Here is a 1,125,542-nt window from a genome sequence, read left to right as displayed (position 1 = left end):
AACTCATAGCAGTCTGTGTCAATGAATTTGTTAATTTTGCAAGACATCAGATTTACAAGTGTTTTGTGAGACAGCTGACTTCTGAATTCTGTCTTAATGTGCCATGTTCACAATAGCTGCAGTCTTGGTTGATGAGCAGACATAGTTTTTTGCTATTTCTGAATCAGGAAACATTTTCCTGAATAGCTTGTCTGTGTGCTTACACACCTGGAATGGCAGGTTATGTTCAACAATGAAAGATGTAAAGTACACCTCAGCTCTAGTGACCTTCTCTGTCAGACTTTGGTTTTCTGCTGAAAAGAACTGTGAAATATTTGAGCAGCCTTCCCTATGCTTAGCCTCCCTAATATGTTGTGGTCTCTAAAAAATAAAAGCATAAGGTGTATCCTTATTACAGGTGTGCGCAGCTTAACATCCATTCACTCAATGTCCCATTGCATATACATCAGTAGTCACACACACGCACACATCCTGCAGTAGTCAGGATCAGAATGTACTTTTTTACATCAAAATGGGGGATTTTAAATGAGTGATTTAGAAGTTCTGTATCTTCAAGTTCAAGTTTATTGTCATCTGGCTGATTGTCCACAAACAAAACAACCTCTGTCCGGACCACAGTGTAGCCACAATAGATATATCACGCACACCACATAAAACAATATATTACCATATTATACTTTATATGTTATTGTTGCCAAACAATTGATACTAGAACATACAATCATCACAGCGATATTTGATTCTGCGCCTCCTGTTCCCTGGATTACAAATATTAAATAGTAAAAATTAGTAAATATTAAAAATTTAAAGTATAACTCATAAATAGAAAATAGAAAAATGGAAAGTGAGGTAGTGCAAAAAAACCGAGAGGCGAGTCCGGATATTTGGAGGGTATGGCCCTGATCCGGGTCAGGATCCGTTCAGCAGTCTTACCACAGTTGGAAAGAAGCTGTTCCCAAATCTGGCCGTACGAGTCTTCAAGCTCCTGAGCCTTCTCCCGGAGGGAAGAGGGACGAAAAGTGTGTTGGCTGGGTGGGTCATGTCGTTGATTATCCTGGCAGCACTGCTCCGACAGCGTGTGGTGTAAGGTGAGTCCAAGAATGGAAGATTGGTTTGTGTGATGTGCTGCGCCGTGTTCACGATCTTCTGCAGCTTCTTTCGGTCTTGGACAGGACAACTTCCATATCAGGTTGTGATGCACCCTAGAAGAATGTTTTCTACAGTGCATCTATAAAACTTAGTGAGGGTTTTAGGGGACAGTCCAAATTTTTTTAATTTTCTCAGGAAGTAAAGGCGCTGGTGGGCCTTCTTGGCAGTGAACTCCGCTTGGTTGGACCAAGTCAGGTCACTTGTGATATTGACCCCGAGGAACTTAAAGCTTTTGACCTGTTCCACTTGTGCACCACCGATGTAAATTGGGTCGTGCGGTCCGCTACTCCTTCTGAAGTCAACAACCAATTCCTTCATCTTGCTGACGTTGAGGTTATTGTCTTCGCACCATGCCACCAGGTTCTTAATTTCCTCTCTGTACTCAAACTCATCGTCACCCGAGATACAGCTAAAATTGTTGTGTCATCAGCAAGCTTAAATATTGAGTTTGATGGACACTTGGCTACACAATCATGGGTGTACAGTGAGTACAGCAGGGGGCTGAGTACACAGCCTTGTGGGGCACCGGTGCTCAGAGTGATTGTAGAAATTATTTGATAAAGTGTAATTCAAAATGCATATAAAGTGCACAGCACAGGTAAGCAGTTCACTGTCCTAATGACGAGACCTCGGTGGGGTCCGGATATTTATTAAAATCATTTTCTCTTCAAAAACGGCTGCGCTTAAACCCAGCCCATCGCGGGCTTTTATGTATCTGTAAGTGGAAGTGTTTCAGGGAAGTAACCCCGAAGAATTTGCTTGCTGCGAGTGCGTTTTTAGAGATGTCTTAGGGGACCATTTTGGAATTTTGCTCCAATTTAAACCCTACTCTAATCCCCCTTAAGACGCCAACGCGCCCTGCCTGTATAGGACAGCCTCACGTAGTCAGGTTGTCACCGCCAGCCTTGGGAATTCCTTTGCCAGGCTTTTGAACTTCATCACCGACAGTTGTCCAGTTGATTTCGGCGTCATTACAGACGGCAGTAACTGAATTGATGGACTACGGAAGAGAGAGAGAGGTCGACTGTAAAGCCCACCCACAGAGGAAACTGATAGGTCTACTTAGCACAAAGAAAGATCAAGCAGGATTCATTCATTCTCTTTCTTTTTTTCCCTCTTCCTCTCCCTCTCTAAAAAATTGATTTCCGGGATATCGTATATAATGTGCAGACATCAGGGAGCTGCTACCGATATGCAGAAGACTCCCGGGAGAGATGGGATGTCTGTTAAATGCACCACCTATTTTGGTGGATTAAGGCAAAGGATTGTTGGAAGATCAGGACTGGGATCCAAAGCCCAAGGACTTAAAGGCAACTGTGATCCTTGTTCTCCTGTATGGTTCTGAGACTTGAACAGCAAGCACCGCAAAACAATTGAAAGAAACCCAAATCCTTCCCCAAGGGAGCAAACACCAGATATATTTTGGAAAGTTGTGCTTTGGGCCTGTGAGTTACTAACAAGGTCAGTTTCTGTAATATGCATAGCTGATTACAAAGCTCAGAGGAATACATGGACCCTCCCAGGATCTAGGAATTAAATGCGCCATAACTAAAAATCATCAGGAATCTCACTGCTGTCCAAATCACCATTGTTTTGTTTAACAACAGACACAAAATGCTGGCGAAAATCAGCAAGTCTGACAGCATCCATGGTGGAGAATAAATAGTTGATGTTTCAGACCCAGACCCATCATTAGGACTGGAATGGAAGAGGTAGAAGCAGAGAAAGAAGGTGGTGGAGGGAAAGGATTACAAGACAGCAGGTGATAGGTGCGGCCAGGTGAGGGGGAAATTAGGTGGGTGGAAAAGGGTGAGACGAGGTGAGGGTGGGAAAGGGTGGGATAAAGTAAGAAGCTGGAAGGGATAGGTGGAAGAGGTGAAGGGCTGAAAAAGAAGGACTCTTAATAGGACAGGACAGTGGACCAATGAAGAAAAGGAAGGAAGAGAGGAACCAAAGGGAGGTGATGCACAGGTGAGAAGAAGAAAGGGGTGAGAGGTAACCAGAAAAGAAATGGGGAAAAAGAGAGGGGAAGGGAGAAATTACCAGAAGTTACCGAAATTGATGTTCATGCCATCAGATTGGAGGCTACCCAGATGGAATATGAAGTGTTGCTCCACCAATCTGAGTTTGGCCTCATCATGGCACTAGAGGAGGCCATGAACAGACATGTCAGGATAGAAATGGGAAGTCGAATTGAAATGGGTAGCCACTGGGGGGATCCTGTCTTTTGCTGTGGACAGAGTGAAGGTACTTGACAAAGTGGTCTTCAATCTGCATCAGGTCTCACTAACGGAGGAGGCTGAACCTGGGCAAACTCGCAGGTGAAATGTTGCTTCACTTCACTTAGAAGCAGTGGCATATCTAAGGTATGGCACGTGCCCTGGGCACCACTGAGCAGTTTCTATTAAAGTCAGACAAGCCATCCTCAGATAGTGAAAAAAGAATTTTCTTCAGATGTATGATCTGTCTTTGATTATCATGGGTGAGAAGCACTGGGATGGCCTTATTTCAGAGCATTCTGTAAGAAGACCATGAAACGTTTCTTCACAAAGAAGGAAAGTGGAGCTGAAAGACATCAGAGACGAAAGGAACGAATGGCTGATGAGAACTTGAGAGAGGCTGGGTTAACAGCTGAGGAAGAAATGGAAAGAATCATGAAGGGAACACTCAACCGTCTTCACAGAGAAATGGACGAAAGGTTCGCTCGTTTGCATGACACTGATGCCAAGTTTGGGTTCCTTCTCAATGTCAAGGGACTGTGTTACAGCGCCAACAGTAACAACCTAAAGAAGTGAGAACATTTGGGTGAATTGTACAGCTCTGATGTTGATGGACAGCAGCTATATGAAGAAATTTTGGATTGCAGAATGTTGCTATCAAGGCAGGTCAACATGAAAATATCAAGACCTGAAGAGTTTCTTGAATTTATTGTTCAGTATGGAGATGAGAGTGTCTTCCCCAATCTTCGCATTGCTATTCAGATAATGCTAATCATTGCAGTTTCTATCGCCAGCTGTGAGAGATCATTCAGTAAGTTAAAACTAATAGTTCCATATTTGAGAGCCTCCATGGGTCAAGGCAGACTCTGTGGTCTTGCTCTGCTGAGCGTAGAAAGAGAAGAAACTGAAAAAACTGACTCTGATCACATCATAGACCAATTTGCATCAGTGAAAGCAAGGAAGGTGCAGTTATAATTTTCATGTACTGTAGTGCCATAATTTGTTAATTAAAAGATTAACGAGCTTGACTTGTATTTTTGAGCTGATATTATGGTAAAGTTATCTAAAAGATGGGTGTCAGATGTTTGGACAGAGGCGCAATTTCAGTGCTTGCCATAGGCACTATTTTCCGCAGATACGCCCCTGCTTAGAAGGACTGTTTGGGTCCGTGAATAGTGGTGAGGAAGGAGGTGTTGGGGAAGATATCACTTATAACGCTTGCGGGGATAACTCAGGAGGAAGAGAAGTAGAGAGGGACAAGTCCACAAGGGATTACATGGAGATATCTATGGAAAGCAGGGGTGGGGTGAGGGGATGAGAAAGATGTGCTAAATGGTAGGATCCCATTCGAGATGGTGATAGAAAAATTATGTGCTGAATATGGAGACTCATGGGTGGTAGTAAGGACCAGGGGAATCTTGGGTCTGTTCCTAGAATTTACAGACTCTCTTGTCTTTAAGAATTGCTCTTTTAACCTTGTTTATTTTGCTTGAGAATCATGTGCTCATCTTGAATCCTCCAACATTACTTAAGTCTAGAGCATGTAACAGCAAGTGAAGCAAATAACACTGGCAGTGAGAAAAGAATAACATAAGTCAAAGGACTAATTGTCCTGTTACTGGCAAGGTCAAATAATAATTAGCCCCTCTTTAAAAGGATAGCCTGTAATCTCAGTTTTGCATTATTAAACATGCCTTTATCTGCTTATAATCACAGTTCCTCCAACCTTTGGTTCTACGTTCACTCCTGACCCCTTTGCTCCCAATCAACTTGTTATCAGTTCATAAAATGATGCCAAGTATGAGATAGTCTCTGCCTCGTCATTTAGATGTAGCCATGATAGCTTCTACATCCTAAAATTGGCACCCATGAAACTCCACTTCTATAAGTACTAAATCAATGATATTACATTAAGCCAATTTGTTGGACAAAAAGATATTACAGAAGGAAAACAAAAATAAATGTATTGTGACAATGTTTCAACTCCAGTGCGACATTGACTTTGTATAAAGCCACATATAGCATAGCAGTTACAGTTATAGATCCCTTACAGATCCAAGGATGCAGAATAGACCCAAACCTTGGGCACTGTTTGTGTAGAGTTTTAATATTATCTCGAACTATACAGGTTTCCACTGGTTACTCTGATTTCTTGGTTATGTCCAAAGCCTTGTTGGTAGATTAATTCACTGCTCTGGATTAGCCCTTAGTGTAGCAACGGCAATTGGGGGAGTTGATGGGAAGTGAGAAAGAATATGCTTCAGGGAAAGTAAGGAGGGGAATAGGGTGAATTGTTCTGTTGAGAGCCAGCACAATCTTAATGAGGTAAATGATCTCCTGTGTCATAGTAAGTATATTAGGTAGTTGTACAATGAGCATTCTACACTAGCAATGATTGTTGCAGCTAGTACTTTTGTTAAGTTCATTTTCTTGCCTGCTGAACCGGCTGATATAGAGAACAGTGGGACTAACTGGATTAGGATGTATTTTAAAAAACAATGAATGAAAATGATTTACTGTTTAAAAAGTTTTGGGTGCAGTATTTTTCTGAGCTTAAATATGAAGTTTTTTCAAAAGAATACATCAGGGAAAGGACTTTTTTGTTTTAATTTAAGAATACCAACTTAACAATATAAAATTGCCATATTACAACACTGGAAATTAATATTTTTTTTCTAGAAATAAATGTGATTGTAACAATTTCAAGGTGTGATTTTGCCACTGTTGAAATTTGTGTGCTTCTGTTTGTAATTCACCTTGCACATTTCATGTGATCTATGGAGACACAAGAGATTGCAGCTGCTGGAATGCGAGCAACAAATAGTCTGCTGCAGGAACTCAGTGGGTTGGAGGAAAGGAACATCAATGTTTCATGTCAGAATCCCTCATTAGGACTTATATGATTTATGTTTTACTCTTAACAGGTCATTGGACCCAACTGGTTCATGCCAAACAAGATTCCCAAATACTCCAGGCAACACACATCAAAGTTGCTGGTGAACACAGCAGGCCAGGCAGCATCTCTAGGAAGAGGTACAGTTGACACTTCAGGCTGAGACTCTTCGTCAGGACCTGCTGCGTTGACCAGCAACTTTGATGTGTGTTGCTTGAATTTCCAGCATCCGCAGAATTCCCGTTGTTTGCGTCCCAAATACTCCAGTCCTATTTGTCTGCATTTGGCTCTTAAACCTCTAAACCTTTCCTATCCACATACCTGTCCAAATGCCTTGAAAATGTAGCTAATGTACCTGCCTTAGCCACTTCCTCTGACGGTTCTTTCTAAATATGGACATCACGCTGGGTGAAAAAGTTGCCTTCAGGTCCCTATTAAATCTCCTCCTCTCACCCTGAATCTACTTCTTGATTACCCAACCCTGGGAAAATATTGTGTGCATTCACCCTATCTATGCCCCCCCCCCCATGATTGTATACACCTCTATAAGATCACATCTTAGTGTCCTACTCTCCAAGGATAGAAATAGCAGCCTGTCCACCGTCTTCCTATAACTTAGCCCCTCAAATCCTAGCAACTTATTTGTAAATCTGTTCTGCACTCTTTCCAGCTTAATATCATCTTTCCCATTGCAGGGTGACCAAAACTGAACACAATATTCCAAATGCAATAGCTCAAAGTTCTTATTTTGTGCATCAAACCTTTGTGCAGAATGTGCTATTATTTTCACAAGAGATTGTACAGATGCTAGAAATCCAGAGTAACACAGAAAATGCTGGAGGAACTAATTTCCATGAATGCTGCCTGGCCTGCTGAGTTCATCCAGCATTTTGTGAGTGCTAGCCATTATTTTCCTGGAAAGGTTAATCTCTCATCCCCAAGGGGCCATCATCACATCTCCTCCTGGGTCATTAATCAGGACCTTGTTCAGACAGGATCATCCCACATCACCCTCACTGAAGATTGCTGATAAGTCCTGGATTGCTGACACATCTAATTGTGTCTCCCCAAGTTCTGCTTTCAGTTTTGGATGCAATATTTTCCACTATCCACGAACATACTCATATTTGAATTGCATATCGACTATATAGCAAACCCTGTAGCCAGTACATCAGTTTCTAGGCCAAATACACTTGGAAAGCAAACATAATTCAACAGGGAGTGAAACATACTGGCTGGAGAAAATGTTTTAATCAGTCCTGTATTTGTCTTTAGAACTCTGCTAAATTGCAATGATCTAACATGTTCACAACTTCAAATTAGTTTATTTTAACACAGGTATCTTGCTTACTTTTAGTCTTTTGCATAAAATGAACAACTTAAATGAACCCTTATTAATCATTTTGCAAAAATGCTCTGGTTTATTTCATTTGGTTTAACTCACATTGGTGATGTGTCTGCAATTGATCATTTTTATTTCCATACTGAACCACATCCAACTAACACATCTTTGTGCGTGTTTATTGTTACTGATGGACTGTTTAACTGATCTTTGCTTTGAATGTTCGTCTGGCATGCCTGCATTAATGAATGGAAATTTGCATCACTTTCATTGCAATAAATATTCTAGTGACCAACTGCTGAGAGATGGCATTAATACCGGCTGTACAATTCTATGATCTGTAAATTTTCTCTGACAGATGGTCTGCAGTAAGTCTGTGCACCACAATATTCCTTCTACATTTGTGGTTTCAAATATTGCCGCATAAATAATAAATAACTAAGTTGAAACCCTTATTTGCTAGAAATGAACTGAAAAAAAATGTAACAGAACTTTGCTTCAACAAATATACTTTGTTTCCCTGTTTTCTTGGGGGTATGTACTGCTTACTGTGATGGTGAGCTAAATAAAGGTTGCTGATTAAATCTCTGGTCTGCAAAGTTGATTAAACTAAACCACCTGGGCAATGATAATGCAATATTATATCTGTGGGATATGATTAGCCCTTTTGCATGTGTTTAATATCCTGCTAAGAAATGTAACTGTTCACAATTACCAAGTTGAATTGACCAGTGCAGACAAAATTATGAACTCAAGAAAGATCCCTCTATCTTCCACATGCGAAACAGAAAATCCAAGTTACTGGACTTCTTATGTGGATAATTAAGGAAATTCTGACTCATTTTCCCAAAGACCATATGATTTTTGAGTAGTATTTGGACAGGCAATGGCAGTAACAGGAATGATTATTCAAGTAGTTTAGTGCTCTTTTGAGATTTTGGCTAATTTTATGCCATTTTTTCCAGCTTATCAAAGAATTATCAAGTGAGACACCAATGTGTAACATCATCTTTCACTCCTACCTTAATTCAATTTCAATAATAATAATACCCATATTAAACTGGAATCTAGGAATAGCAGGATGAGGCAAAAAGAAAAAAAAAATGAAGTTAAAATACAGGAATTTCAAAACTTTGCTGAACCATTGATTTTGATACTGATACACATGTTCAAACATGTTAGGGGAGGAGTAATGGATGAACCTGGAACAACTGGACGGCAAAGATGCGTACATCAGGATGCTCATTATCAACTGCAACTCGGCGTTTAATACTATCAGCCCCTCAAAGCTAATAATAAGCTTCAAAACCTTTGTCTCAATACCTCCTTGTGCAATTGGATTCTTGATCTCCTCACTTGTAGGCCCCAGTCAGTTCAGATTAGCATCAACATCTCCTCCACGACTTCTGTTAGCACAGGTGCACCACAGGGCTGTGTGCTTAGCCCCCTGCTCTATTCACTTTACACTCATGACTGTGTGGCTAAGCACAGCTCCAATGTCATACTTAAGTTTACTGACGACATCACTGTCCTAGGCTGAAGCAAAGGTGGCGATGAATTAATACAGAAGAGGGAGATTGAGAATCTGGCTGAATGGTGCCACAACAACAACCTCTTACTCATTGTCAGCAAGAACAAGGAACTGATTATTAATTTCAGGAGGAGGAAACCAGAGGTCCATAAGCCAGTCCTTGTCAGGGGATCAGGGGTGGAGAGGGTCAGCAGCTTTAAATTTCTCGGTGTTATCATTTTCAGAGGACCTGTCCTGGGCCCAGCATGTAAGTGCAATTACGAAGGCACAGCAGTGCCTCTGCTTCATTAGGAGTTTGCAAAGAATTGGCATGGCAGCTAAAGCTTTGACAAACTTCTATAGAGGTATGGTGGAGAGAATTTTGATAGATTATATGTCAGCCTGGTATGGAAACACCAATGCTCTTGAACAGAAAAGCCTACAAAAAGTAGTGGATACGGCCCTGTCCATCACGGCTAAAGCCCTGGTCAACATTGAGCACATTTCTATGAAGCGTTGTCGCAGAAAAACAGCATCCATTGTCAGGGACACCCGCCATCCAGGTCATGCTCTCTTCTGCCTGCTGCCATCAGGAAGAAGGTACAGGAGCCTCAGGAACAGTTATTACCCCTCAATTATCAGTGTTCTGAACCAGAGAGGATAACTTCCCTCACCTTCACCTGCCCCATCACTGAACTGTTCCCACAAGGACTCTTCATCTCATGTTCATGATATTTTTTGCTTATTTATTTTTTATGATGATGATTTCTTTTTTTCTTTCTTTTTGTATTCACACAGTTTGTTATCTTTTGGACACTGGTTGTCTGACCTTTTGGTGTGGTCTTTCATTCATTCCATCATGGTTATTAGATTTGTTGAGTATGCCCTCAAGAAAATGAATCTCAGAGTTGTATATGGTGACAAACATGTATTTTGATATTACATTAATTCTGAACTTTGAACATCTCAACTGTAGGTAATAATTTAATTCCTTTTCCACCTGCCAGATCAGTCTGATTTGAAGGTTGGTGACTGTCAGGCAATACAGAGGATAAGCAGAAAAAAAAATTAAAGATCTTGAGTTGAGCTACTAGGACTTGATGTTTCAAGCCCTATGGTAAGTTGGCACTCTCGATGTTGGCAGTGGGTTTGGAGTGGTGACAAGGAGGGAGGGTAGGTACGTCATCGGGGTCATCAGGTGGGCACCCTCCTTCTTTGACGTTTCGTTGATAAGCCCACAACGACTCCAGAAGGCTCAACGGTGCTACCTGGCAACCCAGATATAGCCCCCTCAGTTCCATACCCTCCTGTCTTCATCTTGCAGCCCAGTTGTTGTCTTTCCTTTTAATCCAAATCTTGCAGCCCAGTTGTTGTCTTTCCTTTTAATCCAAATCCAATTGCTGCATTTGACAAGGACTTGATCGCTTGTTGGAGGGAGTAACCCCTCACCCCCATCTTCTTCAATAGACTGGTCGTAGATGTAGCAACGAATCCCCTGCATCCCACTTCTACAGTGAAAATCTTGGTCTTCCAGCCATTCTGGGCAGCTTCAGTTGCCAGTTCAGAGTACTTGGTGTTTTTCCTCTCATAAGCTTCTTCGACACCATCTTCCCATGGTACTGTCAATTCCACAACATATGCCAGCTTGGCTGTTGTGGACCACAGGACCATGTCTGGCTGGATTGTTGTAGCTGCGATGTCTGGGGGAAACACAAGCTTTTTTTCCAAGTCCACGTCCATTTTCCAACCCCGAGCAACCTGCAGAATGCTTACATCTTTTGATATTATATGGTGCTCTGGAGGTTGGCCTGCTGGTACAAATTATGTAATGTGGACATTTCCTGCCGATGTTTGTGGGAGAGCATTTGTGATGATTCGCCTCTGTTCCAAGACTGATGCCAGCTGTCTGAGAACTTGGTTTTGCCGCGAAGTGTACTGCTTCAGGGTGAGGCTCGTGGTGCATCCTGTTAAAATGTGCCTTAGTGATCCGGGTGCTTGACAAAGAGAGCAAGCGGGGTCTTCTCCCCACCACTGGTTCAGGTTCTGGGGTGTGGGTAGGAGGTCATAAGTGGCTCTGATGACAAAACTTAGCTGAGATCCCTCCATCTCCCAGGTGTCACGCCAGCTAAGTTTCCTCTTTTCCAGGCTCTCCCAGTTAATCCAGTGGCCCTGCTTAGTCATTGAGACGGCCCTGGCGTGTCACTCTGCCTCCTCCTGTCTTCTCAACTCCTCCACCACGAGTCGTCTCTTCTGCACTGATGTTGCCTTGTGCCATTGAGGAGCCTTTGGGACAAGCCCGAGCCCGGCTCTCCCATGTTGGACTTGGCCAACCACATCCCTGAAGCGAAGAGCAGACTTAGCACTCTGAACAGCTTCAGATGGGATCCACTTCCTCCCCATTACCACACAGGGGGCCACTGTTCGAATAACAGTATCTTCAGATTCAGTGAGGGTCATGACCAACCTTGCTTTGGTGCATTTGAATTCTTCCACAAGACTTGCAATTGGTAATTCCAATTTGCCATTCCCGTAAAGTCCAACAGGACTTAAGCATCGTGGAAGTCCCAGCCACTGTTTTACATGTGTGCTGATCATTCTTTCAAGCTTTTCCACCTTGCTGATGGGGATTTCATACACTGTTAAAGGCCACATGAGTCTTGGGAGAATGCTGAACTGGAAGCACCACAGCTTGAGTTTTCCTGGCAGCAAGGTCTTGTTGATGTGAGCTATGTACATGATGGTATCCTTTTTGAGTTGTTCAAACTGCTCAGTGTCCTTGAGCTTAGCATCATACCATCGGCCCAAGCTCTTCACTGGCATTTCTGAAACAGTTGGGACAGGTGTTCTGTCAATCTGAAATCTTTTATCCGTGACTTGACCTTCAGCAATGGAGATGCTTCTGCACTTGCTGGGCTTGATCTTCATCCTCGCCCATGTGATGTTTTGATGAAGCTTTTCCAGAAGTCTCTTGGTGCAGGGGACAGTTGTCGTCAGTATCATTATATCGTCCATATGGGCTCGTATCGGTGGTAACCATTGACCAAACTGTAGCCCTTTTCCTCCCGCAACCCATTTTGAGGCTCTGATAATAAGCTCCATTACCATAGTAAAGGCCAATGGGGAGATTGTGCACCCCGCCATGATGCCTACTTCCAGTGGTTGCCACACTGTGGTGAAGTCTGATGTTGTGAGACAGACTTGCAGATCCTGGAAGTAGTGTTTTACCAGATTTGTTATTGTTGCAGGCACCTGAAAGAATTCAAATGCAGTTCACAGTAGGGAATGAGGAACTGATCCATAGACACTGGCCAGGTCGAGGAACAAGACATTCAGAACCTTTCTTTCTTTCTTGGCCATCTGGATTTGATGCCATATGACACTGGCATGTTCAAGGCATCCCGAGAAGCCTGCTATTCCAGCCTTTTGGATTGACATATCAATTAAATGATTTTGTTTCAGATACTTTGTAAGTCTTTGCACCAACATGCTGAAAAAGATCTTGCCCTCTATGTTCAGAAGGTTTATTTGGCGAAACTGCTCAATGGTGGACGAATTCTTTTCCTTTGGGATCAGAACTCCCCCCACTCTTCTCCAGGCTTTGGGGATAATTTGCTTTTCCCACGCAACCCTCATGTTTTTCCAAAGGAATTTCAGAACATCCGGGGGTGTTCTTGTAGACACAAAACGGAACACCGTTAGGGCCTGGCGCTGATGCCGATCTTGCCTTCTTCACTGCCTCTTTCACCTCGCTCAGCTTGGGAGGGCTGATGCTAAATTGATGTTGTGGGGGTGAGATAGGTGGGATGTCAGCTGGGATAAGTATCGGTTCATCTTTTCGCTTATCAGTGTGGATGATTCTGAGATGTCTTTCAACCTCCTCTTTTGATGCTTTCAAATATCCGCTTTTCTCTTTTGTGAAAATGCTTTTCACATATTTAAAGGGATCTTTGTAGAAGTCTGTTCTTGCTTTTTCCTTCTTTTTGCATCATTTCCTTAAATTCTCTGCTCCACACAGCTTCGAGAGCCTCTGTTTTAGGTTCTCTTGAAGGAGGTTGATGCCCTCCCTTTCTTCCACTGTTGCTTTTTTCCACAACTTCCTCAGGCCTCTTCTCTCTTTAACAAGTCGTTGGATTTCCTGCAGACGACGGGATTTGGGGGGAGGAGGCATATTTTTCCTGCTGACTTGTTCCTTCACTCCAAATTTCTCCTTTCCGTAGCCGTAAATCAGGTCACCCATCCTCTCCAACTTCTTTTCTGCTGATCCCTTGATGCCACTTAAGATCAGGCTCACATCTGCATTGATGGTTTCCCACTCCTTGCTGTTAGATTTTGGCCATTTCACCAAAGGCTTACGTCCTTGCATGTTCTCCACTTTACGATGTGCCTGGCTGTGTCTTGGACTGCTGCTTGTGCCTGAAACTTCTTCCACATCCCGTAGGGTGCTGATACTCTGTGGACTGTGGGTTTCCTCCTGCCACTGAGTTTCATCCGACTGATTTGACCTTCCTCTTAACAGAATCTGGTCAATGCGGGGCCCTGGGTTGGAGATTTTCAAGCATTTCTCCCGTCCTTGATGAATTTTTAGACCATGAGTTGATGTTACTTTAGTCCAGCCACACCTACAGGTCTGAAGAACATGTCCAGCTGCTTGCTTCTCAAGAGTATTGCCACTTTCTTGATTCATTGTTGTGTCCATGCCAAGGTTCGTTACCGGGAGGTCAGTCAGAGAGTCATCTAGTGCCCCCACTCTCGCAAACTCTGGGGGTATACTTCTTTTTAAACTTTCTGTAGCGTAATTTGCTAGGGCATAAAATACAGGAGGTAGAACCGTGCAAGGTGGTTATTCAGAGGAGTAATCTCTGTTGATGAGGATGAAGTAATGCTGGGGTAGCATGGGACTGTTGATGGCTGGAGTGGGCAAGGAGATAGTGTGAAGAGTGAGGTCCTAGTTGCAGGATAGGGCTGAGGTGATGACTGTGTGTTGGTGTATGTCATATATAAGCATCTAGTTAACATAATTGTGGGAAATGAGAACATGGTCACTGAGGAGATTAAATTGTTTTAGAGACAGAGCTCCTAATAACTATTATGTAACTTACTGTTATTTCGTTCTGTTATGTTAAAAGATGCAAGTATCTGAAAAGAAAGTTTTTAAATTCAATAAATTGTTTCTTACCTTACAAACATATAGTTTTGATTTGATTTCTATGATTGCAATGTTTTTCAGCACGACCATAACCTTATTTCTCTATCTTTGCTCATGAACTCTTGTTTTTGGTGAGTTACATGATCAACAGAGACTTACTTTCAACTGCCTTGAGATTGTTGGCTGTCTGTTGCTGGAGACAGCATTGTTCTGGGTGCTGTCTTTTGATGGTATAAATTATATCCAATACAGGGCCTATTAAGGCTATGAGACCATAAGACTTAATAACACAATTAGGCCACTTGGCCCATTGAGTCTGCTCCACTTTTACATCATGGCTAATTTATTATCCCACCCAACTACACTCTCCTGGTAACCTTTGATGCTCTGACTAACCAAGAAGCTTTCAACCTCTGCTTTAAATGTACACAGTGACTTGGCCTCCAGAGCCATCCGTGGCAATGATTTCCACAGGCTCACCAACTGCTGGCTAAAGAAGTTCCTTCTTATCTCTGATCTAAATGTCATCCCTCTATTTGAGGCTGTGCTCTCCGGCCCTAGACTCACCTACTCCAGGAAACATAGTCTCCGCATTCACTCTGTGTCGGCCTTTCAATATTCAAAAGGTTTCATTGAGACTTCTCCCCTTCATTCTTCTAAAGTCCAGTGAGTACAGACATAGTGAAATCAAACGCTCCTCTTATGTTAACCCTCTCATTCCTATGAACCTTCTCTGGATCCTCTCCAATACCAGTGCTTTTTTTCTTAGATAAGGGGCCCAAAACTGCTCACAATATTCCAAGTACAGTCTGACCAATGTCTTATAAAGCCTCAGCATCATATCCTTGCTCTTATATTCTAGTCCTCTTGAAAGGAATGCTAACATTACATTTGCTTTCTTTACCACTGACTTAATCTGCAAGTTAAGCTTTAAGGAATCCTGTGCAAGGACTCCAAGTCCCTTTATATCTCTGATTTTTGAATTTTCTACCTGTTTAGAAAATAGTCTGTCTTTATTCCTTCTACCCAAGTGCATGACCATACATTTCCCTGTATTATATTCCATCTACCCATTCTCCCAATCTGTCCAAGTCCTTCTGCAGACTCCCTGCTCCCTCAACATTGCCTGCCCTCCATCTATCTTTGTATAGTCTGCAAACTTGGCCACAAAACCATCAATTCTGTCATGCAAATCATTGACATATATAGTAACATGAAAAGAAGCAATATTAGTATTGGTGAAAGGCTGCACTGACAGAATTGCTTTGACAGCTGAGGAAGATCCACCCTGAACCTGACTGATTGCCAAAGCTGTCACTGTAACTGATTGTTTTTGAATGCCTTTGATTCAATAATATTCAGTGACAACCAGGACCTATGTTGAAATCAAATGCTGTTAAAATAATTAAAACAACTTATTTTAAAATGGAAGACTCAAAAAGATGCACTTGAAATCATCAAAATCATTTAAACTAATTTAATTAAATAATATGAAATGCTCTGCCTACCTTTCTTCTGACAACTGATTTTTCCCATTCATGTTAATGGGATCTGGCATGGGCTCAGTAGGCAAAATTCCAAGCCAGAATGTTGGGACATCTGTAGAGGTTGGCACCGTGCCATCAGACTCTCTGAAAGTGAATAGCCCAACTTATCTCCCAGCAGATCTGAACAGATCTGGGCAGGAAATCTGCCCTTCTTCTTTGCTTACTCTGCACTCCTGTTGAGACAGCCATTGGTGTATTATTCTTTGCTGAGTATTCTTTAAATCTCAGATTTCTTCTGACCAGTGTCTATACAATTCACAGTTTATAATCTGGAATTTTGATCGTCAAGGATTGAAAGACAGACATTCAAAACATGCTGTTACCTAAGCAAATTATTTACCAGGGTGAACAGCCCAAGCAATTAAAACTAAACTCTATTCTAAAACTAATTTGCTGGAAATAATCAAAAGGAGAAGGATTTAATTTACATACCTCGACAAAAATTCTAACCAGTTTTGGGCCATCCATTGTGATTGCAATGGGGGCAGTCTGGAAAGAGCACAGTTTATCTGATTTCATCTGCATTTTAAATTTAAGCTCGGCCAATTAGCAGTTCATCAATATTTGAATGTAAGTGAATCTGGAATAAATTTAATGTTCTCAGGTTTCCAGACTAGACTTTTCTTGTTTGAAGTACCAGTAAGAAATCAAATCTCACAAACTGTTGGAGGAATTCAGCAGATCAGGCGGCATCCATAGAAATGAATAAACAGTCGGCATTTTGGGCCCAGACCCTTAATTGGGACTCATAAGAATAAAAAATAAAACTATTTTTTGACCTTAATGTTTCTCAGAAGCATCACTAAATTGACTAAATTAAAAAACTTAGAACATTCCAAGGTTGTACTTGCAGTGCACAGGCTAAACAGCAGATGTTCATGATTTCACATTTGCACTGGTGGTAGGATCTACTATCATTAAGTATGGCGATGTTCAAGGAGCCCATTAATTGTTTACTTGTGCATCACTGGATATGGCTGGAGTACATAATTTTGATATGACAGCTATGGGATCTCCTTGTAGAAAAATAGTGTACATATGTGTATCAGAATCACAGAAATTTATAGTACAGGAAAAGATATTCGGTTTTGTTAACAACCTCAAAGTGTATATGTACTGTAGACATATTTTTCTTTTTTAAGTAGTTGTATAAATTCTTTCGGAATTACTTACCAAAATTGGTTTACACTGCCTTTGCAGGTCAAAGATTCCAGACTCTGAGCAATCTCAAATGGAAAATAAACAAAGTTTTTCCATATACCTCTTGCCGAAGAACACATACAAAATGCTGAAGGAACTCAGCCAGTCAGACAGCATCTATGGAAAAGAATATAGTCTTTTCGACAAAGGGTCTTGGTCCGAAACATCAACTATACTCTTTTCCATAGATACTGCCATTGTTCCTCCAGCACTTTACGTGTGTTGCTTGGATTTCCAGCATCTGCAGATTTTCTTTTATTTGCTCTTGCCAAGGGTTCATGATTTCTAGTTATTGACTAAAAGCTAGATGTTCAATAACACAGAATGTTTCTTTTTCTCTCTTCCTACACTGTCAGGCCCTTCATCATCTTCAAATCATCTGTTAAATAGAACACCTCTCCACTTTGCTCTTCCAAGGAAAAGAGTCCTAACATTTCCAGACAAGTGGCAGAATGAGACATTTATAAACTTCAACATGATCTTCGTTCTTGCATCTGCTGTGCTACTATTTATAAAACCAAGTAACTTAGATGCTTTATGTCCACATCATCGACTATATATAGTAAATGCAACAGTTCTTCATGGACAAAGGAAATTATTCTCTGCATCCAGTCTGATAAATCATTTGAAGCTAAAGTTGTACATCATGGAATATATATCTTTGCTGAGAGCTGAACTTACTGAAATTGCTGAATGCTATTAAGGTATCATTGATAAACACATTCAATTTAAAACAGTTTCACATTGAACTATGCATGGGTCATGTCATGACACCACATTTTAAGGGATATCTGGTGCTGCTCCTGTCATTGTAATCTACACTCAGTGGGCACTTTATTAGGTACTTCTAATATCTAATCAGCCAATCACGTGGCAGCAACAATTGATAAAAACATGCAGACACGGTCAAGAGATTCAGTTGTTGTTCAGACCAAACATCAGAATGGGGAAGAAGTGTCTTTGACTGTGCAAGTAATTGATGGTCCAGAGGGGGTGGTTTGAGTATCTCAGAAACTGCTGATCTCCTGGGAGAGTTTACGGAAAATGGTGCGAAAAACAAAAAAAATCCAGTGTGTGGCAGTTCTGTGGGTGAAATCGCCTTGTTAATGAGAGAGGTGAGAAAAGAATGGCCAGATTGGTTCAAGCTGACAGGAAGGTGTCAGTAACTCAAATAATCATGTGTTACAAAACATGTGCAGTACAGCATCTCTGAGTGCACAACACATCAAACATTAAAGTGGATGGGTTACAAAAGCAGAGGACCACGAACATACATTCAGTACCACTTTATTAGGTACCTGCTGAGTCTACATTCAGCAATGAGTCATGGTTGGCAGTCTGTTGTGAAGACCCTGGAGGAGTGAGAAATATGCCAATGCAAGTAACTGCAGATTGTGATGGATACAATAATACATCCAGTGATGGCCCACTCTGACTTGTGGGTTCATAGTTTTATGCCAGATTGTGGGATAAAGAGTGGCAAATTTGGTCAAAAATACAAAGATGACTGCATATTTTTGCAGCTGAAAGCGGTACTTCTGGACGTGGGTGAAATCTTCTTAAATCTTCCAAAGATTTGGCTTCTCTTTGTGCTTGTTTTCTATGTCTATGCAGTTTCAAAGAGTCATGAGTCGAGGAAGGTGTAATAACAGGCCTTTTAAGGCATTATGCTGAAATTCATCACTTAGCAGACATTATGGAGGTGGAAGGAATTGGAAAGGTTAAAGGAGATCTGTCAGATTACATGTTTCCCTTACATCATTTTGTGTGGTTATAGCCCTGAAGCATTGACATTAAATACAATTATTCATAACAATAATTAGCCACTACTGCTTTATCACATATAAGTGCATACTTCTAGTCTGAATGACCTTTGTATCCATAAGAGATGCTGAAAACTGTGAAGCATCTGCAGCACCCACTACTGACATCACATCTTATCCATCCATGCTTCAGCCCAGGCAACACAACTTGAGAATGAGATGAAAACTAAATTGAATATGTTACTGGACAGAGATACAGAATCAGTAGGGAGGATGACCAGGAAGGCATAATAATCAAATGAAAATTGAAACAACTGCTGATGCTGGATATCTGAAATAAAGACAGAAAATGCTTGTAACACTCAACAGTCAGGCAGCAACTGTGGAAAGCAATATCATTTACATTTTAGGTCTGAAATCGATTAGCAGAACAAGGAATGAAATAAGCCATTTTGGGTCCCAGACTTAAAACTTCACAGATTCTTTTCCCTAAATAGTCAAATGACATTCTTCCAAGGGCAGATGGAAGTAACTAGGCTTGGAAGCCAAATAGTTCTCCGGAGTTTGATTCAGGAACATAGATGATTTATGGAGAAAATGAATGCATCCCTTCCCTTTTTGGAGAAAATCATTAAACTGGACTCCAAAATCTGCAACTTGTACAGACCTTGCATCTGTACAATACAGATGGAGTCAAAATGTGCAGAACACCCAGCTCAATTTGGCAATCCAAGAGATTTCTGCAAAATCAACTGTTGGGACATGATTCTGCTTAATAAGCAACATTAATGCTTTATTGATTGCTAATACACAGCCTTAAAACTACCAAAACTCAGAGCTTTGGTTCAATTGATAATATATTCTTCATTAATCTAACTTGGCTGAGTTGCATCAATGTAGTAACTTCAATTGGGAGCACAGAAAGCATCTTCTAGAATGGGCCAAGAAGGTATTGGGTATGGAAGCAATTTAATAGCACAAGCAGATTCTGCAGATCAGTATCCCTGAGCCAAGTGCATTGCAGATTGTCAGGGTTCTGTCAAACTCTCAACCTCCTGAGAAAAAAAAACATCACATGGCAATGAGTTTGTTTTTATTTGTGAAAGGTTTTAGTTACAAGGGTAGCATATGAAGAGGAAAAATAATTTTAAAATGATAATAAAAAGACAAACAGCATTGGAATGGCAAGTTTGTTTATTCATTTAGTGAAAAACCTCATGTTCTGTCAATGGAATGACCTAGATTGTGGAGAGGTGCCATTACACTTGGCTGAAACAGCTACTGAAGTTGTGTCATCTATCTATATGCATTGTTTTAGCTGAGCAATGCAAGTTTCCTGCATTTCCTGAAAACGTCAGACTAATTTCTCCTTCTTGGGTAGAATGTAATGACATTTACAGGCCAGGCATCCTGTGAATGAAACATAAAATTGCATAAAATTACTAAGTGCTGAAAGCACTAAGAGCTCTTGTAACGTCTGTGGAGGGAAAAATAAAGTTAGGTTTAGGTTTTGTATCTCCTTTGGTTTCATGGGAAATGAAAAGAGAAGGAAAATAGGTATGTGTGGAGATGGTAGTATGAACCAGAGAGATGTAAAGGAAAAATTCCTGTTGGAATATTGAAAAGAGGAAGATGCATCTAGTAGTGGAATAGTACTGAAGGTAACAGAAGTTATGATCCATTGAATGTAAGGACTGGTGGTGTGGAAGGGAAACCCTGTCATTGCTCTGGGTAGATGGAGAGAGGGTGAAAGCAAAATTACAGCAAATGAAGTAGATATGGTTGAAAATCCTATCAACTAAAATAGATATAGGAAACTAAAATACAGTTAGGAAAGACTTCTCAGAAGCACTAGTACAAGAAGTCTCAGAGCAGATATGATGAAGCAGAAGAAACTGACGAATGGATTGGATTCTTTACTGGAAGCGGGGGGCAGGGAGCAAATGTAATTGAGGGAGTCTATGAGCTTACAATGATTATTTGTCTTTAACCTAACCTATGAGTTAGAGATAGAGAAATCAAGAAAGGGAAGGGAATAGTAATTGATTGACAATAGCAAAACATGAACAAGGTGGAACCTGTTCATGAAATTCTGAATACTTGAAAAAGGATCTTATTGTAATGTAAGACATCAATCCCAATACTGATCCCTGAAATAAAATAATTCCTATCTATTCCTCAACTGATGGAAAGAAAAATAGTAGTCTAGTTTAGTTTAGTTTCAAGCTAGTTTCTACCCTTCAGGGTACTTTCATTTTGCTGGGTTCCAGTTTCACCCACAGTCATTACGTTTGAGCTTGAGAAAGTATTCTCCTTTTATGAGCCAAAATGACTGTGAACATATTGAAAAATCTTTTTCATTTGATGTTCATGCATGCTTTAACAACACAGATTTGTGCATCTCTGAAAAGGTAAGACATCGATATGCAAGCCATCTTTTCTTTCCACAGGTACAAACAACATGCTGAGGATTTGGTGATTGTGTTTCCTACTTCCACTATTCCTTAATTTGGACTAGAGGAATTGGATCATCCATGGTTGACTCTACTGAGAATAACTAACTCAGTACTGGCCTGTTTGAGAGCCTGCACAACTGTCTACACTCATTCCTAATTCATACATTCGTAGGATGTGGGTATCTCTGGTAAGGCCACCAATTATTGCCCATCACAAACTTGTTTTGAAATGCTGGTTGTAAGGCATTTTTAATTGTTAGACTCTCTCTGGTTACAGTCCCATGGTGTTGATCTGGATATTGCAGGATTCTGGACCAATATATTTGCAAATGAACACACAAGTAGTAGTGTTCCCCTTTACTAGCTACCCTTGACCTTTAAGATGCTAAAATCTGTGGATTTGAAATGTGCCATCCAGGAAACAATGGTAAGTTACAACATTCCTTCCATGTTGACTTGCATCTCTTTTCTGATGCAGTTTGTGGAGTGATGAGACAAGTCATTTGCAACAGGGTACCCACATCTGGCGCATTCATATATCCATTGACTTATGGACTGTTAAGTCTAAGCACACCTCTGAAAGGACAACAGAAACAGAGAGGTCCTCATGTATGTGACCACAGATCATCGAAGGTGGCAGGGTAGATTAAGGTAATTTTCCATAGAACATAGAACAGCTTGAAAGATGATTTGACTGAAGTGCTAATAATCATAGAGATCCAGAAAGCATGGGAGAAGTACCTGAAAACATAGATTTAAAGTGATCGGCAAAAGAGCCAAGTATGATAAAAATTTTCACACAAGTAATTATCTGAACTCACTGCCTGAAAGCAGGATTTTGGGAACAGGTTCAATTGTCAGCATCAAAAAGGAAATTGGTTAGAGAGAGAAAATGTTCTGAAGGGATGAGGGAGAGACAGGGAATCAATGTGAATGTCTAGGTCACTCTTGCAGAGAGGTAGCATTGACTTGGTGGGCTTTTCACACTTTTAACAGTTTGATGATATAATTCTATTCTTTTCTACAAATCTGGTGCCTGGTGGCCTTCCAATTTCATGCTTAATTTAGATTTTCATAATGATTAGGCACAGTTAAGTGGGAAGTGAGGCCAGTTCACAGGGCAGCTGTTACGGATCTGAAGTTAAAAGTAGGTCAAATAGGATAACAATAGCAGGATATTCTTCCTTAATGGGTATTAGAGAATTAGAGAATTGTGTGTGTTCTTTATAATACAGTATTTATGGAGCCATCACTACTGATACTGATTTCTTATTCCAGATTTAATTCAATAACTGAATTAAACTTCCTGATGCTATAAAAGGATTTGAATTTGTAGCTCTGCATTATTAATCTTGCTCTCTATAATTTATCCAGTTAAATTACCATTATGACACCATCTATATATATATATATATATATAAAATGGTTCATAATGGTTATTTATGACACCATATTCAATATACAGTGGATTCTGGTTAATTGGGTCACAATGGGATCAGTACATTTTGGCCCAATTCAGTGGGTGCCCAAGTTTCATGGAAATCAGACAATTACACATGATGTTTCTACAAAATGGCTACAAGATGAAGGAAATGAATCAGACCCTTAAGAGGGCTGACAGAAAAACCAGGAAAACTAAAAACGAGGAGAAATCCATCACTAACACCTGTCTTCCCTATATTTCCACGGTTTCTGGAAGGATCACCAAGATTCTGAAGAAATACTAGATCAATACCATCCAGAAACCTGTAAGGAAGCTTAAGTCGCAGATTATGTGGGTCAAAGATGACCTGGGACTGAGGTTGGCTGATGTTAACAGGATTCCCTGTGCAGGGCACAGTGGAAACCCACATCAAGGAGCACAGGAGGTGTATCGGTTTGGGTTACTGGAGAAATTGGCGGTAGAAAAATGCATTCGCAATGGCCATAAAATTAACTTTGACAGCACAAAACTACTGTGACACACATGGCTTTTGAAATGCCTGGTAAAGGAAGCCATTGAAATAAAACAAGGGGAAAAGAATTTTAATGAAGACAAAGGTATTGCTCTAAGTAAGAACTGGAATTCAATTGTAAACAAGGTGGGAGAGTGGAAACCTATTAGAAAAAGACTAACCAATCAGGAGGGATGTCATAGTCATAGTCATACTTTATTAATCCCAGGGGAAATTTGTTTTCGTTACTGTTGCACCATAAATAATAAATAGTAATAGAACCATAAATAGTTAAATAGTAATGTGTAAATTATGCCAGTAAATTATGAAGTAAGTCCAGGACCAGCCTATTGGCTCAGGGTGTCTGACCCTCCAGAGGAGGAGTTGTAAAGTTTGATGGCCACAGGCAGGAATGACTTCCTATGACGCTCAGTGCTGCATCTCGGTGGAATAAGCCTCTGGCTGAATGTACTCCTGTGCCCACCCAGTACATTATGTAGTGGATGGGAGACATTGACCAAGATGGCATGCAACTTAGACGGCATCCTCTTTTCAGACACCACCGTGACAGAGTCCAGTTCCATCCCCACAACATCACTGGCCTTACGAATGAGTTTGTTGATTCTGTTGGTGTCTGCCACCCTCAGCCTGCTGCCCCAGCACACAACAGCAAACATGATAGCACTGGCCACCACAAACTCGTAGAACATCCTCAGCATCGTCCGGCAGATGTTAAAGGGCCTCAGTCTCCTCAGGAAATAGAGACGGCTCTGACCCTTCTTGTAGACAGCCTCAGTGTTCTTTGGCAAGTCCAGTTTATTGTCAATTCATATCCCCAGGTATTTGTAATCCTCCACCATGTCCACACTGACCCCCTGGATGGAAACAGGGGTCACCGGTACCTTAGCCCAGGCACCACTCCTGAAGAAGATCGCAGAGTTTGTCTTCAAAATTCCAGTTATAATCGATATCTGTACCTGCTTGTCGCCTGAGAAAAATTTATTCGTTATATACACCAGGAAAGAACTACATCCTTTTTTACGGAAATAAAAGGTATAAAAGAGACAAACTGAGTTACAAATTATGTATTTAAATGAAATACAGAACAAATTAGAACATTACCAACAGGATTACAGAACTATAAAACTGTGAATTAGTTCCTAATAGTTATCAATGGAGGAATTCATCCAGTGTACACAATGAACAAAATTAGCCCAGACACCTAGTGCAGATAATGGACTGCCTTTATACAATACTATTGACAATTGCATCCTCCAAATCTTCATTTTTATTGTAACATTCAAGATGAATGCTGATACCTTCAAATTCTTCATAGTTCCTAACTGGAGAAGTAGTGAAGTAGTTTCATTTTCACTCATGATCATTTCTGGCACCTGAATGCTTGAAACCATAGCGAGCAAAAGAATTTTAAATTGTCTTACTGCTTGTTTCTCACCAACTATCAGTGGCAAAAATGAACGTTTTTGAACACAGACATATGCAACGGCCACACAGTGCATGTGACTGATGCTAGATAGCCTGCGCGCATTATGTGGCTGGTAGATGGTTCGGCAACAGTCTCCTGCCCCAATTAAATATCATACTGTCCCAAGTAAACAAAGGGAATCACAGCAATTTTCTTGATTAGTTTCTGTTCTTTAACAGTTATCCCAAATAAGCAGCTGCCCCAATTAATCAATAGCCCAATTAACCAGAATCCACTGTATTGGTAATGGTTTAAGATTAATTGTTTTTGTAAAATTGTACAATCTTTCTGTATATTACATAGTTAATCTCAACATTTGATCTAGAAAAGTAGAAAAAAATGAATTAAACCATAAATACATAAGTGCAAGAAACAAAGGATTCTGTCTCGCTGAATTACTGGTGCTATTTGTTTCTTTTATTCACACCGCTGTCAAGTTTCATAATGATTAGATACCATTTTAATTCAATTAAATAGTTTAAATTGATCCAATTCCTAATCAAGTTGGCATTCTTCCCTCCTCTTAAAAAAATATCTTGACGTAATATCAATCACATTTGAAAGAAGTCTGTGTTATGAAACAAAAATGCCTTTTTCTCCACTTGAGTTCCAATAAGGTGAATACAATCTTATCTGCCCATATAATCCTTCTTTCAGTAATTTGAATTATGCATTCTATCATTCTGTTTCCTGTTATTATACCTTACGCATCATTTATCACTCATAAGATGCTTAACTGCCAAAGAATGTTTATAATTTGGATGGAGTACGGATTTGATGACTCTGCAGGATATAAAATATAACAATATATTTGTTCTTATCACTCTTCTGATATTTTTGCACTCACTACATTATTACTGTCATACTTTCCATCGGTATCAACTCTTAACTCCAATCCTTGCTCTGTCCAATAACTACCTGAACTATGTTCACATATGGCTGGCTGCCACATGTGAACATGAGGTTTTTGGGACTATGGTAACCCTGAATCAGTGTACTGGAGATACAAGAGAATGCAGTGGAATCTGGAGCGACAGTCAGCTGGAGGAAATCTGTGAGTTGAGCATCATCTGTGAGGGGCAAGAAATTCCCACCCATCCCCCAAGATGTTGCTTGATCCACTGAGTTTCTCCAGCATATTGTCTGTCCCTTCTGCAGGCCTAATGCAGGGTTTGAGTCTGAAATATTTCCTCCCATTAATGCTGCTGAACCTGTTAAATTCCTCCAGCAGATTCTTACTCCTTTCTGAGACTTTTAAAATGGATCAATATACTTATGAAAACAGAGCATTTTTATTGATTATTATGCTGAATTATCAATTTCAATCCAGATTTTGTTGTATTCCAACTTTGTGGAATATATTTTAAAGGATCCTGGGAAATGATGACGTCCACTGACAAGTTTCATGTCGAATAAACATTTGCAGCAAATAATTAATTAAACCACATGTTTATATTTGATACTTTTAGTTCTAATTTTGTCATTTCTTGTTAGTCTATGGAATACATGAAGAAATCTTTCCATCCAGCTCTGTTTTGTATGCTGTCCTCCGGCAGGTGGGTTTGCATTGTTGCATGAATGAAGTCACCAGAGAAAGGTACTGGTAGCTATGAAGCAGCCTCTTTATTTGACAAAACAAGATGCGGCAGTCATCACATCATACAGAGACCAGAGACCCTTCCAGTTGGGAAAATGGTCTGCCTGTGCCCAGCACTATACACATTTCATATGCCATAGATTAAAGAAAATACAGGACAATTCAAACAAATGCATATTTACAATACCTTTTTGAACTACACATGTACTAGTCTAAACTGTCTGGATCTTCCCACTATCACACCCAAAATAAGTGTTAATTAATGTTGTATCCATGCAGTGGGATGTTGATTGGATTCATGCATATGTAGGCAATCAGTTACCCTCCTCTGACCCCAGCCCCAACCCTTGTCGTGTCTTCACCATCCCCTCTGACCTTCCCCTCTCTGAGGCAGAACGTTCTGTCCTTAGCAAGGGCCTCACTTTTGTCCCCCTCAGTCCACACCTCAGTGAGTTCCGTGCACGCCATGACTCTGAACTTTTCTTCCAACGCCGATGTCTTTGAGCCTACTTCTTTGACAAGGATTCCCCTCCCCCTACTGATGACCCCCTCTCCCTTCTTCAACCCTCCTCCTCCTCCTGGACACCCCGCCCGGGCCTTCTACCTGCACTCGATCTTTTCATCTCTGACTGTCGCCGAGACATCAACCATCTCAACTTCACCACTCCTCTCTCCTGTTCCAACCTCACTCCCTCTGAACGCACTGCCCTCCACTCTCTCCACACTAATCCCAACCTCACCATCAAACCCACTGACAAAGGTGGTGCCGTAGTAGTCTGGCGGACGGACCTCTACCTCACTGAGGCCAAACGGCAGCTCTCTGATACCTCCTCTTACTTACCCCTGGAACAGGACCACACCAAAAAACATCAAACTGTTGTCTCCCATACCATCACCGCCCTTATCAACTCCGGAGACCTTCCATCCTCAGCCACTAAACTCATAATTCCCACACCCCGCACTGCTCGGTTTTATCTCCTCCCCAAGATCCACAAGCCTGACTGTCCCAGGAGACCCATAGTTTCTGCCTGCTCCTATCCCACCGAACTTGTATCTGCCTACCTGGACTCCATTTTGTCACCCATAGTTCAGTCCCTCCCCACCTACATCCGGGATACATCCCATGCCCTCCACCTCTTCAATAACTTCCAGTTCCCCGGTCGTGACTGCTTCATTTTCACTATGGATGTCCAATCCTTATACACCTCCATTCCCCATCAAGAAGGCCTCAAAGCCCTCCGCTACTTTCTGGACAATAGACCTCACCAGTTCCCCACCACCACTACCCTCCTCCGGTTGGCAGAACTGGTACTCACACTTAATAACTTCTCTTTTGGCTCTTCCCACTTTCTTCAGACCAAGGGTGTAGCTATGGGCACTCGCATGGGCCCCAGCTATGCCTGCCTCTTTGTTGGTTATGTGGAACAGCCTGTGCTCCAAACCTATTCTGGTACTGCTCCCCAACTTTTCCTTCGCTACATTGGTGCTGCTTCCTGCACCCATGTTGAGCTCGTCAATTTCATCGACTTTACTTCAAACTTCCACCCAGCCCTCAAATTCACTTGGTCTATCTCGGACACTTCTCTCCCCTTTCTCGATCTCTCAGTCTCCATCTCTGGAGACAGACTGTCCACTGACATCTTCTACAAGCCCACTGACTCTCATAACTACCTCAACTATACCTCTTCCCACCCTGCCAAATGCAAAAATGCCATTCCCTATTCCCAGTTCCTCCGTCTCCACTGCATCCGCTCCCAGGACGAGGCTTGCCGTTCCAGGACATCTCAAATGTCCTTTTTCTTTAAGGATCATTGTTTCCCTTCTGCCATCATCAATGATGCCCTCACCCGCATCTCCTCCATTTCCCGCACTTCGGCCCTCACCCCATCCTCCCGCCACCACAACAGGAACAGAGTTCCCCTTGTCCTCACCTACCACCCCACCAGCCTTCGGATCCAGCACATTATACTCCGCAACTTCCGCCACCTTCAACAGGACCCCACCACTAAGCACACCTTTCCCCCTCCACCCCTCTCCACTTTCCGTAGGGATCGGTCCCTCTGTGACTCCCTGATCCACACGTCCCTCCCCACAGATCTCCCACCCAGCACTTATCCCTGTAAGCATAAGTGCTACACCTGTCCTTACACCTCCTCTCTTGCCACCATTTAGGGCCCCAAACAGTCCTTCCAGGTGAGGCAACACTTCACTTGTGAGTCTGTTGGGGTCATCTATTGCATCTGGTGCTCCCGGTGCGGCCTCCTCTACATCGGTGAAACCCGACACAGATTGGGGGACTGCTTCATCGAGCACCTCTGCTCCGTCCGCCACAACAGACAGGATCTTCCGGTTGCCACCCACTTCAACTCTGCTTCACATTCCCATTCAGATATGTCTATACATGGCCTCCTCTACTGCCATGATGAAGCTAAACTCAGGTTGGAGGAGCAATACCTCATATACCGTCTAGGTAGTCTCCAGCCCCTTGGTATGAACATAGAATTCTCCAACTTTCGGTAATTCTCTCCCCCTCCTTTCCCCTATCCCTATTTCACTCTGCCCCCTCCCCCAGCTGCCTATCACCTCCCTCATAGTTCCACCTCCTTCTACTTACTACCCATTGTGCTTTCCTCTATTCCTTCTTCACCTTTCCTGCCTATCACCTCCCTGCTTCCCCTCCCCCACCCCTTTATCTTTCCCCTTACTGGTTTTTCACCTGGAACCTACCAGTCTTCTCCCTCCCACCCTCCCCCCACCTTCTTTATAGGGCCCCTGCCTCCTCCCTCTTCAGTCCTGACGAAGGGTGCCGGCCCAAAACGTTGACTGATCGTTTCCACGGATGCTGCCCGACCTGCTGAGTTCCTCCAGCGTGTTGTGTGTGTTGCTTTGACCCCAGCATCTGCAGAGTATTTTGTGTAGACAATCAGTTAAGTGCCTGTTTCCTGCTCTGTCTGGTCTGCATTTTAAATTTAATCTTCAATGCAATTTGAATCTGAAGGCTAGTGGCCGAAGTTGGTTGAGCTAATTGCTACATGTGCTAAACCCCAAAAATTGATCTAACAGTTTATACTTAAAGGTGCACTAGGCATGATTGAGTATTTAGTAGGCAGAGATAGTTTCTCATTGATTTAATTTCTGATTACCTTTCCAGGGCAATGAAAACCAAAGAGTCCTAAGTACCTCCACTGTGTGAAATACTGGTGGAACCATCCACAGCCATCAAATACTAGTAAACCCAATATACATCGATCCAGCAATTCAGTTTAGTGAAAATTTCTGGAGTGGGTCTTACATTTAAAATTCTTCTGGATTGGATGCAGGAATTATATCATTAAGCCAGTGAGTCCTCAATACTAATGCACCTCACAGGATGAAAGAGCAAGACAAAGAGGTGCTACTCTTGACTTCTCTCTTGAAATAGCAAGAGGGCAATTGAAATTTCATGAATTAGAAGCAAAGACAGCAATTGTCCGACTACCAATCCCCATGACAAGAACAGCAACAGACAAGCCGCAACAGCTATAAAGCAGTAAATTGCTTCCTGATTTTTACATCTGACCAATATATTGGTAATTTACCCCTTCATCATCTGCAATCCCTTTTGTGTATTCAAAAGTTTACAAAGCTCCCAGTCAGCTAGGGCTTAGTGGAAGCCCTTTGGCATCTGAGTCAGCAGATGCTGAGTTCACAGCCTGCTTCAGCCCTTCACCACTTAATGCAGGGTGACATTTCAGTGATGTTTCAAGAGATGTCTGTATTGTTGGATTTGTCATATTTTAGATGTGATATTGAACTAAGGCCAATCTGCTTACTCAGATGGATTTAAAAGATCACACACCATTATCCAAAGAAAAGCATAAAAGTTATCCTGGTTTCCAGCCCAGAACGGATCCCTCAGCCAACACCACCAAATGCCGATTAGCTGTTTGCTCATTTCTTTGTTGTTTCTGGGACTGTCACATTGGATAATTTCAGTTTCCTGCCTGGATGAAATTGTTTGCAATGTTAAACAATGAATCTGTCAATTATTTAATGCATCTGAAAATAAATGATAGAAAATTAATGAAAGCTCTAAAAATTGACTCAGCATTCTTTTAGTTCAGGATGAAAAATAGAACTCTGGAAGAACTCAGCGGGTCAAGAAGTACATGAGGAGGTTGTTCTTGTTCCAATTTCCAGCAGGTGCAGTCTCTTTTCTGTAAATTCAGGATGTTTATTCCTGCCAATATCACTGTCGGAATGGTGCATTTTTGACAGCCAGTGACAGGTCTACTGTGAATAACAAAAGACAATTACCTTGTAAATCAAAATTGATGCAAACCTCACTACTGCCACAGCTAGATACATTCCTGGTAATGCAGTTTTTGTTTCCACAGAAAGCAGTGTTCTTGCTGAATGGTTGTACATGGTCTGATGTTAGCTGGCAAACTTATTATCATTTCATTGCTCTTTGTACAGTCTCACCCCCTTATGGTTTCTTCTTGGCAATCATCTGGCCAGCTTACTGAACCAGCAAAAAAGTTACTAGGTGAGAACAATAAATAGACTAATCATAAGAAAATGTTTGTGGGTGGTCTCCCTGTGGAGCATTCTTATCCAGAGAGGGTTGCTCCTGAGTAAACAATACTCCTGAAGAAGTCTCCATATGAGCTTTTTCCAATAAATGCACTCACTGTGGACAGGCTGCCTTAAACCCAGTTAAATTGGCTATAACTTTGGAACACAAACTCCTAAGGATGAAAATTTTAATTGAGAGATTTTTAGGTCTTTGAGCTTTTAAGGCATATCCACCTAAGGGCTTTGAGGCAAATGAGGATATTGAAGATCTGAGTGAATAAAAATAGCTCTGGTTGAGTTCAACTACTTTTTAATTCTGAATTTGATATTTTAACCTTTTTAGATTTAGATTATGAGGACACGCAATCCTCTTCTATTGTCATTTAGTAAAGCATGCATTAAGAAATGACACAATTTGTTCCTCCAGAATTATATCACAGAAACATAAGACAAACCAAGACTAAAAAAACTGACAAAAACCATATAATTATAGCATATAGTTACAACAGTGCAAGCAATATCGTAATTTGATAGAAGACCAGACCATGGGCACGGTATAAAGTCTCAAAGTCTCTCGAAAGTCCCATCATCTCACGCAATCGGTTGAAGGAAGCTTCCAGCGCCGCAAACTTGCCAATGCAGCATCCTGGAAGCACCCCGACCACAGTCCGATTCCGAGTCCCTCCGAAAACTTTGAGCCTCCGACCAGCTCTCTGACACCGAGCACCGAGCACCATCTCTGCCGAGCGCTTCGACCCCAGCCCTGACAACAGGCAATAGGCAAAGCCGAGGAATTGGGGCCTTCCCCTCCGGAGATTCTCGATCGCACAGTAGCAGCAGCAGCGAAGCAGGCATTTCAGAAATTTCTCCAGATGTTCCTCCGTGCTTCTCACGGCTATCTCCATCAAATCAGGGTTGTGTACGGTATCCTAGTTCACAAATATGATATCAATTCAGAGCGGCCGCGTGCGCTGTGTCGCGCCGCCATCTTCTTCCTCTCCCCTAAAAAAAGGGATGGTTGGACTATGGATAATTTTAACATTTTAATTGAGGATCTTCAAATTTTAAACACATCAGCTTGAGATACTAGTCTTAATCAGGCTGATTTACATCTACAGGTCTTTGACCCATTATGCCATATTTTAAATGTCAATTACAGAAACATGGTACAAAGATCATGGGAAAACAACTGAAAGTTATAAGAAAAAAACTGCATCATAAGTCAAAAGAAATCGTTTAATTTAAGGAGTCCTCCCACCTCTTTATAAAGAAACTGGCAGAATTGAATCCTACGCATTGCCCGGCCTTACTTTCCATGGAGAATATGGTAAAATATAAACTGATTAATCTGATCTTCAGCAATTGCTACTGGTCACTTTTCTCTGATTTGTGTTTAGTATGACAGCTCTTTCAAATCAGAGAACAAGACTTTCAAATACTAGGTCCCACCCCACATTATAACTCGTTTTCTCTAAAACAAAATATAAAACCTTCCATCATACAGTACATGCACATCCTCTGCTGCAAACAGCAGGCATTAACTGAAGCCATTACATTGTATACAGTGTAGTTGCATGTCTGGCACTTGTGCACTCCTGGTTGCAAACAATTTTAATTCCCCTCCCCACTCCCAATCTGACCTGTCTGATCTCTGCCTCCCCCACTGCCAGGTTAAGGCCAAATGCAAACTAGAGAAATAGTGCCTCATATACCCCCACCACACCCCGCCCCCCACTGGGCAGTCTAAACTCTGATGGCGTGAACAATTAAATTCTCCAGATTCAGGTAACCTGCTCCCCTCATCCCTTACTCTGTGTTCCTGATCTACCCATGCTTTCCTACTCCCAACCCTCCGCCTCCATCACAGCAACAATCAAGGTGTTAATTTTTCCCTCCTCCACCGACTCTATCTGCCCAGTGTCCATCACCAACACACTTCTCATGCTGGACCAATACGACCATAAGACATAGAAACCATAGAAAAACTACAGCATAGAAACAGGCCTTTTGGCCCTTCTTGGCTGTGCCGAACTATTTTCTGCCTAGTCCCACTGACCTGCACACGGACCATATCCCTCCATACATCTCCCATCCATGTATCTGTCCAATTTATTCTTAAATGTTAAAAAAGAACCCGCATTTACCACTTCGTCTAGCAGCTCATTCCATACTCCCACCACTCTCTGTGTGAGGAAGCCACCCCAATGTTCCCTATAAACTTCCCCCCCCCTCACCCTTAACCCATGTCCTCTGTTTTTTTTCTCCCCTTGCCTCAGTGGAAAAAGCCTGCTTGCATTCACTCTATCTATACCCATCATAATTTTATATACCTCTATCAAATCTCCCCTCATTCTTCTACGCTCCAGGGAATAAAGTCCTAACCTACTCAACCTTTCTCTGTAACTGAGTTTCTCAAGTTCCGGCATCATCCTTGTAAACCTTCTCTGCACTCTTTCAACCTTATTAATATCCTTCCTGTAATTTGGTGACCAAAACTGAACACAATACTCCAGATTCGGCCTCACCAATGCCTTATACAACCTCGTCATAACATTCCAGCTCTTATACTCAATACTTTGATTAATAAAGGCCAATGTACCAAAAGTTCTCCTTACGACCCTATCTACCTGTGACACCACTTTTAGGGAATTTTGTATCTGTATTCCCAGGTCCCTCTGTTCTACTGCACTCCTCAGTGCCTTACCATATGTTCTACCTTGACTTGTTCTTCCAAAGTGCAATACCTCACACTTGTCTGTATTAAACTCCATCTGCCATTTTTCAGCCCATTTTTCCAGCTGGTCCAAGTCCCTCTGCAGGCTCTGAAAACCTTCCTCACTGTCCACTACACCTCCAATCTTTGTATCATCAGCAAATTTGCTGATCCAATTTACCACGTTATCATCCAGATCATTGATATAGATGACAAATAACAATGGACTTAGCACTGATCCCTGTGGCACACCACTAGTCACAGGCCTCCACTCTGAGAAGCAATTCTCTACTACCACTCTTTGGCTTCTTCCATTGAGCCAATGTCTAATCCAATTTACCACCTCTCCATGTACACCTAGCGACTGAAATTTCCTAACTAATCTCCCATGCGGGACCTTGTCAAAGGCCTTACTGAAGTCCATGTAGACAACATCCACTGCCTTCCCTTCATCCACTTTCCTGGTAACCTCCTCGAAAAACTCCAATAGATTGGTCAAACATGACCTACCACGCACAATGCCACAATGACTCTCCCTAATAAGTCCCTGTCTATCCAAATGCTTGTAGATTCTGTCTGTCAGTACAGTACTCCCTCCAATAACTTACCCACTACCGACGTCAAACTTACCGGCCTATAATTTCCCGGATTACTTTTCGATCCTTTTTTAAACAACAGACCAACATAAGCCACTCTCCAATCCTCCAGCACCTCACCCGTAGACACCGACATTTTAAATATATCTGCCAGGGCCCCTGCAATTTCAGCACTAGTCTCCTTCAAGGTCCGAGGGAATACCCTGTCAGGTCCTGGGGATTTATCCACTTTAATTTGCCTCAAGATAGCAAGCACCTCCTCCTTTTCAATCTGTACAGTTTCCATGATCTCACTACTTGTTTCCCTTAATTCCGTAGACTTCATGCCAGCTTCCTTAGTACAAAGTAAATACAGACGCAAAAAACTCATTTAAGATCTCCCCCATTTCTTTTGGTTCCGCACATAGCCGACCGCTCTGATCTTCAAGAGGACCAACTTTATCCCTTACAATCCTTTTACTCTTAATATACCTGTAAAAGCTCCTTGGATTATCCTTCACTTTGACTGCCAAGGCAACCTCATATCTTCTTTTAGCCCTCCTGATTTCTTTCTTAAGTATTTTCTTGCACTTTTTATACTCCTCAAGCACCTTATTTACTCCCTGTTTCCTATACATGTCATACAACTCTCTCTTCTTCTTTATCAGAGTTGCAATATCCCTTGAGAACCAAGGTTCCTTATTCCTATTCACTTTGCCTTTAATTCTGACAGGAACATATAAGCTCTGCACTCTCAAAATTTCTCCTTTGAAGGCTTCCCACTTGCAGATCACATCCTTGCCAGAGAACAAACTGTCCCAATCCACGCTTTTTAGATCCTTTCTCATTTCTTCAAATTTGGCCTTCTTCCAGTTCAGAACCTCAACCCTAGGACCAGATCTGTCCTTGTCCATGATCAAGTTGAAACTAATGGTGTTATGATCACTGGAACAAAGTGCTCCCCTACACACACTTCCGTCACTTGTCCTAACTCGTTTCCTAACAGGAGATCCAATATTGCATCCCCTCTAGTGGGTACCTCTATATATATTGATTTAGAAAACTTTCCTGAACACATTTTATAAACTCTAAACCATCTAGACCCCTAACAGTATGGGAGTCCCCATATATGGAAAATTAAAATGCCCTACCACCACAACTTTATGTTTCCTGCAGTTGCCTGCTATCTCTCTGCAGATTTGCTCCTCCAATTCTCGCTGACTATTGGGTGGTCTATAATACAGCCCCACTAATGTGGCCATACCTTTCCTGTTTCTCAGCTCCACCCATAAGGACTCAGTAGACAAGCCCTTAATCTGTCCTGCCTGAGCACTGCTGTAATATTTTCCCTAACAAGCAATGCTAACCTCCACCTTTCATTCCTCTGCCTCTATCACATCTGAAACATCGGAACCCTGGAATATTAAGCTGCCAGTCCTGCCCCTCCTGTAGCCAAGTTTCACTAATTGCTATAACGTCATAATTCCACATGTCAATCCATGCCCTCAACTCATCCGCCTTTCCCGCGATACTCCTAGCATTGAAATATATACACCTCAGAAGATTTTTACCACCACTCACAACCTTTCTATTTGCGGCTTTGCTTGAACTTTTAACATCATTTATTTTCACCTCAGCCACACTGTCAGCTCTGGCACCCTGGTTCCCATCCCCCTGCAAATCTAGTTTAAAGCTTCCCCAATAGCACTAATAAACATCCCTGAAAGGATATTGGTCCCCTTGTAGTTCAAGTGTAACCTGTCTCTCTTGTACAGGTCCCACCTGCCCCAGAAGAGGTCCCAATGATCCTGAAATCTGAAACCCTGCCCCCTACACCAGTTCCTCAGCCACTTGTTCATCCTCCAGAGCATCCTATTCTTACCCTCACATGGAGGAGAATTTGGCGATTTGGCCCATCGAACCTGCTCAACCATTTGATTATGGCTGATTCTTATCCCCTCTCAGTAGCGTTCTCCTGCTTCTCCCCATAACCTTTGACACCCTTACTAATCAACCTCTGTTTTAAATATACCAAATGACTTGGTCTCCATAGCTATCTGTGGCAATGAATTCTACAGATTTTTTTATGGCTGAAGAAATGCTCCCTCACCTCTGTTCTAAAGCAATGTCTTTTTATTCTGAGTTTGTGCCCTCTGATCCTAGACTCACTCAAGAAAGGAAACATCCTCTCCACCTCCACTCTGTCCAAGTATTTAAATATTTGGCAGGTTTCAATGAGATCCCCTCTTGTCCTTCTAAAACGCCACAGAGTACAGGCCCAGAGCCATTAAACACTCCCTCATACGTTAACACTTCCATTCCCAGAATCATTCTCATTAACTTCCTCTGGACCCTCTTCAATGCCCATCTTTCCTTAGATACGGGGCCAAAAACTGCTCACAGTACTCCAAGTACTCAATGCCTTATAAAGCCTCAGATTTACATCCTTGCTTATATATTCTAGTTCTCTCGAAATGAATGCTAACATTACATTTACCTTCCTCATTACTGACATATTTTTTAGGGAATTCTACACTTGGACTCCCAAGTCACTTTGCACCTCTGATTCCTGAAATCTCTCCCCATTTAGAAAATAGTCTACGCCTTTATTCTTTAAACCAAAGTGCATGACCATATACTTCTGTATGCTGTATTCCACCTGCCACATCTGTGCCCATTCCTCCGAGGTATCCAAATTCTTCTGCAGACTCCCTGCTCCCTTAAAACCACCTGCTCCTCCACCTATCTTTGTATCATCTGTAAACTTGACCACAAAACCATCAATTCCACAATTCAAATCATCGATGCAATCACGTTAGTGATAAGAAGCAGTCCCAACATTGATTCCTGTGGAACACCACTAGTCACCGGCAGCCAACCATAAAAGACCCCCTTTATTCTCAACCTGTCCTGCTATGCCACAGGCTATTACAAGTTGAGCACCCCTTTTATGAAATGCATGTGGCCAAAGGTGTTTTAAATTTCAGAATTTTTCAACTTTTGGAATATTGCATCTATATAATGATATAGCTTCAGAATGGGACCCAAGTCTTAGCACAATTTACATTACATGTACAGCTTATATGTATACCCTGAAGGAAGTTTTATATAATATTTCTAATAATTTTGTGCATGAAAAAATAATGTGCACATTGAACCATTATAAAAGTAAACTATTATTACCTTGGCTACCTAGGTGGACAGTCAGCTGCTGTTTGAGATCGCCATCATTCCCAACTCTGAATTTATGTGCTATAGTTAAGCAGTCTTTGTCTTAAACTTGTTCATCCACACATATGTACATAACAGTACAAATTATTATATACCATTAATAGAATGAAAATAGAATGTGTGCAGGGTAACAAAAGCATCACAGCAGCATCGGGAGATTACCGGAATCAGGTCTCCACCTACAATGCTGTGTTTTGATTAAAAGATTACAGTAGACTATATTTGTATTTTCCTTTTTTAGGTTTTATGTAAGGTATAAAAACAAAAGATTGAATTTATTGCAAGTAAATGTAATAAAAACTGAAAAAGTCAACATTTTATTTTTGACGCAATAATGATGCTGGTCATTTTACACACAAACACAGGATTTTAGGTAGAGATGAAATTCAGATTGCATGCAAAAATAATATGTTTTGTAATTACCAAAGAAAAATGTGATGATCTTCACTGAAAAAGAAGATAGATGCAGCACCAAACACTACATCAGATCTGAGAAACTTGAAGGAGAGGGTACATCATCAATGACATCATTGTGAGGAGAATATCAGAAGCAATTGAGGGACCTGGAAGTGGAAGCTATTGAGATGAGAAGGCACTGTGCTGGATGACTTTTAAAAATGTTTCTTCCAGTGTCGTCTGCCTCATCAACAATGGTTTCTGTCATAGCAGTCTTTCTTTGAATTTATAAACTGACATGATTTCTTGTTCTGTTATGAATGCACGCTGCTCATGCTTTTCAATTTCTCTTGCTGTTTCGTGATCAGCGGATGCTTTATCACCAATCTTTTTAAAAAATAATGCCGTGCCTTTTCTTAAGTTTCTGCAACCAGCCTGCTGAATATTCACAAGTACCTTCAATTTTTAGTTTGTCATGATAGATCTTTGCTTGTTTCATGATCAGCCTACCATTAAGCAGCATATGTTCACTTTGATGCTGACGAATCCACTCTTTCAATACACGACTGAAATAACTATTTTTTGCTTTGTGCAGTGTTTTTTCTATTTTTCATTAACTTCTATTCATTACTTTCAGCATAGAACTTTAACAGTTTGTCCTTTTTTCAAAACTCGTTAGATTCTGGACTAGTTCCTGAGGATTGGAGGGTGGCTAATGTAACCCCACTTTTTAAAAAAGGAGGGAGAGAGAAACCAGGGAACTATAGACCGGTTAGCCTAACGTCGGTGGTGGGGAAACTGCTGGAGTCAGTTATCAAAGATGTGATAACAGCACATTTGGAAAGCGGTGAAATCATCGGACAAAGTCAGTATGGATTTGTGAAAGGAAAATCATGTCTGACAAATCTCATAGAATTTTTTGAGGATGTAACTAGTAGAGTGGATAGGGGAGAACCAGTGGATGTGGTATATTTGGATTTTCAAAAGGCTTTTGACAAGGTCCCACACAGGAGATTAGTGTGCAAACTTAAAGCACACGGTATTGGGGGTAAGGTATTGATGTGGATAGAGAATTGGTTAGCAGACAGGAAGCAAAGAGTGGGAATAAACGAGACCTTTTCAGAATGGCAGGCAGTGACTAGTGGGGTACCGCAAGGCTCAGTGCTGGGACCCCAGTTGTTTACAATATATATTAATGACTTGGATGAGGGAATTAAATGCAGCATCTCCAAGTTTGCGGAGGACACGAAGCTGGGTGGCAGTGTTAGCTGTGAGGAGGATGCTAAGAGGATGCAGAGTGACTTGGATAGGTTGGGTGAGTGGGCAAATTCATGGCAGATGCAATTTAATGTGGATAAATGTGAAGTTATCCACTTTGGTGGCAAAAATAGGAAAACAGATTATTATCTGAATGGTGGCCGATTAGGAAAAGGGGAGGTGCAATGAGACCTGGGTGTCATTATACACCAGTCATTGAAAGTGGGCATGCAGGTACAGCAGGCGGTGAAAAAGGCGAATGGTATGCTGGCATTTATAGAGAGAGGATTCGAGTACAGGAGCAGGGAGGTACTACTGCAGTTGTACAAGGCCTTGGTGAGACCACACCTGGAGTATTGTGTGCAGTTTTGGTCCCCTAATCTGAGGAAAGACATCCTTGCCATAGAGGGAGTACAAAGAAGGTTCACCAGATTGATTCCTGGGATGGCAGGACTTTCATATGAAGAAAGACTGGATGAACTGGGCTTGTACTCATTGGAATTTAGAAGACTGAGGGGGGATCTGATTGAAACGTATAAAATCCTAAAGGGATTGGACAGGCTAGATGCAGGAAGATTGTTCCCGATGTTGGGGAAGTCCAGAACGAGGGGTCACAGTTTGAGGATAAAGGGGAAGCCTTTTAGGACCGAGATTAGGAAAAACTTCTTCACACAGAGAGTGGTGAATCTGTGGAATTCTCTGCCACAGGAAACAGTTGAGGCCAGTTCATTGGCTATATTTAAGAGGGAGTTAGATTGGGCCCTTGTGGCTATGGGGATCAGGGGGTATGGAGGGAAGGCTGGGGCAGGGTTCTGAGTTGGATGATCAGCCATGATCATAATAAATGGTGGTGCAGGCTCAAAGGGCCAAACGGCCTACTCCTGCACCTATTTTCTGTGTTTCTATGTCCTTCTGTTTCTTCAGGTTGTAGATGTTGGCTGTTCCAACTCAATGCTCCTCTGTCAGATACTTCACACTTACATTGCTGTCAAGTTCCAACAACTGCATTTTCTGTGTTATACATAAACAGAAATGCTTCCTCTTTTTCTTTTCACTATTACCCATGGGATAATTGCAGGCCTTTTTGACACTTTCAACAATATATTCATAGCATAAGGCAGAGAATAAGCACAAAACACATGGTAAATACTGTGAGTAATGCACAAAGGTCTAGCTATGACAGCTGAAAACAAATTGGTGCCAACAGGGCCCCACTCAGGGTCTGTGAGGTCACTTCTCAGAACTGTCTGTGGTGCAGAGACCTGTGCATTGCTTGGGAACCTTCCCAGTGCCTTGTGAAATTTACCATTTGTGCCATCATATCAGCACCCAAAAAAATACCAGATTTTGGAGGTTTTCGTATTTTCAGAAAAGGGGTGCTCGACCGGTATTGTGTTTAGCAGCCTCATACATGGCACCTTGTCAAAGGCCTTCTGAACATCCAAGTGAGCAACATCCACTGACTCTCCTTTGTTCATCCGGCCTAATACTTCCTGAAAGAATTCCAACAGATTTGTCAGACAGAATTTCCCCTGAAGGAAACCATGCTGACTTTGGCCTATTTTATCCAAGTACCCCAAAACCTATTCCTCACCACTGAAGTCAAGTTAACTGGGCTATAACTTTCTGTCTTTTGCCTCCCTTCCTTCTTGAAGTGTGAAGCAACACTTGCAGTTTTCCAGTCCTCTGGAACAATTCCTGACTTTATTGATAGTAACACACACAAAATGCTGCAGGAACTCAGCAGGTCAGGCAGCATCTATGGGGAGGAATAAAGAGCTGACGTTTCAGGCCTGAAACATTGGCACTTTGAATTTCCAGCATTTATATTGTGCTTCTGACTGAACTGATTCTTGAAAGATCACTATTAATGTCTCCACAATCTTTTCAGCTACATCTTTCAGATCTGTAGTCAGTTAGGTCCAGGTGAAATGTCTGCTTTCTGACTTTTCAGCTTCCCAACCAGGACATTGAGGAACAGTTATGCAGGCAGATTAGGGAAAGATGTAAAAACAATAAAGTTGTTGTCATGGGGTCTTCAACTTCCCTAATATAAGCTGGGACATTCTTAGTGCAACAGGTTTAGATGGGGTAGAATCTGTTAGATGCAACCTGGAGGGTTTTTTAAATCAACATGTATAGTTCAATAAGATGAGGGGCTGTACTGGACTTGGTGTTGGGTAATGAGCCAGGCTAGGTGACTGATGTTTCACTGGGTGAGCAGTTAGGGAACAGTGACCACAACTTGTTAAGTTTTAAGATAACTATAAGTAAGTATGGATTTTAGAAGAGAGTATTGAACTACAGCGGGGCAAATTATGAGAGCATTAGGCAGGAACTAGGGAGAGTTAATTGGGAACAGCTGTTTTTGGGAAGTCCACATCTGACATGTGGAGTGTGTTTCAAGACCAACTGTACAGAGAACAGTACAGGTATGTTCCAGTCAGAAGGAAGGATAAGGATGGCAATGTAAGAGAACTTTGGATATCAAGAGAGCTGATGAATTCAGTCAAGAAGAAAAAGGAAAAGTATGCAAAGCTTAGGATGCTAGAATCAAACACTGCCCTTGGCGTTTATAAAGAAGACACAAAAGAACTCAAGAAAGGAATTAGGAAAGCCAGGCGCAGTCATGAAAGTCATTGCAAGTAAGATTAAAGAGAATCCCTAGGCATTCTATACATACATCAAGAGCAAAAGGATAACTGGGGAAAGGGTAGGACCACAAGAATAAAAGGTGGGAGGGGGGGCACTTGCTTGGATGCAGAGGATGTGGGTGAGTTCTTTAATGAGTACTTTACATCAGTATTTACCAAGAAGAAGGATGTGGAGGATAGGGAGATCAGTGCTGATCTTTTTGATATGCTAGGACATTGGATCTTTTAAGGTAGATAGGTCCCAGGGCCTAATGGGATATAGCTCTGGTTATTGAGAGAGACAAGAGAAGATGTTGCTGGGGCCTTGACTAGTATTTTTGTGCCTTCTCTAATCACAGGTGAGGTCCCACAGAACTGGCGAGTAGCTAATGTTGTTCCATCACTCAAGAAGGAAGCAAGGGATAATCCTTGAATCTATAGACCTGTGAGTCTCATGTCAGTGGTAGGGAAGTTACTGGGATAGGACTCTGAGCATTTGGAAAATTATGGTCTAATTAAGGAGAGCTTGGCTTTGTGCAGGGCAAATCATTTCTTACTAACTTGATTGAGTTTTTTAATGAGGTGATGAGAGTGATTAATGAATGCAGTGCTGTGGATGTTGTTTACATGGATTATAGTGAGGCATTTGACAAAGTCCCTCATGAGAGGCTCGTCCAGAAAATGAAGACACATGGGATCCATGGTGAATTGGCTGTTTGGATTCAGAACTGGCTAGACCATAGAAGACAAAGGGTAGCTGCCAAAGGAATTTATTCTAGATCAGGGATTCCCAACCATTTTTATTCCATGGAGCCTTACCATTAACCGAGGGGTCCATGGACCCCAGGCTGGGAACCACTGTCCTAGATGGAGGTCTGTGATTACAGGTGTCCCACAGGGACCTGTGCTGGGACCACTGCTGTTAGTGATGTAGATGAAAATGTAGATGAGTGGATTAGTAGGTTTGAAGATGATACGTAGATTGATGTTGCTGTGGATACCATAGAAGACTGGCAAAGAATACAATGGGATGTAGACCATTTGCAGATATGGATGAAGAAATGGCAAATGGAGCTTAACTCAGCCATATATGAAGTGTTGCACCTTGGTAGGCCAAATGTAATGAGACAGTACATCATTCAGGTCAAGACCTAAACAGTGTCGATGAGTAGAGGGATCTTGGGAGTCCAAATTCATAGCTCCCTGAAAGTGGTTGCACAGGTTGATAGGGTGGTTAAGAAGGCATATACCATGCTTGCTTTTATTAGTTGATGCACTGTTCAGAAGTCAGGAGGTAATGCTGTAGCTTTATAAAACTCAAGTTAGACTGCATCTAGACTATTGCATAGTTCTGGTTTCCCCATTATAGGAAGGAAGTCAAGGTCTTGAAAAGGATGCAGAAGAGATGTAACCTGAATTAGAGAGCAGGTGCTGAAATAAAAGTTGGACAAACTTGTATTGTTTTCTGTTGAGCAGCAGAGACTGTGGAGAGAACTGATCATGGATCCGACCCATCCATCCAGCACCTTCTTTGACTTTCTACCATCAGGCAGGGGAATCCGATGCATAAAAACAAGAACACTCAAGATTGGAAACAGTTTATTTCCCCATGCATTAGCCTTCTGAATTCTCTACTGTATTGCAATCAAAGTGTCACTGGTCAATCTATTCTGTATCTTACAATATTTAATTTATGCACTTTACATTGTTTATTTATGTGTAATTCAGCTGTAGATTTATCCTTACTTTCCTAAGTTATTGTGTGTTATATGGGTGTATTGTGTATTACTGTGCTTTACACACTGGTCCAGAAAAAAGTTGTGTCGTTTTATGGTACATGTATATACTCAAATGACAATAAACGTAACCACTTGACTTAAGAGCTGTATAGATTACGAGAGGCATAGATAGAGTGGACATACTGTATCTTTTTTCCCAGGGTTGAAATGACTAATACTAGAGGGCATGTACTAAAGGTGAGAGGGGGTAATTTCAAAGGAGATGTGAGAGGCAATTTTTTTGCACAGAGTGTGGTGGGTGTCTAGAATGCACTGCCTGGGGTGGTGGTAAAGGGAGACACTTTAGAGACTATTAAGAGATTTTTAGGTAGGCATACGGATAAGAGGAAAATGGAAGGATATGGATGTCGTGTAGGCAGAAGAGATTAGTTAGCCATTTTACGACTAATTAAGTCGTTTTGGCACAACATTGTGGATCGAAGAGACTGTTTCTGTGCTTTGCACTTTTATGTCCTGTTTTCTATTTTCATTTGATGGCTGCCTGAATTTTGTTCCTACGTATGGTCTAAAATATAGTATTTTATGCACAGAAGAAAAAATATATTCTTCAGTCATAATGAAAAGCAAGTTCTACATTTAAAAGATATGCTGTTGCAGTTTTAGGAATATTGCATCCCAGACTCCAGGGAAAACTCTAATATTCATTTTCATGCATCAGCTACACTGTGAGTATCATTTTGTTAGGAGTTCATTCCTGGATTTAGTGAAATGTGAAAGTTCATGATTTGTTATTAACTGTAGTTATTATGGAGAAAACAGCATTAAAATAAATTATAGCAGTACTATCCTGTGGCACATATAATATCCATCCTCCTTCAGCAAGCTGTAGTTCTGGTAAATGGGAAATGTTTTATTCAGGAAGGTTTGCCTAGGGCTGGAAGAAGTGTGCAATGTTATCAGATTAATTGTGCAACCAATTACCTAAAAGAACATATTTCTCAGTATGATCTATTACAGAATTGATTTTTCCTCCTTTCTAGCTCAGAGCATTCAGATTAGATGCACTACTTATAATATTTGTCAATGATCTTTAACTTAACCTTGTCTCAATGGTAACATTTTTGACTACCAGTCAAAAGGTAACCAATTTAAGCTTTAGTACATTTACTCCCACTCTGACCTCTCTGTCAGGCCTCTTGCACTGTTATAACGGGGCCTAATGCAAGCTTGAAGAACAGCACCTCATCTTTCATCAGGACACATTGCAGCCTGCAGGACTCATTATAAAATTGTTCAACTTTACATACTGTAACTCATTCTCCTTTCAGTTTAGAAAAGAACTTACCATTTTTGCATATCAACATTCTCTTACTTTCTCTCTCTTTTGTATAATAGTCCAGGAAGTAGAGAGGTTGGAAAAGGGCAAGAAGTAGAACAGAAGGAATTTTTCTGGCAGTCTGAATATATATGGACTTCAAGGGTCAGCGATGTTCCTTTCTCTGTGTAAAATGTTACTAATGCTGCATTTGTTAGAATATAAGAAACATTTAGATGCTTAGGAGGCACTTAGACAGACACTTAAATAGGTAAGGCATAGAACAATACAGTCCAAATGTGAGCAAATAGTGATGGACAACAGGTTGGTACAAACGTGGTGGTACGAGCCCATTTCTGTGCTGTACAGGTCCATGAATCTATATGCACGTGCAATGCCATTATGGACACTTAATTAACCTGTCTCAGTGACCACTGACTGGTTGCACTTATATCCATCATAATGAAGTGCTTCAAGTTGCCTCATATCAATTCCCCTGTCTCTGTAAGGACCTGGACCCACATCACAATAGGTCACCTGGACAACTAGAAAACACATGTCAAGCTGTCCTTCATTGACTAAAGTTCAGCATTCAACATAATCAAAAATTAATGTCAAGGTCCAAGGCCGGGGTTGCTGTTCCTTCTTCTGACCCACAATCAGTATGGATCAGAAACCTGATCTCCCTCTGAATAATCACCAATACTGGAGAACCTCAGCACTGGATGCCTCAAGGCTACAGAGTGGGGATGGACTCAGCCAATTCTACCACCGGTACAGATTTCTATGAGAGACAATGCCCCAAGAAGGTGACATCCATCATTATGTTCCCCCGCCATCCAGGCTATGTACATTTCTCATTGCTGCCATCAAGCAGTAGATATAGGAACCTGAAGACTCACATCACAAACTCCGACAACAGATTTTCCCCCGCAACCAGCAGAATACAATTCAGTCAGAATCATGGTTATTGTCGCCGATAATTATTGAGAGATTTGTTGCTTTGTGGCAGCAGTACAGTGCAAGTCATGAAAATTAGAAATGTAGAAACATAGAAAACCTACAGCACAATACAGGCCTCTCGGCCCACAAAGCTGTGCTGAACATGTCCTTACCCGAGAAATTACCTATGTTTATCCATAGCCCTCTATTTTTCTGAGCTCCATATTCCCGTCCAGGAGACTCTTAAAAGACACTATCATATCCGCCTCCACCACCGTTACCAGCAGCCCATTCCACGCACTCACCACTCTCTGCATAAAAAACTTAACCCTGATATCTCCTCTGTACCTATTCCAAGCACCTTAAAACAGTGCCCTCTCGAGCTCGCCATTTCAGCCCTGGGAAAAAGCCCCTGACTATCCACACGATCAATGCCTCTCATCATCTTATATACCTCTATCAGGTCACCTCTCATCTTCCGTGACTCCAAGGAGAAAAGATCGAGTTCACTCTATCTATTCTCATAAGGCCAGCTCCCCAATCCAGGCAACATCCTTGTAAATCTCCTCTGCACCCTTTCTATGGTTTCCACATCCTTCCTATAGTGAGGCGACTAGAACTGAGCACAGTATTCCAAGTGGGGTCTGACCAGGGTCCTATATAGCTACAACATCACCTCTTGGCTCCTAAATTCAATTCCACGATTGATGAAGGCCAATGCATCGTATGCTTTCTTAACCACAGAGTTAAGTCAACCTGCGCAGCAGCCTTGAGTGTCCTATGGACTCGGACCCCAAGATCCCTCTGATCCTCCACACTGCCAAGAGTCTTACCATTAATACTATATTCTGTCATCATATTTGACCTACCAAAATGAACCACCTCACACTTATCTGGGTTGAACTCCATCTGCCACTTCTCAGCCCAGTTTTGCATCCTATCAATGCCCCGCTATAACCTCTGACAGCCCTCCACACTATCCACAACACCCTCAACCTTTGTGTCATCAGCAAACTTACTAACCCATCCCTCCACTTCCTCATCCAGGTCATTTATAAAAATCACGAAGAGTAAGGGTCCCAGAACAGATCCCTGAGACACACCACTGGTCATCGATCTCCATGCAGAATATGACCCGTCTACAACCACTCTTTGCCTTCTGTGGGCTAGCCAGTTCTGGATCCACAAAACAATGTTCCCTTGGATCCCATGCCTCCTTACTTTCTCAATAAGCCTTGCATGGGGTACCTTGTCAAATGCCTGTTGAAATCCATATACACTACATCTACTGCTCTACCATCATCAATGTGTTTAGTCACATCCTCAAAAAATTCAGTCTGGCTCGTAAGGCATGACTTGCCTTTCACAAAGCCATACTGACTATTCCTAATCATATTATGCCTCTCCAAATGTTCATAAATCCTGCCTCTCAGGATCTTCTCCATCAACTTACCAACAACTATAGTAAGCCTCACTGGTCTATAATTTCCTGGGCTAAGTGTACTCCCTTTCCTGAATAATAGAACAACATTCGCAACCCTCCAATCCTCCGGAACCTCTCCTGTCCCCATTGATGATTCAAAGATCATCGCCAGAGGCTCAGCAATCTCCTCCCTCACCTCCCACAGTAGCCTGGGGTACATCTCATCCGGTTCCAGTGACTTATCCAACTTGATGCTTTCCAAAAGCTCCTGCACATCCTCTTTCTTAATATCTCCATGCTCAAGCTTTTCAGTCCTCTGCAAGTCATCCCTACAATCACCAAGATCCTTTTCCGTAGTGAATACTGAAGCAAAGTACTCATTAAGTACCTCTGCTATCTCCTCCGGTTCTGTACATACTTTTCCACTGTTACACTTGATTGGTCCTCTTCTCTCACATCTTATCCTCTTGCTCTTAACATACTTGTAGAATACCTTGGAGTTTTCCTTAATCCTGTCTGCCAAGACCTTCTCATGGCCCCTTCCAGCTCTCCTAATTTCTTTCTTTCTCTCTTTATAAAATATCTTTTTCATGGTCAGTTACTATGAGATTGGGAGGCTAAACTATATTTGTTACTTGGAATCTGTGCTTGTACATGTTAACTGTTATTATTGTTATCCCAATCTCTATGTATCATTACTATTATTGTTAGGTTTAATTTTGAAACTTAATAAAAAGATTTAAAAAGAAAAGAATTTCTTTCTTGAGCTCTTTCCTGCTAGCCTTATAATCTTCTAGATCTCTATCATTACCTAGTTTTTTGAATCTTTTGTAAGCTCTTCCTTTCTTCTTGACTAGATTTACAACAGCCTTTGTACACCACAGTTCCTGTACCCTACCATCCTTTCCCCGTCTTATTGGAATGTACCTATGCAGAACTCCATGCAAATATCCCCTGAACACTTGCCACATTTCTTCCATACATTTCCCTGTGAACATCTGTTTCCAATTTATGCTTCCAAGTTCCTGCCTGATAGCCTCGTATTTCCCCTTACTTCAATTAAACACTTTCCTAACTTGCCTATTCCTATCCCTCTCCAATGCTATGGTAAAGGAGATCGAGTTGTGATCACTATCTCCAAAATGCTCTCCCACTGAGAGATCTGACACCTGACCAGGTTCATTTCCCAATACCAGATCAAGTACAGCCTCCCTCTTGTAGGTTTATCTACATATTGTGTTAAGAAACCTTCTTGAACACACCTAACAAACTCCACCCCATCTAAACCCCTTGCTCTAGGGACATGCCAGTTGACATTTGGTAAATTAAAATCTCCCATCACGACAACCCTGTTATTGTTACACCTTCGCAGAATCCGTCTCCCTCTCTGCTCCTCGATGTCCCTGTTATTGGTCTATAAAAACACCCAGTAGAGTTATTGACCCCTTCCTATTCCTAACTTCCACCCACAGAGACTCCGTAGACAACCCTTCCATGTCTTCCTCCTTTTCTACGGCCGTAACACTATCTCTGATCAACAGTGCTACACCCCCACCTCTTTTGCCTCCCTCCCTGTCCTTTCTGAAACATCTAAAGCCTGGCACTCGAAGTAACCATTCCTGCCCCTGAGCTATCCTAGTCTCTGTAATGGCCACAACATCATAGCTCCAAGTACTGATCCACGTTCTAAGCTCATCCGCTTTGTTCATAATACTCCTTGCATTAAAATAGACACATCTCAAAGCATCAGTCTGAGCGCATCCCTTCTCGACCACCTGACTATCCTCCCTCTCGCACTGTCTCCAAGCTTTCTTCATTTGTGAGCCAAACACCTCTTCCCCCGGCTCTTCAGTTTGGTTCCCAACCCCCAGCAATCCTAGTTTAAATTCTCCCCAATAGCCTTAGCAAACCTCCTCACCAGGATATCAGTCCCCCTCGCATTCAAGTGCAACCCGTCCTTTTTGTACAGGTCACTCCTGCCCCAAAAGAGGTCCCAATGATCCAGAAATTTGAATCCCTGCCCCCTGCTCCAATCCCTCAGACACGTATTTATCCTCCACTTCACTCTATTCCTATACTCACTGTCGTGTGGCACAGGCAGTAATCTCGAAATGACTACGTTTGTGGTCCTGCTTCTCAACTTCCTTCCTAACTCCCTGTAGTCTGCTTTCAGGACCTCCCATTACTATAAGTTACAAAAAAATGAATTGTGCAAAGGGAAAGGAAAACCCAAGTAGTGTTCAAGCGTTCACAGACCATTCATAAATCTGATGGCAGAGGACAAGAAGCTGTTCCTATGTCATTGAGTATGGGCCTTCAGACTCCTGTAGTTCCTCCCTGATTCAGTTCAGACTTATTTATCATATGTACATTGAAACATACAGAGAAATGTTTTAATTTACCTGAATAATCAACCACCCAAAGAAGTGCTGGGGGCAGCCCGCAACTGTTGCCCTACTTTCCGGCGCCAATATGATATTCCCATAATGTAGTGATGGTAGTCATACAGAGGGCATGTCGTGGATGGTGAGGGTCCTTGGTCATGGATACTGCTGTCTTGAGACATTGCCTCTTGAAGATGTCAATGATGGCGGGGGGCGGGTGGTGGTGGTTGTGCCCTTGAAGGGGCTGACTGAGTCTACAGCCACCTGCATCCTCCTGCAGTCATGTTCATTGGAGCCTCCACGCCAGACTGCAATGCAACCACGTCAGGAAATGTGTGGAAGCTTGACCCAAATGCGGAGCAGCAGAGACGATTTAACGGCAAGAGATCACTTTATTAATAAACAGCAAAATAACAAGCCACGATGCATCACAAAACAAGTGAATGGATACTTAACACAACAAGGCAACAAGGTAATCGAAGGCTAGGAACAACTTGTTGAGACTGGCTGGTTTGTTTGAGCAAGGATTGTGGATGAGAGTTAGTTAGTTAGTTAGTTAGTTAGTTAGTTACTGCCTGTTACACCGCTGGCGCTTAGGCCAGCATTTGCTGTTTCCGTAACAATTTCTTTTTGACCAATCAGGGTTGTTATCCCTGAGTTGAACCCCCAAACTTGGAGGACCAGTGGACTACTCTTAGTCTGGCCTCTACCCTTTGACCTGTTTGGAGTAGGTGACCCTACCAAGAATCAAAGTATAAGGCCAGGACCCTAGCCAACATAGCTCTCCGGGTCATTGAGGCATGCAAGCCTTCAAACCGTACAACAAGGTTGTGGTCTTCTTGGAGTATTGTGGATGACAGTTGATTTAAATAAGCCGCAGGTGATGAGTTGGAAATGAGTGGCATCTGACTCCTGTTAGCTGGGTGGAGATTGGGAAGAGCCTGCATATGCAGGCCTTACAGGACCCCCTGATGACTCACTATTATCCGGATGGATCCAGTGTAACTCCTGGATGAGTGATGGTTCCAAGATGTAACTGGGTGGTGCCCAAGATTTCTCCTCTGGGCCATGCCCTTCCCAGTTGACTAGGCACTGCACATACCATTTACAATGACTTGAATCCATCAACCAGTGAACTGGACCACACTCCACCATCTTTGGTTCCAGAAGTGCAGGCTCAGGAGGGTTGAGTGGTCCATGGACAATGGACTTGAGGTAGAACATCTGGAAAGTAGGTGTGATTCTGAGGGACGGTGACAGCTGGAGATGGTAAGTGACTGGACTGATGCGATAGGTAATCTTGAAGGGATAATGAACTGGGCTGAGAGCTTGTGGGAGATGGTGCGTAGGGGTTTATCTCAGGTGGATAGCCAGACTCGGGCCCCAACCCAGAGTGGTCTGGTTGGGCACCGAAGGCAGTTAGCCTTGCGGCAGTTGGCACAGTTGGCAGCAAGGATGGCCCTCCATGTCTTCTTCCAATCATTCCAACAGCAGTGAACCATCTTTACCTCCACCATTTGCTCCTCCTTGAGGAACAATGGGGGTTGGCAGCGATGAAGCGCTTCAAAGGGCGACATACCCATGAAAGAGTAGGTATGTAGATTGTGGAACAGCTCAGCCTGGACCAGATACTTCTTTCATGTGGAAGGGTTAAAGGTGGTGAAGCATTGCAAAAACTTCTCCACTTGCTGATTGGCTCTTTCTGATTGTCTATTGATCTGAGGAGGACAGCCAGAGGACGGGAGCAGAAGCCTCGACAGAAGTGGGAGATGAATTGTGGGCCCTACTCCAACACAATGCCCTGGGTGAAGCTGTGGAGGCAAGATGCATGTTAGGGAACCAGGTTCGCCATCTCAGCAGCCCACGTTAATAATAAACTATAAAATTGCAAGCAACGATGGGCCACAAAACAGGAGAGAGGAGATACGTACCACAACAGGTAACTGATGGCTAGGAACATCTAGTTAAGGCTGACTGGTACATATGAGGTTTAAATAGGCTACAGGTGATGATTGGAGATGAGTGGCAAGTGACTCCTGTTAACTAGGTGGAGACTGAAAGGAGCCTCCATGTGCAGAGCTGATAGAATCGGAATGCTCTCCACTGGACATCTATAAAAATTTGCAGGTGTTCTCGGTGACATTTCAAATCTCCTCTAACTTCTAATGAAGTACAGCCATTGGTGTGCCTTCTTTGTGACAGGCCCAGGAGAGACCCTCCGAGAGGAACATTAAGCTGCTCAGCCTATCAACCATTGACCACTCAGTGAAGACTGGTGTTCTTCTAAATTCCCCTTCCTGAAGCTTGCAACCAATTCCTTAGTTTTGCTGATGCTGGAATGTGATGTTGCTGGTGTTACACCACTCACATACCCAATCTATCTCCCTCCAATACACCTCCTCGTTATTAGCTGAAATTCTATCACAGTGGTGTCATCAGTGACTTTACAGATGGTGTTTGAGCTGTGTTTAGCCACCCAGTCATGAGTGCAGAGAAAGTAGAACAGCGAGCTAAGTGCACATTCTTGATGTTCTTGAACAAACCTGTAAAACCCTGAATTTACCTTGTACTGTACTCCCTCAACTTGCAGTATTGTTATTATTTTTATTTTATCTAATTTTGTCATGTAAATTATGAATAATTATTTGCTAATTTAAGTCTATGGTAATTTGTACTTGTCCTGTTTGTAATGTTCTATGCTGCTGCTGCACAAAGCTAATTTTCATTCGATATCCTGGGAATGTATGCCTACAACAATAAACTTGAAGTTGATCATTCTCTTTGAAGCACGGCTTCAGTCCAGTAAAAATTGTTACCATGTTTGGTTTTCTTATCCTGAGTCATTTGTCATAACATGACAAGCTTAATCTGTACGCGTGCATGTGCAATATTCAAACTTTGAGGCAAGGATTTCAATCAGAAGTTACCCAATGCATACTCTTGGTAGCTAAAATTGTATACAAAACAAATGCAACTCCAGCTGAAAAATATTCAGGAACTTAAAATAACAGTGATAAACATACTGTACATCCAATGGAATAACTTAGTATTGATTATACAGATTATGAACTTACATTCTTTCCCTAACATAAATGTTGTTACAGCATTGTTCTGTGATTTATATTCTTGCATCAAAGAAACAAGTATTAGAGATCAAGTCTGATCATTAATTTATGTGGGGAATTCCCTTCTGATAAACATGTATTTTCTGGACAGTTTTAGTTACATTCTATTGTAAAGTAAATTGGGTTATGATCTGTTTGGTTGCTAGAATAATGGACAAACAGTTCACTATTTTTGTAGAATAAAAATTATTACAAAAGTTTCCTTGCCAGTCTGAGCCAGCTAGTGAATTATTGCAAATGGTTCTGCCTGAGTTCACTGGTGAAGCAAAACAAAATACAAACAACAGCTTCTATTATGTTAAATTTACAGTGAACAATGTGGAAACGCTTAAGGAAACAATGAAACCAAGGGCGACATCCATCAGGCGGTTCATGAAACTAATTTTTTCACTTCTTGTATGTCTTCTTTGTCTTCCAAATGTGGTTCTGCTACTGTTGGAATCTGTGATCTATGCATTGATGATGTGTTTTTGGGTCGATTGAGCAATCTGCTGCTCTGCTGTCTCCTTGGGTGTTCCATGAGGCTTTCAGTGAAGTGCGTGGCCTCAAGACCAAGAAGCTTGGAGCCTATGATTGACTCCATTTCTTGTAGATTTTGCTGATTAAAGTGCCAAGGAAGACTGAAATCATCAATGTGAGTGTGGATTTTCCTCATATTCATGTGCCCATCTAAAGGGCTCATAAAAGACCCTAACAGAGCTGCGTCTATCACCACCTCAGGCAGTTCATTCCAGGCACCCACAATTCTGTGTGTTTAAAAAAAACTTGCCATTCAATTACCCCTCTCACCTTAAATGAATGTCCTCTAGTATTCAACTCTGGGAAAAAGATAGTCTGTTTACTCTATCTAAGTCTCTCATAATCTTATAAACCTCTATCAGATATCTCTGATAGACCCCTTCAGCCTCTGCGACTCCAGAGAAAACAGCTCAAGTTTGTCCAACCTCTCGTAGAAGCATATGCCCTCTAATTCAGACAGCATCCTGATAAAGCTCTTCTGCAATCCCTCCAAAATCTTGACATCCTTCCTAAAACAGGGTTATTAGAAATGTATGCAATACTCTAGATGCAGCCTAACTAGGGTTTTATAAAACTACAACATAACTTCCTGCCACATGTCTTCTTAACTTCCCTATCAACCTGTGTAACCACTTTTCAGAGAACTATGAACTTGGACCCCAAGATCTCTCTACTTATTAACACTGTTGAGTGTTGTGTGCTTGACAGTGTACTGTCTCTTTACATTTGTCCTACCAAGGTGCAACACTTCCCATTTGGCTGAATCAAATTCCATCTGCTGTTTCTCCAACCATATCTGCAACTGATCTATATCCCACCATATACTTTGTCAGCCTTCTACACTATCCACAACAGAACCAATATACATATCATCTGCAAACTGACTGACCCCTCCATCCACATTTTCATCTACGTCACTTATATATACATCACAAACAGTACAGATCCCTGCAGAACACCACTAACCACAGACATCCAGACCTCTAGAATAAGTACCTTCGACAACTATCCTCTGTCTTCTTTGGGCAAGCCAGTTCTGAATCCAAATGGCCAAATCACCATGGATCCTGTGTATCTTAACCTTCTGGATGAGCCTCCCATGAGGGACCTTGTCAAATGCCTTACTAAAATCCATTTAGACAACATCCACAGCTCTACCTTCATCAATCACTCTCGTCACCTTGTCAAAAAACTCAATCAAGTTAGTAAGATATGAATTGCCCAGCACAAAGCCATGCTGCCTCTTGCTAACTAGGCCAGGGTTTTCTGAATGCTTATAAATTCTATCCTTAAGAATTCTCTCCAGTAACTTCCCTACCACTCACGTCTATAGTTTCCAGGATTATCCCTGGTTCCTTCTTGAATAATGAATCAACATTAACAGAATTAGGTGAATATCACTGACATATGTCGAGAAATTTGCTGTTTAGTGGCAGCACTACATTGCAATACACAATAAAAATGATAAATTACGATAATAAATACAGTGGATTTTGGTTAATTGGCCCATCAGTTAATTGGAGCAGCTGTTTATTTGGGACAACACTTAAAAACCAAAACTATTTGAGAAAATAGATGGGATTTCTTTTGTTTATTTGAGAAACTACGCCGCTCAATAGTGATAGACGACTGTTGCCTAATAGTTTCAAACTAGCGCTGGATGCAGGCACTTGTGTGGCAGCTGGACACTACACCGTCCTTAGAGCAAACAGTTTTTAAATAGCATTAATTGTGTGTGTTTGTGTTCAATAAACAGCGATTTTTGTCACTGATAATTGGCGAGAAATAAACAGTAAGACAATTTGGAACTCTTTTGCTCACTGCAGATTCAAGCATTGAGACTTGGAGATGCCAGAACGGCTGAGAGTGAAAATGAAATGATTTCACCACTTCAACATGTTAGGAACTACAAAGAATTTGAAGGTATTAATCATAAAGTGTATGTTCCACCTCAGGCCAATGACAAACAGGCTCTGGACAAACTGAGCGATGTACTCAATAGACATGAGACAGCACATCCTGATGCCTTCACCATCATTTTGGGGGATTATAATCAGGTCAGCTTGAACAAGTCACTGAATTATTATCAATAAATCACTTGTAGTATCAGAGGAAACAATACACTGGACCACTGTTACACCATAAACAAGAGTGCCTACTATGCTATTCCACACCCACACTTTGGAGAGTCTGATTACCTGGGTGTACTTCTACTCCTTGAGTATAGGCAGAGATTGAAGGCTACAGCACCAGCAATGAGGAGCAAGAAGGTATGGACAAGGGAGGTGCAAGAGCACTTACGGGACTGCTTTGAATCGGTGGACTGGACTGTATTCAGGGATTCATCTTTGAGTCTGAATGAGTTTGCTGCATTGGTCACTGACTTCATTAAAACCTGTGCAGATGAGTGTGAGCCTATGAAAACTTACCGTACATTCCCAAACCAAAAGCCATAGATGAACCAGGAGGTTCATCGTCTGCTGAGGGCTAGATCTGTGGCATTTAAGTCTGGTGAGCCAGGTCTGTACAAGAAAACCATGTATGAATTGCAGAGGGCTATTTCAAGAGTGAAGAAACAATTCTGAGTGAGGTTGGAGGTGACATCGGATATACATCAAATCTACTTCCTTCAAAATGAAACCCAACATCATGAATGGCTGTGATGCTTCACTCCTAGATGAGCTCAATGCCTTTTATGCTCACTTTGAAAGGGAGAATAAAACCACAGCTATGAAGATCCCTGCTGCACACAGTGACTCTGTGATCTCTGTCTCGGAGCCCGACGTCATACTGTCTTTCAGGAGGGTGAATCCTTGCAAGGCAGCAGGCCCCAGGGCAGTACCTGGTAAGATTCTGAAAACTTGTGCCATCCAAATGGCGTGTTCAAAGACAGTTTCAACCTCTTACTGCTATGGTCAGAAGTACCCACTTGCTTCAAAAGGGCAACCACTATACCAGTTCCCAAGAAGAGTAGTGTGAGTTGCCTAAACAACTATTGGCCAGTAGCACTCTCATATCTTCAGTGATTAAATGCCTTGAGAGACTAGTCATGGCTAGAATCAACTCCTGTGTCAGCATGGATCTGGACCCACTGCAATTTGCCTATCGCCACAATAGGTCTAATGCCAATGTGATCTCAATGGCTTTCTATGCAGCCTTGGATCACCTGGACAATACAAATACCTATGCCAGGATGCTGTTCATTGACTATAGCTCAGCATTTAACACCATCATTCCTACAGTCCTGATCAAAAAGCTACAAAACCTGGGTTTCTGTACCTCCCTCTGCAACTGGATCTGATTTCCTAACTGGAAGACCACAGTCTGTGCAGATTGGTAATAACATCTCCACCTCACTGACAATCAACACTGGTGCACCTCAGGGATGTGTGCTTAACCAACTGCCTTACTCTCTCTATACCCTTGGCTGTGCAGCTAGGAATAGCTCAAATGTCACCTATAAATTTGCTGATGATACAACCATTGTTGGCAGAATCTCAGAAGGTGATGAGAGGGCATACAGGAGAGATATACCAACTAGCTGAGTCGTGTCAGCCTTGCACTCAACATCAGTTTGAATCAGAGTCAAAGAGCTGATTGTGGATTTCAGGAAGGGTAAGACAAAGGAACACAAATTAATCCTCATAGAGGGATCAGAAGTGGAGAGAGTGAGAGTGAGCAGAGTCAGTATCTCTGAGGATCTAACCTGGATCCAACATATCAATGCAGTTATAAAGAAAACAAGACAGCAGCTACATTTCATTAGGAGTTTGAGGAGATTTGGTTTGACACCTGAAACACTCAAAAACTTCTACAGATGTACTGTGGAGAGCATTCTGTCTGGCTGCTCTCATTCTGTCACCTTCTGGTATTCGGGCCTGGGGGGGGGGCAGGTGCTACTCCATAGCATTGTGATAAGTTGCAGAGAGTTGTAAAATTAGTCACCTCCATCACGGGTACTAACCTCCATAGTATCCAAGACATCTTCATGGGCCGGTGTCTCAGAAAAGTGGCTTCCACCAGCAAGGACCCCCACCACCCAGAATATGCCCTCTTCTCATTGTTACCATCAGAAAGGAGGTACAGAAGCCTGAAGACACACACTCAAAGTGATTCAGGAACAGCTTCTTCCCCTTTGCCATCTGATTTCTAAATGGACATTAAATACATGAACACTATCTCACTACTTTTTAAAATTACAGTTTTTTGCACTTCTTATCTTAATTTAACCATTATACACTTACTGCAATTCAGTTTTTTAAAATTTGTTTCTATATTTATCATGTATTGCATTATACTGTTGCGGCAAAGTTGCAAATTTCACGACATATGCTGGTGATAATAAATTTGATTTTGATTCTGATTCTTCAATGTTATGAAAATGAAGATTTGGAGGATGCAATTGTCAAAAACATTGCATGAAGGCTGTCTATTAGTTGCACAATGTGTCTATGTTGATTTTGTTCATTCACGGTCAACTAAAAGAACATGGCAGTGTACACGGGATGAATTCCTTCGTCAATAACTATTGAACTAATACACTGTTTTATAGTACCACAGCAGTATTGGTAGCGTTCTAATTTGTTTTGTATTTAATTTAAATGCACAATTTTTTACTCAGTTAAATGGTAGTTTGACTTTTTCTTATAAGATTTTTAACTACTTCCATGAAAGGTTCAAAGATTCAAAGCATTATCAAAGCATGCATCCATATACAACTCTGAAATTTGTCTTCTCCAGATAGCTACAAAACAAAGAAAGAGCATGAAAGTTGTTCAGAGAGAAGCATCAAACCCACCCCCCACACAAAAAAGAATGGCATCCTGATCATCAACCCCCAGTGGTTTCTTCTTCCTGAGATCAATAATCAGCTCCTTGGTCTTGCTGACAGGTTATTGTAACAGGTTATTGCTGTGGCATCACTCAGCCAGATTTTCAATCTCCCTCATGCTGATTCATCACCAGATTAGATTCGGTCTACAACAGTGGTGCCATCGGCAAATTTAAATACAGCATTGGAGCAATGCTTAGCCACACAGTCATAAGAATAAAGTGAGTAGAGCAGGGGGCAAAGTACACAGCCTTATGGTGTCCTGTGCTGATGGAGATTATAGAGGAGATGTTATTGTCAATCCAAACTGACTGGGGTCTGCAAATGAGGAAATCGTGGATCCAATTGCACAAGAAGATATTAAGGCCAAGGTCTTGAAGCTTATTGATTAGTTTTGAGGAGACGATGGTATTGAATGCTGAGCTGTAATTGATAAAGACCATCCTGAGGTATTCATCTCTGCTGTCCAGGTATTCCAGGGTTGTGTGAAGAGTCAATGAGAAGGCATCTTCTCATGATCCAGGGTTGTGTGAAGAGCCAATGAGAAGGCATCTGCTGTGGACCTGTTGCTCCAGTAGGCACATTGGAGCAGATCCAAGTCATTTCTCAGGCAGGATTTGATATGTTTCACCACCATCCTCTCAAAAGCTTCACCACTGTGGATGTAAATGCTACTGGATGATAGTTGTTGAGGCAGGTTACCACGTTCTTCTTCGACACTGGTAAAAGTGAAGTCTGCTTGAAGCAGGTGGGTACCTCAGACTGCCAAACTGAGAGGATAAAGATCTCAGTGAACTCACCAGCCAGTTGATCAGCACAGCTCTTTAGTACTGGGCCAAATGCTTTTTGTGGGTCACCCTATGGAAGGCTGCTCACATCTCAGCCTCAGATATTGAAATCACAGGATCATCAGGGGCTGTGGGAGTTTGTGATGGTTCTTCCATGTTTTGACGGTTAAAGCGAGCATGGAAGGCACTTAGCTCATCTGGAAGTGAAGCCCTGTTGTCACCCAAGTCACTTGATTTTACTTTATAAGAGGTGATAACATCCAAGCTCTGCCACAACTGTTGAGCATCCTTCATTGATTCAAGTTTAGTACAGAATTGCCACTTCGCCCCAGAGATAGCTTGTGGAAAACTCAGAAGGAATTTCTTTACATGACACCACTGATATGCATCTTCATATTCCTGGTTGCATAATTATCGACCAATTTTTCATGGAATGAGAGTCATAGAGTATTGGCAATACAGAAACAAGCCCTTTGCCCACCTAGTCTGTGCTGAACTATTCTGCTTATTCCTATCAGCCTGCACCCGGACCATAGCCCTGCATACCCCTCCCACCCATGTACTTATCGAAACTTCTCTCAAATTTGAAATCAAACACACATCCACCACTTCCACTGGCAGCTTGTTCCACACTCTCACCTCCCTCTGAATGAACAAGTTCTCCCTCATGTTCCATTTAAACATTTTGCCTTTCACTGTTAACCCATGACCTCTAGTTCTAGTCTCACCTAACCTTGGTGGCAAAAGCCTGCTTGCATTTACCCTACCTACATCGCTCATATTTTTGTATAAAATCTCTTCTCATTTTCCTATGCTCCGGGGAATAAAATCCTAACCTATTCAACTTTTCCCTATAACTCAGGTCCACAAGTCCTGGCAAAATCCTTGTAGATTCTTGGTAACATGTCACTGTTGCCCCTTCAACACAGTGTGAAATATAGCCATATTAAGAATGGTGTGACACAACATGACCTTATCAGTATTAACATTTATTTTCTCTTTTTCCTCTTCATGTACATAGCAATAGTAATGGGATGAGCTCTCATGGGAGATGATTCCACTTGAAAGTGCTTTACCACAATGACAATCCACCAACACACTTACTTACACTGAGGTAGGTAAAGTAACACAGATGGTGTTTCATGGGTGATCAAGAACAAACAGTGGTGGCAGATACAATTGAAGAGAATATCTTTTGGTGAGTCTAGATTTTTTTATATACATGTGTGTCTATTCAGCAAAAAAAGGAAAATTATTGAGTAGCAGCAGCAAATCTGTGACATAATACAGCTCTTCAATCCACTTCAGCTCTTCAATCCACTTCAGGAAAAAAATATAAATTCATTAAAGCATGAGTTCCCTGTTGTGAAAGGTAGTTCCTGGTTACCTTGGTCCATGGATAAGGTGGACAGCCATCAAATCTATGTAGACCTTGAACAACTGTGCAGATTCCAGGTGGCAACAGATTCAAAGTTTTAAATAGAAATAGATACCTCATGGAATGCCAAAATCCAAGAGAATGGTAGGAGTGATCTCCAGAATGTAAGAAATAGAAGGAGAAATGGCTCATTAAGCCTTTCAGACCTGCTCAATTTAATAGAAATCGTGGCTATCTATTGCCTCTATACCACTTTCCTGCTCTTGCTCTATATTGCTTGAAACCCTTTTTCTACCAATCTCTGCTTTTAATATATAATGCATAGCCCCCATGGGTAGAGAATTATGAAGTGTCATTACACTCTGGGTGACGAGGTTGCTCTTCATTTTTGTCTTAAGTGGCAGGCATGTTTTTTTTTGAGTCTGTGATGTGTACCTAATTTCAGAAATTCCAATTAAAAGAAAAGTTAGAAACATAGAAACATAGAAAATAGGTGCAGGAGTAGGCCATTCGGCCCTTCGAGCCTGCACCGCCATTTATTATGATCATGGCTGATCATCCAACTCAGAACCCCACCCCAGCCTTCCCTCCATAACCCCTGACCCCCGTAGCCACAAGGGCCATATCTAACTCCCTCTTAAATATAGCCAATGAACTGGCCTCAACTGTTTCCTGTGGCAGAGAATTCCACAGATTCACCACTCTCTGTGTGAAGAAGTTTTTCCTAATCTCGGTCCTAAAAGGCTTCCCCTTTATCCTCAAACTGTGACCCCTCGTTCTGGACTTCCCCAACATCGGGAACAATCTTCCTGCATCTAGCCTGTCCAATCCCTTTAGGATTTTATACGTTTCAATCAGATCCCCCCTCAATCTTCTAAATTCCAACGAGTACAAGCCCAGTTCATCCAGTCTTTCTTCATATGAAAGTCCTGCCATCCCAGGAATCAATCTGGTGAACCTTCTTTGTACTCCCTCTATGGCAAGGATGTCTTTCCTCAGATTAGGGGACCAAAACTGCACACAATACTCCAGGTGTGGTCTCACCAAGGCCTTGTACAACTGCAGTAGTACCTCCCTGCTCCTGTACTCGAATCCTCTTGCTATAAATGCCAGCATACCATTCACCTTTTTCACCGCCTGCTGTACCTGCATGCCCACTTTCAATGACTGGTGTATAATGACACCCAGGTCTCGTTGCACCTCCCCTTTTCCTAATCCGCCACCATTCAGATAATAATCTGTTTTCCTATTTTTGCCACCAAAGTGGATAACTTCACATTTATCCACATTAAATTGCATCTGCCATGAATTTGCCCACTCACCCAACCTATCCAAGTCACTCTGCATCCTCTTAGCATCCTCCTCACAGCTAACACTGCCACCCAGCTTCGTGTCATCTGCAAACTTGGAGATGCTGCATTTAATTCCCTCATCCAAGTCATTAATATATATTGTAAACAACTGGGGTCCCAGCACTGAGCCTTGCGGTACCCCACTAGTCACTGCCTGCCATTCTGAAAAGGTCCCGTTTATTCCCACTCTTTGCTTCCTGTCTGCTAACCAATTCTCCATCCACATCAATACCTTACCCCCAATACCGTGTGCTTTAAGTTTGCACACTAATCTCCTGTGTGGGACCTTGTCAAAAGCCTTTTGAAAATCCAAATATACCACATCCACTGGTTCTCCCCTATCCACTCTACTAGTTACATCCTCAAAAAATTCTATGAGATTCGTCAGACATGATTTTCCTTTCACAAATCCATGCTGACTTTGTCCGATGATTTCACCGCTTTCCAAATGTGCTGTTATCACATCTTTGATAACTGACTCCAGCAGTTTCCCCACCACAGACGTTAGGCTAACCGGTCTATAATTCCCCGGTTTCTCTCTCCCTCCTTTTTTAAAAAGTGGGGTTACATTAGCCACCCTCCAATCCTCAGGAACTAGTCCAGAATCTAACGAGTTTTGAAAAATTATCGCTAATGCATCCACTATTTCTTGGGCTACTTCCTTAAGCACTCTAGGATGCAGACCATCTGGCCCTGGGGATTTATCTGCCTTCAATCCCTTCAATTTACCTAACACCACTTCCCTACTAACATGTATTTCGCTCAGTTCCTCCATCTCACTGGACCCTCTGTCCCCTACTATTTCTGGAAAATTATTTATGTCCTCCTTAGTGAAGACAGAACCAAAGTAATTATTCAATTGGTCTGCCATGTCCTTGCTCCCCATAATCAATTCACCTGTTTCTGTCTGTAGGGGACCTACATTTGTCTTTACCAGTCTTTTCCTTTTTACATATCTATAAAAGCTTTTACAGTCAGTTTTTATGTTCCCTGCCAGTTTTCTCTCATAATCTTTTTTCCCCTTCCTAATTAAGCCCTTTGTCCTCCTCTGCTGAACTCTGAATTTCTCCCAGTCCTCAGGTGAGCCACTTTCTCTGGCTAATTTGTATGCTTCTTCTTTGGAATTGATACTATCCCTAATTTCTCTTGTCAGCCACGGTTATTCATACATCCACCCTATAAGGCTCACAAGAATTTTGTATGTTTCAGTCAGATGGAATGTTACAGCATGGAAACGGACTATTCATCTCACGAAGACCATTCTGACCAATGGACACCCATCCATATTAATCCCATCTTTGAGTATATGTCCTCCTGTGTCTAGATGATTCAAGTATTCACTTAGGGCCTCACCCACATTGTTAACTTCGTAATTTTTGAGAATGATATGGAGAAGGGCAGGGATGCACCAGAAATTATGGTCTTCAATTAGGAAAGGCTAGTTTTGTTGTAAGACAAGATGATTGTAATGAACTGGAAACAATTACTTACAGATAGGTTGACATAGGATCAGTGGGAGTCATTCAAAATGGAGAAAGTGAACATTCAGAACTGAACATGTTCTGGTAAGTGAGAAATTAAGTCCAACAAACCCTGAACAGCAATGAACATTGAAAGCTGGATAAAGAAGAAAAAGTTATGGAAGAAATAAAGGGTAAAATTTTTACTGCTTTTCATTCTCCTTAACTCAGGAAAGTATATGCCTAGTCTATTACATCTGTCCTCATATGACAAGCCCCACTTTTCCAGGAATGAATTTGGTGAACCTTTATTGCATGATCTAAGTTGCAATTGCATCCTTTCTAAGGCAGGGATACCAGGCCTACACATTATTCCATATTCTTTTCTTATCAAGGCCCTGTATATTTGAGTTCAAATCCTCCTGTGATAATGACTAATGTACTCTTTTGTTTCTCTGATTGTTTCCTGTACTTGCATATCAACTTTTAGTGACGTGTACAGAAGAAATCCAAATCCCTGAACTCCTTTCAACTCGCATTATTTTAAAAAATACCTAGCTTTTCCATTCTTTTCAAACCAAAGTGGACAATTTCATATCTTTCCACATTAAATTCCACCTGTGTTCTTGCCTACTGAGCCTATCTGTATTTCCATGAAGCCTCTTTATATACCTCATAATACTTTGTATCATCAACAAAATGGAACATAATCCCCTCATCCAAAATCAGGGATCTGAGGGCAGATGCAATTTTAGCCCCACAAGGCATTCCAGCATCGTGCCACACACCGCAAGCCAGGCTTGAGTCACCGAGGAGGAAACTGACGAAGAGCCTATGAGACAGGTCTGACCAGTGCCACACCAGTCCACTGCATGCCAAGGTGTCAACTCTGCTACCGGCATGGCGAGGCAGGCCATGTGGCCTGGAACTGCCCACATCACAACCCAATGCAGCCATCAGGAAATGCCAAGACCTCCAGCAGAATCCCTCCATTATCGCCTCCCTGGGTGGGCCACATGTGAAGACCAAGGCTTGTACATGAACAACGTGGTGGTGGGCATCAGGTGCTGTGGTAGTGGACCAGACAGGTGCAGCAACAACCACTGCCAGTCTCACAGCGGCCCACCACACAGTGGCCCAACACAATGCCGAAACCTGTGGTGAGACGATGCACACCACCACCAGCCATCCCAGCACAGCTCACTGTGCCCGTCATCAGCAAGCAACCACATCAGCAGCGCTACTGTGGTGTTCTCCAGCGAGACCGTCCAGGGAATGCGGGAGCTGTGGCAGTGGAGGAGCAAGGGCTTGGATCGGGACTAACAGTAACAGCTGAAAGACCTCCGGGACCAGCACCTTGACATCTTCATAGCCAGGGACAAGCAATGGTGGGCCCCTTCCCCTGCACCAGTGCCGGGAACTGCTAAGTTCTCATGGCCATGGACTACTTCACGAAGTGGCCAGAGGCATACACTGTTCCAGACCAGAGCACTACCACCACCACTGAGAGACTCATGCAGGAGTTCTTCTGCAGTTTTGGTACCTCCGAGGAACTTCACAGCGACCAGACGCACAATTTAGAGGCGCAGGTGTTTGGCGAGGTCTGAAGGCGGCAAATAATCGCCAAAATGTGGACCACCCACCTTCACCCACAGAGTGATGGCTGGTGGAGCACTTTAACCACACCCTGGCTACACATCTTGCCATCCTTGTCAGCCAGCACCAGCATGATTGAGATTGCCACCTACCCTTAGTCGTGTGGAGATACCGGACAGCAGTCCAGGAGAGCACCAGGTGTACACTGTCTGCACTCATGTTCAGGTGGATCTGGTGTTTGGCCGTCCTCCCAAGCCAGAGGTTCCTAGGGAGGCCAGGATGGAGTATCTGTAGCACCTCAGGGGTACTTGTGGGTTGATCACGATGCAGCTCGGCAGAACCAAAGCACAGGCAGCGGCTAACAAAATGACACCCGCATCCGGGGTCAGGACTTTACTGTGAGTCTACTGCCCCATCTGGAAGAAAGGACTATCCCCCAAGCTTGGAAGGGGCCAGGAGAGGTGCTCGACTGCATCTTCAATGTTGTGTACTGGGTGCAGCCGCCTGAGTGGCAGAAGGCAGGCATCCTCACCGGGACTTGCTAGCACCATATTGGCCCTTGGCCACATCACCCAGTGAGACTGAGGGAAAGAGGTGATACTCCATGTGCCCTGCCTCTTCCCTCACCAAACCATGCGTCCCTGGGAGGGCTACAGACACCCCCTGCTGTGCCCCAGGCGGCATCAACCACCACCAGGACTTTTGGGTTTTGTTGTGGATTCTAGGGATTGCTTGGGCTAGCTGATCCCTCAGGTGGGGGTAATGTGGTGCTCCGGCATTCCTAGCAACCAGCGCTTCTTATTGTTCTTGTTTTAAGATGCGTTTACGGTTTACGTGTTCAGTTGAATTATGGTGGGATGTTCAAGTTAATTTACTTTTGCTTGAGTTATACAGTTGTTCGCTTGTGTGTTTGTGCCACCCTGACTGTAAACAGAGTGTGTAATAATCACCTCCTCCGTCTGAATGTGACTGAGTTAGTTCTCACTGAGCCATGGCGCTCTGTCTGTTATTGTGTTTGTCTGTCATAATGGACCAAATGCTCACTACGATATTGTTTTTCCTACAATTGAGGAGATTAAGTTTCCCCTGGATTCATCAGCCAAATTTAAAAGAAGCCATCTCTACTTTTGGAACCGAAATAGTAAAGGAGTTTTGACAGCAAAATGATGCAAACATTTTAGTTGCTCCATAAAAATCTATCATACACTTGTTTTCTTGTAGTTTCACACTAGCCACACATTGATGGAAATTAATTCCTCTTGGTTTAAGAATGCTACCCATTGATTTGGAAAGTGGGGGGTGGGGGATTGAAGTTGTGATCACTATGTTTACATAGTCAGCCATTAATGTTCTGCACCAGTTGGAACACAGAGACACAAACATGAATACCAACATCATCATAGCCAAAGATGATGTAATTGCTGGCCTTACCAAGCAACTCATCAATGACTTGTCTTGTAGAATTTATTTGCAACCAATTGGAAAATTTTGGGGTCTTCAAAAAGAGGATAATCTGCTTTTGCTCCAGTTCTATGGGTTTTGAAGTGGTTAATTATACTTCTGTGGGGTGTGCAGATAGTCTTTGATGAGTAAGGTGTGCTGATGTGTAGGTGGGTTCTTTGGCTGCCTCTGCCTTTTGTTAGGTGCTCCTGCTGAAGATACTCAGTGCTCAACCAGTATGAGTGGTCACGAGCCATGGGTTTCAGTGACTTAACGAGTCATAGAATCACAGAACACTACAATCCAGAAACAGGCACCTCAGTATATCTAGTCTGTACCAGTGTGGTTTTCTGCCAAGTCCCAGCTACCTGTATCCATGCCATAGCTCTTACTACCTTTCTCATCCATGTACCTACTTAAACTTCTCTTAAATGTTACAAATGAACCCATCTCTATTACTTCCCCAGCAGTTCATTCCACACTCGCACCAACCTTTAATTTGAAGATGTTCCTCCTCAGATTCCCTTTAAGTATTTCTCCTTTCACCCCAAAACTATGACCTCTAGTTCTAGTCTCACCCAACCTGAGGGAAAAAGCCAGTATACATTTGCCCCATCCATTCTTCTCTTGTATACTTTGAATATGTCTATAAGATCTCCCCTCATTCTCCTATGCTCCGGAGAAAAAAGTCCTAACCTATTCAACCTACTCCTGTAACTGAGGTCCTCAACTCCTGGCAACATCCATGTAAATTTTCTCTGTACTCTTTCAAGCTTATTGATATCTTCCCTATAAGTCAGTGATCAGAACTACACATAATACCCTGAATTTGGCCTCACCAATGCCTTATACAACTTCAACGGAGGAATGAGGATTTTGCAAATTTTCAGGGAAAAGTTGAGAACATCCTTGAAGCATTTTCTCAAACCACCTGAAAATCTCATGCCATGAAGGAGCTCAGTGTCTGCTGTAGGAATCTGGAGTTAGGTATGACAATAACATGGCATGCTTATCAGAGCTGCTTCAGCATCACCAGAACTTAAGTGCTGGAGATACTGTCTTACTAATCTTGCTAACTGGAATTAGCAACGTTGATATCTCTCCAGTACCTTGAATTTCCTGGTGTAGGTAGTCCTGGTAGGCCATTATCTTCATGCTGAGTTTATGTCGTCTGTAGCATTCTGGAATGGTCAAGAAGTAAATGCTTTGAAGACAGTGGTCATCTGCAGTTACAAGTAGCAGTAGTGTGATCACTCGAGTCAAGTATGATATCCTCCAAAGGGGTTATTCCCTTAATAGAGAATGTCTGTGCGTAACCTTTTTATCATGGGGATGCTGGTACACGGACAACCACTTCACAATCCTTGACAGTTTGGGATCAGAGTCCAGTGGCATGACTTGCAAAGCTACTGGGGACCTTTCACTGCTGCAGCCTTCCTCCACCTTCACTGCCAATTGTGATATGTCGTCATCTTCTGCCAGCTCTACCGCTGAGGTCTTGGTTGGGTCACTCCTTGTCTGGAACCTCTCCTTTGACCATGCTCTCATGGGTGATCCCACCAGGAGCTAAGCTTCAGATGACATTGCTCTTGGGATCGGGAACTCACAAGCCTCTCCACCATGACAAGGTGATGATCCTTAGAGAAGACAGTTACAAGTGAAGTATAACTACAAGATCCACCTGGGAGCAGATTTCCTAGGAAGCTTATAGTGTCGGACTCAACCTAATACTACAAGGTCTATCCTGGAAAGTACTTCTCTTCAGAGAAATGAAGCAACTTTATGAATAAAAATCTTGTTTCACGAATACAACCTACTCAGATAAATATCTTCAGAGCATGCTATTACCCATGATGCTCTCCTCTCTGCTGACCTCCCAGAAGCAAGGTATTATTACTGTTGATGATCATATTACTCTGTGTCAGGCTGTTTTGAGGCAGCTGAGGCATTAACTTATACAAACTGGAGTCCCACTGCTTCTGAAGTTCATAAATTAACATCTTTATCACAAGCACTGTATTCAAAGCGTTTCCTAGCAATAGGTAAGAAAGCACTGAAAATGTATGCAACACACATTAAAGTTGCTGGTGAACGCAGCAGGCCAGGCAGCATCTGTAGGAAGAGGTGCAGTCGACGTTTCAGGCCGAGACCCTTCGTCAGGACTTTGATGCGTGTTGCTTGAATTTCCAGCATCTGCAGAATTCCTGTTGTACTGAAAATGTATTATTTTATATGTATAGCTTTAGAAGCCATAGAGTACTACAGCACAGGAACAGGCTGTTTGGCCCATCTAGTCCATCCAGACCTGATCTACTGCCTAGTCCCAATTATTGACACTGGTTCAGGAGCCTAATAGTTGAAGGGTAATAACTGCTCCGGAACATAGTGGTATAGCACCTCTGGCCCCCATACCTCCTTCCAGATGGCAGCAGTGAGAAGACAGCATGGCCTGGATGGTGGGGATCCTTGATGATGGATGCTGCTTTCTTACAGCAGTGCTCCTAGTAGATGTGTTCAATTCACTTTGAATCCAACCTTTATCCTAAACTTATGAGCTCTATGCTTTCACCGTATCTATATACCTCATAATAAGGGAATAATTATAAGCCAATTAAAATCATACTTCAATAGTCTGTTTTGAGAAACCAGGTAAATTGATAAATTGATGGATTTCCGTGTTTGACGTATATACATTGTTAAATGACCAACTGTCTCAGCAGTTGGAATTGTTCCATAATGAAACAATTTTAAGTAAGTTTATTGCCTACCACATTGCACGCACCCCTCTTTATCCCACCCTTGTCATTTACAAATCCTACCCTTGTTCTCATACTATTGAAACACCTTGCAGCAGATTCATTTCATGTTCAATATTTGACTATATCAAGTATTTATTCCCATCGCATTTTATTTTTAATTCCTTTTCCAATCTCATTGAATTAATTTCTTGCAAAAAAAGTGCCAGTTAGAACAATCTCTCCTGTGAGTCAGAATTTTGTATGATTTAGATGTTTCTTTGACCATTTAACTTATAATCTAGTCTAACACTTCAGTTTGCTATTGATTAAGTGTGGCACTTATGCAGATGTTCTTTGAACTATATGTCAAGCTGAATACTGGGCGTCAAAGATGGATTTCACCATTGAAGAGAAGCAAGGTAGGCGCCATATTTCTAGATCAACACTTACTTATTAAAGAGTTCAACGGAAAAAAAATTACCTTCTCATTTTATACTCTTACTGTTTTTAGGATTTGGCTGTGTGTAAAAATTAGCTGCAGTGTTTCCCTAAATTAGGGAAAATAACAATAATAATAATAATAGTAATAAAATAATAAATACTTCATTGATTCCCAGTAAATACTACATAACAAAATACTTTATGATCATATAGTGCATTAGGATAGACTAAGGCCATTAAAGGAACCATCAAATTTAGGTTCCTTCCTTACTACTTCATTTGGATTCAATTCGTGACTAGCCAGTTTCATTTTCTTGGTCACATGTTTGCCAATATTTGTCAGTTTTTCCAATCATTTTGCAGCAACCCCACCTAATTCAAAGCTGTCATCATTCCACCTCCTCCAAAATTCATACATAAATATACCATTATCTTTAATGACTTCCAAAATGCAGCTTTCACTCTATTAATTTCTTGAACTTCAGGATAATTCCATCCAGCATTTAATTGACAAAACTCCTCCATTCTGCTGTACAATACAGAAACAACATTGAGCCAAACTTTAAAGGAATGAACAATGTTATGATATTGTGGCCATTAAAGTAATAGGCCTTTAATGGAGAATCATTCAATCTATTCTTCCCTCTGCAAGATTCATATCATTTGCAGAATCTTTGCAGCATTCCAAATTCAATCTTCAGGTCTTTTCAAACTGCTATTTTTGTGGGCTTGATGTAGATTGATGTTGAGGAATGCATTCTTGGTAACAGCTTTATTTAAAACAAAAACTCAAAATAACAACATTGTTATACTGCACACAGAAGGTACCACCATGGCTATATTTTCCCTCTCTAGGGAAATCTGGACAGATTACTTTAATGGCCACAATATCATAATGTTGTTTGTTCTTTTAAAGGTTGGCTCAATGTTGTATCTGTATTGTATGACAGAATGTTCAATAAATTAATAGATCATAAACTTAGCTGCAGAAGTCAAATGATAGGCTTCAAATTATTTTTCCTGGCATGTCCATACATTGACCAGTCAGCACCAACAATTTACATCCATAGACCTTCCTTATTTATTACTGACAGGTATCAATAGAACTTTCACATTAGTTTATTCCCCACCATGAATTTTATTCCAAGACTCTGCTTGTATTGACCAAATGCAAGTTGAACATCATCATGTTTGAGCTGTCAAAAGGAGTTATCAGGTACTAATTTTCATGGAGAAAGTTAATAGGAAGAAATCAAAATGTTAACACATTTTTATTTTAATCCAATACTGACGATAAAAATGTATTATTGGATGCATTCGAAGAATATATTTCAGTATCCTGTCATATCACTGGTTTTAGCTTGATTCTTAGAGTCTTTTTTGTGATGTTCCTTCATTTTGACAATGCGTCTATATTATTTTCAGTTCTACAAAATATCAGTTTATTTGTTATTATACCAAACTACTTGCTATCCAGCATCACAATGTGGCTGAATCCATATACTTACTTGAGCTTGGTGCTGGAAAACCACTATTTTTTTTTTATCAGTTGTTATTAAAGGCAATGTGTCTCCAGCTTTGGCTCTCAGTCTTCCTAGTGTCTTTCTACTCAAACATAGCCAGCACTTTTCAAAATACTAGGAGGAACTGAAAGCATAAATAGAGGGAAAGCAATTCCACTGGCTGTAGAGCTAAATATGAGGTTACATTGTCTAAAAATGAAGTGCCTTGACCTGAAATGTTAACTCTCAATTTCTCTCCATTTGATGCTGCCTGATTCACTCTTTTATGTTGTTTCAAACTCTGGTACCTACATTCCCTTATGTCCTCCCTGTGTAGCCTGGATTGAAGTTAGAAAAAACTTGTACACCCAAGCAATGGGGAAAAGTTTGGAACCTTTCTCACCCCTGCATTTGATGCTGGATCAATTATTAACTTGAAATCTAAGACTGATAGATTTTTGTTAATCAAATGAAATGAAAAGCAAAAGAAAAAAGACAGATTGATGTTGGTGATGTGCCATATTCTAGTTGAATGGCAGAGGTTAAGATAATCCCATTCCTTGTTCCTCTCAGGGAGTATTCTGGAGTTATATGAATATACTGTAGCAGATATAAATTCAAGCAAGAACCAGTTTTCAGTTATTATTGTAACTTGCAAGCAGTAAATTGACATTAAAAGCATAGGCTGGTGCACAGACTCAGAGATATGATTTGCAAAATGTGACCATGAGATGTTTGCATATGGGTTGTGTTAACTGGCCCACATCAATGGAGGCAACTATGTGTTTAAGTAATTTACACCATTGTAAATAAGTTCAAGGAAGTTTGCAGTTAATTTGCCCAGCAAAGGTATATTTGAACATTCAGAGGTGTCTCCCACTGTAGATATGCAATTCACAGAAAGCATTTTCAATCCAAAGTATTGTAACTATTGAAATTGTATTGAATCACCTTCTATTACCATTGATCTTAAGGGTATAAAAATGTGATGCACTTTTGAGTTTGTGAGACACCATTGTGAGGATCTCCAGAAGTGTGTCTGCTTGTTGCGATGAAGAAAGACCTTTATATCACCAGCCTCAGTGTCTCTCCAGTGACTCACAATCACAACAGTTCCTAAATGATTTGAAAGGGAAAACAGAGCAAGAAATAACTCAGAGATAAAGGCTAAGGCCCTTTATGCCTGCTTTGCTGCTGCTTGTGCATGGGAGAGGGGAGCAGGGGAGACTTTGGGGTTCTAACATTATAATTGTCACACATTCTTTCGGGGCACTCTTCTTTCTTTCCTGGATGTCTGTGAAGAACAAGAATTTCAGGATGTATAATGCTTACATTTCTGATATTAAATGGAACAACTGAACTCTACCCATGATATTGTGATCCATATGTGGATCTCCTTCACAATGAACTTCTTTCTTCTTGTCACCGAGCTTCTTTCCTAATGTCTGGTTAGTCAAGCTCTCAGCAGCTGAGACTTTTCTTATACTATTGCCCCTGCTCTTAACAGGGTTTTTTGTTCCCCTCATTCATCATCATCGTCATCTAATTTTGTTCCTTTTAAGAAAACATTCTGGATACATTTTCCAGTCTTCAGTCTTTATATCTATGATCCTGAATTATTTATTGCTCTGCATTCTAGGGTCAAAGAACCAACAGGTCTCTCAACAGCTTCTGGCCTCTCAAGCCTGTTTCACCAAGCAGTGAGTACATGGATATCTGTTACCTAACTCAATACATCCATTTTGTCCTATAACCTATATCTGAAAAGAAAACCCACTAATCTCAGACATCAGATTTAAAGTTAACAATTGACTTAGAATCCAAACTTTGCAATATTGAAATATTCATAATTTCAAAACTTTGATTTCTAAAGCTGTAAGTTTTAGAAAAAAAAGTATCCTGCCTTTAGACCCTACAATGAATGGAATTGATTTTACATCATATACTCTATCATTTCTCTTTAATATAATGAAAACTTTGATTAAAAGCACCCCCTGGTCTTCTAAAATTGTGTGCATTCACACCTACCTCATATATTTTGTTTCCTGCATTTGCTCTTGATATTTGGATGTTAAGTGCACCTAGCCACTCCCAGTCTCATTGAATTTCCACATCCTCCACTTATTTTCCACTTACAAAAGCACTCGTTCTGTACCTTTAGTTCCAACATAAATGAACGTACATTTATCTTAATGGAAACCAACTTTCCACGGTCTTATAGTTTACTAACATCACTGTTTAATGTAATGGATCCAATTTTTTACTAGCTATGCTATTTCACTGATTGTCAAATTTTGCTATGTAGCATCCCATTTTGTCACATCAATTAGTTACAAATATGGGGAAGAGTTGAAGCTCAAAACAGAACCTTGCGTGCCAGCGCGAGATCCATCATGCCGATTTTCCTACCTCTTTAGATGCTCTTAGACATTGACATAGTAACTTCAATTTCTTTGTTTGCTAAGGTTTATTGTATGTAGTTCTTCTAGCCGTCCACCATGGCGGAGGATCCGTAGAGGAATTGGCGTTAGTGTCCTGTCCCTGTAAAGTTTTCTTTTACGTCTTCTGTCCAAGATTCGCGAGTCAATCGGGAGATTCCCGGAGGAAATAAAATCGGCAGAGATATACGTTGATGTCCCCGTCCCTTCCGTCATAAATTATATTTTGATTTCCCTTTTTAAATTGAAATTTAGTCCCTTCATAAAAATCGGGAGATTCTGGGGTTAAACTCTGCTCCAGACCTTAAAAGTTATTACTCAAAACCGGGCAGTTGTAGCGAGAGCTTCTTCCATTGAATAGAGGACGGAGGGTTTGTCTACATAATTTGCAAAAGTTGTAAAATTCCCCACAATGTTATTTAAAGTTCAGCGGGGAACTTTTGTTGATTCTATTATCTATTCTCTAATATCATAAGCACAGCAAACCCACTGATAATTTATTGTATGCCGATTTGCGGTGCTCATTCTTAACTCGCGTGTTTGTCGCTGGCGACTTAGCATTAACAGGAATATAAAAATGGAAGTTTGCTCCTCCCTTTCCCGACTTGTAATTGTGTCTGACACTTTTCTACTTGAAATACTCAAAGTACAAAATACTACGGTTGATCTTAATCTTGAAACAAAACACTGTACTTAACTGATTGGGTAAGTCTTGAGTTCAGATCATCTCTTCAGCCACTGACGTGAAGTACAGGAAGACCTTTAGTCTGTAGAGGCTCGTCCCATTGATAAGTAATATCAAGCTGTCTCTTCTTGCTCCCTCTCCTCAAAATTAACGTCATATGAGATTTTTTTTGTGATTTCTCGTCTGAATAATTAGGTTCTTACTGAAAGATTATTGCAAAGTAATGTATTACCTGCAGTCACCTGTTTACTAATGACTATTTAAGAGTTAGGTCTCGTCTATTGCTTTCCATTGGGTTCTCGGTGCCTGCTTCGGGGTTTTTATATCTGCATTGTATTTGGTTACAAACAAATTTTAAAAAACGTTTCATAATGAAATTCAAAAAACCTTAAACTACAGATCAGACAAGTTGGCGCTCCAGAATCGCCAAAGATGTCTCCGAAAACCGGCGGTCCTCCGGTATACCGCCATACGCGCGTTCTCTCCTCTCGGGAGGTCACTTGACGGGGTGCGGAGTTCGCGAGGGGAGCAGCGGCGCAGGCGTACTGTCGGATGACCCGGAGGGAGCCGGTACTGCTGGTGCTGTGGTTGCGGCCGCCATCTTGGCGGAGTTTTTTCCCTCCCCCGCCACCCCACCCCCCCCTTCCCTGCGCTTCAGTTTCGTGCGGCAGCAGCAGCGCGAGAGAGAGCACGTGAAGGCGGAGGTCTGCTCGAGTCGGCGTGCGGGACGAAGGCATTGCGGCCTCAGTGACGGCGGGGGGGAGGGAGGGAAGGGGTGGGGAGGCCAGGCAGCGGGAGCGAGCGCCAGAGAGGCGGCCCAGGAGATTTCGGATCGGAGAGGAAAAGCACCGGATAGCGCGTGTCCCAGCTGCCGGCCTCGGAGCTCGCACCCGCGCCAACCATGCCGTCGGTAACGTTACCAGCCAAGGAGAACGCGCTCTTCAAGCGGATCCTGGTGAGTGCGATCAGAGCTGGTGGGGGCGACCTCCCCCCCATAAGTTATTAACAACCAGGGGAGGGGGGGGTTTGCCGGCTCCACTCCCGCTCCCCATGCGGAAACTGCGGCTGCACCATTTTAGTGGCATTAAAACCCCTATCGTGTCGCCGGCCGGTGTCTGTGTGAGTGTGTCTGACCACCCTCGCTTCAGCAACGCCGCAGCCTTCGCCCTGCCGCCCTCGCCGCGACCGGCTGGGCCCTGCGCCAGCGCTGTTCACGTCCACAAGCCACTCTTCCTTGACTCCCGCTCAGCCGGTAGGACGATCTGTTTCTGCCGCTTGGCTTCGGGCCTGTAGACCGGGCAGGCTCCTCAAGAAGAGTTTATCCATTCTTGCCTCGTCCTAGGAAGTAGGCATCCTGTACGGTTTCAAGTAGCCGTCTCTTGCCGGGCCTGGAGATTTCACCTTCCCCTGCCAGGCCAAGCCAAACACGTGAACGGTGCTTGGGCGTTGGATTAGAGGCCGGAACGAGGTTTAGTGTCGCTCTCTGCTTTTTGTTAGCGTGGCCCAGGCCTTGCAACACCCCTTTTGTTAGAAAGGGTTTGACTTAAAAAAAAATAAATCCAATTTTTCTTGTGTTATGTGAATAGGCTGTGAATTAACTGCCTGAAATCGGGTAAAGCACATTTTATGCAGATGCTGATTCCTTAAACATGAAAATAAACTTGCTCTGAGATAGATGGTTCTGCTCATCTAGAGTATACTGGGTTTCGTAATCTCTATATGAAGTTATCCAGTGATTTAGATTTATCGAGTCCCAGATATATTATGGTTACCAGTGAAATTAAGAGGAAAGTGAGTGTGTTCAATCATTTTATATAATATCTTGCATCAACTGTCTCCAGGAAAATAGAATTAATGCTGAAGTTGAGTGTGTAACTCATCTATACTCCAGAAATAGACTGGTTTAATGTGTAATAAAACAAGTTTTTGGTGTAGTTTTCCTGGTATGTAATGTTAATATAAATAATGTAATTGTAAAAATAATAAGGCAAGAAGTTGTTATGGTATGAATATGGACGCAAGTTAGAGCCTTTTTCTATAGAAAATATGTATTTAAATATTAAATGTTTTATTCACAATCCCTGTAAAGTATTGTCTTGATAACGTCTGAGAATTCTGATGATTAGCTTACCCCTGCTTTGCAGTTGTGAGGATGTGGTCACATTATTTGTGGAATTGTTAGGCTGTATGACCTGCATAATTCTAGGTTTATAAATAGTTAAATTAAATCTAATGTAATTGAAATGCAATATAAAAAATACATTTGTGTTAAGTTTCTCACTACCAAACACTGCCAAAAGTGATATCAACTTTACTAGCATTGTTTAATGGAATGGAAGTAACTTGATAATAAAGGATTTTGAGGAGGAAAGAACCAAAATGGATTATTGGATATTAATCATAAATTTCAGTGATATGGAGCATATATTGACCAGGACATTAACATCAACTTCCTACTTAGAATAGTATAATTGTGTCTATTTTGTCGATCGGAGAAAACAAATGTAGTTTCACTTTAATGTTTCAACTAAACTGCATCCCTCTTGCAGTAGAATTTGAACTCCTAACCAAGGCATAAACATTTACTTTTAAATTTAGGGTATCTCTTTTCTCTTGTATTTTACTTACAGTGAACTGAGATAGGGAGAAATGAAATTTCCAAAAACCAGAAGGTATTTAAGTATCCTGTCACAGATAAAGTTTCATATTAATCATAATTAATACTTATCATTCCGAAATGAATAGCTTTACAGCAGAAATTTAGTAACGTTGCAATGGCAAATATTATTATGTTAGGCTTTTAAGTTTAAAAATAGAAACTGGGGGAAAGAAGCAGTTATATAAATAATATTGGATATATTATCACTTCAAAGAAAAATGGGATTAAGCAAAGGCAACAAGGTTTAAAGTAACATGGTTTGATTACTTTGGGGTTCCTTGAGCACGCTACTAGACAAGATAAAAAAGAACCAATGGATGTGGAAGATGTTTGAGAAGTTTCTGAACAGGAGGTAATACTTTGGCTGCAGGGATCAAGTGATATGTTTTGAAGCTTGCTTTTGATACTAATAATCGAAGTTGGATTTTGATTATTAAGAAGAATGAAATCACCTTTCTCACAATGTGCATAAGTTGAATGTGCTGGTATGAAAATGGCAGATGGAATATAATATAACCCATGTATATGCCAGCAAAGCAGACCATTTGCTGCATGAGATTGGATAGTGTTGCTCCTTAAAGGGATTTAGAAGTGTATCATGCAGATGCAGCAAGCACTTGAGGGAAAAGACAATGATAACCTTCATTACAAAAGGGTTGAGTTCATGACTAGGAAGTCTTAAGGCTTTTTGCAATTATTAAAGGCTATGATGAGTCTGCACTTGGAATCTTGTGTACAGTTCAGAAAGGATATTGTTTTAGTAAGTGTTTATTAGGCTGGTTCCAGCAATAGTGAATTTGCCAGATGAGGACAGATTAGATGGACAGTTTCTGTTCTCTGGATGTGCATAAATGCAAATTCTTAAATCCTCAATTGGCTTGCTGCAAGAAAGATTTCTGATTGATTTATCTGGGACCAGCGGGCACAGTTACAAAACAAGGGCCAACTGGTTCAATTTTGATTCAACTCTGTTCAACTGAGATGAAGAGAATTGCTTCACTCCGAGCGAGGGATAAAGCCTTGAAATGTTTCACTCAAAGTCAAAATCAGGTTTGTCATTTGCACCAAGTACATGTGTACTCAGGCAATGAAAAGCATCACAGACACAGGAATCATACAAGCAGCACTCGCAAGTAAAGCAGAAATTAAAGATAAATTGTACACAACCTTTTATAAGAAAAATACGATTTTAATGAAAAAACAAAGCTCCTTCTAGTGTAAAATGATCACAATGTTGCTAACAAGAGAGAATCTGCAGATGCTGGAAATCCAAGCAACACACAAAATACCGGAGGAATTCAGCAGGCCAGGCAGCGTCTATGGAAAAGGTACAGATGACGTTTCGGATCAAAACTTTTCGGCAGGACTAATGTTGCTAAACTGTGTGATTTGGGTTATTACTCTTGGTTCAACAACTGAATGATTGAAGGAGCTGATCTTCAGCCTGGTGGTCTGGGACTTCAGGATTCTGTATCTCTTGCCTGATGATTACCTCAGAAAGATGGCTAGATGGTGGACGTCTACAGATGTCGCTTAAGGCAGTACCTCCTGTAGATACTACCAATGGTGTTGATGTATTGCATGGAGTCAATTACTATGCAGCTTCTGATATTCAGATCACCTTACCAGGCCCTGATACAGCCAGTCAAGGTACTGTCAAGATATTCTGATGTTTTATGGATTATCTATTGTGTACATTCAAAAGCAGGATAGTAGGTTTCTGGTTATTACTTCATTCCTTGATTACTTTAATGCTGGAAAATGGGATTTGATTTGCCATGCTATGCATGATTGGGTAGACTAGGATGGCCCTCGCTTCTGTTCTTAAATAAGTTTGGGGTGGTGGATGAAGCGCTGTGATTTTATCATTTTATCAGGTGTAATGTAACAAATGCTAATTGCGAATAATGAAAATATTCTATTAAATGTACTAGGTTAGTGGCCTGATTGTGAACGTATTCTATTAATTTAGTGTGTATGAGGGCAGGAATAAGATGTTCATCCTTGCAAACCTGTTCTGGCATTTGGCTGAAATCAAAGTCATTATATCTTCTTTGCCTTCCTGTGTTTTACCAAATTAAAATCCATTTCTAACAATACTTAATCTGAATAACCTCAAATCCCTTTGAGAGGATGGAATCCAGTTTTATGATATCCTTTATGTGTAAAATAATTGTTCCTGATCTCAGTCTTAAATAGCCTGAATCAAATTATAAGATTCACACTGTCGATTCTGTTGAATCGCACCGTCACTTAAAGTAGCACACACAAAATACTGGTGGAACGCAGCAGGTCAGGCAGCATCTATAGGAAGAGGTACAGTCGACGTTTCAGGCCAAGACCCTTTGTCAGAACTAACTGAAAGAAGAGATAGTAAGAGATTTTCACCCTGCCCTCAAATTTACCTGGTCCATTTCCGACACTTCCCTCCCCTTTCTTGATCTTTCTGTCTCTATCTCTGGAGACAGCTTATCTACTAATGTCTACTATAAGCCTACGGACTCTCACAGCTACCTGGACTATTCCTCTTCCCACCCTATCTCTTGCAAAAATGCCACCCCCTTCTCACAATTCCTCCATCTCTGCCGCATCTGCTCTCAGGATGAGGCTTTTCATTCCAGGACGAAGGAGATGTATTCTGTTTTTAAAGAAAGAGGCTTCCTTTCCTCCACCATCAACTCTGCTCTCAAACGCATCTCTCCCATTTCATGCACATCTGCTCTCACCCCATCCTCCTGCCAACCCACTAAGGATAGGGTTCCCCTTGCCCTCACCTACCACCCCACCAGCCTCCGGGTCCAACATATAATTCTCCGTAACTTCCGCCACCTCCAACGGGATCCCACCACTAAGCACATCTTTCCCTCCCCCCCTCTCTCTGCATTCCGCAGGGATCGCTCCCTACACAACTCCCTTGTCCATTCGTCCCCCCCATCCCTCCCCACTGATCTCCCTCCTGGTACTTATCCGTGTAAGCGGAACAAGTGCTACACATGCCCTTACACTTCCTCTCTTACCACCATTCAGGGCCCCAAACAGTCCTTCCAGGTGAGGCAACACTTCACCTGTGAGTCGACTGGGGTGATATACTGCGTCCGGTGCTCCCGATGTGGCCTTTTATCTATTGGCGAGACCCAATGCAGACTGGGAGACCGCTTTGCTGAACATCTATGCTCTGTCCGCCAGAGAAAGCAGGATCTCCCAGTGGCCACCCATTTTAATTCCACGTCCCATTCCCATTCTGATATGTCTATCCATGGCCTCCTCTACTGTCAAGATGAAGCCACACTCAGGTTGGAAGAACAACACCTTATATTCCGTTTGGGTAGCCTCCAACCTGATGACATGAACATTGACTTCTCGAATTTCTGTTAATGCCCCTCCTCCCCTTCTTACCCCATCCCTTACTTATTTTTTTTCCCCTTTCTCTCTTTTTTTCCTCCCTCTGTCCCTGTCACTATAACTCCTTGCCTGCTCTCCATTTTCCTCTGGCGCTCCTCTCCTCCTGTCCCATGATCCTCTCCCTTCTCCAGCCTTGTATCCCTTTTGCCAATCAACTTTCCAGCACTTAGCTCCATCCCTCCCCTCCTGTCTTCTCCTATCATTTTGGATCTCCCCCTCCCCCTCCCACTTTCTTGTCTCTTACTATCTCTTCTTTCAGTTAGCCCTGACAAAGGGTCTTGGCCCGAAATGATGACTGTACCTCTTCCTATAGATGCTGCCTGACCTGCTGCATTCCACCAGCATTTTGTGTGTGTTGCTTGAATTTCCAGCACCTGCAGATTTCCTTGTGTTTGCGTCACTTAAAGCGTCCTGTTTATATGTCTTAATGATATAACTCAAGAATACAAGCCAGATTTATGCAGTCTGTTCTCATAATTTAATATTTTAATCTCTGGTACAACTTAAGTAAATCCATTCTATACCAACTTCTTGGTCAGTGGTCATTCAGTATTGAATGTCCAAAACTAAATGTATTTTAGAAGGGGATTAGCTGAGGCATCATAGAACTGAAAAATTACGTTCACAGTTATACATTCAAATAACCCTGAAGAGGCCAATATTTCATTGGTTGCCTTGACTATTTGCACTTGTGCACTAGGTTTTAGTAATTTGCCTAGTTGGGCACCCACTCTCTTTTTGACTGCTGAACTTCAAGCCATTTAGAGAAAATAATATCCAAAATGGGTAACTTTGTAATTTTTGAAAATTTAATTCTATTTGCAAAATAGAATTCTGTGGAGAATCTTCTACTGCAGTGTTCACTGGTTGCAATTTTAGATGTTGACTTTATTCCATCCAAGTTATAGGTTTCATGCTAGGACTACATGGAGGCTACTGTGTAATGCCATTTGACACATGCTAGAAATCAGAACAAGCTCTTTATCCCCTTTGCTTCAAATCTGAACAATTTTTGATCTATATCAGAAGTCTTGCCTCCAGCTCTGCTCTTTTCATAATAGCTTCTCATATAGAACTTAATTGTGTTCTGGAATTCTGTGTACAGACTTTCTCCTATTTATCAAATGGAATATTATCTCAAACTCTAGCAATTATTCAGATGCAACCTATCCATTGCAGCTTTATTTTAGCTGTCATCACCAGGTTCTGTGCTTGTCCATGAAAATGAAATTCCAGTCGCTAATTATTACATGGGTCCAACAGGTTTTAAAGCCAGCATGGCAGAACCTTACTTAGAAGCTTGCATAGATTCAGAGTGTCATCTAAAGCTATGATCAGCTTCATAGATGTGCGGTGAGAGTATATTGACCGGTTGCATCAGGGTCTGGTGTGGAAACTCCAATGTCCAAGAGCTGAAAAGTCTACAGAAAGTAGTGGAAGCAGCCCAGTCCATTACTGGAAAAGTCTTCCACCACTCACATCTACAAAGAGTACTGCTGCAAGAAAGTTGCATCCATCGTTCAGGCCATGCTGTCTTCTCGCTGTTGGAAAGCAGTACAAGAGCCTTAGCTCCCACACACCAGGTTCATGAAGTTATTCTCCTTTGACTTATCAGGCTCCTGAACAAGCATGGATAACTTCAGTCACCACAACACTGAACTGATCATTGAATGCAACCTATGGACTCAATTTCAAGGACTCTGCTGCTCATGTTCTCGCTATTAGTTATTTACTGTTATTATTGCTGCATTTTTGCATATTGGTTGCTTGACAGTTTGTGTAGAATTTTTCATTGATTCTATTGTATACTACTGTGAATGCCTGCAAGAAAGTGCATCTCAGGGTAGGATATGGTGATAATAAACTTTGAACTTTGAAGCAATCTAGTTTGTTTTTTCTTCTTGAAACAATGAAATGATGCTTTGCAGTTCTTTCATCCTGAGGCACAATATTGGAAACAAACAAGCTTCGCACTTCAGACCTAGCTTTTGGGATGGTACTATTAGATCTTGAAGGCTTTTCTATCACATTTCATCATTTAACATTCTGTTTGAGCTACGAAGTTCCTTCCATTGAATTATTTTTAAACTCTTGGATGCCTTTGGTATTTAATCATCTTACATTGATGACCAGAAACAGAAGAATTGATTCCATAATTCTCGTTAATATTCATTAGTTTTAGCTGTGTTTGTTTTTAACAGATGGACATTTCCCTTTACGAATCTTTCAATATATTTGAGAATCTTTCATGCTGGTTTTTATGTTATTACACTTCTCTATAGATCTTTATAGTTTTTGTAGTCCTCCAGTTTTCCATTTTTCTATGAATTCATGTCTGTGGCTTTGTGCTTTCTTGATCTTTTTCTTCAGTTACTAGAGTAGGTCTTGCATGATAATGGTACCTGAAGGTCAAACACACAATTCCTTCCTTTTGGCGTTGTAAAATGTATTGCACAGTAAATAATTGTATGATCCAATTGTCCATGTTGGGGCTTCTTGATGGAAGTTGTTTTTGCCATTTGACTTTGTCTAATAAATTGGTTTATTGTCACATGTACCAAGGTACAGTGGAAAAACTTGCATATTATTCATCCATATCAATGTCATTATAAAAGTGCATTGAGATTGTACAAGGTAAAGTAAGAGTGCAGAATAAAGTACAGAGAAAGTGCAGTTAGAAAATTACAACGTCATAACAAGGTGACTAAGGTCAGGAATCTTATTGAATCGTACTAGGGAACTGTTCAGAAGTCTTATAACAGTGGACTGGTGGTATGTGCTTTCAGGCTTTTGTATCTTTCACCCATTGGGAGTCGGAAGAAGAAAAGAATGTCCAGGGTGGGATAGGGTCTTTGATTATGCTGGCTGTTTTACTGCAGCAGCAAGAAGTGTAGACCAAATCATTGGAGGGGAAGCTGTCATGTAAAGCTGTGATCCATCCAGATAGGATCCTTTCTATATAAATAGAAATAGGTTAGGTTAGAAATTGGTGCATATAAATTGGTTAGGATCAAAGGGAACATGCCAAATTTCTTTAACCTTCGGAGGAAGTAGAGGTGCTGGTGAGCTTCCTTGGCTGTAGCAAAAAAAAAACAGGACGGCTATTTGTGATGTTCAGTCCTAGAAAGTTGAAGTTCTCAACCTTCTTGATCTCAGCTCTATTGATGTAACCAGGAGCATGCGCACCACCCCGCTTCCTGAAGTCAATGACCAGGTCTTTTTCCCCCCCTCCCCCTTTTCCTTCTCCCTGGGCCTCCTGTCCCATGATCCTCGCATATCCCTTTTGCCAATCAACTGTCCAGCTCTTGGCTCCATCCCACCCCCTCCTGTTTTTTCCTATCATTTTGGATCTCCCCCTCCCACTTTCAAATCTCTTACTAGCTCTTCCTTCATTTAGTCTTGACGAAGGGTCTCGGCCCAAAACGTTGACTGTACCTCTATCTAGAGATGCCTGCCTGGCCTGCTGCGTTCACCAGCAACTTTGATGTGTGTTGCTTGAATTTCTAGCATCTGCAGAATTCCTCGTGTGTGGCCAGGTCTTTTGTTTTACTGACATTGACGGGAAAAGTTGTTGTAATGACATCTTGTCGCAAGGCTCTCTATCTCCTTCCTGTACTCCCAACACATTGTTATATGAAATGTACCTCGCTGTGGTGGTATCACATACTTAGTTTTGTTGTATAAATGCAGCATTGTTATTTGTAATCAACTTGGTGATAGCAACTACTGTGGTGTAATCACTCACAGAATAAAAAAAGTTTCTCCTGGATATTTTTATATGAATTTGCATTTATATGAATCCTCAAATTTGATTGCCTGTTGAAATGATATTTTAAAAAGACAAAGTTCAGTGAAGTTACAAATTCAGATTCCACAACCTGTGCAAGATGTAGTTAAAATTGTTCATTTTACCAAGGGTTGAATGCACAAAATTTGTTGGTGGTTCAGACTCTGTTGGTGGTTTCCATTCAGTTCACTATTACCTTGGAGCTTGGGATTTTTCTGTTTACATGTATTCAGTTGTGGAGATGTTGGGCAGTCACATGCATTGGTATGGAGCCCTGTCATGATTTGTTTGCTATGTACACCCCTGAGTTTTCACTCTTGGGGAATTCATCTAAGTTCTTGGATGAAGTAATGTATCTTAACGTGGTTTCAGCCTTTTAAGGAGAAGGTTGGGCTAGAGAATTATTATTAAATCAACAGAAGAATTTTTTATGAAGTCAATGGCATTTGTAGTCTGATCTGAGACAGGTCAGAATCACGTTTAATATCACTGGCATATGTCGTGAAATTTGTTGTTTAGCAGCAGCAGTACATTATGATTTTAAAAAAACCTAAAAATTATATTAAGGAATATATTTAAAATATTAAAGTGCAAAAAGAGAAGGAAAAAAATTGAGTTAGTATACATGGGTTCATTGTCCATTCAGAAATCTGATGGTGGTAGAGAAGGAGCTGAGAAATGTTGCATGTGTGTCTTTAAGTTCCTGTATCACTACCTTGATGGTAGCAATGAGAAGAGGATATATACTAGGTGATAGGAGTCCTTCATGATGGGTGCTGCTTTTCTGAGATGTCACCTTTTGAATATGTCCTCGATGTTCGGGAAACTAGTGCAAATGACGGGTCTGGCTAAGTTTGCAACTTTCTGCAGCTTTTTACCGATCCTGTGCATTGCCCCTCCTATACCAAATGACGATACAACCAGTTAGAATGCTCTCTGTGGTACATCTGTTGAAATTTGAGAGAGTCTTTGGTGTTATACTGTGATGTGGCACTCAGTAAATGTACTCCTTACACACACATTCACTCACACACAAACATTGCCTCGTCATTCTGCTGTTGTGAGTGTGCTTCAGTGTCTTCTCTGGTATATTGTCATAATTAACCCACTGTTTTTCCTCTGCATTGCTACATTCAGAGTCGAAAACACCAGTTTAGTTTAATTTCATTCTTTTTGTACAAACCCCATTTCCAGAAAAGTTGGGATATTTTCCAAAATGCAATAAAAACAAAAATCTGTGATATGTTAATTCATGTGAACCTTTATTTAACTGACAAAAGTACAAAGAAAAGACTTTCAATAGTTTTACTGACCAACTTAATTGTATTTTGTAAATATACACAAATTTAGAATTTGACGGCTGCAACACACTCAACAAAAGTTGGGACAGAGGCATGTTTACCATTGTGTTACATCACCTTTCCTTTTAATAACACTTCTTAATCATTTTGGAACTGAGGGTACTAACTTTAGTAGATTTGCAATTGGAAATTTTGTCCATTCTTGCTTGATATAAGACTTTAGCTGCTCAACAGTCCGTGGTCTCCGTTGTCTGATTCTCCTCTTCATGATGCGCCATACATTTTCAATAGGAGATAGATCTGGACTGACAGCAGGCCAGTCAAGCACACGCACTCTGTGTCTACAAAGCCACGCTGTTGTAGCCCGTGCAGAATGTGGTCTGGCATTGTCCTGCTGAAATAAGCATGGACGTCCCGGGAAGCAACGTCGCCTTGATGGCAACATATGTCTCTCTAAAATCCTAATATACGCCTCAGAGTCAATGGTACCTTCACATACGTGCAACTCACCCATGCCGTGGGCACTGATGCACCCCCATACCATCACAGATGCTGGCTTTTGCACCTTTCGCTGATAACAATCTGGATGGTCGTTTTCATCTTTGGCACGGAGAACTCAATGCCCGTTTTTTCCGAAAACGAGCTGAAATGTAGACTAGTCTGACCACAGCACACGGTTCCACAGTCTTTCGGTCCATCTGAGATGAGCTCGGGCCCAGAGAACTCGCCGGCGTTTCTGCATAGAGTTGATGTATGGCTTCCTCCTTGCGTAATATTGTTTCAAGTTGCATTTCTGGATGCAGCGACAGACTGTGTTGAGTGACAATGGTTTTCCAAAGTACTCCCAAGTCCAGGTAGCTATAATTGTCACAGTAGCATGACGGTTTCTTAGGCAGTGCCGCCTGAGGGCTCAAAGATCACAGGTATTCAACAGCGGTTTCCGACCTTGCCCTTTACACACTGAGATGTCTCTGAATTCTCTGAATCTTTTCACAATATTATGTACTGTAGATGTTGAAAGACCTAAATTCTCTGCAATCTTGCGTTGAGAAATGTTCCTTTTGAACTGACTAACAATTCTCTCATGAATTTTGGCACAAAGGAGTGAGCCACGACCCATCCTTGCTTGCAAAGACTGGGCCTTTGATGGACGCTACTTTTATACCCGGTCATGATACCTCACCTGCTACCAATTAGCCTGCTTAATGTGGAGTCTTCCAAACCGGTGTTACTTGAATATTCTGTGCACTTTTCAATCTTATTTTAACTCTGTCCCAACTTTTGTTGAGTGTGTTGCAGCCATCAAATTCTAAATTTGTGTATATTTACAAAATACAATTAAGTTGGTCAGTAAAACTATTGAAAATCTTTTCTTTGTACTTTTATCAGTTAAATAAAGGTTCACGTGAATTAACATATCACATATTTTTGTTTTTATTGCATTTTGGAAAATATCCCAACTTTTCTGGAAATCGGGTTTGTACTTAAACTGTAATTGTGTACTTGTTGAGCTTTGTGCTATTTCAGGCTGTTGTTTCTTTGCAGCCCCGTGGCGTCTGCTGGGTCCTAAACCAAGCCGGTGTGCTTGGGTTGGTTTATGGTGCCTTTCCTGCCATATACAGTGGAATATTCCATGTCTTTAGTCATGGGGATGTGTATATGTTGCTTTTATACTGCGTTTAATGTAGATACTTCTGTTTATTTTGTATTGTGATTGTAACTAGAGTTTGAGGTGCATCATATTCTAATTCATGTATAGTCTTAAATTAAATTTCTTGGTAATCAGTATGAGAGAGAGATGGGGGCTGCCAGGAGTTCATGCTGGACAAGAATAAGAACAGAGCTATTAATTGTGTTTACATGTAGCTTTTTAATAAAATACTGGCTTTTTTCTTTTCACTAATTTTTGTCAATCTGATTTTTCACACACCTAGCAAATACCCTTGCGTTAAAGTGCTAACGGACTCCAGCCATTTTTCTTTTTTTGGTCATGACCCATGTTTCTATCACATACCAAGTCTCCTTAAACTCTTGATTAAATAGAGCCACTGTTGTGTCTTTATATGGCTTCAATATGTTGGACCCAGGATAAATCTTCAGAGATGTTGACACCCAAGACTTGAAACTGCTCACTGTTTCCACTGCTGATCCCTCAATGAGGACTGGTGTGTGTTCTCTTAATGTCCCTTCCTAAAGTCCATAATCAGTTCCTTAATCTTAGTGACTTTGAAGGCAAGGTTATTGTATGACAACACTCAGCCAGCTGATCCATTTCATTCCAGTATTCCTCCTTGCCACCATCTGAAATTCTGCCAACAGTAGTTGTGTCATCAGCAAATTTATAGGTGGCATTTTAGCTGTCCCTAGCCAGAGTAGTGGGTGTAGAGAGAGTAGACAAATGGGCTAAGAACGCATCCTGCATCTTTGAGGCATGCTGTTGTCTATTGTCAGCGAGGAGGAGATGTTATTTCCGATCTGGACTGGCTGGTCTCCTGGTGATGAAGTCATGGATCCAGTTGCAGAGGGAGATACAGAAGCCCAGGTTTTGGAGCTTGTTGATTAGAACTATGAGTACATTTGTGTTGAACACTGAGCTGTTATCAGTAAGCAGTAGCCTGACATGGGGTATTGCTATTGCCCAGGTGAACCAAGGCTGAGTGGAGAGCCAGTGAGATTGCATCCTCTGTAGACCTATTGTGGTGATGGGCAAATTGCGATGGGTCCAGGTCTTTGCTTAGGCAGAAGTTAATTCTAGCCATGACTAATCTCTTAAAGAACTGTATCACAGTAGGTTTGCGTGCAACTGGTTGAAAGTGATTGAGGCAACTCCCCTGCTCTTCTTAGGCACTGGTATGATTGTCGCCCTTCTGAAGCAGATGAGAACCTCCAGCTGCAGCAGTGAGAGATTGAAGATGTCCGTGAGCACTTCTGCCAGTAGTTTGCCACAAATTTTCACTGCCTTGTCAGGTGCACAATCAGGGCCTGACTCTTTGCGAGGGTTTATTCTCTTGAAATAATGTTCTGATACCGGTTCCAAGACAGAGATCACAGGGTGCCCAAATGCTGCAGGGAGTTGCGGAGATGTTTTATTCTCACTTTCTAAATGTGCATAAAATGTGTTTAGCTCATCTTGGAGTAAAGCATCACAGCCATTCATGATGTTAGGTGTCACCTTGTTGGAAGTATTGGCCTGCAAACCCTGCCAGAGCTGATGTGCATATGATTCCATCGCTAATTTGAATTGGTATTGATTTTCGCTTTTAAAATTGCCTTCCATAAGTCCTACCTAGACTTCTTGTATAGTTCTGGATCACCGATCCTGAATGTCAGGCAAAGGATTACAATTGACGAGGAAGTAGTTTGTGTTAGTTTAATTTTTGCCTATTTGATTTGTAGAAAATTCTCTTTATTCCATTCTGGATGTCTGCAGGATTTTTGGCTGATTTTGGAGAAGCCAAGACCACTGTGGTTATGTGGTACTAGTTATTGCCAGTGTATCTCGGTAATCATTTAATGAGAATAAGCGTAAAGGAACAAAAAATGACACTCTTGGACCAGATCAGTTAGACAAGTGGGTCAGAAATTGGCATGAGGTAGAGGAGGTGGGAGTTGGGGAGATATGTGAGGATTTAAAAAAAAATAAGAGCAATGTGCTGGAGGAAATCAGCAGGTCAAGCAGCACCAAATGAGGGAAATGGGCAATCCATTTGATAGGTCTTGACCTGAAACGCTGACTGTCAATTTGCTTTCATTGATGCTGCTTGACATACTTACAAACGTGTGTAGTTTCTTCAGTGCTGTGTGTGTTGCTCCAGCTTCTAGCATCTCTGGTTTCTTGATTGAGTTGTTGTAGTGTGCTTTATCTTCTGTTCATATAAATTTTCAAAGTAGTTTCTGGGTTGAATTCCATAAACTGGCATAACTCTTTGGGTTCTTATTACAGTAATACATAATGATAAATCATTAAAGAAAAGACATTTATGCTGCAGATTAGGACATGCCTTCTATATATTTCAGTATTTGTATCACAAGATTTCAAAAGGTGTTCCTCAAGAATTCTTCATAAGCATTACTGTAAATGTATGTGCAACAGGAGTGACGGCTCTGAATATGTGCAATACATTTAAAATCTGAGGAGTTTCAGCTACATCATTCCTAGTATGATTGGCAGATTCTGCAGAAAATACAACGCTTTAGTGAAATCTGTAGATCAGAAAGAATTTCCAACTGATTAGAGGAATACCTCACTAAATTCTGGACGTTACCATAAGACCATGAGGTATAGGAGCAGAAGCAGGCTATTTGGCCCATCAAGTTTGCTCCGCCATTCAATCATGGGCTGAATCTGTTCAGGCCTTTTAACATGCAGAATATTTCTATGAGATTCCCCCCCACCCCCACCCCCGCAAATTCTCCTGAACTCCAGGGAATACAGCACAAGAGCTGCCAGACGTTCTTCATACGGTAACCCTTTCATACCTGGAATCATTCTCATGAATCTTCTCTGAAGCCTCTCCAATGTCAGTATAATCTTTCTAAACTAAGAAGCCCAAAACTGCACACAATACTCCAAGTGTGGTCTCACGAGTCCCTTATAGAGCCTTAACACATCCCTGCTCTTATATTCTGTACCTCTAGAAATGAATGCTAATGTTGCATTCGTCTTCTTCACAACCAACTCAACCTGGAGATTAACCTTTAGGGTTTCTTGCACAAGTGCTCCCAAGTCCCTTTGCATCTCTGCATTTTGAATTCTCTCCCCATCTAAATAATAGTCTGCCCATTTATTTCTTCCACCAAAGTGCATGACCATACACTTCCCAACATTGTATTTCATTTGCCACTTCTTTGCCCATTCCCCTAAACTATCTAAGTCTCTCTGCAGGCTCTCTGTTTCCTCAACACTACCCACTCCTCCACCTATCTTTGTATCATCGGCAAATTTAGCCACAAATCCCTTAAATACTGTAACCAAGTCATTGACATACATTGTAAAGAGCAGCGGTCCCAACACTGATCCCTGTGAAACTCCACTGGTAGCCAGCAGCCAGCCAGAATAGGATCCCTTTATTCCCACTCTCCTTCTTTCTGCTGACCAGCCAGTGCTCCACCCATGCTAGTAACTTCCCTGTAATTCCATGGGCTCTTATCTTGCTAAGCAGCCTCATGTTCGGCACCTTGTCAAAAAGCCTTCTGAAAATCCAAGTACACCACGTCTACTACATCTCTTTTGTCTACCCTGCTTGTAATTTCCTCAAAGAATTGCAGTAGGTTAGTCAAGCAGGATTTTCCTTTCAGGAAGTCATGCTGGCTTTGGCCTATCTTGTCATGTGCCTCCAGGAACTCTGTAATCTCATCCCTAACAATCGGTTCCAGCAACTTCCCAACCACTGATGTCAGGCTAACAGGTCTATAGTTTCTTTTCTGTTGCCTCCCACTCTTCTTAAATAGCGGAGTAACATTTGCAATTTTCCAGTCATCCGGTACATTGTGAGAATCTATCGATTCTTGAAAGATCATGATTAATGCCTCTGCAATCTCTCCAGCTACTTCCTTCAGAACCCGATGGTGCATTCCATCAGGTCCAGGAGATTTATCCACCCTCAGACCATTAAGCTTCCTGAGCACCTTCTCAATCGTAATTTTCACTGCACAAACTTCATTTCTCTGACACTCTTGAACGTCTGGTATACTCCACTGTGAAGACTGATGCAAAATACGCATTCAGTTCCTCTGCCACCTCTGCATCTCTCATTACAATATCTCCAGCATCATTTTGTATTGGTCCTATATCTACCTTTGGCTCTCTTTTACCCTTTATATACTTAAAAAAGCTTTTATTATCTTCAGTATATTACGAACTGGTAAAAGAAATTAAACATGTTGGCAATTTGCACATAAATCTTAAACTATTATTAGACTATTGTCAGTTGTAAATGAATTTCACTCTCTGCAGATCTCGGATCCACAATGAACTTGGAGGAAAGATTCTCTGGTAATGCTCCCCAATTCTTTCTCCGCTACATTGACAACTGCATTGGTGCTACTTTGTGCACTGATGCTGAGCTCGACAATTTCATCAACTTGACCCCAGCTTCCACCCTGCTCTTATACTTATTTGGTCCATTTCTGACATCTCTCCTCTTTTTCAGTCTCTTTGTTCTGTCTCTGGAGATGAACTCTCTACCCATATCTTTTATAAACCTACTTATTCCCTGGGCTATCTTGACTGCACCTCTTCCCATCCTGTCTCCTGTAAAAACAAAAAAATATGCTATTCCCTTTTCTCAGTTCCTTCGTCTTCACTGTATTTGTTCCCAGGAATAGGATTTCCCTTCCTGCACTGTTGATGCTGCCCTCACCTGCGTATCCTCCATGTCCTGGACATCCACCATCACCCCATCTTCCTGCTGCTTTAACAGGGATGGAGTTCCTCTTGTCCTCACCTACCACCCAATGAGCCTCTGTATCCAACACATCATTCTCCACAAACTTCTGCCATCTTCAATGGGATCCTACCATCAAACATTCTTTATCTCTTTCCGCTTTTTGCAGGGATCACTCCCTCCGTGATTCTCTTGTCTATTTGTCCTTCCCCACTAATCTTCCTCCTGGCACATATCCCTGTAAGTGACAGAAATGCTACGCTTGCCTATTCACCTCTATTCAGGCCCCAAGTAGTCCTTCCAGGTAAGGCAGCACTTCCTGCAAATCTGTTGGTCATCTACCGTATCCAGTAGCCTTGATGTGTTCTCCTCTACATTGGTGAGAAATAATGTAAATTTGGCGACCACTTTGTCAAACGCCTCTGCTCCTTCCATAAAAAGTGGAATTTCACGGTGGCCAATCATTTTAGTTCCTATCCTATTCCAGTTCTGACATATCAGTCCGTGGTCTCCTCTTCTACCACAATGAGGCCACTCTCAGGATGGAGGAGCAACACCTCATATTCTGTCTAGGTAGCCTCCAACTCAATGGCATAAACATTGATTTCTCCGTCTGGTAATCTTACCCCTTTCCCATCCTCTTCTAATAATTCCCCACTTTGGCCTCTTACCCCTTCACCTGCCTATCATCCTCCCCGGTGCCCCTCCTATCCTTTTTCCCATGGTGACCTCTCCTATAAGATTACTCCTTCAACCCTTTGCCTTTTCCACCTGTCAGCGCTCGCTTCTTAGTTCATCCTGTCCCCCACCACCTGGCTTCATTTATCACCTATGTCCATATGTCCTCCTTCCTTCAACTTTTTATTTTGGCATCTTCCCCCTTTCTTTCCAGTCCTGATGGAAGGGTCTTGGCCCAACACGTCAACTCTTTATTCATTTCCATAGCTGCTGCCTGACCTGAGTTCCTCCAGAATTTTGTGTGTGTGCGCTTCTTCTATTGCATTGTTAAAAGTAGACCCTCAGCATGCAGTTATGATATCATCAAAATGTTTGAGCAGCTAGTGATACGAAAGAATTCTCAGAGACAAGACTCTAGAAAGCAAAAAACACAGTATTTTTAATTACCACACACACACACAATGCTGGAGGAAGTCAGCAAGCCAGGCAGCATCTATGAAAAAAGAGTGCAGTCAACGTTTCAGGCTGAGACTATTCAGCAAAACTATTTTTAATTAGTTTTTAAAACAGTAGTTAATGAAGACTAGACATAACACTTGGTTAATTTATATATTTAAATGTTACAATTATTATTGATATTTTGACAGCCGTATTTTTAAAATAGTGGATTCTGGTTAATTGGGACACATTAGGACCAGTACACTTAGCCTAATTAAGCGGCTGCTCCAATTAGCCAAAGATTCATAGAAATAGTTAAAGGTGTTTAAAAAAAAAGGCAAGCTACAAGTTTAACTGAGTAACAAGTGATGTATTTAAATGAAATACAGAGCAAATTGGAACACTGTTGGTACTATAAAACTATTTTAGTTCCTAATAGTTATTGGAGGAATTTATGCAATATATCCTGCCACGTTCTTTTGATTGTAAGTGAATGAAATTTGTGCGGACTGCTAGTGTAGCTGGTAAACGGTCTTTATACAATGCTTTCGATGATTGCGTCCTCCAAGTCTTCATTTTCATCATAACATTAAAGATGATGGTAGATACCTTCAAACTCTTCATAGTTTATAACTTTTGAAGTAGTGAAACTGTTTCACTCAACCATTTCTGGCATTTCTAAGTCTGAAGACTTAAAACTACAGTGAGCAAAACAGCTCTGAATGGTTTTAGTGCTTGTTTCTCACTGACTGTCCATGACCAAAGTCACTGCTGTTTGAACACAAACACACACAACTGACACTATTTAAAAGCTGTTCACTTTAAGCATGGTGTAATGTCTAACTGCCATACAAGTTCAAACGACTGATGGTAATAGTTGGTCCCAAATAAGCAGCTGCTCCAATTAAATAATGGCCCAATTAACCAGAATGCACTGTATTTATGTGTGGGGAAAATTTGTTTTCTATGGCCAGATAGTATGTTAATAATGAAGGCTTAGCATTCTAAAATTCACTTGTACCTTCCATTTTAAAATATAAGTTTTATTGTGGGTATAGTTTCTAAGCAACTTTTTTGATTTCCTTTGATAGAATCATTGTACAGCATGAAAACAGACCTAAGTAATTCCAGTGTTTTTCTGAACCAGGGGTTCCCAACCTTTTTTATGCCAAGGACTAATACCATTTAAGCAGGGGTCCATGGACCCCAGATTGGGAACTCCAGATCTAGACATTCTTTAGAGGCGTCACTGACCTCGTTTCAACCACTTTCAGGCAGAAGAATGAAAGTGTGACTTGCTGAAGTGTTCTGAATCAGTGTAGCAACATTTATGCACTCTAAAGGTATTTTGTTGTCATAATCACAAAATCTGAGGCAGTGATTTGAAACCAATTTAAATTGTTTTGCATTTGGAGATGAATTTTCAAGTTTTTTTTAAAATTTGCTTGGGCATTTTATGCTATTTTGCCTTTTTTGTGACATTGTATAATTGACAGAAGGAATTGTTAGTGCATACTAGTTGCAAGTTATTGGGATCAAACAGGCTCAATGAATCAGTCTGTCTTTGTCTTATGTTGCATATTTATGAAAAAAAATCCTTTGTCAGGATCATGAGCATGTCTAGAGCAGCAGAGCAAATCAAGGATAAAATTGGATAATGATCCATCATCTCAGAAGAAAGGATTACTGGTGGTGAATATAGGATTATAATGATCTTGAAGCAGAAAGCAATATTATTGCAGCTCAATAGAAAGTTAAGAATCTGGTATAAGCATAGCAGATCAAATATAACCTTTGCTAAATTATCGTATGATCCCATTTGGAATCAGCTGTGTGCATATGTACAGTAGCTTGCATTTTGACTTGGTAGTATAAATTCAAAAGTAGATCTCTGATATCAAACCTACTGAGCAGGGTGGATTATAGGCAGAATGATAGTTTGAAAATAGAATTAAGGGTGGATATTTGTGAGTGAATAAGGTGGATTTGTAATGTTTTGAGAAAAATGTGTACAGGGTAAACATGACTAATAAACTAGATTTAGAGGCTAATATTCTGAATCAGAAAACTTCACATTAGCATGAGAGGTTCTTTTTAAAGGGGATTGAAAATGTATAGTTACAATAAACTTGAAACTTTGTTTTCAATTGAGAAGCAAGGTGTAGCTCTCATGTTGTAATTACTTTACAGTTAATAGTTACATCATGTTTAAAACTTAACTAAATAAAGTTCAAAATGGAACACTTAGTTTGTACATAATCAGCAATATACAGTACTGTATGTTAATTTTCAGGTGTACCTTGTGAGAGAGAGAGAGAGAGAGAGAGAACTGGTTACCAAAATCTCTTTTTAAACCCCTGCATAACTACTATTTCTACTGTTTTGGGTAGGCTGACCTTGTGGCTATGTTTTGTCAAAGATTTGAATCAATTTATCGAACTAGGTTTTGTGTTCTCTAATTAATTCTTCTCCCTTCTTCCATTACTCCTTTACAGAAATGTTATGAACACAAGCAGTATAGACATGGGTTGAAGTTCTGCAAACAAATTCTTAGCAATCCTAAATATGCAGAGCATGGAGGTAAGTTAGCTTTGCCACTGTTCCACAAGTTATTAAACCTAAATTTAAAAAACATCTACTTAAAGTTATATGAAGTTAATTTTATGTAATTTGGTTATTGGTTTGTGATGCAGGATTTTGGCTTTGATACTATCTCAATGCAATTGGGATTAAGTTTCTTCTCGGATTTCCTCCATCTCTAGGTTGATGTATATTTGTACCAAATTTCTATTTGAGATACAAATATAAGATCTCAAAATCTTGTACTTAATGTTTAACTGCATGTTTTGAAATAGAGGTAGATTGATGCAATACATGTTGCTATATTTTATTCTAATATGTTTCTCATTTGCAATTCCTAAAATCATCGAATCATAGCACAGGAGAAGAACACCCACCCAAATGTGTCTTCACTGGTTGTTTACCAGAGGAACTCATTTACAAATGGCCTTTTCTCCATAACTGTCTTCACTCTGTGTTTATCCAATTCTCTCCTTGAAGCAATTCTGTCTAGATCACTCATCTTTTTCTATACCTTCAAATTGCCCCTCAATCTTCTCTTCAAAGAAAATAATCCCAACCTCTTCTACCTATCTGGTAACTCTAGTTCCTCACCCTATGAACTATTCTCATAAATCCTTTCTGGATCACTTGTAATATTTTCATATTCTTCCTATAGAGAGTGACCAGAACTGAACAAAAAGGCCAGACCATGTTTTATAAAGGTTCAACATAACTTCACTGCTTTTGTATTATGACCACTAATAAAGCCCAGAATTATGTTTGATTTATTTACTGTTTTCAGCCTTCCCAGCTATTTTTGGTAATTTATACATGTATACTCCTTGCAGGTTTTACTCCTACACCCCTTTCAGAAAAGATCCTTTATGTATAATGGCTCTTCTCCTTAGTTGTACTACCTGTACTGTGAATCACCTCTTGTTCCTCTGCATTAAACTTGTATTATGCCGTAATTTATTGCTGTTATCTTTATATCTCACAGTACTGCCAAATTTTTGTTATTCACAAATTTAAAAGGTGGGTGGCTCAAATGATTTTTTAAATATACAATTGCTTTAATACAGATCACTTTCCCCTCAGTTTGATAAATAGCCATTCACCATGAATTCCTTGTTACTTAACCAACTTTTCTTGCTTTCTTAGCCTATTCTTAGCTGTTCTCTTTGTAGAAATCTGTGTGGCTATTATTGATTATTCAACAGTTTATCAGTAAGATAACAGCAAATATTTTTATGCATGAGTTTGATAAATGAGATGTCTAAGGGAACATCTTAATTTTGTGAATAGCTGCAGTGGATAGCATGAATGGGAATTAAACTGGGATTTAAGCATGAGAGAATTTGGTGGATTAATTAGTTTGTAAAATTGATTTTAGAATTAAAATTTGCTTAAATTCAAATTCAAAAGTAGAATTAACTTGTCCAATGAAAGGAAGTAAGCATTTTTAGGAAAAAAGGCATTAAAAGAGAAACTATTCCAGATCTTATTTGCTTGTTATGAAGAATAGACAATAGTTCCTTCTCGTGCCTTGTGGTGCATTGGGTGACTTTTTTATTGTGGCTGTTTCCTTAGCATTTGTTTGTTTTATACGAGGCTAAGTTGCTAGCTCGATGCTCAACCCAGCACAGATACAAGGGGCAGGCCAGATTCAAACCTGGGACCATTGGCCCTGAAGTCCACTGCTGTTGCCACTACGCCACCGATCAGCTAATAGAAGGATAGTCCTACAATAATGATAACACCCAGAAGCTAAAGACAGTTCTTGTTGCCAATCTGTTTATATGACATAGAATACAAATTACTCAATAGTACCAGACTATTTAAACCATTTAGTTGATGTTGCGCTTTCTTTCATTTGGGCAGTAGTCTTGTCGCTACATGATGTCCTTACCCCTAGGATTCCTGTTCCTTAAACTATACCTGATTTGGTCTTCAGGTGTTGACATGCATCTATTATTGGAGTAGCGAATTACACAAATATAAATCCATTTGCTATTTTTTTTAAAAAGTGTATTATTTCATCAACTTTTATTTGTTTTCTCTTGCCCTTGGTCCTTTATGCCCTCTTTCATTGAAAGTCCAACACTTTATTTCCTCAACATCCATCTGATAAAGTGGATTTCTGTAACAACCAGACATGTCAAGTGACAAGCATTGTAGAATTCAACAGTTATTCCAATTTGAAAACACTACAGTGAATTTGAGTTTGGTATATTTAACTGCATTAGCAAGATTAATTTTGTGAATCACAGGAGCCAAAATGGTCTCCCTATTTCTCCTAAATGCTCTCACTCCTTACACAGATTGTATGTGCAATGTATGCACCCTGTCCAAATGGATTTTATTCATAGGTGATCTTCAGACGGACTGACACCTATCCAAATATATGTAATTACTTTGGGCATTGTTGCATGAGGTCATGTCCAGTGTAGGTGGTTCAGTCGATGAAGAAATCAGTGCCTCATGCAACACTGAATCAAATGGAGAAGTTTGAAAAATGACATTGTCATTATCAAATTTGTAGTTTTATTTTCCGTGTCCATTTTGAGATCATATACTGACATACCCTTGACATGTAGTTACTCAAACTGCAAAATATTAGGCATTTTATTGGATTTTCATGAATTTGTAGTATGAAATATCGGATTCTGCAGTTCCTATGGATTCATCAGCTGTGTGAAGAGCTGCATGGACAACAGTTTGGTCTCCATATTGTACTGCCCTGGCTTTCATATTAAATGTTACAACTAGGATGCAACTTCAGTGGTTGGCCCCAAGCAACCGAGCATCTATAGTATGGTTTGAAGTGAACAATTTCTTTCTGATGCTGCCTGAATATAAAAAAAAGTCTTGTTAAAATTAATATTCTAATTGTATTTTGAAAGTTTAACTGCTAATAAGGTTTGATCAGGTATTCTGCCTGCATTTTTTTTCCCTTGTTATTTCTGAGATAATAGTGATCATCATGAGGAGGTGGATGATGGGTGAATAATTAATACATATGTTTTTGTTATTTAGCCATTGAGTTCCATGAGCCCAAATAACAAACTTCAGTTGTTGAGTAATTTATTTGTTCTGAGGAAAAATCCCTGAATCACAATTTATTAAACAAATGATAATATGTACTTCAATCTATGGTATAACTGTTTTATAAAGTTGAGAAAACATCGCCATATGTTCTGCATCTTTTCTAATTTTGCAGAGACTCTAGCAATGAAAGGTTTGACTCTAAACTGTTTGGGAAAGAAAGAAGAAGCTTATGAATATGTGCGACGAGGCCTTCGTAATGATCTGAAGAGTCATGTTTGTATCCTTTTTGAAATAAATTTGCTATTGATCAACATTTTTCTGGTGGCGCAGCAATGCTCAATCTGAGCCCCACATAGTGAAAATTTAGTGCTCTAATGCATTTAATTTTTACCACTTCCCAATTTTGACAGCTGTGTTAGAAGGGGCACTTCTACATTGCTTGAAATTTTCCAGTACCAGACACAAGTGGGCTGATATTATTTCAGAGCAGCAGTGACAAAAAGATCTCGTGTCCCTTTTTGTCACAACATGCAAGTTTCTAAGTCAATTCATCTACTCAAAATATTCAGAAGATTAACATTAATATTTCTATACTTACAATAACAACGTTAATTATTTGGAAGAGGCTCGATGGATTGGGTAGCCTATTCCTGTGTTCTGGAGTTTGCATTGGCCGAGTAGAACAATTTACAGAAGCCGTTGAGGTCAGTAATTCTGAGAATTATATAATGGTGTAAATTCTCATAATGTTACTGATGCCCAAGTAACAACAAAACAATCATTCCTTTGTAAGATGTTGAATGTTTTCTATTTGGTAACAAAGGAATTAGAAAAAGAATTGCTATAACCAATTATAAAACAAAGTTTGCACATTTTGTATGCTGTAAACTTTTGATATTCAATATATTCAGAGTTAAACCCAGTAACTTTTCAGTTATATGAAGGGAAAGTGGTACGAGGCAAATGAGCTGGTAGTTAGTTCCAAATTGTTGCTCACTGCATGCTGATATATTTGTAATAACTGTTGATGTATGTAAATCATTGTAACCTGGTTGCTTTTTGACAGTATAAATTGTTGAATTCAATCAAGATGATCAAATCTGTGAGAAGGCTGCTTGTGAGAATATTTGTCTTATTCAGTGTCTCACTTCAGTAATCGGATGCAATTTCATTGGTTCAGGTTGACCCCTTACAGTGCAGTCTACCACCACTCTGCTCCGTCTAGCGGAATTAGTCCTTACTCTTAATAATTTCTCCTTTAGCTCCTCCCACTTCCTCCAAAATAAAGGTGTAGCCATGGGCACCTGTATGGGTCCTAGCTATGCCTGCTTTTCTGTTGGCTTTGTGGAATAATCTATGTTCCAAACCTATTCTGGTATCTGTCCTTCACTTTTCCTTTGCTACATTGACGACTGCATTGGCGCTGCTTCCTGCACGCATGCTGAGCTTGTTGATTTCATTAACTTTGCCTCCAACTTTCACCCTGCCCTCAAGTTTACCTGGTCCATTTCCGACACCTCCCTCCCCTTTCTAGATCTTTCTGTCTCAAGCTGTCTCCAGAGATAATCTACTGATGTCTACTATAAGCCTCCTGACTCTCACAGCTATCTGGACTATTCCTCTTCTCACCCTGTCTCTTGCAAAAATGCCATCCCTTTCTGGCAATTCCTCCATCCCCGCCGCATCTGCTCTCAGGATGAGGCTTTTCATTCCAGGACGAAGAAAATGTCCTCCTTTTTTAAAGAAAGGGGCTTCCCTTCCTCCACCGTCAACTCTGCTCTCAAACACATCTCCCCCATTTCACACACATCTGCTCTCACTCCATCCTCCCGCCACCCTACTAGGAATAGGGTTCCCCTTATCCTCACCTACCACCCCACCAGCCACCGGGTCCAACATATAATTCTCCGTAACTTCCGCCACCTCCAACAGGATCCCACCAGTAAGCACATCTTTCCCTCTCCCCCCCCCCCCCTTCTTTCCGCAGGGATCCCTCCCCACTGATCTCCCTCCTGGGACTTATCCTTGTAAGCAGAGCAAGTGCTACACATGCCCTTACACTTCCTCCCTCACTATCATTCAGGGCCCCAGACAGTCCTTCCAGGTGAGGCGACACTTCACCTGTGAGTCGGCTGGGGTGGTATACTGCGTCCGGTGCTCCCGGTACGGCCTTCTATATATTGGCGAGACCCGAAGCAGATTGGGAGATCGTTTCGCTGAACATCTACGCTCTGTCCACCGGAGAAAGCAGGATCTTCCAGTGGCCACACATTTTAATTCCACATCCCATTCCCATTCTGATATATCTATCCACAGCCCCCTCTACAGTAAAGATGAAGCCACACTCAGGTTGGAGGAACAACACCTAATATTCCGTCTGGGTAGCCTTCAACCTGATGGCATGAACATTGACTTCTCAAACTTCTGCTAATGCCTCACCTCCCCCTCGTTCCCCATCCGTTATTTATTTATATACACACATTCCTTTTCTCTCTCTCCTTTCTCTCCCTCTGTCCCCCTCACTATACCCCTTGTCCATTCTCTTTTTTTTTTATCCCCCCTCCCCCTTTTCTTTCTCTCATGGTCCTCTCATATCCCTTTTGCCAATCAACTGTCCAGCTCTTCGCTCCATCCCTCCCCCTCCTGTCTTCTATCATTTCGGATCTCCCCCTCCCCCTCCCCCTCCCACTTTCAAATCTCTTACTAGCTCTTCTTTCAGTTAGTCCTGACAAAGGGTCTCGGCCCGAAAAGTCGACTGTACCTCTTCCTAGAGATGCTGCTTGGCCTGCTGCATTCACCAGCAACTTTTATGTGTGTTGCTTGAAATTCCAGCATCTGCAGATTTCCTCGTGTTTACAGTGCAGTTTTTTTAATTGGAAACCTATCAGGATTTCTGATACTCGACATCCTTGACTGTTAAATTTTAAAACTTGGTTGCGTTAAATAGCATTTAGAGTTTACTGTTAGTAATTTCCAGAAGTTGCAGGTGCTATTTTTCTTGACATTAAACCAGGTTGGCATGTGTACGGTCTCCTTCAGAGATCAGACAAAAAGTATGATGAAGCAATCAAATGCTATCGAAACGCTCTAAAATGGGATAAAGACAATCTTCAGATTCTGAGAGATCTTTCTCTTCTACAAATTCAAATGCGTGACCTTGAGGGTTACAGGGTGAGTGCTGCCTTGAGCGTGTCTTGTGTAACCATGTGATGAATCATTTTTCAGAGCAGCATACTGTGAATGTGTTTACTTGATCTGAATTAGTGTTCAGATATTCAGCTTGGTAATTTTTATTGTTGAAGAAGCCAAAGGCTAGGAGTTAAGCCAAAGGAAGTTGATATTCTTCGGTGTTCGTTAAAATTTAATGGTTACACCAAGCACTTTTTTGTAATCTGTGGCTGTGTGTGAGATTAACAACATTTCTTTTCTCTATGCATCTTTGCTCATGTTCACTCAACATGAATTCATGCTAGTAATCTTGATTCTTGAGTAAACAACCATAACCTAGTTGAAAGCCATTTTGAGTGCAGGTCTGTGGCCTCTAATGAACTATTCTGAAATTTGCTAGCTGTCTACAAACAGATTCCTAACCTTGCTGACATTGAAGCAAGTATTTGTAGCAAGCTGCAGGTTAAATAATGTTTTTCTTTTTGGAGATGTTCAGTGAGTGTAAACAAAATATGGATTTGTTTATTGATGTTATTTTTCAAAATAAGACTTTAAACCTATGTGCATAACTTAATGACCAATCACTCACTTTGGCTGTGAACTTCTGTATTTCATTGTTACTTTAAATTCGATGTGCTTTCTTTGGAACTTTTTTTGCTCTACATGAACACTCTCAAGGCCAGAATTTTGAATTTTCATGAATGATTGCACGACACTTAACTATTTGCTGCAGCTTTGCAAATTTAATAAATCCATGTCTGCATGCAGCAAGGTCTTGAAAGGATTTTAACTTGATCTTGATCTTGAATGTGGTAAGGAGCAATTACACAGAGCTACCAAACAATGACCATCTCATACAGAAAGAGTCTTAAGTACCCCTCCTTGGTACTTAATGACATTGCTACGACAAGATTCCCAACTATCCACGTCGTGGATCGTCATTATCTAGAAACACAATTTTGCCATAACAGCAGGCAATATACTGACCTTACAACAGCCCTAAGCCACTCCACCTACAAGCCAGAATAACAGTGGAATAATCTCTCCTTGCTTGGATGAGTGCATCAATGCTCAAGAAGCTCAACACTACTTAAGACAAATCCAATCCATTTGATTGACAGCCAATATATTGCACCCACTGAAGATGAAGAAGCCAATAATATAAAGGTTACCGGAAGTGTTATTGGATGCTAGAAAATGAGACTGGAGAGGTAATAATGGGGGAAAAGAAATGACAGATTTCTAAATTTTTCTGTTTTGTCTTCATTGTGGAAGACACCAGCAGCATGTTAGAAATTTGTGTTGGGTAGAAGTGAGTATACTTGCTATTACTAAAGAGAATGTGCTTTGAGAAGCTGAAAGGTCTGAAGGCAGATAAGTAAGATAGACTACACTCCAGGATTCTGAAATAAGTAGCTGAAGAGATTGTGGAGACATTAGTAACATTTTTTCCAAGAACCACTAGATTCTGGAATGGTTCCAGAGAACTGGAAAATCACAATGTCACTCCGCTCTTAAGGGAGAGAGGCAAAGACAGCAAACTATAGGCCAATTAGCCCTTTTTCATTACAGGTATGTGTTGCTTAACGTCCATGATACATTCTATGAAATCGGACGTTATGTGATTTGGACGTCGTGCGAACACCATATTATATACTTAGCAAACCTATGTGGAGTATTGTAGTGTACCTGTATTGACTAAATCCATGTCATTAGCAATTTCTCCATATCTGATCTAGGTCCCTTTTACATTTTCGTGAGCCTTGTGGTTTTCAGTGCAGCCGATCCTTCAAAAATTCAAGAATTTTTTCTTTGTTTTTCATGATTGTCGAGTGCGACATGCCTAAATCCTGAGCAATAGCATTCATTGGTTTTCCATCTTCATATTGTTTAATAACCTTTTGTTTCACTTCAAAATCAATACTTTTCCTTTGCCTCTTGCTGCTGCTATCACTAGGAGTGGTTTTGCTGAGTTTGGAAGCCATGATGCACTTTACAGTAATATTTTCGGAAGAAAATTAAATAGAGAGATAACGCTACTACACTCACGAGACGCGCGATACACAAGATTGGTTACGTCCGCTACATCACGTTCTCTGATCCGGACTACGGACGTATATGCGATCGGACGTTGTCCGAATGGACGTTAAGCAGTGCACACCTGTAGTTAGTAAGGTGTTAAGAGTTTATTACTGAGGAAGAGGTTTCAGGGTACTTGGAGGGACACAATAAAATAGGCCGAACTCAGCATGGTTTCCTTAAGGGGAAATCTTGCCTGACAAATATTTTGGAGGTTTTTTGAGGAAATTGCAGGCAGGATAGAGAGTGGATGTTGTTTACTTGGATTTTCTGAAGGTCTTCAACAAAGTGCCACACAGGCTGCTAAACAAGAAGAGAGCCCAAGGTATCACAGGAAAGATACCTGCATGGACAGAAGATACGCTGACTAACAAAAGACAACGAGTGGGAATAAAGAGTGCCTTTTCCAGTTGGCTGCTGGTGACTAGTGGTATTCTGGAGGGTTGGTCTTGGGTCCATGACTTTTCATGTTATATGTTGATGATCCGTTGATGTGTTGATAGCTTTGTGGCCAAGTTTTCAAATAGTACAAAGATAGTTGAACAGACAGGTGATGTTGCAGAAGCAGGGACTCTGCAGAAGGACCTGACCAAAGTAGTCGCAGGTGGACTATAATATAGGGAAGTTTATGGTAATGCACTTCTGTAGAAGGAATAAAGGAGCAAATTCAGAAATCATAGGTGCAAAGGGATAAGACTTAGTGGAGGATTCCTTAAAGGTTAACTTGAAGGTTGAATCGGTAATAAGGAAGGCAAGTATAATGATGGCATTTATTTTGCGAGGACTAAGATAAAAGCAAGTATATAATCCTGAGACTTTAAAGTGCATTGGTGAGACCACATTTGGGATATTGTGAGCAGTTTTGGGCCCTATAATCTAAGGAGTGATGTTCAGGCATTGGAGAAGGTACTGAGGAGGTTTACAAGAGTTTACATGTGAGGAGTGTTTGTCTGAACTAGCTGAAGGTGGATCTCAATTACACTTAACAAATATTGAAAGGCCTAGGTAGAATGGACACAAAAGAATGTTTCCAATAGTGGGAGAGCTTGGGACCAGAGGGCACAGCCTCAGAATTCAAAGGTGTCCTTTTAGAACAGATCTGAGGATGAAGAGCGGGTTGAATATGTGGAATTCATTACTCACCCGTGGAAACCAAAGCAAAGTTGATTGGTTCTTGATTAGTAGGGGCGCCAAAGGTATAAGGAAAAAAGCAAAAGAATGGGGTTGAGGGGGAAAATAAATGAGCCATGATGGAACTGCAGAGCAGATTCAATGGGCCAAGTTGCCCAATTCTGCTCTTGTGTCCTTTGTTCTTATTTCTCATCTACAAAATGTACTGCAGTTTTACATAGGCTGCTCTGAAGACATTACCCTAATCTTGCTGCCTACTGCAGAAAGGACAGGCACAGGTCATACAGACCACACCCCTATTCAGTGGCATTGTGAGAATATCTTCTTGGGCACTGGAGTAGTTAAAGAAGGTGGCCCATTACTTTCTGAGATATAAATGGAGATGGTGCCCACTTTCATAAGATAACTAAAAAAAATGGCACAGCAGCTGTTGGGCTCTGAGTTCTCAAACTCTTCTTTCTGCCATCGGTATCGGTAGTCTTTTACAATAATTACATTGGGCCTTGCAGGGACCACACCTAGAGAATTACATTATTTTCTAAGGCAAGGAGACCAAAAATTGAGATTTGCAAGTAATAGAGTACAGCAAGAACTGGTTCAGGCATGTCCTATGAAGAGAAGTTGAATAGCTGAGGCCAGAATTGAGATTGCAGGAGTGTGAACTGACCACTTCAAAATGGATTTGAAGGGCTTGACTGGATCTCCGCACTGTCTGGTATAGAGGGGCTACTGCACAGGATTGGAAAAGGCTGCAGAAAGTTGTAAACTCAGGTAGCTCTATCATGGACACTAGCCTCCCCAGCATTCAGGACACCTTCAAAAGGCAATGCCTCAGAAAGCCAGCATCCCTCATTGAATACCCCCATCACCCAGAACATGCCCTCTTAGTGCTACCATCAAGGAGGTGATACAGGTGCCTGAAGATACACATTCAATATTTTAGAAACAGCTTCCCCTCCGCCATCACTTTTCTGAATAGACGATGAACCTATGAAGACTACCTCATTTTTTTCTTTTTTTTTTGCACTACCTATTTAAATTATATATACTTTAATTTATAGTTTTTATGTATTGCTGCTGCCACAAAACAACATATTTCATGATGTCTGCCAGCGATAATAAATTGGATTCTGAGTAGGCATTTGAGAGTGAATGGCTTATCTATTGTTGGAAGTCTTGTCAAATGCTAGCATTCAGGAACAAAATCAAAGGACAAGTTGAACCTTCAGGTATTCATTGCTTTTAGCCTTAAGAATAATTTCATTAAGAACATATACTAAGTGGCCACTTTATTTGGTGTGTGTGTGGTTTTCTGCTGCTGCAGCCCATCCACTTCAAGATTTGACATGTGCATTCAGAGATGTTGTTCTGCATATCAAAGTTGTAACATATGGCTATTTGAGTTAACTGTTGCCTTTCTGTCAGCTTGAACCAGCTTGGCCATTCTCCTCTGACCTCTAATTAACCAGCGGTTGCCCACAGAAGTGCCACTCATTTTCGTTTTCACACCATTCTGTCTAAATTCTAGAAACTGTTGTGTGTGTGTGTGTGTGTGTGTGTGTCCCTGGAGATCAACAGTTTCTGAGATATTCAAACCACCCCATCTGGCACCAACAAACATTGCATAGTCAAAGTTACTGTGCTCACATTTCTTCTTCATTTTGATGTTTGGTCTGAGCAACTGAACCTCTTGACCATGTCTATTGTTTTATGCATTGAGTTGCTGCCACATGGTTGGCTGATTAGATCATTACATTAACGTGCAGGTGTACCTAATAAAGTGGCCGCAGTGTATTTTGAATGCATGGCGTTTATTGCCCAGCAGTTCTATAATTTAGAAGTTTTGGATTTGCTTAGTGCTGACATATATATATATATATATATATATATATAGTAAAACACATCAGCTTCTCTGTAGTCGTAACAATGAAACACTATTCTGTGTACTGTTATTTTTCTCTTGTAATATTTTGATGTACTGATGTGGTAAAAATGACCTGTATAGATAGCTGCATGGAAAAGCAAACTTTTTCACTATTCATGCCAATTGTTCAATTGTAATGTATGGATGAGTACTCAACTATATAGTTGCTTAAGTTTGAATCAGTATAACAAATTTAGACTTGCAGAAAGGTTGGAGGCACATGTGGAAGAGTACCCAATATGAGTCAACAAGAAATTGAAGAAAGGCATAAAGCTCTTGAATTTATAGAATGGGCTCCTTGTCACAAGATGGCACTGTAATATATTTCATTGTACAGTAACTGAGTTATGTGCTTGGTTAAAAATGGCTGTCCCAAGCGCACCACCTGCTGGCAGAAAAGGTACAATGTCAGAAATACTTGATGGTCACTTTACTAGGTACATGAGTATACCTGATAAAGTGGCCACAGAAGTGGAACCCAGTGTGGTCTTCTGCTGCAGTAGCCCATAAACTTTAAGACTCCAGCTGTTGTACATTCAGAGATGCTCTTCTGTACACCACTGTTGTAATGTGCGGTTATTTGATTTACTGTTGCCTTCCTGTCAGCTTGACTCAGTCTGGCCATTCTCTGATCTCTCATTAACAAGCTGTTTTGCCCACAAAACTGCTGCTTGTTTTATGTTTTTGCAACTCTAGAGAATTTATGCAGGCTATCAGCAGTCTCTTAGATACTCAAACCATCTTTTCTGGCAGCTTTCCTTTTATACAGTTGTGTTATAGACTGTATTTTGAGATCGAACTATGTGATTCTATTCTTTTGTCAAGATCTTTTACTTCTTCTGGTTTGTCCCTTTTGGAACACTTACCGAATTGTGGGATGTAGGATTTAATCAAGACTTTCTCTTATAATATGTAGATGTTTGATTTCATTGATCTAAATCTAAATGTGGTTAATTTCTATCTGAACATTCGATTTAAAAAGTTATTTTTATTTGTAGCATTCCTTATTGATTATCTCCATCTACAGCCAGCTATGGTAATGCCAAAATAAGGATCTATGGCTCGCTGGTTTGTTACGTGTCATATAATGTAGACAATCATGGTCTTTCCATGACCATTATTGTTCTAGGCAAATTTTTCTACAGAAGTGTTTTGCCAATGCCTTCTGGCAGTGCATTTACAAGACAGGTGACCCCAGCCATTATCAATACCCTTTAGAGATGGTCTGCCTGGCATTAGTAGTCGCATAACCAGGACTTGTAATATGCACCAGGTGCTCATACACCCATCCACCACCTGTTCTCATGATTTCCTGTGACGCTGCTCGGAGGTCTATGCAGGTGCTACACCCTGCCCGGGGTGACCTGCAGGCTTGAGGAGGGAAGGGACCCCTTACACTTCCATTGGGAGAGACCAGTCTCCAGCCTGCCACACGATTAAGTATGGCAAAAATAAAATTTACAGGCTGGAAGTCTAGAATCAAAACAATGCTTGAGAAGTATGTGTGAGAAACTTTTCAGAGTGATATTTATGAATGGGATGAGTCCTGCTTCAAGCAATATTTCCAAGAAAAGGCACTTGTTTTTGCATCTGTTTCAATCTAGAAAATATTGACTGATAATAAATTTCCCTTTGTTTCTAATCCTGAACATGTTTTTATAAATTTGAAATACTCATCTTAATTTCATAATTTGTCTAGGAAACCAGGTACCAGTTACTTCAACTCCGCCCTGCTCAGCGAGCATCCTGGATTGGTTATGCCATAGCATATCATTTATTAGAAGATTATGATATGGCTTCAAAAATTCTAGAAGAATTCAGGAAGACACAACAGGTATGCTATTTTTAAATAAAGGGGTCCATTTTGTTTTTGAAGTATATTAGGGTGTTGAGGTCTTAATTACCTGGTTTACTGGTTATACTATTAAACTGATTATTATTAAACTTTACAAGGCAACATTAAAGCTGAAATAGTAATTTGTTTCTTCTCTGCGAGGCTTAAAGACCTACCTTATAACTTCTACGATTCTTTTAATTTTTTGAGCTTGCTTTGAAATTTTGTATTATTGAAATGGCTGGAATATGCAGAGGATTTGCTCTGGTGTCAGTTTCTTGATGTTAGTCGTAAACTTTGAAAATTTTAATGTCAGTATTTGCTTTATTCATAGATTTCAGTATTTTCTAAGGCAAACTTAGATATACTTGGTGTTGCTGGCAAGCATGTGCTGTAAACTACATTTATCCAAGTTAAAATGCTGTTTCTTCAGTACATACAAGTTAGTTTGCAGAAATCTTGAGAGTTATATTGCTTGAACGGATTTTTAGACTGCATAAATTTATGGAATGATTGCTCAGGGCTTAAATATACATAGGTTCAAGGCATTTTTGTTTGTAACTTGTAGCTGCACAATATGCCTTCCACTTGATCTATAATAGTTTGGGCACAGATTCCAAAAGATTGTCATATCAGGTGTCTCTGGATGTCTCTTTATCATATCGTATTTGGAAAATTCCAGTGTTCATAAGATGAAACTTTTGAGTCTCTAATGACTTGTTACCATAGCAGTTACTTAATGACTTGTGCCATTTTGCCAGTGACTGATTTTAAGTTAGTGGAACCTTGGTTCTGTACAATTGTCCTGTTTTTTTTTTTTGGAAATATGAATCCTAGTTTGTTCGAGCAATCTCAGTCTGGTGAGCTGTTACAGATAGGGCAAAGGGCTTTAAAAGCATGGTTATTCACTTGCATCACTTTGACAGATGACGTATGGCTGAATGCCTAATCTATTTTAGGGCCCACTTAGCCTGTGTAAAATTACATTCATGAATGTTTTGATACAATTATATCTACAGCAAACTCCCTTAATTGTGCATAATCATCAGTAGTGATGAAATGTGATTATTTGGCACTACTACCAAACTTTGGAGTCCACCTGAATCAGTGTTTGAATATTTCTCAGTGGCACTTTATATTTTATCATGATCTGCTGAGCCTTAGCATATCTTAAGTTTGTTATTGTTACAGGTCTGTTGTCTGCGTCGTTGTGCTCTACAGATATTTTGTTTTTCTTTGGCCCAAGGTTTTTTTATATAAATCCAGCTTGCTAGTTTGGTAGCATTCTTTTCTGTTTTTCATTTATAAACCTTAGACCATAACTCTTATTACCTTTTGGGGTTAATTTTCCTGTCCAGTAGAATTAATCAACTTTTTTCACTCATTCTACTTTTTTCTTTGAAAGAATCTTAAATGTCTGCTGTAAGTGGCTTATAATGGTGACTTGTGGTGTAGCTATCCTTTTTCCAATAGATTTTCTGAATTCCTTTTTTATCATTTTAAGGCTTCTCCTGATAAAATTGATTATGAATATAGTGAACTGCTACTTTATCAGAATCAAGTGTTGCGGGAAGGAGGAATGTATAGAGAAGCTTTGGAACATCTTGACAATCATGAAAAGCAAATTTGTGACAAACTAGCTGTAGAGGAGTGCCAAGGTAAAAGTTTTATCTGTACTTATGACAATTTATGGGAACTAGTGGTACGTGTATAAAGGTTGCTTCAGTAAGCAATTTGCATGTTGTAGTAAAATAACCAGTATTAAATTTAGTGAATTTAGTTAAGTGAAGCACTGAATTGCTACTCTCCACCCTATTTATTGTAGTGTGGATAAAGTTTCTTACACAAAGTAACAACATTTAAGGAAATGCCATTTCAAATTTAGTATTTTTTTTATTTGTGGAGTTTAAAAAGAATTTTAGACGTTTAATTTTTGGTCCAGAAATCAAGGATCTAATTGCAAAGAGGGATGTTGAGTCCTAATGTGGTTCCACTTAGGATCCTCCAAATCATTTAACTGAATTTTTAAAAAAAATATGACTGGAATTGAAGCTCTTGTTCACTTTCTGAATGGTTCCTGTTGGTTGTATGTTGGCTTGTGCGGTTAGTTTTTTAAACCTTAGAATATATAATGAGCATGTGTATATTGTAATAGTACACCTTGTAAATATATCTTTTCATAAATTATGTACATTGGCTCATTTAAGCACATTGTCCTCTCCTAAAATAGATGTAAGTGATTAATTTTTCCAATTCATTAAGTGTTACCTAAATGAAACCAATATTATAACACTAATGATGTAAAATCTGATGTGGTCTAAAAACAGGAGAGCTAATGTTAAAATTGAACAGATTAAAAGAGGCAGCAGAAGTGTACAGGCGATTGCTAGAGAGAAATCCTGAAAACTGGGCTTATTATGAAGGATTAGAAAAAGCATTGAGACCTGGTAAGTAACATTTGAAAGCTTGGACTCATCTTTTCGGACAGCTTTTATCATGGTACAGGGTTTTATCTAGGAGTTTTATTCTAATACACATTTCTTCAAAACTGCACATTGTAGCTTTTAAAGTCTTGACTGGGATGAGGTGCTAGAACAGTAGAAAGAAAGAGAAAGGAAACCTGGTTTTGAATTGAGAGATGATAGAAATCTAACTTCATTCATTAGTCTTTTATTTCATTAAGTTTATACTAGGAAATTTCTGGTATTACCTATTTGAAAATCTGGTCAGTTTGCATACCTTGAAGTACTGAGTTAGCAAAAATATATTAAGTACTATGTAAAAGAAAATCTTATTTTGTACATTATGAAAATAATTTATTATACAAGTATAAATGTATGATTAGAAATGCTGGCGCATTGTGTCATACTCTCATAGAGATGAGGGCAGGCTTTGCAGAATCTATTATGAAGACAGATTGATGTAAAAGCAACACCGACATATAAACCAAGTTTATTTTTCTTGGAGGTGAGAGTTGGAACTACAGTTGACCTTCTATAATCCGACACCATTGGAACCTGAGGAGTTCCTGATTAGTGAAAATGCCGAATTACAGAAGGGTCACATTAAGCAATGGCTATCCGCCTCATCATACCTTTAAAATAGCATGTAAATCAGTACGTTAGATAATAATGAAACAAATATTAAGTAAGTAGCAAGTGAAATTTTAATAAAGTAATATACTGTACAGGCCCAGATAAAATAAAGGGTACAGGTAAACGTACAGGAATTAACTTGTACAGAAAAGTTGAGCACTTCAACTTCTGAAGTAAGAGGTTTAATATACCTTCAGGCAAAGTTACATTCTGCAAGTGTGGGTTTGTCAGGATCATCAACATCTTTATCTTGAAAAATAAATGAAGCATCAGGAACTGGTGCTGAAACTGGCACAACAGTTCTTCAAAAACAGTTTCTTCAACGAACTCTGCTGCTGCTTCCTTGTCTGCTGAATGTTTTTCACCACACTCTGCACGAAACTGTAAGCCATGACGCTGCTTGAACTGATGAAGCCAGCTTTCACTATAGTCACACTCATAATCTAGTCCTAGTTCTTCATGAAATAATTGGGGCTCAAAAAGAGCCAATGATATTAATAAATGCAGGAAAACAAGCAGGAATTGCCTGTCTGCGCTTACAAGAGCGCGCCAACATGTAAACAGATCTAGCGTAACCAAAACAATGCGCAGCAGATTGGTACGGTGGCCCAGAAAATTTGAAATCAGTGCCGGATTATCGAAGGAACCAGATTACAGGTAGTTGGATTAGTGAAGGTTGACTGTAGTTTGAATGTACTTGTAGAATGTTGCTGAATAAGTTTTCGAAAATTTGGTTAAGAAAGGAAGGATGATTAGTTGGATATTAGCCACGAAGATTAGTAATTTGTATTGGTAGTAAGGGAAATGTGTATGGTTGATCATGTAAAATGTTATAGCAAGAAGAGTTTGCTTCTTTCCAATTTTGTATCCTCTTCCTTTTAAGAAATGAATGATTCTTCCTGAAGTGAAGGGTAAAGATATTAGAATCAGGACTGGTGTGGTTTTTGGTTGTTGTTAAAGATATGTATACTTTATATACGCTAGCTAATTAATTGTCAAGGACAAGAACTTTGGCTGTTTTCATTTCTGAGAACAAGTGTAGTCTGAAATAGTAATACAAATGTCTTCTGTTGGCTTTGATCACTGCTGTGTAACCTATTCAGATGCTGAAAGCAAACTTCTTAAAATCCTAAGTATGTTTGACCTGTATATAATTTTTTTAAAAATCTGTCTTTAGTCGGTGTAGAGGAGCGACTCAATATCTATGAAAATGCTTGGACAAAGTATCCTAAAGGGCTTGTGCCTAGGAGGCTACCTCTTAACTTTTTATCTGGTGAGTGCTTTCATCTTTTCAATTTCTCTTCTGTATCTCATTGTAGCCTTTAGAATTGTATGTGATGACAGAAAGTTACCCAACTATATGACTCTGTATCAGCTCAGCTGTACTGAAAAAATTGCTGGAAATAATCAAGCAACATGGTGCAGGACTAAGGTTAACAGCTGAAAATTTATTGTCTGCAGTGCTGACTGGTGGCATGGAGGAAAGCTTCCTACAATGATGAGCATGGTTGTGTGTATATTTTTTTTCACCCATGCCTCTTGCTGGTGGTGATCCCTGGCTATAACTGCCAATCATATTCATGAATTCTCAAGGGAGTAGTAAAGAGAATCTAAATTTAAATGATAAACTATTTGGCAAGAATTCAGTTGCAGCTTCTCTCCACAGATGCTGCTTGACTTCCTAGCATCTTCAGTTTTTACTTGCATAATGTTTCTTGTACTTAGTGTTGCTACACTGTCTCAGACCAGATGTGCAGTGGTGATATCTTTCCATTTTTAGTTTTGTCCCTTGACCTTACCTGCTACCATTATTCTCGATAAAGATTCTGAAACAGCAAATAAAAGTGTTGATTGAACTCCTTTTCTATACATTGGTGCTAATATAAATTAGCATCTTTGTCTAAGACAAGATACAGGAGCAGAAGTAGGCCATTCGGCCCATTGAGTCTGCTCTGCCATTCAGTCATGGGCTGATCCAATTCTTCCAGTCATTCCTCACTCCCCTGCCTTCTCCCCATACCCTTTGATGCCCTGGCTAATCAAGAACCTATCTATCTCTGCCTTAAGTGCACTGAATGACTTGGCCTCCACAGCTGCATGTGGCAACAAATTCCACAGATTTACCACCCTTTGACTAAAGTAATTTTCTCTGTATCTCTGTTCTAAATGGATGTCCTTCAATCCTGAAGTCATGCCCTGTTGTCCTAGATTCCCCTACCATGGGAAATAACTTTGCCATGTCTAATCTGTTCAGGCCTTCTAACATCCAGAATGTTTCTATGAGATCCCCCCTCATTCTCCTGAACTCCAGGAAATACAGCCCAAGAGCTGCCAGACGTTCCTCATATGATAACCTTTTCATCCCTGGAATCATTCTCGTGAATCTTCTCTGAACCCTTTCCAATGTCAGTATATCCTTTCTAAAATAAGGAGCCCAGAACTGCACACAGTACTCTTAAGTGTGGTCTTGCAGGAGCCTTAGAGCCTCAACTTCACACTCCTGCTCTTATATTCTATACCTCTAGAAATGAATGCCAACATTGAATTGGCCTTGTTCACAACCAACTCAACCTGAAGGTTAACCTTTAGGGTATCCTGCACAAGGAATCCCAAGCTCCTTTGCACCTCTGCATTTTAAATTCTCTCCCCATCTAAATAATAGTCTGCCCGTTCATTTCTTCCAAAGTGCATGACCCTGCGCTTTCCAGCATTGTATTTCATTTGCCACTTCTTTGCCCATTTCCCTAAACTATCTAAGTCTCTCTGCAGGCTCTCTGATTCCTCAACACTACCCACTGTTCCACCTATCTTTGTATCAACAGCAAATTTAGGCACAAATCCATTAACCCCATAGTCCAAATCATTGACATGCAACGTAAAAAGCAGCAGTCTCAACACTGACCCCTGTGGAATTCCACTGGTAACCAGCAGCCAGCCAGAATAGGATCCCTTTATTCCCACTCTCCATTTTCTGCTGATTAGCCAATGCTCCACCCATGCTAGTAACTTCCCTGTAATTCCATGGGCTCTTATCTTGCTAAGCAGCCTCATGTGTGGCACCCTGTCAAAGGCCTTTTGAAAATCCAAGCACACCACATCCACTGCATCTCCTTTGTCTACCCTGCCTGTAATTTCCTCAAAAAATTGTAGTAGGTTAGTCAGGCAGGATTTTCCTTTCAGGAAACTATGCTGGCTTTGGCTTATTTTGTCATGTGCCTACAGGTATTCCATAATTTCATCCCTAACAATCGATTCCAACAACTTACCAACTACTGATGTCAGGCTAACAGTCTATAGTTTCCTTTCTGCTGCCTCTCACCCTTCTTAAATAGCAGAGTAACATTTGCAATTTTCCACTCATCCGGTACAATGCCAGAATCTATCGATTCTTGAAAGATCATTGTTAGTGCCTCCTCAATCTCTCCAGCTACTTCCTTCAGAACCCAAGGGTGCATTCCATCAGGTCCAGGAGAATTATCCAGCCTCAGACCATTAAGCTTCCTCAGCATCTTCTCTTAGTCGTAATTTTCACTGCACATACTTCACTTCCTCAACATAAATATAGCATAAAACTTGGAACTTAAGCTGCAAGATTTTGGGGTGTAAGTGTTGTTATGAGTAATAGTATCCTGCGAAGGATACTTACGGTGAAGCAGGGATGGAACAATTTTTTGAAAATGTTTTCCACAACCTAGTGAATACCTTTAGATCTTTTCAGCTTGCACTATTGCCATTGTTTTTGTTTATTTTGTCATGTAAATTTTGTATAATTTTACTCCTAAGTGTATGTAATTTTTGTTTGTTATCTACAATTGCAAGAACCCTTTGCAATTACCTGGTTTTCTGCATTAAATACTCATAAAATATGGTCTGATTTTCATCTAAGTCACAAAAACAGACAAACACAATCTGCCTAAACTAATAACACAAATAATTGTACTTTTCATGTCTTTATAGAACACATTGTTTAATCATTCACAGTCCAGGCTGGAAACTGGTGAACCTTTGTATTTAATAACTGGTAGAACCTCCTTTAGCAGCAATAACCTTCACCAACCGTATCCTGTAGCTGCTAATCAGACTTTCACAACAGTGAGGAGGAACTTTAGACCATTCCTCCATACAGAACTGTTTCAGTCAATCAGTATTTATGGGATACCTTGTATGAACAGCCCTCTTCTGGTCATCCCACAGCATCTCAATTGGTTTAAGTTCTGGACTCTGACTTGGTCATTCCAAAACACAAATTTTCTTCTTTTTAAACCATTCTGTTGATTTACACTTGTGTTTCAGATCATTCTCTTATTGCATCATTCAACTTCTATTAAGCTTCAAGTGACGTAAGACATTTTCATGTATAGTGTCTGGTTACAATTTTGAATTCGTTGCTCCCTCAACAATCGCAAACTGTCCAGGCCCAGAGGCAGCAAAGCAGCCCCAAACCATGATGCTCCTTCCACCATGCTTCACAGTTGGGATGTGGTTTTAAGGTGTTGGTGTGTAATGCCCTTTTCCCTCCAAACATAGTGGTGTGCATTTCTGCCAAAAAGTTCTTTTTCACCTCCTTCAGCATTGCACATTTGTGATCTTTGCAGGACACTTACTCCTAGGGAGAGTAGCAACAGTACCAAATTTCCTCCATTTGTGACAGTTTCTCTTACTGATATGAACACTCAGGGTCTTTAGAAATGCTTTTGTAGCCTTTTCCAGCTTCATGCATCTCTACAGTTTTACTTCTAAGGTCATCTGAAAGTTGTTTTGATTGAGGCATGGTACACATTAATCAGAACTTCCTTTAAAAGAGCAGACTGTGTCAGTGACCTGACTGTGTGTCTTTTTTATAGGGCAGGGCACCTCTACAACCCACACTGCCAATCTCATCTCATTGATTAGAACACCAGACGCCAAGTGGCTTTTGTAGAAGATATTACCCCAGAGGTTCACATACAGTCTAGGTCAGGGGTCCCCGACCTTTCTCGCACTGCGGACCGGTTTAATATTGACAATATTCTTGCGGACCGGCCGACCGGGGGTGGGTGGGGGGGTAGGGTTGCCAACAGACAAGAGTAGCAGTCAAATACGTTCTGTTTACCCAGGGAAAGACTACATTGACCATGAAGCCTTGCGCGTGCACCAGTGCGCATGCATAACCTGCGTACGCGTGCGCCTGCCGATTTTTTTCCCCCTGCAAATCGTTTTTGGGGATTCTGTTCAGGGGTGTTAATCACGACCAGAATATAGGTGGTAAGTGGCTAATACACTCAGTTTTGTTTCTAAAAGGGTTTATCTAACGAATTTAATATTAAACACAGTGCATATTTTCCTCGCATGAATACAGTGATAAGTCAATTATCGGGAGAACAGGGGAGCTTGAAGTAAGTGTTGAACGGACTTCCAGTAGAAGTGGTAGAGGCAGGTTCGATATTATCATGTAAAGAAAAATTGGATAGGTATATGGACAGGAAAGGAATGGAGGGTTATGGGCTGAGCGCAGGTCGGTGGGACTAGGTGAGAGTAGCGTTCGGCACAGACTAGAAGGGCAGAGATCGCCTGTTTCCGTGCTGTATTTGTTATATGGTTATATAAGTAAGGCAATAACATCATAACATTTTAAGTAACGTTTGGATATTAAACACACAGCACATGTTTTCCCCTATGAACATATAAAATCATTGCAACACACCAATATCGCTGAATCAGTGGGAGCCCTGGGCTTGTTTCCCTGCAACAAGACGGTCCTATCGAGGGGTGATGGGAGACAGCGATACTCGAAGGGGGTTCCTTATGTCCAGTCTATTCCGCAATTTAGTTTTCGTTGCATTCATTGCAGAAAACTCCGCTTCGCAGAAATATGTTGGAAGCAATGTTTTCAGTGCTTTCGTGGCTATCTCAGGATATTCAGCCTTGACTTTGATCCAGAATGCCGGCAGAGATGTTAAGTCAAACATACTTTTAAGCCCGCCGTCATTTGCAAGCTGGAGGAGTTGGCCTCCTTCCCATGCTGACATGGGTGACGCGCGGATAATGACCTCGCGTGCGTTCAAGCTCAACAGTGGCTGTGACAGGGAATGAGGAAAGGTGCAGCTGACTCATATCGCCAAATCATATCATTTCCCTGCAGCCCGGTGGTTGGGGACTGCTGGTCCAGGTTCAATAAAGTGATTATTTAAATAGTGTACTCAGTATTGACAAGAAATACAATTGTTTGTATATTATTAGTTTAGGCGGGTTGTGTTTGGTCGATTATTGTGACTTGTATGAAGATCAGACCACATTTTTTATGAGTAATGCAGAAAACCAGATAATTGCAGAGGGTTCACAAACATTTTCTTGCAACTATACAGTGCTGCTGCAAAAAGCTAATTTTTATGGCATTTATGTTCAATATGCCCATGGCAATAAACTTAAACTGTTTCTTTTATTATTAATTGGGAAGCGGCATATGTTTTGATATCATATCAATAGAATGATAACATACCAAACCAGTACTTGCATGTTCTTCACCAACCTGGCCCCATTTGAAAGGCATAATAAAGATCTTGAATAACTTTAGAGACTTCCCAAAATCACTGAGTTCATAGTATACTTGGAATAGTCTGTACCTGGTGGCCTTGCATTTCCAGGATACGTTTAGAATAATTTTACACGTACTACGATTTTTCAACAATCAAGTCTGTTTAATTTCTCTTTCTGCCAGGTGAAAAATTCAGAGAAGTTTTGGACAAGTATTTAAGGATTAATTTCAGCAAAGGTTGTCCTCCTGTGTTTACTACTTTGAAATCATTGTATAATGATAAAGAGAAGGTAAGTGTATTGTTCATATTAATATCAGAGCTGTGTTTTGTTGTAAATTTAAAAAAACTTAAAGTATCTTTTTGTCTGTAGGTATCAATTCTAGAAGAATTAGTAGTTGGGTATGAAACCTCTTTGAAAAGTTGCAACCTGTTCAGCCCCAATGGTAAGTTTAATTTGTAGCATACTCAGTGCATGATTTGAACCTTTCCAAAAACATACCGTCATTTCCGTTCAACAGCTTTTGGCTTTTCCTCACTAACTGATCTCAAATCTCCATGTATGTTGATATCATGTCTTTGGTGAACCATTATTGGTGTTTATTTTAAAAATGAATCCACAGAGTATTGAATTAATGGCATTGGGTTTCTCAAAGTTGTGTACTGCTAAATAGCAATTTGTTTTGGATATTTCCATTCTAAAGCTCATTGTTTCCTTTATCAGATCAATAAGACTTTTCAAAATCTTTTGTGTATAAGCATTGAAATTTGATTTCATTAAGATGAGCTAGTAGGTTCTAAATTTTCTGAAAGTTTTCTAGACTATTAGCCATTTTAATCATCAAACACTCCTGTAACATATAAAAGTTGAAATTTTTGGAATTTTTGTGTCTGAGTTATTTTCTTTAGTTTTGGCAAGATAAGCCATTTTTAGTTGTCTAATATTAGGAAAATATTGTCTTGCTTAAGATTCGGATGCCAAAATACTAAGATATTTGTGTTTACTTAATTAGTAGTGTAATTATTTCACGATCCAGCCTAGTCTCTGGTGTAGGTGCAGTTTGGCAAGAGCCGAGGCTGAAAAGATTTCTCAGTTAAGGTCTTCATGGGCAGCTGCTGGCTTTCATCAATTAAAGGAGTGCATTTGACCAGCAAATTGTTACTAAGTATCCTGCTACTTGACCATTTTCTATCAATTTTTTTCAGAGAACTCAAATTGAAAGAATTATAGTTTTTAAAGAAACGGCTTCATGTGGTTAGCTCTAATGCCAAGTAAACTCAGTTAATCTGATCTAGGGAACTGTTATCTGCAAATTAAAATTGTGCAGTCAGTGAGTGAGTACTGATGTGCCTGTTCTTTCAATATATTTATGCAAGAAAAGCTTAATTACATCTTTCAACCTGAATTTAATTCACATCTATTGATATTCTGGCTGTTACCCACTGTAAATGCTAACCCAGAGTATCTTGCTCTCAGGTTAATCTTTAAACATTTATATTCCTATATAAAATGTGTTCTATATGGTACAAAGCACATTTAAAAAAATTGTGTAAAGCGAAGATGCTTTCAAAAACAATGTTCTAAAGATCAAAAAATTTACTCTTTAAATCATAAAGAGTAAAACAACTATTATCAAATCCATATTTGCTGTGACCATCCTTTGCCTTTAAAACTGCATCAGTTCTTTTAAGTACACTGTTGGGCAGTTTTATAAGAAAATTTGCTCACAGGTTGCTTGAAGCACCTTGGAGAACTCGCCACAGTTCTTCTGCAAACTTTGGCTGACTCGCTTGCTTCTGTCTCCAGGTAATTCCAGACAACCTCGACAACATTGAGATCAGTGCTCTGTGGAGGCCATATCATCTAGTTCAGAACCTCTTGTTCTTACTTTCACTGAAGATAGTTCTTGGCCTTGTATTTGGGGTCATTGTCCTGCTGCAGAATGAAGTTGGAACCAATCAGACACCTACCTGATGGTATTGCATGATGGAGGGAAATCTGCTTGTAGTCCTCAGCATTGCGGAATCTATTAATTCTGACCAGATCACCGACTCCATTTGCAAAAATGCAGTCCCAAACCTGCAGGGAACCTCCGCTGTACTTCACATTTGGCTGTAAACATTCATCAGTGTAGCGCTCTCCAGCTCTTCTACAGACAAGCTACCTTCTGTTTCGAGATAAAATTTTCAAATTTTGACTCACCAGTCCAGAGCACTTGCTCCCAATCTTCAGCACCCCAGTCCATGTATTATTATGCGTAGGGGTGTCTCTCGGTTTTGGAGGAATGCTTTTTTGACAGCATCTCTTCCAAGAAGATCATTTCTGACAAGACTTCTCCGGACTGTAGAGGGGTGTACTTAGGTTCCAGTGATTTCTGTGAGTTCAGGGTTGATAACTGTGCTGGACTTTTTCCAGGTTCAAAGGGACGTCAGTTTGGTGTATCTCATCTGTTTCACTCAATTGTCGTGGCCGACCATTGTGTTTCTTCTCCTCAACTTTATCTGTTTCCTTGTGGTTCTTCAGGAGAGCTTGTACGTCAAATCTTGAAACTCCTGTCTGCCATAATTTTCTGCTTAAGATGGACCTTGTCGATGCAGGATGATCACCTTGTTTCTTGTTGCTATGCTCACTCTTGCCATGGTGTAAGAGTTGATGATTTGAAAGTTAAGCTGTCACATCTGCCAAACCCTCACCTTTTAGTTTAGATATCCTTCCCCCAGGTTGTCCTTCTACTCCCTTTTCTGTTTTAGTTAATTAGTTTATTTCATTCAACTCATTGTCATTGATCATTAGCACCTGTTTGTGTTAGCTTTGTTTTATCAGGCACTGGGCTATATAACTACAAAGTAATCAAGCTTTTATTTGGAAAGTGTTCTATAAATATGTTATTTTCTTTAGCAAAGTACAAAAAATCTCTAACATTTACTTTTTTTGGAAAATGAATGTTTAGAAATCTAAAATTTGCTCGTTTGTACTAACACACTAATGGAGAAGACCAAAAAAAAGCATCTAAAGCAAAATTTATATTTGTAAACTATGGTGCCTAACATTTGCACGTACTGTATATTTTATCTATAAATTCCTATAATATCTTATTGTCACACTGTAGATTATGTAGACAAGTCCTGTAATAGGGACTGAACTCTTAATCCATTTGAGGTAAAAGTGGGGACACCCCTGTACAATTACTGAATTATGAGACAAGGAAAACGCTTATGAATATCTTGGTCAGTCTTTGAAGTAACCCATTTATCTTCTGTGGCAGTTACAGTTTCAGCTACATATCCCTATTAGGGTTTTGTTGCAAACGAAATGCTAATCTAAGTAAATTTTTAAAATAGTAAATATTTCTGATCCGGTCACTGTATAAGTCATGTGTTGCAGACTCTTGGTGGGGGGAAAAATTCTCAGACATCCCCAATACTTCTAATTCATTTAAATCTAGGTATCCGTCCTAAAGAAAATCAATTTTTTTTGTTCATCCTGTCCAGGACTCTAATACATTAAATATTCCCTGTATTTTTCCAAAGAAGATTACCCTGCATAATGTGTTCCTCGAAAGCAGTTCATATTGGGGTTTTCTATGGAGGAATGCTGCATCATTTGTGCATCCTTCAACAAATACACAATGAAAATTTCTAAAAGTGTACTATTTTTTCACAAATTCCATGAGAGCAAATTTTATTCCATATCTCAAACCCTTTGTAATAATTTGTAAAATCTTGTAAGGGTCCGTTTCCATTACCTGATCAGCTGTCATGCAGGGGTCACCTGTTGGCATCATTTTCCACCCATGGCAAGTCTGAACATCTTTTTTGACAGAAAGATGATTTGGCCCATTACTTCCATTGCTGACTTCCTTAACCCCTTGTCTAACACTTGTCCATCAACTCCAGCCTGTTTTTCCTACTACCCATTTCAGTATCCAGTTAACCCTCTTCTCTTTGGGGTGTAGGTGGAATGGGGGGGGCGGGGGTTGAGCAGAAAAGGTCTACATTCGCAGGAAAAAAAAATTGCCAAAACTGAGGTATCAGTGCCAGCAGCTGAACAACTGTTACTCTCATCTCTCCAATGTCGTAACTTCTCTGAATGTTTGTGATTAGGCTGAATTAACACTGTAGCCTAACTCGTGTTTTATGTATTCCTTTGATTATCTCCCTGCTCCCTGGTTGAATGGTGTCACAACACAACCTCTCACAATGTCAGCAAAACCAAAGAGCTAATTATTGATGGAAGGAGGAGGAAACAGGGGCATCCATGAGCCAGTCCTTATGAAGCGATCAGAGGTCGAGAGAGGCAGCAACCTTAAGTTCCTCCTCGTTATCATTTCAGAGGATCTGTCCTGGGCCCAGCATATAAGTGCAATTACAAAGAAAGCTCGGCAGTGCCTCTACTTTTTTTTTACAAGTTTGCAAAGATTTGGCATGATCTTTGATAAACTTCCACAGATGAGTAGTGGGAAGTATATTGACTGGTTGCACCATGGCCAGATAATGGAAATTTCAGTGCCTTTGAACGGAAAAGCCCAGTAAGTAGTGGTACGACCCAGTTCATCACAGGTAAAGTCTTCCTCACCATTGAGCACATCTACAAGGAGTGCTGTCACAGAAAGAGTCTTCATCGAGGACCCCCACCATCCAGGCCATACCCTCTTCTTGCTGCCTCCATCGGGAAAGAGGTATAGGAGCCTCAGGACCCACACCACCAGATTCTTGACCTGTCATTACCTCTCAAATATCAGACTCTTGAACCAGAAGGGTTAACATCAGTCATCCTAACACTAATCTGTTCCTACAACCTAGGCTGCACTTTTAAGAGCTCTTCACCTCATGTTCTGTGTTCATTGTTTATTTATTCATTCTTTTTCTTTCTGTATTTGCATACTTTGTTGTCTTTTGCACACTGGTTGTTGGTCCGTCTCGTGGAGTTTTTCATTTATTCCACTGGGTTTCTTTGTACTTACTGTGAATTGCCCACAAGAAAAAGAATCTCAGGGTAATATATGGTGACCTATATGTGTTGGGTAATAAATGTACTTTGAACTTTGATGAATCTGACTTGAGGTGCAGTCTGTGTTCCTTGCAATCATTTGGAATTCCCCTGAGCACCCTGGTTTCCTCCTACATCCCAAAAACTTACAACCTGGTGTGTTAATTGACCACTTGGATGAGATTGTAGAGATAATAAATTGCATACGAACGTGTAAGTGGGAGTGGGATAGTTGGTGCGGACTCCGGGTTATATTTCCATATAAAATCACTGACTCTGTTATTAAAACACCAAAAACAAATGATCTATTATTGAACCCCACAGAACTCCAGTACACACAATGAAAAAGGCCTGAATAGATTAGATATGGCAAAATTATTTTCCATGATAGGGGAGTCCAGGACAAAAGGGCATGACTTCAGGATTGAAAGATATCCATTTAGAACAGAGATGTGGAGAAATTACTTTAGTCAGAGGGTGATAAATCTGTGGAATTTGTTGCTATGAGTGGTTGTGGAGGCCGTCATTCGATGCATTTAAGGGCAGAGATACAGAGGTTATTGATTAGCCAGGGCATCAGTGGGTATGGAGAGAAGGCAGGGAAGTGGAGATGACTGGAAGAATTGGATCAGCCCTGATTGAATGGTGGTGCAGATTCGATGGGCCGAAAGGCCCACTTCAGCCCCTGTATCTTATGGATTGATCCAGTTCTGTGACTGAGACTCCCACTTTCCATTAGCCACATTGTTTTTAACAAATGTCCCATTTCTCTTGAATTTTACAGACTTAATTTCCTGATCAATCTACCATGTCAGTCTTTATCAAAGTTCGCCATATCAGAGAAGTCGTTTTCTTATTGCATCCTCAAAGTTTTTGCAAGCTGATCTTGTAACTTTTTCAGTGTTTCACATTTTTTTTACTTAAAGGCAATGTCTGTAATGTTCTCCCTTCTGGAAAGGCGGATGGAAAAAAATAGTGCCTCTGGCACTAGCCTTCCAAAAGGCTTCACTTTAATTTCTTACCCAAAACTGCTTGTCCCTAGATGATTAGGTTTGGGAATCATCTCTTTATTTTGTTCTGAGCCCTCTGTATCCATTTGACATCTTGGGACAATTCCCATGGGACCAGGGATGCAAGATAAGAGATTCAAGAGTTTAAGCAAGAGTGATGCATTATATAGTGTTGATGCCAGCAAGTCCAGCACTCTATTCAGTCTTAATCGTTTGTGTTCTGTGGAGTTTGCAGTCTTCCTTCGCTGCATGTTCCCCTAATGCTGCTTTACTTCTTCCCACATTCCGGTGTGTGTAAAGGTACAGGTGAATACTGGGAAAATCAGGCTCGAGTTGATAGGTATGTTAGAGGGTTGCAGGGATTAGAAGCATCACTTTTGAAGGCTGCCAACAATGCTATGAAAAATATGAGAACAATGAATAATGGTGAGATGTTCTCCCTCACCCCCGGGCATCAGTGATGATGGGCAGTCACGTTTAAGTTCATATGGGAGAAATGAAAAAAAAAATTGTAAATCATTTCAGAAATGTGAGTGTACATGATTTTTCTTCAACTTTGAGATAAAGATAATTTTGATTTTTTTTTCTCACAAAAGCCATCTTCGATTTGAAGGATCAAATGGTGGGCTCCTAAGAAAAACGTGCTACTTCAGCTAATTAAATCAGCACCACTTTTTAAAAATTTCCATACGTTAAAAAAATCATTATCAGGGTAGTGTATATTTAAAAGTATTAATAAATTAATATACTGGTCCAATTTTCATTGTGCTTTTTCAATTTCACAAACTGATGATTGTGAACATAAGCCTCAAAAGGGGAAAATATTTAGGTGGTTGGACATGTACTGCACAGACATACATTGATCTTTTTGAATAATTTTGTATGTTTGCCCATTAACGTTGAACTTGGCTTCCCTCCCATTTCAGATGATGGAAACTTAGAACCACCTACTACTAGATTGTGGGTCCAGTACTTTTTAGCCCAACATTATGATAGAATTGGTCAACCATCTTTGGCCTTGGAGTATATCAATGCTGCAATTGAAAGTACCCCAACTCTCATAGAATTGTTCCTTGTCAAGGCCAAAATCTACAAGGTAAAAATGCAAAACATTCTGTCCTTCATAATTAACTCTTTTCAAGCTTTGGGATTTTTAAGCAGTTATGTTTTCAATTTTTTTCTGCTTACAAACTTTTTAAAATTTAAAAATACTGCAAATTTAGAAGAAACGTTAAATATGGTTTTGAAAATTTTGAATTGAAAGTTAGAATCGATAATTTGCTGTAAGTGATTGAGTAAAACTTGACTAAATTGAAGATCTGAGTATATGATAGTTTTAATAATATTAGATTGTTTTGTTTAAAATAGTATTTTCCTTACAGCATGCTGGAAACATAAAGGAAGCTGCCAAATGGATGGATGAGGCTCAAGCTTTAGATACAGCAGACAGGTTTATAAACTCCAAATGTGCTAAATACATGCTAAAAGCCAACCTTGTGAAGGAAGCTGAGGAAATGTGCTCCAAGTTTACAAGAGTTGGTATCTTTGTTGCTTAATCATACTACATAAAATATTAATTTGTTTACATTTTGATATGTGCTTAGCCATATATGATTTGCATTTTGTGGATTCTTGTTGGGACGTGTGTGTTTGCTGCGTAGTTAGATTTTGAAGACCACTGTTGACTGGATTGTTTTTGTGCGACAAAGTCTGCTGTGGGCACATAATAGTTTTAATCGTTTAACTGGTTAGTTAAATACTTGGTTGTTTTAGATACTATCTTCCCAAATGCGTTAAATTATACTTGCTGGCTATATATTTTGTTGTGACATATTTATATGTGATCTTTTTTAGGAAGGGACAGCTGCAGTGGACAATCTGAATGAGATGCAGTGTATGTGGTTCCAGACAGAATGTGCTCTAGCCTATCAGTCTATGAACAAGTATGGAGAATCTCTTAAGAAGTGTCATGAGATAGAAAGAGTAAGTTGAAGAAAAATTATGTACATCCACATTTCTGAAATGAGTAAAGTGATGGGGTTGGGAATAAGAAATGAAGACATGGATAATTGCAAAAATGGTGTGACCTAATTTATCCTCTAATGCATTCCTTCATAATTTTAAAAATGTGATTGTGCAGTCAACAGTTGGAGACTTGCAACATTTCCTTAATTTTTCTTCCCTCCCCTCCCGCATACATAGGTAGTCTCTAACAAGCCAAAGCTTGTGTTTTATGTACAGCTGTAAGAGGAGCTACTAAAACAGGATGTAAGCTTGTGAAATCAGTTAAAATTGTCCACCCAAAGCAATAATATAGTGTTCTCCTGATTCCAGCTTTAAATGTTAGGATTTGTCTTGGATAAAACGGTTTTAGAAACCAGTGTTGGCTTGAAAATGAAAACGTTCTAATATAAAGTATGGTCAGTTTTTGAAATAATTCTGTTTAGTTAGATGTACCTGTGTTTGTGCTGATTGATTTGTGAGATTCTTTGCTGACTTGAGTTTTTCTTATCCAGCATTTTGCAGAAATTACCGATGACCAATTTGATTTTCACACCTATTGCATGAGAAAAATGACATTGAGATCATATGTGGATTTGCTTAAACTTGAGGATGTCCTTCGGTGTCATCCCTTTTATTTTAAAGCTGCAAAGGTAGCTATTGAAATCTACCTTAAACTTCATGATCATCCACTAACTGATGAAAACAAAGAATTGGAGGCTGATACAGGTATTGCGAATTTTTGCTTTAATATCATATTCCTTTTTATTGGTTTAATTTTAACAGAATTTATTGATTCTGAACAACAAACAAGAGAAAGTCTGCAGATGCTGGAAATCCGAGCAACAAACAAAATGCTGGAGAAACTCAGTGAGCCAGGCAGTATCTATGGAAAAAAGTGCATAGATTTTTCCATAGATGCTGCCTGGCCTGCTCAGTTCCTCCAGCATTTTTTGTGTGTATAACTCATTCCACAGCTATTTGTTTAGTTCCAAAATGTGATCAGTGTGTTTTGTCCCTGCAGCAAATCTTTCAGATAAAGAGCTGAAGAAATTACGGAACAAACAACGTAGGGCAAAAAAGAAGGCACAACTTGAAGAAGAGAAGAGGAACGCAGAAAAAGAGAAGCAGCTGAAAAATCAGCGGAAGAAGAAAGAAGAGGATGAGGAGGAGATTGGCACACAGAAGGAAGAGCTTGTACCTGAAAAATTAGCAAAAGTAAATATATAACATTACTGTGTCCATGAATTCTCTGAATTCGCAAAGTCTGTATACTACCACTCTTTCTATCACTTCACTGCTTTCCCCAAAAGACATTAGATGTCTTTTAAGGACTGGAGTTTCAGGGAGCTCTTGGTTTGAACCAAATCCTCTACCCTTTTCTACAGTCTTCTACCCAGTGATTCTTAATTTGAGTACAAGTATGCCAACATAGTTGCTGTCTTAAGTGAATCAGGAAGATATCTACACTGAGCTGTATCATCAAGTCTGACCATTTTTGTATTATGTAGCTTTATTTGGGTGTTAGCAATCCTAACTTAGAGAAATTCAGTCAGTTTTCCATTCTTTATTACACTCTTCCATTCTTGGTGAATGTGTTCTGCAGATGTTAGGGAAGATAAAAATCACTTTTCTTGGTTGATATACTATGGCACAGTTGGCAAGAGCGTGTGCCCAAATTCGCTATAAACTTTTTAAAAAAATCTTTTTTGTAATTCTCCCATGGTAATATTGAGCAAGGATTATCATTGATAATTGAATAACAATAATTATGGACTTTTGAAGTGTTTTAGAAAACCAGTTCCAAAGTTATTAGTATTAATCCTTTAAAAGGACAATAAAAATAATTTCTACATTATATTGTTATTGTGCCTCAAGGAAGATTTGGTGGATATTTATAAAAAATCAAGGAAAGGAAAATAAACACTATGCTGAGTAAGACTTTTAGCACTGTACTAACAATGACAGGTAGTTTATATCTGGCTTGTATTTGCTCATTTTGAGAACAATGTATACAGCACTAGTTTCAAGAGTAGCTCTACTAGAATTGGACTGGACAAAGTTTATCACTGAAAACATATCACATAAATATTCATGGATTTAAGTATCCTGTGTTCACTCACAAATGACAGAAGGAAAAAAACATAAGCAGAGTGAAGCCAATGCCAACTGGCCCAGCCATTTATGATCCAAATAATGATGTGTTTGCCAGGTCTGAGAGGACTTTAAAATGTATCTTCGGACATCATATGTTATTGTATCTGTCCAGCTTGCACTAAGCTAGCCTAAGATGATTCCTGTGAAAACATCTTACTGCTGTCAGATAATAAAAATCATTTACTGCTTCATTGGCAGTAAAGATAAATCATTATATATCTTTTTATTATGGTTAGATTTAAAGAATTGAGATACAGCACTGCATATATGTGCCAACAAATTTTTGCATGTGCCTTTGGATCACCACCCCTGGGCTGTAGCCAACATAAAAATTAAGTTTGTCAGAATGAAACCACTGCATTGGGTTTTGAAGTGTACAAAGCACATTGTTGTAATGCTCATGTACAAGTTAACACAACTGTCAGCTGCCCATAAATTTGTTTGCCTTTAATTTAGACACATATTCAGGATGTTTTTTTTCTGTTAACTAGGTGGACAGTCCTCTTGAAGAAGCCGTTAAATTTTTGACACCACTGAAAACTTTGGTAAAAAACAAAATAGAAACCCATCTTTTTGCTTTTGAGATCTACTATAGAAAAGGTGAGTAATGAAAATGTTGGATTATTTTAGTCATTTATGATGAACATTTTTGCCAGTATTATAACCAGTGATTATCTTGGGTTTGCTCTCATCACCTAGTTGCCTAAATTAGATCATGTGTACAGAAATACTATTTGTTGACATTCTTCTCCACTGAACAAACTACTAATATTCGTTGTGAAGGTGATGTGAAGAATTGCTGTGCAGGGGACATATTAGAAACTGAAGTAGAAACCAAACAAAGTTCATGATTTTGAGGCCGCAAATTGGCGAGGGACAAAAATAAAGTTTTCTGGAAATGCAACAGTTGTTTTGTGCTGCAGTCTTCATGGTTGGGAGAGAAATTTAGCACTGTTCGTGATTCCACGGCCATAAGTGTTTGATCTGGAGCACTTTTCAGAAAAGCAGGGTGGAGGGGAGGGATGTGGGTGACGGAATTCTCCCTACTCATCTATAGCACTTTACAATAGCTTACTCACTTCTATTTTCCTATATTTCTCTTGCATAAAATTGCACTATAAAGGGTTTTAGGTGCCCTTTAGCAAGGCTTTAATCTCATTCTGCATACATTCTTTATTTTGACCATGATTTTAGCTGCCATATTTCCATCTTTAAGGCAGTAATTTAACGAATCTTCTGTTTATGATTAAAGTGGAATATTAAATACTGCATAAAATTATGTTTTAGAGGTTTTCTTTCTAATGTGATTTTTAATATTTTTGTAGAAAAGTTCCTTCTGATGCTGCAGTCAGTCAAAAGAGCTTTTGCCATAGATCCAGATAACCCTTGGCTTCATGAGTGTTTGTTTCGGTTCTTCAAAACTGGTATGGCAGATAATTATTTGTGATTAAATGTTTGCCTAGAAATTATTTGTATGCTTTTGTTTTCCAGTGTGGATGAAAATCTATTTGCCAGAGTCAGATTCTGGAGTGGAATCATGCTACTCCAGAAATTCAGCTGAATAATGGTGTGATGACATTATTCATGGTACAAAACATATTCAGAGTGTTGTCAGAAAAAAATGGAAGTTGTATTGTTTCAAAGTGCATCTGCTACCAGCTAGATTTTAATAATGATGCCTGCTCTACAGGTGTTTAATTTAAAGAGCAACTTCCTGTGTAGGTCCCAGTCTGGTAGTGAAAACCTCAGTTAGATTAGTCTCTTTAGATCACTTACCAGTTGTACTCCCCACCACTTGACCTGCTAGTAGTTAGTAACCAGGCATTGGACTTTTATCAATTGCACTCGGTAGTGGTGGAGTACATAAAGCGAGCATCTTCCCTAATGTAAGGCTAGTTTTAGGAGTTTCAAAGTTTGTGCCCATGGGCAACCGCTGAATTTTCACACTAAAAGGTACAAATGTTAAAGGCCTTGAATTAGTCATAGTCATATTTTATTGATCCTGGGGGAAATTGGTTTTCGTTACAGTTGCACCATAAATAATAAATAGTAATAAAACCATAAATAGTTAAATAGTAATATGTAAATTATGCCAGGAAATAAGTCCAGGACCAGCCTATTGGCTCAGGGTGTCTGACCCTCCAAGGGAGGAGCTGTAAAGTTTGATGGCCACAGGCAGGAATGACTTCCTATGACGCTCTGTGTTGCATCTCGGTGGAATGAGTCTCTGGCTGAATGTACTCCTGTGCCCACCCAGTACATTACGTAGTGGATGGGAGACATTGTCCAAGATGGCATGCAACTTAGACGGCATCCTCTTTTCAGACACCACCGTGAGAGAGTCCAGTTCCATCCCCACAACATCACTGGCCCTACGAATGAGTTTGTTGATTCTGTTGGTGTCTGCTACCCTCAGCCTGCTGCCCCAGCACACAACAGCAAACATGATAGTACTGGCCACCACAGACTCGTAGAACATCCTCAGCATCGTCCGGCAGATGTTAAAGGACCTCAGTCTCCTCAGGAAATAGAGATGGCGAAATAAGCCTACATTCTGTTTAGTTTTCACTTAACTTGGTAATGGTTCCCTTTTGCGATTTGCTTAAATGGACCAGAAAGCTCTTTTTTTTTTGTACTCATATGTAATAATTCAAAGAATTTGTGTTGTTGCTTTTCAAGGAATGCTGACAAAATGCCTGAACAAGTGATGGAACTTTGTATAATGTATGTTCTATTTTGGGCCTTATTGATTAGGTGGAATTTTTCTGATATGATTAATGTTTATCATATCTGTGACATGGCAGCAAAATACTGACAATTGTTTTGAAATTGTTTTATTTGCAGTGATAGTAAAGTAAAACGTCTGTAACTATGTCCTTTTTCTGTTGTATCAGCTGTGGAAGTTAAAGTCAATTAATCTGGTATTTTAAAAAAAACTATTATCAATAAGGGTTACCATGAAACTTACTAGATCGTTTAGCAGAAAGGAGAATACATTGCCTTGCTAAAAAGTGCCTTTTTGATTGTCGACACTTTGCTGCCATCTGAAATAACTTAGTAAAGTAAAATAGGCTGTTCACCTTCTATCAGCATTGAATTAATATTACTAGTCCAAAGGCTTGTTCTTTAACATCATGGGACTAGTATCTAAAATGGAAGAATTGTATTACAACCGGCTTTGTTGTACTCACAAATCAGATCTTGCATCCAAAAAAGAGGTTCCAGTCTAGCAAAGGCGCAGACTTGCAAGCAATTAATGCATAATAAACAGACAGATAAGTACAATAATCAACTGATCAGATCAAAGTTCTGTTGTCCACTTGTGTGCTAGCACAGATTGAAACAGGAGGAGAACGAACTATATATTTCTACATCTCAACAACGCTTGAACTCAAACTTGAGGTCTAGAGTGTTCGCAACTACCTTCAAGCAAAACTCCTAATTATCTGATTAACCTTAAATTCCATCACAGAAGCTCATCTTCAGATAAATTGATTCTCTTCACACAACATCAGAAAATGACTAGAAGCATTGGATACAACAGAGGCTCTGAGATCTGGTAAATTTTCAATTGAACTTAAAGATTTGGGCTTCAAGGCTGGTTATGCATCCAGTCAAGCTCTTAGTACAGTTATTAAGCTGGTTTCCATTCTAGTTATTTAACAATCAATTCTCAATAATGGGAGGTGCCACTGCAGCTGATCAGTCAGTGGTCACCAATAACTTGATCTCTGTTGTTTATTCTATGTTTTGCCATTATACTTAGATCAGAGCTCATTACATCCTTGATACAGAAATGGGCAAAAAGGCTGAATTCAATTGAGGTTAATGTAACTAGCCCTGGTGCAAAAGCTGCATTTGACCAAGTGTGACATTGGGGACGCCATAGAAAATGAACGATGAAGGGAAACATACAAACACGTAACTAATGCACGGGTAGATCATTCAGATCTTTGACCCCGCTACACCATTCAATAAAATTATGGCTGAGCTGATAACAATTCAACTCCATACTTATGCCGGTTCTCAGTGACTTTTCACCCTCTTGTTTAGCAAGAATCTATCTAACTCTGCCTTAAAACTATTCTGATGTCACTTCCCTTTGAGGATGGACTCCAAAAGACTTAACACACTTTGGTAAATAATTTTTGCCTTATCTGGGTGATATCTGAAACAAGAATTTCTAATGTTGGATCTGGAGATAATTTTGTTCCATAGGTGGTTCAGAAGTCAAGAATGAAGTCTAAAACTTGGTAATTACTGACTTTTATTGGATGTTATAAGAGCAAAAATCAAAGAAGAAGGATTAAAGGAAAGCCAAGTCCAAAGAACAAAGAAGCTGTCACCTTAAACAAGCGAGATAGATAAAGAACATTCCGTAGATAGGAGATAACCTTTCTTTTTTAATCTTTTTATTGATTTTCAAGTTCAGAAACATAGTAACAATAGTAATACAAAGAGATTAGAATTACATTATTGATTATAGACATATGCAAGTAAAACTATAGATAATACAAGTATACTTGACCTCCCAAACTCTCGATATAATCATGATAAAAGGAGAAATTTTAAAAAATCACAAGAAAGAAAAAAACCCCAAAGTAACAAAAAAAACTAAGAAAGAAAAAAAAACTGAACTAAACTGAACCAAAATCTGATCGAAACAAAACAAGGCTGGGCTAATATATTACATTGAATACAATCATTGATATCGTCAACTCCGCTCCTCTATCCATATGTTCTAGGTTAATAAGAAGGATTCGGAAAAGGTCAAGCTACATCAAATGAAAGTTTTGAATAAATGGCTTTCAGGTCTCTTCAAATTTAATCGAAGAATCAAAAATGACACTTCTAATTTTTTCTAATTTAAACATGATATAGTTTGGGAAGAGATAACCTATAAAATGGTTAGCTTCAGTGGTATGACACAGGTTGCAGAGAAACTTGTAGAAAATACAGAATTGGCTATACTACAATTCACTGAATGATTACAAGTGATACAAAAATATGAATAAGCATAGATCCAACAGTAAATTTCAGGAAAATGGTTGATGATTGTGCTCTGCAAACCAGCATAGACATCATGGGTTAAATGGCCTCTAATGCTGTAAGCAAAATAAGGAATTCTCACACAAGAGGAAACCTATCCACATCAATCTTGCCAAAGCGCTCCGATGGCCGGGGCCAGCACAATGGATAATAGTCATGGTTGTTGGAAGTCTTCCATTTCGTCTCCAGGACAAAACTGCAGGAGTTCAAGATATTTTTCTGTGCTTGGTCATTGTCAGTTGTTTGATCAAAGATGTTTTACCCACAATTTCAAACAATGTGGAAATTGATTGATTGCAGAATGTTTAATTCCTCTATGTGGAACAAGACCCTGTTCAGCCTTTGCGCATGTTAATTGGCAAAATGCACCTACAACTTAGTGTAAGGCAATGACCAACTCCCATTGAGAGAGTTTACCATCACTTGATGATTTTCACTGGTACTGCATTGCCAAACACCCCAGCACAAAGACTTGCTAGTATGAAGTACAGCAAATAGTGTTGGTTGTCTGTCGTTTCCAATGACAATGTAACCCGTTTGGAAAGAGTTTTATAGTGGAAAAGGCTGTTGTTCTGGGGCATTTCCACTCTCTCAACCTCAAGTCTTGGTCCAATGGTGTGAAAATAGCATGATGCCTTTTGTGACTTGTCATGCCCTTCGCTCTCCACGAAGGGTTGCACCACCGCCTTCTTGGCCATTGGATATTGTAGTTGATCTCATCTGCCCAATCTGCCGGAACTAGCTTCGCATGCTGGGGTAGGCAAATACAGTACAATGGCTGGATGTACTGCAGCGTGTTCTGTTGATTTGAAGCTTTTTCATTTTCTCAATGGCACAAACCAAGAGCGTAATGGAGTACTTTCCACTTATCCTGATGGATGCAGCGCCAATAACATCTTGACTTCATCCAAGTTAAGGCAGTCTATTGGATTGTTACCAGTCCTAAATATTCATTTTTTACAGTTTGGATATTGTGACTTCATTGTGGTTTGCCTACAAAATTCACTTCAACAGTAACTAAACCTACAAGCTTTCCATGTCATCCAGTCCTGAATTGGATGAAATGCTTTCCTTCTGTTTAAACATTGACACTTTAGAACAGTATTATAAATTCATCATACAGACGCAGCAGTTTAAGAAGCTGTGCAATTACTATCTTCTCAAGGATGATTGGAAGTATGCATCTTAAAGATGATTCTTGACAGTGATGCCTATATCCCTTAATTTTATCAAGTATCAGAATGCACATTGAGTAGAGTTTGTACAGCATGTTGATAAACATTGTTTAAATAGACTAAAAACTTGCAGAACATTAAATTCACCAAGTTGATGGCTTGAGTATAAAAACAAATGTAAGTTTATTGAAAATAACTTAAAATTATTTGGTATTGTTGAAAGGATTGCATACAGAGCTAAAAGACCTTTTCTTTTATCATTGCAGTATCTGAAAGTAAAAATGTGCCTGATGCTGTTCAAACAGTGCTGACACAGCAAATGAGCAGGCTGTTTGGAGAAACAAATCCAAAGAGTTTTAATGAGGCTTTTCTAAACAAGCATTTGAACTCAATCCCACACAGGTTAGCTGGTAAGTGAAACTTAGCTTTTGGAATGTATATAGTGAGTAACTAACAGGATAAAATACAATTGCAAACACAGTTTCAACTAGAAAGAAAAGTCCCTATGTAAATAAGTCAAGTTTTTGTGTTGCACGTACTTGGCAATGACATGTAAAGTGAAAGCAGAATCACACCAGCTATAATAAATGTGCAAACCTCTACAATTCACATAATTCTCATGCTTTCTATTCTCCATGTCATTAAAACACTCTTCCTGGTGAGTAATTTCACTGATGCCAACAATTTTATTCTGTTTTTCAAATAGTGGTTCTTGCATGAATGTCAGCTTGATCCAGTTCTTGCTAATGGTCATACTGATGCCCCATCTCCCCTTTCCTTGGTTCACCAGTTGCTCTGCCTTGGAGGTTCATTAACACTACAGGGAAATTTAAAAATCCCAGCAACTCTCATACTGGGATCAGTTAATTCAGCATACATCATAGATCAAACCTGGTTCACCTTACTCTTTCAGCCTTGGAATTTTAATAGAAACATTTTATTGCCACTCATGAAGTCTGCATTCATTTTGGTCTAACATTACTTGTTCCTACCTATTGTCTTAAAAAACAAATCTTTTGCACACCTATAAACTGATTTCTTGTCTATTTGCAGCTTCTTCTAAATGGGCAATATAATCAAAATTAGTCATTCGCTGCAAAAAAAGAGACATGTAGTGGTTTTATTGCAAAAGTGGTTCATCTGAACGCTTCTTTGAGGAAAGCTCCATTAATGGAGTTTAAACCATGTCGTCACTTCACATTTACTGCCAGCTATAAAAGGTAACAAACTGGAAATAATGAAACTGGATATCTTTTAAAATGGTGCTTCCAGTTTGTCCATTGAAGAATTCCAGAATTCCCCATGATCAAAGCATTTCTAATACTAGAAATACATGGATCTCTTATGTAACACACAAAAAGTGATTGAAACTTTGAGCAAAATGACTTTTGGGGAAATTGTGCACAAATTGTCAATTCTGTTTGTTAACTATTTCAATCCTACTGTAGTTTTTGTTTTATTGTACTTCCCATCTATAACAGATGAATGTAGCATGGTTTTTTTTTCAGTTCTGTTAAGTTTCCATTATTACTATATTGTCTATCTGTAGAAAATATCTAACTCTTCCTTGGTGTTTCACAGTGGTGTTATTATGATTTTTCTAAATACTCATGCAATAGAAAGTTGTTGGCATGAGCCCTGATATCCTACAGTATCCTGAAATTGTCGACTATTTATCTGTACATTTATTTGTACTATTGCAAATTACTGCTAATATTAGGATCATTATTTTTAATATATTTTTAAAATAATTATTTTAAAAATTATAGTTGTCATGGTTTTATCTCTTCAATGGTGCCTGCTTTTAAGGTTGTGAGCTATATAAGGTATATAAGCTATTGCTGAAAAAATAGAAACATTTTCCATGAGCAACAGGACAAATTTCTTTAAAGTTAATTGTTAAAAAAGAATTACTTTATGCTACAATATTTAAACCTTAGTCATTAAAGTAGGACCAAGTTTCCACTTTTTTTGCACAGAATATTAATTGCTGAGCCATGTAGATCAGCAAAATGCCAGAATCAATTTAATGTTAATAAGGTTATTTTAACTTGCCTTTGCTTACCTTTATGAAATTCAGAGAGGAGGTGGGGGGTGGATGGTACAGAGATGAAAATTCAATCCTGACTTCCGTGTTGTGCGGCTGGAATTTGCACATTCTCACTGTGATTGCAGGGGTTTCCCCAGTTGCTTACGTTTCCTCAAAAATGTGGGCTGTTAGTTGAATTGTGAATTGCTACTAGAATCTGTTTTTTCTATTGGTGAGAATCTGGGGAGAATAAGTTGCTGAGAATTTAATGGCGAATGGGATTGCTCTAAGACAACAGATAAATGTAATTTCAGTCCTGTTGTTCCTTGCCAAGTTTGTAATCAAAAATAACGCTTAGTTTTCACAAAAAAAGTGCATGTGAACTAATTTTCCAAAGTTTGGGTAAAGATACTATATTTGAGTTAATTATCAAAAAGTGGCATGTTATTTTGTAGGAGGAAGACTAGAAATATAGGGAAAAACAACAGGTTAAGTTTTCCAGATGTTTCCTTTATTATTTAGCTGTTTAAAAAATTTGTGGAATGTGAGTAGAGCAGGAAAACCCAATTTTTATTGCCAGTATATACCTAAATGACCTTGACAACGTTGATAAGGTGTTGGCTTGTTCGGCTTCAATTCATTTGGTGGACATAATCCACCTGTTGTAACACTGCTCTTTGTATCAGATTTCACGATTTTGCTCCAGTGTTAATGAAGGTGATATGTTTGTATGTTACGGTGGGCATCACATGAATTATCTCTTGGCATAGCTATTGACATTATACAATTACTTTATGTATCTCTCACTTTTAGAAAAAGTTGGTAAATGGCAAGGATAACAAGACCAGACCAGTTATGTATTTATTTGTATTGACAGTAAACTTCAGAAGAAACTTAAGTGCTGAGGAATGTTTATTGGTGGAGTGATTTTAGAATGATATTGTTGAATTTATAACGGGGCATTGGCCCTCAAGTCAAGATATTAGAGGGATTGTGATGCAACATTGCTTAAATGTGATTGAATATTCTGTTTTCTTTAATTAGCATTAGCAGTAAAGGATTTTTTAATATGCAGAGTTCACATCTCTGATAATGGGGGAAAATTGTGCGAGGACAAATTTTGACTCCCATTAATAATTGTGATTTAATATTATTGGTAAATGATTTGAAACCTATAGATTGTATTGTGCAAACATGAGGAATTCTGCAGATGCTGGAAATTCAAGCAACCCACATCAAAGTTGCTGGTGAACGCAGCAGGCCAGGCAGCATCTTTGGGAAGAGGTACAGTCGACATTTCAGGCCGAGACCCTCCATGTCGGCCTGAAACATCGACTGTACCTCTTCCCAGAGATGCTGCCTGGCCTGCTGCGTTCACCAGCAACTTTGATGTCTGTAGATTGCATTGTGCTTAATCAATTGAAAAGTTTCCTTTTCATACTAGAAGTTGATTCCAAGCTAAATTGAATGTGTGATAGAAGAATTAACTTTAGATTTCTCATAACTTGAACAGGTTATGGCAGGAATCTTCTCTTCACCTTGTTCCAAATAACACCAATTTCTGTATGTCCTAAAATACATACACTGTTTGTACTTATTTGCAGCTGCCAAAATGATGTACTACAATGACCCTTCCACTCAAAAGAGGGCAGTGGAGTTAGCTACTGGACTTGATGAGTATCTAAACCAGAGAGGGATCCAGGTGAGTTTGACAGTAAGCTTCCATCATTGTAAAGCTATAAAAAACTACCTTTAGTGAACTCTTTAGTTTGATTTCTTTTAGTTTAGTCATTTCAGCAAGGAAATGGGCCCTTTGGCTAACTGAATCTGCATTTTTGTTCCTCCCCAATTAAGTTTAATCCTGATACGAAAAGAAGCATTTTGAGAAGACACACAAGGATAGCACATTTGCTGAAAATGGTAGGGCTATAGGGAACAACACACATCAAAGTTGCTGGTGAACGCAGCAGGCTAGGAAGAGGTGCAGTCGACGTTTCAGCTGAGACCCTTCGTCGGAACTATAGGGAATGTTGTTGAACAGATCTACCTTGGGACCCTTGAAAGTGGCAACATTGATAAGTAAATTGGTAAAGACTTATAGGATGCTTGCCGTTATTGGCTGTAACGTAGAGATGGATTGCCACCTTGCAGCTTTATATGCATTGATTCGATATTGCATGGAATATTGTGTGCACTTTTTGGCCAACATTCTGTAGCAAGGATGTGATTGTGTTGAAGAGAAAGTAAAGGAGATTTACCAGGAGCATTACAGTTATAAGGAAAAGCTTCGTAGGCTTGGTTTGGTTTCCTTTGAGCAAGGAGGCCTAGAAGATATAAAGTTATGAAGGGGGTTGATAGCAAAAGTATCTTTCCTGTGATAATACTACAAACTCCATTTGGAGAAAAGTTGGGACATTTTCCAGAATGCAATAAAAACAAAAATCTGTGATATGTTAATTCACGTGAACCTTTATTTAACTGACAAAAGTACAAAGAAAAGATTTTCAATAGTTTTACTGACCAACTTAATTGTATTTTGTAAATATACACAAATTTAGAATTTGATGGCTGCAACAAAAGTTGGGACAGAGTTAAAATAAGATTGAAAAGTGCACAGAATATTCAAGTAACACCGGTTTGGAAGACTCCACATTACGCAGGCTAATTGGTAGCAGGTGAGGTATCATGACCGGGTATAAAAGTAGCGTCCATCTTAGCAAGTCTTAGTCTTAGCAAGCAAGGATGGGTCGTGGCTCACCCCTTTGTGCCAAAATTCGTGAGAGAATTGTTCAAAAGGAACATTTCTCAACGCAAGATTGCAGAGAATTTAGGTCTTTCAACATCTACAGTACATTATATTGTGAAAAGATTTAGAGAATTCAGAGACATCTCAGTGCGTAAAGGGCAAGGTCGGAAACCACTGTTGAATGCGTGTGATCTTTGAGCCCTCAGGCGGCACTGCCTAGGAAATTGTCATGCTACTGTGACAATTATAGCCACCTGGGCTCGGGAGTACTTCAGAAAACCATTGTCACTCAACACAATCCGTTGCTGTATCCAGAAATGCAACTTGAAACTGTATTATGCAAGGAGGAAGCCATACATCAACTCTATGCAGAAACGCTGGTGAGTTCTCTGGGCCCGAGCTCATCTCAGATGGACCGAAAGACCGTGGAACCATGTGCTGTAGTCAGATGAGTCCACATTTCAGCTAGTTTTTGGAAAAAACAGGCATCGAGTTCTCCGTGCCAAAGATGAAAACGACCATCCAGATTGTTATCAGCGAAAGGTGCAAAAGCCAGCATCTGTGATGGTATGGGGGTGCATCAGTGCCCACGGCATGGGTGAGTTGCATGTATGTGAAGGTACCATTGGACTCTGAGGTGTATATTAGGATTTTAGAGAGACATATGTTGCCATCAAGGCAACGTCTCTTCCCTGGACATCCATGCTTATTTCAGCAGGACACTGGCAGACCACATTCTACAACAGCGTGGCTTTGTAGACACAGAGTGCGTGTGCTTGACTGGCCTGCTGTCAGTCCAAATCTATCTCCTATTGAAAATGTATGGCGCATCATGAAGAGGAGAATCAGACAGTGGAGACCACGGACTGTTGAGCAGTTGGAGTCTTATATCAAGCAAGAATGGACAAAATTTCCAATTGCAAATGTACTACAATTAGAATCCTCAGTTCCAAAATGATTAAAAAGTGTTACTAAAAGGAAAGGTGATGTAACACAATGGTAAACATGCCTCTGTCCCAACTTTTGTTGAGTGTGTTGCAGCCATCAAATTCTAAATTTGTGTATGTTTACAAAATACAATTAAGTTGGTCAGTAAAACTATTGAAAGTCTTTTCTTTGTACTTTTGTCAGTTAAATAAAGGTTCACATGAATTAACATATCACAGATTTTTGTTTTTATTGCATTTTGGAAAATATCCCAACTTTTCTGGAAATGGGGTTTGTAGAAATTGTAGGAGTGTATAATACAAGGGGAGAGGTAGGAGACTGAGAGAAGGTCTAAGAATATTTCCACACAAGATGGTTGGAGTTTGGAATTCACTACCTGGAAAGCTGGCATAAAAAGATACTTTCATGATATTTAACAAGCATCTATTCAAGTATTTATATAATCAAGGCTTAAAGGCTACAGACCTAATGTGGGTAAATAGGATTAATGGAGATTGGCTGGAATAGACATGGTGGGCTGAAGTTGTATCTCAATGTTGACCACCTGCTGAATATTTCTAGTATCTTCTGTTTTAAACCACATTGTAGTTTCTTCAGGCAATATTTGTACTGTTAATATCCTTAAAAGAGAATATACTTCCTGAAGTGGAAAACTACAACTCAGGAGGTAGAGTCAAGTGATGCATGGTTGAGTATATCCTAAAAATAATTGCACTAGTTCACTGGGTGATTTTAAAGTTATTGACCCATTAGCTGGGGTATAGGGCTTGATAATTTAAGTTAATAAAGTTCCAAACATTAAAACTTAGTTAATGGCATTACAAGGCTCAACTTTCTCTGGAGTTCTATCTAATGTCAAAATATTTGCGTCCTATCCAAATCATTTATAAGGATGCCACGGCAAATGATATCTAAATCAGGCAGACCAGGCATTAGATGATATCTTCTATTATACCCTAAGCATCGTGGTGTTCACCAGTAGAGAATAAAATTTATTCCCTTTCATTGGATGGGTCGGCTTGTTGTTTAAGTCCGTCAACTATTAACTGCAGTCTTGGTTAGATAAAGGTAACCATAACCTTCAACCTAACCTCACATGATTAATACCATTGCTATGGATTTAGGGACACTTTTGTATAATATACAAATATAAACACACTTCTTATTTTCACGTACCTGACCTTTCTATTTCTTCCTATTCAGGTTTGTGTGAAAGTGCTAGAAGCTGTGCGTGATGGTAGCCTGGGAGTATGTAAAGAAACAGCTGAAGCCTACAGAGCACAGTGCCACAAGATTTTTCCCTATGCTCTAGCATTCATGCCTCCTGGATATGAAGATGAAGTGAAGATCACAGTAAATGGGGATAGTGCTACCGAACCAGAAGAACTGACCAATGAGATCTGAATGAAGATGGTGACTGAAGTGAAAACATTTTTGTCGCACACCTCTGATGCCAGCTTCCCACTCTTGTCAACAGGATCTGTAAATATGTGTCAGGGTTTCATAAATGCCTACAGATCACAGACTTTCAGAATTGAAGGTCTTTTTTTTTATCCTGCTGACTTCAAACAAAATAATCGAAATTTTGGAGGTGACTTCTGTACAATGTGTTTCTGAAGCCCATTTGAGTGAGAAGGTGACATCAAATAAATGCACTCAACACTCTTCTTGCAATTGGCCTGCCAGGTTTTTAATGTAATTTCTAAAGAATTTTGAGAGCTGTTTTAGAAAGTTGGGTGTGACACAAAAATGTAGTCTAACAAATACAGTCTTGAGATTGCCATGGTCAGAAGCACTGGATCCTCTAAGCACAAACTTTGTCAGAGCAGCAGTGCCTGACACAATATGAATGGAAACTCATGCAGACCACAGGAAATACCTTATGTAAATTGTGATGTACAGATTAATGTACCCAGTTTAAAAAGAAGTGTTAAAGACAGATAGGTATTTGGAATTGAAGACTGAATGGGAAGAAGCAAAATTAGAGTGTGTACTGACCATTTCTAAATTGCTTGGGATTTTCTAAAAAAAACACATAAATTTAGTATGTCTGTAGATCACCTGCATTACAGAACAGTTCTGAGTCCATATTTCCATTTTGCTGCTTACAGCGACCTAAAATGGCAAATTTTGGCAGTCAGCAGTTACTGCTTTTCTTTTAAATCCTAAATCTGGTTGCAGTAGGAAGTGTTTGGTAAATTTAACTTGTTTCACGTTCTAATTTAGTTGGCAAGTCTTGGACTCAGTACTGTTTTAATGCAGATGAAGATCATCATCAGTAACTATCTTGACAGATTATGTAGAAAATTATACATTGATCAGTTGGATACCAGTTTTTCCCTCTTATGTAATGACAATTATAGTTCTTGAAGCCCACTATTTCTAAGGATACTTCTTGCTCTGCAGTTTTACTCTTGCCCCAGACTTTGTATGTTTTTAAAAGGGGCCCACAATTTTTGGAAAAAAATAAATTGCTTTATTTCTGCAGTTACAATTAATTCCCGTGGTTCTGAAATGCAAAAGGTACCAAATATAAAACGCAATAAACTTTCTTTTGGAAAATTGTTCTAACTGGGGTATTTATTAACATGGTTTTATTTTGTAGAATTCACTTTCCAGGAGGTTTATTTTTAAAAAAAAAATGTGCCCCAGCAATTGATTCAAAGCACTGTCTGTTACTTATTAAGAAAATGTGATTTGCTCCCTGTTTATTTTATGATTGTATACAGTTTATTTGTAATTGGTCTGTCCTAATCCTAGCTGGTTATCCAAGAAACATGCATTGAAGTGCAGTTGCATCTTCAGTTGTGAATTCTTATGTTACTGATTTGACATTTGGCAAAAAGACTGCACAATCTTCCATTTTAATGTTGCAGGATTTGTGTTTTTTCCCCCCTAATCACTCTTCTAATGCAGTTAAAGCTGGAAGCTGAGAGTATACTGTACATCTCTCCAAATAATGCAGCTTTGGGTCTGTCAAGAGAAAACTTCCTAGGTCGGTATGAATGATGGACTTGCTTCACAGTTCACGAGCTCGGATTACCAGTGGGCTTATGTCAGAATGATCTCTTTGAACCTGAACTCTTGTTAGTATTTGGTTTGATCAGAGGTTTTTTGTGTTCATGTCTTAAACCATTTCAGCACTGAGCTTTGTGTAGGGTTTTATTTTTCATTGTCCTTGATCCATCCAACACACAGGGTACTGATATGGCATATGAAATGTAAATTTTACATTTGTTTCTGTGGTTAGTTCCATTTTAACCACACTGGTTGTATTCAGCATCTAATAAACTGGTAGTGTGTCATTTTTGTCACAAGTCTTACATTCACTTTGCTGCATATGGGGAGTGATCAGTTTAAACAGTTAGAGATTGTTTGCTTTTTTTTGAAAAATGAAATATTAGTAACCTTTATTTGTATTTTCATTGAACAGCTGAATGAATACAAGCACTTTTCCTTAGTGGGAAGACCCACCATTTGCACAAATTATGAACAGGTCAAGTAATAGGCAGTCGAAAATGTTATTTAATCCAGTAGGTTAGTAATACTGTAATTAGTAACAAGATGGCACAATTTTGTTCTTTTTCCATTGTCCTATCAAATGTCCAGAGTTCACTCACTTGGAGAGGCTGTGACTATCACATGAGGTGGGGAGAAGAAACTATTTTTGCTTGGATTTAAGATACTTCTTTGCAATTTAACAATATCATTGTTGAAAATCTTTATTTATTTTCTAATTAAACCATTTCCCAGTTAATAATTAACGTTCAGCTAAATTTCTTAATTCTACAATGTAAATAACTTGCTGTAAAGTCGTATGCTTTAAAGAAAACACAAAAAGCAATTACCTGCTACTCTAGTAATATGTTCTGGCTTTTTAAAAGCTTAATTTCAACCAACTGCTAAGCATGCAGTCTAAAATTTTCACAGTCTGAGCAAACGTAGCAATGATAAAGTGGAAAGTAGTGTTAGGTGACTGCATCAAGCACATTGTTTCCTAAGCATGTTGGTGAAAACTAGTCCTAAGGATTTCCTGATGCCTTTAGCCTCAAACGAAAATGGCTTGTGTCCTTGTCATGGAGTAGGTGAAAGTACTTTTCAAAGGAATTGTAATAACTAGTAACTTCGAGAATACATGAAACCATTGGGTTATTTTGAGAGAAAAATAATTTGTGGGAGGACAATACTTAAAGACTATGTTTAAGATGATGTGATGTTCTCTAACCTGGTTTTGCAGGCTGTTTATTAAAAGTTCATATGAACTGGAATATGAATTTTCTGCTTACACATAATCTTCAATTTAGTTGTGTAAGATTATACACTGGACAGTCATTTAAGTGATTTTTTTTTTACAAGAAAGTATAAGATGTATACTGTTGGCCTTGACTTGCTTTTCTGGTAAATTATGCTTTTCTTCAGAATCAAATAATTTGATTCCACAGTTCAGCAACGATGGTAAAGGAAACTTGAACAGCTAGTCTGAAATTGTAGTGTTGAAATGGAGTAAAATACAGCCATAATGTATTTACACCAGAAGATTAAGGTCTCTTCAAATACTGTTAAATTTGCTGTGCATTTCAGGTATTTTTGTTTTTATTCCTAATTTATAATTTTGTTAATTATGGTGCAAGTACTGAGGTAATGAATTCTGCAGCAGTGGAAATTGATTAGAACCTCAGTATACGAGTGCCAACTTCAGAGAAAGGCTTGCTTTTATGATGAATATAAAGACAATACTGCCCCTCAAAATGTGGTAATCCTGACATATTTAATTCGTTCTTAAAATTCTGATTGATATAATTACCTGTGGTTTGTGGCCATTGGCTTTTAAATGAAACTTCACTGAAATTAGTTTCTTTGCAATGTTCTATGCAGTTAATGATTGGCACTTAAAAATGTATGTTCCAAGTTCAAATAGGTAGTAAGGAATTCTGGAAAATCTCGCTTCTGGACAATTTCAAGAAATATTTCGGAAGCCACTGCCAGTTGCCATTTCGAGCTGAGGAAAGACAGTAATTAATTACTAAACATAGTGCTTTAATGTATTCTACCAATAATGTAAATTGAATTTTAATAGTATATGTTCCTTACTTAGTGTCAATAAGTGTTTATGTCAACATAACTTTTACAAAATTTAAAGAATGGGTGGTAAAAAGACATCTCCATTTGGCTAATGTCGCAATAATTGAACAAGTCTTATTTGTAGGCCAAATAAGACAAATTTCCTCTAAGACTAAAGCAGCTCATTTGTCGTTTTATGGAAAAGATATGTATGGTTAGTGCAACGTTATTACAGCTTAGTGTCAGTTCAATTCTGACATCCACTAAAAGTAAAGCTGAAAAGTGGAGGTAAAATGGATAGGAAGGGGTAGAAAATGAATAATGCCTGTCTTCTAGTGGGGAAGGAAATGCAAATGCACTCCATGTTACTGCTCACAATAAATGCTATTAACGATTAGACTAACTTTTGGCCCTTACAAAAAGATATTTATTCATGATTTTCTCTTGAACTCTCATCCTCAAAAGGTGATGGAATCCTTAATTTTAAAAACCTGCTTTATCTCTACTATAAATGGGTAACCCCTTTTTTTTAAATAGTAACCCATGGTTCTAGATTCCCCCCGCAAGAGGCAATTGCCTCCACGCCCACTAAATTAATTCATCCCTACTATAAGAAACTGGTGAAAAAATATTATCCTGTTCAACTATCCCTCAATACTATCTCCCTATTCAAATTACTAGTTTTAGTAAGCCATCTCTGAATTGCTTCCTCTAATATCCTTGTATGAGGGGGCCAATTCCACAAAGTATTCTAGATATTTGCTATCTATCCCAAATGATACTTCATCTGTGATTTCAAAGTGGAAAGAAATGCAAATCTGCACTCTTCCATTTGTTGGCAGTCTAGTTTGATGTTTATTCTGCTGTTGGATGTGAACTTGCATGTTTTACCTGTCAGTGCAGTGATGCAAAACATCCTGTAACTCTGTTTCTATTTCCTTTACAAGAGTTTGGACAAGGTTTCTGGTGACAATTCTATCATCATCCTCCAACTTCACTCCATGCCGAATCCACTGCCAAACCTGTAAGACAAAGATTACTAGAAATATTAAAACATTTTATAGTGTAATGTGGTATATAACTTGAAACATTCTGCTTGAAAAAACACTGACTTTCTCTAACCCAGTCATGCCATGTAATTGGAAACAACTGAGGGAGCAGGTTTTTAATCAACTTTAGCTTTTCACAGCAATTCGCATTGTTTTTGTTTCATTAGCAAACACTGAATTAATGTAAACATTGTGTCAGTTGGATACATCTTCGTAACACTTTCATTCCAATTTGGTACTATCTGTCACTCTTTCTGTCTCTGATTTTCAAACACTTACCTTTCACAATATCTACAACAGAGAAAATCCTGCTATCTTCAATCAGCTTGTAAGTCTCTTGTCTCATTTTACATTTATAATATCCATTTAGCTTTGCACTTATCTTTGTTTTCTTGTAACAAGGAAAATGTAAGGTTATGTATTGATTTGGAAGTAAAGTTCGCAAAAGTAGGATGATGAGAGGTGACCTGATAGAGGTGTATAAGATGATGAGAGGCATTGATCATGTGGATAGTCAGAGGCTTTTTCCCAGGGCTGAAATGGCTAGCACGAGAGGGCACAGTTTTAAGGTGCTTGGAAGTAGGCACAGAGGAGATGTCAGGGGCAAGCTTTTTACACTGAGAGTGGTGAGTGCATGGAATGGGCTACCAGCGACGGTGGTGGAGGTGGATACGATAGGGTCTTTTAAGAGACTCCTGGACAGGTACATGGAGCTCAGAAAAAAGAGGACTATGGGTAACCCTAAGTAATTTCTAAGGTAAGGACATGTTCGGTACAGCCTTGTGGGCCGAAGAGCTTGTTATTGTGCTGTAGGTTTTCTGTGTTTCTAATACTGCAATATAAGCAGTTCAAGTCAATTCAGAGTTAATCTGGAAGGAAGCAAAGGGTTTATGATGAAACAAGACCCTATCCCCTCCACCACCTGCCCCTCCCCCCCCACACACACACGCCAACCAATGAGATGGTGGATGGCACAGTGTACAGCTTTCAGATAGGAATGTGAATGCATGATGTGTTCCATGCATTGTGCTTTTTGTTTTGGAAATAATGCATTTCCACGTAACTTGAAATCTAAGTATAATTGGGATATGTTTAAATTATAATTAACATTGTGAATTTGCGTTTTTAAATTTTAAAGAATTCTTGATGGAAAATACATTGACTTCTATATTAATGCTAGCAATCAAAACTGAATTTCTCCTCTTCCCTTGGCTGTAAAGTTACCAGCGCTTGCAAAATTTATAAGACAATGATAAAATCAGTTTTTTTTATATGTATAGAGAAAGATAAAAATCACAGCTGCAATTTACTAGTTCCAAAGCAGGGTTTCTGTTGGGTCCTGGTGGTATGGTCCTGTTCATAATTGGCAAAACTGGGAGATCTGTGCAGGATGTCTAGATCATTAAAGAAGCTATACAAATGCATTTGTGTGTGGTACCTTGACTCTTTTAAAAAAAAAAAAAAAAAAATATACTGGAAATTTGAAATAAAAACAAATTGCTAGAAACACTCAGCCAGTCAGGTTAGCATCTGAACAAAGGAACTCCTGTTCAACATGTGCTATTCTGATCAATTAAGTTGTAATGAACTACTCTAACTGCATTCATTTAAGCAAACAGCCATGCTATAAGAAGTTATGAAACTACATAACAGGCCTTTTACCTTAAGAGTTCAAGAATTCAATCATTGCTGTGGATCTTCATGGGATGGTATGAAGGAGTTTTAGGTGTCATTAGACTCTCCCAATTATTCACTGATGTAGTCCTACTTAGAGTTAGTTATTGGAATTTGGAGAGTGTCACTTGGTTGTGGATGGGAAATGTGATGTACTTGGCTTTCTCTCTAATGAAGGGTTTCCATTATAGGCCATGCAAATGTCTCCCTCCTCTGTTAAACTGCAAGTTGAGGTTGTTGATTTTCAGTTGAGGAATCTACAAACTTCTGCCTCCAGCAACAGGTCTTCAGGGCTTCTTTACATCTTTCAATCTCTGAGTCTGAGTGCAAAAGGTTTCCTCGTATGTCTGGTGCTATTTTTGGTTGTTTACGTTGTACATTATACAACACAATAGTGATGTCTCGGTAGGTAAACAACTGAATTTCATTTTTTCAAAAGATAATGATGTTTACTACTCCACGTCTGATACTTGAGTACTTGCCTGTTTATCAGTGTATCATTGAGTTACTGTAGTTTGGGTCCACATGGTCAGGAAATTAAAAGTCTTGTCTCCTAAGATGCAATCTCTAGTACCAAGGTGGCTGCTGAAAATGTCCAGTAGCGAGACCATTCCACAATGAATATAGATTACAACTGGAAGTTCTCGGTCCAATTTTATTAAGTTAGTTCTGGGACAGATGACCTTCTAGTTTGTTTCTTCAAGGCAGGGCACAAACAACAGCAGCAATAAGTAAAACTCGGAATTCTAAATTTGCTCTCTTATAGAACCATAGAACATTACAGCACAGAAACAGGCCTTTTGGCCCTTCTTGGTTGTGCCGAGCCATTTTTCTCCCTAGTTTCACTGACCTGCACCTGGACTATATCCTTCCATACACCTCTCATCCATGTACCTGTCCAAGTTTTTCTTAAATGTTAAAAGTGAGCCCACATTTACCGCTTCATCTGGCAGCTCATTCCACACTCCAACTACTCTCTGTGTGAAGACCCCCGCCCCCCCCCCCATGTTCCCTTTAAACTTTTCACTCTTAACCTATGTCCTCCGGTTTTTTTCTCCCCTAGCCTCAGTGGGAAAAGCCTGGTTGCATTCACTTCATCTATACCCATCATAATTTTATATACCTCTATCAAATTTCTACTCATTTTTCTACACTCCAGGGAATAAAGGCCTAACCTATTCAACTTTTCTCTGTAACTCAGTTTCTCAAGTCCCGGCAACATCCCTGTAAACATTCTCTGCACTCTTTCAACCTTATTAATATCCTTCCTGTAATTTGGTGACCAAAACTGCACACAATACTCCAAATTCGGCCTCACCAATGCCTTGTACAACCTCCCCATAACATTTCAACTCTTATACTCAATACTTTGATTTATAAAGGCCAATGTACCAAAAGCTCTCTTAACGATCCCATTTACCTGTGACGCCACTTTTAGGGAATTTTGTATCTGTATTCCCAGATCCCTCTGTTCTACTGCACTCTTCAGTGCCCTACCATTTACCTTGTATGTTCTACCTTGGTTTGTCCTTCCAACGTGCAATACCTCACACGTCTGTATTAAACTCCATCTGCCATTTTTCAACCCATTTTTCCAGCTGGTCCAAATCCCTCTACAAGCTTTGAAAACCTTCCTCACTGTCCACTACACCTCCAATCTTTGTATCATCAGCAAATTTCCTGATCCAACTTACCAAATTATCATCCAGATCATTGATATAGATGTCAAATAACAATGGACCCAGCAATGATCCCTGTGGCACATCACTAGTCACAGGCCTCCACTCAGAGAAGCAATCCTCCACTACCACTCTCTGGCTTCTTTCATTGAGCCAATGTCTAATCCAATTTACTACCTCTCCATGTACACCTAATGACTGAATCTTCCTAACTAACCTCCCGTGCGGACCTTGTCAAAAGCCTTACCGAAATCCATGTAGACAACATCCACTGCCTTCCCTTCATCCACTTTCCTGGTAACTTCCTCGAAAAACTCGTAATAGATTTGTTAAACGTGACCTACCACACACAAAGCCATGTTGACTCTTCCCTAATAAGTCCCTGTCTATCCAAATACTTGTAGATTCTATCTCTTAGTACTCCTTCCAATAATTTACCTACTACCGACGTCAAATTTACCGGCCTATAATTTCCTGGATTACTTTTAGAGCCTTTTTTAAACAATGGAACAACATGAGCTATCCTCCAATCCCTCTGGCACCTCACCCGTAGATACCAACATTTTAAATATATGTGCCAGGGCCCCTGCAATTTCAACACTCGTCTCCTTCAAGGTACAAGGGAATACCCTGTCAGGTCCTGGGGACTTATCTACTCTGATTTGCCTCAAGACAGCAAGCACCTCCTCCTCTTCAATCTGTATAGGTTCCATGACCTCATTACTTGTTTGCCTTATTTCCATTGACTCCATGCTGGTTTCCTTAGTAAGCACAGACACAAAAAAACCATTTAAGATCTCCCCCATTTCTTTTGGTTCCATACATAGCCGTCCACTCTGATCTTCAAGAGGACCAATTTTATCCCTTACTATCCTTTTGCTCTTAATATACCTGCAGAAGCTCTTTGGATTATCCTTCACCTTGACTGCCAAAGCAACCTCATGTCTTTTAGCCCTCCTGATTTCTTTAAGTATTTTTTGCACTTTTTATACTCCTCAAGCACCTTATTTGCTCCCTGTTTCCTATACATGGCACACATCTCTCTCTTCTTTACCAGAGTTCCAATAACCCTTGAGAACCAAGGTTCCTTATTCTTACTCACTGTACCTTTGATCCTGACAGGAACATACAAACCCTGCACTCTCAAAATTTCTCCTTTGAAGGCCTCCCACTTACCAATCACATCCTTGCCAGAGAACAACCTGTCCCAATCCACACTTTTTAGATCCTTTCTCATTTCTTCAAATTTGGCCTTTTTCCAGTTTAGAACCTCAACCCTAGGACCAGATCTATCTTTATCCATGACCAAGTTGAAACTAATGGTGTTATGATCACTGGAACCTAAGTGCTCCCCTACACACACTTCCGTCACCTGTCCTAACTCGTTTCCTAATAGGAGATCTAGTATTGCATCCTCTCTAGATGGTACCTCTATATATTGATTTAGAAAGCTTTCCTGAACACATTTTACAAACTCTAACCCATCTAGACCTTTAACAGTAAGGGAGTGCCAATCAATATGTGGAAAATTAAAATCCCCTGCTATCACAACTTTGTTTCCTGCAGTTGTCTGCTATCTCTCTGCAGCTTTACTCTTCCAATTCTCGCTGACTATTGGGTGGTCTATAATACAACCCCATTAATGTGGTCATACCTTTCCTGTTTCTCAGTTCCACCCATATGGCCTCGGTAGAGGAGCCCTCTAATCAGTCCTGCCTGAGCACTACTGTAACATTTTCCCTGACAAGCAATGCTACTCCCCCACCTTTCATTCCTCTGCCTCGATCACATCTGAAACATCGGAACTCTGGAACATTAAGCTGCCAGTCCTGCCCCTCCTGTAGCCAAGTTTCACTATTGGCTATAACGTAATTCCATGTGTCAGTCCATGCCCTCAGCTCATCAGCCTTCCCCACAATACTCTTTGCATTGAAAAAGACACACTTCAAAAGATGATTACCACCACACACAACCCTTCTATTTGTGACTGCATGAACTTTTAACATAATTTATCTTCACCCCTGCTCTGGCACTCTGGTTCCCATCCCCCTGCAAATCTAGTTTAAAGCCTCCCCAATAGCACTAACAAACCTCCCTGCAAGGATATTGGTCCCCTTGTAGTTCAGGTGTAACCCGTGTCTCTTGTAAAGGTCCCACCTGCCCCAGAAGAGGTCCCAATGAACCTGAAATCTGAAACCCTGCCCCCTACACCAGTTCCTCAGCCACGTGTTCATCCACCAGAGCATCCTATTCTTACCCTCACTGGCACGTAGCACAGGTAGCAATCCTGAGATTACCACCCTCGAGGTCCTGCTTTTCAACTTCCTATCAAGTTCTCTATATTCACTCTCCGGGACCTTCTCACTCTTCCTATATCATTGGTACTGATGTGTACCATGACATTTGGCTGATCACCCTCCCACTTCAGAATGCTGTGCACATGATCAGAGACATCCCTGACCCTGGCACCCAGCAGGCAACAAACCATCTGGGAGTCTCTGTCATGACCACAGAATCTCCTTTCTGTACTTACAACTATCAAGTCCGCTATCACTACCGCTCTCCTCTTCTTCGACCCTCCCTTCTCCACTGCAGAACCAGAGATCCGGCTGCCGCAGCTTGTCCCAGGTAAATCATCCCACCCAACAGTATCCAAATTGGTATACTTGTTGAGGGAAATGGCCACAGGGGAGCCCTGCTCTGACTGCCCTTTCCCCTTCCCTCACCTGACAGTAACCCAATTACTGTACCTGTGTGCTGCTCCTTTGGTGTAACTACCTCCCTGAAGCTACTATCTATAAACACCTCATTCTCCCGAATGATCTGGAGGTCATCCAGCTCCTGCTCTGTTTATATCTGTATATTCAGTAGTAGCTGGAGGCACTCCAGTTTCCAGGAAGAGCTAACATTCATCCTCTGATCTCCACAGGCAGCTCTATTCAATACTGCACGCATTGAGGTCAGGAGTTTGCCAGAAAGGTGTTCAAAGTACAAAAAAAGCCATCTAAAATTAATAGGAGAAGCCTTTCTCTGACAGCTCTACAATGAATGCAGAAACTCTGTTGGTAAATTTTCACTGCATTGTAATTGTTCTTGCTGCCCCTTCATTCCCCACCACTGACTCTTTCTGAGACCTGATTACATAAGTTTTGAAAGAACAATATCTTGAATGTATTGATATTTCTGTTCTCTGATGGCAGTAAATGTAGTGGATAAAATAAGATCTGGAGTTTTGAACCAGTTCTTCTTAAATGTGATATCATAATATAAAATCTGCCTTGGATGGGTATTGACAATCAGAGAAAAACCTTAACCTTTACCTGTTATGACAGTGCAGAGGTAACCCCTTTATATTCTGATCCATATAGAACTTAACCAAATACTACAAAAATTGCGAAGTATTTCATGCAATAGAATTGTAATTATTTTGAGAAATCAAACAGCAAGATATCTAATTTTATATTTTAAATATAATAATCTTCTGTAACATTAAAAGGAAAGATTGTGATTGATTCTACCTGTGATCGTGAAATCTCAGCAGTAGCTGAATCTTCCACTTGCCCCCGAAAGTAAAAATGACCTTGACCTACAGATAGCAATGAAGGTCCTGTGACTCACTTCAAATAAAGTGAAAATAATCAATATAAACTTTTCACTATTTATAGTGCGGGTTGAAAATAAGACAGTAACTTCTTGATTTACAAATACACAATTGACACTTTCAAACAAATCTCTTTGACTTAGTTTTTGTTTTGCTATAATGAATATCGTGTTTCTCTCCATACAAAGGAAGAGCCTTATATCAAAATACTCATACATTTTGTCTTGGACTTTTGATTTATTAAATTTTGCCTAACAACACATTTTGCAAGAACACGTGCTTTTTGGAGAAATGGCTTTTATCAGTTTTCCTGTATTCAATTAGTCCAAATATTATTTGTCAGTTTGTGTTGCAATAGTTTTCATGGAACAGCACTAGCAGTCTTTCCAATGTATAACCACAATGACTTGTGTGTAGGCAGCCACCGATCCCAGGGGATCAGGGGCTTGCACCTCTGGTGGACTGTCCTCTCCAGGGTGCAAGCATGGGCGGGAAGATTTGAAGAACTGGCTGTTGCCCATGCAACGGGTTCCCCCTCTCCATGTCACTGATGTAGTCTAAGGGAAGGGTAAGCACTGATACAGCATGGCACCAGTGTTGTTGTAGAGGTTGCAAGAGTGAAGTTGTAAACAACATCAAACTGCCTAAGGGAACCCGGCTCTGGATTTCTTCCTCGGGGTTTACTCCCAAAGCCTTTCCCATGGGTGGATATGGCCACAAGGCAGTGGCAATTTAAAATCAGTTTTCTTTCTCCTCGGTGTGCTGCCGTCCAAGGCCCAAGTTTTGAGGCGCCAGTGGTCCACCTTTGCCCTTTGTCAGTAGAAATAGTTCTGCCATACGTGAAGGCCAAGAGTGGGACTTGGCAGAAGCTGTGACTACAATGACTTAGTCATTGGTTTAGACCAACTTATCTCTTGGTTTACAAATCAAAAATAAGTACACAAGTATCAACAACCAAGATAACCAAGTTGTTCAGTTAATGAGAGGTTTATGTACTTGACTGATATCAGAAAGTGATTTATAAACAAGAGAAAATCTGCAGCTGCTGGAAATCTCACTCACACTTTCACACACCTGGAAGAACTCAGCAGGCCAGGCAGCATCTATGGAAAAAAGCATAGTCGATGTTTCGGGCTGAAACCCTTCAGCAAGACTGGAGAAAAAATGCTGAGGAGTAGATTTGAAAGGTGGGGGCAGGAGAGAGAGAAACGTCAGGTGATAGGTGAAACTTGGAGGGGGAGGGATGAAGCAAAGAGCTAGGAAATTGATTGCTGAAAGAGACAAGGCCATGGAAGAAAGAAAAGGTGGGGGGGAGATGACATGAGAGAAGGAAAAGGAGATGAGAAATGGTGAAAAGGAGGGCGGGGGAGAAGCATTACTGGAAGTTTGAGACATCGATGTTCATGCCATCAGGTTGGAGTAGGTGTAGCACTTGTTTCACTTACAAGGATAAGTGCTAGGAGGGAGATATGTGGGGAGGGATGAATGGACAAGGGAGTCACATAGGGAGCGATCCCTGTAGAAAGTGGGCGGGAGTGAAAGATGTGTTTGGTGGTGGGATCCAGTTGGAGGTAGCAGAAGTTTTGGAGAATTATGTGTGGTACACAGAGGCTGGTGGGGTGGTAGTTGGGGACAGGAGAAACCCTATCCCTGGTAGGATGGCGGGAGGATGGGGTAACAGCAAAAGTGCATGAAATGGAAGAGATGTGGCTGAGGATAGCGTTGATGGTGGAGGAAGGGAAGCCCCTTTCTTTGGAAAAGGAGGACATGAAAAGCCTCATCCTGAGAGCAGATGTGGCAGAGATGGAGGAATTGAGAGAAGGTGATGGCATTTTTACAAGTAGCAGAATGGGATGAGGTATAGTCCAGGTAGCTCTGAGAGTCTGTTGGTTTATAATAGACAGCGGTGGATAAGTTGTCTCCGGAGATAGAGACAGTGAGATCAAGAAAGGGAAGTGTTGGAAATGGACCATGTGAATTTGAGGGCTGGGTGGAAGTTGCAGGCAAAGTGGATGAAATTGACGAGTTCAGCGCAGGTGCAGGAAGCAGCACCAATGCAATCATCGACCGATGTAGCGTAGGAAAAGTGTGGGTCGGTCACCAGTGTAGGCTTGGAACATAGACTGTTCCACATAACCGACAAACAGGCTAGCATAGTTGGCATAGCGAGTGCCCATGGCTACCCCTTTTGTTTGAAGGAAATGGGAGGAGCCAAAGGAGAAATTAATTTAGAATGAGGACAAATTCCACTAGGCAGAGGAGGGTGGTGGAGGGGAACTGGTTGGGTCTGGTGTCCAGAAAGAAATGGAGAGCTTTGAGGCCTTCCTGGTGGGGGATGGAGGCATATAGGGACTGGACATTCAGAGTAAAAATAAAATGATGGGGACCAGGGAATCCTTGAAAAGATCAGAAGCATGTGAGGTGTCACAGATGTATGTAGGAAGGGACTGAACCAGCGGGGATAAAACAAAGTCGAAGTATGTAGGCAAACACGAGGAAATCTGCAGATGCTGGAATTTCAAGCAACACACATAGCATCTATAGGAAGAGGTACAGTTGACGTTTCGGGCTGAGACTCTTCGTCAGGACTAACTGAAAGAAGAGCTAGTAAGAGATTTGAGGGGGGGAGGGAAGGGGAGAGGGAGATCCAAAATGATAGGAGAAGACAGGAGGGGGAGGGATATCCCTTTTGCCAACCACCTCCCCCTCGCACCCCATCCATTATTGCCCACCTTCTGGGCTTCCCCCCTCCACCCTTCTTTCTCCCATGATCCTTTCACATTCCTTTTGACAATCAACTGTCCAGCTCTTGGCTCCATCCCTCCCCCTCCTGTCTTCTCCTATCATTTTGGATCTCCCCCTCCCCCTCCCACTTTCAAATCTCTTACTCACTCTTCCTTCAGTTAGTCCTGACAAAGGGTCTCGGCCCGAAACGTTGACTGTACCTCTTCCTATAGATGCTGCCTGGCCTGCTGCATTCACCAGCAACTTTTATGTGTGTTGCTCGAGGTATGTAGGTATGTTTTCAGTAGGGCAAGAACAAACTGAAATAATGGGTCTACCTGGACAAGTTTATGAATTTTGGGTAGGAGGTAGAAACAGGAGGTGCGGGGTGCATGTTGCGGGAATTATGAGGTTGGTAGCAGTGGATGGGAGATCCCCAGAGTCAATAAGGTTGGTGATGGTGTGAGAGACAATGGCTTGGTGTTCCTTAGTGAGGTCCTGTTCAAGGGACAAGCAAGAGAGGGTGTCTGAGAGTCAGCACTGGGTCTCAACAAGGTAGAGCTCAATATGCCAGACTTATGGTATTATGCTGATTTATGGTAATTTTACTGGTTTGTACCATCAGTGCTTGGGTGAGAGGAAGTTTAAATATGAATCCCTTCAAGGCAAATTGACAATACTTCCTGAGGCTTGCATTGTCCTATAACAAAGACATCAAGATTGGCTAGTATTTGGAGATCCAGTATGAAGAGCTGGGATGGGAAGGAGGGGTAATAAGAAAGATCGGAATAATTTGCAGGTCTTTTTAAAAAAACTCAAATTATTTGAGTCAATAGGAGTATAAGGCATAAGAGCAGAATTAGGCTATCTGTTTTAAATGGATGTCCCTCTATCCCCCATGAAAATGGGGGACACCTCCCTCTCCCTAGCCAGGGAGAGAGAGAACCTGTGGTTTGTCAAATTATGGATGAAATGCGAAGCCTTTGAGGTAACTTTGGTCTGTCTTTGCTATTGCTTTGCACACGCTTGGGCTCAGTGATGGTACCAATGTGCATTCTTTTTTGCTGGTGGGGGAAGGGGGAATTGTTGCTCGCTGCCGCTTATGCACGTGAGGGGGGAGCTGGGGGGGGAACTTTGGAGTTCTCACGTTTAACTGTCATTCATTCTTTGGGGCACTTCTCTGTTTTCATGGATATTTGCGAAGAAAAAGCATTTCAGGATGTATATTGTATACATTTCTCTGACATTAAATTTGATCTTTGAACCTATCCTGAGGCTGCGCTCTCTTGTCCTAGACTCCCCCACCATGAGAGACATCCTTTCCACACCTACTCTGTCTAGGCCTTTCAAAATTCAAAAAGTTTCAATGAGATCCCCTCTCATCCTTCTAAATTCCAGCAAGTACAGACCCAGAGCCATCAAACATTCCTCATATGAGAATCCTTTCATTCCTGGAATCATCCTTGTTAACCTCCTCCCCAATGCCACATCTTTTCCTAGATGAGGAACCCAAAGCTGCTCACAGTAGTCAAGGTGAGGCCTCACCAGTGCCTTATAAAGCCTCAGCATCACATCCCTGCTCTTGTATTCTAGATCTCTAATATTGTATTTGCCTTCCTCACCACTAACTCTACCTGCAAGTTAACCTCTAGGGTGTTCTGCACGAGGACTCCTAAGTTCCTTTGCATCTCAGATTTCTGAATTTTCTCCCCATTTAGAAAATAGTATGCACATTTATTTCTAATACCAAAGTGCATGACCATGCATTTCCCAACATTGTATTTCATTTGCCACTTTCTTGCCCATTCTCCTAATCTGTCTAAGTCCTTCTGCAGCCTACCCTTTCCTCAATACTAACTGCCCCTCCACTAATCTTCATATCATATGCAAACTTGGCAAAAAAGCCATCTAATGCATCACCTAAATCATTGAGATACAACACATAAAGAAGCAGTTCCAACACTGACCCCTGGGGAACACCACTAGTCACTGGCAGCTAACCAGAAAAGGATCCTTTTATTCCCACTCACTGCCTCCTCCCAATCAACCAATGCTCTAACCATGCCAATAACTTTCCTGTAATACCATGGGCTCTTAACTTGGTAAGCAGCCTCATGTGCGGCACCTTGTCAAGGGCCTTCTGAAAGTCCAAATATACAACATCCACTACATCCCCTTTATCTATCCTACTTGTAATCTCCTCAAAGAATTTCAACAGGATTGTCAGACAAGATTTTCCCTCAAGGAAACCATGTTGACTTTGTACTATCTTGTCCTGTGTCACCAAGTACTCCATCACCTCATCCTTAACAATTGACTCCAACATCTTCCCAACCACTGAGGTCTGGCTAACTGGTTTACGACTTCCTTCCTGCTGCCTTCCTCCTTTCTTAAAGAGTGGAGTAACATTTGCAATCTTCCAGTCCTCTGGCACTATGCCAGAGTTCAATGATTTTTGAAAGATCATACTAATCCCTCCACAATCCCTACTGCTACCTCTCAGAACTCTAGGGTGCAGTTCATCCGGTCTGGATGACTTATGTACCCTGGGGTCTTCCCACTTTTTTGAGCACCTTCTCCCTTGAATTGAATTGACTTTATTTCTCAAATCCTCCACGTACATGAGTATAAATTTTTACATTACATCTCCATCTGAATATGCAATATGCAAATTAATGTAATAGTAACTGCACTTCTCTTTCCTCACACCCTTCACATACTGTCACACTGCTAGTGTCTTCCACAGTAAATACTGATGCAAAATACTCACTTAATTCATCTGCCACCTCCTTGTGTTCCATTATTATTTCTCCTGCCTCATTTTCTAGCGTCCTATATCCACTCTCATCTCTCTTATTTTTTACGTACTTGAAAAAGCTTTTACTATCCACTTTAATACTGTTGGTTGGCTTGCTTTCATATTTCATCTTTTCCTTCCTAATGATTCTTTTAGTTGCTCTCTGTAGGTTTTTAAAAGTTTCCCAATCCTCTATCTTCCCACTAATCTTTGCTTTGTTGTATGCTCTCTCTTTTGCTTTGACTTCCCTTGTCAGCCGTGCTTGTACAATTTTGCCATTTGAGTATTTTTTCATTTTTGGAATACATCTATCCTGCTCCTTCCTTATTTTTCCCAGAAACTCTCACCATTGCTGTTCTGCTGTCATCCATGTGAGCATCTCCTTCCAATTTACTTTGCCCAACTCCTCTCTCATACCACTGTAATTTTCTTTACTCCACCGTGTAAGACTTTATTTTCACCCTAACAAATTTCAAATTGAACTCAATCATATTGTGATCACTACCTCCTAAGGGTTCTTTTACTTTAAGCTCCCGAATGATCTTTGGTTCATTACATAACACCCAATCCAGTAAAGCCCACCTAGTAGGCTCAACGACAAACTGCTTGCAAAAGCCATCTTGTAGGCATTCAACAAATTCACTCCCTTGAGATCCATTACCAACCTGATTTTCCCCTGTCAACTTGCATGTTAAAATCTCTCATGACTATCATAATATTGCCCTTTTGACACACCTTTTCCATCTCCTGTTGTAATCTGTGGTCCACATTCCAGCTGCTGTTGGGAGGTCTGTATATAACTACCATCGGGATCTTTTAAACCCTTGCAGGTTGTTAACTCAACCCACAAGGATTCAACATCTTCTAATCCGATGTCACATCTTTCTACTGATTTGATGCCATTCATTACCAGCAGAGCCACGCCACCCCCTCTGCCTACCTTGCTTACCCCTTCGATATAACATGTAACCTTGGACCTTCAGCTCCCAACTACAACTATCCTTCAGCCATGATTCAGTGATGGCCACAACATCATGCCTAACAATCTGTAATAGAGCTGCAACATCATCCACCTTAGTTCTTACACTCTGGGCTTTGATTACTGTATTCACTACCTTTTTTGATTGTGCAATGTTTGAACTTGGCAAGCTTGGCTGCAGGAAACTGACATCTGTGCAAATGTCTGGGTGTCTGTCACTTTAAAACATTGAAACAATGAAGCATCACAGCTGCTGAAGCGTGAATAAAAACAGAAAAATCTGGAAATTCTCTGCAAATCATTCAGCATCTATGCAAAGGGAAATACACTACATATTTCAGAGAGATAACTTTTTAATCAGAGCTCAACTGCACTCTCATCCCAAGTATTTACTGTAGCTGCAGCTAATCCAGTACAGAAGTTATCTGCCAAATAGTCACAGACCCTACTTTTTCCAATTCTACCTTCTCCTACATGCAGTGCAGATTCTAGGGCACACTATCTGATATCATAGTCCAGGGGATAAAATATCACTACTAATCAGAAAATCTGTTCCATACAATATTATAGGACCTGGTCCCTTTAAATGAATCCCATAAAGATCTGTAACAGGTACTCTGTTAACCTAGATGACGATATAATGGGAAAACAAGAAATTGCACGTGCTGGGATCTGGAGAGACAGTTTGCTAGAAAAAGTGAGCTACACCTGTTTGGGGGGGTGGGGAGGTTGCTGGAAATGTCAACATCTCAAGTCAAAACCCTATATCAGGACTCTGATGCAGGATGTCAATCCAAAACAATGACAAATCCTCTCCCCTTTCAGATTCTGCTTGGCCCATAGAAGTCCTCTACCGGACTGTTTGATGCTGAAAATGTAATGATGTGTTTCATGATGTCATATCTCCACATACTGGGTTAATAATACCCTTCCCATTAAAGCTACCAATTCATTTGTGCAGCACAGTTATGCACGTCTGATTGCTGGTCATGCCTTTGTAATATTTGCTAGTTAGGATGTTGACTCATGGTATAGAAGTTACTACATCTCTCCATTGGTCTATAAACATAAAACATCTCATCACATCTCTACTTAGTGGGTTAACAGACCATTTCCAATCAATAGAATGAGAACTGATATATAACACAGACACTCAGAACAATCAATCTATTTAGCAGGGAGATGTCACTGTCTAACCAGACTGTTTCTGGACCTAACCACAGCCACATCTTTTTCTCATTTAAGATTTAAGTGGTGAGCTTGTTTAAAGCCAATGTTGTTCCAAATGTTTAGTTACAAGTAAATAACCATTCAATATATAAATTTCTGTATCAAAACTGATCACTAATGTTCTTTTGAAAATTTATTCATACCTCTTAGCCATACTTCTATGAAGAGAATTCCAACACCAATGTTGTACTTTAATCCATTCAAGGTTACTCCACCCTACGTATTGAAAACATAAGAATAAATTCAGCAAGCAAGCTTACAGTTGAAATTGAAAACTTATTTTGTATTTCAATGACAGTGTCAAATTAGAAAACAACCACATTAAAGCCTACTCTATCACATATAGGTGGGAATCAAATTAAAGAGGCTAGGCGTGAGGAGGTTAGTTCACTACAGGGGGATGGGAACCAGTGCAGAGAGACAGAGGGGTGTAAAGTGAGGGTAGAAACAAAAAGTACTATGGAGAAAAGTAAAAGTGGCAGGCCGACAAATCCAGGGCAAGCATTAAAGAGGGCCACTTTTCAGCATAATTGTAAAAGGACTAAGAGAGTTGTAAAAGAGCGCCTGAAGGCTTTGTGTGTCAATGCAAGGAGCGTTCGTAATTAAGGTGGATGAATTGAAAGTGCAGATTGTTATTAATGATTATGATATAGTTGGGATCACAGAGACATGGCTCCAGGGTGACCAGGGATGGGAGCTCAACGTTCAGGAATATTCAATATTCAGGAGGGATAGACATGAAGGAAGGGGAGGTGGGGTGGTGTTGCTGGTTAAAGAAGAGATTAACGCAATAGAAAGGAAGGACATAAGCCGGGAAGATGTGGAATCGATATGGGTAGAGCTGCGTAACACTAAGGGGCAGAAGACGCTGTTGGGAGTTGTGTACAGGCCACCTAACAGTAGTCGGAGATGGTATTAAACAGGAAATTAGAAATGTGTGCAATAAAGGAACAGCAGTTATAATGGGTGACTTCAATCTACATGTAGATTGGGTGAACCAAATTGGTAAAGGTGCTGAGGAAGAGGATTTCTTGGAATGTATGCGGGATGGTTTTTTGAACCAACATGTCGAGGAACCAACTAGAGAGCAGGCTATTCTGGACTGGGTTTTGAGCAATGAGGAAGGGTTAATTAGTGATCTTGTCGTGAGAGGCCCCTTGGGTAAGAGTGACCATAATATGGTGGAATTCTTCATTAAGATGGAGAGTGACATAGTTAATTCAGAAACAAAGGTTCTGAACTTAAAGAGGGGTAACTTTGAAGGTTTGAGACGTGAATTAGCTAAGATAGACTGGCAAATGACACTTAAAGGATTGACGGTGGATATGCAATGGCAAGCATTTAAAGGTTGCATGGATGAACTACAACAATTGTTCATCCCAGTTTGGCAAAAGAATAAATCAAGGAAGGTAGTGCACCCGTGGCTGACAAGAGAAATTAGGGATAGTATCAATTCCAAAGAAGAAGCATACAAATTAGCCAGAGAAAGTGGATCACCTGAGGACTGGGAGAAATTCAGAGTTCAGCAGAGGAGGACAAAGGGCTTAATTAGGAAGGGGAAAAAAGATTATGAGAGAAAACTGGCAGGAAACATAAAAACGGACTGTAAAAGCTTTTATAGATATGTGAAAAGGAAAAGACTGGTAAAGACAAATGTAGGTCCCCTGCAGACAGAAACAGGTGAATTGATTATGGGGAGCAAGGACATGGCAGACCAATTGAATAATTACTTTGGTTCTGTCTTCACTAAGGAGGACATAAATAATCTTCCAGAAATAGTAGGGGACAGAGGGTCCAGTGAGATGGAGGAACTGAGTGAAATACATGTTAGTAGGGAAGTGGTGTTAGGTAAATTGAAGGGATTGAAGGCAGATAAATCCCCAGGGCCAGATGGTCTGCATCCCAGGGTGCTTAAGGAAGTAGCCCAAGAAATAGTGGATGCATTAGTGATAATTTTTCAAAACTTGTTAGATTCTGGACTAGTTCCTGAGGATTGGAGGGTGGCTAATGTAACTTCACTTTTTAAAAAAGGAGGGAGAGAGAAACCGGGGAATTATAGACCGGTTAGCCTAACGTCGGTGGTGGGGAAACTGCTGGAGTCAGTTATCAAGGATGTGATAACAGCACATTTGGAAAGCGGTGAAATGATTGGACAAAGGCAGCATGGATTTGTGAAAGGAAAATCATGTCTGACGAATCTCATAGAATTTTTTGAGGATGTAACTAGTAGAGTGGATAGGGGAGAACCAGTGGATGTGGTATATTTGGATTTTCAGAAGGCTTTTGACAAGGTCCCACACAGGAGATTAGTGTGCAAACTTAAAGCACACGGTATTGCGGGTAAGGTATTGGTGTGGGTGGAGAGTTGGTTAGCAGACAGGAAGCAAAGAGTGGGAATAAACGGGACCTTTTCAGAATGGCAGGCGGTGACTAGTGGGGTACCGCAAGGCTCAGTGCTGGGACCCCAGTTGTTTACAATATATATTAGTGACTTGGATGAGGGAATTAAATGCAGCATCTCCAAGTTTGCGGATGACACGAAGCTGGGTGGCAGTGTTAACTGTGAGGAGGATGCTAAGAGGACGCAGGGTGACTTGGATAGGTTGGGTGAGTGGGCAAATTCATGGCAGATGCAATTTAATGTGGATAAATGTGAAGTTATCCACTTTGGTGGCAAAAATAGGAAAACAGATTATTATCTGAATGGTGGCCGATTAGGAAAAGGGGAGGTGCAACGTGACCTGGGTGTCATTATACACCAGTCATTGAAAGTGGGCATGCAGGTACAGCAGGCGGTGAAAAAGGCGAATGGTATGCTGGCATTTATAGCGAGAGGATTCGAGTACAGGAGCAGGGAGGTACTACTGCAGTTGTACAAGGCCTTGGTGAGACCGCACCTGGAGTATTGTGTGCAGTTTTGGTCCGCTAATCTGAGGAAAGACATCCTTGCCATAGAGGGAGTACAGAGAAGGTTCACCAGATTGATTCCTGGGATGGCAGGACTTTCATATGAAGAAAGAATGGATGAACTGGGCTTGTACTCGTTGGAATTTAGAAGATTGAGGGGGGATCTGATTGAAACCTATAAGATCCTAAAGGGATTGGACAGGCTAGATGCAGGAAGATTGTTCCCGATGTTGGGGAAGTCCAGAACGAGGGGTCACAGTTTGAGGATAGAGGGGAAGCCTTTTAGGACCGAGATTAGGAAAAACTTCTTCACACAGAGAGTGGTGAATCTGTGGAATTCTCTGCCACAGGAAACAGTTGAGGCCAGTTCATTGGCTATATTTAAGAGGGAGTTAGATATGGCTACGGGGGTCAGGGGGTATGGAGGGAAGGCTGGGGCAGTGTTCTGAGTTGGATGATCAGCCATGATCATAATAAATGGCGGTGCAGGCTCGAAGGGCCGAATGGCCTACTCCTGCACCTATTTTCTATGTTTGTATGTCAAAAGCTAAAAAATTGAAAAAACTTGCACTCACAGATCAGTGAATTTTGTAAGATGTTATGTAAATAGTATAACTACAAGTACATACCGTTTACTCACATAACTTACTTTAATTGCAACAGAAATTATGATTAAATTTTCTCACCTAAAAGTGCCCATAAGCTGCGCTCACTCAGCTTTCAGTGATATACCATTTGTTGGGTGAACAGAGTATTGCAAACACTTACAGAAGGCACAGTCAGCAGATCACTTGCAGTCACATTCACATCTTCTCTCAGGATGTGTAGCTGGTTAGGTCCATTTGTATGCTTTAGGAATAACTGAGATTGAATAGACCAACACAAGCAATGTCAATGGACTGAACCAAGAAGTTCCAATGAAAATGTCTATTTTCTATAAAGAATAAGAGCCAGCAAAGAAAAACTATGAACAGGCAAAGTTTTGAGTTGCCCAATCTTCAAGGGCCAGATCTACTGGGATAACCTGGTCGAACTGCAGCATGGTACCTATTGTTCATTTAACAGCTATCATCATCGTCTTTCACTAAGTGTGGCATTATATCGACAGTTTAATGATTGTTAATAATGCACAGGTTCAATGAGGGGGAAAACATACTCAGCAGAATTTCTGGACTATGTAACCTGGGAACTAATAGTGAAAAAAATTATTGCATTTATACTGTGCAATAATTGGCTCAAGGTTGTATTGAGGCATTTCATGGATAGCCTCAAAGTGTAATGTACAAATAAAATGGTCAGTAACATTTCACCAACAAGATGTTGACCAGAAAACATTTTGTAGAGTTAGATATTCACCAAGAAATCAGTCAGCACTTCCCTGCTCTTTGGATAGAAACATGTGTCTTCTGGCATTTAAAGGGACAGCTGTCCAAGAGTAAAACACATTGGTCTGAACCACTGAGAGCACTTCCCTCACTAAAAGGATCTTTAATGACTTCGTAAGCAGGTAAATTACTGTTGGTAGAATTCTGAAATGGAGTATCTGTTGTGATTCAGTGGGTGGAATTTAACCTACAAAATTCAGAAGTCTAAAGTTTTATTGCTTAACCAAATTGATATTTTAATTCCCTGTAGTAACTCCACAACTCCAACTAAGAATGAAGTTTATTTATTTACTTATTTAGTGAAGCAATGTGGAGTAGACCCTTCCAGCCCTTCGAGCCTAGTCTCTCTGGCGACCCCACAATGCCAATTAACCCTAACCTAATCACGGGACAATTTACAACGACCAGTTAACCTACCTGGTATGACTTTGGACTGTGCGAGGAAACTGAAGGACCAGAGAAAACGCACACAGTCCATGGGGATTTGAACTCTTGAACTCTGGAATGCTCCGAGCTCTAATAACGTTGTGCTACTGTGATGCCCATATGGGTTCGTTATTCACAATGAAGGTTGTGCAACATATCAAAGATACATTTCAGGATACCTTTGTCATTGGTTCAACCAAGTCCAGATCAAACACCATGAATCCATCAACTCCAGCATTGATTTCAAGTAGTTTCAAACTAAAGTATTAATGAAACACTGTCAGATTCTGCGTGCACAATCTAAGTAAAAGTATACTTGTAGACTTTATAAACTTTACAAACTAAGTACACGAATCCATAAAATAGAAGCCGTATGGAATAACCAGGAGAAATATTTAAGCTGACAAAGAATGAATAATGAATGAAGACTTAGTTATTAAAATGAATATTTAGCAGAAGGTGAAAAGATGTAGGATTGACATAAATACTAAGAAATTGGATTTCACTGTGTGTGACGTACTAGAGTAGCAGTTAACATAATGTATTACAGTGCCAACAAACACTGATTAGGTTCAATTCCTGCCAGTGTCTGCAAGGAGTTTGTATGTTCTCCCCACGACGCGAGTTTCCTTTGCATGCTCCAGTTTCCTCCCACATTCCAAGAGACATATGATTAGGGTTAGGTTTAGTGTAGGCATGCTATGTTGGTGGAAACACTTGTGGGCCATCCCCAGCACAATCCTCAGACGTGTTGGTCATTGATGCATGTGACGCATTTCACTCTATGTTTCAATATTTTGATGTTTATGTGACAAATAAAGCTAATTTTTATCTTAATCTGCTACAACTTCATCGTGTCCACTACAAAGATTGCAAAATTCAACAAAAACAACATAGAGGTGGTCTACAACTGGAAAGGTTTCATATAGATGTTGCAGTGCAGCAATCACAGAACAACATCATTCATTGAACGCACACTCCCTCCTGCAGCCAGTCAGCAACCACTCTGCCATGGAGCAGAGGAGCAGCAGGAAAGAAAGAGGGAGATAACTTCAAGATTTACCCAAAGTCCTGGTCACAGATGTCCAGCAATTGGCCAGAGTCAACATTTGAAGAGCCGAAGATAGCTGGGTTAAAAAGCCCAGACTATAGAGCAAGGTCAAATGAAACGGAATGATTTCATAGGAAATATCAAGGTGAGTTGCATATCAGTCTGCACAGCTTAGTACAACTGTTAGGTATTGAATTTTCATCTTATCTACTTGCAGGCAGGCCCCGCCACATCATTGGGTTGTGCTGTGTTGGTTGTTAGCACAAATGACACATTTCACTGTAAGTTTCATTGTGTAAATAATAAATTAATCTCAATCTGAATTTAAAATGGAATTTAATGAGAGCTACTTCAAAAATAAAGTGATTTTGAAGGAAGACATTCTGAAAATATATAGCATTTTGAAAATGAGCATCCCATTACTGTTTATTAATTGTAAATGCAGCTGCACGTACCGAGTAACATTTGCCAAGATTCTCTGATATTCTGGGCTTTCCTTATCCCGGGGCAGTAACTGAGCTGCCATACCTCCGGTGGCCAAAGCACCTCGTTTGTGACAGGTCTTTACTAGAAGATCCATGTAGCTCTTCAAAAACATTTTCTCCATATTCACATATTTACTGCGATCTGGTAACAGGAATTCCTGCCGATGTCCTGAAAAATAGTGTATGAAATAAGCTAACAATGTGCATCTGTTTACTTAAGATTCAAATTGTTTGGATCAAGTCATTTGGCATCATCTCAAAGTTAGGAGCTGGTCATAGGCAGCACCGGTCACAGGGTGGCATGGCAGTCAGCACAACAGATTACAGAGCCGGCTGTCCGTAAGGAGTTTGTACATTCTCCTCATGAATGCATGGGTTTCTTCTGGGTGCTGCCATTTCCTCCCATATTTCAAAGACATACAGTATGGGTTAGGATTTTCATAGTCATAGTCATACTTTATTGATCCCGGGGGAAATTGGTTTTTGTTACAGTTGCACCATAAATGATAAATAGTTTTAGAACCATAAATAGTTAAATAGTAATATGTAAGTTATGGCAGTAAGTTATGAAATAAGTCCAGGACCAGCCTATCGGTTCAGGGTGTCTGACCCTCCAAGGGAGGAGTTGTGAAGTTTGGTGGCCACAGGCAGGAATGACTTCCTATGACGCTCTGTGCTGCATCTCGGAGGAATGAGTCTCTGGCTGAATGTGCTCCTGTGCCCACCCAGTACATTATATAGTGGATGGGAGACATTGACCAAGATGGCATGCAACTTAGACAGCATCCTCTTTTCAGACACCACCGTGAGAGGGTCCAGTTCCATTCCTACAACATCACTGGCCTCATGAATGAGTTTGTTGATTCTGTTGGTGTCTGCTACCCTCAGCCTGCTGCCCCAGCACACAACAGCAAACATGATAGCACTGGCCACCACAAACTCGTAGAACATCCTCAGCATCGTCCGGCAGATGTTAAAGGACCTCAGTCTCCTCAGGAAATAGAGACGGCTCTGACCCTTCTTGTAGACAGCCTCAGTGCTCTTAGACCAGTCCAGTTTATTGTCAATTCGTATCTCCAGGTATTTGTAATCCTCCACCATGTCCACACTGACCCCCTGGAAGGAAACAGGGGTCACCGGTACCTTAGCTCTCCTCAGGTCTACCACCAGCTCCTTAGTCTTTTTCACATTAAGCTGCAGATAATTCTGCTCACACCATGTGACAAAGTTTCCTACCATAGACCTGTACTCAACCTCATCTCCCTTGCTGATGCATCCAACTATGACAGAGTCATCCGAAAACTTCTGAAGATGACAAGACTCTGTGCAGTAGTTGAAGTCCGAGGTGTAAATGGTGAAGAGAAAGGGAGACAAGACAGTCCCCTGCGGAGCCCCAGTGCTGCTGATCACTCTGTCAGACACACAGTGTTGCAAGCACACGTACTGTGGTCTGCCAGTCAGGTCATCAAGAATTGGGCTTGCTATGTTGGCGCTAGAAGCATGGCAATACTTACAGGCTACCTCTGAAACCCACCTCAATTGTGTTGGTCATTGATGCAAATCGATGCATTTCACTGTTTGTTTCGATGTTTCAATGTATATGTGACAAATAAAGCTAATCTTTCGTTAGGCAGCTCAGCTTGATTTATACAATGCTGCACCTACAATGGTACAGCATTGTACCAATGCTGGAGGGCTGTCAGAGGTTACAACTGGACATCGATAGGATGCAAAACTGGGCTGAGAAGTGGCAGATGGAGTTCAAACCAGATAAGTGTGAAGTAGTGCATTTTGGTAGGTCAAATATGATGGCAGAATATAGTATTAATGGTTAAGACTTTTGGCAGTGTGGAGGATCAGAGGGATCTTGGGATCTGAGTCCATAGGACACTCAAAACTGCTGCACAGGTTGTCTCTGTGGTTAAGAAGGCATACGGTGCATTGGCCTTCATCAATTGTGGGATTGAATTTAAGAGCTGAGAGGTGATGTTGCAGCTATATAAGACCCTGGTCAGACCCTACTTGGAGTACTGTGCTCAGTTCTGGTCGCCTCTCTATAGGAAGGATGTGGAAACTATAGAAAGGGTGCAGAGGAGATTTACAAGGATGTTGCCTGGATTGGGGAGCACGCCTTATGAGAATAGGTTGAGTAAACTTGGCCTTTTCTCCTTGGAGCGATGGAGGATGAGAGGTGACTTGATAGAGGTGTATAAGATGATGAGAGACATTGATTGTGTGGATAGTGAGAGGCTTTTCCCCAGGGTTGAAATGGTTAGCACGAGAGGGCATAGTTTTAAGGTGCTTGGAAGTAGGTACACAGGAGATGTCAGGGGTAAGTTTTTTAACGCAGAGAGTGGTGAGTGCATGGAATGGGCTGTGGCAGCGGTGGTGGAGGTGGAAACAATAGGGTCTTTTAAGAGACTCCTGGATGGCTACATGGAGCTTAGAAGAATAGAGGGCTATGGGTAAGCCTAGGTCGTTCTAAGGTAGGGACATGTTTGGCACAGCTTTGTGGGCCGAAGGGCCTGTATTGTGCTGTAGGTTTTCTATGTTTCTATGTACCCTTAGCTTTCATAGGGGTCAGCCAGACATGGTACCAGTTCTAAAAAAAAAAATCTGGTAAGATCATTTTTGGTAAACGCAAAAGTGGGAAACAGTGCATATGTGAATGTAACAAATCATATAACACGACTAGAAATGTATTGTGCTGGTAACTTTGCTGTTTGCTGCAGCATTGTAGACGCCAGCTACAGTAAAAGCCTAGCTGTCCAGCCCTTCATTAACAAGCACTTTCTAATAGCCAGCTCTCAGAATGAGTACACGCTCCACCTGGGCCAAAATCAGGGCACTAAGGAAGAACTTTGGTCAGAGATTGGGACATGCTGCAGGAGCTCTCCAACTTTAACTGGGTTGGTGCTGAGAGAGTGCCCAGCTGCTATCAGGGCAGGAAGCAGGAGCACAATGCCAACACAGGGTAGCACTGATGGGGCACCTAGGCAAGCCTGCAGGTGCACATTGCTTATATACCCTTCCTTCTGCCTGCTGGAAAATGCTGAGTATCGTAGAAAAGTGTAAATGGCTTCCCCTGTTAAATTACTCGTTAAATTCTAGAGGTCATTATATACATGAAAGGGTCAATCATATAGTTAAATAGAAAAATAAATACGGGAAAAATAAGTTTACTGTATACTTACAGTATGAATGACAATAGATATTCTTATTAACTAATTCTTATAAGATGTCCAATGAAAAAAACAACCGATAAAACTATTCCACCAATTTAGTTGATAGAACTAGTTCAGGTGGGTGCTTTAACTCAACTCTTCTGTTGAACGGAAATGTTTTGAATCAGCGAAAATCGGGTGAATTAATCGGGAGAATCCAGGAGGACTCCAACAAACAAATATAACCATAGACTAGAGTGGTCACAGGACTGCAATTTTGATAAGAAACAGGACCAGACTGGTCAATGCTGGTATTTCTGCTCCATACAAGACTCCTATAACCTTCCCCATCCCATTTTCTCCATCTCTGTCCTTCCCTTTACCCCTCATATAGACTTCCTTTTGCCAAAATTGCACCAAAATTGGCTCAAGTTCCATTTTCAAACTGCCCCATGTACAGAATTTTCTGCTGAATTCCATTTTGGATTTATTATGATGGTTTTATAATTACAATGCCTGTTTTAGTCTTTGGAATGTTGCTAAGTTTGTTTTATTAATAATATTCCCAAAATTCTGTCCTTTTTGTTAACCCTCCCCCTTTTCAAATGCATTTGTGAATTCTATTAAAGATAAGAAAGAAAATTAAGAAAGAATTTGCATTTGTGCAACTTCAAAGCAAACGTATAAAACAGGTTAACACTACACTAAATCTCAGTAATGTAATTTAGTACGAGTTGAGTTATACTTGCTTACCCATTTTGTTTACAAAAGAGGCTGAGTAATCCCAGATTCCACAGTTCAGTCCAGCAGAATGGTCTCGCAGCTCATAGAGGATTTCTTCCATCTCAAATGCAGCTAAGATGTTTTCTATTAAGACTGTGGCTTTGATGGAACCAATTGGTAAACCCAACTGAAAAAGGTAATATAAGGAGGCTAATTCTACTGCAGGACAGACACTTCTCAGTTTATTCAGACTTCAAAATATCATTACTATTATTGTTTTTTCTCAGCTCAAGCCAGTAAAACCTGAGGTATGGGCACAGCCAAGAAAACTAATTTCTCAATTGCTGGAAATTTTCAGACTATTCTAGTGGTATTTAGTACTGTGGCTTTCTGAAGATTTACATAAATATTACTGTGTAGCCCTAATTGTTTAACACTATTGTGTTGTGCTTTTGGGATGACGCCAGGTGTAGATATTACTATTGGGAAAATGTATACCCTGTTCATGTTCCAAAGTCTTTCAATTTCCTCTTTTAATTCAACACATTTCTGGTGCTTTCCACTTATTGATTTCTGTAGGTTGTGTGTGTGTTTGAAATAGCCCTATCTATTAAATTAGTTGTTCTTGCTTGATTTTGCTGTATTATCATATCCAGGCAGTTATTATGGATTGTTTTATCTGTAATAATTGATTGGTGATAATATAATTTGTGGTATTCTGCCTCTAAAACTGGATTGGGCTTGTGTTTCTAGTAAGGTGTGATTTCATTAACAAGTTTGTATTTTAAAGCAAGGTTTTGATGAATGAATTTTGTCACTTGATTATGGTTATGTAAGTAATCAGATTGTGTTAAACTGCTCCAGGATTCTGTAGTGTGTTGGATTGTTTCTGTTTATTCTTGGCATTTTCAACATTTATCATTTTGAATTTGTTGGTCTTTTATTATGTATTTTTGATATTTTTTGTTATTATTATTATTATATTTAGGGTGAAAATAGATAATCAGACTTACCCTAATCTTCAATTAATTTCATGCCTGTGTTCTGAAGATCTATTATAGGTAGCTAGTCAAATCAAGTATGGGTATAAAAAGAATAGGATTTTAACCCTCCCAAAATTAAATGGATTGCCTTGGAGTCAGAGGGTGAAGTCCATTAAGTGCATTTAAGAAGGTTTAATAAAACAATATGGAGAAAGTCTTACTTAGGAATGGGCTGTACTCACCCTTATCTTAGAAAACCAGCACGGGCAAGAGGTGGAAGTGTCTGTGGTGGAATACTGGAAAAGGTGACCATAGTTCAGTAACCTTCAAGGTAGTCATGAAAAAACATAAGGTTGGTCCTTGAGTCTTAAGTTAGAGGAGGGCTATATTAATATTCTGTGTTGGGAAGGAAAATGTGCAAGAAATATTGGCAGACATTAAGGTGGATAAATCCCCAGGGCCTGACAGGATCTAGGCCAGGATGCTATGCAAAGCTAGCAAGGAGATAGCTCAGGCTGTCACAAGTTTGTTGTATCTCTATTAGCCACAGGGGGGGTACCAGCAGACTGATAACTTCAAAAAGGGAAAATAGGAAAAAGCCAAGAAACAACAGGTTAATGAGCCTTACATCAATTCTAAGAAACAGCAACAAAAAGTTCACTTCAAAAGGCAGGGACTGAATAACAGATGTCAACATAGCTTTGTGCAAGACAAATGCTATCTCACAAATCTGATTGAGTTACTTTCTGAGGAGGTAACCAAGAAATTTGATGAAGATAGTTTTATAGATGCTGTTTACATGGACTTTCACATGAGATTGGTCCTGGGATTGCTGATGAAATCACAAGTGGTCTGATTAGGAAGTTTGCTGACAATACAAAAATTAGTGTAGATAGCTATCACTGTCAGTTGGCTGAGTTGGAATAAAAGGGCTGTTTCTGTGCTGTACAACTACATGATTTTATCCCCAAACTTCACTTCCTAGAATTTGTGACCCATAATCAAACAGCAGCATTAAAAAGTCTTATCCAATCTCTGATGAGATTCTGGTGTTACAAGCCAGGGTGTGCATAGAGATTCCTTTGTGCATGTGTTGAAATACCAGATACATTTTGAATGGTAGTTTATGAGACTTAGCCAGAAACTTCCACTAACATTGGATTCCTCCAGGTGGTGAGTAGCCAATGTTGGTCACACCTTAAGCTAATGAAACAAATAAAGGGAAGTTTACCATTTGGGGACAGTGAGATCAGATGGTCTGGCCAAAATACCAGAGTATGATAGTAACATGGAAGTTCACCAACTCCTAAGTCAGACACTTCAGAATTCAAAAGGCACACCAGCCAGGAGGGGTAATTAAAGTCCAAAGTTCCAACTATTACTTCTGGTTGACACAATTATTAGGTTTAGATGGCACTCCCTCATGTATTTGGAGAAATTACTTTAGTCAGAGGGTGGTAAATCTGTGGAATTTGTTGCTATGAGTGGCTGTGCAGGCCAAGTCATTGGGTGTATTTAAGGCAGAGGTAGATAGGTTCTTGATTAGCCAGGGCATCAAAGGGTATGGGGTGAAAGCGGGGGAGTAGGGATGACTGGATGAAGTGGATCAGCCCATGGCGGAGCAGACTCAATGGGCCAAATGGCCTACTTCTGCTCCTAAATCTTATGGTCTTATGATCTTATTGGCTGTAACAGTCCACGACACCCTGCACGTAGGACTAATCACCTCATCAGCCAATAATCGAATGGATGGTTTTTTTCATCAATGGAGAGTTTGTTTCATAGAGTGTTTCAGATGCTACAAACCTTATACTATTCAACATGAAAAATTGTGAAGATACAAAAACAGCTGGATTGCAGTGAAGCTTTAACATCTACATGATAAAAAGCAGTCAGTTACAGCTACACACAATACTCTCTGCAGAAGCTTATCAAAACACATACACTAAAAAAGGAAAATAATATACAGTAGCAGTAGATGGCAGTAAGTTAAAATGATTTGAAAATTTAATAAGGATATTGATATATTTTTATTAAATTTTGCCATGCACTGACTCTTAATTCACAACTTGGTTCCACTTCTTTAAAACCATACCTTCTTTTGAGCCCAAACAAAGATCCTATTCCACAATCTGGCCTCCAGATGACTTTCAACCTGCAATTTAATGGAATAGCTGATAAATAATTGAATCTGTAAACTTTGGAATATGTTTCAGGGCATGTATTTGAACAACATATTTATCATAAAGCAAGTTTAAACATTAAAAAGTTAAATGATGTGCTCAATTGAAATTCAGGTTGGACAGTTGAACTTACAAAACGTGTAGACAAAACGCAAGCCCATAAGCTGACCACAAGATTGTAACATTAACCCTCATTTTGAAACCATACCATAGCAGACTTAATATGTCAGTTTTTAAAGAATCCCATTTTTCCTGCTACTGTTAAATTCAGCCGCAGCCTTTATTGCTGTCTATAAAAATAACATGGTTAATCAGATTTTTATGTCCACCCAAGAAACAATAAATTGCTTCTTTATAACATCCCTATATATTTGGAAAATGCCACATGATCCAAGAAAGGCTGGAATGTAACATTGCAAGATTTTTTACTTAAATAGATTCATCTGCAGCATTTATGATGTCACCCACCAAAGTAAATTGTAGCAGTTAACTTCAGTACTGACTCACCAATGGCAAATATCCTCTAGTGATTAATTGAAAGAAACATATAAAATTCCCTGAGTGATCAGAAGTATTTAAGTATTCAGATTAGGAAGGTTCCAGGTTCAGTCTCTCACTGGAGAGAATATCTTTACTCAGCCACATTGACAGTGGTACACTGTAAATATCTGCTCTCTTATTTGCTCTTAAGTAGCTTGTATCAAACAGTATCTAATAATTCAAAGCTGCCTCTTTGTCAATAACTTAACTAAGAATAAGTGCAATATGCTGAAGTGTTTGGTAAACAGCTTACTTATTTTGATGTGGAAAAGCAATGAAATCCCATTCAGTACTATATTGTAACATGGTAAAACATACTATCAATGCCAATCTGGAAACAGGGGATCCCACCTGATTTCAGAACACAACCAGATCGTTTACTAACTGGACAGGCAACTGTCTAAGGACACCAGCTCAGTAGCTTCCAGAGGAGAGGAGATGGCAGTTATAAGCTCACCCTATCCTGGAATCAACTGCAATGCAAAGCATGTTACAGCATCTCAGGTGCCTGATAGCTGCAGACTGACTTTGATGACCGAAACTGAAAAACAACTCATTGTAAAAACAATGATAAAATAATTCAAAAGGAAACTTTCAGCGTACCTTTGACAGATAAAAGAAAGGACCACATTCATTTTCAAACAAGATTCGTCCACAGTGGTACATCAGTAGTCCAAAATCAAACAGAGGCCCGGGGACTTCCCGTCCATTAATCTAATAAGTGCAATCAATATTCATTTCATATGAAATTTTAGAATAGCTAAAATCTACAACATAGATTATTGTAATAGTAAAATAATTTGCAGACTGAAGAACAACATACCATCAAGTTGTGTTCAACCACGTTCCAAGCTCTTGGTCTTAGCATTAGAACGGGAACCCTTGAGATAGGTGGTATATCTAGATATATAATTCAACAGCATTGTAAATATTTAGCTATTGCCATTGTATTTGCCAAGAAATGTTGTCTCTGATTTGTTTTCCTTCGGTGAAAGATGATCGAAAGCAAGTATGGTGATATGATAAAACTCAATTGGCCAGTACATTGGTGAAGTTCACTAGTAATTCTCACCATCTGAATGTTCTGGTGGAAGAGGTTTTAACTTGCCTTATATTGTCATCTACTCCAGATGAGCAAAGTATTAGTCACAAAGTTAAATCCTGAGGGTTTGGCCTCTGCAGTTAAAGGCATAATTTTGCTCACTTAAGCCCTAAATACTGAAGCATACTCCAAATACTTTCCCTCTATTTTACTGGTCTCTGGGGCGAACACACTTCAGGCCTCTTTCTTTGCCACTTCATTGGATGCCAATATTCAATGACCCATGCAGATCCCCTGCATGTTCCTTATTTTCTTGATGACTACTTCCTAGGGATTTGGCATTCCCACTGGTGGGAATCAGTGTTGGGATGGAATAACATCCTGGGTCTCATGCTATAGGAGGAAAAGTAGTTTGCTCATTTACCTCCATGTTAACCACCCTAGTAAAATAAAATCACCCTTAATATTTTGAATGCATCAGTCAGACAGAAATTTTAATAGCTTCGAACTGCTATGGATTTCAGATGTTTTCTTATTATTTTTGCCTGAGTGATCTTAACAAACTCTATAATATATTAATAAATAAATTCCACTGCAGACAATTTATATTCGGTTGCAGGCACTAAATGCACAATATTGTAGCGTGTACACAGTTTCCAAAATTCAATTCCTTTGGCTTTGCTGAAATTTAATTTCAGAAGCAGAGTGTAACGGGGTCCTAAATTACCCCTATGAACTGTGCTTTTGAAAAGAGAGAGAGGGAGTTAGTTAACACCGACATCTTGTTTTTAAGAGAGAGAGAAAAAAAGAGAGAGAGACGAAAACTGCTTTGAGATGGTGCTATGAACGCCTAAGGTTCATATTTCCTGTGGACTGTCACTTTAAGGTTCGAGGAAGATCTGAGATTAACTTTTGGATTTCTGCTGAGTTCGGAGAGAGAGGGCACTGAGCAGCTCGTAAGTCGCTATGGTGACCGAGGGCGGCGTTATTTGATGGACAATCGATGTTATGGTTTCTCTGGAGCGTGTTTATACTTCCCAAGGACATGGCCTGCTGGTGCATTCTTACACAGAAAGAGAAGGGAGGAGTTATTTGAATGACAGTTGAGATAAATAGGAGGTCTGTCATAGTCCGGATCGGGGTCCCTTTAAATTTACCTTGTTTTTGTTACGATCCGGACCATTGATTCCCTGTTTTCCCATGTCCCTTGGCTTTGGTGATTAGAGGCAATTAACGCTCGGCTGAACTGGTAGTTTATAGTCTCCGGCATTCAGCCGTTCGGCGCGGGAATGTCTGCAAAATCATCAAAGGTATGGTGTGCTGATGTCATCTGGCAGGAGCAAGCCTAGTCTCTGCCGAAGCGAGTGCCAGTAATTCACCCTTCCTCACCGGAGTGACCCTGTCCAGTTACCTTGCGGAAGCGAGCCTGCAAAGTTTCCTCATCAAGGTGGGTCTGTAAGTTAACCCACCGGAGAGAATCAGGAGCCGCTGTCTACTGTTCCTGGGCCAAGTCTAGAGCTCACCACTACCCGAAGGTTCCAAGTGCCACGTACTGGCTCCGGCGGCATCCAAGTACCATGTCCAAGTCCTGGCTCCGGCAGCATCCAAGTACCACGTCCAAGTCCTGGCCCTGGCGGCGTCCGAGTATCAAGTCAAGTCCTTTCCCTGGCGGCATCCAAGTACCAAGTCAAGTCCTGGCCCTGGCGGCATCCGAGTACCTAGTCAAGTCCTGGCCCTGGCGGTCTGTGATTCCTGTCCTACCCCTCTGTCTGAATCCCTTCTCTGCCCCTCTCGCCTCTAGCCCTATCTGTAGCCCTTGCCTGCACCTCAGTCTAGTTCTATCGCTGGAACTAGATAGGAACTGTGTTGTTCTTTGGTGTTTGTCTTGTCTTGTCCTCGCCTCCGTGGGGTAAGTCAGGCTGTCTTGCCGTTGCTCCGCGGGGAGTCATGTCTTGTCTTGTCCTCGCATCTGTGGGGTAAGTCTGGCCGTCTTGCCGTTGCCCCGCGAGGAGCCATGTCTTGTCTTGTCTTGTCCTCGCCTCCGTGGGGTAAGTCTGGCCATCTTGCCGTTACCCCGTGGGGGGTCATGAGTCCTGGCCCTATGTCCTGTACCCAAGGAGGGGTCCCGGCTCTCTGTTCTGTGTGTGAGTCCCGGCCCTATGTCCTGTACCCAAGGAGGGGTCCTGGCTCTCTGTTCTGTGTGTGAGTCCCGGCCCTACGTCCTGTATACAAGGAAGGGTCCCGACTCTGTGTTCTGTGTATGTGTCCATGGTTCCATGTACCTATTCTCTCGAGACCGAGGCTCTGTTTTCCATGTTCCTCCTCTCTCTAGCCCATATCATGTCCATGCCTGGTTCTGGGGTCTGAGCCCAAGGCAAGACCCAGGTATTGGGTCCTTGCCCAGTCTCGGGCTCGGAGTCCATACCCTAGCCTCTTCATGTCTCCTCTAGTTCTGGGAGTGGATTCCGAGTCCTAGCCCAGACCCTTGGTCCCAGCCTAGTCGTAGTCCTCAGTCCGCTATTCCTACTCCTGCCTTGCTCTCCTGGTTTCGCGCGATAAACCATTAACCTCACAAGATGTATCTTGCATTTGGGTCCACCCTTGCTCCCAATGCCCCCGCCCTTGTGACAAGGTCAGATGATAGACCTACAACACATGTTTTTGGATACTGAATAAGCTTTGTTGTGCCCACAGAAAAAGTGGGTTTTTTGGAGGATCGATCAGGCGGATCGATCAGTGGCTCTTGCAGTGAGAAAAGGGAGTGACTGGTGGGGAGTTGTCCATGTGTTTCCAACCCTTGCCTGGGTTGATGATTCCACTACAGAAGAACGGTCCCCTTTGTTGAAGTCACAGTCGGTGACTTTTAAAGGATTTCGGAGGACAACGGGAAGATCGACGGCATCAGCTCATCTGAAGACTGAAATCTCTCCCTCTCTCTCTCTCCATCACTACTCAACTCAATACCACGAACTGAACTGAACTTTACTCACTATCGTAAGACTATCTATTTACCCCTAGACTTCAAGCTTGGTTTTCCTATATATTCCACACTTACTTATATATAATCATTGCTAACCTGTTTGATTTATCTGCATTTATATTACTGTATTGTGTAGTTACTAATAAATATTATTAGTTAATAGCAATACCTGACTCCAAAGTGTTTTCCATTTCTGCTGGTTCGTTAACCTGTCACAGAGTACATGACACAGAGTGTAAAGTATTATATGATTATTGCATTACTTTAGGCTAATGGGAAATGGTCTTTTCTGTCATAAAGCTACACGTGTTGGTTCAATAATTTTTTGTTTAGCAAATTTTTCACATTTCTTTGTCAAATATGGTCCTATGCAATGCTGGACTGGATTGCTCCACAAATATTGGATGTACCATATGTGCACAATACAAGAAAACAGGAGCAGGTCAGAGGGTGGAGAGTCTTTGTAATTCTCTTCTCCAAAGAACTATAGCAGCAGAGGAATTAAATATATATTGAAAGTGGAGACTGGCAGATATTTAAACTACAAGGGAGCCAAGAGGGTTAGGCAGAGAACAGGTAAGTTGTGCTTAGACCAAGCTTGCATCAACTATAATCTCATCAAACAGAAAGGAACTAATTGGCCTATTCCTGCTCCTGTTTCTTATGCTTGTATGTGCAGTTCAGACTGTGCTTCAGCACTTCATAGATATAGAATCACAGAACTCTGTGACACAAAAGTCCAATGTGTTTGCAGTTGTGTAAAAAGAACTATCTGACCTAAGTTCACATCACGGCTCTTGACCTGTAGTTTTTATAGCATGAAGCATGAAGTAATCCTCCAAGAATCTTGTAAATGCAGCGAATGTTTCTAGCTCTACATTGCTGATTAGCCAATCAATCCCAGATCTTCAGCGCCATATAATAACAGAGGACCTATCATCAGCTTTATTCCTTCTACCAACTAACCAAATGTGTTCTCCTGGAGTAATTTTAATAGGAGCCTTGAAAAACCTGGGTCACACAACCATGGCAAATAGAAAAAGTAAAAAAAAATGACTATCCTTGGTCCTAAAGTTTATTTGTTCAGTAAAACTGTAGATTGACTGACACTAAACAGAGATTGAATTCTTACCTGGAAACTGGTTATGAACTGCTTTGTAAACATTGAAAAGTCCTTGGAGTTGATTAAAATAGGTGGGACAGTGACCATCATCAAAATCTGTCTGTAAAACACATAAGTAAATTAGTTGTTTAAACCTATATTTGCAGAGGTTCATTTTCATAAGTCATTCTTACGCATCATCCTTCTTGTGTATTAACACAAGAACCGGATGTAACAAACACTTCCCGATTGACCCAGATACTTGTTGGATTCACCCCAGCATGACAATCAAGATAATAATTCCACATTTCCCATAGATGTTGAATTTTCATTTATCCCACGCAAGACTGTTTCTCTGATGTTTTCCTTTGCCAGAGGAAACAGAAGAAGGGGACCTATCCTATGCTTTCCCTAGATACTGAGACAAAATATGTGATATCACAGCAGAGATGGGCTGATACAAAAAGTTGTGTCTAATCGGTTGTTTTAAAGTGTACAACCAGATATGGGAAGGAATCAGAGATATTTGTTTCATCTCCACACTTTCTTTTGATAACATTTAGGATCATGGAATAAATAGTAGATCACATCTTTCAGCTGTCTTTTTGCTACTCTCCAAAAGGCTAGTGAGTATAGGCACCAACTAATGTATCACTCAGTAACACAGAATGTATTTTCTGATCCATACTGATTTAGCCAAAATTAACCCAAATAAATTTGTGCAGTGTGGTACAATCAGTGAGCTGCTGCCACACTACTCCACTCAATCCTGCCTTCTAATAATGTCCGCGTGGAGATTGTGCACTCGACTGTGGGCGTGGGTTTTCTTTGAATGTCTGGTGTCCACCCATATCCCAAAGATAGGCAGGTAGGTAGGTATGCCACTGATGATCACTCAACTGCATAGGTGGCTTGTGCCATCCACGAGGAATTGAAGGGAATGTGGGAAGAAGAAATTATATTTCTGTAGGATCAGTGTAGCTGGGTGGTTGATGGTCAGTGCAGACTTAGTGGGCCAAATGGTAAGAAAATAGCTCATGTTTTGTCATTTGACTGTACAATGGGAAACTGAGAACTCCTCTGGAGAACACACATGCATCATTAACTTCATAAGTCCAGAAACTGATGACATGAACTCCTTGATCCTCAACACTCTCCTGCACCATTATCTTCAAAATCAGTGGTCTGATGAGGATTACCTTGTACACTATTTCCAGTCTATTGTTGCATATTATTGCCTGGAAACATTTAAAAAAAAATTAGGAGAAGGTGTGGACCAGTCATTCCTGGCTGATTTTCTATTTCAATACCAAGTTTCTGCTCTCTCCGCATATCCCTTGATGCTTTTTTTAAATCTAGAAACCTATTCACAGCCATGAAGTATTACTGAAATGGAGATGAGTTTGCAATTGTATATGAGCTGTGCTTACTGCTTAACAACCTCTCATGACCTAAAAATCTAAATGGAAATGCACGCATTGACATTTATCCAGATACAGTAAAGCTCAGATAATTTGCTGTCTGATGATCCAGGAATCCCAGTGGTTCGTCATCTGGATTATCAGGTAATTTTTGCTGCACTCCCTTCCAATTTATTGCAGTCACTTCTCCTACATTCCCTCCTATCAGGGTTCAGTTTCCCGTACCTCCTTTCAGTCACCAAAACCCCTGCTCCTACACTCCATTTCCACTCACTCTGCACTCCCCTCCACCTCACCACGTCCCTGTTTCCCACAATCTCCTTAAAAATTACCAGTGTTTCTTGCACTCTTTTTAAATTTACCAGATTAACTCTGAAACGGGTATGGACTTGGACCATAGGCTTTTTTTCAGTCTTACAGTTTTTTTTAATATTCTATGCTTTTTGCCTGATATTTCTCGTTTTTTATGTGCAGGAGGAGGGATTTGGGGGTTGGGACGTGTCTGTTCTGTTTTTGTGCGGGGAGGGGGAATTAGTGGTCACTGTGCCTGTTCAGTTTTTGTTAATTTTTTTGTGCAGGAGGGGGGACTTTGGTGCCTTTCTTTTCTTTCTTGGTTTCATGGCTACCCAGAGAATTTCAGAGTTGTATACTCTGATAATAAATAAAGCTTTGAACCTTTGCTAATGAGCGTAAGAGCAAAAATATTGATATAACATCCAACTGTCTGGAAGATCTGCTCATCTGGCACCATCAAAGTCCCAATTATGCCAGATTATCAGAGTTTCATTGTTAATATTTCAAAATACAACGAACTTAATAAAAATCCCTTTTTACTGAAGGTTTTTTTGTGATAGTTCAACTACTCCCTTCTTCTCTGAGAAATGCTCTACTCTTTGCTAATTACTTAAAATGTGCATTCTTCTACAGGGTTTGACGTCTTGAATCCTTCAGAGTAATTGATTGTTACACTGCTTATTGACATCACTATTGTTGGATGCCAGAGATCCTCCAGAAATGACAATTCAAACCTTGCCACAGAGGTCATCAGATTTTCATTGATAGTTTTCTAACAGGTCCGCAGCAAGCACCCGCTCTTTACTAAAAATCCAGACTAATAGATGAAAGCTGCTGCTTCTTAAGTTGCAAAGATGATGATTCATCTTATCTGCATCGATTTAGAATGAGCCAATGATAAAGGTGGGTAAATGTCAGGAGTCAGCAGACAGATAAAGTATTTTGAAACTGCAAAACCTGAATAAAGAATTTGATCAAATTAATGTTGATGTTGGGTGTAGGAAACTAGAGCCAGCACAACTGAGAAGAATATGGCACTGCAAGAGAAAAGACATATAATTAAATCTTTTTGGAAAATAAACAAGGAAAATATCTATGAAAGAAGCACTGAAATATAAAAAGATGGTATTGTGATTTCTGAAGCTTTCCTATGCTGTTGGATGACTTGCAATCAGATAAAAGTTCAATATAGAAATGACCCCATTATTTTCCACTTTCATTTTTATCTTGGCTAAAGTACTGTGAAACTGCAAAACCTGAATAGAGAATTTGACCAAATTAATGTGGATATTGGGTATTAGGACTTGAATTCTTTGCTTCCTGATTGAAAAATATTGAAGAACTGGGTCGGCAAAATTACACATTCAAATCAGCCATTATAACCTGCCTGTCACCAGAGTATTGCTTCAAAAGATTTGAGAGAATCCATTTCTGTTGCAAGACTGGTAAATAATTACTCCAGTACAATAAGTATTAATCAAAGTTTGCCTTAATATAAGTTTGCTTTAATATATAATATCTACCTGCCCCGCAACCCACCCATCACCCAGAGGTTCCTTTAGCCATCCAAATTTTTTATATTTTACCATTATAGATATTTATAATCCAAAGCAGACCTGAAATTTGCCTACAATGAATCAATTTGCCAGACTTTTGTCTGGGACACTGTGTGGAGCAATTTTCCATGTCTATTGTTTGGATGTTTTATATTTTAGCCCATGAATATTACAATTGATCCTTTTGTTTACATGAAGCTTTGTACTGTAATACTAACAGCAGCATTTGAAAATAAGTGCAGCAGTAAGCCACAGGCTCCTTGGGCCTGCATCACCATTCAATATGACCATGGCTAACCTAAACTGGCCTCAATTCCTCTACTGAATTAGTTCCCTTTAACCTCAAGTTCCTGCATCTTTCAAGTATTTATATTCCTCCATCTGAACTATATCTAATGGTCTGACTTCTACCACCCTTGGGGGCAGAGAATTCCAGAGATTCACTACCCTCTCAGAAAAGAAATATCTACTAGTTCAGTTTTAAATGACCAGCTGTTGCACTGACAAGCCCTTGTTTATGTCTCTCCCACTAGTGAAAATATTTAAACATCTACCCAGTCAAGGTCCTTTGAAATCTTACATGTTTGAATAAAGTCACTCCTCAATCTTTCAAACTCAAGGAAATACAAGCTCAAACTAGCTAGCCTATCTTGACAGGACAAAGTTTTTCATCTGGTCAAAATACTTCATCTAGGCAAATTCTTGATGATGACTCTCATTTTGAGCAAAATTAAACTTAAAAGAGTAAGGTTTTTGAAGGGAGAAGAGTAGAATTGGTGGAAGAAGCCATTTTCAAATGTTTATTCTTTCTTTTGTAGTGTAACAATGTCAAAGGGCACTGTTTATTCAAAGTGGAAAGGTAGATTTACTCAACTCTACTCATCCAAATTCAGGCTTCTGCAACTTAAGATATCTGACGTGTGTCAATTTATTGTTTAGTTTTCACATCAGTTAAGGCAACACATCTAACAGTAGATCTTACCTGAATGCCCTGTGCAGTGGAACACAAGGCCTTGAGGAAACATTCAGTATTGGCTGGAGACACATCCCCAAGGTCTACGTGCCTGTTCACCAATCTCCGTGGGACAGGCTGAACTTTCCAGGATTGGTCCTCTCGGATGTGTGACGTATGAGGCAAAAATTCAGGAAGTCCACCAAGACGATCCAGGCCCAGCTTTTTAACTATTCTCAGCTGAAATATCTGCAGGAAAGTATGCATTGGAATATGCAAATTATTTCATGCCATTCAATGAACTAACAAACAAATAGCCAAAAGGGAATGGAGGGGTGCTTTAACCACTGGATGTCAATGATTTAACAATGCCATCCATGGTGCCAAGGCTCCTCTGCTCCAATTAACAACCATTCTACATCCATTTCATCCGAATTTTAAACTTGGTCTTATTGATGCACCTGGTGGCTCTGACATGCATCACCAAGAGGCTGGACATAGCGCACATCAACTCCAGCCTCCCAGACAAGTTTTGTCCACTGCAATTTGCCTATCACTGAAACAGATCCACAATGGATGCCATCTCCCTAGACCTACACGCATCCCTGGAGCACTTGGACAGTAAAGATACTTCTGTTACTACTGTCTGCTGACTACAGCTCCATCTTCAATACTATAATTCCAAGCAAGCTCACCTGCAAGCTCATTGACCTGGGACTCAACACCTCCCTTTGCAACCGAATCCTTCTGACCAATAGACTGCAATCAGTAAGGACTGGTAGCAACACCTCCGTCAGGATTATCCTCAACAGTGGTGCTCAGTACTCAACCCCCTACTTCATTCTCGATTTACTCAGGACTGCATGGCCAGACTCTGCTCTAATTCCATCTACAAGTTTGCAGATGACATCATCATAGTGGAATGAATCTCAAATAATGATCAGTCACAGTACAGGAAGGAGACAGAATCTCGTGGCGTAGTGTCATGACAACAATCTTTCCCTCAATGTCAGCAAAACAAAAGATCTCATTAACTTCAGGAAAATGGTGGGGGGGGGGTGTTCACATACTGCTGTTTATATCAATGGTGCTGAGGCTGAGAGCTAAAAGTTCTAGGAATGATCATCACCAATAGTATGTCCTAGCTCAACCACGAAGAAGCCAAGAAAATGCACCAGTACCTCTACTTCCTCAGGAGATCAAAGAAATCCGGCATTTCCCCTATGACCCTCACCAAGTTTTATAGAGGCACTATAGAAAATTACTTATCTTGATGTACTGATGCAATGAAATGATCTGTATCGATGGCATGCTAAACAAAGCTTTTCACAGTACCCCAGTATATGTGACAATAATAAGCTACATTTACTGCTGCAATTTTCCCATCACCACAATAGATCTACAGTGAAGGCAATCTCACTGGCTCTCCACGCGGCCTTAGATCACCGAGTACAGCCTTTCTCAACCTTTCTGCCCTGGAAGAATCCTAGAAATAACTTCCAGGTTTCAGGGAAACTCTGCGTTAAAATTATTATACTTACAGCTCAAGGTACATTAGCGTGATCAGTAAATTGTAGATATAATAATCCAAAAATAATTATCAATGTTCTCTTGAGTAGAGAATGAATTTTTAGGCAACCAAAGAAGCTGCAGAGGGTTGTAAATTTAGTTGGCTCCATCTTGCCTACAAATTACCCAGGACATCTTCAAGGAGCGGTGTCTCAGAAAGGCAGTGTCCATTATTAAGGACCCCTAGCACCCAGGGCATGCCCTGTTCTCACTGTTACCATCAGGTAGGAGTTACAGAAGCCTGAAGGCACACACTCAGCGATTCAGGAACAGCTTCTTTCCCTCTGCCATCCAATTCCTAAATGGACATTGAACCCTTGGACACTACCTAACTTTTTAATATACAAAGTATATTATTTCTGTTCTTTGCACGATTTTTAAGCTATTCAATATATGTATACTGTAATTAATTTACTTATTTATTATTGTTATTTTATTTTTTCTTCTATATTATGTATTGCATGAACTGCTGCTGCTAAGTTAACAGATTTCACGTCACATGCCGGTGATAATAAACCTGATTCTGATTCTGATTCTGACCTGTCTCGAAAACAAAAACAGGTAGTTAAGCTTAGCTTACCTTTCTTGAAATTAATCCCTTTCTTTCCCTTTCATAAATTTTAAAAACTCATAAGGCAAACATAATAGGTTTGTGTTAAATAACTGACTTATGCCAAAATGGGATTTAATTTTTCTAAAAGTAGGCTCAGTAGATTTAAGGTTGTAAATTGATTTTAATTATTGCTATTTCCGACATGAAAATTTATTTAAGTATTGAATAGTAAAGTTACTACAAACCATAAGTCAAAGCAATATGAATAAAAATATAGCCTAAGACATAATTTCATACAAGACTTTGAAAAAACATCTTCTTGCTATGTGACATGATCAGGCTCAAATACAAGTCTAGAATGTGAAAACTCTGCTTGTTTTTTGCTGCACAAATACTCAATTCTAGGTTGAATTTGAGAAAAGCACACACAGATATCACCTTCATTTGAAATGAGATGATATCTATCCTTGCTCTTGATACTTGTTAAACAAGAAAAAGCTTGCTCACATATGTAAAACTGCAGCAAAGTTTTCATTGCTTTCTTATGAATGGCAGGATACTCTTCTTTCACAGAAACCCAGAACTTGTCTGGGGGCAGGTCAGTAAATCTCATCTTGAGTGTATGATCAGAGTGCAGCTCAAAGTTCTTCCTCTTCTCTCATGGTCAAGTTCTCAAGCTGAGCAGAAGATTCAGAGAAAGGGTCCCTCACCCAGTCATACACTTGTGTTGAAAGGGAGGAAAATGCTGTTCAATTTTGTTCTGCAGTTCTTCCAAGTGGTTTTCAATAAGACTTAAGATTTTTTGATATCCTTCCTCATTCTCAAGCCCAAGAAGCAGTGGAAACATTTCAAGATTTCCTTTTGCAACATGATTTTCACAAAGATTCAGTTCTCTTTTAAATCCAAGAATCTTGTCACTTGAAGTCAAAACATTTTCTCCAGGGCCTTGCAGAGACTTGTTCAACTGGTTCATATAATGAAAAATGTCTGCTAAGTGGGCTAATTTCTGCAGCCATTCTTTATCTTCAAAGCACTCAGCAAAATCTGGCCTACTATTTTCTTGAAAGTATTCCTGCAATTCATTTTTCAACTCAGACACCCTGTTGAGAACTCTTCCTCTGCTAAGCCACCGGTTTTCCATATGTAGCAGGAGATGGGTGTGCTCTTTGTCCAGGTTATCACGCAGTTTTTAAAAAATTCTCGAGTGAACTGGTCTTTGCTTAATAAAGTTAACCATTTCTGTAGCATCATCCAGACTTTTTTCATTTCATCTCCAAGAGTTTTTGACATCAGCAACTCTCTGTGAACAAAGCAGTGCATTATGATAACATCAGGATTTTCTTTTTTGACAAGAGAAACGAAACCTCTCATGGAGCCAAACATTGATGGGGCACCATCAGTACAAATGGTGACACAGTTCCTCCAAGACAGACCTTTTGTTTCCCGATATGAAGACAAAACATTACATATATCTTGGCCTTTGCTTGTTTCGGACAGCTCTTTGCAACAGAAAAGTTTTCTTGAATTTCACCATCATTTACAAATCTTACAAATGCTGCAACATGACATTTATTGGCAAAATCTGTTGACTCATCAACCTGGGTAGAGAAGCTGTTGTTTTTCAGTTTATCACAAAAACCTCTTCAGCATCAATACTTATTTAAGAAAAGATGTGCTGACATTGGAGAGGGTTCAGAGAAGATTCACTAGAATGATTCTGGGAATGAGAGGGTTAACATATAAGGAATGTTCGTCCGCTCTTGGACTGTACTCCTTGGAGTTTAGAAGAATGAGGGGGGGCTTCGTTGAAACATTTCGAATGTTGAAAGGCATGGACAGAGTGGATGTGGCAAAGTTGTTTCCCATGGTGGGAGAATCTAGTACAAGAGGACATGACTTAAGGATTGAAGGGCGCCCATTCAGAACCGTGATGCGAAGACAATTTTTGAGCCAGAGGGTGGTGAATCTGTGGAACTTGTTGCCACAGGCGGCAGTGGAGGTCAAGTCATTGGGTGAACTTAAGGCAGAGATTGATAGGTATCTGAGTAGCCAGGGAGCCATTGCTACATTTGTAAGTTGTTTGCCACAGACTAGGCACAATGGAATAGGACACCTTGGATCACCAGTCCATGTAAAGCCCATTGCCAAAAATCACCACATTGGACTGACAGATATGTCTGAAAAACATGGAGATTAATAAAATACAAAACAAAATAGCATAACAAATAACTAAATGAGAAAACCACAAAAATATGAAAACTTCATAATACAATTTGCTTCTAACCTGCATAAATGTTTGCAACATTTCCAACAACAGCAAAGCAGCAGGCCAGCAGCTGAATTGCGGCGTGTAAAAATTCCTTCTTTAGAATGAAAATACAGTGCTCACCAAGTTATCAACAGCCTTCCCCATCTCACATCAAAAACTGAGAGTGGACTCAACCAAATAAACATGGTCCAACTGTGTACTGCCATACTGGGCCGAGAGCTCTCTAGTGAGATTGCTAATGGGGCTGCTTGGCCACTGTCCACTACTGGAAGCTTTAGCATTGTGCATCATGTGAAGTTCAAAAAACAATGCTATTTTTAAAATTACAATCTCTTGCAGAACCATAGGGTTCTGCAGAACCCCAGTTGAGAAACCCTGACCTAAACACTAGCAGTATGTACGTCAGGCTGCTGTTAATTGACTAAGGATTCAACACAATCATACCCTTAGTTCTAACCAACAAGCTCCAAAACCTGGGCTTCTGTACTTCCCTTTGCAACTAGATCATTGACTTTCTCACCAAGGGACCACAGTCTGGGCAGATCAGAAATAAAATCTCCTTCTCGCTGACAATCAACACAGGCACACCTCAAAGATGGGTGCTTAGCCCAGTAATCTATTCTTTCCACACCCATGAATAAGTGGCTAGGCACGGCTCAAACACCATCTATAAATTTGCTGATGACAAAATTATTGTTGGCGGAATTCAGATGATAACGAAGAAGCATACATCAGGCGCGATATATCAGCTGGTTGCGTCACGTTGCAGTAACAACCTTGCACTCCATGTCCGTAAGAGCAAGGAATTGATTGCGAACTTCAGGAAGGGGAAGTCAAGGAGACACTTACTAGTGCTTATTGAGGGACCAGAAGCGGAAAGAGTGAGCGGTTTCAAATTCCTGGCTGTCAACATCTTTAAGGATCTATCCAGGGCCCAACATATTGACATAATTACAAAGAAGGCCTGGCAGTGGCTGTATTTCATTAGGAGTTTGCGGCGAATTGCTATGTCACCAAAGACACTTCCAAATTTCTACCGTTGTACCGTAGAGAGTGTTCTAACTGGTTGCATCACCGTCTGGTACAGAGGAGCGACTAGCATAGGAGCGGTAAAAACTGCAGAAGGTTGTAAACTCAGCCAGCTCCATCATGGGCACTAGCCTCCCTCATACCAAGGACCCTTTCAGATAGTGATGGCTCAAAAAGGTGGCATCCTTCAGTAAGGACCCCTCTCACTCAGGACATGCTTCTTCACATTACCACCATTAAGGAAGGGGTAAAGGAGCCTGAAGACACGAACAGCTTCTTCCTTTCCACCATCAGATTTCTGAATGGACAATGAACTCATGAACACTTCCTCATTATTCTCCTTCTCTCATTGAACTAACTTATTCAATTTAGTTTTTATATATATATATGGATGTCTTATTGTAAACTATGGTTTTTTGTGTATTGCAATGTACTGCTGCTGCAAAACAACAAATTTCACAATATATACCAGTGATATTACACCTGACTCTGATGCTAATCTCTAAAGGATGATTATGATGGAGCTGGAATGTAATAAATCCACAGCATCTTAGATCTTCTAAGACCATCACGAAACAATCTGTTGCGGAAGTATGCCAATATATACAATAAACGGCTGTTGTCACTGGTTTTTCCATCACTCCAACTCTTTGTGCACGGGTATGGATTGCTGCATACCAACTTATAAAGTCATCCTTTCTGCTCCTTTAATATATGCATTTCTTGTTTTTTATGCTCTACAGTTTTTACATTTTCACAAAGTACTGCTGTTAAAGGTTGACACAGGTTGCATTCATGAGAACAATCTAAAGCTGTTAGCATTGCAACAACATTCCAGCTGAGTTAATCTATTACCAATAGTTATGAAAGTCCATCTTATTTACAGGCTGGTTAATATGTAATTTTAAAATCTATTACCCTTCTATGTAGAATTTACATTCTATGGTACACTCATATCAAAAAGCTTCAGATATAATGCATCTGTGCCTCAATTTAATTTACTCGTGCCCAACAATCCTAACAGTAACTGAAGTGACTGGTCAGAAGATTTAGAAGATAGTTACATAGAAATAAACAGTGTTTAGTAGAATAAAAAAGTGACTGGAGGTTTGGGGAGGCAGATATTTACTTCCTGTGTTCTACTACAAAGTTGAGAATATGTTTGGATGTTTACAATAAATTTGTTAGATCTTATTATTGGAGAAATAAAGCTTAATTTGCATCAAACAATCTAACGTGAAGGTGATTATAAAATTTGTGAAGAAAATTATCTGAGTTGACCCATTCTCCAAGATAAACATACCTCCTCGACATCTTCATCAAAAGTAGAAACCAATTCTGCAAGGAACTGGATTGCTTCTGATGTCAAAAGGGTTTGGAATTCTACTTTCAGAGTTTCAGGAGGAGGTTCAATCTCCACACCAGTTACAGGCTGCAAAAGAGAAAATTCAGTGCAAAGAATCCACATGCATAAACTCCATTCGCATTTTGAGCTTTTGTTTTCATGTAGTAATTCTTTTCATTACCGGTCTCCCCAGGTTACAAACTCCCCAAAGCTTGTACAACCCATATAAGTGGGCAGGTGTCTGAGACACCAGCAGCGTGGGGATGCCGGTCATCTTTTACTGCATTGGAGCTTGGTTCATGGCTGCATCTAAGTGGTTGAGTTAAATGATGTGGTTTAGCAACGCAACAATTTTAGGTTGGCCCGCACTTATATTGAAGTACATTGACAGGTGGCTGCATTTCCAATCTGCAAACTGTTCAGATTACAAACAGTTCTCAGGAATGGAACTCTTCTGTCACCTGGGGAGGACTTGTAGATGGCAATTGTTAATTTGTTCTGTTCTTGTTTTGTTTTTTAAAAAAAAGAGTACAACAGCATAAACAGAATATATTTCAAAGCAATGACCTACAATCTTTATCTTTAAATCATCTAGTTTGTTATGACTAACGTACACCACTGACTTAAAAATATATATATTTATGATGATTACATATTAAATATTTTAACTAAATCTAATCTCAAAATAGAATTTTAATTCTAGTTTGAAAGACACTATTCTGCACCTTACTTCCAGTTGAAACAAAACTATTTCAGAGTTAGCAGTATACTTTAGCGACCACATTATAATTTTAAAAAGTTACCATTTACAGCTGATTATATAAAACTAAAGTTCAACAAATACAGCATTCCGATTGCACAGAGTCTCTGAAGTAGTGCCTTACGCTGGTCTTAATTACTACTTGTGACTTCACAAGCGATTAACTTGATTCTATTAAAACACTTACGGTAAATGGTTTCACTGTCGCTGCCATATTCACGGCCGCTTTCTCAGCAGTTTAAATTGACTTTTGCCTTCTTGAGGTTTATATTTGCTCTTTTTATTTAACCTGAGGTCAACAACCTTCAACATTCATTCAGTTTCATCGCCAGATCTTGTTTGCAGCCAATTACAGCACATCTTTAAACAAAAATGAAAGAATGTTACCAATTTAAATTGCATTCACACTTCTTTTAGGACCAAGATGAGGAAAAACTTCTTCACACAGAGAGTGGCGAATTTGTGGAATTCTCTGCCACAGGAAACAGTCGAGGCCAGTTCATTGGCTATATTTAAGAGGGAGTTAGATATGGCCCTTGTGGCTAAAGGGATCAGTGGGTATGGCGGGGGGGAAGGCTGGTACAGGGTTCTGAGTTGGATGATCAGCCATGATCATACTGAATGGCGGCGCAGGCTCGAAGGGCCGAATGGCCTACTCCTGCACCTATTTTCTATGTTTCTATGTTTCTATTCTGTAGACGCAGGACAGAAACTAGTTTGCCTCTCAGGTGCCCGGGTCCAGGATGTTTCAGATCGTGTCCAAGATATCCTGCAGTGGGAGGGAGAACAGCCGGAGGTGATGGTACAAATTGGTACCAATGACATAGGTAGGAAAAGGGAAGAGGTCCTGAAAAAAAGAGTACAGGGAATTAGGAAGGAAGTTGAGAAGCAGGACCGCAAAAGTAGTAATCTCGGGATTACTGCCTGTGCCACGTGACAGTGAGAATAGGAATAGAATGAGGTGGAGGATAAATGTGTGGCTGGGGGATTGGAGCAGGGGGCAGGGATTCAGATTTCTGGATCATTGGGACTGCTTTTGGGCAGGTGTGACCTGTACAAAAAGGATGGGTTGCACTTGGATCCCAGGGGGACCAATATCCTGGCGGGGAGGTTTGCTAAGGTTACTCAGGAGAGTTTAAACTAGAATTGTTGAGGGGTGGGAACCGAACTGAAGAGACTGGGGAAGAGGAGGTTGGCTCACAAATAGAGAAAGCTTGTAGACAGTGCCAGAGGGAGGATAGGCAGGTAATAGAGAAGGGACGCTCTCAGACCGAAGGTTTGAGATGCGTCTATTTTAACGCAAGGGGTATTGTGAACAAAGAGGGTGAGTTTAGAGCTTGGATCAGTACTTGCAAATATGATGTGGTGGCCATTACAGAGACTTGGATGGATCAGGGACAGGAATGGTTACTTCAAGTGCCAGGTTTTAGATGTTTCAAAAAGGACAGGGAGGGAGGCAAAAGAGGTGGGGCACGTAAACTGCTGATTAGAGTTAGTGTCACAGCTGCAGAAAAGGTGGATGTCATGGAGGGATTGCCTACAGAGACTCTGTGGGTGGAGGTTAGGAACAGGAAGGGATCAGTAAATTTACTGGGTGTTTTTTATAGGCCACCCGACAGTAACAGGGATATCGAGGAGCAGATAGGGAAACAGATCCTGGAAAGGTGTAATAATAACAGAGTTGTTGTGATGGGAGATTCTAATTTCCCAAATTGGAAAGGTGTAATAATAACAGAGTTGTCGTGAGGGGAGATTTTAATTTCCCAAATATCAATTGGCATCTTCCTAGAACAAGGGGTTTAGATGGGGTGGAGTTTGTTGGGTGTGTTCAGGAAGGTTTCTTGACACAATATGTAGATAAGCCTACAAGAGGAGAGACTGTACTTGATTTGGTATTGGGAAATCAACCTGGTCAGGTGGCAGACCTCTCAGTGGGAGAGCATTTTGGAGATAGTGATCATAATTCTATCTCCTTTACAATAGCATTGGAGAGAGATAGGAACAGACAAGTTAGAAAAGCGTTTAATTGGAGTAAGAGGAACTATGAGGCTACCAGGCAGGAAATTGGAAGCTTAAATTGGAAACAGATGTTCTCAGGGAAAAGTATGGAAGAAATGTGGCAAATGTTCAGAGGATATTTGTGTGGAGTTCTGCATAGGTACATTCCAATGAGACAGGGAAGTTATGGTAGGGTACAGGAACCATGGTGTACAAAGGCTGTAATAAAACTAGTCAAGAAGAAAAGCTTACAAAATGTTCAGAGAGCTAGGTAATGTTGGAGATCTAGAAGATTATCAGGCTAATAGGAAGGAGCTTAAGAAGGAAATTAGGAGAGCCGGAAGGGGCCATGAGAAGGGCTTGGCGGGCAGGATTAAGGAAGACCACAAGGCATTCTACAAGTATGTGAAGAGCAAGAGGATAAGACGTGAAAGAATAGGCCCTAGCAAGTGTGACAGTGGGCAAGTATGTATGGAACCGGAGGAAATAGCAGAGGTACTTAATGAATACTTTGCTTCAGTATTCACTAAGGAAAAGGATCCTGGTTATTGTAGTGATGACTTGCAGCAGACTGAAAAGCTTGAGCATGTAGATATTAAAAAAGAGGATGTGCTGGAGCTTTTGGAAAGCATCAGGTTGGATAAGTCGCCGGGATCGGATGAGATGTACCCCAGGCTAGTGTGGGAGGCGAAGGAGGAGATTGCTGAGCCTCTGGCAATGATCTTTGCATCATCAATGGGGATGGGAGAGATTCTGGAGGATTGGAGGGTTGCGGATGTTGTTCCTTTATTCAAGAAAGGGAGTGGAGATAGCCCAGGAAATTATAGACCAGTGAGTCTTACCTCAGTAGTTGGTAAGTTGATGGAAAAGATCCTGAGAGGCAGGATTTATGAATATTTGGAGAGGCATAATATGATTAGGAATAGTCAGCATGGCTTTGTCAAGGGCAGTTCGTGTTTTAGGAGCCTGATTGAATTTTTTGAGGATGTGATTAAACACATTGATGAAGGAAGAGCAGTAGATGTAGTGTACATGGATTTCAGCAAGGCATTTGATAAGGTACCCCATGCAGGGCTTATTGAGAAAGTAAGGAGGCATGGGATCCAAGGGGGTATTGCTTTGTGGATCCAGAACTGGCTTACCCACAGAAGGCAAAGAGTGGTTGTAGACGGGTCATATTCTGCATGGAGTTTGGTCACCAGTGGAGTGCCTCAGGGATCTGTTCTGGGACTCTTATTCTTCGTGATCTTTATAAATGACCTGGATGAGGAAGTGGAGGGATGGGTTAGTAAGTTTGCTGATGACACAAAGGTTGGAGGTCTTGTGGATAGTGTGAAGGGCTGTCAGAGATTAACAGCAGGACATTGATAGGATGCAAAACTGGGCTGAGAAGTGGCAGATGGAGTGCAACCAGATAAGTATGAAGTAGTTCATTTTGGTAGGTCAAATATGATGGCAGAATATACTATTAATGGTAAGACTCTTGGCAGTGTGGAGGATCAGAGGGATCTTGGGGTCCGAGTCCATAGGACATTCAAAGCTGCTGCGCAGGTTGACTCTGTGGTTAAGAAGGCGTACGGTGTATTGGCTTTTATCAATCGTGAAATTGAATTTAGGAGCCGAGAGGTAATGTTGCAGCTATATAGAACCCTGGTCAGACCCCACTTGGAGTACTGTGCTCAGTTCTGGTCGCGTCACTACAGGAAGGATGTAGAAGCTATAGAAAGGGTGCAGAGGAGATTTACAAGGATGTTGCCTGGTTTGGGGAGCATGCCCTATGAGAATAGGTTGAGTGAACTCGGCCCTTTCTCCTTGGAGTGACGGAGGATGACAGGTGACCTGATAGAGGTGTATAAGATGATGAGAGGCATTGATCGTGTGGATAGTCAGGGATTTTTTCCCAGGGCTGAAATGGTTGCCACAAGAGGACACAGGTTTAAGGTGCTGGGAAGTAGGTACAGAGGCAATGTCAGGGGCAAGTTTTTTTTTTACACAGAGAGTGGTGAGTGCGTGGAATGGGCTGCCAGCAACAGTGGTGGAGGCGGATACGATAGGGTCTTTTAGGAGACTTTTGGATAGGCACATGCAGCTTAGAAAAATAGAGGGCTATGGGGAAGTCTAGTAATTTCTAAGGTAGGGACATGTTCGGCACAACTTTGTGGGCCGAAGGGCGTGTATTGTGCTGTAGGTTTTCTATGTTTCTTTGTTATTTTGCATAAAGCTACTATATGGATCTGTAATAAAGACCTTTGTACTCTTCTGTTGGTTCATTAAGGTCGTCATAGCCAGGGGGGGCGCATAGTGGAGATAAGCCCCCACTACCTAGTAAATAGTCCCAATGGCTTGCTTCTCAAATAGTCTCAATGCTGACTGTCAACTCCTACCAAAATACATCAGTCTCTTCTGTTCCTTCAGATTCATCAGCTGCCTGGAGAAGGGGAGCACGCTGCATGAGCAACAGGTCGCTCTCCATATGGTACTGTCCTGGCTTGCATATAACAGCTAGGACTCAACATCCATGGTCGACCCCGACCACTGGAGGACCTCAACTCAACGCTATCTGTTGGCAATTTCTACTTCTTGTCTTCTTACTCCCACCAAAAAGCAGCAACTTAGCCACAATATTCAGTGTTATAGATGTGTCCACAGAACAAGCATTGGCTTAATAATGCTTAAGACATGTGCTAGTGTTGGATACTGCTCTATGTTTAGGCTCAGTGATTACCCACTGAAAGTCTGAGTATTAGATTATGAAGACACGCAGTCCTCTTTTATTGTCATTTAGTAATGCATGCATTAAGAAATGATACAATATTTCCTCCAGTGTGATATCACAAAACACAGGACCTAGACTGAATAAACTGACAAAACCACATAATTATACATATAGTTACAAACAGTGCAACAATACCATAACTTGATGAAGAAGTCCATGAGCACAGTAAAGTTCAAGGTCTCTCAAATGTCCCACATCTCACGCAGACGGGAGAAGGAAGAAAAACTCTCCCTGCCATGCCGACCACAGTCCGACTCTGAGTCATCCGAAAACTTCGAGCCCTGATCAGCTCTCCGACACCGAGTACTGAGTGCCATCTCTGTCCGAACGATTCGACCTCAACCTCGGTCGCCAACAGCAGGCAAAGCCGGGGATTTTGAGGCCTACCCTCCGAAAGATTCCCGACCACGCAGTAACGACAGCAGCGAACGAGTGTTTCAGAAATTTCTCCAGATGTTCCTTTGTGCTTTCACGTCCATTCTCCATCAAATCAGAATTGTCCACAGCCCCTATTTAAGATACGATATTATTTTTCACCGGAGGGCTGCGCACGCACAGGCGCGCTGCTCTGCTCTCCTCCCGCCAAGGAGGGAGAAAACGGATAAGAAGATGAAATGGATCAGTGAACTTCTAAAATTACTTGCTGTCTTTAACTAACCTCATATTGATTTAAAAAGCCATTCTTGTATTCCATATGTATCAGCCTGTTTTCATAACTCCTCAGGATACACGAGCATTTGGAAACCCAAGGCTTAATTAGGCTTAAGTAGTGTCTTACCAACTTGATTGAGTTTTTTTGCCAGCTGATGAGAGAGACTGATGACAGAGCAGTGGATGTTGCCTACATGGATTTTAGTAAGGCGTTTGATGAAGTCCCTCGTGTGAAGCTAATCTAGAAGATTAGGATGCATGGGGTCCACAGCGAATTGGCTGTTTGGATTCAGAGCAGGGTTGTATATACGAGACAAAGGGTAGTAGTCGAAAGGACTTACTCGAGCAGATGATACCAAGATTGGTGGAGTCATGGATAGTGTAGAAGACTGGCAAAGAATACAGCGCGATATAGTTCAATTGCAGATATAGACTGAGAAATGGTAGATGGAGTTTAACCCAGATAAATGTGAGGTGTTGCACCTTGGTAAGGCAAATGTAAGGAGACAGAAATGTAAGGCAAGACCCTTAATAGTGTTGCTGAGCAGAGAGATCTTGGGATCCTAGTTCATAGCTCCATGAAAGTGGTTACACAATTCAATAGGTTGGTTAAGGCAGCTTATGAAATGCTTGCTTTTATTGAGGCATTAAGTTAAAAAGTCAAGAGGTTATGTTGCAATTTTATGAAACTGGTTCAGCCACATCTGGAGAATTGCATACAGTTCTGGTCATCCCACTATAAGAAGGATGTTCAGGCTTTGGAGAGGGTGCAGAGGAGGTTTACCAGGATGCTGTCTGGTTTGGAGAACATGTGCTATCATGAGAGGCTGGACAACCTTGAATAAACTCTTCTCGGCTTCAGGTACAGTTATCAATTTCATCTGACATTTCAATGACAAACTCTGCCAACTTCATCAGGAATGATACCTGGGCATGTCTAGTCAAGTGGTATTTATACCCCCGCTGTCCATCCCTCCTGATTGGTTAGTCTTCATCCAACCAGGTTTCCACTGTCTCACTTTGTATACAATTAAATTCTAGATGTTACTTAAAGCAAGGCCTTGGTCTTTGTTAAAATTCTTTTCCTCTAGTTTTATTTCAATGGCTTCCTTCATCATAAGCCATTGCCATGGCACAGTAGTTTTGTGCCATTGAAGTCAATTCTATGGCCTTTGTGAATGCAGTGTGAATACCGCTGATTTCTCCAAGTAACCCAAGTGGATACTCCCCCTGTGCCCCTTGATGCGGGTTTCCACCACGCATCCTGTCTGGCTGATAACATGCTGCTCAGCATTCACAATGAATCCTAAAAATGCCAGCTGTCCTGAGTCCCAGGTCATCTTTGACCCACGAAAGTTGTGCTTTCAGCTTCCTTATGGGTTTGTGGATAGTATTAATCTAGTATTTCTTCAGGATACTGGTTATTCTTCCCTCCTCTTTCTTAGGTTTTCTGTTTTTCCCATAGACCCTCTTAGGGTCCCAATTGTTATCCTTAACCTTGTAGCCATCCTGTAGGAACGTTGGGTGTAATCGTCTTATTTCCTCATGGAGTCTCTCTGGGTCCAAAATAGTTTTTGCATGGTTAATCAAAGTAGAAAGAGCCACTCTACATTGGGAGGAGTGATGGTGGCTGTTATTCTTGAGGTATCAGTTCGTGTGTGTGGGTTTCTGATAGATGCCATGCCCAAGGCTACAATCCAGTTTCCATCATATTAGAATGTCCAGGAACAAGAGGCAACCATTCTTAGTCATAGTCATACCATACTTTATTGATCCCGGGGGAAATTGGTTTTCGTTACAGTTGCACCATAAATAATAAATAGTAATAGAAATAGTAATAGTAATATTACTATTAGTAAATAGTAAGAAATAATAAATAGTAATAGAAAATAGTAATAAATAGTTAAATAGTAATATGTAAATTATGCCAGTAAATTATGAAATAAGTCCACGACCAGCCTATCAGCTCAGGGTGTCTGACCCTCCAAGGGAGGAGTTGTGAAGTTTGATGGCCACAGGCAGGAATGACTTCCTATGATGCTCTGTGCTGCATCTCGGAGGAATGAGTCTCTGGCTGAATGTACTCCTGTGCCCACCCAGTACATTATGTAGTGGATGGGAGACATTGACCAAGATGGCATGCAACTTAGACAGCATCCTCTTTTCAGACACCACCATGAGAGAGTCCAGTTCCATCCCCACAACATCATTGGCCTTACAGATGAGTTTGTTGATTCTGTTGGTGTCTATCTCCAACATAATTTGAATATTTGGATGTATGCTTTTCAGCTGGTTGTAGAACTGTTGGAGTGCCTGGAGTCCATGAGGCCACACTACAAAGGTGGCATTGATGTATCTGAAGCAGCATTTGGGACGATGAACTCAGAGCCCTTTCCTCAAAGTCCTCCATGTAGAAATTAGCAATAGCTGGCAAAAAGGGCGATCCCATGGCCACTCTGTCTGTTTGTGCACAGTTATAGAAGAAGTACGTTGATGTAAAGGTGTGTTCAAAAAGGCCACCGGTACCCTTATCAAACCTTGACGGCAGGAGGACCAAGCTCTCCTGAATGGGAACTCTCATGAACAGGGACACCACATTGAACTGACCATTATGTCCTCTGGGTTCAGCTGGATGTTGGTTATCGCTTTTACAAAGTTGATCGAATTTGTAAGGTGTTACTCACAGCCCCAACAAAGGGGGAGAGCATGGTCGGTAAATACTTAGCAAGGGAGTAAGTTGGAGAATCTATCCTACTGACAGTAGGCCTCATGGGGGAACCCTCCTTGCGTATCTTAGGGAGCTGGCAGTCCGATTTCTTCAAACTTGGGTTGTTTTCTTTGGAGTGGCAGAGGCTGATGGGAGATAGGGGTTTATAAGGTTATGAGAGGCATAGATAGAGTAGACAGGGAGTATCTTTTTCCTAGGGTAGGAATGTCTAATACCAGAGGGCATGCATTGAATGTGAGAGGGGTTAGGTTCAAAGGGGATGTGAGGGGTAAGTGTTTTACTCAGAGAGTTGTGAATCCCTGGAATGTGCTGTCTGGTATGATGGCTGAGGCAAATACATCAGATGCTTTTAAGAGACGTTTAGATGGGCACATGAATATGCGGAAGACGGAGCGATATGGACATTGTGCAGGTAGGAGGGATCAGATTTTGGGTTTTTTTTTAATTTACTTTTTGGGTGATTCAGCACAACATTATGGGACGAAGGGCCTGTTGCTGTGAAGTACTGGCCTATGTTCCTCTGAACTGATCTAATTTAATTTTTCCTCCCTATATCTTCCAATGTTCCACTTTATTTGCTTTGCATATTTTAAAACAGAAAAAAAATCTCAACTCATGTCCATAACTTCAGCTTGTTTGCAGGAAAATGAAATGGAATATTGTTAGTATTGAGAAGAAACTTATATTCATCTTTGCAAATCACCAAACATACAGAAGCAATTAAAAAGGCAAAATATATGTTGCCCTTTAATGCAAGAGAATTTCAGTACAACAATAAAGATATCTTACTGAAATGATTTAGGGCCTATCTGGGATGTTGCAGAAGGATCTGGTCTTCCTGTAGAAGGAAGATATAACTGTGTCAGAGGGCGTACAGCAAAGGTGAACACCCCTGGGATGTTGGATTCGTCCTATGAGGAAAGATTAGGTAGACCAGGATCAACTTCTCTGGAGTTTAAGATAATGAGAACTGATCTTATTGAAAGCATACAATATCTTTTAGCCATTGTCCAAGGAGTTTGAATGCATCTACGATGTTTTCCCTGGCTTGGGAATTTAGAAGCAGAGGCCAGAATGTGAAAATAATGAGGAAAAAGCAAACTGCTGGAGGAACTCAGTGGGTTGAGCAACATCTATGAGAAAGAAGGAATTGTCGACATTTCAGGTTGGAACCCTGTGTTAGGACTCCCGATTCCAGCATTTGCAATCTCTTGTGTCTCTATGAAAGCAAGCAGTTTGGCACTCCAGCTGAGATGAGAATGATGGTTGCGTGGTAATAACTATTACTGAATCTGAGACTCCTGTATTTTCTTCCTGATGGCAGCAGCAAGAAGAGAGTGTGACCTGGCAGGTGGGGGTGCATGATGATGGATGCTGCTTTCCTGTGACACTTCATATAGACGTGCTCAAAGGTGGGGAGGCCTTTAGCTATGATGGACTGGGCGACTGTATCTACCACTTCTTGTAGGATTTTCTGATCAAGGTCCTTGGTTTTTCCATACCTGGCTGTGATGCAACCAGTCAATATATTCTCTACCACAGATCTATCGAAGTTTGACAAAGTTTTAGATGTCATAACAAATCTTCGCAAAATCTTAAGGAAGTAGAGGTGCTACTGTGCTTTCTTTGTAATTGCACTTACATGCTAGGCCCAGGACAGATCCTCCGAAATACTAACATTAGAGAATTTAAAGCTGCTGACCCTCTCCATCTCTGATCCTCTGATGAGAACTGGCTCATAGACCTCCGGTTTCCTTTTCCTTAAGTCAAAATCCGCTCCTTGTTCTTGCTGACATTGAATAAGAGGTTGTTATTATGGCACCACTCAGCCAGATTTTCAATCTCCCTTCTATATGCTGATTCATCACTACCTTTAATTTGGTCTCCGACAGTGGTGTTATCAGCAAACTTGAATATGGCATTGGAGCTGTGCTTAGCCACATAGTCGTAAGTGTGAAGTGAGTAGAGCAGGGGGGTAAGCACACAGCCTTGTGGTGCATCTGGGCTGTTGGAGATCATTGAGATGTTGTTGCCAATCCAAACTGAATGGAAGTGAGGAAACCGAGGATCCAATTGCACAAGGAAATATTGCGGCCAAGGTCTAGGAGCTTATTGATCAGTTTTGAAGGGATGATGGTACTGAATGCTGAGCTGTAGTCGATAAAGAACATCCTGAATTATGCATCTTTGCTGTCCAGATGTTCCAGGGTTGATTAAAGAGCCAATGGGATGGCATCTGCTATGGATCTGTTGCCCCAATAGGCAAATTGGAGCAGATGTAGTTGCTTCTCAGGTAAGGGTTGATATGTTTCACTCGGTCAGGGAGTGATTTCAAGACTCTGAAGAACAAAAGCAAGTTAGAAGCCTGATGTCAAGGGCTGGTGACACAGAGAGAAATGTCAAGTATTTAGGTTGAAGGGGAGAATGTAGCTTGGAGCCTGCCAGGGAAAGGGTCAGAAGTTCAGAGGAAGGAAAAGGTTGCAGGCTGAGGCAGAGGGCAAGATTGAGATGGCAGACTCAGAAGCCTGGGGCTGGAGTCTTGAAACTGATTAAGGAGAAATGAGGCCTGGAGAAACTTTAAGACCTTCGATAAATGAAAGAAAAACCATAAAAATAAGCAGCTTTTACTGCCTACTGTCAATAAATAAGATTCAGAGTGCAGAAACAGATTTGCAGCTAAAGAAAACAGCGTGGTGCATTAGTGGGACTGACTGTCAGCTGTGGACGAAAATCACTGCAAGAGCACACCATTGTGAAAGTACAGAATGCAAGGAGAAATAAAGGGACTCTTTGTTTTGGTCTGACTCATTGAATCCTGGAAGCCTCTGCTGCTGTTGCCAAGAGAAGCAGCTGTGAAGTCAGCTTCAATAACTGACGGAAAGGAAGGAGTCGTCAATTAAAAAGAAACCCGACAATGTGTTATACAAACTATTTCAGAATTTGGATCAATTAAAAAAGTAACTAAGTCATGCAGTGCTAATAGATTGTGGAAGGCTTTGAGAAAACCAGTAAATGTTGCATAACCACCCAGATACTTACCAGAAAATACAAATTTAGGACACATAGTAAAGAGACCACATAATTTTTTTCAGAATCCAGGAAGCAAATTAAATATTAGTTTCACATTGCACAAACATCTGTGCATACCCCCCCCCAAGACTGGAAGCTACAGACGAGGCCGAGGAAAATATTTATACCAACCTTGAAAAAATCTTGATCCAAATCCAAAAGGGGATAAACATAACCTGTTGGGTAAGGGTAACATTAAGGTGGGAAAAGATGTAACCTGCCAAAGCACAACCAGTATGGAAGGAATAGAGAAGGCTTCTCCAACAGGCTTTTTCTCTTGATAAAATGCATGGAGTACAAGCACAAGACCTTCTGGCCATACTCAGGTGTGGACCTCAGCATCTGTTGGTCCATTTCATCACTTGATTAAAGGGTCTCAAAGATGTCCACGTTATCAATGCCTTGACAGGTGTCAATGATTGCTGACCTGATTTCAATCAATACAACCCCAAAGATCAGCATCAACAGACATGCTGTCACAACAAGATCATTGCTGTAAGTCTCAAGGACCCCCATAAAAACCGCTCAGCAGAAAACACATCAGAGAAATTGTATGGCTGCCTACAGGCTCAGTCATAGTTGGCACCTGTGAAGGTCCTCTATCAAGAAGAACCTGTTCAAATTTGATGAGAATGACCAGGAGATTGAGGAGCTAATTTTCTGCTACAACATTTTATTGCTGGATTGAAAACTCCACCATAAAACCACCAGTGCGACTTTTACAGGTATTTGATGGTTGAGGTCCAGCAGAAAATATGACGTAAAGAATAGATAGTACAATACATGGAAAGTATGCAGAAAGCCCACCAACTCACTCACAGGTTCTTCAGCACTGTTAATGATAGTGATAGCACAAACAACCAAGATCTCAACTCACTGAGGGCTTAGAATGGAGATGAACTTATTAAGGACAGAGAGTTAGTCATACTCATTTGAGGGAACACTTCAAAGGTCTCTTCAACTGCAAATCTGTTCTTGATGTGTTCACCCTTGTTACATAAATCCAACAACAGTCCATTTGGTTCAGCCTTGCCCTCTACTGAATAAGATATTCAAAAATCTATATCTGAACTAAAGTAAGGAAGAAAATTTATGAAACTGAGAGTATCCCTTTAAAGTTCTAAAACTGGACAGTGAAGCTTCAGTCACAATCCATTTTGTTCTCCACATCTGGAAAGAGGAGGGCATACTAAGATATCAGAAAGATTTCTTAGTATAATCATGATCACTTTCGAGAAATAGGCAACCAGCTTTGGCAACCTGAGGGACTCTTTCTGCTACCTGCCATATGAAAAGTCATTGCCAGAATCCTGCTCAATCACCTCAAACCTTTAGTCAAACAGTTGCTCCAAAAATTGCAGTGTGAATTCCAACAATTCATAAGACCAGAAGATTATAAGACATAGGAGCAGAATTAGGCCATTTGGCCCATCAAATCTTCTCCTCCAGTCCATCATGGCTGGTTTATTATCTATCTCCCGCCATCTCTCTGTGACCTTTATGGTCTAGTCTAATCAAGACCTATCAAGCTCCACTTCAAATATACACAATGACCTGGCCCCACAATAATTTTCGCATTTTACTGTCTCATTTTCTAAATTCAAAGTATGTTGAAGTGGAACTTCTGAACTAATCTATAAAACATTGTGCAATATGTCAAACCAAAAGAAAAATTATCAAACCTGTGAACAATTTATTTAAAATTGAAATCTAAAATTATGAGGCTGAATAAATGTTCATCCCCTTTTGTAATTACTACGCTAAATTTCCTCAGGTACAATATATGACCTTACCAACTCACCCAATGTGTTGATGTAGAATATTGGAGGATCACCTATTTCAATGAATTCATAAGAATTCATACTCCCTCTATCTGTAAGCTCCAACAGTAGGGTAGATTTTCAACTGACCAAACCAAATGAAAACTGAAGAACATTCAAGACAAGTCAGGGAAATGATAATAGAGAAGCACAAATCTGAGGACTGGTACAAGGCTATCTCAAAGGCACTGAGTATACCTCAGAACTCTGTGCAGTCCATTGTAAAAGTGGGAATATGATACCACAGCCACGATTCCTAGTTGCCCCTCTAAACTTAGTCACCAGAGAAGAATGGCACTTGTATGAAGGCTACTGTGACACCAACAGTCTCTCTGAGTGAGCTGCAGAAGTCAGTGGCTGAAACTGGAGATGAAGTTCATGGCTCCACAATCTCTAAGCCTTGCACAAAAAAGGTACTTATGGAAGAGTGGCAAGGTAGAAGCCCTGGCTAAAAGAAAAAGCATATCCTTACCCATAACAGCTTTGCAAAATGCCACTTAGAAGATACTGCAACAATGTGGAAGGAAATTGTGAGCTCAGATGAGACTGAAATGGAACTTCGTGGCCTCGCCACTAAGCAGTAAATGTGGTGCAAATCTAAAACTGCCAGATAATACCATCCCTACTGTAAAGTATGGTGGAGGTAGCATTATGCGTGGGGACGCTTTTCAGCAGCAGAGACTGGAAATCTGGTCAGGATTGACTGGAAGATGAATGCTGCTAAATACAAAGAGATCCTGGATAAAAACTTGCTGACTTCTGCCAGAAAACTTAAACTGGAGAGGAAGTTCATCTTTAACCAGGACAACAACCCAAAGCACATTGCCAGAGCAACCATGGACTGGCTTCAAGATGTCCTTGAGTGGCCCAGTCAGAGTCCTGACCTTAACCTGATCAAACATCTCTGGCAAGACCTCAAGATTACTGTCTACTGCTACATCCCCAACTAACCTGACGCAGCTTGAGCAATTTTGCAAGGAGGAATGGGAAAATCTTGCTGCATCACATTGTGCAAAGCTAATAGAGACTTATCCAAAAGAGTACTGGCTGTAATATTTGTGAGAGGTGATTCAACTAAGTACTGAACAAAGGGGGTTGAATACTTTTGAACTGCTGACATTTCAGTTTTTCCTGCTTTACAATTGTCCCTACTTTTTAGGGCTCTACTGTGAAAAAATGAATACTGTATATGATTCACAAATAAAAACTCTCAGTTAAATTGATCAAAATCCCTGGTTATAATACTCATTTATGTGGAAAAAAAGGTTGGAGGCTGGATACTTCTTCCAAGGCACTGTACGTATCAAGTTTGTCTGCCATTTCTTTGCCCCCCATTACTCGTTCTCCGGCATCATTTTCCAGTGGTCTGATATCCACTCTATCCTCTCTTTTACTCTCTATATATTTGAAAAAACTTTCAACATCCTCTTTTATATTACTAGCTAGCTTACCTTCATATTTAATCTTTTCTCTCCTTATGATTTTTTTAGTTGTCTTCTATTGATTTTTAAATGTTTCCCAATCCTCTAACTTCCCAATAATTTTTGCTATATTATATGCTGCCTCTTTGGCTTTTATGCTGTCTTTGACTTCTCTTGTCAGCCACTGTTGCCTCATCCTCACTTTAGATTACCTCTTCCTCTTTGCAATGTTTTTGGATGTGACTCAGAAGGGAATGGTGGGCAGAAAAGGCACGTTGAGGTGATAGGGGATTTGGTAGTGAGAGGAACAGACAGGAATTCTGTGGGCCAGAACAAGATTCCATTGCCTTCTAGGTGCCAGGGTCCGGAACATCTCATATTGAGTCCTCTGAGTTCTTAAATGGGAGCGTGAACAGCCAGAGGTCATGGTCCATGTAGGTACCAATGACATGTATGAGACGGGTGATGAGGTTTTGCAAAGGGAGCTCAGGGAGTTAAGTGCTAAGTTAAAGGGCAGGACCTCCAGGGTTGTGATCTCAGGATTGCTACCCATGCCACGTGCTAGTGAGGACAGAACTAGTTAGATTATACAGTTTAATATATGGCTAAGGATTTGGTGTAGGATGGAGGGCATAAGATTTTTGAATCATTGGGTTCTATTCCAGGGAAGGTGGGACCTGTACAGATGGGATAGTTTGCACCTGAACTGGAGGGGGACTAATATCCTAACGGGAAGTTCGTTAATGCTGCACAGTGGGGTTCATATTAGAGTTGCAGGGGGATGTGAACCAGAGTGCCAGAACAGTTAATGGAGAGGTTGTGGAGGCAAGACCTCAGACAAAGTTAGTAATCAAAGGGTTGAGCATGGTGCAACTAGTGTCCTGAGCTGTGTATATTTCAATGCAAGTAGTATTGTGGGAAATGTGGATAATTGTGCTGAAGATGAGGTAGCTGGTTTACAAACGGAGGCAATGTGTAGTGAGGAGAGGCTGCTGATGAGGCAAAATTGCAGTCAACGGGATGAGCTGCAAGATAAAAGGCAGACAAAATCGAAAATGGTGAATACAGGACTGAAGGTGTTATATTTGAATTGCACAGTATACAGAATAAGGTAGAGGAACTTGTAGCACAGTTGCAGATTGGCAGGTAAGATGTTGTAGGCATCACTGAATCATGGCTGAAAGAAGATTATAGCTCAGAGCTTAATGTTCAAAGATACATATTGTATTGAAAGGACAGGCAGGAAGGTAGAGGGGGCGGTGTTGCTCTGTTGGTAATAAAAATAAATCAAATCATTAGAAAGAGGTTACATAGGGTCGGGAGGTGTTGAATCATTGTGGATAGAGCCAAGGAACTGCAAGGCTAAAAATACCCTGATGAGAGTTGTATATGGACCCCCAAACAGTAGTAAGGATGTGGTCTACAAATTACAATAGGAGATAGAAAGTGCATGCCAAAAGGGCAATGTTACAATCGTCATGGGGGATTTCAGTATACAGGTAGATTAAGAAAATCAGATTGGTGCTGGATTCCAAGAGGGGGAATTTCTAGACTGCCTATGAGATGGTCTTTTTAGAGCAGTTCACAGCTCAGCCCACGATGGGATCAGCTTTTCTGGACTGGCTGTTGTGCAATGAACCAGAATTAATTTGAGAGTTTAAGGTAAACGAACACTGAGGGGCAAGTGATCAAAATATGATCAAATTCACCCTGAAATTTGAGAAGGAGAAGCTAAAGTCAGATGTATCAATATTACAGTGGAGTAAAGGGAATTACAAAGGCATGTCAGAGGAACTGGCCAGAACTGATTGGAAAAGGACACTGGCAGGGATGTTGGCAGAGCAGCAATGGCTGGAATTTCTGGAGGCAATACGGAAGGTATATACATCCCAGAGGAATAAGTATTCTAAAGGAAAGATGACGCAATCACTTTTAACAAGAGAAGTAAAGCCAACATAAAAGCCAGAGAGGACATATCATACAACAAAAAGTAGTGGGAAGTTAAAGGATTGGGAAGCTTTTAAAAATGAACAGAAGACAACTAAAAAAATCATTAAGGTAACAATGGAATATGAAAGTAAGATAGCCAATAATATTAAACAGCATACCAAAAGTTTCTTCAGATACATAAAATGTAAATGTGAGCGGATACCAGACTGCTGGAAATCGATGCTGGAGAGGTAGTAATGGGAGATGAGGAAATGGCAGATGAATTGAATAAGTATTTTGCATCAGTCTTCACTGTGGAAGACACCCACAGTACAGTAGAATTTTCAGGTGTCAGGGATCCTGATGACTGTGGAGAGAGTGGAAAGTTAGAGGATTGGGAAGTTTTTAAAATCCAACAGAAGGCAACTAAAAACTCATCAAGAAGATTAAAATGGAATACAAAAGTAAGCTAGCCAATAATTTTAAAGAGGATACCAAAAGTTTCTTCTGATACATAAAGTGTAAAAGAGAGGTAAGAATGGATATCGAGCCACTGGAAAACAACGCTGAAGAGGTAGCAATAGGGAACATCAAAATAGCGGACAAACTGAGTAAGTACTTTGCACCGGTCTTCATTGTGGAAGACAGCAAAAGTATGGTGGACATTCCAGGAGTCAGGGGGCATAAAGTGTGTGAAGTTATCATAACTAGGGAGAAGATTCTTGAGAAACTTAAAGGTGTGAAGGTAGATGAGTCACCTGGACCAGATGGTGAACGCCCCAGGGTTCTGAAAGCGGTGGCTAATGAGATTGTGGAAGCATTAGTAATGAACTTTTAAGAATCAGTAGATTCTGGAATGGTTCCGGAAGACTGGAAAATTGCAAATGTCACTCCATTCTCCAAGAAGGGAGAGGCAAAAGAAAGAAGACTATAGGCCATTTAGTCTGACCTCAGTGGCTGGGAAGATGTTGGAATTGATTATTGAGGATGAGATCTCAGGGTACTTGGAGGCACATGATAAGATAGGCCACAGTCAACACAGTTTCCTCAAAGGGAATCTTTCCTGACATATCTGTTGGAATGGTTTGAAGAAATAACAAGCAGGATAGACAAAAGAGAATCAGATGATGTTGTGTACTTGGATTTTCAGAAGACCTTTGGCAAGGTGCCACACATGAGGCTGCTTAACAAGCTACGAGTCCATGGTATTACAGGAAATATCCTAGGATGGATAAAGTAGTGGCTGAATAGCAGGATGCAAAGAGTGGGAATAAAAAGAACCTTTTCTGGTTTGCTACCTGTAACAAATGGTGTTCCACAGGGGTCTGTGTTGGGGTTGATTCTTTTTGTACTATATGACAATGATTTAGATAATGGAATTGATGGTTTTGCAGATGATAAGAAGGTAGGTGGAGGGGTAGGTGGTTTTGAGGAAGTAGAGAGGCTACAGAAGGACTTCGACAGATTAAGAGAATGGGCTAAGAAGTGGCAGAAGAAAAACTGTGTTGGGAAGTGTATAGTCATGCACTTTGGTAGAAGAAATGGAAGAGTTGGATATTTTCTAAATGGAGAGAAAGTAACAAAAACTGAGGTGCAAAGAGACTTGGGAGTCCTTCTACATGATTCCCTAAAGGTTAACTTGCTGATTGAGTCAGTGGTGAGGAAGGCAAATGCAATGTTAGCATTTATTTCAAGAAGACTAGAATATAAAAGCAAGGATATAATGCTGAGACTTTGTAAAGCATTGGTGAGACCTTACTTGGAGTATTGTGAGCAGTTTTGGGCCCCTTATCTTAGAAAAGATGTGCTGAAATTGGAGAGATGTGCTCAAAGGAGGTTCCCAAAACTGATTCCAAGATTGTCATATGAAGAGCATTTGATGGCTCTGGTCCTATATTTACTGGAATTCAGAAGAATGAGAGGTGACCTCAGTGAAACCTATTGAATAGTGAAAGGCCGTGATAGAATAGACGTGGAGAGGATGTTTCCCACGGTAGGAGAGTCTAAGACCAGAGGACACAGCCTCAGAAGAGAGGGGTGTCCTTCTAGAACAGAGATGAGGAGGTCAGCTAGAGAACGGTGAACCTGTGGAATTCTTTGCCACAGGCAGCTGTGGAGGCCAAGTCTTTACGAATATTCAAGGCAGAGATTGATAAGATTCTTGATTGGTTAGGACATGAAGGGATACAGGGAGAAGACAGGAGATTGGAGCCGAGATCAGCCATGATGAAATGGTGGAGCAGACTTGATGGGCCAAATAGTTTAATTCCGCTGCTATACTCCCCTTCACAACAAAACGGAAAAGGAATAGGCAATAAAAAACACAGAATATAAAAACCATGTCTGAAAACGTCCACAGTCCATGAACACAGTAGTCCAATCCATACATGCAGAGCTACCTTATGATATCACCGACATTCTTCAAAAGAGAGGGACAGCACAGGAGGCAGAAATGTCTACCCGCCTGCCACAGTGAGCCACACAGTGATAGGCCACTCACAGACTGCTTCTCCGGCAGTAAACAAACGGCAGGCAGTCGGCACTGAAACTCTCGCTCTCTCACTCACCTTCTGCATTCACCTTGATGCTTCAGTCTTCCTCGACACTTCAAATGGTGAAATGGAGTCAAACGTCATCTCGCGCCCTGTCTTGAAGTTTCTTTGCATCAACGCTGTCCGAGTATGCGTCGCTTCCTGGAATCTTTTCGAAGCCAGTAAAGTGCTGGATTACTCAAACGATCTCCGAACTGTAAATCCCAGGCCCTTACAGTCCCGGAAACACATTTAAGGAGAAAAACAGACATAGAAGTAGTAAAAAAGCTATTTTCATTTGCTATCTGGAAGATGTCCACCGAGGGAGCGCTGTATATTGGCACCATCTCGACTGGAAAGGATTTAATTTGCTCCCAACTATAATCTTTTAGATACAATTCATTGATGCCCACAACATCATATCTGCCAATCTCTTACTGCACTACAAGATCATCTACCTTGTTCTGTCTACTACATGCATTCAAATATAACACCTTCAGTCCTGTATTTGTTACCCTTTTCAATTTTGCCCCCATTTTACACTTCAACCCATCCCACTGACTGCAATTTTGCCCTTTCAATTCTTCACACTCTCACTACACACCGCTTTTGCTTGTATACCAACTACCCCATCGTCTACCCTAACACTCTGGTTCCCATCCTCCTGCCAAATTAGCTTAAACCTTCCCCAGCAGCTCCAACAAACATACATGCAAGAATATTGGTCTCCCTTGAGTTCAGGTATAACCCGCCCTTTTTGTACATGTCATATCTTCAACAGAAGAGATCCCAAAGACCCGATAATCTGAAACTCTGCCCCCTGCACCAATTTCTCAACCACACATTCATCTGCCTACTTATCCTACTTTAACCCTCACTGGCCCGTGGCACAGGACCTTATCCCTTTTCCTGCCTATGCCAGTAGTACCAATATGTACCATGACTTCCGGCAGTTCACTCTTTAGATTGCTGTGTACCTGACCCAAGACATCTCTGACTGTGATAGTCGGGAGGCAACATACACATCCAGGTGTCTCTTTCACATCCACAGAATCTCCTGTCTCTCCCTTTAACTATCATTACTGCACTCCTCTTCTTCCCCCATTCCCTTCTGAGCTACAAAGCCAGGCTCAGTGCCAGAGACCTGCTTGCTGAAGCTTTCACCGTAGGCCATTCCCCCAATAGTACCCAAAGTGGTATACTTATTATTGAGGGGAATGGCCAAAGGGGTATTCTGTATTGGCTGCCCCTTCACTTTCCCTCTCCTGACAATCACCAGGGTACCTGCCTCCTGAAACTTAGGGGTGACTACTTCCTTGTAGCCCCAGTCTACTACATCTTTGTTCTCCCATACCAGCCGATGGTCATCAAGATGCAGCGCCACAATGGACATGAATTTCACTATGCGACACTTTTAGGAAAATGCAGGGAGCAACATCAGCCATTTTAGATGGTCTTTTTCAAGCTCACATCTCCTCAAATTTAGCCACCTTCTAAACCTGCCTCCATCTTACATAAGCAACATGATAGCACAGAAGAAATGGCCCCTGTGTCTACAGCAGAGCCAACCTCAGCGAAGTCTGTTGTCAAACAAGGCTTCATATTTGCCCCAATACTTCTTCCAGTTTTTCTCACTGGAAAGCTGCACCTCACCTCCAATGACCTTTTTGTTGCATTGAAGCTAATCTTCAGAACTTACATAGAATTATTCAACTTATGGCATCTAACCTCCAGAACCAATCTCTACAGTTGAAGGCGCTTGCATTTACTCACATTCAAAACCCAAGTTCCAGTCCATTGCGTGTCACAGCAACCGCTCTTCCAGGACCAAACAAAATTGCAGAGAGTTCCGAATTCAGCTCAGTCCATCATGCAAACTAGCCTCCCTTCATTGATTCTATAGATACCTCCCGCTGCCTCGGGGAAGCGACCTACAAAGGCCACACTCACAACACACTGGAGGAGCTCAGCAGGTCGGGCAGCATCCGCGGAAAAGATCGGTCAACGTTTCGGGCCGGAACCCTTCGTCAGAGACCTACAAAGGCTTCTGCCATCTCGATCATTCTTTCTTCTTCCCTCTCCCGTCAGGAAGAAGATACAAACGCCTGATTGCACAGAGCACCAGACTCAAGGACAGCTTTCGTCCCACTGTTATCTAACTGTTGAACAGACTTCTTTTATGCTAAAAGATGAACTTGTGAACTCTTGATCTCCCAGTTTATTTCTCTCTCTGTACTGTACTTTCTTTGCAACTACACTATCTTCTGCAATCTGTTTTCTTTTTATTACACCAATGTACTTCTGCTTCTGCTTGGTACTGGGCAAGCACTGCCGGATGGCTGTTATAACGCGCAGTCAGCGTGGAAGGCATGGGAGTTAAATTGTAAAGTAAGCTTTTTTGACTAGATCCCCTAAATCGATTTGATTGAGTCTATCTTTAAAAATATTAATGTCAGAAATACTGTGCAGGTCTGGCGGCAGAAGATTCCACTCTCTTGTTGATCTTGGGTAGAGGGAGTACTGGTAGCAAATCTTATCGAATGAAGGAGTTTCCAATATGTGAGCAACACAACTCAAAGTTGCTGGTGAACACAGCAGGCCAGGCAGCATCTCTAGGAAGAGGTACAGTCGACGTTTCAGGCCGAGAACCTTCGTCGGGACTAACTGAAGGAAGAGTTAGTAAGAGATTTGAAAGTGGGAGGGGGAGGGGGAGATCCAAAATGATAGGAGAAGACAGGAGGGGTCTGACGCAGACTGGGAGACCGCTTTGTTGAACACCTCCGCTCTGTCCACCAGAGAAAGCAGGATCTCCCAGTGGCCACACATTTTAATTCCACATCCCATTCCCATTCTGACATGTCTATCCACGGGCCTCCTGTACTGTAAAGATGAAGCCACACTCAGGTTGGAGGAACAAGACCTTATATCCCGTCTGGGTAGCCTCCAACCTGATGGCATGAACATCGACTTCTCTAACTTCCGCTAATGCCCCACCTCCCCCTCGTACCCCATCCGTTATTTATTTTTATACACATATTCTTTCTCTCACTCTCCTTTTTCTCCCTCTGTCCCTCTGACTATACCCCTTGCCCATCCTCTGGTTCCCCCCCCCTTGTCTTTCTCCCCGGACCTCCTGTCCCATGATCCTCTCATATCCCCTTTGCCAATCACCTGTCCAGCTCTTGGCTCCATCCCCCTCCCCCTCCTGTCTTCTCCTATCATTTTGGATCTCCCCCTCCCCCTTTCAAGTCTCTTACTCACTCTTCCTTCAGTTAGTCCTGATGAAGGGTCTCGGCCTGAAACGTCGACTGTACCTCTTCCTAGAGATGCTGCCTGGCCTGCTGCGTTCACCAGCAACTTTGAGTTGTGTTGCTTGAATTTCCAGCATCTGCAGAATTCCTGTTGTTTCCAATATGTGAGGTCCAGTTTGCTGTCGAGGTGAACTGACCCTGTGACAAATTTGGATGTTTGATGGAGTGATGTTGTGAACTTCTTTGAAAATGAAAATTAACCGTAGTTTAATACATCGGTTTTCAAGTGGTTCCCATTGAAGGTTAGAGAGCATGTTGGTGACACTGGATTTCCTGTCGTAATCGTTTAACACAAAGCGAGCAGCACAGCGTTGGATTTTTTCGATGGACTTCTTTGTGTTAGTTTGATGGGGATCCCGTATGGCCGTGCAATCCTCAAACTTTGGATGGACGAGTGTCTTGTATGCCATGTCCTTGATGGGTTTACTACATGAGCGGAGGCTTCTTCTCAGGATACCCAGCATTTTATTCGCTTTGGCTGAAATCTGATTGATGTGGCATGCCCAGTTAAGATCCTTGCTAATTTCAACAACAAGATATGGGTGGTGGGTGACTGTTTCAAGAATCTGTCCATTCATGTCATATGTCGTGTTGATTGGTTTAACTTTGTGACTGACATGCATAGCATAACATTTAGATGGCACGAACTATCAGGATGGCATACAAAATGAAAGCTTTCCAGCGATCCTCAGTACACATGAAAGCAATAAATGAATATCATTCGCTGATTCATATGAGAGGATGAGCATCTACAAGATAGATGGTCCTTCACCACCCATCCCAATTGGACCAAATCACACCTCACCCCCACCAATGAAGGTTCACACAATGAATGACTCTGGAAAATATGGATGACTTCCCACATCTCATAAACCCTCCCTCAATGACGACAGGCATTGATGATGAAATTGACCATTTCTTGCTATGCACCAATGCTGCTTTTGGTTGACCGAAGAAAAGGGTGTTTGGACATCAGTGATTGAAAACACAATTTACAAGGCAGCAGTTATCTCTTCCCTCCATTAAACTTCTTACACCTGGACTATCTGTAGCCGTTCTTTCAAGACATGAGAAAGACGCCACCAATGTACTGGAAGGACATGCAAACCAATGTCACTATCCTTTTCCAGAATTCAAGAGATCCTAGCTAGTTTTGTCCACTATATTTAAGAAGGGCACATCATTCGAATGCTCCACAACAGACTTGTGAAACAGACACTCTATTTTGAGTGCAGGCATGGGAAGTAATTACTGATGCACAAAGGTATAGATTCAAGGATGTACACAAAGCCTCCTTGAAAAAAATGCAACATCACCGGCCTGTGATTGCCAAATACGGAGAAGGGCATTCAGGATGGTTATACAAAACCTTACATTTATGCATCAACAGGACTCAGAAACCATTTGCATATTGTAAAAGGTACATACCACCTCATAGACTACCCATTCACTGGTTCCACTAGCCAGCTTTTTCCCCTTCTTTAGTAAGTCAATACTTTCCATATTGACCTCAGTCTGTAAAACCAGAGTGGAAGCAGGTCAAACAATATGATCCTCCTGAAGAAAGTGACTCAACACTATGGGATCAAGTGACATTCGGTGAACATCTATCTGGCATGCAGATAAATATTGTTGTAAATCAAAGTTGTCTTCTGAGGGGGCTGTCAGATTTGATGGCATTATTCTGAATAAGTACAAGAATACTCTCTCCAGCATCCTTGCCAATATTCAATACCAAACTAACATCACAAAACAAATGTTCTAGCTATTTTACTTTGCTGTTTGGGATATTTTATTTTGTTCACATTGCTGCTCTTTGCTTCATTGAAATATATGTGATAGTGGAGTATGAAAGGGTGGTAGTGGTAAGACAATAATTGTAACCGTGTCTGCACACAAGCACAGAAGGTATATTGAAAAACACAGAAAGACGAAGGGAACTGCTATTACATATGCATCGTGTTCATTCAAGTCTGACTGCATAGACATCATAATTGATACAGTACATCAAAAATCAAAATCTGAAGATGCTGAATATCCAAAACAAAGGGAGAGAATACTGCAAGTACTTTGCAAGTCAGGCAACGTACGTGGAGAGAGAAAATAAAGTTAATTCTCCATAAAGACCTTATGCCAGAGCTGGGGTAAAAAGAGATAACATTGTTTTTTAACGTTACATAGAGGTTTGAGGATTAATGGCTAGAACAGATGGAATATCTCAGGATAAAGTGACGCATACGTGAGCTTTAGTGTGTCTTTCCAAAACAATTTTAGCAACTGGCTTTTAAATATACAGATATCAACAGTACTTTACTGCTTGGAAGTCGCTTTAGGACTATCAGCCTTAACTATGTGTATTTAGTAATACTATAAACTGATAAGATTTCAAACATGAAATTATTTCAGCAGAATATAAATTACTCTTCCAGAATCGGAATACAAATTATTCACCATCTCTAGCAGAAGGAGTAAGCAATTGTTCCCCTGTTTACCATTAGCTCCCAGGTAACCTGCGGCAACTTTCCCATCCGAACAAAATAAAATTAAGTACTCTGTCCAGATTTATGGAAAACCCCAACCAGTAAAAACTGTTGCAAAATCATCTATTTGAAACAAATAGTGCAGAGAAAGAAAAATCGGTTTTGAGCGTTTAAGAAAAGACTGCTACTTCTCTGGAGAAGAATAGGGTTTGTAGCCTCTCCAGGGGAGCTCTCGCGATACTTTCTCGGTACTTGAGCCGTGTTTTCCCTTCTTCCATTCAGCAGATCGGGGGTGTGGGTGATGTGTGATGGGTAAACGGCGAGACGGCGGCCGGCTGCTGCGACGTGGCTACGGGACGCTGAGGTGCAGCCAGCGCGGCGGGCGGTTGGAATGCTGAGCCGGCCAGCGCGGTGGGATTGAGCTGCTCGAGCTGAAGCGCGGCGGGCGGTTGGAACGCTGAGCCGGCCAGCGCGGCGGGATTGAGCTGCTCGAGCTGAAGCGCGGCGGGCGGTTGGAACGCTGAGCCGGCCAGCGCGGCGGGATTGAGCTGCTCGAGCTGAAGCGCGGCGGGCGGTTGGAACGCTGAGCCGGCCAGCGCGGCGGGATTGAGCTGCTCGAGCTGAAGCGCGGCGGGCGGTTGGAACGCTGAGCCGGCCAGCGCGGCGGGATTGAGCTGCTCGAGCTGAAGCGCGGCGGGCGGTTGGAACGCTGAGCCGGCCAGCGCGGCGGGATTGAGCTGCTCGAGCTGAAGCGCGGCGGGCGGTTGGAACGCTGAGCCGGCCAGCGCGCCACAGAACAGGACGCCGCTCACTTCACAGTTTATTGCTCACCCTCCCTTTTTCTCGGAGTTATGTCCTTTAAGGGAGGAGAGGTGGGGGCGTCAGCCACAGACTCACCGGCGCCCGGCGCTCGCCCAGCCGGCTCGCAGATGTTCACCGCGCCGCCCCGTTCCAGGATCTATAAGATCATCGTCATTGGCGACTCGGGCGTAGGCAAGACCTGCCTGACTTACCGCTTCTGCGCCGGCAGGTTCCCCGACAAGACTGAAGCCACCATCGGGGTGGATTTCCGAGAGAAGACGGTGGAGATAGACGGAGAAAAAATAAAGGTAACGCCAACATCCCGCCTCCACCACCTATTGCCCTCCCCCCATTCGATAGGTAAAGTGCATCCTCCGATGTTTTGCCTGTCGCTGTGTTAATTATATTTATTATTACCGCATACACAGGCGAGGAATTTTACACGATGTTTGTAGAGTTTTTCGAGGAAGTTTCCAACAAAGTGGATGAAGGCAAGTTAGTGAATGTTGTCTGTGTGAACTTTAGCAAGGTATTTCACAAGGTTGGTCCAGAAGCTTCAGTCGCTTGGCATTCAATATGAGGTAGTAAATTGGATTAGATATTAGCTTTGTGGAAGAAGTCAGGGAATTGTAGTAGATAGTTGCCTTACTGACTAGGAGGCCTGTGTCGTGGGGTCCATTGTTGTTTGTCATCCATATCGATGATCTGGATGATAAGAGCAACACACACAATGCTGGAGGAACTCAGCAGGCCAGGCAGCATCTATAGAAAAGCGTAAACAGTTGACGTTTCGGCTGTTTACTCTTTCCCATAGATGCGCTGGGCCTGCTGAGTTCCTCCAGCATTGTGTGTGTTGCTGTGGATTTCCAGCACCTGCAGATGTTCTATTGTGTTTTATCCGGATGATAATGTGGTCAACTGGATCAGCACATTTGTGGATGACACCGAGATTGGGGGTTGTAGAGAGGAAGGCTATCATACATAGTTTGCAGAGGGATCTGCATCAGCTGGAACAATGGGCTGAAAATGGCAGATGGAATTTAATGCACTTCTGTAGGTTCAACCAGGGTAGATCTTGCACAGTGAGGGCATTGAGTGTGTAGGACAAGGGGACCTGGGAATATAGGTCCATAATCCGTTGAATGTGCTGACACAGGTAGATAAGGTTGTAAAGAAAGCTGTGGGCACATTGACTTTCATAAATCAATGTAGAATGTTATGTTGAAGTTGTATCATTGGTGAGGCCTAATTTGGAATATTGTGTGTGTGTTTTTTGGTTACCTACCTACAGGAAAGATGTAAACAAGGTTGAGAGCATACAAAGAAAATTTACAAGAGTTTTGCTGGGTCTGGAGGACCTGAGTTAGAAGGAAAGATTGAATATTTTAGGGCGTTATTCCTTAGAATGTAGAAGATTGAGAGGCGATTTGATAGAGGTATACAATATTGAGGGGCATATGTAGATTGGGTAAATGCAGGGGTTTTCCACTGACTACAGCCAGAGGTAATGGGTTAAGGGTGAAAGGTGAAAAGCTTAAGGGGAACATGAGGATCGTGAGAGTGTGGAATGAGCTGCCAGCACAAGTGGTGCATGCGAGCTCGATTTCCACATTTAAGAGAAGTTTGGATAAGTACATGGATGGCGGGGGTATGGAGAGCTATGATCCCAGTACAGGTCGATGGGAGTAGACAGTTTAAGTGTTTTTGGCGTGGACTGTCGGGCCTTTTTCTGTGCTGTACTTCAGTGATGGTGTATGATAATAACCTAACCTGAATCAATTTCAAATAGTGTGCTGAGCTGACTTTTGGGTGGTCGAGGCAGAACAACCTATCACAGTTAATGGGGTTCTTGGGTATACAGTTCGAGAACTATAATCTAGGGTTTCCCACAAAGTTGTTAAAATGTAGGATTAAGTTACTGTTTTACAGAGACACAATAGGCCAAATGGTCTCATTGTAAATTGTCCATGATTCATTATTTGTAAAATCTCTAATGTCCCCCACCTCAACCTGTTTCCTGAAATTACCTATGAATTTTTTTTATATATAAAAGCCAGGAAAAAAAGCAGTGTTAATGTTTCACGTCAGTGACCTCGGGCTCTTCTGAGAGCATTGTCTGTGTGGGCAGGTAGTATTGATTATCTTCCACCAGTAAAATATAAGTGATGTGAAAGTAAATGGTGGTGGACTGGTTAGGATGGGAGCATCCTTCACTGATATTTTTCCCCTCCTTGTCCAAGTTATGTATAACTCTGTGTCACGCATAAGCTAAGTTTGAGTTTTGAGGTACACAGAGTTCATGTTGGGTTCTCTGATGAGACCACACCAAAAATGTAGTTCTGCTGTGTGACACTGATTGCCACAAGGAAATTAATGTGATGACATTTAGTGGTATTTCTTATGATCAGAAAAACATAGTTTTAGGAGTAAGCTTGTGAGAGAGACCAATATTGAGTAGAAGGAGAAAAGCATTAACATTTCAACATGAACTTTTGTCAGAACTGATGAAAAGGAAAATCAAGTTACTTTAACTTGTAAGGATGGATGAATGAAGAGTATCCCCCATAGCAGTAGACTTCAGAAAAAGCCTGTTGCCTTTCTCTCCAATTGTTTTCTTTTTGGTGGACTCCTCATATTTCATTCACTAAACTGGATTCTGTCTGGCGTTTTGTTATGGGGACCTTTGCAATTGTAGATGTTAATGGTGATGCAATGTCAAGAACTTTTCTGCTCTTGGCTGTGCTTTTCCTTATACGTTGTGTACAGGCAGATATAGTGGTGCAGTAAAACTCTGTTCTGGCATGCTTGGGATTTCAGATGCCGGACTAGCAGATCTTCTATGTTAACTGCTTTAGTTCAGTTTTTTATATGTTGCACAGTAATGAATTTTTCCAGTGAACTAGGTAAGAGGAAAATGAGTATGGTAAACATTACCTAGTAAGCTAGACACAGAATCATAAAGATTTCTAACCAGACAGCAGATTATCAGAACTTTTTGTATTTGGATGGGATCTTTTTGAAACACCATTTAAGAATGATTTTGAAAAGAAGTTTTGCAGTGCTCTGCTAAATGAAAACTTTTAAGCCAAAGAGCATAGTTTCTTTTGTAAAGTAATTATATAGTCATAGGTCAATAATTAAGATTTGCCTACAGATCACCATGATGTACCTAAATTGTGGAGGAAGGTTGGGAGGTGAATGATTAATATTTGCTCCAGAGTTAACAGGATATTTTTCTGAATATAAATTGAGCCATGCCTTAAGTTTCTTTGCTATTTTAATTTTGTTGTCTTTTTGCATTCTCAAATGGCAAATGTGTCCATTCTACTTTGTTTTGTATGCTGGTGATCTGATACTGTCCTTATAATCCCCAAGATATCAGATGGAGGACTTATCTAACGTGGTCAGCTGCAGTGCTGTGATTCAGCAATTTTACTTCGCCCCTTTAAATAGGCTGTTTGGCAAAGATTTTTCTTTGGGAGGCAATGAAAAAAGCCATCTTTTCTCTCCCGCAGTGTAGGCATAATATCTGTATAGTTAACTCAAGCTGTCTTGGCTTCATCTTCACTTTCTGTTTTGAACTGTCACCAAAATAGCAAGTTAATTGTTTATTTTGGGAGCATGGGAAGGACTGGGTCTAAATTATTTAAAGCATGCAAGTTTAAGTAATTGGAAATTTCTTACCTATTTTAATCAAAATCAAGTTTAGTGAAATGTTTTTGTGGCATTGTGCAAGACATTAACAATTACCTTTAGTTACCAAAAAATAGTGATAAAGAGGAATAGTGAGGTAGTGACCATGGACAGGTCAGAAAATTGATGGTGGTGGGGAAGAAGCTGTATCTAAAATGTTGAGTGTGGGTCTTCAGGCTCCTATACTACCTTCCCTGATGGTTAATTTAAAGCTCATTGTGAGTAATTATTAATGTAAATAATTCAATTATACCCAATGTCTTTTCTGTCTGATCGTTATTATCATCATTAGAATCGATGATTATTTTAGATTTGGTATGTTATGGATCAGAAGGAATAAATAGCTAGGGGAAAAGTGGAATTATTATCAAACTTTAGAATTATAGAAATGAGCAGAGAGGTGGTTATTCTGGCTGCTGGAGCTGTTCAGTTATCCCCATTCCATGTCCAAACCTTGTAATTTCCTCATCCTTACTTTCCCAATTTCTATTTAAATTCATTTGGGGAACTGACTTCTTATAGTTGATCAGAGAGGTTATTAATTTCCTGACCACTGTTGTGGGAAAAAATTCTTTTCTTATTTTTTAAATTGTGAGCTTGTGATTATTTTGAATTATTGACCCACTTGCCACAGGAAATAGTTTAGATGGAAAGAACTGCTCTTTTAGAATGCTTCATTTTGGAGATCTGTTGATTGTTATCTTTCTATATTTAAAAAGAAATGCTCATCCGCCCTCATGGAGGATGTAAAAGATTCCTTGGTACTATTTAAAAGAAGCACAAAATAGTTCTCCCATCCCTCAACATTCCAAAACGCATTAGCTAGTCATTAAAAACAGGAAACTCCAGAAAACACTCAGCAAAATAAAACAGGATCTGTGAAAAGAAAAGCAAGGTTAGTGCTTCAGGATGGATGCACTGGTCATAAATGTTATTTCAAAAGATCTCAGCCTGAAATGTTAACTTTCTCTTGTCACATTTGCTGCCTGACGTACTTTAGTTACGTGCTTTAGTAGTTTTGTGTTTGTATTACAGGGTCGCTGTGTATTGCTTTCTAGGAGCATATGATGCATAAACTTGCTTTAACTATCTTTCTTTCCAACCCCCCACCCCCAATCACAACAGTAATTATTTCGAAAGTTTATCATTGTTATGGACACAAAAGATTTTGCAGTTGATGGAGATCCAGAGTACCACACACAAAATGCTAGAGCAATATATTCCTTTGCATAGATGCTGCCTGTCTGAGTTCCAATGGACTTCAGGAAGGAGAATTTGAGAAACACACATCACTCCTTATCGAGGTATCAGCAGTGGAAAGGCTGGAGTAGCTTCAAGTTCCTAGATGTCAACATCTCTGAAGATCTGTCCTGGGCTGAACTTAGTGATGCAATTACAAAATAGGCACAACAGCGACCATATTTCATTAGGACTTTGTATGCCACCAAAGACTCTCACAAATCTCCACAGATGTACTGTGGTGGTTGCATCACTGTCTGGTGTGGAGGGGCCACTGCACAGGATTGGAAAAAGCTGCAGAAAGTTGTAAACTTGGCCAGCTCTGTCACGGGCACTAGCTTCCCCAGCATTGAGGACATCTTCAAAAAGATGGTATCTGTCATTGAGGACCCCCATCAGCCAGGACATGACCTCTTCTCACTGCTTCCATCAACAGGGTGATACAGGAGCCTGAAGACAGACACAATGTTTTAGGAACAGCTTCTTCCCCTCAACCATCATATTTCTGACTGGACAGTGAACACATATACACTATCTCACACTTTTTTTTTCCTTTTTTTGCTTTCTTGACTAATTTTATATCTTACTGTAAATTATAGTTTTTTTGCGTATTGCAATCTACTGCTGCAGCAGAACAACATGTTTCGTGACATATGCCAGTGATATTAAACCTGATTCCGATTATGGAGTGCTTTATAAATCCTGAGGACACAAAGTGAACTTCGTCCCAGTTCCAAGAAGTACAGCTCTTTTCCACCCTTAATTGTTGTTCTCATTCATGGAAAGAGTATGAAATGGAACATCCACACTCGAAAACAATACTTAACTAGAGACTCTTCAGTTAATAAACAAAAGAACAGTGTATAAAATCAAAGTTCATGTCTTTCTCGATGGATTTATTAAACAGCTATGTCACATTTCTAAAAGAATTTTGTATTTGGACCCTGAAATCTAACAGCGGGAGGAGAGAGCAGCGCGCTGCGTGTGCACAGCCCTCTGATGAAAAATGATATCCTATCTGTTAAATAGGGGCTGTGGACAATTCTGATTTGTTGGAGAGGGATGTGAAAGCACAGAGGAACATCTGGTAAAATTTTTGAAACGCTTGTTCGTTGCTGTCGTTACTGCGCGGTCAAGAATCTTTCGGAGGGAAGGCCTCAAAATCCCCGGCCTTTCTTGCTTTTGGCAACCGAGAAGGAGGTCAAATCGTTCAGATAGGGATGGCGCTCAGTATTCGGTGTCGGAGAGCTGATCAGAGCTCGAAGTTTTCGGATGACTCAGAGTCGGACCGTGGTCGGGTATGACAGGGAGAATTTTTCTTCCTTCTCTCTGTCTGCGTGAGATGTGGGACATTTGAGAGACTTTGAACTTTTATTGTACTCATGGACTTCTTCATCAAGTTATGGTATTGTTGCACTGTTGTAACTATATGTTATAATTATGTGGTTTTGTTAGTTTTTTTCAGTCTCGGTCTGTCCTGTGTTTTGTGAAATATTGTATCATTTCTTAATGCATGCATTACTAAATGACAATAAAAGAGGACTGCGTGTCTTCATAATCTTAAAAAAAATCTTTATAACTAAGTTTTACAAATTGCAATGATGTAAATATACATTTATTCCCCTGTAAGTTCCCACTGTGCCTCCCACAAAGACGACAAAGCTCATACTTCCCATTGAATTCCATTGTTTTGTAATATTTATATCCTCTTTGTTGTATTATTTATATTACCCCACAGCCTATGTTAGCCAAAGCACTTCTCGTCTTTTTGTCAAGAGTTGAAGTACAGTGGATTCTGGTTAATTGGCCTGTCGGTTAATTGGGGCAGCTGGTTATTTGGGACAACTCTTAAAGATGTTGGGTCTCACCGAAATACAGGAGGCCACACCAGGACCACTGGATACAGTAGATGACCACAACAGATTCACGTGTGAAGTGGCGCTTCACCTGGAAGGACCGCTTGGGGCCCTGAATGATAGTGAGGGAGGAGGTGTAGGGCCAGGTATAGCACTTGCTCCACTTGGTAACAACAGTTATGATTCTTAATGCCCCCTTCATAACTTTGAAAATTTGCCTACACGTGAATAATTATCTCAACGGCAGTTAAGATATTGTCAGGTGACTGAAATTTTGTTTTTACCTTTTTTTAGATTCAGCTTTGGGACACAGCTGGCCAGGAACGTTTTCGGAAGAGCATGGTGCAGCACTACTACAGGAACGTCCATGCTGTTGTCTTTGTGTACGATGTGACCAACCCTGTTAGCTTCCAGAGCCTTCCAGCCTGGATTGAAGAATGCAAACAGCACTCGCTAGGTGGGGAAATTCCACGCATCCTTGTGGGAAATAAGTGTGACCTGAAAGACTCCACCAAAATTAAAACTGACCTTGCTCAAAAATTTGCTGATACTCAAAACATGCCGCTATTTGAGACATCGGCTAAGAACCCAAACGATAACGATCACGTAGAAGCCATTTTCATGACTTTGGCTCATAAACTAAAGAACCACAAGCCCATGATGCTTAGCCAACTGCAGGTAGATCAGTCCAAAGTTGAGCTGGAATCTGAACCAAAGCCAGGTGTGGAGTGTTACTGTTAAAGAGAAAGGATTTGTTTTCCATTTGAAATAGAATGAAAAGTGCTTTGCTGCTAAATATTGCTTTGAGTGTGGACAAGGCTGCAATAAGTTCTCTGACTGAACCTGGCAGATCTTGTTGCCATCCATCAAAGGAAATGTGGTATGACAAGAATTGGGATTCATCCTGGCGAATACTGACTGAAAATTAAGTCAGTGGACAGTCCAGAATTGAAAAGCGTCCATTTTCTGGTATTGGTTATCAGTCATTAATTTTGTACCTCAACGTACAAGAGAAATACCAATATCTTTTATTCAGTTAATGTCATTTTATACTTCCTTGTCCTTTTCATAGCTTTTCCTTAATCTTTTCTATTCCATCTTGAAATTAATCGTCTTGGTCTTGGAAACCCCTCAGATGTTTAGTCGGTTAACAGCGAATATCTGACTGTCTGGGAGCAGGAGGATCTCCACACTGACCAGATGCTGACCAGAGCAGCAATGGGTTGTTATTATTAATCTTGACTCTTCACTTTCAGTGGGGACCAAATGTGCTTCCTGCATACTTGGAAATGTTATGATGCCTGTGTTAGTTGGGTTAAATTTTTGGGCTTTCATAGGAAAATTGGTGATTTGATTAAAGTAACTTTCATGCAAAATTTATAGAATATTGATGGGAAAAGGAGGGAAGATTGAAGATTTTATTTTTAAAGTATTAGTGCACCAATGTGGTATTTGCATTCGGTTTTGCCAAATGACATACAGATAGGTGTTGCTGAAATGTAACTTGCTCTTTTATGATTTGGCTAATATGAAAATATACATTTTAAGTGATTTAATTAAATTTGACTAGTAAGGTCTAACTTAGACAATTAAAGCCTTACATGTTTTAAGATTTTTGCTCAAAGTAAGAGGACAGGAAGAGGCAGTGTGCATTTATTCCTGGACTGGCTCTGACAAAGGGAATGATTGTGGGTACTTCTGAACAAACGTTTGCCAAATCTTCCGTCTTATTAAAGTGGGGAGAAACATCATGAGAGAAGACATGTGTTGCGAGAATATCAGAATCATTCATTCTGCCTCCTTTTGTTTGTATCAATGCAGCAAAAAGATATTTACTGACTGCACTCTGAACTATCAAGCAATTTATTCATTATTGACTAAAAATGCATGTATTAATAGTAACCACTGATGAAAGATGAAGGGCTGAGTTTTAATGTGTAATCTATCCAGAATTGCCAGATGATGGTTGGATTTCTAATAATTCACCATTGTAATGAGCGAGCTGAAAATAAATCAATAATTGTCATACTTAATCCATTATCAAGAATAGCTTCATTAGTTTATTAAATTCGCACTAAAACAATCAATTTTAAATATTAAAAAAATTACAAACGTCATTCTGTTTGTTCCAATCTTTTAGATTTGCATTATCTGAATATTTTATTTTCAAGTCTTTGTTGATGTCTGTATTGACTTCTAAAGAGCACACGCAGTTAATTTATAAAACCTACTCCCCTTTCCACTTAAACTCTTGGTCTTCTGCCTGTCAGCTAAAGTAGTTATTTTTGTAAATGATTCTGAATCTTTACAATGTTACTGCCTTTCAAAGCGTGTTACTTTAAAAGGATTAAAAGTATTATAATTGAATGCACGGAGTATAAGAAATAAAGTGGATGAGCTTGAGGCTCAGTTGGAAATTGGCAAGTATGATGTTGTGGGAATAACAGAGATATGGCTGCAAGAGGACCAGGGCTGGGAAATGAATATTCAGGGATATACATCCTATTGAAGGGACAGACAGGTTGGCAGAGGCGGTGGGGTGGCTCCGTTGGTGAGGAATGAAATTCAGTCACTTGCGAGGGGGGGCTTAGAATCAGGAGATGTAGAGTCAGTGTGGATAGAACTGTGAAACTGTAAGGGCAAAAAGACCCTGATGGGAGTTATCTACAGGCCCCCAAACAGTAGCCTGGATATAGGGTGCAAGTTAAATCAAGAGTTAAATTTGGCTTGTCGCAAAGGTAATTCTATGGTTGTTCTGGGGGATTTCAACATGCAGGTAGACTGGGAAAATCAGGTTGGTCCTGGACCCCAAGAAAGGGAGTTTGTGGAATGCCTCAGAGATGGATTCTTAGAGCAGCTTGTATTAGAGCCTACAAGGGAGAAGGCAATTCTGGATTTAGTGTTGTGTAATGAGCCAGATTTGATAAGGGAACTCGAGGTAAAGGACCCATTAGGAGGTAGTGACCATAATATGATAAGTTTTAATCTACATTTTGAGAGGGAGAAGGGAAGATCGGAAGTGTCAGTATTACAGTTGAACAAAGCGGACCATGGATCCATGAGGGAGGAGCTGGTCAAATTGACTGGAAAGATACCCTAGCAGGGATGACAGTGGAACCACAATGGCAGGTATTTCTGGGAATAATACGGAAGGTGCAGGATCAGTTCATTCCAAAGAGAAAGAAAGATTCTAAGGGAAGTAAGGGGCGGCCGTGGATGACAAGGGAAGTCAAGGACAGTATAAAAATAGAGGAAGTATAACATAACAAGAATGAGTGGGAAGCCAGAGGATTGGGAGACTTAAGGAGCAACAGAAGATAACTAAAAAGGCAATACGGGGGGAAAAGATGAGCTACGAAGGTAAGCTAACCAAGAATATAAAGGAGGATAGTAAAAGCTTCTTGGGTATGTGAAGAGGAAAAAATTAGTTAAGACCAAAGTTGGGCCCTTGAAGACAGAAACAGGTGAAATTATTATGGGGAACAAGGAAATGGCAGAAGAGCTGAACAGGTACTTTGGATCTTTCTTCACTAGGGAAGATGCAAACAATCTCCCAGATGTAATAGTGGCCAGAGGACCTAGGGTAACAGAGGAACTGAAGGAAATTCGCATCAGGCAGAAAATGGTGTTGGGTAAACTGATGGGACTGAAGGCTAATAAATCCCCAGGGCCTGATGGTCTGCATCCCAGGGTACTTAAGGAGATGGCTCTAGAAATTGTGGACGCATTGGTAATCATTTTCCAATATTCTATAGATTCAGGATCAGTTCCTGCGGATTGGAGGGTGGCTAATGTTATCCCATTTTTAAGAAAGGAGGGGGAGAGCAAACAGGTAATTATAGATCAGTTAGTCTGACATCAGTGGTGGGGAAGATGCTGGAATCAAGTATAAAAGATGAAATAGCGGCATATTTGGATAGCAGTGGCAGGATAGGTTCGAGTCAGCATGGATTTACAAAGGGGAAATCATGCTTGACTAATCTTCTGGAATTTTTTGAGAATGTAACTATGAAAATAGACATGGGTAAGCCAGTGGATGTAGTGTACCTGGACTTTCAGAAAGCCTTTGATAAGGTCCCACATAGGAGGGTAGTGTGCAAAATTAGAGCAAATGGTATTGGGGGTAGGGTACTGACATGGATAGAAAATTGCTTGGCAGACAGGAAACAAAGAGTAGGGATTAATGGGTCCTTTTCAGAATGGCAGGCAGTGTCTAGTGGGGTACTGCAAGGCTCGGTGCTGGGACCGCAGCTATTTACAATATACATTAACGATTTAGATGAAGGGATTAAAAGTAACATTAGCAAATTTGCGGATGACACAAAGCTGGGTGGCAGTGTGAAATGTGAGGAGAATGTTATGAGAATGCAAGGTGACTTGGACAGGTTGGGTGAGTGGGCAGATGCAGTTTAATGTGGATAAATGTGAGATTATTCACTTTGGTGGCAAGAACATGAAGGCAGATTACTATCTGAATGGTGTCAAGTTAGGAAAAGGGGAAGTACAGCGAGATCTAGGTGTCCTTGTTCATCAGTCACTGAAAGTAAGCATGCAGGTACAGCAGGCAGTGAAGAAAGCTAATGGCAGGTTGGCCTTCATAACAAGGGGAGTTGAGTATAGGAGCAAAGAGGTCCTTCTGCGGTTGTACAGGGCCCTGGTGAGACCACACCTGGAGTATTGTGTACAGTTTTGGTCTCCAAATTTGAGGAAGGACATTCTAGCCATTGAGGGAGTGCAGCATAGGTTCATGAGGTTAATTCCCGGGATAGCGGGACTGTCATATGTTGAAAGATTGGTGTGACTGGGGTTGTATACATTGGAATTTGGAAGGATGAGAAGGGATCTGATTGAAACATATAAGATTATTAAAGGATTGGACACGCTAGAGGCAGGAAACATGTTCCCGATGTTGGGGGAGTCCAGAACCAGAGGCTGCAGTTTAAGAATAAGGGGTAGGCAATTTAGAACAGAGTTGAGGAAAAACTTTTTCACACAGAGGGTTGTGGTTCTGTGGAATGCTCTGCCTCAGAAGGCAGTGGAGGCCAATTCTCTGGATTCTTTCAAGAAAGAGTTAGATAGAGCTCTTAAAGATAGCAGAGTGAAGGGGTATGGGGAGAAGGCAGGAAAAGGGTACTGATTGTGGATGATCAGCCATGATCACAGTGAATGGTGGTGCTGGCTCGAAGGGCTGAATAGCCTACTCCTGCACCTATTGTCTATTGTGTCTTTTCCAGTTACTGGTTTCTGGCTCATCATGCTATCCTATCAGAGGCCCATGAATCTGTCTCCAATCTGAAAAGGAAATTAATAAATGCTAACAGGAAGTAATGTATTTGAATACAGGGATAGAGAGGGGTAATAGGACTAATTGGATCATTTTAGTGCTGTAATTGACATGAATAACCTGTTATAATCTCCCTCTCAACTCTATTTACATTAATTAATCTTCTCCCACCTCCGCTTCAGACCGCAGAACACAACCAGAGTCAGAAGTAACACTTTTTGTATCTATCATGTTATTGATGTGTGTCTGCAGGCTTTACGCTGATCATTTTCCAGCAGCACCATGTTCATTGTTCAGCAGGGTGTATTGCCCTTATTTGGTTCACTCTTATTTCATTGTGCACTGCCTATATACTTGGTTGTCAGTGGAAACTTGTTTCAAGCTATTCTTGGTTATATGGCACATCATCCAAGCACTTGGTATCGGCACGGAACCAATCTATTTCAGAGTAAGTATTCTCCTGACCAAAGAACATTTCAGTACGTGTATAATTCTGATAGCTTCCCGTTTCATCGCAAAATTTAGCGCTAAACAAAAATGCTATTCTCGGTAATCCCAGTGCAAATCCTTCCAGGCCCCTCCACTTGGAAACTCTGGATTCATATCCAGAGTGTCTAGTAATTTATATAAAAAAAACACTGCTGAATCCAAGAGGCTTTTGGACTAACCTTTGATCTGAAGTTCTTTGTCAAGGGTGGAAAGGTGACGAAAGCTGTGCGTGGTGGGAGGATGCTGCCACTAGAACAGTGTTGCTCAATGCTGCATCCAGATTTCAAAATGCAACTAAAATTCCAATGAAGGACAGGATGAATCAAGAAAAAAAACTAAAGTCCAGCTGAAAAAGGGAAGCCTGTGTTACGTACCCCGTAACTGGGTTGCCAAACCAGCAGAAATGGAACGCTCATTGGAGTCTGGATTACTAGGAACTAATAAAGTTTTATTAAAGAAATAAGTAATACGGTACACTAATCGTAAGGATATAAATGTAACAGGTTACCAAGATAGTATACACATATACATAGAAATAGGGTAATAGGAATCAACCAAGCTCTATCGCAGTCTAGGGGTAAAATGATAGGTCTGAAGGTGAAGTAGAGTTCAGTTCAGTCTAGTGCAGTTCGAAGTAATCGCTGTTGTTGTACTGTTGGAGAGAGAGTGAGAGATGCATTTGGTTTCAGGCAAACCTTTTGATGCCTTCTGATCCAGCTGTGGTCACCAACTGTGACCCCTCCATTCCAGATGCGATCGTTCTTCCGTAGTGAACCCGGCACCCAGGCAGGGTGGACACACACCAGGTTACCACCAATCATACCTTTACACCCTGTGAGCCTCTGACCAATTCCCACGAACCGGTCCTCCAAACTCCCACCAACTTGTGGGGCACACTGCTCTTTCCAGGGTCTCGTGGTGTGTGTGTGTCGTGCCTTAGCAAACCCGTTATTTTTATCCCCCTGATGGGGTATCACCTGTCCATCAAACTTCAAACAGTTCAGGTTCAAAGCAAACGGTCTCTTTCTCGTTAATCTCTCTCTTATCAGCATTTTGAATGTTTCTCCATTGTCTTTCGTTATCTCTCATTAGCATCATCCGTTCTGCAGCTCTGCTTGGCTTCACACATGACACCTGATCTAGTCTAAAGATACTGCAAATTTATGATTACTGGCAAAATTACCCATTACATTTCAGAGCATTACAAAGTTAAAAATATCTATTCTCAACTTCTGGTGCCCTAAGATGTAAAAAGGATAGTGTTACCTGTGCATATTTTGGAGAAATGGTGCAATAGAGGGGGAAAGAGTGGATTTAGAAATGGACCCCTTGGTCCCCTCCTTCCCTTTTTCCTATGGTTCACTTTCCTATCAGATTCTTTCCTCTCCAGCCCTTTGTCTTTCCTACCTGCCGGGCTTTACCTATCATTTTCTATCTATCCTCTCTCCCCACCTTTTTATTCTGTCTTCCCCTTACTTTTCAGTGCTGAAGAAGGGTCTCAACTAGAAATGTCTACTGTTTATTCATTTCCATAGAGGCTGCCTGGCCTGCTGAGCTCCTCCAGCATTTTGTGTGTTGCTTTGGATTTCCAGCATGTGCATATTTTCTTGAGTTCACAATAACCTCAACTGTAAGTTTTGAAACATTTTGTGGAATAAATTCTTAAAATATATACGCATTTTAAGATCGGAATTTATTTGTTTTAAAAGTGCAAACACTTCAGCACTGCTCTTTGGTCAAAATAGAAGTAACAATTCTTTTACATTGCTCAAGCTAAACAGTAACACGGTAGCCACTGGAAATCACATCACCTATCACAGTTATATTAAAAGATTTAAAGATGGCAAATTACCTGGTTATTCAATTGATTTTTTTTCCCTCACATTTGCCATGAGTAATATACTCAGTGCTAATGTCAACTCTCAGCAATGACTGCCATAAAAGTGATGTGTACAAAAACTATACCAAGCTGAGGAAAATCTTGGTAAACTTCTTAAGTTTTCCTCAGATTCAAATTCTTGTCAATGTAGTCTAATAAAAGGAAATAATCTGCATTTGTCTAGCAGGTAAGGCAACCACAAGTGATTAAAGTTGATTTTAAGTAAGTAGCATGTAGGATGCTGTTGACTTTGACATCAGTTCTGCCTCCTCTTTCTCTCCATCCCCATCATACAGTACCGGATCATTTAGGATTCGCTGAGCACCGCCATCTTGTTTTAAGAGAAATTCATATCAAGTTAGTTGAAATTCTGAATTTATTTCAACTGTAATACAGTAGGTAGAAGCATATTAATAATTTATTTCTCAATTAAATTAGCATGGATAGCTCTGCCAAATACATTGCCTAAAAAGATTCCATTGTGTAACCAAAGGATATCTGATACCAACCAATGATCTCTGGTAACTTGCTCTGTCAAGATCATAGTACAAGTAACTGGACATAGATCCGCCCAATCAATTACATTCTCTCTAGCAGAAAATATGACAAAGTAGGAGATCAGCCACCTTGTACCCGGTTAAGAAATGTTCTTAAGGGTGAGAGCAGAGATTGCACAAAAAGGGATTTTTCTACATAAGGCCATAAAGACACAGGAGCAGAATTAGGCCATTCAGCCCATCGAGTCTACGCCATTTCATCATGGCTGATCCCAGACCCCACTCACTCCCATGCACCTGCCTTCTTGTCATATCCTCTGCAGACAGGTGGCATAAACTTGCTTTCTGTTGCAAGTACAGCACAGTCCAGGCCCTTCGGCCACAATGTTGTGCCGACCTTTTAACCTACTCCAAGATCAATCTAACCCTCCCCTCCCACAAAGCCCTCGATTATTTTTCTCTCTCATCCATGTGCCTATCCAAAACTCTCTTAAATGCCCCTAATGTATCTGCCTCTACCGTCACCCAAGGCACTTGCATATACAAGGCTGACAGAGTGATGCAGTTCAGGTCTTCAAAGTGATAAAGGAGATTCGGGTTGATCAACAAAGGAACTATATCTAACGTTGGAATCCACAACAAGAAAGTGTTATTTTAAAAATAGATCTGGCTATTTAGATACTAAAGTATGCAAAGGTTTATGGGAAACAGAAACACTACTCCAGAATGGCAGAGGTTGATTGATTAGTTCAATCCTTCACAATTGTAGAATTGAACCCAATTAGCTCTTGATCATCTCTGAGCTGGTCTAATTGTGGGGCACAGGAGCCCATATCCAAATGAATCATTGAACAGAGGAGGGACAAAATCCCATCATATGTCTGGATTTCAAACTTTCTGAAAAATCAGTCGGCAAGGGGGAGCCAATTATTTTGAACTACACTGGCGATCTGTTAACCTGAGATGCTTAACAATGGTTCTGCAAGTTTAAGTCAAGAGACCCAGCAACCAATATTGGATTTCAGGGCAAGTAGAACAAGATATAACAGATAAAGACATTTATCCAATCCTGCCACGGGGTTTAGAAAACAAACACAGAGGTAGCACAAGATGCTTCCTATTAAATATTCACTTTAATGGAATTAGATAAATACATGGTAAACTCCACCGGACAGTAATTCCTTAATTCAACTTTAACTGCGGAATCTCACCAGACAAAAGAAGTGTGCCTGTGATGGCTCTTGAATAAAATAAAAATAAAAAAAAAAGTGCTGAAAATATGCATCAGGTCAGGCATCAGGTGAGAAAGGAAATGAAGTTGATGATCCAGGTCGAAGGGCCCTTCATTAAAACCAAGTTCTGAGGAAAGTTCTGTTTCTGTTTCTCTTCCCACAGATATGGGCTGATCTGCCAAGTATTCCCAATATTTTCTAAACACAAAGAGATTCTGTAGATGCTAGGAATTCAGGGTAACACACACAAAATGCTGGAGGAACGCAGCAGGTCAGGCAGCATTTATGGAAAGGAATAAAGAGTTGACACTTCTCCCTTCATTTCCAGTCCTGATTGAAGTGTCTCGGCCCTAAACATCGCCCTTTATCCCTTTTTATAGATGCTGCCTGATCTGCTGCGTTCCCCAATCATTTTCTATTTTTTTTCAAATTTTGAATTCAGTGCATCTTCTATTTTCACTTTTGAATGAGTTGCCCAAGCAGATTCAGTCAGCACCATCCAATAGCACACAATTTTCTTTTGAAAGTATCATCTTTCCCAATACAATCCACATCAAAACTTGCTACTTAAGATTATCTCTGCAAATTAGTTCGTGCAACAGGCTTCAGCACCAACAGATCAGTGATCTTAAGAAAAATTTAAAAAGGGGGAATAAAAAACAAATTGTTACTGGGATTGGGATAGATGCCAGCCTTGAATTCTGGCTCATTTACTAATTCCACTTTGAACATTGTAATGGCTATCATGGGCATTGTGCTTTAGAGCACAAGGACACTGTGAAAGCATAGCAACTTAGGTCTAGATCGGGATGGTAGGCATTATAGAAACATAGAAAATAGGTGCAGGAGTAGGCCATTCAGCCCTTCGAGACTGCACCGCCATTCAGTATGATCATGGCTGATCATCCAACTCAGAACCCTGTACCAGTCTTCCCTCCATACCCCCTGATCCCTTTAGCCACAAGGGCCATATCTAACTCCCTCTTAAATATAGCCAATGAACTGGCCTCAACTGTTTTCTGTGGCAGAGAATTCCACAGATTCACCAGTCTCTGTATGAAGAAGTTTTTCCTAATCTCGGTCCTAAAAGGCTTCCCCTTTATCCTCAAACTGTGACCCCTCGTTCTGGACTTCCCCAACATTGGGAACAATCTTCCTGCATCTAGCCTTTAGAATTTTATACGTTTCAATAAGATCCCCCCTCAATCTTCTAAATTCCAATGAGTATAAGCCCAGTTCATCCAGTCTTTCATCATATGAAAGTCCTGCCATCCCAGGAATCAATCTGGTGAACCTTCTTTGTACTCCCTCTATGGCAAGGATGTCTTTCCTCAGATTAGGGGACCAAAACTGCACACAATACTCCAGGTGTGATCTCACCAAGGCCTTGTACAACTGCAGTAGTACCTCCCTGCTCCTGTACTCAAATCCTCTTGCTATAAATGCCAGCATACCATTCGCCTTTTTCACCACCTGCTGTACCTGCATGCCCACTTTCAATGACTGGTGTATAATGACACCCAGGTCTCGTTGCACCTCCCCTTTTCCTAATCGGCCACCATTCAGACAATAATCTGTTTTCCTGTTTTTGCCACCAAAGTGGATAACCTCACATTTATCCACATTAAATTGCATCTGCCATGAATTTGCCCATTCACCTAACCTATCCAAGTCACCCTGCATCCTCTTAGCATCCTCCTCACAGCTAACACTGCCGCCCAGCTTCGTGTCATCCGCAAACTTAGAGATGCTGCATTTAATTCCCTCATCCAAGTCATTAATATATATTGTAAACAACTGGGGTCCCAGCACTGAGCCTTGCGGTACCCCACTAGTCACTGCCTGCCATTCTGAAAAGGTTCCGTTTATTCCCACTCTTTGCTTCCTGTCTGCCAACCAATTCTCTATCCACATCAATACCTTACCCCCAATACCGCGTGCTTTAAGTTTACACAATAATCTCCTGTGTGGGACCTTGTCAGAAGCCTTTTGAAAATCCAAATATACCACATCCACTGGTTTTCCCCTATCCACTCTACTAGTTACATCCTCAAAAAATTCTATGAGGTTCCTCAGACATGATTTTCCTTTCACAAATCCATGCTGACTTTGTCCGATGATTTCACCGCTTTCCAAATGTGCTGTTATCACATCTTTGATAACTGACTCCAGCAGTTTCCCCACCACCGACGTTAGGCTAACCGGTCTATAATTCCCCGGTTTCTCTCTCCCTCCTTTTTTAAAAAGTGGAGTTACATGGATGGGGAACAAGGGCCTTCCTATACCCATTCTCATGGTCCTCCTGGGCAGTCCGCACAGATTTTGTAACTGCACGGAGAGGTCTCACTGGGTTACCACGATGATTACACGTACATTGCAGCCACAATGAACTTGTGGTTGCTGGAGCGGTAGACTTCTAGGGTGGTGACATGATGGGCAATCAGGCTTTACGTGGAATGGTTGAGATAGGGATTCATCATAGGAATGCAAGTTAAGATAAAAGCATAAATGAGGAAAAATGCATTTCACCTGTGAAAAGACCTATTGTAAGTATCAACACTCGTGTTTGATCAATAAATGGATTTATAAACTTACTTTGCCGGATACTGATTAACTCAATCATCTGAGGTTGATGGTTTTCTGTCATCAATGGCTGCTGCAATGAGAAATGCCATTATTCAGTCTGATTTGTCCCATTACAAAAGAAAGAGAAGTTGCATTTAGATAGTAATCACTCAGCTCATATTCAGTCACTTCATCTGATCAACGCCACAGTCAAAGATTCCAAAGTCAAAATAAATAAATCACCAGAATGCTGCTCTTGACAGTAATAGTTGAGGAGGAGAAACAAAACTCACAGTACCAACAATATTCCCTCTAATTTGTAATGACCAGTGTGTGCATAAATCTTGTACTGTGCAATTTTTTGCCCAGTGACAACAACATATGTGCACTATTACTACACTGTCAATAAGAACTTTGATCTCCCCAGGGTTTGATCTTTTTCTCTCTTGTTCATGTGGACTCTCACAAATCATGTAGCAGGCCCGTAACGGGTAATGAAGGATTTTCCTGCCGGAGGTTTTGCACACTGTCCATATGTGATTTGCTTGCTAAATGACACTTTAAAAAGTTAAGTTTCCAAATATCACTCCACTTCTTCCCACTTGCAAATTCTCCAGCAACTTTTGCATCGTAACAATGCACACAGGGAATACCAGTTTCTGTATTGTACATAAGTTTTTCTCATTGCTGCAGGTTCTTGACCTCATGAGCTTTTAGTATTGCAGTTTCTACTGCTCCATTAAGCCATTTTGCTTTAAATGAACAAGCAGTTCTTTTGCGCTTTGCGCGCGTTACTTCTTTTGAATTTATCATAGTGAATTAATAATTTCTTCAATAAAGACAGTAGACATAAGACAGTTCTAAAATCTGCAGACAAATCATCGCAAACTCCACGTTGTCAACACCGTCTGCATCAGAAACTGGAAAAGGAAATGTGATTGTGTACAATCGTGAAATATACTTAACATGCCATCAAGGTAGAGGGTGACAACCTTTTGTGTGCACTTTAAATTCCTTTGTGCTCTAGTAGCAAAAGACGTGTGGGCACACACACTTTAGAGCGAACATTGAGTACCAGTAGAAGTCCCTCTTTTGCTTTCCTCAGGAACATAGCCAAGTTATTTCACTGCATTCAAGACTTCATACTGATCACTACCTTTGCACCAAAATGCTTTTCTTTTCTATTTTCAGTGGTCATCAACCTGAAAAGGTAATTGTGTGTTCAAGTAGATGTGGCAGAATCTTTCCAGCAGGTTTTGTTTCTATTTAAGACCAAGACAGAACATGGGATTCAGGTGTGAGGCTTGCTTTAAGATTTCAGTGCTGAGGAATTCATGGAATTTTACAGTGGAACCTGTTGTGCCACAACAGGGCTTTCTCAAAATGTCCAAAATCTAGTTGAACATCCAGTTGCCCCATCTCCCCACCGTAGACTCAGCATGCTTGTCCTCTTCATGCATACTTTTAATGACCTTCAGCACTTTGGCTTTCTCCCATCTCTCAGGTGTTTATTACACAAAAAGCATTTTCTCATAAATTTGCTTTAATTATTGTTGCCCAAACGAGTATAGTAATAGATTTTAAATACATCTACATTTGGATAAATTACTCATTTTGAAACTTGATTTGATATGAAAACACCTATAAAGTTAAAATTTATATTTTCTGAAGAAGCTAAGAAACTGCATAACATCAAATCAATATTTTGAAGGTGTTTATAAGGTTGGATGACAATACCCACAGGGTTTTAAAGGGACATGGCACATAAGATTAGAACTATGACCAACTAGAGTAAACTTTATCTATTAAAGTCTGTCAGCATTGCCCATACCAATTATTGCTGGAAATGTATGTGAAGACATTGTTCAAGGACTACAAAGCTGAAACACATTTTGTTGTCTTGCTGTTGAATAACCAAAGAATACTTTTAAATTATTCAGTTTGTAGGTTAGAACATGAAAGAAATGAACGAAGTATGCATTCTTGCATTTATCATTCAGAGCACAACAAGCCATTTTAAATAAGCACACTGTAGCGGTGTGCTACACACAGCGCTAAAATAACCACACGTAGTCGGTGAGTTAGAGTTGCGATAAATGAGATTTATTCAAACTTCGCGGCCTGCTTTAAAGCCTTCCCGTTCCCGCCCTCCCTGGGTGGGACTGCTGTGGGGAATGCATAATCGCAGACCCTTTCCGCGTGCAGGATTTTCCCACTGCTGGTGAAGATAGCCTGGCGCCCTTTTTGGGGCCGGCCTCTCCGACGGCATGCGCCGGTTCGTGTGTGCTAGAAAGTGGGTCGCCACAGAACCCCCACCCCCCCAGAACCGGCGATACATCCCCCAATGTCCACAGTCTGGATCGGCCTCTGTTTGGGAGGTCTGCCTCTGCGCCGCGGTGTCTGAGCCCGGACCGGCTGCGCCAAGTCCACATGGGCTGGTTTGAGTTGGTCCATCGTGAAAACCTCCTCTCTCCCCCCAATGTCCAGCACGAACGTGGACCCGTTGTTCCTGATCACCTTAAACGGCCCCTCGTAGGGCCGCTGTAGCGGTGCCCAGTGTCTGCCCCGTCGTACAAAAAGAAACTTACAGTTCTGCAGGTCTTTGGGTACGCAGGTCGGGCTCTGTCCGTGCTGTGAAGTGGGTATGGGGGCCAGGGTACCGAGCCTCTCCCGTAGGCTGTCCAGGACTGCTGCGGGTTCCTCCTCTTGCCCCCTTGGGGCCAGTATGAACTCTCCTGGGACGACCAGGGGTGCGCTGTACACCAGCCCGGCCGACAAGGTGTGCAGATCCTCCTTGGGCACCATGCGGATTCCGAGCAGGACCCAGGGAAGTTCGTCCACCCAGTTAGACCCTTCCAGGCAGGCCGTGAGAGCCGACTTCAGGTGACGGTGGAAACGCTCCACTAGTCCGTTCGACTGTGAGTGGTAGGCAGTTGTGTGGTGTAGCTGTGATCCTAAAAGGTTGGCCATAGCTGACCACAGGCTGGAGGTGAACTGGGCGCCCCTGTCGGAGGTAATGTGGGCCGGTACCCCGAAGCAGGCTACCCAGGTTGCGATCAGTGCTTGGGCGCAGGATTCGGGGGAGGTGTCGGTGAGTGGGACTGCCTCTGGCCATCTGGTGAACCGGTCTATCATAGTTAGGAGGTACCGCACTCCTCGTGACACTGGCAGGGGCCCCACGATATCCACATGGATGTGGTCAAACCTCCGGCGGGTGGGTTCGAACTGCTGCGTTGGAGCCTTGGTGTGCCGCTGCACCTTGGCCGTTTGGCACTGCATGCACGTTTTGGCCCATTCACTGACCTGCTAACAAAGTCCATGCCACACGAACCTGTTGGAGGCCAGCCGGACAGTTGTCCTGATGGAGGGGTGCGCTAAGTTGTGAATGGAGCCGAAAACTCGTCGCCGCCAGGCTGCCGGGACGACGGGGCGGGGTTGGCTGGTAGCTACGTCACGTAGAGTCCTCTCACCTGGGCCTACAGGGAGGTCTTGGAGCTGCAAACCAGAGACCGCAGTTCTCATCGTCTGCCTGCTGTGCCTCCGCCAGCGCTGCATAGTCCACCCCCTGGGACAGGGCCTGTATGGTCAGTCTGAAAAGTGCATCCGCCACAATGTTGTCCTTTCCAGAGACATGCTGGATGTCCGTCATGTATTCGGAGATGTAGGACAGACGTTGCTGCTGGCGGGACGACCAGGGATCGGACACCTTAGTGAACGCAAAGGTAAGCGGTTTGTGGTCCGTGAACGCAGTGAAGGGCCTACCTTCTAAGAAGTACCTGAAATGCCGGATTGCCAGGTATAGTGTCAATAGCTCCCGGTCGAAAGCACTGTATTTGAGTTCAGGTGGTCGTAGGTGTTTGCTGAAGAACGCCAGGGGTTGCCAGCGGCCCTCGATGAGTTGTTCCAGCACTCCACCGACCGCTGTGTTGGATGCGTCCACCGTGAGGGCAGTAGGAATGTCCGTTCTGGGGTGCACTAGCATCGCGGCATTTGCCAAGGGTTCTTTGGTTTTAACGAAAGCGGCTGCGGCCTCTTCGTCCCAGGTAATGTCCTTGCCCCTACCCGACATTAGAGTGAACAGGGGGCACATGGTTCGGGCTGCTGAGGGGAGGAAACGGTGGTAGAAATTCACCATACCCACGAATTCCTGCAGGCCTTTGATTGTGTTGGGTCGGGGGAAGTGGTGGACTGCGTCTACCTTGGCGGGCAGCGGGGTTGCCCTGTCTTTAGTAATCCTGTGGCCCAGGAAGTCGATGGTGTCGAGTCCGAACTGGCATTTGGCTGGGTTGATTGTAAGGCTGAATTCGCTCAGGCGGGAGTAGAGCTGGCGGAGGTGGGACAGATGCTCCTGATGACTATTGCTGGCTATGAGGATGTCGTCCAAATAGATGAGTGCAAAGTTCAGGTCGTGTCCCACCGCGTCCATTAGCCACTGGAACGTCTGTGCGGCATTCTCTAGACCGAACGGCATTTGGAGGAATTCGAAAAGGCCAAACAGGGTGATGAGTGCTGTTTTGGGGCTGTCGTCCGGATGTACTGGGATTTGATGGTATCCCTGGATGAGGTCTACCTTGGAAAAGATCCTTGAACCATGTAGGTTTGCTGCGAAGTCTTGAATGTGCGGCACAGGGTAGCGGTCTGGCGTTGTAGCCTTGTTCAGTCTGCGGTAGTCACCGCATGGTCTCCAGCCCCCCATTGCCTTAGGCACCATGTGCAGGGGGGAGGCCCATGGGCTGTCAGACCGTCGTACAATCTCCAATTCCTCCATCTTCTTGAACTCCTCCTTCGCCAGTTGGAGCTTGTCCGGGGGGAGCCTTCGAGCACGGGTGTGGAGGGGTGGTCCTTGGGTCGGGATGTGGTGCTGTACTCCGTGTCTGGGCATGGCTGCTGTGAACTGTGGTGTCAGAACTGATGGGAAATCCGCCAGGACCCTGGTGAATTTGTCGTCGGACAGCATGATGGAGTCCAGGTGTGGGGCTGGCAACTTTGCTTCACACAGGGAGAACGTTTGAAAAGTCTTGGCGTGGACTAATCGCTTCCCTTGCAGGTCAACCAGCAGGCTGTGGGCTTGTACAAAATCCGCCCCCAGAGGTGGTTAGGCCACGGCGGCCAGTGTGAAGTCCCACGTGAACCGGCTGGAGCTGAACTGTAGCCGCACCGTGCGGGTGCCGTAGGTCCGTATTGTGCTGCCATTTGCAGCCCTCAGGGTGGGTCCCGGTTCTCTGTTGGGGTGTTGTAACTCTTTGGAGGTAAGACGCTGATCTCCGCTCCAGTGTCGACCAAAAAGCAGTGTCCCGACTGCTTGTCCCAGACATACAGGAGGCTGTCCTGATGGCCAGCCACCGTAGCCATCAGCGGCGGCTGGCCCTGGCGTTTCCCGGGAATTTGCAGGGCGGTCTACAGCGGCAGGCCTCTGTGCCCCACCGCTGGTGGTAGAAGCACCATTGTTTGTTGGGCTCCTTACTCCCGTCGCCGGGTTTTGTAGGCTCTGCTGCCGGGCCTGGTCTGGTCTGCCGTTGGGCACGCGGCTTGGTGATCTGTGCGACGGACGCCCCTCTCTCTTTCCTGGCATTCCACAACACATCTGCCCAGGCCGCCACCTCCTGGGAGTCACCGAAATCTGCATCGGACAGCAGCAGGCATATGTCCTCGGGCAGTTGCTCTAGGAACGCCTGCTCAAACATGAGGCAGGGTTTGTGTCCGTCAGCCAGGGCCAGCATCTCGTTCATCAATGCCGACAGCGGCCTGTCTCCCAGAGCATCCAGGTGCAGTAAGCGGGCAGCTCGTTCGCGCCGTGAGAGTCCGAAAGTCCTTATGAGCAGGGCTTTGAATGCTGTGTATGGGCCGTCCTCCGGGGGCGACTGTATAAACTCCTCAACTTGTGCAGTTGTCTCCTGGTCGAGGGAGCTCAGCACGTAGTAGTAGAGAGTGGACTCTGAGGTTATCTGCCGAATGTGGAATTGTGCTTCTGCCTGTTTGAACCATAAGTGGGGTCTCAGCATCCAGAAGCTTGGCAGTTTTAATGAAACTGTGTGAACAGACGCGGCGTCGGTCATCTCTGGTCCAAATATCGTTTGGGCCGTCGGGGTCATGAATTGTAGCGGTGTGCTACACACAGTGCTAGAATAACCACACGGAGTCGGTGAGTTAGAGTTGCGATAAAAGAGATTTATTCAAACTTCGCGGCCTCCTTTTAAGCCTTCCCGTTCCCGCCCTCCCTGGGCGGGACTGCTGTGGGGAATGCATAATCGCAGACCCTTTCCGCGCGCGGGATTTTCCCCCTGCTGGTGAAGATGGCCTGGCGCCCTTTTTAGGGTCGGCCTCTCTGCCAGCGCACGCCGGTTCGTGTGTGCTAGAAAGTGGGTCACCACAACAAAATTAATTTTGAGAACTAGCTTGTTGGCGGTGTAGTGGTATCCACAACGGGCTTCAAGGTGAGTGGTCCTGAGTTCAAATCTGGCCAGCACCTTGCACGCTTCCCATCCGTGTAGGGTTGAGCGTTGAGCTATTAACTCGGCCTCGTAAAGAAAAACTAACACTAAAGAAACTGCAAGGTTGCCGCCTGATGGGCCACAAGGCACAGAGAGGAACAACAATTCTGAGAATTATGACTGAGCAACAAACTTACCATTCCAGTTATACTGTCAAAGCAGCCACAGATGGGGAGGCTTCTACAACCAAGGTACACTATGATGGTTGTCATCAGAATACCAACCACAGATGCCAGTAGTATGGTCATATTGGCTCCTTGAACAAGTTTACTGAGTATATATTCCTGCAATGAAAGAAATATGCACTTCATCTCCAATTTCGATAAAAGAACAGGATACTGGTAAAATTCCCTGACTGGAGACCCATGTTCTATACCCATTTGGCAAGCAATTGCAGGCTAAGTGACCAACCATGGTCCTATTTAATGTTCAGACAACTACCTTTGGAAATTATTCCACGTGACTTTAGAGGAGAAGGTGTCAGGCTCAATTGCTATCGTCTTCACTGGACATTCTGCCCACTTGGGAAGAGTAATGACAAGAAATCGCAATGACTATCTATAAACAAGTTAACTCACACACAGACGAGAAAATTAATACCCAGCAGACACAACAAGACTGCAGGTGATGGAACCAGCTGCAAAACTAGTGGAGAAACTCAGTAGGGAGGCAATCGATGTTTCAGATTGGGGCCCTTCATCTGGACTGAAATATTAGAGGGGCAGTGGCTGGTATAAAGAAATAAGGTGAAGGGGTGGGGAGAAAGCTGGTAAGTGATAGGTGGATTCAGGTAAGGGGGGGCTATACGCAGATGAATTCAGGTGGTGGAGGGAAGGGTGAAGATAACCACAGAGGCTGGGAAGTAGGTGAAGACAACTCGGGTGCAGGTGATGGAATCTGTTGGGAAAGGACGGTGGAGCACGGAACCAAATAACTAAGGTAGGGTGGGGAGATGGGGATGGTGTGGGGGGGGGGAGGAGGGTGGGAAGAGGGGTTAGGAATGCAGTGGGCAATTGTGTGGATAATGGCCAGGGAGGAGATGAGAAGTAGGTGGAGGAGTGGGAAAGGAACTGTATAAGGGGAGTGCGGTGTGCGTAGGATGACCTGGGTAGATCAGAAGGCGAGAGAAAGAGACAGAGGACCAGTAAGTTACCTGAAATTGTAGAATTCACCGTTCATGCTGTTGGGTTGTATGCTACCCAAAGCGAATACAAAGTGCTGTTCCTTTAGTAATCAACAGCCAGATATAACAAGCAATTAATAAGGAGAAATAACATACAATTTTAGTCTCCCTGACCTAGTAATGATATGGAACCAAAGTAAGAAATATGCAACAAAATTGTCTATTTACTGTAAAATCTGATAATCTTTTATTCAACTAAACAGAAAACCCACTGATTCAGCACACAAGAGATTCTGCAGATGTTGGAAATCTTAAGCAACGTACACAAAATGCTGGAGGATCGCAGCGAGTCAGGCAACATTAATAAAGGGAAATGAACAGTCGACATTCCAGACTGAGACTCTTCATCAGGACTGGAAAGGAAGGGGACAGAAGCCAGAGTAAGGCGGCGGGGGAGAGGGGGAGAAGTACAAGTCGGCATGAACCTTGATTTCTCTAACTTCTGGTAATCACTCCCCTCTGTTTCATCCCCCCTTCCCATTCTTCTCTTTTCCTATTTTCCATTCTGGTTACCAACTCACCACTTCTCATCTCCTCCCTGGCCCATAAACCACCCATTACCCCTCCCCACCTCCTTCCCTCTACTCCATGGTCTACTGTCCTCTCCTATTAGTTTCCTCCTTCTTCAGCCCTTTACCTCTTCCATCGCCTCCCAGCTTCTCACATCATCCCTCGCTCCCTCACCCACCCCTTTCCCCTTCACCTGCCCACTGCAGGTTGTAATCCTCTCCCTCCTCCTTCTCACCTGCTTATTCCGGTCTCCTTCCTTTCAGTACTAGTGCAGGGTCTTGGCCTAAAGGATTGTTCATTCCCCTCCACATGCCACCTGATCTGCTGAGTTCCTCTAGCATTTTGTGAATGTTGCTGCTGTTTCAACATCTGGCTCTTAAACAAGGTTTTCCACACTCTTTTCAAACTCATCAGAACCACAATACCTACACTCCGTTTGAATTTACCCGATTCACTGGAGACATTATAATACTATGTAACATTTTTAAAAAGTGAATTAAAATTGTGTTGGAATAACATCCAATAGTCCAATAACATCAGAGAGTTAGGAAGGAAGTTGAGAAGCAGGACCACAAAGGTAGTAATCTTGGGATTACTGCCTGTGCCACATGACAGTGAATATAGGAATAGAGTGAGGTGGAGGATAAATGCATGGCTGAAGGATTGGAGCAGGGGGCAAGGATTCAGATTTCTGGATCATTGGGACCTCTTTTGGGGCAGTTGTAACCTGCACAAAAGGGACAGGTTGCACTTGAATCCCAGGGGAACCAATATCCTGGAGGGAAGGTTTGCTAAGGCTATTGGGAAGAGTTTAAACTAGGATTGCTGGTGGGGTGGGAACCGAACTGAAGAGACAGAGGAAGAGGAGCTGGCTCACAAATAGAAAAAGGTTGGAGACAGTGCAAGAGGGAGGACAGGCAGGTGATAGAGAAGGGATGCACTCAGACCTGTACTTGATCTGGTATTGGGAAATGAACTTGGTCAGGTGTCAGATCTCTCAGTGGGAGAGCATTTTGGAGATAGTGATCACAATTCTATCTCCTTTACCACAGCATTGCAGAGGGATAGGAACAGACAAGTTAGGAAAGTGTTTATTTGGAGTAAGGGGAAATATGAGGCTCTCGGGCAGGAACTTGGAAGCATAAATTGGGAACAGATGTTCTCAGGGAAAAGTACAGAAGAAATGTGACAAAAGTTCAGGAATATTTGCGTGTAGTTCTGCATAGGTACGTTCCAATGAGACAGGGAAAGGATGGTGGGGTACAGGAACTGTGGTGTACAAAGGCTGTTGTAAATCTAGTCAATAAGAAAATAAGAGCTTACGAAAGGTTCAAAAAACTAGGTAATGATAGAGATCTAGAAGATTATAAGGCTAGCAGGAAGGAGCTTAAGAAAGAAATTAGGAGAGCCAGAAGGGGTCATGAGAAGGCCTTGGCGGGCAGGATTAAGGAAAACCCCCAAGGCATTCTACAAGTATGTGAAGAGCAAGAGGATAAGATGTGACAGAATAGGACCAATCAAGTGTAATAGTGGAAAAGTGTGTATGGAACCGGATGAGATAGCAGAGGTACTTATTCAGTACTTTGCTTCAGTGTTGTCTACGGAAAAGGACCTTGGCGATTGTACTGATGACTTACAGAGGACTGAAAAGCTTGAGCATGTAGATATTAAGAAAGAGGATGTGCTGGAGCCTTTGGAAAGCATCAAGTTGGATAAGTCACCGGGACCGGACGAGATGAACCCCAGGCTACTGTGATTGCTAGGCCTTTGGCGATGATCTTTGCATCATCAATGGGGATGGGAGAGGTTCCGGAGGATTGGAGGGTTGGTGGATGTTGTTCCATTATTCAAGAAAGGGAGTAGAGATAGCCCAGGAAATTATAGACTAGTGGGTCTTACTTTAGTGGTTGGTAAGTTGATGGAAAAGATCCTGAGAGGCAGGATTTATGAACATTTGGAGAGGCATAATATGATTAGGAATAGTCAGCATTGCTTTGTGAAAGGCAGGTCGTGCCTTACGAGCCTGATTGAATTTTTTTGAGGATGTGACTAAACACATTGATGAAGGTAGAGCAGTAAATGTAGTGTATATGGCTTTCAGCAAGGCATTTGACAAGGTACTCCATGCAAGGCTTATTGAGAAAGTAAGGAGGCATGGGATCCAAGGGAACATTGCTTTGTGGATCCAGAACTGGCTTGCCCACTGAGGGCAAAGAGTGGTTGTAGATGAGTCATATTCTGCATAGAGCTCAGTCACCAGTGGTGTGCCTCAGGGATCTGTTCTGGGACCCCTACTCTTTGTGATTTTTATAAATGATCTGGATGAGGAAGTGGAGGGATGGGTTAGTAAATTTGCTGATGACACAGAGGTTGGGGATGTTGTGGATCGTGTGGAGGGCTGTCAGATGTTACAGTGGGACATTGATAGGATGCAAAACTGGGCTGAGAAGTGGCAAATGGAGTTCAACCCAGATAAGTGTGAAGTGGTTCATTTTGGTAGGTCAAATATGATGGCAAAATATAGTATTAATGATAAGACTTTGGACAGTGTGAAGGATCAGAGGGACGTTGGGGTCCGAATCCATAGGACACTCAAAGTTGCTGCGCAGGTTGACTCTGTGGTTAAGAAGGCATATGATGCATTAGCCTTCATCAGTCGTGGGATTGAGTTTAGGAGCCGAGAGGTAATATTGCAGCTACATAGGACCCTGGTCAGACCCCACTTGGTGTACTGTGCTCAGTTCTGGTCGCCTCACTATAGGAGGGATGTGGAAGCCATAGAAAGGGTGCAGAACAGATTTACAAGGATGTTGCCTGGATTGGAGAGCTGGCCTTATGAGAATAGGTTGAGTGAACTCGGCCTTTTTTCCCTGGAGCGACAGGTGTTGAGAGGTGACCCGATAGAGATGTATAAGATGATGAGAAGCATTGTTCGTGTGGGTAGTCAGAGGCTTTTTCCCAGGGCTGGAATGGCTAGCATGAGAGGGCACAGTTTTAAGGTGCTTGGAAGTAGGTACAGAGGAGATGTCAGAGGTAAGTTTGTTTTTTTTTAATGCTATGGGTAACCCTAGGTAATTTCCAAGGTAAGGTCATGTTCAGCACAGCTTTGTGGGCTGAAAGGCCTGTATTGTGCTGTAGGTTTTCTATGTTTCTATGTTTAGTCCAGAAAATCTGTCAACTTGCACTACTGTCCCATGTCTGCTGCATTGTCAGTTTTACTGCACTGCACTGAAGACCGAGGTGGACACTGTCTGATGAGCAAAGACTGAGTAGGCTAGGTTTATAGTCTCTGGGATTGAGAAATTTGAGAGATTATCTCAGACAAGCAATAGATACCGAAGAGATTTGGGAGGCTGGATTCTGAAATGTCATTTCCCCTGGATGGAACATTCAGAATCTAACTGCTGATCCTGAGTTATGGCCTCAGGAGAAGCAGTTAGATGTTTTAGACAGAGGTAAGGACGAATTTCTTCACCAGCAAGGTACAGAACTTGGGAATTCTGTTACACAGAGGCCCATTAATTCTCAGTTGTTGAATATGCACAAGATTGAGACAAAGAGATTTTTTGGATTCTGGTGAAAACATAGGATATGAGGAAAAAAAATAACCATCCCCTCAGTGTTAGTTACCAGGCTCCAAAACAAGGCCTCCATACCTCCCTCTGTAACTGGATCCCCATCAGAAAACCACAGTCAATACACATCAGAGATATCATATCCAGCATGCTGACAATCAACACTGGTGCACCTCAAGGATGCTCAATTAACCCACTGCTCTTCCCTCTCTACACTCACGACCGTGTGGCTAAGCACAGCTTGAATACTATTTATAATTCGCAGATGACATCACTGTTGTTGGTATAATCTCAGATCACAATGAGGCAGCATAAAGAAGTGAGATAGATCGGCTTGTTGAGTGGTGTTGCAACAATGTCAGCAGGACCAAGGAATTGATTCCAGACTCCAGGAAGGGAAGTCAAGAGCACACGTAATGTACCAGTCCTCACTGAGGGATCAACAATGGAAAAGGTGAGCAGCTTCAAGTTCCTAGGATCTGTCCTTGGCCCAACATTTTGATGCATTCACAAAGGCGGCAAAACAGTGCTCTGCTTTTGTTTTAGGAGCTTGAGGAGATTTGTTATGTCATCAAAAACTCTAAGAATTTTTTTAGATGTATTGTGGACAGCACTTTGACATCACGTCCTGGTATGAAGACTCAAGTGCATGATATTGCAAGGAGCTGTAGAGGGTTAAAGACTCAGTGAGCTCAATCACAGGCACCACCCTCCCCACCATTGCGATGTTCTTCAAAAGCTGATGCCTCAAGAAGGTGACATTTATTATAAAAGACCCTCCCCATTTGGAACATTCTTGTTACTACTGTCAGGGAGGAGGTACAAGAGCCGGAAGATCCACACTCAATGATTCAGGAAAAGCTCCTTTCCCTCTGTCATCGGCTTTCTGAAGGGTCAATGATTTTATGAACACAGTTCTACTATTCCTTTTAATATAATTTTATGTATCTGCACTGTACTGCTGCCACAAATTTCATGACAGTTAAAACAGTGATAATAAATCTGATTCTGAAAAATCAGAGATGAAGAAGGTCGCTTATGACCTTATCAAACAAATTGAAAAGCTACTTACCTTCTATTTCTTGTGTTCATGTTATGGTCCCCAAAACCCTTAAGGTAAAACTTACTAAGTAACCTCTAAAAACTACATACAGCATATCATGGAGTCTCTCCAGATTCATTAGAGTTATTTTATCATCCCTAAAACCCAAGTAGTTTATTACATAGGAAGATCGCCAGTGATATCATGGTGAACACAGTTTACTATGCTATTAATGTACAGAAAATCATCAAAGTTACCCCCAACAATTAACTTAATTGCTTGGACAAAACTGAAGCAAGACCCAAGAGACATTGTAAGTGTGCACTGTGACACACAATATCTAGAGTCATATTAATCTGCTTCTAATTTGGTGGTACTTCTTGGAGTTACCAATTTAACTGGCTCCCTCCTTAAGAAGTTGCACATTGCAAATTTTCTGTCTGATTTCTTTCAGGATTCTGGAATACCTTCCATCCATTGAGATTTATTAAGCTTTTAAAGCCTCAAGACTTCCACCTAATTTATAGCAAAGTCATTAATTTTACCTTGGTTAACCACCTGGGAAGGACACATTGCTCATATGTTTGCTCATGAAAACCTGAGTGGGAGTAATCATTTCAGAATGCTTATTAATTAAAAAACTGAACTAAATACATAAATTTACATTTCCCTTCCTCTTTACCCTACATTCCCCAGATTAGCATGCAAGCTGGCAAACTGATAGATGAGATTGATGATTTCATGTGTGGCAAGTCCCTACACTATGCCCCAAAAGAGAAGTCATTTAGATCTAGACCTTTAATGCACTAATCTTTTTTTTCAAAAAATAGTATTGCTTCTTCCTTAGCAATCTTATTTTAAATAATTATCCATGATTCAACAAAATGTCCATTTTTCTGTGAATTTCATTCTTCCATTTCTATATCACACCCCTCTCCGTCTGCAAGTGAACCAATTGAACAACAGCAGTATGTTTCTTCCAAATAAAGCACTAAGATAGGCAATTAGTTCTCTTCAATCTCATTCAAAAAAATCTAAGAAAGTGGCCAAAATCATCAACAGTGTTTCATTTAAACAGAAAACAAAAGACTACATGCATTAAAATGTGCAGTCCGCATGAAGATTGCGCATTCGTCCTGTTTCTAAATGGACTCCCCTGGGGTTTAAAAAGAAGGGGTTGTCAACTTTATAAGAAAATAATGAAAAATATAAAATGGGTAAACTTCTAAATTTTTAATCTTTTTTTTAAACTTCAGGAAGTTTTCTCCTCCAGTTTTTGCATATCATTCTTTTATGCAACTCCACAGCTAGACCGATTATAAGTTTTGCATTGTTGTGCAATATAGAAATTCCCTACCTAACAAAACAGTGTTTTGCATAGGAAAATAATGGCACACAGCCATTTAATACATCATAAAGTATCGAAGCTTGTGATCGGCAGAAGAAAAAACACTTTGCAAACAAAAAAAATCTTCATTTCAAAAATGCTTACCACGTGTATGACATCGCTGGGTTTATGCTGGAATGCTTCATCATCATCTTCACCATAACTCAATGTCAATGCCACATATATTATTAAAATAGTTGTGGTTATCCAAGAAAGTATAGCTGATCCAACCACAGCATGTACCTAAACGTAGAATGTATAATGACCCGATAATGATAATAACAAGTTCGAACACCGTTAAATAGCATTACATTATTGGCAGTTTTAATACAGAGCTGGAATTTGATTTTTTATTTGTTATTTGGAGATACAGCACAGAATAGGCCCGTCCAGGTTGTTTGAGCTGTGCTGCCCAGCAACTCCTGCCAGCCTTGATTTAACCTAGCCTAATTACAGGACAATTTACTATGACCAAGTAACCTACTAACCGCTACGTCTTTGGACTGTGGGAGGAAACTGGAGCACCCTGAGGAAACACACACTTCCCATGGGGAGAGTCCTTACAGAAAACACTGGGATTGAACGCCGAACGTTAACGCCCTGATCTGTAATAACGTTGTGCTAACCGTGACCTACTGTACTGATATTAAAACCAATCTTTGTGAAACTTATTCACTTGGCCTTTCCTGCTATTTTTGCTTTAGTGGGGGGGGGGGGTCATGGAAATATAATGAGACAGGGATTGATTCACAGCATATGAGAATGTCACTTACATTCTGAATTTATCACATTGTTTGTGATTCATAGTCATAGTCATACTTTATTGATCCCGAGGGAAATTGGTTTTCGTTACAGTTGCACCAACCAAGAATATAAATAAAGCAATATAAAACCATAAATCATTAAATAGTAATATGTAAATGCCAGGAAATAAGTCCAGGACCAGCCTATTGGCTCAGGGTGTCTGACCCTCCAAGGGAGGAGTTGTAAAAGTAGAATTACTTCAGGCTCCTACTCAGTATGGAAGTGTGCAGAATATTTAACACACATGTAATGACACTTGAAGGTGCATGGGAAAGCAATTGAAAACTGTTACACCCATATTAGAGGTCACAGAAACATGCCGTTCAGTCCACCTAGTCAATGCCAAACTTTTATTCCACCTAATCCCATACCACAATTCTCCATACCACTCCTATCCAAGTACCTATTAAAATTTCTCTTAAATATTGAAATTGAACCCACGCCTGCTGGCAGCTCGTTCCATACTCTCACAACCTTCTGACAGAAGTTGTTCCCCCTCATGTACCCCTTAAACATTTTACTTTTCACCTTAACCTGTGGCCTCTAGTTTTAGTCTCATCCAACCTCAGTGGGAAAAGGCTGTTTGTATTTACCCTACCTATACCCCTCATAATTTTATGTACCTCTATCATATCTACCCTCATTTTCCTATACGTTAGGGAATGAAGTCCTAACCTACTCAAAATTTCCCTATAACTCAGCTCAAGTTCTGGCAATGTCCTTTTAAACTTGCTCTGCACTCTTTCAATCTTAATGAAATAGGTAGATGACCAGAACTGCAGACAATACTCCAAATTATGTCTCACCAATATCTTATACAACTTCAACATAATATCCCAACTCCTTGTTGCAGTACTTTGATTTCTGAAGGCCAATGTGCCAAAAGCTCTCTTTACAACCTATCTACCTGTGATGCCACTTTCAAAGATTATGGATCTGTATTCCCAGATCCTCCGCAGTGTGCTACTAATCACCATGTAAGTCCTATTCTGGTTTGCCCTCCCAAAGTGGAACATATCACACTTCTCTGCATTAAAGTCAATCTGCCATTTTCAGCCCATTTTTCCAGCTAGTCCAGATCCCACTACAAGTTTTAGTAGCCTTCCTCGCTGTCCACTACACCCCCAAACTTGGTGTCATCTGCAAATGTGCTAATCCAGTTTACTACAATATCATTCAGGTCGTTGATATAGATGGCAAGCAAGCTTCTTCAGTCTTGAATTTTTCCACATTTCTTTTACCAGTCTTGGAAGATCTTGACAATGTCACTGATGCACCATATACAAGATTTGTACAATGCACAAAGCGACAGGACAGGCTCTTCTGGTCAATACTCACACATAATTTTTCTTAATGCTGTTACGTAAACCTTCCATGCTTCAGAACATGGGAAAATATTCTGGAGAGTATTATATATTCAAGACTGACCCTGGAGCTTCAGTAAAGATGCGTAATATGACTTAATCCACAGCAAGACATTATCTTACTTCTCTGAAGGCAACCACAAAATAACTGCATGACACTGTCATTCTAAGTATTGCCTAAGCTTTTGTTTAAGGTTCCAAAACTGAACTTTGCAAAACAGTATTATAGTCTACTTTGAACCTAACTCAAGACAAACCAAGTACTTGACAAACCTGTTACCATATTTGGAAAAATATCAGCTGATCCCTCCTAAATATGCTCAGTTCATGGGGTTTAGAAGTTTTAGATCAGGAGAAAGACAAAACTCTTAACTGGCTATGCACAAAGAACAAATGATCAAGTCACCTGACCCCCTTAGCCAAAATAACTGCTACTTGTTAGACACATTTCAGTTAATAAACCAGTTAGATTATTTTTCCAGATACAAAGGTAGCACTAGATGCAAGTGACTTACAAGAATGGGATTTTTTTTCTGAGCGGAAAATAATGCCAAAACTCCTGGAAGTGCCATCACCTGAAAAAGCAAGCAAATATACCATTAGTTTAAGGAATAAATATAAAGGCACATTAAAGAGATTTAAATCATTTAGGTTTACCATGCCTGTCCAGATGGGTATTCTGGTCTGGCGGAGTATCGAATCCTTCCTCATTGATCCATCTATGAAGCCACACACTACACAGACAGTAGAACAAGCTATCTGCAGAATTCCCAGTGGAATCATACCACACTGGTTAAATATGAAGTATCTATAACGTGACATTGGTGCAGCTCATAAAGGTGGAAGAACCTTCATAAAAAACCTTATTAAAAGTCAATAATATCCGGAGGTTGAAAGCAAAGTTCTCTTCAACTCACTAGGAGGAAAAGGGAAAAAAAAGGTTATAGATCCTTCACATCTGCTTGTATGTTAAATTCTTCTGTCACAAGGAATATAATTATAATCCACTACAATTTAACATGGAAGCATCATACAGTGAAATGCAAGTCCGAAGTGACCTACAGTAAACTATCCTCAATCACATTTCTACAAAACTAAATATCAGATGTGGACTTCAGAGCAAAGAAGAATAACTTTTCATTCCATCCAGTCTATGTTGACTCTTAAACAACAATCTAATTTACCCCGTCTCCTGGCTGTTCTCCAGGTCCTTGCAACCGCTTCTCCAAACGAGTTTGCAATTCTCTTTTGAAGGCCATCACTGATTCCGCTTCTGACATCTGATATGAATTCCACACCCAACCACTCATTATGCAAACAAAATATTTCCTTTCTTCACCTTGGGTTTCTTTGCAAATCAATTCAAATTTATACCCTTTGATTATCAACCATTCTGACACAGAAAACATATTCTTTTTATTTACTCTCAAAATCAAAGCTACCCTGAACACAAGACTTGCTGGGGCCCTTCAGCATTTTGTGTGTGTTGCTCTTACCTTGCTCTTACCTTTTCTGAGTTGGCTAAGCTTCGCTTGGCTATGAGCAATGATCTCTGAAACGATTTGTCAGTACCTAACTTAAATCTGGTGGCCATAGAATGATAGAATACTACAGGAATTTTACTATCTTAAATTAAACTCATGTGTTTAAAAGTAGAGATTAAGCATTTTGCTATTTTCATACCTGAGGACATAAATTAGCTGGAAACAATGCATTTCAAAAGCCTTAATTTCCAATGGGATTTTCAGTCAAGGAACAGAGAGCATTTACGTCCTGCGGGTGTGAGCGAACTGGTGGTGCAAACTGCTCTTGACTCATGAATTACCAAACAATTGGACAATCACTTGAAAGAGAACAATTTGGAAGATACATCCTCACACAGCGTAAAATTTAACTTTTGTCCAAAATCCAATATGACAGGCAATATCATTAATTAAGATTTTTATTTGAACTTTCAAGATTACGGCACATGTCTTTTCCTCTCATTGTCCTGCCAAAGCCATAGCTGATCATTAGAGGTAATTAAAGACTGCTGAAAGAAGCATTAAACAGCCTTTTAACAGCTGACCAGTTTGTACTTGTGCTCTGACCATTTTGCATCCTTTCCTCCTTGGCTCGCTTGCTTGTTTTCAAAAGCTCCCCAGCTTGTGGACTGAAGCTTCATGTTAGAATTGAGCACCTGCAGCATTGTTAGGAATTAGATGGGACATTAAACATCGTCTTCTCTGGAAAGTTGTATTGATAAATCTTCTTGTGTGAAGATGATTGTGTAGTTCTTTGCTATATTATGATTTGCAACCAAATGCACTGTGCAATAGCAATGCCTGCCTTTTTTTTGGTAATGGCAGTTCCAAATGTTTATAACCTGAAACATACTGTACAGATCAATGTTACAGAAGATTTAAAAAGCAATTGCATTATACAGTACATTTATTGTGATGCTGAGACATCCGAAACACTTCACAAACATTGAGTGATGAGCAGACTCCTGCCCTATCAGTTACAAGAAAGGCTAAATATCCCCTTATATAGTTACAAAACAGAAAAGAATCTAAATATTGTATCCTGTGTGTGTGTTTTTATTCCCCAAAGTCCAAAATGTAATATCTTGGAAAACCAGAAACAAAGACATAAATGGGCCTTTTTCTGAATGGAAAGATGTCACAGGGGATGGTGCTTACATTTTTAACAATGTCTATGAATGCCTTTGATGAAGGCACTGAAAGTGTTATTGATAAATTTGCTGAGGATGCAAAGACAGGCAGATAAGTAAGTTAGGAGGACACGAAGAAACTACAAAGGATATAGGTAGGTTAACTGATTGAGCAAATATCTAGCAAACAGTGTGTAATGTGAGAAAATATGAAGTATTCCATTTTAGCAAGAAAATTCAAATAATGTATAAGTGTATTATCTGAATGGTGAGAGATTCAGCCCTCTCAGATGCAGAAGAATATATAGGACTCTGGTCAGACCCCACTTGGAGTACTGTGCTCAGTTCTAGTCGCCTCACTACAGGAAGGATGTGGAAACCATAGAAAGGGTGCAGAGTAGATTTACAAGGATGTTGCCTGGACTGGAGAGCATGCCTTATGAGAATAGGTTGAGTGAACTTGGCCTTTTCTCTTTGGGGCGACGGAGGATGAGAGGTGACCTGATAGAGGTGTATAAAGTGATGAGAGGCATTGATCATGTGGATAGTCAGAGGTTTTTTCCCAGGGCTGAAATAGTTGCCACAAGAGGACAGAGGTTTAAGGTGCTGGGGAGTAGGTACAGAGGTAAGTCAGGGGTAATTTTTTTTACTCAGAGAGTGGTGAATGTGTGGAATGGGCTGCTGGCAATGGTGGTGGAGGCGGATATGATAGGGTCTTTTAAGAGACTTTTGGAAAGGTACATGGAGCTTAGAAAATTAGAGGGCTATGGGTAAGCCTAGTAATTTCTAAGGTAGGGACATATTCGGCACAACTTTGTGGGCTGAAGGGCCTGTATTGTGTTGTAGCTTTTCTATGTTTCTATAAGAATTTGCGCTTTCTATTGTGTGATTTGCAAATGGATAGTACATGGATTCAGCAAGCAAACAGAAAACAGTGTCTCCATGAAGCAAAAACAAAACTAGTTTGATTATTATCATTTACAGGCCATCCCAAGTTATGGACACCCTATGCAAGACCCAGCACCCACATTATTAAGTTCAAAAGTCTAACAAGCATATTGATTTTCAATACTACAGCCAGCCGAAACTACTTTCCTCTCCCCCCCCCCTCCCACTTTTTGAAATAGTTCTTTCTTGGGTATTTTTGATACCATTCATCACAATACCATCTACTGTATGGAATAGTTTTTTGTGTATTTTCCAGATTATGGACAAATTCATCCCAACATCTGTAAAAACAGAATCTGTTCATTCCCCAGGGATGACCTGTATTTCTCAGGAACTGAGTGTCAAAGTAGAGGAGTTATAGTTAAACCATTAAGGGACAGTGTTGTACAGTGGAATACACTGTTCAGCATTGGTCTCCTTAGTTAAGGAAGAATAGTAATGCATTGGAAGCAGTTTCATGAAGGTTTACAACTCTAATGTGCATGTTGTCCTGTGAGGGTAGATTTGAAAGGCTGTCCTTGCATCTACTGATCTCCAGAACAGTGGGGGGGGGGGGGGGGAGGAGGGGACGTGATTGAAAGATACATCATCCTGAGAGGATTTGACAAGAGGTGGGAGAGAATCTTACACAGGTTTTCAATTTGAGATAGATAAAGGGAAAAAAAATTATCAGAGGGCTGTAAACCTTTGGAACTGTCTTCCTCAAAGGACAATGGAAGCAAAGTGATTGTTTTAAAGCAGAGACAGTGGATACTTGACAAAGTTACTGCATCTGGATTTAGGGTTTTTGTCAGATCAGCCATGATGCTATATGGAGTAGGTTTGAAAGGACATTTTATTCTTGCTCGTAACTTGTTTGTTCCGATTAAAATCATCAAGGTATTTTGGCCAATCGAAATTTAAGTCGATGTTAATTACTTACATCTGGTTCCCAATGGATGTTGGGAAATGGAAGGAAGTCTTAACAACTGCAAACCTCCAGTAAACCTAATCGCCTGCTTTCGTACAGAAGACATGATAGACGTTTCCTAACATCGCTCAATAAATACTAAAAAAAATCAAGATGGGCAGGTTTCGTAACACTTACGTTTGGACCGATTGTAAAGCTGCAATAAGAAGCCATCGCCCCGGTTCCTAATGGAAGCCTTAAGTTTATTTTAAAATGTTATTCACCCAATGCCTTTAACGAGGCATCCCCACCTGATATTCCTTAGGGTGACTGAACATCGCGCCCTGCCCCAGCTGGAACGAAATTGCCTCACGTCCAGACTCGCCCGCCGCAACAACGGGCGGGCCGCCTCCAGGAAATTCGGAGGGCACAGGTGCTTCACTTACCTGGCATTTAAACAATGTTTACTTCCTCCTAAACTTCAACCAGTTATATAGTTTTCACATGTTCCTTTTGGAGAAGCTGTAGAACATAGAATGCCTCATTTTTTTCTTCCAGATCCACTTTCTTTCTCTGTCTCTCTGCACTTCCCAATGCACGGTCTCCTGTATCAGCCTCTTCCTGTAACTCCAGGTCCAAGAGCTCAGCAGGAACACCTCATTAACCCTGTCCAACCCGCTCACCAACACGGCCACAAGAAGGAACCGACAAACCTGTTGCTGCTGCTGCTTTTTAACTCTCTGATTTTACTCCCAGTTTATCACAATCTGTTACTAATTGAGGCTTTCAATTGAGCTGTCCTGACGAAGGGTCTCGGCCTGAAACGTCGACTGCACCTCTTCCTAGAGATGCTGCCTGGCCTGCTGCGTTCACCAGTAACTTTTGTGTGTGTTAATTGAGGCTTTGCTTGTTTCCTTTCCTGTTACCGCCACAGTTGCCCTACACCGATTTGCCCCAATGCTGATTACCGGGAGGGTTCTCAATTAGAAAATCCCTCAACACACACACACATTTTGTATATGACGATTTGTCCAGGTTTTATAAGTAAAAGTTTAGACAAATATTTAGTGTTTTCCTTGTAGGTGTCCAGGACAAAACAATACTCCGGATTGTCGTCACGTCCAAGATTCAGCAAATATAGACACAGGAGGTTCTACAGATGCTAGAAATTATCATTTTATTTTGGCTTCTGCCCCTTTCTTTTCCAGCCTTGATGAAGGTCTGTTAGTTCCTGTAGTAGAACCAAATCAGGCCAGAATTGCCAAATGAAGCTCTGTGGACCAGCAGTTCAATGGATAACACAATTAGAGTGAAATGATTTAATTTCACTATCATTTGTAGAGTAATGAATACTGTCATTTCACGTATCTTGAGAGGAAATTGTTTACAATTAAAGCGAGAAGTTGCGAACGCTAAGGTTTTACTAGACCAGATATGAGGGGCCAGGAGATCCAAGAGACAAGATGTATTTACAACTCAATTAAATGCTTACATAAGGAGTGCCTACTAAAAACAAAATCACTTAAGATTAAAGGTATTACAGTACCTGAAATGAGAACTGCATCAGGTAGCTGATAAGGGTTACCTATCCATACTAATCTCATCTTGCAGCACTTTACTTGTTGGGATTTAAGTGCTCAGGCAGACACCTCTTCAACGTTACCAGCGCCTCTGCTTCCAGCACAGTCCACTCTCCAGGTGATAAAGGTACCTCTCAAATCCCCTTTAAATCTCTTACCCTTCACCCTAAATCAGTCTCTAATTTTACTTTTGTCTGATAGGGACAGAAGTTTCCTGCAGTCTACCCCTTCTTTTAGTGCCCACCTTACATCCAATCATATCCTTGATAAACATTACCGCCAAGCTTTACTGCCATACTGCTGAGATCAACTACCACAACACAGACTCTCCACAGATGCTACCTGGCAGGCTGAGTTCCTCAGCTGTTCATTTACTTTTAAACCAAGAACTGGTTCTCTAATGTTTGCAGAGCTCCATTTCACCTGTGCCAAAATGTCCTCCCCAAAAGCCGATAAGCTGCACCATGCAACTTGAAAAGCAAGAACATTGGCTACACAGAGTTTTTAATGGTGAAAATAGTAAATGGTCCAGTCAGTTAGTAGTTTTAAGCTTTTATTGCCATTGACGACCTACTGCTATGATACAAATTTACTCAGTTATGCAGAATTTCTGCATCAAGTTTTATATTCAATAAGTTGACAAGTCCACAAAGGCCATTAGTGATGTATAAAGTACTACAATGCCGTAGAAAGATCAAAATGTACATTTACACTTTTTCCCAAATGCTGTAACCCTTCCCTCATTTTCACTTGCAATCAAATTAAACTGAATCAAAGCAGAAGAATAACAAAGGCAGGGTTCAAAATGAATAGGCATTTCATTTTTGAGAGCACACCATGCACAGAATCATTAAAATATTCATATATTACATATTTAAATCAATTAGATCCATAATTATTCTCAATGTTTGTCATTCTGGTAAAAATCCATTGTATTCATAATTTACCGCATGTTTAAAGGACCATTAGAAAACAGGTTTTCTTCCCCTGTGCTGTTAGTTAACTTCATAAATTAAGTACATCATAATTCAGATGGTCAAAAATTAAAACATCATAAATGTTCTCACCTCCAGTAACCAAAACAATTCGCATGCTTACCCAGACACTCTTATAAAATGCACACATTTTTCATTTACTACACTGAAAGAGCATACACACATCAAAAAAAAACTCAATCTGAAAATCTGTAAAATTTTGGGACAACTCCATTCTCTCAGTCTCATCAGTTCTTCAGTTTTATTAGCAAAAATCATAATTTCTAGAATATCTGCTATGGCAGTGATCAACTAGAGACCCTTTTGGGAAAGCCATTGTATTAAAACAAGAGCAAAGATTGTGCTACCCATCCTTAAAAAAACTACTTACACATGGCCAATATTATAGCTTAACACCTGATGCAAGATTAAATATTATTTGAAGTGATATTGCCACATAGCAGATGAATACTGTATTTGGATAACATTACTTTCCTCAGAGTTTCTAGCATTGATTACTCAGTGTAGAGAACACCAGGAAATGAAAAGATAACTTTCACACCTTAACCAAACCATACTGATCAGGTTCAGATGCCGTATGCAAAATGTTAAGAGAGCAAATGCTACTAATACTTAATACCATGAAAGCAGAGGAGAAATCACAAGCAAGCTAATGCACTTCATTATTCAAAAACTTCTTTAAATATCACTAGTAAAAGATTAATACCTGTACTTCAAGTGTTACTTGATATGCAATTCAAAGTGCTTCCTCCAAACAAAAATTCTTTTCAAATTTCTAACTTATTGTGCTAATTTTTTTTTCACAATTACAGAGGACAGGATACAAAATTTAGACTGGCACATGTTAGACTTCACTCAACCCAGTGGCAACACCAAAAAATGTCAATTAATGTGATCATTAGTCAGATTAGCTAAAAATGTGACACCTTTAATTGATAAGAGCTGATAACTACTAATCAATAAATAGATTGTGAAGTGTTGGAAATAACTTAAAAACCAGAGTAGAGTAATTCGTATCGATTTGAAATAAAATGGCCAAAGAACACAGAATTGTCCATCAACAGACTTAGGAAAGTATTTGTTGCTTATAAGACTGGTACGAAGGCAAGCTTTATAGCATGTTAATTTTGTTAGTCTTTACTTCTAAATGGCAAATTTCATGTGCTTACGGCAAATGTATATCTGCTTGTTCAAAAGCCTTGTATAATGTATTTCACAAGAATTAAATTCGAATAATTTAAATGCATTGAATAATACTTCACAGAACAGAGGATTTAAAAGTTTCTAATCTGGCAGTTCCATGTAGCTCTAGTGCATAGCTGCTTCTGCTTTTGCTTCTTGCTTAATGAGAAAGCTGCATAAATTTCATTTCCGCTGATTATGTTGGAAGGCGTGCAGTTCAATCTTGTACCAGTCAGGAGCTTCTGGACCGCCCTTGCCTGCAGAATAATGATCGTACCCATAATCTACTGTCAGTTCATCATCCCTCTGGACTGCCCGGATAGTACGGATGCATTTAACAGGTCCAAACCGGGGATGAATAAACCTTAATAAAAAAAAAGTTTCAGAAATAATAATTGTTTTTATTTGAATATTTTACTTAAGTATACTACAAAATTATCAGAATCTCTAAACAATTAAACTGAAAATCATTTTGTTTTATGGAAAATTGCTGTATTTACTTTTATTTCAGAATATCTAAATGTAGAAATCACAATGCTGTTCATGAAAATGTGCAATTTCACTCATCAGAATAGATGAATTGGATTCAGAATTCATCTATTCTGAATCCAATTTATAAATAGGTCAAATTCAAAAATGGTATAGCAAATCTGGTTTTTCAATCAATCAAACCCTAACCATGCCCCCCAACCCCACTTTTATACAAGTTATTTCCAACAGACCCTGCCAGCAATCTTGAGCAACATACACAAAATCCTGGAGAAACTCAGCAGGTCAGGTAGTGTGTGTAGAAGAAATAAACAGACAACATTTTGGGTTGAGGTCCTTCCCCAGTCCTGATGAAGAGTTCTGGCTAAAAACGTCGATGTCAACTGTTTACTCCCCTTCATAGACGATGCCCGACTTGCTGGCTTCCAGATTATCACGGGGTTCCACTCCTGTCGAACTGTTCACAACCCAAATAGTTGGCAAGTCATGAAAGGAGTTACCTGGTAGCAGACGTTCCCCAGCCCTGCAGGACCAGCATATCCACACAACAGTCTCCCAAATGCTCGCTTGTATGCATGAGTTGTACATTTGTCAGGTATTGATAAACTGAGGAGGGCCTGTTTTTTCTGGAGTTCCATTTCTCCCCATATTCAGCATCCAGGATTCACCATTTGAGGATAATACGGGAGATTCAAAAAACATCGTGCTTTATGTTCTACAATTCTTCAGAAGCTGAAATTTACGTAGAACATGCACTTAAAGACATCAGGCTTAAATCCTAGTCTTATTTCACAAACCAACTAATGCAACTCAACCAACTGGGGCACAGAAAATTTATATAAAAGATGCATTTAGATAAGAGCTGGGGATTTACAGAGTTTAATGAGTGAAGTAAAGCCAGGAGGCTGCAGTACTACTGCAAAGGCAGGAGGGAGAGGCTATACTCTTTTAGAGCAACCATCAGCAGACCAAAGCATGGACTGACTCGATTGGGGTAGAGTCAGGAAGAGTCAGAGCATTCATTGCTGTAGCTGATTCAATATATAATGAGACATCTGTTTTCAAGTGCAGCATCAGGCATGGAACTGCAAATTGACAACATACTGAACATACTTTGACAAAGTTGTGCACAAATCTATAGGTCATGCCATTCAAACTTTTCTAATGTACAGTATAATTTAATTGCCTTCTCTCCTTGAGATGATAAATTAACAAATGCATATAGTGCATTAGCAACCTTCCCTTCCCACATCCAGTAAAAATCAATCGTAGCTGAGACATGACTACTTACGTGGCATAAATACAATTGGGAGTAAAGGAGTGATTTGCTTTGTGCCCCAACGATGCACAGTACTGCTTTGTACTGGTATAAGGCTCAGGAACGTCAATCACGGTATCGTCATCAAGTGATATGGTATTGCTATTCAGTGACCAGTCTCTAGAATCTACCTGGTAAGAAAACACATTTAGATGAAAAGAGGATTTAGTGATTTCCTGGCTTATATGACAAATAAATTCTTCTCAGGCTTCCAGCCAGGTACAGGTATCAATTATAACCAACGTTTCAATGGCAAACTCTGCCATCTTCTTCTGGAATGATGCTTGAAGATGGCAGAGTTTGTCATTGAAACGTTGGTTATAATCAACACCTGTATCCTGCTGGAAGCCCGAGAAGAGTTTATTCGACATTTAGTTGAATTTACTTTATACGAACTAACTTTATACAAATTAACCTGCTATTTTTTTTAAGCAGACTTCTTATCCCTTCACTAGAAGGCTGCATGACTGCCTCTTACCTCCTCATGTGTTATCCGTATTCCATTATAGAAAGCCATAACTGTGTCAGGTTCTGCTGCTATTTTTGCAAACAAACCTTCCCCAGCATTAGGGATAAGTGATTCAGCAACATATACCCTATTTCAGGAAAAACAAGAAACATTTATACATGCTCCATCAAAAATATAACAATTGCTTCAACATTCAAATTATAATTACAATGGTTTGCAATTATTTGATTACAATCAGCCTACTTGTAAAAAGGAAATACGATGACAGGAACGTAAAAATTCCTGCCTACAATTCATCCTTTACCTGCCCTGCCAAATGTGCAATAGTGCAGCTTTAAATTTCTGGTATTTGGCACTATTGAGGGTAATGTTCCGGCCATGTAACCATTTAGTTACATTCATCTACTTCTTGCAGTTGTAACACACTGGTTAAGATTTTACTGCTAATGTTGCAGGGTATTTCACTTAACGGTATTCTGTACAAGCAGTGTGTTCCGCTGGTAGGTGTTTGGGTTACCACTGAAGATAAGGGGTTGTGATGTTCATGCTTAGGAATATCGTGTCATCCATTCAGGATGGTGAAATTGGGATAAGGTTCTAAAGAATCTGGGTGGAGAGGTTCTTGTGAGAGACAATGAGCAGGTCAAGGTCCTTTTGGCAGGAGATGGAGAGAGAAGCAGCTTGAGAAAATCGGCTGTAGGAGTTGATCCAACGGGAATGCACGATTTGAGCTCCAACCTTGTGCATATTGGACTTTTAATTATGATGGGTCCTTTTGTTTTTTTCCTTTCTTTAATAACAGTTTGATTAAGTTAACATTCATAAATATACTTTCTTTATAATTGTATGCAGAGTGTGGTCTGTTATTTCTTGCCGACAGGCAATTGCACAGGAGTAATAATTACACAGTATTCACACTGATTGACGAGACATTCCAACTCCCCAGGTTTGGTGGGACCCAAGTCATACCGACTCCAGACGTACAGAGACTAGAGGAAGGTGGTTTTCTCACCACTGAGTCTGGTGGCCGTTAGTGAGGGGTTAACAAGCTACAACCTTAGAGACGCCCAGTAAAAGGGGATTTCACAGTTACAACCACAACAGACAAAACTAATCCTCAATAAGATAGCTCATAAAAGTTGGTAGACGGTAACTCTGACAAAGCTTCAGTTCTGTGGCTGACTTTCAGCTTAAATATCCTGTGTACATACTACGTTAAAAGAAATGAAAAGGAAATCCATTACTTCTGAATTCATTGGTCCAAATTCACAAGTGAAGTGAATGATAACCAGTAATTTCTATACCACTTTTCACAATACAGGCTGTCCCTGGGTTACAATGTCTGACAATGCCAGACATTCATATGAACAAATTTCCATAATATTATCAAATTGAAAAATCTGACACACGTTCACATGCTCATTCCTATGAATAGGAGTAGCAACTTCCTCTCCGTTTTTAGTAATTGTCCTTTCTCATCAGTATTGTTTGACACTATTTATTACAATACTGTGAAGATACTTAATACACCAATAAAGTGATTTTTGTGTCTTTTCCAACTCTTTGTCAAGGATTTCAATATATTTAATAAAAACTGAAGTTAGTTGTACATGAAGTACTAAGTGAAGTTGAGAGGATAGTTAAGAGGAATTACAAGAACAGAAAGAAACAGGAATTATGCACACAGAAATTTATAGAAAGAACGTTTTTAAAGTATGCCTCTTCCCAAGAGGAAACGGAAGCAAAGGAATTAATTTTTCCCACAAATGAACAGAAAACAGAAGACCGACCCAAAAGGTAGAAAGAGCCCCAACCCAAAAGAGAATACATTCAGAAACAATAATACGCAACCTATACATTTATATATGAAGATTAAAGCAACGCTAGTTAAACGTATCAGACCAAGAAATGTTTTTTTTTGTCAGATGTTGCTGAACACTGAGTATTTAAAAATCTTGGTGGAAAGATTTGTTTCTCTGTCTCATTAAATTAAAAATCATTCACCAGATGACAAATCAATATTTCCTCAAGAATAAATAATTTCATTAGAAGAATAAAAGTAAAAAGAAATTTGAATAACCTCTCATTTTCATAAGGGTCAGCCAGGAGACATTTAGTGGAAATGCAAAACGGAGTAGACTTGTCCAAGCTGTAAACTGGGCCTGTTGTAAAAAAAAAAGTAACAAGTATGACAGTTGATCAGGTTTGATGGCACTATGTCATATTTTTCATATACAACAATTTGTAATTAATTTTAAAATGCCCATTAAGGCCATTTCATTACCTAATTTTTTTTCTCACTGAATATTTTTATTGTCCATCTATTATCCAATTTCTACCCAATAACCTACACACACTTGATTCACGCAGAACACCACTTTCCGTCTCCTACCTCATACCAGGTCCCATTCTTCCATCATCCTGTGCTTATTGACCTAAACTGGCACCCAGCAAAATCTTAATTGTGAAATTCTCTGCTGCAGATTCCTTCAAAGGCTTCACTCCTTTCTATCTCTATACGCCACACCACAGACCTGAAGATCTCTACATTTTCAGTGAAGCTTTGCCACTTAAATATCCACAATTTGAAACTGTTCCTTCACATTTCTAAGTTGGGATTGCTTCCTTGCCTTCCTGAAGACACTCACTAAGAGCCACCTGTCTTATAGCAACATTTAGAGTGACAACATGAATGTTGACATCAAAATTAGACATTCATTATGCTTCTCACATGAGGTAAACAAGGGAAAAATTAATCATAGGAATGAGTCAGTCATTGTTCTCTGTGTTATTCACTGTGACATTGCTCTCGAGGTAATAAGATCTAAAGATAATCATTTCTAATTTTTTTCTACCATATAAATGTAATATTTTCTTTAGTTTTCTATAAAAATGTGGAACGATTATGTGAATTAATTTTGCTCATTAGTCAATCAAGACATTCTAAACAGGTGAAGTAAGAATTTCAAACACTCCGAAATGTATAAATTGGAATGATTCTACATACCAATGTATGTCATGGAAAATCCTAAAATCTTTCTGCAATCTGAGACTAACCAGACAATACATCACTGTTGGCCGCCTTCTGAATACTGCTACAGTACAAAATGGGACAATTCAGCCCATTGTGTCTACGTTGGTTCTCGAACTGTTCCCTTATCTATTTTCCTGTGTACTGATGTCCACCTGCATGCATGCTTACAGTTTCTTTTTGAAAGCTCCTGTTGATTCAGACTCTTGTATCCCCACAACTAGTAATTTCCAGATGATTGCTTAAAACATTATTTTACTTTGCATCACTTCTGGTCCTTTTGCCAGTAAACCACACTAGAGGCATCTCCTCCCTATGAAATAATTGTCAGAAGTTCCCCCCACCCCACCCCAAACTCACTGCCAAAACAGGACAAGGTTTTGACCATTTTTATCAATTAGATTCTGGATATCAACATTAGCTTTTTCAGATTATCATACTTTGTACCACTTAAGATAATATGCACCTTCAAAGAGTTTCCAAACTGTGGGACTCTGAATTTAAACACAATATCCCAGACAAAGCCTGAATAAATTCCTTGCCTTTATACTTCCAGTTATAAAACCAAGAATCAGAAGTGCTTTTTCTCAACATATTCTTCCAACTTTGATTATTTGTGTTCACACACAGTAAGACTGTGTGTTACTGTGTCCAGGACATCCTACAATTGGTGTAGTTCCATCCATGCTTCTGACACAACCACGTCAGGCTTAGCCAGTTGACATCCACTGGCAACCAAGTTAACAAAGCTGATCACTTTAGCTGCAGGAGTATTTATATCATTACTAGTCCCTTTAGAATTGTCTCCCCATTTTCAAATGTTATTTGGCAAGTGAACAACTGGATTTAAAATTAATAAAGTTTTAAATACCAAATTATTTGAAAGCTGTTTTCTGCAGGCAGAGTTTTGGGAGATATAAATAGTGCAGTTGATAAATCATATCATCGTCAGTAAGAATATCAATGTCCTCACCATTCCCAAGTCAACTGAGGTTCCTTACACATCACAGTGTGGAGGAACATGACATCACACAGTTGAATGAGCTGACCCATTTGAATGTGGCGGTAATGGATCAAACAAATAAACATTGGCTGCTTCTTTAAGGTGACCACCTAGCATACTTTTCAATTAATTCTTACCGTGCAGAGCAATTGTAGTGAGAGTTTCTTGATCCCTGCCTTCCAATATGAGCAGCTGAAGAGCCATAACTAAGTTGATCATGGACTGAGCAACACATAAAATGCTGGAGGAACTCAGCAGACCAGGCAGCATCTATGGAAAAGAGTACTGTCAACATTTCAAGCTGTGACCCTTCATCAGGACTGAAGACATAATGAGGAGAAAGAGTTAGAAGGTTGGGGGAAGGGGGCGGGGAAGGGAGGAAGAAACAAGGTGATAGGTGAAACTGGGAGGGGTGAAGTAAAGAGCTGGGAAGTTGATTTGTGAAAGAGATACAGGGCTGGAGAAGAGGGCATCTGATAGGAGAGGACAGAAGGCCATGGAAAATGGAAAGGAGCACCAGAGGGAGGTGATGGGCAGGTAAGGAGATAAGGTGAGAGACGGAATGGAGAATGGTGAATGGTGAAGAGGATGCAGGGAAAGGAGGCATTACTGGAAGTTCGAGAAATCGATATTCATGCCATCAGGTTGGAGGCTGCCCAGACAGAATACAAGGAACCTGAGTGTGGCCTCACTGCGACTGTTGAACAGACCATAGACTGACATGCCTGAATGTGAATGCGAAGTGGAATTAAAATGGATGGCCACTGGAAGATCCCACTTTTTTTTGGCAGACAGAGTGTAGGTGCTCAGCTAAGCAGTCTCCCAATCTACCTTGGTTCTCACTGATATACAGGATGCCACACCGGAAACAGTAGATGACCCCAACAGACTCACAGATGAAGTGTTGCCTCACTTGGAAGGACTTTTTGGGGCCCTGAATGGTAGTGAGGGAGGTGGTGTGGGGTCAGGTGTAGCTCTTTTTCCACCTGTAAGGATAAGTGCCAGGAAAGAGATCAGTGGGGAGGGACGAATAGACAAATGAGCCGCGTAGGGAGCAATCCCTGTGGAAAGTGGTGTGGGGGGGGGGGGCGGAGAAGAGGAAGATGTGCTTGGTGGTGGAAGCCCATTGGAAATGGCGGAAGTTATGGAGAATTATGTGTTGGATGCGGAGGCTGGTGGGGTTAAGAGGAACCCTATCCTTGATGGGGTGAGGGCAGATGAATGTGAAATGGGAGCAATGCTGTTGAGGGCAGTGTTGACGGTGGAGGAAGCGAAGCCCCTTTCTTTGAAGGAGGAGGAACACTTCGCCAAGCACCTACACTCCATCCGCCCGAAAAAGTGGGATCTCCTAGCGGCCATCCATTTTAATTCCACTTCCCATTCTGACATGTCAGTCCATGGCCTCTTCTACTGTCACAATGAGGCCACACTCAGGTTGGAGGTGCAATACCTAATATTCATCTGGGTAGCCTCCAATCTGATGGCATGAACATCGATTTCTCGAACGTCTGGCAAAAGCCACCCCCCCCCCCCAACTTCACCATTCCTATTTCCCTCTCTCACCTCATCTCCTTACCTGCCCATCACCTCCCTTCACTGCTCTTCCCCCTTTTCTTTCTTTCATGGCCTCCTGTCCTCTCCTACCAGATGCCCCCTTCTCTAGCCCTGTATCTCTTTCACCAATCAACTTCCCAGCTCCCCCCACCCCCGCCGGTTTCACCAATCACCTTGTATTTCTTCCTCCCCTCCCCCCCACCCACCTTCCAACTCTGATTCCTCCTCATTTTTTCTCCAGTCCTGATGAAGGGTCTCAGCCCAAAGCGCCGACTGTACTCTCTTCCATAGATGCTGCCTGGCCTGCTGAGTTCCTCCAGCATTTTGTGCATGTTGCTTGGATTTCCAGCATCTGCAGATTTTCTTTTACTTGTGATCATGGTTTGAGTTTGGAAGTGGAATTACAAAGGTCCATGTTTGACCATCATTAATGGATAGGCCAAATGGCCTCCTCCTTTGCCATTTATTTCCAGGATACCAAACTACATTTATGAATTCCTTTCTAAATGGTGGTATACAAAAAGAAATAGTTATCAACTTTAAGTTAGTTCTACAAAGTTTAGAATTCTATTGCACACAGTGACCACAGCACTTGATTCACTGTTTATTCATTACAGCCCTTTAGGTGTGAACTTAACATCAAATAAAAACATTTTGGAGTCTGGCAGTTCATGAGCAGTACTCTTTAGGACCATATTCCTTGTTTCATTGTCATAGGTGACCTATAGTACTTCTACTCATTCATCCTACTTCGGAGTTAAAGTCACAATGAACAAACCACATAAACATAGCAGCTTGGGATTTGAAAACAGACCAAGACGTACTCAATAAGTAAATATGAAAGCCGAAGTGTGATGATGTGTGTGAGTAAGATAATCATGAAAAACCCAGCACGTGCCAGTCCATAATATCACAAGACATAGAAGCAGCATTAGGTCATTCAATCCATTGAGTTTGCTCGACCATTCAATTAAGACTGACTTATTTTCCCTCTCACCCCATTCTACCACCTTTTTCTCAGTCTGTCATCTTATGGTTTATATGTGGGAAAATATTTCTCATGAAAATCGATTAACCATATTGATTATAGACAGGAGTAGGGATTAAGGTCCTGGAAAGTGAGTTTGGAGAGTTAGGTAGAACATTAAAGACCAGAACTACCAGGGTTGCTATCTCAAGATTCCTACCTGTGCTACATGATAGTGAGGTGAGAAATAGATTCATAGTGCCGTTCAATATATGACTAAGATGCTATTGCAGATTAATGTGTTGAGATCATTGGGCTCTCTTCCAAAGCAATTAATATCTGTACAAACAAGTTTGACAGTTTGCATCTAAACTGGAAGGAAACCAGTATCCTTGCTGGAAGATATGCAAGTGCTACTCAGGAGGGTTTAACTAAATTAGCAAAAAGATCAGCACAACATCAAAGTTCAAAGTAAATTAATCATCAACGTACATATATGATACCATATACTACCCTGAGATTCATTTTCTCGCGGGTATTCACAACGGATGCAAACAAACGCAGCAGAATCAATAGAAAATGCACACAACTAAATATAGACAACCAAAAGGAAAGAAACATTCATGGGTCAGATGGTCTGTCCAATGTTATACTGTTCCATGTGTTTTAGTGTTGTAACTGGAGATAGAAAATTAAAGTCAATTACCATTGACACCATTGGACAAACCAACATCATTGTGCTCCTTCTCTCCCTAATTATCCTCAGCACATCTTCTCCTTTCTTCCCCCCAATGTGTGACGCTTGAATCATCACACAACTCTACATCCGGTAAAGTTGACAAATATGTCATTTTTAAAGAAGTTTTTGATTTTAATGTCATATTCTAGACTTTAATGTCTTTTCATAAAAATGCTTGGAATTTTCACAAAGCATGTAGTCCATTGAAAGCATAGGTGGCATTATTAGGTTACATAATTTAAACATGTCTTACCATCTGGTACCAGTTCAAACTGAGGTTTCCCTTCAGTTACACACTTCAGAGTTGCTAGGTGTCCTTCGATAAACTCCCCATCAACAAATTTTCCAAGCAGTGCCATCCTGCCCTCAGGGTAAACATATGCTATTTTATCACCAGTCATCTCACCATCTTCATTTACCTCACCTACAAGGCAGCCTCCATCCTGTCAAACAAGATCATCAGTCATCAGTATGACAACGCTTTGCTGTTTGCCCAAGCAAAGATATCGGGCTGGTAATATCAGAGCTCCTCGTGCATCTCTATGTAACTTCACCGTAATATCTCCAAAGCTTGTTTCTATATACAACTGCCTCACTTCTGGTGAAGTTCTAAAAGCAGCTGATGAAGTCCTTTGCTAGTATGAGAAACTACATGAAGGAACCATTTATGACCATGCAACCCCGACAGCACACCAACTTTTATACAATTTTTGCCTGAAGGCAGTAATTGCTGGAGGGCTTACCAGTCATCCTAAACTCTACTCAAATAATTACTCAATTCCTAAATAAACGTCAAGCCACTGGCAGAGTATTTTACCATTGGGTATATTCAAATACTGCAGTTGGTTTAATACTTCAGGAAGCCAAAATGAGAATTACTTTTCCTTCTACTTATTGAGACCCCAAAAATAAAAAAAAACTCTATTCCTTTGGCAATCTAACAGGATCAAAGAGAGGATTTGAAGCATACTGGTCACTCAGCTGAAACTTACCAGAAAATACATCCAGCAAACACCCCATCGAACATTGTCCCTGTACTGACCCCTGAAGGTCAAACGTCCTTCCGAGTCATATTCCTGAGCAATGCCATTCAATTCTCCATCAATGTAGGTACCATGAAGGCTGCTTCCATCCTCATAGGTGTATACAGCTTGACCTTGCAAAGCATCATCAATGCAGTTTCCGTCCAGTGTGCTAAATATTAAAGAGAATGCATAATGAGACACACTCCACTTCCCCATCCTCAAGAGACTGGTTCTGACGACACCAACGGCTGATGGAGTGACATTAAATATTCATTTGGATGATGTCGTAATTGTCATCAGCTGTAGACATAGATGTCATTTTTGAAATAACTGATGCATCCTCCCCACTTTTGCTTTTACAAAGTTAGCCACAACCAATTACACACAAAAACAGTTCCAAAACAGTAAGCAAAGACATAAACGGGGACTAAGTGTCAAAATCCACCAGTGCAAAGTGAATATAGCAAGGGCAAATTTCAGTTTCCGATGAGAGCTATGGTGCAGGGAGGAGTATTTTAGTCTCTGCATCTTAACACTACAGTTTCAGTTCAGGCAGGAACCAGCAAAGTAGGTGGCATTCCAGTACAGTGCTAAAGAACGTCTGCTGGTGCCAATTTCAGATGGGAACACAAGCCCATGCTCCATCTATAGCTTTAGATGGATATAAAAACTTCCACCTGGCACACTTTTCAAAAAAGAGACGGATACTCTGGCACCATCTTTTTTGTTTTTTCCCTCAATCACAAACATCTTCAGTCACTCTTCATCCTTTTATCAGATACACTTGCTACATTCTCTTAGCATAATAAAGTTCTTTTTCTAATATAATATATAACACTTTTAAAATCACACAATATATAATGAATATCATATTTACTGCATATAGACAGGCTATTCCATTCTACAGTTCATCACCAGTTCTGAAATGATTTTGAGAAAACTATATGTTGCTTTGACAAATTTCCAACACTTCCACTGATGAATACAGAACCCAACACAGACATTGGCTTTTAAACCCTTGTAAGAATCAACCATAATCTGTCCCAACATAATTAATCCCAAACCCATAAAGGCCACATTATAGAGCGGACAGAGACGAAACAGTCAGGGCTTGTTCCAGCTGACCCCTGTCAGAAGTAGACACTGAAGATGGAGAGGAAAACTCTCCATTGCAACAACTTCCATGGTCAAACAGAACAACTCCCATTGCATTGCTTCATAAAGGATGCTAAACCATTGTTTGAAAATTCTGAGGGTTCAGTATGCAGCTCACTTAGTACCATTTCCAGCTGTTTCCCACTTTCCCTTTAAATACAAGGGTCTCCATTACCCCTGTTCCTTTTACTCTTATCAGAGGCCCTTTATGTTCCTGTAACCTCACCAGGGCTTTATTTCACTTATACACATTGGAGTCCCATTTCCCTTTAAGTCACTGGGGTCACTATAAAATTTATTATACTCTCAGGTAACACCCAAAAAGTGTATTAAAAGTATGTTGGGGGACTAATACAAGTAACATCCAACATTCTGAAAAATCTGCTTGTTCAGCACCAAAGTCCTGAGGATGTGAATTTAGTTACTGCAATAACTAACTTCTAGTTCACCGTTTCATAGAATAGTACAGCACAGTACAGCCCCTTCGGCCCACAATGTTGTGCCGACCCTCAAACCCTGCCTCCCATATAACTCCCCACCTTAAATTCCTCCATATCCCTGTCCAGTAGTCTCTTAAACTTCACTAGTGTATCTGCCTCCACCACTGACTCAGGCAGTGCATTCCACGCACCAACCACACTGAGTAAAAAACCTTCCTCTAATATCCCCCTTGAACTTCCCACCCCTTACCTTAAAGCCATGTCCTCTTGTACTGAGCAGTGGTGCCCTGGGGAAGGGGCGCTGGTAGTGAGGGAGGAAAGAGGCAGCAACAAGTACACTGTACTAGGATGTACTTGCAATGTCGGAAAACCCCTAATTGTATTTGTTTCCACTCCCTAAAAAACGTAAGCAGTATATCACCCCCACTGGTAGCCGAGTTATCCCAGATGGTCATGAGATCAGAATTCAAAGCAATAGCAGCAACGTCCACGGTTATGGCTGTGCAACTGACTGGGTGCGTGGTGCTAAGCTCCAACATCAGGACGGCTCTTGCTGTGGAAAGTAGGCCTCAAGCTATGCCACCTGCTCCACTGAAAGCTTATACTTGCCGACAGCACTACCTGGAACAAATACTGCAGATAGTGAGAATCTAGCAACAAGATTAGGTCATCACACATCTTCTGTTATTCAAACATACCATGCAATCCATATTTTAAATCTATATTTCTGCCTTAGTTCCATAACATTTAACATGATTATTATTAATCTCTAGTGAAACGGCTTCTAGGTTTTAGGGGAGAACTGTTCCAGGTTTCAACTAACCCCTGTGAAGGAGTATTCTTGATACCACCCTTGAATGGCCTGGTTCTAATTTTATGATCACATTTTCATGTTTTTTTTTGACTCTTTTTGTCACACCCCCATGGTAAACAAAATCTCCCATCAACTTTTCTTTAAAAAAACACAACAGACCTCCCACCATCTTTTAGAATCAAAAGGATTACAGATATAGTCTGTGCATAACAGCCCCTTTGGCCTGTGCTCTCACACAGGGCGGGCCGGGGGGTAGTAGCTTCCTCACAAGCATCTGAAACGGCTTTAAGGAATTTACTTTGAATGAGATACTTCCAAGTAGGTGTCAGAAAGATGAGAACAGCAAATGAAAATTCCCATCAGTTTATATTTCTCTCAACTCCACACAAAGAACACAGTGTAGGTGGAAGGTCCATCAGCAAAAAAAAAACAAACTAGAAGCAGTAACAAGGCTGCAGAAGACTAGGAACCATAAATTCTGAGGCATGTGTCATGCAGAAATATTTAAAGATTAGCTTTATTTATCATATGCACAATGAAATGTGTCATTTGCATCAATGAGGATGGTGCTGGGGGGCCACCCACAAGTGTTGCCATGCTTCCAGTGCCAACACAGCATGCCCACAACTGACTAACCCTAACCAGACATCTTTGGGACCTGGCGGCTAAACCACACCACTCAGGTGATCTCCCCGACGCCAACAATTTAACTGCAGCAAGATAACTCCAATTTATAAAGTACCTTTGATGTATAGATCCCAAGGTACTACACTCTATATCCAAACTATGACACCACGTCATATAAAGGAAAATTATAGAGCAGATGGACAGAAAGAGAGTCAAAGGGAGAGGGACACAGGCAGGGAGGTGAAAGGAGAGAATTCCAGAACTGAATACCTTGGCAATTGAATGCACAGACCCCAAGTTAAAATTAAATTTGGGGAAGGCAAAGAGGCATGTTAGAGGAGCTCAGGTGATGGTTTTAATGCCAGAAATAATAAAGGGATAACTAAATGGAAAGATATGAAAATAAATATGCAAATTTTAAAATGTGAAGAATTATTTGATAGGAATTCAATGCAGCTCAACAACTCAGAGGCGATGGGTGGGTAGGACTTAAAATACAGGCAGTATTTTGGATGACATTGCCATCTATTAGGTAACACAAGGGAATGCCTTTGAAGTGTCAAATGTGGGAAGATAACCGCGTGTGGGAAGCGCTTAAGTACAGTTCTAATGCCGTATTTGTTGGCTGATGACACCAATGCTGTTGGCTGAATCAAATGTGGTGATGAATCAGCAAAATCTGGCTGAATGGTGCCACAACAACAACCCCTCACTCAGTGTCAGCAAAAACGAAGAGCTGATTATCGTCTGCAGGACTAAGAAACTGGGGGTCCACAACCTTCATCGGGGATTAGAGGTGGAGAAAGTCAGCAACTTTAACATCCTCAGCACTATCATTTCAAAGGACGGGTCCTGGGTCCAGCATGCAATGTTACAGAGAAAACATGGTAGCACCTCTACTTCTTAGAAGTTTGCGAAGATTCAACCTGTCACTTAAAACTGAAACTTCTAAAGATGTGGTGGAGGGTATACTGACTGATTGCATCACAGCCTGGTATGGAAACACCGATGCCCTTGAATGGAAAAGCCAACAAGAAATAGTTGATACAGCCCAGACGATCACAGGTAAAGCCCTCCCCACTATTGAGCACATCTCCAGGGAACACTGTTGCCGGAAAGCAGCATCCATCAAACACACCCTCCTCCTCCCCCACCATCTACGCCAGGTTCTCTCCTCACCGCTGCTATCAGGAAGAAAGATACAACAGACTTGGGTCCCACATCACAAGCTTCAGGAACAGTTATAAACTTTCAACCATTAGGCTCGTGAACCGGAGATAACTTCACTGAACTGATTCCACAACCTACGGACTCACTTTCAAGGACTCTACAATTCACACCCTTGATATTTGTTACTTATTATTATCAATATTATTATTTTTATTCTTTTTTTGTATTTGCTCAAGATGTCTTTTGCACATTGGCTGTTCATCCATTTTTGTTGAGTGCAGTGTTTCATTGATTCTATCCAGTTTCTTTGTACTTACTGTGAATGCCCACAAGAAAATACATCTCAGGGTTGTATATGGTGCCATATACATACTTTGATAATAAATTTACTTTGAACTTTGAATGGATGTGGAGTTCACTATAAATGAACTGAGACAGGGCAAAGACAAGGTAATTTATGGAGGCAGAAATACACGTTTTTAAACAAAAGCATATATATGCAATCCAAACAAATCCTTGTGACATCAGTGTCGTGAACAGTCCGTCTCTTATTTCGGAGAGGGCCAGAGTTTGTGACGGCAACCCAAGCTTTGGCCTTCCTAGTGTTTAAGGAGGAGACTACAGTCCCATCAGTACTCAGTCCAGAAGGCATTCTGACTGTTGGAGGGCAAAACAAAAAATCAGGTATCAGTGAGACCTTTAAGTGTGCAAGTGGAAAGAGAAACAGTTCACACACAACATTGTCAACACGCAGCATGTAGAGGAGAGAGAATGTTGCCATGAATACTAGACAGACAATGAAGTGTGAAAGCAGTCCACACAAAGCACACAACCCAATGAATAGATATGACTTTTGACAAAAAGATTATTTACTTCTGCATCTATTTAATTGCATAAATTGCAAATAATTTAATATGAAGTTTAAGAGTATGTTGACAAGTCCAGGAAGTTGGTTCAAGATACACATATACTTTGGGATTTTATCTACCTATTGATTAAAATGACAAAAATGCTAATATAATTACCCAAAAGCATCGAACTTTATAAAAATACTACCTCATTGTTTCCCAATATTGTCATACACTTTTTATTTACTATCTTGTGCAGTAAGTACTTTGAATCATTAATATTAGCTCTTGTTCTTTGGGGAAAAATATTTGGATCACTGTCCTCAAAGGAGACTGAAGGTTAAAGGGTAGGAAACGTTTTGCAACTTTCAATGGCACTAAAACAATATGGCAAATGAACTGAAAACAACTCGTGAAAGTTGCATAAGGATCAAGACTGCAAGGTTCATGGAACTGCACTGTCAGATTTCCCCGGCGTAAATCCGCATCACATCAGTTTCAGTGTAGCATTCTCCATTCTCAAGTATTTATGTCTGCTAGGATTCGAATACATCCCTGCAGCTCACCCCTAAAGGGATATACCCTAACACATGTAATGTATGAGGTGTGTTTGATGGCTTTGGGCCTGTACTTGCTAGAGTTCGGAAGAATGAGGGTGAGATCGCATTAAAACCTACGCAATACTGAAATGTCTATCGAGAGGGGGCATGGACAGGATGTTTCAAACAGTGGGAGAATCCAAGACCAGAGTGCACAGTCTGAGAAAAGAAGGAATTCACTTTAGAACAGATGAGGAGGCATTTCATTAGACGAGGGTGGTGAATCTGTGGAATTCATTGCCACAGATGGCTATGGAAGCCAAGTCATTGGGTAGGTTTAAAGCAGAGGTTGGCAAGTTAATGATTAGTAAGGCTGTCAAAGTCTACGGGAAAAAGACTGGAGAATGGGGTGAAGAGGGGAAATAAATCAGCAATGACGGAATGATGGCGTAGAATCAGTGGTCTGAATGGCCTAATTCTGCCCCAAGGTTTGTGGTTTTCTACAACTCTCCCAGCTATGGGGAATGTTACTAATGAATGTGGCAATGATAGAAGACAGCACTTTAAGAATGCACTGCTGAAGACTAGTGTACACAGGAAGTGTATGGACTATCCATACCGCCTGACATTTCAAATCAGGGATGCAGTCTATGAATGCTTGCTTCTCCAAGAAGCCTACTTCTAGTTCCTGCATACTGAAAGGAAAATAGGTGACGTGCTCTCTCCTTCAGTAAGTTCTACAAACTGAAAGATGTGGCAGAGACTAGCGGTAGCAGCCTAGATGACCTACAGAATAAAAAAAGGGGAGCGTAACTGTGGTAACAATATGTGCAAGCAAGCCAAGTGCAGGTGACCGCACTGGAGATCACCGGAGGTTACGGGTCTCAACAAGGACTAAGAATACATTTTGCACATTGCCCTTTCATTAGTACGATTCCACGGATAAAGAGTCATTAAAACCTGGATGTTCCCTGAGTACAAGAGCTGTTGATCTGAAAATGACAAGGTAGAAGATCTTCCAGTAATCATATTTTTCACAGTGCATTACTGTTCATACAAACTGGTTAAGTTTTATATTACAAAATTGCTAGGGAAAATATAATTGCAACTGAACCAGTCATTATACTCTCCACCACACACCTTTAGAAGTTAGTCGGTCCCACCTCCCTATATGTTCTTGCACCCAGGAACAATGGTTCATTCTTGGTTAAGCTAATTTTCACTGTTCAGGATCGTTAATTTTAAGAATTTCTAAGCCTACAGCCCCAGCTTGTAAAACTCCAAAGTAGATTTCAGAAAATATGCACGAGTATCAAGCAAAATAAAGCAGTCAGTATACCACACCACTTACTTCTGTAAATTTGGTAAGAACAGGGGAAGGGATGACAAGCCAATTTCAGTTCTGGATCTATGTCACAAAAAGACCACAATGGCAAGGACAGTACACTTCCTTCCCAAGCAGTGTCAAGTGAGATGTGTTTGTTTAAAAAACAGCAGCACAGTAATTTTGTGGTCACCATCAACATTTCCCATCACTGCCCCCTCCCCCACCAGAATTATTTAAATTCTTGAATTTTTAAATTATCCAGCATTATGGCAAGATGTGAACTCATGTCTCCAGATTAACAGTATGACACTCTGGATCCCAGTGATCCTAACAATACCCCTTTGTATGGTGTGTAGTACTGTACATTTGGCATATCGTTTATACTGTGCCATTCCTAAGGTGTGAAATGCTGCTGTTGATTTCACATATTTACTTTGCAAAACAGAACAATGTAATAGCTATTTATGCAAAAATGATTTCATCCTCAAAATCAAGGATGAACAACTATTTTATTCACTAACGTCAGGGGGCAAATACCACAGTTTCTTTGCTAGAGATCATCAACACTCTTAGAACTCCAGATCTGGCCCCAAGAACCTGAATGTATAAAAATAAAAATTTGCAAACACACAGTGCTGAAAGTGATAATGAGGAGCACCATTAGATGAAAATGAAAATAAAAATTTTTGGATTATCTCAAAATGCTTGAGTCGAGTTCAGCTCAAGTATTTGACCTTCATGATTATACAATTCTCTTGGAAACAAACAAGTACTGCAGGGCTTCACTGTTCCAAACACTAAATGCACAGTAATGTTTATTTGTATAGTGCCAGCTGGGTACAAATATCACATTTCAAATAACTGAACCTGAAGTAACTACAACTGGAGATTATCCATAAAATATTGTAAGTTATGAAATAATAGTTTGGTTTCATTTTTATTTTAGGTAAGGATTCCAGCCTACTATCAAGACCCCATTACTACTATTCCTTAAACTATCATACTCTGTTTATCCAACAGATCAGCACTAGTTTGCCTGTACTCTGCTCTGACTTCTGCTTAAGTGCCTTCCCCCAGCCTCACCCAGGCAGATTCCATGGTGGGCTTGCTACTCGACCAAGTAAAGCATCCAACCTCATAATCACATCGATCATTTAAGGCCTCTGAACATGTGATCCTAGATCTTCAAGGGCTTTATGCCACTATTCAAGCAAACCTACTTAAATTCATATGAAGGTCTCCTTGAAATATGTGCTTAGTGTAAAATGTTAAATACCTTCAACTGCCAATGTTCCTATAATCAAGGTGAATGGGTTGGTGCAAAAGGAAGGTACTCCCCTCAGTGTAGTCAAAACTCTTACATGTCAACTTAATTTCCCCCTGCCAGATTCTCATGTTCCCCCCTTAGCTTATGATTTGGAGTTACACACTCTCCAATCTATTTGTACTCCAGAAACTCTTCCCAATGTGTATTTATAAAAATTCCAAAGTAGCAAAACAGAATAATGCAGTTGATTAATAGTAGTATATACTTATAAATATCTTGAGCACCAACTACATTTAAAAACATTCTCACCATTGCCCAGTTGGGAGCATGTCCATTAATTTCAGTTCAATTCACATCCTACCTCAGAGACCTGAACATCAATTCAGACCAAGTGAATGCTCTGGTGTTAATGGTGCCACTTTTAGAAGCAGCGATAAACTGAAGCCCTGTCTGCCCTCTGAAGTGGATGGGTAAGTTTCCACAGCCAGACTGAATAACCATCCTACACATCATTAATTTGTTCAACTCTCTGCTGTGGGTGGAAGTTTGCAGTTACCCCACAAGTCGCTGAACTTCGGAAGTCAGCCATTGGCTGAAACGCACTTTGGAATGTTCCACCCTGACCAATGGCATGATAGAAATGCAAGATCTCTGTGTGTCTTACACTTACTTTATTTATCACACTATGCTGTTTTAATGCACTGCACAGAAAACTTTAACGTTTACCCGTCTTCTCTTCTCAGGTTTTCATTTCTGAATCATACAGTATAAAGGCACACAAGTTTATTTTAGCTTAAAGGTAAACACACTTTGCCATATTATATCTGTCATGACTTATAAAATAAATCATATTGAGATATCAAATGAATGATTTGAGTCTTCAATTCTACAATTTATATGGCCTGGGTAAAGCATTTCTTTTAAAATAGCACCATCCCATCAACAAGATTAAAAGGGGGGGAAAAATCTAATGTTTTCCTGCTTTTCCATTTGACTCTCAACACATTAAGTAATATTGATAAATATAGGGATAACATGAAATTCACCCTACACTAACACTTGGAATAGAAGTATTAGTGTAAGTGCACCACAAGTCTGTGACACCAGTCATTCTCACCTCTACATGGCTCTTTGCAAGTCAAGAGCAATATACCATAAAACTTCAGCACCCAATTTCAACTGTTTCAAATGGAGCACCTTGAGATAATTTTAGCTTGGCCTGATTGGTGGGAAACTGATAGGATGGTTGCCTATTTGCACACCATTTGATTTTGTTTTCTATTCACTGCACCACCCATTTTGCAGACTAAATGAGCTGGTTTAAATAATATTCAAAACCCGGACTCCATCAATGACCATGGACACCTTCACAGCGATTGTGCAACCACCAACTGCGACACCAGCCTTGAACTCCAGGCTGGGTCTTTATGTGCTGCTGTTGTGACTCCTGTCTCCCCTTCCCCCACCAATACCCTGCAATCCCGTCTCCTTCAGATCCCACCGTCAGCTCCTGGGTACTCAGAGGCTCCATCTTCCTCTCACCCCAACCCTCCCCTCTCCATTGACACCCCCAGCCTCCCCCCTCCCGCCTCTGATCCCAGCCTTGAACTCCAGGCCGGGTCTTTATGTGCTGCTGTTGTGACTCCCGTCTCCCCTTCCCCCACCACCACTCCGCAGCCCCGTCTTCCTCAGATCCCACCGTCAACTCCTGGGCCCTCGGAGGCTCCATCTTCCTCTCACCCCAACCCTCCCCTCTCCACTGACACCCCCAGCCTCCCCCCTCCCCCCTCTGATCCCAGCTCTCATCCGTGCCGGGTCTTTACCATCCCCTCCGACCTTCAACTGTCAGAGGCAGAACGCTCTGTCCTCAGTAAGGGCCTCACGTTTGTCCCCCTTCGCCCACACCTCAGCGAGTTCCGTGTTCGCCATGATGCAGAACTTTTCTTCTGCCATCTCCATCTCCGAGCCTACTTCTTCGGCAAGGACTCTTCCACCCCCACCGATGACTCCTTCTCCTGTCTTCAACCCTCCTCTTCTTCATGGACACCCCGCTCTGGTCTTCTGCCTGCTCTGGATCTCTTTATCGCTAATTGCCGACGGGACATCAACCGTCTTGACTTCACCGCACCTTGTCCCCATTCCAACCTCACTCCTTCCGAACGCTCTGCTCTCCACTCGCTCCGCACTAATCCTAACCTTATTATTATACCCGCCGATAAGGGAGGGGCTGTTGTAGTCTGGCGTACTGACTTCTACCTTGCCGAGGCCCAGCGACAACTCGCGGATACCTCCTCTTATTTACCCCTCGATCGTGACCCCACTAAGGAGCACCAGGCCATTGTCTCCCACACCATCACCAACTTTATCCGCTCAGGGGATCTCCCATCCACTGCTACCAACCTTATAGTTCCCACACCCCGCACTTCCCGTTTCTACCTCCTACCCAAGATCCACAAACCTGCCTGTCCTGGCCGACCTATTGTCTCAGCTTGCTCCTGCTCCACCGAACTCATCTCTGCATACCTCGACACTGTTTTATCACCCCTTGTTCAATCCCTTCCGACCTATGTTCCTGACACTTCTCACGCTCTTAAACTTTTCGATGATTTTAAGTTCCCTGGCTCCCACCGCTTTATTTTCACCATGGATGTCCAGTCCTTATATACTTCCATCCCCCATCAGGAAGGTCTTAAAGCTCTATGCTTCTTTTTGGATTCCAGACCTAACCAGTTCCCCTCTACCACCACTCTGCTCCGTCTAGCGGAATTAGTCCTTACTCTTAATAATTTCTCCTTTGGCTCCTCCCACTTCCTCCAAACTAAAGGTGTAGCTATGGGCACCCGTATGGGTCCTAGCTATGCCTGCCTTTTTGTTGGGTTTGTGGAACAATCTATGTTCCGTGCCTATTCTGGTATCTGTCCCCCACTTTTCCTTCGCTACATCGATGACTGCATTGGCGCTGCTTCCTGCACGCATGCAGAACTCGTTGACTTTATTAACTTTGCCTCCAACTTTCACCCTGCCCTCAAGTTTACCTGGTCCATTTCCGACACCTCCCTCCCCTTTCTAGATCTTTCTGTCTCTGTCTCTGGAGACAGCTTATCCACTGATGTCTACTATAAGCCTACTGACTCTCACAGCTATCTGGACTATTCCTCTTCTCACCCTGTCTCTTGCAAAAACGCCATCCACTTCTCGCAATTCCTCCGTCTCCACCGCATCTGCTCTCAGGATGAGGCTTTTCATTCTAGGACGAGGGAGATGTCTTCATTTTTTAAAGAAAGGGGCTTCCCTTCCTCCACTATCAACTCTGCTCTTAAACGCATCTCCCCCATTTCACGTACATCTGCTCTCACTCCATCCTCTCGCCACCCCACTAGGAATAGGGTTCCCCTGGTCCTCACCTACCACCCCACCAGCCTCCGGGTCCAACATATTATTCTCCGTAACTTCCGCCACCTCCAACGGGATCCCACCACTAAGCACATCTTTCCCTCCCCTCCTCTCTCTGCATTCCGCAGGGATCGCTCCCTACACAACTCTCTCGTCCATTCGTCCGCCCCATCCCTCCCCACTGATCTCCCTCCTGGCACTTATCCGTGTGAGCGGAACAAGTGCTACACATGCCCTTACACTTTCTCCCTTACCACCATTCAGGGCCTCAAACAGTCCTTCCAGGTGAGGCAACACTTCACCTGTGAGTCGACTGGGGTGATATACTGCGTCCGGTGCTCCCGATGTGGCCTTCTATATATTGGCGAGACCCGACGCAGACTGGGAGACCGCTTTGCTGAACATCCACGCTCTGTCCGCCAGAGAAAGCAGGATCTCCCAGTGGCCACACATTTTAATTCCACATCCCATTCCCATTCTGACATGTCTATCCACGGCCTCCTCTACTGTGAAGGTGAAGCCACACACAGGTTGGAGGAACAACACCTTATATTCCATCTGGGTAGCCTCCAACCTGATGGCATGAACATCGACTTTTCTAACTTCCGCTAATGCCCCACCTCCCCCTCGTACCCCATCTGTTACTCATTTTTATGCACACATTCTTTCTCTCACTCTCCTTTTTCTCCCTCTGTCCCTCTGAATATACCTCTTGCCCATCCTCTGGGTCCCCCCCCCCCTTGTCTTTCTTCCCAGACCTCCTGTCCCATGATCCTCTCGTATCCCCTTTTGCCAATCACCTGTCCAGCTCTTGGCTCCATCCCTCCCCCTCCTGTCTTCTCCTATCATTTTGGATCTCCCCCTCCCCCTTTCAAATCCCTTACTCACTCTTCCTTCAGTTTGTCCTGACGAAGGGTCTCGGCCTGAAACGTCGACTGCACCTCTTCCTAGAGATGCTGCCTGGTCTGCTGCGTTCACCAGCAACTTTGATGAGTGTTGCTTGAATTTCCAGCATCTGCAGAATTCCTGTTGTTTGGTTTAAATAATGCCAGTTCATTTGATTATTACTACTTTTGTCACTACTCCTTCACTTCACCAACAAAGCACGGCCGAAAGGCTTCTGCTCCTCACAAACAAGAGGAAATCTGCAGACGCTGGAAATCCAGAGTAACACAGACAAAATGCTGGAGGAACTCAGCAGGTCAGGCAGCATCCAGGAAAAGAGCACAGTCCTCACTACCATTCAGGGCCTTAAACAGTCCTTCCAGGTGAGGCCACACTTCACCTGAGAGCCTGTTGGGGTCATATACTGTGTTTGGTGCTCCTGGTGTAGCCTCCCGTATATTGGTAAGACTTGACGTAGATTGGGAGACTACTTCGCCAAGCACCTATGCTCCATTCGCCAGTAAAAGCGGAATCTCCCAGTGGCCACCCATTTTAATTCCACTTCCCATTCTGATATGTCCATCCATGACTTCATGATGAGGCCACACTTAGATTGGAGGAACATCTTATATTCCATCTGGTTAGCCTCCAACTTGATGGCATGAACATTGATTTCTCAAACTTTCAGTAATGACCCCACCTTCTCTCCTTCACCATTTCTCACCCCCTTTTCCCTCTCACCTTATCTCCTCGCCCACCCATCGCGTCCCTCTGGTGCTCCTGCCCCCTTTTCTTTATTCCACGGCCTTCTGTCTCTTCCACCAATCTACTTCCCAGCTCTTTACTTCATCCTTCCCCCATCCAAGTTACACCTATCACCTTGCGTTTCTCTCTTCCCTCCCCCCCCCACCTTTCAAATCTACTCCTCAGCATTCTCCTCCAGTCCTGCCAAAGGGTTTCGGCCCGAAACGTTCACTGTACTTTTCTTTCTACAGATGCTGCCTGGACTGCTGAGTTCCTCCAGCATTTTGTGTGTGTTGCTCAGATTTCCAGCATCTGCAGATTTTCTCTTGTTTGACAGAGATTTCAGGATCTTCTTTCAGTACAAATTCCAGATTGGGCAATAAATCCATTCCTGACCACTGTAATAAGGAATTAACAGGAAAGGTGGAGGAAGAACTGATCTCAAAACAAAATAATTTTGAGCTGATGCTGAGGTTCAAAATAACCAAGACTTTTGGCTGCAGAAGGAAATCTCTGTACACTATCCTGCACTGTGGAAAAAGGTCAAGATTTTTATTCAATTGATTTCCCAACATCATATTTAGTGGAGCATGGTTTCAGTGCAGTCACCCAACTTCTTTCAAAGCAATGAAACAGACTGCAAATTACTGAACGTGAAGATCTGAGACTCCTGAGTGACATTCAGTCTGATGTTGAGAAGCTGATATCACTGCACCGAGCCCCTCCATCTCATTGAAAGGTGACAAAACAGTGAAGTTGTGAATAGGTCAACTACTAATGAACGCTCTAGAACTATGGATGAAAATTGTTTTTACTCTAATTAAATACTTTTATTTGTAGCTTTAAATAGATTGGAATAATGATTTGCAATTATTTGTCACTGCTTTGAATGACAAGTTCTTATTTCCTTTCACTGAATTGTAAATCAAAATTCTTTAAAGCTTTAATGTAATGCCTGGAAAGGGAGAGTGGGGTGCAGGAGATGTGGTCTGGGAGCTAAGGGGACGGTAACCCCCAAAAAAAGTTTGGGAACCACTGCTAGAAGCAATTAAAAAAAAGACTCCATCCATGCAGTTGGCTGAATGCAGTGACACAGCTTTGAAATTAAGGCACACATGCTTGAAATGCACAGCCAAATTCCATTTGGAAGTACAGCTCTCGGCAAAGGTCCACATTTTGGAAATGCTACAAATTTTAAATATATTAAAACTCTAGGGGATAATGTGATCATATTATGAAGGATTTGTATGCTTCTTAAATTCTTGTTTAATTCCTCACCTTTGAATTTATAAAGTCAATTCATAGTGAAATACTTTAGATGGGAAAACTTGACAAAGTAGTCGGAATGATTTATGGCAACGCAGAGACTAGAGATCAGAATATTTGGTTTGCCTCAGAAACCTATTCCAAATAGATACCTGGAATTCAGATACTGAGAAAGTTGACAAAAAGTATAGCAAAAATCAGGAGCCTAGTTTTGCACAAAAAGATGGAAATTAAAATATATGATTTTAATTGTGCTACCATTTACTTAAGTTTATTTTTTAGCCAAACTTATTCAATATAATTTAACAAATATTGCTTGGTAACTTGTGTCATTCATTTTTCTTCAAAATTTTAAAAGACTTGCCATGCCCCAAATCTCAGCGTTTAATCATGTTTTCCTCTTCAAAATGTTTAAAAAGGAAATTTCACTTTGTTGTACTGACTACAAAAAAAAGAGTACAAAAAAAAAACTTGTATATCCAATAGAGCTTTCATAACACAAAATAAAGGTGTCAAGACAGCATTGATATTTAAACATTCTCATTTTTACATATTAACCCTGTGGAAATGAACCGGGGGAACAGATCATTCTCAACAGTAATATACACGTAATCCAACTATTAAGTTCAAGTTTAATTGTTATTCAACCATACATGAATGCATCCAAACCAAACAGCATTCTTCCAAGGCCAAGGTGCAAAAAAAAAGTACCAACAGTCATACATAGAACATTTTATCGGCAAGAACTAGCCCACAGCTTGATCAACATACATAGCAATATATATTAAAACTAATGAAAAAAATAATGTTATTGCTTATCCAGGCATTGTTCCCAAGGGAGAATCTGGATGGGTATAGCAAGCAAATACCTACAGCCAGACTCAATTGGAGTAAAATATCCAGCTGGAACACGTGCCCCCTGCAATGACAGTCCATTGATCATCAAGGTCTGTTGGCACCACATCTAATGGCAATGGTTGAAAAGGCATGGAACATCCCTCACACCATTGTAAATATTCCCAGTAATAGATGATAAAAGAACTTTCTCACTCAGGTTAAAAACAAACTCTCTCTAATGGAGTAAACATAAATAAACAAAAGTGATAATTTTAAAATTGATGGTCTAGTGTTTTACCTGCCATCAAAAAAATAGAACTTCCCAGGACCATTCTTCTCACCATGTATAAAATGCCCTTCAAATCTGTCACTAGAGGAATAGGTAACTTTACAGAACCCATGTGGCTGGTTATCTTCATCCAGGGGACCTACAATAGGAACATTTTAAACTTACTGATCCTCGGCAAAAGTAACAGACATCGTTTCAAATCCATCATTGCATTCATTATTTGACGAAATAATTGTTACTGACTAAACATCAAGAGAAATATTCACTCTATCAGAAAGCAGGCATTTGCTGAAGATGACCGATTTCTCATCCGTGACAGCCCAGGCTGGAGGAGGGAGTTTTTTTTTCTGATTGGATTATTTATCACGAGTGAACACAACAGATGAGCTTTCAATATGACGGCAGGGGGCAATTTATTTTACCTTTGTTGCGAACCCCACAATAACGTCTTAAGTTGGGAAACGCCAACTAAATGCATCTTCATTTAATCAATTCCTCTGTACATTAGTACAAGCAATGGTATGTTAGATGGACAATCCTGTCCATCACCCCTTTCCTCAAAAGGTGATTTGACAAAGCATTATGAAAGAAAAAAAATACAGCATTGTTAATATAATGAGTTTCCCTGCTCTCGCTTCGCTCTACAGTGAATGAGCAACAAATTAAAACACGTTCCCTACCATTACACCAGCGCTTTCATGTTGCACTGAAAGCATTGACTGCATCACTATAATCCAGGTTACATAACTATTAAAATAGGCTTATTTTTCTTAAATAGAATCATCAACTTTAAAAATAAAATGCATATTAAGCCTCGGGAATTCAGGATAGTTTCTGATTCGTATCTTTTCGGTGTTCTTTTAACTATTTTTAAAACACATTTTTCGAGTGTTGTTATGGTGGCACCAAGTTACAGTAGTTATAGAATTCATCGTCGTGTCTTTCATCGGTTTAAGTAAACTCACAGATTAAACGATAAAACAAACTTTTCAAAATTGTACTGAAAAGTAAAAATAAATTAATTGCGCGGGCATGTGATTTTTAGAAAAAAAATTGATTAGCTGCAATAATTGCATTTTTTCCAAAAAAATTAATGCACAAAATAAAATGTTTATTTTTGTTTGAAACGCACAATTTTGCGGCTCTGCACCGCACTGCCCCTCCCTTCTGCTTGGGTTCTTTCAGCATACTCGGTCATTGGGCCGCTGCCTTGCCTTCACACACAAACAGACACGAGTTCGCCACACTGACACTGCAAGCAACAAGGCACGGCCGGCTGCTCTCACCTTCCACCGTCTCCTCCACATTGTCGTCGTCACTGTCCATTGCACGGAGCGGAGCCGCCGCGGCCGGTCCCCGTGTGCAAGCTCGGCTCTAACTCTGCCCCGTGATTCTGCGAGTTCTCTCGGGAGCGCTACTGCCGAAACAGCAATCAGCATCTGACATCATCTCCCGGCCGCTCCGCTGATTGACAGGCGCAGCCCCTCTTCCCTCTGACATCATTCCCAACTCCTGCTCTGACTGACAGCTGCACCATCCCACCCCCAGCCCAAAAAGAAATGAGCGAAATCCATCACCACCTCATTCACTTCGGCTGGAAAATGGGGGTAGCAGTAAGAAGACTGAGAATTGTCCTCATCTTCTTACCTTTTCCCTAGCATCACACCCTGGTGTGACCACACGATATTTTTGACTGTACTATATTTTAAACTTGGTCCCTATTAACTCCATCGCCACAATTCTGTCTCCTGCCTCCTGCCTCTGGGCCTGGTGACCTTCACTAAACTGCAGATTATTCACTCAAGCTGTTCCCCAATCTGGAACATAGCAGTGCCTAAAGGTGCTTGTTTCTGGTAAAAATACTTTCTATCACACAAAATATTTTGATTTAAAAAATGCATTCATACAGGCACAGGCTTAATAAATCTATCGTCTCAATCCAATCTGTTTCTTCTACGATAATGCCACAAGTCTGCCACGGTAGCGGTCTGCGCAACACTATTACAGTTCAGGGAGTACGAGTTCAGAGTTCAATTCCAGCGTCACCCGTACCTCCTCCCTGTGGAATGCATGGATTTTCCCTGGGCACTAAGGTTTCCTCCAGCTGTCCAAAGACGTACAGGTTAGTAGGTTAATTGGTCATTGTAAATTGTCCTGTGATTAGGCTGGGGTTAAATCGGTGAATTGCTGGGCAGTGCGGCTCAGAGGGCCGGACGTCCTAGTCTACATGGTGTCTTGATAAATAAGTAAATCGTCTTACACATTGACCGCAAACAATTTTGATGGATATGGCATTATTCTTGAGCCTTGCCTGTAGGCCCTTTGCACAGGCCTCAGCCTTCCTGAGTGGGAGCCAATGCGGGAACACACACATCACATTGCAAGCCTTTTGACTAATCGATCCAACAATCGTGCTTCTCTGAGTAAGCCTGCGGCAACTGAACATGCCTCGCAACATTAAAGTTGTACCTAGACAATTACTTGAATTGCTATAGCTTAGAAGACTATGGACCAAGTGCTGGTAAAATGGATTGGTATAGGTGGGTACGGGTGTGCTGAAGGAGCTGTCTTCATCCTGTATGAATTCATAGCTCCATCGCAATTCTCCAAGTAAGCTTCCAACAACTGGACATGCCTTAACAGCAGAACTGGCCCAAAAGTCACCATTAAAGTAGGTCCACCTCAGGGCTGGCAGTGACCACATTTTTTTTCAATCCAAGGGTTTCCCCTCATTCAAAGAGACATATAAAAGGTCAAACTGCAATAGGCCACAAAACTGGGCTGAAGCTGGTCAATCAGAGAAAAAAAATACTTCATGAATTCTGTAGCAATAAAAGCAGACATATCTATTGAGGGAGCATCAATGATAATGGGATCCATTGTGCCACTTCCTTTCAGGCAGTCTACTTAGGATCAAGGATAACCCTATGATCTTGGTCCAGTGCCAAAGAGGTTAATAAGACTGGGCTCTACTGGCAAGGTCACAGATTCAGCAAACAAGTATAGATGGGCGCAAACACATAGTCTTGCTCATATCCTAAAGAGCAAAACTCCAGAGATTAGGACAACAAAGAGGTGGCCTCTGGAAAGCCATCTCATGGATGATGTGGCAATTTCAGATCAAACTTGAATCAACGAAGGATACTCAACAGTTGTGGCAGGACTTGAATAGTATCACCTCTTTAATCAAGTTAAGTCAAGCGACATAGGAGACAGCAGGACTTTGCTTGCAGATGAGCTCAGTGCCTTCTATGCTCACTTTGACCATCAAAGCATGGAGGAACCATCACAAACTCCCACATCCCCCTGATGATTCTATGATTACCATCACTGAAGCCAATAGGGGAGCATCCTTCAGTAGGAAGAACCTATGAAAAACATCTGGCCCAGATGGGGTACCTGGTCAAATACTAAAGACCTGTGCTGATCAACTGACTAGTGTGTTCATTAAGATTTTTAACCTCTCGCTTTGACAGTGTGTGATACCCACCTGCCTAAAGCAGGTTTCAATTATACCGGTGCCAAGAAGAGCATGGTGACCTGCTTCAACGATTATCGTGCAATAGCACTTACATCCACAGTAATGAAGTGTTTTGAGAGGTTGGTGATGAAATACATCAACTCCTGCCTGAGAAGCACCTTAAATCTATTCCAATTTGCCTACCAGAGAAACATTCACAGCAGATGCCACTTTCACTCAACCCTGGATCATCTGGACAGCAAAGATGAATACATCAGGATGCTCTTTATCGACCACTGCTCAACATTTAATACCATCATGCTCTCAAAGCTAATCAATAAGCTCCAAGACCTTGGCCTCAACACCTCTTTGTGCAATTGGATCCTGGGTTTCCTCACTTGCAGACCCCAGTCAGTTCAGATTGTCAACAACATCTCTCCCACAATCTCCATCAGCACAGATGCACCACAAAGCTGTGTGTTTTGTCCCCTGCTCTGCTTGCTTTACACTTATAACTGTGTGACTAAGCAGTTATAAGTGTAAGCCATATTTATAAGTTTGCTGACGACATCAGTGTTGTTGGCAAAATCAAACGTGGTGATGAATCATATAGAAAGGAGACTGTAAATCTAGCTGAGTCGTGTTATAACAATAACCTTTTACTCAATGTCACCAAGACCAAGGACCTAGTTAATAGACTTCAGGAGAAGGAAACCAGAGGCCCGTGGGTCAGTCTTCATTGCAGCATCACTGGTAGAGAGGATTAACAGCTTTAAATTCCCAGGTATTATTGTTTCAGAGGACCTGTCTTGGGCCCAGCATAGAAGTGCAATTATGAAGAAAGCACGGCACTGCCTCTACTTCCTTAGGAGTTTGTGGAGATTCCACATGACATCTAAAACTTTGACTAACTTCTATAGATGTATAGTGGAGAGTATGTTGATTGTCTGCATCACAGCCTGGTACAGAAACATCAAAGCCCTAGTGGATACACCCCAGTCTATCAGAGTAAAGCCCTCCCAACCATTGAGCACATCTACAAAGAACGCTGTCACAGGAAAGCAGCATCCATCATCAGGGATCCCCACTAACAAGGTCAAGCTCTCTTCTCGCTGCTGCCATCAGGAAGAAGCCACAAAAGCATCAGGACTCACACCACCAGGTTCAGGAACAGTTACTACTCCTCAACTATCAGGCACTGAACCAAAGGGGTTAACTTTATTCAACCTCACTTACACCCTCATAGAAATGTTCCCACAACAAATGGACTCACTTTCAAGGACTCTTCATCTTTTGTTCTTAATATTTATTGCTTTTTTATTTATTATTATTATTACTTCTTTTTCTATTTGCTCAGTTCGTTTTCCTCTGCACTTCGCTTGAATGTCATAGTTGGGCAGCATTTCATTAACTCTATTGTAGTACTATTCCATAGATTTGTTGAGTATGCCCACAAGAAAATGAATCTCAGGGTTGTATATGGTGACATATATGTACAGATAATGAAATTTACTTTGAACTTTGATATCCTTTTCCTCATCTCCCTTACATCACATTCTCCACCTGGCCCTTCCCTCTTTCAGTTGCCCTACCTCAATCTCACCCCTCCTTCGGTTTCCCTCTCTCTCTCCTTTCTTCTTAATTCCTTAGCTCTTCCCACTCTTGCCATCCTTTAGCTCAGGGGTCCCTGCGGACTAGTTTAATATTGACAATATTCTTGTGGACTGGCCGACTGGGGGGTGGGGTGTTGAAGTAGGGTTGCCAACTTTCTCACTCCCAAATAAGGGACAAAAGTAGCAGTAACAGGAAACTTGTGTTTACCCCGAGAAAGACTACCATGACCATGAAGCCTTGCACGGGCACCTGTGTGCGCATGCGTGTACGTGCCGATTTTTTTCTACAAATTGGTTTTGGCTTAATCTTCCGGATTCTGTTAAGGACTGAAAAGTGAGGAGAAGATGGCGGCGCAACGCAGCTCGCAGCAGCCACTCTGGTGAATGATAGCTGTTATTTGTCAAGTAGGGTGCCGTGAACAATCCTGATTTGATGGAGACAGACATGAGAGCACAGAGGAACATCTGGTGAAACTTCTGAAATGCCTGCTTTGCTACTGCTGCTACTGTGTGATCCAGAATCCCCGAAGGGGAAGGCCCCAAGTCCTTGGCTTTGCTTGTTGCTCGGCAGCTGGGGCGGGGTCGAAGTGCTCGGCAGAGGATGATGCTCAGAGAGGCTGTGTCAGAGGGGCTGGTCGGAGGCTCTAAGTTTTTGGACGGACTCAGAGTCCGCTGCGGTCGGGTGCTTCCAATGGTGCTGCATCGGCAAGTTGGCAGCACTTGGAGGTTGATGGCAGGGAGAGTTTCTCCCTTCTGCCGCCTGCGTGAGATGATGAGGCTATCGGGACTTTGAGACTTTGTTTACCGTGCCCATGGTCTGCTCTTTATCAAATTATGGTATTGCTTTGCACTGTTGTAACTATATGTTATAATTATGTGGTTTTGTCAGTTTTAGTCTTGGTTTGTCCTGTGTTTTCTTGTGATATCATTCTGGAGGAACATTGTACCATTTTTTAATGCATGCATTTCTAAATGACAATAAATGAGGACTGAGTGTCCTCATAATATAATCTAAAAAAAAAGTGAAACTACACTTTATTTATACATTATTTCTACTTTATATAGGCTGCGTATTTATCATATCATTCCTGCTTTTACTATATGTTAGTGTTATTTTAGGTTTTATGTGTTATTTGGTATGATTTGGTAGGTTATTTCAAGTTCAACAGTGCGTGACAGAGAATAAGGAAAGGTGCAGCTGACTCATATCATTTCCTCACGGCCTAGTAGCACATGCTTTGCGGCCCAGTACCGATCTGTGGCCTGGTGGTTGGGGACCACTGCTTTAGCTCAGCCCCTCCTCTCTGAGAGTGAAGCCATCGACCAATCATTGTATTTTGCCTTCTTCCAGGACTTTCGCCAATCAATCACCCCCTAGCCCCAGCAGCTGTGTTGCCCAAGGCCTGTGACAAGATGGAAGCCCCTGACATCTCCCAGAAAATGCTGCAAGAATCATCAGTGTTGCCTGCACCAATAGACTGTAGTATCCCCATGCTCTACAGGTAGGCTACTGGGGTGCCAACGCCAGTATAAGAGAGATCACCATCATTCAGCATGGACATTGATCTTCTGTTTCACATGTTACTCTCAAACTCAGGCTGTAACTCTGCCTCTCGGAGTCCTCATAAACTGAGGTATATTAATCATCCAATAAGAAATTTGAATTTTTATGAACAATGACACATCTAAATATAGTTCAAATTGTCAATGATGACTTAAACAGCCGCTGTAAAACTGAGGCTACAACACTACCAATGAAGGTGGAAATTGATAAAAACTCGTATGATGGCAAACCAACCAAGGCTTGTCCCTAAGCTCCTGAAGTCCTCAAGGTTCAATATTCAAGATTGTTTAATGCCATTTATATATTTCTGTACATAAAGTGACTGACAGGAAATGATAAAGTATCTGTGGTGTTGGGGGGGGCGGTGGTGGAGGGGTAGGTGTTACAGTCTCGGGTCTCAGGAAGTAACACAAAGGAGTCAGGCCACCACAGGAACTAGAAACAATAGGTTGTTATTAAATCAGAGTTAAGGTAAAGGGTAAAAAGATGACGTGTGGTGTGACGGTGCTGGCTGCAGAATGGGAGAGAGCCAGTGGGAGCGGCCTTGTTTTTAAGTAGCTCCCAACAGGTGCCGGCAATAGAAAGGTAATTGCAGATGTCTCAGGGAACTGCAACACAGATTAAAGAGAAAATACAGGCCTGGAGACATACAGGACATACCACCCTCTCCCTTAAAAAGGTTGCTCTGGGCAACCTAAAACTACCCCAATAATGCATACAGTAAGTTCAATAAAGGATACAGGGCATAAGCAGATGCCAGGTACACTTATGACCTCAGAAGGGCATCTGCTAGCACAATAACCCTTCCACAGATGTGGTGAAGCTTCAGGCCATACCCATGCAGGAAAAAACTCCACCACGTTAAATGCTGGTTAGAATTCCCCATGTTTACGAAAGTCTGTGCAAAAATGTACTGAACAGTCTGATTTAACAACCAAAAGACAAGGGGAACTCCAGGGACTTGAGCTGGGTTCAGCTATGCTATGTTCCAACGTGTAGTTTGCTTCTTTATGCAGAAGCTGGTGCTTAACAGGGTTTACGCTGTACGGACGTTGCTTGATAGGGGTAGCATTACCCACATCAGTGCCATGCTGAAATACATTAGGACAGGATGGAAAATCAGAGAAGAGGGCCAAATTCTGATTGAATACCTGAATTATGTCAGTGTGCTCAGGAGGGTTTAAATAAGACAGGTAAGTATCCAAATCTGCCAGTTTTGGCCAAGTGTTTCCCTCTCGTGAACAACTAGTGCTTGAAATGAAAAGAGATCAGATTATGATGAGGTCAAAGCACTATTACTATGTCAACTCAGGCCTAGGGGGCCGGCGTCGGGCATAGCAGCTATCTTGAAGTCTTACGAGTCAGTTCCTGAGGCTTATCGCCAGCGCTTTAGGAGCTATAGTAAGCTTGACCAGCAAAGTTTGCCAAAGAGAAAAAGAATCTGTCTGACTGGTGGTGTTTAGCTCAGCAAGTAGAAACTAAAGAACAATTTAATCAACTCATCTTGCTTCAGGAATTTGAGAGCTGCCTTTCTGATGTTCTATTGTTTATTTAAATGAGCAAAAGGCATCAACCTTGAGCAAGCTGCCATATTGGAAGATGAGTATCTCTTAACCCACAGAGTTGTTTTGGCAGTAAACAGCTAGCCAAGTAAAACTGTAGCAAATTCCTCGCTGTCTCCAGATAGTGAAATCTCAAGCAAGAAACATGTGTTGGCTGGCTCTTCTTCCTTCTTTATGGATGCTTTCCATTTCTCTTGCCTCTGATCCTGAGTCAAAGCAACCCATTAAGAACTCGAGGGGCACAGGAGCTTTCCAGTCTGCGATCCTCCAGGATGTTTTGCCATTCTCTGCATCTGCTTTAGGTTCAGAGACACTTGTAAGAGTGTTTTGGTGCGTTTTTTTTTTGTCCATGCCTTTGCATAACATTTGTCTGTAATCAGGTTTGTTTTCTGGTGAAGTTGCTGTTGCCCTCTGTTCCCAATCCCGGATGAGCCCCCATTATGTTAACCCTTGGCTCTCAGAAAGTATCACAAAGAAGTCAGTCCACAACAGGGATTACAAACAAAAGATAGTTACTAAATCAGAGTTAAGGTGAAAGGAAGACAAATGATGTGTGGTGTGCTAAGTGCTGGCTGCAGAATGGGAGGGAGCTAGTGGGGGTGGGGGTGGCCTTGGCCTTGATTTTAAGCAGTCCCCAGCAGGTTCCAGCAATTGAAGGGTAATTGCAGGCATACCAGGGAACTGCAACACCGGTTAATGAGAAAACACAGGCCAGGAAACGTACAGGATGTAACAGTGTGTCAGTGGGTGGAGGTGTTGATCAGCATTACTGCTTGGGGAAAGTAACTGTTTTTGAAACAGGGTGAGTGGGATCCTTCATGATACTACTAGCCCTTTTCTGGAACTTTTCTGTATATATGTCCTTGATGGTAAGAAGGCTGGTGCTGGAGGTGCATTGGGCAGTTTTGACTACCCGTTGTTGAGCCTTCCTGTCCACTGTAGTACTGTTTCCATACCATGCAGTGATGCAGCATGTAAGTATCCTCTCTACTGTACATCTGTAGAATGATGTGAGCATATTAGCACAGTCCAGCTCTCTTCAGCCTCCTCAGAAAGTAGGGCCATTGGTGAGCTTTCCCGATTGTGCAGAATGCATTCTGGGACCACGAGAGGTTGTGCAATGTGTGTATTCCCAGAAGTTTGAAACTGCCTGCAGTTTCCACTGCTGTGCCACTGATGTAAAGAGGGGTGTAAGCAGAGTAAGTTCTCCTGAAGTCAGAAACCATCTCCTTTGTCTTGTTGACATTGAGGAAGAGGGTATGTGTCTGGCACCAGGCCTTGATCTCTTCCACCTCCTCTGTGCAGGCCATCTCATTGTGTTGATAAGACCCACCACAGTTGTGTCTTTGGTGAATTTGACAATGTGATCCTTCCTAGTGTGTCGCACCAGACAGTCAGCTATTCTTGTCTGGGGCGTAGTATCAGGATTGGTCTCCTTTCCAATTAACTGGGTCACGATATGAACGTTCCTGACTCGACTCTTGTGTTTTTTTTACAAGGCCGAGTGGCTAGCTCAACACTCAACCGGGCACAGATGGAAAGCGTGCTCAGGGAGCGGCCCTACTTGGATTCGAACTCGGGAGCCTTCGCTCCGAAGTCCAACGCTGATGCCACTGCACCACCAGCCGGCAACAATGTGATTATTTGGGTGTTTGGCCATGCAGTCTTCTGTGAGTAGAGTGTACAGCAATGGACTCAGCACTCAGCCCTGTGGGACACCCATGTTGAGGGTAATGGGGAAGGTGGAGTGGTTGTGCATCATGTCTATATAAGGTCTGTTGGTTAGGAAGTCCAACGCCCAGTTAATCAGTAGTGTATTTAGACCAAGGAGTAGGTGTTTGTTCACCAAAGTCTGTAAGACAGCAACATTGAATGCCAAACTGAAATCCAGAAACAGCATTCTGATATAAGTGCCCTTGTTTTCTAAGTGTGTCAGGGCCAGGTGCATGACAGATGTTATGGCATCTGTCGTAGAGTGGTTCTGTCACTAAGCATGTTGGTGAGTGTTCAATATGGCAGGAATGGAGTATTTGTTATGTGCCATTATCAGACATTCAAAGCATTTCATGATGATTGGTATCAATGCCACTGGGCGGTAGTCATTTAGTTCTGAAGGCGTAGAATTCTTTGGTACAGGGATGATGGTGACTGATTTGCAGCATGTGGAGACAGCGGCCTGGATGAGTGAATTGTTGAAGATGTCCGTGAAGACACTAGTGAGCTGATGTATCTGCTTCCTGAGTATTTGACCAAAATTGTGGGTGTCAGAGATAAGGCAACTATCTTAACTTCACCAGAACCATCACCATAATGAACTGTAAGATAATTATAGATCAAATTTGTACTGAACAGCTTACATTATAATAAGGGACTATTTTATGTTTTAGTAACACGTCGTTGCATGCACTATTAGGCGCGTATTGATCTGTACAGGTGTGCCGAATTTGGATTATGCCAGTAAAGAACCATGAAAATTAGCTCCTGTCTCCAGCGTTTTTATTGATAGCATTGTTGTGTAACCAGGCCACATACACAACAAAATTGAAAACTCTCTACACTGCCCTATCAGTGTGAAAGTCTCTCTGGTTGCTACTGGACTGGCAAGAGAACACAACAGGTTACAGAAGGATCTGAGAAACCACAAGGCATAACTTTTCTTCCCTGTTTTAGACTCAGGGTCAGGGACGACATGCCTCTACTCTGATTTTGGGGGTTCTGAGGTGACCGATAACACCGCTGTGGATACAGACTCTGCCACAGATGGAGAAGGAGCCGGAAGACATGGTTGGTGTGTATTTTATCAGGTGTTGAGCTCAATATTCCATTTACCCTAGGCTTTAGAGCACAATGAAGTCCTGAATAAACTTAGAATCCACTGTTTAGTCCATCAAAATGAATGGATTTTAAGTTCTCAACAACATCTTGAATATTCTTTCTTCACTTTGAGCAGTTATGGACAAGAGATTTTCAAGTGTGGGAACATCACGCACTTCCAAGGAGGTTCTGAAACAATGCTTGTAACTTTTCTGCTGCTTAAGGTTATCTATAAAAACACAAAGAGATGTCATTAAGGACACTCTTTAACAAAATGGCTCCAAATATGACAGAATGCAATACTATGTGAAAACCTGAATGGCAAGTAACATTTGTGTTACATCTGTGCCAGGCAATTCCTAACAGAAAGTGGGATCACTTACTTTTCAGATACAATTGATTGTTAGAATATAAAACAAAGGGAGAACAGACGGAGGCGGAGTGGAGTTAAGATGGCGCTAAACAGTGACTCCTTTTAGATTATGAGAACACTCAGTCCTCTTTTATTGTCATTTAGAAATGCATACATGCATTAAGAAATGATACAACGTTTCTCCGGAGTGATATCACAGAAAACAGGACAAACCAAAGACTAACACTGACAGAACCACATAATTATAACATATAGTTACAGAGGTGCAAAGCAACACCATAATTTGATGAAGAGCAAACTATGGGCACGGTAAATAAAGTCTCAAAAGTCCCTGAGTCGATCAACTCCCGAGTCCCTGCTAGCAGGCAGCAAAAGGGAGAAACTCCCTTCCATAAACCTCCAGGCACCGTCAACTTGCCGAAGCCTTGGAAGCAGCCAACACTGAGTCCATCCGTCCGAAAACTTTGAGCTTCTGACCAGCCTCTCTGATACAGCCTCCCGAGCGCCATCTTCTGCCGAGCGCCTTTGACCTCTCCCTGGCTGCTGAAACACACAAAGTCGAGGACTTCAGGCCCTTCTGCTCTGGAGATTCCGGTTACCACACAGTAGCAGCGGCAGTGAAGCGGGCATTTCAGAAGTTTTCTAGATGTTCCTCTGTACTCTCATGTCCATCTCCATCAAATCAGAATTGTGCACGGTCCCCTACTTGACAGATAACAGACATCACCGCCGAAGTGGCCGCACGCACTGCTGTCGCGCTGCCATCTTCTCCTCCTCCTTTGCTTGCATTTTTGGAATCAGCTCTATTTCCATCTTTAATATCTTTGTTTTTTTTCTTTCAGGGTTCTTTTGAAGACCCTGACCTGGAGTTACACACTGACACTTTGTGGGAATGGGACCCATTCTCGGGGTTTCGGGACTGGCCATTGTTTGGCACACCAAGGGTTTGGCATGAGAGTCTGGTTTGAATTTGGAAGCCTAAGGTCCCGGGGCTCTGGAGACAGACGGATCAAGGGTCGGTGTCATGGCAGGAGACCCCTGTGTCGTCAGGGGAGTCAGGATATCTGCTGTGGGCCCAAAGACCCGGGATCTGGCACAGAGCTTGAAAAAAGACTTTTAACACCGTAAACCAGCGAGCTGTTTGTTATGTCTCCCCACTCACTGGGAAAATGGAGACACCTCTTTCTCCCTTATTAGGGAGAGAGAGAATCTGCGGTATGTCGAATGCCAGATGAAAGGCAAAGTCTTTGGGGTAACTGCAAGTCTGAGTCTTTGCTCACACTGAGTGCTTGGTGATGGTGCCAATGTGTGGTTTTTTTGCCTGTGGGGGGAGGGGGGATTGGTGCTTGATGCCATTTACGCGCGGGAGGAAGGGGAGCTGGTGGGAGGAACTTTGGGGTTCTTATGTTTATCTGTCATTCATTCTTTGGGATATATAGCATCGTTGCAAAAACCTTGTGTGTATGTCAGATTTTGAGTGCAAATTGAGAGCAACAGTTAAAGAAACCATGGATTAAAAGGAGAGGACAAATCTTTGACAGAACAGTAATGTCTGAAAACAACAGAAGCATGAAGACAGCAAATGGTGACTCAGCCAAATTCATCATCGAGTATCTTGTGTGTGCAACAAAGGAGAGCTCTGTCATTAGTGTCTCTGCTTCAAAAACAACATCGGCTTTAATTAAAATGAGCAATTTGTTACTGTCAGGACAAAACAGTAAAAAACTGTTCTGATGGTTGAGATATTCTGCTAACTGTGGTCTAACACCCTTTACAGTTAACAGGTTGGTGACTGAAGAGCTCAAAACTGAAGCATATTGTCGCATGCCTTCTGTCAAGTGCATGATTGGCAATATACCTGTCATGGATTGCATTCATGTTTAAATAGTAAATAAACATCCATTCAGTTCTAACTTTGGAATCCATATTTGAGTTATCATGGTGACACAATGCAGCAAGGAATCTAATATTACCATCGCTGAGTCTCCCACCATCAACATTCTAGAGATCACTGTTAACCAAAAACTGAGCTACAAGATCTGTGTGTTTGTTCTTTTGTGAATGAATCTCCTCCTAACACTCTTTTCAACACCTACAAGGCACAAGTGTGCGAAGGACTGTCCTTCATTTTACTTGGATCAATGCACCTCTGACTCTGAAGGACCATAATGCTGTCCAGGACAGGTTTGATTGATTGGCACCAAATACTACATCCTCAGCATCTATTCTCTCCACTAGAGGTACACAGAGGCTGCAGCATATGCTACATAAGAAGTGTACAGATTGCCACAGCTCCTTCAACAGCACCACCTAAAAACCATAACCTCTACCACAAATGAATAAGGACAACAGGTTCATAGGACCGTCCCCCCCTGCAATTGCACCCTCAGTAACACATACTGTCATTACTTCACTATTGTTGAGTTCAAACAGCGAAACTTCCCACCAATGACACTTCACAATGAGTGGCTCGAGGGAGAAGCTCACCATAACCTTCCCAATAACAGTTACGGATAAGCAACAAATGCCATCCTCTCCAAAACTGCCCATGGCCATTAAATTGTTACATAAACAGGACATCTGATATCTAATGGAGGAAAATCATCTGGGAAATTTAAAGCATGTTTTTTCATATTTCTCAGTCAAATGCAGAGTTGAAGTTAGTCATGAGGTCTACCTGCTGACACTCCAATTACTCTTAGTTGTCTTCCATTTTAAACACATATAATCTAGCACATAATTCTCCAAAACCCCTGCCACCTCCAACGGGATCTCACCACCAAGCACATCTTTCCCTCCCCCTACTTTCTGCTTTCCGCAGCATTCAGTCCCTACGCGACTCCCTTGTCCATTTGTCCCTCCCCACTGATCTCCCTCCTAGCACTTATCCTTGCAATGAGAACAAGTGCTACACCTGCCCCTACACCTCCTCCCTCACTCCCATTCAGGGCCCTAAATAGTCATTCCAGGTGAGGTGACTCTTCACCTGTGAGTCTGTTAGGATCATATACTTTGTCCGGTGCTCCCTGTGTGGCTTCCTGTATATCAGTGAGACCCAACCTAGATGGGGAGACCACTTTGCTGAGCATCTACGCTTCATCCACCAGAAAAAGTTGGATCTACCAGTGGCCACCTATTTTAATTCCACTTCCCATTCCCATTCCGATATGTCCATCCATGGCCTCCTCCACTGTCGGGATAAGGACACACTCAGGTTGGAGGAAAAACACCTTATATTCCGTCTAGGTAGCCTCCAACCTAATGGCACGAACTTTGATTTCTCAAACTTCCAGTAATGCCCCCACTTTCCTTCACCATTTTTCCTCTCTCATCTTATCTCCTTGCCTCCCCATCTCCTCCCTCTGGTGCTCTTCCCCCCTTTTCTTTCTTCCATGGTTTTATATCTCTTTCACCTATACTTCCAAGGTTTTACTTCATCCCTCCTCCTTCAGGTTTCACCTCTCACCTGGTGTTTCTCTCTTCCCTCCTCCCACCATTTAAATCTACTCCTCATCTTTTTTTCTCCAGTCCTGCCGAAGGATTTTGGCCCGAAATGTCGACAATACTCTTTTCCATAGATACCGCCTGGCCTGCTGAGCTCCTCCAGCATTTTGTGTGTGTTGCTTCCATTTTAAGCTGCTTTTTTCAGTAGTTCAAAAGACACTTGCTTTTAAGTAGCTGGTAGAATCATCTATCAGATAGTTGCTTCTGACCAGAAATTCTGTTCTCTACTTTGTACTCTCCACAGATGTTAAACTGATTTCCGAATACTTCCAGCATTTCCTACTTTTGTTTCAGATATCCTGCATTGGCAGTCAGTTTCATAGTTATGGAAACAACTGTTTGTAAATTTAATGTTGGAACTTGATCTTGTGGATTTCAGAAAGGTGACATATTTTGTGCTTTCTAAGTATGCATTTCCACCTCCTCGGTTTTCAGGCACAAGTCCCTCGAGTAGTGCGTGGGAGTTTGTGTCTCACCCAAGAAAAAGATTTCCGCCTTTTTTCCCCGTAAGCACTATTCAAGAATTACAACACTGTGTAAAAGTCTTAGGCACATGTACAGAGCTTGGGTGTCTAAGGCTTTTGTACAGTATTGTATTTGTCAATGTGGAGCAGAAAGCAAGTTTGTAAATCTGGCAGGGACAAAGGATATTATGAATGGCAAAGGTGGAACAACACAGGAAGAGTGTGGGATGGACGGCAGAGAAGATGCGTTGGTGCTGCTGCGAGTGCAGGCACACCCAGCCCTGAGACACCAGGCAAGGTCATTTGATTCCAGACAATTGGTTTATTGATCATTACAGAATGTCTCTCTGGTGCCTCCCGCTCCCTCCTCTTTCCCTTCCCCTTTTCCCAACCACAATTCTCCTCTCCCTCCTTCCCATTCTCTGTCCACAATAGAGATCTATATTAGAATTAGGCTTAGCATCACTCACATATGTCATGATTCTTTTTCGCAGCAGTACAATGCAATACGTACATAAAATTACTACAGTACTGTGCAAAAGTCTTAGGCACCCTAGCTATACACATGTGCCTAAGACTTTTCACCGTGCTGTAGAGTCATAGAGCTACAGAATCACACAACATGGAATTAGGACTCTAGCCCCTCATTTCCACACTGAGAATCAAGCATCCATTTACACCAAACTAAACCCCGTTTATCCTCCCATATTTTAATCAACCCTTTTCACATTCCACTTGCACACTAGGTGAGATTTATCAGAGCCAATAAACCTTCTACTAGCATGTCTGTGAGGTTTCCTGAAGGGAACTCCCATGATCTGAGTGAGAATGTGCAAATTTCACATGGAAGGTCAGTATTGAACCTGGGTCATTGGAGCTGAGAAGCTGCAGCTGTACTATTCACACCACTGTACCATCCCCCAAAGTGCTTTGCTGCAAATATTTCACATTTAAATGTTTGTACTATGGAAATTATAAAGATGGACTGTATCATTGTTGGCCATTTGACAGATTGTGCCGATCTTGACTTCTTGAAAGAGCTTTCCTATTGATCCTATTGATCCCATTTCATTGTTTTGACACATTGTCCTTGCACACTTTTCCTTGTGCCCTACAATCCTGTTTTCATCATCCATTCAGACAATGCCTTCCAGAACATCACCAGCTCATGCCATTGAATACATATTATCCCTTGTGTTACCTATACCAAGGTCTACCCGTTCTGTCTGTGAGGAGCTGTTTATTTAATCAATTAAAACTCTTTGTTGTTTTGAGCACTTCTATTACATCTTCCCTGACACTAAGAAGAACCATGTTAGCTTCCCTGGTCTCTTTGCATAACAGTAATACTGTATAGGTAAAGAGAGCACACAATCTATGGAGAACAAGGGGATACGGTAAGCGATTAAGATGGTCCATTTTACTACCCTTATTTAAAAGGTACATGTTTTACATTACAGCAGGAAAATTCCTATCTATTTCAGAAGTTTCATTTAGGGCAGTTGAGGTCTTGGTTAGATTAGACTGGATTTATTTATACTCACGTGTACTTTGAAACATATAGTATCAGTAACCAACATCAACTGAGGAAATGCTGGTGGCAGCCTGCTAGTGTCAGCCGTCATTCCAGAGCCAACACAGCAAGCACACAATACTCAGCAGAACAACACACAGCCAACATACAACAGACAACAACAACAATAAAATAAACCCCTTTTCCCCCCAACCGCCTCCACACACACAGATGGGCCTCCAACTCAGAGTAGCCATCTACTGTGTTACGTATCATCCATAGTCAAGTTAAGTCAAGTTTATTATCACTTAACTACGTATATGTATATAATGTATATCGAAATGAAGCAACGTTTCTTCGAACCAGGGTGTAAAGCACTGTAGTCCACATAACACACGAGTACTTACGAAGGTAAGGATAAAATTTACAGATGAATCACACATAAACAACAAACTAAAGTGCATTAATGTTAAATATTGTACTGGAACTAATGACACTTTGAATACGATGCAGTAGCTCAGAAGCCTAATGGACTGGGGGAAGAAACTGTTCCCCATCCTGACCGGTCTTGTTTTTATGCATCATAGTCTCCTGCCTGATGGTAGAAAGTCAAAGAGGATGCCAGGTGGATGGGTGGGATTCTTAATAATACTAAGGGCCCTGCATATGCAGTGCTCCTGTTAAATATCCCTGATAGATGGTAGGAGACCACAATGATCCTCTCAGTTGTTCTCACAGTTCTTTGTAGGGAATTTTGGTCCGACGCTCGACTGCTCCCGTACTGGATGGAGATGCACCTTGTCAACGTGCTCTCAATGGGTCTCCTGTAAAATGCAGTTAAGATGGGGGGAGGTGGGGAGGCCTTTTCTGCCTCAATTTTCTTTGAAAGTGGAAATGCTGCTGTGCCATCACATTGAAGTCAAACGTCAGGCTGCCAATCAAAGTCCCATCTTTTTCATTCATTCCCATCCTTCATGCAGCTAAGCTACTAAGTATAGCCACATTTAAAAAATGGGTTATGTTTCTCATCTAAGTATAGCACAACTGATATTTAAAAATAGCAATTAAAAACTTTCTAACGTAAAATATATTGCAGAAACTTAGGAGGCAATAATGAACTTTGAAATCAAGTCCTGATTGACATTGTATTGTGATTTGTGAGAAGAGATAATAAAGAATAAAGACTACAAGGGTGAAATTGTGCTTATTTCCGTGGTGGATAGTTTCCAATTAGTTGGTTCCTTTTTAATTAAGCTTTAAATCAGATAATGGATCCTGTTCACACCTGGTAGCATTTTGCAAAGGTGGCAACACAATTGCTTAAGTGGTCAGATGATGCAGCTGAATCAGGTTATGGGTTCACATCACGTTCAGCAGAGTCCCAGAGCAATTTGCAATCTTCAATGTTTGCAGACCAGGATGGGACTTCAATCCCAGTGTCCCCTGTAAGGAGTTTGTACGTCCTCCCCATGGAATGTGTGGGTTTCCTCTGGGTGCTCCAGTTTCCTCACACAGTCCAAAGATGTACCAGTTAGTAGGTTAATTGGTCATGGTAAATTGTCCCCTGATTGGGCTAGGGTAATCAGGGGCTGCTGATGGAGTGTCTTGATAGGACTATTCTAAATGGATATATAACTAAGTTCTCTTTCGCTGCCACATTTTCATGCCCTTAATTCTGCCTCTTCCGTAATTGTCACTTCAGCTTCTTTTTTGCTGTACCTCAATTTGTATGACTATTTTTTGCAGCATTCCATTCCTTTTGACCTCATTGTTGTATTTATTATTACAGTTTATTCTGTATGCTTTATGTGAGCAAGGAATCTCGTTGCACCCTGGTGTATATGACAAAAACTAATCTGAACCTGAATTTCATTTGATGGAATATTAGATCAAGGTCAGCTGCCCATACACTCAGATGCAAATGTTCCATGAACATTAGGGATTATAATTCTAATATTAAACTTTCAGCTAACATCACTAAAAATATAGACTATCTGGTCTACCAATTTCCTCCACCAAAGCAATGAATACCCTTTAAATATAGTTAATTAGTTTGGGATGTACTGAAACTGCAAGACATCTTATATGAATTTTGACTCCCTTTTATGTCTTCCAGTGATAAACATTGAACGGTGAGTCAGAAATGATGAGGAAGTAAGAAAGAAAGGGCTGGAATACTCGGCAAGACAAGTGGCCTCGGCAGAAGCCTGCATTGGGTCAAAAAAGCCTTCTGACTTCTGTTAGCTCTGTTTCTCCCTCTGCAGTTGATGCCATTTTGACCTTTCCCCCCCAGATTTCAAGCATCTGCAGATTTTGCTTTTGAGTGAGATAGTGAGGTTGATCATGACGTCATCATTGATTGATAGATCTCCTCATTGTCAAGGTGTATGTTCAAACACAATTTCTTGGATAAAGCGCAGAAGAATGTATAGTTGTTTGCATGGATAAAGCAGAAACGTAATGAAACATATGATCTACAGTATATTTTTTAAGAGAAGAACAAATATGTAATTGGGGAAAGCAGCTGTGGTTTGTCATGTGCTGTTTATCGGCAATGAAGGAGAAGAAGAAGAATAATAAGGAAGAAATCTGCCTCCCCTAGTAACATCATACTCCATAATCATGTCCTTCCCACACTGTGATATGCATTGCATTTTCTCTCACGACAAGTGTACTGGAATTAGGCAATGCTACTGAAGGCGTCTGGTTTAGAGAGCATTAGGTATAATGAGAGGTTGAACAAACTTGAATTCTCTGAAATGTTTGAGGTTGAGAGATGAACTGATAGGCATATATATAAAATTCTGAGAGGCTTAGATAGGGCCGATAGATGGAGTCTTTTTCCTAGAATGAAAATGGCAAACACAAGAAGGCATAGCTTTGGGGTGATGGGGGAAAGTTTAAAGGTGATTAGTGAGGCAATGTTTTTACACAGAGAATGATAGGTGCCTGGAATGTGCTGCCAGGGGAAGAGGTGGAAGTAGATACAATAATAACATTTAAGAGGCAGTTAGACAGACACATGGACAATCATGGGATAGAAAATATAGACCATGTGCAGACAGATGTGTTTGGTTTAAATTGCTTTCATGGTAGGTACAGTGGGTCAAAGGACCTTTTCTCATGCCGTACTGTTGTCCTATGTTCTACGTTCTATAGTGATAGCATTTTGTCTTAGGTTATACATACTTTCTTATAAGAAAGCTATGTGAGGAATAATCTTGCAAGTTGTTTCACATAGAGAAGTTAGTCAACAGGCATGAGCTTTAACTCAAATCAACGCATGAGTTTTATTTCCTGTATTCCTTTATGGTATGTTTGTATTCTGGTACAACTACTGAAAATTTAGTCTTAGGAAGGACCAGTAGTTTGTGAGACGTGATGTTAGAGAAGGTGAGGATAACCTTAGCAGTATTTATAGATATGGACTACATTCTGTGGCCATTTTATTAGGTACCTCCTGTACCTAATAAAGTGGCTATTGAGTGCATGTTCATGGTCTGTACCCCATCCACTTCAACATTTGACATGTGTGTGTTCAGAGAAGCTCTTCTGGGCATCAATGTTTTAACGGATGGTTATTTGAGTTTCTGTACCCTTTTGCCAACTTGAACCAGTCTGGCCGTTCTCCTCTGATCTTTCTCATTAATCAGGTATTTTTACCCATAGAACTGATGCTCACTGGATGTTTTTTTTGTTATTTTTCACACCATTCTCTGCAGAACAGTCTCTAATGAAATTTCCAGCAATTTCTGAGATACTCAAACCACCCCATCTGGCACCAACAATCATGCCACATCCAAAGACTCTTAGACCACATTACTTTCCCATTCTGATGTTTGGTCTGAACAACAAATGAACCTCTTGACCATGTCTGCATGCTTTTATGCATTGAGTTGCTGCCACATGATTGGTTGATTAGATATTTGCATGAACAAGCAGGTGTACAGGAGTATCTAATATAGTGAGTCCTGGGTGTATGTTATTTATAGAAATAGACTATGTGCAGGTCCTCCAGTATTAATTTGGATTGGCATCACACAATTGGCTGAAGGACCAGTTACTGTGTTCTGCTTTTTATCTTCCATGCTACCTTTAGCTTATTGGAAACCTGCTTTTGAAGGTACTGTACAGACATTTAAAAAAATAGTGTACATATATCATTCTGAAAATGATAGTAACTATTTTGTTTCATTCTACAACAGCCGAAGAAATTCTGCATTTTGACAGATTGTGAAATTGCTTGACTGTCATTAAGTTGTCACACCAAAACAGTTAGAATGATAAAATAAAACAGATGATGTCCTACTTTAGATGCAGAATAAACAGGAAGATGAGCTTCAGTTTAAAATATATTTATTGTTCACTTTAGGCTTGCTTTATAAATTTTTGTCATTGTTTTTCAATACTTTAAGTGTATCTTTGATTAACATGAAATGTGTTAATGATGAGTTGCTAGTTTCCAAAGCTGTATCTATTCCAGTGTTCTCCAGTGCTTTGGTTACTAATCAATCACTCAAGTTCCATCCTAATTCACTAATTCACCAGTAGTTGTCTTAACAGTTTCAAGTAAGAGACCATATGAATTAATCCATATTTTAAACGCTTAAATAATCAGTATATTAGTCACTAGCTATCAATGGCTCATTAACTACATCACGTTTAATCTGACAAATGCATAAATAGATTAATCTACATATAAATATGCAAAATGTGTTAAGGTTTTTGACCCCTGTTTTTCTGCTCTGTTTTCTGCCAATTGGTTATCTGTTTAAGCAGGTTTAAATGCTTTAATTCAGCATCCTAGAAACACGAGCATCAATGACTGGAACAGACCTGCTGCTGTGATCTGCAGCAGAGGGTAAGCCCGACCAATAACAAGTGGCTCCATCAGGACACATCATAGCAAAGGGCAGGAGACACCCAACTGCGTGGGGTATGGAGGCAGGATCTGATGTGTCTTATACAGATCAACAATCACAGCAATTACACTAATATACTGACTGAAACTGCAGGTCAAAAAACAAATTAGAGACTGCATTAGACATAGTGTGCCTAATAAATTCATGGCAGAATTCCAGATTTTCGTGAAATAGAGTGTTTGCACAGAATGTTTGTGGGTGTTTAAACAAACAAATACATCAAGTGCTTCCACCTATATTGTTTGTCAGGCCTTTACTAATGAAATGGTATCTCAGTAGCATTCAGTGCCTATGGCTGGTCGGTGAATTACATTGAAAAGCTTTTTCAAATTACAATCTTCTATGATATTTTAGTATTTATATTGCTGGCGTTGTGGTTAGTACAACACTTTACAGTACAAGCAACCCAGGTTCAATTCCCATCACTGCCTATCTCGCCATGACTGTGTGGGTTTCCTCTGGGTGCTCTGGTTTCCTCCCACAGTCCAAAGACCTAGCAGTTGGTAAGCTAATTGGTTATTATAAATTGTCTGGTGATTAGAATACATTTAAATTGGGGGTGATGCCGGGCAGCGCACCTCAAAGGGCCGTGATTAGAATAATTTAAATTGGGGTGTTGATGGGCAGCAAACCTCAAAGGGCCATGATCAGAATAATTTTAAATTGGGGGTGATGCTGGGAAGCGCACCTCAAAAGGCTGTGATTAGAATAGATTTAAATTGGGGGTGATGCTGGGCAGCGCACCTTGAAGGGCCGTGATTAGAATAATTTTAAATTGGGGGTGATGCTGGGCAGCGCACCTCAAAGGGCTGTGATTAGAATAATTTTAAATTGGGGGTGATGCTGGGCCGCGCACCTCAAAGGGCTGTGATTAGAATAGATTTAAATTGGGGGTGATGCTGGGCAGCGCACCTCAAAGGGCCGTGATTAGAATAATTTTAAATTGGGGGTGATGCTGGGCAGCGCACCTCAAAGGGCTGTGATTAGAATAGATTTAAATTGGGGGTGATGCTGGGAAGCGCACCTCAAAGGGCTGTGATTAGAATAGATTTAAATTGGGGGTGATGCTGGGCAGCGCACCTTGAAGGGCTGTGATTAGAATAGATTTAAATTGGGGGTGATGCTGGGCAGCGCACCTTGAAGGGCCGTGATTAGAATAGATTTAAATTGGAGTGTTGATGGGCAGCGCACCTCAAGGGGCTGGCGGGCCCACTCCGTGGCGTATGTCAAATAAATCAAAAACATAGAAGGACGCCATATCTTGAAGTCCATACAGACTCGCTGAGTAATTCTATTTCCACACTGGAGACACACGAGACTGCAGTGCTGGAATCTGGAGCAAGAGACAGATAATCTACTGGGAGGACTCAGCAGGTCAAGCAGTATTGCAGGAGGAAAGGAACTGTCGACACCACTGGTTGTAACCTTACACCAAGTTCTATTTCGCCACTAATTTTCCTTTAATCTATTCTTCCCTAAGATTCTACCACTAGCCTTGCGCATTGGGGACTTATAACAGTGGCCAGCTATCCTACTAATCAGCACCTTTGGAGTTGGAGGAAAGCAGAGCATTCAGGGGAAATCCATACAGTCACAGCAATGCAAATTCTAATATCTTAAGTCAGAATTGAACCTCTGCCACTTGAACTGTGAGACAGAAGCTTTACAAGTTACATTATTGTGCCATTCTATATTTGTTGCTTAGCCCTAATATTAAAATCACTTTATGAAAATCACTTAAAAATGGAGAAACAATAAGATGTTGTAGGGGAACAGAGCTCTCGGGGAGATCACAAACGAAATAATTACTGGTCACTGCTTTACAGGAATGATGCACTGATTTTGCAAGGTCTGGACTACAGATTCACCATAATTACATTGGGACAAAAGGCTTAAAGTTTGAAAATTGGTTGCATGTACTAAGCTTGTAATAATTTTAAAGTAGAAGATTAAGGACAAATCTAATTGAGTTTCAGATGTTTAAGAGATTTGATGATATGGAGTAGGGGTCCATGGACCACTCGGTTAATGATCGGGGCCCATGGCAGAAGCAAAGGTTGGGAACCCCTGCTATAGAGAGAGGAACTACTTCCTCTGTCAAAAGACCAAGATGAAGAAAATCTTTAAAATTTCGAAAAAGCTGTTTGATAGGTTTTCGTTCAGCAACGATGTATGTTAAAGGCTACTGGACCAGGGCAGATGTTTCTTTCTCCTAAAATGTGCAAACAATACATTAATTTGCTGCCTGTCACTGTCTGTACAAAGTTTCTACGTTCTCCCTGTGACCGTGGGGGTTCCTTCGGATGATTTGGTTTCCTTCCACATTTAAAGATGTTCGAGTTAATTGGTCATATGAGTGTATTTGGGTGGCGTGGGCTTGTTGGGCGAGAAAGACTTGTTACCATGCTGTATCTCAAATAAAAATAAAGTAACATAACATTCCATTTGCTTACATGATATCTGCACGACTTCAGTTTTTATTCCACGAGTAGTAAGCCCAAGAGAATTTACTACGTTCAAGCCTCTCCTAATGCCAAAGGAGGAGGGCTTTAAGCTGTAGCCCGCCCCCCCCAAGCCCTTGGAATGGCTAAATCGAGCTTCAGTCTATCTCTGCATACAGAGTAAACAGTTCCTTACACTGGAAGACAGTCAAATTTGGGTAGAGCAACATGTAGCTTGCACAGAGTTTATCATTTTCCGGGAAATGTTGATGTTTATCAGTGTGCTTGTGTTTTCTTGGGAACACGCTACAGATCGCAGAGTTCTTTGTAATGCAGCTGTGTTTGAGAAACCTCAACAAAAACACTGATTCCCTTTCTAGTTCTGCTCGGAAAGTGCACACCCCAGAAGGGGATGTACAACAGTCTCGTCCCCTCTGTAGCCTTGGGAGCAGTTGGGACAGGACTTGAAGCACCTTCAATTAATAACTCAAAAAGACTGAAGTTGGGTAAAATACCGAAAGGTTTTTATTCGCTGTACAATATGACCTCCATGGTGAGTGTCTGCCCCCGGACGGAGGGGGAGGGGGCAAGGTGAAATCACCTTTATTTAGGAATCTGTGGAAGGAGCCACAAGGGCAGTCAGCAGAGGGGTGTGTCCAGACAGCTAACCCAGTTACAACGTATATATGGTTTACCACATTCACCCCTCCTTTTTCTAAAAAGAGTCCCGCGGGGTGAAGTGACTGACAATATTTAAAACAAGTATATTTACAGGTCAAGTCTATCAGGTGGTCGAGTCTGTCGCTGTGATCTACGTAGCACCGGTGGTGATTGCACAGGTGACAGTGGTTGTGCTGGCTCCGGCCTGACTTGAGGTGCCAGCACGTTAGGTAGGCGTTGTTAATCCCTCGTGCGTGTGCGTCGCGCCCGGTATGGGAGTGTTGTGTGGTGTCTGTGTAGGGTTTGGAGTGCGCGGTGTCTCGTGGGTACATACATCGGTGGGTACGGGGTCAATAGTCACCACGGAGTGTCCTATGGGCGCCAGATCGCGGATGGAGACCGTGACCTCCCGCCTATCAGGTAAAACCACATAGGCATACTGAGGGTTCGCATGAAGTAAGTGAAACCTCTGGACCATTGGGGAGTATTTATTGCTCCTCGCATGTTTCCGGAGCAGCACTGGCCCCAGGGACATCAGCCAAGTTGGTAGGGTGGTCCCAGTGGTCGACTTTCTGGGAAAAGAAAAGAGCCGCTCATGAGGGGTGGCATTGGTGGCTGTGCATAACAGGGAGCGGATGGAGTGGAGTGCCTCGGGAAGGACCTCCTGCCAGAGAGAGACTGGCAGTCCCTTTGACCTGAGGGCTAAGAGTGTGGCTTTCCACACCGTGCCATTCTCCTTCTCTACCTGTCCATTCCCCTGGGGATTATAGCTCGTGGTCCTACTAGTTGCAATTCCCCTAGCCAGTAGGTATTGGTCCAGCTCGTCATTCATAAACGAGGACCCTCTGTCACTGTGGATATAGCATGGGTATCCGAGCAGAGTGAAGAGCTTGCGCAGGGCTTTTATAACTGACGTGGTAGTGGTGTCGGAGCAGGGGATGGCAAGGGGGAACCGCAAGTACTCATCGATAATGTTAAGAGAGTACACATTGCGGTCGGTGGAGGGAAGGGGACCCTTGAAGTCGACACTCAGTCACTCAAAAGGGCGGGTGGCCTTGATGAGTTGTGCCTTTTCGGGTCGGTAGAAGTGCGGTTTGCACTCTGCGCAGACTTGGCAGTCCCTGGTCATCATCCTGATCTCCTCAAGAGAGTAAGGCAGGTTCCGGGCTTTCACGAAGTGGAAAAGCCAGGTGACCCCCAGGTGGCAAAGGTCTACATGTAGGGCGTATAGCCAGTCGATCTGCGCGCTGGTGCACATTCCTCGGGATAGGGCATCGGAGAGCTCGTTGAGCTTCCCAGGCCTGTACGTGATGTGTTAGTTGTAGGTGGAGAGTTTGATATTCCACCTCAGAATTTTATCATTTTTGATTTTGCCCCGCTGTTGGTTATTAAACATGAATGCGACTGAGCGCTGGTCAGTTAGCAGGGTGAACCTTTTGCCGGCGAGATAGTGCCTCCAGTGCCTAATAGCTTCCACTATGGCCTGGGCTTCTTTCTCCACTGCGGAGTGCCGAATTTCAGGGCCTTGAAGGGTGCGGGTGAAGAACACCACTGGTCTTCCTGCCTGGTTGAGGGTAGCAGCCAGCGCAAAGTCGGAGGCGTCACTCTCTATTTGGAAGGGAATGGCCTCATCCACCGCATGCATTGCTGCTTTGGCAATGTCCCCTTTTATGCGGCTGAAGGTCACGCGGGCCTCGGCTGAGAGGGGGAATGTGGTGGACTTGACCGGGGGCAGGCCTTGTCTGCGTAGTTACAGACCCATTGGGCGTAATATGAAAAGAAGCCCAGGCACCTTTTGAGGGCTCTGAGGGTGTTGGGAAGAGGGAGTTCCAACAGGGGGCACATACGGTCGGGGTCAGGGCCAATGACTCCATTCTCCGCGACACACTCAAGGATAGCAAGTCCGGTGGTCCCGAATACACACTTGTCCTTGTTAAGGTGAGATTGAAGGCTTTGGCTGCTTGGAGAAATTTTTGGAGGTTGTTGTCGTGATCCTGCCGGTCGTGACCGCAGATGGTGATGTTATCCAGATATGGGAATGTGGCCTTCAGTTGGCACTGGTCTACCATCCGGTCCATTTCCCTCTGGAAGACAGATACACCATTCGTGACACCAAAGGGGACGCGCAGGAATTGATAAAGCCTGCCGTCCGCCTCGAAGGCGGTGTAAGGGCGGTCCTCCCGGCGGATGGGGAGCTGATGGTAAGCGGATTTTAGGTCTACGGTCGATTACACCTTGTACTGTGCTATCTGATTGACCATATCTGCCATGCGGGGTAGAGGGTACGCGTCGAGCTGCATGAACCTATTGATGGTATGGCTATAGTCCACGACCATCCTATTCTTCTCCCCGTTCTGAACAACGACCACCTGCACCCTCCAAGGACTTGTGCTTGCCTCAATGACCCCCTCCCTGAGCAGCCGCTGCACCTCCGACTTAATGAAGGCTCTGTCCCCCGCGCTGTACCTCCTGCTTTTAGTTGCCACAGGTTTACAGTCAGGGGTCAGGTTGGCGAACAGCGGTGGGGGAGGGATCCTGAGAGTGGAGAGGCCGCAAGTGGTGTCGGTAGTGCGGCATTTGGCATGGTGTTGGGTGGGATGTGTGGGTCGGTGTGTGGGGGTGGTCAGTAGCGGGGTATGTGACATATCCCTACAAAACTGGGGATTTACGACAGTAATTGGTGGGAGGGGCCCATCATACTTCATTGTCACGCTTTTCAGGTGGCTCTGGAAGTCGAGCCCCAATAGCACAGGGGCACACAGTTGAGGCATGACCAGTAACGTAAAGTCTCAATATTCTGTGCCCTGCACCACTAGCGTCGCTACACAACCCCCCCGGATGTCTGTTGTATGCGACCCGGAGGCCATGGTGACCCTCTGACTTACCGGCCGTATCATGAGTCCGCAATACTGCACCGTGGCCGGGTGGATAAAACTCTCCGTGCTGCCTATGTCAAACAGGCAGCTTGTCCTGTGCCCTTCCACCAGGATGTCCATCATTGACCTTGCAAGCTGGTGGGGAGCACTTTGGTTGAGGGTCACAGAGGCCAGGGTTGAGTCACTGTCTTGGTCCGGCGTGGTGGGGTTCCCTGTGAGCACCTGTTGGTTGTAGGTGGTGGGAGGGGGCGCCGACCAAGATGGCCGCCCCCATGTCTCGCACGTGGTAGCGGCATGCAGGGAAGATGGCAGCAGGCAAGATGGCGACCCCCCATGTCTCACACGTGGTGGCGGCGTGCAGGGACGATGGCAGCAGGCAAGATGGCGATCCCCACGTCTTGCACGCAGCGGTGCTCGATCCCGCTCGCGGTTTGGACTTACAGACCTTGGCGAAGTGGCCCTTCTTTCCGCAGCTGGAGCAGGTAGCTTGTCGGGCTGCGCAGAGTTTCCACGGGTGCTTCTCGAGTCTGCAGAAGTAGCACTTCGCGGACTCGTGACAGGCGGCAGCCGAGGTCGATTCGCCAGCGGGTTGCGGGGTCTGCGGCACCCACGAGGCTGTCGGGGGATCGCGTGCCTGGATAGCCTCAGAGTTATGCAGAGCGGCCTCCAGCGTGTCGGCCAGCTCGATCGCCGAACTTAAGGTAAGATCGGCTTTTTCCAACAGCCACTGGCACACATACACTGACCTGGTCCCCGTGATGAAGGCGTCTCTCACTAGGGGTTCTGCATGTTGCACTGCCGTCAGCTCCTGGCAATTGCAGGCCCGCACAAGCGTCTGTAGGGCCTGGACGAACTCAGCACTCGATTCCCCGGGGCGTTGTTGCCGTGTCGCTAAGCGATGCTGAGCATAGACGCTGTTTATCGGCCACAGATATTGTCCTTTGAGGGCGCTCATCGCGCCGTCATAGCTCGGCTGGTCTCTGATCAGCGAATAGACCCATGGACTGACCCTGGAGAGTAGAACTCTGCGCTTCACTACAGGGTCGGTCACTTTAATCTCCTCTAGGTACGCTTCGAAGCAGGCCAGCCAGAGTTCGAAAGCGTTTCCAGCTTCAGGCGTTTGCGGATCGGATCTAACTTGTCGGGTCTCAGCGTGTGTTCCATTCTTTAAAATATACAGCGAATAAAATTGAAGTACCTTCAATTAATAACTGCAAAAGACTGAAGTTGGATAAAATACTGAAAGGCTTTTATTCACTGTACAGTATGACCTCCATGGTGAGTGTCTGCCCCTGGACTGAGGGGAAGGGGCAAGGCGAAATCATCTTTATTCAGGAATCTGTGGAAGGAGCCACAGGGGCAGTCAGCAGAGGGGCGTGTCCAGACAGTTAACCCAGTTATGACATATATATGGTTTACCACAGGACTGAGACTGCAGTTGTGCATGAAGGATGTTATGGGAAAGGCCCTTTTCACCACTAGTTACACAAGGTGCTGGTGCTTGTTCAGATTTTGAGATGGGGCATTGGCCAAATGACTTTGCTTGTTTGCTCGCCGAATATTTTTGGTCTCCAGATGAGGGGAAATGGATCGGATGCCTGCTACAGAGCAGAAACAGGGAATTGGCCACTTTCAGAACCAGGAGGTGCGATGCACTTGCAAAGTCGGACTTGGGTTTCATCCTGATGATTGGGTGATTCGACAGAGTCTGGTACAACTCCAGAGAATGCTCACTCATTCCATTCCGCCTGCATCCGTGTGTGTGCGCATTGCTGACCAGTCTAGGTCACAGTGAGAAAAAGTCAAGTGTGGAGGGAGTCCACCTCAACAAGCAGAGCCATTGCAGATCCAGCTGGAAGTTTATAAAACACTTCCACATGTTAAGCTGCAGTGTTGTTAATGTTACGACTTCCTTTTCCTAATATTTCTTCATTACTGTACTGGAATGTTGTGCGGACTCATTGTAACTCAAAGGTGGCAACAAGGAATGCTGCCAGTTCCTACAAATTATGTGTGTTTAATTATAAATATGAAGGTTGAATTAGTCAGCACCTATATCAGCAAGCCCTAAAACACCTTGATCTGAAACATTGAGTATCCCTTTGTTTGCTTGGATGCTGTTCAACCAGCTGAGTTAGGCCAGCAGTGTCTTTTGCTCCATTTCCCTCTCTTGTATCTCCCAAGGCACCACATTTGGTCCCACAATACTGCATCCAAGGAGAGTAAAGCCTGCTTTAGCCAAAAACAAAATCACCTCACCCGAGTTGAACATATTATTCTGCTTACTGCTTACTGCCTACCCCAAATGTACACAGTTTTCCACTGAGGAACAGGCACAACATGTGTGTCTGTAGGGAATTGTAATTTCCTGCCAAGAGCTACAAACCATATCAGTATTACTCTGTCAGACTTTGTCCAGCCCGTGAGTTAAACTAACAAAGTTTTATTAAATAATAGAATCTTCATGGAGCAACAGCATTTCTTTTCACTGTGTCCATTCTCAAACCGGTTCTAGCTGATTAAATACCAATAAACCTTAGTTGGTGACATGGTACGGTTCGTAAAGGAATACAGATCGAATATTACATAAACAACATGTGTTATCATGTACCCGAACCAGTAATCCACAGTGTAGAGACTGGAGGTCAGAGGTACACCTCCTAACCAATGACTGTTCCCATCTTTCTTCCAATCGCTTAAACCCCACTGCTCCTTCCATTTTTCCTTCTTTTGGTTGCTTACCCAGTCTCTGCTCTTTATCTTCCTTCCTCCTGTTCTATTAAATATCCCACCACAGGGCACCTGATCTTCAGCCTCCCCTCCTCAGGAACCGCCTGATGCCCACAGTGGGTGATGATAACGGTAAAATAGGTGGTGCAGTGGTTAAGGTACCAGACAATAATCCATAAACCTGGGCTAATAATCTAGAGTTCAAATCCCACTATGGGCTTTGGACTCTTGTGGAATCAGAGCCAGAATCAGAACCAGGTTTATTATCACCAGCATGTGTCGTGAAATTTGTTAACTTAGCAGCAGCAGTTCAATGCAAGACATAATAAAAAACAGAAAAATAAAATAAAATAATAACAAATAAATAAGTAAATCAATTGCAGTCTTCGTATATTGAATAGATTAAAAATTGTGCAAAAAGCAAAAATTATATACATAAAAAAAGTGAGGAAGTGTTCAAGGGTTTAATATCCATTTAGGAATCCGATGGCAGAGGGGAAGAAGCTGTTCCTGAATCGCTGAGTGTGTACCTTCAGGCTTCTGTATCTCCTACCTGATGGTAACAGTGAGAAAAGGACATGTCCTGGGTGCTGGAGGTCCTTAATAATGGACACTGCCTTCTTGAGACACCGCTCCTTGAAGAAGTCCTGGGTACTTTGCAGGCTAGTACCCAAGATGGAGCTGACAAAATTTACAACCCGCTGCAGCTTTTTTCAGTCCTGTGCAGTAGCCCCCCGCCGCCCCCCCCGTACCAGACAGTGATGCAGCCTGTCAGAATACTCTCCATGGTACATCTATTAAAGTTTTTGAGTGTATTTGTTGACATACTAAATCTCTTCAAACTCCTAATGAAGTATAGTCACTGTCTTGCCTTCTTTATAACTGCATCGATATGTTGGGGCTAGGTTAGACCTTCAGAGATCTTGACACCCAGGAAATTGAAGCTGCTCACTCTCTCCACTTCTGATCCCTCTATGAGGATTGGTATGTGTTCCTTTGTCTTACCTTTCCTAAAGTCCACAATCAGCTCTTTTGTCTTACTGACATTGAGTGCCAGGTTGTTGCTGTGGCACCACTCCACTAGTTGGCATATCTCACTCCTGTATGCCCTCTCGTCACCATCTGAGATTCTACCAGCAATAGATGTGTCCTCAGCAAATTTGTAGATGGTATTTGAGCTATGCCTAGCCACATGGTCATGGGTATAGAGAGAGTAGATCAGTGGGCTAAGCACACATCCGAGGTGCACCAGTGTTGATCGTCAGCGAGGAGGATGTGTTATCACCAATCCGCCCAGATTGTGGCCTTCCGGTTAGGAAGTCGAGGAACCAATTGCAGAGGAAGGTACAGAGGCACAGATTCTGTAACTGCTCAAGCAGGATTGTGGGAATGATGTCATTAAATACTGATCTATAGTCAATGAACAGCATCCTGACATAAGTGTTTGTGTTGTCCAGGTGGCCTAAAGCCGTATGAAGAACCATTGAGATTGCGTCTGCCATTGACCTATTGTGACGGTAGGCATATTGCAATGGGTCCAGGTCCTTGCTGAGGCAGGAGTTCAGTCTAGTCATGACCAACCTCTCAAAGCATTTCATCACTGCAGATGTGAGTGCGACTGGGCAACAGTCATTAAGGCAGCTCACATTATTCTTCTTAGGCACTGGTATAATTGTTGCCTTTTTGAAGCAAGAAACTATGGTCCATTATCATAGTAAGGTCACTTGTAATGTGAAGGGTTAACTTACCTGCCGGTTGGAAGCTCTTGTGCCATGTAGTCATTGATTGGTCTGTTTGAAGGATGCGGCTGCTCCCTTCCATGCCACGACAACGCCTTTCAGTACCGGGCACTCCAGGGGTATAAGAATAGCACATGCGAGAACCTCTGGCTCCTTTTCTCGTTAGGGATTCCCCTTCAGGTTGGGTTGTGTTGGCCAGAAAGAACAACAATCAGTGAGTAAACAGGAATGGAGGTGGCCATTTTGTGAGACTGTCCTTGCAGCTGCCATTTTGTGAACTGTTTGTTGACCTGGAATAACTTAATCAGAGTAATTGACTGTGTTCACAAAGAGTTCCAGCTAATGACCTGCTAAACCTGAGATCATTCTCAGACAAGTAGCTACTTATTATGCAAAGTAGTAAGTTTGCAGGAGGAGCAATCTATAATTTCATTAGGCTCACTGTCTGTGTCACCTGGTTTAAATAGTTTAAACCAGTCAGAGTTGAAAAGAACAAAAGGCATGAGGCTGAGGGAAAAGACCATAAGAACAATACTGGTTGTAGCACAGGACCAGAGCCAATAAGAAGGTGACCGTGAGCCAATGAGTTGGAAATGCATCATTTGAATTGCTATGAAGAGTTTAAGGGTAAGGAGCTTCAAATGGAAGGCAGCAGCAACTCTCTAGAGACCAACCATTGTGGATGTGTAGTACCCCATGGATGTGTAGAGTTTGCACTGGGGGCATGACGTACACCTTGCCACTGCGGACTCCTTTCCTGGGTACTGTATCACCTTTTCTATTCTTTGACTGCTCATGAAGGGTCAGGGAAATTAGTAGGTGTGTACACAGGTGTTCAGCTGTGTAAATTCACATGCACTTCAGTTGAGACAATAAAGGTACATGTTGGTAAATATGGATTCTCACGGTGGCAAATTGATTATTATGACTAAGAGGTAAATCCTTGTAACAGTTATGACCAGGACTGAAGGACCACAGAGAAAGTGTGCTGCAGAAAGAAGGACCCACACATACACACTTAGATAAGTACTTGTTCGAGTTAGAAGTGCTATTAAATGTTTAGTGTTGTAGTTTTGTAACTTAGGAGGCTTAGAGAAGTAATTATAAGACCATAAGATCATAAGACAAAGGAGCAGAAGTCGGCCATTCAGTGCATCGAGTCTGCTCTGCCATTTTATCATGAGCTGATCCATTCTCCCATTTAGTCCCACTCCCCCGCCTTCTCACCATAACCTTTGATGTCCTGGCTACTCAGATACCTATCAATATCTGCCTTAAATACACCCAATGACTTGGCCTCCACTGCTGCCTGTGGCAACAAATTCCATAGATTCACCACCCTCTGACTAAAAAAATTTCTTCACATTTCTGTTCTGAGTGGGCGCCCTTCAATCCTTAAGTCATGCCCTCTCGTACTAGACTCCCCCATCATGGGAAACAACTTTGCCACATCCACTCTGTCCATGCCTTTCAACATTCGAAATATTTCTACGAGGTCCCCCATCATTCTTCAAAACTCCAATGAATACAGTCCAAGAGCGGACAAACGTTCTTCATATGTTAACCCTTTCATTCTCGGAATCATTCTAGTGAATCTTCTCTGTACCCTCTCCAACGTCAGCACATCCTTTCTTAAATAAGGAGACCAAAACTGCCCACAGTACTCCAAGTGAGGTCTCACTAGCACCTTATAGAGACTCAAAATCACATCCCTGCTCCTATACTCTATTCCTCTAGAAATGAATGCCAACATTGCATTTGCCTTCTTCACTACCGACTCAACCTGGAGGTTAACCTTAAGGGTATTCTGTACGAGGACTCCCAAGTCCCATTGCATCTCAGAACTTTGAATTCTTTCCCTATTTAAATAATAGTCTGGCCGTTTATTTCTTCTGCCAAAGTGCATAACCATACACTTTCCAACATTGTGTTTCATTTGCCACTTCTTTGCCCATTATTCCAATCTATCCAAGTCTCTCTGCAGACTCTCCATTTCCTCAGCACTATTGGCCTCTCCACCTATCTTTGTATTGTCAGCAAACTTAGCCACAAAACCATCTATTCCATAATCCAAATCGTTGATGTACAATGTAAAAAGAAGCGGCCCCAACACGGACCCCTGTGGAACACCACTGGTAACCAGCAGCCAACCAGAATAGGATCCCTTTATTCCCACTCTCTGTTTCCTGCCAATCGGCCAACGCTCTATCCACGTATGTAGCTTTCCCGTAATTCCATGGGCTCTTATCTTGTTAAATAACCTCATGTGTGGCACCTTGTCAAAGGCCTTCTGAAAATCCAAATATACAACATCCACTACATCTCCCTTGTCTAGCCTACTTGTAATTTCCTCAAAAAATTGTAATAGGATTCCTTTAGGGAATCCATGCTGAGTTCTGCCTATCTTGTCATATGCCTCCAGGTATTCTGTAACCTCATCCTTGACAATCGACTCCAACAACTTCCCAACCACCAATGTCAAGCTAACAGGTCTATAATTTCCATTTTGCTTCCTTGCCCGCTTCTTAAATAGCAGAGTGACATTTGCAATCTTCCAGTCCTCCGGAACCATGCCAGAATCTATCGACTTTTGAAAGATCATCGCTAATGCCTCCGAAATCTCCACAGCTACTTCCTTCAGAACATGAGGGTGCATTCCATCTGGTCCGGGAGATTTATCTACCTTTAGACTATTCAGCTTCCTGAGTACTTTCTCTGTCGTAATTGTGACTGCGCACACTTCTCTTCCCTGCCACCCTTGAGTGTCCGTATACTGCTGATGTCTTCCTCAGTGAAGACTGATGCAAAATACTTGTTCAGTTCCTCTGCCATCTCCTTACCTCCCACTACAATTTTTCCAGCATCATTTTCTATCGGTCCTATATCTACTCTCTCCTGTCTTTTACTCTTTATATACTTGAAAAAGCTTTTAGTATCCTCTTTGATATTATTTGCTAGCTTCCTTTCATAGTTAATCTTTTCCCTCTTAATGACCTTCTTAGTTTCCTTTTGTAAGCTTTTAAAAACTTCCCAATCCACTGTCTTCTCACTAATTTTTGCTTCCTTGTATGCCCTCTCCTTTGCTTTAACTTTGGCTTTGACTTCTCTTGCCAACCACGGTTGCATTCTTTTTCCATTCGAAAATTTCTTCTTTTTTGGAATGTACCTGTCTTGCACCTTCCTCACTTCTCACATAAACTCCAGCCACTGCTGCTCTGCCGTCTTTCCCACAAGTGTCCCTTTCCAGTCAACTTTGGCCAGTTCCTCTCTCATGCCACTGTAATTTCCTTTACTCCACTGAAATACCAACACATCAGATTTCAGCTTCTCTTTTTAAATTTCACAGTGAACTCAATCATGTTATGATCACTGCCTCCTAAGGGTTCCTTCACCTCAATCTCTCTAATCACCTCCGGTTCATTACACCCAATCCAGTACAGCCGATCCCCGAGTGGGCTCAACAACAAGCTGTTCTAAAAAGCCATCTTGCAGACATTCTACAAATTCTCTCTCTTGAGATCTAGTGCCGACCTGATTTTCCCAATCCACTCACATGTTAAAATCCCCCACAATTATCATAACACTGCCCTTCTGACAAGCCTTTTCTATTTCCTGTTGTAATTTGTAGTCCACATCACTGCAGCTGTTTGGAGGCCTGTATATAACTGCCATCAGGGTCCTTTTACCCCTGCGATTTCTTAGCTCAACCCATAAAGATTCTGCACCTTCCAATCCTATTTCACCTCTTTCTAATAATTTAATATAATTTCTTACCAGTAAAGCCACGCCTCCCCCTCTGCCTACCTGCCTATCCTTCCGATACACCGTGTATCCTTGGACGTTCAGCTCCCAGAGACATGCATCCTTTAGCCACGTCTCTGTGATGGCCACAATATCATACCTGCCAATCTGTAGCTGTACGACAAGATCATCCACCTTATTCCTTATGCTGCGTGCATTTAAGTACAACACCTTAAAACCAGTATTTGGTACTTCGGTACTTTTCATTTTGATTCCACTGCAACTTAATTTTTTGACTCAGATGCTTAGTCGAGTGTTGCTATTTTTAGATAAATAGTAACTGTGCTTACTCACAATCAGAATCTTCTGTGCCTCTTACTGAATCTGCAGATTTGCTTTCATGCAACATTTGGCATAGTTGGCAGTACTTGGTGAGTGTAACTGGAGTTTGAAATGTTCAGAGAGAGGAGCAAGTGAGAGAACACCTTGTGTGAGGAGTGCTGAGTCCTGGGGTGGGTCAAAAACAGTGTTGGGTTGGGCAGTCTTGCCAATCTTCTAGCAGGCCACATCATGCTGGTGGATTGGTCAGACAAGTTGGTCTCCCACAGGGAGAAGATTGGATACCACATTATGTCCATATCTGAGGTAGGTTCCCAGATGAGAAGAGGAGCAAAAGGGATGCCTTTTGACCCCTGGCAGCCATCATAAAGCACCAGTAAAATCACACAGAAAGAGCAGGAGATACGAAGTCTAAAGAACAAGGTGGAGGAGCTGCATCAGCACTCTACCACCACTGGGGAAGTCTCCCGACTGATGGATGGGGAGAATGGAGAAGAGAAGGTAGAGCAGAGTCCTTGCAATGGTTGCTCTCCCTCCTACGCACCACAGACAGTACAAGCCAGACTGGTGACCACCTGCTCCCATACCAGGGAGGGGAGACTTTAGGTTGTGGTCCCTCTGAAACTCACAGGACAGGAGGAGGAGGAGGAGGAATGTGGGGCCCCTCTGAGATGACAGAGATCATGGAGTTCTGTCAAGGAACTGGTGGGATTGGGGTTAAGTACAGGCAGAAGCCGGGAGAGGCTCTGGCCATGTGGCTGTTGAGGATATGGGACGAGAGTGATATCAGAATGAGTCTACCTAATGGAGAAATGGGGGCTGTTATCCCAACACACAGTCAATAATGCCCTGACGATTCTGTCCGTTCGTCATGAAGGTAATAAGTCCTTATGGGATCAGGTGGCAGTGGCAGTCAAGGTTACGTACTCCGTTCATCTTGAGTGGGATTTAAAGCCCCAGGTAGAGTGGAGCACAGTAGAGGAAGAGACTGGAGCCTTTTGCCAGTGGCCTCTAATTACAGGTTTATTCAGCGATAGTGATAACCCGCCAGAGGATTCTGAACTAACCTGGCCATGGTAGAGCATTTAGTTAAGACAGTAGCTCCCCATGTAAAGGATGTGGTGCTGCCTTTAATGGAGCTGTTAGTCGGGGGGGGGGGAGTGCGTGGGTTACCATAGATGTAGCCATTTGGCTGCAGGAAGGGTTGGAGCATGTGGGAGGAGATGTGCGTGGCTGGGTCTGGAAGCTCGATAAGTAGATGGGAAATGGGAGGATCCTGTGTGACCTGTAAGAAGATGTTTTTTTAGTGCTGCTTCAGGCAAAGGACCAGGTCAATGGAGCTCCCACTCCTATCCTCTGTGCGATGTGGAGGGAACACTGCGAGGGAAAGTTGGGCAAGTGAACTGTTAAGGGAAGGGGGTTGTCTTCCAAGCCCTTCCCGGATTTCTCCCCTTGCGATCAGGTTCCCTACATCCCAATTTGGAGGCCTTACAGTGGCACTAGCGGAACTCCATTAGCTGTAGGGGTCGGGTGGTGGGGAGCAGTCCCCTGCCCTAGTCACATAGAGATGGGGACAGAGCTCCCGGTAGCCCCTTCCCAGAGGGGAGACCCGAGGCCTAACGCACCCATTGCAGTGGATTGGGGGAAAGGGGACCTGAGGCCTAACGCACCCATTGGAGTGGATTAGGGGAAAGGGGACCCGAGGCCTAACGCACCCATTGCAGTGGATTGGGGGAAAGGGGACCCGAGTCCTAACGCACCCATTGCAGTGGATTGGGGGAAAGGGGACCTGAGGCCTAACACCCATTGCAGTGGATTGGGGGAAAGGGGACCTGAGGCCTAACACCCATTGGAGTGGATTAGGGGAAAGGGGACCCGAGGCCTAACGCACCCATTGGAGTGGATTGGGGGAAAGGGGACCCGAGTCCTAATGCACCCACTGAAGTGGATTGGGGGAAAGGGGACCCGAGTCCTAACGCACCCATTGCAGTGGATTGGGGGAAAGGGGACCTGAGGCCTAACACCCATTGCAGTGGATTGGGGGAAAGGGGACCTGAGGCCTAACACCCATTGCAGTGGATTGGGGGAAAGGGGACTTGAGGCCTAACGCACCCATTGGAGTGGATTGGGGGAAAGAGGACTTGAGGCCTAACACACCCATTGGAGTGGATTGGAGGAAAGGACACCCGAGGCCTAACACACCCATTGCAGTGGATTGGGGGAAAGGGGACCTGAGGCCTAACGCACCCATTGGAGTGCAATGGGGGAAAGGGGACCTGAGGCCTAACGCACCCATTGGAGTGGATTGGGGGAAAGGGGACCCGAGGCCTAAGGCACCCATTGGAGTGGATTGGAGGAAAGGGGACCTGAGGCCTAACGCACCCATTGGAGTGGATTGGGGGAAAGGGGACCCGAGGCCGAACACACCCATTGGAGTGCATTGGGGGAAAGGGGACCTGAGGCCTAACACACCCATTGGAGTGGATTGGGGGGAAAGGGGACCTGAGGCCTAACACATCCATTGGAGTGGATTGGAGGAAAGGACACCCGAGGCCTAACACACCCACTGCAGTGGATTGGGGGAAAGGGGACCTGAGGCCTAACGCACCCATTGGAGTGCATTGGGGAAAAGGGGACCTGAGGCCTAACGCACCCATTGGAGTGCATTGGGGGAAAGGGGACCTGAGGCCTAACGCACCCAGTGGAGTGGATTGGGGGAAAGGGGACCCGAGGCCTAACGCACCCATTGGAGTGGATTGGGGGAAAGGGAATGTGCAGCGACAGACAGCACTAGTGGACACTGATGCTGTGCATTCCACTATTCCAGGAAACTCCAATTGTTGGCAGGTCCCTGTATTACAATAGAGAGCTTAGGGGCTGTTCCCTCGTTCCCACCAGGGAATTTTGCTTGCAGGTGGCCATCAGACCAGGACAGCCAGGACCCATTCCTGTCTTGGTGGCAGTATCTCCTGTGTGCATTTAGGGTATGAATGTGCTGAGGCGTAGATCCCTGCAAACAAGGAAGGGTATTTTACTTTTGGGGTGGTTCCGGTGAAGGTATTGGTGGCATTAGCCAAGTGGGAGCTTTTGGTGATTCCACTCCCCTCGAGGGTGGTCAACACCAGACAATACTGGATTCTGGGAGGCACCAAAGAGATGAGGGAGACTGTAGATGCCCTGTTATGGGAGGGAGTCACTCTCCCTGCCACCTCCCCCTATACCAGCCTGGTATGCCCAGTGCAGAAAGAGGATGGGAGATGGCACATAATGATTGACTATCAACAGTTAAATAAACATGCACCATACCACCCCCACACCCACAGCAACTATCCTGCATGTGGTGACTATTATTGAGAACATAGGGGTTAGGGAGGGGAAGCATTGGTATATGTGCCTTTGGTATTCGGCTTTGGGGGAAACGGGAAGGAGGTATGCCTCTCCAGCAAGCCTGGCCCAAACGTATGGTAACAGCCTTGAAGAACTTGAGCCTTGGTGACTCCTGGTGGAGTGAGTGCTTTGAGGAATGGTATTTCCCTACTTATGACTTGTTTAACCTAAAGGTCCCAACTCTGAAAGTGATTCCCCAGCCAACAAGGAAGGGAAAGGAATGTTGGTATAGGCTGTATGGCAAGCACAGGTCCAACCAGTCAGTGGGACACTGACTGTGAGCACTAGTGGTATCTTTGGATGACTGTATCTATGCCGAGTGGTTCTATGAAGCTGAGCACTTCGAGGACACTGAATGACACTTACTGGGTATGTGGCTCCCCACTGGGTGGTATGGCTGCTACTGTCCAGGGTATGTGGTGCCATACATATTCCACCTCGGGGCCCTGGATGAGTATCCTGCCCATGATGGCCAGTACAGTAAGAGGGCCATCACAGAGACAGAAAGGGTTTGGATAATAGTTTCTCCCCAGTACGATTCAGCCAAACTATCCAGGGAACTGATACGCATGTGATGGAGACACTGGCTAATGAGACGGCCATAGCATTCAAGCACACAGAGGATGCCCTGACCTGAGTTTCTGCCAAAATTATGGTCATTGAATGTTTGCCTTACAGAATTGGATGGCCTTAGACTATCTGCTCACAGAAAGGTGGCACTGGTGCTGTTATTGATCAAGAATGCAGCACCTACATTACTGATGAGTTGGGGAACATCACTCACCTGACTGATCACATCTGAGAGTCAGTGGATAAGATTAAGAAAGTAGGGGACCTGTTCCATAATGCTGTTTCTATGCATATATGAAAAAATAAAAGCACACACACAGGAGATGGCTTTAACTGGTGTATTCACATTGCAGTGAGAGAGAATGCAGACAGCAGATCAATATGTAGTGCTAAGGGGGGGGTCATTGCTCTAAAAGAAATAGATCCATACATTACACTTCCTCCCCCTTTGATTAATGCAACATAAAACTGTATATGTACAAAATATTCAATTTCCTTTTCATAAACTTTATTCTAAATGAACACACTTTCACAATAACAGTCCATAACTAGCTTCACGGCTCTAAAGGTTCAGTCTTTTTGGTGGTGCTCTGTTTCTTTCAGGATAGCGCCTCTGGACTGTGGAGTGGTATCAGGCTTGGTAGGCGTCTTGTCTAAAACAATGTTCTCGGTTTCTGGTGTCATGTTGCTGTCAGTGACATCATCACAGAGTTAAGTTCAGTTACTGTAATGTGTCTGCCTTCTTGGATGCAGTTGACTCAGGTGTGTTCTCCAGCTGAGCATCCAGTAACTTCCAAAAAGGAAGTTGTCCAACTTGTGCTGTAGAGAAATGTCCTCCTTGCTCATCACTTTAATGGACTTCTTGAAGGTTTGGATAAATGTTTCAGCTAACCCATTCGTTGCTGGGTGGTGAGGAGTTGACTTGAAATGTCTGATGTCATTTTTCTTCATGAACAGTCTGAATTCTTCTGACACATATTATCGTCCATTGTCACTCTCTATTTGTTCTGGTAAGCCGTTTCTGGTGAAGATAGTCCTCAGAGTGGAGACAGTCTTTGCTGAAGTGGTTGACTTCATTGGTATAACTGCCAGCCACTTTGAATGAGCATCCACAGCAATCAGAAACATTGAGTCCATGAATGGCCGAGCAAAGTCAATATGTACTCTTTGACATGGTGAAGACAGCTACTCCCATGGGTGTAATGGTGCCTGTGGAGGTATATTTTGAACTTTTTGCCATCCTGAACAGCTTTTGGCCAAGTTTTCAATCTGTTTATCTATTCCTGGCCACCACACGTATCTCTGGGTGAGACTCTTCATCTTGACTGTACCAGGTATCCTTCGTGCAGATTCTCTAACCCTCTGGTGTGCAGTTTAGAGGGAACCACTACGTGACATACACACATCAGAATTCTTTGACATACTGACAGTTGGTCTTGTCTCACTAAGAACTCTGGAAACGTGGGGTTACCATGAGCTGGCATTCTCGCATCATGATTTCATAGGCTTTTGGCAATGTTGGGTCATTCCTTGCTTCCCTTTGTATTTCAGAATTTATTACCAGCAACTGGTCCACCAATGTGGTGTGGAACACTTCTGCTGGGTCACAGTATGAAGACTTCTCCTCTTCAGTTGCCAGTAGTGGAAGACGTGACAAGTCATCAGCTTTGCTGTGTTGTTTGGTACCTTGAATTGTATGTCATAAGGGTGGGCTCCTAAGAACAGTGTCCAATGTTGTAACCGGGTAGCAGCCATCACAGGAATTCCCTTCCTGGGATTGAAAATGGACACAAGGGGCTGGTGTTCTGTCACTAACATAAAGCTCTGTCCGTAGAGGTAGTGGTGGAACTACTTTGTTCTCCGTACTAGACTAAAGGCCTCTTAGTCAATTTGTGTGCAGTTTCATTCTGTGCTCGTCAATGATCTTGAAGCAAATGTTAAGATCCATCTTTCATAATTGTGACAAAATGACTCCAAAGCCATAATGTGATGCATTGCATGCCAATGTGATGGGCAGGGATGGGTCATAATGGGTGAACAGTTCATCGGATGTTATCAGTCTCTTTGTTTCCTTGACTGCTTTACATATCTTTCTGACCCTTCCCTCTTTACTCCTGTCTGCAACAGTGCATTCAATAAATACAGCACTGTAGCAATGTTTGGGAGAAACTGGTAGTAGTAGTTTAAAAGGCCCAAGTATGACCTTGGTTGTGACACATTTTCCAGTTTGGGTGCCTGTAACACTGCTTCAATCTTCTCTTGTGACTTATGTAAGCCATGCGTGTCAATGACATATCCACAGCATGAGATTTCATTCTTGGAAAAATTCACATCTCTCTCTCTTTGTGTGCAGACCACACTCACTCAGATTGGTAAGCACTTTACCTAAGTTCTGGAGGTGCTCTTCATCATTCTTGTCAGTGATAATGATGTCATCAAGGCAATAATGTGTCCCTGGGACACCAAAGATGAGACTATTATACTGGAACAGTCATTTGTGAGTGTTGATTGCGAGGAACTTCCTGCTTGATAACTCAATCTCCATTTTCAGATAGGCTTGTGACAAGTCAATCTTTGAAAACCTTCCCCCACCCACCAAAGATGCAAAAGTATCTTCTATTCATGGCAGGGGATACTGCACAGTACGCAGCACTGGGTTGATGGTTGAAATCCCCACATATGCGAACAACTCCAGCCTTCCCTTTCTTGATAACCAGGACAATGGACATGGCCCAATCATTCCACGCAAACTTGGAGAGAATTCCAGATGCTTCCAAGCTCTGTAGATCAGCGTCCACTTTAGGACGTAGTGTGTTCTGGACGCACCTTATGGAATCTTGGTGTTGCTGTTTCATCCAGTTCAATTCTGGTCTTCATGCCTTTGAGTTTATCAATCCTTTTCTCAAACAACTTCTCATTAGCATTAAGCAGCTGTGCCAGTCTCTGGTTAGTGCTACCATTGCCTTTTGATGTCACACAGAGCTTTGACTGAGTGCCAGTCGAGTTGGACTTTTCTCAACCATTCACATCTGTAAAATGCTGGCCTTCCACTTTTCAATACATAAAGCTCTAACTGTTGTGTTTGGCCTTCGTATGTCACATTTATTTTCAGTTTGCCTTTTGGAGACACTGTTTCCACTTGCATAAGTCTTTAGTATCAATGAGGTCTTCTCTGACGGTATTTTAGAAAACAGTCTGTTGTAGTCAGCCTCTGGAATTATGGACAAAGATGACCGTGTATCCAGCTTCATTTTCAGTTTTACATTGGACACATATATTGTGATCCAAATAATTCTGTGATCTGCTTCAGTAACACGATGCAGTTCTGGGCATGACAGTTCACCTTTGTCAGACTCGATGTTGTCTGATTCTGTTTTATATTCGGTAACTTTATGTATTTGCTTAGTTTTGTGTTTAAGACTTTTCATTTGGTTGTGCTTTTTGTCTGCCTTGCACATTCTCTCTGTGACCTTGACTGTGACACATTCTGCAGACTTTTTCTATGAACCAACAGCCACTTGCATCATGGGAGGATCTGTCATATCAATAACATCTTTGGCTTTTTACACCATTCAGGAACATTTTGTGCATTTCACATTCTAACCTCCTTTTCTGTAGTTCTGCTGCATCCTTTGCTGCAGTCTCCAATGACATTGCAATGGTCAATGCCTGATCTAAGGTTAGGTCTCTTTCAGACAGTAGCCTCGTTTGAGTGCTTTGACTATACATGCTAAATACAAGGCTGTCCCTTAATGCATCAGAAAGTCCATCTCTAAAGTCACAGAACTGGGAAAATTTGTGTAGTTCTGCAATGTATTCAGAAATGCTTTCATCTTGACTGGTTCATTTTGTAAAATCTGAATCTCCCAGTGATTATTAACAATTTAGGGCTCAAGTGATTTTGTAAAATGGTAACAATTTCATCAAACATCTTGCTTGCTGGCTTTTCAGGGGTTACTAGGTTGCGTAAGAGATTGCACGTTCTTGGGGCCATTAAGCCAAGAAGTGTAGGGGCTTTGCTCGTCCACGTTGCTCATCTTACAATCCAGTTCAACCCTCTCAATATATGACCCTCCACAGCCTTCATTAGAGCTATTAAATTTATTAACTTTCCAGACTGAAGCCATCACCACGTTATTTTCACTCTAAATTCAGCGAGCCTTTCACGGTTACTCACAGGTTCTTCGACTTCTTGTGCTGTTTAACTCTCGCTGTTTTGTCCCATACCTGTCGGTGCAGTTCGTGATATTTTCTGACATTCAGGTTTGCACTCGTCACCAATTAGTGTCTGTGCACAACTACATAAATATTAAGTAAAAGCACACACAGGTGAGATGGCTTTAACTGGTGTTAGTTCAGCAAGAAAGGGAGCGAGGGAACAGTGCATATATGTAGATCAGTGGTCCGCAACCCCAGGGTGTAATAGCTATGTGTAATGAATGGATCTATTTCTTTCAGAGCAATGACCACCCCCCCAGCACTACCTATTGATCTGTTGTCTGCACATGCACTGTTGCCTACACCAGTGGTCCCCAACCTCTGGGCTGCGGACCAATACTGGGCCGCGAAGTATGCAGGGGTGCAGTGGTAGCTGGGATGCACTCAGCACATCTTTAAGAAAAAAAGCTGAAATAAACAAGCTAATTAATTAGGTGCCGCCGAGGTACATAGAGCAAGTGAAATTGGGACTCGCCTCTGATCTGGGCTGACATTTACATGCCAGGCGGCACCCAATTAATTACATTGTTTATTTCGGCTTTTTTCTTAAAGATGTGCTGGGTGCGTCCCAGCTACCACTGCGTGCTTCGTGGCCCGGCATCGGTCCGCGACCCAGAAGTTGGGGACCACTGGTGTAGGCAACAGTGCATGTGCAGACAACAGATCAATAGGTAGTGCTGGGGGGGTGGTCATTGCTCTGAAAGAAATAGATCCATTCATTACACATAGCTATTACACCCTGGGGGGAAGAAGGAGGCTCTTTGAGGTTGATAGACTACCATAGTACACTGGGTAGCTTAAAGTACTTGGCTATTGCAGTAATGGGCTGAGCCTCGATCTCCATTTCAGCTGGGTCAAACTGTCGTGACAGGGCATATGACTTGGTGTCCTTGGGAGATGTGGTGCCCGGGAGGAAGTTGACTGTACAGTCGTGTGGTCTGTGAGGTGGTAGGGTGCTGGTTTCTCTCTTAATGAAGCCACTGGCAAGGTCGTTGTATTCTTGTGGGAGTTTGGTCAGGTTGAGTTTCTCCTCCATCTCCACAGATTTATGGGATGAAGTCGGCTGAGGTTGCAGCTAGGTGGGTCCCCAACTCAGCATGAGCTAAACGACCAGGTGAAATGAGAGTCGTGAGTGGGGAGGCAGGGGTACTCAAGATTAGCGCATCGATCAGGAGGAATTGGATGGACTCTAGGTACTTACTTTCTGATGTGTGTGTGTGTGTGTGTTCGTTCTGACCATCCCAGACCCCAAGAGACATTTGTCAACAGCTGTGATACAAAAGGGGTGAGAATGGACTCCATACGGAGTCCAAGTTTCACACACAGGTTCTAGTCCAGTAAGTCGCCTGCTGTGCCAGAATCCACCAGAGGCTCCTGTGTGCATAGAGCTGTTGGCATGTGGAGGAGGACAGTCGGATTATGATGCTGGAACCAGGGGCCAGAAAGATCTTACCAGATAGAAGGTCCCTTGTCTCTACCTCGTGGTGCCATTTCCTAGATGCAATGGGCTTGTGTGATTGGTAGCTCTGCAGTAAGCACACACGTTGTTTCTTCACCAGCGCTCACTCCCTTGGGTATTTAAGGAAGCTCTCTCCAACTACGTGGGTTCCGGAGGTGTTGCTGAGGGTCCTGCAGCCTGAAGTGGTTCTGGGATTCTGGCTGATGATTGAGAGGGTTGTTCCATAAGAGGGCCAGAGTGCTGAGGCTTTCAAGTCCATTGGGCATCTTTGGGTAGTCAGCTCATCTTTCAAATGCTCCGGGAGGCTGTGTTGGTAATGGGTCAGCAGTGTTTCTGCATTCCAGCCACGCTCCTTCATGAGAGTTCTGAATTCCACTGTTATCCAGCACCAAGCATGAACCTTGATACAGGTGAAGTGTGCAATCTGCTGCATCCCTTTCACTTCCTAGATAGTCAAAAACATGGCAAATGCTCAGCAACAAATTTCTTGAAAATAGTGGACTTATTTTCCCAGTTAGGGGCAGCCCAGATCAGAACTCACCTGGTTGAGAGAGATGATGAAGGCAATCTTGGCTCAGTCCATGGAATACAGAAGTGTATGATGCATTGGGACAGGAATTTGCAATGTTGGCTTGGGGATCCATCAGAGCGTTTGGGCACTGGAATCTGGGACTCAGAGGGAGGAGGTTAACTCCTCCGGTATTGTTTTATCAAGACACAGAGTGGCGAGCAGATGGTCAAAGGTTTCCTGCTGCTTCTGGATCATGTGCTCATATTGACGGAAGACTTCCTTTAGGGGATCATACTCTGCTGGAACAATCAATGGTTTACTCATCCTGTCAGGAAATGTAGAGGAGGTTTAACCCAAACACAGAGCAGCAGAGATGATTTAGCAGTGAGCAATCACTTTAATAACCAACTGCAAAATAACAAGCCATGAGGGGCCGCAAAACAAGAGAGAACAGATGCTTAACATGACAAGGCATCAAGGTAACTGAAGGTTATGAGCAACTGGTCAAGGCTGGCTGGTTTGATGAGTGTACAAGGGGGTGGATGTCAGCTGGGCTTAAATAGGTTGCAGGTGATTCCTGTTAGCTGAGTGGAGGCAAGGAGGTGCCTGCCTGTGCAGGCCTGACAAAGTTATGCTCTCCAGCATCAACTGTGCTCCTAACCAAATAGTTTGAGTACAATTACATTGTCAGCTACCTGACAATGTGGAAAATTTGCACAGGTACATAGTGTTCACAAAACACAGAACAAATCCATCTGGTTAATTACTACCCAATCAGTCTGCTTTCAATCACTAGTAAAGTGAAGGAAGCTGTCATTGACAATGCTATTCAGCAGCACTTGATAATATGCCCAGATTGGATCTGCTCAGCTCCAGACCTCTTCATAGCCTTGGACCAAACATGCACCAAAGAACCAAATTTCAGAAGCGAACAAAGTGTGACTACTCCTGACATCAAGGCAGCAGAGATGATGTGTGGCATGAATGGACCCTGGTAAAATGGAAGTCAACAGCGTCAGTAACCTTATTAAAATAAGGTGCTCCAGGCTACCAGCCAGCTGTAGCTATCTGCCATTTCATAACTCTACATTCAGAGAAATGGCTTCCTTATAAACTCACATGAATTCATGAACAAATATTGTTACTCTATTCACAAAGACTGCCACAACAACACAAACCTCCATTCTTTATCTTTGGTTCTTGCTACTTTGTCAATTGAAATAGTGCACTGCTGATGGGAGCTATCCTCCATAGTATCCAGGACATCTTCAGGAAGCAATGCCTCATAAAAGCAGCATCCCTCATTAAGGACCCACATCACCCAGGTCATGCCTTGTTTTATTTGCTACCATCAGGAAGGAGATACAGGAGCCTCAAGTCACACGCTCAAGGATTCAGGAACAGCTTCTTCCCCTCTGCCATCTGATTTCTGAATGGACATTGAACCCATGAGCACTACCTCACTTTCTTTGTTTCTATTTTGCACCACTATTTATTATTTAATATATATTTACAGTAATTCACAGTTTTTCTATTATTTATTGCGTTGTACAGTTGCCTCTAAGACAAATTTCACGATGTATGCCAATGATATTAAACCTGATTCTGAATGAAATTTGCAATAGTCTTTATTGATGTTATTTAGATCAATACCTAATCGTCAATCAAAACCTTTTGCTGTTGGATTTTATACACCATGTGTAGGATTGCCTGAATGGAAACATAGGCAATGAAACTTAAACCAGTTATCACACACGCAACTTCTCTATTGCAGATATTTTTCTCATGGCTACTTGTAAGTTGCTGATCACATGGTCCCTCTTGATAAACGGAAGCTCACTACTATCAGAGCAAGCATCAATAGTGGGCTACCCAACTGATCTTACAATCCACTTGCATTATAGGGAGCTGTCTCAATGCTCAAATAGCACATTCCCTTTCACTGCTGGGCAAGTTATGTTAGACTTTGCCAAGGGCCCTGGGCAGAAGGGTCAGCATGGTCACAGTGGGCAGAAAGGCTTCTTCCTGTGCTGTTTGACTCTGTGACTATGATTCCACCCTCACCATTAGGTGCCTGTCCCTCTGATCCTTAATCACTTCTTTCCTAATACTGACAGTCAGTAGCCAATGCTTTGTGATTCAACCAATGACATTCTTTAAACTGAGCTACACTCAGACTTGTATTTAAAATCAAAGCTATTATCTGCCACACTAGATGAACAGGGATGTCACTTACCCAGTAGCTGAGCTTAAAGGACTGCTCTCATTTCCTTTTTCTGCCTGCGAGGAATCAATAAATAAGGTCTGTGACATATTTAGAATGCCATATAAATGAAGTCCTACAATAGTACCTCAGGCCTTTCTTGACCAGATTTGCTCTCCTCCTAACAACATAGCAACCTGAACATCTGAAGGTCTCGGCCGGAATCACTAACCGTTTACTCTTTTCCATAGATGCTGCCTGGCCAGCTGAGTTCTTGCAGCATTTTGTGTGTGTTCCAGTATCTGCAGATTGTCTCGTGTTTGTGATCCTCCTTCCAGACTTGCTGCCAGCAGTTTTCTTCTGTGCCTCCAGATTTTCATCTTCCCCTGCTAGCCAGCTGTTATTTCTGCATTGTCTGTGGTTGAAGTTTCACTCCCAGTTTTGTAGTTGTTTGTGTCTGCTTTCCCAATCTTTTAATATTGAAACCATGGTAACCAGTTTCAATCTACTAGTACTTCTCAAATAATAAACGACTGCCTCATGATGACTGACAACACCTAATAGGCTTTCATGCTAGTCTCCAGCAACAGTCTGGGATAATGAATGCCATCAATCCCTGAGCCTTGTTTGATTTAAACTTGTCCAGCGCTTCCATTTCATCGATACAAACAGTGTCTAGAGAGAGGCTGTTTCCTCCATGTCTTTACTTCCTCAAAGTATTCACAAGAGATGGTTTAGAATTCCACGGAATTCCCTCTCAGTAGAGAGGCTGATGGAGTTCTCTGTCACCTATGCGGAAAGGACGCAGCAACTTCAGTGAAAAAGTGGGGGCCTGCAGTTTGAAGTTAGACTGGGACGCATATATTGTTAAACTCGCATATCCAAAATTTAGTGTCTAAGTATAGATGTGCTGCCCTGCCATTGGCTTCACTAAGAATCTATAAAATGTGGGAATAAGGCCAGTGCATCACGCGTAAAGCCCTCCCCACCATTGAGCACCGTTTACGAAGAGCGCTGCCACCAGAAAGCAGCGTCCATCACAGGACACCCGGCAACCAGGCCGTGCTCTCTTCACGCAACTGCCATTGGGCAGGAGGTACAGGAGCCTTGGGTCCCTCACCACCAGGCTCAGGAACAGTTATTACTCTTCAGCCATCAGGTTCCTGAACAGCTTGGATAACTTCATCCACCTCAATGCTGATCTGACTTCACAACCTATGGGCTCATTTTCAAGGACTCTACTGCTCATGCTGTCAATATTATTTATTTACCTTTATGTTATTTGCACATTTATTCTTCTTTTGCACATTGGTTGTTTATCAGTCTTTGTTACTTATAGTTTTTTTAATAAATTCTATTATATGTCTTTATTTTCCTGTATATGTCTGCAAGAAAATGAATCTCAAGGTAGTATATCAAAGTTCAATGTTCAAAGTACATTTATTATCAAAGTATGTATTAATTATGCAACCCTGAGATTTGTCCGCTTACAGGCAGCCACAGAAGAAGAAACCCAAAGGAACCCAATTTTTAAAAATGACCAACACCAATGCATAGGGAGAGAAAAGACAACAAATCATGCAAACAGCGGCATTTGGAACAAAACTGAAGACATGAAACACAGAGCACCCGGAACAGGCTCAGGGCTTTAGTCTCAGATCATCACGCAGCAGGGCAAATCGCCACCAAGCTCGCAGACACGAAGCCTGGAACAGCCAGAGCAGTCTCACAGACTCAGCGCCATGGAGAGAGGAGTAAACGTCACAGAAGAGCGGGCGGAATCTTCCCGACCCTCGCCTGCAGTCCCAACACCCTGCCTTTCAGGTCTATCTGGGCCAGTGTTTAAATCGTCCAAACACTGGATCATCCCCCGCACTAGGACCTGGGCCCCGCTGCAGTGATACGCTTTGGGCCTGCACCCTGCTGCCACATTGCAGCCCATAATCGACCTTTCTGAATCAGCCTGGCACTTACCAACCTCACTCCCGGTTTAGGTGGATAGGCTCTGAAACTCCTCCACTCCAACTCCCCTCTGATTTGAACGTTCCAACTCTGTCTCGACCATGTCTCGACCTCGCTCCAACCACTTCTCCTCAAACATGCCATGCTCCAAATTTGCATCGCAACTGTATTCCCCGACCCTCGAGCCAGCCTCGTCTGCACTCATCTCTTCATTGTTTGCCGTGATAATTTACCACAGAAAAAGTGCTATTAATAAAGTATTTAGTTGTATTTTTTGTTTTATGAACCACCAGTAAGTTGTCATCCAACAGTCAACTTACCCTGGATGCCATGTATAGTAACATATACATAATTTTATAATAAATTTAATTTGAACTTTCAATTTTGGACTTTAAAATGTTTTTTGAACTTTGTGTACTGAGTAGCAGTGTGAACTTTGTAAAATAACTGAAAAAAAAGATCAACACAGACATGTAACTATTGTCTATTCTCATCCAAATAACATTTTAACTGTTATTTATTACTTGCAAATAACCTGCTTTGATCATTTAGGTTCCTGGTGGCCTGTGCTCCTTTGTGCAACATTATCAGCTTCCATTTCCACATAAAGACATTAAAAATCTAAATGCACAAGGGCAAAGCTTAGAGCAAACAGTATCAGAGTCCCAGCTGCAGTAAATTTGGACCTGTTTGTGCCATACTCTATTTATCTTCATTTTCAAGATCAATTATACCTCTTTGTCTTTGTGCCTTTTCTCAGACTTCCCTCTTACTGCAACAGTAATGAGAGGATTTTCTAAACAGTTACAGAATCTTTTGTCTTTGCAGCTATATTGGTCCAAAAGAGTTAAGTTTCTGACTTAGTAGCCCAAGAATGTGCTGAAGACTGTTGAAGACATTTATGTCTGAGAACCTGAGAAAAGCCTCGTCTTCCTCAAGAAAGAGACGGAGTATTTCTTTCAGGACAACAAACAATGTGCTGGAGCACTGTGTGCAGGGTTTCTGTCTGAAACGTCAACAATATTTTTCCTTCCACAGATACCGCATAATCTGTTAAGTTCCTCCAGCAGATTATTTGGTGCTCCCATTTCCAGCCTCTCTAGTTTCTTACTGTACGTCTAATCTTTTTGAGGAATCCAGGTAGTTCTAGTAAAAACAACATCTATTGCCTATTCCTGCTTTTCTTTGAGAAAGTAGACATTTTTGACCTCCAACCATCAATGTGAATAAGGCATTCCTATAACAAGAGAAATTAGGGATAGTATCAATTCCAAAGAAAAAGCATACAAATTAGCCAGAGAAAGTGGATCACCTGAGGACTGGGAGAAATTCAGAGTTCAGCAGAGGAGGACAAAGGGCTTAATTAGGAAGGGGAAAAAAGATTATGAGAGAAAACTGGCAGGAAACATAAAAACGGACTGTAAAAGCTTTTATAGATATGTGAAAAGGAAAAGACTGGTAAAGACAAATGTAGGTCCCCTGCAGATAGAAACAGGTGAATTGATTATGGGGAGCAAGGACATGGCAGACCAATTGAATAATTACTTTGGTTCTGTCTTCACTAAGGAGGACATAAATAATCTTCCAGAAATAGTAGGGGACAGAGGGTCCAGTGAGATGGAGGAACTGAGCGAAATACATGTTAGTAGGGAAGTGGTGTTAGGTAAATTGAAGGGATTGAAGGCAGATAAATCCCCAGGGCCAGATGGTCTGCATCCCAGGGTGCTTAAGGAAGTAGCCCAAGAAATAGTGGATGCATTAGTGATAATTTTTCAAAACTCGTTAGATTCTGGACTAGTTCCTGAGGATTGGAGGGTGGCTAATGTAACTCCACTTTTTAAAAAAGGAGGGAGAGAGAAACCAGGGAATTATAGACCGGTTAGCCTAACGTTGGTGGTGGGGAAACTGCTGGAGTCAGTTATCAAGGATGTGATAACAGCACATTTGGAAAGCGGTGAAATGATCGGACAAAGTCAGCATGGATTTGTGAAAGGAAAATCATGTCTGACGAATCTCATAGAATTTTTTGAGGATGTAACTAGTAGAGTGGATAGGGGAGAACCAGTGAATGTGGTATATTTGGATTTTCAGAAGGCTTTTGACAAGGTCCCACACAGGAGATTAGTGTGCAAACTTAAAGCACACGGTATTGCGGGTAAGGTATTGGTGTGGGTGGAGAATTGGTTAGCAGACAGGAAGCAAAGAGTGGGAATAAACGGGACCTTTTCAGAATGGCAGGCGGTGACTAGTGGGGTACCGCAAGGCTCAGTGCTGGGACCTCAGTTGTTTACAATATATATTAGTGACTTGGATGAGGGAATTAAATGCAGCATCTCCAAGTTTGTGGATGACACGAAGCTGGGTGGCAGTGTTAGCTGTGAGGAGGATGCTAAGAGGATGCAGGGTGACTTGGATAGGTTGGGTGAGTGGGCAAATTCATGGCAGATGCAATTTAATGTGAAGTTATCCACTTTGATGGCAAAAATAGGAAAACAGATTATTATCTGAATTAGGAAAAGGGGAGGTGCAACGAGACCTGGGTGTCATTATACACCAGTCATTGAAAGTGGGCATGCAGGTACAGCAGGCGGTGAAAAAGGCGAATGGTATGCTGGCATTTATAGCGAGAGGATTCGAGTACAGGAGCAGGGAGGTACTACTGCAGTTGTACAAGGCCTTGGTGAGACCACACCTGGAGTATTGTGTGCAGTTTTGGTCCCCTAATCTGAGGAAAGACATCCTTGCCATGGAGGGAGTACAAAGAAGGTTCACCAGATTGATTCCTGGGATGGCAGGACTTTCATATGAAGAAAGACTGGATGAACTGGGCTTGTACTCGTTGGAATTTAGAAGATTGAGGGGGGATCTGATTGAAACGTATAAGATCCTAAAGGGATTGGACAGGCTAGATGCAGGAAGATTGTTCCCAATGTTGGGGAAGTCCAGAACGAGGGGCCACAGTTTGAGGATAGAGGGGAAGCCTTTTAGGACCGAGATTAGGAAAAACTTCTTCACACAGAGAGTGGTGAATCTGTGGAATTCTCTGCCACAGGAAACAGTTGAGGCCAGTTCATTGGTTATATTTAAGAGGGAGTTAGATATGGCCCTTGTGGCTACGGGGGTCAGGAGGTATGGAGGGAAGGCTGGGGCGGGGTTCTGAGTTGGATGATCAGCCATGATCATAATAAATGGCGGTGCAGGCTCGAAGGGCCGAATGGCCTACTCCTGCACCTATTTTCTATGTATGTTTCTATGTAATATCCTCATGTGGGAGGTTCCAGGATTGTAGTCCAGTGCAACAACATTTGATAAATTGTGGCTGTCCCTGATATTAGCAAGATATTGAAGAAAAGTCAACCAAACAACAGCTCCAGAGGACCCAACCTTTTTTTAAGTCATGGACCAATGCAATAAGCAAGGAATCCATGGACCCCAGGTTGGGAACCCCTGCTCTGATCCATTATATTATGGCTTATTTATACCTCACTGCTTTCTAACAACCCCCTGTAGCTATGTCTAACAAAAATCTATTAATGAAAGTGTTGGAAAAATTTCATTGAACATCACCACAACAATCTTTTATTTTAGGGGCAGGGAGAATACTCTAGATTTTTACTACTCTTTAACATCAGCCTTGAAAGATCTGACTTCTAAGTTTTTGCTCCCTTATCTGGATTCCACAGCAAAGGAAATGATATCTCCCAATTCCTTAATAAATGGATCATCCCTCTGCACATATTCTACATTTATGGGGATAAAAACCTGGTCCATGAAACATCTCTTTGTAATTTAACCCCTGTATTGCCTTCACTCTGGTGAACTTGAAGTGCTTCTTCTCCAAGGCCAAAATATCACGGTTTCATTATGAAGTGAAACAGAATGAAAAACTCTAGATTGGTTTTAATCAAAGCTTTGTATTGTTGCAGCATAACAGCCAACCAGCTGTGTCACAACACACTTGACGTAATGACCAATGTTGCAAGATTAACACAAGAAATACTGGAGATGCTGGGTTGGAGCAACACACACACACACAAACACACACAGCGAAATTCATCAGGTTCTACGGAGGGAAATGAATATTTGACATTTCAGGCCAAGACCTCTCAACAGGACTGGAAAGAGATATGGCAGAAACCAGAATAAAAAGGAGGGGGAAGGGAAAGCAGTAGTGGGCATGTAATAAGGTGAATCTGGGTGAGGGAGGAAGTTGGGTTGGTGGGGAAGCGAGGGGGAGGGAGTCATGTAAATGATATGGCAGGTGAAAGAGCAAAGGGCTGAAAATGGGCAAGGATAGTTATGGGTTTAATTGTTTTTTTGAAGCTTTTGGTGATTACTGTCCTTAGGCCTTTGTGTCTCCCTACTTCTCCAAAGCTTCTTGCCACTTAGAGAATACTCTGTTCCAATATGTGTTAGATTTTAGACCCAAAGTTAATTAACTCTCTCCTCTCCATGTGGAAATTAATCTTCCACTGTTTTGCTCATTCATTCTATCTATCAAAGCCCCTTTGCAACTTATTTCAGTATTTACTGTGCTTCTTGGTGTAGTCAGTGAATTTAGACATTTATTTCTCTATCACCTTGAACAAGGTGTTGGTGCGTGGCCAGGTGGTTAAGGCATTGGACTAGTGATCTGAAGGTCGCAAGTTCGAGCCTCAGCTGAGGCAGCATGTTGTGTCCTTGAGCAAGGCACTTAACCACACATTGCTCCTGCACGTTTATAGCTTAGCAGTGGCGGTTGCAGTATGGACAAGACAAGACAAGGTCATTTATAGATATAGTGAAAGTTGAGAGACCAGTGTAGATCATTGGGTTACACAACGAATTGTATTCTATCAATTTCAGAATCAGAATCAGGTTTAATATCAAGAAATTTGTTAACTTTACAGCAGCAGTACAATGAAATACATGACAAATAAATGTGGAGGAAGAAAACTGAATTACAGTAAGTATGGATACATCTATTAAATAGCTAAGTTAAAATAGGTAGTGCAAAAAAACCAGAAATAAAAATAGTAATGAGGTAGTGTTCATGGGTTCAATGACCATTTAGAAATCAGATAGCAGAGGGAAAGAAATGTTCCTGAATTGCTAAGTGTGTGCCTTCAGGCTTCTGTACCTCCTTCCCGATGGTAACAATGAGAAGAGGGCAAGTTCTGGGTGGTGGAGGGGGGTGGGTCCTTAACAATGGACACCGCATTCCTAAGGTACTACTCCTTGAAGATATCCTGGGTACTATGGAGTCCAGTGCCCATGGTGGAGCTCACTAATTTTACAAGTTCCTACGACTTACTTTGACCTAGTGCAGTAGCCGCGCCCCCCCCTCCCCATACCAGATGGTGATGCAGCCAGTCAGAATGCTCTCCATGGTACTTTTGTACAAGTTTTTGAGTGTTTAGTTGACAAACCAATCTTTTCAAACTCCTAATGAAATATAGCCAATGTCTTGCTTTCTTTATAGCTGCATCAATATGTTGTGTTGATGTTAGGTCCTCAAAGACATTGACACCCAGAAATTGAAACTGCTGACTCTCTCCACTTCTGATCTCTCTATGAGGATTGGTTTGCGTTCCCTCGTCTTACCCTTCCTGAAGTTGGTCTTACTGATGTTGAGTGCAAAGTCATTGTTGCAACAGCACCCAACTAACTGGTATATCTCGCTCTTGTACGCCCTTTCATCACCATCTGAAATTCTTCCAGCAATGGTTGTATTATCAACAAATTTATAGATGGCATTTGAGCTATGCCTAGCCACACAGTCATGGATATAGAGAGAGTAGAGTAGTGGACTCAGCACACATCTCTGTGGAGTGCCAGTGTTAATTGTCAGCAAGGTGGAGATGTTATTTCTAATCCACACAGACTGTGGCCTGCTGGTTAGGGAGTCAAGGAACCATTTGCAGAGGGAGTTTGAACAGATCTTCAATTTTCACCCATAATTAGTTCCTACTGAAAACAATAGCTTGCTACCACATTGTAGCTCTTCCGATCCCATTTCCACTCCCTCACAAGTCTTAGTAATTTATAGAGCAACGATGCTGCAATGCTGCCAGATTCATCCCCACTCCATCAACTTTAGCAGATCCCAGAAACTAACTTGCTACCAACCCTATTTCAAAAACGGAATCAGAATCAGGTTTATTGTCACTTACATACAGTATGCTGTGAAATTTGTTGTTTTGAAGCAAGAGATCAGTGCAATTGCAACTTATAAAAAAATGTAAGTTGCAATTTTAAAAAGTGCAAAAAATTAAGATGAAGACATGTTCTGTGGTGGGATGGAAAGATGATTGAGGAACCATCCTGAGTCTGAATCATTATGCATATCTAAAGCTGTAGCGAGAACACTTTGTCTAGGTTTAGTCACCGAGAAACAAGAGAAATATTCAAATACTGCATTTCTGGAAAGAAAGAAGCAGCAGGATGTTGACAGTTACTATGTATTTCACCAGCCAGTATCTTGCTTATCTTGCTGTAATAACCACCAAACAAAGGAAAAGACACAGACATTTTAAAAATCATGTGCTTGCAAGTTAAAGTAATACATTGATCATGATAGACAGTCTTGCTGGATACATCATATCATTTACTCTTAAATATAGCTATACACAATTGCTATATGACATTAGTTACACTTCTGCTGAAAATTGTATTCAATTTTAAACCATTTATCTATTGTGTTATTTCATTTATAGTTGCAGCATAATTGCTATATCACTTAGCTATCATGTTGTTTAGCTGACTATAACAAACCAAAGTTTATGTAACAGAGTATTGACGTACTATAACAACTTTCACTTCTATAGAACTTTGAAGTAGGCAAGTCCCGTTGTCCTGATGGAATATATTCCAAGGTACTGAAGAGTTATACAGAGGCATTTGTAATTCAATTCAAGCAATGCGAGATTGTTTAATGCCATTTCCAGTACACAAGTGTAAAGGAGAACAAAATAATTCACCAAAATTCTCTGAACACCTGGCAGATTGCAAGACAGTGAATGTCATGTCACAATTTAAAACAATGTAGACAAAAGGCAGGTAACTATAGGCTAGTTAGCTTAATGTCTGTAGTCAGGGAAAATTCTTGAAGCTGTCACTTAGGAAGAAATAACGAGTATCTGAAATACTGACACATCAGATTTCAGCTTCTCCTTTTCAAATTTCACAGTGAACTCAATCATGTTATGATCACTGTCTCCTAAGGGTTCCTTCACCTCAATCTCTCTGATCACCTCCAGTTCATTACACAATCCCCAATCCAGTACAGCCGATCCCCGAGTGGGCTCAACAACAAGCTGTTCTAAAAAGCCATCTTGCAGACATTCTACAAATTCTCTCTTTTGAGATCCAGTGCCGACCTGATTTTCCCAATCCACTCGCATGTTAAAATCTCCCACAATTATCATAATACTGCCCTTCTGACAAGCCCTTTCTATTTCCTGTTGTAATTTGTAGTCCACATCACTGCAGCTGTTTGGAGGCCTGTATATAACTGCCATCAGGGTCCTTTTACCCCTGCAATTTCTTAGCTCAACCCATAAAGATTCTGCACCTTCCGATCCTATGTCACCTCTTTCGAATGATTTAATATCATTTCTTACCAATAAAGCCATGCCACCGCCTCTGCCTACCTTCCTATCCTTCTGATACACCGTGTATCCTTGGACGTTCAGCTCCCAGAGACATGTATCCTTTAGCCACGTCTCAGTGGTGGCCACAATATCATACCTGCCAATCTGTAGCTGTACGACAAGATCATCCACCTTATTCCTTATGCTGCGTGCATTTAAGTACAACACCTTAAGACCAGTATTTGGTACTTTTCACTTTGATTTCACTGCAACTTTATTGCACTGCAACTCATCCCAATGGCTACAAATTTGTCCCATCACCTGCCTGTCTTTCCTGACATCTTTACTGCTCACTATCTTAGCTTTATTTCTGTTTTCCCCAAGATGTGAGGGTCCTGAATGATAGATGCTGTCTTCCTGAGGCGCCACTTTTGAAGATGTCCTCGATGTGGAAGAGGCTTGTGTTTGTGATGGAACTGACTGAGTCTACAATCCTCAGCAGACCTTTGATCCTGTGCAGTGGCCCCTCCATACCAGGCAGTGATGTAACCAGTCAGAATGCTCTCCACGGTACATCTCTAGAAATTTGCTATAGTCTTTGGTGAAATACCAGATCTCTCAAACTCCTAATGAAGTATAGCCACTGGTGTGTCTTCTCCATTTCTGTGTCAATATGTTGGGCCCAGGATAGAACCTCCAAGATGTTGACAATCAGAAAATTGATGCTGCTCACCTTTTTCACTGCTCACCTCTTGATGAGTATTTGTGTACGTCTTCCTGACTCCCTGCTCCTTAAGTTCACAATCAATTTCCTGGTCTTGCTCATGTTGAGTGCAAGATTGTTTATGCAACACCACTTCCCAGCAGATCTATCTTGCTCCTGTACACCTTCTCATTGCCACCTGAGATTCCACAAACAGTGATGGTAACGGCAAATTCATAGATCGTGTTTGAGCTGTGCCTAGCTACACAATCATGAGTTTAGAGATTAGGACATATATGGATATATTCTCTCTCTCTCTCCATCCATTTGTCTATATAGATAGATAGATAGATATAGCCTATCTGTGTATATCTATCTATCTATCTATCATATCTATACATAGATAGGTTGTGACTGGGCAAGAGTTGGGCATATGCTGTACACAGTTGGTAATGTGAGATCATCTACTTTGGAAGGAGAAATAGAAGATGAGATTATTATTTAAATAATGAAAGATTACAGCAAGCTGTTAAGCAGAGGTACTTGGGATTGCTGGTGCATGAAATACAAAAGGTTGATTTGCAGGTACAATTGGCTACTAAGAAGGCAATGTTGTTCTTCATTGCTAGAGAAATTGAATTTAAGAGCAGGAAGGTAACAGGTAAAGACACATGGAGTATTGTGTGTCGTTCCGATCTCACTTGAGAAAAATTACACTGACTTTGGAGGTAGTGTAGAGGTTTATTAGGTTGATTCTGAAGATGAGGGGGTTTGCTTATGAGGAGAGATTGAGACGCCTGGGACTGTACTCACTAGAATTCAGAAGAATGAGAGGGGATCTTATAGAAACATATAAAGTTATGAAAGGGATAGATAAGATAGAGGCAAGAAAGTTGTTTGCAGTGGTACGTGGAACTAGAACTAGGGGGACAAAACCTCAATTTTTGGTGGAGTAGCTTCAGGATGGGGAAGAGGAGGAACTGCTTTCCCCGAGAGTAATGAATCTGTGAAATTTTTCTGCCCAGGGGAGCAGCAGTGGCTATTTCATTAAATATATTTAAGACCAGTGTCTTTCATAGTAGGGGAATTAATGGCTCTGGGAAAAGGCATGTAGCTGGTGCTGAATCCATGGTCAGATCCACCAGGATCTCACTGATTGGCTGACCAGACTTAATGGACAGATGGCCTACTCCTGCTCCTAGTTCATATGTTTTTATAAAGTAGCAAATGAAAAAAAAAACACTGCACATATGTGAAATCTGAAATAAAACATAAAATCTGGAGTTAACCAGCAGGTTAGGCAGCATCTGTTGAAAGAGAAATACATAAGGTTTCAGAATGCAGTCACTTCATCAGAAAGTAGCAAATCTTGCCAAGGTAATTTAAAACACAAATACACCCATTCAGTCAAAACTAAGTTCTTTACCTATACATTTCAACCCTATCCCTTCACTTCTGGAACCAAAACCCTCATCTGCACTTTCACCACCTCACTGTTCTGATACTTGCAAAACTCTTGCAGGCCTTAACAAGGCAAATGCACAGATAATGTTTGCTCTGGCAGGGGAATCCAGAACCAGAGGGGACTCTCTCAGTGTAAGAGGCTGATCATTCAGGGTTGAGCTCAGAAGGAATTTCTTCACTGAGAAAAGTGAATCTTTGGAATTCTCTCCCTCAGGGGTTATGGAGGCTCTGTCATTGAGTATATTCAAAGCAGAGCTTGAAAGGCTTTTGGATATGAAGGTTATCAAGGGATTTGGGGTCAGTGCATGAATATGGCTTGGAGGTAGAAGATGAACCATGATGCCAACTAATGACACAGCAAGCACAGAAAGCTGAATGGCCTACTCCCACTTCTATTTCTTATGTTCTTATAACGCTGTTCTAGTTAGTCTCCAATCTCAATATACTAAAGTCCTTCACTTCCTTCAGCCCAGCCCCTCCAATACTGAGCTGGAGGCTGTTTGTCATGCTCATTTAAAACAGATGTTGATAGATTTTTGGGTATTAAAGGTTCAAAGGATATCATACAATAAAGGGAATATAGTAAAGTGGAAAGGGGGTAAAAGATAGCCATGATCTTATTGTATGGCCAAGCAGGTGTTAGGAGCTGAATAAGCTTCTATTTCGAATGCTCTTAATAGTATTGCTCACTTTCTACTCCACCACTGGTCATTTATCTGGCCTTGTGCTATTTCTCTCACAGTTTATTTATTCTATGGGGGTTTAAAAGTCTCTTGACGATTGGATTCCTTGACTATACCTTGTGTTGCGCATCTCCATTTCCCCCAGCTTCCCATTCCTTTCTATCTAATTGCAGCAGAGAGCACTCTTGGTAAACGTTCTCCTTACACACTGCACACATACATTGCCTTGCCATTCTGCTGTCATGGCATTGCGTGTACTGCAATGTCTTCCCCGTTTTATTCTCATAATGGGTTTTAAACCAAGGTGACGCGCTTAGGCTGGCTTTGTGCTGCTTTTCCCACAGTAAGCGGCGGAGTATTCAATTTCTTGAGTAAGGGGATGTTGTGTGTACACTGTATTTAAGCTAGATACTTCTGTTTATTTTGTAAGATGTTTGTAACTACATTGTGGAGTACATCATGTTCTGATTCATGTGTAGTCTTAACTTTGTGGGTAATTAAAGATGGTATGTTCTGGTACCTAATAAACGGTAACCACCACTCGCAGTGGGAGAGAGAGATCGAGGCTGTCAGGAGTTCACACTGGACTAAGTATTGTGTTGTTTGGTAAATATCTTTTTGTAAATATTGGCAGTTTTCTTTTCACTACTTCAGACATCCCACCCTGCAAAAACTCATTTCAGGGAGGTAGCACCATCAATTTGCGGGAGACTCCCGGGAGAGGTGGGATGTCTGCAATAGAGTAGCTCCTTAGCAGCCAGCCAGCTAGTTTAAATAATATTAGCTATGCCAATGAACGAATGACACCTGTTAAACTCACCCCAACGTGTCTTTTACAGTCTTAACCCACCATGGACAATAGAAAAGTCACTGTTGCAAACAGTGCAGCGAGCAACACTGTCATTATGTTGACCCCTATTAGGCAGGGGTACACTTTAGTGTAGTCTGGGGTGACGTACGTTTTATTTTTTTTGGAAACACTGCCATGGCGCGCTCTCGCTCACACGCTCTCTCGGTCGCTCGCGCGCTCTCGCTTGCTTTCTCGCTCGCGCGCTCTCGCTTGCCTGCGCTCTCGCTCGCGCGCTCTCGCTTGCTTTCTTTCTCTCGCGCGCGCTCTCTCTTGCTTTTCTCTCGCTCGCTCTCAAAAAAAATGATTTCTGTGATATTGTATATAATTTGCGGGCATCAGGGAGCCACTATTAATATGCGGGAGACTCCCGGAAGTTCCGGGAGAGGTGGGATGTCTGCCACTTACGCTAATTTTTGTAAGTTTGTTTTTTTGACGCGCCTAATAAACACCCTTGCACGAAAGTGCTAAGTAACTCCAGCCATTTTTTTTTCCTTTGGACATAACCCACGTATCTAACACTAATGTAACCTTTGCCTCTATTAAAAGCATTACAGGCATTCTTCTGACCCACATACAGTAGAGCGTAGTGTGAATGTAAGCAGGGGTCACTTCTGCCGCAATTGACAAGCAGTCAGTTGTAATGATCAAATTTAGACCCGCAGAAGTGCACCACCATCAACCAAGTTCACAGTAACAAATCAATGGTATAAATTCTCCCACAGGAGAGGAAATGATCATTTTTCAAAACAGACAGATATGAACTACATTTTACTTCTTTGTCATTTCATCTTCATTTATTGAGTTTTCCCAGAGTGTCTGAGGATATGCTGTTTAGACTGACTGTTGATGTCATAAGTTTTCTTGGCCATTGATTTAAAGTACTGTACTAAAAATCTGTTTTTATTACATCATTCTTTATCAGTTTTATAGAGACTCAATTTTACAACTGTTCATTTTCTATGAAAACTGCATCAATGCCCTTGTTTATTACTGAGATATATATATATATTACCTTACTTATTCATTAAATTTTCATTGCTTGCCTGATGACATGAAAAATACATCAGGTTAGAGTTAAGGACATAGCTGCTATTTAGTGTTATTAAATTGAGAGGTTAGAAGCACCAGATGTTAATTTCCTTGGATTTGTCAATATGGATTGAGCAGTTTGATAATAGTTCCATGCATAAGTGGTACCATGGATAACTAGGTCTTGATCTTTAAGATTTAATGCTTTTCTACTCAATCCATATTTTTTGACTTAAACAGATTCTCACAATCAAGGATCACTTGCTTCCACATCAGTTTTGTGAATTCTGAGGTAGCTAATGAGGTCAATTTAGGATTTGCAGACTCCTTTACAGATGCTCTGGTCACAGTTTAAAGTTCAAAAGTAAATTTTATTATAAAAGTGCATGCAAGTTATCATACACAATCCTGAGATTCATTTTTGTGGGCATACTCAACAAATCTATAGCATAGTAACTGAAGCAGGATCAATGAAAGACCACCAAACTAGGGCGTTCAACCGGAGCACAAAAGGCAACAAACTGTCAAGTGCAAAAAGAAGAAACAATAATAATAAATAAGCAATAAATATCAAGAATATGAGATGAAAAGTCCTTGAAAGTGAGTCCATTGGTTATGGGAACATTTCAATGACGGGGGCAGTGAAATTGAGTGAAGTTATCCCCTTTGGTTCAAGAGTCTGATGGCTGAAGGGTAGTAACTTTTCCTGAACCTGGTGGTGTGAGTTTTGAGGCTCTTGTGCCTTCTTCCTGATGGCAGCAGCAAGAAGAGAGCATGTCCTGGATAGTGGGGTCCCAGATGATGGATGCTGCTTTCCTGTGACAGCATTTCATGTTGACGTGCTCAGTGGTTGATGGGTAGCTGTGTGGTGTGCTCCTTCCACTGCTTGCAGTGTTTCTGTGTACTCCTTATGTGTCAGCCTTGAGGCTCTCAACACTATCCTAAATGACCCCACAACCTTTGCTTGCAACATTTTCCTCTTGATTGATATTCAACCACTTTAGCTCAGAAGTTAGACATTCTTTTAATGGTTGATCCAAGCTCTGCATTGCTTAATATCTGGCACAGTGTATAGAGAGAGAGAAAAAAACAAAATATAATTGTAAATGAAGCTGTGGAAGTAGAACTAGAGGACATAGGTTCCAGCTAAAGAGAATAAGTTATATTAATGACAAACTGAAGTTATTTATGTCAGAGAAAAATTTTGATGTCCAATGAACATGTAGAGTAATCCTCCAGCTGTCACCAAAACAAAAATAAACAGAAATAATTTTGAAGTTACAATAGGTAATTTTGAATCACCTGGGATCGAAAAGTAAAGGATTTATTCATTCTTAATTATCCCATGATCCAAGATATGATTCAGGTAATAAATTACCAATTACAATACGGAGTAAGGGCTTACAAAAATCAATTATCTAATTGTATGTGTGTTGTGGAAGAGTTTGGCTAAAAAGCCTGGATATTTGAATAAAAGGTGTTTGGTCCAGAGAAGAAAGAATTGTTCTTTTTTTCATTATCTATTCTTCCTGCTTTGAAACCTGCACAACGGCCTTCATGATGCTTACCAGTCAAAATCTTCAACCATTCATAGTCCATCTCAACCATTGACTCTATTAGTAGACACTCTGTGTTACTGATGATTGTCTGACAAGTCCTATAAATTACAGAGCCAATTCTTCCTTGATGTCTAAGATATAATTTTAAAAAAACACTTGTAGATATTGTGATTCATATTCTTGACTGTGGCATCACTAAAGGAAATTCTCAGAGACACCTTGTGTGGTACAAACCAGTGCATTTTTGTCACACAGAAGACTATAAGATATAGGAGCAGAATTAGGCCGTTTGGCCCATCAAGTCTACTCCACCATTTTGTCATGGCGGATCCAATTTTCCTCTCAGCCCCAATCTCTTGCCTTCTCCCCATATCCCTTCACGCCCTGACCAATCAAGAATCTAAAGCAGTGTGGTCACGATGGCAAGTTTGAAAATTTATTAACTGGTACATTTTGTCAAAACAAATTTTCTATTTGCCTTTAACATGGGCAGATCAACTTAAAGGGATGAACATACATAAATGTAACATTTCTTTCTGTGACAAGTCAAAGGCTTCAGAAATGATAGACAGGAGTTTAAGTCACTCATTTTACTTTCTACTCTGGTCTGGACACTAATAGTCATCTACAATATGCAGTCATATTGAAATTTTCATTAAATGATGGATTTTAAAGCAAACTTGATTTTACTGAGTTTGTGTACTTTTGAGGTGCAATTGCCCAGAAAAGCCACTAGATGTTGCTGTCGAATGATTCCCCCGCACCCCCCCCCCCCCCGGAAGGGTGCTTCACTTATCAGCTGATTTTATTTTACTTATTGACAGCTAATATAAACTCGCCCTCCAAATAATGAGCATCAGCATGGAGGTCGACTGGGCTTCCCTAGCCATCTCTATCAAAGATCGGTCGGAGGATGAAAAGATCAGCAATGAATTTAACACGACCAGGGAGTAAATCTTCATTTGGCATATTGCAACGAGGATACCACGGTGCTGAAGAATTGGGGTAATCTTTGCTGAACAGATTTGTCCGAGGAGGTTGAAACGTAAATGGAAGAAGGGTAAAGGAAACATTGGCTGTTTGGACTCCAATATTCAAACCTTTCCGAAAATATAAAATAAACGGAAACTTATTTCAAAAGGATAATATTTTTTAAACTCCTTGTGGAGTCCAACCACATATCACAGTGAACTTTATATTTTGAGATGGGGAGGGGACGGCACACGAACAATGGATGAGTTCTGCAGTGCAATAGGCGACAGATCCTCGGGAGTAGGAACAGCTCAACAGGGTGGAGAACATGCGCTCACACAGGAAAGGGCAGGTTCAGAATCAGATTTAATAGCACTGGCATATGTCGTGAAATTTGTTGTTATGCAGCAGCAGTACATAGTACCACATAATAACTATAAATTACTATTATATATAAATAATATAAAAGTAAGGTAAGCAGTGCAAAAACGGAGGAAAATAAGAGTGAGGTAGGCTTCATGTATTGATTGTCCATTCAGAAATCTGATGGTGGAGGGGAAGAAGCTGTCCCTGTAACGTTAAGTGTCTCCTCAGGCTCCTGTCCCCCCTCCTTGATGGTAGCAATGAAAAGAGGACATACTCTGGGTGATGGGGTTCTTTAATGAAGAATGCCGCCTTTTTGAAGATGTCCTCGATGCTGGGGAGGCTAGTGCCCAAAATGGAGCCGGCTGAGTTTGCAACTTTCTGCGGCTTTTCCCGGTGCTGTGCGGTGGCCCGTCCATCCCAGATAGCAACGAAACGAGTTAAAATGCTCTCCAATTTACACCTGTAGAAATTTGTGACTGTAGAAGTATCTTTGGTAACACACCGTCTCCTGAAATTCCTAATGAAATATAGTTGCTGTCCAGCCTTCTTTCTAACTGCATCAATATGTTGGTCCCAGGAAAAGGTCTTCAGAGATGTTGATACCCAGGAACTTGAAACTGCCCGCTCTTTCCACGGCTAATCCCCCGATGAGGACTCGCGTCGTTCCTTCAACTTCCCCTTTCCTAAATCCACAATTCACTGGTCTTACTGACGTGAGTGAAAAGTCGTTTTATTACAACACTAATCAACCACCTGATCTATGAGGTTTACCACTGACCCACGTCAACAGTGTTTAATGTATGATCTAGCTGGGAGGAATACCCCTTTATTGTGTACACTTCAAGGGGCAAACGATTTTCTGCCAATGATATGAAGTTTATTTTGACATTTAAAAACTGATATGAGGACGTAGCCGTTCCCGAAGCCAAATACAAAGACCTCACTCTAGGCTGGCAGTCAATTACCAACCGTGTCACGTCGGCGGGTGGGGCCGCTCATTTCTCCACCTGTTCCGGCTCTCTCCGCTCCACTGTGTCGGCAGCGATGAACAAAGACTGTGCCTTGCTGGCTGCTGTTTCATTGCTGTCTGCCATTCAGCAGGGTAAGAGACTTATTTACTGTATTATCCTCACTGTAGGATACATGGTGCCTTTTGAACTACCTCACAAGGTGCTAAAATTAATCTCGACTGCGAACCAGCCCAGAGTGGGAAGTCCTGCAAAAGTTAACATCACCTGACTTCCATAAGTGCGTCCGCTGCGTTCCTGACAGGGAGGCGCTGCTTTGGTGCGCATTGCTTCCTTTTTACTCGTTGACCAAATTAGCACCGTGATCATTTTGTAAGGCTGCAATTTTAAATCCCTTAATTTAGAGACCCAGGCTTTACTCATACAAATCTTTTGAGGGTTGCAGGAGGGATGGGGAAGGCAAACCGCCCTTCAGTTTGAGGGTAGGAGAAGAGTTTTATGGAGGTCCTTTGGGTGAATCCTACATTTAAACCCCACTTGAAGTTTGGTTTCCAGTTCTAGAAAGAACACTGTAGGATTTGGACTGGGGTCAGTTTACCTGAATGGCCCCACTGGTCAATCAAGTGGCTAGGCTAGGACTGGTAAAGAGGTGGTCATAATCATGCATCGATTAAAAGGTCAGTTAAGACTGACTTTCAAGTTAATTAGATTTGAGGGAGACAAATTTAAAGTGACTGGCAGAACAGATGTCAAATGAAGATTTACTCCCTGGTCTCATTCATTGCTGGTTTTTCCTCCCCTCAAGCAATTGATTCCCCCAGGGCTGAGTATTTGATAGTTGTTTAAAGTTGACAGGTGTGATGTTGTAAGGGAAGAAGGAGTAAATATTTTTGATATTGAACCTCAAATGTTTAAGGTAACTGGCAAAGATAAAACAGGAAATATGTTTTCTATGTAGTAGGCTGTTACGATTAAACATGTATAACGGGGTGATTGAAGGAGATTAAAATATTACTTTAAAATAACTTAAATTTATAGCTGAAAATGCAGACAAAAAGTTTACAGAGCTATGGGTACAAAGCAGGACGTGAGACTAGTTAGCTCCCTCACGGGGACGTGGGGCTTCCTGTGGAAATTTGATGTGCTGAATGGCCTTCTATGTTGATTATTCTATCCTGCTTGAAAATTGGCTACTGTGCTCTTTTCCACAGATGCTGCCTGGTCTACTGAGTTCCTCCAGCATTTTGTGTGTGTTGTCATGGTTCCTTGATCTTGCAATATGAAGATAGTAGAGTTGCCTCCAAGCTTCAAAATTGAGTTTCTAACTTTCTATTTTCCTCAAGTCATTACTTTCTAATGTTGAGTTCCATCCAGCACCAAAAAAACACACAATGATCTGTTAATTGCTTTTTTTAAAAATATGGTAACTTTCAGAGTTGTTTCTGATACATTTCACTTGTCTGCACTTCCACTCTGAGGCATGCAATAAATGAAACAGGAATAAAATAATTTTGGCATGACTTCATTTCCAGATACTGCATACTGCACAACACAGCCTGTTGCATGGCTATCACTCCTATAGCACGTGCACTAGGCAGTCATTCCTGAAGAGACAGAACACCACAGCATTCTTAAGGAAAGCGGAAGGTATTTTGGAGGGGGAAAAGACCCATAGAGCCATACCACATTAAAAAAAGCCATTGGGCCCTTTGTATCCATACTAGCACCCATTTGTGTTTGTCCTCTAGTATCCTCATTAATCACTAGCCACCCTAATGCTATCATATTCTCTTGTCGCACGCTCAGTACATTATGAGCAATTGACAGTGGCCTGCGTTAGCAGGTCTTCAAGGTGTGGGGGGGTGGTATCAGAGCATCCGGAAGAAACTACAGGGTCACAGGGAGAATGTGCAAACTCCACACAGAAACCATCCAGGGCCAGGATCAAACTCAGGCCAACAGTATAAACCAGTGTGGCACCCAAATGAGGGTATATCTTTCTTCAGCCAGAGATTCCCTGCTGTGTTGCTACAAGCGAGCAGTGATTTTTAAGTGGAAACACGATTTTTTTTCTTAAACTAGGAAATTGGGTCAAATGTAATAGAAGGTAGCATTTCTGCTCAATGTGACTAAACTGAGCAAACAAAGGAGAGACTTGGGCTATTTCCATATCCCAAGCCTCAGTTGGGTGTACTCTATATTATGGCACTTCAAATCTTAGTCCAGGTACTGTGCAAGTGTTTTGAGGATATCTGTCTCTTGCACCATTTTGAGGAGTGTCCTCCAGACCTAGTTTCCTTCTAAGCTTTCTACCTTTACTCCTCCAGATTGTGATTTCTTTGCTAAGGTAAATAGGGTCTTTTTGTCTAGCCCTCCCATTATATTACTTTTCTCCCTAGTCTGCTTTATCCTAAAAAAAAATCCATCTTGGTTGATCTCTGTGCATGACTGTAATTCTCCATTTCCATTTCTGAGTTCATTCTCATAAATCGTCTCTGGTGCTTTCAGGCACTTCCTTAGTATGGAGGCAAGAACTGTAGGATTTTAGTGGGGACACACTATAAATTTTATTTTAAATCTAGTTTCTTGGCACCTGTACATTTCACTTAAGGTGATTAATAATAGGATAGGAAATGTTGTAGAGCTGGTTACTTTATCATTCCATGTTATAGTGTCAGAAATTAGCACTTAGTGTAATCAACCTACCTCTTAACCTTTACTAGAGTGTCGTCAACAAGGAGTGCCTCCTTTGGAAAGGAAAAGCACTCTACTGAACTGTCAACTTTAACTTCCTTTAGTTTTGGTGAAGTTTTGCACATTTATGTGCTGATTTTTATTTGTTTCACATGTGACATTAGAGAGAACACCCTTGAAGAAAACTCTGTGATCAAAATTATAATCTCAAGAAGTATCCCTGGTAGAATTTAAAAGGATTAGAAAATTTCTGCATTATTGTTAAACTTTAATTTTGTTCTTTTGGCTCCAAGACAGCTCCTCCAAAGAGATCTATGGCACATAATGTTGAAATAGATGTTAGACTTCCTTGTTACCTGAGCTATTTAGACCAGACAGCCCAGTTTTAATTCTTATCAGCAGTACAGAAGCTAACCTCACCTCAGAGATGATGAATTTGCTTGGTGATGGAGAATGATATGCTGGTGATGATCACAAAAGGATTTGGTTAAAGGAAAACTTCAGTCTACATTAGCTTAATTTTTAAGTCTTAAGAAAATCTATTTTCCCATCACATCGTTTACCCAGGTCTTCAATTGTCTGTAAAACTAACTCTGTTCTTTGTAGAAAATCTTCTTTATATATGCCTTATTTTTTTCTTTCATGAATTTTAGTTTGTATTTCCTTGTTTTATTTCAGGGTGCTGAAATATTTAGAAAGTAATGTTGGGGCTTAACCTTACCTGTATTTTAATGTGATGTTATTTAATTGTGTCCCTCATTTTATCCATTCTTTCCCTGAGTTAGATGTTTAAAGCAAAGCAGCAGCTCCCCCAAAGCTTGAATCCTTCCCCTACTGTGATATAAAATGCAAGAGGTTTTTTATTTGATATTAGAAGGAGAACAATTGAGATATCCATCAGGCAAAAAGTAACGGTGATAATTCCCAGTCTGTCTTTTTACTGTCTGTCAAATGGCCCTGATCTGCAGTGAGGTGCTACATAAAAGGCTGGTGTACAAGAGCTATTGGTATTAGGGGAAGTGTGTTAGCATGGAATGAGGATTTATCATTGCATAGAAGAAAGAAGGTCTGAATACACAGATTTTTTTCAGATGGAATGAAACAACTAGTACAGTGGTCCTACGATTGGTTTTTGGCCTCAATCATTTACAGTTTATATTAATGACATGGAGGAGGGAGCAGAGCACACTGTGTCTGTTGCCAACGACATGAAAATGACAGTCCTAAGAACTTTCTACAGGGGCACGATTGAGAGCATCCTGACTGGCTGCATCACTGCCTGGTATGGGAACTGTACTTCCCTCAATCGAAGGACCCTGCAGAGAGTGGTGCGGACAGCCCAGCGTATCTATAGATGTGAACTTCCCACTACTCAGGACATTTACAAAGACAGGTGTGTAAAAAGGGCCCGAAGGATGATTAGGGACCCGAGTCACCCCAACCACAAACTGTTCCAGCTGCTACCACAGCATAAAAGCCAGGACCAACAGAATTCGGGACAGCTTCTACCAACAGGCCATCAGACTGATTAATTCATGCTAATACAATTGTATTTCTAAGTTATATTGATTGTCCTGTTTTTTTGTACATACTATTTATTATAAATTACTATAAATTGCACATTGCACATTTAGACAGAGACGTAACGTAAAGATTTTTACTCATGAATATGAAGGATGTATGTAATAAAGTCAATTCAATTCAAAAGGTTAAAGAACATGCTGTAATGGGGTTAATTAGGACTCTGCAACAGGATATAGATAGATTAAGAGGGCAAAAATGTAGCAAATATAAACCAGTAAGAGAAATTTATAGGCAGATTATAATCCAAACGGGGAAAGCCAGCGGACAAGTGAAGTACAGAGGCGTTTATTTGTACTTGTGCATGGATTGCAAAATCCTAGTAAGAAGGTTAAATGTTATATTGGTCCTTATTGCAAGAGGGCTAGAGTTCAGAGATAAGGAACTACTGTTCAAATTTCACAGGGTATTGGTGAGGGCACACTAGCACTGTGCAGAGTTTTGATCCCCTTATTTAAGAAAGGATATACTGGCATTCAAGGTAGACTAAAAGAGATTCACTAGGCTAATTTCTGGATTGAGAGGGCTATCCTACACAAACAGCTGAAGAAATTGGTTCCATACTTCTGGAATTTAGAAGATTGAACGAATATTGCAAAGTATGATCCTTAAGTGGACCTGTCAGTGCAGAAGTTGAGGTGTTTCCACTAGGAAAAGATTCTGAAATGACAAGATATTGTTACAAAAATAGACAATGGTCATTTAATTAAAATGGAGGTACATATTGATTTCTTCACATTGACGATGGTCCATCTGAATATGTTTCTCAGTGTTTTGCAGTTTGATACACTGGGGATCATGTGCATTCTGATTGTACTGCTGCTGTCCTGAACTTTCTGTTTTAAATCTCAAAACAGAGGCCTGTTCTTTAACTGTTGTCAGTGATGCTTTCTCACACTGTAGGAGAGCAGCCTTGTGTTACTTTAACTTTGTAGAAATCTAATTTCTACAGATGTACCATGGAGAGCATTCTAACTGGCTGCATCACCGTCTGGTATTTGGTGGGGGGTGGGGTTACCACACAGGATCGAAGAAGCTATAGAAAGTTGTGAACTCAGTCGGCTCCATCATGGGCACTAGCCTCCCCATACCATCCAGGACATCTTCAAGGAGTGATGGCTCAAAAAGGTGGCATCCATCATTAAGGACCCCCATCACACCCAGCACATGCATTGTTCTCACTGTTACCATTAGGAGCCTGAAGCCACACACTCAGCAATTCAGGAACAGCTCCCCCCCCCCCCCCCGAGTGTACTTGAACTCTTGAACATCACCTCACGTTTTTTTTGTACTGCGGACGCAAAAACAACAAATGTCATGATATATGCCAGTGGTATTAAACCTTATTCTGACTGATTTCCCCTCCACTCCTTTTTCTAGAAATGTAAAATCACTCTTTATCCATCACTTCCTTTAAATATCAACAATGAAAGTTCCATCAGAGCAGCCTGCATTGCGCTGAGTGGGTATTCACCCAACAACATCTCCAAAGGATTGTGAATGAACTTAGGTGGCTGACTATTCAACTGTAACAACACTTCCAAACTCTGCAGTCTCTTATAGCAAATCCCTTGCTATTAATGATCATATGATACTCGAGTTTTGAGGACCAGTATTATGGTCCCCTTTTGCTCCTGATCATGCAGTACCCTACCAGTGTTTTGCCTGCAAACAGCAACATATAAAGATCAGACCTTGGATTTCCTTGTCAGTATGGCTTGGGTGTATTTGTTTGGATCAATTATTAAGCTTGCTACCCAGTCCACTACCTTGCTGTATCAATATTGGCATAGATTTGAATAATCAATACAATTAATAGTATTGCTTACTTAGATTTATCCCAAAAATAGGTTGTATACACTACATTGAAATTAGCTATGTTTCTTAACAAGTTAGGCCCTAACAGGGAAAAAAAAATGCCCAGAGAACATGGAGTCAGTAAATATTGTGGGTAAGAAGAGAGTCGGAGAGAAATAACTAGCCACCAAGTATGAAGGTACAATATTAAGTTGTATCATGATTGATATGTGAGCCAGGTATAAATAATTTGTGTTTAACAGGCTGTGGATAACTAAAGGGCATTTAGTTAGCAGTGCAGAACAAATTAGGCATTACACTGTCTATAAATGCTGAAACTTGATCAGATATTCGTCATGTTTTCTTAACATCAGACAAAAGATTTTGCTAATTTTCAAGTGTAGCTTCATCGTTTTTCCTTTTAATGAGGCCTAGCACGTTGCTACATTAAGAATTCTTTTGAATCTGGAGTTGCAGGACATGTCAGGGGAAAGGTTGAAGAGACCCAAAGCAAGAAATTCAGACTTTAACAACATATGTTGTGATACTAATCTTGGACTTGGGGTGTCAGATTATTTTCTCCAAGGTCTGTGCAGTGACATATTGCTGCAGTATTACACTATCACCACTAGATGCCCTAAGTGGACTGTTTGCTGGCAATCTTGGCGCTGATACATTGAGCCTACATTGGAACATCATTGATGGCCTTCTGATGGCTTATCTTTCCTTGGTATTAACGGGCTGGATCAGTAGTTAACTCTCTGTTTGCCACAATGCTGAGTTAGAAATGACCTGGAAAACACAACACCCCATTGCTACTCCGTGCTGAGGCAGCTTGGAGAGGTGTCTGAGCAAGCTGAGTGGTTTCGGAGCTCTTGGAGAAGGAGGGATGCTTTGGCAGGATTCTTGTTTCTGTTTGCTATTTGGTGACATTTACTGAAATGAATACAACTGTGCTTCCTTTTCTGGCAGGTGAAGGGGTGTGGGGAATAGCAAGAACAGGTCCAGATTGTCTCTTGCTCACTTCCATTGGCTACACTACTGAATTTGATGGTATGGGGCTTTGTTCATAGTTTAGGAGGGAGTGCAGGATTCCTGCAGGTTCCTCTGCTTGAGGTGAATTACCCCATCTGGAGGGGAATGCATATGAAGTGATAATCGGCTGGCACTGAACTGCAGACTAGGAAGTGCCATCGTTATAACCTTTGATACTGGGGACATGGCAATTTATCTCAATGCAACTCATCTCTTTGCTATTTAGGCTAATTGAGTTTCTATGGTTAATCATTCAAGTGTCACAGCAAATGTAGCTGACTTGCTTCTTGCTCTCTTTGATCTTAAAAGCATATGGACAGGTTGTTGCATCATCTACGTTGCCGGATATGTGCCCCGAACTGGGACTAAAATGTTTCAATCAAGAGAATAGAAAAGAAAAAGATAAAAGAGAAAAGATTAGTTTTAATACCCAATTTGTCATCAGGTGACAAATTTGATCTGAAAGCTGATAAACTCAGGGCAGATTATCAAATGTTGCTTGTCCTTGTAGATGGCTCGACAATGTCTTTCTCTGCCCGTGATGAGTCCCGTAGCTATCCTAGTCAGCTTCAAAGAAAATCTCTTCTCTTGGGTTCAATGTATAGAAGTTCTGAGCTTGGTGCGGTGTCATTAGCAGAGGTCTGGTTCTGCTGTTGGTCCTTAAAAATTCATGACTGGAGCACTACCTTGAAAACAAACCAGAATGATACTGTTTGAACTGAAGGGTTACAGTATCTGAATATCATCTACATACACCTGCAGTGAAGTTCTTAAACATTGCTCTGTATCCATTGCAATCAATTCATATACTTGCTTTCCCTGCAGTACCAGTATAGATGTGTACAAGTGTTTAAATATTGGACAACTTAAACAAATTGCCTCTGATTACGTACTATTGGTTGGTAAGCTGTGTATCTTCTGTACTTATGGTATTGTGTACAATTTATTTTGAATTTTGTATTATATCAGAAATATAATAATTTTGTTTTTTTTTAAGTTCCATTGTTGAAAAAATCACTTGTTTTCTTTTAGAAAAAAAGAATCTTTAATGCTCTTGAATTGACTTTCCTGTTGTGCATGCAGCATATTTTGCAGTGCGAGTAGGAAATGCCAGGAAGAAGTATAAAGTGTTGCCACCAGCAGTTACAGGATCGCCTGATTTTGAGAGAATTTTCCGCGCACAGTAAGTTTATTCCAGTACACATTAACAGTTTGTATTAGCTCTGAATTGACCAAAGAACTTTTTCCATTTTATTCTCAAATGATTTTATTTTCAGTCTTCTATTGTTGCTCTAATTTTCTTGTCTCTAAATTGTAAAAAAAAGTTGTACAATAATAGAGTTTTATGGGAAGAAACAGGACTTTCAGCCCACCGTGTCCATGCCAATGGTTTTACCCACCCACACTAATTCTATTTGTCCGTATCCTTCTATGTCTTGCCTTGTTAATTGCCTGTCATAATTTTAACTTGCCCCTCAACCTGCCTCACTCCAGGCAAAACCAGCCCAGTCTACACAGCCTTCCCCTATAACTAAAGTTCTCTTGTCTAGGTATCATTCTGGTGACTCAACTCTGCAATTTCTCAATGACTCAAACTCTGTAATGACATCCATTTATAATGTAGCACCCAGAACTACGCACAATACTCAAGTGTATTTAAGTGTTTTAATATTTGCAACATAATGTCACTATTTCTATGTTCTGAAGCCTAAGCTATAAGGGCAAGCATGTCTTCTTTGCCAGCCTAACTATCTGTATTGCCACTTTCTAGACACTGTGGACTTGAACCACAAAGTTTCTCTGTCCATCAACATTCCCTAGCGCCCTACTAATTACAGCATATGTCTTAACCCTATTTGACTTTCCAGAAAAGCATCAGATTGCACTTGTCAGGATTAAATTCCATCTTCTCTTACTCCGCCCAGCTTTCCATCTGATCCATATCCAGCCGTAAGTTCTAAGTGCAGTTTTCTGCAATTAAGTATCAATTTAGTTTTATTAACTGTGAATTAATTTTTAAGGAGTTGAATAATTAACAGGGCTTTTAAAGTGGTGAATACTGTAGGAGAAGAGTCAGATTGACAACTCAAAAAGTGTTCTAATCAGCACCACCACTTCACAACTGTTTGCCCATTCATTAACGCAGCCTTAAAGTTCCCCTTGACTCTGGCCGATATACAGAATAATAGGTTTTGGGATAGGCATTTACAAAACAATCAGAATGCTATACATCCCTGACAAGAATTATACTTCCACTTGTTATCTGCTTTCCCTTTAAGGACAAGCTCTCTGATATATTTTCGATTGTACAAAGTAAATAATCAATTACATTTTCAATGTTTTTGCCTTCCTTCCTTGAAGATATTCAGCACCATGGCAACTTTCTGCTGTCTGTGCACATTCTTGATTAATGAGTCTCAGCAGTAAATTCTATGTAGCTGCTTGGCTGTAGAGTACATTGCAGCCGAGGTTGATGCTGCTCTGACAACATCTTCACACACGTACGTGTCAAGAAACTGGATCAATTTGAGCCTGTTTAAAGGCATTTAACATGCAAATATTGATTTTACCTGAAGCACATCACACGGGGTGTAATCTGCGTGAATCCATGACCATTCTAAAATTGGACTGTGCTCTTCAGGATTGGCTCTAACATGTCTGAACTTTACTATAACATATTTGGCAAAGGATCTTTCATTCACCACCAACTAGAAACAGAACTCCTGTGTTCATAGAATGAATGTCGTATGACATTTTCAAAAATAAGGAGCAAATAAGATTGCCAGTAAGACATAGTCCCAGTTCTGAGATCAATATATTGCACACACCATCTGCCAGCCACATTTTGCAAACTTTGTTTTTTTTTCCCCCATTAATGATTACAGAGCCTTTTTAAGATGTTATGTATGTCAGTGCACTGCGCTGTGATCTCTGCCTCAATGATTATTCAGCATCTCTCAGCGGCATGGAGCTGCTTCTGACTAAATGATCATTTTGAGCCCGATCACTCATGTAGGATTGCTGCAATGTGTTCACCACCATCCCCCTCAACCATTGCCCTTTCCCTCATCTTGAAGGCATCCTTTCACGCAGCTGGTCTATAGCCATCTTGGGAAGAGATGCTTTAACGTTCCCAGTGATCAATTTGGCTTTCGGGAGGTTCTTGTGCAACTACCACTAGTAACACACAGCTCAAGTCTATCAGTTCATTCGATGCAAGGGACATTACTGTCGTACCTTTCAGAGCACTTTTCATTCAATTTATCATTTTGTTTTGGGGTGGGGTGGGGGGAGAATAGCAAGCAACAAAGTTTTAGAGCAGTTAATTGGATCCAATCCAATATCTTGGCAATACTGTTTCCATTTGTGTTGGTTAGCAGTTTGAGGCTGTATCCAGGATTGAATTAATTTCCGAGTATCCATTTTTCCATGTTCCCTTTGATATAGAAAGAAGTCATTTGGCCATTGAGTCTATGCCAGCTCACAGAGAAATCCCATTCCATCATACATGCTTCCTTATAACACATTCTCCCAAAATTGTATCAGTTCCCTCCAGATTCTACCAATCACCTCCACTCTAGTTGGCAATTCACGGAGGCCAGGTGACCAAATCGTATACCTTTGGGACGTGGGAGGAGGCTGAAATAGTTGGAAGAAACCAGGTAGTCACAGGGAAGATGCACAAATTTCACATAGAAATAACTAGAGGTAACAACTGAAGTCAGATATCTGGTGCTGTGAGCAATAGTTCTCCTGGATGTGCCATTGTGCCCTAGCTCAGGACAGTTACAGGAAATTTTTAGAAGGTATTTCATGGCGAAAACTTGCTAGACATTGGTGAACATCTTGTTTCGTGCTGAGCAAACTCAGATTGTAATGTTAAAGTGTCCACCAATAGCTTTCTGAATATTGAGTTTATTGAGGGCAACATATCTTAAGGGTTTTCAAAGAGGTAGTGTACAATGAAAGAAAAGGCATCCTGCCAAAGGGGACCAATATTAGAAAGTTTTCCAGAGATCTCTGATTGGGGATAGGAACAGAGGGATCTTCGGGTCCACATCTATAGATCCCTCAAAGTTGCTGTGTAAGTTGATAGGTTAGTTAAGAAGGCATACTGTATGAAGTAGGCTTTCATTAGTTGGGAGATTCAGTTCAAGAGCGGAAAGGTAATGTCGCAGCTCTATGAAACTCTGGTTACATCACACTTGGAGTATCGTGTTCAGTTCTGGTCCCCTCATTATGGGAAGGATGTGGAGGGTGCAGAGGAGATTACCAGGATTATGTCTGGATTAGACAGCACATTTTACAAGAAGAGGTTGTGCAAGTTAGGGCTTTTCGCTTTAGAGAGAAGGAGGGTGAGAGGTCCTGCTGAAGGGTTTTGGCCCAAAACATCGACTGTACTCTTTTCCATAGATGCTGCCTGGCCTGCTGAGTTCCCCAGCATTTTGTGTGTGTTGCTGGGATTTCCAGCATCTGCAGATTTTCTCTTGTTTGAGGATGAGAGATGAATTTTTAGAGGTGTATAAGATGATAAGGGGCACAGATAGCATGAATAACAGGAGACTTTTCCCAGGGTGAAATGGCTAATATGAGGGGCATAATTTTAAGGTGATTAGAAGAATGTGTGAGGGAATGTCAGAGATGGTGTTTTTTCAACACAGAGAGTGTTAGGTGCATAGAACACACTACTAGAGGTGGTGGTGGAGGCAGGTGCATTAGCACCATTGAAGAGATTCTTAAATGGGCACATGGATGAAAGAAAAATGGAAAGCTATGTTGGAGCAAAGAGTAGATTAAAGGTCAGCACAACATTGTGGACCAAATAGCCTTACTGTGCTGTACCGTTTCAGTTTCTATAATTGAGATGGGACGAGTGGAATTTTGGTTTCAAGATGATCTTGGAGGATGTAGATAGAAGGATTTGGGGAAATTCCAGAGGATGGAGACCAAGGAAAAGAAAGTGTGGCTACCAGCAACAAGGTGAGTGGAGGAAAGAAAGAAGGAAGGAACCAGCTTGATTGGAGGTGTTTGCAGAAATAGAAAGGACCTATTTATTCCATGAAAGAAGTGGAAGCCAACATAAGTCGATAAAGATAATAGCGATAGTGAAATGGGACTTGCTACATAGTAGGATGTGGGCAGCCGACTTGAATACGAAGTGATCAAAGATTTCTCTGAAAGACAGGTAAGGAGTAGAGGTGGAATTAATTGATCATCTGTGATTTAGAAGAACTTGGGAGCTGGAAACTGAGTTAGAATTGAGCAGGAGGCTGAATGTGGATTAAACCTCTTCAACACCATTGCTACTTGTACAAGAGAACTTTTGGTGTCTGTGAAGGAAAACTATTTTACCTACTCAGACTATGGAGAGAATGGTTTGTTTTATTTGCTTACAGCTGCAATCTTTGATTGCCAGCAATTAATGTCTCAGCCCCATTTCTTTTAATTGAGTTATATCCATATAATGATACAGTGCTGGTAAATAATTTTGAAAAACTCTTTAGGCAGCACAAGATTTAATTTCACAGAAATATGAATTGCATGTGTGCAACTTCACTGTGATGGCTACATGCCCAAATAATACAAGCACAATTCAAGATACAAGACTTATCTCTCATAAAGTTCAAGTTCATAGTTATATGTCATTCAACCATACATGAAAACTCATGAATACAGCCAAACGTAGCAGCATTCCTCAAAGGTCAACGTACGAAAGCCATACACAGTACAAAGTGCAAATAGCACATATAAGATAGCAAGTAAACATACAGTCACACAAAATATACAGACTGTATATAGCCCAAGTCCCCGAGTGATATGTCCTGTAAATTGATGGTGCATGGGTGCTATCAGCAAGAACAAGCAGGTCTTAGCAGCCCACAGATAAATATGAACGCTGTGCAGTTTGTCTTCCATCAAGCGAACACTGGGTGGCACCACCTATGGGAGGGGCCAGCCCCCAACCCAGCATGGACGCCTCATACTCCATCTCCAGCGTCTCCTCTCCTGGACTGCTGCAACAGGCAAGCCCGCAGCTTGAGGCCTAATCCTCTCTTCAACTGCAGCCAGGCAGCTCCCCTGCCGTCTGTCTCACCAATAAGCATGGAGATGGATTTGCAGATTTTACATTACTGGTGTTTAACAGGGTCTTGTGATTGTAAAAGAAAGACCCCAGACAATCACTTGCTGTTAGACTGCCCACTGCTTTCGCACACTGCTCCGATGGCTCTCTGTAGCGGACAGTATCAGGTCCAACTCGTCTAACTCCTCCACCAATGAGCAGCTCACTGATGGGGTACACCTGCAGTACTATAAGTTCCTAATATCCAGCATTGTCTTGCGGGCATAAAAAAGATGCTTAAAAAAGACAAAAAGATCTTTGGTTGGCTCCCGAGGGGCCACCATCTTACTGGAAGTCACGGTAAAGTTATAATAAATATATCTTTATTGATTTGTTTAAATCTATTTCATGCAAGTGTTTTCCCAGGCAGAATAAATATGGAAGTCTTGTTCTGATCTGATTGTCTCAAGTGGGAAATGCATTTGATTTGTAATCTTTCACGGCCAATAATTACCCTTTTCATAATTTTTACCAAAGTGTGGCTTCCTGTTCCCATCTCATACTAGTGACTATTTAAAGCCTATTTGCAGTTTTCTTTCCTTTGCCCCATCTTGAAGCTGCCTGTTCCAAGTAGGGTGGTGCTTATGATTAGAGATATCATATAGTTTGGAATTTGCAATCCTATTCAAAGCTTAACGCACTGGGAGATTAATTTGAGTAATGTGAGAAGTGATCTAATTTCCCCATTTCTTTCTTCCTTGGATATGGACATTGTAGTATTGCTTTCAAGACTCTAATTCTGAGGATGAGGACTTCCTTGGATATGGATGATGTTGTGTATTGCTTTCAATACCCTAGTCCTGAGGATGTCAGAATACAAATGTCAAACATAACATTTCCAGTTAAACTTCAGTTGTCACATTAAAAGGGACACTTGCACTTGGGTGGTGCCCAATTCTTTGCAGTCGGTGAACCATGTTTAAAGTGTATTCTGTGTTGCAATACTGCCGCCAATTTGCACACAGTACGTTTCCCCTCAACAACAATGACCAAATAATCTAATTTGGCTAGGTTGAGTGAAGGATAAATATAGACTCTAACTCTCTTTCAAAATGATACCATGGGCTGTTTTATGCTTACAGAGAAGGCCTAGTGGACATTGGTCTAGTATTTTGTCCGACAGGTTGCAACCTTAACAGTACAGCACCGGCCCTTTACTAAAGGCACTAAAGATACAGCTGCTAAGACATCCATTCCTAGATGTTTCACTATGCGTCATATCAGACTTCTGAATAGTTGTTTTGATGCCCCACTTGTGGAAATGTCAACAGAAATTAGCAAGTTTGTATTCATCTCATTGTTGTTGATAACCCAGAACAAATCAGCCATGGTTCCCTGTTTCTGACCACAAATTGCTAAACCTCTCTAAGTAAATATAGTGAAGTCTAAAAGAATCCCAGTTCCATAGTAACCTTCCTGCATCAGCTTCAATTCCACATAACTCCTCATTCTTTAAAGCAGCCTGATCAGGTACTTTCAGATCAGGGTGGGGGTTCCAGCCTGTGCCACCAAAGAAATTCGAAGAATAAGTCAGCACCTTCAGAAGAGTGAAGGTTTGATGAGCTGTTTAAAGGAAATGCCTTTTGTAATTTAATGTTTGTTATATGTTTGAATCTATACAGGCAGAACTCGGTTGAATTCTATCCCATGTTCTTGGTTGTGTTATGGAGTTCTGGACTGTTTTTCAATCAAGGTGAGTAGTAGTTATCTAAAATTAACAACAGAGCTTCTCCATCGCTTAGACTTGTATTTGGCTAGTTTGATTGCAAGACATATTCCACTAATTTCTTGAGCAGTATGCCTAGGCTGAACACATGCTCTATTGTAGGGGAAGGTTAATTTCTCATAATATTATAAGTCTCTATGATACTGGGGGCCATTTGGCCCGTCAAGTTCTTGGCAGCATTTGGAGCAATCCCATCAACGTCATGGGCAAAGAAGTAGCAGGTGGAATATAGTGTTGGGAAGTATATGGTCATGCACTTTGGTAGAATAAATAAAACTGTTTATCTATTTTCTAACTGGAGAGCAAATTCAAAAACCTGAGGTGCACAGGGACCTGGGAGTCCTTGTGCAGGATCCCTTAGAGATGAACTTGCAGGTTGAGTCTGTGGTGAGGAAAGTAATTGCAATATTAGCATTCACTTTGAGAGGTCCAGAATATAAAAGCAAGGCTGTTATAATGTCAAGACTTTATAAAGCACTGGCGAGGCCTCACAGGGAGTATTATGAGCCGTTCTGGGCCCCTTATCGAAGAAAGGATGTGCTAACAATGGGGAGGGTTAAAGGAGTTCACAAAAATGACTCAGGGATTGAAAGGCTTGTCATATGAAGAGCGTTTGATGGCTCTGGGCCTGTGCTCACTGGAATTCAGAAGAATGAATGGGGATTTCATTGAAACCTATCAAATGTTGAAAGGCCTCGATAAAGTGGACATGAAGAGGATATTTCCTATGTTAGTGGAGTCTAAGACCAGAGGACATAGGCTCAGAATAGAGGGATGTCCATTTAGAATGGAGATGAGGAATTTCTTTAGCCAGAGAGTGGCGAATCTGTGGTATTCATTGTCACAGCTGCTGTGGAGGCCAAATCATTGGGTATACTTAAGGCAGAGGTTGTTAGATTCTGGATTAGTCAGGGCATGAAAGGATACGGGGAGATGGCAGGAGAATGGGGGTGAGGGGGAAATGGATCAGCTATGATAAAATGGAGGAGCAGACTCAATGGGCCAAATGACCTAATTCTGCTCCTATATCTTATAGTCTAATGGTCTTATGGAAATACCCATAGTCAGGGAATATACAAACTTCGTACAGACAGCCCCGAAGATTTGGATTAAACCAGGTCGCAAGACTGTGAGCTTTACTTGCAGAGCCATTGTGCTTCTGAAGAACACCACAGTTGAAGACAAAATAACTCTGTATTCCCTTCTACATTTTAACTTAGCTCTGCAGGGGGCTGACAAAACAGCACCAAAGTGGAATAAGGATATTTAACTTTTCCACTGTTCACTGAAAATGCTGTAAAATCTCAGCAGGCTAGGAAATACCATTAACATTTCTGGTTGAAGACCCTTCATCAGAACTCAAATATTAACCGGTTCTCTGAACTGCTAAGTTTTTCCAGTGTTTTCTGTTTTTTATTTCACTTTTCCAACATCTGCAGTTTTTTTTTGATTCTCAGAAAGTGATGTGGTGTGTAAGTGCACTTCCCAGTGTGACACAGAGCAGATAGGTTTGAAAAATCCTGACCTTCTCTAACATTGTAAGCTGCGGTTCACCAACCTTGGCGGAAGTTATCGCCATGTTTTCACCGTGATTTTCGATTGCTGATCCCGGATTAAGAATGATAATGTTCTCTCTTTGTTCTGGATTGAGTAAAATCAGACTTCATTGTCCATCTGGAGAAATCCAGTCCATTCTACTTATGGACTGAACATTAAGAATGAGAAGTCAAACACATTGCTATGGGACTGCTCAGGCAGGCCACATCAGATAAGACCATTTTTCCCTGCAAGTCAATAATGAACCAGGATGGGTTTTCTCACATTGAGATGGTTTCATGCTGGGCTTTTACTTGTAGATACATTAATTGTTAATCAAGTGACTTAACCACTACAGTACTACACCCAATCTTTTGGCACGCGAGGTGAGCAATCGAAAAGGATTTGTACACCGAATATTGTACAATACTCCTTGAGTTGTCATTTCAAACAATTAGAGGGAGAGTTCATTGAAAGAGCAGCTGGACCATGCAGGTGAGAGTCAGTGGCAGGGCTAGAGGCAGTCTATGGCACTCATTCAGGGTGGGGTTTATTTCAAGAAAATGGTTAGGAAAGATAGGTTTGGAAAGAGAAACAAGGTGGTCAGTAAGGTAGGCAATCAGTTCAGGTTAGCCTGAGGGTAAACATATTGAGTGGGTGTGCCTGTTGGACCAAAAAGAAAGTATCTAGATCACAACTTGAATTCACAGAAACGGCCAAGGATATAGTTAGCCTTTAGTGTCCATGAGCTTCTTCTGGCCTACCATGATGAAGATGTACAAACACAAGAGATTCTGCAGATCAACACAAAATGCTGGAGGATCTCAGCAGGTCAGAGAATATCAATGGAGAAGAATAAACGGTTGACATTTCGGGCTGAGACCTTCCAACACTGATATGAAGGTTAGCCAATACGTTACTCACTCATGGCATCAACAAATGTTTGTGCACACAATTATGAGAGTTGTACCATGTGATTAGTTACAGTTCTTAAGACTACAGGATCCTTTTTAATTAATCCTGAAGCAGATATAACTATCTGGTTAAGGATTGTCTTGGAATGCAGTATATTTGTATAATTTCACAAGCATGATTTATCTTTTTAGTTTTTTAGTCTTAGAGCATTCAAATGTCAGGGCAGTGACATACTCCTCCTAAGGATATGGGAGATCAGGGAGACTGCTAGTGTCCCCGAGGACTTCACCTGAGGGGAGTGTGTCCAGCTGCAGCTGCTGACTGACTGTGCAAAGCAGCTGGATGCACTCAGGATCATCCGATATGTCGAGAGTTTCATAGATCTGAGTTTTAGCGAGGTGGTCACACTTAAGGTACAGGCAGAAAGTAGCTGGATAACATTAGGAAAGAAAAAGAGAGTAGGCAACTTGGGCAAGATTCCCCATGGCCATTCTCCTTGAAACTAAGTCTACCATTTTTGGATACTGTTGGTGGGATGGCTGTTCAGGAGAAGGCAGCAGTAGCTGAAAAATTAGCATAGGGGGTAGGGATCCAGATTTTTGGCCCATTAGAATCTCTTTAGTGCAGAGGTAGCTTGTACAAGAAGGATGGGTTACACCTGACCTGGAGGGGTACCAATATCTTAGCAGTGCTGTAAGGGTGGGTTTAAACTAGATTGGCAGGGGACAAGGTCCCAAGCATCAAGGAGGCAAAGAAGAGGCTGGAAAGTGATGCAAAAGTCGTTGATACCTAGTTGAACAGGTATGACAGTCTGGAGAATGGCCAGGAGCAAGGAAAGTCAACTTGGATTAAATTATAATTATTTTGTTGCAGAAGGTCAAAGCAGATGAAATTAGGGCTTAGGTAGTTCTGTGGGACTGGGATATTATAGCCATTACAGAAACGTGGCTACAAGAGAGACTGAGCTGGCAGCTTAATATTCCAAATTTCACAGCACAAGTCAGAGTTACTTTGAAATTACTGAGGAATCATCCAGTGAGGCTTTATGGGTGGAGCTGAGAAATAAGAAGGGAATGGTCCACATCGGTGGGATTGTGCTATTGGCATCCAAGTACTCAATGTGAGCTAAAAGACCAAATTTGCAGGGAGATTGGGTTAGCATAGTAGGGGTTAGACTGCCAGACTGTTAAGGGCTTAGATAGGTGACATTCATTAAGTGTACCTGGGAAAGTTACCTTGGGCAATAGATAGAGGGCCTTTCTACGTAGAGGGCAAAGCTCATCTTACTCTTGTGTATCAGGGTGGGGCAAGTGATTAAGGTGATAGTGGGGGTGAACGTTAAGACAAATGACCATAGTTTTATTAATTTTAAAATAACTATGAAAAAGGACAGAACTGGACCACAAGTTCAAGTTCTAAATTGGAACAAGGTGAGTTTTGACTGTATGAGACAAGAGCTTGCAAATATCTGATTGGAGTAGTTTGTTTGCAGCCAAATGAACCACAAGCAACTGGAAGGCTTTTAAAGGTGAGGCAGTGAAAGCTCAAGGTTTGTATGTTCCCGTTAGAATGAAGGGCAATGCTGAAACCCTGGATGATGAGGGATATTGAGGTCCTTGCTGGGAGAAAAAAGGCGGCATGGGTCAGTTACAAGTAGCTGAGATCAAGTGAATCCCCAGATGAGTACAGGGGATGCAGAAGAATACTCGAGAAGGAAATCAAGCAGGGGAACAGGCATGAGATAACTACTTTGGCAGAGAAGATTAAAGAAAATCCAAAGAGATTATAGGAGTATTTTAAGGGAAAAGGAGTTAGAGTCCTCAAGGACCAAAGGGAACACCTTGACACGGAGCTGCAGAAATGGGTAAGGTCCTCAATGAATATTTCTCTTCATAGAGAAAGAGAAATGAAAACTTTGGAATTAGAAAAGTAAATGGGAAGGTCTTGGAGCTCATTAGCTTTGCAATGGAGGAGGTGCTGAATGTCTTGAAAGGTACGAAACTAGACAGGTATCCAGGACATGACCAGCCTTGTCCAACGACACATGGGAGACTTGAAAAGAAATTGTTTAAACTCTGGCTGAGATTAGCATCTCCATTAACCATGGGTGAGATCCAGTGGAGACTGGAGGAAAGTGAATATTGTGCCTTTAGAAGGGCAGCAAAGAAAACCTGGGAGTATAGGTCAATTAGTCTAGCATTGCTGGTAGGTAAATTACTGGAGAGGATCCTGGTGGGTAAGAAATACATACAGTACATTTGGAAAGATGGATTGGTTAGGGGTAGACAGCATGGGAGATCATGTCTCATGAACTTGATTGAGTTTTTTAATGAGGTGATAAAGAAAGTTAATGAGGGAAGGGTTGTAGATATAGTTTATATGGACTTCAGTAAGGCCTTTGATAAAGTTTCATTTGGTAGACTCTGGAAGGTTAGATTGCATGGAATCCAGGGAACAATGTTAATGGATAGACAATTGGTTTGATGATAGAAAGCAGAGAAGGTTGTTTCTCAGACGAGAAGTCCGTGATTGATTGTGTGTTTTGGGTCAGTTCTGAGCCCATTGTTTGTCATCTATATTAATGATTTGCATAAAATGTATGAAGCCTGTTAACGACATGATTAATAAGTCTGCAGATAGTGCACTGGACAATGAAGAAACATTAAAAATTACAGGCAAATCTTAATCAGCTGAGTAAGTGGGCTGAAGAATGGCAAATAGAACGTGAGATAAGTGTGAGGTGTTGCATTTTGGATAGTCAAATCCAGGTAGGACATTCACAGCAACAGCATAGCCCTGGGGCAGTGTTCCATCTAATTTGTTTTATAGCTGTGCAGATCAACCATTTTTGTATGGCTCGAAAAACGTGCAGCACTTTAATAAAACATTATATAAAAGAATATTCCGGCTGTGCGGCAACAAAGGCTATGTGTATGGGAGCATTTCAGTTATTGCACTGCTGTGCAGCTTAGAGTGAACAGTGCCCTGGGGAGTCTTGTAGAACAGAGGGAGGCAGACAGGATGGCCTTCACTAGTCAGGATGTTGAGAGTTCATGGTGCAGTTGGCAGTGAGGCCACACTTGGAATATTGTGATCAGTTTTAGTCACTCTGCTGTAGGAAAGATGTTGTTAAACTGGAAAGAGTGCACAAAGGATTTACCAGGGTGCTGCCAGGTCTTGAGGGATTGAGTAACAGGGAGAGGTTGAACATGTTAACACTTTATTTCTGAGAAGGTAAGTGACTAAGAGGTGAACTTATAGAGATGTATGAAATCATGAAGGCAGGCAGTCTTTTTCCCAGAATTTGAGTATCAAGGACTAGAGGTTTAAGGTGAGGAGGGAAAGATTTAAGAGGAACTTATGGGGGCAACATTTTTATACAAAGGTTGTCATCTTTGCAGAATGAGCTGCCAGAGGAAGTGGTTAGGGTAGACACTACAGCAAGTTTTAATAGTTGGACAGGTAAACAGATTGGAAGGATTTAGAAGATTATGGGCCAAACAGTGTCAAATTGGACTAACCTGGAAAGGGCATCTCAGTCAGCAAGGACCAGCTGAGCCATAGGACATATTTCCATGCTGTATGACTTTAATACTCTATGACATGACATGAAAGTGGATGATGCATGCTCTTTCAAGTCACAGCCCATGATAAGATGAAGCCATTGTTATCATAGACCTAAGCAAATTTCCTGAGACACATTATTTAAATAGTTTAGTTTGCATTAATGTTCTCCCACGTAATAAGTATCATAGTTGCACTATGGGAGCCCTTCCAGTGAAGCCAGGTGTTTTCCAGCCACAGTATCTCCCTCCTTTCACATCAAGCTCAACATGGATTTCTTCCTATTCTTAGTTCCAGTTTAATATCGCAGAGTAAATTTCCAAATTTCAACCCATGTCATTCCATTAATGCCATCACCAACGCCACTAAATAAGTAAATGAGCTGAAAGTTTTGCCTGTATGGAGGTGAATCTCTAGACTGTTTATAGTGTACATATTTTGATAGTAAGTGTATTTTGAACTTTTTCAAAGACAACATCACATTCTCTAGTGATATTCCTACCTCCCTATTTACTTTTGAATTCAAGAATAATCATTCTAATGATTCATAAATGTGACCAATATCCATAGGATCCCTAAGAAGAAGATGAATCAAACATGGTGCCACTTAGAGCCATTCAGCATAGAAACATGTCATTCAGTCACCTTTCTACATAAATGCTTCTTTCCTGCACTCAGTCCATAGCTTCTGTGCCAAATTATTTCAAATAGCTATTGAAAGTTGTGAAAGTACCTGCTTCCTCCATCTCATCAGACACAGGGTTCCAGACCTCAGCCACTCTCTGATGAATAAAGATTCTTCCTCAAGTCCCTTCAAAAACTTCTACCCCTTACAGCTCCTTCTAGTTACAGACCCCTTTGCTAAGCGGAAGTGTTTCTCACCATCTCTATGCCCCCTCAGTCTGGCATACCATTATTGTGTTTCCCCCCTCAGCTAACCCAAATCTCTCCTCATATCTGAAACACTTGAACCACAAATTTGGCAGTGTGCTAGTGAATCGCTCCTGCATTCTCAATAATATAAGCACTTTTTTCACTTACAGTACGGTGACCAGAAATATGCACAATACTCAGGCTGTGGTCTAACCAATGTTTTACATGGTGGCACTATAACCTTCTTGCTCTTATAATCTATGTTTCAGTGAAAGAAATCATGGAAGTATCTCACATGTCTTCATAACCACCTTATTTGTGTGTTACCGCCTTCAAGAATAAAGAAGCCAGTAAAGAACCAAAGAAGGGAATTAGGAAAGCCAGGAGGGAGTTCATGAAAAGTCCTTGGCAGTAGGATTAAAGAGGATCCTGAGGCATTCTGTACATACTTCGAGTGAATGGATAACGAGAGAGGGTGGGACCACTCAAGGATAAAGGGGGAACATTTGCTTGGATGCTGAGAATGTGAGTGAGGTACTTAATGAGTACTTTGCTTCAGTATTTACCATGGAAAAGGATATCCAGGATCTGTAGATCAGTGCTGGTGGTATAAATATGTTGGGTTTCCAGAGGTCAAAGAAGAAGAAGAGTTGGTCCTCCAAATGAGCATTAACGTGGATGTCCCCAGGGCCTGAAGGAATTTACCCCAGGTTATTGAAGGAGGCAGGAGATGAAATTGCTGGGCCTTTGACCAATATCTTTGTGTCCTCTCTAGCCAGAGGCGAGGTCCCGGAGGACTGGCGAGTTGCTAAAGTTGTAGCTCTATTTAAGAAGGGAACAAGGGAAAATCCTAGGAACTATAGACCAAGGAATAACAAGTCAGTTGTAGGGAAATTGCTGGAGAAAATTCTTAGGGATAGGATATATGAGCATTTGGAAATCCATGGCCTAATTAGGGAGAGTCATTATGGCTTTGTGCAGGGCAGGTCATGCCTTACCAACGTGATTGAGTTTTTTGACAAGGTGATGAGAGCGACTGGGAAGAGTAGGGTAGTGGATGTTGTCTACATGGATTTTAGTAAGGCATTTGACAAAGTCCCTCTTGGGAGGCTAATCCAGAAAATTAAGATGCATGTAATGAGTGGTGAAAAGGAGCTGCTGGCAGGGATGAGAGCAGAGCAGCAATGGCATGAGTTTCTGGGAAAAATGAGGAAGGTGCAGGACAGATGTATTCCAAAAACAAAGAAATACTCAAATGGCAAAATAGTACAACTGTGACTGATGAGGGAAGTCAAAACTAATGTAAAAACAAAAGAGGGGATACAACAAAGCAAAAATTAGCAGGAAGACAGAGGATTGGAAAACTTTTACAAACCTACAGAGAGCAACTAAAATACTCATTAGAAGGGAAAAGATGAAATATGAAAGCAAGCTAGCAAACAGTATCAAAGAGGATAGTAAAAGTGTTTTCAAGTATGTATAAAAAAAAGAGATGAGAGAGTATATAAGTCTGCTAGAAAATGAGACTGGAGAAATAATAATGGGGGACAAGGAGACAGCAGATGAACTCAATGAGTATTTTGCACCAGTCTTCTGTGGAAGACACTTAGCAGTGTGTCAGATGTTGAAGGGTGCGAGGGAAGAGAAGTGAGTGCACTTATTATTACAAGGGAGAAGGTGCTCAAAAAGCTGAAAGACCCAAGGGTACATAAGTCCCGTGGACCAGATGAACTGCACCCTAGGGTTCTGAAAGAGGTAGCGGTAGAGATTGTGGAGGCATTAGAAATGATCTTTCAAAACTCATTGGATTCTGGCATGGTGCCAAAGGACAGGAAAATTGCAAATATCACTCCACCCTTTAAGTTAGGAGGAAGGTAGCAGAAAGGAACTTATAGACCAGTTAGCCTGACCTCAGTGTGTGGGAAGATGTTGGATCAATTGTTAAGGATGAGGTTACAGAGTACTTGGTGACACGAGACAAGATAGGACAAAGTCAGCATGGTTTTCTTGAGGGAAAATCTTGCCTGACAAACCTGTTGGAATTCTTTGAGGAGATTGCAAGTAGGATAGATAAAGCGGACACAGTGGATGCTGTATATTTGGAATTTCAGAAGGCCTTTGACATGGTGCAACACATGAGGCTGCTTCCACCAAGCTAAGATTGGTAGGAGGCAGTGAGTGGGAATAAAAGGATCCTTTGCTGGTTGGCTGCCAGTGACTAGTGGTGTTCTGCAGGGTCGGTGTTGGGACCACTTCTTTTTATGTTGTATATCAATGATTTAGATGATGGAATAAATGGCTTTGTTGCCAGATTTGCAGATGATATGAAGATTGGTGGAGGGGCAGGTAGTGTTGGGGAAACAGGTAGGCTACAGTAGGACTTAGACGGTTTAGGAGGATGGGTAAAAAAGTGGCAAGTGAAATACAATGTTGGAAGAAATAAATGTGCAAACTATTTTCTAAATGGGGAGAAAATCCAGAAATCTGAGACTTAAAGGGACTTGGGAGTCCTTGTGCAGAACACCTTAAAGGTTAACTTGCAGTTTGAGTTGATGGTGAGGAAGACAAATGCAATGTTAGCATTCATTTTAAGAAGTCTAGAATACAAGAGCAGGGATGTGATGCTGAATCTTTATAAGGCGCTGGTGAGGCCTCACCTTGAATATTGTGACCAGTTTTGGGCTCCTCACCAAAGAAAAGATTTGCTGGCATTGGAGAGGTTCAGAGGAGGTTCACAAGGATGATTCCAGTAATGAAAGGGTTATCATAGGAGCAACATTTGATAGCTGGGTCTGTACTCACTGGAATTTAGAAGGATGAGGGGGGAATCCCTTTGAAACCTTCTGAATGTTGGAAGGCCTAGACAGAGTAGATGTGGAAAGGATATTTCCCATGGTGGGGGAGCCTAGGACAAGAGGACACAGCCTCAGAAAAGAGGGGCTTCCATTTTAAAACAGAGATGCTGAGAAATTTCTTTAGTGTGAGGGTGGTGAATTTGTGGAATTTATTACTATAGGCTGCTGTGGAGGCCAGGTCATTGGGTGTACTTAAGGCAGAGCTTGATAGGTTCTTGATTAGACATGGCATCAAAGGGAGAAGGCCGGTGAGTGGGGTTGAGGAGGGGATAAAAGGGGATCAGCCATGACTAAGTGGCAGAGCAGACTTGATGGGCCAAATGGCCTAATTCTGCTTCTTTGTCTTATGGAATTGGCTGTTTGGATTCAGAACTGGCTTGTTCATAGAAGACCGAGGGTAATGATTGAAGGGACTTATTTGAGCTGGAGGGCTGTAATTAGCAGGGATCTGTGCTGGGACTTCTGCTGTGTATATAAACCCCATTTCCAGTAAAGTTGGGATATTTTCCAAAATGCAATAAAAACAAAAATCTGTGATATGTTAATTCACGTGAACCTTTATTTAACTGACAAAAGTACAAAGAAAAGATTTTCAATAGTTTTACTGACCAACTTAATTGTATTTTGTAAACATACACAAATTTAGAATTTGATGGCTGCAACACACTCAACAAAAGTTGGGACAGAGGCATGTTTACCATTGTGTTACATCACCTTTCCTTTTAATAACACTTATTAATCGTTTTGGAACTGAGGATACTAATTGTAGTAGGTTTGCAATTGGAAATTTTGTCCATTCGTGCTTGATATAAGACTTCAACTGCTCAACAGTCTGTGGCCTCCATTGTCTGATTCTCCTCTTCATGATGCGCCATACATTTTCAATAGGAGATAGACCTGGACTGGCAGCAGGCCAGTCAAGCACACGCACTCTGTGTCTACAAAACCACGCTGTTGTAGCCCGTGCAGAATGTGGTCTGGCATTGTCCTGCTGAAATAAGCATGGACGTTCTGGGAAGAGACGTCGCCTTGATGGCAACATATGTCTCTCTAAAATCCTAATATACGCCTCAGAGTCAATGGTACCTTCACATACATGCAACTCACCCATGCCGTGGGCACTGATGCACCCCCATACCATCACAGATGCTGGCTTTTGCACCTTTCGCTGATAACAATCTGGATGGTCGTTTTCATCTTTGGCACGGAGAACTCGACGCCCGTTTTTTTTGAAAACTAGCTGAAATGTGGACTCATCTGACCACAGCACATGGTACCGCAGTCTTTCAGTCCATCTGAGATGAGCTCGGGCCCAGCGAACTCGCCGGCGTTTCTGCATAGAGTTGATGTATGGCTTCTTCCTTGCATAATACAGTTTCAAGTTGCATTTCTGGATGCAGCGACAGACTGTGTTGAGTGACAATGGTTTTCCGAAGTACTCCCGAGTCCAGGTGGCTATAATTGTCACAGTAGCATGACTTTTCTGTGCACTTTTCAATCTTATTTTAACTCTGTCCCAACTTTTGATGAGTGTGTTGCAGCCATCAAATTCTAAATTTGTGTATATTTACAAAATACAATTAAGTTGGCCAGTAAAACTATTGAAAATCTTTTCTTTGTACTTTTGTCAGTTAAATAAAAGTTCATGTGAATTAACATATCACAGATTTTTGTTTTTATTGCATTTTGGAAAATATCCCAACTTTTCTGGAAATGGGGTTTGTATATGTATATAAGTGACCCAGATGAAAATGTAGATGGGTGGGTTAGTAAATTTGCGGATGATACCAAGATTGGTGGTGGTGCAGATAGTGTAGAAGACTGGCAAAGAATACAGTATGATGTTGCAGATATGGGCTAAGAAATGGCAGATGGAGTTTAACCCAGATAAATATCAGGTGTGGTACCTCAGTGGGGCAAAATCAAGGAGACGGTACACTGTTAAGGGCAAGGTCCTGAACAGTGTTGCTGAGTAGAGAGATCTTGGGATCCAAGTTCATATCTCCTTGAAAGTGGCTACACAGGCTGATATGAAGACTGACGGAATGCTTGCTTTTATTAGCAGAGGCAATGAGTTCAAAAGTCAGGAGGTTATGTTACAACTTAATAAAACTCTGATTAGCTATATCTGGAGTATTGTGTACAGTTCTGGTTGCCCAACTATAGGAAGGATGTTGAGGCTTTCGAGAGGGTGCTGAAGAGGTTTACCAGCATGCTGCCTGGTTTAGAGGGCATGTGCTGTCATGAGAGGTTGGATAAACTTGGGTTGTTTTTTCTGGAGTGTTGGAGGGTGAGGGGACATCTGAAGGAAGTTTGTGAGAGGCATAGACAGAGTGGACAGTGAGTATCTGTACCCCAGGGCTGAAATGTCTAATACCAGATGGCATGCATTGAAAGTGAGAGGTGTAGGTTCAAGGTGGGTGTGAGGAGTAAGTTCTTTCTTATTGGAGAATCGCAGATGCCTGGAATGCACTGCCTGGTATGGTGGTAGGGGCAAATAAATTAGAGGTTTTTAAGAGACGTTTGGATGGGCACATGAATGTAAGGAAGATGGAGGGATTTGGACGTGGTGCAGGTAGGAGGGATTCGTGTTTGTTTTTGATTTGCTTTTTAGCTGGTTTGGCACAACACTGTGGGCTGAATGGCATGTTCCGTGCTGTACTGTTCTATGTTTTATGTAAGCAAGACAGCCAAAGTCTGCAGAAGAACTGTGGCAAGTTCTCCAAGATGCTTGAAACAACCCACCAGCCAATTTTCTTGTAAAACTGCACGACACTGTACCTAAGAGAATTGATGCAGTTTTAAAGGGAAAGGGTGGTCACACCAAATATTGATTTGTTTTAGTTTTTTTACTGTTTATTGCTCTTAATAGTAATTTTTTGACATTTAGATACTTCTCATTTCATTATTTTTGAAAGCATCTTTGCTTTACAGAATTTTTTTTGCACAGAACTGTATATAGAACAAACAGCAAGGTTCTCTACAAAACATCACTAGTCACAGGTTTTCAGTCAAAAAAATAAACAACTTCCAAAGATCAACAAACACTTTCAGATCCAATCTGCCTAATTGCCTGGATCCTATGAACTCTTCCTTTTGAACTAGTCTCATATAATAGACCTTTACAGAGGCCTTACTGAAGTTCATGTAGATTACATCGACTGTATAATCCATATTGATGCACTTAATCACACAGTATCCAATCAAATTAGTCAGACAGAACCTTCCCGTGACAAAGACATTGTTGAACCCCACCTTTCCCAGTGTGGATTAATCTCATCTGTCAGAACTTTATTTTCAATTATTTCCTTACCATTGGTACTGTATCAGGGTCAAAAGCCTGCAATTACCTGGCTGCCCTCCTTGAATAAAGGTACCCCATTCAGTATCCTCTAGATCTGGCATTTCTTCTGAAAAGATCTGAAATTTCTATGGGATGTGAATATTGCTGGCAATGCCGGTATAATTGTCTCCCCCATTTGACCCTGAACTTGGTGACTGCTATTCAGAAACCAGATAAGTGTCAACCACTTTGGGAGATTTGGAGACGCACATAGTCCCGGGGAGGAAAGATGGAAGATTTTGTTTCCCCTGAAGTACATAATAAACCACATAAGTTTTAAAACCATAATCTGATTAAAATTTTCATGATTAACATCATGGATGCTGGCTTGTTATTTAATTGCTTGAATTTCATTTCTCCGTTGGCTATGGTGGCATTTGAACTCATGACACTAAATCAGTTATCCAGTAACTTAACCACAATGCTGCAGCACCCCATTAATAGACCATAATTTAAGATTAAAATTTCAGCCCATCCTAATTCATTTCCTCTCAAATGTGTGGTTGCCAACAATATTTAAAGATTTATCTCCATCAATGAAGCTTTTGAAAAAGTTGACAAGGAATTCTGTCTTAGATTTACGACTTAGTTTGTAGCCTTTTCTCCCTCTCGCTGATTATATTCCAAGTGCTGATATCATCTCGGGGAGAGATGACAGAAAGGAGTTGCCATGCCTGACAGACTGTGGAGCTAAATAAATTGCACTGTCGAATGACAACAGTGCTGGCCACCCCATGTTAAAGATGGTACTCACTGATGTTAATTAATTTCTGCCAGGGCTCAGTAATTCCTCCATCACATTAGCCGCAGTTCTTTAAAGTATGTGAGAATCTCTTTTAAGGGATGTTATTATTGGTATAAGTTATTGGTAAGCTTTTACACTGAGACAATATTCTCCCTACAGCTAGAAGCCAATTCTGCACCTTTACTGTGTTTATGAAAGTTATTGCAACAATTCCACAAAGGAATTCTACCCCACCTACACCACAGTACCTGCAGCAGTGGCTATCCTCCAGGTGTGAGCCAAGGCCGGAAATTCTGACAGACTATTTCACTACATCTATTATCCCAAGAAACGTCTTATCCTGTAGTCATATTGCGGCAGCAGATTGATCATGAATCCTTCTGCCACATCCCTATGAAACACCTCAGTACTTCTTTCTCATATATTTTTGAAAGATCTTGAATTGAGGGCTATAGGGAACTGGTAGAGAGAGTGGCTGAGGCCATGGGCATATTAAATGACTGAGCAGGCTTGAGGAGCCGATTCTTGCTCCTGTTTTCATGTGCTCTTTCTCTCTCTCTCGCTCTGTTACTGGTGAATAGCGTTCACTAAACCAACAGTAACAAAAAATGGCTAAAACTGCAAACTATATTGCCATTTTTATTTTCATGGCCAGCAAATGGGAGGAAAATCTATCACTAGGTAACATGGTAACCAGACATGGTAACTTAAGGTATTTTGTGAATGGGTTCAGGAGGCTTCGCTCTTGTCTGCACGGTACCTAGCATGAGAACATGTTATTACCAGCACGTGCTGCAAGAGAAGTACTTCATTGCAAATCTACAGTATCCCTCGCATTAATGCAAAAAGTTCCTCAATGATTGACATGTGCAAAATGTAGAGGCATCAAATTGTTCTTAGTGAAATTAATGATGAACGTATGTTACTGCTTTAATATATTGCCATCATTTTAATAAGGAACTTGCCCAAATGAGATAGATTTCTTCTTTCAAAATTTCTCATGGCACAAATTAGAATGTTCATTAGTAGTATTACACGGCAGAATTTTATCCTAAGGATTTGCTAAGGAAAACAAAATGGATAATCCAGGGAGGTGTAATTCCAAGAAATTATTTTGTAAATGTATGTCATTGTCATTAGGAGTTAACTATTGTTTAAACAAAAATTCTAGTGTCAAATGTATTTGGCTGAATTTTGTTTTGCTTAAAAGCTCAATGGATTTTATTTAATGTACTGTTTTACTTACTATCTCAATAGTGGAAAATGTACATACACCAAACAGCATCTTGCATAACACTTAACATTATAACAATCCATAAGACTTCATGCAAGGTTTATAAAGTCATGTGCGGTGAGCAAAGGTGTAGGGTTTGTGGAACATCTTGAGTAAGAAACATGGCTGCCAATTGTGGAGTGATTTAATTTTTAAGGTAATCAAAAAGTTGAAGGAGCACAGAATTTCACGGAAGTTGCAGACTTGTGACAATGATAGCGATGATGAGACAAACACTAGTGGTTTAGAAGTTGAGGATTTGTTTAACTGAGAATCAATGTAGTTAGAAGGCATGGGTGTGAAAGGGAATTAGTGCAGTTCAGGATCCTAGCAGCAGAGTTTAGAAGACATCAAATGTATAGAGAATGCAATGGGATGGTTACAGATGAGTATTAGAATTGGAGTCTGAGGGTTTCATCAGCAGGGTTAATGGCAGAGATGGGGGAAAGAGTCGTGATGATGCAGAGATGAGATCTAGTCATCTTGGGGTCAATCAAAGTACTGCTGATATGAAATGTTTCAGTCAGTTATTAGGAAGGCAGATGAAATCATTTGTTAGGAAGTGAAGTTGGTTAATGGCCTCAATCTTTCAATACTTAGTTGAAGGAAATTTCTGCTTCATATAGTAATGTTTCATCTTTCACAAGATGGTTTTGTACTGGTGAAATGTTGCATAAAGCCTTGTTGAACTGGTGGGTGGTCATTTTGATATGAAATGTTACAAGTCATAAGCCATTGCAGCGAGTGTTAGAAAATGCATTCATGTCTATTATTTTCAGCCCCCACCGCATTCTAGGTTTTGCAGCCTTCCTCTTGCAATGGTTCAGATATTTTGAGGTAAAATTCTGCCATGTTTCATCAAATGTCCATTTTTCATAATCAAGCTGAGACGCACAGTGTGGGCAGGTTGTGTGACCTTGGGAGGTGATTGCCTAGGTCTTCATTGGCACACGGTTTAATGCACAATGACTTGGCAACTGAGCCTGGAGCTTCTACAATATGTGCAACACAGGACTACACTATGTGGAGCATTGTTCAATCATGCCATCGCAGAATCTTGGATTTGGTGCAGCTCAATATGATGCTGTCAATAATTTTTTTTTAAACTTTTGCTCAGACGATTCTTAATTAAACCCTTTGCATAAAAGCTGTCGGAAACTTCATAGGTTATGTAAGCACATCTAATGTGGCAAGCTGATATCCCCTTACTAATTACATTCTCTTCTGGTACAGCTAGAAAATACTACATTTTGCCCCAATTAATTTGTTTGGTTGCCAAAATTCATTTTCAGGAGGTGAATGCTCAGATCTGAGGTTCCTTATGGCTTGAATGAATCATCACAACTTGCCTAGTTATGGCTGAAAGGGAATGAGAGAACAAATAGAGACATAAGTAGTCACCTTTGCACTAAATGTAACATTGGTACTATCATCAGTAAGTTGCTACATCATTGACTTTTGTATAAGCTACAGTACAACATTTTGTGTTCAGTTCTGACTGCTGATAACTATTAATGTAGCCCTGTTTCGTGACTAAGCCACAGTCTGGCTGACGAACAGGAGGAAGTGTTATTCAAGGCCAGATTGTGACAGGGAGTTGATCAGCAGGACACATGGTACAAAACTGAGAGGATGAAATAGATTTCTGTAGGGTAAATAGAAATCTATCATTAGAATGCCAATTATAACATTCACTTTGCAGCATTAAAATAAATGCCAACACATTTTAAAATCTAGTTTCAAACGAAGGACATATTTCAATTCATTTCAGGGACTAAATGTAATTCTAAAATTGCAGTCATATGGCTAAGCTGGGTTAAAGTAAAGTAGAGTTGTAAAAGTAGATGCTTCCACTGAAGAAGGGAAAAATCCTGGCACCGATCGATAAGTCATGTCGTGTTTATCTTCCCAACCACCAGCAGCACCCCCCTCATTTCTCTCCCTCTCACACATACATTCTGAGGGAATCAAGTGAAATGAAGATGAGTGGCACTGGGGTAGAAGATCAGCCAGGAATTTAATGAATAGTGAAGCAGGCAGGATTGGCCATATGGCCTACTCCTGTGCCCGTGTTTTAAAATTCTTTCCTCTCTCCAGTCTTCAGGTTGCTGTCAGCTCAGAGGGAGTCTAGGCAGAATGGACATAGCAGCATAATTTAACAGGCTATTTTATTTCAGAGACATGATATTGTCTAGACCTGCAGAGATTAAGGTGAATCTGGTCGACCATGAACAGCTTCTGTTGACATAGTGTTTTCACGAAAATTGTTACAAAGATATTCCATAAGGCAAACATTTCACTTTTAACTATTTCATTGCTAGGTTGCATAATTAAAACCACAGGCACTTCATATTTTTATGGATTCTTATTCAAATTTTCCTGGACAATCTTCCCCCTTCCCCCTTTGGTTACATGGATCACCTGCACTTTATCATTTGTGCATCTTGTCATTCCACATGTGAACATATTGAACTATTGACTGTAGACATATAGGATTATTGACAGTGGATTACTGACTGTGGACATATAGGATTATGCTATTTGACTGTGGAAAGCGTTGTGCTCTAGTAGAGTTTAATATTTGTGTGATATTCATTCACAGCTGCGTCACAATGAAGTACTGGCCACTAACTGAACTTTCTCTACATCAGAGGCCAGTTCCAGGTCAAGAGACATTAAAACTAGTTGTTACATCACAAACATTCCTGTAAAAATTCACAGTCATTACGCTGCTTTGTGATTAACGATACCAAACCTGATCAAAGTTTATTAAAGAATTGATTATTAAATGTATCTCAAAAATGCAATGTTAAAGTTTTGCTCTTGAATATAGCAGCATTCATAATTAATAGCGTGCCAAGTTATGTTGACTTTGATTGTTTAAGCATGTTTTGTCTTCTTTCAGAAATTGCCTCAATCATTGGCCTTCTGTACCTGTTCAGCCGGTTCATGTACTTTAATGAATATGCAAAGTCAGCAAAGAGAAGGTATGAGTTTAAGTCGATGGTAGGTTCTCCCTACATGTAGGGATATCCAAATGGGAGTACAGTACAGGTATATTGAATGATTCTTGTTCACTGGTGGAATGGTGCCATCACTACCATGCAAAGTTGGCATTTAATTCCCATCCCAAACTGCTTATGAGAAAATCTGGAAAGTCATTTTTTTGAACTGCTCAAAAAGTATGGAGAAAAATGCTTCCACACAACCTTTGGGTAGAAGTCTCTGGGATTTTAATGCAGTGATAAAGAAGGATTGGCTATATATTTCCAAGTTGAGGTAGGGAATGCCTTGGGGAATTCAGAAATGCTGAAGTTTACATCTTCCTGCTGCCCATGTCTTTCAAGGTAGAAATGGTCATAAATTTGGTAGGTGTTGTTGAAAATAATGCTGGCGACCAATTAGAATATATTTTGTTAATGGTTTTAAAGCCAACGTAAGGTAGTACTGGAGGGAGTGTATGTTTAAAATGGATCAAGCAGACTGCTTTACCCTGTATAACTTTGAATTGTTTGATATGCTACCCCAGGCAAACAGAGAATATTCCATCACATTTTTGTGATCAATGTAATAATTAAGGAATGAATTTGTCCCAATCTAGGCAGTATAAATGGTTAATGAATCAATAACAAACTATTAGTTTTATATTATTACTTGATGAATAAGATGCTGGAATGGTTCAGTAGGATCCTTATACCCAGCTCAAAGGCTGGTTGGGGCCCTAACATTTCATCTGAACAATGCAATGCAGAGCCTATTCCATATTGCACTGGAATGTAGGCCCAGCTTATCACAAAACTCTAGAAGGTCTCAACCTTCGACTGAAAGGTGGTTGCCCATTAATGGAAATTGGGAATTCCCATTTTCGTAAGCTTATATTTTCCAGTAATGGGCACATCTTTGAGACCATATCCATTTTTTTTTTTGTGTGGCCAGAGGCTGCCTGCTGACTTTTCTAATCTGCTATTCCCACCACATATCAATTGGATGACCACTACAGAAGCTAGCAGTTAGGTTAAAGGAAAGCCATAATTTTTTTTCTTCTTTTGCCTTTTCCTTGCTTCAGAACAATAGGGAAGACTTGGTTATCAGTATTCAGTTCACAGCCTAGACCACAGTAGGTGAGACACTTGTGCATCGAGCATCGAGCCAATGTGAGCTGGGAATGGAAACAAACATGGACTACAAAAACATCAAGTGTATTTAAAAATAAGTTGTGATAAGACATTGTGTGATTTTTTTTTTCCTCATACAGTTATTTCTGTTTTCAGGCTCCCTGGGTTCAGAATCGGTATAGCAGTGCTGCTGGTATTAGCCAGTATGAGTATTGGAGGAATCACAAATTCTCTGTTTGACAAATATTTTGATTTTAACATAGCGAAAAAGATCAAAAAAATGATTTTATGATATGCAGGCAGTTGAGCCAAAATACAGATGATTATTGTATATTTTAAGTTTCAAATAATGCATAATTTAAAACACCCTTTTATGAATATCCATTGAATATCTGTAATTCACATACATCATATTAAGATGCCAAATAAAACATTTAATCTGTGCTTTTTGTCTGTAAAACTCATTGTAACACACTGCACAAAAGATAACCTGATCTTATTTTGCTTATTAATTTTGTTCATTGCATACAGGTGGTGAAACAAGTCAAGGTAAATTAACATTAATTTAAATTCACTACATAAAAATAATTGGTCCCTAGATTGTCTCTAACTTTTAATATCGATACACTAACTATCCAAAAAAAAGTCCCTCAATTTAATATGTTTTGTCCTTGCTGCAATTTTCTAGACAAAATATTTTGTGTACTCAGGTACATTGATAAAGGGCCTGGTTGGAGCATCTGCAATCTTCAGCTCTCTATTGTTCTGTCATAGATCATCTCAAATTTCAAAGTAAATTTATTATCAAAGTACATGTATGTTTCCAAAAACAAACCTGAGATTCAGTTTCTTGCACAGTAGGTCAAAGAAACACAATAAAATCAATGAAAGACCTCACTCAACAGGACAGACAAACAACCAAAGTGCAAAACACAACAAACTGTGCAAATACAAAAGATAAATAAGTAAACAATAAACTTTGAGAGTATGAGGTGATGAATCCTTGAAAGTGAGTTTATAGGTTGTGGGAATAGTTCGGTGAAGCGATCCCCTCTGGTTCAAGGGCCTAATGGTTGAGAATTAATAACTGTTCCTGAACCTGGTGGCAGGAATCCTGTGACTCTTTACCATCTTCCTGATGGCAGCGGTCTACCCCTCACACACACTGCTGTACATTTTCCCTGCGACCCACTGGATTTCTCCCGGCTGCTCCACTTTCCTTCTGTGCTAGAAAGACGTAAGGGTTAGGGTTAGTAAGTTGTGGGCAAGCTATATTGTCACCAGAAGCATGGCGACACTTGTGAACTGCCGCAGCACATCCTCAGACTGTATTGGTCGTTAACGCAAAATGACGCATTTCATGGTATGTTTTGATGTACACGTGACAAATAAAGCACATCTTTAAATCTTTATTCTGTGAAAGGGAGCTGTAGCTGACATCTTAGTGCTTGCCTCATGGTCTTCCTACTGATCCTTTCCTTTCTCCAAGAGAGGCAATTTTAATATCCACACAGGATACCAAGCCGTCTGTTCCTGCTTGCTACCAGCTGCCTGGAGTGGAGCTTCTGTTTCTGTAGAACTACCACAGAAGAAGAATTGAGGCTGGCATTGATCAAGCTTGAAGAGCCCAAGGGCCTATGCTATCTCTTTTTTTCTTGTGTCCTTGAAGCTTTCTGTCTTGGAGGCATTCCAGGGAAAGTGGGTATTGTTCTCCCTCAACCAGTGCTGACTTTACCTTATGCAAGTAACTAGCTGGATTTGGCACCATGCTTAAAGACCATCTAGTCTCTACAGGGTAGCCGAGTGAACCAATTCACCTTCTGTCCCAAATGGGAGTGCTACCCTTTTGGTTAAAGATTCAATCAATGAGAAGGAAATCTGGGTAATTAGATACTTTATTGATCCCAAAGGAAACTGCAGTGTCACAGTAACATTGCAAGTGCACAGATATACAAATATACAAATATTAGAAGAGAATTAAGAAAGAATAAAAAAAAGTTAGTTGTCTTAGTCTATTACTAAAAGTACTTCTCTGGTCAGCTAAGGTAAGAAACGTTGTCCAGAATTGCCAGGATTTTCCACAGGGTCCTTTGTTCTATCACAGCCTCCAGTGCGTCCAGTTTGACTCCTTGAACACAGCCAACCTTTCTAATCAGTTAATTGAGCCTGTTGGCATCACCCATGTTGATGCCATTACCCTAGCACACCAACACACAGAAGATTATACTGGCAACTACAGACTGCTAGAACATGTGAAGGGGAGGCCTGTATACTCCAAAGGACCTCAGCCTCCTCAGAAAGTAGAGGCTGCACTGGCCCTCCTTGTACACAGCCTCTGTGTTGATGCTCCACTTCAGTCTGTCATCCAGGTGCACCCCCAGGTACTTGTAGGTCCTCACCACATTCATATCCTCATTATCGATAGTAACAGGGAGAAATGCAGGATTAGTCTTCCTAAAGTCCATCACCATCTCTTTTGTCTGACTGATATTGAGCTGCAAATGATTCAGCTTGCACCATTTGACAAAGTCCTCCACCAGGCCCTGTATTCATCCTCCCATCCATCCTTTATACACCCAACTATTGCTGTGTCATCAGAGAATTTCTGCAGATGACATGACTCAGTGTTGTATCTAAAGTCTGAGGTATACAGGGTAAACAGGAAGGGAGCCAATACAGTCCCCTGTGGCCACCAGTGCTGCTTATAACCATGTCTGTCACACAGCTCTGAAGCTGCACAGACTGTGGTCTGCCAGTCAGGTAGTCCATTATCCAGGATACAATGGAAGTGACAATCTGTATTGAATGGAGATTGTCCCCAGCACTGAGGGCTGTATGGTATTGAAGGAACTGGAGAAATCAAAAAACATGCTCCTCACAGTGCTGCCCTGCCTGTCCAAATGGGAGTAGGTTCTGTTCAGCAGGTAGATGGCAGCATCATCGACTCTAAGGTACTCCTGGTAGGCAGACTGCAGGGGATTGAGGGCTGATCTAACCAGGGGTCAGAGGTGAGCCAGGACCAGCCTCTCTAGGGTCTTCATGATGTGTGAGGTCAGGACCACTGGTCGGTAGACATTCGAGACTTTCAGTTGGCCCTTCTTGGGTACTGGAACCACACGTGATGTTTTCCACAGAGTCGGGACCCTTTCTAGACTGAGACTGAATAAAAATGCACGGGAGGATGCCACACAGCTGCTCAGCACACTCCTACAGGACCTTGCGGGTCACACGCCATCCAGTCCCAATGCTTTGCCATGTCTGAGTTTCCCCAGAGCCCTTCTCACCTGCTCAGTAGTGAAGGTGAGTCCATGATGCCTGGGGGGTTGGTGGAAGCTGGGGGCTAGGGGGTGGTGAAGATTGGGACAGTAGCCATTGGTATGTGGAGGCGTGGATGGTAGGTGCAGGACAAGGAGCTGATGTAGATAGTGGTAGCCTGTGTTGTTCATCCACATGTTGAACTGGAGAAGGGAGAAGGGAGGAGGGGAGGCAATGGTGCTCCTTGGCACCTGGACTGGGATGCTGAGAGGGGGGTGAACAGGAGGGCAAGAGGAGAGAAAGAAAATTGACATGCATCCCCAGAATGTCCTGAAGTGCTCCAAGATGAATTCATTTCTCTTTGAAGCACTCTTTGTTGCTTTATAGAAGTTTTGATCAGCTTGTCACTAGTTGGCATACCTTACACTCTCTCGTCACCACATGAGATTCTACCAGCAATGGTTGTGTCGTCAGCAAATTTGTAAATGGTATTTGATCTATGCTTAGCCACACAGTCATGTGTATATAGAGCAATGGGCTAAGCACACACCCCTGAGGTGCACCAGTGTTGATCATCAGCAAGGAGGAGATGTTATCACCAGTCCGCACAGATTGTGGCCTTCCAGTTAGGAAGTTGAGGATCCAATTGCAGAGGGAGGTACAGAGGCCCAGGTTCTGCAACTCTTCAATTAGGTTTGTGGGAATGATGGTATTAAATGCTGAGCTATAGTCAATGAACAGCATCATGACACAGGTGTTTGTGTTGTCCAGGTGGTCCAAAGCTGCACGGAGAGCCATTGAGATTGCATCTGCCATTGACCTATTGTGGCAATAGGCAAATTGCAGTGGGTCCAGGCTGAGGCAGGGGTTCAGTCTAGTCATGACCAACCTCTTGAAGTATTTCATTGCTGTAGATGTGAATGCTTCTAGGCGATAGTCATTAAAGTAGTTCACATTATTCTTCTTAGGCACTGGTATAATAGTTGCCTTTTGAAGCAAATGGGAACTTCTGCCTGTAGCAGTGAGAGTTTGAAAATGTCCTTGAATGCTCCTGCTAGTTGGTTGGCACAGGTTTTCAGAGCCTCACCAGGTACTCCATCGGGACCTTCTGCCTTGTGAGGGTTCACTCTCTTTAAAGACAACCTAACATTGGCCTCTGAGAAGAGATCACAGGGTCATCAGGTGCAGCAGGGATCTTCACAGCTGTAGTTGTGTTCTCCCTTTCAAAGCAGGCATAGAAGGTGTTGAGTTCATCTGGTAGTGAAGCATTACTGCCATTCATGCTATTGGGTTTCGCTTTGTAGGAAGTAATGTCTTGCAAGCCCTGCCAGAGTTGTTGTGCATCCGATATCATCTCCAACCTCATTTGAAATTGTTTCTTCACCCTTGAAATAGCCCTCCGCAAATCATACCTGGTTTTCTGATACAGGCCTGGATTGCCAGACTTGAATGTCACAGATCTAGCCTGCAGCAGATGATGTACCTCCTGGTTCATCCACGGTTTTTGGTCTGGGAATGTACAGTAAATCTTTGTAGGCACACACTCATCCACACAGGTTTTAATGAAGTCGGTAACAACTGCAGCATACTCATCCAGGTTCGAAGATGAACCCTGAATACAGTCCAGTCCACCGATTCAAAGCAGTCCTGTAGGCGCTCCTGTGTTTCCCTTGTCCATACCTCCTTGGTCCTCACTACCGGTGCTGCAGTCTTCAGTCTCAGCCTATACTCAGGGAGTAGAACTACAGCTGGGTGATCAGACTTACCGAAGTAAGGGCGTGGAATAGCATGGTAGGCTTTCTAGATGGTGGTGTAGCAATGGTCCTGTGTGTTGTTTCCTCTGGTATTGCAAGTGATCTATTGATGGTAATGGCTTAGTAAATTTTTTTCAGACTGGCCTGGTTAAAATCTCCCAAAACGATGGTGAAGGTGTTGGGGTGCACTGTTTCGTGCATGTTAATCCCTTTGCTCTGATCATCTAAAGCCTGATTGACATTGGCCTGAGTTAGAATGTAAGCTGTTACCAAAATGACCTCAGAGAACTCCAAACAACAGAAATTCTGCAGATGCTGGAAATTCAAGCAACACACATCAAAGTTGCTGGTGAACGCAGCAGGCCAGGCAGCATCTGTAGGAAGAGGTGCAGTCGACGTTTCAGGCCGAGACCCTTCGTCAGAGAACTCCCGTGGTAGGTAAGAAGGATGGCACTTTACTGCTAGATATTCCAGGTCTCATGAGCAGAATTGGGACAGCACTGATATATTTGTGCACCAAGAACTACTATGTTATCACAGGGAAGTGACTGAAAATACTGCAGATGCTGAAAATGTGACACAAAACAGGAAAAGCTGCAAAGACTTTTCTGGTTGGGACCATCTGTGGAGAGAGAAAACCCTTAGGCAGTGACTCCCCTACCTTCCTGACCCATGGCAAGTTGTCGTCCATAGTGCCAACTCTGCTCTCCCGCTCCCCCCCAAACTCCGCTGATGCTACTTGATCTATCTGCTTAGTTGAAGTTTCATGTGGGAACGCATCTTTGTGCTCCCCCTGTAATATGAAGGGTTAACTTACTTGACAGTCAAAAGCTGCTTCCTCTGTGCTGGTCATAGTTTGGGAGATGCAGCAGCTCTTTCCCAGTGGTTGCCTTGTGCACAAGGGCACTGGTGTCTGGTTCCAGTAGCTTCAGGAGTATAAGAATAGCGCATATGAGGACTTACCCTTTCCTTTGTCTCCAGGGTCTCCTCTTCACACTGAGGTCGCTACCAGTGCTGAAGAACCACTGGGGAAGTATGCTGCGGATATAGGAGGGCCCACACGCACACTTAGCTAAGTATCTGATGAATGCTTAATTTGACAAACATGAGAAAATCTGCAGATGCTGGAAATCGAAAGCAACACACACACACACACACACACACACACACATCAACAGTTGGAATGTTTATTGTTGTTGTGTAAATTGAGGAAACTTCATGAAGTATTGAGTTTGAAGTGATACTGAATATTTAGGGTTGTGGTTTTGGAACTTAGGGTGGCTTAGATGAGTATTTGTTTGACTTAGATGTTTGTCTGTAATTAAGTGGATAATATGCTTACTCATAATCTGTGTCTTCTGCCTCACTTACCAAGCCAGGGAACCCACGTCCCTGTAACACCCCAAAACCATGAGGTGTTGCTGAGAAGCAGAACCATAGCAGGAGGAAGAGGAGAACCGAGGCTGCAACTGAGTTGCCCACTTTCTGCCCAATTGTCTATGAAGAACTAATCTGAGTTTTATACCATCAGGCACTTATCAGTTTTCCACAATCACAAACAAAATTCCCCACACTACTTGCCTTTTGATAACCACAATGCAGAATTAAAATTCACAACAAAATAGGCATTTTCCAAATGGAATTTTGAAATTAATCAATAACTTATCAAGTGCAAAATGAAACTGATTGCTGTTGTGTATTACCGTAATTTCCGTGCTGTTTTAGCATGTGTTAGACTCTCCCTGCAGAATGGTGGTTGTCCACCATGCCTGATGGTAACAGGAAACCTATGTAGGAGAGTTTTTAAAGTGGAAAAGCCACTGTACTGGGGCAGTTCCTCTCTCTGGACCTCAGAATTTCAAGTGCAATGGTACGAACAAGCGTCACAGACTGGGGTCTTCTGTGGTTGCACTGACATCTTCGGTGCCTTGTCATTCCCTTCGCCCTCCACAGAGCGCCGCAGTACCACCTTCCCAGCCACTGGATCTCTCTGTAGATCTCAGCCGCCCACTCTGCTGGAGCTGGCTTCGCATGCTGGGACAGGCATACCTGACTCACCTGCACTGCTACCCTCACCAGGTTTAGCACACCCGTTGAACCAGAGTGGCTGCTGTTACAGGCAGACAGCTACTTGAAGCCACACTGCAAGTGGGGGGGAGGAGAGAATTAAAGGTGAGTGAGTTATCCCAGAATGGACAAGCCCCTAGACCAGAGCTGCTACCCCATACACTCCCTGCAGTATACTTACTTTTCAAAAAGGCATTTGATAAGGAGCACCCAGATGGTCATTGTAAAGAAAATAACTCAGAGGACTAGGGATTCTACGTTGGCATGAAGAACTGGTGAAAAAGAGAAAGTAGAAATAATTTATTAGTGGAGTGACACAAGGATTTGTGCTGGAGTTTCATCGCCTTTGCAATCTGGACTGAGTTGAAAGGACGGCGTGCTAAATGTCCAAATTTACAGATGATATCTGTAAAGGGAAATAGATTGTGAACAGGAAAGGAGCATTTGAATGAATATAAAGTGAGAAAATATGACATTATTCATCATGCTAGAAACAATTAAGTAAAAGGATATTTTTTGAAATGGTGAGAAACAATAAGTGTTAGTGTAGGAAGCTATCTGGCACTGGTAGCAGAAGAAAATCTAAGAATTACCCTGCAGGTACAACAGGAAAATTAAATGTTATTCTTAAACACAAGAGAATCTGCAGAAGCTGGAAATCCAGAGTAACACACACAAACTGCTGGAGGAACTCAGCTGGTCGGGCAGCATCTATGGAAAGGAATAAAGAGTCAATGTTTCAGGCTGAGACCCTTCATCAGCACTGAAAACACGGGTGGGGGCGGGGGGGGCGCGAAGAAGCCAGAATAAGAGAATGGGGAGAGGGGATGGAATACAAGCTGGAAGGTGACAGGTGAAACCAGGTGAGGGGGAAGGGAAGTGGGTGGGGGAAGGGGTGATGAAGTGAGAAGCTGGGAGGTGAAAGGTGGAAAAGGTAAAGGACTGAAGAAGAATGAATCTGGATAGGAGAGGAGAGTGGACCATGGGAGAAAATGGAGCAGGGACACCACAGAAAGATGAGAAGGGTAAAAGAAAAGCCAAAAGGGAATAGAAAAAGAGAGGAGGGAGACGGGGAACAAAATTACCAGAAGTTAGAGAAATTCATGTTCATGCCATCAGGTCGGAGGCTATCCAGATGGAATATGAGGTGTTGCTCCTCCAATGTGAGAGTGGCTTCATTGTACAGTAGAGAATATCACGGAGTGAATTGTTGGAATAGGAATGGGCAGTGGGATTGAAATGGTTGGCCACCGGGAAATCCTGCTTGTTGTGAATGGAGCAAAGATGTGTTTGATGGTAGAATCCCATTGAAGATGGCAGAGGTTGTGGAGATAAATGTTATTCTATATTGTAAGGGGGTTTGAAGAATATGATTCAAGGAAGTCTTGATGAAATTATACCCTCCCCATGATCCTTTGGTCTCAGTGTCTGAAGATGATGTGCGGGCTGCCTCCAAGAGAGTGAATCCTAGGAAAGTATCCGGTCAGGACGGAGTAGCTGGCCAAGTACTGAAGACCCGTGTTGACCAACTGGCTTTGTGTATTCACAGATATCTTCAACCTCTTGCTCTGCCACCTGCTTCAAGCAGGCTTCAATCGTACTGGTGCCCAAGAAGAGCGTGGTAAACTGACTAAATGACTATCGCTCAGTGGCACTTACATCCACAGTGATGAAGTGTTTTGAGAGGCTGGTGTTGAACCATATCAGTTCCTTTCTGACTGCTGACTTGGATCCTCTCCAACTTGCCTACCGAGGCAATATGTCTACAGCAGATGCTATCTCATTGACTCTTCACACAACCCTGGAACATCTGGATATCAAAGGTACATACATCAGGATGCTCTTTACAGCTCAGCATTTAACACCATCATCCCATCAAAACTAATCACTAAACTCCAAGACTTGGGCTTCAATACCCCATTGTGCAATTGGATCCTGGATTTCCTCACTTGTAGACCCTGGTCAGTTTGGATTGGCAAAAAAAAAAAACGTCGCTACAATCTCCATCAGCACAGGAGCACCACAGGGGTGTGTACTTAGTCCCCACTCTACTTGCTTTACACCTATGACTGTGCGGCTAAGTACAGCTCCAACACCATAAGGGAGTTTGCTGACGATGCCACTGTTGTGGGCTATATCAAGGAGGGGCGGAGTTGAGTTAACAGCATACAGGAGGGAGACTGAAAACTTGGTTGAGTGGTGCAATAACGACAATGTCTCACTCAATGTCAATAAGACCTAGGAACTGATTGTAGACTTCAGGAGAGGGGAACCAGATGTCCATGAGCCAGTCCTTATTGGAGGATCAGAACCTTTAAATTCCTGAGTGTCACTATCTCAGAGGACCTGTCCTGGTGCCGTCATATAAATATTATTGCGAAGAAAACACATGCCTCTACTTCCTCAGGAGTCTGCAGAGGTTCAGCATGTCACTGATAACCTTGGCAAATTTCTTTAGATGTATGGTGGAAAGTGTGTTGATGGTCTACGTCACAGGCTGGTATGGGAGCACCACTGTGTTTGAGTGGAAAATCGTACAAAGTCAGTGGATTTGACCTAGTACATCACAGGTAAAACCCTCCCAATCACTGGGCACATCTACATGAATCGTTGCTGTAGAAAAGCAGCAGCTATTGTCAAAGATTCTCACCACCCAGGCCATGCTCTTTTCTTGCTGTAGCCTTCAGGTAGAAGGTACAGGAGCCTCAGGACTCGCACCACCAGGTTCAAAAATAGTTACTACCCCTCAGCCATCAGGCTCTGAACAAAAGGGGATAGCTAAACACACTTAAGGACTCTGTTATATTGTTATTTCATGCTCGTTATTTATTGCTATTTATTTGTATCTGAATTTGCAGCATTTGTTTGCAGTCACTGTTCTATAGATTTGCTAAGTATGCCCGCAGAAAAAGAATCTCAGGGTTGTATGTGGTGACATATACGTACTCTGATACTACATTTTACTTTGAACTTTGAGCACTGTATTCGCACAGTTGAATATACTTAGAATCAGTGCAGCAAAAATTCACTGGTATTGGACTGATTTCTAGAATGAGAAACATTGAGAAAGACTGACCAATACACATTGGAGATTGGATGAATTATGGAGTAATATCTAGAGAGAAAGTAACAAGGTAGATGCTGTGAGACCAACTACTCTGTGTAGAGAATCTAAAAGTACAGGGAATCTTCTTGGGATCATCCATTTAGGACTGATGGGAAAGAGTATCTTTATTCAGATTAGTGTGAATCCTTGAAATTCTCTGCCCTACTTGTGTGTATATTCAAGGCTGAGATTGATAGATTTTTAGCCACTAAAGGAAGCAAGAGAGGAACATGGGTGTGAAAAAGGAACAATCATGATGTGACTGAATGGGAGTAGATTGGCTCTTAGTTCCCTTCTCATGCACTTAAATAGTTGCTTGTCCTTGTCCTACAATGGAATTTAAGTCACTGTTCATTTGGTGCTGCAGAACGTTTGGGGTTGCATTGTGCAGATGGAGGTGGTTAGCAGTTCCCAGCTGCAAAGGCTGAGTTCCAACTTGCAAAAACATGCCAGTTTGGTGCCAGATTTCCTGAAGTTTCTAGACACTGGTGCAAGCTTAGCATTCATAAAGCATTCAGTATATAAAACCATCAAATTTCTCTCACAGCTGAGATTCTTTATCTGAATGCTCAGAAGCTGCAACTATCTGAGTTTGTCCAACCTTAGAGCTAGAACTCTATAAACCAGGCAACTTCTTTTACTTTTTCTTCTTTCAAATATGATTCTACTACTAAGCTGCGATCGATTGGAACCCCTGATTTACATTTAATTGGTGTGTTTTGGAGCTAAATGAGCGATAATATATATCACTATCAACAAAGGTCTTAAAATTGATCCTTGCAGAAAACCACTGGTTACAGATCAGTGCACATGCTCTTGTTTGCGTCAATGGTGCTGAGGTCAAGAGCAGAGAGAGCTTCAAGTTCCCAGGACTGAACATCAACAATAGCTTGCCTTAGTCAAACCATGTATGCACCATGGCCAAGAAAATGCACCAGTGCCTCTGTTTTCTCACGAGGCTAAAGAAATTTGGCATGTCCCCTTTGCCAGTCAGCAATTATTATCGATGCACTTTAGAAATCATCCTATCAGTCCGGTGTATGGGACTTCAAGCTTCTGCACCTCCTGCCAATGGTAGCTGTGAAAAGATGGCATGGTCAGGTGATGAGAATCTTGGATGATAGTTGGTTTCTTTAGGCAAAGCCTCCTGAAGATATTACTGATGGGCTGGGATGTGTCTGTGATGTATTGGGTAGCGTCAACTACCCTCTGCAGCTTCTGTGCATTTGAATTGTTGTACCAGACAATGATGCAACCATTCAGGCTTCTTTCAATAGTACATCAGTTCCTTAGTGTGATACGATGGACTCCTGTCCTCACAATCTACTTCTTTTTGGCCTTGTACCTCATTGTCTGCCTGCACTGCACTTTCTCTGTAATCGGAGCACTTTATTCTTTTATTGTTTTTCCCTTGTACTAACTTCAATGCACTGATGTGATGAAATTATCTGTATAGATGGCATGCAAAGCCTAGTTTTTCACTGTACCCCGATACATGTCACAAAACTAAACCAACTTACCAGGCTACCTGTCTTACCTTGCGCACAATGCACGCTATATCACCAGAGAGGTAGGAACCCATTGTAGTATATGCTGATTGCTTTATAGAAACAGTCTCTAATTTTGACAAAATACTTGCTCCTGCATTTGACAAAATACTCCGGCAAGAAGTTCCAATGCATTGCATAGCAATTTTAATTGCTTCACATCTGTGTTTGATTGACAACCCAATGACTTATCACATACCGCATGCCCATGAAGCATATCAATCACGGTCCTCTGTGCAGATGGCATGCTTAAGTCTGAAGGCTGAGGAGCATCAGTTGCCATGCAATATATGACTGACAACACCTTCATGATTTTACACTTTAAATACACTGTATGCGGATAGCTTGGGCCTTAACTATAGAACAGGTTGGAGAGCACTACTTCAAACTTTGCTTTGTTGTATTGTTGGACACAGGCTGCCTGGAAAATAAGAAAAGCAAGCATAAATATACATAAGACAGGGTCTCTATGGGTGACCCATTGTAGCCATTGGACTCCGTACCACATATGGCTGATATCACCTTCACAATTTTATACAATGGATGTAGTGTGTTCTGGTCTCCAGCTGATACCTCTCTGGAACACAGCCTCTGACTGCATTGTATAATTGCTTTGATCGGGTAGGATGATCCTGGGTCAGGCCTTGCCCTGCATGCAAAGAGAAACAAAAATAAAAATGCTGGGAACATAGCAGGTCAGAGAAACAGAACGGCTCACATTCCACCTGGGCACAATGTAATCAAAATCAAATGCAGCAATTTCAAGTAACACACTTGTGTCAGTATTAGCCAGTTCTGCTGTAACGTTATCTATTTGTAATATTTTCTTATCTTTTCCCTCTCCACAGACACTGCCTGATCTGCTGAGCATTTCTAATTGGAGAAGCCCTGACTCGTTAGTCCATAGATCTGGCCACTATAACCCCAAATCATTTTTAAAACCATTAATGGCAGCTTAGATTTGTCTGGTAGAACCTTATAGAACACTGAACAGGACAGCACAGTACTGGTCCTTCTGCCCACAAAATCAGTCAAGTGCTTCCCTCCCACATAGACCTCCACTTTTACTTCATCCATGTGCTTATCTAAGAATCTCTTAAATCTCTTTAATAATCCACCTCTACAACCACCCATGGCAGTGAATTCCACTTTCTGTGTAAAAATCCTACCTCTGACATCACCCTATATGTTCTTCCCAGCACCTTTAAAATTAGGCCCTCTCATATCAGCCAAAGAATAAAGGTGCCAGATGTCCACTCTATAGATACCCTTACCTAATCTCCTCTCATCCTCCATCGCTCCGAAGAGAAAAGCCCCAGCTCACTCAAACTTTCCTCATAGGACATGCTCTCAAATCCAGGTAACACCCTGGTAAATCTCCTCTGCACCCTCTCTAAAGTTTCCACATCCTTCCTATAATAAAGTGACCGGAACTGAACCTGAACCTTATTTTCTTTAGTGAACAATTTACTCATTTAATTGTTTCTTTTCTTTTCCTGGACAAGCCTGTGTTCCAAAGGTAATACGTATATTAACAAAAAAAAAAGCTGCTGTTTCTTCATGACCTACCTTATTGTTTCTGCTAGATAAGTTGTGCTAAGCGGTTTGACAAAAATCACTAACATCATTTATTGTAACACAAATACAATCGAACTATTCCAATTTCTAATTTCTCAAAAATTCTCTTCATTTTTTTGTAGCCACCCCTTCTCTGTCAAGAGAAATCAAATTAATTTTATTTAGTTATCTGTGAAATGCAATTCAAATATGGCCAGTGAAATGAATTGTATTTGTACCAACTAATTTCTTTTTTCGTATCGACAAGTACTGAAATACGTAGAACAGGAACACCTAGATAGCTCTGATTGTAACAACAGGAGGTAGCTACTGAAGAATATGCTATACAAAAAAGTGTGCAACAGTGTTCCTCCATTCTCTTGCTACTGAAAATACACCAGCAGTTTTCTAAAATAAATCAATTTTTATATTACAATGTACATTTCAAACATTTTACTTTATGCCAAAAGTGGCCACTTAATACATTTGTAAAGAATCAATTGCATGTTTTTCGGCACGTAGGTAAGATCAAACCTGAACGATCCAAATAAATCAACAAACAAAACGCAATACCTTGGAACCGGCAGCAAAATGCACATACATTCATAATAACAATTTTGCTTCAATGAGTTAAAATATTTCAAGCTTCAGAAAATTTCACTGTGGAGATTATAGTATACACCTAGGCCCAATTAATTGCATATTTGAAGCTGGTCACAAAGAGGTGCAGAAGTAAAAGGTATGAGGGTGGATTTCCATGGAGAGCAGCACTCACAGATGACAGTACTCTACCACTGATAGGGTGATTAAGGCAGTGATGTGCAAGAGGCCAGAATAAGAAATCCCAAAAGTTTCCAGAGCTGCAGGTGACCAGAAATATAAAGGGTGAAGCCACACAAGGATTTGTAAACAAAATGAATTTTAAAATCTAGTTGTAGTCTATTTAATATCTCAGTAATATTTGAATAATATTGTAAATATATTGCTTGATTAAGCATTCTTTGCTTACATAATTCATTCTGGGTGATACGTAAGAAGAATGTGAATGGCATATGCCATTTCGCCACACCAAATGTTCACGCCTCACTAAAGGAAATGAAACTAAGCACACATATTCTGGACTACCTTGTTTTGCTTTTGATTATTGTTTGGAGTTACAAAACATAACTCTAGGCTTTATCAGACCAAAGAACTATGTAGTTCAAGAGAAGAGGGATGAGTGAAAAGGTATGTTATATGCTATAGGCAGTAAATTTTTGGATGTGTTCTGATTTACAGTGTGAAGATGGCCAGCAGGGCACTGGAATAGAGGCAACAAGTTTAGAGACACACAGGCAGAGTCAGGAGTGATGTTCCAGTAGAGAAATTTGGCAGTCCCATTGATGCAGGGTTTATGTAGTCAGATGCTCATTTGAAGATAAAAAAAAGTGATATTAATGTTGCTGGTAGTTCATTTGCTTGTCTTTCCAGAAACATGGATGAATTTGGGGGTTGGAGAACGGAGTACGCAGCATTCTTCAGCACCCAGTGTCATCAACTACCTCCAAGATTTAGTTGGAACATCTTTCTCAAAACTGGGGGTTGAACAAGCAAAGTGACAAGTCACATGGATTTCTCTGATATACATATGGAACCTTATGTTCCATTTATTGATGATATTTCCAAGAAGCAGCATAAAATTAATAAACAGTATAGATCCTGGGTGCAAGGAAAGGATGGAAAGCCTTTGGAAATGATTTTCTGAAAGTGGACTGGTGACAGTAGTTCATCCATCTGTTTACTGGAGATCTGCTGCAGGAATATGGTATTGTTGACCACATCGAAGGTTGAAGGCAAGTTAAGAAGGATGAGGAGGGACAGTTTACTAATGTCACAGTCACATAGAAACCATAACAAGTGATCGTTTTCAAAGTCATTCCATTGCTCTGATGGCAATGAAAATCAAATTGAGGGAATTCAAACACAAAGCTGTGGGAATTCTAGGTGTAGAATTGAGAGAACCAGCTGAGAGACTTCAGAGGATAAAGTAAAGTTGGAGGTGCGATTGAGCATTTGACAAGTCTAAGTATGATTCTGTATATTTACCATTTTGTTAAAAGCTCCATGTTTTTTATCCTCTCAATAAAGGGGAAGGTCCTTGCTTACACAGCAAAGAGCATATACACCTGAATTTCAGAACTATTGTACACTTGAAATCTGTCTGGGTAAACAAAACATCTACTAGCGATGGGTCACATTAAAATTCTTTTTTAATAAGATCTCATGATTCATTGACATAACATTTTCCACCCCCAACCAACCCCCACTCAAAAAAAATTATTCAACATCACACTTTTACACAGTAGAGGATTCTGTACAGGTTTAAAAAGAACGGAGCTCAGGTTCCAAGCACTGCTTAAGATACAGAGTAAAAATGAAATCTAGAAAAAAATTGTATCCAATGAACACATCTGTTTAGAGTTTACTGTACAAATAATTAGTAAGGTATTGTCTGGTGCAATATCATTGCTTTGTTGATGAATTGAAAACTGTAAGATGAAATAAAAATACTTCAATATTTTGTTAAACAAAGAGCCATTCTTTACAGGAAGTAGACCCAATGGTAAGCCTTACATTTGGGCTTATAAAAAACCTATTTACATGAAACCATTACAGTTTGTATCACGTCTACATGTACATCAGCACCGTAATGTAACAGCAGTGCAACTACAAAACTAGGTCTACTTTACTTGGTCCCTAAACACTTTTATTTAGAGGATGCTGTAATTTAACAGCTTTTAAAAACTTGTCTACTGCTGGCTACCAAATATTTCATCAAATTCTTGCATCCACCCTTCTGTTGATCCACTTTTGATTAGAGAGTCCATCAGATCAACACTGTCTGTCAAATTAGAGAAGGAGCCAGCCCCTGATTGGCTGGTATAATTGAAGGTCAAGTCCTGACTTGTGGTTCTTGTGTGATACCCTTGACCCGGGTTACTATGTGCATAGCAGCCTCCTGCCAACTGTTGGCCTGTGGCCTGGTTAAAACCAGTCATGTTGTGGACTGTCTGAGTCATGCCAGACATAACTATTTGTCTAGGTTGGTTGGTCCTTGGCTGTCCTCCAAAATGAGGCATTATTTGTCCTCCAACTGCACCAGCAGACTCAAGAACAGACTGACCCATTGCCTGGGAAAAATGCTGCTTGGCCATCTTCGATTGACCAGGTTGCACCGGATAAGCCGATTTGTTGTTGAATGGATTGAGCTCATTGTTAGCCTGAGTTCTGTTGGGCATGTTTTGTAAACTATGTTGCTGCCAACTCTGAGCCGGAGAACCAGAACTTGCCATTAGTTGTAGTCTTTGAACTTGAGCCTTGGACATCTGCTGCCCTACCGGTCCTTTCACTGGTTGCTGTTGGACCAACACAGGGTTTCCAAGTAAGTTTTGTCCATAACCAGCTACCATCCCAACCCCTTGTCCTGCAACAGGCTGTTTCTGCATCTGGCTAACGTTACGTGCCATGTTCGCATTACTTTGGTTTGAATGCTGAAGAATTTGGTTCATGCCTGGACTCACACTGTACACTCCTTGCTGATTGCTCTGGGCATTATTGTAGGGCACCATGCCAATCTCTGACTGGCCAGTGGTGGCAGGCATTGCACCAGAACTTTGGACGGGTGGCATCTGCATCATGCCCTGATTCTGTGCAATCAATCTGGGACTTCTCACATTCTGGAGAGCTTGACTCCTTGCTGTCGCCAATTCCTGGGCTGTACCTGTAATGTAGAGAGATAAAAGAACATTGTTCTTTACTGCACAGTGTTAAAGATAAAACATGTTTAACATTATATTAATTCAGATCGCAATCAGATTTTTTTGTCTTACGTTAACAATATAGCATTAAGTACTTCCCACATTTCATGGTATCACTTCCATTAAAGTTTAGATGGTAATGATTTATGTCATGGTACCCTGACAGAATTCCTCTAAGAATGTGAGTACTGACATCATGAATGTTTGTCAAGCCTTTTCTTTTGAGCAGACTGGGGAGGTTTTAGATATAACTGACTGAGATTTATGTCCAGCATGACTCTTACAGATCCAAACACCACAACTCTTGGCAGGAGCTGAATAGGGTTGGTGTAGAATGTGCATTTATCTAACACGAGTGAGAAGGAATTTCCATCACACGATTTTCTGCATTACCATTGGGAGAAGGGCCCATTTGTCAGTTCCTCCACCTAAGCTCCCCATTACATCACATTGCTGAGGTCGAATGCTTCATCAATGAATTGGGGTATTTTTCTTCTGTATGGTTTTGTACTGCAGCAATTTGGATTTCATCATCAAGTTGTCAGATAAACCATTGCAAAGATATTTTATATTTTAAAATATATTCAACACCCACCCTTGTGTCACTAAGTTAACTCGTCAGTGTTTGATTTCGAACAGAAAATATCCAGTTTATCTAGAATTTGCCTTCCAAGACTAGCATCCTTTGTCTCTTATTGTTTATTCGAAACCGCATGCCATATGTTTGGCATTCATTATCTTCCGCTGGCACCCTCACCTGTCCAGCTATGAATGGAAAATCGCAATGGTGAACTCCCTGCCTATTCCTGCCTGGCGCATTGTTCAGAACTCCAGAACTTGGTACTACTGTGACAACTATTTCCAGTTATTGACTGCACTGCTCTATCCAGCTGTATTCCAGCTGTAATATTCCAAACAAAAGACTTTGAATACAGGTTCTAAAAAGACTTTTTTTTATATGTTTCATGGCCATCACATTCAGATTGAAGTGAATGTCACTTACATGTTCTTCCCAATCTTGACATTTTATTCAAACGAAATTAAGAAATACTTTAATTATTTCAATTAAAATTACAAAGAAGCTAGAAGTTTGGGTCACAATATTTACACCAAGACTTGAATAGTCAAAAGCACTTCATGAAGGAATATGTACAATTCCTTCGTCTTCAACCAATGATACTACAATGAAAAATTAGTCTATGCAACAAGTTAATCAATGTTAAACATCATCAGATCTTACTCCAAATCCAATGACTACTTGACTCTTCCCTTAACCCCCCCCCAATAGCAATGCTTTTGAATAATCTAAATATGTGTACTCAAGAGATCTCTCCTCATTCTTGGCTACAATTTTCATTTGATGACTTCCTTCAACATTGTTGGGTTCCCTCCTCACCTCCTCAAAACAAATCATAATTTCAAAAAGCATGAATTAAACTTGTTCAAAACATTTTCTGCTCCAAGACTAATTGTACAAATACTTCAACACTCTTTGCTAACTATAGCTCTTCATTCCTGGCACCAATCCACTGAATCGTTGCTGGTAAAGACTGGGAGTGAATGAATTCCTTTTGCCTTCAGATGTCATTGTGGTCTGCCTCATGCTTTGTGACAAACTGCACCACCCAGTGCACTACTCAATCACTGGGGCCAGAATGAATTTGTCATCGGATAACCCTTTGGATCTCTGTATATGTCTGTCTCTTGTTACAACCATCTGATCAAGGCGAACACAGACATTTCTCAACTTATTTCCATTGCTTTTCAAATAGCGTTTTGCACTGGAACCTCTTCACTGGTGTCATATGTGCTCTCTGGTAATGTCATTTTGACTCTTCACTTGCTTTGCTTAGGCTTTTGCTTTATTGCCCCTCTCAGTTAGGCAATACGAAAGTGTATTTAAATTGTTCCTGTTTTGCACTGTCATTGCATAAGTTCTTAAGGACTTACTCCAGTGTGTCTACATGATCGCTGACTAGCTATAGCCATAGGGAGATGGTCCTGGTAGCACAGACCAGCAAAATTTTATCCATGGTGGACCAAAAAATCTTTGGTGAGAATTGACTCAGTACAGCAACTTGTTATGCATCCTGGAGTCAAAAGGCATGGAAAGGCAGCCCTTTGCTTCCGTGGCAACCATCAAGCACCCATCCATATAAATCCCACACGAGTTTCATATCAACTCTTGCACCCCACCAACTCCTCCAACTCTTTCCACCCAACGTAATTTCTCCTGGCACTCCACCTCACGAGGGGCAATTCACATGATCCAGTTAACTTGTTGCCTAACACATCATTAGCATGTGAAGGGAAACTGGAGTACCAGGAGAAAGCTACAGTCAGACAATATCCAAAGTCAGAATTACTATAAATTTGAGCCTCTGAAGTCGTAAGGCAGCAGTGCTAGCTGCTGCGCCACTGTTCCATCTCCTATTGATCATGAAGGATTTCTGACTGTCCTCATCTGGGCTCAGCTAAAAAATGTAGCTCCTGCCATCTTTGAAAAAAGGTCCTGATATGTTGGAAATGGATACTGTTCATTGGTGACAGTCTGATTTTGTTACTTTGTGGATGTCACACAATGTTTATCTGGCTTGGTTATGACTATTTAGTTATGAATTACTTTCACCAAAACTCCACTTTTTTCTGGTTTCAAGTGCTATTCTTCCATCAGGAATTCTTTGTTTGCAGTAAATTGGTTTGAAATCAGGTTTAAGTTAATATTCATGCCTTGTATCTCATGATCCCTTACTTTACAACAGTCTAAAACATGATTTTAGGTGTCTGATTGGAAGCTGAATGCATCTTTCTGAATTTCAGTGCCAATCCTTGCCCAGTTGAACACGATGACCCATATGATCAGCTATAACTATTGGCAAGGTAAAATACTGGCTGTTCTATAACACTGTACTTTCAAAACTTCTCCTAAATAAATTTGCATACCATCTGTGCTTCTTGCAAAAGTCATTCGACTGAAATTTCTCTCATTTGTTTCTTCGCCCGTAATGGAACAACGTACTGTTGTAGCAAGCTGAATTAGTAATGAATTGCTGACCGTCAGGACCATGAACCTAAAATTGTGCTGTCACACTTATGATATCTGTAGCATTGATGCTGTCCAGATTAAATTCTCCATTGCCTGTGCGGGTTATAATCTTGTACTGATTCCTTCTTTGTTGCTTCATAGGGGAGAACTTCTGGACTGATATTACTTTCGAAGTATTGCTATTATCTGCTGCCTTGGGCTTGTAAGGTGCTGCAAGGCACCCTGTCTTCAGGCGTGAGCAGCATTTAGTTCCTAGAAAGGAACAATTAAGTGAAGAATAAATGCCATTACAGCAGTAACTCAGACATGCGACACATGCAGTCTCGGATGCTGTTCATGTTATTTTGATCAGTCTCGGTGGCTGCCTTTTGACAGCAGGCTACCATTACTTTTAGCCTTCTCTGACAATGATCAAGGGCAATGCTTTGGATGTGCAACAATGATATTTTTCCTGACCTTTCCAGCAGGTACTGATCTGCAATAGTACTGACAACAATCTTCGTCACCATCTGTCATGCGTTTGAGGATGAGCAGTAAACGAGACTGGGAGTGTTGTTTAAGTTCTAACTACTATTTTTTCTCTAGAACATTAGGAACTTCAAGACAAGGCTACATATCTTATTCTGCTCTAAAGGCAATAATTTCACTCAAAGGGCTGCAACCTCACGAGGGGCAAAATGCTGGCATTAGCATCCTTCTGCATAAAGGCGCAAATTTGTTTGGTCATTTGTGCTCTGCCAATGCAATCTCCACAGAATTCACTGCCAGGGCACAGACCTGCACTCATGTTGCATTATACATGTGTCAAATCTGAACCAGTTTAGATTTGGCACAGAATCCATGAGCTCATTCATATCAATGGAAATTATTAACACTGTGAAGAAAAATACAAGCATACATTTTTCATATACTTGTGTTTTCCTTTAATGCTTCTAACAGATTAAAAATTTATTTTGAAAGTTTCCTTTTCTATTTTTAATAATTCAATTTCTTAAACTGTTTACTTTGATTTTCACGAGCTTGTGAATACTTAAGATGCCAAGGATATTCTGAAAGATTCAAAGGAGCTTGACAGCTTTTACAGCAGCAGAACTGAAGGTTTGGCTTTGTTGTTTGTTGAATTTTCAGCCACTTTAATGTGAAGCTTGTTACCTCATTTGTCCAGGGTCAACGTGGGTTATAAAACAGTAATTGCGTGATTCTTGCAATGTGTGTGACTGACAGCGTACTTTCAACAAGTTTCGGCCAAGTGTTAGGTGCTAAGAGTGTATGCTGAATGTAAATTATATTGTAACTGGAGGATGGAAAAGTTGTTTGCAAAATTAGAAGTGTTTGATACTGATATGGGGATACTCAGGATCAAAAAGAAACTAACATCAGAGAATAGGTACAGGTGCCTGAAGACCCATATTCAGATTCAGGAACATCTTTCAAAGTTCAAAGTTCAAAATAAACTTATTATCAAACTGCATATATATCACCATATACTACCCTGAGATTTATTTCCTTGCAACACAACAAAGAATTACAATGGAATTAGTGACAAACTACACACAAACATTTCTTTCTCTCCACCGTCAGATTCCTGAACAATTCATGAAACCTTTTATTCCTTTTTTTCCACACTTTTAATTTATTTTTGTAACTGAAGAGTTTTTAAGTGTTTGCTACCGTAAAACAGCAAACTTCATGTCATTAATCGGTGATAATAAACCTGATTCTGATTCTGATTCTGAGGATGCACATGAAATTTACTGTGGAAAAATGTAAACTGTGACACATCGGTGGAGATACAAAAATACGCACACACCATTAATTGTAATGAAATTGCTAAGACTGTGGCTGGCCAGTTTAGCACGCAATTTCTCCAATCAGTGTAGATGGCAAAACCAAGTGAGATTTTTATACAGTAGCTACCCAGGCAAGATGGTGAAAAAAAATTGAAAGAGTAACCATAACCAAACAGTACAGCATCTGCTCTTTGAATAATGCATCCTATTCTGGTTGTTCCGACTCAAGGGACAAAAATGAAGCAGTATGGAGAACAGATACAAAGCTCACTCCACATGTGAAGAGAGTGACTTATGAGGGAACACTCGAGGAACCCGGGCCTTTTAGCCTGGAAATTTTGCTCCTTGTTGTTCAAGCACCAGACAAAACATCTTTGAAATTCACTATCAACTAGTAAATAGTATTGTCTCCATCTCAAACACTGTACGGTATTCTATCCTTGCAGTCATTAACCCTTTCTATACAAAGCATGCAGTCACCAGGTTTGATGATACATATATTGCAGCTGTGGTATGGGTCTGTATTTTCCTAACCATAACCTCACACCCTGTCTCCAATTTTATCATTTTACTGAGGCCAATTAACCTACTACGCTGGGAGGAAACACATATAATCACAGGACAAATGCTCAGACAGAGTAGAGGTTCAAGACTAAACCCGGATCATAGAAGCTGTGAGAAAGCAGCTCTGCTATCTGTGCTATACAGTATCTATCCAATTTTCCGTTCTGGTGCCAGGTCTGCAGCTGATTCCATAATATGTTCATTGTATAGAATCCATTCTATATCATCCATTGTGATCATGTGACTTAAACATTCAGATGTAACGTCCTGGTTAAGATTTCGACTGCTATGCTGTATGTATTTCATTTTAGCAGCTCTGTAAGAGCAGTCTGTTCTGCTGTCAGCCTGTTTGGGTTTGAGCTGAGATAAGAAGCTTTGCTGTTCAATTCAGGAATGTGCTGTCAGCAATCAGGACAGTGGAATTGGTAGAAGATTCTGGAGAACGCTGAGTTGAGCTTTTTTTTTTGGCGGGAGCTGGGAAAAGGCAGGAGGGAGGATGGCTGAGGATGCCATCCCTGTTGCACAAGGTGCTTTGTGCAGATGAATGGCTTCAGGGAGGAAAGACCAATACTCCGGCGGGAGACCCGTTTGTTCGAGATGGATTTCGAGCAACATTTGGAAGGTGGTGTGTACTTTCACCCAGTGCGTGAGTGACAGACAAGTTCAAGATGAGCTCCAACTTGTGCACATTTGGTTGTTTAAGAGTAATTGGCCCTTTTTGTTTTTTATCTTTCATGTAATAACTGTTTGCTTAAATTAACATTTTAAATACACTTTTGTAATTGTATACAGTGTACGATCTGTTATTTCATGCTGACGGGCCATTGCCAGGGGCAGTATATCACCCAGCATTCCCACAAACCGGGGTTTGGGTGGGCAAGACACCCCCACATCGGGGATTTAGTGGGACCAAAGTCGTATACACCCTAGATGTTTGAAGTCTGAGAAAGGTGCGTTTCTTGCTGCAGAGCCCAGTGGCTGTTAGCAAGGGGCTAACGAGCCGCATTTTCAGAGACGCCCAGTAAAAAGGGGTTTCACAGACATTAAAAGTGAACACATTCCCATTTATTGCTAACATTCAGATACATTTTGCAAGCTTACAATAGGGTAAGCAGATATCTAGTAGCTTTTCCTCTTTATGGTACAATGGCAGCATGTACACAGACCACTGACTTGGAGAATTCTGAGAGGGTGAAGGCTGCTCATACATCCCCTGTCTCACTTTTATAGCATACCACGTCATCAAAAGCAAGGATTCTCTCATCTGCTGGACTGCTGAAAGTTTGCTATCGGTACATTCAAGTCACTAAATATAATATATCCAATAAACAGAGGTTTATTTGTTAGATTGAATTTTCACACACATTCAAATGGAGCCAATCATCCTAATGTGATAATTCAGTTCAAAGACAACTGCATCGCAATCAGTACAGCACGATCAAAAGTATGTGAGAAATGCCTCATCAGAAGAAGAAGACATATGACATTTGGAATGAGTGGCCCTCTTCCTGATTCCCGAAGATTCCTGGTCTTTGCTGGGATATAGCTCAACAGGTTCTGCCAGATATCTAGCCCTTCATCCAAGTGACCATTTGCCAAGTGTGAACCAAGTAAGCTCCTGAACAAAATTGTACATTGCATTTTGAACCTGATCCTACTATTTCTGCTCACAAGCATGCCAGCCTGGATTGTTAGAAATTAAATCATTGACTTGAATCTCATCTGATAGTTTTTTCTGGTTCTCCTCCCATTTGACAATCTGGGGAATTTGAAGACAAACTATAACACTCGCAAGAAACGATCCAACTCATCTCTGATGGGAAATACAATATGTTCATCAGCCCCTGTGAAGAAGGCGGCAGATTAATAAAATGTGTTTAGTCAGATACTGATGAATTCTACAGAATTTCAGTGTTCACTGCCTTCTTGAATCTTCTAAACTGCCACGGTTCTAATTTGCGTCTTTCAGTTCCAGACCACCTTATGTGTTCAGTATTTGGGAAAAGATCACAAGGTGGAACTTGAGGACAAATTTGAACTTGCTATGTTGATGCGGAGGAGCTGATGGTTTCTGAGATACTATCCAACTAAAATGTTCTGTTCTGTCAGTGGGCTAGGGTATGATTGATTCTACCCACTGTCAAAGGTCACACCCTTAATCCAAATGGATTGAATTAATAAAAAAGTTATATAAATAATAAAACAGAATTAAGAAATGAAAATAAACAAATATCTTACCTGCACTTATGATTTTAACCTAATACCATGCTTGCCAGCCATTCCAAGCTGAAGAGTTGGTCCTTCAGGTTGGGATAGTTGTACTCTAACTATCAGTGGAGGGAAGGAAAGAATATGACCTTCAGCTCACCCTTTTGACCTCTGTGCTTCAATGCACAGGAACGCGTGTTAGAGATGAGACGACCGGGTACTGCGGTTAGTTGGTGGTTCCCAATCTCTACAGAATGCTCTGTAGGAGGGTTGTAGATACAGCCACCTCCATCACAGACACGACCTTCCCCACCATTGAGGGCATCTTCTAAAAGCAGTGCCTCAAGAAGGTGGAATCCATCATTTAGTATCCTACCATCCAGGGCATGCCCGCTTTTCATTACTACCAGCAGCAGGAGATACCGCAGCCTGAAGGCACACACTTAACGCTTTAGGAACATCTTCCCTCAGCCATCAGACTTCTGAACAGTCCATAGGCCCCTGGACACTGCCTCACTATTCTGCTTCTGCACTACTTATTAATTTTATTTCTATCTAACTTTTTTACGTCTTGCACTGTACTGCTGCCACAAAACAACAAATTTCACGAGATATGTCAGTGACTAGCAAACCTGATTCTGAATAGAAACGTCTGCTAAAAGAAAGACAATTCTACAGAGAGTAAGTGTGTTTGAACTGTATTTGACATACAGAGTAGCAGTACTTTTCAAAAATATAGATGGTTCTGTTGATAATTGATACCATTGTCAAGTCCCCTCATCAACAGTCTCACCAGGAGAAATAGCTTTTTTCTTTATTATTCCTACCCATCAGCTCCTTTAGTCATCCTAAATATTCCCATACTTAGAAGACCCTTTGATATTGGACTAAGCTGGAATCTAACTGGAGCTCTACAGACCTGTGAACTTCACTCACTGAGTATTCCAGCTCACTTGAGATCCAGGTTAAAATTCCATCAGCATTTATAATTAGCTTCTGTACCAGTTTTTTCAGAAATGTAGTGCTTTTTGTACCTGAGCTTCTGAACATCTTTATTCGCCAAAATCCCCATCTTTACAGATCTTTATTTGCTTTTTGACCCAAATAGGTGAGCTTGCACTTTCCTACATTAAATTCTGTATGCCATGGTGCTGCTTACTCACATAAATCTATCAATATCTCCACAAGCTTCCACTCCCATCTACATGGCTCACCTTGGTGTGCCTGAAACTTCAGAATTTTACACAGGTTTGGAAGAAGATAACTATCAAGTTTTTTTTTCCAACTAAATTCCTTGGGTTGGAAACCACTGCATCCTGGTTATTTGTGAACCTTTAATCCTAATTATCATTATTTCTGTACTTAAATTGAATTAATTTAATTCTTCCCTTTGATTTTTATTTTTCTGTATATTGCCTTCCATTTTATTCTCATCCTCTACAATGAAGATCAAATCAAGAGTGCCATTTATTTAGCTTGTTTGCCTTTTCTTCAAATTGGAACAACCCTTACACCGATCAGTATGGTACTGTGGCGACCCACTTTCTGGCACACACGAACCGGCTCACAACAGCGCGTGCAGGCACAGGGCCGGCCCCAAAAAGGGCGCCAGGCCATCTCCACCAGCAGGGGGAAAATCCCGCGCGCAGGAAGGGTCTGGGAATATGCATTCCCCACAGTAGTCCTGCCCCAGGGAGGGCGGGAACGGGAAGGTTTTAAAGCAGGCCGCGAAGTTTGAATAAATCTCTTTCATCGGAACTCTAACTCACCGACTCCGTGTGGTTATTCTAGCGCTGTGTGTAGCACACCGCTACAATTGGTAACCCCGACGGCCCAAACGATATTTGGACCAGAGATGACCGACGCTGCATCTGTTCACGCAGTTTCATTAAAACTGCCAAGCTTCTGGACGCTGCAACCCCAATTATGGTTCGAACAAGCAGAAGCACAATTCCACATTCGGCAGATAACCTCGGAGTCCACTCGCTACTACTACGTGCTGAGCTCACGCGACCAGGAGACAGCTGCACAAGTTGAGGAGTTTATACAGTCGCCCCCGGAGGACGGCAAATACACAGCATTCAAAGCCCTGCTCATAAGGACTTTCAGACTCTCACGGCGCGAATGAGTACGCCGCTTAATGCACCTGGATGGTTTGGGAGACAGGCCGCCGTCAGCATTAATGAACGAGATGCTGGCCCTGGCTGAAGGACACAAACCCTGCCTCATGTTTGAGCAGGTGTTCCTAGAGCAAATGCCCGAGGACATATGCCTGCTGCTGTCCGACGCAGATTTCAGCAACCCCCGGGAGGTGGCGGCCTGAGCAGATGTGCTGTGGAATGCCAGGAAAGAGAGAGGGGCGTCCATCACACAGATCACCAAGCTGCGACCCCAACGAACAATGGTGTTTCTACCACCAGTGGTGGGGCACAGAGGCCCGCCGCTGCAGACCACCCTGCAAATTCCCGGGAAACGCCAGGGCCAGCCGCCGCTGATGGCTACGGCGGCCATCAGGACAGCCTCCTGTACGTCTGGGACAAGCAGACGGGACGCCGCTTTTTGGTCGACACCAGAGCGGAGATCAGCGTCTTACCTCCAACGAGTTACGACACCCGCAACAGAGAACCGGGACTCACCCTGAGGGCCGCAAATGGCAGCACAATACGAACCTACGGCACCCGCACGGTGCAGCTACAGTTCAGCTCCAGCCGGTTCACGTGGGACTTCACACTGGCCGCCGTGGCCCAACCACTGCTGGGGGCAGATTTTGTACGAGCCCACAGCCTGCTGGTCGACCTGCAAGGGAAGCGATTAGTCCACGCCAAGACTTTTCAAACGTTCTCCCTGGGTGAAGCACAGTTGCCAGCCCCACACCTGGACTCCATCACGCTGTCTGACGATGAATTCACCAGGGTCCTGGTGGATTTCCCATCAGTACTGACACCGCAGTTCACGGCAGCCATGCCCAGACACGGAGTACAGTACCACATCCCGACCCAGGGACCACCCCTCCATGCCCGTGCTCGAAGGCTTCCCCCGGACAAGCTCCGACTGACGAAGGAGGAGTTCAGGAAGACGGAGGAACTGGGATCATACGACGGTCCGACAGCCCATGGGCCTCCCCCCTTCACATGGTGCCCAAGGCAACGGGGGTCTGGAGACCATGCGGTGACTACCGCAGACTGAACGAGGCTACAACGCCAGACCGCTACCCTGTGCCGCACATTCAAGACTTCGCAGCAAACCTACACGGCGCAAGGATCTTTTCCAAGGTAGACCTCGTCCGGGGATACCATCAAATCCCTGTACATCCGGACGACATCCCCAAAACAGCACTTATCACCCCATTCGGACTTTTTGAATTCCTCCAAATGTAGTTTGGTCTAAATAATGCCGCACAGACTTTCCAGCAGCTAATGGACGCGGTGGGACGCGACCTGGACTTTGCACTCAGCTATTTGGACGACATCCACATAACCAGCAGTAGTCGGCAGGAGCATCTGTCCCACCTCCGCCAGCTCTACTCCCGCCTGAGCGAATTCGACCTTACAATCAATCCAGCCAAATGCCACTTCGGACTCGACACCATCAACTTCCTGGGCCACAGGATTACTAAAGACGGGGCAACCCCACTGCCCTCCAAGGTAGACGCGGTCCGCCACTTCCCCCGACCCAACACAATCAAAGGCCTGCAGGAATTTGTGGGTATGGTGAATTTTTACCACCGTTTCCTCCTCTCAGCAGCCCGAACCATGCGCCCCCTGTTCACCCTGATGTCGGGTAGGGGCAAGGACATTACCTGGGACGAAGAGGCCGCAACCGCTTTCGTTAAAACCAAAGAAGCCTTAGCAAACGCCGCGATGCTAGTGCACCCCAGAACGGACGTTCCTACTGCCCTCACGGCGGACGCATCCAACACAGCGGTCGGTGGAGTGCTGGAACAACTCATCGAGGGTCGCTAGCAACCCCTGGCGTTCTTCAGCAAACACCTACGACCACCCAAACTCAAATACAGTGCTTTCGACCGGGAGCTATTGGCACTATACCTGGCAATCCGGCATTTCAGGTACTTCTTAGAAGGTAGGCCCTTCACCGCATTCACAGACCACAAACCGCTTACCTTTGCGTTCACTAAGGTGTCCAACCCCTGGTCGTCCCGCCAGCAGCGACATCTGTCCTACATCTCCGAGTACACGACGGACATCCGGCATGTCTCTGGAAAGAACAACGTCGTGGCGGACGCACTTTCCAGACCTACCATACAGGCCCTGTCCCACGGGTGGACTATGCAGCTCTGGCAGAGGCACAGCAGGCAGACGCTGAGATCCCCAGTTACAGGACTGCGGTCTCCGGTTTACAGCTTCAAGACCTCCCCGTAGGTCCAGGTGAGAGGACCCTACTGTGTGATGTAGCTACCGGCCAACCCCGCCCCGTCGTCCCAGCAGCCTGGCGCCAGCGGGTTTTCGAGTCCATTCATAACTTAGCGCACCCCTCCATCAGGACAACCGTCCGGCTGGTCGCCAACAGGTTCGTGTGGCATGGACTTCGTAAGCAGGTCAGTGAATGGGCCAAAACGTGCATGCAGTGCAGACCGGTTCACCAGATGGCCAGAGGCAGTCCCGCTCACCGACACCACCTCCGAATCCTGCACCCGAGCACTGATCGCAACCTGGGTAGCACGCTTTGGGGTACCGGCTCACATTACCTCCGACAGGGGCGCCCAGTTCGCCTCCAGCCTGTGGTCAGCTATGGCCAACCTTTTAGGAACACAGCTACATCCCACAACTGCCTACCACCCACAGTCGAACGGACTAGTGGAGCGTCTCCACCGTCACCTGAAGTCGGCTCTCATGGCCTGCCTGGAGGGGCCTAACTGGGTGGATGAACTTCCCTGGGTCCTGCTCGGAATCCGCACGGCGCCCAAGGAGGATCTACACACCTCGTCGGCCGAGTTGGTGTACGGCGTGCCCCTGGTAGTCCCAGGAGAGTTCATACTGGCCCCAAAGGGGCAAGAGGAAGAACCCACAGCAGTCCTGGACAGACCACGGGAGAGGCTCGGTAACCTGGCCCCCATACCCACTTCACAGCACGGACAGAGCCCGACCTGCGTACCCGAAGACCTGCAGAACTGTAAGTTTCTTTTTGTACGACGGGGTGGACACCGGGCACCGCTACAGCGGCCCTACGAGGGGCCGTTTAAGGTGATCAGGAACAACGGGTCCACGTTCGTGCTGGACATTGGGGGGAGAGAGGAGGTTTTCACAGTGGACCGACTCAAACCGGCCCATATGGACTTGGCGCAGCTGGTCCAGGCTCAGGCACCGCGGCGCAGGGGCAGACCTCCCAAACAGAGGCCGATCCAGACTATGGACATTGGGGGATGTATCGCCGGTTCTGGGGGGGGGGGGGGTTATGTGGCGACCCACTTTCTGGCACACACGAACCGGCTCACAACAGCGCGCGCAGGCAGAGGGCCGGCCTCAAAAAGGGCGCCAGGCTATCTTCACCAGCAGGGGGAAAATCCCGCGCGCAGAAAGGGTCTGGGAATATGTATTCCCCACAGCAATCCTGCCCAGGGAGGGCGGGAACGGGAAGGCTTTAAAGTGGGCCGCGAAGTTTGAATAAATCTCTTTCATCGCAACTCTAACTCACCGACTCTGTGTGGTTATTCTAGCGCTGTGTGTAGCACATCGCTACAGTACCCCATTATGCCCAGCATGCCTTTTTCTTTTAATACATTTCTTAAAATCTGTAGTATTTCCACTCTTCGTGTGTGCTATGTTACCTTGTCAGGGTATACATAATATTGTGCTCACTGACTTGAGCAATGGAAACAAAAATCGGTGCCATTCCACTCAAAAGAGTAATTGATTTGAGTTGTGATGGAGGATTTGGCTGATGTCCTGTCATAATCTAAGTGGAAATGCTGAGGAAAAAGCACAAGAAGCATTTTCTTCTGAGGTTCCCGCTGAAGTTACAGTGGGAGATCGGGAAAAGCCCTGCAAAAATTCTCTGTGCTGCAGTTCCTGTCAGAAAATCGTTGTCGACATTCTAGGGGATATTACAGGGCCCAATTTTACTGCCTCATGTCATCGGGTAGCTTGCTGAGAGTCAATATCACAACCTCACGAATAAGGAATGGCTGGAGTACCAATAGCCACGGTACAATGCATGAGAATGAGCCAATCTTTTGGAAGGAGAAGAGGAGGGGGAGTGAAAATCAATGGGTAAAAAGCAAAACAAAATATAAATTTTCTTATCAAGAGAAGCATTGAAAATGAGGTATGACAGTTGGGCAGAGTAAGGGCTACAACAGTGTAGTATGATTAAACGTTTTTACTGAGTCGTGTTAGTAACGGTACACCGTGGGCAATTTATAGTCCAGGAGCAACAAACCAGGCCCACTGAGATGAAAAGATGTGCACTTGAAAGCCCGTGCCCAAAAGAGAGTGTCACTCACACACTGGAGGCCCAATCGATTGGCTGCATGTGCCTTGCCACATTCTTGCAATTGGTCTAATACGGTACATGAGGTACTTACAAGAATAAATGACTTCATTCTTGTGCAGTCCATTAATTCAATATTTATAATTAAATCAAAATAGTTGTAAGGAGAAACTACTTCACCGTTGTATATGGGAGCACTGTTGAAAGACAGTAGAAAATTACTACAAGCATTAGAAGTATGGTAAGTTCTTGTGGTAAGTAATCTGTTGTCAATGAGTGTTCTGACCAGAATTTCACTGTGAAACAAATCGAAATTGAATCAGAATCAGAATCAGGTTTAATATCACTGGCATATGTTGTGAAATTTTTTGTTTTGTGGCAGCAATACAATGCAATATATAATAATTTTAAAAATTACAATAACAAATATATATTTAAAATAAATTAAAGTAAATGGGAATGGATAAGTTGTTCTTTTGCGTAAATGCAAATATGAAAAACTACACTGGAATGGTCTAAAATTATACCACAAAGAATTGCAAATAACTTGAACTGAGATGTTAGCTGTCCTGTGCTATCACCAGTGGGATCATCAGTTCATCTGCCACCTGTCTTCAGCAGTTTCGGCCCGCTTATGATCAGGACTCCCTCGAGGTGGTGGGCCAGCAGTGCTGAAGCACCACCTCCCACTGGTGAATTTAAAAACTTGGCATCTGCCTCTATCAGAGTTGTTAGCATATAGATCTATGAAAGGTTAAAACTTCTGCCTATAATTCCACTCATGGCTCTTTTGAGCTGAGGTACAAAATAATATCAACAGATATATGCCTTTGGTAAAATAGTTGAGAAAAGACATTCAGACAGATGCCTGAGGCACTTTCAAATACTAGAGGGCATAGCTTTAAGATGAGAGGGGGAAAGTTTAAAGGAGATTTACATGGCAAAGTTTTTACACATTATGGCCTGGAATGCATTGCCCCCGGAGGTAGCAGAAGCAGATACAATGGTAATGCTTGAGGTGTTTAGACAGGCTCATAAACAGCAGAGAATTGAAGGATATGGACTACGTGCAGGCGAATATGCAGTTTAAATTGGCTTCATGGCCATCATGGGCAAAAGACCTGTTCCTCACCTACCCGCTCTATGTTCACTTGATAAGCTGGTATCCTGCATTCGAGCTAAAGACTTTAGAATGAAGACTTTTCAATAGCAGCTATGGTACTAACAAGTTCAAATAATGCAGGGTTACTTTGTCCCTTCTTGCAGGTATTTAAGCAAATGGAAAAGTAAAGCACTCTACTTCCTACTCACTTAGACAGCGGCTGATTCAGTAGTTTCATGTAGTTCTGCAGACACCAACTAAAGCTCAGTTAAATTTTTTTTAAACTGCAGATGCTAGAAATCCAAAATAGTAAAAAAAAACAAATGGTGGAAATATTCAAAAGGTCAGGTGACATATGAGGGCAGAGAGACAGCATTAATGTTTGAGGTCCAATACACTTTGTGAGACCTACTCCACTGTCCTAATTTGCTTAGTGATATCTCTTGTGAAGACTGGGAATGATTAAAAGCGCTATACAAATGCAAGTGGCTTTTCATCTGTGAGAGTCAAAATAATCAGTGATGGCATTATTTTCAGTTGGGCAGAGTGCTGAGGAGAGGAGAGGTATCATAGCACATCTCTGCTCACCACCACGAACATCAAGTCTGAATATAACATTTCCTCCTTAGGGTGATCTAATTGGAACAAATCAAATAGCTGTACGTTGAAACCAAGTGGACTGAACTACTTACATATAGTGAAGTTATTCCTGCACTGACAGTACCTTAATAATTAAAGTCTTGCAGAACAACTTAAGGTTGGATATAATTCCATGTAAAATAGTATTAAATTAAAAAGAAATTCACATAATTTTTAAAGAGGTTATTCTCTTAACAAATGTAAAGCACTCTTAAAAACTGACAAATATGGCATGTGAGGTATCTCTCCAAGAAGACCCTCAGTGGCAATGAAGTTCTAGTTGTTTTGAGTTACTGCGGTTTCACGAATTTCACTGATGAGTGAATCATTGTGTTGGTGTTAACGTTTAGTTTCACAGTTCTCTGCAAATCTATCTGAAGACTCTGGCAAATCCCAAATGTGAAATGATTCATTCAGCAAAGAGGCGATTTCACAAATAACAGAGATCAAAATTTGCACGTGGCCCAATCCCTGACCGTGCCCCAGGTGGGAACCTGTTCTGGTAAAACATGTGTCAGGATGAAGAAGAAAGATAAGGTCAGACTCTGCCACTGCAAGACTCAGCTGAAACATACCCCCAGCCACTAACCATTTTCCTTCAACATTACATTGGCATTCATGTCGTGCAATTTATTGTTGGTGTAGAATTCACAGGGCAATGCCATGATAAGGTAGATCAATTGGCTGTTGGCACAATGGCAATACATGTGTTACAATCAGATGGTGGGTAGAAAAATGGATTGTGCTGGGGAAAAGCGTGCAATTAACTAAACATAAGAGATTCTACAGATGCTGGAAATCTTGGGCAGTACACATACACAAATTCAACAAATCCCTCCCCCCTCTCCCACCCACTCACCTTCTCTCTTACCTGGTTTCACCCATCACCTGCCAGATTGTACTCCTCCCCCTCCCCCTCCCCCACCTTCTTCTTCCTTCTGCACCCTTTCTTTCCTGTCCTGATGAAGGATCTCAGCCTGGAGCGTGACTATTTATTCCCCTTCATAGATGCTGCCTGACTAGCTGAGTTCCTCCAGCATTTTGTGGTGATTAACTAAGCCTGTATGTCACTCTGCCCCCTCCCCAGCTGCCTATCACCTCCCTCATGGTTCCGCCTCCTTCTACTACCCATTGTGCTTTCCCTTATTCCTTCTTCACCTTTCCTGCCTATCTCCTCCCTGCTTCCCCTCCCTCACCCCTTTATCTTTCCCTTTACTGTTTTTTCACCTGGAACCTACCAGCCTTCTCCTTCCCACCCTCCCCCAACCTGCTTTATAGGGCCTCTGCCCCTTCTCCCTACAGTCCTGACAAAGGGTTCTGGCCCAAAACGTCGACCGATCTTTTCCACGGATGCTGCACGACCTGCTGAGTTCCTCCAGCGTGTTGTGAGTGTTACTTTAACCCCAGCATCTGGAGAGTATTTTGTGTTTGCATTGAGAACTTGCGTTCCCGTCTCGTTGCTGTGACCGGCCATGGTGGTACCTATCTTAAAGTAACTTCAGAGGTGCAGTTCCAGCTGAAAAGTAGCTGGTGCCAATTAAAGCCACAGAGACACAAGAGACTGCAGGGGCCAGAATCTGGAGCAACGAACAATCTGTATCGGGGATTTGACCTGAACTGTCAGTTATCCCTCCCTCAGATGCTGCTCAACCTGCATTCCAAGATGGGAAGGAGGAGGAGGAGAAGATGGCGGCACGACGGCAGCGCGCGCGGCCACTTCGGTGGTGATGTCTGTTATCTGTCAAGTAGGGGACCGTGCACAATTCTGATTTGATGGAGACGGATGTGAGAGTATGGAGGAACATCTGGAAAACTTCTGAAATGCCCGCTTCACTGCCACTGCTACTGTGTGGTAACCGGAATCTCCGGAGCAGAAGGCCCCGAGATCCTCGGCTTTGCTTGTTTCAGCAGCCGGGGCAAGGTCGAAGGTGCTCGGCAGAGGATGGCGCTTGGGTGGCTGTATCGGAGAGGCTGGTTGGAAGCTCGAAGTTTTCGGACGGATGGACTCAGTGTTGACTGTGGTCGGCTGCTTCCAAGGCATCGGCAAGTTGACGGTGCCTGGAGGTTTATGGCAGGGAGTTTCTCCCTTTTGCCTCCTGCTATCGGGGACTCAGGAGTCGATGGACTCGGGGACTTTTGAGACTTTTTTACCATGCCCACGGTTTGTTCTTCATCAAATTATGGTATTGCTTTGCACTGCTGTAACTATATGTTATAATTATGGGGTTCTGTCAGTGTTAGTCTTTGGTTTGTCCTGTTTTCTGTGATATCACTCCGGAGAAACATTGTATCATTTCTTAATGCATGTATGCATTTCTAAATGACAATAAAAGAGGACTGAGTGTTCTCATAATCTAATCTAATCCTGATACTTGGGAAACTTGGTGGAAGTCATGTTGAATAAGGGAAGAAAGAAGAACATCCAGCTTTTGTGGTGATTACCTAAATCTGTTTAACTTGATGCGTAATTCTTTTAACTTGTTTAACTTGGTTGAGTTGTTTAACTTGGGTTTATAGTTCTGGGTCCCATTATCAGATATTCCAGGGGTCAAAACTGAAGTTCAAAGTCTGCAGGTAGATCAGAAGTCCAGAAGCCAAAGCCTGGAATTGGAGGACTGTCTGCATGGTTGGGAAGTAGGAAAGGGACTTGGTTTGTTGTTGTTGTGTTCCATAAACAGAGTGACATAGATGCACTTACTGTATCTACTAAATGTCTACCCAGATTAACAAAACCCTGACACTCACGGACATTGCTGTTTCAAGGATGGAGATGGATATGGATATCTTTCCACCGTATGCTTCAAATCAAATCAAAATTAACCCACGCAGGAAATGATGTAAAAAAACAGCTTACAGTATTTAGCAAAAATCTCAGGCACCCTGTCTATATATGTGTATGTGCCGAAGACTTTTACATAGTACTGCACAAGGTGAAAGCATCTCTTTTATAACTTCTTCCCTTACACTTGGGATCCCACCTAGGCTTAGGTCCCAACTGTTACACAATAAGAGAGTGAAGAAGATAGATCCCATTATTTGATCTGGTGCTCACCAAATGTCATCAAAGGGGTAAGGTGGGGGGCGCTCTGCACATGGTGAGTGAATGGTTACAGGTGGTCTGCAGTCAGAAAAGAGTTAAGATTAGCTTGGGTGCAGTTCCACAGATGACAAGATTGCACATGTTCTAGAGGACTAGGTGAAGCCTCTCTCCATCATGTTACTTGGAGCTCACTTACGTTAAATGAGATGATTCAGAATAGACCCAGAACCTCAAATCACTGCATTAATGAAGCATGTTGGGACTTGTTCATCCATCTTCAGTCAGAACCGCCAGTTGAATGATCTATCTCAGTCTCCTACTAAGGCTGCAATGTCACAGAAGCTAGTCTTCAGTCAATCTGATTCACTCCATGTGACATCAAGAAATGGGTGAGGATATTCCATGTAAGAAAGACAATGGGAGTACGCAATCGCCTAGCTGCAGTGACAAAGATCAGTCCTCAACTGTGCTAAAGCAGAGCATTGTACAAATCAGCAAATTTGAGGCATTGTAATAGGAGCAATATAACAATCATCCGGGACTTTAATCTCCAATACATAGACCGAGCAAATCAAAATAGCAGTAACAGTGTGGAGAATGAATTCATGGAGCTACAAGAGCTTAATATATCGAACAACTAACAAGGGAACATGCTATTTTAGATCTAAAATTGTGTAATGCATTAATAATTTTGTAGTTAAGATGCCATTAGGAATGACAGAATTTTGAGTGAAGATTGAAAGTGACTTAGTTCAATGCAAAATCAAGTTCTTAAATCTAAACAAGGCAAACCACTGGGAAACCGGATTGAAAGTAAGCAAGCAACAACAAAACTTGGTGTACAGGAAATAGATATCCCTTCAAGGCACGCACACAAAAACAGGAAATGTGGTCCAGCAATACCGAACAAGAGATGGTAAAGATATTATTGATCAAAGAAACATGAGCAGTAAGCCTGGGGATTCGGAACATATCAGAATTCAGCAAATTCAGAAACCAATGTAAAATATGAAAGTAATCTCACAAGAAACATAAAAACATTTTACAATTTTAAACAAGAGAATATCTGCAGCTGCTGGAAATCTAGAGACACACACACAAAAATGCTGGAAGAACTCAGCAGGCCAGGCAGCATCTATGGAAAAGAGTAAACAGTCAACCTTTCGAGACCCTTCTTTGGGACATGATGTAACCTCAACGTCATCAGGATTTAAAATGCTCCATTAATATAAAAGAAGAAAAAGGTAAGCATAAGTTAATGCAAAAATAAAAAGGCCAAGAGAAGAAAAGATATATAGGTGAACAGGGAAATGACAGAGAAGTTAAACAAATATTTTCCATCTTCATGAAGCAAAACACTGAAGACCTCCAGGAAATATTAGGGAGAATCAGATGTAGCGTGAATGAGGAATGGAAAGAAAATAGCATTAAAGAAATTAATGGGACTGAAAGCCAATAAATCCCTTGGCCTGAAGTCTTCCATCTCAATGTTATGTTAGGTGGCATTGGAGGTAATAGAGATTGCCACCTTCCAGAATTCCCTAGTGTCTAGAATGGTTTCCACAGTTCAAAAGACAGAATGGTTCTCACAAATAAAAAGGTAGCAAGTGTAATGCTATTATTTGAGAAACCCTGAGTGCAGAGTGTAGGCTTCAGATCGTTGATAGGTGACCACCAGATGAAGTAAGAGGAGTAAGCAGTTAGTGCAGAGCTTCCCTGTGGCCATTCCCCTCAGCCTGGAAGGGTAGTGTCAGGCAGAGCAATAGTGACAGTAGTTAGGGTCATGGCCAGGAGATTCTGTGGCCATCATAAGAGATTCCAGGACGGTGTACTGCCCAGGTGCTAGGGTCCAGGATGTCTCAGAGTGGCTGCAGCAGCTTCTCCAGAGGGAGGGTGGCCAGCTAGATGTTGTGGTGGACATCTGTAGAAAGGGGGAAGAGAACCTGAAAGGGGAAAGGGAGTTAGGGAAGAGGCTGAAGAGCAGGACATTGCAAGGTAATAAACTCTGGATTGCACCCAGTACCACCTGCCTGTTAGGGCAGCAATAGTACAGATGAATGAGTGGCTGAGGAGGTGGTGTAGGGGACAGGGTCTCAGATCCAGGGTCTGGATCATCCTGATCTCTTTCGTGGAAGGTGTGACCTGTACAAAAAGGACAGGTTGAACCCGAGGGGGACCAATATCCTTCAGGCAAGTTTGCCGATGGATATATTTAACATCTCTCTGGAATGTTCCAATATTCCTCCAGTGTCCAAGGTGGGAACCATCATTCCAGTGCCAATGAAGGCAACAGTAACCTGCCATAACGACTGTCGTCCAGAGGCATTAACGTTAACCATTACGAAATGGTTTGAGTGGCTGGTCATGAAGCCATATAAAGCCTTTTTCCCAGCGACATTGAACCCTTTCCAGTTGACTTATCGCTCAAGTCAATCCACTGACGATGCCCTCTCCTCTGCCCTGTCCCACATGAAAGACAGGGTCTCATACACCAGAGAGCTGTTTATAGACTTTGGTTCGGCATTCAACATCTTCATACCCCAGAAACTGGTGGGGGAAACTGTCCTCGCTGGGTCCAAACACCTCCCTCTGCAATTGGATACTGGACCTCCCTCTGCAATTGGATACTGGACCTCCCTCTGCAATTGGATACTGGACCTCCCTCTGCAATTGGATACTGGACCTCCCTCTGCAATTGGATACTGGACCTCCCTCTGCAACTGGATACTGGACCTCCCTCTGCAATTGGATACTGGACCTCCCTCTGCAATTGGATACTGGACTTCTTAACAGCAGGACCACAGTCAGTCCCTGTGGGCAGCAACGTCTTTCGTCCCATTGCGCTGAGCACTGGTGCTCCCCAAGGCTGTGTGCTCAGCCCGGGGCTGTTCACACTGCGGATGCATGATTGTGTTCAGGGATCCAGCTCAAACCGTGTCGTCAAGTTTGCGGATGACACAACAGTTGTTGGCCTTATCAAGAACGATGACGAGACAGAGTGTAGAGAGGAAGCGGAGCAGCTGGTGAATTGGGGCGAGAAGAACAACCTAAGCCTGAATGTGGAGAAGACAAAGCGAGTCATTGTAGACTTCAGGAGGGTGCAGACGAACCATCACCCTCTGCGAATACATGGCTCCTCTGTAGAGAGAGTTAAGTGCATCAGGTTTCTGGGAGTTCACATCAAAGATGATCTCACCTGGTCACTTAATATCAAATCCCTGAACAAAAAGGCACAGTAGTGCCTCCACTTCCTAAGAAGATTGAGGCAAGCAAGGCTCCCCCCAGCATCTTAACTGCATTTTACAAGAGTACCATTGACAGCAACCTGACAAGTTGCATCTCCATCTGGTATGACAGCAGCCGAGCACTGGACTGGAAGACATTATAAAGGACTGTGAGAACAGTTGAGAGGATTATAGGGGTCTCCCTACCATCCATCGGGGACATTATCAGGAATGCTGCATATGCAGAACTCTTAGTATTATTAGTGATCCCACCCACCCATCCATCCAACAAGCTCTTTCAGTTCCTACCATCAGGCAGCAGACAACGGCGCATAAAAACAAGACCGGTCCGGATGGGAAACAGTTTCTTCCCCCAGTCCATTAGGCTTCTGAACTCCCTACTGCATCGTATTCAAAGTGTCATTAGTTCCAGTACAATATTTAATATTAATGCACTTTAGTTTGTTATTTATGTGTGATTCATCTGTAGATTTTATCCCTACCTTCATAAGTACTCGTGTGTTATGTGTACTACTGTGCTTTACACCCTGGTCGGAGAAACGTCTCGTTTCTATACATTATATGGTTATATACTTTATATGCATGTATGTAGATAAATGACAATAAACAACTTGACTTTCTAGAGCAGTTGGGGAGGGTTTAAGCTAACTTGGCAGGGGGATGGGAACCGGAGTGATAAGGTTGAGGATAGGACGGTTGGTATACAAGTCCGTGCACTCTGCGGTGAGATGTGAGGAAGGACAGGCAGATGATAGGGCAAAATTACAGTCAGTGGGATACACTGAAGTGTAATATGAAGGCAAGATCAAAAAGGGTGATGAATACAGGACCAAAGATGTTCAATTTGAATGTACTCAGCATACAAAATGAGGTTGATGATCTTGTAGCACTGTTAGAGATTGGCAGGTATGACATAGGTAGGAAAAGGGATGAGGTCCTGAAAGGAAAATATAGGGAGCTAGGAAGGGAGTTGAGAAAAAGGACCGCAAAGGTAGTAATCTCGGGATTACCGCCTGTGCCACGCGACAGTGAGAGTAGGAATGCGATGAGGTGGAGGATAAATGCGTGGCTGAGGGATTGGAGCAGGGGGCAGGGATTCAAGTTTTTGGATCATTGGGACCTCTTTTGGCGCAGGCGTGACCTGTACAAAAAGGATGGGTTACACTTGAATCCTAGGGGGACCAATATCCTGGCAGGGAGATTAGCGGGGCCTACTGAGGTGACTTTAAACTAGAATGGTTGGGGGGTGGGAATCAAATTAAAGAGGCTAGGCGTGCGAAGGTTAGTTCACAACAGGGGGTTGGGAACCAGTGCAGAGAGACAGAGGGGTGTAAAGTGAGGGTAGAAGCAAAAAGTACTAAGGAGGAAAGTAAAAGTGGCAGGCCGACAAATCCAGGGGAAGCATTAAAAAGGGCCACTTTTCAGCATAATTGTATAAGGGCTAAGAGAGTTGTAAAAGAGCGCCTGAAGGCTTTGTGTGTCAATGCAAGGAGCATTCGTAATAAGGTGGATGAATTGGAAGTGCAGATTGTTATTAATGATTATGATATAGTTGGGATCACAGAGACATGGCTCCAGGGTGACCAGGGATGGGAGCTCAACATTCAGGGATATTCAATATTCAGGAGGGATAGACATGAAGGAAGGGGAGGTGGGGTGGCGTTGCTGGTTAAAGAAGAGATTAATGCAATAGAAAGGAAGGATATAAGCCGGGAAGATGTGGAATCGATATGGGTAGAGCTGCGTAACACTAAGGGGCAGAAGACGCTGGTGGGAGTTGTGTACAGGCCACCTAACAGTAGTAGTGAGGTCGGAAATGGTATTAAACAGGAAATTAGAAATGTGTGCAATAAAGGAACAGCAGTTATAATGGGTGACTTCAATCTACATGTAGACTGGGTGAACCAAATTGGTAAAGGTGCTGAGGAAGAGGATTTCATGGAATGTTTGCGGGATGGTTTTTTGAACCAACATGTCGAGGAACCAACTAGAGAGCAGGCTATTCTGGACTGGGTTTTGAGCAATGAGGAAGGGTTAATTAGCAATATTGTCGTGAGAGGCCCCTTGGGTAAGAGTGACCATAATATGGTGGAATTCTTCATTAAGATGGAGAGTGACATAGTTAATTCAGAAACAAAGGTTCTGAACTTAAAGAGGGGTAACTTTGAAGGTATGAGACGTGAATTAGCTAAGATAGACTGGCAAATGACACTTAAAGGATTGACGGTGGATATGCAATGGCAAGCATTTAAAGGTTGCATGGATGAACTACAACAATTGTTCATCCCAGTTTGGCAAAAGAATAAATCAAGGAGGGTAGTGCACCCGTGGCTGACAAGAGAAATTAGGGATAGTATCAATTCCAAAGAAGAAGCATACAAATTAGCCAGAGAAAGTGGCTCACCTGAGGACTGGGAGAAATTCAGAGTTCAGCAGAGGAGGACAAAGGGCTTAATTAGGAAGGGGAAAAAAGATTATGAGAGAAAACTGGCAGGAAACATAAAAACGGACTGTAAAAGCTTTTATAGATATGTGAAAAGGAAAAGACTGGTAAAGACAAATGTAGGTCCCCTGCAGACAGAAACAGGTGAATTGATTATGGGGAGCAAGGACTTGGCAGACCAATTGAATAATTACTTTGGTTCTGTCTTCACTAAGGAGGACATAAATAATCTTCCAGAAATAGTAGGGGACAGAGGGTCCAGTGAGATGGAGGAACTGAGCGAAATACATGTTAGTAGGGAAGTGGTGTTAGGTAAATTGAAGGGATTGAAGGCAGATAAATCCCCAGGGCCAGATGGTCTGCATCCTAGAGTGCTTAAGGAAGTAGCCCAAGAAATAGTGGATGCATTAGTGATAATTTTTCAAAACTTGTTAGATTCTGGACTAGTTCCTGAGGATTGGAGGGTGGCTAATGTAACTCCACTTTTTAAAAAAGGAGGGAGAGAGAAACCGGGGAATTATAGACCGGTTAGCCTAACGTCGGTGGTGGGGAAACTGCTGGAGTCAGTTATCAAGGATGTGATAACAGCACATTTGGAAAGCAGTGAAATGATCAGACAAAGTCAGCATGGATTTGTGAAAGGAAAATCATGTCTGACGAATCTCATAGAATTTTTTGAGGATGTGTCTAGTAGAGTGGATAGGGGAGAACCAGTGGATATGGTATATTTGGATTTTCAAAAGGCTTTTGACAAGGTCCCACACAGGAGATTAGTGTGCAAACTTAAAGCACACGGTATTGGGGGTAAGGTATTGGTGTGGGTGAAGAATTGGTTAGCAGACAGGAAGCAAAGAGTGGGAATAAACGGGACCTTTTCAGAATGGCAGGCGGTGACTAGTGGGGTACCGCAAGGCTCAGTGCTGGGACCCCAGTTGTTTACAATATATATTAATGACTTGGATGAGGGAATTAAATGCAGCATCTCCAAGTTTGCGGATGACACGAAGCTGGGTGGCAGTGTTAGCTGTGAGGAGGATGCTAAGAGGATGCAGGGTGACTTGGATAGGTTGGGTGAGTGGGCAAATTCATGGCAGATGCAATTTAATGTGGATAAATGTGAAGTTGTCCACTTTGGTGGCAAAAATAGGAAAACAGATTATTATCTGAATGGTGGCGGATTAGGAAAAGGGCAGGTGCAACGAGACCTGGGTGTCATTATACACCAGTCATTGAAAGTGGGCATGCAGGTACAGCAGGCGGTGAAAAAGGCGAATGGTATGCTGGCATTTATAGCGAGAGGATTCGAGTACAGGAGCAGGGAGGTACTACTGCAGTTGTACAAGGCCTTGGTGAGACCACATCTGGAGTATTGTGTGCAGTTTTGGTCCCCTAATCTGAGGAAAGACATCCTTGCCATAGAGGGAGTACAAAGAAGGTTCACCAGATTGATTCCTGGGATGGCAGGACTTTCATATGAAGAAAGACTGGATGAACTGGGCTTGTACTCGTTGGAATTTAGAAGATTGAGGGGGGATCTGATTGAAACGTATAAGATCCTAAAGGGATTGGACAGGCTAGATGCAGGAAGATTGTTCCCGATGTTGGGGAAGTCCAGAACGAGGGGCCACAGTTTGAGGATAGAGGGGAAGCCTTTTAGGACCGAGGTTAGGAAAAACTTCTTCACACAGAGAGTGGTGAATCTGTGGAATTCTCTGCCACAGGAAACAGTTGAGGCCAGTTCATTGGCTATATTTAAGAGGGAGTTAGATATGGCCCTTGTGGCTACGGGGGTCAGGGGGTATGGAGGGAAGGCTGGTGCGGGGTTCTGAGTTGGATGATCAACCATGATCCTACTCCTGCACCTATTTTCTATGTTTCTATGTTTCTATAGTGTGGGCATCACGTCATGGCTGAAAGAAGATCATAACTGGGAGTTTAACATCCAAGGATAAACAGTGCATTGAAAGACCAGAAAGGCAGGCAGAAGGGGTGGGGTGGGAAGGCTCTGTTGGTAAAAAATGAAATCAAATCCTTAAAAAAGTGCCATAGCACCAGAGGATATAGAATCCCTGTGGGCAGAGTTAAGAAACTGCAAGGTTAAAAAGATCCTGATGGGAGTTACAGTATATACAGGCCTCTGAATACTAGACAGGATGAAGGATATAAATTACAACAAGAAATAGAAAAGTCATGTAATAAAGGCAATGTTACGATAGTCATAGCGGATTTCTATATGTAGGTAGATTAGGAATTTGTAGAATGCCTATGAGATGACTTTTTAGAATAGACATAGCTGAGCCCACTAGGGCAAAGGCAATTCTGGATTGGAGGTTGTGTAATGACCCAGAATTGATAGGGAGCCTAAGGTGAAGGAATCCTTAGGAGACAGTGATCATTATAGGACAAAATTAACCCTGTAGTGTCAGAGGGAGAAGATAAAGTCTGCTGTATTAGTATTACAGTGGAATAAAGGGAATTACAGAGGCATAAGAAAGAAGCTGGCCACAGTTCCACAGAAGGGGACACTATCAGAGATGATGGCAGAACAGTTTCTGGGGGCAATTAGGAAGGCACAGGATAGATATATCCCAAAGTAGAAGAAGCATTCTAAAGGGAAGATGAGGAAACTCTGGTTGATAAGGGGAGTCAAAGACAGCAAAAAAACAAAAGGGAGGACATAAAATACAGCAAAAATTAGAAGTAGTGGGAGGATTAGGAAGCTTTTAAAAACCAACAGAAGGCAACTGAAAAAGCCAAAAGGAAAGAAAAGAAACATGAAGATACGCTGGGTAAGTGGATACCACAAGTTTTTTTCAGGTATATACAGAGTAAAAGAGAGCTGAGAGTAAATATCAGACTGCTGGAAAATGATGCTGGAGAGGTAGTAACGGGAGAACAAAGAAATGGCAGATGAACATTAGTATTTTGCGTCAGACACTACAAGACACTAGTAGAATGCAAGACACACAAGAGTGTCATGGGGCAGAAGTGCATTCACTGTAGTTGCTCTTACTAAGGAGAAGGTGCTTGGAAAGCTGAAAGATCTGAAGGTAGGTAAGCCACCTGGACCAGGTGGACTACACGCCTGGGTTGAGAAAGAGACAGCTGAAGAGATTACGGAGCCATTAGTAATGATCTTTCAGGAATCGCTAGATTCTGGAATGGTTCCAGAGGAATGGAAAATTGCAAATGTCACTCCACTCTTTAAGAAGTTGGGGGGGGGGGGCGCAGGCAGAACAAAGGAAACTGTAGGTGAGTCAGCCTGACTACAGTGGCCAGGAAGACATTGGAGTCCATTATTAAGGATGAGGTTTCAGGATACTTGGAGGAACATGATAAAGTTGGCCAAACTCAGCATGGTTTCCTTAAGGGGAAATCTTGCTTGACAAATCTGTTGGAACTCCTGTTGGAATACAAGACAGAATAAACAAAGGAGAGTCAGTAGATATTGTTTACTAGGATTTTCAGGAGGCCTTTGACAACCTGCTGCATATGAGGCTGCTTAGCAAGATAAGAGCCCACAGTCGGGTGGACAGAAGTTTGGCTGACTGGCAGGAGGTGAAGAGTGGGAATAAAGAGGGTCTATCATGATTGGCTGCCAGTGATTAGTGATGTTCCACATGGGTTGGTATTGGGATCGCTTCTTTTCACATTAAGCAGTACCGTGTTGAAGTCTTAGGGCTATATGTGTATGTATATATGGGTGCCTAAGTCCTTTCCACAGTACTGTAATAATTTTATGTATTGCATTGTACTGCTGCAAAAATAAAAAAGTTCGGCAGATTGGGAGAATGGGCAAAGAAGTGGCAGATGGAATACAGTGTTGGGAAGTGTACGGTCATGCACTTTGGTAGAAGGAATGAAAGCATAGGCTATTTTCTAAACAGGGAGAAAATTCAAATATCAGAGGTGCAAAAGGACTTGGAAATCCTTGCGCAGGGTTTCCTAAAGGTTGACTTGCAGGTTGAATCGCTGGTAAGGAAGGCAAATCCAATATTAGCATTCATTTCGAGAGGACTAGAATATAAGAGCAAGGATGTAATGCTGAGGCTTTACAAGGCACTAATCAGATCACACTTGGAGTATTGTGAGCAGTTTTCGGCCTCTTCTCTAAGAAAAGATGTGCTAGCATTGGAGAGGGTCCAGAGGAAATTCACAAAAATGACGTTGGGTATGAAAGGGTTAACGTATGAGGAGTGTCTGGGATTGTACTCACTGGAATTTAGAAGAATAGGGGGTGGATTTCATTGAAACCTATTGAATATTGAAAGGCTTAGCATCAGAGTGGATGTGGAGAGGATGTTTCCTGTGGTGGGTGTATCTAGGACAAGAGGGCACAGCCACAGAATAGAGGGACATCCATTTAGAACAGAGATGAGAGGAATTTCTTTAGCCAGTGGGTGGTGAATATGTGGATTTCATTGCCACATACAACTGTGGAGGCTAGGTCATTGAGAATATTTAAAGTGGAGGTTAATAGATTTGTGATTAGTCAGGCCATCAAAGGAAGAAAGCAGGAGAATAGGGTTGATGGAGATAATTAATTGGCCATGTTCGAATAGCGGAGAAGACTTGATAGGCCAAATAGTCTAATTCTGCTCCTATGTCTTATGGTCTAAAGGGAAAAGGAAACTGGAAATATGCAAAGGTAGCAGGGCATTTAGAAAATAATATAATGAATGATCAGAGTTCAAATGGACTAAAGAAAGAAAGAAAAACATGTTTGGCAGATCTGGGCATTTTTTGTTGAGGTTATGCTCACAAAATAAATAAGTTTATAAGTGGCTTTGGTCAGCAGTTCCTCATCATGGTCATAACCAAATTCTCCAGGCTTACAGCCCTTATATGGACTTGAAAGTTTGAATATATTAAGGAAGCTAGCCAATCAAGGGTGAACGAATGAAGGCAGCTGTTTAGAGCTGCTGAACACTTCAAGTGGAAGATCTTGCAGTTACATACCAATTGACCGTTAATGGAATAGAAGACAACTCCATGGTGAAGGGAGAATGAACTTATCTGAATAATCGGGGGTGTCATGACACATTATGTGCAATGGTTTCCAGCCTGTGTCAGTAGAATAGCAGTCAGAGCTGCAAACTATTAGTCATTTTAACTGCCTGCATTGGTAGGCAGGTTAATACAACTGCATGCCTTCAAAAACAAAGCAGTTGTCTCCTGTCTAGCCTTGGAAAGAAGCACGGGCATAAATATTAAAAGCAATTCTTACTTTTACACACAGTTGTACAGAATATCTAGGCTGCAATAGGCAAGACTGGATAATGTATTATCCTACTGAAAAGTGGCTTTTCATTGAAATTTTAGTTAATCTAATGGATTTTTCTCTGAAAGTTGCGTAATGGACGGTCACAATAATAAGTAGAATTAAAGGGCGCCATGGTAGCGTGGTTAGTGTGACATCATTACAGCTCGGGGCATCGGAGTTTGGAGATCAATTCCAACAACATTTACAAGGAGTCTGTTTGTGCTCCCCGTGGAATGTATGAGTTTCCTCTGGGTGCTCCAGTTTCCTCCCACAGGCCAAAGATGTACTGGTTAGTAGGTTAATTGGTCACTGTAAACTGTCCTGTGATTATACTAGGGTTAAATCAGCAGCGGGGGTGGGGGGAGGTTTGCTAGGTGATGCTGCTCAAAGGGCTGGAAGAGCCTATTCCGTGCAGTATCTCAATCAATCAATAAACAAACAAACAAACAAATAAATAAATAAATCTTTAAACTCACTTCTCAACCAATCAATGTCCAGACAGAAACCAAATGTCAGTCTAGATTTGGGGCTTTCCCCTCTCCCTTTCCCTTCTCTACCAGAGACAGTGAGAGGCAGCTTTCTGTGATAAATTTCTGTAGCTTTGGACGGGGTTGGGGAGATGATCTGATAATAAGTACTTTGTCAAAGTACACAGCCATTCTTTCTTGTGTGATTTTGTTAAACGAGCTGTATTGTTTAAAAAAGATCAACGATCTCTGGTAACTTAGTGAAATGTCAGCATTTTGGGATAGCACTTTGTTTCTCACATTGGTGACCTCTATGTAACCATGGACTGTGGACATGAACTACAGTAGACCACCACAAGATCAAGCAATCTGTAAATCACTAAGGTGCTCTTTACTCAGCTGGAGGGACTTCATGAATTTGTTCCAGTTTTCAAGAACCCATTCCCTACACGTTAACTCTACAGGCAAAGGATCAATTTTCTTAACAATTTTCTTGTTGTAACATTAGTGCCTTAGAATGTTTAGACTATCAGGTAAAACCTGTCTTGTCCTGGAGAGAAACACAGCCACGAATGTCAAAAGCAATTCTTATTTTACAGCCAGCTGTAGAGAACATCGATTGATCCACCAGACAACAGATTGTCTTCTAAGTTGCAAAATTATGTCATACTACAAAATCAGAGATGTTTTTTCCCGTGATTTTCTGTACACAGCCACAGATGAGAAGAAACGTGCAGATAAAGAACTTCAGCTTTCAATAAATTACTCAATGCATGGAGGTCCAAGTACTATAGGCCCATGCAATGCTCAGGACAGGGTTGGATAATCACTGCGAATGCATGGCTCTCAGTGACAAGTACCTTCGTTTGACATCTGAATATATATATATATGGTTTTTATTCAGGATTAGAGGACAATTGCATGTTCTGAATGGAGTAGAAAACAAAAAAATGCAAGTGGTGAACATTGTCGTTGGAGTGAAAGAGAGTGGTAGAATCTGAGGGTAAGACAACTGCATCATTAATTGGAATTAGAATTGGTTTATTATTGTTGCATGTACCAATGTACAGTGAAAAGTCTGGCTTGCTCACTGGTCATTTATTACACAGTGCATTTAGATAGTACAAGGTAAAACAATAACATAATGCAGACTAAACAGTAACAGCTACAGAGAAAGTGTAATGCAGGTGGACAATAGGGTGCAATAAGGCTTACCTTGGAACTGGTTGACCTGTTGTACAGGATATGGATTCCTCTGCTGGTCTTTGCACTGTGGATGTGGTCTGGGGAGATGCCGTTGCATCTGTTCATGTTGTTGCTGTAGTTGCTGTTGCTAATGGGAGGAAAGCAAACTCACTGATTTCGAATAAACAATTGCAGTCAGAGCAGTCATTGCAACCTCCTTAAATTTTTGAAAAGCTTTTTCCATCAATCCACTGACAAAGTTACTTAGATTTTCATCCCCCCTTTTTGGCTTTCCCAAAATCACTTGCTTATTTAATCCAACTAAAGCAATAGGAAAGCAGGAGAAAATAAATGTTAGATCATTGATGTAGGAAATTAACCTACAGCATTAAACTTAAGGTGAAATTTACTGAGAGATGGCATTCCTATTGTATAACTTATCCACTTTGTTTAATGCAAGTGAGACCTCAATTTTAAAAAATGTGGAAGTTTCAGAGCTGGGTCTTCAACTGGTAACCAATATTAACTCACCCCTTCAAAGGCCCTCATTTATAATATTTATTGGTACTTTTAGTGAAGTTAACTTGAAGTAAATTGTATAAACTGCAGATGACTGCAGATCTTTTATAGGCCTGAAATTGATTGAAATATTTCTTGGATATGCAATGTATCCGGAGATATGGTAGAAAGAATTGAAAGTGTCAGTCCTCCTGGAGAGCTGCTGACCACTCAACTGATTTACATCTGGAGACTATGAGAATCACTGTGAAATTTGCAGGCCAATAGTTTTTCACAAACATTTTCTCTTCTCACCCTGAAATTGCCTCAGAAATTGGTATAAAAGTACAGCTGATGACTGAGCTTCATTCATGAATTACTACAGTGAGAACTGCAAGCTAATTGGCAAACAACCTCTCATTTCTCCATCTGCACCCAATATACATGGACACTGCAGAGTTATGAGGAGCAGGGGCTTCTTCCTGGGACACTATGTCAAAACGTAGCCCCTTTCTCATTGCCCAAGAAAACTGCTGAGAGAGGGCAAACCTAGCACTGAAAGTTTTCCATCAGCTAATGTCCAGAGCTGAATTTACAATGAACCCACAATTCTTTTTAAACAGTGTCTAATCACCAGTTATTTCCACTATTGCTCAAAAATTATTTGGGTGATTACACTGATAAATTCACTTCTCTACAGATGTTTAATTTAGATCAAATGTACGTTTTGAAATCCCCTTCATAACAATAGGGTAGACATTGACTTTGCCTCTACTACAATACTGGAGCTTGCTTCTTTTTCTAATGCGTTGACTGTAACCTTTATTTACTCTCTTGTCACCACCATTCCTGAGCATTTCAAAGACACCACTAGTTTTTAGTGTTCCCCTCCATAAATATCAGCTTTTTCAAAACTTTTCCCATACCTATCTCACATTGTCCTATCCTCCTCCATCATACTTCTCGCCATTTTACATTATATTTAACATTTCTTCTACTTTTTTTGCTTCCCTTCATAATTCTATGCCCCCATATCGGTAATCTACCCTAACCCCACCATCCATGGGTGCTAAGGCCTTTCTGCCTTTCTTAGATCTGCCAAGGCCCCTCCATTGCTCGAGGTTGACCATGGAAGTTGTGACCCAGCTGTCTATGTGATACGCAAGCCAGGGTTGTACAATATGGAGAGCAAGCTGTCGCCAATGTAGCAGGCTCCCCCTCTCCACTCAGCTGATGAATCCAAAGGAATGTCTGAGACTGATACAGTTTGGCACCAGCAGCATCGCAGGAGTTGCCAGTCAGTGTTGAACTCAACGTCGGACTGCTTTAGAGACTCCAGCTCTGGATTTTTCTTGGGGTTTACTCCCGAAGCCTTCCCCATGAGTGAGTATAGCTGCAAGGTGGCAGAGGTTTGAGATCAGAGTCTTCCTTCTCCTAGGTGAGCTGCCGACCACTGCTGATGAGTCCCCTCTGCCCAAAATTTGCTCCACAGGAAAGCATCTTCAGCTGCCCAGCCTCTGTTCTAGAACAGCTCCCTGTTGTTAACCCCCTCATGAAACACCCATCTTTTTTTTTACAAAGGTTCAGTTCTCAGAACATTTCTCCCTTATTTCAGCAAATTTTTGTTTTGACTTTACATGCATGTAAAGCCAGTGAAGTGAACAGGCTCTTGTCACCACAGTGATAACAGCAATTTGAATTTATTTGGAGCACCTTTGCCACAGGAAAGCATCCCACGTACAGCATGGAAACAAACTGCACTGTTATGGGGTTATTAGTGAAAAGTAAAGATTCTAAATACAGCTACAATAAATGACTAGAATATTGCCATTAGCCTGAGAACAGAAAATAGAACAATTGCCTCACCCTACTTGGACAGGACAGTGCTCTTACATTCCACCCAATTTGAACAACAGTTCAGATTTAGGAAGAAAGAGAGAGATTCATTTGCAGGAATAAATTAGTTCTAGCCAGAATTTACAGTCTCTAGTCAGCTCAATCCCTTGCATTAACAGGACCTATTGCACCATCAAATCTCCACACCTGTGGTCTGAACAAACCATGCCCACAACTTTAGCAATACTTTTTTTGTAGATGGTGTGTTTTCTTTAAAAGCTGGTTTCCCCAACATGAGAGCATCAAATACTTTCGTTTACCTACTCCATGCAGAATGAATGACTTTTAATCTTGGCGAGTTGGCCCCATCTGGAGACTATAAGTGGATCAAGTAGTGAGGCAGTGTGAACAGGTTTGGCCTCATCAAAAGCAACACCCAGACAGGTGACACATGCTGAGAATAGATCATCCCTATCAAGAACAAGTGGAGCCCACACTTCCGACTGAAGAACTGGGTTTGTTTTTCACAGCATAGTTCTGGATGTTAGGGTGTATTATTAGAAAAGACCATACATGTAGATCATGTGCCCTAGGTTAGTTTTCATGGAAGATCAAAATAGATCTGAAAATCAAATGCTGAATGTCTGTTATCCCTAAGTTTATAACTCATATTTTCACCCAATTGTGTCTTGGGTGGGAATTTTTGATATAATGACTTTGGAGCTCAGAACCTGCGTTTTAAGCTAAAGCAAGTGCAAGCTCATGGACTGGATGGTACAGGCCACATATCCACTGACCCCTCACCTTTGTGGCCATTCACCTCTCATCAAACTTGCTTCCAAAGTATTTGAAGCGGGCAGAATGCCTGAAGCACACATGGACAACACTGGTCACTGGACAGTTACCACTTTACAACTCTGCATCAGTCGTCCAAGGACACAGGCATCAGTGTGTTAATCTGGGATTGACCTCGGATGTGACCTTGTTCACACTGCTGACCACCACTGGAACTTCAGAGATCTTTTAAAATATGTTGGGGCAATATCAACATAGTCTCTGCTTGGTGGTGGAAGGGTGCGGGCACTTCAAGACCGTGTAGAAAAGTGCAAATGATGACGTTTCGGTATTTGGGTCAGGATCACTGGACCTGGTGTCCTTTTGTTTCTTAATGTACTGAAAAAAGTTATGGAAAGAGCCAACTTTTAAGAGGAGATTTGTTTGACAGGTAATGAAATAGCTGAACAGCAAGTACCAGCCAAGTCCCAGTTCCCTATTATATCAGAGAACGGGGAAGAAATCAATTGATTTGAAAGTTGAGAGCACAGATGCAGCTCTCCATCCTGGTCACATTCAGTGCTCCCGCAAAGTACAGAACACCAAGGCTCGTAAACCGCTACAATGTGCTATCCACTTTATATTAGTTAGGTTTGCAATGCAGCTTTGACCAACACCTAGTGGGCATGGACATGGCACCGGTAAAAGCTTGAGAGATGCCCACCTACAGTATGACTTTCATTTGGTTCAAACCTTGGCCTGTGCTATATGGCCGGTGCACCCTTGCACCCCTGGCCTTAGTTGGGTAGTTGAGTGTACATATATGGGGTGTCCAGGGAGGTAGCATCTCTGCTGAACAGGCTAGTCATGTCCTTTCTGCGGCAGCTCGCCCACCTTTAGTCCACCGGACACTCAGCTCTCACCGCAAGTAGCTATTTGCATGCGACAGTGGCTATACCCCGGTGCAACGCTTTGAAGGCAGGCTAAACCAGGTGAGGGTATGCCTGTCCTAGCATGCAAAGTCATCTCCGGCAGATTGGGCAGATTAGATCTACAGTGAGATCCAACGGCTAGGAAGGTGGTACTGCGATGCCCTGTGGAGAACGAAGGGCATGACAAGGGACAGAAGGCGTCACGGTCATCCACTGCAACCAAGGAAGACCCCAGTTTGTGATGCTTGTTCGTAGCACAGGACCTGGACTTCTGAGTCGAGAGAGTGGAACTTCCCCAGTACAATAGGTTTTCCACTTCAGAAACTCTCTTGCCCAGGTTTCCCATCGTCGTTGGGTATGCTGGGTAACTACCATGTGTTTTACGTATATGTAATATACATATACCAATCCAGGCGCATGATTTTATCCAGTGACCACTGCTGGTAAATTAAATGTGTGTGGGAATGTGAGGTTAACTGAGAGCTGCTACTATCCTCCTTGAGTGGACTTGGTCTCGTTAGATGCCTTGGTCTCCATGTGGAGAACTGCCTGAGCAACGTAAGGAAACCATTAGTAACTACAGACCTGCACAAGTCCTGGCTTCATAGCGAGGAGGAGGGCAAAAAAGGTCAGACTTCAGGGATGAAAGAAAAAGGGATTTTAAATCCTTGGCTAGAAAAGAGTAAATGAGGGGACTACAGGACTTCTTAAGTACTGAGACAGGTCATTTGTGCTATTTTTCCATAGTTCTAATACAGTCCCAATTAATGTGCAACAGGAGTTAAAACTTGGACATTTACAGTGTCTATGTTCGCAGGGCATCTAAGTGTTGAAGCTTCCATTTAAAATACCGAGGCGAGAATTGCAGAAACAATAAAACACACTGTGATTAGGTCCAGGCCTACAGAACTGGATTACAGCCCAGGATAAGTGGGTGGACAGGAGGACACAAGAGGGGAAGAGATTCCATTGCAGCTGAGAATCACAAAACCAAGAAAACTGAAAATCAAAGACCAACACGAACTAACACAAAGCTAGAGAACGACAAGCATATCACTTCTACACTGTATCTGAGATGAGAGCGAAATGGGATAGTTGGACTGCTGTCTGAGGAGAAACTATGTTGATTGGGTTTGCATATACCCACTGTTTAGAATCAGATGTAACATAATTGAAACTAATAAAATTCCTACAAGACTGGACAGACCGGATAAGAGGAGGAATTTTCCCTTGGTTGGTGGGTTGATAACAAGGAGTCACAGCCTCAGGATATGAGAAAAAATTACTTCACCTGGAAGGCGATGAATCGGTGGAATTAGCTAAGTCACTGAACACAGTTAAGGACATAATTACATTTCCCGTTGCAAAAGGTATTGAGAAGTTGGGAAAACATTAATATGGTATTGAGATAAGAGATAAACCAATATTGTACTGAGTGTCAGAACAGGCTCAAAGGGCTGAATGGCCTAGTCCTGTTCCTATATTTTTAAGTTGCTATGAAAAGGAGACACAAAAAAAGAAAGAGAAATAAAAAAAAGTTACATGTACTCAGATAGGGCACATGTGACACTGATCGTAATGAGAATATAATGAAATCAGGGCAAATTCACAAGGGTCTCCTCCAATTAGACTAGCTTTGGATTTAGTAGGGGAATTCCTGAAGACTAATACCCCTCTGAGGGTTCTGAGGTACGAGAGGGATCCTGGGCTCCAGCCCCTGTTGCAGTCACTAGCTATAATAAATATTTACCTGCTCTGCCAGAAACTGCTGCTGCTGCCTTTGCTCCCTGAATAACTGCTGCTTTTGCTGCTCCATCATGTGAATCTGATGCATTCTCTGTCTCTCTTGCTCCATCAACAACTGTTTCATCATGACAGCCTGCTGCTGGTTTCCAAGGTAACCAGGGCCTCCAGGGTTACCAGTCATGGAGCTGGGCACTGGAGCCCCAGTGCCAGGACCTGGGACAGGGGGCTGGATGGATCCTGCAGGCCGAGAAGATCCCACTGGATTCTGATCCTGTGCAGAGAAAAGAACTGACTTAGTGCTCAAAGAATATACAGGATATAACAACAGCACAAACAGGATACTATATGCAAAAGGAATGGAATCAACAATTAGATCAGCAATAACCTCATCCCAACAATTCACGCTTTGCTTCTGAAATGTTAACAAGAGTGTTATGCTTCATAAATCCAAAACTAGTTGGAAGAAAAACATGGGAGAGCTGGGGTTAACTCGTGGACATTTTTACTTTAAGCGGGGTACACATTGATGAAGCGGTAGCGTCACGACGATTGCAATTCATTTATTTTAATACATAACCCATAATGAATTATTTAAACAAACAAAGAATGCTTAATCACAATTACAATATTACTCAAATATTACTGAAATATTAAATACAAAACACTCCTCCCAGCTTAGCTATAAACTCCAACTCAATATAGAATGAATCTTAACTCACATATAATATCCATAGCATAGTTAATTTTAAATTGCCCCACTCAGGCCTAAAGATTTAATCGGTGTGGAGTTTTTCTTACTCTTGTGGGATAATGTCTTCCCTGACAAGGGGATTACTCTGCTGAGCACGTGAACCTTGTGGCCGTGAAACAATCTCAGACTCTGGGGTCTCTGAGTGTTGGTTGTAGGAATTCACTCTGGAACTGCAGAAAGTGTTTCTGACAGCTCTGGACACATTTCTTCTCTAACAATTGACACTGCTCGCATGAACTGGTCAATGTGTCATCTCCAGGTGACGTCAGAAGGAGTCTCCACTGTGTAGAAGAGTGGCCCATTTCTGTCCTTAATCTTGCCAAGTACCCACGTTTGGTCACCTCTGTAGCAGCTCACCTGGAGCGCTTGTCCAAGAATGAAACATCGAACCTCCTTGGTTGAATAGTTTTTTGTCTCAGCTGTTTGTCCTGCACACTTCTTCTGAGATTGGGTATGAGGAGATCCAAGCAGGAATGCAAGGGATGAGCCAGGAACAGCGTAGCTGGTGAGTTGTTTGTTGTGGAGGGTGCTGCTCTGTGATATGCAAGGTGGAAATTGGCCTAATTCTGATCCAGTGTCAGTAGTGTCTTGCTGACATTGCTCACAAAGCGTTATTTAGACTCTAAACAAACCTTTTCGCCAAGCTATTTGTAGCTGGGTTGCTCAGTGCAAGTGCAATATGTCTTATTCCAGTTACTTCTAGGAATGACCGAAACTCATCTACAACAAACTGTGGTCCATTGTCACTGATTAACTGTTCTGGAACACCAGTCCTTGAGAAGAGCCTTTTCAACACATCAACAATGTGCGAGGCTGTAGTGGAGACAATTTGGGAACATCTCTGAGCATTTTGTAGCTCCATCCACTACTACCGAGAAATTTGTGCCCATGAATGGTCTCACACAGTCCACACGAATTCTCTACCAGGGCAATGCAGGCCATCCCCGAAAAATGTATGGCAAGCTGTTCGATCTGTTGATCTATGCCAGGCCACCAGACAAAGCTTCAAGCCAACACTTTCATTTTAGACAACAGACAATAGATGCAGGAGTAGGCCATTCGGCCCTTTGAGCCAGCACCGCCATTCACTGTGATCATGACTGATCATGCACTATCAGTATCCAGTTCCTGCCTTATCCCCATAACCTTTGATTCCACTATCTTTAAGAACTCTATCCATCTCTTTCTTGAAAGCATCCAGAGACTTGGCCTCCACAGCCTTCTGGGGCAGAGCATTCCATATATCCACCACTCTCTGGGTGAAAAAGTTTTTCCTCAACTCCGTTCTAAATGGCCTACCCCTAATTCTTAAACTGTGGCCTCTGGTTCTGGACTCACTCATCAGTGGGAACATGCTTCCTGCCTGCAGCGTGTCCAATCTCTTAATAATCTTATATGTTTCAATAAGATTCCCATGAGATTCATGTAGAACCTCCAACACTTTAGCTCTCAGCTTGGATGTTACAACAACTCTCAATCCCAACATAAGACAATCTCTGTCAAGGGCAAGTTCATCCCAGCACTGATAAGAATGAGGAAACTGGAGTTTCTGCTGCACATTCCATCCACTTCGGGTGGCCCTGCAGATCTGAGATGGAGTGGAGTCTTTTCTGCTTTCGCTTAGGATCATCTCTGCCATAATAGGGAGTCTTTCAATTTGCATTAGGGAGAATATGTCCAGAAGAGTGTCCTCTTTTGTAAATTTTTCAGTTATCTAATTTTCCAGAGGTAAACAGGAACAATCCATCAGCATTTCCATGATGTTGTCACATTGCCTTGTCCATTTTCCTGATCTATAGGAATGTGTTCAAGGGGTAGAGCACAGTAGCCAGGTTTGACAGGAACCGTTATAGTAGTTGACAAATTCCAAAAAGGACTGCAACTGTAACATATCCTTTACTTTGGGGCATCTACCATTGCTTGAATTTTCCTCAGCACACTTGTGTAATTTATGTGTGTTGATGGTGTGATCACAGTAAGTGATGTCGGTTTAAAGAATTCACACCGGTTGCATCATGCTCCGAGCCCATAATCTTCTAATCTTTCTAACATTGTCTTGAGATTTTGGAAATGCTCCTTGTCATCCCTACTGGTAATAATGTTGTTCTCCAGGTAACATTGAGTACCTGGGCAGCCTTGCAGCACCTGGTCCATAGCTTTCTACCAGAGTGCAGGAGCAGATGCCACCCCAAAAGTACGCCTATTATAGTGATAAAGTCCTTTTTGAGTGTTTATGGTGAGAAACACTTGGGTTATTTTTCCACTTCCATCAGTGGGTTGTAATTAATTGCAATTTTGTTTATGCTCACTTTCATTCCTGACTGCAACACAATTAGACTTAGCTAAGTCTACTTTGCTGAAGCGTTTTCCTCCAGAAACGCTTACAAAGAAAACCTCCATCCTGGGCAGAGGGAATTGATTTACTTTCAGTACTGGGTTGATGGTTACCTTAAAAACACCAGAGTTCCTGACAGACCCATTCTTCTTGGCTATTGGGACCACTGGCATTGCCCCCATGGGCTCCACTCAACCTTGGAAAGAATTCCTTCAGCCTCCATGTGATCTAGCTCACTGGCTACTTTATCACAGGAACGGATGGGCTTTGTAAAATCTGAGTGTGGTATTTTCATTTAACACAATTTTACACTTGATATGTTTGAGTTTTCTGATGCCATCTTTGAGCACCACTGTGGCCTCATCCAGTACCTTTCTTAATTCACTTTGAGTTGACTTTATTGTAGGGGACGTGACATGTAAATGATGGCTGGATCACCAACCAAGTTGTAAGTTATCTCAGCCAATCACACCCCTGGAATGCTGGTCCATCTTTTTTTTTAAACCACATACAAGCCTAATATGGCTTGTTTGTTCTGTATTTCACTGTTATGAATGTAATGCCCATAGCAGTTATCTTTTCTCCAGTATAAGTCAGAAAGCTGGAAGCTTTAGTTCAGCATCTTTAAATTACCATTTAGCCTCATTTTTGTGGAATGACTGAAACAGCTGAGCCAATGTCCAAATCCATTTTAGTTAATTTGCCGTTCACTTCAGGTGTAAGCCATATTGCTTGTCTATCATTAGTTTTCACATTGTAAACTTCAAGGCTACCCAGTCATTTTTCATCAACAGCATGAAGATTGGTACTCTTTTTGAAACTGCAACATGTCTGTTTACCTTTTTCTCTTCCCTGTGAAGTCCATTTATTTTGTCTGCCTGATATGCTCTTTGTATGTGTCCTGCGTTGTTGCAATTTCTACAAGTTTCACCTTCACACCAGTACTGGTTCGGTGTATGTGAGTCCCTGCCACAATGGTAGCACAGTTTGTTCAGCCAGACCAGTTTCTATTTAGACATTGCAATTTTGTTTACACTCACTTTAATTCCTGACTGCAACACAACTGTGTCTCTGTCTTCTGTTTCCAATGATACAGCAATTTCAACTGTTCTTTTAAATGTAAGTTGTGCTTCAGTTAGGAGCCATTTTTGAATGCTATCTTTTAAGATTTCACAAACTAAATGGTGCATCATTAAGTCCATTACTGAACTGACAATGATTCAAACAATTTCTTCATTTCAGCCATGTACGCTGAAATGGACTCCCCTCATTTTGATTCCGCTTATGAAACCTAAAACATTCTGCATTCAACAATGATTTTGGCTCTAAATGTTCCTGTATTACTTTTACAGTATTGGCAAAACTCATTTCGGCTGGTTTGCTTGGAGCGGTTAAACTTCTAAGCAAACTATATCCCTTTAAAACCAATACACTCAGCAAAACTGCCTCTCGGTTATTTCATTTGCTTCAAAATACTGGTCAATTTGCTCAGTATACAATATCTAGTTATCGCTTGTGCAAGTGAACACGTCTATCTTTCCAATGTAGCCAGCCATTTCTGCTTTTTAAAAAAATTATGACTATTATCACACAGTACTCACTATTTAAGAACCTATGAATTCAACTGTTTTCTGCATTTTTTTTTTAGCTTGACTATCTTCTCTCTCCCCCTTTTGAAGAGACATGGGCTGTACAGCTTTATTTCTTAACTTGAACATCTCACCGGGCTTTTTTTTAAACTCAAACGCCTCACTGCACTTCCACAGACAGGTAGTTGCCTTGGGTTCATTTTAAAAATACCCCATCACCTCCACTAGGCTTAGTAACTCCAAAACTAATCAGAAGAGAAACACGGGAGAGGCATGGATAACTTGTGTACTTCGATTTTACCTTAAATGAGGCACGCACTTATGAACTGGTAGCGTCATGACATTTGCAATTCATTTATTTTTCCATATTACCCATAATGAATTACTTGAACAAACAAAGAACGTTTAATCAAACAATATATTTACAATATTACTCAAATGTTACTAAATATTATATAATCCCAAGGCCTCATGAAACAGGGCCATTCAGCTTGTTATAAAGAAGTAAGTATTTATTTTTTTTATAACATCTTCCCATCCAGTCTGACGAAAGTGAAGAAATCAAGTGAGGGAATTGTGATTGGGAAGCGGGAGTCCAGATTATATGAACTATAGCTCACTTGCAAAGTCAAGCAACCAGTAGCCACTGTCCAGCCAGATTAAACTATATAACATGGCTCACATGAGAGCATATACCTCATCCGCGCACACTATAAGACCCAGGGGATTTGCAGCTATAGCTTTATTTCAGATTTTATACAACCAGTGGCTTGCCTGTACTTCACATAAGGCATTATGCAGCTGCATTCTCAGCTGAAGATTAATTTTGCCTGGCTTTGATACAGTAAAATGTTATGTCTCTCCTGCCACTAGTATAATACCACCAATCGCCAAGCAGGTCTGTAGTATACCACTGGCTTGTTTATTACACTTACACATTAAGACATTATTCAGTAAACTGAAAGGCTGACATTCTAAGAGTCACAGCATTAAAAAAAACATACACAGCTAAAAGAATGGTTCTTTATCAGAAGAAAGCAAGCACTTGTTTCAAAGGATAATTACAACCTTCAGTTTTGATAATTGTATGCATGAATTTACAAAGGCAGGATCTCAAATATTAATATTTACATACATCACAAAGCAGCTAGTAATACGATATATTTTTAACATTCTAAGGGCTACAGATCAGTTGGAGGAAGAAGTATTTTTTAAAACATCGATTTATTTTTACATTTATTTCAGCACTCTTAATTTTTTCATATTATGCTTCTCCTGAGACTGCTGGTTCATAATAATATGAACAGCTCAGGTCCATGGAGACGGAAAAAAAAAACCCTACTGTACTGTGCCCAGGTGTCAACGCTTTGAGAGCCCAAGCAATAATAAGTGGCAGGCTATTTGACTCTGTGCATGCTCAGGTGATTTTATTCTGGAGATGTGCACATCGTTAGCAAGGCTGCTCTTATTGCTTATTCCTTAATTGCCCGAGAAATTGGTGCTGGAGAGTTCTGTTGCAATTGTGTTCTTTTCACAAGCTGAGCTTGCTAAGAAGAGAAAGAGGAGAGAGGAGAGAGGAGGGAGGAAAGAAGAGAGAGAGAGAAGAGAAAGGAGAGAGAGGAGACAGGAGAGAAAAGAGAGAGATGAGAAGAGACAAGAAAAAGAGAAGAGAGGAAAGAGAGGAGAGAGAGGGGAGAAATGAGAGAGACGGAATTGAGGAGAAAGAGGGAATTGAGGGGAGAGAGAGGAGAGAGGGGAGAGAGAGATGGCTTTGCAAACTTTCTTCTAAAAATATTCATGAATAACATATGGTACAAAACTTAAAAAGACCTCAGACTTGTTCAGACAAACACACAATTGAAGACAAGCCCGCACGACCTAACTGAATTTAATGGAAGAGATTCCCAGACCCACACTGTATGCCACTGAAGACTCTGTGCACAGAGAACCCATAAATAATGTGGAGTCCTTTGTGAAGGTTACAGTCTAGAAATTCAATCTTGCGATCATGTTTTCTTTTACGAACTATGGAAATAAATTATGATGTAAAGGTGATCGCAAAACAGGACTGGGACTAAGTCAATCAGGCAAGTTGTTCAGCATAGATAAACTAGGCTGAAAGGCCTGCTCCTGTGATGTGTAGTTCTATGACATTATTGAACCATACACATTACAAAGAAACACTGTTGTCATGACAAGAAAAGCTAACAGAGATTGTAGGCCCAATTCTGTTCTACCCAGAATGATGCAGCATGATGTGCAGTATACACCATTGAATTATATTTCTACTTCTCTTCAGGTGAGATCTTCTATTTCCTTTGGAGGGCTGGAATGGTGGGTGGGGGGAGGGGAGCTTTTTCCTGGCACTCAGTTCTCTGTACGGGTGTTTACAGTAGTGTCAAGAAAACAACCTCTCATAGAAACATAGAAAACCTACAGCACAATACAGGCCCCCTGGCCCACAAAGCTGTGCCGAACATGTCCTTACCTTAGAACTACCTAGGCTTACCTCTATTTTTCTAAGCTCCATGTACCTATCCAGGAGTATCTTAAAAGACCCTACTGTATCCGCCTCCACCACTGTCGTCGGCAGCCCATTTCACGCACTCACCACTCTCTGCGTAAAAAACTTACCCCTGACATCTCCTCTGTACCTACTTCCAAGCACCTTAAAACTATGCCCTCACGTGCTAGCCATTTCAGCCCTGGGAAAAAGCCTCAGACTATCCACACAGTCAATGCCTCTCATTATCTTGTACACCTCTATCAGGTCACCTCTCATTCTCTGTCACTCCAAGGAGAAAAGGCCGAGTTCACTCAACCTATTCTCATAAGGCATGCTCCTCAATCCAGGCAACATCCTTGTACATCTCCTCTGCACCCTTTCTATGGTTTCCACGTCCTTCCTGTAGTGAGGCGACCAGAATTGAGCACAGTACTCCAAGTGGGGTCTGATCAGGGTCCTATATAGCTGCAATATTACCTCTCGGCTCTTAAACTCAATCCCACGGTTGATGAAGGCCAATGCGCTGTTCGCCTTCTTAACCACAGAATCAACCTGTGTAGCAGCTTTGAGCATCCTATGGACTCGGACCCCAAGATCCCTCTGATCCTCCACACTGCCAGAAGTCTTACCATGAATGCTATGTTCTGCCAATGTCGCAAAAACAAAGGAGCTGGTTGTGGACTACAGGAGGAATGGAGACGGGCTAACCCCTACTGACATCAATGAATCTGGGGTTGAGAGGGTAAACAGCTTCAAGTTCCTCAGCAACCACATCACCAAGGACCTCGCATGGTCTGTACACACCAGCCGTGTGGTGAAAAAGGCACAACAGCGCCTCTTTCACCTCAGACGGTTGAGGAAGTTTTGTATGGGCCCCCAAATCCAAAGAACTTTCTACAGGGGCACAATTGAGAGCATCCTGACTGGCTGCATCACTGCCTGATATGGGAACTGTACCTCCCTCAATCACAGGACTCTGCAGAGAGTGGTACGGACAGCCCAGTGCATCTGTAGTTGTGAACTTCCCACTACTCAGGACATTTACAAGAACAGATGTGTAAAAAGGGCCCATAGATTCATTGGTGACCTGAGTCACCCCAACCACAATCTATTCCAGCTGCTACCATCCGGGAAACGGTACCACAGCATAAAAGCCAGGACCAACGGGCTCCGGGAAAGCTTTCTCCATCAGGCCATCAGACTGATGAAGTCATACTGATTTGAGTGTACTCTATATTACACTGACTGTAAATTATTATAGATTACTATGATTGCACATTGCACATTTAGATGGAGATGTAACATAAAGATTTTTACTCCTCAGGTATGTGAAGGATGTAAGAAATAAAATCAATTCAATTCAATTTCCATATCACGGATAGGAAGCCCATTTCTGTTTCTGGAACTTTTTGTACTCCAGATCACTGTAAGTCATCCAAGACCTCTAACAGACTGCACGATGAGTTCCACAATGTCATTCAGCAAGGGGTTTGGTCATGGCTTGTGTGCAGCTTTCAGCATAATGCATACTTAATGTGTAAAAACAGATAATAGATGACAAATTGCACACTAATATGCACAAAAATCTGGCCAGATACTTATTGCTGCAAAAGATGTTTTCAGATGTATTGGATCAAATCATTGCTCTACCCATCTCCCTTCAGACTGCCGTTTTAGTGCAGGCCAACAAGCAAGCCTAAATCTCTAGGCCCTACATTGTCTTTTATAAAAACAAGTTTCCACACTCAATATGAATGACTCTGTAAATGATCAAAGGCATATTACATATCCAGTTTCCAAGTATTTGAACAAAACAAATCGTGCTTGGGTGGCGTGGCTGCCGCACAGGCCCAGCATTCCAGGTTCGATTCTGATCTCGGCAGCTATGTAGTTTCCACATTTCCCTGTGACTGTGTTAGCTTCTCCCAAGTGCTCTTGTTTCTTATCACACTCCAAAGAAGTGGAAATAAACTACAAAGACAGAAAAAAAACTGCAGATACAGGAACAATGAAAAAAGAACATTGGAAAAAACTCAGCAGGTCAAGCATCGACTGTGGAGGTAGGGTTGCCAACTTTCTCACTCCCAAATAAGAGACAAAAGTAGCAGTCAAATACGGGACACTTGTGTTTATCCCAAGGTAGACTACCACGAGCATGAAGCCTTGCGCGGGCACCTGTGTGCGCATGCGTGACGTGCGCATACATGACGTGCGCATTCATGTACGTGCCGATTTTTTTTCTACAAATCGGTTTTGATTTAATCTTCCCGATTCTGTTCAGTGAAACTACACTGTACATACATTATTTCTACTTTATATAGGCTGTGTATTTATCATATCATTCCTGCTTTTACTATATGTTAGTGTTATTTTAGGTTTTAGGTGTTATTTGGTATGATTTGGTAGGTTATTTTTTGGGTCTGGGAATGCTCAAAAATTTTTACCATATAAATTAATGGTAATTGCTTCTTCACTTTACACCATTTCCACTTACGAAAGGTTTCATAGGAACGCTCTACCTTAGCGGGGGAAATACGGGACAAAAGCAGTCCCGTATGGGACAAACCAAATTAGCCCAATATACGGGATGTCCCGGCTAATACTGGACAGCTGGCAACCCTATGTGACGGCAAGAATTGTATGTTGACATTTCAGGTTGAGGGGCTGCATTAGAATTTGCTAATTAATTAACTGGGTGATGTAAATTACTCTTAGTATAGGTGAATGGCAGAAGAACCATAGTGGTGGTGATGAGCATGCAAAAAAGAATGGGTTACAAGGAAATTGCAAAATGGGATTGACAGGAGTGCTCTGAGAAATGAAGTAGACTGGATCAGACCAATGGCCTTTTCCTGTGCCATAAGGATATGTGAGAAATTGGTTCAGAAAAGAGATTTTTGAATTGTAATTAATTGCCAACTAACAATCAATTTCTTAGGCAATCTAATAATATCAGCGAAATTACCACTGCCACTAATCACAATTATGTTCTGTCAGCAGGTGGTTCAAAATAATGCATAAGTTTTTAAACACAGTGGATTCTGGTTAACTGGGACACATCAGGACCAGTACATTTTGGGCCAATTAGTTGAAGTTCCAAGGAAATAGTTAGAATGGTATAAAACGGACAAACTACCATTTAACTGTGTAACAAATTATGTATGTAAATGAATTACAGAACAAATTAGAACACTATCAATACTACTACAGTGCTATAAAATTGTTTATTAGTTCCTAATAGTTATTGATGGAGGAATTCGTCCAGTATACGCGTACTTTTGATTAACAATGAACAAAATCAGTGCAGATACCTAGTGCAGGTACTGGACCGTCTTCATAAATGCTATCAACTCTTGCATCCTCCAAATCTTTATTTTCATTGTAACATTCAAGATGAATGTTGATACTTTCAAGTTCTTTGTAGTTCTGAACTTGGGAGTTGTTAAATCGTTTCACTTTTGCTCCCAGCTGTTTCTGGCATCTCCAAGTCTGAATGCTTGAACTCTCAGTGAGGAAAACAGTTCTGAATTTTATAACTGCTTACTCCTTGCCAAATATCAGTGACAAAAAAAAAATTGAACACAAGCACACACAACTTACGCTATTTAAATCTGTTTACTGTAAGCACTGTTTAGCATCTAATGGCCACACAAGTGCACGCACCCATTGCTAATAAGGATCTGACAATGGTCTACTGCCCTAATAAAGTGGCATAGTTTCCCAAATAAAAGAAGAGAATCTCAGCTATTTTCTCGTTTAGTTTTTGTTCTTTAAGTTGTCTCAAATCAGAAGCTGCCCAATTAATCAATCACCTAATCCACAGTATATGAGTTTGGGGCACTAACATAAAACAAATAGACTCAATTCTTGGTTTAAATCTCAGTTCCCAAGACTGAACATTAGGCAGTGTATCCTTACTGATGAAGACTCAATATAGACTGCCAATTGTTACAGGCAAATAATTCTGCAAACTGTACAAAGTCAAAATAGATTTTTAAACAAAATGAAGTTCTTCAAATTTTACAAGCATTCAATTCTCAGATTTAATTAGAAGTCTTCTTCTATGTTTCATTTCTCCTAACGTCATGAATGGCTGTGATGCTTCACTCCCAGACGAGCTCAATGCCTTTTATGCGCACTTTGAAAGGGAGAATAAAACTACAGTTACACGGATCCCTGCAGCATCTGCTCCAGTGACCGTGATCTCCGTCTCAGAGACCAGCATCAGGCTGCCTTTCAAGGGGGTGATCCCTTGGAAGGTGACGGGCCCCAATGGAGTACTTGGTAGGGCTCGGAAAACCTGTGCCAACCAACAAGCAGGAGTGTTCAAGGATATTTTCAATCTCTCCTTACTACAGCTGAAAGATCCCACCTACTTCAAAAAGGTAACAATTATACCCGTATCCAAGAAAAGCAGGGTGAGCTGCCTTAATGGCTATCGTCCAGTAGCATCTATGGTGATGAAGTGCTTTGAGATGTTAGTTATGGCTAGAATTTTCTAAATATTGAGAAAATACAAAAATATGAGGCACAGAGAGATTTGGGGGTCCTTGTTCAGGAGTTTCTAAAGGTTAACTTGCAGATTGAGTCTTGGTAGGAAGGCAAATGCGATGTTATCATTCATTTCAAGAGGTCTAGAATATAAAAGCAAGTTGCATGCCATCTTGGACAATGTCTCCCATCCACTACATAATGTACTGGTTGGGCACAGGAATATATTCAGCCAGAGACTCATTCCACCGAGATGTAAGACTGAGCGTCATAGGAAGTCATTCCTGCCTGTGGCCATCAAACTTTACAACTCCTCCCTTGGAAGGTCAGACACCCCGGTAGGCTGGTCCTGGACTTATTTCCATTTGGCATAATTTACATATTATTATTTAATTATTTATGACTTTGTATTGCTATATTTATACTCTATTCTTGGTTGGTGCAACTGTAACGAAACCCAATTTCCCTTGGGATCAATAAAGTATGACTATGACTATGACTATGTAATGTTGAGACTTTATAAAGCGCTGGGGAGGCCTCACTCGGAGTATTGTGAGCAATTTTGGGCCCTTATCTTTGAAAGGATGTGCTGAAACTGGAGAGGGTTCAAAGGAGATTCACAAAAATGATTCCAGGATTAAACGGCTCTGGGCCTGTAATTACTGGAATTTAGAAGAATGAGGGGTGACTACTTGATAACAGTGGATGTGGAGAGGATGTTTCCTATGGTGGGAGTGTCTAAGGTCAGAGGGCACAGCCTCGAAATAGAGGGGCATCCTTTTAGATTGGAGATGAGGAGGAATTTCTTTAGCCAGAGATTGGTGAGTCAGTAGAATTCATTGCCACAGGCAGCTGTGGAGGCCAAATCTTTATGTATATTTAAGGCAGAGGCTGACAGAATCTTGATTGGTCAGGGCATGAAGGGATATAGGGGGAAGGAAGGAGATTCGGGCTGAGAAGAAAAATGGATCAGCCATAATGAAATAGGCCAAATGGCTTAATTCTGTTCTATCTTATAGTCGTATAGAATTAACTCCTATCTCTGCAAGGATTTGGATCCACTACAATTTGCCTATCACCACAATAGGTCTAAGGTGGGTGTGATCTCATTGGCTCGTCACACGGCCTTGGATCACCTATGTCAGGTTGCTGATTATTGACTACAGCTCAGCATATAACACCATCATTCCTACAGTTTTGATCGAAAAGCTCCGGAACTTGGGCCTCTGTACCTCCCTCAACAACTGGACCCTTGACTTCCGAACCAGTGGACCACAATCCATGCAGACCAGAAACAACATTTCCACCGCGCTGACAATCAACACTGGTACAACGATACAACAGCTGTTGGCAGAATTTCAGAGGGTGACAAGAGGGCATACGTTGCACTCAACGTCAGTAAGACTAAAGAACTAACTGTGGACTTCAGAGAGTGTAAGATATGAGAAAACGCACCAGTTCTCATAGAGGGATCAGAAGTGGAGAGACTGAGAAATTTCTAATTACTGGGTTTCAATACCTCTGGACCCAACATATTGATACAGCTACAAAGAAGGCACACCAGAGGCTGTATTTCATTAGGGGTTTGAGAATATTTGGTATGTCTCCAAGAACACTCAATAATATCTAGATGTACTGCAGAGAGCACTCTTAACTGGCTGCAACACTGTCTAGTATGGTGGTGGTGGTGGTGGACATCTTCAAGGACCGGTGCCTCAAAAAGGCGGTGTCCATCATTAAGACCCCCATCACCCAGCATGCCCTGTTCTCATTGCTACCATCAGGAAAGAGGTACAGGAGCCTGAAGGCACACACTCAACGACTCAGGAACAGCTTCTCCCCCAGCTTCTACATACATACACATTTTATTTCTCTGTTACTTTGTATATACTACTGCCATAAAGACAACCAATTTCACGACATATGCCGGTGATATTAAACTTGATTGACTTCTACTATCTGATTCTGAAATGTACTTTCAAGACCCAATCAACTACTTCAATTTCTTTAAAAGAATCTCAAGGCAAGTTGTTAATATATTTTGTTAAGACACCTCCGTTATAAAAGTTAAGAACAAACCTTACATTATGACATCTTTCTACTATATAAAATGGGACAAAGAAAAATATTGTGGACAGGTGGTAACATAAGTTGACCTACTGTAATTTTGTCTGCCGGGTTTAGCTTCTGTCTTTATCTCTAAATGGTGATCAAAGTGTTTCATTTTCATAGTCGAGAAAAAAAATTGTATTCCACTATCAGAATCAGAAACTAATAATATATTTAGCTTAATGTATAGGTAAAATGCCAAATATTATTATTGTTCTAATCAACTACATTGCACAATAACGTGGTAGATAGAACAAAGAAGAGTATAGCACAGAATTAGGACCTTCAGCCAACAATGTCTGTGTTGACCATGGTGTCTGAAACTAATCCCATCTGCCTGTACTTAATAGTAATAGTCACAACTTTATTCATATGGCACTTTCCATATATTATGATGCAGGCTCAAAGTTCTTTACATAGATTGTAAAGTTGTCATAACTAGACAAAATTAAAAATCACAAGACATGTAATCAAGTATACCAAATTATATAAATGGAGTCAACCCGCATTAAGTAATCCTATAAATTGGTCAAGTTTAACATGTAGCTTTTTAGAAGTGTTTTGAAAAGTTCTAAAGTGTTAGCCTGGCATATCTCAGTTGACAGAGTATTCCTGATTCTTGGTGCTTAAGAGCAAAAGGCCACATCACCAGTTCTTAATGCTTGGACCTAGGAACAATAGGCAAACAAGTATTCGCAGATCTAAGATTATGATTAAGGATGCAAGGGGCTAGACACTCAAAATATACAGAGGAGCTAGATTATTCAGAGCCACATTATTCATACGTAAAATTAAGAGTATTTTAAAATTGATCCAAAAGGACACAGGCAGCCAGTGTAATGAAGCAAAACCCAGTGAAATGTGCTCAGATTTTCTTTGTTTTAATGAAGATTTTTGCTGCTCCATTTTGAATAGGCTACAGCCAATTTATATCTTTCTTAGGCAGTCCTGAAACGTGTGCATTGCAGCAGTCTAATTGGCTAAAACTAAAAGCACGCATCAATTTTTATACATCTTGAGATGTTCTAAGAAATCAAACTCTTGCAATGTTCCTTCAATGAAAAAACACAGTCTTAGCAATATGGTTAATATGAGATTTGAAATTTAGCTCAGTGTCAATAACACCTCTGGCTGTAACTTGAAAGGCCAGATGATCAAGTTTATTTCAAAGATTCATACCATTCCATTCCCTTCACTTACACATGACTGTCCAAATGTCTCAAATGCCAATATCGTGTACGTTACCATCTCCACCCCTAGCAGGAGAATTCCAGGACCTACCACCCTCTGTAAAATATAAACTTGCCCCGCACATCGTCCTTAAACTTGCAATGATTTACAATGTGTCTCAGAGTTTGTAGTATCACAGAACTAAGTATGCATGGATGTGAGAGTTTTAGAAGTAGAACGGCTACAGAGAGGAATAATAATTGAGATCAGTATTATTCAAAGGAGCATGCATGACACTTTAAAGAGACCATGATCCTGAGCATAACAGCACTTGTGAATGGGAATCAGGTGAGTAACTTGAATCAGAAATATGGAGGTTTGGCTAGGGGACTACTTTGCTACTATTTTCAAATAACATAATTTCATTACCGTTGTCCCTGAAGTTTACTCTTTGTTTGCTGATGACACCACTCTCTTTGGCTGAATCAAAGGTGGTGACAAATCAGCATGTAGGAGGAAGATTGAAAATCTGGCTGAGTGGAGCCATAACAATAGTCTCTCATTCGATATCAGCACGACCAAGGAGCTAATTATTGACTGCAGGAGGAGGAAACCAGAGGTTCATGAGTAAGTCCTCGTCAGCAGATCAGAGATGGAGAGGATTAGTAACTTTTAGTTCCTTGGTGGTATCTTTTCAGAGGATCTGCCCTGGGTCCAGCACATAAATGCCATTATAAAGGAGGCACAACAGCGCTTCTCCTTCCTCAGAAGCTTGCAAAGATTTGGCATGTCACCTAAGATAGAAGCACAATGGAGAGTATACTGACAGGCTGCGTCACAACCTGGTATGGAAACACCAATGCCCTTAACAGAAAAGCTTACAAAAAGAAGTCGATATGGCCCAGTCCATCACTGATGAACCCACTGAGCACATCTACACAGAGCATTGTTGCAGGAAAGCAGCATCCATCATCAGAGACCCCCACCACCAGGACATGCTCTCTTCACACTGCTGCCATCAGAAGGAAGTACAGGAGGCTTAGGCCCCACACTACCGGGTTAAGGAATAGATATTACCCTTTAATGATCAGGCTCTTGAACCAGAGTGGATAACTTCCCTCACCCGAACACTGAACTAATTCCACAACATATGGACACACTTTTAAGGACTCTACAACTCATGTTCTCAATATTATTTATCTGTTTATTTATTATTATTATTATTATTATTTTGCTTTTATTCTTTTTTTGTATTTGCACAGTTTGCTGTCCTTTGCACATTGGTTGCTTGTTCCTCTTTGTTTCTATAGTTTTTCACTGACTCTATTATGTTTCTTTCTATTTGCTGTGATTATTATCAAGAAAATGTGGACATACCGTATTTGTACTTTGATAATAAGTTTACTTTGAAAGGAAGCATCAGTGCTAGGCTTCCTGTTCATGAGCTTCAGTCCTACATTTAAGACTTACCAAGGAGTGAAAAAAAACTAGTTAAACTCTTTCAGCTGTGGAGTGATGTTTAAAGTGAAGTTACCGTTTTGATAATTAAGGACAAATTTGCTGCAGCAAGTTGAACCTGTGCTGAATAACAACACTGGCTTTCTAGAGAAGTTGATTCTCTCATGAAGGATATGTTAGAAGTGTATAATTGAACAGAACATTTAGCCAGTTGGTTTATAAAAAGCTCTTTAGGTTATTGGTAGTTTCTACCTGTCAGTCAAAAGCCTTGAAATTCAGGCCCCAAGAACTCAATACGGTCAAGTGCTCATCCAGGTACTTTCTCTACCATCCGTTTAAGTAATGAGTTCCAGTCTTCCTACCACTCTTCCATTGAAAGAACTTTTCTTCAACTTCCTTCTAATTCTTCTACCAATTATCTTAAATCTGTTAAAAATTTAATAAAACACTCAGGTACTGAAGATTTGAAATAAAATCAGAAAATGCTGCAAATAGTCTGACAATATCTGTGGAAAGGAAAACAGCTTTTGAATAATTCAGCTAATAGTTTCTTCACCAGTTCTAATGAAGGGTCATTGACTGGAAACATTAGCTCTGTACAGTATCTCTTTTCTCAGATGCCACCTGACATGCAGAGTTCTTCCAGTACATTTGTTCTTATGTTAAACTAATGACCACATAGGTCATTCCTGTTTGCCCTGCCTAAACCTTCTATAACTCTATATGACCCAATTAAATAAGACCCCTTTGTTCCAATGAAAACAACCTCTGACTTATTAATCACTTCTCATAACCAAAATTCTTTCAGTTCTGTGTCTACATTAATTGGGAGCATTTGTGTTGATCCTGCAGGAATCGACGGAATAGTTTAACCAATACAAGAGTTTGCCTGTGGTGTGATGAAACTCAGTCGGTTAGAGCTCAGAGAGTGAGCAAAGAGGTCTGGCAGTCATGTGCTGAAGCAGCTTATAAAAGGTAAGTAGTTAGATATAATTTTTTAGAAATTTAGCTTCCTTGGGAGTAGCAATAAATGGTTACTGAACACTGCTGATCATGGCTGTGGCCTGTAATAGCAAAATTCAGCAGGTGCTAGTGAAAGATCCTTACTCTCTGTGTACATGCTGGTCATGCAGAACAGGCAAAGGAAGATCCCAAGCTAGTTCCAGAGTGAAGTCACACCAGGTCCTTAGCACATTATTAAGTTCGCTGATGACACAGCAGAGGCTGGCCTCATTAACAACAATTACGCGTCAGTATAAAGAGAGGGGGTAAAAACAGCTTGTGGATTGGTGTGAACACAACAACTTGAGCCTTAACATGGACAAGACTAAAGAAATGATTGTGGACTTCAGGAAGTTGCAGCTCCTCCGTGGAGAGAGTCAGGAACACCAAGTTTCTTGGGGTACACATCACAGGTGATGTCACCTGGTCCCTGAACACCACCTCTTTAGTCAGGAAAGCACAGCAAAACCTCCAGTTCCTCAGGAGATTGAGAGAGAGCAGCTCCCCGCCCCCATTCTAACCACATTCTACCAAAGCACCATCAAGAGTGTCCTGACCAGCTGAATCACCATCTGGTATGGGAACTGCACAGCACTTGACCACAAAACCCTGCAACGGATTGTGAGGACTGCTGAAAGAATCATCGGGGTCTCTCTCCACCACACAAGTCCCCCACCCCCAATCCAGGATATATACCTGAAGCACTTCATTGACAGAACCCTCTGCATTGTCAAGGATCCCTCTCATCCGCCCCACAACCTCTTTGACCTCCTATGGTCAGGAAGGAATTACTGCAGTATAAGAACAAGGACCGTTAGGCTGAGTGACAACTTCTAACCCAGGCTTTGAGGTTTCTGAACACTCAGTACAGACAATGTATGACAGGTCCAGTAGCATTATACCGTTGTATACTGTTAGATATACTGTTGTATATCTAACTATATGTCCTAAATGCACTTTATGCAAACTTCTACATCTACAGGATATATATATTTTAATTATCTGTTAATATTATCTTATGTGCTATGTGACAAAATAAAGACAAATAAATTTAATATTAGTGCAAGTTATATAGTCCCAAGATGGAGCAGATCTTTCTTGGGTTGGTTCAAGAACTTTATGGGAGTGGGGAAGAAGCCGAAGTTGAAGCTTGAAGTGTGCGCTTTCTGGCTCCAGTACCTCCTGCATGATGGTAAATAATGAGAAGAAGGCATGGCCTGAATGGTGAGGTATCATGAGCAGACAACTGTGCATTCCAGCTCCTCTAGATCTCACAAAAATGACAATAGTTATTGCTTAGATTGGAGCAGTTGCTTAAAGTTTCTAAGCAAGTCAAGTCAAGTCACTTTTTATTGTCATTTCGACCATAACTGTTGGTACAGTACACAGTAAAAACAAGAGAACATTTTTCAGGACCATGGTGATACATGAAACAATACAAAAACTACACTGAACTACATAAAATAACACAAAAACTACACTAGACTACAGACCTACCCATGACTGCATAAAGTACACAGAACAGTGCAGGCATTACAATAAATAATAAACAAGACAATAGGCACAGCAGAGGGCAGTAGGTTGGTAGTCCGATGGCTTGGGGGGGAAAAAACTGTTGCATAAATAAACAACTGAGTCTGGGATTCCGTCCGTTTCTGTACTCCCGCTGAGTATTTCACTGGAGTCGGATGCAGTCCAATTTAATGTCTATTGGAGAGCAATATGGACGGACAGCCAGCCGGCTAGGGCTTACTTTTTTCTTGACATGGACTCCTGCCCGCTCGCCTCGCTTCCGCTTCCTCACACACCGCTTACGATGTCCCCACCTCCAGCCACCGGCATCAGGCGACTCAGAGGACAGCAGGCCGAGGTTGCGAAATTTAAGCAGCAGATCTTCATGAAGGTTTGTTTTTGGGCAATCCCTGTATTGTAGCAGTATCTGGCGATGGTAGATAGTCGCTCTGTTATCCATTGCCCTAAACCCTAATTGTGCCTTAAAATTAAATTAAAAAACTAAATTAAAGTAGCACCAGATCCGAAAGGCCGCTGCTGCCGTGCCGCGCCACCTGCTGGATCAGCAACCATAGTTCCCTGCTTCATAGTGTATTTCAAAGTTCAAAATAATTTTATTACTGAAGTATATACAGGCGATTCTATTAACTGGGTCATCAGTTAATTGTGGCAGTCACTTATTTGGGACAATTAACTCTTAACCAACAAAAACTAATCGAGAAAATTGCTGGGATTCCCTTAGTTACTATGCCACTTAATTGGGGCAGGAGACTGTTGTCCACAGGTTCTAACCAGCATCAGTCATGCACACTTGTGTGCCCATTAGATGCTACACCGTGCTTCGAGTTGTTTTTAAATAGCGACTGTTTCACGTGTTTGTGTTCAAAAAGCAGTGAGTTTTGTCATGGAGAGTTGGTGATAAATAAGCAGTATGACAATTCTGAACTCTTTTGCTCACTGCAGCTTCAAGGGTTCAGGCTTGGAAATGCCAGAAATAGCTAGGAATGAAAACAAAATTATTTCAGTACTTCACAAATTTGATAACTACAAAGAATTTGAAGGTATCGACAATCATCTTGAATGTTACAATAAAAAAGAAGATTTGAATGATATAATCATCCACAACATTGTATGAAGACGTCCATTATCTGCACTAGGTGTCTGCGTTAATTTGTTCATCATGTATAGTGGATAAATTCCTCCATCGATAACTATTAGGAACTAATACACAGTTCCAGTTTGAAATTTTAATACTGTAGTACTATTGGTAATGTTAAAATTTGTCCTGTATTCCATTTAAATACATAATTTGTTACTCAGTTTGTCTTTTTCATACCTTTTAACTATTTCAATGAAACTTCAGCTAATTGGATCAAAATGTACTTGTCCCAATATGTCCCAGTTAACCAGAATCCATTGTATTACCAACATACTACCTTGAAATTCATTTTCTTGAAGGTATTTACAGGGGAAAAAAGAGAAAGACATTTAGAATTTTATGAAAAATGATACAGATACAGAAACAGACAAAGACTGACAAACAACCAATATGCGAAAGAAGACAAACTGTGCAAATAAGAAGTAATACCAAGAACAAAGAGAAAACTACCAAAGCCTGGTTAGACAACACTTGGAGTATTGACTTCAGTTCTGGTCACCCCCATTATAGGAAGGATGTGGAAACTTTGGAGAAGGTGCAGAGAAGATTTACCAGGATGTTGTCTAGATTGGAGAGCATGTCTTATGAGGATAAGTTGAGCGAGCTAAGGCTTTTCTATTTTGAGTGGAAGAAGATGAGAGGTGACTTGATAGAGGTGCACAAGATAAGAGGCACAGATCAAGCGGGCAGCCAGAGTCTTTTTCTCAGTGTGGCAATGGCTAATATGAGGAGGCATAATTTTAAGGTGATTGGACCCAAAGCATGGGGGCGTCAGAGGTTACATTTTTCACACAGAGGGTAAGTGGGTGCATGGAACACCCTGCTAGGGCTTGTTGCAGTGTCAGACACATTAGGGGCATTTAAGGAACTCTTAGATAGGCACTCGGATGACAGAAACATGGAGAGCTATTTAGGAGGGAAAGATCTTAGAGTAGGTTGAAAGCTCGACAAACTTCATGTGCTCCAGTCTCCAATGTTCTATGTTCTAACCTGAGCTGTAAATCTGTAGACTGAAGAGTCAGCTCAGAGGAGTGGTGAATGAAGTTATCTATGCTTGATGGTTGTAGGGTAATAACTGTTCCTGAACCTGATGGTGTGGGACCTAAGGCTTCTGTAGCTCCTGCCTGATGGTAGTAGAGGGAAGACTGCGTGGCCTTGATGGTGCTTTCTTGTGGCAGCACTCCATGTAATTGCACTTAATTTTGGATTGGGTTTTACCTGTGATGTACTGGGCTATACCCATCATCTTCCGTAGCCTTTTCTGTTCCTGGGCATTGGTAGACCACGATGCCAGCAGTTATATTACTCTCCATTGTGGATCTGTAGAAGTACCAGCTCAGCACACATTAGACCATCCATCGATACGCTCCTCTCTCAATGATGCACACAATAGGTAAAACTCCTGTGCTTTGTGTCTGATAAATAGTCTGACAGTCTTGATCCACACGACGTGTAGCCACGCCTTGGGGTAGTTGCCGGTCTCTGAAACTTCCATCATTGGTGTGGTTATCCGATTTCAGCTCATGTGAATGGCAGCAGAAATTTAGAAAAAATTTGCAAAATGATGAGCTGATGTATGAGGAGATTACAGTCTGAAGTCAGTATCAGTCTGTTCTTGAGAAGCTGCAGAAGGTATTTGGCAGAAAGAAGATTACGGCCTTGAGATACTAACTGGTACATCCTGCACGCTGTTCCGTGCTTCTATGACGCTAACATATATGACTCAGGGAGACTGAACAATAACTGCAAAAGGCTAATGATGGGCAACTGCCATGTAGTCAATTAGAGTAGCATCATGTATGCTCAGCACATTTTTATTCTCTATCTTATCCCTCCACACAACCACCCTAATACCAATATCCAGGACTAAAACTGATGGAACTGTATCAGCTATGTCAGCCATGCATTTGGAATCCGCGTGATTACCATGGCAACATCGTATTATCCTAATGGCAACTGGAGATCTTCGCAGAAGATCAGGTGTGATGGCTTTCCTCCACGCAAGGATTGCCAGCAATTTCTAACTAGCTGTTCAGATTCTGTCTGTGAGGTAGAGGTGACGGGAAGGGGAGGGGAAAAGAGCACAGAGATTTATTTGATCGCAGTTACCTAAAATATATATGTATACAGATACAAGAGATTACTTCTTGTTACAGTTCTGGAGCAGAATTGTGAGATTTCTGCAGTTCTTTTTGCTGAAACTCAAAGGGACAGTGAGTCAGTCCTGCACCACAGCTCTAATGCAGAGCACTGTACTGTACTGGATCTTGGTCTGTAGGAGGGGCACTTGAACCACTTCATCACCAAGTTCACCTCCTTGCTTCCTCCACTGACACAGCCTTGTCGGACATGGGTGTGAGAGTCAGCACTCAAACCAAGTATCAAATGACACAAAGCACGCCAGCGTTGCAAAGTAGAAAATGCTCCTGCTATGGCGAGGTGCTTTAAGTTATTTTTAAAATATCTTCAAATCCATACAGAGCATTGAAGAGTTTTTGAAAAAAGAGCCCAGTTGACATCACTTTGGAAGACAGATGAAGGGTGTGGGTTCAGCGCTAGCATCACCCAGCTGTGTCATTGGAGTCAATGTTTTAGTGGCCGTTCAGAGTTGAACACGTGGGGTTCTGCAGACCACTCAGGCACCTGTCAAACCAGCTGCACCGTTCCATTCATTAAGCACTTTTCACCTGGTAATGGGGATCAATTATCTTTGTTCTCGTTATGATCTCTGTAAAGTAACTAATTAGGCAGAACCCAGGCCTGGTCAGTATCAGGGTGGCAGACTTCTGCAGTATATTTGAGGCAGGCTGACTGCCTGGGAATGCAGACACCAAGGCGAGGGACAGAGATGATCACTGAGAAATGGATCTTAAGATAGGAATGAAAGGTGATGGTTTCCTTTTCTCTATATGTAGTTGGAAAAAGTTGTTCCTCATCTGGTACTAATAAAAGTAATAGACAGACTGATTCATAACTGAGGTAGAGAAAGGATCAATAGTGAGGTTAGCTGGGTGTCAGCAGCATGCCAGTGGGAAACAATGCTGTGTTCCTGGGGAAACAGGGGAGACACCAGTGGTATTCGTACAGCCTAACTGATGGTCTAATATAGGTTACATCTTCTGAATGATACCAGTGAAGGTTCTATTATGGCAATAAAACCCTAGTAGCATATTAACCAGGGATTAAAGTAGGCTGGCTTCAATAAAGAGGCCAAACAAGGCAAAACTTTTTTTTGTGAGGCAAGGAGGAGCAAGATTCCTTCTCTGACTTCATCAGTGAAGGTTGCGGAAAGAGACCTCGGCGGATGGGGACAAGATAAGAGAGTGGGCGAAGATATACCCTTTGGTACAGAAGAAGAGATAAGATGGGAGTATTTTTGAAATGGTGAGTGACTGAAAGATGTTGAGGTTCCAGGGGGCCTTGCTGTCCTGTAAATGAATCACTTAAAGTTAACATGCAGGTGCAGCAAGAGGTTAGGAAAACAGGTCAGATGTTGACCATTATTGACAGAGGAGCAAAGAACAAGCTGCTGATGAACTCAAAGTGTCAAGCTGTTGAGGGAAATGGATAGTCAATGTTTCAGGTCGAGATCCTTAATCTGAGAACTTGTTGGCACAAGAGTTGAACTCTGAAAATTTCTTGCGCTGATGATTAGAAATGAACTACATTTGCTAACATCTGTTTGAGATGCATTAATTTGAGAACGAAACAATGAACAATGTATTAACTCTTCCTTTATGAGTTATGCATTACACGTATGTCCCTCCATAGACTATGTCTGACATGCTGAGGTTTTCCAACAGTTTGTTTATTGTTCCACGTTCCAGCATTTGAGGTCTCTGATGTCTTCTCTTAATTGCATGAAGATCTGATGACCTGAACACCATGGATTTTCAGGGAAGGTGGGATATGTCACCTCTTTTTAAAGATTTGATTTTATTTCTTATCCTCTGCCTACCTGCCTCTCCTTTCAATACAATGCATACCCTTGGATGTTAAGCTCCCAACTAATGATCTTCCTGCAGCCACAACTCAGTGATGCCCACAGTGTCATACCTGCCAATCTCTAATTGCGTTACAAGACCATTGGCCTTATTCAGTATACTATGTGCATTCAAATATAACTTCAGGCAACACACACAAAATGCTGGACGAGCTCAGAAGGCCAGGCAGCATCTATGGAAAGAAGTAAATAGTCAACTTTTCGGGCCCAGACTCTTGTCGGGACTGGAAAGAAAAGATGAGAAGACAAAGCAACAAGGTGGGGGGAGGGGAGAAAGTAGTGCAAGGTGAAACTGAGAAAGGGCAGGGGTGAAGTGAAGAGCTGGGAAGTTGACTGGTGAAAGAGACAAAGGGTTGGAAAAGGTGGAATGTGATAGGAGATAGTAGAAGATCACGGAAGGAAGGGAAGGGGGAAGATCACCAGAGGGAGGTGATGGGCAGGTACGGAGATAAGGTGAGAGAGGGAAACAAAAATAGGAGAATACTGAAGGGAGTGGGGCAATTATCAGAAGTTTGAGAAATCGATGTTCAAACACCTTCAGTCGGGTATTCATCACCCTTTTCAATTTTGCCCCCCATGATGCATTTCAACTCATCCCACTGACTGCAATTTTGCCCCATCATCTGCCTGTCCTTCCTCACAGTCTCACCACACACTGCATCTACTTGCATATCAACTGCCCCATCCCTAGCCCTATCATTCTGGTTCCCATCCCCCTGCCAAATTAGTTCAAACCCTCCCCCATAGCTCTAGGAAACCTTCCCACAAGGATATAGGTCCCACTCAATTTCAGGTGTAGACCATCCTTTTTGTACAGGCCATACCTTCCCCAGAAGAGATCCCAATGATCCAGCAATCTGAAACCCTGCCCCCTGCACCAATTCCTCAGCCACACATTCATCTGCCAAATCATCCTATTCTTACCCTCAGTGGCGAATGGCACAGGCAGCGATCCAGAGATTATTACCCTAGAGGTCCTGCTTTTCAACTTTCTACCTAACTCCCTAAATTCTCTCTTCAGGACCTCCTTCCATTTCCTACCTATGTCATTGGTACCATTATGTACCATGACTTCCGGCTGTTCACCATCCTCTTTCAGAATGCTGTGGACCTGATCCGAGACATCCCTGACCCTGGCACCTGAGCAGCAAAGTACCATTCAGGTGTCTCTATCATGTCCACAGAGTCTCTCCCCTGACTATGGAATCCCCCATCACTACTGTACTCCTCTTCTCCTCCCTCCCCTCCTGAGCCACCGAGTCAGACTCACTCGCTGCGGCTTCTCCCTGGTAGGTCATCTCCCAAAAGTATCTAAAGTGGTTCTACTTATTATTGAGGGGGACAGCCACTGGAGTACTCTGTACTCTATTCCCCTTCCGTCTCCTGACAGTCACCTAGGTGCCCGCCTTCTGCAACTTAAGAGTGACTACCTCTCTGTGACTCCTTTCTATCACCTCCTCATTTTCCCATATGAGCCTAAGGTCACTGAGATGTGGCTCCAGTTCGTTAACGCTGTCTCTAAGGAGCTGTGGCTCAGTGCACTTTCTGCAGATAGAGTTATCTGGGAGACTGGAGGTCTCCCAAAGTTCCCACACCACACACAAGGAGCATACCACTAACTCTGGACCCATTCTCAGCACACTAGCAATGTACTAACAGGAAAATGTATTTACTGGAAACTAACTTAGAATGTCTGCCCATGCTTTCCCAAGGCTACTGAGCCAAAACCAGACAACTCTAACACTGGCCCACTCTGCTCATACGTCCTTTCTGTTTATTGGCTCAAATAAGACTGACTCCTGATGAGACATGCAGTTTTCAAATGGCTTCTGCCCTGCAAGATGTCGCTCTCTTGCTCACTACAATAATGTTTCCTTTCCTCAGAATTTTCCCTTAGCTTCAGCTGGTAGCCTACTGGAGAGAATTATTCTCTAAATATAATTACAATCATCCTAGCATAAGGGAAAATCAGCTGGGATTCACACCTTTGATGAATATCCAATGATCCTCTTTTGACGATTACAAAAAGTGATGGGTTTCAAAACATGCACCGGGCAGCAAGCTCACATTAGTTCTCACCCACCAAAATAAAAGTCACATAGCCCTCACTGTTAGTGCCTATTTGATACCACTGATGGGAACTGCATGATTAATTGGAAACAGTAAAAGTAATTGTGGATACATGGCTCTAGATGTGAAATAAATTAAATACATGTTGGAAGATTTGTCTATCAAGTTAGTACTGTATTACAGTCAACCAATGGGAAAGCAGTGCACTTCGAAAGAATCAGTTTTACCAGCAGCATCCTCATTCCTATCTGTGCACAATAACTTTATCAGTTTGGTTAGGACTTAATATGATGTAAATTTGCAATTATCCCAATCATATAATTTCCAAATGACTCCCTTCCAAGGTAAGAAGCAGTCAGTTACTACGAGGGCTAGTGGCTAGGGATTGTTGAAGTGATCCAGATACCTGATGCTACTGAAATAAGCATAAAGAACACAATAAATGTAAATACAGAACATGAACTGATATACACAGTCTGACTGCACGTGCGTAGAGTGACAGTAGCTACAGGAGTACAGGTTTCCCTCGCTATCCGAAGGTACAGCGTTCCTATGAAACCTTTCGTAAGCCAAAATGGCGTAAAGCGAAGAAGCAATTACCATTAACTTATATGGGAAAAATTTTTGAGTGTTCCCAGACCCAAAAAATAACCTACCAAATCATACCAAATAACACATAAAACCTAAAATAGCACTAACATATAGTAAAAGCAGGAATGATATGATAAATACACAGCCTATATAAAGTAGAAATAATGTATGTACAGTGTAGTTTCACTGAACAGAATCGGGAAGATTTAGCCAATTTGTAGAAAAAAATCAGCATGTACACTCACGTGCACGTACACGCACGGGCACACACCTGCCCAGGAAAGGCTTCACGGTCATGGTAGTCTTTCTCAGGGTAAACACAAGTTTAAAGCGGGTGCCTTTTCTCGTAAAAGTGAAAATCCTCTTCAGATTTCTTCGATTAGCGAAAACAGGTACTAATGTAGGTCTTTCGTAAAAGCGAAGTGGCGTAAAGCAAACTTTCATAAAGCGGGGACACCTGTATCTGTACATAAAGTGACTCTGAGATGAAATGATAAACACAAAAGATTCTGCAGATGCTGGAATTCCAGAGCAACACGGACAAAATGCTGGAGGAACTCAGCAGGTCAGACAGCATCTATGGAAATGAGTAAGCAATCGACGTTTCAGACCGAGACCCTTCTCTAGGCCTGGAAAAGAAGAGGAAGGATGCCAGAATAAAAAGGTGGGGGGAGGGGAAGGAAGATCAGCTAGAAGGTGATAGGTGAAGCCAGGGGGGTGGGAGAGGTAAAGGGCTGGAGGCAAAGGAATCCGATAGGAGAGGAGAATGGACCATGGGAGAAAGGGAAGAAGGAGGGGCACCCGGGAGGTGACAGGCAGGAGAGAAGTACGAGGTCAGATTGGGGAACAGAAGAAGAGGGAGGGGGAGGGGAGAAAGTACCGGAAGTTGAAAGGGATATACATGCCATCATGCTGGAGGCTTTGAAACAGAATCTGAGCTGTTGCTCCTCCACCCAGACAGTGGCCTCACTGTGGCAAGAGGAGGCCATGGACCAACATATCGGAACGGGAATGGAGATAGAAATTAAAATGATTGGCCACTGGAAAATTCCACATTTGGCAGATGGAGCAGAGGTTCTCAACAAAGCGGTCTCCCAATTTACATCAGGTCTCATCAATGGCGATCCCCCAATTTACGTCAGGACTCACCAATGTAGAGGAGGAATGGTGGTGGTGGGGAGGGCTAGTGGCTGGAGGTGTTGATCAGCCTGACGTCTTGGGGGAAGTAACTGTTTTTGAGCCTGGTGGTCCTGGCATGGATGCTATGTCTGATGGGAGAGGGACGAGCAGTCCATGAGCAGGGTGGGTGGGAACCTTCATATCTGGAATATTCTGTGAAAAGAGGTGGTGGAATCTGATACAAATGTTATGTCTAAGAGACATTAGACTGATACCATGTAAGCTAGAGATGGAAGAATAATGCAAGCAATTAGGATCAGTGTACATGGGCAAAAATGTCAACATTAACATGGAGGTCCAGAAGACTATGTGATTCTATGACTTGTTCAGCTCAATGATACACATTGACTGAACATCCTCAGGCCTTTGCGATAGAGAATTCCAAACATTCTTCAGAGTTAAGCAACCCTGATCTCATTTCGAAACAGCTCATTCCATTTCCTGAGGATCAGCTACCAACATCTAGATTCTCTGTCCAGAGGAAATAGCCTTTCAACAGCTACTTTCATAAGATTGCTCCTCAATCTACTAAACTCGCCAGAGTATGGCCTGGTCTTATTCGCTCCTCCTTTTCAGAAATAATCTAGCGTCCCAACTCGTAGGAGCTATGTCTTTCCTTGGGCACAGAGTTTATAGCTGCATATAATTCAGAGTAAAGTCCTGTACAATTTTGGTAAGAATTCAATAGCCTTGAAATCCAACCTCTTGCAATAAAGCTTAACGTACCATGTGCCTTCCAAATGAATTTCTGTACATACTTTCACCTTCATGAACCAACTTTGTACACCAACAACCAAGTACAAGAGATTCTGCAGATGGTGGAAATCCAGAGTAACACACACAACGTGCTGGAGGAACTCAGCAGGTCAAACAGCCACTATGGAAATTTGGAAGTTTGGCTGATGGCCGAGCTTGGCAAAATGTTTGCAGATGTTTCAGCTCCAATTGAGAAGTCATCATCAGTGTGCAGTTGAGGGTGTTGTCTCCTCAGAATGCTGACTTATATACTCCTCCAGAGCTGGCTGGTTCAAAACACACTAAACAGTTTCGCAGTAGAAGATTCTGATTGGCCAGCGTTGAGGGAGATCCATTGGAAGTTTTTGCTTCGCTGTCCAGATCCCGAGATTATTGGCAATTTGCTGATTGTTGACGTCATTGTTTCTCTTTTCTCCATGAGGGCTCATATGCTGGAGCTATGTCATTGTGTTTGTTGACGGATCCTTCTGTAGAGAACCATTCTTCGAGTAATTCTCAATCTCCTCTTGTTCTTGCTTAAGTCAAGACTCTGGCTGTTGTCGAGTTGAAATGATGTCTTTCTTCGTCTTCATGAGCAAGACTGGGTCATGCTTTCTGCTCGCTAGCTGATACTTGTGTAGCCTGGTCGATAGTTTTCTTCCTGTCTAATATTTGTCACAGTCACTACACTGGATTTTGTAGATCACATTTCTTCTTTCAGTAACATTTTTTTGTGCTTTGAGTTTTGCTCATGGAAGGTAGAATCAAGTCTTTGGAGAGGGTCAATTTGTTTCTGAGTGCAATGTCAGTTTTAAATCAGGATTTTTCTAAGAGAATCCACATACTTCACCAGTCTGCTGTAAAAGATTCTTTAAGTGCAAATAACGCCACAGGACATGCCATTATTCAAGGAGAAGTCCCTTCTGATCTACTAACTTCAACCAAATACCTTGTTCCTTTATTCTGTTCCCTATTTCTGTGTCAGATGGCAATGGCAGCTTGTCCATGAGGGTGAGCAGCCTGCGGAAATCAACACTTACAGTAAGTCCAAAGAATACTGGCTTTATGAGGAAATAATGTCTTAACGGTTACAAGCAAGCAAAAATTTGAGGGGCTTAAAGCAACAGTCCCTTTTATTTGTATCAACTTTAGATCTGGTACTGTTAGACTGAATGTTTGTCTGTTAATTAAAGCTGTTGTCACTTTTTAGAAACAGGCTAGATACCATGGCACCACAAAGTTCTGGTTTCTCAGTATCAGCTCTGGGTCACTGGTGAGTAACACTCACAAAAGGCTGGAGCAACTCAGCAGATCAGGTAGCATCCATGAAGAGAAATAAACAGAGAACATTTCAGTCTGAGGCCCTTCATCAGGAGTAGAAAGGAAGGAGGAAGAAGCCAGAACAGGAAGGTGGGAGGAGGGGAAGGAGTACAAGCTAGTACGTGATAGGTGAAGATAGATAGATAGATAGATATACTTTATTAATCCCGAGGGAAATTTGGTTTTGCTACAGCCGCACCAACCAAGAATAGAGTGTAAATATAGCAATACAAAAACCACAAACAAACAAACAATAAAATGCAAATTATGCCAGATGGAAAATAAGTCCAGGACCAATCTATTGGCTCAGGGTGTCTGACCCTCCACAGGAGGAGCTGCACGTTCGATGGCCACAGGCAGGAATGACCTCCCGTGCCGCCAAGTGTTGTATCACAGTGGAATGTGGCCGAAGTCCAAAAAGTTCAATATCCAGTCTGCAAACACGTTCCTCCATTGTAATATGCCCCGGATTGCACCACCTGTTGTTAACCAGATCAGTAAGCACCCAACTCCTTTACGCTTACCGCTCTCAGTGCACTTCCAATCAGCCGGAACGATATTACCCACCGAACTCCTCTTCTCCATAAGTCTCTGTTGTCTCGACTCGGTCCTCTTTCCTCAACTTTGTGATCCCCCTCTGCATCCTCTGTCTGTTTTCCTCCGGATTTCAGCAGGGGTGTCCGCCGCTCTGCTCGCTAAACCGGCCAGCATTAGCTGGTCCCTGGAATACACAATGCGACCTTGCTTCTGTCCTGCGTGTCGGGATGTAACCATTTCCAGCGCTAAAAAAAACCCAAATAAAACTCTGTCTACCAGCATGTTAGAGAGGGTGTAGCTTCGACGTGTTACCGTGAGAAAAAAAATAAAAAAAAATAATGTAAATTAAAAAGTAAGAAGAAAGTAAGACTAGATCGGAACGGCTGTACCAGGCTGCATGCACGACTGGAGCATGCCCACTTATACACAGGTACAGGTGAGGGGGAAGGTGGATGGTTGGGGGAGGGGGGGATGAAGTGAGATCCTGGGAGGTGATAGGCAGAAAAGGTAAAGGACTGAAGAAATAGGAATCAGATAGGAGAGGAGGGTGGTTCATGGGAGAAAGGAAAGGAAGGAAGTGACAATCAGGTGAGAAGAGAAGACAGAGGAGGGGGAGACAGAATGGGGAATGGAAAAAAAGAGAAGGGGGAGGAGAAAATTACCAAAAGTTAGTGAAATTGATGTTCATGCCGTCAGGTTGATGACAGCCAGATGGAATATCAGGCATTGCTCCTCCAACCTGATAGTGGCCTCATCATGGCAGTAGCGGAGCCATGGATCGACATGTTAGAACAGGAATGGGAAGTAAAATTAGGATGTTTGGCCACTGGGAAACTGGGAAATCCCACCTGTTGCGGTGGACGGGGTGAAGGTGCTTGACAAAGTAGCTCCCCAATCTACGCCGGATCTCTCTGATGTAAAGGAGGTGGACCTGGAGGACTGGAAGGAGATCAGTGGGGAGGGAGTTATGGAAACAGCAATCCCTGTGGAAAGCGGAAAGTGGAGAGAAATAGAAATAATGCATATGATCAGCATAGAGATGTGATTGAAAGGTTGGGAAATTAACTTTCAAAGGTGCTTGACATTTTAGAAGGATATATAGAAAGGAAAAGGAATAAAATTAGAAAACACAAACAGCATCTGCAGAAAGACAAATGTCTCCAGTAATGTACCCAGACCTGAAACAGATGCTGTTGGACCTGATGAATGTTTCCAGCATTTCAGTTTTTAGTTCAGATTTCCAGCATCTTCAGATTTCAAAAAAGAAAAAGGCGGTGGGAATGTTTGCTAACAAAGGTGAGTTTGTCAATGGTAGGAGAAATTCTGGCACCCTGAAGACCAAGTTCAAGTTTATTGTCATCAGGACTGTACACATATACAACCAAACAAAGTAACATTCCTCTGGACCACAGTACATCCACAAAGCATATATCGCACACAGCACATAAAACAAAATATTACCACAAGTAGGTTAATAAAATATAATTCAAAATGATGTAGTGTGCAAACAAGTAAACAGTAAACAGCTTGCTGTCCTAGTGACGAGACCTCGGAGGTGGCAGGGTATTCATTAGTCTCACAGCCTGAGGGAAGAAGCTGTTACCCAGTCTGGCAGCCCTAGTCCTGATGCTTCTGCACCTCCTTCCTGACATTAATGGATCAAAGAGATAATGGGAAGGGCGACAGGGATCCGCAGCAATGCTTCCGGCCCTTCAAATACAATGTTTCCAGTAAATGTCACAAATGGGGGGGGACCCCAGTGATCTCAGCGATTTTTATTATCCTATAAAGGGTCTTGTGGTCCGAGGTCTTGCAGCCAGTCAGGGCACCCTCGATGGTGCTCCTGTAGAAGTTGTTAGAACAGGGGCGTGAAGCTTTGCATGCCTTAACCTGCTCAGAAAACGTAGGCACTGCTGTGCCTTCTTGACTAATGAGGAAGTGTTGTGGGTCCAGGTTAGAACGTCTGTTACATGCACACCAAAGAACTTAGTGCCCTTCACTCTTTTCACAGCACAGCCATTGACGTGCAATGGAGAGTGGTCGAACCGCATCTTCCTGAAGTCCACAACCTTCTCTTCTGTCTTGTCCACGTTGAGACTCAGATTGTTGTTCTCACATTATTTGACAAGCCTCTCTACCTCTTATCGTTGTGACCATAGCTAATCGTAGCTGTAATATCGGCCTTAACAGTTTACTGTTAATTCCAAGGCCTTTACTAAGGAAAGGAGTGATCATAGACTTGTAGAATTTCTAATACTGAGTGAGGATGAGAAACTTGAATTTGAAACTGAAGTAAGGGTAATTACAAAGCTGCATGGACAGAGTTGACTAAAACACACTGGGAAATAGACTATAGAGTAAGCTTACCGAAGAGTGAAGGAGATATTTAATTAATCAGAATGTATGTACATATGCTGGTCAGAAAGAGTGCTCAATGAGAAGGATGAACCATCTGTTGTTAGCTGAGGAATTTAAGTGTCAAATTGAAAGGGGAGGAATACAATGCTATGAAGATTAGTGGTGGGTCAGGGGATTAGGAAAGTTTTACAGACCAGCAAAGGATGACAAAAAAAAAATACAAGGAGGAAGAAGATAGAGTATGAGAATAAACTGGGAAATAATACAAAAACAGGCAAAAAGTTTTCTACAGATGAACGAAAAAGAGAGTAGATAAGGTAAATGTTGGCCCCATAGAGGGTGAGACTGGAGAATCATAGTAAAATGGCAAAGTTATATTAGTTAATTCTACACAGCAGAAGCCTCTTACACATACCTTAATAACAACAGAGGTACAATATTTATTCCAGTTTCATATATGCACCTTTGGTTAGGCTTATGTTCTAGGCTGCTAAAGCAAATCAAACTGAGAGTGTAGTTTGATTTATTCTCTCTGTTTTGCATTCTCTTCAAATATTGTTACACAGTGGGTGAGCAAATGTACTCTATAGTTTGCATGAAGGAATACTGAAACACAAGATCATCTGACCACCTCCAACTTGTCTTTGAATGACAACGAGAAACCAAACAAAATGTAGGCCTTGGTGAGTCCACGTCTAGACTACTGTGAAAGGAAAGACTCCAGGAAAGTACAAGAGTTCCAGGTATGACATCTAGAAAGCCATCTCACATGAGACGTGGCAATTCCAGACCAAACCTGAATCACAGACGGATGCTTGACAGCTGTGGTAGAGTCTGAATGCTATCACCTCCTACAGGGCAAAAACAAGCAACGTAAATGGCAAAGTTTCGCTTCCAGATGAGCTCAATGCCTTTTGATCAACAGGACATGGAAGCACATTCACAAACCACCACAGCCCCAAGGACCATGTGATTTCAGCTCCTGATGCCAATGTGAGAGCATCCTTCAAAAGGGTGAACCCACAGTATGCCCGGCCAGCTACTAAAGACCTGAGCTAATCAACTGGCTGGAGTGTTCACGAACATCTTCAACCTCTTGCTTCGGCAGTCTAAAGTACCCACCTGGTTCAAGCAGGCTTCGATCATACCATGTAATTGCCTGATTTGCCATGGATCCAAGGAGAACGTGGTAACCCGCCTCAATGTCAATTGTCCAGTAGCACTTACATCCACTGTGATGAGGTGCTATGACAGGCTGGTCATGAAGCAGATCAACTCATACCTGAGGAGTGGCTTGGGTCCACTCCAATTTGCCTACCCTTACAGAAGGATGACAGGACATGCCATTTCATTGGCTCTTCACTAGGCTCTGAAACATCTGGACAATGACAATACATACACCAGGATGCTCTTCAATGACTACAGCTCAGCACTCAACAATATCATCCCCTCAAAGTTAATTATTATGTTCCAAGACCTTGGCCTTGATAACATCTCGCGAAACTGGATCCTCGTTTGCAAACTCCAATCAGTTCAGATTGGCAACAACACCTCCTACACAATCACCATCAGCACAGGTGCACCACAAGGCTGTGTGTTATCCTCCTACTCTGCTTGCTTTATACCTATGATTGTGTGGCTAAGTACAACTCCAATGCCGCACTTAAGTTTACTAATGATGCCAATGTTATTGGCTAAATCAAAAGTGGTGACAAATTAGCATATAGGAGGTAGATTAAAAATTAAAGACCCATTTATTCCCATCATTTGCCTTCTGACAGCCAATCTTCTGTCGATGCTATTATCTTTCCTGTTATACTATGTGCTCCTCTTATACATTACTAGCTAGATTAACTACGTATTTTATCACTTCTCCCTTTATTGATTTTTAAAGTTTCCTCCAGTTGTTTTTTGGAATATTCCCACTCCTCTAGCTATTGTATGACCTCTCTCTTATGTTTTAATACTGTATTTGACTTCCTTTTGTCAGCCTCATTTTCCCTTTACATTGCTTCTTTTTCTTTGAGATGAAATGATCCATATTACTTACAGACACTCCAACCATTGCTGCTCTACCATCTTCCCCGCTCATGTCCCCTTCCAATCAACTTTGGTCAGCTCCTCGCTCATGCCTCCGTAGTTACCTTTACTCAGCTGTGATACTGCCACATTTCATTTTGGCTTCTCCCTCTCAAACTGCAGGATGAATTCTATCATATTATGATCACCGCTTCCTAAGAGTTCCTTTATCTTAAGCTCCCTAACCAAATCTGGTTCATTGCACAACATCAAATCCCAAATTGCCTTTTCTCCAGTGGACTCCATCACAGTTGTTCAATCTTATAGGCATTCTATAACTTCCTTCTCCTGTGATCCAGTGTCATCCTGATTTTCCACGGCTAATTCTGCATTGAGATCCCTCATCACCACATAACATCGTTTTTCTACATACCTTTTCCATCTCCTGGCTATTATTTGGATGCCTGTATATAATCTTCAAGGTCTTTTTACCCTTGTAGTTTCTCAGCTCTACCCACAAGGATTCTACAATTCCAAATCCTATCTTACTTCTTGTTAAAAATTTGACCATGTAAAAATGCTTTAAATGTATCCCATGTAATTAATTTAGACATACCTCCTATATCATTAAAAAGAAAAAAATCTTTTATCTGGGTTTCAATGAAACTGACAAAGTCAGAGTTTTGCAATAATGTCTGAGACATGCGCCATGGTGGGCGAGCAAGAATGACATCATCAAATTCAAAAGACAAACTCAAAGGCGCATGATCAGATATAGTAATAGCATCATATTCACAATTTTTAACACTAGGCAAGAAGCTGGGATCAATTATAATATAATCGATCCTCGAATATCAACTCTGTGATGCCCATTACATCATACCTGCCAATTTGTAACCATGCTCATCTACCTTGTTTCATATACTGCGTGCAACAAATATAATGAATTTCATTCCTGCATTCACTGCCTCTTTTCTCAAATTTGTTTCCATATTCCCTGAAGTTAAGTTCTCACCTCTTTCAAAACTTTGCCTTAATATTAATTCTGGAGAGCTCAGTAACCTCTACTGTGCTCTCCTTCTCTTACAATTTGTCTAGAGATTTCCAGGGCATTGAACCCAGCCTCCTACTATTTAGTTTAAAGCCACATCCACAGCCCCAGTTATACAACTAGTCAGGACCCTGGTCCAAACATAGTTCATCCTATTGGAACAGCTCCCTCCTTCCCCAGTACTGGTGCCAACGTCCCACAGGTTCAAACCCACTTCTCTTATACCAGTCTTTGAACCATGCATTTAACTCTCTACCCTTATTGATGCTGTGTCAGTTTGCATGTGGCTCAGGTAACAATCCAGAGATTTTTGATTCTGCTTTTTAATTTAGTCCCTAATTGTTCAAATTTTCTCAGCAAAACCTCTTTCCTTGTTCTTCTTATGCTCTTGGTAACCATATGGACAACAACTGGCTTCTTCCTCCACTGACTTCCTCTGCAGATCATATGAGATGTCCTAAACCCAAGCACTGGGCATGCAACACAGTCTTTTGGACTCTTGTTCCTTGTGACAGAGAATCGTGTAAATTCCCCTGATTATACTATCTTGAAGGACAACAACATTTCTCTTCTCTCCTCCAACTTGACTAGCTCCCTTAGCACCATGCTATGGCTCGGTTAGTCATCCTTCTTACAGCCCCCACTCCCATTCGCACATGGAGCAAGAGCCTCAGACCTGTTGGACAGGCTCAAAGGCTGAGGCTCCTCTGAGACTACCTCTTGGATCCCCCTACCTGCCTCACTCGCAGCCACACCCTCTTGTCCATGACCACAGAGACTGAACGTGAATTTGAAGAATGGGTGTGAATGCCCCCTCAAACAACTTACTGTAGTTCTGTTGAAAAAAATTTATTTCATATTATTTCATATTTTCTTAAGGCTTGTATAGGAGAGTGTCTATGCTCACTCTCCTATATAATTGACATTTAACGTTGAGGAAGGTTGCAAAGTGCTTTGTGGGACGATTGTCAAACCGTTGCTTAGCCACATATTGGGACGGTAGACAGACAAAACTTGGTTAAGGAGGAGGTTTTAATGAACAATGAAAAGCAGGAAAAGGAGGTGAAAATAGAATGTAGTTTAGGGAGCAAATTCCAGAGCTTATATCCCTAGTAGCTGAAGGTAATGATTCCAGTGGTGAAACATATGGCTCAGAGCTGAGAGGGAACAAGGCCATGAAAGGAGCTAAAAACAAGAGTGAGAATTTTACAACTAGAGTGAACTTTACAGAGAGCCAAAAGACCAGTAAGCTTTGGCATGATGAGTGAATGAGACTCATAAACAGAAAGTCACAAAGGCCAATTAAAAAAAACTACGCAAAAGATTATTAACAAAAATGTTCAGCATCAACTGTTTTTATTCTTCCATCCCTGTCCCAGTACACCCAAAGAGATTTCCCTCTTACCTCCTGCAGCACAAGAAAGAAATCAATCCACTTGCTCAGTTGAGAATCTCATTAAGAAGGGCTAATTGTATTTGACTGGTCACAGTACAGCAGTCTTAGTTTACAGATCATTACAGCTAATGCAGTGAGGGAGCTGGTATGCTACTATGAGCAAGTGTTATAATCAGGTGGAGGATTGTGTGACTGAAGTATTTAACATCAGATTACCATATGCATCCTGTCACTCTCCTCTGTCTCTTGTCTCTGTGATGTCTGGGAATTTTCGCAAATCCCTGCACATCTTTGCTGTAGTTCAAGTGCAGCCTGGTGAAGGAAATGAGGCTGTACTAAAGGTGAAGGAATGGAGGTTTGCTCTCGGGGGCCACAGATCTCAAAGCTAACCACTGCTAATACCGGTCACTGGCATAAACTGTTAAATGCCTGCAGAGCAACACTGATCTTGTCCATCACTGAAGGAGGTCTGTGGGCCAGGAAAGTGAGTGATTAATGGTTTTTGAAAGTGTGACTCTAGACCTGCTGTTTCTGGTGCTGTGGATTCAGTCTCACTTTCTACGTTAGGTGTATCCAACAGCATCAGTCACAGAATCAATGAACTACATCAGATGGAAATGCTTGAGTGTAATAGGATTCCAATATTAGATGCTGAACATGGTGATTCTTGTGTGCTCACAGCCCCCAGTGACTAACACAGGATTATGTACAATGTATGGCCCAAACCTTCTGCTCAGTTGGTCCACGCTAGAATTTCTGCTTCCCAGGACCTCCTTTCCTTATTTACCGACCTCCAATCGTTCCTTCTTTACCCAAATCCCTTTATTCCTTCCTCCCCTCTTATCTGTGTAGCTTCTGTTTAAAAGTGTCAATATAACTCAGTGTGACCACTCCTGCAGCAGGGAGTTCCACAACCTAGTCTCTCTCCAGGTAAAGGTTTCTCCTGAATTCCCTCGTGCACCTAGAAGTGACGAAATACTTCTGACATCTAATGTTGGTTCCCTTGCACATTTAGTTCCATTTCTTCAAGGAAGTTCATTGCAGTCATGTGACCACTCCCAGATGGTTCCAGTCAGTCATCCCACCCCATCCTCCCCTGCTTTACTTAGCAGCATTTAAGCCAGGCAAAAGTGTGTCTGAAAAATAAAGACATGATAACTCAGAGAATGTCGGAAAAATAAAGAGCTCATGATAGCTCAGACTACTTAGCAATACCATGACTGAAAGGGAAAATTCTGTGATCCCAGATTTCACTGCATGGAACAAAACAAACACACACACACACACACACACACACACACACACACACACACACACACACACACACACACACACACACACACACACAGTGCCCCAATGTCACAGCTCCAAGTCTGACCCGTCTCCCCTGCAACTTTAAATTACATTAATGTAAAATGACCCTTCGGGTCAATCATCTCCCTCTGCATGGCAGGCTTAAAATAGGCAACAAGTGCAGACATCCATACCAAGTTTTACTGCATTCACTACTCAGACCAACTGGCTCACAGACAGTAGCACAGAGAAATCCCAGAATTTTGGGCAGAGTGCCAAATCTAGAATTTCACCTTCTCTGCTTTAACAGACTAAACAGCTTAAGGATGAAGTATAGTCTACTGAAAGGATCCTTTATCCTTAAATGTTATAAAAGGCAATACTGCATCTGTATACTTACCAACTTCCCTAGTAGCCTCTGATTCCCCACTTAATGCTTTTACACTGCATGCTGGAGGCTGGCTGAGAGCAGACATTCAGTCTGCACCACTTGCTGCTCCTGTGACATCATAAATGAGGAGAGCGAAGGAGTGACTGCACTTCTCTTCATGAAGAGATCTGCATGGAGGCCTCCATATTGGGATTCACAACTCCTACCTCCAAATGCTACAAAAGAGGTTGCAGGTAGCACCACAGCAAAGTGAGTGACCTGGTCCCATGAATGTGTCACTGGTGAGATGTCAGCACAGACTGCCAACTCAGGGGCAACCTGCCAGGTGTGGCTGCTTGAGATTCAGGCCAAGGGTCTACGGTGTCTAGGGTATGGGAGGAATTGGCAGGAGGAGATATGGATGGGAGTTGTCAGCTTCCTGGGATCTCTGGTTCAGCTGTATGCATAAAACAGATTGTCCTGAATGCTGTAGATTGGTATTGGTTTATTGGTTACATATTTCTGTTAGCATGCCAATCAATCAGATGTAAGTAATTGGAGATAGTAAAAAAAAAAGCAAAATGCAGAATAAAGTGCAAGGGCACGATGTGGTAGATCACGAAATCAAGAGTTTATCTTTAGCATATGAGAGGTCTGTTCAGGAAGCTGGTAACAGTGGAATAGAATCTGTCCTTGAATCTGGTTCTAAAGGGATAGAAGCTCTCATTGAGTCTGGTGATCATAGTTGGAATACAAGCTGCCCTTGTGTCAGGTGGTAACACGGGTTAGAACCTGCCCTGAGTCTGGAGGTTAACAGTGCAATACCAGTTGCATTCAGTCCAATACTGCTACAATGGTCCTTATTAGCACATTCGTGGGTTGAATGGGAGTCAAGCTTGTCATCACTGCCTGAAGCAATTTCAAATATGTGTTTCCTTTCTGGCCAAAATATATACCCTCTTATACCCAATTATCTGCTGGAAAACAAATGCAGCCAGTTCTATGTAGACCTTCCCAGTGGCTACAATTTTGAAAACAGGAAGAAGTAAAATCCTGCAAAGTATGCTCTATTGGACAATTTGGAATAATGTAAGTATCTCATTAATAAGCTTCTCCTTTAAAAGATGTTGTGGTGCAGTGTGTTCATGAGTCTGTGCTCCAGCTAAGTCAAATTATCATTGACTTTCCCTGAGAATGGTGGTATTGGTTGTCAGTGCAGGCCTCCAATTCCACACTCCAATTCCCAACACTTAGTAGTTCAGTGGGGCTTGAGTCCCCAGGATTTGGGCGGTCACTTCTGATTGGCAACGTTGGAGAGAACATGGTTGTGGTCTAATTGTTGCAAATAAACCATGTTAATATATCTCTTTAGAATAATCTGATTACTATTAATAATAGCCCATTCTTTTGTATAATGCAATACCAAATATTAATCTTTATCCCAGATGGTGTGATGTTTCTGCTCCATGAGCGATCTTGCACCTCACTCCATCCTGCACAATGAACAGATCTCTCTATTGCTGCTTATTTAACTTCTCATGTGCTCTTTGGCTCAATTATTTGACATGGTAGAAATTCCCTAGGTGAATGAACAGATGTAGATGTACTAAGCAGAGGTCAGGTCGCTGGACAGATGTTGGTATGCTGGGCACAGGCAAGTTCTGAAACAGATGTTGCTGTGCCGGGCAGAGGTCAGGTAACAGGACAATGGGAGAAGTGCTAGATTAAGATTGGGACATGAGGAAGAGGCGATATTACTGATCAGAAGTCAAGCTGTAAGTAGAGGTCATGGTGCGAGGTAAGAGGTCCAAGTAAAATGATTGGCTTTAAAAGCAACCGGCCCTGACAGAGGTGCATGCTTTGTGGTTAAGTGACTTCATGATGACTTGGAGGGGTGGAGCAAAGTCAAGATGGCGCTAAACGGCAACTCCTTTGCTTGCATCTTCGGAAACAGCTCTATTTCTATCTTTGATATCTCTTTTTTCCCTTTTCAAGGTTCTTTTGAAGACCCTGACCTGGAGTTACACTCTGGTTCTTTGCAGGAATGGGACCCGATCTCAGCGCCTCACAACCGGTTGCTTTTCGATATCCCAAGGACGCGGCCTGGAAGACTAGTGCGCCTTCAGGGTTCCGGATTTACGTGACTCTGGAGACGTGCTGATTCTAAGCCAGTGCCCCTGACTGAGGCATTGCGGGAGAACACTGAACACTGGGAGCAGCGGGTTAGCTGCCGTGGGTTGTGTGTCCGGAGATCTGCACATTTCTGGGGCTAACTCTCTGGGCTGAGCTCGGAAAAAGTGACGCAACAGACTTTTAACATCGTAAATCAGCAAGTTGTTCGTTATCACAAAATACTCTGCAGATGTTGGGGCCAAAGCAACATTCACAACACGCTGGAGGAACTCAGCAGGTCGGGTAGCATCCGTGGAAACGATAAGTCAACGTTTCGGGCCGGAACCCTTCGTCAGGACTGAAGAGGGCGGAGGCAGGGGCCCTATAAAGAAGGTGGGGGGAGGGTGGGAAGGAGAAGGCTGGTAGGTTCCAGGTGAAAAACCAGTAAGGGGAAAGATAAAGGGGTGGGGGAGGAGAAGCAGGGAGGTGGTAGGCAGGAAAGGTGAAGAAGGAATAGGGAAAACACAATGGGTAGTAGAAGGAGGCGGAACCATGAGGGAGGTGATAGGCAGCTGGGGGAGGGGGCAGAGTGACATAGGGATACAGGAAGGGAGGGGGAGGGAATTGACATAGGGATAGAGGAAGGGCTGGGGCGGGACATTCATTATGTCTCCCCTCTCGCTGTGAAACGGGGACACCTCTTTTTCCTCTAAGGGAGAGAGAGATAGCCTGTGGTATGTTGAATTACCGGGTGAACAAGTAGTTTTTGGGGTACGGCAAGTCTGTGTCTTTACTGATGCTTGCTGCATGCTTGAGTGCTCGGTGGAGGGTGCCGATGCTCTTTGCTGGTGGGGGTGGGGGGGTCATGTCTTGCTACTGCTTGTTCCTGGGGGGAGCTGGGGGGGCTTTGGGGTTCTAACATTTAACTGTCATTCATTCTTTGGGGCACTACTTTGCTTTTGTGGCTGTTTGAAAAGAAAAAGAATTTCAGGATGTATATTGTATACATTTCTCTGACATTAAATGTACCTTCTATCTAGGAGGGGTCTGTTTTTTTGGAGACATGAGTTCAAATCTCATCACAGCAATTGTGAATTTAAGTTCAATGAAATAAATCTGGAGTAAATTATTGTCGCTCTTAACAGGATAATTAGTCCCTGATACAAAAGTGCAATTGCATGTGATTCCTGACCCACCATTGTGACTGTTCCCTAAGCACCCTCTGGAAAGGAAAAGGACCAACAAATGCTGGGCTTACCATTGACTTCCAGATTCCCTGAATGCAATATAGTCTGGAGTTGGGTGTTCTTGTTTGGTTTTTCATCAGTTGCTACTGTGGAGTTACAGGTGTAAAAATATGAGATGGAGAGAGGGCACAAAGCCTTCAAATGTTGAACAGCCTGCACTCTATCAGATGGCCAATGATTAGTAGCTGATTGATTGAGGTCCCAAAACCACAGTCAGCATGAGAAAAAGAGCCGGACTTAGAAAGGGAAACAGAGTGATTAGGAGGTTTGCTTGAGTGATTTTTAAAACTGAAGAATTAAACGAAGCAAGATTGAACATGGCAATTTTCAGGTGAGGGTCCTCACCTGCCAGATATGTCTATCAGGTGTACTATTCACACAGTAGTGTGATGTTCCAGTTGTCACTTTAAATACTCGATAGATTGTACCCCACAGTGCCTAATTTCTGATCTGGTGCATTGAGCATCATTATGGGTGGGTGGGGAACCATCATTGAGATTGGGGTATAGAATAAATTATTCCCACATACAGTATACAATGAGAAAATTCACATTCAAAGGAAAAGGAGCACAACATTTCACCTCAAAACATGAAACCTTTGATGCCATGAAGGACTTTCACCACTACGTCTATCACTTGGCTGACTGGCTGAAGGCCAGTCTCTGAGTTCACAAATTTAAGATGTCTTGTTAAAGAACAGGGCTCACTACATTAAAGACTTCAGCCAAACTAAAGGCTACTTTTCATCATTAGTCTGTTCTTAACATTACCTATAAGGGCAGAAACGAACTTTTTCTCCCCAATCTTTCCAAGCTGAGAAATAACTTTTATGTAAAGTAAAATTCCATAAAGAACTGTCTCGCTCATCAGCCACTGAAAGCTAAATAACATTGAGGTATTGAAGGATGATCTGCTAATCTTGCAAAAACATGAATGGATCTTATCTTAATCAACAGCAGATTTCAGACATGAATATACTGCAATGGATAAATGTCATTATTTTTTATCTTACTTCTAAGTTAGTGACTTTATTGAGGATGAAAAATGGTTTAAGGAACATGGATGATAAACAAGTTACAGATCTGAGCAAAAGTGGAGTTGATCAAGAACATGTGCCTTTGCTACTTGAACTCAACCTCTTGAGCATTTAGTGTCTTTTCTGTTTACTTGTTAGAATTCTATAAAACCCCGAAATTTAGAAAGGGACCAAGGCAACAGTAGTGGAAATCGGAAATAACTGCACAGAATTGTTTGAAACACAGAAATTTGTGCAGTATCTGAAATTTTTAAATAAGTCCATTTGTTGAGGGAGCCTTACGCCTGAAAACTAAAAGATGCCTTCAGTTTCCAAACCTGACTGGCTTGATGTGGATTTGTTGTATTTTCTTCTTTTCTCTAGCTCGGTAATCTCCAGTCATCCTCGTTTTCCTTGTTTGAGAGGATAGAACATAGAAGCAAGGAAGTAATGCTGAGACTTAATAAAACATCAGTCAAATTGCATTTGGAGTACAGTGAGTAGTTTTGGGCCTCATATCTAAGAAAGGATGTGCTGACATTGGAGACGCTCCAGAGGAGGGTCACAAGAAAGATCCTAGGAATTAAAGGGTTAACCTATGGGGATGGTTGGATGGCTCTGGGCCTGTATTCACTGGAGTTTAAGAGAATGAAGATGGTCTCATTGAACTATTGAATATCATGGATGATTTATTTTCCCTTAATGGACCAAATGGCCAAATTCTGCACTTATATCTTACGGTTATCCTATCTCCTTTTGAGACTTGGACTATCTCCAGCAGACACCAATAAAACAGTGTCGCCAATGCTGTCTCTCCAAATTCACTGGAAGAGAAAATGAATCATCAGTATCTCCTCCTGAGGCAATGTCCCCAGTACTGAGTCTCTAGTTACACCCAGTGAGCTACACTGTGTGCATTCCAGAGACTGGACTCACTAAACAGAAGCTCTATTCTTAGCTGTGTCACAGGAAGAGATAACCCAGATGGACAGCAGAACAGATTGAAGGATATGCTTAAAAGACTTTTTGAAGAAATGCAAAAGCCCCTCCAACTCCAGGGGATCTCTGGCCTGTGATCAATTAAAGCTGGGAATGAGCTTTCAGGATGGCAGTAACAACCCTGAGTCCATTTCACCAGGAGTAACAGAATCCCTTCAGAATTGACAAAAGCAGTACCAACTATAAAGTACCTGCCAAGCTGTCGATGAAGTATCTCCTGCCTCATCTGTGAAAGAGTCTCCCTGACCTCATGCACCAGTTTAGGACATACAGAATTGGAGTGGAAACATGGCAGCCTTGACCATGAAGGACTGTCAATGAAGCAAATGAAGAAGAATCTCCTACAGACCTTGATCAGTTCTGGCCTTTTAATCATCCCCTATTCAGATTAGTCCACCATTACAAAGTCCCTGAAATTCTTTCTCTAATCTTCCACCGCTCTACATCTATCCTGCTTTAATATTTTAGTTAAAACCTCACTCTTTCACCAAGCTTTTGGCCATCCATTTTAAATGGTTTGATTGTGGATCTCTTTATGATGTTGCTCAACTTAAGGTAATTAAATGAAGCATGTTAACCAGATGCTCAAGATGGGCTGTTTTGAGCCAGCCAGCCCCTTTAAAAGGCAGAAATATTGATAATTATAAGTAAATATACCTTGCATTATCCCAGGACACAGACTGGCAAGTGCTCTGACAATCAGGGTCGCAGCTCTCAAATGGTAATAATTTTATGAACGTTTTGCATCCATAACAATGTCCTAATCCACGTCCAAATTCTCACTTGTATTGATACATCATCCTTTATTGATTGAGGTTAGCATCAGAGTTAATCACTTTTTACAAAAGAGAAAGTCATTTGATCTGTCAGATCCATACCAGCTCCCTGAAAGAGCAATCCCATCAGTCCCTTTGCTCTCTCCTTATTTCCCTGTAACCCTGCAATATACTCTCTCTCAAATGGCCCTCCACTCTCCTTTGATTTGTCTTGCCACTTACCTCCTTACTTACTAACTGCCTGTTATGCCGCAAGCATTTTGGGCAGCAATGAAGGTCCTCTATCTCTCTCTGTCCTTGGCCATCTTCTCTAATGTTCCCCAGGTATGATTCAGGGTCTTCAATCGCACACAGATATAGAAGGATTCTTCATTGCTGTTTCCGTAACAATTTTTTTAGACCAGTCAGGGTTGTTGGTCCTGCGCTGAACCACCAAACCTGAAGAATTGGTGGAATACTCTTAGTTTGGCCTCTACTGATCGACCTGTTTGACCCTACCAAGAGCCAGAGCACAAGGCCCTGACTCCAGCCAACATATAGATCTCTGGGTCATTAAGACACACAAGCCTCCAAACCCTATGACAAGCTTGAGGTCCTCTTGGAGGTTGCCACTTACCTACACTAAGGGCTACATTGTCTTGCAGTTAACCTATTGGCATATCTTGAGCCAGTGGAAGGAACATGGAGCAACAGTGGAAAACCTGCAGTGGCAGTAGGAATCAAACCCTCATTCCTGGAAGTGTGAGACAGCTGCACTAAATGCTGTACCAATGTGCTGCCCATCAACAAACTACTAAAACTTTTACAGTACTGCTGAACAAAATGATTGGTTGAAATTGCAGTTTTGACTAAATGTGGGAATTTGCATTTATATGTCCGCTAGGTGCAAATTCTGCATCTGTCCACCCTCGTTCATTATGTACGTCTTTACCACAACACTTTTACTCATATATCTAATGTCATGTTTCCTACTACATTCTATTCTCTCATGTGGGCCTGGTTCTAAGAAATGAGATACTGCCCCACCCAGAGCTCACCTGTATGTAAGTACAAAGTACCTATAGTCTTTTAACAGGGATATGAAACAGATGTGCAGTTCACTGAAGCATTGATGTGTTGCCTGTCCTTGACTTAAAACAACTGGATCACCCATTGTTGCATACAAATGGCTAATTCTTTTGTTAAATTTAATTGTATTCATTATGAATTCAGACACTGTCATTTGTGGTAATACCCCCCTTTTCACTCAGAAAGATCACTATTTTTGCTGATGAAGACAACGCATTTTCCTTTGTAATTCTAATCTCAATTTGAAAAATTATTCTCCCTTAACATTTAAAATATATTTATAAAACTGCTGTCCGTTTACAAAATCGGTCTTCCCTGTGAATTATTCCATTCATAGGATCATAACGCACAGAAGCAGAATGACTTGCCTTTCACTTTGATATCACAACTCCCATCTACACCAACCCCCTCTTCTCTCCTGCCACTCAATAATTCTCCTTCAACAACCTTATTTTCCAGCACTAGGGGCAATTAAAATACCAACCAGCATGTCATTGGCATGTCGGAGGAAATGGGAGGACCTAGATAAACCCATGCGGTCACAAGGAGAACATTCAAATTCAACATAGTAGAGGGCAGGATTGAACTTGAGTCTGAGGAGGTGTGAGGCTGTAGCACTAACCACCATGCCACTGTACTGCTCAGCTGTTCAAAAGTGGAATATGAAAACACAAGTGTATAAGAGATCAGAACCAGTATATATACAATAATGGGGTGTATGGGGCGTCAGGGAGGGGTAGCACCTCAGTTGGGGGGACATGTCATGTCCTTTTCAGGGCAGTTTGTCCACCTTTGGTCTCCACCTGGCACTCAGCTCTCACCTGTGGCTCCCCATAGCTGTTTGCATGTGACAGCGGCCACACCCTGGGCAATGGCTACCACAAGCCGGCTAAACCAGGTGAAGGTAGCCGACGGGTCTCAAACCCTCGGTGAGATCGGGAGTAGTCTATCCCAGCATGTGAAGACAGACTCCGGTGGATTGAGCGGACGAGACCAATGGAAGGTCCAACAGTCAAGAAGGCGGTCTCTGCAAGCGTCGTGGAACGTGTAGAGCAGGACAAGACACAGAAGACGTCCTGGTCATCCACTGCGCCTAGTCCCATCTCCAGCCGTCTAGACTCTGTCTTGCCACTGGATCCAGATGGGAATTGGGAAGAGAGAGTGAGGCTGACGCTGCACAACTCTCCCTCACTTAAATCCAAATCAAGCGCTAGTTTTGACACCGTTTATAAGCCGGCTGGTGGCGTAGTGACATCAGCACAGGACTCCAGGAGCAAAGGTTCCCGAGTTCGAATCCAGTTGAGCTGCTCCCAGGCATGTTTTCCACCCGTGCCGGGTTGAGTATCTGGCTAGCAACTCGACCTCGTAAAAAGTACTAATGGTGTTGAGGTCTTCATCGATGATGATGGACCAACCTTATATACAATGACCCATTCTTAATTGGTCTTGTTCTGACTTGAGAGCTTTGGAGTTTCTAGATGCTCTTGAAAAGCCAGCTGTCTATTTAACTTTTGTAACTTACAAAAGAGGAGATATGTCAAGTTGCCCTCATGAGATGACTAATGTTCCCTTCCAAAGTAATCTGTATTGCAGGAGATTCAACTTGGATGCCTGAAAGTGAGGTTTTCTTAAACCAATGTGGAGATAGTAACGTTTATCCAGGGAAATGAGAATGGGGTTTTATGTAATGTTCTTGGTGGAGGGAACTAGATGTGTAATCCTAGGAAGCACCCCTTCCATCCTACCCCAAACTACCGGGGTTTTGAACATCATAAAATAGGTATCATAGATAACTCAACAGTGACAATGGTTAATGAGGTGCTTTCAACGGAGTGAGCAAATTCACGCAGGGTCAGTTCAGAGGGTCTGTGGATTACAGTCTATATTTTCTTAGCCCCAGAATGACTGGCAGAGACGTGAGGGAGAAAATTTAGTTGCCTTTTTCAATTGTTCAAAATCACTGGTTTATAAGTAAAGAAAAGCAAATTTTGGATCAGAGAGTGATTGAGAGAGAGAAAGAGAGACACTGTGTGTGTGTGTGTGTGTGTGTGTGTGTGTGTGTGTGTGTGTGTGTGGTGTGTGTGTGAGTGTGTGTGAGAGAGAGAGAACAGAGGTGATCTAATGCAATGCTGTGCTCTTGTTCACTGTCACTACTATAATGTCAACTATCCACTAGTAAAGGGGTTCTCAACTTGGGTCCATGACTCCCTTGGTTAACGGTGATAGGGTCCACGGCTTAAAAAGGTTGGGAAGCCTTGCACTGGTTCTGCTGGAACGGTGCTGGATTTTCAACTCTGCTCTTTCCCAAGCTCTAGGGAAGTGTTTAACCCCACATTTCCTGTCACTCTCGTCTAAATGGAAGTTCTGAACTTTGCTGCAATTTTGCTACTCCATCCATGTGGTGCAAGAACACAAACTTTACATAATCCACAGCAGGATCCAAGGTAAATTTCAAAGTAAAATTTATTATCAGATTAGATGCATGTCCGCACATACAACCCTGAGATTCTTTTTCCTGTGGGCATACGCAGCAAATCTATAGAACAGTAACTGTAAACAGGATGAATGAAAGAGCAAAAATATTGAAGACAACAAACTGAGCAAATGCAAATATAAATAATTAGCAATAAATATCAAGAACATGAGATGAAGAGTACCTTAAAGTGAGGCCATTGGTTGTGGGAACATTTCAAAGTTGGGGCAGGTGAAGCTGATTGAAATTATCCCCTCTGGTTTAAAAGCCTGCTGATTGAGGGGTAATAACTATTCCTGAACCTGGTGGTGTGAGTCCTCTGACTGCTGTACCTTCTTCCTGATGGCAGCAGCGACAAGAGAGCATATCCTGGGTGGTGGGGGTCCCTGATGATGGATGTTGCTTTCCTGTGACAGTATTTCATGCAGATGTGCAGAAAGCATCTGACGTTAAGTTCTCACACAACCTCCCATCACTTTGGATAGGTCATGAACAAATTTCCTGTCATCCCTGTTGGTTCATATCCTTCCATCAAGCCTTACTTTGTCCTCTTCTACCATGTGGTTTCATATTCCACTTGTAAACAACTGAGGGTTTTGTACACTCCTGTTCACTGATTGGGCACAATTCAAACTCCATTTAGTCAGCTCCATCTTGGGTATTAGCCTACAGAGTACCCAGGAGATCTTCGGGGAGCGGTGTACCAGAAAGGCAGCGTCCATTATTAAGGACCTCCAGCACCCAGGGCATGTCCTTTTCTCACTGTTACCATCAGGTAGGAGGTACAGAAAACAGACACTCAGTGATTCAGGAACAGCTTCTTCCCCTTTACTATCCGATTCCTAAATGGACATTGAACCCTTGGACACTACCTCACTTTTTAAAAAAATATATAGTATTTGTTTTTTGCACGATTTTTAATCTATTCAATACTGTTTATGTATACTGAATAAAGTATACGGAATAAGATTTACTTATTAATTTATCATTATTATTTTTTTTTCTTCTGCATTATGCATTGCATTGAACTGCTGCTGCTAAGTTAACAAATTTCACGTCACATGCCGGTGATAAGAAACCAGACTCTTGACTCTGATTCTGAGTGGTACAATGGCATGGCGGTTAGTGCTCCTGTCCCACAGCTCCAGAGACTCCGGTTCGAGCCTGACCTCCTTTGGTATCTGGGCTAACACTTCCTCAGATGCACTTCATATACAGCCCAATCCTCTCCATCCTGGGTCTCGAAGCCACTACTGACTTCTGAGAGACCAGAAAATGTGAACTCTTTGGAGTACAAGTACAACTGGAAGGAGGCATGGTGTTTCACTAGAAATCTCCTCTTCCACGAGGGTGGGTGCACAAGCTGCACTGGAACTGTGTGAGCATGTCTAGAACGTTTGAGGTACTGGATGATGAATATCACTGAGACTGGCTACTTCATCTGGTTTCAAGGCTGTGCTTATTCTCCACACAAGGCATCCTCCCACTTCAGTTAACAGCATTAGAAAGAGCAGCAGGAGTAGGCAACTCAACCCATCAAGACTGCCATGCCATTGGATATTACCATGGCTAATCTGGCACAGGCCACCTTTCCTCTTCAGTGCATCAAGGCCACTGTTGCTTGACGATCTCCAGGATGAGCCAAGAGGATGCCGGATTCAGCAGGCCTTATTGCAATGAATCTTTCCTCCCATGCACACCATGTCTAGGCCCAGGAAAGAACAGCGCACACTGCACAGCCACTGAAGGATGTAAACACCTTCAGCAGAGAGAAGGACATTAAAAGAAATTTTTGCTCCTTTCCTAAAGTGCACAAGTTTTGGTCTGTCAATATCATCAGTGAGAATTCTGACCTAAATGATGTGCATGGCATCTGCTCTGTTCAAGACGGCAAGAAACTGAGGGAGTTGTGGACGCAAACCAGCCTCTCCTCCATGGAGTTTGAACTGTGCCCAATCAGTGAACAGGAGTGTAAGAAAAAGAAGTGGCTTCACACAGCTCTGCAATTGAAGATTAATAAAGCAGCGTTTTGTGGCAGTTTTCGGAGTTTGAACAATACTCTGGCACTGAGTGTGGTGCTGAGACTCGGAAGACAGGTGAAGAGGACTGCTGTAGTGATAAGAGATCCCATTGATAGAGGAATGGAGGTGAGATTCTGTGGACATGATAGAGTAACCTGGATGGTATGTAGCTTCCCAGGTGCCATGGTCAGGGATGTCTCAGGTTGTATGCATGGCATTCTAAAGGGGGAGGGTGAGCAATCAGAAGTTGTGGTACCTTTTGGAACCAAGGACATAGATAAGAAAGATGAGAAGGTCCTGAATAGAGATTTTAGGGAGCTGGGTAGAAAGCTGAAAGGCAGGACCTCCATGGTAGTAATCTCTGGATTGCTGCCTGTGCCACGCACCAGTGAGGATAAGAATAGGAACATTTGGCAGGTAAGTGCATGGCTGAAGAACTGGTGTAGGGGGCAGTGTTTCAGATTTATGGATCATTGGGATCCCTTCTGGGGTACAGCTAGTACAGCTACTAGGATTTGATGTTTCAATTCCACCGAGATGCAACACTGAGCGTCATAGGAAGTCATTCCTGCCTGTGGCCATCAAACTTTACAACTCCTCCCTTGGAGGGTCAGACACCCTGAGCCAATAGGCTGGTCCTGGACTTATTTCCTGGCATAATTTGCATATTATTATTTAATTATTTATGGTTTTATATTGCTATATTTATACTCCATTCTTGGTCGGTGCAACTGTAATGAAACCCAATTTCCCTCGGGATCAATAAAGTATGACTATGACTACTATGGTAAGTCGGCACTCTTGATGTTGGCAGTGGGCTTGGAGTGGTGACAAGGAGGGTAGGTACGTCATCGGGGTCATCAGGACATTCCTCCTTCTTTGACGTTTTGTTGATAAGCCCACGACGTCTCCAGAGGGCTCAACGGTGCTACCTGGCGTCCCCAGATAAACCCCACTCAGTTCCATACCCTCCTGTCTTCATCTTGCAGCCCAGTTGTTGTCTTTCCTTTTAATCCAAATCCAATTGCTGCTTTCTTCTGCTGCATTTGACAAGGACTTGATTGCTTGTTGGAGGGAGTGACCCCTCACCCGCATCTTCTTCAATAGACTGGTCGTAGATATAGCAACGAATCCCCTGCATCCCACTTCTACAGGGAAAATCTTGGTCTTCCAGCCATTCTGGGCAGCTTCAGTTGCCAGTTCAGAGTACTTGGTCTTTTTCCTCTCATAAACTTCTTCGACACCATCTTCCCATGGTACTGTCAATTCCACAATATATGCCAGCTTGGCTGTTGTGGACCACAGGACCATGTCTGGCTGTTGTAGCTGCAATGTCTGGGGGAAACACAAGCTTTTTTCCCAAGTCCACGTCCATTTTCCAATCCTGAGCAACCTGCAGAATGCTTACAATTTTTGATGTTATATGGTGCTCTGGAGGTTGGCCTGCTGGTACAAATCGTGTGATGTGGACATTTCTTGCCAATGTTTGTGAAGATACAACCTATACTAAAGGGACGGGTTACACCTAAACCAGAGGGGGAACAATATCCTTGTCGGCAGGTTTGCTAGAGCTGCTCGGGAGGGTATAAACTAATTTGGCACGGGGATGCGGGCCAGAGTGATAGTGCTGAGGATGGAACAGTTGGTTTACAAACAGAGGCAGGCTGATGACAGGGCAAAATTACAGTCAACGGAATTATTTACAATATAAGAGGGGGACAAAATCAAAAAGAGTGAAAAAGATTGAAGGTGTTATACTTGAATGCATCCAGTATACAGAATAAGGTTGATGAACTTGTAGCACAGTCACGGATTGACATGTAAGATGTTGTGGGCATCACTGAATCATGGCTGAAAGAAGATTATAGCTAGGGGCTTAACATCCAAGGATACACATTGTATCAAAAGGACAGGCAAGTAGGCAGAGTGAGTCGGGTGGCTCTGTTGTTAAAAAATGAAATCAAATCCTTAGAAAAAAATGAAATCAAATCCTTAGAAAGAGGTGACATAGCATTGGAAGGTGTAGAATCCTTGTGGGTAGAGTTAAGAAACTGCGAGGGTAAAAAGTCTCTGAAGGGAGTTATATACAGACCTCTGAACAATAGCAAAGATGTAATCTACAAATTACAATGTGAAGAAGAAAATGCATGTCAAAAGGGCAATGTCCCAATAGTCATGGGGGATTTCAACATGCAGGTAGATTGGGAAAAGCAGGTTAGCAGGCTGGATCCCAAGAGGAGGAATTTGTAGACTGCTTACAAGATGGCTTTTTCGAGCAGCTTGTGGTTGAGCCCACTGGGAGATCAGCTATTCTGGATTGGGTGATGTGGAATGAACAGGAACTGATTAAAGAGCTTAAGGTAAAGGAACCCTTTGGGACAAGTGATCATAATGTGATAGAATTCACCCTGCAATTTGAGAGGGAGAAGCTAAAGTCAGATGTATCAGTATTTCAGTGGAGTAAAGAGAGTTATGGAGGCATGAAGAGGAGCTGGCCAAAGTTGATTGGAAGTGGACACTAGCAGGAATGACGGCAGAACAGCAATGGCTGGAGATTCTGGGAACAATTTGGAAGGCACATGTTAGACATGGCCCGAGAAGAAGTATTCTAAAAGCAAGATGACGCAACTGTTGCTGACAAAAGATCAAAAATTTGTGGGAAGTTAGTGGATTGGAAAGCTTTTAAAAAGCAATAGAAGGTAACATAAAAGTCATAAAGAGGGAAAAGATGGAATACGAAGGTAAGCTCACCAATAATATTGAAGTAGATACCAAAAGTTGAGCGAGTGTCAACAGTTGAGAGATACCAAAAAAGTGAGTGTCGGGGGTAGATGTGAATGAAGTTGCTATTACTAGGGAGAAGATGCTTGGGAAACTGAAAGACCTGAAGGTAGATAAATCACCTGGACCAGATGGTCTACACCCCATGGTTTTGAAAGAGGTGGCTGAAGAGGTGTGGAGGCATTAGTAATGATCTTTCAAGAATCAATAGATTCTGGCATGGTTCTGGAGGACTGGAAAATTGCAAATGGTCACTCCACTCTTCAGGAAGGGAGAGAGGCAGAAGAAAGGAATTTAATAGGCCAGTTAGTCTGAGCTCAGTGGCTGGGAAGATGTTGGAGTTGATTGTTAAGGATGTGGTTTTGGGGTACCTGGGGGCACATGATAAAACAGGCCAAAGTCAGCATGGTTTCCTTCAGAGAAAATCTTGCCTGACAAATCTATTGGAATTCTTTGAAGAAATAACAAGCAGGATAGACAAAGGAGAATCAATGGATGTTATGTACTTGGATTTTCAGAAGGCCTTTGTCAGGGTGCCACACATGAAGCTGATTACCAAGTTAACAGCCCATGGTATTATGAAAAGTACTAGCATGGATAGAACATTGGCCGACTGACCTCTGCCCCTCTGACGCTCAACACAGGTGCCCCCCAGGGCTGTGTCTTAAGTTCCCTCCTTTACTCTCTGTATACCCATGACTGTGTCGTCACCCACAGCTCCAATCTGCTAATTAAATTTGCTGACGACACTACACTGATTGGCCTAATCTCAAATAATAATGAGGTAGCCTACAGAGAAGAAGTCATCACCCTGACACAGTGGTGTCAAGAAAACAAACTCTCCTTCAATGTCGCAAAAATAAAGTGGACTACAGGAGGAATGGAGACAGGCTAACCCCTATTGACATCAATGGATCTGGGGTTGAGAGGGTGAACAGTTTTAAGTTCCTTGGCATACACATCACCAAGGATCTCACGTGGTCTGTGCGTACCGGCTGTGTGATGAAAAACGTACAACAGCACCTCTTTCACTTCAGATGGTTGAAGAGGTTTGTTATGGGCCCCCAAATCCTAAGAACTTTCTACAGGGGCACAATTGAGAGCATCCTGACTGGCTGCATCACTGCCTGGTATGGGAACTGTACTTCCCTCAATCGCAGGACTCTGCAGAGAGTGGTGCGGACGGCCCAGCACATCTGTAGATGTGAACTTCCCACAACTTGGATACTTACAGAGACAGGTGCGTAAAAAAGGGCCTGAAGGATCATTGGGGACTGAGTCACCCCAACCACAAACTGTTCCAGCTGCTACCATCTGGGAAACGGTACCGTAGCATAAAAGCCAGGACCAACAGACTCCGGGACAGCTTCTTCCACCAGGCCATCACACTGATACAATTCATGCTGATACAATTGTATTTTTATGTTATATTGACTGTCCTGTTGTACATACTATTTATTATAAATTACTATAAATTACACATTGCACATTTAGACGGAGATGTAACGTAAAGATTTTTACTCCTCATGTATATGAAGGATGTAAGTAATAAAGTCAATTCAAATCAATTCAATTAAAAAAAAGAGGCAAAGAGGGGGAATAAAGTGAAGCCTTTCTCATTGGCTGCCAGTGACTAATGGTGTTCCACAGGGGTCTATGTTGCGACTGCTTTATTTTTAACATTATATACCAATGATTTGGATGACTGAGTTGATGGCACTGTGGCCAAGTTTGCAGATGGTACAAAGATAGGTCAGGGGCAGGTAGTGTTAAGGGGACAGGGAGACTGCAGAAGGACTTAGATAGAAGTGGCAGATGGAATATAGTATCAGAAAGTCATACACTTCGGTAGAAGAAATAAAAGCGTAGGCTATTTTCTAAATGGGGGGAAAGATTAAAAATATGAGGTGTAAAAGAGTCCTTGTACAGGATTCCCTAAAGGTTAATTTTGCAGGTTAAGTTGCTGGTGAGAAAGGCAAATGCAATGTTAGCATTCATTTCAAGAGGACTAGAATATTAAAGGAAGGATATAATGTTGAGCAACACACACAAAATGCTGGAGAAACTCAGCAGGCCAGGCAGAATCTATGAAAAAGATTAACCAGTAGATGTTTCGGGCTGAGGCTCTTCATCAGGACACAAAAGCCCAAAATGTCAACTGTTACACGCAAACACGAAGAAATCTACAGGTGCTGGAATTTCAAGCAACACACATAAAAGCTGCCGGTGAATGCAGCAGGCCAGGTGGCATCTCTAGGAAGAGGTACAGTCGACGTTTCGGCCCGACCTAGAGATGCCGCCTGGCCTGCTGCATTCACCAGCAACTTTTAAATGTCAACTGTTTATTCTTTTCTATAAATGCTGCCTGGCCTGCTGAGTTCCTCCAGCATTTTGTGTGTGTTGCTTTGGATCTCCAGCATCTGCAGAATTTCTCGTCTTTGATGTAATGTTGAGTCTTTATAAGGCACCGGTGAGGCCTCACCTGGATTATCGTGAGCAGTTTTGGGCCCCTTTGTCTAAGAAAGGCTGTGCTGACATTGGAGAGGGTTCAAAGGAGGTTCCTGAAAATTATTCCAGGATTGAAAGACTTATCATATGAGGACCGTTTGAATTCCAGTACTCACTGGAATTCAGAAGAAAAAGTGGGAAATCACATTGAAACCTATTGAATGTTGAAAGGCCTCGGTAGACTGGATGTGGAGGGGCTGTTTCCTATTGTGGGGTCTACGACCAGAGGACACAGCCTTGGAATATAAGGATGTCTATTTAGTATAGAGATGAGGAAGAATTTCTTTAGCCAGAGAGTGGTTAATCTGTGGAATTCATTGCCATAGGTGACTGTGAAAGTCAAGTCATTGGGTATATTTAAGGGAGAAATCGATAGTTTCTTGATTAGTCTGGGCATGAAAGAATACGGGGAGAAAGCAGGCAATTGAGGCTGAGAGGTAAATGGATCAGCCATGATGAAATGGTGCAGTAGACTCGATGGGCCAAATGGCCTGATTCTGCTCCTTTATCTTATGCTCTTACAGTCTTCTGGGCTCTATCTATACTTCTCATTGCCTCAGTAAAGCCGATCACTTAATTAAAGATCCCACCCACCATGGACAAGGATATGAAAGCTTTAAAGTGCATACCACCAGGCTGAAGGACAGCTTCTATCTCATTGTTATAAGACTATTGAATGGTGCTCTGGTATGATATATGAGACAGATTGTGACGTCCTCTTGAGCTCTCAATCTAACTCATTATGGCCTTGCACCTCGTTGTCTGCCCTTGCTGCACTTCCTCTTTAAGTATAGTACTTCATTCCACATTCTGCTATTGCTTTCCCTTGTACTGTTGTAATGAAACAATGCGTACAGATGGCCTGCAAAACAAAGTTTTTCACTCCACCTCAGTACATGTGACAAAAATAAACCAACTTACCTCCAAAACTATTTATTTATTTATTGGGATATAGCACGGAATAGGCCCTTTTACCAGCTTCTCAGCCAACAGGTACTACAAGGTCCTCACAAAATTTAATAAGTAATTCATGTGAGAACCGGAAAGAAATCTCACTTGACTAAGAAACTGGAGTCTTTCATTATGGAATTTTAGTAGATTTTTAACACAAGGGATAGTCGACAATTGACGAGAAACAAGAAAGTAACAAGACCTCCACGAGAAAATCTTTGTTTTTATGTAATTATGCTCTCACAGAAGTACAGACCCACAAACATGTTTCTATGTTTTGATGTAAACTGCCCTGTAGATAAGCTGCTAACAGGCTATCTGATGTCTGCAGCCAGTCAGGTACAACACTGTGAGTGTTGACATGAAGCATTTTTTCCAGTGTGGGGGGCTAGCAGCTTGGAGTCCTGTTCTGGCATCTCTGGGCTCTTCCAGCAGATGGCTTAATCATGACCACGTTGCTTTTACCTTCTAGATAATGTGGCTAATGTACAGCCAATTCCAGTCAGCTGTGACAGCGTGTAGTAGGTAGCCTGGCAACCGGGAGCATAATGCTGAACAGATGGTGTTTGTACAGCATGATGGACACTGCACGCTGTATCCTGAGACAACCTAAGAATTCCCTGGAGCGTTTGAGGCCCATCTGAATAAGCACACTTCAGCTGCCATCTCTCTCACCCCTGCCTCCTCTCAACATCCCCAGGACAGCGCTGGCTGAGTAGCTCTTATTCACAGACAAGGTGGGGAGGGGGCACAGGGAATGAGGGGGAGAGTGAAAGAGGGAGAGAGACAGAGAGAGAGACAGACAGATTGACAAACAGACAGAGTGAGAGGGAGAGAGATAGAACACGAGAGAGAGAGGGAGGGAGATAGAACACAAGAGAGAAGGAGAGAGAACAGAGAGAGAGAGAGAAAGGGAGGGAGAGAGAAAGAGAACATGAGAGAGAGAGAGAGAAATAAATAGAAGCGAGAGAGAGAGAGAGACACACACAGAGAGATGCAGCAGAAAGATGCAGTTTATTGTAATTCTTCATTTCCATATTTTTGAAGTTATTCACTAACAAGCTCATTAAGTTAAGAACGATATTCAGTGGGGCTCATTGTTAATGCAATATGAGAATCAGGCCATTATAATAAAGCTGTAAAACATGACAGCATCAATCATCAATTACCTGTCTTGATTCGAGAAGAATGGACTATGAAATACTCACAAGACCTGCAGGTTCCACAGTCTTTTCCCATTCTTCATAAGTTTAATCCTTTTAGGTTTATTACTATAGTGTCAAAGAGCGTGCCAACAACCTAAGCAAAGTGCTAAATATCCGGCTATTACAAACCATGTAATGATATCAAATGGACCTTTACTTTAGGCCAAAATATCTTTTAATGCTTATTGAGCATTTCTTTTGTCCTGAGTGGTGATAACTGTGCTAGATAATTTAATTCTTTGTCTTCGTATCGTTTACTGTATTTCTTTAATATTGATTTTTTTGTCCGTGAATTTTTTATTTTATTTCTCTTCTCAGGTCAATTTTTGGTAATGCTCCTTTGGTTCCAAGAGCCAGCAAACAACACACACAGCAACAGCAATCAGCAAAGTTTAGGGAAAAGTTGGCTAAGTACACGAGGGAGGGAGGAATAAACAAATATGTTGGTGGGATCAGATAAAACTGGGTGGGATAAAACCCATACGTACAGAGTATAAAATATGGCACTGACCAGCTGGGCCAAATCCCTGTTTTCATATTATACAACAGTATTTAAATTTTTGACGACAAGAAGCTGTAATCCAAAGGAACATTGATGAGAAGGGGAGCCACAGAAATATTGAAGGTTGTCTGATGTTTGACCTCACTTCAATTTTAATATCAGGAATAACAGTAAATTGTAAGAACACATCTCCTTGTATTGAATTGAAGAATTCATTCATGTTCCCCTCAACATATTACTCCACAGCCAACATTGGTTAGAGCTGTTTAGAGGCTATGTGTTGCTAGACTAGAAAGAGACTACATTTTCAACAGTCTAAGGAGAGGAGGACATTGACTAACTGATACATTGAATAGACTGAGGGACCAAAACATTAACTGCTTATTCATGTCCACAGATGCTGGCCGATCTGCTGAGTTCCTCCAGCATTTTGTGTGTGTTCTTGAGGGATCCAAGGTTCACCATGAGATGCATTGTGAACATTAGACCAAGAACATAAGAAATCAGGGCCACTGGAACACGTAACGCTACCCAGCAATTCAATATGATTATGCTTTATCCACTCCAGACTCCATCTCTTCTTCTGTGCGATTTCCACACAACCCTCGATACCCTGTTTACAACAACTAAAAAACTAGACCACTCTGTGCCATAATGCCCAACTCTGAGGAATTGGGAAATAAGGAGTTGTTTCTTCCAGTGCTTTCTCAGTCCGAATTCTATGGCACATTCCAATAAACGGTGGTGACAATACTTTGAACCTGAATAGAGAACTCTGCACTGCCTCCCTGCACTTTTTGCCGTGTCACAGTCACAGGAAGAAGAATTGAAATAAATGATAATTGTGCATGAGAAAGGAAAACAAGGAAATGAATGTCTTCTATTGCAGGCACGCAGCACAATATAACTTACAATGTGAAAATAAGGCAGTTAGACAGCCAGTCCATACAGACAAGCAGATTAATACGAAACTATTACAACAAACATCATCTGCCCTTACAACTTATTTCAAATGAGATTATGCAGGAAGAGTGGCGAGCTCTTGCTTCATGAATAAGAGAAGGAATCACTTCAGCCACTGTCACATTGAAATCCAGCATCCTGAGCCTATTACATCCTTCACAATCCTGATGGATTTTTATGTCAGAATCCTCCGGGATCCTCGACGGAATGACTGAACATTCTACAGCAAAGCATCAGATTGGTTGCACCCAGACCAGTAATACTTATTAATAATTCAGGAAGCAAGTCTTCCACATGACATGCCTGTTAGAATGAAAGCAACGAAGTGAACAGGCAGAGCTCACAGACCGACTAAAAGAACGGCAAATCAATTAATCCTGGCGAACTTCTCAATGAAACCTCTTCCAAATTCTATTATGCTGCTTACAGACTAGTCAAGAGGAGTTGTTCTAGGTCAGTGGTGGCTCCTGATCCAGGTCAGTCTGCTTCCATTGAACCAGGAATCAACTGCGCGTGGACACCGCTGTGGTGCTCCACAATAACATGACCTTCGGCAGACATGTGGAAGTTGAGCAAACGGAGGGTTTTCATCGGAAACATTATCCAAGGCGACACAAATACCGTGACATCTACTTTGATTTTTCAACCTTTCAGCAGCAGGTGGCTTCCCTCCTGTACGGTCATTACAGGATTCAAGTAGTCAAGAACGAGGTTACAAATAACCTTCATTTGTGAAGCCATTATGTGATTGTACATCACCGCAATTGTAACGTAAGACATCAGGCTCTTATTCCTATTTTAGTTTACTTTAGTTAACCAAAACAAGACTTGGGGATTTCCCAGGGATAGTGGGAACGTCTGGTGGGATTCTGTGTAGTGTGCTTTTCCACTTTCCCTGCCCATGCACGCATGCTCACCACACTGTTTTTATTCTTGCTGGAATACAATCCACCCTTCTGGACTTTTCATTATTTCAACAGGGATAAGCTGCAGAAAAGACCTGTTTAATTGCTATTTTAAGAAACTACAGTATTGTTATTTTAACATCACAACTTTGCGGCATTTCAAGCGAGGCTTGATATCTATATATCTGGATATATACATATACACAAAGAAAGAGAGCAAACAAGAGATAAAGAGAGTTGATTTTAATTGGCCAAGGAGAGTCACAGGAGGACCAGGCATTTAAACCTGATGTTCCTAGAAACTTCTTCCCGTGGCGGGTACAGAGCCTCTGGAATTCTCCACCCCCCGCCCCCCCACCCGCCAAGGATAGTGGAGCTCAGATCATTAGATATAATTAAGGTGGAATTAGGTAAATATTTGAAAGGTTGAAGAATTGAGAATTGTGAAGAACTGGGGCAGAAGAGGAGTTCAGGTCTGAACAGATCAGCCATGATCATATTGAATGGTGGTGCAGCCTTGAGTAGCTTTGTAGCCTAAAGAGAGGGAGAGGAAAAGGGCGAGGGAGAAGGAGGGGGAGAGGAAGGGAGGAGAGGGAGAGGAAGAGGGGAGAGAGAGGGGAAGTGGGAGAGGGGAAGAGGGGAAGAAGGAGAGAGAGAGAGGGAGAGGGAGGGGAGAGAGAGGAAGAGGGGAAGAGAAAGGGAGAGGAAAGGGTGAAGGAAGAGGAGGAGAGGCAGAGAGGGAGATTTAAAGAGGTTCTTTTGGAATGGCCTTGATTAGCAGGCAAAAATATACCACCCTTGCCAGTCCAGATACCGTGAAGACAGCAAAGCTAATGGCATTGGCATGAAACTGAACACCAACCATCAGAAACAACTCAATGATCATTAAACAAAGGCAGTATTGATGTTCACAGCAGCAATGCTGCTTGGAATGTATGCACTTGTCCTGGGTTCAGGATCATCAGTGGAGTGTGTGTTGTGTGTACTGGTTTTACCAGCTGCTACCACAAGCATCAGAAACGAGCACACAAAATGAAATAAAAATCTCAGCCACAACACAAGCAAGCAGCAGATCAGAATTATCTTCTGCCACACTATACTATGATAAGGCCTGAAGCATGGTCACAATCCTTCACATAAATTTACAGCTGGTGTCAGCTGTGCATGAGCGTACAGCAGATGCCAAGTGAAAGCCATGGGTTTTTAAACAGGGAAGGAGACAAAGTTCAAAGGTGTGGAAACTCAGAGTAACCTCATGGAGTTTTCCACCTATCCGTCCACCACATATCTACACCGTGTTGAAATTAAAGCTGTAATTCCCTATTACTCTTCCACTGAAAGTGTTCAACTTTTAAAGTACAGTTCTGTGCAAAAGTCTTAGGCACATGTAAAAATATTCTGTAAAGCAAAGCTGCTTTCAAAAATAATGAAATGAAAGTTTCTAAATATTATAAAATTTACTATAATGAGCAGTGAATAGTAAAAAAGTTAAATTAAATCAATATTTGGTGTGATCGCCCTTTGCCTTTAAAACGGTTTCAATTCTCTATAGGTACACTATCGTGAAGTTTTATATGAAAATCGGCTGGTGGGTTGTTCTTTTGGAGAACTTGCCACAGTTCTTCTGCAGAAATTGGCTGTCTTGCTTGCTTCTGTCTCTCCAGGTAATCCTATTCGGCCTTGATTATGTTGAGATCAGGGTTTTGAGGAGGCCATACCATCTGAAATCTTATAAAAACCTAAGGGGTGCACAGTACTATACATTCTTGTTATCACTTAGCTGGCAACCACTGGCTCATTGCCTTTTACCCATTTCTAATTTTGGTGAGTTATTGGATCTAATATTCTACTTGCATTAGTTAAAAGACAATTGATGCTACAGTGAAGTTATACTGCACCAATAATAGCACACAGGTACAGTAATAAGACACAAGGAGGCATGAGGAGGAACAAGGAGTGGCGAATCAGCGAGCCGTGAGTTCAAGCCAGGAGTTTGGGGGCTCCTTCATTGGCTAGTTTGGGGGTTGATACCGTATTTTGAAGCCTGAAGGTCAATCAGAAGTCTGGAAGTTAAAGCCCGATGGCCAAAGCCTAGAGAGCAGGACTGGAGGCCTGGAGGGCTGCCCTGGAGTTGGAAGACTGTGTATACGGTGGGTGGGAGAAGAGAAAGGGCCTTGTTTTGCTGAACACTGTGGGCATGCAATATTTGTACTAGAATGTGTGGCAACCCTTATGGGCTGCCCCAGCACATAAGGCCACATGACTACAAGATACAGGAGCAGAATTAGGTCATCTGGCCCACTGAGTTTGCTCTGCCATTTCATCATGGCTGATCCATTTTCCCTCTCAGCCACAATCTCCTGCTTTTTCCCCATATCCCTTCATGCCCTGACTAATCAGGAATTTGTCAACCCCCTGCCTTAAGCGTGCCCAATGACTTGGCCTCCACATCCTGAGCTTGTGTCGGTTGTTAATACAAGCAATGCACTTCACTGTATGTTTTGAATTATATGTGATAAATAAATGAATCTGAATCTGAATCATAAATCATCTTTCTAAATTAACCTGGCTTTAAGATCAAGAGCAAGGTCTACTTCAAGAAGGTAACAATACATGCGAAGGCAGAAAGTGCTGACCACTGATGATCCTAATGAGTAGAAGGAATAACCCAGGTACAGCAACGACTTCTACATATTACAGTTTCAGTCCAGTGAGATGTCCGGATGCTTTGCAGGAGCAACATCATACAACACAACTACAGCAGCTCAGCAGTTTATGTTGTTACCTCAATCTTCGGAGACCTGGGTCCGATCCTGACCTCGGGCGCTGTCTGCGTGGAGTTTACTCATTATCCCTATGGCGGTGTGATCCTCTTGGCTTCTTCCAACATCTTAAAATGTTGAGCTGGTGGATTGTCAAATGGGTGGCAAGAGTATTGTGGTGGGGAAGGGGAGGAAACTGATGAGGATACAAGAAGACAGACGAATGTGGATGGGTGCTCACTGGTTGGTATCGATGTGGTGAGCTGACGGGCCTGAATCCTTATGACTTGACAAATGAAGCTAATGAGGGATTGTGAGGTCCACTGAGGTAATTTTACTGTGTTGAATGTACACACAGAGTTCAGAGCAAATGCATACAAATAATTTCACTGGACCTCCAGGTTACTATTTGATATTTCCCTTCACTCATCCATATGAACCGTATCAGCAAAAAATTTACCTAGTGGAGTGGTCTTTCAGGAAAATGTTCTACAGATCGCTTTCCTCTTTCTGTGTTCATGTGCAGGCAAAGAATTGGCAGTACACAAATCTCTGCCTTCGACATGAGCAACCATGAATTACTTCAGGGTTCAAGGGTGTGCCACTTGGGACTCCATGACAATTCTGTACAGATGTGGGCCTACACAATACTGGGAAATTGGAACTGGATTATCAAGCTGAGGAGAAATCAAAGCCAACGCAGAAACAACCGCATGTGAGCAAAGTCACCCTGGGAATTCCAACTTTGAAATCTATGACTTCAACATTAATAATTTGCCCCAGAGTTAAGCAGGCCTCCACTTAAGGTGGAAGTAAAAAAAAAGCGGCAAAAATCCAAGACCAGGCCAGTGGAATGAGCTGCCTGTTGCTCTAGAGTGAAAAATTGTGGCCACAAGATACAAACAGAAGCACTTAGAAGGTCAGATAGCATCAGAGTTAATGCTTCAAGTGGAAGACCTGTCCGGTGTTCGTCCTGATGAACAGTCTCCCATAGGAAATGTTAGCTCTGTTTCTCCACAGATGCTGCCTGACCTGCTGAGCATTTCCAGCTCAGGTTTCCAGTAAATGCAGTATGTTCTTATTTTCGTGTTGCCATGGATTTGTACTTACTTTTGCTTTGGCCACCTGTCTCTGCAGAGGTTGGCCATCTTTAAGGTAGCACACAAAGATGCGGCAAGTGGAGCACAGAATCTCCCAAAATCATGGATACCTTACAACCGTAGCATTCACCAGCCAATTCAAAACCCCACTCCCCCCAAAGGCTCTGTCTGTCTTGTACAACTACATTTCCTAAAGAAATCTAACTTTTAAATGATAATAATTCTTCCGCCCCTCCATGGCCATTCCCTTTACATGCCTGAAAAGACACTGTGAGCTTCCTGTCTAATGGAAGTTATAAATAACTCAAGATTTTATCAATTCCTTTTTTCTGTATGTTCAGAGTAAAAATAACTCCATTGGGCCATAGAAAAAAGACCATTATTTATAGACCATGAAATCCAAAAATGAAATTGATGTACAAATATATCTGTTTGGCACAATTGAGAGTTACACGTTCACAGGCATCTGCTATATTCAGCTCGGATGCAGACAACCTGTGCTTTAAAGATGCAAATTATCCAGGGAAACTAGATTAAAATCTCCATACTCCAGTGGAAAATTGCACCAGAGTAAAGGTGATCTTCTGCAAAATGAATGTGGCAGTGCTCTGGTGAAAGGGTCCAGCCACAATGTCAGTCACTGCCTTTCTGCTCTGCTTGTGCACTTCCTGCCACTTCAGATTTACAGCAGTTGCAATTATTTTGAATCCACTGATTCATATAAATGGAATGCAATGATTCGTAGAAACAAGTGGTTAAGTGTCCACTGAGTTGTTCTTTTGACCAAGTCCTGCTTTTGTATGTTTGGCCATATTCTCAAACTGTATTTGTGATCAAATTAATTCAGAAAGGGTTAGGGTTAGCTCCGATACTGCCCTTATGGACTCACCTTCAAAAACTCTGCAACTAAGGTTCTCAATATTTATTACTTAATTACTTTTTTTTAGTTTTTGCATTTGCACACCTTTTGCTCACTGGTTGGTTTTCTGGTCTTTGTTTGTGTGTAGTATTTCCTTGATTCTATTGTGCTGCTTTGTAATTACTGTGAATGCCTGGCAGAAAATGAATCTCAGGGCGGTATATGGTGACATATAAGGACTTTGATAACAAATGTACTTTGAACTTCGTGATAACTTGGGCAATGAATCTGAAGCTCACTGATGCACAGGATGGTGGAAGCAGCAATGTGCCAACGGATCTTGTCGTTGTGGCCCAGCCATCTCAAGTTTTGGATGCTGCCCAGGTCTTCTGTTATCAAATGCGTTTTCTGGGACTGGAGAACGCAGCGGAGAACTGGGAGGATGAAAGGGGCGTCAACTGTAGGATTGGTATAAACAAGAAGCTACTCGGAGAACTTCTTCCTTTCCACATCACCCTAGCAAGCATACTGTTGGCAGTACTGAACCAAGGCAGAACCCATTTACATTCTCAATAGATGGTTATATATTCATTTTAGCAAAAGCTGAATTCTTCCAATATCCACTACGACCCTTTCCTAGGGTCCTGGAGTGTTACGTTAACATTAATTAGTGGATTTAAAATGATATTAGCAAACTGATACAATAAATGAAACATAGTCAGGCAACAGAGGGGAGAGAGGGACAGGGAGAAGGAGAGAGAGATGGAGATGGAGAGGGAGGTGGAGAGGGAGAAGGAAAGGGAGAGAGAAAGGGAGAGGGAGAGAGAGAGGGAGAGGGAGATGGAGAGGGAAAGGGAGAAGGAGAGCGAGAGGGAGGGGGAGAGGGAGGGGGAGAGGGTGAGGGAGAGGGAGATGGAGAGGGAAAGGGAGAAGGAGAGGGAGAGGGTGAGGGAGATGGAGGAGAGGGCGAGGGTGAGGGTGAGGGTGAGGGAGAGGGAGATGGAGATAGTGAGGGTGAGGGAGAGGGAGGGGGAGGGGGAGAGGGAGAGGGAGGGGGAGGGGGAGAGGGAGATAGAGAGGGTGAGGGTGAGGGTGAGGGAGGGGGAGGGGAGAGGGAGAGGGAGATGGAGAGGGCGAGGGAGAGGGAGAGGGAGAGGGAGATAGAGAGGGCGAGGGTGAGATACTGCGGCTTGTCACTGTGTTCAGGTCTGTTCACCAAAGCTCCTGGCTCTGTAGATCAGATTCCTCCATTGTGGGGGCTCAGATGCCAAATCAGCAGGGTGAGACCAAGCTTGGGGTGAGAGGCTGAGGTTTGTGGATGGGAGGTGGTCAGAAATAAGATTGGGAGATGTGGGTGGTGTTGGGGGGGGGTGGTCCTGAAGGGTGAGGATACAGCATGCGACTTACATCTAAGGTTGCGTGGGGAATGACATGATCTGATGTACTACTAACATGGAAACTGTGAAGGTGTACAAGGGATCTGAGATATGCGGTCAAATTTACAGAGAGGTGTGATCTGATCTGCAAATGGTGATAATTACATTCCACTCCAGGGAACAAAACAATCAATTTCTACATGTGTAACAGTGATAAAAACAAAACATAAACAAACACACACATACACACACACACACACACACACAGATAGAATAAGGGGTCATTTTTAAAATAAGGGATGTCCATTTAAGGCAGAGCCGAGGTAAATCTTAAATCTGTCAGAGGGCTGTTTGTTTTTGGAACTCTTTCTCTCAGAGGATAATGGAAGCAGAGTCTTTCCGTACATTTAAGGCAGAGATAGATAGATCTTGATTAGAAAAACGGTGAAAGTTAATGGAGAATATGAAGTTGAGGATTAAGGTCAGATCCGTTATAACAGTCCAAATGGCCTGCACTGGCAAAATGCTGGAGTAACTCAGCAGCTCAGGCAGCATTTATTGAGGAGAATATAGGGCTGACGTTCAACGACGACTGCTTATTCCCCTCCACAGATGCTGCCTGACTTGCTGAATTCCTCTAGCATCGTGTATGTTGCTCTGGATTTCCAGTATCTGTAGAATCTGTTGCGTTTATATATTTTTGCTGCTTCACATCTAAAAATAACAATATAATTACTGTATTAATCCTTGGTAGATTGGTCTATTGTTGTCACATGTACTGAGGTACAGTAAAAACTTGTATACTGTTGATAAAGATCATTTCAATACAACCCTGCACTGAGGTAAAACAATGACAGAGTGCAGAATAACGTGTCCAAATTACAGAGGAAGAGCAGTGCAGTGCACAGTAAGGTGCAAGGTCATATTGAGGTAGATTGTGAGATCAAGAGTCTATTTTATTATAAACATGTAAGGATTGTAGATCAATCAGAATCTGAAGGCATTATTAAAGGGCTGTTCAATTTACAACCAGAAATTATAACCTTCACACTCCTTTGGTTCCTTTGCTGGCTGAATGTGTTTCTCAATGTAATAGGAGTTCTTCCTGGACTTCATAAGGACAGCAGTCCTTCTGAAGCCAACACCAGCAAACCCTCCTCTACTACACTGGTGCAGATACTCCCATTCTCTCATCGGCTATTCCTGCACCATTTTTGCTTCCAACCTGCAGCTCACGGTCAGCTTTTGACAGTGGATTCATGCAGGTTCACAACTAGTTTGAAATCTGAACCTATTTGGCACAGGGGTTTTATAGAGTGGGCTTCTTAACTGACCAGCTTGATCTGCATTCAAATCTAGATCCTGTCTGCAGCATCCAGTCTGACAAAGAACGGGTCTCGAGCGAAATGCGGACCCTATAAAATGAGCGTGTGCTTTCCAGTTTTCCAGAGTGCAGCTGCTCTGTTTAATGCACGTATTCGTGGACTGACAAGAAACTTCCTTCTGCTCAGTAGTTCAGTTTCTTCAAACATTTATTTTAGAAAACAAGTGGATGGCTTTCAAAAGCACTGCTAGAATAAACATTTACATTAAACATTCTTCTTAAAACAGAGCAGCTTGCTATTTGGCAAAATGAAACTGCGACTTGGTAGGACCATGCATTTTGTGACCCTTGTCTCTGAATCAATAACTTGCAAGTCTGAGCCCAATCCAGATACCAGAGCATAATAATTTTGTTTGATGCTACAATGCGATACCAACGGAGAGGCGGCACTGTTGGAGATGCCATTTGTTGAAGACACATTAAAACTGCGGCCCCACCTGCCTTTGTTGGTAGAGGGGAAAGAAATTCTATAGCAGCATCTAAAGAGGACAGGAGTTCAAGAGAATCACAGTTAATATTTAAACTTCAACCAACATTGCTAATGCAAATCGGTCTGATCCTTTATCTCAATGCTGCTTGTAGACCCACGATGTAAACAAATTTGCTGCCAGGAATCCTATCTTACAGCAATGACTACACTCTTTTATGATGTGGAAACACTATGAGGTACCCTCATTATGAAAGGCATGTTGTTAGTTTCTTTAATGGTACACAATAGCAGTTTCTACAAGACAGCAACACTTCAACTTATTGAAAGGAAGTTGATACAAAATTAGCTGTTGGCTAACAGTGACATTTTTCAAGTCAAGTCAAGTCACTTTTTATTGTCATTTCAACTATAACTGCTGGTACAGAATATAGTAAAAATGAGACAATGTTTTCCAGGACCATGGTGCTACATGAAACAATACAAAAACTACACTGAACTACAGACCTATCCAGGACTGCATATGGGACAAGATATCAAGAACTTGGGTTCTTGTTGAGCATTTAGAAGTCAATATATTGTGGTCTTGGAGGTAAGGTACAAAAGGGTTATGGCTGAGGAAACAAAACTGATTCCTTTATCTCTTGCTGCTGATTCAGTCCTTTCCCTTAACAGAGTCACTAGCCTCTTAGCCTCATGGTGGGCACATTTTCCTCTACATTTACAAATTCCAAAGCGAAGTGACCCAATCTCACTAAAATGCTATGTTGTGAAATCAGTATCACGTAATTTTACTGAGCAATAAAGTAGCAATCAGCTAACTGAAACCATAACACCAGTGCTGGAAGCTCTATTTTCAACAGTTCCTCCTATCTGCCCCGTAATCCCTAAAGAGCAATTTGATCACTAGTAGCACAAAAGATGATGATATAATAATCCATTATTTTGCTATGTGCTGCACTCTTTCATCCAGTTCAAAACACTCGACCCACTGCAGGTGTCTCATGGGATCTCAGGCTAATGACCTGAACCATCTGGGCTACCTGGAGTGACACACAGTGAAAGCAATATTCTGAGGTAAAAATGCACAGATTCTGAACAATTACAATTGATTTATGTGCTCCGTAAAGTGCCCCTTTTTGAGAGTTTTAGTTATCTTCACTGAACTCATCTGGAGTCTGCCTTGAAAATTTCTGCCTTCTTTCTTTAATAAGCATAAGCACTAAATCTTAGAAGATATTCAGCATCTACTGTTAAAAATTCATTTTAACAATATAAAAGGTAAAATAAATAGAATTCAAATACTTATAATCATACTTAATGTCTTGACTATTTGCTTCAAGCTTAAAGTCAGCAACTGTGGAACTGAAGTGCCCAAGGGATGAAGCAGGACCTGTTGTTGGATTCCTTCTTGTGTGTTCTTTCTAGCACCAGCCAGCAAGCAGAACCAAGAAAAAATTATCTGCTTTTCACACCTCTCCATTACAAATGCCGAGATACTGGCTGCTATCACAAATGCAGAGATCACCCCCAATAACATTAACAAGGTGGATGTTGTGCTGGGCTGGGATACTGCCATGTACCCACAGAGAAGTCCTGGTTTCTGACGCTGGTGTGGACTTGATGTGCCACCTGATGCCCTGTGTCACCAGTTCTGCCTGCCCTTGTATTGCACAAGTGAACAGGGCAGTGCAAACATCGACAGGTTGTCCAGCTGCTGACTTGCAACTTCAGTCCGCTCAGCTTGCACTGGGTTAAACCTGGTGTAAGCACAGACAGTCCCACTCCACATGAATGGGGAAACTGACTGCTGGGAAAAAGTAGCTGGTTTAAATTATTTAAGTGGGAATCAATACACCTAATTGATTTTTTTTGGCATTTTTAGTATTTTCAATGCAGAATAAAATAATGTGTTTAATCAATATTTTTTTTATTTTATGAGGACCTAAGTGATGCTGACTGTTTTTGAATAGAGCAAGGCCACACTGGCTGTCAAAGCCTGGTTCTGAGTGCAGTCTGCTGTCTGCACTGACACAGTCCCTATCGTGCACTGGGCCATGCTCCAGGGTTGGGAAATCAGTTCCACTTGGAAGACTGCAATGGAGGCCCCAGTGGAACAAACAGGGTGGCCCAGGGTCAGTTACACATCAGTGGCAAACTCTGCTCCATTACACTGTGTCATCAGCAACAGGCCAATGGATACTATTAATGTGACAATGCTTTGGTAGAGAAACCAGGACCTGGGTGGCAACATGTTAGTTATTCATGTATATGATTTGAAAGCTTGATATCCATCATTCACAAGACTGTTATATAGGAAAGACCATGTTACTGCACAGCTGAGTTCTGATAGTCTCTTTCAGTCACACCACCCACTGGATCAATCAATTTTCTTGACATTGTTCGTTAAAATGCTTCATTATATTAGAATTCATTGCTGGGTATGAAAGAACCAAAGTAATTCAGATAATTAGATCTTATCAACATTAAAACATTTTACATATCAAAGAGCAAGAAAATTTAATACTGGTTTGTCATCATAGCAAGACTATGGCACTGAGATATAATCAAACATATCTGAATGCCAAGATCTTCAGCAATGGTTAAAACTAATCCAGTTTCAAAATATACAATTATATAACTGAAAAAGTATAAGCTCAGAAGTCTATTGCATAACACAATAGATCTTGATTGAATTGGGTTCAACTGCTGACCCTCAGGAGTTGGTTAGCAGCACCCACACTCATATCCACTCCTTGTCTCAACTTGGTAAAAAAAATCACACCTGGTGGACTGTAGTCTACGTTCATATTTTAACTTTTTACTGTCTGGACTGAATCAAACTCCCATGTTTCTGTTCGGAAACATTAAGCTCTGTGTTTCCATTGGCTCTGGTCAATCACAAAATGCTTATGCAATTTCCTCGTCAGTTGTACACAGATGATATTATTTTCCATGCAGAACATGCCTGAAGGGCAGGCAGATGATGGGACATAATTGTAGCCAGCAGGGTGAGTATCATTGCATTAGGGATGCAGAATCAAAAAGGGTGGCAAATACAGCACTCTTAGTGTTCTATCTCAATGCACAGGGTATAAGGTGGATGATCTTGTTGCACTTTTACAGATTGTCAGTATGATGCTGAATCGTGGCCGAAGGATGATTGTAGTTGGGAGCTGAATGTCTAAGGTTACACCTTGTATTGGAGGGAGAGGAAGGTAGGCAGAGGGAATGGTGTGGCCCTGCTGGCAAACAATGGCATCAAATCAGCACAAAGATCTGACATAGGATCAGAAGATGTTGGATCCTTGTAGGTTGAGTTAAGAAACTGCAAAGGTAAAAGGATCCTGATGGCAGTTATATACAGGCCTCCAAAAAGTAGCTGGGATATGGACCACAGATTACAATGGGAAATAGAGAATGTGTGTCAGAAGGGCAATGTTATGATAGTCATAGGAGATTTGAACAGGCATGGTTACAGCATTGGCTGATTGGTAGGAGGCTTCGAGTGAGAATAAAATGATCTTTTTCTGGTTGTTTGCCAATGACTAGTGGTGTTCCTCAGCGGATGGTGTTGGGGTTTCTTTATTTTTATGCTGTATATCAATGATTTAGATGATGGAATAGATTGCTTTGTTGCCAAGATTGCACATGATATGAAAATTGGTGGAGGGGCAGGTAGTATTGAGGAAATAGAGAGGCCACAAAAGGACTTAGACAGATTAGGAGAATGGGCAAGAAAGTGGCAAATGAAATATAATGTTTGAAAATGCATGGTCATGTACTTTAGTTCTAAACAGGGAAAAAAAATCCAAAAATCTGAGTTGCAAAGGGACTTGCGAGTCCTTGTGCAGAACACCCAAAAATTAACTTGTAGGTAGAGTCAGTGGTGAGGAAGGCAAATGCATTGTTAGCATTCATTTCAAGAGGTCTCGAATAAAAGGGCAGGGATGTGATGCTGAGGCTTTCCTCACCTTGAGTACTGTGAACAGTTTTGGGCTCCTCATCTAAGAAAAGATGTGTTGGCATTGGAGAGGGTTCAGAGGAGGTTCACAATGATGATTCTGGGAATGAAAGGATTATCAAACGTGGAATGTTTGATGGCTCTGGGTCCGTACTCGCTGGAATTTAGAAGGATGAGGGGGGATCTCATTGAAACTATTTCAACATTGAAACTATTTTCACAGAGTATATGTGGAAAGGATGTTTCCCATGGTGGAGGAAGTCTAGGATAAGAGGGGTGTCCATTTAAGACAGAGATGCGGAGAAATTTCTTTAGCCAGAGGGTGGTGAATTTGTGGAATTTGTGGAGGCCAGGTTGTTGGGTGTATTTAAGGCAGAGCTTGATAGGTTCTTGATTGGATATGGCATCAAAGGTTATGGGGAGTGGAGCTGAGGAGGGGATAAAAGGATCAGCCATGATTGAATGGTGGAACAGACTCGATGGGCCAAATGGCCTAATTCTACTCCTATGTTTTATGGTCTTTCTCACTGGTGTGACCAGAGAGGAGATACAGGAGCCTAAGGATACACACTCAATGTTTTAGGAACAGCTTCTTCCCTTACGAAATCAGATTTCCTGACTGAACAATGAATCAACTCATGGACACTCCCTCACTATTTTCTTTCTTGCTTTCTGCACTACTTATTCAATAAATGATTAATTTACTTGAATTAATAGAGGGCATTTTCTGGGTGGTGGTGGGCCTTGATAATGGACGTTGCCTTTTAGAGGCATTGCCATTTGAAGATGACCTCAGTGGTGTGGAGATAAGTGCCCATGATGATACAACCCATTACAGCTTTTTCCAATACTTTGCAGTGGCCCCTCCATATCAAACAGTGATGCAATCAGCTAGAATGCTCTCCACAGTACATCTGAAGAGATTTGCTGGAGTTTTTGGTGACATACCAACTATCCTCAAACTCCTAATGAAATATGGCCGCTGGCATTCCCGCTCCATAAATGCATCAGTATGTTGGGCCCAAAGTAGCTCTTCTGAGATGCTGACGCCCAGGAACTTGAAACTGCTCACCCTTTCCATACTGACCCATCAATGAGAACTGACGTGTGTCCCCTCATCTTCCCCTTCCTAAAGTCAACCATCAGTTCCTTGATTTTACTGACATTGCGTGCAAGGTTGTTGTAACACCGCTCAGTCAGCCAAACTGTCTCACTCCTGTACACCCGCCTGATTCTGAGATTCTGCCTACAATAGTTTCGTCATTGGTGAATTTGTGGATAGCATTTGTGCTGTGCCGAGCCACACAGTCATGGATGTAGAGAGAGTAGAACAGTAAGCTAAGCACGCATCCTTGAGTGTGCATTGGTGCTGATTGTCAGCGTGTAGGAGATATTATACCTCCTTTCTCTACAATGGAGTGACCTTAACAAGCAAACAGAGAATATTCAAGGATGTGCTCAGATGCTTATTAGCCATATGCCCCACTGCCATCTGGGTATCCCTCACCCAGGACCACTCCAAGAGGAGAAGGAGCAATCAGAATGATATTGAGACTCTTGAATCCACTCACCAGAAGCTCTCTGCAAGTGGTAGAATGAATCATCATCTCACAAACTAATGTGAAGCACTTCCTGCCCTTTCTGTTGAAGACATGGTCTCCTTAGTAGCTGCTTCTTTTTGGTCCACTCACCAAATCAAAATCCAAAAGATTGGGAGTGGAGGTAAATCATCCTCAATCCTATGGAAATGCTAAGGAAGAAAAGCAGCCTCAGATGCTGTATGTATCAGAGATTACATGAATCTCTTGCATGGCCTTGCTTCAGCTCATCAGCTGCAGAAATCTTCATCTAGTTATTTGTCATCTCTAATTTTGGCTATTCCAAAACACACGTCTCGTCTCCTGCCTTATGTAAATATGCATCCAGTAATCTAAAGTTTGCATCATAATTGGAAACAAGAATTGCCATCTATGACAGGGGTCCCCAACCTTTTTTGCACTGCAGACCAGTTTAATATTGACAATATTCTTGCGGACCGGCCAACCGGGGGGGGGGGTAGGGTTGCCAACGGACAAGAGTAGCAGTCAAATGCGTTGTTTACACAGGAAGACTACAATGACCATGAAGCCTTGCGCGTAAACCAGTGCGCATGCGCGTCGTGACCTGCCGATTCCCCCCCACCAGCAAATCCTTTTTGGCGATTCTGTTCGTGGGGGTGGGTGTTAATCACTACTGGAATATAGGCGATAAGTGGGTAATACACTCAATTGTGTTTCTAAAAGGGTTTATCTAACAAATTTAATATTAAACACACAGCGCATATTTTCCTCGCATGAATATAGTGATAAGTCAATTATCAGGGGAGCTTGAAGTAAGTGTTGAACAAACTTCCAGTAGAAGTGGTAGTGGCAGGTTCGATATTATCATTTAAAGAAAAATTGGATAGGTATATGGACAGGAAAGGAATGGAGGGTTATGGGCTGAGTGCAGGTCGGCGGGACTAGGTGAGAGTAGCGTTCAGCACAGACTAGAAGGGCCGAGATGGCCTGTTTCCGTGCTGTAATTGTTATACAGTCACTTATAAGTCAATAGCATCGTAACATTTTTAGTAACATTTGGATATTAAACACACAGCACATATTTTCCCCGTATAATTATATAAAATCATTGCAACACACCAGTATCACTGAATCAGTGGGAGCCCTGGGCTTGTTTTCCTGCAACAAGACGGTCCCATCAAAGGGTGATGGGAGACAGCGATACTCGAAGGGGTTCCTTATGTCCAGTCTATTCCGCAGTTTAGTTTTTGTTTCATTCATTGCAGAAAACTCCACTTCGCAGAAAAATGTTGGAAATGAAAGCAACGTTTTCAGTGCTTTTGTGGCTATCTCAGGATATTTAGCCTTGACTGTGATCCAAAATGCCAACAGAGGTGTTATGTCAAACATCCTTTTCAGTCTGTCGTCATTTGCAAGCTCGAGCAGTTGATCTCCTTCCCACCCTGACACGGATGATGCGCGGGTCATGACCTCGCATGCGTAATGGCTGATCAGTGGCCATGACAGGGAATGAGGAAAGGTGCAGCTGACTCATATCGCCAAATCATATCGTTCCCTCGCAGCCCGGTAGTGCATGCTCTGCGGCCCGGTGGTTGGGGACCACTGATCTATGAGGCTTGGCTACGTTCATTAACTTCTATTGATCTCAGTTTTCTCTTCTTTGTTTCCAAATCCCTTCATCATCTTGCCTTCCATAGTTCTTTCATTTCCTTCAGCCCTGCAGCTCCACGGTTCTTCCCATTCTGATCACTTGGACATTCCCATCATTGGCAGTCCTGCCTGTAGCTGCTAAGGTTCGAAACTCTTGAATTCCCTCTCTAAATATCTCCACCTTGTAGAGTCAAAGACTCTGCTTCTTGTTTCTCTTTGTAAGGGGGTTTCTTTTTTTTATGTCACTGCGTAGTATAATTAAAATGGCTTCTTTGTTGTGTTACAATTGAAAGGGCTTCTTTGTTATGTTAACCGCTGGGAAAGTCCTTCCCGCTAGCAGTTTGTTTGAGTCACGTTACTGATAGGAAGATGTTATGAACCAATTGCGATAGTTGTTATGTTTTTGGTGAATCCGTAAGATATTGTATGCGCGGGGTTTTTGGGGAGAAGGTGGGAGAGAGAGAGACAGAGGACGGACCAGGTGCTGTGAGTCCGCTAACGGGGTCAGACCCCAAGAGGGGCGTTCGGCGAGGAGAGGAGACAGAGACGGACTCGTGTGGAGCGTCTGGTCGACCACCGTTGTTGGTCCCAGGCAGCCAGTCGAGGTGGTCCGAGGTGTCACAGGGTGAAGAAGAAGGGTCCTGAGCTCCAACTGTTTGTGCACGAAGAGATTGAACTTTAATAAGTGTGACGCCTCTTATTTTCCTTTTATATTTTATTCTCTATTAATTATATAGTTCCAGTGATATCTATAAACTGTAAATCATTTAATCGTATCTGGTGCATTGTCTGTTATTTGGGCGGGGTGGGGTACATCACACAGCATCTACACAAACTAATTACCCAGTTTGGCGGGGCCGAGGGCTGTTTCCCTAGACGACAGCGAGCCGAGCGACCCTGAGGCTGGCCAGGGGGGCTACATCTTTAAAGACACTTCTTTAAACCTTTCTCATTGGACTAGATTTTGGCATATTTCCATATGCAGGATGGTATCATACTTTGTTTAGTCATACAGTATTGTGCAAAAGTCTTAGGCACATATATACAGCTAAGGTGCCTGAGACTTTTGCATAGTGCTGTAGTAATGTTACGTATTGCACTGTACTGCTGCTGCGGCAAAAAAAAAATCATGACATGTGAGTGATGATAAACCTGATTCTGATATTGGTCTCTATTGTGGATTGAGAGTGGGAAGGGGGCAGGGTGAGGGGAATCATGGTTAGGAAAAGGGGAAGGAGTGGGGTGGGAGCGCCAAGCACTAGAGAGATATTCTGTAATGATCAATAAACTAATTGTTTGGAAGCAAATGACCTTGACTGGTGTCTCAGGGCTGGGTGTGTCTGGCACTCCTGTGCCACCTGTCCCACAACTCTCCAGTGGTGCTCCAACCTCACCATCACCAACCCCCTTTACTCCTGCCAGATTTCCGAACTTGCTCTCTGCTCCACGTTGACAAATACAGTACTGAGCAAAAATCTTAGGCATCCTAGCAAAATGCAGTAAGTGTGCATAAGGGCTTTTTCACAGTACTGCATATCTGAGAAGTGCTTTGGAACTTTCTGTTACATTAAAAACTACAGCGTGAATCCTGTTGTTGGTGCAATGTAATCTTCTTTCTCAAACATTATTTGCCAAAGTTAAAGATACTCTAAAGTAGTGCACTGCGAACCTGTACCAATGCCAGCTGAAAGCTATTTCCTGTATCAATGAAACAGTTGCTACTGTATCCGTAATAAGGCCAGTAAAGCTATCTCAGAAAAAGAAGGATCATTTATGAGTTTCTTCTCAGACCACAACACTCTATCTATAAAAAGAATAAATATGAAAATGCAAAATGAGGGAAGTATACTTGGTTCAACAATTCCACCTGTTTAAAAGGACTAAGTATTGTCATGGGCTCTTCTGCAGACTAATTGGTGAAGAATATATAAGAATATCTATTCTAATAATAAGTATTCCTCAAGCCAAGGTGCAACCGGCTCTAACTTGTTTTAACCGTGACACCACCCTTATGAAGGATTAATTTCCAGTATCACTTTACAGGATTGCCTTCAAGATGATGACTGCTGCTGTCAACGCTAGAACAATGCACCCTTTAACAACAAACCCTTCAGCCAGCCACTGAAAATAAAGGCACCTGACTGGAAAGCTCACATCTGAAGATCCAGTAGAGTAACCAAAGCAAATAAAAAAATAGCTAGCACTCTCTAATTTTTGTTTTAGTCATTCTGAGATTATGGGCATTTAACCATTCTGTAGTTATTGGCAAGGCTCCACCCAGACTGCTAATGCTACTGTTTTCTAACTGCACTGATAAACAGTGAGTTCTGGAACTGTTAAGGCATTAATACTGAAGGCACAGGGACATGCCCAAGTGGCAAATATGTGCAGTTTGAATAAGGTCATCTTCACATACATCTGCCGGTGTTTTGCTTCTAAGTCATAACTGTTGAAGAGTTCTTGACAATCTGCGGCTGTGCATTCCACAGACAAGGGGGAAGTGCTACAAAATAACCACCTTCTTACCTCCTATATTAGCCACTGCTCCGTGACAGGCAGCACATTTCCACAAGCTGCTGTACTTCAATCATGCAGGGAAACTGGGCTGGCACCGGCATACTGTATCATTTATCGTGTGTGGAGGGGGCAGCTTTTATCCCCAAGGAGACATCTTCTAATGTTGCTAAGGGGATGGAAAAGTAGTGGGGAGCTTGACCGAAACACGAAGAAGGAATCGCCATGGCCTGCTGGAAAATGGGTACAGGCATGTACAGTCCTGTGGTGGTGATCACTCTTTGGCATGCATATACTCACATAAAGGAGCCCAACTTACTTCAGAAGCCTTCAACTGATTGTGTTCACTGGGAAGAAAGTCTTCTCTTGGTTATCTCCTTGATGTGCAGTATATGTAAATGACTGACTGGAAAAGGGGTGGCGTGCGATGGCAGATGGACAAACATTTAAGACACTCTTAGATCGGCACATGGGTGACTGAGAAATGGAGGGCTATGTAGGAGGGAACGGTTAGATTGATCTTAGTGTTGGTTAAATGCTTGGTACAATATCATAGGTCAAAGGGCCTGTAATGTGCTTTAGTGTTCTCTGTTCTCTGAGAGCTGTGGCACTGTGATATCCTGGAGAGATAGTACGGCAAAGAGGTTTAGGGTTCAATTCTGCTCTGTACGCATTGCTACCTGGGAGAGCAGGTTTTGTTTCAGGGGCTACAGGAGCCTATCTGAAGGATATACTCTACAAACATAGCACAAGACAGCCAGAAATTTTGGGAGGACTACACTTCCAATGAACGAGTTGTGTTCTACTTCAAGCAGTTCCTTTGCTGTCCTTCCTCTGACCCTTCACCCTCTGTCATCCGCCAGAGACAAACCTCATGAAACAGGGATCTCTGCCCTTGCTACCCCTCTTTCTTCATGCAACCAGATCAGCACAATGGTGCAGCAGTTAGTGCTGTAGCCTTACATGGCTTTGATCCTAACCTCCCATGCTGTCTGTGTGGAGCTTGCAAGTTCCCCTTGTGACTGCATGGGCTTCCTGCACATCTGAAAGATGTGCTGCCAAGTTCCCGGGCTGCAGCATGTTACACCAAGTGAGGCTGAACACGAGAGCAGCTGATGGGCACATGAGCAAGAATAGGTTCCAGGGAAGTGTGAACCAACAGAATGCTCAGAGAGACAGTACCAGCTCAGTGACTGAATGGCCTGACTCCAGGTCATAATATAAGAAAGTAATGAGAAATGACATTCATTAAACACTCACCTTATTTAGGAAATAAAAAATCTCTGGGGAAAGTGCTCTTGTTAAAGTCAAACAAAAAAGCAAAACCTGACCCAAATCCTTGTAGGTGATTGCCTCCTTAAACATCATTCTCAGATCTGTTCAGAAATCAATTTACTAATGAGTTCATGTTGATGGAGACTTCTGTTCTGATGTGCTAAAATTGCCTAAGAATCTAAGTAATATCACAAGATGATTGCTTACATGTCTTTACCTATCAGCCCCCAAAATAGAATAAATTTGGCAATGGACCAATACCAAAGTGGAACACAGCAGCAGGTTCCCAAGAGCAAATTTAGCTCTGCTTCTATACAACTCCTACTGGCCAGGGCAGTTAAATTTTCCTTTAGGGTATTGAGGGGGGAGGGTAAATAAATCAAAATAATAAGCAACTTATTTTTAATTATTAGGAAATCAGTTCCAGTGATTTATGGACACTTTCAGGTACTCAATGAATCATAGGGAAAACATCAAGATGGTTCAGAAATTATGTGGTCAAGATTAGCTCAAAATTTACTTTGATAATTTTGCAAGTGTAACCTTGATCTCAGCATCTGAAGAACATGTTCCACACTTGGCTGCACACTTCTGTCTGGTTTGACTGATGCATATGTATCTCCTGTAACAGTAGCAGTTATACAGATCTCTGGCTTCAGCCAAGTATAGAAAGAACAGCAAACATTAAGGATACACAATGGTATACATATCCAGTGGAACGCACGTCCTCCCTCATCTATCTTGCCGAACCAGTCATGTAATTCGATCCCCAATATCACCAGCACACAAGAAAATCACTACCAGTGGAAGATGGCCAGAGCTATCAACACAAGGAAATTTAGAGCGAAATTTGCTAGCAAAAAAAGTACAAAGTAAACAGCTGCATAGATTATGTGTAATCCTCACTAACCTATGGTCTGGATGCCTCGATATACACTCATCACTGGTTGCTGGTTAATCCTTCACATACCTGGTTGTTGATTTCTATTCAGCCATGAAAGGAATAAGGAAAGATAAATCTTCTATTGATTTCAAAAACAAGAGAAAATCTACACATGTTGGAAATGTAAGCAATACACACAAAATGTTGGAGGAACTCAACAGGCCAGGCAGCATCTGCGTAAGAGAGTACAGTTAATATTTCAGGCCAAGACCCTTCAGCAGGTCCCTGACTATATCCTTCCAAACCCCTCTCATCTACGTACCTATCTGAAATGATACAATTTAATTCACATTTACCACATATATCAAGGTGCCCGCCTGAGCTTTTGGCCCATGTCACTTTTCCCTACCCATTAATGCTGTTTAATAGAAGCATATTGAAAACAAAACAGAAATATTTTGTACACTGATGATCAAATGTCCTTTGTTCAATCAAGCAAAGAAAATAAAAGGATGAAATGAAATGCACTGAAAATGAAAGGACGGATTTCACGATCAACCTCACTTTTGCTGAGAGGTAATTCACAAGATAAGGGAGGTAGTCTGCATCTTTCAGAGTCTCCCTAACAATCTTTAATGTTATGAGCAGTGTTTTTCTGTGGAGGCAGGCTGACAGATGAACTTTGTCTTATGGATCTCTTCCATTTCTTGGCTTCAGTGAATGAGTCAATCAGTGCTTGCAGCTTAGACTCTAAGATACTCAACCTATGATTTACCACTGAGCTCAAAAAACTACCATGGTTCAAAAGGACTTTGTTTTCATCTTTAGGTTCTGTGTTGTTATGTCTGTCCTGAGTAGTCCATGCTTCCTATTCTGCTTCCAACACTTGCATGGCAGATAAAGGTGTTTTGTCTCGGATGTCACTGACAACAGTGTCAAATCATCAAGCTCATTTTTTCATTGAGGTTAACTTCTGCATTTCCATTCCCTGTGAACTTTTAGGGGATAACCTTTACTTAAAGCTGCTGTTCTTGAGGTAATAAAATGAACAGACTTCCGTAGTTGCACAGACAACATTCTACTATTTAAGAACTGAGAAGAGGCTATTTTCCTGTATGACACAGAAACAAAACTATCTTGAGATTGTCAGGATTTGTTTAGTCAATTTAGAGAGAGGCACACAGTTTAGAAGATACAAAACAAGTACCTTCCAAAATTAATCTGTAGCCAGCTATATTTTAAAAGGTAATAGTAATCATTACTGGCCTTAGTTTAATCTCCAAGTAATCTGAAGACATTATCTAGGGAGTTAACTTCTTAAAAATTAATTGTATTTTCATATTTATTAGGCAATTTCAGTTCAGGAAACAAGAAAGACAACCATTTTCTAGTAACTTTTACCCGCCCCCCCAGCAATTTGTGGCAAATGAATAATGAAAGAAGCCACTGTTGACTTGACAACTAATTTGCACACAACATGGCCCCACAAATAGGACAGTTGTGTGGGTTGGGTGAATTTCAAGGTGACAGTCTAAACAACTCCTCCATGTATGCTAGCAACACCAAAGCAGTAAAAAGTCACTGCTGCTCTTAAAAAAATTGCTGCCATTTAAGAAGCAAAAGTTCCTATTGCTCTCTGTCTGGGTGGCAACTTACCAAGAATCTGCAGCATTCATCAATACTGGGAGGTTTCAGGGGAAATAATGTATCTTTGTGGATGCATGAGCTACATGGATTAAGAAAGCTTTCCACATCCCTATTTACCTCGCGAGTCTCTTCACACATTCTATAAAAATATTTCTTTGTGCTTATTTCACTGACATCTGTTCAAGCATCAGAGGCATTATGATTGATCTTTAGGCCACTGTGCTGGGGAATAGAAAACCAACCAGCATTCCTGAATTGAGAACGCTGCAGAAAATTGTGGTAAATGGGTTCTGCAACTGTATATGCTGTAAATCACTGAAGTTAGCCGTGTGCAAGTCATAGTCCAGAAGCACACGTATGGATTTGTACACCAGGAAGATACAAATGCTGGTTCCGTCTGCTTTAATGGAAGGGCCTTATCACCCGGTAACTGCTTATTAACTGAGGCCCCCTCCATTCCAGCAACATCAGACCGTCTTCACAGTGTACAAAAATAACGTGAACGTACAATTCAATTAGTTAACCATACCCCCAACTCCCAACCTCTTAACTGCATGGTCTAGATCAGAATCAGGTTTATTATCACCAACATATATTGTGAAATTCGTTGTTTTGTGGCAGCAGCACAGTGCTAAACAAAAATTGCTATGAGTTACAATTAAAATAAATCAATAAAGAGTGTAAAAGTGGAATAGTGAGTGATAGTAGAATAGTAAAAATTCAAGGGCTGTTCAAAATCTGACAGGAGAGTGGAAGAAGCTGCTCTGAAAACACTTGAGTGTGGGACTTTAAACTCCCGGTACCTCCCCCATTTGGCAGTAATGAGAAGAGGGCATATCCCAAGTTGTAAAGGTCCTTCCTGATGGATTCCACCTTCTTGAGGCACCTCCCCTTGAAGATATCCTCAATGGTGGGGAGGGTTGTGCCCATGATGGCGTCTACAATCCTCTGCAGCCTCGTCTGATCCTGTGCCTCTCTTCCAGACAGCGATGCAATCAGTCAGAATGCCTTTCACAGTGTATCGGTAGAAATTTGCTACAGTCTTTGGCAACAACCTAATCCCCTCAAACTCCTAATAAAGTATACTCACTGGCAGACATCCCACCCTGCAAAAACTCATTTCAGGGAGGTAGCACCATCAATTTGCGGGAGACTTCCGGGAGAGGTGGGATGTCTGCAATAGAGTAGCTCCTTAGCAGCCAGCCGGCTAGTTTAAATAATATTAGCTATGCCAATGAACAAATGACACCTGTTAAACTCACTTCAACATGTCTTTTACAGTCTTAACCCACCATGGGCAATAGAAAATTCACTGTTGCAAACAGTTCAGCGAGAAACACTGTCATTATTTTGACCCCTATTAGGCAGGGGTACACTTTAGTGCAGTGGTCCCCAACCACCGGGCTGCGGACCGGTACCAGGCCGCAAAACATGCGCTACCGGGCCGCGAGGAAACGATATGATTTGGCGATGGGAGTCAGCTGCACCTTTTCTCATTCCTTGTCATGTCCACTGTTGAGCCATTACGCATGGTACGGGAAGAAGATCAACTCCTCGAGCTTGCAAATGACAGCAGGCTGAAAAGTATGTTTGACGTAACATCTCTGCCGGCATTCTGGATCAAAGTCAAGGCTAAATATCCTGAGATAGCCACAAAAGCACTGAAAACGTTGCTTCCATTTCCAACATATCTCTGCAAAGAATGCAACGAAAACCAAATTGCGTAATAGACTGGACATAAGGAACCCCCTTCGAGTATCGCTGTCTCCCATCACCCCCCCGATGGCACCGTCTTGTTGCAGGGAAACGCCCAGGGCTCCCACTGACTCAGCGATATTGGTGTGTTGCAATGATTTCATATGTTCATACGGGAAAAATCTGTGCTGTGTGTTTAATATCCAAACGTTACTTAAAATGTTATGATGCTATTGACTTACTTATATAACCGTATAACAATTACAGCATGGAAACAGGCCATCTCGGCCCTTCTAGTCCGTGCCGAACGCTACTCTCACCTAGTCCCACCGACCTGCACTCAGCCCATAACCCTCCATTCCTTTCCTGTCCATATACCTATCCAATTTTTCTTTAAATAATATCGAACCTGTCTCTACCACTTCTACTGGAAGTTCGTTCAACACTTACTTCAAGCTCCCCTGTCTTTCCCTGATAATTGACTTAACGCTATATTCATGCGAGGAAAATATGCGCTGTGTGTTTAATATTAAATTCGTTAGATAAACCCTTTTAGAAACGAAATTGAGTGTATTAGCCACTTATCACCTATATTCCGGTCGTGATTAACACCACCCCCCCAACAGAATCACCAAAAAGGATTTGTAGAAAAAATCGTCACGTACACGCATGTGCAAAGCACACATGCGCACAGATGCCCGCGCAAGGCTTCATGGTCATTGTAGTCTCACGGTGTAAACAACGTATTTGGCTCTACTGTTGTCCGTCGGCAACCCTACCCCACCCCGCACCCACCCCGGGTCAGCTGGTCCGCAAGAATATTGTCAATATGAAACCGGTCCGCAGTGCAAAAAAGGTTGGGGACCCCTGCTTTAGTGTAGTCTGGGGTGACGTACGTTTTATGTTTTCTGTTTTTCGAACACTCTCACTCTGACTTTTTTTGGAACTCTCTCACTCTTGCTCTCGCTCTCTCTCTATTGTGCGCTCTCTCGCTCGTGGTCGCTCTCACCCGCGCTCGTTCTCTCGCGCTTGCTTTCTCACTCTTGCTCTTGCTCTCTTGCCCTTGCTTTCTCGCTCTCACTCTCTCTCGCGCTTGCTTTCTCGTTCTCTTGCCCTTGTTTTCTCGCTCTTGCTCTCTCTCTCTCGCTCTTGCTTTCTTGCTCTCACTCTCTCTTGCGCTTGCTTTCTCGTTCTCTCTCTCTCTCTCGCGCGTTCTCTCACGCTTGCTCTCAAAAAAATCAATTTCCAGTACATTGTATATAATTTGCAGGCATCAGGGAGCCACTAATTTGCGGGAGACTCCTGGAACTTCCGGGAGAGGTGTGATGTCTGCACTGGCATGGCTTCTTTGAAATTACATCAATATGTTGGGCCCAGAGATGCTGACACCCAGGAACTTGAAGCTGCTCCCCCTTTTCCATGCTGAACCCTTAATGAAGTTTGATTTGACTTCCTCTTCCGAAGTCCACAATCAATCCCTTATAAATCCAAACACTTCAGTTTACTGAAATTTTGATTAATTCCTGATTGCTCCAAACCTGCCAAGTAATCATATTTTTCACAGAATTATTCAGTTCCAAGCCTACCTTTCCTTCTGTTCCCATCGAGGAGACTCATATTTTGAACAGCCTGGATATCAGAGAATTCTGGCACAGGATGCCTGACTTGCCAAAACACTGCTTCCAAAATGATGGACCATAATCACTAAAACAAAGTGGACAGCATAAAAACAATAAAGATGCCAACATCATTACAGGCACCCACAGAAAACTGAATGTAATTCAGTAGTGTGAAAGTCTTCTGAGCATATGGACACCACAACACTAACTTGCTAACACCATAGAAACATAGAAAGCCTACAGCACAATACAGGCCCTTCAGCCCATAAGGCTGTGCCGAACATGTCCTTTCTATAGAAATTACTGAGGGTTACCCTAACTCCATGTACCTATCCAGGAGTCTCTAAAAAGACCCTATTGTACCTGCCTCTACCACTGCTGCCGGGAGCCCATTCCATGCACTCACCACTCTCTGCGCAAAAAACTTACCCCTGACATCTCCTCTGTACCTATTCCAAGCACCTTAAAACTGTGCCCTCTCATGTTAGCTATTTCAGCCCTGGGAAAATGCCTCTGACTATCTACATGATCAATGCCTCTCATTATTTTGTACACCTCTTATCAAGTCACCCATCTACAACCACTCTTCGCCTTCTGTGAGCAAGCCAATTCTGGATCCACAAAGCAATGTCCCCTTGGATCCCATGCCTCCTTACTTTCTCAATAAGCCTTGTATTTGGAGTACCTTTATCAAATGCCTTGCTAAAATCCATATACACTACATCTACCGTTCTTCCTTCATCAATGTGTTTAGTCATATCCTCAAAAAATTCAATCTGGCTCCTAAGGCTCGACCTGCCTTTCACAAAGCCATGCTGACTATTCCTAATCATATTATACCTCTTCAAATGTTCATAGATCCTGCCTCTCAGGATCTTTTCCATCAACTTACCAACCACTGAAGTAAGACTCACTGGTCTATAATTTCCTGGGCTATCTCTACTCCCTTTCTTGAATAAAGGAACAACATTCGCAACCCTCCAATCCTCCGGAACCTCTCTCATCCCCATTGATGATGCAAAGGTCATCGCCAGAGGGTCAGCAATCTCCTCCCTCGCCTCCCACAGTAGCCTGGGGTACATCCCATCCGGTCCCGGTGACTTATCCAACTTGATGCTTTCCAAAAACTCCAGCACATCCTCTTTCTTAATATCTACATGCTCAAGATTTTCAGTCCACTGTAAATCATCCCTGCAATTGCCAAGATTCTCTTCCGTAGTGAATACTGAAGCAAAGTACCTCTGCTATCTCCTCCGGTTCCATACACACTTCTCCACTGTCACACTTGATTGGTCCTATTCTCTCATGTCTTATCCTCTTCCTCTTCACATACTTGTAGAATGCCTTGGGGTTTTCCTTAATCCTGTCCACCAAGGTCTTCTCATGGCCCCTTCTGGCTCTCCTAATTTCAATCTTTAGCTCCTTCCTGCTAGCCTTATAATCTTCAAGATCTCTATCATTGCCTACTTTTTGAACCTTTCGTAAGCTTTTCTTTTCTTCTTGACTAGATTTACAACAGCCTTTGTACACCATGGTTCCTGTACCCTACCATCCTTTCCCTGTCTCATAACCAAGTGGTCATCAGTTTTATACTTTTTGTAAAGTCAATTCAGAGGGTGAATTGTATCCACAGTAAATCTTGCTCCCTCTCGATATGCACGCACTCTGCATTACCAGACTAAACCAAGAATAAAAATCTAAATTCACCACAGGCAACAGGGGGGGAAATGCTTTCTTGTACAAAAGATTTCTTAGTTCTATTTTCCTCCCCAGGCTAGAAATAAAAAGAGGGAGAATTTCATCTACTATTACCATGCTAAATGTGAGGGAATATTGGTGCTGGTTATGCTCACCTTAAAGTTCAGAAGTTCAAAGTTCAAAGTAGATTTATTATCAAAATACATCTATGTCGCCATGCTACCATGAGATTCATTTTCTTGCAGGCATTCACAATAGAACAAAGAAGTACAATCGAATCCATGAAAAATTGCGTACAAGGACTGACTCAAGCAACCAATGTGGAAGACAAACTGTGCAAATATATAAAAAAATAAATAGATAGATAGATAAATATAAAATACTGAGAAAAGAAGTCCATAGGTTGTGCTCAATTATCAGTTCAGTGTTGTGAGTGCAGATATCCACCCTGATTCGGGAGCCTAATGGCTCAAGGATAAAAAATACTCTTGAACCTAATGGCATGAATCCTAAGTCTCCTGCGCCTTCTGCTTGATGGTAGCTGCAAGAAGAGAGCATTCCTGGATGCCAGGGGTCCTTGATGATGGATGCTACTTTCTTGTAGCAGTGCTCCTTGTCGATGTACTCAGTGATGGGAAGGGCTTTTTCTGTGATGGGCTGGGCTGTATCCACCATTTTTGTAGGCTTTTTCTATTCTTTGGTATTTCCATACCAGGCCTTAATGCCCTCTTGGTAGGCTTTCCTATGATGAACTGAGCTGCACTTACCACTTTCTGAAGGCATTCTGAAACTCCTATGTACCCCTCTGCACATTCAATCCCATGAATGGCTATAGAACTGAATAAAGATTAATTTCCTTCCTCACCATTCCATCAGTTCAGATCAGTTAATTTAGCACAGATCATGGATTGAAACATGGAATCTCCTTGAACTGGGGGCTCACTTTTGAGTCATGTTGATATATGCCTATTTAAGCACCAGGTAGAGTAAAGTGTTTATTTGAATGCAAATGATATAAAAATACAGAAAATCGGAGGCGATGCCTGTACAGACACCACTATTTTCCTTGGGGGAGATTGCAGGCTGAGCCTTATCCTATTCCCAGGTGACATTCACTAACAGTATAGGTTCCCTGAGCAGCATTTAGAGTTGGAAGCCAGGAATGTTTACTCAGTGTCAAAATGTTAATATCAACAGAAGTGTCCTGAATTCTGCACTGTTAAGACTTGTTATCTGTTCACAAACTAGGGACTGAGTCTTGGAAAAACGAATGTCCTACAATGCTCATGCCAAACACGCTGTTACCTGTTGAGTGAGTAAATGTATTTGCTTGGATGCAATCATGGTATCTGAAATACTTCCAATCCCCTCATCCACGTAACAACTTTAAATCATTAAGATTCCCTTGTGGTGCTCTGAGATCATCTGCTTAAAGTGCAGGTCTGTTCATTGTAGTATTCATCCTTCCTTTTCCCACATTGACAGAAATGTCTCTTCTAACAACATGACTCTCTTCCTCTACACCCGACCAATGGGTATTGTCCTGTCCCAGTATGGGTCTGATTCAAAGGGTTCCCACTTCTCTCTTACACACACAGGCACAAACACAATACTACCTCCATTCAGCTTTCCTTCACTGAATCTGTTCTCCCCAAGAGCATTTCTCTCCATTCCATTCCTCAAGGAAGGTCAGTTCAGTCATTTCTAACTCTCCTTCCATTTAATGAGGATCTCTCGCCCTCCCTGTAAACTGGAGAAACTCAGCAGGTCTGGCAGCAACAATGGAAAGGAATAAAGAGTTGATGTTTTGGACTGAGACCTTTCATCAGGATTTGAAAGAAAGGGGGAAGAAGCCAGAATAAGCCTCCAACCTGATAGTATGAACATTGATTTCTCCAACTTCCAGTAATTTCTTCCTCTTCCCTTCTCTCTTTTTCCATTCTGGCTCTCCTCTTCTCCCATCCCTTCTTCGCATTTGCTTATCACCTCTCTCCGGACTCCCTTCTCCTTCCCTTTCTCCCATGGTCTACCTTTACTCTTATCAGATTCCTTCTTTTTCAGCACTTTGCCTTTTTCTCCTATCACTTCCCAGCTTCTCTCCTCATCCTCCCTGCCCCACCCACCTACATTCCCCCTCACCCCATTTTCACCTACCACCTTCCATCTTATACTCCTTCCCTTCCCCCCACCTTCTTCCTCTGGCTTATTCCCCCTTCCTTTCCAGTCCTGATGAAGGGTGTCAGCCCCAAAACATCGACTCTTTCTTCCTCTGCACAGATGCTGCCTGACCCGCCCAGTCTGTCCAGCATTTTGTGACCATTACTCTGGATTTCCAGCATCAGTAGAGTCTCTTGTGTTGATCTTTTCCACGCCTTCCCTCCTAAATTATCCACCTCAGCTCTTATTATTAGGGTTCAAGAATGTCAGATATCGTCGATGTTTACCACTGAAATGTCACTAAAATCAGCCTTATGGTAGTCCAATAATTAATTTGAGCTCTGCAAAATCTTTGATTTTACAAACAAACATGGAATATTAAATATTTTTTCCTGACTCAGATAAAGTTGATCATACAATTGCCAAGTAACAGCAAATGATTCTCACATTTATTTCCTTGCCTTAATATTTGCCTTAACTACCTGTTCTTTTCTGTTATATCTGTTGCTTGTTCCCATCTTCTGCAATCTTTAATCCCCAACAGCAAGCATATTTAATCTGAGCTGTTGTTTAACCTCTACAGGGCTCGATGGACATGATGTAGATAGAGAACAGATTGAGTGTGCAGGACCATCTGAGTAATTACATTGCAACATGCCCCTGGCACATATTAAACCAATATGGTGTTCTCACCACATACTCCTGCTATCAGATCCTTGAAAACTGGGGCGGGCCTATTTCACGGACAGAATCTATTGCATGTGTACCCCTAAAACACAGAACACACACCAATGCACGTTCTGTAATCCCGTACCATACAGGCTGTATGCAGTATGACATCCTGTGACTAACAGCAATCAACTCTCTGGAGTAAGCATTAAGAACCACAACAGGAAACAAGTCCCTAGGGTGTACTGCACCAGAACAGATGCAAACGCTGCCACTGACAAGACAAGAAAGAGTTCCAACAGACAGACTAATGATTTCCTTTACATCTGAGATGACTGTAAAACTGTACTGTATCTTCTCAGGAAGCAGTTAATGAGCAGTGACAAAAAGTATATGCTCCTGCTTGTGATCTACTTAAACCAAACTTAACTGCGGCTAAATGGAATGCCCCAATAGCTATGAAGTCACCCCATTTATCAGTCATTCTTGCTGTCAACACCTTCATTAACCGCATCTACACTTGCTGTCCTTTAGTTTGCCACCTTTTTAAAAAGGATCAGCAGGTTGTTTTTTTTTTAAAAAAATGCTCTATCTGGAAGCGCAGTGGTAAATACAATGGTTGTCATGGTGAGCAAGGGGCAACATTTGTTGTTCTAAGAAAGGCATCAATTTGAAGCTGACATCATGAGGAAATATCAAAGCACATGGTTGAGGAAATTGTGCTTGATGCATTTGGTATGCAAGTGCCTTCCCCTCCCCCATAACCAACATCTTGTAAACAATATTACCACTTGAGGCTGTGTGCAAAACACCATTCCCTGAGATACTAGATTTAAAATATTGTTAATTCCCTTGAACAGAAGAACAACTTTGTGAAACATTCAACAAAAAAAATCTGGCTCAGCTTACTGAGAAAATAAAAGAAAAATGCAGTTTTAAAGTATTGCATTATAGTGTATTATGTGCACTGCGGTGGGGTGGGGTGGGGTGGGGGGTGGGTAGGAAGGAATCAAACCAGCCCACAGCATGGACCAAGAATTGCCGACTGAGTTCATCCAGTCTCAGGCAAAAATCGCTTCACTGATAACAGCAGTTTTGCAAACTGGCCACAATTAGTGGAACTCCTTCAACAAAAACCTGTAATTAATTAGTAAGATGTTTGCATTTCTCTGTAGAGCTCAGCAAAAGTCAGACTTTGCAGCCTGACTGAAAGATAGAGACGCAGGACTATACTGATCCCACTGTCATGCCCACTCTCCAGGCCAGGATAATGGTGTCAAAGTCAAGGCCCACCACACTGTTCCTCACCTGACCTCAATGTTCCTTCATAGGCCTTCCCCAACTTCCCTCAATCCATGCTCCAATTCCTAGATGCTCCTTTCCCTCCTGCTCCAGATTGTCCTGGATTCCACTCTTGCCTCAACTGATCCTAGGGTGGAAGGTGCCAGCAAATCATGTAATAGCAGTGTCTCTTGATCAATTATCATGAGCCTTTACAAAGAAATAGCACTGTAAGTCTACCAGCTACCTATAAACATCACAAAATACCAGGCCCATTCCAACCTTCTACAGATGTGTGATGGAGAGTATATTGACTCGTTGCATCAGTGCCCTTGAATGGAAAATCCTACAAAATGTAGTGGATACAGCCCAGTCCATCAAAGCCCTCCCCTCCATTGAGCACATCTACACAGAACACTGTCACAGGAAAGCAGCATCCATCATCAAGGACCCCACCACCCAGGCCATGGTCTTTTCTCGCCGCTACCATCAGGAAGAAGGTAGAGGGGCCTCAGGATCACACCAGCAGGTTCAGAAACTGTTATTACCCCTCAACCATCAGGCTCTTGAAACAATAGGGGTAACTTCAATCAACTTCACTCACCCCATCACTGAACTGTTCCCATAACCTATAGATTAGGTTTCAAGGACTATTCATCTCATGATGTTGATATTTATTGCTTCTTTATTCATTAATATTATTTCTTTTTTTCTTTCTTTCTGTATTTGCAGTTTGTTGTCTTCTGCACATTGATTGTATTTCAATCACAAACAAGAGAGAATCTGCAGATGCTGGAAATGCAAGCAAAACACACAAAATGGTGGAGGAACTCAGTAGGCCAGGCAGCAACAATGGAAAACAACAGTCGACATTTTGGGCTGAGAACCTTCAGCAGGACGGGTGGGTACTTCATTGATTCTATTACGTTTCTTGAATTTACTGAGTATGCCTGCAAGAAAACAAATCTCAGGGCTATATATGGTGACATATAACCATATAACAATTACAGCACGGAAACAGGCCATCTCGGCCCTTCTAGTCCGTGCCGAACTCCTACTCTCACCTAGTCCCACCAACCTGCACTCGGTCCATAACCCTCCATTCCCTTCCAATCCATATATCTATCCAATTTAACTTTAAACGTCAACATCAAACCTGCCTCAACCACTTCTGCTGGAGGCTCGTTCCACACAGCTACCACTCTCTGAGTAAAAAAGTTCCCCCTCATGTTACCCCTAAACTTTTGCCCTTTAACTCTCAACTCATGTCCTTTTGTTTGAATCTCCCCCACTCTCAATGGAAAAAGCCTAACCACGTCAACTCTATTAATCCCCCTCATAATTTTAAACACCTCTATCAAGTCCCCTCTCAACCTTCTACACTCTTGTACTTATGTACTTTGATAATAAATTTACTTTGAACTTTGAAACATATTTCTTGCAATCATGAAAATTAAGAAACAAGCCATCACTGAACATGCTCTCTGTCACTAGATGTCACTAGGACTGCACACACAATCTTTAAAGTCGGTAATTATGAGCTTAACACTTTTACGTGATACTGTCAGAATTCATGACTCTCATTGCTCTGTAAATTCCTTCTTTAAAGAGACACAGAGTCTAATTTACAGGTTTAAGAGTTAGTTTTGTCCTCATCTTATCTCCAAAACTCTCATCCCTGACCCCAAGCAGCTCACAAAGCAGTGGATGAACTCAACATTGTCAGGCAGTATCTATGGAGGGAAAAGGTGTGAAGATCCCAGCAATTGCAGTCCCTTGTGTGTCCCTGCCATCAAGATGTCCGATCATATTCTGCGTAGAGAATAGGTAGCAGCATAGGTACAGAATAGCTTCGGTAAACCCTGAGCCAGTGAGATCCATGGGTCAAAACTCAGTAAACATAAACAACTTTTTGATGGTACCAAAAGGGAAATCACTCCCTACTTCTGTCAGAAAGATCTATTTTACCAGACATAAAAGCTTGCCATCAGTATCAAAGAGGGCTGCTCATTCTGGAAAGTTTCCTAATAAAGTGGACACCCAGATGGAGAAAGTGAAGAAAGTGACAATGGTGGAAGCACATGTTACAAAGTGGTTCTAATGGATACCACTGACTGGATGCAACAGCTCCCCCCACCACTGCTGATGGTTCTATTAAGACCCAAATCGAAGACAATTGCAGTAACCAATTTAAACTAGAAATACGCCAAAGGAAATGAGATCACAAATCAACAACCTTTAAGTTCAGTATTACTTACGGAACAACCTTCACTGCCGGAGAAATTTCATTGCCTGGGAACATTAGGCTGACAAATCTATCTCTGGTGGCAAGACACCATATTTATTAAAATGATTGAGACATCGGCTGGTGGACACCATCAAAGTCAGTCTTTGATGAGGTTTTATGGCATATGACAAATGAAATCATTCCACAAGAACAGAAGGGTGTATCAATTATCCATCTGTCCAAATATAACGTCGGTAGCACTCCCATGAAATTCATAATTTTTCTACTTTGCTCACTCTATGAATGTGACAAAAAATATAAAGTTAAAAGGAAATTTATTATCAAAGTATGAAGACACTTAGTGGCCACTTTATTAGGTACCTTCAGTGCCTAATAAAGTCGCCACTAAGTGTATCTTCATGGTCTTCTGCTGCAGTAGCCCATCACTTCAAGGTTCACTGTGTTGTGCATTCAGAGATGCTCTTCTGCACACCACTGTTGTAACGTGTGGTTATCTGAGTTACTGTCACCTTCCTGGCAACTTGAACAGTCTGGGCATTCTCCTCTGACCTCTCTCAGTAATAAGCACTTTGGCCCACAAAACTGCCACTCACTAGATGTTTTTTTTTGTTTCTCCGCGCCATTCTCTGTAAACTCTAGATTGTTCTGCATGAAAATCCCAGGGGATCAGTTGTTCCTGAGATACTCAGGCCACCCCATCTGGCACCAACATTCCATGGTCCACAGTCGAAGTCACTTAGATCACATTTCTTCCTCATTCTGATGTTTTGTCTGAACAACAAGTGAACTTCTCAGTAATATCTACCTGCTTTAAAACACTGAATTGCTGCTGCATGATTGGTTGATTAGATACTTGCATTAATGTGCAGGTGTTTGGTGTACATAATAAAGTGGCCACTGAATGTATGCCTCTTATTATTAACTACCTTGAGATTCATTTTTCTTGTAGTAAAACAAAGAAATACAATAGGTCATCAAAATACTACAAATATATGATTATATAAATGACCAGTTCAGAGTTGAGGTGAGTGAATTTATCCATGTAGGTTTAGGAGCCTGACGTTTTAAGGGTAATAACTGTTCTTGAACCTGGTAGTGTGGGACCTAAGGCCTCCTTCCTGATGGCACTAGTGAGAAGAGAGCATGGCCTGGATGGTGTGGGTTCTTGATGAAGCTTGCTACTTTCTTGTGACAGTGCTCCTTGTAGTTGTACTCAATGATGGGATGGACTGGGCTGCACCCATCACTTTTCGTAGGCTTTTCTGTTCTTGGGCTTTGGTGTTTCCATAACAGGCCGTAATGCAACCAGTCAGGATATTCTCCACTGTGCATCTAAGAAGTTAGTCAAAGTTTTAGATGCCGTGCTGAATCTGCGCAAACTTTTAAGGAAGTAGAGGTGCTATCATGCCTTCTTAGTAAATGCATTTATATGCTGGTCCCAGAACAGATCCTCTGATATGATAATGCCAAGGAATTTAAAGTTACTGATCCTTCCACCTCTGATTCCCTAATTAGGACTGGCTCATGGACCTGTGGTTTCTTCCTGTTGTAGTCTATAATCAGCTCTTTGGTTTTGCTGACATTAAGTGAGAGGTTGTTGCTGTGGCATCATTCAGCTAGATTTGAAAAAGGCAGAATAGCTACAAACATGGTCCTTATTGCCAGACAGTATCAAGAAAACATTCAAAACAAAACTTAAGCCTCTGTTGATCTCACAAGCCCTTCAATATCATCAGACTGTTTAATCCTTGTTGTATTGCAAAGTAAATTTATCGATCCTGCTTTTTTAATTGTTTCAAGTTACGAGGGAAACAGGCACAGAGACATTTTGGCCACTTTGTCTTTCCTGCAGGTCAACTGCTCCCAAGCCATTCTGCTTGGAATGAAACAATAGAGAGAGCATGAGCAGAGGGGTGAGGTGGGGATAGGGATGGGTGAGAGGGGCTCATGGGCCTTAACTAGGATGCTGAGTGGATGCTAACACCTGAACTATAGTGAAAAATAGTACATGAGGTATCTTTGCTTCACTAACAATGTCCTCACGGAAAACAGCCAGCTTTTGCACCACAGAGCTGCCAAAACAGCCAGCTTTTGCACCAAGGACCACACTGCCAAGAGATGTAATTAACAAACCATAACCATAAACATTAATGCAGCTGGCTCCTTTCAAACTTGAGGTGTTCAGATTTGGAACATCTTGAGGTTCACTGCTGATTTTTGCACAAGGAAAGTGCCCATAGCTCCATATCCATTTCATTGTCTCTTTCCAGAGACCAGCCGATAGAGAGAACAAGTGACTTTGCTGTGATTCAATGCTAAGGACACCCACTGGCTGCTAACACATTGCTTTGTGGGTGTTGCGTGTTAGTGAAAACCAAAACGATACTGCTCCACAGATACATCAGCTGGTGTGCATTCAAAGGCAGCAAGTCAGGCAGCTCAATGCTTGCTATCCCAGCTGTAGTCACGATGCCTATGCTCGTTGACAGTACTGGTGCCATTTGCAATTGTACCCACTATGAATGGCTTAAAGGCAATAAGGATTACTGTCTGATGATGCCAATGTACAAGGCGCAACATGCATGCAACTCACTCCAAACCCTGACATCAAGTGTCGTGCATTGTGGCAACATGACCACTCCCTGGACAGATCTGGATATCCTGCAGCACCTGGCAGATCCAATGTTAAGATCAGATTCAGAATCAGAATCAGGTTTATTATCACGGGTTATGTGACATGAAATTTGTTAACTTTGCAGCAGCAGTGCAATGCAATACATAATCTAGCAGACAGAAAAAATAATAAATAAAATAAAAATAACAATAATAATAACAAAATGTGTAAACCAATTACGTATATTGAATAGATTTCTAAAAACATGCAAAAACAGAAATACTGTAAATTTTTTAAAAAGTGAGGTAGTATCCAAAGATTCAATGTCCATTGAGGAATCGGATGGCAGAGGGGAAGAAGCTGTTTCTGAATCACTGAGTGTGTGCCTTCAGGCTTCTGTACCTCCTACCTGATGGTAACAGTGAGAAAAGGGCATGCCCTAGGTGCTGGAGGTCCTTAATAATGGACGCTGCCTTTCTGAGACACTGTTCCCTGAAGATGTCCTGGGTACTTTGTAGGTTAATACCCAAGATGGAGCTGACTAGATTTAAAACCTTCTGCAGCTTCTTTCGGTCCTGTGCAGTAGCCGCACCTCCCCCCTCCCTCCCGCCCCCAATACCAGACAGTGATGCAGCCTGTCAGAATGCTCTCCATGGTACAACTATAGAAGTTTTTGAGTGCATTTGTCGACATACCAAATCTCTTCAAACTCCTAATAAAGTGTAGCCGCTGTCTTGCCTTTTTTATAACCACATCAATATGTCGGGACCAGATTAGATCCTCAGAGATCTTGACATCCAGGAACTTGAAGCTGCTCACTCTCTCCACTTGAAGTGCTAAGTGGTGTGCAGCACACTGCAAACCTCACCACCATAAGGGATTGATCATGGACGAGGATGAAAGAAGAAAAGGGAGGAGGAACCTTGGACAGCCCCACCCTGCCCAGACTATCTGAGTGCAATGCCAGTATTCACAACCCTACATATCCATTCATGTGAGACTCCATCCATCTCTGACTACAACGTACAGACAAAAGCCATCCCAAATTAAATATTTGAACCATAATTTACAAATAAAGTCATTAGAGCCTCAGAATCTGGTTTATTAGAATCAAGTTTATTATCACTGACGTTGTGAAATTTAATGTTTTGTGACAATAGCAGAGGACATAAACATTTCTATAAATTACAAAAAGTAGATAGATAAATAGTGCAATAAGAGGAATAGTAAATTGGTGCTCATGGACCTTTCAGAAATTTGATGGAGGAGGGGAAGAAACTGGTCCGAAAAAGTTAAGTATGAGTTTTTAGACTTCTTTGCCTCCTCACTGATGATAGTAATGAGAAAATGGCTTGTCCTGGATGCTAAAAGCCCTTTATGATCAATGCCATCTTCTTGTGGCACTACTCTTTGTTCTCAATGAGGGGTGGGTTGTGTGTGTGTGCATGTCATACTCCATAACAAGTTACCTCATAACTTAGCCATCTCATTTACCTTGACCTAGTTCCAGTGTGTTATGCAATGTTGTCCTTGATTTTGTAGTAAGGCTAGTGACCAGTTGATGAATTTTGCCTAGAAGCCACGGCTACAGACTGCACCACCTCGGCTGCAGCCTAAAAGCTGTTCAGCATTTCAACTAAGATACGTAACTGAGCTAGTCCCATTTGTTCCTTCCTTTGGCAGCTAGTTCCATATACAGCATGTTCTGTGTGAAAATGTTGCCCCTCAGATCCCTTTTAAAGCACCCCCACTCACTCCAAAACTAGAGGACTCTCCCACCCTGGGGAAAAGAGTGTGGCTATTCATCTTATCTATGCCTGACGTGATTTTGTAAGCCTCTATAAGATCACCCTTCAGCTTTCTATGCTTCAGTGAAAACAGTCCCAGCCTATTCAGCCGCTCCTTACAGCGCAAATCTTCCAATCCAGGTAACATCATCCTGAACCTTTGGGGCTAACTATCCTGCAGGTAACAGCAAGGGCAAAAGTGGAGTGGTAGAGGTAGAAAGTGAAATGGCGTCTTTCTCAGACGTTGACAGCAGATTTATGCAGTCACTGCCAGTCCTCAAGGATTGTGGCTCAGTAATCCTAGTAATCTGTTGGACAATGGATTATTGGATTGCTGTCATATCTTATAAATCCCTTTCGGCACTGCAATCCGCAGTTGTGAAACTATTATACTGAAGATAAAGCTCAATCCAGCTGCAGAATAGTTGCATGGTCATGTCCCCCCACCCATGTGAGCCATTTCCCCAGCTGATCCTCTTCATAGTCATAGTCATACTTTATTGTTCCAACGTTCCAACTTTCAGCCATGCCATGCAAACTACGTTGAATTAATCAGCAGCTAACTTCCTAATGAAACTATATGGCTTTCTGTTGTTTATTTTGTCTAAGGCTGAAACAAGCCTCAGCAGCTGCATATGGAGAATTGTCATGTAAAAGCATTAAATATCATCACTATAATTACTAAACCACAGACCACTACAGAGGGTGCAATGTCAACGGGGCCACAACATTATGACTATAAAGCGCCTCACACCTTGAATAGACATGATCAACGTTATGAATTACTGAAACAATTTATGCCCAGTGGCCACTTTATTAGGTACCTCCTGCAGCTAATAACATGGCCATTGACTATATGTTCATGGTCTTCTGCTGCAGTAGTCTATCCACTTCAAGGTACAACGTTGTGCATTCGGAGATGCTCTTCTGCACACCATAGTTGCAATGTGTGGTTATTTGAGTTACTGTCACCTTCCTCTCAGTGTGAACCAGCCTGGTCACTCTCCTCTGACTTCTCTCCTTGACAAGCTGTTTTTGGCCACTGAACTGTCCCTCACTGATCTTTTTTTTTGTTTTTCACACCAATCTCTGTAAACTCTAGAGACTGTTGTGCATATCAATCTCAGGAGTTCCACACTTTCTGAGACACTCAAACCACCCTGTCTGGCACCAACAATCATTCTATGATCAAAGTCACTTAGGTCACATTTCTTCCCCATTCTGATGTTTGGTCTGACAAAAACTGAACTTTTGACCATGTCTGCATGCTTTTGTCCACTGAGTTGCTGGCACATGATTGGCTGATGGGCTATTTGCATTAACAAGCAGATGTACAGGTGTACCCAGTAACTGGGTGTCTGAACAGGACCTTTCGCCCATTCAGTCTGTGTCGAACATCCAACCACCCTTCATACTACCCTACATTAATACCATTTTTGTTCTGCTGCATTCTGATAAATTCTGCCCCCCCAACCACACGCCGCATTCTATCACTCACCCACACACTAGGGGTAATTTACAGTGGTAAATTAACCCACCAATCAGTCAACCTTGGGAAATTGGGAGGACACCAGAGCACCTGGAGAAAGGTCATGTGATCACAGGGGAGAGGGTGCAAACTCCATAACAGACAATACCTGAGATTAGGACTGAGCAAGGCTGTCCGATACTGTGAAGCAGTGGTTTACCTGACCAGCTGGGACACTGTGCCACCCCTGACAAGAAAGGGATTTCAAAACACAGGAGCTAAATTTAATCTTAGGTCTACAACGAACTGGCGAAATAGCTCCTGGAAGTGTTGTGAGCCTCTAAGCTACTTTAAGGCAGGCAGCTAGCTGCACATATTAAACCAGTGCCCCAAGGCAGCTTATGAGGTCAGAAAATTGTCCTGCTACAGTGACTGGGTGAAGAGTCGGATGTCACAAAACAAGGTAAAAATGCTTAATGGCCATTTTCTGTTGCTGTCTTTGAGAACCAGTGGCTGCTCAAAAGTACTGCAAACTGGGGAAACTCACAGGCCTTTTAGTATGATGGTAAGTCAAAGTAAAACAATCCTAGGAAGACTTCTTGGTATTGTCCCTGAAGAGTAATCAATGTAAAATTCACAATAATAATGTACAGATCTACAACTAGTGGTAATGCATTGGGTACATTCTTTAATCTCTCCAAACAAAATCACCTTTAAAGTGTAAAAAACCCATTACTTGTTGCTATAGGCCATGAGCTTCCCCAGCCTGGGGACAACGGACTCTTTGCTTAATGGGTTTGGTCCACGGCATAAAAGAGATTGGGAACCCCTGCTATAGGCCATCTCTTTCCACCTTAAACAGCATTCTAGGAATGAGTTGAATTCAAAAGGCTATTTGTTTACCAAACACACAGAAAAGAATTCGTTGTTATCCTGATGTTTTGCTACGTCGGGCCCCATAACGTCAATCGACATGAAATGGTATTGATCTGCTCCCAGTTTGAAATTTATTAAATCATTTTAAAGTAACACTCTATAAGCGACTAAGGTGAAAACTACCTGGACAAATACCACCATCACCCCATACAGAATAAAGGCTGGGGAAAAAACTATTTCAAAGGTACAAGAATATTGGAAGACATTTGGATACGAGTCAAGGTATCCAAACTACAACTGCTTTTGCTTCTGACTGCTGTACGATTTGAAAAACAACACCTGCAGATCAAGACTAATCCAGATGCTGACAGTCGTTGGGGCCGCAAATGAAAGTAAGACAACAGGAAATAGTGTATGGAGCTTAGTCACATAAACAGTTTCTAGAAATATACGAGGATTGCCCTTAGTATCTGATGAGTGTAGCAATGTGAGTTATGCATTACAGTAAATAAAGGACTTTTTTATTTTGTGTATATGGTAACATTACCATGGGCACGGTTACATGTCAATGCAACAGGATGCGTCGCAAATTTAGGGTGAACAGCATTCCGGGAGAATTTATACCAGGTTCCAAAAAAAAAAGTAATAGATAGCTTAATATATGATCCAGTACACTCCATTCAGAAAGTGACAGTTTACTTCCTCTCTTTCTAAACCCTCTGGAGATGGATCAGAATAGCTGCTGAAGATAAGTGTCGCAGGGCTTTGCTGCTGTCACTCAGTGAAGACTTTTGGCCTGATACCAATTCTGAGGTACAGATACAGCAGTTGGTCAGGTCTCTCTAAAATAATGTTGATGTATTTGCAACTCGTGAGCCGTCACAGAAAATAAGAACGCTGTACACACCTCTTCACAAGTTGCACCGTGTAGACCAGGCATTGAAGTTTACTTCTGTCACAGGATGAGAATACCCTAGGGATGGAGGATGAGATCCAAGGATGTGCCCAGAAATGAAATACCCCTGTCCACTGCTGGGAACCTCTTACCCATGAATGCTCAGGATGGCACTGAGAGTCTCAAGTACATACTTCAGGAGCAAACAGAAGCCCTGTGCAAGTTGCCTCACGAACGGCTCACCTATCTACTGTTAACGGAGTATGTAGCTCCCACACTGACCTCATCATTCACATCAGAACCTACAAAACTCAAACTTTTCTCGAGCCTCAAAAAGAAGGAAAAGGAGTGTTCCACAGAGCAACTTTATTGTAACTGTATTATATCCAGAAGAATATGTTGCACAATTCTAATCTACTGAATATTCCTTCAGTGACACTCTACTAAAAATCCCTCAAACAAAACTGGACACCACTCCATTACTGTTAAGACTTTCTTGACCTCTACACTTCATGTTCTTTTCAGTTCCCTTCAGTACTTGTTAGTCGATGAATGGAAGCTAAATATAGACTATGTGCAGTGGAGAGTACCCTAAATGGTTGCAACACAGCCTGGCATGGAATGCCTAGGAAAGGAGACAACTACAGAAAGCGATGGATACAGCCCAGTCCATCACAAAGCAAGCCATCTCTGTCACTGGGCACATTGACATGGAGCATTGATCCATCATCAAAGACCCCCACCACCCAAGCCACACTCCTCTTCTCGCTGTTGCCATCGGACAGGAGGTACAGAAGCCCTAGGCCCCACACCACCAGGTTCAGGAACAGATATTTCCCTACAATTATCAGGCTCCTGAACCAGTGTGGATAATTTCACACGTCACAATTCTGAAATGATTTTACAACCAACAGACTCAATTTCAAGGGCCTTTTACAACTCTCATTCTCAGTATTAGGTTTTATTTGCATGATGTATCTTCTTTCTCACATTGGCTGTTTGTCAATCCCTGTTTATGTAGAGTTTTTCATAAATTCTATTGTATTTCTTTACTTACCTGAAATGTCTGCAAGAAAATGAATCTGAAGGTAATATATGCACACATATACACATGTACTTTGATAATATAGTTTCCTTTGAAAGAAAAAGTGGGGAATGCCTATGGCTGACAATTGGTTGTACCCCAACTGTGCTAATTATTCTTGACAGTTATTCTCAGACTTCTCACTGTACTGCACGATAATCAGTTCTGTCAAATTGGACTGAAATGATGCTTTATCCTCATTACAGAGGAGATAAATGCAAGCCTATCTGCTTGGAATAATTTGGTTTTCGATGTTGGGGAGGGGGAGGGAGGGTAACTGTATTGTAGATGATCTTATCAGCAAATGAAACTGTAACAGTAAGGGGACAAGAAGGATATGATTAAATTCAAATATTTATTGGGAACCTATACAGGTGCTTGGCAAGGGAGAAAAAATATCCCTCAATACGACCCATTGTTTACATTCTCGGTAAGGTAGGCATTCACGCACTTAGTGCTCAGGCGCTAATTACAGCCAGCATTTGATAGCCTTTTGAAAGTTCTAGGATAGCTACAGAATGTTTTAGAATTATTCCGTATGCCAGCGGAGCCACTCTGTACCATGATTTGAGAGTATTACACAATAACCATTTTCCTCAAAGCAAAGTTGTTGACAGGTTGTGGGACTGAAAATCTTCAGCAGTTTACTGTAACTTCCATGCCTTTCACTATAGGTAATAACAATCTTGGGCAAGTAATTGAATAAAATCTTGATCCTTTCTGGATAAGAATGATGTTTGGTAATTTCTCCTCAAGTGAGACAATAGCAGGAATTGAAAACAGATAAGCACATCATTGCATGTGTTGAAATTCAAACTTTGCTTTCATTTAAACATGAAGCTTATCAAGGTTCAAAGTTCTGAAGGATAAACTTAATGTTCTTGTTTCAATTTGGCTAATTGCTTTGAAATATTTTTGAAGTGATTTAAACTAAAGGTCTTGAATTTCAAAAAATGTAAGATCTTTTCCAATTGAAACTTAATGCCAATACACAGCAGGAGTTCAACAAATTAGCATGCTTCTCTGTGGTCATTGCAAAATGCAGTTTAACAGAATATAGTAGGGCCTTGTACCCCCGATGGAGTGATCACACTTCTTGTGTGATCCCAGAAAGAGAAAGGTAAAATTCAATCGTTGAAGACACTTTAGATAGGTAGATAGATACTTTATTGATCCCAAAAGAAATGACAGTGTCACAGCAGAATTACAAGTGCACAGCTATTAGAAGAGAAGTAGAAAGAATAAAAAAAAATTTACTACAAACAGTCTTACAGGAGGGGGTCATCACTTCATTGGGTATAGGATGACCTATTACAGAGCCTAATGGCTGAAGGAGAGAATGACCTCATACAGCACTCTTTTGAGCAGTGCCATTGTCTCAGCCTATTACTAAAAGTGCTCCTCTGTTCAGCCATGGTGGCATGCAGAGGGTGAGAAACATTGGCCAGAATTGCCACGATCGTCCGTTGGGTCCTTTGTTCTACCACAGCCTCCAATGTGTCCAGTTTGACTCCTATAACAGAGCCAGCCTTTCTAATCAGTTTACTGAGCCTGTTGGCATCACCTGTGTTGATGGCATTGCCCTTGCACACCACTGCATAGAAGACTGTTGTGGCGACAACGGACTGGTAGAACATGTGAAGGAGAGGCCTGCATACTCCAAGGGACCTCAGTCTCCTCAGGAAGTAGAGGCAACTCTGGCCCTTCTTGTACACAGCCCCTGTGTCTGTCATCCAGATGCACCCCCAGGTACTTGCAGATCCTCACCACATCTACGTCCATACCATCATTAGTAACAGAGAGCAATGCAGTCAAATTTGTTCCTGACCTCCATACACTGGCATCTCCCAGTTGTGATTCCTGAATGGGGACCTATATTTAAATATTAAATCAGATTACCCAAATTCATTAATTTAATTTTTGTTCAAAGGTGTATCAAATATTTGATGCATGGGTTCCCATAGCTCTTGCTACCTTATTGGCAAATGCATTTTCACTCCATACCACAGACTGAAGAAAGCTTTCTTTTGTGAAACATGGGTGTAATATTCTGAAACGTTTCTATTCTTACAAGGATTCCGATTCTCTCCACTTGACTCACCGCATTTTAGCTGCGGTCACTACTTTGACTTTCTGGGAGCAGCGAGACACTGACAAGTGGAAGGACTCATGAACTGAGGAAAAAAATGTAATGACTTCAGCTCAGCTGTCGATTGAATTGCACTGGCAGAGATGGGAGTTATGTCAAGCTCTTAAGCTAACTTAAAATCTAATGAGGCATTTTCGGCTGATGTTACACCTGCATGCCTTCAAATGAGCAATGGATGAGTTGATGGATCAGTTCACCCTAGAGTATTATGTTTTAATTCATCTAGAAGAATTGGTTAATTCACTTCAAAAACCTGGGAACATGAAAGAAGTGAGATGGACCTTCAAGGGTTTATTGGGTGATAGAAATTGGTAAATCGTTTTGCACTGGCTTTTTAATCAAAAGGAATAGAAACTACCCCACTCACTATTACCAGCTATGCTGCAATTCACCAATGAGAGGGTCTTAAGAAAAGGATCCTCATGCAGATATCAAGCAGGCACTCTCTCTAAATTCCAGTGTATTTAACAGAAATCAAGTTCCCTGCTTTTACGGATTAGGACCTCAGGCACCAGCATCAATCACTGGGAGCCGGTGCAGGAAGATCTGGCTTCTACACTGGTGACCAATATGCACTACCAGGGACTTACTCCTGATAGCCATCACTTCTCTGAGTTCAGCACCTGGTCGCGTCGACAGATCCCGACCAACTCCAACAAATGACAGAGGTAGAAATGCTAATGGAGCAAAAAAAGCAAACAAAAGGCAGCGAGTGTCACTGTGAACTCATTATGAGTTTTTAAAGCGGTGTTTGATTGATTGTTGGCACGACAGTGATTAATGATTGTTCAGGAACCTCTGCCTATGTGGATAATACAACCGAGGCCTTATATGACGGAGTACATTTATATTCACAAATTGTGCTTTACAGATGTCATCATCTTCACACATACACAAACACATGTATTTAATAGAACCATAGAAATTTTGATGGATATGGAGGCCATCCGAAAGAGGCTGGAAGAATCTCCCTGACCCCAGAGTCCATGGAAGCTGTGTTCCTCCAACTGCAGCCAGATCGATGAAAGGATTGTAATTCAATCAAGCTTCATGCTACAGGTGAGAGGAGTCTTGGTAGACTAGGTAGTCCTAATCCTCTTGGATCCATGAAAGAGTGTTAATACCTGCCTTGGATGGGCTCTTCTCCCGAAGATGCTTGAATTTGGCTGGAGAATGGGCAAAGAAGTGGCAGTTGTAGCATAGTGTAGGGAAGTGTATACTCATGCACTTTGGTAGAAGGAATTAAGGCAAAGACTATTTTCTAAATAGGGAGAAAATTCAGAAATCAGAGATGCAAGGGGACATGGGAGTCCTCATGCATGATTCCCTAAAGGTTAACTTGCAGGCTGAGTAGGTGGTAAGGAAGGCAAATGCAATGTTAGCATTCATTTTGAGAGGACTAGAATATAAAAGCAAGGATGTAATGCTGAGGCTTTGTAAGGCATTGCTCAGACCGCACATAAGAGTTCTGTAAGAAATTTTGGGCCACTTATCTAAGAAAGGATTTGCTGCCACTGGAGTGGGTCCAGAGGAGGTTCACAAGAATTATCCCGAGAATGAAGGGGTTATCATATGAGGTGTGTTTGATGGCTCTGGGGCAGTATTTGCTGGAGTTTATAAAAATGAGGAGGAATTTCACTGAAACCTACTAGATAGAGTGGATGTGGAGAGGATGTTTCCTGTTGTGGGTGAGTCTAGGAGCAGAGGGCACAGCCTCAGAATGGAGGGACATCCCTTTAGAACAGAGATGAGAATGAATTTCTTCAGCAGGAGACTGGTGAATCTGTGGAATTCATTGCTACAGTTGGCTGTGGATGCCAAGTCACTGGGTATATTTAAAGTGAAGGTTGATAAGTTCTTGAGTAGCAAGGGTGTCAAAGGTTATGGGGAGAAGGCAGGAGAATGAGGTTGAAAGGGATAGAAAATCAGCCATATGGAATGGTGGAACAGACTCGAAGGGCTGAATGGTCTGATATTGTCCCTATATCTTATGGTCTCATGACTGTCAGCACCTATGGAAGTGTATCTGAGCAAGAATAGCCACCATAAAAATAGAGTAGAAATCAGGAGATGTAGAAAGTGTTCATGCAAAGTCAGTAGAAATATGCTACTACTAAAAGTACAAACACATGAAATTGTGCTTTTTATCAATGCTTAGATATATCAGTGTTTAGCCAGAGTCCTGATCATGACTGATAAGCACAATAACAGCAGGAAAATAATGTTCGTATATTACTTGTGAGTGCACCTGACTATTTTTGACAAATACTGGATATATATGTATATTTAGCAAAAGTGAAAATGATATAAACCAAAGCAACAAGCACATTTCATCCATTTTGTTAAAGTACAGATAAAGTTTAAAGCAATTTTGAAACCCAAATTATGGAAGTGCAGCTCCAGTATATGTGATGTTCAAATCTCAGGCAAGAGATGGGTTCATATTCACTGTTCCTTAGGATACAACTAAAGATTTATATTGACACAGTTGCTGTTGTAATCACTGGAGTCCTTTAGCAGTTTTAGTGCCAATAAAGAACTTCTGAACTGCAGTCACTGTTACAAGATAGGAACATACACTGGGAATTTGTGATGCCTCCATTTGGCTGTGGTTAGCTTAGGGGTCTCAGAATTTGTTCAATGCTTTTATTTTAGAGTCTGACAACGTCTCAAAACACTCTGCTTTTGAGATTTGCTCTTTTTTGTGACACTTCTATGTGGTGGAGTTTCTCTGTGGTGCTGCTCTTTTCCTCCTCTATTACTCAATGTGATGCAGGAGATATCCTATCAACATTACTTTTGATACCCCAGATTTAACCAAGTTTAATTATGTACAAATTAATTTTTTGTAGGTGAATTATTTAACAGCTGTTTAAATGCCTTAAAAAGGAAATTCTCTGGGAAAAGTTCTACAGCCATAATATATGTAGCCTTTCAAATGTCAATTCCAGAGATAATGCCAATGAGAATAGTAGATTCTGTGAAATCTAAATGGGTTTTTAGCAAGCTCTTTAACAAAATCCCATGTGGCATTTAAATCAGGAAAGCAAAAGCCCATGGGATCCAAGTGAAAGTGACAAATTAAATTAAGAACTGGCTAACTGGGAGAATGCAAAAGGGTCATGGTAAACAGGAGTTACTGGAGGACAGTGAACAGTGTAGCGCTGCAGGGCACAGTACAAAGTCTTTTACTTTCTGTGGCATTTATATTAATGATTTGCAGGAAGCTTGATAAAGAGGTTTTCCTTAACTAAATTAACACCATTGTTCATAATGATGGAGAGATTTCTAAGCTGCATCAATGGACTAGGTAGATGGGTACAAAAGCAGCAAATAAAATTCAGTCTGGAGAAGTCTGTGGTACAGGTGTCCCCCACTTTTCGAACGTTCGCTTTACGAAACCTCACTGTTATGAAAGAACTATATTAGTACCCTGTTATCACTTTCAGAAGGTGTTTTCACTGTTACGAAGAAAGGCAGCGCGCAATAAAAAATCAGCGTATGATAAAAGGCAGCACGTGCCCCGAGCAGCCGCTGTGCCCCGGATTCGGAACAGCATTGCTTAAACACGTTGCATTGAGCAGCCGTTAGCAAGATGAGTTCTAAGGTGTCGGAAAAACCTGAAAGAGCTCATAAGGGTGTTACACTTAACGTAAAACTAGACATAATTAAGCATTTTGATCATGGTGAACGAAGCAAGGACAAAGTGAGTTTGGCTTGTGGAAGCTGATGAAGATGATGTTAAAGAGGTTTTGGCATCCCATGACCAAGAACTGATAGATGAAGAGCTGATGCAATTGGAAGAGGAAAGGATAACAATCGAAACCAAATGCAGTAGCGAAAGTGAAGCAACTGCGTGAGATTTTCCCTGCAATGATAAAGTACGACTTTAATTTTGAAAGGGTATGTAGGTTGAGGGGATATTTGCAGGACGGTTTGAGTGCTTACAAAAAATTATATGATAGAAAAATGTGCGAGACTCAGCAGTCAAGCAAGCCTTCCACATCAGCCACAGCAGACGACGAACCTCGACCTTCGACATCGAGGCGGGCAGTCATAGGAGAAGATGAGCTGCCTGCCCTGATCGATGATGAGATGACACCCCCATGTCCCACCACCCCATCCCCCGGGCCCCAGACAGATACTGTACTGACTCGTGGAGAATGCAGCGGTAGCCGGGAGGCACACAGCACATCTTTGAGAAAAAAGCCGAAATAAACATGCTAATTAATTAGGTGCGGCCTAGCACATAATTGTCGGTCCAGATCAGAGGCGATGCAATCGGCAATTGCCTCTGATCTGCGCCGACATTTACGTGCCGAGCAGCACCTAATTAATTAGCATGTTTATTTTGGCTTTTTTCTTAAAGATGTGCTGTGTGCCTCCCGGCTACCGCTGTGTTCTTCGCGGCAATGTATCGGGTCGGCAGCCCGGAGGGTGGGGGCCACTGCACCACCCCATCCTGTGACGACTCAGTCTAACACACCATCATCAGTGTGCTCGGCGCTGTTTTCCCAATTCTGGTAAGTGATACTACACTGTACATACATTATTTCTACATTATATAGGCTGTGTATTTATCATATCATTCCTGCTTTTACTATATGTTACTGCTATTTTAGGTTTTATGTGTTATTTGGCATGATTTGGTAGGTTATTTTTGGGTCTGCGGATGCTCACAAAATTTTCCCATATAAATAAATGGTAATTGCTTCTTCGCTTCACGACATTTCGGCTTACGAACCGTTTCATAGGAACGCTCTACCTTCGGATGGTGGGGGAAACCTGTAATGTGGTGAGGCAAGATGGACAAGTCCAGGAATGACATGATCATGGTAGGAGGCAAAGGACTAGATGGAGCCTAGGGGTGCATGTAAGTTGAAATTTAAAGAATAGCTGGATAAGGTGGGATTTAGGATCCTTGGTTTTATTTTCAGACACAAAGACTTAAGAGCAATGAAATCATAGTCGAGCCATTTCAACAATTATTAAGCCACAGATAGATTACTGCATACAGTTCCAGTCAGCACACTACAGGAAGAATATGTCAGCACTGGAAAGGATGCACAGATATATGCAGATGTTGTTCAGGTTGGAGAATTACAATTATAAGGAGCTGGAGATGTTTCCTTTTGGATAAAAGGAGACCAGGGGAGACTTAAAAGTGGCATTCAAATCTTTGAGAATCTACACCAAGTAAACAAAGAGGATCTACTTCCCCGACATAGAGGCTGATAACCATCCATTTCCTATATTCTATCCAGCAATGAATTCTGACCTACAGATCCAAAACCTACTTACTTCCATATCCTGTAGGCTATATTTTAAGTAAATAATAAGCAAAATGAATGTAAAGGGTAATATTTTGGTGAACTCCATGCATATTTACTTTAATTTTGTATTTAAATCAAATACAGAACAAATATGAACAGTTACCAGTGGTTGTCCATTGTGTCCAAAGATGACAGGAACCCTGTGCAAGAGAGCTTTTAAAGTGGAAAACCGCTGCACTGGGGCACTTCCACTCTCTGGACGTTGAAAGTCCGGTTCCAGTGGGATAACAACTGGGGTCTTCCTTGGTTGCAGAGAATGACCATGACTTCTTCTGTGCCTTGTCATGCCCTTTGCTCTCCACATAACATCGCAGAACGACTTTCCTGGCCGTTGGATCTCACTGTAGATCTCATCCGCCCAGTCCACAGGAGCTGACTTTACAAACTAGGACAGGCATGTCCCCATCTCACTGGGATAAGATTCCTGCCAACTACCCTCACCTAGATTAGCCTACCTGTCCAAACAGTGTCCTGGGGTGTGGCCGCTGTTACATGCAAACAGCTACTTGGAGACACAGGTGAGAGCCAAGTGTCCAGTGGGGTCCAAAGGTGATATTCAAGATAATTGTCGATACCTTCAAATTCTTCATTGTTCCTAACATGTTGAAGTAGTGAAATCGTTTCATTTTCACTCCCAGCCATTTCTGGCATTTCCAAGTCTGGATGCTTGAAACCACAGTGAGCAAAACAGTTCTAAACTGTTTCAGAGCTTATTTCTCACCAACTATCAATGACAAAAATCACTGCTTTCTGAACACAAACACACGCAACTGGCATTATTTAAAAACTCACATAAAAGTTGCTGGTGAATGCAGCAGGCCAGGCAACATCTCTAGGAAGAGGTACAGTCGATGTTTCGGGCCGAGACCCTTCGTTAGTCCTGACGAAGGGTCTCGGCCCGAAACGTCGACTGTACTTCTTCCTTGAGATGCTGCCTGGCCTGCTGCATTCAACAACAACTTTTATGTGTGTTGCTTGAAATTCCAGCATCTGCAGATTTCCTCGTGTTTAACTATTTAAAAACTGTTCACTTTAAGCAGAGTGTAGTGTCTAACAGCCACAGCAGGTGAACTCGACTGATGCCTGTTAGAACCTGTTCGACAAGTTTCCTGCCCCAATTAAGTGGCATAGTGTCCCAAATAAATGAAGGGAATCCTTATTATTTTCTCAATTTCTTTTTGTTCTTTGAGTTGTCCCAAATAAGGGGTTAGCCCGATTAACCAATGGCCTAATTAACCAGAATCCAAATCATTAAAAAAAACCACAGACCTGTCCTAAGCACAGCACAACATGATGACATACATGTAACAAGTGCTGGGTCCGCTGTGTATTTTCACACAGAAATCACATGTTAGCAGCAAAAATCACTGGGGCAGTTTTAGTCTTGTCCTTGTGACTGGTTTCAGATGAAACATATCTTCAGACTGTCGAAGATATGAACCTGATGTAGCAATCAATTGCCAGGTTACTTCACCATAAAATTCTTAAAGCCTTACTTGATAGCCAGATGACCTTGTTCATCTGGAAGGCAACAAATTGCTACTTGATTCATGTAGGCGCAAGAACAAGATGTTAATCCTTTTCCTGCAGCTGAGGCCTATAGCAGCAGGTTTGAATTCCACAGTATCACAGCAGTTATTTATTACTAGGTATTGCATTGATGGCAATGCCAGTGTTTACTACACCTCCCTAATTTTCTAGAACCCAGAAGGAACTTGAGCATGCTTCTAGAATCACACACAGACCAGATTAGGTGGGAACAACAGGTTTTCTTCTCTGAAGTGCATCAAAGAACCAGATGTATTTTACAGCCATCTAATGCATTCTACGGTTAGCCTTACAGGATCAGTTAATTTTTTTTAAAATTCCAGATTTCTTTAACTGCTGTTGGGAGATTCCAACATGTGCTTCTGGTTCGGTAGTCCAGCAACTGAACAACTACACTGTCATAATCCTCACTAAAAACTGCGGATTGCGTTTGACTGACGCAACTCAGTGCTTCCCAAGGCTCCAAGCGTAAGCATGTCGCACTAACACGGGACTTGTGGAATTTTTAATATATGTTATATGTCAATGAAGATGCTGTATTTCTCCAACAACCTTGTCTCTGGCATCAAAGTGACCAGGTCTTGATATAGCAGGGTAGATCACTCTGTGCAAATTTCAAAACACCTATAAATAGGAGCATACTACTTGAGACAGTGTTTTTATTAAAGATGCAGCACTGAAAAGACAGGAATTGCATATACTTAGAGCAATGCTATTAAGTACTACTTTTAAGAAATAATGTCATTTGAGAAGCATCATAGTCTCAAAGTATTAAACAGTTGTCCAGAGATAACTTGTACTGCAACACTACAAAGCCTCCATGGCTTCTTTGTTAGATAACAAGGTGCAAGTGTGCCAAATTGATCAACTTTATAAATTACCGTCTGATATCTGAGCAGCTGGTGATAAAACCAGCAGTGAAATAAATTCCACAAAGTAAGTTGATCATATACTACACTTTAATTTATATACCCTTTTAAATCAATGCACATTTATCACAATCAACAGAAATGTCATGCAAACATCACTGTGTAAATGCCTTTGCAGAAGTCAAGAGTTAATTCCCAGAGAAACCATTAAGGCTTTGTGACATGTAACAAAACATTGATAGAATTTCACTTGAGTATGATTACCTTTTCCAAAACTTTGTCCCTTGCAGAAGTGGTGACGTCTATCTGAATATTGGTAAAGCAACAAATGATTGCCAATGGCCTCGGCCAAATCTACCCTGCTCCCCTGTAACTTGAGACTTGACTATTTTGACGCATCCTGCGCACTGTCGTTCTTTTTGTTCTAACCTCCATAAAATCAACCCAAATTCCACCAAAAACTCACACCATGTTTTAGAAACCCCTCAGCCCTGCATTTGCTGATCCTTACTGGCCCTGGGGAAACATTTGCTTAATTTTAAAACTGTCATTCTGGCTTATAAATCCCTAACAATCTTGCTTTTCTGTGCACCCCTGTAATTTCATTCACCCAGTTATACAACTCTACACACCACAACTCTGGTCACTTGATCTCACTTGAATATAAATGCCCACCAATGTGAACTGTGACTCCAGTTATCAAGTCTCCAAGTCATGGAGTTACACCCCTAAGAACCTGCTTCTTTCTTTCGGTGCTCATTAAAACCTTCTCTTGGCTTTTGGTCACTTGCCTTAATACTGCAGTCACAGCAGAAGATAGCCAGTGACTTGGTTGAGAGGATAGGTCAAAAAGGAAGTACATTCTGGGAGGCACAGAGCGGTGTGGAGCGGAATGGAGACATTTTAAGACTTTAGGTTGTTGATAACTGAAAGGCCTAATGGCTGACAATCAAATTGAGGTTTGTTTAAGAGACCAGAAATAAATGAGTGCAGACATTTTGGAGGATTGAACTGCAGGAGATAATAGCTCTGAAGTGTTCTGAAGTATTTCACTGTGCTAAAGGTGAAGCATAAGTGCAAATTGATGTTGTTAAAGGGCTCAGTTTGCTTAAACCTGACAATTTAGAACCAACTAGTCAACAAAATTAAATTGTTGCTGTTCAGTCTTATGTTCTCATGATAATACTACCAAGCTTCTGTTAGCCTAATTATTGTAAATATACTTCAAAGCAATGGAGAGCAACAATAATCAAAACAAGCTACAAAAAAAAATCAGACTTACTTTAGTAGTTACGGCAAAATGGTTGTCACATGACTTGTGGGTAACTGGCTTCCTGTGTAGGGATCACTGACAGAGGATAAGGATTCAGGTTTGGTTACTAGGCTTTGGGGAGCTGATCTAAATCTGGGATGGTGTGCAGGCAGTGTGGTGTGATCACAGTGAAGTTTCTGCAGTGGGTCTCAGTGCGTAGGCCATTGTAGGAGCTGGAGTATCAGCCAAAAATCACTTTCAGTGGTTCAGGCTGGATTGTGCACATACTTGAATCACCTATGAGGAAGTTACCATCTATAGCCTTCCTTCCTTGCTAGAGCTGTCTGTTACTGTTGAAGAGCTACACACCGAGTGGTTACATGAGGAGTTAACAGGCAACAGTTCAACGCCAGCCCGGAGCAAATCTGCATATTTAGGCAATAAGGGTTAAAAAACTGCAGGTGGAAAAAATTACAGGAACAGCAATCTTGACAGCTCTGTACATTATCAATAATTAATTATCGTCTGTTGATACAATAACCTATAATGTCTTTGTTTGCCTTGGTTCTTCAGATAAATGCTGGTTCAGTGTCTCAACACCCTGCAACACAAACAGCTTTTGCACCGGAAAACATTAAACGCGTTGGGCTCTGAGAGCGATGAATAGCCTGCAGCATTCGACAGGTCATACACATAGAGTGTGGAACGGCAAACTTGGTTTACAAAGAGACATCTGTTCCATTACTTAAATGCATTGTGGCTAATTACATCCTGGCCCGTCTGTGAAATGACAACCATTTATTCTCCAGTGAACCATAAAATCCTAACATGCTCAATCGAAAGCAGGGAGGGAAGCACATGACAATTATGTTTGCAGTGCAGTCCAGAAAAGCCAGAGATGATGAAACGGGAGCCAATTTGCCACAGACTAAGTGGGAAAAGCAAGCAGGTCTGAGAAAGACATTCATCTGCCATGTTGCCATAAATGGAGGGGCGGGTGAAGGGAAGGTAAATAGTCAGAGATGGTACTTGAGAAATAAAGAGCTGCCTGAAGCTCATATCACTTTATCATTTCACCAGCTATTTCCTTTCTACACTCCTCCTGGAAACAACCTACTATCAGACTGACCACTGCTTTCAAAATTTCCTATCATACCTTAATCAATGACAGGTTTCATGATACAATACCAGGGCATTTTTATATTAAGTCAATTCAATCCTGTAATATAAATTGTATTAGCACTGCTTAGGATGGGATAAGGTAGATGAATCACAAATAAGTTATTAATAACATAATTGAGCATGAAGATTACAAAGCATTTTTTCCCTGTTCATTTTAACCTCCGATTAAGCAATCAAAGTGCTGAATGACATGATGTCCACCTTGCCTAATTTCACCACAGGAAATCATTCCCAGCCAATCAGGAGTGTAGAATAGGGGCAGCTGACTGGCAATTACTGCCATAATTTAATCACGGAACCCACTGACCAATCAAAGATGCGACAGGACTTCTGACCTGAGAACGCTCATCAGATGTAAATTAGGCCATCTCTCGCCTTGTGTGAAAGAATTTTCAGGAGCCATGCCAAATTTAGGAGAGCAAGGCCATAATGCAGCTCGTCAGATAAGCTTTCAATGTTGGTAATAGCACAGTTGTTCAGAAAATTGGCTTTTTAATGCCTTTTCCAGGACTAGTTGCAAACTCTGCCAATTTCATATGAAAAAGGAAGATTATTAGTGAAACATTAAAAATGACATGCAGAGTGCCTCAAGGGGTCCACACTAGGGCCTCTTCTGTTTAACACATACCTGCTCCCTCCAGCTCAAATCATGGTAAGCAACAAAATATCTTACCTTGATTATGCGGCTGCTACTGAGATTTATATAACAGTGTCATCAAGTGACTATGGTTCCATAGAATTACTAAAAACTGTATTGAACAAATCACTGATTGGATGAACCAAAATTTCCTCCAGTTAAACCAAGAGTAATCTGAAATAATTGTTTTTGGTGCCAAAAAAGAATGCTTAAAAATCAGTACTCAGTTGGAATCCCTGTTGTTACAGACCACAAACCAAGCCAGAAACCTTGGTGTTGTGATGGACTCTGACTTAAATTTTAACTACCACAAAGTCAGCATACAACCATTTTAAATATATAGCAAGAGTTAAAGAGATTATGTCTCAAGAAGATCTAGGAAAAAACTCATCCAACATTTATTTTTAGTAGGCTTAACTACTATAATGGCATTTTCACAGGTCTCTGTAAAAAATCCCTCAGACAGCTGCAGCTCATTCAGAACACTGCTGCTAGAGTCCTCAGATCACCACACTGGCTTCCTGTCCATCGGAGGACTGACTTTAAAATATTACTACAGGTTTATAAAGTACTGAATGGTCTGGGGCCAAAATACATCTCTGATCTCCTGCTGCATCATGAACCTTCTCGAGCTCTCAGGTCATCTGGGGCGTGTCTGCTTACCATCCTCAGGGTCAAAACTGAACATGCTGAAGCAGCTTTTAGTTACTATGCTCCACATATCTGGAATAACCTTTCACAGGATCTGAAGTCTGCCCCAGCTTTTAAGCTCTTTTAAATCGAGGCTTAAAACTTTTCTTTTCGCTGTAGCTTTTAATTAGGATCTCCTGCACTGTAACTTCCATTTACCATATCTACTTTTTGTGTGACTTTATTCGCTTACATATTGTCTGAAATTTGATGTTTGGTTTTTATATCTTATCCTATGTAAAATGCTTTGAACTGCCTTGTGTTTGAAAAGTGCTATACAAATAAACTTGCTTGCATAAATAAGCATAAGAAAAAGTGACGGGAGGGAAAGAAAGGCAAAGCGAAGAGGCAAGCTAATGGAAGGCAAGGGGATCTCCTCTTTCATTTCCAAGCGCTGCAACAAGACCACAGAAGTGCACAAGAACACGAGGAAATCTGCAGATGCTGGAATTTCAAGCAACACACATCAAAGTTGCTGGTGAACGCAGCAGGCCAGGCAGCATCTCGAGGAAGAGGTACACCAGAGAAGGCAGGATCTCCCAGTGGCCACACATTTTAATTCCACGTCCATTTCCCATTCTGACATGTCTATCCACGGCCTCCTCTACTGTAAAGATGAAGCCACACTCAGGTTGGAGGAACAACACCTTATATTCCGTCTGGGTAGCCTCCAACCTGATGGCATGAACACTGACTTCTCTAACTTCCGTTAATGCCCCTCTTCCCCCATCCGTTATTCATTTATCATTATATATATTCTTTTTCTCCCTCTGTCCCTCTCACTATACCCCTTGCCCATCCTCTGGGTTTCCCCCCTCCCCCTTTTCTTTCGCCCTAGGCCTCCTGTCCCATGATCCTCTCATATCCCCTTTGCCAATCATCTGTCCAGCTCTTGGCTCCATCCCTCCCCCTCCTGTCTTCTCCTATCATTTTGGATCTCCCCCTCCCTCTCCCACCTTCAAATCTCTTACTAGCTCTTCTTTCAGTTAGTCCTGACAAAGGGTCTCGACCCGAAACGTCGACTGCACCTCTTCCTACAGATGCTGCCAGGCCTGCTGCGTTTACCAGCAACTTTTAAGTGCACAAGAAGCTCCTATGATAACAGATTATGCCTTGTACAATGAACTCATGCTGAGAGCTGGAACATTGGTTGGCAGTGAATCATCCTTCCACTGAGAATGACCCTTCCTATCTGTGTATTGAAAGCGTAGAGTTTGTGAAGGGACATGATTAAATTCTGGATTGAGGGTTGGGAGTTAATGAGGTAAATGTCAGTGTTAGAGAGCAGTATGGCTGGGAGAAGATGGGGGTGGGGGGACATCGGGAAGGTTCTGGATTAGAAAATAGTGAGAGTTAGATTCCAGAATTCAATTAAATGGGAACCTGCAATTAGTAGTTCATGAAAGAGTGAATGCTGGGAGGGTTGCTAGGCATGTACTGTGGGTTGGAACTGACGGGAAGGGGGTGCAGTTAAAGAGGAAGGCCATGCAGTAAGTAAATAATTTCCAAGACCTAGAATCACAGATTCATCCAGCACAGAAACAGGCCTTTGGCCCTACATGTTCATGCTTACTACAGTATGTATGTATATGAATCCTAATTATCTGCAGCTGGTCTGTAGCCGTCTACGATTTGGTGCATCAAGCACTTGTCTACTTCAGCCAAGTTCACCGTGCCTGTCGGGCGTGCTCTCTTCAAACTGCCCAACTGTACAGCTCTGAAAAGTGATCTGACAGGCACCAGTTGGATAAGTTGTAACCTAACATCCCTTAAAAATGCTTTAAATGAATGTAGTCTAAGAGCAACAGCATTATGTTCGTGTCTCATCTGAAAACCTGCTCACTAGTGTTCACACCATTTGTGTTAAATGTCTGGTGAAGTTCAGGATTCAGATTTATTTATCACATGGTACCATGCATTGAAACATACAGTGAAATGTGTTGTTTCTGTTAAGAACTAACAGAGATGAGAATGCAGTTGCCACTCATCCCAGCACCGACATAGTCTGCCTACAATGTTCGACAGAACATCATTAACACACAAAACAGAACACAAGAAACAAAACAACAACAAAACAAGCTCCGTCCCTCCCTCCCACCCACCACCCACACACGTACGCAGCCCTCCAACACCGGGTCAAGCCATCTTCGTCCTCCAGTTTCCTGCAGAGTTGGACTCGCAGACACTGGGCCTTCAACGGACTTGCTTCGACTTGCAGACTCCGTCCGGCCATCGGGCCCTGACTTGTGATCAGCACTGAGGCCTCAATCCTCAGCATTGAGCTCAGAACCCGCCAATCACCGAACACTAGGCCTCTAACTCCGGACTCACCGATTCACGTAACCAGGGAGTCATTGAACCTCATCCCTCTTGCCCGTATGGAACTCGGACCTCTGTCCACTGTTCATCACTGCCCCTCTTCCTTATACTGGCCCATCTGTGTCCTCTGAGCCGAGTCCTGATGCAGGTTTTTGACTCAAATTCTGTAATTGTACTCTTTTCCCTCCAAAGCAACATAATCATGCTATATTTCTGGGCATGTCAGCTTTTGTCCATGTCATATTGAAAAGGCATCATTGCAAATCTAGACAACTGTTCTCCTTATAGTTTAAGAATTGATTTATATGAAGCTTGTATCTCCAGTTAGATAGCTTGTCCCTACTTGTTAATAGATCTGTATACTGGACAGGTCCATCAGCTTGTAATTGCGCACACTACGTTAATTCATATGAAACGTGCTCCTTTAAGAAGGAAAGAAAAATATTGCTGGTGTATTGAATACAAGTGCAGGGGTGCCTAGGCTTTAACAACCAAATGTAACGTGTGCTATGACCTTGATGTGTTGTTGCGCCAGATGCTGATGTAAGTGAAGAGTTACCAACTTCAATAAAGATCATTCTGTTTATAGCTCTACTTATTCATGTGGCAACAGACAGAAACCTACAACACTACACTAGTGACAATAATGGGATGTTGCTGCTTGAGGGATAAACAGGACAATAAGCTTGTGAGAGGAAAGTGGATAATGGGCTCACTGGCAGGCAGTGCATATTCCAGATATAACAGAGAGTTCAGCAAGAACAAGTGAACTTAACCTTTCACTCTGTGTATGGAAGGCATTGTTCGTGAGGATATATTACTGAGGTCCCAGGGAACAGTCAAATCAGATATTTATTTATTTATTTATTGAGATACAGCACAGAATAGGTCCTTCCCGCTGCACTACCCAGCAATCCCCGACTTAATCCTAGCTTAATCAGGGAACAATTTACAATGATCAATTAACCTACGTACCAGTATGTCTTTGGACTGTGGGAGGAAACCAGAGCACCCGGAGGAAACTCATGTGGTCACGGGGAGAGTATAGAAACTCCTCACAGGGAACGGTGGGAATTGAACCCCGGTCGCCTGTACTGTAAACTGGTGTGCTAACCACTACACTACCATGTCATTGTGATTAGTGTTATGCAAGAAGAGGAAGACAATCTGGTTGCTGGTGATAGGACTGAAGACTGGTGAGCCTACTAGCACCACAAGCTATGGATGAAGAACCCCATGAATATTATTTACAGCTTGAAAGGGCATTTTAAATCTGGCATCACTGGAGATTTTTCAGTGTGACAAATTTGGTAAGTGCAAATCAGGAAGCAGGAGAAATTGATACTGTGCTGAGAAGTGACATCATGATGGTGCATTTTCCAGGTCTTCATTAATCTGAAGGGTGCTGCTGAATTGTTCAGTGTGCAGGTTGGTTGGTGAGGAGTTTGGGTGAAATTATTTAAACAGGAGACAGAGGCCAAAAGCTCACATTGGCAATTTCACTCCAAGTGGAATGGTGGTCAAGGGAAAAGAAGGTACAGAATGACCTGAGTTACAACGGGATGGTGTTGGTGATGCAGCCAGTCATTGCAGGATTAAGATATGGGGTAGGATGCACAGCAGGGCTGCAACTGAGTGGACGATGCATGGCCTTCAGCAGCAAGTGATCTATCAGACCTGTGCTCACTTGGGCATGAACTTTCAGGGTTGGCAAACCCACCTTTGCAGTTGAGAAAATCCCAGCAGTCATTTAAAGATCAGAAGATGCAATGGATTAATATTGGTTGAATTCAATACTGGCAAACCTCTGCAAATATAACAATTTTTGTGATGTGGTGGTTAAATTACCTGGATCAGATTCTGGACTATTGACCCAAGGGCACAATTTTGAATCTCAGCAGGTGAGTTTAAATTCAAGTAATTAAATAGATTTGGATTGTTTTAAAGCTAGTCTCTTCTACAGTAACCACAAAACTATCAGATTGTCAAAAAAAAAACATCTGGTTTACTTAGGTGCCGCAGGAAAAGAAACTGACTTCTTTATGGGATCTCTGATCCATGAATGGATCTACAGGAACGTTTTACTCAGGGCAATGAGGGATGGGCAAGAATCCTGTATTACCAATAATAGCCACACCCCTTGTATTAATCAAAAAAAATTAACCTCAACCTTACGTGTGTAATAAACTGATAGATTATAGGGGTTTACTATCTTTTTTAAAGGTTAGAGATTAAGTGTTTGAGTACTTTCAAAAATTGTGTGTATTACATATTATATCTTGGTCTTGATATGTTGCTGCCTCAGTCACTTAGTGGTTACTACTTTCATTGAGGGATACCATGTTTACAGCTCTACCTCTCAGTGTTCTTAAACTTTCACTCACACAGGTTCAAGATTCAAGATTGTTTAATGTCAACTACAGTACACAAGTGTAAAGGAGAACGAAATAATTGTGACTTCTGATCTAGTGCAGCACAAATGAACACTAGGTTAGATAATGAATACAATAATAAAAAAAACACAATAAATATAAATACATAAGACAACATTCATACATAGATTGATTTTATGTCCAAAAGGTGACGCTAGGCACAGAAGTGTCTGTACATAAGGTGACTCTTGACAGGAAATGACATAGTAGTGGTGGTGGGGGTGTGGAGCACTGGATCAGTGGTTGGAGGTGTTAATCAGCCTTACTGCTTGGGGAGAGTAACTACTTTTGAGTCTGGTTGTCCTAGCATGGATGCTACGGTCTGATGGGAGTGGGACGAACAATCCAAGAGTAGAGTATGTGGGATCCTTCATATCACTGGCCCTATCCCAGCACTTTTCTGTATATACAGTGGATTCCGGTTAATTAGGGCAGCCACTTATTTCGGATAACTGTTGAAGAACTATAACTAATCGAGAAAATTGCTGGGATTTCTTTCGGTTACTTGGGACACTATGCAGCTTAATTGAGGCAGGAGACTGTTGCTGAACACAAGCACTTGTCTGGCCATTAGATGCCACAACATGCTTCAAGCGAACAGTTTTTAGAGTCGTGTCAGTTGTGCCTGTTTGTGCTCAAAAAACAGTGATTTTGTCACTGATAGTTGGCAAGAACTATGACTATTCAAAACTGTTTTGCTCACTGTGGTTTCAAGCATTCAGGCTTGGAGATGCCAGAAACACCCAGGAGAGAAAGTGAAATGCTTTCACTACTTCAACAAGTTTGGAAATACGAAGAACTTCAAGGTTTCCACATACAATGAAAATGAAGATTGCAGGATGCGATTGTCAACAGCACCATATGAAGGCAGTGCATCATCTGCTCGAGATGTCTGTGCTGGTTTTCTTCATTGCAGACACTGGATGAATTCCTTCATCGATAGCTATTAGGAACTGACATACAGTTTTATAGTACACTAGTATTATTGGTAGTGTTATAATTTGTTCTGTATTTCATTTAAATAAATAATTTGTTATTTAGCTTGTCTTTTTTTATACTGTTTTCACTATTTCCATGCAACTTCAGCTTATTGGGTCTGCTGCTTAACTGGGCCAACATATATTGGTCCCAATGCGTTCCAATCGGCCAGAATCCATTGTATGGCCTTGAATGCAGGTAGGCTGGTGCTGCCGAAGCATTGGGCAGTTTTGACTATCAATCGTAGAGCCCTCCTGTCCGCCACAGTAACGTAGCATGTTAGGATCCTCTCTACTGCGCAATTATAGAAAGACCTGAGAACAGATGAGCATAGTCCAGCTCTCTTCAGCCTTCTCAGAAAGTGGAGCCCCTGGTTGTGTAGGGTGTGTCCTGGGACAATGAGAGGTACACTCGCAGTTTCCACTGCTGTGTCAAATAAACCCACTGGCATGCTACCTAAGAATATCACTAATACTGCTATAAAAATATTTGTCAGGCTTTGTTGGTAATCATTTATATATTGATATGATGTTAGGGTTAACTCAAACTCTAACACTTGAGTGTAAGTCTGTATCTGAACGCAGTGCTGCCTTGCTGGAAGTAGTGTCATTTGAATGGGATTTTAAACTGAGGTTCTTTCTATCTAAACATATAAATGAAACTAAAGCCTATAGAACCTGAACAAGAATTGGTACTTTTAACTCTGGTTGGACATGTTCTCAAAGGTTTCATTACATCAGCGGTCCCCAAACACCGGGCCGCAAAGCATGTGCTACCGGGCCGTGAGGAAACGATATGGGTCAGCTGCACCTTTCCTCATTCCCTGTCACGCACTGTTGAACTTGAACATAGGGTTGCCAACTGTCCCGTATTTGCCAGGACATCCTGTATATTGGGCTGAATTGGTTTGTCCCATACGGGACTGCCCTTGTCCCATATTTCCCCCACTAAGGTAGAACATTCCTATGACACCTTTCGTGCCAAAATGGCATAAAGCAAAGAAGCAATTACCATTAATTTATATGGGAAAAATTTTTGAGCGTTTTCGGACCCAAAAAATAACCTACCAAATAACACATAAAACCTAAAATAACACTAACATATAGTAAAAGCAGGAATGATATGATAAATACACAGTCTACATAAAATAGAAATAATGTATGTACAGTGTCGTCGGGAAGATTAAGCCAAAACCGATTTGTAGGAAAAAAATCAGCATGTACATGCATGCGCACACAGGTACCCGCACAAGGCTTCGTGGTCATGGTCGTCTTTCTCGGGGTAAACCCTAGTGTCCTATATTTGACTGCTACTTTTGTCCCTTACTTGGGAGTGAGAAAGTTGGCAACCCTAACTGTAAAAGACATGCTGAGGTGAGTTTAACCCTACTTGAACACCGCACCCCCCGCCCCGGTCAGCTGGTCCGCGGTGCAAAAAAGGTTGGAGACCCCTGCTATAGTGAAACATTTTGCCTTGCTTGGCGCAGCTTTACATTGGCATCACTAAGCCCAGAGTTGAATGACTTGAGTCTCCTGTTCTGTGGTCATATGTGCCAGCAGTAACAGACAACAGTGGAATGCCCTGCCATTATAAGCAGATATGTAATTTGAAAATTACATGATCTCATTATTATTTTTCTAAGAAGTCAAGTACTGCCCCATGTGCACGTTAATTTTAATGAAATGTATGCTTGGGATAAAGATACGTTTAAGGATGCCAAGGCCTATAAATCCATTCACATAACTCCAGGAAACAGAACACTGCAATTGAAAATTGACTTAACCTGGAGCGTAATAATTCTAATTATTCCTGGTTTTCAGTGGCATTTTAATTTATCTGATATTTTCTCTGGTATAGGGCTCCTCCCGATGATGTCTACAGTGATAAAACCTGCAAAATTATCTGCAGCAAGATTTTCAAAGTCACTGATCTAAAAAGTGACAGCTCATATTTACTCACAGAGTAACCACATTTTACCTAGCCTTATTCCACCTGAATTGGTATTTAAGGTCCGATAGATCAGCTGCATTCCTCACTGTGGCACCTTGCAAGCTCAAATACAGCCTCCCATCTATGTCTGAACTGCCGTACCCGTGGGACTCAAGATCATGGCTACTTTAATCTTCCTAACCTGAAATCATCCAAACACTATATTCAAACTGTCTGTTTGCCTGTACTGCAAGTTCCCTCAAAGCGCAGGAATTCATATTCTTATGTCCTTGGAGACATCTTCCTGAAGAACTTACAATGGTAACATTTTAATCTAGTCTTGGAGAATCTTCAGAAGAGACAAGAGATACAGTATACAGGCCCTTCAGCGCACTGGATCTTTCTTGACCATTAAACACCCATTTACACTAATCTTACGATGGTCCCATTTTGTTTTCCCCACAGTCTCACCAATCTGTCACTTGCCTACATGCTCTGGGCAATTCCCAACAGCTAATTAACCTACAATGTCTTTGGCATGGGGATGGATACCATTTCAGGAAGAACATGCAAATTCTGCATAGTTAGCACTGAAGGCCAGGACTGATCCTGGGCCGCTGGAGCTGTAAGGCAACAGCTCTAAGAGTTTTAGCATTGTGCACGAGGTCTTCATGATCACCATTACACAAAAAGCACACCCCATTATTCTTCAACATTCTGACAATGATCCCCTGGGAGCACTTTTCCTTCTCTCTCCCTTCATTGCAAGACCAATGCAATCAGCAGCCACTCTCCCCTGTAGCTGGCAGAGTGGTGTTTACACTGTTGGGTGCACAGATCCCACCTGTGAGTCTAAGTGCCGGCAGCTGCAAGAAATATCAGTTTCAGTGAGGTGCTATGCAAGGGAACTTGAGTGTTGTCATGTGAACTTTGCAACTTAAAAATTTATCCTTTACGTGACTTTCACAAAGACATCAGTGTGACCACAGTGGTGCTTTAACACCATAGGAAATAATTTCAAGCCCAAAAGTTCTGCAAAGAGATGTTTTCAGGTTATGTGAGAGGGGAAAAAGATGGTCAATGGAGTATTATTGTAGGTAAGCGTGAAGTTATCCAGTTTGGTGGAATGAATGGCAGAGATTATTATTTCAAAGGTGTGAAACTAATGATGCAGGTAGCTCATACATGAAACACAGAAATTTCCTTTACGGATGCAGCAAATAATTTGGAAATCACGTAGAAAATTGCTAGTGGATGCAGTGTTGACAGGAGAAGTCTTACTCCTCACCTCAGGCTGTTGGTGATATCAAACTGCAGATAGCTTTAGTCTCTTTAGGGTCATAGGTCATAGAGTCATACAGAACAAAAGCAGGCCACTTGACCCTCCTCGTCCATGATAGCCAAGAAGCAGCCATCCATATGAATCCCACCTTTCAGAGCTTGGCCTTCTACCTTCTATGCCCAGGCGATTCACGTGTACATCTAGACACCTCTTAAATGCAGTCAACAACTCTGCTTACAGCACTACCTCAGGCAATGTATTCACCTGGATAAAAACTATTCCTTCAGATTCCCTCTAAACCTCTTACTCCTTTGCCTAAATCTTATACAAAGAGTTTACTTGACTTGAAGGCAAAGCAGGGAATTCATGCTAGACTGATTCCCCAGTTGAAATGGGTGCCTTATAAGGAAATATTGAGCAGATTGGGCCTATGCTTATCGGTGGTTAGAAGAGTGAAAGGCCATCTTACTGAAATATATAGATTCTAACGGAGCTTGACAGCGTAGCCACTATGAGGATATTTCCCCAGATGGGTGAATTCAGGAGTAAGGGATATAGTCTCACAGTAAGAGTTCAACCATTCACTAAGATGAGAAGGAATTTCTTCATTCAGAGGATTCGGAATCCTTGGAATTGTGAAGGCTGAGCCTGCTAAGATTTTTGGATTGCAGAGCTAAAATGATTATCGGGGTCAGGGAGAAAATTAGAGTTCAGGCCAATGACTACCTAGCCACAATGTTATTGAACAGTCGATTGGTTTTAAGCATTGAATAGTTTATACTTGCTTTTAATTTCTTATGCTCTGAAATGGTAATTTCTCATGACCACCTAAGTTCCAAACCACATCATGAAATAACATGACCCCGTCTATCTTGCATAAATGGCATTTGACCCATGAATGAGCCTGAATAGTGGAAGAAAATCACTGGCAGGTTTCCATCATGCTCCTCCCATCAAGTCATTAAAAGGCTCCGTAGTCATAGTGACCAAGTAACAAAATATCAGCACCACCCAAACAATCCTGAGGCACAATACTTTAAGTAACGCAATGGTTAGAGCATGGTCCAATATCCCTACTATTGCACACCAGAATGGTGATAGCAGCCATGGCTCTGCTGTTTTTGAAGATAATTCTCCCCCGCCCCACCACTACTTTGCCTTGAAGGAGTGATATAACAAATGAAATCCAATGCACTTAACTCGTCACCTTACTGCCATTCTTTATACCGACAGTGCAACTGAAGAAAGTTAGTTGACCACTCTGTCAAAAAGCAACCTGGGACAGACCTTGCTAAATATAAATCTCACCTCCACCCACTTAAGAAAAACTCTGAAGACATTAAATCTTGCCTGTAAATAAGTATGTCCCATTTGGAAAAAAATGCCAGCACATGCACTTGAGATTGACTCGAGAAGCCACTTGATTAAAGAAGAATTTCACATTCAGTATAGTTAATTAAAAATAAACCACCATCATTTACTTTAACATCCTTTCATTTATTTCTCTCAGTCTGTTAATCTTTGCTTAAACATTGTTTGAACAAAGAATGTTGTTGTTCAATTAACAGCCGCTGTTGATGTTGCATCTTCCCTTCCTCCCCCACCTCCTCCCCCTCACAAAATACCAGATTAGTCATTATGAGCCAGTTTGAAGCATTTCAGAAGGCTGTATGTGCTTTACTGCATTTTGTGTGAACAGGGAGCAGTGGGCTAGCAGTCGGTGCTAACTGTTCCTGTTTTTTTGTCTAGAAATAATACTGGGGAACACGACGTGTTCCGATTTGGACTGCCACTTTCATAGCAAACAACTTCCAACTCTAGAGTAAAGCAGGACTTTTCAGAATAATGCTGTCCTATTCTGATAATCAAATCTATCCTGACAAAGTCCATGTCACTAGAATCGGACAAGAAATATGACTTTTCTAACATTGCCACAGTCTGAGAATATACTTGAGACAAAACCATATGGATAAAAGATAAAGGGGAGACACATAATTTAAAGAAAACTTTTAAGACTGAATTTTTTGTGAGCTTTGCACAGCAACAGTTCCTACAGCATGTTATCTGTGAAATTTTAAATATGCCCCTCACTTAACTGACGAAGTTTAGTATATATTTGCATTTATGCAGTATTTTTAAGAGAGAAAAATGTTCAAAATATCAAAAAAAAATGTGAACTTCAACCACATAATGACATACTAGGACAAAGGGTCAAAAGATTGGTCAACTAAAGATGGACTTGGTCAAGGAGAGGTGGACTTCATCGATGAGAGGTGGACATAGTTATCTAGTGGTGACCTGGTCAATGAGAAGTGGACTTGGTCATCCAGTGGTGAATTTGGTCAACGAGAGGTAGACTTAGGGAATTAACTCTGAGGGCAGAAGTGGATGAGCACAGCGTTGCAGAAGACTGCACAGAACAGAGCAGGCAAGCCATTTGAAAACACAGATAACAATTTTAAAATCAAAGTACTGCTTCACTGAGAAACATTATAGGTCCCCATTCCCAGCAGGAGCTCTCGCCTCAGGTGAAGCATGCTTTCAGTGGCTGTAGAGCTAAGGGAAAGTCCTACAGTATGGGGAATGTGCCTGAAAACTTGTGTTGTGGCAATTTGAAAGTTGTGACAGGACCACACCCACAAGGCCAGCACGGTAGCAGAACAGTTAGCATGGTGCTATTACTATGCCAGTGACCCTGGTTCAGTTCTCGCCACTGTCTGTAAGGAGTTCATACGCTCTCCCCGTGATGGTGTGGGTTTCCTCTAACTGCTCCGGTTTCCTCCCACTTTCCAAGACATATGAGCAGTAGGTTAATTAGTCACATGGTTCTAGTTGCGCCACACGGGCCTGTTACCATGTTGCATCTCTAAATTAAATTAAATATAATGACCCCACTTCCTGTGCAAAGCTTTTGGAGCATTGCAGAAGAACTTGAACCAATTGCAACCTGTTAATAGTCACTCTAAGGATAACTCAGGAGATCTGCAAAGTTGGTAAGTACTTAAATAAATCTATTGGTTCCCCACTCCAGGCTCTTTGACATCTCCCACTGTCCCAGCCATTTTCCAACCCACAGCTAGTCTCTTTCCTCAAGCCTCACTATCAGGATGCCTGTCTCAATGTTCCACCAACCAATCCATTCCCAACGTCGACTCTCTATTCATTTCCATAGATACCGCCTGACCTGCTGAGTTCCTCCAGCATGTCGTGTGTGTTGCAGCATCGGCAGACTTTCTTGTGTTTATGATCTACAGGATCGCTTTTATGAAACAAAAGTCATTTTCTTTGTCTCTATAACTAATTCATCGACATCTGTGAGGATAAAAGTATTTCTGCAACTCTCCCTACTTCCTATTAATCAGGGCCTGGTTTACAGCTCATGAAATCGGAAGTGTCATTTGCAGCCATATGTCAAGTTGTTTTTCTCAAGTCTGCTGCAGTTTATCCAAACACTGTGCACTTTGCTGATAAACCCCAATATCATTCTTATTTTTGGAGCCTTTTCTTTAATCTGTTTGGTAAAGAAACAATAGCCTTTTGATAGGTTTTGCCTGCTGGCTGTGATAGGAGCATAGGTGCCACACTTTCTACCCACAAATGCAATGAATAGGCAAATTAGACAAAGTATACATTCTGTTATCACTTCCTTCAGACTGTTGTCACTCATTAGCCTGAGGATTCTCTTCATAGCTTTTTAAAAAAGAAGACAGTAATGGATGATTCAAGCAATTTCCCCGCAAACAGACTGCAACTGAAACCCACGAAACTTGCTCACTCTGTTGGGAAAATTAGCCCATTTCAGTGTAGGCTGAGAGCTTGCTAGCAATCCTCCCTGGCCACTCAGTCTGAAGCAATATTGTCATACCCAGAGGCTAATCAAGTCATAGTCACAGTCACAGTCATAGTCATACTTTATTGATCCCAGGGGAAATTGGTTTTCGTTACAGTTGCACCATAAATAATAAATAGTAATAAAACCATAAATAGTAATATGTAAATTGTGCCAGGAAATAAGTCCAGGACCAGCCTATTGGTTCAGGGTGTCTGACCCTCCAAGGGAGGAGTTGTAAAGTTCGATGGCCACAGGCAGGAATGACTTCCTATGACGCTCTGTGTTGCATCTCGGTGGAATGAGTCTCTGACTGAATGTACTCCTGTGCCCACCCAGTACATTATGTAGTGGATGGGAGACATTGTCTAAGGTGGCATGCAACTTGGACAGCATCCTCTTTTCAGACACCACCGTCAGAGAGTCCAGTTCCATCCCCACAACATCACTGGCCTTACGAATGAGTCTGTTGATTCTGTTGGTGTCTGCTACCCTCAGCCTGCTGCCCCAGCACACAACAGCAAACATGATAGCACTGGCCACCACAGACTCACAGAACATCCTCAGCATTGTCCGGCAGATGTTAAAGGACCTCAGTCTCCTCAGGAAATAGAGACGGCTCTGACCCTTCTTGTAGACAGCCTCAGTGTTCTTTGACCAGTCCAGTTTATTGTCAATTCATATCCCCAGGTATCTGTAATCCTCCACCATGTCCACACTGACCCCCTGGATGGAAACAGGGGTCACCGGTACCTTAGCTCTCCTCAGGTCTACCACCAGCTCCTTAGTCTTTTCTACATTAAGCTGCAGATAATCCTGCTCACACCATGTAGCGCCCTCCCAAACCACCCCACTATGAGAGGGTCTTTTTCCAAATTGGGAAGGAATGTAGGATGGGAAGGGAGGAAAGGAAGCCATCGCTCTATGTATCTATTCACTTCACCTCAGCTTTCCTCTGCTTTATCGCTCGCTCCAACAAACCATCACTGCTAGGTTTTGTAACTCCAAAATATACAACTAATTGAAAGAAAAACACAGAGCTTGGAGATGTGTGTATACTTCAGTTCTTACTTTCAGTGAGGTGCTCAGATATGATGTGGTGGTGTAATGATTTACATATAACATATAATGAATCATTTAAACAAAGAATGCTTAAACAATATATTTACAATATTACTCAAATTTTACTGAAATATTAAGTATACAACTCTCCTCCCTGCTTATCTACAAACTTCAACTCAATATAGAATTAATCTCAACTATATACAACACATTTTAACACTGTCTTGAGATCTTGGAGACGTCCCTTCTCACCCTTACTGGTGGTAACAATGATGTTATCCAGATTAACACTGAATGTCTGGGCAGCCTTGCAGAACCTGGCCCATAGCTTTCTGCCAGATGCTACTCTAAAAATAAGCCCATTATAGTGATAAAGCCTTTGCGAGTGTTTCTGTTGAGGAACACTTTGGACTCTTCTTCCACAACCATCTGTTAGTAGCTCTCAGCTTAATCCACTTATTTGAAGGGTGTTCCTCCAGAAAGTTTTGCAAAGATCTCCTCTATCCTGGGCAGAGGGTACTGATCTACTGTCAGTACTGGGCTGATGGTGACCTGAATATCACCACAGACCTTGACAGATCCATTCTTCTTGGCTACTGGGACCACTGGCATTGCTCATGGGCTCCACTCAACCTTGGGGAGAATTCCTTCAGCCTCCGTGCAATCTAGCTCACTGGCCACTTCTCGCAGACGGTATAAGGAACCGGACAGGTTTCGTAAAACTTGAGCATGGTATTTTCATTTAACACTATTCTAACCTTGATGTGTCTAAGTTTTCAAATGCCATCCTTGAACACTGCTGTGACAACATCCAGTAACTTCCTTAATTCGTTGGGGATATGACATGCAAATGGTGGATGGATCTCCAAACAAATTGTAGCTGTCTCAGCCAATCATGACTCCACAGTGCTGGCCCTCCTGTTTTCACCACATACAAGCCCAATGTGGCTTGTTGGTTGTTGTATTTCACTGTTGCGAATGTTATTCCCACAGGAGTTATCTTTTCCCCGGTATAAGTTCTTAGCTGCATATTTACGGGCTTCAGTTTGGTATCTTTGAAATGTCATTCAGACTCATTCTGTGGAATGACTGAAACAGCTTAGCCAGTGTCTAATTCCATTTGAATTAATTTGACGTCCACTTCCAGTGTAAGCCACATTGCTTGTCTTTTGTTATTTTTCACATTGTAAATCTCAAGGCTACCAGGTCCTGGGTTACTTTATTCATTATCAGATTTTTCATCAATAGTGTGCAGATTAGTGCTCTTTTTTGCAACTGCAACTTGACTTTTTAACTTCCTTTGTTCCCTTTGTAGTCTATTTATTGTCTGCCTAACACATCTCTTTGTATGTGTCCTACTTTGTTGCATTTTCTGCAAGTTCTGCCTTTAAACCTGCATTGGTCTGATTTAAGTGAGCCCCTGCCTCTGCAGTTACACAATTTGTTTGGCCAGGCCTGTTTCTATTTAGATGTTGTAACTTCGTTCATGATCGCTTTCATTTCTCACCACAACTCAATTGTGTCTCTGGCTGCTGTTTCTATTGATACAGTGATTTCAACTGCTCTTTTAAAAGTGAGATGTGCTTCAGTTAGTAGCCATTTTTGAGTGCTTTCTTGCAAGATTCCACAAACTAAACAACCCCTTAGTGCATCATTAAGCCCATTATTAAAATGCCAAAGCACAGACAATTTCCTCAATTCAGCCATATAAATTGAAATGGGCTACCCTTCCTTATGAAACCTAAAGTATTCTGCAATAAACAATGGCTTCATCTCTAAGTGTTCCTGCATTACTTTCATGCAAAGCTCATTGTGGCTGGTTTGGTTGGAGTAGTCAAACCTCTAAGCAAACAGTATGCCTGTCCAGCCAATGCACTCAGAAAAACTAGCACTTGCTTTTCATTGGCTATTTCATTTGCTTCAAAATACAGCTCAATTTGCTCACTGTACAATATTCAGTTATTTCTTGTGCAATCATACACATCTATCTTTCCAACATAGAAGCCAGCCATTTCTGCTCTTTCTTTAAATGTATGATTACTATCACTTGATACTCACTGTTTAGGAACCTGTGAATTTTGTCTGTCTTCTACCTTTCTTTTTCTCGACCAACTTTCTCTTCACCTTGCAAAGAAACAAACATGCTGCACTTTCCTTCAACTTGAACATTTCCCTGGAGGTCAACAGGTCTCGGATTTGTTTTAAAACTTACTTGTCACCACTGTTAAGTTTTGTACCTCCAAAATATAAGGCTAATTGGAAGAAAACCAAGGAGCCGGGAGATGCATGTGTATTTTGTTTCTTACCTCAGGTGAGGTGCTCAAATATGACATGGTGGTATAATGATGTAAGCCATTCACATACCTTTACATATAAACATAAGAAATTACTCACACGAACAAACAATGCTTAATCAAACAATATACTTACAATATTATTCAAATATTACTAAAATATTTAATACACAACAATGGATAAAAATGTACAAAAATAACTGTGGTCCCTGCACTGGAGACACATAGTGAAATGGTGTTCTGTCAAAACATCCTGTTGTCTATCCTGAGCAACATACACAGAAATGCTGGAGGATCTCAGCAGGTCAGGGTGTATCAATGGAGAAGAATAAACAGTCGACGTTTCGGACAGAGAACTTTCATCAGGACTGGAAAGGAAGGGGGAAGCAGGTGGGGGAGTGATGGAGTACAGGCTGGGAGGAGATTGGTCGCAGTGTTGTACAGTACAACAGCACAAAAACGGGCCTCTTGATTCACCTAGTCTACGCTGAACTGTATAGTCCCATCAACCCACACCTGGACCACAGCACTCCATACCCCTTCCATCGATGTACAAACCCAAATCTCCCTTAAGTGTTGCAATTGAACGCCATCCACCACAGCTCATTCCACACTTGTACCGCCCTCTCATTGAAAAAGTTCCCCTTCAGCTTCCTTGAAAATATTTCACCTTTCTCCTATAACCTATGATTTCTACTTCTAGTCTATCCTCTGTTAAATTACACTTTTTACTTTAATTTTCAGTTTGTTTTAATCCTTAACATCTGTCTGCCCTGTTGTTTCTCATACAACTCCGAGAGGATGATGTTTACGCTGAAGGGAGTGGGAGAGAGACTTACTCCCAACAGGAGCAGATTCAGTGACCTGAGCTGAAAGGACATTGTGAAAAGGCAGGTTTGGAGCTGTGTTTTGGCTAGACAGGGCATCAAAGGCCAAAATTATAGTCCGTAACGGGATTCTGGAGAGAAGGTTTGGAGACACGGATTTCAAACTCAATGGTTAAAGATTGAGTAAGGCTGGTTCCCTTTTACAACTGCAGAAGCAGGCCACATTCATAAAGAATTTTTTTTTGTTATAGTGCACCATACTGTTGCATTTTGTGGAAGAATTTCTATGCTTCGATTCTTGTATTTGTGCAGCTGGAAGAAAAGTGGCACACCTGGTAAATCAATGGAGCAAGCTGTTTACTAGATTTGGAAGCAATGACGTCCATAATGAAAGCTTGGATAGCCTGACGACTTAAAACTGGGCTGCAGTGTGAATGGAATGGAAAATACAGTGAGAGATAAAGAGGATATAGGCAGAAAAGTGAATGGGCAAGGTCATGGCAGGTAAAAATACTATGGAAAGATGTATGCTTGTCCACTTCAGAAGAACGCAAAAGCAGAATTTTTTTTTCTAATGATGAGAATCTGAGAAGTATTCAGCTCGGAGAGAGCTAGATCAAGTTCAAGTTTAATTAGCTTTCAACCATACATGAATATAGCCAAATGAAACAACGTTCCTCTGGGGCCATGGTGCAAAACACATTACCAACAGCACATAGCACACTGCAGATAATACATAGCACAATTAGCACCAATGGCTACGATTTCAGGGAAAAAAAACATACAGTCAAAAAGAAAACATTGTAGCCAAGTCCCTGAGTGGCACGACTGTAGATTGTCTTGGGTCCAACTTGTGCTTCCACTGAGTGAACACTGGACAGCAGCATCGTCAGGAGCCGCCAGGCCCCAATCCAGCATGAATCCAGTGTGCCCACAGAGACCCCTGCTCTTTCTCGAGTGGCTGCAACGAGCTGCTGCGTCCGTGATGACCCCACAGCCGAGGTCTAGTCCTCACTACAACCAAGGCAACCAAGTCCCTCACCATGGGTCTCGCCAATGAATGGACTTGCAGTATTCTACTTTGGAACGTGAAGGGTTAATTCACTCGCCAGTCGAAAGTCCCTTCTGCCGTGCCGGTCATTGACTGGCCCATTTGAAGGATGCAGCAGCTCTGTCCCTTTGGTTGCCTTGTGTGCAACGGCACCAGCTTCCCATTCCGGGCGCCTCAGGGGTATAAGATTAGCACACACGAGGACTCGCTCTTTCCCTTGTCTCCTGGGCCTGCTTCAGGCGAAGTTGCAACCAGTGCTGGATGACCATTGGGAAAGAGCACTGCAGACAATGACCAGCCTCCTGCGTTTACATAACTAAGTACCTGCTTGTTGAATGTTTAGTTCTGTAGTTGTGCAGCTTGGGGAGACTTAACAAAGTACTTGTTGAGATTTAAGTGTTACTGAATGTTTAGTGTCGTAGTTTTTGTAACTTAGAGTGGCTTCGATAAGTACTTGTTTGACTTAGATGCTTGGTCGATTATCGTACTGTTTGTCTGTAAATAAATGGTTAACGAGCTTACTCGTAACCAGTATCTTCTATCCCACTTACCAAACCCGTGAACCTGCTTCCCTGTAACATACATGACCGATGTCCAACAGGGTCTCGCGATCCCAAGAAAAACATCCAAGATAATCAGTCGTTCGTTTGTTAGATCATGCATCGTCTCAGCATGATGGTACCGCAACAGGTCCAGGCGAAAACCCAACAAAATGCACAGTAAGTCCAACTCCATTGCTATTGAGCAACTTGCTGAAGGGATAGCCCTTCAGTGCTTGATGTTCTTAGTAGTGACTTACGATTGTAAAAAAGGTTTACAAGACGGACAAATATATCTTTGATTGGACCCTGAGCAGCTGCTGCATCTGAGCTCACCGCCGTCCTCCTGGAAAATTGCACTTCTTCTACACAACCACTGGAAGTTAAGGTGCAGATTCAGCAAGTAAATGGTAAGACTAATGGTATACCGGCCTTTCTTATAAGGTTAAGTGAAGCAGTGAAAGAAGTTTAACTGCAGACAATACTTTGAATGCTCTGTACCAGGTCTGCTCTCACTAGTTAAGATTGAGGTTTCACCAGATTGATTGTCGGATTGGGTGAATTGATTGATGAGGAGAGATTATACAGAATTTAGAAGAGTAACAGATGAACTCATGGGCTTGACGGACTAGCTGATGGAACAACGTTTCGCCTGTGCGATCACAAGACTGAAATGAGAGGAGAATCTTTGAGATTCTCTATCTAAGTGGGCTGAATGGTGTACTCAAGACAAAAATCAATTAATTTTTTTGATATTAAAGCAATCAAGGATATGATTTAAGTACAAGAAAGTGGCACTGGAGTAAAAGAACAGCCACGACCTTCTAAGTAGGAAAGAAGGTAGAAGGAGCCAAATGCCCTACTCCTGCATCTATCTCTCCTGTTCTTATCACCAGGATGCCCTTTCTGCACCACATTGTAACTCGTCTGTGCATATGACTGCCTCTTCTGCTGGATCAGATGTCATTTCTAACTTTGTAGGGGACTTAAATTCTGGTCAAATAATGACAGAACTTCTGGCAGTCACTTAGCAGATGTAGATTTGATATTTGTCATATGTGACATGCATGGTTTTACAAAGATTCTTAAAAGCAGATGTTTGCACCAAGTGAAACCTTCGTGGTCTTTGTAACAAAGATAACTCTAAAATAAATACAGGAGTATCTTATCAACAGGGTTTTACAGTACTTGGTTTTGTAAAAATGAGAATAAGTGATATAGAACATAACTTCATAGATAGGTCAGGGCGTTTTCACAGATGACATGATGAGAAACAGGATTCAAGCAAAGATAGTCTGAGGTGACAGGACTAAACTCCTGCTCTGCCAACTGGAAGCTGTTTAGCTGAATAGTTAAAACAACCACTTGCAGTCCCCACAGAGCTTCGCTCACGGGCTCTTACCAGAGTCCGGCCAATTACTGGAACATTTACCTCTGCCACAGGCTCCTGTTCACACGCCAGGAACTCAGCCCACAGTTGACCTGCCAATAACATACTTTGCTTGCGTGACTGTCAATCCAGGGCAAATTTCTTTCTTAAAACAAAATAGAAAATTAGACCAGTACCTGTTAGTTATTCCCCTAACTGAAACAGAAACCACTGCAACCCGAACCTCATCCAACATTATTTCGTCAAAGCCAAACACATTTGGTGTACTGCAGTCTGCAAACTTGTAATCTTTCTCTCCTTACAGCCAGTAAGGAAAAGGCTATTTATTAGTGGTGAGCGGCTTCCCTACAAGCTGCCCATTAAACAGGGGCCAGATTTACCCTCCCCCGCTCATATTCAATCTTTAACAGTCAGTAATAAGTTCCATTTCACTGCCAATCACATTTATTTTTGCAGGCACTTAAGTGGACACCTCAGCTGTTGCAGTGAAATGTGGAGGTGGGTGACAGCAATGGTGAAACGTAGACTGTTCGTTATTACAAAATATTTTTAATGCAGTTGTCTCATGTTTTTTTTAAGTTTACACCATGATTGCCATGACACAAATTACAGAGCAGCAAAAATGGTCCAACACTTCTAAGGCTAGGGCCCAAAATGGCACCGAAACAAAGCCCTTTAGTATTACAAATCAGCAGGGAGTGGGCAGCCAGATTGCTTCACTTCACATCAGAAGAAACTTTATAACAGCACAGTCCAAGCTGACTGTTAGAGCAGGCTGCTGATGTAGAAGCTGCCAGCACCTAGTACACAAAGAACATGATCATCAGTATGTTTAACACTTCTTGGAGCTCAACGCCAGCTCAAAACTATACTCAAAATAGGACTGAGATTAAAATTTGAATACTTTCACCTTAACCAAGCAGGTAAAGGCATAAGTAAACCAGGATTGGTATAAATACCCCCAGCTGGGGCTATAGTTGCCCCAAGTGTTGGTAAGTATTACTAGTGTGTGTGCGTGTATGGTTCCGTGTGTGTGGACATGTGTGTGTGTGTGTATGGTTCTGTGTGTGTGGACATGTGTGTGTGTGTGTATGGTTCCGTGTGTGTGGACATGTGTGTGTGTGTGTGCGTGGACATGTGTGTGTGTGTGTATGGTTCTGTGTGCGTGGACATGTGTGTGTGTGTGTGTATATGGTTCCGTGTGTGTGGACATGGTTCCGTGTGTGTGGACATGTGTGTGTGTGTGTGTGTGTGTGTGGACATGGTTCCGTGTGTGTGGACATGTGTGTGTGTGTGTGTGGACATGTGTGTAAGTGTGTCTGAGGTCTGTGTGCTGTTGTGTATGTACAGTTGACGGGTTGAGTGTGTGGTGTGTGGGCATAGTTGTACGCATGTGATTGCATATAGGTATGTGCATGTGTCTGTGTGCATATGTTTATTTATGTGTGTATTTATGTGCGTGCAGATTTGTGTCCATTTGAATATGTAGCTTTTTATAGGTATTTTATATATATTAAATTATATATTATATATATTATATTATATATATTATAGGTATAGGTTTTTAAAGGTATGTGTCATCCATATGTGCTTACGTGTCTGTTTATGTACATGCAGATGAAGGCATCATTGTTTTTCCACGATGATAAAACAGAGGGCTTGTCTGCAGTTTAGAATGGCTTCCTTAGAATAGCTACCAAATTAAGCACACGATATACCTTTTCAAAAAATAAACTTCTTCAAAAAAAAAGTACTGCATGAAGTTTCCTTTAGACATTAAAATTTACTTCCCTATTGCTGTGAGCTCTCAGGCTTTTTACCAGCACTTGCTGTTCCTGCCTCTGCAAGATGATAACAGTGGCCTTGGGATGAATCACAATTCGAGTTCTCCTCCCTCCTCAGGGGAAAGGACAGGCCTTTGCTCAGTGTCACCAACTGACAGCCTGAGCTGTATTTGGCAGTTCTGTACAGGGATACGTTCGAGCAAAGGATCAGCATCATTTCCCATTTTAATGCCTTTAAGTAGGGGTAGATAGAACGCAAGGAAAGTTCTTCCAGTTGATCAATTTTCCCCAGCTACTCTAGAATTCTAAGGCAGTATAATAGTCAGAGCTGAAAGGTAGTTCTGTTCTGTTCTTGGGTTTTCCTCTCGTTTTATAGCAGTCCTGGTCTGATTGGCTCTACAATGGAAAGTGAACTAACTACCCCGTCAGTGAAGCCCCACATCAGGGTGCAAAGACATCACACAGAGAAGTGAAAATATGTGTCACAACTAAAGCTGATGGGAGAAGGAGCAGCACTTTCTCAGTGGTTAAATGTGGGGGAAATCTCTCTTCAATGACCAGTACAGAGTAAGTATTAATGGGCATTCCGTTATCAGGCTCCCAGCTTTCAAAATATCACAGAGCATAAAGTTGCAAATGGCACGAGGAATTATTGTGCTCCAAATCTTTCTGAGGTCAGATCCTCACTTCCGCAATTTGTGACTTGCAAAAGGAGGAAATCATGTCCAGCAAAGCATGAATGAAGTGAATCCTGAAGGCTTTTTTGTAACTGAACTAACAAGACCGAAGTGCAAGTACTCGCAGCAACTTCCGCTGCAGACTTTTTCCTTTAACACTTTCATTGACCTTGAACTTTCGCTGCTTCATTTCAACAAATCCTCTAACAGTGTGATGAGACTCCTCCCTAGAAATGTGCGATGTTGTTACACTGTTCTTTGAAGTCAATGTGAAAAAATATACAGATCATTTTGAAAAGTGTTGATATTACTTTATAATTTGATGTATACTTTTAAAACTGCAGACTTTTAGCCCTCTGCATGAGAGCTACAAAATATCTGTTTTCCAAGATTGTGAGCTAGGGATGCCTCTGCCCATTTTATTTGCTTACTTATTGAGATACACCGTTGAACAGGCCCTTCTGGCCAATCCCCCAATTTAATCCTAGCCCAATCACGGGGCAATTTACAATAACCCATTAACCTATTAACTGGTATGTCTTTGGACTGTGGGATGAAACCAGAGCACCAAAGGAATCCCACGTTCTCATGGGGAGAACATGCAAACTCCCTGTAGGCAGCGTTGGGAATTGAACCCGGGTCGCCTGTACCGTAAAACATTGTGCTAACCACCGCACTACCGTGCTGCCCCACATATCACTGTATCAGCCCCCAACATCCCACCTCACGATTCCGTTTCTCCTCTTTTCCTCTGAAAACAAAAGACCATGTGTCAATGGAGAACTAGCTATGTTTACAGAAATTGGGGGGAAAAAAACCATGCATTCACAGAAGCACTGTGCAAACTCCACAGGTAGTACTAGGGGCAGGTCAGGACTGTGAGGCAAGTGCTTAACAGGAAATAGTGAAAAACTTCATGGCCGCTAAGCCTTAGATGGGCATAAAAAGTTTCTCTTCCAGTGCCAGACAATTATCAGTCATTAGGTGTCCCGTGGACATTAAATTTAACATTACCATCCCAACCTCCCCAAGTAGAATAGATTCCCTTGGAATTGCCCGGGGAATGCACAGTTGTCAAAATTACCATTCAGGTTGACAAGATTTGGGTGGCACAGTGGCAAAAATACAGCAGAGTGCTGCCTCACATCCCTGACCTCCCTCTAATGCTCTCTGTGGAGTTTGCACAATGTTCCTGTGAACACGTGGGTTATTTCCACATGCACTGGTTTCTTCTCGCATCCTAAAGATGTCCTGGTTGTTAGTTTAATTGGCCACTATAAACTGACAATTCCCACTGTGTGTAGGATAGCGGAGAATCTCGAAGGAGTTAAGAACTGATGGGAATTTGTGGGAAATTGATCACAGGGAAAATTAGTGGGGGGATGGGAATACTCTAAGAGCCAGACATGATGGGCCAAATATCCCCTTCCATGTTGTAAAGAAATATAAACATTTCCCCTTGTCTTTTTCAATGGTGATGACGTATTCATTTGCTCGCACACATGAATACCTTGATGCCGAAGTACTTTGCAGGAGTTTACCCAATACCCCCTCCAGCTCTTCCACCTTCCACCTGCTTCCAGTTTCACAGAGTTCTCAGCCTCTCTCTTCCTCAGTCACGATCTGCCCATGTGCTCTGTGTTCCTGGCCTGACAGCTGAGATTAAGACCTCCTGATTCCTTAATCAGGAGCATTTCTTGAGTGAAAAGAACCTCATGGCTACAGTGCATTCACACTCCTGATGGTGTGCTTCCACTACAGCTGTGGATGCAATAATAACACCCCACCCCCCAAGAATTCCCTTACTTTCTAATGAGTGCAATTTAAACGAACTGCTGCTATACCACTTAGCATCCAAAAACTGCAGCAAAGATAGGGAGCTCGTTGACAAAGGCGGGAGAGCTGTGAGAGCTCCAACTAGGGGCCTGCCCTCCAGTCATCTCAACCCAACTTCAATTGAAGCCTTACTCCAAACCTTTTTAATCACAGAAAGCCAACAGGGTAGGTATACGGACAGCGATTCTGCACAAAGACGGACCAGGTTTTAGGCTTTTGAAGGAACTGCCTCACTGCCTTGCTGCTCAGATTCTGCTGTCTTGACAGGAACCTGGGCTAAGTGTATGGCCTTTCTAAATCTTAACGTTGTGGCAAATATCACATTATCACACTTACCCAAACAATATAGAGATATTTAGATTAAACCAACAAGAGTGAAGGGTCGCTGCCCGAAATATCAACTGTACTTTTTTCCTTAGATGCTGCCTGACCTGCTGAGTTCCTCCAGCATTTTGTGTGTGTTGCTTGGATTTCCAGCATCTGCAGATTTTCTCATTTGTGAAAAGTTTCTCTTAGCACTTTTTGTCCAGCTCAACCCTGCTGAATACAACCAGTCACTTCACAGCTACATAAACAGAAGTATTCCATGGCCTTCGTGACTTCAAAAGACTTCACCTTTCAACTTTTTTGAACATGAATTGTAGTCTTTGGCTATATAATTTGCTTCTTTCAGGGTTATGCAATTGAAAGTTTAGTTTTCCAGATTGAAACTTAACAATGACAACTTCTGTTCGACTGCACACTATCATCACTTCAAAACTAATCAATAAGCTCCAAGACCTGGGTCATGATACCTCCTGAGTTCCTTACTTGCAGATCCCAGTCAGTTTTGATTGGCAACGGCATCTCCTCCACAATCTCCATCAGCACAGGTACACCACAAGGCTGCGTGCTTAGCCCTCTACTCCACTCACTTTATACCTACAATTTTGTGGTTCTCAGCTGCAACACCATACTTAAGTTTACTGATGATACTTGGCTGAGTCAAGGATGGCGAACAATTGGCATTTAGGAGGGAGGTTGGAACGCTGAGTGACTGGTGCCAGAACAACAAATTCTGATTCAACATCAGCTGATAATTGACTACAGGAGGAAGAAGCAAGATTCCATGGAGATCAGAGGTAGAAAGGGTCAGTAACTTTAAATTCCTTGGATTTACCATATCAGAGGATTTGTCCTTGGACTAGCACGTGAGTGTCATCACAAAGAAGGCACAACAGTGCCTCTACTTTCTTAGAAGTTTGCACATATTCAGCATGTCATCTAAAACTTTGGCAAACTTCTATAGTGCACAGTGGAGAGTATGGACTGTTAGGGAAACACCATGCAGATGGCAGATGCAGCGCAGTCTATCCCAGGCAAACCATTCCCATTAATGAGCTCATTTACATGGTGTGCTGCCACAAGGAAGCAGCATCCACCATCAAGGACCACCATCATCTAGACCATGCACTATTATTGCTACTTCCTTCAGGCAGTAGGTACAGGAGCCTCAGGTCCCACACTACCAAGTGCAGGAACAGTTATTACCCTCCAACCATCAGGCTCCTGAGCCAAGATGAGGAACTTCATTCACCTGAATGCTGGACTGACTGCACAACCTACCAACTCACTTTCAAGGACTACAACTCATGTTCAAAAAAAGTTGAAAAATATATTTATTATCAGAGTACATATATATCACCATATACAATCCTGAGAGGGCATACTGAATAAATCTATAGAATAATAACCATAACAGAATCAATGAAAGACCACCCAGCTAGGGCGTTCAACCAGAATGCAGAAGACAACAAACTGTGCAAGTAGAAAAAGAAAGAAATTAAAATAATAATAAGTAAAAAAGCGATAAATATCAAGAACATGAAATGAAGAATCCTTGAAAGTGAGTCCATTGGTTGTGGGAGCGTTTCAATGCTTGGACAAGTGAAGTTATCCCTTGTGGTTCAAGAGCCTGACGGCTGAGGGATAATAATTGTTCCTGAACTTGGTGGTGTGAGTCTTGAGGCTCCTGTGCCTCCTTCCTGATGACAGCAACAAACAGAGAGCATGTCCTGGGTGGTGTTGGTCCCCAATGATGGATTCTGCTTTCCTGTACCAGTGTTCCATATAGATGTGCTCAATGGCTGGGAGGGCTTTGCCTGTGATCGACTGAACTGTATCCATTAATTTTTGTAGAATTTTCCATTCAAGGACATTGGTGCTTCCATACCAGGCTGTGATGTAGCCAGTCAATATACTCTCCACCATACATCTATAGATGTTCATCAAAGTTCTTGATTTCACTCCAAATCTCTGCAAATTCTGAAGTAAGTATAGGTGCTACTGTGTTTTCTTCATATTTGCACTTATGTGCTGGGCCCAGGACAGGTCCTCTGAAATAGTAACACCAAGGAACTTACATTGCTGACCCTCTCCATCTCTGATCTCCTGGTGAGAACTGGCTCATGGACCTCTAGTCTTCTTCTTAGGTCTATAATCAACTCTTTGGTCTTGCTGACATTTGAGTGCGAGCTTATTGTCGTGGCACCCCTCAGCCATATATTCAATCTCAGGTTTGCTGATTCATCACCACCTTTGATTCAGCCTATGGAAGTGGTGTTGGCAGCAAACCTGAATACAGTATTGGAGTTGTGCTTAGCCGTACAGTCTTGTGGTGAACCAGTGTTGATGGAGATCATGGAGGAAGTGTTGATGCCAATCCCAACTAGGATCTGCAAGTGAGGAAATCGAGGATCCAATTGCAGAAGGTAGTGTTGATGCCAGGGTCTTGCAGCTTATTGATTAGTTTTGAGGGGATGATGGTACTGAATGCTAAGCTTAGTTGATAAAAATGCTTCCTGATGTTTGTAGCTTTGCTGTCTAGATGTTCCATGATTGAGTGAAGAGCCAATGAGAAGGCATCTGCTGTGGACCTGTTGCTCCGGTAGGCAAATTGCAGCAAATCCAAGTCGCTTCTCAGGCAAGAGTTGATACGTTTCATCATCAACCTCTCAAAACACTTCATCCCTGTGGATGTAAGTGCCACTGGATGATAGTCATTGAGGCAGGTCACCATGCTCTTCTTGGGTACTGGTATAACTGAAGCTTGCCGGAAGCAGGTGGATGCAGGTTAAAAATCTCAGTGAAAGATCTTAATGTTCTTGTATTAATTAATTACTTTTTTCTTAATATTTACATGATTTGTTTTCTTTTTGCACACTGTTGCTTGTCAGTCTTTGTTTATGCGCAAACAACAGGAATTCTGCAGATGCTGGAAATTCAAACAACACACATCTAAGTTGCTGGTGAATGCAGCAGGCCAGGCAGCATCTGTAGGAAGATGTGCAGTCGACGTTTCAGGCCGAGACCCTTCGTCAGGACTAACTGAAGGAAGAGTGAGTAAGGGATTTGAAAGTTGGAGGGGGAGGGGGAGATCCAAAATGATAGGAGAAGACAGGAGGGGGAGGGATGGAGCCAAGAGCTGGACAGGTGATTGGCAAAAGGGATACGAGAGGATCATGGGACAGGAGGTCCGGGAAGAAAGACAAGGGCGGGGGGGAGACCCAGAGGATGGGCAAGGGGTATATTCAGAGAGTCAGAGTGAGAAAAAGGAGAGTGAGAGAAAGAATGTGTGTATAAAAATAAGTAACAAATGGGGTACAAGGGGGAGGTGGGGCATTAGCGGAAGTTAGAGAAGTCGATGTTCATGCCATCAGGTTGGAGGCTACCCAGACGGAATATAAGGTGTTGTTCCTCCAACCTGAGTGTGGCTTCATCTTTACAGTAGAGGAGGCCGTGGGTAGACATGTCAGAATGGGAATGGGATGTGGAATTAAAATGTGTGGCCACTGGGAGATCCTGCTTTCTCTGGCGGACAGAGTGTAGGTGTTCAGCAAAGCGGTATCCCAGTCTGCGTTGGGTCTCGCCAATATATAAAAGGCCACATCGGGAGCACCGGACGCAGTATATCACCCCAGTCGACCCACAGGTGAAGTGTTGCCTCACCTGGAAGGACTGTTTGGGGCCCTGAATGGTGGCCTCAAATTGGATCCTCGATTTCCTCACTTGCAGATCCTAGTTGGGATTGGCATCAACACTTCCTCCATGATCTCCATCAACACTGGTTCACCACAAGACTGTACGGCTAAGCACAACTCCAATACCGTATTCAGGTTTGCTGCCAACACCACTTCCATAGGCTGAATCAAAGGTGGTGATGAATCAGCAAACCTGAGATTGAATATATGGCTGAGGGGTGCCACAACAATAAGCTCGCACTCAAATGTCAGCAAGACCAAAGAGTTGATTATAGACCTAAGGAGAAGAAGACTAGAGGTCCATGAGCCAGTTCTCACCAGAAGATCAGAGATGGAGAGGGTCAGCAATGTAAGTTCCAGGTGAGGCAACACTTCACCTGTGAGTCGACTGGGGCGATATACTGCGTCCGGTGCTCCCGGTGTGGCCTTTTATATATTGGCGAGACCCGACGCAGACTGGGAGACCGCTTTGCTGAACATCTACGCTCTGTCCACCAGAGAAAGCAGGATCTCCCAGTGGCCACACATTTTAATTCCACATCCCATTCCCATTTTGACATGTCTATCCACGGCCTCCTCTACTGTAAAGACGAAGCCACACTCAGGTTGGAGGAACAACACCTTATGTTCCGTCTGGGTAGCCTCCAACCTGATGGCATGAACATCGACTTCTCTAACTTCCACTAAGGCCCCACCTCCCCCTCGTACCCCAACTGTTATTTATTTTTATGCACACATTCTTTCTCTCACTCTCCTTTTTCTCCCTCTGTCCCTCTGAATATACCTCTTGCCCATCCTCTGGGTCCCCCCCCCCTTGTCTTTCTTCCCGGACCTCCTGTCCCATGATCCTCTCGTATCCCCTTTTGCCTATCACCTGTCCAGCTCTTGGCTCTATCCCTCCCCCTCCTGTCTTCTCCTATCATTTTGGATCTCCCCCTCCCCCTCCAACTTTCAAATCCCTTACTCACTCTTCCTTCAGTTAGTCCTGACGAAGGGTCTCGGCCTGAAACGTCGACTGCACCTCTTCCTACAGATGCTGCCTGGCCTGCTGCGTTCACCAGCAACTTTGATGTGTGTTGCTTGAGTCTTTGTTTATGTATAGTTTTTCCTAAATTCTATTGTATTTCTTTTGTTTCCTGAAAATGCCTGCAAGGCAATAAATCTCAAGGTCCTATATAGTGATATACACATACCTTGATAATAAATTTGCTTTGACTTTGACCGTGACCCTGAAACAATACTGATGTCACAGTGCAGACTATGCAGTATTCCTTTAGGAGCGCCAAGAGCATGTGTCAGTGCTGGTGAACCTGGACACAGCAGAGACTGTAAGACATAGGAGCAGAATTATGCCATTCGGCCTAAGGAGTCTGCTCTGTACTTGATTGTGCCTGATTTATTTTCCTGCTCAACCATATTCTCCCGGCTTCTCCCTGGAACCTTTGACACCTTATTAAGCAAGAACCTATCAACCTCCGTTTTAAATATACCAAATGATTTGACCTCCACAGCCATCTGTCACAATGTATTCCACAGATGCACAACCCTCCGGCTAATGAAATTTCTCCTCATCTCTGTTCTAGAATCCAGCAAGTACCCAGAGACATTGAATGCTCCTCACATGATAACACTTCATCCCCAGAATCATCCTCACGAACCTCCTCAGAACCCTCTCCAATGTTAGATCTGCAAGTTACCTTTCAGGGAACGCTGTGCTAGGACTCCCAAGTCCTTTTGCACCTCCAATTTCTAAATTTGCGCCCATAACACTGTAAGACAAAGGAAGAGAATCAGGCCACTCAGACCATCAAGTCTGCTCTGCCATTTCAACATGGCTGATCCATTTTCCCTCTCAATCCCATTCTCCTGCCTTCTCCCCATAACCTTTCACACCCTGACTAATCAGGAACCTATCAACCTCCACCTTAAATGAACCCAATGACTTAGCCTCCACAGCTACAGTAACTACGGCAATGAACTCCACAGATTCACCACCCTCTGGCTAAAGAAATTCCTCCTCATCTCTGCTCTAAATGGACCTCCCTCTATTCTGAGGCTGTGCCCTTTAGTGCAAAGAGATCCCCCCTCATTCCTCTAGGTTCCAGTGAGGATAGGCCCAGAGCCATCGTACACTCTTCATATGATAATCCATTCATTGTCGGAATCACTCTCGTGAACCTCCTCCGAACCCTCTCCACTGCCTTAGATAAGGGGTCCAAACCTGCTCACAATTCTCCAAATGAGAACTCACCAGTGCTTTACAAAGCTTCAATATTACATCCTTGCCATTAATATTCTACTTTTGAAATGAATGCTAACATTGCACTTACCTTCCTCATCACCTCTATTTTAAATGGGCACCCCTCTATTCTGAGGCTGTATCCTCTGGTCAGCTCTAGTCACCAGCAACCAACCAGAAAAAAGCTCCCTTTATTCCCACTCTTTGTCTCCTGCCAATTAGCCAATCCTCTATCCATGCCTGTATCTTTCATGTACTACTGTGGACTCCTATTTTGCTTTGCAGTCTCATGTGCAGCACCTTGTCAAAATCTGTGTGAAAATTCAAGTAAACAGTATCTACTGATTCTCATTTGTCTCTCCCACCTGTTACTTCCTCAAAGAATTCCAACAGACTTGTTAGGCAAGCGTTCCTCTAAAGAAAGCCATGCTGACTTCAGCCTGTTTTATTATGTTCCTCCAAATAATTGAAAATCTCATCCTAAACAGGCCCAACCACTGAAGCTGTGACAGAGCAGCTCTGCTAGCTGAACTACCTCAAGACATACAGGGTCTTACGCAAAACCTTTGGTCTGACCATCCATGCTTGGGCATCCTCATATTCTGTGTCCTCTTATGGCAAGTTGACGGTGCCTGGAGATTTATGGCAGGGAGTTTCTCCCTTTTGCCACCTGCTATCGGGGACTCAGGAGTCGATCAACTCGGGGACTTTTGAGACTTTGTTTACCGTGCCCATGGTTTGTTCTTCATCAAATTATGGTATTGCTTTGCACTGCTGTAACTATATGTTATAATTATGTGGTTCTGTCAGTGCTAGTCTTTGGTTTGTCCTGTTTTCTGTGCTATCACTCCGGAGAAACATTGTATCATTTCTTAATGCATGTATGCATTTCTAAATGACAATAAAAAGAGGACTGAGTGTTCTCATAGTCTAATCTAATTCCCACTGCAATACCAGGTTGTAGGAAATTGCCTACTACTTTTATTTGTTCCTGCCCCTTCTTCTCCTTGCACTGAAGTGATCCCTTAACCAGTGCCTTATCCCACACCTTTCTGTCCTGATCTTACCACCCATTTAAGTTCCATGCCCTGAACCTTACATCCTATGATCACCTGTTCTCCAAGTACCCCAATCTTTCCCTTGCTATCCACCATCAGTGCCAGTTCCTCCTCACCCCAGCTATCCATCAGCATCAGACTTAAAGGTCTCCCCCCAGTGGGCAGCTCAGGTCTCCAAAGCTTCCCCAACCACGTCTGCCAGAGCCAGATGCCATTTTCCTCCATCCCGTTCCCTCTATGTCCACTAGCCATCCACCAGCCTGCCAGGATGTAACTGCTACCCAGGAAGCGTGACACTCCTTATCTACGTAGTAACGACTGTTTTACAGCAGAATAACGTGCACTTTCCAGGGCATTGAGTATCAACTATTTGGTGTAGAACTCCCGACTCGTACATCGGACAGGGTAAGGGGAAGGAACGCATCACTATCCCACAGGGCAACTAATGAACTTGGTGTTTACAGACAATCTGCAGCTCCGCTGTCTTACTTTTGGTTGCCAGCTCAGGTGTGACATGGGGTTCAGCTCTGAGCGTGGGTTCCAGATTGGTAACTAATAAACTTATTATACAATGGGCTTGAACCTCTTATTTGAACAAAAGGCAAACACAAAGTCTGCTGGAGCAGACACACTGTGAGTGGGCTTAATGATTGTTTCTCAAAACACTTGGGGAGGGCAGGCTGTTTGTTCTCAGTGGGTTAACTGTAACTAACAGCAAAAAGCTAATGTTATTTGTTCCTTCCTTGTTTCGTGACCAGCCAAGGTCCTCGGCTTTGCTGCCTCTTCCAGGAAAAGATCTGTCCTCACAGATGGAACGCAAGCTGCAGCACCTTACACCAGCTGGTCCGCAGCTGACATCTTGACTTTTGAGCAGCTGAGATCGTGCGTGAAGGAAGGTATCTCTCAGGAGGTGACACAGCAGCACAGCTTCAGGAGCTGCTGCCTTATCGCTCCAGGAATCTGGGCTCAATCCTGAGCTCTGGTGCTGTCTGTGTGGAACACGTTCAGCCTCCGTGACTGCACCACCTTTCCTTCACTCACTCTGGTTCCCTCCCACATCCAAAGCCGTGCGGGATTGTTGGATAATTGGCCACTGTAAATTACCCCTGGTATGTAGGCAACTGGTAGAATCTGGCAGGAGTTGAACAGGTCTGAGGGGAGAATAAAATTGGGATTAGTGTAGGATTAGTATACATGGTGCTTGATAGTTATCATTCACTTTATGAGCCAAACGATTCTTCCATCTTGTATAACTTTAATGGATATCATTACGATGATCAAGAAACACAATTAAGTGCAAATGGAAAAAAACTTGCTAAAACACAGAGGAGAATGGCCCTGTTACTGCAATTCCTAATATCTCTCCCATAGCAGTAAGTCTGTGCTCATTGGGGCAATCAGGCTGTGAGACACCTCTTCCTCAAGTCCATAAAGAGAAGTGGAAAACAAGTTGTTTGCAAAGCTCCGTCCAATAACCTGAGACTGACACACATTCTGCCTGGTGATCACCGGCACGAGTCTATCTGTATTCAAAGACATATATAAAGAAAGTTGATAGAAAAAGGCCAGCGATATCATGAAGGATCCCTTCCTCCTTGTTTGTCCCACTCCCATCAGGGAAGAGCCTACGCAGCGTCCATGCCAGGACCACCAGACTCAAACACAATTACCTCTCTCAAGTCATCCTGCTTATCAACACCTCCAACCATTTACCCATCCTAGCACGGCTACCTTATCATTTCCTGTCAGAATCAGATGTATAGGTACCCCTGTACATAGTGTCACTTGTGCGTATAATCAGTATTTATATTTATTGCGCTTTTTTATTGTATTCTGTACGGGTAGCCTTCAACCTGATGGCATGAAAATCGATTTCTCCTTCCAGTAAAAAAAATCCCTCCCCCTCACAAACATGAGAAAATCTGCAGATGCTGGAAATCCAAGCAACACACACAAAATGCTGGAGGGACTCAGCAGGCCAGGCAGCATCTATGGAAAACAGTATCGTTGACATTTCGGGCCCAGGCCTTTCAGCAGAGTTGTATTCTTTTCCATTGGTGCTGCCTGACCTGCTGATTTTCTCCAGCATTTTGTGTGTGTTCTCTCCCCCTCACCTCTTCCTCTATTCCCTACTCTGACCCCTTACCTCTTCCACCTGCCTATCACCTCCCCCTTGGTCATCTCCTCCTTCCCTTTCGCCTAGAGTTCACTCTCCTCTCCTATTAGATTCCTCTATCTCCAGCCCTTTACTTCTCCTACCTACCTGGTTTCATCTTTCGTCTTCTGCCTATCCTCCGTACTCTTCTCCCATCGTTTTATTCAGTCGTCCTTTCCGGTCCTGAGGATGAGTTTCAGCCTGAAACACTGACTGTCTACCCATTTCCATATATGCAGCTTGACCTGCCGCGTTCCTCCAGCATTTTTTGTGCGTTGCTTTATTTTATTGTGTTGTTTACACTTACAGTGGTGCTAGAAAATTTGTGAACCCTGTAGAGTTTTCTCTATTTCTGCAAAAACATGACTCAAAATGTGATCAGATCTTCATGTGCCCTAAAACTAGATAAAGAGAACCCAATTAAATACATAACACAAAACATTATACTTGTTCAATTATTTATTGAGAAAAATGATCCACTATTACATGTATTTTTGGGGAAGAGTATGTGGCTCCCTAGGGTAATATCCTCTACAAAAGCTATTTGGAGTCTGGTGTTCTAATCAATGAGATGAGATTGGAGGTGTGGGTTATAGAGGTGCCCTGCCCTATAAAAAAGACACACAAAGTCAGGTTACTGACAGAACCTGCTTTTCTCAAGAAAGATCTATTTATGTGCACCATGCCTCGATCAAAACAACTTTCAGAGGACCTTAGAAAAATTGTAGACATGCATGAGGCAGGAAAAGGCTACAAAAGCATTTCTAAAGTGCTCAGTTCTGGTCGCCTCACTATAGGAAGTATGTGGAAAACATAGAAAGGGTGCAGAGGAGATTTACAAAGATGTTGCCCGGATTGGGGAGCATGCCTTATGCGAATAGGTTTAGTGAACTCGGCCTTTTCTCCTTGGAGCGGCGGAGGATGAGAGGTGTCCTGATAGAGGTGTATAAGATGATGAGAGGCATAGATTGTGTGGATAGCCAGAGGCTCTTCCCAGGGCTGAAATGGCTAGCACAAGAGGGCACAGTTTTAAGGTGCTAGGAAGTAGGTTCAGAGGAGATGTCAGGGGTAAGTTTTTTTTACACAGAAAGTGGTGAGTGCGTGGAATGGGCTGCCAGCAACGGTGGTGACGGATACGATAGGGTCTTTTAAGAGACTCCTGGAAAAGTACATGTAGCTCAGAAATAATGGAGGGCTATTGGTAACTCTAGGTAATTTCTAAGATAAAGACATGTTCAGCACAGCTTTGTGGGCTGAAGGGCCTGTATTGTGCTGTAGGTTTTCTATGTTTTTATGTGAAGACCCGAGTGAAATTGTCTACAAATGGAGGAAACTCAATACTGTTGCTACTCTCTGTAGGAGTGGGCATCCTGCAAAAATCACACCAATGCTGAAGGAGTGAAAAAGAACCCAAGGGTAACAGCAAGAGATCTGCAGAAATCTCTGGAACTTGTTAAAGTCTCTGTTCATGTGTCCACCATAAGAAAATCACTGAACAAGAATGGCATTCATGGAAAGACACCATGGAAGAAACCACTGCTCTCTAAAAAAACATTGCTGCATGTCTCAAGTTTGCAAAAGACCACCAGGATGTTCTACAACGCTTCTGGGACAAAGTTCTGTGGACAGTTGAGATAAAAGTTGAACTTTTTGGTAGAAATGCACATTGCTATGTCTGGAAGAAAAAGAGCACTGCACACCAACACTAAAACCTCATCCCAACTGTGAAGCATGATGGAAAGAGCATAATGGTTTGGGGCTGCTTTGCTGCCTCAAGGCCTGGACAGCTTGCAATTGTTGAGGGAACGGTGAATTCAAAATTCAAGACATTTTACAGGAGAATGTCAGGGTAGCAGTCCATCACCTGAAGCTTAATAGAAGCTGGATAATGCAACAAGATAATGATCTGAAAGACAAGAATAAATCAACAACAGAACGGTTTAAAGAGAGGAAAATTTGTGCTTTGGAATGGCTGAGTCAAAGTCCTGACTTAATCCTATAGAAACATTGTGGAAGGACCTGAAACAAGCAGTTCATGCAAAGAAACCTACCAACATCCCAGAGTTGACACAGTTTTGTAAGGAGCAATAGCCTAAAGTTCCTTCAAGCTCATGTGCAAGACTGATCAACAGTTACCAGAAACACTTGGTTGAAGTTATTGCTGTACAAGGGCGTCACACACATACTAAAAACAAGGGTTCACATACTTCTTCCATCAAATACATGTAATATTGGATCATTTTTCTAAATAAATAAATGAACAAGTATAACGCTTTTTGTGTTAGTTACTTAATTGGGTACTCTTTATCTAGTTTTTTGACTTACATGAAGAGCTGATCACATTTTAGGTCATATTTCTGCAGAAACAGAGAAAATTCGACAGGGTTCAAAAACTTTCTAGCACCACTGTATTGTGGTTTTTTTATGCTACATCAGATCCGGAGTAACAATCATTTCGTTCTCTTTTACACTCATGTCCTGATGATTGACAATAAACAATCTTGAATCTTGAACTTATGTTCAACTCATGTTTTTTTTAGACCATAGACTTCAACAAATTCAAACGGTTCATGTCGATTTTAGTCCACAAGCTATGGCTACCTCATTCAGTAGAACTAAAGAAAGCTGTCCTATTCCAGCTGCCAACATTCAGAATACAGGCTTTGGAAAATGTTCAACCGAGATTTACCAAACTGGTTTGAGAATTGAAGTACTTTTAGTTACATAGGTAAACTGGAAAAGTTTATGTGATTCTCTTTGGGGTAGAAGTAGTTAAGGAAATCATGAAAGATTTTGATCAAGAAGAAAGAAAGTGTCCTGATGAAGGGTCTCAAACGAAAATGTCAACTGTCTATTCCCCTCCATAGATATTGCCTGATGTGGTGAGTTCCTCCAGCGTTTTCTCTGTGTTGTGAGAAAAAGAAATTGTTCCAATCGGTGGAGCAGTCAAGAACAAGGGGACAAGGAATGGAGATAATTTGCAAAAGAGCCAGAAGTTCTACGAAGAAACACTTTTTAAACAGCGAGTGTTTAGTGTCTGGTAGATCAGAAGTGGTAGATGAGGTAGATTCACTTGAATCATTCAAAAGAGAGCTGAGTGGGTTGTTGAAATGAAAGAAGCTGCGAAGTTCTGGGCTGGAGATCGGGCGAACACATCCAGAGAGATGACTCTTTCTCAGATTCTTGACAAGATGAATGGCTGCCTTCTGTACTTCAATGTTCATTTAAGAAAATGCTAGATTCACATTTCACACTTACCACAGAAAGTAAATTGTTCATCCATTTTGCCACTGTATATAAGTATGAAGAAGGACATTAACCTTGTTATGGGAATGCCAGGGACATTCTGCTGATACTAGCAGGTTCAATCAGATCTTATTTTGTGCAAGACAGCCAGTTCAGTACTGTCTAGATAGTCTGCAATATATCTACTGTTCTGCCTGTATTTTACAGGTAGGCTAATTAAGTCTTTTAATTGCAAGCCATATAAATCTAAGCATAAGTATTTCAAAGATTAATCCACACAGTTAGCGACACTCACAATATTACAAAGTGCTCCTGTTTGAGAGACACAACATGGAAGTAGGTCCTTCATCTCACTGAGTCTATGCTGACATCAGCTACGCCTACAAACCAATTCTGCATTATTCCAAGTAGTTTTTACTGCTTCACAATCTAACAAAAAATCTACCACTTAGCAACACATATAGGACCTCTTACAGTGGCTGAAGAACAACCTGTATGTCTTTGAGATGTAGGAAGGAAATCCATGTGGTCAGAGGGAGACCATACAAACTTCACACAAGCCAGGGATTGAACCTACATCTCTGTGACTGTGAGACTACAGCACCACCAGCGGTAACAGCGTCCCACCCTATAGGCCAAGTTATATGAGTGAGAATGTGGTTTCCAATTCTATTACAAAGACTCGATTCTCATCATCGTATGAGTATTTCTTTGCTGTAGTTGCTCATTCCCAGTGCCAATCCAAACTGATCCATCTGCCCATGCATGGTCTATATCCTTCTGTTCCCTGCCTGCCTAAATTGCTTCGTAACTGCTTCCACCATTTCCCGTGGCAGCATGTTCCAGGAACCGACCACTTCCTGTGTAAAAAAAACCTAGCCTCAAAAACCTCCTTTGAATTTTCCCTATCTCTTCTTACAGCTAAGTCCTCTACTATTTGACATTTTCACCTGGGAAAAAGACTCCGAGTATCTACCCTCATAAACTTATTTAAATTATTACTCCACAGCTCCAATGCTCTGAGAAAACAATCCACATTTGTACAATCTATTATCTAAGGAGAGATTATTAATCTCTAATCCAGGCAATACCTGGTGAACCCCTTTTGCACTCTCTCCAAAACCTCCACATCCTTCCTGTAATGCGCTGGCCAGTACTGCATGCAATACTCTACACAGCTGCAACATGACTTGCTGCATTTTGTATACGATACTCTGGCCAATGAAGGCCAGTATGACACACACTTTCTTTACTACCCTATCTATCTACTTGTGCTACCACTATGAGAGCTATGGACTTGCATCCAATACTCTTCCATTTACTGTATACTTTCCCCTTAAATTTCACCTTCCAAAATGCCAAACCTTGCCCTTCTCTGGATTAAACTCCATCTGCCATTTCCCTGCCCATTGTAGTGTAGTGGTACGGCATAGTAATGTAGTGGTGAGCACACTTTACAGTACCAGCGACCCAGGTTCAATTCCCGCCACCGCCTGTAAGGTACATTCTCCTTGCGACCACGTATGTTTCATACGGGTGCTCCGGTTTCCTCCCACAATCCAAGGACGTACCAGTTGTAGGTTAATTGGGTACTGTAAATTGTCCCATGATTAGGCTAGGGTTAAATCGGGGGATTGTTGGGTGGTGCTGCTTGAAAGGCCAGAAGGGTCTATTCCATGCCATATTTCAATAAACAAGTAAATAAATAAATAAAATTCCCAACTTGTCCACATCCTGCTGAATCCGTTGAAAACTCCACCAATATTTGTGTCATCAGCCAACTTACTAACCTACCCATCTACATTTTGTCCAAGTCATTTATGCCTATCACAAATGACAGATGTTCCAGCACCGAATACCACAGCTTACAGATATCCACTCAGAATATCACTCCTCCACCACCACCTTCTGTATTCCATGGCCAAACCAAATTTGAATCCAATTTACCACTCTCCATGCATCCCGCTTGCCTTGAGCTTCTGGATCAGCCTATCTTAAAGGATAGTGTTGAAGGATTTACTAAGCTCCATGAATATGACATCCACTGCCTCTTCAATCATACTCGTCCCCTCCTCAAAAAATTCAAATCAATTTTGTAAGACATGACCTCACCCCACACAAAACCATTCTGAACTTTTAAACAACGCACATCACAGCGCATTACAGCTCTAAAGGTTTCTATCTGCCCCATTCTTTTTCCACTGAGATTCACATAATCCCTCCCCCTCACCACACCACCCACTAGCTCAACTGAGCAATTTCCATTCCTTTTCTCCAAGAATTTCATTCCTTTTCCTCTGCCGTCCAAAGAGAGAAATCCCAACCCTTTTCATTTTTCCATGATATTAATCAGCCTACATGGATTGCATACCTGCTCAAATTAACCAATTCCATCTTTCCTGGAGGGATCTGGATCGTGACCCTAAACTTGACGGGGATCTCAGGTTGCCTTCTTATGTGGTGTAACTGGTTTAGACTGGGTTTCTGTCTCTTTGTTTGAAGTAGAAGATCACTAATAATTAACCCAAATGCAATGATAACTACTGCTGGTGGACTGAACACCTGCATTTCCTTCCTATTTATTCACTGGAATGGGAAAGTGGGCAGCATGTTGAAAGGGAGACTGATCCACCAGTTCCAATTTTCCACCCACACACTGACGTTGAAAACGCTGTACAGGAATACAATGGGCTCCATTCTTTGAATGGTGTTTTTTACATATGTTAACTTCTACTTCGTCCTAACCCTCTGGATTTAGTCTATCTTATTTTCTGGAGGAGTTTCAATGACACCCAGCTCTATCACACCATCATCTCTCCTGAATGTCCTTGAATCTTCAGACGTCCAAAATCCAAGTTGGGTTAACTAATAGTTCAGTTTTTAGATTTAAATCCATCCATGGCTTGTCCACTCCTTATCCTTGTGATGTCCTCCTGCCGGGGCTATACGCAGGAGTATTAACCTGATTGCTTATTAACTGGGTGCTTGACCACAATTTATCCTTAATGTTACAGGGGGAGTGTGCACAAGTGCCTCTTCACACCCTCACATTACATACAGTAAAACTTTATTTCAAGTTGAATATTGAGGGGATCACTGCCCAGGTTTGCTCTCCCTGTCTCCTGTTCTATAATTCTCCATGATACCAGTGTTCCTCCAGCTCTGGTCTTCAGCATTCTCTACTTCAATTGTTCTATTTTTGAGGGTAAGCCTTCAGTTGCCAAGCAATTTTAACTCAACTCCAGCCAACCTCTATGTCTTTCTTACCCTCTTTCCTCCTTTGGGACATTTCATCAAATTTTGACCAACCTTTTGGTCTTTTGCCCTAATCTCTTCTTATATGCTCCGTGCCAAGTTTTGCTTACTGACACTCCTTCATTCCTTCTGAGGTCCTCTGGGATACATTAGCATGTTACTCATGCTTTACAGTCACAGAGAGGCAGTATTACAGCCAGCGTAGAGAAAAGTCCTTTAGCCCACTATGAAACACCAATTTGCACTAATCCAACATTAACCTATTTTTGTATTCTCCCCCAAACCTCCTTCAATCCCTCGAGTTTCTACCACACGGCCATGTACAAGTAGCAATAAACTTAGTGCCGCTCACAACTTTGGGACATGGGAGGGAACTGGAGCACCTGGAGGAAATCCGCATGGTCACACAGTGCCTGTGCACACTCCGTGCCGAACAGCATCCAAGGTCAGGACTGAACCTGAATATTTGGCATTGTGACAACTGGCACATCTGCTCTACCAGATCTTTTAGATCTTGCCCTCTGTCAGATTTGTGTAGTGTTGGACTTTCATGTCCAGAAATTAAGCACAATGACAAAGGGAGATAAATTCATGAATGGCATGATCTTAAAGGGCAGCTGCATGAAAACCACATACATGGTCATTTCAGAAAACATAAATTAGTGCATAATATGCATTTCTCTGTCACGTTCCCAGATAGTTCCTCACCAGCATTCAAACTACTGGGGAAGAGACACTTGTACTGCTCTGCATCAATGTTAAGCAACAAGCAAAGAGAATGGTAAAGAGAACTAGTAAGGGAAACAACAGAGGTCTCTAGCCCAAATTAAAGAGCTATATCTGATTCAAGGAAGTTACAAGAAATATGTACCAGTAGAGTTCTCACAAGATCTGATGAATGACTTAGTTCCAATCACACACTATATAACCAATAAACAAAAACAATGCATTGATTTATTGTTTGCTTCCACTGTGCAACAGAAAAAGGAATATGAGGCAGAGTTGGTGACCAACTCATTTATTTATGTAGTCAGACATAGAAGTGACCATTTAGCACAGTTGGATATGATTGTGCATCTGACTGGAACATGCACGATAAGGGAAACTCAGGCTTCCTGGTCCTTCATTATGTAGACATTTGCAAATTATATTGACCAGGAAAGCATGCTAATAGTGAGTCAGTTATTTAAAGTGGAGGAGGTTGAGGGGTGGGTTTGTGGAAGAAAAAATCCTAATTACAATTGTTAATAATTATTGATGTATTTTCTAGTATTTACACACTGAAAGGGACTGTCTTCCAGAACTAAATTATGGCCATCTGATTCCACAAGTACTCCAACAGGAAGTGGGCAGCAGCTATGATATCCTTCTGCCACTGCGTTTGGGTGACAAAGGAAACTTGCATTTATACAAGCCTTTATCACATCTTTCTAAAAAGTTTCAAAGCACTCCACAGATAATGAATTACACTGAAAGGGAACAACTGTTATTGTGTTAGTCAAGGCTAGGCACTTTATTCTCATAGCTAATTCCCACAAACAAGAAATCCGATGAACATGTACTTTAAGTATTTTTAACGGCTGTTATCTGAGAGAAGAATACTGTCCAGAGAACACTGCAGTGTGTCCGTGAATAGCTCCATGACATAGAATACATGGTACAATCTTTTGGGACAGATTTTTGTATTCATTTGCCACCAAACAACCAGGATAAATATCCACTGTAGCTTTCAGATCACTTGCCAGTTTCCCAAGAGCTTTCTTACCCCGTCCTCTGAACACTTCAGATAACACTGGTGAAAGAAAGGCTTACCAAACCCAAAATTGACAGGTTGCTGCTCTAACCTATGTTGGTCTAATTGTGCTATGGTGACTGGAATATTGGAGGTATTTGAAGATGAGGTAGATAAATCTCTAAGCGATAGGGAACTGGCAAAGAAGAGTTCAAAGCTGGAGCAGATTATCATGATTGTGTTAAATGACAGGCAGACTTGATGGGCTGAGTGGCCTACTCCTGCCCCTGCTTTCATGGGCATCCCTTGGGTAGGTACTTTAGAGGCAACTACTGGCTTGTACCTTTGCTCCCATGACTCTACTTCCAAGATCTCAAGAAGGCCAATGCAGTGAAAACAGTATGTCCCTCTTCATGGGCTATTTTTCACATTGCTGATGTGGGCAAAGTTGATCAAGCATTGAGTGATTCTTTGCCAGTTGTGCCACTGTACTTGGCCAAGAATACAGTATCATAAATTCAGGTCACTCAAAGGCTGGACAAGTTTCATTCTGCTTGTGGAGAAGGTATAGTGGTTACCGTGGCTGGAGTATGTTTCTTACATGATCCTTTTTATTTTTACGACTTAGAGCAGTGAGTAAAGAATCACCATTTTTGAGTTGATTTGGCTGAATTGCGACTAAGTAGACTTTTTTTCTGGTGTAGCATTGTGTGAGGTAATATTTCAATTAATGCGTTTGTTGAAACCAGTGAAGAATGCCTTACTGAAAATTCCTGATCGTGGGAGTTCCATGGTGAGGGAGTGGAGCAGGGATCTGGAACTTTCTCCGGCACAATGGGAAAATACACTGGGACGATCAGAATAAAACATCATGTCAAAGGATTGATTGGCAAGATGACAACACCACCAGACATCCTGTCTGGTAGTCTTAGATAGCTTAGGTTAAGCGCTAGAGGTAGCCACGATTCCAAATTCCTGCAGGTAACCAACCTCACGTCTCATCAGGGCTCCAAGGGGAATCTGTAGAGGATTGCGTGCATGGTTGTGTGAGTGTGTGGTGTTACCTATTGCGTACTATGGCACCTACCTATGTTATGCAAATAATGGGGTCAGGCCTGGGACACTCTGAGTCACTACACTGCAAGTGAAGAGGAAGAAAGCTGGTTGTAAAAATCAATGATCAAAGCAGAGATACGTCTCAAATAATAGGTGTGAAAGATCCCAAAGGGGAGATTGGCCTCATTGAGAGTTCGTAAATATTTTATCTGCTAGCTGAGGGACTCACCTCTCGTGTGGCCGAGGAAATGATGAAAGGATAAGAAAATTTCCTCTTGAACTTAAAACATTGTTGCACTGGAAAAAAGACAAATGCCACAAAGGCATGATTCTATGAGCTGCCAAAAGTCTAAGTTGGCAAATAGCAGAAGCTGAAACTTCCTCACTGTTATATTTAAATCTTTTCCATGACCAGCAGCAGTTTATTGGGGAACTTGAAACAGGACAACTGAACATGTATTAGAGGATGGATAATGGTGCTGGGTGGGGAAAAATTAGAGAATACACTCAACATTAAAGGGTCAAATGTTAAACAACAGCAAATTGCTCTATTACCAATGCAGATGCTACCTCTCTCAATGTAGGAATACAAAATTATGAATGCTTTATCTTAAACAACCATTTAAGTATTTAACCCTGAAATATGAACTTGCTTTCCACAGATACAGCCTGACCAGCAGAGTATTTCCAGTATTTCCTGTTTTTATTTTATATTCCGATCATCCACAGTTATTTTTGATTTTCAAACACTGAGCTATGTTTGCTGTGATCAACTTCACAGTAGCCCATAAGAAATAGAACTGACTTTGAAGATTTACTTTTAAAGCCTGAATAATTCAAAATGTAAATTATCTATTACGATCATTATATATTTGCACTTAAGGCACTAGTGCCTTGAAATTCTGCAGCACCTTAATAACCTGGAGGGTGATGTTCCATTCTGCTATGAGAGGCTGGGTTTCAGGGGGTTTAATTATGAAGATTATAAGAACAGATTGGAAACAAGCACTTGGCTAATCATCAATTTGGAAAGTTTGGAGGGAGATTGCTGAGTGATTATTTGATGAGGGTGGAGATTGAGTGCACTTTTAGAATCCAAACTTACTGATCCATCAATGTATTGGGAGGACCACATAGTGCAGGGAAGGCTCAACCATGTGTGCTACCAGGATTACGTGATCTATTCCCTGCAATGTTGAGAAAACTGTGCAGAAATTATACCAGAATGCAAGAATAAGTCACAACGTCTATGAAATATCCGGTCCCAAATTTCAGGATAGGTGGAGGTAGAATCAAGTGTTTTTGAAGAATTTCTGGGAATAGTGGCTGTCCCAAGCTCTCCATCCTACCCTGAGTGGATGGCTACATCTTTGCCAGAGCCTGAGGAAGCCTAATGCTGTCAGCAGTGTCACCACTAAGGCACCCATTTAATGAAGACGGAGTAGAGTTCCCCTATCGTCTCCACCACCCCACTCCTTCTTGATAAATGAAAACACATTTCTTTTCTCTCTTTTCCAATTCTGCTAAAAGTCACCAAACTGAGATGTTGACTGCTTTCCTCTCTCCCTCCAAAGATGCTGCCTGACCTGCTCTACACAATGAGCAGATGGTGCAGAAGTCACACATTGCTAGATTTGGCACATCCTTAGGAATATGGGTGGTGACTGGGCAATTAACTGTCAGTTATAAAGTCTCCTAGTCAGGGCAAATGATGTCAGCTGAGTGTCCCTTTGAATTGCAAAGGGAAGAAGAACATTCTCCAGAGATTTTTGTTTCCGTCGAGCTTTGAGCTCCAAATTATGTCACGTGAAACACACATTATGCCATCATCACATTAGAAATAGAACCTAAGCACGTGAAGCAAAAGGTCTTTCTGCCCCGTTGTGCCAGCTTGACCATGCAACAAGATCATGGCTAATGGTTAAAAGGGTGCTTGTCTGACAATAGCAGGCACAGTGACATGGATCATCACCAATTTCCAGATTTTTGTGATTTCATCCAGAAATGGTTGCTAACATTATTCCGTTTGGCTCATTTTGATTCTGGATCACTTTGGGCTGAGATAACCTGTACTACACGATCCAGTTTCCATGCAGGAGAGCATTCAGTATGCTGCTGGAGCTGAAAATGTTGCAAATGCCCAGATCTTTGGTACTGGCTCTGTTACTCTTCATGAATGGGGTCAAAGACGATTCCGCACAGGCAAGACCTGACACCTGTACAGTGCTGTCCTGACGGGGAGAATCACGTTCAAATCTGACTTCAGCACTGCTCTCTCAGCCTTGCCTTCAGATACATGGACAGATCGTGTGGTCAGTGCTTGGTGGCCTCTGACCACAAGAGTTAAGTATAAATGTACTCCAAGTTATCCTCCTTGTGGGATCCTGTGTTAACCACAGGGAGTATTCCTGCACAACATAAAGTACTGAGGGGCATCGCTGCCTGTAAAATGAGTCACACCCCCAAATATAATCAATGCTGCGAAATCCTAAACTTTTGAAAAACAGATTGGAAATTATTCTGAAACAGCCAAAAACATTTTAGCTTATTTACTGTATAAACAAAAACAACATCTCCAATGATTCTGACTGCCAACACAACCCATCCTACCTACCACACCCTTCCCCTACTCTTCTCCCGCCTCAGGCTCCCATGCCAATTGTCAATACCAACCTTCTGGCTGCAATCCTCTAACTGTTGACCAACCTCCTTCTAGAACCCTTTCCACTGTTGACCCAATGCATGTGAGGCCCATCCATCCAGGCCTCAATTTCTCCCCATTCACCCTTTGAAACCAACCTTGCTCCGAGATGGCACCTGTTCTTCCGGTTCTCTGCAGAATGGGAAGGATCAAGTGTAATTCAGATGCAGCAGCTGCCGATGCTTTGGCCCAAGTGCTCGGATGTAGAGATGTCACAGCTTATATCCACCACTTAACACGCCTATACCAAGGCAGTACAACTCTGGGCTAGTGTCTTTTATCCAGCCTATGGATGTAAAATGGCCATGGGTTGTTTGTCAAGGCAAAAGGTGAGACTTACAATTGCCCCTCCTTCGATATCATTAGACCTAGTACAGACCCTGAGCTATATAATTACTAAGAATGTTACCATAGTTCTGAACCAATCAGTTCACAGCATGCTCAAAATGTGTAATCTAAATGCATACAAACTGACATACCACATCATTAACATATAGATAGATTTTTATCCTGTAAATTAGTGTGGATTAGCTCAAAAAGATAAGGAAATTCATTTCCATGTTCAATAATGTACTATGGTGATGGCACAGAAGAAATAAAATGGAACATTACCAACATTTTAACCCACAGGGAAACTCTCCTCATAAGAAAGCCTTGTCAAACTGGTTTGGTGGTGTGTGGTGGCTGAGAGATAGCATGTGGCTGAGAGGCAGCATGTAAAATCACCAGAGGCAGCACACAGGAAACATTCTGTTTGGTGCCAGGCCGTGGTAAAACAGGTAAATAAATTGACAAGAAAACCTGCAGATACTGGAAATCCAAAGCAATGCACATAAAATGGTGGAGGAACTCAGCAGGCCAGGCAGCATCTATGGAAAAGAGTAAACAGTCAACAGTCAATCTTGATGAAGGGTCTCGGCCCAAAACTTCACCCGTTTACTTTTTTCTATAGATGCAGCCTGGCCTGCTCAGTTCATCCAGCATTTTTTTGTGTGTCGCAGGTAAATAGTGTTTTAGTTGAGTTTGTTCAAGAGCTGGCTACAGATTAAGGGAGCACATGTAATTTGTTGGAAAAATCCTTCACAGCCAAAGAAAGAAACACTTTTGAAGTGAAGTCATTGTTTTGATGGATCATTTCTACAAATATCACTAAGATAACAACTAGATAACATGTGCTTGATAGCAATGGTTGAAGGAAATATGTTGGCACTGAGTCTCCTATTCTTAGCAATAAGCTACATGGAATCTTTGAGACATAAGAGGCTGCAAATACTGTAAAGGCGGAGCAATTCACAAAGGAGTTGGAGGAACTCAGAAGGTCATACAGCATCCGCGGAGGAAGATGGGTGGCCAATGTTTCTGGTCAAGATCCTTCATCAGGATTGGTGAAGGACGTTACTTACTACTCCAGGAAATGAGCTTTTGAAGCCTGTGGCTAAGCCCAGAATCGAGCACACAGAGGACAAGAAGAAAGTTGGGGGCAGGAGGTGAAGAAAGGAGTACAGCGCTGAGCAGGAGGAGCACAAAGGGAGAGGGGAAGTTGATGGACGCAGTTTGAAAAAGGGGGAAGAGGTGGTAAGACTAAAGGAGATGGTCTTGAAAGAGTGATGGGTTTGAGGAGGTGTACTGTACTGTGCAAAGAGAGAAAAGGCGGAGAAAATGAATGTGGGCAAGATCACGTGATTATGTCCATCCGTATGTCAAAAATACTTGGCAGTTTCTGTTTGTTTGGGAGTACATCTAGTCTAGACAGCGAAGCTGTAAAGACCAATCCCCGGTACAGTGGATACAATAGATTACAGAAACATTGGTGAACTCCAACCATACCATTGACTTTCCGGAGGACGATGGAGATGGGAGATCATTGATGGCCTATGCTCCACTGGGAGCTAAGGGCCCAGGAAGAAGATGATAATAAAGCTGATTCTGATTCTGACAAGTACTTGAATTCACATGGCATAGAAGGATATGGAAGTGCTAGCAAATGGGATGAGTGCAGATTGGTGCTTAATGGTTGGCATGGGCATGATGGGATGAAGGGCCTGATTTTGTTCTGTGTGACACCATGAGCTCACTGACATGCAACTCATCATGGCTTTGGATTCCAGAGAGTTTGGTCCTTGAGCAATGTCCTTCAAAAAATTCATGGTTCAATGAGAGGCTGGACAGGGGAAATGCCTTGGAGAAGTATAAGTTGCCTGTCCTCTTTCTGAATGCTTTCACATCAGATGCATTTTTGACATCAAGCTCTCATCTGCAAGCTAATCCACCTCACAACCTCGCATGGTGTAGTGGCGCAGTCTGGAGCCTGGTAACCAGGGCAGACATGCCCAAGACTGTCCTTGGTGGCGAGCAACCTTTCAATAGCTTGGCTGTAGCCACTGCAGAGAAGATCTGGGCAGAAGTAATAGAGCAACCAAAGACGTGCATGAGGAGATTGCACAGAATATGTGGTAAACAATCTTACAGTTTTTGTGCCTGAATATGTATGTTTGGTATGTTGATTTGGTGAATTATTTAATTTTTAATTTTTTTAAATTTAGAGACAAAGCGTGGAACAGGCTGTTCTGGCCCAAAAGCCATAACACCCAGCAACGCATCTATTTAGCACTAGCCTAATCACAGGGCAACTTACCATGACCAATTACCCTACTAACTGATACATCTTTGGAATGCGGGAGGAAACCAGAGCACCAGGAAGAAATCCAGGTCGTCACAAGGAGAACATACAAACTCCTTACAGATGACACCAGAGATGAACTCTGAATTCCGACAGCCTGAGCTATAATAGTGTTGCACAAACAGCTACGTTACGGTGGAGTTATTCACAGTATGTTCCCATTAGACAATGAGTTCAACAGCAACAAGGGGAAAGTAACACGGGAATTGTACTGGCTTGCAAATTCTGGTTACTTTTTATCCTTCTTCACTCAATGGATTTAGGCATTGTCACTAATCCCGCATTAAATTGTCATTCGTTGAGAAGATTGTGTGAAACCCTGCAACCTTCATGTTGAAGGGACACACAATTCCTAAAACTGGGGCCCACTGATCATGAAGCGAACAGCAATATATTTCCATGTCAGAACAGAACAGGATAGTAGAAGTTACCACTTATCCAGCTGCTGTCGTGGAAGTAACAGAAAGTTGGGACCCACTAGTTTGAAAATGGTCCATTCTGTAGCCAAAGTGTACCAGTGGTGGCCAGCAGTGTTATGTTCTGAGTGGTTGGTGGGGCGGCAGTCACGTGGTCTGCTTTGTTCTGACCGATGTTAAGCTTTTTAATGTGCCTGGTGCTACAATCACCAAGACAAATGGAGAACTCTTTTCACAGCTCTGTTGTGGTGAGTTGTCAAATGGACGTTAGCAAGGCTATGGAAGTCAGAGAGTTGAGTCTCTCACTGCAAGATACTCATCCTTGTGCTCTTGCATCCATGGAAATGAAGGGCCCACTCAACTCTAGTGTTCTAGTCAGGAAATACCAGGCAATGGTAATGCTATTGAACGTCAAGCAGGAGCTCATCTGTGGTTGTTGGAGACCTGGCACCAGTGAGATATGATTGTAATTTGCCTTTTATTAGCAAGACTGATTGTTGCATACAGGTATAAACTGCCTCTTTGCCCAATCCCTTAATCAGTGGTGTGATACCTCTAGCTTCTTCAATGAGTAACACTCTCCATGCCGATACAAATGTAGTGCTGCAGAGTGAACTCCATCTATAGATCAGCAACCACCCCCTCAATAATCCTGAGGCAAAGAAGTTCAAGGTCACAGTGACCACCACAAACGAAGCAACCCAGTGTGTGCTGCTGTAGAAGGGTAATTTCTGTGATCACCACCTCATCACACTTTAGCTACCAGATACAACATTGAGTGACAATGCTCTGAGGTCTATGGTGGAAAAGGCCCCTCTAGTCAGGGTCCTTCTCCCCATTCTCCTCCAGACTCCATGGTTTAGAGGCCCTTCTGGAAAAAGTAATCTCTAACTCAATGCTTTCCACAATTTCCAACAATGCTTGCAGTATAATTATTCACACAATAAAAATACAAACAGGATCTCCTCCAGTTCAATCCTCAGCAAATCTACCATCTACATAAATAGAGTACTTGCTGAAAGATGGTGTTTTGATGGTGAAGGATGGTGTTTGCATCTGATTTGTGTGCAGGGTGTACACAGCCGATCAGGTACACAGACCCAGGCCAATGTATCACAATTCACATCAAATCGGCTCCACATGAGGATTAACATTATCGACAACTTACTCCGCGGACTTCCAGCATGCACACTGAACAGAATTGCATCACTTAGGCAGCAGAATCGATACAGTCAGATGTAAACAAAATCCAGATGTGGGCAGATAAATGGCAGGTGAAATTTAATGTAAAATGTAAAATATTACATAGAGGAAGCAAAAATATTAGATATAAATATACAATGGGGGGTCTTGAGTTAGAAAGTTCACTGTATTGGACCTGGCATCCTGGTCTAGAGACTTTTTCCGTAAGTGGTATAATGTGCTTGTGAGGCCACACCTTTGAGTACTGTGTACAACTGTGGTCTCCATATTTTGTGAGGGATGTAAAGACAGTGGAGAGAGTCCAGAGAAGGGCGACTGGACCCATTCCAGGTCTGCAGGGTATGAGCTGTGAAGAAAGATTGAAAGAATTACACCTTTTTAGCTGAAGTAGACCTAGAATGAGAGAAGACATGATAGAAGTGTTCAAAATCACTGAGGGTCTAAGTAAGGTGGATGCCAGCTGCTGCTTCAAAATTAATCCATCATCAAGGACACAGGGCCAGAGGTGGAGACTGGTTAAGGGGAGGTTTCAGACTCACATCAGGAAGCCTTTCTTTACACAGTGAATTGTGGACACATGGAACAAACTACCTAGTTGTGTAGTTGAGAGTAGTACCTTAGAGACATTCAAATCTAAACTTGATAGATATTTCAACACACTATGTGAATAGGAATTTGGCAAGTTTTGTTGGGTTGAATAGCCTGTTCTTGTCAAAAACTTTCTAATGTTCTAATTGTGATTTACAAATGGCCAAGTGCAACCTCAAGTACTAAAGGCAAGATGCTGTAAAATCCAACTTCCAGGCCAGTCATTTCCCATGAAACATGATACATAGTATAAATAAAACAGTTCTGATTTAACCAAGGAGATTGTTTAATCCCGGTTTAGAACCTCAGCCTCTAGAAGCACATTAAAGAAAATCACATATTCTCCAATATGCACTTGCATTGGTTGAGGCTTCGCAGCAGGAATGAGCAATTGCAAAATCAAGCCGATAATACAAAGTTAATCTACTATCCATGCCATAGATAATGACTAAGGAATTTTAGAAAAATGTCATTATGACTGAAATAATTTAATTGCAACATTTTTATTAAACATGTAATGTAATTTTTATGTACATGATACACTGTAAAGGTTCAATTATAATTTGCTTTAAGGGAATAAGTCACTTGTATCAATGCTACACTAAAGATAAAATGCAATTTAACAACAGATAGATGGCATCAAATGAGCTCAACTTTCTAAACATTTGAAAACTATTATTTGCAATAAATATCATAATTTAAATTGTGCTAAACATATTAGAATGAGCTTTGGTTCATTCTTAGGAATCTTAATGAATTCAAGTATATTCTTTTCATTAGTTTGATGAAATAAACTTTCATCTGAGTTTGCTAAAGGGCTTCTTTGGAGATTTAAATGAATCACAGTCGCAAAAATGTTCACTTTCCCTTAAACTATGCTCAGTATTTTAATTTTCAATAGTTATCAGCCATGCCCTAGGAGGGTGCTACTTAAACTAGAAGTCCGAATCCAAGGTTTGCTACTGAATATGGAAATCACAAATAAAGCAGTGCCAATCATGTCAGCTCTTTTCTCATCATTCCCCTTTACTCATTATCCATGGCCTCAGTCTGTATCCTACCCAGTAGGCAATGTTCCCTCTAAAGTGTTCATGTGTGCACACATCTTTTGCTACTAGCGCACATAGTAATTTAAACTGCGCACAAAAGGTTGTCTCCTCGTTGGCCTGTTAACTATATTTCACGATCGTACACAATCACATTTCCTTTTCTAGTTTCTGATGCAGACAATGTTGACAATGTGGAGTCAACAGATTCGTCTGCAGATTTTAGAACTAGCTTATTTATACTGTTTTTAATGAAGAAAATATTCAGTGCACCATGTTGCTGTCACTGGGCAAAAAATTGCACAAGATTTTTGTGGACACTGGTCATTACAAATTAGAGAGAACATTGCTAGCAGGTCACAGTTGGATAAGGTTACATTCTAGTGATATTAAATGGAATATCATAAAGGGACTTGTCTTAAATTGATCAAAATCTTTGATTATTTAGCTTAAACTTTGAGTTAATTTCCATTTTTTATGCAAACCCTTGAGTAGTGGACAACTATTTTAAAACCCATAGCTTGCTGAGTACTGTGCCAGCCATTTTCTGGCCTATTACTGTTGTGTAATTCAACTATCATGTAGCTGATATATGGCAGTAACCATGGTCTCAGAAGCCATCAAGATGTCCTGTCTTTAATGTTTAATTTGTATAGAATCCACAAATACATAACTTAATAAAAGAAGAGTGGAATTTAAAAAATTTGTCTGTCCAGGTCAGTCAGTCAGTGGGTGCCGTCCCGAATCCGGGGTTGGTGGCTATGCACCTCCATCTTCTTCGATCTTGCGCTCATTTTCAGGCCTCGGCATAACTCAACCCAGTCCATTGCCTCACATTATCGTACCAAGTGGTTCGCTGCCTTCCTCTTTCCCTCTTTCCTTCTATCATCCCTTCCATTAACAATTTCTGCAGTCCACCACCTCTTAACAAGTGCCCGGCATATTCCAGCTTCCTTTTCTGCACATTCTTCAGCTGAAGAATGTCCAGGTATACAGTAATATTAACTTTGTTGGAGCTTACAAAGGAATCTTATGTTTATATAGCACTTTTCATACTTTCAGCTCCCAAAGAGCTTCCAATCAATACAGTACAGTATTTCTGAAGTGTGGAGAAGCCAATTTGCACAGAATAGAGTCTCACACCTTTGTGAATTGAGAAATAAATGAGGGGAAGGGGAAAAAAGAAGAACCCGCATGTCCTAAAATTGGATCTGACACTGCTGGAGTCTAGATTACAAACTCAAGATTTTGGCATGAGCCTTGGGTTCCAAGATCCTCTTGGACTCCATACATAATGCAACCACAGGTTTACCAAAGAATAGCAAGGAAATCCATTTCCAATTTGCTAACAAACAAATATTCTGGTTTGCCAATGAAGGATTCATTGTTCACTCATTGTTCCTTCTTGCTGCACATCGAAACTGAATGCAGGATCGAAGCTTACTCATCGGTTTCCATGAAGACCTCAACTTCAGAAGATCTTCAAAATTGTCGGGTTCCCTTCACAAGTTAAATTGGACAGTTGGGGCTCATGTATAATTGTTATATTGATTTTTTATTGCTCTGCTCAGTTCATCCAAACCAACTATCAACAAAAGGTTGTGCAGAGTAACACACACAAAATGATGGAGGAACTCAGCAGGTCAGGCAGTGTCTATGGAGAGGAATGGAGAGATGACATTTCAGGCAGAGATCCTTCATCAGGACTCTGATACGGTTATGCAGGTAGGGAGCCAGTCACAGCTGCTTCACTGCTAGCATAACTCACTGCTCTCTTTCATTCCTAAAGTATTTGATTACCTGGACACTGCAAGCATTGCAGCCCTAAATGCCAGCGGCGTAACAGGCTGTCTGAGATGCTCTCTGCTTCAGACTCTTGGTCCCAGTTCATTGTCTAAGGACCTGTTTTGCACCATGAGTTCCCTCATTCAATGTTAACAGAAAATGTGATGCTTCTAACACAGCCCACCCACCAGCACCCTTCTCCCCCACTCCCCATCACACTCCCAAAATGAAACGACTCCATCAAGCTTTAGTATATTCATGAAACAGCAATCTGTGCTTATTGGAAGCAAGATTTGAAAAGAGTGAAAAATTCTGGCCCGAAGAGAGGGTCTTTTTAGCATCCAGATACACTGCAGGCAGGAATGAGAAAGAGACATAATGAAAACTATGGGGAAAACAAGCTTAAAGGAGAAAAGATTCAATGGGTGATCTCACCCAATATCTACCTAACCAGATCTTCATTTTGAGAGACAATTTGTGCTATCTCCTCTGCACAAGTCGGAAGGAATGCACCATTTAGTTCTCCAATATAAACTGAGCTGTGTTATTAATTGTCTCTCATATTCCCCATACCAACCAGAAGTGAAAGGGGATATGCTAACTATTGTTAAACTCTGTTTACATGGGGGTAGGATCTGATCAGAACCCACACAAATTTGGATCATGTTCTACCACAAGGTGAAGTAGCACAGTAACTGTGTGTGATTTTAATCAACATTTCCTTTGGTTTACCTCCCAGTGCAAATGACTGAACCAAACACTATACACTACTCCCAATAAGCCGCCCTCAACATACCTGCATGATTGAGTGCTGCAGGGCATGTGTGTGTAAATGCTGGCTCACCACGGTGCTAATACAGGAATACTGAGCATTCTGAGGTTCACTTGGGTCAAATCAATCCACATTAACTTCCATCTCAATGCACACTGAGCTTAACTGACTACTGTCGCGACACACCGTACCGCCTGAAAATCTGGAAACAGCACAGGGCAATGACACCACCGTAAATTCTTTGCCAAACCAAGATTGTACAGGTTGGTAGACCAAAGTGTAGCAGCTAATGACATGATTTTGGATTTTAATTGTCATGGCCTGCACACCAGTCCCATTTTAAATAGCCTCTGTGGGATTGGTTTTGCTATAGTTCTATTTCCCCCATCAAACAATTACACAGCAATATGCAATATGGCTTATTAACCTCTGGCTTTTGTAGTATTGCAGTGAAAAATGTAGAGTTAAAGAAAGGTGCACACTCTGTATTCATGACTAATAGGTTTATGGATTTTAAAACAATATGTTTAAATTTATCTTTTCTTCCCATCCCCCTTCCTACCCCACCCAATGCATTTTCTTAATCAGATCCTGAAGAAATATGAATCTCAGCTTTTTTGGCATGTACTGTACATCTATATTTGATTCCAGATTCTAGTTTTACAGTGACTGTGGTGCAGCAGTAAATCTTTTTGACACACATTTGTATTTAGTGCAGCTTTTCTTCATCTATACAAAACAGCATTAATGTCACCTCACTGTTCCCTCTGCAAACTACCACTTATGCAAACATAACAGCTCCTTGTTATCCATTTTAAGATGTAATTCTTATCCCTTCTTTTGTACAGAACAAAATGCGGCTATGATATTTTTAATGTTGTTTACTGAGGGACATATGCTTGCATAGCATCCTGCTCCTTAAAATAATGGCTGCTGCAATGCTGATTAAACATTTCAACCGACAAACAGCTTCAATTTGAAGCAAACTCAGCCAGGTAGTAATATTATGCCAATAAGATTATACCGTTTGATTGACGGCATTATTTTTTTGTCATTATACACATTTTGAGCTTTCCTGCCTTGTGGCTGGCAATTTTGACTGCAGTAGCAGATATCCTGTGGGACATAAGATGAACTGATTCAATTCTGTACGCACTCAATTCACTCACTTGGAAAATGCTGTAAATTGTGAACAGTACCTATGGTCAGGGTTTGAGTTAATATTGCCCAGCACCATCGGGTGGATAGATACGTGGGTGCAAGGTGTACTTAGTGGTAAAATCATGACTAGGATGGTACAAAATTGTAAAGGAAAGAGGAATTTTAAAGGGAGGCTGTTTAGGGGGATTCTAAGCTAAGCTGTAACAATAAAAATGTTGCTGGCTTGACTCCGGATCTACAGTGCCTCAAAAAAGTATTCAGCCCCCACAACTATTTTCATTTCACTGTCTCATTTGCCTAAATTTAAAATATATTGAAGTAGGATTTTATCAGCTAATCTACAAATCATTGTGCATCATGTCAAATCAAAAGAAAAATTCCAAAACCTGTCATTAATTTACTAAAAATTAAAAATCAAAATTGTGAGGCTGAAAAAGTATTTATACCCTTTGCAATTACTATGCTAAACTTCCTCAGTTGCAATATGCAATATTATTTTACCAACTCCCCCAATATGTTGATGTAGAAAATTTGAGGATCACTTGTTTTCAATGAATTCATAAGAATAAATAACACTTCCAACTGCTAGGTCCAACAGTATGGCAGGTTTTCAAAAGACCAAACCAAAATGAAGACAAAAGAGCATCCAAGACAAGTCAGGGAAATGATAATAGGGAAGCACAAATCTGGGGAATGGTACAAGACCTTCTCATAAGCATTGAACAAGCTCAATGTTTTTTCAAAGCTCAGTGCAGTCCACTGTGAAGAGGCGGAAAAGTATGAATCCACAGCCATACTGCCACTCTAAACCTAGTCGCTGGAGAAGACTGGCACTTGTAAGAGAAACTACCGTGACTCCAACAGTCACTCTGAGATAGCTACATAAGTCAGTGGCTGCAACTGGAAATGGAGCTCATGGCTCCACAATCTCTAAGGTCTTGTACAAAAAAGGGTATTTATGGAACAGTGACAAGGAAAAAGCCCTGGCTATATTTTTAAAAAAGCATATCGTTGCCCGTAAAGGCTTTGCAAAGTGTCACTAAGAAAATTCTGTAAAGCTATAGAGCAAGGTCCTGTAGTCAGATGAGACTAAAGTGGAACTTTTTGGTCTCAACACTAAGCAGTGCGTGTGGCGTGATTCTAATAGAGTGCAACAGCCAGGTAACACCATCCCTACTGTAAAGTATGGTGAGGGTAGCATTATGCTATGGGGATGCTTTTCAGCAGCAGAGACTAGAGGTCTGAGCAGGATCAGCAGGAAGATGAATGCTGTTAAATATGATGAGATCCTGGATAAAAACATGCTGGCCTCTGCCAGAAACCTGGCACAGCTTGAGCAATTCTGCAGGGAAGAATGGGCAAACCTTGCTCCATCGCATTGTGCAAATCTAATAGAGACTTAATAAAAAAAAAATGGATGTAGTAACTGGGAGGGGTGGTTCAACGAAGTACTGACCAAAGGGGGATGAATACTTCTGAACTGCTGGCATTTCAGTTTTCAATTTTTAGTTTCTCATGCCTTACAATTTTCTATTTCTTTAGAGTCTACTGTGAAAAAAGAAGCAGGTGATTCACAAATAAACATTCTCAGTTAAATTGATCAAAATCCCTGGTTGTAATACTCATTTATGTGAAGAGAGGGTTGGGGATGAATACTTTTTCAGGGCGTGGATACTGACTGACAGCGTGATTTAGCTTCTGCATAACACTGCCATCATGGCTGATCAGCCAATTGACATTCACTGGCCAAGGTCACCTATGAAGGCCACCCCATCCTAGACATTAATGAACACTCAGCTTGACCTTATGAAACCAAGCCTCAGGTGCTAGCTGGCAGCTCCTAGTTACAAAAAAGTGACATAGAACGAAACCTGGAGTTAGAGCTGGCAAAGAGAACAAAAGCTCCAGAAATCGGGGAGAATAAAATGCCATTGCCAACAGATATAAAACTGAAAAGCTAAGAGAGCACTCCACTGAACTTCAGAGAACGCTGGAATAAAAATTCTGCATCCTGCAACACAATAAGTGCTCAACAAAGACAGAAAGAATGAAGGAACTCCTGGAGAGCCATGCAGGTTAGCAAAAGCTGAGAGTACCAGTATAAATGCTAACAATGGTAATCAGAGTAGAAGATAATTATCCAGTGCCATAGTCTGGGTAAAGGTCTTAACCCTTCATTGGCCCATCTACTCAAGTGCCTCCTTCATTTTCTCCTTGTTTTTATGTAATGTATGGTTACATATATGTACTGTACTTCGACAATAAATTTTCTTTGAACTTTTGTTTAATCCTGGCCCTCTCTGGTTCTGCACCAGTGACACTGTACATCACCAGTTATTATTCTTTTTCAACTGATCTCCAGCTTTTGGAGGTGGACAGTGAAGGGTCAATCCATGCCTTTGTAACTGGCCCCTCTCATTCTTGTTCCCTCTCCCAGATCACTATAGGCAGCAAATTCAGCCCATGTGTTTATCGACTCCTGTCATCTATAAATGGAAATGGCTGAAAATTCACCCCCAAAAAACATCGAAAGAAATTAAGCTAATAACTGAGAAAAACAAAGACTATTTTACTATATTGAAATCCCGTATCTTCGAGTTGGCTTTGAGCTGGCATCAGAGGATTACGAGTAATGGATAGCATCACAGAGCCTTAATCATTATCAGGCAGAACATGTAGTCTCTATGGCAGCACCTTCAACTGCTCCATGTTCATATGTTCTGATATTTAAGTCTAAACTAAGCAAATGAAACAAGGAAGGTTAGTATGCACAGCAGACTCCATAATCAGTCACATGGGTGTACAAAAGAGTGAGTAGTAGTTCTGAGTATCTACCTGTCCTCTTCAGATTTTAAGGGACTCAGACCTCAGACATGCTTATGAGTTAGTCAGATCAAGTTAGTCCCTATATTTATACACATACACACACAACAAAGAAATTTTACAATGCCACAAAGACCAAACTGTACGTCAGAATTGATTCTGGACAGAAATCAAACCAGATTCACCAGGACAATTAAAGACAACTATGGTGTCTCACCTTCCCAGTGGTTCAATTGGTATTCTCAAATTTCAGTTTTTAAAAATCACTTGTGGAATCTCTTCACACCTTTTTCCTTCAGATTTAGTGTAGTAGAAAGTAAACAGCACCAACAGATGTGTGTGCAGTTTTTAATGAGCTTGATTTACGTTTTCTTACTAATAAGTGCAGAAAAACATGCACTCCATCTGTCTTACCCCACATCCCTAGGTATCAACATTTGAGAAACAAGAGCCTGGGGTTTTAAGGTTTTCTTTGCAGAAGGGAAAGAGGGATGGATAGTACAAGCTTAACATCCAAGGTCATCTGTAACCTCATGTAATACAAAGTTCAAAGTAAATTTATTATCAAAGTACATATACAACCCCGAGATTTGTTTTCTTAGAAGCATACTGTAAATCCAAGAAACACAATAGAATCAATGACAGAATGCACTCAACAGGACAAACAATCAATGTTCAAAGGACAACAAACTCCAATTACAAAAGGGAAGAAAATAATAAATAAATAATCATTAACATCGGGAACATGAGATGAAGAGTCCTTGAAAGTGGGTTCAGTGATAGGTGAGTGAAAATTTCACCTCTGGTTCAAGAGCTGATGGTTGAGGAGTAATAACTGTTTCTGAACCTGGCAGTATGGGTCCTGAGGCTCGGTACCTTCTTCCTAATAGCAGCAACGAGAAGAGAGCATGGCCTGTGTGGTGAGCGACCTTGACCATAGATGCTGCTTTCCTGCAACAGGGCTCCATGTAGATGTGCTCAATGGTGCTCAATACCCGTGATAGGCTGGGCTGTATTCACTACTTTTTGTAGGAATTTCTGTTCAAGGGCATTGGTATTTCTATACCAGGCTGCGATGCAATCAGTCAATATACTCTCCACCACACATCCATAACAGTTTGTCAAAGTTTTAGGTATCATGCCAAATCTTTGCAAATTTCTAAGGAAGTTGATGTGCTGCCATGCTTTCTTCATAATTGTGCTTCGTGTTGGGCCCAGGACAGGTCTTATGAAATGATAACACAAATGAATTTAAAGTTGTTGACCCTCTCCACCCCGATCCCCCGATGAGGACAGGTTCATGAATCTTCTGTTTCCTCCTCCTGTAGTTAACAATCATCTCTTTGGACTTGCTGACATTGAGTGAAAGGTTGTTGTTGTGGCTCCACTCAGCTAAATTTTTAATCTCCTTCCTAAATGCAGATTTGTCACCACCACAATAATGGTGTCATCAGCAAATCTGAACATGGTATTGGAGTAGTGCTGACCCTCACAGTGATAAGTATGAAGTGAGCGAAGCACACCGACTTCTGGTGCAGCTGCGCTGATGGGGGTCATGGAGGAGATGTTGCTGCCAATCCAAACTAACTAGGGTCTGCAAGTGAGGAAGTCGAGGATCCAATTGCACAAGGAGGTATTGAGGCCAATGTCTTGAAGCCTATTAATGTACATGGAGGATGACGAGGCAACATTGCGACTCCTTCCTGTTCATCTTCGAAAGCAGTTTAAATTCTATCTTTAATGTCTCTCCTTTTCCCTTTTAGGGTGGGTGGGGTTCTGTTGAAGACCCTGACCTGGAGTTACCCACAGACTTTGGTTCTTGGCGGTAGTGGGAGCCGCTCCCAGGGCTCATGGCCAGCCGTTTTTTGATATCCCAAGGACCTGGCCTAGAAGATGAGTGCGCCTTCTGTGTTCTGAGGTTTCGTGACTCTATAGGCAGACTTTCTAAGCCAGTGTCACTGACTGAAGCATCGCAGGAGAGAATGGAACGTCGGGAGCAGCGGATCAGCTGTCGCAGGCTCATACATGGTGAATTGTGCTCTCTCTCACTCATTGGTGGGTGAGAGATTGTTGCCGGTTCTCCGGGCAGAGCACTCGGGGAAAAAAAGTGGCGCGACAGACTTTTAACACCATCAAAATGCAAGATATCGTATTATGTCTCCCCTCTCGCTGCGAAAGGGGACACCTCTTTTTCCCTGTATTAGAGAGATTGAGAGTTTGTGACATGTCTAATTGTCGGGGAAACAGTTAGTTTTTGTTTTACCGCAGATCATGGTTTTTAGTGGGGGCTTTGCTATTGCATGCTTGGTGGGTGGAGGCTGCTGATGCTTTTTTGCGGAAGTAGGAGGGCTTTGGGGTTCTAATATTTGAACCGTCACTCTTCTGTTTTTGTGGATGTCTGCAAAGAACAAGAATTTCACGATGTATATTGCAAACATTTCTCTGATATTAAATGGAACTGTTGAACTATTGAATTTTGAGGGGATGATATGGTCAGCTGTACTCAATAAAGTTGATCCAGAAATATGTATCTTTGCTGTCCAGATGTTCCAGGGTTGATGAAATGGCATCTGCTATGGACCTGTTGTACCTGTAAGCAAACTGGAGTGGATCCAAATTGCTTTCCAGGCAGGAATTGATATGCTTCATGACCAACCTCTTGAAGCACTCCATCACAGTGGATGTAGGGGCTACTGGATGATAGTCATTGAGACAGTTACCACTTTCTTCTTAGGCACCGGTATAATTGAAGCCTGCTCAAAGCAGCTGTGTACCCCAGACTGACGAAGCAAAAGGCTGAAGATACTGGTGTACTTTGTACATACAAGGTCACCTTATGTAATAACTGGATATTCTTCTTAAGTCTACCCAGTGCACATTTGTATCACCACTCCCAGCCCCAAAGCTAGTTTATTTTTTCCTCCTAGTCTCTTGCTAATTTTCTCACTTGTCTGCAGAAAGCATGCAATCCTTCCTGGGACATACTGTCTCTCCTGCTCTACTTGAGTCATCATTTTACATGAGTTAGTCTCAGCCAACTTGAATTCTTTTCCATCATAAGCATCATCATAAATTTGCTTGATCTTTATCTTAACTGACGTCCACACATGACAAACTTGAGTAACATTTTCCCCACCCTAAAGAGGTTAAGTTACTGGCTCCTGGAAAATATATATTTAATAATACATGGGCATAAGCTACAGAATTAATATTTCTACACTAATGCCCAAAAATATGAATTACTGAGCTAATAGGTAACTTCTGCAGTCAACGTTTTATGCTGCGGCTTCTATCACACTTGTGAGGTGCCAACTACTGCATTAGGAACCTATTAAGATGTCGGTGAAACAGCCGACAGTATTTTATGATTGGCAATGAAAAGAGAAAGATGGGACCTGGTTATTTGCAAAAGCCTTTGCATGATTAGTGGGAATAATTACCAGCTTCTTTCTTTCCCTTCCCCTCCCACCCAAACCCCTACACGAGGAATGAAAATGAACTGTGCCATTAGCAAAAAAAAAGTGACCAGAAATTCATCAAAAAGGAAAGTGGAACTGCATTTCTCCACCCTTTGAAGGGAGGCAGCCATGAAATGCAGGAATTAAACTATCCAGAGGAATAAAATCTATAAGCCTTTAAAAATGTAATTCTTTTTTTCTCATTGTCTAAATAGAAGGGAAAAAAATAGTTTGGATATCGACAGTGGAAGAAAATAGTGTGAATTGCAAAGATCTAGCCTGGAATATTAAGCCTGTGCATCACCTTGCTTCAATATCCAGTTGTTATCCATTGCATTCCTTGTCAGTTTGATTGATTCCCCTTCCTGACATTATTATTAGTCCTCGCTAGGCTCTGCAGCAAGCCGCCTAGTGCATCATCCGCCCTTATTTACATGTCAATGTGAAATCTAGCGTGAGGGCTTCTGATGCTCTGCATGTTGCTGGGCCCATAATGCAGCCAAAAGATTTAGCAGTACAGAAGTGTGCTGCCTTAAAATGCTCCCTTAGAGAGTCTCAACCAAAATCACGACGCAGACAGCCAACATATCAGCTCCACAAGTCTCAACATGTGTGATCAGCTTCAGCACAGCTTGCATAAGCAACGAGTGGGGATGAGTAACATGTTTATATCACGAGTGTCTGACCAAGCTGACGTGAAAATTATAACAGTTACAATAAATGAAGCATTGTAGAGTAGGGAGAGAGAGGGTTATATTTTCAATGCAAACTTGAACCTTGAGCCAAGGCAAGTCTAACCTCAGAATGATTGTAAAACTCTGATTCATGCTGGTCATGTGACACCAATAAACGACTGTCAGTTTCATATTAGGTGGCCAAAGCAAATCTAATCCAAATCAGGAACTGTGTACTCCACAGGCTGAACACAATAACAAAAAAAGAATGCATCGTAGTATATATCAGCTTGCAGAGATAATACTTAACTTCAATTAGACAATATGGCACAATGTAATAATTAAGTAAAACCTCAGGATTTCAGGTATATTTAGATGCCTTCAGTTGCATTACAAATGAACTAATATATCTGCCAATCATTATGATGCAGCACCCTTAAATTTAGCTCAGTGACTTTCTAAAGTGTCTGATGCATGACCTAACCAGGAGGAAGGAACACAATGAAGGGTGGAGTTTATATTTTTTCATCCCTGATCCAACACCATCCTTTTGATTAACTCCTGGTCTGCCAACGTCTCATGCCTACATGGACCTGAAAAAAAGAGCAAGGCAAAAATCATCCACGATAAGTTAGACAATTCCATAGGGACTGGGAAAAGAGGAGGATTCCCCCCACAGCCATACAGTTAAAGAGAAGTTGGAGGGAAAGGCAAGCCATGTACAAATAGATGAGGATTTTGCTGGAGGTTATGTTTGGTGTTGGGCTCCTAAGGGGGTGGTGGGGTGGGAGGGGGATACAAAAAACATGCTAGTGAGCATGTTGGAGACCAGAGGTGGTAAAAGGAGAATGAGTTCAGGGCCAGAGAATGGGAAAAGTAACAAAAATAAACCATGCCAGAATAAATAGTGAAGAACACAAGGAGGGTGCTCTGTAAAAAAATTGAGTAGCATTATATAAAACAAGCTTGTATTTATAATTTCACAATATTCCAAACAATTTTACAGCCCCCTGATAAAGTGGGAAGAACGTGTACCTTATTTCTTTACAATAATACAAGAGGGAATGAGAGAGAACCATCATGATCTTGCTAAACAAATTTAATGAGGCATAAAAAGCCACCATGGCAGCTGCCCTGGAGGACTGAGAAGCACCAATAAAAATTATGTCAGGATTATGAATCTTGTGATTAGATTATTGTCCAATGAGAGGCAGAGCTGTTTCTTTAGCCTCCGTTATGGGCTTATTAATCAGAAGTGACTGAGAACCCAGTTGAGTATTAGCTGATCAGTGGCTGTATCAGCAGAGAGCAAATGTGTGTTTATGAAGGGCAGGCTGTATTTGACTAAGTGATCTGAATTCTTTGAGGGCTTATTACTAACAGGTATTGAAGAGGTTAGCGGGATGTCCATGGGTGCCATACGAATGGACTTCTATTAAGCTGTACATGAGCAAAAGTGGAATTGGAAGTAACCTTGGTCATTGTAAATTGTCTCATGATTAAGCTAGGGTTAAATCAGGGGATTTCTGGGTGGCATGACTCATAGGACTGGAAGGAACTCAGAAGGTCAGGCAGCATCTATGGAACATTTAATGTTTTGCGATGAGATGCTTCATCAGGACTGGAAAGGAAGGATGAAGAAGCCAGAATAAGAAGGTGGGAAGAGGGGAAGGGGTACAAACTAGAAGATTGTAGTTGAAGCTAAGTAGATGGGGAAGAAGTAAGAAGCTGGGAGATGATAGGTGGGAAAGGTAAAGGACCGGGGAAGAAGGAATCTGATTGGAGAGGAGAGTGGACCATGGGAAAAATGGAAGGAGGAGAGGCAGCAGGGGGAGGTGACATGCAGGTGAGGAGAAGTGAATAGGTAAGAGGGGAACCAGAGTAGGGAATTGAAGAAGAAGGAAGGGGGAGGGTTGGCAAACAATGTTCATGCTATCAGGTTGGAGGCTACCCAGACAGAATACGAGGAATTGAAATAAAGAGAATATGCTCTAATTAGCAGGTTGTGAATAAGTGTTTTTTTCTCAGAGATCTGTACTGAAAATTTAACTTTGAACTATTTATGAAAATGTGTAAAATGAATGAGTAGAGTTATATATCCAAATCTGTACCTGAGATGAATGTGTGAATCATAATATCTCTGTTACTACATATGTAAGGGAGAAAAATAGAAATGTAATGGGCAAAACCATGGCAGAAGAAGTGTGAGGATATCAATTTCGATTTGAGAAAGCACACAAATAAAATATTTTCTAAATCAAAAATAAACTACGTAGTGTGAAAGAATTAAAAGACTTGGGTTCCCTGATGTACAGTTTACTGAAATCTCATTCATGGGCATAAATACCAACCAACAGGTCTAATGGAATGTTAGCCTTTACTCCAAAGGAGATTTACTGTTAAAAGTTAGGATGCATTGTTTATGATCTTGATATGGCCTCAACTCATACACTATTTCAGATGCACAGCAACTAAGATAAATTTAACAAATTATATCTGACATAAAAGATAAATTTTAGAGACAGTTTGGAGAAATTTAGTTTGCAGTCCATTTTGTTTACATTTATTTGAAAGTGAGTTGAGACAAGGTAGGTTATAAAAACAGAAATCAACAGGATGTTGAGAAACTTTTATCTGGTGGGAAGTTAGGGCCAAAAAGATATCTTAAAAGGAGTGGAATAAGGAAACACTTTTCATATATTGGGGAGTGGAAAACAGAACTTGCTCTGCAAAAAAAACATTAATCATAGTGTTGATCGTGAATTTCAAAAGCATGACAGGCAGCTTTTTATATGCTAAGGATATTGAGGATGATAACAGAGTTGAAGTACAGCTTAGCAATTTGAAATAAAACCTCAAATTAATACTGCACATATTGCATCCCCTTCACAACTTCCTGGTGCACTTTACAGTCAATGAATTTGTGTAGTTATTGAGACAGGGAGAATACAGCAGATAACTTATACATAGCAAGCTTCCACAAATACCTCTTTTAGTCAGATTCTTTGAAGGCAAGTTATTGGCTGAGGCACAAGGCTAAGTAACTCCCCTGCTTTTCTTCAAAATAATGGTATGGTATCTTTTTCATCTACCTGGCAGACTAGATAGTTTCTTGATTTAATGTCTCCTCAAACAGACAACAGCTTTGTCAATGTTGCCCTCTCCGGTACTGTACTCAAGGGTCAGCTGGATTTATATTCAAATACTTGTAGTTCAAGTTCAACCACACATGAATATCGACAAACAAAACAGCATTACTCCAGAGCCAAGGAGCAAAACACAGTACCAACAGTCACACACAGCACAAGGCACATGTATCACATATAAGATACCAAGCACATATATCAGTAAAATACAGTCACACAAAAAATGTATCATCCAAGACCTTCAGTCCATGAATGTTGCACCAAGTCCCTAAATCCACGAGTGTTAGAATTGGAGTTAAGCATTAAGCCTTCTGTCTCAGAGCCAAGAACAGAAGCCACTGAGGTTGAGATGACATTGTTTGCAAGGGATTGGTTGAGAAGGGAAGCAACGGTGATTGAGGACAAACATAGGTAGTCTGGGTGATTATGACTGAGTGTTGTGAGGATCAGGTCAGCACTTTGAGGGGAGGTATGATTGATAGTAAAAAGTGTTGGACAGAGGTTGTTTTGCAAGGAAAGAGAGGCCAAAGAGAGCAAGAAAAACAAACAATTGTGAAAAGCAGCATCTGCACATGTGAGGGGTATTCACTGTTTAGGATTTCTTTTTGCCAAGCTCAGCTTTCTAACATAGCTACTGACACTTGCAGAGATCAAAGAGTTGTTTACAACCAATATTCTTTGTTCAGTTTCATGTCATAAACAAGAGCCAGTCTTCAGTTCTTAATGTAAATGGCAAACAATGATCAGTCCGAAATTAGAAAGGCAGGTTTGCAAACAATAGCACTGTCTATACAGCACAGGATGCTGACCCACAGCATAGAGCTGGTTGTAGAGAAAGACAATGAGGTGTTTCAATTGGCCTGTTTCACACCAATCTATGCTGGCTAAGTTACTTAATTCAAGGAAGCTTGCAGACCAGAATGATACTAGTACTCAGCACATCAGACAACTGATCTATTAATAGTTGGAAGGCTTGTATATTCAAAGAGCTTTATATCATTAATTGTGGGTGTCTGAGAACACTGTCTCCAGAAGCCTTTAGACAGTTTGTGTAAAAGAGTATATGAAAAAAAAATCACCTGCATGTGAAGTCACCCAAGTGGCAGAAAAAGAGTTTAAATGTAAGAGAGCAGTCAGGCTTGTTAGGAGTGGTCAAGGAAGAGCAGGAAGAATGACAGACAGATGGAAAGAAGAGAATTCATTCCTCTGCCTTTAATTTCTGCAACAGCTCACTCGTTCACCTGCAAACTTGCTGATATCTTCTTTTAGCTTATAGGAATTGTGCCTGTGTTTTGGAAATTTTTTGTGATTTAGAAATCATTTGCAATTTGGAAATCTTTTTAAAGCTAGCAAAGCTCTCTGATTCTTAAATGTGTTCTAAGAATACTGTCTGGATTTAAACAAGTACCACTAAAAATAAATGAAGTATGTTTAAACTACTTTGTTAGCTGGAAGTATCTCCTTCTTGGCATGGAGGTGTATGTGGGTATTGGCAGTTAAAAGTGCCGTGGAGCCTAAGCAAGGAAGTGACCTAGTCTTTGAAGAGTAGGTGGCTACAGTATAATCTCTGTTTGGTGAGAGTACCCATAGCTATCTATATCAGACAGGGCTTAAGATCTTCATTAGAGTTTAGAACTTCGCAGACAGCAAGCACAATACCATCACACACAAACTACTGACAATGCTTAAAGTGCCATCCACACACACGTTGTGCTCTCTTGGATGCCACTGTCCATGCCTAGGGTTCTCCATGCATTAATGCTTTTATACCTATTTTGGATGAAGAATGACAACTGTGAGCCAACTTCCTAGCAGCAAATCCCCAACTTTCAATTTTACATTTTATTGAAATGTGACCATGTAGCTTTCAAACACATAATGCCATGTGATCCAATGTATAAGCAGGGTGGTTTGGGAGCAGATACCAGGTAGATATACTGTAAGTTACTACATTAAGAAAAGGCATTGTGGAGGTACATTTTTGAAGACTGCTGGAGATTATCAACTTTAGTCAGCAACGTTCAATTCCTCAGTGTTTCGACCAGTGGAACTGTCCTTTGTCCAGCACATAAGTGCCATTACAAAGTAAGCACAGCAGCACTCTATCATCTTGGAAGTTTGTGAAGATTCAAAGTGTTACAGGTGGTCCCCGTTTTCCAAACGTTCGCTTTACGGCACCTTGTTGTTATGAAAGACCTACATTAGTTACCTGTTTTCGCTAACAGAAGGTGTTTTCACTGTTACGAAAAAAGGCAGCGCGCGCCCAAGCAGCCAAGCTCCTCCCCGGGAACTGCATTCTAGCCGGCATTGCTTAAACACGTGCTTTATCTCAATTTATTTTGTGCATCTAATAGCAAGATGAGTTCCAAGGTATCGGAAAAGCCTAAAAGAGCTTGTAAGGGTGTTACACTTAGCGTAAAACAAGACAAAATTAAGCATTTCGATCGTGGTGAACGAAGTAAGGATATTGTCCACGTGTTGAATGTGCCTGCGTCCACCAGTCACACTATTTATACGCAGAGAGAAAGAATTTTGAAAGCTGCCGATGTTACTGCTAGTTCTGCTCGTAGCAAAGTGGTCTCTCTTAGTCGGCATCCAATAATGGATAAAATGGAAAGTCTATTGCTTGAGTGGATTGATGGGTGTACAAAGCATGGTGTTCTATTAAGTTTTCTCATACTTAAGGAGAAATCAGTCAGTCTTTTTAATAAGCTGAAACAGAAGGCACTGGACGATGGTGATGAAAGTGTTGCAAAAGTGGAATTCAAAGGTAGTCATGGGTGGTTTGATCGGTTTCTGAGGTGAGGGCAGCTTCATAGTTTAAGCAGTGGTCCCCAACCTCCGGGTCGCGGACCGATACATTGCTGCGAAGAATGCAGTGGTGCAGTGATAGTCAGAAAGCACCCAGCACATCTTTAAGAAAATAGCCGAAATAAACAAGCTAATTAATTAGGTGCCGCCCAGCACGTAAATGTCGGCACAGATCAGAGGCAATTGCCAATTGCGTCAAGTGGTTATTCGTATAAGCAAGTGTTTAACTGTGACCAAACTGCAACTTATTGGAGTCTTTCCAATTCTGGTAAGTGAAACTACACTGTACATACATTATTTCTACTTTATATAGGCTGTGTATTTTTATGTGTTATTTGGTATGATTTGGCAGCTTCATAGCTTAAAGGTTACTGGAGAGTGTTTCTGCTGAGAGAACTTGCACCGTGTTTCTGCCGAGAGCGTTTCCGCGAGATTTTCACTGCGCTAGACAGTGCTGCAGAAAAGTATTTCTACTTTATATAGGCTGTGTATTTATCATATCATTCCTGCTTTTACTATATGTTACTGCTATTTTAGGTTTTATGTGTTATTTGGCATGATTTTGTAGGTCTGGGAACGCTCAAAAATTTTTCCCATATTAATAAATGGTAATTGCTTATTCACTTTACAACGTTGCAGCTTACGAACCGTTTCATAGGAACACTCTACCTTCGGATAGCAGGGGAAACCTGTATCTAGAACTTTGACAAACTTCTATAGATGTGTCATGGAAAGTATACTGACTGGTTGCATCATAGCCTGATATGAAAACACCAATGCCCTTTAATGAAAAAGCCTAAACAAAAGGTTGTGGATATAGCCCCGTCCATCCCGGGTAAAGCCCTCCCCATCACTGAGCACATCTACACAGAGCGCTATTGCAGGAAAGCAGCATTCACCACCCAGGACATGCTCTCTTCACACTGCTGTCATCAGGAAGGAGATACAGGAACCTCAGGACTCACAACACCAGGTTCAGGAACAGTTATTACTCTTCAACCATGGGGCTCTTGAACCGGAGGTGATAACTTCACTTGCCTCATCACTGAACTGTGCCTACAACCTATGGACTCACTTTCAAGGACTCCATCTCACATTCTTGATATATATATATTATCTTACGTGTTCTTCTTCCACTTTTTCTTTTTTTTTGTTACTTTGTATTTACTGTGAATGCCCGCAAGAAAATGATTCTCAGGATTGTACCTGGCGATATACATGTACTTTGATAATAATTTTACTTTGAAGTTTTTGAACTTTGAGACATTTTTCATTCTTCTTCAAACATGAATGAAGTAGACACTTTCCTTAAAACTAAAGCACCATAAGTAGACATCAACCACTATGATTTGGAATTAGTGGGTTTTAATCATATTCTTGATGCAATTTTAAGTGTTCTCTTAGTATGACACAGAGAGACCCAAAGTCAAAATGAATGGACTCAATGAATCTCAGGTCTTAGGGAAAGTCAGTCGCTGTGAAGCAAGGTATTAGCATTGATCTATAACAAAGTAGCAAAGTTATACTGTGTATAACCATCAGGAGAATTCCTTGATACACATATGGTTAGCATACTTGTTGATGCTGTACTGTATTTACAATTGGCTGGGAAGCAACAAAATATGCAGTATCCTGCAACTTTTGGTAGAACAGGATGTCACAGTAGGCTGTGGAGGCCAAGCCATTGGGTATATTTAAGGTAGAGATTGATAGGTTCTTGATTATTAAGGGTGTCAAAGGTTACAGGGAGAAGACATTGAGGGGAATATAAATCAGCCATGTACAAATGGTGGAGCAGACTCAATTAGCTGAATGACCTAATTCTGCTCCTATGTCATGGTCTTATGCATCACACACTCTGTCAATGGGACAACTACATATGACGTTCCCATACTAATCGTGACAGCCATATATAGTAAAACTAAAACAACAGGAATTCTGCAGGTGCTGGAAATTCAAGCAACACACCCTTCCTGACGAAGGGTCTCGGCCTGAAACGTCGACTGTACCTCTTCCTAGAGATGAGCAACTTTTATGTGTGTTGCTTGAATTTCCAGCATCTGCAGAATTCCTGTTGTTAGATGTAACTCCTGTTAGGTTCCTGGGCACAGGAGTACCAAGAGGAGAAAGTTAGGAAATCAACGCTGCTGACAACTTTAGTCCATATATCTGGTGGAAATGGCCTCCCTTTAAGTTAATAAAATGTAGTTAGAGGGAATATTATAATGAACTGAATCACAAACCCTTCACAACTTATATTAGCCTCTCCACCACCACTCTAATTGGCACTATTCCATGGGATCTATTTAGTTTTTAAATGCCTGAGCAGGTCCTAGAAATTCTGGATACCACCTACACATTGGCACACTCTGTCACTGAGCTGTCATTTTAAAAGATACCACTTCTTATTTGGGGCAGGCATTTCTAATGGAAGGACAGATGAGGATCAATATGGGATGAATGTGCCCTCATTGGATTTCTCAACCACAATTTTAAGCTTGAGAAACAGTTTAACCTTAGAGATTTTAATTGTCATCCTGGGACAGCACTTAAACAGCTGTAGGGAACACAAACTGGAATATTCATTTAAGTGCCGTTTCTCCTAGTTTTCCTGTTCTGGAGTTTTTACACACACTTTGAGGGAAGGAAAACACCTGTGTGTTCAATCACCAATCTCATAGCGTACCATAATTCAACTCTGCATATCTACCACTGTCAACCAACAACCTGGCATCTCAGACAGTTCATTTGCTGTTATCAACATCAGGCTTTTTGATCGAAGTACAGGGGGCCATAGAAGATAAATATTAGAGGACAGGGATCTATGGGAAATCTGCAGGGCACTGGGTTGGTTTTGATGTGCTTGGGCAACCATACTTAATTGACACAATTGACAAAATGCTCCCCTTCTGTGTGTATTGCTTTGAACCCCAGCTAGCCAAAGCCCAATCCTGCAAGTACGAGGGAAAAGCATGCATCCACAAACACTGGTAGCAATAACATACAGTGAAGTTGTGGCTGTGCTTTGTTCTTTACTTCTGAAACTTGGTATTGTTGACTTTAGGAGCTGGACCTGAAGAAGCAAAGTAAAACACAGTAGCTAGACTTTTGTGGGTCTATCTCCATCAAAGATGAATATGCGCCGTCAAAATTATAATATCTTCTGTCACTATATTATAGAGCTCCCCAAAAATTGTTAGAAGTTGTAAGGACACCTGATATTGCTCAGGTCAAAAAAGCAGGAATATTGTGCTATCATTAAACACAAGAACTAGACACAACCAATGCATTACGCTAGAAAACAAAGATTTTGCTTCCTGAATACTTTTGGGTGTTTCTTATGGGTTTTGGGCTGCAGATCATGAAAATCATCATGAAATTTCCCTATCACACACCATTTTTAAAAATCACCTATATTTGTTATTTCAATTTCTAATTCAAGTCAGAATTACTGATGCTAAGATTAAGGAAGGCATTTTTGTTGGTGCACAAATCAAACAGGTCATCAATGACAGGAAACTCAAAGAACTCTAGTGGGACAGGAGAAAATCGCATGGAAGGATTTCACAGATATTGTTGAAATTTTTTTGGCAACTGCAGATAACATGCTTCAGCATACAAAACCATGAAGTGCAACATGCCACTAAATGCCATTTGCTGTGTTTTCGTTTATACTTCTGCCCTGCAAATCTTGATGCTGTCAGTGGCGAGCATGGTGAAAGGCTTCACCAGGACATTGTGGTCATGGTGAAATGGCATTGCAGCAACTGCAATCTATCAATGCAGGCTGATTATTGTTGGACACAAGCAAGAAGCCTCAAACACTGAGTACAGACAAATATCATCAACAAAACATTTTTAGCTTAGTTGAACTTTTGCAAAGCATCAGCACTGCTATGCAATTTAATGCATTACATTCAATAAAAGTTAAATTCTTGTTTCTCCAAATTCCTACGTGATACAAGTAGTCTGAAATTATATTTGTGTTCAGCTTCAAGCGGTCTATCACAAATGTTTTTAAAATTCTGAGAAAGCAACATTTTCAAAAAAATTTGTTGTCCGGTGTTAACCCTTTATAACAAGAGCCTTTAACTGGCTATCAGGCAACCAAAAAGGTTTTACAGTTTGAACAAGGGATGTTACGTTTACAGAACCAACAACATAGGATTATTGCCTCAGTACAGCAGATCAACTAGTCAGCTACTGCTGGAGAGAAATAACAAGACATGGCACAAGTGAGCAGTTCAGACATCAAACTGTGAAGCCTATGTTTTGCTACAAACCTTTAATCATATGCTGTTCCCTGGTTACGCTTCTTAATCTCTGAGAGTTTGTAAAGGCAAATCGTTCTCAGCATATTTACTTATTTAACATAAACTACACAAAATGCCCACCAAAGCAAAGCCTGAAGCAAGGAATTACTCATGTAGCCCAGAGAGTCAGTTTTCATCAGACCCCCTGATGCTCCAATCAATGAATCCAAAAAAAATATATGCATAACATTTAACATCAAGCTAATTAAAATAAGGGAGAAAGCCAAAAATTCAAAATTATTCACACACCACAGAAATTAGAGGAAGTGAAATAAAGAAATTCATCAGCAGGAGAAGGCCTCCACCTTGCCAACATTAAATTCAATTTTCTCCTCTCACTTACCGGACCATGGTTTGGCAGTGCTCCATAAGGTATTGTCTGGGGAAGGAGTCCTTTCTGCTTCATTAACAGCAAGCGCTTCTGTTCCTCACTAATATGAGAAGTCTGAGGCTGAACTTGTGGCTGCTGTTGCTGTAGGTAGGGCATCATGGGAGCTTTGTTCTGATTAGCCATTGGCGGGGTCATTCTCTGGCCCACGGGCTCAATATTATAATGAGACAGTGGCTTAGTGTTAGCATACGAAAGCATAGGCTGTTTGTTCACAGAGGTTTGCCCCATAGTATTTGGCTGTTGATTCATTATATTCATGTGGTTTTGTGAGAGGTAGTTATTCATGGCCTTCTGAGGGTTGCTTGTCATAGCAGGCACCATAGGCTTTTGATTATTAAAGGCCTGTGGGTACATCATTGGGCTATTTGGTTTGTCTGGAATAAAGGTGCCTCCAAAGGGACTGTGTGGCGGAGCTGCAGGGGACCAACCATGTGTCTGATTCTGCTGGTGTGGCTGCGTGTGCTGCTGCTGCTGTTTCTGCTGCAACAGCATCGCTCGTTGCTGTTGCTGGGCTGCCATTTGCTTCAACTGTTCTGCTCGGGAAAGATCAGTGCTCGTCGACGGTAGAGCTCCCGGACCAGATCCTGGCCCTGGCCCTGGCCCAGGTCCTGGTCCCGGTCCGGGTCCTGGTCCCTGTCCTGACCCTGACCCAGAAGACGTTGTCATCAAGAAGCCATTTCCTGACCTTGCATGTGCTTGAGTTTGACTTGGGGCCTGCTGTGAGGGTTGGCTTGCAGATGTCACTGGTGAAGTGGCGGGTGCAGAAAGGGATGAAATACTTGACACAGAGGACACACTGGAGACCGTGGAGACATTGGAAAATGGAGGGCCTGATGAAGATGGTCTAACCTGTGGCGATCCCATTGACAACTGATTAAAAGGAGACTGACACATTTCACTCTTTATACTTGGGTTATCTGCTGGAACTGGGGTCTGAGACGTAGGCTTGACAACCTCCATCTCCTTCTTTTCATCAAAGTCTTCATTAAATAGGTCATGCATGTCATCTTCCGGAACTGTGCTTGTTAGTTCATCAATTAACTCCTGCCACTCTTGCTCATTAAGATTAATATCTGAGAACAGTTTATTTTGATGGAGAAGGGAAGCATCCGAAGAGTCTATACAACTTGGATCATCAATCAATTCTTGTTTAAGATCCTTGGCTAAAATTAAGTTGAAGTCGTCATCCTCTCTGGTGCCATTAGCCTGTAAGCTCACTCTTGGATGCCTGCCCTCTTTATTACCGTCATCAAACCCTGTTGAATTATTTCCACTGGTAGATATTGGAAGTGACGGCTTCAAGTCAATTTGGTGCAGGGGAGAAACAGAAGGTATAGGGACGTTGTTGGAGAGGCTGTTGCCCTGGTCTACCCCAGATCCCTCTTTTCGAACACGCTTGCTGTTTGGGGAGAAACTGCTGTCAGAAACTCCATTTTGCAGGTCTCCATTAAGTGGCGAACGGCCACCTTCGAGTTTTCTCTTTACCGTTTCTTGAAGCTTGAAAAGAAACATAAAGAAACTTGATTATTATTTTACTTTACCATTATGAAGAAATATCCATAATTCTCCATAATATAGTTACCGCTAATAGATATAAAATTCCACCAATCAGGAAAACGATCTTTTGTTAATTTTATTATACTTCAGTTCACCTCAGCAGAGGCAGATGGTGATTGCATTGGATATCACAGCACAGGGCTCTGACAATACCAAGGCTTTCAACAACTAAGATGGTAACTTTAATCAAACTCAAAGGTTGGCCAGTTGATAGGATCAGGAGCAGGACTGGTTTTATAACCCAGCTGACTGGGAGAGCAATGTTCAGTGAATTGTAAAACTAATATCACAGTCCTGCCAAAGGGTCCCGGCCCAAAATGCCAACTGTACTTTTTTTGCATAGATGCTGCCTGGCCTGCTGAGTTCCTCCAGCATTTTCTGTATGTTGCATGGATTTCCAACATCTGCAAATTTTCTCTTGTTTATAAAATTAACATTTGGGTTTCTGAATGTATTCTTAGGCTTACGCTTACACTACCTCAAAGTTTCAGAAACGTTAAGAGTCTGTCATGTGCTCCTCTCCTTCCTCAAGGATACCACAGTGCAGTTGCCACTACCAGCTCAGCAGCCCAAGAAGAGGCAAGATGGACACAAACAGTTAATTGGGTCTCCAGTGTTTTACTTTCATCTGCATCCCCAACCCATCCATGCACTCACTATAGTTGAACTCCATGTTCCTTATCTTGGCTGGAAGACTGGTCAGAGGAGAATCATCTGAAAATGCCATTCACTAGTTTCAGAGCAAAAGGAGTCTTGGAAACACATCTCCTTGGAGATGCGCCTGAGCTCAGTTGTAAGCTAATTAGAAGTCTTGATGTTGGACTATGAAGTTCGGTTCATTAATTACAACAAGCATCTAGAGACTATCTCCAAGGGTTTCAGCTGTCCTGTGGCAGAATGTATAGGAGTTCTGAACTTATTAGGAAGTTTGGAGCATCCGTGAGCCAAAGTTCTGAATTTGCTTTGATTAATCGGCAAGATCCAGTCCAAGAAACTTGGTTCAATCAAAGCAACTGTATTGACTTGTTCCTCAGTATTCCTAGTGTGTTGCCACTGGAAATCTAATACACATTGGGAACATTACAGCCAGGTAAATTTATTTAAATTTGCATGGGGAAGGTGTAGCAAAAACTAGAATGTAAGCAGACTTTACTGTACTGCTCTGAGAACTGCTCCAACCTTTAAAGGGAACAAGCAACAGAAAACAGGACTTACATGTTACCTATCATGAAAATTCTATTCACTGGCCCAGGATACTGGCACAATCAGATAGCATATGCGCAATAGAATGTTGGCCTTCATTGTTAGTGGGAGAGAATTTAAGAGCAGGGAGCTTATGCTGCAACCGCACAAAGTACTCGTGAGGCTTCCTATGGCGTACAGCATGCAGTCTGGCCTTCTCAGCTGAGCAAAGATATACTGGCTTTAGAGGGCATGCAGAGGAGGTTCACGTGATTGATGAAGGGATCCTTTGAGGAGAGATTGAGTCACCTACTAATATACTCGATGGAATTCAGAAGAATGAGGGAGATCTTAGAGAAACATAAAAAAAATTATGGAAGGGTTAGATAAGCTAGGGCAAGAAAAGTTGCTTCCACTGGTAGGTGAGACTAAAACTAGGGGATATAGCCTCAAAATTTTGACATGGGAGAAGGCTAACTACAGGGTAGAGATGAGGAGAAACTGCTTTTCCTAGAGGGTAGTGAATCCGTGGAAGTCTCTATCCAGGGAAGCAGTAGAGGCTACCTGATTAATTATACTTAAGGCACAGTCAGATAGGTTTTTGCATAGTAGGGGAATTGGAAAATCGATCAGCCATGATGAAATGGCAAAGCTGACCCGATGGGCCGAATTGCCTAATTTTGCTCCTATCTCTTATGGATCTGAGTCTATGGTCAGGTCAGCATGATTTTAATGAATGATGGAGCAGCATCAATGGGCCAAATGGCCTACTCTTGTTCCTATTTCTTATGCTCTTATATACATCGAGGACCAAAGCAGCATCACTCATGACCACTGAATTATGAACGCTCTCTAGAAGCTCTGCACTTCTCCATTATGCCACTGTTGGAATCATGCAAGCTTCATGGCTTCTGCTAACTTGGTCCAACATTCATTAGTCGTTGTACTTGTAGTAAGTTTTATTCCTTTACAAGAGATCTCTTTTTTACCATGTTTTTAATGGTTCCTGTTCATGGTTTGGTTCTCCTGCAAAGAACAATCTGTTTGCGTTCTTAAGAGGGCTCTAACTCCATGTAAAATATTCTACCAAACCTTTTAATTTGTTGGTTTATGAATATATATAATGATGCAGATTGCATTTAGATACACTACCACATCTCTTGAAAGTGGTATCATGCATAAAAAGGAAGCGTGCCTCCCCCTCTCCTTGTAACAAATTTGTCATTATTTAATGTCTGTAATGCTTCAATTAAAACAATGCCAAAACAACACCAGAAACAGTTAGCCTGGGGGGGGGGGGGGGATAAGAGAAGTAAAACTCCTACATGATCCAAGGTTATGTAGTCTATGATGTTCACTGCAGGATGTCCTGATCATTGCCCATAACAATCAAGTGGTAGAACTAACCTAAGTGTTCTGATATTATGGAAGATGTTATGTAGTCCATGATCTTCACTGCAGGCCTGTGCTGACCATTTTCCATAACAATCAAGTGTAAAAACTAACATTAGCATTCTGATTCAGTACTTATTCCCTGATGAAGAAGCAGTGCAAAGTAAATTCCTGAAAATATTGGCTCACAAGTACAAAACAGTGAACATTCTGACAAGAACCATAGAGTGGGAAAAGGTTTTTAACTAATGCAATCTCATCTCTTCTTCTATGAACCAGACCCCGAGTAGAACCCTATTCAGGGCATTCCCCCTTTAAAAATACATAACGCTTAAGAAGCTGAAGTAACATATGGAAGGATGCAATCCACAGACAAGAGTTTTTAACTGCTAATGGCTGCAGAAACTGATCTGCTCAGTGCCCTACAGATCCCAATACATTTCCTTCCCTAAAACAACACAAAAAAAACCGAGGTGTTACTATGGCAACAGACTAAGCTCAGTGTGGTGCACCTCCCCCCACCATCACTGTTTGCCAGGGTGACTTCAGAGGACAGTTATTTCAGCTATGCAGAGGAAGTGACCGGTTATGCTCCACTCTTGTCTTTTATTTGCCTTTACTTGTTATGTTACACACAGTGAGATGACTGTTTTGCAGAAATGTCTTGTTCCTTGCAAGCACACAATACTTAAAAGTATAATAAAAATGACAAGTATGTTCTCAAATGCAGTTAGTCACTATTCTACTGGTTGTCCACAGTTTTCTTTATGCATTCCTTCGAGGAGTAGTTAATTCCTAATTCATCTCTGGCTTTTTTCCAGAATCTACCTGCTGGGGCCCCAGCAAAAAATAAAAAAAAACTGGGAAGATTTTTATTCTCGGAAATATTTAGCAGTGAGCAGGTCACTTCATTAAAATGAAGTGCAAGTGAGCTCTCTGACCAATCCACAATACTAACCCTCTAATCGGAACCAAAATCACTCTGAGGTTCATTTTGTCTCCTAGGCAGATGTTAAAATATTCAGAAAACTGTAGAAACAATCAGGTTTACATGGAAGCTGTAAAAGCTTTGACTATTGTATTTAAACAGGTAAATGACTAAAATTACTGTCATTTTAAAGGCTTCTTCAAGACTAAACAGAACAGCAGGGCTTACATAATAAGGCCATTAAATCCTCCAGTTTTTTTATTTCTAGTATACTTATAAGTGACAAATTAAACACTGAACGATCTTACTATTGCTTCTGTTTGACTGGGACCTGTGATGCAGACTATCCTCTGGGTTCGTGCCTTAGCCATGTGTACATATGGTTTCATTGTCAGCTCTTTCTTGTAGCCAATGGAGTTTCTGAAGGAAACTGAACTGGCCTTATGCTCAGTTAAAAAGGTTTACACCACACAAGTGGATTTACTGCGTACTGCTCACAGTAAGCTACAGAAAATATCTCAAGACTTATGGACAATTCTTAGTTGAAGTAACGTTTAGAATTATCTATCCCTGGAAGGCTATTAATTTAATTCCTATTAGGAATGTCCTGAGGTCAATCACATGGAATTGTTTTCTTTGTTTTAAGGTACTGGTCGCAGATTGATATCACTTCTCTAAATAAAGTGATTTGAGTGTGCCTGTTTTATTGAGATGCTACTTGAATCAGTCAGCATGCTAATATGATGCTGTCTGTGTATGTGACATTGCCATAAATAATGGCCATACTGGATGATACTTGGAAAACCCAACTAGGATGTGAACATACGTCTTGCCTTTATGTGCTTTAACATAGGAGTTTAAAATATCAGAACTGAATGAGGATTCAGAATACAAAGGGACACAACAGTTCTCTATCTGGTTAGTAAGGGAGGGGGAGCCGCGATGCACTTAACATTCAGACCCACTGCTGGCAATATAATTGACTGAGAGATGCTTAACATATTATCTTGTCAATCACATTTCTTTCCTCTTTCTCCCTTATTTTTTCTTTCCTGAAGTCAATGACTCATTCTGAAAGAAGCCTCCGCAGGTGTCAACATCCTTTAGTATCTCGCCCAAGTGGGCTATTCTTCATGTCTGGGCAAGCACCGTCAGACGATACAATTGCTGCAGGTCATGGACTGAAGGTAGGGAGGAACATCAGAGCCAAACATGAGCCTGCCTTCATATACACATGCAGTCTGTCAGCAGGGAGCACTGGATAGCATTTGTGGCTGAGACTCACAGAGGACTTTCTCCTTCCCATCCCACCGACTCCAGAAACAGCACCTGCCACTGATTCTACTACTCTACCACTATCACGAGAGCAAACCCAAAATTTCCTGGTCAACACTCTGGACAAAATGTGGCTGTGAGGTACTTTATTTGAAGAGCATTAACAGTAGTTCTGAAAGGTCAAGGTTAAAGAAAATGTTCATGTGCCAGCAGGGAAATTTGGTCAACACGGTGACAGCAAGCAGTATAAATTACCAGAGCAACACACACAACACGCTGGAGGAACTCAGCAGGTCAGGCAGCATCTACGGAAAGGAATAACCCCAGCCGATGTTTCAGGCCGAGGCCCTTCTTGAGGACTGGAAAGGAAGGAGGAAGACCACGGGGGCGGGGGGGGGGGGGAAAGAAGGTTAGCTGGAAGGTGATAGGTGAAGCCAGGTGGGTACAAAAGGTAAAGGGTTGGAGAGAAAGGGAGCTGACAGGAGAGGAGACCAGACCATAAGAGAAAGGGAAGGAAGAGTGGATCCAGGGGGAGGTGATAGGCAGGTAAGAAGAGGTTAGGGGTCAGAATGGGGAATAGAAGAGGGGAGGGGGAGGGTAATTTTTTTTTAACTGGAAGGAGAAATTGATATTCATGTCATCAGGTTGGAGGCTACCCAGACGGAATATAACGTATTGCCCCTCTAAGCTGAGGATGGCCTCGAGGGCATGAACCAAATGTCGAAACAGGAATAGGAATTGGAATTAAAATGTTTGGCCACCAGGAAGTTCCACTTCTGGGGGATGGAGAGCAGGTGCTTGACGAAGCAGTCTCCCAATTTACGACAGGTCTCACCAATGTAGAGGAGGCCAGATACAACAGACAACCTCAGCAGATTCACAGGTGAAGTGTTGCCTCACCGCAAGGACTGTTTGAGGCCATAATTGGAAGTGATGTTGGAGGTGAATGGGCAGGTGTAGTACTTTGGCCACTTGCAGGAATAAGTACTGGAGTAAGATTAGTGGGAGGAAAGGATGGACAAAGGAATCATGGAGGGAGTGATCCCTGCTGAAAGTGGAGAAAGGTGGCGAGGTGGTAGGATCCTTTTGAAGATGACATAAGCTGCACAGATACTGTAAATTACCCTTGTTTATTGTCATCTTTGAATCCTGAAGTTAGTTGAACAGTCAGAATCTGCAGAGAGGTCCAGATTCTCCACAAACTTCATAAAAAGCCATGAACAGAAGATAAAAGAAGTGCTCACAAACCCCTCTCACTCCTGGGTCAAAACCTGCTGAGCATCCTCAATAAAGTGGTAACTGAGTATTGCCCTAAATTCTAAACTCCCCCCTCTCTCTCTCCTACAAACCCCTGCATTCCATTGGAATTCCTTGCAGGAATTTCTCACTGTTACTGTTTCAGTCAGGCTACAAACAAGTAATTCAAAAGGGTCAACTTTAGAATCATCCTGTTCTAAATATTCTTAACCTTCTAATGTGATTTAATTGTACACTGGCAGCAACTTCTAAGTTAAAAACGGGAGAGCAGCATTTAGCACAACGCTATTACAGCTCGGGGTTCGGAGTTCAATTCCAGCGCCCCCTGTAGGGAGCCTGTACATTGTCCCCGTGACCAGGTGGGTTTCCTCCGGGTGCTCTGGTTTCCTCCCACAGTCCAAAGGCGTACCGATGAGTAAATTAATTGGCCATTGTGAATTGTCCCATGATTAGGTGGGTTGCTAGGTGGCGTGGCACTCTGGACCAGAAGGACCTGTCCCATGCAGTTAAATAAAATAAGCAAATGGCAGGAATTCTTGGATCTGTGCATTAACCCAAACTAATATCAAATTGTAGACTGGTACTCCAATGAGATTGAGGTGATTTAGTCTCCAATTTGAATGCAAGTCATCTCCATTACACAAGATGTGGGACATTTAGGGGAAGTTCGTATCAGTGGAGGTGTCGGCATATGTAGAGCAACAGAAACCTCTCTATAAACCAATTCACAGTTGATACTTTGGGTCGAGGCACGGTGACTGAAACATTGCTTGGCATTTCCCTCCACAGCTGCTGCCTGACCCACTGACTTCCTCCAGCATCTTATTTGTTGCTCTGTATTGTGGCATTGACAGGCTCTTGTGTCTCCATGCATCTTTCCAAATTCTCTTCCCTCAAACTGTTTGTCTTAACAGTCATCTGTGAGAGGACTTTCATATTCTGCATCAGTGATCATGACATTAATTCCTTGTAACAGTAAAACAGTATTGCATATTCACAAGCTTTCCTATTTTTTTTGTGTGTGTGAACATTTACTGAACCCAACTCAAACAAAATGGCACTTGTTTGAGCTCTATTTCCAGTGGCAAGCTGAGGAAGAACAGCTTGATTGCTACTGGTCAAAGGGTTGCTCTCCTTCCATTACAAAGAAGTGACTCCAGCTACATGAAGGATATTTGAGCATGTTACTTCACCTTTGAACCCTCCATACTTCACTTATGTGCGTGCCCAGTCTGCTGCAGGCGAAGGGTTCTCGGGTGCCTTGGTCTCAGTTCAAGCTGATTCAAGGCAGGAAACTCTTGCTTCTCTGACTGCGAACCTCACAATATCTGATGATATCTGAGTGACTGGGAGTGTCATCAGTTGAAACATTCGATTTCACATTGCAGCCATATGAAGGATGGCTCAGTAATGAAAAGCCAGCACTTTAAAGCAGGTGTCATATATGTCCATAAATCCCATTGTTACAATTGCTCCACTGAAGGGTGCCTTCATTTATTCTGCTAACGACATGCGTTTCCAGTAATGTTGTTAACTATAAGATCTTTCACTTTCCTCTGAACGGTTCCCCTGCAGATTGATTAGGTATTTTACTGCTGGATGGCAAAAGGAAATTAGATGCTGGTTTTTTCCTGCCACAGTACAGAGAGTGCTGCTGCTCAGTGTGGTTGTATGACAGCAGCCCCCTGCGTCAGCCCCATTGCAGTGGTAATTGCACTCACACCTTCCACGAGGCCGACCACAAATGAAGCTGAAGTTTTGCTGCAGGAATGTGGCTCCCAGACAGCGCTGGGTCACCCGCTGACTGAAATCATGTCAGTTTATAGCCTGCAGCAACCACGACGACGACGAAAAATGCACAGTGCCTCTCCCACCATCCCTTGCGCTTGGCATTCGAGATGATGGATGTGATCACACAAAGCAGCAGCCGTATTCAGCACCATCCTCTCTCTCTCTCTCTCTCTCTCTGTGCTGTGTACATGCCAGTGCTTGAACCAAATCAAAATCTTCACAGCCCCTCCCCCTCCCCCTTCTAGCCAACTGCTAAACAAACACAAAGCACTAAACTTGATTGAGTTAATTCACCTCCAGTCATTCTAGCTGAGCTCGATTGACTGAGTAGACCGTGCTAGAGACCTATTTTCATTGGTATTTCTAGTAAACTGTAGTAACTTTCTGGGCACTGAGTGATTTTCTTTATAACAGAATTGATTTCCAATTAGCTAATCCCAATCGGAACAACGCACTCAACCTGGAAACTACAATGCGTGATGGCCCAGGAGTTCTGGCATACCACAGTGCTGCTTCAGTCTAACAGCGACCGGTAGATTCACCAGATGAAGCACACGATATCCCAATCCGTTCGCAACAGGATAGATTGCTCAGCAATCAGTCAAAAAAACATTGCATTGTTTTAAACAAGACTCTTCAATTCCCACTATTACAGAAACCCAGCACAGTGTTACTATAGGCTTTGGTCTGGCTACTGTATGGTCCAATGCCATTGAGAACAAAAGAGCCTCTCTCAGAGGATGCAAAGTGCCGCAGGATCAGATGCAGGAAGAAATCTTCCATCCATCTAGCCCAGTTACTAGGAATGCCATCTTCAAAAAGTTGTGCTTCAAGAAGGTGGCATCCATCATTAAGACCCCCCCCCACCACCTCCACCATCTGGGACATGCCCACTTCTCATTACTAGTATCAATAAGACCTCGATCAGACCCCACTTGGTGTACTGTGTTCAGTTCTGGTCACCTCACTATAGGAACGATGTGGATATTATAGAAAGAGTGCAGAGGAGATTTAAAAGGATGTTGCCTGGATTGGGGAGCATGCCTTATGAGAATAGGCGTGAATTTGCCCTTTTCTCCTTGGAGCAACGGAGGCTGAGAGGTGACCTGATAGAGGTGTACAAGATGATGAGAGGCATTGACCGTGTGGATAGTCAGAGGCTTTTTCCCAGGGCTGAAATAGCTAGCACGAGGGGGAATAGGTTTAAGATGCTTGGAAATAGGTACAGGGGGATGTCAGAGTTAAGTTTTTCCACACAGAGAGTGGTGGGTGCGTGGAATGCACTGCCAGAGATGGTGGTGGAGGCAGATACAATAGGGTCTTTTAAGAGACTATTAGATAGGTACGTGGAGCTCTGAAAAATAGAGGGTTATGCGATAGGGTAATTCTAGGCAGTTTCTAGAGTAGGTTACATGGTCGGCACAACATTGTGGGCCGAAGGGCCTGTAATGTGCTGTCGATTCCTGTGTTCTATGAGGGGGAGGTACTGGACCCGGAGGAACCACATCCACACTCTTGGTAACAGCATCTTCCCCTTCACCATCAGATTTCTCAACAGTCCATTAACACCATCTCACTATTTCTCTCTCATGCTATTTATTTATAACAAAGTATTTTTTATGCACTGTTGCCACAAAAAAACAAATTTCATGGTACAGTATATGTCAGTGGTAATAAACCTGACTCGACACTGCACTGTAGAAATGCTTCACCCTCCTTAAGCCAACGACAGGCAACTCACAGTAGACAGTCTCGTTCAGGTCCCTGAGTTGGGCAGGCTGTAAAATAGATCTTGGATTCTTAATTGTTGTTGCTGAGACCTTGTCTCATTTTGTAGTTACCAATGAAGGTTGAGTTCATAATAATCCAGTCCACAGAACTGCAACTGCAGACACCTTCCCACCATTTTATCATCACCGGACAGGATGAAGCAGGAAGATTGCTGTCTCTAATTATCCAGCAGATCTGGGTGTAGGAATCAGAATTACCATCACTCCATGGCCCGAGGGTTGTTAGCCAACTAACTGCTAGTCTGACTTTCTGCGTATTGTTGGAGCTTAACTTTGGTGGAAATTAATTGCGGCAGGATAGATAAGGAATAGAAGATGAATTCCTGGGCAAAGAGTAACAAAAGCTCTTTCCTTTTCCTTTGAACTCGAAAAAGGACATTAAAATAAAACTTAGCTGGAGGGCTGGTCAGCTTTCTAACCCCCTACATCTGACAAGAAAACTATGGTCATTTCTTCTATAAAGTCAAAGTTATGATTGCTTTTGGGGCCCACTACCATATTGAGACCCCAATTAGCAAATATAAATTAGCACCACAAGACTGGACTTGGCTTACTTAATAGGATTCTCTACGTTAATTAGTAACTAATTTTTCCTCAGAAGTTTTGCAACAGATGTCAGAAACAAACTAAGGGACCATCTAACTTCTTTTCCAAATTGATTAGCTAATTGAATTATTTGGGAATAATTGGGAATAAGGTAGAGGGTAATACCAGAGGAGGGTTTGCAGAGGTTATGAAAGAAAAATGCTGCATTTTGAAGTTTTGCCATTGAATTATGATCAGATTGGGTCACCCTTCCCAATACAACAAAGCAAAGCAAAAATATGAAAACCAAGAAAAGATCACTGAATACACTGGAAATTTAAAGTAGGAACAGAGACAGCTGGAAATATTCAGAAGTCGGGCTGCATCTCGGAGGAGAGAAACAAAGTACCCTTCATCAGAACCAGAAAGGCTACAAAAGAAACTTGTTACGCTGCAAGGAGGATGTAAGAGGGGGAACAAGTAAAAATGCTGTGACCATGTGGTAAGTTGTAAACAACCTTATCTGGTCAATACTGAATGAGAGCAGTTAGAGAATGAAAAATTAGACAAAAGAGCATTGGCGAAAGACAGAGAGCGACACACGCACAAGAGATTAGAGATTCTGAAACCTGGAGCAACACAAAAGGCTCAGCACGTCAGACAGCATCCATGGTGTTTCACTGGAAGAACTCAGTACGTCAGACAGCATCTGTGGAATTTTAGGTCAGGACCCTGATTCAGAAAGAAAGGGGGAAATTGCCAGTATAAAAGGGTGGAGGAAAGGCATGGAGCATGAGCTGGCAGGTGACAGGTGGATCCAGGTGAGAGAGGTGATGGGCAGATAAGGGCTGGAGAGATGGCAAAAGCTGGGAGTTGATAGATGGAAGTGACATAAGGGCTGAAGATGATGGAACATGATAGTTAGCTTTATTTTCATTACTGAGGACAATGAGATTGCTGTGCTATTCCATTCAGTGCAAAACAGCAGACTGGCAATTCAATTACTAAAAACATAATTACCAAATTTAAAATTGCGTCTCGGTTATTTAGAATGGCATCGAAGTTACAACTGAATTCACAACAAATAACTCTAAAATTAAAAGAAATAATGGCTGCCTCATTCAAGTATTGCACTTGCCCATGTTATAAAATGCAATCATTAAATATAAAGTAGCACTGAGAATTAAAGCTGAGATTAAAAAAAATACGGAGTTCTGAAATCAAAGGAAGGTAGCTACCTCATTTAATTTTATTTTTTTATTGACATACAGCACGGAATTGGCCCTCCGAGCAGCACTGCCCAGCAATCCCCAGATTTAATCCTTGCCTAATCATGGGCCAACTTACAATGACCAATTAACCTAGCAACCAGTACGGCTTTGGACTGTGGGAGGAAACCCACACAGTCACAGGGAGAACGTACAAACTCCTTGCAGGCAGTGGGAGGATTTGAACCTGGGTTACTGGTAACGTAAAGTACTGTGCTAACCACTATGCTAAACCCAAATATTGCACGTGCCCATGTATTGCACTTAGAAATTGTTCATAGTGCTTATGGACTATGGGTGGGTAGGGGCACCATTGTTCAGTTACACGACGGCCCTGGGGAAAACTGTTTTCCAATCTGGATGTCCGTGCAGAGATGTTTCTGTATCATCCGCAAGACGGCAGGAGATTGAGCAGGTGATAGGAGAGGATGGTGGAGCATGGCATGAAGGAGAGGGATGTGAGGAGGGCAACAAGTGGAAGGGTGATGGGCAGGTAGAGAAGGGAGAGGGACAGGGAGAAAGACATAAGGTGATGGAGGTGGGGTGGTTGGAGCAGGAGGAGAGCAAAAAGGGGAAAAAAAGTTAAAGAACATAGTAAAGAAAAACAAGACCGAAGAGTGTCGGCAAGTTCTCCACTCCAAGGGGGAGAAAAGGTTGTGTGTGTCGGGGCAGGGGTGAATAACAAACTAGATGAGCCAATGTCACATGACAGATAGAATTCAAGTTACTTGATGTTTAGAATGCAAAGTTCAAAGTAAAATTTATTATCCGAGTGCATACATGTTATCACAATATTATTCAATATTGAATCCAATATTTAATTCAATATTTAATGCAAAAGACTGCATTGTGAGGTGTTCATTCCTCAAGCGTGCATGGATCTCACTGTAACAGTACAAGAGGTCACAGACTGATAGGTCAGAGCAGGAACAGAGTGGAGAATTAAAGTGGCAGGCAACAGCATCACACCTGTTGACTGAATATGAGTATTCTGAAAAGTGGTCACCTAGTCTGTGGTTGATTCTCCAATATAGAAGGAGACCACATTGTGAACACCAAATGCCCTGGCCTACAGGAAGTTAAAATAGAGACCAGCAAGGTGATGTGGCACAGGTGCCATTTGTTGGGTCCAGGTTACAAAATGACTCAACGATTCCTGACAATGTGTCCCCAAGCACTTGCTAACTGTAAATGGCACGGCAGTGGTTAAAGCATTCTGCATGTTCCCTCAGACAAGGTAGACAAATGGAAGGGATCACAAAGACAAAGGAACCATCACAACAAAAAATAAAAACTAATAAAACAAAAATGAATTAAATGAGCATCAGTGACTGGAATTACCGTGCTGAACAAGGAATTAACTTTGGCTACAAAACCATCTTTCACTCAATAGTTTAATATTCAAATTTTCTCCGTTTTGAACCCTCAGTTACTCTGACAAGTGTGCTGGAAATGCAAGCCCTCTGTTTGAAAAGGTAAACAGAATATGTTTGCACCCAGCATACTCAAATATATTGCTTCTTGTGAAACATTTCTTTGGCTAAAATGCAACTAAAATGATTAAATAAAATATCGACCGGACACAGGGATCAAAGAGCTGCTGATGATGCTCACAATCTGTCTTTTGCCTTTGTGCTCACTGGTAGTGCAATATATGCACCACACAAAGGGTTAGAAAGAACCTGGTAGGAGCACACGCCTCGGGAATCAGTCTGAGTCCTTGTAATACTAATGTAATGAGATATAATGAGCTCTGTATGTGTCCAAGCTCAATGGCAATGCAAGCCTCCCCTTCCATTACTGAGGGCAGGCAGTGGGTCAAACCTGCTTCAGAAGATGCTTGCTATGGACTCGGTCTCGCTCATCCAAATGTTTATGAATAGGCTGCATGCAAAAGATGTTGCTCACATTAATCTGAGTCAAATTGGTTTTGTTTCCTTTGCTAATTGGAGGTTGTTTAAACACATAGTGTTTCCAATGGTTTCGCACACTGCATGGTAAACACGATGAACTCCAATCCAATAAAGGTAACAGCGGTTCAATGTGAGGAGGCAATTACTGCCAAGTCTCATGTGACCTCTGATAGTTTAAGGAGAAAGGGGAAAGGGGAAAAATAATTCCAGTTGAAAAGGCAAATCCAAAATTTGGATCCCAGCTGAGTCTCACATGGAAGCCCTAAGGCTTGCAGTGGTCCTAGAACGTTTGTGAATCCTGTAGAATTTTCCCCATTTCTGCATAAGTATGACCTAAAATGTGATCAGATCTTCCCACATCCTAAAACTAGATAAAGAGAACTCAAATTAAATAAATAACACAAAAAATTATACTTGTTTCTCTATGTATTGAGAGAAAATAATCCAATATTATATGCATTTGTTGGAAAAAGTATGTGAACCTTTGCTTTCAGTAACTGGTGTGACCCCCTTATACAGCAATAACTTCAAACAAACATTTCTGGTAACTGTTGATCACTCCCGCACATCAGTTTAGAGGAATTTTAGACCATTGCTCCTTACAAAACTGGTCCAATTCTGGGATGTTGGTAGGCTTCCTTACATGAACTGCTTGCTTCAGGTGTCTTCATAACATTTCTATAGAATTAAGGTCAAGACTTTGACTTAGCCATTCCAAAACATTCTTCTTTTTAAAACCATTCTGTTGTTGATTTACTCTCGTCTTTTGAACCACTGTCTTGTTGCATTATCCATCTTCTATTAAGCTTCAGGTGACAGACTGCTACCCTGACATTCTCCTGTAAATAGTCTTGATATAATTTTGAGTTCATTGTTCCCTCAACAATTGCAAGCTGTCCAGGCCCAGAGGCAGCAAAGCAGCCCCAAACAATGATGCTCCTTCCACCATGCTCCACAGTTGGGATGAGGTTTTGGTGTAGGTGTGCAGTGCCCTTTTCCCTCCAAACATAGCAATGTGCATTTCTGCCAAAACTTGCAACTTTTGTCTCATCTGCCCAGAGAACATTGTCCCAGGAGCGCTGTAGAACACCCAGGTGGTCTTTTATAAACTTGAGACTGCAGCAATGCTTTTTTGGAGAGCAGTGGTTTCCTCTGTGGCGCCCTTCCATGAACACCATTCTTGTTCAGTGTTTTCTTTTAGTGGGTAAATGAACAGAGACTTTAGCAAGGCTTAGAGATTTCTGCAGGTCTTTTGCTGTCATCCTTAGGTTCTTTTCCACCTCCTTCAGCATTGCACATTGTACTCTTGGTGTGACCTTTGCAGGACACCCACCCCTAGGGAGAGTAGCAACAGTACTGAATTTCCTCCATTTGTAGACAATTTCTCTTACAGTGGACTGATGAACACTCGGGGTATTTAGAAATGCTTTTGTAGGTTTTTCCAGCTTCATGCATCTCTACAATTCTTCCTCTAAGGTCATCTGAAAGTTGTTTTGATCGAGGCACGGTGCACATACACAGATCTTTCTTGAGAAGAGCAGGCTCTGTCAATAACCTGTCCTGAGGAAGGGTCTTGGCCCGAAACTTCGACTGTACCTCTTCTTAGAGATGCTGCCTGGCCTGCTGCGTTCACCAGCAACTTTGATGTGTGTTACCTGATTTTGTGTGTCGTGTTTTATAGGGCAGGGCGCCTCTACAACCAACAGCTCCAATCTCATCTCATTGATTGGAACACCTGACTCCAAATAGCTTTTGTAGAAGGCATTACACCAGAGGTTCACATACTTTTTCCAACAAATTCATCTAATATTGGATCATTTTTTTCAATAAATGAACAAGTATAATGTTTTTGTATTACTTATTTAATTGGGTTCTTCTTATCTCGTTTTAGGACTTGAGTGAAGATTTGATCACATTTTAGGTCACATTTATACAGAAATAGAGAAAATTGTACAGGGTTGACAAACTTTCTAACACCACTGTAACTGTTACTGGATTGGCTGAGGACAATACCGGATCAACTCCTAACCCAACTGCAGAGTTGTGCCATTATCAATGGCCTGTCCAATCCTTTAGCAGCACAGCACGTGTGTTACACATGTACATATTATACAATTTTTGAACATCAACAAGTATTGCTACTTGTCACACTTTCCAAAGTAATTCTCTCTGACTAATGATGAAAGCAGGAATAAATTTAAGTTTATATTTAGTCCCTAGAATTTCTCCCCTATTCTTTCTAAGTAAGTGATTGCTTATGTCTGAGTACTGAAGTGTTCATGATGAGATGGAGGGTGGGAATAACAGCCAGTGTGGAACCTGTTTAAACCGGACCTTCAAAAGTTATCAGAAATGCAAATGGAAGTTCATGAATCGAATACCTAAATTAAAAAACTTGCCCAGCTTGGTCCCACATGAGAATCCTTGCTGGTGTTGATCCAACTGATGTTAGCAAACAGAAAGCTAATGCACTGCAACCGGATCTCAGTGCTCTCTCTAAATGGGGTGAAGGAAACACTAATGGGAAGGAATTGCATGGGACGCCAATACTGGCTCTGGTAGCTTGCTCAGTTAATTAGCAAGCTTATAACCACTGGGGAAATACAACTGGGCGGTGAACCTCAAGTGTACCACTCCTTAGCAAGAGATGGGGAATGAAAATAGGTAGACTGCTTTCATCCAGGCCATACCCACTTCTCGCTGCTGCCACTGGGGAGGGGAGGAGGTACAGGAGCCTTCAGTCCCACACCACCAGGTTCAGGAAAACTTATTACCCTTCAACCATCAAGCTCCTGAACCAGTGTGGAGGACTTCACTCCCTTCGACTCTGAACTGATTCCACAACCACTGGACCAACTTTCAAGGACTCTATAACTCACGTTCACAGTATTATTTATTTATTTTAATATGCACAGTTTGTCTTCTTTTGCACATTTGTTTGTCAGTCTTTGTGTATAGCTTTTCAACAGTTCTACTGTACTTGTTCTGCTACGAATGCCAGCAAGAAAGTGAATTTCAGAGCAGTATATGGTGACATAATTTACTTTGAACTTTATTTAAGGGAGAAATCATGGTGAATATTATAATTTTACCAAGCTATGTAAATGTAAAAGTTATTGCTTTCTAATGTTTTCAGTACGTTTCCTAGGAGAGAAATGGGCACAGTTCGAGTTTGCTCCAAGGTTGGAAGAGGAGTCACTTCATTGTTGATCGTCCTCCCAGGACCCTTGGCAATGCATGTGGTCCATTCTTAGTGGGATGTAGATCAGTAGCGTGTTAATAATGAGGCCTTGGAGTTCAAATCACCCAGGTCTCATTTCTGCAGCAACAGCTATGTTTCTCGCTCACTTAGAAGACGCACCTAAAATTCTTGAGGCCAGCCCCAAAGTAGTCAGAGAACCATCTGACTTCACACCCGAATCCATCTTATCCTCACCCCAGGCAGAGCATATGCAGAAATTTAAACCTGATAACTTTTAAAGGTCCAATTTAAAAAGCACATTGTATGCAAAGGTGCTAAAGTTTAATGATTACTTGAAGAGGGGTAATGGGGAAGCCATGTCCCTGGTGAACCAATGGTTATATGTGCCCTTGACCACATACACAGTTCAGATGAGCCAGATAGATCAGAAACTGAACATGAAGCCTTTTGGTTTACGTGATCTAAATGCGCAAAAGATAAAGCATTTCTGGTAGCAATGACTGAAGTTTCCATGATACTGCAGTGAGAAATTAAAACTCAGTACCTCAGGTTAATATGTGATGTCGTCAGTACAGTCAGTATCTAACCTGTTGTCTTGGGCCAGGGCGATATGACAGTTCTATTGAACTCGAATAAGGAAAGTATTAAGATTTCACTTCGTGCAGCCAAGTTACAGCAGTAGCCTTCTGCTACTTCAAAGGCTTTGAAGTTTAGCGATATTATGGAAATCTTTCCTGTTATGATCCTACAGCAGGCTGCCTTGATTTTTGTCGTGTTTGTGTGCTAATTGATTTTGCTGCAGAGCCACCATGGTGGACTGCACCATCAATCAGGCTTTTAAACGATCAGCAAACGAAGCTCCAAAGGGCTACAATTGGCACTGAATACTTAGCAGATGGTGGCGGTGGGGGGGGGGGGGGGGGGGAGTTTCCAGCTGCTGGCAATGTGAATCCCAAAACAAGCAAAAGCAACAGTTTATTTTATTACATCCCCTCCCATCACACCAACGCATGCAAACACATGCACATCTTCTATTCCCTGCACCCCCATGCCATTTCCTGAGGCAAAGGTGTGACTTGCTTTGGGTCGTCATATTTAGCTTCCAGGATATTCAAGCAACGCTCTTCATTAGATTTGTCATTTTCCTCAAAAAAGCCACAGTGCTTCCCACCAACTAAGATGGGACATCCCTATCCTCCTCAATTCTCTCCTTTTATCCCACTACTGGGTTCTCCTGAGGTACGAGACTGTCTCTTCTTCTGAGGTGCTGTCGTTGTCACCTCTTTCTCCTGTTTGTGTATCATACACTGTCACAGAGGAATTATCTGCACAAGAGAGGAAAGAGGTAGAGAAAAAACGTGGAGTGAAATTCAATATCATCGCTCTTAAAACTGTCATCCAGGGGTTCAAAGATAGCAGTGTGCTGGGCTGCAAAAGGATCTCCATGCTATTATGTGTAACCTGCAAAAACCACCACATCTCGGAGTGACAGCACGTAGACCATAGACACAAGAGATTCCGCAGACGATGGAAATCTTCAGCACACTCACAAAAAGCCGGAGGAACTCAGCAGGTCAGGCAACTTCTATGGAGGGAAATTAACAGTTGACATTTCGGACTGAGCGCCTTCATCGGGACTGGAAAAGTAGGAGGCAGAAGACAAACATGTAGACATTGGATACAAATATTCTACATTTAAAGATAGCCAGTAGGGAGGAAGTTTGAGGTAGAGGATTTATGATAATATAGATACTGAGATTTGCCATTATAGTTTGCAAGATTCAAAACATTTGTTTGTTTCAAAGTGAGAATCTTCGACACAGAGGAAGAATCCTTAACAAGCAAAATCCTCTTCACAGAATTGAGCTTCCACTACAATAATAGGACAGAGTTTATGACACAGCATGCTAAAATATCATCCGTGATTGGCAATAAAAAACCTGATGCCGTTGCTAATCAGAAAGTCCACCGGTGACCACTGAAAATTAAGCAGAAGTGCCAGAGAAATTCAAAATAACAGAAATGGGCTCAGTCAACCTTTACCTCCGGCTTGCCAGTTCCACGTTCCAATTCAGCTCCAGTGACTCAAGTACAGAAAGCTGATTCTCTAATGCAGTACAAAGCAAGTGACTCACTGACAGCTTTATCTGTTCATTTTGCAACATTCCAATGGTAGCTCCTATTTCAACTCCACATTGGACCCCCAGCCTTGATTTGGCTACACAGCAATAGCCTCAAGACATGTTGCAACAGAGCCTTGGTTGCACAGTAAGAGTTCTTGCTTATTCAAGACTCTTACTACCTTCGCTACCAAGAACGCCCAGATCAAAAGAAATAAATAATTTGAATGCCGCTGCCTTTTGGATGAGACTTTAACCAGAGACCATTTGTGATCTGCTAAATAAATCCCGGGTAAAAATTATGATTTCCCTTGTCCAGGGCAGTTTTTATTCCTTAAGTATTATAACCATTATAGTTTGTAAAGCTTGCTGCACACATATTGCCTGAGTAATTCCACGCCACAGCAGTAAGCACATTTCAAAAGTACTTTGTTGGATGTTCTGCTTTACGTTTGCCCATTCATTAAGTGCCACGACGTATCACATGGGCAATCATGGACTTTCCACGGCCCTGATTGTTCGTGGCAAATTTTTCTACGGAAGTGGTTTGCCATTGTCTTCTTCCAGGCAGTGGTTTTTGCAAGATGGGTGACTCTAGTCATTATCAATAATCTTCAGAGACTGTCTGCCTGGCATCAATGGTCGCATAACGAGGACTTGTGATTATGCACCAGCTGCTCATACGACCATCCACCACCTGCTTTCATGGCTTCATATCACCCTGATCAGGGTCTAAGCAGGTGCTACAAGGGAGACCTGCAGGCTAGCGGAAGGAAGGAGAGCCTTATACCTCTTTTGGTAGAGATTTATCTCCACCCCGCCACCCATTGCTTTACAGTGCTCTCAAAAGAACATGCCTTTATAAATGTGCATTAAATCTTCCTCTCTAAAAGGAGAAGAATTGGATGGGGCTTTTGGGGTGGATCCAAGAGCTCCATGGAATAAGCAGCCATTATTCCATGGAGCTCAGGCAGTCATTTGTTTCAAGGCAACTAAGGTTAGTAATGAACTCAACATAGGAGAGCTGAGGAGAGATATTCAAGCACAGTTTAGATATTAGATCATAAGGTATAGGAGCAGAATTAGAGCATTTTGGCCCGTTGAGGATGCTTGGACTTCCAATCAAGGCTGTTTTCTTTCAACCTATTCTCCCACCTTCTCCCTGTAATCCTTAACCCTTTCAATCAATCAACTGAATCTATCAATCTCTGCCTTAAATATACCTGATGACAGCCTCTACAACCCTATGTAGCAACAAATTCCACAGATTCAACAACTTCTGACTAAAGAAATTCCTCCTTATCTCAGCTTTAAAGGGACATCCATTTATTCTAGAGATTGAGCTCCCAGATCCGAGGTCCTCCCCCTACTTCTCTCCACATCCACTCTACCCAGGCCTTTTAGTATTCAGTATATGAAGCTTTTTATTTACAATTCGGTGTGCAAATATTCCATGGACCTCATTGCCCATGCTTTGCAAGATCCTTAAGTCACGATGAAGGATCTCAGCCAGAAATGTCGCCTCCATACATGCCTCCTGATTTGCTGAGATCCTTTAGCATTTTGTCAGTGTTGTTTAACTAAGCAATTAGCTTGTTTACATCATCGAATTCTCTCTGCAAACCAGAAACTCCCAACAATGTTCCTTTTCTGTTTCAATTCTGTTATGTCCAAAAATATTCAGTCTGCAAAATGTGAAATGAGGCTCCCCCTCTTTAAATTGGGAAGCAGTGTTACTGCTTATGCAGTTTGTCAGCTAAAAGTAAAAGACAAATTTGTTTATGTAATCTTCATTTCTAAGTGGGTGACATTACCAGCACATGGAAAGCATCTAGAAGCCTGGAACACAAGGAACAAAGAAAGGAGCAGTAGTGGGAAGTAACCCTTTAATTTGTTGATGCTGTCACTGATATTACTGATTATGTGCAGGGTATTCAAATAATTGTTGAACCCATTATGACACTTGTATCTGCTGCTGATCTAAAACACAAGGAAACTGCTCATTTGTACTGTGTACTTCTGAATTGCCTCTGGGAAGAAACAATATGCTTATCTGAAAAACAGCTTCAGAGTGCCATATGACTCTCTCATTTGTCTTCTTTAAAGCAGAGGAAAAGTCAGCCTTGCCTATCCAACAGGAATGTTATTTACTGCAAATGCCTTTTGAAGGATTACCATTTCCTTTGAAAAGCCAGACACGCCACACTTGAGCTGGCCCTAAGTAAGAGCTGTCGCAAACAGCAGCCAATAACATAGCAGCCTTGCTATCAGCTCTATTTCAACTGGTATTTCTTTGTGTCATATAAATATACTCACAATGCAAATTTTATACCGTGCAGCAGAATAATTCCCATATTGTTATGTCGTTTTTCCTCATATTTAATATCCACATTAATTTGGATTCAGAGAGCACAGGCTGCGCCAAGTGATGCTTCTTTTTGAGGCACTGTGAGGACCAAGTTACAAAATGGCATCAGTGGCCCATACCCATAATGCAAATCTGAACTATCTTAAAGGGATGAGTCCATTTTTACCAAAAGTCCACACAGATCAGATAAACAGATTTAAGCAATGTGAGGAAGAGCACTCTTCCCAGTGTATTTAAAGGTGCCATCAATTACTTACAGTGAAGCTGTTCGCTTATTTCTTCAGGGCTGATGCTGCCATTCTACTTTAAGCACATACTGCCACTGATTAAATCAGGAGTCTTCAGCAAGTGATTTGATAGCGGTTTTCTTTTTCACCGTGCTAGGAAGAATGGAGCATGGCTCGGGGAATGAGCAGAGAAGGCAAAAGTGGGAAGAGCCGGAAGAAGGGCTTTCAAGAGGCGGCCACGTTTGCCCACAATATTATTCAAGCAATGAGAGTGAGTAATGTGCTTTACGAAGTAGATAAGTCTCTGAAATTTGCCATTTGCAGCCACCACCTCAGCTGCATAGGAGGGCAAAAACCGAACTGTCAAAGGATGTGAAGGCCCGTGTGTTTCTGACATCACCCTGTGACTGGCACATTGTAAGCTTCTGCTGGAGACGTTGGCAACATCAGGCTATTTGCGGTGGATTGCTGAATATTGGATGTCACCGAGGCTACTTTGTTGTGAGATAACAAATTCCTTCTCTGCTACAAGGAAGGAGTAGATTCAGCTACACACCGAGCAATAATACCAGCTTTTCTCTTCCCACTGCCTTGTTATTGGGTGTCAGGTCTCCTGCCTCTCTGTAAGCAAAGCATTACACTCCTATGCATTTCTGTCAAAACCTTCAGTACTATTTCTGAAAGCTAGCAATCCACTCTCCCTCTCTGTCAGGCAACTTTCTTTCCCAGACCAGATCCAGGCAGAATGACTTCCAGCACCTGCTATGATACCCAGCCCTTTTAAGGAATGCAGTGTAGCTTTAAGCAGGGTAGGTGCATCTGGAAAATCATACCTCCTGCTGATGCGTACAGCCAATGCACAGCAAGAGACAGAGCTGCATTCAGATATCATTCCTCTGAGCAGGCTGTACAAAGTTTCTACGATAGCTGGACTCCCCTCAACCTGTGTGGATTAATTGCACTACAACCCCCTTGCCTCTTTTCAGACAATATTAGCTGAATAGTTATTTTCCGCGCACTACATACAGATGTTAGGTCCTTCCTCACTTGAAGCTTGGGGCCCCTCTCCCCCACGTACTTTGCCAAGGACAATGTTCCTTCAGAGATTGTTAGTCAAAGCCCGTACTTCAATCTTTATCTGTTCAAAAGGAATAAAAAAATAAATATCCTTGAGTTGTAACGTCTAATGCAAATAAAATCTTTATTCAGAGATGCCGTTCTTTGGCAAAGTTGCCTAGAAATATCAAGCGGGATTGTGTGGTAGTTGTGGGAGTGGGAGATGGAGAGTGGTTGGGATAGAATACTGTAGTATAGTCAAAGCATTCCTTATAGGGCTGGCTTTCAGTGAGTTGAATTAAATTAAATTGACTTTATTTCTTATATCCTTCACATACATGAGGAGTGAAAATCTTTAAGTTATGTCTCCATCTAAATGTGCAATCATAATAATTTATAATAAATAGAACAGTCAATATAATATACACTCAAATCAGCATGAGTTCATCAGTCTGATGGCCTGGTGGAAGAAGCTGTCCCGGAGCCTGTTGGTCCTGACTTTTATGCTGTAATACCGCTTCCCGGATGGAACAGTTTGTTGCTGGGGTGACTCGGGTCCCCAATGATCCTATGGGCCCTTTTTACACACCTGTCCTTGTAAATCTCCTGAATCATGATAAGTTCACAACTATAGACATACTGGGCTGTCCGCACTACTCTCTGCAGAGTCCTGCGATTAAGGGAGGTACAGTTCCCATACCAGACAGTGATGCAACCAGTCAGGATGCTCTCAATTGTGCCTCTGTAGCAAGTGCTTAGGACTTGGGGGCCCACACCAACCATAGGAAGCACTGTATATAGAGCAGGTGGATACATTCCAGAGTCAGATGTGAAGTATGTCAATCACTGAAGGTAGGTGCTTTGTGTTATTCTTTCTATGACAAATTCCCAGTTGGAACTGAAGGACAACCCACTTCATTCATATCTTGTTTCTCGTTTAAAGCAGACATTGGGAAAATTTAGTAAACTGTTTGCATTACACAACACACATCAAAGTTGCTGGTGAACGCAGCAGGCCAGGCAGCATCTCTAGGAAGAGGTGCAGTCGACGTTTCAGGCCGAGACCCTTCGTCAGGACTAACTGAAGGAAAAGTTAGTAAGAGATTTGAAAGTGGGAGGGGGAGATCCAAAATAATAGGAGAAGACAGGAGGGGGAGGGATGGAGCCAAGAGCTGGACAGGTGATTGGCAAAAGGGATATGAGAGGATCATGGGACAGGAGGGCCAGGGAGAAGGAAAAGGGGGGGGGGGGAACCCAGAGGATGGGCAAGGGGTACAGTCAGAGGGACAAAGGGAGAAAAAGGAGAGTGAGAGAAAGAATGTGTGTATAAAAATAAATAACGGATGGGGTACGAGGGGGAGGTGGGACATTAGCGGAAGTTAGAGAAGTCAATGTTCATGCCATCAGGTTGGAGGCTACCCAGACGGAATATAAGATGTTGTTCCTCCAACCTGAGTGTGGCTTCATCTTTACAGTAGAGGAGGCTGTGGATAGACATGTCAGAATGGGAATGGGATGTGGAATTAAAATGTGTGGCCATTGGCGAGACCCGACGCAGACAGGGAGACTGCTTTGCTGAACACCTATGCTCTGTCCGCCAGAGAAAGCAGGATCTCCCAGTTGCCACACCTCCCCCTCGTACCCCATCCGTTATTTATTTTTATACACACATTCTTTCTCTCACTCTCCTTTTTCTCCCTCTGTCCCTATGACTATACCCCTTGCCCATCCTCTGGGTTCCCCTCCCCCACCTCCTTTTTCCTTCTCTCTGGGCCTCCTGTCCCATGATCCTCTCGTATCCCTTTTGCCAATCACCTGTCCAGCTCTTGGCTCCATCCCTCCCCCTCCTGTCTCCTCCCATCATTTTGGATCTCCCCCTCCCTCTCCCTCTCCCACTTTCAAATCTCTTACTAACTCTTCCTTCAGTTAGTCCTGACAAAGGGTCTCGGCCTGAAACGTCGACTGTACTTCTTCCTAGGGATGCTGCCTGGCCTGCTGCGTTCACCAGCAACTTTGATGTGTGTTGCCTGAATTTCCAGCATCTACAGTATTCCTCTTGTTTGCATCACACGCTCAGTTCTGACACTACAATAGAATAAGTTATATTTTAAAAAAGTGAAAGACAAAATATATCACATCTATTAGTTATTTTCACTTTTGCCCGTATGTTGGCTCCCTCATCCACTCCACAATAAAACAGCGAGGAATCCTTCAAAAAGGGATGTAATCTTGTCTATCAGAATTTGAAAATTCACATGAAGACTCACTGTAAGCCTTCTCTCAATTGTACCTTTGGTGGAGGGAGAATCTACAACGTTTCCCTTGCTACTGTCTCTAGTCTAATTTTCCAAATTACTTGACCACAAATGTCAGTTTTACACTTTATTACTGCAGCAATAGGCACACCCCTGTTTTAAAGACAATTACAACACACAGACCTTCTTACTTGTTTTCATGCACACTGCTTATTGGCTGGGGTTGAATTTGATAAACTGACAAGTCAATTGCTGTATAGGGATACTGCTCCTTCAAATGATTCATTTCTATATGGTCTCCAGCAGTGCATGCAACCCTGCAGCTGTTGTCTCTAACACGGCAAAGCACAATCTTCCGAGGCACTCGACTAAACCACAGAAACAAAACAAGGTTTTGCTGCGCAAAATACAACATATTCCTTTCATGATTTTAACATGTCTCTATTAAGAAATCATGATACATACAGTACTCTGCAAAAGTCTTAGGCACATATATATATATAGCTAGGATGCCTAAGACCTTTGCACAGTATTGTATTTGTCAGCGTTGAGCAAAGAGTGAGTTCGTAAATTTGGCGTGAGCGAAGGATGTTGGGAATGATGAAGGTGGGGCACCATGGGAGGGGTGTGGAGCCGGTGGCAGGAGGCCAGGGCGGGGTGGGGGGGGGTGACGTAGGTGATGACATACAATTAGTTTATTACTGAATGTCTCTCTGGTACTTCCCGCTCCGTCCCCTCTCACTTCCCTTCTTCCCAGCCATGATTCCCTTCTCCCGGCCCCCTTCCCATTCCCAATCCACAATAGAGACCCATATCAGGATCAGGTTTATCATCACTCACATATGCCATGAAATTTGTTGGTTTTTTTTTTGCAGCAGTACAAAGCAATAGATAAAATTACTACAGTACTGTCCTAACAATATAAGTATATGTGCCTAAGAGTTTTGCACAATACTGTATGAACCCTTGCATGCATATTGCTGGGAGGTCTGTTCAATTTGGATGGAGTGAAGGCGGAGTTCAGTTTGAACTAGGTGCACCATACATTAGGGCTCATTAGGGTTTAATTCTCATTGGAGATGAAGAGCTCTCCCCTTTGTTTTAAACAAAGATTTGAATTTAGAATTCACATCACAGCATGGACACAAACCGGACGGCTTGAAATGAATTGACTGGCTTTTGAACCAATAGCCGACAGCTCAGAAACACACGTGCACACTATATAGTGATTATTATTCAGTTGTTACCAGGCAGGTTACCTATTAAAGCCAGCGCAATGCCTTACTGAGGTACCTTTCCTTAAGCAAAATAAGCTCACAGGTGGCAGGACATTATTTTTGGCTCATTCCTTCAGAGATTAGGTACTGAGAACTATATTTTTAAGACAAATAGTGGAGACAGTGCTGATATGCTTTGTCAATCTGCATTAAGGGTTCAACACCCTCTGATATCTTAGTGTTTTTAAGGAACAATACAATATATACCTTATTGCTAATGTCTACAATGATTTTCCTTTCTATCTGTTTCATGTTTTCCCAGAAATCAATGAGAATTAATTGCTAGTGGGGAAGGGGCAGGAGGGCTAAGAGTTATGTACTGGCAAAGGGTTGTGACTTAAGATTCTGCCATCAGTTCGCATCACTTAATCAATCACTTTCAAGTGGCACAATGTGGTTTGAAATGAAAGATATATCTTTTTTTTTAAGTAATGGGCACAGGATCTGAAAAGTGCATTTGAACCTTACTTGTGTTGATTATGATTAAATCATCAGAATTAGAAGGAGGAGACTACCTGGCCCTAAGAGTCTGCTCTGATATTAAGACAAATCATGGCCCAAATTATTCTCGCACCTTAATCTCATTTACATAAAAAACAAGCTCCCGGGATATTAATAAATTCAGAAGCCCAGTATATGTTCATCTTTCTTGTTCTTTGTTATCAGACTTATGTTCTTTCCCTGCCATTCATTACAGTTCTGTGGATACAACATCAAACGACTTTTGTGTACTTTCCAACTTAAGGAAGTCTGTAAAAATGGAACCTGTTCAATATCTAGGAATGGTATTTGTCTCTATTTAGAGGCGAAGGAAGAGTTGGTGGTGGGGCGGGAGGCTTTAGAAAGGGTGATATGAACTGTCCAGGGACGCATCTTCCTGCAAGGGTGAAGTGAGACATACCAAGTTCAGTGAACCCTGACTGACAAGAGCTATGGAAGCTCTGGTCAGGAAAAAGAAGGAAGCATACATTGCACCGATTCAGCTAGGTATGAATGATTCCCTTGACAAATATAAAATGCTTAAGAGAGAAATCAGGAAGGCAGAAAGAGGGTGTGAGAAAGATTTGTTGTGCAGGGGTAAAGATAATCCCAAGAGGTTTTTCAGTTATATCACAAGTAAAAGTGAGTGATTAAGTCCTCTTAACGGCCATCAGGGCCGCCTATGTGTGGAGCTGCAGAAGGTGGCTGGGATTTTTAAAGTCTATTTTTCCTGTGTTTACTATGGAGAACATTATGGATGCCAAAGAAGAGGGCAATAAGTAAGGTTCTGGATCATTTGCACGTCAGGAGGAGCAGGGAACTGCAGCCTTGAAGCACATTAAAGTGGACAAATCCTCAGGGGCTGACCAAGTGCACCCCTGGACTTCATGGACGCTGGAGAAGAAATCATGGAAGCTCTTGTAGAGATATTTGCTTCATTGTTAGCCACTGTTGAAGTTCCAGAAGACTGGAACGTAGTTAATCTTGTTCATTCAAAAAGTGTAGCAAGGAGAGGCTGGGGAACCTCAGGCCACTGAGATTGACTTCAGTTGTAGGAAAGTTACCGAAGAGAATTCTGAGGGACAAGGTTAACCATTACTTGGATAGTGAAGGCTTGATGAAGAATAGTTAACATAGTGTTGTATGTGGGAGTTCACGTCAAACGAATCTTTTGGAGTTTTTCAAAGAGGTTACTAAGGAAATAAGTGAACATAGATCAGTAGATGTTGCCATTACGAACTTTAAAAATTCCTGTACAAGGTTTCAGATGGCAGGCTGATCTGGAAAGTTAAGTTGCTTTGGATTCAGGGGAATCTAGTGAAGAGAGTCGATGATAGGAAGCAGAGGATGATGGTTGAAAGTTGATTCTCTGACTGGAGGACTGTGGCTTGGGGGTCAGTGTTGTGATCTCTGTTATGCATTGTTCATGTAAGTGATTTTATAAAGGATTACTCTATGGCAACACACACAAGTGGTGCTTTGGATTTCCAGCATATGCAGATTTTCTTGTGTTTGTGTACAATACTCTATGGCAGTCTGTACTCATAAGGTGCTAGAGCAGGTATCAGTGATCAAACGGGATTTTTAGTAGAGGCTTCAGCAGGTTAGAAGGAACATTCCTAGACAGTAACTCCAGAGTTAAGTGACACAGGGTGTTGTCCAGCAGTTCTAATTAGCTTGCAGTAATTCTACAAAAGGTTTTGATTAAGCTGTTATAGGTCCAGTACTGTTGAGTAGCTGATTGTGATTTTATGTTTTCACATCTCTGCAACATTGAAAGAGGCATTTGATCCATCAAGTCCATGCCAGTTCTGAGAGTAACCCCATCAATCCCATTCCGTCATATCAACACATAATCCATTCTCTCTCACATGTCCAGCACTAATATGCACAACTGTAATCTACTGTAACAAATCAACCTTTTAATCAATACACACAAAATGCTGGAGGAGCTCAGCAGGCCAGGTAGCATCTATGGAACCTTTTAATCTTCAGGATCGGGAGGAAATTGGAGCACTTGATGAAAACCAATGCACTCAGAGGGAGAATGTGCAAATTCCGTGCCGAGAACTCCATGTCAGAGGTCAGGATTAAACCTGGTTCATCAGAGCTGTAAGGCTCTACCTACTGAATCAGTGTGGCACTCAGTTATTTTTGGCAGTTTCAGAAAGTGGGAAATTCCTGGTCTGATTTTTACTGATTACAGAATACAGTCTAAAGGCCTAATTACTTCCCACATCAGGAAGCCTCGTTCCTAGGCCCTCTAAGTTCCCCCACGGACTACATGCTTCTCCTGACTCCAAGCCAGTTATGTCAACTGTGCAAAATGCAAGGGATTTCTTTGTTGCTGGAGCCCCAGACCTCTTCCTTAGCTTCACATCCTTGGTACTTGCTGTTGCACTGCTGCCAACTTAAAAAGGGAGGTTTCACTTCTATTAACTCAAAAGATTGTACCAAGTATTAAAATATTTTAAAATGGGACTATGATTGAAAGTATTTAGCATTCTATCCAGATGCAACACAGCTTGGTATGACAACTGGTCTGTCCAAGACTGCAATATATTTACAGAATTGTGATGTGACTGCAGCTCAGTCTATCATGTAGACTTGCATCCCTTCCACTAACTAAATCCATACGTCCCCCTGTCTTGGCAAAGCAACCGACATGATCAAGGACCCCTTCCACCTAGCCTTCTCTCTTCTCCTCCTTTCCATTGGGCAGAAGAAACAAAAGTTCAAGAACACAAACCACCAGGCTCAAGGACAGATTCTACCCAATGTTATAAGGCTCTTAAACATACCTTTTATCCAATAAACATGAACTCCTGATCTCTTAATCTAGCTCGTCATGACCCTTGCAGTTTATCTGTCTATCTGCACTGCACTTTCCCTGCCACTGGAGCATTATATTCTGCATCTATAACCATATAATAATTACAGCACGGAAACAGGCCATCACAGCCCTTCTAGTGTGTGCCGAACTCACTACCGAACTCGTACTCTCACATCTGTTCTCGTTTCCTTTTTGTACTATCTCTATGTACTTATGTATGGAATGCACTGCCTGGACAACATGCAGACATAATCCCTTCACTGTATCTCAGTATGGATGACCATAATAAATCAAAATTGTATGCACTTTTGGAGATAGTCAATCCTGCCACTGACTAGAACCACTTTAAGAGACAAATTGGGATTGTTTTACTCCTTACTGTGCAAGGCTCCAGTTACAAAGCAAGGCAGATTTGGTTCACTTGCCAATGAGTTCTTTCATGCTTCAGTAAGTAAGATTCAAAAGACAGAACATGAAGGGTGAGTCCTGTTATAAATGGGAACTTGGAAATTAAGCAGCCAGACTTGGCAATTTGAATGTAACTTCCAAATATAAAAGTGGGAAATCAAACTGTTCACCGTATCTAAGCAGCTCCAACTTTCTGACTTCAACAATGACCTTCTCTGACTTGGTTTGTTTCGCCACTTCCATCACTTGTACGTTTGAAATCATCGTTCAAATTACATTTGCTCTTCCTCTTTGCATTTTTACAAATGAAAGATTTGGGAAGTGATGCATTGAGAATTTTGCTAAATTGGAGAAGCATTGTGTAAAATTACGTACATTTTCATTAGCATTCAAGTTGTAGCAAATTGAAAAGAGGTTGCGTGGTTTACTACCATTGTGATAAGGGCGCTGAAAAGGAATGCTCCTTCAATACTTTCATATTCTGCATATAACTGACCTTTAATACTTTCATACTCCTCCATATTTACAAACTGATTACCCTTTCAAGTCAAGTCACTTTTTATTGTCATTTCAACCATAACTGTTGGTACAGAACATAGTAAAAATGAGACAACATTTTCCAGGACCATGGTGCTACATGAAACAATACAAAAACTACACTGAACTACGTAAGAAAAAAACACAAAAACTACACTAGACTACAGACCCATCCAGGACTGCATAAAGTGCACAAAACAGTGCAGGCACGACAATAAATAATAATAAATAATAAACCAGACAGTAGGCACAGAATTTTTTAATTCTGTGATTTAAAAAAGACGGAAAGATGTAGTAAGTTGAAAATCTGGTGCAAGGTAAAGAAGACCTCTTTAGGGGCAGCATGGTGACACAGTGTAAATCTATGACAGTGCAAATGGCCTGGGATCATTTCACACCACTACTTGTAAAGAGCTTGTATGTTCTCCCCGTGAGTGCGTGAGTTTCCACTGGGTGCTTCGGTATCCTCCTAAGGTTAGTAGGTTAATTGGTCAGATGGATGTAATTGAGTGGCTTGGTCTCATTGAGCTGGAGAGGCCTGTGACCATACTGTACCTCTAAATTATAAGGCAACAACATGCACCATCAGGATGGGAGAGAGATGGGCTGAAACATATGTACAAAGGGGTGTCGTTAACAGCAAAGCAGAGAAGAAAGGATAAATCCAAAGTGAACGAGTCAGACAGAAGAGAGTGGCGTGCGAAAGAGGGAGAAGGAAATAGTGTGAAACACAGGCACCAAAAGAGACAGAAAAGAGTGAGAGACACCAGTTGTCATGAGCTCCTTAACACAGTAAATGCAAGGCTGCAGGATTGCTCTGCGGGCCCCTTAGTGATTGATTTCAGTAATGACAGGGCTTTGTGAATTTTCAGTAGCGAGTAATAGCTGGGTGAATAGGGAAAGGAAGGCCCTTGCTGTGCAAATGAATTACAAATGAATCTGTCACACTTTAAAAGGACAATCCCTTTTTCTGATTTGTCCCCTTTTAATTTTTCCAACACATCATGTCATCAGAATATTGGAAGTACTAACTGCTAAACGTCATTTATTGGTGAGTCGTCCAGTTTAGACACAACACACTGTGAATTTGGCTTTGGCTTTAGTTTAAATAGAACACACTGCCTGAGGCATTTTGTATGATTTGAGATGTTAATGCTTAAGACACTGCCAACTGGTATCAATAATCCTTCGGAATTGCTTTGCAAGTTGAATTAAAAGGTACCTTAAGCCAAATCAATGGTTGAGTTGGCAGTTGTGAAACGTAGCTGAGCCATACAGACTCAGACCTTCCCAGGTCTGACTCCCAGTAAGTGCTGAATCAGCTAACCTTTAAAGGATGTTATAATTGGCTCTTGGTTAAAGAAGGACAATTTGATTTTCTGCACCCGACTGCTGCCCAATAATAGCTTCTAGAAAGTGTGCATGCATAATTAATAAGATCTCGTCAGACTATTTGGGGTATCATATTTGAGTTAGTGCAGGCAGCGATAAGCAGTAAGACTGGTGTTAATTATCCAAACTTGTTTGGCCAAATTATTAAAAGAGCTTTTTCTTCTTTCATGGTGGTGGCATGGCAGGAACTTTTCCTTATGTGCCTCCAGTTGTCTTGTACTGGGATGGATTCTTGGGAAAGAATCCACTCTGACATTCACGTCCACCCCCACTGGCAAGTCACTTCCAAGGCTGTTCTGTAGAAGTGATGTTGGGTAGTGAGAATTGGCAGCAAGGTTGTGAGGACCACAACCTCACTGTATATCTCACTGTCAGAGTGGATTTTTTTCCCAAAATCCCACCCCAGTGCAAAACAAGTGGAGACACACTGGGAAGGACTCCTGCCAATAGGATGGGATATTCATCTCTGCCCACTCAGGTAGACTTTCAAGGCACCACGACGAAAGAAGAAAAAGATTTTAATATTTTGGCCAAACAAGTTCAAATAATTAACACCAGCCTTATTGCCTATTGTTTCCTGCTGTAACTCAAATACGATACCCAAAAAATGGTGACGCTAGTTCAAAATACTTGATTCAAAGAAGAAGCATGATACACTTAAGTGGATGCAAATTTTCTCACTCATGAATGAGTTAGGGGAAAATGATATATTGCATCGAGCTCACATTTAAACAAAAAGCTACTTTAAGAAATTTCAGTGGCCTACATCTCATGTGGAATGGCTTGCACATGTGCTTGCTGGCTGCATGCCCACGAAATCCATTCTTGTTTGTTGAGGGTCCTCTGACGTGAACCTTCCCAGGTCAGCAGGCTTTCAGCTGATCTGGGAGATCAGGCCAGATCCAGACATAAATGGAAAACTGTCTGAATGACGGTGTGTAGCAGAGTGGTACAGCCTGTAGAGCTGTTCCCTCACAAATCCACCCATCCAAGTTCAATCCTGAAAGCCAGAGATGTCTACACATTTCCACTACTTGGGCTTCTCACAGGAGCTCTGGCTTTTTCCCACATCCTAAAGATGAGCAGATAGGCAGGTTAATAATGTGAGTTGCCTTAACGTGTAGGTGAGTGATAAAATCTGGCTGAGAATCAGTGAGAATGTAGGGATAATAGATCAATGGAAACGTGTGTGATACTGGAGGCTGAAGATGCTGGAATGTGGTGCAGTGCACAATACGTTGGAGGAAGTCAGAGGATCAGGCAGCATGTATGGAGAGAAATGGACAGCTGACATTTCCCATCGAGACATCCATCTGGGTTTGATAACTGGTAGGCTAAGGAGCCTGCATGACTAATTGCTCAGATAGTCAGTTAAACCATCGCCCTGGCAAAGCTGGCACACTTACTGATGTCTCAAATATTCAGTAATGATTAAAACTTATTAACATTAAAATGTTTACAATATGGCCTGAACAATACAAACCCCCTCATTCTTCTTTTAAATATTGGCATGGGATTTTTACATCAACCCAAGTGATCAGAAGAGGCAACAGACACAAAATGCTGGAGGAACTCAGCAGGCCAGGAAGCATCTATAGAAAAAAGTACAGACGACGCTTTGAGCTGAAACCCTTCGGCATAAAAGAGCAGCTGGGATCACAGAGGGGGAGCAGTGAGAGATGGTTTCACTGAACTCCCATCAAGGGAAGATTTAAACTTCTTCAGGGTAAGTTTCCCTGGAAGAGATTTCGTAGTGTAGTAATCCACGGTAGTCAACACAAAACATCAACTGTACTTTTTTCTATAGATGCTGCCTGGCCTGCTGAGGTCCCCCCGCATTTTGTGTTTGTTGCTTGGATTTCCAGCATCCGCAGATTTTTTCTTGTTTGAGATCAGAAGGTTTTAGTTTAATGCCCCATACTGAAGATTACTGGGAGTTCAGGATGAAGAGTGAGCATGTGGCCCCAGACTTGAGACTTCGGAGTTGTTTTGACAAGCAAGATTAATGGCTGTAGGGAAAGAGGATAGATGGAGAGTAGGAGTAGCAAGAGCAGGTCCATCGGACCTTCGAACCTGCTCTGTCATTCAATAAGATTTTGGCACATCCAACCTCGGCCTCAACACTCTCTACCTAATGCTCTTCAATCCCAGACCAGGCCTCAGTTGCAGCTGGCACATTTCCTAACACCAGACTATCTTGGACCTTGGGCATGACTGAGATTTCCAGCAAGAGGCCAACAATATCTTCCTTGGATGACTCACCACTATGTTACAGCGGGGAAGGGAGGGTTGAGAATTCCAAAGATTCCTGACGTGTGGAGAGAAGAAATTCCTCCTGAACTCCATCTGAAATGTGTGACCTCCTTAATCAGGAAAATATACCCCCTAAATCTTGATATCCATCCACATTACAGGAAATATTCTATATGTTCACCCTGGTCCCAACATATCAATGCAGCTATAAAGAAGGAAAGACACAACTAAACTTCATTAGGAGTTTGAAGAGATTTGGTATGTCAACAAAAATAGTCAAAAGCTTCTCTAGATATACCATGGAGAGCATTCTGACAGGTTGCATCACTGTCTGGTATGGGCTGCGGGGTGGGGAGAGGCTACTGCACAGGACCGGAAGTAGCTGCAGAGGGTTGTAAATTTAGTCAGCTCCATCTTGAGTACTAGCCTACAAAGTACCAAGGCCATCTTCAAGGAGCGGTGTCTTAGAAAGGCAGCGTCCATTATTAAGGACCTCCAGCACCCAGGGCATGCCCTTTTGTCACTGTTACCATCAGGTAGGAGGTACAGAAGCCTGAAGGCACACACTCAGCGATTCAGAAACAGCTTCTTCCCCTCTGCTATCTGATTCCTAAATGGATATTGAACCCGTGAACACCACCTCACTTTTTTTTTAATGTAGATTATTTCACTGTAAATGATCTATTTATTTATTTATTCTTCTATATTATGCATTGCATTGAACTGCTGCTGCTAGGTTACCAATATATCCTATGATAAATATGGAGATCTGAACTATGCATACTCCGGGGGTATGGTCTCATAAACATCCTGTAATGCTGCATCAAAGCTTCCTTACTTTTATACTCTATAACTCTTCAACATTCCATTAGCCTTCCTAATTACTTGCTGTACTTGCACGCACCAGGACCCCCAGACCCTTTCAACTGCAATAATTGTAGATTCACTCCATTTAGACAACATTTCCCCTTTCATTCTTACTTTCAAATTTGTTGACCCCACATTAACCTCCATCTGCCAAGCTCATGCCCTCTCACTTAACCTATCAATAACCCTTTTGGGACCCTTTGTGTCTTCCTCACTACTTGCTAAATCTAGCCTTTCATTGTATCATCTACAAATGTGGCTCCAGGACACTTAGTCCCTTCATCAAATGCACTTTTTAAATATTCTAAGTCCCAGAAGTACTCCCTTTGGAACCCCACTAGATACCAATTTATCTCAACTCTCAATTCTCTATCAGTTATCTCATACCCTATATACGTCAATGTATTATCCCAGTCCAGTGCACTCTTACCTTGTATAGGAACCATTTTTGTGGCACCTTTTCAAATGCCATCGGCAAGCCAAGTACGCAACATCTACCATTTCCCCTTTGACCACTCATGCTCAAAGAATTCCACCACAGTTTCTGCAACCATTTCCTTTAAGACCCAAGGACCAGATTACCAGGTACTTGTCACCTTGCCTAGGTCTTATTCACTAGTGTTACAGATTGTTTTATCTTCCTCTCTCTCCAACAGTGAATTATTTAGTACTGATCAGGATAGCCGCACGGCGGTGTAGTGGTTAGCACAATGCTTTATAGTACCAGTGACCCCAGTACAGTTTCTGATGCTGCCTGCAAGGAGTTTGTACATTCTCATTGTGACCACATGGGTATCCTCCGGGTGCTCTGGTTTCCTCCCACAGTCCGAAGATGTACCGGTCGGTAGGTTAATTGGTCATTGTAAATTGTCCCGTGATTAGGCTGGGGTTAAATCAGGGGATTGCAGGGCAGTGTGTCTCGAAGGGCCTGTTCCATTCTGTATACCATTAAATTAAGATAGATACAGACAGACAAAAAAAAATAAATAAAATTTCTATTGCGAAGACTGATCCAAAATGATTGTAGTAAGACTCTGATAATCCAACACACTTGCTACTTTGGCAGTGCTATACTGGCAGTTTTATGGGCAACCATGGCTACTTCCATGGATACACCACCACACTTCCAAATAAGTTTTTTGTTGGAAGTTAAACAGTATTGTGACAACATTTCCAGTCAACCAGTTACATTCAAAGGGAGCTCAGGAACCAGGGCCCCAGCAAGTTAAAAGGGAGTACAGGAACTGGGACCTTTTTGAGTGAGAAGGGAGTTTGGGAACCATCAATCCAGTGAATGGATAGGGAGCATGGCAAACATCACATGATTACACAGATGCCGAACTACTGTCTTTTTAAATGGTGGCATAGCAGATTATCAAAGTTTTACTGTACTTAGAACCTTTGCCATTTCTCTGTTTCCCCAATATTAATTATGTAGTCTCATCCCCAATGGGACCAAACCTTTTTACACTCTTCCTACTGTTTTTAGGTTATTTAGTTGAATCTCATATTCTATCTCCTCCCTTTTATAATTTGTTTAATCATCTGCAGATTTCTAAATTTTTTTCCAGTCGTCTTTGCAATAATCTTTGCAATATTCTGTATCTTGCAATTCAATGTCATTCTTACCCTCCTTAGTTAATAACAGATATGTTTCCTTCTCTTAGAGATTCACTATCTCCCTGAAATATATACTTGTTGATAGTTACAAAATATCTCTTCAAATGTTTGCCATTGCAGGTCCACCAAATTACATTTTAGTCTACTTTACCCAATTCTGCCCTCACACCACCGGAAAATCAGTGCCAGGAGTGAACAAAGAGTTGAGATCTTTAAGTAGAGTTGGGTGCAGCATCAAAAGAGTATCCAACATCATGAAGAATGGGGCTGGTGGGTGCTGATGGCATCAGGGGAGGTTGGAATTGGAGAGGAAGCACAATTGGTTGGTGTAGTTTGGGGAGGATGGAGGCAGGGGGAGTGATTAAAATGGGGTTATTGCAATGATGGAACCAAAGATTTGGGAAACTGGGGGATTGGGACACTGGGCACGAGGGTAACATAGCTGTTAACATGACACTATTACAGCTCGGGCCTTTCAGGGGTTTGGAGTTCAATTCCAGGGCTGTCTGTGAGGAGTTTGCACGTTCTTCCCATCAACCGTGTAGGTATCCTCTGGGTTCTCCACTTTCCTCCTACAGTCCAAAGATGTACTGGTTAGTAGGCTAATTGGTCATTATAAATTGTACTGTGATTAGGCTGGGGTTAAATAGGTGGACTGCTGGTCCACACTATATCTCAAAATAAATAAAGATTGTGTTGTGTGCAAGTCAGCGTTGGAGAGTTGCTTCAGGCACTTATAATAGTGTTAAAAACCATCACACTAATACAGCCTAGCAGTCCCACGTGCACCCAAAAAAGGGTGCTCTCAGAACAACATGGTCCAATTTCCCCTTTAATACTACAAAAGAACCACCGAATTGAGAATGATGTCATCTCATCTGTGTCTCACATGTAAATAGCCTGGCAAACCAGAATAGATTACTTCAGGAAGTACCCAATTCAGAGTGATGTAAAATGACCCGTAAAAGATCGATAGTTAATTTCACTCGGAGTAAAGTAAATTTTCAATTGCCCCATGCTGACTCTAACAGAGTTGTGCAACTGAAATTCAGGACCAGCATGTCTGAGTTTGGATCAAATACCTTCTCAGGATAGGGGTGAGATTTGGAAAGAAATGGCAGAGAAATGGAGCCAGAAACAGCACTAATCTAAAAATCTACCAAAAGAGAATAAAGTTAAACATCTGAAGCCCCTGTTGTGATTCTAGGAACATTCAATCCTTTAAAACAGACTCGTCTCTCACTGTAAGAGTATAAAACATGATAAAGGGAATAACACTGCATAAATAAAAGATTAGCCTTTTCTATTTCCTGAAGTTCTTTGAAATCTTCCAGCAAAGTGATTTGTTAATATTATTCACAATGTACTGACTTACCATAAATCAGCATGGAAATTAGCATTACTGATTTGGCCTCTTTTCCATCAGCAGTGTTCAGTACTTTCAGCATCTGTACCACGATAAACAGCATTGATTCACTGTTTTGGCCAATCAGTGCCAGAGGCAATCGGGAAACAGCACCAAATAGAATTGTAAGTAAGTATTTGGAGGTTTTATGTTTTTGTGATTATTTGGATTAAAAAAAACATCTCTTTGAAAGGAACCAAAGAAAATGTGTCACTGTGCATATGCATTGGATAGATATGTTGAACATTATTTTGTAAATCTCCAGGAAAAAGTCTCTAACTATTCTGGATATAGAAAGGAAGCAAATGAAAGATGATTTTTAAATGAACAGATAGTCCAAAAAATAAATCAATAATGAAATTTGAGATTGGATGAGAGAATGGACGGCACCTTCTGGCCAAGGGAAGACCTTCAGGCTCATGCACATTTTCTTTTGCTTTTATTGTTTTGTCATTCTTGCTGTTATTTTATAACTTCTTCTTCAGTTGTATGTTACAGAAGGACAGGAGTATATAAATTCAAAACTCATAGCAAGTGGAAAATTTAAATTCAGTTTGTCTAATCACCTGAGAATGAAGATCCAACTCCATTAAAGACGACCCAGTAAAGGCGACCCAGTCGGGACAAAACATGACTCCAGTCATTGCCAGTTTGGTTAAATGAGCCAACTATAGCACCCTGTGGCCTCTGAGGTAGAGAGCCATGGCTGTTAAGTTCCATTCCTCAGGCTTGAGGATATCACCCTTGCTTTTTTTTCTCTAATGTAATAGTGGGTAATTTGACATCTTTCAGAAGTAACATGAAACAAGAGCCTCCATCTGCCTTTCCATGACTACAAAAAAATCTGGTGATACTGCTCTTTAGAAACACAAAGATCTTATACTGGGTGTCTTCAGCTTGACGTTCAGTACTTCAAAGCATGATTCCTGTTTCAACATCAGACATGCAACAGGTAAACTGCACTTTGCAAACTGCTGCTAAACACAGGGGAGAAATAGGCCAAAAGGCACAAGAACTAATCTGGTAAACAACAGCAACGCTTTGAAAATGAACATTTAATAATGCAAAGAATTGTGCGTGCTCTCTTACAATTTTGTAACTGAGCTGGGATCAGCCCTGTGAATTGTATGCAGATCTGAACAATTTTTAAACCCCTAGGGTGGCACATCAGCCAGTTGACTGCAACAGCTGATCAGCTGTCTCCAGAGATCAAATTTCCCCTGAGACAGCAAAGGGAAAGAAAAAGTACACAGAAGTAATGGGGTCAAGTCTGCAGTGACAGCCAAAATGCGCATGCAAATAGGCTCAAGGGAATTCAAGTTATTTGGGCATGCACAGATAAGGTAGATGTTTCGTAGGGAGAGGGAGGACAGGGAGGAGAAACTATTCCTTTTGGATTTGAGACACTGTAGTGAGATGCAGACAGTGTGAAGTTTGTTTGTTGTTACCTCGAGCCAATGCCCAAGTTTGGAATTGGTTGTAAAAGCATAGTTGGAATGGGGGATATGCTGTGAACTGGCAGAAAGTTTTATGAAGGCAGATTAGACACGAGGGTCAACCGGAGACGCAATAGACTGCAGATGCTGGAATCTGAGGCATGGACACTTGGGGAACTCAGCGGGCCAGTGCAGCATCTATGGAGGGAATTGGACAATTAATATTTCAGGCTGACACCCTTCATCTGGACTCAAGAGTCAAGATTTGGAGAAGTAAAGCAGCCAGCATAAACAAAGATCCCACCCACCCTGGACAATCGCTCTCCTCCCCTCTCCCATTTGGGCAGGGATACCAAAGCTTGAAAGTCCCTACCACCAGGCACAAGGACAGCTTCTATCCCACTATTATCAGAGTTTTGAATGTACTTACTGTACGGTAAGATGGACTTTTGACCTCACAATCTAACTCTTTATAATCTTGCACTTTATCACCTACCTGCAGTGCACTTTATCAGTAGCTTTTACAGTTTATCATGCATTGTTATTGTTCTACCTTGTTCTAGCTGAGTGAACTGTGTAAAGATTTGATATGTATAAAGAGTATACAAGACAGGCTTTTCAATGTTATGCGACAATAATAAGCCCATCAGCCAGGAAGTCCATACAAGAAGTCCAGGTATGTCCTACGGAAGGCTATTTTAAGGGCGAAGAAACAATTCTGACTGAGGATAGAGATGGCAGCTCTAGCAGGGTTTGCAGGCCATTACTTCCCACAAAGCAGAACCTAACACCATGAATGGCTGTGATGCTTCACTCCCAGATGAGCTCAACGCCTTTCACGCATGCTTGAAAGAAAGAATAAAACTACACCTCTGCGAATCCCTGCAGTATGTGGTGTCCCTGTGATCTCTGTCTCGGAGGCTGACGTCAGGATATCTTTCAAGAGGTGACCCCTCGCAAAGCATCAAGCCCTGATGGTGTACCTGGCGGGGATCTGAAATCCTGTGCCAACCAGCTGGTGGCAGTTTTCAAGTACATCTTCAATCTTTCTGTGCTGCAGTCAGTCGTTCCCACCTGCTTCAAAAGGGGAACAGGAAAAACAGGGGGAACTGCTCTGTCCCCAATGACTATTACCCAGTGGCACTCCCATCTACTATGAAATGCTTTGAAACATTGGTCATGGCTAGAATTAACTGCTCCCTAAGCAAGGACCTGAACACGCTGTAATTTGCCCACCGCTACAATAGGTCTACAGCAGATGCAATCTCACTGGCTTTCCACTTGGCCTTGAATTACCTGGACAATAGCCGTACTTATGTCACACTGCTGCTTATTGAACACAGCTCAACATTCAATACAAGTGTACCTTCAAACCCTTATACCTAACCCTAACCTGGGCCAGCTGGTGGCGTAGTGGCATAAGCACTGGACTTCAAGGCACATGGTCCTGAGTTCGAACCCAGCTGGGTCCCAACCTGGGCAGCAGCAGTATCTGTGCGGAAGAAAGGCCTGGCAATCTACTTCCGAATCTTGCCATGAAAACCCTCGTGAGGTCACTTAGAGTCAGACTCGACTCAATGACTGAACAAAAAAAATTATGTAAACAACAAATTTCATGAACATATGCCAGCCTAAGAAACCTAATTCTGATTCTGAAAGGCTGTTCCTGGTCTTTGGAGGAAGTGGCCTCAGATTTCAGCAGTGGATCAGGCAGAGAAGTGGGAAACAGTGGAAGTGAATCTTAGGGCCCAACAGCTCTGATGATAGGGAAGTAAGGGGATGGAGATACAGCAGTCATGTTCCAATTCTCCCTCATGTTTGTCCACTGTGGTTCCCATCTGAAACAGAAAAAACCACTGTGCCAAGTAGAAGCTATAGATTTCTATGGAGGAACTAAACAGAAAGTCAGAGTGGGTGCAAAGGGTAACAAAAAACTGAGATTTAAAATGAGAAGGGATAGGTCGCCTCTGAGAGTTCCAGGATGGCATGATGCTTGTATGAATTAAGTGGTGTAGCATGAAGGGCAGGGGTGCCTCTGGGAGAGTGGCAACACGGAGAAGAGAAATCAATCAAGAGAACAGCTAAAATTTAATTCAGCGTGGTCCCTGAGAAATTACTGATGAGCCACAGGTGCAGTTATATGGCAACACCATTTCCTACGAATTACTTACACACACTTACAGATCGTAGATAAATGCATTTAACATGTTTATATTTAATTAACATCTACCACCATTCAGTAATCAGAGCAGTACAGCATTTTAGCAACAAATGCACAACCAGATTAAAGGGCAAGTGCACATTCCGCATAAATGAACAACGAAGTCACCCACAAACAATGGTGCTTGTTACTCCTATTATCTGCTAATTTGAAATACAATTAACCACAACTGCATACCTAATTTGCCACACATGTCCAGCAGTCAATGTACAGTACTGGACAATAAAAATCTGTCTGGTCTGCTGAATATGCACAAACTGATTTGATGCTTTTGGTTTAGATTTCTTCTGGATCTTCTGTGAAGTGGCCATGTACTGGAAAACTAAACAAATTACATATTAACTTACATGTTCAACAGTTCAGGCAAGATTCTCCCAAACCCGATCAAACTCTCAAACTCTCTATTGAGAAGTTTGTCTGAAGATCGAAAGCACTCTATTTTATTTTTATTTTAAGATACTGCATGGCAAGAGGCCTTTCTGGCCCAGCGAGCCCACACTGCCCAATTATCTACTTACTCCTTGGAACGTGGGAAGAAATAAAGAGTACCCTACCCAGAGGAAACACACCAGTCACAGGGAGAATGTACTAACTCTTTGCAATGACGGAACATGCAGGAGAAAGGAGACATCTGTAACTGTTTCAGACTTTGTTAATAGATGCTGGGTCAATTAATAATTTTAAATATGATATATTCTCATTGATCAATTTGTGGATAAGGTTAAAAGGTGGGTATGTACTGGAGAGTTGGGTCTCGGATTACCCACATTCTCCCTGAATGCTGGAACAGGCTCAGAGTAATAAATAGTTTCCTCCTGCTTCTGTTTTCCTAACAGTGCAGGTGGGTGAGACCAGTCGCTGGAAGCAGTCTTCTAAATTCTACATTTGCTGTTTATAAGTCTGCTTGTGGCAGAAGCCTTATTCCAGACATTTCTTTCAAAGGAAGCAAGTGTAGCCAAAGGAAGTAGTTTATGAATGTATTTTTAGTACAAAGTCATGTCTGAAGGTCTTCACATTCACTTTAATTTTATGTTAAAACGTCTCCTACGAATGCTGTTGTTGCTGGTAAGTGGCTGTGTGTTTCAGGGTGGGCAGACAGGGAGTGGGCACAGGGCTAAGTTAGGAAGGGCTGAGGCTGGAAGGCCTCAGAGGAGTGAGGGTCGGACAGAGGATGAGGGTGAGACAGGGGTGTGATCGAATCAAAGGTGGAGGTGGTGATGAATTGGCATAGAAGAGCATCAGAGGGAGACTGAGAATCTGGTTGAGTGATGCCGTAACAACAACCTCTCACTCAGCATCGGAAAAACTACAGATTATTGACTCCAGGAGGAAGAAACGATGGGCCCATTAGCTAGTCCTCATTAGGGGAGAGGTTCAGCAGCTCAAACTTCCTCAGTGTTCACATGTCAGAATGTTTGTCCTGCAACCAACAGCTAAGTGTCATCACAAAGAAGGCATGGCAGCACCTCCACTGCCTCAGAAAGTCTGCGTAAGTTTGACGTGTCACCAAAAACTTCGACAAACTTCTATCGATGCACAATGGAGAGCATCCTAAGTGGTTGTATCACAGCCTGGTCTGGAAACACCAATGCCCAGCAACAGGATAAGACTACAGAAAGTGGTGAATACAGGCCAGAATATCACAGACAAAGCCCTCCCCACCATGAGAACATTTACATAGAGCACAGCAGTCATCATCAAAGACCCACACAATCCAGTCCGTGTCCTCTTCTCACTGCTACCATTGGGCAGGAGATACAGAAGCCTTAGGTCCCACAATAGCAGATTCAGGATCAATTATTACCCTACAACCATCAAGCTCCTGAACCAGCGTGGATAATTTCGTTCACCGCTACTCCGAACTGGTTCTATGACCTACAGACTCACTTTCAAGGCCTCTTTATAACTCGTGTTGTCAGTATTATCTTTTATTTGCACAATTTGTCTTCCTTTACACAGTGGTTGTTTGTCAGTCTTTACATTTTTTTCCCGTAAATTATATTTAATTTATTCTATTTATTGTATTTCTTTGTTTTTACTGTAAGGTGAAGACAGGGCCGACAAGGGAGGGAGGGGAAGAAAATCTGAAGGACGTTCAGGAGTAAACATAGATGGAAGTGGGGCAAAAACTTGAGAGGCGAGTGGGGAAAGCAGGGAGGAGGAAGCAGTAGACCAGGAGATCTGTGCTTGAGCCCACTCCTGTACGTATGCAAAAGGGTGTCTGTGGTCTTCTGTCCCACTGTTATCAGAATCTTGAACAGATCTCTTGTGGGATAAGGACAGGTGAATTATTGATGGCGGAAATGATCAGCATAAGCATGATGGACCAAAGGGCCTGTTTTGGTTGTTGTAGGTTACAACAGAACATTGACAGATGTACAGCTGGGCTGAGAAGTGACAGATGGAGTTCAATCCGGAGAAGTGTGAAGTGATTCACTTTGGAAGGACAAATTTGAAGGCAGAATACAAAGTTAATGGCATGATTCTTGTGTGGTGGAACAGAGGGATTTTGGAGTCTACTTCTGTGGCTCTCTCAAAGCTGCCATGCACATTAAAAAGGTCTTCATTAGTCAGGGGATTAAGAGCCACCAGGTACTGTTGCTGCTCTGTAAAACCCTAGTTAGGCTACACTTGGAATATTGTTCTCGGATCTGGTTACCTCATTATAGGAAGGATGTAGGTGGTTTAGAGAGAGTGTGGCGGAGATCTACCAGTATGCTGCCTGGATTAGAGAGCACGTCTTATCAGGATAGGTTGAGCAAGCTAGGACTTTTCTCTTTAGAGCGAAGGAGGATGAGAAGTGACTTGACAGAGGTGTACAAGATGATAAGAGGCACAGATCGAGTGGACAGCCAGTTTTTTTCTCAAGGCAGAAATGGCTATTATGAGGGGGATAATTTTAAAGTGATTAAAGGAAAGTATCCGGGTGGGGGATGTCAGAGTTAAGTCAATTACACAGAGTGCTGAGTGCATGGTTAGCCCTGACAGGGGCGTTGATAGAGAAGGATACATTAGGGGCATTTAAGAAACTCCTAAATAGGGGCATCAATGATAGAAGAATGGAAGGCTATCAAACAGGGAAAAGGTAGATTAATCTTACAGTAGCTTAAAAGGTCAGCACAACATTGTGCACCGAAGGGCCTGTGCTGTGCTAAGATATTCTACGTTCTTTAACAATACCTCATTTTCTCCTACTTCAGCATTAGAAAAGGGCAAGAGTAACAAAATCATAGGAATATGTTCACCGTCACTATCAGAGGTAAATCAACCAGACTTGGCCCTGTATTTCCATTCCTTCATTCCCACCGAGTTCACATATCCTAGAAATGCCAAGTTAGTACCTCGGTGTGAGGAACACCTCTCCATTACGGAGACTTGAAACCCGCGTTTGGACACCTTTCTGCCACTTGCCAATGATGCACCTCATGCGGAAAGGGAGAAGGTAAAGTCTGTAGCAACTTTGGCACCTTCGATTTTTGAAGGACCAGGAGATATGCTTCCTTCATGCTTTAGAAAGGTAAAGTCAGTCTATCAAGTGAACCTTCCCATTTTACTGTTATCAGTACAATAGTCACAAATAGTAAGTTGAGAGAGTTAAAAATTTTGGTAGCAAGTGAAGTTTTCTGCTACTGACCACTGGCAGAATTAGGCGCCATTCATTGGAGTGGGAAGTTTTCATAAAGGCATCAATCAAAAGTGCCCAGCTCGTCCCACTGTCCAGTAAGTGGGTTGTAAGTCAGTGGTTTGGTAAGTGTGCTGGGACACAGAGAATGGTATATAATTAAGGATGTCCTGAGTAAACTTCTTATTACAGGGACGTGAAAGTGAATATTTTCTTGTTGAGACGTACAACACCAAAACAGGCTCTTTGGTCCATCATGCCTCTGCTGACCATTTCAGCCATCGATAATTCACCTGTCCTTAGCCTTCTGTGCCTTGGCAATCCCTGTGCTTGTCCAGATGCTTTTTAAATGTAACAAGCAATCTGCTGGAAGAACTCTGCAGGTTGAAGAGCATCTGAGCAGCAGTGAGATGCTGATCAACAATTCCTTTACCCACTGATTTCCTCCAGCAGACTGTCTGTTGCTCCAGACTCCAGCATTCTCAGTCTTTAGTGCTGGTTTCTTAAAATGTTGTGACAGCTGCTGCAGCCACCTCCTTAGGCTGTGCAATCCAGACTCCAACTACTCACTTTCTGTGGGAGGAAATTCCCTCTCAGATCCACTCTGAAGTCCCTACCTCTCACCTTAAACCTATGTCCTTGTCTTTGACCCACCACCAATGGAGAAAAGATTCTTGTTATCAACATCACTACTCTATATCCCTCATAATTTTGTATGCAAAGTTCAAAGTAAATTTATTATCAAAGTGCATATATATCCCCCAACATTCATTTTCTTGCTGGCAAATCTATAGAATAGTAACTACAACAAGATCAATGAAAGATCAACCAGAGTGCAGAAGACAACAAACTGTGCAGATGCAAAATAAATAATGAGAACATGAGATAATGAGATAAAGAGTTCTTAAAGTGGGATCATTGGCTGTGGGAACATCTCAATAGACCTTTACAATATGCTGGAGGAACTCAGCAGGTTGACGCTGCCCGAGCTGCTGAGTTCCTCCAGCGTGTTGTGAGTGTTGCTTTGACCCCAGCATCTGTAGATTATTTTGTGTTTTCAATGGACCTTTATCAGGCCAACTCCTCAGCTTCCTCCATTTAAGCCTATCCAGCCTTTCCTTTGAACTGAAATGCTCCAACCCTGGCAACGTCTGGTGACTATGCCCTCCGCACCCTCATGTCCTTGTAGTGTCTAGAATTACACCTGCTGCTCCAGGTTTGGCTTAACCAATGTTTTATGAAGTTGTGACATGATACAGTATCTCAGCTCTTATATTCTAGCCCATATACACCTTGATACTGTGGTGCCCTGATGTGCTTCCTGCTGGGACTCATCTCCACAGCGGATGGGGAATATGGGGGGGAGTGTGGCGCAAGAATTTAGGACCCTTCATCATTTGTAAGCACATTCGTGCTCTCAATTGTTACTACGTGAACTTTACTGGAATATGTCAATTATAGGCTGCTTCAAGAGACACAATTAAAATGTTAATGCAGGTGGTTTACAGAGTAAATTAGTACTGGAATAGTAAAGTTCATCAAAAATAAATGCTTCAAGCTACAACGAGGCAGCCGTAAAGACGGTACTGCAAAATGCTTTCCACGTGAGAGTAGTAGTGATGGGGGGGACGAAGCTGAGGAAGGTACCCAGATACCAGCCAACACTGCATCAATAAGCTCAAATTACTGAGTGTGCAGATTCTATTACAGCTACTTTTACTCTTCAGTTTAAGAGTCTGGGAAGAGGCATCCATCATCAAGGAGCCCCACCATCCATCCGTTCAGCCCCCGCCCCCCCCCACTGCTACCATCAGACAGGACGTAGAGAAGCCTAAAGTCTCACACCACCGAGTTCAAGAACAGCTACTTTTCTACAATGAGCAGATTCTTGAACTGACCTGCACAAGCTTAACCCTACCTCAGTAATGGTCCTCTACAAAACATTCTTGCACTACACGGACTTGTCTCTGATTACTTCTTGTTTTTTTTTGCACTAATTCCCGTTTTTGCACAGTGTTATTTTCTCTCACTTCATTGTCTTGTATAATTTAGGTCTAATTGATATTCTGTGTGGTGTCTGCTTGTCATGCTGCTGCAAGATTTTTTATTGTATTTTTATCTCACTGTACTTGTGCACATGACAATAAAGCTGACGTGACTTCTGGAGAGTTGGCTCTCTCTAAGTTCCTCTGGAATCTTCTGTCCCAAGAATTTCTCTAGGGAGTGTTTCTGGAGAATTATTTCAGATTTGTTGTCAATGAATTTCTGCTGGGGATGGTGGGAGATCTGCTGCCACATGAGCTTATCCGGAGAGACTACTGTCCATCAATTAGTCTGGATATTCTGCCATCCATGAACCAGTCCAGACAACCTGGGAGCGTTTCTGGGAAGCCTCCTGTCTGAGAGTTTCTCTGGGAAGTCTCCTGTTGGCAAGTTGCTCTTGTGACTCTGCTGCCTTTATGTTACACTGTTTAATTCTGCAAGTTTCTGTAGGGAGCCTATCACCGTGGAGTCTAATTTCAGAGAGGTTCCCTACGGAATCTGCTGTCTGGCAGTTCCTCTAAGAAGTCTGGTGTCTGGGAGACTTTCCAGGCAGTCTGTTCTCTGGATTTTGCCATCGAGAGTCTGCTGACCAAGTATTGGTTTGGAGAATCTACCGCTTAGCACTTTATTTGGAAACTCTATCTTTGAGTTGTTTTATGTCTGAACTTTGGATCACATTCCTGTCATTTAAAGAGCTGATCAGAACATTGTCACTTCTCCACTCGATTTAATGGCTGTTCAGACAATATTTTGACAAGGAGAGATCCGTACACCTTGACTACTCAGTCAGCACATCTGAGCAGGTGAAGAAAGTATAAAGTTAGCCATATGTGAAACAGGCTCTCCTATCCTGTCCCAACAAGTTCAAAGTCCATACAGTATATGTCACCATATAAAACTGAGACTCATTTTCTTGTGGGCATACTCAATAATCATAATAGAATCAATGACAGACTGCACCTGCGACCTGTGCAATTCCCCGAAAACTGGCAAGTATTCCGATGCACTTGGACCTGGGCAGTTATTTTGCTCATGTTTCCACGGCAGGGCTACTATCTCAAGCCACCACTTTAAAGGGTTGAGGATCTGAAGGATTCAGCAATGACAAAACTCCCCTGCTTTGAGACAAAAAACAATGCCTGATGCTATGTGCTTGGCAGTGCTGTTCACCTTGAAAGGTCTTAGCCCAAAACATAATCTGCTTAACCCCCTGCATAATTGCTGAGTTCAATAAGGGCATAAGATATAGAAGAATTAGGCCATTCCTCCCATCGAGTTGTCCTCAGCATTTTGTTTGTGTTGCTGAAGATTTACAACATCAACAGAATGCCTTGTGTTTATCATTCTGCATTACTGTTTTACCTTGTTCCTCCTTAATGAGTTGATCTGTATGAACAGTGAACAAGGCAAGCTTTTCACTGTATCTTGGTACATGCAATAATAATAAACCAATACAAGATTAGTTTTCCAAGTCCCACTAGTTTAACTAGATCTTTTAATTTCTTCGGAAAGGTTAAGGAAGTGCCCAGCTTATGGACCATGTCTAATTTGCAGGATGTGCTGCCTTCTCCCAGCCCCACTGCTCCTCCACCCATCCTGGCTTTCTCTTCCATCCTATTACCTATGAGGCAATGGTCTGGATCAGTAATGTTGATTCAAATAACCACTGGATGTTTGACCTGCAATTCTCAGGGCCAAAGTGCCTTCATTGCTGCTTCCAGTAATTGCCCTGTCATGGCAGTGATCGCACCTGTCCCAAGTTCCTTCCGGACTGAGGCTGGCCAACGATTTTTGTGCTTAAACCCATTTGAGACCTTACTGGGACTTACGGCCAGCAGAGGGAGCAGGTCTCAAAACTGAAGTAGATTGAAAAAAGGATCAATATTTTAACCAATGTACCATCCAGTCACGGCTCTACTTTTAAGGGGTTGGATTGGAGGAGTGGAGAGGAGGAGGAGGAATGGAATTTAGTGGCATCATGTGTAGAACGTGATTTACCAGTTCTGATATCAAAGTGCCTCTGGTGCTGTTGTAATGGTGTTAAGTGGAACAGGTTTAGGCTCAATTTATTCTGCACAGGCCTGAGTTAGCAGCATGAAACTACCCAATTTGCAGGACTTGTAGTCAATCTCATTCAGAATAAGAGGTCTGCTCTGGTATAAAGTTAATCTGACACAAAACTGACCTGACCATGGTAAACCTGAGAGTGATCGTAGTCACAATTATGTTCATACTTGACATCATTTTTGCATCACCCAATATACCAACCCCAAACATGCAACTGATCTGCTTGTATCACTCTGTTTGTGAGTGAAACTCCAAATATTGACCAAAGTCAGACCACGCATGCAGTAACGCTAAGCAAATCATTGCGACTTAGCCAAAACACTAAGTTATACCAACTTCATCCAAAACCCAAGCGTTTTACACTACAGATACTCCTCACATTACAGAGAATTGTACTCCTGGAAAACTGTATTGCACTTTCCATAATATGAAGCCACATTATCTACGCATGCACTGAGAAAGAAAATAATATTTCTATTTATTTACTTGGTTATTTCTATATAAATTCCATTTAAGAGTACTTTTATCCCCTAAACTTGGATCTTTGGTAGTGATCTGTGATCACCATAAGGATGAACTTCCATTACCTGAACTGCGGTTGTCTATACCAAACAGGGCAAATACAAGTGGGTTCCATCAAGTAGCCAGGTTCTCGGCAGCCACAGACTGGCCAGTGTGGGAAACGGGATACACATAGTTCTGCAAATTAAACTGACTCCCTTCTAAGTTTGGAATGAAGCAGAAGGAAGATTTTAATTGCACTGAATATATGTTTCCCCTCCCTCAAAGAAATTCATCTCTATTTTACTATGCTACTACTATATTTTGGAAGGAAGTAGGGACAATGAAAAGGTTTGCTAATGTGAGGGATAGGGGACTTTAATTATTAGGTAATAAAAAGCAGCTCTTTTTACCATAGCAAAACAGATAATGGATAATCTAACTGGGTGATGAAAATTATATAGAATGTATCAAAACTACTGGACTTTCACTGATCGGTTGATTTTCATTTTTGGAATACATGTAAAATCTTCAAAAGAAAAGATAAAAGAGAATTTCTGTTATCTTATAAAGAAAATTTGAAGGACCAGCTGCTTGAGGTTGAAACAGTTTGGATGAATTACACATTTATCCTCTTTAAAGAATTGTAGATGAACACATTTAAAAGATGCATAGAAATGGAAGGGAAATAGGACCAAGTTTAATAGCTCTTTCACTGGATGTCATTATTAAACTGTACCATTCTACATTGCCGTATTGCATGATTCTGCTGATGCTCTTGTGCTTGGGGCTGTTAGCTCTATATCGCGTTGTATACCTAAGGCCAAGCTCTCCGTGGAAATATTTCAGTACGAGTGGATGGGGAGGAAAGATAAATGAATTCGGTATGGCTTGAGTGAACTTGGCAATAACCATTCCCACAGCAGGTCACTAGTCAATGAAGAATGCCACTGCAGAGGTTTCAGTGAGAGACTACATAATTAGATTATTGTGGATTTCAGCACAGCACCAGTGAAAGCCTCCTGGGGTGTCTATGGACACCTGAAATCAGGCTGAGTGATTGCATTCCATTTTATGAACAAGGTTTACATATCAGTAAGAGATAGGCCTGGCAGCAGCTGCATTGTCTAATGAACTAATAAGCTGCTTGTCTCACAAATATGTCCCCGTATGCCTTCGTTATTTTACTGCAGCTTCTGTGGCAACATTATGGCCTGTGGGCTGACCTTTGTCAGCTACTGTAGCGCGCACACGCGCGCACACACACACACACACACACACACCTACCTTCCATTAATTATAGGAGGAGCAACAGTACTTGACACACACACACTGGACTGTTTGTTTACAGTTAAATATTAATGGAACATTCCCTACAGAACTTTGTGTCATATGAAAATAAGCAAACTGTTCAGTGGTTACACTTTGTAAAAGAGTAATTGTACACCCAACAGAATAATCACTCCATCAACAGGTCTGAGGTCAGCACGCGTTCTTGTGACCTTTCAATAATTTTGAACTTTGCCCCTTCACTGTTGCTAGTTTCATTTTGATACCTACTTTTCCAACCTGAATTCTGGGGCAAATCACACAAATTCATTACTACTTGTCCCCAGTTCCAGTGCCTACATAGAACAAGGACTCTGAGGATATATTATACAATTCACTATTATCAAGTGCAGATTGTCAAACCTACTGCTAATTATTCCAGGATGTCCTGCTGCAACCAACACACTGCATTATGCAACAGAGTGCGACGGGCTCCCTATCTCAGTAGTATTAGATATGGAGAACAAATCAAAGTTCATAGTTCAAAGTACATTTATTATCAAAGTATATATACATTATACAACCTTGAGATTTGTCTCCTTACGGGCAGCCACAAAACAAAGAAACCGAAAAGAACCCATTAAAAAAAACGAACGACAAACGTCCCATGTGCAGAGAGAGGGAAAAAAATCATGCAAGCAACAGAAGTTAGCAAATAGCATTTAGGATAATCCAAACAGAAAAGCAAGAGGGTCAATAGCTAACAAATAAGTAGCATTTTCAATTTCAGAAAGTGTAGAGAATCAGGAGAGATCATAAAGGAAAGAGAAGGGAGAAAAAAAATTTCCACTTCATGTAAATGTACTCCCAAAAACACTTCTTTTTAGATCAGTAATTCTGGTCTCTGATCCACTTATACATCTAAGTCATGCATCTATTTGGTCAGTTGTACAGAATACAGTTTCTCCTACATTATTCATATAGTGTCTACAACTTGTTACCATACAAACAAATGATTCCCCAACAATTATAATAATTGTATGTAAGTATTTAACCAGCCTGAGATAATATTACAGCATTGGTAATGCAGCTCTCTCTTCATTGCCACTGCTTGCGAAGGAAGTAGATCTGAAGTATTGCAAACTCAGCAGGATTTCTTGAAGGACTCAGAAGAGTGAACATACAGTTCTGAATTTGTCAGACAAGGGAGATCCTACAGCCAAGTGTGGAATCTTCAGGGGCTACAGTTGTATATCACACAACAGTATATTTTCAGCTAAAATACAAAGCTTACTAATTGCTGGCATTCTTAACATGTCATGTACCCAATCTTGTAATTGGGAGAAAGTTTTGTTTTCACCAAGGTGTGGTGAATGCCATCAAACTGGTTACTTGGTTATTTTGACTGATGTTTATCCCTGCAGAATTAAAAGAAATCTTAAGGAATTGCAATTGTGTGTATAATGAACAATACTAGGAGAGAACTGGACTCACAATTAGTATAATAAATCCCCAAACACAGTCCTGCCTGTCATTCGAAGCCATCAGTTCTGAAGGCCAGTCCACCAGGTAGACAGGATGTGGTATTGAGCTGTTCCAATGAATTGCAGATTCCTCTGCCTGCCTGCAGTTCATTACAGGCAATGTCAGTGTGGAGCTTGCATCAGTTAATCATGTCCACTCAAAGAGGAAAATGGATGACAGGAGAGCAAAATTCACCAAAGAAAAGACAGTGATCATTAAAAATCCTCATAAACAAAACAAACTGATGGAATAAAATAGATCAGATTAGTAATGAAACAATGAGTAATGGCAGGGTTTGTAGTAAATACCAGAAAATTTCAGTAAATCTACGAGCCTCAAGTTATTCACAACTTTCGTTTCATTCTTCCAGTTTCTTTCTCATATTTCTGCCTCTAAGCACTCTCCTCCCTCCCACCTCACCTTACAACTAAATTCAGTCTCCCATGTTTTTACATGAACCTCTTTGGCTGCATTTTCCCACAGTCCCAGTGTTGAGATTAGGCTTTGCCGAAAATCGAACTGACTTAACAAATTTAAATGATCAAATACTACACCGCTTAGTGAACTGACTGCATAAACTTGGTCGTAAACAACACCAATGGACCATCTCACCAAACTGAAACCTAGAGCACCAGCAACACAAAAGCATGAATAGGCCAAAAGCAGAATCTGAACACATGATGAGAGTAAAATGGGCTGAAAAATGAGGAATTCTTGTCTAATATAATTAATAGAGAATTTGAAATATTTCTGTAGTGCAACCCTGTACACCGTGGGTGTTAGGGACAACTTTTAACACCCTATGCTGAACATACAGAGCAGGCCGAGAACACAGGAGGCATAAAATCACAGGTAGTGATACCTAACAAGACCATATTGAGTCTCCCTGGGCGAAGGGTCCCATGAACTCCATGGGAAAGAGTCCATGTACACAGACTCTAACTCTTGCACACTAATTCTCCCTGGGCGACGGGTCCCATGTGCAGACACTCTTGTGGGGGGGGGGGGGGGGAGGAACAGGTCTGAGTCACCAGTCAGATGACTTCACATTTGTCTGTACTAGAATGCATGCCATGACTCAGCCAAGCCATTTAATCCATTAATTACTCTTTGTAAATCTAATAAAATCTAATAAGTAGAGATCCCAGCAGCATAATGTAGCCATGCGGAGCAAACTATAGACTTGTCCTCTGTATTGCAATAAAATAAAACATAGCTGCTTGGAGAATTCAACAATATCCCTGGTATATTCAAAACAGCAATATAACAAGGCACATTATACCAAGGTTGCATTTATTGACTTAATATTCTATATTCATCTGTAATATAGAAATGTCACCAATCAAGCAAGACAACTTTAATTTTTGACCACTGCAATGCTAACTTATATTAATAAGATGCAACTCGAATTATTCAGTTTTTCCAACAGAATATAGCACATCACGCAGCATGTAGGAGTGGCAGACAGGATACTGTACATAATAAAGCAAAACAGGGTGATTAACTTTCGTCACTTTGATTTACTTTAATAGTTTAAAAGTGGTTTTATATTATAAATTGTTTTGACTTGATTTTATTGCAATATATAATACACTGAAAAGCCCCCCCCGTAAATAAATCAACTGTGACTGATCTGCATATACCTATCTGTCACTTTAATAGTCTTTCTTAATTTCTAGTGCTGTGTATTTTCATGACACATCATTAATTGTAAGACATCCTTCTTGCCTTCTTGATGAGTCATTTTTCAAGTAATTCTGCTGTTTTTGGTCCATGAGATTTCAGCAACTCGGGGAGAGAGCAATGAGTCACCGAAAGCTAGAGAATCTGTAGTAAGATAAAGTTACAAACAGGCTGCAAGAGGGACAGCATCTGCTATGTGTTGACAACGTACGACAGAATCTTCTCCTGATGCTTGATCCTTCATAAGACCTTTGCCAGATTGCCACAGACATTTATTACAATCTATAACAGAACTTGAGAGATCATGCGAGTCAACACCAGCAGGTACAATTTTGCATACCCACCAATGGAGTGTTGATGGCTGCTAAGTAGTAATTTGAATGGATTGCATTGCAAGTTGCTATACCATAGGCAAAGCACTCAATGTCCTACCAATCTGTTCACCGCACTGGTGAAAAACTAGCAAATCCCCTTTCCAGTCTACTACGGGACAAAGCTATTCAGTTTGCTCAAAGACACAGAAAGTTTTTTTTGCGCAAGGATTCTCAGGAAAGCATCTTCTTCAGTAGCTCAGGAGCTGCCTGTCCACAGTACTGATCTGATGGAGGATCCTTGGACTGACATATCGATGAAGTTTGGTGGCCAGTTGCTCTAAAATCTGTAAACAGAAAGGCACAATCAGATATTAATACTTTGATCATGCAGCTTATAAGAATCAATGATAATGTTAGTTTTAAGCCAGTGATTATCTTTTACACATACTGCACCGTTACTCATTATTAGCCTGTTTGGAAGACAATCCAGATATTTTTATACTTTTCTAGTGATGTCATGTTATTATGCACAATTACATAGGAGATAACTAATTTTTTTAATCTATTGTAAAATTGAACATGACGTTTAATTTACCTGTAATATTTTTCTATTTGTTGAAGTAAAAGATGGTTATCTTTCTCATTTATGTTTCCAGCGTCATCCTTTCCTCTTCATCCCAGGCTATTGATTTCATTTCACATGTAGAGTCTATCCTTCAGCAAGTGTCCTGTTCAGTCTCCTAGCAGTAACTGTTAGTTTCACCAATGTTCTGTCACCCACGGAGGGTCCTGATGACAAAGCATTTAATTCAAGGACTCGGTTGACTTGTACCAGTTGCAACATGGTATTTCTTCCCTCCCCATGTTGCACTTATCAGCATGCTTGATTTGAAGCTGAAACCCAAAGGATTTATCGCAGGTGCTGTACAAAATGTGCACAATTCCTCTACGTGCACCAGAATGGAATGAAAACTCCATCTAACTTAGACATTTCTAAATAATATTTCATAAATCTTCTTCAATGCTACTGATCTTACCCAATGTATTCATTAAGTTCCTGACTGAATGATTGTCATATAACTAGTCTGATTTTTAAACTTGGCTGGGGTTAAGTGAATCCATTTAATCATTAAATTGTATACTTTTAGCCCAACGTACAATGTTCAGCCTCACTGGCTTTTGTAAATTGATATTAATACCACCACATGCACTGTAACATCAGAACTGCTACATTCTATGTATCAGCAAGATGGCAATAAGGTAACTGTAAGACGTAAAATTACTCCTGGAATATTTAATTTCTCATTCTATATATAATCTCCCAAGTTGCCATTAAGTATGTGTAATCTGCATTTGTGTGAAGCTTCACGTTGACTGCCTTTGGAAGGGGCTACGTGGTACCTAAGCGAAATTCTGTTTCATACAAGTGCACTTTCCAGCAGGGAACCTCATACAACCATTCAGAGCTAGAGCTTCAGCTAACGTACTTTCCCCTGAGTTGGGTGACAATGGTATCCATCAGATCATTAGTAGAATGTGCTGATCCATAATTTCATCATTCTGTTCCAAGTCACCATGGGCTAGGAAGGATCATAGAAGCCAACAAAGAAACTGTGCCTGCTAGTTAGCTCACTAGTGGCCAGAAAAGATGCAAGTTCTGCACTTCAATTCCTGAATTGTTGAAGAAAATGAGGCACTTTTTCCATCCCATGAGTCTCAGCTAGAAATGGACGAGACCTCATATTTGAAAGTTTAGTATGCTTGCCCATGAATTTCTCACTCATTGTTGTCTCCCATTATAAACGGGCACAATACAAAAGCCTGTAGTACAAATACAATTAATTTAGTTAATGACTAATTAATGAGTATTAATTTAGCCCTAGCTCCCCCCATTACCTTAAGATTCCCACAGTAGGAATACCTCGCTGTTTATTGGGGGTCGATGTGTCTGATCTGTTTTGTTGGGTTTTTTTCGCGCAGGAGAAAGAATTTATGGGTCAATGTGCAGGATTTGTTTTGCTCAGTGTTTGTATGGGAGGAGGGATTTGGGAGTTGATGTACCTGTTCCATTGTTGTTTGTGTTTTTTTTATGGGCAGTGGGTGTTGGGGGTTCATGATCGTGCTGCTTTTCTTTTCTTTTTTGCTTTCATGGCTCCCCGCAGAAGAAGAATTTCAGAGTTGTATACTTTGATAATAAAATGGACATTTGAACCTGAAGACTGAAGAACCAAAGAGGGAAGAAGAGTTTATATTGAAGGTGAAGCGAAGTTGAACATTTGAGGGGTTAGAAGATTGGATCATGAATTATTCTAGTCTCTCAGAACCAAATAATCATATGATCAATGTTGATTGTTCCTCTGTGTAAGGAAGTATTTCCTGATGTTTGTCATACATTTACCAATACAATCTTGAAAACAATACTTTCACCCACAAATCTCACTTACATGAGTGAATAAATAAGGTTTCTCATCAAAGAAATATGTCTGATCAACTGGAAATAAATCAAATCATCTGGAAACATGACAGAGGACTCTATCCAGGAACCAGTACACAAAATAAAATCTAGTGTACTACTAACGATACGCAACATTGGCAGAGAAGGCATCCTTCAGAAGAGCCATCTCAGATGCATCCCAATAATCTTTTAAGATAAAAATAATGATCATGTTAAGCACACTTGCTCTCAATGGGAAATTTCAAATGTAAATGTACTACACCAGAAATTGCAGAAGGGCAGCATTTTGCTCCATGCACAAATAATTGGGTTTGCTACATCATCATCATTATCTGCCCTGTTGTATGACGTGGGCAATCATGGTCTCCATGACCATGACTGTTCTGGGCAAATTTTCCTACAGAAGTGGTTTTCCATTGCCTTCTTCTGGGCAGTGTCCTTACAAGATGGGTGACCAGAGTCATTATCAATACTCTTCAGAGATTGTCTGCCTGGCGTCAGTGGTTACATAACTAGGACTTGTGATATGCACCAGCTGCTCATACAACCATCCATCTCCTGTCCCCATGGCTTCATGTGACCCTCATCAAGGGGCTGGGCAGGTGCTACACCTTTCCCAAGGGTAACCTACAGACTAGCGGAGGGAAGAAGTACCTTACACCTCCTTTGATAGAGACATATTTCCACCCTTCCACCCAGATCACTTCTTCATCCATCAGATCTAGACATTTTTCACCCCAGCAATTACTCTACTTGTGAACTGTTATTTGCCCAGCAAAATGTAGCAACAATCTAAACTTTTAAGCATTAAAATATAAAGAACTGAAAGAATAAAAGAAGGAGGAAATAACACGACTTAGGCATAAACTAATTATAGAAATTGAAATGCAGAGAGGGAAAGAGGTATAGAAAAGACAAGAGAAAGGTTCAAATATAATAATGAAAAAAATCTATTTAACTTTGAATCCGAGTACATTCCAATGCTCAGTAATTAATTGACACTTAACACCTTTGCACCAATGACAGGTCTCACATGAAATACTACGCTAGACGCCATGAGCTTTTCCCATGCTTGGCACTACAATACATATTGGTCCATATTGGAGATGGCCTGCAACAGAAACATAGCGAGCAAGAGAAAGGCAAATGGATTATTTAAACGCCAATAATTTCAAAAAGAAGACTGCGTTTTCCATAAATCAATGGCTGCTCTTCCAACCCATGGAAAGTCAAGCTCTGGATGCTGCCATATACATAAACTTTGATGCATTGTCTTCTATTGGCATAAGAACCAACTGAGCACAGATAGCCCTCCAAGTGAGCCTCTTTTCTATAACTCTCACCAGGGGCAGTGCAATGATATTTAAACATACTTTTCACCCATTTTTCTTCCCTGCCTTAAAGCTGCTAACTTTGTCCAATTGGATGCTTACTGTTCAGAAGATTACTTGACCACTAGGGATATTCGAGATGGCATTCCAATCTGACACCCACAAGTCTAGTCTAGCACCTCACAGCAGGATGCCATTGACCAACAGTGGAACCATCCTGGAATCCTTCTTCCCTTTACACAGCCATGGGCAGTTCACCTCTTTTAAACACTTTCATTATGCCAGGGCTAAAAGCAACTACATCGGCACGAGCCACAGCAACAGAGTGGGACAGTATCCAACTTCAAGCGATGTAGGACGAGGGAAGAATGCAGGTCAGCATAATGGATAAACTTGTTCATATTATACTAATTATGGGAGGAGGCATGTAGAATTAGGATCAGTAACATAAATGTGAAAAGGTTTTTTTTACATCTATTCAACCACTGTTAAATCAGGAGTTTTACTCCATATGTTTATATTAATGCTTACATCTTTTCCCTTAACATTTAATCTAATTTTCTTCACACAGTTCTCTGTTAACCCTAAGGGAGTGAGGGAATAGAGTAAAAGTACCACCCAACTGCTTCTTGTCTGCCCCTGTTCACTTTTTGCAACAAAATCCATTTAAGAGCAAGAGCATCCACAAGAAGTAGACAGGGTCTTCATGATAAATCAAAACTGGCTCCTTTTAATCATTCTATCTCAGCCCATCCTACTTCTTGTCTTACATGCCAAACCTGGGCCATAAGATGGCCATTTGGTGTATCAGTTAAACTGATTCACAGCTGCATAGGGGGAAAGGACTGTTAATCATTTTTACTACAAGTTACTAAGATAAAGGCTTCTCTACTTAGAACTGTTCAAAGCGTACAAATCAGCTTCAATGACTTCCAACCTCTTCCAAATGAGTTTTGTTGTCTACAGATTAGTACACTACTTCAAAGGATTATGTTTCACTTGCCAAATAAATGCAAATACGATCTCACCATGAGAATGCCCTGACACTACCAATTCCTTTGGGACGGCAAAGCACACGCACTGCCCTTTGTACGCAGGACACCAGAGTAGCCTCAGGTGATCCAGAACTTCTATTTGGAATAGATATTGTCACCATTATAATGGTTGATGGCGTGTTTTGTGTTGGAGCGACTTGCAGCAGAGAGCAAATACTATTAAGTAAGAATGTAGCATCTTTAGCATGTTCTTTAGACAAGAACATTACAGAGAGAATAATGGGGAGGCAGAGAGGGATGGTGATTAGAGTGAATGGCAACAGAGGGAGGGGCAACAGTAAAGAGAGTGGTGAGAAAAGAATGGGAGTAAGAGAGAGGGGTGGGAGAGAGAGAGGGAAAGGGGGAGAGAGTGGAGAGAGTAGGGGAAAGAGTGGAGGCATAGAGAGAGTGGGGGAAGAGAGACTGGAAGACAGAAGGAGAGACAGGAGGGAGGAGTGAAACAGTGGAGAGAGGAGGAAATGATGGGAAGAGAGAGAGAGAGAGAGAAAGAGGGAGGTTTAAAGCTCTGAGTACCAACATCTGAAGGCTCAGCAATAGATTGAGCGAGGCTGAACATCTAGAGGATACAGAAATTACAATCAGCAGAGCCATGAAGTTATTGGAAATGAAGACAGAATTATCTTTTACTTTAGGTTATAAGCAATGAATTATTAAGCCATTAAAGTAGATTCCACTTGAATTTGGATTTTCAATCAACAATTTCTTGCTACAGAAATCACAATACTTTCTAAAGCTCCACACATCAAAGTTGCTGGTGAACGCAGCAGGCCAGGCAGTATCTCTAGGAAGAGGTGCAGTCGACGTTTCAGGCCGAGACCCTTCGTCAGGACTAACTGAAGGAAGAGTGAGTAAGGGATTTGAAAGTTGGAGGGGGAGGGGGAGATCCAAAATGATAGGAGAAGACAGGAGGGGGAGGGATGGAGCCAGGAGCTGGACAGGTGATTGGCAAAAGGGATATGAGAGGATCATGGGACAGGAGGTCCGGGAAGAAAGACAGGGGGGGGGACCCAGAGGATGGGCAAGAGGTATATTCAGAGGGACAGAGGGAGAAAAAGGAGAGTGAGAGAAAGAATGTGTGCATAAAAATAAGTAACAGATGGGGTACGAGGGGGAGGTGGGGCCTAGCGGAAGTTAGAGAAGTCGATGTTCATGCCATCAGGTTGGAGGCTACCCAGACGGAATATAAGGTGTTGTTCCTCCAACCTGAGTGTGGATTCATCTTTACAGTAGAGGAGGCCGTGGATAGACATGTCAGAATGGGAATGGGATGTGGAATTAAAATGTGTGGCCACTGGGAGATCCTGCTTTCTCTGGTGGACAGAGCGTAGATGTTCAGCAAAGTGGTCTCCCAGTCTGCGTCGGGTCTCGCCAATATATAAAAGGCCACATCGGGAGCACCGGACGCAGTATATCACCCCAGTCGACTCACAGGTGAAGTGTTGCCTCACCTGGAAGGACTGTTTGGGGCCCTGAATGGTGGTAAGGGAGGAAGTGTAAGGGCATGTGTAGCACTTGTTCTGCTTACACGGATAAGTGCCAGGAGGGAGATCAGTGGGGAGGGATGGGGGGAACGAATGGACAAGGGAGTTGTGTAGGGAGCGATCCCTGCGGAATGCAGGGGGGGGGAGGGAAAGATGTGCTTAATGGTGGGATCCCGTTGGAGGCGGCGGAAGTTACGGAGAATAATATGTTGCACCCGGAGGCTGGTGGGGTGGTAGGTGAGGACCAGGGGAACCCTATTCCTAGTGGGGTGGCGGGAGGATGGAGTGAGAGCAGATGTACGTGAAATGGGGGAGATGCGTTTAAGAGCAGAGTTGATAGTGGAGGAAGGGAAGCCCCTTTCTTTAAAAAATGAAGACATCTCCCTCGTCCTAGAATGAAAAGCCTCATCCTGAGAGCAGATGTGGCGGAGACGGAGGAATTGCGAGAAGGGGATGGCGTTTTTGCAAGAGACAGGGTGAGAAGAGGAATAGTCCAGATAGCTGTGAGAGTCAGTAGGCTTATAGTAGACATCAGTGGATAAGCTGTCTCCAGAGACAGAGACAGAAAGATCTAGAAAGGGGAGGGAGGTGTCGGAAATGGACCAGGTAAACTTGAGGGCAGGGTGAAAGTTGGAGGCAAAGTTAATAAAGTCAACGAGTTCTGCATGCGTGCAGGAAGCAGCGCCAATGCAGTCGTCGATGTAGCAAAGGAAAAGTGGGGGACAGATACCAGAATAGGCACAGAACATAGATTGTTCCACAAACCCAACAAAAAGGCAGGCATAGCCAGGACCCATACGGGTGCCCATAGCTACACCTTTAGTTTGGAGGAAGTGGGAGGAGCCAAAGGAGAAATTATTAAGAGTAAGGACTAATTCCGCTAGACGGAGCAGAGTGGTGGTAGAGGGGAACTGATTAGGTCTGGAATCCAAAAAGAAGCATAGAGCTTTGAGACCTTCCTGATGGGGGATGGAAGTATATAAGGACTGGACATCCATGGTGAAAATAAAGCGGTGAGGGCAGGGAACTTAAAATCATCGAAAAGTTTAAGAGCGTGAGAAGTGTCACGAACATAGGTCGGAAGGGATTGAACAAGGGGTGATAAAACCGTGTCAAGGTATGCAGAAATGAGTTCGGTGGGGCAAGAGCAAGCTGAGACAATAGGTCGGCCAGGACAGGCAGGTTTGTGGATCTTGGATAGGAGGTAGAAACAGGAAGTGCGGGGTGTGGGAACTATAAGGTTGGTAGCAGTGGATGGGAGATCCCCTGAGCGGATAAAGTTGGTGATGGTGTGGGAGACAATGGCCTGGTGCTCCTTAGTGGGGTCACGATCGAGGGGTACCCCTCGTACCCCATCTGTTACTTATTTTTATGCACACATTCTTTCTCTCCTTTTTCTCCCTCTGTCCCTCTGAATATACCTCTTGCCCATCCTCTGGGTCCCCCCCCCTTGTCTTTCTTCCCGGACCTCCTGTCCCATGATCCTCTCGTATCCCCTTTTGCCAATCACCTGTCCAGCTCTTGTCTCCATCCCTCCCCCTCCTGTCTTCTCCTGTCATTTTGGATCTTCCCCCTCCCCCTCCAACTTTCAAATCCCTTACTCACTCTTCCTTCAGTTAGTCCTGACGAAGGGTCTCGGCCTGAAACGTCGACTGCACCTCTTCCTAAAGATGCTGCCTGGCCTGCTGCGTTCATCAGCAACTTTGATGTGTGTTGCTTGAATTTCCAGCATCTGCAGAATTCCTGTTGTTTACTTTCTAAAGCTCATAATATTGCTGAGCCTGTTTAGATAATGGTTCATAAGGTTGCATCTAATCACCACAATGTTATTCATTCCAACTTGATGACACCCCAAAAGAACATAACAGCCCAAAGCATATTGCTGCGGTGTGCCTCTCATACTTTTAAAGATTCATGGTTAGATACTGTATAGGAAATCAAAATGCATCTTCCTTTGTGAAGAGAATTTTATTAAATTAATAGGATTTTTTTTTGAGTTTCACTTAAGAACCAGGAAAAATCCATGTGAACTTATTAACAAGCCTTTTACCATAAACAGGTTGTTTACAGGACTATCAGCATTAAACATTCCCCAATTGTTTGACAATGATCATGAAATTCTGGCATTATTCAGGCCTCAGGCTGGATGAACCCCCAGAGAAAGAGCATAAATGGAATTATGGCAGCTGGTTCACTTAATTCCCAGAGAATTTCAGAATCACTGTTGCCTAGGAATTTGCCTCCAGTTGATAGTGCTCTCTGCCTCTTAAATTCATTCCTTTAACTTCAACTGAATACATTTTGGAGGCACGGTATAATGCATCAATGCAATTATATAGTATTGCTGATTGGAGGTGAATTCCTAAACACACATAACTTCACCTACTGCTGTGTGTATGAGACTTTTGAAATTATGGGCCGTTCATTTATGCAATGCATATAAAGCTAACACAATGGAAATCTTACTCAAACAGCACCAAAACAGCCTGGCGTTTCCCCCTGAGTAAGTAAAGGTGATGCTGGATACAACCTTGTGGTAATTGTTTGTTTCAGTTCCACTGCCTATTGCAAATGAAGAAAGTTTACAATGAGCAGGTGCATCAGTAAAAATAGGCTTTTGCGTGGATTTTCTAATGATCTGAAATGTAATATATCTTGTCCTCCAAGCACCAAAAGACATGCAACGTATCCTTGGGGCTGCATTGATGTTAATAGGCCAGATTATCACCACAACATCTGGGACCTCGATGTTTACTGTGAATATTGAGGCTCTACAAGCCACTCGTGAGACCACACTTGCAGTATTGTGTGCAGTTTGGGCTTCTTATTTTAGAAAGAATATACTGACATTGGAGAGGGCTCAGGAAGGATTCATGAGAATGATTCCAGAAATGAAAGGGTATGAGGAACGTCTGGCAGCTCTTGGGCTGTATTCCCTGGAGTTCAAGAGAATGAGGGGGGGATCTCATAGAAACATTCTGAATGTCAAAAGGCCTGAACAGATTAAATATGGCAAAGTTATTTCCCATGATAGAGGAGTCTAGGAAAGAGGGCATGACTTCAGGATTGAAGGACGTCCATTTAGATCAGAGAAATTGAAAAATTACTTTAGTCAGAGGGTGGTAAATCTGTGGAATTTATTGCCAAGAGTGGCTGTGGAGGCCAAGTCATTGGGTGTATTTAATGCAGAGATAGATAGGTTCTTGATTAGCCAGGGCATCAAAGGGTATAGGGAGAAGGCATGTGAGTGGAGATGACTGGAAGAATCGGATCAGCCCATGATTGAATGGTGGAGCAGACTCGATGGGCCAAATGGCCTACTTCTGCTCCTATATCTTATGGTCTTATGGGCCTGAGATTCCATGGTGTGAAGGGATGAGTAAAGGCAGGGTTTGTAGAGGGAAAGTGAGTCAACCAATCCCTATGACAGGACAGATATTCACTATCTAAGGTCAGGAAGCTTTTTGCTGAACTCGGCTTTTAGCACACCAGAAAAATCTGCTCAAGGTTCAAGATGTTTACTGTGAATGTTTAACTCATGCTATTTAGCCAATCTCTAGAGAAATAATGCTGTCCGGGCTCAGGAAGCCTACTGTTGATTTAAATGAGACTGCAACCTAATCAGAAGAAACAATATTGTCTGTTAACCTAAGGGTCCTGCCAGTCAATCTGATCAATGCAGTTGTGAAAACATCACATGCAGATGAGTTTGTCACTAGATGGCCATCAAAAAAAAGATATAAATATTAGAAAACAGGGAAGGTGCAGAGCAGTTGCAGAGATGTATACACGGAGCCCACTGCTCAGCCTCGACCCACAAAGGAGCTCTTCCTAGGGCCTTCTTTTCATGACAGACGACAGGTTCATTGTTATGATTTTCTAGTTTGCAAGGACTGTACTTTGGTTGGAAATCCTTTGTAGACATTTCTGATAGAATTACCCCTCAAAATAAAGGTGCTCTATTTAAAATAAAATAACTATTTAATCTGCTTTGTTAGCTGGAAACATCTCCTCCTTGGTTGGGAGGACGGACTCAACACTCACAATAGTGATTATTGACAGCTAAACTCGTTCAGAAAAGAGACAAATGGAGCTAAGCACATTAGAGTTTGAAACATAGATTGATATGATATAACCTCCCTAAAGTGAGGAGACATATAAACCTATAAGTATAGAACTAAGGCCTTAGCTTAAGTATTGGACTGTAGAATGGGTATTCCCAATATCATCACATCACCCGCTATAGCACCAGCAAAAGAACAAATGATATGAATGGCCATTTTTTTCAATCACTGACACCATTTTTGAAGGAACTGTGGTGGGAAATTGGTAGAGTGATCTTTCCTGCAGAATATTAGTGACCTGGAATACACCCAGTATGTACACATGTAGCCATTGGCAAGCAAAACCAATTTTGCACCTTGGCTGGAGAGTGTACCAAAAAATAAACAAGAAGAAAGTATCGATATTATTAAATAGAATTCAGCCACACTAAAAAATATTCTGTTTGTAACTGTGAGCACTTCTGCAACTAGATATTTTAAAAGCTAGAATGTTGTGCTATCTTTCAGCCCATGATACTTCACCACTTAATTCCTACCATGTTCCATTTTCCCATTAAGCAGCTAGTGTGCTTACATTTGGCAGCTGGAATGCAAACTTGTACAAGGGCAGTGTTATAATTGCATGCAATCCGATGACGTTCTCAGTTCTTTCCCTTCTCTTCCAATTATGTGCCAATGCACATCACCACCTACACGTTCTTCAAACCTAACAGCAAATCCTGAACATGGCAACCCTATGAAATGTAGAAGTGTGCTGCAGTGGTGCCAGTGAAATAAATGTTGTTCATATGCAATTTGCAACACACACAAATAACATCAGTCACACACCCACAAAAATTACATCAATGTAATAGGTGGTAGTGATCTGACTTGGCAATCTATAAAAAAGGTGAGTCACGACCATTCAGTAAGATTAATATGTTTTACCTTCACCACAGAGTAAGTTAAATTTCTTTTTCTCTGCATAGGTTGGTATTTATGTTTTCACCTTTTCTAATTAGTTGCTTTAAATCAGAAGAGTTCTGATATCCACTTTCTGCTTCACCACTAAGACCAATACTTCCAAGTCTAACATGAACTATGTCAATTACTGGTGAACTCTTTAGATTTTTTTTTGGATTATGAGGACACGCAGTCCTCTTTTATTGTCATTTAGTAATGCATGCATTAAGAAATGATCCAATGTTCCTCCAGAATGATATCACAGAAACACAAGACAAACCAAGACTAAAAAAACCTGACAAAAACCACATAACTATAACATATAGTTACAACAGTGCAAAGCAATACCGTAATTTGATAAGAACAGACCATGGGCATGTCTTTTGAATCAGCATCAGTTTTATTATCACTGACGTATGCTGTGTAATTTGTTTTGTGGTGGCAGTACAGTGTAATTCATAAAACATACCACAAATTGCAATAAGAAATATATAAAAAGTAGTACATAAAAAGAGCATAAATAGTGAGGTAGTGTGCACAGGTTTATGGACCTTTCAGAGATCTGATGGCAGAGGGGTAGAAGCTGTTCCTAAAATGTTGAGTGCATGCCTTCAGACTCCTGTGCCTCCTTCCCTAATGGTAGTAATGAGAAGAGGGCATGTGCTGGGTGGTGCGGATCCTTAATGAGGCATCCATCATTAAGATTTCCTCTAAAGTGCAGAAGCTGGTGCCCATGATGGAGCTGGCTGAGATTACAACCTTCTGCAGTATTTTCCGACCCTGTGTAGTGGCCCCTACATACCAGATGGCATATGCAACTATTTAGAATGCCCTTCAAGGTACATCTGTATAAATTTGCTTGTCTTTTGTGACGTACCAAATCTCTTCAAACTCCTATAGAATAGCCGCTGGTGTGCCTTCTTCGTAATTACATCATTATGGAAACACCAATACCCTTGAATGAAAAATCCTACAAAAAGCAATGGATATGGCCCAGTCCATCATAGGTAAAGACCACACCCCCCGACCATTGAGCACATCTACATACACACTATTGCAGGAAAGGCCCTACCAACCAGAACATGCTCTGCCATCAGGAAGAAAGTGCAAGATCCTCAGATCTTAGAATACCAGGTTCACCAAGGGATAACTGCACTCAACTTTAATTGCCCTATCATTGAAATGTTCCCACAACCAATGAACTCACTTTCAAGGACTCCTCATCTCATGTACTCAATATTTATTGCTTATTTATTATTATTATTTTTGTATTTACACAGTTTGTTGTCTTCTCCAGTCTGGCTGAATGCCCCAGTTGAGTGGTCTTCCTTTGATTCTGCTATGGTTATCATTCTATAGATTTATTGAGTATGCCCACAAGAAAATGAATCTCAGGGCTGCATATGGTAACATACATGTACTTTGATAATAAATTTACTCTGAACTTTGATTATGTTGGGTTCAGGATAGATCTTCTGAGATGTTAACACCCAGGAACTTGAAACCGCTCGATCTTTCTATTGCTGACCCTGCAATGAAGACTGGGGAGAGTTCCCTCAACTTCCTCTTCCTGAAATTCACAATTAATTCTTTGCCATCACTGATGTTGAGCGCAAGGTTATTATCGCAACACCACGCAGCCAGCCGATTATCTCATTCATTGCTATCTCTGAGAGTTAGTGTTCAAACAGTCTCTTAGTAGGGTTCTAATTTTACATTTTTCATAAACTTATAGTCAACCAAATTTCTGGCACACCAATCCTTAGTCATGCTAAGTTCTGTTTAACCCTTTCCTTGCCTTCATTGATCTTCACCGATTCTCACTCTGGCTGGACTATATATCAATTTTGAAACTCTGATTCCTGCTTTCAAGCCTTCCATATCTTTCCATACGAAATCTCATCTCATCAGCAATCATAGGAAGATGTGAGTTCAGAATAGGACCCAAGAAATAACGTGGCTGAGTGGACTAGGGGGAGAAAGGAGTGGAAGCAGCAGAATTAGTTATAACGGGTGGTGTGAATCTTCATTACAAAGAAATTGTCACCGTATTGAACAAGAGGGTGTGGGCGTTGAGGACGTGGGGAGCGTAGGAAATGTGGAACAGGAGTAGGTCGCTCGGCCTCTCAAACCTGTCCCATGGTCGTTTTGCTGCAGGCCTCATCTCCACTTTTCTGCCAGATCCCCAAGGCCCTCTGTTCCCTAATCCTTTACAAATAATATCCATGAACTAGCCTTCTCACCCTCCAACACACCTCTGTGAGAATTGTTACACACCTCAGTTTTAAATGACCGCCTCCTTTTCTTCTATGCCCTATCCTCAAGAGAAATTATTCTACTCATGGAAACATCCTGACATCAATCTTGTCATGCTCTTTCAGACCTGATAAATTTCTGTAAGATCACCTCTTCTAACATACAAAGATTATACATCTATTTTCTTCCGCTGCTCATGATAGGACAACTCTGTCATTCCAGGAATTTGCCTTGTGAAACTCATTTGAAATGCCTCCAATGGCAGCATATCCTTTGTTAAATAATGGGATCAAAACTTTGTGCAGTATTTCAGGTGTGTTCTCACAAGATGCGCTCTACAATAGTAGGATTACTTCTGTATTTCTAAACTCCAACTATTTTGCAATTTGAAAAAAATGTTACCAACGTTAAGGGTTATTTTTTTGCATTCCAGAACTAATGAGCTACTGTAAATCATCCAGCATTCTCAGTGCCCCTTTAATTCTGGTCTTCTGCCCAATACCAATTTTCACTGTTTCAAAATCATCTGCTTGGGCCATATGCTCTGGAATTGCTGCCTTAAGCCACTCCTCCACCCCTATTCCTCTCATCTTTGATGCTTCTTAAAGCCTCCTTTGTGGCCAAGATTCTGATCAACCGTCCTGTAATATTTCTTAACACGACGTGGTATCAAATTTTGTTTGATAATTCCTACTGTGAATTGTTGTGGCAAATTTAAGTATGTTAAACATATTACACAAATGCAAGCTGTTGTTGCATTGAATGTTTCGCATGGAGGGAGGGCAGATAACTAGTGAAGGAATAAAAGAGAGGATGGGACAAATGGGACTTAATCCATGACAGGATGTGTGTAGCTTTTAACAAGTTGTAGCTTATCCAGAATGGAAGGTGGAAAGTCAGCAAACAGATGTTTGAAAATTTGAGCCTGAATGTCACGAGAATTTGAACGAGGACTTCACCGGCAGATGGGATGAATTAGGGCAAGGGAAACAAAGCTCAGCTTGTGAAGATATGGTGCAGCAACAGACATATGTGAGATTTATAGGACCACCAGTGCTCAGATGGGTTAGTGAGATGCCAGTCAGTTTGGTTTAAACTAAAAACATGAGGAAATGAACAGTAAGAAAGCTGAGAGACTGTCCACAGAGGGCTGAGGATGACAAGCTTGCCCTTACTCATGACAGCCTGGATCACATCCATAATTCATAGAAGACAATCCAGGAATTCCAGGTAAGAACATATGCACTGAGGTGACATATGGAGGACCGGTGTCTGTTTTGTTTGAGGCCAACAGGAATCAATGCAGACATACAGTAGAACTTCACTCCTCCACCACCTCCTACCATGCCACAAAAGGTCACAGGGAGAGTTGGAGAAGAGGGCCATGGGGGTAGATGATGAGGGAAGGTCAAAGAGAACTACAAGGAGTAGTATCTTGTTGGAAATTTGAGGACTAACTGAGAAATTGGTAGGAAATCATGGTGTGTGGGTCCCAAGGGCTTTGAAGACAGGAAGTGATTGCTGAGAAGGATCCATGTGCAGTGGAAGGAAGACGACTGAAGTGTGAATAATCCACACTGCTGCAATCTTTATTCTCTGGGTATGACCTGCTACTGCCATTGAATTTTGTACTGTTCACCTTCTGCACATTTGTGGTCTACTGTATATCACAATCATGAATGCAGTCCAACACCCATCACCAAGTAAACCCAGTGGCTTGTATGTGGAAGCATGTTATATGCAGATAGGAATGGGTTGGAATTTTCAGAAGCATGTTATGTGGATCCAGTGTTAGTTTATAGATTAAAACAGAATCACATAGTGCACAAAAATTTAGGTTTACATGACAGAATTTCGAAGCCAGGAGGTGAGGAAAAGAAATTGGCTACAGAAATACATTTGATAATGTCAAGAACAGAAAGGCCAATAAAGAGGCAGCAAAGTCACAGAGATGTACCTACTTCTGCAACTGGATCCCTGACTTCCTCATCAGGAGATCACAGTCAGTGTGGAGCAGAAGTAACATCCCCTCATCACCGACTTTCAACGTAGGTACACGCAAAGGATGCCCACTCCTCTACCCTCTACATATGACTGTGTGACTAGGCACAGCTCAAGCACCAGTAACAAATTCTCTGATAAACTACGTTGTTGGAATAACCTCAGGTGATGACGAGGAGGCATACAAGACTGAGGGAGATTGGCTGGCTGTGTCGTATTGCAACATAAACCTTGCACTCAATGTCAGTAAGACCAAAGAATTGCTTGTGGACTTCAGGAAGGGAAAGTCAGGAGAATACACACCCACCCTCATCTAGGAGTCAGCAGTGGAAAGGGCAAACAGCTTCAGGTTCCTGGGTATCAACATCTCAAAGGATCTTTCCTGGGTCCAGTATGTGGATGCAAAAACAAAGAGTGGCCATACTTCATTAGGATTTGAGGAGACTTGTGGAGAGCATTCTAACTGGTTGCATTACCAGCTGGCACGGAGGGGCCACTACACAGGATTGGAAAAAAGCTGCAGAGGGTTGTAGATCCATCATGGGCACTAGCCTCCCTGCCATCAAGCACATCTTCAATAGGTGATGCCTTAAGAATACAGCATCCATCAATAAGGACCTTCACCACCCACAACATGTCCTCTTCTCATTACTACCATCCAGGAGGCGATACAGGAGCCTGGAGACCTATACTCAACTTTTTAGGAACAGCTTCTTCCCCTCTGCCATCAGATTTCTGATTGGTCCATGAACTCATGAACATTACCTCATTAATTTGCTCACTTTTTGCACTATTTGTTTATATTTCTTATTCTAACTTCGTCTTTTTTATGAATTGCACTGTACTGCTGCTGCAAAAAAACAAATTTCATGGCACATGTCCATGATGATTAACTTGATTCTGATGTTGGAAGGTTTTGAAGATAAGCCGGTGAGTAAGGGGCGATGGTTGTACGCGATGGTTGAGTTGGCTGAAGGAGGACTGCAAAGAGAATAAGCTCTTACCTAAAGAAAAAGGAATCGCAGAAATGTGTACATACACACAAACGTACCACCAAGAAGCAGAACTTATACCTCAGTGAATCCCTGTTGATATTTTCCCTCCACATGAATGAAAAGGTCTAATCACAGTCACTCTAACTGGTTCAGTTCTTCCTTTCTTTCAAGCATGTCTTGAGTCAATTCCTGAACAGTCGTGCAAAGTCTACCTTAAATACCAACTGAAAATTAATTTTACATCTGCAAATACCTTGTGAGCAAGTTTCTGCTCTTTCAAATTAATGTTATTAAGACATATACCTGTAATTAATTTTATCCATGGCCCTACATTCTTGACCCAAAAACTACCGGAGAGGTTTTACGTCTATTTACTGGACACAAACTTTCACAGCAGAGAGTACAGAGAAGCGAAAGAGACATGGGGACATGGAGTGGGAGAAAGAGTGAGGGAAAGGCAGAAAGGGGGAAGAGGCAGAGGGAAAGGAGGAGGAGGAGTGAGAGTGCCAGAGAGGGGGTGGGGAGAGAGAAGGCGGAGGGGAGAGAGGAAAGAGGAGAGAAAAGCAAAAAAGTGAGAGAATAAGGGAAAAAGATGAGAAAGTGAGAGAGACAAGAGAGAGTGAAGGAACTCAAAAGAGATCTATGATAGGAGGGCAAAGGCTTGTTGCAGTGGTGAATATCATATTGCTTCAAGGAAGACATGTTGTGGAAATAAGAGGCAGGAATGAATCTGTAAAAGATAAAAAAAAATAGATATTCTGGCTGTCTGGGATGGACTGAAAAGAAATCAAGAAACCCTCTGTTGTAACTAACATCCACAGTCCACCAGCAGTGGAAAGGCCACTTGTCACTGGGGCTTAACAGGCTCAAATTACAGGGCAGCATATCCCGTCCATCAACAAGCAATCCGCTTATGATCTGAAACTAACCATCTGTAAGCTTTAACTAATGCCTTGGACTCAAAACAAATGGTCAGCTCAGCCACCTTGAATTTGAGTGCAGTCATTGCGAGCTGTTCTTTTAAAAGAGTTTGCTGACGGTGAGCGATGCTGCTTGGTAAAGGTCATTTATGTTGTGGCATGGAAGACAGTTGTCCACAAAAGGCAAGGTGGGGCACTGCAAAATGTCTGCCATCCACAAGGACAGGTAGATGCACCACTTCAGAAAAACTAAGCTGCAGTGACTGGCTGAGACCTTGGAGTTAGATATCAAGGCATCTAAAACTACAGTGCTTAGGTTGAGGGAAAGGGGCAAGAAGCTTAGAGAGCCTCTGTAAGATAAGGAAGGTTTTTTTTTCCACCTAGAGGGGCGGTTGGAATCTGGAGTGTAGTGCTTGAGTGGGTACTGGAGAAGTAGCGGGACAAATACATTACCTGCCAACACACACACACTACTCTGGACCAAGTAAGTGCGAGTAAATATGATTAGTACAGAGAGCTACTTGAGAGTTGGCATGGAAATGGCGGCTTGAAAGGGCTGTTTCTCTTCTGTCTGAGTCAGTTAGGAGGCAAGAATCGGTATCCACCTGGCTGGACAAAGGAAACGGGGCTCATTCTCTCAACTAGTGTGTGAGAGCAAGAGAGTGAGAGGTTGTGTATGAGTGTGAGGGAGGGGGAGGCAGGGAGGGAGAGGGACAGGGGGAGGGAGGGAGAGAGAGAGAGAGAGAGAGACAGACAGAGTGAGAGTGAGAGAGAGAAAGAAAGAAAGAAAGAAAGCGGCAGAAAGAGAAACAAAGAGAAAGAGAGAGAGAGAGAGAGAGAGAATGGAAAGAGAATGGGTATGAGTGTACATGAGCTTTAGTTGGTCCTGTGATGCCCTTCATGGTTTAAGGAACCACCAGCCTTTCATGTCACATGCCAGTGATAATAAACCTGATTCTGATTCACTTCCAGGTCACAGACGAAGGACTGGATGGCAGCCACTGTAGTTGGAACCTCATCTCCCTGTGCTTTAGCACTTTCAGTTTAGAAAAGAAAAGATAATGTGCAGGGTGAAAGGTACATAAAACTGTCATTTTAATTTAAAATATCATAATGCTTCTGTTTGATGGTGCTTAAGAAGAATTATTCAAGAAATAGCTATGCATATTACATTTGGTCTGGACTTTCTAACAAATAAAGAATCTGAAATATGAAAGACTTGCCACATCCTTTGGTTCTGAAACAGTAGATTTATAAGACTAGCAGGGAAGAAGTGACAATTGCATATGTGAGCCCACCGTAGCCAGGGAAACGACTGATTACTGTTCAGAAAACAAATGGTGTATGCCCAGTTTCTTTTTGAAACCTCAATACATGAGGTTTACCTTCTTTAAAAGGCAATATGGTTTGTTACCTGATTCAGATCTTTCCACAATGTCTATGTTTATAGTTCTCAAGAATGAGACTGGCTTTCTCTAGCAAGTTGCTGCATGTATTGACACTGTTAAGTTACATACGAATGTTACTTTTGGAGGCTGTTAAATTTTAGCTGATGTTCTCCCTGTTTACTCTGAAAGCCGTAGTGTTGCGATAGAACCATTGTTTGTAGACCTTTTTCTCTGAGATGACTCAGAGATTTTTTGGAGGTGGAAAACTTACAAAAAAATATCAGGAGTAGGCCACTTGACCCCTCACACTAACTCCTCCAACCAAGATTGTAGTTGATTTTTTATTTCACTCCACTTTCCTGTCCTTTAGTTTTCTTAATATACAAAGTTTCCTTCCATCTTTGCCTCTAGATTCCATGGAAACCTTAACCTCTGAAATGATTGGTTCCTTATTCCGATACTTCCAATAAAATATGCCCACATGTAGCCAACCCCGTATCAAGCACCACCACTGCTCTTCAAGTTTCCCTGCACCTAAAACACGAGTTAAAATCACCTAAAGCATTCACTATATTAGTTCCTTTTAGTGGGGCTTGTCTGGTCATCTCAAAATGCTTTTTTTTGGCAAAAATACTGGCACAAAATGTGAAACAGCCACAAAGTGTGGCAATCATACTGAGGCAACATGGAATAACTATTAAACATGCTCTTATACCAGCAATGGGCACCTCACAGTCCAACGGGTGTCCTGGTTTGAGAATGTGAAATGTTTCACCATCATTAATGCCATATTAAACGCACTGCCAGGATTCTGCGTGATTGGATATGCACTGTAGCATGTGACTGGCCAGACAATGTTTGTGAAATGTTTCCTCACAGAACAGTGGTGCTGCCTTTTTGTTAAATCCTGGCTCGGGAAGCAGCTGCAACAGTGGTTTCAAGCTGGCAGTTTACGAGCACCACAAATGCTGGTCGTCTGTGCAAGATACAGCACTGCCCTAAACTTGTTTGATCCAGTTTGCACAGCTAGGCATTTCTCTGGGTGCATTCCTGTGGTTGGATGAAGCAGTGTGCAGGATTAAAACCTGTTAGACCTCCTCGTTTTACAGCTGCCGGACAAAGGTCAGACAAGTGCTGAGCAGTGAGATGTTGCTCCACTGTGAAAGGACAAACTCCAGCGCTCGCCAATTGTACAGACAGAGATTAATATAGTCCGTGAAACTGAGATTTTAACTCGCGTCTTAGAAACAAAATACTTCACTTCAGTTTCCTAACTAAACTCCCCCAAAAATGATCAGAAATTACAGTTTTTGTTTACAAAATTAAGGCCTTCCACTAGTTTGCTATATTTATAAGACAAAATATTTTCTATCACTGTGAAGGAGCAATGTGGGTGCCAATGCTCAAACAATGTCCTGAAGTCCCGAAAGGTTCACATCAACTGCCTGAACATTGCAAAGGGGAGCTCAGGAGTGTTTTTTTTAAAAGAGTAGTATGTCTTCATCACCATTGTGTCCCGTTTATTAAATATTTAAAGACAAGAGATCGGGGGTGGGGAAGAACTAATTGACAGAGAAAGGTGGTTGAAATGAGTGATCAGGAGCTGAAATCTCTAGTATCTAACCAGTAAGAATGATAAATTTACAAAAAAAAACCCTCAAAAAAACCCAACAGCCTATGCTTACTGCTGCAAGGCCAAGCTATTTAGGTTACTCCCAGCTTTCAGTCCAGAATCTTGCAGTTATGATGCCTTAAGTGACTTCGTAAGAGTTTCTGCAATCATATTCCTTTCAGGCAGTGAATTCCAGATCCACACTACCATTGGATAAAAAAGAAATTTCCCAAACTCTCCACCTATTCAATCCATGTCCAGAAAATATAGACCCGTCATTGAAAATATTCACCCTGCCGAACTCTTTTACGCACCTCAGTTAAACTTCCCCTCGATCACTTTTATTTGAAAGACACAAACCTATTTTAGACAGCCTCTTCACAAGTAGAATTCTCCAACCCTGGCAACATCCTTGTGCATCTGCTAGGTACCCTCCCTTGTACTCTCCCATCTGTCCTGTTCGGTGACCGGAACTGAGTGCAGTACTCTAGCTGTGTCCTATGTGGTGTTTTACACAAGCATGGATAATCCTGATCCAAAGAGTCACTTGTGAATAGAAGTGGCTACAGAGTGAAAAAAAACAACCAATCTAATCCTGTCAATTCCCTGCTAGGAAAATAATGTCAAAACATTTGCATTTGAGCTTACACGTGGGAATGGAGAGATGAGTGAACACGAGTAGCAATATTAACAATCAAATCTTGCACTAAGCTTGATTGACTTTATTTTAACTTTAGAATTATAAAACATTCTGAAACAAAATCACCCATTGCTACTCACATGAATAGCAGTCTCCTGTAACTATATGACTCTTGATTCTTCATAACTTTATTTGTCGCATACACAAAAAAAATTCAGTTTAGTCGTAAAATTCTTTGCCAGTACATGAGAGCATCTGGTTCTTGTTCTGTGAGAGGGCAGTCCAAGTAACTGAGATCAATATTTTCATAGACAGGCTTGCAAGGTTTAAGCCAGCTTGACTAGTGGATGTTTTAAACTGGACATTGCTTTAAAAGAGAGAAAAGCAGAACTGGAATTGAAAGTCTCAAAGTCAGTGCATGAGTTTGAAGGCAGAGCAAACAATGGTTAGAAAACACCCCAAAAAAAGGATTCTGACCATGCTTAATGGGATATACTTAAATGCAAGGAACATAAGGAATAAGGCAGATGAGATCAAAAGCCAGGGACACTTGGAAGAAAGATACTGCGGCTCTTACAGAAACGTAGCTCAAAAAGTGGGGCAGGAATTGCAGCTGAGTACCTGTGCTACTGTTTAAACATTTTACAGACACAAATGAGGGGGATAAGATGGGAAGAGGGGAATATTGCAATACTGGTTAAAGAAACAATCACAGCTCTAAGCAGGGATAGTGCATTAGAAGGAACACAAATTGAGGCTACATGATGGACCGAAGAACAAAAATAGATGGTAACTTTTTCTGGGTCCTCCTGTTCATCTACATTAAAATTTCTAACAAGTACACAACAATAGGGCAGTAATAATGGAGGCAAATCAATTAAATTCAGATTAGCAGGTATACAATCCTTACTGCGGGTATAGAGAAAAAAACAAATTCCTCAAGTGCATGCAAAAGAACCTTTTAAACCAGTTTGTAGCAAGCCTGAGTACAATGTTGGTATGTGAGGGAAGGCTCAATGTTGGATTCAGCTTTGGGCAGGTGGAAGGGGCATCGGTTTTTTGGGTAGTGATCACAATTCGGTTAGATTTAGTACTGTATGACAAATATAAAATAGAAATAAATAGTTCTAAATTGGTGAAGATCAATTTGACTAAGCTAAGAATCATTTACCAAATGTTGACTAGAAATAATACTTGAAGGTAAATCAACATCAGAGCAGCGGGATTCTTTCAAAAAAAGAGAACCCAGGGATTCTAAGTAAAGCTGTTTTCAAAAAGGAAAAGAGTGGAACTGTCCAATCTAGAGCTTCTTGCTTGATATGGTGCAAACGTGCAAAGGCTTTTCTTCAGATGCAGCAGCCAGAGCAACAGAGGGGAAGAGCTAACAGCTGCTCCTTTTTAAAAATGTGCGATTGGCTAAGTATGTGACAACTCAGCCAATAAAAGGAGGGTAGCATAAAGATTAATGGCCGTTCTGTAAACAGTAGGAATCTGAGGCCTCCTACTCCAAAGGAGGGATGCAGGATCAAGTGATTTTTGTAGCTGCACGATGAGGGAGCTGATGGAACCCATCGTGCTTCCTGCTCACCACGTCTGCAACAAGTGTTGGTCGTTCAAGGAAATCAGGCTCAAAGTTGATGACCTGGGAGCTCAGCTTCACATCCTTCACCAGGGAGGGAAGAAATACCTGAACACTGTGTTTCAGGAGAAAGTCACACCCACTAGATTTGGTCAGTGGTCAGGGTGTGACTGCGAGTGAGGCAGGTAGGAGGCCCCATGCGGTAATGTTGGGAGCTTCTCAGCCCCTGGGCTTGTCCAACAAGCCTGAGATTTTTATTCTTGCTCCATGTGAGGATGGGAGTGGGAACTGCAGGAAGTATAAACATCTGAACCGTGGCACTATGGTTCAGGGAGCCATTCAGGGACGGTGGGGAGGGGGGAGAGGAATGTAGCTGTAACTGGAATAGTACGGTCAGGGAAATAGACACAATTTTCTGTTGCAAGGACTGAGTATCCTGAAGGCTGTATTGTCTGCCTAGTGTGCTGAGTTTGGGACATCTCAACTGACCTACAAAGGAATTTGGAGTGGGAAGGGAAAGATCCAGTTGCGTGTTCCATGTGGGTACCAATGACATAGGAAGAACAAAGAAAGAGGTTCGGCTGACAGAATTTGAAAATCTATGAACTAAATTAAAATACAGAACCATAAAGGAATTATTCTCTGGATTGTTACTTGCGAGGTGCAATTTGGCACGGGGTTAATAAGATAAGAGTTAAATGTGTGGCTCAAAGATTGGTATGGAGAAGTGGGTTTGAATTTGTGGGAGACTAGCACCAGTATTGGGGAGGGAGGGAGCTCAATCTGGACCATGCCGGGACCAGGGTCCTGAAGAATGGTACAACTGGATCAAGCTTTAAACTAAATAGTAAAGGGTGTAAAGTGCAGGAGAGGTTACTGAAGACATGAAGCTTAGAAAGGGATAAGAATTTAACTTTGGACAACAAGGAGACAAAATTAAGAAGGGTGGTGAATACCGGACTGAAACCATTGTATTTGAATACACTCAGTATGTGAAATATGGTCATTGAGTTTAAAGCACTGTTAGAAGTTGGCAGGTATGACGTTGTGGGTTTCACAGTCGTGGTCAAGAGAAAATCACAGATGAGAGCTAAATATCCATGGATACTTATCCTGTCAAAAAGACAGGCAGGTGGGCAGAAGGGATGGGGTGGCTCTGTTAGCAAAAAATGAGATAAAATCCTTAGCAAGAAGTAACATTGGATCAGAAGATGTAGAATCCTTGTGGGTAGAAACTGCAAGTGTAAAAAGAACCTAATGGGAGTTATATGCAGGCCTCTCCGAATAAGTAACCAGGATGTGGGTTACAAATTACAACAGGTAATAGAAAAGGAATATAAAAAGGGCAATGTTATGATGGTCATGAGGGAATTTAAATAAGCAGGTAGATTGGGGAAATCAGGTTGGTACTTGATCCCAAGAGGAGGAATTTGTGGAATGCCTATAATATAAAAAGGCCTTTTTTTTTTAAAGAGCAGCTTGTGGTTAAGCTCACTAGGGAAAAGCACAATTCTGGATTTGGTGTTGTGCAATGAATCAGACATACTTCAGGAGCTTAAAGAAATGGAACACTTAGGAAGCAGTGACTATATTAAGACAGAATTCTCCCTGCACTTCGAGAGGGAAAAGCTGAAATTGATTGTGTCAGTATTATAATAAAGTAAAGGTGACTACAGAAGAATGAGAGAGAAGCTGGCCAAAATTGATCAGAAGAACACACTAGTAGGGATGACGGTAGAGCAGCAATGACTGGAGTTTTGGGTATTGATATGCAAGATGCAAGATCAGTTCATCTCAAAGAAGAAGAAGCATTCTAAATGGAGGATCAGGCAACTATGACTTACAAGAGAAGTCAAAAACAGCATAAAAGCAAGACAGGGCATACAATATATGGGAAAAAAGTGAGAAGCTAAACCATAAAGATCACAAGACATGGGAGCAGAATTAAGCCTTTCAGCCTATCGTGTCTGCTCCTTAATTCCATCATGGCTGATTTATTAACCCTCTCAACTCCATTCTCCTGCCTTCTCCCCATCACCTTTGCTACTCTGACTAATCAAGAACCTACCTATCTCTGCTTTACATATATCGAACGACTTGGCCTCCACAGCTGTCTGTGGTAAAGACCACCCTCTGGCTAAAGAAGTTCCTACACATATCTGTTCTAAATGGATGTCCCTCTATTCTAAGGCTGTGCCCTCCGGTCCTAGATATAGGAAACACACTTTCCACATACACTCTATCTAAGCCTTTCAATATTCAACAGGTTTCAATGAGAGGCCCTTGATTCTTCCAAACCCCAGTGAGCACAAACCCAGAATAACCAAACACTCCTCATATTTTAACTATTTCATTCCCAGAATCATTCCTGTGAACCTTCTCTGGACCCTCTTCAATGCCGCACATCTTTTCTTAGATAAAGGGCCCAACACTGTTCACAATACTCTAAATGTGGTCTGACCAATGCCTTATAAAGTCTCAACATTATATCCTTGCTTTTACATTCTGGTCCTCTCGAAAGAACACTAGCATAAAAATGAATGTTCCAATAATCCCAAAATCTGAGCCCTGCCCCCTACAGCAATTCCTCAGCCATGCATTCCTCTGTCAAACCATCCTATTCTTACCCTCACTGGCACGTGGGACAGGCAGCAATCCAGAGATTACTACCCTGGAAGCCCTGCTTGTCAGCTTTCTGCTGAACTCCCTATATTCTCTCCTCAGGACCTCATTCCTTTGAGGTGGCAACATACCATCCAGGTATCTCTTTCACATCCACAGGATCTCAGGTCTGCCCCTCCAACTATGGAACCCCCTGTCACTACTGCACTCTTCTTCTTCCCCTCCCCCTGCTAGAAAATTAGGGAGCATTTTAAAACTAACAGAAGGCAACTATAAAAGCAATAATGAAGGAAAAGATGAAATATCAATAGCCAATACTATAAAAGAGGATACCAAAAGATTTTTCAGATATATAAAGAGTAAAAAAGAGGCAATCGGACTGCTGGAAAATGACACTGGTAGTAATGGGGAATGAAGAAACGGCCAACAAACCGAATAGGGATCTTGCACGAGTCTTGAAATTCCAGAAAGACATGAGGGAGTGAGTTCAGTCATTGTTACTAAGGAGAAGCTGCTTCGGAAACTGAAAGGTCTGAAGGTTGACAAGTCACCTGGACCAGATGGGACTACACCCCAGGGGCCTAAAATAGGTTATCTGAAGAAATTGTGGTGTAGTCCATCTAGTTCAGGCGAAATTAGTAGTGATCTTTCAATAATGATTAGATTCTGCAATTGTTCCGGAGGACTAGAAAATCACAAATGTCGCTCCACTCCTTAAGAAAGGAGGCAAAAGGCAAGAAATTATAGGCCAGGTGGACTGACTTCATTATTAAAGATGAGGTTTTGGGGTTCTTGGAGGCACATGATAAACTAAACGAACGTTAGCATTGTTTCCTTAAGGGGAAATCTTGTCTGATAAATCTGTTAGAATTCTTTGAGGAATTAAGTCAGGAAAGACAAAGGGAAGTCAGTTTATGTTTACCTGGATTTTCAGGTTTACAAGATGAAAATGATGCTGCACATGAGACTGTTAAACAATAGGAGCCCACGATATTACAGGAAGGATACTAGCATGGATAGAAGGTCGGCTGACTGGCAGAAGGTAAAGGGTGGGAATAAAGGTGGCCTTTTCTGGTTGGCTGCCAGTGACTAGTGGTGCTCGGCAGGGGTCAATGTGAGAGCTGCTACATTATATGTTAGTGATCTGGATAACGGAACTGATGGGTTTGTGTCCACGTTTGCGGATGATACAAGATAGGTGGCGGGGCAGGTAGTGCTGAAGAAGTAGGGTGGACTTTGACAGAAATCAGAAGCGTGAAGGGACATGGAATTGGACGTGCACGATTCTGTGAACTTTAACTTACAGGTTGAGTCAGTAATAAGGAAGGCAAATGTAATGATAGCATTCAATTTTGACAGAACTAGAATTTAAAAGTAAGGATGCAATGCTGAAGCTTTATAAAGCATTAGTCAGACCACATTTAGAGTACTGTGTGCAGTTTTGGGCCCCATATCTGAGGAAGGATGCGCCGATATTGGAGATGGTCCAGAGGAGGTTTACAAGAATAAACCTAGGAGTGAAAGGGTTAATGTACAAGGCGCATTAATGGCTCTGGGCCCGCACTTGCTGGAGTCTAGAAGAATGAGAGGAATCCCATTGAAATCTATCAAATACTGAAAGGCCTGCATAGAATCCACACGGAGAACATGTTTCCAATACTGGGAGAGTCTAGAACCAGATGGCACAGCCTCAAAATAAAATGATGTCCCTCTAGAACAGAGATGAGGAGGAACCTCTTTAGCCAGAGGATGCGGAATCTGTGGAATGCATTACTAGAGACTGCTATGAAGCCAACTCATTATATTTAAAGCAGAGGTTGATAGATTCTTGATTAGTAAGAGCGGCAAAGGCTGTGGGGAGAAGTCAGGAGAATGGGGCTGAGAGGTAAAAGAAAATTAGACATGATGGTATGGTTGAGCAGTCTTAATGTATTGAATGGGCTAATTCTCCTGCTGTGTTTTATGGGGGGTATAAAGAAGACGTATTAAAACAGAGGGAAGTATAAGAGACACTGAGGGCACAACAACGCAGAGCCTGGAGAAACACAGGAAGTGCAGGCTTGAAATTAAAAGAGAAATTAGGAAAGCAAAGAGGTGACATGAAAAATACAGACAAAAAGTAATTCCTTTAAAAATCCAAAGTTGTTGAAGGCAGGCATCCCCGGTGCTGCCTAAAACAGACTTTTAGGCTGGGGACCTTTGGGATACCTAGCCCCTTCACCGAATTGTCTGGTTTCAGCAGAGTGGGCTCTAGGTTAATATAAACATATTATTAAAAATCATGACACCATAAGACAGTGAGTTAAGTGACTTGGCAAGCAGAAGTGTATTTGCAAAGTACAACATCATTGTGGAGGCTTAAACACAGTAAGTCAGCCAGTGTGTTCAAAAGCCAAACTTAAGCTTATTGTCAAATGTACAATAAAGCTGAGGCTTTATAAGGCATTGGTCAGACTGCACTTGGAGTATGTAAGCAGTTTTGGGCTCCTTACCCGAGACATGCTGGCATTGGAGAGAGTCCAAAGGGGGTTCACTAGAATGATTCCAGGAATCTAATGGGTTAAAGTATGAAGAGCGTTTGATGGCTGTACTCGCTGGAGTTTAGAAGAATGAGGGAAGGGGATCTCATTCAAACCTATCCAATACTGAGAGAGAGAGTGGATGTGGAGAGGATGCTTCCTATAGTGGGGGAGTCTAGGTCAAGAGGGCATGGCTTCAGAACAGAGGAATATCCATTTAGAACAGAAATAAGGAGGAATTTCTTTAGCCAGAGGGTGGTGAAGCTGTGAAACTCATTGCCACAGATGGGTGTGGAGGCCAGTTCACTGGATGTAGTAAATCCTGGTTAATTGGGACACATCAGGACCAGTACATTTTGGCCCAATTAACTGACTTTCCATAGAAATAGTTAAAGTATAAAAAAGAAAAACTAACACATTATGTATTTAAATGAAATACAGAACAAATTAAAACACTACCAATACTATGATTCATTCCTAATAATTATTGACAGAGGAAATCATCCAGTGTACACTGTTGTGTTCTTTTGAGTGACTGTGAATGAACAAAACCAGCACAGACACCTAGCGCAGATAATGGACCGTCTTCATACAATGCCATTGATGATTGCATCCTCCAAATCTTCATTTTCATTGTAACATTCAAGGTGTTGTTAATACCCAAAAATTCTTCACAGTTCCTAACCTGTTGAAGTAGTGGAATAGTTTCATTTTCACTTCCGGCCGTTTCTGGTATCTGCAAGCCTGAATGCTTGAAAACGCAGTGAGCAAAAACAGTTCTGAATTGTCTTACTGCTTATTTCTTGCCAACTATCAGTGGACAAAAATCACTGGTTTTTGAACACAACACATGAAACTGACGCTATTTTAAAAATGTTTGCTCTAAGCACCGTGTAGTGTCTAACTGCTGCACAAGTATATGTGACTGAAGATAGTTAGACACTGTTTGGCAACAGTCTTCCTGTCCCAATTAAGTAGCACAGTGTCTAAAATAAACAAAAATAGTTCCAGCCATTTTGTCAATTAGTCTTTGTTCTTTACAAGTTGTTCCAAATAAGTGGCATCCCTGATTAACCGATGGACCAGAATCCACTATATATAAAGCAGAGATAGGTAAGTTCTAGATTAGTCAGGGCATCAAAATTTACAGGGTGGAAGGCAGGTGAATGGGGTTGAGAGGGATAATAAATCAGCCATGATAGAATGACACAGCATACTCGATGGGCTGAACAGCCTAATCCTGCTCCTACATCCTAAGTGCACGTATGCACAGGAACAATGAAAGTCTCGTAGCAGCAGCACATCATATTGCTGGTCATGAACTGGTGAAAAGACCGCCACCAATTACAGCATCCCTTATTTTAAAGTAGATCTTTACTTTGTCCTTTCCCTTCCTAATTTCTCTTTTTGTTAGCCTTCACTGTGTTTAGTAAGACCTCTTGCACTGTGTGCAATGACATAATAAAGTGGACCTGGGCACTTTGAATCAATTTTCAAGATATTCTAATAAATTAAAGAGTGATTGTAACACTTCATATTTTATTCAGCAAATGATATGGTATTTACACAGTTGCACAACATAACTGAACTGATGTTACCCAAATTACTTTTCATGCTGAGACTCAAGTATTTCTGGCACAGTCTCAATTGAGCTGAATGGGCCCCTTCAGTCCCGTCACTAATGTGAAGAGGCTCACACACTTGCCATCCAGGCGTAAGTGGACACCACCCAGGTCCTGTTGGTGATGGTTGGGTTTTCCAGCCTGCTAAAGGCAATGAATCAGTCTATCACTGGACAGTGCCGCTGGTAGCCGTCCAGTACCTCAGCATAGTGGGCAGTTTTCATTTGCATGTCTAGACGGTGAGTGTTGGCGGGCTTGTTGATTGTGGGAGCAAGTTATCCCAGCCAGATCCTGTTTTCAACTGATGAATGCACTCATACATTCCAACAAGGGTCATTGGACTACAAGTAGGCTTGTAAAGCCAATTTGAATTTTGTCCCCTAAAGCCAGCATCTGGTGTCCAACTGGTACCCCAGCTGAAAGCACAGATCATATTGGTTGTAATTACTCCCATGACAACAATGACTCCAAAATCAGAACTATCAATAATGGCCCTAATAGTTAGTTAAATGATGCATTAGATTACTGATGGACCCAGTCCTCAAAATTAAAATAATAACAATACATGAAATATATTTCTCTGACTGTAAAGTGCTTTCGTTTTGAGAGGAGCAATATAAACGCAAGGCTTTCTGTCGAATGGTACTAGCAACTTCAGAGTAAAATAATTTACAATTCCCGATATTTACAGCTTATAATGTAACTACAGTACAAAAGTAGAGCTAAAATCACTAAGACCCCAGGAATTGCAAGTGGGCATCTCATCACCTTACATATGGCAAAATTTCTGATCGAAGCAAAAAATTCTGCTTATGTCACACCATTAACAGAGTCCAATTACACAGGAATCTGCTCCCAGCAAAGGTTTCTTGGCAACTTGCACAGTTAGCTTAACAGTGAGTACGGAGTGCTGGTTGCTACGCTTTGCTTGGCTCAGTGAACATGTCGACCTGCAAGTTTTGAGACAATAAAAAGCCTTGTGTGACGATAAGACCAATCAATGGACTTCACTGTAGAAGTCTAAATGGCAGGCTTTCTTCTGCATGTAGCGGCAGCTCCTAACGCAAACAGGTCCACGTTAAAAAAAAAATCAGCTGAACTTGACATGCCACATTCTCAAGTTCACTCACAAGCCATTGACTGATGGAGCAAGTGGTCAAGTAGTGCAGTGTATAACGCTGATAGTCACAGTACTTTTGTCAGGACTGTTCATCAGGAACCCGACTTTATAAACCATAACCTGTGTAAAATTGACCAAGGGACACATACACTGTTGAAATAAAAGTAGTAAAACTGTCTTTTTCCAAGGAATGAACAAAGGCAGGTGTGGCAAGTGGTTAGGATGGCAGATGGCATGTTGGCCCTTAAATTACAAGGGAGATGGGTCGGAACTTAGCAATTGGGTATTGTTGTAAAAATTGTAGAGGGTTTGATGTTGCAGTGTTTGCAGAGCATGGCTCCAAAAACTGCGTACTGAAGATGTCACCTCAACTGGTGATGAAATGCCTGCAAGCTATCAGCGAACACCGCAATATCCAACGCCTCAACCCGAGCTACAATATTCACCACCATCCTAAATTGTAGAGGGAGTGTGTGAGACCACAACACACTTGACCTGTGCATGGTTTGATCTCCTCATCTGTGAAAGACTAATTCCTGAGCTGAGGGTGTTATCTTATCATGAGTAATTTTTTTTTTAAAAACTGGACATGTTTCTTTGATGTTTAGAAGAATGAAGGGTGATCTTAAAGGGATATGAAGGGGAGATTTTGTTACAATGTAGAGGTCAGACACTTTAAACAGAGGTGTATAACGATTTCCTTTCATGGAAGTTGGAGAGCAATAGGAACAGACAAGTTAGAAAAGCGTTTAATTGGAGTAAGGGGATTTATGAGGCTATCAGTCAGGAACTTGGAAGCTTAAATTGGGAACAGATGTTCTCAGGGAAAGGTACGGAAGAAATATGGCAAATGTTCAGGAGATATTTGTGTGGAGTTCTGCATAGGTATGCTCCAATGAGACAGGAAAGTTATGGTAGGGTACAGGAACCGTGGTGTACAAAGGCTGTAGTAAATCCAGTCAAGAACAAAAGAAAAGCTTACAAAAGATTCAGAGAGCTAGGTAATGTCAGAGAGCTAGAAGATTATAAGGCTAACAGGAAGGAGCTCAAAAATGAAATTAGGAGAGCCAGAAGGGGCCATGAGAAGGCCTTGGCAGGCAGGATTAAGGAAAACCCCAGGGCATTCTACAAATATGTGAAAAGCAAGAGGATAAGACATGAAAGAATAGGACCTATCAAGTGTGATAGTGGGAAAGTGTGTATGGAACCGGAGGAAATAGCAGGGGTACTTAATGAATACTTTACTTCAGTATTCACTATGGAAAAGGATCTTGGTGATTGTAGTGATGACTTGCAGCAGACTGAAAAGCTTGAGCATGTAGATATTAACAAAGAGGATGTGCTGGAGCTTTTGGAAAGCATCAAGTTGGATAAGTCGCCGGGACCGGATGAGATGTACGCCAGGCTAGTGTGGGAGGCGAGGGAGAAGATTATTGAGCCTCTGGCGATGATCTTTGCATCATCAATGGGGATGGGAGAGGTTCCAGAGGATTGGAAGGTTGCAGATGTTGTTCCATTATTCAAGAAAGGGAGCAGAGATAGCCCAGAAAATTATAGACCAGTGAGTCTTACTTCCTTGGTTGGTAAGTTGATGGAGAAGATCTTGAGAGGTAGGATTTATGAACATTTGAAGAGGCATAATATGATTAGGAATAGTCAGCATGGCTTTGTCAAAGGCAGGTCGTGCCTTACGAGCCTGATTGAATTTTTTGAGGATGTGATTAAACACATTGATGAAGGAAGAGCAGTAATGTAGTGTATATGGATTTCAGCAAGGCATTTGATAAGGTACCCATGCAAGACTTATTGAGAAAGTAAGGAGGCATGGGATCCAAGGGGCATTGCTTTGTGGATCCAGTGTTGGTTTGTCCACAGAAGGCAAAGAGCAGTTGTAGATGGGTCATATTCTGCATGGAGGTTGGTGACCAGTGGAGTGCCTCAGGGATCTGTTCTGGGACCCCTACTCTTATAATTGACCTGGATGAGGAAGTGGAGGGATGGGTTAGTAAGTTTGCTGATGACACAAAGGTTGGAGGTGTCGTGGGTAGTGTGAAGGGCTGTCAGAGGTTACAGCGGGACATTGATAAGATGCAAAACTCGGCTGAGAAGTGGCAGATGGAGTTCAACCCAGATGAGTGTGAAGTGGTTCATTTTGGTAGGTCAAATATGATGGCAGAATATAGTATTAATGGTAAGACTCCTGGCAGCGTGGAGGATCAGAGGGATCTTGGGGTCCGAGTCCACAGGACGCTCGAAGCAGCTGTGCAGGTTGACGCTGTGGTTAAGAAGGCATACAATGTGTTGGCCTTCATTAATCGTGGAATTGAATTTAGGAGCTGAGAGGTAATGTTGCAGCTATATAGAACCCTGGTCAGACCCCACTTGGAGTACTGTGCTCAGTTCTGATTGCCTCACTACAGGAAGGATGTGGAAATCATAGAAAGGGTGCAGAGGAGATCTACAAGAGTGTTGCCTGGATTGGGGAGCATACCTTATGAAAACAGGTTCAGTGAACTCGGCCTTTTCTCCTTGGAGCGACGGAGGATGAGAGGTGACCTGATCGAGGTGTATAAGATGATGAGAGGCATTGATTGTGTGGATAGTCAAAGGCTTTTTCCCAGGGCTGAAATGGTTGTCACAAGAGGACACAGGTTTAAGGTGATGTCAGGGGTAAGTTTTTTACTCGGAGAGTAGTGTGTGTGTGGAATGGGCTGCCAGCAATGGTGGTGGAGGCGGATACAATAGGGTCTTTTAAGAGACTTTTGGATAGGTACATGGGGCTTAGAAAAATAGAGGGCTATGGGGAATTCTAGTAATTTCTAAGGTAGGGACATGTTCCGCACAACCTTGTGGGCCAAAGGGCCTGTATTGTGCTGTAGGTTTTCTATGTTTCTAAGTTGAAGAATCTCTGCAATTCTCTACCCTACATGGTTGTGGAGATTAGATCTTTGGAGGCATACAAAGTAGGAGGTAGATAGATGTTTGAAAAAAAATCACAGCCTGCAGAACTATGGAGAAGAGGCCTTGGTACATCAACCATGATCATCTTGAATGCAGGGCAGTTTTGAGGGTCCCGTTTCTATTCTCTTGGGTTCACCTTCAGCTCAAACATTCAACTTTCAGATCCCTGTCTGTGTGACCAATACATATAATATAGAGTAACAGGTAAGCAAATTAATGGATACAAAATAACTTCTGTCTGCATAATTATTCGACTACTTCAGATTTAACTTGAATTAACCTGATAATGGTCCTCATGCTCACTCTCTCAATCTGAGAAATGGTTTATTTATGAATTCCTAAAGGCTTGCTACATACAAGTGTTAAAGGACAAAGCACAAGGTCCAAATACAGAGTGATCTGCAAAATAAGCTCCACCTTCATCACTCCTTGTTCAACCAGTTGAGAGAGGGGTTAATATTTAAAATGGCTGCCACTCACCTTAGCTAACTGCCACACTCGGATGTAACTAATGGCCTTCAGTGTAAGCTACAAAACTTAGCTTGAATTTTTCCCTGGGTCCCCTTAAAATTTGCAACCAATTGGCATGTCATTGACTGGACAGATTACACTACCTTTTCAACACAGGTTTTCCCCGCCATCTGAAGGTAGAGCGTTCCTATGAAACGGTTCGTAAACCGGAATGTCGTAAAGCGAAGAAGCAATTACCATTTATTTATATGGGAAAAATTTGTGAGCGTTCGCAGACCCAAAAATAACCTACCAAATCATGCCAAATAACACATAAAACCTAAAATAACAGCAACATATAGTAAAAGCAGGAATGATATGATAAATACACAGCCTATATAAATTAGAAATACTTCTCTACAACAACTGCCTGCACTGTTCTCCGTGCAAAAATCTCACGCAAGCGCTCTTGGCAAAACACGGCACAAGCGCCATTGGCAGAAAATCTCACGCAAGCGCTCTTGGCAAAACACTCTCTCCAGTAACCTTTAAGCTATGAAGCTGCCAAATCATACCAAATAACACATAAAAATACACAGCCTATATAAAGTAGAAATAATGTATGTACAGTGTAGCTTCACTTACCGGAAGTAGGAAGACAGCGGCGAGCACACTGATGATGGTGTGTTAGGCTGAGTCGCTGGAGGTTGGGATGGTGCAGTGGCCCCCACTCTCCAGGCAGCGAACCGATACCGATCCGCGAAGCATGCAGCGGTACAGCCGTAGCAGGGACACACCCAGCGCATCTTTAAGAAAAAAGCCAAAATAAACACTAATTAATTAGGTGCCGCCCGGCACGTAAATGTCAGCCCAGATTAGAGGCAATTGCCAACTACATAGAGCAGGTGAAATCGGCAATCGGTTCTGATCTGGGCCCACATTTACGTGCTCGGCGGCACCTAATTAATTAGCTTGCTTATTTTGGCTTTTTTCTTAAAGACGTGCTGGGTGCCTCCCGGCTACCACTGCATTCTCTGCGAATTAGTATCTGTTGGCAGCCCGGAGTTTGGGACCACTGGGGTGGTGGGACATGGGGTTGTCATCTCATCGTCGATCAGGGCAGGCAGGTCATCTTCTTCTATGTCTGCCTGCCTCAATGTCGAAGGTCGAGGTTTGTCGTCTGCTGTGGCTGATGTGGAAGGCTTGAAAAACGACAGTATGCTTGACTGCTAGCCTCGCACATTTTTCTACCATACAGTTCTTTGTGAACCATCTTGCAAATATGCCCTAAAGTGATGTACCCTTTCAAAATTAAAGTCCTACTCTATCATCGCAGCGAAAATCTCACGAAGTCGTCTCACGTTCAGTTCCTGGACGACTTCACTTTCAGTCCGTTCGCTACTGCATTCGGTTTTGATTGCTATCCTTTCCTCTTCCAATTGCATCAGCTCTTCATCTATCAGTTCTTGGTCATGGGATGCCAAAACCTCTTCAACATCACCTTCGTCAACTTCCACAAGCCAAACTCACTTTGTCCTTTCTTCGTTCACCACGATTGAAGTGTTTAATTATGTCTAGTTTTGCGCTAAGTGCAACACCCTTATGAGTTCTTTTAGGCATCTCCGATACCTTAGAACTCATTTTACAAACGGCTGCTCACAGGCATGTGTTAAAGCAATGCTGGCGAGAATGCCATTCCCGGGGAGGAGCGGCTGCTCGGGGCACGCGCTGCCTTTTATCGCACACTGTTTTTTTTTTTGCGCCCTGCTTTTTTTGTAACAGTGAAAACACCTGCTGTTAGCGAAAACAGGTAACTAATGTAGGTCTTTCGTAACAGCGAGGTTTCGTAAAGCCAACGTTCGAAAAGCTGGGGACACCTGTATTAAAAAGCAACATCTTCCCAAACCTATATAGCAACATTGTCCATCAGCAATTTGGAAATATACTGTGTGTGGGCTTGTTTTCCACTGGATGGAAGGCAGTAGTTAGCCAGAGTTGAGCAACAAGCTGCGATGTTTGACAGGCACAGTACACAGGTCCTGACATACCACAAAATAAATCATCACACTCACACTATTCAGGGCTTTCTTATTTTTCACTATTCTAATCCATTTCATGCACAATGACCACATTCTAGCTAAGAAACATACTCTCGTTCATTTTTCATCTTTAATACTAGTGAATGGTATATTTTTAAAAACCACTAACATTAGGACAGAGCACCACAGGTATAAAGGAATTTCAATTTCAACCTACAGGAGGAAAATCAACTTACATCTTTTACAGCCTCTTTCACAACTCAGCAACAAGCCACCTGTGAAAACTCATCCCCACCTGTCAGTCTTTCAAAGTCAATGAATCCTTACTAAGAACAACTTCCACTTATATCCTGTCTTTTGCAACTACAGGATGTCCAGCTTCTGAAATGCGTCACTTCTGACAGGATCTCCCAGCGCAAGGAGGAAAGGAGCAGGAAGATCACAGCGACACCATTATTTTCAAATCTTCGCTCGTTCAAGAACATGAGAAACAGGTGCGTGCGCTGGCATTTAAGTCTAACTTATTTTGGAAAGGGTGCCGTAAAACAATCGCATCTTTGGTCACATTATTTCCATATCCATAATGTGCTTCATGCATTCAAAGCAAAAATAACAAGAGTTCAAGGCAAATGTGTTTCTGTAAGCTAGGGGTAACAAGTTTAGTAAAATTTGAATGTCAAGAGATTGTGAGGGTATATAAAGAGAAAAGGAAGCATAGACAGGGAACTAGTGACAGGGAAGGCCTGTCAAGAAAAAAAGTGTAGGACAGTGCTAAAAAAGGAAATTAGGAAGGTGAAAATGTGATTTTAAAAAATCACTGGCACACAAGGTTATGGCAAATCTGAAAGCACCCTATAAGTAAGTTAAGGGCAAAAGCATAACCAGGGAAGACGTAGGGCCATTAAGGACAACAGTGGCAATCTGTGCATGGAGCCTGAAAGTATAGGGGAGGTCATAAATAAATACGTTTCATCAGAATTCAGAGAAAAAGAGCCTGGAGAATTCAGTAAAAGGATAGGTGAAAGTCTAGTGCAGGTCTCCATAAATAAAGAGGAGGTGCTTGATGCCTTGGAAGGCTTAAAGATGGGTAACTCCACAGGACTGGATGGATTTATCCTGGGTTGCTCCAGAATGCAAGGAAAGAGACTGCTGGGGCTCTGGCTGAGAAATCAAAATATTCACTGGACACAAGTGAGGTTCCAGACGACTGGAAGTTTAGCTCTTTTTCAAGAAATCCAGCAGGTAAAAACATGATAACTAAAGATCTGCGAGCCTTCCGTCCATCAATGGATGAAAAATGGAAAAAAATTTTGAGGAAGAGGAAGCCAGAGCGGCTTTATCAAGGGCAGATACTATCGAAGCAATTTGATTCATTTCTATGTGGAAACAAAGCGTATCAGTGAAGGTATACTTAAGAAAGGCCCTTGACAAGGTCCCACATGGGAGACTAGTTCAAAAGGTTAGGGTCCTTGGGATCCAGAGTAATTTGGCAAACTGTACCCAAAAATAACTTGGCAATATGAGACAGAGAGTGATGATAGAAGGGTTGTTTGTTGCAATAGGATGACTATAACTAGTGGTGTTTCACAAGGGTCTTTGCCGGAATCCTTGCTGTTTCTAATATATATGTAAATGACATGTACGTGGATGATAAGATCAGCAAATTTACAGATGACATCAAACCTGCCAGAGACATTAGGAAGGTAGTGTTTGGCTAGAGAGAGACATCGATGTTATGGAGAACTAGGCTGTGAAAAAAATCAGACGGGAGTTGTAATCCAATGAACGTGAGGTGATACACTAATGAAGTAGGGCGTTCAGGAGTATTGATGAATAGAGGGATCTTGGCATAAAAATCCACAGATCCTTGATAGTGACAATGCAAGTAGACAATGTGGTTAGAAAGAGAGGGAACTGAGTACAGAGGTAGAAGGATTATGCTCCAATTTTATAAAGACTTGGTCAGTTCGCATCTGGAGTACCACATGCAGTTCTGGAGGAAGATACAAGAATGACATAACGGTGCTTGTCAGGGTACAAAACAGGTTCATCTGAGATAAGCAATTCAATGCCTGGAGTAGAGGAGAATAAAGGGAAACATGACTGAGGTATATAAAATCACGAGGGGTACCAACAGGTTCAACTGCAGGAAACTTTTCCCCATAGCAGTGATAGATAAAACTAGTGAACATAGATTTGGGTAAAAGGGAAAAAAATTCAGAGGGGATATGCAGGGGACTTTCACCCAGAGAGTGGTAAGTAACTGTCATGCACTGCCTGAGAGGATGGTTGAAGCTGGGTCACTGACAGCTATTGAAAAAAACGATTTGATGAATACTTCAATTGTGTTAGCATTGAGTGCTCTGGACCAAGATTGGGGAAACGGGGTAAGTACAGAAGGTTGCTTGCTGCTCAACGTGGATGGCATAGGTCAAATGGATGCTCAACGTGGATGGCATAGGTCAAATGGGTGTTCAACGTGGATGGCATAGGTCAAATGGGTGCTCAACGTGGATGGGATAGGTCAAATGGGTGTTCAACGTGGATGGCATAGGTCAAATGGGTGCTCAACGTGGATGGGATAGGTCAAATGGGTGCTCAACGTGGATGGGATAGGTCAAATGGATGCTCAACGTGGATGGCATAGGTCAAATGGGTGTTCAACGTGGATGGGGTAGGTCAAATGACTGCTCAACGTGGATGGGATAGGTCAAATGGGTGCTCAACGTGGATGGGATAGGTCAAATGGGTGCTCAACGTGGATGGCATAGGTCAAATGGATGCTCAACGTGGATGGCATAGGTCAAATGGGTGTTCAACGTGGATGGGGTAGGTCAAATGACTGCTCAACGTGGATGGGGTAGGTCAAATGACTGCTCAACGTGCTTAACTGTGGTAACAAATGGGAGCAGAAAAATCCCACAAAGATTACTTCATTTTCCCAAGGGTTTTTAATCCTACTTCAAAGTTTAAAGTTCAAAGTAAATTTATTATCAAATATGTGTACGTTAACCACATACTACCCCGAGATTCATTTTCTTACTTTATTCGTAGTCACCAAAACTTTGGTTTCCTCCAATGTCTAAGAAACCTGCTGATGCCAGAAATCTAAGATAAACATAGATAATGCCAGAAATACTGATCAGGCCAGGCCACAACAACAAGAAGCCAGAGTTGCTCCAATAACTTCAGTTACTTCTCTCCCTGTACTTTACCACTACACCCACTATATCTCTCCACTGGAGGTATGGGATCAATACTGGGCTTGACTTAAGCCATTAATCTTTGCTTTTTCTTTCATATCAACCTGAGTGTGCAGATAGTACCTTGGTTTAACATCTCATCCAAAATATCACTTCTGAAACAGCTCAGCACAGAAAAATCAGCTGGGTCTGTACTCAAGTGAGTCTTGAACACTCAACTTTCTGAGAGTTCCCATGCTGTACCATCCAAACATAGCAGATGAGAAGAGGATATGAACTGCAGTAGTCCTAAAGGCTGGCACCATCTACCTGGCTCTACATGAAATGAGCAATGAATCAGGTCAGTTCAAGCCAAATTAAATCTATTGTCACATGCACCAGTAGGGTGAGGTACAGGTAGAATGAAACGCTTGCTTGCAGAGGCATGACTCAAGTCTGTGAGCAGAATGGCAAAAAGAATCCTGCTTTCCTTCCCCTTCCTCTCAAGTTCTGAAGAAGGGTTTCGGCCTGAAACATCAGCTGTTCATTCCTCTCCAAAGAAGCTGCCTGGCCTGCTGAGTTCCCCCAGCATTTTGTGTATGTTACTCTGGATTTCCAGAACCTGCAGAATCTCTTGTGCTTACACAAGATATTAGCCAAGACAATAAGCTCATGTTCTGGAATGGGACTTGGACGTGCAACTTGTTAACTCAAGAGCCCTTGGGCCATGCACCTATTTGCTTGGAAGGGAAAGTATGGGGGACTGCCTCCGTTTGGTTGCTCTGTGCTGGGGAACAAAAGAAGTAGCCTGGGATCACACGCATCCTGTCAAGGGTACACCATCTAGGGTGGTAAATAAAAATGGAAGGATGAGGAGAAGGGGTGCATGCCTTCAGAAGTACCTTACTTGACACCATTAATATGACTCAAGAATACACTCCCACCAAGCCAGAAAACACTGGGAAAACAGAATTACTCCAACACCAGATGAAAAGAATATAAATATTTATATAGAGACCCTCTGGCAGATGTTGAGACGCCTATTGTTTGAACACTACAATCTTGGGTTTTTTAGATTTCTAGAATTTGCCAGCAAACTTTCTATCAAATCTCTAAACATTAAGATAGCACTTACCCATTTTAACTCCTGTATACCCTGATAGCAGTCGAAGGAACAACTAGTGGTATATGAAAGGAACCGACTAGGTCAATGACTGGAAAAGAACAATGAATATTTGCTAGTGTCTTTGCCTGCTTTAATTCAAATACCTTCTAACCACTGCAGGAATTATTGTATTATTTGGAAGATAAAAGATGGGGTAAAGGGACAGTTCCCTAGATTTTAAAATGCCAGATCTTTCACTTGTGTTAAGACTGCCGGTCCGAACGGTGTTTCTTGATTCCCCAGTTTGCTGAATATTCAGCAGCATTTTTATCACATTACTAGCTGTCTAGTGAATACAATTCCCAAGTGCCTGCTGACTGGCTGGCCACCGTGGGAGGACGATTTGGTTTATCACAGCAGAACATCAAGCTGTGTGTAATTCACCCACTAGCTTCTGTCATCTGCTTCAGCCAGCATTGCCGATGAGTTATGACTGATGGATCATTTACGCAGCTGCTGTAAATTCTAATCTGTGCCAATCTACAGCTGTTTGAAAGCAAATTCAGGGCTTCTTCAGCTAGCTGGTCCCACACCCTTTACTATCTTTCCACCATTTTACACCTGATAAGTTTGCTATATCAGAGGAAGGCTAATTTCACCCTCATATATGCTTTTGTTACCTGATAATTCATTATCTGTAACCGTACACTGGCGCAGAAATCCCCAACTGTTGGTCTGTTTACAGCTCAAAAAGCAAGTCTGAGTTAATAAACTACCATCTTGATGGTCAATAATTAAAATATTATATGTGCTAAAGGAATCAGAGATCAATTCAAGAGGTATGTATCATTATCTCAGGATTAGGACTCTGCATAGTATGATGTCAAGGTCCTGAATTTACTTGGATGTTCTACTGTGGTGCTGTTATAAATTTGGATCCGGATGTACAATTGCTGAGTTAATATCTGTGTAATAACAATCTGTCCAAAAAAGTACAGGGCCATTAAATGCTGAAGGCTTCATTTTATGCCTGCATTACAGATCACCTTCTGAAACACGAGTCTAGGCTTAGACAGAGAACTTCCAACAGGCAAGGCTGTGGAGGGTTGCCAAATCTTTTGGAGCTGTAACCCAGCGAGACTTGGTGCACTCAAGGGCCAAGTGCAGTCAATTGGCAAAAATCAACTGGCAACAACCCGTATAGGTAGAATCAGACTGCGAGCCCATGCCTCCAGCTCTCAGTCCATTGAAGCAACATCTTATTTACTGTACAGTCCTGCATTAAACAAAATACTTCACATGGAATGGGGCAGCCACTGGCTTTATGTAGGTAAATGCTTTGCTTATTTTGTAACTTCAACACTCATGAAATGGACTAACATTTAATCTGATTCCGGTGGGGTTACTTCAGGGAGGAGTGTTGGCCAGAATTCTTTGTTGGGGGGTGGGGGGGGAGTGCCTGATTCTTTTTCAACCCTTAATGTGAGATTTAACTTGTTCACCAAGAAGCAGGACCTGTGTTGAACATCTCACCTGAGAGAATCCTTTCCTTTGATCCTAATCTGCCAAACCAGCATTGATCATGTACTCAATGGGAAAGGATGTTACGCTTGTAGCATTTTCACTTAGGGGTGCAGCATTGCTGAAAACTGACAGTGAGACAAATAAACAAGAAGAATAAATTAAACCAGTGCAATACTGCAATGTCTTTACTATTTAAAATAGGTATACACTCTCAGTAATTACACATGAACATAAAAATTTGGAAATGTGCTCACACATCATTATTGCAAAGAATGACATTCAGCATGCAAAAATGCCACAATCAACACAAATCAATCCGCACTTGATTTTATTAAGAGCCTCACATGACAGACTCTACTAAGTGCAACCAACAGCTGATGAAGGAAGCATACATCTCAACATCCCCAAAACCAACCAGGAGAAAGTGAAGTGGGATTTTTCTAAGAGAACACTAATTAACCTGGATGCAAATTTGAAATCCAGGGAAAGCTAATGATGGCCGGACTACAAACACTTCTCACTTCAACTCTCGCATCAGGGCAAGACGAAGAACCACCACCAGCAACGTACACATGAACTGGATCCTCCCACCCCAATTCTAGTACAAAGCACACAGGGCACTGTACATAAATTAACAACACACTGACCCATACATATCCTGAGTTTACAGTGCAGGATTTGAAGCTTTCTCCTTTCCAAGGTAATAATTTCTGGAGTTAGGAATTTATGCATCAGCAGGTATTGGAAAATTCAAAACACTTAACAGCTGAGGGATTAAATTCAGTTGTGTTCTCAAACTGTGGAACAGAACAGGGGTTAGGAGCTCCCAGAGCCTTGTTAAACACATACCACTTAAACATTAATGCCTGGTTCTCTCCTGAGAGATATTTGAATATCCTGAAAGATGTGAGAAACCCAGTGGCGTCTGGCAAATGGAAAAGGCATTTAGAATTCAAACAGTTAACAGTATCCTCAAATCATCTGGACAAGTGGTGGTACAGAGAGCCTCTGGTCTTCTTCTGGCTGACAAGGCAGAGCCTGCATCGGACAGGTAATCTGATCCTGCCTGTCCCGCAAGCATCCTGATCGGGAGGGAAGACATGAATGGAAACACTCGCGAGACTGAATTCAGATCCTGCACAGAGCCAAGTTCCTTCAATTCAACAGGGATCTGGTGCTAGGCAGTGGAGAAGCAAGAACAAAAGAATGGGATGTGCATACCTAGCCTCAGATTACATCCAGATTTGTGGTGCTCTGTGCCAAAACTGAAGAACTTGTCAAAAATTACTAATTGCAACTCCCCCCCCCCCCCCACCAAACACCGCCCATCCCCTTGTTACTCAGTAGTAGAGGTGCACCACCTGTCCTCAGGGGACAACTACAATACTTGTGCATAGATGAAATGTTTCCATTTTCTTCAGGGTAAATAACACAAAAAATGCCGCTTTGGTGCAGGAATCTGATCAATTCAAAAGTGGTTCAGAAGAGGATATAATCTGCAAGATCAAAATTGCAACTGTTTGTAACCAGTACCAAAGTTGTACTATTGTAGCCTACTGCTTAATATTTATTATTGTTTTATGAACTTTCTATGGTTTAGTTGCTTTATATGTATATGTCTAGTGTATATTTTCATGCATTGGAGGAGCAGAAGACTATTCAGTTTGTATTAAGGCTGTTCAACTTTCCTGTAAAAAAAAGTTACCAAACATTAAAAATGTCTTTGCCTTTGAATACAGTCACTCTCTGGATACTGTTGTGTGTTCCACGTGCTCATTGCTCTAATAGCACTGCATTAAAAAGTAACACAGCATGGTTATCACATTCACACTTCTCCACATGCTGAGTTCCATAAACTAACCAGCAGACTAACTTGTCTGAGCTTAAGTGGGGTGTTTTGCACATCAAGAAGTGCGCAATCACCAAAGACCGAAAGGAAGCATTTTCAACAACAATCAGCAACAATTCATACATCTTTCATTCTAATATAATGAAACATCCAAAGACACTTAACAGGAAGATTATTAAAGAAATATTTTTTTCTTTTCATGTGCTGATCCATGCTCTAAGCTCATGTCTTACTTACAATAGTCCTTGCATTGAAATAAACACAAAGCAGAACATAATTCACACTAAACTCAACCTTTCAGTTCCTGTCTTTGTGTGTAGGCTGAACAACATCTTTCCCCACAACCACTCCACTTGCTATCCTGTTTCCCATTCCCCTGCAACTCCCGCCACACCCCCGGAGCAGCACTAGTAAACCTTCCCGCAAGGACAGTAGTCCCCCTCCAATTTAGGTGCAAACTGTACAGGCCCCACTTTCCCTGGAAGATAGACCAATAATGGAAAGATGTATAGTCCTTCATCTCCTTGGCCATTACTTTCCTATTTCAGACATCACTAGCACATGGCACTTGTAGCAATTCTGAGATCACAACACTGGAGGTCCTGTGCTTTAATTTAGTACCTTATTCCCTGAACTCACCCTACAGGACCTCACCATCCTTCATGCTATGACACTGGTACCAAAGTAGACTCCAAACTCTTTCTACTCACCCTACCACTTAAGAACTCTATGGACTTGATCCAAGATGTCCCTGACCCTGGCATCTGTGAGCCAACATACCATCCGGGAATCTCATTCTCATCTACAGAACCTTTTGGCTGTTTCCCTAACCAATGAATCCCCAATCACTACTGCTTATTAAGTTTGACACCAAAACACAGAGAGGAAATTTGGAACAAGTGACCATAGGCTTGGTCAGAGAAGTAGACCTTAAAGGATATTTTTAAAGTGAGAAGAGAGGTTGAGAATTCCAGAGTTTGGAATCAAGTTGCAATTGGCAGAGCAATTAAGATCACGATAGCCTAGCGGTTAGCACAACACCTCACAGGTAACTCAGCTTCAATTCCGCTGCCTGTAACAGACATCCCACCCTGCAAAAACTCATTTCAGGGAGGTAGCACCATCAATTTGCGGGAGACTCCTGGGAGAGGTGGGATGTCTGCAATAGAGTAGCTCCTTAGCAGCTGGCCAGCTAGTTTAAATAATGTTAGCTATGCTAATGAACGAATGACACCCGTTAAACTCACCTCAACATGTCTCTTACAGTCTTAACCCACCATGGGCAATAGAAAAGTCACTGTTACAAACAGTGCAGCGAGCAACACTGTCATTATTTTGACCGCTATTAGGCAGGGGTACACTTTAGTGTAGTCTGGGGTGACGTACGTTTTATATTTTTTTTGGAACACTCTACAATGGCGCTCTCTCGCTCGCGCTCTCTCTCTCTCTTGTGGTCGTTCGCGCGCTCTGAAGCGCTCTCATTTGCTTTCTCGCTCGCTCTCTCTCCCTCTCTCGCTTTCTTTTGCTCTCGCTCTTGCTTGCTTGCTCTCTCGCTCGCACGCTCGCTTGCTTTCTCTCTCACTCTCTCTCGTGCGTGCACTCTCTCTTGCATTTTTCTCGCTCGCTCTCAAAAAAATTGATTTCCGTGATATTGTATATAATTTGCAGGTATCAAGGAGCCACTATTAATATGCGGGAGACTCCCGGAAGTTCCGGGAGAGGTGGGATGTCTGCTGTAAGGAGTTTGTACGTTCTCCCTGTGACCGCATGGGCTTCCTCCAGGTGCTCCGGTTTCCTCCCTCACTCCAAAGACAGATCAGCTGGTAGGTTAACTTGTTCTTGTAATTTATCCCATGATTAGGCTCAGATTAAATTGGGGGATTGCTGGGTGGCGTGTCTCGAAGGGCCTGTTCTCTGTTGCATCTCAATCAATCAAATCATCAGTCAATAAACAAACAAACAAACAAATAAATAAAGGGGAGTGCAAGAGATTAAATTCAGAGCAACAACAAAACATGCAAGGTCTCTAAACTGGAAGAGAGACTGGATTAATAGGAACTTGTAACTAATGTAGAATGAAACTGAACAAATTTAATTAAGCACCAGCACAATGAAAATACTACTTCGTTAACAAGGATACCATACTACAGTAACATGTGCATCTCCAACAGTTCCCATTGTTCACCCTGTCCTTGCTAAAATGGCCAGTCAGAAAATGGCCACACTAATCTGCATCTAAGCACTCCTTGTATAGTAATCCGGACACTAAAATAGGGTTTCATAGTGATGTCTTTAATTCCTACTTCTATCTCTTCAGACTTCATTTTAAGTAAATTGGATGCCTATATCCCACATAACAACAGTGAGACCATTTCATGATTACATTACTGAGAGACTGTGAAGTGTTTTGGGATGTCTTTAGCTCACGAAAGACACCTAACAAGTTCTTCCTTTCTTTTCTGTTGCCTTTAGTTTTCTTTCATCTTAATATTTTCTTCAATAGTCCTTTCACTTTTTTCTTAAATAGATTTCAAGAATATATATAATTTCCAATAGAAATGGAAAAGAGCTGATAGCACCTGGATTGAAAGACACCGAGAATTTTTCCTTTTAGTTCTTTTATAAATACGTTAGTCAAAGGAGAGTAACCTTGGTGAGTTCTTTCAATGTAGCTGCTGTCCTGTGTTCAGCTCCCTTAATCTAGCAACAGGCTTAGATGCCATGCATAACTTCAGCTTGAATTTTGCAGTAGGCACATGTTCTTGGGAGGAAGATGCTAGGCCTCCAATTAGTTGCACTGTTGTAAGAAGAGGTCTTTATGACAGCTTTCTAGGGTCATTTCTCCTCCACTCTGCTACCACCTGAGCCACCCGCTCCCCAATCGTATTTCCACTCTTCTCTCTCACCTCACCAGAGGATTTTTTGGGCCTGGGAAAGTGCTTTAAGAGGTCAGAATAAGCAAACACCATGCAGTTAAACTATATGTCTAAGTAGATCTTAAATGTTGATTTCTTATCTGTTTCCACCAACTTCCCTGACTTCACATATCTTCTTTAAACTTTCCCCTCTCAACTTAAATCTGTGCTCTCTAGTATTTGACATTTCCACTCAAGGAGAAATAGACTCTGAATATCCACCCTATTTATAAATCTCATAATTTTATGTACTTCCATCAGGACGCCTCCAATGCTCTAGAGAAAACAGAGTTTTTTTGAACTTTATAGCAAATACTCTCTAATCTTGAAAATACCCTGGTAAACCTCTCTGGCACCATATCCAAAGCCATATATACTTCCTGTAATGCAGTAACCAGAACTGCACACAATATTCCAACTGTGCCCTAACCAAAGTTTCATACAGCTGCAACATGACTTCCTGAGTTTTATATTCAGTGTCCAGGTAAAGGCACGTACACCATCTCTCTCCCTGAGTTTCTTCCGAGTAAGAGATTACTATATCAACAAGAAATAATTTAAAAATTCTTCAAGCCCCCTTGAAAAAAGTTAACATCCCAGTGATTCCTCGGAATTCCATGCCCTTGAATGTTCAATATGGAAAGGGAGAATCTCAAATCCAGTCATTCAAGTGCACAAGCCCAATGTAAACGGAAGAAGGAGCACACCATCACCCACACTAGCAACATGTCCACCCTTCCTGTCCCACCTGGAGGTACCATTGAGTCATCAGCGTCTGCAGGTTCCTTACAGACATCATTCCCTACCACTGAACGGAACCCATCCTTGAACCCTCAGGAACTATACATGAAGAAGATGAGCATCTTCTGACTCACAAACCCCTCCAAGTGAAAAAATATATGTACTCCTTATCCAAATTTCCTATCCATAAAGCAGGAGTAGTGTTCCATTGTTGCAGACCCCTTAACCCCTGAAAGTAGTCTGTATTTATTTGCTCTTTCTGGTCCCTCTTCATTTAAGTGCTGGTTGCCAATAACCTTCTCCAGCCTCAAGGTTTTCCAGATTTTGTTTTCATATTTATAATTCCCTTAAGAAATAATCTGTGTCAAAGAAATTAAAAAGTCAAGAGGTACAAAATATAGTTCAAACTACAGCTTGCAAATCATCTTAAATTTTGCTAAAGCCTGAATCCCGTCTCCCCCGCCCCCAATAGAAATGACAGGTTTGAGCACTGAATTAAATTCAGGTTTTACCAGCAACAAAAAACCATAAACATTCTTTTGATCAATCGGCATTGACTCAGCAAGGACACCAGAGAACGACTGGGTTCATTTGTACACCTGATTAATTGTGCTAATGTATAACAATGTGCCACCGTCACACTAAACAAGCCTCCGGTCTCACTAATTCTGTGATGGTTTCAATTATTGATAGACTATTCCATTACAAGAGTAAGCTGGTTGGCAATGGCCTCAATAATGATTACTAGCATTCACAGTGCTCAGTTACACTTGGTTTAGTTAGAGCTCAATGCAACGCAAGTTATCAGGCACTATGCAATCAAACTTAGCTTAATCTATGTTTGACTTACTTAAACTGCTGGTGCTGCATGTTAGTTCTAAGAGGCATAGCAGTGGTTCACAAGCTATTTTCCAAAGTAATCAGCCAGGACAAAGCTCAAGAGTAAAGTATGAGCATGTGAATTACAAGATCTATCTAGCCCAGTACATCACAGGTAAAGCCTTCTCCACCACTGAGCACATCTACATGAAGCATTGTCACAGGAAAGCAGCATCCATCATTAAGGAACCCCACCATCCAGGTCACGCTTTCTTCTTGCTGCTGCTATCAGAAAGAAGGTACAGTAGACTCAGGTCTCATGCCAGCAGGTTCAGGAACAGTTATTACCCCTCAAACCAGGCTCTTGAACCAGAGGGGATAACTTTACTCAACTTCACTTACCCTGTTATTGAACTGTTCCCACAGCCCATGGACCCACTTTCAAGGACCCTTCATCTCACGTTCTCGATATTATTATTTATTTCCTTTTCTATTTGCGCAGTTTGTTGTCTTTTGCACACTGGTTGGATGCCCAAGCTGGTGGGGTCTTTCACTGACTCTATTATGTTTCTCATTCTATTATCAAGTTATTGACTATGCCCACGGGTTCATAAATGATGACATATATCTACTTTGATACTTTGAATTTTGAAGTTGCTGAATGAGGGCTTCACTGCTAATAATGTTGGCTTGAGAATTGGTTCTTATTCTCCCAGTGGATTTGGAAGACTGGCTGACAAAAGAAAAGGTTGAACAGTGTGTTAAAAGCCTCTCTGAAGAAATGCAGCATCTCTCCTGCGGTTCCCAGACTCTTGACCACTCAGAGCAGAAAAGGAGCATTTGAGAAGGCATTGATGCCTCCAAGCAATATTCCAGGATTACACAGAAACCCTATGTGAGCAGAGGGAGGAGAGGAGCACCTCCCTTCCCATCCTGTCATCTCCTATACTTCCCATTTGGGGAAGAGTCCATGATCCTCACTTGGACTCCAGCCATCAGAACACACAAGAGAGGAAAAGAAGTCAGTCCCCCTAGGGAGATAATATGTGGGCCAAAATGGTGTCCTCCATGTATTACATGGGATGGACCCACACAACGAGTTTCTGCTAAATCCACTTATAAACATTTTGTACTTCGTCTCCTGACAGGAATATAATGCAAATGAAAGTTCTGTAATCTCTCTCATTTCTACACTGCCAAGCATACGTTTTAAGTGATTAAAAGTAAAAGTACAGTACCGTTAAAATTAACAGGATGCCATATGGGCCACAACAGTGTGTTGATTGGGCCACATGTGGCCTGCTTGAGAACCACTGTGGCTTAGTAATAAGGCAGAGTTTGTTAGAGTGCAATGTGCATAGTAACCCTGTAAACAGTCTTTATCTCATGAACAATGTTGGCCATGAAAGTGTAAAATTCATATAAAATCAAATTGGAAACTGAGCTTGGGAAGCCTGATAATTGTCAAAGTCTACTGCCGACCCTTTAGTTTTAATTGGCAGTTGGCCGGGGTCTTCACGGACATTTTTAATCTGTCCCTGGCCCAAGCAGTTGTCCCCACAAGCTTCAAGATCGCCACCATCGTGCCAGTGCCGAAGCATTCCACTGCCACGGGCCTGAATGACTTCCACCCAGTTGCACTCACCCCCATCATTGCAAAGTCCTTTGAGAGACTGGGTCTATCACATCTGAAATCCTGTCTGCCCACTACCCTGGACCCCCATCAATTTGCCTATCGCACCAACAGGTCAACAGAGGATGCCATCTCCACGGCACTTCACTCTGCCCTGACCCACCTGGACAGCCCCAATTCTTATGTCAGAATGCTGTTCATTGACTTTAGTTCGGCATTCAATACTGTGATCCCCTCCAAGCTGATCACCAAACTTCACCAGCTTGGTATCAGCTCATCCTTCTGCAATTGGACCTCGGACTTTCTGACTAACAGACCCCAATCAGTTAAGTTAGACAACCTCTCCTCCTCCACTCTCAGCCTGAATACCTCAAGGTATTCAAGGCTATGTGCTGAGCCCTCTTCTGTACTCCCTTTTCACCTATGACTGAGCTCCTGTACATGGTTCTAGCTCCATAATCAAGTTCGCAGACACCACCACGGTGGTTGGCCTGATCAGAGGGGATGACGAGACAGCCTACAGGGACGAGGTCCAGCACCTGGCCACGTGGTGTGCTGACAACAACCTGGCCCTTAACACCCAGAAAATCAAGGAGATCATTGTGGACTTCAGGCATGCTAAGAGCCACAATGATGTCCCCATCTACATCAACAGAGCTGTAGTGGAACACGTATCAAGCTTCAAATTCCTCGGTGTCCATACTTCCGAGGAGGGGGAGAAGATGGCGGCACGACGCAGTGCATGCGGCCACTCCGGTGGTGATGTCTGTTATTTGTCAAGTAGGGTACTGTGCACAATTCTGATTTGATGGAGACAGATATGAGAGTATGGAGGAACATCTGGAGAAACTTCTGAAATGCCCACTTTGCTGCCACTGCTACTGTGTGGTCCGGAATCTCCGGAGGGAAGGCCCCGAATCCTCAGCTCTGCTTGTTTTGGCGGCCGGGGCGAGGTCAAAGGCGCTCGGCAGAGGATGGCGCTCGGGAGGCTGTATCGGAGGGGCTGGTTGGAGGCTCGAAGTTTTTGGACAGACGGACTCAGTGTCGGCTGTGGTCGGGTGCTTCCAATGCATCGGCAGTTGTTGGTGCCTGGAGGTTTATGGCAGGGAGTTTCTCCCTTTGCCGCCTGCTATCGGGGACTTGGGAGTCGATCGGGTCTTTGAGACTTTTTTTTTACCGTGCCCATGATCTGCTCTTTATCAAATTATGGTATTGCTTTGCACTGCTGTAACTATATGTTATAACTATGGTTCTGTCAGTGTTAGTCTTTGGTTTGTCCTGTTTTTCTGTGATATCACTCTGGAGGAACATTGTATCATTTCTTAATGCATGCATGCATTTCTAAATGACAATAAACGAGGACTGAGTGTTCTCATAATCTAAAAAAAATTTCACCTGGTCCCTGAACTCCTCCATCCTGATCAAAAAGGCACAACAGTGCCTTTATTTCCTGTGCAGCATCAAGAAAGCTCACCTCTGTCCCAGGATACTGATGGACATTTACCGCTGTAGCATTGAGAGCATACTCACCAACTGCATCTCAGTGTGACATGGCAATTGTCCCGTATTGGACCACAAAGCACTCCAGCGTGTGGTGAAAACTGCCCAGTGGATTATCGGCACCCAATTGCCCACCATTGAGAACATCTACCATAACGCTGCCTGGGCAAGGTGAAAAGCATTATCAAGGATGCATCTCACCCTAACCATGGACTTTTTAATCTCCTCCCATCCGGTAGGCGCTACAGGAGTCTCCACTCCCGCACCAGCAGGCACAGGGAGAGCTTCTTCCCTGAGGCTGTGACCCTGCTGAACCTCACATCACAGCGCTAAGCAGTATTGCACCCATATTGTACTGTCTCAGTACTTTTATATTTGTGTGCTGTAGCACTTACTTTTTATTTGCAGGTATTTTGTAAATAACACTATTCTTTGCATTTCTGGTCAGATGCTAACTGCATTTCATTGGCTTTGTATCTGTACTCGGTACAATGACAATAAAGTTGAATCTAATCTAATCTAACCTTAATGTTGATGTCAAATACAATCTCTAAAGAAACCTCCGGCCCTCTTGTGCTTGGTTAAGTTTAATTTCAATCAATATGGAGTTGAAACAATTCCTGAAGTGAGAAGGACAAAAAGAATTTGGAAACGGGACCATCTTGGTCAGCATGGACCGATAGGGCCAAAATGCCTGTTTCAATGTTATATTTCTCTCTGAGTGTATGGCTCTAATTAAAGCAGAAAATTTCTATTCTGAAATGAATAGGATTGAATGATGCAGAACTCAGCTCTTAGGGCTTCCTAAATCCAGTAATATTCCCCCCCCCCCACCCCATCTTAGAGATAAAAGATTGTGGATTCACATTTCCTACTCCAGAGGCTGGAGGACCAAATACAAGTGAATGTTCCCAAGGATCAGAGGGAGTACTCTAAGGTACTAACTTTCCAATGGAGCATTAAGCTAGACACACCACCTATCTTCTCAGGATAACACAGATTTCATAGCACTTTTCAAGGAATGGTGGTTGGATAGAGCAGGGTATTCTGGTCAACATTTGTCTCTCAGCATTCCTCATTAAAACAGAGTGCCTGGTCAGTGGTACAATACCTTTCAGAAGACTCTGCAATACTCAAGCCAGACTGCCATGCTTTCTTATTCCCAGCAGTGACTACACTGCTGAAGCAATTGTTTCAACATTGTCGCAGAGTTTGGTTTTCTTTTCAGAAGCTCGGCTCTTCCTTTATACTTCACTTAATTAACAAAAATAACTGAGAAGGCAAAAAAATGGGACAAAAATTAAATGCCAACGCCAGCCCAGGTGAATAAAAATGTTAAACAGTAGGTAAGAGAGCACCTCTCTCCTTCAGCAATGGTTAAACAAACTGATAAAATTAGCTGGCAAGAGATTTTCTTTACCCGTCTTTTGAAGAATGCATACACCTTCAGCCTACATGAGAAAACACGCCACTTAGAGAATAAACACAAGATATTCTGCTGATGTTGGAACTTTTGAGGAACACACACAACGTGCTGCAGGGACGCAGCAGGTCAGGCAGCGTCTGTGGAGGGGAATAAACAGTCGATGTTTCAGGCTGAGACCCTTCATCAGCAATGGAAAGGAAAGAGGCCTTAGACAGAATAAGAAGGTGGGGGGGAAACAGAAGGGGTACAAGCTGGCAGGTGGTAAGTGAGACCAGGTGATGGGGAAAGTAGGTGGGTAGCGGAGGTGAGATGAAAGGTGGAAGAGGTACAAATAAAAGGGGAGCCAGAATGGGGAATGGAAAAAGAGAGAAGGGGAGGAGGGAGGGGAGCAACACCTCATATTCCATCTGGGTAGCCTCCAAACTGATGGCATGAACATCAATTGCTTTGACTTCCAGTAATTTCTCCCCAACCTCCCCCACTTCTCTCTTTTTTCATTCCCTATTCTGGCTCCCCTCTTTCTCTTCTCCTCAACTCTTTCTTGTGCCCTTCCTCCTTTCCTTTCTCCTGTGGCCCACTGTCCTCTCCAATCAGATTCCTTCCTCTTCAGTACTTTACCTCTTCCACCTATCACGTCCGAGCTAATTACTTCATCATCCCGCACCCCCCCCCCCCAATCTTCTTATTCTGGCATCTTTCCCCTTCCTTTCCAGTCTGATGAGGGGTTTCGGCCTGAAACGTTGACTATTTATTCCCTTCCATTGATGCTCCCTAACCTGCTGAGTTCCTCCAGAGAATCTTATTTATTTAGAGATAACAGCTTGAACAGGCCCTCCCAGCCCAGCAACCCATCTATTCAACCCTAGCCTAATCATACAATGGCAAATTAACCTACTAATGGGTACGTCTTTCCACTGTGGGAGGAAACTGGAGCACCCAGAGGAAACCTACACGATTCACGGGGAGAAGGTACGAACTCCTTACAGACTGCCCTGGAATTGAACTCTGAACTCCAACATTCTGAGCTGTAGTAGTATCATGCTACCACTGACCACCACGGTATGACAGAACGGCAGGGTCAACGTTAATCCTGCACCAAACACTTACATGATGGATGAAAGAAGGGACTTGAGTTTGTATAGTAAATGTCTCTAGCACAGGGCAGCTCAAACATTGCTGCTGCAGTTCAGATGAGCTCATTTGTGTGCTGCAAGAACCTCAAACACAGCGCAAAAATGACTAATTTTTCAGTGCTGTTCGTTAAGAGGTAATAATTCACTCACGGGGAAACTTGTACCTGAGCCCCTGTTCTCTTTTGAAATAGAGCAGTAGAACTTTGTTTTTTGCTTCCAAGCGTGCTTCAGTATAAGATCAAATCCGAAAGATGCCAGCTTCAACAATGTCACGCACCCTCAAGATGGCACTGTACTGGCAGGTCTGGATTTTGCACAAAGATCAGCAGCAGGTTATAAAACCACTGACTTCTGACTTGCTGATCCAAGGTTAGGAATTGCTTTACCAGCTTTAAATAAACAGCATTAATGGCATATGGTTCTTCTTAAAGCAGATAATATCTCTTGACAGCGTCAGCTTCAGCTCTGTGTTCTGTATTGATCTACTGTAACTTCTCACTGCTGTCTGCATTTGGCCTTGTGGGTATCATGATTATGTGGAGACATTATATTATAAACGACACTCTTCCAACTACTGGGCAATGCTCTCACCAGCTAACCAGGAACCCAAGAACGGTAAAGTCTACAGGAAGTGATAGACATAACCCAACCTATCACAGGCAAAGCCCTCCCCACTAACGAGTACATTTACATGGAGCACTGCCACAAGAAAGCAGCATCCATCATCAAGGGCCCCCACCATCCAGGCAAAGCTCACTTCTTGCTACTACCATTGAGCAGGAGGTGCAGAAGCCTTCAGTCCCACACCACCACAGTCAGAAACAACCATCAGCCTTCTGAGCCGAAGTGGACATCCTCATTCATCACAACTCTGAAACAATTCTCACTTTCAAGGAAGGACTCTTTATAACTCATATTCTCAGTATTTTTTAAAATTTGCACATTTTGTCTTCTTTTGGACATTGTTGTCTGTCAGTCTCAGTTTATGCACAGTTTTTTGTAAATTCCATTGTGTCTCTTTACTTCCTGTATATGGTTGGAAGAAAGTTAATCTCAAGGTAAAATATGGCAACATATACTATTAATACTTTGACAATAAATTCGACTTGGAAATAAACAGATAATGTAATGATGGAGAGGAGGAATAGAATTGGGATCCAAGGAATAATGGAAATCCGGTGAAGAATAGTGACGCCTGGATTGATGTAACTGCTAGTTGCTCCTGGCAGGAAGCTGCCAGAGAAGTGACAGAAGGACACAAGTACAGTCTATGAGTACCTGCATTTCAGGAATACTGACAAAGCATACATATGCCCCATGTGCACTCTGCCTGCTCTTGCACAAGAGACTGTTGGAATCTGGAGCAACAAACCATCTACTGGAGAAACTTAACTCCAATCCCCATATTCCGACCCAAATCGATGACTTTCCTTCCCCTCCTCCCCCCACCAACCCCTCACCCACATGGGTGCCACTTCTTCCAGCCGATGGCTTGTTAGAAAAGTAGGAGATGTCAGCATGGAATTTGGGTGACTTCCCTCATGAACCAGTGAGCTTCACTGTAGCAGATTCCATCAGCAACAGCTCACAGCAATCCTAAGACCAGAAGGCTAAGACTGACTGTAACCCTGGCTTCCTCAAGCAAACGAATACGGGCACATGTGCCGCATTTGCAGTCATGGATGTTTACCAGTCTCAATAGGAACAAAGAATGCTATTTGTCTGGTAGGTCTTTAAACAGCAGGGGTTCAAAGGACATCAAATTCAAGTTGAAAATATCACAGGTGATGAATTCTGCATGTGATACTATCGTTGACATCATTTAGATGAATCTTACACTGGAAAATAAGTTCTAGGGTAAACAAAATTCCCACTGAACAGTAGGGGTACTACTTTCCTGAGGGGATTAATTTTTCTTCCCCCGTAAAAGAATTTATAATTTTCTTTTAACACGGTCTCCAAATCTGAAAATCAGCTGAGTAATGGAGGACAACTTATTTCACTCAAAGGTGAGGAGTTTCATTATTGCCCAGAACTTTATCTGAAGTGCTGGTAAGAGATTGCTCAGCATCCTACTAGTTACCAGATACAGCAATAGAAAATGAGTGTTGATGCTACACCTGAGAAGATTTTCTTTCCATACTGGCAGCTTCTTTGAGATATCACAGGTAGTCTTAAACTACACTGATGGACCAACAGACAGAAAATGCTGGAGGAACTCAGCAGGCCAGGCAGCATCTGTGGAAAGGAGTACTGTTGACGTTTCAGCCCGAAACGTTGACTGTACTTTTTTCCCACAGATGCTGCCTGGCCTGCTGAGTTCCTCCAGCATTTAGTGTGGGTTGCTCGGATTTCCAGCATCTGCAGATTTTCTCCTGTTTGTATACGGATGGATAATGCTTTGGACAGCAGTGGAGAAAGGGAATGATTAGTTTGAGTGCCAAGACCCCTGCGTTACAGACCCTTCACAGCTAGTCCAACATTGCTACTGTGCACTGCATTTGGGGAACCCCAGATCTCTGAAATGGATGGGTGGGAGGACAGGCTTGTTTGTTAGGGGTCTGGTGATGATTTTGGGCAGGCCAACCATCACCTGACTCCCATTAACCTGCTGGTGGTCAAAAGCATCCAAACTAGAAATGTAATATTACAGTTTCCAGACTGAAGAGTTCATAATTTTCTTCCGTGGCCACATAAAAGTGTCTGGCACACAATAACCAACACCATTCTGAAGCAGGGCACCATATAGCCTCAGACAGTCCAACAGCCGAGGTTTCGGATTCTCTACACGTGGCGGTTGAAATATCAGCTGGTGTTCATAAAAGATGAGCAATTAGCACTTTTGTGACATCACCACGTCACTGTTTTATATAGCGTGCAACCACTTCATCAACAGTAAAAAAAAAAGCTCAGACTTTGCATGAACCTTTCCAATCCCTCATTTAAAAGCATTTGAATTTTTACACTAGTCCCAGACATGGAGATGGTGAGGAGGGAGTTTGAGGGGAGAAGGAGCTGCATAATTCTTTCCTTACTTCTTGCAATAAACCTAATTCTGATTCGGATTCAAAGTAGCTCTGAGAGTCTGGATGCAATAGAATACAGCCCATCTACATTGTCGAATAGAATGCACAGCACAAAACATGAAGACAGTAATATGAACAAGATTGGGAACGTTGTCTCTGCCTGCCAGCTCTTTCCCCCTATTTCACAAGAATGGGATCACCAGTCAGAACGGGACGCAGTCGACCTCAACAGATCACGACATCTCTCTAGTTTGGCATCATTTCCAAGTCACAATAATAAACGCAAGGTTATGTGAGCAAATAATAAAGCAGTAAATTGCATTTTCACAAGATGTCATTAGATTTTCTAACTCCTCAGCAGCAGGATGGCAACTCCGTGCGACAATGACACAATGATGGTAAATACACTCTATTAGGACATGACAACTTCCCTTATACACAACGATGAATGAAGATCACAGTTTCTTGTCACTAATACATAAGGGGCATTTAAGAACTCTTAGTTCGGCACATCCATAATAGAGAAGTTGAGGGCTATATAGGAGGGCAGGTTAGATTGATCTTAGAGAAGGTTGGCACAGCATCGTGGCTGAAGGGCCTGTACTGTGCTTTAATATTCTATGCTCTAATAAATACTTTCAGTTGGACTCCTAAGCACAAGACAAAACCGACACAAACATTAACATCCCTGCCTTCTGAGATACAAACTAAGTAATTCCAAAGTACCGTGGGGAATGGGAATGGGCTTCTCACAACCAGGATTCTCCCTGTTAAACTTCGGTAACCAACTCCAATATGTTGCAACACACTTCTTGTTGCCTTCTTGTTGCAGCCCGTGCCTTTGCAAAGCATGTGTAAGAAACTGCTACTTGACAACTGATTGGAACAGCAGGTGTTGGCTCTTAGACATTGTGGGGTGCCAAAATCTGAAGCAAAGAGACAACACTACTATAGTTTCAGTGTTTTAAAAAACATTCATTTTATCTGCAACTTCTGTTTTTTGATGGTACACAAATTTTGGGGTTTTGCTAGGCCTGATGTTGAGTTTAAAGAACAGTTGTTTCTACCTACTCTGTTTCAGATTATTCTTTATTTTGATAACTGTTGTGTAGTTAATGTTTTAGTACTGTTTGAGTAATATTGTAAATATTGTTGTTGAATAAGCATTCTTGTTCATTTAAATAATTCATTACTGGTTATATATAAAAATAAGTGAATTGCATACATCATGACACTACCACATGATCTGTGCGTGCCTTGCTTAAAGTAAAATGAAGTTAGACTCAAATTTCAGACTCCCATGTCTTCCTTTGAATTAGTTTAATGTTTTGAAGTTGCAAAACATAACAGTGGTGACAAGGTATCTTTAAAATGAAAGCGAGATGGCTACCGACCAGTAAAAGCGCAGCGAGACAATCAAGTTTAAAAAAAGGGCAGAAAATGGAAGAATTCACAGTTCATAAACAATGAATACCAGGTGATAATAATCATAAATAAAAAGAGCAGAAATAGCTGGCTACATCAGAAAGATTGACATGTTTGACTACACATCGTGTAACTGGTTCATGTATACTGAGCTAACTGAACAGTATTTTGAAGCAAATGAAATAGCCAATGAGAAATGAATAGCTGAGTGCATTGGGTTTAAAGGCATACAGTTTGCTTCAAAGTTTGACTGCTCCAACCAAACCAGCAGAAATGAGCTTTGATGATATTGTGAAAGTAATGCAGGAACATTTAGAACTGAAGCCATTGTTGATTGCAGAACGCTTTACGTTTCATAAATGGAATCAAAGGGAAGGGGAGTCCATTTCAGTGTATGTGGCTGAATTGAACAAGTTGTCTGAGCATTGTCAGTTTAGTAACAGGCTTAATGATGCACTGAGAGATAGATTAGTTTGTGGAATCTTACAAGAAAGCATTCAAAAACAGCTCATAACTGAAGCACAACTTACATTAAAAAGAGCAGTTGAAATTGTTGTATCAATGGAAACCACTGAACGAAAGTGAGCATGAACAAAATTGCAACATCTAAATAGAAACTTGCCTGGCAAAACAAATTGTATTACCATTGTGGCAGGAGCTCACACACCAGATCAATGCAGGTTTAAAAGTGAAATTTGCAGAAAATGCAACTAAGTAGGACACATATGAGCACTAACTTGCATGCTGTTGGTGAAAAATTTGATAATGATGAGAGTGACTCAGGACTGTGTAGTCTTGAGATTTTCAATATGAAAACTAACAACAGGCAAGCAATATGGCTTACACCAGAAGTGAACAGCAAGTAATTAAAATGGAATTGGACACTGTCTCAACTGTTTCAGCCACTACACAAAATGAGTAAGAATGGCACTTCAAAGATGCTGAACTAAAATCTATAGACATCTTTTCTCCAGTATAGGTTCTGAGTTGGATAACTTATGTGGGAGTTATATTCGTAGCGGTGAAATATCAACAAGCCACATTGAGCTTTCTTGTGATAAGAACAGGAGGACCACCAGTGCGGGGACATGATTGGCTAAGCCAACTATAACTTGATTGGAGATCCATCTCCCAGCAATAGAATCAAATGAAAGTAAATTAAGAATGGTACTGGATGATGCCACAACTGTCTCCATGCTGTACACCACGCTCAACAAAGGGCAAACAAGTATTGGTGCCTCTGGCTGGAACGCATATTGGACTAAGGAAGGACATGCTGCTCAAAGGAAGTGTGTAAATGACAAAAGCAATGGTCTTCTGACTACAACAGTTTTTGTACGCAACATATTTGAGAAAACTTCTGATACGTTGCTTGCAAAATATGGCTTGGTTTTAAGCTGGAAGAGAGCTTCAGGAAAGTTGCAAGCAATTGGCTTCAGTATAAAGAACCACAATCTGCTTTGTGTACATTAAGGTTATTGCATGAACTTCAAGTGTGAGACGAAAAGTTGCTTGAAAAAGTAGATGCAAAGACCCAAGCCCGACTGGGTGAATGGAAGGCCAAAAAGTAAGCAGTCAATAGATATACAAAAACAGAGTATTTGTCAGATGATGTTGTGGATGAGGGAACTAAGAGGAGAAGTCAGGTCATAAAGAAAGCACTAGAAGGATTAATAAGAGAATACTCAAAGGAAATTTTGGGTAGATGAAGCTCATCAACCTGGGAAGGCAGTCCATCTAAGAGAGGGAAAACTCTGATTTCAAACCTCCGCTGCCTTGTGTCCATACCCACTCATGGGAAAGGCTTCTGGAGTAAACCCTGAGGACAAATCTGGAGTCCCTAAGGCAGTCCGACATTGCCTTCAACCTCGTTCTGGTAACTCCTGCGACGACACTGGTGCTAAGCTGTATCGGCCCTTGCCCTTCCCTTGGACAACATCAGTGTCGTGGAGAGGGGAGACTTGCTGCATGGGCAACTGCCAGTCTTCCATACAACCTTGCCCAGGCCTGCGCCCTGGAACTTTCCAGGTGCAGATCCATGGTCTCGCTAAACTAACGGATGCCACCGCCACTCAAAGGAACTAAATTCACCTTCCCAAGACCTAGATGCACAAATTAGATCTACCACCATCAAAACCACTTCCTGCAGTCAACTCCTACAACCTAGAACCTGAGATTGTTTTACAGCCACAAATCTCACCTGCCAAGCAGAGTGACACCCTTTGTCAGGAATGACGTTACCCACAAGAACAAGAAACCCGAGACAGTGATTAAAACTTTAGGCCTGAATGGGACAATTTAAAGTTTACTATGCTGTGGATGTCTGTATACAGTAGTTGTATTACATAGTATACTGTGCATATAGTTGAGATGCATTCTATACTGAGTTGGAGTTTATAGCTAAGCAGGGAGGAGTGTTGTGTATTTAATGTTTCTGTAGTGTTTGAGTATTATTGTATAAAGTTGTTGATTAAGCATTCTTGTTTATTTAAATAGTTCAGTATGGTTATATGTAAAAGTAAGTGAATTGCATACATCATGACACTACCATATGATATATGTACGCCTTGCTTAAAGTAAACCCAATGTTAGACACACATTTTGGACTCCCATGTCTCCCTTTGAATTAGTTTAAAGTTTTGAAGTTACGGAACGTAAGAATAACCATTCCAATATTAATATCTGAGCTAAGAATGCTTTCTGTTATGTCTGCGTACGAAGGGTGAAGGCAAGAATATTGGCAGCACTTTGCAAAAAATATTTAAGAAAAGAGGCATAAAGGATTGATTCCACCTCATGTACATCGACATTTTGTTATCATCATTATCCTTTACTGAACCGGGCCACGTCAAACAAAAAAAACTCAAGACTTATTTCATTGCAGAACTATCAAGGAGAAAGGCACTAGTAAAACATTCTTGCTTCTGTTCAAGGGTCTGCAACTGCTGAGTTATTCCAAGATTCTTGTTGAAATCTACACTAACCAGCCGTGTGCTCAGTTTTCAACTAATAAGCAACTGATAGTCGTGCCTGCTGTCTGAGAAATGCACTTCTTTTGTTGTGTTCCGTATTATTCTGCCAAGCATTGTGGGCATGCTACGTTGGTGTCAGAATGTGTGGCAACAGTTGTGGGCTGCCCCCAGCACATCGGTAGATGTGTTGTTTGTAATGTAAATAACACTTTCATCGATGTACATGCGATTAACAGATCTGAACCTGACCTTTTGCTTGGCACCCTTCATTTCTGCCATGAAGTACATTGTGTATATTTCCACATATAACCATGAAACTAACACAAAGTGGGACGGAAAGGAAATTGTTGAAAGACAATGGGTGTAGTTACCTTAAAAGTGAATGAGTAACTCACAGGTACATTGCACCCCATCTGTGAACAGTGGCCATATCATACTTAACCCAATTCACAAAGATTTTATATCTTGTATATGGCATTGTTTACTAAATATAAAATATATAAAGAGCTTTGTGAGGGGTTGAAGAAGTAAAACTCCATTAATCTGATCAGGATCTTGTTGTTGCTGGACTAGCAAGATTTTTCAATATATTAGATGTTATTTTGTTGATACCCCAACACACCTTTAATTCACTTTTTAAAAAAGACATTACACAGAAATAGTATTTTAAAGATTGGACAGTTACATGAATAGGAAGGTGTTAGAGAGATATGGGCCAAACATGAGCAAATGGCGATAGTTTAGATGGGAGTCTTGGTCAGCACGAACCAGTTGGGCTGAAAAGCCTATTTCCATGCTGTATGACTGAGAAACACTCCAGTAAACCAAGTCAGCTTCAAGGGACCACGGACAACTGAACCACGTGAGCTTGCAGAGAGCATAGGAACTGGGGCCGCAGTATGGCTGCGGAGAGTGGGAACTGTGGCCCTTGTGAGTTGACCGGGAATGCGGCAAATATTACTTGGTAATGGCAAACCATCAGGGTCACTATGTGACTCCCTTGTCCATTCATCCCCCCAATCTCTCCCCACTGATCTCCCTCCTGGCACTTATCCTTGTAAGCGGAACAAGTGCTACACGTGCCCTTACACTTCCTCCCTCACCACCATTCAGGGCCCCAGACATTCCTTCCAGGTGAGGCGACACTTCATCTGTGAGTTGGCTGGGGTGATATACTGCGTCCGGCGCTCCCAGTGTGGCCTTCTATATATTGGCGAGACCTGACGCAGACTGGGAGATCGTTTCGCTGAACACCTACGCTCTGTCCACCAGAGAAAGCAGGATCTCCCAGTGGCCACTCATTTTCATTCCACGTCCCATTCCCATTCTGACATGTCTATCCACGGCCTCCTCTACTGTCAAGATGAAGCCACACTCAGGTTGGAGGAACAACATTTTATATTCTGCCTGGGTAGCCTCCAACCTGATGGCATGAACATTGATTTCTCAAACTTCTGCTAATGCCCCACCTCCCACTCGTATCCCAGCTATTATTTATTTATTTATATACACATTCTTTTTCTCTCTCTCTCCTTTTTCTCCCTCTGTCCCTCTCACTATACTCCTTGCTCATCTTCTGGGCTTCCCTGCTCCCCGTTTCTTTCTCCCTGGGCCTCCTGTCCCATGATCCCCTCTTATCCCTTTTGCCAATCACCTGTCCAGCTCTTGGCTCCATCCCTCCCCCTCCTGTCTTCTCCTATCATTTTGGATCTCCCCCTCCCCCTCTCAAATCTCTTACTAGCTCTTCTTAAAGTTAGTTCTGGCGAAGGGTCTCGGCCCAAAACGTCAACTGTACCTCTTCCTAGAGATGCTGCCTGGCCTGCTGCGTTCACCAGCAACTTTGATGTGTGTTGCGAGATCACTGGATTGTTGGAGTGTGGATTATCTTGTAGGAATTATTTGAGCTTTTGTCTATAAATATATTTTGGGGAGGATACGTACTGTTAAAGAACCCAGCTTTCTTTATAATGAAAAAGGGCAGGGAACATCTTCATGTCCACTACAGGCAGGATAGCAGACAGCAGTAACAGAAATATCTATACTAGGCACAGTTGCAGTAATAAGTGGCTGCAAGTTAAAACTGAACATTTCTGCAATGGCTTCAAATCATAAAAGGAACGAGGAGGTGGGATAGTTATTGCCACAAGGACATGCTGGGATGTATTTAATATCTTACTTTATTCTTATTTACTATTAGACATTTGAAAAAGATTGTTGTGGAGTTTCAGGTCTTGGAAAAAATAGGTTGCAAGTTCCTGATCTCAGATAGTCCCATCAGTGGGTAAAGGAGCAAGAACCCCAGCTCCCGGGCAATGTGGTGTAGCTAACACCAGGCAGCCAAGAAATTGGAATGGTTTTTGACACTGTTGAAATGATGGGGGGAGGGAATGGAGTGAAATAAGAAGATACTTCAAAATACACAGAAGGCAAAGAAGGAAAGAATGCCAGACTAAATCCCTGTCTCTTGTACGCAGTCAATTACTAGTTCCAAAGTGGGTTGAGATCTATCAGACTGCCAGATCCAGACTGTTATTTTACATCCAGACTGTTATTTTACACAATGTGTCAACACTTGTATTAAGAGGTAATTTGACACCACCTGCATACAATTTTAGCCCAGGGAGCTCTAATTCAGTTTGGATTATTCAGCATCTTATTTGTACTGTAGAATGTTTCTGAATTGAACAGAAACCTAGTCCCTAAAGCTCAGGCCAATAATTATAAACTATAGAAAAGAAAAAAAAATAGCAAATGCTGGAAATCTGATGTAAAAGCAAAAATCCTGCAGGAGCTCAGCTGCTAGGGCAGATCTGAAGAGAGGGACACAGGTAAAGGCTGCAGGGCAATGGCCTTTCATCCAAACAAAGAAAAGTCATAAAACAAAGATATTTAAATTGCAGAGAAGGGGAAGAGATGGAAAGGGCAAAGGGAACATCTGTGGAAAAGGAGTTGATCATGCAGGTCCTGATGGTCCACCTTTAAATGTTCCCTTCCCTTCCTCTGTTTCAGGGGACAGTGAGCAACCAGGATCTATTACAGGCCTGCTGACTCCCTCCCACAGGTAACTGCTCCACACCTCCTTCAACCCCAATTTCTCTATACACCATTCCATTCTCCTAGTTTCTCCATCTGTCATATCTGACCTGATGACAACAACACTCCCAAGGTGCCTTTCTTTTACTTTTACTGTGGCTTCTCCTCCGCTGCAATGGGCAGTGTTTTCAATTCTCCATTCTACACACTTCTGCTGTCAGTTTCTCTCTTCCCAGCATCTCTTACCAGCCCTTCACCACCATTCTGTATATCATTTATTCGCTGTAATTTCCGCCACCTTCAACACGATGTCTCCACCATGTTCACTTTCTCTTCTACTTTCAGCAGTGTGAAGGAAACATTCATTCAGTGACAGAAGGGTCCACCCTTCCATCTCCACTGAAAGCCACTCTCCTTCTCACAATCAAACCACAGATGCAACACCTTTCCTTTCACCTCTTCCCTTCCCTTCACACATACAACTGAAGCATCCATTCACTTTGACTTCTAGCTCAGTGCATAACATGCCACCGCTATATTCCAGACACTAAGCACACATTAGAAAATGATTGGCAGAAGCTTCTATTCAGTCCATAGGTGTTATCTCAGGCTTGCAGTCATTTTAATTCTCCATTCCGCTCCCATTCTGATTCCTCTTTGGCTACCACTCACTGTTCCAGGGCAAGTTGGAGAAACAGCATCTCATCAATGTGGCATTCAACAATTTCCAGTAGCAGGACATCCCTTTAGAACAGAGATGAGGAGGAATTTCTCAAGCCAGCCGATGGTGAATGTGTGGAATTCATTGACATAGACTGCCGTGGAAGCCAAGTCATTGGGTATATTTAAAAGTGGAGGTTGATAAATTCTTGATTAGTAAGGACATCAAAGGTAAAATAAAGCAGCCATGACTAAATGGTGGGACAGACTCAAAGGGCCAAATGGCCTATTTCTGCTCCTATGTTTTATGGCCTTATTTACCAGAACTGGCCATTTCTGATGAAAGGGCTGTACAGGCTACTATGACAGGATTCCATTCCCGCAAGCTATCTGTGACCCAAACTGTTTATAAGGCGGAAGTGTACAGAAACTGTTGTGATACTAAAGCGAGCAGACTCAATGAGTAACGCAATGGGTCAGATAGGAACCGCAGAAAGAAATAGACGGTCAATACTTTAGGTTGAGGATTAAGATGAACCAATTTCAGCTATTTTTTTTGGAATACCAGACATACTAGCTGCACTAACATAACTTAGCTGCTTCTTGTCCAGTGTCCTGGTTTCAGTCAGTTTTATCCACAATCCCTTCCAGTTGAGAAATTCAATAACACTGAGATGCAAAGTTTATACTGTGCTTGTTATTGTTTTAATTCTTGAACGTGTTCTGAGTCTTTCAGTGCGATACCAATGGGAACATATAAACAAGCAACTCTAACAGTGAGGAACAGAATAAAGTTACAACATTTCTACCGTAACCAGACTTGTACCAATCACAATCTCTAACTCATTGTTTTACCTTCAGGAAGAACCTGACAAGAAAATACCTCTCTGGAGTAAGCTTCCTCTGGAGTTATGGTGGGCAAGGAAGCTCAGTCTTAAAAAAAAGCACTTTCTTTCTGTCTATTGCACCCAGTACCTGTTCAGCTCCAAAGAGAGATTCCTACATGTCTGAAGGGGAATATGTACAGCCTCAGGCATTATACAACCCTTAGATCATCTCATTCAAACCTGTGCAAGCTAGACCGCATTGATCAGAGAGGAAGAGCAGGCAGAGAAACTTTAACACCAGATTTTGCTGTCTTGTCCAAGAAACTTTTGGAAACTGAAGCTGTACCTGGGTGAATCTGCTCAACAGTAATTGCAAGAGACAGTGAGCATTTGTTCAAACTACTCGTTGAATTATACTATGAAATATAAAAAGAGCAGTACAATAGCACTATATAAATTCTGCACTGCTGCCAATATTGCTAGTTTTGCATTTCACTCCTGTGCTGTAATCATCGTTTGGAAGAAATGGCATAACTTGCATTTGTTTCTTTACATTTATTTCCCACCTCTACATTAGGCAGAAGCAGATGGGCTTTGCATGAAAGCTGTAAGATCTCTCTGTGGGGAGAGCTAGAAGAAAGAGCCATGCTTGGTTAATCGTTTCATGCTGCCTAGTGACAACGTGCAAGAGCTACTGACTACATGGGAGTAATACAAAAGGGGTTAAGACATCAGACCTGGTGGATCAACAAAATAGATGTAAAGAGTACGGAACAGAACAATTGGCAGATTTATCTTGATATTTAGGACAAGAAAAATAAATCACAGCACCTCCTCTGTCCTTTGAGGTTTCACATGTGTCAACTACCAAGCATGACAGAGAAACTCACTTCTAACATTCAAAGTTTTTTGGCATGATAAGCATATCAAATGCAATAATTTATTCAGAACTTCCCTCCAAATCTGAATAGAAGCAATGTCCTTCCAGATATTGCCCATTGATATTCTGAACAATCGTTGTTTGATTTCTCAAAGCAAATACATAAAACAATATCAAATACAAGACAGTGCTGTTAAGGTGGAAAACAGAAAGGAAGTGCACAGATCCCACTTTGAAATTGGTCATTTAATTTTAATTTGTTATACATGTATCCCATAAATAATTTCAAAATCAAACCTTTTTCCCCCCCAAGAAAAGCTTGTCAAATGTATGCTTCACTTTTCAAACAAATGGTCTTTAAACTATCCTTAAAGTGACAGCTTTTTCTCTAATTTCTGTAGCTAGTCAGCTTGGCTGTCAATCAGAAGAATCACCTCAGCATTGTACACACTGGAAACTGATCTCTAGAGAAGATCACAAAAGATTCACAAGGATGATAGTTAGATAGGAGGGAATGAATTATGAGTAGAGTTTGGGTTGGCTGTGCTGTTTTCCTTAGAGCAAAGGATGCTGAATGATGAGTGATCTTAATTCCAATAGTTGTGAGACAACTATGAAGAAGGATAGGACTGGTCCTTGGGTTGAGATTCTAAATTGGAGAAAGGCCAATTTTGATGGCATGAGAAAGGATCTGGTAGGTGTGGATTTGGATAGGTTGTCTTCTGGCAAAGGGGTGCTTGGTAAGTGGGAAGCCTTCAAAAGTGAAATATTGAGAGTATGGGATTTGCTTTTTTTGTGTACAAAAGGCAAGGCTAACAGGTTTAGGGAACTTTGATATTCAAGGGATATGGAGGCACTATTAACAAAAAGGAGGTACATAGCAAGTATTGCTTGCAAGCAACAAATAAGGTGTTTGAGAAGTATAAGAAATGCAAGAGAACACTTAAGAGGGAAATCAGGAGGGCTGAAAAGGCATAAGGTTGCTCTGTCAGACAAGGTAACAGAGAATTCCAAGGGCTTCTTCAGATATATTAAGAGCAAAAGGATAGCACAGGACAAAACTGGTCTATTTTAAAATAAATGTAGTCATCTATGCGATGGGAGAGATTGTAAGTGGACATTCTGCATCTGTATTTACTTGAGAGATGGACACGAGTCTTTCCAATGGAGGCAAGACAGTAGAGCGATCATGGACCACATCCATATTACAGAAGAGGATGTACTTGTTGTCAAGGCAAATTAGGATGGATAAAACCTTAGGGCTGAAATAAGGCATCTCCTCAGACCTTGTGGGGGGGGGGGTAGTGCAGAAAATACAGAGCCTGGCTGAGGTATTTAATATTTGGCAGGTATTCTAAAGTAAGGAGATACAAGTTTTAGAATAGATAGGGCCCGATTAAGGATAGTCAACATGGCTTTGTGCAAGTAAGTCATGTCTAAACAATCTCATGGAGTATCTTGGTAAAACAGCTACGGAGTTGAATGTGGTTGGATGCCACATGCAGAGGAATATTTTAACCGTCACCAAAATCAGATTAAGCATCTTACAAGAGAGAATAGATCAATGGCATTCTATGACTGCACGCTGCAAAATGAAAAGGAACACTGGAAAAAAAAAGTGATAGTGAATAAAATTAAGCAGAATAACACATAATAATATCTTGGGCAATGATCTTTCACCAGAAGATGAACTGGAAGGTACCAGTTGCGATCTGGTGCCCCTCAAAGTCCAACCCTACGACCCCGCTGTGAAAGGTGGAAATGGGTAAGGCCATGCAAACGGGCTGTGGTGAAACTGTATAGGCAAATCCTTTGTACAGTGGATACAATGGATTATAGAAACATTGATGAACTCCAAGCATACCATCAACTTTGGACAATGGAGACAGGAGGTCATCAACGGCCTATGCTCCACTGGGAGCTAAGGGCCCAAGAATGAGGAATAGTTGCAATCTGGCACAACTGTGAATGGTGATGTCCAGAAAGCTAACGCAAGGGTCATTACCAGTGAGAGGAGCAATTCAATTAATCATAGTGAATTCATTCAGAAATACCCTCAACTAAATATAGCAGCATCCATCTAACTAAATAGCAATTTAACTTGATATATTGCAAACAGTTTCTTTTTAAGGGCTGGGGCGAGTTTAAAAAATATTCATAAATTGGAAAGTTCAAATTATATTTGCGCATGTCTACTCAACTGATAACCTTCAATTTAAACCCCATCCAATTCCTGCTCAATCATCTCAATTTCTGACATTATTCCAACATCAAACTTCAGGAACAATCAGAACAATTTTATAATTTTGGAAAGCCCAGCAAGATTCCTCACAAGCTAGAAATAAATATTGAACATTTATGCAACGCAAATCATGCTATTCATGCACTGTATTTGAAACACATCCAGAAAAGAAAACTGGTCATATCCAAATTTCTGAATATTTCATACTTGACAAGTCTCTGCACTATTAGCCTAACGGACACAAAACTGTCCATTGTATCCCAACTTTGAATTGAACGCCAAGTTTCCCTAATACTTCAAGACCTTGGCTAACATTTTGATTATCTTGTCTATTTTTCCCACTGCCTGTTCTGTGCCCTTTCGTGTTTGAAGCAGTTCCTCAGTGTATACCACTGTGATACCTGCCTTACTGTTTTTCTTTAGGGTTGTGTTGTAGCACCTGCCAACTCATGAGCCTCACTTAATGGTCAACCATCCCAAAATGGGTTTGGCCATGTCATCCCCGATATGCAGAGTAGCAACACATCTGTTAAACAGGGTATTCCTTGGTCTCCTGAGGCAAAATACAACTCATCAGAAGTTGCCAATACTGCCACATAATCGCACATGTTATGAATGTGGGCAGAGGGTATTTTCACGGTCCGAAAAAGGAAAAGGCTGCTTGGAGAACATGAACTGCTCTCTGAAACATCACTGATGCTTTGGCACATTCAGTTTTTAACTCCCATCCATCTCATGTTTTGATCAGTCTTTATTTCTCCAGTGCCAGTTGCTGGCAAAGGGCTAAATCAAACAAGTACCTTAACTTTTGTCCTTCCAGAAGATGACAAGCTTTGGTGCTCCCAGTTGTACACTTCTAATGTTTGCAGTTGTTTATTCTTGTTGTACATGCAAAGAACCTCCAGCCTTGCACGTTACTTCTGCCTCTGCTTCTCTGTCCCAGTTCCCCTGAAGCAAGCTGGGTCACCCTGGAGGAGGGGCCACGGGAGCCTCCGGCCTTATAAACCTTTGGCAATGAGTGATACACATAAAAGTTGCTGGTGAACGCAGCAGGCCAGGCAGCATCTCTAGGAAGAGGTGCAGTCGACGTTTCAGGCCGAGACCCTTCGTCAGGACTAACTGAAGGAAGAGTGAGTAAGGGATTTGAAAGTTGGAGGGGGAGGGGGAGATCCAAAATGATAGGAGAAGACAGGAGGGGGAGGGATGGAGCCAAGAGCTGGACAGGTGATTGGCAAAAGGGATACGAGAGGATCATGGGACAGGAGGTCCGGGAAGAAAGACAAGGGCGGGGGGGAGACCCAGAGGATGGGCAAGGGGTATATTCAGAGGGACAGAGGGAGAAAAAGGAGAGTGAGAGAAAGAATGTGTGTATAAAAATAAGTAACAGATGGGGTACGAGGGGGAGGTGGGGCATTAGCGGAAGTTAGAGAAGTCGATGTTCATGCCATCAGGTTGGAGGCTACCCAGACAGAATATAAGGTGTTGTTCCTCCAGCCTGAGTGTGGCTTCATCTTTACAGTAGAGGAGGCCGTGGGTAGACATGTCAGAATGGGAATGGGATGTGGAATTAAAATGTGTGGCCACTGGGAGATCCTGCTTTCTCTGGCGGACAGAGCGTAGATATTCAGCAAAGCGGTCTCCCAGTCTGCGTTGGGTCTCGCCAATATATAAAAGGCCACATCGGGAGCACCGGACGCAGTATATCACCCCAGCCGACTCACAGGTGACACTTGGCAACACTTCACCTGTGCATGGATGGGAGGGGTGTGGAGCACTATGGTCTAGGGTCAGGTGAAGGGACTAGGCAGAAAACAGTTTGGCATGGTCCAGGTGGGCTGAAGTGCCTGTTTCCGTGCTGCAGGGCTCTATGACTTTATTGCTGTAGTCCTAGGAAATTCCTTTTACCCTAGTGTCCAATGGACATGTAATTGGTATGCATTTGAGACTGCTTTGCCATTAATACATATATGATAACATTAGTTTTTCAAATGAACTCACAAGTGTGACAGAAAAAATAAGAAATGGTAAGCCCAGGGACTATACATTTTAACCGTCTACTCACTTTGATTCTTTTCTTCCCTACACATCAGTGTTCCTTTCAATCTGCTGCTGGATATGGAATACATTGCACTTCAGCCTGGCGTTCATTTATTTTCCGGCATGACCCACACATCCAAATAAAGCACACAATACCACGCGCAATAATTTTGAATGTACAATAACACTAGATTTTTGACTCTCTTAAAGAACTAACCAATGTGCTTTCTTGTGGAGTTAGGTCCCACAAACAAGACAACATCCCTTAATGACTACCTCCCAATCGCTCTGATACCCACCATGAAGTGCTTTGAGAGGCTGGTCTTGGCAATTATCAACTCCAGCCTTCTGACCTCGACCCAGTGCAATTCACCTACCACCGAAACTGGTCTATAGTGGATGCCATCTCCATGGCCCTACAAATCTCTGGAGAATCTGAACAGTAAAGACACCCATATGATATTATTGTTTATTATAGAGGTATCTTCAATGCTATAATTGCAAACCAACTCATCACCAAACTCTGGACACTGGGAGTCAACATCTTCCACTCCAACTGGTCTTCAACTTTCTGACCAACAGATCGCAATCAGTATGGATGGGTAGCAATACCTCTACCACGATTAGTTGAAACACTGGTTCCCCACATGGTTCTGTTCTCAATCCCCTGCTCTACGCCCTGCACACTCATGACTGTGTGGCCAGATTCTGCACTAACTCCATCTACAAGTTTGCACAAGGTGGGTCGAACCTTAAATAATGATGAGTCAGAGTACTGGAAGGAGACAGAGAGCCAGGTTATATGGTGTCATGAAAACAACCTTTCCCTCATTATTAGCAAAACACAAAAGCTGGTCACTGATTTCAAGAAATGGGGCAGTCCATATGCTCCTGTCTACATCAACTGTATTAAGGTTGTATACTACTTGCTGCATCAGTAAAGCATCCAGCATAATCAAAGACCCCACCTACCCCAGACATTCTCTCTTCTCCCCTCTTCCATTGTGCAGAAGCTAAAAAAGTCTGAAAGCAGGCTGTTATGAGATTACTGAATACAATACGATGGACTCCAGAACTCATAATCTGCCTTGTTATGATCTTGCATCTTATTATTTATCTGCACTGTACTTTCTCTGTAGCTGTTACACTTCGTTCTGCATTGTTATTCAAGCTTAATGCACTGTGTAATGATTTGATCTGTATGAATAATATGCAAGACAAGCTTTTCATTGTACCTCAGTACAGGTGATAATGATAAAGCAATTCCAATCACAACTCCGAGCAAGAATGTGTGATGGAGAGACAGGTGTCAGAATTCTTGGGAGTCTTAATGAAAGCAAACCTAAACTAGGAGGGATTATGAAAAGCACATGCAATGAAAGAAAGTTGAGGAGTACATTAAACAAAGGAAACTACTTCAGAAGCTCATCACATGATTGAGCAACATTAAAGAAAGGAATGGGAAATGCTCTTTCAGTACAGACACTCAACATCAATTGAAGCAGACTTCATCTCTGTGAAAGTCGATATTTGAACCTCACCAGGCAGACAGTACCCCAATACAGTCAGTTCCCAGGTTACACCATTGCTCCATTCCTGAGAACTGTTCAGGAGCCACAGTTGCTTGGAAGTCGGAAATGAACAAAACCAGGGTGTGGAAGAGCATCATGGAAATAAGCTGCAATGGGAGAGCGAGCGGGCGTGGGAAGAGTGGCCGCCGGCTGATCTCCCAGACAGAGTGAGTCGACACAGGGCTCCGGCTCTGCTCGACTCAACCCAGCCCATTTGCTGCTTTGGGGTGGTGGTGGGGTGGAGAGAAAGCATGCGGAAATCCCTGTTTTTATCCAGAAGGATAGACCCGCAGCCACACACCATCCATCCCAGTGGTTTCTCAAATGCTTGTTCATATGTTTATATGCCGGGTGTTCTTGAATCAGGGAGGACCTGCACTGTGCTGGTGGGTAAAGATAGGGAATTAAACCTTGTGGACATTTTGTCCCACACACTCACAGAGCTTGAGAAATTGGGCATTTAATTTACCAGCCAGAAAGGACTTAATTTACCAGTCTTCTGCTCCTTTCCATTTACCCACAGGTTTAGGCGAAGAACAAATTCCATCAGATCCGCTGGGCCACTGGCTGAGCCGACAGCAGTTCCTGTCTCTCCAGAGGATATTCACACACTTCTTCACTGATTCATTGTTTTTCCTCCCTCTACTTTGCTAACTATAGTCTGCCCTTATAACTCTGTTCGCTAACTGAGTGCATAAATGGCCACTGGCCGTAGTGTCCTCTAACTCAGGAACAAAATAACACGTTTGAAAAACCATCTGTGCACAAGTAAACACTGTGAGATCAGCTGCTCAGTTATATAAGGCTGAGGTTTGTCTTTCTCCCTCCCTCTTGTTCACTGGTATGTAAGGCAGAAAGTGCACTGCTTTAATTTTACCCGTTGCCTGCTGTTCTATAATGAAAAATGGTATTTCTTTGTTTAAAGCAGACATCTTGTCTTGCACCCCTGTGCCAGTGTGTTTCGTGGTGAGGGAGGGTGGGCCAGTAGGCGCGGGGGGGTGGGTAATAGTGGGAGGAGGGGGTTAGCATGATGTGGATAAGAACTGCAAGCCAGAGAAAGCCGTTGCTATGGTAATGGCATCTGCATGGCATCAGCAGTAGCTCTGAACTCTTGAGCACTGAGGAATATCATGGATGGAGCCAGCAAATGTCAGCTCTTTGTGATTCCTGATAAGTTTTAAGCTTGAAATCCAAATTCAGAAGCTTTTATAAACCATTTAATGCATTGCCTCCTGTTAAAAAATAGATGCAGAATATAACCAGGAAGCTTTGGGCAAAAACACTCAACTCTTACAGTGCCAGTTCTGCAGTGGGATCCAGCCTTGTTCAGCACAGTAAGGGTTAAAGAGGAGATATTCAACATAGGGGCTGGGGTCCAAGCTCACTTGGGAAGCCAAGTTTAAACATGATGCCGCATGGTGTGGGTTGTTACAGTAACAAAGGGTGAGTAAATTCGATCTTTCCTAAACAAAAGGGTTAGGGAATTTGCAACCTGAATAATTTACAGCAAACAACCTCCTTAATTAAAATTAAATGGAGTAAAATGCAAATACTAATAGAATTAAAGCAGGAGGGAGGATCGCAAAATTAATTGTTCACCCCAGATTTTGCTAATCCCAACCTGCCCCTCCTCCCCCACCTCAAATCTCTCCCCATTTATATATTAATTAGGTGCATATGATGTGCGAATCATGCCTGGATTAGTGTCACTGCTGTGGATTCTATTTTGCTGCACTGTGACATGCTGACAGCACTGAACACTGGGTTGGCTCGGATGCAAGGTGCTACAGGGTATGTGGATACTTTCCACTGGAATATGGATGGGACACTGCACAAAGGAATGCACTACCACACACTTGGGTAACTTTTAACTTCAGTTCCTCCCAGACCTCTACTTCTGCATCCCCTCTCCCACCCCCCCAGCAATTCAGGTCCCTCCTCGTTGCCCCGTGCACTCTTTCTCACCAAGTATTAAAAGTAAAAGATCGTCCAAGAAAGATGGGGATGGGATGAAATTCTGTCTCCTGCGAATCTTTGGAAGTACCCAGCCAAAGGGCAGGAAACACAGAGTTTCTGAATGCTTTAACTCAGAGGGAAATATGTTCTCAAGAAGTGAGAGGGGTCACCAGGGGTAGGAATGAATATGGAGCTGAGGTAGTACCCAGATCAGCTACAATCTCATTGAATGGCAGAGGCAGCTCAAGCAGCTACTGTAAGTGGCATATTCCCCCTCTCACTTTTAATGTTCTGAAGAGCAAGTCGGCCAGTGGACAGGTTATAAACAATTTCAGTCAAAAAGACTTGGGTGCGTCACTTATGCAAGAAGTAGTAAAATTAACTCCCTCAGAGATGAGGAAGAACACACCACAAGAGGTGGGTCATGTTTCTATGTCTTTCCATGCCTGCTGCAGTGTGGAAAAGGTCTGCCAACCAGCTCCCTCAACCTGTAAACAACACCGGGGAGTGCAGGAGAGGAGGCAAATAACTGGCTGAAGGAACAGAACAGACACGTCTATCAGTCGTAAGCAGGCAAGTGGGTGAGCTTGCAAACCAAGTACAAAATGACCCCAGATTCAATCTCTAATAATAACTCAGAGCCAAGGCAGTGGCTTGGAATGTGTCGATGCCCCAATCTTAGAGGTCCTGCTCCTGCTTGTTACTTGGTAGCTCCTGGCCAATCAGAAGTGTATGTGAGTGGAGCTTTGAGCAAGGCTTCTAATGAAAACTTCCCCTAGTCATTCTCCACACCTGTGCATAGAATGGCTACTTGGCCATAATGTGGGGAGGCTACTGGCATCTCTAATACCTGAGAAAATGGAAAACGAGGTGACAAAAGTCGGTAGCACAAATTGTTTTGTGGATCACAGGGAAAATGGGGAACTTAATGTTGGCATCTTTTTGCATTTCTTACTGCATAATCGACAAAGGCAAAATTCTTGTTATGCACGAGGAATTGTCAGGGCACCCCATTCAATACCATTGGTTAAATGTAAATAGAGCCATGCAATAAATAGACAACAGGATGGACAAAAATAAAATCAGATTGCCAAAACAAATTTAGTATTAACTCAAACCCACAACAAACCTTTAATGAAGGTGTCCCATTGGCCACACTGAGTACCATTAGCAGAATTAATCCTCGACTAAAATTCTCTTAATCTCTCAATGCAGTTTGTCCATGGCGACAGCGCACTATTTAACTCTCACACCTCTTTTATTGCACTGTTTGCAGCCATCTCTAGCTTTCTTCTCTAAGGATGCCTTGTTAGTTCACTCTCCAATCAGTTATGGTTCTCCATTCTTGAGTCTCTATACATTTTTTTCTGCTTAGTTCCTTTCATTTTTTTTCCAGGAGGGTTCTCACTAATGAATAGGTGGATGAATGGTGGTTGTAGATAAACTACTGCTTTTGTTTCCTTCTTGTACTTAAACCTGTTTTCTGCTGTAGTTACATGTTCATGGTTTTGATTTCATATAAATGGAAGTAGAGTTGACTGCTGTCAGTACTGGTTTTGCAGTTGCACTCTCTGTATCACTTTGGAGAGGGATTTAAACTCATGAAGTTGTGGATTCAAATCCCACTCTAGAGACCTGAGCCCATAATCTCGGCTGACACTTCCGTGCAGTCATGTGGGAATCCTGTGCTATTAGAGGTGATTGTAGTGTGTTCAGCTCTGGCTAGTCACAAGGGTAAATTCTGACTGCATTAGTTTAAGTGCAGTGTGCAAGGTGGGTGCAGGGGTGGGCGAACTGCAACAGAGGCATTATTATTAACTCAAACCCACAACAAACCTTTAATGAAGGTGTCCCATCAGCCACACTGAATACCATTAGTAGAATTAATCCTCGACTGAAATGGAGCCATCCTCCAACAATCATTTAACACTTTGAGGGGACACATGTCCATGTATGACAAGAATCCAATCACAAAAGCAAAACCTAGTTTTCCATGGTTGGGGAATCAAGAACCAGCAGGCAGAGGTTTCAGGTAAGAGGGAAGAGATTTAATAGTAACCTGAGGGGCAACGTTTTCACCCAGAGGGTGGCCTGCACATGGAAATGAGCTGCCAAAGGAAGTGGTTTAGGTTGGTACATTTAAAAGACGCTTGGACAAATACATAGGTAAGAAAGGTGAATTCGTTTATTATTGTCCCATGTACTGAGGTACAGTGAAAAACTTTGTTTTGCATACCATTTATAGAGGTCATTTCATTACATCAATGCATTAAAATAGTATACAAGGGAAAACAATAATGGAATGCAGAATAAAATGCTACAGGTACAGAGAAAGTACATAGTTTGGATCAAATAGGATAAGTTTACATGACTTCTCAGTCGGCATGGTCTGTTTGGGCTAAAGGGCTACGTTGTATGATATGACAAATTTATTCTCTTCACATCAAGTAATCTGACATGCAGCAAAACAGAGTAGCCAACCAGAGACAGAATTGGGCTCTACCTATTGCTATACTCACCATGTGTTTCTCTTTGGCTGAGTCTCAAGTTTTCTGGTGCTACCTGGTGTTCAGAATGGCCAGGCTAGTCACGAGTCAGTCTTTTTTCCAAATTATTCTTCACAGATGTAGGCTTGGTGGCAAAATTGTGCTAAAAAATTCTTTCCCAACTGCCTGAAGTTTGTATGAGAAATGCATTTCCACAGCATGACTGGGTAGGGTCCTCCAGGAATAAGGCCAAGGATCTACTTGTCCAAATGGCAGTGGTAATAGGAGATGCTGTTGAAAACCTTTTGGTGAGATGCTGGTGTGATTCTTATACAGGTAGATAGATGGTCCACACTGCACAAGACCATAAGACATAGGAGCAGAATTAGGACAACTAGCCCATCGAGTCTTCTCTGCCATTCCATCATGACTGATCCTGGATCCCAGTCAACCCCATACTCGCCTCCTTACCATATCCTTTGACTGATCAGGAAACTATCAACTTCCGCCTTAAATACTTGGCCCCCACCGCAGTCTGTGGCAGAGCATTCCACAGATTCACTACACTCTGGCTAAAAAGGTCCTCCTTACCTTCATTCTAAGAGGACACCCCTCAATTCTGAGGCTGTGCTCTCTAGTTCTGGATATCTTCACCATAGGAAACATCCTCTCCACATCCACCCTATCTAGTCCTTTCAAAATTCAGTAGGTTTCAATAAGATCCGCCCACATTCTTTTAAATTCCAGTGAGTACAGGCCCAAAGCTTCAAACACTCCTAATATATTAACCCCTTAATTCCCAGAATCATCCTCGTGAACCTCCTCTGGACTCTCTCCAATGAAGACACATACATATGCATGGTAATAGGTGGAGAGTGGCTTAAGAATTGACTTACATCTACCTCATGTCTGGAACCAAGTTTCTTCTTTCCTCAATGACCACATCCCCAGTTTCTTCACCATCCCTCGTTCCTCCACCAACAATACCATCTGGTCTGCCCAACCCATAGCATTAAAATCTATCTTTCCCACCTCCTAGTATTTGGCATTTTCACTAGAGGTGTTACTTCATCTGCATGTTCTATATCTTGAAAGCATGTTAAGAATATTAATACATCAACACTTCAATAATATAATTGGCTTTGAATTGCTTTGAATTACATGTAGTTAAAAGGTGCTACATAAAAGCAAGTCTTTTTGAAATATTGATGTTGTGTTGCAAATACACCCTGCATTAATATGTATTAACTTTGGGCATTGGAGAGGGAAAGACAGGCTTACACACTGAACTTGACTCTAAGGGCTTTCCATGGCAGAGCCAGTCGAATATCCCATCCTCTCCCTTCCCTTGTGTCAAACTGCTAACCTCCTTCAAGCAGCTGTTGCCAGTTTATATGCAGTCACACGACAGGCATTCCGTGCTCTCTGACAGACTCAGAAACTGCGCCAAAGTTTAATTCATCTCTTATCAGCCAGTCCATCTTGCACCAGGCACAACTTTCTCTGGGCCATTTGTTTTTTTTTGGCATGTGCCTGCGTGCATGCGAGTCTGCGCGTGTGCGTCTGTGCGTGCCTGATGATGTCTTTTTCATGCTTTTTACAAGGCGCGGAGTGAGAGAAAGAGACTGTGTGGTGCGCCACTCCTCACACAGACATTTTCGCCGTATCTTTCCCTTTATTTTACGAGGTCAAGTTGCAATCTCGACACTCAACCCAGCACAGATGGAAAGCGTACTTGGGAGTGGACCCGACTGGTTTCGAACCCGGGAACCTCTGCTCCTGGGTCCAGTGCCGATGTCTTTGCGTCACCAGCCGGTCTCTGGGCCATTTGTGCAGCGACCCATGGTGCACTGCCCACTCAAGTGTAAAACGTCAGTTCAAGACTGAACGGCCCTCTTATATGGAGATGATAGGCTCTTGCTCTCTCAGTCTACCTTCTCAGGGGCTTTGTACTCTATTTGGCTACCTGTACGGTACTCCTTCTGTAACTATAGTACTATACTGGCCATTATGTTTCTTCTCTTTCATACTACCTCATGCGTACAGAGCAATGTGCCTGGATGGCATGCAAACAAAGGCTTTTTTTTACTGCATCTTGGTACACATGACAACAATAATAAAAAAGACAATCCAACACCATTCAGCTGAATGTTCAAAACGGGTCAAGGGACATTCTGTCTAATTGAAGGGGGTTAGCTGGTTTACTAACAAGGGAATCTTTGGATGAAGGGTCTCGGCCCGAAACGTCGACTGTACCTCTTCCTATAGATGCTGCCTGGCCTGCTGCGTTCACCAGCAACTTTGATGTGTGTTGAGGGGAATCTTAGTGTCTGAGTCATTGCTAAACCTGCAGAGTTTTGAACAGATCAGCAAGGCGGTTCAGACCCACCTATGATTTCGAGGGACTTGGCTCCAGAAGTAGGTCTGTGGCAAGAGGACACTGATCTGAAATCTGAATTCCCTCGATGAGAGGAGAAAAGCTGCTGTTAGGCAGCAAGGGTTTGTGAGGTGTGCTGCATGCTGGAAAACGTTGGAGAAGCAGCTTCAGCAGTAACTTTCAAAACAAGATGGGTTCAGGGCTAAAGAGGAAGACTGGAACCAACTAGATAGCCCTTTCAAAGAGCTGGAACAGGCACAATGAGCCAAATGTCCTCCGTCAGTGCTGTAACATTCTATTAATCTTGGAGGAATACACCTATTGCAATCAACAACACTTGGTTGAGGGCAGACACTTTAAGTTTAACTGGCCATGCAGTAGAGTGCTTCATCCACCCAAGCGCTTTAACTGGGCACAGCTTTCTTTGTACACTGCGCAATCCTCCCAGTCAGATCCGCTAAGGGCTACAAGATACCAATATTATAAATTAGCCAGTCCAGCAACATCTGCATTGCTGCTCCATTTACAAATAAAATCATTTCTGACAGAAATGCACACGCAGCTTTGAGAATGTGAAAGAGAGACATTTTTTTGTTTTATTGGTAAAACCAGACACTGCCCATGACTGTGTTGTTGACTGCCAATTCCAAAAGAGTCAGAGGGGTACATTGAAATTATCTCACAAAATACCACAGCAGGTCAATATATTTCAACATTCTGTACCGAGCCGAGGGTCAGCTATTTGACTTTACTGAGGAGATCAATCATAGCTAATTCAGTAATCTAGGGTGCTGAAACCTCTTTCAATCAAATTGTCAGTCATCTCTCACACTGTCACTCCTGGTGACCTCTGCTGGAACTGGCCTAGCATTGAGTTTCAACCCCAAGAAACAAGAAGCCGTAACCAACAGAACTATTCTAAAAATAAAAGGAATATGGGTTAAAGAACAGTCACAAAACAAGAAGGACTTGAGGGAGTCATTTACATTGGAGTGGACAAAAGCAGAAGCAGTACAACTGGGATCATGATGGCCAATTGAACTGCTTGTCAACAGCTCTTCTATTCTCAGTTTGAGCCAGAACAGAAGGTTTCTGGAAGGAGCAAACAACTCTTCTGCTGCCACATACTATTGGTGGGTGGAAGATACCTTCCACTCTCATCTGTTCAAAGGCTCATCGCATCTACTTTCCTCTTCTTCCTTTGCTTTACAGTACCAGAAGGGTACAGTTCCAATTAGTATTGTCCTCAGGTACTTCACAAATCAAACAGAATCAATCCAGCACTTAACTAATGGTCAATATCTCCAGGTACTGGAGCTCCCTAGGCCAACAGCTGGATGATATGCCAAACAACTCAAGTTACACTCAATTGTTAAAAAATGACTGCCCAGGTCCTAAACCGGGACCACATTACGTGTACAGCGATAATCAGAAAAGCTGAGAAGGTCGGTCACGGGAAATGTTGTCCTGGAGGAAACCCCGATGAATAAAATGGAAGGCTAAACATATTATGTCAACAAATCAGCTTCTTTATCACACAGTGCATGTTACCGGATGTGGCGAAGAAGGAAAGAAATTAAACTTTATAGGTTATGTAAGGGAGTTTCTTAATACCCTTGGCTTTGTGCAGCAGTATACAACACGTGAACAGAGCTGGGAGGCTGCTTACATCAATTAAAATGAGAATTGTGAGAGGCATGAACAAATCTGATGACTGGTAATCAGCTATTTTATAATACCCCACAAGCCAGGCTTACACCTATCAACAGCAAGAGCTTCGGAAGTTTTTTTTCCTGGGTAGATCAGGTGTACACATTATACACTGGGGGAATATTAGCACAAGGAAGTTAGAATATCTTACTGCATTGTTTGCAAAAAAGGTTCTCAGTGCATAAGGGATCACAAAAGCTTCAGCCAATAAAGTGAAATCCCATTCCTGAGAACTTGAGGTTAATCCTTTCAATGATACGAAACAGCCGTCAACAACATCTTCAGAGAGTCTGAATTGCATAGCTTCAAGCTAGACAGATTCAAGAATCAAGTTAACAACACAACAAAAGATCCAGCTACAAAGAGCACTTCAAACAAAGGAACCTCCAGTGGGACCAAGACTGCCATTCACTGGGAACGCTCCAAACTGGATGAAGTATCATCGGCAGTAATCAGAATTTCTCACATTTGCACCCCCTTCTGCATCATGGTTTTCAGAACTTTCTTGTATTTACTAAGTGGCACGATTGCAACATTATTCCACTTCCAATTGTCATGCATGAAAGGCTAAATGGTCTCCCGGATGCTGAACTCTCTTATCTCTAACCCACAGCTACACTGTTAGGGCTAGAAATAACCCAGTGTTGGAAAGACACAGCAAGGCAGCATGATAGCCACTCTGTGCAAGGCTTCCAAGCGTACACAGGGGGTGGGCATGGGGCGCAACACAAAGTGGGAAGTGGTAGAGCTCAGCAATTGGGAGCAGTGCTGGTGGGTGTGGGGCAGGGAGGGTTGAGCATACACAGTGCAGTGTTGGTGAAGACGGAGAAAGTGAAGGACCATCTAGTTTAGAGGACGGAGCCGGAGGCAGTGTTGGAAAGAAGGTGGGAGCTGACTGTGAGCAGGTGGTGAATGCGAATGAACGATGAGGTTTGAGAGGAGCTAAAGGCGTCAGTATGAATGGTATGGGGGGGGGGGGGAAGGGAGGAATCAAATAACAAAGGGCCAGCCGCAAGGTAGTAATCACTACCAGCACTTGGTAAGACTGGGCCCAAAACCAGCCTGTAATCTTCAATTAAACCAACTATGTGGGTGGCCTGGGTCTTCCACAGTCCCAGTGTACAGAAGGATCCTGCTCAAGTGACACACAAATAACCACTGCAAATTACCTGCCATTGCTGAGCATCCCCAGTGTTTTCTGCCTATTGTATCTGACTCATGTTTCAGATAATATTTGGTAACGTTTTGCACACAATTGCTGGACAGTCACTGCCATATAGTCTTTGAGAGATGCAGGATGAAAGCAGGCCCTCTGACACACCAAGTTGTGCTGACCATCAAACACCGATTTATCTTGTCCCAACCCATTTTATTCCACCCAGACTCCCATCAAATCTCTCCCCCAGAAAAAAGAAAACAGGAGCGCCAACAGGAAACCCACACCTTCACAGGGAGAACACACAACCTCCACACAGACGTCGTCAGATCCGACCCCTGAGAAGTTCTGTTCTACCCAATGTGTGAAGCAGGCCAAGCCCAGGGAGTTTTTATTTTATATCTAAACAGTCCTGGTTGTGGTTACACAATAACCATAGAACTCGGGGTGAACAGTGCAAGGACACACTGGCTGCCAGGCAGTGATAGCAAACTCAAAGAGTGGAAGGTTTGGTCAGAAGACATAAGGAGGAGTACCAGATTACAGTACAGGCAGCAGTACTCATGGGACAGATGCCAAGACACTGTGGAAAATTTGTATATAAATGATTAATGGAGATTGCAATGTGCCCATTGTATTCAACACACAATTAACTTCATACACTTAAGGCACAAATGGAAATGAAAAACTTATACACCTAGAAACTGGATCTCCCCCTCTTCTGGTGCACTAAATGTGTGAGCAAGGCAGTAATGCACAATCAGGTTTCCTGTACGACTTCATGAAATTTGGCAGAAAGAAGGGCTCTAGCAGTTTGTACCCAAATGCATGCAAGGAAGCAGGACTCAGAAGTTCCCATCAGGAACTGCATGACAGCTGTCCACCAACATACTGATCACTGGGGTGTTCACTGAATCGGTGGTTAAACTGTTCTCCCCATGGCAAGTGCAGAGTAATAGCTGCATTAAGAAAAAAAGTTGCCATGTGGTGCAGGAAAACACCAGGGATGATAAATACATCGCTCTCGTATGGTGGGGCATACCCCCACGCCATGGTCTGTTTGAGCCGAATCCTGTGCTACCACTAAATGTGGGATGATCAAGTGGCTGGAAATTGCAGAATGCAGCTCTGACGCGAGTTTTATAAAAGAAGACTGCAGATAATGACAGGGCAAGCAGCATTGCAATTTCCATTATCCTGAGCACTGAGCGTCCTGGCAGATGATGTGTTGTGCAAACTGATATTGCCATGCAGATTCTTTTATTGTCAATCCCTGTGCAATGTGCTTCCAATTCATCTGTGAGTGGACAACGTCAGTGATCCTGAAAGGCTTCATTCCTGCTCAGAATGGAGATAGCATGGTCTGGGAGGTCACTGGTTATGCAAACGACCCTCGGAACATTTCAACAAGAAAAAGGTGAATTGTGTAAATTTGTCCATTTGCCAGAAAATGAACACCAGGGTAATTTTAGCAATAGAAAAGCGATCTTTATGCAGGATTTACTGAATATAGTAAAAAAGGCAAGAGTTAATGAGTCCAATTTCCAGACAATAAAGTTTTACCAAACTGCAACAGCAAATGGAAGAACAAAACATCTTATAGCACTTATTTATAAAACATGCTTTCTAATCTTGGCTCTAGGAAGATGAATGCACTGCGCACGTCAATTAACACTTTACTTCTGAAAGCTTCTCAATGTATCCAGCTCTGTGAAGGAACTTGTCCTCTGTGTACAACTACTGCCCTAACATCAGCTCAAGCTGAGCTGAAACGCAGTCTATGGAACAAATAGTGCATGCAGCGTTCAATCCCTGGTTTAAGCCAAGGCACTGGAACCCGTCAGTGGTCTCCAACCTCTGGGGGGGGGCGGACCGATACTGGGCCGCGAACCATGCAGGGGTGCAGTGGTAGCCGGGACACACCCAGCACATCTTTAAGAAAAAAGCTGAAATAAACAAGCTAATTAATTAGGTGCTGCCCGGCACGTAAGTGTCGGCCCAGATCAGACGCCAGTTAGTGGCAGTAATCCCTGAAGCAACCAGCACTGATAGTCAGGCTAAAGCAGAGACTGGACTGGACAGATAGACAAGATGGGAAATAAAGGGGGATGGCAACTTGGTGAGAAACTGCAATTAAACCAATGTGCTTGTTTGAAGGGGAAGCACCAAATCCAGCTGAATGGGCCAAAAGGCTTGCTTCCATGTTGCACTTCAAAGTATAAAATGGCTGAAAACATGGAATATCTGCAAATATTTTTTTAAATCAACACTACAAAATGAGTCCAATATTTTAAAAGTATAAATTTCTCCTGCTTTGCATTACAGTTCAAAACATTTCAGCAGAACACAATACATTATTCAGGAAACGGGAGTGGACACAAAATACTGGGCAAAATATGGAGCTCATTAAGAGAGACAGTGCTTGCTTTTACGATCACAGGCAGACCCTTAACAATGGGATAACAAGTCACAGGGGAGTGTTAGGTCATGGCTTAAAATGCCAACAAAGTAAATAGTAAGTCACCAAAAGAGCTCTCAAAATGCTAGAGGTTGGTCAGCATTCGATGAAAATTGTAGTTTTATAAACAGTCTCTGAAAATGTTCCATGGCAGGGCAACAGCAGCCTGAAAGACATGCAAAGTAAGTCTCAGGCCTTGAAATTTGCAGGCATAACGTGGACAGCTGACAGTCCAATGAGGTGGGATACTTCCCTGCATAAACTCAATGCACTGGCTGCCACTTTAGCAAAAACTGAAACACACGTTTCCTGAACCCACGCATTAAACTTGCATAAATCCTAATTTGAATGTGCCTGTATGTATTAGGACCCCTACCAACAGCACGGCTGCCCTGAGAGTGCCTGGTGCCTAGCTGGTTACCCAAGGATAAAGGAACAAGTGTGGAACCAGACTGACCGCCGATCAAATGGACCAAGGTCCTTTCTGGATGAATCATAGCTTGATAATGCCATCCCCTGTGCTCAAGACTGCAGACACAGCTCAGCACCTCACGAAAACCGACCTCCCCTCCAGTGAACATAGAACACAAAGCAGTGCAGCACAGTACAGACCCGTTGGCCTATGGAATTGTGCTGACCTTTTAACCTAATAAGATCAATTTAACCCTTCCCTTTCACACAGTGCTCCATTTTTCTTTCATCTATGTGCCTAAGAGTATCTTAAATGTCCCTAATGTATCTGCCTCTACCACTGCCCTGGCAGTGCATTTCACGCATCTACCACTCTCTGCGTAACAAACCCATCTCCAACATTCCCCTCGTACTGTCCTCCAAACAAAGCACCCTCGTATTAGCCATTTCTGCCCTGGGAAAAAGTCTCTGACTGTCCACTTAATCTATGTCTCTTATCATTTTCCACTTCTCTATCAAGTCATCTCTCATCCTCCTCCTCTTGAAAGAGAAAAGCCTCATCATGGACCTTGGACCTCACTGTCTATCTACACTGTACTTTCTCTGTCACTCCACCTATAACATTACATTTTACAGTCTGACTCTGCTTTTACCTTTGAACTACCTCGAGGTATTTAAATTTCGAAATGATCTGTATGGATGGCATACCAAACCAACCTTTTCATTCTCCCTTGGTATATGTGACAATAATAAACTAATCATTATTACCACTATGGAATCAAATAAATCAAGTTAAACCTCATTCTAGCATAGTGTTCTGTCCGTCACCATAACAACTACTGCCCAGGAGAGTCTACCACCGTCTATAACCCACCATTTCAGCTTACACAAAGTCCAAGGCCCAAAAGGAGGTGAGCTTGGGCCGAAATCCATCCTATCACAAAAAAAAAACTCCACTTCCATCCGCCAGCTCCTCCATTAGCAAATCTAAACGCCCACTCATCCGCTGGAAAATTAGCCAGGCCTTCATTCATAAGGCTTAGTATCCACTTAAGGTCAAAGCTAAAGGGCTCAAATCAGTTCAACATGAAGTACAAGATTCCAGATTGCTTGTTCTTTCCAACATTCCCTTTTCATTGAGGTGCTGACTGAGACTGTAACAGATATTCCTGGGGTATTAGCAACTCTGACTCCAGTGAACGTTCTTCATGTGTGACTCTACACTCTGAATACTAATAACATATTCAACTCTCCTAGGGGCACGAACTCTCTTCCTGAACCTGTGTACTCTTACAAAAATCAGGAGCAGCTATTCTATCGTGTATTTAATATTTCAGTAAAATTATTTAATTGAATAATTCAGAAACGAATATCTAACGAGGATGACATGAACAGAGCAAACACAAAAAGAGAAATTATGTATGAGATCATGAAAAGGCAACATAACTTCATTGGACATGTGATTAGGAAAGAGGAGTTAGAATGCATGGTAATTATGGGAAAGACTGAAGGGAAGAAAGCAAGAGGAAGACAAAGACAAATGATGATGGAGACAGCAGCCAGAGAACTGGAAATGAACACCAATGAATTGATCCACTTGACCCGAAATAGGAATGTGTGGGCCATGGCAATCAAAGCTCAAACTAGGTAAGGCACCTGATGATGATAATGAATATTGTAAATATATTGTTTGATTAAGTATTCTTTGTCGTTTACATAATACATTACAGGATAAATGTAAAAGTATGTGAATAGCACATGTAATTACGCCATCACTTTGGAAGTGTATGCCTAACTAAGTAAAAACTAAGCGTACACATTCTCCCCGGTGTTTTTCTTTCAATTAGTTTTTGGAGTTACAAAACATAACAGTGGCAATGAATAGTTTTAAAATACACCCAAGATGATTACCAACCTGTTGAAGCTCAGCACACTCATTTCTTTGCAAGGGGAGAAAGACAATTGAGATTTTTAAAAAAGCACAGCAATTTTTTTCTTTGCAAAGAGACAGGATGGTCAAGTTTAAAAAAATGACAAAAAATGGATGAAATTCACTGATTCATAAACTGATAATGATCATAAATTTAAAAAAACAGAAATGGCTCACTACATTGAAAAGATAGATGGATTCGATTGCACAAAAGATAGCTGGGGGATGTATACTAAACAAATTGAGCAGTATTTTAAAGTAAATGGAATAGTTGATGAGAAACAAGTGCCAGTTTTGCTGAGTGCAATTGGTGGAACACCATGTGGTTTGCTTCGAAGTTTGACTGCTCCAACCAAACCCTGCTGAAATGAGCTTCACTGATATCATGAATATAATTGCAGGAACATTTAGAATGGGAACTATTGCTGATTGCAGAATGCTTTATGTTTCATAAATAGAATCAAAAGGAAGGTAGTCTGTCTGTCTGTCTGTATCTTGTTTTACGGCGGTTGGCATCCAGCTTAATGGTGCATTACCACCACCCTCTGCTCCAGAATGTGCACTAGACATACATTCTAAATCCCTTCACCCAATCGCGCACACGTACACACACACACATATATATATATATATATATATATATATATACAAACCTACACTTCACCCTCCCATCTTTGACCATCCTAGTATCCTATTCCTGTTTATTCGTCATATTTTATAAAAAACCCCTGTACCCCTTAAAAACGCTAAAAACACCCGGACTTGTGTTCTCTCACCCATGCCCAGCAACCCTTTTAATGTGAATTCCTGCATCCCCAACTCCCTTAATTTATTTCTCATCATCTCTCTCTGTATCTCATACTTCCTGCAACACAAAACTACATGTTCTACTGACTCCTCTTCCTGACATTCCTCACACAATCCTGTCTGGTGTTTCCCTATCATTTTCAATGTTTTGTTTAATGCACAATGCCCCAGCCTTAACCTAGTCCACACAATTTCCTCTCTTCTGTTTCCATTACCTACCCTAGTAACTGAAGGAAGGTAGTCCATTGCAGAGTATGTGGCTGAAATGAAGCTGTCTCAGCATTGTCAGTTCAGTGATGGGCTTAATGATGCACTCAGAGATTGTTTAGTTTGTGGAATCTTACAAGAAAGCATTTGAAAATGGCTCCTAATTGAAGCACAACTCAAATTAAAAACAGCAGTTGAAATCGCTGTATCAATGGCAACTAAAGTCAGAAAGGCAATTGACTTGCAGTCAAGAATGAAAGTGAGCATGAACAAAATTGCAACACCTAAAGAGAAACCTCCCTGGCTGAAAAGATTGTACTACCAATGTGGCAGGGGCTCACATACAGACCAATGCTGGTTTAAAGGCGAAACTTGCAGAAAATGTAACAAAATAGGACATATACATATATACAAAGAGCATGTTGGACAAGAAAAAAAAATAAATGGGCTGCACAGGGAGGAGAACAAGATTAAAAATCAAGTTACAGTTTCAAAAACAGCACAAATCTGCATGCTGTTGATGTAAAATCTGATAATGATGAGAATGTAAATCCCAAGGCTACTCAGTCCTATGTCAATGTAAAAACTAATTAAAGACAAACAATATGGCTTACAACAGAAATGAATGGCAAATTAATTAAAATGGGATTGGACACTGACTTGGCTGTTTCAGTCATTCTAGTTTGGCATTTCAAAAATACTGAACTGAGGCTTGTAGATATCAAACTAAGAACTTAAACTGGAGGGAAAAGACTGTGGGAATGACACTCGTAACAGTGAAATACAACAACCAGACACATTTGGCTTGTAAGTGTTAAAAACAAGAGAGCCAGCATTGTGGAGCAGTGATAGGCTGAGGCAACTGCAACTTTACTGGAGATCCATCCACCATTTACATGCCACATCCCTTGCAATAGAGTCAACTGAAAACAAATTGAGAAAGTTACTGGATAATACCACAGCAGTGTTCAAGGATGGCATTTGGCATTGGAAAGCTCAAAGATAACAAAGATAAAATAGTGTTAAATGAAAATAACACACTCAAGTTTTACAAAGGCTGTCCAATTCCTTATACTATCCATGATGAAGTAGTCAGGGAGCCAGTTCGCATGGAGGGTGAAAGAATTCTTTCTAAGGTTTAGCAGAGCTCATGGGCAACGCCAGTGGTCCCAGTAGCCAAGAAGGACAGATCTGTCGGGATCTGTGGTGATTTTAAGATCACCATCCAACCAATACTTAAAGTAGATCAATACGCTCTGCCCAGGATAGATAATATCCTTGCAAACCTTTCTGAAGGGAAACACTTCAGCAAAGTGGACTTAACTGAGGCCTGCCTACAGATGGAGATTGAAGAAGAATCCAAACTGTTTCTCACCATTTACACTCAAAAGGGGCTTTACTGGTATTATAGGCTTATTGTTGGAGTAGCTTCTGGCAGAAAGCTATGGACCAGGTACTGCAAGGCTGTCCAGACACCCAGTGTTACCTGGATGACATCACTATTTCAATGAGGATGACAAGGAGCATCTCCAAAAGCTCAAGACAGCTTTAAAAAGATTAGAAGATTATGGGCTCAGAGCACGATGAAACAAGTGTGGATTCTTTAAATGAAGCATCACTGACTGTGGTCACAGTCACACCACTGACACACAAGAATTACACAAGTGTGCTGAGAAAATTCAAGCAGTGGTGGATGCCCCAAGGCCAAAGAACCTGTCACAGATGGGGTCCTTTTTAGGATTTGTCAATTACTACAACAGGTTCCTGTCAAAGCTGGCTACTGTGCTCCACCCCTTGAATTCATTACTGCAGATTGGGAAGAAATGGCAATGGACAAAGCAATGTGACTTGCTTTCGAAAAGCTAAAGGAAATGGTGACATCGGACACTATACACACATTATAATACACACCATCCAGTGAAGCTTGCCTGTGACACCTTGCCTTATGGTATAGGTGCAGTCATGTCATGTTATGAGTGATGGATGTGAACACCCCATAGACTTTGCATCACATTCCCTTACCGCTGCAGAGAAAAGTTATGCACAAATTGACAAAGAAGTCTTGAGTCTGGTTTGGGGTGTAAAACATTTCAACCAGGACTTGTAAAGGAGCATTTCTGATCATCTACCACTACTGTCCATTTTCAGTCCACAGGAGGGTGTGCCATTCACAGCAGCAACATGAATGCAGAGATGGGCTCTGTTTCTTGGAAGGCACAATTACAAGATTGAACTAGAGAGGACAACTATTCGTGGCAACGCTGATGGATCGCCCCATTTACCCTCGAAAAAGGAAGTACCTGAAAAATTTACAAAACAGGACGCTCCTCTTGACATTGGGCTAGAAGCTTTGTCTGGTGGCCTGGGACAGATCAGCAAATTGAGCAGCTTGCCATGCATTGTTTGGGATTTCAACACATCCATAAGAAAGGTATTCAGATCTGTCAGAACCACTTCCTGCAGTCCCTGTGTCAACGCCTACAACCATCAAGGTGGAGGCCCCAGAATCTGAAGTTCCTTCACAGCAAAAAGTCTCAGTTGCCAAGCAGTGTGACCTCCCTCGTAAGGAAAGACATCATCCCACAAAAGAAATCCTACACAGTGATTAAATCTTTAGGCCTGAATAGGGCAATTTAAAGTATATACACACACATATATATTGGAGTTGGAGTTTATAGTAAGCAGGGAGGAGCGTTGTGTATTTAATATTTCAGTAATATTGTAAATATATTGTTTGATTAAACATTCTTTGTTGTTTACATAATTCAACAGGCCTTCTCATCATAAGTCAGAACTAGGCATACGTGTTCTCCTGGGCTCCTGTAATTTTTTCTTTTGATTAGTTTTTGAAGTTATGAAACATAACAGACATTAACCCCTCCCCTAGCCTGCTGAATCCAGCTAATTCAGCACAATCAAGATTCCTGTTCACTTCTCATCTAGTGCTTTTTAAAAATCTGAATTTCAAGAAAACCATAAGGCCACAAAAGGTTTCATTGTGCCAGGATATACACTGTACCGAGAACAGATTCTGTCCCATTTCACTGAAAAATATGCACATTGATTCAGTCCTTTAGTCTGAATGCAATTTATAATATCTGTTTTCTCTGGCAAACGTTAAACATGTAATAGAATTCCATAAGTTCAGTGGGACCTGAATTTGAACCTCTTTTTATCAGGTGAGATCTCCAAAATGGAGTGATAGAAAATAAGCTAGATATTCCTCTTTATAAACCATTTGCCATATTCTGCCACTCTTCCCTCACACCACTATGCATATATCAAATCCACATACGTTCAGCCCAAATTTTTATTTGGCTCAACATTTCACAAAAGGAATGATTACTATTCATTTATCATAAGCATCTCTTATTAGGGGCATTTCTCTCTAGAAAATATTAGCAAACAAAGTAACTACCTTGATAATATCAAATTTATATATGTAGATATAAAAATGTAGACATACATGCATACAAAAGTGAAACTCATGCACTGATAACTTCTTAGTGAAAAAAATTGTGTTATTTAGAGTTTTGATCCATCAGTAGCTGTGGACATTTAAGGACTAAGTTAATCATCTTCCCCACATTTTCTTATGATCCTCTTCTTAATAGATTATTTTGATTCTTCTGTCAGACACAAATAGTCCCATGCTCCATGATCTACTACTGTAAGTTGGCCTCGGTGTTCGTAGAAGAACTGCTTTAGTGGAATAGGAGAACTTCTCCTGAGTTGCCTCAAGCATGTACAACGAAATGGAACTTCTTTAACAATTGCATTCTCAAGCCGAGGGCATTGACTGGCATGGCTAATGTTCTGCCCATCTCCCGTTATCGACTCAGCCAGCTTCAACACAGGCTCTCCATCATAGAGAGGTGGTACCTTAAGAACACAGCAGCTCTCATTAAGGTCCCTGGCCATTCGGGACATGGCCTCTTCTTGTTACAACCATTGGAAAGAAGGTACAAGAGCATGACCTATACCAAACTACTTAAGAACAACTCCTTCCCCTCTGCCATTAGATTTCTGAAAGGTCCACAAACACTGCCTCATTATTGCTTTGCACTTTTTACTTTTGCAATACATCGATTTTGATGTTTTTTTCCACTGTACTGCTGCAAAACAACAAATTTCACGTCATATAGTAGTGGTGATGAATCTGATTCTGATTTTTGACCTTGAAAAGTGGTGGAACCTTTCACAGTCCATTTGGTGAAGATATACCCACCAATCTTTCAGACAGGGCTTTCCAAGACTTCGACAGAGCAACAATGAAAGAACAATGAAAGAAGTTCAAGTCAGGCTGGCATGCAAGGGAGATTGGAAGACAGATGTACCTATTCAAAGTTCAAAGGTCAAAGTGAATTATTATCAAAGTTCATATGTCACCATATACAACCCTGAGATTCATTTTCTTGCAAGCATACGCAGTAAGTACAAGAAACACAACAGAATCAATGAAAGACTACACCCAACAGCATGGACAAACGACTAAAGTGCAAAAGACAACGAACTATGCAAATACAAAAAGGAAGAGAAAATAACAAACAAATAAATAAGCAAGTAATAAATATTGTGAACATGAGATGAAGAGTCCTTCAAAGTGAGTCCATAGGTGGTCGAAACAGTTCACTGACGGAGTGAGTAAAGTTATTCCTTCTTGTTCAGGAGCCTGATGTTTGATGGGTAATAATTGTTCCTGAAGCTGCAGGAATGGGTCCTGAGACTCCTGTAACTCCTTCCTGAAGACAGTGGCAATACAAAAGCATGGTCTGGATGGTGGGGTCCTTTACGATAGATGCTGCTTTCCTGCAACAGCGCTCCATGCAGTTGTGCTCACTGGTGGGGAGGGCTTTACTTGTGATGGACCAGGCTACATCCATTACTTTTTGCTGGCTATTTTGTTGCCATACCAGGTCGTGATGCAACCAGTCAATATACTCTTCAACACACATCTACAGAAATTGGTCACAGTTTTGGATGACATGCTGAATCTTCACAAACTTCTAACAGGAGTCACTGTCTTGCCTATTGTCTTTGTCATTCTGCAATGCAAATTTAGTTTTTTTTAAATTTGCAGATATTTGTTAAAATTGCAGAAAATATTTGAAAACCACAGAAGATGTAGTTAGTGGCTATGTTGTACTTTGCAGAGTACACAATGCATCCATGCTGGAAAGAGTGAATGCTTAAAACAGTAGCAGAAAGCAACCAGTTGAGCTGCTTTGTTTCAATTTATTTTTCTCTAAAATACGCCCAACAAAATTAAAGGATATCAATATGGAATTGCTTCCTGGTTATTTTACGTCACCTTGCCTTGACAAAGCTCCAATTCCCAGGAAGCAGATTAAGCTATCGGTACCACATCCCCATCCTAGACTTAAACTGATTAAAGAGTAGCATATTAGCTCTCGGATAGTAGTGGACAGCTGACTTAAAGGAAAGGACATGGGCAATAAATTTAAATTTATGCTACTTTTTCACCAGTCAGATCAAAATCCAATGATTAAAATCTTCTGGGGTTGCTGCTTGAACGTGGCAATGCGAGACATATGTTCATCTCACTGGATACAACAAACTTATAATGGATAAAATTCTGATGCGAGCTGGAAATAACATCAGGTTCAAGAAAAAGAAGATTCTTAATTTGTTTGTTATTTTGCGGACCTAGAAGTGCTCTAAATTTGCACCTCCCCTAAAAAGTCTGGGATCATACCTTTAAAGAATGGAAACAATAACTGAAATTTACAGCACAACTTCTGTAACAATAGTTTGACATAACCGTGAACAAATTTTAGCATACTAAGCACAAATGAACATATTTGATTATTGCAACATTGGGAGATTGTCAAATTCATTCATTCTTCTCACATGTGAAGAATTGAATGGACTGCATAATCTGGAAATACTGGGCAATATCAAAGCAAGCCATGGCTCAGAGGGCCAGAAATTGTGGGTACAAATTTCGATTAAAGGTATAATCTAATGTTAACGGACCTTGCTTAAAGACATCTGCTGCTTCTCTACATAAAATGAGAGTAGAGGTGCAGCAGTTGATCTGGAGGTCCAGGAGATTTTGTCTTCAAACTAATTCATTGGTCATTCATATTGATGTCAATTCCTCTCACATGAGATGTGTACTTCCTACTACATTAATGCAAATTTATTAAAACAATTTGAAGTAATAATTTTGTACTTTCTGGATTCATACTAAAATCTACAAGCCTTCTTTTCTTATCAATAAACTGATGGGAATAAGGCTGGATGATAATATTCTGCACTGGATCCTTTGCTGCATTGCTCTAAAATATACAAGAATGTGTCCAAAACATTTAAAAATTAGGCACTGAGCAATTCAAGATTTTTTTTCTGACTTGACAGGGAAAGCCTTAAAGTATGGGAGAATAGATGTTAATTCTGGACAGCAAGGTGGGGGTGGGAGAGGAAGAGGGATTAGATCTTGCATATGAAGGCAGAGCAGTGCTTAAAAGGGTAAATCATACTAGATTTCTTTCTACAGGTTAACAGAGTGAATCAAAGTCAAAAAGCTCTTGTTGATCTCATATTATGGGATTAGCCCTGCTGTCAAATGTTGACAGAGACCAGTGTTGGTCACTGCAAGTTCTAAGCTCGACTCCAGGATAGATAATATATTTTACATTAATAATTCTGCAGTCTTCAAGTCACAAAAGAAATTACCATGATTTTATTCCTCCATCTCATTTTATCAGACAAAATTTCCCTGTGATTTTAGTTGGGGTTTGTCTCGATTAGATGCTGATTCAAGATGACTTATAGGTTAATTCCAAATTAAGAGCTAAGTACACATATGGCACATTACATGGGAGATTGTGCCTCTGAACTACCTAGGAACTGTGACACAGCCCACTCAATAACACCATCCGCAGGTCTCTTACAGTCATCAGCCACATTCAATCAGCCACACAGATGACAACTAGTCATTTTGGATGCCTGGATTTTAAATTACATGGTATCCCACAGAAAATGATGAAATAATGCCAAGATTACAGGGGTACCTGCACATTCAACAGACTCAAGTTTGTGTGGCATGCTCGTAACTTGACAGCTACTTGGGTTGAAAACATCCTGTGAGCACCCAGCCCCATACAAAGCATCTTCTCAATATTAAGCTTTACTATCCATCTATAAACACCCCTGAGGAGACAAAGGTGAGCCCCCTTCTGGAATCACCTCAGTCCTGGTGGAGATACTGCCACAGTGCTGCCATCATTCAGACTCCATAAGCATGAAGAAGATCTGCTTTCAAATCAGGATGCTGTGTGACTTCGAATGGAACCTGCAGGTGTCTTGGTGGTTAGGGTTGTGGATTTACAGGGTGCTGTCAGTCTGGGAGGGTACATGCAATGCATTTTTTTAAAAAATGGGGCACACTGAAGTCATTGTGTGCAGGTGGCGGAGGAGATAACTATTTATGTGGACAGGGTATCAGTGGGATAGGCCGACGGCTGCCTCGCCCTGGATAGGATCAACTTCTGTGAGATAAATGGAACAAGTATCTCATCAGGCACTTGACTTTTGTCATATAGATAGTAGAAAAGCTTTGTGGCGGCGGGGGGTGGGGGGGCAGGGGGGTGCCAAGAAAGCACTTACAGCAGGATATTCAGCCTCTTATTTGGTCCTGTACGAACTTACTTGGCTGGTCCAGCTGAGATGCCAGTCAGCGAGGACACCACAGATACTGATGCTGGAGACTCAATGATGGCAATGCCACTGAATGTCAAACGTAGGTGGTTAGACTCTCCCTGGTTTGTGGCATTCATTGCCAGGCACAAATATTTTTATCATTTATCAACCCACATCTCAACGTTGCCAGGGCTTTGATATGTGTTTATCAAAATCACTCCTATTTAGTAGCATTAATACAGAGCTATATTTAAGGCATCCGTTAGTCTTGCGAGACCATGGGTATGCGCCTGGAAAGTCTTCACTCTCCAGGGCACAGGCCTGGGCAAGGTTGTATGGAAGACCAGCAGTTGCCCATGCTGCAAGTCTCCCCTCTCCACGACACCGATGTTGTCCAAGGGAAGGGCAAGGGCTGATACAGTTTGGCACCGGTGTTGTCGCAGAGCACTGTGTGGTTATGTGCCTTGCTCAAGGACACAACATGCTGCCTGGGCTGGGGCTCGAACTCACGACCAATGCCTTAACCACTTGGCCACGTGCCAACACGGCCACGTGTTTATATTAACAATAAGTAAAATAAATAAGCAAGTCACTGAGCTGCACAGAAGTGGGAGGAGAGAATGAAGCATTGTGAGGAGGTACCCAACAGGTTTTAAAGTGGCTCAAGGCTGAGGATCATGAGGAAGCTAATGGAAGTCCCTTGAATTTCCTGTATGAAATACTCAGTAGATTTAACTCTAAAGCCTAACTGAGTCATTTAAAAAAATAACATGTTTTGCTTTAAGATGTTGTTGTGGTAGATAACTCCTGTAAAGAAACTTTGAAACCCTACCTGCATTTTTCACAGACACTCCACGTGGCCGGGCATTCTGTCATGGTATTAGATCAAATATAGTCGGACGGAAAAACAGAAATGGGAGAGATGGATAAGAGCACACGAGTCTCCCAGGAAACCCAGCTGCCGTGCTTCCTTTCAAACAGGGAGTGCGCCAGACTAGGCTTGTCCCATGATCAACAGCAACCATTGGGACACAGATCGAGGACAGTGGGCTTTAGTAGTCAGTTCCCAGCAGCCTGGTGAGGACCGTCACAAAAAAAAAATCTTTACATAAGGAATTACAGAAAATGTGACAAAATCATGTATGGTTCACAACAGCCAGCTGATTATGAAGGTCATCTGTTGAAACTTTTTGATCCAATTTCTACTGGTAAGTCATTAACTGACTTACCAGCTGCATAAGTTGATGGCATCATCACCTGCAGTGATGGGGGAATAATATTACCAATGCCAGATCGAAATAGAAGGTATCTCCTCCAATTACTGATGGTTAGGAAAGCAGCACAAGTTGTATCTAATGTACCATCAAACATAAAAAGGGTGCAACATTTTAAAATATAATTTCTAGGCAAGACAATTTGGGAAGGGAATTCCAAGACAATGGGACTTGGATTGGTTGCCCATTAACAGCCTTGGAAAGTCAGAATTAGAGGCAGTCCAGGGAACAACTGGTGCATACCTATAATGTTGGATTAGGTTACAGATGTGGTGAGAGTACAGACCACGAAGGGAATTAACCAGAATGATAATAATGTCAAATTTAAGGCATTTGAAGATCGGATAACACATTTAAGTCACTGAGGACAGTGGTAACAGTCCAGTAGGATTTGGTGCACGGTGGAATCTGGGCACGAAGTTTAGGATGAGCTGTGGTTTACTGAGGTTAATGGGTCAATGGTCTGGGTCAGACCGGAATAAAAAGTACAGCAGATACAGGAAATCTGAAATAAAAATTAAAATGCTGTAAAGACAATAAGCCAAGCAATACTGGGGGGGGGGGAGGGGAGGGGTGAGTGAGGGATGTGTCATTTAGGAAGGGTGAGAGGTCAGGTGTGGGTGGTGCGAGTGGGGGGTGAGAGACAATGGGTGAAGGGAACTGAGGGAGAGGACAAGTTTGAGAGGGGTGGGGGAGAGGAGAGATTTTAGAAGCACTGGAGTAGGTTTAGCAGAGGCTTGGTGACAGTTTTAGCAACATCCACACTGAACAAAGTGGAGGCAGGAACAATTGCAGAGTGCTTATGATGAAAAGGTTACATATCCAAATCATTGCTAGGATAAAACAGGGCTTGCTGACTGTAAGCAAGCTGGCTTGTCCTGTGAAGTAGAGTTTGTGGAGGAATCTAACAATGGGTTCAGCTTCTCATTCAGCTGCAGAAAATTATCTGAAAATTGAACTAGTCATAAAGGAACAGACAGGACAATCAGATTACTGAAGGTAGAGGTGGTTGTCATAGAGAGGGTTTTGATGCCGTCCATGTTCGTATCTCCAAGTGAAAGCCTGGGCAGAGCAAGTCCAATCAGGCCAGAAGTGACAACGAGAATACGTCACTAAAAAGACTTCAACTGACAATTCAAATTTCATGTTTTAGCAAGTCAAAAACCACAGCAAGCCCTAAATCATTGTCAAGTAACCATTCCAATAGTTTAATGATTCGCCTCAACAACTGGTAGTTTTATGTTGGTCATCACCTAGTTCACTGAATACCTGCAGATCTCATTCCTCTACTGTCCCTTCCCTATCGAACTGGAATTGTAAGACTGGCACTTTGCTCTCCGTTGTTGCCACTCTGTGTAAGAATTGGTCAAAGGCTGATAACATTTTGACCTAATCATATCTATGTGCATCCTTCCAGAAGGGAATTATCTGAAGTAAAAGAGAAGATAAATTATATACAGTACTCAAGGATTTCAGCAGCACTGACTAAAACTTAAACCACTGGCAGGTTCAATTTGAGGGCTCACCCAATCTGTTGAAGGCATGAATTATGAATAAAAATGGGGCAAAGCGTCAGCTGAATTTAAAGGGAATTAGAAAATACTGACAGATGGAAGAGATTTCTTCCCCAGTTCGACCCCTCCCACCTCACACATAACGAAGCTGGCAAAAAAATAAAAACAAGATAAAGGTCTCCAGATTAGGTTCCATGAAATAAAGGGACAAAGTTTATTTACAAAATACTTCCAAGGATTAGGAGCTGAATTTTCATATGTCAGATTGCGTAGAATTGTGAGTTAAAATTGGCAAAGCTAAGCGCATGTTGGATAGCTGGCTCCAGCAGTCCAACTTACGCATCTGACTGTAGCATGTTGGCCAGCATGCTGGAAGCCCCTTGGGAGAGGGGCCTGTCTATTTCAATAGGTTAATTACTCAATTACACCAATATTAAGATGGCTTTCACAATATAACATTGGATCTACAGGTTTCCTGGGCTTCCTGGAACCTGCCAGTGAAAACAGGGCAAAGGCACAGCTGGGGCATGAGGATATGACAGGGGAAAGTGCCAATAAGCACTGACACCTCACAGCTGCTTTCTTGCCAACAAGAAAAACAAGTTCTTGCATTGGGAAATTCCTTTGGAGGCATCACTTAGCTGTCCCCTTCCTACCTGCTGACAGAGAGGTGGTCGCAGGAGGCAGAGGGACGGCTACAGGATTGCTTCGAGTTGGTCGGCTGGGCCCTGTTCAAGGACTGGGGATGTGAATGAATACATCGTAGTTGTCATGGACTTTATAAAAACAGTTGCAGACAAGTGTGTCCCCTCCCCCCCAAATCCTTCAGAGTCTTCCACAACCAGAAGCCCTGGATGAACCATGAGATCTACAATCTATGGTGGGTCAGATCAGAGGCATTCAAGTGTGGCAACCAAATAAGATACAAGAGATCCAGGTACAATATCTGGAAAGCCATCTCACAGGCAAAGTGGCATTTCTGGACTAAACTTGAATGTTGATGCTCAACAGTTGTGGCAGGACTTGAATATATCATCGCTTATAAAGTAAAATCAAGTGACAGGCGGCAGCAGGGAATCGTTTCCAGATTATCTCAATACTTTCAATGCAAGCTTTGACCATCATTGCAAGGAGGAATTATCACAAACTCCCACAGCCCCCGACGATCCTGTGATTTCAGTCTCTGAGGCTGACGTGTGAGCAGCCTTCAGGAGGGTGAACCCATGAAAAGCTTCCAGCCCAGACAGGGTACCTGGTCAAATTCTAAAGACCTGTGCTGATCAAGTGGCTGGAGTGTTCACCAGTATCTTTAACCTTTCGCTTTGGCAGTCTGAGGTATCCACCTGCTTCAAGCAGTCTTCAATTACACTGGAACCTGAGCAGAGTGTGGTGACCTGCCTCAATGACCATCATCCAGAAGCACTTACATCCACACTGATGAAATGTTCTGAGAGTTTGGTGATGAAGCAAATCAACTCCTGCCTGAGAAGCGACTTGGATCCACTCCAATTTGCCTACTGGAGCAACAGGTCCACAGCAGATGTCTTCTTATTGGCTCTTCACTTAATCTTGGAGGAACATCTGGGCTGCAAAGATGCATACATCACAATGTTCTCCATTGATCAAGCTCAGCATTCAATACCATCACCTCCTCAAAACTAATCAACAAGTTCAATACCTCCTTTGCAAATGGATCCTCAATTTCCTTGCTTGCAGACCCCAATCAGTTTGGTTTGGCAATATCATCTCCTTCGCAGTCTCCAACAGCACAGGGCTGTGTGCATAGCCCTTTGTTCTACTTGCTTTACACTTACGACTGTGTGACTAAACACAGCTCCAATGCCACACTGAAGTCTGCTGATGACAACACTGTTGTAGACCAAATCAAAAGTGGTGAATGATCAGCACATAGGAGCGAAGATTGAAAATCTGACTGATTGAGTAAGAGGCTGTTGTGGAACCAATGTCAGCAAGAACAAAAAGCTGACAACTGACTTCTGTAGGAGGAAACCAAAGGTCCATGAGCCAGTCCTCACAGGATCAGAGGTGGAGAGGGTCAGAAACTTTAAATTCCTCAGTGTTATCATTTTGGAAGACTTGTCCTGGGCCCAGCACGTAAGTGGAATTACAAAGGCGGCACAGCACTGCCTCTCCTTACGAGTTTGCAAAGATTCAGCATGACATCTAAAACTTTGATAAACTTCCATAGAAATATGGTAGAGAGCATACTAACGAGTTACATCACAGCCTGGTATGGAAACAGCAATGACCTGAAAGGAAAATCCTACAAAAAGTAGTGGAGATGGCCCAGTCCATCAAGTGTAGAGCCCTCCCTTCCACTGAGAACACTTACATGGAATACCATCGTAAGAAAGCATCATCCATCATCAGGGACACCCTCCACCCAGGTCATCCTCTGTTCTTGCTGCTGCCATAAGGAAAGTGGTACAGGAGCCTCAGGACTCACACCACCAGGTTCAGGAACAGTTATAACCCCTCAACCATCAGGCTCTTGAACCAGAGGGGATAACTTCACTTGCAATGTTTCCACAATCTCCAACTCACTTCCAAGGGCTCTTTATCTCATTTTCTCAATATTTATTATTATAATTTCTTTCTTCAATTTTTTTGTCTTTTGCACACTGCTTGAACATCCAAGTCGGTGCAGACTTTCATTGATTCTATAATGGTTATTACTCATTATGGATTTGAGTATGCCCACTAGAAAACTAATTGCAGGGTTGTATATGGTGACATGCAAGTTCTTTGATATGAAATTTATTTTGAACTTTGACCTGAGAAGGAAAAGTTAAAGAATAGAGGATTTGGGGAGCACAGGCAGCAACAACCCTGAAGACCTACTATCGTGGATGTGGAGGACCCCACATTGGACTTGTGGAGATGAAACTGGGGCTATGAGGAATGACTGGCCAGTATACAATCCTTTTACTAGGTATTACCTTTTCTATTCTTTGACGGCTCATGGAAGATTAGGGAAACCTAGTTAGTTCGTTTGTACATTTATGTGCATGTCAGTTGAGACAATAAAGATACTTGTCAGTAAATACAGATTCTCCCAATGCCTAACTGATCATTAATATTGTGAGTTAATCCTCGTAAAACTAAGGAAACTTGATCACCCAGTCTGCAGTAACTTCCATTTCTCAATGTGTTGCTGATCCGGGTGGATCTATCCTGCAGCAATCCATCTCATGAAATTCGAAATTCGAGGGACAGGAGGATTATGAGAAGAGACCTCTTACAATCTCATTAGGTAAACTATATTAGAGCTCCTCGAAAAAAATGGAAGGCCCATTTTAAAACCTAGTCAATATAGTCCACTTCAAAATGTGGTTAGGAACCTAAGGTGGATAAAAAACAAGCTGAATATCTCTAAAACCTTATTTACCATTACAATGTTGCTGCTTATCACACAACTATTATGTTTATTGACTTTTCCTGAGAGCTGCCTTTGCATCCAATTTTGCACTGTCTAATGTGGACTGTTCACCATCTGGTGTGCTCACGACTGACTTACCAGGTGAATCAGCAAGGGAAATCCCAACCACGTGCCTTACCAATTCCCAGGTAGGTATGGGGGCCTGGGCTGATCCATGATCTGCAAGACACAATGCACTTGAGAGGGTGAAGCCCTCTGAAGAGTTGGCATTATGCTCAAGTAGTGAGTGTAAGAGGTTGGGGTGATACGCAGGTTGGTTTGCAGGTGAATTTGCCACTGTCGTCATCATTCCTGTTCTGTTTACACCAATGCAGGGAAACCACAAGCATGGCAGTGACTCCTGCTGGTGGCCTCATTGAGAATGTTTGCCACACTGACTTTGGTTCACATGCAACAGTCTTCCCTTCAACAGTGGTTGAGCAAATTCCAGTGGGTTCAAAAGAAAGCATCTGTCAACTGAAGCAAAGCCTGTGAAAATCTGGGCTCTATTCTGCCATTTCACTCTATCATACTCCCAATCACGAAATCCATTAAAATGCATGTTTGCAAAATTACCTTAAATTAATCAATGAAATCTTCTCGCCAAGCCTATCCAAGAAATCTAGAAACCATGTAGGAATAAGATGTGTTGAGTAAATAGCCTCTGTCTAAAATGCTAAACGTACTTCCTGCATTCCCATTCTAAACCTCCTCCCACACTCTTCTAGTCCCAGCTGAATATTCGGAAATTAAAACCTAGCCCAGTATACATCTTATGAGGGACAGCAATCCTCTGAGGTTGTTGCCCATCTAAGAGACTTGTTGAAGAAACTGGTGACAGAGACAATACATCAGGCTGTGCTGTAAATTCTCTTTTGTTGTAGAAAGGTAATGCTGAGGATGCGGATAAGGAATAGCAGAGATGTAAAATAAAAAGATACTGCATTTTAACAAACACAAAACTCAGTAGATACAGAGTTAAAATATGTCTTCTTTAAAAACAAAGCGCTGTAATTTTATTTAACTATATACTTCTTTCCAATCTGGCAGCTTCTCATTTATCAATTCTGTCAGCTAGACCAGGATGTTCCACAGTCAGGCCTTCCTTACGTAAAAAGACACAAATAAAACACACAAACGTCTTGGATTATCGAACACAAAACGGCTAGATTAACACAACTCTTATTAATCTGCTCATCTTTAACCTAAATCACCAAATGATACGGCACACTGTCCAACTCGCATCTCTCTTGTTAGCACTGCTTTGATGTATGCGATCTGACAAGTCAGGCTGTTATGGGCCGTCTGCATCACTGTCACCATGACAACTATGTAAGACAATCCATGATCCCAGACCTTGGTCACACGTAACAGGACAGCTTATCTGCCCAGGACTCCTAGTTCTAATGGGAAAAGAGTAATTACATTCTTCCCTGTCAAAACCTCCCCTCTCATGTGAAGCTCTCTGTTCTTGTTTTAAGGTGCATACACCGGATCTCCCACAATTCATGAAAAATAACAATATAATAATTACAATACTGCATCCATATCTTAAAAAGAAATCAATTTATAATACTTCCCCATAAAACTACATCAGGAGGTTTACCTCAGTCTAATTTACTGTCAGCCTCTAACACAGCAGCAAGAGCTTCACTTGGTGATGGTGGGGGAATGCAGCTTTGGTTTACAACAGAATAGCCCACAAATCAACAGCAGTAATGTATTCTGATTTAGGATTTATAAAAATACTATGCACTGGCATTCATTGCCAGAAGAAAGGACATTTGTTCAAAAGAAAGGCTATAATGACCCATTCTCGACTTTAAAATATCTTGGAGGATTTTTAATTCACCACAATTCATTAATTATTTAAGGACTAAATGGGAATTTTTGCACCATCTCAGAAAATAAATGGTTTGATTTTCTTTTTATTTCCTTCACAGATCAAGATAGGTCATGCTAGTTTGCAGTGATCCTTTGACTCTGGCCTGTTTCACTGGAGACAACGTACGGCATGAAACAGTAGAGTGGCCCAAAAGCACATTGAAGCAGCAGTTTCTCCCCAGCAATTTGCTTGCAAAATGTATTGCATGGTGCGGTGCAGAGTTGTACAGATGAGCAAGGTCCCAGGTTTGACCCATGAGCTGTGCAAAATGAGGTGATCTCAGCTGAGGTGATGATAACAGCTATATAATTAGCCTCAGAATCCTGAAATGGGAAAGTGGGTGGGAAGATAATCCAGTATTCCTATTCAATGGTGCTATGCAGCAATTACAGAGAAGTATAGTCATGTGGTTATTGTGCCAGGCAAGTTTTTTGCTGGCACTGCCTGGAAGGGCTTAACTAGAATGGCAAAGGGACAGAAGGGATAGAAGGAAGGGGAAACAAGGAAAAAAACTGCAGGCGCGAAAAGCAGCAGCAAAAATGGAAGCCAAAGTAAACATGGGCAAAGTGGTAAATAGGGCCATTGTGCATACAAAGGCAATGAGCTAACATTGACAACAGATGTTTAACAGGTATAGTGCCTTAATGTGCAGAGCATTGAGAAAATAGATGAATTAACAGCACAAATGGTAATGGCATAGGTGCTACAACAGTGGCATGACTGCAGGGTAAGAACTAAACATGCAAGGATACTCAAAATTAGGAAAGGTAGACAAAAAGGGAAAGGAGTTCAGATGCTATTGTCAGTAAAGGAGAAACCCAATGCTCAGAAAATTATGATATGCAAGTATAGGTGTTGGAGTCAAGAAACACCAAGAGACAACGTCTATACACCCCCAAACACTAGTGGTGTACATAATGGAATGAATCGGGAAATTAGAAACACATTCAAGAAGGGTCTAACTGTAATGTTGGGTAACTTTAATCTACGTATAGATTGGTCAAAATAATTTAACAATAATATCTAGAATGCATACATGACCATTTTTAGATGAGTATGTTGGAGTGTGATCTATCCTAGAGAGGATAGTTAATTATTCCTTTCTCATTGCAAAATTTAGTTGTGTGTGATCTTGGAAGGAGGAGAAATCATGATGGGAGTTTTTGATTAAGGTGGAGAGTGAAGTAACTGAACAGGAAAGTAGAGTTCTGAATCTGAACAAAGGAAGCTATGAAGGAATGAGGCAATATTGCCTGTGATAGATTGGAGAACTACGAAATGGGTTGACAGTGAATAGGGAGTGGATATGTAAAGAATGTGCATATGAATTACAACAATTATTCATTCCTGGCTAACATAAAAATAAATTCAGAGTGATAGCTCAATCTTGACTTGTGATGGAACTTAGGGATAGAATTAGATCCAAAAAGGATGCATATACCTGCCTGAAAAAGCAACAGGCATGAGGATTTGGAGCAGTTTAAGGATTTAGCAAAGAAGTTCAATTAATTGATTGACAAAGCTGAATGAAATTTGAATGTAAACTTGCAGAGAACATAAAAATTGATGGTAAAAGCTTCTGTAAATGTAAGGACAGAAAGGTCAGTGAAAACAAATACAAGTCACCTGCAGTTAGGGGAGATTATAACTGGGAACAAAGAAGTGGCATAGACATCAAACACATATTCTAGTTCTCCCTTCACAAAGGAGGACTTAAATCTCTCTTAAGTATATTAGGGAACTGAGAGTGTAGTGAAGAGGGGAAATGAAGAATATCAGAGTTATTAAGGACATAAGTTCTAATAAATCCTTAGGGCCTGATAATCTTCACCCTAGTGTTGCAAATGAAACTCCTGAAATTATTGTCAGTCAACTTCAAAATTTATTTACACTATGGAAAGTGTAAAGAGTGTATCCTTGCAGGTTACAGGGTGACAAATACACTCAGTTAGGTACAGGAATGGAAGCCGGTGTGGCCTTATGCTACTGTAGCCCATCCTCTTCAAGGTTCAACATGTGTATTCAGAGATGCTCTTCTGTACACCACTATTGTAATGCACAGTTACTTGAGTTACTGTTGCCTCCTGTCAGCTTGAACCAGTCTGGCCATTCTCCCCAGACCTTCCTCATTAATGAGGTGTTTTCACTTACAGACTTGTCGCTCACTGGATGTTTCTTTGCACCACTCTCTGTAAACCCTAGAGACAGTTGTGCATGAAAATCCCAGGAGATCAGCATACTTTGAGATACGCAAATCACCCCATCTGGCACCAACAATCCTTCCATAGTCAGTTACTTAGATCACATTTCTTCCCCATTCTGATGTTTAGTCTGAACAACAAATGAACCTCATGACCATGTGCACATGCTTTTATGCACAGAGTTGCTGCCACATGATTGGCGGATTAGATATTTGCATTAACAAGGAAGTGTACAGGTGTACCTAATAAAATGGCCGCTAAGTGTATAACCATATTAATTTTAAAAAAGTGAGGGAAAGATGGGGGGTTAAAAAATCAGCCAGTCTAACATCGGGGGTGGGGCCAGGGAATGTTAGGGTTTATCAGGAAAGATGTAACAACAGGACTCTTGGACAGCATTAACAACATTAGGCAAAGTCAGCCTGGGTTGATGAAAGCAAAATCATGCTTAATCTACCAGAGTTTTTTCTTTTGTTGAGGAGGTAACTAGAATAGAAAAAGGAGAACTAGTGTTGTATTTGAACTTTCAGAAGGCTTTTGATCTAGTACAATGCAAAAGTAAAGCACACCTCAGAGGGTTATATACCAGCATAGACTGAAAATTGGTTGACAGTCAGGAATCAGCAAGTTGGAATAAATACAACTGTTTCTCAGCAGGCTTCGTGGATCGTGGTCTGGGTGCTAGTTAAGCGCAATATATATCCATAATTTAGATGAGGGATTTAAAGTATTTCTATGTTTGTGGCAGACAAGGCTTGGGGTAAGGTGGGGGGGGGGGAAGTGGTAGGAGAAATGTAAATTGCATAGTAGATGTAAAGAGGCTCCAGAATGATAAAGACAAACTGGGTCATTAAGCAAATGCAATACAGATGCAGACTAACTCAAGCAACTGTAAGATTATCTACTTTGGTTCTAAAAATAGAAAGAGATTATTTTTACATTGGCAAAGGAAGAGTCGGGTGTCCTTGTACAACAATCATTGAAAACAAATGTTCAGATGCAGTAAGCAATTAGGTCCAAGTTTATTTGAACTCGGGAGCAAGAATATCTTACTGCATCTGTACAGGGTCTTGGTGAGACCTCAGGTGGATTCTGAAGTCCTTGCCTCTTTATCCAAAGAACAATCTTCTTTCCATGGAGGTGTTTTACTATACAGATTGCCGGGATGGCAGCAGATGCATTAGAGGAGGGAGTGGGTGAAGGTTACAAGGTTAGAAGAATGAAAGTGAATCTAATGGGATGGGAACCTTATGAAGAGAGATTAAAGAAAACTGAACCTGAAAAATTGAGCCAATCTCTTAGAAACATACAAGACTGCAGGAATGATGGCTTCCTTGCCTGGGAAGTACACATCCAGGTGTCAAAGTACCAAGATATGCTGTTGGCTATCCAGAACCAAAATAAGAAGAAACTTCGTTACCTAGGGCAGGGGCTCCCAACCTGGGGCCTAAGGTAGGAGTCCAAGAGTACTCCTGACCTAGAGGAATGCAGTGGAAATAAAGTCACTAATATAGTTAAAAAGCAAGAAGTTATATTTCTTAAAGTTATAGGGATACGAGAAGAAAGTGAAAACGTGCTAATGGAGCAGATGATCATCCATGATCATGGTAAATGGTGGAGAGGACCAAACGGCCTATTCCTGCTATTATATTTTATGTCTGATCTCCACAGTTAGCAACTGCTGACCCAAGAGGAAACTAACGCTGGTATATCACAGATAATTTGCCAAAGCATTGTGTTACTAAGTATAAATGTCTGGATTTAAACTTAGTAGCCAAATGCCTTGGCAATTCATCTGTGATGTACCAGCATTAGTTTCATCTTGGGCGGAAAGGAAAAAAATAACCAGCACCTAAAGGATGTAGAAGGTGCCAGGCTGGCACTGCAGCATTTAAACCTACAACCCCACCATAAGGCAGCTATGATGCAGCTTCACATTCATGCCCATTTCTCCCTCTCTAAGCTTACATCAAGCGAAGGAGAGGGACAAGAACGTCCCTCAAATAACAAGAAAACATGCATACCACTAAGGCCCTCTTGTCCGTACTTATACACTCACTTAGATAAACATAAGTAAGTGTTATGATTTTAGAAGCATCAATAATAAAGCTAGTAATATGTTTAAAGATCTAAAAGGAAATTATATTGACAAACAAACTATTTCTGTTCATTGTATGTATTTATACTTATAAGCGGTAATCAGATTTGAAATCACAAGGTAAGCATATGAAATCAAGATCTGAGCTCTGTTACAGCAAAGCACAACAGGGAGCCACTTGACACAAGTGGCCTGGAAACTGATCACCCTATTTAAACAGACAATGATTAGTTCCTTGATGTGTACATGTAACGGATATTGAGAGTCAGTGCAGCGAGTTTCTAATCTTTAATGAGTTGGAGGAAGGAAACAGACAGTGGGGAAGTCAACCCAAGCAACTCACTTGCACTACACGTTAGTACACCATTCACAATTCCCTACCATGTAATAGTTAAAAAGGGGAAAAAAGGCTCATTTACATGGCACAATGAACAGCACACGTGACTTGTGGCGAGGGCTGCATACCAATCACAGACTTCAACGGCAAACGTTGTGCTGCCACCAACATTGCGGCCTCTCTCCCAAAAGAGCTCAATCGCTTTTACACTTGATTCAATGTCGCTAACTCTCAGCCTCCGAGGAAAGCCACCGCTACAAACTGCAACCTGGTCATCTCTGAGACTGAGGTATGCAGATGTTTCCAACGAGTGGACAGTCGCAAGGCTGCGGGACCAGACGGCATCCCAGGGCGAGTCCTCAGGATGTGCGCAGCACAACTGGCAGGTGCGTTTACTGATATTTTTAATCTCTCCCTCTCCCAGTGTAGAGTGTCCTCCTGCTTCAGATTATCTGCCATTGTCCCTGTACCAAAAAAGACCAAGGCAACATGCCTGAATGACTGGCGTCCTGTCACACCCACCTCAATAATAAGCAAATACTTTGAGAGGCTGGTCAAGGACTACATCTGCAGCATGCTACCACCCACACTGGACCCCCTACAATTCACCTACTGATACAACTCATCGATAGACGACACAATAGTCACTGCTCTACATGCCATCCTTACACACCCGGAGAAGGAGGATGCTTATGTGAGAATGCTGTTCTTGGACTACAGTTCAGCATTCAACACCATAGTTCCATCCAGGCTCAACAAGAAGCTCAGAAACCTCAGCCTTGACCCTGCCTAGTGCAGTTGGATCCTGGAATTCCTGTCAAATCGCCGGCAGGTGGTAAGAGTGGGCTCCCTCACCTCCAACCCTCTGACTCTCAATACAGGAGGCCCTCAGGGCCGTGCACTGAGTCCCCTCCTTTATTTCCTGTATACCCATGACTGTATCACCACCCACAACTCCAATCTGCTATTTAAATTTGCCAATGACACTACATTGATTGGCCTTATCTCAAAAAATAACGAGGTGGCCTACAGGGCGGAGGTCATCTCTCTGCCCCAGTGGTGTCAAGAAAATAACCTCTCCCTCAATGTTGCAAAAACAAAAGAGCTGGCTGTGGATTACAGGAGGAATGGAGACAGGTTAGCCCTTATTGACATCAATGGAACTGGGTTGAGAGGGTAAACAGCTTTAAGTTCCTTGGCATCCACATCACCGAGGACCTCACACGGTCTGTACACATCAGCTGTGCGGTGAAAAAGGCACAACAGCGCTTCCTTCACCTCAGACAGTTGAGGAAGTTTGGTATGGGCCCCCAGATCATAAGAACTTTCTACAGGGGCACAACTGAGAGCATCCTGACTGGCTGCATCACTGCCTGGTATGGGAACTGTACCTCCCTTAATCGCAGGACTCTGCAGAGAGTGGTGCGGACAGCCCAGCACATCTGTAGTTGTGAACTTCCCATGATTCAGGACATTTACAAGGACAGGTGTGTAAAAAGGTCCTGAAGGATCAGTGGGGACATGAGTCACCCCAACCGCAATCTATTCCAGGGGCTACCATCCGGGAAGCGGTACCGCAGCATAAAAGCCAGGACCAACTGGCTCCAGGATAGTTTCTTCCACCAAGCCAAGAACTCACACCCATTTGCGTGTACTCTACATTACACTGACTGCTTGATTTATTATAAATTATTATAAATCACTATGATTGCACATTTAGATGGAGATGTAAAGTACAGATTTTTACTCCTCATGTGAAGGATGTAAGAAGTAAGGTCAATTTAATTCAATCACCATGCCTCAAAGTGCTGGCTCATTCATTAAAAGTGTATGTCTATACACTGTGAAGGGTTGTAAATAAAAGAATTCCAATGTTTATAGAGGAAAATTGGCAGTTCACAAAGACACATCTTCAAAATTCTGATGGTGAAATGGGAAGCCCATTTCCTACCGATACTGTTCACAGCCCATTCAATACAGGTTTGTTTCCAATTCTAATCTTACATGCAGTAACTGTTCCATCAGATAATAAGCAAGCCAGCCATTTTACACACAAACAACAGGCGCATGACATGGCAATTAACTGCCTTTAATCATAATGTAAAACTCCAATAACTGCTATCAAAATGTTCACGAATCCCAAAAGACTGGTATCTGGCCTGATCATTGTCATCTGTAATCCAGTGGGTTTAGTCCTGCTCAGACTGCCAATTTTTGTACTGCTGAATGCAAAGCAGTTCACCAATCGTCAATTATTTTACAGTACACTGTCAACTTTATTTCACTCAAAACCTCACTAGGCTCCATTTCCATGCAGCTTCTCAACTTCACACTCCTTTTAAATCAGAGCACTGTTCACAGTTCGCCTTTGAAGCTAACTGGTGCGCTGTTTCCCACTCCCTTTAATATCACCAGAATCTGCTTCCTGTGTTTCCTCTAAACTCACCAGGGTTCTGCTTTCCGCCCCCTTTAAACAGACGGAGTTCACTTGCAAAATTTATTAAGTACAGTATCAAAAAGTGAAATAAAGTGTGTTCAGGAATTAATGGGAATGGCATCCAACAGTCTGGAAACTTTGCTAACTTGATACAACTAAACCCTTGGAGAATCGATTATTGGAATTTATTATATTAGTTCAGAAAGAGATGTTGGCCAAGGGGGATCCATAGCATAGAAAAATTGGGAATTAGCTATTGAGACCATAATTAAGTATCTCATCCAGAAAATAGCATCAAGTGCAAATTACAAAAACAGATCTAAAGCTTCTGGTTCAACAGCAACATCTTACATTTATACCTCATTGTTAACATAATCAAAAGGTGCTTCACGAGGAACCACAGAAGGAGTTACTAGGGGAAATTAATAAAAGCGTGCTGACAATTAGGCTTTGAGCATCTTTTGAAATGAAAGAGAAGTAAGAGAGGTAAAGGGAGGAAATCCCAGGATTCGGGATTTTGACATGTGAAGACCAGACTACTGAATAGAGAAACGATAAAATTCAGGGAACAGCAAGAGGCTAGAATTAAAGACGCAAAGAATCTTAGAAGATTAAGGGGCTAGAGGAGATCACAAAGTAAAATAAGGACATGACCATGGAGGCATGAAAGAGAATATTCAAATCACTAGTGATGGTAGCGTCAAATCCAAAAGTGCGACAGATTCAGCAGCAGTGCTTTGGGTGACTAAAGAGACTAGAATGATGGGCAGCACTGTGTCGACAAAGATGTGGCTGAGTATTTTAGGAAGTTGAGACTGGGGCTGAATCAAGTGATGGTACACACAGCTACAATGCGTTTCTAAATAAAAGTGTGAATGGAGAAGTGGCCCAAGAGTTATGTCAGACTCGAGTCCAAATATACTGCTTCAGTTTCAACCATCTCAAGGAAGTTTTAAATAGACAATTATTCCTGCCTTCGTAATCTCCACTTGGAAGAAATTTCTACTTATGTAAGGGACCTGACCATTCCTTATGTAGAGAAAAAGCCCTCATGGCACATTTATTTCTTTTGCCAATTATCTTTATTTTATATCTCTCAATCCTTACCCCTCAAATAGAAATACTGTCCCTCTTTCTTCGGAATATCAACTCTTCATTATTTTAAGTACTTTTATTGTATGTCCACGAGGAACAACCACAGCTTCTACCACTCATCTGCTCATTTTTTAAGCAATCTAAAGGCACAATGACCTTCACTGGTCAAGAGGAACCAATTTCTCTCTCCACCAAGGATGGTTGCCTCATCTGCTGAGTGTTTCTGAAATTTGCTGCTCTTACTTTAGGGGTCCAGCATGTGCAGGAATTTTGTTTTCCAATTACTGTCTTAATGTAGGTGGATTTTAAAAAGGAGTTTGGAGAGGCGTGAATGAAATGGCCAACAATGGCTTGCCAGGCAGCTTTTCTATTCCTCCGTATCAGTACAAGTAAAAGCTGTGAAATGTAAAATTAACTAACAATTTGTTGCCGCTTCTTTCATACTCTCACCAGTCAAAATTCATCCAATGAATCAGGTAGTTTTTTGTGTGTGGCAGAATTAAAATAGTTTGCACTTTTATACAAACGTTGTAGAAACGCTGAAGCATTTAAGAGGCTATGAGATAGGCATGTGAATGTGCCAAGAATGGAGGGATACGGACATTGTGTAGGTAGTTTAGTGTCTAATTACTAGGTTAATTAGTTGAGCATAACACTGTGGGCTGAAGGGCCTGTTCTTGCACTAGGCTGTTCTATGTTCTATAAAGTTGCCAAAAGAAGATCAGACTGAGAATTGCAGACAAAACACAGCAGGCCTGAGACTAAAGGCTACTGTACTGATCTGGCCCGCTCTGAGAAAGGAGTGAAGACCCAAAAGAAGAATAATGTGTCTCTCCAGGGATAAGGCAAAGAAACTGACTGTGGCCAAATATTATACAAAAGGAGAATGAGGAATTGAATGATGCCCCCTGCTGCACTTAAAATGGTGAACTTGGCATAACAGTAGAAGTGTAAGCAAAGTATTTTCTTGAGAGAAACAGCTTATTGATTTTTCTGTATCACTGTTGTTGAACATAATTTACCACACTGGCCACCACAATTCCAATTGTTATTGCTTTGAATTAAATGCATATTTGGGACCTCTGTCATCCTAATATCATTGGTAAGTATCTAAGGAATGCACTATCCTACTCAACCACAGAGCTGGTTACGTTATTACAAATACAGTCTTCATATGGATAACTTTCTGGATGATATAACGTGGATGAACCTACTCTTATGGACCCTTTAGCAAGTGATTTCAAAATATCTGAAGCCTAAGGTCCTTTCTCTGCTGGGTAGCTGGTGTTGATAGGAAGACGCCCACAAAACAGAATGAAGTACACTTTTAGAAGACTGAGAGAGGAAGCTAACTGAACAAGTATCACAGTCAATCAGTATGTGCAATGAGAGACTTGGTTAACATTTCAGGTTGATAGAATCTTCCATGATGTAAAGTCATTGACGTAAAATGTGAAGCATTTTGACCTGTTGAGTATTTCCAAAGATTCCCTTTTCACTTCAGGTTTTGATGGAGGCAGGTTAGAAGACGTGATGCCAAAAGTTGCCAAAGAAGAACTAAAAGGATTACCTGCTGTCACATGAAATATTTTTTGTGACATCAGCAAAGGCAGGCATATGTTAGAGGGGTTTCACATGAAGCTTTAAGTGAGGCCTGCATTGATTTAAAAGCCAACAACACTCTCAGAACCAGTGGAGAAGAAACAGAGATTAGAGGTGAGGTAGTGGTTTATAAGGGTCAGAAATGTTTTTATTAAAAAGGACAATAAGGGCATACTTGAAGGTGGGGGTTGGAGCTCTGTATCTAGAGATAGGAAACAGTAAACAAAGCGACACACACAAAATGCTGGAGGAAATCACCAGGTCAGGCGGCAGCTACGGAAATGAACAGATCATCAATGATTTGGGCCGAGACCCTTCATCAGGACTGGGAAGGAAGGGGGGTGAAGCCAGAATAAAAAGGTGGGAGGTAGGGGAAAGAGATTAGCTGGAAGGTGATAGGTGAAGCCATGTGGGTGGGAAAGGTCAAGGGCTGGAGAAGAACAAACCTGATAGGAGAGAAGAGTGAACCATAGGGGAAAGTGACGGAGGAGGGGACCCAGGGGAAGTAATAGGCAGGCGAGAAGAACTAAAAGGTCAGAGTGGGGAATAATGACGGTGGTGGTGGGGGTGGGAACTGGTTCTTCAGAAGGAGAAATCGATATTAATGCCATCAGGCTGGAGGGCAAAACAATCAAATGAAGAGGGAGAAGGAAAGTATGGCTGTCAGAGCAGCTGATCAGTCAGAACCTAGGAAGACAAGGAGAGTTAAGAGAGGTATTCATTAAAGGCGTAAATTCAAGGCTAGGACAAAGTTGGTGAGAGGAAAACGGAGAACCTTTAAGAATACTGCACTGTGTGAGAGAAGCAAAAGGAGTGAAAAGGCAGCAGTGGCTGAACGGATGGCTGCACACTTATCGACAGCAAGTAACCACAGAGTTCTTCATACAGCCGGGGGTTTCACATAGCGTACCGATAGTGTGACAGTACTACAGCCCGGGGCATCAGAGTTCGGCGTTCAATTCCATTGTCCTCTGTAAGAAGTTTGAACGTCCTTCCCGTGAATGTGTGGTTTTCCCCAGGCTCTGCAGTTTCCTCCCACAGTCCAAAGCTGTACCGGACAGAGTGTTAAGTAGGTGGGTTGCCGTGTGCTGCGGCTCATTGGACTGGAAGGGCCTGTCCCACAGTGTATCTCTAAATAAATAACACGATTCACAGCACGTGTGTTATAGACAGACCATGATATCACACTACACACACACACACACACACACAATGCTAGAGGTACAGCAGGCCAGGCAGCATCTATGGAAAAAGAGTACAGTCAACGTTTCAGGCTGAAGTGTCGACTAATCTTTTCCACAGATGTTGCCTGGTCTGCTGAGTTGCTCCAGCACTTTGTGTGTATTGCTTGGATTTCCAGCACCTGCAGATTTTCTCTTGTTTACGATACCATACCATATGATGACAGAATATAGTATTAATGGTAAGACTCTTGGCAGTGTGGAGGATCAGAGGGATCTTGGGGTCTGAGTCCATAGGACACTCAAAGCTGCTGCGCAGGTTGACTCTGTGGTTAAGAAGGCATACGGTGCATTGGCCTTCATCAACCGTAGGATTGAGTTTAAGAGTCGAGAGGTAATGTTGCAGCTATATAGGACCCTGGTCAGACCTCACTTGGAGTACTGTGCCCTATTCTGGTCAGCTCACTACAGGAAGGATGTGGAAACCATAGAAAGGGTGCAGAGGAGATTTACAAGGATGTCGCCTGGATTGGGGAGTATGCCTTATGAGAACAGGTTGAGTGAACTTGGCTTTTTCTCCTTGGAGCGATGGAGAATGAGAGGTTTCCTGATAGAGGTGTGTGTTCGTCCATTATCGACGTCGATGAGGACCTTGACACCATTTGATGGTGTTGAGACTAGCGCTTTATTTGGATTTAAGTGAGGGAGAGTTGTGCAGCGCCAGCCTCACTCCCTCTTCCCAATTCCCATCTGGATCCAGTGGCAAGACAAGAGTCGAGATGGCTGGAGATGGGACTAGGCGCAATGGATGACCAGGACGTCTTCAGAGTCTTGTCCTGCTCTACACGTTCTACAATGCTTTCAGAGACCGCCTTCTTGACCGTTGGGCCTTCCATTGGTCTCATCCGCTCAATCTGCCAGAGTCTGTCTTCATATGCTGGGATAGACAACTCCCTATCTCACCGAAACCCTTCGGCTACTCTCACCTGGTTTAGCCAGCTTGTCGAAGCCGTTGCGCGGGGTGTGGCCGCTGTTGCATGCAAACACCCGATAGAGGAGTACAAGATAATGAGAGGCACTGATCGCGTGGATAGTCAGAGGCTTTTTCCTAGGGCTGAAATGGCTAGCACGAGAAAGCATAGTTTTAAGGTGCTTGGAAGTAGGTACAGAGGAGATGTCAGGGTAAGTTGTTGTTTTTTTTACACTGAGAGTGGTGAGTGCGTGGAATGGGCTGCTGGTGACGGTGGTGGAGGCGGATACGATAGGGTCTTTTAAGAGACTCCTGGATAGGTACATGGAGCTTAGAAAAATGGAGGGCTATGGGTAAGCCTAGATAGTTCTAATGTAAGGACATGTTTGGCGCAGCTTTGTGGGCTGAAGGGCCTGTATTGTGCTGTATGTTTTCTATGTTTCTCTTTGCTTCTCTACTAACAGGAAAGGTTGGACAAGGTTTATTTTTAAATTATACAACAAAAACAGGCATTGGATTATAAATTCTTCAAGTAATAGACCAACACTAGGACTTAAACATATGAAGCAGCATTACAGTCAGGCAATCAAATTCCAGAAGTTACAACTCAGAAGTAGGTCATTCAGTGTATCAATCTGTAATGGTGCCAATTGCAGCTTTGCTTTCTAATCCCATTCTCCTGCCTTTTGTATATTTTTTTTAATATATTTGTGCAATTCAATTTATCTGCCTTAATTTGAAATAGGATTTATCTTTACTGCCACCTAGCCATCTCTGCAGCACAGCTACGGTGCCCTTAATGTTATCTGCCACAAGTCTCTTATGTGGCACCTAATCAAACACCTTCCAAAAATCTATATTTAGAATTTCCTTTATCTAATCACTCCTGCAATTTCCTTAAAAAATTAATTAGTCAAGCATGACCTGTCCTTTACAATTTTTCTTTATCATCAATTTGGTGTTTAAACACCAAACTTTAATTTTCTGTCTTCTGCATTACAGCTTTCTTTAAAAAAAACTGCAACATCTGGCATACTTTGCCATAATTATGGTTTTCAATTTTTATGAACATTCTGCTAATTTCATGCATATCAGTTGCACCATATAATACTTCCAAAGTAGAAATGGTCATTTACTTTAGAAGAAAAAAATGTTAAAACACACGGTATTATAACAGAATGGAGAGTTACTGCAAGAAAAGGCAAAATGAGTGAAAAGACGTCTGTCTTCCTCACGGGGACACACGGAGCAGTGAGAGTGTGTGGCAGCAGACAGCAGTGGGAATACAAGTAGCACTGAGAGATCTGAAGCTGGGTGAAAGCGGCTGGGATTTAAAGGGGGGGGAAGAGAGAGAGAGAGAGAGAGAGAGAGAGAGAGAGAGAAAGAGAAAAAAAAACACACCTATGAGTAGCGGCAGGAGAAATATGTGGGGATGTAAGAAGTGATGAGAGAGAGGATGAATGTGTGTGGAGCTAGGCACACAAGGAGCAGCCCTGAGCTGTACATTGTAATCCAGAATAACGTCACTAAACAGCAGACTGGGAACAGTCGGCAAGTATTACACTTCATTTGCTCTTTAGAGGGAAGGGACCTAAACAAAAAAAAGCTGGGGGAAAAGTATTAGATTAGATTATGAGGACACATAGTCCTCTTTTATTGTCATTTAGTAATGCATGCATTAAGGAATGATACAATATTCCTCCGGTGTGATATCACAGAAACACAGGACAGACCAAGACTGAAAAACTGACAAAAACCACATAATTATAATATATAGTTAGAACAGGGCAAGCAATACCATAACTTGATGAAGAACAGGCCGTGGGCACGGTAAAAAAAGTTCAAAGTCTCTCGAAAGTCTCACATCTCACGTAGACGGGAGAAGGAAGAAAACTCTCCCTGCCATGCCCAACCACAGTCCAACTCTGAGTCGTCTGAAAACTTCGAGCCTCCGACCAGCCCTCTGACACCGAACACCATCTCTGCCGAGCACTTCGACCCCAGCCCCAGCCGCGGCAGCAGGCAAAGCCGAGGATTTTGGGGCTTTCCGTCCAGAGATTCTCAATTGCACAGTAGCAGCAACAGCAAACCGGGCATTTCAGTCGTTTCTCCAGATGTTCCTCCGTGCTTCTCACGTCTGTCTCCATCAGATCAGAATTGTGCACGGTACCCTATTTAACAAACACGATATCATTTCACCGGAGAGCTGCGCACACTGTGTCGTGCCGCCATCTTCTCCTCCCACCAGTCAATTATATATTAATTTAATATATAATAGACTGACTAGATAGAGGTCTCTACAACTTATTTTCTTCATATTAGTTATGAACCATAGAATGAACCATAGAATCATAGAAACTACAGCACAGAAACAGGCCCTTTGGCCCTTCTTGGCTGCGCCGAACCATTTTCTGCCTAGTCCCACTGACCTGCACACGGACCATATCCCTCCATACACCTCCCATCCATGTGTCTGTCCAATTTATTCTTAAATGTTAAAAAAAGAACCCGCATTTACCACCTCGCCCGGCAGTTCATTCCATACTCCCACCACTCTCTGTGTGAAGAAGCCCCCCCCAATGTTCCCTTTAAACTTTTCCCCCCTCACCCTTAACCCATGTCCTCTGTTTTTTTTCTCCCCTTGTTTCCTTATTTACATATTTATTTATTTTTGTATTTGCAGTTCATCTTTTTTTTTGCATGTCGGTGTTTGTCGGTCTTTGTGTGTAGACATTCACTGATTCTACTGTATTTCTTTGTTCTACTGTGAATGCCTGCAAGAAAATGAATCTCAGAGTAGCATGTGGTGGCATATATGTACTTGGATAGTACATTTACTTTGAACTTTGAAAAGGTGAGGAAATCAGATAACTAGGGTTTACAATTAGGAACACAGGTAAGGGAAAATTAAATTTTAAATTAATAAAATCAATGTAATACAGCATTGATAGAACTTGGGTAAAGACAGGAAGATTGTCAAAGGAAGTAACAATAAAGTGTAAACAAATAGTCAGTACCATGGGCTCCTTGTAATCTGTTGACATATTAACCTTGTAATCTGTTCATGAAATTTGGCTTCACTGAATTCAAGGCAAACAAATTTTGGAAGCATAGCACAGTGTACAAATAGAAGCATGAGCCCAGCACATGCCATCACAGATGAACTTCTACTTCAGCATTTAAATGATAAAAATGAACCAGTGAACAAGGTCAAATCAAGAAAAATGTGGGGATAACTATAAATAATGGAATGTGAGGGTATAAGCAGCAGAGTAGACGTGATCAAGAGATCTAAAGCCCATGTTACCTGCTCAGTGGTAAATTGAGAAAGAAGAACTTGGGAACAAGAGGGAAGTTGTCATAGCACATGCAAGAACCCAAAACTAGCCGAGAAAGGAATGAGGTTCTGCCTAATAAAGGAGGTTATAACAAAATATTACATTAATTAGATCCATGTCAAATAAATTTATCTGATTTTTCAGAACAGTTTTGAGGAGTTGAATGGCAGTACACTGCTCCTACTTCTTATATTCTCGTTCTGAACACCTGCAGCAGATCTAGTTACACAGGTAACTTGGCACATCAAAAAATGAGTGACAAACTGGAAAGGAAAGGGATAGTTTAGACATAAAGAATAATGTCAGGGTCTAGTGCAGGGGTTCACAGACCCCTTGCTTAAGGGTATTGTTCTATGGCATAAACGAGGTTGCAAACCCCTGGTCTACTGAGAAATTATCTTGGCTTAGAAGATTAGTATGTAAAATCAGAATTAGAGGATTTATGAAGGGAGAAAAATCCCTTCAGAGTAGTTTACCATCTGTATGGGACAGGTACCCCAATATATTAGTTAAGAAATAAAAATTTGAAGCAAATGTAATGTTAGCACATTAGAGATCTAGGTTCAGTTCTGATTTCTGATGCTGTCTGTGTGGCATTTATGCATTTTCCCTGTGTGGGGTTCCTGCAGCTAAACTTGTTTTCCTCCCACATCCCAAAGATATGTGGGTTGGTAGATTAATTAGCTACAGTAAATTGATTATATGTAAGTGAGTGGGAGAATCGGAGAGAATTGGTAGGATCAAGGGGAGAGTAAAACGAGATTAGAGCAAATGGGTATTTGATGAACAGTATGGACCCAATAGAAAGAAGGACGTGTTTCCTTGCTATATAACTCAATGTCTAATGTTCCTGAATAATGGGCAAATATATTGAAATAAGTCATTTCCTGCAGCAATGTTATGGACTATTTTAGGTATAGTCTTAGGTAATGAGACAGGTTTAATTAGTACTTTCATCATAACGTATCTTCTAGGCAAGAGTGATCAGAATGTGAAGGAATTTTTAAATTAAATTTCAAGACATTTTGAGTCGTAAACCAGATACTTAAATAAGCGAATTAAATGGGTATGAGAATAAAATGGCAAGTTAGAATAAAAAGGTATGTTAGCACATACAGCAAACGTTAAAGTAGTATTTTGTGATTCTCAACAAATATATATTCCTCTGAGAAATGTAAAACTCTGTAATAAATTGATTTATCCATGGATAACTAAAGTTATCAAGAATAGTATGGAATAGAACTAAATTTTTAAAAAACCTTATAGTATAGACTAGTTTGGTAATGGAGAGCTTTGGAAACCAATTTATTAACCAATTAATAACGAAAGGAATAGATAATGAACATAAACAATCCAAAAAATGTATGTGCTTTTACACGTTTTTGAAAAATAAGAGTGAATTTAAAACTGGAGCACCTTGAAGCTGAAGCAGAAGAAATTAAAATGAAGGGAAAAAATTGCTGGTGTTTCAAAAAAAGAATTATCCACCTTCATAAGAGATGATACAACGAACATATCAGAATTAGTGAGGAGTAAAAGGTCTAATGAAAGCAAGAAACCTAATAATTAGGTTTAAAATTACAATGAAATACAGTCACAGGGAAAATCATAGACTAAGGAAATGAATTGTCCAGCTAAATGAAGATAAAACTGAAACATTTTTGGTTGGTCCCAAAGTTTAAAGTAATAAACTTTTTGATAAACCTGGGAACGCAACTTCCCTTGTAAAATCAGAAGTAGTAAGCCTGGGTGTTATCCTTGATTCAGATTGAATTTAAATCCCACGTAAAGAAAGTGACCAGAGCAGCATTTCCACACTTAAGAAATATTGTAAGGGTATATCTGTATCTGTCACATAATGATGCTGAAAAAGTAATTCACACTTTTATATCAAATAGATTAGATTACTGCAATGCACTTCTTACTGGCCTTCCAAAGCAACTTAATGACAAACTTCAACTCATTCAGAATGCTCCGCTAGACTTTTACCTCAAACCAAAATGAGGGAACATATCACTCCCATCCTAACTACTCTGCATTCACTTTTTGCATCTTTTATAATTGATTTCAAAGTTCTCTTACTTGTTTTTAAAGCCCTTAATGGTCTAGGACAGAATACATCACAGAATTGCTTTCGTTTTATAGTCCTGCTCGAGCTCTCTGGTCTTCTTCTGCCAATCTCAGAAATTTCCCTCAAAAGATAACTGGCAGGTCAGCTTTTTTGAACTACTTTCCTGAACTGTGGAATTCAGACTTAAGGCTATAAGATATGCAGAATCAGTTAACACTTTTAAACGCCAACTCAAAACCTATTTATTTAATCTTGCTTTTAATTAACATCTTTGTCTTTTATTTTTCATATTTGTACTTTATCCCATTGTAAAACACCTTGAATCAAGTTTCAAAGTACTACATCGTTTGTATGAAAAGTGCTCTATAAGTATATAATCATAATAATTATTATTTTGGACTAATTCTAAGAAAACAATGCTTGTGCGAGGGAAAAATGAGAGTGAGAGAAAATGGAGGGCTACAGACTGATACAAGTTGACACAAAATTCAGTATCAACTTTATGAAGGAGATCTGTAAGCAACAACATATCTGGACTTACAAAAGGCATTTTCTTCCAATATCTATATACCATATAGATGTTTGTGTTGAGGAATTTCTGGGTGTACTGGTACATCAACAAAAGGGACTACAATCCCAAATTTAAGTTTAAAGGATTGGGTAAGAAGCTGTCAGATGTGTATTACAGAAGGAAATTTAAGTTTTTTCTTTTTAAAAAACTGAATTTTTAAATAGAATATCACAATAAAAACAGTAACAATATTGAGATCTAGGCAAGCTGGCTCAAGAAATGCATCGGGTTAACATGTAGATACAAAACAAAACAATTTTCAAAAAGTGTACATTGGCCTTCATTGTAGGAACTTGAATACAAGAGTAAGGAAGTCTTGCTTCAGTTAGAGAGAGCACCCAGAGAGCAGTTTTGGTTTCTATTCCCAAGGAAAGAGGTAGTTGGCTTAGAATTTATACAAAGAAAGTCATTAACATTGATTTCTAGGTTGAGAGGGCTATCCCAAAAGGACGAATGCTGGGCCAATATCCTCCAGGTTCAGAAGAGACAGGTGATCTTCCTGAAATCTTGAGGGCTTGACAGAGTCAAGGCTGACAGACAGTTTCCACAGCTAAAGTCTGGAAACAAGAGTAATTGAATAATAATAGGAATCTGAGGAAAAATTTTTTCACTCAGAGGGTTAAGAACCTTTGGAGTTATTTATCCCAAAGGGCTCTCATATCCAATGATTTTTGAAATTTGGATACTAGATGGGAAAATTAATTTAGGATTAGCCAAAATAGATAGTACAGCATGCTTGAGAGGCCATGTATCCCACACAAGCCCCCCTATTTTTGTTTTTGCCCTTACACTCATTCTGGCCTTCAGTCTAAACCACAGAATATTTATGCGGTTGGAAACCAGCCACAAAGCCTAATGTTGACCAGTGTTCCAAAATCAAACATATGACCAGGAATTTGAGTTGGCACTGACTTGCCTATAATTGATCAGTGAAGCAGGTTCTCCTGTGATTTCAATTGGAATGGGTTACTGGGACTTGAATGAGTTATGACCACCTCTAAATCCCATCAGCACAAACCATCAATTTACACCTATTGAAACAATGGGAAGAAAGAACCTCTCTGACAGTCAAATGTGGCATCGGGATTCTGAAACACAATAGCCAATGAACAATAATTTCACACTTGTACACATTGCTGTCTCAGACACAATTACCTGCCTATAATACCCAAATTATAGCTGTTCTTTTGTTCCAGCAGACAGCCGTACACAGAAATGGGTTAAATATTGGTAGTGGATAAAAGCTGATTACAATCTCTGAATTAACATAGTATCTCAGTAGTGATCTGTGCTGAACTGAATCAAATCCAATCTATCACTCTAAATTCTAACACGGGACCATCTATCCTCGATGTGCAATCAATGAGTTCCCATTCACTCACATCTTGTAGTCACTAATGGCTGAAAGCTCTAGCCATATGAATACTGCGGCTATCACAACAGTTCGGAGCCTTCTGGACAAACCAAAACCGGGCCCCCAGTTGGTCCCTCCATCTATAAAATGGACTGTAGTTACTCACCTCGGCAACTCTGACAGCACCAACCAAACACGTGATCTTCATTACCAAGGAGGACAAGGACTGAGGGTACATGTGGACCACCACATGCAGGGTCCCCTCCAAGTCACTCACCATCGTGGCTTGGAAATAAATTGGCAGTGCCTCACGGAACCGTACAGCACAGACTTCAGCCTGCAAATGTCTGTGCCGCCCATGATGCCAAATTAAACTGAACCTACCCGCCTGCAATGGAACACAGACACACAACACAGAAGGTGAAATTTTGCAATACACGTTGTGAATTAGTGTGGGCTTTTACACATTGTTGTAAGAGGACAACATTCAATGCTGCCAGATCTAAATTCTGGAATTTTCTACCCGACAGAAGTGTGGGAGAAGCTTACTGAAAGGACACAGCAGCTGCAGGAGGCTCCTTCTCAAGGGCAATTAGAAAGGGTAAAAAAATGTGGCCTTATTAGTGACACTTATATACTCCAAAAATAAGAATACAGATTATTACCTTCCTGTTTTTATCACCTGTCTATTAAATTATCTTTGTGTATATAAATCCAAGATCATATTGTTATTTATTATACCTTAATAAGAACTGCAAGCTCTTACACACAATATACCAACCTCATTGCCTTGGGATCAGCTGAAACCTTTCGCATCACCCACTGTTCAGGACAAAGATGGAAACTACGACTCTAGCGACAGTTTTCCCATTTTATATTCTATTTATCAAATGCATATGTAAACTTGGCCCTTTCACCTCTGTGATCGGAGCTCAATATTCAATCCTGACACCTGAACTTTGACCTCAAGTCCCAGATGAATTCCTTCAGATCCACCCTTCACAGCTTTCAGCAAGGAAAAGTGAAGGGAAGGGCAGTGGGATTAAAAATGCACCACCGCAGGACAATGAAATTCGACTAGATGAGATTGACCGAAAGGTAACTGATTAATGGAGAAGCAGTTGTTAGTTCACAGAGACAGAACTATCCTTGGTAATGTTTGGGCTATGTTTTGGCTTACAGCCTTGCATTATTTTATATTTGCAACAACGCGGGAAAGACATTCAGAAGAGCGATCCTGTTAGCTCCATTCCCCCATTCTATTTCCCTGCATCGCTGCAATTTTCTCATTTTCTCTCTCCCTTCCCACAGATTCATTTTGCTACTTACCTACACTAGGAGTAAACTATTGGCATGCCATTTGGTTATAGCACGAATTTAGAGAGCCTGGATATAACCCACGCTGTTAGAAGCTGCACCCAAGGTTAATTTGAACCCACACACGCAGTGATAGGTTTGATGAGAATCAGATTTATTGCCACTGATATTATCCTTTGTATACTTCACCCAAAGATGCCGAAAGCACAGGCAATAAAGTCACGATGTTGGAAATCTTATCCTTGAATGTTGTTGGCTACGGTCTTTCAATGATTCCATCATGTTTCTTGGATTTACTGAGTATGATGGCCAGGAAACAAATCTCAGGGTGTATAAGGTGGCACACATGTACTTTGATAATTACTTTACTTTAAACTTTGGAAGTTTTTGAAATTACTCCTATCAATCGTATTAAAGCTGCTATAATTTTAAAATATCCACCTTCTGACATAAGATGCAGAAACTAAAACAAATCAACTTGCACTCATGTGGCAACTTTGACCAGAGAACCATCCCAAACTGTTTAAGAGAATCTTGCAGGAACCTGAGTTGCAGTACAATGTTTGCTTGGGTTTCCAGGGCATCACCACAGTCCACATACGTAACAGAATAGATTCAGGACTGGCAATTTTAATAAAAGGGCATTAAAGCAAATCCTGAGTGAATTTAATTATTATTTTTGTTTACTACCCTCTTTGTTTACATTGCATATTAAGATCCCATGTCGTGCCCAACAATGTTCTTCACCACAGTGTCAGTTTGGCTTACTACGTCGTACTCTCACTTCTGAGTTTTAAGATTCTGCATTCAACTTCCTTTCCAGTTACAGCAGTATTTAATCTAAGCCAATGTTCAAGAAACGCTGAAGGAGAGCATTATTTACTGGAGCTGTTGAAACTCTGCCTGCCCATTTCAATGGTTCATTATAGATACCCTGGTATTATTTGAAGGGCAGGATGCTCTCACTCAGCCAGTTTTTCCTTTAAAGATTAATTGCTTGTGCATTTTATTACTGTTTGTGGGATACAGTTTCACGCAAATAGATGGGGTGTTTAATCACATAACACCAGTGACCAACTTGAAATTCGTTGTAAGGATGCTAAAATGTTTGTACGAGGTTTGATTGTAGATTACTATGTAAACATATGGCCTTATTTACACAGAGGCAAATGCACAGAGATTTACAGGACCAGACCTTGCTTGCTGTTGGTGATTGGAACACAGGTGGTCATAAAACAAGCAAGGCTATCTTCTGTTAAATAGAATCCTGATCGACCTGCATAAGTAGAACCACACATCAACTAATGGCCACTATAAGATGTGCAATGTGAGAATCACAGTGACTGATGTTACCACAGCAGCATCATTATTTTGCTTCTAATGAATTATAATTCTCTTGGGTTTTCAACCAGCGATTACTCCACAGAAGTGGAAGAGAATGAACATAATAAAGCACAGTGCAGAATGGGGGAATTCTAAGTGTTTTGCTCTCTAACCACCTTCATCTTTAAATATTTAAATTAAATGAGTCGTTTTTTTAAAAAAAATCCCTAAATCCTGCACTTTCTCCAGCTAACAGACTTGACTCTTGCCGGAGAATGGATCCACAAGAATCAGCTGCTCTTGGATACCTCGGGCAAACGTATAATGTCATGGCGGTGCAGCAGTTAGTGCTGCTGCTTCACAGCTCTGGACAGCTAGCCTCAGTCCTGATCGCTGTCGCTGCCTGTCCACAGGATGCTCCATTTCCCTCCCACATCGTGAAGATGTGCTGTTAGGTTAACCGGCTATGGTAAATTACCCAGTGGTGTGCATACATGGCAAAAGAATCAATGGGGGGGGGGGCGGGGGGTTCTAAACAGGCGATGCAAGAAAGAGCAAGTTGCTGGAGACAGGAAGATAAAGGAGGAGTGGACAAATGAGATTGTTCTGCTGAAGCTGGCAGACCTATAGGACCAAACAGCCTCCTCCTAGTATGGTCAGAAGAATATATTATCCCCATGTGAATAAGGGTGAACAATTCAGTCTTGGACCATTACAAGAGAGCCTGATCTATTAACTACTTATTTGTTTTGCAGTTCTTTCGCGGTCACTGGACTTTAACCTAGTACGTAAAGTCCTTTACTGAAATTTCCCACCTTTTTTTTTTAAAAGGTTGAATTTCAGAGATTCAAAGCCCCTCTCCAGAGGCTCACGCACAAGATTTTCTCCAACCCTCCACAGAGGGAATACTTGGTACTGCCAAAGGTGTCTTCTTTTAGATAAGGAATCAAATCAAGGCCTAGGCCTTACATTGGGTGGATGCAAGAGATTCCATGCCAACATTTATCCTGCAACTCTATAATTTAAAGAGCAAATGATAAGATCACATTACAATCCACAGTTGACTCCCACAGCTCCTGCACTGCAATACTGACTACATTCAATCTTACTTCATTGGTTACAAAGCTCACCAGACGGTCCCAAAATTGCAAAGGTCCCATCTTAATACTGATTGTTTAGTTATTCATTTTCTTAAAAAAAACAAAAGCAAACAATGAATTAGAAAAGTTGTGAATGAGGGTGAGGAAACAGATAAATATGGGTAAAGTTGCTGAAGTGGCTTATTCACCGATCAACTACAAAATGTGATTGCCTAAGAAAGACAGACATGCTTACAATTACAAAGCACTTACTTGAACATTCCCTGCTTTGGGCTGAGATTGTATCTTGTGTTCGTGATCAAGTGATTATGAGTTAATCTGTGGGTGGGTGAGTGGGCGAGAAACAGAGAGAGAAAATCTGTGATTATGAGTGAGTCTATTTAACTACAAATTGGCAGGTAGTGCATTGCAAAGGGGTGTACCAGTAAAACCAAACTAAGGGAACCCATCCTGCAGAGGGTGAAATAGAATCTGCTATCCTTCAAATAAATTAATTACACATGGAGCTGATGATAGGATTAAAAAGTGTTATTTGCCTATTCAACTTGTTTTGGCACAGAAGCACTGGGATTTGCCAAAGAATTCAATAAAGTGGGAAATTTTACCCTCTGTCCTAGAAGGTTCTTCACTCCACACCAGGGCCAGTGTGAAGAAATTCGATATTATTCCATGGAACACCATCTTTAACCAACTCTCCCACTGGTTAGCAGCTGTTGGCCATTTTCCTAACGCTGTCAGTGCCTGTGTCAAGAGCTTTGAGAATTTCAAAAAGGTTGGAGAATCACTTTAAAAAATCTTTTCTAACCTGATCGGTGCTTAAAAAAAAATCAAAACAGATGAAGCACGTTCAGTAATACACAAATAAAAGACAGCAGTAAACACTGACTGCTTTAGGAGCTGCAGTCAGCAGACAGAAGACTGTACAAAGATGAATTTTTGGTAATGTACTTCCTTCAGCATGGCTTCTACTATTAATTTTTTCCCTCTTTCCTTTTTGTCTTTATTTCTGCCACGTTGAATTCATATGCTGATCCTTTAATCCTGGTTATGTACCTTCTTGTCTTTTCCATGTTCTTTACAATGACAATCTTAGGTGAAATTTGGTTTGCTTTATCAGCATGGCATTTAGAACCAACACCAAGTAAAAATGAAACATGCAACTGGTCCAAAAGTTATGTGAATTAGCTCAAGATACAAATTCATAAAAAGCATTAAAACGAGACCTGCATGGATCTGAACAAGACCACACTCAATTGATTGCTGCTCCTGACCATCTGCTACTCATCTGTAAAGGGCATCAACCCTTAAAGGCACAGTCCCCATGGCTGCCAGACAACAGCAATACATGATTCTGATTGACAATGAGATGAGAAAGACTGCAGGTAAAAGCAACAGAGCTCCCAGATTTATTGAAAGGGACTCAGAAGTCCTGAGGCCGGATACACTTATTGGGTGGAAGCTGGGTAACGTGAGAGGAATGAGTGGAGTTGGCAGAAAGAGGCCTACTAGCTTGACAGCTAGAAAAGCCTGACTGCAAATGGTTCAAACTGTCAAGAGTTAGCGCCACCACTTAATGGAGTGACGCTGAAAGCTACGTCATGATCTCCCAAGATTTGTCAGTCAGTTGTACACCACTGAAAGTATTGCTCTGTTCCCCAGACATACTTTTCCACAATCCGTCCACGGGATGGTGAGTCCTACAATCAAACTGGTTCTGTTGTAATTTTGTGGGGTTTTAGGAGAGGACTCTTGAACAACAGAAGTAGGAAGGAAGAATAGAGGGAGGTGGAGGTGGAGAGGAAGAGGAGGAGGGGGAAGACTGGAGCGAGGAGTAGGAGGAAGAGGAAAGACTGGAGGGAGGAGGAGTGAGAGGAGAAGGAGAGGGGGAAGCTGACCTGGTGACGGGAAAGATGGAGCTCATGGGCAGCTTGAAGCCCTTCAAGTGCTGGGCATTAGCAGAGGCATGCCTTGTGAGAGTAGACCACTTTACGACACGCGCAGGAACACACCAAGCAAGAACTCACCTCTCTTCAAGAGCACAGCCATCCCGCACATTCCCACCTCACCCATTTGTGAAACTCTTTGTTCGTAAAGAGAGTCCTTCTCAGAATGCACAAGGAGCTGCCTACAAGAATGGCGAGGATGGCAGGGACAAAGCACCTGCCATTCAGGCGCTATCAAGCCACTCAACTCTGTGTCTGGATGCAAAGAAGAATTTTAGTGTGATCTGATGAGCCAACATTAGTCCTTGGGTTAATATCCGTCTCTAAGGTATAAAGTCAGGAGATCATTATTTTTTATGTTGCATTCAGTGCACAGTAGAACTCGAGTTTTATGCAACATCTGGACTCTGCTGCCCAATTATTGGTATACAGTGTTGGTGCTGAGATAGGGTGGAGAGGCCAATTTGTTTGCATTGGGGACTTGCTGTGCAGACTTTCTGTGAAAATCATCTCTGCATTAACATTCCCCACATCCCATGTAACTAATGCCCAATTCCTCCAATCAGTGGGGAAACATGGCTGTGAATCCTGAATAAGGACATCTGATACCTTTCTTCTGTCTCTTGATCCTGTTCTGCAAGCCTCGCCTCATGACCTCTGCTTCTTTTCCTTCTCTTTATGAGGGTGAATGCACACAGATTTCTCCAGGGGTGGGGAGTCAAAAATGAGAAGGCACAGGTTTAACGTAAGAGGATAAAAATTTAGTAAGAACTCGAGGGGCAGTGCTTTTTTATTGCCCAGAGGGTTATCTGTATATGGAATGAGCTGCCAGAGGGGGTGGTTGAGGCAGTTACATGAACAATATTTAAAAGGTACTTGGGCAGGTTTATGGTTAAGAAAGGTTTGGAAGGATATGGACCAAGTGGAATTACCAGATGGGCTTTTTGGTTGGCATTGACCAGTTGGGGTACTGGGCCTGTTTCCATGCTGTAGACTCTATGATCCTGTTTCAATTGGACAACCAGGTCAGCACATCTATCAATGTGTACCTGGACGGACAAGGGAAACAAAACCTTAGCTTCAGGAAAACTGCAGTGCTTCCCACTTGCAGGTCTCTTTGCTCATCTGCTTTGGTGGGAGGTATCTCGAGTGTGAGGAACCAGGGATTAGGAGAGAATCCTTCTCCCACCAGAATCTATTCCTAAGGACAATTCCAGACAGACATTATTTGGATGAAGGCATCATGTGTGCTTCCTAGCAGATGAAAACTTTCATGACCCCTACCGTCTGAATGCTCCGTGAGCAAAAACATTTCCTGTTCAAAAAAAAGTGTCCAGGTTACCGAGCCTTTACAGCATGAGAATGAATGAAACAGTGTCAGAGGTGACAACAGTTCCTCACTGAAACCAAGGAGACGAATTGTTCTCTACAAACACCATCTTTGAGCGACCTCTCTAATGCAAATAGGGAGGCAAGGTGGGAGATCTGCTGCGGCCACTGGCAAAGATCATAGGGTGAGGAAGATGAATCAAGAAAACCTTGACATGCACAGAGTGCAGTCTAGACACGAGTGCATGGACTTAGGTCTTACTGCGAGATGTCACGTATCTCAATGTTGACAGGCTTCGAAAACCTGATCCTGCTCATCAGACAGCTCTCAGCATGTGAGGTAGCTAAAAACTCTTGAGGAATAAGCTGTCTGCATATGGGCAAGTGCTACCTCCATCCCCAGGGAATCTGACATAATTTAGTGGCAAGCAATGGCTATAATGTTGCCTCCAGTAACAACTGCCACCAGCGTAGCTACATAACCCATGTGCAAATTGCAGGAGAAAACACAGTTAGTGGCAACATGGCTTAAAGAACCAACTGTTCTGAAACTGCCCAGGCCCTTTAAACAATGAGAAAAGCAATGCGCAAACACTGCATGTTCTAGGCTCTGTGAAGACTTTTTTTTGTGATGGCCAATTTGTGTTGGTGCAGGTAAAAATGGACATTAAGCAGAAGATGATGTCATCAGCTGCTAAAAGTCAGGCACACTAATGTGGATTGTGCATTGCTAGTCAAATTTTGCAACTGATATGATTACACTGACAAACAATTATTGTTCAATCAACTATAGATAAAATGGAATTTCACACAATTAGTATCTTAAAAAACAGATCCTATACAATTCACTTTCCAAGCACGTGAATGAAATCAGACACTGCCTGTCGTTACTCCCTACTTTTCGTCCAGATTCAATCTCTTCCTGAGTTAACAAGTGCTGAATTCACCTGTCACGCAGGCGGAATTAATTGGCCCTGCAATCACAAACAGAACACACTCCAGCTGAATATTCAGGCATGACTGAGAAATTTCAGATGGTCAATTAAAGATAACGTGCATTAGTGTTATTTGCAGAACAGAGTTTTAAAATACAAATAAATGACTTAACCAACAAGTTAGATTTTTAAGAAAACATTGAAGTAATAATTTGTGATGATGCAGCATATCTACAAAGAACAAGCCCTTTTCTTTTGACTTGATCCACTCCTGCTTCAAAAAGCAATTATCTGTTTGGTTCACTTGGAAGCACTTTAGCCTTGGAAACAGCAAGTCAAGGCTAAAGGCCTACTTTGGAACTTGTGCATTTAGTCCACAATGATACTTGAGTGCAACACTTAGAGTTGCTGCATTGTCAACATGAGCTTCATTGAGACAAGTTGCTGAACAAAGTTGCTACATATGATTCCAGTGGATGTAAAAATCTAATAGCACAGTTAGAGTAGAAGACTCATGTCTCACTCTGGCCAGCTCCATTGGATTGCCACTCCTGCGCTTCTGCTGTAAGTGAAGTGGCTACATGTTTCTTTAAATAACAGGTACTATCCAGAGAACTCTTGAGATCCATCTGAGTATTTTAAGAGTGCAGATGTTACACCTAATTTCCTTCACAAACCTAAGTAAATACTTAACCAACTAGTTTGTGAAACATAATGGATTTTGAAAAAATTAGATCTCCTGTTTTTTCTTTAATACATTCAAGGAGATATCACAAATGTCTACACTGTCCTGACTGCTAGGTTGTGCTGCATTAGATAATTTTAAATCTCGGATATTCCACTGTTGTGCTCTGAGTATCAAAGGGATAGAGGAAGGCTTCCCTTTCACATCCTTTCTGCACATCCAATGACATATTTCCAATGCGCTTACTGGAAGGCTGCCAGCTTATTTTTCCCCACACAGCCAGCTCCTACATATAACAATGTGATCATCACCATCTGCCTGAAAGGTAAATATTGGTCAGCTCATCTGCGTTTTTTTTCCTTCAATTGCCACAGAATATTTTACATCCACCCTAAGAGATCATAGAACCTATCATCTCATCTAAAAGAAAGCACCTCCAACAGTGAGGTAGTCCCTCAGTTCTATAATGAAATAACCAGACAGGATATATTTATTTTTATGCACAAAGCACTGGACAGGGACAAATGCTAATCAATCAAATATAACTAAAACTAAGAAAGGGTAAAATACAAGTCAGCCATATTTCAACCCTTGCTGCAAAAGGTGTGAGGATGAAGATTCAAGGTTGGAACTGGACACAGCTATGATGTCAACAAAGAGTTGACATTATTAAAAGGTAGTAACATTGCAAATTGGCCCTTCAGCTCTTTGAGTCTGTGCTGACAATCAAGGACCACTCTATTCTTTCCACATTCCTATCAACTCCTCCCCTCACATCTCCACTCATCCACACACTAGCAGAAATTTACAGTGGCCAATTAACTTCACAAAGCAGTAAACTACTACCCTTCCAGACTTAAAGATGAAAATGATAAAAGTATAAGGAGTGAAGATGCATTAAATTGGCATTTTTGAGAGAAAATGGGAGGAGGAGTGATAAAGACTAACAGCTGTAAAAATAGCAGTCATCGCATTAACTAGAATTTTTCTCCACTGAAAAGCACTAAACAGAGAGAAATCTTCAAGATACAGGATCGAGAATGGAGAACTGTTGCTTTAGTTTTAACCTAGTTCAGGGCCAGTCCAAAGGGTATGAAGTGAAGATAACATTCCTGAAGGTTAATGTTTAGTTATCACACAGTGCAGAACGAGTTGACTGAGATCTTGCTCTGACACTGCTTGGTATTTATTTATGAGGTTGGTAGTGCAATTATCCTCAACACAACAAGTGGACTGCTTCTAGTGGCATTCAGAACCCTGTTCGCATCCAATGGGACATGGCAACAAACTGTTCACATGGCCCATCTCTGAATCATGGTCAAAAGTAGGCAGGCTTTTAGAACATCGACAGAAAGCCAGGAGCTTCTCAAGCTGGATATTTCTGGCAAGAGGATCAGCAGGTTGCCTCAAACTTGTCTACACTGCTGGAAATATGTCTTCAAATTTGGTCACATCTTAGCAGGAGACGAGGAATGCAACTGTGAACATCTACAAGTTACATGGTCAATGTATAATAGAAAAGAGCAGAGAAGTGGGTGAGGCAGAGGGTACAGGATCAATCCATTCATTTTGAAGTTCCTCTGAAGTCCTAAGTGATTAAACACACTGCTGGTTGAGGTCAATTCAATCTTCTTCATTGAGTGAGTTGATCCCAACAGGGACATCAGCACTAAAATTAATCTGATTGCATTGGGTTGCCAACGGTTTAGGACTAACGGAAGAAAATCTACAGATTCTGGAAAATCCTAAGCAACACACACAAAATGCTGGAGGAATTCAGCAGGTCAGGCAGCATCTATGGAAAAGAGTACAGTTGACATTTCCTTCAGGGTCTCGGCACGAAATGTCAACTGTGTACTCATTTCCATTGATGCTGCCTGGCCTGCTGAACCCTCCAGCATTTTGTGTGTGTGGCTAAGGATTTAGTACTTTCCCCTGTCCCCCTGTACAAACAGTTCTTGATTAGTCATGCCAGTCAGGAATTGCTTGGACAGAGAACAGCACAGCACACAGGCACATACCTGAATGAACAGTGTTGCAACGGCTAAAGTACAGGAGTCTGAGACTAACAAGTCAAAACCATGAGTGCAATTCCACCTTTAATAATTAGTTGAGTAAATAAGTTGGAATACTTTAGGAAAAACTGTCTCAGTCTCAATATCATAGTAATCTATCAAGGTTTTCTAATGGCTTTTGGGCAAAGAAATTAACTGTCTTTGCTCCAGCTGGGCTAGCCAACTCCAGATCCACAGCAATGGGCCGGCCCTTCACCATCGTGTAACAAGCCATTCCTTTGTATTAACTGCCATGTCGAATAGAGCCAGATGTACCACTCAGTATTGACTTCGGCACCAAGATTGGAAACAGCAACACATTTCCCATGAATATCTAAGGTGTCATATCTAAATTGCCATACAGTTGTTCCAATTTAATCAAACACAAGCACAGCCATACCAAATTTCTACACCCCTTCTACACAATTCCTAGGTATGCTCCATCTCGCCACAGAGATCAAAGAATACTTCTGTGCAGACTGCCAGTAATCCACAACACTGGTATTAGACCCCATGATATCTTGTGGCATCAGGCCCAACAGTGGCAAGAAAACTCTGGTGCAGATCACCACCTCTTGTCCTTCGTCAGCTGATAAATCTGTGTTCCTGGGTGTTGAACAACACTGGAAGAAGGACACCAAGATTTCCTCACAAAACTAACACACACACAAGTGCAAGAATTCAAAACAGCAGGCAGTTCATACAGAACGAAGCAATCCTATAAGCAACTGATCAGACCAACCCTGTCACATCCAGTCATGACTGGTAGTGGGTAATTAAGCAGCTCACAAGAGGAGAAGACTCCAAAAAACATCTTGAAGATCGTACACAATTACACCCCAGCAAAAAAAAAGGTAGAACAATGTTAAAACTGAACACTCCTTTAATGTTTATTCAGCACTATGACACTGGAAAATAACTTCCTCTGGGTTGGTGGCACAGGAATTTTCCAACAATATATGTAATCGCAATAGAATTGATTTTGTTAACATTGCAAACCCAGTGTACAAACTATTCTATCCATGACCTCAAACGCACACTGACACTCTGCTCTCCCCTATTTCAGCTGTTCATAGGTGTTCCAGGTTGAGAATGGCTGAAAAAACAAATGCAACCCCTTTACAAGTCTTGGCCTGGCAATAAATCCACTGGGACAATCATAAAGGATACAGCGGTCTACGTTCCAAATACAAAAACTATCCACACAAAATGGCACAGACTGGTCCCCAAATCATTGGGAGGGCTGTACGGAAAGCATGGCAAAGGTCTTCAACCTTCATTGTTAGTTTCTCACTAATATTAAAAGGTAGAGGTCCTGAATATATCAAGGCTCAATGTCTTGATAAACAAAAATAGAAGTACTCTTTTCAGGTGTTCAGAAGACATTGCTCAATGTATGAAATAAAAAAGAACATCAGAATTAGTAAAAAGGAAAAAAGTGCTTAAAATATCACTTCAGAAGCTTTTTGACACATTAACTGCAAGAATCTACAATAATAATAACTATGCTGCAATTAAAATTAAAGAAAATCCTTCAAAGCAATTGCAATCCACAAAATTTGCTTCATTGGTGTAAGAAGCAACCATTAATGAGGTGAAAAATAGAATATCATTGCCAACTGTGAGATCAATTGATGATAAAGGCTGCAATTTTAAAACTGAATTTTGGTGTTCAAAACTATTTGTAGCCTGTTCAAGTTTTCAAATTCGACCACTATACCAGTTAAAAGCAGACCTCAACTGAACTGCATATTTTAAACTGTTAAAAAAAAACATATTTTGGAGCTTTAATTTTTTGTGTTTACCCACATTATTGTCTTCATCTGTTCTATCCCTTCCACACAGGATTTAGCCATTGCCTACCACCAGTAAAGTTAAGTGCTCTTATGTGTTCTCATTTCAGAGGATCCATCCTGGGACCAGCATGTAAGTGCCATTACAAAGAGGGCTTGGCACAGCCTCAACTTTCTCAGAAGTTTGCACAGATTCAGCACATCATCTAAAACAGGTTGCGTCATGGCCTGGTATGGAAACAGCAATGCCCATGAATGGAAAAGCCTAGAAAAAGTGGATAAAGCCCAGTCCACCAGAGGAAAAGTCCTCCCCACCACTGAGTATATCGGCAAGGAGCACTGCCACAAGAAAGCAGCGTCCATCATGAAGGACCCCTACCATCCAGGCTATGCTCTCTTCTCTCAGCTGCCATCGGGAAGGAGGTACAAGAGCCTTAGGTCCCACGCCACCAGATTCAGAACAATTATTACTCTTCAACCATCAGGCTCCTAAACTGATTCCACAACCTATGGACTGACTTTCAACAACTCTACAACTCACATTCTCAATATTATTTTATTATTATTATTATTGGTATTATTGGTATTTGCACTGTGTGTCTTCTTTTAAACATTGGTTGTTTGTCCTTTGTATGGAGTTTTTCATTGACTCTATTGTGTTTCTTTGTATCTACTGTGAATGCCCACAAGAAAATGAATCTCAGGGCAGTAAATGGTAACACATACCTACTTCAATAGTAATAATTTAAACATTGAACTCCACATCAGGTGAATAGCTTAGGAAGCATTTATTAAAATGAGTATCAGACCCTAGGGCCTGAGAATAACCTCAAACCAAATTTTAAAGTACCCTACCCTTCATAGCACAGGCTGCTTTTTAAAATTCAATCTCTGCTTCTAGATATGTCAACATGTTGTTCAGAACAGTTCCCCATTTCAATAAGTGTTTGTATTTTTTCCATATGTTTACTCTAACAATCTTGTACTGTTAAAAGTATGCTGACTGGCTGCATCATGAACAACAATTTGACTGCACAAGAATGAAAGAAGCTGCAGAGTGGTCGACTTTAGCCAATACATTACGGACACATCGTTCCCCACCAGTGATAGCATCTACTGGAGGTGTTGTCTGAGGAACATCCACCTTCAAAGGTCTCTAACATTGAGGCAATGCAATATGCTTGCAGCTACCATTGGACAGGAGGTACAGAAGCCTGAAGTCCCACACTACCAAGTTCAGCAGAAGCCTTTCAACCACTCAGTTCTTGAACATATCAGCACAATCCCAATCATTACATTTAGCAACATCGTGACCACTGATCAACTTGTGCTAAAATTAACTTTTTTTTGCATCCATTTATTACATCATTCAGGGATACAGCGCAGAGTAGACGCTTTGAGCCACACCGCCCCCAACAACCCTGCATCCCTGATTAACCCTAACCTCACCACAGGACAACTTACAATGACCAGTTTTCCAACCCAGTACATCTTTGGGCTGTGCCCCTGGGAAAACCTGAGCATTCCATGGGCAGGACATAGAGAGATTCTATTACAGAATGGTGCTGGAAATGTACTCCAAACTCTGGAATGGCCCAAGCTGTAACGGTGTTGCACAAACCGCTATGCTACCAAGTTGCCACACATGTACTTGCGCATATGACAATGAACTCAATTCTGACTTAGACAAACTCTTACCTGGAGAAAGGCTTCAAAACAATGTAGTGTTCCCATTATAAAAATTGCATTTTTCTGTCCAATTTATTTGATGGAAAAAGTTACCACGGGGCATATTGCCATTCATTCTCATAAACTCTCTCACACTTTTGGAAGTCTGAGTGAGCGGTCATTTGTACAAATCCACTGTGCAGAATAGCTGGTCATGAACACTCTGCTGATACACAAGAACTCAGAATAACTTTATGACTCTGCGAGGTAGAATTTGGCTTTGTGTGACAGTTTAAAGTAGTTGACAGAGAATCAGCCGCTTGTTTACAACTCTCCCATTTTTATTTACTTTTGAAAGAAAAAGTGAGGCAGTTAAATGACAGGCTGCTAAAAGCCAACCAAGTGATTTACACTGAAGTTCCTACCGCAGCTTCTATTCTCCCACTTCATGTAACTAGAGCGAAGCAATGCATGTGTATGTCACTCACAATTTTTCTAACCGCTTTGGTGCCTGATAACATGGTGTCAACAAGCAAGATGCTTGTCTACATGAGGGCAGAAAGTAGTTCGTTTTATAATCTACCTTTAAGACAGTCAATACCACAGCTTTCAGCATTACTCATTGGCTGGATTACAAGAGAGAGAGTCAATGCACTGAACTAATTCTGAAAATGTTTAGCTTCTAAGTGTGTACCTTTTTGTGGTAAATTAACTTCTTTCTCTTTCTTGAACAATGCAACTTAAAACGCTGGGCTATCTCTGTTTATCTAAATTGCCTAAATTGTCACTATCCAAATCTTACAGCTACAGTTCAAGAGGAACTGCAATACCACATGAAAACATTCCCTTATACTGTAACAGAGGCAGGGAACATTTCGGATTGCTCTTCTACAGTGCCAGCACGAGCAACGAGGAATGAAGGGCCTTCTCATTTTTAGGATTCTAAATAAAGAAAAATCTTTATTTAGAAAACTCGAGGAAAAACTAAATTCGCTATTGACAAATAATGCACTAGTGCAAAAGATTGCTGATAGTTCAGAAGCAACCAATTTATGCATAATTTATATAACATTTTGGTCTCAAATCAGATAAGCATGATGAAGTTTAAGTCTATTGTTCCATTTCTAGCAGCTTCTGGCAGAATTTAAATTATTTTCTGGTTGCGTTTCTCTGTTTCCTCCACCCCATCAAACAAAAAAAATGTAACGGTCTTTTTACCTAGAATGAAATTTGACCTTTGTTAGTTATGAGAGGCCTCAAGGAAAGCAGCAGACACCACAAGCAATTTTGTCAGGGTCACTCCATCAAACTTTTAGAATGTTCTTTTTTTCTGTCCATGAGCCTGTGGAATACAGATGTTATAACAAAAATTGGGCCATAATAGATCATTTACTCTCCCTATTCAGTTGAAACCCCTGATCTCGGAAGATACTAACCTTCATTTCCCTTTCCAACTCTTTCCACATTGAAACTATTCATCCACCTGTCTCCATTTCTCCTGCTCTTCAGAATCATGATCTGGTTTAATATCACTGGCACATGTCATGAGGACATTTCGCAACAGCAGCATATTGCAATGCATAGTAAAAAACCTATAAATTACAATAATATATACTGTAAATAATATATCTATCTATACAGTATATATAATTAAATTAAGTAGTGCAAAAAGAGAACAAAACTGAACAAAAATAATGAGATAGTGTATATGGGTTCATTATCCATTCAGAAATCTGATGGCGGTGGGGAAGAAGCTATTCCTAATATGTAGAGTGTGTGTGTGTGCTCAGGCTCCTGTACCACCTCCTTGATAGTAGCAATCTGAAGAAAGCATGTCCTGGATGATGGAGGTCCTTAAAAATAGATGCGCCCTTTGAGGCATTACCTTTTGAAGATGTCCCCAGTGCTGGAGAGGCTTGGGCCCATGACGGAGCTATCTGAATTTGCATCTTTCTGCAGCGGCCCCTCCATACCAGATGATGATGCATTTGCATGGTACACCTACAAATATTTGCAAAAGTCTCTGGTGACATACCAAGTCTCCAAAAACTCCTAACAAAATATAGTTGCTGTCATGCCCTTTTTGTAATTGTATCAATATGCTGGGCCCAGGATAGATCTTCAGAGATGTTGACACTCAGAAACTTGAAGCTGCTCATCCTTCCCACTGTTGATCCCTCAATGAGGACTGCTGTGTGTGTTCCCTTGACTTCCCCTTCCTGAAGTCCACAATCAATTCTTTGGTCTTACTGACACTGAGTGAAAGGTTGTTATTTAACCAGCTGATATATCTCACTCCTGTACACCTCCCCATCACCATCTCAAATTCTGCCAACATCAATTCTGTCAGCAGCAAAATTATAGATAGTGTTTGAGCTATGCCTAGCCACGCAGTCGTGGGTGTATAGAGAATAGAAAACTGGACAAGACACACATGCTTAAGTGCACCAGTGTTGATCGTCAGCGAGAAGGGGATGCTACTTCCAATCCGCACTGACTGTGGTCTCCCGATGAGCAATTCATGGATCCAGTTGCCGAGGGAGCTACAGAAGCCCAGGTTTTGGATTAGTACTGAGGGTATGACAGTGCTGAACGCAGACCTGTATCAACAAACAGCAGCCCGATGTGGGTATTGCTGTTGTCTAGGTGAGCCAAGGCCGAGTGGACAGCCAGTAAGATTGTATCCGGTGTAGACCTATTGTAACGATAGGCAAAATGCAGCAAGTTCAGGTCATTGCTTAGCCAGGAGTTCGTTCTGGCCATGACCAACCTCTCAAAGCACTTCATCACTGTAGATGTGAGTGCAACTGGGCAATGGTCACTGAGGCAGCTCACCCTGCTCTTCTCGGGCACTGGTATGATTGTCGCCCTTTTGAAGCAGGTGGGAACCTCCGACTGCAGGAGGGAGAGATTGAAGATGTCCTTGAACACTCCTGCCAGTTGGTTGGCACAGATTTTAAGTGCCCTACCAGGTACACCACCAGGACCTAACGCCTTGTGAGGGTTCACCCTCATGAAAGCTGTTCTGACGTCGGCCTCTGACACAGAGACGACAGGGTCACCAGATGCTGCAGGGATTTGCACAGGTGTAGTGTTCTTTCCCCCTCCTTCTCAAAGCATATAAAAAGGTGTTGAGCTCATCTGGGAGTGAAGCAACGCAACCATTCATGATGCTAGGTTTTGCTCTGTAAGAGGTAATGGCCTGCAAACCTTGCTGGAACTGATCTGCATCTCATTCCATCTGTAACTTCAACTGGAATTTTTTTTTTTGCTCTTAAAATTGTCATACATGGACTTCTTGTATATTTCTGGATCACTGGTCTTGACTGCCACAGATCTAGCCCTCAGCAGACTACAAATCTCCTGGTTCATCCACAGGTTTTGATTTGGGTATTTGATTTGACCATACCACACCATACCTTCTTGGTCTTCACCACTGGTGCTGTAGTCTTTAGTCTCTGTCCATACACCGGGAGTAGAAGTACAGTCAGGTGATGGACTTTCCAAAGTGCGGTGGGGATTGGAAAGGTAAGCATTCTTGATGGTGGTATAACAGTGATCAAGAGTTTTGGCTTGTCTGTTCCACAGGTGATATGTTGGTGATAGTTGTTCAGAGATTTCTCCAAGCTGGCTCTTCAATGCTATCATACATTTCCTTTTTGCTTTATTGAACTAAAATCTTGTTGTCTTTTTCATTTCTTTCATGAATGAGGAGGCGGGGTGAAGCTAAGGTGGCGCTAAACGGCAACTCCTTTGCTTGCATCTTCAGAAACAGCTCTATTTCCATCTTTAATATCTTTATTTTTCCTTTTCAGGGTTCTTTTGAAGACCCTGATCTGGAGTTACACACTGACTTCAGTTCTTTGCGGGAATGGGACCCATTCTCAGGGTTTCAGGACTGGCTGTTGTTTGGCATGCCAAGGGATCAGCCTGAGAGTCTGGCTCAGATTTGGAAGCCTAAGATCTCGGGGCTCTGGAGACGGGCGGATCGAGGGTCGGTGTCATGGCAGGAGACCCGTGTGTTGTCAGGGGAGTCGGAAAATCTACTGCTGTGTGCCCAAAGACCCGGGATCTTTGGGAAAAGAGCTTGAAAAAAGCAACATAACGGACTTTTAACATTGTAAACCAGTGAGTTGTTTGTTATATCTCCCCACTCCCTAGGAAAAAGGAGACACCTCCTTCTCCCTTATTAAGGAGAGAGAGAACCTGTGGTATGTCGAATGCCGGGTGAAATGCGAAGTTTTTGGGGTAACTGCAAGTCTGTGTCTTTGCTACTGCTTTGCTCACACTTGAGTGCTTGGTGACGGTGCCAATGCGTTTTTTTTTGCAGTGGGGGGAGGGGGATTTTTGCTCGCTGCCACTTATGCACAGGAGGGAGGGGAGCTAGGGGTGTGGACTTTGGGGTTCTTATGTTTATCTGTTGTCATTCCTTGGGGCACTACTCTGTTTTCGTGGATGTTTGAGAAGAAAAAGCACTTCAGGATGTATATTGTATACATTTCTCTGACATTAAATTGGACCTTTGAAACTCTGAAGCAAGCATTTTCATCTCCTTAACTCCCAAATACTAGTCCTAGCTTCTGCCACATTTCCTGTGCCGGTACATACAGTCACCTTTCCTTTAACTCCTTGCTGAAATCCTTCTGTTCTAGTATCCAGCGAGCTGCACCACCAACATGGTTATAATCAACATCGTTTACGATGAGAACCTCCGCCCCCACCTTCCAGTGAGGTCAGGGTCATCGATTGTATCTGGAGATTACGATGTCCCAGATCAGTACAAAAGAAGAGACTGTGTAACCCCTCAATCTCCACCTGAAAGCAAGGTTAATCTTGTACTCCTCCAAGTTTGATTTTTCAAAGTGTATCATTTCATTTTTCCAGAATGAACTCCACCTGCCACTTCTCTGCACAGCTCTATATCTCACTGTAACCTAAAACATCCTCCTACATTATCAATAACACCAGCAACATTCATCTCATCTTTCCCACGGAAAGCTTCGAGCTCAAACAGTGTACTAGGCGAGTACCAAAGACCTGTTCTGATCAGCTGGCTGCAGTATTCGCCAATATCTTTGACCTCTCACTTTGGCAGTATGAGGTACCTGCCGGCTTCAAGCAGCCTTATAATTATACTGGTGCTTAAGAAGAGCATGGTGACCTGCCTCAATGAATATCATCCAGTAGCACTTACATCCACTACAATGAAGTGCTTTGAGATATTGATGATAAAACATATCAACCCCTGCCTGAGAAGTGACTTAGATCTGTTCCGATTTACCTACTGTCACAATAGGTCCACAACAGATGCCAACTCATTGGTTCTACACTCAAACCTGGAACAGCTGGACAGTAAAGATGCCTACATCAGCATGCTCTTAATTGACTGTAGTTTGGCATTCAATACTAACACCCCCTCAAAACTAATCAATAAGCTTTAAGGCCTGGGCCTCAATACCTCCTTGTGCAAATGGATCCTCAATTTCCTCACTTGCAGACCGCAGTCAGTTCGAATTTGCAACAATATCTCCTCCACAAGGCCGTGTGCTTAGCCCCTGCTCTACTTGCCTATACTTATGACTGTGAGGCCCAATCACAGCTCCAATGCCACATTTAAGTTTGCTGACAACACCACTGTTGCTGACTGGATCAAAGATGGTGATGACTCAGCATACAGGAAGGAGGTTGAAAATCTGTCTGAGAGGTGCTACAACAACAACCTCGCAGTCAAAGTTAGCAAGACCAGGGAGCTGATTACTGACTTCAGAAGGAGGAAACAGAAGGTCATGAGCCCAGTTCTTATTGGGGGATTAGAGGGAGAAAGGGTCAGCAACTTTAAAATCTTAGGTGAACACTTAGAACATGCAACCTACAAAGATGAAGACACAGGCTAGTCCCTGAATGAATCTATGGCATTACATCTCACAGATGCGGGATTCTGTTGCCAGCCTTTTTGCTGGCCTCAGGTTTATCTCTAAGAGGTGATTTCCAGGAACAAGTGTGGGGATTCCTTGATAGAAATTTATGGAAATACCCAGCACATCAGGCAGCAACTGTGGAGAGAGAATCTGCTTCAGTTTTCCAGGTTCTGCTGGATTTTCCATTTTTGGCGGCTGGTTGGGAAAAGAAATCATCCATCAGGTGATAGATGGTCATTGACCCGAAGTGCTAACCCTGCTTCTCTGCAGAGATTCCCTCTGATCAGCTGAGTCTTTGCAAAACCCGCTCTTTTTATATCTTATTTTATAAATAAGATATTTCTATCTTTCAGCCCTTAACTTGAATGGAACAAATTTCAGAGGCAGACTTTAACACTGTACAGTGATACAACATAACAACTAAATTGCTAACAATTCGGGGATTGGCATAAATCTTAAATAAGCAATGCAAAACAAAATATTGGGGAGAAAATGGGGTAAGAGAAAAAGTATTACAATTACATTCCAGCGTTCACAGGATCAGCTTTTCACAATTAGCGCCAGGCAGATGATCCATATGGGCAGTTCCCTATTCACAACAAGAACGTTCCTGGGCCTAGACAAGATGGCCACCTACCAGAGTCCAATCAATCTCCCAGACTGCTTGCCTCCCTAGGTTTATGAACACCCTTTTCTAGATTTTCTGGCAAATAATCAAAACTCACTTTGTCTTTCTTTTCTTTTACAATGAAAATGTACTAATTGTTCTCAAGTACCTATTCATTCTCCCAAGGGTGCATGCTCTTTGATCTTGTCTACAAATGTCCCATCAATTTTGCTTCTTCACCATTTAAATAGTTTTCTCCAGGATGCAATTGTTTTCTCAATACAAGTAATACAATATTGGTTATACCTCCAATTGAAATAACAAGCCATATGTAACTATTCATTTCCCCAATAGGATTATTTTATCAGGCTGCATTAAGAATATTTTTAATGCTTTTGTTAACATGTAAAGATTTTCATAATCTCCAGGAAATGCATTGTAATTTATGGCTAGCTTCTTAGAGTTCTAGTTTTGGACTATAATTCCTTCACCTTTATTCCATTGCTAGCTTTAAATAAATGTGGAATGTTCAATTTCACTGAAAGCAAGCAGACCACTTTGGAAGAATGCATCCGTTGTGTTTGTAAAGAAGTAAACAGAAGGGTTGAAAGGAATGCGTGAACTCTCACTGGAAACATCCTTGTCTATTCTCTCCCCGGTGGCTTTCATGTTTTACTGACTTTTTGTTGACTTCGACTGCTATTAATAGAAACGTTGCATTTGGGGTGGAGGAGAAGGCAAAATTGTCTTGAACACTGGACCTTGTGTAAACATCCATTCCATCCTAAACATTCCAAGTTATTTTAACTAAAATGGTTGTGATCATCACTTCCAATGACACGCCTTATGTTGTTAATCTTAATTTGTTTTGTTATCCAGTAAGTGATACCTCTTTTGAGATCGGGGTTAATTTTTATGTAAGTCAATAAGTGCAAGTCAGTGTTGCCTTATGCATTCCACTAAATATAACACTATTACCTTCAGCAATTAAATAGAACAAGGTGTAAAACCAATCTTGTCAACCTCCCCACAGGGGGGTTGGGTTAAACCTGCACCTTCCCACCATCAATATTTATCTCTGCCACAATCTTTCTGGTCAATTTCTGCCTTACTAGCACTTGACAGGTACACCACTTCTAAGCTTTCTTCACTCTTTCCTCCCCAACCACAAACTGGGCCTCCCACATTTTCTTTGGTTCTTTAATATATCGAAATTAAAATTCACTGCTTATCATTGATTTCATATGGAAAACAGAAATAAAAGTGTCCAATTTTGTAAGATGCCCCTGAATCTTAGAACAGGAGCAACTAAAGCAGGCAGTAGACACTTAATGGCACTTTCTGATTCTCACAGGGAATCTGCACTGTTTGAATTGCTTGTTTTGCCCTCTGTGTGCCAGTTTTCTGTGCTAAAGGTAGCTGTCCAGATGAAAAAGAACTCCAAAAAAGGTCTGTAAGTTCAACTCCTGAATACCACTGTCAATCAATGACATCCCATCACTAGTCATCTCTTCTTCAGCCCTGTGACCTGGCTTACTCCCAGCCAGGCAAAGATGGCCTCCAGTTCACCCAGAAGATTGCTCTTGAATTAGAAGGCAAAACAAAGTGGGCAGAAAGGGAATGCACATTGAATGGCAACAGGTGACTAGTGGAGCAGCCAAAGGAACTGGACTGATGTACTGAGTTTCCTCAGCAAGTATGATGCAGACTGCCGAGCGGTGCAAAGTCCTGGAAATTTGACTTCATGAAAAACAAATTTGAAACATTTTCTTTATTTGTCCATGTACAACCCTAGTAGGTAGGGTTAAGAAGAAATCAAAGGATGATGAAATGTTAACCATTATCTCAAGATGATTGAGATACCAAAGGAAATGAAGTGATCTTTCAGTTGCATACTTTTGTGACCAGACTCCATTTGGAGCATTGTGTTCCACTTCAGACACTGCCACAAGGTATGCTGACACTTCTGATGGATTCACCAGGATTATAATGGAGCTTAAAACACCAAGTTATGTGGGCTTGTTGCAAAAACATGAGTGAAAACTACTTTAGATTTAGGATTTTCAAAGAATATTTAACATGGTAATCCAATTCCTTTGTACGAACATGGAGATACTATTTTGTACTGTTAGGATAAAAGAATATATGATCTTAATACTTGAACAACAACATTCAAGAATAAAACTAAGACATTTCAAGCAAAAAATGAGATTAAAATTTAGCTCCTTGACCAAGCTTCTGGTCACCTATTGTGTTCAATTTTGTATGGTCATCTTCCCACAGTGGAACTTTGGACATTTTCCTACATTAAAGGCATTATTTAAAGTGAGCAGTTGTTTTCATTCCATACATACTTCTATGTTCTTCTCAAATAGTATAGACAAACTTCTTTCTAAATTCCAAAAAAAAAACAACCCAAGGGAAATTCCCATCTCTTATTTTTATACTTAAAATTCAGGTACCTCCATCAGCTTCACTCTTTTAGGCCCAGGTTCAGATTAAGACCGAAACTAATAGGTATTGGACTGTGGAATTTGATATTCCAATATCAACCAGCAAACACCCACTACTCCATGATCCAACTCATTTTCATGCAAAAAAAAAATTTTTTTAAATGTCCACCATAAGTAAATTTAAAATAAGTATGCCCATATCCTCTTTTCCACTTTCTGTTTGAATCTTAAATATTGCCAGAAGCAACTAGAACTCCAAATCATTATGTATTTTGTTGCCACTTATTAATACACCAACATTCATTATTCACGGATTAGGGTCACTACTCACACATAATTGGTTACTGTGTCAAATGGGAATGCAAAGTTAGATGCCAACAGTGTAGATTACAGTTTCACATGTAAAGTGTATTCTCCAACCAAAATTACAGCCTGTCAGCCATACCTGCATGCAATCAGAAGTCCACAATGCAAAAGCTTTATCAAAATCCCCATTTCAAAGTGAATACTTAGCCCAGCATCACGCTAGTATACATTATGATTAGAACCCAACCTCAAAGAATCCCCCTCTGTGTTTGCACTCAACTAAATGCAATTGATAGTCAAGTAGTAACTTTCCCAGTGAACATAGCTTCGTCAAAGTATTGAAATTAAAATTTAAATGGAACCCCAATTATTGCACAAAGAGCTGTTAACCACCATTAAGAACGAGTAATTCCTAGGCTCAATCCCAACTGTGCTAAATTAGGGGAAAATCACACATCAGGTGGTAATCAAATTACTCGAGGTCAGTGGGTTTGGACAAACAGTCCGGTTATCCACTTTCTGAGACAGTCTTAAATAAAACAGGAAATACTGGAAATAGTCAGGAGGTCATGCAGCATCTGTCCTGGGATTTCTAACTGTCCCTCAGTTTGAGGCAGCTCTGTTCAAACGGGATTTCTATTTGTATGCCATCAGCTATACTGCCTGGTCTGCTGAGTACTTTTTGCACCACTTCCTATTTCAGATGTCCAGCATCTTCAGTATTTCGGATTCAGAGACTTGTATGAGGAAATGCAGATGGTAGGCAAGAATAAACATTACCTGCAGCCTCAGGATGTAATCTCTTTGACCTCCTACCATAGCATTAGGACAAGAACTGTTAAGATGGGAAATAGCTTCTTCCTTCAGGTCATGAGACGACTGAACTCTCTGCCATCACCCATTGTGTATGAAGCACCAGTAGTTTATATTGTTTACTTTCTTCAACTTGTGTTGTAAATGCACCTTATTATTTGTAGTAACATTACTTTTTATGTGTTGTGTGGGTGAGTTATATGTACTGTGCTGTGCACCTTGGTCCAGAGGAACGTTGTCTTGTTTGGCAGTATACATGGTGGTGTAATGACAACTATCCGAACTGGAAATAATGCAATAATTTCAGGTAACTCGATTTTTTGTTTGAATCAGAACTAACTAGCTGTAGTTAGAATCAGAACTAATCAGAATCAGCTGTAATATGAACTCAGTTTATCTCCCTCCAGACACTAGCCGTTGTGTTGGCCATATGCAGAATTCTCCTTTTCTAGTCAGATTTTAGCAATAGTTTTGACATGTGTGCTAGGCCTTTTTTAATTTGGCGTTAAGGAGGATGAGAGGTAACTTCACGTAAGTGTAAGAGATGATACGAGACTTAGATAGAGTGGACAGCCAGAGACTTCTTCCCAGAGCAGAAATGGCCAATACAAAGGGGCATTTACGTTACCCAATTAGGATGATTGAAGGAAAGTATAGGGGATGTCAGGGGTAGTTTCTTTTTTAAACACAGAGTGTTAGGTGCAGAGATAAATACAATAGGGACATTTAGGAGACTCTTAGATAGGTACATGCATGAAAGAAAAATGGAGAACTATGTCGATGAGAAGAGTTAGATTTAACCTGCACTAAGAACAAAGGATGGCAAAACATTGTTGGCCAAAGGGTGTGCATTGTGCTGTACTGTTTTAAATTGTATGAACACCTTTAATGTATCCTGTTGCTTGTTCTCGTCTGAACTACCCTTATTATTAACCAGCTAGCTCCAAAGACATCAACATCTGGCCAACAGGGGTCCAACTCATTAGGGGTATTCCCTCTATCTTATCCCTTCCTCCCACAGCTTAAAACTAATTTGTTTCTTCACTTTCTCTATTTTGATGAAGGATTTTTAAGCTGCAATATCAACTCTGTTTCTCTTCCAACAATGTCGTCTGACCTGCTGAGTGTTTCTAGTATTTTGCGCTTTTACTTAATATTTCCCAAATATGCACGTCTGACTTGCACAGACTTCAATCGCACACAGCCTGATTCCTAGCATCGGCATATGTGGCAAGAAAAGCCAGTTGGCCAGACAGCAATAGGGTCAAGTACCTGTAGAACTGCTGTCACATCCCAGGCCCTGATGCTGTGGTGGCATCCCACCAGTGAGAGGGAGTATGTTAGCTGGTGGGAACACCACAACTCTGAGCCGAAAGACAATGGACTCAAGCCACATCACACAGGGCCTATGGATGAATTCTATGCTGACTCTCAGGCAGTCTGCATCTTCGGAGGTACCACTCAAATGAAATTTTAACCTATGGATCCATTGGTCCATTCCAGCAGACATACAAGATTGCACAGCAAAGTAAGGGAGCTTGTCTCTAGTACCTTCACCAGTATTTACCCAGTCACTACACTGATAAATGCTCTGTTCACTTTAATGCATTTTGACTTTAAAATATTGCAAATACACGTTACGGTGATTACAGAGGACAACATCAACACAAACTGGAGCTTCATTATCAATCATGGTCTCAGGACTAATGTCTGCAGTTCGAGGTAAGGAGATCTGTTGCTGCTGTGGGATTTGTTACAGTTCCCATCCTGTGGGACCACTGGACTGGCAATGGTAGCAGCAGCCAGTTGGAAAGCTAGGCCAGTACATGCCTGCCCGTCTACACATGGTTTGGCAATCAGGAGATAGCCGGCTGCCTTCTTTCCGGCTGGGCAGAAAGGATAATTTACAGTGGGCAGAGATACAATCTGATGTCTATTGCCTGTTTACTCCTCTCATGTCCAATGTCTTCAGGAAAGTGGAAGAAAATGGAGACAGAATACCCCTATCTACGAAATTCAGACATCCAATCTCACTAACCAAAAATGAGCCCACTGACCTGCTCCTGTCAGTTCTTCAGGAGTCTCATTCTTTGCAATGCAGCTAAAGTGCTAACATTCTGCATTAGTTCCTCTGAACAACTGGAACCTGCAGCAAAGATCATTCATGGTGCAATGGTGCCATTTACATGCAGAGAAATTATGAATGAAATGCCAGGAAGACAAATAAAACTGCATGTGCTGGATTATCAAACAGAAATAGAAATGACCGAACAAATCAAAACGATATCAGTGGAAAGAGAACCCAGTCATTGTCTGTCCCTTCCTTGGCAATGGACTTCTGCCCTCTTCCAAGGGTTCCTATTCCTGCTTCAGATGATATCTGACAGTTGTTCCTGGTCCCTGTCCTGTAAGCAGACATCAGCCAAGGCGGCCTAGATATTTTGAATTTAGGGAAGATCTAAATCAGTAAATTAGCTATCTGTAACCTGCAATGTTTGGATCTTTGAAGGGAAGAGAATTGATTTAATTATGATACTTCCTCTAAGCCAGTCTCAGCCAGAATGTGTGCCACAGTTGAATTGAGCACATTTGAATCTGACTCCTAGGGCACTATTTAAGGTTAGCTGTGGTAATGCAATACAGGCAAGAGCTGCTGACTCTGGAAGTCTCTCCCCTCCTTCTGGTGAAGGACAGTAGGCTAGCGCAAAATATGAAAAAAAGCTCAATACGGTCCTGAATGTGCCTCCTAATGATCACAGGGTCTCTCTTACGTCTCGAACAATTGTAAACCTCACTAATTGGCCTCTCCTTCTTCCTAACACATATCTCCCCCACTACCTCTCTCAATAATGGCCAATCCCAAAATCCATTTCCTCCACTCTTTCCGCCAGAAATCTGTAGCTTGGTCTGCTCTCACAGCACCATACCCACCTATTCCCCATCTACCACACTGCGGCTTCACAGAGTCCTTACCTTCAGAATGCCGACTTGCGTGGTATATCAGTCAACTACAGGAATATAAAGAACCATTTCTTAGTGTGGCTTGGGGCCATGGTACAATTTCTAACTGTTCAGAAGGGATGGACTTAAGGCTTAATGAATGGTGAAGTAAATCTTAATGCAAACTAAGTGAACAGGTCGGAAAATAATCAACCTGTAGTTTTGTAAGTTAACTAGCTGCTGTAAATTGCCCCTAACATGCAGCTAAATGGTAGTATCTGGTGGGAGTTGATGAGAATGTGAGAATAAAATGGGATTAGTTTAAATGGGTGGCTCTTGTGGACTCAGTGGTAGGAAAGGCTGGTTTCCATGCTATATGTTTATATGACTCTATGAATCACCTATTCCCAAATCCAGCTCTCAGACATTCCTTTTGTCCAAACCATCCCTCACTCACCCTCCCTGAACTTTAACAATTTACTCCAATTCTGATGAAGGGCCTTTGACTTCAAACATCAATTCTCTCTTTCGAAATATGCCATGTGTACTGCTGAATTCCTGTTTTTAAATCCATTACGTTTTGTTTCTCAGCAATAGCAACACAAAAGGATCTTTTTCCACCGCAAACTCCACTCTTAATGTGAAACAGGTACTCCTTTTATCTATCCTCTTTCAAGTATTCACACATACTGGAGAATCAAGCAACAGGGAGATTTCAATGCCACCTTAATCACAACAAAGTTTTCAGTTAACTTTTACAATGATTAGCAACATTTGATCAGACTTAAATACCTGTACACACTACTCAACATCAGGCCAGAGTCCACTGTTTGATTGACAAGGAAGATACTTATAAAGAAAATGAAGAAAAAGATCTATCTGTATATAGAACAAAAAATCCTTTTGGCAGCCAGTCTTAACCTCACTGCATTGGATACAATTTTTCTGTAACCATTAAAGTTTCTACCGCACTGTCTAGTTTCTATTATTTCAGTTTGCTATTATCAGCTCACCATAGATAAGTCCAGAACAGACTAGAATGCCTTAGAACCAGCAAACTGCAAGCTTGCAAGGTTAGAACAAGGTTAAATCACAGCATGCTAAAAAAAAAGTAATGGGAATGTGAAAAGCAAGATGTAGATGTTGAAGGGCAACCCAGAGTGATCCGCATAGCTCTGGGCATTGATCTACAAAGCGAAACCGATAAGACGCCCCAGAGCAGGTCATCGGCCACTTTCTGGAAGAGCGAAGGGAAGCAGAAAAGTTAAATAAAGGAACGTCAAAATGTTATCCCCAGAGTAGAAATAAATTTTAAAGTTTTAAAACTTTTAAATCTCAGTTTTTAAAACAAGTTTTAAATCTCAGCAACTTCATGTGACTCATGCAGGCAAGTGTGTGCTTTGCCCAGTTTGAATAGCTTTATCAATAGATCTTAATTCACTAGCCCATTGCACTACAACCCTGGAGCTGCTTAGATAGGTAATGTCTCTGCTGTTGAATACCTTATTATCTGAGGATCACTGGAAATCATTAATTGGGCATTGTTATGGAGGTGGTGTTGGGCAAGTTGTTACCTAGCATCTCCAGACGAAGAAGGACGGAGAGAAGAATGGTAAAGATAATGATAATGATAAAGATAAACATAGAAACATAGAAAGCCTACAGCACAATACAGGCCCTTTGGCCCACAAAACTATGCGGAACGTGACCTTACCTTAGAAATTACCTAGTGTTACCCATAGCCCTCTATTTTTCTAAGAGAATCATTTTGTGGCCTTCCACAGAAACACATTTAAAATGATACCATGCCTGCTAGTCTCGAAGTCACAGAGATTAAGGCACAGAAACACAGTGGCTAACATCACAGATTCATCACCAGAGCCAAGGATTAAGATACTATTAACAGAATACACAAACACCTTAAAGTATTACATTACATACTTTACTTAATATACTTTCCTGATCCAGATCACACACAAGTATGCAATATCGAGAATACTTTTTCATACAGAAAACTGAATACATGTACAAATTTAACATCAGATCATAGATCTTTCCTACTTTAAACAGGATAACTACTCAGTAGTTCTATAGGCAAGGGATACATTAGGAAATGTCCTGCCATGAACTTTCTTGTGCGTACTTAGTCCATTAAATTGAGTTACTGCAGGAAAACTGCACTGAAGTAAGTGCAAACTGCTGATCTCCTTCCAACTCTCATCTCACCCTCTCCTAACGTCTGCATCCTCCATCTAATCCAGTGTCCATTCTTCTGACAACAAATATGAACAGCTCAAGGAATGGGGATTGGCTTCATTGCATACCAGACCCTGTCATCATATCACCACCAATGAATGAGGGTAGAAATAACCGTTTGCAAATAGAAACAAAAAATAATTACTATTTTATCTTCCCTGGATCTGAAGCATGGAGGATATTTCTAGTGTCTCTTTCTCAGCATTGATCCCAAGTTCACCCTTAGGAGAAGGCAGTGACTGGAGGTTTAATTGAAACAATCGAGACCAGTTAATCTTTGGCAAATTCTCCACCTTCCAACTATTCAAAGGCTTCCATTATCTGCAAGATACCCGTCAGGGGTATAATCAAATACAGTGGATTTTGGTTAATTAGGACACATTGGGATCAGTAAATTTTGACCTAATTAAGGAGCTATCCCAATTAGCCGAAGTTATATGAAAATGGTTACAAAGATATTAAAAAAAGACAAACTACCATTTAACTGAGTAACAAATTATGAATTTAAACAAATTAGAACACTACCAACTACAACAGTACTATAAAACGGTATTAGTTCCTAATAGTTATCAACGGAGTAATTCGTCCAATGTACGCTGCTGTGTTTGGGGTGTCCAGTGATGGTCAGTTTGGTCCCCACTGGACACTGGGCTCTCACCTGTGGCTCCAAGTAGCTGCTTACATGTGACAGCGGCCACAACCCTATTCATTGCTTCGACAGGCGGGCTAAACCAGCTGAAGGTAGCTGGCAGGCCTCATGCCCCAGTGAAATCGGGACATTACTGTCCTAGTATAAGACGTCACTGAGCGGATGAGACCTACAGTGAGATCGAACAGCCAAGCAGATGGTTCTGCAATGCTTTGTGGAGAGCAAGGGACATGACGAGGCACAGAAGATGCCATGGTCAACCACTCCAACCAAGGAAGCCCACAGTCTGTGACAACTGCTCGTATTGCAGGACACGGACTTCCAAGGTTGCGAGTGAAACTGTCCCAGTGAAACGGCTTTTCCACTTTAAAAACTCTCCTGACCAGGTTTCACTGTCATCGTCAGATACAACAGACAACCAACACATCTGCTGTGTTCTTTCGATTGACTGTAAATAAACACAATTAGCACAGACACCTAGTGCAGATAATGGACTGCCTTCATACAATACTTTTGACTCTTGCATCTTCCAAATCTTCATTTTCTTTGTAACATTCAAGATGACTGTCGATGCCTTCAAGTTCTTCGTAGTTCCTAACTTGCTGAGGTCGTGAAATCATTTCATTTTCACTCTCAGCCGTTTCTGGCAACTCCAAGCCTGAATGCTTGCAACCGTAGTGAGCAGAACAATTTTAAATTCTCTTACTGCTTATTTCTCACCAACTATCAGTGACAAAAATCACTGTCTTTTGAACACAAACACATACAACTGATGGTATTTTAAAACTGTTCGCTCTAGGCATAGTGTAGTGTCTAACAGCCACACAAGTTCATATGACTGACCAGAGATGGAAATTGTTCGCAACAGTCTCCTGTGCTAATTAAATGGCATACTGTTCCAAGTAAACAGAGGGAATCCCAGCTATTTTCTTGATTAGTTCTTGTTCTTTAAGAGGTGTCCCAAGTAAGCGGTTTCCCTGATTAGCTGAGGGACCAATTGACCAAAATCCATTGCATTTAAGCTAACTTGGATGACAGTAGCTTTGATAACAATCAAGAGGCTCAAAACCATCCATGGCAGGGCAGACTTCAGATCAGGAGCTTACTCAGATTCAGTTTTATGAATATCGGAACAGACAGTGAAATGCGCTGTTTGCGATAACAATCAACACACCCAAGGATGTGCTGGGGGCAACTGGCAAGTGTCGCCATGCATTCCAGTGCCATCACAGCATGCCCACTAGGCTCCGAAGAACAACACAAAACAGAACATAGCAAACAACAAAGCAACAACAGCAATACAAACCTATTTCTCCCTTCCACCCACCTACACAGCCCTCTAACCCAAGAACAGACCACCTTCTTCTTCCTCCAGCCTCAGCGAACTGATGGATTCGCAGACATTGTACCTTCAACATCTCCAGCAGACTCAAGAGTTTTGTAGACTCCAGGCTCCAGCTATCGGGTCTTGACATCAGGATTTCTGACTGACCATCTGACTTTCATTTGGACTTTTGATTGACCTTTAGGCTTCAATCTTTGGATTCCACCCAGAACTTGCTGATAATGACAACAGAAGACCCGAAATCCAGGCCTCAAGCTCCAGACTGCCACACGCAACACTAATCCCGGAAGATTCCAACGCTCCAGCTGATAATTCATCAATTTGATGCAGGCACCCTTCCACTGCTGTTGTACCGAAGCACCCCAAGTTGTAGTTACTCATCAAGATCTCTTTAACAGAAACACTTAAAACCACAGCTTCCTCAAATTATACCACAATCTGCCCTCGAACAGTAATGCCATCCTTCACAGTGCCAGAAGCGAAATCCTAAAACTGTGGCCATGACTTTAGGATCTCATAAACTCACCACTAACTCCCCAGGGACAATTAGAAGATGCGCATCAAATGCTGACTTGGCTGGAAGTGGGAAGACTGCAGCAATGTGAAATGGTGACCAGGAGCTGGTGAAAAGTATTAAAGGTCAAAAAGACGTGAAAAGAAACGTTTTTAAAATGGCACACCAAAGAACATTAGTGGTGATTGTAGATGTCTCTCAAAACCTCTGTAAGTGATGAGTGATCTTCAAAGGAGATTTTGGGACACACCCCAGCTAGGCTCAATAAAAACTGCTGTGCCTTTGATATTCAAAGTCTTCCCTCAGATACAGTTACTTCTTCAATAAATGGAAAAATGTCAAATTTTTTTTAGGAGGTCCTTGATGATTATAAACAAATAAACCAGCTGGACAAGGCGGCAAGGGAGTTACTTATGACTACACAACGATATTGATAGGCTTGCAGAGGAGGTAAGTAAGTGACAGATGCAATTCCACATTGAGAAACTGTAAAGTCTCTTTGCAGGAGTTACGAATGGGGAAGAAAAAGTGAAACGTGATCCTTAAATATGAAGACTTGAATGCAAGGAGGTGCAGTTTTACAGCAATCTGAACTTCACCCATGTAATCATGCTTTATAGAGCTTTGTCCAGCAACCAATCTGGACATCAGAAGTTTTGAGAGGAGGGGGTTTAACCCGGGTCCACTGCCCAAACAGAAAAGTCACTGCAGCACAACAGAGCTTTGACTAGCGACCAATCCATGTTTTGGATTGATTAGCAAAAGCAAATTAAAGGAAGGCAGAGGCAAGTGCAGCGGCCGTCATCAGAATGGTGATCTTGAGAAAGGCTTCAGTTCAGAGAAAGCAAAATAAAAGAAAAGCTCAAGGCTAAGTTTTTGTTTCTCCTTTCTTTATATCTGCTCAGCTAGGAGAGTAGAGATGCCAGGGAGGATAGGTGAATGCCCCTCTAGCGGGATGTGGGAAGGCAGGGAGACCACCAGTGTCCCTGACCACTACACCTGCAAGAAGTGCATCCAGCTGCAGCTTCTAACAATCCGTGTTAAGTAGCTGGAGCGGGAATGGGATGAACTCTGGATCATTCAGAAGGCTAAAGGGGTGATAGATAGGACAGATAGAGAGGTAGTTACACCCAAGCGCAGGACACAGAAAACTGGGTGACAGTCAGGAAGGGGAAAGGGCTTAGGGCATCAGTGCAGAGTAACCCTGTGGCCATCCCTCTCAACAAAAGGTATATCCCTTTGGATACTGTCAGGGGTGCGGGTGGGATGACCTAACAGAGGAAAAGCTCAGAGTCCAGCTCTGACTCAGAAGGGAAGGGAGGAAGAAAAGGCATGTTGTAGTGATAGGGTATTTGTTAAAGGAATGGGCTGGAGGTTCTGTGGGCCAGAACAAAATTTCCGGATGGTATTTTGCCTCCCGAGTGCCAGGGCCCGGGACATCTCGCATAGAGTCCTCAGCATTCTTAAGTGGGAGGGTCACGGTCCACGTAGGTACTTATGACATGGGTAGGACAAGTGATGAGATTCTGCATAGGGAGTTCAAGGAGTTAGGTGCTAAATTAAAGGGCAGGACCGGCAGGGTTGTGATCACAGGATTGCTACCCGTGCTACGTGCTAGTAAGTCCAGAACTAAGAAGATTATACAGTTTAACACTGGGCTAAGGAGTTGGTGTAGCAGGGAGGGCATAAGATTTTCGGATCATTGGGTTTTCTTCTCGGGAAGGTGGGGCCTGTATAGAAGGAACGATTTCCACCTGAACTGGAGGGGGACTAATATCCTAGTGGGAAGGTTTGTTAATGCTGCACAATGTGGTTTAAACAAGAGCTGCAGGGGAATGGGAATCAAGAGTGCCAGAACAGTCAGTGGAGAGGTTGTGGAGGTACATGTTGGTAAGACCTCAGACAAAGTTAGGAATCAAAAGATAGAGCGTAATGTGACTAGTGTCCCGAGATGTGTATATTTCAATTCACAACACCCAATCCAGAAATGCCTTCCCCAAATGGGATGAACCTCAAGCTGCTCTAAAAAGCCATCTTGTAACAGAGAGGAGAGAGTGGCTATCGGACCACTGTAAAACAAAGCTGGAGAGGTAGTAATGGGGTACAAGGAAAAGGCAGACGAACAGAACAAGTATTTTGCATCATTCTTCACTGTGGAAGACATTACCAGTATGGTGGAAGTTCCAGGTGTCAGGGGGCATGAAGTGTGTGAAGTTACCATTACTAGAGATAAGATTCTTGGGAAACTGAAAGGTCTGAGGTTAGATAAGTCACCTGGACCAGATGGCGTACAATCCAGGGTTCTGAAACAGGTGGCTGAAGAGATTGTGGAGGCATTAGTAATGATCTTTCAAGAATCACTAGATTATGGAATGGTTCCAGAAGTGTGAAAAGATGCAAATGTCACTCCACTCTTCAAGAAGGGAGTTAGACAGAAGAAAGGAAACTATAGGGTAGTTAGTCTGATGTCAGTGGTTGAGAAGAAGTTGGAGTCGATTATCAAGGATGAGGTCTCAGGGTACTTGGAGACACATGATAAAATAGGCCATAGTCAGCACGGTTTCCTCAAGGGAAAATCTTGCCTGACAAATCTGTTGGAAATCTTTGCAGAAATAACAAGCAGGATAGACAAAGGAGAAACAGCTGGTATTGTGCACTTGGATTTTCAGAAGGCCTTTGACAAGGTGCCACACATGAAACTGCTGAACAAGCTATGAGCCCATGGTTTTACAGGCAAGATTCTAGCATGGATAAAGCAGGGACTGATTGGCAGGAGGCACAGAGTAGGAATAAAGGGGGCATTTACTTGTTGGCTACCGGTAACTAGTGTCATTCCACAGGGATCTGTGTTGGGACATTATATGTCAATGATTTGGATGCTAGGAAAGATGGCTCTGTTGCAAAGTTTGCAGATGATATGAAAAAAGGTGGAGGGGCAAGTTGTTTTGAGGAAGTAAAGAGGCTAGAAAGATTTTGACAGATTAGGAGAATGGGCAAATAAGAGGCAGATGGAATACAACGCCACGAAAAGTATGGTCATGCACGTTGGTAAAATAAATGAAAGGATTGGCTATTTTCTAAATGGAGAGAAAATACTGAAAAAACTGAGGTGCAAAAGGGACTTGGGAGTCCTTGTGCAGGATTCCCGAAATGTTAATTTGCAGGTTGAGTCTATGGTGAGGAAGGCAAATGTGATGTTAGTATTCATTTCAAGAGCAGTAGAATATAATAGCAAGGATGTAATGTTGAGACTTTATAAAGAACTGGTGAGTCCTCACTTGGAGTATTGCAAGCAGTTTTGGGCCCCTTATCTTAGAAAGGTTATGCTGAAACTGGAGAGGGCTCAAAGGAGGTTTGCGAACATGACTGCAGGATCAAATGGCTTGTCACATGAAGAGCGTTTGATGGCTCTGGGCCTCTATTCACTAGAATTCAGAAGAATGAGTGGTGACCTCATTGAAACCTATCGAATGTTGCAAGGCTTGATACAGGGGATGTGGACAGGATGTTTCCTATGGTGGGAGAGTCTAAGACCAGAGAACACAGTTTCAGAATAGAGGGGTGTCCTTTTAGAACAGAGATGTGGAGGAATTTCTTTAGCCAGAGAGTGGCGAGTGCATGGAATATCTTGCCACAGGCAGCTGAGAAGTCCAAGCCTTTAAGGCGGAGGTTGATAGATTCTTGATTGGTCAGGGCATGAAGGGATACAGGAAGAAGGCAGGAGATTGGAGCCAAGAGGGAAAATTGGATCAGCCATGAAGAAATGGTGGAGCAGACTTGATGGGTTAAATGGTCCAAATCTGCTCCTATATCTTATGGTCTTATGGTGCTGTTTTGATGACAGACAATGAAAACTGACAAGCTATCAGAAACCATTGGAAGTGGCTATATCAAGAAACAAGGCCAGTTTTTTTCCTTATAATGCTGACCACCAAACCATACGCAGACATTTCTGCTGAGCACCATATATAGGTTCTTTACTAATACCTCATGACCCATTCTGGATGTCTCTTTTTCTTTGCAAAATTCAACAGTTGACCGAAACCCAGAATCTGCCAAAACATGCATATTGAAAGGTAATGCACAACTGCAATTTTGATATTAAACACATAGGCTATACACATGCTGGCATTATTCTCAATAACCAAGCTTTCTAAGTGAAGCATTTAGTCTATTTGGCACAAGTCACTCATTCTATTTCAATCATCTGTATGCTTATGCAGTGTTATAAGATGTAATATCACATCACATATTAGCTTATTTTACCATTGATCTCTGGTAAGGCCTAAATAAATGAAACATCATACATTGCTTTCTCTCTGCCACTTATTTCTTTCCCCCCCCTCCCACAGGCAATTACTCCTTAATCTACAGGGAAGCTTGTTCTTTAGCTCTGTTTGGGAATCCACTCTTGTTCAGCCTAGCGGCAGGTCACAGCTGGGTCAATCTTGGCAGATGTCGACACTGAAGAGTGACCAGAAATGGAAAATTTCCTCTTTCAGTCGACGATGGTCTACTGAGCCGAGCAAGGACTCATCAAAGCACTGGCTCCTTCCATGCCTCTGAAGTTTCAAATTAAAAATACATCACAACTTCCAGCCAGAACTTTATACGTTGCCCCTGGAACCCCCTTCTCCCCTTCCCCCACCACCACTCTGCATCCTCCACCTTCTAACTCTGACTCCTCATCTTTTTTTGCTCCTTCCTCATGACGGTCTCGCCCCAAAACAGCGACTGTACTCTTTTCCATAGATGCTGCCTGACCTACTGAGCTCCTCCAGCATTTTGTGTGTCACAACCTTAGTATCTTCTGAGATAAACACTTATCACTGTGGGCAGAATAATTCTGTAATAACATTGTCAAACTTCTGACCACCATCACCAGTCCAATCTGCAAAAGAGTTCAAGGGTTAATAACCAACAGCAACTAATGGTGACAATGAAGACTTCAGGATAGATGGGGAATAAAATTGATCTTCACATGGTAAACACTGCTACGACTGAACGTGCCTCAGAACTTCCTTTTAATTAAGCCACAGACCATATTACAGTGAACGACTCCACGCGCCTTGGAGGCAATGCAAATAACAGGGATGGCTAAAGGTAGTCAGTAATTGTGAACTGTGTAGATAGATCACAAGGTGTCCCGATTCAGTTCCCGACACGTGCCGAGTTACCAGACTTCCACCCACGTGGGAGAACGGCTGGTAGAATTGTTGCAGCGGATGAAGGCTGAGGAGGTAGGAATGTGCCCAGGTCCCCAGTTGTGCCACCTGGAAAAACATTCACATCTGGTGACATCCAGATTGGTGAAATTACCATTCACTGTCAAAAATGAGCAGCTGTCAACCACTATGTCAGGTCCATTCTTCCAATGATTATGTATGCTAAAGCATTCAATATAACAGGTGCACTAATAGACATGTCAAGTTAATTCTTTTTATTTAAATTGTGTTATTAAGGCCATGAAAGCCCAAGCCACAGTGCCATTAACATTCCACACAGTACTTCTTTTGATCACTGAATCTGCTCTGGATACAATATTCGAGTACATATCGACACCTGCTCTCTCTCAGACGTCAAGACCAGTGCAATTCATAAATGTGATGAAATACAGCGAGTTCTCATTACTTTCCCAGGCATGCTGAGGAACCTGCCTCTTAATACATCTTGCTCAAAGCTCTTGACCTCCAAAGTTGAGCATAGCTCAAAAGAGCTAAAGTCCCATCAGAAAATTGTCATGAAATTATTAACCTCTAGTGAGTCACACTACTACTCAGGAACATTATTCGTAATAGAAAAGCAAACATATTCAGAATAAAAGAGTCATACAGTAAAAGAATACTGCGTAGTAGGTGACTTTGCTGATGTAGGTAGGGTAATACTTATTTGTATTTACTTAGAGATACAGCATGGAATACGCCCTTCCTGCCCTCGAGATGCGCTGCACAACGACTCCGATTTAGCCCAAGCCTAATGACGGGACAATTTACAGTGACCAATTAACCTTCTAACAGGTGGGACTTTGGACGGTGGAAGGACGCCGGAGAACCCGGAGAAAATCCACACGTTCCACAGGGAGGTCATCCAAATTCCTTGCAGAGGAGGGCAGGATTGAATTCTGAACTCTGGCGCCCCAAGCCGTAATAGCATTGCGCTAACCACCATACTACTGTGGTGCCCAAGGTAGAGAGGAAAAACATCTTAGGTCAAATAACACGGTGCTTTTTAATAGGATATGATCACCTTTATTTGCCATATACATTTACATGCATTAGGAATTTTCCAAGGTGTGTTGGTCAGGGCATAACATGCAACAAAAACACAACTTTCAACAATTATAAATAACAAAAGGACTGTATAAAAATAAAGTTAGAAGTTACAGGTATGGAATAAAATATGCATAAATACCAGCATGTATTTACAAGAGTATACTCTTAGTGATCCGTAGATGACCCTTAAAGTAAGTAGGTAAGCAGAGAGAGCGTAATTAGTAGTTCTTTGTCTCCCGGGACATCATTTTGAGGCTACTTAATAGAGAAAACAGATGTATAAGCCAACACTTCCCTATTTGGCATCAACTGGCAATAGATTTTCAAAGCTGATGTGGGAAATGGAGAGGTAGAATAACGTCAGCATTTTTTAAGTTGTGGTTCAGCCACACTCTGTGGGTGGACCAGAAGGAGCTTTACACTACACGTTCTCCCGTTGCACGAGAGCCTACACGATAAAATTCTGAAAGCCCTGACTTATTGCACCCTAAGTGAAAATATCAGAGCATTTGAAATATAAACTCTAATGATCATTAAACCCTCTGCTTTGAACATGCAGTAGAACTGCTGCTCTATCCCTTATCCTGTCACATGACAGAACAACTGTTGCCAGCCTGCGATGCTCACCACAAGCTGTTCAAATCTAGTAGACCTCTTCAAACTTTTTCTAGCCTAGTCTCCAATTCAGTATTGTACTCGGCCAAATCAAACGAGAATTTCATAAAGACTTCAGCCAGTAATACTCAGATCTATCCTAGCGTGCAAGAGGAAACTTCAAATTACAAATCCTTCTTAACGAAAGGAAACAGACACAAAGAAACCAGAACAAATTACTCATTTGATTCTGGAGTTATTCAAGGATAGAGAAATAGTGAACAGGGTCTGTTGAGACTTTCTGCGGAGTTTGAGATTGCGCAAGCAGCGATTTGTTGAGTTCAAGAGCCAGATTTAAAAAACAGGGCCTCTTGGAATTTTCTACAGACCTTGATATCACACGGGTTATTAGGCACCAGGCAAGGGCCCATAAAAAAGATATCAGGTTTAAGCAGAGTGACCGTTTTTGTTAAGAGTGGACCAGTGTTTGAGTGGAGAGCTAAGACTTAGGCTCAAGAGGCTTCGGTGAGAAGAGGCAGAGGTTAAGGTAAGATCCTAGTGAGTTTTCTTTCACTCTTATTGTAAATTTACAGCAGTGGGAATGACAGGACAGTGGAGCGATTCTCTTGTGGGATGTGGGAAGACAGGGAGACTTCAGTATCCATGACAACTACACTGTCAAGAACTGCAGCTTAGGGAACAGGAGCTGGATGATCTTTGGATCAGTCATGAGACAGAGTGGTGATTGACAGGAGTTACAAAAAGATAGTTACACCTTGGGTTTTGAGTCCAGTACTTTGACTGGACCCTGAACTCTGTTCTTGGCAACTTATCGACCTGTGGCAGCCACTAGCTCTTATCCTCATTGAAGAAGAGGAGGTGCTTGCTGTCTTGAGGTAAATTAAGGTGTCGAAGTCCTCAGTTCCTGACAAAGTACCTCTCACACTTTGTGGATGCGGCTTGGCAGAATAATAGTTCAGCTTGGACCAGACTGGCCAAGCTTATATGATGTAGTTACCTCTGATGTAGTTACCTTGGACCTGCTTATATGATGTAGTTACCTCTGACTCAGGATAAGTCAAACACTGGAGTTCAAACATTACCACTATCAATAGTGACAATGCTCCACCCCCAAGCCAGACAGATCATGCAAAGGAAGAACATTCATCAGTGTGTGCTCTACTTGGGTGAACTCAAACCAATGTGGTGCCAAATTCAAGTTGATCTATTATTGCTATCCACTATTCAGTTAATCAATTGTAATAAGTAATAATGTACACAACAATAAAAATAGTAGGCAAAAATGAACGTCCAAATCTTGGTACTATTAACTGAAAGACAGTTATTGGGTAAGGCGCATGATAAATTTGATTCTGTGCTCTGAAGTGCCATGTGATCCCTGAAAATGTTACCTCCTCCTGATTGGCTGATAGAGCACTGGTTTCCAAAGGCAACGCTTCCTCAGTCTTGCACTGCAGTTTCGGTCTCACTGATAGGCCAACAAATCCTCAAGTCTGATTTGAACCCACAATCTTTTGACCATCCACTGTTTGGAAAATGTGGATCCAGCACCCACTATGATGAAGGCACAGCACTGGTGAGAAGCAAATGGAAGTACGGAGTTCTCTCCGGCATACTTCTGTCACAGATTATCGTACCCTTCCTATCTTAACCTTCAAACTCGATTCCACTCTTAGTCGCAGCCGCACTCCTCCACGCTACATGTTCAACCTCTTTATTATGGCACAAGGAGCGTTCAATCTGTAATTCTGTGCTGTATACTGGGAGCCACCAATCCACCCTCTGGCAGAAGGTGCATATTTTCAATCAAACCCCGAGCAGTTCATTCCCTGCTTCAGTACAGTGGGGGCATTTTGGATTGGTTGAATCAAGCACCTTGCCTGCAGTCCGAGGCACCACAGAAATAAATGACTTCTTGCTTCATTTACCCTCACAGAAATGAAGGATTCTTTTATTCTTTAAAGCCCCGGACTTGATTGAACAACTTGCCGAAAGATAAACTGAACTATACTAAAATTCAGATACTAACTATTAAAGCTCTTGTTCATTGGTCCCTCCTTTGCATAATTTATTAAACTAAACTACAGTTTGCTGTACTCCAGTCACCACACGCTATTACCCTGGTCATGAATCCCAACGGAGCAAACTTAAGTATCTGTGATGATGCTATGTTCGACTGGCAGCTCTGAAAACCGATTGACAGTTTAAACATCACAAAATTGTTAGGGTACTCTTCAGTATGAAGTCTTGCCCACCTGGTATTCTGAACAGCTAAGTGCTCCCTGCTGTAGTCCAACAGCTCAGGAAATGTTCTGGAATAAAGCAATCTCTGCTTCCTGGGATTTCTCACACACTGCTTAGCCAACCTTTGCTAAAAGTATACAACATGAAACTTATTCCAGAGGATAGGGAGAGTGCTACAGGGCCCATCAACATTCATAGTATGCAGTGGGAGATACTCAATGTCTTTATTCATGCACTTCTACTTGTTTTCTACCATGCAAACAGTAACTCAGTCCTGTTCCCCAGATAGGGGCATATTTTTGGCCAATAAACTGGAACAAAAAAAAACAAACAATCAGGCATCAGCACTTTTGTGTTATGAACATGCTTGTTTCATTACCACAGATTGTTCCACCACTACCACCACCAGTAACAGGCCTGTAACTACCAGTACTTAGTCCAACTGTTAAATTAAAATTTCCCTCCAGGAACAACCCAGGTCTAGGCTGACAAAATCTGGTTCTGTTCTGCTGAGTGTTACACATTTCACACACCGCTGAGTGTTACACATTTCACACACCCACTATGATGCTTTACTACAGCCAGTGACTCTACTGAACTGCAAGTAATAAATTCATGTTATCTTGTTCAACTACAATGTGCAATTTATTCCAAGTACTGCAGGATTTATGAGAGTGCAGCATTTTATTTATGAAAACAACAGGGCTTACTGTTGGAGAAAATGCAGTGGTTTTCACAACAGCCAAATAAGTCCCACTGAAGAAAAAAAACACTTCAGTGGACATCCCCAAGGTCCAAAAAAGGATAATACAGGGAGGAAGAAATATTACTCCGTTGTCACAGTTGAACCCAGCCTGAAAAAGAGCCTTGGGCCTAACATATCATCTCCTTTCGCAACACAGACCGACCTTCACTTTATAAAATGCATTTCTTCCCCAGCAGTTCTCAGATGTATTATAAACAGGGGCCTGATGAAATAAAATACAAGGCCCTAGAAATTAATTTCCTCTGAAATCAGCCCTGCGTTAACATTCAGCGCATGGCACTAGCACTGACTTTAACAGGTGGCACAAAGCATCACAATCCCTGTGCAGTTGTGTGATATTTTTCCACAAACACTGTTTCACAAAGACTATAAGACCACAAGACATGGGAGCAGAATTAGGCCATTTGGCCCACCAAGTCTGCTCTGCCATTTATTATCCTCTCAAAACCATTCTCTTGCCTTCTCCCTGTGACTGTGGTTGCCCTTCCTAATGAAGAACCATCAACCTCTGCTTTAAATACACCGAATGACTTAGTCTCCAGAGCCACCTGTGGCAATAAATTCCACAGATTCACCACCCTCTGGCTAAAAGCGGCTAAATGAGGCTAAAGAAATTCATTTTCATCTCTGTTCTGGAGGAACTCTGCCCCAACCTAAGCATCCACCGCCATTCAGTGCTACTGCCAAAGTCACTATGCAACTGTCACTTCATGCCTTAATGCAGTCCAAGCAACCCACACCCATGAAAAATGGCAGAGAGAGCAGCAGGAGAGCCGAGGAAAAGTTCTCCCAGCTGGAGACTTCAAAATTTCAGTGGAAGGTATCCACTCTAGGAGGAGGTGATAGTCAATTGATGCAAAGGCCTGATCCACCTGGTAAAAACTGGCAGAACTCACTTCTGGAGCAACACATCCCAAACCATGAAGCAACATTGGAAGTAACAGCACGATCTCAAGTGACATACAACAGCAAGACCTTAAAATTGTGCAAATACAATATGTGTGCTTTTTAATCCAGATGTTGACTCACACATTCAAGAACAACACTCATGGATCCACCTTACCAATAATGCAGGATACCAGATTCCTGTCCTTCCAGACAGGGGGAACAGAGCTACCTTAGGCTCAAACACACCCCTTCAATGGATAATTCAACAGTTGATCTCCTTGCCCAAGTTCAGTGCACCAGTGCATGCAGCTTTGTTTCATTACTATCCTTACCTTCACATGTTAGCCATAGATATTCCATACTATGAACCATCTCCCACAAGCCCACATTGAGGAAGAAGCAGAGGAGGAGGATGACTCTGAGAGTGAATGGTTTTGGCTGTGATGGTTGGATGCTCTGCATCACAACGTCCTACCCCATCAGACCACATCTACACCTCCACTCTCAGGAACCAGGCCCAGACCCATGGCTCTAGTGCAGGGGTAGGCAACCTATGGCCTGCGAAGGTATTTTGACCGGACCGCGAGCAAATATTGGGATACTATACTTATCCGGCCCGCAAGCGATTTTTCCTTTTTCTGAGTGTTTCACACGATCTCACTGATGGACATGCATGGCGTCTTGTTACACTGGCCCCAGGTTCCGTTTTGTTCCAAACTAAACACTGGTATATGTGAATGACAGGAAGGCAGACTACCTTATTAATATGTATTAGATACCCTCCGTGCACGCGCAAGTTTTCAGATGGGATCGTTAAAATTTGTAAACAGAAACAGCGTCATTGTGTTTTAACAAGAAATCCATGCTAAATATCCAGATATTTACATGTGCTACGATACTTGAATAACACTCGCTTCAAAATAAACTTGAAGAAAAAAATTCCAAAGGCAATGAATGCAAAACACAGGGAGTTAGACACTGAGTGCCGAAATTTCCAAGACACTTGGACACTAGATTACTTCTTCATTGAGCAAGCTGGGAAACCAGTTTGTCTCATTTGCCTAGAAAATGTTGCTGTGAAGAAGGTGGCAAATATCAGGTGACATTACGAGACCCGCTGTAGTGGAAATTTGAACAAGTTTACTGGGCAAGCAAGGAAAGATGAAGTTGAGCGAATGAAGGCTAGTTTCAGAAAACAAACGTCATTTGTTTGCCAAGAAGAGCAGTGAAAATGAAGGAAATACCCGTGCCAGCTATGAAGTCTCAAAACATATTGCAGAAAAGATGAAGCCTTTTACAGATGGAGAGTTTGTCAAAGAATGTTTACAGGCAGTGGTAGATATCGTTTGTCCTGAAAAGAAATCTTTATTTGCATCTATCAGCCTGTCAGCAAGAACGATCACACACGCGGCGAGTTAAGAAATGTCAGCAGATGTTAAAAGCTGTTAAGGGATGCCTGCAACAAATTGCGATTTTTTTTCAATTGCGCTTGATGAGAGCTTGATCCGTTTTGCTGATTTTCGTTTGCATGCAAATGAGTTCAAGTTGTTTGCTACTCCATTTGATGTGGCAGTGGACACTGCATCAGATATTTTTCAAATGGAATTGATTGAGATACAGTGTGACGACATATTGAGATCAAAATTTCATTCTGAAGATGTGTCAGTGCTTGACTTCTATAGAAAATATATTCATCCAAGTGGGAAGTATCCTAACTTAGTGGACCATGCAAAAAGATGGCATCATTGTTTGCCAGCATTTATCTGTGTGAGCAATTATTTTCAAAAATGAAGCACACCAAGAACCATTTGAGAACAAGATTGACTGAGGCCCATCTGGATAATGTCTTGCTCTTGGCAACAAGTCTGACACCCAATATTGAGAAGCTTTCAAGCAACAAACAGCATCAACTTTCACATTGATTTATCGATTGCATTAACATTTTATTTTTATTATACTTAATTTACCACCATTCAATGCATCATGTTCATACGTTTTATTCTTTGTGTCCTTTTAATTGATTCATAAGATGCCTTGATTGAAATAAATTACAACTAAACTGAGTTATTTGATTATTAATTGGCATCCTTGGTTAAGCACAAATGATTTTCTAGCATGTGTTATTCATTGATTTGAGGCAAAACATAACTAAATATACCTAAATGGATAATTTCCATATTCTAAGTTTTTATGGCATTTATCTGTCCCACCGTCTGCTCATTAATACGCGATCCAGCCCAGAGGCAAAAAGGTTGCCAACCCCTGCTCTAGTGCCTCTGCACCACTTTCAAATCTTTTAACAAACGTTTCAAGAATATAACATTTAAGAATTGGTAGGAGGCTAATCAGTTGCTCCTGCCTGTTCTGACATTGATTAAATTACTGACTGATTCAATCATGGCCTCAGCACTTCTTTTCTCATACCCACCCCCACCCACAACTCCCCTGTCATTTAAATGTCTGTGAAGCTTCACCATGAATATATTCAATGACTGTCTCCACAGCTCTTTGGGATAAAGAATACCAAAGATTCCTGACCATCCAAGAGAACAGCTCCTTGCCTCTGTCTGAAATAAAATACTGTGAAACTATATCTCGAACATATAACAACACTGGACAACAAAGATTTTGCTTCCTGGATACTTTTTAGGTCTATGGACTTTGGGCGGCCGAACATAAAAGGCACCATGAAATTTCCCTACCATCCACCATTTTTTAAAATTTGCCTATATTTGTTATTTCAATTCATAATTCAATTTAGAAAAAATGATGCCAAGATTAAGGAAAGCATTTTTTGTTGATCCAGATCAAACAGGTCATCAATGACAGGCAATTCGAAGAACCTCTGGTGGGAACAGAGAAGATCGCATTGAAGGCATTCAACGTTGTTGTTGAAAATTTTCCTGGCAACTATAGAGCACCAAATTACGTGCAGCTGGTTGCCAACATGCTTCAAGTATACAAGACCATGAAGTGCAATGTGTCATTAAAGATTCACCTTCTGCATTCCCATTTAGAGTTCTTCCCTGAAAATCTTGCCACTGTCAGTGATGAGCACAGTGCAAGGTTTCACCAGGACATTACGGTCATGGAAAAACAGTATCAGGGCAACTGGAATCCATCAATGCTGGCTGATTATTGTTCGACACTTAAGCAAGGAGCCTCAAACACTGAGTACAAATGAAAATCATCAACAAAACAACTTTAGCCTAGTTAAACTACTGCAAAGTGTCAGCGCTGTAATGCAATTAAACGTATTATATTCAATAAAACTTACTTTCTTGTTTCTCCAAAATCCCACATGATACAAGTAGTCTGAAATTATATTTGTGTTCAGCTTCAAGTAATCTATCATTAAACAAAAAAAAATGTCCAGTGTAATCAGTGGTGAGGGGCTAACATACTCTCAATATCCATCCTGTCAATTTCCCTCAAAAATCTCATTAGTTGTCATCAGACAACTTCTCATTCATCTGTACTCCAGTGTGTATAAACCCAATCGGCTCAAAGTTTCTTTACATGTTAACTCATTCATCCCAAGAATAAACGCTAGTCAGCTTCTCTGCACTGACACCAGTGCAGGTACCAGTACTGGTTGAGAAGTTCGTGGCCTAAGATAGAAGGAGTCAATTTTCGAAAATCTAGCACATTTATTTTTCCTACATTTATACACTTAGCCCAGCCGTCATGGAGCATACGGATTCCTTCTTTGTAGAAGTCGGTGTCTTGGACCTCCAGAAAATGGTCCACAGCGGGGGTGATTGATAAATTTGTGGCCTACGGTAGAAGGAGATGAGTTACATAGCTCTCGTTACATGCACGTGCAGTTCAACTCGAGTGAAAATGCAGAAAGTTTGAAGTTAATAACTCATCTCCTTCTACCTTAGGCCATGAACTTATCAATCACCCCTCGTAAATCCTTCCTTAAATACGGACACCAGAACTGGCCACAATACTCAAGTCCCACCAGTAACCTAAAAAATCCTTGAATTTATAATCCATGTTCCTTTTAATAAAGGCCAACATCTTATTAACCTCCTAACTTCTCACTGTACCAGCATATTAATTTTCTGTGTTTTGTATGCTTGGGTCTTCAAATTCCTTTCCATAGTATCAACTTACTATCTTACTCTGTTTAAATGATAATCTTACTTCCGAAGTGGATAACCACACATTACCCTAGGTTGTCCCCATCTGCCAACTTCTTGTCCACTGGCTCGGTCTCTCTACAGCACATCGCTTTTCAATTCTTTGGGTCCTCTTCACCGCCTGCTAATCCACCCATTTTTGCACCATTAGCAAATCTGACCACACCATACATGGCTCCATCTTCTAAGCCATCAATGTCAATTGTAAATATATGAGCCATCAGCACCTACTCCTGCAAAACCTTGCTAGTCATTGCCTGCCAGTCTGAAAACGGCCTATTTATCCAACTCTACTTTCTGTCAGTTAGCCCTTTATGGAGCAATGCAAATATACCATGTCCACCAGTTCCCTTTATACCACCGATACGTCTGCTGTCTCTTTCGCCACTTTTTAAAGACCCAAGGATGCAGTTGTCATTAGTATTGAGATGGCCCATTGCAGCAGCTACTGCAGCCAATGCCACACAACTCCAGTGACATGGGCTCAATCTAGACCTCCAGTATAGTTTGTGTGGCGTTCGTATGTTCTTCCCAATGACTGCAACGGGTTTCCACTAGGTGTTCTGAATTTCTCCCACAACTCAAAGAGTGCAGGTTAGCTGGCCACTTTAAGTTGCCCCTACTGTGTGAGAGACGGGAGAACCTGGGTGAGTTTGAATGAGATAATATGGTTGGCACAGACTCAGGAGGCTACAAAGCTTCTTTGCATGATGTATGACTATGACAAATTACCTTTTCAAAAAGCCACATTAACATCACCTGATTTTCTAAAGGTCCTCCTCTTACCACTTTAACAGTGGAATACCAGGATTTTCTGAATAGCTTCCTATCTCTCTCCTTTCTTGCGTGAACATTTTACATTTATTTTTCCCCCCAATCTGTTTGAATCTCTCCAGAATCCACGTGATTGAAGGTGGTTACCACCAATACATCTACTGCCTCTTTAGCCACTTCGTTAAAGTCTCGAGGATGCAGGTCCGGGCGACTTGTCAGCTGTTAGTCGCATTGGATTTTTTTGATATATGATAAGAGATAGTTTCAGTTTCTTCCCCAGAGCTCCTGAACTATCTATTACTATTTTAGTGGTCTTTGTTGAAGAAGCCTATCCAAAGTAATTATTATGAAACTGTCATTTTTCTATTTTCCTTATTAATTCCCCAGTGTCACTCTGAAAGAAACCAATATTTAGATCCTCTTATTTATATGGCTATAGAAACTCATACAACATGGTTTTATATTATTTGCTACGTTAATTCCATTCTGTATGTTCTCCCTCACTGCTCTCTAAAAATATCACTATGCTCTGATTATCTTTAATTCGCAATATTCCAAGTTTTGAAGTGGAAGCAGAAGCCTCAGTAGTGAGGTGGGCTGAGGGCGGGGTGTGCAGCTTTTAGAAAGTGCATTTGGCCCCAGTATGTTGTGGAGCAGAGTGCACAAGTTACAGGGCGACTGACCCTTTAAATGTCCCAGCGGCAGGGAAACCATTTTATGAAATCTGATTGGTTTGCAAATAACCAATGACAGGGAAGCATTGGAAAAACGTGGATGAATTTCATCCACCATCACTGTAATCAAGGGTTGCATGAAGACCGTGAACCAGGATAGATGACCTTGTGGGAAATACCCAAATTTCTAGAGTGGCACTCTATAAATGTCTACTGCTGAAAGCATACACATTAAAGCAAAATATGAGTGAATTGCTAGACCTATCACTTTTGGAAATATTCAACCACAGTGTTAATTTATGAAAGGAAAACAAAACACAGACAGACGACAGTTATGTATCCCCAGCAGTGGCTGATGAGTGTTGCTTCCCTCAGCTCTCTCTGCCAGACATGTCTGCACAGCCTGTACCTGAATGATATCACAGATGTTTTTGATGAAACAGAGATCGAGAAACAGCCACAGACTCAAATAATACAAGTTTAACACTCATCAAAATGCTTCATCAGCATTGCACTCCTGCTGGGCTCACCTGTTGAAAAATGCACACAAAAACCTGTAGTCTAGAAACGGGATTTATTTACATCTATCAGCTGTTGAGAAAGTGGCCTAGCCACCACCATGCATCATATGCATCCCAAATTACATCACACAACACACTTCAGCCCTTAACAAATTTTATTTATTGTGTTACTTATTTGGTAATAAAATGTGGAGCAAGCACTTCTGGCCCAATGACACGCGCCACCCAGCAACCCACCTTTTTAACCCTAACCTGATGACAGGACAATTTACAATGACTAATTAACCTAACAACCGGCACGTCTTTGGACTGGGGGAGGGAACTGGAGCACCCGGACAAAAACCACATGTCACGGGGAGAACGCAGAAACTCCTTACTGGAATTGTGAAATTCGTAGAATTGTGGAATTTGCGCTGCAATTGAAGTCCAAACTCCAACGCCCTGAGCTGTGTTAGTGTCACATTAGCCACAGTGCTACCATGGATAAACTGGAGTTTTGTTGGACAACACACGACTGTTGTTGATCAGTTACAATCAAACCAAGAGCATGGCACGCTCCTTTGCTGCTTTTAAATCTATTTAAGGGTGTTGGGAGTTTCAGCTAAACAGGCTGAAATCCCCGCAAGTTGCTCAAAGACTTTCCGAAGTTCAGAGTGCCCTTTTCAGCATTCAGCTGCTGTGATGTCCGTGCAGTGTGTGCCACAGTAAAGATACCAATGTTAGCTCTCCTTTACTGCATGGAATCTTATCGCAATGACTCACTGTGCAGGTGGGTCTGCAGAGAGACCTCTCCCACGAGGCTTTCAAAGACATTATGTTCCTGACTTGACCTCCACATTGAACTGTATGTTCACAAGCCCAGGCTTCCCAAGGCTGTCATCCCAGAGATAGGTGCAACACTATGGCAATATCTTCAGCCACATTCTCACGCTCAAACTAGTCTATCCGTGGAGGTCAAGGTCAGCTCATCGCCCAATCTGCCACAAATTGTCTCTTAGGCGCTGAAATTTGCCTGCATTAACTTTTCGCCAAGACGGCAGAGCCAATGTCTCACAGCTGCAGTGGCATAGGCCCAGTGCTGACATCCAATGTTTTCCACGTGGAGTCTGCACATTCCCTTTTCGATCACGTGGGCTCCCTCCCAACATCACTGTGACAGGGAGACCTGTAGGTTGGCAATTGCAACAGGTGTGTGGTAAGTGGCAGAATCTAGGGGGAATCGGGGGAATCGAGGAGAGAATAAAACTGAACTAGTGTAGGTGGTTCCTTGAAGGTCGGAGTGGCCTCAATGGGTGAAAGGGCCTACTTCTGTGCTGTATTTCTCTGCATTCGTGGAGTCATAGTCATTGGCAGCACATATTCACCCCTAAGGCGCGGCACAGTAGCCTGGTGGCGAGTGAAACACTTTACAGCACCAACGATTCACATCACTGCTTGTACGGGGCTTTATGTTCTCCCCATGGCCACGTCAGTTTCCTCCCACACTGAAATTAGCTATGATTAGGGTGAGGGTTAGTGCTTGTGGGCACGCTACATTGGCGCCAGGAGCTTGGAAACACGTGAGGGCTGCCCCCAGCACAATCTGCATACAGTGTCGGTCACTGAGGCAATTGATGCTTTGCACTGTACGTATCCTGTGACAAATAAAGCTCATCTTTAAGAACTCAACTTAATAATAAAGGCCATTCCCTCAACAGGGACGGATTCCACTCCCCTCTGTGTTAGGGTGGTTATGAATCATTTGAAGAACTTCCTCATTGTCATTGCCACATCTTCATTCTCAGGGCGTCCAGAAGCAGCCAGCACAGCCTGAAGGTAATGGATCCTGGGGCATCTTCAAATGCTTGGCTTCTCACACCAATTGGCCGCTCTACCACAGCTGCTGACTGCCAGTGACACAAGTGCCAGGATCATTGTGAAAAGATAACAGACAACAGACAATAGGTGCAGGAGTAGGCCATTTGGCCCTTCAGGCCAGCACCACTATTCACTGTGATCGTGGCTGATCATCCATAATCAGTATCCAGTTCCTGCCTTATCTCCATATCCTTCAGAGCTCTATCCATCTCTTTCTTGAAAACATCCAGAGACTTGGCCTCCACTGCCTTCTGGGGCAGAGCATTCCACATATTCACCACTCTCTGGGTGAAAAAGTTTTTCCTCAACTCTGTTCCAAATGGCCTACCCCTGATTCTTAAACTGTGGCCTCTAGTTCTGGACTCACCCATCAGCGGGAACATGCTTCCTGCCTCCAGCGTGTCCAATCCCTTAATAATCTTATATGTTTCAATCAGATCCCCTCTCAACCTTCTAAATTCCAGTGTATACAAGCCCAGTCGCTCCAATCTTTCAACAAATGATAGTCCCACCATCCCAGGAATTAACCTTCTGAACCTACGCTGCATTCTCTCAATAGCAAGAATGTCCTTCCTCAAATTTGGAAACCAAAACTGCACACAATACTCCAGGTGTGGTCTCACCAGGGCCCTGTACAGCTGCAGAAGGGCCTCTTTGCTCCTATACTCAATTCCCCTTGTTATGAAGGCCAGCATGCCATTAGCTTTCTTCACTGCCTACTGTACCTGCATGCTTGCTTTCAGTGACTGATGTACAAGAACACCTAGATCTCGTTGTACTTCTCCTTTTCCTAACTTGACTCCATTTAGATAATAGTCTGCCTTCCTGTTCTTAGCACCAAAGTGGATAACCTCACATTTATCCACATTAAACTGCATCTGCCATGCATCTGCCCACTCACTCAGCCTGTCCAAGTCACCCTGCATTCTCATAACATCCTCCTCACATTTCACACTGCCACCCAGCTTTGTGTCATCTGCAAATTTGCTACTTTTAATCCCTTCATCTAAATCATTAATGTATATTGTAAACAGCTGTGGTCCCAGCACTGAACCCTGCGGTACTCCACTGGTCACCACCTGCCATTCCAAAAGGGACCCGTTAATCGCTACTCTTTGTTTCCTGACAGCCAGCCAATTTTCAATCCATGTCAGTACTCTGCCCCCAATACCATGTGCCCTAATTTTGCCCGCTAATCTCCTATGTGGGACTTTATCAAAGGCTTTCTGAAGTCCAGGTACACTACATCCACTGGCTCTCCCTTGTCCATTTTCATAGTTACATCCTCAAAAAATTCCAGAAGATTAGTCAAGCACAATTTCCCCTTCGTAAATCCATGCTGACTCAGACCTATCCTGTTACTACTATCCAGATGTGTCGAAATTTCATCTTTTATAATTGACTCCAGCATCTTTCCCACCACTGACGTCAGGCTAACTGGTCTATAATTCCCTGTTTTCTCTCTCCCTCCTTTCTTGAAAAGTGGGACAACATTAGCCACCCTCCAATGCACAGGAACTGATCCTGAATCCATAGAACATTGGAAAATGATTACCAATGCATCCACGATTTCCAAAGCCACCTCCTTAAGTACCCTGGGATGCAGACCATCAGGTCCCGGGGACTTATCAGCCTTCAGACCCAACAGTCTACCCAACACCATTTCCTGCCTAATATAAATTTCCTTCAGTTCATCCATTACCCTAGGTCCTTTGGCCACTATTATATCTGGGAGATTGTTTGTGTCATCCCTAGTGAAGACAGATCCAAAGTATCTGTTCAACTCATCTGCCATTTCCTTGTTCCCCATAATAAATTCACCCTTTTCTGTCTTCAAGGGCCTAATTTTGGTCTTAACTATTTTTTACCTTTTCACTTACCGAAAGATGCTTTTTACTATCCTCCTTTATATTCTTGGCTAGTTTACCTTCGTACCTCATTTTTTCTCCATGTATTATCTTTTTAGTTATCTTCTGTTGCTCTTTAAAAGTTTTCCAATCCTCTGGCTTCCCACTCAAGTTGCTATGTTATACTTCTTCTCTTTTATCTTCATACTGTCCTTTACTTCCCTTGTCAGCCACAGCCTCCCCTTACTCCCCTTAGGATTTTTCTTCCTCTTTGGATGAACTGATCCTGCACTTTCCACATTATTCCCAGAAATACCTGCCATTGGTGTTCCATTGTCATCCCTGCTAGGGTATTGTTCCATTGAACTTTGGCCAGCTCCTCCCTCATAGCTCCATAGCTCCCTTTGTTCAGCTGTAATACTGACACTTCCGAATTTCCCTTCTCCCTCTCAATTTGTAGATTAAAAGTGCCAAAAGTCTCGTGAAAATGAGATTCCAGTGCCTGCTTCTGCAGACAGCAGACTTCACCACCGTACGCAGCACAACCTGATGCCAGGGGACAAGCGACCTGTCGACCTGTAGTGCAAAGGCTATTAGTTGCATGACTCCAGAAGCGAGATGATATGGAAGGCTACCAGCAAAATGTCCCACTAGAAGCACCAAAAGCCTCATCCAAACAGACAATAATGCTGTTTATAATAGAAATATTTCAATGTTAGTTCCAGAAAAACTGATCTTTCAAATTCTCAGCTCCAAAATTCATCAGCTGGAATAATGCATAATAATTCCTCAGGTCCCCCAGTGCAGGACAACCTGCACTGATCACAACACCATCACTGAGCAAGTCCCCGATCTAATTACTGAAATTGTTCCGTTTTCAGCGTTGGGTAGTGCTCACTTGTGGTTTCATTCAGCAAGTCCAGTTGTAGAGCAAGAGAAACAGCAACAGACCCTCACGGAAGCAGCACAGAAAAAGGCCCTCCGGCCCAGATGGTCCACGCCGACCAAGATACCCCATCCAAGCTAGTGCCACTTGCCAGCATTTGGACCACAACCTTCTACACACGTTCCGTTGCCATACCTGTCCAAGTTAATGCAGACTCTCACACCTGGAGGAAACACCTGGAGCCACTGCTGCCAAGTCCTCCCAAAGGTGCCCATGGCACATCTTCTGGCTCCCTGGCATAAGAAACTGCCCTTCTGGAATTCCTCTCTCTGGCAACAGGACTAAATCATTCTGAAGGTTTGCAAGTTCCTTTCCCCTCTCTAAGCACTGGCAGCCAAAATACTCTGTGTTGTTGGTGTTGTGAAAGGGAGTCTTCAAGGGCTAATGGTCTTCTCAGAGAGACGCATAACAAGCTGTTGGAAGCTGCGTACAATTGACACGATCTTGTCAAGAGCCATGTAGATCCCAGTATGGTGTGCATTGCTGGGTGTAAATTACCATAATGCTTTTGGCTGAATGCTCAACTTTTTGCAATGGTTTGGTTTAGCTGTTAGCTTAATTTTGCAACACTGACTTACTCCAATAAGAAAGGGTGAAATCCAATTTCAAGGCAAATAGCTTGATTGGTGAACTTGCTCAGATTGCTTACATTAGAAAAAAAGATACTTCTGTGCTCAAGCATGACCATAGTCACATTAAAAACTTACTTACTTCGAGGCAAGAATAGTAAACTTTAAAAACTCAACAGTACTAGAACGGATACAACATGCACAAGTTCCTGGCGTGCTCATTCCTAACCCAACAGTCAGCAAGATATCGTCATGATGAATACCAAAATGGCATCAATCCACCTCCTATTCAGAATACAGTGCAGCCCGAGATTTCCCTGGCCATCCAGAGGATTTTGTTGCAATGAAAGGGTTATGAGATAGTCATGGTAGGTGTAATTTTCTCATGGGGCATTCCAGCTGCTTAACTAGGAAATGTATTTGCCCAATGGGTCACTCCTCTGTGACCTCTCTGCTCAGGACGAGTTAGAGCTGCAGTAGACCCCAGTTTATAAAAGAAAAACTTGATGCATGAGAATGCAATGTTAGCATTCATTTCAAAAGGATTAGAATATAAAACCAAGGATACAATGTTGAGACTTCGTAAAGCACTGGTGAAGCTTCACTTGGAGTATGGCGAGCAGTTTTGGGCCCCTTATCTTAGAAAGGACATGCTAAAACTAGAGGGCACAAAGGAAGTTCACAAAAATGATTCCAGGATTGAACAGCTTGTCAAATGAAGAGTATTTGATGACTCTGGGCCTGTGTTCATTGGAATTCAGTAGAATGAGGTGACTTAACTGAAATTTATCAAATGGTAAAAGGTCTTGATAGAGTGGCTGTGGAGAGGATGCTCCCCAAGGTAGGAGGATTTAAGACCAGAGGACACAGCCTCAGAATAGAGGCATCCTTTTAGAACAGAGATGAGGAGGAATTTCTTTAGCCAGAGAGGGGTGAATCTGTGGAATTCTTTGCCACAGGCAGCTGTGGAGGCCAAGTCTTTATGTATATTTAAGGCAGAGGTTGCTAGGGTCTAGAGGGGATATGGAAGAAAAACAGGAGTTTGTGGCTGAGAGGAAAAATTGATCAGCCATGACGAAATGGCGGAGCCGATTCGATGGACCAAATGGCTTAATTCTGCTTCTGTCTGCTTCAGGATGAGAAACACTTAAGACACCTGCAGGTAGGGAAACAAACAAACAAAATGATGGCGAAGATTAACACTGTATAGAAATGAAAAAAAAACTGCAGAAGCTAGAAATCTGAAATTAAAAAAGTAAAAAGTGCTGGAAGCACTCACTGGATGAGGCAGCGTCTGTCGACTGAGAAACAAAGTTAAGATATGAGGATGAAGAATATTTCATCAGAACTGTGATGGAGCATCCATGGTATTCCACAACACAGGTTACATCCTGAGCTCCCCAAGAGTTCTGACGAAAGATTATGTTGACACTAGCTATCACAGACATACACTAAGGGTCCTTCTCCTGCTATCAAGGCAATGGGGATTGCAGAAAGCAATTTTGGACCAAAGAGTTGGGGCTGGGATCTTTACATGGGAGAGTGAGGTGCCTGAGTAAATTAAATTAAATTGGTAAATTAGGTTATTATTGTCACATGTACCGAGGTACTGTGAAAACCTTAGTTTTGCATGCTGTCAGTGCAGGGTGCAAGGGAAATATCAATAACAGAATTCAGAATAAATTGTTAATAGTTCCAGAGAAAACTCCACTGCAGGCAGACAATAAAGCAAAAGGCCATAATGTTGACTGTGAGGTCAACAGTCCAGCCTATTGTACCGGGGATGGTTTAGTAGTCTTGTAACAGCATGATAGAAGCCGTCTTTGAGTCTGATGGTATGTGCTTTTGAGAATTCCAGGGCATCAGGGAAAAACCCAACAGGGCTCGGGGTATGATGATACTGGCAGCAGTCGGTACTGCGAAATCTAAAGAAAGCCTAAACTGCAGAAGATTAACACAGATAACTAACACAAGAACAGGCTTCAACCCAACCCAACTGTTAAAAAGATTTGGTTGTCATTCACAATTTTGCAGAAATGATGTCAACTGTGCCTTGTAGACCAGTGGCATCACAAAACACTTGTCCAATGTCTTTTCAACTAATGTCATCATACAGAGAGAGGACCCAAATCAAAGATCCAGGAGGACTTACATTTGTGCAAAGTACCTGAGTTTTAATTAAAACTTAATTGCCTAATGGGTAAAAATTTTATTTTTTGGTGCAGATGTGTTGTTGTTGAACTTTACTCTAGGTTCAGAAGACTCTGAACCGTTAAATATTCTAGAATGGGAGACACTTGGTATTCCATCATCACAAAACCAGAAGTAGCCAGTGTAAACCAAGTCGTCATATCATTCTTGTCTGTTCCTACAAAATGGACTAAGTTTTGCTCAAAGGTCACTGCTAAAAAAACAGGGAAAATGGAAAAATGTTAACAGTTCAAAATAAAACATATTTCAAATATAATCTCTCAAAAATTATCAGAGGATATAACAAGAGTCAAATTTAAAAGTAAAAAATGCAACTAGACAGACAATAAGTTTAAGGGAGGTGATAAGATTTGGCATTTATAATCACAAAAGAATGGGTGGTTGAAAGAGGGATATTCATGAAAGGTGAGCCCTTCATCTATCAGTTTGGGATAAATTCAAACTGAGCTCTTAGGGATAGCTGTCGTTTCTTTTGACTTCTTAAAATATTTCTTATTTTCACGCCACTGTGTTTTTCTTATCAATAACGCGTCCTCAGATTTTACCTCCAAAATAAGACTCATCTCCAGCTCACTTATCTCACCTCAGTTTAAATGATAACCAATCAAATCCCCTCTGGCACTCTTGATGGCGACAGATAGTGGTGATAACTTTCCCAAAACTTAAAAACCCATCATCTTAAAAACTAATCTCAGCTTCCACTCAGTATTCAATAACATGTGGCACCAAGGACCCAGAGATCAGACAAGATCCTCTATAATGGAGAATAACTGTGCCTTTTTGGTAATCACTCCCCTTACACCAGACGTCACTGCACAGGTTCATAGACCCAAAAATCTACAGCCACTTCCATTAATGATTGTGTCTTCATAAAAAATAAAATCAGAGGTGAGCTGCCTACAAATAATTTCACTCTATTCAGCTTCACTTTTAATTCTGACACAATCTGGCACTTGCGCCAAGATGAGGACCAACATTGCTTGGGGACTCAATAAGTGTGTCACAAAGTACTGGTTTCCCCCACTATCTGAAGATAGAGTGTTCCTATGAAACGGTCCGACGGTTCGTAAGCCAGAATGTCGTAAAGTGAATAAGCAATTACCATTTATTAATATGGGAACATTTTTTGAGCGTTCCCAGACCCAAAAAATAACCCACAAAATCATGCCAAATAACACATGAAACCTAAAATAACAGTAATATATAGTAAAAACAGGAATGATATGATAAATACACAGCCTATATAAAGTAGAAATAATGTATATACAGTGAACTTTCACTTACCGGAATCAGGAAGACGCCAATAAATTGCAGTTTTGTCACAGTTAAACACTTGCTTATATGAATAACCACCTGACGCAATCGGCAATCGCCTCTGATCTGGGTCGACATTTACGTGCCGGGCTGTACCTAATTAATTAGCTTGTTTATTTCAGCTTTTTTTCCTTAAAGATGTACTGGGTGCATTCTGACTATCACTGCACCACTGCATTCTGCGCGGCAACGTATCGGTCCGCAGCCCGGGGGTTGGGGACCACTGCTTAAACTACGAAGCTGCCCTCGCCTCAGAAACCAATCAAACCACCCATGACTACCTTTAAATTCCACTTTTGCAACACTTTCATCACTATCGCCCAGTGCTTTCTGTTTCAGCTTATTAAAAAGACTGACTGATTTTTCCTTAAGTGTAAGAAAACTTAATAGAACACCACGCTTTGTACACCCATCAATCCACTCAAGCAACAGACTTTCCATTTTATCCATTATTGGATGCTGACTAAGAGAGACCACTTTGCTACGAGCAGAACCAACAGTAACATCGGCAGCTTTCAGAATTCTCTCTCTCTGCGTATAAATAGTGTGACTGGTGGACGCAGGCACGTTCAACAAGATCACCACGATCGAAACGCTTAATTAAGTCTAGTTTTATGCTAAGTGCAACACCCTTACGAGCTCTCTTAGGCTTTTTCGATACCTTAGAACTCATCTTGCTAATGGAAGCACAAAATAAATTGAGATAAAGCATGTGTTTAAGCAGTGGAGGCTAGAATGCAGTTCCAGGGGAGGAGCTTGGCTGCTCGGGCACGTGCTGCCTTTTTTCGTAACAGTGAAAACACCTTCTGTCAGCGAAAACAGGTAACTAATGTAGGTCTTTTGTAACAGCGAAGTGTCGTAAAGCAAGCGTTCGGAAAATGGGGGCCACCTGTATTCGGTTTTTATTATTTCCAGCAACCAGTGGTGACACAATGGCTCAGCTAGTAGAACCGCTGCCTCACAGCACGAGAGACATTTGGGCTCAATCCTGACTGTGCAGCCTGGATGTCCTCTGACCTGCATGGGTTTCCTCTGGGTGCTCCAACATCCCAGAAGCACATGGGTTGCAAGTTAATTGGCCATTGTAAATTTATATGTGTGTGTGTGTGTGTGTGTGTGTGTGTGTGTGTGTGTGTGTGTGTATACACGCGTGCGCGGTAAAATCTGGGGGAGCTGATGAGAATTTCTAAAAGGGAGAATAAGAAATGAGATTAATGTAGATGGGCTCACCATTAGCACAAATTCAGTGAGTCAAAGGGTTTGTTTCTGTGCTGTCTCTCCATGAGTGTAACTACATGACATAAAACCACATTACTGTTATCATATGAACCACAGCATCCTGCGGTACCATTGACTAGATGCTCAAACGTACAAGCTACATAAATACTGCGGCCACAAGAGAAAGATTGAGTAGTCTGCAGTGAGCAGTTTTCCAAAAAAAAATGTTGCCACCGCTTGCAAGATTTATCAGGTGATGATACATTCCCCTTAGTTGTCTGGATCTGCATAGATGGAACATTAAAGAATCTCAACAACATCAAGAATAAAGCAGTTCACTTGGCTGCTAGATCATGCACAATTTAAAATCATTGATCCCACCCCATCACAGCACTGTTGCTTCAGCAATCAATTCCTGGTATCCACTGCCCACCAGTCCAAAGCTCAAAGCAAATTTATTATCAAAGTACACACAACTCACCATATACAACCCTGAGATTCATTTATTTGTGGGCATTCACAGTAAATACAAGAAACAGGACAGAATCAATGACAGACCACACACAACAGGACTAACAGCTGCTGTGCAAAAGACAACAAACTGCACAAGTACAAAAAGAAAGGAAAAAAGGAAAGAATAATAAATAATAAACAACAAATATCAAGCACATGAGATGAAAGTGAGTCCATAGGTTATGGGGATAGTAGTGATGGGATGAGAGATGTTGAATGAAGTTATCTCCTCTGGTTCAAGAGCCTGGTAGTTGAGGGGTATTAAGAGTTTCTGAACCTGATGGTGTGGGTCCCAAGGCTCCTGCACCCTAATTCAGCACTACCTTTGATGTGGCCAAGGACACTGGTGTCATACACGGAACCGCAGGAACTTTACACAGGCTGCACAGACTGCAGTCCATCACCACATTCTCTCAAAAGAGACAGAGATGAACAATAAAATATTGATCTTGCTAGAAAATCCCAGGACACCATAATTAAATTACGAATTTTCACTATGTTACTTAATCTACAGTCTGTGTCTTTTATGCCAAGTCCTGTTAAACACAAGCAAAGACTTCCCAGTGAAGGGACCCAAACTCATCGAATTCCCTTATTCCAACCAACAGCTGTACCAGGCATCTTAAGGTTCCACTTTTTACAAAGCATGTCAGAAAACCCCAGGAAAGGAAAAATATATCACAATAGATTCCTGCCACTCTCCACAAGGGTACATTTATCACACACTCAGTTGCAGTCGTTTCATGTGGCAAACTACTCATGGGCACTATGAGCCCACCATCGCTGCTGGCAACAGGCCTCGGCATTTTGAGCAAGGATTTGTCTATTTGCCTTCCTTGCACAAAGAGTCACGAACCTGATAGGCTGACTAGCCTCCTTCTGTATTGTTAGATGCATAAAATAACACAAAATATGGTTATGGATGCTCGATGAATTAGATAGAAGGAATATTGAGCAAATGGAGTAAGGTACAAAAAAAAAACACATTAATTAAATGGTGCCGCAGATTCAAGGAGATCCCCTTTGCCTACGAGATACAACACTGGCAGATGTTAATGGAATTAGATTCCCATCAGCAAAAAGAGTACCATTCTTCAGTTCACTGAAGAGGCTTGGATATAATAATAAAGGATATACAGGGCTGCCATGCACCATGCAAGTAAGCACTGCTGGTAGGTAAGGTTATTGAAGGGATGCAATTGCTGAAGGCTGCCACTTAGAATGGGCCTTGACCATTTTAAGCAAGGCACTATGATGCTAGCAGGCCAAAACCAACTTGAAGTGAACTGGAAGTAGCATTCTTTTGAAAAGACAACTTGAAGGTACAGAGGAATTAATATATGTCAAATTGCCTTAGGAGTTTTATTAATGCAAACTTTATTTTCTCATCTCTTCACGATACTGAAACAGTTTATGGTTGTTACACTCTGAAATATTTTGCTTTGTTCCTTCCATGACCTAAGGACACTCCCTACAGTGCTGAAATCAAGGCATATTGTGTAGTCTCCAGCTCAAATTCCATCTCTTCCCAGGACCTTAAAGCAACAGAACCAGTTTAACACCCGATCCCCACACTTCTGATACCAACCTTTAAAAATTAAACTTGATGTTATCAGGACACTACTTCTTGACTTGTTTATTTCTCACATGTTCCAATCACGTCAAGTGTGGTACACATTTTAAGGCTTGAGGCTACTCAAAAAGGCAACCTGTCAATACCAAATGCAGCAATGTTGATGATTCAGAATCACAGTGCACTTCACCCAACCTTCATCAGTGACAACATGGCAGCGATGACGTTGATTACTCCATCCGCGACAACAGGTAATCGAAACAACGCACTGTGTCAGTGCACGGTAACACTAGAGGGGACTGCACAATTTAAAAGCAATTCATACACATTGATTTATCAAAATGCTTACAATTACCAGGATATTTTGGCAGGTAGGAGGCCACTAAAGATTTTAAGGAAATCATTGCATAAAATCTAGTCTACAGCAGAGTGTCTGAAAGCGAACTTCCCCGTTATGCCCCATATTTTCAACCAAAGTAAAGCAAAACATTTTTATTCTCCTTTCGCATATATGGCATTGTTTAAATCTAAGCAACAATTCCAGGACCAACTGAGTTTTGGAAAATCCCAACTAAAACACACATGATGTCTTCACCTACTCCTGAACACAATGCCTGACTATATACTACAAACTACACTGGACAAAATTACCTTAGGTTTTATTACATTTTTGTTACAATATCTGCCTTTAAAAAGTCCAATAGAGCTCTCTTGGTAAATTTAAGCAACTCCGAAGCTACATTCTGCTGGAAGGGTCAGCTACAGAAAAGAAAAACACCTTACTCTTAAACAGCAGTTACTGTAATAAATCATTTCGAGGCATTTTAAAGAAGCATTGTTCAATCACATTCTGATACAATGCTATGGGAGGAGACAACAGGACAACCCCAGCCAATAGCCTGGTCAACAAGGCAGGTTTTACAGGAAAGCAGGTAGCAAGGTGTAGGAGTCTAGGGAATTCCAGGAGTTCGAGCTTAAGCAACTTACGGAATTGGAGAATGGCAGAAGGGCTGGAAAAAGATAGAGATAGTGGCACATTATAGAATGATATGAAACCAGGAATGGAAAACTTGGTATTCTTTAATAAGGTCCCTTCCCTATTGTTACCAGCCCGCCCCCGTATCGAACTGAGGCATTCCACCTCAAGTAAAATGGCCAGCAGCAATCACCTTCCACTTTAGAACAAAGCTCTTAACATGCAAACAATGAAGTAAAATCCAAAGTATGATGACAAGAGCACAAGTCATCTCTGCTCAGTGATGTACCTCACAATTATCTGCCTGCATCTTCATACAATTCCTTCAGTAAATTATGCTTTCTTGCTTACCAACATTTACTTTTCTTCAGTCATGTCACATGCACTAGATGAAGAAAGTGTGAGTCTCTATTTCCAGCCAATTTCACTGCCTGCAACAGTGCATGTTGGTCTGATTTAAAGGCTCCAGCTAGTGCCAGTTAACTGGAATTCAGTAAGGGAAGTGGGGGTGAGAAGCAACATGCTCACTACAGCCACATTCCACAGCATTCCAAGCAACAGGAACTGTTGACTATATTAACAAAAACAACCAGTTGTTTGTGCTGGCTGAAAGAGATCACCAACACCCAACTCCCACCCCCACCCACACCCCCCCGACCAACCATCCTCCCAGCTCTGCCCCACCCACTCGTCACAGCAGAAAACCCTCAGAACAGGGCAGATTAAAAGCTTCCTGTTGAAATTAGTCGCATGTCAAATAAAGGCTCTGGGGGAAGGAACCTGTAAAGTACCAAACTCGTCTTTTGTTGTGTGGGTCTGTTCTCCACACTGCTATGTGCCCCTTTAAAAAAAAACACAAGATTATTCTCAGGGAAAGAGATTCCTGCATGTCCAGATAAGAAGAAAATTCTGCACAGGGACAAATGTCCAGCATTAGTGCAGGGTCAGAGTCCTCTGAGCACTTGAGAATACCCTATCCAGTAACAGACCCTAGGGACTACTGTTCTTTTTAGTACGAATTAACTGAATAATTACTTCTAATGAAACAGCCACTTGTCTATTTACTGTTCAGTGCTTGAAAGGTAATTTTCAGTTCAGACTGTGTTTAGTTCTCTTAAGGATACAAGTTTAGTAAATATTTAACAAACACTATACAGAAACCAATTACGAGCTGCGAGCCCTATCCTTGCATTTGTTAGCGTTTTAAAAGTTTAATTTACAATAAACTGAAGGGAAACTAAATCTATCAAACTTCCATTATGTTTGTTGGCTGCGTTAAGTAAGGTTAGGATATACAGTATTGTAAACTTTTTAAAAAATGAGTTAAATCCCTCTGTTGACCAATAGAAGCCTGAGTGAAATCTTAAGGCCAGTGCCTCTCACATTTAGCTTTATCATTATATTCTGACACAAGATAAAGAATATAACTGGTTGATTCAGTCGCAGGCAGAGCTGTACAGCACAGAAACAGGTCTATGCTCACCAGGACTATGCTGGCCATCAAACCCATTTATACTAATCCCACTTCTCCGCATTAATTCCATATCCATCCGTGCCTTACTCATTGAAGTACCTGCTCAGATGCCTGTTAAATGTCGTCACTGTTGCTGCCTCCACCACCTTTTCTGGCAACTCATTCCGCATACTAACTAATCATTGTGTGAAAACTTTAACCTCCTCCCTGTTACCATAAACCTATGCCCTCCAGTTTAACACTCCTTTATCATGGGAAGCAGGCTCTGGCTATGCCTTTTGTAGATTTTACATGCCTCTATCACATAAGCTCTCATCCATCTTTACTCGAAGGAAAACAGTCCTCGCCTATACAGTCTCTCCTTGTAACTTAAGTCCTCCAATCCAAGCAATATCCTTGTCAATCCTGTGAATCCCTTCAACACTCACAAAATACTGAAGGAACTCAGCAGGCCAGTCAACATCGATGGAAAAGGACATTTTAGGCTGAGACCGTTCATCAGGACCAAGTGGGGTCAAACCAATGACGTAATACAGGTGTTAGTCTCTGAGTGACAGAGGGAGCAAACCTATTCCCCTCCATAGTTCCTCCAGCATTTGGTCTGTGTTGCTTAAGATTTCCAGCATCTGCAGAACCTCCTGTGTCTGTGAATCTAAATTATTCCAGTTAGAAAGCAAGTTGTGGAATATCCCAAGGAATGTTCTGCTGACGACCTCATGCTAAATGGAACTGCATACAGACTACCACACAGAAAGTGGGACTGCATGCTTTTATCCAATAGCTTAAAATACTTCTGGGTTTTGCTACAGTTGCCTTAAAACAATTGAACATCAAATGTTTAAAAGGGAGTCTCTTGATCACTCCAATTCCAATGTTAGCTTTACTTATGGTAGCCTATGAAATCAGCTTCTTGGACAATTTACCCTGTAAGTGTCAATAGCACAACATGCACATAATGGGAAAAATCATGCAAGGCAAATTCAAGGCAGATAATTTCATCTTCACTCCATCCGTCCTACCCCAGGCCTCACCTTGGCAACGCCACCCAAAAATTTACTTTAAATAAAAGCCAAACGCACAGTAATACAAATGCTGGATATCTGAGATTAAACACAGCAAGGGCAAGAAATACTGAGCAGATCAGACAGCATCTGCAGTAAGAGCAAGGTAAGTGATGTTTCAGAGAAAGTTCATCAAGCTGAATCAGTCACTGTTTCCTCCTCCCTAAAGATCTTGCCTAACTGGCTTGTATCTCCACAACTTGGTCTTTTTTATTTTGTAAAGAATGGCTATTCAGGTGAGATTTAGAAGGCTGTCAGTTACTGCCCTCATTCCTGCTGAACTCTCACCAAACTCTCCATCTCCAGAAAACCTTGATAAGAGTGGGTTCAGGAAGAGGATTAAAATGGGTACAAATCTGACTCCCAATTTGTACTATTCCTCTTCCTGCTGCTAATCCTGTGTTGGAGAAGTATTGGCACACAAAAGGCTGCTCTTTGTCATGGCAACACAGGTAGCAGGGTAGGCATGGTCAACAAGAATTCCTGCGGTGGCTTCCTCAATCAATTGCCGTACCTTTTTTGACAAGTCGCACACAATTCATGGTTGTGTACCAAGCACTGAATCAGCCTCACAGCTAGTCATCATCAGAAACCCACATTATGATTTTGACACAAATTAAATCAAACAATTCTCTTGGTCCTATTTCTGATCCGATCTAGGACATTAAGTGGAGGAACTACCATGACTCTTACTGTTACATAGTGGTATATTTGAGACTCAACCAGGATCATCTCTCCAAGAATCAATGAGCTGCAGATACAAACTATTCAAGCTCATATCCAAAGCACTCTCTGGAATTCTCTATCCAGCAGGATTGTGGAGACTAGATCACTGAAGGTATATAAAGAGCAAATGGGTTTCTTTTTGATAGACCGGGGAATTTAGGGCTAGAGAGAGCAGCAACAAAAGAGGAGTTGAGGCCTGGAGCAGAACATCCATGATAATACTGAGTGGTAGGGCTGGCTTGAAGGGCTGACTTGCCTACTGAAGCTCCAATATTCCTGTGTTAAGTTATAGAAAATTCCTCTGAAAGTGCATGTTCAAAACAGCAAAAGATTAAACCTATATTGAATAAAACAGCCAAAATGGGGCTGTATTACCTGGAACCTCTTGACTAAGAGGCCTTTCCTCAAACTTTCCCTTCTTTGCACAGGCTACATACTGTGTTTTCAAGGAACAGAACAACAGAGTGCTGTTTTAGTTTTGTCTACCTCTTAGAATGCTATTCAGAGGTCAATACAGTTCAAGGGCTTCTTGTGCAGTACTTTCAGATTTATCAGGCCAGAATGTTCCCATCACCAGTGAAAGAGAAGCAATCAACCCAGAGTAAGATTATAATTTCACCATTACATTTTACCCAAGCCGTGCTGATCACACTAGCAGTAGCAAATCATAACTGGAGTTTCTCTGCAGATCTTCCTGACTGTAGCCAGAACTATTGCTAGGACAAGGAATGAAGTGACGTGAAGCAAGATCAGCATTATGATCTAAATGAATAGTGGAGCATTGACTTAGAAGTCTCTTCCTATGTACATAGTACAATGATTCTGTTGATGTCCCATCAAAACTCTGCCAACTGATTGAGAAAGCAGTTCAGAGAAAACTCCTCAATGCATCTACTCGCAGTATGGGTAACTGGGTGAGTTGAATTTTCAAGCAAACAAGCTCACTATAACCAAAGACCACACAAGGAGCACTGTGACTGGGAGCACACCATCACTCAGGCTGAGAACCCTGTTACAGCAAACTGCGGCGACTTTGTGCTCTTAACAAAGTGGGAACATGAAGTCCTTCAGCCCCTTGAACTTGTTCCTGTTCCTCGTGGTCGAATGGAGAGTGGGAGTCTATGATTGTCTCAGATTGTTGGCTGAATGGATATTAAAGCCCATAGATGAAGAAAAGAGTGCAAAAAAAAAACTCTGGTTTAAAAAAAAACTCAAACAGCATCTGTCAAAGAGATGGTTGATGTTTTAGGTTTGGACACAACCCAAAATGTCAGCCATACACTTGCTTCCAGTGCTGCTTGATCCACTGAGTTCCTCAACCAATTGCTTGCTCCAGATGTCAGCACCTATAGTATCTGTCGAAGTTTCAGTTGTTGAGAGAGGTCAGCCACTCACTGAACTCTGTGGAGGACATGTGATCTTTGTTTCCTGGGCCAGTTGCCACTACTCTCGAAACTCCCTCTCAGTTTTGCAGTCCGGAGGGCCAACTAAACAACTACTGTGCTGCAGATCACAAGAGGTTCTGTAGATGCTGGAAATCTTAAGCAACACCCACAGAATGCTGGGGGAACTCAGCATCTATGGAGGGAAATGAACAGTCGACATTTCAGATTGAGGCCTTTCTGCAGGGCTGGAACTTCCCAGTTTCTACCCAATGATCCTCTCTGCTCAGATGCACAATGGACGGATCAGGCATACACATGACATCGACACATATGTGACTGAAGGCTCTCAGAGTCGAGGTGAGCTCAATAACCCTGACTTTACAGTTACACAGCACTGACAAAGATTCCAATATATTCTGTCAAAAGTAGAAAAAGAGTGGGTTTAACCAAGAGGCTGGGTCTCACCTTTTAATCAGCTAGGAGGCTTCAAATTCAAAGTTAAAAGCCAAAGTTGAGTTCTCAAATACATATATGCACATATGAAAAAAAAGTTGTAAAGTATAATAGAACAGGATTTAAAAACATGGAATTCTGCACTTGTTTAATTTTTATTTCAGACGTGGAAGATAGTGAAATTAGGTGCAAAATTCATTGGCAAGATCACTGCCAATTCCATGGACTCCCCTCCAGCAGGTGACAGCTATCTTCCTTAGAATCTTGACAGAATATTGAAATACCTACGCATATTTTGTTTAAAGTCCCTTGCTTCAAAGAACCCCTCACCTTCCCAGCCTTTGCCCGTGTACTTTGTTTAATGCACCAACTCATATCGGGGAACTCAAAGGCAGTATCCTGGTGTCTGTCTTCCTGATCTGTGCATGAAGTCAGCAAATGCCACCCAAGGTCCAAGACAGTAACAGTGAACTATGCAACTGGGAGAGTCTATGTTGAGGTAAAAGGTGCAAGCTATTTTCTATCTTGCCCTTCCAATAAGGAAGGATTTTTAGCCTTCTCCCCTTTTCCCATTCCTACCAAAACAAATTCGCTCTTCATTTTTATGACCACACACACACACAACAATGAAGCCGTCACTTATTTCTCCAAGTTCTTAGTCATGGTAAGAAAACAAACTACTTGGACCCAGGGATCAAATAAGACATCTTAGTTGATGCATATATCTGGGAAATCAGGTATGTCCACATAGAGCGCTGCCCTCACCAATTTTAGTGTAAATAAAAATTACATTATTTTCCCTTGTATCTGCTCAGGGAGAGGTGTACACTTTTCATCAGGTTTTCGATGGAAGAGGGCAGCCTAGCAGCGTATATCCCGCACTAGTTAAAGCTAATGAAATTCAGAACTACAATGTATATTGAAATTGGAAAAATATCTGTATATTGGGTGAACACAGGCCTTAATGTGCAATATGAGGTATACAAAGATGTGAAAGTTTATTAGGAGGAGGCAAATTCACTGAAATCTTAAGAGTCCATAAATCATGAAATCCAGTGCTGTATTAAGCCCAGTGCACTTCCCACAGCCTTGGTAAAGCAGCAAACATAATCAAAGCTAGCCACCCCAGTCATTCTCTCTTCTCCCCCCACCCCCCATCTTGTCAGACAGATATACAAAACCAGGTTCAAGGATAGGGGAGGGGGAGGGAACGTTCTATTGGCTCTATCCCAATTTTACAAGACATTTGAACGGATCTCTTGTACAGCAAAGATGAACTAAAGATCTCTCTTGTTATGGCCTTTGCACCTTAGTGTTTACCTGCACGGCACTTTCTCTGTAACAGGAACAGTAACACCATATTCTGTGTTGTTATTGCCTTTTACTTTGTACTACCTCAATGTACTTACTGTATGGTTTGTAATGATCAGTATGGACAGAAAGCAAAACAAGGTTTTTCAATGTATCGTGGGACATGTGACAATAATAAACCAATTGCCAGCTGCACCAGAAAATATTCAAATCCCGGTTTCACAACCATCTGAAAGTAGACCTACCCACCAATTGAAAACACATTCTACTACTTGTTAAGGGAAAGGGACTGAATGAACTCACACAACTGCTATATCAATGTAATCACAATGAACTAGTTGCTAGCAGTATCTTCTTTTCTGACAGTATACTTTACACTTGCCTCTCTCCACAGTCACAAATTGAAAGGGTCAAATTATCATCCTGACAAAAGGATCATTCTTCTTCTCCTCACCCAGAGAAAGTTAGGAGGATTTGAGTCACTGTCTACATCTACAATTGGAACTTGCTGTTCCTTTTAACACTGTATTTTAGCAGTGCAGTTTCAGTGTCAGTGGTTTTGGTTTCACATTTCCAGCATTCATTCATATTCTGTAACAATTATTAATTTCTCAGTTCATTACTGAAAAAAAACTCCTTCCATGAAATTGCTTATGATTGTCTCCAAACTGCCAACCCTTTAGCTAACTTCCTATTTATCATAACTTGCTCAAACAACTCTGGTTTGCAAGCCCCTGCTCCAGCAAACCTTTACTCTTTCCCATCCTCACTAGTAACCTCTGGTCTTGTTCCATTTCTCTTCCCTAAATGGATGTAAGCTTACTATGGCTCTTATAGAAATGGCTCTGCTGATCACTTCGAGGCCATGGAGTTTAATATTCCTACTGTAGCTTGGGTTCTTTTAATCTAGTCTGACATGAAACCCCTCAACTTCTCCACTCTCATCTCTACCAAGAGTTGTAACCAATGCAAGGATTTCTCTGTCACCAAAAACCATCAGCCTAGCTGACTTATCTCCCTCATCTCCCCTATGATGAAACTCTACCAACTAGGCCCATCTACACGATAGCTCTACACATCTCTTGATAGTTTCTCTGCTACAGTTCCTCCAAACACATCTCATCCAAAATTCCTACTTTTTTCCCCCTTGACCCATCCCAATATACATGTAATCAAAACATTTCCTGCCCTCCATCTTAAATAGATATCACACATTGATCATTCATGCCAGGTACTGTTCTCCTTTTCAAACCTACCATAACCATCACTTCCTCAATAAACCACCAGTTACGATCATCCCACAGCAACATTTTTCTTAACCAAGATTCTGGAATGTGTTCATCCCCCCCCAGGTTTATGCTTCTCCCTCCTGTGAATCTTCTCTTAATGTCTGTTCATTCCCACAACTCCAAAGCACCGGTATATCAAATCACTAATGATAATCTTCATGACTGCAAAGAATTATTCTTCACCATCCTGTTTGATCTCTTTGCAACCTTTACACATCCAACCTCTCCAGTCCAAACATCTTCCCACCACCATTCAGCCCAACTGTTGAAACTGCCCCTCGTACTTCAACATACTGACACTACGTCAGAAGATTGCAGGGTCAAAAGTATCGGCAAAAATTTACTGCAGGACTAAAGGTGTGCCATATTGTCAAAGGTACCATTGTTTGAATAAAATTTTAATCAAGGATTTTGAGTGTCTGCTCAAGAGTTCCAAATGATACAGGGATATATTCTGGTGACCTTTCCTCACAACCACCACCAGAGCATTGTAAATTGTCCCATGATTATGATAGGGTTAAATCGGGGTTGTCAGAAGTTACTGTGTAGTGTGGCTTGAAGGCCTATTCCACACAGTATCTTTAAATAAATAAATATTACCAAGTCACTTGTCTCATTGCCATTTGTAAGACCACACTATTGAATGCCATATTTGTCCTTAAACTATCAACCCTACATCAAATGTATTGGTTGTGAAATGCTTTGCCATTGCCTGATAATGTGAAAGGCACTACATTAAACGGCAAGTTCTTTTAACGTGTCACGGCATCTCAGCCAATACCGTGTTGTCTGCACCCTGCCCCACACCAAACTCACTCACTCACTCCTGTCCTTGACAAACTGCGCCAGCAATGTGTTCCATACCGCACAACTTTCCCCTCCAAATCTCGACAGCGCCGCTGGGGCCATCACCAAAATCGCTCTACCGAAACCTTGTTAGGTCTTTAAAGCCCATTGCTCACACACCGCTATTCCCCAGTCTAGTGGTTCATTTGCTGGAATCCCTTCCCTCAACCTCTCCAACACAAACAGCTTCTCGACCATGTCATTTCCAGACCTCTTCCTCCCGACTTCCCCACATCTCCTATTTTATATATACACAATCAAGCCAGACTGGGATAAGTTACTGCGAATATTATGCATATGCAAATATATACAGACGTAGACAATTGAAACATTCTTAATTGGGGTAAATATTAACAACAATGTCTAGGCAGTTAACGCTCAACCATGGTTGAACTGAGACCTGGAGCTAGCTAGCTAGCTGTCTGTTGGTTGGATCGATCTCTCTCTCTCTCTCTCTAGAGTATGGATCTTTCAGCACTTCCTCCCCTCCTCCGTTCATCAGCCACGTCCCACCCACCTCTTTAAATACAAATCGCAAATCAACTCCCCTTTTACTGAGGCAGGAAACCATAGTAGATTGGAGCGTTTAAAACACGTCGGGCCGTTCGCAGTACGGGTGAAACAGCAAGGATCGAGAGGTTATAAAAATTAGAAAAAATAATGTTTGTGTATGGGGGGTGAACATTTGAAGGGGGTAGGGGCAAAGTTTTGCACTTTGTTGTTTCATAAGTCGCTACACTTCGGGTTTCCTGTTTCAAAGATGAGTGCAATGTTGAAAGAGATGCGTTCTTAAGAAAACCATCCAGTACAGAAAGCGAAAGACAATCTCGTTACAATGGCATTGAGAGCCAAACCGGACTTGCACAATTCCTAATAAAAGGCGATATCAGGTAGCACGAAATCAAACGTCAGGTGACTTAATTATTTTGACTGCAGCCCACTGCAAATGCTCCTACAAGTTTTATGACTCTTAAGGTTTCCAATTTTCACAACATTAAATCAAGTTTGTAACTCCTGAAGCTCGTTCAACCCTCAAAAATAATTTGTTTAACAAAAAGGACAATTCCTCGTTATAACAGGTAAGGGTACCTTCTCCCCAGCGCTCCCTTGGATTTTTCCAAGCAGACAATAACACCCTCTCGCCCCACAGATGACCAATGGCAGAGGAGTCTGCCTGGACCTTTAAACGCGGAGACACAGGCAGGCAGACTTGGGAAAGTTTGGTCTTACCGCGATCAGAGTGCTGGTCCTCTGATCCGCGACCGCCGGTAAGGCGGCCAGGGCGGAAGGAGGTTCGGGCTCGCAGAGTTTGCTTCTGTAAGCTCCGTCCTGTTTGTTCTTGCCCGTTTTCTTTGCTTTGAGCTCCAGGCACCTCTGGTGGAGCGTCAAGGTCTCCTGGCGGTCCAGTTCAATCTGTTGAGCCTGGGCTTGCTGGCGCCTCACCTCGCAGTTGTTGTGGTGCTTCCTGAAGCCCTCAATCCGCTGCCGGAGCCTCTGCACCACGGTGCTGTGCTTGGGGATACCGCCGCTGGTGTTACCGGCGATAGAAGGGCCGTTGCCGTTTGCAGCCGCGGGGGCCACGAAATCCCCCATCCTTTGCAAAAGCAATTATCCAGGGCAACTTGTCGCTCTGTCTCTAGGTGTGTGAGTGTGCGTGTGAGATCTTCCCAATAGCCGGCAAAATATAAACACACACATATATACACACACAGAGAAGCGAAGAAAATTGCACAGGACACCCGAGCGACGATTTTATGCTGCTTTGCCTTCGGAAATAAATAAAGCAACAGAAAACAAACAAAAAAAGGTTGTGATAACTAACTCATTGCAACCCAGCGCCTTCCAGAGTTCAGCACAGTATTAAGCTGCATGAAACGTTCCTTCTTTTTCTTAGATATACATAGATATATTCCAATGTTTCTTCATCAACTCCACTGAAAGATCCGATTGTGAGCGATCATCATGCAACAACGAATCGTGCAAGCTTTTCTCTTTTTTTGCTGCTTTTTCAAAGAAAGTTTTTTTTGAGCTGTTTACATTTGTCCTGTGTTTGAAGAAGCGGATCTACGCTTGCAGACGTCCCGCGGCATTCATGCTTAAAATGTTGGCGTTTTACATGGGGGAGAACATCCTCAATGGGATCGCGAAAGTCGGACGGAACAGCGAGCAGCTGCTTGCTACTGCCACCGCCGCCACCACCATCACCTTCACCATGCCAGCGCATTGATCTGGGACAATCACACAGTAAACATCAGCCAGAGGCCGTGAGCAGACCCAGGGGTGGCAAGCAATACCCGCCACGGATCCCAGCTCAACTTCGGATCAGGACTCCAACAAGGGGCGGGGAGGAGGCAACGTTAAGTATAAAAAAACCCGAGACAGATTTACTGTATAGGATTAGGACTAATACACCTAATCGGTAAGAGTCTCCGAGATGGAGCCAAGAAATCAAGATTTATGCAAACAGTGTATTTCCAGAGGAAAAACCCAGGGGCAGAAGAACGATACAGACACATGGCCAGTGTACCCAGCGAGTAGAAACTGAAATCCCAGAATCACAATTAATGCAAATAACACAGGGCCAGTAAGAAATCCAGACACAGAGCTCAAGACATGGAATAAGGAGTCATACATTCAATCAGAAATCCAGGGACAGAGTTTCAACACTGCATCGGGACCACAGAGGGAAAGAATTAAATTCTGGAGTATAATCCCTATCTCAAACCAGGGCTTGTTAAAATAAAGCGGCAGACACAAATACAAGGACAGAGCTTCAGAAAACAAAATATGGAGTCATAAAGTAATAAAAATAAAATTGCTTGGGCAGAGTACAACTTGGAACCAGGATAAATGCAACAGGACAGGAACAGACAGAAACAGCAGAACAGAGTACAGATGCAGACTTCAGATTACAGTAGTAAAGCAGTGTCAAAGAGAAACCCAGTGACAGATCATATGCACAGGATCCGGATTTTTTCTAGGTTTTCCTTCTCCTCCTTGGCATGTAATGCTAAAAGAACTAGGGGAAGCAGATCAATACAGAGCCAGAGGCTAGCCATTGGACAGAGTAAAAGAGCAGGATCAATATTCATAGATCAAGAAAATATAGGCAATGACAGCACAAAAAAAATCACTTTATTATTACTACTGACATACGATGTGAAGTTTTTTGTTCTGTGGCAGCAGTACCGTGCAAAGACATAAAACTCAATTAATTACAAAGTCATGTTCACAGGCTCAGAAGTCTGATGGTGGATGGGGGACAAGCAATTGCCTAAATCATTAAGTGTGGGTCTTCCAGTTCCTCCCTGATCATAGTAACAAGAAGCATGTCCCAGATGGTGAGAATCCTTAATGATGGATGTTGTCCTCTTGGGGCACCGTCTCTTGAACATGTCCTAATCTTTTTTATGTCCTGGACCCCTACCATTAACAGAGGGGTCTGTGGGAACCCCTGGTGGGAAGGGTTATGTCTATGATAGAGTTGGTTGTGTCTATAACGCTCTGCATTTCCACTGGAACCTCCAGACTCTGATGCAAACAGGCAGATTGCTCTTCACTGTACCTCTACAGAGATTTGTAAGAGTCTTTGGCAACATATTAAACCTTCTGAAACTCCTAACAAGACAGAGAAAGGCTAGCATGGTTCCTTGACTTTACAACGAAGGACAGAGATAAACCTTGGCTTGTGAGGGAATTGGAAAGGGACACAACAAAACAACAAAACAGACAAACGCTCGGGCAGAGAATTGCTGGAAATAGGAATATCAAAGGCAGAGAGAAACCCTGCTGTGCATCACCGATATGGAATTAGGATGAAGAGTGGGAAAACATAGAAATCCACAGGGAAGGGTGGGTACACGGATATGCAATTTTATCCAAGGAGGCTGGCAGAAATCCCAAGACAGAGCAGAGATAGATGATCAAAATCATTGCAATACTTTTGAAATACTGAAAATCTGGAACAGATTATAGTAACTAAATGGAAGACAAGGTGAAATTTTGGAACGGGGATATAAGGGATCAAGATAGAAGTTGCTGCTTTTGGGAGGGTAGGGCAGTGAGTGGAGAGGGGCAGAGCTACGGATGACAGTATCATAAATGGTGACATAGAGAAGTGACGTGTTCATTATTTTTATATGATTCCAACACAGAACGAAGTAATTTGGCTTGGTAATTCTACAATCGCAGATCAAGAGCAACCATGTGGTGGATACAGCCCTGTCCATCACAGGAAAAGGCCTCCCCACCAGTGAGCACATCTACAAAGAGCCATGCCATAGGAAAGCAGCATCTATCATCAAAGACCCTAACATCCAGGCCATGGTCTCTTCTTGCTGCTGCCACTGGAGAAGAGGTTCTGGGGCCTGAGGGTCCACACCACCAACATCTAAGGGAATACATAATAAGTAATAGCACACTGAAAAGTGTGGAGGTGCAGAGATTCCTTGGAGTGAATATTCCCAGATCCTTCAAGATGATGAAATGGGATGCTTCACCTTATTAATAAGTATTACCTTTCAATCATCAGGCTCATGAACTGGCATGGATAACTTCACTCACCTCTTAACTGAACTGATTCCACAACCAATGGACTTACTTTCAAGAACTCTACAACTCACATTCTCAGTACTATATATTTATTATCTGTTTATTTGCACAGTTTGCCTTATTTTGCTCACTGGCCGTTTGTTAGTCCTAGTTTATGCAAAGTTTTTCCACTTATTCTGCTGTATTTCTTTGTTCTACTGTGATTGTCTGCAAGAAAATAAATCTCAAGGTAGTATATGATGACATAGGATATAAGATTTACTTTGAATTTAGAAGCATAATCCCATCTTCCAGTTCTTTGTTAATAGCCCTGCAGGCCACGGCTCAAGTGCATATACAAGTACTTCTTAAAATGTGATGAAAGTTTCTGCCTCTACTGCTTCTTTGGGCAGTGAGCTTTTAACCTCATCACCCTCTTGGTGAAAACAAATCCTGATCTTCCTTTCAATTTTCCCACTAACTACTTTAGCTCTCTGCCCCCTGGTTGTTGAATCTGCTAATGTAAATAGGTCATTGAACATAGAGCAGTACTGCCCAGCAACAGAACATTTGGTCTCTGATGTCTGCCAATCAGGACACCAAATGAAACTAATCCTTATCTGCCTGCACACGATCCATATCCCTCCATTCCCTTCACGTTACTCCCTCTTTACACCACCTAGCCCTTAAAATAGTATACGGTATATCGGAATTAAGCCGTGCCTCAGCCTCCTTTAGACCAAAGAAACACCCTTGACTATGCAATCCTTTCTCACAGCTAAAATATTCTGAACTCCTCGCCAATGCAGTGACATCTTTTCTGAAATGTGGTGGCTTTCTTATATTCTATTCCTTGGCTAATAAGGTGAAGCATCCCATTTCATCATCTTGAAGGATCTGGGAATATTCACTCCAAGGAATCTCTGCACCTCCACACTTTTCAGTGTGCTATTACTTATTATGTATTCCCTTAGATGTTGTAACTCCATGTGGAACTCAAATACTCACACTTACAGTTTCAGCAACAGCTCCTTCCCCTCCACCATCAGATTTCTGAATGGACAATGAACCCATGAACACTACCTCACTAATTTTCCCCTCCCTTTTTGCAATGTACTAATTATTTGATTTTCTTTTTTTAAAGATGTACTTATTGTAATTTATGGTTTTATTATGTATTGCAATGGACTACAGCTGCAAAGTAACAAATTTCACAGCATATGCCAGTGATATTAAACTTGATTCTGATACTTTGTTAAAATTTATGCAGGCTACATCAGACACAGTCCTTGAAATGTCCTCAATCTTCTAGTTAGTCAGACATAATCATTCTTTAACAAATTCACACAACTATTCTCAGTGAAACTTTATACTGTCCTCAGAAAGGTTCCCAATAATTTGCCGCCTTCAATTAAACTAACTAGCTTCTAATTATTTGTTTAACCCCTTCCTCCCTTTTAAAAGTTATTTATCCCACAATATTAGCAGTACTGTAATCTTCTGGAACTACTCCTACAGACATAATAGATTGAAAAAGATGTTGGGAGGAGGGGCACAATATTTTCTTTCTTTGCTTTTTCCCCCAAAAAATTTAACCTAGGACACATTTCATCCAAGTGTAGTGTTATACCTATTTTCAGAAATGGATATAACATCATGCATGGTTGAAATGTGTCCTAGGTTTAATAGTTTAAATACTTACTACTCTTCAATAATTACCACATTTATCCCATCCAATATTTCACACCCTTCCTTCTTAACTACAACATCGGCACTGTATCCTAACATCTGTGAAATATTCAAGAAGAACCTTAACCACATCTGCTTCCGCTGGCAGAGACTAAAAAGGTAACCTAATAAGGTTCTGAATGCACTGGTTGCCATCTGCCAGAATTCCAAAGTTTCTAGAACAGTCACAAAATTGAAAAGCACTGAATATCATCCTACTATTCAAAGGAAAGAGACAGAAAATATGAAATTATTGATTAGGGGGCAAGTAAAATGGTACATTCTATTACTTAATATGTGCAAGAAGGCACACAGGAATAAAACACTGGATTAGGCAGAGTCAACTTGTATGAAAGTGAAAGTTTTTGTCATATCTGGTGAAATCCTTTGAGGTTATACATGAGGGAACAGCAGTTGGTGTATTTGGACTTCCAGAGAATTTCAATAAGCTGCCATATAAGATTTTATTAGGGACATGTTATTTGGGGAAGATACACTGGTATGAATGGTGGGGGGAAAGGAAATCACAAAGCTACACATACTAGAAATCTGAAACAACAGAAGTGCTGGAAAATATCAGCAGATCAGGCTGAGATTTTTTCCAGCACTTAAATATTGTTATGTGAACAGAGAACAGTAGCAATTAAAGGGTCATTTTGATTTGTGAGGCTGTGTCCAGTGGGGTGCCTCAGGGATCAGCACCGAGGTTGACCCGCTCACGATCTATAAAATGTAACATATCAACGCTGAAAAATGATGCAAAGCTAGGTGGCAGTGTGGGTCAGAAGGAAAATGCTGAGAAGCATTAGTGGGACATTGATGGGCCAAATGAATGGGCAGGCACTACCAGCTGAAATATAACAAGGAAAATTGTGAGGTAATTAACTTTGAAAGAAAGGTCAGAGTATTTTAAATGGTGAGAGACTGAAAGGTGTTGGTAATCAGAAAGGCCTGGGTGATCTTGTACACAAATTAGTGAAAGTCAATATGCAGTTTCAGTAAGCAATTTGAAAGATAAACAGTGTGTTGGTCTTTACTGGAAGACAATTCCAGAACAAGAGCAGAGACATCTTGTTCCAATTATATAAAGCCCTAGGATACCGTTGACAAATCTGGTTTCACTCTCAAAGAGGGACATACCCGCTGTAGAGGGATTTATCAGAATGATTCTTGGGTTGAGGGTTTGTCATACAACCAGAGAATTAGACTTGGTCTATACACTCTTGAAATTCATTATTTTAAGTGGTTAAATCATTGAAACATACAAATTTCTTCAGGAGTTTTTGTGAAGTAGATATACCCCCTTCCAGTTAATGTCTGACAGATTAACTTTATTTATCAAACGTACACTGAAATATCAAAACACTCAGTGAAGTGTGACATTTGTGTCAGTGACCAACAGAGTCTGAGGATATACTGGGGGCAACCTGCAGGTGTCACTATGCTTCCAGTACCAACGTAGCTGCCCACAACTTGCTAATGTGTACACCTTTGGAGTGTGGGAGGAAACTCGAGCACTTGGAGGAAGCCCGCGTGATCACAGGGAGAACGTACAAACTCCTTATGGACAGCGCTAGGAACTGAACTCAGGTTGCTGGCACTGTAAAGTGTTGCGCTAACTGCTACACTCAGAGTGTTAAAATCAGGACAAAGAAAGAAAGATCTTTATTGAGATGGGACTAACCTTGGGATTTCACTTCAATGGAACACTGATGTTCAGTTTCTGAGTATATTCTAACCACAGAACAATACACATGGGTATTAAGAGGAATGCGGGATATAGAGCCACAAACACGAGGAAATCTGCAGATGCTGGAATTTCAAGCAAGACACATAAAAGTTGCTGGTGAACGCAGCAGGCAAGGCAGCAACTTTTATGTATGTTGAGGGATATAGAGTCGATGCATTTACATAGTGTTGAAGAGGATAATCTGCCAGGATCTTACAGATCTTAATGAATGGCTGAGCAGGCAGACGGGTCTGAATAGCCTAGAGCAATACACACAATGTGCTGGGAGCTCAGCAGGTCCGGCAGCATCTACAGTACAGGCGGGAAAAACCAGTTGACGTTTCAGGCTGAGATCCTTCATCGGGACCGAAAAGCAAGGGGGAAGAAGTCAGATTAAGAAGATGGGGGGAGGGGAGGAAGAAGTACAAGGTGAGAGATGAAAGGTGAAACCGGGGGCAGGGGGGGTGAAGCAAAGAGCTGGGAAAATGACTGGTGACAGTCAGGGGGTATCCGATGGGAGGGGACAGAAGACCATGGAAGGAAGGGGAAGGAGAGGAGTACCAGCAGGAGGCACAGGCAGGGAGGAAGGGAAGTTGGAGAGGGAAACACAAATAAGGAATGGTGAAGGGTGGGGGCAGCAAATAGCCTAGTCATGATTTTATTTCTCACATTTTTTCCTCTTCTGATGTTCCTCCTCTTCCTTATGTACATATCAAACACATTGGGATTTTCTTGGATTTGACTTCCCAGCAATTTTTTCCCATGCCCTCTGTATCGCTTTCCTAGTTTCCCTTTTAGATTCACCCCTACATTTGTGGTACTTGCTTAAACTTTCAGCAACTATTAAACTCTTCATATCAGACACAATCTTCTGTTTGTTTGCTTTGCCTTGCTCTCCGCACACCTGGACGCTCAGGAGGCAGGGATTAAATCTATCTTGAACCCCTTATACTCTCTTCTGGAATCTCCTATGTACGTAGGATGAAAATTATTGTGATAATTGGGGACAAAGAAGAAACCAGATCTGTGGCATAGCACGAATAGTCAGTGAGATTACCCTTTAACTTGTGCTCAGTGGCTTTTTTACTACCTTGTTCCAAATCACGTTCACACACTTTCATTGTTTTCTGATGCCACAATGCCTCCACGTTTAAAATTCTCACCCGCCACTAACAAGTGGCTTAATGATCTCTCACCCTTTTAACCTCCTCCATACAGACAGACCCAATCTCCTCTGTTTCTGGCTTCTTGCACAGGTCTGATTTTTATTGCTCCAACACTTGCTGTTCAGTCACTGATTGGTACATGGGTCCTAAATTCCAGAATTCATTCCTGAACCCTCTAAGTCTCTCCCCAAAATCATCTTCTTTGACAAGGCCCTTTTTCTCACCTGTCTTTATGTGGCTCTAATGTCATAACTTTATTTCATTACACTTCTGAGAAATGCCTGTGCCATTTTACTGTGTTAAAGGGTGTAAGTAAATAAATACTAGTTGTTGCTGCTGTGTTGTAAGAATAGCTGGCAGATTGAAAACCTGGGATGGAGTTTTAATCTGTATCTGGATGATCATAAGAAGAAAAGGTAAAGGGAAACATCGGAACACACACACACACACACACACACACACACACACACACACACACAAAATGCTGGAGGAATTTAGCGGGTCATGCAACGTCTGTGGAGGGGAATAAACAATCAGCTTGTATTCCCCTCCATAGACTCTGCCTGAGTTGCTGAGTTCCTCCAGCATTTTGTATGTGCTGCTCTAGTTATAGAACATCTACAGAACCTCTTGTGTTTAACGGAAGCAGATGGCAGGGTCGGGGAGCTAGGATATCAGAACATACCATGATACAAGTATAACTAAACAGGGAATGTCACCAAATGGTTTAGATTAATACAATTATAACGAATGAAAAATCTTAGCTTAACAAACAATAGAAACTGACAAAAAAAAGACAATTAAATACAAAGATAGGGTCACAGAATAGTAAGATAATAGGGGTTGAAATGATCCTTAGAGAAACCAGAGGGGAGACGTTAATATTGGAGTCAACAGGTAGAAAATACCTTATAGAAATTGAAACGTTAACCACACTCACTGTAAATCTGGACAAAAAGTCTTCAACACTCTAAAGAGGAAGATAAGGTTAAATTGAAAAATTAACAACCAGCAGGCAAAAATGAGAGCTGAAACCCAGATATAGGATTAAAAATTAAAGAAAGAGCAGGGGATAAAACAGAGCAACTAATCTATCTGGATTAGGATGAAAGCACTCGAACATAAAAAAAAATTACAAGATTGATACTAAAAAATGGCTGGAGCCTGAGATACAGCACTTAGAAGAAAGAAAACTGACAAATATGTACAAGGGTTTGAACTAAATGTGGGAAGAAACTTTGATGTCAAGCAGGCCGACTTTTAAAAGATGAGTTAACAGGCAGTCCCAGTTTGACTTAATATTCAAGGATGCACAATCTATCGAAAGGACAGCAGGAGGCAGAGGAGGAGGAGTGGCCCTGCTGGTAAAAGATAACATCAAATCTTCAGAAAGAGGTGACATAGGATTGGAAGGGGTAGAACCCTTGTGGGTAGAGTTAAGAAACTGCAAGGGTAAGAAGACCTTGCAGGGAGTTATATACAGGCCTCCGAACAGTAGGCAGGATGTGGTCCACAAATTAAAGTATGTCGAAAAGGCAATGTTACATTAATCATAGGGGATTTCAATATGCAGATAGATTGGGAAAATCAAGTTGACGCTGAGTCACAAGAGAGAGAATTTGTAAATGCCTCCCAGATGGCGTTTTTGAGCAGCTGGTGCTTGAGCCCACCAGGGGGTCAGCAACTCTGGATTGGCTGTTGTGTAATGAACTAGATATAATTAGGGAGCTTAAAGTAAAGGAACCCTTAAGAAACAGTGATTATAATATGATAGAATTTACCCTGCAATTTGAGAGAGAAGCTAAAGGCAGATGTATCAGTATTAAAGTAGAATAAAGGGAATTGAAGGGGAACTGGCCAAAGTTGATCAGAAGGGGTCACTAGCGGGTATGATGGCAGACCAGCAATGGTTGGAGTTTCTGGGAGCAATTCGGAAGGCACAGGATATATACATCCCAAAAAAAAAGGAAGTATTCTAAAGGCAGGATGACAAAACTGTGGCTGACAAGGCAAGTCAAAGCAAACTTAAAAGCAAAAGAGAGCATACAGTAGAACAAAAATGACTGGGAAGTTAGAGGATTTAGAATTTTTAAAAACCAACAGAAGCCAACTAAAAAAAACATGGGGGGAGGGTGGAGATGAAGTATGAAGGCAAGCATATTTTCAGATATATAAACAATAAGAGAGTTGAGAGTAGATATTGGACTGCTGGCAAATGATGCTGGAGATGTAGTAATGGGGGACAAGGAAATGGCAGATGAACTAAATGAGCATTTTGCATCAGTCTTCACTGTGGAAATTGCTGGAAGTCCAGGAGTGCCAAGGCTGCAGCTGCTATTACTAGGGAGATGGTGCTTGGGAAACTGAAAGGTCTGAAGGTAGGTGAGTCACCTAGAACTGATGGGGTACACCCCAGGGTTCGTTAAAGAGGTAGCTGAAGAGATTGTAGAGGCATCCATAACGATCCTTCAAGAATCAATAGATTTTGGCATGGTTCAGAGGACTAGAAAATTGTAAATGTCACTCCACTCTTCAAGAAGGCAGCGAGGCAGAAGGAAGGAAATAATAGGCCAGTTAGCCTGACCTCAGTGGTTGTGAAGATGTTGTAGTCAATTATTAAGGAGGTGGTTTCAGGGTACTTGGAGGCACATGACAAAATAGGCCAAAGTCAGCATGGTTTCCTTAAGGAAAAGTCTTGTCTGACAAATCTGTTGGAATTCTTTGAAGAAATAACAAGCAGGATAGACAAAGGAGAATCATTGGATGTTGTGTATTTAGTTTTCAGAAGGCCTTTGACAAGGTGCCACCACGAGGCTGCTAAGCAAGAGAAGAACCCAGGATACTACAGAAAAGATACTAGCATGGATAGAGCAACACACATCAAAGTTGCTGGTGAACGCAGCAGGCCAGGCAGCATCTCTAGGAAGAGGTACAGTCGACGTTTCAGGCCGAGACCCTTCGTCAGGACTAACTGAAGGAAGAGTGAGTAAGAGATTTGAAAGTTGGAGGGGGAGGGGTAGATCCAAAATGATAAGAGAAGACAGGAGGGGGAGGGATGGAGCCAAGAGCTGGACAGATGATTGGCAAAGGGGATATGAGAGGATCATGGGACAGGGGGCCTAGGGAGAAAGAAAGGGAGATGGGGGAAACCCAGAGGATGGGCAAGGAGTATAGTGAGAGGGACAGAGGGAGAAAAAGGAGAGAGAGAGAGAGAGAAAAAAAAAGAATAAATAAATAAATAAACAAATAAATATATAAATAACGGATGGGGTACAAGTGGGAGGTGGGGCATTAACGGAAGTTAGAGAAGTCAATGTTCATGCCATCAAGTTGGAGGCTACCCAGATTGAATATAAGGTGTTGTTCCTCCAACCTGAGTGTGGCTTCATCTTGACAGTAGAGGAGGCCATGGATAGACATATCAGAATGGGAATGGGATGTGGAATTAAAATGTATGGCCACTGGGAGATCCTGCTTTCTCTGGCAGACAGATCGTAGGTGTTCAGCGAAATGGTCTCCCAGCCTGCGTCGGGTCTCGCCAATATATAGAAGGCCGCATCGGGAGCACCGGATGCAGTATATCACCCCAGCTGACTCACAGGTGAAGTGTCGCCTCACCTGGAAGGGCTGGATAGAGCATTGGCTGATTGGCAGGAGGGAAAGAGTGGCAATAAAGGGGATCCTTTTCGGATTGGCTGCCGGTGACTAGTGGTGCTCCACAGGGGTCTGTGTTGGTACTGCTTCTTTTTACATTGTTTGTTAATGATTTGGGTGATGAAATTGATGGCTTTGTGACCAAGCTTATGGACGATACAAAGATAGGTGGAGGGGCAGGTAATGTTGAGGAAGCAGAGAGGCTGCAGAAGGACTTAAATTAAGAGAATGGGCAAAGAGGTGGCAGATGGACTATAGTGTCAGGTAGTGTATGGTCATGCACTTTGGTAGAAGAAATTAAATCATAGATTATTTAATAAATGAGGAGAAAATTCAAAAGTCCAATGTGCAAAAGGTTTGGGAGTCATTGTGTAGGATTCCCTGAAGGTTAATTTGCAGGTGGAATCGGTGATGATGAAGACAAATGCAGTGTTAGCATTCATTTCCAGAAAATATAAAAGCAGGACGTAGTGCTGAGGCTGAATAAGTTACTGGTGAGGCCTCACTTGGAGCATTGCGAGCAACTTTGGACCCCTTATTTGAGAAGGGATGTGCTGATATCGGAGGGTGTTTAAGAGGAGGCTCATTAGAATGATTCCGGGAATGAAAGGGTTATCGTACGAGCAGCAATTGAAGGCTCTGGGCCTGTATTCACTGGAACTTACAACAATGAGGGAGATCTCATTGAAACTTAGCAAATGTTGAAAAGCCTAGATAGAGCTGATGTGAAAAGGATGTTCCTTTTGGTGGGTCAAGTCTAAAGGAAAGAGCACATCCTCAAAATATTGGATGTCCATTTAGAATTGAGCTAAGGAGGAACTACTTCAGTCAGAGTGGGGTGAATCTGTGGAATTCGTTGTTACCGGTAGCTGTGTGGGCCTGGTCATTGGGTGATCTTAAAGTGGAAATTCATAGGCTCTTGATGAGTCAGGGCAGGGAGAGATACAGGGAGCAGACAGGAGACTGGGGTTGTGAGGCAGCCATGGTGAAACGGCGGGGAAGCCTCTGTGCGTCAAATGGCCTAATTCTGCTCCCATGTCTTATGCCCTATTACTTTTTGGCCAACACCTTGTTTGAGAAATTGGAAAGGAAAAATGATTAATCATTGCAGCATCTCAATAGTTTTCTACAACTACTGTTTAGCAAAGCATAGATAAAAGAAAATCATTGATTCATTATTAATGAGATGAACAACATTCAGCAAATTGCAGGGTGTGAAGTCATGCCACATGGTACGCCTAGTTCTTCAGCAGGTCTTTACACCTCCAGTAGACCAGTGCTTTCCCTTTTCAAGAATAAACTCTTAACATCAGTAACTATCTATATGTATGTACAATGTAAAACTGTTACTAAATATTTACAATTACAGAGTCAATGACTATCGATTTAACTAATCATCAATTGCAAACTCATTTAACTCTGACCAATATATTTGCAAGGTACTGCAGTAACTATAATTGTACATAGTTTTGAAATGTTCCCAATATCACAACTCCTAAGTAAATAATTCTAAACTAAATTTTGTTTAATATTGCCACCTTTTTGCTTTCTTGCACATGCTCTTTCACATCACAGTTCTCACTTGGGCTCCGCATTGCATCTTACATTTTCTACACTACTCTTTTAAAGTAAAGAATGTCACCTCTGACCTTCCCACTCAAGATGGTTTCCATCAAATGCAACTCAACTACCTTGGCTAAGTGCATCAAGCTGAAATCAGTACTTCCAGGCTTAAAGTAACATTGTCAGACCATTGAAATGGCAATAAAATCCTTCCCCTTGGCATTCAGCTCGGCATCAGACTGGTCTTAATGTTCTAGTGTACCAGCTGTCACGCTTCATGTGAAAATGTCCTGGCGTCTAGTTCCGAACTGGTTGCTAAGGACTTGGAATGCTCCTTATGCTTGAAAGAAGCAATACTACTGTCTCTGCTGCACTATTGACTTAAACAACCTCCAAAGATTGAACATCACTCCAAAAAAATCTCCCTCTGATCTGCATTTCTGGCTCTGGTAGCCTCTGCAGACCTTATGACCATGACCTGTTCTGCCCAAGTATCTGAGTACTGCAGGACATGCTGCCTCCCAATGTAGTGAACACATCCATAGCTATTGCTGGTAAGCCGTCAAACAGTCAACACCATAAATTTCTACATCCCAGAAAAAAAGGTACAGTTTAAGTTCCCAGCATGCAGCTCAATTTCACATCTGGGAATACCACTTTTACATGTGTTTTCATTCCAGTTCTTGGCTCGACAGTATTGGACCTTTCAGCAGCCTCTGGTATACACAGCCATTACATGCATTGATTATACTTCTTTCCTCCACTAGAGAAAACCTTGCACTTATTAATTCTCTCACCATATCATCCAAGTCATCCAGCTGGCCGCTCCTGAGACTGCCCTGTACAAATCACAGTGTATGGCTACCTGTACCATACCACCGTACTGCCACCTGTTGAAAGAGTCACTCGTTTTCACCTCCCAGAGCATATCAGTCCTTGCCTGACCAGATAGTAGAACAATGGCTGCTGTTTGTCTGTGGTAACCTTACTAGAGAAGGAGCCGCTTTCTCAGCATCTTTAGGCCCCACCCACCTGACCAGTGGTCTTCCCCATCCAGCTCTGTAATCCTTTGCAACAGCTTCCATGACGCATAAAGTTGTACAGCACAGGAACTGGCCCTACAACCCACAATGTTGCATCAGACTAAAATAATTGGTAATTAGATGTCTACTGACTTAGTTTGGTCCCTTCTTCCTGCGCACTGTCCATATCTTTCCACCCTCTGCACATTCATGTCCTATCTAGAAGTCTCCTAACTGCCTCAATCATATTTTTCTCCACTATCACCCCTGACAGTGCATTCCAGGCATCCAGTACACTGTGTAAACAAGCTCACCTCCTTCAAACATAACCCCTCTCACCTTAAACGTATGCTCTCCGGTATTAGGCATTTCAACCCTGGGAAAAAGATGCCTCTCAGACTTATGAGCTTGTATCAGGCCTCCTCTTGGCTTCCACGTACCAGAGAAAACAACCCAAGTTTGTTCAACCTCTCCTCATAACACAAGCCCACTAATCCAGTGAGCAGTGTGGTAAACTGTAGCTTCTCCAAAGCCTCTACATCGTTCCTGTAACGGGTGCAACTAGATTTGCATGCAATACACCAGATGCAGCCCAACTGGAATTTTATAAAACTGCAACACAACTTCCCAACTCTTGAAATCAGTGCCTGCACTAATAAAAGGCAAGCATGCCATACACCTTCTTTACCACCATATTAACCTGTGCAGCCACTGTCAGGACTTGGACACCAGGATCCCTCTGTACTCAACACTGTTAAGGGTCTTGTCATTGACAGTGTACTGTCTCTACTTTTACATTTGACTCAATCCAATCTTGACTGTAGCTATAAGGTTCTGGCTCATTATTGTGATGGTAACTGTGCCCATCTGTCTCCATTAAAATGAATAGTCTAGAGAGTCCCTCTCTAGTTTACTCTTGCTTGGCAAAAAGTTGCTCAAGACTCTTTTCATGACTCATTTTACCCTATTACTGACCGGTTTGCAGAAATGTCAATGAGTACATTGATCCTGACACCTTCAATTGATCTGGAAGCTACTAATGCTTTATTGATTACAATACACGTGCAGAGGGAGTTAATTCCACTTAATATACATAACATTCACTCTGATTCCAGCATATGCACAGTGCCTCATTGGAAATTTCCTACAAGCCCCCCTCACATCAAAGGCAAACAGGGACTACCATCTAGGATCTCCACAACACCATCTGCTTTCAGGGACATACCCATCTGTTCCACGTATAGCACAAATGGCTGTGACAGCTTATACTTCTTCAGCTCACCAACACATCTGTCTATGCTATTATTACCTCCTTAACCAGAAACTGTTTTATTTCACGTACTTTTGATCATTGCTTTTGGCCTTCTTCCGCATCAATGTGACATCCGTAGGTTCTTCTACACTGCTGCTTAATAAGTCAAGAAAACAAGGATAAAGCTTCCAATCAAACATTCTTTATCAATGGCAAACAACGCTCAACTAACAGTTGAGTGGGCACAGTTTTAAGATGCTTGGAAGTAGGTACAGAGGAGATGTCGGAGTAAGTGTTTTTTTTACACAGAGAGTGGTGAGTGTGTGGAATTAGCTGCTAGTGACGGTGGTGGAGGTGGGCACGATAGGATCTTTTAAGAGATTGCTGGATAGGTAGATGGAGCTTAGAAAAATAGAGGGCAATGGGTAACCTTAGATAATTTCTAAGTAAGTACATGTTCGGCACTGCATTGTGGGCTGAAGGGTTTGCATTGTGCTGCAGGTTTTCTAACAGCAGGGTTTAACACAATACTACATCAAGTCACACCTCATGGTGTACCTAATTCTATTAAAATTACCCATGTGCCCAATGATCCCATCAGTTCATCTGCCATCATGCGATCTAGAGGTGAGGGGAAGTCACTACACGTGGAAGCCATTAAGAACAGACGGCACAGTTGTGTAGTGGTTGGCACAATTGCTTTACAGCACCAGCAATTGATGATTGGGTTTCAATTCCTGCCACTGTCTGTAAGTAATTTGTGCATTGTCACCGTGACCATGTGAGTTTCCTCAAGGTGCTCCAGTTTCCTCCCACATTCCAAAGACGTATGGACTAGAGTTAGTGAGTTGTTGGCATGCTACGTTGGTGCCATGATCATGGCAACACTTGTGACCGAGCACAATCCTGGCTGATTTGATTTGACACAAACAATGCATTTCACTGTATGTTCTGATGACCATGTGACAAATAAAGCTCATCTTTCTCTTTATGAAAGGAATCTGTTGACCAACAGCTTGATGGGAATACGATGGAGCAAGAAGGAAGTGGGATAAGTTTGGGGAGGGCATAATATCAAACGGTGCAATTATACCACTGATGTGATTTGAAGTATTACAGATCAAAAAGGTCAGAGGGTAGATTGCTAACCTGAGCCAAGGTAGCTGATCTGAGCTTCGGCAAAAGGATTAAAAGAAATGGTGGTTGCATTTGCCCTCCTGATCACAAATAAATAGTGTACACTAGGCTTGGACATGAATGTGGAAAAGCACCACTTCAAAATCATGGATGAAAATTGACCAATCATGAGGCAAAGCATATCTGAAACATTCAAGTAAATCTATACTAGTGGGGCTAGCAATAGGATCATTTCTTTCTTTCTTCTTTTTGTTAATTTTCAGGTTCATAAACATAGTAACAATAGTAATCCAAAGAGGTTGGAATTATATTATTGGTAATAGACATATGCAAATAAAACTATAGATAATACAAGTATACTAGACTTCCCAAACTCTCGATATAGTTAATCATGATAAAAGGAAAAATAAAAAAGAAATCACAAGGAAAAAAACCCCGAAGTAACAAAAAACTAAGGAAAAAAACTAAACTAAACTAAACCAAAATCTGCTCGAAACAAAACAAGTCTGGGCTAATATATTGCATTGAATACAATCATTAATGTCGTCAACTCCGCTCCTCTATCCATATGTTCTAGGTTAATAAAAAGGATTCGGAAAAGGTCAAGCTACATCAAATGAAAGTGTTGAATACATGGCTTCCAAGTCTCTTCAAATTTAACCAAAGGATCAAAAATGACATATAATTTTTTCTAAATTTAAACATGATATGGTTTGGGAAAACCATTGAAATGTAGTAGGGGGATTGGTCTCTTTCCAATTCAATAAGATGGATCCTCTAGCCATTAATGTAACAAATGCAATCATCCAACAAGCTGAAGAGGACAAGGAGCTATGATCCATCATTGGTAAACCAAAAATTGCAGTAATAGGGTGAGGTTGTAAATCAATGTGCAAGACTGTTGAAATAATATTAAAAATATCTTCCCAAATTTTTTCCAAAAGAGGGCAAGACCAGAACATACGAGTCAAAGAAGCTATCTCAGAGTGACATCTGTCACAAACAGGATTTATATGGGAGTAAAAACGAGCTAATTTATCTTTAGACATGTGAGCCCTATGTACCACCTTAAGTTGTATCAACGTATGTTTAGCACACGTAGAGGAAGAGCTAACTAATTGAAAAATGTTCTCCCATTTATCTATAGGTAAGTGAAGTTGAAGTTCCCCTTCCCATTCATTTTTAATTTTGAACTGTCTTTTGAACAATTGTCCAATAAATGTAATTTGCCCAGATCCCATTTTTTTGATATTTAAATACTATGCTACCTACCTTTCCAACTTCATACTCAACTGATATCACGGGAAAAAAATTAGGTTTAAATCCTTAGCAGAAGGGTTTAATAACAACTATTTATGATATAATTATGAAAATACAGCCAGGTATATCCGATAATTTCTAAAATGACAATATGTGATAGGTATTTTGAAATTTCTAACAAACTCATAACCATAATAAAGCATATTTTCGGCTGCATGACTAGGACAAGACACTGTAGCTGTGATGGCACAACAGAAAACAGATATAAATATCATACAAGGACAATTTTACGTGATAGATTTGAGTTAAAATAAGATTGACCATCAGAAAAGGAATACAGTGAACACACAAGATAATGTGGATCTCTAGAACTGAGAAAAAAATGGTGCAAATATCAGATAAATTTAGATCAGTACTAATCCAGGATATAGAGTGGTGGATCACAAACACATTACAGGATTAGAACAAAAGAAAGTGAGAGAAATAAATTAAACAAAATTGTACCCAGAAACTGAAAATTTGAGCCCTGAAAGCTCAAGACTAAAAAACATGTCACAGAGTATCTTTGAATACACTGAGATCAAAAGTCCTTGGCAGAATCAGATATTGAGGGCCAAAGCTTAGAAGGCAAAATAATGCTGGAAATACAATATTGCGAAGAGGATCAGCATTTCACCCTGAGCTAGACCATTATAGTCAACCATGTGGGAGGCAATATCATCTACGTATAAAGCCAAACCTGGCAATAAAATTAAATGAGAAGCACCAAGTTTAATTAAAAAAGGTGATAGAGCAGAAAAGGGGTGACATGATTAGCCTCCAGCAATGATAATGGGCTTCTTTTTTGTGAGATACAACTGCAGCTACCACAACCCTTTTCTCCACTCGGTTTCTCATCAGTACATTCAGTTTGATGCAGGGCTGACATCAAGGCAGCCACTATCACTTAGTAAAACCTGCCATTGTGTCCAGATATGGACAAAGATTTTAATGAGGAATGGAGCTTTGGAGTCCCGGCGAATCCAAGCTGAGAATAATTGCTGAGGAAACACTATGTGGCAGCACCACGGAGGACACCTTGCATCATTTTGCTGATGATAGATTTATTGAACTCATCCTGTATTTGAGGGCAAATGAGATCGATAACATTGAAAAAACTGTTTATGGTCATGGTCATCATGACATCCTTCCTGGAGTTTGTCACCTTGAGGTAGAACATCAATATCTTACAATAATTTGAAAGTATTCAGCCTGGTATATTGGTAGTGAAGGATTTGTCCATAGGATATTGAACTAGCCCTTGGGTCCAGTGTCTGTGTAAACCATGATGTCAATCCCACCTGTCTACACATGCCCTATATCCCTCCATTCCCTACCTGTTCATATGCCTGTCTAAATGACGCAAATGCAGTTATCATATCTGCTTCCCTGCTAGCACATTCCAGGCACATATCACTCTGTAAAACACAACTTGCCTCACACACCTCCTTTAAATTTTCTCCCTCTCACCTTAAGGCAGAGCCTGCTCCAGTGTTTGAAATGTTCACTTTGGAAGAAAGGACTCCCTCTACCCAATTTTATACACTTCTGTCAGGTGGTGCATTCTCCTTGATCTCAAATACTGTCAATAAAGCATGAGTTTGAATTTTCTCAAATTGCATTCATGAACCTGTTCAGCAGGTGTACCGAATAGATGATCCCTGCTTCTTTCTGCGATCCCCACCATCACAAATGGTAGGCTTCAGTTAATACAGTACAACCTCAATGATATCAAGAAAAAGTTGAAACCACTGGAAACCACTTCTTTCTGCTGGTGCTGAAGAATTGCTCTCGAGAATGAAATGCATCGCCTGCCAAACTGTTCCTGTACACTGACAATGCAGAAAATTGCCCAAATATTATCTGTTCAAAAAAGCAGGAAAAAAATCCAGTCTGGCCATTTACCAGCTAAGCCATCCATTCTCGATCTTCAATGTGATGGAAGACGTTGTTAAAAGGCACTTGCTCACTACTAACCTTCTGACTGTTGTCCAGTTGGGTTTCCGCAAGACCATTTGGTTCCAGATCCTAACATGGCCCCACTCCAAACAGGAACCAAAGAGTTGAATTCCAAAGATGAGATAACAGTAACTGTTTTTGACAACAAGGAGGTGGCATCAAGTAGAACTGCACACATGGGAAACACTCCAGTGCTGAGAGACATACCGCACACAAAGAAAGATGGTTCTGATTGGAGCTCAATCATTCCCAATGAGCTCCAATCAAAGCTTAAATTTGCAAAACTTTATTTAGTTATAAATGCACAGTTACTTATTTGAACTCACTGACTGTACAATTAATGCCATAATCCTAGACACAACCCTCTCCACAGCACACAACTCTGGATGGTTTGCTCATAATCCTGCACCTTCCAATAAGCCAAAAAACAAAACAACAAATTTCATGAGACATATGAGCAATAATAAGCCTGGTTCGGCCTTTGATTTGGAACTCGTCTGATAGGTCAATTCGAAAATGCAGAAACATAAGAAGAAATGGAAAAGGGTGGACTCAGTCCAAAACATCAGTGCTGGGATCCTTCCCCATCATTGGGTGTACCTACATTGGATGTACATCAAGAAGGCAACATCTATCATCAAGATGCTCACCACCCAGGCCATAGTATCCGTTCACATCTATCATGAGGTATAGAAGTCTGAACCCCCACACCACCAGCTTCAAGAAAGCTAACTCCCTTCAACCATTTGGCTCTTGAACCAATCTACACAACCCTAACCAGTACTTCATAAGAACATAAGAAATAGGAGCAGGAGTAGGCCATCTAGCCCGTCAAGTGTGCTCTGCCATTCAATAAGATCATAGCTAATCTGGCCATGGACTCATCTCCACTTACCTGCCTTTTCCCCGTAACCCTTAATTCCCCTACTATGAAAAAATCTATACAACCTTGTCTTAAATATATTTACTGAGGTAGCCTCCACTGCTTAATTGGGCAGAGAATTCCACAGATTTACCATTCTCTGGGAAAAGCAGTTCCTCCTCATCTCCGTCCTAAATCTACTCCCCCGAATCCTGAGGTTATGTCCCCTAGTTCTAGTCTCACCTACCAGTGGACACAATTTTCCTGCCTCTATCTTACCTATCCCTTTCATAATTTTATATGTTTCTATAAGATCTCCTCTCATTCTTCTGAATTCCAGCGAGTACAGTCCCAGGCGACTCAATCTCTCCTCATAGTCTAACCCCTTCACCTCTGGAATCAACCTGGTGAACCTCCTCTGCACCACCTCCAAAGCCAGTATATCCTTCCCCAAGTAAGGAGACCAGAACTGCACGCAGTATTCCAGGTGCGGCCTCACCAGTACGCTTTACGGTTGCAGCATAACCTCCGTGCTCTTAAATTCAATCCCTCTAACATTCCATTTGTCTTCTTGATAGTCTGCTGCACCTGCAAACCAACCTTTTGTGATTCATGCACAAGCACTCCCAAATCCCTCTGCAATTTTTTACCCGTTAGATAATAATTTGCTCTTTCCTTTTTCCTTCCAAAGTGGATGAACTCACATTTACCAACACTGTACTCCATCTGTCAGACCATTGCCCACTCACTTAACCTATCTATATCTCTCTGTAGACTCTCTGTATCTTCTGCACAATTTGCTTTTCCACTCAATTTAGTATCATCAGCAAACTTAGGTAAATTAATAATCTGGAAGAGGGGACTGAGTGTAATGTACATCACAAACAGTTGTGGGCCCAGCACTGACCCGTGCGGCACACCGCTCACCACTGATTGCCAACCAGAATAACACCCATGTATCCCAACTCTCTGCTTTCTATTAGTTAACCAATCCTCTATCCATGCTAATACATCACCCCCAACTCTATGCATCCTTATCTTATGGATAAGTCTTTTATGTGGCACCTTATCGAATGCCTTCTGGAAATCCAAGTAAATAACGTCCATCTGTTCCCCTCTATCCTCTGTGCTCGTTATATCCTCAAAAAACTCCAGTAAGTTTGTCAAATAGGATCTGCCTTTGCTGAATCCATGCTGCGTCATTAGGATGGATCCATTTCTTTCCAGATGCCTCGCTATTTCTTCTTTAATGATAGTTTCAAGCATTTTCCCATTCACAGATGTTAAACTAACTGGCCTATAGTTACCCACCTTTAGCCTACATCCTTTTCTGAACAGTGGGGTGACATTTGCTGTCTTCCAATCCGCCAGGACCTGCCCAGAGTACAGGGAATTTTGATAAATCATCATCATAGCCTTTATTATAACTCTTGCCATTTCTTTCAATGCCCTGGGATGCATTCCATCAGCACCAGGGGACTTATCTATCTTCAAGTCCACAAGTTTGCTCAGCATTACCTCTTTAGTGATAGCAATTGTATTGAGGTCCTCACCTCCCATCGTATCCATAGCATCTCTCTTTGGCATGTTAGACGTGTCCTCCACCGTGAAGACTGACACAAAATAGTCATTCAACACCTCGACTATTCCCTCATTACCCAATATCAATTCCCCCTTCTAGTCCTCCAAGGGACCTACATTCACTTTAGCCACCTTTTCTGCTTTATATAGTTATAAAAATATTATATGTAATTATAATATTATATTGTTATATAGCAACACCATGACAACCTTGCACTGCAATGGAATTAGGGTTTTTTTGTTTTAATTGTAAAATTGATACTTTCTCATGAATTCTGCATGTCTAATGCTATGTGCCTGAAATGCTGCCGCAAGCAAGCTTTTCATTGCACCAGTGCATTACTTGGCATTGATTAAAAAGTATTAGCCTGGATCTGCAAAAAAGGGAACAAACGAATGTGCAAGAAAATCGGTTAAAATTAGTCAACGTTGGCAGTTCATTCCTTTTTCAAACTTCTTTTAGACAACAGTTGTCCTTTCATAATGTATGCCCCATGGTTAGCAGAACAAATGTAGTCTTCAAGATCTTCAACGGCCTAGTGAACCAATGTGCAGTGTACTCATGAGAACCATATTACAAGACCAGCTCATTAGCTCTAGGATAAGATTTCAGATATATTTGAGTCACCAAAGCTCTAATGCCTTACTAGTTGATGAAACTTCAAGTTGTCTATATTTTGCCATTCTGGTTTCATGCAACACATCTGCCGGTCCCTCTGCCAGCGATTTCCATATATCACTCTGGAAAAGTACAGAGGAACGACTGGCAGAGTGACCAGGCAGGCATCGATACAATGAAGGATCAGAGTCAGAATCAGCTTTATTATCACTGGCATGTGATGTGAAATTTGTTAACTTAGCAGTAACAGTTCAATGCAATACATAATCTAGCACAGAGAAAAAATATTAATAATAAAATAAAACATAATAATAAATAAATCAATTACTTATATTGAATAGATTTTTTAAAAATGTGCAAAAACAGAAAAACTGTATATTAAAAAAAAAGTGAGGTAGTGTCCAAGGCTTCAAAGTCCATTGAGGAATCAGATAGCAGAGGGGAAGAAACTGTTCCTGAATCGCTGTGTGTCTGCCTTCAGGCTTCTGTACCTCCTACCTGATGGTAACAGTGAGAAAAGGACATGCCCTGGGTGCTGGAGGTCCTTAATAATGGACGCTGCCTTTCTGAGACACCGCTCCCTAAAGAACATACAGTTATCATTTGTGATGAGAACTTTCCTTTTTAGTGAAAATGGTGTAGGTTTTGCAAATAAAAATGGCTGAGGCGTTTTGTGTTCAAGAAAAACTGTAACAACTCATTTATTGTACTACAAAAACTGGACACAAAGAGCAGTAAAAGTACTTTACATAATTATGTCATCACGTCAGACCAGCCTCTTAAAGTGAACCTAAACTCAATGTCAGTGGCTGTGAATCAAGTACTTTTCAATTAATTACACTAACCCACACAGCTCCCGCCCCCACCCCCAGAATTCACAAAATCTGGCTTTGTGAGCCCACCTGGAGCTCGGAAGAGACACAGGCTCGGGTCCTGTATTCTATGGGTGGAGGAACAGCAGAGGCCTCTGGCTCATCCACAGGTGTGCTGACACACTCGTGGTCATGTCGTGACGGCAGAGGCATAGTGCAGAATCCTTCAAATCTTGATGGGCCAGTTTAAGCCATCTACCAAAATACATTCAGGTTTACCCCTCTTATCTATGATCAGATTCTTTTCTCCCTGTTCCAAAACGTGGAACAAACCATCACAAGGGGGCCTAAGAGGATGTTTGTGTGCATCAAGGTGGACGAAAACAGATGAGGCAGAACGTAGGTCAGCAGGAACCCAAGAGTACTGTACGCCATGATGGGAGGTAGCAATTGGTGAAAAGGAGTTGTATTTACTGAGGATGGTGGTAGTGGCATCAGAAATAAAATCACCTGGCACTCATAATGGCTGTCTGTATACCAGCTCAGCTACGGAGGGCTGCAGGTCCTCTTTTGGAGCTGTTCTGAGCCCCAGCAGGGCCCACGGGACATGATCGTGCCAACACTAATCAGGGCAGCCTTTAAGGAGCAGTGAAAACTCTTCCATTGGCCATTAGCCTGCGGATGATACGCCGGGGTGTGATTTAGTCTAATGCTGAGGTTCTGGGCCATCGCAGCCCAGAGGCTTGGTATGAACTGGGGACATGATCAGAGGAAATATCAAACTGAGCAACCCACGTGCTAACGACTGCTGAGCCACGTCTGTGGCCATCGTCAATGCGAGGGGAACGACTCGCAGTACACCATGATAAAGAGTTGAGTGAAACTACGGGAGGGGAGAAGAGGGCCAATAAGGTCTACATTGACATGGTCAATTCGTCGCTCAGGGACCTCAAAAGGCGCCAATGGTGCCTGAACATGACAGATTTGGCCCACTGGCACTCCACACAGGTTGCAGTCCAATCATGCACATCCGTTCGAAGGCCGTGCCACACAAACCAGTTTCTGCGAGGCCTTCTGGCTCTGATGCAAGAGGCCAGGTATGGAGTCAAAAACAGTCGGCCTCCAGTTTGTGCGCACAATGGGGCGAGGGCAACTGGTTAAGACATCACACAGGAGACAAACTCCATCTTCCCGGAACTTCACGTCAATTACCTGCAGGATTGTGACTGCTGTTCAGTAAGCCTGGTCCTCTGGGTCATTAGCTTGGTCGGTTGCCATGCCGACAAAGTCAACCCCTATGTGTTTGGCCTCAGTGGATGGCCGTGGGTTGCTATCAGCCACAGCATTATTTTTCCTCTTGATGTGTTGTTTGTCAGTTGTGCACTCTGATATGTAGGTCTGGTGGTGTTGCTGCAGGCCAGGGGTCTGATATTTTGACCATCGCATGCATGAGGGGTTTGTGGTCAACCAACGCTCTGAAATAGCAGCCCTCTGGAAGAAAGCAAAAAATGGTGGGCAGCCAGATAGAGACCAAGAAGCTCATGGTCAAACATGCTGTACAACCCTCTGGAGGGACAGAGCTGCCAGCTGAACAAGGCGAGCAGCTGCCACACGCCTCTGACCAACTGCTCGTGCACAGCACCCACAGCATCGTTTGTAGCGTCAGTAGTAATAGTCTGTAGTAACAGCTACAGTAGTAATAGTGAGTACTCAGTAGTAATAGTCAGTAATAATAGCTACAGGTGCTTTGGTGGTGCAGGTGTGCCAGTAGGGTCACAATGGAAAGAGCTCGTTTGGTATCATCAAATGCCCTGGTCATGTCCGCTTACCAGTCAAGCACTTGATTTGGGGTACTGTATTGCCTTTAATCGCTCTATACCAGGGAAGCATAAGCTCAGCAGCTCGTGGAATGAAGTGGTGATAGAAATTCACCATGCCTAAAAACGCCAATAGTTTTTTAGTAGTGTGGGGTGGTGGGAAATCCATTAACAGCAGCTAATTTTGATGGGAGGCATTTATCACCTTCTGCAGGGAAGCAATAGCTGATAAAGTCGATGGTTGACAACCCAAACTGGCATTTAGCAGGGTTAATGATCAACCCGTGTTGGCTTAAGAGCTTGAAAAGTGTGCAGAGATGGGATACATTTCAGATTTGGATGTACTGCCGACAAGCATGTCACCCAGGTAAACAAAAAGAAAGTCTAACTCTTTCAATACAGAGTCCATCAAGCATTGGTTAAAGTCTGTGCTGCAACTTTCAGCCCAACTGGCATGCGCAGAAACTCAGAGGTTAAATGAGGTTATCACAGCCGTTTTGGGAATCTTTTCCAAGCACACAGGCACCTGGTGGTAGTCCTTAACTACAGCAATTCAGGAAAAAAAATACTTTCTGACTAAACATGCCGAAAAGTCCTGGATGTGTGCGACCAGGTAACAATTGGGGGTGGTGGCCTCATTAAGGAGATGGTAATCACCACATGGGTGGTAACCACCATTGAACTTAGGGACCATATGGAGAGGCAAAGCCCAGGGGCTATTGGACTGGTGTACAATACCAAGTCTTTCCGTATTGGTGAACTCAGCCTTTGCAGTTGCCAGCTTTTCTGGGTCCAGTCTAGGTGCACATGGTGCATGTGTTTGACAGAGTCGTGGGGTCCTTGACATCTACAAGCTGGCACTTCTTAAGACCGACACACAGGAAATCTTCACCAAGCTGAGGTCCAGCCACTTTAGCCAGGACGAAGTCCCATGTGTAACGTCACCCACTGAATGAGAGCGTCACCCATCGTGTCCCGTAATCTCCTTCCGGGATCATAACCCCCAGTTTGCAGTCACATTAAACCTTCAATTATTGAGCAGACTGTAATCCATTTTAGCTCCTGTTCATCTGTCTCAGGACTTTTTTCCACAATTGTGAATCAAAGCAAAGAATTTTCAGTTGAGGTTCAAATATCAAGATAGAGATTATGTGGAGATGCTAATGGGTGTGCCTAGCTGAGTAAACAATTAAAAAGAGCATTTCATTCTGTAAAATGGAGATTGGGAGCAGATACAAGGTCAGAAGGGGGTTGGCCCAATGAAAAGCTCGGCTAGGCTGGTCTGACGTGTAGAACCTCTCATTCTTAATACTCAACAATGCCAGAAAACTGTCACAGGATTCTTCATTGGGACAACTTTAAAATGCTCCACCGATTTCATAACTTTATCTGAGAAATACTGGAGTCCTGTATCTGCATTATTTCTGGTGAGTTTGCCCAGCTGCTCTGTATATGGGACTCATGAAACACCCAATTACATCTCCTCCCAGGATAGAGAAGTAGCAATACACAGTGAATAACCTGATGAGAAATTTTTAAAAAACATGCGATTATGGATCATATGCACAAAAGACAAAAAATACCAGCTCTTTACAATCAAATTTCATTATTAGGATTCAGACATTTTTATATTATATATGGGGTGACAAACTGAGCATGTTGAGGAACCAAGACAAGTTTGCAATTGAAGATTCATAATTCTGTTCTTCCAAAAGATTGTTGTGAATTGGGTCATTTCCAATTATATACCTTATTGAAAACTACAAAGAGATAATTAGGATTATCTTAGCATTGTACTTGTGCACTTCCCTAACCCTCAGTCAAACTGCCTCCTGTGAACTGGAAGTACTTAACTCCATCCTCCACTGGAGGGAAGTTGTTGCAAGATATTTTTCTATGATTAGCTTAGGACTTCTCTGAAGATATTGAAAATTAAAAGTTACGCAGGTCACTGACCAGCAAGCAGCAAAGTGCTTAGTAGTCTTGCATTCAGTTATTGAGCAGAGCACTGAGTACAAGAACTGGGATGTCATCTTACGACTATAAAATGTGTAAGTGAGACCGTATTTGTAGCAGTGTATGCAGTTCTATTTGCCCAGCTACAGGAAGGATGTGATTAAGCTAAAAGGGTGTAGAAAAGATTAATGAGGATGGTACTAGGAGTGGAGAGCTTGAGTTATAAGGTAAGACGAGAGGGTCCGGGACTTTTTTCCATGGAGTGTAAGAGGCTGTGGGGTAACGTTTTAGAAGTAGGTATAAAGCCTTAAGGACACAGGTAAGGTGAATGGTCTAGACTAGACGGCAAAGACTTACCAACACACACATAGCTCTGGAGGAAGTCAGCAAGCCGGGCAGCATCTAGGAAAAGAGTACAGTTGATGTTTTGGGCTGAAGCCCTTTGGCAGGACCTGAAACATCGACTATACTCTTTTCCATAGATGCTGCCTGGCCTGCAGAGTTCATCCAGCATTTTGTGCGTGTTGCTCGGATTTCCAGCATCTGCAGATTTTCTCTCGTTTGGCAAAGATTTATGGTGATTAGCTACGATGTAAAGAGGACCCGTGGGTCAACTTTTCCCAGGCAAGGTTGGTGGGTCTGTGGATGAGCAGTCAAAGGAAGTAGTAGAGGCAGGTATAATTTCAACATTTTAAAGGCATTTAGACTGGTAGAAAGATAGAAAAGGTTTAGAGGTACTGTATATGAACAGATGGGACTTGGTTGGCACAGTTAAGTTAGACCAAAGGGCATGTTTACATGCTCTGTGGCAGTATGACTCTAAACTGACCTCAGACAAAAGTGAAACTCTTCATTTACCCTTGTCCTAAGAAATACCTCCTATACTTCCAGAGTGTGAGATTAAAAAAAAGTCCATTGCTGTAGACTGACGACAGAGCCTCATACCCTCATGTGTTTGGGAAACATTTTCAACATAAGATTATTTAATCAAAAAGCAAAAAAAAAAGAGGACCAGATGCTTGAAATCTGAAGGGAAAAAAAAACAAAAATGCTGGAAATATTCAGTAGTTCAGAAGATCAAGAGATGCAACTTGATCCACTGAATATTTTGTTACAGTTTTGTAATCATCCTTATGCAAATTTTCATCAATACCTATAGAATCTGTTTTGGCAGCGATGAGGGATTACTGGCAGTCAGGACAAATGACTGTATGCGTGGAAGAAATGGGGGGGGGATGTGGTTGGAGAGTAGAAGTAAAAGAACATTTTGGGACATTTAAACAAGGATCATGCCCAGTAATAGGATCAATATTGTAGCCATAAGAGATTCTGCAGATGCTGGAAGTCTTCAGTAACATACAAAATAGTTTTTCTACACATGGCCCTTGTACCTTCTTCAAAGCTTTAAATCTCTGCCCCCAGTTTTTGAACCTTCTGCAAATGGGAACAGCTACCGTTTAAGCTGATCGTGATCTGGAAGAAATCTATAAAATCATCTTTCAACCTTCGTTCCAAGGAGAACAAATTCAGCCCTCATCTCTGAGTTGATCCCCATCCTTGTGGGAAATCTTTTCCATGCCATTTATTGGACCATTGTACCCTTCCTAAATGAAATTACCATTATATCATAAGCTTTTCCCCTTAAAAAATACTTTATGTCACTGAAGTGTATTGCTGACTGCAACATCATGCGCAGTTCATAGACACTGCTTGTTAAAGTTAGTGTTCTGATGTTTGGCGATCGGACTGCCTGTTATCTAACCAGCGTATGAATTGATTTTGAACATCACAAACATTTTGAACTCTAAATTTACAACAGGAGTGCTTCTAAATTCAACGATGATTACTAAAACCAAGTTCCATTCCATAGATCGTATACTGTAGAGTGTTAAAAGTAATACATTTTCAGGCAATGTGATCATCTAGAAGCTAGTCTTTTACTTGCATTTAGTTTGGATGCACTTCACTAGTGTACAGCTCTGGCTGGAGTTACATAATGATAAAAGTAACCATTGATTCTAAATCTATATTGATTAGATGCTTCTATAACAACTTCATGCTTTAATCACCCATTTCTAACAAGGTGCAAGAGATCATTAGACTAGAATCACACCCACCATGAATCAGCACCTGTTGGAGAAGGTAGAAAATGTGGAGGGAAAGGTGCAGATGAGGATTGGTGGCAATCCTCAAATGCCCTTGAGCAGGGTCATAACTATGAGATAAATGTGCAAGAAATAAGGATTTCTGTCGAATCATGCGTAATATATAGGAGACACACGGAACTGCAGATGCTGATATCTGGAGTGAAAAACAACCTGCTGGAGGAACTTAGCTGGTCAGGTAGCATCTAGGGAGGAAAATAGACCGTCATCTTTTCAGATCAAGACCCTTCACTGGACTGGGATTCATGGCAATCTGCTGGAGTTGGCTTACTGAGTGACAATACCTTTACAGGATTAAACATAAAAGAAAATACAAAATTACAGCAGCAAAGTGCAAGTACAAAGTCTGTTAATGTAAGATACTTACCACATCGCTTAGAAATTCATTCCTTACATCACCAAAACAACATATTAGATCATAGATTAAGGGTGAAACAGCAGGGTATATAAAGCTGCCTTTAAGCGTATATAGTAAATCCTAGACTAACATTCAGGTACGGGCTGCAAAACAGCACACAGTATTCATGCTACAAAAGAACAGGCAACAGGCATTTCCAACAAGAGACTAACCAGTGCCTCTACATCCTGAGGAGGCTAAAGAAATTCAGCACATCCCCATTGACCCTCGTCAGGTACACCATAGCAGACATCCTATCCAGATACATCATGGCTTGGTCTAGCAGCTGCTCTGCCCCAAACTGCCGGAGGTTGTGGACACAACTCAGCATATCACCAGAACCAAACTCCTCTCTGTGGACTCAGCTTACACCTCTTCCTGCTTCACTAAAACAGCCAACAGAATCGCCACTCTGAACATTTTCTCTTCTCTCCCCCATCCCCAATCAAGCAAATTATACAAAATCCTGAAAGCATATACCCAGACATCCCACCTCTCCCAGAAGTTCCGGGAGTCTCCTGCATATTGATAGTGGCTCCCTGATGCCCGCAAATTATATACAATATCCCGGAAATCAATTTTTTTGAGAGCGAGCAAGCGAGAGAGTGTGAGAGTGAGAGAGGGAGAGAGCGAGAGAGTGCGAGAGAGAGAGAGAGAGAGAGAGAGCACACCATTGCAGGGTGTTCCAAAAAAAGAAAATATAAAACGTACATCACCCCAGACTACACTAAAGTGTACCCCTGCCTAATAAGGGTCAAAAATGAGGACAGTGTTGCTTGCTGCACTGTTTGCAACAGTGACTTTTCTATTGCCCATGGTAGGTTAAGACAGTAAAAGACATGTTGAGGTGAGTTTAACAGGTGTCATTCGTTCATTAGCATAGCTAATATTATTTAAACTAGCTGGCTAGCTGCTAAGGAGCTACTCCATTGCAAACATCCCACCTCTCCCGGAAGTTCCAGGAGTCTCCCGCAAATTGATGGTGCTACCTCCCTGAAATGAGTTTTTGCAGGGTGGGATGTCTGCATACCACTAGGTCCAAGCACAGCTTCCATCTCATTATAATAAGACTATAGAATGGACTCTTGAAAAATCACAATCTGCCTCAGGGCCTTGCACCTTACTATCTGCCTGCCCTTCCTCTCTCTGTGCTACCTCAATGTACTGATATGATGTACTGATTCATGTGGATCGCATCCAAAATTAAGCTTTGCACTGTATCTATCCTCGGCAACACCATCATCTAGCCTCCTACCAAAGTTCAAATTTCACTGTGAATTTATTATCAAAATACATACATGTCACCATATAGAACCCTGAGATTAATGTTCTAGCTTGTGTTCTCTATTAATTCACAGAGTAATAAGCATAATAGAATTACTGAAAGACTGCACCAACACCAGCATTCAACCAGTGTGCAAAAGACAACAAACTGCAAATGCAAAAAGAAAGAACTAATAATAAATAAGCAATAAATACTGTGAATCTGAGATGAAGAGTTGAAGAAAGTGAGTCCATAGGTTGTGGGAGCATTTCAGTGATGGGGCAAATGAGGTTGAGTGAAGTTATCAAGAGCCTGATGAATGAGGGGTATTAACTGTTCCTGAACCTGGTGATATGAAGCCCAAGGCTTCTGTACCTTCTTCCTGATGGCAGCAGCGAGACGGGAGCATGTCCTGGTTGGTGGGGGTCCCTGATAACGGATGCTGCTTCCCTGTGAAAGACTTTTCTGTAGATGTGCTCAATGGTGCGGAAGGCTTTACCCGTGATGGACTGAACCGTGTCTACTACCCTTTTTGTACGATTTTCTATTCAAGGGCATTGGTGTTTCCATACCAGGCTGTGATGCAGGCAGTCAATATACTCTCCACCTCACATTTATAGAAGTTCGTCAAACTTTTGGATGTCACACTGAATATCCTGGGAGTCACCACTGACAAGAAACTTGGCAAGTCCAAACACATAAGTGCAGTGACAACGAGAGCAAATCAGAAGACGAGTTTCCTGAGGTGATTAACTTACCTTCTGACACCAGAATCTACCAGACACAGGCCAGAAGTGTGGTGAAATACTTTCCACTTACTGGATGAACATAGTGTCAATTAACTCAGAAGGAACATGAAATTGCCCGGGACAAAGCAGCCTGCTTGACTGCCGATACCTCAACCGCCTTGGACCTTTCCTCCATCACAAACATGCAGTGGCTCAGTGCGTATCATAGAGAAATGTGCTTCCTCCACTAATAGCACAAAAATGCATTGTATGTTGCTGCTGCCAACTCCCAAACTCGCACCCTCACTACCAAGAAGAACAAGGGCAGCAGGTGTGTAGGTACACCACCTCCTGCAGATTCCCCTCCAAGACATACATCTCCCTAATGTGCAAAGATAACACTGGTCCTGGACACCCTACCCAAGAGCACTGTTCGACTGTCATTCAAAAGGCAGCTCATCACCACCATTCCAGAGGGCAATTCGGCTGGTCATAAATACAGGCCTTGACCAGGACAGCCAAATCTGAAAATAAATGTAAAAATCCAGGAAAAAGTTTCATTTTTTAAGCAATTTGAGCCAGCATGAAAGCCACAATATGAAAGCAAGTATACTGAATCAATAAGGCTGAACTTAAAATTTGCCCTGTTGCAACTGCATTGTATTCAGAAGACTGGATGGAAAACTCTTTTGCAGAGAAGTTAAAACACAGGAAACACCAAGATGGATTAAGATTGAAGATCAGCTGCACATTCAATTTGCACTTGATGGGATAAGCTGGCTGGCAAAATTCAGTGTAATTTTAGTGCCATTCTTGGAAGATTCTGCCCAGATGATTGACAATAAAAATTGGGCATTTGAACTTGTTAGTTGGTGCTTTCATACTAATGTACAATCATAAAAGCACATGGCTGAGAGGTTGCACTGCTGCAGTACTTTTAAGCTCAAAGTAGCGGATAATTTTCCTCTGAAGTTAGGAATTAATATCAATTCCTAGCAAGTTATGCTGCCTTGCGTTCAGCATGGCTGAGCCCAAGAGAGGTGACAACATCCTGGAAGGACTATGCCCGAGGAATGCACACACTAGATGGCTGGGCCAATGGTCATCGTGACAAACAAGATACATCATGACCAAAAAAATCGCACTAAATAAATTAACTGAATTAAGACTGAATAAATAGGAAAATTAAAAAAAATATATCACAAAGTGGATCACTAATTTTTATAGATTCACCGTAGAAAGCATTCTTCTAGGGTGCATCACAACCTGGTATGGAAGTTGTCCTGTCCAAGACTGGAAGAAGCTGCAGAAGATCGTGAACACGGTGCAGCACATCACACAAACCAACCTTCTGTCCTTGGACTCACTTTACACCGCACGCTGTCGGAGCAGTGCTGCCAGGATAATCAAGGACACGACCCACCCAGCCAACACACTTTTCGTCCCTCTTCCCTCCAGGAGAAGGCTCAGGAGCTTGAAGACTCGTACGGCCAGATTTGGGAACAGCTTCTTTCCAACTGTGATAAGACTGCTGAACTGATCCCGACCCGGATCTGAGCTGTACCCTCCAAATATCCGGACCTGCCTCTTGGTATTTTTGCACTACCTTACTTTCCATTTTTCTATTTTCTATTTATGAGCTATAATTTAAATTTTTAATATTTACTATCAATTTGTAATCCAGGGAGCGAGAAGCACAGAATCAAATATCGTTGTGATGATTGTACGTTCTAGTATCAATTGTTTGGCGACAATAAAGTATTTGTGTGAATTAGTCACAAACCTTCAACAGAAAGACAATATAATCAAGAAGATGAAAGAGATATCTGACAGAATCTGATACAAAGAGTCCATTCTAAAAAGTGGAGCCATTACAGATTAAGAATATTTTAAAAAAGTGCACAAACGCACTGAAGTTTAACAAACAAAATTCTCCAGAGAGAAATTACTTTGATACCAAGGTCTCTATTAATTTGCTTCAACAGATAAAACTATGTGGAATGAGTGCCAGCTTTCTTGAAAGAAACTTTGGAGGGAACCAGCCAATAATACTCCTTATCCAAAAATCTAAAATCTGAAACCCTCTGATATCTTAAGTTTTTTTGAGTGCTAGCATAATGGCACAAATGCAAAATTCCACAAGGCACTAAGATGATTCTTAGGCGATGCACAGGTCTCTACACAGCACAAACAGTTCTGAGAAGTGACCTCACAAATGTAATGAACAAAAGTTAATAAAAATAGAAAAACACCACATAAAATGAAAAATGAAGATCTCGATCGTGTATTGAAAGAGTGGATTTGTCAGTGTCAGAGTGAACATATGCTGCTTAAAGTAAAACTGCAAAGATCTATCAGAATGAACTGAAAATTGAAGTGAATATTCAGCAGGCTGATTGCCAAAAATTAAGAAAAGGCACAGTTAAGTTTTTAACATGTCTGCTGATCACGAAGCAGCAGAGAAATTTACTGATGAGTTCGCCAAGATCAATGCTGATGAAAATCTAACACCAGAACAAGTCTACAATGCTGATAGTTTTTATACATTTATACCTTACATTAAACCTAAAAAAGTAAAATACAAATACAGTGTACTATAACATTTCAATCAAAACACAACATCGTAAGTGGAGACTGAGAGCCTGCCGTTGTTTGCTGTTGTTCAACAGCTGATTCAGGTATTTTCCTGATGCTGCTGTATTGCTTTTGTTACCCTGCACACATTCTATTTTCATTATATTAATGGTATGTAATAACTTTTACTGTTATGTACGTATGTGCAGACAAGTGTAAAGACTGCTTAACTGTAGCACATAAATTCAGAGCCGGAAATGATGCCAATCCCAAGCCATCTCATTATATGTGTAAATATGTAAAAATCTGAAATCCAAAATGCCCCAAGCTTTTTAGACAAGGGGTACTCAAAGTGTAGCTAGTTTAATTGGTCTTTTGCACCTTTACCCAGGCTGGATGACCATTTTGCATGCATCTTTTTCAAAAGATACTGCCTGACCTGCTGAATGTCTTTTTAAATTCCAGATTTCTACCATCTCCAGTTGTTGAATTTTCTGCAACATAGAGCAGCTTTGCTGCTTGGAGTTTAGCAGAACACTGAGCTCTCTGACTCTGTGGCTCCAATTTCAATTCGACTTATGATGATTATTTTTCAGGCTCAAGTATTTAAAACCTAAAATACCCACATTTGTGTTGGGGGGGGGGGTTGGAATTGATGGGGTGGTTGATTGACAGTGTGCAAGTTTGTCCATTATTCCATGCTGAGGAATTTTGTCATTACCTGAGACCTGGATCAATCTAAAACCAGGGATGGAGCAACTGTAATTGAAATGGATTGACAATATGCCAGCTTGACTCAATTACAATTGGTAGAGTTATTTCTTTGTTTCTGAAAGTTGCAAATTGAAAACCCACATGAAACCAAATAGAATGCCCAGGGTCACACACTAATCCAGTACTAAAATCTACAGTGCCTCAGCGGAAGTGTAAGCTAAAGTTGCAGCTGATGTTAGTGAAAGATACCTTATTACTTTTTGAAAAAGAGTGGCCAATCACCCTCCTGGCATTCTGGCTAATATACAATCATCTTATCTAAAATAACCACAGGAGAGGATGTATGAGATAGGGGCCAAAATATGGGATAGAACCCTTCCTTAAAGCAAGCAGAATCATTATTATCATTATAATCATTAGAATAGGTATTCTACAGGAGTTGGATTTGAGTGCTAGAGTGAACCATTTCAACAAATCTTCACACACAGACAAATGCATTCACTTTATTTTAGACGAATTGCATTCAAAACATCTCAATATGTAATGGAGATCTGAGCATCCTCAAAACAATATTACGACTGAGTTCAAAGGTTTCAAACTATGCACCAAGGACTGCACACATAATGTTGGCTAAAATATGTTGATTACTGTAACAACAGGTCCTTAAGATATGGGTCCAATAAAATGTACAGTATATAGCACATGCAGGATAAGAACCAAAATTATAAAAATATAATACAGGGATTGAAGACGGAATAGAATAGTTCTGGATGCTTATAAATCTAGTAATAAGCACTCACAGAATAAAAACCTTGCGTTAAGGTTGAGGCAAAAAGCTCATGATAAATTAGATACACGATTGGGACATGACACCTTGTCTAAAATAAAGACCAAATTGAAATGGAAAGATAGAAAATAAACTTAATAATATCCAATATTAAAAGCACAGAGATAATGTGCAAAGCAAATGTATTTCAACACATTCACGGGGACCAAGGCCAAATGATGTGACCGCCACCGTCCCCACCCCCACCCCAAACTTCTAGCTCAGAAATATTTTCCCCTGTTGTCCTCATGACACGAGAGGCCCCAGGTTTAACCCTGCATGGTCGGATTGGCAATAAAACAAAACTGGACACCTTAACGAACCAGAGCGGAAACACGGGAGAAAAAAAAAGATTTGGTTTAGTTGCTGGAGGGTTGATAGGATGGAGTGTACGGTAATACATTAGATACAGGAGCAGGTTTGGGATCAGAATTAAAACGTGCGATGGAATCTTTATTGGAAGGGGACTAAGAAAGTAGATGTAGCCACGGTATAGTGACTGGATCTACTCCATGATCATGGCTAAAACCTGGTCCAGATCCGCGAACTGTGCCTGAGACTATTATCTCAGGCTGGATTTATGTCAACAATAAACCTGCAGTGAAGTAGGCAGGTACGTTAACGGATCAGTTTAGGATCAATATAGACTGATCTACGAAACCGCGAGATAGGATGACGGTGTCGGTGGGGTATATGACACCCAAGTAGCTAAAGGATGAGGGAGAAAACAAAATCAAAAATATGGACCGGATTATCGGCATAAATTCGGACTAAATACACAAACCTCTTGATAGCTGATCATCAGAGATTTCTTCTCCCCAGAACTATAGATTCACTCTAGAAATCAAACTTCAATTGATAAAATTTGTTCTCCTGTACCTTCCTGTCTATATTGGAGGTTTTCATCAGAGAGAGAAAAAAACAAGTTATGGCATAAATGTACATTTTAATTTACTCTTTCTTCTGAATCTCAGTTTATTGACAGAGCGAGCCGAACTCCGTAAAGAGTTTGACTCAGATCCACGTCCTTCCTACTTTTGACTTGAATTATCTACATGAGTGCACAGGATGAAACTGGCAATTAAACAGTGTTTTGAACCATGCCTTGGGTTAGGACATCGCAGTAACACTGATCCGAATGTTGTGCTCGCAAGACCGGGTTTATGAGGTTGATGATGAGATCTCCCAGTAGTTTAAATCAACTGAACTAAATCAAACTTACCTCGTCAGACGTGGGTTTCATATCACTTACATAGTAGAGCTTTCTCCCTGTAAACACTCAGGTCGTGTGAAGCCAGTATTGGTATCTCAGCAGCCTCGTTGTTCTCATGATAATGAAGCTGCTCCCCATAACAAAAGCTTCTTTCTCTGTCTCGCTCCCTCTTTAGAGTCACACTCATGCAGTCTTTTAGCAATACTTAAACTGCATGTGCCTATAGTTTAAATGGGGCGGGGGTGGGAGGAGGGGACTGAGGAAAGGAAACTCTGATTTTGACAAAACTAGTACCTGCAGTGGACCGGCCAGTAATCTAGATGGATTTAAGTGGACTTTCTCTAGGAATACAAAAACAAAATGTGAAATAGAGACTTTACTGGATCAGGATTTGGGTTCAACAACGAACATGCTAAGGATTTCGGATGAGAAATCATAACACATTCTTTTGACGATATTATCTAAAATATGGGACAGATCTTTTCTAGGATCAGGATTAGGTGACACTTAAACGTTGGAATAGAGTATCTCTTGGATCCGGACTTCAAATCTCTATACATAAAGCTGCTGAGACAAAGTGGACAAGATGAAATGGTGAAGAAAGGAAAGATCTGATAAGAGAAGTAAAGCAGGTTGTGAAAATAGACACCTTCACTTCACAAGTTTACTTTAAATCTTAACATACACACACAATGCTGGAAGAACTCAGTGGGTCAGGCAGCATCTGTGGAAATGAATAAACAGCCGATGTTTCAGGACGTTTCATCAGGAGTGGAAAGGCAGGGAAAAGAAGCCTGAATAAGAAGTTGGGGAGGGGAAGGAATACAAGCTAGAAGGTGATAGGTGAAGCCGGGTGTGTGGGGAAGGGGGATGAAGTAAGAAGCTGGGAGGAGGTAGGTGGAAAAGGCAAAGGGCTGGAAAAGGAGGAATCGGATATTAGAGGAGAGTGAACTGTGGGGAAAGGGTGGAAAGAGGGGCACGGTGGAAGGTGATTACCAGGTGAGGAGAAGAAATGAGATGAGAAGGGGGCCAGAGTAGGGAATTGAACAAGAGGGAATCGGGAGGGGGAAAATTACTGGAAGTTGGAGCAATCGCTGTTCATGCCATCAGGTTGGAGGCTACCCAACCAGAATGATTATGATTATGGTTTTGCACCACCAACCTTAGAGTGTCCTTATTGTGGCAGTAGAGGAGACAATGTGGGAATGGAGACTGGAATTAAAATGGATGGCCAACGGGAAATTAAAGTGGTCCCCCAATCTACTTTGGGTCTCAACAATGTAGGGTGGCCACATCACGAGCACCAGGTACAATAGGCGACCCTGCAGATTTGCAAGTGAAGTGTTGCCTCACCCTGGAAGGAAACAAATTAAATTAGCGTAATAAATGCATCAATTGTGAATGTCCTTGGGTGGCGTCTTTGAAGTAATACTTTGGTAGATCTTTTTCCTGCAGTTTTGAACCTTATAATTTTGAATAAGGTATGTAGTTGCTGTTACTCTAGATCACAGGATGGTAAGTTGAAGAGCACAGCTTTCAGAGATATCCTAATGTTTTAGCTCTGGTATTATCCAATTACTTTCTAAAATGCTCTAGGATATTTGGCTGCACTACCCTCTCCACAGATTTGTTTTATATATACTGTGCAGAAGAAGAAATGTGATTATAATTCTGAAGTTATTTGTTTCTGATCCAAACTTGCTTACATGTGTTCCCCTCCCACAGTTTCTTTACAAATAATATTCTAGGATTTTCTATTGCAGAAAATTTCCTAGATTTTCCTTAGGTTCTAGAATCCAGGATCATCTTCTGCCTCTTCACACTATGTAGACGTTATGGCTTGCTCCTTTGGTTTGAGAGGTTTACCTCTGAATTTATTCATGACATACATGTCCTGTCAATCTTTTATACTTACATGAATTGAGGATGGGACAAGACCACCCAATACTTTAAGACTGCTCCTACACCTAATAAGAATTTGACTGATCTGATTATATCCTCGACCCTCCAGTCCTATCTACCCACAGTAACCTTTCAACCTCTTGCTAATTACTATCTATCTCCCTCTGCCCTAAAAATAATCAAGGACTCTGCTTCTACATCTCAGGCACAAATGGTTGGTCCATTGTTTTTAAACAGTGAACCCCAATGCAAAATTCTTCTACAAGAGAAAGCATACTCTCCACAGCCTTCCTTGGAATCCCATATTTTTTGATCAAGTTCCCTTTCACTTTCCTAATCTCCAATGAATACATGCCTAGCCCAACCTTTTCTCATAAAAGAACCTGCCTTCCTGATGTTGGTCTTGCTTCTCTGAACTGCTTCCAACGCATTAATATCTTTCTTTAACTTACACAGTACTTCAGATGTGGTCTCACCTACGTTCTGCATAACTGAAACATGGGTTCCTTACTTCTATTTCCATCAATGGTTTCGGTGACATATCATGAGATACATTTAACCAACTAGAGAAAGACCTATTTATTTATGTATAATCTCTGCTTCTTGTTAGCCAGTTAGTTTTCCATCCATGCCAAGGTGTTACCTCCTGTGCCTTGAGCCAATAGTTCTCGAAGCAGCAACAAGTCAAGTGCTTTCTGGAAATCCAGGTGTAGCTTATACACCAGTTGTCTTTTATTCATAATGTATGTTATTTTTCAAATAGCACCAATAAATTGGTCAAATGTGATTTCCTTCTCACAAAACAATGCTGATTTTTTTCTCTCTGACTGCCTTGAGGTTTTTCTAGGTGTACTGCTACAACATCTTTAATAATAGCTGCTATCATTTTCTCTAGGATAAGGAATAAACTAACTGGCCTGAAGTTTCCTGCTTCTTCAAATAAAAGAATTAATTTTTAATTCTTATCTGGCATTGTTCTATGCTCACAAATTTTACTTAAATCCTGGAATTTCTTAACTGTATATTCCGTTTCAATCTGCCTCTTCAAATTCAGATTAGTTTATTGTGGTACGTGCTAGGGCGAATGAGACCCCTTGCTCACTTGAAGCTGACAGGGCAAACAGTGAACAAGGTGACCTGCATACTGCAATGAATACCAAACAACGGAATGGTACAAAGTACAGTGGTGCACACTGAAGTAATATACAAAGAAATGTTGAAGTGGCCATAAGAGATGGAATTTAGGGTTCAAGGAAACAGCAGCACCACCAGGAAAGGGACATGAACTAGATGATCGGTTCAGTAGTCTGATGGCAGCAGGAGAAGTTTGACAGGAGCGATATCATCCACATATTTGCAGTTATGCACCGATCTCAGAATCAATGTCATTTATATACATTAGAAACAGTTAAAATCCCAACAGAGAGCTTCTAATTCATTACTTTCCTGCTATCAGATGTATTTTAATTATTTCTCAATCCTGAACCTTCACATCTTCGGATTTAATTTGCAGCCTTCCAGGTCAAACTTTAACCAAGGATTGGGTATTGAATATACACCTCCTCACTGGGCTGAATTTGAGTTACAGCAAAGATGAGGGTCATTTGTCTCATTGAAACCATGCCAGTAAATCCCATGCCCCCACCCACTCCCCACAGCCCTGCAAGTTTTTTTTCCCTCAACACAGAGCATACATAGGAAAATGAATGCTGAGTGTATTAATATGTTAGGGCATTTCAAGGTAGAGGAGGAGGTAGTGTTGTGTCTCTTAAGAAGCATTAAGGTGGACAAGTCTTCAGGGCCTGATGGGATTTACCCCAGGTTATTTAGAGAGGCAAAAGATGAGATGCTGGGGCCTTCACCAATATCTGTGTGTCCTCTCCAGCCATGGGCAAGGTCCCAGAAGACTGGTGAGTAGCTACTGTTGTTCCATTATTCAAGAAGGGATGCTGAAATAATACTGGAAACTATAGATTGAAGAGTGTCACATCAATGGTAGGGATGTTAATGGAGAGAATTCTTAGGGATAGGATTTATGAGCATTTAGAAGACCATGGTCTAATTAGGGAGAACCAGTGTGGCTTTGTGTGGGGCAAGTTGTATCTTATGAACCTGAGATTTTTGTCGACCTGACGAGGAAGTTTGATGAAAGTAGAGCTGTGGATGTTGTCTACATGGATTTTAATATTTTAATAAGGCAATTGACAAGATCCCTCATGGGAGGCTCATCCAGAAGATTAAAATGAATGGTATCCATGGCAAATTGGCTTGCCCTTAGAAGGCAGAGGGTAGTGGCCAGTGGAACTTATTCCAGCTGGAGATCTGTGATTAATAGTGTTCCACAGGGATCTGTGATGGGACCTCTACTGTTTGTGATGTACTGTATATAAATGACCTGGATGAAAAAGTAGATGGATGAGCTAGTAAGTTTGCAGATGGCACAAAGGTTGGTGGTGTTGTGGATTGTGTAAATGACTGGCGAAGAATACAATGGAATATCAATCAGATATGGGCTCAGTCTTCACTCCTCTCTCCAGGACACCAGAGCCTTTCACTGTTCTGTCATCGGGTCAATTTAAACGCGGGCCCAGGTGGACTGAAAAGATAGGGTGTTGGTTAGGATGAGAGCTGATTTCACTTGCTGTCTGCGATGGTCATCTCCATGGCACCAAGGACTACCCCAGCTGCTGTGCTCTGTGCCTGTTAATATGATGTACTGATGAGAGAGGCTTTGGGCCTACTCTGGGCTGCTCGTAGGTTCAGATCTGAGGACTCAGGTTTGGTTAGGAATGCCGCTATTGTTTGCTTCAATTGTTTGTATTTTCTTGTGCGTCGAAGATTAATCTTCTACTTTTATTTTTATTCTTTTTTCCTGTAGTTAGGTTTTTTCAGGGTTCTTGCTTTGTGGCTACCTGTGAGCAAACAAATTTCAGGATTGTATAATTTATACATTCTTTGATAATAAATGTACTTGAATCTTGAAATGGCCGATGGAGTTTAACTTGGCTAAATGTGAAGTGCTGGACCTGGGTAAGTCAAATGTAAAGAGACAATACACTGTTAAGGGCAACATCCTGAATAGTGTTGACGAGCTGAGGGATCTTGCGACCCAAGTTCATAGCTCCCTGCTTCAACTATGCCAGTGTCTAAGAAGAATGTAGTAATATGCCTTAATGACTATTGTTCAGTAGCACTTATATCCACAGTGATGAAGTGTTTTGAAGGGCTGGTCATGAAACATATCAACTCCTGCCTGAGGAGCAACCTGGATCTGCTCCAATTTACCTACTACCGTAACAGGTCTGTAACAGATGCCATTTCAATGGCTCTTCACTCAACCCTGGAACAGCTATACAGCAAAGATGTATACATCCGGACACTCATTATCAACTACAGCTTATTGTTCAATACTATCATCCCCTCAAATCAAGTCAATAAGCTTCAAGACCTTGGCCTCAATTCTTCTTCATGCAACACACATGAACACACAGTGCACTATCTCTTCTTTCAGTTAGTCCTGACGAAGGGTCTCGGCCTGAAACGTCGACTGTACCTCTTCCTAGAGATGCTGCCTGGCCTGCTGTGTTCACCAGCAATTTTTATGTGTGTTGCCTGAAATTCCAGCATCTGCAGATTTCCTCGTGTTTACGTCTTCCTCATGCAACTGGATCCTCACTTTCCTCAGATTGGCAACAACATCTCCTCCACAATCTCTATCAGCACTGGTGTATCACAAGGCTGTGTGTTTAACCCCTGCTCTACTCACTTTACACTTCATGATTGTGAGGCTAAGCACAAATCCAATGCCATATTTAAGTTTGCTGATGGTTCCACTATCATCGGTGAATCAAAGGTGGTGACAAATCAGAATATACAAAGGAGATTGAAAATCTGTCTGAGTGTTGCCACAGCAACTGCCTCTTATGTAATGTCAGCAAGACCAAGGAGCTGACTATTGACTTCAGGAGGAGGAAATTGGAGGTCCATGAGCCAGTTGTCATCGAAGTATCAAGGTGGACAGTGTCAGCAACTTTCTATTCTTTGGATAATAATTCCATATCATTATAGAGGGCCTGTCCTGGGTCCAGCATGTAAGTGCAATTATGAAGAAAGCACTGCAGCACCTCTACTTCATTGGCTTGAGAAGATTCAGCATGACATCCATAACTTTGACTGACTTATATAGACATGTTGTGGAGAGTATATTGACTGGCTGCATCACAGCCTAGTATGAAAGCACTAATATCCTTGAATGGATAATCCTATAAAATGTAGTGGATATGGCCCAGTCCATCACAGGTAAACCTTCCCAACCACTGAGCACAGCTACACGGAATGTTGTTGCAGGAAAGCAGCATCCATCATCAGACTCTCCCACCGCCCAGCTCGTGCTTTCTTCTTGCTGCTGCCATCAGGAAGAAGGTACAGGAGCCTCAGGAACAACATCACCAGGTTCAGGAACAGTTATTACCACTCAACCATCAGGCTCTTGAACCAAAAGGGATAACTTCGCTCAAATTCACTTGTCCCATCACTGCTCTGTTCTCACAACCTGTGATTAGTGGGTGAGCATAAATGGACAAGGGAAACACAGAGGGAGCGATCCCTATGGAAAGCGGGGGTGGGTGCGGTGGTGGCAAAGGCATGTTTAGCGGTAGGATTCCTTTTCCCACAAAATGCTGTATATTTCAATAAGATCATCTGCTACTCTTCTGAACTCCAGTGAATATAGGCCCAATCCGCATAGCCTCTCTTTACAAGACAATCTCTTAATCTCAGGAATTAACCTAGTGAACTTTCTCTGAACTGCCTGAAATCCAAGTACATCTCTACTTAATTAAGAAGATGAAAACTGTCCACAGCACACCAGGTATAGGTTCACCTTTAAAATTGTAGCAAGACTTCACAACTTTTATATTTCAACATTCCATTTATATTCCTAATTACCAGTTGAACTTATGTGTTACCTTACAATGTTTTATGCAGGGCACATAGATTGTTCTCTAGAGGAGCAAATTTTAGTCTTTCTCTATTTAATTTATGCTCTAAATTTCAGTTCTTCCTACTAAAGTGCATGACCTCACGTTTTCCCGTACTATATTTCATCTGTCAGATGTTTGCCTACTCACTCAACCTGTCTATATCCCTTTGTGGATTCTCTGAGGCCTCACAACTTGCTTTGCTACCTACCTTGTAAAAACAGGAAATTTGACTGCAAGCCTTTTCATTAATATAGATTGTAAATATCTGAGACCCCAGTATGATCCTTGTGATACTCTACTGGTTACAACTTGCCAACTTGAAAATGACCGAAATATCTCCATTCTCTACTTTATGGCTCGTAAATACAAAATAATCTGCAGATGCGTCCACACGTCCCTCCCCACGGATCTCCCACCTGGCACTTATCCCTGTAAGCGCAAGTGCTACACTTGTCCCTACACCTCCTCTCTTGCCACCATTCAGGGCCCCAAGCAGTACTTCCAAGTGAGGCAACACTTCACTTGTGAGTCTGTTGGGGTCATCTATTGCGTCCGGTGCTCCCGGTGCGGCCTCCTCTACATCGATGAAACCCGACGCAGATTGGGGGACTGCTTCGTCAAGCACCTCCGCTCCGTCTGCCAAAGTAGACAGGATCTCCCAGTAGCCACCCACTTCAACTCTGCTTCCCACTCCCATTCAGATATGTCCATACATGGCCTCCTCTACTGCCATGATGAGGCTAAACTCAGGTTGGAGGAGCAACACCTCATATACTGCCTAGGTAGTCTCCAGCCCCTTGGTATGAACATAGAATTCTCCAACTTCCGGTAATTGTTGTGCACATGTGCCGGTCGTGCATGCAGCTGGTTACAGTTGCTCCACAGTTTCTTACTTCTAAACTTTTTAACTTAGTTATTTGTTGTATTTTTTTTCTCATGGTAACACGTTGAAGCTGCACCCTCTCTAACATGCTGGTGGAGAGAGTTTTACTTGTTTTTTAGCGCTGGAATTAGTTACTCTCAGACACGTCTCGTTAGCGTGGCAGCAGAATGGCCGCATTGTTTATTCCAGGGACCAATTGATTGCGCTCATGCCCGCCGGTTTAGCGAACAGAGCAGCGGACATCCCGGCTGAAATCTGGAGGAAAACACACAGAGGATGCAGAGGGGGATCAAAAAAGATGAGGGAAGAGGACCGGGTCGAGACAACAGAGGCTTTTGGAGAAGAGAAGTTATAAGCCGTGTCTCCCCTCTCTTATCATGGGAAATGTGAGATTGCTGGGGAATAAAATCAATGAACTGACTGCACTTGTCAGGAGTCAGAGAACATTTCGGGAGAGCAGTGTCATGTGTTTTACTGAAACATGGCTGCACGAGGACATACCCGATCAAAGCGTTTCCATAGAGGGCTTCCAGACCGTTCGAGCTGACCGGAATTGCACTGAGAGCGGTAAGCGTAAAGGAGGGGGGCTGGTGATTCTGGTAAATAACAGATGGTGCAATCCTGGGCGTGTTACGATCAAGGAACGGGTCTGTATTCCGGATATTGAACTTTTTGCTGTTGGACTCTGGCCATATTATTTGCCAAGGGAAATCTCGCATGCAATTGTGGTTGTTGTGTACATCCCTCCCTCTGCCAACCCAATGTCGGCGTGTAACAGCATTTACACCGTCATAGTCAGACTACAAACCCAGCACCTGAGTGCCCTCATTACCATCTCAGGTGACTTCAACCAGGTTACCATGGCTAGAACACTGCCCAACTTCACGCAGTATATGAGCTGTACAACCAGAGGGGAGAGGACTCTGGATTTGATGTACACTAACGTTAAGGATGCATGCAGCTCCTCTCCCCTCCCCCTGCTGGGAAGGTCAGATCACAACCTGCTACATCTAATACCCTGCTACATGCCTCTGGTGAAGAGTAAACCTGCAACCTTGAGGACAGTGAGAAAATGGTCGGAGGAGGCTTATGAGGCACTCCAGGGTTGTTTTGAGGTGACTGACTGGCAGGCACTCTGTGAGCCACATGGAGAGGATATTGATGGGCTCACAGAATGCATCACTGATTACATCAACTTCTGTGTGTACTGCAATGTTCCGACAAGAACTGTGCTTTGTTATTCAAATAACAAGCCATGGGTGACAAAAGACATTAAGGACATCCTGAACGCCAAAAAGAGGGCGTTTAGAGATGGAAATAGGGAGGAGCTGAGGGCAATACAGAGTGACCTGAAAGCCAGGATCAGGGAGGCTAAAGACAGGTACAGGAGAAAGCTTGAGTGGAAAATCCAGCAGAACAACATGAGAGAGGCCTGGAGGGAGATGAGGACCATCACTGGGTTCTGGCAAACTAGCAACAGAGGAGCAGAAGGCAGTGTGGACAGGGCCAATGAACTTAACCTGTTCTTTAACAGATTTGACGGTGTGGCCCCTGTCCATCCCACACAGGAGCCATCTATTGTCGGCCCCCAACCAACACATATTCCACTCACCCCTCCTACCCCTCCTCACAGTCCCTCACCCTGCTCTCATGACTATACCCCTTCCCCACATGAAACCACCATGGTGGGCTTCACAGCTGTACAGGTGAGAAGGCAGCTGAAACGTCTCAACCCAAGTAAGGCTGCAGGACCGGATGGTGTCAGTACCAGGGTGCTCAAAGCCTGTGCCCCTCAGCTATGTGGATTACTTCACCATGTATTCAACCTGAGCCTGAGGCTCCGGAGGGTTCCTGCATTGTGGAAGACGTCCTGCCTTGTCCCTGTGCCGAAGACGCTGCGCCCCAGCGGCCTCAATGACTACAGACCGGTGGCATTGACCTCCCACATCATGAAGACCCTGGAGAGACTTGTTCTGGAGCTGCTCCGGCCTATGGTCAGGCCACACTTAGATCCCCTCCAGATCCCTACCAGCCCCGACTAGGAGTTGAGGATGCCATCGTCTTCCTGCTGAACCGTGTCTATGTCCACCTGGACAAGCCAGCGAACACTGGGAGGGTTATGTTTTTTGACTTCTCCAGTGCGTTCAACACCATCCGCCCTGCTCTGCTGGGGGAGAAGCTGACAGCGATGCAGGTGGATGCTTCTCTGGTATCATGGATTCTTGCAAGTACGTGTGCTTGCAACACTGTGTGTCCGACAGAGTGATCAGCGGCACTGGGGCTCCACGGGGCACTGTCTTGTTTCCCTTTCTCTTCACCATTTACACCTCGGACTTCAACTACTGCACAGAGTCTTGTCATCTTCAGAAGTTTTTGGATGGCTCTGCCATAGTTGGATGCATCAGCAAGGGAGATAAGGTTGAGTACAGGGCTACGGTAGGAAACTTTGTCACATAGTGTGAGCAGAATTATCTGCAGCTTAATGTGAAAAAGACTAAGGAGCTGGTGGTAGACCTGAGGAGAGCTAAGGTACCGGTGACCCCTGTTTCCATCCAGGGGGTCAGTGTGGACATGGTGGAGGATTACAAATACCTGGGGATACGAATTGACAATAAACTGGACTGGTCAAAGAACACTGAGGCTGTCTACAAGAAGGGTCAGAGCCATCTCTATTTCCTGAGGAGACTGAGGTCTTTTAACATCTGCCAGACGGCGCTGAGGATGTTCTATGAGTCTGTGGTGGCCAGTGCTATCATGTTTGCTGTTGTGTGCTGGGGCAGCAGGCTGAGGGTGGCAGACACCAACAGAATCAACAAACTCATTCGTAAGGCCACTGATTTTGTGGGGATGGAACTGGATTCTCTCACGGTGGTGTCTGAAAAGAGGATGCTGTCTAAGTTGCATGCCATCTTGGTCAATGTCTCCCATCCACTACATAATGTACTGGGTGGGCACAGGAGTACATTCAGCCAGAGACTCATTCCACCGAGATGCAGCACTGAGCGTCATAGGAAGTCATTCCTGCCTGTGGCCATCAAACTTTACAACTCCTCCCTTGGGGGGTCAGACACCCTGAGCCAATAGGCTGGTTCTGGACTTATTTCATAATTTACATATTACTATTTAACTATTTATGGTTCTATTACTATTTATTATTTATGGAGCAACTGTAACGAAAACCAATTTTCCCCGGGATTAATAAAGTATGACTATGACTATGAATTCCCTCCCCCTCCCTTCCCCTATCCCTATGTCACTCTGCTCCCTCCCCCAGCTGCCTACCACCTCCCTCTTGGTTCCGCCTCCTTCTACTACTCATTGTGTTTTCCCCTATTCTTTCTTCACCTTTCCTGCCTATCACCTCCCCTCCCCCACCCCTTTATCTTTCCCCTTACTGGTTTTTCACCTGGAACCTACCAGCCTTCTCCTTCCCATCCTCCCCCCACCTTCTTTATAGGGCCTCTGCCCCTTCCCCCTACTGTCCTGACGAAGGGTTCCGGCCCGAAACGTTGACTGATCGTTTCCACGGATGCAGCCCGACCTGCTGAGTTCCTCCAGCGTGTTGTGGGTGTCTACTTTATGGCTGTTAGCCAGTCCTCTGTCCATGCTGTCAGATCATGTACTATCCCATTATTCAATGCCTTTTGAAAATCCAACAGCACCACATCTGATAGTTCCCTTTCATCTACCTGCTTGTCACAGCCTCAAAGAAACCCAGTGAATTTTTCAAAAACACAATTATCCCATTTACAAAATCACACTGATGCTACTTGATTCCCTTTTTTGTTTTTTACTGTATATACCCTACTTCCAGCATTTTTCAACTGACAGATGCGAGGCTAATTAGCCTACTGTTTCCTACTTTTTGATCACCATGATTTCTTAAATATGGGAATTTTGTTAGTGATTTTCAGATCTGTCAGGACCTTTCAAGAATTCAAGGGCGTTTGGAAGATCACAACCAATGCAAACATTACGTTTACTGTGTCAAGTATTTGACATCCAGGATTTGGACTATCCCACAGAGTTCTTGATTATATTTTCTTCCATCTTGCTGTCTGTAAGGATGCCTTTTCATTTCCCATAATCCTCTGTCTCTATTGTCTCGCTCTGATGATGAGATTCCTGTATAGGTAGGTGCTTCTGAAACACCTCACCCCTACTGTAGTGGATTGCATTCATATCTATTTCTTGCACCTCTGCTCTCATCCCTTCTCCTGGACAAACATGAACCTAGTCCTTATCTTCCAGCCTTGACTTTCAATGGATCATCCTTTCTTTCTTTCCTTGCTTTCCTTCCCCTTTCAGCAGTTCAAGGAGATTGCTTGCTCTATCATGACCTAGTCTGCTTTTTAGCTCCTTCCTACCACTCTTTCTAATGGCACTCTTGCTTGTAGTCTCAGGCAACACAACTGCTCTTGAACTTCTTCCTTTCCTACCATCCAAGGACCCAAAAACCTTTCCAGGTAAAGCAGCAAATCAGATGCATCTCTTCCAATCCCAAATACTGCATCTCATGCTCACAATGTGGTCTCCTCTGCGCTGAAGAAACTGAAGTCAAATTAGGCAATTGCTTTGCAGAACACAAACATTCAATTTACAGGACAGGAGTGATTCTGAGCTTCCGGATTCCTGGCACATTAATTCACCATTCTGACCTTCATAGCTGCGGCCTCCTACACTGTTACAATGAGGTCCAACACTAGCTTGAGGAACTGCACTTCACCTTCAGTCTGGACGCGTTGCAGCCTTCTGAACCTGGCACTGAATTCACCAACTTCAGGTAACTTGTTTTCTCCTGTTTGTTTTTGAAATGATCATTTCTGCTTGTCATCATTTGGCTCAGATACTTTTCACTTTTTGTACAGTTTGGCCTGCTAGACCTCACCATTAGCAACATGTTAACAACATATTTGAAAGACTATGGCTACGTCCACACTAGACCGGATAATTTTGAAAACACTGGTTTTACGTAAAAACGACAGGTGTCCACACCAAGCGTTTTTCAAAATACCTCCGTCCACATTAGAACGGATATTTGGGCAAATCTCCTCCTACTGGGCATGCACAGGACACACGGAAAACACGCGAAGAGGAAACGGTATACTTGGTGCGCGTTTGTCCAGTTACAGACTGGGGAAAACTTAAAAGGAATTGCTCTTGGTTCTCGCGCAGGAGGACTTAAAACTAAAAAAAACAAATACTGGAGCGTATGGAGGCAACTGACAGGGAGATCGTGGACAGTATGACCCGGCTGACGACGAACATTATAAAACTGACTAACTCTGTTGCATTAATAAAGCACCTTGTTAAATGTATAAAAACATGTCTGCATCAGCGTTATCTTGTATTTCCATACAATGTTACATTAGGCTGTTACACATCTATTGTCAGAGAAGTACTTGCATAAATGGGTAAACCACCTTCATACAAGCAAGGACAGAAAACAGGACAAAGTGAGTATACTTATTTATTCAGTAAGCTATGGGTCAAAGTATTTGGTGAGTACATTTCTAACTCTTCTGGCTTCAGTCTCGTTGCCGTCTGTTCTGAAATTGTGAGGTTATGTGGGGGGTTGCGTTCAAGAAAACAATGAAATGCTGCGCTGCCGCCATCTGTTCCAGCACATCATGACAGCGTTTTTAAAAATATCCGTTTACCCCGTCCACACTGCTCTGCACAATCGGCGTTTTCAAATTAACACACTCTGGAGGGCACTTTAAGAAAATCTCCGTTTTCAGGGGAGGAAAACACTGTTTCTGTGTGGACGGAGGGTCAAAATGAAGAGAAAGAGCTTCGGTTACGGATTTATCCGGTCTAGTGTGGACGTAGCCTAAGAAACTTCATCTAATTTTAACTGCTGTTTAACTACCATACTTAGAAACCATTTTTTACCCAGAGATATTACATTAGTTTTACCTATTTTTCTCCCACCAAATTTACTACCCCAAACTAGCTCCTACCCTGTTCTGATGATGCGGACCAGATCTGAAATTTCTCTTTCCATTGATGGCACCTTACCTGAATTAAAGTATGAACAGAATGCAGAGTTAATGTGACAGGAGATTGGATGCTTAGGATCACTCCTACAAATTAGTACTAGTTTATGTACAGTAATTACCTTCAGGTACCCAAAGTACAGTTAATGAAGATGATATTTAGCATCCTTTAGTTTAGTCATAAGTTTGTTGGAATTCACAATAAAGTCAAAAAAATTAAATCATCCTTCATCCTTTTATTTGCAACATGACTCTACCAGTTCTGGCCAAATTTGGATTCTGAGCCATGGGACAACTTGGTTTTTATTAATTTACACTTTCCAGCAGTGAGAACCATTATGATTTACACCATTAGTAATATTCAGTTACTTTAAAGCCACCACTCTGTCCATAATTCAACACTGATTGGAAGATGCTTTTATCCAATCAGCCTTCTAGTATCTCTGATAGTATCTTAATCAGGATTCCACAAACAAGTGACATACCATGTGACTGCAAATAATAAACTGCTCCTCCCTATGCTTGTTAATCTTCTCAATCTGCCTGATTTTGTACCTCATAACATCATCTTTCAATGCTTCACTTCCATTGTTCAACTGGAGGGTCTATCTTGGCCTTGTTCCTACCCCAAGCAAGAAAATCATTGACAATGGGTTCTTTTCCTGCCTTCAGTTCCATTACATCTAAAGTCCCTTTTATATTTCTCATCTATATGCTGCCCTTTGGTAAGCCTAACAAAAGATTCATCAGATTCTATATGAATCCTGAGGATAACAAGCCAAACCTCACCCATTTCGCCACACGTATCAATACCTTCAATGCTTTTGCTTTATGCTAAGCATCTGATTCTGTATTGGAAAAGCAGGAATTGCCAGGTACTATGTCAACCAAAGTCCTTTGACCAGATTTGCTGTTAACGAGGCCAAAGACGCATTTAATTTGAATCTGTAAAGATTGTGATCAGAATTTCACCTTAAAATTTGTGAGACTAATGAGATAAATGGAACATAATGACTTTCAAAGTTCATAAGTTCAGAGTAAGTATATTATCAAAGTACATATATGTCACAATATACATCCTTGAGGTTAATTTTCTTGTGGGCACACTCAATAAATCTAATAGACGTAAGAGAATCAATGAAAGACCGCATCAATAGAGTAGACAGCCAAACTGTCTAAATACAAAAAGAAAGAAATAATAATAATAGTAATAACTATACATAAATAAATAATAAATATTGAGAAAATGAGATGAAGATTTCTTGAAAGTGAGTCCACAGATTATGGGAACAGTTCAGTGATGGAGCAAGTGAATTTGAGTGAATTTATCTCCTTTGGTTCAAGAGCCTGATAGTTTAAGGGTAATAACTGTTCCTGAACCTGATGATATGAGTACTGAAGCTGCAGTACCTTCTTCCAGATGGCAGCAGCGAGACAAAAGCGTGACCTGGGTGATGGAGGTCCTTGATGATGGATGCTGCTTTCCTGCAACAACACTCTGTGTAGATGTGCTCAATGGTAGGGAGGACTTTACCTGTGATGGACTGGGCCATATCCATTACCTTTTGCAGGATTTTCCGATCAAAGTCATTGGTGTTTCTGCACCAGGCTGTGATGTAACCAGTCAATATACTTTCCACGACACATCTATAGAAGTTTGTCAAAGTTTTAGATATTATGCTGAATCTTCCCAAACTCCCAAGGAAGTAGAGGCACTGCCATGCTTTCTTCATAATAGCACTTACATGCTGGGCCCAGGACAGGTCCTGTGAAATGACAACGCGGAAGAATTCAAAGTTGTTGACCCTCTCCACCTCTGATCCTCCAAGGAGGACTGGCTCACGGAATTCTGGTTCTCTCCTCCTGAAATCAATACACTTGATCTTGTTGACATTGAATAAGAGTTTGTTGTTGTGGCACCACTCAGCCGGATTACCTATATGTTGATCCGTCACCACCTTTGATTCAGCCAATGACAGTGGTGTGGTCAGCAGAAGCTGAACGTGGCATTGGAGGTGTGCTTAGCCACACAATCATTAGTGTGAAGTGAGTAGAGCAGGCGAGTAAGCACACAGTCTTGTGGTGCACCTGTGCTGATGGAGAATGTGGAGGAGATATTGTTGCCAATTGGAGCTGACTGGGGTCTGCAAATGAGGAAATCCAGGATCCAATTGTACAAGGAGCTATTAAGGCTGAGGTATTGAAACTTATTGATTAGTTTTAAGAATATGATAGTATTGAATGCCAAGCATCCTGATGTATGCATCTTTGTTGATAAGGAACATCCTGATGTATGTATTTTTGCTCTCCAGATGTTACAGGGTTGAACGAAGAGACAATGAAATTGCATATGTTGTGGACCAATTGTACTGGTAGGCAAATTGAAGTGGATCCAAATCACTTCTCAGGCTGAAGTTGATATGCTTCATCAACAGCTTCTCAAAACACTTAATCACTATGGACGTAAGTGCTATTGGAATAATCATTTAGGCATGTTATCATATTCTTAGGCAACAGTATCATTGAAGTCTGCTTGAAGCCGGTGGGTACCTCAGATTGCTGAAGTGAGAGGTTAAAGATCTCAGTGAACATTTCACCCAGGTCTTTAGAATTCAGCCACGTACCCCATCCCGGTTAGATTCTTTCTGTGGGTTCACTCTCCTGAAGGATGCTCTCACATTGGCCTCAGAGACTGAAATCACAGGGTCATTGGGGGTTGTGGGAGTTTGTGTTGGTTCCTCTATGTTTTGATGGTCAAAGCAAGCATAGAAGGCTTTGAACTCATTTGGAAGTGAAGCCCTGTTGTCACCTATGTCGCTTGATTTCATTTTATAAGAGGAAATAGTATTCAAGCCTTGCTGCAGCTGTCGAGCATCCTTTATTGATTCAAGTTTAGTCCAGAATTGCCACTCCACCCATGAGGTGGCTTTCCGGAAATCGTACCTAGACCTTTTGAAACGTTCTTGGTCGCTAGACTTGAATGCCTCTGATCTGTCCGCAGATCTCGTGGTACATCCAGGACTTCTGGTTGGAGAAGACTCTGCATGATTTTGTAGGTACACACTCGCCTATGACCGTTTTTATAAAGTCTGTGACAACCATGGTGCGTTCATTCAGATCCACCGAAGAGTTGTAGAACACAGCCCAGTTCACCGACTCAAAGTAATTCTGTAGCTGTGTCCCACGACCACCCCTTTGATGTCCTAATCTTTGTTGCTGTATCTGTGTGATAGATGCACACTAAATTTGCTATAGGTATTTAGGGCCAGTAATTACAACTATAAGTACACTTTTTAATGACCCAATGGTAGCTAATTACTTTCATTAATATAAACTGTAATGGCTGAAGTCCCAACACTAATTGTTGGGATACCCCACTAGCTAAACCTACAAACCAGACAAAAGATCCATTTACATCTACACACTGTTTCCTCTTGGACAGCCAGTCCTCCATCCATGCAAATATTAAATCCTAGGTACCATATATTCCTCACTCTGCCATTATTTGCTCATTGTTTTAGCAATATAAAGCACAAAACTGATATGAAGGGTGCAGTAGGAAAGTTCAACTGATTACTAATGCCATTATCTTTTCCACAATGGGGAAAAAAAATCTAAGTCTATTGTTTCCCTTTCTTGCCACAAGCACCTAGTGACTAATTTCACAAACATTAAATTTTCTAATTTCGGGTCATTCTTCTGTCAGTTTTCTACCCAGTCCCTCCTACACCCATCTAATCATAACGACACCTCCCAGCCCACCTCCCTGCTTATATCGTCTCATAAGACCATAAGCCCAGGAGCAGTATTAGGCCATTCAGCCCATCGAGTCTGCTCTACCATTTCATCAATGGTTGATGAAACCATTCTCCTGCCTTCTCCCTGAAACCTTTGACACCTTGATTAATCAAGAACCTATCAATGTCCACTTTAAATATGCTCAATGATTTGGCTGTCTGTGGCAATGAAATTCACACCGTCTGACTAAAGAAATTCCTCTTCATCTCTGTTCTAAATGAATGTCCCTCTATTCTAAGGCTGCGCCCTAGACTCCCCCACTATAGGAAACACATCAACTTTATCTAAGCCTTTCAATATTCAATAGGTCTCAATGAGATCCCCCCTCATTCTTCTAAACTCCAGTGAGTACAGGCACAAAGCTATCAAATACTCCTCATACATTAATCCTTTCATTCTAAGAATTATTCTTGTAAACCTCCTATGGACCTTCAAACTGCTCACAATACTCCAAGTACAGTCTGACCAACGCCTTATAAAATTTCAGCATTACATCCTTGCTTTATATTCTATTCCTCTCGAAACGAATGCTAACACTAACCACCGACTCAACCTGCAAGTTAACCTTTAGGGAAGCCTGCACAAGGACTTCCAAGTCCCTTTGTTTCTTCACCACCCCCCTCTGTCCATCATCTCCATCTGCCCATCACCCACATCACTGGATCCCTACCCCTAATGCTCCCATCTCTTATTTGGTTCTGTTCACTACTTTCTTTTCCTACTCATTTCCATCACCTGTCACTCTTCTTCACTTCCACTTATCACCTCCTGGCCTCTGTTGATATCACCACTCTTCCCTCCCTCACCTATCCACCTCTTATTCATCTCTTGCTGACTCTTGATCCACCCATTCCCTCACCCTTTTATATTGACTATCTCTCCTCTATTCTTCAGTCCAGATGAAAGGTCTCAACCCGAAAAATGCCCCACTACAGATGCACCTTGACTTGCTTTGTTCCTCTAGCAGTTTCTTTCATTTTTCTTCAGATTCCAGCATCTGCTATCTCTTGTATCTTTGCCAGTTTCAGTTATCTGTCCGAGACTGAACCAGACTAAGAATAAATTTAGCCTTCTAATTTATCTTGAGCTTCATTCCCAACACCATATGTCCTCTATTGGCATCTATATAGAAAAGAATGAATGATACTACTCAAAGAGCAAGATTACTTTCCATTATCCCTCAACAAACTTCACTCCAAAAACAGATTATTGATAATGAGAGTAAATATTTTATTTCACTGCTATTTGTATAAACTAACTGAATTTAACTTGGACACGTCTTACCTTATAACAATGTCTGCACTTCAGTCCTTAATTGGCTGTGAAGTGATTGAGAATGTTCTGGGATAGCAACTTTCTTTATTCATTCACAGGATATAGATATCATAGGCTAAGGTGGCATTTATTAACCAGTCATAATTGCTTCTGAACTGAGTGTTATGCTTGGCCATTTCAGAAGGCAATTAAAAGTCAACTATATTTGTGTTTTGGAGTCATTTCTTCGACCAGAGAGGGTAAGGATGGCAGGTTTCTTTCCCTGAAGGATATTAGTAAACCATTTAAGCTTTTGCAACGTTCATCAGTTTCATGGTCACCATTAATGAGACTAGCTACATTTATTCTATATTTTATTTAATCATCTGAATTTAATTTCCTAACCTAGCATGTTGAGATATGAACTAATGTTTCTAGATCAATATACTTTTCTAGTGTGTTAACCATTTGGTGATTGTGTTGTTTTTCTAACTATAAAGGTATAAGGACTATGAACAACAGACCAATGTACATTGTATTCAGATACAAAAAAAAGGAAAACTTAGGCAATCAACCGCATTTACCAGGGAAAAATATAATTGCCTTTCAAAAGTCCACATCACAATGGGGAAAATAATTTTTAGAAGGTCATAAAATTTTGACATAAGATTTCATTTATTAATTTTGCACTTCCTGTAGGTGTCAGATTTTAGGATCTCATGTTCAAGCATGCAGTTTCCTTAACAGAGAGGGAGGCAGAAAAAGGATATTATAGACCAATTAGCCTGATCTCAGTGGTTGGGAAGACTGCTTGGAGTTAATTGTTAAGGGTATGGTTTTGGGGTACTTGGAGGAACATGATAAAATAAGCCAAAGCCAGCATGGATTCCTTAAGGGAAAACCTTGCCTGACAAATCTGTTGGAATTCTTTGAGGAAACTACAAGCAGGATAGACAAAGGAAAATTGGTGGATGTTGCATACTTGGATTTTCAGAAGGCCTTTGACAAGGTTCTGCACATTAGGCTGCTTGACAGGATAAGGCCCCTATGGTATTACAGGAAAGATACTAACAGGGATAGACCATTGGCTGATTGGTAGGAGGCAAAGAGTGGGAATAAAGGAAGCCTTTTCTGATTGGCTACTGATGATTAGTGGTGTTCTGCAGTGGTCAGTACTGGGACTGCTTCTTTTTACAATGAATGTCAATGATTTGGATGATGGAATTGTTGGCTTTGTGGCCAAATTTGCAGATAACATGAAGATAAGTGGAGGGCCAGATTGTGTTGAGGAAGCAGGAAGGCTGCAGAGAGCTTAGACAGATTAGGAGAATGGGCAAATAAGTGACAAAAGGAATACAGTGTTGGTAGAAGAATAAATGCGTAGATTATTTTCTAAACGAGGAGAAAATCTGTGGTGCAAAGGGACTTGGGTGTCCTCATGCAGAATTCCTGTAAGATTAATTTGCATGTTGATTTGGTAGCGAGGAAGGCAAGTGCAATGTTACCATTCATTTCGAGAGGGCCAGGAGGAGGCAGAAGAATGGAGTTGAGAAGGAAGTGGATTTAGCCATGATGAAATGATGTCGCAGAATGTCCTAATTCCGTGTCTTTGTCTTATGGTCTAACGTCAAACAAGGGCTTAAAATTGATGCAAAACTCGCCTAAAGGTACTGAAAAGAAAATCAAGTCACTCAAGTGGCGTGTAAAATTATCTTTCAAGCTATAGGATGGTGAGTGCAGTGACACCACATAAAAGTCAATTGCTGAAGCGAATAAGCAATGTTAAAGATGTATCCATCCTTTGTAGTCATAAATAAATGATATAGTAATCCTTATAAATCTTTTCAAATATGCTCACCAATTCCTGGTAAAGTTTGACAAATCCTATTAATGTAAATCCATGTCCTGTGTCCACAATTGTTTGCTATGTAAATTGATCAACAATTCTTGCTGTCCACAGCCCATTATGCACAAATGCCGATGTTTTGTGCATAGTTTGAAGGATCTTAACATTAGTTGTCCACAATCCAGTTCTGAATTGCTGTATAAGGCCATCATTTTGTATGGGTACAGCAAGGATACAGTTATGTGTCTATCGGGCACATGTCTGTTGGATAGTTGCCAAGTTGTAATTTTTGATCATTTTGTTCTCATGAAAAAAATAGAGAACAAAATAAGTTATAATGATGCTGTATAAAACAAAGCAATTTCAGACAGATTTAAAGCAGACTGCTGCTCATTAGCATTTAATATATGTATTACAATAGAGTCCGCCAATATTTGAAATGTATTTGCTTAGCTTGACTTCAATTAAAGGTAGTCAGTGTGACTTGGCTAATTCAAGGTTCCTCATGACTTCGTATCTCAACTTATTTTGAGAAGAACTGGAAATTCTCTCTAGCAGAGGAAGGGATGAGGTATGGGCTACTCATGAGTGCATCTCCAAAGGAGGCCAGAGGAACTGCATTTCACTTGCTGACAGCACCTAATGTACAGGTGTGGTCAGTTCCCCTTTTAGGTTAGGTTTTTGAGATGTGCGGGTCAATATTCTTTCAGACATACTTCATATTGAATAAACAACAAGGCTGGCCCATGTAGAATGATGAACTAACCTTCCCTTGCAATACAGCCAGATATGGCAAGGTTTTAAATGTCTCTGTGATGAAAGAATCAAAAGAATACTACCTGAATCTGATCTTATGATGCTCCCCTGTTGTACCTCTGCATCACATTATTGCATAATCAACTGTTGAACATATTCCTTTCACGTAAGAGTGACCGTCAAAAGGAGCTTGTAACAATAATGTAACTTACAGTGCTTATAGCACTTTGATCTAGATGCATTCTGATGAATAATCATGCAAGCAACTATAGCACATGATATAATCAGAATCTCTTTATTAAACAAACATAAGAGTAATGGGTCCCTGTGCTTTCATTCTTTATTGCTATTTCAAAATGTCTCTCTCTGTTGGAAACACATCAATCTGAATGCACACTCAAAACAAAAATTTCATAGGTAATGTTGTCCATTGGTGGCTAACTAAAGAGCTTAAGGATAGTATTAATTCAAAGAAGAGGCAGATAAGATGGTTAATAAGAGTTGTTAATTTGTGTACTGGGAGGGTTTTAGAAAGCAGTAATACATGATCAAAAATAACAAAGAAAGGAGGTATAGCAAATGAGAGTAAATAACCACATAAAAACACAAAAGCTTTCCCAAGCAGATAGAAAGGATGAGAGCAGCAGAAGTAAAAGCGGAGTAAATTGGAGAGAGGCAAGTTGAAATGGTTATGGGAAATAAGCAAATGACTACGATGTTTTATGTCCACATTCAGAATAGAAAGCTGAATAAGCACACCAGAAAGAATGGCAATGTAGCAAAAATGTATTAGAAAAGTCATGTGATAGAAAACCAATAAATCACTGAACCTAGGGCTTAAGAGTATCAGTAGAGAAATATGAAGAATGGAAAGAATAATCATGGAGACCATTTAAAAATGTGGGATCTGGGTACTCTTGCACAAGAAAATCAAAAGTTTAACAACAAGTCCAATAAGCAATTAGGCGACGAGATGGCACAATAAGCATTATTGCCGGGTGGTTGGAATATAAGAGTAAAGAGATCTTGCTGCAGTTGTACAGAGACGACATCAAAAAATCTGTGGCCTCTATGTTTAAGAACATAGAACATTACAGCACAGTCGAGGCCTTTTGGCCCATGATGTTGTGCCAACTACTCCAAGGTTTATCTAAACTTTCCCTCTTACATAGCCCTCCATTTTTCTATCATCCATGTGCCTATTTAAGAGTTTCTTAAACATTCCTAATGTATCTGCCTTCACAACCACCCCAGCCGGGTGTTCCACACACCCACCTCTTTCCATGTAAAGAAATTGCCTTTGATATCCCCCTTACGCTTTCCTCCAATCACCTTAAAATTATGTCCCTTTGTATCAACCATTTCTGCCCAGGAAAAATATCTCTGGCAATCCACTCTATCTATGCCTCTTATCATCGTGTACGCCTCTATCAAGTTTCCTTTCATCCTCATTTCACTCCAAAGAGAAAAGCCCTCGCTCACTCAACCTATTCTCATAAGACTTGTCCTCTAGTTCAAGTATCATTTTGGTAACTCTCCTCTGTGCTCTCTCTAACTTTTCCACTTCCTATAGTGAGGCGATCGATATTCCAAGTGTGGTCTAACCAGGGCTTTATAGAGCTGCAACATTACCCGTTGTTCTTGAACTCAATTCCCAACTAATGAAGTCTAACACACCATATGCCTTCTTAGTACCCCTATCAACCTGTGTGGCAACTTTAAGCATCCATGGATGTGGACCTCAAGCTTTCTCTGTTCTTCAACACTGACAGAAATCCTGCCATTATTCTGCCTTTAAATTTGACCTTCAAAAGTGAATCACTTCACCCTTTACTAGGATGAACTTCATCTGCCAGTTCTCAGCCCAGCTCTGCTCCTGTCAGTGTCCCGCTGCAACCTACTACAAGCCTCAACACTATTCACAGAACTCCACCTATCTTCATGTCATCTGCAAATTTACTAACCCACTCCACCACTTCCTCATTCAAGTCATTTATAAAAATCACAAAGAGGAAGGGTCCCAGAATAGATCTCTGTAGATCATCACTCACCACCAACCTCTAGGCAGAATGAACTCCATCTAGTAATACTGCCTACATTCTATGGGCAGGCTAATTCTGTATTCACACAGCCAGGTTTCCCTGGATCCCATGACTGAGCTTAGCACTGGAAACCTTATAAAATGACTAACTAAAAACCGTATCTACTGCTCCACCTTCATCAAAATGCTTTGTCACATCCTCAAAGAATACAATCAGGCTTGCAAGGCATGACCTGCCCCTCACAAAGCCATCCTTAATCAGACTGTGCTTTTCCAAATGCTCATGAATCTTGTCTCTAAAAACCTTCTTCAATAAATTTCCTACCACTGAAGTAAGAATCACTGGTCTATAATTTCAAGGACTATCCCTACTCTCTTTCTTGAACAAAGCAGTAACATTTGATACCCTCCAATAATTTAGTCCTACTTCTGTGGCCAGTAAGGATGCAAAGATCATTGTCAAAAGCAATATCTTCCCTCATTTCCCATAGTAACCTAGAGTATATCCTATCTGGCCCTGAGGACTTAAATATCCTAATGTTTTTCAAAAGTTCCAGTACATCCTCTTTCTTAACGTTATACGCTGTTATACACTGTCCTCTCAAACATTAAGGTCCTTCTCACTAATGAATACTGAAGCAAAATATTCATTAAGGGCCTCCCCTGCCTCCTCCGACTCCAGGCATGTGTTTCCTTTTCGGTCAGTGATTGGCCCTACAGTCACTCTTGCCATCATCCTGTACTTCACATACAGTTTGTGTAGAAAACCTTAGGGTTTTCCTTAATCCCACTTGTCAAAAGCTTCTCATGCATCCTTCCAGCTCTCCTAGGTCCATTCTTCAGCTCCTTCCTGCTTACCTTGTTATTCTCTAAAGCACTGTCCGATCCTCGTTTCCTAAACCTTAATTAAGCTTTCTGCTTCCTCCTGACTGGATATTCTTCATCAACCATAGTTCCGTCACCCTACCATCCTTTCCCTGCCTCAATGGGACAAACCTATCCAGAACCCCCTGTAAGTGCTCCCTAAGCAATCTCCACATTTCTGTTGAGCATTTCCCTGAGAACATCACTTCCCAATTTATGCTCCCGAGTTCCTGCCTAATAGCACCACAATTCCCCCATCTGCTCGTATCCATCTCTAAGGCTACAGTAAAGGTCAGATGGTTGTGGTAACTGTCTGCAAAATGCTCTCTTACCGAGAGATCTGACACCTCACCTGGTTTGTTGCCTAGTACCTGATCCATTATGACTCTTCTCTAGTCGGTCTGTCTATATCTTGAGTCAGGAACTATGTTATTGTGTGTGTACACAATAAAGAACTTCAGATCCTAGTGGGCAATACAGGTGGTTCATCAGCAAATGGAAGTGACGGTGGTGAGCTCGTTGCATGTACTTGGGCTGGAGCAAAAGCTATTGCTGTAAATCTGTAGATAAAATAGTTCTAGCATTTTTACCCGTGCTATTTGTCTTTACAAAGAACAAACATAACATGGTGTTAGAAGTTGATGTGAGGTCTAAACACAGACAGTAAATAAATAGCGTGTATGACTGAAGAAAGAGATGCTAGACGGAGAGTGATGGAGTGAAGCAGGCCAGTGAGACGACAGCATGTTGTGTCCTGAAATACAATGGATTCCTCAAGAAATCCAGGTGAGAGCCAAAAGGTTTCTGTCAAGGATGAACTAAGCCTTCCCACACCTATGCATTTTACTGGCATTCTAACAGATAAATGGAAATGCTTCAGACAGCAATTCAACAAACACACAGATATGTACATACATATATATATATATAGTGGCTATTGGAGCAGGAGGGATGGATGAAAAACTGAACACATCTATTTTTCTGCATGTCGTTGGTGAAGATACTTTGTACATCTATGATAGCTTTCAAATTGATGAGATAGCCTTTACATTGGATACTAATGACAGAATCTGAGTATTTTGTCCCAAGTAAAACCGTCTCATTTGAGAGATACAAGTTCTTTTCCTGTGATCAGAAACAATGGGATTCTGTCTGTGCCAGAAGTCTACCTAAAAACCATCCACGTGATCACATGACATGTAGTGTCGAGACCATGATGGATGACATCATCGTCTGGGGGTCCACCAAGGATGAGCATGATGCTTGACTGAGACAGGTACTTGATGAGACATGGAAAGTCAATTTGAAATTAAATAAAGAGAAATGTGAGCTTGGTGTTAAGTCACTGATTTTCATAGGAGATGTCAGAAGAGGGAGTGAAGCCTGACCCAAGAAAGACATCAGTCATTGAAAGCATGGAAAGGTCCCAAAACAAGAAAGAGGTGAGACATTTCTTGGGGGTGGTGACTTACCTAGCTAAATTCATCCCTCGACTGCCTACTGTGTCAGCACCACTTTGGTCACTTTTTGAGCAGCAAAATGAGTGGATTTTGGTCTCACAAGCAAGAAGAGTGTTTCCAGATGCTCAAAAGAGTCTTAACCGAAGAGCCCATGTTGAAGTTTTATGATCCAGAAAGGTGTACTAGGATCTCAGCTGATGTGTCCCAGAACAGCCTTGGAGCAGTACTACTGCAGCAGCATGATGACATATGGCAACTGGTGGCCTGTGCATTAAGGACTTTAACAAGTGTGGAAGCCAACTATGCACAAATAAAGAAAGAGCTTCTCACCAGTACATATGCAGTGTGAAAAATGCCAGAAGTATGGACAAGTTTTTGAAGTGGAGACAGACCACGACCCACTAGTCTCAATTATTTAGTGTTGAAACCACTGAATGACTGTCCCATGTTGATAAGGCTGCAGAAATATGTTGTGAAGATGACCTACACACTGGAAAATATATGTTTGCTGCTGACGTACTGCCTCAAGCATTCAACAAGAAAGAGAAGTGTGACCAAGAGATTAATGCAGATATACAGGCCTATGTTGAGGTGATTGTCACCTCCTTTCCAATATCTCCCAATAGAACAGAAAAGATTAGGAGAGCAGCAGGGACAGATGAAACAATGAAAGTACTCAAAGAGACCATACAGAAAGGATGGCTAGAAACTAAGAATGACTGTCAAATGTGTGCTCAGGTTTATTGGGCATGCAGAGTTGAACTGTCAGTAGTGGAAGGTATAGTCTCCAAAGGGAACAGGTTTGCGATTCCAGTGTCCCTACACAAGGAAATGCTCCAGAAGATACATGAAGGGCATCTTGCTAATGAAAAATATAAATGAAGAGTTCATGAAGTGATGTACTGGCCAAGAATGAACCAAGACATCAGCAAGACCACTGCTTCATGTGAGATATGTCTTACCTACAGACCAAAGCAGCAAGAAGAACCATTTACACTCTATACCAGATAGGCTGTACTTCAAGTTGGAGTCAACATAGAACATAGAAATCTACAGCACATTACAGGCCCTCAGCCCACAATGTCATGCTGTACATGTAACCCGCTCTAGAAACTGCCTAGAATTACCCTATTGCATAGTCCTCTAATTTTCTAAGCTCCATGTACCTATTTAAGAGTATCTTAAAAGACCCCATTATATCGGTAAAGGTCCCAGAACAGATCCCTGAGGCACACCACTGGTCACCAACCTCCAAGCAGAATATGGCCCATCTACAACCGTTCTTTGCCTTCTGTGGGCAAGCGAATTCTGGATCCACAAAGCAATGTCCCCTTGGATCCCATGCCTCGTTACTTTCTCAATAATCCTTGCATGGGGTACCTTATCAAATGCCTTGCTGAAACCCATATACACTACATCTACTACTCTTCCTTCATCAATGTGTTTAGTCACATCCTCAAAAAATTTAATCAGACTTGTAAGGCACGACCTGCCTTTGACAAAGTCATGCTGGCTATTCCTAATCATATTATACCTCTCCAAATGTTCATAAATCCTGCCTCTCAGGATCTTCTCCATCAACTTACCAACCAAGGAAGTAAGACTCACTGGTCTATAATTTCCTGGGTTATCTCTACTCCCTTTCTTGAATAAGGGAACAACATCCGCAACCCTCCAATCTTCCGGAACCTCTCCCAACCCATTGATGATGCAAAGATCATCGCCAGAGGCTCAGCAATCTCCTCTCTCACTTCCCACAGTAGCCTGGGGTACATCCCATCTGGTCCCGGCGACTTATCCAACTTGATGCCTTCCAAAAGCTCCAGCACATCCTCTTTCTTAATATCTACTTGCTCAAGCTTTTCAGTCCACTGCAAGTCATCACTACAATCACCAAGATCCTTTTCCATAGTGAATACTGAAGTAAAGTATTCATTAAGTACCTCTGCTATTTCTTCTCGTTCCATACACACTTTCCCACTATCACACTTGATAGGTCCTATTCTTTCACATCTTATCCTCTTGCTCTTCACATACTTGCAGAATGCCTTGGGGTTTTCCTTAATTCTGCCCACCAAGGCCTTCTCATGGCCCCTTCTGGCTCTCCTAATTTTCTTCTTAAGCTCCTTCCTGTTAGCCTTATAATCTTCTAGATCTCTAACATTACCTAGCTCTCTGAACCTTTTGTAAGCTTTTCTTTTCTTCTTGACTAGATTTACTTTGTACACCATGGTTCCTGTACCCTACCATAACTTCCCTGTCTCATTGGAACGTACCTATGCAGAACTCCACACAAATATTCCCTGAACATTTACCATATTTCTTCCGTATTTTTCCCTGAGAAAATCTGTTCCCAATTTAAGCTTCCAAGTTCCCGCCTGATAGCCTCATAATTCCCCTTACTCCAATTAAATGCTTTTCTAACTTGTCTGTTCCTATCTTTCTCCAATGCTACCGTAAAGGAGATAGAATTATGATCACTATCTCCAAAATGCTCTCCCACTGAGAGTTCTGACACCTGACCAGGTTCATTTCCCGATACCAAATCAAGTACAGCCTCTCCTCTTGCAGGCTTATTGTGTCAAGAAACCTTCCTGAACTCCACCCTGTCTAAACCCCTTGCTCTATGGAGATGCCAATCGATATTTGGGAGATTAAAATCTTCCACCACGACAACTCTATTATTATTATTACACCTTTCCAGGATCTGTTTCCCTATCTGCTCCTTGATATCCCTGTTACTATTGGGTGGCCTATAAAAAACACCCAGTAGAGTTATTGACCCCTTCCTGTTCCTAACCTCCACCCACAGAGACTTTGTAGACAATCCCTCCATGACGCCTACCTTTTCTGCTGCCGTGACACTATCTCTGATCAACAGTGCCATGCCCCCACCTCTTTTGCCTCCCTCCCTGTCCTTTCTGAAACATCTAAAACCCAGCACTTGAAGTAACCACTCCTGTCCCTGAGCTATCCAAGTCTCTGTAATGGCCACCACATCATTGCTCCAAGTACTTATCCATGCTCTAAGATCAACCGCTTTGTTCACAATATTCCTTGCGTTAAAATAGACACATCTCAAACCGTTGGTCTGAGCGTGTCCCTTCTCTATTACCTGCCTATCCTTCCTCACACACTGTCTCCAAGCTTTCTCTATTTGCGAGCCACCTGCCTCTTCCCCAGTCTCTTCAGTTCGGTTCCTACCCCCCAACAATTCTAGTTTAAACTCTCCCCAGTAGCCTTAGCAAACCTCCCCGCCAGGATATTGGTCCCCCTGGGTATAAAGTGCAACCTGTCCTTTTTGTACAGGTCACACCTGCCCCAAAGGAGGTCCCAATGATCCAGAAATCTGAATCCCTGCCCTCTGCTCCAATCCCTCAGTACACATTTATCCTCCACCTCATTCTATTCCTATACTCACTGTCACGTGGCACAGGCAGTAACCCGAGATTATTACCTTTGCGATCCTGCTTCTCAACTTCCTTCCTAACTCCCCGTAGTCTGTTTTCAGGATCTTTTCCCTTTTCCTACCTATGTTATTGGTACCAATATGTACCACGACCTCTGGCTCTTCTCTCACTCACTGTAGGTCTCCATCTCACAACCCTCCAGTCTATCCACAACACCCCAACTTTTGTGTTATCGGCAAACTTACTAATCCACCCTTCTACTTCCTCATCCAGGTAATTTATAAAAATCACAAAGAGGAGGGGTCCCAGAACAAATCCCCGCAGAACACCACTGGTCACCAACCTCCATGCAGAATATGTACCATCTACAGCCACCCTTTGCCTTCTGTGGGCAAGCCAGTTCTGGATCCACAAAGGAAGGTCCCCTTGGATCCCATGGATTTGTTTGAATGTAATGGGAAGAGTCATATTGTTATAACAGATTACTTTTCCAATTACCCAGAGGTTGCAACACTGCAATCAACATTCGGCAAAGCGGTCATCACCTTCCTGAAAACTGTGTTTGCGAGGCATCAAGTTCCATGTGAGGTACTATCAAATAATAGTCCACATTATCAAACTGTGAATTTGAGACCTTTGCCAATGGCTGGGGGTTTTGACATATAACTTCAAGACCACATCATCCAAAATCTAGTGGCTTAGAAGAGAGTTTGGTCAAGGTAGTGAAGGGTCTCATGACGAAGGTGCTAGTTGGACGAGAGGACCTCCACAAAAATTTGATCATTTATTGAAGTGCACCACTGCAGAATGGCCTTTCACCAGCCCAAGTGCTAATGGGTTGATGCATAAGCACTAACCTTCCAGTGCACTAAAACCTGTTGACATCTAAAGGAGCACACAAAGAAAAATTGGCTAAGGTAAAATGGAAAGCGAAACAGAAAAAGTATCATGACAGGACTATGTAAAACCTACTAATCCTGATGCCTGGAGATCAAGTGCGAATCTAAGATCACAATTCAGGTATTTGATCCATGCAGAGGATACGTACAAGATGAAGTTGCTCCACATTCCTACCAGATTCAGACAGAGTGAGGAAAACCCTTGAGAGAGGATAAAGGAACCATGTGAATCTATGACCACAAGCGCCAACCCATAACTGTGATACTTCACCTGTCAGTACACCAAAGGGGCCAGCTGATGTAAAGAAAAAACTCTCAGAAAGACACAAATATTAATGCACCAAATACAAGCAATATACATGTGGAAACGCAAAGCAGAACAGAAACGATCATTAAACCACCCCAGAGACTGATAGGAAGTTGCTAAGTGAAAAAGGAACTGGCTACAGAATGTAAGTATCTTTGTTGTAAAGGATTACATTTTCTTGCAGTTTTATGGGGACATACTATTGTGCTTGTTTTTCTTTAAAGCGAGAAGACATGTTATTATGTGTGTATATAATAAAATAGTTCATTTCCCAGTGGGCAATGCAGGTGGTTCATCTGGAACTGGAAATGATACAGGTGGACTTGTCATATCTGCTTGGGCTGGGGCAAAAGCCATTGCTGTAAATCTGTAAATAAAACAGTTCTAGTATTTTCCCCCATATTGTTTGTCTTTACAAAGAATAAACATAACAGGAGCCCTTCCTGGACGTACCCAACAAATTCCTCCCATCTAAGTCTTTTGAACTAAAGAGGTGCCAATAAATATTAGGGAAGTTGAAGTCCCCCTGACAACAGCCCTATTATTTTTTCCCAAATCTGCCCCCAGTTTTTCAGTGTTTTTCAGTGTCTCAGCTGCTATTGGGGGCGGGGGGTCTACAGAATACTCCCAATATAAGGTTTGCCCCCTTACTGTTTCTGACTTCCACCTATACTGACTCAGCTGATAATCCTTCCACAATATCCTCTTCTTCTGCAGTTGTGATACTATCCCTGATTAGCAATGCCACTCTCTACCTCTTTTATTTCCACCCTATCTTTTTTAAACCATTTCAACCCTGGAGCATCCAACAGCCAATCCTGACCTTGTGACAGCTAGGTCTCCATAATGGCCACAATATCACAGTTTCATGTATTAACTCATGCTCTAAGTGCATCACCCTTGTTCCTGATACTTTCTGCATTGAAATAGGTACAATTCAACTCATCCCACTGACTGCAATTTTGCCCTGTCAGCTGCCCATCCTTCCTCAGAGTCTCCATATGTTGCATATAAACCTGCTGCTGCATCCTCTGACCTATCACGCAGGTTCCCAACCCCCTGCCAATCTAGTTTAAAACACTCTGCCCCAACAGCTCTAGCAAATCTACCTGCAAGGATACTGGTCCCCCTCAAGTCCAGATGCAACCTGTCATTTTTGTGCATGTCATACCTTTCCCAGCAGAGATTCCAATGATCCAGAAATCTGCCCCCTGCCCCCTGCACCAATTCCTCAGCCAAACATTCATCTGCCAGATCATTTTAAGGAAGGATATACTTACCTTGGAGAGAGTGTCGTGTAGAATCACAATATTGATAATTAAGAAGTTGTTCTTTAATGGTTGTCATTTAAGAAGTCATTGCATAGGGCAAAATATAAAGAAGAACAAAAGGGGATCATATTGAAATGTTTAAAATCCTGAGCAAGAATAATGGGGTAGATGTTAAAAGACTGTTTCTTCTGGAACAAACAAAAATCTACCTGAGGTGCTTGTCTGGCATTAATATAGTCGTTTCATCACCTTTCCAGTGATGTTTAAAACGCTAAAAGAATAATGACAATCAGTAGTTCCCGTGCCAAAATAATACCAGAGGACTCACTTATGTAATCTTACCCTGCTTCAAGAACAGTGGGCCTTGGCAGCTATAGTTACTGCATTAGTAGTTGCCCTTCCCACAGCTCATACTTCAGGAAGAAGTACTAAACAATACACCCAAACTACAATGGAGTGTTGACAAGAAACCAGTGCCTGTGGCAATGATGACAAAATAGCTGGCACAGGATGCTGAAGAATAGTGTATGCTGGAGGCACTTTCCTAGTGTAAAGGATGGTTATGACAGGAGATTGGCAGGGAAGTGTCTACAACGGCTTGAGTCCCTCTATGAAATTAATACTACTGAATAGCCAAATACCAATTCCAGATGTGAATGCAAAAGTCATGGTCACCAACTATCAATGGTTCCACACTTTTGCCAGTTGAGCTACTTTGAGTTCTTCAGGGTGACAGTGAGCAGTAAGGTAGTCAAGCATTGTCAGGAGCTAGAAGGAACCAGAGGTGAGGATCCTGGTAGTGCGAATGACCCTGACTTTCACTTTGAGAGAAGTACAGTCACCTGGGTCAGCTTATGCTGGTGGTTTACAGAAGAGAACAACTAGCTTTCAGCAATAAACAGACACATATAGCTGCACTGCATTTAGCTATAGAACGTATACAGTGAGATACTGGGGCACAAATGACATGGTCCTCAACCATGAATCAATGGGCTCCATTGGAAGGTGAAGAAAATGAAGGTATTCCTGTGTTTTAAAAATCTGACAGTGAAGATCAGAGGTTTCAAAGGTACATTTAATGTCAGAGAAGTGTATACAATATACATCCTGAAATACTTTTTCTTCGCAACCATCCACGAAAACAGAGGAGTGCCCCAAAGAATGAATGACAGTTAAATGTTAGAACCCAAAGCACCCCCCCCGCAGCTTTCCCCCCAAAACACGTAAGGAGCAGCAAAACAACAATACCCCCTCCCCCACCAGCAAAAAAAGCACTGGTGCCCTCCACTGGGCACTCAAGCATGCAGCAAGGCAACAGCAAAGACACAGATTTGTATTACCCCAAAGACTACTTGTTCACCCAGTATTCGACATACTACAGGCTCTCTCTCTCCTTTATAAAGGAAAAAAAGGTGTCCCTGTTTTCACAGCGAGAGGGGAGACATAACAAACAACTCACTGATTTACGATGTTAAAAGTCTGTTGTGTTGCTTTTTTCTGAGCTCTGTGCCCAAAGAGTTCAGGTCTCTGGGCACACAGCCAGCAGCCAGCTTGCTGCTTTCAATTTTCCGTCTCCCATGACACACTGAATTCCTCGATCCGCCCGTCTCCAGAGACACGAGATCCCAGAACTCTGAAGGCGATCTAATATCCTAGACCGTATCCTTGGCATATTGAATAACAGCCAGTTGTGAAACCCCATTCCTGCAAAGAACCAAAGTCAGTGTCAGGGTCTTCAAAAGAACCCTGAAAGGGAAAAATAGAGATATTAAAGACAGAAATAGAGCTGTTTCTGAAGATGCAAGCAAAAGAGTTGCCGTTAGGCGTCATTGACTCTCCTAAGCTCCTCCTCCATTCAAATTTAGGATTGAGTTAGCTGGTTGTGGATGGAAGATGTTTCTTAATCTATCAATAGGTAAAGACTTATAAGATATTAAAGAAAAAATATATTCAAAATTTTTTCAATTTATCTTCTATGAATATGTACTTTGGCAGAAGAAATAAACGGGCAGACTATTATTTAAATGGGGAAAGAATTCAAAGTTCTGAGATGCAGCGGGACTTGGGAGTCCTCGTACAGGATACCCCTAAGGTTAACCTTCAGGTTGAGTCGGTAGTGAAGAAGGTGAATGCAATGTTGGCATTCATTTCTAGTGGAATAGAGTATAGGAGCAGGGATGTGATGTAGAGGCTCTATAAGGCACTGGTGAGACCTCACTTGGAGTACTGTGGGCAGTTTTGGTCTCCTTATTTAAGAAAGGATGTGCTGACATTGGAGAGGGTACAGAGAAGATTCACTAAAATGATTCCGAGAATGAGAGGGTTAACATATGAGGAACGTTTGTCCGCTCTTGGACTGTATTCCTTGGAGTTTAGAAGAATGAGGGGAGACCTCATTGAAACATTTTGAATGTTGAAAGGCATGGACAGGGTGGATGTGGCAAAGTTGTTTCCCATGATGGGGAAGTCTAGTACGAGAGGGCATGACTTAAGGATTGAAGGGCGCCCATTCAGAACAGAAATGCGAACAAATTTTTTTAGTCAGAGGATGGTAAATCTATGGAATTTGTTGCCACAGGCAGCAGTGGAGGCCAAGTCATTGGGTGTATTAAAGGCAGAGATTGATAGGTATCTGAGTAGCCAGGGCGTCAAAGGTTATGGTGAGAAGGTGGGGGAGTGAGACTAAATGGGAGAATGGATCAGCTCATGATAAAATGGCAGAGCAGACTCGATGGCCGAATGGCCGACTTCTGCTCCTTTGTCTTGTCTTATGGTCTAGGATAGCTAAGGCACTGTCTTGGGGCAGGCGAATTCACGCTTGCATTGCTATTCTACCGGCAACTTTGCCTTTGTCTGTCTCATTGTCTACAATGAGTCTTTAAGGCTCAGAAGTGCTTGAGCTTGTCTTGAAAGGTGTCGGGGGCATGAAGTACATGAAGTTACCATAAGATCTGAAGGTAGATAAGTCACCTGGACCAGATGATGTACAACCCAGAGTTTGAAAAGAGGTGGCTGAAGAGATCTTCAAGAATCACTAGATTCTGGAATAGTTCTGGAAGGATGGAAAATTGCAAATATCACTCCATCCTTCAAGAAGGCAGAATTAGCCTGAAATGTTGACTGTACTTTTTTCCAGAGATGCTGCCTGGCCTGCTGAGTTCCTCCAGCATTTTGTGTGTGTTGCTTAGAAAGGAAACTATAGAACAATTAGTCAGACCTTAGCATTTGGGAAGATGTTGGAGTGGATTATTAAGGATGAGATCTCAGGGTAATTGGAGCCACATGATAAAATAAGCCATAGTCAACATGGTTTCCTCAAGGGAAAATCTTGGAAGTATATGTTTGTCTGACAAATATACTGGAATTCTTTGAAAAAATAACAAGCAGGATAGACAAAGGAGAATTGGTTGATGTTGTGTACTTGGATTTTCAGAAGGCCTTTGACAAGGTGCCAGACATGAGGCAGCATAACAGGTCCATGGTATCACAGGAAAGATTCTAGCGTGGATAAAGCAGTGGCTGATTGGCAGGAGGCAAAGAGTGGGAATAAAAGGAGCCTTTTCTTGTTGGCTACCGGTGGCTAGTGGTGTTCCAAAAGGGTCTGTGTTGGGACCAATTCTTTTTACGTTAAACGTCACTGCTTTGGATGATAGAATTGATGGCTTTGTTGCAAAGTTTACAGACGATATAAACATTGGTGGAGGGCAGGGAGTTTTGAGGAAGTAGAGTGACTACAGAAAGATTAAGACAGATTATGAGAATAAGCAAAGAAGTGGCAGATGGAATACACTGTCAGGAAGTGTATGGTCATGCATTTTGGTAGAAAAAATGAAAGGGTTGACTATTTTCTAAATGGAAAGAAAATACTAAAAACAGAGGTGCAAAGAGACTTGGGAGTCCTTGTGCAGGATTCCCTAAAGGTTAATTTGCAGGTGGAGTCTGTGATGAGGAAGGCAAATGCAATGTTAGCATTCATTTCAAGAGGACTAGAATATAAAAGCAAGGATGTAATATTGAGACTTTATAAAGCACTGGTGAGGCCTCACTTGGAGTATTGTAAGCAATTTTGGACCCCTTATCTCAGAAAGGATCTGCTGAAACTGGAAAGAGCATGAAAGCAGACAAAGGCACATTAGAAATGCATCAAGGGAATGCACAAACAGGACTGGATAACTTTACATGGAAATTCATGGAAATTCGTATGGCCTCGCATAGATTTCTTGAGCAATGTTTATTTCTTTTATTATGCTTTTATTATTGCATTGTGACTTGATAGATGGCCACAGAGGAAAGATAAGGTGTCAGCTGCTGGTGAATAGAATTGTGCTTTGATGTCATTTTATGCTTCTGCATTCTCTATGGGCAGGCCAGGCAGTAATAGGAATCCCCTTCCTTTCATCACCCTTTTTCTTCTAGTACCAATAAAATACTACTATTTGGCTACAGAACTATGTACTATTTTGTTATGGAAGTGTTGTCTGTCTCTCTCCTGACTGGACCTGGGCCATGATGCATTGGGATTGGAGGTCAAAGATTTGCTCAGATTCAGAGGAATTCAGAGCCACCATGAGGAAGATATTTAATCACCCCGCCGAGGCCAGTCGAGCCTTAGACAGCCCGATGCAGATTTGATGGAGGGGGGACGTATGGTCAGCACCTGATCACATGATTGAATTTCGAACGTTTGGAATGTGTTTGGAAGTGTTTGGAATGAGGAGGCTTTGGCCATCTATACCGCCACAGACTCTGAGATGAACTGAAGGATGCCCTCACCTTAGGAAAGCCTGCAGACAACTGAGTGGTTCGCATCGACTAGTCTATCTGTCTTCATAATCGTCTGGCAGAGCGAAAGTGGGACCATTTCAGGAGATCAACGAGATACGGTCTGAGCCAGAGTGTATTGCACTTCTACTGCCCTACCTCAGGCCACGCTTGAGATCCAGGTTGGTTACCCTCAGCTCTCCACCAATGAGAGGTCCTGGCATCAGAGTCAAGGTTGCTGTTTTCACTGGGGGGAAGCAAATCAACTGTGAGCTGAATGTCCATAGCTGCAGCCACCTGGGGAACTGCTATGACTGTCTAGTATCGGGACAACTGGCACAGTAGCAGCCTCTATGTCCAATCCCATGGCTTCCGGTTTCGTTCTGAAGGCAGAGTTCACCTGGGGTAAGAACTTAAGGCAGATGAAGGCTTTTGTGGACTCGAGGATAACGGGTAATTTTCTGGATTTAGAAACTGCCCATTGGTTTGACATACCATTGCGAGAGTTGAGCCAGTCCTTGCCCACAACTGTCCTGGACAGCTGATCACTAGGTTCCGGGTAAATCCAGCAACTAGACTGTGGAACTGCAGGTCAGGATAGGGGAGCATGTGGAAAACATTAGTTTCTACATTACTGACTCTCCACTCATACCCCTGATCCTTGGGTACCCTTGGCTGTCCCAGCATAACCCATCTGTGTACTGGAGAGAGGGGAGAATCATTGCTTGGATTAGTCATTTGTTTATGGCAATGTGTCCCGATACCCAAACTTTCTAGTGACTAACAACCTATAAGGGGACAGACTTCATTGCAAGGGACCCTGAGACCTTCTGGAGACCTAGTCCAGTCCTCAAGAGTGCACAGTCTGGTTCTGGCCAATGGAACAGTGTGAGTCCCGATGCAGTCTAGTTGGAATCCCACAGGAAGTAGAGGAAGGGAAATGCTAGGTCAGGAGAAGACCAAAGGGATGTCCAAGCAGTCTGGGAGACTTGCCACTAAGCTGAAGGGACCTAGCCACCAGGTCTCAAGGAAGGGAAAGCCTCCTTTACACTAATCCTTGAAGCCTATTCCCAGGGATGAAAGACCTCTCAGTAACACCTTGCTGCCATGGCCTGTGGGTTTCGTCATGTCTAATGGCAATCTTGTAATGGACCCTACCAAGACCCAGGCAGAAAGAAACTGGCCACAACCATCCAATATCAAATAGGTCCAATGATTCCTGAGGTTTGCTAACTTGTACCAGAAGTTCATCAGGAACTTCAGCTCTTGTGGCAGCTCCAGTAACAGCCTTAACTAAGAAATCCACAGGCCCTGTTGGCTGGACTACTGAGGTGGAGGCTGCCTTTGCAGGGCTTGGACAGTGCTGCAGAGGAGGTTCACCAGCTTGATTCCAGAGATGAGGAGGTTAGACTAAATGGAAAGATTGAGTCGCCTGGGACTGTACTCACTGGAATTCAGAAGAATGAGAGGAGATCTTATAGAGGCATATAAAATTATGAAAGGGATAGATAAGACAGAGGCAGGAAAGTTGTTTCCAGGTGAGACTAGAACTAGGGGACATAGCCTCAAGATTCAGGGGAGTAGACTTAGGACTGAGATAAAAAGAACGGCTTTTCTCAGAGGGTGATGAATCTGTGGAATTTTCTGTCCAACGAAGCAGTGGAGGTTACCTCAGTAAATTTATTTAAGATAAGGGTGGATAGATTTTTGCATAGTAGGGAAATTAAGGATTATAGGGAAAAGGCAGGTAGGTGGAGATGAGTCCATGGCCAGATCAGCCACGATCTTATTGAACGGCAGAGCAGGCTTGACAGGCCAGATGGCCTACTCCTGCTCCTATTTCTTATGTTCTTACGGTTTACTACAGCTCCCATCTTGGTTTCTCCAAAATAGCCCTTCCCTTCATTGTGGAGGTGGACGCCTCGGACATCGGAGTAGGTGTCGTCTTGTCTCAACGATCACCTTTGGATAGTAAGCTGCACCCATGTTAATTCTTCTCCAGGTGGCAATCCCTGGCAGAGAGGAACTAAGACATCGGGAATTGGGAGCTGCTTGTGGTTGTGGAGACCTAGCTGTCACAAGCTTTGGAGGAATGGCGTCACTGGCTAGAGGGCGCCAAGAACCCTTTTATCATTTGGACTGACTATAAGAACCTGGCCTATATTTAGGAGGCCAAGAGGCTGAATTCCAGGCAGGCTAGGTGGTCTTTGTTTTTTAACCAGTTTAATTTCATCCTGAGCTATCGACCGGGGTCTAAGAACCAGAAGTCAGATGCCCTGTCCCGCCAGTCTGGTGAAGTGGAACAAGAGGAGCATCCTACCACCATTTTGCCCCAAGCCAGGGTTGTGCTGTCAATTCATTGAGAAATCGACACCCTTGTTCACAGGGTCCAAGCGCAAGGCGAGATTCCAAGGACGATCCTCCTGGACGCCTGTTTATCCCAAGTTCCATTCAGTCCCAGGTACTGCAATGGGGAAATACATCAAGAATGATCACACATCCAGTGATTGCTAGGACCCTTGAGTTTATCAAAAGGAGGTACTGGTGGCCCAGAATGATGAGAGAAGTTCAACAGTATATACAGGCATACGAGGTGTGTGCCTGGGATTTGGTGCCCCGTACCCAACCCCCTGACCTGTTCTGAAGAGATCTTGGGCACACATCTCCATGGACTTTGTCACAGGTCTCTTGCCATCCAAGGGGAAGCCAGTCATCGTGGTGGATGTCGGTCAGTTTTCAAAAGCCTGCAAGTTCATTGCCTTGGAGAAACTACATTCCACAGTGGAGACAGCAGAGATTGTCCTGGACCAGGTCCTCAGGGTCCAGGATTCCTGGTGGATTTTGTCTCTGATCTTCATCACATTTCTGGAAGGCTTTCTGTAAACTAATGGGCAACAGCAAGCCTTTTCTCTGGGTTTCATCCACAGTCCAACGGTCAGACCAAGTGGACCAACCAAGATTTAGAATGTATCCTGAGATGCCTGGCTTGGAAAGCGGCGCTGAGTGGTGTGATCATTTAATGTGGGCAGAGCTCGCCCACAAGAACTTACAGCACTCGGTGCATGGGATGGCACTACTCGAGTGCCAGTTCGGTTATCCTCTGCCTCTCCTTTCCGGAACAAGAGAACAAGTTTGGGTTCCCTGCGGCAGAAGATCTTGTCCAACGCTGCAAGGAGTATTGGATGAGGGCAAGAGAGGTTTTGCTGGCCTGGAGAGTGGAGACCACGGCAAACAGTCTGGGACCCACGTTATGATCTGACTCTCATCCAGGACTACCAAGCAGCCAGGGCCGTCAGCAGTCAGCCATGTCAGCGGGTCTTGTTGTGAGTCACTCCCAAGCACATCAGCTTCTGAGATTTAAATGCTCTAACTCTCTGGAGTGCAGATAGCTGGCACAGCCCCTTTAAGCTTAGGATGTTCCTGTTAATTGATAATCATGTTTTGGGTGCCAAGAACCAATAATTTAAACAACACTTGAACATAGGCCTTTCGTCTAGCATTTGTTTTGTGCTCAGTTCTCGGTTTAGTTTGATGCCGTGTCTCTATCTTTGCTTCGGATACTCCTGCATTTGGGTCCAAGCCATCCTCGTCAAGGACTCTCGTTACACTCTCAACCCCATTCTCCTGCCTTCTTCCTGTAACATTTGACACCCTTAATAACCAAGAACTTCTCTATCTCTGTTTTAAACATAGCCTGTGACTTGGCGTCCACAGCTGTCTGTGCAAAGAATTCCACAGATCTACCATCCAATGGATAAAGAAATTCCACCTCATCTTTGTTCTAAAGGACCATCCTTCTATTCTGAAGCTGTGTCCTCTCGTCCTTGACTTGGAAACAGTTTCTCCATCCTCCCTCTATCTAGGCCTTTCAATATTTGATAGGTTTCAATGAGATTCCCCCCTCATTCTTCTAAATTCCAGTGAGTACAGGCCAAGAGCCATGAAATGCCCTGGTTGTGGCCAGAAGGTTGTGCATTGTTCAGAACAACACTGCCAGTTCAAAGTACTGCATTGCACTCCAGGTCAGCGTAGCAGCAGATGCTGTTATCATACCAAGGCAATATGGCTTTCGTTGCATGCACGCTGCCCAAGAGAGTGTGCGTGACATCATGAGCTGCAAAAGAAAATTTATGTATTTTTGTGGGGATGTCAATTGCATTGTTTTGCAGGGACTGTAAACCCAGCCTTGTACTGTACTGGACTAGAAGAGAATCCACTCAGACAATATCCTCCTCTTGTGTGACAACAGGCAGCAAAATGTGTCTAAACCCTTGGAGTGTTCTTCAATCTTATACCTTAACCTTTTCTCTCTGTCCACAGAGGCTGCCTCACTTGCTGAGTGTTTCCAGTACTTTTTGCTATTTTATTTCAGGCTTCCGGCACCTGCAGATATATTTTTAAAATTTCTGTTCAATACTAATCTTCCCCATCAGATGGAAAATTAGTCCTTTCAGTTAGTCCTGACGAAGGGTTTCGACCCGAAACGTCGACTGTACCTCTTTCTAAAAATGCTGCCTGGCCTGCTGCGTTCACCAGCAACTTTTATGTGTGTTGTTAGGTGGAAAGTTTGTTTCTTTATCTGCGGAGCTTTTCAGGTGGCTAAGAGCTTTTAAAGCAGAAAGGAACCTTTTAAGCTTGTGTGAATGATGCTTCTCTTTTATAAACTGGGGTCTAGTGCAGCTCTAACTCGTGCTGAGTAGAGATGTCACAGAGGAGAGACACACTGGGTAAATACATTTGCTAGTTAAGCAGTTGAAATGCCCCATGACCATCTCATAACCTTTTCATTGCAACCAAAATCTTCTGGATGGCCAGGAATGTCTCGGGCTGCACTGTATTCTGAATAGGAAGTGGATTGATGCCATTTTGATAGTCATCATGACAATGTCTTGCTGACTGTTGGGTTGGGAATGAGCACACCAGAAACTTCAGAAGCTCACGTTGCATCCATTTTAGTACTGCTGAGTTTTTAAAGCTTACTGTTCTTGCCTCTAAGTAAGTAAGTTTTTAATGTGACTATGGCCATGGCTGAGCACAAAAGTATATTTTTTTCTAATGTAAGCAATCTGAGCAAGTTCACCAATCAGGCTACACACATAAAAGTTGCTGGTGAACGCAGCAACTTTTATGTGTGTTGCTTGAAATTCCAGCATCTGCTGATTGCCTCGTGTTCACCAATCAGGCTATTTATCTTGAAGCTGGATTTCACCCTTTCTTATTGGAGTAAGTCAGTGTTGCAAAATTAAGCTAACAGTTAAACCAAACCATTGCAAAAAGTTGAGCATTCAGCCAAAAGTATTATGGTAATTTACACCCAGCAATGCACACCTTATTGGGATCTGCGTGGCTCTTGACAGGTTAGTGTCAATTGCACGCAGCTTCCAACAGCTTGTTATGTGTCTCTCTGAGAAAACTACCAGCTCTTAAAGGCTCCCTTTCAAAGTACCCAAGACAGCAACAAACCATAGAGTATTTTGGCTGTGGGGGGAGAGAGGAAAAGAGTACCCAGGTTTTCTGAATGAGCTAGTCCTGTCATCAGAGAGAGAGGAATACCAGGAAGGTAGTTGTTTATGCCAGGGAGCCAGGTGTGCCAGGGGAACCTGGCAGGATGTGGCTCCAGGTGTTTCCTTCGTGAAATTTTCCACTCACTTGGAAAGGTTTGTCAATAGGAAATGTTTAGGTTGTGGGCCAAGTGCTGGGAAATGGGACCAGCATGGATGGGACTAGCTTGGCTGGCATGGACCAGCTGTGCTGAAGGGCCTGTTTCTGACTCTGTGACTCTAATAGAGAATGGAATGTATTTGGCTCACTTTGAGAAGAGAGCTTCAGTGATGCCCTGTATGCATCAGTGGATAACAAATTACGTGTTTCACATGTCACTGGCTCCAGATAGGAAGAGTCCAGGTGCCATAGTCATAAAGATAGTGTGGATGATGGCTTGGGATTTCAGTTGTGTCTTCAGCAAATGGCAGATTTCAATGAGGATGTCCTTAATGAAGTACAGGCAACTCCCACATTGTTACTCGCTGAGGTTCAGGTAACAGTGTTTCTCCCCAAACCTCAAAATCTTTTCTGAGGACAAGAGTGCATAGGATTGAAAGTTATATGACGTTGTCCACCCACCAGAAGAGGCCAAGCGTAACACTGGCCAACAAAGATTTTGCTTCCTGAATACTTCTGGGTGTATCTCATGGATTCTGGGCTGCTGATTATGAAAATCTCCATAGAATTTCCCAATCACGCACCATTGTTTGAAATAATTCAAGTCAATTAAAATGTTGCCCACAATGTAAGCTGAAAGGTTTTCTATCTTGTCTAGGCATGCCTGTGTATGCTTAGGCAGAGTGGATGCTGCCTGGCAGGACAGGTTTTAGAAAGTCTATAAAAGCATCACACACACACACACACACACAGAAACACACAGACACACACACACACACACACACACACACACACACACACACACACACACACGCACCAATCTATGCATTGTGTTTACGAGTATATCGGTTTGCAATCACGTTGATGCGCATGCTCTGGCGCATCGCTTATTGTGCGTACTCATTATAATGAAGCAATTGTATTTTCAGGAGTATTTGTGATAGCAAAATGTCTCACCAATGTTGCAACAGCCATGATACTTTGTAATATTTGTGGTGAGTATATGCTTAAATCTTGAAGATGGAGCATGACTCCTTTTATTAAGAAAGCTTATGTGCTCTACTTTGGGTGTAAAATTGGCGACCAAGACAAAGCTTGGGCTCCTCATATTTGTTGCGTAACACTCACTGTCGATCTTGGAGCTTGGCTCAGAGATACCCAGAAGTCAATGCCATTCACAGTCCTGGTGATATGGCGAGAGCAGAAGGATCATGTGACAGACTGCTACTTCTGTCTGACCAGTGTGTCTGGTTTCTCTGCTAAAATCAAGAAATCAATTGAATACCCCAATCACTCTTCAGCCATGAGTCCTGTGCCAAATGACAATGGACTTCTGGTTCCAAATCCACCAGAGACATGGAGTCTAGAGGAGGCAGGCGAAGATGCCATGATACCCAAGCCAGGAATGGAAAACGACACTGATACTGATACAGATTTTGAACCTTTATGTCGAGTGAGCCTCATCTGATAACTCAATCTGAGTTAAATACACCTGGTTAAAGACTTGGGTTTGTCAAAGGCAAAAGTAGAATTACTGGGTTCAAGACTGCAAGGATAGATCTGCTGTCACCAGGCACAAAAAAATTTGTGAAGGATTTCAATATTTGATACAGATTTTGCCAGAATAACTGATGCCAATATCAAGGAAGGCATTTTTTTGTTGGTCCACAAATCAAACAGGTCATCGATGATAGGCAATTCAAAACACTTCTAGTGGGACTGGAGATAATCCATAACCGGGTATTTCCTAACCAGAAACCTTGGATGAATTATGAGGTCAAGTCCCTTTTAAAGGCTAGAGCTGTGGCTTTTAGGTCCGGGGATACCAGTCGCTACACGGAATCCAGGTGTGAACTCCGGAAAGCCATTAAGGGCACCAAGAGGCAATATCGAGCCAAGTTGGAAGCCCAGGCTAACCAAAGGGGTGCCAGTAGACTATGGCAGGGTCTAAATGAGATCACTGGGCGCAAAGAAAAGGCTGGGAATATCAATAACTGTGGCACTTCTCTTCCTGATGAACTTAACGTATTCTACGCAGGATTCGAACAGAAGAGGAGCGTCCCGCTCCCTCCGGATGAACCGGACCTGGTGGCATCGAGATTCATCATCACCGAGGAGGACATTAGAAGGGCCTTCCTGAAGATAAATCCAAGGAAGGCGACGGGCCCAAACGGCGTCCCAGGACGGGTTCTCCGGGCCTGTGCAAGCGAGCTAGCTAGAGTGTTTGCTGACATCTTCAACTGCTCCTTGCTTCAGTCTAAGATCCCCTCGTGTTTTAAGAAGGCAACGATAATCCCAGTGCCGAAGAAGAGCAAGGTGGCATGCCTGAATGACTATTGACCTGTGGCTCTGACATCAATTGCTATGAAGTGCTTCGAGAGATTGGTTATGGCACACATCAACCACAGACTACTGTCAACCTCGACGTTTTGCAATTCGCCTACCGGAGCAACAGGTCAACGGCAGATGCTATCTCTCTGGCCCTACATTCCTCCTTAGAACACCTGGAGAATAAAGACACATACATAAGGCTCCTTTTCATTGACTACAGCTCTGCCTTTAATACCATCATTCCAAATAAACTGATTCCTGAGCTCCGGAACCTGGGCCTTAGCACTCAGATCTGCAGCTGGATCTTCAACTTCCTCACAGACAGGACCCAGCCTGTAAAATTAGGGGACAAGCTCTCCTCTACAATCACTCTGAGCACCGGTGCCCCACAAGGCTGTGTACTCAGCCCCCTGCTGTACTCACTGTACACCCATGATTGTGCAGCCAAGTTTCCATCAAACTCAATATATAAGTTTGCTGATGACACAACAATTGTAGGCTGTATCTCGGGTAATGATGAGTTTGAGTACAGAGAGGAAATTAAGAACCTGGTGGCATGGTGCGAAGACAATAACCTATCCCTCAACGTCAGCAAGACAAAGGAATTGGTTGTTGACTTCAGAAGGAGTAGCGGACCACACGACCCAATTTACATCGGTGGCGCGCAAGTGGAACAGGTCAAAAGCTTTAAGTTCCTCGGAGTCAATATCACAAATGACCTGACTTGGTCCAACCAAGCAGAGTTCACTGCCAAGAAGGCCCACCAGCGCCTTTACTTCCTGAGAAAACTAAAGAAATTTGGCCTGTCCCCTAACACCCTCACTAATTTTTATAGATGCACCGTAGAAAGCGTTCTTCTAGGGTGCATCACAACCTGGTATGGAAGTTGTCCTGTCCAAGACCGAAAGAAGCTGCAGAAGATCGTGAACATGGTGCAGCACATCACAGAAACCAATCTTCCGTCCTTGGACTCACTTTACACCGCACGCTGTCGGAGCAGTGCTGCCAGGATAATCAAGGACACGACCCACCCAGCCAACACACTTTTCGTCCCTCTTCCCTCCGGAAGAAGGCTCAGGAGCTTGAAGACTCGTACAGCCAGATTTGGGAACAGCTTCTTTCCAACTGTGATAAGACTTATATTTAATATTTGTAATCTAGGGAGTGGGAAGCGCAGAATCAAATATCGCTGTGATGATTGTACGTTCTAGTATCAATTGTTTGGCGACAATAAAGTATAAAGTATAAAGTATAATCGCATGGAAGGCATTCAAAGATGTTGCTGAAAGTTTTCTTGGCATCTGCAGAGCATCAAACTACACGCAGCTAGTGGACAACATTCTTCACGCATACAAAACCATGAAGTGCAACATGTCACTAAAAGTTCATTTTCTGCATTCCCATTTAGACTTCTTCCCTACATACCTTTTGCACTGACAGTGACAAACATGGTGAAAAGTTTCACCAGGACATTGTGGTCATGGAGAAATGTATCATGGCAACTGGAAATCATCAATGTTGGCTGATTAATGTTGGACACTTAAGCGAGAAGCTTTAGACACTAAGTACAAATGAAAATCTTTCACATAACATTTTTAGCAGTTGAACTATTGCAAAACATCAGCACCATTATGCAATTAAATGCATTATGTTCAATAAAACTTAATTTCGTGTTTCTCCACATTCCAACGTGATAAAGGTAATCTGAAATTATATTTGTGTTCAGCTTCAAGCAATCTATCATAAACAAGAAGAAAATCTGAGGAAGCAACACTTTAGAAAAAAACAAAAACAAAAGAAAAACTACAGATGCTGGAAATCCGAGCAACACACACAAAATGCTGGAGGAACTCAGCAGGCCAGGCAGCATCTATGGAAACAGTACAGTCGATGTTTTGGGCCGAAACCCTTCACCAGGACTGGAGAAGCAAAACTGAGGAGTAGATTTGAAAGGTGGGGGGGAAGTGAAAGTAAAACACCAGGCGTTAGGTGAAACTTGGAGGGGGAGGGATGAAGCAAAGTGCTAGGAAGTTGATTGGTGAAAGAACCAGAAGGCAATGGAAGAAAGAAAAGGAGGGAGGAGAACCAGAGGGCAGTGATGGGCGGGCAAGGAGATAACATGAGAGTGGGACAAGAGGATGGGAAAGTGTGAAGGGGGTGGGAGGTGGAGGTATTACTGGAAGTTTGAGAAATCAATGTTCATGCCATCAGGTTGGAGGCTACCCAAACGGAATATAAGGTGTGGTTCCTCCAACCTATTCATTCATGGCTCTGTCTGTCTAAGTAGAGAATGGATGTGCCCGTTCCAGGGTGCAGACATGGGCGATAAATATGGAGATCCTGGGCTGCCCGGACATCAAGATCCCCCTATCGGCCTCGCAGATGTGGTCCAAAGGATTGTGAAGCAGTACATTTGCCATCAGCTTGGCTGCAGGAGCTGCCGGGAGGTGACATGATACGTCATCCAACTGCCTTAGGGGCTCCACTAGGGATTTGCGTTGGGTTTACTCCTTAGCCTTCTCTTCTCCCGAAGATACCCACAAGGCAGTGGGATCCGTCACCCCGGATAGGGGCCCGTACCAGGTACTGTCAGCCAGAGCCAGCTGAGCCCGGGACTTGTGTAAGGCAACCTAAGTGTGGCCTTATTGTGACAGTGGAGGAGACCGTGGATGGTCATATCGGAATGGGAATGGGACGTGGAATTAAAATGAGTGGCCACTGGGAGGTTCTGCTTGTTCTGGCGAATGGAGCATAGATGCTCGGCGAAGCGGTCTCCTAATCTATGTCGGGTCTCACTGACATACAGGAGGCCACACCGGGAACTCTGAATACAGTATAGGACACCAACAGACTCACAAGGGAAGTGTCGTCTCACCTGGAAGGACTGTTTGGGTCCCTGAATGGTAGTGAGGGAGGAGGTGCTGGGGCGGGTGAAATACTTGTTCTGCTTGCAAGAATAAGTGCCAGGAGGGAGATCAGTGGGGAGGGACGAATGGACAAAGGAGTTGTATAAGGAGCGATCTCTGCGGAAAGCAGAAAGTTGAGGGTGGGGGGAGGGAAAGATGTGCTTGTTGATGGGATCCAGTTGGAGGTGGTAGAAGTTTCAGAGGATTATATGCTGGACACGAAGGCTAGTGTGCTGGTAGGTAAGGACAAGAGGAACCCTATCCCTGTGTGCTGGTAGGTAAGGACAAGAGGAACCCTATCCCTGGTAGTTTGTTTGGAAGATGGGGTAAGAGCAGATGTGCATAAAATGGAAGAGATGCGGTTGAGGTGCATTGATGCTGGAGGAAGGGAAGCCCCATTCCTAAAAAAGGAGAACATCTCCTTTGTTCTAGAATGAAAAGCCTCATTCTGAGAGCAGATGCGATGGAGACGGAGGAATTGAGAGAAAGGGATGGCATTTTTACAAGTTGCAGGGTGGGATGAGGTATATTCCCATCTCCTTTAAACAAAAAGGGTAGCCATGGACACTCGCATGGGTCCCAGCAATGCCTGCCTGTTTGTTGGCCACGTGGAACTGTCTATGTTCCAAGCCTACACTGGTGACCGTCCCGCAGTTTTCCTATGCTTTATCGACGACTGCATTGGTGCTGCTTCCTACACCTGTGCTGAACTGGTCCATTTCATCAACTTTCAGCCACTCTGCGTCCAGCACATAATTCTACAAAACTTCCGCCACCTCCAACTGGATCCCACCACCTTCTACTTGAAATGTGAGGGGCAGACGCGAGTCTGTCTGTTCGGGGGAGGCCAGGGTTGGATCAGTCCTCCTCTGGCATCTCGCCCACTGCTGTTACAAAATGCGTAACCCTGAGTTGGCATCACCTTGAAACATGCAAGCCTCCGCATGACAGAAACTTGTTGATCCAGATCGTGGATGAATGATTGGGTAAGTATAGACTAGAAATCTCAATTTATTGCTAAAGTGATTCAAACCAAGTTATAGACAGGGAAAATCTTCGGACAATACTTTGTACCATTGTCAAACAGAACCAGTTTAAAAATGCCATGGGAAGACCACCTCAAATGTTATTCAGTATATTTTCGGATGGCCCTAGGATTTACAAAAGGATATAGAGTTGACAGACGACAGGGGAGCTGCATTGCCACGGTTCTTGCACCAACAAGGCCCATATGCTGCAGAGTCACCTTTTATGGCCAGTGCTGGCTGTGTGCCACTGGGTTCCGTACTGTTGGGGGCTGGCCCCCTCCTGTTAGTGCTGCTCTCCAGTGTTTGCTCCTGGGATGACAAGCTGATTATCTGGATTGTTAGTCTGCGGCTGCACTTGTACGAGATGAGGAACTGCTGCGTCTTGATCTTGCAGAAACGTGGCTCCAGGATAATAACCATGCACCTTCAGTCGACAGGTCATGACACTCAGGGCCTTGGGCTGTATTATAATTTTTGTAATTTTTTTTGTAACTCTGTTTTTCTCTATGTGTGTTATATGTGCTGTGTGTGACTGTCTGTATTCCTGTGTGTGGTTGAATGGCAATTAAACTTGCGCTTGAATTGAACTAGATATAGGCTACGTAAGTGGCCTAAGATCTGACAAATGGAATAAATATGAGGAAATATGGAATTGCCCTTTTTGGGCAGAAACCTTTTAGTGCCGTAGCAGTGTAGCAGTTAGCATGACACTACTGCAGCTCAGGATGTTATGGAGTTCAGAGTTCAATTCCAACACTGTCTGTAGGAAGTTTATATGTTTCCCCCGTGAACTGCCTGAGTTTCCTCCGGGTCAGAATCAGAATCAGGTTTAATATCACCGGATATGTCATGAAATTTGTTGTCTTTGCTGCATTGCAATACACAATAATAGAGAAAAAAGAGCTGAGTTACAGAAAGTATATGTGTTAAATAGTTAAATTAAATAAGCAGTGCAAAACAATAATAAAAAATGTAGTGAGGTAATGTTCATGGGTTCAATGTCCGTTCAGGAATTGGATGGCAGAGGGGAAGAAGCTGTTCCTGAATCATTGCGTGTGTACTTTCAGGTTCTGTACCTCCTTCCTGATGGTAACAATGAGAACAGGAATGAGTGTCCTGGGTGGTGGTACTCCGGGTCCTCCCACAGTCCACAGGGCTACCAGTTAGTAGGCTAACTGGTCATTGTAAATTGTCCTGTGATTAGGCGAGTGTTAAATAGTGGGCTGCTGGTCAGTGCTGATTGGGCCAGAAGGGCCTGTTCTGTACTGTGTCTCTAAATAAACAGACAAACAAACAAATAAATCACTAAATAGACTTAAAAAGTGCATTATTTAACAGGTGAGAAACTGAAGAGTTCTGAGAAGCAAAGGGTTAGTATGTAGATATAGTGATTATTAGCAAGCTAATAGAATTTTATCGTATACCTACAAGAGAAGTGAATACAAAGTAGGCAGGTTCTGCTTCAGTTTATAGGGAATTTGTGAGACCACATCTGGAACACTGTTAATTATTTGTCTCCTACTCTGAGGAAGAACATCTTTGCATTGGAAGCAATTCAGAGAAGGCTTTTTGAACAAGAACCTGGAAGTGTGACCCGTCTTGTGAGGATAAATTGGACAGGCTAGGATTGCATCTTCTAGCTTTTAGAAGACTGAGAGGGGAATTTGATAGCAATAAATAAGATCAGGGGAGTAGATGTGGAGAGAATATAATTGTAAAAAGATGAAGACAGCAGAAATACGAACTAAAAATACAAAATGCTGGAAAATTTCAGGGGGGTGCAGACAGCATCCATGGAAAGGGAAACAAAAGGTGTTTCAGAACGTGATCCTAATGAAAGGTCTCCAAAATAAAAAGTTAACTGCTGCTCTTTCCACAGGTGTTTCCTTACCTGTTGACATTTTTCAACATTTTCTGCTTTTATTTTTTTGGTAGAGAACATATCACTTGTGAGAGAATCTATGTGAAGCAGAGAAGAATCTTATTTTCCTAAACTCTCTTTTACAAAGAATCTGCATGCAGACTCTATGAAAATATTTAAGATAGTAATAGATAGTTTCAAGATAAACAAGTGGGTGAGGTGGTAGACGGGGTTATGGTAATAATAAGATTAGCTACTATTTTATTAAATCATGGGATAGGTGGCCAGTTCCTGCTTTCAAACAGTGAATACACATGTTTGAATGGGATCCTTTCGTTTCTTGTCTAGGCTATGACTCAGGACCTAACAGGAATCTTGAGTGCCTCCTGTACATAATAAAATGGCCACCAAGTGTATGATTGTGGTTTTCTGTTGCTGTAGCTCATCCACTTCAAGTTTTGACATGTTGTGCTTTTTGAGATGCTCTTTTGCGCACCAAGTTGTTATCCCTGCACCAGCTCTCTAGGTGTTTGACCTCCTCCCTGTACATTGTTTCATCATTTTTGCTGATGAGCCCCACCACTGTGGTATCATCTGCAAATTTAATGATCAGGTTCTCCTTGAATCTGGCTGCACAGTCATGTGTTAGCAGTGTAAACAGCAATGGGCTAAGCACACAGGCTTGTGGGGATCCAGTGCTCAGTGTGATGGAGTCAGAGATGTTCCTGCCAACACAGACTGACTCTGGTCTCTCTGTCAAGAAATCCAGTATCCAGCGACACATAGCAGTGCTAAGGCCAAGCAGTGACAGTTTCTCCACTAGTCTCTGCGGGATGATGGTATTGAACGCTGAACTGAAATCAATGTACAGGATTCTGGCATAAGTGCCTTTGTTGTCCAAGTGAGAGAGAACTGTGTGCAGTGTGGTGGATATTGCATCCTCCGTAGAGCGATTTGGACGATAAGCAAACTGTAGAGGATCCAGCGATGAGGGGAGGCTGGCTGTGATATGAGGCTTGACAAGCCGTTCACAATATTTCATCATTATGGGGGTCAGGGCAATGGGATGGTAATCATTCAGACAGGCTACAACTGATTTCTTTGCTACAGGGATGATTGTGGAGGTTTTGAAGCATCTGGGGACAATAGCTTGACTAAGGGAGATGTTGAAAATGTCTGTCAGGACATCTGCTAATACATCAGCACATTCCTTGAGCACATGTCCAGGGATGTTGTCGAGACCTCCTGTTATGGTATTTAGAAGAAAGTCCTTAACTCCGAGTGGAGTCATTGAGACGCCATCATGACGACGTCTTTTTTTTAGCAGGTTTTCTTATTTTTATGAGGCCGAGTTGCTAGCTCGACGCTCAACCCAGTACGGATGGAAAGTGTGCAAGGGAGCCGGCTGGATTCGAGCTCGGGAGCCTTCGCTCCGAATTCCGGTGCCGATGCCACTACGCCACCAGTATTATGGTATTGTCCTGTGTTTTATGCCTGGCATCGAACCACAATCAATGCTGGTATGTTTCACATACTGGCAATAAAATAATTCTGATTCTGCTTCAAGTCAGGGACTGTTTCTGTGCTGTACTGTTCTATTCTCTGCGGAATTTCTATGTGCTTTTTTGTTACAACTATCCTCAGAATGTGAATACTTATGTCACTTGTAGCAGTTACGGATTGGTATGTATAATGTTGTGGGCATCACTGAATCATGGCTGAAAGAAGATTGTAGCTGGGAGCTTAACATTCAAGGTTGCACATTGTATCAAAAGGACAGATAGGTAGGCAGAGGGGGGTGGCATAGCTCTGTTGGTAAGAAATGAAATCAAATCATTAGGAAGAGGTGACATAGGATCCGAATGTATTGAATCATTATGGATAGAGCTAAGGAACATCAAGAGGAAGAAGACCCTGTTGGGGGTTATATACGGTCCGCCAAGCATAGTAAAGATTTAGTCTACAAATTACAACAGGAGATAGAAATGCATGTCCATGCAGGTAGATTGGGAAAATCAGGTTGGTGCTGGATCCCAAGAGGAGGAATTTCTAGAAAGCCTATGAGATAGCTTCCTAGAACAGCTCCTGGTGGAGCCCACTAGGGAATAAGCTATTCTGGATTGGGTGTTGTGCAATGAACCAGAATTGATTAAAGGAATCTGTAGGGACACGTGATCATAATATGATAGTGTTCTCCCTGTAATTTGAGAAGGAGAAACTAAAGTCAGATGAATCAGTATTACAGTAGAGTGAAGCGTAAGGCTTGGGCTACTAAAATGTTACACCTGGTCAATCTTGCTGTATGCTTCTGAAACATGGACTATAACACCAGAACTCCAAAGAAACTTAGAAGCAACAGAAATGTGGTTTCTTAGAAGAATGCTGAAAATATCATATAGAGGTAGGGTAACTAATGTGACAGTACTGCAACGTGCCCATATAAAAAGATCTTTAATGACAACATTAAATAAGAGGAAACTTAGATTCTTGGGCCATGTCATCAGAAAGGGAGAAATAGAATGCCTTATGTTACAAGGCCGTATGCCTGGGAAACGCGGTAGAGGAAGGCAAAGAAGAAAATATATGGACACTGTGAAAGAACTAACAGATCTAAGTGTGCGAGGTATCACTGACGCTGCGAGGGATCGTTCGGTGTGGAGAGCCACGATTGCCCAAGCGTGTAGTGCACAAGGCGCATGAAGAAGAAGAAGGAAGTGAATTACAGAGGCATGATAAAGGAGCTGGACAAAATTGATTGGAAAAGAACAGTGGCAGGGATGATGGCAGAGCAGCAATGGCTGGAATTTCTGAGAGCAATTTGGAAGGCACAGGATATATACATCCCAAACAGGAAGAAGTATTCTAAAGGAAGGATGACACAACTGTGGCTGACGAGAAGTTAAAGCCAACATAAAAGCCAAAGAGAGGGCAGATAATAGAGTAAAAATTAATGGGAAGTTAGAGGATTGGGAAGTTTTAAAAAACAACAGAAGTCATAGAGAAGGAAAAGATGGAATATGATGGTAAGTTAATCAATAATATTAAAGAGGACACCAAAAGTTTCTTGAGATACATAAAGTGTAAAAGAGAGGTGAGAGTAGATATTGGACAGATGAAAAATGATGCTGGAGAGGTAGTAATGGGGTCAAAGAAATGGTGCATGAACTGAATAAGTATTTTGCACCAGTCTTCACTGCGGAAGACATTAGCAGTATACTGGCGGTTCAAGAGTGTCATAGGACAGAAGTGTGTGAAGTTGCTATTACTAGGGAGAAGTTGCTTGAGAAACTGAAATGTCTGAAGGTAGACAAAACACTTGGACCAAATGGCATACACTCCAGGGTTCAGAAAGAGGTGGCGGAAGAGACTGTGGAGGCATTAGTAATGATCTTTCGAGAGCCAATTGATCCTGGCATGGTTCCAAAGAAATGGAAAATTGCAAATTGCCCTCTTCAAGAAGAGAGAGAGGCAGAAGAAAGGAAATTATGTGCCAGTTAGTCTGACCTCAATGGTTGGAAAGATGTTGGAGTCGATTGTTGAGGATGTGGTTTTGGGGTATTTGGAGGCACTGGATAAAGTAGGCTGTAGTCAGCATGGTTGCCTTAAGAGTAAATCTTGCCTGACAAATCTGTTGGGATTCTTTGAAGAAATAACAAGCAGGATAGACAAGGGAGAATTGGTAGATGTTGTGTACTTGGATTTTCAGAAGGCCTTTGATAAGGTGCCACACATGAGACTGTTTAACAAGTTAAGAGTCTATGGTATTTCAGAAAAGATACTAGCATGGATAGAGCACTGGCTGATAGGCAGGAGGCAAAGAGTGGGAATTAAAGGAGCCTTCAAGAATGGGAAAGAGTGGGAGAGGAGAGACTGTCTTTTGATTGCTGGTGGGATCGCTCTGCTACAGAGAGAGATAGGCCTACTGCTGTACCCAGAGAATGTTATCCAGGTTTACTGTGTTTTGGATATGGACTTGGACTGTAGACCTTTTTCCAGACATAGTTTTTTGCCTGATCTTTTTTGTTGTTTTGTGTGGGGGAGGGGGATTTGGGAGTCGACGTGTCTGTTCCATTTTTCTTTGTTTTTTTGTGCAGAGAGGAAGGATTTGGTGGTTGATGACCATGCTGCCAATGTTCTCTTTCTTGGTTTTGTGGCTGTCTGGAGAAGAAGGATTTCAGAGTTGTATAGTTTGATAATAAATGAACCTTCCAATCTTTTCTGTTTGGCTGCCGGTGACTAGTGGTGTTCCATAGGGGTCTGTGTTGGAACCACTTATTTTACGTTATACGTTAGTGACTTGGAGGATGGAATTGATGGCTTTGCAGCCAAGATTGTAGATGATATGAAGATAGGTGGAGGGGCAGGTAGTTTTGCAGAAGTACAGAGCTACAGAAGGACTTAGTCAGACAATGGACAAAGAAGTGGCAGATGGAATACAGTGTTGGGAAGTGTATAGTTATGCACTTTGGTAGAAGAAATAAAAATGCAGACTATTTTCTAAATGGAAAGAAAATTGATAAAACCTGAGGTGCAAAGGGATTTGGGAGTCCTTGTGCAGGATTCCCTGAAAGGTAAGTTGCAGGTTAGTGGTGAGGAAGGCAAAGCAATGTTGCCATTCATTGAGAGGACTAGAATATAAAAGCAAGGATATAATGTTAAAACTTTATAAAGAACTAGTGAAACCTCACTTGGAGTATTGTGAACAGTTTTGGGCTCCTTATCTAAGAAAAGGTAAGCTAACATTGAAGAAAGTTCAAAGGAAGTTCACGAAAATGATTTCGTGAATGAAGGGTCTGTCATATGAGGAGCATTTTATGACTCTGGGCCTCTATTCACTGAAATTCAGAAGAATGAGTAGTGAGCACAATCTGTGCAAAGCGGAAACATCATTTCCACCTCGCTGACAATCAAGATTGGTGCACCTCTGGGATGTGTGCTTAGCCCACTGCTCTACTCTCTCTATACCCATGATTATGTAGCTAGGCATAGCTCAAATACCATCTATAAATTTGCTGACAATACAACCATTATTGGTAGAATTTCAGACCGTGACAAAGGGTGTACAGGAGTGAGATATATCAGCTAGTTGAGTGGTGCCATAGCAACAACCTTGAACTCAATGTCAGTAAAACCCAAGAACTGATTGTGGACTTCAGAAGGGGTAGGTCGAGGGAACACACACCAGTCCTCATAGAGGGATCAGAATTGGAAAGAGTGATCAATTTCAAATTCTTGGGTGTAAGTATCTCTGAGGATCTATCCTGGACTGAACATATCAATGTAGCTACAACAAAGGCACAACAATGGCTGTATTTCATAAGGAGTTTGAGGAGATTTGGTATGTTTCCAAAAAAAACCTCAAAAATGTTTACAGATGTACCATGGAGAACATTCTAACTGGTTGCATCACTGTCTGGTGTTGGGGAGAAGGGGCTACCTCACAGGAATGAAGTAAGCAGCAGAGAGTTGTAAATTTAGTCAGCTCCATCATGAGCACTAGCCTCTGTAGTATCCAGGACATCTTCAAGGAGCGATTCCTCAAATAGGTGGCATCATTCATTAAGGATCCCCATCACCCAGGACATGCCCTCTTCTCATTGCTACCAACAAGAAGGAGGTACAGAAGTGTGAAAGCACACACTAAATGATTCCAGAACAACTTCTTCCCCTCTGCCATCAGATATATATATTGTAATTCAGTCTTTTCTCTGTATTATTATGCATTGCATTGTACTGCTGCTGCAAAGACAACAAATTTCATGACATAAGCCAATGACATTAAACCGGATTCTGACCTCATTGAAACCTATTGAATGTTGAAAGGCTTCAACAGAGTGGATGAGGAGAGGAGGTCCTCCATCTTTGATGGCGTTCAGGGCTTCCTTCATTGTATGAGTAACTTCTCAGGTTTCACTACTGTCAGTCATGCAAGTCCCGGGTGGAGGCTCAGGGATACCGTTGCACTCAGATGTAGAAGGATTCTTCATTGCCGTTTTCGTAACAATCTTGTTTTACCAGTCAGGGTTGTTAGCCCTGAGCTGAACCCCCCGAACCTGGAGGACCAGTGGCCCACTGCCAGTCTGAACCAGTTTGGCATGGGTGACCCTACCAAGAGCCAAAGCGTAATGCTCTGACTCCAGCCAACATAGCTCTCCAGGTCACTGAGGCACAAAAGCTTCCAAACCCAAAGACAAGGTTGTGGTCCTCTTGGAGGAGATGGGAATATAATAATGATAAAATTAAGTGATTTTGGTGTCACAATTACAACCTTGTTCTCAATATCTGCAAGATCAAAGGATTGATTGAAGAGAAACTCAGGAGAACATATACCAGTCCTCATTGAGGGGTTAATGGTGGAAAGAGTGAACAAGTTCATGTTCATCATCTCAAGGGATCTATCCTCGGCCCAAGGTATTGGTGCAATCACAATTAAGGCCTGCCAAAATTCATTAGAGTTCCTTTACACTACCTATTTGTTTAATTTTTATTGCAACATACTGTACAGTAATTTGTTACGTCTGAATTGTACTGCTGTCACAAATTTTGTGACTCATGTCAGTGACAATAAACCTGATTGTGATTCAGAATACTGCTTTCCTCTCAGAGACAGTAAGGTGCCAATTGTAAGAATCTGCCCTACTGAAAGCTGTTCTGGATTTGCGACTTCACTGTAAGTGAGCTACTGAGGGAGAGCCACAACTGGTGCCAATACTCTCTGAAGTTGTACATTTGGCCTCATTTCTAGGTGCAGGACAAATCCAGGGTGGATAGACTTGAAGCCAGAGGGCTAATCCACTCTACTTACAACACCTTTGAGAGGGCCCAGGAATTTCCAGGTTAATCTTAAATATGGGAACCATATGGTATCGTTATCTGCAAGATAGAATGGACAGAGAAATTTGCACCGTAAAGAAGCAGCCCCTAACTCCTAAAATTGCTTTGATTAAGTGGCTGGAAGCAATGAGATAATGATTAGAAGAATTCCTTGCTTAATCCAGAAATGTAACGCACCAGCAAAGCTAGACCAGGCATACACAATTTTCAGGCTGTTGAAAGTTTACCTTGCTGTGAATTTAAGGCCGTTTTCTCCTTTCAGATTGATCATGGACAGAATTTAGAGGGGGGGGGGGCGAAGGCATACACAGAAAAAGATGAAGATCAAGCCTCAGTCGCACTGTCTGCGATCTGCATTGTTAAGCCTTCTTCCACATAAGGCACAGTATGCCAAGTCCTATAGAAATTAAATATTCACATCACTATTGGGAATGAATGACACTACTAAAATTGAAAATACATCTCCTGCAGATTCAGATTCGAAACAGTCAGTAAGATATTCAACTCTATGTAGTTCTCAGCATGAGTCTGTATTAGGTGTGATGATATGGCATGCAACGAGCAATTATATACTATTTGAGTGCTTTATTGGGGTGAAAACATCTAAGAATGTGATTGAAGAAGCACTTGTAGGGATTTAATGGGCACCATACCACTTCATTGTTATTGATGATAAGTGATTCAAATATGTTACCAATGTGTGGAGGAGCGGCCATTGTAAATAGCATGCATACTTCAAACAGTGTACTCATCAGAGATGTGCCAAGTTGCTCTTATACTGCTTGAGCTGTGAAAGTGATTTAAACTTTTAATGAGTGGTTACAGATCAGCTGCTTCAGTTACCTCTCAAAGCCTTGACCACCCCCACTTCTCCATGCCCCTAAAGAGAGCTCATTAAGGAGCTGGGAATCTCCAATATTCAATAATTCTCCTCTTTGACAACCTCCTGCAAAGAAACTTTCATAGCTGTATCTGAGAGGAGAGATTCTCTGCACTGATCTTTACAGATGTATTGTAAATGTACATATTTTACATGTTTAGCAAAACTACTTTGCCAAATGCAGCAAAATTAAATATCAAGATACTGGGCCTTTAATCTCCTACATTCCCTTGATCCCTACAGTATCACAAAAGAGAAAGCTACATTTATATAACATGCTTCACAAGCTCAGATTCTCCCTAAGTGACTTGTCATCAAAGTACTGTTGCAAGAAAGAGTTACTTTACTCTCTGAAAGGTCGAACAAATAGAGTGATATTGTCCAGAAAATGTTTTATTCTAGTGATGTTGATGTAGTGCTGTTGAATGAAAGATAAATATTGGCAAGGAAAACTCCATTCCTCTTCTTCAAAACAATGTTACTGGATTACTCAGACCCTCTTCAGAAATCAGTGAAGATCTTGTTTTGACATCCCAACCAAATGACATTACATATGACCGAATCCCTCTATATTGTGTCCTGGATTTTGAGTTCGCTATATTTTAATGAAGATGACTAGAAATGATGATGGGGGGTCATATTATGGTGGTCTTTGGGGGCCAGTCTTCTAATGTTTGAAATCCTTGTAGGAGTTTGTCAGGGCAGAATCCTATGCTCAAATAATTTCAACTTCTTCATTAGTGACTTCTTTCATCAGAATGTCAGAATGATCTCAGATAATTGGACAATTATAACTTCAAGTCTTCCAAGAATGAAGCAGCTGGCAGGAGGTGGAGTAATGATGATGTGACAGATAACATTCACATCACAAATGTGACAGGCAATGGCCATCTTCAACTTGACTTAAAAACAGCACCTCAACTTCTGCCTGGTTAGTTTACAACTCAGAGACATGAATGATGACTTCTTCAGTTTCAGATAACCTCCTTCCCCTCTGTCCATTTCTTCTCTTGGTCCACCCAATTCTTCCTACACATGCACACATCTCCCCATGCCACACCACTTGTTTCCTTTACCCACCTCCACCTGCCCATCTCCCTTTTTTGAGTCCATGCTCTCCTTTCCTTTCCTAAAATAGCCCTCTGCTGCCTCCACCTGTCACCTCCCAGCCTCTGTCACTGTTACCTCCTGTCGCTTGCCAGCTCTTGCCCTGAGAGGGAGAAGCGGAGAGTCCGTCATCGTGCCCGACGTCGGCCCCCGGCCTGGGTCAACGACATAGTAGTAGTAGTAGTGCCCTGTCCTGTCCCCCACCTCTTTATATTGGCTACCTCTACTGCTTTTGTCAGATGAATGGTCTCAAACCACTTCCCTCTACAGATGTGGCCTGACCTGCTGAGTCCCTCCAGCAGTTATTTATTTCTTTACTCCAGACCCTGGCATCAGCAGTTCTTGTGTTCCATTCAACTGACTTTGTCTAACTCTCTATCCTTGTTATTGATATTCAAAGGCATTACCAACAACAACTCCCCATCCCCAACAGAAGATCGAAAGGACCAACATGAACTGGAAGTTCTTTCATCAACCGCATGAATATTATGGCTCCAAGAGCAGGTTGAAGGTTTGGAAACCCGTGTTCAATGATTTACCTCCTGACACCCCAAATCCCTTCTAACCTCCACAAGGCGCATGCATGAATATCCATCTGGCTGGATGAATGCAGCTTTCGAACACTCAGCTAACCACAAGTGAAACAAAGCAGCAGGCAGCTTGACTGGTACCCTATCTACCACCCTGGATATTTAATCTATCCATTGATGGTACATTCTGGCTGCAGGGAGTAGCAGATACAAAATGTATTGCAGGTACTCATCAAGGCAACTGCAACAACCCATCTCAAACCTGCAACCTCTGCCACAAGGAAGGAAAAGAGTGCAGGTTCATCAAAACTTTATCACCTACATGCTTCCTCCAAGTCAAGTACAACCTTGGCTTGGAAATAAACATCTGTTCTTTCAATATATCTGATCTAAATCCTAGAGCACCTCAGCTGGCAACCTGTAGGATGATCCACAGTGAAGGATTGCAGCAGTTGAAGGACTTCGAAGGACTAGGGATAGACAATAAAGGCTGAGCTTATAGAGAGAAAAGAAATGTCACATAGCTTCCTGATTGTTTTAGTTACTTCCTGAGAAAAGTAAAGACATTTGGCCTGTCCCCTAAAGCCCTCACTAATTTTTATAGATGCACCGTAGAAAGCATTCTTCTAGGGTGCATCACAACTCGGATGGAAGTTGTCCTGTCCAAGACTGAAAGAAGCTGCAGAAGATCGTGAACACAGCCCAGCACATCACACAAACCAATCTTCTGTCCTTGGACTCACTTTACACTGCATGCTGTCGGAGCAGTGCTGCCAGAATAATCAAGGACACGACCCACCCAGTCAACACAGTTTTCGTCCCTCTTCCCTCCGGGAGAAGGCTCAGGAGCTTGAAGACTCGTACGGCCAGATTTGAGAACAGCTTCTTTCCAACTGTGATAAGACTGCTGAACGGATCCTCACCCGGGTCTGGGCCGTACCCTCCAAATATCCAGACCTGCCTCTCAGTTTTTTTGCACTACTTTACTTTCCATTTTTCTATTTTCTATTTATGATTTATAATTTAAATGTTTAATATTTACTAATTTTTACTATTTTTAATATTTCATATTTGTAATCCAGGGAGTGGGAAGCGCAGAATCAAATATCTCTGTGATGATCGTACATTCTGGTATCAATTGTTTGGCGAAAATAAAGTATAAAGTAAAGTATAAAGTATAGTTTGATTGGTGCCATACATCCACAGATCCATCAAAGTTGCAACACACATTCATAGGATGGTTGAGAAGGTGTATGGTGTGTTTGCCTTCATTAGTCTGGGAATTAAGTTCAAGAGCCATGAGGTAATGTTGCAGCTCTATAAAACCCTGCTTAGACCACACTTGGACTATTGAGTTCAGTTCTGGTTGCCTCATTTTAGGAAGAATATTAAAGCTTTAGAGAGAGTATAGAGGAGATTTATCTGGATGCTGCCTGGATTAGAGAGTAGGTTGAAATAGCTAGGGCTTTTCTCTTTTGAGTGAAGGAGGATTTGTTTGAGGTATACTAATTTAAGATGCATTAATATAGTGGATAGCCAAATACTTTTTATAGGACAAAAATGGCTAATACCCAGGGGCATAATGTTAGGGTGGTTGAAGGAGGGCAATCAGAGGTAAATTTTGTATACAGTGTGGAGAGCGTGTGGGATGTCCTGACAGGGGTGGTGCGAGAAGCAGATACATTAGAGGCATTTAAAAAACTCTTAGATAGGTTCATCGATGATGGAAAAATAGAGGGCTATGTAGGAGGGAAGGGTTAGATAGTTCTTAGAGTAGGTTAAAAGTTTGAAACAACATTGTAGACCAAAGGGCCTGTACCGTATTTGATATTCTATTTTATTTATTTATTTTTATTTATTCTGTGTTCTATCTGAAAATATCTGAAAATCCTTTCACCTGTAAGTTGACCAGAAAATTAAGTATTCTACATCTGTTGTACTTAGTTGTTTTTTCTTGCCATATCCAGTTGGATGAACCAAGTACTCTGGTGCATGATCCTAATTATAATCTAACATTAAAATTAGACCATCTCTTACTTCACCAATTATTGACAATAAAATTGATTTAGCATAAAATTGAAGTCTGTCTGTAATGTGGAGATAACTATCTCCCATCACGTAATGGTCAGCCAATACATTGTTACTTTTATTTCCCTTATTTTCTGGGGGATGCAAAAAGAAAATCTTCATAACTGGACCACTATTTTTTTTGCCATGAACTGTTGAACATTTTAATTGTAATTCATGTTCTTCAATAACTTGTGCTTAGATGCTTGAAGGATGGAGAGTGTTCAGTGAGTCATAAAACAAAGCAGATCAGACACATTCCCCGCCATTTGGCCACTCCTGTTCAGCTTTCACTGAGAAGGTTACACATTTGTCAGTCTCACTTTAGTTTCAAAGCACTTAGCAAAGTGCATACATCCTGTTTACCTAAAGCTGAAGGATGCCAGTCATCAGGACTCACTTGTTCAAAAGGAACTTCATTGGACATGGGCACTCTATACATTCAGAATTCAATTGCATAACATGACTTTGAACGTTGAACGTGGATGATGTCAAACCATGTATAATACCAATTGATTTCCCTCTCTGAAACGGAGTCATGGATATGTAATTAACCTCCAGCGAAACACGCCAAGTAAATTTGCCTGAAGAGCTGTGGAAAGCCATATCTTCTGTTCTGCAGCAATTTAAGGGAATATCAATTACTTCCATGATTTTTGGAGACTGTGTTGGAGAAACTCAATTTGTGCTTAGTGGCATGGTAACGTAGTAGTTGGAGTGATGCTATTACAGCACCAGCTTCTCAGGTTCAATTCTGTTGCTGTCTGTAAGGCGTTTGTATGTTTTCCCCTTGGTAAAGTGCATTCCCTCCGGTTGCCCCGGTTTCCTCCCACATTCCAAAGACCTATGGGTTAGTTGGTTAAAGGGTCACGTGGGTGAAATTGGGTGAGATAGGCTCATTGAGCAGAAAGGAACTGTTACTGTGCTGTATCCCTAAATAAATAAAATAAAATAAAAGCTGACTGCACTCAGAGCTGAAGACTGTAGTTGAAAATCTTGGAGGGATTGTCCATCAGGCTGGCTTTCGATGACGTGCATATAGAAATATTAATGTTAAACTGCCAGCACGTCCAAGAGGAGGAAGGAAAAGTTGCAATGTTGACTAAACAGAGGGGAAAGGACATAGGGCTTAGACCCCAAGTTCTCCATGAACCATGCTCCTGTATCTAAGGCACAGTGCAGCTGGAGACTAAGGTGGTTATCAAAGTCTTCTGTGGGTGGAGCTCCAGTCATGAACCTGCACCTGGATTGTTAGACCACTACATTTTTCTGAATTCCAGTGAGTACAGGCATTGAGCTATAAAACGCTCCACATATGACAAGCCATTCAATCCTGGAATCATTTTTGTGAACCTCCTTTACGCCCTCTCCAATGTCAGCATATCCTTTCTTAAATAAGGGGCAGAAAAATGCTCACAATTTTCCAAGTGAGGCCTCAGCAGTGCCTTATAAAGCCTCAACATTACATCCTTGCTTTTATATTCTAGTCCTCTCAAAAAGAATGCTAATATTGCATTTGTCTTCCTCACCATCGACTCAAACTGCAAATTAACATTTAGGGAATCCTGCATGAGGACTCCCAAGGACTGCTTTGTACCTCAGATTTTTGACTGTTCTCTCCATTTAGAAAATAGTCTATGCTTTATTTCTTCTACCAACGTGCATGACCATACACTTCTCCACAGCGTATTCCATCTGCCACTTCATTGCCCATTCTCCTAATCTGTCTAAGTCCTTCTGTAGTCTCTCTGCTTCCTCAAAACTACCTGCATCCCCACCTACCATATCTTCTTATCATCCGCAAACTTGACCAGAAAGCCATCAATTCCTTCATCCAAATCATTGATATATAATGTAAAAAGCAGCCCCAACACAGACACCTGTGGAACAGCACTAGTTACTGGCAGCCAATTAGAAAAGGCTCCCTTTATTCCCATTCTTTACATTCTGCCAAACAGCCAAGGCTCTTTCCATGCTAGTATCTTTCTTGTAATACCATGGGCTCGTAACTTGTTAAGCAGCTTCGTGTGCAACACCTTGTCAAAGGCCTTCTGAAAATCCAAGTACCCAATATCCACCGATTCTCCTTTGTCTAAGCTGCTTGTTATTTCTTCAAAGAATTCCAACAGATCTGTCAGGCCAGATTTTCCCTTAAGGAAACTATATTGACTACAGCCTATTTTATCATGTGCCTCCATGTACCCTGAAACTACCTCCTTAACAATCGACTCCAATGTCTTACCAATCACTGAGGCAGACTGAAGAGTGGAACGACGTTTGCAATGTTCCGTTCCTCCAGAACCATGCCAGACTCAATTGGTTCTTGAAAGATGAGTACTAATGCTTCCACAGTCTCTTCAACCACCTCTTCTGTACCCCAGGGTGTATACCTTCTGGATAACTGATTTATCTATCTTCAGACCTTTCAGTTTCCCAAGGACCTTCTCCACAGTAATGGCAACTTCATACACTTCCACCCCCTTACACTCTCAAACTTCCAGCATACTGCCAGTGTCTTCCACAGTGATTCAGTCAGTCCGCCATTTTCTCGTCCCCCATCTCTACCTCTCCAGCATCATGTTCCAGCAGATGGATATCTACTCTCACTTCTCTTTTACACTTAATGTAGCTGAAGAAACTTTTGATATCTTCTTTAATATTATTAGCTTGCTTACTTTCGATTTCCATCTTTTCCTTCCAATTAACTATTTTAGTTGCCTGCTTTTGATTTTTAGAAACTTCCCAATCCTCTAACTTCCCACTAATTTTTGCTCTGTTATATGCCTTCTTTTTTGATTTTATGTTGCCTTTAGAATATTACTTCTTTGGGGTACATCTCTCTTGCACCTTCTGAATTGCTACCAGAAATTCCAGCCATTGCTGCTCTGCGTCATCCTTGCTAGTGTTTTCTTCCAATCAATTTTGGTTGGTTCCTCTCTGATGTCCCTGTATTTCCTGATATTCCAGTCTAATACTGATACATTTAACCTCAGCTTCTCCTTCTCAAATTTCAGGATGAATTCAATCATATTATGATCACTTGTTCCGTAGCGTTCCTTTACCTTAAGCTCTCTAGTCAATTTTGGTTCATTGCACAACACCCAATCTTGAATAGTAGATCTCCTAGTGGTTTCAACCATGAGCTGCTCTAAACACTCATTTCGTAGGCATCCTACAATTTCCCAGTTTTGTGATTCAGCATCAACCTGATTTTTCCAATCTACCTGAATATTGAAATCCCCATGACAATCATAAGATTGCCCTTTTGACATGCATTTTCTATCTCCTGTTGTAAATTGTATACCACATCTGCACTGTAGTTTGGTGATCTGTATATAACTCCCATCAGGGCCTCATTGCCCTTGCAGTTTCTTAGCTGTACCCACAATTCTACACCATCCAATGTTCCTTCAGAAGGTTCTCAGGGGAACTTGAAGCCTGTTGGCATGAGAGCTAGTATCATTGTGCACGCCTGGGACAACTAGATCCTCACGGTGCTGTATTGGGCTTTCAGCTTTGTTAGCTAAAACCCTATTTAGCTTACCTATGTCTGCAACTGTTGCTAACCTGCAGAAAAACCCACTGAAACTCCAACATCCTAAACCTCCAATATTTCCAACACTCCAGACCCAAGCCCTAGCCATTTACCATCCCCCCGGTTACCTGAACCCAGTGTTTATCATCTCCAAAGGGTCCTAATGAAGACTCTGATCTCCTGACTTCTAATCATCCTATCTCCTAAGCTTCTACTCAACTCTTGGCAACCCAGATGCGCAATCTGATTGTGGCTGTAATCTCTTTCCCCTCATCCCCATCATACCTCCACCCCCACCACAGCCCAAGGCTTCAATTTCGGTCATTCTTTCTGCAACTCATCATGATGTAGGGACGTTACACCTCTCGCATTCCCACTGCATCCCAATAGCAGAGTACAGAGTGCGCCAATCTCCCTCAGCATCCTCCCCCATCTCCCTTGATAGTCCTGTGGCCATAAGCAATTCCAGCCTTTGGGCACTACATCCAGGCAGTACAACTTCAATCGAAAAAGTGACAAACACCAGCTCACTTGAAGCCTTTCATGCTCTATCACCAAAGCCCATTTAGAAGGTCCCTTCTCAGTCTTCTTTATCTTTTCATCAGTAATTTTCTCCGTATAGTTTCTGCTGTGTTTACTAATTGCTTACTATGTTCAAAAGTGGGACTTCAAACAAATGGAAGTCGACAAATTGCTACTGGAAAAGGTTACAGGCCCAGGACGTATTTGCAAATGCAGTGAAGGGCAAGGTCCGTGAGTAGAGTTTCCAGTCTCTTAGCTGCCCTTTGTTGGTACTGACTGGGCAACATCCAGTTCGAGTCATAATGTTTACCGCATGAAAACAGGCTTTTCAGCCCTACATAGCCGTGCTGATTAAGATTCCTGTTTAAAATCGTCCCATTTGCCCGTGTTTGGTCCACGTTCCACTAAAACTTGCCTTTTTTTTTTTGCTGTCTTTTACATGCTATCTCTGTTTTTCCAAATTTATCGCTGAACTGAATTTATAAAATTTGTAATATTCTTTTCAATATCAAATGTAGCATATTGAGTTAATGCTTAAGTCAGGAAGCAAGGAGCTGAGATCCGTTGTCATAGAAATTAGGAATATTAATTAGGTAAACAAAGAGCTGCTGTTTCTGCACTATCTCAAGCATTTCATGCTATGTTGATACAATGTTTCCCAGGAGATACCTGAGCTTCTGGCATTTAAGCTGCCTGTTTATGCATCTTCACTTAGCTTTGACGTAATGAAAAAGCCACGAGTTATCAATAATTAGCTCTCTGAAACAATATTGATAGCTGCTCATCCAGGCTTAATTGAATTGTGAAAGGTATATAACTTTTCAAAAGAGGTTTTAGTTTGGAGCTGTTGGGCTTTACAGCTGAATGGACCAAGATCTTCATAACACTGGGCTGAATTCGATGAGCAGTGTCTGGTATTATCAAAGTATTCAGCACTCCCCAATAATTTGTTTTAAGTCCATGATACAATTCTGAGCAAATGCTTGCACATCTGTCTCTCGGCACCACTGATGGAGCTGATTCGATATGGAGTCTGACCACAACATTGGAAAATGGAGCTTCCAGTGATTCCAATTTCATCATCCTGAAGAAAGCAGTTTGGTTAATTGGCTAATTTTGCTGAAAGTTCATTTCCAATTCTGCTTCTTTGTTTACTTGCTCACTACCCCCCCCCCCCACCCCAATCAGCACGCCTTGGTCTGCTGTTTGCAATACAGCATACCAGAATTCTTTGTTACCCTCTGTCTGAACCCATTAACAACTCATCTCCATGGCAATCCTGGCCTCACCTTATTATAGATATTCCCTTTGGAAGGAATCCCTCTTTCCCACCTCCTTCATCTGCAACTTCTTCTCTCCTTCGCAGCTTTAGCAATGGATTTTGACCTGAAACAATGATACTGTTTTTCTTTCCATGGACACTGTTCCATGTTTCCGGCAATTCCTGTTTTCAGTTTTCTTTGCTTGATTAATACCTCATTAGTGACCTAAGGAAATTTTCCCTCCACTGCAGTATGTACTATCCACAAAATGTAGTTGAGATACTTATCTAGCCTACTCCAACAGCACCTGCCAAACCTGCAACATCTACCACGAAGGAAAAAAATTAGATGGTGCTGGCGAACACTATCAACTGCATGCTCTAAGTGACTCAACACATTGACTTAGAAAGATACTACTATTCCCTCTTTGTTGCTGGGTCCTCCAGTGATGACTCCAGCAGTTCAACGAAGGTCATTTACCAGTACTTTCTAAATTATGGATCAACATCCTGAAAAAATAATAAAAAATGACTAATAAAGACAAATTTATAAAGAAAAAGATCCACCTGAAGCAGTCATTGATTCCTTGCAAACCAAATTCTTGTACCATTTGTTTTTTCATTTTTGCTGGAAAATCCCCTGGGCAAAGACCTTCAGATTCATATGGAGTAACATTATAATAAATAGCGATAGATTGCTTCCATTGTCTGACATAATGTTTACTAAAAGTTGCAAAGTTAAAATGATCTAAAAAGAAATTATTGAGTAGCTTAGGAGTAAAATACTTATGGAAAGAGTGGGGAAAATGTGGAAAATTCCAAAGCACATGGTATTATTGAAACAGGCAGTATTCATGCTCTAAAAAGGAATTGGATTAAATTGATAAAGTGGAGGTTTTCAGTATGTAGGAAATGAGCTGAATAGCATCAGATTCGAAGAACTTAAGGTACTCGATGCACTAAATACTGTGCTGTTAATTTTTTTTGATTTTGCATGTAAGCAATGGAGGAAGAGGAATCAACTGTACTATAAAAATAAAACACACAACAGTAAGTGCTGGAGGAACTCAGCAGGTCAGGTAGCATCTATCATCATCATCATCAGGCGCCGTGCCCAGTTTGAGCTTTGACTGCCGTGGCCCACACACTCTTGTTTCGGGTCAAGTGGATCAACTCATTGGTATTAATTTCCAGTTCTCTGGCTGTTGTCTCCATCATCACTTGTCTTTGTCTTCCTCTTGCTTTCTTCCCTTCAGTCTTTCCCATAATTACCGTGCATTCTAACTCCTCTTTCCTAATCACATGTCCAATGAAGTTACGTTGCCGTTTCATGATCTCATACATTATTTCTCTTTTTGTGTTTGCTCTGTTCATGACATCCTCGTTAGATATTCGTTTTGTCCATGATATTCTTTGCATCCTCTTCAAAAACCACATCAGTGCTGCTTCAATTCGCTTCCTCATGTCACTAGATATTGTCCAACATTCTGAGCTATATAATATAACTGGATAAACGTAACATTTCAGTACTTTGAGGTGGGTTGTCATGCCTAGTTTAGTATTAGTCAGTATACTCTTCATTCTCATAAAGGTGTCTTTTGCCATCCCTATTCTTCTTTTGATGTCCATGTCGCACTTGCCATCTGATGTCACCCAGCTCGTAAGTAGCAAAAGTTCTGTACTTGCTTTATGTCTTCCCTGTTTATTCTCAGCCTGGAGGTAGGATTCTCCTTCTTTTTGGATATCACCATACATTCTATCTTTTTGCAATTGCTAGATAGACCCATTTTTGCACTTTCTTCAACAACTATATCAATTAAGTTTTGTAGTTCTTCCTCCGTACTTGCAATTAACACAATGTCATCTACAGATCTGAAATTATTGATGTTTTCACTGCCAACTTTGATCCCAAGATGTCTCTTACTTTTTTTGCAGCATCTATGGAGAGGAATAAAGAGTTGGCATTTTATGCCAAGACTTGATGAAAGGTCTCAGCCCAAAGCATCAGCTCTTTATTATTCCCCATAGATGCTGCCTGACCTGCTGAGTTCCTCCAGCATTTCGTGTGTGCTGCTCTGAATTTTCAGAGAATCTCTTATACTTTATTTAAAGTGAAAAATATGATTAAATGTGTAAGAGTAGCTTGCAATTCTGATTTCCATTTAATACTTGCTTCTAGCAAGATGTAGATTAACATTTTTAAATAACTCGCACACATGCACCACCTTAATGTAATGGGTTCTGCCTTGAGGTGTAGGAAAAGTGGATTCAAAGCTAAAGAAGGAAACATTAAGAGCAACAACTTGGCTACACACAACAGTTTTAAAGTCTTAAAGGGAGAGGCCAATTTCCCATGGAGTCTTAAAATCTGCTGTGATTAGGGAAAGCCATTCAAAGGTGACTGCTGTGTTAAGAAATCGGGAGAGTGAATCCAAATATTTTGCTGCTGTTCAGGCCATTCTTCTTAAATAATATGTGGCGACTTCATATTAGTGAATACTTATGCCAACTATTGACTTTGAAAGTGGCTGTCAGATCTGATTTAGTGCTTGGAATTGTTTGTAGGAAGTCACATTGGATGCTGCCTTTCTGCACAAAAAGGCAAGGAAGCCAGTCATATCTTTTTAGCAACCCACTATGTAAAAATAATAAATGACATCTGCTTGCCGTTTGACATCTGAATTGAGCAGGTTCACAGGGAATTTCTCCAGAAATTTTCAGGTCAGAACCTATTTTTTTCTGGGGATCTTTGGCAGAGTTGAACGACCCCTCTGCTGTGGGTTATTGGCTGATGAACAAATCCCGTCAGTTCAAGCAGGTCATAGTGGGTTTTCCTGCTGAGTATTCCTCTCTATCTTTGTTCCCTGGATGGGCAAACAGCAGGGAAGCAGAACTGGTCGTTGGCAACCACCTACAATCCCCTACTACAAACATGTTGGCAGAGGTGTACCCATTTGGATTTGAACACCTTCACTTTCCAAAGGAGATGCTTGGTTTTATGCCAGATGCTACAGCGCTTTTCACAAACTGCATCACTCTGCCAATGGATGTTAAAGTTACCATTGCCCTAAGTACATATGGCTGTTTTTCATTTCTAGCTCCCACTGAGAACATCTGTAAATAAGCCTGACTGAAGCACAGATGACAGATATATTGTTCTCTCTAACTGGCAGTCTCATCAAGTTCCCGTAGGCCACTGGTGCCAATATGATCGAGTACTCCAATATTATCAATTGGCGAGAATCTCTCCAGAGTCAAAAATGGCACGGAGAGGGCCTGATCTGTTCCTTTCACTGGATATAGAATGATGGCAAAAGATGCTCTTCTTTCATTGTGCAGTTTAGTTGTGACAATAATTTGCTGTCATGCAATTGATTGTCTGCTTGTCAGCTGCCAAGATGCTTTTATTTGAAGAAGCTCCAAGGGTCTGGCACTTCAGCTCAGGACAGGTCTCTGGGTGCACTTCAAAGATAACGATTCTCCTCCACAACCTTGGCCACTCGCTCTGATGCACCTTCCTCAGTTGCAGTTGTAGAATTCTAAATGAGCAGTTTTTTCACAAGGTTTCTATTGCATTTAATATTAAAGCACATCCAACACGCTAAAAATGTGTTAATCTGGTTTCAAAGATCATGGACGTGTTCTCAGTGGTACACAACTACACCTTTTTAAAAGCCCCTTATGGAGGACTCCAGGGTCTCCATCATATTAATTAGATTGGTGTACATCAAAAAGAGCAGAAATATGTAAAGAAAGGAGAACAAAATGTTGTCAGCAACAGGACTCCAGTGTTGGTCTGATGAGCAATGATGGGCTTCAATTTAAACAAGGCTAATTACAGAAATATGATGGGTAAGATGCCTGAGATAGATCATAAAATTAGGCTAAAAACTGAAGTAAGTTAAGTAATAGCAAGCATTTAAAACAACAAATGTCAATTAATATAAATTCCCATGAGAAATGATAAGCACCAAAAGGCATAGGGTAAGTAGGAAAAATAAAGGAAGATTAACTTAATTGAAGGTTAAAATGTTGCCAAAATTGTGGTAAATCAGAGGAATAGGACACTTTCGAAAATGAGCAGAGGATGGCCAACAATTGATAAGGAACAGTACAACAAGGAGTATAAAAGTAAATTATAAGAACTGTTTCAAATGTGTGAAAGAATAAGATTTACAAAATTAAATATGGATTGCTTGCAGACAGGGACTAGCAAAGTTATAATGAGGAAAAGAAAATATCAACGATGTTAAATAATATCTTGAGTCTGTTTTCATAGTAGCAGAAATAGGGAATGTATTGGAAATACAATAGGGAACCAATGTGAGAGTGAGAAATTAAAGTGATAAAGTGAAGGTACTGGATGAATAACTGAGATTAAAATCTATCTAATCCCGTCAAGCTGATGCCTGTATTCTTGGGCATTAAAAGAGGTGGACACCGAGATGGTGAGTATATTGGACTTGGTTTTTCTGACTTCCTGAGATTATGCAATGGGTAATGTTGATTGGATGGCTGTGTATATAACCTGGATGGAAAAAATTGTAGATACTGGAAATCTGAAACACAAATAGATAATGCTGAAGGCACTTGGCAGTTCAGGCATTATCAACGGGAAAGTTCTCATCACCTTCCCCTTCTCTGCAACTTAAAACACGCTTGCTTTCTTAGTTTTCAAGTTTGAATGAGGCATCCTTGATCTTAAACCTTGGCCATGTTTCTCTCATTTCTGATATTGCCCAACCCACTGAGAACATCCAGCATACATAATCTTCCCATTGTATAAAAGAAATGAGAAAATTGGGAAAAGAGAAATGAAAGCCAACTAGTTGTTAGGAATATGCGTTGTCTCAGAAAGGTGGTGTCCGTTATTAAGGACCCCCATCACCCAGGACATGCCCTCTTCTCATTGTTACCATCAAGAAGGAGGTACAGAAACCTGACAGCACACACTCAGTGATTCAGGAACAGCTTCTTCCCCTCTGCCATCCAGTTTCTAAATGGACATTGAACTCATGAACACTACCTCACTTTTTAGAATATTATTTCTGTTTGTACACTATTTTAATTTATCTATTTAATATACATGTATACTTACTGTAATTCATTTATTTATTTTTTCTATATTTACCACATATTGCATTGTACCGCTAAGTTAACCTATTTCATGACAAATGCCAGTGATATTAAACCCGATTCTGATAGTGAACCAACTATTAATGTACATGTATAATCATAATGGGCTGAAACTCCTGTCCATTGATTATGGTTGCATGTCCCTTCAGTAGTCTCAGTTTCCTGCATTGGTAACGGGCCTAAAGCAGTGGTCCCCAACCACCAGGCCGCGGACCAGTACCGGGCCGCAAAGCATGTGCTACCGGGCGGCGAGGAAAAGATATGAGTCAGCTGCACCTTTCTTCATTCCCTGTCACGCACTGTTGAACTTGAACATAGGGTTGCCAACTGTCCCGTATTTGACGGGACATCATGCATATTGGGCTAAATTGGTTTGTCCCATGCGGGACTGCCCTTGTCCTGTATTTCCCCTGCTAATGTACAGCGTTCCTATGAAACCTTTCGTGCCGAAATGCCATAAAGCGAAGAAGCAATTACCATTAATTTATATGGGAAAAATTTTTGAGCGTTCCCAGACCCAAAAAATAACCTACCAAATCATACCAAATAACACATAAAACCTAAAATAACACTAACATATAGTAAAGGCAGGAATGTTATGCTAAATACACAGCCTATATAAAATAGAAATAATGTACGTATAGTGTAGTTTCACTGAACAGAATTACCAAAAACGACTTGTAGAAAGAAATCGGCGCGTACACGGATGCGCACACAGGAGCCCGCGCAAGGCTTCATGGTCATGGTAGTCTTTCTCGGGGTAAACACAACGTATTTGACTGCTACTCTTGCCCGTTGGCAACCCTACCCGCCCTCCCACCCTGGTGGGCCGGTCCGCAAGAATATTGTCAATATTAAACCGGTCTGCGGTGCAAGAAAGGCTGGGGACCCCTGGCCTAAAGCACCTTCAGCTCGGCATCTTCCACCTTGCTCCCTGTCCTGCTGGCTGCACCTGTGTCCAAGGTGAGGACAAAAGGGTCAGAATGGACTTCTGAAGACTTTCCGGCTCTGAGGATGGAAACCTTGCCCGCTGAGCATGTGCAGTAGCTGTATTCCAGTGAATATAAAACACATTTGGAGAGTTGTGTGATGTTCTGATCGCCACATCATCAGAAGGGCTGCATTGGAAAGGGTGCAGAGCAGATTCAGCAGGATATTGCCAAGAATCGAACACTTCAGCTATGACGAGAGGCTGGTTAGGCTGGGTTTGTTTTTCTTTGAATAGAGAAGGCTGAGAAGTATACTGATTGCAACAAACAAAATTACGAGGGATTAAAATGGTGAGAAACATTTCCACTTGGTAATGGTATCTTTAACCAAAGGGACTTAAAGGGATGGAGACTTAGAGAGGACTTGAGAAAGATTTATTTTCCCCCTGAGACTGACTGCAATCTGGAACACACTGCTTGCAGTGGTCTCCCAACACTTACGGGATACTTGGACAAATGCTTAAATCACTGTGGCATTGAAGGCAATGGGAGAAGTGCTGGAAAAAGGATTAGCGAAGATAGGTGCTTAATACTCAGTATTGACACCATGGGCCAAAGGACCTGTTTCTGTGCTATATTAGTCCATGACTCTAAATTAGCTGTGAGGAAAATAGTAAGTGAAGCTTATTTTATGATTTAAATTAATTTCAGTCTGTTTGATTGCCTTTGAGCATATACATGACTTTGAGTACAAAATGTGAAAACAATTATTTCTAATCAACGTTGTTTTTTTTGACAACTGCTGAATCTGGGGAAAGACGTCATCAGCTATAAAAGCTGTTCTCTGTATGTTGCAGGCTTACTATGATCTGGCAGCTCCTACTTTGTGCTGGGCCATCATATATTGGGTCATCTGAGATCCCAATGCAAGACTGAGTCAGTGGCACTCCTGTAACAACTGACATGGTCCAGGGATAGGTTATCAGTGATTTCAGTGTCATAGAAGATCTGGTTCAATATGCTTAGGCACAGAGTTGTTATAGTGGGAGAAAATTATGATTGACAGCTCTAATACTATTTTATGAGGATGTGAACAGCAGGGCAGATAAGATGGAAGAAGGGGACACAAGAGACTGTGGATGCTCATATCACACATTGGAGGAGCTCAGTGAGTCAGCAGCATCAATGGAGAGGAAGGGACAATTGACGTTTTAGGTCGAGACCCTTCATCTGAACTAGAAGATAGAAGAAGGGATATAGCACAATAGATTTTCAGAAGCTCTTTGAGAATGAGGTTCACAAGAGGTTGTTATACAAGGTTAAGACTCATAGAACTGGGCATAAAGTAAAGATCAAAGATTGTCTTTATTTGTCACAGATACATCAAAACATTCAGTGAAATGCGTCATTTGCGTCATTGACCAACACAACCTAGGATATGCTAGCGGCAGCCCATTAGTGTCGCCATGCTTCTGGAACCAACGTATCATGTGCACAACTTACTAACCCATACGTCCTTCAGTTGTGGAAGTGGGGGGAAAATGACATATCATAAGTTAGGGACTGGTCACTAGATAAAATGAATGACAGTTCATTTTGGCTTTGTAGTGGAGTACAGTTCAATTAAATTTTGTACTTGGATCTTACGCACTTATAGTCTGTATCAATGACTTGGATATAGGGCTAGGTGTGACACATGCAAAGATGCTGTCAATACAAAGCCAGATGAGAAAGGTATCTGTCAGAACAATAGATTGAGATAGTGAAAAGAAAGACTTGCATTTATCTAGGGCAGATCCCATAAGGATCTCCTTAGTTCTTCTTCAAAATAATGCTAAGGGAAACTTTTACGTTTGCCCAAAAAGATGGACAGATCCTTGGTCTATTGCCTAACACATAAAATAGCATCTTCAACAATGTATGACTCCTTCAGTACTACATCATCAGAAATTCTAGACAAGTTTCTGCAATGACTCTTCAACCCACAATCTCCTGACTTAGAGTTAGTGCAACACACTGCGCTGCACCCGACTCTGAGATTGTGAGTAGAAAGTGGCGGCTGGAATTAATTAAGGCCGGTGAGACCACACCTGGAAAGCTGTGCGCAACGTTAATCTCCTTACCTGGAGAAGGAAAAGTTTGCCTTAGAGATGTGTGCAGCAGGTGCCTGGTGGAATATCTGGCAGGGGAAAATTAAAATTCAAAGTAAGTTTACGATCTAAGTATATATATATGTCACCATATACTACCCTGAGATTCATTTTCTTGCGGGTATTCAATGTAGAACAGAGAAGTACAATAGAATCAATGAAAACTACACACAAAGACTGACAGAAAAAAAATTGCAATAAGGAGACAAACTGCAAAGAAAAAAAGTAAATAAATAGTGCAGATTCATTGAAAGTGAGTCCAAAGTCTGTGGGATCCGTTCAGAGTTGAGGTGATAGCAGTTCCTGAACATGGTGGTATGAGGCCTAAGACTCCTGTATCTCCTTCCCGATGACAGTAATGAGAAGAGAGCCATGACCTGGATGGTGGGGGTCCTTGATGATGGGTGCTGCTTTCTTGTGGCAGTGCTCCTTGTAGATGTGCTCAATAGTGGAGAGGTCTTTTCCTGTGACGGACTGGGCTACATCCACCACTTTTTGTGGGCCCTCCCATTATTGGACATTTGCGTTTCCATACCAGGCCATCATGCAACCAGTCAGGATACTCCCCACTATGTAACCTTAGAAGTCTGTCAAAGTTTTGGATGACATGTCAAATCTGTGCAAACTTCTAAAAAAGTAGTTCTTTATCACAAACATCAGAAAATCTGGATGAAGGGTCTCAGCCCCAAAAGTCAACTGCGTACTCTGTTCCATAGATGCTGCCTGACCAGCATTTTGTGTTTTTGATTAGAAGTTCTTTATGATGGCACTTGTGTGCTGGTCCCAGGACAGACCCTCTAATATAATAACGCCAATGAATTTACAGTTACCTACCCTCTCCAGCTCAGATACCCTAAATAAGGTCTCAAAAGTTTGTGATCACCACGGTTGATCTCCCAGGATGGTAATCATGGAGGTTGTGGATTTGTGGGTGAACGAGCGTTGAGGAAGAAGGAAGACAATGAGGAGCTCTTCATGATCAGGTGAGTGCCTGATGTGAGCTTAATCTGCTGATGTCTGATGTATGGTTGGATCCTAATACTGATTGGGAAATCACTCTAACAGCTCTTTCCAGCAACCGAACCTGCTATAACCAACCAGCTCCATTAGCGTGCTGCAGTGATGCACACCTTGGGAGGAGTACAGGGGATTCAAACCATCATCAGAGTGGCAGTGAAGGACCTCAGAGATGGGCACCGGTTCACAATGAATATTTTCATTATGAATGTCCTGATGGATTGCTGAAAATTTGAGGCAAAGGACGTCTGCTGCCTCTAGAACATTCCCAGGTAACGCATATTTTAATGTTATCTTTAAGTACCCGGTGGAATGGCAGATGGTACTACAGGACTTATGGGAGGAACAAGACTCCACTGTCACTTCTGAAGACACAGCCACTCTTCACCATCCCCTCCAAGAAGTGTGTGATAATGATGCATATGTTCAATCAGCAGATGCCCATTGTGTCCTGGCCTGTTATGTCGAGGGAGCAGGAAGCTGTGTGGAAATCAATGACCTCCTTGGGAGGTCTGGACTGCCAATTGCCAGGAAGGGCTGTTCACAAAGCAGAAGTTGCAACTGGTATGGAGAGGCAGACTGTCTCTACAAAGCCTGCTCACGGAGGGAAAATTAGCATCTCTAAGTGTGCACAGAGTAAAGAGCACCATGCATATGTTAAAGCCTTGCAAGACAGATGTGACATTTTTCAAGCAACACACATAAAAGTTGCTGGTGAACGCAGCAGGCCAGGTAGCATCTCTAGGAAGAGGTACAGTCGACATTTCGGGCCGAGACCCTTTGTCGGGAGTAACTGAAAGAAGAGCTAGTAAAAGATTTGAAAGTGGGAGGGGGAGGGGGAGATCTGAAATGATAGGAGAAGACAGGAGGGGGAAGGATGGAGCCAAGAGCTGGACAGTTGATTGGCAAAAGGGATATGAGAGGACCATGGGACAGGAGGCCTAGGGAGAAAGCAAAGGGGGAGGGGGGGGGAAAAAGCCCAGAGGATGGGCAAGGGGTATAGTGAGAGGGACAGAGGAAGAAAAAGGAGAGAGAGAAAAAAAGAATGTGTGTATATAAATAAATAATGGATGGGGTATGAGGGGGAGGTGGGACATTAGCGGAAGTTAGAGAAGTCACTGTTCATGTCATCAGGTTGGAGGCTACCCAGACGGAATATAAGGTGTTGTTCCTCCAACCTGAGTGTGGCTTCATCTTTACAGTAGGGAAGGCCATGGATAGACATATCAGAATGGGAATGGGACGTGGAATTAAAATGTGCGACCACTGTGAGATCCTGCTTTCTCTGGCAGACAAAACGTTCATTTCACGCACATCTGCTCTCACTCCATCCTCCCCCCACCCCACTAGGAATAGAATTCCCCTTGTCCTCACCTACCACCCCACCGACCTCCGGGTCCAACATATAATTCTCCGTAACTTCCGCCACCTCCAACAGGATCCCACCACTAAGCACATCTTTCCCTCCCCCCCCCACCGCTTTCTGCAGGGATCGCTCCCTATGCGACTCCCTTGTCCATTCGCGCCCCCCCCCATCCTTCCCCACTGATCTCCCTCCTGGCACTTATCCTTGTAAGCGGAACAAGTGCTACACATGCTCTTACACTTCCTCCCTCACCACCATTCAGGGCCCCAGACAGTCCTTCCAGGTGAGGTGACACTTCACCTGTGAGTCAGCTGGGGTGATATACTGCGTCCAGTGCTCCCGATGTGGCCTTCTATATATTGGCGAGACCCGATGCAGACTGGGAGATTGTTTCGCTGAACACCTACGCTCTGAAAAGGGGGAGGGGGGAGAAAAAGCCTAGAGGATGGGCAAGGGGTATAGTGAGAGGGACAGAGGGAGAAAAAGGAGAGAGAGAAAAAGAATGTGTGAATATAAATTCCAGCATCTGCAGATTTCCTCGTGTTTGTGTGCCATTTTTCAGAGGTGTGCACTGCCACATTTTCGCAACTACTGGAGATGGTCATAGTGATTGTCTATACGTTTGGAGGAATGATGGTCTGAATATTCTGCTGCAGGGAGGCAACGTCTCTATCAATGAAGTCAAGGAGCTGGTGGGTGAATGTAAAGTACCTTAACAATCCACTCTGGCTAATTAATGCATATGCTTCCTCCATGCTGAGCAAGCAGCTAATTGTCCTCCAACAGCTCCCTCTGACATTCTTCCCTGTGACTTCAACTGCATCATTGACAATGCTGGACAACTGGCAGTGCCTGCAGGAAAATGGACAGTGGCTCCAGTCTCCTGATGGAAACCGTTAGAGACACAAGAAGTGCAAGACCATCAGCAACCCTCAGCTGCAATACACTAGACTGGAGTGGATGCAGATAGACTTCCTGTTCCTACCCAAGGCGGTCATGGTCAGATCCATCGGCATCACACTGGAATTCTCTCTGACCACTGCATCCTTCGTGCCTCCTGTCACCTGCTCGAGGACCAGCAGGCAGGATGTGGAAGTGGAATCCGACCACAGAGAACATCAAGGAACTAAAGAGAGATTGTGCAGCTTGGAGAACCCTGAAGACCCTCTTTGACTCTCCAGTACACTGGTGAGAAGCGATCAGGGAGAACAGCGAGAGGGGTTTCAACCTCTAAGACGTTCAGAAAACAAGACCAAGTCAGAGGGAATAAAAACACACACAAAATGCTGGAGGAACTCAGCAGGCCAGGCAGCATCTATGGAAAACAGTGAACAGTCAAGTGCTTCGGGCCAAGACTCTTCATCAGGACAGGAAAAAAAGAGATGAGATGAAGAGAAAGAATCATAAGGAAGTATGAGATTTCTCGAAGTTCCGGTAGTTGTGCCCCTCCCCTCTCCCGCACCTTTCCCCATTCCCCATTCCCGTTTCCCTCTCTTACCTGTCCATCACCTCCCTCTGTTGCTCCTCCTTCTTTCCTTTCTTCCATGGCCTTCTGTCCTCTCCAATCAGATTCCCTCGTCTCTTCCACCATTCGATTTCCCAGCTCTTTTCTTCACCCCTCCCCGTCTCCTGGTTTCACCTATCACCTGCTACCCTGTACTTGTTCCTCCCCTCCCCACACCTTCTTACGCTTTTTTCCAGTCCTGATGGAGGGTCTCGGCCCAAAATGTCGGCTGTTTATTCCTTCCATAGATGCTGCCTGGCCCGCTGGGTTCCTCCAGCATTTTGTGTGTGTTACTTTGATTTCCAACATCTGCAGATTTTATTTTGTTTCAGAGGGAATAGTGTTAGGTCCAGATAGACTTGCAGCAACTTCACCTTCCACGAAGGATGGATGTGAGAGAGGAACTTTGAGAGGTGAAGACCAGAAAGCTGCACTCTTTGTCTCAGAGTCACCCAAGATCATCTTCAGATCCAGAGTCACTTTGTGCAGCAGGATGTGACGTGTTCACACTTCATCCAAAAGGTTCACAGAGAGAGCTCCGTGATTCAGAGCCGCAAGGAAGAGGATGGCTCATCAACACCCTCAGAGACAGGTATACTGAGGGTCTACAGAACCTCTTATGCCAGTCCACATGGCAGTAACAGCGCAGACAGCAGAGTCTCCCATCCTCTATCATGGAGGTCCTAGATGACAGCAACTAGGAGGGTCTGGATCAGCCACTGTTCCTGGAAGAACTGACTGGTTGCATCTATTCCTTTGGCATGAATACAACTTCTGGAAGTGATGGCTTACAGGCTGAGCTGTACTTAGCTCTGTGGAATGGATGGGCTCAGATCTGCTGGAAATGTATAATGCTACGGTTCTGGTTGGCAGCAAGTCAGACTCCGTGAGAAATCATCCTCATTGACAAGCAGAAGTGGAAGAGGTAGACATTGGGAATTGGAGACTCATTTCATTGTTGAATGTGGACTATAAGATCCTGCCAATGCCATTTTTAACTCAGAAAAGTCTACTTTGGGACAGGTGATTCTCTCAGACCAAACCTGCTGAACCTGGCAGGAAAATCTCTGATAGCCTTGCGTTTCTCAGGGATACCATTGCCTATGTGCAAACAGAGGTGCTGATGCCTGCTGGTCACCTTGGACCAGGAGGAGGCCTTTGACAGGATAGCACACACGTACATAGACTATTGAAGGTGGTGCTGCCATAAATCGGCAACTTTCTGCAGACTGCAGATAATTGTACCAGTTTTCCTCTTAAATATACTCCTTTTGAATTACTTTCACTGCAATCTACAGCTTGTAAATTTCCTCTTAGTGACGGACTATGACATGACATCAGTGAACTTCGGATCTCATGACCGACAACCAAATGTGGAGAAGGAGTCATGAGCGCCAGTGGAGCAGTTAAGCACAGCACCTTTAAGGGTCAACGATATGGCCAAAAACTTGGCAGGAGAGGCAGAGTTCAAACCAGGCTGAAACACTGAGGGCTCAGGCCTCCTCTACCTAGCATCTTGTTGGCGAATATGCAGTCACTGGTAAATAAGATTGTTGATCGCAGGTCAAGACTGCTGTATCAAAGGCAGATGAGGCAGATCACATTCTTTTGTTGCATTGAGACTTGGTTAACAGCGAATATTCCACACTCAGTTATGCGAGCAGAAGATTTTACAATTTTCAGAATAGATTGAACTGCAAACTCTGGTAAGGAAAAAGATGGCTGTGTGTGCTTTTTAGTCAATTCTCTTTGGTGTTCGGATGTTCGGGTTATGTCAACCTCTTGTTCCCTGACTTAGAACACCTAACAATTAAATATAGACTATTCTATTTGCCTTGGGAGTTCTCGTCCGTGATCCTGACTGCAGTTTATATACTACCAGCAGTCGATTATAATCCAGTGCTCATGAAACTGCACAATGTTGTCTGCAGGCAAGAATCAGCCCATCCTGACACATTTCAAATTATAGTCAATGACTTTAACCAGGACTGTTTGAAGACAACCTTGCCCAATTATTGTCAGGACGTAACATGTTGCACCAGAGGTCCCAACACACTAGGCCACTGCTACACTACGACAAGGAATGCCTACCATTCCCTTCTGAGCACACATGTTGGCAAATCAGACCATTTAGCTGTACCCCTACTACCTGCAAACAGACAGAGCTTGAAAAGCAAGGTTCCAGAGATCAAGACAGCTAAGAAGTGGCCTTGGGAGGCAGAGGAAAAGTTATAGGATTGCCTTGAGCGAGTGGACTGGACCGTGTTTGAGCACACATCTGAGAATCTGAATGACTACACCAGAAGCATAACAGAATTTATTAAAACGACTGAGGATGAGTGTGTCCCTGTGAAATTGTTCAGGGTTTATCCCAGTCAGAAGCCCTGAACCAGGATGAACCATGAAATCTGGAATTTGCTGACAGCCAGTTCAGAGGCATTCAAGTCTGGAGATCAAGAATGCTACAAGAGGTGCAGGTATGATCTCCTTTCACCCATGATGTCGTGTTGACCTTTTAACTTACTTCAAGGTCAGTCTAAATCTTCCTTCTTACATTGCCCTCCATTTTTCTTTCATCCATGTGCCTATCTAAGAGTCTTTTATATGTCTTTAATGTACCTGCCTCTAACACAATCTCTGGCAGTGCATACCACCAGGGTAGTGCCTACTTCTGACAACTCTCCTGTACTTTCCTCCAATCACCTTAAAATAATGCCTTCTCATATGAGCTATTTCCATCCTGGGAAAAAGATGCTGGCTACCCACTCTTTCTATGCCTCTTATCAACTTATGCACTTCTATCAGGTCACCTGTCATTCTCCTCTCCAAGAGAACAGCCCTAGTTTGCTAAACCTTTCCTCATGAGACATGTTCTCTAATTCTCTTCTGCAACTTCCCCAAAGCTTCCACAGCCTTCCTATGATGAGGTGACCAGAACTGAACACTAAACTCCAAGTGTGGTCTAACCAGAGTTTTATGGAGCTGCAACATTAAACCTAGGGCACCTTCCATGAATATGGTGGACACACTCTCTGAAATGTGTTTTGGAGAGGGAATCAAAAATTGGGTCCAATACTCTACACAGATACCTCATGCTGCCCCAATCAGCTCATATGGGTGGGAGACAGAGAGCTTCCCCATCACGCCTGGAGTCAGGCAGGGATGTCCATCATCTGCTCTTTTTATGTTCACTGCAAAGAATCGTCTGCCAAATCCACCAGCAAGGACAAGATCAGTGGAGGCACTCAAATTAAAACCTCTCCACACATGGACAATGTTGCTGTCCTCTGCTCAGTTCCATGGTCAGTTCACAGATTGTTCTGCATCTGTGACAAGTTTGAGTTTGCATTGGGGTTATGCTCTATATCGCCCCAAATCTTGTTCTTCCTGAACTGAGATGTCTGTATGGGAATGCTGTGTAGTTCAATTTTCCCCCTGAAGTGTTGCAGTAAGACCATAAGACATAGGAGCAGAATTAGGCCATTCAGCCCATCAAGCATGCTTCGCCATTCCATCATGTCTGATCGCTCAGCCTGTTACACCAGCCTTCTTGCTATATCCTTTGGTGCTCTTAAATGTACGTACAAATTTGGCCTCACCACAGTCTGCGGGAGAGCATTCCACAGATTTACTACTATCTGCCTAAAAAAATTTCTCCTTACCTTTGTCCTAAGGTGGCGGGGGGGGGGGGGGTCACCACTCAATTTTGAGGCTGTGCCCTCTAGTTCTGGATACCCCCACCATAGGAAACATCATCCCCACATGCACCCTATCTAGTCCTTTCAACATTTGGTAGGTTTCAATGAGATCCTTGCTCATTCTTTTAAATTCCAGTGAGAACCAGCCCAAAGCTGTCAAATACTCTCATGTGTTAATCCTTTCATTCCTGGCTTCATCCTCGTGAATCTCCTCTGGACTCTCTCCAATGACAACACATACTTTCTGAGATATGGGGCCCAAAACTGTTGACAATACTCTCAGTGGGCCTGAATAGTGTCTTATTAAGACTCAGCATTATCTCCTTGTTTTTATATTCTATTCCCCTTGAAATAAATGACGACATTGTGCTTCCCTTCTCTACTACAGACTCAACCAGTAAATTAACCTTCTGGGAGTCTTGCATGAGGACTTCCAAGTCCCTCTGCACCTCTGATGTTTGAATCTTCTCCCCATTTAGATAACAGTCTGCACTATTGTTCCTTTTACCAAAATGTATTATCATACATTTCCCAACACTGTATTCCATCTGCCATTTTTTTGCCCATTCTTCTAATTTGTCTCAGATCAACTGCAAACACATTGCTTCCTCAGCAATACCTACCCCTCCACCTATCTTTGTATCATCCGCAAACTTTGCCAAAATGGCATCAATTCCATTAGCTAAATCATTGACAAATAATGTGAAAAGCAGTGGTCCCAATACTGACCCCTGAGGAACACCACTAGTCACCGGCAGCCAATCAGAAAAGGCCCCTTTTATTCGCAGTTGCTGCCTCCTTCCTGTCAGCCATTCCTCTATGTATTCCAGTATTTTTCCTTTAATGCCATAGGATTTTATCTTGTTAAGCAGCCTCATGTGTGGCATCTTATCAAATGCCTTCTGAAAATCTAAGTAAATGACATCCACTGCCTCTCCTTTGTGCACCCTGTTTGTTACTTCCTCGAAGAACTCCAACAAATTTGTCAGGCAAGATTTCCCTTTACAGAATCCATGCTGACTTTGACTTATTTTATCATTACTCTCCACATGCCTCAAAACTTCATCCTTAATAATATACTCCCAACACTTTCTCAACCACTGAGTTTAGGCTAACTGGCCTATAATTTCCTTTCTTTTGACTTCCTCCCTTCTTAAAAAGTGGAGTGACATTTGCGATCTTCCAGTCTCCAGACCATGCCAGAATCAAGTGACCAATGCATCCATTATCTGTTCAGCAACCTTTCTCAGGACTCTGGGATGTAGTCCATCTGGTCTTGGTGACTTATCTATCTTAAGACCTTTGAGTTTGACTAGCACTTTTTCCTTTGTAATATCAAAGGCACTTACTCCTGCTCCCTGATACCCATGACCTCTGGCACACTGCTAGGGTCTTCCACAGACAGATGCAAAGAGTCCATTAAGTTCATCTGCCATTTCTTTGTCCCCCATTACTACTTCACCAGCATCATTTCCCAGTTGTCCAATATCAACTCTCACCTCTCATTTAACCTTTATATAACTGAAAAAACTTTTGGTATCCTGCTGTATATTATTGGCTGGTCTTCTTTTCCCTTGTTATTGCTTTTTTAGTTGTATGTTGTTGGATCTTAAAGCTTCCCAGTCATCCAACTTCCCTCTTACTTTTGCTACCTTATATGCTCTTTCCTTGGCTTTTATGCAGTCCTTAACTTCCTTTGTCAGCCATGGTTACCTACCCCTGCCATTTGAGAACTTCTTCCTCTGTGGGATATATCTATCCTGCTCCTTGTGAACTATTCCCAGAAACTTCAGCCATCTCTGCTCTGCTGTCATCCCCATAAGTATCCTCTTGCAATCCACCTGGGCAAGCTCCTTTCTCGTGCTTCTGTAATTTCCTTTATTCCTTTGCAATACTGATACATGTGAGTTATGCTTCTCCCTTTCAAAGAGCACCATGAATTCAATCATATTATGATCACTATCCCCTATGGGTTCCTTTACATTAAGCTCCCTAGTAAGATCTGGGTTATTACCCAACACCCAGTCTAGGATAGCCTTTCCCCGAGCAGGCTCAGGCACAAGCTATTCTAAAAAGCCATCTTCTAGGCATTCAACAAATTTCTTCTCTTGCGATCCAAAACCAAATTGATCTTCCCAATCCCCTTGCATATTAAAGACCTCCATTAAAATTGTGTCATTACTCTTATTACATGCCTTTTCCAACTGCGTTTGCCACCTTAACCCCACATCTTGGCTACAATTATGATTCCTATAATGTTTTTTCACCCTTGCAATTTCTTAACTCCACCAACAAAGATTCGACATTCTCATGACCTCTTTCTAAAGATGTAATTCCATCTCTTACCAACAGCGCCACACCACCACCTATGCCTTCCTGCCTGTCCTTTCAATACAAAGTATATCCTTTGATGTTAAACTCCCAACTCTGGCCTTTTTCAGCCAGGGCTCAGTAGAGATGCTTGTTCTTTTGTGTATTGCATACAATAACTACATCTCTTGTAACAGTGAAATCTCTCGAACACTGTGAACAATGCTACAAGAGCAATGTGCAAGGAGTATATCTATAAACTAAAGGTAAAAGAGATTTCCTATCCATTTAATCAGCGCAGTCAGGAAGATCTCACTTGTGTCTCATTTTCATTGAAGGCTAAACAGATACATAAATTCCTGCCAAAGGGTCTCGGCCTGAAACGTTGACTGTACTTTTTTCCATAGATGCTGCCTGACCCGTTGAGTTCCTCCGGCATTTTGTGTGTGTTATGTAAATTCCAATAAGCTCATCAGACATGGCATCTTGGAAATTTGCAAATAAGATATTTACTGCATTAATACTTTTAAATTGGATCAAGATGCAATTGTGGGCCCCTGCTATGAAGAAAATCTTTCCACTAATAAATGAGAAGGTGAGAATTACCAATAAGAGTACTGATTGAATTAAGGGATTAGTGTGTCAGATTAAATCTTGAAGAGTATTGTTCAACACCTTCTCATTGACTATTTTTATGAATGACTGTAGTGCTCGATGGTAGTGTTGTAGAACCAGTAAAAGATGCAGTGACAGACAAAAGGAAATAAGAAATGAATCACTTAGCATTAATACCATGAGAAATGTAGTGCAGGGCACAGTCACAGTGTTGAAAGGTGGGCAAGTAAGAACATTGTCTTATTTTAACACGGTTGTAAACTTGATAGTTCATTAGTAGTTATAAATTAATTATTAATTATAAACTAAAAGTCCTGAAGATGGAGAAATTCTTGAATTTTGTAAGGCAAACTCTAGAACTAAAGGTCATGGGTTAAGGGTGAAAGGTGAAATATTTAATGGGAACATGCATGTGAACTTCTTCACTCAGAGGATGGTGGGAATGTAGAACGAGTTGATGGCAGAAGTGGCGGATGTGGCTTTGATTTCAATATTTAAGAGAAGTTTGGATAAGTGTATGTGTGGAGGGGTATGGAGGGCTATGGTCCGTGTACAGGTCAATGGGACAAGGCAGAATAATAGTTTGGTATGAAACAGATAGACCAAATGTCCTGTAGTGTTCGATGACTGAAGGCTAATGAAGTTGTCAGTTGTCTGTTGTCTGACGTGTGTGTGGCTGATTATCCTGCATAATTCATGGGATCAGCTAATTTATAGAATATTAGGAGATAAAGTTGCAAAAAGAGAGATGATGAGGGAAGACTCTGCAGTAAATTTAAAAATGTGGACAGCTTAAAGCATCTTCAACTTTGCTGTAATACTGAAGCTTTCATCAGTGGGTAGACTTTCCTGGGAAGCAGAAAGTAGCCTTTTACACGAGACTACTTTCAGATGGCCACAGAGCTTTCTGTAACAGAGTATGACATTCAGATCCAGAGACTGCAGCCTCTCCACAACTGAGGAGATACAGGATGCTGAGTTTACATAGAAGTAAATCTGTGAAAGGAGTTATTGAGGCTTCATGAGAATGGTAGTGATGACAGGTACACCTCCACTACTCTCACATTTACCAGTGCTAGAAGAAACTAGAGTCATAGAAAAGTACAGTAAGGAAGCAGGCTCTTTGGCCCATCTAGTCCATGCCAAAATAATTTAAACAGCCTACCCCCATTGACCTGTACCAGGACCATAGCCCTTCATACATCTGCTATCCATGTACCTATCCCAACAATATAAATGTCGAAATCGAGCTGGCATGTGCTACTTGTGCTGGCAGCTCATGCCACACTCTCATGACCTTTTGAGTGAAGAAGCCTCTCCTCATGTTCCCCTTAAACTTCTCACCTTTCACCCTTAACCCATGACTGCTGGTTGTAGTCCCACCCAACCTCAGTGAGAAAAACCTGTTTGCATTTACCTTATCTATACACCTCATAATTTTGTATACCTCTATCAAATTTCTTCTTGATCTTCTATGTTCCAAGTCCTAACCTATTCAATTTCTCCTTATAATTCAGGTCCTCCAGACCCAGTAACATCTTTGTATATCTTCGCTGTACTCTTTCAATCTCATTTACATCTTTCTGTAAGTAAGTGACCAAAAACTGCACACAATACTCCAAATTAGGCCTTACCAATGTCTTACACAACTTCAATATAACATCTCAACTCCTATATTCAATTGCAAGGGAAAATCTGCAGATGCTGGAAATCCAAGCAACACACATAAAATGCTGGAGGAACACAGCAAACCAGGCAGTATCTATGGAAAAGAGCAAACAGCTGACATTTCAGGCTGAGACCTTTCATCAGGGCTCAATGTATTTTGATTTATGACGGCCAATGTGCCTTTCTTTATGACTCTACCGTGACACCACATTCAAAGAACTATGGACCTGTATTACCAGATATCTTTGTTCTACCATAGTCCTCAGCGCCCTACCGTTCAGAGACCTACCCTGGTTGGTCCTATTGAAGTGCAACACCTCGCACTTATCAGCATTAAATTCCATCTGCCATTTTTCAGCCCATTTTCCCAGCTGATTCAGACACCTCTACAAGCCATGATAACCTTCCTTGCTGTCCATTATACTCCCAATTGTGGTGTCATTGGCAAATTTGCTGATCCAGTCAACCACATTATCATCCAGACCATTGATATAGATGACAAACACCAACGGACCTAGAACCTGTCCCTACTGCACATCAATAATCACAGGCCTCCAGTCACTACCACTCTCTGACCTCTCCCACAAAGCCAATGTCTAATCCAATTTACTACCTCATCTTGAATGCTGAGTATCTGAACCTTCTTGAACAACCTCCCATGTGGGATCTTGTCAAATGACTTGCTAAAGTCCATGTAGACAACATCCATTTCCTAGCCTTCTTCCACTTCCTTGAAAAACTCTATAAGATTGGTTAGACATGATCTATCATGTACGAAGCCTTGCTGACTATCCTTAATCTGTCCATGTCTTATATATCTAGGCTGGCTGGTGGCAAAGTGGCATCAGTGCCGGACGTCAGAGTGAAGGCTCCTGAGTTCGAATCCAGCCGGCTCCCTTGCATGCTTTCCATCCGTGCTGGGTTGAGCGTCGAGCCAACAACTTGGCCTCATAAAAATAAGAAAACCTGTTAAAAAATACCATCATGACGGCGTCCCGATGATTCCACTCGGAGTTAAGGGCTTTCTTCTTTCTCTTATGTATCTGGTCCCTTAGAATACCTTCCAATAACTTCCCCATAACTGATGTCAGAAATACTGCCTATAATTTCCTGGTTTATATTTAGAGCCTTTCTTAAACAGTGGAACAATCTTGGCTATCCCCCAATCTTTTGGTACCTCTAAGGATGATTTAAATATCTCTGCTTGGGCTCTGGCAATTTCTGCACTTACCTCTTGTAGGGTCTGAGGGAACATCCTGTCAGGCCGTGGGGATTTATCTACCCTGTTTTGCTTCAGGACAGCAAACAGCTCCTCCTCTGTAATCTATATAGGGTCCATGAAGTTACTTTGCTCTGTAGACACTGTGTCTGTCTCCTGAGTAAATACAGATGCAAAAAATTTATTTAAGATCTCCCCTATCTGATTTGGCTCCTCATATGGATTACCATTCTGATCTTTCAGAGGGCCAATTGTGTCCCTTGCAATCCTTTTGAAGGCCTCCCACTTTCCAAGTACACCTATGCCAGAAAACGGCCTGTCCCAATCCACACTTGCCAGATCATTTCTGATACCATCAAAATTGGCCGTTCTCCAATTTAGAATCTCAACCCACGGACCAGTCCTATCGCTTTGCATATTTACTTTGAAACTAATGGCGTTGTGATCACTAGATGCAAAGTGTTCCCCTACACAAATTCTTATCACTTGCCCTGTCTCATTCCCTCATAGCAGATCAAAGATCACACACTCTCCTGTTGCGACGTCTACTTCTCCTTCTGATGAAGGGAACTTTCCTGAACACATTTGACAAACTCAATCCCATCTAGTCCTTTTACAGTGTGGGAGTCCCAGTCAATATGTGGAAAGTTAAAATCACCTTATATAACAACCTTATGTTTCTTGCAACAGTCTATGATCTCTCTACAAATTTGTTTCTCTAAATCTGCAGACAGTCGGGTGGTCCGTATTAGCGTGATCATACTTTTCTTATTTCTCAGTTCCACCCATAATGCATCACTAGTCTGACTTGATAGGGTATTGCCATGACACTTTCCCTGGCTAATAATGCCACCCCTCCTCCTTTAATCCCTCTGCTCTGTTATGTCTAAAACAATGGGATAATGGAGTATTGAGCTGCCAGTCCTGGCCCTCCTGCAACCAAGTCTTACTAATGACTACAATATCATAACTCCTTGTGTTGATCATGCTTTGAGCCCATCTGCCTTTCCTACAATACTTGTTGAATTGATTTCAAAGGTCTGGTTTCCAAATATTGCAGGTCTATGCCTCTTCTATTTCAGGGATCCCCAACCTTTTTTACACTGCAGACTGGTTTAATATTGACAATATTCTTGTGGACCGGCCGATGGGGGTGTGGGGGAAGGTGTTCAAGTAAGGTTGCCAACTTTCTCACTCCCAAATAAGGGACAAAAGTAGCAGTCAAATATGGGACACTTGTGTTTACCCCGAGAAAGACTACCATGACCATGAAGCCTTGCACGGGCAACTGTGCGCATGCGTGATGTGCGCATACATGACGTGCGCATGCGTGCACCTGCCGATTTTTTTTCTACAAATCAGTTTTGGCTTAATCTTCCCAATTCTGTTAAGTGAAACTACACTGTACATATATTATTTCTACTTTATATAGGATGTGTATTTATCATATCATTCCTGCTTTTACTATATGTTAGTGTTATTTTAGGTTTTATGTGTTATTTGGTATGATTTGGTAGGTTATTTCAAGTTCGACAGTGCGTGACAGGGAATGAGGAAAGGTGCAGCTGACTCATATCCTTTCATATCGCCAAATCATATCGTTTCCTTGTGGCCCGGTCGCACATGCTTTGCGGCCCGGTGGTTGGGGACTACTGTTCTTCATCTGTATTATCCTATACCCTCTGAGGTCTCTTGACTTCTCGAAATTTGCTGCATTGATCACCTCCAGATTTGGAGGTGTACTGTTGACAAAGCTGCCTCTGTTTGCTGAAACTCTAAATCCTTCAGTTCCTGCTCTCAACTTCTCCAAATGCAATTCCTCCATTAAGCATTAGAATCTAACTTGTTAAGCTAGCTTTTGGCCATCTGCCCTGATATCCCACTGTGGTTCAGTATCAAATTTTTAATTGCCAGAAATATCCTGCGAAGACTTTGAGATATTTAACTATATTAAAAGCACTATATACATAACTGTAAGTTATCACATGCCTGACTTAATAAGAAAATTAACATGTTCCCTTTCTTTATTTCATAACCAGGGGATCTCTGATCACCCTCATCTCTTAACAGGAAGATCAGGTATCATGCTCAGCATCCTATTCTTCTGTAGCTTTGTCACATAGACTTTCTATGGTAAAATTGCATCTTCCGCAAAACAGACTGGTGCAGTTCGATACTACCATTATGGAGAACATGTCCATCAGTCATTACTGTGTGGTGCAACATCGTCTCACAATGTACCAAAATTACAGTGAACTCTCTGGTCAACAGATAAGGTCACTGGCAGCGGTCTATCATCACGACATGACTTGTACTGTTTGTGCCCAGGACAAAGAAGCAGACACATAAAAATCATTACGAACGCTATCCATCGCAAACTGACTTTTCCAAAAAGTCACTTCTGGAATCAAAAAAGTTCATGCCATCTTAAATGTTTCTTTCTCCAGGTGGTAAATCTGATAAACCACTCTAGTTAGCCCATCATTGTAGACACCTTAAAACACATTTTATAATGCTATTTACATTGTAAGTGGACATTATGCATTCATACACATTTTATTTTACATCCTTTAACCTCTAGCTTTATATTTTATATAATTCTATATTTGTTATAATTGTTGAATAATGTTTGTTTTGTTGCATGCTGCTCCCTGACCAATATACCACTGCACATTCCTAATACCTGTAAAGTTGATTGTTGATCCTTGATCCTATTTCAAACTCTCCTTAGTAGGCTTACTTCAATAATTCTCACCAATGATTCCTGTGAACCTCCTAACTATTTTCTCTGCAGCAAATTGAGATATACCATTCACCTTTACAAAATACAGGTAGCAATGTGCAACATTGGACACTGGCATGAGGATTTGAACATCTTGGAACTCGAAAGTCTTGAAAAATCTATGTTGGACTCTTTGAGGGGGCACTTTATTTTGGATGTGGCAGATTGAGGTCAAAGAACCAAGTGAGCTGCCACAAAGCATTTGTGAATGCCCTAAAGACTGTTGCAAAATTTGTGAGGAAGTTACCATGTAATCACTGGGTATTGAGGAATCACGATGAGTGATTAATCTACTGTATGTGTGATTAGTGAAGGATACATGCAAAATTCATGCTATTGCCTAATTATCGTGGTTTCAACTTTCAGACAGCACTAAGTACCTCAGTGGACATCAACTTAATGACTGGTAATATCAGGTGAACACGGCTTGAGGTCAAGCTTGTAGCTCCTGCATAGAAGATGCCTTCTCAAATGGTGGATGTTTCTCTAGTAATTTAAAAGGTTACTGTAAGTTACAGACATGAGAGAGAGAGAGAGAGAGAGAGAGAGAGAGAGACAGAGAGAGACAGATACAGAGAGAGACAGATACAGAGAGAGACAGATACACAGAGATACAGAGAGAGAGATACAGAGAGATACAGAGAGATAGAGAGAGAGAGAGAGAGATACAGAGAGAGAAAGAGAGAGATACAGAGAGAGAGAGAGAGAGAGAGAGACAGAGAGAGAGACAGAGAGAGTCAGAGAGACAGAGAGAGACAGATACAGGGAGAGACAGATACACAGAGATACAGAGAGAGAGATACAGAGAGATACAGAGAGATGGAGAGAGAGAGAGAGAGAGAGAGAGAGAGATACAGAGAGAGAGAGAGAGAGAGGGAGGGAGAGAGAGAACACACACTAAGTACTCAGCATGACTCCATACATTCCAATAGCTGGGATGAAGAAAAGAACACTTACCAAATTTGTAATCCAGTGGTAGTGGAATCAATCAGGATTATTATCACTAACATACAGTATTTCATGATATTTATTGTTTTCTGCAAAAGTACAGTGCAATATATTTTTTAAAAAACTATAAACTGCATAGAAACATAGAAACCTAAAGCACATTACAGGCCCTTCAGCCCATAACGTTGTGCCAACCATGTAACCCACTCTAGAAAATGCCTAGAATTTCCCTAACACATAGCCCTCTATTTTTCTAAGCTTCATGTAACTGTTGAAGAGTCTCTTTAAAAGGACACTCTTGTATACTGTAATAAGAAATATATAAATTAAATAAGTAGTTTAGAAAGAGAGCAAAAATACTGAAGTAGTGTTCATGGGTTTGTTGACCATTTAGAAATCTGATAGCAGAGGGGAGGAAGCTGCTTCTAAAACACTCAGAGTGTGTCTTCCTGCTCCTGTACCCCATCCCTGATGGTAGTAATGAGAAGAGGGCATGTCCTGGGCGGTGGGGGTCATTAATATTGGATGACACCCTCTCGAGGCATCACCTTTTGAAGTTGCTCTTGATGGTGAGAAGGCTGCCATCCTCCCCACCTACATATGAGGGGGAAAGTGGGATGAGGAGATCTTACTTAAATACAGCATCAGGAATGAGGAGCAAAGGAACTATATGCAATCGTCCAAGAGGTTTAATGATCTAAAACACATCAAAAATCAGCAACTAATTCTCTGATCCCAGGTACTACTAACCCCAATATTAACCTCAAACTCTGCAGGTTGCAACCATCACTCATCAGTCAGCGACAATGAAGGACCAGTGATGTACTGTATACCCAAATCAGGATGGTGAACAACTTGAAGAGAAGCCTGCAGTCACGTGCACTTGCTGCCCCATGGCCTTCTCGGCGGCTGAGGTTGTGGCTTTTGGAGCTGTCTGGGTGAGCAGCTGCAGTGGCTTTGTAGGTAACTCACACTGAAGATGCCGTGTGCCAGTCACGGAGGGAAGAAGTTTGTAAACTAGCTGGACTGAACCCAGCAGGTTGCTTTCCCTGGATGCTTTCTTGAGGGCTGTTTTTGTTTCAGGCATCAAGATAAATGGAGAATACCTTGTGATTGTGGAGAAATCTTGGGGTGGCAGGAAGTGAGTTAATTCATTACAGGATACCCAGCCTCTGGCCTACACTTGTGGCCACATTATTTTATTTCACTAGTCCAATTGTATTACTGGGCAATGATGACTCCCAGCAGGTTGAGTGTAGTGATTTTAGTTCTACAGAATGTCAAGTGGATGGGTTGTTATCGTGTACTTTTGTAGCCTGTATGCTGCTGCCGTTTATCCAGTCATAAGTGAATATTGTCTAGGACTTGCTACATGCCAGCATGGTCTACATCCTTTGCTGAGGAGATGGAAATGAAAATGAACAGCATGTCATCATCAGTGAATATCCCCTGACCCCATGATGGAAGGAAGATAATTAATGAAACAACTGAAGATGGCTGAGTCCTGGACCTTGCTCTGAGGATCCCCTACAATGATGTTCTGTGACTGGGATGAATTAATTCTGACCACCACAAGAATCTTTATTTGACCAGCCGTTAGAGTAACTTCCCTTGGATGAGCATTGACTTCAGTTTCACCACAGAATCACGATGAAATACTATATTGATGTCATCAGCGATCACTCACACCTCATGTTGGATGAAGGAAGTAGCTAAGAAAGAAGACTGACAGTAAAAGCCATCTATTTGGCCTTCTGACCACAAACTCTACTCAAATTTGTACTCCTCCATTCTCAAGCAACCTCCTTGGCAAAAGACCAAGATGATTAGACAGTTGCACATGATAATTGCACGATAATGAATCTGACCCGTTACTCCGGATTCTTTAAAACTCAGGTGCATCAATGGCAGTGCCTTCCTTACAAAAAAAACCAGCCAATTACTCCCCATAATACTGACACAAGAGCAAAACAAAACAATGAGATGAATGCATTCAAGAAAATCATGGTAATGGGAAGTAAGGTACTACTTCTTTAACATCTTTTAAAGAGGTCCTTTAACATCTGCCGGACAATGCTGAGGATGTTCTACGAGTCTGTGGTGGCCAGTACTATCATGTTTGCTGTTGTGTGCTGGGGCAGCAGGTTGAGTGTAGCAGACACCAACAGAATCAACAAACTCATCCGTAAGGCCAGTGATGTTGTGGGGATGGAACTGGACTCTCTGACGGTGGTGTCTGAAAAGAGGATGCTGTCCAAGTTGCATGCCATCTTGGTCAATGTCTCCCATCCACTACGTAATGTACTGGGTGGGCACAGGAGTACATTCAGCCAGAGACTCATTCCACTGAGATACAACACAGAGCGTCATAGGAAGTCATTCCTGCCTGTGACCATCAAACTTTACAACTCCTCCCTTGGAGGGTCGGACACCCTGAGCCAATAGGCTGGTCCTGGACTTATTTCATAATTCACTGGCATAATTTACATATTACTATTTAACTATTTATGGTTCTATTACTATTTATTATTTATGGTGCAACTGTAACAAAAACCAATTTCCCCCGGGATCAATAGAGTATGACTATGACTATGACTATGACGTTGAAGTAAATCTGTGAATAACCAAAGGTATACATTCAGTGGCCAGTTTATTAGGTACATCTGTATACCTGCTCATTAATGGAAATATCTAATCAACCAACATGTGGCAGCAATTCAATATATAAAAGCATGCAGACGTGGTCACAAAGTTCAGTTGAATGAGGAAGAAATGTGATCTAAGTGACTTTGACTGTGGTACAATTGTTGGTCCCAGACCAATTATTGGGTATCTCAGAAACAATGTTAGACAGTATATTAAATTTTGCTTGACAGAGCAGAATGTATTACTAATAACCTCTTAACTAAATGGCACATTAGTATAGCAGTTAGCATAATTCTATTACAGTACCAGCCAACACAGATCGGGCTTTGAATCCCGCCACTGTTTGTAAAGAGTTAGTACATCCTTCCTATGACAATGTGGGTTTCGTCCGGGTGCTCTGTTTCCTCCAAAGATCCAAAGACTAGGGTTATTAATTTGTGGATGTGCTATTGTAACACCCTGGGAAAGGTTTCACTGCTAATGTAATGGCCTTCCTGTAGGAGCAGCGTTTGGGTAATGGTTAGAGATAATGGGTGCTTTGGAATGTGAGCCGTCCAATGATGGTGTTGATTATTATGTTAATTATCTTCCTTCCATCATGGGGTCAGGGGATATTCACTGATGATGACATGCTGTTCATTTTCATTTCCATCTCCTCAGCAAAGGATGTAGACCATGCTGGCATGTAGCAAGTCCAATGCCTGACACTGCTGTGATCTGGGTCTTTTGTTCAGCAGGAGATGAAGAGAGAAGAGGCCGTAGGGCTTGACCTGGAGTGGAGCCGTGATCCGACGAAGGCCGGGGAGATGGAAGGAGGATCGGCGAAGGGGAAATTGTGATCTCCAACTTGTGCACATTAGACTGTTTCATTAAAATGGGACCTTTGCTTTTTTTGCTTTTTTTTCACTAACCCTGTAGTCAAATTAAGAATTAGAAAGCTAAATTGTTTAATTGTATGTGGTGTACTCTCTGTTATTTGTTGGTACTGATTTGTAACAGGGTAACAAATCACTCAGCATCCACACAAATGGGGGTTTCGGGGTGGACTCGCACCTCAATCTCACCCGTTTGGCGGGGCCAGAGATTGTCTTCCCTAGACCTACGCAGCTGACACAACCAGAGTGTTTCATTATGTTGGCGCCGAAAGTGTGGCGCCACTTGCAAGCTGCCCAGTTCAATCATCGCTGATGTTATTTGACAAAAACAATCCATTTTACTATATGTTTCAATGTACGTGTGACAAATAAAGCTAATCTTTAATCTTTAAACTTTACTTATCTTCTTCTCTTTCAGTGATGTAGTTCACTCTGAGTACTTAAGATGCTGAGGGTAAGAACCCATCCTTTGAACATTCCAGTCAGAGCAGCAAATATCATCATCCCCTCCAAGCTAATCAATAGGCTTCAAGACCTTGGCCTTAAAACCTCCTTGTGCAATTGGATTCTTGCTTTTCTCCTTGCAGACACCAGTCAGTTCAGATTGGCAGCAACATCTCCTGCGAGATCTACATCAATACAGGTGCATCGCCAGGCTGTGTGCTGAGGTTCCTGCTCTTCTCGCTTTACACTTCTGTGTGGCAAAGCACAGCGCCAATGCCATATTCAAGTTTGCTGATGATACCACTGTTATAGGATGACTCAAAGGTAGTGACAAATCAGCGTATAGGAGGGAAACTGAAATTCTGATTGAGTCTTCTCCTTCGGTTGTCCATTGAAATCCGATGACGATGTCCACTCCTTTAACGGTGAGATCTTTGATGACTATACAGTCCTATCCTGGACCCACAAGCTCTATTGCAGGTGGGACATGTATATGTGGTAGTGGTGGCAACCATGGCTGCATTTCTCCTGGCTCTCTTCTGCTGTCTTCTGGTTGTTCTTTCCATCTTCAGAATACGAACCCCATCCCTACTCAGCTGTCGCCAAGTGGTACGGCCAGCAGCAACATCCTCCAGGTCCTCAGGTCTGATCTTGCACTTCCTTAAAGCATTCTTCATCTGATCCTTATAGCGCTTCTTTTGCCTTCCAGCTGAGTGTCGACCATGATGTAGCTGGCCGTATAACACTCTGCGGGGTAGCCGATATGGATGCATCCTTATCATGTGCCCCAGCCACTGCAGCTGGTGCTGGGTGATCATGGCCTCAATACTTCTGCAGTTGGTCTTTACAAGTATTTCAGTGTGAGGCACCCGCTCACGCCAGGTAATTTCCAGGATGCACTGGATGCAGCTTATGTGGAAGCGCTCCAAGGACTTGATGTGAGGGCTGTAGGTTACCCAAGCTTCACAGCTATAAAGGAGGGTGGTGACACAGACCACTTGGTATATGGTGACCTTTGTGGAGGGACAAAGGCTCCTGTTTTGAAAGACTCTACACTGAAGTCTCCCAAAGGCAGCTGCTGCCTGTTTAATGCGGCTCTGGATGTCGTTGTCAATGCCATTATTCTCAGAGAGAATACTCCCCAGGTATTTGAAAGATGGCACTACTGACAGCTTTTCATCACCAACAGTGAAGACAGGTAGAGTGGGTGGGACACTGGTACTCCATTGGCAAACCACTTCTGTTTTGGTGGTATTGACAGTCAGCCCTATCCTGCTGTACGCTCTAACTGCCACACGTAACTGGCGAAAAATGTTAACAAATTTATTGGGACAGCCAAACCTAAGGAGGACATCCCATAGGAGCTCTCTTTGCACAGTGTCGAGTGCTTTGGAGAGGTCGACAAAGGCCATAAACAGGTCCTGATGTTGCTCCCGGCACTTTTCTTGAAGCTGCCAGGCTGTAAAGATTATGTAAATCAGGCTGCTGTTCTTCCTAAATCCACACTGCGATTCAGGCAGGATTGGCTCAGTGCTGTTGCTAATGAGTCTCTGAAGCATCACCTTAGCCAGGACTTTTCCAGCAACAGAAAGGAGTGATATGCCCCTACTATTGCTGCAGATGGCCTTGTCACCCTTGTTCTTATAAATGACAACGATGTTTGCATTTCTCCATTGCTGTGGGTGTTCTAATCAGTCCAGGCCTTGGTGATGTACTGGTAGAGGGTGCGCATACACCTGTACCCTCCATTCCTCAGTAACTCAGCAGGGATATCGTCAGTGCCAGGGGACTTGTTGTTCTTAAGGGAATGGACAGCTGATAGAACCTCCTGGAAGGTTGGTGGTAGACTGAGGTTGTGGATAGGAGGAAGTTCAGACAGTTCGTCCAGGATGGATTGGTCTGCGTCAGAGTCCTGATTAAGCAGGGTGTTAAAATGCTCAGCCCACCTCAGCAGAATGGTATTTTGACTCTTCAGAAGTGTTAGACCATCTGCTGTTTTCAGGGGAGTAACCCATCAAGTTATTGGGCCGTAGGTGGTTTTGACAGCATTGTAAAAATTATGCATGTCATTATTATCAGCAAGGGACTGGATTTCATGTACCTTTTCAGTCCATCACTCATTCTGTATGGCCCGTATTGCCTTTTGCACTTTCCTCGGAGCTGTCTGCTGCTGGTGGATGAAAGGTTGTCTAAAGTTGCCTGGTGTGCTTTGTGCCTGCCCTTAAGCAAGTTGTGGATGGTGTCTGAGTTATTATCAAACCAGTCTTGGTGGTCCCTGCTCTTATGGCCGATGGATTGGGCTGCTGCCTCATAGAGCGCAGAGCTAATATAGGTCCACTGTTGTTCCATAGTATTTTTTGAGCTCAGACAAGGTTCCAGCTCCCTTAGTTTCTCAGCTAGGATGCATCGAAACTCACTTCTTGCTTCTGTGCTTCTCAGGCGGTTGCAATTTAGCCGCTTTTTATTAGATTTTTGCAGCCGCAAGGGGGGGACGCACTTTCATATGGAGCTTGGCCACAATCATACGGTGGTCAGTCCAGCACTCTGCACCTCTCATGGCACGGGTGATGAGAACATCCTTGATGTCACTACGTCTCACAATGACGATGTCGATCACGTGCCGATGTTTAGAGTGAGGGTGCATCCTCGAGGACTTACATTTTGCCTTCTGCTGGAAGGTAGTGTTGGTTATGGTAAGGTTATGCTCAGAGCAAAGAGTAAGTAGCCTCATGCCATTTGCATTCACCTTACCAATGCCATGCCTACCTAGCACTCCACTCCATATCCTGTTGTTCTGTCCCACCCTAGTGTTGAAATCCCCAAGCAAAAGGATCTTATCATTCTTAGGGATCCGGCAAACAGCTTCGTCCAATGTCTGATAAAAGCCTTTCTTAGCCTCATTCTCAGATGGCAAAGTTGGTGCATAGGCACTGAGGAGCATGGCATAACATTTCTTTGCCGGGGGATACGGAGGGTCATTAGTCTTTCACTAATGCCAACAGGTGTTTCTGTAAGACTTGGTAGAAAGGTGTTCTTGATGGCCAAGCCTACTCTGTGGAGATGTTGTCCACCTGTGGGGAAACCTTTCCAGAAGGTGTAACCCAACCCTTCCTCTGTTAAAATAGCCTGGTCTCACTCAGGGCAGCAATGTCGATGTTGTAGTGCCTTGGCTCAGCAGCGACTAAGGCTGTTCTCCAGTGAGGTCTGTCAGAGATGCACTATGAGTCGAGGAGAGTCCTTACATTCCATTTTTAGGTTGTATTCTTTCTTATTTCGACCGCAGTAGTGGAATAACCCGATAGGCACGGTAGCCTATCCAGGTGAGTGATTGAATGGGCAATTTTTAGGCCACCTTTTCTAGGCCCTTCCCCATTTGGGGTGAGCAGTGCGGTCCCCAAATAGGTCTGCTCAGTTGCATAGGGGCTGCGGAATACAGCTGCCACTCTGATTGAGTGGTGCCATAACAACAACCTCTTATGTAATGTCAACAAGACCAAGGAGCTGATTATTGACTTCAGGAGGAGGAAAGCAGAAGTCCATGAGCCAGTCCTCATCGGAGGAGCAGAGGAGGAAAGAGTCAGCAACTTTAAATTTTTGGTGTATTATTTAGAGGACCTGCCCTAGCTTCAGCATGTAAGTGCAGTTATGAAGAAAGCACAACAGCGCCTGAACACGGGTGATGCCAACAGGCTCAATAAACTGATTAGAAAGGCTGGCTCTGTTATAGGATTCAAACTGGACACTCTGGAGGCTGTGGTAGAACAACGGACCCAATGGAAAATCCTGGCAATTCTAGACAATGTTTCACACCCTTTGCAAGTCACCTTGGCTGAATAGAGGAGCACTTTTAGTCATAGACTAAGACAGCTCTAAAGAGCACTCTATGAGGTCATTCTTACCCTCGGCCATTAGGCTGTATAATGAGTCAACCTATAGCTGGGGAAGTGATGACTTCTTCTGTTAAACTGTTTGAGGTAACTTTTTTTAATTCTTTCTTTCTTCTCTTCTCATATTTGTATATTTGTATATCCGTGCACTTGTAACGCTACTGTCACACTGTAATTTTCTTTGGGAACAATAAAGTATCTATCTATCTATCTACTTCCTTAGGAGTTATTGAAGATTCAGCATGACATCTAAAACTTTGACAAGCTATAAATGTATCGTGGAGAGTATATTGACTGGCTGTATCACGGCCTGGTATGGAAACACCAATGCCCTTGAATGGAAGATCCTACAAAAAGTAGTGGATATAGCCCAGTCCATCATGAGTAAAGCCCTTCATCTACACAAAGCGTTGTTGTGGGAAAGCAGCATTCATCATCAGGGATTCCCATCACCCAGGACATGCTCTCTTCTCACTGTTGCCATCAGATAGAAGGTATAAAAGCCTCAGAACTCACACCACCTTGTTCAGGGACAGTTATTACCCCTCAACCTTCAGGTTCTCACACCAAAGAGGATAACTTAACTCAACTTCACTTGCCCCATTACTGAAATGTTCCCACAATCTATGGACTCACTTTCAAAGACTCTTCATCTCATATTCCTGATATTTACGTGTATTTATTATTATTATTATTTCTTTCTTATCGTATTTGCACAGTTTATGCTCAAGTTGGTGCAGTCTTTCATTGATTATATTATTGTTATTATTCTAATATGGATTTATTGCGCATGCCTGCAAGAGATTGAATCTCAGGACTGTATGAGGTAACGTACAGTATATGTACTTCGATAATAAATTTACTTTGAACTTTAAAATCTCATCAAGGCACAGGCAAAACAGGGAGACACTTGCTTGGGAGCACATTTCAGTATTCCCTCTAACCCACCATTCTGCAAATCTTTCTATCAGAAGTCACGTCAAGTGAAGGCAAGTCAAGTCAAGTTTATTGTCTTGTGCACAAGTACAGTGAGGTACAGATGCAGTGAGAATCTTGTATATAGCCATCTCATGAATACTTAAGTAGAGAAAACACACAAAATATAAATGATGCATAAATTATACCAGACAGTGACAAGAGAGAAAGAAAAGATCATTCAAACACGAGAGATTAGTGGAAGTAAATGCTCATCAGAGGAAAGTACATAGTGCAAGAGGTGGTCTGTAATGTCTTCTTCTCGTCTGCTATCAGATTTCTGAACACCCATGAACCCATAGATACTATCCCATTATTCCTCTTTTACACTATTTATTTATTTTTTGTAACTTACGTTAATTTTTATGCCTTGCACAGTACTATTGCCACTTAACAACAAATTTCACAACATATGTCAATAATGATAAACCTGATTCTGAGGTAGGATTAGGGTTGTGCAGGTCGGTTGAAGAACCTTATGACTGTAAGAAAATAACTGTTCCTAAGCCTTGTGGTGTGAAACTTCAGAAATCCCAAAAGTTGCCACTGTGACCATGACATTTTACCAATGGCAGCTGCTGAAGATGACACTTGAAACAGAAAAGGAAGCTATCAAAGGATAGTTTATCACCCAGAAACAATTTGGGATTTTAGTGACTTCCAAAAACTCAATTGCGCCTAAGTGGAAAAAGAAGTGACAACCTCCAGCAAATGTAGCATTCCCATGGAGAATTCGTGAATTGAACCGTCAAGGAGTGAAACCAGCCACTAGTTTGGAAATTCACTAGGTTCACAAGGGAGCTCTTCAGTGCGATATACCTTGGGGAGAATCAAGAACATGGCCAGGTTGTGTAATCCTTGCATGGAGTCATATCAAAAAAAAAGATAAAATGTCAGGTGATGATATCTCCTCCCCTTTCAATTTGGAAGGGATTTTTGCCTTCATGACACGATGAGCTACTCATCCACTTCCACCATTACACCATTGTCCTCTCACAGCAACCGCTCATGTAACTGGCAAAGATGCACGGCCTGTCCTCTTACCTCCTCTCTCGATGAACTAGATTTTATACCTGAACAACTTCCGGTTCCATATATTGCATTCAGTGCTCACATTATTGTCTCTTCCACATTGAGAAGTCTAAACACAGAAATGCTTTATTGAACATTTCTGTTCACTCCACAAGGGTGACCCTGAGTTCTCATTTTAATTCTCCATTCTGTAGTCATTCTGACCTTCTTGTCACGGGCCTCCTACACTGTTCCAACGCAGCTCTATAAAAACCTGAGGAATGGCACTTCACCTTCCAGCTTGGAACACTTGCATCAAATTTAACAATTCTGGATTATATTCCATTCCAGTCTAGTTTTCCATTTTTCTGTCTTTTTTTCTCTCTCCTTTTCCAATATATCAGATTTTTTCCCTCTCCTTTTTACAACTCCTACAGCTTTCTTCGTACAGCACCACTATCAACTGTATTGCCCTGGTATGGGGGGGGGGCACTGCACAGGATCAGCAGGAAGTTGTAAGCTCTGCCAACTCCATTGTGGGCACTCACCTCCCCAGCTTCCAGGACACCTTCTAAAGGTGAGGCCTCAGAAAGGCAGCAAACATCAACAAGAATGCCATTACCAGGGCAAGCTCTATCCTCATTGCTACCATCAAGGGGGAACTACAGGAATTTAAAGGCAGACACTCAGTGTTTCAGGATCGGTTCCCCTCTGCCATCAGATTTCTGAATGGACAATGAACCCATGAGCATTACCTCAGTATTTTCCCTCTCTTTTTGCACAATTTATTTAACTTCCCTTTTTTTTTACTTCTTATTGTAATTTACCATTTTTATTATTATATATTGTACTACTACAGCATAAGACCACATTTCATGACATATGAAACCTGATTTTGATTCTAATTCTGATTTCACATCCAATCACGGTCCTTCCCTCCCTTGTTTTTCACGCCCACTCTTATTTAAACCCTATTTCATTTCCAGTTTTTTGCAGTTCTTGATTTGTTAACTATGTTTCTCTCTCCACAGATACTGTTTGAACAGTTAAGTATTTTTAGTTTTTGGGTCACACTTCCAGCATCAGCAGTATCCAATGCTTTAGGCAAATCCCCAACTCTCTTGCAGATCATATTAATGAGCTGCTAAGCGCTGTGCTGGACAACATGTGGGTTTACCAGGTGCGCTTTGTAGGAACTGAGAAAGAACCTGTTATCAGCAGAAATTGAATGATATCGATAGCCATCTAAGGGCTGTTTAGTCATAGTCATAGTCATACTTTATTGATCCCGGGGGAAATTGGTTTTCGTTACAGTTGCACCATAAATAATAAATAGTAACAGAACCATAAATAGTTAAATAGTAATATGTAAATTATGCCAGTAAATTATGAAATATGTCCAGGACCAGACTATCAGCTCAGGGTGTCTGACCCTCCAAGGGAGGAGTTGTAAAGTTTGATGGCCACAGGCAGGAATGACTTCCTATGATGCTCTGTGCTGCATGTCGGAGGAATGAGTCTCTGGCTGAATGTACTCCTGTGCCCAACCAGTACATTATGTAGTGGAGGGAGACATTGTCCAAGATGGCATGCAACTTAGACAGCATCCTCTTTTCAGACACCACCGTGAGAGAGTCCAGTTCCATCCCCACAACATCACTGGCCTTACAAATGAGTTTTTTGATTCTGTTGGTGTCTGCTACCCTCAGCCTGCTGCCCCAGCACACAACAGCAAACATGATAGCACTGGCCACCACAGACTCATAGGACATCCTCAGCATCGACCGGCAGATATTAAAGGAGCTCAGTCTCCTCAGGAAATAGAGATGGCTCTGACCCTTCTTGTAGATAGCCTCAGTGTTCTTAGACCAGTCCAGTTTATTGTCAATTCATATCCCCAGGTATCTGTAATCCTCCACCATGTTCACACTGACCCCCTGGATGGAAACAGGGGTCACCGGTACCTTAGCTCTCCACAGGTCTACCACCAGCTCCTTTGTCTTTTTCACATTAAGCTGCAGATAGTTCTGCTCACACCATGTGACAAAGTTTCCTACCGTAGCCCTGTACTCAACCTCATCTCCCTTGGTTTGCATCTTGGTCTAGCTTGTATTGCATTCTCTCTGAACTGAAGTCTACAAAGGAACTGCTGTGATCATTGGTCGCAATATTGCTTGAGGTACAGTATAAAACAGCATTTGTAAAGCAGGAGAGATCTGGGATCACAAAGGTCACACAGATCTTTACTGCACACAAGAGCCAGGGGAAGGCAGGATTAATACCTGCACCAAATAATTAGCCAGAAGTCATTCGAGCATTCATGACCTCAATTCTCCTCCCATCAACAAACAGGATTCCAGGAATCCATCGACTAATTGTTCATCTAGACAGCCCTTCCATGATACTGGCAGTGTGCAACACTTGACATCCTTTAAAAGGGATCATTTTGAAGGATGATCACACCTTTTGACCCAGTAAGTTGATTGCAGGATTGTACTTGCTACCCCTTCAGCAGATGCTCCCAGTTGTGTGCTGTACGCTGCTGCAAGTCCCTGCTGAATATAATAAATCACTCGAATCTCCTGCCGATGCCAATGATGATAACTAGATCTATTCACAGTAATCCAGAGCAGCACAATTCATAAGCTCATAACATTTTCTCCTGGGTATAGAGCCCAAGAAACCACCTTTGCTTCCTATTGCCAATGAATATATTAGTCCTTCACCAACATCCTTCTCATCCTTCTCCTGTGCTGAGTTCTAGTGAATAGTATAGATTATGCTCTGTTGTCACTGTTCATTACCCTTTCTGAATCTCATAATTTTACTGCTGTCAATACTAAATTACAACTGTCGCTCATTTGCCAAAATCCCCAGTCTACTACCCTCTTTCCGAGTTGAGTCAACCAATTCCCCATCGATTGCATTGTCTCCCAGTTTGGTGTTATCTGCAGGGTTCCCTTTTTGTCACTGTGTCCAAGTCATTAATATACATTGTTACTCCCAATATCTCAGCGTCCTTAGGCATCTCTTTCCGTCTATCTATGCTAGTCTGATTCACATTTAAAGTCCATTTAATTTCAGATTTTATGTTGATGCACTTTTCAATGTCTCCCAAATTTATGATTATATACCACTCTACCATGTAACACAGTATCAAAAGATTAGCAGAAATGATTAAAAAAAACATCCACTGAGCTTTTCTTGTCACCATATCTTGTTATAAGCACAAATTCAAAGAACGTGGAGAGATTCGTCAGGCATTCTCTTCATCCCATAAGGCCAGGATACTCTGTTAATGACCTGCATTTCTGCTGGTGATTCACCATTCATTCTATCAACATGCCCTCCAGCAAATGCATGACAGGCTGCCTCCCTGACTGCCTTTTTTGCTGTGCACATATTTAATCTGAATTTTTTTTCAGGTTGAATTTTATTATTTTTATTTCTATCCACCTGCTTATTTATTACATCTCCTCACTATCTTCTTAGAATCCCTGATCTTATTTTGGCACTTTCCTTTTGCTTTATTTGTCTGTCTTTTTTTGTTTTTGTCCTTTTCCGTCTCTTTTGTTATTTAATGTAAATTCCCTTACTCTGATATGGGGCACATGCTGACTCTACCTATTGGTCTTTAAGGAAAGAGCAGGGAAGCATGACTAATCTGATACTCAAACAACAGGAATTCTGCAGATGCTGGAAATTCAAGCAACACACATAAAAGTTGCTGGTGAACGCAGCAGGCCAGGCAGCATCTCTAGGAAGAGGTGCAGTCGACGTTTCAGGCCGAGACCCTTCGTCAGGACTGCACCTCTTCCTAGAGATGCTGCCTGGCCTGCTGCGTTCACCAGCAACTTTTATGTGTGTTATTATCTGATACTGTTGGGCTAAATGACTAGTCCTCATCTATTGCTTAACTCAATGATTTATCTCTTACGTGAGTTCAATGAAACAATTTCCAGAGAAAGGTAAATGGGATGCCATCTTTGTTGCGGCCCTTACAAGTTTTCTCTCCCAAAGTGGCTGTAACCAAGGGGTTCAATGGTTCAATTGTTCAATTTTAATATCAGAGAACCAGAAATCCTGACCCTCCGAGACCCTTCGTCAGGACTAACTGAAGGAAGAGCTAGTAAGAGATTTGAAAGTGGGAGGGGGAGGGGGAGATCCAAAATGATAGGAGAAGACAGGAGGGGGAGGGATGGAGCCAAGAGCTGGACAGGTGATTGGCAAAGGGGATATGAGAAGATCATGGGGCAGAAAGCCCAGGGAGAAAGACGGGGGGGGGGGAAGCAGAGGATGGGCAAGGGGTATAGTCAGAGGGACAGAGGGAGAAAAAGGAGAGAGAGAGAAAGAATGTGTGTATATAAATAAATAACGGATGGGGTACGAGGGGGAGGTGGGGCATTAGCGGAAGTTTGAGAAGTCAATGTTCATGCCATCAGGTTGGAGGCTACCCAGATGGAATATAAGGTGTTGTTCCTCCAACCTGAGTGTGGCTTCATCTTTACAGTACAGGAGGCAATGGATAGACATGTCAGAATGGGAATGGGATGTGGAATTAAAATGTGTGGTCACTGGGAGATCCTGCTTTCTCTGGCAGACAGAGCGTAGGTGTTCAGCAAAGCGGTCTCCCAGTCTGCGTCGGGTCTTGCCAATATATAAAAGGCCACATCGGGAGCACTGGACGCAGTATATCACCCCAGTCGACTCACAGGTGAAGTGTCGCCTCACCTGGAAGGACTGTCTGGGGCCCTGAATGGTGGTAAGGGAGGAAGTGTAAGGGCATGTGTAGCACTTGTTCTGCTTACAAGGATAAGTGCCAGGAGGGAGATCAGTGGGGAGGGATGGGGGGACGAATGGACAAGGGAGTCGCGTAGGGAGCGATCCCTGCTGAAAGCGGGGGGAGGGAGGGAAAGATGTGCTCAGTGGTGGGATCCCATTGGAGGTGGCGGAAGTTACGGAGAATAATATGTTGGACCCAAAGGCTGGTGGGGTGGTAGGTGAGAACCAGTTGAACCCTATTCCTAGTGGGGTGGCGGGAGGATGGAGTGAGAGCAGATATGCGTGAAATGGGGGAGATGCGTTTGAGAGCAGAGTTGATAGTGGAGGAAGGGAAGCCCCTTTCTTTAAAAAGGGAGGACATCTCCCTCGTCCTGGAATGAAAAGCCTCATCCTGAGAGCAGATGCGGCGGAGGCGGAGGAATTGCGAGAAGGGGATGGCATTTTTGCAAGAGACAGGGTGAGAAGAGGAATAGTCCAGATAGCTGTGACAGTCAGTAGGCTTATAGCAGACATCAGTAGATAAGCTGTCTCCAGAGATAGAGACAGAAAGTTCTAGAAAGGGGAGGGAGGTGTCGGAAATGGACCAGGTAAACTTGAGGGCAGGGTGAAAGTTGGAGGCAAAGTTAATAAAGTTAACGAGCTCTGCATGCGTGCAGGAAGCAGCGCCAATGCAGTCGTCGATGTAGCGAAGGAAAAGTGGGGGACAGATACCAGAATAGCTTTGGAACATAGATTGTTCCACAAAGCCAACAAAAAGGCAGGCATAGCTAGGACCCATACGGGTGCCCATAGCTACACCTTTAGTTTGGAGGAAGTGGGAGGGGCCAAAGGAGAAATTATTAAGAGTAAGGACTCATTCCGCTAGATGGAGCAGAGTGATGGTAGAGGGGAACTGATTAGGTCTGGTTAGCGGAGAACTTTGAGACCTTCCCGATGGGGGATGGAAGTATATAGGGACTGGACATCCATGGTGAAAATAAAGCGGTGGGGGCCAGGGAACTTATAATCATCGAAAAGTTTAAGAGCGTGAGAAGTGTCACGAACATAGGTAGGAAGGGATTGAACAAGGGGGGATAAAACCGTGTCGAGGTATGCAGAAACGAGTTCGGTGGGGCAGGAGCAAGCTGAGACAATAGGTCTGCCAGGACAGGCAGGTTTGTGGATCTTGGGTAGGAGGTAGAAATGGGAAGTGAGAGGTGTGGGAACTATAAGATTGGTAGCAGTGGATGGGAGATCCCCTGAGCGGATAAAGTCAGTGATGGTGTGGAAGACAATGGCCTGGTGCTCCTTAGTGGGGTCACGATCGAGGGGTGAATAAGAGGAGGTATCCGCGAGTTGTTGCTCTGCCTCGGCAAGGTAGAGGTCAGTACGCCAGACTACAACAGCACCCCTCTTATTGGCGGGTTTAATAGTAAGGTTAGGATTAGTGTGGAGGGAATGGAGAGCAGAGCGTTCGGAAGGAGTAAGGTTGGAATGGGAACAAGGTGTGGTGAAGTCGAGACGATTGATGTCTCGTCGGCAGTTAGCAATAAAGAGATCCAGAGCAGGCAGAAGACCAGAGCGGGGTGTCCATGAAAAGGAGGAGGGTTGAAGATGAGAGAAGGGGTCATCAGTGGGGGTGGAAGAGCCCTTGCCAAAGAAGTAGATCTAATCTGCATTCTGTTTTTCCTCTTTACTGTCTCAATATATGGAATGACACGAGACAGAAGCTTTTCTCTATACCTTGGTACATGTGACAATAATAAGAAACAAAACCTCAGTAAACCATTTTAAGAAGATCACGATGTCTTCCACAATAGTTGGCTTGTGTGGGATTCTTTTTATGTAGCCCCCTCACTGGGCTTGTACACCTATATTGGCGATCAGCTGCTGTGGTCGGAGAGTGCATTGGTATGAGGAGCTGAGGAACCAGAGTATGGCCCTTTCCTCCAGAATCCAATCCCATGGAGATTGCAGGCTGTTCAAAACATCCAGAGAAACTGAGGATGAAGGAGTCGCTCATATTTCCCAGAAACATGGTATTCACCATGAGAAAATTCTTCTGATGACCCATGGTCACCTGCACCTCGTAGGAATGTAAGCCCTTCTTGTTATTAGATGATGTTCTTATGGTCATGGGTACAGTCCATGATTATGCCCTTAATAAATTTGAAGCATATGAAATCTGTGTCTGGATCAGCTCTCTGATGAAATGTTGGGCGGTAATCTGCTGCAGCTGCTTGGATGGAGCCTATAGCAAGGGAGATCAGGATTCAGGTGACCATGATTTGAGTGCAGAGGGCAGTCCAAGTATGAGAGCATCGGCAAAAGTCTTCGCACAGTGAATGACACAGCTGTGTGGTAAAAACCTTTTCATCGCAGAGCTTAAACAGGATGTGGAGTCTCACCACATTCTCTGGCAGCAGGCTCTTCAATGATGAGTAAATCTCTGCCTGTTCACCTGAGGTTCTTAACCAGTCCTGAGTGTCAGCCATAGACATATGACTTGCCTAGTGATGCCATCATTGAGGCACACACAGAGAGAGTGTGTTTGCAGCAACGTGAAGGAGAAAGTATGCAGCCTATCATGGGCATAAAGCATTCCCATCTGCAGTGATTCTTTCAGAATCAGTGAGCAACAAGATATTCTACAATCACTATCAGGTCCCTGGAGTGGGAATATTTAATGTAACAGTTGAACAATTGTGTATTTCCAGAATCACCTATATGAGGCATTGCCAAGAGTTGGTCCTTGAGTTTTAATGAAGAATCTGGTATGGTAATCCTATTATGATAATTCGGACTCTTGACCTCACAACCTACCTCCTTACGATCTTACACCTTACCGTTTACCTGTACAGCACTTTCTCTTTAGCTGTTACACTTCATGCTGCATCGTTATTGCTTTATCTTGTTCTACCTTAATGCACTGTAATAATCTGATCTGTATGAACAGTATGATCAGTAAGAAAGGTTTTCACTGTATCTTGGTACATCTGAAAACAGTAAGTTCCAATTCCAGTTCCAACTCTTGCTGTTACATGTGGCCCTATTACTCATTCAATAACGTCAATGAGACAGTGTGAAGTTGCTGTTGGCATTCCATCATTACCTAATTGATATGCAGGCCAAATGATATAACAATTGAAATATAATTCATCCTTTCCATGTTTCAGTGTATCACTAAGAGTGATGCAGCACTTCTCAAGTAATCCATGGTCACTCCTGGTACTTTAGCTTTGATTAATAGTTTGAGGAGCTCAATGAAGAGGAGAAGTAAAGGGTTTTAGTCCAACATGAAATATTCCAGAACAGAATCAAAATCTGATTTTTTATCACTGACATACTGTATGTTGTGAACTTTGATGCTTTGTGGCAACAGTACGGTGCAATAATAAAATAGACTATAAATTACAATGAGGAAACGAATATATACTGTGTGTGTGTGTGTGTGCAAATATAGCAAGATAGTGTTCACAACAGTCCTTAGAAAAGCATGCAAGAAATAAACACGCAAACAACAGGAATTCTGCAGATGCTGGAAATTCAAGCAACACACATAAAAGTTGCTGGTGAACGCAGCAGGCCAGGCAGCATCTCTAGGAAGAGGTGCAGTCGATGTTGCTGGTGAACGCAGCAGGCCAAGCAGCATCTCTAGGAAGAGGTGCAGTCGACGTTTCAGGCCGAGACCCTTAGTCACTGATGAAGGGTCTCAGCCTGAAACGTCGACTGTACCTCTTCCTAGAGATGCTGCCTGACCTGCTGCGTTCACCAGCAACTTTGATGTGTGTTGCAAGAAATAAACACAATGTGATTATCTGAACTTCAGACAGTGACTTTTAGCAATGACAACTGCAGAAGCTTTTCTATACAGCAAAAATGTAAACATTTACTTTTGATTGACAGGGAAATATGTTACATGACATTTGTAACAGAGTTTTGATTTTAATACATAAATAATTGGTGGAAAATCTGACAATAATAAGCTGCCATTTGTTGATAAGTTCCTTTCAACATATTTAGCCTACACCCGTGAATTAGAAAGAAAATACTCTGAGATACTTAGAGAACTTTGTTTCAATGGACTCGTGAGCTGCAGACCAGCACCACGAACTGTGATTCAGGAAAGGAAAGAATATGCAAGAGACTTCATCAAGAGCAGCTGAACACTTTCTGAGGGAGAAATATTGCACTTAAGGCAGAGGTTGATAGGTTCTTGATTAGTTATGGCATCAAAGGTTATGGGGAAAAGGCAGGAAATGAGGTTGAGAGAAAACTGGATCAGCCATGATGAACTGGCAAGCAGAATCAATGTGCCGAATGGCCTACTTTGAAATCAGAGCAGATAAACATGATTCCACTCCTTTTACACTGTTGCTGTGATGACCCATTTTCAATCCTGACTTAGTGTTATTAGTCAAGTCAAGTCAAATTTACTTATAAAGCACATTTAAAAACAACCCATGTTGACAAAAGTGCTGTACGATACATAACAGGTAGCTAAAATCACAACTACAAGAAAAACAGATATAAACAACAAGGCACACAGCTTATAGGCACAAAATAAACAACACATGAGCCTAAGCACAAGCCAAAAAGAATAGTGTGGAGTTTCCATACTTTTCCTGCGATTGATTGGATGCACCTTTCTTAAAGAGCAGAGTGACATTTCCAATTTTCCATTCCTCTGGAACCATTCCAGAAACCTTTCTTAAAGAGCGGAGTGACATTTCCAATTTTCCATTCCTCTGGAACCATTCCAGATTCTTGAAGGATTGAAAAATCATTATCTATACTTCCACAATCTCTTCATCTACCCCTTTCAGAACCCTGGGGTGTAGTTCATCTGGTCCAGGTGACATCTACCTAAAGACCTTTCAGCTTCCCAAACACCTTCTCCATAGCGATAGATACTACACTCATTTCTGCCTCCTGACATTTTCAAATTTCTGTCATACTGCTGGTGTCTTCCACAGTGAAGACTGATCCAAGATACTTATTGCGCTCATCAGTCATTTCCTTGTCCCCCATTACTACCACTTCAGAGTCATTTTCCAATAGTCTGATATCCACTCCCTCCTCTCTTTTACTCTTTACGTACCTGAAAAAAAACCTTTTTGTATCCTCTTTTATATTATTAGATAGACCATAGGAGAAGAATTAGGCCATTTGGCCTATTGACTCTGCTCCACCATTTCATCACTTCCCTCTCAACCTCATTTTCCTGTCTTCTCCCCGTAGCATTTTATGCCATAACTAATCAATAACCCATCAACCTCTGCCTTATATACACCTAATAAACTGGCCTTCACAGCCGCCTGTGGCAATCAGTTCCGCAGATTCACCACCCTTGCTAAAGAAGTTCCTCCTCATCTCTGTTCTAAATGGATATTCCTCTGTTCTGAGGCTGTGCCCTCTGCTCTTAGACTCCCCTCTTCCCCCCCCCACCAGAGGAAACATCCTTTCCACGTCCGTCGCCTAGCTCTTTCAACATTTGAAAGGGTTCGATTAGGTCCCCCATCATTCTTCTAAATTTTTGTGAGCACAGGCCCAAAATCATCAATCCCTCCTTAGATGATAAGCCTTACTTTCACGGCATCATTCTTGTGAGCCTCCTCCGACCCTCCTGAATGTCAGCACATTCCTTCTTAAATAAGAGACCCAAAACTTCTCACAATACTCCAAATGAGGCCTCACCAGCACCTTATAAAACCTCAGCATTACACCTTTGTTTTTATATTCTAGTTCTCTCAAAATAAATGCTAACATTGTACTTGCCTTCCTCACCGGAAACCTAGCCTGCAAGTCAACCTTTAGAGAATCCTACACAAGGACTCCCAAGTCCCTTTGTACCTCTGATTTTTTAATTTTCTCCCCAGTTAGAAAATAGTATACGCCTTTATTCTTTCTACCAAAATGCATGTTCTGTTTGCCACTTCTTTGCCCATTCTGCTAAACTATTTAAGTACTTCTGCAGATTCTTGCTTCCTCAGCACTATCTGCCCCTCTATCCATCTTTGTTATCACACAAACTTGGCCGTAAACTCATCAATTCTGCCACCCAAATCGTTGACAAAAAATGTGTAAAGAAGCAGTTCCAACACTGACTCCCGAGGGACACTACTAGTTTCTGGTAGCTAACCAGAAAATGCCCCTTTTATTCCCACTCTCCCTCCTGCCAATCAGCCAATGCTCTGTCCATTCTAACGTCTTTCCTTTAAACCATGGGTTCTTGTCTTTGACAAGTACCTTGAAACCACATCCTTAGCAATCAGCTCTAATGTCTTCCTGACCACTAAGTCAGGTTAACTGGCCTATACTTTCCTTTCTTCTGCCTCCCTTCCTTCTTGAAGAGCGAAGTGATATTTGCAATTTTCCAGTCCTCTGGAACCATGGCAGAATCTATTGAGTAATTACTAATGCCTCCACAATTTCTTTATCTATCTCTTTCAAAACCCTAGGGTGTAGTCCATCTGGTTCAGGCAACTTATTTACCTTAGACCTTCAGTTTCCAAGAACCTTCTCCCTAGTAATAGCAGCTGCATGCAGTTCTACCTCCTGACACTCCTAAACTTCCAGCACACTGCTAGTAAAGACTGATGCAAAATACTTATTCAGATCAACTGCCATTTCCTTGTTCCTCATTACTACCCCGCCAACGTCATTTTACTGCGGTCCAATATCTACTCTCACCTCTCTTTTACACGTTATATATCTGCAAAAGCTTTTGGTGTCCTCTTTGATATGATTGGCTAGCTTACTTTCCTATTTTACCTTCCCCCCTCCCCCATGGCATTTTTACTTACTTTCTGTTGTTTTTTAACAGTTTCCCAATCCTCAACTTCCCACTATTTTTTGCTTTATCGTATGCTCTCTGTTTTGCTTTCGTATTGACGTTGACTTCTTTTGTCAGCCACGCCAGCATCATCCTTCTTTTAGAATACTTCTTCTTCTTTGGGGTGTATATACCCTACAACCTCCAAATTGCTCTCAGAAACTCCAGCCATTGTTGTTCTGCTGTTGTTCCTTCTAATGTCTCCTTCCAAAGTTCCTCTCTCATGCCTCTGTAATTTCTTTTACTCCACTGTAATACTGATACATCTGATTTTAGCTTCTCCCTCTCAAATTGCAGGATAAATTCTATGATATTATGATCAATGACTCCTAAGGGTTTTTCTAGGTACCTTAAGCTCCCGAATGAAATCTGGTTCCTTACACAACACCCAATCCAGAATTGCCTTTTTCCTAGTGGGCTCAACCACAAACTGCTCTAAAAAGCCACCTCACAGGCATTCTACAAATTCTCCTTCTTGGGATTCAGCACCAACCTGATTTTCCCAATCTACCTGCATATTGAAATCCCTCATGACTATTGTAACATTGTCCTTTATACCTGCCTTTACTATCTCCAGTTGTAATTTGTACACCACATCCTGGCTACTGTTCGAAGGCCTGTATATGACTCTCAACAATGTCTTTTTACCCTTACAGTTTCTTAACTCCATCCACAAGTATTCTACATCTTCCAACTGTATGTCTCCTCTTTCTCTATTTTCACTTGCTGGTTAACCCTAGGACAAAGTATGATAGCTGTAGTTTTTGAAGGCTGATAATCTCACCACTAGACATTGCTTGTTGTTCCTCAAGGCAATACTCTACATTATGCCTCTCACAGACTCATCAATGGCCTTCCTTCTAACATCAGATTTGAAAGTTACTCTTCAGCTCCTCAGATAACAAAATGGTGCTTTCACCATTATGAAGTAAGATCCAGACAATGTTTAAACTTGGTCTAATAAGTGACAAATAACAGTTATAACACTTAAGTTATAAGAAATGAGCATCTTAACTAAGATAAGCTCTAGCAATCTTCCCTTAACATCAGTAACATTAACATTAACATTAACATGGTTCAGTCCTTTGCCATCACCATTCTGGAAAGTTGCCATTTAAAGGGATTATCCCTATGAATACTTGAGTGGAATAGATTGGGAATATGTTTTATATTCTGTCACAAATAGCTCAACTCCCAACATTCCAAAGATGTTTGATGATAGACGAGACACAATGTGTAAGCCAGGGTAATGACAGAGTAAGTCTCCAACTGAAAGGATGAATGCAGTTCCATCAAGATTCAAAAAGCTCTATACCATCCAGACAAAACAACCTATCTGATTGACACTCTACCCATTACCTTAAACGTTCACTCCCTCTTTCACCAGCACATGGAAACTGTTTGCACAATTCACAAGACACCCTCTAACAACTTGCTGAAACCCCTTCAAAAGCATCTCCCAAATCAACAAGCCCTACCAACTGGAAGGGCAAAGACATGAGAGTAACTCCACTTCCAAGTTAACCTTCCAAAACAGGTACCATTTCAACTTTAATTTCTTTACTGTCTTTGGGCTTATATTTTGGAACTGTATATAATTTATGAAAAGACCTTCACTACACAACTCTATCAAAAGAGATGAAGAGTGCAAATATTTGCAAATAATCGATGCAATTTAATGCAGAAATATGTGAATTAGTGTATTTTGATAAGAAATTGAGGAGAAGCAGGTGCAACAACAGAAAGACCTGGGTGACATGAGAAAGAAGTTTACTAAGCTTTTATAGGACACAGTTTAGGACTCAGAAGCAGTTTTGTGGACAATTTTGCCCACAACACTTTAGAAAGTTGCTGGAGAAGGTCATGGGGAGTTCGATAGAAGAGTACCAGGGATAAGGAGGTTGAGTCATGTGGAGAGATTATTCTCTTTAGGGCAGTGATAATTAATGGGTGATTATATTAAGTTGTGCAAAATCTAGAAAACTTTGATAAATGAATAAGGAAAAATATTTCCATTGGTCGGAGCATTGGTTAAAAGAACATTAATTTAAGGCAATTTGTAATAGAACCAGAAATAAGAAGATTTGTTTTTAAATGTAGGAAATTGTTATGATCCTAAATAGATTTCTGATGGGCAGGTCAAAACATACAAAGTAATTTTCTGAAGAAATTTGATAAGTACTTGATGCAGGAATAAAAGCTGAAGAACCATTGGGAAAGTGCAGAAACATTGGGCTAGTTGGATAGCAGTGGCTGAGTGGCCTTCCTTTGTGCTTTCTCTGCTAGAAGTGATGCCTTTTAACAAGTGGAAATCAGTGTAAAGCCGACTAATGTTAATAATCTCTTCAGTAACAGCTTGAGCTCTATAAATGTTCAGATTAGCTATGACCTTTCCAGGCATAGCCAGTAGCTCAAGTACTTAATGACTGTTTGAGAAGTTCAGCCTCAGGAGAACACTTCAGATGGAGGCTGAGTATGGTGGTTTGTGTGGACAGTATCAAGTGGATGCTATATGCTTCTTATTTGTTCTTTTACTCAATGAGAAACCTTATTGTGATGTCTTTACAAATTGCCAGTCAATGGAACATAGATTTCATTATAGAAAGTGCATAAAAGAAAGAAAAGTAGTGAAAGAGTAGATAAAAAGAAAATGATTACTTCTCGCATATGATACAGAATTCCCTGGCAGGCCCTATAAACCATACTGTCCCTTGTAACAATGCAGGTAATGTATTTTATATAGACCTTCATTACGTCAAGCATTATGAGCTCTACTTCTCTACTGGAAGCCTCTTTATATAATGAGACTTTCAGCAAAAAGTGCTTCAGAGCAAGAACCCTGTGCAATTTCAGAGACTGGGCATGATCAGCTGACCAATTTTTGGCCAATAAAAGCTCAAAAAAATCTATGCCTGTCTGTTAAAACAAATATAGTTTTTTCTTGCTCATGTTTGCTCCAACTTCTTGTTCAGATCTGTTTTAGTTATCTCATTAATCTCGGTGTTCATGTTCTGTGAGAACAGAATGCAGCCACAGGAACAGTCCCCACCCAGATTTAGAAGCAGATTATTGATAATAAAATATCATTTACTATAATGTGAAAGGTTTCTCCAGGAGATGAGTGGATGAAATAAGCTTCTTAATCAGATCTCCCTCCCGGCACTTATCCTTGTAAGCGGGACAAGTGCTACAGCTGCCCTTACACTTCCTCCTTCACTACCATTCAGGGCCCCAGACAGTCCTTCCAGGTGAGGCGACACTTCACCTGTGAGTTAGCTGGGCTGATATACTGCATCCGGTGCTCCGGATGTGGCCTTCTATATATTGGCGAGACCCGACGCAGGCTGGGAGACCGTTTCGCTGAACACCTACGCTCTGTCTGCCAGAGAAAGCAGGATCTCCCAGTGGCCACACATTTTAATTCCACATCCCATTCCCATTCTGATATGTCTATCCACAGCATCCTCTACTGTAAAGATGAAGCCACACTCAGGTTGGAGGAACAACACCTTATATTCCATCTGGGTAGCCTCCAACCTGATGGCATGAACATTGACTTCTCTAACTTTCGTTAATGCCCCACCTCCCCTTCGTACCCCATCCGTTATTTATATATATATATATATTTATTTATTTATTTCTCTCTCTCTCTCTCTCTCTCTCTCTCCTTTTTCTCCCTCTGTCCCTCTCACTATACTCCTTGCCCAACCTCTGGGCTTCCCCCCTCCCCCTTTTCCTTCTCCCTAGGCCTCCCGTTCCGTGATCCTCTCGTATCCCTTTTGCCAATCACCTGTCCAGCTCTTAGCTCCATCCCTCCCCCTTCTGTCTTCTCCTATCATTTTGGATCTCCCTCTCCCCCTCCCACTTTCAAATCTCTTACTAGCTCTTCCTTCAGTTAGTCCTGACGAAGGGTCCCGGCCCGAAACGTCGACTGTACCTCTTCCTAGAGATGCTGCCTGGCCTGCTGCGTTCACCAGCAACTTTGATGTGTGTTGCTTGAAATTCCAGCATCTGCAGATTTCCTCGTGTTTATGTTCTTATTCAGATTCTTTTGTTTCATTCTCAGGATCCAAGCACTACCAGCAATGCCATTATTTAAAAGTCAAAAGTCAGAAAAGCACCAGCTCAGTTTATTTTCATATCCACAAATACCCTTAAGCAGAGGAGGAATGAAAAATCTTACTTGCAACAGTATCACAGGCTGTATAGGCCCAAAATAAAAATTCATAAAGTAACCACAATTTCTACCAGAACAAAACATAAATAGAACAAAAGAAAATTATATTTTAGTGCAAAGTGATTGAAGTAGTCCCAGTTGTACTAAACTCCAGTGATCTTCTTTTGGTTGGTTTAAGAACTGAATGGCTGAAGGGAAATAGCTGTTCCTGAACCTGATGGTGTGGGACGTCAGACTTCTGTTTTTCCTGCCCAATGATAGCTGCAAGAAGGTGGGTTGGCCTGGATAGTGGGGTTTTGATGGTGAATATTCCTGAGGCAGCGCCTGGTGCAGATGCTACCAGTGCTGGAGAGGGATGTGCCAGTGATGTATTGGGCAGAGTTCACTATTTCTCAGCTTTTTCTGCTCCTGCACATTTGAATCTGATTGAAGCTTACTTTGCTACACATCAAGGTTCTCCACCAAAAACAGTCTGATGGATGAAATAAGGCCTCTAACATGCTATTGCTCACAGAGGCATACAGAAGATACTCAAAATTTGTTCAGAAAGTCCCCAGTGTAAGTAGACTTGACGTTACTGGGTTCAAATCCTGGAGCCCCCTACCCAAAGCACTGTCCTTACCAGCATTCAAGAAGGGCATTTAAGGATGGATAATAAACATTTGTCTCATCTCCTCATCCTGTATTTAAATAAAAGCATAATTGGTGGGAATTTAAGAACACAAACACGAGGAAATCTGCAGATGCTGGATTTTCAAGCAACACACATAAAAGTTGCTGGTGAACGCAGCAGGCTAGGCAGCATCTCTAGGAGGAGGTACAGTTGACGTTTCGGACCCAGACCCTTCGTCAGGACTAACTGGAAGCTTGAAAGTAGGAATTAATGTTTTTGATATGATTAGCTCTGTGTAAGCTGCCATGTCCATCTGTCTCTTTTTGACCCCAGCCAAAGTCAGAGGAATATCCTGTGATGTAAAGCCAGTTTACGAACTGTCTCCATCAATTTCTCTTTAACAATGAATTAATGTTGCACACATTACTTTAAATGTGATATCAATTGCAGCTTATGGCATTGAAATAGGAATAGATTTTTCACCTTATAGGTAATCTTAAATTGTAATCTGAATTATGTGTTAGTTGGAATAAGAAATAAAGTTAAAATACAGTACATATCACACACAAAATGCTGACTTGTCCTGATGAAGGGTCTTGACCCGAAATATCGACTGTTTATTCATTTCTATAGATGCTGCCTGACCTGCTGAGTTCCTCCTGCATTTTGTGTGTGATATTCTGGATTTCCAACATCTGCAGAATCTCTTGTGTTTACAGTATGTATTAGCTATCCTTTGGAAACTTCAGAAAATTACCCTCCAGCGAACTGTACAAGAAATTATAGTTTGATTAAAATAAAACTATAGTTCAGCTAATGAGTTAAGTGTAATTTTAAAGAAATACTTTCAATTAAAAAAAACACCAGAAATCTATGTAATGGGTTTTACTTGTCAGTTTGGAAATTGAAAAAAAAAGAAATGTCCTATTTTATTCTAGAGAAATGTCTGTTGTTTAATACCTCATCTTATGATAGACAACATGCTTTCAGTGCCAAACCCTGCTGTAGCAATTAAGTACTTAAAGTATTAAATCTCTCTGGTAATAATAAAGCTTTTCACAGTGCTGGCTGAGGGTAATTCAGCATTGTTAGATCAATGTTCTGCACGAGGGCATAAATTCAAACAGAGCTATGAGCAAGGAGCAGAATCTGAGTAGGATCAGATAGACTGCAGAAAATCTAAAATAAGGCATAGAATTAACTTCTGTGTATTTGTATTCTTTTCTGTTTTTAACCTTGTCTCGGAATCCCCTCTGAATATTCCACTTGGTTGGACTGTTTGTCTGGTTGTTGATTGATTAATGATCCTGCTGCCATGACAATGAGACAGTGGGAGTCATCACTTTAACTATTCATTAAATTTCAGTGTAGCTGTCTGATCATCAGCTTGAGCAATTTTTGGATGGTTGTTTTTTTTAAGATTCACGTGTGTTTTTAAAAGAACACTATTGAGGTAGATGACAATGCAGAAAATGGAGGTAGACCCATACCCCAGAGGTGTTTTTGATTACTGTAATTCTGAGCCACGGATACTTTGCTTTAATCTACTGGATGATACACGCAAAATAATGCTCTGATGCTTACAGCTATTTTCCTTCCGCAAAATCTCCATCAACTCTCCAAGTAACAGTGAGTAATCAGGATGGAAGATACAATGTACAGCACACGAACAGGCCCTTCAGCCCACAATATTATGCTGAACCAATTAAATTAGTCATTAACTTTCTAACTAAACTAATCTCTTTCCATTTCCCTCACATTCATGTGCCTATCTAAAGGTCTCTTAAAAGTCGCTAACTTATTTACCTCGATCACCATTCCTGTGTGTTCTAGGTGCCTACAACTCTGTGTAATAAATTAGCAACTCACATCTCCTTTGAAATTACCCCCTCTCACATTCAATGCGTGCCCTCTGGTATTAGACATTTCAACCCCGGGCAAAAAGATACTCCCTGTCTACTCTGTTTATGCCTCTCATAATCTCGTAAACCCCCCTCAGATCTCGTCTCAGCTCTGCCACTCCAGAGAATACATCCCAAGTTTGTCCAACATGCCCTCTAATTTAAGTAGCATCCTGGTGAATCTCTTCTGCACCCTTGCCAAAGCCATATGCCTTCATAACCACCCTCTCAACCTGTGTCACCTCTTTCAGAGAGCTATGAACTTGGACCCCAAGAGCCCTCTGCTCATCAACACTGTTAAGGGTCTTGGCCTTAACAGTATACTGTCTCCTTACATTTGACCTACTAAAGTTCCGAGTTCAAAGTATATTTATTATCAAAGAACATATTATGTCACCATATACAGTGCCTTGAAAAGGTATTCAGCCCCCAATCCTTCGTTCACAATTTAACTGAGAATTTTTATTTGTGAATTATATTCTCCCTTTTTCGCAGTAGAGCCCCAAAAATAGAAAATTGTAAAGCATGAAAAGCTAAAAATTCAAAAACTGAAATGTCAGCAGTTTAAAAGTACTCATCCTCCTTTGCTCAGTACTTAATTGAATCAGCTCTCGCAGCTATTACAGTCTTTTTGGATGTCCCTATTATCTTTGCACAACATGATGGAGCAAGATTTGCCTATTCCTCTTTGCAAAATTGCTCAAGCTGTGCTGGGTTAATTAGGGAGTGGCAGTGGGCAGCAATTTTGAGGTCTTAGCTGAGATGTTTGATCAAGTTAAAGTCAGAACTCTGACTAGACCACACAAGGACATCAATTTTCTTCACTTGAAGCCACCCCACGATTGCACTGGCCATCTGCTTTGGGTCAGTGACCTGCTCAAAAATGAACTTACTCCCCAGGTTAAGCTTTCTGGCAGAGATTAGCAGGTTTTTATCCAGGATATCTCTGTATTTAGCAGCATTCATCTTCCCATCAATCCTGACCAGATTTCCAGCCCCTGCTGCTGAAAAGCATTCCCACAGCATGATGCTACCTCCAGCAAACTTTACAGTAGGGATGGTGTTACCTGGCTGACGCACAGTATTAGATTTACACCACATGCACGGCTTCGTGTTGAGGTCAAAGTGTTCCACTTTAGTCTCATCCAATCATAACACTTTCTTCTACATCTTTACCGTATCTTCTAAGCGACGCTTTGCAAAGTCATTATGAGCAAGGATATGCTTTTTTTAAAGCGAGACAGGATGTGTGGTATAAATCCAGTAGTGCACAAGTAACTCTCTCTGGTTCCTGACTAATGCTCTCGTAGTTTGCCCTGCTCCAATTTAATATTCTCCCACAAGGCCTATACTTATCCATAGCATCTTAAAACTTAAGGAATTGTGGTCAAATGTACACCCTGACGAAGAGATAAGGTTCACAGAGGTAGAGGGGATGCACCTCATCACCTCGTCCGCAGGGAGAGAGCCGACGACAATGTCAGCACAAGGTGGAGTAGGGCTGATGTTGAACTGCAAGGCGAAGAAGGCACTGAGGGGTGTAGTCTCAGTCAGTGACAGAATCCTTACTGCTGAATTCGATGGAAACCCGGCAACTCTGTCATCATCTGTTACTCCCCGCACAACTGCAGCGAGGAGGAGGTGGAGGCCTTCTACAGTAAACTTCATGAAGCTGTCACTTCAATACCAGTACATAACTTCCTGGCTGTGCTTGGCGATTTTAATGCCCAGGTCGGACTGGAAGATGTTCCATACTCATACCAAGACTTTACCAACAGAAATGGACAATATCTAGTTTATGTCATCCAGGAACACAGACTCATTGCCGCCAACACACAATTCAAGAAGCAAGCTGGTAAACTGTGGACATACGAAAACAGAGCCTCCATCTACAGGAAACAGCTCGATTACATCCTCGTAACAACAAAGTGGTGTAATTATGTGATCAACACAGAAGCCTACAGCACCTTCAACTCGGTCAGTCCTGACCACAGAGTAGTGTCAATGCAAGTGAGACTGAGCCTGCGGCAACCCAAAGCCACAGGTCCCAAGGAGAAGAAAGACTGGAAGGCATTCTCCTCACAACCTGTTCTTCAAGCCCAGTACACAGTGGAGGTGAGAAATTGCTTCGGCCCACTGGAAAGGGGGGAGGAAGAGACTGCCATTGACCACTATCAATGGCTCAATAGACGCACACACAGATGCAACAAAGAGTTTGCCTACTGAGAAGCGAATCAAGAAGAGTCGGATCTCGAAACATCCTGACGTCGTCGCAGCAAGAAGCGTGGTCAATGCTTATCATGCCGAACTTAGAAGGAGCGAAACAAAAGAGCTAAGAGACAAGTTCAAGACAGCAAAGAAGAATCTCTTTGCCACCTATGACCAACTGAAGGAAGAGGAACTATCTGAGAGGATTAGAGAGATAGAAGCTGCTAATGAAGACATGCAGCATGGAGAAGCATGGCACCTTGTCAATGAGATCAGTAGATGGAAGAAGTCCCCATCAGGTCAAATAAGTGGTAAAGCAGCAGAGGACCGTGTCCTGACATGGTTTACCCACTTTAAGAACCTGCTGGGAAGCCCTCCAACGATCACGGAAGATGAAGAGGACATACCCAGATACTAACGCAAGTCGACATTGATGACGGCGCATTCACCATTGAGGAACTGAAGAAGGCCAAATATGCACTCAAACAGGGCAGGAGCACTGGACCAGATGGGACACCACCAGATCTCCTGAAGAACTGCGACCTGGACGACATCTTGCTGGACGTATGTAATACGGCACTGATGAAAGGCGACAAACCAGAACAGTGGTCACTCTCAAACATTATCCCAGTCCCTAGGTCTGGATCCCACACAAAGACAGATAACTACCGCGGTATCAGCTTGACCCGCATCTTAGCAAAGTTATACAATCGGATGATCTTGAACAAGATTCACACCGCCATTGACCCTAAGCTAAGATTCAATCAGAATGGTTTCGGCAGAAGCGCACAACAATAATGCAAATACTTGCCCTCCGTACGATCATCGAGGAAGTCAAGAAGAACAACCTACCAGCCGTGCTTACTTACATCGATTTTCGCAAAGCTTTTGACTCCATTCACCGAGGTAAAATGCTGAAGATCCTGAAAGCTTACGGAGTGCCAGACCATCTACTGAGAGCAATAGAGTCCAGCTATACCAAAACCATGGCGAAAGTTGTATCACCAGACAGAGAAACAGCAGTGTTCGAGCTCCTAGCTGGTGTGCTGCAAGGAGACACTCTGGCACCCTACGTCTTTATAATCATCCTTGATTACGCTCTGCGTCAAGCTACCAAAGATCATGACAAGCTTGGTTTTACCATAAAACCAGGGTGAACCAAAAGGGTCAGACCAGTTACGCTCACAGATCTCGATTTTGCAGATGACATAGTCCTGCTCTCTGACCAGATGGAGGAAGCACAGCAGCTACTGACAAAAGTGGAAATTGAGTGCAATAAAGTCAGACTTCACCTAAATGTTAAAAAGACAGAGTACATGGTGTTTAACTGTGACGAAGGTACTCTCAAGACCGTAAAGAATGATATCATTAAGAAAGTCTTTGACTACAAGTACCTCGGGTCAATAATGATGAGTTTGGAGAAGGACATAAAGATATGGAAGGCGCTGGTGTGGAGGGCTATGAATGACATGAAGGAAATCTGGAAGTCGAACCTGACCAGAGGGCTTAAAAAGAGGATTTTCATAGCAGTCATAGAGTCCATTCTTACGTACAGATGCGAGACGTGGACACTCACCAAGATGATGCAAAAGTCTCTAGATGGTTGCTATGCACGAATGCTCCGGATGGCTCTTGATGTGAGTTGGCAACAGCACATGATGAACGTCCAGCTCTATGACGACCTACTGATTCTCACCACTAAAATCAAGGCGAGAAGACTGCAATTAGCGGGGCACTGTCTACGCCACCCCAAGCTACCTGCCAGCCTAGTCATCATATGGGAGCCCAAGCACGGGAGGATGAACCCTGGGCACCCTCCCAAAACTATGGTCAACACGCTCCCAGAAGACAGCGGTGCGGCTAATATAGATGAACTGAACACACTGATGAGGGAGAGGGAGAAGTGGAGAGTCCGTCATCGTGCCCGACACCGGCCCCTCAGCCCTGAGTCGACATAATAGTATTAGTAGTTCCCTAATTGCCCACCAACTGAAAGGCCAGTCACCCGACCAGGCTCATTATCCAACAGCAGGTCCAATACAGCCCCTCTGCTTGTTGGACTCTCTATATATTGAATTAAGAATGCCTCCTGCTTGCACCTAACAAATTCTGCCCCATCTAAACCCCTTGTGCTATGAAGGTCCCAGCTGATACTGGAGAAGTTGAAGTCCCTCATGACAACAACCAAATTGTTTTTACACCTTTCCTCAATCTGTTCCTCAATGTCTCACTGGTTACTGGTGGGGGGGGTGGTCTGTGGTGCAATCTCATCAGAGTGATTGCATCCTTCCTACTCTTGAGTTCTAGCTCAATAGACATAGTGGGTGAGCCCTCCACTATGTCCCCTCTATGTGCAGCTGTGATATCGTCCCTGAATAGTAGTGCAATTCTCCCACCCTTCCACCATCTTTTACCTTCCTCTCCATCTTTTCTTAAACATCAAAAACCTGGAATATTAAGAACCTATTTCTGTCCCTCTCTTAGCCAAGTCTCTATAATGGCCACAACATGATACTTCCATGTACTGACCCATTCTCTAAACTCATCAGCTTTATACATAATGCTCCTAGCATTAAAATTCGCACATGTCAAACTATCCATCCCACCATACCTATTACTTTGCTCCTGCCTGTCCTTACTGGCCCTGACATCTTCCTTTCTCTCCAACCCTCTACTTTCTGACCTAGTACCCTGGTTTCCTTTCCCCGCCAAACTAGATTAAATCCTTCCAAGTAGCTAGTGAACCTCCTGGCCAGCATCGTCTAGTTTGGGTTCAACCCGTCCCTCTTGTACAGGTCACCTCTGCACTGGAAAAGGTTCCAATGATCCAAGAAACCGAAACCCTGTCCCTTGCACCAACTCCTCAGCTACATTTATATACGTACTGTAATTTATTTATTTATTTATTTGTTTTTCTATATTATCATCTATTGCCACTAAATTAACAAATTTCACAACATATGTCGGTGATATTAAACTTGATTCTGATTCTTGGATTGCCTATCTAGATCCATAAATTAAGCTCACACATAAGATTGTTGTGTATTAATTGTTAAGATTGTTGTATTGAGATATCAGCATTTCTATAGAGATGGTGGTGGAAAATCTAGTGTGAAATCTAGCGTGACACATTGTAGTTGAAAAGAAAATAAGACACATCGTTACTTTGGAGGTAAAACAAGCAACTACAAATGTAAGTGGTATGCTGTCCTCCAGTGAAAGAAAGTTGGGGTGAAAGAATGAAACACTCTTCAGGGTGGAGACCAAAGATTGGGAGGACATACAGGTTTGGCTTCAGGATGGATACACTTGCCTTGAAGACACCTGGGTTTTGAGGAATGACTGAGCAGCATGCTCTGAGTTTAGAAGAATGAGAGGGAATCCCACTGAAGTACTCTGGAATCAGAGTGTAATTGACGAAAAGTCAAGAACTGGGGGCATAATCTCAGCACAAAGAGCCTAATGTTTAGGACTGAGTTTTAGAGAAATTCCTACACTCCGAGACTGATGAATCTTTGGATTTCCCTGCTGTAGAGGACTCATTCAGTGAGTATATACAAGACTGAAGTCCATAGGATAATATATAAAGCCTGGGTGATATCAAACATTAAAGTAAACCATTCGGGCAACTTCACCCCCATAACATCCTTAGATCCTGTAATGTTAGGCTAGAAATAGAGAACTCCAATAGTGACAGACCTGAACTCAAGTGACAGATGCCTGCAGTATGCAGCCCGTGCAGACAGCATACCTCCAGAAGTGGAGACAAATACAACTGAGGCATCTAAGGGGATAGGCGCATGAATGTGCAGACAATAGAAGGATATGGACATTGAGTCGGTTGAAGAGACTAGTTTAGTTAGTTGTTTACAAGTTAAATTAGTTTGGCACACCGTTGTGGGCCGGAAGGCCTGTTCCTGTGCTGTACTGTTCTATATTCTATGTTCAAACAGATTTTCTTTACTCCAATGAACTTGGTTTAGAGCAGGGGTTCCCAAACTTTTTATGCCATGGACGTCTACCATTAACTGAGGGGTCCTTTGACCCCAGGACGGGGACCCCTGGTTTTGAGGATCAGTCACAATATTATTGAACAGGGGGATAGGCTCAGGAACTCCTGCTCCTAATTCTCATGTTCTTATGTCAGCAGGTAAAAAACTAAAACTTAACCCTTCCTGACTTGATGCTGATTGGTTAGATTACTTAATGTAATTAGGTTCATTTTTGCTGTAACATTGTCTTTTGTTTACATATTTTACGTGCTATCTCTACATACGTGTTTTTTTTATTGACAAGATGAAAAGAATGAGTCTGGGAAAAAAATTAGGAGTGATTCCAGGAAGATCAGCTTCGTGTGCTGGTCTGTGTACGCAGACCAAGGACATGGCAGTGTACGCATGGGGGGAGCAGCAGCAGAAACTGAGGGCCAACGTAAACAGCCAACGGGGAAATGAAAGGGATTGACAATATCAAAGGTAACACTGGGACGCAGGCTCAAGCTTCAGAGAAAAGCCGCCAGTGAGGCTTTACACAAGAAAACCTGCACAAAGGACTAATAGATGAAAGAAATGCTTCAGACAATATGAGAGGGGTCAACATCTGCAAAACACGTCCTGGCTTGTGACAGGGCCTGGTGGTTGGATTAGATTTGCTTTACACACCTGCCCACAACAGTTTCTGTGTTGCTGGAACACTGACAGTATCACACCCATTAATCTCCTCGATTCTTGTTTTCCCAGGGAAATGGATTTCAGTCTTAATAACTATCATCACATTTGCTGTAAAATTGGAAGTTGAAATGTTTGTCCTTTGATTGCTGTCTGGTGACAAGAAATGTGAGGGACTTTGCTGAAGAAAGGAGATAGGTACATGCTTAGAATTAGTTTCAGTTCGCCCGTACAGCTTCAACAGATGTATAAATGGGGCTTCTGACAAAAGTCTTGGCAGTGGAATGGGAACAACTCCAGGAAAATTCCTGGTCTCAATTTAGTGGTATTTATTTAATTCACACAGATAATGACTGTCTGTACCTATGTGCCTGTGATGCTGCTGCAAGCAAATTTTCCTTTGTACCGGTACCTCACTATAGTCAAGCAGATGACAATAAACTCCACTTGACTTAACTTGATATAATTAAATGGTGGAATAGAGAGAGAAATGAAGTCCTCTCAGGCACAATGGACTAGATTTATTTTCAGAATTTGAGCTCACTGTTAATGGAGTAAAACGACAACAAGCCACAAAAAGTGGCCTTTAATTCCATCTACTCTGCTGCCCTTTGTGCCAAATGCATTGGTTTTGGCTGGTTTCCTTCATGAGATATACCTGGAATCTGGTGAGACATTAGTTGTTACAGGTTTCCCACAGGCAGTCTTGCTTCTCCCAGTTAACATTAATCTGCTTCTTATCTAGATGTTAACCCAAGTTCAATCACTTCCTTAGAATGTATGTCTCACTTATTTATGTAATATGCTGAAGTATCAAGTGGTTTCTTAGTCATTAGTAGGAAGGTTAGATACTCAGTGACTGAATTTGGTAAGTATAATTAGTGAAATATATTGAATTGGCATTTATATTGATCCTTTAATAAAATAATAACAATGGTACAAAGTGTAAAGGAGCAGCCAGAAGTTGTGGTACACTTTGGTACCGACGACATAGGAAGGAAAAGGGATGAGGTCCAGAAGAGTGAAAATAAGGAGCTAGGAAGAAAGTTAGAAAGCGGAACCTCAAGGGTGGTGATCTCTGGATCGCTGCCTGTGCCATGTGCCAATGGGGGTAAGAATAGGATGATATGGCAGATGAATGTGTGGCTGAAGGATTTGTGCAGGGAGTAGGGTTTCAGATTCATCAATCATTGGGATTGGTTCTGGGAAAGGTGTAACCAATACAAAAGTGATGAGTTACACTTGAACTCGAGGGGGACCAATATCCTTGTGGGCAGGTTTTCTAGAGCTGTTAGGAAGGGATTAAACAAGGTTGGCAAGGGGATGGGAACCAGAGTGATAGATCAGAGGATGGGGTAGTTGGTGTAAAATTAGATGAAACACGTAGAGAGACAGTGAGGAAGGATAGGTAGAGGATAAGGCAAATTTGAAGTCATTTAGATGGATTGAAATGTGTCTATTTTAATGCGAGAAGTTTGAGGAACAAGGGTGATGAACTTGGATCAGTGCATGGAACTACAACATTGTGGCCATCACATAGAGTTGATTGTAACAAGGGCAGAAATGGCTGCTGGATGTTCTGGGGTTTAGCTGTATCAAAGCAGATGGGGGTTGGTGGGAGTGGGGGGACAGGTAAATTAGGTGAGAAAGTGGTGTTGCTAATCAGGATGGTATCACAGTTGCAGAAAGGGAGGATGTCATGGAAGGATCGTCCACTGAGTCAGCGTGGGTGGGAGTCAGAGACAGGAAGGGAGCAGTCACCCTATTGGGAGTAACCTAGTGACTTCCCAGTAACAGCAGAGACTCTCAGGAACAGATCACGAGGCAGAGTTTGGAAAGGTGCAAGGTAACAGGGTTGTTGTATGCTTGACTTCAACTTCCCTAATATTGACTGGCACGTCCTTAGTGCAAAAGGTTTAGATGGGGCAGAATTTTTTTAGGTGTGTCTAGCGTTCCCGACTCAAAATGTGGACATGCTGACTAGAGGAGAGGTTGTACTATATCTAGTACTAGGCAATGAATCTGGTCAAGTGACAGATCTATCAGTGGGTGAGTATTTCGGAGAAAGTGGTCACAACTTCCTGACCTTTACCATAGCCTTGGACAGGGATAGGAGCAGACAGCATGGGAAAGTATTTAATTGGAGGAGGACAAATTATGATGCTATTAGGCAGGAATTTAGATTTTAAATTGGGAATAGATGTACTCATGGAAATGCACAATGGAAATGTGGAGGTTGTTGAGGGAGTACCTCCTTGGGATTCTGGATAGGGATATTCCACAGAGGAGAGGAAAGGATGGTAGAGTGGAGGAACCATGGTTGACAAGAGATGTGAAATATCCGGTCAAGAAAAAGTAAAAAGCGTACTTAAGGTTTAGACAGCAAGGATCAGATAGGGTTCTAAAGAGTTACAAGGTAGCCAGGAAGGAATTAAGAGACTTAGGGGAGCTAGAAGGGGGCATAAGAAGGCTTCGTCGAGTAGGATTAAGGAAAACACCATGGTGTTCTACATGTTTGTGAAGAACAGGAGGATGACCAGAGTGAGCGTTGGGTTGAAACATGCACCTGAAGGCAGAGGAGGGAGGGGAGGTCCTTATTGAATACCTTGCTTCAGTATTCGCCAATGGGAGGGACCTTGACAAATGTGAGGACAACATAGAACACATTGACGTTAAGAAAGAAGATGTACTGCAACTTTTGAAAAGCATAAGAGTAGATAAGTCCTTGGGACCAGATGGGATAAACCCTAAGGGATTACTGCACCTTTGGTTATGATCTTTGCATCCTCACTGGCTACGAGAGTAGTAGCAGAGATTGGAGAGTGACGGAAGTTATTCCTTTGTTCAAAAACAAAATGTAATCAGGATAATCCTGGGATTATAGACCTGTGAGTCTTACATCAGAGGCGTGCAAAGTATTGGAGAGGATACGTAGAGACAGGTCTTGCTAGCATTTGGAGAAGCTTAGTTTGATTAGGAATTTTGGGCTTGGAAGCTGTGATATTGTTAAGTCTCATAACCTCATCCCACACTCATGAGAGACAATCATATCAGCAAATGAGTGACATTTGTTTTGATGGGAATTCAGCTGGAATATTTCCAGATAATCCTGGCTGCATGTATTTGAAGTACATATTCTGCCTTGCTTTTATCCCCACACCAGTGAGAATTGAAAGTTCATGGTGTCTCCTCCTCCCGTTATCGTTCACCACCGCTCATCATTGGAAATAGCAGGGCAGTGGAGTTTTGATCTGTCAATAGTGGGTCTGGTCACCTCGGTCATTAGCGTGCTGCTTCATGTTTAGCATGCACATGACCACGTACTGTAGTTTCTTCAGGTTGGCACTTTGATTTTAGGAACACCAGGTGCTGTCCCTGGCATAATCATGAACACTCTCTTAATTTGACAAAGCTCAAGAACACAAAAGCAACAGTGTGTCCCATTAGTGGGCTGGAAAACAGAGTGGACCATCCCAATAAAGATAAAAATTTATTAAATAACATGAAATTAAGCCCCACCTTCTCAAGGTGGAAATCTTATACCTAGGTTTATGTTTAAGGTGAAAGAGGGAAAGGTTAAGGGAGATTTGCAAGGCAAGATTTTTACACACACAAGGCGGTAAATTAAGTGGTTACAGGAAGAAGGCAGGAGATTGGGGTTCAGAGGGGAAATAAATCAGCCATGATCAAATTGAGGAGTAGACTCGATGAGCCAAATAGTTGAATCTGGCTCCCATGTCTTTTAATCTTTCATTCTAAATACCTGGAAAGCAGTGACAGGGAAGGGAGTTGAGCAGATAAGGTAACAATGTTTAGGAGGTATTTGCACACACTTGAACAGGTGGGAAATTTAGGGATCAGAACAATATGCAAGCAGATGGGATTAGTCAGATTGGCATTGTGTTGGGACTGCTTCTTTTTATGTTACATGTCAATGACTTAGAGGATGGAATTGATGGCTTTGTTGCAAAGTTTGCAGATGATATAAAGGTAGATGGAGGAAGTACATCCTTTTGGAAGTTTTAAGGAAGCAGAGAGGCTACATAAGGACTTAGACAGATTAGATGAATGGGCAAAGAAATAGCAGATGGAGTACAGTGTTGGGAAGTGTATGGTCATGCACTTTGGTAGGAAAAAAAGGATAGACTATTTTCTAAATGGAGAGAAAATTCAAGAATCAGAGGCACAAAGGAACTTGAGAATCCTTGTGCAGGATTCCGTAAAGGTTAATTTGCAGGTTGAGTCTGTGGTGAGGAAGACAAATGTGATGTTAGCATTCATTTCAAGAGGACTAGAATATAAAATCAAGGATGTATTGTTGAGGCATTATAAAGCACTAGTGAGGCCTCACTTGGAGTATTGTGAGCAGTTTTGGCCCCTAATCTTAAAAAGGATGTACTGACTTTGAAGAGGATTCAAAGGCGGTTCACAAAAATGGTTCCAGAATTGAACGGCTTGTCATAATGAGAGGGTTTGATGGCTCCAGGCCTATATACACTAGAATTCAGAAGACTGAGGGGTGGCCTAATTGAAACCTATCAAATGTTGAAAGGCCTGATAGAGTGGATGCAGAGAGGATGGTTCCTATGGTGGGATAGTCTAAGACCGGAGGACACAGCCTCAGAATAGAGTGGCGTCCTTTTAGAATGGAGTTGAGGAGGAATTTCTTCAACCAGAAAGTGGTGAATCTGTGGAATTTGTTGCCACCGGCTACTGTGGAGGCCAAGTCCTTACGAATATTTAAAACAGATTTTAATAAATTCTTGATTAGTCAGGGCAAGAAGGGATATGAGAAGAAGGCAGTAGTTTGGGGCTGAAAGGGAATGAAATGGCAAAGCAGACTAGATGGGCCAAAATGGTCTAATTCAGCTCCTCTATCTTCTGGTCTTATGGTCTTTTTTTGGTCAGAGCAGACATAGGATGCCAATTCCTGTGCTGTACTGTTCTATGTTCTATGATCCTGGGACATCCTCATAATATTATAGTCAAACAAATACCATATTAAGTGCACATCTTTGTTATAATGTAGGAACTATGGGATCCATTTGGCAAAAGGCAAATTCCTACCAATTGTAATGTGACGATGACAAATCCATTTACTACTAGATGTTGACTTAGGGATAAATGATTTTCAAAACAGTAGGAATATCTTCTCCACTTTTCTCATCTACATCAGTCAATAGGAACTTAGTCGAAAGATAGAACTATAAACAGAGATCTTGTGCCACTAAAACATTCCCTGAGTGTGGTGTCAAAGCATTAGCATAGATTTTGGACTCAGATCTCTGGAGTGCAGGTGGGTCAGCAATCTTCTAATTCAGAGGCAAGTGTATAAACACCTGAATTTGACATCTATGTACAGATTGTCCTTTATTCTCTGGGACCCTTTAGGTTTACTACTGTGATTTTGATGGTGCATGTGGGTAGATAACCTCCACCAAGGATCTGGTGAAGTTTACAAGCAGATGAATGGCAAGGATTGACATGAAAGGCTTGCCTGTGTCTAACCATATGTACAAGGTTGACCTTTCCACTAACCCTTACTTGTTCTGATGGGGTCAGTACAGAAGAGCATATTGAATGTGATCCTGGATTAAGTATGTGGATTGTGACCTACGGAATTTTGAGACCAGAGAATTTATCACTTGGAGTCATTGTTTGAAAAGAACCCACTCTATTCAAAACAGATTTGATTTGCATTGAGGTCAATAATTAAAGAATTCAAGAACAATTAAGTCTACTCTGTAAGTAACTCTTTGTTGACACGTCAAATGGAAGAATTTGGAATTCTAATTGAAATGAATTAAAAACTAAAGACCAAACACATTTTGGAAAAGCAAAGTATTACTGCTCTGAATAAAGCTAAAGAAAAAGATTAGCTTTCTTTGTCACATGTACATCGAAACATATAGTGAAATGTGTAGATTGTGTCAAATCTAATGAGCAAGGATTTTGATGGGAGCAGTTTGTAAGTGTCGCCATGCTTCTGGCATCAACATAGCAGGCCCACAACTTACTAACTCTAATCCATACATCTTTGAAACGTGGGAGGAAACTGGAGCACTGGAGGAAACCCACATGGTCACAGAGAGAACGTACAGACTCCTTATGCGATGGGAATCAAACCCCGATCTTGCTGTTGCTGTAATAGCAGTAGAATCTTTCTTCTATCTTTCTAACATACCCATTATAAGAAACAACAGACCAATAGCCCTTGAGCCAACTGGGGTATTCAGTAAGATCCTGGTTGATCCAGTTTTTGCAATAATACCCCTTTTCCATTCTCTTCCCTATACACCTTGATTCCCTTATAGTTCAAACGTCTGTCTGTCTCTGGCTGGAATATATTCAGTAACTCTACCTTCAGATATATCAGCATGGGAGAATTACAAGAAGTCAAGGCCCTCCAAGAGACAATAATTCCTCCAAAGGATACAGGACAGAGACAAAGAGTGGGGAAGAAGATCTCACTATTCTACCAACACACAGGAAGTGCTGGAGGAACTCAGAAGGTCAGTCAACGTTTTGGGCTGAGACCCTTCATCAGGGTCTCTTGTAACATTATTGCACCGACCTTGAAATTCAGTGAGATGGGAGTAAGAGAGAGGGAACTGAGCTCTTTGCTGAGGTTGATCCTTTAGGCTCAAAGTGGGATACAGAAAGCGTGATGAACGGCAAAAAAACCTAAAAGAATGTACTTCCCTGCTCAAGGACAGCTTGTATCCTGTTGTTATAGGATTATCAAATGGTCTCCTTTAGTTTAACCTCACAATCTCCCCCATCCTTGTCTTGCACCTTATTGTCTGCCTGCACTGCACTTTCCCTGTAACTGAAACACTTCATTCTGCTTTTCCTTTGTACTAACTGAATGTACTCACGTGATCAAATGATCTATATGGATGGCTGCAAAATAACGTTTCATCACACCTCAGTACATGTGACAATGTTACCATTTTAACTCTTTAATAAAATCTTGCCTCCTCTCAGAATCAAAATTGAACTATTTCAAATTGGTAACTACTATACAATATCTACAACTATGCCAATGTCAAGCGGATTCTAGTTCACACATGCAATATCATAGGAGGTGAAGTAGCAAAGCTATCAGGCTTGTACTGGAATGCAAAGTGAGTTCTTGCCAAGGATAATGAAGTAACACCATTACTTCTGATTACAGCATAATGATAACCTTCGGCCAAATCTAGCCTAGCTTATTTTTTTGTTTAAAGACTGCATTTGGAGTCACCAGACATCACCAAGCAGTAAAGGTATATTTAATTTCTGGAAGATAACTCAGAGCTAAAAACCACTGTTTCTATTGCAAGTATCCAACGAGCTATCTTGAGCAGTTAGGTAGTTGTTGAGGGCATGGAATCCCTTGATTTGGTAGAAGAGAGAGAGGGACTACACTTCTGAATTTCGTTACTCTATTGCTCTTCCTCCAACATCTGTCAAGGTTTTCAACCTTGATCTAAAAACAAACTGATAAATAGGTAAATTGGTTTATTATTGTCACATACACACAGAAACCACTTTATATGGTAGCTCCTGTACCTAATAAAGTGGCTACTGAGTATATGTTTGCAGTCATTTGCTGTTGTATATAGCCCATCCACTTCCAGTTTCGATGTGTTGTGCATTTGGAGATGCTCTTCTGCACACCGTTTATAATATGTGGGTATTTAAGTTACTGTTGCCCTTGTCTCAGCTCGAACCAGTCAGCCCATTCTCATCTCACCTCTCTCATTGAAAAGATATTTTTGTCCACAGAACTGCTGCTCACTGAATGTTGAAGCAACACACATCAAAGTTGCTGGTGAACGCAGCAGGCCAGGCAGCATCTCCAGGAAGAGGTACAGTCAATGTTTTGGGCCGAGACCCCTTGTCAAGACTGATGAAGTCCTGATGAAGGGTCTGGGCCAGAAATGTCGACTGTACCTCTTTCTGGAGATGCTGCCTGGCCTGCCGCGTTCACCAGCAACTTTGATGTGTGTTGCTTGAATTTCCAGCACCTGCAGAATTCCTCGTGCTCACTGAATGTTTTTTTGTTTTTGGCCCAAAACTGCTCACAATACTCCAAATGCAGTCTTGCCAATGCCTTATAAAGCCTCAGGATTACATCCTTGGTTTTATATTCTAATCTTCCCATAATGAATGCTAACATTATATCTGCCTTCCTTACCACAGACTCAATCTGCACGTTAACCTTTTTGGAACCCTGCACCCTACATGAGGACTCCCATGACCGTTTGCACTTATGATTTTTGAATTTTCTCCTAATTTAGAAATTAGTCCACATCTCTATTCCTTGTATCAAAGTGTGTGACCATACACTTCCCTGCACTGTATTCCATCTGCCACTTCTTTGCCCATTCTCCCAATATGTCCAAGTCCTTTTACCAGTAATCAAGCCACAAAGTCAAAAATAACAGAGTTTGCTCAGGTTTTTGTACTCAAGTTTGTGCAGAAGTCTTCATTTTCAGTTTGCATCCTTGATATCACCATTTTTAAGGGAATTTGTGGAAAACTAACAATATAAAATTGTAAACACAAGAGATTCCGTAGATGCTAGAAATCCAGCGCAGTACACACAAAATGCTGGAGGAACTCAGCAGGCCAGGCAGCATCTATGGAAATTAATGAACAGCTGATGTTTTGGGCCAAGACCCTTCAGCAGGACTGAAATATGAAACTATAATGCCTACTTACTCTGCGAAACTGTGTGCTGAACTAACTCATGGCCAGATAAATGACAGGCTACAGCATCTACAGCTACCTGTTATAGCTTCTGGCAATGAAACTGAATTTCCAATGGTGTGAAGGAGAAGCATCTCTTAGATTGGTACTCTATGCCACTGTAGGCAGTCGGGCCACCTCATTAGCACTACAATGCTGCAGCTGCAATCAGAAATGACACAGTAAGGGCAGTGCTGTAAGGTAAATGTAGCATTAGACAATCTTATTTTTTACATGGCCCATTAGGCTGTGTTATCATTCTTCGTCCTAATTAGATTACATGGATCACTGAAAGGACACTGTACTGAATTGTGTTCGAACACTGTGTTTTGGTAGACGCAGCAATTTCAGCATCAATTTCTCAGCAATAACCACTTCATCAATGCTTTTAGGCACCAAAGCCACATCAGCAGTTTTGAAGCTACGTGTAAGGACGAAAGCTCTGATGAGAGTTCACTGATTGATTTTTTCAAATCAGTGAGGGACACTACATGGGGAAAAAGTTCATAGACTGATGGCTAAACCAGCAATGCAAAAAGGAATTTCTTTACATTTTACAAGAGAACACAATATTTTTTGAACTCCTGACAATAAGTTACAACCATTTTGATAGGTTAGAAACATTAAATCATCTTGTTGTTGCACAATCAGAAATGGCTGAGCTTTATTATGTGGTTGAGAAGAAATTCAATATTACATTGTATTGTTTAATTCATTTGATGGATTTTATGAGTTTCAAATATTCACTTCTTACTTGAGTTAATGTAATGATAATGATATAAACCTTGTTGATACTTTCCCTGCTATGACTTGTGTTACCTTGCTTTGCAATGTGCTGTCACTCACGGCAATTTTCTCTGTATCTACCCTGTAATTGCATTTGTGTTTAGATGATATTGTTAACAGCAAAATTCCCAAAACATTAGGAATAAAGAAAATCAGACACACTGTATTGAACTTGAGCTAACATTCTAGCACTCGGAGCAATCAAGCTGTTGTTATGAGGTAACTCGGAGAAGTGAAAAAGTCGAGTACTGGATTTGGGTGTATGAATGGAGCTAAGGTGAGGAACTAATTTTGGGTGTGTGTTCTCACATGTTACTGTCAGATTTAGAGCATTGTAAAGCATTGCTAGTGGAATAAAATGTTACTGCCATTTTCAACCAACACCACTAAACCATGCACGGTCAGGTGTACACACGCAAGTTTGCTTTAGAAACCATACAAACCATAGAAAAACTACAGTACAGAAACAGGCCTTTTGGCCCTTCTTGGCTGTGCCGAACCATTTTCTGCCTAGACCCACTGACCTGCACACGGACCATATCCCTCCATACACCTCCCATCCATGTATCTGTCCAATTTATTCTTAAATGTTAAAAAAGAACCCACATTTAACACATCGTCTGGCAGCTCATTCCACACTCCCACCACTCTCTGTGTGAAGAAGCCCCCCTTAATGTTCCCTTTAAACTTTTCCCCCCTCACCCTTAACCCATGTCCTCTGGTTTTTTTCTCCCCTTGCCTCAGTGGAAAAAGCCTGCTTGCATTCACTCTAACTATATCCATCATAATTTTATATACCTCTATCAAATCTCCCCTCATTCTTCTACGCTCCAGGGAATAAAGTCCTAACCTATTCAACCTTTCTCTGTAACTGAGTTTCTCAAGTCCCGGCAGCATCCTTGTAAACCTTCTCTGCACTCTTTCAACTTTATTAATATCCTTCCTGTAATTTGGTGACCAAAACTGAACACAATACTCCAAATTCGGCCTCACCAATGCCTTATACAACCTCACCATAACATTCCAGCTCCTATACTCAATACTTTGATTAATAAAGGCCAACGTACCAAAAGCTCTCTTTACGACCCTTTACTTTTGTCAAGGAATCAGAATCAGATCTATTATCACTAACTTATGAGTCATGAAGTTTGTTGTTTTACAATTGCAGTGCAGTGCAAAGATAAAAAATTACAATAAATCACAAAATAAATATATAGTGCAAAAAGAAGGAATAATGAGGTACGTTCATAGACTTTATTGACTGTTCAGATATTTGATGACAAGGGAGAAAAGCTGTTTCTGAGTGTCCGAGTGTGAGTCTTTAGCCTCTTGCACTTCCTCCCCAATGGCAGTGATGAGAAAGGGGCATATCGCAGATGTTGATCCCAGAGTCAGAGTGGTGATCTTAAGGCATTAGCTCTTCACAGCTTCAGTGAAGAAAGGCTTCTCTCAGGGAAAGCAAAGGAAAGAAAAGTGCAAGTTTTCTCCTTCTCTTCTTTATGTCTGCTCAGCAAGGACAGTAGAGCTGTCAGGCAGGAGAGTGCAATGCTCCTCTTGCGGAATGTGGGAAGGCTGGGAGCCCTCCAGTATCCCTGACCACTACAACTGCAAGAAGTCCATCCAGCTGCAGCTTCTAACACTCCGTGTTAAAGGGTTGGAGCTGGAACTGGATGAACTCGAGATCATTTGGGAGGCTAAATCAGAACCAGAATCAGGTTTATTATCACCAGCATGTGTCGTGAAATTTGTTAACTTAGCAGCAGCAGTTCAGTGCAATACATAGTATAGAGGTAGTGTCCAAAGATTCAATGTCCATTTAGGAATCGGACTGCGTAGGGGAAGAAGCTGTTCCTGAATTGCTGAGTGTGTGCCTTCAGGCTTCTGTACCTCCTACCCGATGGTAACATGCCCTGGGTGATGGAGGTCCTTCATAATGGACACTGCCTTTCTGAGACACCGCTCCCTAAAGATTTCCTGGGTACTTTGTTGCCTAGTGCCCAAGATGGAAAGATGGAGCTGACTAAATTTACAACCTTCTGCAGCTTTTTTCGGTCCTGTCCAGTAGCCCCCCTCTACCCCCCATACCAGAGAGTGATGCAGCCTGTCAGAATGCTCTCCACGGTACATCTATAGAAGTTTTTAAGTGTATTTGTTGACATGCCAAATCTCTTCAAACTCCTAATGAAGTATAGCCAATGTCTTGCCTTCTTTATAACAACATCGATATGTTGGGACCAAGTTAGATCCTCAGAGATTTTGACACCCAGGAACGAAACTGCTCACTCTCTCCACTTCTGATTGCTCTGTGAGGATTGGTATGCGTTCCTTCGTCTTACCCTTCCTGAAGTCCACAGTCAGCTCTTTTGTCTTACTGATTTTGAGTGCCAGGTTGTTTCTGCACCACCATTCCACTAGTTGGCATATCTCACTCCTGTATGCCCTCTTGTCACCACCTGAGATTCTACCTACTATCAGCAAATTTACAGATGGTACTTGAGCTGTGCCTAGGCAGACAATCATGTGTATTTCGAGAGTAGAGCAGTGGGCTAAGCACACACCCCTGAGGTGCACCAGTGTTGATCGTCAGCGAGAAGGTTATGTTATCACCAATTCACACAGATTGTGGTCTTCCGGTTAGGAAGTCGAGGTTCCAATTGCAGAGGGAGGTACAGAGGCTCAGGTTCTGCAACTTCTCAATCAGGATTGTGGGAATGATGGTATTAAATGTTGAGCTATAGTCGATGAAGGGGTGATAAATAAGACATATAAGTTAACAAATTTCAAGACACATGTCAGTGATAATAAACCTGATTCTGATATAGAGTAGTTACTCCAAGGTGCAGAGCACAGGAAACTGGGTGGTAGTCAGGAAGGAGAAGGGGATAAGGAGCCAGTGTAGAGAACCCCTGTGGCCATCGCTCTAAACAACAGTTATAGCACTTTAGATACCCTCAGTGGGGATTGACCTAACAAAGGAAGGTCACAGTGATCGGGTCTCTGGCTCTGAGTCTGCCTCTGTCACTCAGAGGGGAAGGGGAAGAAGAGGCTGTGTCATAGGGGATTCATTAGTTAGGGGAACAGACAGGAGGTTCTGTGGGCAAGAACGAGTCTCTCGAATGGTATGTTGCCTCCCGAGTGGAGGGTCCTGGATATCTCAGATCGAGTCCTTAGCATCCTTAAGTGGAAGGGTGAACAGCCAGAAATCACGGTCCATGTAGGTGTCAGTGACATGGGAAGGACAAGTAACAAGGTTCTGCATCTGGAGTTTAGGGCGTTAGGTGCTAAATTAAAGGGCAGGACCTCCAGGGTTGTGATCTCAGGATTGCTGCCCATGCCACGTGCTAGTGAGGCCAGTTTATTATGTGGTTAAGCAGTTGGTGCAGGAAGAGGGCATGACATTTTTGTTTCATCGGGCTCTCTTCCAGGGAAGGTGGGACCTGTACAGAAGGGATGGTTTGCACCTGGGGGGACAAATATCCTAGCGGGAAGATTTGTTAATGTTGAACAGTGGGGTTTAAACAAGAGTTGCAGGGGAATGGGAACCATAGTGCCAGAAGAGTCCGTGGAGAGATTGTGGAGGCAGATGTTGTCAAAACCTCAGACAAAGTTAGGAACCAAAAGGCCTACAAATTTCAATGAGAGATAGAAAATTCAAGCCAATAGGGCAATGGTACAATAGTCATGGGGGATTTCAATATGCAGGTAGATTGGGAAAATCAGGTTGGTGCTGGATTAGAGGAGTGAGAATTTCTAGAGTGCCCACGAGACGGCTTTTTAGAACAGCCCGTGGTTGAGCCCACTAGAGGTTCAGCTTTTCTGGACTGGGTGTTGTGCAAAGAACTGGAATTGATTAGAGCGCTTAAGGTAAAAGAAACCCGAGGGGCAAGTGATCATAATATGATCAAATTCACCCTGAAATTGAGAAGGAGAAGCTAAAGTCAGATGTATCAGTATTACAGTGGAGTAAAGGGAATTACAGAGGCATGAGAGAGGACCTGGCTAAAATTGATTGGAAAAGAATGCTGGCAGGGATAACGGTAGAGCAGCAATGGCTGGAATTTCTGTAAGCAACTTGGAAGGCACCAGGATATATACATCCCAAGGAGGAAGAAGTATTCTAAAGGAAAGATAACACAACCATGGCTAACAAGGGGAGTGAAAGCCAATGAGAGAGCACATAATAGAACAAACATTAGTGGGAAGTTAGAGGATTGGGAAGCTTTTAAAAACCAACAGAAGACAAATAATAAGTCATTAAGGAGGTTAAGTTGGAATATTGAAGGGGATACCAGAAAATTGTTTCAGATACATAAAAGAGATGTGAGAGTGGATATCAGACAGCTGGAAAATTATGATGGAGAGGTAGTAATGAGGGACAAGGAAATGGCAGATGAACTGAAATAAATATTTTGCATCAGACTTCACTGTGGAAGACACTAGCAGTTTGGTGGACATTCCAGGTGTCAGGGGGCATGAAGTGTGTGAAGTTACCATTACTAGAGAGAAGGTTCTTGAGAAACTGAAAGGTCTATAGGTAGATAAGTCACCTGGACTAGATGGTACACAGCTCAGAGTTCTGAAAGAGGTGGCTGAAGAAATCATGGAGACATTAGTAATGATCTTTCAAGAATCACTAGGTTCTGGAATGGTTCCAGAAGACTGGAAAATTGCAAATATCACCCCATTCTTCAAGTAGGGAGAGAAGCAGAAGAAGGGAAACTATAGGCCAGTTAGTCTGACCTGAGTGGTTGGGTAGATGTTGAAGTCTATTATTAAGGATGAGGTCTCAGGGTACTTGGAGGCACATGATAAAATAGGTCATAGTCAGCATGGTTTCCTCAAGGGAAAATCTTGCCTGACAAATCTGTTGGAATTCTTTTAAGAAATAACAAGCAGAATAGATAAAGGAGGTTCTGTTCATGTTGTGTACTTGGATTTTCTGAAAGTCTTTCATAAGGTACAACACATGGGTCTGCTTAACAAGCTATGAGCCTGGATAAAGCAGTGAAAAGGATATAGTGAAACTGGAGAGGGTACAAAGGAGGTTGACGAAAATGATACCAGGATTGAATGGCTTGTAAAATGAAAAGCGTTTGATGGCTCTCGACCTGTATTTACTAGAATTCAGACGAATAAGGGGTGACCTCTTTGATGGTGAAAGGCCTTGATAGAGTGGATGTGGAGAGGATGTTTCCTGTGGTGGGAGAGTCTAAGACCAGAGGACACAGCCTCAGAATAGAAGGGTGTCCTTTAGAATGGAGATAAGGAAGAATGTCTTTCGCCAGACAGTGGTGAATCTGTGGAAGTCATTGCCACATGCAGCCATGTTTAAAGCAGAGGTTGATAAATTCTTGATTGGTCAGGGCATGAAGAGATACGTGGAGAAGGCAGGATATTGTTGCTGAGAGGAAAATTGGTTCAGCCATGATGAAATGGCGGAGCAGATGTGCTGGGCCAAATTGTCTAATTCTTCTCCTATACATATCTTATGGTTTTATGTTGAGTGCCTTTGGTGATGGATGGTACCTTCTTGAAGCACTCCTTCTTGAAGATGTCTGCAATGATAAGGAGGGTTGTGCCTATGATAGAGATAGCTGAGTCTTACAACCCTCTGCAGCCTCTTGTGATCCTGTGCAATTGGAGCTTTTGTACTGGGCTGTGTTGCAACAAGTTAGAATGCTCTCCCCTGTACATCTATAGAAATTTGTAAGATTTGAGGAATAGCCTCAAACTCCTAGCAAAGTAGAGCTGCTGGAGTGTCTTCTTCATGATTGCATTAATGTGTTGACCCAAAGAGAAATCATCAGAGATAATCAATGCCCAGGAACGTGAAGCTGGCCCAGCAATGAGGACTGCTGCGTGCTCTGCTGACTTCCCCTTTCCAAAGTCCACAATGATCTCCTTGAACTTGCTGCTGTTCAATTTGTTGTTGCAACATCACTCAATCAGCCGATCTATCTCACTGAGATGTGGAGATCATCATTAATCAATTTCTGGTTTCCTCTGTATAGCTAATATCTGGGCAGAGCTGGTACTTGAGTACTCATAATTCATTTAAGTACATTTGAAATCTTGATAAGACATGCAGTAAGTAGCAAAGCAATGTGAAGTATCGTTCTTCTCCAAACTGATTTTCCCACGAGTACTATTAAAAAGTGCAAGTTAAGCAGTGCTTAAAAGTTACACAGAAGCTCCTGGTCATCTACCTGCTTATTGCCACTTTACAGACGATTTGTACCAATGCCTGATTGAACAAAGATGTTCATATCCAGCAAACCTTTATGGAACTATCTTTGCAGATTACCAGCAAATGTAACTTCATTTTCTTCAAGATGCAAAAGCAGTGCAAGATACGTTAAAGACATTCTGATGCAAAATATTTAGTTGTCTGCAGAAGTTGACAAAAAAACTTCAGGCTTGAAAAATCTGGAGCAGAAACAGAATGGTGACCCCCCCCCCATGCAAAAACAGGGAATGCTAGGAATACCCAGAAAGCCAGGCAACATAGCAAAAGAAAACAGGCAAATATTATTGGTATGGACCTTTCCATGGAGTCCAGCTATCTGTAACACTGCTAATAATTTTCAGAGCTTCATTATTCTTATAACTCACTTGTCTTCAGAAACGTTTGACTGCTATTTTTATGTAAATGCACAGCATAGCTGTTCTATCATAGTGATCATGATTTGAATTATCTGAGCATGCTATGCCTTTAACCTACCAATCCAAACTATGAGACAAAATTGATTATCATGGCGACTTAACTCTGAGGCTAGCCGTCATAACTGAGAGGTACATCTCCTTCACACTATGACCGCCTTGCAAACATTTCTGAAGGATACAGTCAAATAAGTTTTTCAGGATATGACTGTGCCAATGGGTCTGGCCCCCTTTTGGCTAAGATCAAGTGTAGTATCTGTTCTTATCAGACCAGAAGGCGGAGGAGGAGAGTTCGCGCTGACGCAGGGGTGGATCCTAATGCTGATTGGCCTCCAATCTAACACCCCATACCAGCGACGACAGCAGTGAGGAAGAAGATGGCAGCAGCGAGCAGTACATCAGCTCGAGGCCAGGGTATCAAGAACACAGTCAGGCTGACAGCGCGAGACCGGAACGGGGGCACTGGCTTCACCCGAGAGACCTTCATCCGGAAGGTCTTGCTGGAATGCTGCGGATTTACGCCCGATGACATCTACTGCGTCCAGGACTTCGCAGGTTTCTTCGATGTCACTTTCCGGCAGGCTGCAGGGTGGCAGAAGCTGTACCAGCAGCTTCAGCTGAAGGGGACCCAGGCGCCGCTGTCGCTGCTGAAAGCACAGCCCCTCTTTGCAACGGCTACGCAACAGGAAAGGACAATCACGGTGCACATGTTCAACCCGCACGTGCCAGTGGTAGATGTCCTTACGTTCCTCGCTCGGTATGTGGAGAGCGTAGGAACACCAGCGGACGTGAAGGACGGGCTGGGAATCTGGACCAGCAAACGGCAGGTGAAGGTGAAGCTGAGGTTGGATTCCAACGGCGGCATCATCCACTCCCCCTCCGTCTTCGCCATCGGAGGGAACCGAGGGTACATGGTGTACGCGGGACAATCCAGGGTGTGCCGAAACTGCGGCAAGGAAGGGCACATCGCAGCCCAGTGCAGGGTGGTGATGTGCAAGAACTGTAGAATCGAAGGCCACCTGACCAAAGACTGCACGCAGGCCAAGTCCTGCAACCTCTGCGGACAGGCTGGCCACCTGTACAGAGCCTGCCCGAAGCGTGGGGGCACCTACGCACAGGCGACCAGGGGAGGTGCTGGCCCTGAAAGGGCCCAAGCAGCTGCGGACGTACCCGCCAGCGCTGCAGATGAGGCACCCGACAGGACGGATGACGAGACCAGGGAGGAAGGTGCAAGCACCCCAAGACCTGCCACCCCACTGCAGACCCTCCAGGACCAGGCAAACGACGAGCAGGAGTCCATGGAGGAGAGGAGAGCTGAGGTGGAAACCGAATGGAAGGTCGTAAAACGCAAAAAGACCCAAAAGGCGGCGGCCAAGCGACAGAAGGCGGAGCAACGCCAGAAAAGGGCAGGGAACCACACAGCCCCTGGTACCCTGTCCTCTTCAGAGGAGGAAGGAGTTGGGGGAGGCCAGCAGCCCCGGCGGAAGAAGCGGCTGGCAGAACAGGTGGGGAGGAGGAGAGAGAGGGGAGAAAGTCTGCTGGCCACCCCCCAAGCACAGGAGGCGGAGAGCAGCAGACGCACAGAGCTCCGGGAATCCGGGAGCAGAGCCACGGCTGGCACCCAGCAGCCGGAAGGGGAAGCAGCCCAGGAAGTCAACAACCCCCGGGCCCAGAACCAGAACGGCCACACATGGAGGAGTACTACCAGCAGTACCTGAGCCCACAGGAGGTGGAAAACTTCACAAAGGCGGTGGGAATGAAGGCTCAGGATAGCAAGGGTGAGGACGGAGAGCAGCCAAAATAAAAGACTTACAACGATGGCAGACCTTAAATTGGCGTGCTTGAATGTGCGAAGTTTGAAGAGTACTGGGCGATGCGTCAGCACGCTCCAGTACCTGGACACTGTAAAGGCCGATGTAACCTTCCTCCAGGAGTGTGGACTACCACACCTCCGTAACTACCGGAGGTGGTCACGGTGGTGGAAAAAAGGTTTGTCGGTGTGGTCGGGGGGCAACGATTGTCGCGCTTCTGGCCTGGGGATTCTGCTGCGGGGAGGCAACTTCTCAATCACCCAAGTTAAAGAGATGGTTGCGGGGCGCCTCCTGGTATCAGACGTCAAATACAGGGGCACTCCGCTCCGGCTGATCAACATGTACGCCTCCCCCGTGCGGAGCGAGCGGCTGGCCGTCTTCGAGCAGCTCCCACAGCTGCTGGTGACGAGCCAGCCGGTCGTTCTGGCCGGAGACTTCAACTGCACCATTGATGCGGCTGGAGGACCCGGCAGTGCCGACGGCAGGCTAGACAGTACCTCCAGACTCCTGAGGGAAATGGTGAAGACAGCCAAGCTGCGCGACGCCTTTGGCACCCCCACAGGTGGAGCACAGCCGCAAGCGACCTGGACACGATCGGACGGCTCAGCCCGCTCCCGGATCGACTTCCTCTTCCTGTCTGAGTCCCTCACGGTCAAGTCCACCGACGTCACGCCGGTGTTCTTCTCTGACCACTGCCTCCTGAGAGCCACCTGTCGCTTACGGGAGGATCAGAAGGCAGGCAGGGGGACGTGGAAGCTGAACGTAAAGCTGCTGACCCCAGAGAACATCGAGGAACTAGAGAGGGAGTACACAGGTTGGAGAACCTTGAAAGCCTTCTTTGATTCCCCGGTTCACTGGTGGGAAGCCACCAAGGAGAACATTAAGAGGTTCTTCATCCGCAAGGGTATTCAGAAGGCAAAGCAGGAGCAGAGGGAACTGCGTAAACTCCAGACAGAGTTGCAGCAACTTCTCCTTCTGCAGTCGAAGGGGGTGGATGTCAGAGAGGAATTGCGAGAGGTGAAGGGCCGGCAAGCCCAGCACCTCGCCGCTGAATCCTCCAAGATCATCTTCCGATCAAGGGTCCAAACCGTGGAGCAGGACAAGACGTGCTCACGCTTCTTCTTCCAAAAGGTGCACAGGGGGAGCTCTGTGATCCACAACCTTAAGGAAGAGGACGGCTCAGTCGCGTCCTCGCAGACCGACATACTGAGGATCTGCAAGTCCTTCTATGCCGGTCTGTACGAGGAAAAGGCCACAGAATCCACAGCCTCCCGCAACTTCCTGTCGTCTATCACGCAGGTCTTAGACGACGGCAAGCGGGAGAGTCTGGATCAGCCACTGACCCTGGACGAGCTGACAGGCTCCATCCGTTCCTTTGGGTCGGGTAAGACTCCCAGAAGCGACGGCTTACCGGCTGAGTTGTACTCGGCTCTGTGGAACTGGATGGGCCCAGACCTGCTGGAAGTGTACAACGCTATGCTTCTGGCCGGCAGTATGTCTGAGTCCATGAGGAAGGGCATCATCACCCTCATCTACAAGCAGAAGGGGGAAAGGGAGGACATTAGGAATTGGAGACCCATCTCTCTCCTGAATGTGGACTACAAGATCCTGTCCAAGGCTATCGCCAACAGGGTCAAGTCTGCTCTGGGACAGGTGATCCACCCGGACCAAACCTGTGCTGTACCGGGCAGGAAGATCTCAGACAGCCTCGCGCTGCTGAGGGACACCATCGCCTACGTGCAGGACAGGGGGGTGGACGCCTGCCTGGTCAGCTTGGACCAGGAGAAAGCCTTCGACAGGATATCGCACACGTACATGGCGGACGTGCTCTCCAAAATGGGATTTGGGGAGGGAATCCGGAATTGGATCAGACTGCTCTAACAGACATCCGTAGTGCAGTCCAGGTCAACGGGTGGGAAACAGACAGCTTCCCCATCAGGTCTGGAGTCAGGCAGGGCTGCCCCCTCTCCCCTGTCTTGTTTGTCTGCTGCATAGAACCCTTTGTGGAAGCCATCAGGAGGGATGGGGGCATAAGAGGGGTGACGCTGCCAGGCAGTGGAGGGACCCAAGTGAAAACCTCCCTGTACATGGACGACGTCACCGTCTTCTGCTCTGATCCGAGGTCAGTTCGCAGGTTGATTGGCACCTGCGAACAGTTCGAGCTAGCGTCGGGGGCCAGGGTCAACCGCACAAAGAGCGAAGCCATGCTCTTTGGCAACTGGCCCGACCGATCCAGCGTCCCCTTCACCATCAGGTCTGACCACGTGAAGGTGTTGGGGATCTGGTTCGGAGGGGCTGAGGCGTGCAACAAGAACTGGCAGGAGCGGACTGCCAAGGTGAAACAGAAACTGGGACTGTGGGGAGGGCGCTCCCTGTCGATAACGGGCAAGAACCTGGTCATCAGGTGTGAGGTGCTCTCAGGGCTGCTGTACTTGGCGCAGGTCTGGCCCGATCCCCCGCTCCTACAGCTCGGAAATCACCCGGGCTGTCTTCAGATTCGTCTGGGGATCCAAGATGGAGCAGGTGAGACGGACCGCCATGCACAAGTCCCTGGACAACGGGGGCAAGAACGTCCCCAATGTCGCCCTCACCCTGATGGCCAGCTTCGTATGTGGCTGCATCAGGTTGTGTGTAGAGCCCAGGTATGTGGGCACCAAGTACCACTATGTGCCCAGGTTCTACTTGTCGCCCTGGCTACGAAGGATGGGTCTGGCCCCACTCCCGCGCAACGCCCCAGTCAGCTGGTCGTTGCCGGCATACCTGTCCCACGTAGCAAAGTTCTTCCAGGAGAACGCCTTTGACCACAAGGCCATCAGGCAGTGGTCGGCACGAAGTGTCCTGCAGGCACTGCAGGAGGAGGACGTGATGGACACAGTGGGGTGGTTCCCTGAGCAGACTGTCCAGTTCATCTGGCAAAATGCCTCATCGCCAGATCTCACCAACAGGCACCAAGACCTCGCCTGGCTGGCGGTGAGAGGGGCCCTCCCAGTCAGAGCCCTCCTGTACGCCCGGAATGTCGTCTCCGCACCCCACTGCCCACGGGAGGACTCCAGTGAGGAGGAGTCTGTGACCCACCTCTTTGCACACTGCCAGTTCGCAAAGAGGGTGTAGAGGAGGATGGACGGGCTAGTGTCACGTTTTATCCCCAGCAGCTGCGTAACAGAGGACTCTCTGATCTACGGGCTGTTCCCGGGGACGCACACGGAGACCAACATCCGGTGCTGCTGGCAGATCACCAACTCGGTGAAAGACGCTCTTCGGTCGGCCCGAAACTTGATGATCTACCAGCACATGGAGATGTCCGTGGGAGAATGCTGCCGACTGGCACACTCTCGGCTGCAGGAGTACGTGCTGAGGGACGCACTGAAACTTGGTGCAGCCACCGCAAGGGCCCGGTGGGGAAGGACCACAGTATAGGTTTCTCCACCCGTGGGAGTGGGAGGGGTCGGTGGGCGGGGACTATACCCCTCAACAATGATGTGGTAAGCTGAACTACTGGAGTGCCACGTGGGTGGCTATTGATATGGATATTTACTGAGTATAATGGAAACGTATGTAAAGGATGAAAAGTTATTGAATGGTTTATTGTAAATATTTATTTTTGAATAAAGTATATTTTGAAATTAAAAAAAAATGAAGCCAACAATAATATTTAGACATTAGCATGTTTTACTTATCCACCCCCTTCAAACCACACCACCTGCTCCATACACACATATTACACACCATACAATACACACACACAACAGAAACCCCTCAAGCTATCATCTGACAGAAACCAATACAGACTTGTCATTAGTATAAAGTCTCCATGCACTGAGTGACATCTGTGCTGCTTGAAGACTCCCAGACTAAAAAAAATGAAAAAAAGATACAGCTTTCACAAAATAACATAGAGGCTACAACTTTCTTTATAATTTAAAATAACTGATATTTTAAGGTTAGAAAATCAGCAGTAAAATAAAGACAGTCTCTCATCCACAGTTGATACAGGTTATGAGCTATAAGGCATGGACACAGGCTTTATGGCCCAACACATCCATGTGGACCAAATTGCCTGTCTGTAATTGTTCCATTTTCCTTCATTTTGCCTGTATTGAGTTGAATTGACTTTATTACTTACCTCCTTCATATACATGAGGAGAAAAATCTTTACCTTACGCCTCCATCTAAAGGTGCAATGCGCAAGTCATTGTAATTTATAATAAATACTATGTACAACAGGATAGTCAATATAACATAGAAATACAGTTGTGTCAGCAAGAGTTATGCTGTCTGATGGCCTGGTGGAAGAAGCTATCCCAGAGCCTATTGGTCCTGGCTTTTACGCTGTGGTACTGTTTCCCGGATGGTAGCAGCTGGAACAGTTTGTGGTTGGGGAGACTCAGGTCCCCATGATCCTTAGGGTCCTTCTTACACACCTGTCTTTGTAAATGTCATGAATAGTGGGAAGTTCACAACTACAGATGCGCTGGGCTGTCCACACCACTCTCTGCAGAGTTCTGCGATTGAGGGAAGTACAGTTCCCATACCAGGCAGTGATGCAGCCAGTCAGGATGCTCTCAATTGTGCCCCTATAGAAAGTTCTTAGGATTTGGGGAACCATACCAAACTTCTTCAACCGTCTGAGGAGAAAGAGGTGCTGTTGTGTTTTTTTCACCACACAGCCAATATGTACAGACCACATGAGATCCTTGGTGATGTGTATGCCAAGGAACTTAAAGCTGTTTACCCTCTCAATCCCTATTGATGTCAACAGGGGCTAGCCTGTCTCCATTCCTCCTGTAGTCCACAACCAGCTCCTTTGTTTTTGCAACATTGAGGGAGAGCATGTTTTCTTGACTCCTCTGTGTCAGTTGTCATAGACTGTTCATAAACATTCTCTTCCCCATCTTCATCACACATCATCATTTCAACCCCGGCTTTAGAAAACACCAATTCTTTCTGAAATAAATTTGCCTTATTAAACAGTTTGTCATTATTATTTTCACTTTTCAATCTTACTTGTTTTTAAAGGTGTCAATTCAACCATCCTCCTTAGGAATTTGTTCTACATATTAACCAGCTCTGAGTAGAAATATTTTACCTATACTTGAACTGCTTTAAGGTATGTGATATCTGTCCAATGATAATACATAACTTAAAACAAGGAAGTCATAGCAAACCTTGATAAAATGCTTAGAGTGAGAGTGTGGATCAGTTTCATGTCCAGTTCAAAGGGATAAATTTCAGGAAAAAATGAAAAGGCTTTAGAGAGGGTGAAGAAGAGATTTACCAAACGTAATCCTGTGATGAGAGATTAAGTAGAACGAAGAAACCACAGTTGCTTATTCTGGGATGGAGAAACTTGTGAGAGAATCTGATAGAAGTATTTAAAATCATGATGAGCTTAAGAGAGAAACTGTTCATCCTGGTGGAGAGATCAAGAACTAGAATGCATAGAGTGCAGCACTGCTTAGTACCCAGCTACTTAACCCTAGCCTAATCACAGGACAATTTACAATGACCAATTAACCGGTGCATCTTTGGACTGAGAGAAAACCGAAGCATCCGGAGGAAAACCACATACACATGGGAAGAACATACAAACTTTCTTACAGAGGACATTGGAATTGAACTCCGAGCTCTGACATCCTGAGGTGTAAAGCATTGTGCTAACTGCTACGCTTGAAATTGACTGAACCGAAACTAACATGAGAAAATGGTTCTTTATGGCGTTTGTGGCAGATTGAATCATAACTATGAATTTTATTTGTTGAAGAAGGACATAAGAAAGAAACTCAAGAGAAAGCTCAAAGAATAAGAAAAAACTCAAAACAGTGGGACTAATTGTATTGCTTTAACACTGACTTGAAAGATCAGATGAATTCCTTCCAAGATTAAGTAATTTGCAATGGTGCATTTAAAAATGCAGTCAAAATAGTCAACATTATAACTCCAACAACACTGGACTTTAGTTGCTTCTCCATATAACTGGTGCTTAACACTTGCCCAATAATTACAGTAAACCATTTGGGCAAATAAGTCATTGAATTTGATGGAAAACCCATCAGTGATCATCTGCAACTATAAGTTTCTGCATCAGTTTTCTGGAATCATTACAATCAGCTTTCTCTTTAAACTGTAATGCCAACCTGATGCATGCAACAGCACGGCAAAGCCCCAGGGGTAAATTGGTCTCCCAAGCTCAGCCATGAGCATGTTGGGAGTCACCCAAGATATTCTAATTAGACTGACCTTATGGACCCACTAGGACCTCGATAGCAATACTACTTGGATGGAAATTTCTGGATAGTTGACTTACTAAACTAACTATTCTAACTTCCTTGAAAATCTTTGCATAGGGACCATTTATTGTTGAGTCACAAAATGATGAAAAAATGTAATCACATTTATGGCTGCATAAGAGCTGGCTCACCAAGAAGGTCTATCAACCCTAATCTCCTTCTCTTGTTCTTTCCTGTAATGCTTTAATATTTTACATCACTTGAAGTTATTTAATTGATTCTCAGCAGACAATATCAGTAATACATTCAAAACCTGAAAATACCATTGTAATTTCCTTCTCGATGTTCCCTATACTCCTCTGTAATTTTTCACCTTGTGCTCCACATCTGCAATGGTAAATTGGTTTATTATTGTCACATGTACTGAGGTACAGTGAAAAGTTTTGTTTTGCATGCCATCTGAACAGTTCATTTCATTACAGTACTGTGCAAAAATCTTGGGCACGTTATAGACTGTATATGTGCCTAAGACTTTTGCACAGTACTGCAGTAATTGGCACTGTACTGCTGCTGCAAAAAATTAGCAAATTTCATGACATGTGAGCAATGGCAAATATGATTCTGATATGGGTCTCTATTGTGGACGGTGAGTGGGAAGGGGGCAGGGCAAGGGGAATAATGGTTGGGAAAAGGGGAAGGGAGCAGGGAGGGAACAGGAAGCACCAGTGAAACATTCTGTAATGATGAATCAGCTGATTGTTTGTAATCAAATGACCTTGCCTGGTGTCTCAGGGTTGGGTGTGTCTGCATCTGCGCCACCATCTGCCCCGGACACTCCTCTGCCACCTGTCCCCCAGCCATCCCACGGCGCTCCACCCTCACCATTCCCAACATCCTTTGCTCCTGCCAGATTTACAAACTCACTCTCTGCTCCACATTGACAAATACAGTACTGTGCAAAAGTCTTAGGCCTTTTAACTAACTATATATATATATATATATATATATATATATATATATATATATATATATATATATATATATATATATATCTATAATACAATAATAGAATGTAGAATAAAGTATTACAGTTACCGAGAAAGTGCAGTACAGGCAGACAATAAAGCGCAAGGTCATAACAAAGTAGATTATGAAGTCAAGAGATCAACTTATTGTTGAAGGAGAACATTCAATAGTTTTATAACAGCAGGATAGAAGGTATCCTTGAGCCTGGTGGTATGTGCTTTCTGGCTTTTGTAATGGAAGTAATCCATCACTTTATACTGTCTCAAATCCTTTTATAATCTTCAGTTTCCAATATACCCTACTCTTAACCTATTCTGTTCTCAACTGCAGTCTCATCTCTGGTATCATCTTAGTAAATCCACATTTACTTTAATTTCTATGGCTGTGAATTTTTTTTATTGATTTGTGGTCAGTACTGTGAACCTCATTCCAACTATTCTCATTTCATTGAGACAATCTTTCAATACTACCTGTCTGATCATATCAGGGACCAACACCCCATGAGACATTTCCCAGAGTCCATCTTCCAATTCTCAATACTTGCTGCCTTTAGCTCTATCTAGGAATGAAATGGTGCTGTATTTTATGGGTGCCAGATCTTGTTACATCTGTAATTCTATTTTATAGTAGAAAATCATGTTCAGGCCCAAGGATCTACAGTAGGTGGGCATCACCTGTTGGTAAATGGACAGAAGCAAAGGGAGGATCAGTACTAACTTGAGTAGACAGGCGAGCAGCACCATTTCAGTGCCAGCTTAAACTGGGGAGAGAGAGGGCAACAGTTTTAATTGTGGCAAAAACTGAGGAGAGCTTGAATTGAGGGGTAAGGTGGAACAGTATCACACCTGAAAGTTGAAAGGAGTGAGAGGGAGAAGGAAAGGAATTAAAGAATGAACTGGAGACCAGAGATGAAGAGGCTAGAAATCCTCACTTGAACTTGAACTGAGGAGAAGCAGAGCCACAGTTTGGCCAGATGTGAGGAGTTGGAGCTGGGAGAAACGTGGAGTGGGGTGGGTGTGAGTGGGTGTTTCAAAAGTTAGCTATCCCAAATCAAACTGCCAAGGGGTGAGGAGAGAATTGGAAGTGCTATATTGGGGTGGAGGGTATGCACAGAGAGAAGATCTTTAGGGAAGAGGAAGGTTAATGACCATCTCTGATTTGAGTGGAGATTTGGAAGAATGACTTTGTGGGAACATTGAAAAAGAAAGGAATAGGAGCAGCTTTGCCCCTTCAACGTTTGGGACGTGGACACAACTAGGTATGAAACTTGAAAGAGAAAGTGCCTCATGGCAGGTGGGAGGTTAGATCAATGGTCCACAGTGAAACCAATCTCAGCGAGACCATTGTCAAACTAACTTGCATGATTGCCCCGACGCCCTTCTTAATCTTTCTCTCACCTCCAATAAACTTCCCACTAAAGTGAAGTAATCTTCAAAACTAATGTTAAACTGTTCAGTTTATGTCAACTGTTCTCCAGTGCCAAGACCACGAGCCTCAGGACCTGAACTGCAGTTTGTAGATGATGATCCCATGGAGGTCAGGGTCTAAGACTCATTCACCAGTATACAAGAAGGCAAGCCTTACACTCAGTATCTGTGAGACAAAGGTACCTTACAAATGCCACCCCCCCTCACTTCACTATACTGTCCTCCATCTACAAAGGTTCATAGAAAGACTCCAAAGACAACTAATTATTTCTTATATCTTGGGAGACACTTTTTGGCCAAGAAGACAAACTGATGAAATTTACCACTGCATTCAATGCATCAGCATGATCTTTTACTGACTGAGGAAAGGGTATTTTCCTCAAAAATTATCTGTCCTCGACACATCCTTAGACTGTGAGAGCCGTTAATGCAAATGATGCATATCACTGTATGTTTCAATGTACATGCTATAAATACATGAATCTGAATCTGAGGTATTTGAAGATTATCACCTTGGACTATCCTAATGTTCTTACTTGGCAGCAGTGATCCCTGCTTTCTTATATCCTTCTGAGATCTGGACTACCCATGGAAGTCACTGCAAGGCACTGGAAAAATACCATCAACATAGATTCTAAAAAGTACTACTGTCATAAGGTGGGCGATGAAGGCAGACCCAAATGCAAGACACAGACACTGAAGTACTAGGAATGGGACTGGACACAGACTAGGAGCTGGGACAGGAACACAGACCTGGGCTAGGGCTTCAGCTGGGAAAGCAGGACCAGGACAAGGAACTTGGAACTAGGAGCCTGGGCTTGGACTCCGAGCTAGAGACTGGACAAGGACCCAGAACCTAGGTCTTGACTCTGGCTCGGACCCTGGAATTAGGCGAGGACATGACAAGGTTTAGGTTCTTTTAGGCTTGGGTTCTTTGAGGCTTGGATATGGACTCCGAGCCAGAGACTGGGCAAGGACCCAGAACCTGGGTCTTGACTCGGCCTTGGACTCCAGAACTAGGTGAAGACATGACGTGGCTACAGGACTGGACGAAACTTTCCTGGGCAGGATGAGGTACTCCTGGGCTGGGCGAGGCACAAGGACAGGACAAGACCCCGAAGCCTTGACTTGGTCTTGGCAGAACAGGAAACACAGAGACCTGGTCTTGGCAGAACAGAAAACACAGAGACCTGGTCTTGGCAGAACAGGAAACACAGAGACCTGGTCTTGGCAGAACAGGAAACACAGAGACCTGGTCTTGGCAGAACAGGAAACACAGAGACCTGGTCTTGGCAGAACAGAAAACACAGAGATCTGGTCTTGGCAGAACAGGAAACACAGAGACCTGGTCTTGGCAGAACAGGAAACACAGAGACCTGGTCTTGGCAGAACAGGAAACACAGAGACCTGGTCTTGGCAGAACAGGAAACACAGAGACCTGGTCTTGACAGAACAGGAAACACAGAGACCTGGTCTTGGGAGAACAGGAAACACAGAGACCTGGTCTTGGCAGAACAGGAAACACAGAGACCTGGTCTTGGCAGAACAGGAACTCAGAGACTTGGTCTTGGCAGAACAGGAACATGGAACACAGAGCCGGGACCCCTCCTTGGGAACAGGACTTGGGGCCGGTGCTCTACACAGAGTCAGGACCCCTCCTAGGGAGCAGGACATAGGGCCGGGATTCATACACAGAACACAGAGAGACGGTTCCCAACACAAGGTAGTGCAAACAGCCAGACCTACCTAGCGAAGGCGTGGACACAGAGACAGTTCCCAACACAAGGTGGTGGCAAATGGCCAGACCTACCCAGCAAAGGTGTGGACACAGAGATGGTTCTCAACACAAGGTAGTGGCAAACAGCTGGACCTACCCAGCGAAGGCGCGGACATGGATGAGGTTTCAGGCAAGGGTTGCAGGCAAGGCTTCAGGAGGAAGGTGAAGGGAAGGGAAGGGAACGGTCCACCTTCAGGGTAATGGTAAAGGCGGACAGGCTTACCCAATGGAGGCAAGAACAGGAAGGGACAGATCCAATCGCAGGGTAACGGCAAAGACAATCTGACTTACCCCACGGAGGCGAGGACAGGATACTGACGAGACAAACCAGCACCCACACTCGAACCCAGGGCCATTTATATTCCCAGCCCCAAGAAGAGCATCAGGTGCCTATGATTAAGCCCAACTGAAACAAGGGACAGCCGGAAAACCCAGAGTCCAGAGTCCACAGACCGGACCATGAACCTGAACGTGGACTTCACAGACCATGACAACTACGAATTGACTGGAAACTTAGGCAGGCCAATGCCTATGTCTTCTGGAGTCACAAGAGACTGCAGATTCTGGAATCTGGAGCATGAAAGAAAACTGCTGGATGAACTCAGAGGTTCAGGCAGCATCTATGGAGGATAATGGACAGTCAGCTTTTTGGGCCAAGACGCTTCATCAGTGTCTTCTCCCAAGTCAGCATCCCTATATTGAGACCCTAGTTATGATGTTTTGTGTGCCCAACATCAGACTTCAAAACAGACCCCCAATTCTGAGCTCTGTCTTGGGAGGAGATTACCATGCAGATAGAGAAATAAATCAATAATGTTCTCAAAACATATGACCTGGGAATCCCCAGGCCATGACAGTTCAAAGTGGAAAAAGAGCCTTCTGCATGGTATTGAATATCTTAGTTTGGTACATGGGGAGTGCACAGAAATAGTCTATATGCAATGGAAAGAGTGAATCACATCACAGTCTACCCACCTGACCAGCAGCATCTATGAGAAAGGGTAAATAGTCAAGGTTTTGGGCCAAGACCCTTTTTTCTTTTTGGCCACCCATTCATCCAACTGGGCTTTGGTCATTGCAGCTAATTTATAAGCAACTTTTTGTCTCCCTCTTGAATTCATGAAATAACCTTAGTGCATGCAGAGTAGATTTTTGTTCTTTATACTTACAAAAGCCCAATGCTTGCAACTTTCCTGAAGCTCCTTGAACTCTCTTCCAGATTCAAACTTTTGCAAGTAACTGCCTGATTAACATACAAGAAGCTTTCTCAGGTATGTTGCCTACAAAAACTGCTGTAGTCGGACCAATACTTTCGTCACTTTCACAATTCCTCTGAGCAGCATGATCCTTCCTTGGTCCAATATGCATTCCAACCGGAGGCACAGATGCTGGCACCAGCAGTCGTTTGCCCTCTGTTGGGAAATGGTTTATGGTGGTTGGAATGGAGACAGTTGTGGCACCATCACTCATATATTTCCAAATTTGTTTTCAATTGACTGTATTGTGGGGGTTGTGACATACAATGGTGAATGGATCTCCAATCAAGTTGTAGTTGTCTCAGCCAGTCACATCCCCACAATGCTGGTCCTTCTGCTTTTACCACCTACAAGCTCAATGTGGCTTGTTGGTTGTTGTATTTCATTATCATGAATGTCATTCCCATAAAAGTTATCTTTTCTCCAGTGTAAGTTCTTAGTTGGATATCTGCAAGCTTCAGTTCAGTATCTTTGATATGCCCTTCAAATTCATTCTGTGGAATAACTGAAACAGCCGATCCAATGTTTAATGCCATTTTAATTAATTTGCTGTTCACTTCTGGTGCAAGCTATATTGATTGTCTATTGCCAGTTTTCACATTGTAAATCTCAAGGTTTATACAGTCCTATATGACTCTCATCATTATCAGATTTTTCATCGACAACATGCAGATAGTGCTCTTTTTGAAACTGCAACTTGAATTTTTAGTTTTTTCTCTTCCCTGCGCAGACCCTTTATTTTTGTCTGTCCTACATGTTCTTTGTACATGTCCTACTTTGTTGCATTTTCTGCAAGTTTCACCTTTAAATCTGCATTGATCCAGTGTATGTAAGACCTGGAAATACTTCTGGCACCACAATCATTCCATGGTCAAAGTCACTTAAATCACATTTCTTCCCCATTTTGATGTTCGGTCTGAACAACAACTAAACCCACAATTAGCTGATTAGATATCGCATTAAAGAGCAGGTGACTAGGTGTACTTAATAAAGTGGCAACTATGTGTATCTTTCAGCAAGTTTGAAAAGAGGCCAAGGTTTCTTTTCAATTTACTTTCTGACACATCAAAAAATGTTGGACAATGAGAAAAGTTCCCAGTTTAGTGAACAGAATTATGCCAATTGTCTGCTATAGAAATCATTCCTTAAAAAAACACTGCAAAGCTCTGCAGCATAACACATGACATAATTCCACCATGGTAAACACTGGATTGGCCATACAATCTATGTCCTTGCTAGAAATTAAAGAGGAGTGGTGTAGGGGATTGATCTGACACCTGACTAATGAACAAGAAGAAACCATTGCGTGCTGCCACGAACACTGGTACTGGAGCCAGAAGACACACACTCAACGATTCAGGAACAGCTTCTTCCCCTACATCATCCATTCACTTTTGGTGTAAGCCACATTGCTTGTCTATTATTGGATTCTCACATTGAAAATCTAAAGGCTACCCTGTCCTGTGTCACTCTCATCATTATCATAGGGGAGGAGAAGATGGCGGCGCGGCGCAGCGCGCGCGGCCTCTCCGGTGAATGATATCTATATTTATCAAGTAGGAGGCCGTGCACAATCCTGATTTGATGGAGACAGATGTGAGAAGCACGGAGGAACATCTGGTGAAACTTCTGAAATGCCTGTTTCACTGTCGCTGCTGCTGTGTGATCCGAAATCTCCGGAGGGGAAGGCCCCGAATCCTCGGCTTTGCCTGTTGCTTGGCGGCCGGGGCTGGGGTCGAAGCGCTCAGCAGAAATGGTGCTTGGTGTTCGGTGTCGGAGGGCTGGTCAGAGGCTTGAAGTTTTCGGATGGACTCGGAGTCGGCAGTGGTCGGGTGCTTCCAGGGTGCAGCATCGGCAAGTTTGCGGCACTGGAGGTTCACGGCAGGGAGGGTTTTCTTCCTTCTACCGTCTGTGTGAGATGATGGGACTTTCGAGACTTTGAGACTTTTTTTTTACTGTGCCTATGGTCTGTTCTTTATCCAATTACGGTATTGCTTTGCACTGTTGTAACTATATGTTACAATTATGTGGTTTTTGTCAGTTTTTTAGTCTTGGTCTGTCTTGTGTTTCTGTGATATCATACTGGAGGAACATTGTATCATTTCTCAATACATGCATTACTAAATGACAATAAATGAGTACTGTGTGTCCTCATGATCTAATCTAATCTAATCATTCATCAACAGCATGCAGATTAGTGCTCTTTTTGAAACTGCATCTTGACATTTTATCTTTTTCTCTTCCCTGAACAGTCCATTTATTTTTGTCTGCCCGGCATGCTCTCCATATGTGTCCTATTTTGTTGCATTTTCTGCAAGGTTCATTTTTAAATCTGAATTTGTTTATCGTATGTGAGCCCCTGCCACAACGGGCTGGTTTCTGTTTAAATGCTGCAATATTATTCATGCTCACTTTCATTCCTGGCTGCAACTCAATTGCATCTCTTTCTGTAGTTTCCACTGAAACAGCGATTTCAACTGCTCTTTCAAAGGTAAGTTGTGCTTCAGTTAGGAGCCGTTTTTGAATGCATTTTTTTAAGATACCACAAACTAAACGATCTCTCAGTTCATCATTAAGCCCATTCCTGAACTGACAATGCTCAGACAATCTCTTCAATTCAGCCACGTTCACTGCCTTTTTATTTTAAAAAATTCAATCGTTGGTTCAACGAACAAAAAAAAACCCTTCCAAAGAAGACGTGCTGCACTGCTTTTTCTAAAACATGACATTCCTAGCTGCATTTTTTTTAACATTCAAATGTGTTGCTGTGTTTCAGCTGGTCAGTAGCTATCTCTGGTTCATTTTAAAAAATACCTTGTTGCCCACATAATGCTTTAAAACTTCAAAATATTAAGCTAAATCAAAGGAAGATATGGGAGTCCAAAACATGGGTCTAACTTTGAGTTTACTTTAAGCGAGGTGCACACGTATTACATAGTTATGTGATGATGTTTACAATTCATATATTTATACATATAGCTTGTAATGAATTATTTAAACAGGCAAGGGTGCCAAATTAACTAATATACACACAAGATTACTCAAATATTACTAAAATATCAAATATACAGCAATAATGTGTGTGCTGAGCCCTCTTCTGTACTCCCTTTTCACCTATGACTGCGTTCCTGTACATGGTTCCAACTCCATAATCAAGTTCGCAGACGACACCACGATGGTTGGCTTGATCAAAGGGGATGATGAGACGGCCTACAGGGATGAGGTCCAGCACCTGGCCGTGTGGTGTGCCGATAACAACCTGGCCCTTAACACCCAGAACAACAAGGAGATTATTGTGCACTTCAGGCATGCTAGGAGCCATGCTCGTATCCCCATCTACATCAACGGAGCTGTAGTGGAGCAAGTATCAAGCTTCAGATTCCTTGGTGTCCACATTTCCGATAATCTCACCTGGTCCCTGAACTCCTCCATCCTGATCAAAAAGGTGCAACAGTGCCTTTATTTCCTGCAGAGCATCGAGAAAGCTCACCTCTGTCCCAGGATACTGACGGACTTTTACCGCTGTACCATTGACAGCATACTCACCAACTGCATCTTAGTGTGGTATGGCAGTTGTCCTGTATTGGACTGCAAAGCACTCCAGCATGTGGTGAAAACTGCCCGGCGGATTATAGGCACCCAATTACCCACCATTGAGAGCATCTACCATAAACGCTGCCTGGGTGGAGCAAAAAGCGTTATCAAGGATGAATCTCACCCTAACCATGGACTTTTAAAGTCTGATTTATACTTCTGTGTCAACGCGACGCCGTAAGTACTGCATCGCTGCAAACCCTACGCAAAGCCGACACGGATCCCTACGCCAGAGCCTGCGTTGCTGCGACACGCACCTCTCCCAAAATGTATCCGCGCGTCGCGGCAACGCAGACTGTAAGAACTGTGATTGGTCCGCTTGGTAGCATCGCATTTCCTCCTACGCTGCAATAGCTTCCCATTGGGCGCCTGAAGGGCAGGGAAGGAACTCTGGCTGCAATGCTTTCCATAAAGCTTTACAGACCTCCGAAATTATGGAGAACATATTTCGCTTTTACGAAAAAAGACGCTCGCTTCTTGTTTACTCCGAGAAAGACTACCATGACCACGAAGCCTTGCACGGGCAGGTGTGTGTGCATGCGTGACATGCGTGAATTGCAGAGCCACGCAGACACACCAATGCACAAGCATAAATGCTCACAACGCGCGTAAGTCACTTGCGTAGGTTACGGTGTCGAGTTAACGCAGAAGTATAAATCAGGCTTAAGGCTGATTTATACTTCTGCGTCACTACGTAGCCGCGATCCCTACATAGAGCTTACACAGATCCCTATGCCGTAGCCTGATGCGCACCTCTCCCAAAATATAACTGTGCATTGAGGCAACGCAGACCACAACAGCTGTGATTGGTCCGCTTGGTAGCATCACATTTCCTCCTACGCTGCAATAGCTTCCCATTGGGCGACTAAAGGGCAGGGAAGGAACTCTAGCTGCAATGCTTTCCATAAAGCTTTACAGACCTCCAAAATTATGGAGGACACATTTCGCTTTTACGAAAAAAGACGCTTGCTTCTTGTTTACCCTGAGAAAGACTACCATGACCACGAAGCCTTGCGCGGGCAGATGTGTGCGCATGTGTGACATGCCCGAATTGCAGAGCGACGCAGGCACACCAACACACAAGTGTAAGTGAACACCACGCACGTAGGCCACTTGCGTAGGTTACGGCGTCCATTTGACGCCCAAGTATAAATCAGCCTTTACTCTCCTCCCATTCTGTAGGCGCTACAGGAGCCTCCGCTCCCGCACCAGCAGGCTCAGGAAGAGCTTCTTCCCTGTGACTGTGACCCTGCTGAACCTCACATCACAATGCTAAGCAGTATTGCACCCATATTGTACTGTCTCAGTACTTTTATATTTGTATGCTGTAGCACTTACTTCTTATTCGCAGTTATTTTGTAAATAATACTATTCTTTTGCACTTCTGGTCAGATGCTAGTTGCATTTCATTGGCTTTGTATCTGTACTTGGCAGAATGACATTAAAGTTGAATCTAATCTAAATAATAAATAAATATTGAGAATATGTGATAAAGATCCTTGAAAATGAGTCTAGAGGATGTGGGAACACTTCAATGATTGGACAAGTGAAGTTGAATGAAGTTATCCCCTCTTGTTCAAGAGCCTTGGTTGAGAGGTGATAACTGTGTCCTGAGGCTCCTGTTCCTATTTCCTGATGGCAGCAGTGAGAAGAGAGCGTATTCTGGTTGGTGGGTGTCTCTGAAGATGCTTTCCTGCAACAAGCCTTCATGTAGACATGCTCAGTAGTGGGGAGGGCTTTACCCATGACGGGCTGGGCTGTATCCACTACTTTTTGTAGGATTTTTTATTCAAGGGCGTTGGTGTTTCCACACCAGGTTGTGATGCGGCCAGTCAATATACTGTTCGCTACACATTGAAAGAAGATTCTCAAAGTTTTAGGTGTCTTGCTGAATCTTTGCAGACTCTTAAGGAAGTATGGCCATTACTATGCTTCCTTTGTAATTGGATGCTGGACCCAGGAGAGGCTCCCCTGAAGTAATAACACTGAGGAATTTGGAGTTACTGACCCTCTGGATAAGGACTATTTCATGGACATCTGGTTTCCTTCTCCTGAAGTCAATAATCAGCTCCTTGGTCTTGCTCACATTGAGTAAGGGGTTGTTGTTGTGGCACACTCAACCAAATATTCAATCTCCCTCCTATATGCTGATTCATCACCACCTTTCATTTGGTCTATAACAGTGGTGTCATCAGTAAACTTGAATACGGCTTTGGAGCTGTGCTTAGCCACACAGTCATAAGTGTAAAGCGAGTAGAGCAGGGGGCTAAGCACACAGTCTTGTGGTGCACCTGTGCTGAGAGAGATGGTGGAGGAGATATTGTTGCAAACCTGAACTGGCTGGGGTCTGTAAGTGAGGTAATCAAGGATGCAATTGCACAAGGATGCCTCAAAGAAAGAGGGGATGATGGTATTGAATGCTGTGCTTAATCGATAAAGAGCATTCTGTTTTATGTACCTTTGTTGTACAGATGTTCCAGGATTAAGTGAGGAGACAACGAGATGGCACCTGCTGTGGACCTGTTGCTCCAGTAGGTATATTGGAGCGGATCCAAGTCATTTCTCAGGCAGGAGTTGATATGCTTCATCACCGACCTCTCAAAACATTTCATCATTGTGGATATAAGTGCTACTGGCTGATAGTCATTGAGGCAGGTTACCATGTTCTTCTTAGGCACCGGTACAATTGAAACCTGCTTGAAGTAGGTGTGTACCTCAGTCTGCCAAAGCAAAAGGTTAAGGATTTCAGTGAACACTCCAGCCAGTTGATCAGCACAGGTCTTTAGAACTTGACAAGGTAATTTACATGGATTGTTTAGGTGGGCTCACTGTCTTGAAGGCAGCTCACACGTCTGGTTCAGGGACCATTGGGGTTGTGGGAGTTCCTGATGGCTTTTTATGTTTTGGTGGCAGAAGCAGGCATAGAGGGCATTGAACTCATCTGGAAGTGAAGCCCTGGTGTTTCCTATGTTGCTTGATTTAACTTTATGAGCGGTTATAGTATTCAAGCCCTGCCAGAACTGTTCAGCGTCCTTCATTGGTTCAAGTTTGGTCTGGAATTGCCACTTTTTAAGAGATCATACCTAGACCTCTTGTAATTTCCTTATGAAATTATTATTATTCTCTCAAATGCGAAGTGTAGTACTTTGGGAGATCAGATATAAAGGGACAGTGCATTGTTAATGTAAGATCCTTAACATTGTTGATGTGCACAGGGATAGTGGGGTCAAAATGCATAACTCCCTGAGGTGGCTTCACAGGGATAGTGTGGTTTATGACATGTCTGCCTTTGTCAGTCAAAGAACTGAGTTCAAGAGTTGGGAAGTTATGTTGCAAATTTATAAAACTGTAGTTAGGCTGCATCATTCAATTCTGTTCACCCCACTATAGGAAGGAAGTTGAGACTTTGGAGAGAGTGTAGAAGAGATTTACAAAGATTCTGTCTGGGTTAGATGGTAAGTGTTTATGAGGAGAGGTTAGACAAACTTGGGTTGTTTCCCTCTAGAGCAGCAGAGCTTGAGGGGAAATAAGGTTATGAGAAGCATAGAAACAGTAGACAGTTGGTATCCTTTTGCCCCCAGGCTGTAATCTCTAACACCAGAGGGCATGCGTTTATGGCAAGAGGGGATAATTTCAAAGGCAGCGTGAGGGGCAAGATTTTTACAGAGTGATGCGGGTGCTGCCAGGGGTGGTGCTGGAGGTAAAAATGGCAAAGGTGAACAAGAGGCACATGAACGTGCAGAGAATGGAGAGGCATAGCCTTGTGTGGGCACAAGGAAAAAATCTAGTTGGACACTTGATTAATAATTTAATTAGTTCTCCTACACATTGAGGGCCAAAGGGGGTATCTCTGTGCTACACTGTTCTATGTTCGTAAACCATGGATCCATGGGTCCTGGTCTCAGTTTAAGGAGTTGGGCAGAGTTTTGCTAAGCAACTAACTCACTGATTACATTTCACAGAGTTACAAGACTACATAATTGCAATTAAGAATGCTCTCCTGTATGTACTCATGTTTCCTTGGAACTTTGAGCTGCATGTTTTCAGTTGAGTACTTTGCTTTCAGATTCTGGTTTATTTTTGACTTTGCCAACCCTCAAAAAGCACCTACTAATTAGTGTGGATACGGTTCCTGCTACTCTCCCCTGGAAAGCAAAAGAATTTGCAAGAAAAACCTGAAGAACTAAACTGAGTTGGTTAGAGCTGTTTGATCAGAAGAAACAACCTACATCGTGTCACTAGAAATTAGAAGCAAATATTCAGGTTCCTTAAATACTCTGGAGTTCTTTACCAGTACAGCATTCAACCTCCTGACAGAGTTCTATATTTATTTATTGAGATACATATAGTGTGAATAGGCCCTTCTGGCCCTTTGAGCTACACTGCCCAGCAATCCCTTGATTTAATCCTGGCCCAATCATAGGGCAACTTACAATGAAGAATTATCCGACCAACCGGTACCTCCTTGGACTGTGGGAGGAAACCGGAGCACCCAGAGGAAACCCACATGGACACAAGGAGAACATCCAAGCTCCTTACAGGCAGCAGTGGGAATTGAACCTGGGTCGCCTGCACTGTAAAGCGTTGTGCTAACCACTACGTTACTATGCCACCCCAACAGATGTGGAGAGTATGTTGATTGGTTGCTTGCCGACCTGGCATGGAAACACCAATTCCCTTGAATGGCAAAGTCTATAAAAAGTCATGGATATGGTCCAGTCCTTCGGGGGTATAGACCTCTCTACCATTGAGAACATCTATATTGAGCACAGTCACAGGAAAGTTGCATCCATCATCAAGGACATCCACAATCCAGATCATGCTCTCTTCGCACTGCTGCAATCAGGAAGCGGGTACAAGAGCCTCAGGATCCATACCACTAGATTCAAATAACAGTTTTTTTTCATGAACAATTATTACCACTCAACCAACAGGCTGTTGAACCAGAGGGAATAACTTCACTCAACTTCATTCACCCCATCACTGAACTTTTCCTACAACCTATGGACTCACTTCCAAGGACTTTTCTTCTCATGTTCTTAATATTTATTATTTATTTCTTATGATGATGTTGATGATGATGATGATGATTATAGTATATATTTCTTTTTTCTTTCATTTTGTATTTGCACAGTTTGTTGTCTTTTGCACATTGGTTGTTTGTCTGTCCTGTTGGATTGGGTCTTTCATTGGGTCTTTCTATTGTGTTTCCTGTATTTACTGTGAATGCACAAAAGAAAATGAATTTCGGGGTTGTATATGGTGACATATATGTATAAACTGTTCTTTGATAATAAATTTACTTTGAACTTGAATTTTGAACTCTTCCGCATTCAATTAGATGGTCTCTAATCAATAGCTTGCTTTTGATTCATTTGTTTTGATGCACCTACTCGATAAAAATATTTCAACTTAAATCATGAAACCTCAGATTGTCTACCACCTTTTGAGAGTGAAAGAGATAGAGAGATAGCGTGTGTATGTGTGGCTGCGTGTGAAAGAGAGAAAGTGTGTGTGCGTGTGTGTGTGTGTGTGTGTGTGTGTGTGTGTGTGTGTGTGTGTGTGTGTGTGTGTGTGTGTGTGAGAGAGAGGGACAGAGAGAGAGAGAAAAAAAGAGTATTTTCATTTCTACAAACCTATGTGTAAAGAAATGCCTCTCGATTTCATTCCTGAATGCTTTGGAAAATTAAGTCTTAAGATGATGACATTTTATTTCTCATTTCCCCATAAGGGCAAATGCCCTATTAATTCCTTTTGAATTATAGACCCCATAACTAGATCACTCCTCAACCTTTGCACACTATCCAGAATACAATTCTGCTTTGTTCATAATTTAACACAATAATACTGACATATTTGTGCAGCACCTTCTCCAAAACCAATATATCTTTCTGAAGTGAATATAGTACTTTAGACAGAGCCTCATCAAGTCTCTCAACAACTGGAGCATAACTTCCTTTTCTTTGTATTCCAGCCCCCTTGGGAAATAGGTTAACATTCCACTATTTGCAATTGTTTTTAGTACACTTTTCCCACACAAAGCTTGAGAGTATTTCTGCCATTTTGCCATGACAAAATGAAGATGATAGGTTGGGGTAAGCACAGCAGCAAAGTGTAGCATTGCAGGCTGAGGTATTGGACAAAAGTACAAAAACATAATCAATCAAAGTCATAGCCTAAGCTGCAAGTATAGTGAACTGTTATTTTCATTCTAATTTCAATATCATATAATTATTTTGGTGGGCAAATGATTAATTCATAGTGTTTCTGTAAACTAAGGTTTCGCTGGCTGAAATAATCTTGTGGACGGATCTTACTTAATAGAACCCTTGAGAGGTGTTTGTGACCAGAGCTTCCTGGAATGCAAGACTGAGAGGGCCAGACTGCAGCTGAACAGAACTTTGGCTGCTGTTTGGGCAGACTGTCCCAGCGGGGAATACAGCAGTCCTTCTGATATTGGTTGAGGGATGCTGAAGGAGCAAGCAGAATGACTTCCTAGAGGAAGTACAACAGGTGCCTTGGTTTTACCCAGCCTGCTGCTATGGCCAACACACTGAGTTCACCTAAAGGACAAGAACAGGAGACTGCAGAAACGATGACTTCACAGTCCTTCGCACTCCTGTTAGCTGAGTGGAGATTGGGAGGTGACTGCCTGTGCAAGCGTGATAGCTGTAGCTGATTGACTGAAGGCCCGACCTTTGAGAGTGTGAGTGGAGGCCTTACTTTGTGAGAAAGTAGAGAGAGGAGAAGAGGAGGCCCAGCATGGGAGAGTGGAGGTGGGTGTGGAGGGTTGTAGTGGTGGTGAAGGAAAGCAAGGGAAAAGATGGAAGTAGTAAGACCATAAGACCACAAGACATAGGAGCAGAATTAGGCCATTCAACCCATCGAATCTGCTCCACCATTCCATCATAGCTTATCCCGAAACCTACTCAACCCCGTACACCTGCCTTCTCACTCTATCCTTTGATGCCCTGACCAATCAGGAAACTATCAACTTCTGCCTTAAATATACCCACTGACTTGGCCTCCACCACAGTCTGCGGCAGAGGATTCCACAGGTTCACTACTCTCTGGCTATAAACATTCCTCCTGACCTCTGTTCTAAATGGCCATCTCCCAGTTTTGAGGCTGTGCCCTCTAGTTCTGGATACCCACACCATAGGAAACATCCTCTCCACATTCACCCTATCTAGTCCCTTCAACATTTGGTAGGTTTCAATGATATCGCCCTGCATTCTTCTAAATTCCAGTGAGTACAGGCCCAAAGCTGCCAAACGCTCCTTATATGTTAACCCTCTCATTCCCGGAATTATCCTCATGAACCTCTTCTTGACTCCCTCCAATGACAACACAAACTTTCTGAGATATGGGCCCCAAAACTGTTGAAAATACTCCAGGTGTGGCCTGAGACTTGGACTCAACATTATCTTCTTGCTTTTATATGAATTCTTTTCCATTTGAAATAAATGCCAACATTGCATTTGCATTCTTCACCACAGATTCAACCTGCAAATCAACCTTCTGGGAGTCCTGCCTGAGGACTCTCAAGTCCCTCTGCACCTCTGATGTTTGAACCTTCTCTCCATTTAAATGATAGTCCACACTCTTAGGAGTAAGGAGGCAAGAGCTGGGAGAAAGGAGTTCGAAAGTTAGGGTCAGAAGGGGAGGGAATTGAAAGAGGGCATGAAGGTGTGTATGTGTGTGTGAGAAAATAGGGACAAGCATGTGTTCATTTGCGACACAAAGATTCATGAAAGGGAGGAAGTAATTGTTATTTCCTGAGCAGAACACTCTTACCATGATTTTAAGTCTATGTTAACCAACTCCAAACCAGAATTTGGGGTGTTTCCCTATTCCTCATCCCACCCAGTCATAGCCCACTTACTTTCATTGTACACTATACTTTCATAGAGAAGAGAAAGAGACAGAGGCAGGGAGACAGAGAGAGAGAGAGAGAGAGAGACAGACAGAGAGAGACAGAGAGAGAGACAGAGAGAGAGAGAGAGAGAGAGAGAGAGAGAGAGAGAGAGAGAGAGAGAGAGAGAGAAATGTTGTGAGTTACTCATTTAAAGGAAAATCCAGAAATATGAGGTCTTTGGATATTCTCCAAAGTGAAATGAGGAAGGAATTCAATTGTTGCTTTGACTGCAAGACTGAAGTGAAGAAGGAGTTATGATCTGAAGTTTCTGATCTGCAACATCTGCATAAGGCAATCCTCTATACTTGTAAGGGAGCTTTCCAGAAACTATTCTATACTATTTTCTGTAAGTGATAAAGGTTTGGTGACCGCTATGGAGATTAGAATGTGGATTGCAAATTAAAACAGTACAGAATTGTAGCAAGTGATTGCAAAGTCACCTGCCAAAGATTGGCCAGGAAGTGAAATTTGAGCCCTTTGGCATCTTTTGAATTTTGAATACAGTATCTACTGACACCTGGTGCTCTTTATAAAATATTGCACAATCATTTATTCAGCAGAGCTATTTAATCTATATAATCTTAAATTTAACTGTCAATATTATATTTTGCACAAAGATAGAAAAAGTATCAACTTTCTAAGCATTGATAAATAAATTTAGAGCATATATTAAAGGCAAACATTATATATTTTGTAACGCAAACAACAAGAATTCTGCAGATGCTGGAAATTCAAGCAACACACATCAAAGTTGCTGGCGAATGCAGCAGGCCAGGCAGCATCTATAGGAAGAGGTACAGTCGACGTTTCAGGCCGAGACCCTTCGTCAGGACTAACTGAAGGAAGAGTGAGTAAGGGATTTGAAAGGGGGAGGGGGAGATCCAAAATGATAGGAGAAGACAGGAGGGGGAGGGATGGAGCCAAGAGCTGGACAGGTGATAGGCAAAAGGGGTATGAGAGGATCATGGGACAGGAGGCCCAGGGAGAAAGACAAGGGGCGGGGGGAAACCCAGAGGATGGGCAAGGGGTATAGTCAGAGGGACAGAGGGAGAAAAAGGAGAGAGAGAGAAAGAATGTGTGTATAAAAATAAATAAATAAATAAATAAATAAATTCTTTCTCTCACTCTCCTTTTTCTCCCCCTGTCCCTCTCACTATACCCCTTGCCCATCCTCTGGGTTTCCCCCCCCTCCTCCTTTTCCTTCTCTCTGGGCCTCCTGTCCCATGATCCTCACGTATCCCTTTTGCCAATCACCTGTCCAGCTCTTGGCTCCATCCCTCCCCCTCCTGTCTTCTCCTATCATTTTGGATCTCCCCCTCCCCCTCCAACTTTCAAATCTCTTACTCACTCTTCCTTCAGTTAGTCCTGACGAAGGGTCTTGGCCTGAAACGTCGACTGTACCTCTTCCTAGAGATGTTGCCTGGCCTGCTGCGTTCACCAGCAAATTTGATGTGTGTTGCTTGTATATTTTGTACTATATTTTTACTTAAATGCTGCTATACTAATCTCTGCACAATGTTGGTAATTTTTATATGGTAGAAATTTTTGAGGAAAGGTATTATAAAAACTTGGTCCAAATTTCTTCAAGAGGTACAGGAGCATATATCATAAGACCATAAGGTATAGGATCAGAATTAGGCCATTCCATCATGGCTGATCTATTACCTCTCTCAATCCCATTCTACTGGCTTCTCCCTATAACACTGATGAACGGAAACCTATCAACCTCCAGTTTAAATAAAGACTTGACCTCCACAGCCATCTGTGGCAATGAATTCCAGGTATTCACTACCCTAAGGTAAAAGAAATTTCTCCTCATTCTGTTTTAAATGAATGCCCCTCAATTCTGAATCTGTGCCCTTTGGATCTAGACTCGTCTACTATAGGAAACATTCTCTCCGCATCCTCTCTATCAAGGCTGTACAATATTCGATAGGTGTCAATGAAGACCCTCGTAAGTTCAAAGATGAAAGCAAAATTTATTATCAAAGTACATGTATGTCAACATATACTACTCTGAGATTCATTTTCTTGTGGGCATTCACTGTAAATACAAGAACTACAATAGAATCAATGAAAGACTGCCCCCAACAGGATGGACAAACATTCAATGTGCAAAAGACAACAAACCACAAACACAAAAAGAAAAAATAAGTAATAATAATAATAAAGGCAATAAACACTTTAGCTAAATCCATATTAACATATTCTTTTGACATAATATCTTGGTCTGAAACTAATCTGGAATATTTACAAAGAAAAATAAGAACTGAAATGACAAATTTTATGAAACATTGTGCACTTGAATACACTTAGATTAACACTACCTATGACGGAATTACAGATGTTAAAAAATTTACAGGGCAATCAGATGAAATTTCTAAGGATATATTTTCATCAACAAAAACAGGATTCAGCACTCCATGCGAGCATATGCAATTCTGATAAGAGGTACACACCGCTAAAATTAAATGAAAGCACAACCCAGGAAAATGAAAAACAATATCATTATAGAAGAAAAAGTTAACCAATGGAAGAGCATGACTCTCCATGGAAGACATTCCCATGATCTGAGCAGACTAGGTGTCAACAAGGAAGCGTTGAACGCCTGGCTCAGAGTTGAAGACCTCTTCCCAGAAACAGGGGGTTCCTTGTGGCAATACAGGACTAGCTGGTTAACACAAGAAATGATCAAAAATACATAATAAAAGATCAACAAATTCAAGACAATAAATGCAGAAAATGTCAAGAGTAACCAGAAGCAATCCAACACATTACAAAATCCTGCAGCAGTTTAACTCAATCTGATTACTTACACAAGCATAATCAAGTGGCAAATTTCATTCACCACTTGCTTTAAAAATTCAAACTCATAAAAGACACCATACCTTACAATGAATACAAGCCTGATCCAATTTTAGAGCTTGAGTTCTATAAATTATGTTATGACCAATCCATTATTACAAAAAGAACAGTCTGGATATTTATCTGGATATAATATTACAAGACAAACAAGCAAGAACAACTTACTTAATAGATATAGCCATTCTAAACACACATACATACAGAAATCAATAAGTGGAAAAACATCAGAAGTATGCTGAATTAAGAGAGGAAACTGAAAGAACATGAACAGGGTATACATTGTCACAATAGTAACATCTACAACCGGTACCATCCCAAAGTCACTGCACAATAACGTTAAATGTCCTACACAGCAATTATTTCTGTAAATCTCCAGAAAGCCACATACTAAACACCACTAGAATAGTCTGGAAGTTTCTAGCAATTGAGTGTGCTTGGCTATGGCTGTACCTCAGGTTTTACCAGCTTGGGCTGAGAAAATTACTTTAAAAAATAAGTAAGCAATAAATATGAGAACATGAGGTGAAGAGTCCTTGAAAGTGAGCCTATAGGTTGTAGGAACTGGTCGTTGATGGGGTGAGTGAAGGTAAGTGAAGTTATCCCCTTTGGCTCAAGAGACAGGTCCAAAGCTATCAAACATTCCCCACACATTAGCCCTTTCATTCCAGGAATCATTCGCGTGAACCTCTTTTGGACCCCTTCCAATGCCACCTCATCTTAGATAAGGGCCCAAAAACTGCCCACAATATTGGTGTGGTCTGATCAATGTTTTCTAAAGCCTCAGCATTACATCCTTGCTTTTATATTCTAGTATTCCTGAAATGAAATCCAACATTGCATTTGCCTTCCTTACCACTGACCCAACCTGCAAGTTAACCTTGAGGGAATCCCGCATGGGGACTCCCAAATTTCTTTGCATCACTGTTTTTTAAAAAATTTTCTCCCAGTTTAGAAAACAGTGTATGTTTTTATTTTTTCTACAAATGTGCATGACCAAACACTTCCCTACACTATATTCCATCTGCCAATTCTTTGCCTATTCTCCCAATATATCTAAGTCCTTCTGCAGATTCGGTGCCTCCTCAGCACTACTTGCCCGTCCACCTCTGTTCATATTATCTACGAATTTGGCCACAAAGCCATTAATTCCACATCCAAATCATTACCGTCTAATATGAAAAGAAGCAGTCCCAACATCGATCCTAGTGGAACACCACTCGTCACCAGAATCCTATCAAAAAGGCCTCCTTTATTTTACTCTTTGTCTCCTATCAGTCAGCCAAATCTTCTATCTATACTAGTAACTTTCCTGCAACACCATCTTGTTAAGCAGCCTACTGTGCAGCACCTTGACAGAGGCCTGATAAAAATCCAGGTAAACAATTCTCTTTTGTCTATCCTGCTTGTTATTTCCTCAAAGAATCCGAGCAGATTTTTCAGACAAGATTTCTCCTTAAAGAAACCATGCTGTCTCTGGCTTACTTTATCATGTACCTCCAAGTACTCCGAAACCACATCCTGAATAATCAACCCCAACATTTTCCCAACCACTGAAGTCAGGCAAACTGGCCTATATTTTCCTTTTTTCTGCCTCCCTCCCATCTTAAAGAGGGATGCGACATTTGCAATTTTCCAGTCTTCTGGAACTATTCCAGTATCTAGAAGTAATTACTAATGCCTCCACAATCTCTTCAGCTGCCTCTTTCAAAACCATGGGTTATAGACTTCCTCATCTAGGTGACATCTACTTTCTGACCTTGTAGTTTCCCAAGCACCTTGTATTTAGTAATAGAAGCTACATTCAATTCTTCCCCCTGACACGCTCGAATTTCTGACATACTGCTAGTGTTTTAAACAATGAAGACTGATGCAAAATATTTATTAAGTTCGTCCAACATTTTTTGTCCCTCATTACTATCTCTCAAGCAACACTTTTCAGTGGTTCGATATCTACTCTTGCCTTTTGTTTTACTCTTTAAATATCTGAAAAGACTTTTGATATCTTTTTTATATTACTAGCTTGCTCCCTTCATATTCTTCTTTTCTCTCCTTGTGACTTTTTTTTAGCAGCCTTCTGTTGGTTTTTAAAAGCTTCCCAATACTCTAACTTACCATTAATTTTTGCAATATTATTGGTCCTCTCTTTTGCTTTTATGCTGCTTTTTACTTCCCTTGTCAGCCACAATTACCTCATCCTCTCTTTAGAATACTTAATCTTTGTATCTCTCCTGCACCTTCAGAATTGCTCCCAGAAACTCCAGCCATTGCTGTTCTGCCATCATCCCTGCCAGTCTCCCCTTCCCATCAACTTTGGCCAGCTCCTCTCGCGTGCCTCTGTAATTTCCTTTACTCCACTGTAATACCAATACATATAACTTCAGCTTCTCCCTCTCAAATTGCAGGATGAACTCTATCATATTATGCTCAATGACTCCGAAAGGTTCCTTTACCCGAACCTCTCTAATCAAATCTAGTTTATTACACAACCCTCAATCCTGAATAGCTGATGTCCTACTTAGCACAACCACAAACTGCTCTAAAAAGCCATCTCATAGGCATTCTACAAACTCTCTCTCTAACATTGCCCCTTTGACATATTTCTTCCTCCTAAACTGCAGGGTGAATTCTCTTTGGGCCCACGAGGCTGTGCTGCTTTTCAATAAGAGCATCGTAGATCCAATCTTGGCCTGAACGGTATCTTTCCACCCACCTCATTCATCGACTGGCAGAACCTTCACAACCTGTGCTCACATCAGCAAATGTGATGTTATCATGTGTAACATCTGTCTAAATATTTCAGGCCATATCTTGAAGGGGAAGACCAGAACTGATTCACAGAGGCAAAGCACTTTAGAAACAATAACCTGGGAAACAATAACCATGTTCATAGGAAGGATAAGGAGAGGAAAAATGTTTTAAAATTTTAGAATATTAAAGCAGAACAGAGACACTCATATTTTGTGCAGTCACAATTACGAAAATTCCAGGATAAGTACTGAATACAAGGTACAATTTGCTGTTTGGACAATTTGAATGACAGCCCAGATAGACTGGAAAGGCAGAATGTCCAGAGTTAGGTGAGGTTGGAACGCTCTGGGTACTGAGCTGATTTGGAGAGGTCAAGATCAGCTTCTTCTGCAGCAAAATCTAGGCCCAGAGCAGTTCACCATGGTGGAGCCAGGGTCCTAATGCAAGGTACAATTTGCTCTTCGGGCAACTTAAACACCGGCCCAGAGAGCCTGGGGGCTCCTCTCTCTGTGACACCGTGACACAGGCTGTGAGGCTGCCACTGGCTGCTGTGCTTTGTGTCCATAAATTTTGCAGTGATTCACCCTGCTAATACAATGAACTGAATACCAAGGTTCTGGGCCTACTGCAGGCTGTTCTGGAATTTGGCTCTAAGGACTCCGTTTGGTTTGGAATGCTGTTTTTGTTGCTTGTTTCTATTGTTTGCACAATTTGTGTTTTTTTTTCTCTTTCTCTGTGCATTGGGGGTTGGTCTTTTTTTAGATTGGGTTCTTTCCAGTTTCTTGCTTTATAGCTGCCTTCGCAAGGTTGTAGAAGTTATGCATTCTTTGATCATAAATGTACTTTGACTCTTTGAATGGTACAGTTGTGTAGTTTGTAAAGCTTGGAGAGCTTCTGCTTCAAAGCACCAGGTACCAGGTTCAATCTGTGTGGAGTTTGTCTGTCCTTCCTGGGACTATGTGGGATATCTTGAAATGCTATAGTTCGGAATATAAATAGGAAGAGTCAGCTTCCATGCTATAGCTCTCTGTAATTCTATGACTAAGTTGCTAAAATTATGCACGAGGTCTTATGCTTACTTGTGGCAAAGGTACAAAAGCAAAGAACTTGTTCTAAAGAGTAAATGTTGCGACGCCTCAGTTGAAGTATAGGGTTTGGTTCGGCGTTGTAGAGGGGCAGAAAGTATCCACAATGATATGGTTAGGGTATACTTTAAATATGGGTCATATGTGAAGGCAGGGATTATTCAGGATGGAGAAAGTAAAAATCTTCAGTGATTTATCTTCTTTAAGTAAAAGGGTGGCAAAGGAGGCAATAATCAAAAGAACAGAATGGAAATTTGGAAGAGGCACCTTCTTCCAAAGTGATAATGGGTGATTTCCAAAGCAACATAATTAAACCGAAACTTCCTTCCAATGTTCCTTCTAATTTTTTTTTACAGCTGCATGGACCAACTATTGCTCTGTGCAGGAGTTTTTACACAAACTGAAAACTGCGTGGCGCTTTAAATGTTTTTTTTTGTAATGTCCACACTATGGATATTTAGAATGAAAAATCACATGTTTTTGATTAAATTATTAATTGAAAGGTATAATGAAATACAGTACAACAAAGAAAATATTGCACATTCTCTAAACTTTTTCTTACCTGTCTTTATTCCTGCTGTGTGGCAACAAGGGCTATGTGCGCAGGAGCATTTCAGCTATGGTGCGGCTGCACACTTGCACAGCTTACAGAGAACAGCGTTTCACATGCTACACATGCTTTCGACTGATGGTGTGACATTGTTACATTGTTACAAAGTATGCCTATTATTTAACACACTAGTCCAATCAGTTTACAGTACGAACATGTGTAAACACACACTGAATGTAATATCCATTCATAATGTCACTTGACAAAGGTGTTGACAGAAGAACCCCAAATGATATGAGCAGCTTGTTTTTTAACATGGCATATTTTTATAAAGTGGAATTCTTTGCCTGAAAGCCTGGTGCAAGCAGATTAATTAGTTGTATTCAGAAGAGAGTTGGATGAATAGTTGAAGGGAATAAATTTATAAGGCTATGGGAAAAGAGCAGGGTATTTGCATTAATGTGATAGCTTTTTAAAAAAGCTGGCACAAGCACAATGGAATAAGTGTCCTCCTTTGTTCTGTCAACCTATGATCCGATGGTGTTTGACTTAATATGGAAATGTTGGGAAATTATACTTGTCATCATATGCATTGTAGCAATGCTCAGCACAAGTCCTAATTAAACACCCCAAATCCACAAATTGAAATTCAACAAAAAAATCGGTGCATTTTCAAATAACCTGAAGCCATTGGTTGTGTGTGGTTACTCCCAATAAACCTTAAAAGTTGAGGCAGGGGAATCTGCCAAAATTATTTAATTGGCCTTAAATCAGTTATGGTCAGTAATGAATCCTTGCGGCAGATAGAACTCTGTCTCCATTTTATTTCCCCTGGTACTATAGCTAAACGGAATATTCCTTACTGCTTTCAAATGCTCTTCAGTCAGTCTGATGTACATATGCATGGTGCAATATCTACAGCCTGGTTATATCACGTCGATGTCTTAGTCATGCCATCTTAAGTTTTCTAATATGGAAAAATAGATGGTACAAACACAAATCAATTTGATGGTTGGCAATGATAATTCAAAAGGATGTTGTGAAGATTAATTCTAAATTTGTCTCTTGATATATGTTTGTTTCAGTAATTGGTTGCTTAGTTGACTACATATCTTAAATTTTTTTGCTATATCTTTGTTCCCCTGTCATCTTATCATAGTCACTGTTTTCCTTTCAAGTGTGAAATAAATAAACAGTATGTTAAAAATAATTGTGATTAATATTTCTGCTGGCAAATGTGTCTGATGACAGAATTTCACCATGTAAATGTCAAAGCTCTCTGTGAAATGATTCACAGAATCAGCAAATCATAGACAATGTTTGATGAAAGGAAAGAATTTTGGCCATCTTGTCATTATCGGTTGAAAAAGAGCTACAGTAGGTCAGTCAATAACATGGCAAGATCCTTGATCTTAGTCCTAAAACTCACTGCTCTTCAAGAACATGTCAAAGTGTTTTTAAAATACAGTATGTTCAGAGCTTCCGCCTACACCCCTCTGAAAAACATCTTTCTGTCCCCTTTAATCTTTCTATCAATTAGTTGAAATTTTTATCACTTGGTTTTTGAGCCCTCACTTTGGCAAAAAAAAACTCCTTCTAATTTAGTTTATATAGGCCTTCCGTAACTTAATATGCACCAATTAAGTCCACCCCAATGTCTTTTGTTACAAAGGAAACATCTCTGCAATATCCAATTATTCCTCATAGCTAAAGTTTTCCAGGCCTAGCATATCCTCAGAGTTTTTCTCTGTACCTGCCCCAGTACATTCACAACTTTCACAGAATGTAATGAACTGAACTGCACAGAGCATTCAATTCAAACTACGCTCTAAACAACAATGGTTAAAGTTCTTCCTGCTTTGTGTTCTATGATTTGGCTAATAAAGAAAAATATCCCATATCCTGTCTTGAGCACTACTGCATGGTAAATATTAAGTACCATTTTCATGAAAAAGGGAATTAAAATTGAGGGATCTGACTTGCAAAACTTGTAAAAATCCACAAACTGAATGGAATAAAATGCAATGCGACCAGGTCAATATAAACCAGTGGCTCAGGGGCAGATACTAAAGGCTCTGATACTTTTTATCTAATTCCAGTGAATGTTAAGAAAAGTATGTAAATCTAATATTCATAGTATGCAAATCTAATATTTTTAATGAGTCAATATTTAAAACATTAATATTTCAACACTATATATGCATCGGAGCTCAAGAAACTGCAGATGCTGAAATCTGGGGTAAAATAATAAACTGCTGGAAGAACTCAATAGGTCAAGCAGCACGAGAGAGAGCGAGAGAGAGAGAGATCAGTATGTAATACTGAGAAGAAGGGGTGAGACAGAGATTGGTAGGTTATACAATTACAAACAAGAGAGAACTTGCAGATGCTGGACATCCGAACAACACACATAAAATGCTGGAGGAACTCAGCAGGCCAGGCAGTGTCTATGGAAAACAGTACAGTCGATGTTTCGGACCGAGATTCTTCTGCAGTCCTTAACCCCTTTCTCCTTCTTGACTCTCACCCAGTTTCCTGTGTCCTGCACCTACCTCTCTATATCTCCTATCTATCACCCATGTAGCTTACCAAATGATCCAGAGTTCATCCAGTCCCAGCTCCAAACCTTAATGCAGATTGTTAGAAGCTGCAGTTGGATGCACTTCTCACAGGCGTTGTCGTCAAGGACACTGGAGGTCTCCCTGCCTTCCCACATCCCGCAAGAGAAGCATTCAAGTACCTTGCCTGGTATCCCTACTGTCCTAGCTCAGCAAATGTAAAGAAGGAAGGAAATAAAAACTTTACTTACAGCTTTTCTTTTCTGCTTTCTCTGACTTGAACCTTCTCCTTGCTGAAGCCTTGAAGAGCTAATTCTGTCCACTCCAACGAAGGCTGCTTTGCTTGCCCCTGCCTTCCTTTAATTTGTTACTGTTAATTAATCCCAAATGCTGATTGGCCATCAGTCAGAGCTCCAAAAATACTGCCGTGAATTGTTGCCTTTTTCTACTCCGTTAGCGAGCCTGAGTGAAATTCCCTTTTCTCAAGCCTTTTATCTCCTGATCGGTCGTTGGTCAAAGCTCCAACAAATTGCAGGAACATTTGGACTATTCTAGTGGTGTGCCTTTCTGAAGGTTTACATAAATATTGCTGTTTTAACCAAATTGCTTAATGTTATTGCGTATCGATTTTGGGAAATTACCATTTGTAGAAATTACTATTGTGGTAATGCAAACCCTATTCATGTCCGATAGTCTTTCAATTTCCTCTTTTAATTCAGCATATTTCTAATGTTTTTCACTTATTGATTTCTGTATATTATGTGTGTTTGGAATGGCTATATCTATTGAGTATGTTGTTCTTGCTTGTTTATATATAATATTGTATCTGGACAGTTATTATGAAGTGTCCTCTCTGTAATAATGGATTGGTCGTAATATAACTTGCAGGACTCTGACTCTAAAAACTGGATCAGGCTTGTCTTCATTGCTATGTATGGTGTCTTTTATGAGATCGTATTTTAAAGCAAGATTTTGGTGAATGAAATTTGCCACTTGATTGTGCTAATGTAAGTGATCAGATTGAGTTAAACTGCTGCAGGGTCCTGCAATGTGTTGGATTGTTATGGTTTCCCTTGACATTTTCTGCATGTATTGCCTTGAATTTGTTGGCATTTATCATGTACTTTTGATAATCTTCTTGTGTTAACCTCCTGGCCTTGTATTACCACAAGGAACTCAAAAGAATACATTAATTTGTGTTCATCAAAACTGTTTGTTGACTTTGTTATATTTTTCCTATTGAGCTCTGTTTGGCAGATTTTCTCAAGGCTTGAAGTAAAGTCTGTCACAATTTTTCCTTTTATCGCACAATAATCTATTTTCTTTGCTTGTTGATATCCCAGGAACAGTGAAATAAAGGGTGAGAGACCCTGGGTAGACTAGTCGGAGCTGGAAATGAAAACAAGGGGAGTGGGCTTTTCTTTTACTATAGACTCGGTGGCCACCTTATTAGGTACCTCCTTTACCTAATAAAATGGCCACTGAGTGTATATTCATGATCTTCCACTGCCGTAGCCCATCCACTTCAAGTTTCGACAGAAGCTCTTCGATCCGAGATGCTCTTCAGCACACCACTGTTGCAACATGTAGTTATTTGAGTTACTGTTGCCTTCCTGTCAGCTTGAACCAGTCTGGCCATTCTCCTCTGAACTCTCTCGTTAACAAGGTGTTACTACCCACAGAACTGCCACTCGCTGGATTGTTTTTGTTGTCTTTCATACTACTCTCTGTAAACTCTGGGGACTACTTTGTGTGAAAATCCCAGGAGGTCAGCAGTTTCTGACATACTCAGATCACCCTGTATGGAACCAACAATCATTCCATGATCAAAATCATTTATCTCACACCTCTTCCCATTCTGACATCTAGTGTAAACCTCTTGACCATGTCTGCATGCTTTTATGCACTGAGTTGCTGCCACATGATTGGCTGATTAGATGTTTGCATTAATGAGCAGGTGTACAGGTGTACCCAATAAAGTAGCCGCTGAATAGGATTCATAAGACACAAGATTGGGTAGGCAATTACTATTTAAATGTATGTTTTTTGTCTACTGTAAATGTACATTTTTACCATTTATGTTGGCTTTTAATATTGTTTTTATTTACATAAAATCAGTTTCAGAATGAAACAAGCCGTTCAAAAGGGCACTTGAGTGAAGTGAATTTTAGATTACTGTACTTGTACTAATTATGGTCCAATTTGATGACAGACGAGCGAAAGCTAAAGGAAACCAAATGTTTACGGTTTTTTTTAAGCCACTAGTTGTAAGCTTTAACCTTTAACTAGTTTTCCGGCGAGCTGTAGATCAGGTGTCAAAGTACCAGGTACTGTTTCAATTATTCATTGCTGAGCATCCGATTCAGATGAACTTGAACCAACAGATCTTCCAGCTCTCTTTTGATGGTTAGGAATTTGATCGCTGTTTGCTTGGGAAGAATATGGATCAAGCTGAAATTCCAGAAGAGGACGGCACCTTCACGACCATTTCTCTAGCCGATGATTCAGGTAAAATCTAGTTAATAGATAACTGGCAACTCGAAGTACAAAGGAAATTAATAAGCTTTGGTATCGTATGCAGTTACTCCCAAAGCAGATTGATTGAACTTCGTCCGCACCCAGGACTTAATGATTTGGAATTAGGATGGTGGACGGATTCGGCGTGGGGAACCATTCTTCAGATAAGCAGAAGAGAAAAGATCAAATGTGTATACATAAGAAAAAAATACAAAGAAAAAATGTGCAGCTCCTTCGGGGCGGAAAGTACGCTTACTCTTTGTATAAACTCACATTCACAAGTTCTGTCGGATCTTAATACGATCGTGTCATTGATGTCGTAGCTTTATTACTGTTTTCAGTTCTTTGGTAAAAGTGTTCGATTACATTTGAGCCTTTTTGCAATTGAAGAGATGGGTGAAATATTATTTGTTTGGAAACAGTCAAACTGTATGAAATAAGGTTTCTCAGCGTGGCACTATGGTGACGTGGCAAAACATCTGTTTTACCTTGGTTTCCAACTAAAATTGGTTTGAATCAACTTGCTTCTTAAAGTTAAGTTTTTAAGTCAAAGAACTTGAGATCAAAGTAGATGGTTTGCAAATTATTGCGATGTTTCTCTTTTGCTTGAAGTGGCTTTCAATGAATTAACACTAAAGAAGTAAAGAAAGGCAGATTTGAATTTGTTGACACTGTCTTGTTTTAATTGTGGTGGATTTTAACCGGTGGAAGAAGGTTGTGCTGGCTGGTCGGACGGACAGGAAGCCTTGCCGCGGCCGGATGATGAGTGGCAGCGCCGGCCTCTCTCCATCTTCCTGTTGGGGCGGCTCTCCCTCTGGTGGCCGCCTTGTTCATGGCAGTTCCTTCAATCTCCTCTGTCTGAAAGCTGCCTCGGAGCCCCTTGTTTTCTTTCCGTCCGGATACTGTACACCGATCCACGGACGGCGGCTGGCCGGCGCAGGCAGGTGAGTACTGGGTGGGGAGGCGTCGGGTCGGCGAACCCAAACAGGGAGTGAGTTTTCGGTAGGCGTAGGCCTTCCCTGTTCCGACCCGCAGTTTAATGCTCAGGGAAGGCCTGCCCCAGCCTTCTCCAGCCTTCCTCGGACCGAAGGGAGAAACCCCAAAGAGGCAAAGCACCCGGGAGACGTGGCAAACGAGAATGCACGACCCGCCAGATACTCTGACCAGTGACTGCTTAAAAACTAGCCACTGTGTGTCTCCCTCTGTGCTCAATTTCTATTCACCAAACCATGTTAATGTGTCAGGTTTAAAGCCCTCGACAGCAGTCACAGTGTATTTTGCAGATGCTGGGAATCCAAGCAACACACACAATGCTGGAGGAACTCAGCAGGCCAGACAGCATCTATGGAAAAGAGTACAGTCGACGTTTCAGGGCGATACCCTTCATCGGGATTTTGAATTTTGATTTGCACAGCTAGGATTTGGATTTCAGAGTAGCTTCCTTCAGCGGGATGTGATGGAAATTCATTTAACATTGTGCACAATTGGTGCATCTTTTGTGAAATTGGACAGGGCATTTGCGCTGGAAATTCTCCTGGTGTAGAGACATAGAGTAGAGAGCATGAAAACAGGCTCTTTGGCCCAGCTCTTCCATGCCAACCACGCATCCTCCCTGCTAATCCAAATAGCCCACATTCAGCCCATAACCCCAACATGTACCTGTCCAAATGTCTCTTTAATGTTGTGGTTCTACCTGCCTTGTTCTCTTCCTCTCACAGTTTATTTCAAGTACTCACAACCCTCTGTGTAAAGAAGTTACTACGTGGACCTTTTTTAAAATCTCTGCTCTCTATTTTGTATTTGTGCCCTCTAGTTTTACATTCCCAAACCCTGGGGAGAAGACTACGACCATTCACCTTATTCGTACCTCTGATTTGATAAACTCTGAGGTCACCTCTCATACTCCAGCAAATAAAGATCCAGCGTGGCCAACCTCCCCCTATAACTCCGAACCTCTCATCCAGGCAACATCCTTATAAATTTCTCTACACCCTCTCCAGCTTGATAATGTCTTTTCTATGACAGGGTAATTGAAACGGTACACAGTACTCCAAGTGTACTTTCCTGGCTCAAGTTTAATGTCACGCACAAATACGGTCAGGTGCGGATACAATAAAAAAGTTGCTTTTAGTAACATCACAGGCACGAAAGTACAGACAACACACAGAACACAAATTAGGTATCAATTATACCGGAAAGTGAAGCGAGAGAGAGACAAAAATAATTGCAAAAACAAGACTGTAACACAAAGCAAAGACACAATCATTTTCATCAACTTTGCCTCCAATGTCCTTCTTGACTTTAAATTGACTTGACCCATCTCTGATGCTTCTCCCCCCTTAATTTCTGTCTCCATCTCTGGAGACAGAGTATCCACTGATATCTTTTACAAACCTGCTGATTTTCACAGTTATCTTGACTATACAGCTTCCTGTAACTTGTAAACATGCTATTCCATTCTCTAAGTTCCTCTTGTCTCCTCCACAACCATTCTCAGGCTGAAGCTTTCTATTGTAGAACATCTTGGATGTCCTTTTTTTTCCTACCAAAAGAACAGGGTTTCCCTTCCACCACCATCGATGCTGCCCTCACCGGTATCACCTCCATTTCCCACACATTTGCCCTCATCCCATCCTCCTGTTGTCATAACAGGGATAGGATTCCGCTTATCCTGAACCACCACCCCACGAGCCTCCGTATCTAGCACCAGCACATCGTTCTCTGTAATTTCTGCCATCTTCAGCAGGATCACACCACAAAACACTCCTGTCTCTACACACTACCCACCTTGCTTTCTGAAGGGATTGATATCTACGTGATACCCTTGTCTAGTCCTCCCTCCCCACTGATCTCCCTCCTGACATTATCTCCACAAACGTGGCAAGTGCTACTCTTGCCTCTACCCATCCTCCTCCACCACTATTTGAGGCCTGAAACAGTCCTTCTAGGTGAGGCAACACTTCACCTGTAAGGCTATCGGGGTCACCTGTTGCATCCAGTGCTTCTGGTATGGTCTTCTCTACACCAGTGGGGCGCTGATTTGTTGATCACCTTCACTCTTTCTGTAGGATCTCCCATTGGCTACCCACTTCAATTTGACTTACATTCCCATTCTGACATATCTATCCACAGCCTCCTCTACTGCTGTGAATGAGTTCACTCAGTTTGGAGGAGCAACACCTCATATTCAGTATGGGTGGCCTCCAGTCTGATGGCATAAACATTGAAATCTACAACTTCCAGTAATTTCTTCCCCCTCCCTGCCTCTCTCTTTTTCCATTCCCCATTCTGATTACTCTCTCACCCTTTTCCTCACCGGCCCACTACCTCTCTTTGGTTTCTCTCCTTCCTTTCTTCCATTGTCCACTGGTCTCTCCTATCAGATTCCTCCTTCTTTACCCCTTTATCTCTTCCACCTATCCTCTCCCAGCTTATTTCATCCGCTACCTCAGCCACCTACCTTCTCCCTCACTCGGTCTCATCACCTGTCAGCTTGTACTCCTTCCCCTCCCTCCCCCCACCTACTTACTCTGGCTTTCTGCCCCCTTCCTTTCCAGGGTCTTGAAGTGTCAATTGTTTATTCCCCTCTATAGATTCAGCCTGACTTGTTGAGTTCCTTGAGCATTTTGTGTGTGTTGCTGAAAATGTGAAAGGCTGGCAGCCATGTTGGATCTTTCCTGGAAGTGTTCTCTGTGCGACCTGAAGTGCTCAGGGTGGCTTCATGCAGAAACCCAGCAGGGAAACGAGCCCTTCTGTGCTGACCATCAAACAACCATTTATTCAAATCCCATACTGATCTTATTTCTTCATTCTCCCTACCTTCTCATCAGTTCTCCTCCATCAATCACTCACATACTAAGGGCCAATGTACCCACCCATCAGCATGTCTTTAGGATGTGGGAGTGGGAGTACCCAGAGGAAACCCAAAAGGAAAATGTGAAAACTCTGCACAGGTAGCACCTGAGGTCAGGATTGAAGATGGGTGTCTGCTGCTGTGAGGCATCAGTTCTGCAGGCTGTGCCACTGCACCATCCTATTTCACTCTACTACTTTGAAATATTAATGTTTTTTACTTGTTTACCATGGATTCTTCCATGGCTTTGAAAGGGAACTTCCAAGCTGGATAGCAGAAACAAATAAGGCAAGATTGGTGATCTGAGAGGATGAGGTACCGATTTACTTGTGTCGGACTTTATTCCTAGGAATATGGAAGATTGAGGGGAGATTTGGTGGCGGTATACAAAATTAAAAGGTGTATAGAGAGGGTAAGTGCAAGCAGGCTTTTTCCACTGAGGTTGGGTGGAACTACCACTATAGGTCATGGGTTAAGGGTGAAAGGTTTAAGGGGAACACGAGGGGAAACTTTTTAACTCAGGATCTTGAGAGTGTGGAGCGAGCTGCTAGTGAAAGTGGTGCACGCAAGCTCGATTACAATGTTTAAGTTAAATTTGGATAGCTACATGGGTTGGAGGGCTATGGTCCCAGTGCAGGTGGATGGGAGTAGGCAGTTTAAATGGTTCAGCATGGACTAGATGGGTAGAAAGGCCTGTTCCCGTGCTGTACTTTTCTATGACTACGACTCTAAAGACCTTATCCCTATTGAGTTTGCAGAGATATGTGATTTCATCTCTGTTTCCAAGGAGCATTGTCTCTGCAGCTTTATGTTTATCAAGTCAGTAATCAGGGGTATATTCATCAGCATATATGCCAGTAGTGCTCTAACCATTGAGAACAAGGTCACAACTTTCTACTGCAGGATTAATTCAAGCTTCTGTTGCTGATGTGAGTCATGTGTCAGCTTGTGGCTCACCGTGGTGCCTAACAGACTGGGTCTTCTGGATATTCAATATGATCTTTCTAAATGGACACAATGTGAGCAAGTTCCAAGCCAACACATTCTGCACTCGATTTGGGGGTGGGGTGGGGAAGAGCAGATGAATTTCTAGGTCAAAGTGCTTCATATTTATTGAAACTTGTTATTGGAGAGGAGCTGAGTCATAAGGCCCAAGGTGCCACCCTCCTGTTTATAGATCCCAGCTAAGGCAGAGGTAAGTCAGAAGTGTTACTCTTGGAAAACATGTGGCTAGGAATGGGCGTGCTAACTTTGAGGATTTAGAAGTAACCACGCTCACGTGGAGTAGCGGCTCACTCAACAATTGATACTGTTGCAAGGAATGGTAGGAGACGGGTGGAAGTTGGTACAGTACATTCATTTTCCCCAGTGAAGTTGTTAGCAGCAGAAATGTAGGAATGTCTGAAGTCCTGATGTCCAGCCGAGGGCTTCAGTTATTGACTATTTCATCCATCCCATTACCCTTTCCATCAATTCACTTGTGCCTCTGCCATGGCTTGTGTGATTGAGTGTTTGATGACTCTGGGCCTGTACTCGCTGGAGTTTAGAAGAATGGTGGGGGGTGTGTGGTAAACCATGTATATATGTTGTAACTCAGTTACCTGTCTGGACACACCCCTCTGCTGACTGCCCCTGTGGCTCCTGTATAAAGGTGTTCGCCTTGCCCCTCCCCCTCAGTCCAGGGGCAGACACTCACTGTGGAGGTTGTATTGTACAGCGAATAAAAGCCTTTCAGTATTTACCAAACCTCAGTCTTTTGGAGTAATTAAAGGTGCTTCAATTTTATTCGCTGTATGTTTTAAAACATGGAACAGGCCCTGAAATTCGGCACTCTGCAGTAGAGAAAGAGACCCAGGCAATAGTGGAAGCTATAAGGCACTGGAGGCACTATCTTGCCGGCAAAAGGTTCACCCTGCTAACTGACCAGCGCTCAGTCGCATTCATGTTTAATAATCAGCAGCGGAGCAAAATCAAAAATGATAAAATTCTGAGGTGGAGAATCGAACTCTCCACCCACAACTATGACATCATGTACAGGCCTGGGAAGCTCAACGAGCCCTCCGATGCCCTATCCCGGGGAACATGCGCCAGCGCACAGATCGACCGGCTATACGCCCTACATGTAGACCTTTGCCACCCGGGAGTCACCCGGCTTTTCCACTTCGTGAAAGCCCGGAACCTGCCTTACTCCCTTGAGGACATCAGGATGATGACCAGGGACTGCCAAGTCTGCGCAGAGTGCAAACCGCACTTCTACCGACCCGAAAAGGCACCACTCATCAAGGCCACCCGCCCCTTTGAGCAACTGAGTGTTGACTTTAAGGACCCCCTTCCCTCCACCTACCGCAATGTGTACTTTCTTAACGTAATTGACGAGTACTCGCGGTTCCCCTTCGCCATCCCCTGCCCCGACACCACTACCACGTCAGTTATAAAAGCCCTGCGCAAGCTCTTCACTCTGCTCGGATACCCATGCTATATCCACAGTGACAGAGGGTCCTCGCTTATGAGTGATGAGCTGCGCCAATATCTACTGGCTAGGGGAATTGCAACCAGTAGGACCACGAGCAATAATCCCCGGGGGAATGGACAGGTAGAGAAGGAGAATGGCACAGTGTGGAAAGCCACACTTAGCCCTCAGGTCAAAGGGACTGCCAGTCTCCTGCTGGCAGGAGGTCCTTCCCGAGGCACTCCACTCCATCCGCTCCCTGTTATGCACAGCCACCAATGCCACCCCTCATGAGCGGCTCTTTTCTTTTCCCAGAAAATCGACCACTGGAACCACCCTACCATCTTGGCTGACGTCCCCGGGGCCAGTGCTGCTCCGGAAACATGCAAGGAGCAATAAATACTCCCCGATAGTCGAGAGGGTTCACTTACTTCATGCGAACCCCCAGTATGCCTACGTGGTTTTACCTGATGGGCGGGAGGACACGGTCTCCATCCGCGACCTGGCGCCCGCAGGAGCTCCGGGCCCCTACCCTGAACACTCCGTGGTGACTATTGACCCCGTACCCACCAATGTATGTACCTACGAGACACCGTGCACCGCAAACCCTATACAGACACGACACGACACTCCCATACCGGGCGCGACGCACACGCACGAGGGATTACCGACGCCTAACGTGCTGGCACCTGAAGTCAGGCCGGAGCCAGCACAACCGCCATCGCCGGTGCTACGTAGATCACAGCGATGGACTCGACTGCCTGATAGACTTAACCTGTAAATATACTTCTTGTAAATATTGTCAGTCACTTCACCCCGCGGGACTCTTTTTAAAAAAAAGGAGGGGTGAATGTGGTAAACCATGTATATATGTTGTAACTCGGTTACCTGTCTGGACACACCCCTCTGCTGACTGTCCCTGTGGCTCCTCCCACAGAGTCCTGTATAAAGGTGTTCGCCTTGCCCCCTCCCCCTCAGTCCGGGGGCAGACACTCACTGTGGAGGTCGTATTGTACAGCGAATAAAAGCCTTTCAGTATTTTACCAAACCTCAGTCTTTTGGAGTAATTGAAGGTGCTTCAGGGTGGGGTGGGGGATGTTATTGAAAAGCCTAGATAGAGTGTATGTGGAGAAAATGCTTCCCATTCTAGGGGAGTCTATGACCAGAGGGTGGTGAATCTGAGGAATTATTTGCCACAGGTGCTATAAAGGCCAGCGACTTGCTGTATTTAAAGTGGAGTTTGATCGGTTCTTGATTAGTAAGGGCATCAAAGATTACAGGGAGAAGGCAGGAGAATAGACTTGTAGGGTAATAAGGATAATAAATTAGCCATGATGTAATAATGGAACAGACAAGATGGGCCTCTAATCCTGCTCCTGTGTCTTATAGAAATTCCAGTCAAATGTCTGATGTAGCTGAATGTTGCACTTATTTGACAAGACCAGTAATCTGCCTGTGGGTGGTTCCTGTTGGAAAAATATAACTGCTCAGCAAAGCACTCATTTAAAAAATATAAGAAGCCTTCCTTGCTTCCTCCCTTGTATGTCCAAATTGACTAAATTTTTTGCTTTAAAAATTCCCATACCACCTGCATTCCATGCCCCTCCCCGGCATCCCAAACACACTTGCTCTTTGAAGCAGTTTGTTCCATATCTTCTCAAAGTGCTGGTGGAGCTCAGCAAATCAGGCAGCATCTGTGGAAAGGAATAGAGTCAGTGTTTGAGGCCAAACACCCTTCATCAAGATCAGAGTCCCGATGAAGAGTCTTGGCCGGTAACATTGATTGTTTATTCTTTTCCATAGATGCTGCCTGGCCTGCTGAGTTCCTCCAGCATTTTGTGTGTGTTACTTTCTAGTACGTCCTGTGCAGTTATTTTCCCCTAAGTATCTGAAATCTTGTGTGGCAGAGAGACATCTTATATCTCTGATTATTTATTTTTAAATTCTCAACCAACTTCTTGTGGAGCAGTTGGCACAAATTATTTTCTTCATGGATGAAGAGGTGTTGGATGAGATAAATTTTGAAGGATGAGAGTGGTGGTCAGTTTCTCAACAAAATAAATAAAACAGAAGTTGCTAAAATAGTTGGCACATCAGAATGAATTTTAATGTTAACTCTGTGTCTCTTTCCACAGGTACCACTTGATATGCTGAGTATTTCTAACATTATCTGTTTTAATTCAGGTTTCCATCAATATCTGGAAATGTGACTTAATTGGCTAAATTAACCAATATTGATTCAAGCTAATTCAAATTTTGGGCAAAATTAACATTTGGGGCTGATTATGGTAAATAGATACTGCCCTTTTGAATAATTGTACTAGTTTTGCAGTGGTATTTTTAAACTGTACTACTTCTGCATAATGAAATGTATTTTCTTTTCTCCCGAACAATATTATTGAGTTGAAATTCAAAATAACTGCAGGTCCTGGAAATTTGAAATAAAAACAGAAAATGCCAGAAAGCAGGCAGCATCTATGGAAAGAGTTAACATTTTAATTGGGGACAGAATAAGTAAACAATACCGACCACATACCACTCTTGCAAATTCATCAGAAGTATTCTCCTTATGATGTAAAGTGTTGAGTTTGAATCTGGTTTCTTTGAGAATGGTCTAGCCCTCTGTTTAATTGAGCAGCCACCTCTTCAGCTGGCATTCCTCACAGTTTGGATATGGTGTTGAGAGGCTTTTTGACATTACTAGTGCATCACTACTGAATCATCCTGTCATCACCTGATATCTCTAAACTTGTATGGTTTCTAGGAGAAGTTATTGGATTGTGATCAGGAGTAAGGATTATTGTTCAATCTTTCCCCTTCCGAACCAAAGGTGTTGAATTTAATTGCTGTTCCAACTGACACTGAGTAACAACATTCCCACTACTATTTGGTGCTAAAATTTGTTAATTCAACAGAAGCTGGAGATTAAACCTGGGATATTTCTCCTCCGTATGACTTTTGAGGGTCATACCCTTGCTCATTTTTCATTTTTTCATTTTTTTGGATCCAAACATAATTTGGGGAGGGGGAAGCTAACATTTATTACTAGCAATTGATTGTCTTAGAAAAGATGGTGTTGACCTACCATCCTGAACCTCTGCAGTCTTTCTGGTATAGAAATACTGATGGATAAGAAGCTCCAGGATTTGTACAGGGAAAGGATGAAGGAACATCAATATACTTTCAAAGTCTGCAACTTGGACAGAAGCTGCAAATGGTCCCTTGCACATCCTGGTGGTAATAGCCATTGATATGGGGGGCACTGGTTGATGATTCAGATCAGCTTATGTGAGATTCTCCACCGGTATTTTTAATGTCCATAAAGTAAACTTTAACTTTATATTTCCTTTTAGGGGATTCTGGATCAACAATCTCTGATTCAAATATTGACAGTGAGCTGCTTGTGATGAATGCTGATATGGAAGGTATGTCAAATCTACAATGACTTGTTACTAAATGTAATCTACCATCTTGTAATTATCTTTCAGGTAAGGAATTTCCTGTTCCCATTTTATTTCTCACAGGGAAAGATGAGATGGGGGAATTCTTACAAAATCAGCTGTTACTCTGGCATCCAGAGCCAAAGTACTACTTTTCTGACACCAAGACTTCAGCCTGGTGCCTGACTAGACATTAATCTTTGCAGGTGTTGAATCTTTTTAATTTTTTTGTCTGATATCTCTGTCCCAACACAGTAAGGAGCTTTGTGCTTCACTGAATTAGATAAACGGGAAGTTAAGTGAATGCTTATTTATTGTTTTTTTTGACATTGGTTGAGAGAAGTCTGGCCTAAGACCCCCGTGTAGTTTCTAAGACAAAGGTTACACAGTAGGACATAGGTTCCTTCAAAAGCTTGTGTTACTGCTCAGTTGATCTTCTACTTCAACTTCACTTATAGTACTGAGTTTTTAAAGATTTTATTGAGATACAGCACAGAATAGGTCCTTCCAGCCCTTTGAGCCAAACACCTAACAACCCCCGATTTAACCCCAGCCTAATCACAGGACAATTTACAATGACCAATTAACCTACCTACTGGTACATCTTTAGACTGGGTGGAAACCAAAGCACCTGGAGGAAACCTATTGGTACTGTAAGGTGTTGTGCAAACCACTATGCTACTGTGCTGCCCTTTCCAAAGGTTTGGATCCTTTCGAATGAAGAAATCTCTCTTCATCTTTACATGAGCAGTGCCATTACCTTTCTTGACCCTTCCGTTTTGCCCAGATTATAAGATTACTTGTTAACCTTCACTGTTAGATGAGTGACAGGTATTTCCACCTAAATATTGTGATGTTCAAAACCTTAATCATTGAATAAAGTCACAAAAGTCATTCCTTTGCAATTGAATCCAACTTCCCCCTCAAAGCTGAGACAGTCAGTTCGTGAAGTGGCATCTGTTCAGACTGTTAAGATGAGCTAGAATAGATGATGGCAAACCAGTTGATGGGGATTTTCAGAAAGCCTTTGCTAAAATCCCATGTGCGTAAAATTAAAATGTATGGTATTGGAGTATTGGCAAGCATTACAAATTGGATGTTAGGAAATGAGTAATGGAATAGAGTGGTTTTTAAGGGTCTGGTCAGTAACTAGTGGAGTACTGAAAAAAATCAGTGCTTTGACCTCAGCTATTCATAATATATCAGGGTGAAGAAACAAACTGTAACATTTTCTAGTTTGCCAGTGAATTAAGTGGGATTGTGAATTGTGAGGAGGGTGCAAAGAGGCAAAAATGTGAATTGTGAGGATGCAGCAAAGTGCCAGATGAAGTGAGTGGGCAATACTTTGGTATATGTAGTGTTACATGAACAAATGTAGAGTTGTCTGTTTTGGTTGGAGTGCAGAGGAGTGTTATTATTTAAAGATGATACAATACTGCAATGCTGGAATCTGGAGCAAACATCAAACAAATGGAGGAGCACAGCAGGTTTGGTAGTACGCGTGAATAGAAATAGACGTTTGAAGCTTTGGGTCAAGACCCTTCCTCTGGAATGGTTTAAAATTGTTGATGTACAAAAAAGCTTGAATATTCGTGTACATTAGTCACATAAAGCAAACAAACAGATATAACTAGCAGTTAAGAAGGCTAATGGTCTGTTAGCCATTAGGATGACAAGCAAGAATGTCTTGCTGAATTATATTGGGCCTCATTAGATCCTCTTATCTGAGAAAGAATATACTTAGTCTAGAGAAAATGCAGCAAAAGTTCACCAGACCGAGGAGACGTTAGGTTGATTAAGGTTGTATTTGATTGATATAGAAGGGTGAGAGGGCATCTAATTGCAGCCTATAACATTCTGACGGGCTAGATAGACAGGATGTGAGGAAGGTGGTTCCCTTGACTCAGATTGTGACGAGAGATCATTCAGGACTGAGATGAAGAGAATTTGCTTTCAGAGTGTGGTAAACCCATGAAGTTTGGTAGCACATGGAGCTGCAAAGGCGAAGATGCTAGGTATATTTAAGGAGATGCACACATTTCTATACATAGTAGGAATAAAGGAAGGCAATGCAATGTGATAATGAGATGGATGTATTGAAGAGCAGAGCAGGCCCAAAAGGCCAGAATGACTTGCTGTTGCTGCTATTTCTGTTTCTGTCTCTGCTGCAGACTATCCTTAAACCACCTACTTCTCACTCCATTATGTTGCCTGACTCTGTCCAACTTCAGTTCATTTGCTATTCATCCATCCCTTGTGCTTATCTTTAGACTTGACTTTTCCAGCATACTCTGGGCCAATTACCCATGCTGTGCCTTCCAAGAATTTAAAATCATTCTAAAATCTGCTGCCAAACCTAACTCGTACATAGTCCCATTCCCTTAAGTTTGCTCACCCACAGTGGCTCTGCTTAGTGTTCTGATTTATATTTCAAAAGTTATGAAGTTTGTTTTTGAAGTCCATCTGTGATCCACTGCTCCCTGCTATATTTTAAACAGGGACTGGCAATGAGGGAGTTAGGCCATCTGATGGTTTCCATAACCATTGGTTGCTGGCACATCTTCAGTTCTGGCTTTGTGAGTAACTCTAGTTTTAATCATTATCGCTAGCAGCCATGCATTCTACTGCAAAGACCTAAACCTCTTCATTGTTGCTTCCTTTTAAAAATGCAGCTTGCCACCTACTGCATTTGGCCCGTACCCTTCTATTCATTTCCTACCCAAGTACCTGTCCAAAGAGCCTTTTGAGCACTGTGATTTTTGCCTAGATTTATCACTCCTCTGGTAGCTTGTTCCTTTCACCCACTACCTTCTGTGTAGAAAATCTTGCCCATCAGATCTTCTTTGAGAATATTTTTTTTTCTCTCAGCTGAAACCTATGTCCTCTAGTTTTACACTCCCTTACCCTGAGGAAAAAGACTGATTATCTAACCTATCCATGCACCTTAAGCTTTTATAAGCCTCTGTCGCCCTTCAGCCACCCTATCCAATCTCTCTTTGTAACTAAAGCCCTCCATTCCAGGCAACTTCCCAGTGAGCCTTTTCTGGTGTCTTTCTAGTGCTACCATGTTTTTTTTCTGTAGTGTGTTGACCATAACTATACCCAGTATTCCAAGACTGGCCTTGTACAATGTCTTGTACAGCTGTAGCATGATATCCCAACTCAATATTCAATACTCCTACTGGTGTATCACCTTTTCCAGAGACCTGTGAACTTTCACTCCAGGATTGCTCTATAAATGAACACTTCTAAGGTCTCTGTCATGTATTGTACATGTGTGTCCTGCCAGTAATAAATGACCTAAAATGCATTACCTCACACTTATCCAGATTAAATTCCATCTGACATTGCTGCACCAAACTTTCCAGCTAATCTAGGTCCCTCTGGATTCTTAGGCAACCATTCTGTTGTCTACAACTCCACCAATATTCATGTTGTCAGCTAGTTTGCTTTAGCAAACACAAACATTTTCATCCATATAATGAAGAACACCAAAGGCCCCTGCACCAATCCCTCCGATACACCACTGGTAACAGACTTCCTATCTGGAAAAACAACAGTCCACGACTGCCCTCTGCCTCCAATCACTGAGCTAATTTTGGACCAAGTTTGCCAAAACACCTTAGATCTCATGTGACTTAATCTTCTGGACTAGCCTATCCTGAGGGACTTTGCCAAATGCTTTACCAAAGTACATGTAGACAACATCCATTGCCCTACCTTTATCAATAATCTTTGTCACTTTCATAAATTTGCGAAGGGGAAACTTCCCTGCACAAAGCTAAGCTGACTTTAAGCCTAGGCTTTTCCAAATGCAAATAAATCCTATCCTTAAAACTGGTTGAATAATTTCGCTCCCACTGATGTAAGGCTCATTAGCCTATAATTTCCTGGTTTGTCCTTTTTGTTCTTGAACAAGGGAATAATATTGTCTATTCTACAGTTTTTTGTGACTGCCTATGACAAAAAGGATGTCAAACCCCAGCAATCGGCATGGACTAGATGGGCTGAAGAGCCTATTTTTATGCTGTAGTGTTCTATGACTCTAACTCCTCCCTTGCCCCTCTCAGTATCCTCGGGTAGATTCCACCTTGATATTTCCCGTTATGCACACCTCCTCCTTAATACAGATACCCCAGAGTATCGTCCCCAATGTCAGAATAATCCATATCCTTTTCTTTGGTGAATTCTGATGTAAAGAACTTATTAATGACCTTAACCACTTCCTCTTTTTCAAACAAGAATTCTCTCCTTTATCCATTTGTGGAAGCACCCTTTCTCTAGCTACCCTCTTGCTCCCAATAAAAGTATAAAATGCCTTAAGATCCTCCTTAATCCCTCTTGCTAAGAACATTTCATAGCCCCTTTTAGTTCTTCTAATTCTTTAAGTTCTTTCCCACCTTATATTCCTGAAAGCCTCGTCTGATTTCAGATTTCTAAACCTTACATATCCTTTTATCTTTTTGATGAAACTTCAAGTATCGCTTGTCAACCAAGATGCCCAAACCTCACCATTTTGCTTTTTATCCTCACAGGAATATGCTGGTCATGGACTCTAACTAGCCTTTAAAAGATTCCTGCTTGTCAGATGTGGATTTGCCAAGCAGCCTCTCCCAATCTACTTCCCCAGCCTAATATTGTAGTTACCCTTTCAGTAATCTTAACTTTCACCTGAGAACCAGTCTTAATTTTATCTGTAGTTATCTTAAAATTTACATAATTATGATTAAGCTCCTAAATGCTCCCCTCCCCACCACAGAAACAGCAATCACCCGGCTAGGCTTATTCCTTAATAAGAGGTCCTGTACAGCCCTAACGCTTGAATATATTGCTTCAAGGAACCCTCCTAGACCTGACAAATCTTGCCCTGTTTTTTCTCCATAATCATTTTTAAGAATGTTGAAAACTACTTAACCCAGTAAATTTCTCTTAACGATTTAGTACTTTTCCTCATCCTCTACAATTCCTATGTATTTAAAAAGTACCAATTTTTCAGATTGCAGATTACTTCCGAAGGAAGGACTTTTGTTATACATGAAGTGTAGTGTTTCTGGTGAAGAAAAGATAAAAATTAATTGAATGACATTTGAGCTTTGGGGAAGACAAGGTAATTTTTTTTGGGCTTTTGTTTGGCATCTTTATTCAAGGGTAATTGCAAAATACTACTAAAATTACCTCAATTTGATAATTTGGAAACATTATGATTTTGGATGCTTTATTCCCTTCGATCAATAATATTTGGAGTACTTAGGGAGAAGTAATTCTTTAAACATTTGGATGGGATATAAAAAAAGACATTGAAATGAAAAGCAGTGGTTTCTGTGCTACACCTGATTGAGCAGGCCAACAGACAGTCTGCTGCAGCTTCTGCTGCTGCTATTCTAGGACTGTCTGTTAAAAGGTGTGAGGAACAGGAGACACACTTTACTTTTCCTTTCTGTGGGGAGAATGTTCACTTCCTACTCCAGATTCCACTTCAGATGGCGTTATTACCAATGTAAGCTTTTAGTTGCCATGAACATATGTACAAGACTTTTCAACTGCAACTTTATAAATTTCTTATTCTGAAAATAAAATGTTTGGCATTGCACAGATAAAATTATGCTTTTGAAATTGAATCAATTGTTAAAAAGGGGGTTTAAGAATGTAATACAAAGTCTGTAATATTTGTGTATTTTCAATGCTGTGTAAAGTACTTTAGCAATTATTTAAACTTTGAGTATTGTGGTCTTTCAACATGTTTCTAAGTTATTATGTAACCTTTTTTAATAGAAAAATACCATAACATGACCACTAGGCGGGTGTAGGTCCAATGTATGGTGGTGGAAAATGTGTGACGCCATTATTGCCAGAGATCTTGCAATGGGAGTTAATAAAACAATGCAGCTGTAATATAACTTAAAATGTTGTTTTACCTTTAATTGTGCTAAAATGTGAAACTAAAGTGGTTATCTGCTTACAACTTTCTATGAAAATTGATGCTTTATCCTTGCTCTTAGGAAAACCTGTCAATGACTATATTTCTGTGCTCTCTTCTTCCGGCAGATTTTATAGTTCATTTGTGCTTAGACCATAAGGCATGAGAGCAAAATTAGGCCATTCACCTCATCGAGTCTGCTTCACCATTCCATCTGGCTGATTCCAGATTCCATTCAACCCCATACACCTGTCTTTTGCCATATCCTTTGATGCCCTGACTGATCAGGACACTATCGACTTCCGCTTTAAATATACCCACTACAGTCTGTGGCAGAGCATTCCACAGATTCACTACTCTCTGGCTAAAAAAAAATTCTTCTTGCTTCTGTTCTAAAACATCCTCTCCACATCAACCTTATCTAGTCCTTTCAATATTCAGTAGGTTTCAATGAGATCTCCCCACAATCTTCTAAATTCCAGAGAGTACGGGTCCAAAGCAGCCAAATGCTCCTCACATGTTAACCCCTTCATTTCCAGAATCATCCTCGTGAACCTCTTCTGGACTCTCTCCAATAACAACACATCCTTTTTGAGATATGGGGCCCAAAACTGTTGACGATACTCCAAGTGCAGCCTGACTAGTGTCTTATAAAGGCTCAGCATTATCTCCTTGCTTTTATATTCTATTCCCCTTGAAATAGATGCCAACATTGCATTTGCTACCCCTACCACAGACTTGACCTGTAAATTAACCTTCTGGGAGTCTTGCAGGAGGATTCCTGAATGACATCCACTGCCTCTCCTTTGTCCACCCTGCTTGTCACTTCCTTGAAGAACTCCAACAGATTTGTCAGGCAGGATTTCCATTTACAGAAACCATGCTGCCTTTGATGTATTTTATCATTAGTCTCCAAATATCTCGAAACCTCATCCTTAATAATAGATTCCCAACACTTCCCCAACAACTGAGGCTAGGCTAACTGGCCTATAATTTCCTTTCTTTTGCCTTCCTCCCTTCTTAAAGGGTGGAGTGACATTTGCAATTTTCCAGTTCTCCAGGACCATGCCAGAATCAAGGGATTCTTGAAAGATCATGACCAATGCATTCGTTATCTCTTCAGTAACCTCTCTCAGGATTGGGATGTAATCCATCTGGTCCGGGTGACTTTTCCACCTTAAGACCTTTTGAGTTTGCCTAGTACTTTTTCCTTTGTAATATCAATGGCACTCACTCCTGCTCACTGACACTCACGAGCCTCTGGCACGCTGCTAGTGTCTTCCACAGTGAAGACTGATGCAAAGTGCCCATTAAGTTAATTTGCCATTTCTTTGTCCTCCATTACTACCTCACCTGCATCCTTTTCCAGTGGTCCAATATCAATTCCTACCTCCCTTTTACTCTTTATATAACTGAAAAATCTATTAGAATTCTGCTTTATATTATTGGTTAGTTTGCCCTCATATTGCATTTTTTCCCTTGTAGCTTTTTTTTGTTACCTTTTGATGAATTTTAAAAGCTTCCCAATCATCCAACTTCCCACTCATATTGCCACTTTATATACTCTTTCCTTGGATCTTATGCAGGCCTTAGCTTCACTTGTCAGCCACAGTTGCCTACCCCGCCAGTTGAAAACTTCTGTCGGACATATCTATCTTGTGCTTTGTGAACTATTCCCTGAAACTTCAGCCACCTCTGCTCTGCTGTCATCCCTGCCAGTATTCTCCTCTAATCCACCTGGGTTAGTTCCTCTCTCATGCCTCTGTAATTCCCTTTTATTCCATTGCTATACTGATACACGTGAGTTCTCCCTCTCAAATTACAGTATGAATTCAATCATATTATGATCACTACCTAAGGGTTCCTTTGTGTTAAACTCCCTAATAAGATCTGGGTTATTACACAACACCCAATCTAAGATGGCCTTTTCCCAAGTAGGCTCAAGCACAAGCTGCTCTAAAAAGGCCATCTTGTAGGCGTTCAATAAATTCCCTCTCTTGTGATCTGACACCAACCTGATTTTCCAAATTCCCTTGAATATTGAACATTACAATTCTGTCAATACCCTAAATACATACTTTTTCCAGCTCCCTTTGCAATCTCAATCCTACATCTTTGCTGTTATATGGAGGCCTATTTATGATTCCCATGATTTTTTTTTTACCTTTGCAGTTTCTTAACTCCATCCACAAAGATTCAACATTTTCTGACCCTCTGTCACCTCTTTCTAAAGATGTAATTCCATCTCTTACCAACGGAGCCACACCACCGCCTATGCCTTCCTGCCTGTCTTTTCGATACAAAGTATATCCTTTGATGTTAAGCCCCCAGCTATGGCTTTCTTTCAGCCACGACTCAGTGATGCCCACAATGTCATACTGACCAATCTGTAATTGTGCCACGAGTTTGTCCACCTCATTCTAAATGCTATGCGCATTTAAATACAGCACCTTCAGTCCTGCTTTCTTCACCCTTTTGAATTTTGCCTCTGTGGTACAATTTAACTCTTTTCTCTATCTGCATTTGTATCCAGTCAATCGGCTTGTCCCTCCTTACATTCATGTTACACCCACCATCTACTTTTAAACCTGCTGGCTCATCCTCAGCTCTATCGTACTGGTTCCCATCCTCCTGTCATATTAATTTAAGCACTCCCAACAGCTCCAGTAAACCTGCCTGCAAGAATATTGGCAAACACGAGGAAATCTGCAGATCAGATGCTGGAAATTCAAGCAACACACACAAAAATTGCTGGTGAACACAGCAGGCCAGGCAGCATCTATAGGAAGAGGTACAGTTGATGTTTTGGGCCGAGACCCTTCGTCAGGACTAACTGAAAGAAGAGGTAGTAAGAGATTTGAGAGGGGGAGGGGGAAGGATGGAGCTAAGAGCTGGAAAATTGATTGACAAAGGGGATGCGAGGCTGGAGAAGGATCATGGGACGGGAGGCCTAGGGAGAAAGAAAGGAGATGGGGAGCTGAGGGCTCCCTCCCCCCTTTCTTTCTACCTAGGCCTCCGTCCCATGATCCTCTCCCTTCTCCAGCCTCGTATCCCCTTTGCCAATCAACCTTCCAGCTCTTAGCTCCATCCCTCCCCCTCCTGTCTTCTCTCCTATCATTTCAGATCTCCCCCTCCCCCTCCCACTTTCAAATCTCTTACTAGCTCTTCTTTCAGTTAGTCCTGAAGAAGGGTCTGGGCCCAAAACGTCGACTATAGGAAGAGGTACAGATGCTGCCTAGCCTGCTGTGTTCACCAGCATTTTTTGTGTGTGTTGCAAGAATATTGGTCCGCCTCTGATTCAAGTGCAACCCATCCCTTTTGTACAGGTCACACCTACCCCAGAAGACATGCCCCCTATTCTCTCGAATTGATTCAGAAAATAAGGAATGAACTCACCTACTTGCCTCTGCCCATTCTTGCTGAAGCCTTGTTGAGCCAAAGCCTTACTACTCTGACTCGGACTGCTCCAATGACTGCTCCACTAGACGGTACCTCTCTTTTATAGAGACTGGGTTTTTAAAGCTCTTCACTGAACTTGCATGGGTATGCTTCTGTTGTATCTGTGCAGTACTCCAATCGAAGACTTGGGGGGAGTATCACCAAGTGCTACATTATTGGGATTCTCAAATCCAGTGAGCAATTGAAACATATCATTGGTCCAAAGAACTTCAGGAGAAAACTTTTAAGTGTTTTTGAGATAGCCTAACATGGTATTTAATTTCAGATTTGCTCTCTTCGGAGCAGTTGTTTTACTGAGGATTTTATGTGGGTTTATCTTATATAATGTTTTATTTCAGACCACCCACTATCCCAGCATCCGTACAGATGATTATAGTCACAACTACTATTTGCAGTCATTAGCTGTATCTAGCCTTGGCAATTATAAGGTTTTGGCTTTCTTCTTGAAAACATCCTAACAATTAGCCATAGGTCTCTTCATAATTACGAGTGGTGAAAAGAACGAAGACGACAGCCTGGTAACATTGATCTTTAAAGTAACTGGATGTGTTTGCCAGTCATCTTTTTGAATCCTATTTGCTTCCTTCTATTTTTGATTTGTAAAGTTGTGTAATCTTTTGATGTTAGTAATTGACCCCGAGAGTCAAGTAGAATTAGAAGAGAAGACACGGCTGATTAATCAAGTTTTGGAGCTTCAACATACTTTAGAAGGTAAATTAATTTTGTCTGAATGCCACAGGTTAAAGAATATGCCTTTAATCCATGGGAGCCTTGAATATAAAATAATACAGACAATGTGCTAGAGGAGCTCAGCAGGTCAGGCAGCATCTATAGATGGGAATAAATGGTCGACGTTCCAGGCCGAGACCCTTCATCGGGACTGATATTAAGTATAAAGTGTTTTTTCACTTTGCCATCTCCAGGTTTGTGTGCAGTTTCCATGAACTTCTACCGCTTTCTGCCCCTCTCCCACAATCCCCACACCTTTCGGAGGACAATCAGATGGAATGAAGGGAAAGGTGATGGTGACGGGAAATAAAGATGAGAGAAGTGTAACACAATTAATGGATGACATTGCAGTTTAAAGTAATCCGCATGGGCTTCATTAAGACCTTTTTGGAAACAACATTGGAGATTGGTTCAAAAGATTATAGCCCATGGAGTCCAGGGCAAGTTGGCAAATTGACTTGGAAGCAGAAGGGTGGTGGTGGAGGGTTGCATTTGAGGTAGAAACCTGTGACTGATGGGGTACTATAAAAGATCAGTACTGGGACCCTTTCTGTAGCAGTAATTATTATTTGTACATTAATAATTTGGATATGTGTATAAGAGGTATGATTAGTAAGTTACCAGGTAAATGACACATAGTAGTGTCATTGATAAGATGTGAGTAGCTGTATGTAGGCTATGGCATGATATTGATCCAGTTGGTAAGGGGAACAGAGCAGTGCCACATGGAATTTAATCCTGATACGTGTGAGGTGCTGCATTTTGGGGAAAATACAATAATAGTTTAGGGTTCACCCAATATGTGCCAGAGTCTTAGAATGTATTGAACAGAGAACTGTGGTTTCCAAAGATCAGCTTTATTTGTCATAGTTACATCAAAACATTGAAACATACGGTGAAATGTAACATTTTGTGTCAACAACCAATAGAAACTGAGGATTGTGCTAGAGGTAATCACATACCCAAAACTCACTAGCCCTAGCTGTACATCTTTGGAACTTGGGAGGAAACCCATGCGATCACAGAGGGAACGTACAAGCTCCTTGAAGACAGTGGGAGGAATTGAACTCCGCTTTGTGATTACTGGCAGTGTGAAGTGATTGCGCTAACCACCATGCTACCGTACTGTCCTCAGATCTGTTCAAGCCCAACGATCCCAGATGGTGGCAGTACAAGTGGATAAGGTGCTGAAGAAGCCATATGGGATGCATGTCTTCATTAGAAGGAGATAGAATACAATGGTACAACTTTATAACGTATTAGTTATGTTGCATCTGGAGTCGTGCATACAGTTCTGGTTGCCACACTGTAGAAGAACATAACTGCACTGGAAAAGGTGCAGAGGAGGTTCATGAAGACGTCTGGGATGGAGCATTTTGGTTATGAGAGAGTTTGGATAGGCTGTGTTTATTTTCCTTGGTGTAGAGAAGGCTGAGGGGGAACTGATAGAAGTGTATGAAGTTATGAGGAGCATGGGTACAGTTGCAAGAAAAAGTTTGTGAACCCTTTGCGATTAGCTGATTTTCTGCATTAATCACGCATAAAACATGGTCTGATCTTCATCTAAGTCACAATAATTGACTAACACAATCTGTCTAAACTAATAATACACAAACAATTGTACTTCTCATCAATACTGAGTACACTAAACAATCACAGTTTGGGTTCAAAAAAGGTATGTGAACCTCTGGGGTAATACCGTCTACAAAAGCTGTTGGAGTCAGGTGTTCCCATTAATGAGATGAGATTGGAAGTGTGGGTTGTAGAGGTGCCCTGCCCTATATATTACAAAAAAATACACACAAAGTCAGATTACTGACAGAGCCTGCTGTTCTCGAGTAAGATCTGTTTATGTGCAACATGCCCCGATCAAAACAACTTTCAGAGGACCGTACCAATACTTGAAGCTGGAAAAAGCTACAAAAGCTTTCCAAAGACCTGAGGAAACACAATACTGTTGCTACTCTCCCTAGGAGTGGGCATCTTGCAAAGATCATGCCAAGAGCACAATGTGCAATTCTGAAGGTGGTGAAAAAGAACCAGAGGGTAACAGCAAAAGACCTGCAGAAATCTTCAGCAAGTTCTCAAATCTCTGTTCATATGTTCACTATAAGAAAAACACTGAACAAGAATGGTGTTCATGGAAGGACATCACAGAGGAAACTACTGCTCTCCAAAAAAATATTACTACATGTCTCAAGTTTGCAAAAGACCACCTGGATGTTCTACAACACTTCTGGGACAGTGTTTGGTGGACAGAAGAGACATAAGTTGAACTTTTTCGCAGAAATGCACACCGTTATGTTTGGAAGAAAGGGCAATGCACACCAACACAAAAACCTCATCCCAATTGTAAAGCATAGTGGAAGGAGCATCATGGTTTGGGGCTGCTTTGCTGCCTCTGGGCCTGGACAGCTTGTAATTGTTGAGAGAAAGATGAATTCAAAATTGTATCAAGCCATTTTACAGGAGAATGTCAGGGTAGTGGCCCATCACCTGAAGCTTTGAATGATGCAACAAGACAATGATCTGAAACAGGAGTAAATAAACAACAGAATGATTTCAAAAAGAAGAAAATTCGTGTTTTGGAATTGCCAAGTCAGAGTCCGGAACTTATTCCAATTGAGATGCTGTGGCAAGACCTGAGGAGGGCTGTTCATGCAAAGTATCCCAGAAGTATTGATGAACTGAAACAGTTTTGTATGTAGGAATGGTCTAAAATTCCTCCTCGCTCCTGTGCAAAACTGATGAGCAGCTATAGGAAATATTCGATGGAGGATATTGCTGCTGAAGAAGTTATTAAATACAAAGGTTCACCAGTTTCCAGCCTGGACTGTGAATGATTAAACAATGTGTTCAATAAAAACATGAAAAGTACAATTGTTTGTGTTATTAGTTTAGGCAGATTGTGTTTCTGTATTATTGTGACTTAACTGAAGATCAGACCACATTTTATGAGTAATTAATGCAGAGAACTAGGTAATTGCAAAGGGTCCACAAACTTATTCTTGCAACTGTAGATAAACCGTAAGAAAAATTACAACCTCCCATTACAGGCTTATCTAAAACTAGAGGGTGTGGGGTTTTCGGGTAATGGGTGGAAGGTTTAGAGGAATCTGAGGAAGAACTTTTCCCCCAGGGTGTGGTTTGAATCTGAAATGCATTCCCTGAGGGGGTGATGGATGAAGAAGTGGCCAAATGAAAACTAGAGTTGCTGAGGTACAGAAGGCTATGGACCTAATGCTGGGAAATGCGATCAGTGAAGTAGTGCATGATGATCAGCATGTACATGATGGCCCAAACAGCAGTTTCAGAAGCATTGCTGTCAATCCTTGTCCTTCTGTGTCACAATGCCATTGGCTGAAATCTCAGTGGAGAAATGACATGCAAGGAGAAGCCATTTTTGGACAGAGAACCTTTAGTGTTGCTTTCATTTTATTCCTGCCCCTCAATCTAGCTGAAATGTAAACAATAATTAATTGCCTTTGCTTGTAGTCAGCAGTGCTTGTCTGGGTAGAATTGGCAAAGTTTATTTCCGAACCAATTTAAAATACTGCAGAACAATTCCATAATTTATTGTTTTTATATTCCAGTCAGCTGTTAAGCCTTAATATTTCTCCTTTGCTTTCTCAGAGCTGTCTGCACGTGTGGATGCTGTGAAAGAAGAGAATCTGAAGCTGAAATCTGAAAATCAAGTTCTTGGACAGTACATAGAAAACCTTATGTCAGCTTCTAGTGTTTTCCAAACAACAGATACAAAAGGCAAACGAAAATGAGGGCTGGCATTATATAGTATGTTTGTATTCTGTACAATGTCATAGTCCACATCATTTTCTTGGCTGTTACAACCAGTAAAACCTGCCTGACATGACTTTTTTTTTGTTATTTCTAAATTGACCTCTGAGAAATTATCCAAGTCTACATTGTGGAAAACTCCACTGATCAGCTGGTTGGCCCTTGTTAGAAAGATGTTGAAGCATAATCCTTAACATTTAAATGTTTCCATAAATTAACCTGATTATTACAATACATGGAGTATCTTGTTGGAAATACTCAGCAGGTCAGGTGGTATCTGTGATTGAGAAAACTATTTCTTGTCTAAGCATTTCCAGCATTTTCTGTTTTAAGACATCAGACATCCCACCCTGCAAAAACTCATTTCAGGGGGGTAGCATCATCAATTTGCAGGAGACTCCCGGGAGGGGTGGGATGTCTGCAATAGAGTAGCTCCTTAGCAGCTAGCCAGCTAGTTTAAATAACGTTAGCTATGCTAATGAATGAATGACACCTGTTAAACTCACCTCAACATGCCTTTTACAGTCTTAACCCACCATGGGCAATAGAAGAGTCGTTGTTGCAAACAGTGCAGCGAGCAACACTGTCATTATTTTGACCTCTATTAGGCAGGGGTACACTTTAGTGTAGTCTGGGGTGACGTATGTTTTATTTTTTTTGGAACACTCTGCCATGGCGCGCTTTCGCTCTCTTGCTCGCGTGATCTCAAGCGCTCTTGCTTGCTTGCTCGCTCTCCCTCTCTGGTTCGTGCGCTCTCGCTCGCTTTCGCTCACGCTCTCACTTTCTCGCTCTCGCTCTCGCTCTCTCGTGCGTGCTGTCTCGTGGTCGCTCTCGCGCTCTCTCTTGCTTTTCTCTCACTTGCTCTCAAAAAAATTGATTTCCGTGATATTGTATATAATTTACAGGCATCAGGGAGCCACTATTAATATGCGGGAGATTCCCGGATGTTCCGGGAGAGGTGGGATGTCTGAGATATCCAGCATCAACAGTTTTTTGTTTTTGTAGAGCATGTCTACATTTTTAGTACTGGGGCCCCAGAATCAAAATAATTTATGTTCCTGTTACCTCTAGCTTTAACTTGACTTGGTTGAAACATATAACTTAGATTAAGAAAAAGTGCAATATAATGTTAACATTTAGAAAATTAACTATTTTAACATTGCATATGCTAATCAGAAAATGCATGAAATTTTTAAGATGGCCTCCTTTATGTAAAGTGAGGTAATGCCTATAATTCTACTGTGCTGTTTGTACTTGTCATATTAAAATTGGAGCTAATTTTTTAAGTTGTAGGGCTATGGTGTCTCTTTTAAATTCAAATTAGATGGCTAACTTGGTTCTCAATAACTGAGTATTCAACAGACTTTTCCAGGACACACATTACCATCGCTAATGAAAAAAATGTTTGGACTGTTTCTGGATGAATTTGATGCATTTTTTAAATAGAACTAAATCAAAGGTAAAGGAATGCAGGAAATTAATTAAATAGTAGCTAACAAATTCCCTGAAGTATTTTCTTTCAATACCCTGTAAGACACAATTTATACTTGTCGGGGGGGGGGAGGGGGGGAGAATAGGTTGTAGGATGTGAAAACAGGCTGGAGTCTGCATCCTCTGTGATTAAGTATGCACATACACATAAAGGGTAACTTAGTCCTGGAAAAAAGAGATTTTCCATGTTGACACCTGCATAAAGCACACATGGAGAAACTGCACATTCTAGCCAATATTTTTATTTCCTTTAACTCAAGAGTGAAATGTACACAATTTCCTGACGTGCATCCGAAATTTATTCTCCATTCTGAGAGCAGGCAGGTGACTTCCTTATTAAAAAAAATCCATTGAACCCTTGCATCATAAATCTCCCTATGCAATGTTGGGATGACAGTTCATTACTGTCTCATTGATTAAGACATAACTTTTCATAGTGAAATTAGGATTTGATCCAGTTAAAGTTAATATTATTCTGATGAATTAAACCTGTTTAAACAGCTACTTGAACACAATAAAATATCTTTAACTCAAGTTTTAATTTGTTTAAAGAATCTGGCGTGCTTACTGTCTTAAAATTTCTTTCCTAAACATCTTAATTCACAGTATACTTTTCAGTAACTGGAATCATTTGAGTCCTGGTGTGTCCCATCGAGTGTGCCTTACTCTATTCTTTAAAAAGATTTACAGAATTTACAGATATTTAAGGAAAAAGAAAATAATTACCATAATTATCACAATACAATCGTGCAAAACATAAAGATGTCATCTGTAACTGATCTAGGACAGGTTGGTGACCACCTGTGTGGTTGCAGTGCTTAGTAGTAGCAGCAAGGGAGTAAGCAAGTCTCTTTAGTTGTCTTCTTGAACAGATTAGGCTAATAGGTTAAGGGCAATATTAATCCTATCTCATGGGCGCTCAATGGCTGTTCTAGTATGCATCACCTTAAGTATATTTTATGGATTTTGGGTAGTGTCCAGTGGTCTCATACTACTAAATTTGCCAGTGGAACAATCATTTATAATTACCCTAATGGTGATTCCTCGATGAGCAGACTGGCATATGACTTCCACACATCTTTCCCCTACTTTGGGCTTGCTTGGCTCACCATACCATATCTTGTTTGGGACACTTTCCCCAGACACTGTCAAAGCAGAAGTTGAATTAAGTTTATCCTTTATATCAGTCTAGTTTACTAGCATGTAGGAGCCCTCTTTGTGACACTGTTCCAGTTTTTGCACTTCGCTCAATTTTCTCTGATTTCCAGCTTTTGGGAGATCCAGCTGAAAAACATCTTTTTAATAATCTCTAGCTGAAGACAATTTAAGTTAAAAATGCAACTCAATTATTCTTTGATCTTATAG

The 1,125,542-nt window shown here is 42.0% G+C and overlaps 8 protein-coding genes and 1 long non-coding RNA gene across 28 annotated transcripts; 4 read left to right on the top strand and 5 right to left on the bottom strand.

Moving 5' to 3' along the window:
- Positions 1–20,066: 20,066 nt before the first annotated feature.
- Positions 20,067–74,327, bottom strand: LOC140196659 (uncharacterized). 2 transcript variants are annotated; one of them, XR_011885772.1, is made up of 3 exons: positions 73,933–74,327; positions 73,714–73,840; positions 20,067–20,179 (listed from the first exon to the last, which is right to left on the bottom strand). It is a non-coding gene; the product is annotated as an uncharacterized lncRNA (long non-coding RNA). The 2 variants fall into 2 exon arrangements; XR_011885773.1 differs by lacking the exon at positions 20,067–20,179 and adding an exon at positions 31,462–31,801.
- Positions 74,328–74,332: 5 nt separating this feature from the next.
- On the top strand, positions 74,333–143,114 carry naa15a (N-alpha-acetyltransferase 15, NatA auxiliary subunit a). Of its 3 annotated transcripts, XM_072256206.1 has the most exons (21): positions 74,336–74,655; positions 94,645–94,737; positions 94,847–94,931; positions 98,134–98,238; positions 100,975–101,132; positions 107,963–108,097; positions 109,602–109,755; positions 110,425–110,544; positions 112,370–112,465; positions 117,890–117,996; positions 118,078–118,150; positions 124,631–124,800; positions 125,087–125,239; positions 125,559–125,687; positions 126,221–126,434; positions 126,730–126,923; positions 128,354–128,462; positions 129,188–129,286; positions 134,353–134,496; positions 137,720–137,817; positions 141,013–143,114. In XM_072256206.1, exons 4-21 carry the CDS (start codon positions 98,145–98,147, stop codon positions 141,211–141,213), a joined length of 2,448 nt encoding a protein of 815 aa, XP_072112307.1. In that variant the 5' UTR covers positions 74,336–74,655; positions 94,645–94,737; positions 94,847–94,931; positions 98,134–98,144; the 3' UTR covers positions 141,214–143,114. The 3 variants fall into 3 exon arrangements, 2 of the variants coding, with proteins under 2 accessions (XP_072112307.1, XP_072112306.1); XR_011885771.1 differs by lacking the exons at positions 94,645–94,737; positions 141,013–143,114 and adding an exon at positions 135,140–135,306 and having other exon boundaries at positions 74,333–74,655; positions 137,720–137,805; XM_072256205.1 differs by lacking the exon at positions 94,645–94,737.
- Positions 143,115–143,147: 33 nt separating this feature from the next.
- On the bottom strand, positions 143,148–216,847 carry ugl (ureidoglycolate lyase). Of its 7 annotated transcripts, XM_072256209.1 has the most exons (17): positions 216,225–216,847; positions 210,282–210,476; positions 191,510–191,682; positions 190,521–190,649; positions 183,828–184,046; positions 179,605–179,695; positions 175,274–175,350; positions 175,054–175,164; positions 173,823–173,882; positions 170,775–170,931; positions 166,828–167,026; positions 165,501–165,579; positions 164,279–164,371; positions 160,747–160,819; positions 152,791–152,858; positions 145,762–145,892; positions 143,149–144,808 (listed from the first exon to the last, which is right to left on the bottom strand). In XM_072256209.1, the coding sequence occupies exons 3-17, from the start codon at positions 191,534–191,536 to the stop codon at positions 144,685–144,687; spliced, it is 1,638 nt and encodes a 545-aa protein (XP_072112310.1). In that variant the 5' UTR covers positions 191,537–191,682; positions 210,282–210,476; positions 216,225–216,847; the 3' UTR covers positions 143,149–144,684. The 7 variants fall into 7 exon arrangements, with proteins under 7 accessions (XP_072112314.1, XP_072112310.1, XP_072112311.1 ...); XM_072256210.1 differs by lacking the exon at positions 210,282–210,476; XM_072256207.1 differs by lacking the exon at positions 216,225–216,847 and having other exon boundaries at positions 210,282–210,610.
- Positions 216,297–225,742, top strand: rab33ba (RAB33B, member RAS oncogene family a). 2 transcript variants are annotated; one of them, XM_072256216.1, is made up of 3 exons: positions 216,297–216,400; positions 217,067–217,145; positions 223,920–225,742. In XM_072256216.1, the coding sequence occupies exons 1-3, from the start codon at positions 216,345–216,347 to the stop codon at positions 224,364–224,366; spliced, it is 582 nt and encodes a 193-aa protein (XP_072112317.1). In that variant the 5' UTR covers positions 216,297–216,344; the 3' UTR covers positions 224,367–225,742. The 2 variants fall into 2 exon arrangements, with proteins under 2 accessions (XP_072112317.1, XP_072112316.1); XM_072256215.1 differs by having other exon boundaries at positions 216,300–217,145.
- A 4,108-nt stretch (positions 225,743–229,850) lies between these two features.
- Positions 229,851–257,047, bottom strand: LOC140196656 (uncharacterized). Of its 5 annotated transcripts, XM_072256218.1 has the most exons (8): positions 256,864–257,047; positions 254,018–254,106; positions 252,585–252,843; positions 252,443–252,502; positions 249,865–250,002; positions 242,200–242,346; positions 235,602–235,662; positions 229,852–231,608 (listed from the first exon to the last, which is right to left on the bottom strand). In XM_072256218.1, the coding sequence occupies exons 3-8, from the start codon at positions 252,747–252,749 to the stop codon at positions 231,496–231,498; spliced, it is 684 nt and encodes a 227-aa protein (XP_072112319.1). In that variant the 5' UTR covers positions 252,750–252,843; positions 254,018–254,106; positions 256,864–257,047; the 3' UTR covers positions 229,852–231,495. The 5 variants fall into 5 exon arrangements, with proteins under 5 accessions (XP_072112322.1, XP_072112319.1, XP_072112318.1 ...); XM_072256217.1 differs by lacking the exon at positions 254,018–254,106; XM_072256220.1 differs by lacking the exons at positions 254,018–254,106; positions 256,864–257,047 and adding an exon at positions 256,616–256,727.
- Positions 257,048–258,537: 1,490 nt separating this feature from the next.
- Positions 258,538–287,821, bottom strand: setd7 (SET domain containing 7, histone lysine methyltransferase). 3 transcript variants are annotated; one of them, XR_011885770.1, is made up of 9 exons: positions 287,657–287,821; positions 286,380–286,509; positions 270,737–270,938; positions 269,998–270,187; positions 264,531–264,612; positions 262,460–262,577; positions 261,955–262,112; positions 261,164–261,395; positions 260,451–260,538 (listed from the first exon to the last, which is right to left on the bottom strand). XR_011885770.1 is itself a non-coding variant. In XM_072256203.1 (8 exons), exons 1-8 carry the CDS (start codon positions 287,694–287,696, stop codon positions 260,358–260,360), a joined length of 1,101 nt encoding a protein of 366 aa, XP_072112304.1. In that variant the 5' UTR covers positions 287,697–287,821; the 3' UTR covers positions 258,538–260,357. The 3 variants fall into 3 exon arrangements, 2 of the variants coding, with proteins under 2 accessions (XP_072112304.1, XP_072112305.1); XM_072256203.1 differs by lacking the exon at positions 261,164–261,395 and having other exon boundaries at positions 258,538–260,538; XM_072256204.1 differs by lacking the exons at positions 261,164–261,395; positions 286,380–286,509; positions 287,657–287,821 and adding an exon at positions 286,536–286,653 and having other exon boundaries at positions 258,538–260,538.
- Positions 287,822–352,976: 65,155 nt separating this feature from the next.
- On the top strand, positions 352,977–387,772 carry mgst2 (microsomal glutathione S-transferase 2). The gene is made up of 5 exons (XM_072254750.1): positions 352,977–353,294; positions 361,351–361,450; positions 368,011–368,081; positions 386,124–386,205; positions 387,490–387,772. The coding sequence occupies exons 1-5, from the start codon at positions 353,237–353,239 to the stop codon at positions 387,623–387,625; spliced, it is 447 nt and encodes a 148-aa protein (XP_072110851.1). The 5' UTR covers positions 352,977–353,236; the 3' UTR covers positions 387,626–387,772.
- Positions 387,773–402,856: 15,084 nt separating this feature from the next.
- On the bottom strand, positions 402,857–918,355 carry maml3 (mastermind-like transcriptional coactivator 3). 2 transcript variants are annotated; one of them, XM_072256202.1, is made up of 5 exons: positions 918,215–918,355; positions 630,232–631,776; positions 441,646–441,912; positions 435,886–436,003; positions 402,857–404,379 (listed from the first exon to the last, which is right to left on the bottom strand). In XM_072256202.1, the coding sequence occupies exons 1-5, from the start codon at positions 918,233–918,235 to the stop codon at positions 403,409–403,411; spliced, it is 2,922 nt and encodes a 973-aa protein (XP_072112303.1). In that variant the 5' UTR covers positions 918,236–918,355; the 3' UTR covers positions 402,857–403,408. The 2 variants fall into 2 exon arrangements, with proteins under 2 accessions (XP_072112303.1, XP_072112302.1); XM_072256201.1 differs by lacking the exon at positions 918,215–918,355 and adding an exon at positions 880,869–881,881.
- Positions 918,356–1,099,833: 181,478 nt separating this feature from the next.
- Positions 1,099,834–1,124,237, top strand: LOC140196649 (short coiled-coil protein). Of its 3 annotated transcripts, XR_011885769.1 has the most exons (5): positions 1,105,617–1,106,123; positions 1,108,700–1,108,771; positions 1,118,790–1,118,873; positions 1,120,027–1,120,132; positions 1,122,525–1,122,606. XR_011885769.1 is itself a non-coding variant. In XM_072256200.1 (4 exons), the coding sequence occupies exons 2-4, from the start codon at positions 1,108,753–1,108,755 to the stop codon at positions 1,122,665–1,122,667; spliced, it is 246 nt and encodes an 81-aa protein (XP_072112301.1). In that variant the 5' UTR covers positions 1,099,834–1,099,988; positions 1,108,700–1,108,752; the 3' UTR covers positions 1,122,668–1,124,234. The 3 variants fall into 3 exon arrangements, 2 of the variants coding, with proteins under 2 accessions (XP_072112301.1, XP_072112300.1); XM_072256200.1 differs by lacking the exons at positions 1,105,617–1,106,123; positions 1,120,027–1,120,132 and adding an exon at positions 1,099,834–1,099,988 and having other exon boundaries at positions 1,122,525–1,124,234; XM_072256199.1 differs by lacking the exon at positions 1,120,027–1,120,132 and having other exon boundaries at positions 1,105,650–1,106,123; positions 1,122,525–1,124,237.
- The last annotated feature ends 1,305 nt before the right edge of the window (positions 1,124,238–1,125,542 follow it).

The sequence above is a fragment of the Mobula birostris genome, chromosome 4 (assembly GCF_030028105.1).
Source record: "Mobula birostris isolate sMobBir1 chromosome 4, sMobBir1.hap1, whole genome shotgun sequence".
In the NCBI taxonomy this organism is placed as follows: Eukaryota; Metazoa; Chordata; class Chondrichthyes; order Myliobatiformes; family Myliobatidae; genus Mobula; species Mobula birostris.
This window is presented reverse-complemented; position numbering and strand designations above follow the sequence as displayed.

What these genes read in the sequence shown, in the direction of transcription:
- ugl (XM_072256209.1), bottom strand. Translation starts at nt 191,536, where the DNA reads ATGGCAGCGACAGTGAAACCATTTACC. An exon ending in AGTTCATAACCAGTTTCCAG is followed by an intron (nt 175,351 to 179,604) that starts GTAAGAATTCAA and finishes TTATATATCTAG; the next exon opens with ATATACCACCTATCTCAAGG. An exon ending in ATCTTGGCAAATGTTACTCG is followed by an intron (nt 165,580 to 166,827) that starts GTACGTGCAGCT and finishes TTAATACTTTAG; the next exon opens with TTTGAAACTACTTGAAATCA.
- naa15a (XM_072256205.1), top strand. Translation starts at nt 74,602, where the DNA reads ATGCCGTCGGTAACGTTACCAGCCAAGGAGAACGCGCTCTTCAAGCGG. An exon ending in TAAATATGCAGAGCATGGAG is followed by an intron (nt 94,932 to 98,133) that starts GTAAGTTAGCTT and finishes CTAATTTTGCAG; the next exon opens with AGACTCTAGCAATGAAAGGT. An exon ending in TGAGATCTACTATAGAAAAG is followed by an intron (nt 128,463 to 129,187) that starts GTGAGTAATGAA and finishes ATATTTTTGTAG; the next exon opens with AAAAGTTCCTTCTGATGCTG.
- LOC140196649 (XM_072256199.1), top strand. Translation starts at nt 1,105,919, where the DNA reads ATGTATGTACCTACGAGACACCGTGCACCGCAAACCCTATACAGACAC. An exon ending in GATGAATGCTGATATGGAAG is followed by an intron (nt 1,108,772 to 1,118,789) that starts GTATGTCAAATC and finishes TTTTGATGTTAG; the next exon opens with TAATTGACCCCGAGAGTCAA. An exon ending in GCTTCAACATACTTTAGAAG is followed by an intron (nt 1,118,874 to 1,122,524) that starts GTAAATTAATTT and finishes TTGCTTTCTCAG; the next exon opens with AGCTGTCTGCACGTGTGGAT.
- maml3 (XM_072256201.1), bottom strand. Translation starts at nt 881,231, where the DNA reads ATGGGGGATTTCGTGGCCCCCGCGGCTGCAAACGGCAACGGCCCTTCT. An exon ending in CACTGCCAAACCATGGTCCG is followed by an intron (nt 441,913 to 630,231) that starts GTAAGTGAGAGG and finishes TTCTCTGCACAG; the next exon opens with GATCAGAATCCAGTGGGATC. An exon ending in ACAGGTCAACCAGTTCCAAG is followed by an intron (nt 404,380 to 435,885) that starts GTAAGCCTTATT and finishes TCTACATTACAG; the next exon opens with GTACAGCCCAGGAATTGGCG.
- setd7 (XM_072256203.1), bottom strand. Translation starts at nt 287,696, where the DNA reads ATGGACAGTGACGACGACAATGTGGAGGAGACGGTGGAAG. An exon ending in TTCTATTTTTTTGATGGCAG is followed by an intron (nt 270,939 to 286,379) that starts GTAAAACACTAG and finishes TTTAATATTTAG; the next exon opens with CACACTGGACGGAAACTGCA. An exon ending in GTTTGAACTGGTACCAGATG is followed by an intron (nt 264,613 to 269,997) that starts GTAAGACATGTT and finishes TTTTTACAACAG; the next exon opens with GCCCAGTTTACAGCTTGGAC.
- rab33ba (XM_072256215.1), top strand. Translation starts at nt 216,888, where the DNA reads ATGTCCTTTAAGGGAGGAGAGGTGGGGGCGTCAGCCACAGACTCACCG. An exon ending in TAGACGGAGAAAAAATAAAG is followed by an intron (nt 217,146 to 223,919) that starts GTAACGCCAACA and finishes ACCTTTTTTTAG; the next exon opens with ATTCAGCTTTGGGACACAGC.
- LOC140196656 (XM_072256218.1), bottom strand. Translation starts at nt 252,749, where the DNA reads ATGTCACGTTATAGATACTTCATATTTAACCAGTGTGGTATGATTCCA. An exon ending in TACCCATCTGGACAGGCATG is followed by an intron (nt 252,503 to 252,584) that starts GTAAACCTAAAT and finishes TTGCTTTTTCAG; the next exon opens with GTGATGGCACTTCCAGGAGT. An exon ending in AGAAAAAAAATCCCATTCTT is followed by an intron (nt 250,003 to 252,442) that starts GTAAGTCACTTG and finishes TTCTACGTTTAG; the next exon opens with GTACATGCTGTGGTTGGATC.
- mgst2 (XM_072254750.1), top strand. Translation starts at nt 353,237, where the DNA reads ATGAACAAAGACTGTGCCTTGCTGGCTGCTGTTTCATTGCTGTCTGCC. An exon ending in GAGAGAATTTTCCGCGCACA is followed by an intron (nt 361,451 to 368,010) that starts GTAAGTTTATTC and finishes GAATCTATACAG; the next exon opens with GCAGAACTCGGTTGAATTCT. An exon ending in TGGACTGTTTTTCAATCAAG is followed by an intron (nt 368,082 to 386,123) that starts GTGAGTAGTAGT and finishes GTCTTCTTTCAG; the next exon opens with AAATTGCCTCAATCATTGGC.